The 1,153,433-nt window shown below is 44.0% G+C and overlaps 4 protein-coding genes and 2 long non-coding RNA genes across 12 annotated transcripts in view; 2 read left to right on the top strand and 4 right to left on the bottom strand.

Annotated features, from left to right (window-relative positions):
- SVEP1 (sushi, von Willebrand factor type A, EGF and pentraxin domain containing 1) overlaps nt 1-94,337 on the bottom strand; it is a 456,592-nt gene extending 362,255 nt beyond the window's left edge. Inside the window, exons 1-2 of the mRNA XM_068234340.1 lie at nt 93,557-94,337; nt 4,254-4,509 (exon numbers count right to left, since the gene is read on the bottom strand). Coding sequence (XP_068090441.1) covers nt 4,254-4,509; nt 93,557-94,063 — 763 coding nt within the window. The 5' untranslated portion in view covers nt 94,064-94,337. The remainder of the gene's footprint in view (nt 1-4,253; nt 4,510-93,556) is intronic.
- An 18,609-nt stretch (nt 94,338-112,946) lies between these two features.
- On the bottom strand, nt 112,947-135,195 carry LOC137551564 (uncharacterized). The gene is made up of 2 exons (XR_011027036.1): nt 134,642-135,195; nt 112,947-113,195 (listed from the first exon to the last, which is right to left on the bottom strand). It is a non-coding gene; the product is annotated as an uncharacterized lncRNA (long non-coding RNA).
- A 151,552-nt stretch (nt 135,196-286,747) lies between these two features.
- On the top strand, nt 286,748-493,620 carry MUSK (muscle associated receptor tyrosine kinase). Its single transcript, XM_068234339.1, has 17 exons — nt 286,748-286,921; nt 332,057-332,183; nt 347,847-347,998; nt 354,816-354,943; nt 355,990-356,131; nt 405,616-405,740; nt 407,287-407,446; nt 411,093-411,099; nt 413,125-413,388; nt 429,390-429,565; nt 432,592-432,615; nt 447,565-447,653; nt 450,221-450,380; nt 458,763-458,958; nt 459,903-460,094; nt 479,754-479,902; nt 490,832-493,620. The coding sequence occupies exons 1-17, from the start codon at nt 286,843-286,845 to the stop codon at nt 491,509-491,511; spliced, it is 2,850 nt and encodes a 949-aa protein (XP_068090440.1). The 5' UTR covers nt 286,748-286,842; the 3' UTR covers nt 491,512-493,620.
- LOC137516109 (uncharacterized) lies at nt 458,732-581,623 on the bottom strand. Its single transcript, XR_011020535.1, has 3 exons — nt 581,518-581,623; nt 539,853-539,937; nt 458,732-458,922 (listed from the first exon to the last, which is right to left on the bottom strand). It is a non-coding gene; the product is annotated as an uncharacterized lncRNA (long non-coding RNA).
- A 19,925-nt stretch (nt 581,624-601,548) lies between these two features.
- Nucleotides 601,549-780,117, bottom strand: LPAR1 (lysophosphatidic acid receptor 1). 7 transcript variants are annotated; one of them, XM_068234334.1, is made up of 7 exons: nt 780,064-780,117; nt 772,116-772,312; nt 759,373-759,421; nt 698,432-698,475; nt 673,115-673,246; nt 635,249-635,996; nt 601,549-604,943 (listed from the first exon to the last, which is right to left on the bottom strand). In XM_068234334.1, the coding sequence occupies exons 5-7, from the start codon at nt 673,169-673,171 to the stop codon at nt 604,642-604,644; spliced, it is 1,107 nt and encodes a 368-aa protein (XP_068090435.1). In that variant the 5' UTR covers nt 673,172-673,246; nt 698,432-698,475; nt 759,373-759,421; nt 772,116-772,312; nt 780,064-780,117; the 3' UTR covers nt 601,549-604,641. The 7 variants fall into 7 exon arrangements, with proteins under 7 accessions (XP_068090435.1, XP_068090436.1, XP_068090437.1 ...); XM_068234335.1 differs by lacking the exon at nt 780,064-780,117 and adding an exon at nt 775,966-775,980; XM_068234336.1 differs by lacking the exon at nt 780,064-780,117 and adding an exon at nt 775,818-775,832.
- A 337,990-nt stretch (nt 780,118-1,118,107) lies between these two features.
- On the top strand, nt 1,118,108-1,136,274 carry LOC137551508 (uncharacterized). The gene is made up of 5 exons (XM_068271347.1): nt 1,118,108-1,118,211; nt 1,121,827-1,121,925; nt 1,129,309-1,129,368; nt 1,129,468-1,129,533; nt 1,136,027-1,136,274. The coding sequence occupies exons 1-5, from the start codon at nt 1,118,191-1,118,193 to the stop codon at nt 1,136,090-1,136,092; spliced, it is 312 nt and encodes a 103-aa protein (XP_068127448.1). The 5' UTR covers nt 1,118,108-1,118,190; the 3' UTR covers nt 1,136,093-1,136,274.
- Nucleotides 1,136,275-1,153,433: the final 17,159 nt, after the last annotated feature.

Below are 1,153,433 nucleotides of genomic sequence, written 5' to 3'. Positions count from 1 at the left end.
CCACAGGAAATAGTTATGGCAAATTCTATACCTGCATTTAAAGGGGGCTTAGATGCTTTCCTTGCGTTGAAAGACATCCATGGCTACAATTACTAGGTAATGCCTAATGATGTTGATCCAGGGATTTTATCTGATTGCCATCTGGAGTCGGGAAGGAATTTTTTCCCTTTTGGGGCTAATTGGACCATGCCTTGTAAGTGTTTTTTGCCTTCCTCTGGATCAACAGGGATATGTGAGGGAGCAGGCTAGTGTTGTACTTTGTTCTCTGGTTAAACTCGATGGACGTGTGTCTTTTTTCAACCCAAATAACTATGTAACTATGTAAGCATACTTGCAAAATACCCTATTTTAATTGCACACATTTCAAACTTTAGTGACCCTGCAACAGTCCCTGATGTGTGGAAGATGTGCCTCCCATGAGTAAGGGCCTAGCAGCACATGAGAGCCCCAAACGTTCTTTGTTTATAAATGCCCCAGCTGCTTCCTTTATCTCCAATACAGAGCATCTTATCATTTACCAATGATTTTGTATGCAGCCTCCCATTAATACCAAATGCATAGGCCATACAGAAGGCATCAGCCAAAGGAGAAACCTTCTGCTAGGCTAGGCCCAGCTATACCAGGAAAATCATTTACTGAACAGGAAGGCAAGGGGATAAAATATGGGAAATAAAAGGATATGGTTCTATAGGTGCTCTTATCCATTAACACATATGCTGCTTGCATAACTATTAAGATGCTAAAGCAAACCCGTAACATAAAAAAATATCGGCAGATACTTATCGAAGTAGAGGCAAGCTTCTGAATAATCCAGAAGCTTCTCATGTCCTACTCGACCCCACCATCACTTGGCGGGATCCTTTTCCTGTTTGGTGCCAAGTGGTCATACTGTGCACTTGTACACAGAGGGGCGCACAAGCTTTTTTCATATATGTTCAGAGGAACCCTCCGCAGGAATGGTGGGCTTGTGTATAGATCAGGAAGCCTCTGGACTATCCAGGTGGAACTCGAGAAATTTATTTCAGAAATTCAACTTAAAAGGTGAACCTAGTATATGACATAGGAACCCTTAGCAGGTGATTTGGATTAATTAGCTAATTAGAGTCTGACACTGACTTCAATTCACAGAATGAAGTGCGGTAGTAGAAAAAAGTTTGTATTTTACCGCATGCAGCATTCTTACATATGTAGAGTGATTCATCATTTTTTACCGAATGAGAGGAGTGTTCGATAGGAGGTGTAAAACGTTATGTATTTTGTACGGTAAACGTTCGGTAGTTATGCGATAGATAAGCAGTAATCCTCAATTTGGTCGGTATTTTTCCTCCGTGTGAGAAGCAGGAAAGCAAAAAATCGTGGTTAGGAGGAGTGGAGCAGGCAAACGCTTGTAATGAGAGATATATATATATATATATATATATATATATATATATATATATATATATATATATATATATACATATATATATATATATATATATATATATATATATATATATATATATATATATACACACACACACGTGCGTGTGTGTATACGGTATGTGTGTGTATCTCAAAATAGTGGTGAACTCCATTACGTAAAGTGCAAATGCATCTTTAAGTGATAAACTGCTTTTAATTCCTGCCTCCTTTTTTCTCTGGGAATTGCACTTCTGTCAAAATTTACCGATTCCATACCGCACATGTATTGAACATTTATTGACCATCCCCTGAATGGTCGTAAACTTGTTTGATACTTTTCTGTGAATTCTGCTTTTGAATTACCAAATTGTAAAAGGTGAAAAAGTGAATTGCATATGGGTCTCTGTTTTTAAGCAGTAAAACAGAGCAGAGCTAATCACGCTTTGAACTTTCCTGCAGTAAAACATTATCTCAAGCTGTCTCTCACTGTTTCTTGTCTGTTTAAACTATTCAGAAAACAGCACTGAGTTCCATCAATAATAGCTCAGAGAAGCTATTTTACGTAGATAACAACTCAATTGTTTTAACTCTCTCTGTACTGGTAAACAACATGACACTTTTTTATTTGCTACTAATGTTTTATTTGTTATCTCTGTACTCCACTTACAATTCATTATCTCATAAGTTTATTTTTGCTTCAGATTTCCTTTGAGACCTATGAAAGCTGCCATGTTTATTTCCTTTTAAGCAACACCAGCTGCCTGGCAGTCCTGCGCATCTTTCTGGTCATTAGGGTCTAAATCACACACCTGAAACAAGCATGCAGCTAATCTTGTCAAATTTGTCATAGAGATCTGATCTGCATGCTTATTCAGGGTCTATGGCTTAAAGTATTAAAGGCTGGACAGCCAGGCAATGTGCATTACTTAAAAGGAAAAAGACATGTCAGCCTCTCACCTCGGGTTCCTTTAACTACTAGCCGACCATGTCACGCCGATGGGCGTGGCCACGGCAGCAGCACCAGGACCATCTAACGCTGATCGTCATAAAGTCCCGGGGCTTCAGTTTGCGGGAGATCGTGCGCAGGCTGCACACGCATCTCCTGCGATCGCCACTTGGAGACTGTTAGGCGTTGAAACCACTGTCTAATTAGGGTGACACGGCTGCCCCCTCCAGAGGCACAGAGGTGGTCGGCTGTCATAGGCTGAAGCCTATGACAGCTGATCATGAGGATTGGCTGGCGGGGGGAGGGAGGGGGGAATATGGAAATACAAAAAAATCCAGGAACTTTTAATAAAAACAAACACATAAAAATAAACAAACAAACATTCAGGGGGCAATCAGACCCCACTAACAGAGTGCTCTTTTGGTGGGGAGAAAAGGGGGGGGGGGATCACTAGTGTGCTGAGTTGTGCAGCTTAGCCTTAAAGCTGCAGTGGCCTGATTACCAAAAAATGGCCTGGTCTTTGGGGGGGGGGGGGGGGGGTTGGATAAAGCCTGTGGTCCTTAAGTGGTTAAAGCAGAAGGTATTTCTAATTATTCAGCTTTATGTGAGCAAGAAAGATTTCCCATTATGAATCACTACGGAATATGCAAAATTATCCCTTTCTGTCTCGGAAAGTCAGGCACACATACAGAACAACTGCAGTGCACAGTGTGCCTGTATGGCCTATTCATTTTACAGAGCTATATTAATTTGGTATGCATAAAGCAGCTTCAGACTTGTTGGCCTTCATTAGTGCTATGGCTTTATGAGGTAGGACTTGTGCTGTCGAGTAGTACAGAGTACCCAGATAGCTCATACTGGCCCAGAACCACTAGGAAAGTGTAAGGCTGGGAACAACCTCTTCAAAATTGCATGATTGTTTTCTGCATGCAGCATCACATTACAACTGAAAACCAATGTTAGTTATTGAGATGGTTCACAGTTGAATCTGATTTTCCCATTGAAAATCATCAGTTGTTGTGGAATAATGTGTGCATTCAAATGCACAGAAACACGCAGTGTGTGCGAAAAACTGAGTGTGGAAAAACGTGCACGTTTTTCATATGGATACGTGTGTTCCCAGCCTTAGAGGCTAAAAAATGACCAAAATGCCCTATCAAAAGCCTTTTTTAAACCCTTATAATATCCAAGTGGTTCTGGGTCACCATGAGCTATCTGAGAACTCTGTAATACAAATTAGAGATGATGAATGAGATGCATATACAGCAAAGTCCCAGTTACCCGGAACTGAGGCAACCGGAAGTCTCAACTAACTGGAATGCCTGAGGGATAACAGGGACTTTGTTATTGGTGTGTTTGCAGGATTTTTAATCCTTACCAAGCCTCTAGTGAAGTCTTGTAGCCTTTCTTTTGCTCCTAGCGGGCTCCTAGAGGCTTCAAGCGTCTATGCACAGCTATTGGTGTGTCACGTGACCCGATGCAGGTCAGGTAAAACACGCCAGCTTCTGTGCATGGGGAATTCCAAAATCCGCTAGGAGCAAGAGGAAGGCTGCAAGACGTCGCTGGAGGCTCAGTGAGTATTCTGGGGGGAGGTTTATGCTTTTTATAACGGATGCTCAAGCAACTGGCAAGCACATGTGTCCAGCATCAGTCTATCCCCGCTGGTGCCGGATACCAGGGACTCTACTGTAATTTCTAATGGCATTCAAATTTCATGTAAATTATATGCAAATTGACTTTAGACTAATCAAAGCTGACAGGAAATTATTATGAATGATGTAGTTTAAAGCTGCATATAATTTACATGAAGTTTGAACTCAAGTAGAAATGATTTCTAACTCATTTATACTCTTGTACAGTATGTTGGAAAGGAAGGACAAACATCAAAATAAAAACAAGATACCTTCATGTAAGGCGCGACGAGCCAGTGCTTCAAACTCTGCGAAGCTGTGCAGCAGATAACAATGCTCATCCTTTGGCTCAGATGCCATGTCATTCAGTTCTCGGAAATTGCCTTGTACTATTCCAAACGTGAAGATTTCCACCCCCAGTTTTTGAAGATTCTGAGCCACTGGTCTGGGGTCCCCTCCATTTGAATAGCCATCGGTTAGGAGAAAGATAACTTTGGTTGACACTCCACGTGAATGCTTGAGTATTTGCTGCAAACAACAAAATGAACCTTACAATGAAAATGGAGTGACTTACATGGCTAAACCACTGCTTATTTGTAATTGCAAATTAGAACATAAGCCCTTATCCAATTCACTTTTTCTCCTAAATTTTCTCAGAGGAGATACCGTTTCATCTTAAAATAAGATAACTTTTCAGCACTCTGCAATTGAAGAAGTGCCAAAAAGTAGGTGAACAAGTGCTGTAAAAATTATTCTTGCTTGCTGGTAGTTTAAAAGGCATTTTAACCACTTGCCGACCGCACGCTTATACCGTGCGTCGGCAAAGTGGCAGCTGCAGGACCAGCGACGCAGTACTGCGTCGCCAGCTGCAGGCTGATTAATCAGGAAGCAGCCGCGCTTCCTGTCAATTCACGGCGGGGGGCTCCGTGAATAGCCTGCGGGCCGCCGATGGCGGCTCGCAGGCTAAATGTAAACACAAGCGGAAATAATCCGCTTTGTTTACATTTGTACGGCGCTGCTGCGCAGCAGCGCCGTAAGGCAGATCGGCGATCCCCGGCCAATCAGCGGCCGGGGATCGCCGCCATGTGACAGGGGACGTCCTGTCACTGGCTGCACAGGACGGATAGCGTCCTGTGCAGCCCAGATCTCCCGGGGGAGCAGGTAGGAGAGGGAGGGGGGAGAATGTCGCCGCGGGGGGGGGCTTTGAGGTGCCCCCCCCGCAACATGCCTGCAGGTAGGAGCGATCAGACCCCCCCTGCACATCATCCCCCTAGTGGGGAAAAAAGGGGGGCGATCTGATCGCTCTGTGTGGCCGCGGATCTGTGCTGGGGGCTGCAGAGCCCACCCAGCACAGATCCAAACAAACAGCGCTGGTCCTTAAGGGGGGGTAAAGGGTGGGTCCTCAAGTGGTTAAGCTACCAGCAAGGAGAAAACTTTGGGGAAAAAGTAAATTGGATCAGGCAATATGCAATTCACCTTTTCTCCTGAGTTTTCTCCTAGGGGATATTTTAACAACAAATAAAATGGCCTCAATTCTGGTAGCTGTGTACATCATGAGGTATTTTCCTCTTTTTTTTAGCAATTCTGAAAGATTTTTCTCCATTTCCGAACATGAAGTAAAACATGAGGTAAATGCATAAAGTGAGATAAAACATGAGGTATTTCAGCGATAAGCATGCAGTAAATAAATAACAGTAGTCTTTAATTGTCTTCCATAAGTTAGGATAGTCTTTGGAAGATGTTTTTTGAGAGGGGAGGTGTATTTGATTATGTAGCAACCTATGAAAAGTATATTTATAGGCATCCCTTATGAAAAAAAAATCCAGTAAATATTTGGAGTTTTATTTCTACTATTCTTTTCTATTACACAGCCTGAATAGGAACAACACTAAAACAGCAATAGGAACTGCACTTAAAACTGCAAAATGCACACAAATTGACTTTACCTCCAGGTACAGGCAGGTCTTAAACTTATTGATAAATTATGTGCTAACATGCCCCCTAATTTCCATGAGAATTGCTATTTTCGGTAAAATTAATGCATATTACCTCATGAATTACCTCATAATTTACCTCATGAGGTAAAACATAACTAAAACCTACCAGAATTGATAAATGTCATTACCTCATGAGGTAAATTGCCTCACATGAGGTAATTTGTTTGATAGCCCTACCAGAATTGAGGTCAATGCCTTTTAAGCCAGCAAGCAAGAAAATACTCAAAATAAATTTGATGATACTTTTTCACCAACGTTTGGGTACTTTTTCAATTGTAAAATGCTGAAAATGTAGTTTAAAGAGAAGAATAAAAGTAGCATCCCATGATCCCCTGGGCCACTTGGCAATCGATCCAGCTGAGCAAGGGCCAAGGGCATTGTTCTCCCTACTCACCCGGCTCCCGTATGATGCCACTCACGCTGTGCTTCGTCAGAATTAATACAAGGGAGAAACTCTTGCTCAGCAATGTTATATATTGTGCATGTAGTACACAAACTTTTTAAATGCATATTGTAAGGCATATATCATAATTTACAATGAAGTTTTCTGCAATGCATGTTAACAATGTTTCCCGTATTCATTTTCTTACCACCTGGTCGGCTGGTTTTACAATCCTGTGTGCATGTCATATATATAAGTCTGTGAAATGTCCATACTCCTCCCCTTCCCTCTTATCACCTCTTCCACAGGAAGTAATCAGGGAAAAACTAGAAGGAGGCACAACCAGTATTCTCCTCTGGTCACAGAGCTAACCCTGCCCACAGGATAGAGAAGAGGGAAGAGGAGGGAAGAATCAGGTGATAGCTTGGTGAAAAATAAGATGCTCCTGCTCTGCTGGTAGCTATATGCGTATCTCTGAGTCATGTGACTGAGAATCTTCCTGGAACGGCTGTATCAAATATGACAATTGTTTGAGGAATGGCAGAATCCCCTATTCACATTTACTACAAAGACAAATGCAGGTTGTGAAGTCTTCTGTCACTTTAGGAATGTTTTTACATTCTAGAAAGCAGAAGCTTCCACTATTCTATCTCATCTTATCTATGAAAGGTGTCTGAGCAACAGGGGCGCCGCGAGGCATAAAGCGAACCAAGCGGTCGCTTGGGGCCTCAAGATCTTAGGGGCCTCGGCGGCTCCGTGACGTCGGCGTGACGTCACTTTTTCCCCGCAGCCCCGCGGGGCTGGCACTGGCAGAGCAGAGCAGGGCTACGGGAAGATGGCCGCCGCCGAAGCCCTGCTCTGGAGACTATGTCTCCAGTACAGGGCTTCGGGTGGCCATCTTCCCGTAGCCCTGCATGAATCAGCGCGGGAGATTGGAGGAGGGAGCCAGGGAGGGAGCTCCGTGGGAACTGCGCGCCTGAGGAGCCGGCCGGGAGAGGAGACGGGGAGAGAAGACTTCTGCCAGTGCCAGCCTGCCAGGTGAGTAAATTCTTTTCTTTTTGCAGCCCTAATTGCGATTGATTTCTGCTGAACTGTGCCCTAATTGCGTTTGATATCTGCTGAAAATGTGGCCCTAATTGCGATTGATTTCTGCTGAACTGTGCCCTAATTGCGTTTGATATCTGCTGAAAATGTGGCCCTAATTGCGATTGATTTCTGCTGAACTGTGCCCTAATTGCGTTTGATATCTGCTGAAAATGTGGCCCTAATTGCGATTGATTTCTGCTGAACTGTGCCCTAATTGCGTTTGATATCAGCTGAAAATGTAGCCCTAATTGCGATTGATTTCTGCTGAACTGTGCCCTAATTGCGTTTGATATCTGCTGAAAATGTGGCCCTAATTGCGATTGATTTCTGCTGAACTGTGCCCTAATTGCGTTTGATATCTGCTGAAAATGTGGCCCTAATTGCGATTGATTTCTGCTGAACTGTGCCCTAATTGCGTTTGATATCTGCTGAAAATGTGGCCCTAATTGCGATTGATTTCTGCTGAACTGTGCCCTAATTGCGTTTGATATCTGCTGAAAATGTGGCTTTAATTGCGATTGATTTCTGCTGAACTGTGCCCTAATTGCGTTTGATATCTGCTGAAAATGTGGCCCTAATTGCGATTGATTTCTGCTGAACTGTGCCCTAATTGCGTTTGATATCTGCTGAAAATGTGGTCCTAATTGCGTTTGATTTCTGCTGAACTGTGCCCTAATTGCGATTGATTTCTGCTGAACTGTGCCCTAATTGCATTTGATATCTGCTGAAAATGTGGCCCTAATTGCGTTTGATTTCTGCTGAACTGTGCCCTAATTGCGTTTGATATCTGCTGAAAATGTGGCCCTAATTGCGTTTGATTTCTGCTGAACTGTGCCCTAATTACGTTTGATTTCTGCTGAAAATGTGGCCCTAATTGCGTTTGATTTCTGCTGAACTGTGCCCTAATTGCGATTGATTTCTGCTGAACTGTGCCCTAATTGCGTTTGATTTCTGCTGAAAATGTGCCCTAATTGCGTTTGATTTCAGCTGAAAATGTGCCCTAATTGCGTTTGATTTCTGCTGAAAATGTGCCCTAATTGCGTTTGATTTCTGCTGAAATGTGGCCCAAATTGCGTTTTTATTTTCTGGTGTCTGGGGTAACTGTTGCTGCATTTATTATTTAATGGTCATAGTTGGCTATATTTGCTGTGCTACGGTTAAGCTTCGCCCATACAATGTCATGGCCACGCCCATCTTTCGGCGCGCTACGCGCGCCTCAATCACCCCCACATCCATTTTTTCCCCGCAAACAGCCCCGCCCCAATCCGCCCTCCTGCTCCACCCACATGTCATGGCCACGCCTACTTATGCGGGGATAACCACACCCATTTTTCACCGCTTCGCGCGCCGCAGGATAGGGCCTCTTGCTACAGTCTGCTTGGGGCCACAAAAACCTTAGCTGCACCCCTGCTGAGCAATACAGAGATCTTAACCGAAAACAATCAAACAAAAAAAAACTAGCATGATTAACTCTGATACCATCACAAATACATCAGAACTATCCCCAATGGAGCAACAATTAAAAAAGGACACCTGAAATCTCACCTGAAGTGAGTGGCATACAGTCAGGTCCATACATATTGGGACATCTATTGTGGTTGTGTATAGAGCCAAAAATGTTAGAATTGTGTCGATGTCCCAATATTTATGGACCTGACTGTATGGAGGCTGACATATATATTTCCTTTTAACCAATACCAGTTGCCTGGTAGATAATACAGTGGGAAACATCTGAGGGTCTATGGCTAAAAGCATTAGAGGTAGATGCTCAGCAAAACAGCCAGGCAACGGGTATTGCTTAAAGGGAAATATAATTGACAGCTCCCAGAGGAATACGGAGGCTGCCATATTTATTTCATTTTAAACAATGCACATTGCATGGCTCTTCTGCTGATCCTCTGCCTCTAATACTTTTAGCCATAGATCATCAACAAGCATGCAGATGTTTAATTGGATTTGTTGAATGCTTGTTTCAGGTGTGTGATTCAGACACTTCTGATGCATGAAAGTTTAGTAGGACAAACAGGCAACTAGAATTGTTTAAAAGAAAATAAATATGGCAGCCACCATAACACAGGTGTCCTTTAAGGCTCGGGAGAGAAAGCCTTTGAGCTGTATTGAAGTTACTGAGATCTCTACACCATAAAAAGTTGAAATAAAAAAAAGGTTTTGCCTACAGTTTCAGTTCTCTCATAGTTCATTTTCACATAGACTTGAGCAGCAATGCCATTTTATGTACTCTTTCACTTTCCTATGAACAAATAAATCAATGGGGCAGAGTGTTAAAAAAAGGATAAAACTTAAAAGGATAAAAGTTAAAATTTGCAATTTGCACTATTAACAGATAGCCAATTTTAAGTCAGGGTATAAAAGATAGTAGGGCAGTTAGCAACTAACTACTCTGCACACTTAGTATTAATAAGGTTATACAAATTGGAAAGTCCTGCTTAATTTACAACGGATGTCTTCTAAACTCGCACAATAATTATTTCTACTTTTCTGGAACTGACCTGGCTCTGCTGGAAATCTAATTAAACTCTTAGGAACAGTCAATGGAAATTACAAAGCAAGCTGGTATGCACAAAGTAAGTTATAAAAATATTTATGATGATTAGAGCGGTAATAAAAATAACCGCCTCAATTATGCCTCTGGTTATGCCCTGAAATATCCAGCACATTAAAGGGAGAGCAGAGAAGGTGATGCTGATGAGTTCTGGCCATTCAGTAACTGCGCAAAATAGAAAATGCTTTTATACCTTCTCCAATAGTAACCTATAAGAAACAGTCCTAACTCTCCACTCACTCTACTCCTGCTAATAGGATCATTATCGTTTGTTACTTATTCCCAGGGTTTTTCAGTTCATGAGACCAGAATTTTTTAAAAGGTAAATCCCATCAAAATAGCAGTTCTGAATGAAAAACTACTGTTTAAAAAAATAGTTGAGCATTTCTTCACATATTTGTTCATTGTATTTGACCTAAAATATGTATGTGTTCATGTACTAGAAACATATGCATTATAAATACATCATAATTACAAAATACTGCGCCACAGTCCACAAAGTTCCACAGACATCAATTTGTCACCCGCCGCTGGGATCGCTGCAGGGAATCCGATAATCAATGCAATAGTTCAACACTACTGACGCGCTCTCTAGAACTTATTATTTACAGAATTGCGCCAAAGTCTATTGTGATAAAACTACAAATAACACACAAAAGTCCTCAGAAATTCAGTTGGAATAGTTCATCTGTGCTTGGGATAGCTGTAGAAAGTCCAATAGTCAATAATATTCAAATAATACTGCTGCGCTCACCACACCTGAAAAACATATACAGAACTCCACACACACGGAGTTAAAGCCCTTTTAGCACAGAGGGATATCGTTAGTTAATGTGGTTTTATTTGAACAGTATTACCCTATGTCGAGATGTTTTATTGCAGGATCCACCTGAAACCTGAGGTGGCACATATCTGGTGAGCATATAAGGAGAAGGGGTGTGGGACTATAGGAATTGGCACTATCCCTCACAAGTCACAAAAGCACTTTGGTGGTGTGCTGCATTACATTGACAGTCTGAACGTCATCACCCTGTGTGGAGTTCTGTATATGTTTTTCAGGCGTGGTGAGCGCAGATGTGAACTACCTCATAGGGAATCATTGCACCAGCGTTTTTAGGGCGATTTTGAGAATCGCCTGCGCTTTAAACAAATGCTGAAATGCTGAAAACTCCTTAGATGTGAACAAGCCCTTACTGGAGCTCTACCTGCTGGTTTTGCTGGTAATGTGCGGAGAGCAGAATAAAATGTTGTTTTACTGCTGCAGTAAATACGGTAAGTGTCAAACAATACTAAAGCCAAATCTCCACATTTGGTAATTCGTCACTAAGTCCTACTATTTTCTCTGGAGCCATTTATTTATTTAGTATTTACCGTCTTTCCCCGAAAATAAGACAGTGTCTTTTATAAATTTTTGCTCTAAAAAACTTACTAGGGCTTATTGTCAGGGGCTGTCTTATATTTCTATTAGGAAGTGTCTCTCAGCAGAACATTTCCTGTTCCTTTGTACTGTGATGCCCATGGATTTGAAAATATGCTTCTGTACTGATCAGGCACCTGCCCTGTCTTCCCTGCACACAGCTGATAACCTTGCTGTGTGCTGGGATGAAAGGATCAGTGCCCGATTGGCACTGCACCGCTGTGTCCCCACTTACTGGCTGCCTCTTCCTTCTCTTTAACTTCCGCTAGGGCTTATTTTTGGGGTAGGGCTTATATTTCAAGCATGCTTAAAATTCCAGCTAGGGCTTATTTTCAGGGTAGGTCTTATTTTCAGGGAAAGAGGGTAGCTGACATCTTCCTCAGCGCCTTAAGGCTCGTACACACATGCAAATATTCTGCCCAGCTATCATCTAAACTTGGTCTGTTGGACAATAATTGGGCATGTGTACACTGGCAAAAGATAAGACATTAACTGATAACATGCAGTTTGCCTAATCAAACTGGAGGATAGACCTGCCCAACCATCATGCAGGTTGGCCAAGTGTGTACAAGTAGCTTGAAAAACTTGCTGTTTTTGAATGCTGACTCGGCGCATGCAGTATTTAAATGAGTTGGTTATTTAGTTGATCAGCGCATTGTTATAATTTAAGTAGGCCTCAGTTATTTGGACTGAGTTTAGGTAAAAGGCTTGGCTCGCAGAGTCTACCTTTAAGCAGAGTTTCTCGCAGAAGAGAGGATGCAGTCAGTTACCAGGAACATGTTCATGGTGGAAGGCCACAGGTCTAAACTGCCCCGACCGTGAGATGACCGAAAGGTAAACAAAGCCGATATTTACAAAACATTGCATTCCTTGTAACTAGGGTACAAAGCAAGGGAATATTAATTATTAAGGTGGGTCTCATGCCCATGCCAGCCAAATGTAGGCTTGGGGGGGTGGCTCAGATGATGTCACATTTAACTCTTTCCTGGTCAGTATTAAACCAGCAGCCGGCTTACAGAGAGTCACTCATTGCTTCCTGTAACGGCTGGCTTTCAACCTTTTACTCTTATTTATGTCTTGTTATCTTATCTATCTGTATGCTGTATATACGTAGTCTAGATGTAACTTAGGATAGACAGAAGATAAAGACTGGTTACCATTCACCAGGAAGGTAGCCAAGAGCTGTAATGCAAAGGACTTACAACAGAACAATCTGCTTCGCTAAGATGTAACCACATGTACTGTATATCTATGGACTGAATAAACTCCTAAACTTTGAGGATGCCTAAGAAGTTTATCTCCTATGCTGTTGCTGTGATGAGAGTCAAGTTATCTCACTTCCTTTGAGTTGCAGCTCTAAGGAGTTGCTGGTGCCGAACAAAGGTGTTGTGTTGTTGCCCATAGCAACCAACATATAGTTTCTAACATGCATGTGTATGTACTTGTCATATAAAGAACAAGTTGTGTGGTCAGTGGCGTACCTAGGGCATTTGACACCCGGTGCTAGGTATTGAAAGACACCCCCCCCCCCACGGTACACTACCTGCGGCGCGCGAGGCGCGCCGCGGCGAAAAAATGGGCGTGGCTATGACCGGATGGGGCGGAGCTAATTTAAAAGTGCACCCAAGTTTTAGTCAACCTTTCTCCAGAAAATTCACATCATTGCGCAGCTTTTCTCCAGAAAATACACAAAATGTCAGAAGCTTTCAACATAAAATACACGTAATGCGAGAACATTTCACCAGACATTACACGTTATGTGAGCAGATTTCACAAGAAAATACATTCAATCATGTCGGCAGATTTGACCAGAAAAAAATCATTCAATCTTGCGGTAGATTTGACCAGAACATACACAATGTCAGCACCAGATTTCACCACAAAATACACAATATCAGTAGTTAAACTGACCACAAAATACACAATGACGGTAGTTAAACTGACCACAAAATACACAATGACGGTAGTTAAACTGACCACAAAATACATAATGACGGTAGTTAAACTGACCACAAAATACACAATGTCGGTAGCAGATCTGACCACAAAATACACAATATCGGTAGCAGATTTGAGTGTTGGCAAGCTGATAGCCTGGTGGGTAGGTGGTGAAGGGTGAGCAGCCTGATTGCCTAGTGGGTAGGTGGGCAGCCTGCTGGGTAGCAGTGGTGGGTAGGGGGGCAGCAGTGGTGGATAGCCTGCTGGGTAGCCTGGTGGGTAGGTGGGCAGCAGTGGTGGGTAGGTGGGTAGCATGGTGGGTAGGGGGGCAGCAGTGGTGGGTAGGTGGCCAGCCTGCTGGGTAGCCTGGTGGGTAGGTGGGCAGCCTGCTGGGTAGCAGTGGTGGGTAGGTGGGCAGCAGTGGTGGGTAGGTGGGCAGCCTGCTGGGTAGCCTGGTGGGTAGGTGGGCAGCCTGCTGGGTAGCAGTGGTGGGTAGGTGGGCAGCAGTGGTGGGTAGGTGGGCAGCCTGCTGGGTAGCCTGGTGGGTAGGTGGGCAGCAGTGGTGGGTAGGTGGGCAGTAGTGGTGGGTAGCCTGGTGGGTAGGTGGGCAGCAGTGGTGGGTAGGTGGTGGGCAGCAGTGGTGGGTAGGTGGTGGGCAGCAGTGGTGGGTAGGTGGGCAGCAGCGGTGGGTGGCCGGGCCGGTGCACCTGTAAAAGAAAAAAACCTTACCTGCAGATGTCTTCCGAGTCCCAGGCAGCCTCCGCAGATCCTCTTGAATGTCCCGCGCCGTCTCCTGCTGCGTCATCAGTGCAGGGCTACGGGAAGATGGCCGCTGAAGCCCACACTGGAGACAAAAATAGACGGCAAGATGGCGTCGGCGGCCATCTTGCCGTCTATTTTTGTCTCCAGTGCGGGCTTCGGCGGCCATCTTCCCGTAGCCCTGCTCGGGTAAACTGAGGGCGGCTATCAGCCGCCCTGTCAGTGCCCGTTGCCGGCGCCCGTGGAGGGGAAGTGCGGAAGGAGGGGACCCAGGTGAGGGAGATGTGGGGGGTATTTCCCCCCTCCCCGCCGACGCTGCCACCCCTCCTTCAGCGCTGCTTCCCCTCCTGTGTCATCAAGGCTTCTGGGGAGGCCTTGATGACACCCCCCCTGGAGCTGACACCCGGAGCGGAGCGCTCCTGGCCGCCCCATGGTAGGGACGCCACTGTGTGTGGTTGATCATGCTGTGCGGTTGGTTATGCATTTAGTTGCACGCAAGCCTTTACACTTTCTATACTCTTGTCACTAGCTGTCCCTCAGAGGTGCTCACAATCTAATCCCTACTATACTCTCATAGTCTCCTGCAGCGAACCAAAAGTCATGTAAGTCTTTGGCAATGCTGCGATTTTGATAAATGATGGAGGTGGCAGTGCGGCGCGCATGCGCAGAAGTGTATTTTTACCATACACTCCCGTACACTTCCATATTTCCTAAACAGGACGTGAGCGCAAGGAGGCATAACTTACTGTTTGGCTGTCCACCAGAAGGGGATTACCGCGTATTAAGGTGGTAATACCCCAATGCCTGTTTTTGGCAGTGCGGCCCCCCATCTGCACTGCACCGCTACCACCAATTCACAGTGTGAAACCGACCTGACACATCCACACGTCCAATTTTAATTGGTCAATGACCGGACAGTTTTACCACTTCCATATAGTAAGAGAGCTTACCTACACAATCTTTTCATAGTATTTAAAACCTGCTGGCCTTCATACTATGTGCAACTGGTAAAACTGACCAATCATAATTGTACTGTGTCTGTACAGATTTTTAATATCCCAAAGGCAAAATGTCCTAGTTTCCCTGATTCATTTTAGAGTGGTATTACAAATGCTACCACAATCACTGGCAACCAACATGGCTATTTTGTTTCCACTTTTACCTAAAAATCTTTACCTGAAAGTGATTTCTAGCTACATTTACTAGGATTGCCTCAGGCATTCACAGCAACCTGTCACTAGCAATAACAGAAATATATCCCTAGTGACAAATTACTACAAGCTGCTAGCTTTTGTGATCCGACTCTTAAATCATTAAATAATCCACATAACAGTGGCCTAAGGGGATATATTTAACTGAAACGCCCATCATTTCATTGTTTGCCAGCAAATTCCGAAAACACGCGCATTTACACACGTTTGCGTTTGTGTGGCTGCAGCCCTCACATTCTCCTGAACCGTGCATAACCCTAATGTTTTTCAAGACAGTAACAGTAAACTTTCAAGTATCACCCACACATATAATAATATTGTTTTACTATTATTGCTAACACAAGATGTACTGGAGCACTTGATGACTGCAGTGTCTCAGACATCCTTCAGAGATTGCAGATATTCCCTCACAGCAGTTGTTTCAATAACTCATTACTTCTAGTCTTAATTTAATCGGTACCGTACAGAAGGGATTTTTTGAGACCACCCAGCTCTCCATGAGAGCATAGTTCTCACTCTAAACGTTGAGTCACATAAATTTAGTCCAGTCTGGTCAAATCTTCTGCATGGATAACAAATATTAATTACATTTACACACACATTTAAAGCTCAGCTTCAGCCAAACTGTCTTTGGGGCAGAGCTAGAGGCAGAGAAGCTGGAGGAATTGGCACAGATGACACTAGTGTTACTTGATCTCAGTGTCCATCATGTGTAGCAGTTTCCGAGATTAACTCGGTTAAATCAGGTTATGCTAAATTCACACAGATGTTTAAATGCTCATTTCCCCTCAATGTTCTCCACCAAGAAACCATCCACTGATGCCAGGAAAGTCAGTATCCATAGAAATCATCATGCATATAAAAGTTGGGGGTTTGTAGTAACATTTATTTGGTGTTGCAGTTTATAAGTAGTAAAAAAAAAATCACTGTGGTCGTTATCAGCAACCTCAGACAACGTCAATCTAGTGTGTGTATAGGCCGTAATTTATAATTAAGAATTCTATTGCTGGAAACAAAATCATTTTTTGGATATTGTGGAAACTGGTTCAGAATTTTTAGGGGGTTTCAGTGCTGCCTGAATTCCCACTTATTTTCCCTCACATCCTATCCCTAGGACCTCTACAGAGACAAAGGCAATAAAATAAACTCTGGTGCTCCCTGGTACAGAAGATAAGGGTTAGCAATGCAGATCTGTTATGGGCCAATTTGAAGCTGCATATAATTTGCATTAAGTTTGTATGCAAGCCAGAATTATTAGCGTGTCATTGGCCATTTTTATTCGTTACGTGTAACTGAATTACTAGTGTTCATCGTGTGTACATGGCTGGTTGTGTTCCACTGTAGTATGACACTCAGCAAACGTCTGGATACTCTGTGGTTTAACTACTTCCCGACCGCCGTATAGACAAATGGCGGCCGGGAAGCAGACGCCGCAAGGACCGCCGTATTGACAAAATGCGGCGGTCCTTGTTTGGGCATGGGCGGAGCGATCGCGTCATCCGTGACGCGATCCTCCGCCTCCGCCTGTCGCCGCTTACTCGCCGCAACATCCCGCCGGCCATACGGAAGCGCCGGCGGGATGTTAACCCGACGATCGCCGCATACAAAGTGTATAATACACTTTGTAATGTTTACAAAGTGTATTATACAGGCTGCCTCCTGCCCTGGTGGTCCCAGTGTCCGAGGGACCACCAGGGCAGGCTGCAGCCACCCTAGTCTGCACCAAGCACACTGATTTTCTCCCCCCCCCCGCCCCAGATCGCCCACAGCACCCATCAGACCCCCCCCTGCCCACCCCCCAGACCCCTGTTTGCACCCAATCACCCCCCTAATCACCCATCAATCACTCCCTGTCACTATCTGTCAATGCTATTTTTTTTTAATACCCCCCCCCGCCCCCTGCTCCCTCCTGATCACCCCCCAACCCCCCAGATTCTCCCCAGACCCCCCCCAGACCCCCCCCCCAATGTACTGTATGCATCTATCCCCCCTGATCACCTGTCAATCACCTGTCAATCACCTGTCAATCACCCGTCAATCACCCATCAATCACCCATCAATCACCCCCTGTCACTGCCACCCATCAATCAGCCCCTAACCTGCCCCTTGCGGGCAATCTGATCACCCCCCCACACCAATAGATCGCCCGCAGATCCGACATCAGATCACCTCCCAAATCCATTGTTTACATCTATTCTCTCCTCTAAACACACACTAATTACCCATCAATCACCCATCAATCACCCCCTATCACCACCTGTCACTTTTACCTATCAGATCAGACCCTAATCTGCCCCTTGCGGGCACCCAATCACCCGCCCACACGCTCAGATTGCCCTCAGACCCCCCCTTATCAATTCACCAGTGCATTCATTACATCTGTTCTTCCCTGTAATAACCCACTGATCACCTGTCAATCACCTGCCAATCACCTATCACCCATCAATCACCCCCTGTCACCCCCTGTCACTGCCACCCATCAATCAGCCCCTAACCTGCCCCTTGCGGGCAATCTGATCACCCACCCACACCATTAGATCGCCCGCAAACCCGCCGTCAGATTACCTCCCAAATGTATTGTTTACATCTGTTATCTTCTCTAAACACCCACTAATTACCCATCAATCACCCCCTATCACTGTTACCTATCAGATCAGACCCTAATCTGCCCCTTGCGGGCACCCAATCACCCGCCTACACGCTCAGATTACCCTCAGACCCCCCCTTATCAATTCGCCAGGGCATTATTTACATCTATCCTTCCCTGTAATAACCCACTGATCACCTGTCAATCACCTGCCAATCACCTATCACCCATCAATCACCCCCTGTCACCCCCTGTCACTGCCACCCAACAATCAGCCCCTAACCTGCCCCTTGCGGGCAATCTGATTACCCACCCACACCAATAGATCGCCCGCAGATGCGACATCAGATCACCACCCAAGCGCAGCGTTTACTCTCCTCTAAACACCCACTAATTTCCCATCAATCACCCATAAATCACCCCCTATCACCACCTGTCACTGTTACCCATCAGATCAGACCCTAATCTGCCCCTTGCGGGCACCCAATCACCCGCCTACTCGCTCAGATTACCCTCAGACCCCCCTTATCAATTCGCCAGTGCAATATTTACATCTGTTCTCCCCTGTAATAACCCACTGATTACCTGTCAATCACCTATCAATCACCCATCAATCACCCCCTGTCACTGCTACCCATCAATCACCCCCTGTCACTGCCACCCATCAATCACCCACTGTCACTGCCACCCATCAATCAGCCCCTAACCTGCCCCTTGCGGGCAATCTGATCACCCACCCACACCAATAGATCGCTCGCAGATCCGACGTCCGATCACCTCCCAAGTGCAGTGTTTACATCTGTTCTCTACCCTAAACACCCACTAATTACCCATCAATCACCCCCTGTCACTGCTACCTATCAGATTAGACCCCTATCTGCCCCTAGGGCACTCAATCACCCGCCCACACCCTCAGAATGCCCTCAGACCCCAGCCCTGATCACCTCGCCAGTGCATTGCTTGCATCTATTCCCCCCTCTAATCACACCTTGAGACACCCATCAATCACCTCCTGTCACCCCCTAGCACACCTACCCATCAGATCAGGCCCTAATTTGCCCCGTGTGGGCTCCTGATCACTCGGCCAAACCCTCAGATCCCCCTCAGACCCCCTTCCGATCACCTCCCCAGTGCATTGATTGCATCTATTTTCCCCTCTAACATACCCCCTGAGACACCCATCAATCACCTCCTGTCACCCCCCTAGCACTCCTATCCATCAGATCAGGCCCAATACAACCTGTCATCTAAAAGGCCACCCTGCTTATGACCGGTTCCACAAAATTCGCCCCCTCATAGACCACCTGTCATCAAAATTTGCAGATGCTTATACCCCTGAACAGTCATTTTGAGACATTTGGTTTCCAGACTACTCACGGTTTTGGGCCCGTAAAATGCCAGGGCGGTATAGGAACCCCACAAGTGACCCCATTTTAGAAAAAAAGACACCCCAAGGTATTCTGTTAGGTGTATGACGAGTTCATAGAAGATTTTATTTTTTGTCAAAAGTTAGCGGAAATTGATTTTTATTGTTTTTTTTCCACCAAAGTGTCACTTTCCGCTAACTTTTGACAAAAAATAAAATCTTCTATGAACTCACCATACTCCTAACAGAATACCTTGGGGTGTCTTCTTTCTAAAATGGGGTCACTTGTGGGGTTCCTATACTGCCCTGGCATTTTAGGGGCCCTAAACCGCGAGGAGTAGTCTAGAAAACAAATGCCTCAAAATGACCTGTGAATAGGACGTTGGGCCCCTTAGCGCACCTAGGCTGCAAAAAAGTGTCACACATGTGGTACCGCCGTACTCAGGAAAAGTAGTATAATGTGTTTTGGGGTGTATTTTTACACATACCCATGCTGGGTGGGAGAAATTTCTATGTAAATGGACAATTGTGTGTAAAAAAATCAAACAATTGTCATTTACAGAGATATTTCTCCCACTTAGCATGGGTATGTGTAAAAATACACCCCAAAACGCATTATACTACTTCTCCTGAGTACGGCGGTACCACATGTGTGGCACTTTTTTACACCCTAAGTACGCTAAGGGGCCCAAAGTCCAATGAGTACCTTTAGGATTTCACAGGTCATTTTGCGACATTTGGTTTCTAGACTACTCCTCACGGTTTAGGGCCCCTAAAATGCCAGGGCAGTATAGGAACCCCACAAATGACCCCATTCTAGAAAGAAGACACCCCAAGGTATTCCGTACGGAGTATGGTGAGTTCATAGAAGATTTTATTTTTTGTCACAAGTTAGCGGAAAAAGACACTTTGTGAAAAAAAACTATTAAAATCAATTTCCGCTAACTTGTGACAAAAAAATAAAAACTTCTATGAACTCACCATACTCCTAACGGAATACCTTGGGGTGTCTTCTTTCTAAAATGGGGTCATTAGTGGGGTTCCTATACTGCCCTGGCATTTTAGGGGCCCTAAACCGCGAGGAGTAGTCTTGAAACAAAAATGACCTGTGAAATCCTAAAGGTACTCATTGGACTTTGGGCCCCTTAGTGCAGTTAGGGTGCAAAAAAGTGCCACACATGTGGTATCGCCGTACTCGGGAGAAGTAGTATAATGTGTTTTGGGGTGTATTTTTACACATACCCATGCTGGGTGGGAGAAATACCTCTGTAAATGACAATCTTTTGATTTTTTTACACACAATTGTCCATTTACAGAGGTATTTCTCCCACCCAGCATGGGTATGTGTAAAAATACACCCCAAAACACATTGTACTACTTCTCCCGAGTATGGCGATACCACATGTGTGGCACTTTTTTGCACCCTAACTGCGCTAAAGGGCCCAAAGTCCAATGAGTACCTTTAGGATTTTACAGGTCATTTTGAGAAATTTCGTTTCAAGACTACTCCTCACGGTTTAGGGCCCCTAAAATGCCAGGGCAGTATAGGAACCCCACAAATGACCCCATTTTAGAAAGAAGACACCCCAAGGTATTCCGTTAGTAGTATGGCGAGTTCATAGAAGATTTTATTTTTTGTCACAAGTTAGCGGAAATTGATTTGAATTGTTTTTTCACAAAGTGTCATTTTCCGCTAACTTTTGACAAAAAATAAAATCTTCTATGAACTCACCATACTCCTAACGGAATACCTTGGGGTGTCTTCTTTCTAAAATAGGGTCATTTGTGGGGTTCCTATACTGCCCTGGCATTTTAGGGGCCCTAAACCGTGAGGAGTAGTCTTGAAACGAAATTTCTCAAAATGACCTGTGAAATCCTAAAGGTACTCATTGGACTTTGGACCCTTTAGCACAGTTAGGGTGCAAAAAAGTGCCACACATGTGGTATCGCCGTACTCAGGAGAAGTAGTATAATGTGTTTTGTGGTGTATTTTTACACATACCCATGCTGAGTGGGAGAAAGATCTCTGTAAATGGACAATTGTGTGTAAAAAAAATTAACAAATTGTCATTTACAGAGATATTTCTCCCACCCAGCATGGGTATGTGTAAAAATACACCCCAAAACACATTATACTACTTCTCCTGAGTACGGCAATACCACATGTGTGGCACTTTTTTGCAGCCTAACTGCGCTAAGGGGTCCAAAGTCCAATGAGCACCTTTAGGCTTTACAGGGGTGCTTACAATTTAGCACCCCCCAAAATGTCAGGACAGTAAACACACCCCACAAATGACCCATTTTGGAAAGTAGACCCTTCAAGGTATTCAGAGAGGGGCATGGTGAGTCCGTGGCAGATTTCATTTTTTTTTGTCGCAAGTTAGAAGAAATGGAAACTTTTTTTTTTTTTTTTTTTTCTCACAAAGTGTCATTTTCCGCTTACTTGTGACAAAAAATAATATCTTCTATGAACTCACTATGCCTCTCAGTGAATACTTTGGGATGTCTTCTTTCCAAAATGGGGTCATTTGGGGGGTATTTATACTATCCTGGAATTCTAGCCCCTCATGAAACATGACAGGGGGTCAGAAAAGTCAGAGATGCTTGAAAATGGGAAAATTCACTTTTTGCACCATAGTTTGTAAACGCTATAACTTTTACCCAAACCAATAAATATACACTGAATGGGTTTTTTTTTATCAAAAACATGTTTGTCCACATTTTTCGCGCTGCATGTATACAGAAATTTTACTTTATTTGAAAAATGTCAGCACAGAAAGTTAAAAAAATCATTTTTTTGCCAAAATTCATGTCTTTTTTGATGAATATAATAAAAAGTAAAAATCGCAGGAGCAATCAAATAGCATCAAAAGAAAGCTTTATTAGTGACAAGAAAAGGAGCCAAAATTCATTTACGTGGTAGGTTGTATGAGCGAGCAATAAACCGTGAAAGCTGCAGTGGTCTGAATGGAAAAAAAGTGGCCGGTCCTTAAGGGGTAGAAAGCCCTAGGTCCTCAAGTGGTTAAAGAGGAACTGTAACCCAGGTTTGAATTTCATTGCAATCAGTAGCCGATACCCTCTTTCCCATGAGAAATCTTTACTTTTTCTTGAATAGATAATCAGGGGGGTCTGTATGGCTGATATTGTGGTGAAACCCCTCCCATAGTGTGATGTCATAACCATGGTCCAGACAGTTTGCTGTCTGTGAACCTCGTTGTATTGTGAGAAATAATGGCTTCTTCCAACTGCCAAGCAAGCAATATCTCCCTCTGTGCATACAACTCTCAGTAACGAACATTCTGTACAGATCACCTGACAGAATTAATAATGTCACCACCAGTAATAAATTTCAGAATGTAAATCAGGGAGAGGAAATATGTTATTTTCACTACAGTTCCTCTTTAAAACTGTTACATGCAAAGTCTTATGGGCAGCTGAATGCCAATGATACAGTGTTGTGTCAGTGAGGTACAAACTGGCTCCTCACTAAACATGGATTGAACCACCAGCTGCTGACAGGCTGTAAAGATGCAGTGAATATACTACTTGTTAGCAGTACATGTAGCAATATGTAGTATTGCAGTTCAGCCACTAGGTGACTCACTACTGTTATCAAGGATATAGTTTTGTAAAACTTGTTGGCTCCTGCCTGGTTATTTCAGTTTCATTAAAAGAGGTATAATTGACCATGTGTGTCTGCAAACAGAAGCAACATAACTATCAAACAGAACTTTGTGAACTTTACCAATTAGGTTCTCCAGGCCCTGGTTCAGCCCTTCAGTTAGGGCTGGTTCACACATGCTTTAAAAACGTACAGTTTTTGTGCACTGTACAGAGCTAGATAAACAAAAAGAGAAATGTATTCAATGTTTTGAAATTGAACTATTCACACATTTCAGTTTTTGTTTAATACGTTCCATTAATGGGATGGAAAGCCCTGACCTGCAGAATATTTCTAGACCTGAAGCCACCATATGCCAACAGACACGGTGGCAGTCCATAGCAATGGACAGTGCTATCCATACTATACCCGCAGCAGTGCCCGCTGCCCTGGGTTCCCCCGACCCCGTTCCCCCTCTAGCTATTTGCGCAAATGTAATTGTAATGCAGCGAGCAGGGAAGCATTCACCTTTCTTTAGCTCAAAGGTTCACACGTCACCCAACCTTTCAGGTCTGTAAAAAGACCCCCTTGCCGGTGCTCACCTCCTGCAGGTACATTACTCCTGCAATTCGTAGTCTAATGCACAAAACTGGAGACGGCACACAGATGGCTTCAGTAATAGGACTGTATTAGAGCATGCAGAGGCACACACACAACATGTTTCGGGCGGAGCCCTTCCTCAGACACCTGAGGAAGGGCTCCGCCCGAAACATGTTGTGTGTGTGCCTCTGCATGCTCTAATACAGTCCTATTACTGAAGCCATCTGTGTGCCGTCTCCAGTTTTGTGCATAAGCATTCACCTTTCTTACTTGCGTTCCACCACATGACTTACTGCAATGCTGCCCTCTATACTTCAGTGGGCGGCATTGCAGGAAGTCACGTGTCGAGTGGAGGAAGGAAGGAAGGAAGGTAATTGATTCTCCGCTAGGACTGAAATATTAATACCTATTATACATATTAATGACCAGGCTGTTTCACTTCCTTTATTTTGTTGGCTGAAAGAGTTCATTTTTAGGCATGGAAATGACATTTTCTGTCTTGTGGGTACCTAGTCGGGAATATAGTAAACATCCCTGATAAGCAGATTACAACCGTATTTTTTTTTTTCTGGCAGAATACAACTTCTGAGGGCAGAGGGAGATCAAAAAGGGAAAAAGGGTCAATAGTTCATGTATTTTATCTCTGGGACACTGAATAGACTGCCACTGAGCAGAGGCAACAACACATTCAATCTACTTTGTAAAAGTTTAAAGTGAACCGAGCACCTTTTTTATCATTCAGGACATTTCTATAGCACATGAAAAATGCATGCCGACAATCTGTTTCATTATTAAAATAAACTTTCACTTGACCTTGTATTTTACATTTAAAGTAGATTAATTACCCTGTTTCAGCAGGGCTGCCCGGCCGTCCCCGGCCGCAGAGCTTTCAGGTCCCTAATTGTTTTATTGGGCTAATTACCAAGAGGTAAACAATGCTATTAGACAACAAAGGGGGTTAGTAATTAGGACTGTTTCTTCAAAGACCGAGTTTGTGTCAATGTGTCAAGATAGCATCTCTGACTTCTGTAAATAAGGAATGTGAGAAGGGGAGGGGGGAACATGGCAGCTTCTATGCCAGGAGAGATTCCATTGAAAGATAATGTGCTCAGTTCCCTTTAAATATAGAATAAAACCATGGTAGATCTAAAAATGATCATTTAATAGTAGTAGGAGGAGGATACATACAATTGTTTATCTCGTCAGTGTATTGTCACCTCGGGTTCACTTTAAGTGGGAACCTAGCCTTACTCTCCCCCGATCATAAATGTATATTTCTGTAGGGAAATGCGTGCTTTCTCCAATTTGAAGTAAAAAAAGTGTAATCGTACTTACATCTGTGAATTTCTCTCTTATTCATTATAAAAGGTTCTTCCTTTTATTGCTTTAATTACATGACGCCAACTGCAAACCTATCAGCCTTTTTAACAATGCGAAATAATACTGTACAAGAAAAAAACTATTACCATGTGTTGTTTTACTCATTTTCTATGCCCAGGAAATAGTTCTGAATTCCAGTTCTAAATTCAAAAATGGCGAGATCACCACATGCTGCTAAAGTGTTTACACAGATTAGCGAAAAGAATCTGCTCCCTGCCAGGGGCGTAGCAATAGGGGTTGCAGAGGTTGCGACTGCATCGGGGCCCTTGGGCCAGAGGGGCCCTGAAGGGCCCTCCCTCAACTACAGTATTAGCTCTCTATTGGTCCTTTGCTCATAATAATCACTTCTATAGATACTTTGAATAGTGGTAGTCATTAACAAGCTGTTCCCCATCCCCTTCTTGTACCTCTGACACTGTAGTTGCCATTGGCAGGTTTTGGTGTGCCGTATCAATTGTTATATATAGAGTGCTTGGGGGGCCCCATTGTAAAACTTGCATCGGGGCCCACAGCTCCTTAGCTACGCCACTGCTCCCTGCAATTTCTTCAGCTGTGACATAAACATGGAGCTCTGCCTTGCCCTGTTGACTAGCGCTTTGCCTTGTCCAAAGAAAAAGAAACAAAGAAAAAAAGACTAAAAAAAGAAAAAAATGAAATCCAAAAATAAGGAAATTCAGTAGGATTTTTTTTTTTAAGTTTCGAAATGAGAAGTTGCACAATTCAAAGGGGCCAGACTAATAATAGCATCTATTCCTATATAATTATTACTATTTGTAAAATTATTATTGTTATTTATGTAGCACTATCATCTACAGAGTTATACACGCACATGAATCAATATTGGTTACACGTGTTTCTACAGGGAGTGCAGAATTATTAGGCAAATGAGTATTTTGACCACATCATCCTCTTTATGCATGTTGTCTTACTCCAAGCTGTATAGGCTCGAAAGCCTACTACCAATTAAGCATATTAGGTGATGTGCATCTCTGTAATGAGAAGGGGTGTGGTCTAATGACATCAACACCCTATATCAGGTGTGCATAATTATTAGGCAACTTCCTTTCCTTTGGCAAAATGGGTCAAAAGAAGGACTTGACAGGCTCAGAAAAGTCAAAAATAGTGAGATATCTTGCAGAGGGATGTAGCACTCTTAAAATTGCAAAGCTTTTGAAGCGTGATCATCGAACAATCAAGTGTTTCATTCAAAATAGTCAACAGGGTCGCAAGAAGTGTGTGGAAAAACCAAGGCGCAAAATAACTGCCCATGAACTGAGAAAAGTCAAGCGTGCAGCTGCCAAGATGCCACTTGCCACCAGTTTGGCCATATTTCAGAGCTGCAACATCACTGGAGTGCCCAAAAGCACAAGGTGTGCAATACTCAGAGACATGGCCAAGGTAAGAAAGGCTGAAAGATGACCACCACTGCACAAGACACACAAGCTGAAACGTCAAGACTGGGCCAAGAAATATCTCAAGACTGATTTTTCTAAGGTTTTATGGACTGATGAAATGAGAGTGAGTCTTGATGGGCCAGATGGATGGGCCTGTGGCTGGATTGGTAAAGGGCAGAGAGCTCCAGTCCGACTCAGACGCCAGCAAGGTGGAGGTGGAGTACTGGTTTGGGATGGTATCATCAAAGATGAGCTTGTGGGGCCTTTTCGGGTTGAGGATGGAGTCAAGCTCAACTCCCAGTCCTACTGCCAGTTTCTGGAAGACACCTTCTTCAAGCAGTAGTACAGGAAGAAGTCTGCATCCTTCAAGAAAAACATGATTTTCATGCAGGACAATGCTCCATCACACGCGTCCAAGTACTCCACAGTGTGGCTGGCAAGAAAGGGTATAAAAGAAGAAAAACGAATTACATGGCCTCCTTGTTCACCTAATCTGAACCCCATTCAGAACCTGTGGTCTATCATAAAATGTGAGATTTACAAGGAGGGAAAACAGTACACCTCTCTGAACAGTGTCTGGGAGGCTGTGGTTGCTGCTGCACGCAATGTTGATGGTGTGCAGATCAAAACACTGACAGAATCAATGGATGGCAGGCTTTTGAGTGTCCTTGCAAAGAAATGTGGCTATATTGGTCACTGATTTGTTTTTGTTTTGTTTTTGAATGTCAGAAATGTATATTTGTGAATGTTGAGATGTTATATTGGTTTCACTGGTAAAAATAAATAATTGAAATGGGTATATATTTGTTTTTTGTTAAGTTGCCTAATAATTATGCACAGTAATAGTTACCTGCACACACAGATATCCCCCTAAAATAGCTAAAACTAAAAACAAACTAAAAACTACTTTCAAAAATATTCAGCTTTGATATTAATGAGTTTTTGGGCTCATTGAGAACATGGTTGTTGTTTAATAATAAAATTATTCCTCAAAAATACAACTTGTCTAATAATTCTGCACTCCCTGTATAATTACACACAAAAAATGTCTGAGGAAAATATACTGTAGCATCACATATACATGTACTGAGTCTCTTGGGACCAAACCTATAAAAAATATAACTTTTAGGGCCCATGTGCATTTGTGCCAGAGACACACCTTGGCATTTGTCTTGATGCAAGTACACATATGAATCCCTCTAGCCATGCCATTCACGGCTACGGGGAATTGCATGCATGGCAAATTTAGAAGCAGCCTATCGGTGTTAATAGGATGTGATTTGTCAGAATCTGCATGCTGGGAATCTCCCCTAGTGGAAATGAGCCCTAATTGGTTCTATTTAAAATGTTGCTAATATGGCTTAATCACATAGTGTCACCAAAATGAAGACGGGGTAAGCACAGTGGAAGGACAAAGACAGAAAAATGTTGCATAAATGGGTGCATAGGTAGATCAATCCTTCTAGACTGTAAATCCATGGCTCAGAACTCATTTAGCTGCACTCCATCAGTCACCCGCATAAGATTGACATAATAACTGCTGGGATCTGTAGTTCCTATTAACATTGTTAGTAACCCTGTAAAACAACTCACTCTCTCCATCCTGTTATTATTTTTATTATTATTATTATTTAGCGGCGACATCTTCCGCAGTGCTGTACAGAGTATATATGGTCTTGTCACTAACTGTCCCTCGGAGGAGCTCACAGTCTAATCCCTACCATAGTCTTATGTCTATGTATGTATTGTGTAGTGTATGTATTGTAGTCTAGGGCCAATTTAGGGGGGAAGCCATTTAACTTATCTGTATGTTTTTGGGATGTGGGAGGAAACTGGAGTGCCTGGAGGAAACCCACACAGACACAGGGAGAACATACAAACTCCTTGCAGATGTTGACCTGGCTGGGATTCGGACCGGGGACCCAGCGCTGCCAGGTGAGAGCGCTAACCACTACGTCACCGTGCTACACCATACTAGAGCTCTGACTTGGGCTTTCCTGCAACAACACATTTAGCACTTCCTTTTTTTATGTAACGCCTGAAAAAGCCCCTTTTTGGGGGTGAAACATGTAGGTTTGTAGTTGGTGTGTTTATGTGTTCAGGAACAGCCTTATCAGTCAGCCGACAGTGCGTACACACGCGCTACTGTTGCCTGAAAGTGCGCCCGGCGGGAGGGTCTGAACGGACCCGTCGTTGGTGGCTGTAGTGCGCGTGTACGCACTTTAAGGATGTATGATCTAGGAGGCTCACTTTATCCTGCATTTATCTATCTATAAACCTATTTATGCAACATTGTATTTGTCTTTGTCTTTTCCTGTGCCTCTCCTCGTTCATTTTGATGACAAAATGTGGTGAGACCTATGACCAACAGTTTAACTAGAACCAATAAAAGTTATATTTTATATAGCTTTAGTCCCAAGGGATCCAGTATCTAGAATGTGACAAGAGTTTCCTAAGCCTTCTTGAGCAATTAGGTCCAGTTCCCACTACGTGTTTTTTCACATCACAGCGCAAAAAACTCATTAACACTCACAGCCCATCTTAACCCTACTTATGTTTAGACTGCATTCGGATGTGGTACAGACTGAATCTCTCTGAGATCATTGCAACCTAAAGCAATGGTAGTCAGTTTAGCAGGAAATGTAGAATGTCTAAGCTGCTGACTCGGAAATGTAAAAGTGATCTACTGTATCTGACAGCAACTTATCAAGGAGATTCCACGCAGATAAAAATAAGCTCTGCAACTCAGGTCTATGAAAATGTTTTCTCCAGACACAGGGCTTTCATCTGAACTCCTCATTGGAAAGCTATGGAAGGAGCAATTAGGGTCAGCAAGTATAACACGGGAGTTGTACAACAGTTTTCAAACAACTGTAGGATCCAAAAAAAACAATTCTGTTTAATTACCGTACAAGCTATTGCATTTTGGCTGAACCACACTAAAAGCTGCTGTACGATCACATTTCTATTACTATAGTTAATCTTGAACCTTTCATAAATAATGTATGTCCTTTAGGAGTAATGTGCCCTTAAAAGGAAAGGTACAGAAAGATAGTAGTAGAGGGGGGGGGGGGGGAATCAAGACATGCAGAATGAAAAGTTAAAACATAGAAAATAGGTTAAGAAATGATTGATATTCATAATTTGTTAATGTTGATTGTTGAGCCGGCAGGTCATCATCTATACTGCTGGCAGACATTAGATAGACCATACAGCACAAACTGCACTTATCTGTAAACACACCCACTAACAATGTGCTAGGCTAAAAGGTTGGATTTAAAAATAAAATATTTACATAAACAGAGGAGATACTGCTTTCTAGGCAGTTGGCAACAGTCGTTATCTCCCACTATGCAACAAAGTTCACAGACAGAAGACTGTCATGGCCATGGTTCTGACACACCCTGTGGGAGGGGTTTCACCACAATATCCTCCAAATAGACGTCCCTAATGCACTTTTAGAGAAAAGGTAAAGATTTCTTGTGGGAAAAGGGGTATCGGCTACTGATTGGGATGAAGTTCAAACTTGAATCAAAGTTCCTCTTTATACGTTCAGAAAAAAAAAATCTGTATTGGCTGTACATAACAGTCCAATCATCACTAGCCAAAAAACATTCTATCTAATATTTTATATTTCAACTCAATTCCATTGTCAGGTTCCATGAAAAACATTGACTCAGTGTTCTCAGGTTTCCAAATGACAGAACTATTTTCTTGTTAATGTTTCAGAAATACATGTTTCTGCCCTTTCATAACCCTTTTCTAAATGCTCTGTAAGGGAAAACCCATGACAACCAATGTTATGTCTGCCCTCAGCAGTGTAGCCAGGCTAACAATAAAATATTATGGATTGTTTCTAAGGGATTTGGTGAGCAGCGTGTTGCTATTTGCACTTAATAATTAAAACAAGTCCATTTTATTATACCCTCTGCTCCCAATGATGTCACACAAATAGGCATTCTTCTTGAGAGAAATGTTGGCTCATCCAGTAGAGGAACCTAAGCAGAGTTTATTATGGCACAACATTATTAATTCAGATTCCAAGCCTGCATCATCACAATAAGATAATTTACACTAAGGCCACTATTTACTATCACTTTATTGTAATAGTAATGATGTGATTCAGTCCGTGAGGTGTTCTTTAAAGGGGTTCTTTCGCGAAAAAAGTAGGCAGTTAAAAAATGTGACAGATGACAGGTTTTGGGCCAGTCCATCTTTTTAAGGGGGATTCTCAGGGCTTTCTTTGTTTTCAACAGCATTTCCTGAACAACAGTTGCAAAATCTAACTGACATAATAGTGTGCAAGTGATTAGGGAGGCCGGCTGGTATCTTGCTATTTTGGTAGTTAAACTGTTGTTCAGGAAATGCTGTTGAAAACAAAGAAAGCCCTGAGAATCCCCCTTATTAAAAAGATGGATTGGCCCAAAACCTGTCATCTGTCACATTTTTTAACTGCCTATTTTTTTCGCGAAAGAACCCCTTTAAGAGCTCCACTAAGAATTAACGCTTAGGTTCAGGCCGATAAGATAAATATCATCTACTGAAATACATTTCAGTTGCAGTTAAAGCAGCCATATAGCTATACTGATTAGTTATCGATCTGGTCTGATGATCACAGAGGAGACACTATGGCCCATATGCAATTCACTTTTTCTCCTGAATTTTCTCTTAGGTGATATTTCCATAACCTTTTAAGCCACCTGCGAACAAAAAAAATACTCAAAATAATTTCCATAGTACCTTTTCAATTACTTTTTGGTATTTTTTCAATTGTAAAGTGCTGAAAAATTATTTAAAAGCAAAGATGATAAATTATCTCCTAGGAGAAAACCCAGGATAAAAGGTCAGTTACATATGGGCCTATGTGTGAAGCCAACAGGCAGGTTCTGCCTCTGCATTAAATGGTACAAAGCTAGCAGGGACAGAGATTTAATCAATGCTCCAACTTGAAACAAACCAGTGACTTTAAAAAACAAAAAGGTAAAAGTTAGATTCTTACCTAAGTAGTGGGAAGTGTCTGGATGCTGCAGAGGCTTCCCAGATCATCCTCATCCCCACCGCTACTGCCTGGGATACTATTCTTCTACAAGCGCAGCCATGCTGCACATGCGTGAGATGCGCTGCACCTACGCAGCAGTACAAAGCAGCTGATGCATGGAGGAAAAAGTTGGCCATGAGAGGCTTTGTGCTGCTGTACAGGCGTGGACTAAACTTACACAGTACGGTCAAGTTCCTACATAAGATACCGGGCCCTGGAAAGGTGGGCCCTTGGACAGTGCAAAGGCTTCCCCCTACTAAGGTAAATATCTATTTTTTCACAGGTCACAGGTATGCTTTAAAGTGTAACTGTCAGGCATAAAATCAAAAATCAATTCTTTTTTTTTATCTGGTAAAAAAAAGTAATGAGGATGCTAACCAGGCAATACAAAAGTTAAAAACCACTCTTACTTTTCTTCTCCATAAAACATCATTCCCCAGTTTCCCTGGCTCATATTTGGTGCATCTCCCGCTCAAAGGAAGTTGCAGGGCATGCTGGGTTTTATTTATTTCTTCTTTCCCCTCAGACAGCTAATGTAGCCTGATTTGCTGAAGCCTCTATCCTAAGGGACACATTAGGGAATGAGATTTTTTTTCTCCGTTTACATTTTTTTTCTCCTTTTACAATCATTATTAAATAGAAAATAAATAGATAAAAAATAATTTAAACTGGAAACAAAAAAATAATTTAATAGAAAAAGTTGGATAGCATGGTTGCATGGTGGATAGCACTCCCACTCTGCAGCACCAGAGTCCCGGTCCTGGCCAGGACACTTTCTGTATAGAATTTGTATGTTTGGGTTGGATTCCTCCAGACACCCCAGTTTCCTTCTCCACCCCCAAAACAAGTTAACAGTCTTCCCCTAAAATTGGCCTTAGACTACAGTATGGATATTAGACTTTGTCTATGGTAAGGATTAAATTGTGAGCTCAACGGAGGACAGTGACATGACTGTGCATCCTCTGAAGCTCTAGGGAATGTGCCAGTTCTATATAAACACAAAGTGATAAAGTTCATAGTCATGATCAAGTCACAATCAATCCTGTGCAATACATATTAATTATACAGTACAGCAAAACAAGCCAAACAAAGGTATTTCAATGAATTTTCAGAACTGTGAAAGTCACTAAAAACGCTTACAGAGAACAACTATTAAAAGTCCAGTAGAAGTACATAAGTATCCCCTTATTTGGGTCTGGGAGCAAGCCCTCTTCAAACCAGCTATGGACTTACATTCTTAAAGAGACTCTGTAACAAATTTTTCAGCCTTAGTTCTTCTATCCTATAAGTTCCTATGCCTGTTCTAATGTGCTCTGGCTTACTGCAGCCTTTCCTAATTGCACTGTCTCTGTAATAAATCGTATCTCCTTTCCTCTGTCGTGTCTGTCGGGCTAAGGCTTGAATGTGTGGAATGTGCAGGGTAACTTGTGATTGGATAGAAGCGATACACACCCTCTGCAGGCCCCTGCACACTCTGTATGACTCACACACTCTGTTTATGTGAGCCTATCACAAGCTGGTTAGTTTGTTTGTAAACACTGCCTAAAACTGTTAATTACAAGCCAGGACTGCAGCAGAGAGTGGCAGAAACAGCACAGAGGGGCACAGGAGAAAATAAGAAATAGAATGGTATGCTTTTTAGTGTAAGAATATTAGAGTACAGATTCGCTTTAAGCAAGGGATTCTGGACATTTAAAGGAATAAACAATTTTGTTTTTGTTTTTTTACTGTTGCATCTGTACAGGGAGCTAATAAACCTCTTAGAAATGCATTATCCGGGCTGTTAACGAAGCAGGCGCACATCTGCTCGCTATGGGTGGTGTTTCCATCTGCTGGGGAAGTGTAATATAAGGGAGGACTGCTTTGTGGTAATACTGACTTTTTCCGATGTTCATGCTGCTGTGAGCGTTCTCATTTTTTACAAACTAAGTGTAAGGGTAATTATCATTAGTTCAGTAACAGTGAAAGTACATCTGTCAAGAGAGAAATATGAATGCCACCACTTCTGACTGATTGCCATGCAGACCATCTGTTTAAATGTACTGGATCCACGCATATGAATTTATTCTGACTTCAAAGACCTACCAGGGCACTGTACAGCCCTGCTTTCCTGCACTGACAACAAACTTTATGTGGTAAATCTTTACTGTCTGGTATAATGTTATCTGGGTTTAGCACCAGACCAGAACTAAGTAATCCAGCGCATCCTAACAGCTTTGTCACACAACAGCACAGAAGATACATCACCCCAGGGCTATAAATCTCAATAACTGCTATAAATGTTGATTTGTATTCCATTAGAAACATTCAGTAACCAGAAAGGATCTGATGTTCACTATAGATGTTGCATGTGATGAAAGCAATACTAATTGCCCTGAAGAGAACTGAAAAATGTTGCCACCTCCTAAAAGCACATGCTAATAAAACACAGCCCATATTTGTCAGAGTCAAGCCAAGCCAGTCAAAGCCCAAGTTCAATTTGTTTTTTGAAGGCATAGTGTGTGGAATGTATCATAATCGCAACACTGCTTCCCCAGTTGGAATCTCACTTCCTGCACAGAGTTTGTATGTTCTCTCCGTGTCTGTGTGGGTTTCCTCATCCCAAAAACATACAGATAAGTTAATTGGCTTCCCCCTAAATTTGGCACTAGACTACAATACATGCACTACACGATACATAGATAGACAAATGAATATGGTAGGGATTAGATTGTGAGCCCCTCTGAGGGGCAGTTAAGTGACAAGACAAGATATACTCTATACAGTGCCGCGGAAGATGTTTTGGATGATATATAAATACTAAATAATAATAATTTGTAATTCAAAACCCACTTTTGCATGATTTGTGTTAGGGCTGGCTCACACGGGCGTCTACCCGGGTTTCGGAAGCGTTGCGTTCGGCGGCGTTGCGGCAGCATCATGTTCGAGCTTTCAGTGGCTTTCCCCCGGCGTTCAGTTGCAGTCAGTGTTTTTCTCCCCCACAGGGGGACATTAACCGCAGCGGTTAACCGCCCCAAGACACTACATGTAGCGTCCAGGGTTGCCTCGAACGCCAGGGAAAATCGGAATCTGAACAACGCGTTCGCGCAAACGCCGGTAAAAGCACGGTACAAACACTCCCATTCACTTGAATGGATTCACTTGAATGGGAGCGTTTAACGCCGAGTCCCGAACGCCGGCGGTAAACACGGGGCAGACGCCCGTGTGAACCAGCCCTTACCTAACTAGTTATCCCAACTTCCTATATGAATGTTCAATGCAGCAATACATCATATATACAGCATAGGAGGAGGTGAGGAGGTGAGGAGGTGAGCCGATGATAGCCGGGTGGTCACCAAATCTAGCCGGGTGGTCACCAAATCTAGCCGGGTGGAGCACCCGGCTAAAAGAGCCTGGGGAGAACACTGAAAATACTGTAATTATAGCACTTTTTGTATTGAAACTGTATTTTATCATAATCAAATAGCTGCTTGTAGAATAATGGTAAATTCACCACCAATACTCGACTTTTTTTTGCACTGCAAATTTCAACAGTAAAATATCAGCAAATGATACCAATACTTTACAGCACAACCTAACCCTACTCTCACACAGCACCCTCCCTCTAACGATGCCTAACCCTATCTACTCCCCTTGCTGATGCCTAACCCTAACCCCCTCCCCACGCCTAACCTTAACACCCCCTCCCCCCCAGCTCTTAACCATAAAACCACCCTGACGCCTAACTTTAACCCCCTCCCATCCTTGACGCCTAACCTTATGTTGTGAAATTGATACTATTTTGTAACGGAAAAAAATAAATCATTTTTGAAGTGGCAACTATTTTATATCAGAAAATAACCCGTTTTTTAAGTGGATAGTAGTTTATAATGGAAAATAACCTCATGCCCAAATTTCTGGTTTGGCACCTTGTAGCCTCTATTTTACATTAGAGTCTAGGGGCGCACCCATATTGTCCATTTGACCCTCACGCCCAAATGTACCGCTTCGCTGCGTTGTGAACTGTATTCGTCTTCCTAGCACTCCTTCTTTCCTCTACCCCCATTCCCTAGTGAGTCACATGGTACCCTCAGCAATGCACTTCATGTTATGGGTGGGATATAGGTTATTGTCATGAGAGGGCAAGGCCAGCTATGAACCCCATTGGCTGTCAGTCATTAAGGAAGTGTGGCTGTGGCAAGGACTGCAGTTCGCTTCCCTACTAGGACATGAACTGCATCACTGCAGGTACCACAATGCTCACCAAAATGATGGAGAAGGGAGGGGGGAAATGCAAACCAGAAATTATGATCATCGAGTTCTAATATGCTTATCTGTTGATTACATTGTCAGGACTTGAAAAATACTGGAGATCACTCAGGGAAAACATTATGTACACGTTAGGGCAATTTTCGCTAATTGCACGAGAGAAATCGAATTCTAGCTTACATAATCATGTACATGTAGGACTGACACAAACTTGCTAATTAAGGATTAAAATCTTTTGTTGTTTACAATGTTTCTACTATTTTCTATTGTCTACATCCCGAGCTACAACTCCATTTGCGTTATTATAATTGTAAGAAATGTTATTATTTCTCAATGATGCGGAACACTCTCAGCTGTATCACACGACAGTGCCATTACTGTGATGCATCGCAATGGAAGCATTAGGCTACTTGATTTGGTACTGCAGCAACAAAGATATCTCTCTAATTACACTTAAAGGTGGATAGTAAGAAGAGGGCATTGTTCACATAACAGGAATATGGAGCACCCCTGTGAATTCAACCAGCCAGTCAGCACTACTAGGAAATGAAGGCCTTTCATTTGTGCAGATGCAGACCCAGATGTATTGTCTCTCTGCAATTGTGAAGCATAAGAATGTACAGTATGTAACCAATTTAGCAGCACAAACTACAGTGATGTATTGCTGTGCCAGTTACAGACTTCACACCATTGATATGATGGCAAAGAAATTCCTTTTTTTAAGACAAAGCTTTCTGTGAAAATCAATTCAAAAGGGGGAACTTTCTGCAGTAATTTAACTTCTAGTTCTTCATACATGAGCAAAGTAAAACATTTGGAAATAAATAAATATACCGTAGTATTTTAACCAGAAATCAAATCCACCGGCTAAGGCCCCGTGCTGTCTCTACTGTAATTGCTACTTTATTCTTTCTGCTTGACACAGAGTACAGGCAGACAGACACTAGGAAATTTCAAGCATGGCAGGATTTAAATGAAATACACAAAATACCAGGATGATTTAAAGAGTACAACTGCAGCTGTTACCTTCACACATTCGTAGTGATTGATGCACAGCTGTTTTCCTATTTTCATTCATACTGTATGACATCTGTCATCCCACTTAATACTACTGTGATGGAGGATGTGACTATCCGACTCACAAGCTGCATAAGTCCCAGGGCAGTCACCTCACTCAAAGTAATGCTGAAGTCATCATGAGCTGTCTGGGTATTCTGTGGTACTGTGGTACAGGTCCAAGCCCTCTCCCCAGAGCCATATCAATCTATACTATGCACTGATGAGGACCATCTCGTTTGAAATAGGCTGTATGAATGTTGCATTGATGTGGCTCTGTAAAATGTATAAGCTATAGGCTCACTTTACACCAGTAGTTCTGGATGTGTGTCTGGCTTTCAAATGCATAAAATTTGCATATTCAGTTGTGGGGCATTGTGGGTAACCACAGTTGCTCACTTAAAGTACTCCTGAACCGCGTGCTGTTTTTTAATAATACAGTGTTTTTTGTAATGCACAAATCTCACCATAATGTGCCCTCTGCTGCCCCCGCTCTGCCGTTCCGCAATTTTTGACTCGTGACAGAACATCGATGCGGTGGAGAGGAAACGGCAGTTTATCCGCCTCTATGATCTCTTCTCCGCCTCCTCGTTCGTTCTTATCAGCGGCATAGTTACCGCCCCATGATGTGTGTCCCGGCTCCAAGTGCACGGTTATGTTTTAACTGTCTCGCAGCTCTCACTACGCAGCAGTAGAGCTGTGAGCTTTCAAGGGTGGCCGCAGGCAGAGCTGGGTAAATAGATACATTTTGAATGTATCTTTATTATTCAATGTTTTATCATTTTCCAAGCACAATGAACACACAATAACATGTTCTGCATTATATGTGTATAAAAATATTTGTGCATCTAATCTATCACTGCGTGAGCGGTAAAATTGTGCGTGTGTGAGCGCTCTGGTGCCTTTTATGCGAATTGCAGCCACAGTACACCGCTCGTACCCAATTAGAAGGGAGACGCGCAATGTGTAACCGAAGTTGGCACTGACCCGGAAGTAATTAGAGGGTCAGCGCCATTACTGCGCGAGTGAAGACATTGCAATAGCGGATTACAGAGGATCGGGAGAGCTGGATTGCCCGATATGACAGTGAGGGAAGTCCTGATTAGGTAAGTAATTCTGGCATATTTTATTCCCTGACAAGTGATTTATACTGATTCAGGTGTGCTTTAAAGCTGAATTATTGCAAATACCTTCTGTTTTAAGAAGCAAAAAAGAAGGCAAAAGTACAAAACCTGTCGGTTCTGTCATATTTTAGCTGCTTACTTTTTTTTGCTGGAGTGGTCCTTTAACTTTGTGGCAAGAAATATTTTTCCCATTTTCAGCTCCTCAATAGCTCATAACAGAGAGATATACTTGTACATACTTTAAAATCTTCTGTTTTACGGATCAGGATACAAAGCATAAAGGCTTTTCTAACTACTGTGGATCTCCATTCTCAACCCACGGTGCAAACTAATCTTTGCATAACTTCTTCCCTGAAGCAAAGTCTGAATGTCAAGGAGGAGATGTTTGGTACAAAATTACCCTTTTTATGAACAAAAGCATCATTATGGCTACAGTCCAGCAAAAATCAAACAAAGCAAATCATCCTGAAAAGTATTTGGACTCAAATATTTCATAGATATTACACTGGCAGCAGTTTGTTTACATCTGTCCAGGCACGTCAAGAATTGATTTATAGTGTTTGGACTTATTTTATTGCTTCTTTAGTAAGCAAGTCATGGTGCTTATATTTGTGTGCGTATACATAGCTTACAGGCTTTATGCTAATCTGTAGGTTTATAGAGCATATAATCCTCAATCATTATACACACAATTAATTCAGCCCAGAAAACACAAAGGAACAACAGCTGCAGTAAAGGTGTGTGTTAACCCCAAAGACAACCTATAGAAAGATAACATACTGTAAACAAATATGCTCAGTGATGGTTCAATTGAATTCACTTTGTAGAGATCTGACACTTTGGATGGAGGTATACATAATTCTATATAAAACCATAAAAGTCTTGCCTGCATGGGGGACAAGGAGTTAAAGAGGCTTGGGAGGGGGGACCCCAAACTGTCTGTTTTCCTAAAATGTGTATCCAAAGCTCAGAACTAGGGTATTTTAAAGTGTACCACAGCAAACTGTCCTTTTATCGAGTTAAAAAAAAAAAATTTTTTAATGGATTTTTGAAAAAAAAATTGACTTGTTCCCGCTATTCTCTTTACCGTGCCTAGCAAATTTGGTCATGGTAGTATGTACAGGGGCTTTGCTATTAACCGCTGAAGTTGTTGACTTCGATTTAAATTACAAAATCAATGAAAATCAAATCAATTTCAAATCAAAATTGTAATTACGTGTAATCATAATTGCAAAATTTTAAGCAAAATTTCCCGTAAGCAAAATCAGCACATTACAAACATCACTAGTTGCCTTTGGCAAAATACTATTGTGGCAAGATGTCAGTAGGAATATGGCATATACCAGTAGCTTAGTTACTTGCTTTAACTGCAAACTTTGAAATCTGCAAAGATGTAAACAGATTTTGTTTTTTTCAGTTAGGAATAATATCTGACGGCCTTCAAAGTGTAAAGTAGAACTGTAGCATGACAATACATGTGGTTACATTATATTTGAACAAAAGTTAAGATTTCAGCCTTTAGGGCCTGTTTCCACCACTGTACACACAGATTCTGGATGCAGAAAAACTTCCAATGAATGCCTTTGTGGACTACCTTCTAACAGACTGGCCCCGCTCCAGTCGGTACTGAACTCAGCTGCTCGTCTCATTCATCTCTCTTCTCGATCTTCCTCTGTTGCCCCTCTTTATCAAGCTCTTCACTGGCTGCCAATTAACCAAAGGATACAGTTCAAACTCCTAACCCTAACCTACAAAGCTCTCCACAATCTCTCTCTCCGGTACATATCCTCACTTATTTCCAGATACAAACCCAATTGCAATCTCAGATGTGCACATGATCTTCTGTTGTCCTCCTCTAGATTTACCTCCTCACATTCATGTTTACAAGATTTTGTATGCGCTTCACCCCTCCTCTGGAATGCCCTCCCACAACACATCTGTCACTCGCCAACCTTTGTTACCTTTAAACGCTCTCTAAAAACTAATTTGTTCTGACAAGCATGTGCGCTTCCTTAGGCCACTTCCCTTTGTCCTAAGGCCAAATTGCACTCCTACTAGGTATCCTAAAACACACTGCCTTTATATATTTGTTGTATACTACCCCTCCCATTTTCTTTAGATTGTAAGCTCGCAAGGGCAGGGCTCTCTCCCCCTTTTGTGTCTTGGAAATCATTATACATTTTATTTATTATGCTACTTGTATCGCTGTCATTACCAATTCTGTATTTTGTATTTGTATTTTGTATTATGTATCATTTTTTGCATTTTGTACTCTTTGTATTTTGTCACTAATGATGTATCTTGTATATTAGTGTACACCATTGTCTGTATTATGTACCCCATGTTTGTTTCTTACATTGTACAGCGCTACAGAATGTGTTGGTGCTTTTTAAATCAATAATAATAATAATAATAATAAAATGCCTATGGGCCTGTTTCCACTAAACACAATTTTTCTGATGCAGATTTTGCATAGGCATTCATTGGAGTCAGTTTCCTGCATCCAGAATCTGCGTGTAGTGGAAATAAAGTGTGTTTATAAAGTCTGAAGACCTAAACTACAGTTACTGCTAGATGAGGACATCCGTAAACAGTATTGCCCTTTCATTGGTAAAATCATTGGTGACGCTAATTGCTGTAAAGTAGAGCTTGTGCTGCCAAAGGGGCAAACTGGGTAATTGCCCATGGCCTAAGAGCCAGCTGATGGGCCCTCCTCAGGTCTCCCCCCAAGTGAATAGTGGTCCCTAGGCCTAGGGCAATGTTTTGCTGCAGAGTTACCCTGTTCAGCCATGCACTCCGCCTTCTTCTTTCAGCATGTCCCCATGATCCTGCGGCATGTTTCATGAGTATTTACGTGCCTGCGGGGAATGAAGAAGAGGCAGCAGCAGGGAGGAAGATGGAAGGATACTGAAGAAAGGAGGAAGCGCTCCAGCTAGACAGGTGAGTTTGCACAGCTGTGAGTACTCTGCAATAAAATGGGGCCTAGGGGACCACCTAATAGTATTAAGGGGGGGGAGGGAATGCCACCCAATGCTGCTACTTGAGTGAGGAAAACAATGGGCGCACCTAATGCTCTTATACTGGGAGGGGCACTACATTTGGGTGGGGGCGCTTAGTACCTAATACTGCTATTTGGGGGCGGGGGCATTTCTGCTTTTGAAAATACTGTATCATGTAATGGACGTAAAGCCTTGTACACACATATGAGGCACGTTGCCCTACGAGGATCTGGACTTGATCCCTCAAGCCACATTGCAGGGCTGAGGCTGTACAGCTGTGTCACTAGCTTTCAGGCTAGCCATGTGTTCTGTTGGTATGGAGGGCGGGCGGCCCGAAAGAGCAGTGCAGGTGCGGCGTCACGCAGGAGCAGCAGCAGGGTGAGCAGGTGGAACAATGCTCTTGGCTGAAGCAATCCACCAGGCTGATCCCTGGCTGAGGGGGTCGGGGGCTTCTGTACACACACTGTATTCTAGGTAGAGGTGGTTCATTTTGTCCAACTAAGCCGAGTTACATCTAAGCGGAGTTGTTATGTGTCACCACAGGCAACTTCTGTGTTTAAAAGCAACAATACTGTCCTTGAAGATGTAAATAATCTGCTTCTCTGTTTGTGTCTGGACTCATTCTGAGATTTTTTAAAAGTTGTGCAGCTGACAAATTCTGTAAAACAACACATTTTTATACTGTATAAATTAAAAATGTTATTTCTAGCGAATGCTGGCCCAATAACACTTTATGCAGTTCTCCTTTAAAAATGTACACCATATTTTTTAAATCCTTCATTCTGTAAATTTAAGAGATATACAATAGATGTCATAATCAGTTTTTTTTCTTCTCCAGCTTGAAATGCCCTGAAGCGCCTGGCTTCATACTAATAACATTTTGCTATCAAAAAAATCACTATACCGCTGTTCCAGTACATATGCATATAACTAAGACAAATAACCAAGTAAAAGTTGTAATCGCGTTGTAGACACTTTCATTGCCTTGGGGTGAGAAGAGAAGACTTGATATTAGGCCCCATGGCTTTCCACTTATCTGCAGATATGGATTCTCCTAATCTATTGTAGGGTGTTCTCGTGATTGTACAACATGCATCTCCCGCAACTGTAACTCATTTGCTGTGTAGCACTACGTAATATGCTGGCACTTCATAAATAAAAGATACAGTGTAATCTTGTTATAGTAAACTCTGATGTAGTAAACATTCAGGGATCATAAATTACTGTACATACTTGCATATAAGCCAACCCGTGTATAAGATGAGGTATCCACTTTTCCCTCAGAAACCAGGAAAAAGTGATTGACTTGCGTATAAGCCCCCTCCCCAATATAGCCCCCTCCACAGTAGCCAGATTTCCCCCCAGTACAAGTCAACCCCCCTCCCCATAGCCAGATGTGCCCCAGGATCATACAGCTGTGTCTCAAGAAGCCACTAGATGGCGTCATAGATATGAGACATAGCAATTGCCACACAGGAAGAATCCCCGATCATTGCAACGCTGGCACACTTTTTATGCTGAAAAATTAGGCTTATGCGCGAGTAGATACAGTACATGTCCAGGTCCTGACCAAGCACCATTATAAGTATATGGGAGTGGCTCCTGGTATAGTAAACCCTGATATAATAGAACTTCTGTTATAGTAAACCTGTTTTTTGGCCCCTACAGTATTCTGTATCTGGCTATAGAGTATATTGGACGAGCTGATGCGTCATGTCAGTCACATATTTCATGTACTTAGACCTGCTGCTATCCTTGTAAAAATTGGGCCCAAATCAATAATACTTATATACTACATTACTGACAGCATTGGCTAAAAAGCTCTGTAATCCTATAAGTACAGAAATATTTTAAACGTGTGAGAGCGCACTGCACAAGACTAGCTGTAATTGAGAGAAACCTACTGCTGCTCCATCATGAGTTCCAGCTCTCAGTTCCATCACAGTCAAAAGGATTATCCCTGAACTCTCACAGCTACTTCTATCCAGCGAGAAGCTAAGAAAAGGCTCTGACATGGTCCAACTGCTTCAGCCCTGCCTATTCAGCTTCTGCTGGCTCATTACTTATCATCAATGACTCCATCTAGGCAGCTGGACATCCCTGCTTTATTCCATAACAGTCAGGGGGAAATGGAGAGTTCAATAGCAGGTAACACGTATAGCTCAAGCAAGGCAGACAAGTGTCAGGCGCAGGTATAATGAAAACAGGCTTTCCCACAGACATTACAGAATTATAAGGGTATAACAAAGGATGATTTATATCCGCCTCAGTAATATTCTCCCCCCTTCCACTCACTGCTGGTGACACCGACATGAAGTGTAATCTAACAGAAATATGAATTGAAACGTTTACTCTAATAGTTTTCTGTACAACGTAACACGGTTTCCACAGGGCCGCTTTTTGTAAAATAAATCAATTGCCTTTTATTATTTGGCAAATACTGCGTGCTAAAAGATTAAAGCTTAGATTTGTCAACAGCTAAGGCAAAAGAACAAAGCAATTTATTACAGGCAGGAAATATCACGGTTCACGTTCGGTAATAAACGGTATTGCCTTCAATACATTGGCTTACGCACACATACATTTATTTAGGTGTATAGGTTAATCAGAAAGGAATGCACCCATGGTAAACCAAATAGATATCAGTGCATTTGAAGAAACTACAAGAATGGGAACATGTAGAGGTATCATTTTTTATTATAAACAAGACAAATAACAGCCATAATCTGATCTGTGCACCTGAGATTCCTGTCCCACCGTCATCAATTAATAATATTCACTAAAACTGCTTATACATTAATCGATTTGCGACACTGATATGCCACAGTTTTGAACGTAATGATTGAATCTGGCACAGATTGATGCTGCAACTTGGCTGCCTGATCATCATTTCAACTGATTTCCAGTCGAAATCAATCAAAACGATAATTTCAGCCTGCTAGAAAGATCTCAACTAGAAGGGTTTGGTCGTGTGCACTCGTGATAACTGACGGACCTCTGGCCGGTCTCCCCCATGCAATGTATACCCTTGGGGTGGGCAGAGTGTTGCAGGCTAAACTGTTTACTGGAGCGCCCCCTCTCTTCTGTCCTGAGTCTTCTATTCATCGCCGCTGAACTCATATACCACTTGGAGGAAAACATGGGAGGAGGCGCGCCAGCAGACAGGAGACACGCAGGGACCAGGCAGACGGAGGCAGTAGCATGGTAGATAAATCTCTTTGCAGTGTGCGGGCAGCTAATAGGTCCTTCTCTGATTAGATTCGATCAGAGAGGGATCTATCTGACAGTCGATCTAAGGGCCAACGAGTAATCAATGGCCACCTTAAGAATGTTTCACCATTATCAGCTTTCATCTGTTAATACCTATGAAGTGAGGGCTGGTTCACACTCAAAATGCTAATTGTGATCGTAATCGTGATTTTGCGTCACCATTTTGCCACGATTTGTGTTTTGATTCACGTTCAACACAACAAGAATCACGACGCAATCATCCCCAAAGTGCTGCACGCTCTTGTTATTTATACAAATTGTAAACGCTGCAGTGAGAATGATCCCATAGCATTTAGCTGTAAGCACATTTTAACATGAAACTGTTCCGCAGCCTGTGGAAGTCATGACCACTGGGAGAGGAATGGGAACAGAAGAGGTGCTACTGTTCTTAGCAGCAGAGGAGAAAGCTAATAGTGCAGCGAAACCTCACCCTGCTGATCTGCTGACAAGTACTGTAGTGCATGATGACAGGCATGCAGCAGTGCTGAATTAGTCAGCGCTAGCCTTGCTTCTCTGCCTGCATCTTCATCCTTTCTCCAAGTGCCACCGTCAAGCACTTAAACCCCGTTCAGTCTTCTCGGCCACCCTGGGCTGCGTCTCTTTTCCGCTTACTATATTGAACATGTAAAACTGAGAAGGACATGGTTTAAAATATAGTTTAAAAGTGGTATTATTTTAAAATAGTACCACTTGCCTGACTCTCCTTCTAAACCTGTGTCTCTAATACTTTCAGCCACAGCCCCACAACAAGCATGCAGATCAAGTGCTCTGACTGAAGTCAGACTGGATTAGCTGCATGCTTGTTTCAGGTTTGTGATTCAGCCACTACTGCAGCCAGATCAGCAGAGATTAGCAGGACTGCCAAGCAACTGGTATTGTTTAAAAGGAAACATCCATATCCCTCTCAGTTAAGGTTCCCTTGAATTACTTCTCCTACCATCCCGCACTTTACCCAAAGGTACCGAGCACAACCCCTTCTCTGCTCACAGTTCACCCACTCAGTGCATGCACTGCAACACTGTACTTAGCCCTTTCACAAAGCATGTCTACCCTAACCTGAGGCCTAACAAGATGAAGCATACCATTATTATTGATTGATATAATGATAACATCAGGCCCGGTCCATCCGCCCATGATGCCAAGTGAGGCGAATTCCTCAGACGGCAGAAGTCTGGGAACAGCACCAGGCAGAAACAGGAAGTGAAGAGAGTGCTTGGCCAACCTATATTGGGGGCAACTGTACCTGGCTAACATATACTGGGGGCAACTGTACCTACCTACCAACACTGGGGGCACCTATACCTGGCCACCTACCTATACTGAAGGTGTTTTTGGGGGGCTAACCGCAGCTATAACATGCGGTGCAAACTGTCTGGTGCTGTGTGATCATTCCAGTTCGGAGGAAGAGGGGGCGCAGCCTCACAAGTTTGCCTCAGGCAGCAAAAAGTCTAGAGCCAGCCCTGGCTAACATACATTGTAAAACTGTACAGCTACAAATTACAAGACAAACAAGAGAGTTGTGGATCAAAGCACAGTTATATAACACATCTTGTGCTTAGTAACCATAAATAGATCAGACAGCAATACCAAGAAACAAGCATAGAACTGTGGTATTATTACAACTTGCCTGCAGCCAGCCATCATTTCCTAAACTGCTCAAATGGTCAGTGTTCACACTCAAAACAAATAGCAATTTAGACTGGCCCAGTAGAAGGAGCACACAATTTGTTCATTTGAATGAAAGCTGGAGTTATTAACCAGTAATCAGATAAATGTGATCGGAAAAAAAAATGTCATGATGCATTGATTATTTAACCATCAACAAACCAATCTGTATTTCCAATCCATCACAACGATTATAAAAAAAAGTTTTGCCTTTTGACTAAATTGTTGTTGAATGATCACCTTTAGAATCCTTGATTTGAGAAATCAACAGTGATTATTTGCTGAATATTGTATTTATCATGGGCACCTTCAGGGTACATAAACACATCCAATTTAGATTGGCCAATCACTAACCAATTTTACCACCTCCATGCAGCATGAGGGAAAGCAGATTTGAAATACTATTAACAGATTGTGTAGGTGAGCTCTCATGCCACATGGAAGTGGTAAAAACTGGCCAATCATTAACCAATCAAAATTGGAATGTGTGTACCAGGCTTGGACAATTGTACCACTTCCTTGTGGTATGAGAGCTTACCTACACAATCTATATGCAAAGTATATTGACCGTCATACTGCATGGAGGTAGTAAAATTGGTCAGTGTTTGGCCAATCAAATTGAATGTGTGTACCAGGCTTAAGACTCATTCACATCACATGCAAGCAGCCTCTGAGCTGAAAGTAATGTGATAGAACGGTTATTAGTAATTCTAGAATTGCATCTCCCCAGTCCTGACGGTGTTGCCTAGGGTACGTATAAATTACAGCACTTCCTGTATGTCTCCTAGTCATGCCTCCGAGTTCCCCTTTAGGTGTGATAAAGTACAACTTTGCCAGCGCATAACCGTTCATAGTTGTTTTACCACATTCTGTATGCCACTGATGTAGCCAAAGGCGCAGAAAAATCTACAAGGTCATGTTGATTAATTTTTCCCATAAATGGGAAAGTAATTTAGATTAATTCTAGAACTAAATGTAAAAAAATGAGACAAGATTAAAAAGCCATTTGGTCAAGTAAGTTACAAATTGCTGAAATACATTCCCTGGAATACAAATGAGATACAAGTAAATTACAAGTAAAGCTGAATGCTGACAATGCCATCAAGGTATTTCTCCAAAATATAATTAAATTACCAAATAACGCCTGTCCTGCTCATTAATATATAAGCATGCAAAATACTGTGTGGTTCCCCTCAAAAATCTGCTGTTTTTGGAACTGCTTGTGATGCACAGTGAAATAGCAACTGCTACTATTAAACATATAGCCACAATGGCTATCATTCATAAAAGTGTTGTCGGTAAAGAGAATCTGTGCGGGAAAACACCGCTGCCGGTATTTCAGCCTTCTGGGTGGTCATTCATAAAAATGTTTCTAATTGCGATAGGAGTGCGGAGATATCCCGCTGTTGGCTGGCGGTAGGCATGCGGAAACAGGAGAAGCTGGCCGAGTTCCTCCGTGTGGTGTTCTCTTTGCTGATGCTTGGGAGGTCTGTCCCATTCACTTACATGTATTCCGCATGCTTATCGCTACATTCAGGGGAGCGGTAATCCAAGTCCACATACCGCTTGCGTTAATTTTTATGAATTTACATTTTGTTACATTTCCACATAGAATCACCGCACAATGCGGTAATTTATCGCTCCGCTTGGGAAAGTCAGCTTTGCATGTGGAAACAGCCTTTATGAATAGACATTTTGCTCAGTGCTCGATAAAGTCGGCTGTTTTTAGCATTTCCGCATGCGGGAACGCTTTATGAATGATAGCCAAAGTAGGAAATGTCCTTGTGCAAGACTATGCTGCACTGCATGGGTGTAACAATTACTCCTGGGACCCCTGCCATCAATCACTGGGGTCTCCTCCTCCCTCCCCCAAAGCGCAAGTGCAGCCAATTAGCAAAAAACCCTCCCCATTCACTCACTAAAACCATGTGCAGGACTTGTGTAATTTTTTCCTCCTTCAAGATGCTGCTTTACAGCAGAACACTTGGGGACCAAAGGGGCCCCATGCTATCATTTTTTTGCAGTGGGGCCCTATTAATTCTAGTTACTTCCCTGCTGCACTGTGTTTGTGTACTTCTACATGCATCAGTTTCAGGCCACACATACTGGGGCCAAGTATATTATAGCATATACTGCACATGTGAGAAATGTGGGGGCTATCACTGAAGTCTTATTAAAAAACAAATATACTTGATGTAATGATGATCCTCTGGCTGAAACACTATTTTTCTGTAGTTTAGGGAATTAGACATCATGGCAGGCTTTTATTGCTACCTGTGTCCCTAATGTACAGCTTCTCTTACCTTATTTGCTGAGGGGAAGGGGATGTTGGGCGGGTTTGCTTGGCAAGCACTGCAGGAAGTACTCTTGTCTTGTGTACTGATACCTGCCAGGTGACAGTAGTTTAAAGTTTGTTGGCAGGTTAACTGTGCATACGTTTCTTGATTAGCTAATGTCCAATACAATTTTAAGTATGGGCACCCCTTTACCAGCCATGTTCTGCAGCACACACTCACAAAGCAGAAATTATCTTTGACAGCTGTGTCTGGGCTCCCAATCTACCAATCTAAACAGCACAATGAGGCAGAGCCAAGCTGCAGCCACTTCCACTGAGCCTACCTTCATACCTTCATACTTTCATTTATAATAGTTTTGACTGTTATCAAGTCAATGACAAAATTGTTTCCTTCATAGGACAGGATGTGCTGTTTTGCTGAGTCAAGCATGCATGCACTATTACTGCTTGTCAGAAAGCTTTGAAACAATCATAAACAGTGGTTTTTGCCAGCACAACTTGAGATTTTAAAGCACATCTGTACTTGTATTTTTAGAATTAAACACTTAGGCACAGCCCCACTTACCTGTGATCAATCTATGACCCCCTGAAAATCCTATTATGCAAGTACCTTGATTATATTCTAGGTGCTCTGCACCAATTCAGAGGTTAGAAAGTGGTAATGTGAAGTAAGGAGTCTGAAACAGGAGAATTAAAGCCTTTGACTCCATTCATCAGCAGGGGGCCAGCTGACATATAGTTTTTACAAAGTCAAAAGGGAGAATGCACTGTGGAAAGTAATGGGCAGTAGTTTGGTGACAGTCTTGAACCTCAAGTAAAATACTACTTGTAGCTAACTGAGACCAACAGAGGTTCTCCTCCAACAATGAGTGCCAAACTGGACCTGTCTTTGAGCAGTTGTATAACTTCAATGAGCCGACTATACAATCCATTAGCTCCATCCTCTTTAATGTGCTGGAGGGAGGTGGCACCTTATGTGACAGCATCAAAGGAAGTAAAGTCATGCGACTGTGCAGTCATATATTCATAAGCTATGACCATCAGCTTACTATGGAGTATGTAAATGAGTGAGGCAGAAGAGGTGTTCCGAGGATGGAAGACCTCCAAGTTAACATCAGTTCCAAAGATTGACGAATGACGAAAGGTAAATAGCCACTGACATTTTAATGAACGAGCAGCTCCAAGAAAAGTATTTACAGCTTTCAGCATTAAAGCAAATCAGAGGTGAAAAACTAACTATAACAAGTAACTTGTCTGTATATCTTCTCTAAAATGTAGATAGTTTGCACAGCAAATCTAGCTGCAAACAGCTTCAACTGTATTTGATTATTTCTTCCTTTGATACAATGACAGCAGCCATGTTCTGCTTGTCACGTTACACAGGCAAGCTGATAGCATCTCCAGCCCTCAGCTCAATCCCCTCTGAAATCTATGGCTAGTAACAGCTCCTCCTCCTGCCCAGACTGAGATCCCATAAGCCCTTGCTACATTGCTCTAAGAGAGTCAAGGTACAAAAGGAGCTGTAAGCGAGGCTTGTTCAGTTTATAGGGAATTTGAGTATTATTTGGCTTGAGGAATGCCCTATAAACTATATGAAAGGAACACAACTATGCAATGAGTAAAAGTTAATCTCGGATCCACTTTAACTTTTACTACAAACCTAAATGTATGTTTTACAGACCTTAATGTAATTCTGCATATGTTTATTGACAAGAAATATTGTGTGAAAAGGGCCTCTACAAGTTTTTCTACAACTCAAAGTGTTTCAGTGAACAGCTCTCAGACTCATGGCATAAGAATGAGTCAGACACATAACACATAAACCAGAGACAGTCAACATAAAACATCAGACATAAAACAGAGAAAGTCGGGTTGAATAACACCCCTGGGTGAACCCCAGAGAACACAAAATGGGTGGAGAAGGGAAAGGCTGTGTTTAGTGTTCCTTCAAAGAAGATCACGAGAAAGGAAAGAATGTGTTAAAAAATAATAGTATAAAACTGCAATGCATTACCGTACTTAATTGTACTTTCCACTAATGAATTATAGCACTCTGTTTTAAGTCTCTGTTAAAACAATGCAACAGATATTATGGGGTATTCCCCTTTTTCCCTTATTATGCTGTACAAATCATCTAAATTAGAAGAGAAAAGATGAAAAAGAGCCAAGAGTTTGGTATATTAAACCCATGAGGCACTTATTCCAAAACTTCAGAGCCAAATATTATTGGCTGGACATCTAGTTTCATCTCGGAACCTCTGTTGCCTTTACTTTCACCTTCATGAGTGATGCAACACTTGCAGCTATGCACACAGTACATAGAAAGTATGCTTCACTGCAACTGTTAAAAAGCAGGTTATGTTGTACCACACAGCATGTATCCAGCAGATTTTCCAACCCTAGTTCATGCCTTCATCACATCACGGCTGGACTATTGCAATGTTCTCTATACAGGCCTTCCAAACAATGTTCTTCCCCATCTGCAAGTAGTACAGAATACCTTGGCAAGGCTGCTAACAAGCCAACCCCACCATTGCCACATAACACCTATCCTTCACTCACTACACTGTCTAAAATGGAGAATTACTGCATATTTAACCCCTTCAGGACTGACCACTCTGGCCCCCTTAAGGACCAAAACAGTCTCTAGTGCCCACCCCCTGCCCTTCACTCTATAATCCCTGGTGATCTAGTGGTCCCCCATTCCCGAAACATCCCCCTGATGTGGAGTGGCCCCCAAATCTCTTTTGCCCAGAAACATTGAGAAAAGCCCCAATGATTCACAAACCTGTATGAACATTTAGCAAGAACCATTGGCTCTAATCTTATTATGACCAGGCATGGAGCTTAGAGGGCAGAAACAGGGATTTGACAGCTCCAGTATGTCACAGTACATCAGAATACAGCTGTTGATTCTTTCTGCATGGGGTGCCTATGGGATAATTTACAGTGATGCCAATATAAATGTTTCTTTTATTCATACTTTTAAACATGAGGCTGAAGTAAATATTAGTTGTGTTTGGAAGTGAGACAATTTAAACATTTATTAGAATTTACACACAATTTACACACGTATTAGAATTTGCATCCAAATTTAGTTTTCCTCTGACCACTGCACATCTAGTGTATTTCACTGTATTGTATTTTTTATTCATTCATAAGTGATTTGCATTTTGAAGTTTTTCTGTGTTTTAAATTATAAGAGCAGGTTGTTGTTTTTTTTCGTGCGTGATGTTCAATTCATGTTTCAATGCAAGTCCATGGCGTGCATAAAAAATTGCATTTAATAAAAAACAAAACCAAAAAACCCACAATTTTGCAGTTAATTAGGTACATTTTAATTTACATTAACTTCATTCATATTCACAGAGAAATCGCAAAACCAAAATTCACATACACACCTACATGAACAATTAGCAGAAATCAACAGAAAAATACCTGAAAAATACATGCATTTTAGTAAGGGGGCTTTTTGGACCATTGTAAGGCCCCATTCACACTTGCGTTTTGCCTTGCAAACGGACCGGATCCTGAACGGATCAGGACCTGATCCTGATCGGAACCGTGCGGTTCCGATCAGGATCCGATCAGGATCCGGTCCGTTTGCATCAGGCATGCATCAGGATCCGTGGGCAAAAAATAGCGAAATTAAATAAAAAAATGTTGGGGTCAGCAGAAGGTGCATCTGGTGCACCTGTAGAATCAGGTTCCTCCGCTGTAGGCCTCACCTCCACCTCCGTCATTCTGCCAAAACAGCTCCAGCACGTCTGTCACTGCTGCTCCACTCCAGACATGCTTGGCCCATGTGTCCCCATCCGAAATGGCCGCTTGGATACGCATAGGAAGTGGGGTAGAACGTCAGGTTTTTGTAGGCAGTGTGTTCTGTGCCTTCCGTTTCCCATTGGTTTCTGTGTTCCGGATGGTGCTGTCAGGCTCCGGTCAGGATGCGTGGGCCGGGGATCCGGACCCAAAAAATAGCGCATGTTGGAAAAGAGTCCGGAGTCCGGATCCGATCCGGCTCCAGTACGTACGGAACGGACGCGTGTGAACGTCCGCATAGACATTACGTTGCTATGCAGAACGTACGTTCCGTTTGTACAGTATGCGTTCCGTATCCGATCCGGAAAATCCTGATAGCGAACGCTAATGTGAACCGGGCCTAACCCCTTACACACTCCAATGAAGTAACCAAGCAGCTCAGGGTGACCCAAACTACCAGGAATGTATAGGGGGATAAAAGGAACCAAAAAGCCCTCCTACTAAAAAAGCAAAGCTTGGTGTAATTGCCTTCTTAAAACAGAAGGAAATTTGCAATAATTCAGTTATAAATGAACATTTGTGGTTACCCACAATGCACACCTACTAAATATGCAAATTATCCCTTTTCGCCCTTGGTAAGCCAAGCAAGCATCCAGAACCGCTGGTTTATAGCAAGCCTATAGCTTTAAGTTTTACACAGCCATATCAAACCCACATGTAGACAGCCTGTTTCGGACTTTTGGTCCTCATCAGTACATGGCAGGGATTGATAAGGCTGTATGAGATAGGGCTTGGACGAGTACAACAGAGTAACAAAGCAGCTCAGGGTGACCCAAACTACTAGGAATGTATAGGGGGATAAATGGAACCAAAAAGCCCTCCTACTAAAAAAGCAAAGCTTGGTGTAATTGCCTTCTTAAAACAGAAGGAAATTTGCAATAATTCAGTTATAAATGAACATTTGTGGTTACCCACAATGCACACCTACTAAATATGCAAATTATCCCTTTTCGCCCTTGGCAATGAGTTCTGGTTCACCATTTGCCATTTCCAAACATGACTAAATAATAAATAATGATTGTATCAGTTTCCTTGGAGCTACTATTGTGAGCAAGCATTCCTCATTGCACAGGCTGCTACCAGGCTTGTTTCAATAGGGAACTACTGCAATGCTATAGCATATACTATGAAGATGGGCAGCAAAGTGACATCAATGCTTCAGTTCTTTGTGCTTCAGAGCTTGCATATACCGTACTTATCTCTATATGGTTTTAGCAGTTTCTTCTTCTCCATTATTTTTGGTTTGCTTTTACTAGCCCTTTGTGATTTGGGAAAAATGCTATTTCATAGGGAATATTTCCCATGCCTCATGTGAAAAAATACATAATGTTACAGAATTTCCAACAAGACAGGTGTTAGTGTTATGAGTCTATGATTGCTGGCAGACAGTCCAGCTCTATCTTCTCATGATCAGTTGAATGGTTCTGGAATTCAGAAATTAGATTCAAGAATGTGTTAGGCATTCGACCAAGAACTCCACCGCCGTGCTACAGGATCAGATTTCTGACTTCTTGCTGAAGAATCCTACTCTATGGAATACATGTGTGGGAAATTGTATGAGCATGACCCTGCCACAATACAAGCTGAAAATTGCTCAACACTTTTTTTTTTGCAGACCAGTAGAAAAGTAAGCAAAAACTGATCTGCTTACTGACCATGTGCAGGCGATAGCAGAGGAGAAGAATGTGCATATGAATTAGCAAAAAAAATTTCAGAACTTAAAGAGGAACTCCAGCCTAAACAAACATACTGTCATTAAGTTACATTAGTTATGTTAATTAAAATAGATAGGTAATATAATCTCTTACCCACACTGTTTTAAAAGAACAGGCAAATGTTTGATTTCATGATGGCAGCCATCTTTTTGGTTGAAAGGAGGTGACAGGGAGCATGAGACACAGTTCCAACTGTCCTGTGTCCTGAGCACCTCTCCCAGTTGCTAGGCAACATGAACAACAACATAGGTATTCCCATCATGCTCTGCACAGCATCAGGGAAAAAAAGCCGGGGCTTTTTTTCTTTGATGGATGGAGCTTAGCTAAAAATGCAGCTAGAAAATGATGCTTTGGTAAGAAAAACAAAGTTCTGATGCTGTGAAACTGTTAAAGAAACACCAAGCCTTTTCAGTTCTGCTAAGTAGATTTTTAGTCCGGAGGTTCACTTTAAGAAGGCAAAATTCTAACAGCAGTCAGATCAGAATGATAGGTGAATACATACAGTATAAACAATAAAAGCCAAGAGCTGAAATCTATATTGAGCCAAGTATGCTTCCCATTGCATTTCAGCCTGGTTACAATTTTGCTATGGCTGTTGCCCAGATTATTCAGCTGTGACCATGTAAGGTGAGCAAAATCCACACAATACTATTCTATACCCCTTAGGAACCAGGCCAGTGAAGCTGGATAAGGACCAAGGCAAAGTCCAGATAATGCAGATAGCAAGGAAAACTCCACTGGTCGTCTTTGGTCTAAAATCACCTACTTCATTTCAACAAATGCTATCAGTGACCATGTAACACACAAAGTAGGAAAAGCAATTGATGGCAATGTACATCACTCATAATGCCAGAATTATAGTAGAAACTACATGTCTACATCAGGGATGTCTAACTCCAGTACTTGAGCGCCATACCCATGCCAGTGTTTAGGATGGACTGAGAAATGGAGAATTGTGCTCTACTTCATGAACCACAACTTCCCTGATTAAGTCCTATCAATTAAAATGAACTGTGCCAATATTGTTCGAGGACCTTGGTGAGGACTGGAGTTGGGCATCCCTGGTCTACATAGACAGGACTGTTTCTGCCCATTCTAGTGGCCCAGGCAAGACACCTATTGTCTGATAACCATGTATATAATAAGTATAACGCCATTTTTATCTTTTAGGTTATGTATACCTGCACAAAGCTCACTGTTATAAAATGGAGACCAGAATGGGGATTAAGGATAGCAGGGAGAGGAAGAATTTGCAAAACATTATACCACATATTACCGTATATACTCGCATACAAGCCGAGTTTTTGACCCCCCCCCAAAGTGGGTCAAAAGTTGGGGGGTCGGCTTGTATGCGAGCCATGTGGTCCGCGCCCCCCCACTAGATGATATAGGAAAGGTTTAGATGCACGCTTAATCAGTTCCAGACTGGCCTAATTGAAATCTACACCCTGTTTGGGACCTGTTATCCCTGCCAGGGCATAAATTTTAATTTACATGCTGCTACTGCCAATCATGTTGCTCTCCCGTCACTGCAGGCCATTCGCTCTGCTGTTCCTATGACAGCAGAGCTCCGTAAGCTGGTCAGGAGCCAATGAAATTGGCTCCTTACACTGTGACCACTGTCAGGCAAACACAATGAAATCAGCTCCTGACTGGCTCATGGAGATCTGCTGTCATAGCGACAGCAGAGCGAGTGGACTTCAGCAACGGGTGACCGGCCCGAACAGCGAAAGTGACTGGTCCGTGAAGTGTGACATCAGTAATCTCTGTTTTTGTACCAGCAGTCTCTGGTTCTTAAAGAGGGACTGCCAGCCACACAATCAAATTCTATTTACCCACTGCTCTGTGTTCATTGTGCAACCTGCAACCTTGCCCTGCAGTGAAAGCTCTCCAATCTACTCAGAAATGTTTCTGCTGTAATAAATCCCATCTATCAGCCTGGCTCTATTTGGTACATTACCGACGAGAAGGAAGCTTGTCATCACCCCTCCCACATTCCTGATCCTCACTTATTGGCTGAGGGCAGTTTAGTGTGACATGAGGCTGAAATCTGATCTTGCTGTGCTCACATGTACAAAGCAAGCAAGCTAGAGCAGATTCTAGGAGAAAAAAAGAGCGTAAGGGAGGAAATTACATCAGGATTGGCTTCAGTCAGAGGGAACAAAAATGGCAAATGTCAGGAACAGAATTCTCTTTATTTACTATATAAAATTCACTGAAATCAAAATGTGGACAGTACAATACATCTGTTATGTAAGTAGAACAAGTAGTTATCTACTTAAATATGTTTTTTTCCTAGTATAGTTTGACTGACTCTGCTGCTTTAAAGTGACACTGAAGTGAAAAAAAACTTACGATATAATGAATTGTATGTGTACATGAACGTGAACATGTGTACATTAAAGGGAAGGTCCAAGCACACAAAAAAAACTAAATCCACTTGCCTGGTGCTTCCTCCAGCCCCTGGCTGCCGTCCTGTGCCCTTGCCGCAGCTCAAGTGGCTCCCGGTTTCCTCCACTGCAGAAGCCAACCTCGCCAGGTCGGTTTCCTGGTCGGCTTCCTGTGCACTTCACAGCGGGGGTTACGTGGTCTGGCTGACGTCATCAGGTCTGTACTGCGCAGGCACAGAACTAACGCGTCTGCGCAGTGCAGACCTGATGACGTCAGCTGGACCATGTGACCCGCTCCGTGGTGAGGTCGGCTTCTGCAGCAGAGGGCAGCGGGAGCCACTTGAGCTATGGCGAGGGCACAGGACAGCAGCCAGAGGCTGGAGAAAGGCCCAGGTAAGTGGATTTTTTTTTCGTGCTTGGATGTTTCCTTAAACAATAGCAGCAAAGAAAAGAGTCTCATATTTGTATCAGTTATATAGTTTTTTTTTATAACACTGCATCATTCTCTAAGTTTACAAATTGCACTCTTTATTTTAAATGCTGAAACAGAGCAGAGCTAATGACCCATTAAACTTCCTGGCAGTAAAAACTTAAAAAAACAAGAAACAGTGAGAAACAGGTTAAGAGAAGTGCTTCAGAAAACAGCACTGTATCCGACCAAAGTTGGGTAAGAGGAGCTCTTTTGCATAGATAACAAGTGACGTTTCTTAACTCTTCCTGTACAGGAAATAATATGAGTCGCAATACTAATCACTACTAATGTTCTATTTCTTAGCTGTTCTACAGATACAAATCATTATATCATAAATGTATTTTCACTTCAAATTCCCTTTTAGGGGCCAGAGACTGCTGGTACTGAAGTGGTTAATATTAGACCAATTCAGGAATACTGTAGGGGGGGTCGGGGGAAAATGAGTTGAACTTACCCGGGGCTTCTAATGGTCCCCCGCAGACATCCTGTGCCCGCGCAGCCACTCACCAATGCTCTGTCCCCGCCTCTAGTTCACTTCTGGAATTTCAGACTTTAAAGTCTGAAAACCACTGCGCCTGCGTTGCCGTGTCCTAGCTCCTGCTGATGTCACCAGGAGCGTACTGCACAGGCCCAGTATGGTCTGTGCCTGCGCAGTACGCTCCTGGTGACATCAGCGGGAGCGAGGACACGGCAACGCAGGCACAGTGGTTTTCAGACTTTAAAGTCTGAAATTCCAGAAGTGACCCGGAGGCGGGGGGGCCAGAGCATCGGTAAGTGGCTGCGTGGGTACAGGATGTCTGCGGGGGACCATTAGAAGCCACGGGTAAGTTCAACTCATTTTCCCCCGACCCCCCCTACAGTATCCCTTTAAGCTGACCAATTAATCAGATCTATTAAAACAACTGTTAAAATGAAACGATGGTAGTGAAAGTAAAACCACAAAGATAAAGTTGAATATCCTAAATGCTTTTCCGACCATCAGCTATAAAAAGAAAAAAAAGGCACCAATATTTTCCATCCACTGCTTACATTAGCACCTAATACTTTATCAAAACACACACATTTTTTGTCAAGATATAAACACAGCAGGAATCATCATGTGACCCCACTGGGTGAATTATAGGCACTTTGAATCCTTCCAAGATGATATGCTGAAGTTCATATGGGGACAGAAATCTCCATCCAGGTATTGTTAAACAGATGATTTTATGAATAAGTTGGAAGAGGGGCTAAAAGTACTTTACATCACTTAAAGGAGTTATCAGGTTTTTATAAGTAAAATAAGGGCTACTTACCCGGGGCTTTGTCCAGCCCCAAGCTCCCAGCATGCCCCTTGTCGCAGCTCTGCACGCAGCCGTTCGCCGCCTCTGCCTCCCGTTCTGCGGTGATGACGTCAGGCCGACCTGTACTGTACTGAACTGTGCAGGCGCTCCGGTCCACGTGGCGGTGGTTGACAGCGCCGCTCGCACAGGTGCAGTACAGGCAAACCTCTAGGTCGGCCTGACGTCATCACCGCGGACCGGGAGGCAGAGGCGGCGAACGGCTGCATGCATAGCTGCGGCAAGGGACATGCTGAGAGCTTGGGGCTGGACGAAGCCCCGGGTAAGTAGCCCTTATTTTACTTATAGAAGCCTGATAACTCCTTTAATATCAACAAACAGCACAAATAGTCCAGTCCAGCTGAGTTTTCTCCTAGGTTTTACCTCCAGTTGTCAATAAAATGCTCTTTAACCACTTCAGCCCGCGGGTTGTTTTTAATTTATGGACGAGAGGAATTTTCACATTTCAGCACTCCTCCCTTTCATTCCCTAATAACTTTATCACTACTTATCACAACGGAATGATCTATACCTTTTTTTTCCACCACTAATTAGGCTTTCTTTGGGTGGAACATTATGCTAAGAATTATTTTATTCTATATGCATTTTAACAGGAATAATTAGAAAAAAATGAAAAAATTAATTATTTCCCAGTTTTCGGCCATTATTTGACAATATTTTATTTGGAAATAAAGGTGAATTTTTTCAGCTTTACATCCGTCACTAATCACATGCCCATAATTTAAACATAATATACCCTCTTGACATACATATTAAAAAATGTTTTGTCTCTATTGTATGAAGGTGTAATTTACTATTTGGCCACAAGATGTCCTCACGCATTACTTCCTAAAAGTGTACAATAAGTACGCTTAATAGGAAGTAATGTGTTACACTGTAACTAGGGAAATTATGCAGGCATCCATTCATGTGGTGGCCTAGAAGGGAGATGAATGAATGGGAACTTTGTTCCCATTCATTAATCTAACGATCGGCGGCGGAAGCAGCAGAAACAAGCAAGCGGGAGGTGGCGCGGTGGTACTATTTAAGAATGATTACTGTTTTTGAAAAAAAAACAGTGATCGCTCTCGGCGGGCAAGAACGGATTGCCTCAGGGGACTTTTATCCCTTGCCGCCAATCCCCCGTTGCTGGGAACATTGAGATTGCGGGCTTCTGATTGTGCGCAGAGCCCCCTTACTGCAGGGACGTGACTATCGCGTTGCTGCAGCTGTAGCAGCTGCCACTGCAGACGTTAGGCTCACATCCCAGCAGCAAAAATGGTTAAACCACCAATCGGCACAAAAATACTAGAAAAAAGAAAAAATTACAGTACTTTTTTTACCTACTTTTTGATACTTTTTCAATTGCAAAGTGCTGAAAAGTTATTTTAAAAAGATAGATAACTATTTATATTCAAAATATTTAATATTTTCCTTATATCAGTTAGTGATGAAGTCCTAAGAACTGGATCCATCAGCATTGCATCCAACTGGCCTGGCTTCTATCATTATACTATTGTAGTTCCTAGAGAGGTCATCTTTCCACTTCTCCTCTCCATAGAACAGAGTCATGCAGAGTTTCTGTACAGCAAATATTCCTAAACTGTGACCTGAAACTATAACAATCAATTATTTCAAGTGCATCAAAACAAAAAAATAGTAATTAAAAAAAAAAAAAAAATTAGACAGCAGGGCTAGTGGAATTTATATGGCGCTGTCTTATTTCTCAAAAGGATAATGTTACCATTTTCCATAGTGTAGCCGTCTGTACTTCTGAGCTTGGAACTGGCTGCCAAGCAGTCTAAGCGCTCTATAGGACAATGCCTACTAGTATGTACTATAGATGGTTCTCGGGCGAGGAAGCCAACTAACTAGCATGGTCGCCCCGAATACCTTCCAATACATCACAGGGAGATAAAGAGTGGCGTATGCTCTCAGCTGAGCCTACGGTTCTCCTTCTCACCAAATCTGTTCCATCTCATCCTCCTCCTTACTCCATAGCAACATAACATGTCATTAGCCGGTAGTCTGCACAGAATTTTTGGCCCCACACTGTCGCCTGAAGGATCAGTCCCGATCCCTTAGGTGACAGTTATTGTGTGTGTATGCACCTTTTCCACTAGGTGGATGCTCTGTGGCCAATGGTGGTGTGTGTCAGTATCTTTCCAAGATTTAGCAACGCTGTCCACTAAGGTATATCTTTCTGGATACCACATTTGTAAGCCAATGCTGTATGTGTGTTTCTTTTTTAAAGTGTTGTTGATTCAGCTAGGTTCATGGGTACAGGTATAAGCTATTGTTGAATTCAGTGCAGGGAAACACGCTGCTGTCAGAATTACCAGGAGTAATATACTAATGTGCAATGGACATCTTTAGTTATCTGACTGAAGGCACATTATTTTCTAGCCCTGTATCTGCTTTCTGCTTGTATTTTGCTCTCATTTATTTATTTTATATTATTTATTTATTTACAATAATACAATACAATAACATTTGTAAAGCGCTTTTCTCCCATAGGACTCAAAGCGCATAAGTATTTAAGTATTTATATAACGCTGTACAGAGTATATTGTCTTGTTGTCACTAACTGTCCCTCTGAGGGGCTCACAATCTAGTTTCATATAAAGTTAATAAGCCATGGGACTTGTGCTTAAGCCTGTACACAACTTTCCCACATTAAAAGTAATAGAGGAGTTTCAGAGAACCATCTCCATCCTTTGGTGATTTCGACTTTCCTGATTCCAATTGAACCTAATTGTGCTTATGTTATTCAAAGGCTAGCAACACTGATGTAAACCTTCCACCCTTCAGTAAATTATCCTGTAGGAGGTGTGGATGTTTCTCCTGAACCCTAACACATGTTATTTGGATTCCTATGGACAAATAAATGAGCTGTTAAACCTAAGACCTATTCATGTGCTTCTGAAAACAGATAAAATGTGTGAAGATCTCTGTAGGTAAACATGGGCCACTTTCATGTGCACAAACCATTTCATTGCCCTCTCTATTCTCCCACTGTGAGCTGTAAAGTGCTTCCTCTGGAATTTCTTGGATCACTGCCCCTGACATGAAATGTGGACAGCACACTCCTCATGCCCTGCTCTATCTATGCATCTCTATAAAACAGCTCTGTGCCTCTGAATATAGCAACTCACTGGAACACAATACACTGACCAGTAGAACAACATTAATTGTTACTGTTCACAAATTAGATCCAGCCAGGGGCAGCATCACCGTTTATTAAGAACCTTTATGTGGCACTGATCTCCTGGGCTGTGTGTGAGGTTTGATGGATGACTATTCCTCTAACAACATACAGAGAAATCAATGCAACCAGGATTGTGACCTATTCATGAAAACTATTCATGCAGTGTTATGCAACAGGAAATTCCCCCAAAGATTATCAATTCTACCAGAAAGAAAGAATTTACTAAACTGTTTATTTAGCCACTAAAGCAGATTTTGTAATTTCTAGCTCAAAAACATCCACTTTTTTGCAATTTTAGTCAATTGTAAAACATTGTATTTATAGTCAAATCCCCTAGCAAGCAGGCAAAGCCATCTTCCACAAAGAGGGTCCTATTGCCACACAGAAATAATTATTCTGCTGGTCTAGAAATTTCTCTAAATAAAAATGCTGCTAGTCCTAATCCTAATTCTTCCAATCCTAACCTAATTCCTTAATTCTGTTACTCCTACCACTAATACCACTTCTCCTAGTCCTAAATCTGCTAAAAGGTTACCCTAATTCTCTTAAACCTAATTGTGTAAGGCCTAAAGCTGAATACTCACTTCCCAGCAACGTCCCACAGTGACGAGCGTTCCCAAATCCATCTTCCTGCCGGTGGGTATACGCTATGGCACACGACGGGTGTGAACAAGTGTTCAAGAGCTGCTTTGCATGGGAGTTGTCAGGGATCTTAAAGATCTGATCCGTCGTAACAGTCGTTCACGTAATTGAGCTCCTATACCCAAGTCCCAAGATCGGCGAAACAATTGCTAAAAAAAATCGCTGGTCTTTAGAAAAATTGTTGGAAAAATCGCGTAGTGGGTATGGGCCTTAACCCTTTCCTAAATTAGCAGAATCAGGGTTAAAATATACAGTATAGGGTTATCAGGATTAGGCAAATTAGGTTTAGAAGATTTAGGAATGGTATTAAGGTACCCATATGCTATTAGCTATCTGTTAAAAAACAGAGACAAGATATCAAATAAACATTGATCAGGAGAGGTCATTCTGTTATTAACAAAGGGCAGTGTGGAGGCGCAATGGAAGCAAGTGAATATCACATAATGTATGGGGACCTTTAGGAGGATTGGATTGAGGGTTAGAATAATCTCAGTCATAGTAAAACAATTAGACTTGGATTAGGAGTCGCTACAGGTCAACTTTTGACAATACAGAGATCTCCTACTTACAAACAGATTTCATTCCAGGGGATTGTTTGTAAGTTGAATTTGTTTGCAAGTGAGTGTCCTGTATTAACCATTTCCGGACTGAGGTGATAGAGATCTACGCCCAGTTTTGATGGGCTCCTGGTTGGCAGGGCGTAGATCTCTATCACCGGCGCCGCCGCTCCCCGCCGCGATCGTGCGCACCGAACCGGCCACCTCATATGCACCGCTTAAATAGCTCAAATACACACTCAGCAATCAGACAGATGCAAAACATATGCAAAACTAAACTAAATACTTACCATGCAAAACAGGATAGCACAATGGGTGCTGCTAGCCTGGTAGTTACAGAACTGTGGATACAAAATATAGGTAAAAGGCTGCGCATCCCTGACCCAATACTGTACAATTGAATGGTTAATCGCTGTGGCGCACACCGCCCCCCCTGGACTAAAATGTACGCCCGCATCCAAACAATGCAATACTGGTCTATGGAGAAATTTTAGCTTCCATCATAGTTTTGCATGCAAAAATATAGATATACTGGACATCTGCACCAACGTTGAGGTAAATCTCCAGAGCAGATGTCCTAACACTAAACTGACCTAAGTTAAAAGCAAATGTCTTTACCCTGGCAGCTGCTATGCTAAAATGTGTAACTTACATTCAATACAGACAGCAGGAAACAAAGCAAGCGCTCACCAATATGGGCCGCATCTGAATGACTCACCACCTCATATGCACCGCTTAAATAGCTCAAATACACACTCAGCAATCAGACAGATGCAAAACATATGCAAAACTAAACTAAATACTTACCATGCAAAACAGGATAGCACAATGGGTGCTGCTAGCCTGGTAGTTACAGAACTGTGGATACAAAATATAGGTAAAAGGCTGCGCATCCCTGACCCAATACTGTACAATTGAATGGTTATTCGCTGTGGCGCACACCGCCCCCCCTGGACTAAAATGTACGCCCGCATCCAAACAATGCAATACTGGTCTATGGAGAAATTTTAGCTTCCATCATAGTTTTGCATGCAAAAATATAGATATACTGGACATCTGCACCAACGTTGAGGTAAATCTCCAGAGCAGATGTCCTAACACTAAACTGACCTAAGTTAAAAGCAAATGTCTTTACCCTGGCAGCTGCTATGCTAAAATGTGTAACTTACATTCAATACAGACAGCAGGAAACAAAGCAAGCGCTCACCAATATGGGCCGCATCTGAATGACTCACCACCTCATATGCACCGCTTAAATAGCTCAAATACACACTCAGCAATCAGACAGATGCAAAACATATGCAAAACTAAACTAAATACTTACCATGCAAAACAGGATAGCACAATGGGTGCTGCTAGCCTGGTAGTTACAGAACTGTGGATACAAAATATAGGTAAAAGGCTGCGCATCCCTGACCCAATACTGTACAATTGAATGGTTAATCGCTGTGGCGCACACCGCCCCCCCTGGACTAAAATGTACGCCCGCATCCAAACAATGCAATACTGGTCTATGGAGAAATTTTAGCTTCCATCATAGTTTTGCATGCAAAAATATAGATATACTGGACATCTGCACCAACGTTGAGGTAAATCTCCAGAGCAGATGTCCTAACACTAAACTGACCTAAGTTAAAAGCAAATGTCTTTACCCTGGCAGCTGCTATGCTAAAATGTGTAACTTACATTCAATACAGACAGCAGGAAACAAAGCAAGCGCTCACCAATATGGGCCGCATCTGAATGACTCACCACCTCATATGCACCGCTTAAATAGCTCAAATACACACTCAGCAATCAGACAGATGCAAAACATATGCAAAACTAAACTAAATACTTACCATGCAAAACAGGATAGCACAATGGGTGCTGCTAGCCTGGTAGTTACAGAACTGTGGATACAAAATATAGGTAAAAGGCTGCGCATCCCTGACCCAATACTGTACAATTGAATGGTTAATCGCTGTGGCGCACACCGCCCCCCCTGGACTAAAATGTACGCCCGCATCCAAACAATGCAATACTGGTCTATGGAGAAATTTTAGCTTCCATCATAGTTTTGCATGCAAAAATATAGATATACTGGACATCTGCACCAACGTTGAGGTAAATCTCCAGAGCAGATGTCCTAACACTAAACTGACCTAAGTTAAAAGCAAATGTCTTTACCCTGGCAGCTGCTATGCTAAAATGTGTAACTTACATTCAATACAGACAGCAGGAAACAAAGCAAGCGCTCACCAATATGGGCCGCATCTGAATGACTCACCACCTCATATGCACCGCTTAAATAGCTCAAATACACACTCAGCAATCAGACAGATGCAAAACATATGCAAAACTAAACTAAATACTTACCATGCAAAACAGGATAGCACAATGGGTGCTGCTAGCCTGGTAGTTACAGAACTGTGGATACAAAATATAGGTAAAAGGCTGCGCATCCCTGACCCAATACTGTACAATTGAATGGTTAATCGCTGTGGCGCACACCGCCCCCCCTGGACTAAAATGTACGCCCGCATCCAAACAATGCAATACTGGTCTATGGAGAAATTTTAGCTTCCATCATAGTTTTGCATGCAAAAATATAGATATACTGGACATCTGCACCAACGTTGAGGTAAATCTCCAGAGCAGATGTCCTAACACTAAACTGACCTAAGTTAAAAGCAAATGTCTTTACCCTGGCAGCTGCTATGCTAAAATGTGTAACTTACATTCAATACAGACAGCAGGAAACAAAGCAAGCGCTCACCAATATGGGCCGCATCTGAATGACTCACCACCTCATATGCACCGCTTAAATAGCTCAAATACACACTCAGCAATCAGACAGATGCAAAACTGCTGTTTCCTGCTGTCTGTATTGAATGTAAGTTACACATTTTAGCATAGCAGCTGCCAGGGTAAAGACATTTGCTTTTAACTTAGGTCAGTTTAGTGTTAGGACATCTGCTCTGGAGATTTACCTCAACGTTGGTGCAGATGTCCAGTATATCTATATTTTTGCATGCAAAACTATGATGGAAGCTAAAATTTCTCCATAGACCAGTATTGCATTGTTTGGATGCGGGCGTACATTTTAGTCCAGGGGGGGCGGTGTGCGCCACAGCGATTAACCATTCAATTGTACAGTATTGGGTCAGGGATGCGCAGCCTTTTACCTATATTTTGTATCCACAGTTCTGTAACTACCAGGCTAGCAGCACCCATTGTGCTATCCTGTTTTGCATGGTAAGTATTTAGTTTAGTTTTGCATATGTTTTGCATCTGTCTGATTGCTGAGTGTGTATTTGAGCTATTTAAGCGGTGCATATGAGGTGGTGAGTCATTCAGATGCGGCCCATATTGGTGAGCGCTTGCTTTGTTTCCTGCTGTCTGTATTGAATGTAAGTTACACATTTTAGCATAGCAGCTGCCAGGGTAAAGACATTTGCTTTTAACTTAGGTCAGTTTAGTGTTAGGACATCTGCTCTGGAGATTTACCTCAACGTTGGTGCAGATGTCCAGTATATCTATATTTTTGCATGCAAAACTATGATGGAAGCTAAAATTTCTCCATAGACCAGTATTGCATTGTTTGGATGCGGGCGTACATTTTAGTCCAGGGGGGGGCGGTGTGCGCCACAGCGATTAACCATTCAATTGTACAGTATTGGGTCAGGGATGCGCAGCCTTTTACCTATATTTTGTATCCACAGTTCTGTAACTACCAGGCTAGCAGCACCCATTGTGCTATCCTGTTTTGCATGGTAAGTATTTAGTTTAGTTTTGCATATGTTTTGCATCTGTCTGATTGCTGAGTGTGTATTTGAGCTATTTAAGCGGTGCATATGAGGTGGTGAATCATTCAGATGCGGCCCATATTGGTGAGCGCTTGCTTTGTTTCCTGCTGAGATAGGGCTTGGACCAGTACAACAGAGTAACCAAGCAGCTCAGGGTGACCCAAACCATTCGGAATGTATAGGGGGCTAAAAGGGACCAAAAAGACCTCCTATTAAAAAAAGCTAAGCTGGGTGTAATTTGCCTTCCTAAATCAGAAGGAAATATGCAATAATTCAGCTATAAGTGAAAATTTGTGGTTACCCACAATGCACTGCTACTAAATATGCAAATAATTCCTTTTCACACTCAGTAAGCCAAGCAAGCATCCAGAACCACTGGTGTATAGCAAGCTTATAGCTTTAAATTTTACACAGCCATATCAAACACACATGTGACAGCCTGTTTCAGACTTTTGGTCCTCATCTGTACATGGTAAGAATAGATATGGCTGTATGAGATAGGGCTTGGACCAGTACAACAGAGTAACCAAGCAGCTCAGGGTGACCCAAGCCACTCGGAATGTATAGATGGATGAAAGGGACCAAAAAGACCTTCTACTAAAAAAAAATCAAAGCTTGGTGTAATTTGCCTTCTTAAAATAGAAGAAAATCTGCAATTGTTCAGCTATAAGGCCTAGTGCACACCAGAGCGGTTCTGCTGCGGTTTGCAATCCGCTTGCGAGTGCGGATCCGCTTGGGTAATGTATTTCAATTGGCTGGTGCATACCAGAGCGGGAGGCGTTTTGCAGAAACGCATACTCCCGGGCTGCTGCAGATTTTGGATTGCGGATGCGTTTCTGCCTCAATGTTAAGTATAGGAAAAACGCAAACCGCTCTGAAAAACGGCACTTCAGAGCGGTTTGCCAGGCGTTTTTTGTTGCAGTAGCTGTTCAGTAACAGCTTTACTGCAACAATACATGAAATCTACTACACCAATAACGCTTCCCAAAACCGCAAAATGCTAGGTGAAACGCTACATAAAAATAAGAAAAAGCGTTTCAAAATCTGCTAGCATTTAGCAGATCTGCTAGCGTTTTTTGGTGTGCACCAGGCCTAAGTGAACATTTGTGATTACCCACAATGCACCACTACTAAATATGCAAATTATTCCTTTTCACCCTTGGTAAGTCAAGCAAGCCTATAGCTTTAAGTTTTACACAGTCATATCAAACCCACACGTGATAGCCTATTTCAGCCGTTTGGTCCTCATCAGTACATAGCAGGGCTTGATAAAGCTGTATGAGATAGGGTTGGACCAGTACAACAGAGTAACCAAGCAGCTCACGGTGACCCAAACCATTCGGAATGTATAGGAGGATAAAAGAGTCTAAAAGGCCCTCCTACTAATAAAAACAAAGCTTGGTGTAATTTTCCTTCTTAAAACAGAAGCAAATCTGCAATAATTCAGCTATAAGTGAACATTTGTGGTTACCCACAATGCACTGCTACTGAATATGCAAATTATCCCTCTTTGCCCTTGGTTTGATATGACACTACTTCTTCTTCTTGCTTGGACCAGCCCTTTCTTCTTCCTTGGACCGGCCCTGGGGGCAGGGCACTACTTCTTCTTCTTGCTTGAAGGTTGAGGCACTTACTCTATTATATCTATCTATCTATCTATCTATCTATCTATCTATCTATCTATCTATCTATATATATATATATCAGAAGAATCAGAATCAGTTTTATTTCGCCAAGTACAGCAAGAGCCATAATCGGAATTATTTGTGGTACACATGGCATAGACAGAGTAAAGACATAGTAAAGACATACAAAACATACAGTTTGAAATGCAGTAATCAGATATACAGACAGTGATGCCAGTAAATGCTAGTAGAAGGCCCCCGTTTCCGGATAAGAACCGAGGGAGGCAGCGTCGGGGACCAGCTGACCGACCCGTCAATTACGAGTGCAGGCCGGACCGGGGAAGGACAGAGTTCAGTGACCGAACGGCTTGGGGGAAGAAGGTGTTCTTCCGCCTGGTGGTTTTGGATGCTATAGTCCTGAAACGGCGGCCCAACGGGAGGAGCTTGAAGTAGTGGCTGCCAGGGTGAGAGGGGTCACGGGAGATCATGGTGGCCCTCTTCCTCAATCTAGCAGAGTGGAGGAGATCAAGAGGTGGAAGAGGGGCCCCGATGATTCTCTCTGCATCAGCTATGACCCTCTGCAGTTTATGTTTATCACTGGTCGTTGCGCCCACGTACCAAACAATGACTGAGGAGCAGAGGATGGATTCTATGGTGGCAGTATAGAAGCTGACCAGCAGCTCCCGTGGCATGCCGAATCTCTTCAGTTGGCGCAGGAAGAACAACCTCTGCTGGGATTTCTTTAGAATTTTAGTGGTGTTATGCCCCCATTTGAGGTTATTGGTGAGAGTCGTGCCGAGGAACCGAACCGATGACACCGTAAAGACTTCTGTTCCTCCAATGAGGACAGGTAGGAGGGGGGGAGGGTTCCTCCTGAAGTCTACAACTAGTTCAACAGTCTTTGCCGTGTTGAGAACTAGGTTGTTCTCCCTGCACCAGTTGCAAATTCTCTCGACCTCGCTCCGGTATTCATGCTCTCCATTGCTTCCAATTAGGCCAATAATAGTGGTGTCATCTGCAAATTTGATGACCTTCACAGAGTCAGTGGATGAGATGCAGTTGTTGGTATAAAGGGAGAACAGTAGAGGTGACAGAACACAGCCTTGTGGAGCCCCAGTATTGGTGGTTCGAGTGCTGGAGTAATAGTTGCCAAGCTTCACCTGCTGTGTTCTATTTGTCAGGAAGTCCTTGATCCATGCTCGGAGAGTGGGATCAACTCCGAGCTGTGTCAGATTGGTGATCAGGATGTCAGGGCAGATCGTGTTGAACGCTGAGCTAAAGTCTAGGAACAGGATCCTGGCATAGGAGGCCGGGCTGTCTAAGTGCTCAGTGATGTGTGCCACGCTGACATTGATGGCATCCTCCACGGATCTGTTTGCCCTATATGCAAATTGGAGCGGGTCTAAAAGGGTATACGTGGACCTCTTCAGGTGGGCAAGCACCAACCGCTCAAGGAGCTTCATGATGTTAGAGGTTAGGGCCACTGGGCGGAAGTTATTGTGCTCGGTACTGCCTGGTTTCTTTGGGACTGGTACAATTATAGACCTCTTGAAACAGGAGGGGACTGTACCTTCAGATAATGACTGCTTAAATAAGGAGGTGAGCACAGGGGCTAGCTGATCGGCACAGGTTCGCAGGCAGACAGACGACACTCCGTCCGGGCCGGAAGATTTCCTGGGGTTCAGCTTCTGGAGGTGCCGGAGTACCTCTGATTCCAGAACAGCGCTAGGAGCCCGGGCGCGGAGTACACCAGAGGTCGATGTGGATTTGCCCACGGGCTGGTTGGGATGCTGCTCGAACCTGCAGTAGAATTCATTGAGCTCCTCCGCCAGTCGAGGGCTCGGGGTCGCCGTTTGGGATGCTGGTTTGAAGTTCGTGGCTGCTCTCAGGCCCTTCCATACTTCTCGTGTGTTGGTGGACTGAAGGCAGAGCCCCAGCTTCTCAGCGTAGGCCCTCTTTGCCGATGGCAGTTCTCTTTTCAGGGCGAGCCTAGCTTCTCTGAATTCCTCTAAGAAGCCAGACCTGTGCGCCTCCTCTTTGCGTTTCCGAAGTCTGCGAAGCCTTTCGTTGAACCAGGGCTTGTTGTTGGGGGTAGACCCTGAAGGACTTGGACGGGATACATGCTTCTTCGCAGAAGGTGATGTAGGAGGAGATATTCTCGGCCCATTCATCGAGGGTAGGTGCCTCCAGAGCCGTCCAGTCGGTGGTTTCAAAGCAAGCTTGGAGCTGCAATTTGGCGTCCGCAGTCCATTTTTTAACGGTTTTGGTGATGGGCTTTGAAGTCTCCAGGAGCCTCCTGTAGGAGGGGATCAGGCATATCGTGTTGTGGTCAGAGTTTCCCAGGGGGGCTCCATGGGTGGCCTTGTAGGCGTTCTTGTGAACCGTGTAGCAGTGGTCCAGGGTGTTACCGTTTCTGGTAGGGCAGGTGATGTGCTGCTTGTAGAGGGGCCTTACGTGCCGAAGGTTCGCCTTGTTGAAGTCGCCCAAGATGATGAACAGGGCCTCTGGGAAGGCCGTTTCCCACCGCGAGATACAGTCACTGAGTACATGCAGGGCGGACTTGGAGCATGCATATATATATATAGATATATATATATAAATATATATATATATATATATATATATATATATATATATATATATATAGATATATATATATAGATATATACATATATCTATCTATCTATCTATCTATCTATCTATCTATATATATATATATATATTTTACTGGATTGTAATTTTATCCACTTGCCGACCGCCCTACCTGTGGGCGGCGGCAAAGTGGAGCCCGCAACGACCGCAATACGCCGATCGGTGGCGGCTCGTTGCGGACTAGCTGGCCGGGGATCGCACGCTGGATGTGCCCACCCGCGACGTCAACCTGCCAGCCAATTAGCAGCGCCGGCGGGTTGTTAACCCCCGATCTGCCGCATGTAAAGCGGATAATACGCTTTGTAATGTATACAAAGCGTATTATACAGGCTGCCTCCTGCCCTGGTGGTCCCAGTGATCGAGGGACCACCAGGGCAGGTTGCAGCCCTCCTAGTAAGCACCCAAACACACTGATCCTGCCCCCTGATCGCCAACTGCACCCATCAGACCCCCCCCCCCTGCCCTCCCCTCAGACCCCTGTTTGCACCCAAGCACCCCCCTAGTAACCCATTAATCACTCCCTGTCACTATCTCAACGCTATTTTTTAGATTAGGTCCTAAACTTCCCCCTGGGGGCTCCTGAACACCCCCCTCCACACCCTCAGATCCTCCCCAGACCCTCCCCCCTGTGTACTGTATACTGTACATCTATTCTCCCCTATAATCACCCACTGATCCCCTGTCAATCACCCATCAATCACCCCCTGTCACTGCCACCCATCAGATCAGACCCTAACCTGCCCTTTGTGGGCACCTGATCACCCACCCACACCCTCAGATTGCGTGCAGACCCACCCTCATATCACCTCCGAAAGTGCATTGTTTACATCTGTTCTCCCCTCTAATCACCCACTGATAACCCATCAATCACCCATCAATCACCACCTGTCACTGCTACCCATCAGATCAGACACTAATCTGACCCTTGTGTGCACCCAATCACCCGCCCACACCCTCAATTAGCACCCCAGACCCCCTCTGATCAACTCGCCAGTGCATTGCTTGCATATATTCTCCCCTGTAATCACCTACTGATCACCTATCAATCACCCCATCACCCCCTGTCACTGCTACCCATCAGATCAGACCCTAATCTTCCCCTTGCGGGCACCCAATCACCAGCCCACACCCTCAGATAGCCCCCCAGACCCCCTCTGATCAACTCACCCGTGCATTGATTGCATATATTCTACTCTGTAATCACCTACTGATCACCTATCAATCACCCCATCACCCCCTGTCACCACCTGTCACTGCTACCCATCAGATCAGGCCCTAATATGCCCCCTGCGGGCTTCTGATCACCCGGCCAAACCCTCACCCGCCCCACCGTAGTGACAGAATTTTTTTTCTGATCACTGCTGGTACGACTTAATTGTGGCGGAGACCAACCGTTATGCCACACAATACGCAACCGCCAATCCAAGAAGCTACTTTGCCCAGCCTTTTTGGTGGAAGCCACTCCAAGTTTCCGAACGTAACATTTTTTGGGGCCTTCTTCTTAACATGGGTGTAGTCAAAAAAAATGTATTGCGGTCTTATTGGTCTATGCACCCAATACATCACATGCCCATGTTCTCTGCTGCCATGTCCAGGTCACGATTTGAGAACATCCGGCGCTTTCTGCACTTCAGTGCCAATACAACCTGTCATCTAAGAGGCCACCCTGCTTATGACCGGTTCCAAAAAATTCGGCCCCTCATAGACCACCTGTCATCAAAATTTGCAGATGCTTATACCCCTGAACAGTCATTTTAAGGCATTAGGTTTCCAGACTACTCCTCACGGTTTAGGGCCCCTAAAATGCCAGGGCAATATAGGAACCCCACAAGTGACCTCATTTTAGAAAGAAGACACCCCAAGGTATTCCGTTAGGTGTATGACGAGTTCATAGAAGATTTTATTTTTTGTCAAAAGTTAGCGGAAATATATTTTTATATTTTTTTTTTCACAAAGTGTGATTTTCCACTAACTTGTGACAAAAAATAAAATCTTCTATGAACTCACCATACACCTAACGGAATACCTTGGGGTGTCTTCTTTCTAAAATAAGGTCACTTGTGGGGTTCCTATACTGCCCTGGCATTTTAGGGGCCCTAAACCGTGAGGAGTAGTCTGGAAACCTAATGCCTTAAAATGACTGTTCAGCGGTATAAGTTAGTGGAAAATGACACTGTGTGAAAAAAAAACAATGAAAATCAATTTCCGCTAACTTATGACAAAAATAAAATCTTCTATGAACTCACCATACTCCTAACGGAATACCTTGGGGTGTCTTCTTTCTAAAATGGGGTCACTTGTAGGGTTCCTATACTGTCCTGGCATTTTAGGGGCCCTAAACCGCTAGGAGTAGTCTAGAAACCAAATGCCTCAAAATGACCTGTGAAATCCTAAAGGTACTCATAAGACGTTGGGCCCCTTAGCGCACCTAGGCTGCAAAAAAGTGTCACACATGTGGTATTGCCGTACTCAGGAGAAGTAGTATAATGTGTTTTGGGGTGTATTTTTACACATATCCATGCTGGGTGGGAGAAATCTCTCTGTAAATGGACAATTGTGTGTAAAAAAAAAATCTCATTTACAGAGATATTTCTCCCACCCATCATGGGTATGTGTAAAAATACACCCCAAAACACATTATACTACTTCTCCAGAGTACGGCGATACCACATGTGTGACACTTTTTTTTGCAGCCTAGGTGCGATTAGGGGCCCAAAGTCCTATGAGCACCTTTAGGCTTTACAGGGGTGCTTACAATTTAGCACCCCCCAAAATGCCAGGACAGTAAACACACCCCACAAATGACCCCATTTTGGAAACTAGACACTTCAAGGTATTCAGAGAGGGGCATGGTGAGTCCGTGGCAGATTTCATTTTTTTTCGTCACCAGTTAGCAGAAATGGAAACTTTTTTTAATTTATTTTTTTTGTCACAAAGTGTCATTTTCCGCTAACTTGTGACAAAAAATAAAATCTTCTATGAACTCACCATGCCTCTTAGTGAATACTTTGGGGTGTCTTCCTTCCCAAATGGAGTCATTTGGGGGGTATTTATACTATCCTGGAATTCTAGCACCTCATGAAACATGTCAGGTGGTCAGAAAAGGCAGAGATGCTTGAAAATGGGAAAATTCACTTTTTGTACCATAGTTTGTAAACGCTATAACTTTTACCCAAACCAATAAATATAAACTGAATGGTTTTTTTTAATCAAAGACATGTACCACAATAAATGTGGACAAAAATGTATACAGAAATTTTACTTTATTTGACAAATTTTATCACAGGAAGTTAAAAAAATCATTTTTTTGACAAAATTCATGTCTTTTTTGATGAATATAATACAAACTAAAAATCACAGCAGCAATCAAGTAGCACCAAAAGAAAGCTGTATTAGTGACAAGAAAAGGAGGTAAAATTCATTTAGATGGTAGCTTGTATGACTGAGCAATAAACCATTAAAGCTGCAGTGGTCTGAATGGAAAAAAGGCTCTGGTCCTTAAGGGGCGAAAAGACTGCGGTCCTTAAGGCTACTTGCACACCAAGACGTTGTGTTAGGTGCCACGTTAAAGTCGCATAACGTGCACCTAACGCAACGTATGGTGGTGCGGGAGAGGACGGTAGAGTGAGCTGCGTTAGGCGGCTCTATCCCTATAAGGTCTCCCAGAGTGGCGCTGATTGCCCGGCGGGACCACGTGATGCGGAGCGAGACACTCCGCATCACGTGGTCCCGCCGGCCAATCAGCTGCCACCAGTGCAGTGAATATTAAGTAGCCATGTGCGCGGCTAATGTAGCTGGCTCTCCCCGCCTCCTCTCTGCCCCCCACTGAGCATGTGCAAACAGTCTAACGCGGCTATATCCGCTCTAACGCCGTAGCATGCTGCACTTTCCGGACAACGTGCAGCGTTACATGTAACGCAACGTGGGCTGTGTGAACAGCCCACTTGTGTTACATTGCTGTGCGTTGGGGGAGCGTTACAGGCGCACTAACGTGCGCCTGTAACGTCCCTGTGTGTAAGCAGCCTTAGTGGTTAAACATGGAGAAAAGTGGATAAATGATTACTTTTTGGACCACTCTGGATCTGAAAATATAGTATAAGACGTGTTTATTGGTTATTTTGAATGTGGTTTTAAAAAGTTTAAGGCTACTTTCCCATCAGGATGTTGCGTTTGATGCGACGTTAAGGTCGCACAACGTGCCCCTAATGCACTGCATTGTGCACTATAACTTGGACGTTATAGTGCATTCTTTAGCCCTGCATTTGGTGCGCCGTTTTCGTCGCACAGTGATGGAATGAAAACGGCGCATGCGTTACATATAAAAAAAAAATACATTACTGAGCATGTGCAACACAACTAACGCAGCAGGTTTATTGCTAAACGCACAGCATGCAGCACTTTCTAACAACGCCTCACGTTACACACAAACGCAATGTGTGCACTGTGAATGCCACACAGACTTAGTATTGCTGTGCGATAGTCTGCGTTATAAAATTTTGCAACGTGCGACTTTAATGTCCCACTGTGAAAGAGGCCTTAAATTACTTATAACAGTTTATACAATACTGTAATGTAACAATAAAAATATTTTATACATGCAGATAACTTTGTATCTCTGAAACATTGTATCTCAACTAGTTAGTAAATTGGGGATTCTATGTACTGTACACTAGGAGCACCACTCCAAGCCCTATTAATCCATTGCCCCCCTATGCAGGGTGGTATAAGACAGGGATTACAGTGCTCACTAATGATCTGTAGCAATCCACATGATCCATACCAGTGGGTGGCAATCTATAAAAGGGAGGTGACCTTATCAGGTCATTTGGGCACTAGGATCAGCAGGCATCTAATAGACGCCAATGTAAAGTATGGGTAATTGGGCACCCAGTGAGCTGGGCGCCCAATGCAAATAGCACCTTTGTTTTCACCCAATTTCTGCACTAGCTTTAGGTGCTTGTTTTATGTGTCACTTTCTAAAAAATTGCACATATTTTGAAGTGATGAGTTTACACCTGGTTTACAAGGTCAAAAAGGAATGATATGCTTATTCAACCCACTGTCTTTAATGCTCGTCGTAAGTGACACATTATGGCTGTTAGTTCTTGTTCATTAGGTGATATTTGCAAATGCTGTCCATTTTAAAAAGGCAAAATTGTTCTTGGCATATCTTGGCACAGCACCAAAACTAACCATACTGTTAGTTTTGGTACTCCATTCTATAACACTCTCACCTCACAAATCCTACCAGAAAGCAATATGGATCCATGGCTTGCACTGATGAAAGCCAAAACAGCCTGAGACAGCTGTCTACAAGTTGAATGTTATGGCTCTGCAAAATGATTACAGTAATCTACTGTATATGTATGCCATAAACTTGCAGCTTTGCATGTATGTTTGGCTTACGTTAGCATAAAGCAATAACTTGAAAGGATGCAATATGGGTGTTATTTTTTTATCACGTGGTCAGGGCCGGGCCGAGGCATAGGCTGGAGAGGCTCCAGCCTCAGGGCGCAGTGTAGGAGGGGGCGCACAATTCATTCAGCTGTCATTCCTAATTGTGTATGAAGCAGAAAGAAATAAGAAAAGGGGATACATAGCAGTGAATGCAGGCCAGATAACTAGATATTAAGGTGTTGGGGAGGTTGTGGGCCCTGTGGCCCTCTTAGTGTAATAGCAATCAGTGTGTGAAGGCTGGGGTAGGAGAGATGGAGGGGTGCACTTTGGTGTCTCAGCCTTGGGTGCTGGAGGACCTTGTCCCTGCTCTGCACGTGGTCATGAAATTTAACTGCATCCGGACCGCATTGGTTTAAATCTACTTCCTGCTTGGGGCTGTGCAGCTCTGACTGGATGTAGCTTTCAAACATTGCCACAGCGTGGTCCCACTGCTCCTGCCGATCGCGCCACTCTCTCCCCACCGTAACTCACTCACTCTGCCATCAGTATGACGGCAGAGCTCTGTGAGCCGGTCAGGAGCCGATTTCATTGGTTCCCGACTGCTTCATCACTGTGAGCCAATCGTGTTAGCTTACATTGATTGACAGGGTCAAGAGCAAATGAAAGCGGCGATGGGAGAGCCGCGTGACCAGTGGGAGCCACAAGTCTGTGCGGCGAATCGCTGGTAAGCACTGTTTTGCGGTGCCAGCAGTCTCTGTTCCTTAAAGAGCAACAAGGAGAAAAAGGTACCCAACATAAAGCACCAAGCCACTCCAATTACATTCAAAATACAAAGTTTCTTTATTTGATGAATTACAAACACAGTAAAAACCATATTAAAAATCACCAAAGGGTGATAGCAACGGTGTCCAAGGTCAAACAATAAATAGTTATATTCAATACAAGCAATATTAAAGTCCTCACACTCAAAAAATATATGTACATATATCAAGTAGGTGACTATATGTTAGGTATACAGGGAATCCTCAGTAAATTCCGTAAGAACAATAAACCCCATATAAAGTGCACTGTGCAAAACCTAAATAAATGAATTAGACTGGGACTCCAATAACAATCCCAGATATAATGTATAAGACAACCCGTCGAGCAAACCCGGGGGGAATCCAATGTATAGCAATTCAAGATAAGAGAGTGGAGAACACCTACGTGTAGGAGAGGAGGACGCCAAGGAACACCGCCGCCGCCTTAATGCATCACGCGGGCGCTGAAGCGCGTTGAGCCCGCGTGATGCATTAAGGCGGCGGCGGTGTTCCTTGGCGTCCTCCTCTCCTACATGTAGGTGTTCTTCACTCTCTTATCTTGAATTGCTATACATTGGATTCCCCCCGGGTTTGCTCTACGGGTTGTCTTATACATTATATCTGGGTTTGTTATTGGAGTCCCAGTCTAATTCATTTATTTAGGTTTTGCACAGTGCACTTTATATGGGGTTTATTGTTCTTACGGAATTTACTGAGGATTCCCTGTATACCTAACATATAGTCACCTACTTGATATATGTACATATATTTTTTGAGTGTGAGGACTTTAATATTGCTTGTATTGAATATAACTATTTATTGTTTGACCTTGGACACCGTTGCTATCACCCTTTGGTGATTTTTAATATGGTTTTTACTGTGTTTGTAATTCATCAAATAAAGAAACTTTGTATTTTGAATGTAATTGGAGTGGCTTGGTGCTTTATGTTGGGTACCTTTTTCTCTTTGTTGCTTATTAATACTGATATACCCAATTAGCACATTCCATTCCTTAATTATACAAATGTCATTTATAGGATGGTGCTTATCCTCTTGGTTGTTTAATTAATCTGTTCCTTAAAGGGCCAGAGACTGCTGGTACGGAAGTAGTTAAAAATGTGTTTTATATAGGCAAAGATAGTACTCTGTGCTCTCCTTTGTATAATTAGTAAAGTCGCTTCTATCACATTGGTGTTCCTCTGATTTTTATTCATAATTGCAACTACTGACATTCTGTTGTTCCATGCAAACCAGAAATGTGCCTTCTTATAACAGAAGGTATTTGTGATTATTCGGGGTGGAGTGTGCCTCTGAGGTGTCACACAGTGCATCACTGCTGCATGCTGGATTATTGTGACTCTGTACAATTAAAGCGGACCATAACTCAGAACTTCCTCTCTGCTCTAAAAGATACACAACAGCATAATAACCTTTAAAGAAAAACATTTCTTTGTTACAGTTGATACAAATCCTACAATAAACCTGCGGTATTTCTACGTCCTGCTTTCATGGAAGCAGACATATTGTTAACATCCTGTGTTTTTAAACTAGCTTTTCTGGTTTATCTGCCATGGCAGTCGGGTAGCACAGGGGATAGATCACATTATAACTTGTGATTAGTCACAGATTAAACAGGCTAGACTCTCTAAATAGATACAGGGTGCATTTTCTCTCTGTTTTCCTTCCTTCCTGTGCGAGTTTAGGTCCACTTTAACAAGCTGACACATTATCGCATTCCAAAGTTTCTGCAGGTGTGTTTAGTTTTCAGGGACATCAAAGGGATAATTTGCATATTCAGCAGTGATGCACTGTGGGACACCTCAGAGCTTGCCCCAACCTGAATAATAACAAATACCTTCTGTTTTAAAGGGAACCTGAAGCGAGTAAAATTATTTAAAATAAACACATGATGTAGCTGCAAATGAGTATTACATACTTACTTCACCATCAGTTCCTCTCAGAAGCTCCCCATTTTCTTCTTACAGGGATCCTTTCCAGTTCTGACAAGATTTTGTCATAACTGAAATATACCAGTTGCTGACAGTTATACATCAGCAGCTGTCAGTTACAACTGAATGTGCAAGGTAATGCCCAAGTTTCCATATGGCTCAAGTGAGTGATATTACAGTTTAACAGTCTGCTGGCCAGGAAGCTGTTAGGAGGTAATGGTCATTTTTAAAATGGAGGAAGGAAAATTCCATTGATCACAGTGGACAAATGGGATGCAGAGAGGAGGCAGTGATTGAGGTGTAAGCAACACGGGAGGTAAGTATGATCTGTGTATGGTTATTTTGGCTTTTTATTTTCATTTCAGGTTCTCTTTAAGAAGGAAAATATCTGTTTTGCATACCATTTTAGTAAGAGGGCTTTATGGTATATTCAGCTCCTTACACACTCCTTGACTGTTCTGGTTCACAATGAGCTTGCTGGGCAATCTTTTACTCTGTTGTTCCCTAGTATTCATTTATGTCAAAGCTAATAGGTCTGATCCATTATCATAAAACAAAGTCTCTTTTATCACATTCAAGTGCTCAATGTACATATATACTATTTATATCAGTTGTGCAGGGTGAATTTACTGTTATTTTAGGTGTGCTGCTGGGTGCCAAGAGCCGTGCTGAGCTAGCTTTGTCACTGTAACGTCTACAGCTCTTTCCCCTCTACTATAGCTTCATTCTGCCAAGTAGAAACAAAGTGCTCGGCGGCTTTGAGTGGAAAAACATGTGGCTTGTATCATAGGTCTATGTGAGTGGCTGTAGCTATTTGTTCCTGGATGAAATGCCTCAGTCCTAGCACTGACATCACTAAATCACAGCTAAAGCAACACAGAAAGACTAGAAGCACACAGAGAGGATCAAACAGTCAATATATATATGCCCTGCTGCTGTAAAATAGCAATTAGCCTATGTACTATGGAGTTCCGATGGGGAGGGACTGTGAAATGTTAAGTAAGAGATTAAACATTTGCATTATTTGACATAATACATAACACATCCCAATCTTTTTTTTTACAATGACCTTAATCAACATATGATAAGAGTTTAAGGTCACAAGATTGTTAAAGGGAACCCGAGGTGAGAATAATATGGAGGCTGCCATATTTATTTCCTTTTAAACAATACCAGTTGCCTGGCAGCCCTGCTGATCTACAGTATTTGGCTGCAGTAGTGAACTGAATTACACCAGAAACAAGCATGCTGCTAATTTTGTCAGTTCTGATACCGCATTTGGTATTTTAGATATATAGGCTATCATTCATAAAAGTGTGTTCGGTAAAAAAATCTGGGCGAGAAAATACCGCATTCGGTATTTTAGACCTTTGTGTGCTAATTCATAAAGATTTTCACAGCTGCCATTGAAGTTCGGTAAATTACCGCAGCCAATTGAGCGGTACATCAGAAGTGTGGTGATATCTCTCTTTTGTTACAAGCTGCAATTACGGTTCCCTGCACAGATGACTCACACAGACGTTGGCTCCCTGCACAGATGACTCACACAGACTTCGGCTCTCTGCACAGACTCGCACAGACTGACTCACACAGACTTCGGCTTCCTGCACAGATGACTCACACAGACTTCAGCTCCCTGCACAGATGACTCACACAGACTTCGGCTCCCTGCACAATGACTCACACAGACTTCAGCTTCCTGCACAGACTCGCACGGACTGACTCACACAGACTTCGGCTCCCTGCACAGACTCACACAGACTGACTCACACAGACTTCGGCTCCCTGCACAGACGACTCACACAGACTTCAGCTCCCTGCACAGATGACTCACACAGACTTCGGCTCCATGCACAGATGACTCACACAGACTTCAGCTCCCTGCACAGACTCGCACAGACTGACTCACACAGACTTCGGCTCCCTGCACAGACTCGCACAGACTGACTCACACAGACTTCGGCTCCCTGCACAGACTCGCATAGACTGACTCACACAGACTTTGGCTCCCTGCACAGACTCGGACAGACTGACTCACACAGACTTCAGCTCCCTGCACAGACTCGAACAGACTGACTCACACAGACTTCGGCTCCCTGCACAGACTCGAATAAACTGTATCACACAGATTTCGGCTCCCTGCACAGACTTACTCACACAGACTTCAGCTCCCTACACAGACTCGCACAGACTGACTCACGCAGACTTCAACTCCCTGCACAGACTTGCACAGACTGACTCACACAGACTTCGGCTCCCTGCACAGACTCGCAAAGACTTTGGCTCCCTGCACAGCCTACTTTGCTCTTATCCGCATGCTTATCGCCTCCTCCAAGCAAGCAGTATTCTCCGTCCAAATACCGCCTGCTCTAACCTTTATGAATTGACATTTAGTGACATGTGTTGAGATAATCACCGCACAAGGTGGTAATTTACCTCACTGCTCGGTAATTTGAGCATTTCATGCGGTAACAGCTTTTCTGAATTTACATTTTGCTAAGTGCTCGGTAAAGTCAGCTGTTTTCAGCATTACTGCATGCGGTAATGCTTTATGAATGATAGCCATAGTCGGTATTGAAAATGTGCATATTCAGCGCTTATATTTTGGTGATTTATAAATACAATAAATAATAAAATATAAAAAAATATTTTGTATGTCTGTTGTCTAAGCACATAAATTATTCATATATATCACTGTCAGTAACACTGACAGGAATCATATACAGTATTTTTTTCTGTGGCACTAAGGAACAAACAATGTAGATTTTACAGAATTCCCAGAGGGCTCATGGTGACCCAGAACCATTAGGAGAGTATAAAGGGATAAAAGAGACTGAAAAGCCCTCTTACTTAAAGGACTTACGAGGTGAAATTACTAAAAAAAAGTTAATCACCTGCCTCATCTTTTAAGGCACGGAGGACGCCGTCCGCGCCCTCTGTGCCGATCCGCCGGGCCCCCCCGCTCGTTAGCCCCCCGGGCCGGCTGCCGACCCCACGGCCCAGGTCGGGCTCTCCTGTCTCTCGTAAAATGGCCGCTTCCTCTGGCCACGGCTGCGCAGTCCGCCTGGTACGTAGCATGGATCGAGGGGGTTGGCCCTAGAACTGTGCAGCCGCACTCGCGGCCAGGCGGACTGCGCAGCCGTGGCCAGAGGAAGCAGATATTTTACGAGAGACAGGAGAGCCCGACCCGGGCCGTGGGGTCGGCAGCCGGCCCGGGGGGCTAACGAGTGGGGGGGGGGGGGGGCGGCGGATCGGCACGGAGGGCGCGGACGGCGTCCTCCGTGCCTTAAAAGATGAGGCATTTTAAAGATTAAGTCCTTTAAAAAAACAATACTGAATATAATATTACCCTCTTCAAACAGGAGATATTTGCAATAATTCAGCTTTAAATGAGCAAGTGTGGTTTCCCAAGATGCATCACTACCAAATATGCAAACCATCTCTTGATGCCCATGAAGCCAGGCTTCCATCCAGAACCATTGGAGTATGGTGATCCTATAGCTTAAAAACGTTAAAGAGCCATATTAGTGCAACATGCATAAAACCTGTTTCAGTCTTTCTGGTTCTTATCAGTGCATGGAATGGATTGATGTGTCTCTATGGGATAGGGCTTGGACCAGTACTACAGAATACCCACATAGCTCAAGGTGACCCAGAACCACTAGGAAAGTGTAAAACCCTAAAAAAGACCAAAAGGCCCTCCTATTAAAAAGCAACCCAGAATATAATTTTGCCTTCTTAAAACAGAAGGTATTTGCAAAAATTCAGGTTTAAGTGTGTAACTGTGGTTTCCCATGATGCATCATTCCTGAATATTCAAATCGTCTCTTTATGCCTCTGAAAGCCAAACACACATCCATTACCGTTGGTGTATATTGAACCCGTATCTCATACACTTGTGAATCTTCTATTTTATCTAACTTGATAAAGGAAGAATCATCAAAATACCACATCAAGCCACATGAGCTCATCTCTGGGCCACTCCAGCAGGTGAGATCTGTAACCAGAGCTGCAGATGACTGCTTGCAGCCAGAACCTGGACTGCCAATATGGGATGCTTCTGAGTGAGGGTAACTACTTGCCAGGGGTCACTGTTCTGTTGACAGTTACCAGATTGCAGTATATGCTGATCTTCTGCACTTTGTCATCAGAGTGACATTTCAGCTGCCAATTTCTGGCATCAATTTTTTTTTTTTTGTACACAGACATTTGCACCTGATGTTGGCATGTGAAATTCCTAATCCGAGTCATATATACAGCTTGCAAGAAAGTGGAGAAAACTTTTTGTTTTTAAACTTATTTTTCCTCAAGGGCACTGAATAGTCATTGAATGAATGAAAAGGTCAAACATTCATTACATTACTACTGCATTATTAACATACAAAACTAGAGGGTTTCCGAAACCCCATGGTGATGTAGACTGGGACTTCTTGAGAGGACTGCTGCAATCACAAAAATTGCTGGGCCGCTTTAAAAAGTGCAACTGCCCAAAACAGCATGCTGTAGCTGTCATACAGCATTTCTCCACCCAACGTAATACAAGAATTATGTTTTTATGAATTTAGGAAATAAAGAAGTGGGTTTACTGAAGTGGTGCATTTCTGACATCTTTTGTGCATCAGATTGGCTACAGGTTCCAACTTCAGCTGCCATTTTGGCAGCAGCCATAATCAAGTCACTTGGATCCTTTATTGTCGTTTCTAACCCTTGGGGAGAGACTCTGCAAAAAGTAAAGATTCTAAGGGCCCACTTAACTGGTAATAAAGCCCCTGAATGGCCAGGGCATTCTGTCCAATCAGTCACTTACCTGGCAATAAGTTGGGCCATCAAAAGCATGAATATGACAGTTACCGAAATGACGACTTCTGCAATCTAACCCATAGACGCCCCATAGAGATCTTTGACCACCAAATGCAGGGCCGATTCTAGCCACAATGGGGCCCTGGGCAAAAATTAAAGATGGCTTTCCTGACCCATAACTACCCTTACCCACAACCCCTCCTGGACGTGGTATTAGGTGGACCCTTTGTTTTTGATAGTATAAGACGTTCTTCCAGGACCCCAGAGCCAGCTAGCAGACTCCCAAGGTCTCCTCCTTCCCAGGTAAATAGGGGACCACAAGCCCCTAAAGAGTATTCTCAGCAGAGCAAGCTCACCTGTCTGGCTGGCGCACTCCTCCATCAGTCTGTGTGCCTCTGTATTTATCTCTGCATGGTGCCTCTTCTCAGTGACCTGGCGGCATATACGTACTCACACACATGCTACTATAGAGAAGAGGCGGCCAATGGGGATAAGGACAGGAGCACACAGACTGCTGGAGGAACACCCCGGCCAGATAGGTAAGTTCGCTCCACCGCAATTACTCTGCAGGGGAACCAGGACCACTATTCTCTTGGATGAGACATGGGGGGTCCATCAGCTGATTCTTGGTTCTGGTCATTGCCCATTTTGCCCCTGTGGAAGCACCGACCCTAACCAAATGGATACCAATATTTGGTTACATGTGCCGCCTATCTAAACCAGCCTTTTAATTCCTTTCTGATCCTATTTATAAAACAAAACAAAGTGAAGTTTTCCTTCAAAGCCATGCTGTTCATGAGTTATAGTAAGAAATAAAGCTGTACTTTCAAACTTCTAGCATGTGTATCCACTTAACTATTATCACTATCTACAACTTGCTATTTTATTTCCGCGATAAACTGTCTAAATGATCTTCCTGTAAACACTACAAAGCTGGTAATATAGCGTAATTACAAAAATGACTTAATGTGTCATTTGTCAGATTGACATTCTTCCTATAGTCATTGCACAACTTCCTCATTAGTTTAGAATGCTTAGTGTTTACAGTTCAATGGATAACCAAAAGACAATTTGGTGTACATCTTTGTGTCAGCACATAATGAAAGTAATAAAGCAGAGGTTATGTACAAAGTAAGTATGCCTCTTAAATAATATTAGGTGTAATCCTGGGAGCAGTTCTCACAATTGATCTGTTAAAGGGAAATTACACTTCCATTACGAAATTGCCATATATACCGTATATATAGATCAGTCTACACAAGTCTTTGCAGTTCAGTGCCATTAAATGTTATCTCTCCATTTCAATCTGCAGCCTGCACAGAATTCCCCAAACCGTCAGTAAGCTCAGATTGCTCTTTTTTAAGCAAACCCGAGGTGAACCTCAGGTGAAAAAACAAATACTTACCTAAGGAGAGGAAAGCCTCTGGATCCACCGTAGGCTTCCCACACTATCCTTCAGACCTCCTCTACTGCCCAGGAGCCTCCTGCACATCAGGACGGTGCTCCTATTGTGACGCAAGCACAGCCATACTGCGCCTGTCTAAGCACATCCGCGCCTGCACAGTAAGCCATCGAGCTCGAGGTGGAGCTCTACAACTGGCATGGGAAGCCTCTGAGAAAAGAATACAGTAAGAAGTAGCGCACTCAAACCTAGTACTGAAACACATATAGCATTTTGCCCCTACACTAATCATCAGCCCCGTAGTTGCTGTTTTCATTTATGGAGCAGTGAGCTCAAGTGATTCAATGTATTAAAATGTCCATTAATGGTACCATAAATGCATGTTTTAGTGAATGATTGTGTTTTCAATCAGATTATTCAGATCAAAAGAAAAAGTCATATATAATTGATCCACATCATTAAGGGATCCAAAGTATTCCCAATATCGAAACCAGTTGTGACTGTATGTATGAAAAAAATCTGCCCTGCCAACCAACCAGTTCTTTAAAGAGCAACTGTTAGTCATCATATGCCCCCCACAAAAATGCTCCCTCTACTTACATAACTGATGTATTGCACTGTCCACATTTTGGTTTTCTTTTTTTCAATTTTCATTATTCTCCTGGCAGGGGCCATCTTGTGCCCTCCAGGTTAAAGAATCCCCCCCCCCTCCCCCGCATCTCCCTCCTCCCCGCACTGATACTGAGCACAGCGGAGAGGATAAATGTAGCAGGCACAGACTCACCTAATAATGAATCCAAGCGCTGTCGTTCCCATCTATTCTCTGCATTACCGCTGGTGGTAGTGCAGAGGGTATAGAAGGGAACTGCAGCGGCTGGAACCATTATTAGGTGAGTCTGTGTGCACCGCCTTTATCCTTCCCCAGTATTCAGCGTGGGGAAGAGGGAGAATGCGGCGGGTGGCGGGCGGCAGATGCGGCAGAGAGAGAGCGGACATGCCACTGGAGGAGGGGGGCTGAGGACAGTGACAGGAGACAGCCTCTGGCCCCCCTCCCTGCACTCTAACAGCGGCTGCAATATCAAAAGTTAAGGGGAGACCAGGTGGCCAATCGCAGAGCAGAGAGGTGAGTGACAGAGGCTACAGCCAATGAGGCTTATACAGCATGCCATGCCACTTCTCTTTTGCGTCTGTGTACGAGTATAGAGCCTGGGGCATGGGGAGAGAAGACCTAATTGGAAAAAAGTAAGATTAATTTTAAAGTTTTGATTTGCCTGGTTAGCATCCTTTTTAACATTGTAACAGCCTGAAATAGAGAATTAATTTTGTATTTAATGCCTAACAGTTACTCTTGTTAAAGTGGATCTGAAGATTGACTATAAACAAAGTATTTCACTTACCTGGGTCTTCCCCAAGCCCCCTGCAGCCATCCTGTTCCACGCCGGTCCTCAACGACCCTCCGTTCTCCCGCTGCGGTGCAGTTTCGTTACCGCCGACTTATAAGTCGACGGTAACTGCACCTGCGCAGCCCTGGCCACCCGAATCCTTCTTTGCGTTCCCCTCCAGCATAGAAGGGGAACGCGAAGAAGGATACATTTCATCCCGACAGGTTCCTTTTAATTTATGCTAAATATGCTGTCACTATAGAGACCAATTTGATGCAGTTTCCAGTACATTAAACTCTCGAAGAACACAAGTATATTGTATTTATGGCAATGTATTTGTAGGGATTGCTGGCAAGAAATGTGCGCTCCTAAGTAGCTGAGGAATACACTTTGGCTGATGCTTGGTAAACAGCCGCCTTATAAAGCAGTATGTTCTAAAGGCTGCTTTACACATTGGATGCGGATCAAATGTACAAAGCACAATCTGTCTACCATCTCTCACAGACACCAAGCTGGCAGCCAAAATGATCAAAAATGATTAATGTTTGTATGGATATTAAAGTGTACCTGAACTTGGGATATTTTTAGTTAAAGCTATTTGTATGTTCACCACTGAGCCAAACTTATATACACACATACACACCTTTATTGTGTCTCTGGGATGGCATACATTTATAAATGGCGCACAATAGCGGTAAATTTACAGATATTCTACAACGTCATTCAAATAGTAAAATACTAGTTTTACTTACTGATATTTTACAGTGACCCAACCTCTCCCTATTCTCACACAGGACCCTCCTATGGTGGTGCCTAACACTTTCCCTCCCCCGGTTGGTGCCTAACTCTTAACTTCCCTATGGTGTCTAACACTTAACCTCCCCCCTGATTAACCCTAAAAGTGTACCAGAGCTGGATTAAACAAAACGTTTTATACATACTTGGGGCTTCATCCAGCCCCATTCGCACGGATCGCTCCCACGGCGCCGTCCTCAGTCTTCCCGCAGTTCCGATACCGGGTCCTCGCACTTCTGTCAGTCGGAGCCAGCCTGACGTAAGTGAAGTGCACTGTTTGTGTATCTCTCCAGCAGCTGCTGAAGAGATACATAGAGAGCGCACGTCTCCTGCGTAGACTGGCCCGATTGACGGAAGTGCGTGGACCCAGTATTGGAGCTGCGGGAAGACTGGGGACCACGGCGTGGGAGCGATCCGTGTGTATGGGGCTGGAGGAAGCCCCAGGTATGTATAAAACGTTTCCCCCCCCCCCCCAAGTGGGCAGCTGGACATTAACCTCCAATGTCCTCCTGCACTTTAACCTTAACCCTTGCCCCCTCCCCCCTTAAAATGCATCCTATTTCGAATGGACGCAGGGGCCTCCCATTATGCGAACTACAGCTCTTTTAAACAGGGCATAGTCTGTGCTCTTTTTAACTGCTCCGTCTGGCCAGAGGCTTCCTACTACTTAGGTAAGTATGGAACCTTTTTCTTTTACAGGTTTGCTTTCAGTTATGTTCTATGGAGCAGGATACTGTATCTCCCACTGAGAGAACACAACAGTTTGCAATCAGCAAAAGATCAAATCTTTCATTCACAAACCTCCCAAGTAGAGTCAGCTAAAGAGGATGAGTGATGATTGTATGATCGTTAGAATGTTGCTGCTTCCAACCACAAACTGCAGGTTTTAAGCTATGTACCCACCTGGGGATTTTCCTGACTACCGGCGCTTTTTACACGACATCGCCAGATAGATACAGAAGATTGCGAATGTCGCATAGGGTCGTGCACTGACTAAAGACCGACACCTCGGATCTTTAAGATCCCTGATGACACCGCACAAAGTATTGCGATCGCTGGAAGTCTCGCTCATGCCACCATGTACGCTGCATGACCTCGGTGCTATGCATATGACTCTGTTGCTGCAGAGCTTGTTTTGTCCAATCAACAGCCATGCCATAATATTCCTAACAAAGACTTCCAGGGAATGTCAAAGCTGTTGCCAGACACTCTATAAAGCCAGTGTCACATGAGCGATGAAATACCTGAATTGCACACTGCTATATATTGCTTTTTATTCTACAAATGCTCACTTGTAGGAAGTGGTACTTGTGCTTTAAATTATTCTTAATTTGTTTGAGATTTGTTGCTGGTATTACTCCTTATAAATAAGTAATCAGCATCAGTATTTTATATGTAATGTCTTACTGAATGGGTGCAGGTGGAGAATATGTATGACAGTTATTCATGTCAGAAGATGGGGATAGGTGGGCAGTTCATACTCCAAAAGAAAGAAAAGAAGAGCAATTTGAGCTTGTTAGAATAGCAAATTCACAGCTGGTTCCAAATTGAAATGAAAGAATTATTTTTAATAACAATAAATTGTAAAAGATTTGTACAACTGTGATATGTTTACTGCAGTTTGTTTTAACAAAACTGGAGTGTGAGCTCCTCTGAGGGACAGCATGAATTGCTCAATGTGCTTTGTCTGTAACGTACTGCAGAAAATATGTGCACTATACAAATACAAAACAATAATAATATGTTGCATACAATCCTTTCTAGTGTCTGTCAATAAATCATGATCTTTAGCAGGGATCACAGCCAGCCCCAGTCACTGCAGTTACTCTGTGACTTGGTTGGGCCGGGTACAGACTGGAGAGGGTGCGAGAAGGCATCAGGTAGTTGATAATAAGGAGCTGGATACCTGAAATTCACTAACTTACTGGGGAAAAAATGTAATTTTCCAATGGGCAGAGTGTAATGCATTACATGTGATGTACTGCATTCTACTCTATTCATCATGCGGTAAGACTTTATGAACGTTATTCTGCTTACCGCAGTTTAGTGAGTCTACCCCACTGTATCTCCTGATTATTTCTCCACATAATTCTTTCCTTTATTTAAGCATTTATCATAGGTTTTATAAGGTTTTTAATCCCTCTGTTGAAGTAACATCTCCCTTCTCCCTTACGGGTTTGGCCCTTCGTGTCAGTGCTGCTGAACAAACAGTCACTGGCATTCTGCAGTCATGTGACAAATGGTGCTGGAAGAGAAGACCTGACATGCAAGTTAACCCTCCTGGCGGTAACCCCGACCTGAGCTTGGGGTAGGAAAAAGCAGCTGCTACAGGTAAGCCCGAGCTCAGGTCGGGGCAGTGAAAAAACTGCTGCGGCTGCGTGAAGGAGTCCCGCGCGCCGATCGGCGCTGCTCAGCGGGACTCCTGCATCTGTCCCCAAAGTGTGGCACTATTGCGCGGCCGCCAAGATCCCCATATCCCCGGTAATCTTTCGGGGACCCGGTGGCCCATGTGATCGGAGCAACGGTGGTGGCGCAAATCTACCGTCTTTGCAGGAGTCCCTCGCGCGATTGGTGCTCTCCCCCCAGCAGCAGCCTGCCTCTCTCCCCCCAGCAGCAGCGGCGTTTGTCCGGCCGCCGGGACCCCCATATCCCCGCTATTCTCTTGGGGACCCAGCGGCCAATCAGTTGCATTGTGCTGCATGACGTCACGGGGCGCGACAAAATTTTAAAGTGGACCTGAAGATACCTCGCCCTGTTTGTATATTTTTTATCCAAACAGCGCCATCTAAAGACCTGTCAGGAGGAAGCAGCCCACAAAGCAAATACAGGACACATACATGTAAAAATAAAAAAATAAAAAAAATGTATATATATATTACATATATATATATATATATATATATATATATATATATATATATTCATGTATATGTATATATATATATGTATGTGTGTATATATATATATATGTATGTATGAATATATATATATGTATGTATGAATATATATATATGTATGTATATATATATATATATATATATATATATATATATATAATGTGTGTGTGTGTGTGTTAGCTTTTCTAATTTCTCTAATTTGTCTCTAGTCAAAAAATTATAATTCGATCTCCTCCCTTTGTCACCTGACTGCCTTGGCAGAGATGGCAGATAAGCTCATCTGAAAGCACAGGATGACAATATAGCCAATTACTGTTACTGACCTCTGCCTGCCTTATTTGTACGGTTTCACAATTTTTAAAGTTTACTCATAAATTTAATTAAATCAACAAATTTGTGTTCCAGTCTTTTATTTATATGCAGTATGTCTACCAGGCTTTTATTCTGACATATTTTGGTGAGTTATGACTTAAAGGGAAGGTTCAAGCAAAATAAAAAAATGAGTTTCACTTACCTGGGGCTTCTACCAGCCCCCTGCAGCCATCCTGTGCCCTCGTAGTCACTCACTGCTGCTCCAGTCCCCCGCTGCCAGCTTGCCGACCTCGGAGGTCGGCGGGACGCATTGCGTACATTTTTACGCACTCCCGCTAGTGCAGAACATTAACACATACATTTTTACGCATTAGTGGTGTAACGCGTAAAATGTACGCATTGAACCAGTAATGCGTAAAAATGTATGTGTTAATGTTCCTGCACTAACGGGAATGCGTAAAAATGTACGCAACGCGGCCCGAAGACCTCCGAGTTCGGCAAGCTGCCAGCGGGGGACTGGAGCAGCAGTGAGTGACTATGAGGGCACAGGATGGCTGCATGGGGATGGTAGAAGCCCAGGTAAGTGAAACTCATTTTTTTTATTTTGCTTGAACCTTCCCTTTAAAGAGAACCATAGATGAAGCAACCTCATGTATTTTACCTTATAAATCAGTGGGAACATGACAGTAAACACCTAATCTGCTCTTTGTTACATTGTTCTCTGTTTAATTTGCCTGTTATCACCTCTAAGATAAGAATCCCGACTAAGCAGTCGGTCTGGCTTTGCTACAGAATAATTATAGCTGAGACTGTGTTCTTTGCTGTCTTCAAGTCCAAGCCTGCCCCCTGCTGGCTTTGCTCAGGAATCATTATAGCTGAGTCATTATAGCAAAGCCAGAATCAATGCTCAGTCCGGGATTCTTATCTCAGCTAGATAACAGACACTTTTAGCAGTGAGGATGGAACAGAGAGCATGGTAAATGTTTTCTCTAATGTTCCCACTGATTTCTATGGTAAAATACACAAGGGTGCTTCGTCTCTGGTTCACTTTAAGAATTGGTGGCCTAAAATTCTTGGAAAAAATGTTCCGCTTTTGACTCCTGATTCCAGAGAGAAATGCACCGCCAGGGAGGTTAAATTATGGCTGTTACTCTCTGAATGACCCTCGTATATACACAATTAATAATAAATGCATTAATCAATTAAGCTGAGCTAGGGGCTTTACTATATATATATATATATATATATATATATATATATATATATATTATACAGTAGAGTTCCGGGTTATCCGGAGCTCAGCTACCCAGCAGTCTCGACCAACCAGTTTAAATTGCTGGCAATACTCACAGTGGTGAAGGCAGTTTCTTAGGCTGGTTGTGAGCTCTGCTGTGCTTAAGCTGGTATGTATGGGTCTGAAGCAGGAAAGGTGTGGTCCATCAAGTAGGACACAGTCCCCTTTTTTTCAGTCCATTCTAAACACTGGCATGGATCTGGCCCTCCAGGCCTGGAGTTTGACACATGTGGCTTAAATAGAGAGTGCCACCAGTAAAATTACCTTTTTTTATTTCCCATTCCTCTTCAGCATCAACATCAAAAATGATTTGGTGCATCCCCATGGCAGAACAATGTATTTAACCCCCCCCCCCCCCCCCAAATCAAGGGGCAAAATTCTCTGACTTTCCAAGTCGCAGATTTTGCTGCCCGGGGAGGCAGAGCTTTGCGCTGTAGCTCTGCCTTCAGTCCAGTCAATCTCCGACTCTTCCCCCCTCTCTCAGTGAAAAAAGACTGAGAGGGGCCGGGAGAGGTGGAGATCGGGAGAGATTGACTGCACTGGAGGCAGAGCTACTGTGCTCAGCTCTACCTTTCCCAGGAAGTAACAGAGGATTTTGCCCCGGGGATTTCGGGGGGTTAAATACATCGTTCTGCCATGGGGATGTGGCAAATCATCTTTGATGTTAATGCTGAAATTAAAAAAAAGGTAATTTTACGGGCTTCAGACTCTCTTTAAAGACTGAGTTCTATGGCTCCTCCAAGGATTATACTTTCATTTACTGTATTTTAACATTTAATACAGAGTTCATGGTATGTATATAGAGTGGGGTATAGTGAGTCTCAAGCAACCAGAAAGCACACTTATCCAGCATCAGCTATTCCCCGTAAGTGCTGGATAACCAAGACTCTACTGTACTGTATAAAACAATTGTTTCCTACCGATCTTAGAATTAGAGGTAGTACACAAAATCTGAAATGTGTTTGAAAAATTCCAAACAAATGTATTTACAATGAGAAAAGATTCCAAGCAGCCACTGCATACTGATCACATATGATCAATTAATGATATAATCTACCTGTATATTTAACCGTATTACCAATAAAATTGAGTTAACATCAATTCATAGTTTATTTTCAGGTCCTAACTCAGTCTTACAACTATCATCACCAAGCCTTTCCCTCCAGTAAAATAAGTGAAGTAAAAAACTACCCCTAAACAACATCATTTTCATTGAAACTGTGATGGGCAAGTACCTACTATTGCAACATCTTGGCTGCAAATGATGGGCAGGCTCTTCTATGCAGATTCCAAAGAGAGGAGACTGCTGACCGAAACACGTCTCCTCCATTCCCGTTGCTTACCACAACCCCGCTTCTTGATTGACTTCAATGGAGATAAGTTGAGTGGCTGCTTGGCCACACCCCCGTCCTGTTTGAAAGAAGTTAGGGCCCACTGCCACGGTTTCGCATGCGGTTTGAGTACAGTTGCAGAAATGCATTTTTAGCACTCAGACACACTATAAGCACTTTTCTGAGCGATTTTTGGCCTTTGGAACTTTCTGAGAGCTGTTAAAAAAAAAATTTAAAAAAAAATGCTCCCATTGACTTCCATTAAAATGGTAAAATAGCGATTGTGGTAAAATTGTACAATTTACCGTGATCACGATTTTACTGCAATTTCAATGGAAGTCAATGGGAGCGTTTTTTTTTTTTTTAAAAAGCTCTCAGAAAGCTCTGGAGGCCAAAAAGTGCTCAGAAAAGCATTTATAGTGTGTCTAAACCCTAAATGTGAATTTGTTAAAATTCCTGCAGTTTTAAGTGCATTTTAAATGTGAATTTTCGCATCCAATTTTTAATCTCCATAGCAACATGCCATCACTATGACTACACAGGAAACAGGAAGAAACATGTTAGGAGCGAAACTTTATAAAACGCATGCTTTTTTTGCACATGGAAAATGCAAAAAAATCACAAGCAACATGCAGGACCATTAGCTTTCATTACATGCGAATCGCATGCGGAACAATGCATGGTGCAACAATTTGCAGGAGGCTGTCCATTCTTTTCCTCAGGGCTGTGGAGTTGGTGCAAAAATCATGCGACTCCAACTCCGACCCCTCAGTTTATGAAACCACAACTTCCGACTCCACAGGTACCCAAACATTGCTCCAACTCCATAGCCCTGCTTTTCCTGAATGGATCTGCATGAAATACAAATCACTTGTTTGTGAACCACACTTCAAAGTTCTCAGCAACTTTAGGATCTGTGGAAACAAAGTTATGACATAGCTTGCATATATCACAATGGCAGTGGTTGTAGTAATAATTATACAATATGACATTCGAAAGCCAGTTGGTGCCAGTGATTTGGGGAGACAATAGGTACTGTAGAAGGATCTTACCTCTGCTTGTAGGAAAGCTCCTTTAGTATAAGTTCCTCCTCCCTTGTAGGTGATGGCTGGGATCTCTCTGTTGAGCAGAGAACACTTGTGCTGGTGGGACTGGCTGGAAGAAATATAATCCACTCTAGTCTGTACATTGGTTTTGGAAGAAAATGTGACAATTGCCACTCTAGTGGCAGAAGGCACCACTGGGAAATCAGAGAGAAGTTTCTTGACGAACCTCAGCTCATTGGCAAAGTTTGCGTGGCCTACGCTAGAAGATTCGTCCACAAGGAAGACGAGGTCCAAATTCTGGCTCTTCTCCCTCAGCCTCCTGATGTTCTTTTTAAAGTACTGTCCCATCTTCTCTACGTTGTTTTCTGCACTCTCTGGTCGCTGTGTGCTCCTGCGGTCTCCAGCGACCTGGAGAACTTGAGATGAACTCCTATAAGCTGGGACCTGGAGCTGAAAAGTTATCAAGCCATGGACCAAGGCGAGGCAGCACCAAAGGCAAGCCAAGCGCAACATGATCACCTGAATAGGAGACAATTGGCTTGTTCCTCGTATTGAATATTCATCCGATGTGCTTTTTTTCTGTGTTCCCCACCCTTCCTCCAGTTCTTAGAGAAATGTTTCTTGTAGTGTATGTGATCCAAAACTAATGTTCCAGATCCCGTGTCCAGACAGCCCTGCAGATGTGAGCTATGGTACAGAGCATATTGCAAGAGGGAGCTGCTGGCTGCATGTTCTGTTCATGTGCTCTACAAATCACTGCTCTTCCCTCCTCTTCATTCTTTCTGGAGGAAAAAAAAAGTCTGCAGAGAAATGTCCAGTCTCGGCAAACCTCTATCCTTGTGTGTGTTTGTAGCTCCCTCCCTTTGCATCTATTGTCTCAGCTCTACTTTCTGCTCACTCTTTCTCTTCTTTCCTTGGCTGCGCTGCCTGATTCTGCCAAATCTTCCCTCACCTCCTCCTCTGCGCCTGGCTGATTTGCTGAGCTGTGTTGTCACCAAAACCCCGTGTGTGTCTATCAGGCTGTCAACGTTTCCCATGCGTGCATCAGCCCCCCTGATTGATCCCACATGTCTAGCGGGCGGACGCACAGGCATTCAGCAGACAGAGCAGCAGATACCAGGAGTGCCACTGTAATTGGAAACACTTCTGGAGGGGCCAGTGACTTCACCTTGTAATAGTTTCATCTACCTACACACTTCTACACAACTTCTTTCAGATAATGTATATCAGATTTCTAAGTAAAGCAAGCTGTACTTTCACTATATATTGTAACAGTTTTGTGCTGGTAGACAGTTTCCATGCACTGTGAGAATTCCTTTTTGTTTCGAAAAAAATGCCAAATATTTCAGTAACAACTCACAAATGTTAAGATATGTGATGCTTTATATGCCCTAAGGCCCAGCTCACATTGGCAAAAAAAAACCCTCTGCTCAGGGGATGCAAACGGATCCAATGTTAACCTATGGATCCAGTCACATTCGTCGTTTGAACAGATCCATTCCGGATGCTCCGCTTAACGGACCACAACTTTGGTGCTGCAGCGATTTTTCCGAACCACAGAGCCCAGAGGAACAGAAATGGACACTGAAACACTGCATTGGGGGCAATGAGAAACTGATCCAATGAGAAACACATTGGCTAAAAATGGACCATTTTAGCCAGCAAAGTCCATTTTAATGATGGGTTCTGAGGAGGGGGGGTGGAGGCGGGGATACTGACAAAACGGAACAGTACCAGAACGTAAACTAATGAAAAATCGGATCCATTTTCACACATCTGTTTAATACTTAAATGCCAGTGTCATAGGCAAACTCAAGGGGGGATTACAGCTGCCCAGAATCCCCCCTCAGACCAGGGCCAGTGCAGTGTCTGGGGACAGGCACAAGTTGACACACCAGAATATCTGTAGGTATCCTGCAGCTCACAGCACGGCCCCCTTTCCCTGCTACAGTTGACTTTGGATGTAGCAGCAGCATGTGTACAGAGCATGGAGAAGCTCTGGGGGACTTAACAGTCAGGTATGAGCACAGCTGTGTCCTGCTGAGTAAATGCTTCACTTTCTCTTTCATTACTGATGTTGGCTGTCCTCATTATTATCTGTATCCAAAATGCTCCTGATGGATCCCGTTGTCAATCAGTCGATCGGACGGGAAATTGCATTATTTATAACCAGCATGATGTCTAATCATGTCATGATGTCCTACCATATTATTATACTGTATTGTGCAGAGAGAAACCAAAGCATGGTGTATGTGTGCAGTTTATCCTCCGTTAGAGCTCTGCTGTACCTCACAAGATAAAATTAGAAAAGAAGCATCAAAATGGCAACTCAAGACTTTGCTAGAAATTGATGAGGAGTTACTAACATTTATATAACACATTTGTCTTGTAGGATTTGATACATATTTCAACTGAAGCAAGCAGCAGCCAGTAAACTGATATAGTCACAGTCTAAATTACAAAGCAGAAATAGAATTTTGTAATTAATCAGGTTGGAGTGAGTATATGAGGTCTCCCATAACCTCATATACTTACTCCAACCTGAATAATCAATAATACCTTCTGCTTTAAAAAGGCACATTTCTGTTTTGTATAGCATTGTAGTAGGAGGGTTTTTTGGTCCTTTGTAGCCCCTTACAGACTCCTACGGTAGGAGTTCTGGTTCACCATGAGCTTGCAGGTCAATCTCTTAATTACAAGCTCATTCTAGGGCCTGTATTGGAAGGAAAAACCAAACAACCTATCAGGTAGTGGTATGACAGTTCATCCACCAGGATCTTGGAAGACATGTAATGCTATGTACTCACCTCGCGATGCAGGGAGATGGATTCAGCGTCGACTCGACAACAAGCGCTCCGCCGATTCATCTTCCTCCATCTTCCGGCTGGTGGGTATGCGCAATGTTACACGGTGGGGGCAACGAAACTTCAAGCGATTGTGTTACTTTATGCGGGAGTTGTCGGGGATCTACCCGATCTGAACCACCGTGTCCGTTACTTAACGATGCACGATCACCGCAGGGGGCAGCATCGTTTAACATGCTTATGTTAAACAAAGTTTCCCAAAGTCTGGTAACGGCCGCAAGTAACAAACTCCATGTGAATAGTAACTGTACCAAAACCTGTGCAGGGAGAATTGGGATAAAACTGGTGCAAAACACGGTAGATTGGCTAACACTTGTGCTGAACACTGTCACGTTTTGATTTAGGGGGGACTGTGGCTTATGATGTTTAGCAATTTAAAGAACTCTGTCTAAAGGTGCCCATACATGGTACAATTTTTAATTTTTTTTCAATTAGATAATTTAGTTTGATTATTCCGTTAGATCGAATATAAAGATTTTTCCAGCATGTCTGATCAGATTTTTCTAGAAAAAAAGGGATAATCGTTCGAATTTCTTGATTGAAAAAAAAATATTTTCAACTTTCATTCGATTCAATCATTTAGATCGAATAAACTGGAAAATCAAACGTTTTTATTGTATCGTGTATGGGCACTATTAGGCTTTGTTCACATCTAAAATTGAAATTGCAAACGTTTTGCAATTTTGGGCGCAATTTTTTTAGCGCCACCTGGCAGTCCACTGCATGCTGTAGTTTTTTTTAAAAATCACTTTTCTAAGTGATTTTTCAAAGTGATATTTTTTTAATTCACTCCCTGACGCAAGTCTTGAAGTGAACTCTTTGACCCGGAAAAGAAAAAATGCAATGTATTTATTATTAAAAATGCAAACTAAATCGATGCACAAAGCCATTTTATGAGCGTTTTTTCCCTATACCTTCCATTTTAGCAAAATCACTTTAAAAATGGTACAGGCAGCGCTTTGCTGAGTGGATCGGAAATGAACCGCTCAGATGAGAACTCTCTCACAGGGAATCATTGCACAAGCGTTCTTAGAGCGATTTTGAAAATCGCCTGTGCTTAAAAAAATGCCAAAAACACCCTAGATGTGAACGAGCCTTAAATAAGTGCTTTTCTGAGCGCTTGTGATTGATTAGCGCTTTCTGAGCGCTTTTTAAAAATCGTTTCCATTCACTCTTATTAAAATCACGGTAAAAATTTGCTGCGATTTTTCGCATACGTGACCGCCGCAATTTTTTCCGTGATTTAATGAAAGTGAATGGGAGCTAATCAATCACAAGCGCTCAGAAGAGCGTTTATTTAGGGCTAGTTCACATCTAGGGCTTTTTTGGCATTTTTTCAAGCACAGGCGATTTTTCGCATACGATTTTTAAAAAGTGCTCAGAAAGTGCAAATCAATAAGCGCTAATCAAGCACATAAAAGCGCTTATAGGGCTTGATTCACAAAAGCATGATAAGTGATAGCACTACAGTTATCACGCGATCTTCTGCAGGCGAAGGTTTGCACGCGTAAAGGATTACGCTGCGTGATAAACAAAGTTTTGCACACGTGAAACGCGCACATGATCGCAAACCTTTGTACGCGGCAGATTGCGTGATAACTGTAGTGCTATCACTTATCACGCTTTTGTGAATCAAGCCCATAGTGTGGCTGAGCCCTTAGAGCTCATTTACAATGAATCAGACTCATCCCCGTTTTGTATGGGCAGCTAGGTTTGTCATATGCAATCCCATTCACTTTCATGCTATAAAAAAAAAAAAAAAGCAAACTAAACCATCGTCTCCTTTGACTTTTTTCAGTTATACATGGCAGGTTATATTTTAGCATCACACAAATCAATGTGCCTAGCATTGGACAAAATCCAACTTCCTCATTAACACAAGCCGGATTCTGGGGGAAAAAAAGTCACTTGAAAGAATTTAAAATACGTTTTGACCTCAGAATTAGCGTAGGCATGGCTAAGAAGGCTGCAATTAGGTCCTGTTGATCCATATACCCCATATACAACATGTACACATATCCTGCAAGAATACAGCAAAACATTATCTTAACTTATCAAGAACATGTACTCAGCCCACATAAACACATCTGACATACACAACTCAAGTAAAACAGCTTTTTTTTCCCACTTGTCCATGGATATCAGGATGAGCTCTAATGGCATCATCAAGGTCCATTCCATGGTGTAGTCTCTACACTAGCAGTACATGTATACAGTGGATGCTAACGTGTTATTCACAACACTAGCACCTCCATCGTGAGACATATATCTGAACAGGCAAAAATGTGAGTATGAACCTTCCTGGGTTGGCCATTAGGCCAGAAAGTCAAACCTTGTGGTGTGTAATTAACAGCAGGGGGGACCAAAATGGCATTCAACTCTAAGTTCCATGGCCTCTTGCCAATCCCACATTTGTTCTATGTTAGCCAAAAGTACAGTGCCCCAGAATAAAATTTGTCCTGATGCCGGTTCTGGACACACCCTCATATCTGTGGATATTTGAGCTTTGTTTGATGGGTGTTTTATGTTTATGCAGGGTCGGATTTACCATAAGGCACTGTAGGCATATGCCTACAGGCGCCTGATGATGGAAAGGTCACTTATTCTCCTCCCCAAGTATCTTCCTCTCTCCTTCCCTATGCAGAGTCCTGAGTGGAGTGTAAATGAGAGGTTACTTACGTAGCTCTCGGCAATCCACTGACCAAATCTCCCTTCAGTCAGGTACACCTCTAGTTACTTAATACAGAGGTTCTTCTAGCTACCTAATATTTGGGGGCACCTCTTGCTACTGAAGATTGAGGGCACTTCTGGCTACATGGTGCTCATACAAGGTACAATTTTTTCATCCAATCTTACCATTTCTATGTAATGTAAGGGAACTGCCTAAATTATCCTTTTAGTATATTCACTTAATTCACCTTTATTCTACATAGAAATGGTAAGATTAGATGAAAAAAATGGTACCATGTATGGGCACCATAAGGGGCACCTGAAGCTACCTATGACAGGCAGGGGAAGTAAGGGAGAAGTGACAGCTAGGACAGCCAGCACACTGGCGGTGCGATTCTGCGAGTGTTTGCAGGTTCATGGGGGGCGAAGTCTAAGGTGGCAGGACATCCGTGCCTATAGGCTCCTGTGATGTAAATACTGGCCTGTGTGTGTCCACTGGCTTTCTTGTTAGCTGAGACAGAGTTGTTCTCTTTTTTTTTCTTTTATTATGCAGCCTATTGTTTTGAATGAGCCCCCATATCCTGCAAGAATTTCACGTTACCACAAGTTAATTAGTTCTTCACAATTTAATTTTAAAAAATGTTCTCATTTGGAGCAGTGACAACTCTAATCACTAGCGATGACCAAGGAATTCTCCTAATGCTAGGTACACACTAAGCAGTGACAACTCTAATCACTAGCGATGACCAAGGAATTCTCCTAATGCTAGGTACACACTAAGGGCTTGATTCACAAAGCGGTGCTAACTGTTTAGCACGGGTGTGCTAAACAGTTAGCACGTGAAGTGCCGTTCGCGGACTTTTGCGCGCGCAAAGTGCCGCGATCGCGTGAATCGCGGCACTTTGTGCGCGCAAAAGTCCACGAACGGCACTTCACGTGCTAACTGTTTAGCACACCTATGCTAAACAGTTAGCACCGCTTTGTGAATCAAGCCCTATGAGATTTTCTGGCAGATTTACTGTCAGATTGATTATTTCTAACATGTTTGATCATTTTCCAATCGATTTCTGACTGTTTTCCATTCACTTCTATCAGAAATCGATCAGAAATAGATCGGAAATCAGTTCGGACATGTTGGAAGCAATCGATCTCATAGTGTGTACCTAGCATTAGATGCAAAACTTTATCTGACGAACAGACCTTAATGTGAACTAAACAAAACCTCTGATTGCTGAGTAACGTATCATCCACTAGCTGGCTGATTAGTTATCATCGTATGACTTTGATTGGCACTACTTCTTTACATTCCTGGGAATTTGTTTTGTTCAACACAAGTAATTACCTGTATATAGTCTCTATTATCTGAGGAGTCTGTGCCAGACTAAGGCCCGGTTCACACTGGATGGATCAAAAACGATCCGTGTAAAAACTGATCTGTGTGGGCATCAGTTAGTGATCCGTTCCGTTAGCGCGCAGTCAATGCGACGGGTCAGTCGATCCGGAAAAATTCACTAGCAGACCCAAACTTGCGGTCCATTAACCAAAATGGCCAAACAGATCTGTTTCAATAAAGCAATGTGAACGGATCCTGTTGATTAACATAGGATCTGTTCGCGTCCGTTAGGATCCGTTCCGATATGGTCTGCTATATGGACCATTTTTTATTGCAATGTGAACCGCCCCTCAAACAGAAAAGGTGATGATAAGTCATTGATTCATTTTATTGATAAATTTACTGCTTAAATAATATGTTCAAATGTGCCAGATATGTTGCAAATCTTTATAAACTATGTAGACTGGCACAGATTGTACATATGTTTCTCAGATTTATCACCAGCTGGATCCCACAGGAGGCCTAATTGTACATAGACACCTTATCTACCTGAATACTTATTACACAAACAGGGACACTTGTGTTACACAATACACAAGTATCCCTCTTTTATAACAATGGTATCAACCCCAAATAGTGGCATGCATCACCCTGAAGAAATTCACAAAACTGATTCACCAAACATTGCAGAAAGGTTGGAAAATTGATTTAGCTCATCTCTTGCCTTTTTGTGTGCCATCATGCTATCATACTTATCTTTTTATTTTAGATTTTTTTTTTTTGGGGGGGGGGGGGGGCATCTAGATGTAAAATCCTTTACTAAAGTGACTCTGTTTCCTGTCAATCTTGAGATGCTTTGATGGTAACAACACAGCATTCCCACTGGTGGCTACACAAACAAACACAAGCTCTCCATCTACAGGATCATAGGACTGATTACTGGAGAGCCAAGCTACAGCAATTGGTAGAAATGTTCAGCACTGATCAATATCAAAATTGGAATTATTTTGGAATTATTTTCAAGTCATTGAAAAAGAACGCGAATTTCCTATTAAATACATTGTATACGAATCTCTGATGGCTCTGCCGTGCAGACTTTTCCTGCACACAAAAACTCAAAGAAACCCTGACAAGTGGAAACAGGCCCATTCACCTGTATTGGTCATGCAAATCTGCATGCAGAAAACGCATGCGAATTCGCTATAGTGGAAACGGGCTCTAATTCTGCACATTGTGTGCATTTATGCGGAACTGAAAGACAAGTGTGACCCCTGCCTCCGATTTTTCAAATGCTACAATCAATCAGAAAAATGTATTGCAATTCTCAGATTAAAAAGAAATATAAAAAATTGTATGGTGTGTGGCCACCTTTACGCCTTCAGTGATCTGACTTCCAAACGCTGCTGCTTATATCAGACATATATATAGTCCAGCGCACATCTTAATATATACACAAACAGTCTCTGATCATAATATTCTTGTTATTGTTGCTTCAATCTTCTATGGTTCCACCACCAGAAACACCAATATAAAGCGCACTCACCAAACACAATGTGACCACTGTCAGATTGGTCAAACAGCGCACACCTCCAAGATACCCCAGCACTTCAGGTCCTGGTGGTCCTACTTGATACTTATGTCCAAGTTCACATGTCCTTGTACCTCAAATAAAAGCCTCTCATAGCGTGATACAGTTTAAAAACCAATTTACTTTATTAAAATTGCTCACTCACATGTCACCAGTTGTACAATGGGCACAAAGTTTAATCACGGGCTCTCCCCCGTTGCCAAGCCGGGCTGGGCTGCGCAATCTCCACCGGTCGCGTGGTCCGCCGTAATTCGCGTGGTCCGCCGCCTCGTGACGAAACTAGTCCAGCGAGCGGGGGTTTGGACGTACCAGGAAGCGAGCGGTGGCAGCGGACCACGCGAATTACGGTGGACCACGCGACCGGTGGAGATTGCGCAGCCCAGCCCGGCTTGGCAACGGAGGAGAGCCGTGATTAAACTTTGTGCCCATTGTACAACTGGTGACATGTGAGTGAGCAATTTTAATAAAGTAAATTGGTTTTTAAACTGTATCACGCTATCAGAGGCTTTTATTTGAGGTACAAGGACATGTGAACTTGGACATAAGTATCAAGTAGGACCAGCAGGTGAGGACTGGCCCAGGGGGACGGGGGGCAATTGCCCCCCGGGCCGCCCGAATCTTAAGTAATTAGGGCCAGCCGCTGTTATACGCAGCGGCCGCAGACATACCACAGGTGACAGGTTCGCAGTGGGGATCGCAACCTCGCACGATATTTCCCGGCAAGTTGAAGTATCCAATCAGAGAAGGGGCTGAGGCGACCGGCCGTGGTGTGCCCTTGTGCGTGGCTGGGCCTGCGGCGGATGTGAGCGGCACAAGGACACAAATAGCTTAGGTCCTCTCCGGCCCGGTGGGTTGACCCTGCTTGACTCCGCCCCCCGCCTGGAGCCATTGCCGCCCGCAACGTGCTGCTGTGCCTGCGGTGTCATCGGAGTGAGCTGTCTCACTCTTCAGCTTTCTGTGCTGGGGGGGCTGGGGGCCTGGAGCTGTGGCTACGAGTGGCTGGCTGGAGGAGTCAGACACAGTCCTCCCCTGTGCTGCTGTGCCTAAGGTGTCATCGGAGTGAGCTGTCTCACTCTTCAGCTTTCTGTGCTGGGGGGGCTGGGGGCCTGGAGCTGCGGCTACGAGTGGCTAGCTGTCCTGGCTGGAGGAGTCGGACACTCGGGGGGGGGGGGGGGGGGGGCTGGGAGTCGGAGATGCCACCTATAGCTGCTTGCTGCTGTGGAGGAGGAGGTGTAGGACTGAGGAGACAGGAGGATAGAGGAGGTCGGGTCCAGGTCGCCAGAGGAGAAGGTGGTTTTTATAAATTTTGTTTCTGTACTTCTTCTCCCTTCTTGTCACTGAGTTACTCACACTTTGCTGCCTGCCTGCTACTGCTCTCAAATTCAATTCTCTGCCCAGGCCAGTGCCCTCTGAGTTTTTTTGTGTGTGATAATCATCCCCATTCTGACCCTGGCCTGAGCGGGAACGTTTTTTTCTGCTTGTGGTGTGATTGGCGGCAGGGGAGGGGGGAGGCAGGCAGTTAGGCACTGTCAAACAGGTAGTTGGAGGGGGGGGGGTAGGTGTCAGACAAGTAGTTTGTATGGTGGGTGGGCAGGAGTGGGGTTAGGCATCACCAGGTAGGTAGGTTTGTGTGTGTGTGGGGGGGGGGGGGGGGGAGTTGTTTAAAGGAGTTATCAGGCATTTTTAATGAAATAAGTGCTACTTACCCGGGGCTTCCTCCAGCCCCACGCTCCCAGCATGTCCCTCGCCGCAGCTCTGCAGTCAGCCATTCGCTGCCGTTGCCTCCCAGTCCCTGGCGATGGCACCAGTCCGACCTGGATGTCGGCCTGTACTGCGCCTGTGCGAGCAGCACTGTCAATCACCGCCACGTGGACCGGGGTGTACTGCGCAGGCACAGTAGTTCTGCGTCTGCACAGTACGCTCTGGTCCATGTGGCGGTGATTGACAGCGCCGCTCGCACAGGCGCAGTCGGCCTGACGTCATTGCCGGGGGCTGGGAGGCAGCGGCAGCGAACTGCTGACTGCAGAGCTGCGGCGAGGGACATGCTGGGAACTTGGGGCTGGATGAGCCCTGGGTAAGTAGCACTTATTTTCATAAAAAAAAAAAAAGCCTGATAACTCCTTTAAGGTTAGGCATCAGACACAGACAGGTAGCTGGTGCGGAGAAATGGGGTTAGGCGTGTGTGTGTGTGTGCGTGCGTGCGTGATCACAATTTGAAGATTTGCACACAAGAAAGATATGGCTTTGGGCTGGGGATGGCATGAAACGGGCCTCTAGTTTGTGTTGTCCCCCCAGGCCAAAAGGTCCCAGTCCTCCCCTGAGGACCAGGACCTGAAGTGCTGGGGTATCCTGGAGGTGTGCGCTGTTTGACCAATCTGACAGTGGTCACATTGTGTTTGGTGAGTGCGCTTTATATTGGTGTTTCTGGTGGTGGAACCATAGAAGATTGAAGCAACAATAACAAGAATATTATGATCAGAGACTGTTTGTGTATATATTAAGATGTGCGCTGGACTATATATAGTCTGATTTTGTAAGAGTATTGCTTAAACTCAGTTTAGAGCGCACTCTGTGTCCCTTTAGTGTGCTAAGACATACAGGCCAGTGCGCTTTGAATATTAATGACAGCTGCTGCTTATATGTATATAAATGGCAGCTGATTAGGGATGTGTCACTAAGCAGGGTAACACAGCCTGCTGACGTGTTTGGGGATTTCCCTGTCAGCTACTGTACATGTAAATAGAAACCAGCTCTCTATAACAAGGTGGCCTGGCTGTGAGAGGAAGCCATAGTTCTCAGCGGTGCACCATCAGGGGTTAGCACTAAAAGGGCCTCACTGTGAGTACTGCATGCAATGTCCAGCATGCACAAATTAGTGTTTGCGATATTTATGTGTTTGTTTGTTTTTTTAAATATACTTTTAGGCATGTTTTTGTGATTTTATGCAAGTTTGTATGCAGTTTTCCAGTCTGCGATTTTTCTATGGATACCAATGACGTTAATTCACATTAAAATTTTAGCTTAATCACTTCAAAATCAGACCAACTTTTTGCAAGAAAACACATTTTTTTCAGTGATTTCTCTGCATTGCCATTGACTTGCATTGAAACGTGAATTGCACACTGCATATTGTGGCAGAGGTCCCACAACATGCATGTACTGCACACACTACTTGCATACTATACTTACATCTTTGTTACAATGCACACAGTGGACAACAATTATGAAGGGGAAATGTGTGCACGTGTGGAGCAGTAGTGCATGCAGAAAGCATTTTTCCATCGTGCGAGAACAATAAAACTGAACCAGCCCATTAACTACTTCCGTACCAGCAGTCTCTGTCCCCTTAAGGACCAGAGACTCTTGGTACGGTAAAACGGCGTTTCCCGATGAATTGCCCAGGGCTGTGGAGTTGGAGTTGGAGTCGGAGTCGGAGCCATTTTGGGTACCCGGAGTCGGAGTTGGAGTCAGTGGATTCATAAACTGTGGAGTCAGAGTTGGAGTTGGAGTCGGAAGATTTTGTACCGACTCCACAGTCCTGGAATCGCCGCACATACCCGCCGCTCTTGCTGGCCACGACACTGCCCCATCGGCGCAGGCTCCTCTATCTGCCGTCTCTATAACGGCAGAGTGCTGACAGCGGGTCAGGAGCCTCTTTCATTGGCTCCTGACGCTGTCTATGAATGGGAGCCAATGTGACTGGCTCTCCGTGATCACGCGGTCAGGAGCAAATGAAAGTGGCTCCTGACTTGCTTTCAGAGCCTCTTATAGACGGCAGAGCGGGCAAACTGGGGTGGGACTCAGAGCAACGAGATTGGCGGTAACGACGGGGACGCGTCATTCATCAGGACGTTGAATCTACGTCCAGTCAGAGTGGCAGCACCACCTACTGGATGTAGATTCAAACTGAGTCAGTCCGGAACCAGTTAATGAACATGGGCTGTCACACATGGGGCTTGATTCACTAAACCGTGATAACTCATATATCACACCTTATGAAAAGATATCACACCTTATCGAAGATATCACACCTTATCAAAGTTAACACGCCTTATCAGAGTAGCTACGAACCCGCAGGGGCTCAAGCAGGGCTGGATTTACCATAAGGCACTGTAGGCACGTGCCTACAGGCGCCTGATGATGGAAAGGCAGCTCACTCCCCTCCCAGAGCACCTCCCTCCCTCCTTCCCTATGCAGAGTCTCGAGCAGGGCGTAAATGAGAGGTTATTCACCCAGCTCTCTGCATTCCACTGGTGAGATCTCCCTTCAGTTGGGGGCACCACTAGCTACTTAACCACTTGAGGACCTAGGGCTTTCTACCCCTTAAGGACCGGCCACTTTTTTTCCATTCAGACCACTGCAGCTTTCACGGTTTATTGCTCGCTCATACAACCTACCACCTAAATGAATTTTGGCTCCTTTTCTTGTCACTAATACAGCTTTCTTTTGGGGCTATTTGATTGCTCCTGCGATTTTTACTTTTTATTATATTCATCAAAAAAGACATGAATTTTGGCAAAAAAATGATTTTTTTAACTTTCTGTGCTGACATTTTTCAAATAAAGTAAAATTTCTGTATACATGCAGCGCGAAAAATGTGGACAAACATGTTTTTGATAAAAAAAAACCCATTCAGTGTATATTTATTGGTTTGGGTAAAAGTTATAGCGTTTACAAACTATGGTGCAAAAAGTGAATTTTCCCATTTTCAAGCATCTCTGACTTTTCTGACCCCCTGTCATGTTTCATGAGGGGCTAGAATTCCAGGATAGTATAAATACCCCCCAAATGACCCAATTTTGGAAAGAAGACATCCCAAAGTATTCACTGAGAGGCATAGTGAGTTCATAGAAGATATTATTTTTTGTCACAAGTAAGCGGAAAATGACACTTTGTGAGAAAAAAAAAAAGTTTCCATTTCTTCTAACTTGCGACAAAAAAAAATGAAATCTGCCACGGACTCACCATGCCCCTCTCTGAATACCTTGAAGGGTCTACTTTCCAAAATGGGATCATTTGTGGGGTGTGTTTACTGTCCTGACATTTTGGGGGGTGCTAAATTGTAAGCACCCCTGTAAAGCCTAAAGGTGCTCATTGGACTTTGGACCCCTTAGCGCAGTTAGGCTGCAAAAAAGTGCCACACATGTGGTATTGCCATACTCAGGAGAAGTAGTATAATGTGTTTTGGGGTGTATTTTTACACATACCCATGCTGGGTGGGAGAAATATCTCTGTAAATGACAATTTGTTAATTTTTTTTACACACAATTGTCCATTTACAGAGATATTTCTCCCACTCAGCATGGGTATGTGTAAAAATACACCACAAAACACATTATACTACTTCTCCTGAGTACGGCGATACCACATGTGTGGCACTTTTTTGCACCCTAACTGCGCTAAAGGGCCCAAAGTCCAATGAGTACCTTTAAGATTTCACAGGTCATTTTGAGAAATTTCGTTTCAAGACTACTCCTCACGGTTTAGGGGCCCTAAAATTCCAGGGAAGTATAGGAACCCCACAAATGACCCCATTTTAGAAAGAAGACACCCCAAGGTATTCCGTTAGTAGTATGGCGAGTTCATAGAAGATTTTATTTTTTGTCACAAGTTAGCGGAAAATGACACTTTGTGAAAAAACACAATTAAAATCAATTTCCGCTAACTTTTGACAAAAAATAAAAACTTCTATGAACTCACCATACTCCTAACGGAATACCTTGGGGTGTCTTCTTTCTAAAATGGGGTCATTTGTGGGGTTCCTATACTGCCCTGGCATTTTAGGGGCCCTAAACCGTGAGGAGTAGTCTTGAAACGAAATTTCTCAAAATGACCTGTGAAATCCTAAAGGTACTCATTGGACTTTGGGCCCTTTAGCGCAGTTAGGGTGCAAAAAAGTGCCACACATGTGGTATCGCCATACTCGGGAGAAGCAGTACAATGTGTTTTGAGGTGTATTTTTACACATACCCATGCTGGGTGGGAGAAATACCTCTGTAAATGGACAATTGTGTGTAAAAAAATCAAAAGATTGTCATTTACAGAGGTATTTCTCCCACCCAGCATGGGTATGTGTAAAAATACACCTCAAAACACATTGTACTACTTCTCCCGAGTACGGCGATACCACATGTGTGGCACTTTTTTGCACCCTAACTGCACTAAGGGGCATAAAGTCCAATGAGTACCTTTAGGATTTCACAGGTCATTTTTGTTTCAAGACTACTCCTCACGGTTTAGGGCCCCTAAAATGCCAGGGCAGTATAGGAACCCCACTAATGACCCCATTTTAGAAAGAAGACACCCCAAGGTATTCCGTTAGGAGTATGGTGAGTTCATAGAAGTTTTTATTTTTTTGTCACAAGTTAGCGGAAATTGATTTTAATAGTTTTTTTCACAAAGTGTCATTTTCCGCTAACTTGTGACAAAAAATAAAATCTTCTATGAACTCACCATACTCCGTACGGAATACCTTTGGGTGTCTTCTTTCTAGAATGGGGTCATTTGTGGGGTTCCTATACTGCCCTGGCATTTTAGGGGCCCTAAACCGTGAGGAGTAGTCTTGAAACCAAATGTCGCAAAATGACCTGTGAAATCCTAAAGGTACTCATTGGACTTTGGGCCCCTTAGCGTACTTAGGGTGTAAAAAAGTGCCACACATGTGGTACCGCTGTACTCAGGAGAAGTAGTATAATGCGTTTTGGGGTGTATTTTTACACATACCCATGCTAAGTGGGAGAAATATCTCTGTAAATGACAATTGTTTGATTTTTTTACACACAATTGTCCATTTACATAGAAATTTCTCCCACCCAGCATGGGTATGTGTAAAAATACACCCCAAAACACATTATACTACTTTTCCTGAGTACGGCGGTACCACATGTGTGACACTTTTTTGCAGCCTAGGTGCGCTAAGGGGCCCAACGTCCTATTCACAGGTCATTTTGAAGCATTTGTTTTCTAGACTACTCCTCGCGGTTTAGGGCCCCTAAAATGCCAGGGCAGTATAGGAACCCCACAAGTGACCCCATTTTAGAAAGAAGACACCCCAAGGTATTCCGTTAGGTGTATGGCAAGTTCATAGAAGATTTTATTTTTTGTCACAAGTTAGTGAAAAATGACACTTTGTGAAAAAAAACCAATAAAAATTATTTTCCGCTAACTTTTGACAAAAAATAAAATCTTCTATGAACTCGTCATACACCTAACATAATACCTTGGGGTGTCTTTTTTTTCTAAAATGGGGTCACTTGTGGGGTTCCTATACCGCCCTGGCATTTTACAGGCCCAAAACCGTGAGTAGTCTGGAAACCAAATGTCTCAAAATGACTGTTCAGGGGTATAAGCATCTGCAAATTTTGATGACAGGTGGTCTATGAGGGGGTGAATTTTGTGGAACCGGTCATAAGCAGGGTGGCCTTTTAGATGACAGGTTGTATTGGGCCTGATCTGATGGATAGGAGTGCTAGGGGGGTGACAGGAGGTGATTGATGGGTGTCTCAGGGGGTGGTTAGAGGGGAAAATAGATGCAATCAATGCACTGGGGAGGTGATCGGAAGGGGGTCTGAGGGTTTGGCCGAGTGATCAGGAGCCCACACGGGGCAAATTGGGGCCTGATCTGATGGGTAGGTGTGCTAGGGGGTGACAGGAGGTGATTGATGGGTGTCTCAAGGTGTGATTAGAGGGGAGAACAGATGCAAGCAATGCACTGGCGAGGTGATCAGGGCTGGGGTCTGAGGGCATTCTGAGGGTGTGGGCGGGTGATTGAGTGCCCTAGGGGCAGATAGGGGTCTAATCTGATAGGTAGCAGTGACAGGGGGTGATTGATGGGTAATTAGTGGGTGTTTAGGGTAGAGAATAGATGGAAACACTGCGCTTGGGTGGTGATCTGTTGTCGGATCTGCGGGCGATCTATTGGTGTGGGTGGGTGATCAGTTTGCCCACAAGGGGCAGGTTAGGGGCTGATTGATGGGTGTCAGTGACAGCGGGTGATTGATGGGTGTCAGTGACAGGGGGTGATTGATTGGTGATTGATAGGTGATTGACAGGTAATCAGTGGGTTATTACAGGGGAGAACAGATGTAAATATTGCACTGGCGAATTGATAAGGGGGGGTCTGAGGGCAATCTGAGATTGTAGGCGGGCGATTGGGTGCCCGCAAGGGGCAGATTAGGGTCTGATCTGATGGGTAACAGTGACAGGTGGTGATAGGGGGTGATTGATGGGTGATTGATGGGTAATTAGTGGGTGTTTAGAGGAGAGAATAGATGGAAACACTGCGCTTGGGTGGTGATCTGATGTCGGATCTGCGGGCGATCTATTGGTGTGGGTGGGTGATCAGTTTGCCCGCAAGGGGCAGGTTAGGGGCTGATTGTTGGGTGGCAGTGACAGGGGGTGATTGATGGGTGATAGGTGATTGGCAGGTGATTGACAGGTGATCAGTGGGTTATTACAGGGAAGGACAGATGTAATTAATGCACTGGCGAATTTGATAAGGGGGGGGGGGTCAGAGGGCAATCTGAGCGTGTGAGCGGGTGATTGGGTGCCCGCAAGGGGCAGATTAGGGTCTGATCTGATAGGTAAAAGTGACAGGTGGTGATAGGGGGTGATTGATGGGTGATTGATGGGTAATTAGTGGGTGTTTAGAGAAGATAACAGATGTAAACGATACATTTGGGAGGTAATCTGACGGCGGGTTTGCGGGCGATCTAATGGTGTGGGTGGGTGATCAGATTGCCCGCAAGGGGCAGGTTAGGGGCTGATTGATGGGTGGCAGTGACAGGGGGTGATTGATGGGTGATAGGTGATTGGCAGGTGATTGACAGGTGATCAGTGGGTTATTACAGGGAAGAACAGATGTAATTAATGCACTGGCGAATTGATAAGGGGGGGTCTGAGGGCAATCTGAGCGTGTAGGCAGGTGATTGGGTGCCCGCAAGGGGCAGATTAGGGTCTGATCTGATAGGTAACAGTGACAGGTGGTGATAGGGGGTGATTGATGGGTGATTGATGGGTAATTAGTGGGTGTTTAGAGGAGAGAATAGATGTAAACAATGGATTTGGGAGGTGATCTGATGTCGGATCTGTGGGCGATCTATTGGTGTGGGGGGGTGATCAGATTGCCCGCAAGGGGCAGGTTAGGGGCTGATTGATGGGTGGCAGTGACAGGGGGTGATTGACGGGTGATTGACGGGTGATTGACAGGTGATTGACAGGTGATTGACAGGTGATCAGGGGGATAGATGCATACAGTAAACAGGGGGGGGGGTGGTCTGGGGGGGGGGGGTCTGGGGAGAATCTGAGGGGTGGGGGGTGATCAGGAGGGGGCAGGGAGCAGGGGGGGGGGATAAAAAAAAAATAGCGTTGACAGATAGTGACAGGGAGTGATTGATGGGTGATTAGGGGGGTGATTGGGTGCAAACAGGGGTCTGGGGGGTGGGCAGGGGGGGGTCTGATGGGTGCTGTGGGCGATCTGGGGCAGGGGAGGGAGAAATCAGTGTGCTTGGGTGCAGACTAGGGTGGCTGCAGCCTGCCCTGGTGGTCCCTCGGACACTGGGACCACCAGGGCAGGAGGCAGCCTGTATAATACACTTTGTAAACATTACAAAGTGTATTATACACTTTGTATGCGGCGATCGCGGGGTTAACATCCCGCCGGCGCTTCCGTATAGCCGGCGGGATGTTGCGGCGAGCGAGCGGTGACAGGCGCCGGCGGAGGATCGCGTCACGGATGACGCGATCGCTCCGCCCATGCCCTTAAATGGACCGCCGCCTCTGTGGGTGAGGCCGTCCTGCAGGGCTCCACTTCCCCGCCGCCCCTGTGTAGTGGGCGGTCGGGAAGTGGTTAATACAGAGGGACACCTGTAGCTACCTATAACGGGAAAGTGATGGGAGAAATGAGAGCTGGGCCAGCAAGCACACTTGCAGTTCAGTTCAGCAGGGGTTTGTAGATTCATGGAGGGTGAAGTCTAGGGTGCAAGGACATCTGTGCCTATAGGCTCTTGTGAAGTAAATCCGAGCCTGGGCTCAAGGCAGGACGAGTGCCATTGCCAATTATCAGGCATACGTTCGTAGCGCTCGCTATGCTACTATGATAAGGCGTGTTAACTTTGATAAGGTGTGATATCTTTTCATAATGTGTGATAGCTTTTCATAAGGTGTGATATCTTTTCATAAGGTGTGATATTTGAGTTATCACAGTTTAGTGAATCAAGCCCATAGTGTGTCTATAGCCTAACACAGAAAAAATGCAACACCATTGAAATACATTAGATGCCCAATGCAAACTGGGCAAAATGTATGCAAATTCAGACTCTTAGTTGACCCTTATAACAATATATTCAAAAGCTGATATACTATATACAGCTGTCACTTGAGTTCCAGGGATTTCCAAGCTATCAGAAAGCAAAAGATATTCCTGTTGGCTGCTGGTTCCGGGTTACTACATGGGGGGGGTCAACGACTGTTAAAGGGAACCAAGCACCATTCACTACTTCTTTTCCTGGTTCCTAATAGCTATAGGAGCTGCCATGCCCCCCTCCAGGGGAAGTTGTGGAGATATCATCTGTGACTTCTGTAAACTCTTTAATGCACACTGTTTTTCTACCCACCCCTTGCTGATGAAAGCTTTTGTTTGCTCGTTGTTTGCTCTATTTACATCAGTCCTTATCTGCCTGAAACTTCTGTGGCCAGACAGGCCGTGGAAGTAAACGCCTCTGATAAACATTTTAATTGAAGATTGAAGGTTTTTTTTTTATGAGTCAAATTCTTGGCAAACATATTTAATGTGCTACTGAGATGGCCTGGGTGCTAAAAATGGTGCTGGGTTCACTTTAAGCAGTGTACACACTTAGAAGGAATGTCATCCAGCAGAGATCAGAACCCAGTCCCTCAAGCAAAATTGCAGGGCGGAGGCTGTATAATCTAGCAAGTAAATGATAACAGATCAATTACATTTTATTTAAAGTGTAATGGCTGTCCACAGAAAAAAGGTTTAGAATGAAATGCTAGCTCATCTGCAGTGGAAGATAAATATACAGTACATATGTTTCTGTAATACAGTATGCATACTCGCCTCAGTGCACATAAAGGCTACAGTTCAAGTAATAGGCTGTGTGAGCAACAGAGCAGAATAAATATTGGGAGGCAGTGGACTGTGCAGGCCAGATTCTTCAGCCATAACTTCTCCTGGGAAGATATAAAGCCACATATAAATAGTTTGTTATTACCTGCTGTAAATGGCTATATACAGTATAATTTATTCGCAGTGTTCAATAAAAGTGACCCTGTTAATTTCTGATAACTCAGTGAGCAGGCAACAGTCACACCAATGACAAATTCTATCCGATATCCCACCTAAAGTGTGACTCAATCCATGTTACGGCAGTATGGCTTTCTGGTTTTAACAGTGGGCACAGCATGTAGACACTTAGCCAAATATTCTGTTGTGCTAATGAATACAAGGTTCTTTTTTTTTTCACTTAAAGGGATGCTGAGTGGTAAATCAAAACGAAATTTGGACTTACCTGGGGCTTCCTTCAGCCCTCCGTAGCCCACGAGTTCCCCCCAACATTCTCTTCTGGTCTTCCTTGGTCCCCGCAGGTGGCTCCGGTAATCGGCGACTTTGTGTGAAGGCCCACATGTGCGCCCCTGCCACACATCTATCGTGTCATCACGCTGGTCACCTATATGCGCCGTGCACATGCGTGGTTTAGTCTTTAGAGAACTGTGCATGTGCAAGACGCTTACGGTGACGGGCGTGATGATGCGATGGGGACACGCACGTCCAACTTCACCCAAAGTCGCCGTTAACCGATGCTGCTTGCAGGACCAAGGAAGACAAGAAGAGGATGCCAGGGGACCTCACAGGCTATGGGGGGCTGGAGGAAGCCCCAGGTAAGTCCAAATTCCATTTTACTTTACCATTCAAGGTCCCTTTAAGAAAAACTCTCCAATGCCGATCCTGGTTCTGGAGGAACAGTTCCGTATTCATTTGGGGCAGCAGCATACAGCTTGATGGCTTGCAGTGCTACAGTTTAAGGCTTGATTTTTAGACAAACACTGTATGCATTGAGCCTGCATGTTCCCCCTCTCTAATAGTATGTGTTTTTTCCCCACATTCCAAAAACATTGTGATAGGCTTATTGTTTTCCCCTTAGTTGTTCCTGTTTTTAGAGATACTAGACTAAGACTATGGTCAGGACATTAGATTGTAAACTCTATTTTTTATAAAGATTTCAACTTTGTTATAGTACCATCAAACTCTTCACCTATGAATTAGGGGGATTGGGGGACTTCATGCTAATTCTTCTGAACACAGTGAAGACCTGTAGCTATGCTGGTACAAATTAATGTATGATGCTCCACTGCTCTGCTCCGCACCTTGCCCCTTTAGCACCCTGGGTCCCCCGCGGTCTTGTGAGCTATTGTAAGAGCTTAGTACAAACATGCAATTTCTGTTGCCAGGGAGGGGTTGGGGCTCGCTGCTTTAGAAATGAGTTGTTAGCCTCCAGGCTAGTGATGTGTTCTGTTACTATGGAGGGGTGAGGAGAGAGAACAGTGCTGTTGGGCAGAGATGATCCGGAATGCTGCATTGGGAAGGGTTGAGGGCGCTGTACACTCAAGATTCTAGGCAGAGACAATCTTTGCCTAATTTAATATAATGTGTGTACATAACTTAAGCGTTTTCAGGACCAACAGTACTAACAGATCTTTTAGGCACCAAAACTAACCAGTTTTATAACTAAATGACTATTCCATTACCTGTATTTATTATTATTATTTTGTGGTTAGAAAGTGAATGTAAAGAACTAACGAGTAGCAGTGAAGATCAGCCTTATTTATCCGTAGCAACGTTTTATTTTCTGTAAGAGAGACCAGCGGTGAATTACTATAGGGAAATGCGATGGAGAGCCTCCATAAATCATGTTACAGTGTGTCCTGTGTAATTTTATTATGGAATGTATGGGCAGTACATAACACAATAATTACATTTGGACACAGCTGTAATGTCCTCCAGCTATAGACATCCTCAATAGTTTCAATTCATTTAATGTATGTTTACTTTATATGCAATGAATTAATGCATGTAATTAAATAAAAATTAAACAAACTGAGAGTGAAATGTGATGCGCTCTGTCCTGGCAATGCCTGGCTGGAGTCTTGTGTTATTTAACACTGTGGTCAGTGGGATATGGAGCTGTGGGGAAGACATTTGTAACTTCCTGTTATCTCGATAATGAATCTTCTCAGTGAAGTGCTTTTCACAGAAGAAGTATGGAGAGTACAGTATATATAACAGATGTATTTCCACCTCTTAAAGTGGTCTGAAACTCAGCATTTGCTCTTTGTTCTAAAAGATGATTTACAGCCTTAAAGAGAACCTGAGGCGTGTGGCAGTGGGGCAGATGGAACAAAGAGGCATGTTTTCTGCCTCATGACATGCCTCTGTGTCCCCCACTGCCACGCTATAGTCCCCAGAAATTAGCGACAATATTTGTCGCCATCTCGGAGGGTAATGGGAGTAGAGGGATTCCCTGCTCAAAATGCCCACTAGGGGTGTTCCTGCAGGCTTTCCAGAGCTGCCATTGGGCAGCTCTCTCTCCCTGGCCATTCCCCCTGCCACTCCCCTGCCTCCCTGCACACTGGGAAAGAAAGTTCTCTCTCTTTCCAGCCATGTGAACCGGAAGTTATGAAAGTGAAAGTGAGGCAGAACAGCATTCAAACAGTGAAACACATCACTTTGTTCTGCAATGGAATGCTCCTTCAGCTTGTGGTCACATCTGAAGAGGTGATAACATTATCTTTTGTTTACTTTCTTCTGTTGCTACTATTACTAAAAATCCAGTCATGTGCTGAAACGGAACTGCACTATGCTGACAAGCAGAGATAGATGAGAAATTATCACTCGATAGCTGCTGTATTTATATATTAAAATCTATTAATTAAATGCAATGGCAGCTTTTAGAGCAGATAAACTGTACTTTGAGAACATGTAATTTTTAAACTAACAATATTACTTGAGCACAAAAGCAAATATGGTAACTGAATGGGTAATAAAAAGTAGGAAAACACATTTCTATTGAATGTTATGTAAGGGCTGGTTCACATTGGGGCGATTTCTTGAGCGCTTTGCTAATCGCTGGCAATCAGCAAAGCGCTGCTACAATGTATCCCTATGGATACATTCACACTGCAGCAGTTGCGATTTTGATCAATCGCAAACGCGTTGCATTTTGGGGGCGATTGCCCTGTGATTCCCGTTCTATTGAAAGGGAATTACAAGCGCAAAGCATGCAAGAATTGTGAGATTTAAGTTAAAATCGTGATCGCGAGCCGAACGCGATCGCGGGCTAGTGGTGCTCCAAGCACCGAGTGTGAACTAGCCCCTAGAGTTTTATCCCACTTTAATGGTAGCAGTAGATAAGCTGAACTAAAACTAGAAGATAGAAGTCCAGTGCAGGATTACCCCTTCCCTTCTTACTGCATCACTGAACGGGAACAAACAAGGACCCTGCACAGTAGTACAATGCATGCTACTGATCTGGAACTCACAAACACTGCCATAATTTTCGTCCCTGCTGCCACTGCAGTGGGGGAGGGGCCTGGAGCTGGGAGGGAGCTCAGGAGGCAGTCATATGCAGAGCATTCAGCGCAGCAGAAGCATATACAGTTGTGTTCAAAATGAGTCAACCCACAATGCTGTACAGGGTTTTAGGGAATGCAGAATACATTTGTAATTGTGTTCAGAATGAAATCTAACAAGGACTTCTTAAAGAACCAAATGCAACTAAAATGACATAAATTGTTTTTGTAATACAGTATTAAATTTTTTTTTTGTGATTTCTTCATTGACACAATTATTCAACCCCTTAAAGTGAACCTAAAGCCGATAAAAAAAAATGAGATTAACTCACCTGGGGCCTCCCTCAGCCCCCTGCAGCCGATCGGTGCCCTCGCAGCTCCGCTCCGATGTCCCAGGACCCGCCGGTGAGCACTTCCGGTTTCGCCGTCACCGGCCGACAGGCATGGGAACGCGAGTGATTGTTCGCGTTCCCAGCCTGTATATCGCCCCCTATGCTGCTATTGCGGCCAGGAGGCCGCAATAGCAGCATAGGGGACGATATACAGGCTGGGAACGCGAACAATCACTCGCGTTCCCATGCCTGTCGGCCGGTGACGGCGAAACCGGAAGTGCTCACCGGCGGGTCCTGGGACATCGGAGCGGAGCTGCGAGGGCACCGATCGGCTGCAGGGGGCTGAGGGAGGCCCCAGGTGAGTTAATCTCATTTTTTTTTATCGGCTTTAGGTTCACTTTAAAGACTACCACTCTTAAGAACAGAGGTTCATTCAAGTGTTTTCGATCAGGTATTGAAAACACCTGTGGATGTTAACGAGCAGCAATCAAGCATAATAAGCACCAATTAGGCAGATTTAAAATGACTGTGATGCTCAGCTCCTTCTAGACATTTACTGGTGTGTTTACAAACATGGTGAAGTCAAGAAGAGAATGGTCCAGGAAGACAAGAGAAGAGGTGATTTCTCTTCACAGGAAGGGCAATGGCTATAAGAAGATTGCAAAGATGATAAACATACCAAGAGACACCATAGGAAGCATCATTCACAAATTCAAGGCAAAGGGCACTGTTGAAACACTACCTGGTCGTGGCAGAAAGAAGATGCTGACTTCGACTGCTGTGCGCTACCTGAAGCGCAAAGTGGAGAAAAGTTCCCGTGTGACTGCTCAGGAACTGAAAAAAGATTTGTCAGATGCAGGTACTGAAGTTTCAGCTCAGACAATAAGGTAACACTGCGTAATGAAGGCCTCCATGCCAGAACTCCCAGGCGCACCCCCTTGCTGTCTCCAAAGAATAAGAAGAGTCGACTGTAGTATGCCAAAAGTCATGTGGACAAACCACAAAAGTTTTGGGATAGTGTTCTGTGGACTGATGAAACAAAATTAGAACTGTTTGGGCCCATGGATCAACGCTATGTTTGGAGGAGGAAGAACAAGGCCTACTAGAAAAGAACACCTTGCCTACTGTGAAGCATGGCCGGGGGTCAATCATGCTTTGGGGCTGTTTTGCTTCTGCAGGTATAGGGAAGCTTCAGCGTGTGCAAGGTACCATGAATTCTCTTCAGTACCAGGAGATATTGGATGAAAATGTGATGCAGTCCGTCACAAACCTGAGGCTTGGGAGACTTTGGACCTTTCAACAGGACAATGATCCCAAGCATACCTCCAAGTCCACGAAAGCATGGTTGCAGATTAAAGGCTGGGACATTTTGGAGTGGCCATTGCAGTCACCAAACTTAAATTCGATTGAGAGAAAGCCGATCCGATCTCAATCCGATTGAAAGAAAGCAGTTGCAGCGCACAAGCCTAAGAATGTGACTGAACTGGAGGCTTTTGCCCATGAAGAATGGGCTAAGATACACATAGCTTGCTGCAAGACACTTGTGTCAAGCTTTGCTTCATATTTAATAGCTGTTAATACTGGAAAAGGATGTTTTACTAGTACTAAGTACTAAGAATGAATGTCACTTGGGGGTTGAATAAAACTGATAATGATGTGAGCACAGAAAAGACATTTGTGGTTATTTCATTGTAAATGTTATGTTATATTTGTCTGACTTACAAGTGCCTCTTTGATTTAATTGTAAACAAGATGACTGAAATGATCAAAATCAATGTCAAACTGGCCAAAACACTCAATTTCAGTGAGGGTTTTGAACAAAACTGTACATTACTTGCTCCCAGCGCATGTGTCTCCTCCACTCACTTTTTCCCAGAGCAGGTGAAAGCGGTAAATTTGTGCTTTGCTCAGACACGCCATGTGATGATTTTTTTTCACTGACGGGTAACACCGCAGAGTGTCATGTGTAATGAGCAGCTCAGCCATCAGTTGAAAAGAGGCCTTAAAGATGGACTGTTACACAAATAACGTAATTCATAAAATTGCTTATTTGTTTTACAATTTTACTTTATAAATTATGTAGCCAGCAATTTCCCATTGTAAAATCCTTCCTCCCCCTGATTTATAGTCTTAAACTTATCACAGGTGGCGACATCATGAGTCATGTTTGGCTACTGAGAGTTCCAAAGCCAGTAAAAATAGTACCTGGTCTCTCTGAATGCTTGGAGGGAAGGGGGGGATTCTGCAGTAACTCTTCAGCGAGTTCAGTAACTCTTCAGCAAGCACTCTATAATCTGATATAACCTAATTATGGGTTGCAACCAGAGCTACCTAATACCAGACACTTTAAAAATGTAGTCTATAGTTCTCCAACCAATGAATCAAGGCCTCTGTACAGCCACTCTTTATCATATTGGCCTTAGTACCATATCCCCATTTACGTCAACAGGACAAAGACATTCTGTCAGTTTTCATTAGGAAAGTGTACACGGGCAGGAGAAGCACCTTCTGTTCCTGTTAGAGCGCTATTACAATGACTTACATTAAATGGCAAATCCTCAGCCGTTATCAAATTGATTTGTGTGTAGGTGGGAGACATTTTTCAGACAATTAGAGTGGTAGGTCGGGTGAGCCAGTGTCTGCTAAAACCATTTCACATCAATGTATCTCCGGCATTAAACAGGCCTGGGGGATTTTACTGCAAGTAATTAGGAGCAGAGTGATACATGGCTGACCATCTGCAAGACAATGTTTCTATCATCTCCTCTGGAAACAAAAGTCAGAAAGGCACTAGTAACTAGTTCCCTTGTGCTGTATGATAAACATGTCCTGCCAGCGCATTGTGCAATGAGTATCCCTTTTCAGTGGCCCCTGTGTACGCATAGTCAAGTCAATTTCCACCTTCGTTAAAAAGTTTATTTTGACATTTATAAGTGGTACACGAGTTATTTTTGTAATTCAGTGTGATTAAAATTATATTCCCATTTAAATTTAAAACCTGCTTTTTGTTGATCTATGTACCTATGTCGCAATTTTCCCAACAATTTTCCCGACGACAGGTGATTTTTTTAAGCACCAATTGGTTGTTTCTGCGATATCGCGATGCGAGTACAGGCGCACGACCACACAATTATCGCTTAGCGTTGCGCCACAATAACGACCTTCAAGGCGGTACGGAACACTAAAATCCCAGGCGACTCCCACGCAAAGTACTGCAATCGCTTGAAGCCTCGTTCGCTCCTGGCGTGTAACGTCATGGGATGTCGTGCATGCCCGCTGGCAGGAAGAGGCGTTGCTAACGACCGCCATCAGGGGGACGTCGCAGGACCATTTGGTGGTGAGTACGGAGCTTTACAGACCTGGACACTCAAAAAGCAATATCTTCCAAAGACTTAAATCAGTACTTTTGACTGCTTTGAGTAAAATATGGAGAGCACAGCTAATGCTTAAAAAACTCCTTCCAGTTCATACAATGAGCTGCACAAAGCAGTAAGCATTGGCACATTTTAGGGGTAACACCTGCAGTAATCAGAAAACTGACACACCCAACACCCATTGTGCTGGAAATATAAGCTATGTAAGTGGCTATCTCTACATATAAAACCAAGGGAACAAATTTGAAATAACTTTGAAAAATCCTTTGTGATGAATAGATCTGAACTGAGGGAATTGCTATGTTTTTAACAAAAGTAGATTATCACTTCAAAAAAAAATTGCATGTAGGTTTGAATAATATACATAATTACTGTGCAAAAAATACTGGAAGCAGTAAAGTGTTGTACCGTGTTAGCCATGAGTAAAAGCAAGAAGTTTTGAATCAGGATGATACCATTTATTGGCTAACTTAGAGATGGATAAACAGTGAGCTTTCGACTTATAAAAAGCCTTCGTCGGACTGGAACCAGTCCGACGAAGGCTTTTTATAAGTCGAAAGCTCACTGTTTATCCATCTCTAAGTTAGCCAATAAATGGTATCATCCTGATTCAAAAACTACTGCACAGGGATTTTAGCTAACTGTGATTTTACAGACAAAATAATTCATATTTCTCTTTCTTTCAATAATATTCATTTGTACACAATATTTTCCTATGTTGTCTGCCAAATTGCGCAACTGGATCTCAATAAATCTGCAATGAGCACATACAATTCAGGCAGTCTTCAGGCTGCAGTATGAGGCAATAAAAATAGGTAGGTTCATTTTACAAGGTACAGTTTAATCTTGTTGTAATAAACTTGGATATAGTAAACATTCAGGTATAGTAAACTACCTCTCCAGGTCTCGGCTAATCTCCATTATAAGTCTATGGGAGCAACGCCTGGTATGGTAAACTCTGATATAATACAACTTCTGTTATAGTAAACATGTTTTTGGCCCCTTCATGATGCTGACTCTGGATATAGTAAACAGTGGGCGGAACATGCGTCATATGTCAGTGTGAAACCCATGGTCACCTGCTCTTTTCAGGCTGTTTGCAGGTGAGTTGATGACTGATAACATTTGTAAGACAAGAAGAATGGCACCAGCGCTGGATATACAGTACTGTACATATAATAATCAGCCTGGGGCAGTGGCGTAGCAATAGGGGTGCAGAGGTAGCGACCGCATCGGGGCCCTTGGGCCAGAGGGGCCACATGGGGCTCTTCCTCAACCAAAGTATTAGCTGTTTATTGGTCCTGTGCTGGTAATAATCACTTCTATAGATGCTTTGAATAGTAGTGATGATTAATCCACTGTTTCCTATCCCCTTCCTTCACCTCTGACACTGTGGTTTTCCTTGGCAGGTTTTGGTGTGTCGTATCAATTACTATGTATACCATGCTTGGGAGGCCCCAATGCAAATCCTGCAATGGGGCCCAAAGCTTCATAGCTACGCCACTGGCCTGGGGAAAATGAGGAATAATGTGAATGCAAACAAAAGAGGATGCAGTGCTACAACTTCCAGTTTGCAATCACCAATAAAAGTATCATCACAGTTCTCCCACAGGATTGTACGCACTTCTGGGTATCTCTTCCATTGTTAGCGATAAATCTCCTGGTTATGGCCTCAATTCACTAAGGTTATCTCCTGTCTTTAATAACTCTTCTAGAGTTGTTACCATGGTGATAAGGCATGTAGTATTCAGGAAACATTTTACCTCAGGCAAGCCTAAAGTTAACTCTTCTGTCTTTAAATTAACTCTCCAATCCTTAAAATAACTCCAGAGTTAAAGACAAGCTGTTAATTAGCTGCATGTGAAAATAACTACAGAGGAGGTAAATTAACTACAGAGGAGGTAAATTAACTACAGGAGAGGTAACTTAAGGAATGAAGAGGTAAGATAACTCTCTCACGTGTGGAGGTAAGTTTTCTCTTGCCTTATTATCTCTAGCATGATCTTAGTGAATTGAGGCCATTGTGTGGAGAGCAGTACAGGCTACTTTCACTTGTAGTGCAGATCCGAGCAGGCCTATTCGCTGCAATGCTAAGGAGAGAGGAGAGTGCTAAGTCTCACCTGCAGAGGTATCAGAGCCACTTGCATTACAGATGCCAGTGGCTTATCATGACTGGCTGCATTTCGAAGAGAGGCTTCATGATTGCATCAGGTGTGAGCATAAAGTTTTGCAGGACACGTGCTGCAAGTCCCACCTGCGGAGGTATCGGAGCCACTCACAGGAAGCAAGTGGCTGCCTCAATTCAGTGTCGGCTGCAATTTTTAAGGAGCCCTGGATACTGTACCAGCCAATTTGTCCAGATATGTAGCCCTAAGGTATACTTATGTGCAAGTGCTTGTTCTGTGCCTCCAATGGGAGAACAGAGTTGCTCCTTTGCAGCAGAGAATGTACGAGGGCATGCTGGGCCATTTCTAAGACAATTTCTGATATAGTAAACTTCTGATACAGTAAACCACTTTTGTTGGTCCCTTGGAGTTTACTAAAATGAGATTATACTGTAGTGTGTACTAATTCAGAAAGTGTTCCAGGCACTATTTTTACAGGATACTGCAATACTTGTACAGGATGCTGTTTGGCACAAAAATAAATTAAATAAATAAATAAATAAATAAAAATAAACACATCTATTGTAAACATATGCAGCCAGCCCAGGCCAGTAGTCAAGAAAACACACATTTTAGCAGATAAATGAACATGCAAATGTGAACGTTACCTTTAAAAAGTGTCATACGCATCTACAAATGCTAATTGCCTGGATGTCAAGGGGATCTTTTGGCTTCAAAATCACACACACACAACGACTTAAAATTTACGCCTGGTACACACAATGCAATTTCTCGTCAGATTGATGGTCAAATTGATGATTTCCGCCAGGACCGATCTGTCTTCCAATAATTTTCCTGATCAATTTTCCGATCAATTCTATACCAAATCAAAAAGAAAAACGACCGGAAATCAGATAGACCTGCTGGAAATTATCAATTCAACCGTCAATCTAACAGGCATTAGACAGGAGGTGAGCAGATTGGATTCAGAACTTCTGACTTTCAGAATTGGTTTGCGGTCAACAACTAAAAACTATTAAAATCAGCAGTAGATCAACGTGACAATCAGGGCTCCAGTATTTCTTAAAAAGTCAGCAAATGGCAGCTTTCATAATCTTGCAGCACTAGATGACATTTAAATTTTGCCTCTATGCAAAAAAAAAAAAAAACCCTAGACGGGGGCCCAGAAGAAGTTGAGGGACACTACGGGGGCTAAAAAGTGAAACATAAAAAATGGGGTCAGGAGCCCTTACGGAAAAAAGGGCACCATCATAGGCACCAGAGCCGGATTAAGGCTAAATGGGGCCCTAAGCAAAGTAACTGATTTGGGCCCCCATGTCGTAATAGAATCAGAAGATGCAGCTGCACAGCAATATGTCGCACACACCGGGCAGCCGAGCTACTGGTTGCTATGGGCAACAGCACGCTTTCCTCTGTGGGTGCACAATGCAGGGAATAGCAGCGGCAAAATGCAGAGTGAGAGATGAATGGCTGGGACATTTGCACTCAGGGACTGGGGCACCCCTGTGAAGAGGGCGCCAGATATCACAGCAGCAGCACTTTCCCCCTGCATCTCCAGCCTGGCAATAGCAGAAAGCTCTGGACACCGCCAAACCGGAAGCCGTTCCCCAGACAGAATTACATAACCACTCCCACCAACAAACAACCAATTTCCTCCAAAAATAGACAGCCACCATGCAGCCTCCATCCCAGTGAATACGATAGTCCAGCAGAGAAGGCAGCCGCAGTGGGGGAGAATGACAGCACCAGATGAATCACATTCACCTATTGCGATCCAAGCAATAGAGGTCCCGTCATCCGGAGCCCATCTGTCTCCTCTAGAGTGCTGCCGCTCTGTTACTACTACTATTACTACTTCCTACTTCATGTCTGATCTGAGAATCAGGAAGTTCAGAGCGAGCGGCTGCACTGTAGAAGAGACAGATGGGTTTCAGATGACGGGATCTCTATTGCTTGGATCATGGATAGGTGAGTGAGCGTTTGCCATCTGCTGCTATCATTCTTGCTGCAGCTGTGGTTCTCTGTGGGAAGGGAGGGTGGAGTGGGCAGCGGCAGAGCGCACAGTAGCAGGAGGGGGACCTAGGAGGAGAGCCTGGCTCTGAAGACAATCAGCAGCGCACGGCATCATTTGACAAGACAAATAACATTTATATCGCGCTTTTCTCCTGGTGTACTCAAAGCGCCAGAGCTGCAGCCACTAGGACGCGCCCTATAGGCAGTAGCAGTGTTAGAGAGACTTGCCTACGGTCTCCTACTGAATAGGTGCTGGCTTACTGAACAGGCAGAGCTGAGATTCGAACCCTGGTCTCCTGTGTCAGCGGCAGAGCCCTTAAAGTGACTCCAAGCAGTGCCTGTGGATATGCCTTTAAGCATACCCACAACTAATTCATTACATCCTCACACCTACCAGCATGATGTTTGTTATTATATCCCCCTGGGTTCCTTATATTTCATTGCATTGTTCTGAATCGAGCTGCCAACTTTGGAGAAAAGTCGTCCTGTGGCCGTGATTTCGATCGTAAAAATATCAAAAACTAAAAGGCATAGAGCAGCCGTTTATATATCATTGGAAAGAGGAGAAAATGAGCTTTAAAATGATATGCATCTTTCCATAGTTACTGCACTGCTCAGAGTCTCTTTAACCATTATACCATCCAGCCACCGCTGACTTTGGAGAAAAGTCGTCCTGTGGCCGCGATTTCAATCGCGAAAATATCGAAAACTAAAAGGCATAGAGCAGCTGTTTATATATCATTGGAAAGAGGATAAAGAGAGCTTTAAAATGATATGAATCTTTCCATAGTTACTGCACTGCTCAGAGTCCCTTTAACCATTATACCATCCAGCCACCGCTGACTTTGGAGAAAAGTCGTCCTGTGGCTGCGATTTCAATCGCGAAAATATCGAAAACTAAAAGGCATAGAGCAGCTGTTTATATATCATTGGAAAGAGGAGAAAGAGAGCTTTAAAATGATATGAATCTTTCCATAGCTACTGCACTTCTCAGAGTCCCTTTAACCATTATACCATCCAGCCACCGCTGACTTTGGAGAAAAGTCGTCCTGTGGCCGCGATTTCAATCGCGAAAATATCGAAAACTAAAAGGCATAGAGCAGCCGTTTAGATATAATTGGAAAGAGGAGAAAGAGAGCTTTAAAATGATATGCATCTTTCCATAGTTACTGCACTGCTCAGAGTCTCTTTAACCATTATACCATCCAGCCACCGCTGACAGGATGGCAAGGGCTGGTTTATGTGCTAATGGGGCCCCTTTGACTCTGAATGGGGCCCCAAGCGACTGCTTTTGTTGCCTGGTCGGTAATCCGGCCCTGATAGGCACCTATTATAAAAGCTGTGATTTGTGGCAAAGAATGGAAATTTGGAGGCAGTAGAGCCTGCCACAGGACAATCACACAGCACCATTACCTATTTCACAAATCCTGCAGTAGGCAGTGCCGAAATGGTGATTTGCATAGTACCACCCTGAACTCAGTGACGTGCTCCCTGCTGGACAGGAAGTACTGTACATCACTGAAATTTGAACAATTGACGAATTAGATTCTTGCAGTGCCATTGACTCCAAAGCAATTGCGTGACAAGTGGTAGCATGTGGCAAAGCACTGTAGAGTATGCGCTGCCTCTAGTCAGAAGTACTTCCGTCACAACGCGTTGCACAGTGGTTGTGGGGCCAGTCTCCTAGAAACTTATGGCTACAGAGATAAGGGAGCAGCGAGGGAGCAGCAAAGGAGAGGCGACGGAGAGTGAAGCAACGCCCCAGTGTGAAAGGGGCCTTAGATTATTATAGGGACATATGACTTTAGTAGGGATTAGATTGTAGGCCCCACTACGGGGCATGTAGTGAAAAAATATATAATCTGTTAACCTCATTAGCAGTAATCACAAGTTCAGCTTGGGGTAGAAAAAACAAGCCAGGAGCGGTAACCCTGAACTCATGCTAGCCGCTGGGAGCTTTTTCATTTACCTCCCGGGGGATCTAGACATCAGCACCATTCTTCTTCCTCTCCTCCGAGGCTCTATTTTTCCCTGGTGAGATCGCTGTCTGTTGTCATATTGACAGCTGGCAATCTCACTATAGGGTTACAGCGCCACCCGGAGGACGAAGCTAAAACTGCAGCGCTGGATCCCAGGGAGTTGAGTGAGTGCTGGGCTGCTGCAGAACTCCCTAGCAGCATGATTTTTTTTCCAGGTTTTAGGATCTAAAAGCATGCAAAAAAATTGCACTGCTTTTAGACCCTAAAATCCGGAAAGAATCATAACGCCAAGGGGGTTAAGCACTGCTAAATAAATAAAAACATCTGAAATTATTAAACATTAAAGCTGTTTTCCCTAAATGTAAACTCAGTTTAAAGCAATCATAGTAAGAGATCCTTACTAAATACACAGATTTTAGTGTACACAATGTGACTTCCCCTGTGCCACTAAAGTTGTAGTTAACATTACGGTCTACAGCAGTGCTAAATTAAGGCACTACTGGGTACCATGCAGGCACTGAGATGACCTGACTCATCACGCAATAGCCCTCTGGTTGGGGACAAGCGGATGGCAGAACTAGGTGGGGTTGCCTAGCTCTGGCTGCAGACATTCAATTCTTTGAATTCTCTTCAATGAGAATCTGTGCATGATATGTCTGCATAAAGGAGCAAACGTTTTCATGTGCTGTTTATATTATGCATTATGTATTAGGAATTTTTTTCTCACATTATAAAACTCTATAGGCCCGATCCAAATCACTATTCCTCCTAAGTTTTCTCCTAGGAGATCATTTTTCATCTTCTGTTTAAAATAACTTTTGCACTACGCAATTGAATATTCACCAAAACGTAGTTGAAAAAGTACTGTCAAAATTATTTTGATTATTTTCTTTGTAGCTGGTGGTTCAAAGGGCATTTTATTGATAAGGTGTGAAAATATCACTTAGCAGGAAACAGGAGACTAAGTTTCCTCCTAGTAGATCATTTTTCATCTTATATTTAAAATAACTTTTTAGAATTCTGCAATTGAAAAAGTATTTTCTTGCTTGCTGGTGGCTTGAAAGGCCTTTTATTGATCAAGTGTAAAAGCATAACTTAGGGGAAAACTTCGGAGGAAAAGTGAATTGCGTATGCCCCTATGAACCTTACACCACGATCACTGGCGGGGGGGGGGGGGGGGTGAGGTGTGCGAGCCGCACCAGGATGTCTGGGCTGAAGGGGTGAATTCCCGACAGATCTTTCTACCGCTCGGTGGGGTGAGGGGGCGGGGCTACCGGTGAAGGCTGTGGGGGAGGGGCGGGGCCACAGGAAAAGAGGCCGAACCGGGAGTGCATGATGAGCAATGCCCAGCCGAGAGGAGAAAATCAGCTGCCAGGCAAGCCATTGTGCAGAGCGCACACAGCTTAGGGGGAATTCACTTTTCCAGGATCCACTTCCTTTGGGTGATGCAGATGACAGAGGAGAGCCCAATAGGAGGAAGATGGATCCTGGAGAGGTGAATTCTCCCTCTGCTGTAAACTTTGGGGTTGGGACCCCCTCTATACTTGGTGGGGGTCATCTGGCTAGCTATACTGGGGGGAGGGGGTCATCTGATTACCTATACTGGAAAAGGGGTCATCTGGCTAACTATAATGGGAGGTCATCAGGTTACCTATACTGGCACCCAGTGTCACCCTCCCCACCCACTGTAAGCCTCCTCCCACCCACCACCCAGTGTCACCTTCCTCCCACCCAGCATCACCCTCCCTACTCAGTGTCACCCTCCTCCCATCCGGTGTCACCCTCCCCACTCAGCGCCACCCTCCCCACTCAATGTCACCCTCTTCCCACCCAGTGTCCCTATCCCAGTAGCACCCAGTGTCACCCACCCATCCCACTTAGCAGCTCCATCCCACCCCACCAGCACCCGGTGGAGGGAACATCTGATGCATTTTTATTTTGAAGTAAAATGTGCTGCATTTAATATTTGTGGGGTAATGTATATGTATGTCACATGTGTCAGAGGTACTGTTTGCTGCATTTGACCTGTTTGCTGCATGTCATGTGTGGGAGGAAACGTTTACTGCATTTTAACATGTGTGGGAGGTAATGTTTGCTGCATTTCGTGTTTGCTTTATTTCGTGTGTTGAAGGTAATGTTTGCCTCATTGCATGTGTACCACATAAAATAGAGTCAAAATCCAATAACTGTCTCCAAAGGGCTGTAAATCAATCAACACCACAAGAAAAGATGCCCCATCCAAAGACATGTATTATGAAAGTAAATACTCATCACATTCCATGTAAAGTGAAAACAATAATCCATTTTATTAGGTTTTATCCAAGCACAAAAAATAGGTTAAAAACAATGAATTAAAAAAACACCTTCTAAATCCAAATGTGATTGGAAATCCACAGGAGCAGCAAACAATATGTGTCACAATGTGAGTAATATTCTCAAAAGCATATATAAAGTGCATAATCCATATTATTGCACAGCCCGCAACATTGGTATTTAAGTGAAAAAATATAATAAAAATATGTACACATTTTTGTGAAAAAACTTCAAAAATCTGGTGTGTGAGACAAAAGTGCTGAGTGCTAAACATTGTGTGCATATATTCTAGGTGCAAAAAGCCTGTAACACAATAAATAAAAGTGCTAATGCTCAAAACATATTACACAAAGCAATCACAAAAGGTGTACAGTGCTTACCCGTGTGAAATATGGCTGCTGCTGGAGAGGAGGAGGGGGACGCCTTGTGCGTTCGCAGCGTGCGGCTGCTTCTATGAAGTTTTTGCCCAAAAATTTGTATATATTTTTATTATATTTTTTCACTTAAATACCTAGATTGCGGGCTGTGCAATATATGGATTATGCACTTTATATATGCTTTTGAGAATATTACTCACATTGTAACACATATAGGGCTTGATTCACAAAGCGGTGCTAACCTACTTAGCACGTCTAAAGTCTTTAGACGCGCTAACCAGGGTGCTAAGTAGGTTAGCACCGGATTTCTCAATCAGATCGTGCGCTAACTTTGCGCGCGTAAAGTCCCATAGGCTTTAATGGGCACTTCGCGCGGTGCGCCCTGTGCTCTGTGCAGTACGCGCGTAAAGTTTTACGCGCATAAAGTTTTGTGCGCGTAAAGTTTTATGCGCGAAATGCTTGTTTAGACGTGGTAAGGGGGTTTTCACAGGCGTGCTAACAGTTAGCACCGCTTTGTGAATCAAGCCCATAGTTTGCTGCTCCTGTGGATTTCCTATCAAGTTTGGATTTAGAAGGTGTTTTTTTAATTCATTGTTTTTAACCTATGTTTTGTGCTTGGATAAGACCTAATAAAATTGATTATTGTTTTCACTTTACATGGAATGTGATGAGTATTTACTTTCATAATACATGTCTTTGGATGGGGCATCTTTTCTTGTGGTGTTGCCTCATTTCATGTGTCAGAGGTATCATTTACTGCAATTCATGTGTGGGAGATAACTCCTCATTGCATGTGTGAAGGGTAAAGTTTGCGGCATATAATGCGTCGGAGGTAACGTTTGTCTCATTGCATGTGTGGGAGGTGAAGTATGCATTTAATGCGTCGGAGGTAACGTTTGTTTCATTGCATGTATTGGAGGTATTGTTTGCTGCATTTCATGGATTTCAAATAATTATTATTTTTTTTTTGGGGGGGGGGGGGTGGCGTCTGTAAATAATCCGCACTTTTTCTGCTGTACAATGGTTTTAAAGGAGTACTGTAAGGGTATTAAAAAAAAGATAGTTACCTGGGGCTTCTAATGGCCCCTCGCAGAAAACCATCCTCCAGTCCCATCGCCACAGTACGCGTCAGCAGGAGAGAGGACGAGCGAGACGAGGGCCGCACAGGCACAGTGATTTGCGACATCAAAGTCGCAAATTCCAGAAGTAAGTGGGCAGGGGGGGACCGGAGGATCGGTTTATCCGGCTGCTAGAAGCCCCAGGTAAGTTAAACTAATTTTTTTTAATACCTTACAGTACTCCCCATATGTAGTAGTGCTTTTGTTCCCCATATGTTTAATTTACATTATATATACATAGTTACATAGTTATTGGGTTGAAAAAAGACATACGTCCATCGAGTTCAACCAGAACTCCAGAATGTACATTTATATGTACATAAAGATGTAATGCAGTAAGCTTATTCTTTAAGACAAAGCTGTTGGTAAATTCAACTACATAATGGACAATAAGGTACAATTATTATTATTTAGTATATCTTCCTCAGTCTTTTTTCTAGTTAGTTAGTCTTTTAATCCAAACTAGTTTAGAGTGCTGATTGCTGGTAACATTTCACCAATTACAACACTACACAGACTACACTCATGATGACTGCTTGATGAATGTAGGGTTAGTTCTGTCAGCAAACGCCCCATCAAAGAGAAGCATCAATCAATCCTAGACTGAGTTACAAGGGTTAGTGCTTTGATAGTAGGATGTGGTACAATGACTGAAGAAAAACAGAGATAAGTAGAACAGGATATGCTTCCTTGTGTATTAAATTATAAGTGCAGACAGAACAGACATACTGAATTTACAAATGGGGGACGTGGTATAATTTGAAGTAGTATTTAGTTTACTGTCTAAAACTATTGTTATTAAATCAAACAGTTTTAGATGCAGATTGAAGACACATATCTGCAATGTTCTAATGACAAGTTAATACAAAGCTAGTTAATGTTGTTTGTCCATAGATAATAACTTAGTACATTTGGACTATTATCTAGTGTTAAAATGTACAGTTTCTCTGGTCTGCCATTGCTTGCAACCATGTACTGTATATGTATCTCGGTTTAGAGAGTTTACTATTTTTCTCTGCATCTGGACTCCCTGATGCTGCGTCTGCGTCTCAATGTTGTCACCATCTCCCCTCACTCATAACATAAGCCCCACATAGACACAAGAGAACAATGTTGATGCCGTGGAAAACATTGATGTAAGGTACCAACATTTAACATCTGATGCACTTCATAACTATAATATATGCCTACACTTCTTCTTGCAGTTATTGCTAGTTTTATGTATGTATATATGAATTTAAATTGGATATCATTTTTATCACAATAAAATGATCTACAGTATAGCTTGCTTTTTTACGCTAATTAGGCTTTCTTTGGGTGGTACATTTTGCTAAGAATTATTTTATTTCTAAATGCATTTTAATGGGAATAATATGAAAAAAATGAAAACATTTCTCAATGTTTGGCCATTATAGTTTTAAAATAAAACGCTCTACTACGGATAAAACCAGGTCCAGGTTATTGCAATGTTTAACCACTTGCCGACCAGGGGATTTTACACTGATCGGTGCTGCGTGGGCTCTACAGCCCGCAGCACCGATCAGGAGTGCAGCAGGGCGATCAGACTACCCCCCTTTTTTCCCTACTAGGGGGATGTCCTGCTGGGGGGGTCTGATCGCCGCCGGCTGCAGTTGCTTAGCGGGGGGGGCTCTTCAAAGCCCCCCTCCGCAGCGCTTTCAGCCCTCTCGCCAGCTCCCTCCCTCTCCCTTCCCCTGTGTGCTGCGCAGGACGGATTTCCGTCCTGCGCATTGAAGGATAGGCTTCAGCCTATCATATGCCGGCGATCCCCGGCCAATCAGAGGCCGGGGATCGCCGATCTGCCTTACGGCGCTGCTGCGCAGCAGCGCCGTATGATGTAAACAGCGGGGATTTCTTCCCCGCCTGTTTACATTTTGCCGGCGAGCCGCCATCGGCGGCTCTCCGGCTGTTCACGGAGACACCCTCCGTGAACTGACATGGAAAGGCCGCTTGATCGAGCGGCCGTTTCAATGGTAACCCGCAGACGACCAGTTTACGCCAATCGGCGTTAGCTGGTCGTCAAGAGGTTAAGATATTTACCTAGTACAGTGTATGGCGACAATATTTTATTTGGAAACACAGGTATATTTTTTTCTGTTTTGCATCCATCACTCATTAAAAACCCATAATTGTAAAAATAACAGTAATTCACTTTACAAACAGTATGACATGCAAATTAAAAAAAGGTCAGTCCCTAATGTTATATATTTTTGTCTTTTTGTATATATATGCTCAGGGTCACAGCGCTTTGTGGCAGGGAGAAAAGCGCTATAAAAATATTATTGTTATTGATGTTGTTATACATATGTAATTTTTTATTTGGGCAACTATGGGGAAGTGAGGGGGTAAGGGGTTGATTTTAATAAAAAATGATGTGTCTTTTTACTAAAAGAAAATATGTAGGTGTAATTTTACTATTTGGCCACAAGATGTCCATATGCATTTTCTTCCTGCCACCGTACTAATAGTACACAAAACGGAAGTAATGAGTGTAACTTAGTTACAATAACCGCAGGCATCTAATTGATGCCGGCAATCATTGAGACCGGCACTTAGATCAGTGAATGGGATCTGTGATTCACTGATCTTCAGGCTAGCTGATGGAACCAGAATGCACATGGGAGCGATCGGCGGCTGTCCGTGGCAATAGACGCATATCTATGCCCCTGTGTGGGAACTGAAGTCCTGCGGGGTGTAGATATACTACCATGAACACCATAAGTGGTTTAATATATATATCTCATATATATATATCCTACTAATATAATAAATGGGAAAGTTTGGATGTTTGGACGTACGTTAATTGTGTGTTAGGGTTAGAAAAGTAGGCACAGCCGACACCAGCCAAATACATAAGCGGGCAATGCCGGGTCATAAGTGGGCGGAGACAAATACAAATTTTACTGGGAAAATGTAAACAACAGCCATTCTTACACTGTTAATGGTAGGGTTCTCAAACTTTGCACAGTTGGTCACTGGGTGACTGGGATTAATATTCAGAAAAGTGGGTGGAGCCTATAAAAGCCAATCAAAATCCACCTATTGATTTTTAAGGGGAATATGTAATTGCTGCCATTCTTGCACTGTTAATCACCTGTTCCTGGTACAGTTGGCCATTGGGTGATTGGGGTTCAAATTCAGAAAAGGGCCACATCCAATCAGATTAATTTTATTTCATTGCAAATTATTGATGCCAAAGACCGCAAAGCTCACATACTTGGTCATTAAGTAATTGTGTGTTAGGGTTAGGAAAAGTGGGCAGAGCCAACACTATATAAACACACTCAACCCCCACAATTTTAATTGAGCCGTGTACGGCCTTACCAATTGATCCTAAAATTTCTGGTTGTATATTGTAAACAGTATGTACCGGTGTATCCCTGTGTTTGTAGGACCATTTTCATGCTTTATTAACTGTTATACATAAGGGACTAGATTGTTAGCCCCTCTGAGGGACAGTTATTGACAAGACAATATACTCTGTACAGAGCTGCATAATATGTCAGTGCTATATAAATACTTAAAATAAAATAAATATTAAATAATATACATCAAATGAGTTTTAAAATGATCTCTTAGCGTATTACTTTTGTACCTCCCATTGGGGCTGATTCATTAACAATAACACAGCGTTGGGGTAAATAATTTAGCTTGACTTAATTCTAGCGCACGTATTACTGGCAGCATAGTATGCGCTCCTTAGCAGCGGCAATAGTGACGTAGCTTGACCTTGATACTTCATTAACGGGTTCACACTTAAACCTCCCTCTCCTTCAATTCGCACTAGTAACAACTTTTTCACCCTTTTGCCCGCCGGGGGCTCATTAACATAACCTACAATTTTTGAAGTTTTTGATACCTCCTGGGGATAGGTTTACTAATTACTATTAGTTTCAATTGGGAAATTTTAACTAATTTAAATGTGTTTTATTTCTGATATGTACTTTTGACCTAAATAAAATTGATTTGGTTATTTTTGCACTAAATATGTGTGAAGCCTTTTTAGATTACTCATATTTAATACCTAAACTTTGCCTAGATTGATCCCTTTTCTCAAATCCACCAGACATTGACTTATATGAGAATATCAAGAATTTATTTGTGACCGAAACAAATGGTCAAAGTGGAAAGTATCCAACCCAAAATATTAATTCACAACATAACTATTTCCTTCGCTATATATATCAATTCAATCTTTTCTTCCAGGGTATGGTACTGCAAAACAGGAAATATGTTCCAGAAACAAAACAACAGTTGGCAGCTGAGCTATACATCAAATGGGGGTGGCAAGGAAGGCTATACATCCTCTGGCAACACAGTTCAAGCTTTACTGGGATAGAACCTGGACACAGTCTTAGTTCCTCAGGCCTTGGCACAACACTGCTATAATATATACTTACACTGTTCAGCACTTCAAAAAAGGTGACTGTTTCCTTCAGTTTGTATTAGGCAGGCAGACCCTGGTTCGCCACTTTAATCAGAGGAGTATGATCCTTTAATCCTGTAGTTACTGTCTCTTTATTTTGATAATCAACAATGAATTCTTTCTTTCTTTGTCTTTCTCACTCTTGCTCTGAATGCTAACTGTGGCACATTGCAGTGGCGGTATTAATACTCATCGGACATTTCAGCTTTGCTGTTTTATAAATGGATCTGGCTTCTCTGCCTCTGTACGGTCTCCCAGCTGTGGCCTATGTCGTCTCTCATCTTTATAGCGTCCCCTCTGCACCTGAGTTGCTGCTGATCAACGCGCCTGATTCCCTCTGCCAACTTGAGATAATCATTCGCTCAGCGCGGTGTGCCTCCTCTCCCCTCGCTCTCCTCCTAACTGCGCACTTTTCTGTGAGGGAAACTGGTTATAACCATTTCTCCTATGCTCCTGTCGCTCGCTGTCCCCTCAAACCTTCCCTACTCTGTGTATCCTGGTTGCTAAGCGACTGGTGAGAGTGCATGCGACTATATGCTCGCATGTACTCCCTTTCTTATGCGCCTGTTTGGCTCCACCTGTCTGCCATACCCAGTACTACAACACATATATCAGAAACAGCAACAATAACACTTTGTCCCCTGAAAGGGCTACACTATCATCTGAGGGATTGATCCCGAATTCTTGTAAGTGTATGAGGCTTTGCTCTATAGACCCTTCCTTACCAGTGTGTAGCCCTAATCCTCATATGCCCTTCGTCTAACCTTAATTCGTTGTTCTCTCCTACCGGGTACCTAACCTTAATGCTGCCTGCTCTATACCTAGCACTAACCTCCCCAGTGTTTTTGTATGTGTCCTTAACCTCTCTCTCTGCCTTCTGCCATGTTCAAAGACCCTCCTTCCACTCCATCTTCTGCTGTGTTGCTATTTTTTTGCAACCCTTAACCTCACCCTCTTGTTCACTCTTAAAGGATACCCGAGGTGACATGTGACATCATGAGATAGACATGGGTATGTACAGTGCCTAGCACACAAATAACTATGCTGTGTTCCTTTTTTTTTTTTTCTCTGCCTGAAAGAGTTCAATATCAGGCATGTACAGTGGGTTGCAAAAGTATTCGGCCCCCTTGAAGTTTTCCACATTTTGTCCCATTACTGCTACAAACATGAATCAATTTTATTGGAATTCCACATGAAAGACCAACAAAAATTGGTGTACACATGAGAAGTGGAACGAAAATCATACATGATTCCAAACATTTTTTACAAATAAATAACTGCAAAGTGGCGTGTGCATAATTATTCGGGCCCCTTTAATCTGAGTGCAGTCAGTTGCCAATAGAAATTGCCTAATGAGTGCTAATGACTAAATAGAGTGCACCTGTGTGTAATCTAATGTCAGTACAAATACAGCTGCTCTGTGAGGGCCTCAGAGGTTGTCTAAGAGAATATTGGGAGCAACAACACCGTGAAGTCCAAAGAACACACAAGACAGGTCAGGGATCAAGTTATTGAGAAATTTAAAGCAGGCTTAGGCTACAAAAAGATTTCCAAAGCCTTGAACATCCCACGGAGCACTGTTCAAGCGATCATTCAAAAATGGAAGGAGTATGGCACAACTGTAAACCTACCAAGGCAAGGCCATCCCAGTCAAAGTCCAGATCTAAATCCAATCGAGAATCGGTGGCAAGATCTGAAAACTGCTGTTCACAAACGCTGTCCATCTAATCTGACTGAGCTGGAGCTGTTTTGCAAAGAAGAATGGGCAAGGATTTCAGTCTCTAGATGTGCAAAGCTGGTAGAGACATACCCTAAAAGACTGGCAGCTGTAATTGCAGCAAAAGGTGGTTCCACAAAGTATTGACTCAGGGGGCCGAATAATTACGCACACCCCACTTTGCAGTTATTTATTTGTAAAACATGTTTGGAATGATGTATGATTTTCGATCCACTTCTCACATGTACACCACTTTGTATTGGTCTTTCACATGGAATTCCAATAAAATTGTTGCATATTTGTGGCAGTAATGTGACAAAATGTGGAAAATTTCAAGGGGGCCGAATACTTTTGCAACCCACTGTATGTGGCTGACTCAGTCCTGACTCATAAATCTTCAAGATCCGCACCATCAAAAATCCAATTTTATTAATGTATCAAAGAAATAAAAACATGCTAAAATAGCATGGGTACATGGCAGATGGCCAGTCCTGACTCAGACAGGAAATGACTACTGTGTGACCCTCACTGATAAGAAATTTAAACTATAAAACACTTTCCTAACAGAAAATGGCTTCTGAGAGCAGGAAAGAGACAAAAAAGGTCAATAGTTCATAGTTTTTAGCTCTGGCATACTTTAAGGAATGTGTCATTGAGAAAATACGATAAAACAGTTAAAACTTAAAAGTAGATTTAAACATAAAATAAAACTGTGGAATATCTTAAAAATTCATTTTTAGGAGAAGGAAAGCTTGGTGTAATTGACTTCTTAAAACAGAAGAACATTTGCAATAATTCAGTAAAAAGTGAACATTTGTGGTTACCCACAATGCACTACCACTAAATATGCAAATTATCCCTTTTCGCCCTTGTTAAGCAAAGCAAGCATCCAGAACCGCTGGTGTATAGCAAGCCTATAGCTTTAAGTTTTACACAGCCATATCAAACCCACATGTACCACAAATGTTCACTTATAACTGAATTATTGCAAATTTTGTTCTGTTTTAAGAAGGCGATTACACCAAGCTTTGCTTTTTTAGTAGCAGGGCTTTTTGGTTCCTTTTATCCCCCTATACATTTCTAGTAGTTTGGGTCACCCTGAGCTGCTTGGTTACTCTGTTAGGAGAAGGAAGATAGATACAATAATTTATTTTATTAGTTTATTTTCGCCTTGTGTGTCCTTTAATCCCTGAAGCCCCACAACCCCACTGTGTCTAGCTATGATGCCATGACATGCCCTTACCTAACTCTCTCCCATTTCCTCTGATCCATACATTAGATGCAACTATGGTAAAATTGAGTGTCCCTCTGATGGACAGTAAAGGCCCATACTCACGGGCGAGAAATGTGGCCTGTCGCCAGCACACGTGAGCGTGTGGGCGACAGGCCGGCGACAGCTTCTCGCCAGGTCCCTCCGCGTACACACGCGGAAGAGGGACCAGCGGCAAGGCGGAAGCTGTCGCTGACGTTCCTCCTCCCCCCGCCGGAAGCTCCATGTACCTACATGGAGGTTGCTATCGCTAGTCCGCATACTCACGCGGACTAGCGACAGTTGCGGCGGGGGGGCAGCGGCGACTGTCGCCATGCGATTGAAAGTTTCAATCGCCTGGCGACATGACCGACGGGCGACAGTTCGGGGTGCGCGCGCGTGCGGCGGCCCATACTCACGGGCGACCTGTCGCCGCAACACGCGCGCGCCGCGTGTTGCGGCGACAAATGTCACTCGTGAGTATGGGCCTTTAGTCTTCAGCACTACATAAATGCATAATACAGCAATAATACTTCAGTGAATGGTAAACAAAATGTTATGCACATCCCCAGTTTTTTCAAGCATGATAAACATAATTAACAGAATAAAACCATTAATGATCAACCATCATATAAAATAACCTAAACGTATAATTGCTATGTGGGAAGATATTTTCTAAAACCTGGTTTCTGTCATGCCCTTCTTCATTTAATTTACAGGTTTACAGAATGTGACAAATGAAATATAGCAATTAAAATTTTCTCATCTTTCCAAAGCTCACAGTGTATCAGAGCTTCTTACGAGATCCATTAATATCTTACGTCTGCTACAAATTCTCAGTTATAGAAGAAATTATAAATTATTTGTACAGACGTGTGAGTATCTGGGAAAAGCCTCTTTATGACATATGGTTGTAAATGTGCTGTGTCTGACATATTCTAAGTACATTTAAATGTGTTGATAGTGATACTGAGGTTATGCAGTAGAATACTAGAGCTACAGAGAAGAATATTGAGCTTATATACTGTAGTACAATGAACACTATGTTACACATGCACAATAAAGGACTGGTGAATATACATTTGGATCCCTGAATGGTTTGAAACAGGAATTTTAGGTGCTGTAGAAGTTTGGGCACCCCATAGGTTATTGCAGCTGTAAAGTGAAATGTGGGTGCCCAATAAAAAAGTGGGTGCTGGAGCTGCCCATTTCCCTTTATAGCTACAATTAACATGGGTTTACAGGGTGGCCAAACTTCTGTGATGTCCACTATTTTATGTATACTGCAACTAAGGCGGTGCGAATGTCAGCACATTTTTGGATTGTGGGGCAGTTAGGGGTAGGCCTAGATGGGGGTTGGTTAGGGTTAGGCATCGGTGGGAAAATCGGTTAGGTTAGGCATCGGTAGAGCGAGGGCTTGTGTGAGACGTTTAGGGTAGGAAAACACTAGGCAGAATCGCATATGGGTTTTTCATAGCACATAATGGAAAAAGCATATGCGATTCTGCCTAGTGTGTTCCTAGCCTTACTAATCTTTTAGTTTGGGCACCCCATAGGTTATTGCAGCTGTAAAGTGAAATTTAGGTGTCCATCAAAAAGTGGGTGCTGGGGCTGCCTATTTCCCTTTATAGCTACAATTAACATTGGTTTACAGGGTGGCCAAACTTCTGTGATGCCCACTAATTTTATGTATGCTGCAGCTAAGGTGGTGCGGATGTCAGCAAATTTTTGGATTGTGGGGCAGTTAGGGGAAGGCCTAGGTGGGGGTTGGTTAGGGTTAGGCATCGGTGGGAAAATCGGTTAGGTTTCGGTAGAGGGAGGGCTTGTGTGAGAATAGAGTTAGGTGTAACGTTAGAAAAATATCAGTGACATTTAGGGTAGGAAAACACTAGGCAGAATTGCACATGCGTTTTCCATAGCACACAATGGAAAATGCATATGCGATTCTGCCTAGTGTGTTCCTAGCCTGAAGGGAATCACTGAAAAAGACATCTCAGATATCCTCTCAAACCTTCGCCTGACTACCTGCGATCTGGACCCTGGCCCAACTAAGTTTATGTTGAAATGCCCTGAACTATTTACACTGGCATTCCACAAAATAGTAAACAGTTCCTTACAAGAAGGGTGGTTTCCCTCTTGTCTGAAAAAAACAATCGTCAGGCCCCTACTCAAGAAACCATCCTTAGACCCAGATGCTCTAAACTGCTACAGACCTGTCTCAAACCTTCCCTTTCTGGGAAAAGTTATTGAAAAGGCTGTCTACCTCCAACTTGAAGCCAGGCTCTCCAGAAACAGCATCCTTGACCCTCTTCAATCTGGCTTCAGGAAATATCACAGCTGTAAAACAGCCCACAGCCAGATTTGCAATGATCTGCTCATGGCAAGAGACAAGGGTCAATGTTCCATCCTGATTTTGCTCAACCTCTCAGCGGCTTTTGACACAGTCGATCATGAAATCTTGCTCAACAGGCTACAAGAGTACTGTGGCATAGATGACATTGTTCTCCGGTGGTTCAACTCCTTCCTGGCTGGCAGAACACAAAGGGTAGCCTTAGTGCCCTTCCTCTCCAACCCTGTACCACTAAAATACGGTGTACATCAGGGCGCAATATTATTCCCTTTACTTTTCACCATATACATGCTGTCACTTGGAGAAATCATACAAAAACATAGCTTGACATATCATTGCTATGCTGATGACACCCAGCTATACTTGTCATTCAAACCTTGCGTCACAGACCCTACTCCACAAATAAACGCATGTTTAGCTGAGCTTTGGGAATGGATGAATAATAATTGGCTAAAACTTAATGCTGATGAAACTGAGGTTCTTTTTATCGAGGGTCAGGGCCCAACAGCAAAGCAGCCCCAGTCTCAACCAACACCGCTAAGGATAGGGAGCTCAGACCTGAACAACTTAGACTGTGTGCGCAGCCTGGGAGTACTGATTGATGGGAAATTAAGGAATCAAATCTCAGCTGTTGTGAAACATTCCTTCTTTCACCTAAGGAATATTGCAAGGATTAAACACCTAATTCCTTCAGAGGATCTTCCAACCCTAGTTCATGCCTTCATCACATCAAGGTTGGACTACTGCAACGTCCTCTACACAGGCCTGCATAAGAAAGACCTACGACACCTGCAATTAGTACAGAATGCCACCGCAAGGCTGTTAATGAGCCAACCCCGCCATTGCCACATAACACCAACCCTGTGCTCACTCCACTGGCTACCGATAAAATGGAGAATTTTGTTTAAGATTGGCTTACTGACATTCAAATCCTTGCACAATCTGGGCCCTGGATACCTGAAGGACTTGTTGCAACTGCATCACCCCCCCCCCCCCACAATCTTAGATCAAAAGGACGTAACACCTTGGTCACCCCAAGAGTCCACCTCAAAACCTTTGGAGACAGAGCCTTTTGTCATGCTGCCCCTACACTTTGGAACTCCCTGCCACACCCAATCAGGACAGCTCCATCCCTGGAAGCATTTAAGTCTAAACTGAAAACCCACCTCTTCAGTCTGGCATTCATGAACATCTGACTATCTCTGTAACACAACCCAGCCTGCAACCCTGTATTGATCTGAGACACAGCTATGCGCTTTGAGTCCTATGAGAGAAAAGCGCTTTACAAATGTTATTGTATTGTATTGTATAGCCTTACTAATATTTTACTATCGGAATGACCACTGCCCAATCATAGAATATTGGTAATTTTACCAATATTCTACTAAGGGCTATCTCTGTTACCAGATTTCCCTGGCACCGTTTTTGCATGTATGCTAAATGTTGGAGTAGCATATGCAACCATGGAATCCTGGACCATGGCAATGACTGCAGCATTCTCCAGCTAACATGTATTTTACAGCGCAAGGAAATATATTTTAGGAATATTTCTTATTATTATTATATCAGGAAAAATGTTTTTGAATGATCTCAGCAGGTTCTTTGATACATTTGCATGGCACCCAGGCGATGTGTCGGTGGCAGTGTTAGTTAGGACAGCATTATGCACACGCATGCATATGACCAATGTGTCCAAAATAGAAATTAGATTTTTTTTTTTATATTATTAAAATAACATTTCAAAATAGAACATGGCTTTCCTTTGCCAAGGCAAATTAACTCCCCAGAAATTTAGAGCCCAGCAGCGAAAGCCTGACCACATGGTTTTAACTGCGGGAAGGGAGAAAAGGCACAAAGCATCTTTGAATCTGCTGCCAGGACTTCCCATTGGTCACAGTAAGGACTGAATGAATCAATGGAGAGCCATCGGGGGGGGGGGGGGGGGGGGGGGGCGGGGAGAATTTTAAAATACTTTTCCAACGACTCTTCAGCACTGTGGCAATGCCTGGCAGTAGTCTTGCAGGGGCCGTTGTGCAACATGGGCTCTGCAATCTTGATGTAAGGAAAGTGAAATAAGGCAGAAGAATAGAAAATACCATTTTTATCTGCTCCGGAATACGGAGGCTGCTGTCTTTATTCTCTAAAAAACAATGCTGGTTGTCTGACCCATGCTAGTTGCCTGGCCCAACAAGACAATTTCAGTAACCATGAGGCCCCCAACAAGATAAATTCAGCAGTCATGAGGCACATAAATAGACAACATTTCACATAAATAGGCATAATGTCCCCTTAATATGGTAGACACCTCTCACCTGGCTTCTGCATTCTCCTCTACTGGCTGCTGTTCTTGGCTGGCCTGGCAATACTGTTTTTGGCTGGCTTGGGGATGATGTGTGGCCTGGCTGGGGGTGATGCTGGGCTGGCCTGGCTGGCAGTGATGCTGGGCTGGCCTGGCTGGTGGTGATGCTCGGCTGGATAGTTTAGGTAGTGACAGGTGCCCCCTAGTTTAGGTAGCGCCAGGAGCCCTCCAGTTTAGGTAGTGACAGGGGCCCCCAGTTTAGGTAGTGACAGGTGCCTCCTAGTTTAGGTAGTGACAGGTGCCTCCTAGTTTAATTAGTGACCGGAGCCCCCGAATTCAGGTAGTGACAGGGACCCCACAGTTTAGGTAGTGACAGCTTTCCACCAGTTCAGGTAGTGACAGGAACCCCCAAGTTCAGGTAGTGACAGGAGCCCACCAGTTCAGGTAGTGACAGGGACCCCCCAGTTTAGGTAGTGACAGGAGCCCCCCCAGTTCAGGTAGTGACAGGAGCCCCCCCAGTTCAGGTAGTGACAGGAGCCCCCCCCCCCCCCAGTTCAGGTAGTGACAGGGACCCCCCAGTTCAGGTAGTGACAGGAGCCCCCTCCCCAGTTCAGGTAGTGACAGGACCCCCCAGTACAGGTAGTGACAGGGACCCCCTAGTTCAGGTAGTGAAAAGGACCCCCCAGTTTAGGTAGTGACAGGAGCCCCCCCAGTTCAGATCGTGACAGGAAATCCCCAGTTTAGGTAGTGACAGGAGCCCCCCAGTTTAGGTAGTGACAGGAGCCCCCCTGTTTAGGTAGTGACAGGAGCCCCCCAGTTTAGGTAGTGACAGGGACCCCCCCAGTTTAGGTAGTGACAGGGACCCCCCAGTTTAGGTAGTGACAGGGCCCCCCCAGTTTAGGTAATGACAGGGACCCCCCAGTTTAGGTAGAGCCCCCCAGTTTAGGTAGTGACAGGGACCCCCCGTTTAGGTAGTGACAGGGCCCCCCAGTTTAGGTAGTTACAGGGACCCCCCAGGTTAGGTAGCGACAGGAGCCCCCCAGTTTAGGTGACAGGAGCCCCCCGTTTAGGTAGTGACAGGAGCCCCCCCCCCCCCCGTTTAGGTAGTGACAGGCAGTGGCATAGCTAAGGAGCTGTGGGCCCCGATGCAAGTTTTACAATGTGGGGCCCCCCAAGCACTCTATACATAACAATTGGTACGGCGCACCAAAACCTGTCAATGGCAACTACAGTGTCAGAGGTGCAAGAACTGGATGGGGAAAAGCTTGTTAATGATTACCACTATTCAAAGTATCTATAGAAGTGATTATTGTGAACACAGGACCAATAGAGAGCTAATACTGTAGTTGAGGAAGGGCCTTTCGGGGCCCCTTTGGCCCAAGGGCCCCGATGCGGTCGCTACCTCTGCACCCCCTATTGCTACGCCCCTGGTGACAGGAGCCCCCCCAGTTTAGGTAGTGACAGAAGCCCCCCCAGTTTATGTAGTGACAGGAGCCCCCCCCAGTCCCCCCCCTCCAATTTAGGTAGTGACAGGAGCCCCCCCAGTCCCCCCCCCCCAGTTTAGGTAGTGACAGTGTTGTGACAGTGGCGGGGAAGGGGGGCATCTTCCCACCTTCCCTCACCTTGGGGCTCACCCTTCCTCGGCGGCCCCCCCTCCATAATTAAGTGGCTAGCAGCGGGCAGCACACTTCCTCTATTCCCTGCACGAGACGGAGATCTGACGTCACTGCCTAGACCAGCTACGCACAGATCTTCTTCGCATGCAGGAAGTAGAGGAAGTGTGCCGCTGCCGCCTGGTCCGCCGCTTAATTATGGAGGGGGAACGAGTAAGGGGGAGCCCCAAGGTGAGGGAAGGGGGGGAGATGTTTCCCCTTCTCCGCCGCTGTGCAGAAATGCTCCCTCTTCACTGCGCTGAGTCGGGTGGGGGGATTACCGAGGGGCGCCGGCGCCGCCACTGATTTGGCCGCGGGCGGCCGGGGGGGGGGGGGGGGTGCAGCTGGTGGCCAGGGGGGAGGCAGCTGTCCCATTTTGCCATACGTGCGTACGCCCATGCTTGTTGCATGTGTGTGACTCAAAACAACTAAAACCAAAAGCTCAGCAGAACATCCAGGTAACTGGCATTGTTTATAAGCAAATAAATATGGAGGCGTCTGTATTCCTCTTACTTCCGTTTCCCTTTAAACACACACATGCCCTTTAAATATACATACACGAGGATTCACTAGAGTAGTATTTAAGCTGTTTACTGCACCCTCTAGGCATTGGATTTTTTTTACTGCAATGCAGATAGCTTAGTCTAGAAAACTTCCATGATATTTCTGGTTGGCTTTATTGATTTCTTCCATACTGTTAGCATATAGAATATCTGTCGCTTCACGCTTATTGAATCTCCTGGAGAGCTCTGTTTACGGCCGACATATAAGACATATAAAGAGAACTGATTTTATTTGCATGAATTGCTTGTAGAAATGGTGTGCGCAGCTTTCAATTACCAGACATATTTGATTATAGCAGTAGATGTGACTTCAGTGTATATACAGTATGTATGTTCTCAGGCATAAGTGTTCCACACCTCCTTATCAAACATAAGGTCGTGATTGTCATTGTCACTGAGATAATAGTGGAAAATGCATCTATGCTATTCTTCTGTTCAAATAATATTATTCCCAGTGCATTGAAATATTGTATTATTTCTTTCTTCCCATTTTGAAACATTATTCAGCTGGAAAAGTGTTGTTAACATACCAAGCAATCCAAAGATGTACAAAGTGCCTTTTCATTTACCATGTAGTTTTATGAAATTTGAAGAATTTCTTTTACAGATGTATACATGGATATGTATGATGTATCGAGGAAACTGTATGGCAGAAAGAAGAGAGATATTCTCTAATACTGAATTCATCTTAAACTCCCAATTCAGTCACTCTTTATAATGCATATTATGAACTGCACAGAATAAACACAGAGGGTGTGTGCTACCATACCAGGTATCACATGACTTATAATAACTGGCTGCATAAGTGTCTCTTGACAAACGTACAGAAACTACACATGCAAACTGCATCTGAATGCCAGAATATGCAGGGTCTAAACAGACTCATGGGTGTATCTGGGTAATAAACAGCCTATGGTAAACTCTGAAATTGCGCCCCCTCCCCTCTAAAAACAGCATTTTTTTCTCACATACATTTGCTATGATTGCCTGTGTTTTTTGTGCTTTGGATATTTCTGAAGTTACTTTTTGGGAAATATCTCTTCTTATTCCCTTTCTACCCTCTTTTCTAACACTAAACCAAGTGAGCCCTACATGTTCCCCAGTTAACAGAATTATTCTGACCTGAGTTATGAGTGATGGGAGGCATGGGGGCCCAGCACAGGGGCAAACATGGCGCCCATGATGCTGTGGCGCCCATGGCACAAGCCATGAATGCACCCCTCTAGATACGCCTCTGAACAGACTACACTGCTTTTCCCTGCAGGAGTCAGCCCACGCAAAATAATTTGCATCTTTGCAGTGTCACCTCATGTAGGCCTCCTCCTTATTGCACCCAAGAAAGGGAAGTAGCACACTTTCGCTGCCTGGAAGCACCATGACTGAGGGGGGGGGGGGGGTTCAGAGAAACTGCAGACCCCTTCCCACCCACGTGGGCACCGCCTGAGGGGACCATCCACAATTGCTCCCTAATTCTGTCCCCCTTTGTGCATCATTCTGTTCCCCTTTGTGCCTCCTACTGTCTCCCTGTGCCTCCTTCTGGCCCCTTTGTGCTTTTTTTTCTGTCCCCCATTGTGCCTTCTTCTGCCCCCTTTGTGCCTCCTCCTGTCCCCTGTGTGCCTCCTTCAGTCCCCCTGTGCCTCCTTCTTTTCTCCTGTGCCTCCTTTTGCCCCCCCTTTGTGCCTCAATCTGTTCCCCATTGTTCCTCCATCTGCCCCACTTTGTGCCTCCTTCTGTCCCCTTGTGTCTCCTTCTGTCCTCCTTTGTGTCTCATTCTGTCCCTCATTGTGTCTCCTTTTGTTGCCCATTGTGCCTCCTTGTGTCCCCCTGTGTGCCTCCTTCTGTTCCCTTGTGCCTTCTTCTGTCCTCCTTTGTGACTTTTTCTGACCCTCATGCCTCCTTCTGTCCCCCTGTGCCTCCCTATGTCGCCCTGTCTACCTTATTCAGTCCCCCTGTGCCTCCTTCTGTCCCACTTTGTGCCTCATGAAAATGAAGCCCTGCCTATGTGTATTTTCTGGTGAAACGCTGCTGCATTGTGTATTTTATGGTGAATGCTGCCGCATTGTGTATCTTCTGGAAACGCTGCTGCATTGTGTATTTTATGGTGAAACGCTGTCCGCATTGTGTATTTTCTGGTGAAACGCTGCCACATTGTGTTTTTTCTGGTGAAATGCTGCTGCATTTACGTGTATTTTGCTGATGAAATTCTGCCACAATAAGTGTAATTTCTGGTGAAGCGCTCCCGCATTATGATTATTTTCTGATGACACACTTCCGCAATAAGTGTATTTTGTGGTGAAACGCTGCTGCATTACGATTATTTTTTGGTGAAACACTGCCGTATTATGATTATTTTCATAGGGGGGCTGCCCAGGTGGGGGGCCTTATCGAGGGAGTATCGGGGGGCTGTGCCGAGGCGCCACAGGTTTTCTCGCCTGGAGTGACAAAATGGCTAGAAGCGCCCCTGGGCCTCCTTATTGTAATCAAAAAAGGGAAGTAGCTCACTCTCACTGCCTGGAAGCACCATGACTGGGGGGTGGCGGGAACAGAGAAACTGCAGACCCCTTCCCCCCCAGGCGTGGGCACCGCCTGAGGGGACCATCCACAATTGCTCCCCCCAAGGTCAGATTCCTACCTTATAGAAAATTGCAAGAGCATGCTTAAAGCATGACCTGGGAGCCACTACACCAAAAAGGATGGGGGGAGGGATTTTGAAGCACAGACAGCCCCCTTCCAAGGCACTGCCATTACCCGAGGGAGCCACCCACTCTTCTCTCCTCCCCTTCATGATGGAAGAAATCATGTACTGAACTGCACAGAAGAAACACATAGGGTGTGTGCTACCATACCAGGTATCACCTGACTTATACCTGGCAGCATACATGTCTCTTGACAAATTTAAAGGCACAGCACATGCAAATCGCATCTGCATGCCAGAATATGCAGGGTCTAAACTGACAATACTATATTCTGCTTGTCCCTGCAGTAGTCAGCCCACGCAAAATTGTTTTCATCTCAACAGGGGCACCTCATGTAGGCCTCCTTATTGTCACCAAGAAAGTGAAGCAGCATATTATAGCAAATTTGCAATACAGTTTGTCTGTCATTTCAAATGGATAAGCTGATTTAAAGAATTCTACTTTGTAGCAGGGCCAGATGTGTACTCTTTACCGCCCAAGGCTGCTGTCACCAGCTGCCCCCCTTCAGTATAAGTAACCTGATAACCCCCCTCCAGTAAAGGTAGCCAGATGACCCCTCCCCCCTTCTCTCCAGTATAGGTAACCTGATACCCCCCCCTCCAGTATAGGTAGCCAGATACCTATACTGGAGGCAAGGGGGTTCCCTCCAGTATAGGTAACCTGATGCCCCCCCCCCCCAAGTATAGGTAGCCAGATGACTCCCTTAATCCCTCCTTTTCCCAATTCTCCCCTTTCAGTATAGGTAGCCAGCTCACCTGTGTGCTGTGATCAAATCGCAAAACAATGGAGCTGAAAAGTCTGCCCCACTCACTGTAAATGCACTGGTTTCCCTATTAACGCACATCCCAGACTAGATGTGAAAGTACAATAGGAATATAGTTGCACCATGTTGGAATGCAATGATATTTCAACGATGCAACGAAATGGACTTGGTATGAAAGGGCCATTCAAGTACACGTGAAGCGAAACTACAAATTAAAATTAAATATATAATATACTTTCTCCTGAAAGGTACCTCCTTTTCCCAGCCTTTTTATTATATTTGTCTGGCTCCTCAGTCGAGTAGACTTTGCAGTAAATGCCTGTGGCCATACACAAGAAGCTTTGAACTGAGCATACAAGAGTTTTGAACCGCACATGCCTAGTAGCAGGAAGCACTTAGGGCTTGTTCACAGTAAGGGCGTTTTTCGCCTTTTTTTAAGCACCGGCGATTTTTAAAATAGCGCTTGTGCAATGATTCCCTATGAGAGTGTTCACATCTGAGCGGTTCGATTCCGATCTGCTCACCAAAGTGCTGCCTGTATCATTTTTGGGGAAATTTGCCTCAATGAAAGGTATAGGGAAATCGCAAAATACTTGAAAAAGCGCCTTGTATAGCGATTTCCCCAGCGCTTTTAAGAATAAATACATTGTATTTATTCTTTCCTGGTCAAAGAGTTCACTTCCTGACTTTCATCAGGAAGTGAACAAACACATCGCTTTGCAAAAGCACTTAGAAAAGCGCTTTACAAAAAATCAAAGCACGCAGGTAAGCGCCGGGAGGTGCTAAAAAAGTCATTCACAAAATCGCAAAACGCTGGCCTCAGCTATTGCGATTTTAGATGTGAACAAAGCCTTACTGGACATGCCCAGTTCAGATGCATTAGTTCTTAGCCTGTTGAACTCTTGGGGGAAGCAGAAAATTTGGGCTATTGGACTATTGTAGCGCCCCATAGGCGCTTATGCAAAATATCGGCTATTGGGCGCAAAAAACAGGAATTTTGGTGCCCGATAAATAGCCGGCACCGGGCCTGTCCAACTGAAACTTTTCATTTTGAGAATTATAGTTTTGAAAATTATCATTTTGAAATTGGTTTTGAGAATTATAATTTCGTAAATTATAGTTTTTATTTTGTTTTTATCATTTTGAAATTTGTTTTGAGAATTATCATTTCAGAAATTATTGTTTTGAAATTTGTCTTAGAAATGTTTTCTTTTTTTAATGTTATTTGCAGCAGAGGGAAGGGTTTTAAGGTTAGGTGTCAGAAAGGGAAGTCTTAGGGTTAGGTGTCAGCAAGGGTTTTTTTAGGGTTAGGCACCATATTGGGGGGGGGTCTTAGGGTTAGATACCACCAGGTGGGTTAGGGTAGGCATCGGGAGAGGGAGGGTTCTGTGTGAAAGTAGGGTAAGTTTAAGTTTTAGTAAAATATCTGTAATATTTACCAATGTTTTCCTAACCTCATTTTATATTTCTTCAATTTCATTGTTATAGGCAATATACATTGCAAATTTGGTTTCACCCTGCGTCCTTTTTAATGCCGCTATTTTAACATATTTATTATTATAATTGAGATGAAGATTAAGAAGTAATAAAAATTAATGGGGCTGATTCATGAAGCCGCGCTGCTATAGCAGCAGAAGCTCCATGACCAGCACCACCCTCAAAATTCAAGGTTGCATGCTATGCTTGCTGCAAGAGCGAGCATAGCATGCAGCGAGCATAGCATGCAGCCATGAATTTAGACAATAGCAGAAAGAAGAGGACCCGTTCTAAAGCATACATATCAAACTCCGACCCGTGGGCCAAATCTTTCCCTCGGAACAATTAGATTTGGCCCTCAGGTGGTTTCCCCAATTTGCATTATGTTTGGCCCACTCTAGACCACCAGAGAAGCTATATTGGAGGATAAGCCCTAGATCACCAGAGAAGCCATATGGGGAGGGGGACAGCACTAGATACCAGGGAACTGTATAGGAGAGGCAGGGGCCACTAGACAGCGGGTACGAGGACGTGCGCGGGCACAGGGCATCTGCAGTACGTTTTGTCCCGGAGCGGGCACAAGACATCTGCGGGGGGGCAGGAAGTAGCCCTAGGTAAGTTTTTTCTTTTTAACCCTTACAGTACTCCTTTAAAAACAAAACCATATAAGGACCCAGGTCATGTAAAGCTTCAACAATAATATAATAATATATAACAATAAATGTGCTAGTGCATCAACAAAATTAATTTACAGTAGTAATAAAAAGTATATGAACCCTTTAGAATTCTATGGATTTCTGCACAAATCGGTCATAAAATGTGATTTAATCTTCACCTAAGTCACAGCAGACAATCACAGTCTGCTTAAACTAATACCACACAAATAATGAAATGTTTCCATGTTTTTATTGAACACACCATGTAAACATTCACAGTGCAGGTGCAAAAGGAATGTGAACCCCTAGACTAATGACCTCTCCAAGAGTTAATTGGAGTGAGGTGTTAGCCAGCTGAAGTCCAATCAATGAGATTAGATAGGAGGTATTGGTTACAGCTGCCCTGTCCTATAAAAAACACACACCAGTTTTGGGCTTGCTTTTCCCAATAAGCATTGCCTGAGGTGAATGACGCCTCGCACAAAAGAGCTCTCAGAAGATCTATGATTAAGAATTGTTGACTTGGATAAAGCTGGAAAGGGTTATAAAAATATCTCCAAAAGCCTGCAGTTCATCACTCCTGCTACTCTCCCTAGGAGTGGCCGTCCTGTAAAGATGACTGCAAGAGCACAGCACAGAATGCTCAATGAGGTGAAGAAAAATTCTAGCGTGTCAGCTAAAGACTTACAAAAGTATCTGGCATATGCTAACATCCCTGTTAACACATCTATGATACTTAAAACACTAAACAAGAATGGAGTTCATGAGAGGATACCACAGAATAAGCCACTGCTGTCCCCCCCAAAAAACATTGCTGCATGTGTAAAGTTTTCAAAAGAGCACCTGGAAGTTCCACAGCAGTACTGGCAAAATATTCTGTGGACAGATGAAATCAAAGTTGAGTTGTTTGGAAGAAACACACAGCACTATGTGTGGAGAAAAAAAGGCTGTGCCCGTCCGTCTTCCGAATCTTCCGCTCTTCTATTAGCCCTACAGCTATTCATCGGCAGCATCGTGTGTGGGGCTGATGGAAGAGCGGTGGATTCGGAAGATGGACGGGCACCGCGACACAGGACAGGTAATGTATAAATACACACATGTACATAGGTACATTTAAACAGTGGGGAAACAGCACCTGGTGATCCATCATGTCCATCGCTCGACCCGCTATCACTCTCCGTTACTGCTGCACACCCCATATCCGACCGATACATGTGACCAATTACGGCCCAAAATTGTTTGCATTGTTGATTGGGTATGCGCTTGGCGGCACTGATTTACATATAATTTAATTCTAATAATCAAATCGGATGGGCCTGATGTATGGCCACCTTTAGTGTTAGAATACAGCAATGTATGGTCCGGAACCCGAACACATGCATTCAGCACCATTTCAGCACGGAGCAGCAGGACGGGTGCATTTCATTTAATTCTGATACTTCCTGATACATCCTCATGCCCCGCTGCTTGTTTTTCCCTTTAAAAGGCATAGAAAATAAAGTAATTACTGAAAACAAATATCAATCCCAAAAAGCCTAATTGGTGGTGAAAAAAACAAGATATAGATTATTTCATTGTGATTAGCAGTGATTAAGCCATTGGCAAATGAAAGGGATGAGCACTGAAAGGTGAAAATCGCTCCTGTCCGTTAGGGTAAAAAACGCTTTGGGGTGAAGTGGTTAAACATACTGTATGTGGTAATGGCATCATCCGGGGTTAGAGATGATTTGCATGTAAGGAGGATTTTCCACCCATCTCAGACCACACCCTCAGCCTCCACACTGCAAATAACCAGCTAAGCTCATAAATCATCTGGCTCACTCCAACATCGTAATGCATTCTGCAAACTCCTAGCTCAGCTTAAATACCTGGCCCTCTCCAAGCAGCCTAATGAAAAGGCTAGGTGAGTAATAAAGTAATAAACAGGCTAGGTAAGTATCATCCTCATCTATTTGTACTTTCTAGTTGTAGCTAGAGCGGCCACTGAATACAAGGGAGACTGCGTAAGTTAGAAGCATGCGCTACACAGCCTGTATTGTGTGCTGAGGATTTTAACTCGCGCTGATAGCTGCAGAGCTTTCTGTTGGTGGGCTCTGATCACTTCTGTGTTGTTGTTGCTTTTTTTTTATTTTTATGAATATTTATATATTTTTTTATAATAAATAATACTATTTTTTCTTTATTTTTGTATTTCCCCACCCGCCAAAAAAGAGCTCAGAAAAGTGCTTAAAGCCGATCCGAGATTAAAAACTTACTATAACAAGTAACTTGTCTATATATCTTATCTAAAGTTTAGATAGTTTGCACAGCAAATCTAGCTGTAAACAGCTTCAACAGTATATGATTATTTCTTCCTGTGATACAATGACATCAGCCATGTTCTGCTTGTCACATTACACAGGCAAGCTTGCCTGCATCTCCACCCCTCAGCCTCTGAAAACTTCACTCCCCTCTCCTCCTCCCTCCTCCCCTCTGCCTCTGAAATATCTGGCTAGTAACACCTCCTCCTCCTGCCCAGACTGAGCTCCTATAAACCCTTGTTACATGGGTCTCAGAGTGCCAAGGCTCTCTGGAGAAGCTGTGGGCGAGGCTTGTTTAGTTTTTAGGGAATTAGAGTATTAAAAGAAAAAAAAAGTATTTAGCTTGAGGAATACCCTATAAAGTACTGTATATGAAAGGAACACAACTATGCAATGAGTAAAAAAAAAAAAGCAACAACAACACAGCAGTGATCAGAGCCCACCAACAGAAATCTCTGTTGGTGGTAGGAAAAGGGGGGAGGGATCACTTGTGTGCTGAGTTGTATGGCTCCTGCAGTGAGACCTTAAACCTTAAAAAAAAGTATTTAGCTTGAGGAATACCCTATAAAGTACTGTATATGAAAGGAACACAACTATGCAATGAGTAAAAAAAAAAAGCAACAACAACACAGCAGTGATCAGAGCCCACCAACAGAAAGCTCTGTTGGTGGTAGGAAAAGGGGGGAGGGATCACTTGTGTGCTGAGTTGTATGGCTCCTGCAGTGAGACCTTAAACCTGCAGTGGCCTATTTTGTAAAAAATAGCCTGGTCACTAGAGGGGGTTTAAGACCACGGCCCTTAAGTGGTTAAAAGGCTCTCAGAAAGCGCTTATAGTGTGTTTGAGCGCTGAAACCCTGAGAGGTTGTCAGTCTGCAGGGAGGCAGGGCATTGGTTTACACAGCAGTCAACCCATTCCCCCTCCGTGTGACTGAAAGAGGGAGAGTCTCAGACTCTTCTGGTTGTACAGTAAGTAGGCAGTGGTCAGTTTTTGAGAATCTCCAGACTGGTGGAGCAGATAGTGATCTGTTTTGCAAAGAAAACCCCCCCAAAAAAATACATTTTCCTTATAAGGTCGCATTCACAGTGCCACGTTGCGGAGCTGCATTGTAAAGTCCTATAACGCAGCTTACCGCACTGCAATGATAATCCTAGCGTTAATGTCGCATTGAAAAATGTTGCGTTGTGGTAACTCACTGCTTGCAGTGCATTACCTCTAAACGCAGACACTTTGCGACTTTAATGTCGCATTAAACTGCAACGTCCCACTGTGAATATGCCCTAAAACCCTTACATTTGCAATTCATTTAAGATGGTGTTCTACTAAATGCATATGAAAACTGTGCCTTTGCTGTAAATCTCACATCTTCAGGAAAGCATATAACCTGACGATGTTCCTCTTCAGTCACACATCTTCTTCGTCTCCCTGCACACAGTGACAAAGTAATCTATGCTACTTCAGTTCCAATTACTGGGGAGAAGAGTTGATACTCACCTCTCCAGGAAGCCTCCCTCTGGGTGTTCTGTCCTCCTCCCCTCTTCATACATGTCTCTTGTCCTTGGACAGTACAACCACATCTCATTACTGAGGCATTTTTTCCTTTGCTTTAGTAGTGTGACAGTTTCTCTGCTCACAGCTCTCACATAGTTTACCAGACGTACACAATTTTGGCGTAAAAGACAATTAGGGCTTTCTCTCAGTACCAAATACTTAACTTGACACATGAAAATGCAGATATGTACAAAAAAACCTCACACAGTCTTGGTAAAATATGCATATTTTTTATTTTGACAAGAGAAATTATATTATAAAATGGAACGTTTGCATGTAGTATAAAAAGTATCAATTTAGCATAGTTTTCAATATCTAATTATGAATTGATATTTTGTTTTATTTTATATGTGTTTTTATGTGTTTTAAATAATACTGTAGTTTACTAAAATGTTTTGTTTTTTTAAGGGACTGAGATGCTACTGACAACAGTCTATGGGAAAGAGAAAGTCTGAGAGAGAAAGTAGACCTGAAACAGTGTCTGTGTCTCTCATGTCATGTGATCAGTGTGATCACGCTGATTATGTAAGTTGAAGCGCACTGACTGACTGCTGTGCATGCAGCTGTGGAACTACAGGAAGTATAATAGCAGGTTCTAAATCTGTTTACCAGTGTAAGGGGGGGACCAGCAGCTGTATATATAGCAGAATGACTGAGAATTGACAGCTGTCTGTAGTATATGTAGAGTTGTTGGTATACAAGCGGTTAAGCTGCAAAGGATTGTAAGCTTGTAAAAGCAAGGCTCTTTCCCAGCTGTAGCAAGACGTTTTGAATCAGGATGATACCATTTATACTACTTCTTCCCAGTTGTAGTTATTCATATCCTGGGGTGTGTTTACCTCTAGATATATATAAGCACCAGGCTCATGGATAATATGGTGGATCTCACCACCCACGTGTCAGAGAACTGGTGTTGGTGTTCCTGGCACACAACACCATTGCCTCTTCCATGTCTGCTCCTCTGGCTTTCTCCCCATGCTCTGCAATCCTTCCCACTGCCCCAGATCCTACTCCCATCCACACATTCCACCAGAAACCCATCCTCTAGTCTTGCCTCCACCAAGGAGCTGACCAATGGCTACGGATATGGGGCAGATGAAAGAGCAAGAGGTGAATGAGAGAGCTGGATTACTGGTGTGGCATCATGGTGGTGTGAATCTGGGGAACTGTGCAGTGTGTGGCTCCACAACCGCCATCTCCGCAACCGCCACAACCGCCATCTCTGTCAGCAGAAAACTTGGTCTCCCATCTCTGTCATAAGTAATCTTGAGCCTTGTCAGTATGCACATGATCCCCCATCTCTTTCAGCACTCACTATGCCCCCCTCCCATGTATGTCATTGTGCAGCATGGCTTTTGATATCTTTCATCATTTCATCATACACCATAGGCTTCCTTTCTGTATCGGCATCCACCATAGTCCCTATCTCAGTCAGCACCAAATTTATGCTTCCCCTCTCTGACAGCAGCCAACATGGACCCATCAAATCTGTTTGCAGACTGATGTGCATCCAAATTCTGAAATAGCAGTTTTCGGGCAGACTGAATTGAGGTCAGTGGTCAAAATGTATGTCAGTGATCCTCAAGTAGTACAAAATTGGGGCCTTATTATTTTCCAGCACTGCCTTATAGTGTACCAGAGGTGAATGCTTCTAACAGTTTTATACATACCTGGGGCTTCCTCCAGCCCCATGCACACGGACTGCTCCCAGGTCACCGTCCTAAATCTTCTCTGTCTTCTGTACCAGGTCCCGTTACTTCCTCCAGTCACAGCCAGTCTGACGTAAGAGAAGTGCGCTCTTTGCATATCTCTCTAGCAGCTGCTGCGCCAGTCAAATGCAGTTCTAGCTAAATCTAATTTGCCCAGTTCCAGGCTGTATGCAATCTGTATGAAATTTGCATGCAACCTACAACCATTTGCATCTCATTGACCATTTTTATTGACAGAGCAAGGATTCAGTTTGCAGCAAACTCTGAAAACTAGCGTCTCACTGATCATCTTTTAGCAGTGACATTTTTGCTGGCCAGGCCCACTAATTAGGGCTTTATCAAGGCGTATTTCACAAAAAGGAAAAAAAAAAAACACAAAATGAGTGGTTTGCATGGGACTAATATGTTCATTCTTTACAAGCTGTAGAGTTAGTGTGAGAACAGTCATGACAAAAGCTCTGCTTTACTGAGCCCTCCTACCAAGTTCAGAGAAGACTCCAAGCTTATCACTGTGGGAATTTACCTTCCTACTGAGCACATCACCGTAATGAACTGTATATTCAGCACAAAGTTCCTGCAGAGTGGAATGAATGAAGCCAGATGCAGAGCATTAATCACTTTGCCTCGATTAATGTGTAAAACTGGGACGTGTTAGATGTTGTTCCCCATGGCAACCTGACAGTCTTTATTCTTCTAGTTCAGATCTATGTGGATTAAATTTAGTGCAAGGACTTTTCAATTCCTTCGTTTTTAACTTTGAGATTTATTTGCAACTTTTACCGCACAATATATGCTTACAGTTTGTCTGCAAGCGATGTAATTTAGGTTTTTGTGTCTCTACTGTACACACGAGGTGCATTCACCCCAAAATGGTAAAATGTACACGCACAAACAGAAGACTTAAATTGTGCCAGGTGTTGCACAAAGTACATAACATACAGAATATTTTATAGTGTGCATAACTTGTGTCATGTGTAGATTACTTTTATACTGTTCATTATATTATGTAATGCGTAATACTGTATACTAATAATGTTTTCAAAACATTTTATTAAGTGGTAATTTGTGATACAGAAAGGCATTTTTAAGTGTACAGAGTTCAACATACCACCATTTTAAACTAAAAAAAGCACTTCTCTACATGATATCATAAGTACTGTATATAATATGGAATTCTATGTGCTCTTATTATTTAAAACACTAGCCGACCCGCGGCGTAGCATACGCCGCATAAGAGGGTAGAGGGCAGGAAGGGGGTATTTGGCACAGCGGCGGGGAGGGGGGTTAGCAGCCGCCACTATTAGTAAGAGGCAGCGGGCGGGGATGACTCACCTCTTCCGTGTTCCATCGTGCGTTCCACTGTCGTCACTTTCTGCAATGCCACACACTGTATTGGTGTAATTTGCCTTTTTAAAACAGAAGGAAATCTGCAATAATTCAGCTATAAGTGAACATTTGTGGTTACCAACAATGCACTGTTACTAAATATGCAAATTACCCCTTTTCCCCCTTGGGAAGCCAAGCAAGCATCCAGAACCGCTGGTGTATACCAAGTATATAGCTTTAAATTTTACACAGTCATATCAAACCCACATGTAGACAGCCTGTTTCAGACTTTTGGTCCTCATCAGTACATGGCAGGGATTGATACGGCTGTATGAGATAGGGCTTGGACCAGTACAACGACCAGTACAACAGAGTAACCAAGCAGCTCAGGGTGACCCAAACCACTCGAAATGTATAGGGGAATAAAAGGGACCAAAAAGACCTCCTACTAAAAAAAAGCAAAGCTTGGTGTAATTTGCCTTCCTAAAACAGAAGGAAATATGCAATAATTCAGCTATAAGTGAACATTTGTGGTTACCCACAATGCACTGCTACTAAATTTGCAAATAATTCCTTTTCACTCTTAGTAAGCCAAGCAAGCATCCAGAACCACTGGTGTATAGCAAGCCTATAGCTTTAAATTTTACACAGCCATATCAAACCCACAAGTGACAGCCTGTTTCAGACTTTTGGTCCTCATCTGTACATGGCAAGGATTGATATGGCTGTATGTGATAGGGCTTGGACCAGTACAGCAGAGTAACCAAGCAGCTCAGGGTGACCCAAACCACTCGGAATGTATAGGTGGATAATAGGGACCAAAAACACCTTCTACTAAAAAAAATCAAACCTTGGTGTAATTTTCCTTCTTAAAACAGAAGAAAATATGCAATAATTCAGCTATAAGTGAACATTTGTGATTACCCACACTGCACTGCTACTAAATTATTCCTTTTCACCCTTGGTAAGTCAAGCAAGCCTATAGCTTTAAGTTTTACACAGTCATATCAACCCCACATGTGACAGCCAATTTCAGACATTTGGTCCTCATCAGTACATAGCAGGGATTGATATGACTGTATGAGATAGGGGTTGGACCAGTACAACAGAGTAACCAAGCAGCTCAGGGTGACCCAAACTACTAAGAATGTATAGGAGGATAAAAGAGACCAAAAAGCTCTCCTACTAAAAAAAAGCAAAGCTTGGTGTAATTTTCCTTCTTAAAACAGAAGCACATCTGCAATAATTCAGCTATAAGTGAACATTTGTGGTTACCCACAATGCACTACTACTGAATATGCAAATTATCCCTCTTTGCCCTTGGTTTGATATGACACTACTTCTTCTTCTTGCTTGGACCAGCCCTTTCTTCTTGCTTGGACCGGCCCTGGGGGCAGGGCGCTACTTCTTCTTCTTGCTTGAAGGTTGAGGCACTTACTCTATTATATATATAGATAAGTGAAAGGAAACAATATATTTATGTATTAATTCTCTTATGTATACAAATAATGTAAGAGTTGTTGTGAGTACATAGTTTGTATAAAACTGTCTGTGCACATAAATTGTACCGGATTTTCTTAGTAAATACGCCTGGCTTTAAGTCCCCTGCTGTACTAATAACAATAAGCAGTGTCTTAAAGTGGACCTGAACCCTTGCACAGAACAGAAGGAAGACATAGAGAAATGCACCATGTTTGTATTAGAGAGTTTAGCTTGTCTAATTCTCCCTCATCTGTGACTAATTACAGGTGTAATCTGGTCAGCTGTGTCTGTTTTCATAAAAGCAGGAAGTAGACACACTGCAGATTTACTGCAGGATTTGTATCAGCTATATCAAAGAATTGTTTTTCTTTAAAAAGACACTGAAGCGAGACTAAATCTCGCTTCAGCTCTCATATATAGCAGGGGCACATGTGCCCCTGCTAAAACGCCGCTATCCCGCGGCTAAACGGGGGTCCCTTCACCCCCAACCCACCCCCTGCAAAAGTTGGTCGGAAAATGGTCGCTGGTAATATTCTTCCTGGAGGCAGGGCTAACGGCTGCATCCCTGCCTCCAGTCGCGTCTATCAGACGCGCATCGCCGCCTCTCCCCGCCCCTCTCAGTGAAGGAAGACTGAGAGGGGCGGGGGAGAGGCGGAGATACGCGCTGACAGACGCGCATGGGGCAGGGCTGCGGCGGTTAGCCCTGCCCCAACCAGGAAGCGCTCCCCCGCATTACGGAGGGGGTTTGGGGGGACAGGGACCCCCGTTAAGCCACGGGACAGCGGCGTTTTAGCAGGGGCACACGTGCCCCTGCTATATATGAGGTCTGAAGCGAGATTTATTCTCGCTTCAGACTCTCTTTAAAGGTTATTATGCTGTTGTGTATCTTTTAGACTAGAGAGGAAGTTCTGAGTTCAGGTCCGCTTTAAAGTATTGCAGACAAAGAATCAGGAGCACAACCAGGCAATTGACTTTGCTTAACCACTTAACGACCGCCTAACGCCGATAGACGGCGGCTGGTCGGTAGTGGGTTTCCATGGAAAAACGAGCAGCCGTTCCATGTCAGTTCACGGAGGGTGTCTCCGTGAACAACCTGCGAGCCTCCGATCGTGGCTCGCAGGCTAATTGTAAACACCCGGGGAAGAAATCCCTGGTGTTTATAGCGTACAGGAGATTGGCGATCGCCGGCCTCTGATTGGCCGGGGATTGCCGGCATCTGATAGGCTGAAGTCTATCAGAGGCGGTACAGGATGGATCGCCGTCCTGTACCACCCGTACAGAGAAGGGGAGGGAGGGAAAGAGAGGGAGGCAGAATATCGCTGCGGAGGGGGGCTTTCAGGAGCCCCCCCCCCCGCAAGGCACAAACAGGCAGCGGCAATCAGACCCTCCCAGCAGGACATCCCCCTAGTGGGGAAAAAAGGGGGGAAGTCTGATCGCCCTGCCTGCAACACGATCTATGCTGGGGGCTGAAGAGCCCACCCAGCACAGCGCAGGGAAAAATCCCCTGGTCCTCAAGTGGTTAAAGTAATATAAATATTCTATAAATATAGCAGCCTCCATATTCCTCTCATTGCAAGGTGACTTTAAGGAGGGGTGTAAAGCATTACTGTGTTGGGAGACAGTGATGATAAGGGCCCTGATACATGAACTAGCATTAAAACTGATGTTACGCAAGCAATATAGCGGGCATTGCGCCATTAGTGTCACTTGCATTACACACACAATGCAAGCGTTGCTAGTATAATCACTTTATGTAAATAGATGTGTTATTTGGGCAATGCTTGTTGCATATGTGTGAATCAGGGCCAAGGAGAAACAGATGGGAATTAAGACAGATACAGAGGGATATCACAAGTTACTGTAAGTAAGATAAGCACAGAGAAATCATGAGTCAGGTCAGATAAGCAGAGATAAATCCCCAGAGAAGTCAGATAAGGAAAGGTAAATCAGGAGTTAAGACTGATAAGGCGGTATTGTGGCTGGTTCACATGACCAGCTTCTGGCATCTTGTTCAGTTGATGCAAAATGCTTTCTGCTACCAAGTAGAAAAGGGTTTGCCATTGGTTCCTGTCATTCCATTGTGTTTTGAGCCCCTAGGGGGATATGGAGCCATGAACGCCAAGGGCGCTAGAAGCTACATGCAGTGTCTCGGAAAATTCAATCGACTGTGGTGGTCATTCAATCGGCAGCAATCAACAATAAACGCATTTAGATGAAGCCTTCTATTCATCTTAATATAGGGTGCAGCGGATCCCAACGCTAAATGACATAGATGGTCGCTGGCAGCCGCCCATCTGTATATGCCCTAAATCCTGAGTCAATAAGTAGGGTGAGATACTTCACAAGATCAACCCTATAGAACCTCACCCTATTTTTCTATATAAATTAGTAAACAACACATGGAACAAAAATGTGTGGCCTCTACCTTTTATAGGGAGGTAACTGGCTAATCACTGGTTGATTAGGCTAGGTCCACACTAGACACAGATGCAGGACGGACACTGCAGTCCGGATCCGGGGAAGATTAGGGGAAGTACCACCGTACTGCAAACTGATAAAGTGCATCAGTTTTGCATCAGTTTTGCATCAGTTTCCGTTCAGGTTTTTCCCTGACAGAAAACGTCTCTATCATTAGGAAGGAGTGGGAGGATTTTTTGGGCCAAACATAAAGCTCAGGCTATCCGTTTTCACATCCGTTTTTTGCCTGTGGAGCTGGAGATGCGTTTTCTCATTGCTTTCACTACCCCTGCGTGTATCCGTGGTCAGGGCCGGCCTTAGCTTTCACAGCGCCCTGAGCGAAACCTGATTTTTGTGCCCCCCCCCCCCCCCCTCTTTATCCTCTTCACACCTGCATATACACACACACACACACAGGCCCATATGCAATTCCCCATTTCTCCTGAGATAGCGGTTCCCAATCTTTTTGACATTGTGACACATCATGCCAAATGCTCAGATCTCAGATTTCTATTATGTATAATAGAAAAAATACTATTAATAACCACGAATGGATGCATTATCCTGAATATACTTAAAAATGAAGGCTAGAACCTTACAGGAATATTAATAAAAACAATCAGTGGGACAGTTAGCCGCCTCCCCTCCATTTAGAATGATAGCACAACACTGACAATTTGCACCACACGTTATAACCGCAGTGCGCCCCCCCAAAAACGCCCTCAGACTCAGTATAGGTAGGTAGCCAGGTATAGGTGCCCCCAGTATAGGATCTCATGTGTAGGTGCCCCCAATATAGGTTGCCAAGCATAGGTGCCCCCAGTATAGGAAGTCAGGTGAAGGTCTCCATCCCCCCATAGGTAGCCAGGCGTAGGTGCCTCCAGTATAGGTAGCCAGGTGTTGGAGCCCTCAGTAAAGGTAGCCAGCTATAGGTACCCTCAGTATAGGAAATCAGGTGTAGGTGCCCTCAGTATAGGCGACCAGCTATAGGCGCCCCCTTGGAAGCTGGCGCCCTGAGCGACCGCTCCGGTCGCTCATATCAAAGGCCGGCTATGTCCGTGGTCCTGATCCGTTGCGTGAAAATGCAGCAGGTCCGGACCTTCCGTTCAAGTTTTGAAAACGGATCCCCGCAAACGCAGATGGATCCGTTTTTTACTTGGGTGAGGCTGGCTGCTATTTTAAACATTAGTATCCGGGACTCCGTTTTTCATCAGGTTTGAAAAACGCAGCCACGGATACGTTTCCGGACCTAGTGTGGACGCAGCCTTACTGGGTGTGGTCCTTGGATTTGATGCTGGGGTGTCTGTGCTCTGTGACATGGGTTCACTTTGCCAGGAAAGGAGCTTATTTTTTTATTTAGTTTTTGAAAAGTGGGATTTTCTTTTTTTTCCAGAGGTTTTTGTATTGCTAAACTTTTCATAAACACTTTTCTGAGGTAAAAATGCCAGTTTGGCCACATTGAAGTTATCAATATTGATGTGTTCAACCTGGTTTGCCTTTCATTACACCTCTGCAGCTAGTCATAGAACGTGCAGAACTCAATACTGATCTGTTCATGCTCATTGGAAGAACAAATACTTATGTGAAAAGAAAATGCACGCCGGCCCCAGAGAGAAAATGGCAGAAATGATTTTATGTGAACTGGGAAATGCGCATACAGATTTCAGGAGCCCTTCACAATCATTTCGCCTACAGAGAGAATCTTAGCGATGTGGCTGGATATATAATCTAGGCCATTATACACACCATTCAGAATGTGTACTGTTTGTGACAGGCACCACGGTGTGTCAGAGACAGGCGAAGAAAAACAAATAGCTGGAACAGGAAGAAAAGAAATCTAATTTGAGGTGGCTGCGTAATATAAGATGACGTGACACGCAAGTAATTAAAGGCATTGAAGGAAACATTTATTTTACTGCCATGTTCTCCTGGATATTTAATGGTCTAATTGAAATGGAAACAAACCCACAGCGCATATACAGTTCATGTGCTGTGAAAAATCAGGAACCGATTAATGGGGCTACTGCAGCCACTTTATAGGTACATTCAGATGGACATTTATACAGTACAGCTGCATGTGAGACTAAACTAACGGGGGAAAAAGGTGATATGGCAATTTACTTGACTCATTTCATTAGACACTGGTCATTACATGGATGTCCCTGAAAATGAGGATTACTGGCAATATTGGCTGGCTGATTTTACTCTTTCTTTTTCAGTTGTGTGGTTTAATAATGGCATCTTTGTAGCCTTTCAGTAAAAAGAACTAAAGATGTAAGCGAAAAACTAACCTCAGAATGTTAAATATAACAGTAGATTTTCCACTTATCTGTGTTCAGCCATTACTGAATATGCAGGTTATACATTGGATACATAAAGTACAATCTATATTTTCTTACAGCCTAATGTAAGATACAAACAAACAGGTAGTCAAATGCCTCAGAAATAGTTTAAAGATCAGGGACTAGATTGTGAGCCCCTCTGAGGGCCAGCTAGTGACTCTGTACAGCGCTGCGTAATATGTCGGCGCTATATAAATACTTGAATAAATAAATGATAGTGAATTGCAGTGTTTTGCAAAAGCTGTTTCCTGTCCGTTGTGGTGCAATGTTTCATGTGTTTGTCATTATGCATGGCATGATTGTGATTTTCAGGAGGTGAGGGGCGGAGCTTCATGCCGTATAGGTGAATCACAGAAAAACCGCATAGTAACGTAGTTCTGCAATCCATAGATTATTACTAGAGATGTCGCAATCATAGAATTTTCGGTTCGCGAACTTCTGCAAATGTTCGCGAACATGTGAACCAGGCAAACCGCCATAGACTTCAATGTGCAGGCACATTTTAAAACCTACAAAGACTGTTTCTGCAAAAGTGATGGAAAAGTTGTTTTAAGGGGTCTAGCTCTTGGACTGTGTGTGGCATGCCAGAGGAGGATCCATTCCAAAAGTCCCACAAAAAAATTGGGTTTTAACCCCTAAGGGGCAGAAATCACATAGGCTATCATTCATAAAAGTGTGTTCGGTAAAGAAAATCCGGGCATTCCGCATTTAGTATTTTAGACTACTGTGTGCTCATTCATAAAATTGTGTACAGTTGCGATAGCCCTGCGGTGATTTCCCAAACTAGGCTGGCGGTAGGCTGGCTCTAAGCTTGCGGTAACACTAGAAGCTGCCTGATTTCATACATTTATTCCGTGTTCCGCTCTCGCTGCTGCTGGCTGGGAGGTCTGTCTTCATTAACTTAGTATGCTTATCGCCACATCCAAGGGAGCGGTATTCCCCGTCCTCATACCGCCTTGCTCTAATCTTTATGAATTGACATTTAGTGACATGTGTTGAGATAATCACCGCACAAGGCGGTAATTTCCCACACTGCTCAGGAATTGTAGCTTTTCATGTGGAAACAGCTTTTATGAATGGAGATTTTGTTAAGTGCTCGGTAAATTCAGCTGTTTTGAGCATTTCCGCATGCGGGAATGCTTTATAAATGATAGCCATAACATTCCTACTGATAATGCACAGGAGTGGTACTGTGCGTGCAACTTAATATAGCAACAATAGCAGTAGTGTGCACAGCTCTGGGTGTCAGTGGGCTGTGAAGTGTCACACATAAGGCTCTATTCATAAAACATTTGCGGTAAAAAAAATCTTGGAGGGAAAACACTGCATCGGTATTTTAGACTTTTGTGTGCTAATTCATAAAAAAGTTTACACTTGCGATGTAAGGTCAGGGAACTGGCGGTGCTGCTGAGTTGTTACATTTGCTGGCTCAGTTGATACATTTCTCTGTGCAGAGACAGAGTTACTATAAGGGCTCGTTTCCACTAGGGCGAATCCGCATGCGGGCACTGCATGCGGATTCGCATAGCTAATGTTAGTGGATGGGGCTGTTTCCACCTGTGCGGCGTGCGGGAGCGATTTGGCAGCGGGCCAAATCTGCACGGCGGGACCCACAGTTTTCGCCTGCGTCGGGAATCCGTGCGAATCGCCGCTAATGTATTTAATAGTAAAAACGCATGCGTTTGGTACATGCGTTTTTACCCGCGATTTCGCGTGCGATTTCGCACCCTTCCCAATGTTATTTTGTCCTGGCAGTGTCATGGTTAATTTCGCATGGCACCCTGCCATGCGAAATCGCACGCGAAATCGCGGGTAAAACGCATGCGGAAACGCACCCGCATGCGTTTTTACAAGCGTCGGAATGCCGGCGAAATCGCGTCGCACTAGTGGAAACGGGCCCTAAAGGAGGCAGCCCCAGCATCCCTTTACATGTGCATTCTTTTTAAAACTGCCTCTCTTCCTGAATCTGCACTGAATCTGTCTATTAGTCTTTCTAAACAATCTATTTAATTGCCACAGTTTAGAAGAACTTCAAGAAATGTTACACATGCCAGGCTTTCTGATGTGACATATATCTGAAAACAGGTACCCAAGGGGTTAAAAAAAACACAGCCTTGGTATTCCGGAATGCCTTCTCTGCAATGCTCTCTCTGCTGCGCTGCCTGGGAGGTCTTTCTCATTCACTTAGCTGTTATCTTAGCTGTTACCACTGGCTTATCGCCTTATCTAAACAGCCGGCGTTCTCCGACAGAATTCTGCCTGCTCTAATCTGTATGAATTAACCTTCAGTGACATGTTAATCTCTGCATAAGGCGGTAATTTCCCGCACTGCTAAGGAATTGTATCATTTAATGCGGAAACAGCTTTTATGAATGAACACTTTGCTAAATGGTCGGGAAAGTCAGCTGTTTTGAGCATTACCACATGCGGGAATGCTTTATGAATAGAGGCCAATGTAAAACGCAATAGTAGTATCAGAATACAATGAAATAATTATGCACTGGAGTGGTACTGTACCTGCAACTTAATGTAGCAACAGCAGTAGTGTGTACACAGCTCTGGGTGTCAGTGATCTGTGGATTGTCATTTGTCACACATACAAAAAAAAAACCCACAGGAAACCGATGTACTAGTCCTCAAAAGGGCTGTTTAGGGTGCTTTCATAGCAAGTGAGGAACAAGAACACAGGCCAAGCTAATGCTTTCCCTACCTATCTGCAGTAAGTCTGATCCTGCTCTCACTAACAGTCAGCAGCCAGCAGAGAATGAATACAATATGGCCACCGCAACTACTTTTTAATAGGGGGGTCCAGGAGGGGGTGCTAGCTGATTGGCTGCCATATGTCTGCTGACTGTGAGGTAAGGGATCAAAGTTTGGCTCCATGATGATATAGGGGTGGGTTGAAGACGCCATATTTTCACAGTTCGCCAAGAACGTGAACAGCGGAAATTCGTCGGGAACTGTCTGCCGGCGAATTGTTCGGGCCATCTCTAATTATTACCTAAGCTCAATCACAGGAAAACTTCAGCAAGTAGTTTGATTGCGCTCATTTAAAAATCGCACCCGATAACCACAGCAGAAAAAGGGCACTGTGATTACAGTGACAATCACTGTGCCCCTGTGATTTCCGGAATGCCACACAATTGCATCTGATACAATTTTCAGATCGTAATGCTCACAGTGGAGTACTAATACTCTTAGAACTCTTTCGCATTTGACATTGTTAATCATCCGCTGCTTCTCCAGACCCTCTTGACACTGGGAATCAAGGACCTAGCACATTCCTGGACCCACTCTTACCTGTTTGGATGTTCCTTCACTGTCTCCTATTCCAATACCAACTCCTCTCCATGCCCACTGTCTGTGGGAGTACCACAAGGCACCATCCTTGGACCCCTCCTCTTCTCCTTTTACACTTGCACCTGGGACAAATAATAAGCTCATTTGGTTTTCACTATCTCCTCTATACTGATGACACCCAAATGTATTTTTCAGCCCCTGACCTCTCCACACTACTATCTAAAGTCCCTAACTGTCTATCCGCCGTATCCACATTCATGTCATCCCATTTCCTTAAACTGTTAACATGAGCAAAACGGAGATTGTAATATTTCCACCTTCGCTCTCTGTTACACCTACCATAGTCACCATCAATGTAAAAAACACCCTAATAACCTCAACTCCAGAAGCTTGCTGTCTGGGTGTAATTTACAACATATATTAAAGAGTAGCTGTCAGGCTGCAAAAGCTAATTTAAACCTCTATTCTCCTGTGTTAAACAGTTTAGAAGGAAGCCAAAAAGGCAATACTGAAGTTAAAAATCTCTCTTACTTTGATGTGTGCTGAACAGCAAGACTCTGTATTCCCAAGTTCTAAGGAGGCCAGCAGGACGCATAACAGATACTGCAAAGCATTCTGGGGCTGCCTCTTCTCCCCACTGCACTACCTTGGGTCATCCCCTTCATTTCCCTATCCTGCCCTAAGGCTGCTTTCACAGTGAGAAGTTACAGCCAGGCTCATGTTACAGCAGCTTGTAATTGGCAGCCAAGCTCACAACACTGAAAAATCACAGGGCACATGTTCTGTTAGAGTATATTGCATGAGTCCGCTATTGTTCCTAGCCACATGGCTAATTAATATTCACTACACAGTAGTGTTGTCCATTAGGATCTTTTTTGTGAGTCCAATCATCAGGAAGCAGGGAGGATATGACATCACAATTGGCTTCATAGGAGACAAACAAACATGGAACCTGCCATGAGCTGTCAGGAGCATCATTCTCTGCAAATCCTATATAAAAATTCTGTGAAATCCAATCGTGGACAGTGAAATGCATATGTAATGTAAGTAGAGCCAATATTTAGCTACTGATATATGTGTTTTTTTTCTCTGAGACCCTATACCTAACAGCTCCTCTTATTAATGCATTAACTACCTACTGTTACTTCCATTTAAGAAATATTTCCAGAATTCGTCCCTTCCTTTCAAAGGAGGCAACTGAAATGCTTGTTCATGCTCTAATCATATCCCGTCTTTACTACTGTAACACCCTACTCTGTGGTTTGTCAAAATGCAAACCGGCACTCCTCCATTCCCTACTAAACTCTGCTGCCAATCCCATCCATCTCTCCTCCCACTCCTCTGAGGCAGCCCCTCTTTGCCAATCTCTCCATTGGTTACCAATTACTCAAAGGATCCCGTTTAAACTTTTCATGCTATTGTAAGGCTTGGTGGTGTATTCTCCACAGTCAGCATGCAACGCATGAGCTGACGTGGAGGAGGTACACACACTAGCACAAGGAAACAGGCTATCCCTAGTATAGTGGAGGGGAGGACTGACTCCAATAGGAGATTGTGGCGCACAGAGCCGGTGCAGATCCGACAGCCACAAACAATACTTTCGCTATAACGTCTCAGCGCAAAGTAGCACTGAGCGCATAAACCAAAACTGAGGAGATCAGGACAGGTAGACAGAATGAACGCTTGCTAGCTAGCCGCTACTTAGTGACAGCAAGCGTCCACAACAAGACAGACTGGAATGAAGCAGCAATGCGTAGCAGCGATGGCGTGCCTCACAAAGACAGGACAGGATAGTCAGGAAATAGCAGGATCAAGATAGATGAACGTAACACAGACAAAAATACAATAAGTATGTTTTCCTAGCGTATTACAATTACAGCTATCAATGAAACTATTTGTAACGTCTGACTAACATATGTATATATCGGCAATGAACTGATATATGACATAAGCAGGAACTCTGACTAGGACAGGAGTAATACAGGGAACAGGACTCAGAAGGATTCGCTATCTCTTCGCAGAGATGAACGCAATCCACAAACGGTAACAGAACAGGATTCAGAAGTATTCGTTATCCCTTTGCAGAGATGAACGCAATCCACAAACGGTAACAGAACAGGATTCAGAAGGATTCGTTATCTTTTCGCAGAGATGAACGCAATCCACAAACAGAACCAGGAGCAGGGTAACTAACTCAGCACGGGTGATCACGATACGCGCAACCTACCAAAACGTGCTGGAAAGCTGACTAACTGCACACAGGATATAAACAGTTCGTGTACGTATACATCAGCGACACTGATGTATCAACGTAACACGAATACAAGGAAAATAATAAACGTGCTGGTATGCATATATATTGGCAATGAACCAATATATGATGCAAAGACCAGCATAGTATCTTTAGAACAAGAAACACGATCGGGGGCTGAAGCAACAGCAAGACAGGCTTAAACTGAAGTTATGAAAACCCGAGGAGTCCTGCAGGAAGCAGATCTTTATACTGAGGTCATCCAATGGGAGCAGACATGCAGATTCCCACACAGGTGAATGATAATCAGTCACAAGCTGACAGCAGGGAAAGGCAGACAAAGCTATGCAGCTTGCATGGAAAGAGATCAGAACTGCCTGAGCTGCAGCACTACTACTTCCAGCAATACCTGCTGCAGCAGCGATCATGACAGCTATCAATCATACAAAGCTTTACACAAGCTGCCACCTCCATACATTTCCTAATTAATCTACAGGTATCTCCCCACTCAGAACCTCAGTTTCGCATCCAGGATTTCTCACGGGTGGTCCCTCTCCTTTGGAACTCTCTCCCACCGCCATGTTTCCAATCTTTTCAGACAAGCCTATAAGTTGCTATAGGTAGCATTGGAAGTGTACGGCCTCATTCACTAACCCCTGTGTTACCTTCCCTATTGTTTCAACCCCCCTACCTTCTAGATTGTAAGCCCACAAGGGCAGGGACCTCCTCCTATTGTTTCTTATTTTGCTGCAATTTACTATATGAACATGTACCAATTTTAGTGATATTTCAATCCACACATTACCTACAGTATGTAGGTATTTGTACTTGTATTGCTGGATGTCATGACTGTACAGTGTCTTGAACTTCTCATGTGCTGGATATATGTTTCCCAATATTTGTTTTGTACTATGGACAGCGCTACGGAAGATGTTGGTGCAATACAAATACAAATAATAATAATAAAAGCCTCAGCGTCTTTTGTCACTTCTTCCTAAATAGAAAGCGCAGCACTCATACAAGGCACAGCTCATGCAGTATACTGAGTGGGAAGGGTGGAAACCCAGCCCAATGCATTACATTTACTCCCATAAAACACAGATTTCCCACAGAGTAAGAACAGGCATATGAGACACATTATCAGGCACTTTATAAATTATCTTATGAAATTACTGACAGTCTTTGAAAAAACAGTCTTTATTTTATGAAAAGCTGTTACCCCTAATCCATGAGATTATGTGTGTGCCTTGCCTGGAGATCTTGTGTATACACGCCACATACGACGTGTAGATATGTTTCTTATTTTAATATAAGCAACCAGTACTCATATGTTTGTGGATGAGTAATCTTTCACAGAAGAACTCTACCCATCATCATTCATCAGCACTGGTGGAGGCGAGTGCAGCTCCTTGCATGATGCCCACATTGTCTCAGAAAACTGAGTATTCCTCTCACATTTTTGTAAATATGTTATTATATCTTTTCATAGGACACCACTGAAGATTCTCAAGTGCTTTGAGTCTAACCTTGGACAGCCCTATACATATGTTAGCATTATTATTATTGTAATATGACATTTTGATACACTGTAAAGTAGTCAGTGCACAGTTTGTATGAAGCTACATACTCACGGGGGACAATTGTCCCCCGTAGCATGCGCGCACGCGAACAGGGAGCGACAGCTCCCTGCCGGCGACAGCTGTCCACACGTCTCGCCAGAAAGGCAGAGATGCGGCGGAAGCTGTTTGTGAATGGAGCATCCCCCGGCCGGATGCTCCATTCACTCGCGTAGGTCTCCTGTCGCTAGCCCGCGTACTCACGCGGGACTAGTGACAGTTCCGGCGAAGTCGCGGCGACAGCTGTAGCCGGCGATTGAACATGTCAATCGCCTGGCGACAGCTCCGGTGTGGCGATGGTTCGGGCGCGCGCGTTATTTAAAAGGGCGACCTGTCGCCGCAACACGCGCGTGCCACGTTGCTGCGGCGACGGCCGTACCCCGTGTATATGGGCCTTAACAGTGTCAATTTGCTGCCCCATCAAAATAACTCAACACAGCCATTGAAACTGCTGGCAACAAAAGTGAGTACTCCGGCCGAGCACGCTCATGTGGTTGGGACCATTCTGCTATAAGCCTGAAAGGGGCTGGAGGAAAGCCCCAAGTATATATAAATTTCTTCTTTTCATTCATCTCAGGTTTACTTTAAAGGGGCCCATACACCTAATGATTTTGCCGCCGATATACAGCAGATTCGATCACTGTGATCGAATCTGCTGTGAAATCGTTGTGCAAACACTGACAGAACGATCGATTTCCATCCAAAATCAATCGTTCCCGTCGATTATCGTCGATCCCTCTGTGCGGAAGATTATTCTCGATTGCCGGCAGGTCGGTAGTGTGTCGATAGCGGCGTTCGAATGCCCGACGACCGACGCAATACAGCTGCAATACATTACCTGCTCCGCCGGCGCAACTCCCCCTGGTCTCCGCTGTCTTCTTCTCCGTGCTGGTCTCCTGGTCCGGCAAGCTTCACTTCTTCCTGTCCCGGCAGGAAGTTTAAACAGTAGAGGGTGCTCTACTGTTTAAACTTCCCCCAGACAGGAAGGTGTGAAGCCTGCCGGAACCGGAGACCGGCGCGGAAGAGAAGACAGCGGAGACCGGGGGAGTCGCGCCGGCGGAGCAGGTAATGTATGCGGGCAGGGGGGGGGGGGGTTGGGGCAGCAGCAGCACCACCTCTACAGATTGTGATCGGTTTCATGCTGAAATCGATTCACAATCTGTTTGCAGTAAAGGCAGCCATACGATCCCTCTCTGATGAGATTCGATCAGAGAGGGATCTATCTGTTGGTCGATCTGATGGCAAATCGACCAGTGTATGGCTACCTTAACTCTCTTAGAAATGGAGTTCATTAGAGCTTCATAGGTACACACTGGAATCCTCTTCCACTCCTCCATGAACAAGCTAGTGGATGTTAAGGTGGCCATACACTTATAGATTTGCAGCAGATTCGACCATCAGATAGATTCCTGTCAGATGCCTGTTAAGTCGAATCTGACAGGAATCTATCTGATGAGTGCCACACACTAGGAACAGATTTCCAATAGATTTCAGAATGAAATCTATTGGAAATCTATCTAAATGCATTATTGGGCCATTAGATCCAATGCAACTCTATGGCCCTTTAGAGACCTTGCGCTCCATCACCTTTTAGTTAATCCATTTAGGTGACTGACTATAGACTTCTATGGAGGTCTGGTGTCAAGCATGTGCAACTGCAGGGGGACCAGGACCATCTATTAAATCAAGTGGACCCAGCAATGACTTTTGTAAGGAAGGTTCAAACGTATACCTGCACTCATCTCCATGCATGCTGCCAAACTGCAGTGTATGAAAATCTCCATTAATAATGTAATTGCTGAAATAGTTTATTAAACCAGCTTTCTCTGTCCCCACCCCTAACTCTTCAGTGTTTTCAGAGGTTGCTCAATTGGTCCTGTTACCAGAGAGGCTGCTCATCTGGACCTTGAAGCTGCAACACATATCAGCATCGGGGCTATTCATTTTACTGAGCTGAGCAATTTACTCCCTAGTTGGGAATAAAAATGTTTGTAAAAGTTGAAAATAGCACAAACAAGTCAAATATCTACAGTGATTCTGAAAAAAATGGTAATTACTGAATTTGACAGAGAGACACATTAAACTTTTCTTGTAGCAGTTATTTATGATTGCGATTGATTATTGGAATTAGCAAATATGATGTTTGCTCACCCTTAGGCCTCTTTCACATCAGGACGATGCGTTTTAGGGGACGTTAAGGCTGCATAACGTGCCCCTAACGCAACGCCTAGTGGTGTTGAAGGAGGACGCCAGATTGAGCCACGTTATGCAGCTCTTGGTGCGCCTTTTTTGTTTTGTAGACTGCGGAGACCACGTGATCGGAACACTCCGCATCACGTGGTCCCGCCAGCCAATCGGCGCACACAGCGGCCACTCCAGGAAGAAATACATTACGGCAGCAGTGCAGTGAATATGAATTAGCCATGTGGCTAATCACTGCGCATGTGCAAGCAGTCTAACGTGGCTAAAACCGCGTATAATTCACAGCATGCTGTACTTTCAGAGAACCTGCAGCGTTACAATGTAAAGCAACGTGGGCACTGTGAACAGCCCATTGATTTTTCATTACTGTGCGGTGGGCTGCGTTACAGGCTGCTCTAACATGCGCCTGTAACGTCCCACTGTGAAAGCAGCCTAAAAGGATACCTGAACCAGAGGCACAGAGGTGTGTTCATCCTGGATCCACATACTTCTGTACATTGCCCGTACCTTTCCTCATTCCCCCTGAGCCCTCCTATTAAGGCATGATAGCTGACCCCTCCTATTAAGGCGTGATAGCTGACCCCTCCTATTAAGGCGTGATAGCTGACTCCTCCTATTAAGGCGTGATAGCTGACCCCTCCTATTAAGGTGTGATACCTGACCCCTCCTATTAAGGCGTGATAGCTGACCCCTCCTATTAAGGCGTGATAGCTGACCCCTCCTATTAAGGCGTGATAGCTGACCCCTCCTATTAAGGTGTGATAGCTGACCCCTCCTATTAAGGCGTGATAGCTGACCCCTCCTATTAAGGCGTGATACCTGACCCCTCCTATTTAAGAGTGATTAGGGGGTGCAGACTGATTGAGGAGAGGAACAGACAATTCACAAGTGTATATGGATCCAAATAATATCTAGGAAGCACCCAAAAAAGCAGTGTCTACCCATTCTAAATGCACCCATGTCAGAAAGATCAGCTTAGATTGCCGGAAGCTTGCTGTGGTAAAAAAAAAAAAACATGTTAAAGAGGACCTGAACTCAGAATTTGCTCTCTGCTATAAAAGTTAGGCAACAGCATAATAACCTTTAAAGAAAAATATTTCTTTGTTACAGCTGATAAAAATTCTGCTATAAATCTGCAGTGTGTATATTTCCTGCTTTCATGGAAGAAGACATTGGGCTTGATTCACAAAGCCGTGATAACTCTTATCACGGTCACGCTAGCGTTTTTGCATGCGCTATAAAGCACGTAACGTTTTTCGCGTGCAAACACGAATTTGAAAATGTTACGTGCGTTATAGCGCTAGCGCGACCATGATAAAAGTTATCCCGGCTTTGTGAATCAAGCCCATAGGGTTAACATTCTGTGTTTACAAATTAGCTGTTTTGCCAAGGCAGTCAGCTGACACAGCTGAGAGATTACATTACAGTTATGATTAGTCACAGATGATGAGGGGGAACTAGACAGGCTAAACTCTCTAAATACATACAGGGTGCATTTCTCTCTGTTTTCCTTCTGTCCTGTGTAAGAGTTCAGATCCACTTTAAATGTGCAATAATTTAATATGGAAGTAATAGCCAGTTTACTAGATGCTACAAAAAACTAAAAAATTGGCTTCTGGAGAGGAAGTGTGAGTAGCCACACATTCCACTGTGGGAAATGCATTAGTGTCCCATAGGTTCTGATAAACAAGGGCCGAGAGAGTCTGTACGAAGTTCTTCTACCTCCTAGCATTACCATTATTGCACATTTCTATAGTGCAGACACATTTTCCACGGTATTTTACAGAGTGCATTGAACAATTCACATCACACATGGCTTCTTGAAGCTCTCACAACCTATGTTCTACTGTCAGTTTTCAGAAAGAGCCACTTCAGGCTGATAAAACAACAGAGGCTATGAGGCAAGAGGTGGGCAAGATGAAAATAGCGATAAAAGGTCAACAAAAGATGAACACAAGGAAAGATGTAACATTAAAATATAACATTAAAATGAAAGGTCTTCCGGAGTCTATCCAGAGCTGTATGACTCACTGCAAATTATATTTAAGAAGTCTGTTGGATAAATGTAAAGGTAATTGTGTGTAACGTGATAGAGCTCACAGATTGGGTGATCTCCTACCTAAATTATTATGATAAGCCAAGAAAGGTTATATGGTGCCTCATTTCAATGAGAATGCGGAGATAATGCAGCTGGATAGGAAAATCTGATCTTTTCAAAGATATGAAATGTATCTATTCACTAATTTATCCAAAATATACATTTCCCACCTTCAAACAGGGAGTATTTGCAATTATTCAGCTTTACATGGACAGGAAGGAACTCCCATCATGCATCAGTTCCTGAAAAGCCAGGCACCCATTCAGAGGTAGATACAAAAGAAGCGCTGCGCAAAAATGGCGTATGGTGATGCCGATAATGGCATGATTGCTACTAAAGTTATTTAACATTTCTGAAATGTCCTAAAACGCTAAATAACTTTAGTAATAAGATGTCATTAGCGGCATCTCTCATACATTACCTGGTCCCTGCGATCCCGTCTCCTCCTCCACTTCCTGTTTACTTTGCAAGATTCCTGCAGCCAGCCAATCACCATTCTGAGACTGAAGCCACAGTCTCAGCATTATTGGCTGGCTGCTGGACTCATTCAAACTAACAAGGTGGAGAGGAGAAGTAATGTATATAAACCCCTCTGTCTGCTCTCACATTGTTCCCTCCCTCTACCTATGCCTAAACCTATCCACACAAGCCCTGCTGCCTAGCCCCGGACTACACTCCCCCACTGCCTAACACTGAGCTACTCCATCCCCACTGTCTAACACTAACCCCCCTGCCTCTACCTACTCTCTGCCACATAGGCGGCAATAGTACAAGAAAATTATGGCTTGTAATATTGCGCCTATGGCGGCACCATTTTTATAGGCGCTTGTCCATTTTATCTGCTCCGCCTATTCAGAGCCTCTTGTGTACAGTATGTTTATTGCCTATTCATTTTACATACCATATAATCCAACTTGCAAACAGCTTCTTCAAGTAAGATTTACCTTCATCAGTGTAACACATGGATTGAGATGCCTCTATGAGCAGGACTTGAGTTACATAGAGCAATCAGTTGTCATGATAATGTATGGTAGTACAAGGGGCTAAGATGAACCGAAAAGCTTCAGTATTAAAAACCCCCCAAAAAAGAAAGCTATAGTAGACATACATTGTCTGTATAAAATGACAAAAGTTCCTGTTTTCAGTAATGAGCATGGAAAGACCAAGTAAGTGTATTAGACCCCCCCCCCCCCCCAAAGCGGAGTGGCAGATTTTCCTTTTCACAGGAGGCCACAGCTGGTGGGCAAAGGAATTCTTCGGAGATTCCCTTGGCTCAGTGGGAATCATTATTATTATGTATTATTATTTAGTATTTATATAGCGCCGACATCTTCCGCAGGGCTGTACAGAGTTTATATAGTCTTGTCACTAACTGACCCTCGGAGGAGCTCACAATCTAGTGCCTACCATAGTCATATATCTGTATTGTGTAGTGTATATATTGTAATCTAGGGACAATTTAGGGGAAGCCAATTAACTTATCTGTATGTTTTTGGGATGTGTGAGGAAACCGGAGTACCCAGAGGAAACCCACACAGACACGGGGAGAACATACAAACTCCTTGCAGATGTTGTCCTGGCTGGGATTTCGAACCGGGGACTCAGCGTTGCAAGGCAAGAGTGCTAACCACTACGCCACCGTGCTGTTAAAGAATGGAAAGAGGTTTTTGGTTCTATGATGGCTCTAAAATTCTGATAATAAAGTGATTAAAAAAGCACCCCCACCAAGGGCTATCAGTATAGGGGTCTCCTAATAGAAGCCATAACCATTAGTGTGAATAATAATAAAACAATGACACCAAGTGTAAATAAACTTTATTTCTTCTTTATGTTAACTGAAGTCAAAACCGAATCATATCATCTCATCTGAAACATGAAGCTTTGTCAGATTGATTGATGAGACATGGTAGAGATCTGCATTGGGGTGGGTGCCTAATTTGCACAATTTGCAGGTTGAGTAGACCATATAGTGTAATAATGTGTAGTGGGTTGCATGCCCTTGTAAGATGAGCATACCTCCAGAATGTGGGCGAAATCACCTCTACTTACCTTCTGTTTTATGAAGGTAGCAATGTATAGTAGTGCAGAAACAACCATCAAAATCATTATATTGTGCTGATATAGGTATAGGAATATCTGAGTGCAGTGCGAAGTAGAATGAGTCATGTGTACAGAGCACCATACTTCCACACTTTCAGCATATGGTTTATATTAAGCATTGTACTCCAAGTGTCTTTTATTTGACCATTCAGCATGCCTGATTTTAATTTAGAATATGTTTTCTTGAGAACATTATCCAGTCTTAGTCTGAACCATTTAAATTGCTGTATTATGCCAAATCACATGGATAGTTAGATAAACCGTGGCTTTTACATAGAATCTTGTGGTTCAAATCACATAATTCATTTTAAAATTTCTCAAGGCGTACCAACCTACTGTATCAGAAGAGAAGCAGCAAACATTGAAAAGGAAAAAAAAAACATTGTATAAAGTAGGGATGGTTGTTGCTGCAGGACTCAGGAATGTCACTTACAAATGTGGCTGCACATAAAAGTACACCACTGACATCACCCTTGTGATCCACAAAGGCTGTAACCCCTCGAAATCTTGCAGAAAGTTAATTTAAGGTAATTACTAGCTTCAGGCCCTCCATATCTTTTTTAAAGGTCATTGTCAGCTTGGATGATAATATCATGCCAATGCCAATAAGTTCCTCACAGACAACCATGTCTGATTGTTGTTGTGACACTATGATAATCAGTTGTCAGTGCTGTCTGGCAGAGTGGCTGGCCTTTCATACCAGTAACAAGAATGCTCAACCAAGTGTTCTTCCTTGTAGTTAGGGTATCCTGAAGGCAGTTAGGATCATACCTGCAACTTTAGTAAACTGTACATTCAATTCTATTCCTTGACTTGAAAGTGTACCAAAAGTCATTTTTGATGACCTCCATTGCAACATAACACCAACCCTTTGTTCACTCCACTAACTACCGATAAAATGGAGAATTCTGTTTAAGCTTGGCTTACTTACATTCAAATAGTTGAACAATTAAGGCCCTGCATACGTGAAAGATTTGTTGCAACTGCATCACACCCCCCTAATCTTAGATCAAAAGGGTTGAATAACGTGGAGCCTGAGATTTCTTCGTATCACGTTTAACATGTCCGGCAGCAGAATTAGTGTTTCAGACCAGCCTTTCTTAACCAGGGTTCCCTGGAACCCCAGGGATCCTTGAGGACTTTGCAGGGGTTCCCTGGCATTTTTCGTATTCGAGGTAAACTGCTTGAGCTGGCTGGTTGAGAAAGTTTCAAAACGATGTCCCTAGCTTCTCAGCATCCTCTTCACTCATTTTCTGTCAATCCTGAATTTTAGCCTCCGTAATAACTCTTCACTGTTACAATGGCCACCGGACTGTTGTGACTCATTACATTGGTGATAAATAAACATGTGGGATGCCAGAAGATGTGTGTACAGCAGATGAAGGAGGAAGAAGAATAAACCCTAAAGGTAGCCATACACTGGTCGATTTGCCATCAGATTCAACCAACAGACAGATCCCTATCTGATCGAATCTGATCAGAGAGGGATCGTATGGCTACCTTTACTGCAAACAGATTGTGAACCAATTTCAGCCTGAAACCAATCACAATCTGTTGTGGTGGTGCTGCCGCCGCTCCCCCCGCCCGCATACATTACCTGCTCCGCTGGTGCGACTGCCCCCGGTCTCCGCTCTTCTTCTCCGTCTCCGCTCTGGTCTGATCTGGTCTCCGGCATGCTTCCCTTCTTCCTGTCTGGGGGAAGTTTAAACAGTAGAGCGCCCTCTACTGTTTAAACTTCCTGCCGGGACAGGAAGAAGGGAAGCATGCCGGAGACCAAACCAGAGCGGAGACGGAGAAGAAGAGCGGAGACCCGGGAGTCGTATTGCAGCTCTATTGCGTCGGTCGTCAGGCACTCGAACGCCGCTAGCGATGCGCTCTTTACCCGCGGGCGATCAACGGTTATTTTCCGCACGGCGCGATCAACGGGATCGGACGGAATGGATCGAAATTCGGCGTGTAGCGTGAACGATTGGCAGCAGATTCGATCCCAGTGATCGAATCTGCTGTCGAAGCGGGCGCAAATCGGGCCAGTGTATGGCCACCTTAAGTATATTGGGGAGTGCGGAGGGCAAAAAAATGGATGTTCTGTAAACAGGGCCGGTTCAAGTAACAATTGGGCCCTAGGGCAAAATTAGCCTGGGGACCCCCAACAGACACCCCCCGACCAAAAAGCATCATTAGAGGCCCTTTGTTGCAGCCAAATTTCCCTCCTGGGCCCCTGAGCTGGCTGCTGACCCTCCCCCAATCACCTCCCAACTTAACAGACTATGCAGAGTCCCTGGGGAGCAACAGTTAAGATGGGGAGGGACACCTTGGGGGCCCCTACAGGCTCTGGGGCCCTGGGGCAATTGCCCATTTTTTCCTATGGTAGCTCCGGCCCTGTCTGTAAAGGAGAAATATGGGATGGGGACTATTACAATAATAAAGTGTTTAACCTCACCCACTTTTAAAGACCAATGTAATATAAACCCCCCCCCCCCCCCCCCCGCGTTACTGCAGGGGTTCCCTGAGATCAGAAAATTATTTGACGGGTTCCTCCAGTATAAAAAGTTTGAGAAAAGCTGGTTTCAGACTGTTCTCTGTTTTGTGGCTTGAAAGTCTGTCATATCTTTTAGCACACAATTGTTACATTGCAGTGAGCTACCCCATACATTTATAATCTGACAGTTTTTGTAAACGAATGCTATCCATCCATTTTGTAAGGTGTTACTATGCTTACTTGAAGCATTGTATTGCTGTGACTAGATTTTACAGCAAAACTAAACTTTCCAAATCAAATTGCTCCCTAGGTAGTAAGCCCTCTGTTATGACAAACTGTAGGAAGTAACGAGAAAAGGGAAATATAAAACAGCGCTGACAAGAGGCAGATGTATGTGAGGCAGAACAAAGAAAAGATTTTGACTAATAACAGACTTGCCTCTAAACTTTCCCAAATTCACCAAATAAGGAAAAAGCAAAGAAAGTGCTTATGAACAATATCGCTGGAGTTCCCAACTAGCCTGATAACACTCCTGCATGTCAGATAAATATCCTGACCATTATCATTCATTGGCTTCAATATAGGTTCTTCCAGTACTACGTACAGATTTCAAAATAAATCACCATCAAGGGGTTAAAGGAATTGTTCAAAATCCTTAGAGCTGCCAGTGCATAGAGCAGCCACTGTGATAATGGGCTCCAAATAACACTCATCAGAGATAATGTGCATCATGGAAAAGGTCTCTGAAATGCCATGTTTAAAAGCAGCAAGCTTACCTAATTTCTGCAACTCATGCATTCTTAGTCCAGCTGTGTGTGGCTCAGTGTCAGCAGGACGTTGTATATAGCTGGGCTTGTTGGCTGCTCACAACTTCTCAGTGTTCCCCAGCTGAGGACTCTCTACTCAAATCTAGCTTTGCTCTAATATGGTCCATAACTTAAAGCAGGATTGTCAGCCATAAAATCAAATTCCATTTACCCACTGCTCTGTGTCTATTATGCAGCCTGCAACCTTACCCTGCATTGCAAGCACACCAATCTAATCAGATAATGTTTCTGCTGTAATAAATCTTATTGAAGCCAGCCTGGCTCTATTTGGTACATTGCTGACAAGAAGGAAGCTTGTCATCAACCCTCCCACATTCCTGCTCCTCACTGATTGGCTGAGGGCAGGTCAGTGAGCTGCTGAAATCTGATCTATGCTGAGATAACATGTGTTTACAAAGCAAGCTAGCTATGACAGTGCAATTTCTGGGAGGAAAAAAATGATTAAGAAAGGAAATTACAACAGCATTGGCTTCAGTCAGAGGGAATTAAAAAGAAAATGCCAGGAACAGTTTTCTCTTTATTTACTATGTAAAATTCAATGAAATGAAAGTGTGGCTAGTACACTACATATGTTATGCAAGTAGAACAAGTATTTATCTACTTATATATGTGTTTTTCCCTGGGATAGTTTAGCTGATCCTCCTGCTTTAAAGCATACTTTAACTGTGACAAAAAAGTTGATTTTTTTTGTACTTACTTGGGGTTTCCTCCACCCCCCATAGTCTTTCAGATCCCTGGTGTCCTCCAGATGCCAGTGTCCCTTTTAGAAAGATCTCCAAAAAAAGCTTCGTCCTGGGCTACTACACATGCGCTCCTCCTCAATCACGCTTGCATTGCCAGGACCATTCTGCGTATGCACGATTTGCAAAAGGATTGACCACACATACACAAAGCGCCTGATATCACAACGTTTTCAAGTGGGCATGGGCAACAATAACAATGCTCTATGGTGAACATAGTCAGAGCAGACCTACAATATCACACCTAACCAAGTTGCGAGCCACCTGGTTAAGGCGAGGCATCAGGTGGAAACAGTGAATACCTGCTCAGGAGATTGACAACCTCAGCCAACCTTTCACTGAAACGGAATATACAGTCTCTCTAAAGTCACAGAAGAATGGTAAAGCTGCAGGACCTGATGACAGTTGCTTTCAATTAAGATATTTTTAACTTGTATCCAAAAGTAAGCACCTGAGTATTAATTATCTTCAACAAATATATAAACAGTTATCATTCTAAAGTTATGGAAACAGGCAACATGTGTACAATGATTAAAGAGAACATGAACTGAGCAAAATTATTTAAAATAAACACACAACGTACCTGAAAATAAATATTACATACCTACCTACTATCAATTCCTCTCAGAACAAAATGTTCTAAAATGACATGTACAACTAATGTCTAAGTAGCTGTGTAAACATTTTCCTACTTTTCATGTTAAATATCAGAGGCAAAAGCTTTAATTCATTGTGTGTAGGTTTTAGTTACGTTTGGAATGTACAAAGGTGAATCTCTGCAGTCTGACATGCTAAGAACAGTGTAATATTGAAGCAGAGTTATAAGAAAAGCCTGGGTGTCAGGTTTCACATTCTATTAAATTTTTTTATCTTGCACATAAGTTACACTTCCTCTGCTTTCTGCAGACAGCTCTGTTAGAGACACAGGACACAGGCAGACCTGTCTCACACACAGGGTTAACAGATGTAGTGTGAGGGATTCCCCCTCCCCTCATGGTTCACTGGTCTGTCAGAATTGACGACACTGAAGTGTGAAAGGAATTTGATAACAGTAAACAAAGAGATAAGCAATGAAATGTATACACCAGTACATAAAAGCACTTCCCAAACAATTCCTATCTCAGTTGAAAAAAACATGTTAATCGTTAGTGCTCCTTTACATATATGAGTTGCTCTCAGTTATAACTGAAAGGCCAATTGATGTGCAAGGTAATGCCTATGTTTCCCTATGGCTCAAGTGAGCGATATTACAGATTAAAACCATTACAAATCCACAACACACACTCCATTTCCTGGCAATTAGTCTCGGAATAGGCCCCAACCACCAGTGGCTGCCAACCTTGGAACTGGATATTCATCACCTGCACCTGCCAGAACGGCATCCAAGAGCAAACTGCATATGTGCAGGTGAAAAATATCCGGTTCAGAGGTCGTCGACTACACTTCCCTGCCCAGGACTGATTGCAGAGAAAGGAGCCTGATGGCGGAAAACAGGGGCAGTGATTTTGGTGTGGAGAACTTAAAGAAGGTATGTATGAACTACTTTTGTTCATCCATTTTCAACTTGGATATTCTTTAAAGGAAAGAAGCAAGCAAATGTAAAAAAAAAAAATCTACTTACCCGGGGCATCCTCCAGCCCCTGGCAGCCGTCCTGTGCCCTTGCTGCAGCTCCACATCCAGCCAGTGGCCTGGAGTCTTCTCCATGGCAGATGCCGATGGCCATCTACTACGCCTGCGCGAGAGCCGCTTGCGGTAGAGCTGACATAGTCTGGAGTGTTCTGTGCAGGCACTACTGCATTTGCGCAGTACACTCCAGACCACGCCAGGGCGACCAAGAGCTGCTCTCGTGCAGGCGCAGTAGATGCCGACCTGGTGAGGTCGGTATCTGCAATGGAGGGAACCTTGGGCCACCAGCTGGGAGCGGAGCTGCAGCAAGGGTACAGGACGGCTGGCAGGGGCTGGAAGATTGCCCTGGTAAACTATATATATATTTTTCTTTTTTTGCTCGGACCGTCTCTTTAAAGAGAATCTGTACTCTGAAATTCTTACAATAAAAAGCATACCATTCTATTCATTATGTGCTCCTGGTCCCCTCTGTGCTGTTTCTGCCATTCTCTGCTGCAAACCTGGCTTGTAATTGCCAGTTTTAGGCAGTGTTTACAAACAAACTAACCAGCTTCTAATAGGCTCAGCTAAGCAGAGTGTGTTAGTCACACAGAGCCTGCAGGGGGTGTGTACAGCTTCTAGCTAATCACAAGCAGCCCTGCACATTCCAGTCTGACTGCCTCAGCCTGACTGTGCCGACTATAGAGAGAAGATTAGATCATATAACAGAGATAACACAGCTACTGTGCAATTAGGAAAAGCTGCAGTAAGCCAGACCACATTAGAAAAGGCATAGGAACTTATAGCATAGAAGAAATAAAGATAAACAATTTGTTACAGAGTCTCTTTAAGGTCGAATGATCAGATTTTTGTTTTACATATTCTAAGAAACCTCTTTTTTTCCACAAAAAAATGTATTGTGAGGACTTTTTTTTAACTAAGCTGTCAGATGATATATTTACATGTGTGTCTGGCGCTAGGTTTAAAGCCGGCAGTGTTGCAATAGTTTTGACATTTGAATACTCAGTGTAACATATTCTAGGTTAGGAATTGCTAGAATAACATTAATAATACAGATCTCGTCTCTCTTTTTCCTGCTTTATTGTTTAAAGATTCTTTCAGTGTGCAGGGTATCATTATGTTTTATATGACCTACATAAAAACAGTAAAAAACAGTTCTTATAGTGTAAAGTACCATGTCAAGGTTGTCATAAATGTCTTGGTTTGTCAGATAAGAGCAGGAAAGACAAATTAACTCCTGCAGCAAGCCTTAGATTTGCCAGAGCAGCTCTTTTGAACTGCATGTAAAAATCTTTCAATTAAGCTGTGGATAACAGGGAGATCTACTGAAAAGTCTTCCTGTGGATGCTGCTGCATCCATATTTCATATGCTTTATTAGACATTTATATGATCCTCTGGGAGCATTGCAATTTTAAGTTTCCAGAGTCAAGCTATAAAGTGTCAGCATTGCATATCTGAAAGTGACCTTCGTTACTGTGGCACTCATGATGGTTTTTATTTGGTCCAGTTATATGCTAACATTTTATGTGACTTTCCTGTGTGTGTTGTAGCTTCCTCTCATAGGCCAGGAAGCATACTGGTGCTCCAAGTTGGTATTTTAAATGGCTCTAGTGTATGTATGTGTATTTTTCTAGGAACCAATGGAGGACTACAAGCAGGTGTGTGTTTCCCAACGTACCTACTGTAGTGCCTATGCTGATAATATTACAATGCATTGTTAAAGGAATCTCATTACTATCACTGATCTGGTGATAAAGCCCCCTCCCCACAGAGTACCCTTGTGTAGCTACTGAGGGGCAATGGTTTCTTCCCAACCTCTGTGACTGCCATCCCCAACCACCTCCAAAGAAGGGGATGGGGTTTACAATAACATGGTGAGTACTTACTTATAATTTGTATGCACTCTTTACAAATAACCTTTCCCAGAAGTCAGCAGTCTTGGTGCTGATTTCCAGGTCTGGATCACTTTAAAGGATAAGCATACTTATAACATAAATATACCTTCTCAAGCCCAATTTAACCCCGATCAATACTGTTGTTACAACTTCTATGAAGAATTGGGGGAAAGTCTTGAAGGAGTACGTAGTTCTCATAAGCTTTTACTTTTTGGTAACTTCAATGCTAGAATTTAAAGCAATGTTGGACATTGGCCAGAATGCATTATTATTTATTATTATTATTATTATTATTTATTGTATTGGCCAGAATGCATGGGGTCGGAAATATAATTGAAAATGGACAGCGGAATTATGTGCTTTGTACTCTCTCTGTGTAACTAACACCTACTTTCGGCACAAACCTACACATAAAGAGTCTTGGCATCATCCACGATCGGGTCATTGGCACCAGCTTGACTTTATCATAACAAAAAGGGGTGATTTACGTGGCATCTTCAGTGCTCGAACATACCATAGCGCAGACTGTGACACTGATGACTCTCTAGTCGTGGCTAAGACCTGCCTTGTACCAAAAAAAAGATCCACTAGGCAAAGAAAGCTTGTCGCAAACTTAGCTATGGTAGACGACAACCTCTACACACAATTGGTGACAGATCTAGAACATAAACTGGCTCCTGAAATGCTGGTGGAGGAAATGAGTGTTGAGGAAATGTGGTCCCAAATAAAGAGAGTGATTTCTCAGACTGCCACTCAAACATATGGAACAGCATGAAAAGTTGACGGAGATTGGTTTACTGAATATGAACAGGAGTTGCGTCTTTTTATCAAGCACCAAAGAACTGCCAGTACAAATCTTCTGAATAACTCTGCAGATAAGGCTAAATAATCTGCCTACAAGACTGCAAAAGCAAATCTTCAATGCATCTCTCGTCATTTCGCCAACAAATTTTGGGTAAAACTCTGCAAATCCATTCAACACTGTCAAAATGTTGTCCTTTTTCGGGGAATGTACCAGGGTACCAAATGTGCAACTGGACCGACTATTAGGAAACAAGCAGCCATCAAAGATGTAAATGGCGATTCCATCATGGACAAAGGCAAACAGCTTGTAAGAAGGGCACACCATTATACTCACCTGTACTTTGAAGAAGTCAGCATAAACCCAGAAGCGCTGATCATCTTACCACGTTTTCAAATTGCATCTGATCTTGTTAATTTGCCTTCGTGTGAAGAATTCTGCTCTGTGCTTAAAGAGGAACTCCAGTGAAAATAATGTAATAAAAAAGTGCTTAATTTTTTACAATAATCCTTTATAATAATTTGCAAGTGTCTCTGCGTCCCATGTCCCTGTGTCAGTGCTTCCAGACCTGACAGTTTGCTGTTTGTGAACCTCATTGCATTGTGAGAAATAACAGCTTTTTCCAACTGCCAAGTGAGCAACATCTCCCTGTGTGCATATACTGCAGACAGCGGTGGAGGACGGGCGAGCGGGATGCATCTGTGCACGCGTTCCAGGGGGATGGGGGGTCGCAGTCGTGGCCTAGCGTCCATTTATTAACGGGCGGGCCTTTTTACTAGTTATGTATAAATTATTTAGTCAGTGTTTGCCCATTGTAAAATCTTTTAAATCTCTTATTTACATTATGACATTTATCACATGGTGACTGCTGGCAGGTGATGTAGCTGCTGCTTGCTGTTTTGGCAGTTGAAAACAGCTGTAAACAGCTATTTCCCACAATGCATCAATGTTCACAGACAGGAAACTGCCAGGAGTACTATGGTCCTCAGAGTTTCTTGTGGGAGGGGTTTCACCACAATATCAGCCATACAGCGCCTCCTGATGATCCGTTTGTGAAAAGGAATAGATTTCTCATGTAAAAGGGGTTATCAGCTACTGATTGGGATAAAGTTCAATTCTTGGTCACGGTTTCTCTTTAAAGGGCTGAAATTGGATGAAAGCACTGGTCATGATAACTTGCCAGCTGAGCTTTTACATCTTGGATGTGTCTCGCATCCCCTGTACGCCCTTCTCCAGTGCTGCTGTTGGACTGTAGGCACAATACCACAAGATATGAGAGATGCTGATATAGTCACATTATATAAGGGCAAGGTTGATATAGGAGACTGCAACAACTATAGAGGAATATCATTATTGAGCATTGCTGGCAAACCTTTTGGAAAGATACTGTAAGTCTTGAAAAGGCTAGAAACCTTAGCAATGTGCATCAACCCTGAAAGCCAATATGGGTTCCGCCCCGGACAACCTACAGTTGATATGATATTTACTCTCCGTAAACTCCAAGAAAAGTACAGAGAACACCACGTACCACACTACATGACCTTTGTAGACCTTAACAAACCCTTTGACACAGTAAGTCGCACAGGGCTTTATGATGTGTGCTGGATAGAACCGGTTGCCCACTGATTCTGCTGTCTCTGAAAAAAGCTTTCCACAATAACCTGCCAGGTTCTGCAATATATGAGGGCGTGCCTGGCATGCCGCCTATGGTCTTGAACTTGAAAATATCTGAAGGCCTCTGACTACCACACTATGTAGGTCGTTAATGGGACTGCCACAGTGAGAGCAATTGCTGGAGGCCAGCTCTCGTGGAAGTCCTGCAGGACCAGAATGTTTGGGATCCAAATGGATAATCACCATAAGTATCCTTATGCATTAGGGACCCTGAATTCTTCCTTGCACCACAATCTTCATTGTATCTATGAAGGAAATCCTAATAGTTTCTGAGCAGTCAGCAACTGCAGCTCATCTCATCATACCTTGAATCAGCAAGGTGTGTGGTGGCCTGTTAGCCACCAGACCATGCAAATCGCTCCCATACATGATTGTTGTGTGTTTCAACCACTTACATTGGTGGCAAACATATCTTCTGTTTGATCTCAGACAGTGTAGCAACTAAATACCTGTGTTATATTTGGAGGCGGCAGTAGGTTTCTGTGAGGTTATCAATGGGCCTATAACTATGTAGTGCATCAAAACAATACAAAACTGGAAAAAATAATTTCAATCTGATTTCAACTCACTTCTGAGATCCAGACTGAATGCTGGTATTTGACACATCAGTTGCTATTCCCTGATAATTATTCTGACCAGAGAGTACTAATCAATTGTATTATGCATACTGGGGCAAAGGGTAAGAAAAGAAAGACTCCAAATTGTAAAGTCTATCCGGTTTGTATCGGAACTGTAATTCACAATATGCAGCCTATTCCTCTATTCTCTTACTTCCCTACTTTGAACCATTGAAGTAAATATGGTTGATTGCCATTGATAAAGCCATCTTCAGACAAAGTGGTGGTCTTACCACATGCCCTAACGCCAGGCTGTGGATCACCCCCCCCCCCCCACACACACACGGAAAACACTGGCTTTAATAACCAGTTCTCTTCTGAGATGAGTATCTATGTCCATGAGAACTTCACTTGAGCTCCCAGGGACAGATACTCGTCCAATCCTTTGTACTGTATAAGCACAGATTGGTGAATGGAAACATATGTCCCCAAAGCTAATCAGAGTGTCTAATGTGTACATGATCACTGTTTCAATGAGCAACAATTATCATTTATACAGTAGACACTTTAATTGATTGATTTAAACAAATGTAATCATGTAGATAGATTTTAGTAACATTTATGTCCCTACTGTGATATGGCATTTGCAAATCGTTTATCACCAAATGTCTGTAATTTCTTAGCAACTCCTCAGCTGTTCCTAGCAGGGGATTACATCAGCAAATAAAGCTTGATCCTATCATCAATGGTTGATTGACAGTAGGATTCAATGTCTTGCTAAAATCATCTTTACAATATTAAGCCATTTGTACTGATTGAGCACCAATTCCGCCTGGTCATCTTGGAGTTAGCCTCAATGTTGCATAGACCACTGGAGATAAACCTTCATGTTGTCCACTTGTTAGCCAAAAAGCATATGGCCGTTCTGTAATCTGACGGTCTGGATAACTTATATTATAGATGCTACCCACTCACCATATAAATGAACACTCAAAATCAAGTCTAAATAATGGCAAGAAATGCTGGTTACAGTATTATATCCCTTGATTGTCTAAGGTTATCCTTTGCTTTTACTCAAGGTTTTTAATAAGTGAATGTGATTAATGGACACCGGTCTTTTCAAGATAAGCATGAAGGCCTCGCAATTAAAGAGGAACTGTCGCGAAAATTAAAAAATTTAAAACACATACAAATAAGAAGTACATTTCTCCCAGAGTAAAATGAGACATAAATTACTTTTCTCCTATGTTGCTGTCACTTACAGTAAGTAGTAGAAATCTGACATTACCGAATTTGGACTAGCTCATCTTCTCATTGGGGGGTTCTCAGGGTTTTCTTAATTTTTAAAAGCACTTAGTGAATGGCAGTTGCTCCGTCCAACTGCCAAAATAGTGTGTAGCGAGCAGGGAGGCTGGCCTGCATCTTTGTATTAATCATTTTCAGGGAATGTCTTTATAAAGTATAAAGGCTATGAACAGATAGACTAGCTCAAAACCTGTCGGTAATGTCAGATTTCTACTACCTACTGCAAGTGACAGAAACATAGGAGAAAAGTAATTTTTGGCTCATTTTACTCTGGGAGAAATGTACTTATTATTTGTATGTGTTTTAAATTTTATGATTTTTGCGACAGTTCCTCTTTAACCACTTTGCATCCAGACGTGGTTTCCCACTTATGGACCAGAGCAGTTTTGACAGTTTAGCTATGTCCTTATTTCATCAAAAATAACTTTATCCCTACTTATGACACATAAATGAAATATATGTTGTTTTTTTCAAGACAAACTAGGCTTTCATTGTATGCCATTTTTTCCCTTGAACAATTTTGTTTTCTATGAATTGTAATGGGAAAACAAGGAAAAAAATAGAAAAAACACATTATTTCTGTTAAAAAATAAAAAGTGCTTCTGTAGATAAAAAACACAAATTTTGTTTGGCTATTCTTACCACTTATCACAAAACTTAGATTATGTTCCTGACAATTTATTGTTAAGATATTTGATTCTAAAATAATGCTACACAGTGTATTTTTCACTATGAACTGAGAAAATAAAAGTATTTTTAATGGTAAAAATCAATCTCATTAGCTCAGAAATCATATATTCCTGTTCACCAATTAGTGCTGCATCAGATAGTGCCAGAAATGTGCACAGGAGCAAACCCATTACTGCACAGCACTGCTTCTGCTACAAGATGTATATCTACTGACTCGTGGCTTACATGAAGTCACAGAGGACGTAGATATACTGTAGTGGTGGATAAAGTGGTTAAGCAGCTCAGTAACTGTCAATTTACCGGCTTAGGGCCCATTTCCACTAGCCACATGCTGTGATGCCGCACAGATGCGGCTGTGTACTAGTGCTATGGGAATTGTATGTGAGCTGTGGAAATCTGCACCATGCTATCCATAATTTTCCCCGCATCGCACCGCAAAGGTAATTTGTGTCAATGAAAACTACTCCGTTGACTTGCATTGGTTTCGGTTTACATGTGGTGCAGTGCAATGTGAAGATCGCATTGCACTGCAGCTAGTGGAAATGGCTCTCACTTAGGTGACATCACAGGATGCTGACTAGGTGAACACATTTCAGTCCAGTGAGGATAATTTTCCAGCCCTTTATGCTCTTACAATATCAATGCCAATTTCCTAAACTGAGACTAATGCCTGGTACACACCATACAATTTCCCATCATATAGATGGGTCAAATTGTTTATTTCCGACAGGTCCAATCTGATCATTTTTCTGATAAATTTTTCAATCACTTCTATCTAACCGATCAGAAAAATGATTGGAAATCAGATCGGACCTGTTGGAAATAACCAATGTAATTAACACTTCTCTCCATACTACATTTCCAAAGATATTATGTTATAATGAATACTGTTAATGATGAACAAATTATTATTTCCTCTTTGTGGAAATTGTGGCAGTGTATTTGGGATGGTCCTCACAATTTCAAGACTTATCACTGAAAATTAGTGGATCTGTAGATCACAAACATGCTGCGCAAAGGCTCAAAATTATTAAACAATTTGTAAGGCTTGATGGTATAATTTGAGGGGTCAGCGTGTATGCCAAGGCTATTGGTCTCGCTCTTCATCTAGCTATCCCTGCCTGACACACACTAACTGACACCTAACTGTCCCTGCCTGGCACACCACTAGCTGGCCCTAATTAGGACTTTAGCAAATAAGGTATACAAGCTGACAGAGAAGGCAGATACTCCACCAGAGGCCAGTACTGAGGCTAGTAACACAGCTCCGCAGTATTACATACACAGTTCAGGCAGAGCAATCCAAGTATAATATCTTCATGAAAAACTATTCAACAGCAATAGCAATTGTGATCAGAGTTTACGAAACTGTTCCAGTAGACTTGCTTGCAGAATAGCAACAGATGATAATGGATGTGATATGACACAGTTCCTTAAGTCTGCATGCAAGATTATGTAAACAGCTAACAGAAGTTCCAGATGATATATGACAAGTTTATGTGAGAGTATGCACAGTGTTAACTGATTGGTAAGGAAAGTAGACCTTATTCTTATTGTCCAGAGTAGTGGCATACATAGATATCCAATAACAGTCCAAGGGCGGTCCAGGCTGCAAACAAGGGTTGTCCAGTAACTTAGCAGAGGTCGGTCCAGGCAGCAAGCAAGGGAAGTCCAGTAACTAGCAGAGGTCGGTCCAGGCAGCAAGCAAAGGGTTATCTAAGAATCAAGCAGAGGTTAAACACAACAGAGTAGTCAAAAACAATCCAAGGTCGAAGTCCAGAATATCAGCAGAGATCAGAGTGTGCACCCAGCAACTAGCCAAAGCTATGCTTATCATGGGCGATGATTGGGAGCACTCTGCACATTTAAATATCAATCATTCTCCAATCAGTGGCTGGCCACCTTCCGCACAACCAATCACACAGCAAGGTCCTGAATGGAAGTGATCAGCTGACCGAGCTGCAATCAGCTGAGCAGGTCAGCTGACTATTGTTTACTCTTGTGGACGGCGTACTGCGAACGTGCCGTCCGCCTTTCAGCTTGTGTGAACTGTGAGTCACCAGTAGGGCGGGCAGCGGCGAACAATCGCAGAGACCCGGAAGTGACAGAATCTGCCCAGTAGGGTTGCTCGTCGGATTCCGCAGAATTGACATTTCCGCGATTCCAGCTGGAAATTGGCAGTTCCGTTCCGGTAAGCCGGAACAGAACATCTATAGCGGTAATCGGTAAATAGCGGAATTTCGTCGGAATTTTTTGGCCAATCAGAGCCATTGGAAATTAAAAGCCAATCAGAAGCGTGTAAAAGCTGCATTTCCTGTTAGGCAGAATTTTTAAGCCAATCAGAAGGATCGCAAGGGATAGACCCATCACAGAAGCTTAAAACACGCTGATTTCTGCATTAAAATCGGAATTTCAGCACCATCGTGGGAGGTGCCGAGGGACGGACCGAAGAAGACGTCAGATAGGTAAGCTTGACCCCCCCCCCCCCCGCCCACCCCGCACAGGTATCTGGGTGAAATCCGGATAGCTACTATCCGGATTCACCCGAATTCGATTTGAGCCTATCCCTGCTTATGACCAGAACCCGACCGCAGCTGCTCATCTTGATGAGGTTGCTCTCCTCCATAATTAAAGCACACCTTTGTCGATGAGAGAGATGTGCAGAAGGTTTAAGTGAGGCATTGGAGGAGACCATGGGACCAAGCTCCCAAGAAGTGGGGGGTTCTGTGGTGACAGAAATGGCCCCTGTATTTTATTCATCCAGTAATCCATCACACCTGGGAGCTTGTGTCACCACCACCAATCAACATCACCAGTCAACTACAGAGGTGTTTCGTGGCCAGGTGGAGGGTCCAGAAGAGTCACTTATGGTTAACAGAGATTTGGTTGAACTGGATGATGTTCTGGATGATGAGGTGGCTGATCCAACATGGTCGCCATCTGGTGGGTTAGGCACTAGCAGGCATGAGCAGCATGGAAAAACAGAGCAGACGGTTGGCCAGCAGCCTGCAAGTGCTTTCTTGTCTGTCAGTAGTACCCACCAGTCCAATGCTGAGCATCGACGTGCAAGAACAGGTTGCACCACTGTTCCACGTGGACGCACGTCCCCTGCATGGAATTATTTTACTGTTCCTGCACAGGATGAATCCAGGGCAGTCTGTTTTGTGTGCCGTAAATTGGTGAGCAGAGGCAAATCGGGGCAGCGGGTTCGGCCCCTCAGTGCCGATAGGCCATCTGCGCATCCACCACAGACGGGAGTTCGAATGTGTAAAGAATTACAATAAGATGGGGGAGGAAAAGCAGCAGCAACAGGCCCCTCCTCTTCTTTTTCTAGTCATCCTGTCCCTATCCAACCTGCTCAGTCCCATTCTACTTCAAATCCCTCTGCATGCCAGGCTGGAAGAGGGCTCCAAACCTCGGCAAGTGCCTCATCATCACCCTTGTTGGTTTCCTCTGAATCACCAGTGTTCCAGCGTCAGGCCTCTGTGCCAGAAATGTTGCAGAGGAAGCGGATGCTCCCTGCAACTGATCCGTTTGTTGTCAAAAATAATGCACTCCTGGCAAGGCTGTTGGGCCAACAGCTGCTGCCCTAACAGTTTGTGGACTTTGCCCCCTTCCACAGACTGATGAACAGTGTTGCTCCGCAATGGCTGATCCCCAGCCACCATTATTTTGCCAGGAAAGCTATCCCTACCCTTCACCAGCACATTGTGGAGTGTGTCGGCCGGTCTATGGATCACGCTGTCGGTGGCAAGGTGCACTTCACTATGGATGGCCGGAGCAGCAGGCATGGGCAGGGAAAGTATCTAACTTTTACCGCCCATTGGGTCACCCTCCATGGTGCCGAGGAGGGTGCAAGATCTGGGGCATCTCAGCCGGTGGTGCCGCCACGTGGGTTGAAGTGTTGTCTGATAATGGTGCCAACATGCTGGCCGCTATTTCTGAAGGTGGCTACACTCACTTACCTTGCCTGGCCCACGTCTTCAACCTTGTAGTGCAGAAGTTCTTACGCACTTTTGATCGGTTGAAGGACGCTGTGGCCTCAGCCCACATCCGTCACTCCGCAACCGCCACCGCGGCCTTGAAACTGCTGCAGCGCCGCCATAGCCTGCCGCAGCACAGGCTTATTTCTAATTGTCCGACGCGGTGGAACTCCACCCTCCACATGCTGGAGAGGTTGTGGGAGCAGCGAATGGTGGTCAGGCTATACCTGTCTCAGACATCTTCCTCCAGAACAGGGTCACTGGACTACATTACTGGGGACCAGTGGCAGCTGATTGGACAGGTGTGTAAATTCTTGGAGCCGTTTGAGCAGGCAACAAAATTGGTCAGTGAGGAGCACTGCAGCATATCAGAAGTGCTCCCTCTTGTCTTTTTTGCTGGACAAGGCTCTTGAAAAAAAGTTCGGACAGGAGGAGGAAGCCCTACTGAACAGTGGTCAGTCAAGTGGGGGAGTGAGTGAGCATGCTCAAGTCCTGGATGAGGAGGCAGAGCTTGTGGAAGTGGAAGAGCCCATTGTCCGGGGGTGGGAAGAAGATTTTGATGTGGAGCTGGAGCATGACGACAGTTCTGACAGCCAGGATGAGGTGATTTGTGGCAGACATCTCCCCCCGGATTAAAGCTTTAAAATCAAGGCTCGACATGTGGGTGGCCACCATCTTAGATCCCCGGTGCAAGGGAAAAATGTGGCAGTTCATACCCCCTCCCAAGCAGATGCCAGGAAGAGCCACATCCAGGATGCCCTTCTTCGTTGGGTAGAAGATGTGTCTCCTGCACCTGTATCCCGGGCCCAAGCTACCAAGCCTCATCATACTCAGCAAAGGTCTGGTGGTCCCACTTCTAGCAAAAGCGCCAATAGCCAATCTGTGAACCTGCTGAGTATGTTGAAGGAATTTTACCAGTCAATGCCAGATTCTTCCAATACTCCTTGTAGCAGCAGCACCACCAGCGTGCAAAGTAGTCACCGCCAGCGGCTGGCCCGTATGGTGAATGATTACTTGGGGTCGGCCAGTGCTCCAGACAATATGGAGATTAATGATGACCCTATGGAGTATTGGAAAAAAAAACTGGATACCTGGCCTGAACTCACTCAGTATGCACTGGAGGTTCTTGCATGCCCCGCCGCCAGTGTTCTTTCTCAAGCCTCAAATGGTCTCTCTCTCAAACTCTGCTGCCTATCACTATCATAGCACATTTTTGCATTTTAAGATCATAAAAATGCAGCTTTTGCATCTGTATGACGTTATATTCTATCCAAACCTATGCTTTTGGCCAACGACTACTCCTGCTGCTCAAAAAAAAATTGTAATGACTGCCGTGGAACCACCTCTAGGTCCCATGGCCTACGCCAACTCATGCTGCTCCCCAAAAAATTGTAATGACTGCTGTGAAATTACCTCTAGGTCCCACGGCCTACAACTTCTACTGCTGCTTCAAAAAAAATATATAATGACTGCTGTGAAACCACCTCTAGGTCCCATGGCCTACAACTTCTCCTGCTACTCCAAAAAAAATGTAATGACTGCTGTGAAACCACCACTAGGTCCCATGGCCTACAACTTCTCCTGCTGCTCCAAAAAAAATTATAATGACTGCTGTGAAACCACCTCTAGGTCCCATGGCCTACGACAACTCCAGCTGCTCCAAACAAAATTGTAATGACTGCCATGGAAACACCTCTAGGTCCCATGGCCTACGACAACTCCTGCTGCTCCAAACAAAAATTGTAATGACTGCCGTGGAACCACCTCTGGGTCCCATGGCCTACAACTTCTACTGCTGCTCCAAAAAAAAAAAATTATAATGACTGCTGTGAAACCACCTCTAGGTCCCATGGCCTACGACAACTCCAGCTGCTCCAAACAAAATTGTAATGACTGCCATGGAAACACCTCTAGGTCCCATGGCCTACGACAACTCCTGCTGCTCCAAACAAAAATTGTAATGACTGCCGTGGAACCACCTCTGGGTCCCATGGCCTACAACTTCTACTGCTGCTCCAAAAAAAAAAATTATAATGACTGCTGTAAAACCACCTCTAGGTCCCATGGCCTACAACTTCTCCTGCTTCTCCAAAAAAAAAATGTAATGACTGCTGTGAAATCACCTCTAGGTCCCATGGCCTACAAATTATCCTGCTGCTCCAAAAAAAAATGTAATGGCTGCTGTGAAACCACCTCAAGGTCCCATGGCCTACAACTTCTCCTGCTGCTCCAAAAAAAAAAATATAATGACTGCTGTGAAACCACCTGTAGGTCCCATTGCCTACGACAACTCCTGCTGCTCCAAACAAAAATTGTAATCAGGAGTGTGATTCAGCCACCACTAAAGCCAAAGTTATCAGCAGGACTGCCAGGGAACTGGTATTTGTTTAAAAGGAAACATCCATTTGGTTCCCTTTAACATTGCGGAAATTGTACTGCCGGAATGCGGAATACCTCAGAATACCGCGGAAAACCGCCGGAATGTAGCGGTAGCGGAATCTCGTTATTGCAGTAGGTGGAGTCACCGCGATATCGGAAATTCGCCGCTTCCGATCATCCCTACTGCCCAGGTTTCGGTGGCATTTTCACCACTTACAGGTACATTTCTTATATAATTACAATTGAACTTCTTGTTCATGGGAAGCTGAATATTTGAAGATACTTGGCACAAGTTGTCTTAGGAGTGAACAAAAATCTCTGCAGAAACTCATAAACTTTTAGCCAGATACAAAAGTTGTTTTCAAACTGTGACACACATCACATACAGTGATTTTAAATACTTACTTATGCACATGCTTTAATTTTTATTCGATTTGACATAAAAATACCTGGAATGATAATGAATTGTGCATTATTAATAAAAACTAATTTTCTGCAGCTATTTGAAGGGAACCCGAAGTGAGAAGGATATGGAGGCTGCCATATTTATTTAATTATAAATAATACACATTGCCTGGCTGTCCTGTTGATGATCTGCCTCTAATACTTTTATCCATAGACCCTGAACAAGCATGCCGATCAAATGTTTTTTGACAAAAATCTGACAAGGTTAGCTGCATGCTTGTTTCAGGTGTGTGATTCAAACAGTACTGATGTAAGTAAAATCAGCAGGACAGACAGGTAACTAGTATTGTTTAACCACTTGACCACTGAGGGGTTTTACCCCTTGAGCACCAGAGCAATTTTCACCTTTCAGCGCTCCTTCCATTCATTCGTCTATAACTTTATTATTACTTATCGCAATTAAATGTACTATATCTTGTTTTTTTTGCCACCAATTAGACTTTCTTTAGGTGGGACATTAAGCCAAGAATTATTTTATTCTAAATGTGTTTTAATGGGAAAATAGGTAAAAATGTGGGAAAAAAATCTTTATTTTTCAGTTTTCACCCATTATAGTTTTTAAATAATGCATGCTACTGTAATTAAAATCCATTAAATGTATTTGCCCATTTGTACCGGTTATTACACTGTTTAAATTATGTCCCTATCACAATGTTTGGCGCCAATATTTTATTTGGAAATAAAGGTGAATTTTTTTCAGTTTTGTGTCCATCCCTAATTACAAGCCCATAGTTTATAAAGTAACAGTGTTGTACCGTCTTGACATAAATATTTAAAGAATTCAGTCCCTAAGGTAACGATTTATGTTTTTTTTTATTGTAATTTTTTTTCTTTTTATTACAAAAAATAAATAAATTGGGGAGTGTGGGAGGTAATGAGTTAATTTATAGTGTAAAAAGTATGTATTTGTATATGAAAAATGTTTTGGATGTAGTTTTACTATTTGGCCACAAGATGGCCACAGTAACTTTTTGTGACTGCGTCCTGTAAGCGTCGGAAGTTCAATGAGGCTGGGAAAGTTAAGTTCAATGAGGCTGGGAAACTTTTTGTTTTTCACAATGATCCCGCTGCTTCTCATAGAAGGAGCCGGTCATTGTTTGGGGGGCTGAGATCAAAGAACGGGAGCGGTTTTTCCCGTTCATTGGTCTCCGGGCGAGCGGCCGGCGGCGTGCACGAGCGTGGGATCGTGGACAGCGGCGGTAGCGGCGGGAGGTGCGTATATCTACGCTCCTGGTGGTGAAAGGGTGTTGAAAGGAGCGTAGATATATGCACCGGTGGTGGGCAAGTGGTTAAAAGGAAATCCATGTGGCAGCCTCCATATTCCACTCAGAGGTTCCCTTGGATAGTACTGAGCACGCCCAAGCTGGGCTGCAGCTCTCTCAAGCTGCTCCACATCTTGTCTCAGAAATTTGACTATTTAAATACATTTGGGCACAGACAGGACCCAAAATACAGAGGAATCCTATTCATCACCTCTCTGGCAACAACTACAGCTCATAAGAAATTATGGATCACTTTGGATGGCTGAGATTTAAACTGGATTAAAATTGGACTTGGACTGAAAATGCCTAGCCTGCTAGGAGCTGACCTCAAACTTTGAAATTCTTCAACTTTCTTCAACCCTCAGCTCCTGATCCTTTCTGTAAGTAACGGAAATGGCAAATAAACACCTTGTGAGCTTTGCATGTTATATGACTATCCCTCTTTCTACATTTATTCCAAACTTTTTAAATTGAAACAAGGAACCGTTTTAATCTGGAGCATCTCCTTTTTTCTGAGAAGTACAGCTTGCAAAAGACCCCTTCCCTTTGATCTCAGCAGGGTGTCTATCAGCTGTCCAAATGTCACCATTAAAATACTCAGCTGAGATGCTTATCTATATTGCAACCTATGTTCCCAAGAAACTCTTACAAATAGATTCTGCTTTGATTACCCCTCTAAAATCCCTTGGGATTCTCAAGAAAACAAGGCGGGGGAAGAGGGGAAGATGTGCAGGCACCCATAAATCAAAGCCAAAGCAATCCTCACATATCTATAAATCAGCTGTATCAGTAAAGGACCCAGATAACAGAGATAGCTGTCACACTCCTGATTACAACCCCCAGCCAGGAGCTAGGAACACAGGCCTCAAAGTTAAGGCAAACAACATTAAAGCAGTACTCTGCAATGCCAGGTCCATAAACAACAAAACAGCTGTTATTCACGATCTAATAGAAGCTTCAGATCTAGCTTTAGTTACAGAGACATGGTTGGATCAGAACTCAGGACCCACTCTCGCAGCTGCGGTACTAGACAATTACTCAGTTTTACACTGTGAAAGGCAAAACTGCAAGGGAGGAGGATTAGCTCTGTGCTTCAAATCCAGTTTGAATATTAAACCCCTCGCTGTAGCCCCCACCCACTCTTTTGAATGTCTGGCAGCCCAGCTCTCAGCTGAAAAAAAAATAAACATACTGCTTGTCTACCGACCCCCTGATGCTGGCTCAGCTTTTCTCAAGGAAATAGCAGAACTTGTATCTTGCATAACACTGAAACACCCTAGGTGAATAATTCTGGGAGACTTTAACGCATGGGTCGATACACACTCTTCCCAATTTGGAACTGAGCTACTTCTCTCCATGAATGAACTGGGCTTCTCTCAAGCCGTCAACCTCCCTACCCACAGAAAAGGACACACTTTGGACCTCATTTTCCATTCAGAACTCCTAATATCCAAAGTGGAAATTGATCCAGTAGTTGGGTCAGACCACCACACTGTCCACTTCTCCTTTACAGCACCGGCTACAAAACACCAAGTGAAAGAACTAATAAAATATAGTTCGTTGAAAGGTTTGACACCCCAACACCTTCAGAACAGCCTCAATCTAGGCGGACTGACAGATCACAACTTAGGCCTTGAATCCATGGTCCGTAAATATAACCACAATGTCTCAGCCGCTTTTGACGCCATAGCTCCCTTAAAGATTAAACGTTCCGCACCATTACATCACGCTCGCTGGTTTGACAACTCTATAAAAGAACTAAAGAAACAGGGACGCAGACTGGAACGAAGGTGGCGCAAACATCAGTCCCCTGATGACAAACTTTCCCTAATTGCTCACCTGAAAAAATATCAAACGATGATTAACAAAAAGAAGTCCTTATTCCTGTCTCACGAAATTGCAAATGCAGCCAACAGACCTGCCCAACTCTTCCGCACGGTTGACAGTCTCTGCAATCCATCTTGCAGGAAATCCAGCATCAGACCTTCACAGGAACTGTGCGAGAAATTTGCCCACTTCTTCTCAGACAAAGTCTCCTCCATACGATCTGCCATTCAATTCACAGCCCCAGAAACCCATGCAGAGCCATATAACAGGTGCAAAAATAGCCTACCACCATGGTCTGATTTTAGGGTAATGACTGAAAAAGACATCTTGGATATCCTCTCAAACCTTTGCCAGACTACCTGCGATCTGGACCCTGGCTCCACTAAGTTCATGTTGAAATGCCCTGAACTATTTACACCGGCATTCCACAAAATAGTCAACGACTCCTTACAAGAAGTGTGGTTTCCCTCTACTCTGAAAGAAGCAATCGTCAGGCAACTACTCAAGAAACCATCCTTAGATGCTCTAAACAGCTACAGGCCTGTGTCAAACCTCCCCTTTCTGGGAAAAGTTATTGAAAAGGCTGTCTACCTCCAACTTGAAGCCAGGCTCTCCAGAAACAACATCCTTGACCCTCTTCAATCTGGCTTCAGGAAATATCACAGCTGTGAAACAGCCCTCACCCAGATTTGCAATGATCTGCTCATTGCAAGAGACAAGGGTCAATGTTCCATCCTGATTTTGCTCGAACTCGTAGCGGCTTTTGACACAGTCGATCATGAAATCTTGCTCAACAGGCTACAAGAGTACTGTGGCATAGATGACATTGTTCTCCGGTTCAACTCCTTCCTGGCTGGCAGAACACAAAGGGTAGCCTTAGGACCCTTCCTCTCCTACCTTGTACCAATAAAATACGGTGTACCTCAGGGCGCAATATTATCCCCTTTACTTTCCACCATATACATGCTGCCACTTGGAGAAATCATACAAAAACATGGCCTGACATATCATTGCTATGCTGATGACACCCAGCTATATTTGTCATTCAAACCTGGCGTCACAGACCCTATTCCACAAATAAACGCATGCTTAGCTGAGCTTCAGGAGTGGATGAATAATAATTTGCTAAAACTTAATGCTGACAAAACTGAGGTTCTTGTTATCGAGGGCCAGGGCTCAACAGCAAAGCAGCCCCAGTCTCAACCAACACCGCTAAGGATAGGGAGCTCAGACCTGAACAACTCAGACTGTGTGCGCAGCCTTGGAGTACTGATTGATGGGAAATTAAGCTTCAGGAATCAAATCTCAGCTGTTGTGAAACATTCCTTCTTTCACCTAAGGAATATTGCAAGGATTAAACACCTAATTCCTTCAGAGGATCTTCCAACCCTAGTTCATGCCTTCGTCACATCAAGGTTAGACTACTGCAACGTCCTCTACACAGGCCTGCATAACAAAGACTTACGCCGCCTGCAATTAGTACAGAATGCCGACGCAAGGCTGTTAACGAGCCAACCCTGCCATTGCCACATAACACCAACCCTGTGCTCACTCCACTGGATACCGATAAAATGGAGAATTCTACTTAAAGTGGACCCAAATTAAAAATACAAGATTTCAGGAATAAAATCTATTTTCTAAATTATAATAATAAATAGCAGCCTTTTTTTCAGCTGCATGATGACAAATATAAAATATTTTACATTTATTGGAGGAACCCCTCCCTTCCTTTCAAATTGCCGGGATTTTTCCGGCAAACTGGTGGAGTAGATGGTGTCTGGCAATAGAGGAATTGCTAATGGCTGCCCCCAGTATAACCCTAGCTATATAAAGAGAAGGGTGAAAAGCATGCACTGAAATGATCATAGGTTTGAAGGAGTGCTTATTTATCTTTGTATGTGTCAGAATGGTGCAACTAAATATTTTTAATAAAAAAAAAGGTTTGGTTTGGGTCCGCTTTAAGATTGGCTTACTGACATTCAAATCCTTGCACAATCTGGGCCCTGGATACCTGAAGGACTTGTTGCAACTGCATCACACCCCCCACAATCTTAGATCAAAAGGACGTAACACCTTGGTCACCCCCAGAGTCCACCTCAAAACCTTTGGAGACAGAGCCTTTTGTCATGCTGCCCCTACACATTGGAACTCCCTACCACACCGAATCAGGACAGCTCCATCCCTGGAAGCATTTAAAGGGGAACTGAAGAGAGAGGTATATGGAGGCTGTCATGTTTATTTCCTTTTAATCAATACCAGTTGCCTGGCAGCCCTGCTGGTCTATTTCTCTGCAGTAGTATCTGATTAAAACCAGAAACAAGCATGCAGCTAGTCTTGTCAGATCAGACTTATAAGTCTGAACCACTGAAACACCTGATCTGCTGCATGCTTGTTCAGGGGCTATGGCTAATAGTATTAGAGGCAGAGGATCAGCAGGGCTGCCAGGCAACTGGTATTGTCTAAAAGGAAATAAACATGACAGCCTCCATATACCTCTCTCTTCAGTTCCCCTTTAAGTCTAAACTGAAAACCTACCTCTTCAGTCTGGCATTCATGAACATCTGACTATCTTCTCTGTAACACAACCCAGCCTGCAACCCTGTATTAATCACAACTATGCGCTTTGAGTCCTATGGGAGAAAAGCGCGTTACAGATGTTATTGTATTATTGTATTGTATTGTATTGGATACCTTTCAATTTTACCTCACAAATGTTATCTATCTATCTATCTATCTATCTATCTACCTAATACATTGTATGTGTGTACAATTTCCCACATACTCTGTGACATGCACCTACAGAGTCAACATACATCTGAGCAAAACTAATCCTGCTGTCACAGCATTTATTAGATTTCATATCAGGCTTCAAAGGAATTACAATATGAACGCCTGCATTTGCTGATGCTAAATGTATGAGGGTAATTTTTCAGTTCATTGAACTTTATGCTATGTTTTCTTTCCTCTATGTGGAACAGGCAATGACAAAATATAATCAGTAACTAACTGCAGTATATTCATATAAATTTAATTACCATTTCACTCCAGTGTGTTCCTAGAACAACAGCCTGCAGTATTTTTGCATTGTATAGCATCTGGTGCCACCTAGTGTCTGGCAAAGATTATTTTTACTCTTTCCATCACTATATTGCAGCTGTGTAAGTGCATTTGTGACATCAGAATTATTAACATTGTTATTAATTATTTATACAGCTTCATCACTGTGGCACGGTACAGGGTAAGAAACAAACGTGCACAATAAAATACTTACACTGGCGTATAATACAGAGTTGGTAGGCAACATAAATATTACAGTGACCAATATATTGTGAATAACAAAATGTACGGCAAGAGCTAAACTGAGAGAACCATGCCCTTGTGAACATGCAATGTAAAGGAACAGGGAGGAAGCAAGAAGTGGGGCAATACATAAGGTGCTTATTTAGAAGCAATTCCCTTTTTATTCAGCATGAAGGAGCTTGATCAAAGGCTAAAGTGAAATGGCCTAGGTTAGACAGTATTCTTTTCTGAAAAGGGATTCAGGGACACTGAAAGATTTTTAAGGCTGGAGTATGAATGATGTGTTTTGGAAGAAAGGTCCAGAGGAGGGAGGAGGCTAACCAGAAGTCTAATATACATGAATGTAAACAGTTAATTCTAGAGGAGGGTGCTGGTCAGGGGGTGGCAAATATTCCAGAAAAAGAAAAGACCACCAAGAAAGCACAAGGGTACAAATACAGTGTTGTATTTGTATGTGTAAAAGGCTTAAAAAAAAAGGAGAGGCACTTACTAAGCCGAGATATTCATTATCATCATCATCATCCTCATCAGTATAGGCATATGGGGAAGACATATTCCCACCACTCAGGTATGCAGTTTACCTCAATAAGAAGAAAATCTAAACTTTTCTTAATCACTTTAAGACAATACGCATCATAAGTATTTCCTGTTTCTTCAGGTCGGTACAGTGTCTGAGGTGGAGCTGAGGACTGCTAGGAGAGAGTCCCATGATGGAGAAGGGACATCTAGGAGGAAGGTAGATCGGTGGTGGTGCCTGGAGAGATAGGTTGCTTCTCTCTTACAGTCTGCTTACTACTCTGCACTTCAGGGGGCCTGCCACAGTTCTCCATGAGGTATGTTGCTCACCCACCAAGACCCCAGGGCCTCGTTTTGCAACCACTGCTATGGTGATCCCTATGCCACTGAACATTGTGTATTTATCAGACGCAGGTGATGCAGAGTAAAAATATTACTTTAATTAAGTAATTCTTTTGATGAGGTAAAACTAAGGGGTGAGTCTACTGGTTCCTGTGACTTGTTCCGAAAAGACACAATGTATGTATTGACAGGGCCGGCCTTAGGTTTCACAGCGCCCTGAGCGAAACCTGATTTTTGTGCCTCCCCTTCATCCTCTTCCCGCGTGCGCACGCACACAGGCCGATATGCAATTCACCTTTTCTCCTGAGATATCTCCTAGGACAGTGGTTCCCAACCTTTTTGACGTTGTGACACATCACGCTAAATGCTCAGATCGCCGTGACACGTCACATATGTATAATAGAAGAAATATTAATAATAACCATGAATGATGGAAAGAGTGCATTATCCTGAATACACTTAAAAATTAAGGCTAAAACCTATTAGGAAAATTAATAAAAACAATCAGTGGGACAGTTAGCTGCCCCCCCCTTTCCCAATTAAGAATGATAGCACAGCACCGACAATTTGCACCACGTGTTATAGCTGCAGTGCGCCCCCCCCCCCCCCTAAAAATGCCCTCAAACTCAGTATAGGTAGGTAACCAGGTATAGGTGCCCCCAGTATAGGATCTCATGTGTAGGTGCCCTCAATATAGTCTGCCAAGCATAGGTGCCCCCAGTATAGGAATTCAGTTGAAAGTCTCCATCGCCCCCATAGGGAGCCAGGCGTAGGAGCCTCCAGTATAGGTAGCCAATGTGTTGGTGCCCTCAGTAAAGGTTGCCAGCTATAGTGCTTCCAGTATAGGAAATCAGGTGTAGGCGCCCTCAGTATAGGCTACCAGCTATAGGAGCCCCCTTGGAAGCCGGCGCCCTGAGCGACTGCTCCGGTCGCTCAGGGCAAAGGCCGGCCATGTGTATTGATTGGAAAGAAGGATAACGGATTCCAGCACTCGGATGCAAGGCCATTTATTGAAGCACAGAAAAATTACAGCGGGTTAAAAAAGCCGCCCGTATCGACAGCTGTTTTACGTGTTGCCACGCCCTTTCTGGACACCCAGGCTTACCCCTTCCTATCCACACCCGCCTATATACCTGGGAGGGGGGAGGGAACATCTCTCCAAGGGAAGTATCTCCATACATTAACCCTTACAGGACCAGGGCATAACATACAAACACATACTGAATAAAATCATAGAATCATTATCTACTATACTATGTTTCTAAACTGGTAGCTATATATGGTAGTTTCCAGCAATAGTTTTGTAAAGAGTTGTCCTACCTTATAGATGTCCCATTATGGATAAAGGATAGTAGAATTTCAAAATAAAAAGGTCAGGTTTATTGGTGCAACCCTGTCTTAGAACTATCTATATATCCCCTATTCATAGGGGTGATTTTGGTCGAATTTACTTCAACCAATAAATCAATTTTTGGAGCAGCGACCGCCAAACACCGGAAAGGCCGAGTGGAGACGGCACTTCTCCACATGCGGAAAAGAGTGGTTGCCTCTTTCAGCAGCCCAATTTTGTATGTATAATCTCTGTTGAATCTTTTTCTACACCCCCTTGATCTATTAACAATATTGAACCATATTGGGCTCCTGGACCTCTCTGTGCTTTTTTTCCTCTCACAACCACACAAAGTAATCCTTAGTCAGTCACTGGATGGGAGCATGGAAATTAGACAAGTCGAGTTCCCTCAAGAGTTCATTCAGATCCATAGCATAGGTGTACGGTAATGGAGGTGCGTGAGCAGGTAGGAGACATAATGAGGCGGACTCTGCCCGAAGGCTTACAATCTAGGGGGAGAGGTAGGTACATGAAAGGTAGGAGACCAGAGTTTAGCTGCCGGTTTAGAGTACCAGTGAGGGGGGATAGGCCAGAGTGAAAAGATGTGTTTTGAGGGTCTTCTTGAAGATGTTGAAGGAGGGGGCAACACTAATGGGGGAAGGTAGGGAGTTCCATAGTGTTGGAGCAGCTCTTGAGAAGTCCTGAAATGTGCATGAGACTGGGTGATGCGGGGGGCGGTCAGGCGAAGTTTATTAGAGGAGCAGAGTGAGCGGCTAGGTGTGTACCTCTGAGTAAGATCAGAAATGGGTTGGGCAGGTTTTGTGGACAGATTTGTAGGCCAGACACAGTATCTTGAATCTGATTCTTGACTGGATAGGAAGCCAGTGGAGGGATTCACAGAGGGGAGACGCTGTGATGGAGCGATTGGAGGAGTGGATAATTCTGGCTGCCGCATTCATGACAACAGTGGGGCAATTTGGGTCACCCCATTAGTAATACATCTCCTATGTTGTAGGAATCGATCCTTGAGTGGCGAGGTGGTTTCCCCCAGGTAGAATGTCCCACAGGGGCACCAGACGCAATACACCACACACCTAGACCTACAATAAATGAGCTGTCTAATGTGCCACGTGATTCCCCCTATCTAGACTGAGCTACCGTTTTCTAATATGTTTACAAGCCATACAATGGCCAGAATAGGTTTGTGTTCACTATGAACAAAAGTCTTTTTAATTGCTTGCTTTGCTATATCTTTTAGATGATCATCTACAGATAGTAAATGCCAGTGATTCCTGATAGTTTGGTAAATGCAATTAGACATGGGGGTATATACATTTATACATTTTATGTATTGTTTTTGATATATTAAATACTTTATTATATCTACCATGATATCCTTCTTTTACTTCTGAACAAGAATTGTCTTAAGGCAGGAGACAAGAAGAACTTTTACAGCTATTTGTGTATCAGAATTTAAAGACACATTGAAAAAAATTCCAATCGAAATTATTGACTGGTGACAGTGAAAACAACCCTGCAGACACAATTTACTGTGGGAATCAATCTAGTATGTATACCAAACTAGTGCTGATGAGAGCAGTTGTGAGAGCAGTTGTCCAACAGCTGTCCAACTCCACTTCCCCTAAAATTTCATAAAAATGCAAAGAAAAGGCAAAACACACTAGCATTAAAACGTAGGTAAGAGAATTAATATCAAGTTTCTAGTCATTTCTGTCAACTTATCCACACATTATCCCACCTGGATTGCCGTGCATGCTTTGCCAGTCTGGAGGTGGCAGCTTCTGACCTCACGACCCCCAGAGTTAGTACAGCTTCCGCTTCTACATCTCCTCCACACACACACTCCACTACACCGCCTCCTGCAAATTTGTGCCAACTGCCGCACTAGACCCCACGTGCAGGCTGGCCGGACACATTAACTCAGGCCTTTCTGCACAGGTAGCAGGCCGCAATCAACGGCTGACACAAGCTTTATACTGATGAAGCTGGGGGGGGGGTGCACACAACCGGCCACACACTTGGAAAAAGTGTGTGTTATGGTCCGAAAAATATTATAAAATTGTACACATCCCTAAAAATGCCAGTATTTTTTATGTAAAAAATGAGACCACACTAATTGATTTAAAGACTTTTTCCACCTTTTAATCAATCCCAAGCTGAATCTCAGGTTCAAAGTAGGATAGTAACCTGAAGAGAGGGAAGCCTCAGGATCTTATTTAGGCTTCCTTCGAAGGTCCAATGTCCCCCGGCCGTTAATGAGTGCGGCCCCCCTCCCTTGCTAATCATATTAGGGCTGTGCAGATCCTCTTCCAGCAGTGTGGCTACACTGTAGCCGAGGGCTCCATGCTACTGTGCATGTGTGTATTTGGGGGGGGGCGGGGGCTCACGCGGCCACGCTGCAGGAAGAAGTGCTACGCGGCCCTGATATGATTAGCGACAATGCCTTGCTGCTAATCTTCTGGGTGGCGGCACTCACTGAAGGGGGACATCAGAGCACCGAGTACAGCTTCAATAGGATCCTGAGGCTTTCCTCTCTATAGGTAAGTATCTCATTTTGTACCTGAGCTGCGGCTTAGGTACACTTTAATGCAATTATGTCAAACCGATCCTACGAGGGCCGAGATCCTCACACATTTTTGATACAGTCAAAATTAATTGATGGGTCTGAATCAGGAAAGGTGTAGTCCGTCAGGTAGAACACATTCCTTTCTTTCTCAGTCCATCCTAAACACTGGCATGGATCTGGCCCTCCAGGCCTGGAGTTCGACACATGTGCTTTAATGTGAGTCATAATCTGTGTTTACCGGTAATTGAAAAACAAACAAATCTGCTAGGGGAAGACATATAAAAGATAAAATGTACAATGTGCTAGTTGCACAAGTGTGCATGCCCTTAAACGAACCCTTGTTGAAACCATGAGACAACAATCTCCCGTATTCTTTATACATTATATGATGGGGTAAGTAAAGTTGCAACATAGAACCTCTTTTAAAAAAAAAAAAATCATTCACACAGGTAAATTGTGTAAAAAATATATCACGTCTCCCAAAACAATGAGGTAAAATGTGTTGTGGTCTGAAGAAACCAAGGATGAATTATTGGCCACAACTTCAAAAAGTATGTTTGGCACAAAAACAACACTTTTCACCAAAAGAAAACCATGCCCACTTTAAAACATGATGGTGGCAGTACAGGCCCGAATTTTCATCACAGGAGCCTATAGGCACAGATGTCCTGGCACCCCTAGACTTCCCCCTCCATAAACCTACAAACCCTGTTGAGCCGCACCACGAGTTTGCTGGCTGGCCCAGCTGTCACTTCTCCCTTACCTTCCTTGCCTGTCATAGGTAGCTACAGGTGTCCCTTTAGCATTAGATAGCCAGAGGTACCAACAGTAATTGGTAACTACAGGAGATCTCGTCAGTACAAACAAACACAGACACAGAACATTCATATCGCGCTTTTCTCCTGGCGGACTCAAAGCGCCAGAGCTGAAGCCGCTAGGACACGCTCTATAGGCAGTAGCAGTGTTAGGGAGACTTGCCAAAGGTCTCCTACTGAGTAGGTGCTGGCTTACTGAACAAGCAGAGCCGAGGTTCAAACCCAGATCTCCTGTGTCAGAGGCTGAGCCCTTAACCATTACACTATCCAGCCACAGTAGAATGCCGAAAGCCAGATGAGTGACCTCTCATTTACACTCAGCTTAGGGCTCTGCATAGGGAAGGAGGGAGGCACTAGGGGGTGGGCGTGAGCCGCCTTTCCATCATCAGGCGCCTGTAGGCACGTGCCTACAGTGCCTTATGGTAAATCCGGCCCTGTGGCAGTATCTAGGGATGAGTATTCTGATTCATACCGTTATACTGAACGCTCAAGAACAGAACTCAAATTTAAATTGATGCACACTATGGCAGAAGTGGGTTAGCTTACCTTTGTGTGCTGCCCTCCATCCTGTGTTTCACCTCTCCAGCTACTTCTTCATGGAGGGCAGCACACAAATACATTCAAATGTTGGAATTCTTATTTCTTTAACTGCAGTGCTTGAACATTCTGCAATCTGACAAATACCTCTCAGATCAAATCTCGCAGGGTGTTACCAACATTAGATACAAAAGCGCAGCAGAAACAAAGTACAACAATGCTGCAGCACAGCCCTCTTCTGTAAAATCATGAGTATTCCTGCTGCTGTTTATTCACAGCAGTGGCGTACCTACCATAGGGCTGCAGGTGCTCACAGCACCGGGTGTAGCCAGGTCTAGGGGTGCAGCTGTGGTTCTCAGCCACTGTGTTCTTCCATCTGGAACCTTTTCTAATAGTTTGGGCAACATTTGGGGAAATAGCAGCAGGCAGTGCAGGGGACTGTACTACTTCCTGAACTAGATGTAGCACCTCTCCCCCTTCCTGTCCTGTGGGCAATGTGTCTCCTCGATCGCTACACACAGCCTGCAGTGAGTGAATGTGCAGAGCAGCAGGGTGAGTAAAGAGAATGATTTCTGTTTTGCAGCTGGGACATTAGCAGAAAGAGGTGGCAGGATGTGTTTAGAGCTTCAGACGTTGCCTGTCATTGTGCATGCCATGTGCACTGGCTGCTGTAATACCAGAGTGCCCTGGACTATTGATTATTTATCCTTATCAGAGTAATGAATCAATAATGCAGGGCAGTCTGCTGTTGCAGAAGCCAGTGATACAGGTGCTGACAGCCAACTTCTGTTATGAGCAGAGAAGCAAACTCCAGGCAATTTAGATTAGCTTGATTGCAGGTAATCTTTCTTCTTTTCCCAGCCCCCCTTCCCACCCTGTTGCCTACCCCATGAACCTTTCAGATTTAGTGGCTTATTTTAACAACATACCTCTGCCAAACAGCACTGGTGATGTCTGTAGTCCTGATGAGAAGATTTCTTGCCATTTCTTCTCTCCCACCAGGATCTCTGTCTTGTGCCTCTACTCTTTATCCCCCTCCTCCTATGCACCCCCCCTCTTTCATATGCCCCCTTTTCTGACTGTCCTCAGAGGAGCTCAAAATCTACCATAGTCATAGTCTAATGTCCTACCATATTATTATTGTGTATTTATATAGCACTGACATCTTCTTCAGCACTGTATAGAGTACAGAGTTTCATAACGGTCAGCTCCGTCCACATCCTCCTGACAACTCCTTTTCTCCCAAAATCCCTAAATTTGCATCGACATGCTTGGCGCAACAGCCCGTCAACTCTCCCATCAAAAATGTGTTTTTTTCTTTTGTTTTTTTTAGGGGGGGGTTGTCATCTGTAAATAATCAGCAGCAGGTGTCAAATTCCCTAGGTACGCCACTGATACACGGCTCCAGACTTCTGTCTCCCTTTCGACTAAACTCACAAAGAGAGAAAATTACCGAACCTGGCACTATACAGTTCATTTATTATTAAAAAAGGAGCCCGGCTGGCCTTTGGTACTCACATAGCAAGCAAAATCAAACACAAGTGGACAATTCCTACAAAGAAAGAGCAATGTGGCAAAACTATAAATATGTTTTTGTGAATATTCGCTAACTCGTTAAAATTCAAGGATTTTTATTTATTTTCTGTGCTAAATGTATTTAAAATATTTTGCTTATTTTTCTGTGTTTACTAATTTAGATAAAAATGTGTGCTTGCTTGCAATTTGCCTTACATCACTATACTTTTCTCTCACATTGTTAAGCCACTTTTAAACTCTTTCATGTTATTTCATTACATTTGCTGCCACTAGCCAGAGTCCATTATGATTTTGAGCAGGTGTGCGCTTGGAAAGAGAGTTCATATCCTCCACCTAGGCTGGAAATGTCTTTTTCTTACCTACTGGATCATTTAAAATGTACTTACATATTCCTTCTAGTTATCTTTGCATTTCTAATTGGGCAGTAGGTGTCACTGTAGACTGCAATAAAGGGAAGGAATACAAGGGAAGCATAGGGAGAAGGAGCAGAAAGCTAAAATGTATTATCAATGATCGCAGCCTGAAATCATGTATTGAAAATGTTGTGGGACACAAAAGGGAAAAGCAATTTTAAATATATAGTTTCCTGCACTGTTGACTGGTTGAAGTTTTCAAACACTGCTCTGGGAGTGTAATGCTTCTGGACAAATCGTGCGCTGCCATAGACTTTCATTGAAAATATCAGCAAGCCAGCGCCAAAAGGGAAATTCAGGTGCCACCGATAATAATTGTTTTCTGCTGTGTTTTTTATAGTTTTTTTGTGCATAGGTGATGGGTTCTGTGGGAGAGTAGGGTTAGGTTTAGCTATAGTAAAATATCAGTTACAGTTACTGATATTTTACTATTGAAAATTAACACTTTAAATAGTAGAATTTCTGTAACTTTACCGATATTCTACTTTCGGCAGTTTTCCTGCACCTAATTTTCTTTGGCACCCGGAAATCGTGTACGCTAGTTTTGGATAGTGTGGAGATGGGTTGGGAACTTTGTGGTGTTATCCTTGCTGCCTGCTTCCCCATTGCAATTATCTTTCCTCACTTCCTGTTCCAAGGAACTCCATGTAGCTTTGTAGTAATGAAATTGGAGGTCTTTGGGACAGAGAAACAACAGTAATAAAAACTTGGTAAGAATCCTAAGACTTTCTCACGCTACAAAACAAAGTTTTATTGTTACCTGTCAGTGTAAGTGTAACTCTGGCACACATTTTTTTCTTTCTCAGGGATACCCGAGGTGACATGTGACATGATGAGATAGACATGGGTATGTACACTGCCTAGCACACAAATAACTATGCTGTGTTCCTTTTTTTCTTTCTCTACCCGAAAGAGTTAAATATCAGGTATATAAGTGGCTGACTCAGTCCTGACAGGACTACAGGAAGTGACTACAGTGTGACCCTCACTGATAGGAAATCCCAACTATAAAACACTTTCCTAGCAGAAAATGGCTTCTGAGAGCAGGAAAGAGATAAAAAGGGAAATAGTTCATAGATTTTAGCTCTGGCATACTTCAATGAATGTGTCATTGAGCAAAAACAATAAAACAGCGGTTAAAACTTAAAAAGTAGATTTAAATATAAAATTAAACTAACTAAAAGGTCATTTTTAGGAGAAGGAAGATAGATACAATAGTTTATTTCATTAGCTTATTTTCACCTTGGGTGTAATTTAAAGTGAACCTGAACCAAGTAAAATTATTTCAAATAAACACATGATGTACCTGCATAAGAATATTACATATTTCACCATAAGTTCCTCTCAGAAGCTCACCATTTTCTTCTAACAACGATTCCTTCCAGTTCTGACTAGATCTAGTCAGACTTGTCTCTCCAGAAGCTGAAAGCCATAGTGCCCTTTTCCACTATATCAGTTACAGTCAGTTATAACTGAAAGGACAACTGATGTGCAAGGTAATGTCCATGTTTCCCTATGGCTCAAGTGGGCAATGTTACAGGTTAACATAGTACTGACCCTGAAGCTGTTACAGGGTCATCATCATTTTTAAAATTGAGGATGGACAATTCCATTGATCACAGTGGACAAACAGCATGCAGGAGACCAGAAAGGGATTGAAGAGCAGACTATGTTGGAGGTAAACGTGACATGTGTGTGGGTGTTTAATTCTGCCTTTTTTTTTTAATTTCAGTTTGCCTTAAGGCTGGATTCACACTAAGATGTGTTGCATTGAATTGTGTCGACTTACGTCAAGGTGCATTGCATTACATCCCATTGAAAATCGCAACGCAATGCAACACATCTAAGTGTGAATCCAGCCTAAAGCATAAGATATTTGCAAGTATTTAGTGACATGGTTACTCAATACTCCAGTCTGAAGGCAGAGCATTATATTTACCTGCCCCAGCATTGCATTGAGTCTCATCACCTTCTGCATGCTGCATGCTCTATGCTGGCACCTGATCATGTGAAATACATCGGGAGCCAGAGGATGGCAGTATAGTGTGCAACTGCCTGGAAGAACAGAGGTGATGGAATTCAAGAGCAGCTAAATATTGTACAAACCACTCCTCTGCAGTGTGTGGAAGGGATAAGGGGGGGATCAGGAGGGGACGGGGATTATATTATATTTTCTGCACTTAAAGTGGATATGGGATAAAATGTGGGATCCTTACTAATGACTTCCTTACATACAGTATATTGTATCGTCTAATCTCACCCATAAAATGTTTTAATTTTTATCCCTCCTATTACCTTATTAGGTAATGTAGCCTTTCCCCACATCTCTCCAACCGCTGCGACGTTCTGGGTTATAATATAGCAAGTAGTTCTGGGACCACTTCTTCAGGGAACCCCCCAAATCACAAATGCAGAAAAATCACATGCGGTTTGCAATTATGTTTTGCGGTTGCATTTTTGTGGTTGCCTTTGCGTCTACATTTTTAGAGTTGTGTTTTGCATTTACGGTTTGCGTTTTATGTTTGTAATTCAAATGTATAATAAACCCATGGCTTGTAAAAGGAAATTAGTAGCATAACATCACCATGTAAGCCTTGTATAAGTACAATCGGTGTGGTACAGCAATTAGCAAACCAAAATAATAATTCAGTGATACTCTTGCACAAAGAATAATATAAATTAAAAAGGAAACATAATAACATGCAAACTAAATCCCATGGAAGATACTGTAGGTCACAAATGTGTGTATCAGCCGAGTGCAGCCGGAAACATGAGCAGCTTCAAAACCAGTGGTATACAGTACATGAAAAAGTGGTCAGAAAATTGATTCTGAGGCTGTTGAAGTGGATGCTTGCCACATAGGCCTTTCTTTAATAAACTTATGAGGGCAACCCCAGTGGGCATCAACATACATACCCATAGGCAACATTTCATTTACACATCTAATCCACTTATCTGTAGTGGGTAGGTAAAGGGCCATGGCCCATATGCAATTCTTTTTCTCCTGAGTTTTCTCCTAGCTGATATTTTCACACCTTGGACTCGATTCACTAAAGTGTGATAGCTGCTATCACAGCAGTTATCACGCGAGCTGCCGCGCGCAAACATACTTCGTGTGATAAGCAAAGGTTTTCACGCGAAAAGCGCACGTGATCACACGCAAACCTTTGCTTATCACGCGAAGTAACGCTGTTTGCGCGCAAACCTTTGCCCGCGGCAGCTCGCATGATAACTGCTGTGATAGCAGCTATCACACTTTAGTGAATCGAGCCCCTTGCCAATAAAATGCCTTTTAAGCCACCAGCAAGCGAGAAAATACTCAAATTAATTTTCATTGTACTTTTTCACCTACTTTTTTGATTACAAAATGCTGAAAAGTTATTTTAAAAAGAAGTTGAAAAATGATCTCCTTGGAGAAAACCCAGGTGAAAAAGGTAATTGCATATGGGCCCATCTGTTTTAAGGTTATGGTTCAGCAGGCCATTTCATAAATTGTTGTTTTTCAAAAAATACCGAAGAGACAATGTTTAGGGTGGCAGTCTTATGGCTTGCCTAGAATTTTAGACAAATTCTTAGTTACAAGGCTCCAAATGTTAACTACAATTCGACATGCCAAAAAAAAAAGATGCCAAAAACCAGTTGAATACTTCGGAAACCGGTTGTCAGCAGAACAATTCATTTATTTTCAATATATAAAAATGAATGTCTACCATTGGCAAAGATGGAGACCAAGGAGTGAGAATCTAATGCATCTTCCCGCTCTTCTGCATCCATCCCCAAGTTTCCCTCTGGCCACCTAGCCTTCAGTTGATGTTTTAGCTTTTGTGAAGGAGGCATGTAAGGCGGAAAATAAACCACCCAATCCCTGGCCACAAAGGACACCAATACCAGGGTGATGCAATTATACAATGGGCTGATTATTAATTTGGACCATCATACAAAGGCGAAGTTCAAAATATTTTTAAAGAAAGGTATTTGGCCCACAATTGTTTTTAAAGGAACACCATCGATTAAAACAACTTTTTTTTATGCTGTATTTTAGGGCACACATTACCACAAGTACTAGGAACAATTTCTTTCTTCACACAGCTCTGCCTCTCTGCTGTAAAATCATGTGGTCATTTCCAGATACAGAAAGTGTTGGCTCTGCAAGACTGGACCACCTGCACATTCACCAATAACCTGCACATTCGCCAATAACCATATCACTACTTATCACACCTAAATGATCTATATCATTTTTTCACCAAAAATTAGGCCTTTTGGGGTTGATACTTGTCTTCAGTGATCACATTATTTTCTATACACTTTATAAGGAAATATACGAAAAAAAATGAAAAAAATTCACCATTACACCAATTCCTTCCTATATAGTTTTAAAATAAATAATACTACTATAGATAAAACCTACCGTACACATTTTATTTGCCTATTTGTCCTGGCTAATGATGATCGTAATCAGCTAATTATGATTGCAAAAAAATGTGCGTACATTTTCGAAATTACGCCTATACGTAATTACAATTTGTAAATGTAATTGATTTCGTATAGTCATTTGTAATTTTGCATAATTTTCACATAATTTTATGCCAACTTTGGCAGTATATAGCAAAGCCCCCATATATGCTGTTGACAATAAAAATGATACATATGTTAATGAATCGTGGGTACAAGTATAAAAAAGAATTTTCCAAAAAGACCTTGTAGTTCTTGAGAAAATCGATTTTAAATATGCAAAGAAAAAATGGTTTGTAAACTCAGAAAAATGACAGTTAAACCACTTCAGCCGACAGTGTTGTTCACCTTATGCATCTGAGCAACTTTCACCTCCCATTCATTCACCAATAACTTTATCACTACTTATCGCAATTAATTGATCTATATCTTGTTTTTTCCAAAACTAATTAGGCTTTCTTTGGGTGGTACATTTTGCTAAAAATTATTTTTTTCTAAATCCATTTTAACAGGAAGATTAAGAAATAAATGGAAAAAAATCATTATTTCTCAGTTTTTGGCCATTATAGTAATTAAACGTATGTATTTTATTTGCCCATTTGTCCCGGTTATTACACAATTTAAATTATGTTCCTATCACAATTTATGGCGCCAATATTTTATTTAGAAATAAAGGTGCATTTCTTCAATTTGCGTCCATCACTATTTACAAGCTTATAATTTAAAAAAATATAATAATATACTCTCTTGACATGCATATTTAAAAAGTTCAGACCCGCGGCATCTCATAAGAGACCGTCGGTTTTTCTGCGGGGGACTTCGATCAATGAATGGGAACTATATTCCCATTCATTGATCTGGGAGCTAACGGAAGGCAATGGGAGCGCCTGAGGCGATGGCGCGCCTCAGGCAGCAGCAGCCGCACAGTCTATCTGGATGGATTTTTTTTTGTTTTAACCCTCCTGGCGGTCTATCAAAAACCGCCAGGGGGCAGCGCTGCCATTATTTTGATTTTTTTTTTTAAATCATGTAGCGAGCCTAGGGCTCGCTACATGATAGCTGCTGCTCAGCGGCATCCCCCCAGCCCCTCCGATCGCCTCCGGCGATAGGCGATCAGAAAATCCCGTTCAAAGAACGGGATTTCCTGGCGGGCTTGGGCGGGATGACGTCGCCGACGTCATGGACGTCGTGACGTCTAAGGGAGTCCCGATCCACCCCTTAGCGCTGCCTGGCGCTGATAGGCCAGGCAGCGCAGGGGTCTAGGGGGGGGGGCTCTGCGGCGGTGCAGATAGCGGCGAATCGGCAGTGATCAATGTGCTGACGCAGCTAGCAAAGTGCTAGCTGTGTTCAGCAAAAAAAAAAAATTACGCAGATCGGCGCAGCAGGGCCTGAGAAAACCTCCTGCGCGGCTTACCCCGAACTACGTTCGGGGTTACCGCCAGGAAGGTTAATACTCAAATTCCCTATAAACTAAACAAGCCTCACCCACAGCTTCTCCAGAGCCTTGGCACTCTCAGACTCATGTAGCAAGGGCTTATGGGAGCTCAGTCTGAGCAAGAGGAGGAGGAGGTGTTACTAGCCAGAGATTTCAGAGGCAGAGGGGAGTAGGGAGGAGGAGAGGGGAGTGAAGTTTTCACAGGCTGAGGGCTGGAGATGCAGATCAGCTTTCCTGCGTGTAATGATTACAAACAGAACATGGCTGCTCTCATTGTATCACGGGAAGAAATAATCATATACTGTTGAAGCTGTTTGCAGCTAGATTTGCTGTGTAAACTATCTAAACTTTAGATAAGATATATAGACAAGTTACTTGTTATATGTAGTTTTTCATCTCGGATCCGCTTTAAGAACCATTTTTTCTTTGCATTTTTAAAATCGATTTTCTCAAAAACTACAAGGTCTTTTTGAAAAATTATTTTTTTAAACTTGTACCCATTATTCTAGTTAATACAGGTAGCAATTTTGGTAGCAATACCATGTATGGAGGCTTTGCTATTCACCGCAAAAGTCTGCAAAAAATGATGCGAAATTATGAAATATTACAATTACATATGAAATTAATTAAAACATTTTCTGAAATTTTGCATTACAATAACGATGCATAATTGCAAATTTTGATGCGAAATTTCGCATATGCAAAATTTTGGCCCATCACTGGTCCTGGCTATCACACCATTTAACTACTTGCCGACTGCTCCATGCCGATTGGTGTGAACGCGGGCGACAGCCCCAGGACCACCCAACGGCAATTGGCGTGAAGTCCTGGGGCGGGGTTTTCCAGGAAATCGTGCGCACCAATGCTTAGCTCCACTTCGTCAACAGTCTCCCAGCGTCGATCGCCACTAGGAGACTGCTAGATGTCGAAACCGCTGTCTATTTACAATGTACAGCACTGTGATCTAAGGCGGCACTGTACGGGGACACCCGTGTCGCTCGGCTGTCCCCTGGGGAGGCACAGAAGCGATCAGCTGTCATAGGGTTAGGCCTATGACAGCCGATCGCGGTGAATGGCTGGCGCGGAGAAGGAGGGAGGTCTGGGAATAAAAAAAACCAAACATGCCGGCAGGGATCAGAGCCCACTAACAGAAAGCTCTGTTGGTGGACAGAAAAGGGGGGGAGTCACTAGTGTGCTGAATTGTATGGCCCTGCAGCAAGCCCTTAAGGTGTAACTGTCGGGCATAAAATGAAAGTCAGTCCTCTAGTTTTATCTGGTAATCAAGCAATAAGGATGCTAACCAGGCAATACAAAAGTTAAAATCACTATTACTTTTCTTGTTGATAAATGCTCATTCCCCAGTTTGTTTGGTGCACACAAAATTTGGTACGCAAAAAGGAAGTTGCAGGGCATGCTGGGTTGTCCTTTTTTGCTTCTCTACTTCCCCTCAGACTTAACTAATGCAGCCTGATTGGCTGTAGCCTCTTTCCCTCCTGTTTTCCCCTCTCACACCTCTGTTCCGCTCTGATTGGCCAATATTTCTCATGCTGAGACAATGCACTTTCTATAGTGAAGGGTGGGCAATGCATACACAATCAGACAGAGGAGAGTAAGGGAGGAAATGACATCAGGATTTGCTTGAAAATAACCACACTTAAAATGGGAAATGCTAAGAAGAATTTTTTCTTTTTTTACTGTAGAAAAATCACTAAAATCAAAACATGGACAGTGCAATAAATATGTTACATTAAAAAGAGCAAGTATTTATCTACTCAAACATGGGTTTTTTTCTGAGACAGTATGGCTGACAGCTCCTCTTTAAAGCTGCAGTGGCCTGAATTGTAAAAAATAGCCTCGTCACTAGGTGGGTGTAAGCCTACGGTCCTCAAGTGGAATATACTATTTGAAATTAAAGGTGTATTTTTTTCTGTTTTGTGAGGTGTTTTTTTTGTACTCTATCAATAATTACAAGTTCGTATTTGCTAAAATAAGAGTAATATAACCTCATGACATAGATATAAAAAAAATGCTCAGACTCTAAGGTAACTCATTTTTTTTTACTTTTACTCATGTTTATGTTTGGTAGCAATGGAGGTGATAATAAGGTTTTAATAAATATAAAATGTGTTTATTTTTATTTAATTTAACTTTTTGCTCACTAGATGGTGCTATACACTCTCCTGGAATTTACCAGGAAGTGTGCAATATTTTTTAAAAAATTTTTTGCATGTGGTAGTTTTATTTTTATGAATTAACATGTCTCATTATTTGAGGCCTGTTTATTCATTAACCAGCACTTTGATTGGCCCCCGTTATTAACAAGGGGCGGGAGTGCATGCATGCACCCGCTGCAACTACGCTGGACAGATATCTTCATCCAGATTGATTTACAGCAGCTCAATCTGAAAGGATATATTCGTTCAGATAGCAGAAAGTGGTTAATGCTGGCTAGACATTGGCAGATTGACCTGCCCTAACCCTTCCTGGCTCCTCTATCCAAACCAAAAATAAAGACTTTTTTTACAAGCTATCCAGTTGCAGTGTAACTTTAAGATTCTCCCTTAGCAACACCCTTTCTCCTATAATACCCTAATTTGTTCTTTCTTGTGCATTGGAGAACATGTCAAAAAGTATTGTATTGTTTAATAAGAAATCCAGTACTTTCCTCCTATCCCAGTAATCCTCTCCACAGATCATGCTGTGGAACTGGGGTCAAAGTTGATTTGTATAAGTTTATTCACCTCTAGTCATTACAGTTTTACTTTAGATGAAATGGTAGGATTATTGATCCTGTAATACGGTTGGAGCTTGCCCTGTCCTTTCTGGAGAGTGAACTTTCCTTTTTTTTCAACCACACAAGCTCCAGCATTTAAGAGGGCTAAATTAGACTTTCTTACTATAATCCTTAAGCAATCTTTCGGTCAAGGTTTTGTAAAATAAATACAGATATTGTTTACTTTAGCTGGATTTCATGTCTTTAAATGCTCTTGGAATTGTATTCATGTCTAGCTGACATCAGTTTTGGCAGGGCCCTCGGAGCTCTGACTTCATGCTTTTACTTTACTCTTTTGCCTTGTTATTCTTAGAGAAAATACCAATCAGTATGACCAAACCAAGTCATTCACTCCATTTATGAATATTTACATTTAGCATGTGTGACTTACCTTCGTTTCATAGGAACTTATAAATGTTTCCACTTTCTAGCACAAGAAAACAGATTTATTGGTAGTAAAAATAAAATATAATTTTTCTAGATCAATCTTTTATTATGCTTTAGTATTTACCAGTATGTAGCGCTGAAATCTTCTGCAGCACTTTACAAATATATATATTTATATAGGCTTGTCAATAAATGCCCTCTCTTTCACAATCTAATCCCTACCATAGTTATATGTTCATCTTAAGGTGGCCACACACCATACAATTTTTTAAATATCTGTTCAATTTAAGAATTGCAATCAATTTTTCTGACTGATTGCAGCATTTCAAAAATATGACCAATGTACCACACACCTATGTTACATTTTTTCCCCCAATTATGATAAAAATGATTGGAAACTCAGAGAAAATTGCTAGGTTGTGTATTTTTAAATAAATTGGCAATCTACCACACACCATACAATCTTTAGAAAGATTGAAGAAAAACATCTGGCATTCCGGATCGATAAAAAAAAAAAAAAAAACGGGAAATCCGATCGGATTTTTCAGTCGAATTAAAAAAAGCTTTCGAATTTTCAGGAGATCCGATCGTTTTTATCAGATTGCCGTAAAATCTGATCATTTTATTGTATCGTGTGTGGCCAGGTGGCCACATACGATTCAATAAAATGATCCGATTTTACAGTAATTCGATAAAAACGATCGTATCTCTCGAAAAAATCGAAAGCTGGGATTTGTAGCTCCGAGAAAGCGTTGCACCTCACTAAATAGCTATGGAACATTATTATTATTTAGTATTTATACAGGAGCGTTGCAATTTTTTCCATTCCTCATGTCCCTAAAAGTACAGGACCATAATGAGGGTGCAGATATTGAATACCATTTTTTTTAAACTTCTCTTTGGCACTGAAAAGTGCAAAAATGGACGCTTTAAAATCAGTCAGTTTAGTAAGAAGTGGTTAAATGTCAAGAGGGCTACTTACCACCTCCCTTGACTTCACACTTTGGTCCACTACTGCAACCCATGCTGAAAACCACACACTCCACCTAATCTTCTCTAGATTCTGTTCCTTATCCAACCTTACAAACTCTTCCCTCACATTGTCTGATCATTCATAACTTACTCAAATATCCTTTTCTTCCTTCCAGTCTCTACACACACCCCTTGCAGACCTCTACACACAAGTTCTGAAACACTAAAATCCCAACCTCCAGACACTATCAACCTCCTCTACTCACTCTGACCTAGTGACTCACTAAAGGAGGGTAGAGTGATTAGAGGAGGTAGTGACTCTGAGTCTGGACTAACAACTGCTGATTATGAAAACATGTAAAATTCAGCCTTTGATTCTGTTGCTCCCTCATCTATGGTTTACTGTCGCTCTGCTACGTAACTTGTGATTTCTAATTATGTCTTAAGCTCCATACTCACCACCCGACGAGTCCAGCGACGTCCCCTTGATGACGGTCGTTCAGCGATGCCTCTTTCTGCCGGCAGGTATGCACAACGTCACGCGACCTTAAACGCCGGTTGCGACCAAGACTTCAAGCGATCCCGGTACTTTGTGTGGGTGTCACCGGGAACCTTACAGATCTGACCTGCCGTGAAGGACGTTATGGCCGTGGTATCACGGAAATGACCGATCGACGCTCAAATAATCGTCGGCCGTCAGGAAAATCATCGGTAAAATTGCGACGTGGGTACATTGCTTTATGCATTGTAATTGTTGAGCACAACAGAGACAAGCACGCCTAATGACACTCAAATAATCGTCGGCCGTCAGGAAAATCATCGGTAAAATTGCGACGTGGGTACATTGCTTTATGCATTGTAATTGTTAAGCACAACAGAGACAAGCATGTAATTGTTAAGCACAACAGAGACAACCACCGACAGACAAACACAAACCAAAGAACGCGAGCGCTTGCTTAACGGTTACCTCACCAAGCCTCCAGCAAGCGTTTGTATCAGACTAGACAGATACACTAAAACAGGAATAAGTGAGAGATACGATCCACTGCTCTTTCCGCCAGAGAGAGTGCAATCCAAGTATAGAAACAGAGCGAGCTGGATCCACTGCTCTTTCCGCCAGAGTAGGTGCGATCCAAGTACAGCAAGAGAGTTGGAGAGCAGAAGGATCCACAGCCACTACCGCTAGAGGCTAGTGCGATCCGACAGATGAACAGAAGGGCCTACCAGTAACAACCGCTGCTCTGGTTAGTACCCCACAGACAGACAGAACAGGCAATACAAATAATACAATCCTGACTGCTCTAGCAAGGATGCCTAGTGCAGTCCCAGGAATTACTCTAAGCTAATCTTCAAACAATAAGCATGGCTGACACTCCAGGAGTGTTTCACAGAACAAACCGTTATGACCAGCGACGTACTGTGGAATCACATGGTATATATAGAGCAAGCCTACAAAGGATGTGGCTAGGCAATCTGCATGAGAAACGTATGCAAATTCCTCAGCAGCAGCAAGCTGCAAAACTGACAAAAGGTCTCTCTTCCAGAGACCTGCAGAATGCAGACCTAAACAGTGGTCAAAAAGCTGCCTGCCTGCGCAGGCAGCTGAGCGGATCATTACAATTAATCAGCATGGGGTGTCACATACCCAAGGTATGCCACTGGGGTGAGGAAAGTTTTAAAAATGGGAAAATTTTTCAATAATTTAAAAATGAATATTATCATTATCATTAATTATATTAACAACATTTCTTCTACAAGTATCTTGTTTATTGACAAAGACAAGCAAAAGGTGCGGGGGGGGGGGGGGGGAAGGGGGGAACGACTTTGCATTTGTTTTTTATTATTAAAAGGTCAAAATAAGGCTTCCTATGATAGCATCCATGTGCAGAGACTAGGGCCCTTATTCAATTCACTTTCTTCTATTAGATAAAGATTCATCTAAGTTTTCTCTTAGGAGATATTTTTTCATCTTCTGTATAGAATAACTTTTCAGCATTCTGCACCTAAAAGAAGGTGAAAAAGTACTTGCTTACTGGTGGCTTAAAAGGCATTTTACTGATAAGGTGAGAAAATGTCAGTTTGGAGAAAATGTAAATTTAATAGGGGACTATTAGTGCATGCATGTTATTTCACTATTTGTAAATTGACAGTGAAAGAATATTAATAATTTCAACACTACTCATTTTGTTTTAATTGTGCCAATGTCAAAAACTTTCAAAATGTTGCATATACACTGTGGCTAAATGTGGCTGGTAGAATAAATAAAAAAAAAAAGACAACGTAAAGTAACGAAAGAGTACTCCCTTTAGTGGGAAAAAGTTCAGTGTTAACTCTTACTGTGGCCTGAAGGAAGGAAGTAGGTGTAGTAGATATACAGTACAGTGTAGGCATATAGGATGCCGCAGTAGGCACACCTTCTGCCAGACCTCTCTTCTGACATTTGAGTGTTCTCCCTCCTTTTCAGTGTTTGTCACTTTGAACCATTTAGAGCATACTTTACTGAAACCACAATTTCGGCATCCTTATATTACATAGTGGCCTTAGTCATAGATGTCCCTTAGACCCAATAACAACAGTTGTTCATAAACTTCAGTTTAGATCATTGGAGCTGATTTAATAAAACTGAATGCTAGACAAAAACATACTTGATTTATCAACTTACCTTAAATGGATAAAAAAAAGTAAGTATGGTCAGTGTAAACACCCCTCACTCATAGCATGTGTGTACAGTATAACAGCGCTCCCCCACAAGTGCAAGTGCAGGCAATCCAAACTCCAACCCCCCCACCCCAGTGTGTGGCTCTTGTGAATATCTGATTTCCACAGATCAGCCTGATACAGGTTAAATCCTGAGCCTAGTAAATACTTTTCTTATTCCTAGTTTTATTATCGTTCCTTGAATACTTTTCTCCTAAGTCTTGTGAATTGCACTGCTTAGTGCAGACCATCACGCAAGGGACCACAATGTACATTGAGTCAATCATAGTAAATCATCCGAATGAAATTAATATGGGAAAGTGAGAGTAGGTGTAATAGTGCCAAAATAAGTAAGGCAATATCAGATTGAATGTCAGCTTTCCTTAGCTGACATTTAGAATGTGAGAGCATGTGGATGCATCCAATAAAAAATCCTTATATTTATTACAGATGTACAAATCACGACACTGCAGACGGATGTTAAATACTCTTTGAGCTAGTTAAAATCTACATTAGTATTAGCTACATCAATAACATTTATCAGTTATACTGTACATATACAGGCATGCTTGAAAAAGGGTCACGGGAAAAATGAGCGCCCATTTTCGTTAATAAAATTATTGTTAATATCTACTGATATTCTTATTTTTTAACGTAGAAGTAGCGTAAATTATTGTAATAAAATATTTGTATATATTAACAATATTTTACTGCAACTTAAACTAACCCTACTCTCACACAGATCCCTCCCCCCTCTGATGCCTACCCCTAAAACCCCCGTTCCTGACACCTAACCCTAAAACCACCTTCCTGAAGCCAAAAATGAATACTTTTTAACACAAAATATTAAACATTTCAAAAACTATAACATTCTAATTTTCAAAACGAGAATTTTTTTAAAAAAGTATTACATTGTAATTTTGATAACGATAATTATCATGCGCCCAAATTTCTGCTTTGGATGCCTAAGAGCCAATATTTGCATTACCGCCTGTGGGACGGCCAAATCGTTGATTAGCTGCCAGGCACCCAAATTTCCTGCTTCTATATACAGTACTCGTACATAAAAATGTTCACTTTCAATTTTCATTGCTGTGATATGTGTGAAAGAAGTGGTCCGATCACATGTGTCTATAATATGCAAGAAATAAAAAAATACACACAAAAATAGTATTTCACAGAGCCAGTGAATGACATGCTCGACTATTTTTTAAGATAACAGATTCCATTGACCACCACATAGGAAGTTAATTCTAAGGAACATTAATTGAGATGGATTCACTAAACTTACCTCACAAATTATCTTACCTTAATCATTTTTTACCTCGACTATAAAGGAGAGATAATATGTGAGAAAAATGGATGAGAGGCAATTTATGAGTACAGACAGGTAAAGACGAGAGATACATCATGACTTATGTCTAAAGGTGTGTACACATGCATGAGTACAGTCAAGACTTGCCCCCTTGGTGCCCAATGTTGTACAGACGCAGCACTAGCCTGGAGGAGGGCAGAGGGACGATGCACAACGGATAATAGAGGGGCACGAAGCTGGAGGGGAAAGGAGGGGTAACAGAAAACTCGACCAGCAATCGGATGAGTAAATCTGTCAGTCTGGATCCCTTGCCAACACATCAGGGGTTTGGGGGGGGGGGGGGTCACCATACACTAGCTAGATTTTCAGCAGAGGTGACCCTGACTAGCCGTCTTAGATGAGAACCATGTAGTATTGTAAAGGTGAGTAATCATGAGGTAAACAGATAAGGGGCTTGATGCACTAAAAGCTGGTAACATTGCTGTGTGCAGACAGTTACGCCAGCAGAGTACATTGCTCATTTAGTGTAATCCACAGTACATAGGTAACACAAGCATTGTAACGGTAAGTGTTACCTGTGTATCGCGGGTTGTGTTGATTGTGCAATGTGTGGTACTCTGCTGGCGTAAGTACTGGTAAAATTGCCATGCCCTGTCTGAGCACAGCAATATTACTAACTTTTAGTGCATCAAGCCCCAGTTGAGATAAATTCATAATATACGTTTTGTGAATCAATCCTTTAGTCACAAATAATATGTCACAATTCACCAGTGGTACAAATAGGCTTACTTAGATGCAGACTCTACATTGAGCCTAGTAAGGAGGAACAGCAGCAACCCAAAGAAGTGAAATACAACAAAGACAGATGATTGTAACACATCGAGCCTTGGTTGATCTACTTATCTGACTACATAGTCAGAAGTGGAGTTTTAGTCATGACTGTCTGCTCACCTGCTGTCATCATCCTCCAGGTTCTGTACCAAAGCAGAGGAAAAAGCATGATCACATGGGAGAGGAAGCACAGCAAGGACTGAGGAATAGGCATGGGCAGTGTCATTCTACAGGATGTGCACTTTAATTGTGGAAGAAATATGGCAAAAACAAATTATTGTCAGTTTTTTTTCCAGATTCCTTAGTCAACTGAGCATTCCCAGGTGTCATTTTAAAGGTTTAAAACAAAAACATGGAGCGCTCCATAGTGCATTACCATAAAAACTTCTTTTATTCCGCAAAGTAAAAGTTGTACTTACAATGTATCTGTAAAAAACTCGCTTATCAGCGGCAAGCCCTCCGCTTAACTCCCCGGCGGCTAAGACCCTCGCACTGTGGCCAGCAGCGCGGTCCGATGGTTTCCGTAGCTCGTCTCTAGGGGGGTGGGCGTGGCTTACTCCGAACGTGCTTGTAGCGTCATTACGCGTTAGGCCGAAACGCGTAATGACGCTACAAGCACGTTCGGAGTAAGCCACGCCCACCCCCCTAGAGACGAGCTACGGAAACCATCGGACCGCGCTGCTGGCCACAGTGCGAGGGTCTTAGCCGCCGGGGAGTTAAGCGGAGGGCTTGCCGCTGATAAGCGAGTTTTTTACAGATACATTGTAAGTACAACTTTTACTTTGCGGAATAAAAGAAGTTTTTATGGTAATGCACTATGGAGCGCTCCATGTTTTTGTTTTAAAGCTGTACACACCCCTGAGAGCGGAGCTGAGCCGTGCATTGGTACATAGAGATAGCCAGGACTTGTGGAATCGTTTGGAGACCAAGATTGGAGCGCAGGGGTTTTTGTTGGATTGCTTTGGTCATTTTAAAGGTGGATATCACATTCATAGTTTGTGGGAACTTCCACTGAAGTATCTGCAGGGATAAAAGATATCTTGTGAAAGTGATCCATCCTGGCAGATCAGATTAGACAGATTAGACAAGAACAATCTTTGGAAAAAAAAAATGGCAGACATTGCAGTTGCTGCCTATGGTGACCTGGCATCTGAAAATAAGACAGAAGATGACAGCAGAAGACTATGGCCTCGATTCACCAAGCGGTGATAACTCAGTTATCACGCCTAAAGTACTTTAGGCGTGATAACCTCTTCACCACTGAGTTATCACCGCTTTTGCCTGCTCTTCGCGCGAAGTTATCGCGCGTACGCGCGTGCGCGCGTACGCGCGTAAGAGCGCGCGCAAAGTCCCATAGGGCTTAATGGGCACTTCGCGCGAAGCACGGTGCGCTGCGCGCGTAGCGCACCGCGCTACGCGCGCAAAACTTTGCGCGCGGGAGTTCGCGTGAAGCCCTGCTTATCATGCCTAAAGTGACTTTAGGCGTGATAAGGGGCTTTTCACCGCGGTGCAAACACTTTGCACCGCTTGGTGAATCAAGCTCTATAGGCTTGATTCACAAAGTGGTGCTAACAGTTAGCACCCTGGTGAAAAGCCCCTTATCACGCCTAAACTCAGTTTAGGCGTGATAAGTTTAGGCATGATAAGTTTAGGCATGATAAGTTTAGGCATGATAAGTTTAGGCGTGATAAGTTTAGGCGTGATAGGTTTAAGCACCAACTAGGCTAGCACCGCAGTGCACAGCTGATCAAAAGTTTTGCGCTAGCAAAGTCTGGTGCACTTCGCATAGAGTTTAATGGCACTGCTTTGCGCGCGATCTAAACTTCTCTAAACTTAGCACGCCTAAACGTATCACACCTAAACTGGCTTTTCACCAGCGTGGTTATCACGCCTAAAGTCTTTTACTGGGTTAGCACCGCTTTGTGAATCGAGCCCTATGAGTGCTACCTCCAGTTCATCACAACAGCTCACATTTTAAGGTAAATATAACAGCAGAAAATTAGGAAAATGGGTTAAAAAAAAAGCCACCAGGTAGCTAAAGTGCAAACAGAGGACCAGAAGTGAGTCAAAGGGCAAAGGAAGTGGGAAGGGGGGGAGAGTTCAGCATTTTTCATCAAAATGCATAATAGCTGAGTATGTGAAGCAATAGCTGGGTGGTAAAAATGTAAGCAATATACAGTATTTAGCATGCCAGAGCTCCCATTTGTGTGGTGAATATTCCTTGTGCTTCTTATACTTTGCTACAGTGCTCCCATCACCCTCCAGAGTGTTTGAGTTTTCATCGGTTCCGTGGTGTGTTCCTAGGTTTGAAGTGCTTAAAGCAAACCTACAAGGTTTGCAACCGCCCAAGATTGATACTTAAAGGAGTTCTCTGCAGGGGTGTTGAAAATTAAAATAGACACTTGCCTGGGGCTTCTACCGGCCCCCTGCAGCTGTAATGTCCCACGCCGTCCTCCAGCGATCCGCCATTCCCCTCCGCCCCGTCTAACGCGGCATTCCATCCAACTGCGGCAGCACGGCCTTAGCCGCATGCACGCTCGCTCCTGTGCGTCATCGGACAAGAAAACTTTGTACTGCGCCTGCGCAGTAAGCTGCCGATGACGCGAGAGGGAGCACGCATTGTGCACCTTGTTACGAATAATTGCCCGGTGCCGACGGTGGGGAACGGGTGATCAAAGGAGGACGGTGCGGGACATGACAGCTACAGGGAGCTGATAGAAGCCCCAGGTAAGTGTCAGACTTTATTTTCAACCCCCTCCCCCTAGAGGACCCCTCTAACACGGAAGAGGGAAACCTCTGGATCCTCTGCTCATGCTTCGGTGTAAAAAGATAAGCCTGAATGGGTCCATGCTACTATACATGCAGCCCGTTCCAGCGCATAGACCCAATTGGCCTTGGCTTTTTCCTCCAAAGCCTGAGTAAGTCCATGCTAGAGCACATGTGCAAGCCGTCAACAGGAGGTTTTGCAGACAGGACAACAGAGAGGCTCAGTGGAGGAGGACGGGGGATGCCTCTAGAGCACAGTATACCAGCTTTTGCAGCACTCTTTTAAATGTGTACCTGAGATGGGTATACAAAGAAGAAATATACATATCTGTGGCTTCCTCCAGCCCCCTCCGGCCTGATCTCTCCCATTGTGTCCTCAGTCGCCACCTAGTTCATCTGCAACTGGCCCCAGTAAGTTGCCAAGTCGGGGCTAGTTGGAGCAGGCTCAGTCCGGCTGCGCAATCTTCCTCATGTCGCTCCCCTCACTGGGAGCATTCTGTGCCTGCGCAGTTATACTGAGCAGCTGCAGAACGCTCCCGGCAGTGAAAGCAAGACAAAGGAGCACACGGGCGGCCTGGACGCGCATGCAAAGTTGGCCCCCGACCGGAGGACTTTCCGAGGCCAATTGCAGAGGAAGAAGATTTAGGATAGAGCTGTTTTGATGGTGAGTGCTGGCTTTAGACAACAAGGACCTCAGTTTTGTCAGCATTCAGTTTCAACTAGTTTTCATTCATCCACGCCTGTAGCTCAGCTAAGCAAGAACTTATTTTTGGAGTAGGGTCTGTTCCACCAGGTTTGAAGGACAGGTATAGTTGTGTGTCATCGGCATAGCAGTGGTATGTCAGGCCATGTTGTTGTGCCGAGTGGTAACATGTAGATTGCAAACAGCAGATGGGATAGAAGAGGGAAGTCTCTGAATCCTCTAGAGCCTTCCCATGTCCTCCTCGCTGCTGCTGCCAGTCGTCCGAACCCTCCGATAGATTAATGCCACAAGATAATAGGATACTTAGTAAATGGCCAGGCTGTAGGGGTTCACGGACCCTCAGCATCAGGAGGAGACATAAATGCTCTTCTCTGCTTGTTCCGAACCATCTTTTAAACTGTAGAATACCTTAAAGTGTAACTGTCGGGCATAAAATCAAAAATCAATTCTTTATTTTTATCTGGTAAACAAGTAATAAGGATGTTAACAAGGCAATCTAAAAGTTAAAATCTCCATTACTTTTCTTGTTTATAAATGATCATTCCCCAGTTTACCTGGCTCTAATTTGGTACGTTGCCGCACAAAGGAAGTTACTGGGCATGCTGGATTGTCTTTTTTTTGCTTCTTTATTTCCACTCACACTTAACTAATGTACAGAAACAAAAAAATGACAACCCAGCATGCCCTACAACTTCCTTTTTGCGTACCAAATTTTGTTTGTACCAAATAAGTCAGGTAAACTGGGGAATGATCATTTATAAACAAGAAAAGTAATAGAGATTTTAACTTTTGGATTACCTGGTTAGCAACCTTATTACTTGTTTACCAGATAAAAATAAAGAATTGATTTTTGATTTTATGCCCAACAGTAGTAAATTATTTTTTTCTGGTTTATTCCTGTATAATTGTGAGATTTTTGGGTTGTTTTCCTGTACAGAGCATATATTCTTTGACAACAATATGCTAGCTGCAAGAAGCACTCAAGCTCTTGTTGATATATTGCTGAGAAAAATATGCATAGACAAACAAGAAATTCATAATTTGCTGCCTAGTCACTCTTGGTCAGTTCCCTGCCCCTTAAAGGAACACTACCAATACCAAAGTGTTCTAAAATGACAATGTACAAATAATGTCTAAATAGCTGTGTAAACACTTTCCAACTTTTCAGGTTAAATATCAGAGGCAAAAGCTTCAACTGATTGTGTGTAGGATTTAGCTCTATTGGGACAAATCATTTGCAGTGGTGGTGTCAGCTTCAATGCACAGCCAGTGTTGTTTTTTGCTTATAAAACTACAGAGTATTTCTCCCTGAAAGCAAAAAAGTATGAAAAGCTGTGGAGTCACAGATCATTACAAATGTTTTAAATAAATCACATTTCCTCTGCTCTCCTGCAGACAGCTCAGAAACAGGCAGCTTCTGAGAGCTTTCTCACACACAGTTACACACAGAGTTAACAGTGAGGGAATTACACTGTGAGGGAATTCCCCCTCCCCTCATTGTTCACTCTCTTATCAGAATTCAGCAGACTGCCCTCAGCTCAGAGTGAAAGAAATTTGTTACAGTAAACAAAAGAGATAAGCAAATGAAAGTATACATCGTTATTTACCAGCACTTTCTCAAACACAGGTTAAAAAGCATATGTTAATTGATAGTGTCCCTTTAACATTGCATATTTGGCATCAGGTAGAAATCAATGTTAAGTGGCAGGTACTTTTTGTTCAGGAAGAGGGTAGGGGGTACTGGGTAGGGATGGTCAGAAATGCCCATTAACCGCAGAATGTGAATGAGCATCCCTAGTACTGGCCTGGGACACAACCACAGACTGGGGTCACATTCCATCAATGAGGCCCAAAAGAATGTGTACTACTAGGCAGCATAGCATGTTTGTATCAGAGGCGTATCTGGGTAATACGGCGCCTATGGCAAACACTGAAATTGCACCCCCACCAAACATACACATACATCACAGTCACATGCCATCCCATCAGATAATTCATCAAGCAGTCTCATGCCATCAGATAATTCATCTTGATAATTCATCAAGTAGTCCCATGCCATCAGATAATTAATCAAGCAGTCTCATGCCATCAGATAATTCATCAAGCAGTCTCATGCCATCAGATAATTCATCAAGTTGTTGCATGCCATCAGATAATTCATCAAGTAGTCTCATGCCATCAGATGATTCATCAAGCAGTCTCATGCCATCAGATAATTCATCAAGTTGTTGCATGCCATCAGATAATTCATCAAGTAGTCTCATGCCATCAGATAATTCATCAAGCAGTCTCATGCCATCAGATAATTCATCAAGTAGTCTCATGCCATCAGATAATTCATCAAGAAGTCACATGTTGCCCAGTAAAAATAAAGTTGTAACAGTCAACCAGATAAAATAATTAAGTAGCCAGGTCCTTCACAATAAACAAATTATATAGACAGATGCCTCAAGATAAAACAATTTAGTAGCCAAGTCCACCCTGGATACATGAATTAAACAGCCGTGTTCACCAAATAAAAGAATTAGATAGCTATGTGCCCATAGATATCAGTATTAGGTAGAAAAATGTGCCCCTAGATATTAGGTAGCCATAACGGACCCCCAATTGCTGGCTGGGTGCAGGATGCTTGCTGGGTGCTGGTTATGGCAGTGTGCAGGCTAGTGGCTGGGTGCAGAGACAGGGTGCAGGTTAGGGCAGTGTGCAGGATGGGTGCAGGGACAGGGTGCTGGTTAGGGCAATTGTGGCTGGGGCAGGATGCAAGGACAGGGTGCTGGTTAGGGCAGTTGTGGCTCAGGCAGGGTACTGTTACAGACCTCAGATCTCGTGGTGACCGGTTCCCGCCACCTATCCCCGATCCTCTATTCATAGTGACAGACCTCAGATAACGGCGACAGTAGAGTCACAGGCCATGCACGCTACCTGCGCTCAATTTACTCCAAATGGAGAAGTGACGTTAGAGGTCAATGACGTCACTTCCACATTTGGAATATGTTCAGTGCGGATAGCATGCGCGGCCTGTGACTTTGCTGTCGCCGAAATATGAGGTCTGTCACTATAAGAAGAGATTCGAAAACAGGCGGCGGGGCAGGGGCGCCATTGAGAGGGGAGGCAGACATCAGTGGCATGGGGGCAGGCATGCGCCCATGGTGCGTTGGCGCCCATAGCACCAGCCATGCCTGCACCCCTGTATATCTGCCACTGGTTTGTATGAAGGTAAATACTGATTCCTGATAGTGCCTTGATGGAGCACTATCACGGCTCACTTAGAACAGGGTGGAACACAGGATTAATACAGGAAATCATAATACCATAGAGAACATCACTGCACTTTACAGACAGTGACATCTTGTGGTTGCTTTACTATACTGCAGTTTAAGTAATAGTGTTGCTAATTTAATCCAACATGCCTGTGCTGAATAAAGCCGCAATGAATCCATACAGTTCATACTCCTGTGAGAGTCAGCATGGCTATGCTCTGCCCTTCATTACACTGCTAGAGACACAGCAGCTACAACTGAGGCTTCTCTAGCTCTTGACAGCTGTGAGGGGAGGTGACAAAGGCTTGAAGCTATAGAACTGCAGTAAACTATAGGAAGCTTATGTACTTGGTGAGAACAAGGCTGCAGTATATTAGTGTTTAAACTGTTTATGTGCCGCTGCTATGTATGTATATTTAAGTAATCCATGTCTGTGTACATGTGTGTATGTGTATTCGTGCATGCGTGCGTGTGCATGTATGTGCACTGCATGTCTGAATATGAATGTGCATGTACATTTGTGTCTGTTTTTCAGCCCATTAGCAGCTTCAGTACAGTTATCCCATTTGAGATAAGTGCGCTGGCTTTTGACCTAAGTCTGCAGAACCCGTTGTGCTGTAAATTATTGGAATGCTTTGATCTATCCCTTCTAACATAAAATACAGAAACTGAAAGCTGAAGTCCTCTATTGTTGTCTCATACTACCCCCTAGTGACAAATAGCCAAAAAATACATTACAACAGTGCTATTTAGTAGCAAGCAAATGTAAGAAATAAGAAATAAATGTGCTAAATTAATTGGCACTTGCAAACCTCTAATTAAATTGGCTGCTAAAGGGTTACAATGTATGTAATAGGCATATGAATGCATGCGTCTATTTATGTGTAAGTATAGAGGTGTACTGTACATTTGTGTGCATGTTTTCATGTATGAGTATTTGTAAGCATAAGTGTACATACATGGGGAGGGTGATTTGCTAGTATTACTTCCTTTAATGTTGGAAAAATTCCCACTCTGTCTCACTTTTACCCAGGGTTCGTCACAATAGACCCTGCAAGGGATGCAGCTGCAGGGGGGCCCAGAAGCTGCAGGGGGGCCTGTGGGGAGAGAAGTTTATTTTCCCTGTCCTCAGAGACTAAGGGCATAGCGAGAAAAACAATTCTGCTCTCTACACAATTTTTCTAATGACTGCATCTGCTCAGCCACTGATAAGGAATCATACATAGTTTTGCAGACAAAGATTTGTAGACAGTCCCTATTTGGTTCAGCAGGGTCAAGGGGGGGGGGGGGGGGGTCTCATTCAAAGTTTTGCAGGGGGGCCCAGTGAGTTCTAGTTACGCCACTGCTTTTACCTAAGGTATTTAAGCAACTGTAGCAGACGTCAGTGCACATCTTTACGAGTTGAGATGCTCCGTACATAAAGAATACAGGAACCACAGCTGTTGCTCTTCATACTTAACCATATATTGAAGTCTCAGACCAGTTAACCTAATTGCTGGGTACAGGTTATATGTGTGCAATGTTGCCTTTCTGAAAACTATCCTCCCAGTGACCTGTCTATCGTGCATGTTGTAGGGTGATATAGGTGACAGAAATCTGACTACATTCCAGCTTTGGGAGCAGATGTCATAACATGGAACATTATGGGGTATAAACTGATGAGATGACAGACATGGTGCTGATCTACACTGATCCCTGGGGTGTCTAGGAAAGGTGACTCCAAGAAGTGATACTAACGGGAGTCAGCGTAACTCCAATGAGGGGAATAGGAGGAACATTTCTGAAGCCAGAGGGGGTAACGTCTCATATTAACAAATATCAGCTACTGAATATCAGTGAGGAACATTAAATGCTACGCTTACAATGTCAACATTATTATTTAAAGGGACATATTTATTATATAAACTATGCAAATAAATTTGCAGTTAGCAATAACTAAGTGCATTATAGTGGGCTACTTAGGGCCCATTCACACTTAAAAGCGATTAGCGCGGTAAAATCATTGTACACTCCCACGATTCCGGATGATCGCTTGTTTGAGAACTGTACCGCGATCACTCAAGAATCGTGGCAAAATGCTGCAGGCAACGCGTTTTGCGATTGCCGTTAATCGCAGAACACCGGTGATCGGCGGCAGTGAGATCACTGCCATTCAATTATATAAGCACCAGCTCTTTAAAAAGCACTACCGCTTCAATGATTAGAGGGAATCACCTGCTAATCGCTGTAGTGAGAACGGGCCCTTATATTAGCTTTATTAAATATCCCCCCCAAAAAAAGAAAACAACCCCGCGCCCGTACTACAGGTACATGCACATAATTGCTATTGGATGACTTCTATTACAATTAAGCTTTGCTTGAAGAATCCAGGAAAAATCCCGCTGCACCAGATGGTGGGATATTGTTAAAAAAAACCTTTATTAGTAATCCATCATCAAAGTAGCATACAGAAGCTCACGCGTATCGGAGCAATGGCTCCTTAATCATGGCTTACAAAAAACATGCATTGCACAGGTTATATAGGTGAAGTGGACACACCCATGGGTGTCCATTCAGTTCTTAAAGAGACATACAGTTTAAAATGGTGTGAACTGATACAATACACCTAATATAAAAAACACATATCCAGTGAATGTCATATAAAAACACAGTACCAAAAGCGCATGCAATCAGTTATATGTAATCACAAAGGCAGGAATGATTGGGAACAGGGGGAATAAGAGGGAGGGAACACAAAACGGGGGAGGGGGGAAAATAAAGGGAGGGGGGAAGCGGAAAAGGGGGAAACAAAGAGAGAGCAAAGCACAAATGACATGCAGCATAACACAGTGTATGAAGACATGTGCACATGCACACACACACACACACACACACACATATATATATATATATATATATATATATATATATATATATATATATATATATATGCGCATACACATATGAAACGTTCTGAATGCTGGACATGGACCCATCTGGAAACAAGAATAGGAACCTCCAAAATGTAATCATCATTGCTATACATTATATATCATACTAAGGTCTAATCTAGAGTTCAGACCCGAGGGTGAACGGGTCCCCAACTTCCATATCCAGTATGCTTCTCTCTTTAACAAATTCCTGTATATATCCCCACCCCTCATAGAGCTTGTAATCCTTTCTACACCATGGAATTTAAAGCCAGACATGTCACCAGAGTGGACTTGTAAGAAATGTTTAGAAACGCTGGAGATCTTAGTGATATAGGAGTTGTCTCTGATGCACCTACCCGCCCCATTATAATGCTCAGCTATTCTGTCGCAAAGGGCGGGTGGTGCAGCCGACATATTGTACCTTACAAACCTGGCACGAAACTAAATATACCACATTGTTCGTATGGCAATTGATATACTGCTTCATGTCATAAGTAGTACATTTAGAATACGAGACAATTTCCCGTGTTTGACCATGGACGCCGCAATATCTACACGTATTGTACCCACATTTATAAGAGCCCTTATACGTTAGCCAGGTTGGCGTTTGTTTGGCTTTACTGCAAAACAAACTAGGTGAGAGACTTGTAGCAAGAGTAGGAGCGCGTCGTGAGGAGAAACCACATCCTTCCATTAATATTTTATGTAGCTTCGGGTCTGAGTGCAGGACAGGCAAGTATTTTTTAATGGTACTAACAATCTGGTTGTATTCCAGGCTGTAGGAGGTTACAAAATTAACCCCTTTATCATATTGCCTGTCCCTGCATACTGAACCCAAAACTTAAAGGAAACCAGAGAGGAATGGAGCCTGGAAAATGAAAAAAGCTTTTATGCATACCTGGGGCTTCTTCCAGCCCCATAAGCCTGGATCGCTCCCACGCCGCCATCCTCCGCTTCCTTAAACCGCCGTTACCGGGCCCGTCACTTCTGGTGGACGCGGACAATTGTTTGCATCACAGGAGCTCCCTCCATACCCGTACGCATGCGGCTGCGCGGTAGGCAGCCTCATGCGTACTTGTATAGAGGGAGCTCCGTGTGATGCGGAGAATCGGCCGCGTCCGCCGGCCGACTGGCCAACTCGTGGCAATGACGGGACCCGGTGGCGGCGGACCCAGGCAGCAGAGGACGGCAGCGTGGGAGCGATCCGTGCGTATGGGGCTGGAGGAAGCCCCAGGTATGTATAAAACCTTTTTTTAATCCTCTCTGGTTCCCTTTAAAGACTCTGCCATTTTTTACATAGTGCTAGGTTTTTGGCCTTTATTATCTGATCTCTTTTATAGCCCCGATCATAAAGTCGCGATTCTACTATTCCCAGTTCCTGTTGTAACATAGCAGGTTCAGAGCAGTTTCTGGCTGCTCTAACCATTTCACCATATGGGATGGATTTCAATGTATGGCTAGGATGACAGTATTCGCCAGTAACAATGAGTTGCCAGCACAGGCCTTTCTAAAAGTCCTGGTCTGAATTCTTTTGGACCCCTCTTTGCTCGTTAATGTGAGGTCCAGATAGTATATTTCAATCCTATCGGAGACCATTGTGAAAGAATGCTTAAAAACAAGAAGAGAATCGAGAGCCCAATATGGTGCAGTATTGTCAGGTAAAATGAAGAGTTCAATACAATTTTATGTATATATATACTCACAAACACGGGTTACCAATAGGCAACCACTTTAAATGCAGGTGGGGAGCATTAGGACCTGACCCCACTCAGGTTAAGAAGTCGCTCTCTGTAGATAGTAGATGGGGATGCACCCCTCCACCCAGGGTGGACTAGAAGATCAGCAAAAACTCGGTATACAGAGGCGCCAGAGTAGAGTAAAACGTTTTAAAAACCGCTTAAAAGGAGAGGGGGATGTTAAGGTGGACTCACCTCCCTCTTACAAAAAAAGAAAACTCACTTGAGTCTCAATAAAATAGAATTGTCAAGTAATTTATTAGGCAGAGGCGCTCAAACTTATTGCTTGACCCACTGAGTTGTGCTCCCATTTTTGCCTGAAGAAGCGGGGTCACGCCCGCGAAACGCGTTGCATTTGTGGAGTTGAATAAATTACTTGACAATTCTATTTTATTGAGACTCAAGTGAGTTTTCTTTTTTTGTAAGAGGGAGGTGAGTCCACCTTAACATCCCCCTCTCCTTTTAAGCGGTTTTTAAAACGTTTTACTCTACTCTGGCGCCTCTGTATACCGAGTTTTTGCTGATCATTGTGAAAGAAAGATTTAAACTGTTGTCATTACAGTAATTTAAAAAACCGGGTAGAGTATCACTCGGGCCCCTCCATATTAACAACAAATCGTCAATATATCTGGCATACCAAAATAAAGAGTCAGAAAAAGGGTTATCCTCTCCAAAGATGCGGAGCTCCTCCCACCACCCCATGTACAAATTTGCCAGGGATGGGGAGAATTTGGCTCCCATAGAAGCTCCGCATCTCTGGAGATAGTAAACCCCATCAAACAAAAAGTAATTATGACTGAGAAGATACTCTACTGACAATATAAGAAAGTCTCTCACCGCTGGTTGAAAATAACCATATTTCCTAATATGAAAATTTAAAGCTTGCAGAGCCAGGTGATGGGGTATCGAAGAATACAAGGAAGCAACATCCATGGTCACCCAGGCGAAACGGTCATCCCTCTCCAAACTCTCTAAACTAGATAACAAATGTGTGGTATCACGCAAAAAACCAGGAAGGCGACGTACCAAAGGTTGGAGGCATGTTTCTCCCTATTGTCCGAGACGTTCGCTCAAAGAGCCTTTGCCTGCAACTATCGGGCGGCCCCTCGGGGGAACGTCTAGTTTATGAACTTTAGGTAAATGATGAAAAATCGGGACAATGGGGGCCTCCACCATGGGTTTCCTCCTTTCCCTTTCACTGAAAACCCCCAACGAGACACCTAAGCTTAATAATTGTCCCAGTTCTTTTTGGAAGCGGTGGGTGGGATCACCAGACAGGACCTGGTAGGTGCTGTTGTCTCCAAGTTGACGTAGTGCCTCATCTTTGTAGGCAACCGCGTCAAGGACCACCACAGCCCCTCCTTTGTCAGCATTTCGAATAATTATTGTTTTGTTGTTTTGGAGGGACTGTAGTGCCTCCTTCTCACTTTTAGTGAGATCGGAGGCGGCCCTAGATACTTTTTTAATCTGCATAAGTTCAGCTTCAACCAAGTCCTGAAATGTGTCCACCACCGGTGTCCTGGCCTGAATTGGGTAGAAATGCGGATTGGAGGTGGCCACTGGGCCCGGGGCTGTCCCAGAGGCTGGGCCATCACTCATGCTTGCTCTTTGTTCTCCTGGGCAGAGGTCCAGGAATCCCACTGACAGCTGTGGGAAAGAGAGGACTGGGGAGAGGGTATTGGTAAACTATGAATTTACCCTTATAGGGAGAGAGCACAATAAGCAGCTGCCACCCTGTGTTGGAGAGCAGCACTGGGCCAAGGAATGGGTAATAATGCTAATTGGAAAGCTAAGTGAGAGATCACATCTTTGCTACACACTTAGGGCCTGCTCACACTTAATACAATGCGATGTGATGCATATCACCCTACACAAGCTACTCACTGCTTCTTCCTGGGCTTCCTCTTCAGGATAGTACTCTCATACACAGACAGTGGTGCAGCATGGTGCACAAAAGAAGTATGACTAATCACATTTTAACACAGTAGATGGATTGCCTAACTCATTTGTATAAAATGGGGCTCATAAAATAAAGGCATCAAAGAAGGGGCAGCTGGATCCCTTAACACCCACTAGGCCCCAGGCACCTGCCATCCAGCCATGGTCATGGCTGCATATGTGAATATGCGTTATCTCTGATTCTGGTGTTCCTCCTAGAAATTAGGCAGAGTTCTCTACTTTAGGGCTGGTTCAGACTGGCGGCTTCCGGCTTCTCCTCTCATCTCGTCTGGCAGCGTCTCATTCTGGGCTTTTCTGCAGCGATCGGAGGCGTCAGGGGGCTATGAAAACGCGGCTGTGAATCGACCCTAGAAGCCGCATGAGGGTCGCCTGAAACAATGGGGAAAATTGGGATCAGAACGCCGCGTTTGCACAATCGACAGTAATCGACGGTAACCGCGCAATGTTAAATACTCCCATTAACTTGTATGGAAATGTTTAACCAACGAGTTCCGGACGCTTGGCGGTAAATGCCACCAAGCGTCCGTGTGAACAGGCCCTTACTGGGACCCGCAGAGTGCAAAACACAAATTTGTGAAATTAACACCAGCAGCAGAGAAAGTCGATATGCTTGGATAGGCTTTCATATATTTCTGTATTTTTTTTAAATCTATTTCCGAACTCAGATACTGTTAACAGCACTCATGTGTTCCCCAAAGATCCCTTTGTGTGTGACAAAATGTAAAATCAAAAAACAGGATATCATGTATAAGCATTTGCACATGTGTACTACTAGAGCACCAGTGTTTCCATGTGGCAAAATGTAATCAGATCACTTTATAATGGAGTTATGGAAGCACTACACGTTCTGCCTTGCTCAGGAAAGGATAATATAAGAGATGCGATGTTACTGTTTTCAACTGTGGCCAGACATTTAATACGTGTGAAATCATCACTTCAATAACAGTCGTCTGCTAAGGAAGAACAGCCAAGTAAATGGCATCAGGCAAATAAATAAGCGTTATGGAAAACCAAACCCTTCAAACATGTCATCTCAAGAGCCTTATAAATTAAACTTAACTCTAAAAAGATAAGCTATTAATAAGGTCAGGGACTTCATGTTTTTTTTTTATTATAAATAGACTTGAAAACCTTTTATATTTAGTTCATTTCCTCACTACATTATAATGGGCACATGCATTTTGGCATATTTTTCTAGTTAATTATGGCTCGTAGCATTGCGCTTCATTCATGGTATGGTACAATCCAAGAACCTGGCAAAGGTTCAGCCATTTCAGATAGAAGGTAGTTAGGGTAACGTAGTAAGTGGAAATAATTGCACTTCTCTGCCAATTGGCTGATCATCACAGTAATAAGCATACTAATAAGCAATTAGCAGGTAATGTACAATGCCCTGCAGGTGCTCCGCATTTAGTACAGGCACGTGCCGTCCCTAGCCCCTGGGGACCCAGGGACATGCCCCTGAAGACAGGCATTGTAATGTATAAAACATGGCAGATAGTCAAACCAAGAAATGGAGGTTCTGCATGATGTCCCTTAGAAATTGCAAGCCTTTACTAAATCACATAAAGCCAGTATCAACGTGTAGCTGACATGTTTCAGACACACAACGGTCCTTAATTATAGCACCATAGCTATGATTAAGGAACATTGTGTGTCTGAAACATGTCAGCTACACGTTGATACTGGTTTTATGTGATTCAATAAAGGCTTGCATTTTCTAAGTGACATTGGGCAATATGCAAATAAGTTTTTCTCCTGCGATATTTTTAAACTTGTCAATAAAATGTCTTTTAAGACACCAGCAAGCAAGAAAACACTCAGAATGATTTTGAGAGTACTCTTTCTCTTACTTTTTGGTACTTTTTCGATTGCAAAATGCTGAAAATCTTTTTTAAAAAGTCGCTGAAAAATTATCTCCTAGGAGAAATCTCATGTAAAAAAGTGAATAGCCACTGTGCGGAACCTCACTTTCTTGGTTCTACTGGTCTGTAGCTTAGTGGCCTGGTTCCTGCACTAACCCTGACGCAGAGGTGGAGCGGACTACACTGTTCATTCCTTCTTGGCATATAGTCACATGGAGGTTTCTATAACAGTCCACACAGGAAAATGACAACCAGCACTGCATTACACCATGGTGATCTTTAAGTCTGCAGGTGAACAAAGAAGTGATGATCTGCAATCAGGCTGCCACTTCTTCATAAACAGGCTGCCGATGGCTCTTGTATGGGACCCTTCTTGCAGTTTTCTGCTAAAATCCAAATCAACCCAAATCGTGCAACCTAGTAAAATAATTTTGACTTTTTTTTTATTTCTGACTAGATCAGGCCATTGTTACATAGTGAACAGCTACCAGAGGGTAGGAACACACCAGGCAGAAACGCTAGCGTTAGCGCACATAATGTAATCAATGGGCAGCATAAAAAAAAACGCATTTGTTTGCGTTCTGCAATGTGCGTTTATGAAATGCAGAACTTGCTGAATATTTTTCCAAAACACATCTAAAATGCACATAATATATGTCAACGACGACGCAGAAGTATAGCGGTTTATTCATTTTTTATGCGTTTTTGTGTAAAAAACAAGTTTGATGATGTACTGGCCACATTCCAAAAAAATTGCATAAAACACACATCAGAAAATGCATACAAAACGCACAAAAAAACACAAAATTGCACTTGTGATTCATATGTGCAAAGTGCAAACGCATAATTATTGTAAAAATGAAGCACTTTTTTATTACATTATTTTCACTGGAGTTCCTCTTTAAAGTTTGCAAAAACAAATGTACCAAGGGTTCTTGTTCTGTGTGAATAATAACTATTTCAGGAAAATAGTCATTCAGGGTGGGGGGGGGGGGGGAGGCGTTTACACATGACAGTGCACTGCTGCAGTGGTTGCAAGAAAAGTAAAATGTGAAATTCCTTCAATACAGGAAAACCAGAGTTGTCTGCAAACTGAATACTAAAGGATAATTTTTAATAACATTAGCTTACATAATGATTTATTCATTACCTCATTAAAATTGTTTACTCAATATCTATACTCCTCATATTCAGTGTTGCTTGCAAACTTTCTATTCCAAAAGGAAGTGCAATAGCTCGGGGGGGAGGAGGTTATATGTCAATAAACACACTTTATTCAGTACTTTATTCAGTATAAAAAATATACAAAAAAATGATCAACCTCACCTAAAACACATTAAAAAATACTGCGGCGCTGTCCTCAAGCATACTCCAACATTCATACTCATGTCACATCCACCCTGGTACCGGTACCACCAACCACCGATTATTTTCAGAGTGGGGGAGAGAGATGTCGGGGGTGCAGATGACAGTATATCAGGCTGCATATACACTGATACAGTGACAAAGCACCAATATATGGATATATGGCTACAAGATAGACAGAGTGCAGGCAGACCGCTGCTGGTTTCTCACCACTCCCGCGTCCAACCAATTAGCAGCTCACATTGCCGATTCCAGAGAAGCACATGTACTGCAGATGATGACCGCTTTTTGAATAGACCGCTCTACCCAGCCAGGCAAACCAGCGGGGAGCGAGAAGCGGCAGTCCGTGATCATACTCCAGTGTTAGCTGCAGTCTGCAAGAGCGCTCATGATGCAGAGCAGGACGTGACACCTGCTTGCAAATTTTCACCAACGTCATTTTTGATTTGGAGAAAATATACACAAAAACACATTGTATTTTCGCAATATGGTCAAAGAAAACAATGCTCGAAAAATGTTATTTTTACCGCGAAAATTTGTGGAAAGAGCAAGAATAATTAATTAAAAAAATAATTATTTCCTTGCGAAAGTTTTGCCCAAAATTGCATTCAATCACAAATATTACAAAATTATTTTTGATAGCATTTTCGCTCGAAAGTCGAATTTTACATTATTTTTGCAAACATTTATGCGAAAAGAATATCGGCATTTTCGCTCATCACTGCTCATATTGTATCTACTGATAAATGGAATGGTACTGTATATACAACCCATTACATGTATTTGCATACTTTTCATTTTGAATTGCTTCCATTCAGGGTGAGTGCAAGCACTTTGGTCACGTTGTAATGTACAGTGGACAGTAGCCCTCGTGTTACAGAAATAAGCTCTCTGCAAAAAAACGCACAAAGAGAACAGCTGGATATGTAATAGATAACTTGAAAATCCAGGCCTAAGGCTCTGACTTTAAACTCGGCAAGTTGTAGAGGATTGAGAAGAGGATGTATCACATCTCGGGGCTCTCCCTGAATCTAACAGCACTGCTTCATTAGTACACATCATTGGTGTGCATGCCAACAGTCTGCTCTGCAACTATTGTGTTTTCAGTACTTTGTTCTACTTCTTTTAAGAAGTGATCATGTATTTTGCCATTCTGTAAAGCTGGGTACACACCATGCAATCTTTACTTCAGATTCTATTTGAGCAATTTGATCTGACATAAATCGGATATAGAAGAATGCTAGCATATACATGTAAGTGATTTTTTTTCAAATTCCAATCAGATTTCTGATCATTTTCTGATTGGATATTGATCGAAAAATGGATCGAAAGGACATACACACAGAGTAATAGCCAATATTTAGATAAAGAGATAGATTTTGAGCTTGAATTGGTTGCTGTCAATCAGTAGGCTGTGCAACTTTTTGTCCGATCTGATGTTTTTCTCTATCGGAAATAGAATTTGAAGTAGTAAAATGGAGGCAAGGTGTATACACATGTAAATAGAAAGAGAGCAGCAGGCGCACTGGTGAAAAAAAGCAGCCTAGGTCAGAAATCTCAGGGTCAGTCCTCAAACCCCAAACAGTTCAGAGGCAATATAAACACTTGGAGGACCTGGCGCTTCAATGTCCCTGAAAACCAGCCGCTGTATTAAATATGCTAAAACAGTACTTGCAAGCAGCATAGGTATAAGGGGAATACCTCCTGCTGTTACATGAAGTCCTCCGTGGGCATAAGTTCTGTGCAATGTGCACAAACACCGCTCGCACGGATGTACTGGATCTGACTGAGGACGCCAAGTCTCTCCACCGGAAGTGATGTCGCATACTCTGTGCTCTGCGTTCCAAAGGATATGCAGGATGCTGTCGGCTCAATTCCTGTATATGGAAGTACAGAAGGGACACGCCATAGTGCAGACTGCGTCTAGTGTTGGACAGACCCCACAACGATTGTACTTACTGACAAATGCTTGTTTATTAACATATCAAAGATTAAAATCCTGATCCGGATTTCAGCCAGCAGCTTTCCTCAGGGTAGTATACCCAGCATGTTTTTTTTTTCCCTAGAGCCTAATCTGTTACATATGCCTTTCAATATCATTAAAGTGGACCCAAATTAAAAATACAAGATTTCAGAAATAAAATCTATTTTCTAAATTATAATAATAAATATGGAATCCGATAAGGTGGAGCGCTCTACCCCACATACATGAACATTTACTTACTATACAGATCTAGTATGCATTCATTCAGAACGCTCAGAACACATAAAAAGAAAGATTCCCCTATTACAGTAACATCAAGTTGTGGCTTGTGCCACAATCTGTAACAAAGTCCACCTGTGAAAATAGAATACATATAACTGGACCTAATGTTACCAGTCTGTGGGTCAACATGAACAGGATTGCTATTGACAGTTCACCTAAAAATGAAACCATATATTCAGAGATTATATTCCAGGATGCCTAAAAACAGTCCCAGAACCCGGCAGTCCGTTGTTAAACCATACAGGGTCTTCTCAAAGCTTGACAAAAATACCCTTACCAGCAAAAGTGGCTGATTTATCCACAGATCAGCAAACAGGCATGCTTAGATGTAGATTCTTTACCTCCGCAAACTTCTTCCTGTGTGTCACTCAGAAACACAAAGATAACATAGCGTGATCCTGCTATCATAGGTCACCCTTGAACCACCAGTGCTGCACACGTGTCTAACCAGTATGTCCACACCTCCGTGATATTGTGATATAGATAAAATCCTCGCTCACCAGATATGCTGGCTGATCCTGTATTGACCAGCAATGCTCGCTTTCTTATGTCTTGAGGTGTTCACAGTGTTACCAGCACCTTAGACTCAAAAGACATGGCTGACATAGCGTAATTCTATTTTAATAGTTTAAAAACAATACAATAGTGCACTCACATTTGCTCAAAGATAATGCGCATATACAAAAACAATGGACGTCCTCTCCGCCGCCTTGTTGCTCAGCGTCTCCACACTCCGTGCCTGAGACCCCGCCCTACCGGTTTCGTCAACACGACTCATCAGGGGCATGCCATTGGCCAGGAGTGTTGACGCTATAACTACCTTCCTATGCAAATTTTCCTAACTCGCGGCGGTAATCTCGCGGCTCCTCTCCTAACTCGGGCTCCAGCATCATGGCGTCTTTTCAGACATGCAAATGTTACATAGTTGCGGCCAGGCCTCATGGGTACGTTTTAACCCGTATTGGCATGAGCCTATGTATTAGAGCTTGTGGCCCCCAGAACCACTCACTCGACTGCCATTAATCATTTGCCAGGCCTGATCAACACAATTACATAGCAATCTTTTTAGACATAAGAATGAGAACAATAGTAAAAAAGAACAATATTAAAATATTATAATTTTAGAATACAATATGATGTAATACATAGTTAAGATTTCAACTTGCCAATAGCAAACTAATTTTATCTTGCTGTTTACCAACATTAATAAACGCAAGAAAAGCGCTATAAAAACATCTAATAAACGCAAGAGAAGCGCTATAAAGGCATCCATTCATTTACTGCATAAATTAGTACCAGCACTCTGAGAATCTTAGTCCTATAGGTGACAAACGTGCCCTCTGTACCCCCTTATTATTGTTATCCCCAAAATGACAATTATAGTGCAATTAGGATTCGATATGGTTATCCCATTCATAGCCTCTAAACGGGCTCGTGTATCACCTAAATATTCCAATCCATAATAAACCCAGATATATCAAACTCCCACAACATCTACCCCCTCACATTAATTATACTACAGGTGACAAACGTGCCCTACACACCCCCCATTTAATTGAATTATATCCCATCCTAAACTTATGCTCCATAAAACCCCTACTGTACCATTATATTACATGATGGTATTGCCCAATCCCGGGCATAATTACTTCGATGTGAATATATTTTCACCCACTTATGAACTATTTAATTGGGGCTCGTGTATCACCTGAAACACACCTCACACACAAAGAGTATTCCCTACCTACTCCCTCTTAGCCTACTGCACCCCTCCTTAAAACAGGGGCCCCCCTATAAGAAGCAGCCTACCTGGCTTGTATACTCAAACTCCCCTGACATCAAATGTAATATACTATAATGTTCTTACTGTGGCTTTCACCTCCCTAATCATCTGCTATGAAACAATTGAGGTCCAATTCCACATTGAGACCATTCGGCCTCATAGTCTCCATATTGAAAATCCACTTCGTTTCTAGTTTTGAAATTTCTCTGATCTTGTGGCATCCTCGCCACCTCTCTGGCAGTTTTTGAATGGCACTAAAGTGCATTAGTGATGGGTTAGCTCCATGTACCTCCGCAAAATGTTTGGAAACGCTATGTCCCATCACTCGTTTTTCTATATTCTTCACATGTTCATTAATTCTAGTTTTCAGCATCCTTTTAGTTCGACCAATGTATTGGAGCCCGCACGGGCACCAAATTAGGTAAACCACATGGGTACTACCGCAAGTAATACATTCTTTGATGGGGAATTGTTTTCCAGTGCACATGGATGTGTTAGACTGTGTCTTATTGGCCTGGGCTACTGAGCAGGGGTTGCATTGCCTACATGGGTAGAAGCCTTTCAGACCCCATAATCCTGTTTGTTTTTTGATCTTGGGTTCATCAATGCATGTTTTCACAAGGCTTCTTTGTAAATTATTAGCTTTCCTGTAAATGAATTTGGGGTTTCTCGGAATTCTATTACCCAATACTGGATCATTAGTTAGTAACCCCCAGTGCTTCTTGACGATCCGTTCAACTTCCCCATATTGTGCATTATAATCAAAGCATAAGGCAAATTCAAATTCATCCCCTGTTTGTTTTCCAGGCCGGTCCTCCAACATACTTTTCCTATCATAGTATTTGATTTTATCAATTTCTTGTCTTAATGGTATCTCTTGGTAACCTTTGTCTATAAACCGTTGCATCAACATCCCTGCTTGCGCCTCATAATCTTTAATCTCAGTACAATTTCTTCGTATCCTTGTAAACTGGCTTCTGGGTATACCTTTCAGCCAGTTCTTATGATGGCAGCTTTTAATTGGGATGTAGGCATTGCGGTCTGTTTTTTTAAAAAAGGTTTTTGTCCCCAATCTTTTATCTTCCTTATATAAAACCACATCCAAGAAATCGATCTGTTCTTTATCCCATTTTGCTGTTAATCTGATCCCTTTGTCATTGCTATTGAGCCATTCCAAATAGTCCCCTAGTTGTTCAACAGTACCTCCCCATATCCACACCAGGTCGTCAATGTACCTCCTCCATGTTCTTACTTGTTCACTTTGAGGCTGTGTCAGCACTCCCAGTTCCCAATCATCCATAAAGATGTTGGCCACACTGGGGGCATACTTAGCCCCCATGGCACATCCCAAGGTCTGGAGGTAAAACTGGCCCCCATACCAAAAATAGTTGTGGGTTAAGGAGAAGGACAATAATTCCAAAATGAACTCTATTTGTTCCGTCTTTAATGTTGTATATACATTTAGTGCTTGCTTAACTGTTCTAATAGCTTCCCCATGTGGGATAATTGTATATAAAGCACTGACATCAGCTGTCACCAGCAAGTCATCATTACCTATTTCCAGTTTGCTGATGGTTTGTAGCAGTTGTTTCGTATGCCTGAGCAATAGTGTTAACTTCTCCACGACCGGTTGTAGATGGGAGTCAATGTATTCCCCAACTCTTTGATTTAAAGAGCCAATCCCACTGATAATGGGTCGCCCTGGTGGTTCTGTTAAACTCTTATGAATTTTCGGATTGTGGTAAATGATGGGGATTCTTGGGGCATCTATCATTAGGTACTTAAACTCAGCATCATTTAAAATATCCTGTTGGAGGCCTTCTCTTAGTATCCCTCTTAGTTCATCCATGTACATGACTGTCGGATCCCCTTTCAATTTCTTGTATGTTACCTGGTCATCTAGGATGCGTTCCATCTCAGTGCGATATTGATCTATTTTCATTACTACAACCCCACCCCCCTTATCCGCTGGTCTAACCAGAACATCTTTCCTCTGACTTAGTTCTCTTATTGTTTTGAATTCATCATTATTGCGTTTAACTTGAATTTTCTCCAGATCTTTGAGTACCATATTTTTGAACACCTGGATTGTTCCCTCCTTGGAGTTATCTGGGGGGTTAAACGTTGACTTGTTCCTCAAGCTGGTATGTGTATACCCCCCTCCTGGGATACCCTGACTCGCCCTGGTTGTGGGGCCTTCTTTCGAAATGAAATATTTTTTAACATTCAATTTCCTAACATATTTATTTACATCTATAAATGTTCCGAACTTGTTTAGACCTTGTTGGGGAGCGTATTTTAACCCTTTATCCAAAATTTTGAGCTCTTTATCAGTGAGGGAGACCCCACTGATATTAAATATCCCCTCTCCTTCTTTCACCTTCTTCTTTTTGTTATCTCCTCCTCCCCGTCGACCTCTTCTATTCCTCTTTTTCGCACAAACTTTTGATTGAACTCTAACTCGGCCCAATTGGTTCTGGGCGATTGCCCCCCCAAAAAATGATGGTGTATTGTTTCTGCCGTTTTTCTCTCCAGGGGTTCATACCGATTGTAGGTAGGTAAATATTCCTCCCTGTGTTCTCCACCTTGTTGTTGATGGTACTGCTGATCGTAATGGTCATACCTCCTATTGGTCTCATATGCAAATTGGTATGGGGGCTGGGTCCCCCTCCTGTAACCTTCATCTGCCTGCCCTCTTAGGTTAATTTTTCCTTTTCGATATTTCGGTTGATGCCATTCCTCCTCATATACACGCCCAGCTCCTTGTGGGAGTCTCTTTCTTGGGGATTGTTGGTATTGGGGATTGGGTCTAGCACCCCTACCGTATCCTTTCTCCTGACCACTCTGTAGTTGTCGCTCCCCTTGAATACCATTCCCCTGTTGGATTCCCCCTGATATTGTATTCTCTCCATGATGGATTTCTTGCCCACCACCTGCATTAGTGTTCTGGTTCTTTTGATCCTCATTTTTCTTCCTCTTTATTTGTTCTACCTGCCACTTATATGCTTTTTTATTTTTATATTCCTGCCATTCATTTTGAAATCTCTTTATTTTAATTTCACTAACCTCTCTCTCATTTTTTTGAACTATTTTGGTTAGGACGGCTGCATTTTCAGTGAACTCATCCTGTTCCTTGAATTCCTCTAACTTTAGTTTTAATTCCTCTATTTCTTTACCCAATTTGTCTAGTCTGTTTTGTTTCCTTTTCCCTAGGATTTTTAACAACCCGACCCCACATTGGTTTAGATAGTCACCCAATTCTTTGTCTGTCTCATCATTTTCCTCACCGTCTGTGGGGAGGACATCCCATCTAAAGCGTCTAGGTATAATACCCTCTTTAGCATGTTTGTTTAAACTAGCAAGGTCCCACCATGCATTGGTCTCTCTCACCATTAGCGTTTGTAACTGTCTGAACAACGTGTCCAGACTTTGTTGTTCACCATCAGGTTCCTTGACAAATAACCTGTCTAAATCAATAATGCCTCGCCTACGGATATTAAACATTTCCATTCCTGCTATAGAGTTTGCTGCTCAACCACTAATACCAATCAAAACAAATTATTCTTAAAGTGGCCTTGGCGCTCCTCAGATATACCTCTTACTGTAAGAACAGGAGATTAACAGAGTATTGTGGGGGATCACTACACCATGGGGGGGTATTACCTCCCTAATGCAATATGGAATCCGATAAGGTGGAGCGCTCTACCCCACATACATGAACATTTACTTACTATACAGATCTAGTATGCATTCATTCAGAACGCTCAGAACACATAAACAGAAAGATTCCCCTATTACAGTAACATCAAGTTGTGGCTTGTGCCACAATCTGTAACAAAGTCCACCTGTGAAAATAGAATACATATAACTGGACCTAATGTTACCAGTCTGTGGGTCAACATGAACAGGATTGCTATTGACAGTTCACCTAAAAATGAAACCATATATTCAGAGATTATATTCCAGGATGCCTAAAAACAGTCCCAGAACCCGGCAGTCCGTTGTTAAACCATACAGGGTCTTCTCAAAGCTTGACAAAAATACCCTTACCAGCAAAAGTGGCTGATTTATCCACAGATCAGCAAACAGGCATGCTTAGATGTAGATTCTTTACCTCCGCAAACTTCTTCCTGTGTGTCACTCAGAAACACAAAGATAACATAGCGTGATCCTGCTATCATAGGTCACCCTTGAACCACCAGTGCTGCACACGTGTCTAACCAGTATGTCCACACCTCCGTGATATTGTGATATAGATAAAATCCTCGCTCACCAGATATGCTGGCTGATCCTGTATTGACCAGCAATGCTCGCTTTCTTATGTCTTGAGGTGTTCACAGTGTTACCAGCACCTTAGACTCAAAAGACATGGCTGACATAGCGTAATTCTATTTTAATAGTTTAAAAACAATACAATAGTGCACTCACATTTGCTCAAAGATAATGCGCATATACAAAAACAATGGACGTCCTCTCCGCCGCCTTGTTGCTCAGCGTCTCCACACTCCGTGCCTGAGGCCCCGCCCTACCGGTTTCGTCAACACGACTCATCAGGGGCATGCCATTGGCCAGGAGTGTTGACGCTATAACTACCTTCCTATGCAAATTTTCCTAACTCGCGGCGGTAATCTCGCGGCTCCTCTCCTAACTCGGGCTCCAGCATCATGGCGTCTTTTCAGACATGCAAATGTTACATAGTTGCGGCCAGGCCTCATGGGTACGTTTTAACCCGTATTGGCATGAGCCTATGTATTAGAGCTTGTGGCCCCCAGAACCACTCACTCGACTGCCATTAATCATTTGCCAGGCCTGATCAACACAATTACATAGCAATCTTTTTAGACATAAGAATGAGAACAATAGTAAAAAAGAACAATATTAAAATATTATAATTTTAGAATACAATATGATGTAATACATAGTTAAGATTTCAACTTGCCACTAGCAAACTAATTTTATCTTGCTGTTTACCAACATTAATAAACGCAAGAAAAGCGCTATAAAAACATCTAATAAACGCAAGAGAAGCGCTATAAAAGCATCCATTCATTTACTGCATAAATTAGTACCAGCACTCTGAGAATCTTAGTCCTATAGGTGACAAACGTGCCCTCTGTACCCCCTTATTATTGTTATCCCCAAAATGACAATTATAGTGCAATTAGGATTCGATATGGTTATCCCATTCATAGCCTCTAAACGGGCTCGTGTATCACCTAAATATTCCAATCCATAATAAACCCAGATATATCAAACTCCCACAACATCTACCCCCTCACATTAATTATACTACAGGTGACAAACGTGCCCTACACACCCCCCATTTAATTGAATTATATCCCATCCTAAACTTATGCTCCATAAAACCCCTACTGTACCATTATATTACATGATGGTATTGCCCAATCCCGGGCATAATTACTTCGATGTGAATATATTTTCACCCACTTATGAACTATTTAATTGGGGCTCGTGTATCACCTGAAACACACCTTTCACACAGAGAGTATTCCCTACCTACTCCCTCTTAGCCTACTGCACCCCTCCTTAAAACAGGGGCCCCCCTATAAGAAGCAGACTACCTGGCTTGTATACTCAAACTCCCCTGACATCAAATGTAATATACTATAATGTTCTTACTGTGGCTTTCACCTCCCTAATCATCTGCTATGAAACAATTGAGGTCCAATTCCACATTGAGACCATTCGGCCTCATAGTCTCCATATTGAAAATCCACTTCGTTTCTAGTTTTGAAATTTCTCTGATCTTGTGGCATCCTCGCCACCTCTCTGGCAGTTTTTGAATGGCACTAAAGTGCATTAGTGATGGGTTAGCTCCATGTACCTCCGCAAAATGTTTGGAAACGCTATGTCCCATCACTCGTTTTTCTATATTCTTCACATGTTCATTAATTCTAGTTTTCAGCATCCTTTTAGTTCGACCAATGTATTGGAGCCCGCACGGGCACCAAATTAGGTAAACCACATGGGTACTACCGCAAGTAATACATTCTTTGATGGGGAATTGTTTTCCAGTGCACATGGATGTGTTAGACTGTGTCTTATTGGCCTGGGCTACTGAGCAGGGGTTGCATTGCCTACATGGGTAGAAGCCTTTCAGACCCCATAATCCTGTTTGTTTTTTGATCTTGGGTTCATCAATGCATGTTTTCACAAGGCTTCTTTGTAAATTATTAGCTTTCCTGTAAATGAATTTGGGGTTTCTCGGAATTCTATTACCCAATACTGGATCATTAGTTAGTAACCCCCAGTGCTTCTTGACGATCCGTTCAACTTCCCCATATTGTGCATTATAATCAAAGCATAAGGCAAATTCAAATTCATCCCCTGTTTGTTTTCCAGGCCGGTCCTCCAACATACTTTTCCTATCATAGTATTTGATTTTATCAATTTCTTGTCTTAATGGTATCTCTTGGTAACCTTTGTCTATAAACCGTTGCATCAACATCCCTGCTTGCTCCTCATAATCTTTAATCTCAGTACAATTTCTTCGTATCCTTGTAAACTGGCTTCTGGGTATACCTTTCAGCCAGTTCTTATGATGGCAGCTTATAATTGGGATGTAGGCATTGCGGTCTGTTTTTTTAAAAAAGGTTTTTGTCCCCAATCTTTTATCTTCCTTATATAAAACCACATCCAAGAAATCGATCTGTTCTTTATCCCATTTTGCTGTTAATCTGATCCCTTTGTCATTGCTATTGAGCCATTCCAAATAGTCCCCTAGTTGTTCAACAGTACCTCCCCATATCCACACCAGGTCGTCAATGTACCTCCTCCATGTTCTTACTTGTTCACTTTGAGGCTGTGTCAGCACTCCCAGTTCCCAATCATCCATAAAGATGTTGGCCACACTGGGGGCATACTTAGCCCCCATGGCACATCCCAAGGTCTGGAGGTAAAACTGGCCTCCATACCAAAAATAGTTGTGGGTTAAGGAGAAGGACAATAATTCCAAAATGAACTCTATTTGTTCCGTCTTTAATGTTGTATATACATTTAGTGCTTGCTTAACTGTTCTAATAGCTTCCCCATGTGGGATAATTGTATATAAAGCACTGACATCAGCTGTCACCAGCAAGTCATCATTACCTATTTCCAGTTTGCTGATGGTTTGTAGCAGTTGTTTCGTATCCCTGAGCAATAGTGTTAACTTCTCCACGACCGGTTGTAGATGGGAGTCAATGTATTCCCCAACTCTTTGATTTAAAGAGCCAATCCCACTGATAATGGGTCGCCCTGGTGGTTCTGTTAAACTCTTATGAATTTTCGGATTGTGGTAAATGATGGGGATTCTTGGGGCATCTATCATTAGGTACTTAAACTCAGCATCATTTAAAATATCCTGTTGGAGGCCTTCTCTTAGTATCCCTCTTAGTTCATCCATGTACATGACTGTCGGATCCCCTTTCAATTTCTTGTATGTTACCTGGTCATCTAGGATGCGTTCCATCTCAGTGCGATATTGATCTATTTTCATTACTACAACCCCACCCCCCTTATCCGCTGGTCTAACCAGAACATCTTTCCTCTGACTTAGTTCTCTTATTGTTTTGAATTCATCATTATTGCGTTTAACTTGAATTTTCTCCAGATCTTTGAGTACCATATTTTTGAACACCTGGATTGTTCCCTCCTTGGAGTTATCTGGGGGGTTAAACGTTGACTTGTTCCTCAAGCTGGTATGTGTATACCCCCCTCCTGGGATACCCTGACTCGCCCTGGTTGTGGGGCCTTCTTTCGAAATGAAATATTTTTTAACATTCAATTTCCTAACATATTTATTTACATCTATAAATGTTCCGAACTTGTTTAGACCTTGTTGGGGAGCGTATTTTAACCCTTTATCCAAAATTTTGAGCTCTTTATCAGTGAGGGAGACCCCACTGATATTAAATATCCCCTCTCCTTCTTTCACCTTCTTCTTTTTGTTATCTCCTCCTCCCCGTCGACCTCTTCTATTCCTCTTTTTCGCACAAACTTTTGATTGAACTCTAACTCGGCCCAATTGGTTCTGGGCGATTGCCCCCCCAAAAAATGATGGTGTATTGTTTCTGCCGTTTTTCTCTCCAGGGGTTCATACCGATTGTAGGTAGGTAAATATTCCTCCCTGTGTTCTCCACCTTGTTGTTGATGGTACTGCTGATCGTAATGGTCATACCTCCTATTGGTCTCATATGCAAATTGGTATGGGGGCTGGGTCCCCCTCCTGTAACCTTCATCTGCCTGCCCTCTTAGGTTAATTTTTCCTTTTCGATATTTCGGTTGATGCCATTCCTCCTCATATACACGCCCAGCTCCTTGTGGGAGTCTCTTTCTTGGGGATTGTTGGTATTGGGGATTGGGTCTAGCACCCCTACCGTATCCTTTCTCCTGACCACTCTGTAGTTGTCGCTCCCCTTGAATACCATTCCCCTGTTGGATTCCCCCTGATATTGTATTCTCTCCATGATGGATTTCTTGCCCACCACCTGCATTAGTGTTCTGGTTCTTTTGATCCTCATTTTTCTTCCTCTTTATTTGTTCTACCTGCCACTTATATGCTTTTTTATTTTTATATTCCTGCCATTCATTTTGAAATCTCTTTATTTTAATTTCACTAACCTCTCTCTCATTTTTTTGAACTATTTTGGTTAGGACGGCTGCATTTTCAGTGAACTCATCCTGTTCCTTGAATTCCTCTAACTTTAGTTTTAATTCCTCTATTTCTTTACCCAATTTGTCTAGTCTGTTTTGTTTCCTTTTCCCTAGGATTTTTAACAACCCGACCCCACATTGGTTTAGATAGTCACCCAATTCTTTGTCTGTCTCATCATTTTCCTCACCGTCTGTGGGGAGGACATCCCATCTAAAGCGTCTAGGTATAATACCCTCTTTAGCATGTTTGTTTAAACTAGCAAGGTCCCACCATGCATTGGTCTCTCTCACCATTAGCGTTTGTAACTGTCTGAACAACGTGTCCAGACTTTGTTGTTCACCATCAGGTTCCTTGACAAATAACCTGTCTAAATCAATAATGCCTCGCCTACGGATATTAAACATTTCCATTCCTGCTATAGAGTTTGCTGCTCAACCACTAATACCAATCAAAACAAATTATTCTTAAAGTGGCCTTGGCGCTCCTCAGATATACCTCTTACTGTAAGAACAGGAGATTAACAGAGTATTGTGGGGGATCACTACACCATGGGGGGTATTACCTCCCTAATGCAATATGGAATCCGATAAGGTGGAGCGCTCTACCCCACATACATGAACATTTACTTACTATACAGATCTAGTATGCATTCATTCAGAACGCTCAGAACACATAAACAGAAAGATTCCCCTATTACAGTAACATCAAGTTGTGGCTTGTGCCACAATCTGTAACAAAGTCCACCTGTGAAAATAGAATACATATAACTGGACCTAATGTTACCAGTCTGTGGGTCAACATGAACAGGATTGCTATTGACAGTTCACCTAAAAATGAAACCATATATTCAGAGATTATATTCCAGGATGCCTAAAAACAGTCCCAGAACCCGGCAGTCCGTTGTTAAACCATACAGGGTCTTCTCAAAGCTTGACAAAAATACCCTTACCAGCAAAAGTGGCTGATTTATCCACAGATCAGCAAACAGGCATGCTTAGATGTAGATTCTTTACCTCCGCAAACTTCTTCCTGTGTGTCACTCAGAAACACAAAGATAACATAGCGTGATCCTGCTATCATAGGTCACCCTTGAACCACCAGTGCTGCACACGTGTCTAACCAGTATGTCCACACCTCCGTGATATTGTGATATAGATAAAATCCTCGCTCACCAGATATGCTGGCTGATCCTGTATTGACCAGCAATGCTCGCTTTCTTATGTCTTGAGGTGTTCACAGTGTTACCAGCACCTTAGACTCAAAAGACATGGCTGACATAGCGTAATTCTATTTTAATAGTTTAAAAACAATACAATAGTGCACTCACATTTGCTCAAAGATAATGCGCATATACAAAAACAATGGACGTCCTCTCCGCCGCCTTGTTGCTCAGCGTCTCCACACTCCGTGCCTGAGGCCCCGCCCTACCGGTTTCGTCAACACGACTCATCAGGGGCATGCCATTGGCCAGGAGTGTTGACGCTATAACTACCTTCCTATGCAAATTTTCCTAACTCGCGGCGGTAATCTCGCGGCTCCTCTCCTAACTCGGGCTCCAGCATCATGGCGTCTTTTCAGACATGCAAATGTTACATAGTTGCGGCCAGGCCTCATGGGTACGTTTTAACCCGTATTGGCATGAGCCTATGTATTAGAGCTTGTGGCCCCCAGAACCACTCACTCGACTGCCATTAATCATTTGCCAGGCCTGATCAACACAATTACATAGCAATCTTTTTAGACATAAGAATGAGAACAATAGTAAAAAAGAACAATATTAAAATATTATAATTTTAGAATACAATATGATGTAATACATAGTTAAGATTTCAACTTGCCACTAGCAAACTAATTTTATCTTGCTGTTTACCAACATTAATAAACGCAAGAAAAGCGCTATAAAAACATCTAATAAACGCAAGAGAAGCGCTATAAAGGCATCCATTCATTTACTGCATAAATTAGTACCAGCACTCTGAGAATCTTAGTCCTATAGGTGACAAACGTGCCCTCTGTACCCCCTTATTATTGTTATCCCCAAAATGACAATTATAGTGCAATTAGGATTCGATATGGTTATCCCATTCATAGCCTCTAAACGGGCTCGTGTATCACCTAAATATTCCAATCCATAATAAACCCAGATATATCAAACTCCCACAACATCTACCCCCTCACATTAATTATACTACAGGTGACAAACGTGCCCTACACACCCCCCATTTAATTGAATTATATCCCATCCTAAACTTATGCTCCATAAAACCCCTACTGTACCATTATATTACATGATGGTATTGCCCAATCCCGGGCATAATTACTTCGATGTGAATATATTTTCACCCACTTATGAACTATTTAATTGGGGCTCGTGTATCACCTGAAACACACCTTTCACACAGAGAGTATTCCCTACCTACTCCCTCTTAGCCTACTGCACCCCTCCTTAAAACAGGGGCCCCCCTATAAGAAGCAGCCTACCTGGCTTGTATACTCAAACTCCCCTGACATCAAATGTAATATACTATAATGTTCTTACTGTGGCTTTCACCTCCCTAATCATCTGCTATGAAACAATTGAGGTCCAATTCCACATTGAGACCATTCGGCCTCATAGTCTCCATATTGAAAATCCACTTCGTTTCTAGTTTTGAAATTTCTCTGATCTTGTGGCATCCTCGCCACCTCTCTGGCAGTTTTTGAATGGCACTAAAGTGCATTAGTGATGGGTTAGCTCCATGTACCTCCGCAAAATGTTTGGAAACGCTATGTCCCATCACTCGTTTTTCTATATTCTTCACATGTTCATTAATTCTAGTTTTCAGCATCCTTTTAGTTCGACCAATGTATTGGAGCCCGCACGGGCACCAAATTAGGTAAACCACATGGGTACTACCGCAAGTAATAAATTCTTTGATGGGGAATTGTTTTCCAGTGCACATGGATGTGTTAGACTGTGTCTTATTGGCCTGGGCTACTGAGCAGGGGTTGCATTGCCTACATGGGTAGAAGCCTTTCAGACCCCATAATCCTGTTTGTTTTTTGATCTTGGGTTCATCAATGCATGTTTTCACAAGGCTTCTTTGTAAATTATTAGCTTTCCTGTAAATGAATTTGGGGTTTCTCGGAATTCTATTACCCAATACTGGATCATTAGTTAGTAACCCCCAGTGCTTCTTGACGATCCGTTCAACTTCCCCATATTGTGCATTATAATCAAAGCATAAGGCAAATTCAAATTCATCCCCTGTTTGTTTTCCAGGCCGGTCCTCCAACATACTTTTCCTATCATAGTATTTGATTTTATCAATTTCTTGTCTTAATGGTATCTCTTGGTAACCTTTGTCTATAAACCGTTGCATCAACATCCCTGCTTGCTCCTCATAATCTTTAATCTCAGTACAATTTCTTCGTATCCTTGTAAACTGGCTTCTGGGTATACCTTTCAGCCAGTTCTTATGATGGCAGCTTTTAATTGGGATGTAGGCATTGCGGTCTGTTTTTTTAAAAAAGGTTTTTGTCCCCAATCTTTTATCTTCCTTATATAAAACCACATCCAAGAAATCGATCTGTTCTTTATCCCATTTTGCTGTTAATCTGATCCCTTTGTCATTGCTATTGAGCCATTCCAAATAGTCCCCTAGTTGTTCAACAGTACCTCCCCATATCCACACCAGGTCGTCAATGTACCTCCTCCATGTTCTTACTTGTTCACTTTGAGGCTGTGTCAGCACTCCCAGTTCCCAATCATCCATAAAGATGTTGGCCACACTAGGGGCATACTTAGCCCCCATGGCACATCCCAAGGTCTGGAGGTAAAACTGGCCCCCATACCAAAAATAGTTGTGGGTTAAGGAGAAGGACAATAATTCCAAAATGAACTCTATTTGTTCCGTCTTTAATGTTGTATATACATTTAGTGCTTGCTTAACTGTTCTAATAGCTTCCCCATGTGGGATAATTGTATATAAAGCACTGACATCAGCTGTCACCAGCAAGTCATCATTACCTATTTCCAGTTTGCTGATGGTTTGTAGCAGTTGTTTCGTATCCCTGAGCAATAGTGTTAACTTCTCCACGACCGGTTGTAGATGGGAGTCAATGTATTCCCCAACTCTTTGATTTAAAGAGCCAATCCCACTGATAATGGGTCGCCCTGGTGGTTCTGTTAAACTCTTATGAATTTTCGGATTGTTGTAAATGACGGGGATTCTTGGGGCATCTATCATTAGGTACTTAAACTCAGCATCATTTAAAATATCCTGTTGGAGGCCTTCTCTTAGTATCCCTCTTAGTTCATCCATGTACATGACTGTCGGATCCCCTTTCAATTTCTTGTATGTTACCTGGTCATCTAGGATGCGTTCCATCTCAGTGCGATATTGGTCTATTTTCATTACTACAACCCCACCCCCCTTATCCGCTGGTCTAACCAGAACATCTTTCCTCTGACTTAGTTCTCTTATTGTTTTGAATTCATCATTATTGCGTTTAACTTGAATTTTCTCCAGATCTTTGAGTACCATATTTTTGAACACCTGGATTGTTCCCTCCTTGGAGTTATCTGGGGGGTTAAACGTTGACTTGTTCCTCAAGCTGGTATGTGTATACCCCCCTCCTGGGATACCCTGACTCGCCCTGGTTGTGGGGCCTTCTTTCGAAATGAAATATTTTTTAACATTCAATTTCCTAACATATTTATTTACATCTATAAATGTTCCGAACTTGTTTAGACCTTGTTGGGGAGCGTATTTTAACCCTTTATCCAAAATTTTGAGCTCTTTATCAGTGAGGGAGACCCCACTGATATTAAATATCCCCTCTCCTTCTTTCACCTTCTTCTTTTTGTTATCTCCTCCTCCCCGTCGACCTCTTCTATTCCTCTTTTTCGCACAAACTTTTGATTGAACTCTAACTCGGCCCAATTGGTTCTGGGCGATTGCCCCCCCAAAAAATGATGGTGTATTGTTTCTGCCGTTTTTCTCTCCAGGGGTTCATACCGATTGTAGGTAGGTAAATATTCCTCCCTGTGTTCTCCACCTTGTTGTTGATGGTACTGCTGATTGTAATGGTCATACCTCCTATTGGTCTCATATGCAAATTGGTATGGGGGCTGGGTCCCCCTCCTGTAACCTTCATCTGCCTGCCCTCTTAGGTTAATTTTTCCTTTTCGATATTTCGGTTGATGCCATTCCTCCTCATATACACGCCCAGCTCCTTGTGGGAGTCTCTTTCTTGGGGATTGTTGGTATTGGGGATTGGGTCTAGCACCCCTACCGTATCCTTTCTCCTGACCACTCTGTAGTTGTCGCTCCCCTTGAATACCATTCCCCTGTTGGATTCCCCCTGATATTGTATTCTCTCCATGATGGATTTCTTGCCCACCACCTGCATTAGTGTTCTGGTTCTTTTGATCCTCATTTTTCTTCCTCTTTATTTGTTCTACCTGCCACTTATATGCTTTTTTATTTTTATATTCCTGCCATTCATTTTGAAATCTCTTTATTTTAATTTCACTAACCTCTCTCTCATTTTTTTGAACTATTTTGGTTAGGACGGCTGCATTTTCAGTGAACTCATCCTGTTCCTTGAATTCCTCTAACTTTAGTTTTAATTCCTCTATTTCTTTACCCAATTTGTCTAGTCTGTTTTGTTTCCTTTTCCCTAGGATTTTTAACAACCCGACCCCACATTGGTTTAGATAGTCACCCAATTCTTTGTCTGTCTCATCATTTTCCTCACCGTCTGTGGGGAGGACATCCCATCTAAAGCGTCTAGGTATAATCCCCTCTTTAGCATGTTTGTTTAAACTAGCAAGGTCCCACCATGCATTGGTCTCTCTCACCATTAGCGTTTGTAACTGTCTGAACAACGTGTCCAGACTTTGTTGTTCACCATCAGGTTCCTTGACAAATAACCTGTCTAAATCAATAATGCCTCGCCTACGGATATTAAACATTTCCATTCCTGCTATAGAGTTTGCTGCTCAACCACTAATACCAATCAAAACAAATTATTCTTAAAGTGGCCTTGGCGCTCCTCAGATATACCTCTTACTGTAAGAACAGGAGATTAACAGAGTATTGTGGGGGATCACTACACCATGGGGGGTATTACCTCCCTAATGCAATATGGAATCCGATAAGGTGGAGCGCTCTACCCCACATACATGAACATTTACTTACTATACAGATCTAGTATGCATTCATTCAGAACGCTCAGAACACATAAACAGAAAGATTCCCCTATTACAGTAACATCAAGTTGTGGCTTGTGCCACAATCTGTAACAAAGTCCACCTGTGAAAATAGAATACATATAACTGGACCTAATGTTACCAGTCTGTGGGTCAACATGAACAGGATTGCTATTGACAGTTCACCTAAAAATGAAACCATATATTCAGAGATTATATTCCAGGATGCCTAAAAACAGTCCCAGAACCCGGCAGTCCGTTGTTAAACCATACAGGGTCTTCTCAAAGCTTGACAAAAATACCCTTACCAGCAAAAGTGGCTGATTTATCCACAGATCAGCAAACAGGCATGCTTAGATGTAGATTCTTTACCTCCGCAAACTTCTTCCTGTGTGTCACTCAGAAACACAAAGATAACATAGCGTGATCCTGCTATCATAGGTCACCCTTGAACCACCAGTGCTGCACACGTGTCTAACCAGTATGTCCACACCTCCGTGATATTGTGATATAGATAAAATCCTCGCTCACCAGATATGCTGGCTGATCCTGTATTGACCAGCAATGCTCGCTTTCTTATGTCTTGAGGTGTTCACAGTGTTACCAGCACCTTAGACTCAAAAGACATGGCTGACATAGCGTAATTCTATTTTAATAGTTTAAAAACAATACAATAGTGCACTCACATTTGCTCAAAGATAATGCGCATATACAAAAACAATGGACGTCCTCTCCGCCGCCTTGTTGCTCAGCGTCTCCACACTCCGTGCCTGAGGCCCCGCCCTACCGGTTTCGTCAACACGACTCATCAGGGGCATGCCATTGGCCAGGAGTGTTGACGCTATAACTACCTTCCTATGCAAATTTTCCTAACTCGCGGCGGTAATCTCGCGGCTCCTCTCCTAACTCGGGCTCCAGCATCATGGCGTCTTTTCAGACATGCAAATGTTACATAGTTGCGGCCAGGCCTCATGGGTACGTTTTAACCCGTATTGGCATGAGCCTATGTATTAGAGCTTGTGGCCCCCAGAACCACTCACTCGACTGCCATTAATCATTTGCCAGGCCTGATCAACACAATTACATAGCAATCTTTTTAGACATAAGAATGAGAACAATAGTAAAAAAGAACAATATTAAAATATTATAATTTTAGAATACAATATGATGTAATACATAGTTAAGATTTCAACTTGCCACTAGCAAACTAATTTTATCTTGCTGTTTACCAACATTAATAAACGCAAGAAAAGCGCTATAAAAACATCTAATAAACGCAAGAGAAGCGCTATAAAAGCATCCATTCATTTACTGCATAAATTAGTACCACTCCTGGCCAATGGCATGCCCCTGATGAGTCGTGTTGACGAAACCGGTAGGGCGGGGCCTCAGGCACGGAGTGTGGAGACGCTGAGCAACAAGGCGGCGGAGAGGACGTCCATTGTTTTTGTATATGCGCATTATCTTTGAGCAAATGTGAGTGCACTATTGTATTGTTTTTAAACTATTAAAATAGAATTACGCTATGTCAGCCATGTCTTTTGAGTCTAAGGTGCTGGTAACACTGTGAACACCTCAAGACATAAGAAAGCGAGCATTGCTGGTCAATACAGGATCAGCCAGCATATCTGGTGAGCGAGGATTTTATCTATATCACAATATCACGGAGGTGTGGACATACTGGTTAGACACGTGTGCAGCACTGGTGGTTCAAGGGTGACCTATGATAGCAGGATCACGCTATGTTATCTTTGTGTTTCTGAGTGACACACAGGAAGAAGTTTGCGGAGGTAAAGAATCTACATCTAAGCATGCCTGTTTGCTGATCTGTGGATAAATCAGCCACTTTTGCTGGTAAGGGTATTTTTGTCAAGCTTTGAGAAGACCCTGTATGGTTTAACAACGGACTGCCGGGTTCTGGGACTGTTTTTAGGCATCCTGGAATATAATCTCTGAATATATGGTTTCATTTTTAGGTGAACTGTCAATAGCAATCCTGTTCATGTTGACCCACAGACTGGTAACATTAGGTCCAGTTATATGTATTCTATTTTCACAGGTGGACTTTGTTACAGATTGTGGCACAAGCCACAACTTGATGTTACTGTAATAGGGGAATCTTTCTGTTTATGTGTTCTGAGCGTTCTGAATGAATGCATACTAGATCTGTATAGTAAGTAAATGTTCATGTATGTGGGGTAGAGCGCTCCACCTTATCGGATTCCATATTGCATTAGGGAGGTAATACCCCCCATGGTGTAGTGATCCCCCACAATACTCTGTTAATCTCCTGTTCTTACAGTAAGAGGTATATCTGAGGAGCGCCAAGGCCACTTTAAGAATAATTTGTTTTGATTGGTATTAGTGGTTGAGCAGCAAACTCTATAGCAGGAATGGAAATGTTTAATATCCGTAGGCGAGGCATTATTGATTTAGACAGGTTATTTGTCAAGGAACCTGATGGTGAACAACAAAGTCTGGACACGTTGTTCAGACAGTTACAAACGCTAATGGTGAGAGAGACCAATGCATGGTGGGACCTTGCTAGTTTAAACAAACATGCTAAAGAGGGGATTATACCTAGACGCTTTAGATGGGATGTCCTCCCCACAGACGGTGAGGAAAATGATGAGACAGACAAAGAATTGGGTGACTATCTAAACCAATGTGGGGTCGGGTTGTTAAAAATCCTAGGGAAAAGGAAACAAAACAGACTAGACAAATTGGGTAAAGAAATAGAGGAATTAAAACTAAAGTTAGAGGAATTCAAGGAACAGGATGAGTTCACTGAAAATGCAGCCGTCCTAACCAAAATAGTTCAAAAAAATGAGAGAGAGGTTAGTGAAATTAAAATAAAGAGATTTCAAAATGAATGGCAGGAATATAAAAATAAAAAAGCATATAAGTGGCAGGTAGAACAAATAAAGAGGAAGAAAAATGAGGATCAAAAGAACCAGAACACTAATGCAGGTGGTGGGCAAGAAATCCATCATGGAGAGAATACAATATCAGGGGGAATCCAACAGGGGAATGGTATTCAAGGGGAGCGACAACTACAGAGTGGTCAGGAGAAAGGATATGGTAGGGGTGCTAGACCCAATCCCCAATACCAACAATCCCCAAGAAAGAGACTCCCACAAGGAGCTGGGCGTGTATATGAGGAGGAATGGCATCAACCGAAATATCGAAAAGGAAAAATTAACCTAAGAGGGCAGGCAGATGAAGGTTACAGGAGGGGGACCCAGCCCCCATACCAATTTGCATATGAGACCAATAGGAGGTATGACCATTACGATCAGCAGTACCATCAACAACAAGGTGGAGAACACAGGGAGGAATATTTACCTACCTACAATCGGTATGAACCCCTGGAGAGAAAAACGGCAGAAACAATACACCATCATTTTTTGGGGGGGCAATCGCCCAGAACCAATTGGGCCGAGTTAGAGTTCAATCAAAAGTTTGTGCGAAAAAGAGGAATAGAAGAGGTCGACGGGGAGGAGGAGATAACAAAAAGAAGAAGGTGAAAGAAGGAGAGGGGATATTTAATATCAGTGGGGTCTCCCTCACTGATAAAGAGCTCAAAATTTTGGATAAAGGGTTAAAATACGCTCCCCAACAAGGTCTAAACAAGTTCGGAACATTTATAGATGTAAATAAATATGTTAGGAAATTGAATGTTAAAAAATATTTCATTTCGAAAGAAGGCCCCACAACCAGGGCGAGTCAGGGTATCCCAGGAGGGGGGTATACACATACCAGCTTGAGGAACAAGTCAACGTTTAACCCCCCAGATAACTCCAAGGAGGGAACAATCCAGGTGTTCAAAAATATGGTACTCAAAGATCTGGAGAAAATTCAAGTTAAACGCAATAATGATGAATTCAAAACAATAAGAGAACTAAGTCAGAGGAAAGATGTTCTGGTTAGACCAGCGGATAAGGGGGGTGGGGTTGTAGTAATGAAAATAGATCAATATCGCACTGAGATGGAACGCATCCTAGATGACCAGGTAACATACAAGAAATTGAAAGGGGATCCGACAGTCATGTACATGGATGAACTAAGAGGGATACTAAGAGAAGGCCTCCAACAGGATATTTTAAATGATGCTGAGTTTAAGTACCTAATGATAGATGCCCCAAGAATCCCCATCATTTACCACAATCCGAAAATTCATAAGAGTTTAACAGAACCACCAGGGCGACCCATTATCAGTGGGATTGGCTCTTTAAATCAAAGAGTTGGGGAATACATTGACTCCCATCTACAACCGGTCGTGGAGAAGTTAACACTATTGCTCAGGGATACGAAACAACTGCTACAAACCATCAGCAAACTGGAAATAGGTAATGATGACTTGCTGGTGACAGCTGATGTCAGTGCTTTATATACAATTATCCCACATGGGGAAGCTATTAGAACAGTTAAGCAAGCACTAAATGTATATACAACATTAAAGACGGAACAAATAGAGTTCATTTTGGAATTATTGTCCTTCTCCTTAACCCACAACTATTTTTGGTATGGGGGCCAGTTTTACCTCCAGACCTTGGGATGTGCCATGGGGGCTAAGTATGCCCCCAGTGTGGCCAACATCTTTATGGATGATTGGGAACTGGGAGTGCTGACACAGCCTCAAAGTGAACAAGTAAGAACATGGAGGAGGTACATTGACGACCTGGTGTGGATATGGGGAGGTACTGTTGAACAACTAGGGGACTATTTGGAATGGCTCAATAGCAATGACAAAGGGATCAGATTAACAGCAAAATGGGATAAAGAACAGATCGATTTCTTGGATGTGGTTTTATATAAGGAAGATAAAAGATTGGGGACAAAAACCTTTTTTAAAAAAACAGACCGCAATGCCTACATCCCAATTAAAAGCTGCCATCATAAGAACTGGCTGAAAGGTATACCCAGAAGCCAGTTTACAAGGATACGAAGAAATTGTACTGAGATTAAAGATTATGAGGAGCAAGCAGGGATGTTGATGCAACGGTTTATAGACAAAGGTTACCAAGAGATACCATTAAGACAAGAAATTGATAAAATCAAATACTATGATAGGAAAAGTATGTTGGAGGACCGGCCTGGAAAACAAACAGGGGATGAATTTGAATTTGCCTTATGCTTTGATTATAATGCACAATATGGGGAAGTTGAACGGATCGTCAAGAAGCACTGGGGGTTACTAACTAATGATCCAGTATTGGGTAATAGAATTCCGAGAAACCCCAAATTCATTTACAGGAAAGCTAATAATTTACAAAGAAGCCTTGTGAAAACATGCATTGATGAACCCAAGATCAAAAAACAAACAGGATTATGGGGTCTGAAAGGCTTCTACCCATGTAGGCAATGCAACCCCTGCTCAGTAGCCCAGGCCAATAAGACACAGTCTAACACATCCATGTGCACTGGAAAACAATTCCCCATCAAAGAATTTATTACTTGCGGTAGTACCCATGTGGTTTACCTAATTTGGTGCCCGTGCGGGCTCCAATACATTGGTCGAACTAAAAGGATGCTGAAAACTAGAATTAATGAACATGTGAAGAATATAGAAAAACGAGTGATGGGACATAGCGTTTCCAAACATTTTGCGGAGGTACATGGAGCTAACCCATCACTAATGCACTTTAGTGCCATTCAAAAACTGCCAGAGAGGTGGCGAGGATGCCACAAGATCAGAGAAATTTCAAAACTAGAAACGAAGTGGATTTTCAATATGGAGACTATGAGGCCGAATGGTCTCAATGTGGAATTGGACCTCAATTGTTTCATAGCAGATGATTAGGGAGGTGAAAGCCACAGTAAGAACATTATAGTATATTACATTTGATGTCAGGGGAGTTTGAGTATACAAGCCAGGTAGGCTGCTTCTTATAGGGGGGCCCCTGTTTTAAGGAGGGGTGCAGTAGGCTAAGAGGGAGTAGGTAGGGAATACTCTCTGTGTGAAAGGTGTGTTTCAGGTGATACACGAGCCCCAATTAAATAGTTCATAAGTGGGTGAAAATATATTCACATCGAAGTAATTATGCCCGGGATTGGGCAATACCATCATGTAATATAATGGTACAGTAGGGGTTTTATGGAGCATAAGTTTAGGATGGGATATAATTCAATTAAATGGGGGGTGTGTAGGGCACGTTTGTCACCTGTAGTATAATTAATGTGAGGGGGTAGATGTTGTGGGAGTTTGATATATCTGGGTTTATTATGGATTGGAATATTTAGGTGATACACGAGCCCGTTTAGAGGCTATGAATGGGATAACCATATCGAATCCTAATTGCACTATAATTGTCATTTTGGGGATAACAATAATAAGGGGGTACAGAGGGCACGTTTGTCACCTATAGGACTAAGATTCTCAGAGTGCTGGTACTAATTTATGCAGTAAATGAATGGATGCCTTTATAGCGCTTCTCTTGCGTTTATTAGATGTTTTTATAGCGCTTTTCTTGCGTTTATTAATGTTGGTAAACAGCAAGATAAAATTAGTTTGCTAGTGGCAAGTTGAAATCTTAACTATGTATTACATCATATTGTATTCTAAAATTATAATATTTTAATATTGTTCTTTTTTACTATTGTTCTCATTCTTATGTCTAAAAAGATTGCTATGTAATTGTGTTGATCAGGCCTGGCAAATGATTAATGGCAGTCGAGTGAGTGGTTCTGGGGGCCACAAGCTCTAATACATAGGCTCATGCCAATACGGGTTAAAACGTACCCATGAGGCCTGGCCGCAACTATGTAACATTTGCATGTCTGAAAAGACGCCATGATGCTGGAGCCCGAGTTAGGAGAGGAGCCGCGAGATTACCGCCGCGAGTTAGGAAAATTTGCATAGGAAGGTAGTTATAGCGTCAACACTCCTGGCCAATGGCATGCCCCTGATGAGTCGTGTTGACGAAACCGGTAGGGCGGGGCCTCAGGCACGGAGTGTGGAGACGCTGAGCAACAAGGCGGCGGAGAGGACGTCCATTGTTTTTGTATATGCGCATTATCTTTGAGCAAATGTGAGTGCACTATTGTATTGTTTTTAAACTATTAAAATAGAATTACGCTATGTCAGCCATGTCTTTTGAGTCTAAGGTGCTGGTAACACTGTGAACACCTCAAGACATAAGAAAGCGAGCATTGCTGGTCAATACAGGATCAGCCAGCATATCTGGTGAGCGAGGATTTTATCTATATCACAATATCACGGAGGTGTGGACATACTGGTTAGACACGTGTGCAGCACTGGTGGTTCAAGGGTGACCTATGATAGCAGGATCACGCTATGTTATCTTTGTGTTTCTGAGTGACACACAGGAAGAAGTTTGCGGAGGTAAAGAATCTACATCTAAGCATGCCTGTTTGCTGATCTGTGGATAAATCAGCCACTTTTGCTGGTAAGGGTATTTTTGTCAAGCTTTGAGAAGACCCTGTATGGTTTAACAACGGACTGCCGGGTTCTGGGACTGTTTTTAGGCATCCTGGAATATAATCTCTGAATATATGGTTTCATTTTTAGGTGAACTGTCAATAGCAATCCTGTTCATGTTGACCCACAGACTGGTAACATTAGGTCCAGTTATATGTATTCTATTTTCACAGGTGGACTTTGTTACAGATTGTGGCACAAGCCACAACTTGATGTTACTGTAATAGGGGAATCTTTCTGTTTATGTGTTCTGAGCGTTCTGAATGAATGCATACTAGATCTGTATAGTAAGTAAATGTTCATGTATGTGGGGTAGAGCGCTCCACCTTATCGGATTCCATATTGCATTAGGGAGGTAATACCCCCCATGGTGTAGTGATCCCCCACAATACTCTGTTAATCTCCTGTTCTTACAGTAAGAGGTATATCTGAGGAGCGCCAAGGCCACTTTAAGAATAATTTATAATAATAAATAGCAGCCTTTTTCAGTTGCATAATGACAAATATAAAATATTTACATTTATTGGAGAAACCCCTCCCTTCCTTTCAAATTGCCGGGACAGAATCCGGCAAACTGGTGGAGTAGATGGTGTCTAGCAAAGGAGGAATTGCTAATGGCTGCCACCTGTATATCCCTAGTTATGAAAAAAAGGGTGAAAAGCAGGCACTGAATTGCTCATAGGCTTGAAGGAGTGTTTATTTATCTTTGTATGTGTCAGAGTGGTGCAACTAAATATTTTGAATTAAAAAAAGTTTGGTTTGGGTCCGTTTTAATGTCTGAAGAATGAGTCCCCCATTTTTTGAAGCTTCTGTTTGTCTTTCATGCAGTAAACACACAGAAATACTTTATACAGTGGCTTAGCAATAGGGGGTACAGAGGTTGCGACCTCATTGGGGCCCTTGGGCTAGAAGAGCCCTCCCTCAACCACAGTATTCACTCTTTTTTGGTCCTGTGCTGATAATGTTCACTTCTATAGATGTCTTCAATAGCAGTGATCATTAGCACACTGTTTCCCATCCCTTTCTTGCACCTGTGACATTGTGGTTGTCCTTAATTGGTTTTGTATGTATATAGTGCTTTGGGGCCCCAATGTAAAACTTGCATTGGCTCCCACAGCTTCTTAGCTACGCCACTGGCTTTTTACAAGCACATCACAGCCATAAACACACCTTTGCAATATATTTTGGAGCAACAACACTCTTCATGCTTCAGAGTCCAGACCTTTCTATGGTGCAGGTGAGAAACTACAAGATACATATAAATATGTAGGTGGTCATCTGGCCTCTCAGATGCCTGCTGGAAATGTGGAGTGGCCATTTAGGGCTACAGCCATACGTGGAGGCACAGTAGTAGGCTCTGACTACTTTGATCCCCTGCATTCATATTACATGAGAAATGATGCTCCTGTAAAATCTCTTGTATCCCAGAGATAGCACTTTGCTCCATGATCCCTGGACCAATCTCTGTCTTGAAAAAGACTATTCTGTAATACCTTCTCACAGCTATAAGGTTTCTGATAGCCAAATGCTGGAAATTTTACTATATTCCTCCTGTAGGGGATCACATTAATACACTGAGGCTGGTTTCACACCAGGACGTTGCGTTTTAGGGGACGTTAAGGTCGCATAACGTGCCCCTTTACGCAACGCCTGGTGGTGTTGGAGCAGGACGCTACCAAGAGCCGCGTTACAAGCAGCTCTTGGTGTGCCTGCTCTGTCGGAGTCACTGCGGAGACCACGTGAGCGGAGCTCTCCGCATCACGTGGTCCCACCAGCCAATCAGCGCCCGCTCCAAGAAGAAAACACTGCAAGTGCAGTGAATATTAAGTAGCCATGTGCCTGGCTAAGTAGCGGCCTCTCCCCGCCTCCTCTCCGCCCCCAAAATAAAAAAACCCACCCGTACTGAGCATGTGCAAACAGTCTAACGTGTAAAGTACTGCATGCAGTATGTTATCAGGACGTGCTGCGTTACAATGTAACGCAACGTGGGCACCGTGAACAGGCCATTGATTTTTCATTGCTGTGCGGTGGGGTGCGTTACAGGCTGCTCTAACGTGCGCCTGTAACGTTCCACTGTGAAACCAGCCTAAATTATATTATGAGGATGGTTGACCTGGTTTTATTAGTGTAGGATAAGGTTAGCCAGGGGTGTAGCAATAGCCATAGCAGCCATAGTAGCTGCTATGGGGCCCTGGAGCAGAAGGGGCCGAGGTGATACTAGATGTATTCACTAGTGTTCCTCTACCCTCTGGCTTTGTCTCAGTGTTCATGGACTATATGCAGTGCAGATTGCACGAGAATGTAAATTGCCAATTAACTCATCTCCAAAGATTAGGGGCAGGTGGCATAGCTAAAGAGTGCCTACATCTAAGGGCCCCCTGAAAGTTTTGCTATGGGGCCCCATAATCTCTAGCTACGCCACTGAGGTTGACAAATGTATTCGGCTGTGGTCGGTTTGGCTGTACTGTCAGGAGAACATTACCTTCTTTGATTGGAATATTAAATCTGGTCCTCTTCTCCCAATTAAGTCCTATCAGCTGCACTTGTTAGAGGGTACTGTCCTCACTCAGCATGTTCAGGTTCCAGTGGTAGGGGTAGCGGCACTCCAAAAATATGTAAGAATTTAATATGAAAGCCCCTCCCAACAGAGGTTAATACAGCAGGAAAAGGAATTAGGAGGCACCCCAAAAAAGTATTTAAGAAAATTAAGAACAACTTGGAAAAAAAAGTAGCTGTTGGCTTACCTCCGAGTAATGACACATAGTATTAAATGTAGTTTTATCAAGAAGAAAGTGCATAAAGCAATGCATTTAATGAAACAAGACCACTTCTTCGGGTCAATAGACGTGCCAAGAGCAATGTTGGAATGAGCCTGGAGTGTCTCTATCTGTCAGGCTCGTTCTGACACTGCTCTCGGCACATCTATTAACCTGAAGGAGTGGACTTTCTCTATGAAAAGCATTCCTTTTTAAACTGTTCTTAATTATTTTATTTTTGGCGGGAACCCATTATCCCCTTTTCCTGTTGTATTGACGTTGTATTAATCTTTATTGGAAGGTTCTTTTCTGTTCTTAAACTTTTTTTTTTGTTGTGTGACCACCCCTACTACTGGAACCTGCAAAGGCCAAGATAGGATGGTACCTCCTCAGGAGTGCAACTGGTGGTTGCTCTGAGTAGCAACCCGGCTCTGTGAGTATAATTCTCATTGAATTTCCATTAAACAATAATACTGAAACATACTATACTATAATGGGCTTCTGATGACCCTGTGCTTTTTTAGCAACCTCTGTTACCTTTTCTCAAGTGTGTTTCTCCCTACCTACATATTAACCTTTTCCATTTGACCCAGTTTCTTAAAAAAAAAAGCCACCCAGTACAGCTGTAGGAAATTCAGGACTTCTGTTAATTTTTAGAATCCCAAAGTTATTCCATGACAAAAACAAAACAAAAACAAAAACTAAACAGTAATGCAGAGAACTTAAATTAACCATTCCTATAAATATGAATTAAGAATACAGTCGTGTCCAGATATTGAAGGCCAGTTTTAACTAAATTTTTGTTAGCTTTGGATATGGTTCCATTTTTTGGATGTCTATTTCATTGCTCTGACCTGGGGAGGGGGGGAGGGGGGGAGTTCAATCACTTACAGTCCCTGGAATCTCTATGGATCTCCATGACTGGAAATAGAACTCATAATCACTGACCCGCATAGAAAGTCATACTACTAAAAAGTCCAACAAATGGGGTTGATTCACTAAAAATCTGTAAAATTCCCATGCACAGAAAGTGCTCAGCAATTTTACCGGCACTTATGCCAGTAGACTAGTGTATCATACATTGCGCAATTAGAGCTGCCTTCGGTATCTGGATAAAGAGAGCATTGCCACGGTACCCCACATTACCGTAGCCAGACGTGATCTGCCAGACTAGTATAGAGTTTTTTAAAACAGCACACATTATGCAGGTGTATTGAGAATGTAGGATTGTGAAAAGAAAGCAACACAAGGCATCAAGGTGTTATCACTCATGAACATACATGTTTTATGCTGTATACAAAGATTTAGTGCTCTGTAGAGATTTGCTAAGATCTGGTACTTTAAAGAGATATGACTTGAAGGATAACCTTGTGCTGTCCACACAGTATTATTATTATTATTATTATTATTGATTTATAAAACAACAACATACTCTGTGGTGCTGTACAGATGAAGAAACAAACATGGGGCACATAATAAAACAGACAATGGTAATCACAAAATATCAACATTTATACATAATATAGAATTGGTAGACATAGTAATTACAGTGACAAAACTAACATGATTATCAAAAATGTACAAATAAGTCTAAGGGCCCTTTTCCACTTACGGCGATTGCGATGCTGAATCGCAAAATCGCAAATTGCTAGCGGTTTTTAAATGGATAGGATTTGCTAAATAACATAGGAATCGCGGAAGATAATTTCCACTACCGCGATTCGAATTTTACTAAAACGCGATCGCGGCTCGGATCGATTTTTACCGCGATTTTCCTATGCAGTGCACTGCATAGGAAAATCGCAAACGCTATGGCCAAAAATTAGCAACTTGCTGAATCACAATCGCTAGCGTTTAGCGCAAACGCTTACGATTGCTAGTGGAAAAGGGCCCTTAGGGGTGAGAACTCTACTATCTCCTTGTACTGGTAACTGTGGGGAAAGGTTCCTTTTGTCAATCTCCTTTATTTAAAGGATACCCTTTATTTAAAGGATGTGGGTATGCACAGTGCCTAGCATACAAATAACTATGCTGTGTTCCTTTTTTTCGTTCTCTGTCTTAAAGAGTTAGATATCAGGTATTTAAGTGGCTGACTCAGTCCTGACTCAGACAGGAAGTGACTACAGTGTGACCCTCACTGATAAGAAATTACAACTATAAAACACTTTCCTAGCAGAAAATGGCTTCTGAGAGCAGGAAAGAGATAAAAAGGGTCAATAGTTCATAGATTTTCAGCTCTGGCATACTTCAATGAATGTGTCATTGAGCAAAAACAATAAATCAGTTAAAACTTAAAAAGTAGATTTAAACATAAAATAAAACAATTGTTTATTTAATTTGTTTATTTTTGCCTCGGGTGACCTTTAAGAGGTAAAAATATACATTTGGGGCACTATAAATGCAAAAACTAGTATTTTTATTAGACGACAACTGTTTCATTTAGCAAGAAGTTTCTTCTTGTATGCAGATCAGGTTTTCTAACTCCATTCCAACTAACCTATTTTGTTTTCATCATATTGGTGTGTGACAGTTTTCCTGGCACGGATAGTTACATACCCAGTACTGTACATAAAAAGGGTACTATATAAATGTAATACTTCTTTGACGTAAGAGCACTTATTAGCTTGAGAAATTAGGGTAACATGATAGGATATGAATTGACAGGGAATGGACTTTGGCATACATTGTAGGAAGTAGACCTTCAGCACATCTCCCATTTGCATCTGCTCTCATCTCTTCCAGTGATGGCTTATATGGCTCAGTAGCTATCTCCTTGTACACAAGTAGCTAGTCTTATCTCATTCTGTATAACTGTGTACACATACTCCAATCACTTTCATTTGCCTCTCAGGGGTGCCCCTGATTAACGATTAACCTATTTTCAATTCATACCTGCTACCTATGCATAGCCTGCATTGTAGCCTTGAAAGGAACTTATCTTGCAGGCATGGCTGAAACTCATGAAAATAGCTTGTTTAAAAGACTGAATTATTTTACTTTGCCGCTTTAGCTAGTAAGTTGTTGTTTTATAGCCACTATCATGATTTTCCTTACTGCAAGTTTCCACTATGTGTGAGTACAAATGACTAATGTTGGTGTTCCAATTCGGCATAGTAAGTTCAGAACACCTGGCCATACCTCATTGCCACTGTTCAGCACCGAACAAGCAGACAGGGTCAGGAGGAGTTCACCGCCTTGCGTGTCACGTTGCGTTTCATGTGACTGATTTATTCATGGGAAACGCATTGTGACATGCAAGGCAGTGAACTCCTATTGACCCTATCCGGTTGTTCAGTGCTGCACAGAGGCAGTTGGGAGTATATGGCTGTACGGAATTCATACACCAACACTACAAATGACTACAAATGACAAATGTTTTTGAGTGACTGACTGTCTTGTTAATAACTCTTTAAAGCTCAACTACTCATTAAAATTCAAAGCTCAATAACTTAAAGGGATACTGTAGGGGTATCGGGGGAAAATGAGTTGAAGTTACCCGGAGCTTCTAATGGTCCCCCGCAGGCATCTTGTGCCCGTGCAGCCACTCACCGATGCTCCGGCCCCGCCTCCGGTTCACTTATGGAATTTCAGAATTTAAAGTCTGAAAACCATTGTGCCTGCATTGCCGTTTCCTCTCTACCGCTGATGTCACCAGGACCGTACTGTGCAGGCCTAGTATGGTCTGTGCCTGCGCAGTACGCTCCTGGTGACATCAGCGGTAGCGAGGACACGGCAATGCAGGCGCAGTGGTTTTCAGACTTTAAAGTCTGAAATTCCAGAAGTGAACCAGAGGCGGGGCCGGAGCATTGGGGAGTGGCTGCACGGGAACAAGATGCCTGCGGGGGACCATTAGAAGCCCTGGGTAACTTCAACTCATTTTCCCCCGACCCCCCTACAGTGTCCCTTTAACCACTTGCCGACCGCGCACTCATAACGCGCGTCGGCAAAGTGGTAGCTGCAGGACCAGCGACGCACATCTGCGTCGCCGGCTGCAGGCTAATTAATCAGGAAACAGCCGCTTGCGCGAGCGGCTTTTTCCTGTCAATTCACGGCGGGGGGCTCCGTGAATAGCGGAAATAATCCGATTTGTTTACATTTGTACATCGCTGCTAACAGTAGCAGTGTTGTACCAGATCAGCGATCCCCGGCCAATCAGCGGCCGGGGATCGCTGTCACAAGACAGGCAGGAGCCTGTTAGAGGCTGCACAGGACAGATCCGTTCCTGTGCAGCCTCCGATCTCCGGGGAAGGGAGGGAGGAGAGGGAGAGGGGGAATCCTGCGGTGGAGGGGGCTTTGAGGTGCCCCCCCGCCAGCCACACGCAGGCAGGAGTGATCAGACCCCCCCAGCACATCATCCCCCTAGTGGGGAAAAAGGGGGGGCGATCTGGTTACTCTGCCTAATGTTTGATCTGTGCTGGGGGCTGTAGAGCCCACCCAGCACAGATCTTAGTAATCAGTGCTGGTCCTTAGGGGGGGGGGGGGGGGGGGTAAAGGCTGGGTCCTCAAGTGGTTAAAGCTCAATGACTCTTTAATTAACACTCAACTTTGAATCAAAAACAAAAAAACAGGTACTTCTAATTACCTCCAACAATGTCTTCTGCTTATATTCCATGGGGAGCTGAATGACCACACACCCATCCAGTCCATTGGCCACTGACTTAAATGCACACACCTCCAGTCAGTTGAATGGACCTCTGAAAATGAAACTTAATTTTTTTAATGGGCATGATCAGAAAGTGCACATCCCTCTCTGCATCAGGGTTGGATTTCTGGCGACGGTGCTGCCCAAGCGGGGCAGCTAGACATGGAAGGGGGTTTACAGTAGTTGCTGTATATTGAAGAAATGGCTGAAATGGAAAAAGGAGGGCCAATAGAGAGAGAGCAAATATGGAAGAGGAGAAATGCAGCTGCCCAATGGAGCTGCACATGAAAGAGGGGCTGCTGTATATGTTGTACATGAATGTGATGCATGGAATGGGAGAGCACTAAGGGTTTGACCACACTTGCGTGTTGCTGAGCTGAATTCAGCCACGTGTTTCAGTGTGTAATCTTTAAGGTGCGATTCACAGGGACATCAGGTAATAGCCCCAAACACAAAACTAAAATCACCTCGGAATGGCTAAGAAGAAACCATTGGACTTTTCTGAATTGGCTTGAATTCCTGAATCCTATCAAAACATCTATGGGAAAAAGTGTAACTTATTAAAGGTAGCCTGAGGACACAACTTCACATGTTCTAATGCGAGCAACTCCTGAACTCGCTAGACTCCTGGTTGAAAGCCCCCATAACTGAGAAAAGCATTGCAGTGTTTTTGCTAATAGCGCATTGGTTTAACGGCATTAATTATATAATTCTGAAGTCTGCACTCCATATAATGAACTTACTTAAATGAGTTTATTATGAAACAAAGCTAGCATTTCAGGGCAGTAGAAGCAGAGCCCAAGCATTTCCTTGCTAAAGGTAAGGGGCGCAGTGTCCTGTGCAGTGCAGCTGTGCTTGTTTACAGGCGGGGGCGTGGCCATGCACAACACTCAACAAGATCTTCTCAATGAGGTTCTGGTGTCAAAGCACTGGATCGTTGGAGGCACGGAGGATGGGGAAAGCCTCTGGATTATACACAGGCTTCCCTCTACAGAGGCAAGTATATAAATGCGCACTTTTTTCTTTGCAGATACACTTTAAAGCAGCAGAGCTTCCACACTAGCAAGAGCTTGCTTAAAGCATAACTGTACATATGCAAATAAATAAATATTATCTGTTTGCCCTCTACAGTGAAAAAACGGATCTCCTGCCCAGGATCTTATTATTTATTTATCTAGTGCCATAATTTTCCATGTTCCTATGCAGAGTACGATACAGACAATAGTGCAGACCATAATGACATAGATTGCTCATACACAGTACAATTTGGAGAAGCTAGACAAGGTGATAAAGGAGCTAGCGGATAAGGAAGTCTCCACATTTGGTGCGGATGTGAATATGTCTCTGAAGTGCTTCCTATCACATTCCATGCTAGCAACTGTTAACAAAAGTGACAGCATCTCTTGTCTAATCAAAGAAGTAATGCAGGGGCTGGGCTTCTGTTTTGGGGACGATGCTACAGCACAGTATGGCTGTGAGGCCAAAAACCTCACCCTGACTACAGGAAATCCTAGATCTGGGACATTTTTCATAATGAAACTTTCAGGATGGCAGTGCATTATCTTCTACCATGATATGTAATTCATGCAGCTAAGCTGCAATTCTGCAGCCTCAGTGCCACACTGTAATGATCTGCTCAGCTGTCTGCACAGGCAGACAGCTGTTTGACCATTTTTTAGGTCTGAGTGCTGCAGGTCTCTGGAAAAGAGACCTGTCTTCACTCTGCAAGTTTCAGAGTTGCTCTGCTGGTGAGGAATTTGCATGTACTTGTCATGCAAATTGCCTAGCTGCTTCCTTTGATGGCTTGCAGTATAAATACCATTTCTTCCCAGAATTCCCTGCTGGTCATGATAGTTTGTTCCTGCTAACTTACCTGGAGTCTCAGCCTTTGCTATTGTTTGCTTAGATTATCTTAGAGTAATTCCTTGGGACTGCACTAGCATCCCTTCTAGCATAGTCAGGTTGTATTATCTGTATTGCCTTGTTCTGTCTATCTGTAAATAGTACCCACCAGCTCCTCTGGTGAGGTTTTGCTAAACTAGTCAGTTACTGTGTTATATAGTACCCATTAGCTCCTCTGGTGAGGTTTTGCTATACTAGTCAGTTACTGTGTTATAATAGTACCCACCAGCTCCTCTGGTGAGGTCCTGTCAAACTAGTCAGTTACTGTGTTTACGATTGTCTTGTCGCCAGCAGCAGTCAACAGAAAATCGTTCTGTCTGTTTGTCTGGATCGCATTCGCCCTAGCGGTAGTGGCGGTGGTTCCTTCTGTACTCTGTCGGGGAGTGTAGGCCAGAGCTGCGGTTGCTAATGGCTACTCTTTCTGTTTGTCTTGTCAGGAATGAACACTTGCAGTAGGCTCGGTGAGGTAACCGTTTAGCAAGCGTTCGCGTTCTCTGTTCGTTTTCGTGTTACATTGGTTAGTTAGGGTTGGCATGCTTTGTCTCTGTTGCACTTTTCGTGCGGAGACCGCGCCATTAGCGTGCTTTGTCGCTGTTGCGCTTTTCGCGTGGCGACCGCGCTTAGCGAGTGCGTTTGTTATTTTCCTTGGTGTTCTGATCATTGTTATTTGCTGTGCCTTTCTTGCTACATTTCTGCTCTGTCTTACTCGGTCTTGTGTCACTGTTGGCAATCGCTACTCTTGCGATTGCGTTCCCACTTGGTTTCCGCTGTTGTGTGTTCACCGTCGCCGGGTGGCGACTAGATTGGTGGACACACATACATTCTGTCTCTGTGCTCACTTTCTCTCTACAGGTGCATTGCACCCAAGCTGGGTTCTGTATTTTATACAACAAAAAAAGATGTGTCTAGCGCCTCAACAGACTGTCCACACCGCCTAAGGTATCAGATGGTGACCATGGAGCCGCTCTCCAGTTGGGTAAAAAGCAAGAGACGATGATCTAAGAAAGATACATAGAGCGCTCCATAGTGTAAAACCATAAGGTAGTTTAATATGCGCAAGTTAAAATTGTACTTATAAGATAAAAGATGCAATAAAGCTCATAGATAGCCTGCAGACACCTTTATCCCTCCTGTAGCGTGGGCACCGCCAGGCTGTGGCCAGCAGCGTGGCGTCCGATGTCTTGGAAAGTCCTCTCACTGGTGGGGGTCGTGTCTGCTGTCACGTCGTGCCTCTAGCGTGATGACGCGTTTCGGCATCCCTGCCTTCGTCAGGGGTGCCCACGCTACAGGAGGGATAAAGGTGTCTGCAGGCTATCTATGAGCTTTATTGCATCTTTTATCTTGTAAGTACAATTTTAACTTGCGCATATTAAACTACCTTATGGTTTTACACTATGGAGAGCTTTTTATATTTTATATGCTTGTGGAGGATTTCCGCAGTGTCAGCACGCACCTTATGCGCTGACCATGGAAAGAATTCCCCAATCGTTACACCCACCTAGTGTAAGCATTTGGCAGGGTCTCCCCTCCTCAGTGGAGAGGAGTAGCTATGGGTGGGCAAGGGGGAACATATGTCCCCGGGCGCAGCACTGTAAGGACGCTCAGCACTGCCATTGCACCCCCACGTGCATGAGAGGTGGCTCGCTGGCTACCCAAAGTGCCCCTATTTCTCACAGTCGCTCTGCAGATGCGTTTACAACAGCAGAATAAGGCTATCTGGAGGAGGGCACATCTGGTTATCTAAACAGTGTGAAAGGGGGGGGCACATCTGGTTAATTAAAGGGGCACACATTTGGCTATTTAAATGGGGGCACATCTGGCTATCTGAATGCGGTGATTGAGAACATATAGCTATCTATATAGCTTTTGACTCCACCCATGACCACATTTTGATGTGTAGCCACGCCCATTTTGTCCAGAGGGGAGTGCAAAAACTGTCTTTGCCCCCTGGTGCTGAAAACCCTAGTTATGCCTCTGCCTCAGTGTGTCCTTCTTGATCTTTCAGCCCCACCATTGACACACTTCCCATGGACAAACTCGGACTTGAATTGTTTGACACTCCTTATTAATATTGTATGTATTCCTATTTATTGTCTAGCACTGCATAACATGTTACCACTTTATAAATACATTAAATGATAATAATTGTTTTGATGGTGTAAGAAAAAAATGGCAAACAATACCAGAAACACCTTTTTGTGCCCATGTAAAATGAGGTAGGCATTCTCCCAAATGAAACTGAGAAGCTAGGTTTAGAATAGCGCTGGATAAAGTAATGTGGTTTAATTACAAAGAACTTTCATGGTCACACCACTAGGACCAGCTGTCACAGTGATCACATAACCAAGAACTGCAATGATTGCTTCCTGGCCATTAGTGTGGCATCACAGTTGTCCAGCTACATCATGCTCTCAAGCCTCAGGTGGTCACTTGGAAATACACATCAACAAAATGCATGAGCTTTGTATATGTGCTGCCACAGTCATGGATGCCTTTCATGATGTAGTTCTGCTAAAAGCTACTTACAGGCTGTGATGTTACAAGCTACTCCAAATACATAGAGGCATTTAACAAATGAATACATAGAAGGAGGAACTAAAGTTGTATTTATTTATTTATTTATAAAGTAGCAAATATACTACAGGTTTTGGGGCGTAGTTGAAGAGAAATCGAGAGCCCAATATGGTGTAGTATGTCAAAATTGATTGGATAAATGAAACTGTGAGATGGTAATACTCACAAACACGGGTTACCACCTAGGTAACCACTCATTAGGCAGGTGAGGAGATTAGACCTGTCCTCACTCAGGATTAAGAAGTTGCTCTCTGTAGATAGGAAGAAAGGGGGTAGATCACCCCTCCACCTGGGGTGGACTCAAATATATTGGTAGGTGAACAGAGGCGCCAGAAGGATAAAAGTACATAAAATTTAAAAAAAAATTGCTGGGAGGAAGTGGTGGACTTGCCTCCGTTAAAGCAGACACCAAGGACTGTAAATATATAGATATACACATTTATTGAAAATACCCCAAAGATGCAACGCGTTTCGTGGGCACAGCCCACTTCTTCAGGCAATAAGCAGGGGATAAACAACAGCAATTCAGTTATAGTGTGTGTGTGTGTGTGTGTGTGTGTGTGTGTGTGTGTGTGTGTGTGTGTGTGTGTGTGTGTGTGTGTGTGTGTGTGTGTGGCAATAAGCAGGGAATAAACAACAGCAATTCAGTTATAGCAAGCAGAGCACCTCTGCTTGCTATAACTGAATTGCTGTTGTTTATTCCCTGCTTATTGCCTGAAGAAGTGGGCTGTGCCCGCGAAACGCGTTGCATCTTTGGGGTATTTTCAATAAATGTGTATATCTATATATTTGCAGTCCTTGGTGTTTGCTTTAACGGAGGCAAGTCCACCACTTCCTCCCAGCAATTTTTTAAAAATTGTATGTACTTTTATCCTTCTGGCGCCTCTGTTCACCTACCAATATAGGTTTTGGGGCGTGTACCTGGGTTCTGGTACACCTGAAGAAGGGAGTAAGCCTTTCATCTCCATTCCTTGGATTAAGCATTTGTGTGGATTGGTGACCCATACAAGGATTGTCTAGCTGTGTGAAGCCTAACTAGAGTGAATACTCCAGCACCCTTCTACCTTCCATTTGACAAATGTAACCTGACTGGTTGTGCTTGTTCACTCTCCAATTTGCCTTGAACCAACTGTACCTATCTGGTTAAATCTACTTACCTGTCTTGATTAATCTGTCCTTGTATATTTGGAGTAGATAGATTGGTAAGGACAATGGGCTCAATTCTGGTAGCTATGTGAGGTAAATATTTTTTTGTAGGTAAAATACCTCATGAGGTATTTTCCTCTTCTTTTATCAATTCTGAAAGATTTTTCTCCATTTCCAAACATAAAGTAAAACATGAGGTAAATGCATAGAGTGAGGTAAAACATGAGGTATTTCAGTGGTAAGCCTGCAGCAAATAAGTAATAGTCTTTAATTGTCCTCCATAAGTTAGGATAGTCTTTGGAAGATGTTTTTTTTTTCTTTTTTTTTTTTTTTGAGGAGGGAAGGTGTATTTAATTATGTAGCAACCTATGAAAAGTAAATTTATAGGCATCCATTATAATAATAATAAAAAAAAAATCCAGCTCATTTACCTTTAGAGGCTGGGGGGGAGTAGGGGCACTGTTAGAGGCTGGGGGGAGGGGGGGGGGGGTCGGAGCACTTTTAGAGGCTAGGGGAGTGAGCACTTTTACTTTTAGGGGCTGCTGGGGGGGGGGGGGGGGGCTCGGAGCACTTTTAACCAGAGGAGGAGGGGGGGAAGGGAAAAAATAGAGGCTGTGGGTTGGAGCATTTTTACTTTTTTTTTTCCCAACCAGAGGTTGGGGAATGGCAATGTTGAGGGGGTGGCAGATAAAGGATTGTACAGGGTTTGGAGCACGTTTTCTTTTTTAAAACGAAATGGAAGCTGGGGGGGGGGGGATTCATTGGTCAGATCACTTTTACTTATTTCAGCAAAATATGGGGGCCCTGAACACAGAACAATCTGAAAAGGCTCCATGTAATGTGACAGATATCACAATTCTGTCACAGCACTGCATTTATCATGTGGTAGAGGTAGGTCTAATTATGTGAGGTAAAAGACATGCAAACACGCACCTCATTTCACTTCAGAATTCAAGTGTGAGGTATTTCACTACTAAATACCACACATTTTTAGTAGAAAATTACCACATGAATTACTTCATGAAATTACATGAGGTAAAACTTTACTTAAACTACCAGAATTCAAAAGTTTATTTCCCTCATGAGGTAAACCCAAATCCATGAGGTAATTATTTACTAAACGCTACCAGAATTGAGCCCAATGGGCTCAATTCTGGTAGCTCTGTGAGGTAAATATTTTTTGGTAGGTAAAATACCTCATGAGGTATTTTCCTCTTCTTTTATCAATTCTGAAAGATTTTTCTCCATTTCAGAACATGAGGTAAAACATGTGGTAAAACATGTGGTAAAACATGAGGTAAATGCATAGAGTGAGGTAAAACATGAGGTATTTCAGTGGTAAGCCTGCAGCAAATAAGTAATAGGCCTCGATTCATAAACAGCAGTGCGATAACAAAAATCTTGTCGGAAAAATACCGCACTCGGTATTTTCCCGGTCTGTGTGCTAATTCATAAAGATTTCCCCAGCTGCCCTTGGAGGTCGGTAAATTACCGCAGCCCACTGAGTGGTAGAGTAGAGCAGTGTCCCGATTCCTTCTTTGCCCTGCAGAAATGAATCACACAGACGGCTCTCTCTGGCTCTCCCACTGATGACTCAGACAGATGAGTCACACAGTCTTTCCCTGCCTGCAGGAATTACTCACACAGCCGACTCTTTCCACTGATGACTCAGACAGATGAGTCACACAGTCTTTCCCTGCCTGCTGAAATGATTCACACAGACGTCTCTCCGGCTCTCTCCACAGATGAATCAAACAGACTTTCGGATCTCTGCACTTTGCATTAATCAGAGCTGTCAGAGCTGTCGGTAACTTGTTAAGACCTCACCAGAGGTGTCGGTAACTACCGCCAGGCTTACCGCTTGTTGAAGGCTTTATGAATTGACATTTTCTGACAATTTACTGACATGTGTTGTCGGTAACTGCAGCCAAGTCGGTAATTTATCTCCCTGGTCGGTAATGTCAGCTTTTCATGCTGTAACAGCCTTTATGAATTGACATTTTGCTAAGTGGTCGGTAAAGTCTGCTGTTTTCAGCATTACCGCATGAGGTAATGCTTTATGAATCGAGGCCATAGTCTTTAATTGTCTTCCATAAGTTAGGATAGTCTTTGGACTTTTAGAGGCTGGGGGGGGGGCGGGTGTCAGCACTTTTAGAGACTGGGGGTGTGAGTACTTTTACTTTTAGAGGCTGCTGGGGGGGGGGGGGCTCTGAGCACTTTTAACCAGAGGAGGAGGGGGGGGGAGAAATCGGTGTTTGCCGCAGTTTTACTTAATTTTTTTTAAAAAATAGAGGCTGTGGGTTGGAGCATTTTTACTTTTTTTTTCCAATGACAATGGCAATGTTGAAAGGGGAGGGTGGCAGATGAAGGATTGTGCAGGGTTTGGAGCACTTTTTCTTTCTTAAAACAAAATGGAAGCTGGGGGGGATTGTTGGTCAGATCACTTTTACTTATTTCAGCAAAATATGGGGGCCCTGAACACAGAACAAGCTGAAAAGGCTCCATGTTATGTGACAGATATCACAATTCTGTCACAACACTGCATTTATCATGCTGTAGAGGTAGGTCTAATTATGTGAGGTAAAAGACATGCAAACACACCCCTTATTTCTCTTCAGAATTCAAGTGTGAGGTATTTCACTACTAAATACCACACATTTTTAGTAGAAAATTACCGCATGAATTACCTCATGAAATTACATGAGGTAAAACTTTACTTAAACTACCAGAATTCAAACGTTGATTTCCCTCATGAGGTAAACCCAATTCCATGAGGTAATTATTTACTAAACACTACCAGAATTGAGCCCAATGTATCTTATGTACTGAATGGTTGGCTAATATACAAAACATACAGGCTCTGTGAGGTTCTTAGATGTACATATAGTATGTCCCCCCTCTCTTCACACTGCCACCATGCAAGTGACTGACTACACTAAAGCCCCATCTACACGATACGATTCTTTATACGATTCAATTACGATTCTATTTACGATCCGATTAAATCCAACATGTCCGATTGGGATTCGATTCGATTCAATTTGATTTGCCATTGTTTTGCAATGGCAAATAGAATTGAATTGAATCGAATCCTGATCGGACATGTTGGATTTAATCAGATCGTAAATAGAATCGTAATTGAATCGTATAAAGAATCGTATCGTGTAGATGGGGCTTAACACCAACATTTCCAGATGAACCATCTCTAGGATAACAGTAGGTCCATTTTGGCATAGATGAAACCCCCATACTGAAACTAATAATTGTTTTCTGTGATAAAGGAAGAGCTTTATCTCTTATGCATTATGATAAAGCACTTGATAGCAAATATAGAGTTTATTATTGGCCTTCCCTAGCTAAAGTCTGAATTTACTAAGCATGTGCAGCAAAGTGGCATATTAAATAGCATACTTGCCTGGCAGTGTTGGGATTCCCAGTTCAAATCTGGATCACTACACCATTTGCATGAAGTCTGTATGTTCTCCCCATGCTTGCATGCTTTGTATGTTCTCCTGAATGATGCATGCATGCTTTATATTTTCTCCTCATGCTTGCATGCTTTCTTTCCAAAAACAAAAAAATTGTTCTTAGACTATGATAGATGGATATGGGTGAGACTGCATCTATTCACTTCTGATTGAAGAGTATGACCTGCTGATTAGAATCCAGGAGATAAGACTATCCATTATTGATGTCAATGCATATACTTCAGTAACGTGCGTTACACTAATAGCGTGCACGTTACCTATTTGCACAAATTGCACAATCAGTGGTGTAGCTTAGGAACTCTGGGCCTGCATGACATTGGGCCCCCTCAAGCGCTCTGTACATAACAACTACTATGGCGCACCAATACCTGCCAAGGACAGCTGCAGTGTCAGATAGGTGAAGCCTGTGGAGGAGAACAGTCTATTAATGGCTACAACCAATCAAATGACATAGAGGTAATCATCACCAGCATAGGCCCAATAAAGAGCTAATAAAGCTGTTGAAGGAGGGATACTAGAGGGCCTCTCTAGTCCAGGGCCCCCGGTGTGATCACTACCTCTGTATCCCCCTTTTGGTACTCCACTGCATGTTATATAACTGGCTAAGTGCCAAATAAAATGCTGTGTGTGACCTATGCACAAACATTTTACAGAACTTTTGGGAATAAGCCCCTATTTCACTCAAAGGAAATTTCCAACTTTACAGCAAAACAGTCACTGACACATTCTCCACTCAGCACTGTTTACCACTATTCATAGTTTTTAATACCTAATAGGGTCTGTTTCCCTGCTTATTGATTAACTATGTGACAATGCTCTCATCACCTACAGAGGGGAAAAAATATGTTTTAAAAACAAACAGAAATGTCATTCACATTCAAATTCATAATACTTTCCTGATCCTTCGTGCCATTTCTGTAGAAAAAGGGCTTACACAAAAAAAAAAAACATTTCTAACCTTCCTGATTATATGCAGTACTATTTTTATCATGTAAATATGAAATATTATCTGTTAATTTTTCATGTATGCCACTTGATTCCAAGGAGTCCAGACTGAAAGTCTAAAAGTTAATATGCAATCCTGCTCTGAGATTAGATTACTTAATTCTGAAGACAGGTCAGTAACAGTGGAATGAATTACTCTCCCCACCCCTTTTCTCATTGGTCAACATATCAGATTATACAGTGGTTGCTACTTCGAAAAGCCACGAAACATGCCACCTGCTGGATATATCAGGTAAACATGAAAAATAGCTATACAATAGTTCACCTTTTGCATGAAAACAAATTTTAATTTAAAAAAGATTACCAATGCTATCTATCTGTCTATCTATCTATCTATCTATCTACCTATCTATCTATCAATCTATCTATATATATCAGAAATCTTCTTTAGGTTTCCTTTGTAGCACTGAAGTTTGAGTTAATTTGTACAAATATACTACACTGTTAATCTCACTACCCCCATCTAATTACTGAACTGTCCCTTAACTTCCTATAGCCTTGTAAGCAGTTGTCAAGCTGCTGGTCATAATCAGAGGATTGGAATTATTTTACTGTTATCCTTAGTCTGCCAGCATGATATATCACAATGTTCCACTAAAAAGGATTCTAGGCGGATTTGCTTTCTCTTGTTTCCTGAGCCCTGCGTACTTGCATTGACCTAAGTCGATGTACACCAGCTGGTCATGTCCATCACTCCAGCCAAGTCACAGAATTCCTGAATATACTTAGACCCCGCAGGGCCTGTTGCACAAACAGTCACTACTTTGCAGGACTGGAGCAAACCAGGGCTTAAAATGAAACAAGCTTGGAATTTTCCTTGAAGAAGCCAATTTTTTGGGAATTAACCATGAAAGACTTTACACACATTCCACTTTTCTCTATATTCACTGTGGCTGCTTTTGGCTTTGCGGAGAGACTTCCCAAAGGTTTGTTCAACTGCATCATCTTGTCACTTAGTCACTGTTGGGTATTTATGTACTGAGTAAGAGAGACTGAATGTTTGAAAAGCTAGTTGTTCTTTTTCTGTTAGGCTTAAGTCAATTTGCTTAACACATTGCTCGTATTGATATTCGGTATACCTGTGTATAAATTACAAAGACAAAATGGTCTGCTACACTAAAGTAAATCTGTCAGTACTGATTGATTACAGGATGATAAGATCCATTTAATAAAATATGCCCGAGACCTCTGGCTTCCCCTGTAATCAATCTATAATGTTGATTATAAAATGTCTTTTGCCCTTGGAATCAAACAGTACAACTCCACAAATACTGGAGCATGTGCATGATATTGAAGAGAATTCTGTAGATCTGATTGGTGTGAAGTATAAAGTTTGGCACATCGATTGCTACTCCCTAAATGTAATTCGATCAGAGAGCACTGAGGCTGCCATTGCTGTTTCCTTCCAGAAGATTTTCTTACATGATTTTGGTTAAACCGGAAAATGTTGAAATAGTATGACTTATTGGATAATTTCCATAAAAGGCAAGCTTTTGAATATTTTTATGGTTCTTCATTAGGTATGATACAGAAATTAATCTGAAATACACATACATACACATCAAACGAAATACAGGAAATACAGACGTTACTTGTGAGTTTTCCATCTATTGAGTTGGTGTTACATTATTTACAATGTGTGTGTGTGCGTGCGTGCGTGCGTGCGTGCGTGTGTGTGTGTGTGTGTGTTCTACTTTACTGTTTTATTTATCCTATTAAAAGTGAGAAATGTATTTACAGTGGTTATTAGCTGGGACATTACCTCTTCTGAAAAAATGCATTTGGCTTTTCTTTACATATTTTAACAATCAACAACTTGTAGCGTGTACATTACTTTTAATGATATAGTCATAAGGTCATATAGTCATAAAAGTTTTAGTTTTGTAGACTACGTACGGTTACATGTGGTAAATGTGTAAACCTTAAAATACTGAATTTTAGTATTAGAGGAAAAATATCATGCAATCATTATTTTTTATTTGGGTAAATATTTGTCTTTGAAATGGGAGATCTACCAATTTAGCTTAGGGCAAGCAAGAATAATCACTTGAGATGAAAAGATTTAAGCTACACTCACAGTGGTGTATTGGGGTGCGCTATAACAGGCGTATTGTTATGTGGCATACCACTGCAATGCACCACCTATGCAACGTTTACAGTGCGGCCGATGCAATTTAACAGCGCACAGCATCCCAACAACAAAAAGTATGCTTTAGCAGTTACAGTGAAGCATACTTTTCATTGAATGTATGCTTCACTGTATGCAACGCAATACGTGGATAATATGCGGAGCAACTTTCATTTTCCATGGCATTTTTGCTGTTACAGGGAACGCAATGCGTATTGTGAACCTAGCCTTAACCTCGTCTTAACCACTGAGGAGATCACACGTGATTATCTCCCCCCTGGAGCTGAGGACACATGACTGTCCTACAATAATAAAATAAATGAGTACAGTAAAGTAATGTTAAAGAAAAGTATGTCGTTAATATTAAAATTTAAATATATATTTTTTGTGCAATATAAATTGCATTATCTTTTATTATATTTGTTATTATTATTACTGAAAAAAATGTAACATTTTTTAAAATTAAAAAACAGTTTCTACCCACCTTAAAACCATTGTAACACTCTATATGCCATTTAGGCGTGTAGGGTCTGTATAGTCTGTAAAGAATGAGCTCATGAGTGGGAAATTTGCCCCTCCCCTTGCAAGACCTCCTTTGTCCATTGTTACTAATGAGGGGCTCTTCCCTGCCCCCACTAATATCATGGGTAAAACTTATGGTGGAATCTACAAACTTGCTTTAATCATATGAGGACCCATAGATTTCTGTCCCCTCCAAAGGAAATTAGTAGAAGGTACATTAATGCCTCTTACTCATTCCCACAAATAATTCAAAGTAAAAAACCCACACCTTGAGAAATACTTTATTGAAAAATAGACACATATGTCCTTGCTAATTTTCTTTGCTCTGGTAAAGGAAATCTCTTTCACATGGCACTCATTCACAGTAGAATTATGTTATAAAACATCCATATACAGTAGTCTATAGGTAGAGCTTTGCCCGGGCATTTGTTTCACTTGACTCTGGATCTGGATGCTCTCTTCTGATGTGCTTGGATTTTGTATTATATACATATCAATATTAATCCTTTGCACTTAAAGTGTACCGCAGGTGACAGGATGTGATAAACAGGTGTATGTACAGTACCAAGCATACAAATAACCAGGCTGAATTCCTTTACCTATTTTTCTGCCTTAACCATTTCTGCCGCCCGGACGTGAAGCTCACGTCCGGATGGCTGCTCTACTGCGGTGCTGCGCTTCGGCACGCTCCGCCCCCGTGCTGTCCCCCGGTAGCCCTGGGATCAATGAACGGGAACATGGTTCCCGATCACTGATCCATGTCCCCAGCAGAAAAACTGAAGCACTCTTACAAGAGGCTTCAGTCTTTCTGCACGTAAAATTTTCCGCATCATCCTTGTGCTTCCGGTTAGCGAGAAGCACAAGGACAAAAAAAACTCAAGTAAATACAAGTAAATAGTAAAACTACATCTACATATTTTTTACATTACAATTTACACATATAATAACATTAAAAATTAACAGTTTATTTCCCACACCAAAATATTACCCAAATAAATTTTTTTATGGAAAAAAAGAAACAAACAAACAAAAAGACATAAATAGTTACCTAAGGGTCTGAACTTTTTAAATATGCATTTGAAGGGGGGTATACTACAAACATTTTTTTAATTATAAGCTTGTAAATAGTGATTTATAGTGATAAGCTTGTAAATAATGATGGATGCAAAACGGAAAAAATGCACCTTTATTTCCAAATAAAATATTAGCGCCATACATTGTGATAGGGACAAAATTTAAATGGTGCCATAACCAAGACAAATGGGCAAATAAAATACATAGGTTTTAATTATGGTAGCATAGATTATTTTAAAGCTATAATGGCCGAAAACTGAGAAATAATTAATTTTTTCCATTTTTGTCTTATTAATTCTGTTAAAATGCATTTATAAAAAAATAATTCTTAGCAAAAATGTACCACCCAAAGAAAGCCTAATTAGTGGTGGAAAAAACAAGATATAGATCAATAAATTGTGATAAGTAATGACAAAGTTATTAGCAAATGAATGGGAGGTGAAAATTGCTCTGCTGCATAAGGTGAAAGATCCCCGCGGGCTGAAATGGTTAAAGGACATCGGAGGTGAAAATAAAGTGATGAGATAAACAATTGTATCTATCCTTCTTCTCCTAAAAATGACTTTTTTAGATATCTCACAGTTTTATTTTATATTTAAATCTAGTTTTTATGTTTTTTACGGTTTCATTGTCTCAGCTCAATTACACCTTCATTGCAGTGTGCCAAAGCTTAAATCTATGAACTATTAACCATTTTTATCTCTTTCCTACTCTCAGAAGCCATTTACTGACAGGAAAGTGATTTATGGCTGTACTTACTTATCAGTGAGGGTTATGCTACACTCTGACCCAGTCCTGACCCAGACAGTCACTTGCATACCTGATGTTTAACTCTTTTAGGCAGAGAAAGAAAAAAAGGAACACAACACAGTCATTTGTGTGCTTGGCACTGTACAAACACATGTCTATCTCATCATGTCACATGTCACCTCGGTAGTCCTTTAACATCATGTATGCAAATTAAACATCAGGTATGCACGCTAAACATCAGGTATGCAAGTGACGGTTTCTCTGCAGTCAAAACCTAGTCAGGTGATACAGACAATACACAAAAATAATGGATACCACTAGAATAAGTACAATATAAGATAGATCATATTTCACTTACCATAGGGATTCTAGCAACCTATTTCCAACACATACACAAATAAGAAGCACCCGAAGTTCTATGCTCAAAAATAGGGTAAGAAATGTATTCTATCGAAAAGCACACATGTATGGCAGCCACATGCAAGAGTCTGTCAAAGTTAAAAACTTCAGAGCTGTAGATAAAGTGCTACATGCAACCTAAGCTATCCTGCTGCGCAGCATGATAAAAGCTAAGCCGGCAATTACATACTCACGCACACACGTGGCCACCTTCATTCACTTTCATGGGGCAGCAAGAAGCGGCATGCAGAAAGCTGAGGTGTGGAAATGAAATCCTTTGAGTCCTTGATAGAGACAATACAACATTAAACCTACTTTTTTTAGCCGATACGCAGAAAATAAAACTGTGGAATTCTACAAAAGTCAGTTTTAGGAGTAGGAGGATAGATACAATTGTTTATCTCATCATTTTATTACATACTCTCACACAGCAGCCTGGCATTTTACTTCATGCCATGGTTCCCTCCTTACAACTCGTCCCTACTCTATCCCATGTAAATCAGACATAGACCTGGGTTTGACAGTGTTACCTTTAGGTAAAGGGACACACACATAGATCACAATTTCCCATTTTTCTATGCACACCACTCATAAAGAATGTGATCACTAACAAGCATTGATAGGGGGTAAAAATGTTTTTGTCCCCCATTATTACCTTTTTACACTCTAGCAATTCATTCCTATTCATTCATCTAACTAAACCCAATGTATTTTACCTTGTTGTGCTGGAAAAGGCAGTGATGCTGGGTTGGATTAGCCACTATTAAAAGCAAAAAACTGGATTTAGGCCTAATTGGCCAGTATTATCAAAGTGTAACTGTGCAAAGCACAAGGTTTTGGCCCAGCAGGACTTTTACCAAGTGCTAAAAGAACATATTGTATGTGCAAGCAGCAATTTGTACAGTTAACTCAATTAGCATGAACACACCCTCAAGAACAAGGTGACAGGCACACACTTAAAGAGTAACTGTTGGGCATAAAATCAAAAATCAATTATTTATTTTTATCTGGTAAACAATTAATAAGAATGCTAATCAGGCAATCCAAAAGTTAAAATCACTATTACTTTTCTTGTTGATAAATTATCATTCCCCAGTTTACATGACTCGTATTTGGTATTTGGTACACAGAAAATTTGGTACACAAAAGAGAAGTTGCAGGGCATGCTGGGTTGTCTTTTTTTGCTTCTCTACTTCCCCTCACACTTAACTAATGCAGCCTGATTGGCTGAAGCCTCTTTCGCTCCTGTTTTCCCCTCCCACACCTCTGTTCCTCTCTGACTGGCCAATATTTCTCAGGCTGAAACAATGCACTTTCTATAGTGAAGGGCAGAAAAATCAGGCAGAGGAAACTAAGGGCGGATATTACATCACGACTGGCTTCAAAATAGCCACAGTAAATATGGAAACTGTCTAGCATAGGCTTCTCTACTTTTCCTTTATAAAATTCACAGGAATCATAACGTGGACAGTGCAATACGTATGTTATGTAAGTAGAACAAGTATTTATCTACTTAAATATTTGTTTTTTTTTCCTGAGATAGTATGGCTGACAGCTCCTCTTTAAAGAGTCAATAGATATACCCACCTATTTTCCTTCTTAGAGGTCAACATCTTCACTTGAAGCCACCTTTTCCAGGATACACCATCTCAGATCTCCTACTGCATGGTGACATTTAAAGAAATGTCGATCTACTGCTGAATCAAAATTATTTTTACCATCATGTATGTCCGCCCTTAAAGTTCTAATATCACTGTGATGCTCATTCAACTGTAATCTCACAAGTCTGTTAGTTTGACCACCATACCCAAACCCATAGGCAAGTGCTGCCTGGTTGACTCCCTGGTACCTTAGACTGATTGGGCTGCAGTGCTGAGGCACCTCTGTTTGTTGCCCTATTAGCTACAGCCACATTGCCCTGCTTGTAAAATGTAATTCTTGCTGCAGATTCCATTGGAACAAATGGTACTAGCTGGTAGCTTTTCAGATGGAAGGTAAAAGCTCAGATATTTGCCTTTGATCATATGACTGGCAAGCATTGGTCACAAATAAATAGCAGATTGCTAGGTTTCTGCTTCGCATTTAAATTTGTAAACAGAAATTTTTACAGCACACTGGAAGAGTTCTGTGACATATTTCGTCAGGGTCGGCGGTGCATTTGTTGCTGATCATGGTTCTCATAGCTTAGTAATGCACAGATCTTCTTCATATGAGGTTACACATCACACTGTATCTGGTCAACATAAATGTTGTGCTACTAAGTTGTATTCATTTAGTGTGATACTTGTGCTATATGGTAAAGATGAACTAAACTGCAAAAAGCAAACTTACTAAACTTTCTTTGCAGATCAGTCAAATATTACATCTGTGAACAGCGTTTGTTTCAAACCAACAAATTACAGAACAACTCATAGATATTTCATTTCCTGATTAAGTGAACTACATAGGGCTCAGCCCACTTACTGAAGCTCTCAACTTGCCTACTAAGATCAGCAATAGACTTATGCTCAAGGCTAGATTTATAGTTTTTCCGCCCTTAGCCCAACTTACCACGTGCAACAGGGCCCCTCCCATTCCATGTGCAGCCTCCTCTTTCATGTGTAACATCCATTTACCGCAGTCTCTATTTTTCATGTACAGCTCAATTGAGCAGCATCTCTCCTCTTGCATATGTCTTTTCTTCCATATTCAGCAATTTCTTTTTCATGTCCAGCCCCCCCTTGGCCGGGCAGCCGCCGATGGTCCGGGCCTTTGTGGGCCTTCCAGAAATCTGGCCCTGCTTCTGCTTTAGCTCCCAAAGCACTATCTCACCTACATTCATCACTGAGTTTACTGACTTTAGAATATGCAGTAACTACCTCCAACAGCGCAGAACTATTTTCCAGGGCACCTGCCTTTCTTCTCCATGTGACTATAATATCACATGCAGATAATGTCTGGGATTGGAGGGATTGGCGTGTACTGCCTGTGGATGAGAGCACATGCTTCACTGTTGATCTCTGCATAGCACCATGCTTCCCTGCCAAACTCTGCAGGTTAGTGGTGCTACTGTGGGTTGCATACAGACTTGCTTTGAAACCATCGCCCACCGATAATAGATTTACTGTAGCCATGTCACCCTATAAAATTTGAATTTTAACTACCTGCTTTTCTAGTTGCAGGACCAGGTTAAATGGTCTATGCTCCCTGTTCGTCAGCTTTAATGTTTACCCTATGTGGATGGCATCTCAATTCCCTGTGACATCACATGCCCAGTTTAAACCTCCCTTCATGTGCAAAGTATTCAATGCAATAAGCAGAAAAGAGGTAGCTGTGCGTGTCCTAAAACTCTGCACAGCAGTCTCTCTGTGTGGGATAATCATTTGTGCTGCCCTGTGAAGAGATCATTTAGTTGCAGCAGGGCTGTTTTTAAACACAGTCCATCCAGGCAGATACCTTTGGCGACACCTGCAAGAAGGGGAACCACAGAGCTAATCTTAGCACACTGTGCATACTGGGTTTACTATACACAACTCCTAATGCCAGTAAGAAAGGGATGGATGCTAATTGTAACACCTAAATGACCACTGTGAACTACACCTAACTGTTTTAGATGTGGTCTTTATTGATTGTTGAACTGTTTTGGAATTCCAATACAATATTACAGAACACCCAAGCAGTTTAGGGTGACTCAGAACAACTAGGAAAGTATAGGGGACTAAAAGTACAGTATTCTGACCTGTGAGACTCAGTCTTGACAAACACAGCATTTATTTAGTTTTATTTAGATGGCTACACACCCCTCATAACTATTATAGAAAGAGTTTATTATGTGGATTGAGTGAGTTTGTGACAGTGAAGTGTATTTGGTCTGGTCATAATTTGCATATACTGTACAGAGTAAAGCTGCCCACACACTACTCGACAGCAGCGTCGATCGGACCGAGACTGTCCCACAATTGACATTACAATCAAGAAGGCACGCAATGTCAGCCAAAGAACAGCCATCCTTGATCATTGAAAGTCACCTTTGGTGGTAAACAAAATGTTTGCCCAATTCGACGTTTGAATGTTGAATTAGGCTAAATATTGTACAGTGTATGGACAGTTCTATTTTGAGGAACAACACCGTTTCTGTATAATATAACCTGTCAATTTGTTATTGGTGTCAGCAGAACTAAGTAATGTAGGCTCTGGTCTTCCTTTTACAAGATTGGGAGAGGCAAAGGAGACTTGTCTGGGGCACCATTTAACCAGAAATGGCCCCAGTATTCCACTTATGACTACTCCCTCCACTGCAGGTTACGTGTAAAGCTGCTTCACTCAGTACACAAAGCTGAGAATGCATCTGAGACCTGGCACCACCCATACCAAGAAATCAGACAGTGATGACACTTTGCACCCCCTCCAAACAAGACAGTGAGCATGTCACTGGCTATTTCTGTGTGGGCCACAATTATGGTGAGGGAGAACAATCTTATGTGACAGACAAGCCATTTACACTGTTACATACAGAACCCATAACAATAGTTTAATAGTAAAAGCAATAATCCCATAAATGAGAATTTATCTTTAATCAACTAACATTATCAGAATGATGTAATGCCTTAAAGTGAACCTGAACCGAAAATAAAAAGTCAAAATAACCATACACAGGTCATACTTACCTCCTGTGTAGTCTATTCCTCAATATCTTTCTCCTCTCCTGCATCCTGTTTGTCCACTCTGATCAATGGAATTCTCTGTCCTCCCTCTTGAAAATGGCCATTACCCCATAACAGCTTCCTGGTCCGCACACTGTTAAACTGTAATATCACCCACTTGAGTGGTAGGGAAAAATTGAACTTACCTTGCACATTCAGTTGTAACTGACAGCTGCTGATATATAACTGACAGCAGCTGGTATATTTCAGTTCTGACAAAATATTGTCAGAACTGGAAGGGATCACTGTAGGAAGAAAATGGTGAGCATCTGAGAGGAACTGACGGCGAGGTACGTACGTAATATTCATTTGCAGCTATGTCATGTGTTTATTTTAAATAATTTTACTCACTACAGGTTCCCTTTAAAATGATGAGGAACTGTGCAATGGGGTCCTTCACTTTCTCTGTGGTTTCACCAACAAAGATAGGTCCTCAAGGCCCAATGATCACACAGTAAACATGAGATTTTACAAGCCAAAGGCAAAGATTACCTTATTAGAAATGTATGTAAAGAGGGTAAAAACACAAAATTCAAAACTCTGAAAGCCCTAGCCTGAGCACATGTTTTGCCATAATTTAACAGGACTTTATTTTACACTGACGTGAACCTGAGGGGAAAACAAAGTGACCCTAGGAGGTACTTACCTTGGCAGGGATAAGCCTCTGAATCCAAAAGAGGCTCCCCCCTATCTTCCTTAGCAGAGGTGCACTAGTGGCTGTCTGCTCAGGTCGTACGCAGTAGAGCATACCCAATCGTACTCAACTATTCTGGCTGGAGGCCAAGCAGAATGCCGCTAGTGTGCCTGCGCGGGCAGGCCATTGATGCTGTTATGGTTTTTCTTTTTCCAGGTGTTCCTGCTCTGGATCGAGCTGGCTGATAAAGATGGCCCGAACTGATCTCCTGTCGAATAGTTCATGTCAAACAAGACGTGTTCCGGTTCCCATCTATTCACTAACATATGGCGAATTTGACCCGCCTTCTTTACATTATAATGGAGTCAAAAACTTACCTCTCAGCCCAGAGTCAGCATACACATGACAGCCAATAAGCTATTCCTCCCACCTGGACCGCCCCCCACCTATCAGAAAGCCAGCACAGCAGCCATTTTACACTCTGACTGTGGCTGCTGTGAAGGAGACTAAAGACAGAGCTGTACTGCTATTAGGGAAAGCGTTAGTTAGATCTGTGTTCTACATAACCCCAAGAGCCCTTCTAAAGGCTGTGTTTTGTAGTGCACCGATTATAACCCACCTTCACACCCCTACTGGCAGTGGCATCTACTCTGGTATCCACTACTACGCCCAGTATAAGGCCTCAGTGCAAAAGCACTGTGTATGTACTTAGATGGCCATGATTCCACAGGAGCTGTAACATGCCTGCAGCATTTTCATTCAGGGGATGTAGGGGCCAAAATCACATCCTCTGAAATCGCTCTAGAAATTACTAGTTTTTACAGGCAAAATTGCTCTCACAAACGATGGTTTTTTTTAGAGTGATGTGCAATCTCTAGTGGGCCCCAAGACTGACTGTTGCTCAGTATAGCATTCACTCTTTTATAAATAGCCCACAAGTAAATACTTTCTGTTATTAGTCCAACTGAAGCTGTAGAGCATGCTTTTCTTGTGTGACTGTGATGTAGCACAATTTTATGAGGTCTGGTTGCAGCTGAAGGAGCCGTTTGTGTAACGTTAGGATGGTGCAATAAATCTCCAACCTGTGTGGTTAGATTGCAGAGTTGCTGAACAGATTCGGTTCCCTTGTGTTTCAGTCTTATGCTGACCAAGGTTTTCATCCGAATGGGAAAAAGAGTTTTAAGATTTCAGTTTATGTGTTTTTATGGGCATCTCTTGACCTCTGTACTATCTTGCATCCTTGACTATCTGACTGCTGTTTCTTTACTTGTATCCTCTCGTTTCCTGAATATCACTATTACAGTGATAAAAACATAACTTGCAGTGTTTTCACTTTCAGCTGCACTGCCTGTTATAACTATGCAGTAGACAGCAGCCCAAGCCACCAAGCCCTATGTCTGAGCATCATATTTGACTCTGAACTCTCATTCAGCCTTTATATTAACTCATTATTCACTTCCTGTTATCATCTGAAAAATATAGCAGGAATCTATCTCTCACACAAGATGCTGCAGGAATGAGACGGCGTGTCTTGGTCATATCTTGTCTTGGCTTCTGAACATCCTCAGTGGCTTGCCTACTAACCAGCTGGCTCCTCTGCAATCTGTTCTGAGCTCAGATGCTTGCCTTATTCACCCCTCCTCCCATTCCTCTGTTACTGCCTTTTTAATCTCTACACTGGCTACTGCTAACTTTAATTGTTAAATCACTCCATAAACTTTCTCCACAATACCTCTTCTCCCTAAGATATACCGTAATCCAAATAGTAGTCTTTACTATGTTAGGGGTGCCACAGCAGTAGTGTGGCCATGTCAGCAGCAGTGGTGCCATGGGTAGGGGTGCTGTTGGTGGGTTCCATGATGACAGGGACTCTTCAAATAAGAAAAGGCAGAAGACTTTAGTATGTAAGAAAAGAAGACTAGAAGCAGGGGTGGCTCTTCCATAAAGCAACGTGAATCAAGTAACAATTAGCGGGCGGTAAGAGGCAGCTCCCATCCCTAAATGTCCCCCTCCTCACATTCCCCATCTCTAGGTTTGTGGTGTAGCTTCACTCACCTGCTCTCAGCATTCCAGCGATGGGCTCTCAGATTCCCCCATAAGTCACCCAGGGCCTACCTTCAAATGCTTGGTGGTAGTAACGCCCACCTGCCCAAGCACAAAGTGTAGATGAGCCCCTTGTTCTTGATATGTATAGGGTTTTGTAGGAAAGGTAGAGGGTTTGCTACCCCTCTCTTACAGCACCCCCATCTAATGGAGCACATGGGCTGGTATAGCTCATGGTGCGCAGTCCCCCACTGGCGAGGCTCCAAACCCTGAGGAATACCAGCCAGCATGGAAGACAAGGAGTTAACACTGCCTGGAAAGAGAACCCCGCACTGTCTGCATTTTTAATTTAAATCTGACCAAATCTGGCATTCTATCGGTTTAAACTGAACTTTTTTATACTTATAATATAAAAAAAAAATATGGAAGTGTATGCAGCTTGAAAATAAACTAATCAAATCAAACAGCAGCTCCATTTCATTAGCTTGTTTTCAATCTGCATAAATGTACATATTTAGCCTAAAAAATTGCAACAATTCAAAATTTCTTGAACCCCATTGACCATCCCTACCAGGTTTTTAAAGTTGTAATGCTGATTATATAAACTGTAAGTAATACCTTTAAAGAGGAACTCCAGTGAAAATAATTTAATATAAAAAGGTGCTTAATTTTTACAATAATTATGTATACATGATTTAGTCAGAGTTTGCTCATTGTAAAATCTTTCCTCTCCCAGATTCACATTCTGACATGTATTACATGGTGACATTGTTACTGTGGGCAGATTATGTAGCTGTTCTGGCTTTAACAGACAGCTATAAACAGCCATTTCCTGTGTGTGTCATTGTTACATTGTGGCAGTTTGCCCAGAGTACCGTACGGTACCAGAGCCTCTTGTGGGAGGGGTTTCAGCACAAAATCAGTCATACAGCGCCCCCTGATGGTCTGTTTGTGAAAATCATTATATTTTTCATGTAAAAGTGGGTATCAGCTACTAATTGGGATAAAGTTCAATTCTTGGTCGGAGTTTCTCTTTAAAGGGAAACTTTGTAAATGAACAAAAAAAAAAACAACACAAAAAACAGACATGTAGCTCTGCTTGCCTGCAGCTCTGCACCTATCCATACAGCCTACCTTTTTTGGATTGTTAGCTTCCTCTTAGAAGATTGAAATCTTATAACTGTTCAACACCTATTTCTACAAATACAAGTCATCCTCACATTGGGGTGTATGCAGTAAACTGGGTTAAGCAGGATAACATGCGTAAAGTCTGTTAGACACGATGAGTAGAGAGTAATGCATTGTATTTAATGTACTGTATTCTGCTCTCCTCATTGTGCTTATTACATACACCCCATGGTCTCAACCTAAATGCAGGAATGCTGGAAATATTCTGAAATGTATTGTGTATAATCCAGATCCTTCCATGATTCCCCTGGTGCCTACTGTTCAAGCACTGGGACCCTCACAACATATTTAACAAGAGTTTGTTGAATATGTCCTCGTGGCTGCGCACTCATCCATTTATGAGTGCGGCAGTACTGTACCACTAAGAGCCAGTATAATAATATGCTTGTTGAGGGTAGCAGGCTAGCAGCGTCATACATATGCCAGAACCACAATCACTGAGCACTTCCATTTTGGTCCTCCTAAGCTCTTCACACTCTGGTCCTGGCAGTGGCTTTATTGTAGCATCTGTTATCATGTTATCAGTGTCACAGTGGTTAAACACAATTACCTAGAAGCTGATGTTGGCTGACGTCAATGTGCTGGGATCTAGTTCTGCTGTTTGCTTGCTATGGTTATCATTAGTGGAAGCATTTCTTTTCCAGTAGCTTTAATACACATATATTTGCTTCTTGGGTATAGGACGATTTTGTATTTCCTCCCGTGATTTTGACTTGAATAATGCAAGTCAAGTGTTTGGTTGGATTCCCTTGCAGAACTTTGTTTTGATGCTATAGGCAATAAGCTAATTGGCTTCCAAATACAAATGGAGATTTAGTTTGATCCTGTATTTCTGTTGTACTGCTGGTTTGGGTAGAGCTGTTTGTGTCACTTCTTTGCGCATACAGTTCAACTGTGATTTTATCCTTTTGCCATGATGTGATGCAGCTGTCTTCAGCAAACTTCAGTGTATTGCCTTGCTTGTTGAGCCTTATCACTGACATAATGTTTATTTCAAGAGTAGGTATATTCCTGGCTGGTGTCTCTTCAGTGACTGCTCCATCAACTAGACAGTACAGAAAACTGACCCATATGGATGCAAAGATAACGCACTGTGATAAGTCTATCAATTTTACTTGGATCAAGCCGAGTGAAGAAACTTGTATTATTGACCATGTGGCTCATGTCAATAAATAAGAATTGATGATCTAAAGTATCTTCCATTTCTTCCTTAACCCTTGACTTTAACCACTTTACCTGTACAGGTGGTGTTCACCTTATGGACCAGAGCAATTTTTTTTACATTTCAACGCTCCTCCCATTCATTTGCCAATAACTTTATCACTAATTATCACACCAAATGATATTTATCTTGTGTTTCACCACCAATTAACTACTTGCCGACCGCTCTACGCCACTGAACGGCTCTCTATGGGGCTAGCAGGTGATCGCGCGCAGTTTCCGCTCCGCCTTCAGTTTCCCAGCGGCAATGGCCGCTCGGAGACTGTTAGACGGCGAAACCGCCATCTATAAACATTGTACGGTGCTGCGATCTGCAGCAGCGCTGTACTATGGACAGCCGTGTGACACGGCTGTCCCCTCCATTACTGCGTAAGTGATCCGCTGTCATAGGCTGAAGCTGATTGGCTGGCGGGGAGAGGAAGGGAGGGAGTGGGAGAAAATAAATAAATATATTATAAAAATAATAAAATAAATATCTATTTAAAAAAAAAAAATAAACACGGGGGGAGCGTTCAGACCCCACCAACAGAGAGCTCTGCTGGTGGGGAGCAAAGGGGGGGGGGGGGAATCACTTGTGTACTGAGTTGTGCAGCCCTGCAGCTTGGCCTTAAAGCAGCAGTGGCCAATTTCAATGAAAATGGCCTGGTCTTTAGGGGGGTTTAACACTGCGGTCCTCAAGTGGTTAAGCTTTCTTTGGGTAGTACCTTTTGCTAGGTAATATTTCATTCTAAATGCATTTTAAGGGGAATAATAGGAATAAAGTGGAAAAAAATCATTATTTTCACATTATGGGAAAAAACGTTTTCACACAGATGACAATATGCACAAACATTTATGGGCATGCATGCACAAAACACATTGAGCACAATCCAGTTCACTTTTATCCTAAGTTTTCTTCTAGGTGATATATTCACATTATGAATAAAATGCCTTTTAACAACTTCCCCTCCCCCGGGATGAGTAACTACATCCCTGCATTTCCCTATATCTTCTTGCAGGGATGTAGCTACTACGTCCCTCCCCACCGTGCACTCCCGCTCACCCTCCCCTCCCATGTTCCCGCCCCTGATACTGCCACCGATCGTTACCTGGGAGATTATTATTATTTATTATTATTATTATTATTATTTAGTATTTATATAGCGCCGACATATTACGCAGCGCTGTACAGTGTATATATATATCTTGTCACTCACTAACTGTCCCTCAAAGGAGCTCACAATCTAATCCCTACCATTGCCATATGTCTATATTATGTAGTGTAAGTACTGTAGTCTAGGGCCAATTTTAGGGGGAAGCCAATTAACTTATCCGTATGTTTTTGGAATGTGGGAGGAAACCAGAGTGCCCGGGGGAAACCCACGCAGACACGGAGAGTACATACAAACTCTTTGCAGATGTTGCCCTGGCTGGGATTCGAACCAGGGACCCAGCGCTGCAAGGCGAGAGCGCTAACCACTACGCCACCGTGCTGCCCGCACGGAGATCAATGAATGGGAACACAGTTCCCTTTCATTGATCTAAGTCCCCGTGTAAATAAACGCCACAGTCTATGAGACGGCGCCGTCATTCACTTAACCCAATAGTTACACATCCAAGCATGCCTTCCTCTTTGCGTAGCAATACTATGCATAGGGAAGTTTTGCATGAGGACATCTTGTGGCCAAAAAGTAAAATTACATCTAAAAACATTTTTTTAAATAAAAATACCTATTTTTACATTTTAAATGAACCCCTTAACTCCCCCGCTCCCCAATAGTTACCAATTATTATTTTTTTGTAAAAAAAAATTATTAAAAATTTACAATAAAAAAATGCATAAAAAGTTACCTTAGGGACTAGAGATGGCCCAACGGTTCGCCAGTGAACTTCTTCGCGCGAACCTCAGTGATTCGCGTTTGACACGAACCGCAAATTTTTTTCCAAAAAAGTTCGGATTCGCATTTTTCCCATAGACGTTAATGGCACCGAATTTAACGGTTAATAGCAAAGCCTGCTTACATAGTAGAAACACCAAATGTGCAGGGTATGTGGAGGGGGTCAGTGACTACAAGAGGAAAAAAAACATTTCTCAAAAAGACCTTATACGTTTTGAGAAAATCAATTTTAAAGATCTCGTGCTGAGTGTGGTAAATGTGCCCACCACAGCGGACTTTAACGGTTAATAGCAAAGCCCCCTTAAATGCCAGAAACACCAAATTTGCATGGGAATTTTAAGAAGAACCGTGGGAATAAAAGGAAAATAGATTTTTAAGAAGACCTTATACTTTTTGAGAAAATCGATTTTAAATGTTCAAAGGAAAAAACGTATACATTTAAATGTCGGTAAATGACAGATCGTGGGAAACCATTCCCGCCGACTTTAGCAGTTGCAGTTAGTAGTGGGAAACGATATTTAAAAAAAAAATTTGTTGTTGTTGTTGTCCAGAGTGTGGGAAATTCCCCCCCAAAAAATGACGTGGGGTCCCCCCTGCCGAGCTCTCTGTAACCCGTTGTCCCCATACAGGCTGGGATAGCAGGAATGCAGAGCCCCGGCCACATGGGGCTTCGCACCCTGAGCTATACTAACCCGCATGGTCCATTGTATGGGGGGGCTCTGGTGGAGAGGGGTGGCCAAGCCTTCCCCTCTCCTCCCGAGCCCTTGTCCAATCCATGGCCAAGGGGCTCTTTCCCACCTCCGGTGCCCTAGGAGGAGGTGGGGCGACGACTCCCTCGGTGGGGTTCATGTTGGCATCTGGGAGTCCCCTTTAAGAAGGGGACCCCAGATGCCCACCCCCCCCCCCCCTCCCAGAGAAATGAGTATAGGGGTACAAAGTACCCCTTACCCATTTCCACAAAGGGTTAAATAAAATAAAAACACAACCACAAAAAAAGTCCTTTAACCTCTCTGGTGGTAAGCCCGACCTATGATCGGACTTGCTGCTGCAGGGGATCACATGGCCCCGGGAGTTTTTTTTTTTGAATAAAAACTGCTGTGTATTGTTAAGCTAGCACTCCGCTAGCTAATAATGTGCCCAAAATTCCTCTGGTCCCCTCCGATCGCCCCCGATTGCCGCCGTAATACGTACCCCCCAGGGATCCCGCAATGGCGCAGCCTCCCAATCAGCTCCAGGCTTCGCTATGGGAAGGATCAGGACTGTGCATGATGTCATGACGTCATGTCCGATCGTCACCACAGCGACGAGTGAAGCTCATTGGTGAAGCTATGGCTCTTGCGAGATCACGGACGGGTAAATATTGCTGGCGGCGATCGGGCGGGGGGGGGGGGGGGTCAGAGAGGTGCCGGGGGACTTTGGGCACATAGTTAACTAGCGAAGCGCTAGCTAAAAAATACAAAACCTTTTTTATTAAAAAAATCCCTCCCGCGGACGCAGCCACTGCAACTGCATACCGCCAGGAGGGTTAATGTTCTTAATTAACCAGAAATACTTACCTGTACCTTTAAAAAAAAGTTCCCATGCCAATATCCTCAGAAATGTCCCACGCCATTATCCACTCATCTTGCGATCTTCAATTAAGTTGATTGAAGATCTCCACCGCCCCCCACATAGCAGAGAATGCATCCGCATAGGATGCATAGCTGCCGGCTCCCGCTGTCCTCCCCGCCTTCTCACCTGTCACCCTCACCTAGGCTGCCAGCCTAGGGGAGGGTGACAGGTGAAGGCAGGTGGGGAGAGACAGCGGGAGCTGGTAGTTATGCGTCCGCATAGGATGCATTCTAAGCTATACTAACCAGTTCATGAATGATCCGGTTCTTTTTAATGAATTGAATCAAATGAATTGGTTCAGAGCTGATTCATTCAATTCAAGTCAGTAAAAAGAACCGGATCATTCATGAACCGGTTAGTATAGCTTAGAATGCGTCTTGTGCGGACGCATAGCTGCCGACTCCCACTGTCTCTCCCCACCTACCTTCACCTGTCACCCCTCACCTAGGCTGGCACCCGTTGCACCCATGGGTGCACCAGGTGCTAGCATAGGTGAGGGTGACAGGTGAGGAGGCGGGGAGGACAGCGGGAGCCGGCACTATGCGTCTGCAGAACGCATTCTAAGCTATAATTAGCTCGTGGGAGATCTTCAATCAACTTAATTTCCGAGGATATTGGCATGAGAACTTTTTTAAAGGTACAGGTAAGTATTTCTGGTTAATTAAGAGCATTAAAGGACTTTTTTCGTGGTTGTGTTTTTATTTCATTTAACCCTTTGTTGAAATGGGTAAGGGGTACTTTGTACCCCTATATTCATTTCTCCTGGGAGGGGGATGGGCATCTGGGGTCCTCTTCTTAAAGAGGACTCCCAGATGCCACCTTGAACCCCCCCAGGGAGTGTTCACCCCCACCTTCTCCAGGGGCACCGGAGGTGGGGAAGAGCCCCTTGTCCATGGATTGGACAAGGGCTCGGGGGAAGAGGGGAAGGCTTGGCCGCCCCTCTCCCCCGGAGCCCCCCATACCATGGACCATGCGGGCTGGTATGACTCAGGGTGCGAAGCCCCACGCGACCAGGGCTCCGCATTCTGGCTATCCCAGCCTGCATGAGGGACAAGGGGTTACAGAGGCGTACGTACAAAAAGGGCGCCTGGACAAAAAGGGCGCGGGGTGTAAACTCTAAATAATAATTAATCATTAATAGGGTTTATAAATATAGTGTGCTATATTTCGTTTACAAATAATGTTTAACAAAATTATAAATCATTAAATAATGTTTATGAAATCGGAAATTGTGAAAACGTTAATCTTCCCTGTTTCAAAAGTTAAACTTATAATTACGTTTATAAAAAAACCAATAATATATGTTTAATTGTTATAATTGTATATTATTGTGAATAACCGTCATTTATGGTTTGTTCTTATAATAAAATCTGAAAATATTGTTTATAAAGATGATATAAATATAACTACGTTCGTAATAAGTGTTGTAATACATTAGTAATTATTACTAAAATTTTACTAAAACTATACCTAAGCCTACTCTTACACAGAACCCTACCTGTACCTATCCCTAACCCCTAGACTCCCCTGTTGGTGCCTAAACCTAAGACCCCCCTATTGGTGCCTAAACCTAAGACCCCCCTGTTGGTGCCTAAACCTAAGACCCCCCTGTTGGTGCCTAAACCTAAGACCCCCCTGTTGGTGCCTAAACCTAAGACCCCCCTGTTGGTGCCTAAACCTAAGACCCCCCCCTGTTGGTGCCTAAGTAACCCTCCCTGTACCTACCCCTAACCCCTAGACCCCCCTCTTGGTGCCTAAACCTAAGACCCCCCTGTTGGTGCCTAAACCTAAGACCCCCCTGTTAATGCCTAAACCTAAGACCCCCCTGTTGGTGCCTAAACCTAAGACCCCCCTGTTGGTGCCTAAACCTAAGACCCCCCCTGTTGTTGCCTAAGTACCCCTCCCTGTACCTACCCCTAACCCCTAGACCCCCCTATTGGTGCCTAAACCTAAGACCCCCCTGTTGGTGCCTAAACCTAAGACCCCCCTTTATTATGTGGATAATAATGTTTTACTAATTGTGGATTGAAAAAATATTTTGCAATTTACGTTACGTACTGATCGCTTTATTTTGTGAATAATAATGTTTTACAAACAGTAAGGGATAAAACTTTAAATAATGTTTTAATTATTTAAATAAGATAAATATGTTTAGTATTTTCATAAACGTTATTCGGCACGGGTGCATTTTATAAACGTAAATCACCACAAGTTCAGTTATAAATCATTAAACATCGCCGGGCGCCGTTTGTAAACTTTATTTAGCTCCTGGCGCCGTTTATAAACTTTATTTAGCTCCGGCGCCCTTTTTTCCTACTCGGCGCCCATTAAACGCTATTTATTATGGGAGTGAATGGCGGCGCCCTTTTTGTCCACTAGCGGCATGCGCCCTTTTTTCCCAGCTCCGTTACAGAGAGCTCAGCAGGGGGGACCCCACGTCATTTTTTGGGAGAAATTTCCCACACTCTGGACATAACAAAATAAATATTTTTTTTAAATATCGTTTCCCACTATCTTTTTAACATATCCTGGAAATTTGGTTTTGCTAGGATGTAAGGGGCCTTTGCTATTAACTGCTAAAGTTGGCGGGAATTGTTTCCCACGATCTGTCATTTACCGGCATTTAAATGTAAAAAGTTTTTTCCTTTGAACTTTTAAAATCGATTTTCTCAAAAAGTATAAGGTCTTTTTGAAAAACCGTTTTCCTTTTGTTGCCACAGTTCTTTTTAACATTCCCATGCAAATTTGGTGTTTCTGGCATTTAAGGGGGCTTTGCTATTAACCGTTAAAGTCGGCGGCGGTGGGAACATTTCCCACACTCAGTACGAGATCTTTAAAATTGATTTTCTCAAAAAGTATAAGGACTTTTTGTAAAATGTTTTTTTCCTCTTGTGGTCACTGACCCCCTCCAGGTGATAGAACCCTTTCCATCACTTTAGTGGCCAGAAACAGTGTTTGTAGTTTTGGAATTTCGCCTGCCCATTGAAGTCTATTGCGGTTCGCAAAGTTCATGCGAACTCGAACTTTTGCGGAAGTTCGCGTTCAAGGTTCGCAAACCTAAAATCGGAGGTTCGAGCCATCTCTATTAGGGACTGAATGTTTTTAACTTGTATGTCAAGAGGGTATATTACTGTTACTTTATAAATTCTGAGCTTGTAATTAGGGATGGACGCAAAACTAAAAAAAATGCACCTTTGTTTCCAAATAAAATATTGGTACCATACATTGTACTAGGGAAAAATTTTAAACATTACAATAACCGGGACAAATTGGCAAATAAAATGTGTGTGTTTTAAATAAAGTAGCATGTATTATTTTAAAACTATAATGGACAAAATCTGAGAAATAATGATTTTTTCCCATTTGTTTTCCTATTTTTCATGTTAAAACACGTTTAGAATAAAATAATTCTTAGCAAAAAGTACCCCCCAAAGAAACATTGTGGCAAATTGGGGGCAAAAAAACAAGGTATAGATCATTTTGTTGTGATAAGTAGTAATAAAGTTATAGGCAAAGGAATGGAAGGAGCGCTGACAGGTAAATATTGCTCTGTTTTTTTAAGGGGAAAAATGCTTGGAGGGGAAGTGGTTAAAGGACAACTGAAGTGGGAGGGATATGGAGGCTGACATATTATATTTATTTCCTTTTTAGCAATATTGGTTGCCTGGCTATCCTGCTGATATAACCTTTTTTTTTTTTTTGCAAAAAATACATAGGGCTCGATTCGCAAAGCGGTGCTAACCCAGTTAGAGACTTTAGGCATGATAACCACTGCACCACGCTGGTGAAAAGCCAGTTTAGGCGTGATAAGTTTAGATAAGTTTAGATTGCGCGCAAAGTCCCGCACGCATTAAACTCTATGCGAAGTGCACCAGACTTTGCTAGTGCAAAACTTTTGATCAGCTGTGCACTGCGGTGCTAACCCAGTTGGTGCTATAGTTATCACGCCTAAACGTATCACACCTAAACGTATCACACCTAAACTTATCACGCCTAAACTTATCACACCTAAACTTATCATGCCTAAACTGAGTTTAGGCGTGATAAAGGGCTTTTCACCAGCGTGCTTACTGTTAGCACCGCTTTGTGAATCAGGCCCATAGTCCTAGTTATCTACCAGCACAGGCAGGGATTGCCTGATACTGGATATCAGATATTCCAGATGCTTGAGAGTCCAACAAAAAGTCCCCCACAGAGCCCTCTATACCAGTTTTGCAGAGCAGTGCACAGCAAAATAGACATAGCAGAGCTGCGGGCGCCATCCTCTTCTCTTACAGCTCCCAATGCATGTCACGTGACCCAATGTGTGTCAGGTAACACACATCGGAAACCAATAGAGGATGCAGCAGCACAGCCAGTAGCTGTAAGGAAAGAAGAAGATGGCGCCTTGGTATGTCTTTTTCTGCTGTGCATTGCTTTGCATAGCAGGAATAGAGGGGAAGAGGCACACCCCCACACCCCTGGCCCCTAGGTAATTGCCAGCTTCTCGAGAAGGCCAGTTGCTTGAGTTCCAAATAACCCAGGACTGTACTGTAACGAGTCAGGTGAAAATGCAAATTTCTATATGAAAACATCTTTGATGAAAATTTGAGCTCATTCGTAAATGGACTTCCACAGTCACTTGCCTTCTAGGTGTGTGTGCGAACCATACTCAACCTTGTAGAGCTCTGCAAATCATTAGGCACCTATGCAACCACATCAGCATGCATATTTCTTAAACCTCAGCATCCCTAAATTTGCATATGATAATAAGGAGTTGTAGTGATGGTGTTATATGGGGTATGGGACAGAAATAAATCAACATTTTATGGCTATGATTTAGCAACCTTTATTCTTGCACATAAACTAGTAACATCTGTTAAAGTGGTCTGAAACTCAGCATTTCTTCTTTGTTCTAAAGGATTCCCTACAACCTTAAACCCACCAGCACAAAAACATTTTAGCAGAACAGCATTTAAACAGTTAAACACAGCACTTTGTCTTGCTATGGAAAACCCCTTCAGCTTATTATCCAACCAAAGAGGAGATAACATTGTCTTTTGCGTACATTCCTCCATTGTTACATTGTGTGTCACAACTGAAAACAAGCTCTCTCTGCTCCAAGCATGAACACAATTCAAAAGAGTTCTCTAGAACATTTTAATATATAATAAAAAGCAGCTTGAATAAAGTGAAATAATAGCTTTCAGAGCAGATAAACTGTACTTTGGGAATTTGTAATTTGTGAATGGACAATATTACTTGTGCACAAAAGAAAATATGGTAACTGATTACGTAATAAAAAGTAAGAAAACACATTTTTATGAAATGTTATGTCAGAGTTTCAGACCACTTTAAGGTTACATATCCTTGTTCTTGTGGTGTTTCTTAGCTTTAATAGCAGATTATGCTCTAGAAGCATTTGCAATGCTAATACTTCCTGTTTCATGGTCATATTAGTGTACATGATTATTTATAACATATCCCAGTGTGAGCTTATCATCTGGACATGTATCCAGGCTGTGGCAAGTGTGTCTGTTAGACCACTGAGTGGCAATGCCACCACATGAAACTCTCGTATTTCTTTCTTGTCTTTTTGGCATTCTTCTATTTTTAAGGTGCAGCTTATAGCATTCTGGGCTTGTACCATCTTAGACGATATAGCTTTCTCATTAAGTTTATTTTATAGCTGAAATTTGCTCTCTCTCATACTTTGTGTAGCAATTAGTTGCACATGTGCACATTTTGATCATCGTTTATGCTAACAGAAATGGTACTTCGAGTTTTTGATCTCTCCCTGTCCATTCATCTTTGTGTGTAATTAGTCTATGATGTCATCTACATGGTTCCATATGCCTCCTGTAATTAAGAACATCCTTATGTTAAACTTCCAAGACCACCAGTTCTGGGTACTCAAATTGCTACTGTGAAGTTTGTTGAAGAAATGTCAGCAGGCCTTATTTCAGCTGTTTGAGCCTTTTTATCTTACTCACCATTTGTGCTGTATTTTTGGACTGTGCCCATAGCTGCAGCTGTCCAGTGCTTTGTACATACCTAGGTTAAATGCTGTTCGAAGATCAGTTGGAGTTGATTCACCAGTCTGGTTGTTGCTCCAAACATGCCCGATTATCTTTATTCTTCATAATGTAACCTTGTCACTTTCCTAATCCTATACACAAATAAATGAGCTCTTATTAATTGCAAGAGTTAGGCATACCTTGCCTGCGCTCCTCATGAAAAGTCTGTGTGTTGTTGGTTGCTGACATATGGTAAAATATTAAGTCCGAAGAGATGGAAAGAGAGGAAGCTGTCCTCATTTACTTTCAGCTGGAGAAATACTTATCTTCTCAGACATTATATGATAAGGCTCAGAAAAATGACTGTGCGCTTGAAGATACGTGTGAAGATTTGTATGCAGCAGCTGTACTGCTTATTATCATGAAATCACTGCATCTTGGTAAGAGCCAAAAGCATAACTATAGACTGCTGCAGGGAGTAGGAGCCTGGACTCCACCACCACCAGGTCTCTCCCTCCTGTGCTCCCCTGGCTGTGTCATTTTACACCCTTAGATCAGAGATGGCCGCGGCTTACCTCTTCCACCGGTGGGTCTCTAAGGCGCTCCACTGAAACCACTAGGTGTAACTATCCTCTCTGGTGTCTGCCGGTTGAGGGCATTAATATTTCACATAGAAAGTGCAGGAAAACAGAACACGTCTTGTTACACAAATCTGACCCCAGCACAGCTCATTTGATGTACTAAGATTGGAAAACATGGAAGAACATGACTGGTTCAGCAAGCCTGGAATGGATTTTTTTTAAGTCTCAAGTATAAGGTAGGAAATATTTGCAACTGTCATATGGATCATAGAGGAAAACAGTGACATGGTTGAAAGTTTAGTAAATGAGCAGTTATGTGACTGCAGTCATATGGACAGCTCTGTCTGCAGTAAGAACTGTTGTTTTGTTTTTTGTTTTTTTTTGTTTTTTTAATTATATGTTTTATTGATTTTTACATAATAAACATCATAACAATGTACACAACAATCATTCCCTCATCCATACCTAACTCCACCCTACACAGCCCCACTACCTCACCCCCTAAGTCTGACTCCAGCGCACCCCAGCACCACAACCCCAGTCTCCAAGCATAATAATAATTTATATTACAATCAGGCCTGTATTTACCTCACAAGAGCCTATAGGCATAGATGTCCTGGCACCTTAGACTCCGCCCTTCATGAACCTACAAACCACTGCTGAACCGCAACGCAAGTGTGCTGGCTGTCCCAGCTGTCACTTCTCCCTTACCCAAGTACCCTCAATATTAAGTAGCTAAAGGTACCCCCAAGTATTAGGTAGCTAGAGGAACCTCAGTATTAAGTAGCTAAAGATGCCCCTGACCGAAGGGAGATCTTGTCAGTGGAATGCTGAGAACAGGGTGAGTAACCTCTCATTTGCACTCTCAGCAGGACTCAGCATAGGGAAGGAGAGAGGGAGGCGCTCAGGGAGGGGAGTGAGCCACCTTTCCATCATCAGGCGCCTGTAGACACGAGCCTACAGTGCTTTATGGTAAATCCAGCCCTGATTACAATCCATTGAATAACATAGCTCAAGTGCCATAAGCCAGGGCCGGTTTAAGCAACAATGGGGCCACAGGGTAAAATAAACCTGGGCCCCGCCCCCCCCCCCCAACAGATACCCCGGAGCAAAAATTGGCATTAAGGGACCTTTTTTGCAGCTGGTATAACCCCAACCGGTCGGAGCTCCACATTCTGGCTACCCCAGCCTGCATGGTGGACAAGGGGTTAAAACGTTTCAGGAGGGGGGACCCCGCATAATTAAAAAAAAATTCCCACACTCTAAAAAAAAAAAAAAAATTTGGGAAAATAGGAAAAAAATGCCAGGGATCTTCATACAGCCATATTGCGGCTGTATAGCGATCCCTGGCCAAAGCGTTGCGGCTGCGTATGGACCCCCTGGAAACCCCGTCAGGAAATGTATTGCTCTTTCTTTTGATACCTGTAAAATGACACTACCATTAGGTACTAAAAGTGACATTTACCGCATTTAAAAGTATACTTTTTTCCTTCGAAACTTTAAAATCAATTTTCTCAAAAACTATAAGGTCTTTTTGAAAAATTGTTTTTCCCTCTTATTCCCAATGATCTCCTTAACATATCCTGCAAATTTAGGGTTTCTAGACTTTAAGGTGGATTTTCTATTAACCATTAAAGTCGGCTGGTTTTGAAATGTGTATTTTTTTTCCTTTGTAACTTTAAAATCGATTTTCTCAGGAACTATAAGGTCGATTTGAAAAATTGTTTTTCCTCTTGTAGCCACTGGGGGCCCATACAAGCTCTAAGGCCCTGGGGCAGCTGCCTCCTTTGCCTCTATGGTAGCGCCGGCCCTGCCATAAGCAATCCCCTGATCCTTTAAATACTCAAGCTAGGGTGACCAAACTCTATCGAACTTGGCAGGGCATTGTCTTTGAATGTAGGTCAATTTACCGTATTTTCCGCCATATAAGACTCACTTTTTCTCCCCAAAAAATGGGGAGAAAAAGTCCCTGCGTCTTATACTGCAAAGGCAGGGAATCCCCGACGTACGATCGCCGGCTGACACGAACCATGACCCACTGCCATGTCGAGGATTCCCTGCCTGTGCCTCTGCTATCCTCTTTGTATCACTGGCCCCCCTCGGTGTCTGTAGCGGCAGCGGCTTACCCGATACACATACGCGAGGACTGCAGACACCCAGCTTCTACATGCTGCTTCCTCTACTGTGCGGCTTATACTGATCACGTCATCAGTAGCCGCGCAGTAGAGAAGGCAGTATGTAGAAGCCAGTGTCTGCAGTCCTCACGGCGGCATGTATCGGGTAAGCCACTGCCAACACTTAGGGGGGGGCAGCGATACGTGGAGGGAGCAAAAGCACGCGAGGAGGGACACCAGAGGAGACATGGGGGAGGCTAGCCACACAGATAGACACATGGGGGGGGGACTGGCTACACAGATGGACACATGGGGGGGAGATTGGCCACACAGATATACACATGGGGAGACTGGCCACACAGATATACACATGGGGCACACAGGAGGACACATGGAGGACATCATTTGGTGGATAAATTGTACAGGACGCTTCTTGAATATGGACTCAACAGAGTTAGTATATTTTTTTCCCTGTTTTTTTCCCTCTCAACCTAGGTGCGTCTTATATTTCGGAGCGTCTTATACGGTGGAAAATACGGTATATATAGCAACATTGGAATTGATGAGTTTCACCCAACCAGCCATGATGGGAGGCACAGCAGACCTCCAGTTCAATATAATAAACTTTTTAGCAAAGGAACACAGAATATTCAGCAGCGCTACTGCATGCTTAGAGGAGATAGATTCCCCTGCTAACTCGAACAGAAGTACAAACAGGAGCATAAGTGCAAGTAACAGGCCATCATGATTCACACCCAATCCCATTATGTTGACCTCTATAGCCTAGGCATCTATTTTGGTGGGTTTAGATAACAAATGTGGCCAAAAGTATCCTCCACAACAATGTGGCCACCATCACTCCCCAATCCGTAGTGAGTGTGGCCACAGCAACATCTGTGGTGCACACTTCCAAAAGCAACATCTGTGGTGCACACTTCCAAAAGCAACATCTGTGGTGCACACTTCCAAAAGCAACATCTGTGGTGCACACTTCAAAAAAAGGACTCAATGGCACTGTGCTGGTCTGTATGCTGCATAACCACATTACACTTAACAAATGTGCAGTGTGAACATTTATCCTATAAGGGTCAAGTCCTTTTTTTAAATCTGCATCATTGGATGGCTGACTAGAGGCTTGATGGACCTCTAACCTTCTTTGGACTTGTAATACAGGATTAAACTCCTGAGCCTCGCGCCTCACAGACAAGCTCTTTGCACGGAGTAATGTGTGTGTCTGTCAGGGGGGGGGGGATTGGGAGGGGGAGGCAGGGAAATCCTACAACAAAGGATTTATGTCCACAATGGAAACACTACTATGGATGTTCATATGGATATGGATATTCATATTCATATGGATTGTATCAATGAATAATTGGTAGAATCGGTTTGTGATTATTTTGATTTCGTAAAAGAAGTTTTTACTCTTTTCTCATATCTAGGTTACTATATATACTCGTGTTTCAGCCTAATTTTTCTGTATAAAAAATGTGCTGAAAAATTACTCCCTCGGCTTATATGCGAGTCGGTGGAGCAAAACAGATGGTGGAGCAGGTTTTGATATTGGCAGTGTAAGGATCATGCACTAGTGATCCTGCTCTTACCAGCTTGCATCCTGCTGCCCTGCTGTGTCCGTGCCCCCATCCCCTGCAACATGGTTTGCAGAGTGTGCAGCTCAAGATTACCTGTGTCCCCTGGCTTGTGGAGCAGAGTGTGCAAGCAAGGTGTCAGCGGTGCAATGATCAGGGATTCTTCCTGTGTGGCAATTGCTGTGTCTCATATCTATGACGCCATCTAGTGACTTCTTGAAACCCAGCTGTATGATCCTAGAGCACATCTGGCTATGGGGAGGGGGTTGGCTTGTACTGGGGGAACATTGGACTACTATGGAGGGGGCTATATTGGGGAGGGGGCTTATACACGAATCAATCACTTTTTCCTGGTTTCTAAGGGAAAAGTGGGTACCTCGGCTTATATGCGAGTATATACGGTATGTTTATGTGCCGTATTTTGATCTTCTTGCATGTTTCAAATCAGGTGTGGATTGCATTTACCTCTTAAAAAAGTGTGGTGGCAGATATCTGTGTGTATGTTTGTATTTGGTTAACATTGTTTGCAATGCTCCTCTTAGCTTACTGGTGTGAGTACTGGGAAATCTATGTGCAGGGTGATGCTGAGATTACGACTATCCCAATGATGTTCTTTCATGTTTCAGATAAAACAAAAGCTGTAACTATGTCCTCCATATGTCATCTCCTTCACCCCAAACAACAAATGTTGCCCCCATGCCACTCCCAGCAAAGTTGGCACAGCCAGGAAGTGTAATTCAGTATTGTTACTGATTCTGCACGAGCTTCTCCAGCTGCCTGTCATGTTTGTTACCATTGTCCATCATACATGACAGAAAGGGACAGGCAAACGCCAGTGTGAATAATCGGTTATGCTAGATTCCATATCTCAGGCCGCATTAAAGAGAGAAGGAAGGAGTGGCAACAAGCAGGAGAGCAAGCAGGTGGTCATCACTGCAATAGTGAAAGGGATTGGCCTTTAGAATGGGTGGATCCAGAACAGCTGATCCTTTGATCGTGTTGAATTATTAAAGCAACATGTAGTTACTTCCAGACATTGGATACAGGGATATTTAATACACAGGAAAGTAAACCCCATTTATGTGTAATTATTATAAGAGAGGACAGCAGAACATTGATCCATCTGCTTGTCCACACTGTTCGCTCAGCAGGCTGAAGGTAGAGCCGTACCCTGGCTGGGTTACTCAGATGAGACAAAGGCCAGGGGCACTGAGCTGTTTGTGATTGCTTTAGTCACATTGTAAGTCACAGGGCTGGCCGGATAGAATACCTTTTTTTGGTGGGTAAAAAAGTTTAACTAGTGTGTACTTCAGCTGTGCATTAACTATCTGCTCCAAATTAAGCCTTAAAGAAGGACTGTGCTAAGCAAATAACAACACAACTTAATTTTGGACAATCTGTGTTTCTTGGCAATCCTAATCATAACTGCAAATAGAAATGAATTGCAGTATACATGTAACCAAACAATTCTGCACCAAGGCCTGGAACGAATACTACAGGAAGTTATGTGAAAAATAGTCTGATATAATCCACAGGGGTCATACTACAGTGAGGACATTTAGGAATACATGGCAGGAATATTCAGCATAGCAGCTCAGTGTTAATTAACACAAACTGCAAACCATCTGCGTAGAGCCTGACATACAGGTTGTCATTGTCACCTTCACTGAGTGATGCAGCTGCAGAACTCAGTCAGCAGGCAGAACACACAGCAGGACTGTATCTGTTTCTGTGTACATAGTAGAACCTGACTTAATGCCAAGTTTGGTTTGCATAGCTACCTGCTCTACGAGGGGGTATTGTAAAGTGTTAATTATCACCTGGAAGTTATTATGGTATACTAATCATTTTAGCCCATTGGATAACGGGCGCTAAACAGCGGCACACTCTCACCTGGGTGAACAACCACCCCCCACCCCCGCCCTCCTCCTGCAAACCACATGTCTGCAACCCCCAAGCATGCCCACGTCCACCCACACCAGCCCACGGATGCAGATCCCTGGGCTTTTATTAGGCAGAATGTATGACATTTTGTCAGTGTCATCATTGGTCCCTAAGTGCATGATGTTGAGAAAATCAGCTCATTGTATCCTTTATTTTCTTTACGAATTGTGCCAGAAGTGACGAAAGTATGAGATGGAAAAGACTCGGCTCGCATGCATGATAACAATGCACCAGCTTACTTATATCAAGTTGCAGTTGACAAAGCAAAGGCATGTGGCTTTGAGATATTGCAGCATCTGCCTAAAGAGTAGATGATGGTCTAACATAGGGCTTGTTGACACTACCCTTTAAATCGATTCATTCCATGGGACTAGCCACAAGAGCAGAATGAATATACCTTATGTGAAGCATAGTATCCATACAGTCATATTCTGACATGTCCGCTCTCTGGACCATGCAGTGAAAGAATGCAAACTCCTGTCCTGCACAACTTTTCCCAACACCAGACAGAAATCAAACATGTCATAGATAGGTAGCATGCTATATACAGTATGTATATATGACACGTCTGTATATACTGTATGCCAGAGTAGACAGAAATTGTGATGAATGGTCACACTGGATTGTACATCTGATCTGCTGTGCCATCCACCCATTGAATCCAGGCTTACTGTTCCTCAGAGGATCTCACAACCTAATCCTATAGAGATTGTCTAGTGTTCCTTCCATAGTCTAAGGCTGATATTCGGGAACCAGTTAATTCATTAGTATGTTTTTAGGATGTGAGACCAGAGCAGGGCTGGATTACTGACCAGGCAACCAAATCAACTGATTGGGGCTGCAGGAGGTCAAGGGGCAGATCAAGATTTACTGCTTTCAAAACTACTAATGTTTTTTTCTAGGCCTCAGCCCAGCTTAGCCTTAGCTATCACCACTTTAGCTTTCACTCTTTATCAGTTCAATAAACTACTGATATCAACACCTCATTACATCCAGACATCAGATACCAAAACATTTGAATTTCTAATTAAATTGCTGCAAATAAGACAATACAAGTCTCTTGCTGGATTGTATTTTGACCATTTTCTCAGTAAAAAGGTATATGCAACATAAAGCAGAAGTTCCAGACAATAATTGTTTTTGTTGACATTGCGGATGGCCAATCAGATTTTGGTTACCTGTGAAAATTCACCTTCAAGATGCCCAAGCAGAGGCAGAGAGTAGGCAGAAGAGAAGGCAAAAGGCTACAGGAGAAAGAAAACAGGCAAAGGTGACAGATGAAAGCAGAAGGTGGGAAGGCAGAAGAAGGTGAGACAAGGTAGAAGAGAACAGGAGTGAAGGAACATGTATGGCAAACAGCCTAGTGAGAACAGACTGTCCCTTCTCAATTCTCATATGCTTTCATTGATTCCAGTAACTACCTTTGAAAATTGAAAAGGTCAGACATTCATGTTAAAAACAACACTGGTGAATATTTATGCATTGTGCTTTAATAAAAAAGTTAAACCTGATATTACATAAATTATATTTGTAGTAAATAAGTATATCTGTAAAAACATAGACAAAGCTTACACTGACTCTGAAGTCAGATACTGAAAACTGAAGTAAATGTAAAGTACAAGGTTGCTTTAATAAAAAGCAAACTTGTAATAACTTTCATGTCATCTCTAAACTGGGTCATTTCAGATCAGAGTGTAGGATGCCAAATGGCTAGTAATCCAGTTCTTGTGTGATTGCTGTCCTCTGGTTTATTTTTAGTATATGATGTTTAGGCCTGTTATGCAGAAATCCATTGAGCTCGTGTCTGCCAGCCCAATAATACTTCAGTAAATCAGAACCTGCACACAACCCTCAGCAAATCACTCCCTGAAGATCTGTCTCTTCACAGTTTGCTAAAATAAGAGGCCATGTAAGTTAACCTGTGGGGTAAATTATACAGATTGATGTTGTTTGGCCAGTTTATCGATATTCTCCTCTATTATTTTCAAAAGGTAATATATATAGTCAGTATTTCATGTGGACAAACAAACTTGACAAATGTCTTTTCATCAATCTAATAATAATAGTATTTTTTTTTTTACTTTCTTTTTCTGTATTTCCATTGCATGTCTCTTGCCTTCATGACACCAAAAACACACATACCAGTAGCTATATTGCCCAGGTTCTAATCTTACTTCACTGTAGCCCTCCTCCAGTCTTGCACAAAGCTCAAATTGCAAGAGAACCCAAGGCAGCACACAATAAAAAAAAAAACAGATACCTAAGAAGCATGGAAGCCTCCAGTGGCGTAACTATTGCCTTTGCCTGCGTGCGGGGCTGGAGAAGAGGCCCTGCTTTGCTGACTGCTCTGCATGGTATAGTGCAGGACTGCACATTACCATGCAGAGCAGTCCGCAAAGCAGACACGTTACTGTACATTACCTGCTCCTGCCACACCTCTGACAGATCTCTGGGGGGGAGGGTTGGTCAGTCCAGCATAGTTATGCCCCTGCTTCCCATGCCTTCCTCCAGACCACCGCTGCTGTCCAGGACTTTCATAACCTCCTGCCGCCCGCGTCACGCCAGTAGGCGTGGCCGCGGCGGCAGCCCCAGGACCGCCTAACGCCAATTGGCGTAAAGTCCTGGGGCTCTGTTTAGCATGAGATCGCGCGCATGGTGCGCGCGCATCTCATGCTCGGAGGGCGGAGCTCCGCCCCGCCTTCAGTCTCCGAGCGGCTATTGCCGCTCGGGAGACTGTTAGACGGCGATCACGCCGTCTATTTACTTGGTGCAGCGCTGCGATGAGCAGCAGCGCTGCACCGGGGACAGCCGTGTGACACGGCTGTCCCCATAGGGGACAAGAGAGCGATCGGCTCTCATAGGCAGAAGCCTATGACAGCCGATCGCCATAATTGGCCGGCTGTGGGGAGGGAGGGAGGGAGGGAGGGAGGGAGGGAATAAATTTAAAGGAACAGGGGATTTTAGAAAAAAAAACCTAACAATAATATTTATTTAAAAAAAAATAAACATGGGGGGAGCGATCAGACCCCACCAACAGAGAGCTCTGTTGGTGGGGAGAAAAGGGGGGGGGATCACTTGTGTGCTGAGTTGTGCGGCCCTGCAGCTTGGCCTTAAAGCTGCAGTGGCCAATTTAGCTAAAAATGGCCTGGTCACTAGGGGGGTTTAGCCCTGCAGTCCTCAAGTGGTTAAAGTTGCTCACACTCGTCTTCACAATGAACAAATGCGGCCTTACTGCACAGGCTAGGCACTAAGCTGAACGGGAGCATGGCCATGCGAACATCTCTGATAAGATCTTGTTGGATATGTTCTGGGGGCCGAGTGCGGCAACCGTGGGGCCTGGAGGACCTGGGAAGCCTCTGGACTATCCAGAGGTTTCCCTATTCTTAGGTGTCTCATTTAATTTTCTATAACTTCAAGTACACTTTAATGTGTATATGTAAATATTTAAATTAATACGCACTAAACGAACAGCTGGTGACACTATGGCATTGTGCAAGTGATTGTATATCTGCTTTATTATCACATTTTTGTATTAAAAAAAATCATCTTTGAGGCCTGCGACTGAAGTGAGCAGTTCTATTGTTCACAAGAAATGTTGCGTCATGTCCTGGTCATAAAAATATATTACTTTAAAGTTGTGATAGTGTGGGAACAGTGAAATACTACAGCTTTCATTTCAGCCAATAGAAGGTCCTCATGTTTACCTATAGTACACAGAAGCAAATACAGTGGTGTAGCAATAGGGGGTGCAGAGGTTCCGACTGAACTGGGGCCCTTGGGCTAAAGGGGCTCTGAGGGGTCCTCCCTCTTTTTTGGTCCTGTGCTGATAATATTCACTTCTCTAGATGCTTTGAATAATAGTGATCACTAACACACTGTTCCCCATTCCTTTTTTGCACCTCTGACACTGTGGTTGTCCTTGATTCTTTTTTGGTGCGCCGTATAAATTGTTATGTATAGAATGCTTGGGGCGGTCCAGTGTAAAACTTGCACCGGGACCCACAGCTGTTGTTTTATACCACACTGGTCCTTTCTATACTGGCTCATTTTCCTTTATAGTAACATTTTGAATATAACAAATATATCACTGTAAAGGATGGGAGTAACGTTTAGTCAATTAAGAACATTTTTTAGTAGAAAAATATATATTTACATAAATCTGTACATCAGTCCTGAAAGAGGGACAAATAAGGAAGAAAGAGGGAGAGAGGGATTCAGTTCCCAAAGAGGGACTGTCCCTTTAAAAGTGGGATAATTGGGAACTATGGGAAGGTCTGGCGGGAACAGTAGAATTAATTATGAGATTTAGATAGTTTAGGAAGAAATTTGAGTGCTGACTGTAAGCACTTTTGCGCTTTAGCTGCCTCTCTCTGCAGAGGATGCATATTTAATCAATACCTCTTCAGTATGTATGCTGCGGCTGAGAATCACTTTATCACACTGCCTTACCAAACAATATTAGTGTGTAGCAGATATAACTTGCTGGTGAGTGTGTTTGGAAGCATTACTGTGCCTGATTAAAATATAATTTACCAGTTTGCATGCAGCACACAGTTTCCTGTTCTGCACAAAGATTTGATTCTTCCTCCTGGGCAATCAGGCTGTGAAAAAGAAAAATGGAAAACTGCTGGAAAATCTAGATAGGCCTGTTTTCTATCTGGAATCTGTACAGCTGGATGAAATCTTGCATATTATGGAACAAACAGGAGATTAGAAAGATAAAATCACGTAGTGTGGCTGTTTATTGAGGTGTTGTTAAAACTAGGCTTTTCTCTGGGATCATACAATAACCCCAAACTCTACTAATAACAAAATATCTGTTTGCCTTTTCCAAATGCAAAAAACAAGTGATAGGAATCTTTTATAAACTAGGCCAGAAAATCTGAATGTATACTGTGCATATGAAAGTGGTTTCAACTCTTACTGACATGTGACATAATGTGATAAACATGCTTATGCTAATCCTACATAGAACAAGGCTGTGTGCTTTTTTCGTTACCGTAAGGGTTAAGAATTCAGAGTTGTAAATAACACTTTTGCTTCAGTCAGACTTGAGTAGGTCTAAAGTTCAACTTTCACTGTTATAACTAATTACAATTCAGATTTGATTTAAAATAAAAGTATCTGTTGAAGGACACCTGAAGTGAGAGGGATACGGAGGCTGCCATACGTATTACCTTTTAAACAATGCAAATTGCCTGGCTGTCCTGTTGATCCTCTGCCTCTAATACTTTTAGCCAGAGACCCTGAACAAGAATTCAGATCAGATGTTTGACTGAAATCAGACTGTATTTGCCCTATGCTTGTTTTAGGTGTGTGATTCAGACATCGCTGGTGTATGAAAGATAAACCGGAAAGCCAGGCAACTGGCATTGTTTAAAAGGAAATAACTATGGTAGCCTTCATATACCTCTCACCTCAGGTGTTCTTTAAGAGCAGAGGATATTCACAGACATCTCCAGGATGAAACTAGCAAGGTGGGCTCAGGGCCGGTCCTGACTTTTTGTTGCCTGAGGATTTGGAATGATCGCACAGCATCCGACAATTTACTCAGCTTCATTTAACATTCTCAGTCCGCAAGGTAGCATAGGCAACAACTTGAGACATGACATGCTGCAGCTCAACAAATAACACACTGGCTGGCTGGCTGGCTGGCTGTGAGTCTGTGACAAACAAACTGCTCACCCTCAGCCAGTCGGCTGTCCTCTAGTCTATTCCACCTCAGTTAGGACAGCAGTGCCACCTCATCCCTTCTGCTGTGCAAGTCAAATGAAACACTGCTGATCTCTTGCCTCCCACCTCCTAAATCACTGTCAGACTCCTCACACAGCACAACAAGCTGCTTTTCCCCAATGATGACCTCTTCACCTCGCTCTTCTCTCACTTCTCCTCCTACTCTGACTGCATGCTGTAAGTGTAAACCCAGTACAAACAAGTGTGTCACCTTGCTTCATGAGACAACCAGCTCTGTTTGGGCTTGGTATTAGTCATGGAAAACTTTGAGAAACATACTTTATATCAAATCAACAAAAGTATGCTTCATATACTCAGGCAGAGATGGTGAGTGATTAAATGGAATCAAATTAGGACATGTGACTATAATTTATTGAAATTATTCAAAAAACTCAAGAAAGGACTAAACATTAACCACTTAACGCCCCGCAGTACGAATTTCTCCGTCCCTTTTTCCCCCCTAAAAAACCAGGGAGGGAGAAATCCGTACCTTCCGTGCTACCGCCGCTGTCCGCGCTCCCGCCGCTCGTGTGCGCGCACCCGCCGCTCGTGCATGCCGCCGCCTGCTCGCCCGGAGATCAATGAACGGGAAAGTCCATTCCCGTTCGTTGATCTAAGCCCCCGCCATGATCCGCTGCTTCTTTTAGAAACAGCGCGATCATTGTGATCTTCTCAGCCTCCTACTGCTTCCTGTAATCGTCCTTCCGGACGCTTACAGGTCGCATGTAAACAAACACACTGTGGGTGGCCATCTTGTGGCCAAATAGTAAAACTACACCCTAAAGCATTTTACATATACAAACATTACATTTACACAATAAATTAACTCATTACCTCCCACACTCCCCAATTTATTTATTTTTGCAATTAAAAAAAAATACAATAAAAAAAACATAAATAGTTACCTTAGGGACTGAACTTTTTAAATATTTATGTCAAGAGGGTATAACACTGTTACTTTATAAACTGCGGGCTTGTAATTAGGGATGGATGCAAAACTGAAAAAATGCACCTTTATTTCCAAACAAAATATTGTCGCCAAACATTGTGATAGGGACATAATTTAAACGGTTTTATAACCGGCACAAATGGGCAAATACATTTCATGGGGGTTTTTTTTGTTATACTTTTGTTTATTGAAAAGATTTTTTTAAACATACAGAAGTTGAACAATGATCAATATAAAGGAGACATTTCAATAGAAAACAGGATTAATCATATAAATTGTCTCTAGATCTATTATAGAGAAATTAACAGCATTCACAGGTTGAGACATAGAGAGAACCGTGCAGGTTAAAGGATTGGCTGAGCTACATTTAAGTGTATGAATGACAAACTAAGGAGTAGAGAATAATGATATTCCTGTTTTAATTGTGGGGTAGCGAATGTAAGAAATGAGAAATCGGGTGAATATAACCTGTGTTAATAGAAGTGTTGATTCTGTTAACCTAAGAATCAATGAGGGTGAATTAAAAGAAGGGTCACACCAAAGATCAATGAGTCTTTTAGTGTAGGCCTAAAAGTAATGGTAAGGAAGAAAGGCTTAATAGCCTACATGCGTAGTAGAGATTCAGGTGGGTGATAGCAGGGGCTTAAATGATAGGGGATGGCAGGGTGAGAAGCCTGGTGTTTGATGGGCTAATTTCTTCCATATAATGGCATGAGATAGGTGTATCCGGTATAGTATAGCCATGGGAGGGAGTTAAGGGGGCATAAGGTCAGGGGAAAAAGAAGACCAGGGATTCCATACCTTGTGGAAGTGGGATTCAGTGCCTCTTAGAGATGCGGTCATTTGTTCCATGTCCCTGGTCCATTCTATTTTGAGTTTAACATCTGATAATGTTGGAGAAGCAATATTTTTCCAAAAAGTGGCTATTGCTAGGCGTGTAGCTGTGAGAATATGGGAGATCAGACGTACGGTGTGCCTGGGGGTGTCTGGGGGGGTTTACCCAAGACCATGTAGAGGGGATCAAGAGGTATTAGGATTCCCGTTTTTGTCTGGATGAGTTGTTGAACCTCAGCCCACAATGGGGAGAGTAGAGGACAATACCAGAAGATGTGTTCTAAAGTACCTTTTTCATTACAACCCCTCCAGCAAAGGTGAGAGGAGCCCGGAAATATTTTTGATAGCCTGTCGGGAGTGAGATACCACCTAAGTATGATTTTGTATATATTTTCTCTTATTTGTATACACATAGATGAATGTTTAGCATTCTACCATATTTCTTCCCAATCATCTAGGTGTATCGGTTGAGAGAGGGCCGAGGCCCATTTGGACATATACGAATGGCCAGGTGTAGAGAGACCAGACTTAGTATGTAGTAGCTGGTAGATCTGGGAAATCAGACCTTTTTGATATCCCTGTGAGTCACATATGTGTTCAAAGGGAGTGAATGATGGTATAGAGGGTGAGTCCCGTAATATGGATTGAAGAAAATGACGTGTTTGCAAATGTTCCATAGTGTATAAAGATGTGGGGGGTATTCTATCTTCTAGAGTAGATCTAGATAGGATTAGTCCTGTAAGTGGGTCTTTCCAGTCGTATAGATTAAAAAGATTTAGGCTAAGCCATCTGTTCATGAAATCTTTAGACAGTCCAGGGTGGAAGGCAGGGTTACCTAGGATTGGCATTAATGGTGAGGGGGAAGATTTTAGATTAGCTGTGGCAAATGTTGAGCGCCAAATTTGGAGAGTGAAGTTTATGGTAGGGAGTAGTTGAGTTGTGGGTGGTTTAGGGGGAGAATTTGACCATATCAGAGAGGCTAAAGCGGTGGGAAGCAGGCTAAGTGCTTCAATGAGACCCCATTTAGTGTGTACTATGAGTTTGGACCATTCTCTCAGCTGACGCAAATGAGCTGCTTGATAATAGAAACGGAGGTGGGGTGACCCTAAGCCTCCCTGTTCTCTGGGAGACAGAAGAATTGAGGCTCGAAGTCTCGGTCGTTTGTGGTTCCAAACAAATTTAGAGAAGGCAGATTGAAGTTTCGACAGCTGAGAGGAGGGAACCAGTATTGGGAGGGTCTCAAAGAGGTAAAGCAGTCTGGGGAGTATGTTCATTTTTAGTGTGTATATTCTTCCTATCCAGGAGATCTTATAGGCGGTCCACTTATGAAGGTCATGAAGAATTTGTTGAATAAGAGAAGGGAAGTTATATTTATAAAGAGTAGAGTAGGTGGGTGTGAGATGTATGGCTAGATATTTCAGGGAGTGGATTTGCCATTTGTATGGATAGTGGTGTTTAAGGGAGGCTAGAAGTTCAGGTGGGATTTTAATGGGTAGTGCTTCGGTTTTGTCTTGGTTTAAGCGGAAACCTGAGAGAGATTCGTAGGTGGCTAGGGTATTATGTAAAGCTGGTAGGGAGATGAGGGGGTTCGTGATAGTAAGTAGGATATCGTCCGCGAATAGAGAGATCTTAAATTCATGTTTGTCCAGTCGGACTCCCGAGATGTTAACATTTAGTTTAATAGCACTGGCAAGGGGTTCGATGCTGATGGCAAAGAGCAAAGGGGAGAGGGGGCAGCCCTGCCTAGTACCATTATGGATCTGGAAGGGAGTAGGAGAGGCCATAGGGAGTTTTACACAGGCTGAGGGAGATGAGTAAAGAAAGTGGAGAATGGTCAGGAAGGAACCATTGAATCCTTGGTGTTGAAGGACTTGGAAAAGGAACGGCCATGATAGGCGGTCAAAAGCCTTCTCTGCGTCTAAGCTAAGAAGCAGAGAAGGTGTGCCTGAGCGGGACATAAGTGAGATGAGGTCTATCGCTCGACGGGTGTTAACGCCCGCCTGCCTATTTAAAATGAAGCCCACTTGGTCGTTATTTATAAGCCTGGATAGTATAGGATTTAAACGATTGGCAAGAGTTTTAGTTATGATTTTAAGGTCCGAATTTAGGAGAGAGATGGGTCGGTAACTTTGTGGGAGCTGTGGGTCTTTTCCTTCTTTGGGGATAACCGTTAGGAGGGATTTTAAAAGCGTGGAGGGGGGAGTCTCACCTTTCATAATCTTATTTGCGAGGGAGGTTGGGTGGGGTGAGAGAACCTCTCGGAAATTTTTATAATAGGAATAGGGGAGTCCATCTGGGCCAGGGGATTTAGAAGAAGGGAGGGATTTAAGAGTTTCTAGTATTTCAGTAGTAGTAATTGGTGCATTGAGAGAAGTGCATTCCTCTTCAGTTAGTTTAGGGAGTTGGAGTTGTTCTAAAAAGGAAACTACTTTATTTGAATATGAGGGGTCATGGGAGGGGTCTGGAAGATTATAAAGTTGTTCATAGTAGGATTTGAATAATTCTGCAATCTTAGATGGGTTGTAGTGGGTATTACCTTCTTTGTCCTTCATAGCATGAACCGCCTGAAAAGATCCCCTGGGATTCCGTTTGCGGGCAAGTATAGTGTGTGGTTTATTGCCTCGTTCAAAAAATAATTGTCGTGACCATTTCAAACTTTTTTCTAGTTGAGAAGATTGAAGGGATCTAATATCCATTTTTACTTTCTGAATATTTGAGAATGATTCTTGAGTAGGTAGTTGTTTGTAGGAGGTATATGCATCACCAAGGGCCTTAGTAAGTTCAGATAATTTGTGTGAGGAGAGGCGTTTACGTTTAGAGCCCTCAGCGATAAAAAGACCACGAACAAAGGCTTTGTGTGCTTCCCAAGTCATTCCTAGTGAGGAAACTGATGGGACATTAGTGTTGAAGAAAGATTGAATCTCATCTATCATTTTGGATGAGAATGATTTATCTCTTAGAAGGGACTCATTGAGCCTCCAGTGTATAGGTTTATGGGGTGTGTGTAGCCAGTCTAGCTCAATTGAGACAGCATGGTGGTCTGACCAAGCCGTTGGGTGGATGTCAGCTGTGAGTAGAGATGATAGGGTCGAAATTTTGGAGAAAAAATAGTCTATGTGGGAGTGTGTTGCGTGGGGAGGGGAGAAAAAGGTGTAATCCCTGGACGTAGAGGTTGGAGATTCTCCAAAGATCAAGGAGACCATATTGGCGTGTCAGGGCCCTGAATTTCCTGGAAAGGCGGTCGTGGGAGGGGAAGGATTGTGAATCTGGAGATATAGACCTGTCGGTCGTGGAGGAGAAGGCCAAATTAAAGTCACCTCCTAGTAGGAGAGTGCCCATAGCCACCTTATGTAGTTTAGTAAGGAATTTTGTTAAGAAAGGAATTTGATCAGTAGTCGGGACATACACGTTAGCTAAGGTGATCGGTTTACCTGCTGGGGTACCCAAGAGAATCAAATAATGACCTATGGGATCTTTGATAGTTTTGGTTATTTGAAGAGGGAGTCCTTTTTTGTGCAGAATTGCCACCCCTGCTTTTTTTTTAGGTCCTGAGGCTAGATATACGTCTGAGTATGCTTTACTAGAGAGACGTACGGAGTCCTGTATAGATAAATGCGTCTCTTGAAGAAAGGCAATGTCTACGGCAAGTCTCCGTAGGTCTCTCAGCAGAGAGCCTCTCTTTTGGGGTATGTTTAAGCCCTTGCAATTTAAAGTATATAACTTAACCATTATCTCTAAAATCAGCTATAACATGATAAGAAACATCAATCAATTGGTGTGAAACATTAACAGTGAGCAAGATGGGGAGCCAAGTAGATAGAAAAACATGTCCATAGGCAAAAAAGAAACACAACAGCGGGAGGTAGAACAGACCACTGGAAATATCATGGTCACCAAGTGCGACAACTAAGTGTAGTTGTGCAAGTGAGAGCTGAGAGAGAGTTCCTGGAGCCTCCCGAGTCCAGGGGTCCTCAGATACAGCTCTCCGGAGTAGCATGTGGGTAGACCAAGAAAGTCGACACGAGGCCCGAAACTAGGTACCCCTTAAGTGTAGGAAGTTGAAACCTGGATCCAGGCAGTGTTGAGGCCCAAGTTTGAAACTCGCAGTAGATGGTCACTTAGGCTATAGAGAAACATTGTTCAAGAGACTTGTGAGTCCATTCTTTCAGGCGTAGTCGGGTAGGTGAGACTACGTACTGGGATATGTGACGAGTGAGCAATATGGCGTAGCTTCCTGGGGGGAGAAATTTCAGAAGGTGAACAAGGGTGAGTATTGATAATACTTGTGGGGAGGCGGAGGCCCATTTGTTTCAAGAACATGGGGGCATTGTCAATGTCCGAGAGTGTGAAGACAGATCCGTTTCGATTCACAATGAGACGAAAGGGAAAGCCCCATCTGTAGGTGATTTTGGCGTCTCGTAAGAGTTGCGTGACCGGTTGTAAAGCTCTACGTTTCGCCAGAGTGATGAGTGATAAATCGTTATAGATGGTGAGGTCGTCTCCTTTAAAGGAGATTGGGGAGATATTACGTGAGGCTTTCAAGAGTGCCTCTTTTGCTTCATAATAATGCATGCGGATGATCACATCTTTAGGTCTGTGTGATGTTGTTTGTCTCTCACCTAGCGAGCGGTGGGCACGATCCATTCTCCAGAGTTCGTCCGAGATGTCTGGGGATAAGGATTTGAAAAGCTCGGTCAGATGGGGGATTAGATGATCAGGGGTCACAGACATGAAAATACCTTTAATTCTCAGATTTTGTCACCTGTCTCGGTTTTCCTGATCCTCCTGCGCAGATCGTAAGTATTTGATGTCAGATTGCATTAGTTTCTGTTCCTCCTCCATATCTTTATGCTGTATGGAGAGGGTATTGATTTTCTCCTCTAAGGTGTTGGTGCGTTCTCCTAGGCTGCTTATGTCCTTTTTTAGGTCAGTGACTGCTGATATGATTACCTGCTGGAGTGAGTCATGAAGTGAGCGGTAGTGTCGCTCTAATGTAGCTTCAAGTAGTTCAGCCGTCAGAGCATCGGAGGATGGAGGCAGCGGGGCTTGCGGGGATGAAGCTGTGTCAGGCTGTGCAGCGAGGCCGGCGCCATCTTGGCTGTCTGGGGAGCGTAGGAAGCGATCCATTGTGCCGGCTTGTGCGGACGATTTGGATGCGGATTTCGCCGTCATCGGGTCGCCTGTGTGTTCTGGCGGGGATCCCGGTATGTTGCCGCGATTCAGAAGGCTGTGAGCGGCGGTAAGCTGACTGTGCGGGGCCGGAGCTCAGTGCCTATGCGGCCATCTTGGTGTAGCCGCGCATGCGTCCTCTACATTTCATGGGTTTTAATTACAGTAGCATGCTTTATTTAAGAACTATAATGGCCGAAAACTGAAAAATAATAATTTTTTCCCACATTTTTTCCTATTTTCCCATTAAAACACATTTAGAATACAATAATTCTTGGCATAATGTCCCACCTAAAGAAAGCCTAATTGGTGGCGAAAAAAACAAGATATAGTTCATTTCATTGCGATAAGTAATAATAAAGTTATAGACGAATGAATGGAAGGAGCGCTGAAAGGTGAAAATTGCTCTGGTGTTCAAGGGGTAAAACCCCTCAGTGGTGAAGTGGTTAAACTTGGTTTGAGTGTGAGTCTATGTTTCATTTTATTTATTCACTTACCCTACCTGTACTCTGGCAGGAGTATGCCTTTGATTGGTGTATGACTGGTTGGACATATATACTTGTTTATTATTGGTCCCTTATTTACATTATTATCTGATTATTGGCTTTTTTTTTTTCTTTCATTGCTGAATATAGTCATATTGTCTATAACGTAGGCACTTTTTCCACTTCAATAGAGTATGAGTGGTGCAAGGGGTCCTAAATGAAATCAGTGTCAGATTGATGCATATACTTACAAAATTCTTTTCAAATTACATACATAAATGTATGAAGCATCCAGCTCTGTGTCATTCTTGAAGAAGAATCTTAGGTTTCAAAAGTTTGCAATAAAATGACTTATAGGCAGAGCCAGGTTTCCCACAAGGCAACTTAAGCAATTGTCTAGGGTCAGGAGAGAGACTAGGGGCCTAGTTGATCCCAACTCTTCATCAAATCTTACCAAAAAGCCAGGCAACCATCAAGGGAAGGTCGAAAGTTCTTACTTGCCTAGGGCTCTACTTCACCGCAATCCATCTCTGCCTATAGGTGGCCATTAAAGATATTACTTAAAGAGAATCTGTACTCTCAAATTCTTACAATAAAAAGCATACCATTCTATTTATTATGTTCTCCTGGGCCTCTCTTTGCAGTTTCCGCCGCTCCCTGACACGATGCTGGCTTTTAATCACCAGTTTTAGGCAGTGTTTACAAACAAAAAACATGGCCGCTAAAAAGGAAGTGATGTTTATATGTAAATATATATATATATATATATATATCATGTTACAGTATACTACAAGTTTTTATTACATAGTTCCCTTCCCCCTCAGAGAGCTCTGTCTGTGAGGAGTAAACAAAGCACACAGAGCCTGGAGGGGGCGTGCATAACTTCTCCCTATCACAGCAGAGGCAGCACATTCCTCCCTGGGTCGACAAAGCTTGACAAAGAAAAGAAGATTAGATATATTACAGAGGCAGTGCAACTATAAAAGGCTGCAGTAATCCAGACCACATTAAAACAGGTATAGGAACTTATAGGATAGAAGAAAAAAGGCTGAAAATCTTGTTACAAAGTCTCTTTGAATGAAATCTTTGTTATTATGACAAAAAAGTGTCTTTCTGGATCACAAATATATACAGTATATATAATATACTGCTAGCAAATGTACTTCCATTGAAGTACAGTTAAGTATGCAGAGAAGCATCCTGGCAGTAGCATTGTTACTTGCCCTTGACCCTGAGTCCTACTGCGCATGCTATTCTTCTTCTCTACAGCATGTGCATAAAATTTAAATGACCACTGGATCAGTGCGAGGGGAACACATGGCCTTGCATGTGGTAGAAGTCTAAATCAACGGCAGGTAATTATGCTAACCCCAATATATTCACATTCCAAATGCTGCACTGGGCTATATGTGAAGGTAACCACTAATGATACAATTTTGCTGAATGATCGATTACAAACAATTCTTCGTATAATTGTTCTTAAATGATTATTTGGGACAATTAATGGACAAAAATCTCCTAAACAATCCGATCAGATTAATGAAATCGATCCAAATTTTGGTTCAACTCCTTCAATCTGATCGGAATGGTTAGGAGATTCTTGTCCATTAGTGATCCCAAACGATACATTCGGGAAATTGTATCATTAGTGGCCACCTTGAGGAGGAGGCCACCAAACCCTGCCTTGAATATGTGAAGGGGGCTGCTGGTTGAAAGTGAACACAAAACTTTTGGGGCCATATGAAGTGAGCCACAAGGTGTTTTGAACCTTTTTTTATTTTTTTTACTTTATTGCTGGAAATGGTTTGTCAATTAGAGCGCTATATGAAATAAATTGCATTTTTTGTTTCTGTTGTTGACAAGCATACAGCAGGACACATTGGAAGTGACGTTTTTGATCACAAGAAAAAAAATCTTTGGAAATTTCTAAAAGCTCTGTGTTAAAATGTGAGGGACCAGGGAGATAATAGTTTACTTTTTAAATCTAAACATCCCAGCATTGGGGTTATTATTTATAAGCAAAAACAAGTCTATGAAACATGAATTTTCACAGATCCTAAAACAAAAAAACTTGAGATAATTAAAGGCTGGTTTACAAGCTAGCAGGTAGAGGCTTTGATTTGATAAATTGTTTTCCTTCATGGGCCAGCAGAGATTTGTATGTTAGTACAGGCCCACCGTGATTACTTTTTAAATTAAATTTAGGCTAGGTTTGCACTTTTGTTTTTCCCTAAATCTCTCTGGGGAAATGCTTAGCAAAATATGCCATCAGATGGCTACAATGGTGAGTGGAATGACTATTACTTTATTATTACTATTGTTAATATTCCTAATTGTGTAAATATTGTGAAAGGTCTACACTTTTGGAGTAAACACGTGTGTAGTATACTTTATTCTGGGCTTCTGTGGGTGACAACTTGCAGCCTGATGTCTAGACTATAGGCTGAGTGACAGGTACTTGTGCTTTATTGATGCTGGTTGTTTTTAGATATCTCTTTGACTATGTGGCTATTGACTGTTACGTGTTTCTATTTCTTTTAGCCCCTTTCATCACTACTCCTCTGGAGACACTTGATGGATTAGTGGAAGATGTTGCCACTTTCATGTGCGCGGTGGATTCGTATCCTCCATCAGAAATAACATGGATGCGAAATAACATTCCAATAAGGTCTGTAAAACGCTTTTATGTGCAAACTATGGTTATACATTAATAGATAAAGAATACAGGTAGAATATGCAGTGTGAAAATTATTGATATACAGCATTACTCAAGCTGATGGAGGCCATTTTTAAGTTGATTGAGAACACATAGATTATATGGGTCACTAATAATAGTAGAAGTACTGAAGGCCACACGCATCTTAAACTAAATCTGGTTTGAGACAAAAGTATTCCATTCCTGAATTGCAGCACTGACATCCTAGATTTGAAATCTGACCAGGGCACAGTATGAATGGCATCTGTATGTTCTCTCTGTGTTTGCTTGAGTTTCCTCCATGTGCTTCAGTTTCCTCCCAAAAACGTAGTGTTAAATCATTCTAGCTTCAAACTAAAATTGATCATGGACCGTGGTGAGAACACTACATTGTGACAGTCACATAAACTTGGTGTTGGACCAGTAATCGGTAACAGAACAAATGTATGCTTTATTGTGTCATACAGTACTCCAGATATTTATCTGATCACCAAACACGCCAGAGTGCGCCTAGTAAATTTGGGTACCAACATGGGTGTCCCATGAAAAGCCTCACTTATAGTGCCTATAACAGTAAATTTGGGTGCCAGAGTCATCAGATAAAATAGTGGGCGCCGGGCCCACCCACTATAGAAACTGCACCTGCTATTTATAGCTTTGATTTTATCAGGTGACTTCGGCGCCCAAAATTACTGTTATAGCCGCTATGGGGCGGCTATGGGGTGCCCAATAGTGTTAGGTTTAGAGGGTGAGGGCTAGTGTAAGGAGTAGGTGATAGTAGAATTTAGGTAAAATTACCAATTTTTCTATTATGTTCTTTTTTCCTCGCGCCAGTTTTAAATGTACGCTATTTTGAGCAATTTTGAGGGACAGCTAGGGATGTGAATAGTTCATTAGACTCTGCAATGTGCTGTGGAAAAATTGCCTGTGCTACATGAATAAATAGTCATCAGAATATCTGTTTGAAGCACATAAGTGAAGCACGGAAGTCTATAAATAGAACAATACTGAACAGAAGGGTGTACAAACCAAAAGTGACCTGACCGATTCTTATTATCACTACAGTATGCTGAATGTTATGCAGTTTTGACATGTACTGTGTTGAAGTTGGAAGTGAAAAAAAAAATCTCTAACTTGTTAAATCCAATACAAATATAATTTGGCGTCTGGCAGGAATTTTAAGAACATAGCTCAGTCATTCAAGGGTCACTTAATGACCTCACAATCGGTCTTATGGCAAGCGCTCAATTTTCAGACTTCTGAGGCATCATAGCAATTTGCCAGGCATTTGTACTGTACTTGACTGAATTCCGGCAGTCGTGTGTTGTAGAGGGCAGTTTAATGCTTCAGCTGGTTTGAAATAGTTTCATTGAATTTTTGAGTGTTTTGCATAAAGCAACATACAGTACATATATCAGAACTGAGGCCATAACGGACTTCTCATCTCAATATATAATATGTATGTGGGTGTTCTGCCACTACTACTACTCAGGATACTCATAGAAGTCCTTGCCTTGTGGCTGCCTGCAGGTGGTGATTAACTTATGATGATCACTTGGTCACAGTTATTGAACAATCAGAGTGCTGCCCAGGGCAAATCCCAAACTGGCTAGTACCTCTTGCCAATCTGCCTTTCCTTTAAACATGATTCAGCCATAACCAGAATAGGCATCATCTCCTGTGGGGCTGCATATCACTCGTCTACTTGGAACTTCATTCTGATACCATGTGGCCAGTGTTCCAACATTTCAGCATACCCATCAAAATAGCATGCAAATGCTACTGAGCATGTGCGAAGTCATAGAGACAAAAGAAGAAAGTTTGGTGCCCCAATAGTGGCTTGCCGCCTTAGGCAACCACTAAATGCGTAGATGGGGAATTTTTCCCATCCACACTCGGGCTAAGAAGTCGCTCCCTGGAGATAGAAAAAGGGTAGTAACACCCATCCCCTAGGTGGATATTCACATCACTTGAGATTTACAGAGGTGCCAGTGAAGCATAAAATGAGTGAAAACAGCTTAAAATGAAGGGGGGGGGGGGGGGGGTTATTGGTGGACCTACCTCCCCACAAAAGACACAGCAGTTAATATCATATATAGTATACATTTATTTCGTACTCCAAATATCTGCAACACGTTTTGCAAGTCTGACACCCTCTTCCTCAGGCAAGGTACAAGAAGGAGCTACAAAAAGAGTGTCTATACGTGTATAGAGGCGCTATGCACGTATAGACACTCTTTTTGTTGCTCCTTCTTGTACCTTTCATGAGGAAGTGGGCGCCAGACCTGCGAAACGCGTTGCAGATATTTGGAGTAAGAAATAACTGTATATTATATATGATATTGATATATACTGCTGTGACCTTTGTGGGGAGGTAGGTCCACCAATACACCCGCATTTTTAAGCTATTCTCAGCAAAGCTGAGGCTTCCTTTGCTGATCGGCTATTTGCAATTGGCACTGTTATTGGCCTGAGGAAGCGGGCTTAGACTCGTGAAATGCATTGCCTGTGCAAAATAAACATTTCTTTGTCTATACAAATATCGTCATTGAGATAAGCCACCTAATTTTTTTCGATTCTATCTTGTTTTTAATCCAATTTTATTTACACTGGGGTGCCTCTTTACCTAAATTGTGCGCTCCATACAGTAAACACTAATGCTTAACCCTTTCACTGCTCTATGCAAAAGTGAAACCTAGTAAATCTTTAGTTTTTTAGGCGTTGCATAAATTGTAATGAAGATTTTTTTTCCATAATGGTCATTATACTGTGGCTAGTCTTTTAGACCAGAGATGAAGTCCTGAGTTTAGTTCCACTAGTCCAAAACCTATCACTTCTGTCAGATTTCTACTACCTACTGTAAGTGACAGCAACATAGGAGAAAAGTAATTTATGGCTCATTTTACTCTGGAAGAAGCGTACTTCTTATTTGTCTATGTTTGCACATATTTAAAGTTTTACAATTTTTCGCCATAGTGCCCCTTTAAGTCAGAAAATCCTGTAGTGTGTGGGAGATGAGAGCAAGGTATGCAAGGGTTAACTCACCTGCATTCTGATGCATCCTAAGCTTTGTTCCATCTCCTCACACATCTCCAGAGCGGAAGCTCCCGGCTTAGAAGGCAAAAGTGTAAGAAAATGGAATGCAGTATAGAATGCATCAGAAGGGAGGTGGTGACTTGGTGAGTTAATAACTCGCTCTCCAGGTTAGTGATGTGTGTATAGAGCACTAAAGGCTATATCCTATCTGATGTAATAAGTAGCTTGCAGATGCAAGCTACTTATCACCTTGCCATTGCACAACAATTTCTGGAAAATCCTATTGCCGTTAATAAGGAGACCCACAGAGCTCCCCGTTGGGCCTTCTGCACATCATTGAAGCCCCCATAGCTGAGGCTGGCACCACCAGCAAATTTATCTGCATCTCCGCCAAACATCCCCCACCCATCGCCCAGGACTAGTTCTCTCATGAAGCAAGGTGAAACACTTGCATCAGGCACAGAGATTTCAGGAGCATCATTTTTGTACTGTGTATACCTTCCTGAGGACAAATGCATTGGCTAAGGGTGAGCAGTTTGTTTGTGTTACGCTCGGTGGTATATTCTCAACAGTCAGCACGACATGCATAACCTGACGTGAAGGAGACACACACGCAAGCACAAGGAACCAGGATATCCCCAGTTGTAGTGGAGGAGCGGACTGACTCCCGTAGGAGATGTGGTGCACAGAGCAGGCGTAGATCCGAGTAACCACAAACAATACTTAATATACAATGGATATGATATTCCTAGCGTGTTATAATTACAGCTATCAATAAAACTGCAACGACTGACTAACATATGTATATATTGGCGATGAACCGATATATAACATAAGCAAGGAACACTGGCTAGGAACTGGAGCAATACAGGGAACAGGACTCAGAAGGATTCGCTACTTCTACGCAGAAGTGAGCGCAATACATGCAAGGTAACAGGAACAGGACTAGGAAGGATTCGCTACTTCTACGCAGAAGTGAGCGCAATCCACGCAAGGTAACAGGAACAGGACTCAGAAGGATTTGCTACTTCTGCGCAGAAGTGAGCGCAATCCACACAAGGTAACAGGATCAGGACTGAACTAACTAAGCACGGGTGATCACGATGCACGCAACCTACCAAAACGTGCTAGAAACTGACTGACTGAACACAGGATATAAACAGTTCGAGTACGTATATATCAGCGACACTGATGTATTAACGTAACACGAATACAAGGAAAATAACAAACGCGCTGGTATGCGTATATATCGGCGATGAACCAATATATGATGCAAGACCAGCAAAGTAACAAATACTGATAAACAGGAGCAGGACTAGGAAGACTCACTGACTCCTACGCAGGAGATCAGTGCAGTCCACATGAATTAACATTAGAACTATGAACACGGTCTGGGGCCAAAGTAGCAGCAAGACAGGCTTATGCTGGAACTATGGTAGCCCATGGAGCACTGCAGGAAGCAGTCCTTTATACTGAGGTCATCCAATGGGAGCAGACATGCAGATTCCCACACAGGTGAATGATAATCAGGCTGACAGCAGGAAAGGGCAGACAAAGCTATGCAGCCTGCAAGAAAGGAATTGCAGCCCTACTGCAACAGACAATGTTTGCTTTCAGAAGAGCATCTTAAACTGTGATCAACTTCAGAGCGACTGCAGATGGAATCAACACTCAGTGTGAGCGCAAGCAAAACTATGCGAGCAAATGCACGCAAAGAAATCAAAAACTGCTTGTCTACAGTCAAACTGCAGCCAGCAGTACATGCTGCCGAAGTGATAATAACAGTACCCCCCCCCACACACACACACACACACTTAAAGGGATACTGTAGGGGGGTCGGGGGAAAATGAGCTGAACTTACCCGGGTCTTCTAATGGTCCCCCGCAAACATCCTGTGTTGGCGCAGCCACTCACCGATGCTCCGGCCCCGCCTCCAGTTCACTTCTGGAATTTCTGACTTTAAAGTCAGAAAACCACTGCGCCTGCACGCCCGTGTCCTCGCTCCCGCTGATGTCACCAGGAGTGTACTGCGCAGACACAGACCATACTGGGCCTGCGCTGTGCGCTCTTGATGACATCAGCGGGATCGAGGACACGGCAATGCAGGCGCAGTGGTTTTCAGACTTTAAAGTCTGAAATTCCAGAAGTGAACCGGAGGCGGGGCCGGAGCATCGGTGAGTGGCTGCGTTGGCACAGGATGCTTGCAGGGGACCATTAGAAACCCCGGGTAAGTTCAACTCATTTTCCCCCGACCCCCCTACAGTATCCCTTTAAAGGCGGATACTAGACGCCTTTCAAAACTGACATTCCCAGTAAAACAATCTGACTCATAATTCATGATGGCCAGGACAGCCCGACAAGACCAAATTACAGAATCAGTCACCACAAGACTGGACCTATCAGAACCAGAACCTACAGAACCATGCCCATCAGCACTACAAGCCTCAGTGTGATACCCATCAGAACCGCGACTTCCAGAAAAAAGCCCCCCGAAACTCTCTGAGCGATACCCACTGCCTTCCAGGGACTGTCCAAAAATTCCAAAGCCTTTGCAATGCCCACCGGAACTGTCTTTACCAACACAATACCCACTGTTGAACTAGTCCAAGGTACCAGGACAAGTTTCCACAGAGATCTCCCAGAACACTTTGAAGTTCCATAGAGATCCCAAAAGGTTAGAATGCCCCTTAGGCTCACATGGAGAACTATCAAGAACCCCTATGGAACTCAGGGCAATTGCAGAGTCAGGGTTACAAGGACAAACATCAAGATCAGGGCTTTCAGGGACCAGAACCATCTCTGGGCATGCAGGCAAACTGGCAATATCAGAACATGTCTCCACTAGGGAAGCATCTGAGCACGCTAACACATTAGACACACTTGGGCATTCTGGCACACGAAGCACATCTGGGCACACTGGCACAAGATAAACCCCTGGGCATGTCAAGGAACTGCGGACCTCAGAGTCAGTCAAGATAGGACCGAAACCAGGACTGGGCAAAAAAAAATCATCATGACTAGACTTCACAGTTAACTGGATTCTCACTAAAGAATGCAGGATCAGACTTAGATGTCGCTGATTCTAGCAAGGTTATTAACAAATCATGTTCAGGGGAATTTACAAGACAGAACAAATCTATGTATGCACCGAACTAGGCAGGGTTTTCATAGCTTCTTCTGGACTGGACAGAGACCCATCTAATACACTGGATTGGAGCTCATGAAGGGCTGCAAAACAAGTCAGTATTACAGCAACCCCCACTGAACTAGGCAAAACTGAGGAACTCACTGGACAGGAAGGGGATTCTGGAACTTCTGCCACACCGGCCAGAGAACCAGAATTTTTCAGGATACAGGGCTGGGTTTCAGGAACACTCATCAAACCGGACTGAAATTCTGAGATTTCTATTACCCTTTCCAGAGAATCAGAATCATCCATGTTACAGGGCAAGACTTCTGAAACATTCAGAGGACAGGGCTGAAGTTCCCTGACTACAGTAATATCAGAGAGGGACTCAACATCATTAGCTAAATCAGACTGTGTATAGGGCAAGGTATCAAAAACGCTTGCTGACAAAGACAATGTTTCAATGGCTTCTGCTTCACTGGGCAGATGTTCATCAAGTTTTACTAGAGTAGACTGTAATTCCAAAACAGGTGCTAAACAAGTGAATATTACTTCAACACCAACTGAAGTAAGCAGTTCCTCTGAGTCTTCTGCTCGAGATCTTGAAGCATCTACAATACTGAGTGAAGCATAAGACTTTGTAATTTTAGCTTCACTGGACAGGATCACTGAACAGTCCATATTGCAGGGCAGAACCATGGAAGCACCTGGTGGACAGCATAATGATTCTATGACCTGAGTTTCACTGGAAAGAACTTAATAATTCATGGTACAGGGCGAATTTACAGGAAGATGAGGACACAGGGCTTGTGACTCTGAATAATTGTTTTTCAACTGTGAAATTGGAAAATTCAGATGCTGGGGTTCTAAGGCTACCAAACATGATTGCTGAGACTCAGGAACTGATGTAGTGCATCAATTGGTATCTGCTGGATCAGACAGGAATTGAGCTTTATCAACACAGGTAAATTCTACAGAAGTGTTTGCTGAGGCAGGCAATGATTCTCTAATTTCTGTTTCACTGAAACAAGATTCATGAGTACTGGCTAAACTGGACTCAGAAGTCAGCAGGACCTCTGGATCCTCTGCTGAGAAATTTGTGCAGGGCAAGGTTAAGGAATTATCAGTAGCTTCTATCTTACTGGGAAGTAACACTGAGTTATCCATGGTACAGGGTGGAATTACAGGAACATTTACTAGACAAGGCAGGGATTCAGGAACTTCAATTTCACATAACATGAGCTCTGAATCATTCGCTGAATTAGCCAAAGGTGCTGAAGCAGGCGGGTCAGAATGCCAAATTTGCAAATCTGGAGTCAAGTTCAATTGTGAAACTGAATAACTCAGAGACAGAGGTTCTGAGGTCACCAGACTGGATTGAGGAGCCTCAGGAACTGAAGAAGTGGAACAATCTCCAACTGACAGTGTGCTTTCCCTGGTATCAACTGATTGAATCGCATAAAAATCATCCAAAATCATTTCCCACACATCGATCAATGGAGCCACAAAGTCATATCCACACACACACCAGTTTGTATTAAATTATAAGCAGACTTAATGCATGCATTCAATACTGCTTCACTTTTAGCACTGAAAAAATGACAGAATGAATGTGAATCACTCTCCAATTCACAGACCAGAGCTTCAATCTCCCATTTCTCAAATGGAGGATCCCATGCACACTTAACAGCTGAACACTCAGGGCTGAACACAGTTTACAGGAGTAGTTGTGGCAGGAACATGTATTGGGTTATTTAGCAGGCGATTGGCAGATTTCTTATTCCTAAAAATCTCCAAGACCTGTAACAAGTGTTGAACTGTAGTATATGCAAATTTCCCTTGCTGCACAAATAAGTTGATCTGTTCAATACTCTGTAATATGTCTTCATAATCATATTCAGACAATTCATTTAAACAAGAATCTTTATTCTCCCTGGCTAGCGATGGAAGTTCATTAGTAGTTTCATAAGTCCATTTAACTCCCATGAATGGTAACTGAATTTCATTATCTACTAATGGCAGAGTCTCATTACAGGTCTGATGCGCAGTCGCTATGGATAACGACTGCTGATTGTAAACGTTTTTTAAAAAGGTTTACGTTTGGCTTTAGACCTTGTTGCCCTAGGTGATTTATTCAAAGATGAAGGAAAGTTATCAGTGCAGCTATCTGCTTGCTGATTATTTTTGCAAGAAGTTGAAGGAACAGCTGACTGACAAGCTGCCAGGATCTCATTAAAAAGATAAGGCAATGGATCTATGTGTAACCAGTTGTGAATCACAAAAGCTATGAATTCCAGAGGCTTTTGTTTGAAATGAATCTGATCCAGGACATCAACTGCCCAATCAAAAAGTTTGCCCTTAAAAACAGTGCAGACAATCTGATCAGCCCAGGTAGGAATTGCAGAATTCCAAAAATTTGGTTTTGCCAAAAATCTAACCAGTTCTGGTATAAATTTGTCTGCAATTTCAGGGCCAAGCTTTTCAAATATTTTAAAAGACAGGGAGCCATAATTAATAGTGTCATCTTTGCTGGAAATCCCCTCCACAATGGGGATTTGTACAGGGGCTACCATAATTTTACGCTCCGTGGTATATTCTCCACAGTCAGCACGACATGCATAACCTGAAGTGAAGGAGACACACACGCAAGCACAAGGAACCAGGATATCCCCAGTTGTAGTGGAGGAGCGGGCTGACTCCCGTAGGAGATGTGGCGCCCAGAGCAGGCATAGATTCGAGCAACCACAAACAATACTTAATATACAATGAATATGTTATTCCTAGCGTATTATAATTACAGCTATCAATCAAACTGCAATGACTGACTAATATATGTATATATCAGCGATAAACCGATATATAACATAAGCAAGGAACACTGGCTAGGAACTGGAGCAATACAGGGAACAGGACTCAGAAGGATTCGCTACTTCTACGCAGAAGTGAGCGCAATACATGCAAGGTAACAGGAACAGGACTAGGAAGGATTCGCTACTTCTTCGCAGAAGTGAGCGCAATCCACGCAAGGTAACAGGAACAGGACTAGGAAGCACTAACTAAGCACGGGTGATCACGATACGCGCAACTTACCAAAATGTGCTAGAAACTGACTGACTGAACACAGGATATAAACAGTTCGAGTACGTATATATCAGCGACACTGATGTATTAACGTAACACGAATACAAGGAAAATAACAAACGCGCTGGTATGCGTATATATCGGCGATGAACCAATATATGATGCAAGACCAGCAAAGTAACAAGTACTGATAAACAGGAGCAGGACTAGGAGGACTCACTGACTCCTACGCAGGAGATCAGTGCAGTCCACATGAATTAACATTAGAACTATGAACACGGTCTGGGGCCAAAGTAGCAGCAAGACAGGCTTATGCTGGAACTATGGTAGCCCATGGAGCACTGCATGGAAGCAGTCCTTTATACTGAGGTCATCCAATGGGAGCAGACATGCAGATTCCCACACAGGTGAATGATAATCAGGCTGACAGCAGGAAAGGGCAGACAAAGCTATGCAGCCTGCAAGAAAGGAATTGCAGCCCCACTGCAACAGACAATGTTTGCTTTCAGAAGAGCATCTTAAACTGTCATCAACTTCAGAGTGACTGCAGATGGAATCAACACTCAGTGTGAGCGCAAGCAAAACTATGCGAGCAAATGCACGCAAAGAAATCAAAAACTGCTTGTCTACAGTAAAACTGCAGCCAGCAGTACATGCTGCAGAAGTGAGCCAAGGCGGGAGCTTCAAGGATGCATTGCCAGGGGGATCCCCAGCAGGAGCTTCAAAGACGCTTTGCCGGGGCTCTGCAAGTATTCTAATAAAGGAACTTGCAGCGAGGGGTGGCAGGTGTTCGGTGGAGATGCAGGTAAATTGGCCAGAGGTGCCAGCCTCAGCTATGGGGGCTTTGGCGATGTGCGGATGACCTGACGGGGAGCTCTGGGAGTCTCCTTAATAAAGGAGGGGAGAGGGGGATGTGTTAAATTTAATTTGATTAGGCGATGCTCCCATCTAACTTAAGAGCTCACCAGCACTTATTGCTGGCAGGTTGTGTAAAAGGATATGGCCGTAAGACTCAAACTGTCTCGATTCCTGTGGACAATAGTTCTCGTACATGTGTAGGAGGCTTTGCTGTAGATGTAACTTGCACTACTGCTTTGCAATGTTCTAGATTTTAGAAGATAGATGACAGATGTGCCTTACACATAACTTTCTGACAAACTTACTTAGAAGTATCACCATGGCAACTTATAAATATAACCGTGTATACAGAGTTCCAATTGGATTACATCTTCACTTTTCTAAATCACTTGTTTTACAAAAATAAGAATACAGTCTTGAATTAAATTCAATTTAATATTCGTAAAATATGGCATCCCTCTCTGGGACACCTCATATTGTTGTCAAGTATATGGCAACATTTTCAAACAGGGTAACTGTTTTGTGATAAGGGCCATCTATTCAGTGACAGATATTCTATTTAAAAGTACCCCAACAATAGGTATGAGTGCTTGGGATTATGTAAACAGCCGCTGTACTATTTATACAGTGGATGAACATTTGGCAAAGACTAGCTGAAAGCCTGCATTCAGCAACATAATGCGTTAGTAATTTACTACAGATCTGTCATGGGTCATACTTCAGATGATCCTGGAAATACTGAGCTCTTAATGTCTCATTTCATAACATTTTGCAGTGATTTGTAGTGATTGAAACAGAAAATATTCTACTGGCGTAAACCTGAGATTTGGCTCCACTTCATTGTGCTGGGAATACAATTATAGACAATCTGATTCCAGGATAGAAAGAAACACTGCATTAGCACTTTTTAAACTAATTGTGTAAAGAAAAGGTAGTCCCTGGTTAACGAACGAGATAGGGATGGTAGGTACGTTCTCAATCTGAATTCTTTCTTAAGTCGGAACACTGTGCCATCTCTGTCCTCTGTACCTCCTGTACTTCCATGGTCCTCCTCTATGTCACCTCTATTTCCCTCTGCCTTCATTGTCCCCCGCTGTGCCACCTCTGCATCCCACTGTGTCACCTTTGTCCCCATTCCCTCAGTGTCTCCATCTGTGGCACCTCCCCTAAGTGCCTTCACTGTTTACCTCTGCCTCCACTGTGTCCTTCTGTACCACCTCTGATCCCTGTCCCCCTCTGTGCTACCTCTGCCCCCCACTGTGTCACCTCTGTCCCCATTCCCTCAGTATCTCCATCTGTGGCACCTCCCCTAAGTGCCTTCACTGTGTACCTCTGCTTCCGTTGTGTCCCTCTGTACCACCTCTGATCTCTGTCCCCCTCTGTGCTATCTCTGCCCTCCACTGTGTCACCTCTGTCCCCATTCCCTCAGTATCTCCATCTGTGGCACCTCCCCTAAGTGCGTTCACTGTGTGCTTCTGCCTCCACTGTGTCCCTCTGTACCACCTCTGATCCCTGTTCCCCTCTGTGCAGGGCCGGATTTGCCTACAGGCGCCTGATGATGAAAAGGCGGATCACTCCACTCCTCAAGTGAATCCCTCCCATCTTCCCTATGCAGAGTCCTAATGAGAATGTATATGAGTGGTTACTCACCCAGCTCTCTGCATTCCACAGACTAGATCTCCATTCAGTCGGGGCACCACTAGCTACTTAATACTGAGGGTATCTCTGAGATACTATCTCTGGCTACCTAATTGTCATGATCGCTTCTGCAGCATGTACTGCTGGCTGCAAGGTACTGCAGCCAAGCAGTTCTGATACCTTTACATGCAATTGCTAGCATAGTTCTGCATACATTGCTTGTGATAGTCTGTCAGCTAGGGGATGGTAATCTCAGTCGCTACGCCTCTTACGCCACAACCACACACCCGCCCCACTGCTGCAGCAACGTCTGCACGGTCAGCGCACATGCATGCACAAGGCTGTGATGCGCAAGCCCGCAACGCATACACCCGTGACATGTACACACCTGCAACATGCGTGCACACACCTGTCCCCCTGCCCTCATCCTTGCATGCGGTCTGGCAAAAAAAGAGGTTGCTACATATAAAAGCGGAGGCTGAAATGGGGAGCAACACATAAAAAAGGGAAACTGATGTTCAAGGGATCTGTTCATGATAGAGAGGGCCTACTGTACATGAATGAAACACATGGTATTAGGGGCTGCACGTGAAATGGAAGGGGCGCTGCTGCACAAGAAAGGAGAGACTCAACATACTTCACCTAGGGGCACAAAAAGTATAAGTCCAGTCTTGATGATCATTGATATTACTATTGCACATTTTTATTGCTGACTGAATAGGTTTCTAGATACATGGGTTTTGAATAATGAAAAGCTTTCATAGTAGATTGACTAGCAACTAAAAAGTGGCATTTATGAGTGGCTTTTGACACAAACTACACTGAGGATTTCATTCTGCTGCTATGTATCATTGTACTGCTATCACATGTATGACTATAGTGTAACAGAATGTATAAATATTTTGCCATTGTGGTCCTTTAAAGCTGATAGCAGCAGTGTTCCCTTTACTCTTCCCATGCATATTCATAAGCTGTTTCGAATGGAATTTGGTCTATTTCAATAAAGCAAAATAATTGCAGAAAGTAGGATGGGATATACCATGGCTAGTGTGGACAGTTCATTTGTTACTTGAATGCAGTTGCACGGTGATGCCCTCTACACAATGAATTACCTGTGCTGTTTATATACAGCACTTTTGTAGTATAACTTATAGAGAGGATTTCTATTCTATCCAAGCTACGGGACAGAATCTACAGGATCCCAGTGGCATGTTCTCGAGGCTTTTCCTAGAATAGAAAAGAGAAAAAAATGAAATAAGTTCATCAAACACATTTTTGGCAGTTGTCAGCACGTAGATGTGTTTCCAATGAGTTTATCTAAATTTTGCTTGCACAGAACAGTTAAGCATAACATTTTCCGTTTGCTCACCTTCTGCTTGTCTAAACAGTTTAGCAGAATTGTCCATATCACCAGTTGCTGAGGGATGTGTGTAAATGTAAAGATGTCCCTTCATATTTTACTGATACCCGCTTGGATCAAACATCACATGTGTTACTAAACCCTCTGCTAAAACAGCTAAGCAGATGAAATAGATACTAAACCCACCAGAGACGCAGTAACCTCACCAAGCCAGGTGCACTTTGTGGTAAAAAACAACAACACAGGAGCGGTGTGCAGCGACCCTGCATTTTTAATATTACTGGTTACATTACAAAGTTATATTAGTGCTAATGTAATAATGGTAATAGCTATTGACTTACAGTGTTTGGTATTTCTCCAACATCCTTTAAGGAACATTAACTTCCAAGAACGTATTAACAAGTTTAACAAGTACGGCAAGACATTGTTACAATGCTTAATTATGTTTTATGAGAAGGAATGAGAGAAGCAAGAAAACAAGTGGAGGAGAATCATAGAGACACTGTAGTGACATATACTGTAGTAGAATGCAGTAAAAGATCCAAAAAAGAGGGACAGCAGAGCGCGGGGGGTAGGGTCTTTGGGGGCACAGTATAGTAACAGAGGCTGGTCATTGTATGCAGAGCCAGCCTCTGTGTCCTAATAGCATTCTTACAACCCACCTCGGGTTCTCTTTAACGTAAAATGTGAGATAAGGTTTTATAATGCTCAAACACTGGCTAAATAATTTATAAATGAATGTTGCAAAAAATAAGCAATTTTATCCATTACTTTATTTTCATTACAGAAGTAAAAAGAGTTCAGTCAAAATAAGACTTAACCTGTTGTTCTCAATAATGCCTATCCATTACCATGTATATGTTTCCTGGGGTTACTTGATAGATCTGACTTAAAAACTTAAAAACTAGCTTCACGTAAAAATGCTTTAATGAATTATATATAGATATAATATATATAATATTATATAGATATAGATAAGAGTTCTATCATCACCTAAAACAAGCACATCGAATTACTGTAATAGATCAACCCTAATAAAAGTCAAAATTCAAAACTGGGGGCTGAAACAGTTTGAGAAGTTGACTGTGATCAAAAACAGCCGCAAGGTTTACATTATTTAGAGTCTGGCTAGTACAGCAATCCTCGGTCCCCATTTAGTATACAATCCATGTACACAATAAAGCCCAGCACATGTTCACCAACAGAACACTCCCGCTATACATGTTAACAGCCTTTAGACAATTGTCATTATGTTTTGATAACAAGGTAAACCTTCATTACATGCAGTTTCCCGCATAACCATGTCTTTGCCTTGCATCCGCAGCTGTCTGTGCTATGCTGAGACTACTGATACACATTCATAAAAGACTGTAGTTAGATAGCTAGCAACTGCTGACTGTTTCACCTTACTGTTAAATGTTGTGTATTTTTTGAACAATTTCTCAACAGCTCTGAAACCTTCAATAATGATTTTATTCCATATTTTTATATTTTTACTATCCCTACCTTTGAAGACTTATTACCCACTATGCAGTTTGGGTGATGAGGAAAGCAGAGCGAACAAGCGTGTGGCGCTGCTCCCTGACCAATACCAGCCCACATGGTTTTAACATGGGGGTTACCTTTTAAGGCTGGATAGGGGAAGCAAAACATGCCCAGAACTGACAATTTATTGATTTTTGCACACCAGGACGTGGTGGTTTGATAGATAATTTCTGACATGTCCGATCTTATTTGTATCGTTTTTTCTTATCGATTTCTCATAGAAGTGAATGGAAATTGATAAGAAAAGATAATATATATCGAAAATAAGATCGGACAGTAAATTGACTGAAAAATCACATCGTGTATTCCCAGCATTAGTTTCATCAATGGCACTTGTTGACTCGGTGGCCTGGTAGTGCACCCCAGTGTTGAAATGCAAAATGTGCACATTTCCCTATTTATGTAACCTCCTTGGCGGTAACCCCGAGCTAGGGTCGAGGCGGAAAACCACAGCTAAGAGCGGTAATCCCGACCTCTGCTCGGGGGTAGCTGCCGGAGGCTGTGTGCAGAGTATAGCGTGCAGCGGGCGTTTGTACATAGCTCCCAGGGATCCCAACGTTGGCCGCCATTCTTCTTCCTCTCCTCCGGGGCTCTGTTTCCTTCTGGTGAGATCGCTGCAATTTCACTTTAGAGTTGCAGCGCCACCTGGAGGATGGAGGCATAACTGCAGCACTGGAGCCAGGGAGGTGAGACTGCTGCAGATCTCTCTAGCAGCATGATTTTTTCAAGGTTTTAGGGCCTGAAAGGGTGCAAAAAAATTGCACTGCTTTTAGACCCTGAAAGAATCATAACGCCAAGGGGGTTAAATAAAACCAGCCGTGGCTTCTGGTGTGCTCTCTCTTCATCACTGCCCAGCAGGATGCATCCCGTCCAGCGACTGCAGTCAAAACAGGCATATTAAGCTGAAGGGTTGCAATTAATCATGGCTCTGTGTGTATTTCTTGTGCTAGACACACAAAATAAAATGGTAAAGTCAATGTTCTGTCCACAGGTTGTTTGACACACGTTACAGCATTCGAGAAAATGGACAACTCCTGACCATTCTTAGCGTGGAAGAAGGCGATGATGGTGTGTACTGCTGTGTGGCCAAAAATGGTGTAGGAGACCCAGCCGAAAGCTGCGGGGCTTTACAAGTGAAAATGAGTAAGTGTAGTAATACAATGATGTTGTGCCGGGTGTTGTTCTCTCTGGAAAAAACAGTTCACAGTTCTGTCATATTTTTTCTGCTCCTCTTTAAGATTTGAAGTATGATTCTCTTTTCATTGCATCCCTCAGATATATTTCAGTAATGCATTGTGAGCTTTATAGGATCATCTGATTATATGTTAGTATTATTAATCTTTGTCAAATGACAACCTGTCAGTGCAATTACCGATACTTGAGCCCCAAAAGCACCATGGGGCCAAGCGACTAGCAGGATGTTCACCTGGCAGAAAAGACAGTGACACTGACTCTGGCACAGAATTTATAAGTTGAGCCACTCTGAGAAACAGTAGTGTCATAAATGATTCAATTTACTCTTTAAAGTGCTGTGGAAAATGTTTCAGTGCCATATCACAGTAAAAATTGTTTGTAAACCTACAGTACAGTTAGTGCCTGAGCCCACTAAAGCAATTGTGTTGTGTCCATGTCTGTCCGCTTCTCAACATCTGTAACACTTATGTGTTGCTGAAAAGTGGACACAACTGTGTTATTGGGCTCAGGTACGCCTGAGTTTTAGCATAAAGCAGCTACTCATTGTATGACAAGAGTAACCAAGCAGCTTGGGGTGACCCAAACCATTAGGAATGTATAGGGGGATAAAAAAACTAAACAAAAAGCCCTCCTACTAATAAGCAATGCTTGGTGAAATTTGCCATATTAAAAAAGAAGGATACTTGCAATAAATCAGCTATAAGTGAACATTTGGGGTTACCCACAATGCACCAGCACCACTACTGAATATGCAAATTATTGGTGGTGGTTTGGGTCACCCCGAGCTGCTTGGTTACTCTGTTGTACTGGTCCAAGCCCTATCCCATACAGCCATATTAATCCTTGCCATGTACTGACGAGGACCAACAGTCCAAAACAGCCTGTCTACATGAGGGGTTGATGTGGCTGTGTAATATTTAAAGCTATAGGCTTCCTATACACCAGCAGTTCTGGATGCTAGTCTGGCTTACAGAGGTGAAAAGAGATAATTTGCATATTCAGTAGTGGTGCATTGTGGGTAACCACAAATGTTCACTTATAACTGAATTATTGCAAGTTTCCTTCTGTTTTAAGAAGGCAAATTTCACCAAGCATTACTCTTTGTATGTTAACTATTATCAAGTTCAGTGGTTACTAAATGCTCAGACTTTAAAGTAATGTCTAGGACCTGTTTAATAAATATCTTAAAGAGGAACTGTAGTGAAAATAAAGTAATTAATACAATTGACTTTTTTTTTTAATATTCATTTTTAAAATGATTTAGTCAGTGTTTACCCATTGTTAAATCTATCTTCACCCCAACATTCTGCAATTTATCACAGGTGGTGACAGCTTTAGTCCTGTCAGGTGATCACTGCAAAATATTTAAAGTGACACTGACTTGAAAAAAAACTCCTGATATAATGAATTGGTTATGTAGTATGGATAATTAATAGAACATTAGTAGCAAATAAATTAGTCTCATATTTTTATTTTCAGTTATATAGCTTTTTTTTATAACATTGCAACATTCTCTAATAATTGCAGTTTCCACAATACACTCAAAAAGGTGAAGTGAGGAGCACCTTGGAACGCTGAGGTGTGCCACGACCCTGTCCCAGTGTCTCTTGGGACCACTGTAATCCAAGATATAGAAGGGTCGGCACCACCAAGTAGTAGTTATAGCTCTTTATTCAGCAGTAACAGACGCTGTTTCGGGCTAAACAGCCCTTTATCAAACCGCTCACGGTTTGATAAAGGGCTGTTTAGCCCGAAACAGCGTCTGTTACTGCTGAATAAAGAGCTATAACTACTACTTGGTGGTGCCGACCCTTCTATATCTTGGTCCACAATACACTCAGCATTTTAAATGATTTCACAGAGCAGGCTAGTGACCCTTTGAACTTTTCTCTGCAGGAAAACCATAAACAAAGAAGAAACAATGAGAGACAGTTGAGATAAGTGCTTCAAAAGACAGTGCTGTCTACTACTTCATAAAGTCGCAGAGCTCACAGAAGCTCCATTGCATAGATAACAACTGCAGTTTCTTAATTCTCCCTGTACTGGAAACAATATGAGACTCATATCTGTGCTGTTTTATTTATTAGCAATAATACACATACAAATCATTATATCATAAGTTTATTTTCACTTCAGATTCTCTTTAACCACTAGCCGTCTGCGTCACGCCAATGAGCGTGGCCACGATGGCAGCCTCAGGACCGCCTAACGCTGGTTGTCCTGTTTTGCAGGAGATCGCTGATGCTAGGAGACTGTTAGACGTCAAAACTGCTGTCTAATTACCCTGTACAACGCTGCGATCTAGGAAAGCACTGTACTGGGGACAGCCGTGTTACATGGCTGTCCCCTCCAGAGGCAGGGAAGTGATTGGCTGTCATAGGCCAAAGCCTATGACAGCTGATCATGGGGATTGGCGAGCGAAGGGAGGGAAGGCGGGCCTACAAAAAAACAAACATTTTTTACAGTTATTGATGAGATATGTATTTTTGATTTTCTAGCGTTTTTATGCAACATTTTTATCTGGCATCAGGTGGTCCCTACACATGTGTGGATGGTTTGAGTGAGTGAGTTGTTTATTATCATCGTATTAAAGTGTATTGGTGCTTTGAGAATAAAATTGATACCAGCAATATAAGTTGACATTGGTTTATGTCCAGCGCTCCTTTTTAAATACTATCTAAACATAAAAGGGACTGGTCTTTAGGGGGGTTTAACACTCTGGTCCTCAATGGCTAAGAAAATAAACCAGGTCTCCCAGAATGCTTGGGGGATATTCTGCATATCTAATCAGCTTAGGCCAAGCATCACTGGGAGGGCAGGGTTGCATGCAATTATACAAGTATGTGTAAATATAGGATGTATTTGTGATGTTGAAACCAGGAAAATTACACTACTAGTGGGTATTCTGAATAATTTACTGCATTCTACTATATTTCCCTACAGTGCCTCTTTAAGTCTCAGTTGGTCGATTTGCCATTAGATCGACCAACTGACAGATCCCTATCTGATCGAATCTGATCAGAGAGGGATCGTATGGCTGCCTTTACTGCAAACAGATTGTGAATCGATTTCAACCTGAAACCGATCACAATCTGTTGAGCTGCTTCTGCCGCCGGTCCCTTCCCCCCCCCCCCCCGTATACATTACCTGAAGCTGGCTCCGGGTCCTCTTCTCCGCGCTGCACCCCGCACCGCATCCCAGCGTACACTGTGTCACTCCGTGACCAGAAAGTTCAAATAGAGCGCCCTCTAGTTGAACTTCCTGGTCACTGGAGTGACACAGGAAGTTAATGTACGCTGGGATGGAATCAGGAACAGAGCGGTGCAGCGTGGAGAAGATGCCCGGGAGCCAGCACAGGTAATGTATAATTGTATCGGATCGGCCGCCGCTAGCGACGTGCTCCCTACCCGCGGGCGATCGATGGTAATTTCCCGCACGGTGCGATTGGCGGACCGATACGATTTTGAGAGAAAATCGGATCGGCGGGTGCGTTTAGCGCAAACGATTGGCAGCAGATTCGATCCCAGTGATCGAATCTGCTGTCGAAACGGCGGCAAATCGGGCCAGTGTATGGCCAGCTTAAAGCTCTTTGGATGTGTTAACTGATGCCTACACACCTGTCCTAGATTTACTTAAAAGGTTCTCAATGTGGCCACTAGTCGACAAACCTTTCAGCAATACACAGTGGATGGGGTGTCGGGACACCCTGGAAAGAAGAGACAAAACAAAAATCGGGAGCCCAAATGGTGTAGTATGTCAGTAACACTGAAAACAATATAATGATAAAAAGGCTACTCACAAAGGTGGGTTGCCGGGGGCAACCGACCACAGGAAGCAGGTGGAGATAATGAACCCATCTCCACTCGAGGTGTCTCAGAGTGGGACTGGTGGTGGTCGCTTGTTCTTTAAAAGACAATAACGGCTTCAAACATGGTCTGTTTTTGAACCCCACCCACAACAGGTGTGGGGGGGGGGGTGACTAAGCTCAATGAGGAAGAAGTGCCCAGGGGTTTATAAAACTGAGTTAAAAACAAAAGTAAAAACGATAAATGAGGTGGCTTACCTCTATAAGGACACTCTCGGTCCCTTCCCCCCCCCCCCCCGTATACATTACCTGAAGCTGGCTCCGGGTCCTCTTCTCCGCGCTGCACCCCGCACCGCATCCCAGCGTACACTGTGTCACTCCGTGACCAGAAAGTTCAAATAGAGCGCCCTCTAGTTGAACTTCCTGGTCACTGGAGTGACACAGGAAGTTAATGTACGCTGGGATGGAATCAGGAACAGAGCGGTGCAGCGTGGAGAAGATGCCCGGGAGCCAGCACAGGTAATGTATAATTGTATCGGATCGGCCGCCGCTAGCGACGTGCTCCCTACCCGCGGGCGATCGATGGTAATTTCCCGCACGGTGCGATTGGCGGACCGATACGATTTTGAGAGAAAATCGGATCGGCGGGTGCGTTTAGCGCAAACGATTGGCAGCAGATTCGATCCCAGTGATCGAATCTGCTGTCGAAACGGCGGCAAATCGGGCCAGTGTATGGCCAGCTTAAAGCTCTTTGGATGTGTTAACTGATGCCTACACACCTGTCCTAGATTTACTTAAAAGGTTCTCAATGTGGCCACTAGTCGACAAACCTTTCAGCAATACACAGTGGATGGGGTGTCGGGACACCCTGGAAAGAAGAGACAAAACAAAAATCGGGAGCCCAAATGGTGTAGTATGTCAGTAACACTGAAAACAATATAATGATAAAAAGGCTACTCACAAAGGTGGGTTGCCGGGGGCAACCGACCACAGGAAGCAGGTGGAGATAATGAACCCATCTCCACTCGAGGTGTCTCAGAGTGGGACTGGTGGTGGTCGCTTCTTCTTTAAAAGACAATAACGGCTTCAAACATGGTCTGTTTTTGAACCCCACCCACAACAGGTGTGGGGGGGGGGGTGACTAAGCTCAATGAGGAAGAAGTGCCCAGGGGTTTATAAAACTGAGTTAAAAACAAAAGTAAAAACGATAAATGAGGTGGCTTACCTCTATAAGGACACTCTCATAGGAAAAAAAAGAGAATTTTATTTTTGCACAGGAAATGCATTTCACGGGTCTAAGCCCGCTTCCTCAGGTCAATAAGAGTGCCAGAGTATGTAGAGCCAGTATGCATGGTGCGCTTCTCTGCATTTGTTTTATTTATTTCTGTTTTATGATTTGTAATACAACATTTCTTTTTTTTCCTTAGCAACATATAAAACATTTCAAACACACATTTCATTTTTGACTGGCAATTTTGTAGGCATAAATGTGCTTACCGTAGTTTTACTGCTGTAGTGGAAAGACCCATAAATAGGCCACATTTATTACTATGAACTAGCACTCAAAGAGAACCCGAGACAGGATAAAAAATAGATACCTAAGAAGATACTCCAGAGGCTTCCCACATCCTCCTCCAGACCACCGCTGCTGCCCAGGACCCTCTTGAAGGTTGCACATGTGCTCCTCTTCATGTATCACCATGTACTGCCTGCATATGGCCATGCCTGCACACTAGGGAGAAGCTGCTTGTATACTTGGCTTTCTGTGCCGGCATGGCTGTACTGATGCAGAGTGGCCTCACTCAAACATGGCAGGAGGATCTGTGAATGTTTACCAATAGTAGAACAGAGTTGCTAATAGACCCTTTCTCGATAACTTAAAAGGGGAAAGGTCAAAAATATGAATTTGCAACACACTGGTAATATTTCACTGGAATTGGTTAAGGCTCTTTAGTATCAACATCAGTTAACAAACCAGATTTGGACTTAGGGAACCGGTCCATGGGCTAAAAGTAGAAGCCCATGTGTGGTGCATCATTTGTGCCTCATTCTATTGATGAATTGTTATAATTCTCGCCTAGCATTTAAAGCATTCACGGTATTTATATTTACACCTATTTTTTATTTTTTATTTTTTATTTGACAATTTTAATTTCAACTCCGGCTGTTGTTGATTTTATGTTCCACTTTGTAGTGTTATGTATGTTTTAACAACTTTTAGGATATGTATATACATATGTGGAGTATTTATTTCTGTCTATAATGTATTTATCCCATATGTGTCATCTACTAAATACCAGCCGCAGATTTCACCGTGTTGTTCCTCTTTAAGGAAATACATTTATGTGCTAATTCCCATGTGAGATCATGGAGGATGACGCGCTGTCTCATTAATACACGCAAGTCCCCATGAAAGGACTATTAGTATGCGTGTATTGTGCATTTTAATCATGTTTTAATAAAGTTTTCTATGGCTTCCCCAGGTTGCTATGGCAACTTTTGGGGGAAGCCTATAACCCTGCGCCTTGTAGCATACGACGTCATCTGACGAAGGCGCAGAGCGCCGAAACGCGTAATGACGTCGTACGCGTGCTGAGGGACGAAGCCACGCCCATCACCAGTGAGACGGAGCCCAGACCATCGGGACCCGCGCTGCCGGCCACAGCGCGTTATCCTCCACTGATCCATAGCGGCTGGCTGCCCGCTGACACGCTCAATTGAATTTTGAACATTGTGAGTATAACTTGTAAGTGCAATAAATGTCCATCCTTTGATGTAATACACTATGGCGCGCTCCACTCTTTTCTAGTGATCATTGTGCAACAAACCCCACCACGGAGCGTCGCAGTGTATACACCTGTAGAGAAATCAGCTATTTGTGACAACTTGGGACCAGGAGCGCAAGAATTTTGTTTGTAGTTAACAAATACCTGTCTTTCAATATACTTTTCTCGTTTTTAGAGCCAAAAATCACTCGTGCACCGGTGAATGTAAAACTTATTGAAGGTGTTAAAGCTGTTCTTCCGTGCAATACGTTGGGAAACCCAAAGCCTTTCGTTTCCTGGGTAAAAGGAGAGAATGCAGTCAAGGTAATAATTGATATATATTTGTTACTCTAAAAATTATCTGTTGCCTGACAGAAACATTGGGAAGAACGCACATGGTTTCTGTATAGGACACATAGGGTGTGTCCAAGACTTGGGTACCTACAAAGAGTCTCCACAAAAATAACCTAATTAGGTCTAATGTGTAAGGCAATCTGTGGCCTTATTTTCAGTCAATCAGTTGTAGTCGATCAGTTGGGAACATTAAAGTAATGTACACAAATGCACAATGGTTTTTCCGAACAATCTTTTGTGAAAGTGATTTCCTAGGTTCTAGTCCTTGACAAATTATATTGATGCATCCGTTATTTGCGCATGCACATGGTACAACATGTGCATGACCAGTAAATATTTACCAGCATTTCCCATCACTCAATGACCAATAAAAATATTGATTGTCAATAGCTTTCTTCCTTTAGCTCATTGTCCTTGGGGATGGCCGGGGAGCTACTCTTACTGCCCCGGTGCCCCCTGCCTGACCTGTTTTTGAGGTAGGACGGCTGAACTCACATATCATGGCTATGCCGTATTATTGTTGATGCTCACTCATTATAAGGCATTTATTCTATCTGGTGCATGTTATCTCCTGGTTGATGCTCTCTTTCTCTCAGCAATTGAACAATAGGGAGGAGGAGACCAGGAGATGCCCTGTTCCATAGAGGATAAAAACTAATGGCCAAGTGAAAAGTGTGAGCATCATTCATATTCATGGTTCCTTTGGTCTACATCACAAGGTCAGAGGGAGAGCCCATCTTCACCGTAGAACAAAAGTTAGTAAGCATAATGGAGGGAGAACTGATCTGAGACTTCCATATCTAAAAGTAGTGAGATTTGCACTCTGTTAATGTTTTTACTAGTTGAAGGAAGTTGACTGTGTAAAATTACCTTTTGATATTTATTTTAAGTTTATTTTATGTGACTATGAGAATGTGTTGTTTATGGTATACCATTTTTTTTTTAACTTTCATAGCTGTTATTATTTATATAATAATATGGAAATATTTTAAATATGTATCTTTAAAACTTTTTAGGAAAATACTCGTATCTCCATTTTAGAATCTGGAAACCTAAGAATTCAAAAAGTACAGAGAGAAGATGTTGGTCTTTATCGCTGTATGGCCAAGAATAGCCTTGGCACTGCAATTTCGAAGCCTGCCCTGCTAGAAGTGGAAGGTAGGTGCATTCATAATGTATGTGCTATTGATGTCTATCTTTGGCAGGAAGAATGAAGATTGGACCTGATCATTACTGTAACTGGACTATAAGTCTGAGGAAGTGATAGATGGTGGTTACATGTCACAAATTTCCCTTCTCTGCAATGCCATTTTATCAAATCCACTCTGGGATTTGGTGTTCTCTCTAAGATAGGTGCTCAGGTGAAATTGAAAGGCTGATTTGGTCAGTCTAAGCTGTCCTGCTTTGGGGACCACATGTATGTGTTGTGCTGATCAAACACTTATTTGAATTTTGTGCTGTAAAAAAATTGGTAATTTTTGTTTTGCTCAGGTCATACACTAGGTTTGCACCTAGTACAGATGATTTTCAGTTTTAAATTATAGTTAGTCACCTATCTAGTGGAAAGGTTTTTGTTTAGGTGTTGTTTCCTGTTTTCCTATATATAGTGTAAATATGTGTAAAATAGTTTGTACAGCACGAATCTAGCTCTGGTGTTAGTGAATTACAAAGACTGTCTCCATACTTGACTTAATTAAAGCGCTATAAAGCTCAGTGTTAAGTGAGGAAATATTACTAATATTTAAACTATTGGTAATAACTCACCCCCAATGCCATGATGGCTAAACCAAGGCTATGCACCTGGGAAAGGGTCTAGCCCATGCTTAGTTTATTAGAGGAATCTACACCATGATACTCTGAGTTGTATGGAAAGCTGTCTGCCTAGATCTGCAAACAACAGTTCCTACTGTGTTTGGCAAAAAGTTATTGGTCTCAGAATGTGGGAAAGATGCTGTTTGGTGATAAGTGCTGTTTATTTAATAGGGAGTCCAGTTTATTGTAAAAAAAAAACAAAAAAAAACTGAAAAAAAACCTTTGATGACATTGTTGGTATAATCATTCATAATCAAAGAATGATTATACCAACAATGTCATCAAAGGTTTTTTTTCTGTTTTGTTTTATAACGGGTTTAATAACATTTTTTATGATTATCGTGTACGTAAACACTTATTTTGCTGCCAGTTATAATATCAGAAAAACAATGTCCCGCATGGTTACCAGGATTGCACATTGCAGACATTTTGTCGTAGGAGAGGACTAGATGGCTGAGAGCTGTTTGTACAATCTCTGAAGCTGCCAACGCTAACACATTTGCATTGTGAAAGATTGAATGAACTCTGCCTCTTGTTTTTATTGTCTACAAACCATGCTGTGAAAAATGCACTTGGCATATTTATGTCTTGCCCAGTTCCTTTCATTTCTTGGAATTTACTCCATGCCAAAGTTTCATGTTTGTGTAATGGGCTAACTGCCATTTTAGTATTATATTGCTCCTTGCAGCTAACAAACCTGCTTCAGAGAGTTACATTTTGTTATACTTAAAAAAAATTGGAGTGTCTGAGTAACTATCCTTTGGATGTGGCGGCTGATACTAAACCCTACAGTAAATTTACTGTACAAAACCTATTCCAGATTCTGTATGGTTTGTTAAGCGAGAACGTGTTTTAGGCCTCATTCAGATCAATTAGCACACATGGCTGTGCAATCGGAACGCAACACGTACGATCGCACACCATTTGCTTCTCGCTGCTGATCCCATTCATTACAGTGAATGGGTCAGTGAGGTAATTTCCGAAAGATGCATGCAGCAGTGTGATAGCGCATTGCACTGCTGCGCAGTGCATATAATGGGAATGGTAGAAGGGCTGTCTATGCACTTCTACCATTCTTGTGTGTCACACACTATACGTGCTGCTGAAATGCATACGGTGTATTTACTAAATATCGGTAACATTTACGTGTTCAGATAGTGCACCTACACCTTATCAGAGTAGCATAGTGAGTGCTACGAACCCGCAGGGGCTCAGGGCAGGATGAGTGCCATTGCCAATTAGCAGGCATAAGTTTGTAGTGCTCGCTATGCTACTCTGATAAGGCATCTTAACTTTGATAAGGTGTGTTATCTTTGATAAGGTGTGATATTTGAGTTATCACGGTTTAGTGAATCAAGCCCAAGGTGTATAACCCCCAGTAAGACTACATAACGTCTGGTAAAATGTAGGTAGGCATAAAGGGCATCGCTCTGTCCTGGATATCTTCCTATCTCTCTGGAAGGTCTTCCTCATTCTTTAACTCAGATCAGACCTCCTTTCTGCACCCTTTGTCAGTGGGGGTACTTCAAGACTCTGTCCTTGGCCCCCTCCTTTTTTCCATTTACATGCACTTGGCAACTTTGTTTTGGCAACCTAATCCACTCATTTGGTTTTCAATACCACTTACATGCCTCTCCCTCCTCACACGTGTTCCTGACTGCTTGACTGCTATATCCTCTTTCATGAACTCTCACTTCTTAAAACTTAAAGAGAACCCGAGGTGTGTTTAAAGAATGTTATCTGCATACAGAGGCTGGATCTGCCTATACAGCCCAGCCTCTGTTGCTATCCCAAACCCCACTAAGGTCCCCCTGCACTCTGCAATCCCTCATAAATCACGGCCATGCTGTGAGGCTGTGTTTACATCTGTAGTGTCAGTCTCAGCTGCTCCCCCGCCTCCTGCATAGCTCCGGTCCCTGCCCCCGTCCCTTCCCTCCAATCAGCAGGGAGGGAAGGGATGCAGGCGGGGACTGGAGTTCTGCAGGAGGCGGGGAGAGCAGCAGACTGACACTATAGAGATAAACACAGCCAGCTCTGACAAGCTGTTTGTCAGCAGCGTGGCTGTGATTTATGAGGGATTGCAGAGTACAGGGGGACCTTAGGGGGGTTTGGGATAGCAACAGAGGCTGGGCTGTATAGGCAGATCCAGCCTCTGTATGCAGATAATATTCTTCAAACCCACCTCGGGTTCTCTTTAATATGAATAAAACAGAACAAATCATTTTTCCACCGTCTCTGTCCACCTCTATGTCTAACAGGACCGTAACAATAGACCCTGCAAGGGATGCATTTGCAGGGGGCCCAGAAGCCACAGGGGGTCCAGTGGGGGAAGAAGTTTAATTTCCCTGTCCTGAGAGACTGACCACTAAGGGCACAGAGAGAAAAAAACGTTCTGCTTTCTGCACAATTGTTCTAATGACTATATCTGCTCAGCCACTGAATCATACAAAGTTTTGTAGACCTATTCAGTGTGCAGCAGGGACTTGTGTACAATGCCCAACCTCTCTACCACTCCCCAAGTGCTCTGTACTGTAGTGATGCTGGAGAAGTCTGCAGAGCTAGTTCTGCTCCATCAGAGATGGACAGAGTGAGTGTAATAAGCTGAGGTTGGGAACACACCTTATGCACTACGAACTTATGCCTCCTATTTGGCAATGGCACTCGTCCTGCCTTGAGCCCTTGCAGGTTCGTAGCGTTTTTTATGCTACTGTGATAAGGCATGTTAACTTTGATAAGGTGTGATATCTTGGATAAGGTGTGATATTTGAGTTATCACGGTTTAGTGAATTAACCCCCATGTGTGTCTGTATGTGTGAAAACATTCACGTTTTATCACAGAAGTTAATGTAATTGATAGAGGAAATGCCCGCAGTGTTGCACAGCTATCTGTTTTTATATACATGGGGAAAATGCATTCAAGTGTGCACTAGCCAATTGAATAACATTGGTTCTCCGTTCAGTTTACCTGTGCAGAAAGTGGATGGGTGAGTGTGAGAGGGCCCCATCCAAAGTTTTGCTGGGGGCCCAGAGATTTCTAGTTACCGGTATGCCCCTGCTGTCTAATAAAACAATAAATGTTAATAACATTCCTATAACTTCTGTCCCCAAAACACAGTGCTCATAGGTGATATATGACTCCTCTCATTCTTTTATTCCTTGCATTCACTCAATAACCAGTTCTTGTCATCTCTAACTCAAAAACATTTCTCACATCCAAAGTTTTCTCACTCAAGACACTGCTAAAATGTTAAAACATGCTCTTATAATATCTTGCTTGGACCATTGACATATACTACTTTGTGGACTACCAACTAACCGACTGGCACCGCTTCAATCTGCACTGAACTCGGCTGCTCAACTCATTCATCTCTCTCTTTACTCTTTCTCTATGGCAAGCTCTTAATTGGCTGCCAATTAACAAGACAATCCATTTCAAACTCTTAACCCTAACCTGCAAAGCACTCCACAATCTTTCTCCCCAGCACATCTTCAAAGAAATTGATGAAGTCACATCAAGCATCCTCCTTCACGTCCGCCTAACTACCTGTGACCTAGATCCTGGCTCAACACAGTTCATGTTGAACTGCCCCGACCTGTTCGTACCGGTATTCCTAAAAATTGTAAACTGTTCCTTAAAATCAGGGATATTTCCTGCTTTACTGAAGGAAGCAATCATCAGGCCTCTCCTCAAAAAACCCTCCCTGGACCCAGATGCAATGACCAGCTACAGACCTGTCTCTAACCTCCCCTTTCTGGGCAAGCTAATTGAAAAAGCTGTTTACCTCCAGCTAGAAGCCAAAATCCTACAAGACAACAGTTATGACCCATTCCAGTCTGGCTTCAGGAAACACCACAGCACTGAAACTGCCCTCATCCAAATATGCAACCACCTGCTCATGGCAAGAGACAGAGGAGAGTGCTCCATCCTCATACTGCTAGACCTTTCTGCAGCCTTTGATACAGTTGACCATGACATCTTGATAAACAGGCTACAGGAATACTGCGGCATTGATGGCATAGTTCTTCAGTGGTTCCAATCCTTCTTGAGTGGCAGAACCCACAAAGTGTCTATGGGGCCCTTCCTGTCCACCCCTGTATCACTTAAGTATGGGGTGCCCCAGGACTAAATCCTCTCTCCCCTGCTTTTCAAGATTTACATGTTACCGCTGGGAAAACTAATCCAAAAACATGGCCTGACATACCACTGCTATGCAGACGACACCCAACTATATCTTTCCTTCAAGCCTGGTGTGACAGACCCAACTCTAACTATAAACGCCTGCTTACGTGAACTACAGCAATGGATGAATGACAACTGGCTGAAACTAAATGCAGACAAAACTGAAGTCCTTCTGATAGGAGGGCAGAGCATGATAACAAAACAACTTAACTTGCAGTCTTCACCACTGGGAATAGGAGGCACAGATCTGCACAGCTCTGATCATGTGCGTGGCCTGGGAGTGCTAATTGATTGGGATTTAAACTTCAGAACTCAAATCTCTGCTGTGGTGAAATCATCCTATTTTCACCTGAAGAACATTGCAAAAATCAAGCACCTCATACCCCCAGAAGATCTGCCAACCTTAGTCCACGCCTTCATCACATCCCGACTGGACTACTGCAATGCTCTCTACACTGGCCTTCCAAAAATGGTCTTGTACCGACTACAGCTGATACAGAATACTGCTGCCAGACTGCTAACCAACCAACCCCGTCACTGCCACATAACGCCAGTCCTGTACTCCCTTCACTGGCTACCTATAGAATGGAGGGTCCTATTCAAGATCGGCCTACTGACATTTAAATCGCTGAATAAATTAGGCCCTGGATACATGAAAGATATGTTGCAGCTGCGTAGCAATCCCCGCATTCTCAGATCAACAGGTTCTAAAAATCTAGTCATACCCAGAGTCCACTTGGAAACTTTTGGTCCCAGAGCCTTCTGTCATGCTGCCCCTACGTTTTGGAACTCCTTACCTCAACAGATCAGGACAGCTCCATCCCTGGACGTGTTTAAATCCAAACTGAAAACCCACCTGTTCAGTTTGGCATTTGCAGAAATATAACTTTTGTTGTGTGAATACTTCATCCTACTAATTACCGAATCTGAGAGAGCCTAAGCGCTTTGAGTCCTATGGGAGAAAAGCGCTATAGAAATGTTATTGTATTATTATTGTATTGTATTATTGTATCATCTCAGTAGTTTCCAGATACCAACCCCATCTTTGAAATTTTCCAACACTCTCGAAACTCACTTTTTCAGACAAGCATATGCTCTAACTTGGGCCATTCCCCCTTTGACCTCTGGTTAAGTTGTACTCCTTACTAGATAACTTAAAAAAACACACTGCCTCTGGGAATGAATATTGTATACTAGCCCATCACTAGTTCCTCTCTCATCCTTTTGTGTCTTGGAATTAGTTATTCATTTTGCGTCTTGCAATTTGTTATACATTTTATTCATCACATTAATTCGGTCACTGTAATTACTGATTCTATATTTAGTACCAATTCTGTGTTTTGTGTATTGTTGTACACCATTGTCTGTATTGTTTTGTACCCATATTTGTTTCTTGCTTTGAACAGTGCCACTGTATATGTTGGTGCTTTATAAATTAATAATAATAATAATTCTTTACTGTGGCTGGAGATTGAGATTGTATGACATAGCGCACTGTCTGGTCCATAAAAATAAGCCTAACCAAAATTACACTTTAAGCCCAACTAAACCCGCATTTGAACAAGGTAAGTTTTCATAGCATTCATGCTGATTAGAGCGTCAACTGCATGGTGATTGCTACTGACAAACAGGGATTCTGGGAAATGTAGTCTGGTATCTATTGTTTGTCCTACTTGGTTTGAATAGTTACACTTGATTGACTACATAGCAGCTTAATCCAGAGAAGAGAGGAATCAAGAAGGTATTCTGTTCATTCCTTTGCATCTATGCATAGTTTATATAGACTTATCATCCTGATTGCTATTCAAATTTGTCTTGCTCAATGTTAGGTTCAGTTGGCCTTTAGGTGTGTTTATATTCCCCACAGTAATAAAGCGAAATCTGTTCAGCCTTACTGTCATCTCTATGCTACTGCCCTCAGCCCTCCACTCACCAACATGTAAAGGCTGCATGGATCTCTCCATTAAACAGCATATACCCTGCCAGGTATGTGTGAGTCCATACAATCAGGGCTGGGCATGCCTACACACGCCTGATGATGGAGAGGTGGCTCACTCCTGTCCCTGATCGCTTCCTTCCTTATGCAGAGGGTTGAATAAATGGTAGGTTACTTTGACTACCTAATATTAAAGAACAAGCGACACCCATGCTAACCTAGAAATAAAAAAACACATATATAAGTAGATAAATACTACGTCTACTTACATAACATATGTATTGTGCTATCCACATAATGATTCCTGTGAATTTTATAAAGGAAAAGCAGAAAATCCTATTCTAGGCAGGGGCTATCTTGCCAAGCTAATGCTGACATCATATCCTCCCTGACTCTTGTTTTCCCCTCCCTTCTCTTGCTCATTGTGTATTCATTAGCTGCCCTCCTCCCAGAGTCTTCAGACACTCCCACTGAGATGTATACTAGGAACTGCACTGTCTTTTTTTTTATTTTCTTCTCCAATCACTGAGTCACCTCAGCCTTGCTTGTAAACACAAGTGAGCAGAGGTGTTGCAGATAAGCAGCTAGGCAGGGAAATAAATGAAAGAGAAGGAATATATTGTAGATAAAAAGAGCCCCCAGCATTCAACTGTTTGGCACTGTGTGATAACTCCAAACCATAACAGCAGAAAAAGTTTTTTTTCATCAAACTCTTTTTATTAATTTTTCAAAAGGAAATTTTAACAGTCATATATAATATAACGGTTACATCAATTGTACATTTAGTGCTTGAAAGTCTTGGAATATTAGCATGCTTTTCAATACATTTCTTCATACTCTGATTTTCTCTACCGAAATTTCCCATCTGGTTTTAACAGAACCTGACCAGGTAACCAGAAAGAGAAGTTTCACCAAATGTATCCCTGATAGATCCAGATGGCCAGAACGGGCCCCTATCAGTGATCTTGCATATCTAAAAGGCGTACATGCTTACTAAAATTGTGCTATAATAAAGGTAGACGTAACCTATCCGTTTAATAAAGGATCAAAGCAAAAGCTTTAGAATAACAAACTACAACAAGAAAAAAAAAATTGGGGATAGTTTAATTGCATGTCTTATATTGAAGTATTCAGATAGTCAGTTCCACTGAAGTACCCAGTTATTGTTTTGTAGCTTAGATTAGACCCCAGGAAGGCCTTATTAGCTGGAAAAATCTTGTGTTTAAAATGAGGAATATTAACACCAACAGTTAGGTATCACATAATCATCACTTTTAAGGCCTAATCTATTCCTGACTTTTTGCTCCATTGAGATGTTCAATTTGGTTTGAGCTAATAAGCAGAAAAAGTTTTGCAAGTTTTGAATGCAGGATTTATCATCTTTATCACTCTAACACTTAGACCAGTTGCTGTTAAAATTTTATTTTTATGGTAACAATACCGATTTAAAGAGAAACCGTAACCTAGAATTGAACTTCATCCCAATCAGTGGCTAAAACCTTCTTTCCCATGAGAAATCTATTATTTTTCTCAAATGGATCATCAGGGGGCTCTGTATGGCTGATTTTGTGGTGAAACCCCTCCCACTTGTGATGTCAGTGCCTCACATTTCTGAGGTCCTGACATCACACTGTGGAAGCTTTGTTGCATTGTGGGAAATAACAGTGTTTCCAACTGCCAAAAAAGCAAGCAGCATCTCGTTCCAGTGACATCAACTGCCAGCAGTAAAAATGTCACCATGTGATAAATGTCTGAATGTAAATCAGGGAGAGGAAAGTTTTACAATTGGCAAACACTGACTAAAAAATGTATACATAATTATTGAAAAAATTAAGCACTTTATTATTACATTATTTTCACTTGAGTTCCTTTTTAAGGGTCGCCTGCAGCTACCTGCATTAGGCAGGAAAAGTAGCAACTAGGTGACAGCTGGGCCAGCCAACACACTTGTGGTGCGGTTTAGTGGGGGTTTGTGGGTTCGAAGAGTGTGAAGTCTAAGGTGCCAGAACAGCTGTGCCTTTAGGCTCCTGTGATGTAAATCCGGGCCTGCGTACAATATCACGGTGCACACCACAATGTGATGCTGCTAGGCACTTCCACCACATCTACTACACCAATACAGAGGTCACAGTATGAAGTATGTGGGGTACAAGTCGGGAGTGAGATCACATGGGGTGTATGGCTAAGGCAGCATTTCATGATAGCCACTTCCAAGGCACTGAATAGACCAGAGAGAGCAACCAGTGACAAAATGTATTGGTTTGCAGTTCCTAGGTGTTAGTGATTATCCTTACTTACTGCCAAAGTACAGTGGCTTGCAAAAGTATTCAGCCCCCTTGAAGTTTTACACATTTTGTCACATTACTGCCACAAACATGAATCAATTTTATTGGAATTCCACGTTAAAGACCAATACAAAGTGGTGTACACGTAAGAAGTGGAACGAAAATCATACATGATACCAAACATTTTTTACAAATCAATAACTGCAAAGTGGGGTGTGCGTAATTATTCAGCCCCCTTTGGTCTAAGTGCAATCAGTTGCTCTTAGACATTGCCTGATGAGTGCTAATGACTAAATAGAGTGCACCTGTGTGTAATCTAATGTCAGTACAAATACAGCTGCTCTGTGACAGCCTCAGAGGAGAATCTTGGGAGCAACAACACCGTGAAGTCCAAAGAACACACCAGACAGGTCAGGGATAACGTTATTAAGAAATTTAAAGCAGGCTTAAGGCTCATACACACGGGGCACAACTGTCGCCACAAACACCTGGCACGCGCATGTGGCGCCGACAGGTCCCCCGTGTGTATGAGGCTCGCGGCACGAACCGTCGCCAGTCAGAGCTGTCGCCAGGCGATTGATGTGGCCAATCGCCGCCAACAGCTGTCGCCGCAACTTCGTCGCAACTGTCGCTAGTACTACATGTGTATGCGGACTAGCGACAGCAACCCATACAACATTCAAGGAGCTTCCGGCGGGGAGGAGGAACATTCGGCAACAGCTTCCGCCGCATCTCTGTCCCTCTGTGCGCCGTGTGTACGGCTGCTGCACAGAGGGACCTGGCGACAAACTGTCGCTTTTTTTTTTTTTCTTTTGTCTCTTGTGAGACATCTGTGCCTCGTGTGTATGAGGCTTACGGCTACAAAAAGATTTCCACAGCCTTGAACATCCCACGGAGCACTGTTCAAGCGATCATTCAGAAATGGAAGGAGTATGGCACAACTGTAAACCTACCAAGACAAGGCCGTCCACCTAAACTCACAGGCCGAACAAGGAAAGCGCTGATCAGAAATGCAGTCAAGAGGCCCATGGTGACTCTGGACGAGCTGCAGAGATCTACAGCTCAGGTGGGGAAATCTGTCCATAGGACAACTATTAGTCGTGCACTGCACAAAGTTGGCTCTTATGGAAGAGTGACAAGAAGAAAGCCATTGTTAACAGAAAAGCATAAGAAGTCCCGTTTGCAGTTTGCCACAAGCCATGTGGAGGATGCAGCAAACATGTGGAAAAAGGTGCTCTGGTCGGATAAGACCAAAATGGAACTTTTTGGCCATAATGCAAAACGCTATGTGTGGTGGAAAACTAACACTACACATCACTCTGAACACACCATCTCCACTGTCAAATATTGTGGTGGTAGCATCATGCTCTGGGGTTGCTTCTCTTCTGCAGGGACAGGGAAGCTGGTCAAAGTTGATGGGAAGATGGATGGAGCCAAATACAGGGCGATCTTGGAAGAAAACCAACTTGGAGTCTGCAAAAGACTTGAGACTGGGGTGGAGGTTCACCTTCCAGCAGGACAACAACCCTAAACATAAAGCCAGGGCAACAATGGAATGGTTTAAAACAAAACATATCGATGTGTTAGAATGGCCCAGTCAAAGTCCAGATTTAAATCCAATCGAGAATCTGTGGCAAGATCTGAAAACTGCTGTTCACAAATGCTGTCCATCTAATCTGAGCTGAAGCTGTTTTGCAAAGAAGAATGGGCAAGGATTTCAGTCTCTAGATGTGCAAAGCTGGTAGAGACATACCCTAAAAGACTGGCAGCTGTAATTGCAGCAAAAGGTTGGTCTACAAAGTATTGACTCAGGGGGCTGAATAATTACGCACACCCCACTTTGCAGTTATTGATTTGTAAAAAATGTTTGGAATAATGTCTGATTTTCGTTCCACTTCTCACGTGTACACCACTTTGTATTGGTCTTTCACATGGAATTCCAATAAAATTGATTCATGTTTGTGGCAGTAATATGACAAAATGTGGAAAACTTCAAGGGGGCCGAATACTTTTGCAAGCCACTGTAAGTTAGTGTTCATACACATGCATGATGAATGTTGCCCGGCGGGGATCAGTACCCAGTTCCGTTAATGACATGCATGGCTGACACCGTTCTAATGCTTTGTTACTCTGCGGAGAGGCGTGGTTTTGACATCATGTGGCGGGCAGGGTGGGTGAGGAGAACAAAGCTTTTGGCCAGCAATCTGCAAAAGTTTAGTCTAACATATGTACAAACTTTAGCTTCATGATGTTAAGACACAACTGTAGTGATAGGTATGTGGAGACTGACATATTTATTTCCTTATAAGCAATACCAGTTGCCTGGCTGTACTGCTGATCCTCTGCCTCTAATACCTTTAGCCATAGACCCTGAACAAGCATGCAGCAGATCAGGTGTTTCTGACATTATTGTCAGATCTGACAAGATTAGCTGCATGCTTGTTTCAAGTGTGTGACACTACTGCAGCCAAATAGATCAGCAGGGCTGCCAGGCAACTGGTTGTTTAAAAGGAAATAAATATGGCAGGAATTAGATATTCTTCTCTTTCAGTTGTTCTTTAACTTTGCTATGCTTGCTTAATTCAAATTGCCTTGCTGGCCTGTACATGTACCTCCTCTCCATTTCCTGGCCGAATTCCAAAACAGCAAGAGAAATACTATGTCTGACTCGGCCACACCCCTTTAGCACCTCTCTCAAGCCTATTTTAAGTTTCTATGGAAGTAAGCTCATAAGTATCCAGTTAAATCCTTGTCGCCAGGCTTCTGGCTGTTGCTTCTAAATACTGTATCCCTGTCCTATTTAAGCCTTTTTTTCATTAGGTGAGTGGTGTGAGTTTCAATATTTTTTTGCTCCTTGGCAATTGGTTTAGATGCATGATGTGCAAGATTTCTTCTCCCACTAATGTGGGGGCTGATCAGGAAGGACCTTTTATTGCTGTCTTTGAAAACTTATGTGTATGAATTTGATTGTGTAAAGCAGAGCTTCCCAACCCAGTCCTCAAGTCCCACCAACAGTGCATGTTTTGCAGGAAATCACAAGCATTCACAGGTGGGGTAATTAGTGTCTCAGCAGAGCTGATTATCTACCTCTGTGTATTTCCACAAAGCATGCACTGTTGGTGAGCCTTGAGGACAGGGTTGGGAAACACTGGTGTAAAGGGTAATGTGCATATGTACTTCCTCAAGATGGAGACCTCTCTCATTATATGGTCTTAGGGCTAGTCCACACTAGGTCCGAAAACGTATCCGTGGCTGCGTTTTTCAACCCTGATGAAAAACGGGGACCCGGATACTAATGTTAAAAATACCAGCCGTCTTCACCCAAGAAAAAAACGGATCCATCTGCGTTTGCGGGGACCCGTTTTCAAAACCTGAACGGAAGGTCCGGAATTGCTGCATTTTTACGGACCACGGATACATGGATGGGTAATGAAAAGCAATGAGAAAACGCATCTCCATCTCCACAGGCAAAATAGCAACAAAAACGGATTAAAAAAAGGATAGCCTGAACTTTATTATTGGCCCAAAAAATCCTCCCACTACCTTCCTAATGATAGAGACGTTTTCTGTCCGTTTTTTGGGGTAAAAAACTGACTGGAAACTGATACAAAACTGATGCACTTTTTTTTTTAAAAAACTGATCAGTTTGCGGTCTGGTGGTACTTCCTCTGATCCCGGACTGCAGTGTCCGTCCTGCAACCGTGCCTAGTGTGGACTTAGTATTGCCTGCATGAATAACACAAGCCAACAACACACAATCACACAAGACAATCCAACAGGCTTTTGAGTTTATAGTAAACACTGGAAATGAAATTGCTTCCTATAAAGGCATATTATGTATATGGCTGTGGCTATACTGATAGCAGAAGAAAAGTGTGCAATTTATACAGAGGCGGTCACAAACCAGTGCTGATGAGGGGTTTTTCTACATATCATATCATACAACATGAGCATGGCAGGAAAAAAAATCAACAAGTTTAAATTGAATACAACAGGAAGCATCATAGGAACACTATTTAGTAGTGAATGCACACAATGCCATCTAGTGACTGTTTTCAAAACTGTTACATTAAGTCAACACACAACTCACTTATATTGAAAAAATGTGTTTGATTGGATGCTTTTACATGTTTACTTAAAAAAATACACATACATTAACATTAAAAAGAATGAAGATAAGGGCAAATTATTTCTATTTATTACATTTTTTTCTAATTTGTTTATTAACAATGTAAGGAGTACAGTAAAATCGTGTAAAACTGTAAAGTTTTTAGGTTTGCTCTTGTTGATAAAAAAAAAAGGACATGTGTCACTTGACATACTATATCATTTAAAGTGACATGTGACATGAAGAGATAAACATATGGTACTAGCCCAGGCATGGGCAAACTTGGCCCTCCAGCTGTTAAGGAACTACAAGTCCCAAAATGCATTGCAGGAATCTTTCAGCCACAGTCATGACTCATAAAGGCAAATGCATTGTAGGACTTGCAGTTCCTTAACACCTGGAGGACCAAGTTTGCCCATGCCTGTACTAGCCCTACTAAGACATTATCCGAAGTCCCTTTCTGTTTTCCAGTACAGCAATAATTAAAAATCTTGAGTTGTTATCTATGCAAATGGTGTGTAGAGATGTCTCGAACTTTTGATTTTCGGTTTGCGAACCTCGAACGCGAACTTCCACAAAAGTTTGGTTCGCGCGAACTTTCGCGAACTGCAATAGACTTCAATGGGGATGCGAACTTTGAAAACTAGAAATATTTATGCGGCCCACAAAAGTGATGGAAAAGATGTTTCATGGGGTCTAACGCCTGAGTTTTTGTATGGTTAAGTGGGTAACACGCCAAAAGTCCCGGGGAAAAATCTGGATTTGACGCAAAGCAGCTTTTTAAGGGCAGAAATCAGATTGCATGCTAAATTGGAGGCCTAAAGTGCTTTAAAACATCTTGCATGTGTATACATCAATCAGGGAATGTAATTAGGGTACTGCTTCACATTGACAGACCAGCCTCCCCCCCCCCCCCCCCCCGAGACACTTATATAGCCAGCCCATCGGTCGTTGCTTCATTGTGATACGCAAGCCGCTTCACCGCGGCAAGGTAACGATCATGAAGGGTAATTGACACATGTACATGCCTTTTGTTTTGTTGTTGCAGCTGCAGTGCAGGCAGAAAAATTAGGCAGGCATGTACACACACCAGAGAAATTATTATAGCGGCCGCTGCTAGCAGTGGCCTTAAAAATTCAGGAATCCGCCTAGAGTCCTGGTGGACCCTGTTGGTGGTGGCAGAGAAGGCAGTCAAGTGGCCTGCAGGCAGAGATGCTGTGTGGGGAGCGACTTAGTCTTGGGGCAGGCAGTCACACGGCGTGCAGGCAGAGATGCTGTGTGTGGGGACTGACTTAGTCTTCGGGCAGGCCTGAGCGTGCTTTGCAGACCAGGCATCCGTGGTCAGATGGTCCCTTCACCCACAGCATTGTGGAAGATGTCAGCGCTATATAAATGCTTAATAATAATAATAATAATAAACCAGCTATCATGTTTACTGTACATATATGGTAAAAATGGAAATATAGTAGTTGTGCTTCAAATTATTTTGAGAGGGATTCAGGTTTAAATGTAAAGAGAGGGATGTGAAGGCTGCCTTTTTCTCTCTCTTTTTTTTTTTTTTTTTTACAAAAAAATAAAATATTCCCATCCTGTTTTACTGATCCTGCGACTCGAGTACTGCCTCAGCCTCTGGTCCAGAACAAGAATGAACATCAGGTGATGTGACTAAACGCTGGCCTTATTAGCTGCATGCTGCATCAAGATCGAGGTAACTGACATTTCTTGAAAATAAATAAATATGCAGCCTCCATATCCCTCTCACTACAGTGTGCCTTTAAATGTATGTTTTTCTTGGCTTACCAGACTTTCAGTGACAATTTCTTTTATGATAATGGTATATATTCATGAAAGTCTTTCTTACAAAATGTAATGACGTATGTCTTTGAAACAAGTAAAATGGGAACTTTCAGGTTGATCTGAGTCCCATGAAGAAATAAACACAATGTACTGTGAGCTCTTCTGTCCTTTCTGAAGGTTTTTTTTAATAACAAAATGTTCTGTTCCTCTTCCAGCTAAATAGTGTGCATCATTTTCAATGTTTTCTGCTTTATGGTATTCTATAAACTGTTTGTCATTAGCACTATTAAAAAGAAGCCAGGCTGCCCGCAGACATCCACATCCCGAATAGGCCAAGGAGGTCTGTGTCACTTCTGTAGAAGATTAATGTTTCAGAAAAGGTGGAACAGACACAGGGAGAAGGTGCCACGCTGTCCTGGAATGGCACGACCTTCCGTTTTGCACTGGAATGTCAGCATGCTCAATATAGCTCATAGGCCAGCATTTGTCTGGTTATAGAAAGAAGGGCTGTAGATGTGGCTTTCATACAGGAACTCCGGATATAAGCTATCTGCTTTCGTTTTTCTTCCAACTCATTGGTAAAGGAGGAAATAATCTATTTTTAGGGCTGTGACCGGACATCTGTGACTACAAGACATCATTACTAAGCACTTACTTTTACGTACATGAAAAGATACCTCATGCTTCATTTGCCAGAAAGGAAGACTAACTGTATAAAGATACACTTAGGATGAAATAGGTGGTATGCTGTATCTTTTTACAAAGGACTCAGACCAATTATTAGTATTATAATAATACATTAAGAAAAACAAAAGTTTGCTTTCTTAAAACAGAAAGAATTTGCGATAATTTAGGTTGGAGTGAGCTTGAGACATCTCCCAGTGCATCACTGCTGAATATATGCAAATTAACCATTGTACCCTTTGAAGCTAAACACACCTCCAGAACCGCTGGAATGCAATGATGTGTCAGCTTGTTAATTTGTACAGAGCCATAATAATCCAACATGCATACAGACTGTTTCGGATTGTTTGATCCTCATCAGTGCATGGCATGGATTAATTTGGCTCTATGCAGTAGGGCTTGTAACACCGAGAGGTACAGACTAACCAGCAAACTCATGGTGACCCAGAACTCATTGGAGTGTGTAAGGGACTACAATGGTCCTAAAAGCACCCTTACTAAGATGTTAAGAAATAATGCAGTGATGCACTGGGAGACATCTCAAGCTCACTCCAACTTGAATTATCGCAAATTCTTTCTGTTTTAACCACTTGAGGACCCACCCTTTACCCCCCCCCCCCCTTAAGGACCAGCGTTGAATTCTGTGATCTGTGCTAATTGGGCTCTACACCCCCAGCACAGATCAAAAACCAGGCAGAGAGATCAGATCACCCCCCTTTTTTCCCCACTAGGGGGATGATGTGCTGGGGGGGTCCGATCTCTCCTGGCTGCGTGTGGCTGGCGGGGGCACCTCAAAGCCCCCCTCCGCGGCGAAATTCCGCTTCCCCCTCTCCTACCTGGCAGCCCTGGTGATCGGGGCTGCACAGGACGCTATCCGTCCTGTGCAGCCTGTGACAGGACGTCCCCTGTCACATGGCGGCGATCCCCGGCCGCTGATTGGCCGGGGATCGCCGATCTGCCTTACGGCGCTGCTGCGCAGCAGCGCCGTACAATGTAAACAAAGCGGATTATTTCCGCTTGTGTTTACATTTAGCCTGCGAGCCGCGATCGGCGGCCCGCAGGCTATTCACGGAGCCCCCCGCCGTGAATTGACAGGAAGCGGCTGCTTCCTGATTAATTAGCCTGCAGCCGGCGACGCAGAACTGCGTCGCTGGTCCTGCAGCTGCCACTTTGCCGACGCGTGGTATGAGTGCGCGGTCGGCAAGTGGTTAAGAAAGCAAACTTTTTTTTTTTTTTAAATCTTAGTAAGGGGGCTTTTAGGACCATTGTAATCCCTTACACACTCTAATGAGTTCTGGGTCACCATGAGCTTGCTGGTTAGTCTGTACCTCTCAATAATACATTAAGCAGACTGAGCGCGCCCAGACTGGTGCTGCTGCTCTCTAAGGCTGCTCCAGACATTACATCTCATTTCTGCTACCTTAAACCTCTTAATGGAAAGACTGGACCGAAATTTCAGTGGATTCTAATGTAGCACTTCTCAAGCAACACCTATAACCTTTCAGAACACCTGGATTACTTGGGATGGCAAAGATTTAAACTGGATTGGATCTTCCTTGGTATCACACACGGCTGAACACTGCACACCTTCCTTGGAATTGACCTGAGACTTTAAAGACTTTCTGCCTCTTTGTGCCCGCCCTCTCCCATCCTGTGAGCAGGGACGGATCTAGACCAAGTTGCCCCAAGTTGCGCCTGGGGCAAGGTCAGGTTTTGGCGCCTAAACTGCCATTCCCCATCCAAATTTTGCCGCCTTTTTAAGAATTCAAAAAACTGCGCCTGGGGCAAGAGACCCGCTTGCTCCCCCCTAGATCCGTCCCTGCCTGTGAGTAACTTTCATCGATTATCTACAGCATCTATGCTCAATAGACTATATTTTTCTACATATATTATACATTATATCTTCAAATTCCTAAACAAAGGACTGTGTTTTCAAATCGATGCTGTCCATCCATACATCTCTGTGTAAGGACAATTCAGTCTATACAGGCCCTTTGATCTCTGCAGGATACCAGCCACAGCTGAGAAAGTTCACACCTTGACTCTAAATAGGGCCTTTCTCGGCAGGAACCCTGAACTGTCTCTTGTCCATCCTAATGTGTAAACATCAATATTCAGCAGAGAGACTTTTAGCTGTATACCAACCAAGAAATATTTATCCAATTGACAAATCCACAATAATTCTACTTAAGTCTGTTGGAAACTTCAGAAAGACAAAGAGAGGATCGAGAGGACGTGGGAAAAGACGTTCTTCACCGCAGAACCAATATAACTCTGTGACAAAATCTAAAGAGTACACCCAGGCAACAACCCTAATAGCTCCAGCACAATCCAGCAGAGATGACAGCCACACATCTGGAGACTGTTCTGCCCTGGAGTCATCAATCTCAGACCCTAGCTCCCAGGGTAGCCCCATCAAGGCTGTCCTCTGTAACGTCAGATCGATAAACAAAAAAAAAAGCAATCGTACATGATCTAATAGAGTCTTCTGATCTGGCCTGCCTGACTGAAACCTGGCTTTCTGAACCAGTTGGCCCCACCCTGGAGGCCGCCGTGCCAACAAACTATTCCGTGATATACTGCAACAGGAAAGAACGCAGGGGAGGAGGGGTTGCACTTTGCTTTAGATCAGCTTTGAAAATCAGACCACTTACTGTAGGTCCTACCAACTCGTTTGAATGCTTGGGGGTGCAACTTTCAGCTGAGAAAAACACTAACATATTGCTGATCTACCGCCCACCAGAAAAATACTCAGACTTCCTTAAGGAACTTGTAGACCTCCTATTCAACCTAACACTGGAACACCCCAGATGGATTGTTCTTGGAGATTTCAATACATGGGTGGATGACTCCTCTTCAAAATTTGGTATAGAGCTATCTCATGCCTTACATGAACTGGGCTTCCTCCAATCAATCAGCTCTGCTACTCACAGGAAAGGTCACACTCTGGACCTTATATTCCATACTGGGCTGTCAATAGCCAATGTGGAAATTAATCCTGCTGCCTGGTCAGACCATCACACTATCCACTTCTCCCTCTCAATACCAGCTGTCAAACACCAGGTCAAGAATCAAATAAAATATCGCCGCTTAAAAGGGCTAACACCTCAACATATCCGAGATAACCTTAGCTTTGATGAATTGACTGACTCCAGCTTGGACCCTGATACTCTGGTGTTTAAATACAACAAATGTGTGTCCTCCACCTTTGAGACCATTGCTCCTCTGCGCACCAAATATCTTACTCCACACCATCATGCACAGTGGTTTGATAACGCTATAAAAGAGCTGAAAAGACAAGGCCGAAAACTTGAGAGACACTGGCGCAAATCTAAGTCCCCAGAAGACAAACATGCCTTAATCCTCCACTTGAAGAGCTACCAAAAGGTAATCATGGGAAAAAAATCATCCTTTCTATCACAAGAGATTGCAAATGCAGTTAACAAACCAGCCCAACTGTTCCGCACAGTGGAAAAACTCTGCAACCCGGCATGCCAAAAACTCAATATCGAGTCTTCAAAGGACCTCTGTGACCAATTTGCCCATTTCTTCACAGACAAAGTCTCCGCCAGAAGGTCCGCCATCCAACTTAGAGCATCTGAGCCTAATATAGCGCCGAAGACCATTAGCAGAGACAATGTAACACCTTGGTCAAATTTCAAAGAAATTGATGAAGAAGTCACATCAAGCATCCTCCTTCACGTCCGCCTAACTACCTGTGACTAGTGTTGGGCGAACAGTGTTCGCCACTGTTCGGGTTCTGCAGAACATCACCCTGTTCGGGTGATGTTCGAGTTCGGCCGAACACCTGATGGTGTTCGGCCTTTTTAGTTCGGGTTCGCCCGAACTTTTCAATGCCCGCCGAACAGGGCCGAACAGGGCCCCTGTTCTGCCGAACAGGGCCCTGTTCGCCCGAACATGCCGCAATACGGCCCCCCTATGGGGTCGCAGGCATAAGGGGGGAGCATGCCCCGATCGCGGGGGGGGTCGGAAATTCCCCCCACCCCCTCCGCTAGTGCTCCCCCCTCTGCCCGCTTCCCCATAAAAAAAAGTTTAAGGCAAGGTAAATAGTACCTGGTGGCTGGCAATGGCGGTTCAGCGGTAGTACCCTTGTGGTACTTCCGCCCTTTCTCTGACCTCACGTCCTCTGCATACGAGGGTACGCGTCACGCGTACCCTCGTATGCGTCATCACGTAGAGGACGTGAGGTCAGAGAAAGGGCGGAAGTACCACAAGGGTACTACCGCTGAACCGCCCGCTGCCCGGCCTCAACGCGTTACTCTGCTACTCGGACTCCTCCTCCTCCTCACTCCACTGCCAGTGCCAGCCACCAGGTACTATTTACCTTGCCTTAAACTTTTTTTATGGGGAAGCGGGCAGAGGGGGGAGCGCTAGCGGAGGGGGTGGGGGGAATTTCCGACCCCCCCGCGATCGGGGCATGCTCCCCCCTTATGCCTGCGACCCCAAAATGGGCATGTTCGGGGGTCCCATTGACTTCCATTGAGTTCGGCGTTCGGGCCGAACATGCCGAACATCTGGCCCATGTTCGGCCTGTTCGGCCCGAACCCGAACATCCAGGTGTTCGCCCAACACTACCTGTGACCTGGATCCTGGCCCAACACAGTTCATGTTGAACTGCCCCGACCTGTTTGTACCGGTATTCCTAAAAATTATTAACTGTTCCTTAAAATCAGGGATATTTCCTGCTTTACTGAAGGAAGCAATCATCAGGCCTCTCCTCAAAAAACCCTCCCTGGACCCAGATGCAATGACCAGCTACAGACCTGTCTCTAACCTCCCCTTTCTGGGCAAACTAATTGAAAAAGCTGTCTACCTCCAGCTAGAAGCCAAAATCCTACAAAACAACAGTTATGACCCATTCCAGTCTGGCTTCAGGAAACACCACAGCACTGAAACTGCCCTCATCCAACTATGCAACCACCTGCTCATGGCAAGAGACAGAGGAGAGTGCTTGATCCTCATACTGCTAGACCTTTCTGCAGCCTTTGATACAGTTGACCATGACATCTTGATAAACAGGCTACAGGAATACTGCGGCATTGATGGCATAGTTCTTCAGTGGTTCCAATCCTTCTTGAGTGGCAGAACCCACAAAGTGCCTATGGGGCCCTTCCTGTCCACCCCTGTATCACTTAAGTATGGGGTGCCCCAGGACTAAATCCTCTCTCCCCTGCTTTTCACTATTTACATGTTACCGCTGGGAAAACTAATCCAAAAACATGGCCTGACATACCACTGCTATGCAGACGACACCCAACTATATCTTTTCTTCAAGCCTGGTGTGACAGACCCAACTCTAACTATAAACGCCTGCTTACGTGAACTACAGCAATGGATGAATGACAACTGGCTGAAACTAAATGCAGACAAAACTGAAGTCCTTCTGATTGGAGGGCAGAGCATGATAACAAAACAACTTAACTTGCAGTCTTCACCACTAGGGATGGTCGGAACGCCAAATTCCGATTCCGCGGTAATTCCGCATTCCGTCATGTACCGATTATCGATTCCGCTTTCCGCTACCAATTTCCGCATTCCAAGGCGGAATTTCCGCCGGAAATCGCGGAAATTCCGCCCGACTTTAACATCAATTTTCTCAAAAACTATAAGGTCTTTTTAAAAACTTTTTTTTGCATCTTGCTCAGAAGGTTCTGTTTAATAAACCCTGAAAATTTGGTGTTTCTAGGACTTACGGGGGCTTTGCTATTAACTGCTAAAATCGGCGGATTTTTACTGTAATGTAAAATGCAGAAAATAGGCAGATGCAGATTTTCTGCATTTTACATTACAGTAAAAAAACGCCGACTTTAGTGGTTAATAGAAAAGCCCCCTTAAGTCCTAGAAACACCAAATTTTCAGCGTTTATTAAACCAAATCTTGTGAACAAGATGCAAAAAAAAGTTTTCAAAAAGACCTTATAGTTTTTGAGAAAATCGATGTTAAAGTCGGGTGGATTTTCCGCGATTTCCGGCGGAAATTTCCGTGATTTCCGGCGGAAATCCGCCTACGGCACTTGCATTACCGATTTCCGCATTCCGATACGGAAATGCAATTTCCGATCGGAATTTCGGAAATTGCATTTCCGCGGAATCCGAATGAGCATCCCTATTCACCACTGGGAATAGGAGGCACGGATCTACGCAGCTCTGATCATGTGCGTAGCCTGGGAGTTCTAATTGAGAGTTCGGCCGAACACCTGACGGTGTTCGGCCAAACCGTTCGGCCACATGGCCGAACTAAGAGCGCATGGCCGAACGTTCCCCGAACGTTCGGCTAGCGCTGTGATTGGCCGAACGGGTCACGTGGTTCGGGCCCGAACGCGCTCTGATTGGCCGAACGGTCACGTGGTTCGGGTAAATAAATACCCGAACCACGTCATATCTCCGCCATTTGTCTGTGGGTTTAGCTTTGGGTAGGCAGGCAGGGTAGTTCGCTCTCCAGCCACGCTAGCCAGGGTCCCCCCCAGTCATTGTGTGTCGCTGCTGGGAACAGTAGTACACCGCTCGCTCAGCCACACTATATATAGCATTGTTTACTGCCACTGTGTACCTCGCTCAGCCACGCTATATATATAGCATTGTGTTTTCTGACACTCTGTGTACACGGCTTAGGCTAGTCTGACTAATATAGCATTGTGTGTACTGCCACTGTGCACCTCGCTCAGCCACGCTATATATAGCATTGTGTGTACTGCCACTGTGCACCTCGCTCAGCCACGCTATATATAGCATTGTGTGTACTGCCACTGTGCACCTCGCTCAGCCACGCTATATATAGCATTGTGTGTACTGCCACTGTGCACCTCGCTCAGCCACGCTATATATAGCATTGTGTGTACTGCCACTGTGCACCTCGTTCAGCCACGCTATATATAGCATTGTGTGTACTGCCACTGTGCACCTCGCTCAGCCACGCTATATATATAGCATTGTGTTTTCTGACACTCTGTGTACACGGCTTAGGCTAGCCTGACTAATATAGCATTGTGTGTACTGCCACTGTGCACCTCGCTCAGCCACGCTATATATAGCATTGTGTGTACTGCCACTGTGCACCTCGCTCAGCCACGCTATATATAGCATTGTGTGTACTGCCACTGTGCACCTCGCTCAGCCATGCTATATATATAGCATTGTGTTTTCTGACACTCTGTGTACACGGCTTAGGCTAGCCTGACTAATATAGCATTGTGTGTACTGCCACTGTGCACCTCGCTCAGCCACGCTATATATAGCATTGTGTGTACTGCCACTGTGCACCTCGCTCAGCCACGCTATATATAGCATTGTGTGTACTGCGACTGTGCACCTCGCTCAGCCACGCTATATATAGCATTGTGTGTACTGCCACTGTGCACCTCGCTCAGCCACGCTATATATAGCATTGTGTGTACTGCCACTGTGCACCTCGTTCAGCCACGCTATATATAGCATTGTGTGTACTGCCACTGTGCACCTCGCTCAGCCACGCTATATATATAGCATTGTGTTTTCTGACACTCTGTGTACACGGCTTAGGCTAGCCTGACTAATATAGCATTGTGTGTACTGCCACTGTGCACCTCGCTCAGCCACGCTATATATAGCATTGTGTGTACTGCCACTGTGCACCTCGCTCAGCCACGCTATATATAGCATTGTGTGTACTGCCACTGTGCACCTCGCTCAGCCACGCTATATATATAGCATTGTGTTTTCTGACACTCTGTGTACACGGCTTAGGCTAGCCTGACTAATATAGCATTGTGTGTACTGCCACTGTGCACCTCGCTCAGCCACGCTATATATAGCATTGTGTGTACTGCCACTGTGCACCTCGCTCAGCCACGCTATATATAGCATTGTGTGTACTGCCACTGTGCACCTCGCTCAGCCACGCTATATATAGCATTGTGTGTACTGCCACTGTGCACCTCGCTCAGCCACGCTATATATATAGCATTGTGTTTTCTGACACTCTGTGTACACGGCTTAGCCTGACTAATATAGCATTGTGTGTACTGCCACTGTGCACCTCGCTCAGCCACGCTATATATAGCATTGTGTGTACTGCCACTGTGCACCTCGCTCAGCCACGCTATATATAGCATTGTGTGTACTGCCACTGTGCACCTCGCTCAGCCACGCTACATATATAGCATTGTGTTTTCTGACACTCTGTGTACACGGCTTAGCCTGACTAATATAGCATTGTGTGTACTGCCACTGTGCACCTCGCTCAGCCACGCTATATATAGCATTGTGTTTTCTGACACTCTGTGTACACGGCTTAGCCTGACTAATATAGCATTGTGTGTACTGCCACTGTGCACCTCGCTCAGCCACGCTATATATAGCATTGTGTTTTCTGACACTCTGTGTACACGGCTTAGCCTGGCTCTATAGCATTGTGTGTACTGCCACTGTGCACCTCGCTCAGCCACGCTATATATAGCATTGTGTTTACTGCCACTCTGTGTACACCGCTCAGCCAGACTATATACCGTTGTTTACTGACACTCTGTGTACACGGCTCAGCCTGACTATAAAGCATTGTGTGTACTGCCACTGTGCACCTCGCTCAGCCACGCTATATATAGCATTGTGTTTAATGACACTCTGTGTACACGGCTTAGCCAGACTATATAGCATTGTGTGTACTGCCACTCTGTGTACACCGCTCAGCCAGACTATATAGCATTGTGTTTACTTCCACTCTGTGTCTGCTGGGCCTGGGAACAGTAGTACACCGCTCACCCGCCACTGTATAGCATTGTGCTCTGTGTCGCTGCTGGGAATAGTGGTACTGTATAGCATTTCTGTACTGCCACTGTACTGCTGCCAGTCAGCGTGTACTGTAAGGATAAGTGAAATGAGGAAGAAATCCGGTGAAAGAGGAAGGGGCAAGGGAAGAGGTGTTTCCCCTGACGGTTCACGTACAGGCCACAGGGGAGCACCCAAGAAAACCCACTCAATACCGCCCATGTTGTCCAGGACAACAACCCTCACAAATCCAAAAGAACAGGACCAGATAATTACTTGGATGACCTCTCAAGCGTCCAGCAGTGGGTTAAGCAGCACCAGCACATCACGCACGAGGTCCGAGTCCTCAGCCAGTTACAAGGAGCCAGTGGGCACAAAGCTGACACAACCGGCAGCGACACCACGCACACAACTGCCAGATAACCAGTCCTATGAATTACCTCAGGACACAATGGGGTATTCGCAGGAGCTATTCCCAGCCCAACAAACTTCCACCTATGAAAGGTCAATGGAGGAACAGCCAGAAATGTTGTGCCCGGATTCACAACCATTAACTGTGGGAAATGCACCGCGCACTGAAATACAAGGCGAGTCCGAGGAGGACTCGGAAACCCAAATCCCAGAGCAAGTTGAGCAGGAGGGGTTGCAATTGCAGGAGGTCGGCCGACAAGATCTGGAAGACGACGTTGGAGTGAGCTGCGCAGAGGTTGTTCTGGGGAGCTCTACTCCACGGCGGCGGCCCCCCACAATGACATATGACGAGTTTGAGGAGATGGAAGAGGAGGGTATGGACAATGTGGACAGAGACCCAGATTTTATTTGTGAACGAGAACATCGCCGTCGTAGCAGCAGCACAGATGAGTCTGTTGAAGAACCCACTGCTGCACGAGTTCGCCTTGTGCCACAAGGTAGGCGGCGCGCAATTTCAGGCACCACAAGCGTGGAAGTTAGAGTGAGAGGCAAAAGAGGAGGAAACAGAAATCGCCAGCAAGGAGGCAGGTGCTCCAAAGTCTGGGCTTTCTTTGAAGACTGCACTGAGGATGTTACCATGGCGATTTGCAAGGTGTGCAAGACTCGCCTGAGCAGGGGGAAAAGTATTAACAACCTCTCCACCACCAGCATGAGCCGCCACATGCTATCCAAACATCCCACTCTGTGGGCAAACGCGGCAGGACAGGGTACCAGCAACACTGCCTCCCTTGGGTTCACCAGACTCACCACCAGACCCGCCTCAGCAGCAGCAGTAGCCCAGCCATTGCGTGGTTCACAACATTCACAAACATCAGACGACGCTGACACTGTCACTTTCCGGAGTAGTGCTCTTGAGGTCTCCCAGTGTTCATCAAACACAACAACCAACAGCCCTTCCGTGTGCAGCGCTACGGTTCAGTTGTCTGTGTCGGAGATGTTTGAGCGCAAGAGGAAATTGCCAGCAAATGACCCCCGGGCCGTGGCAGTAACAGCCAGCATAGCCAAGCTTCTGGCCTGCGAAATGCTGCCATATCGAGTGGTGGAGACAAACAGCTTCAAGGGCATGATGTCAGTGGCCATCCCACGTTACGTGGTTCCCAGCCGCTACCACTTTGCGCGCTCTGCAGTGCCTGAGTTGCATGAGCACGTGGTCAGCAAAATAACCCGAAGCTTGAAGAATGCCGTTGCCTGCAAGGTTCACCTCACCACTGACACTTGGACGAGTGCGTTCGGCCAGGGTCGATACATCTCCCTTACCGCGCACTGGGTGAACCTTGTGGAGCCTGGCAGCGATTCCTCACCTGCTACGGCGCGGGTGTTGCCCACGCCGCAAACAGCTGCACCGCCGTCCCTCCCACTGGATAACAACAGCAGCACCTACCTCTCTGACTCCTTCTCCTCCAACGCATCTCAAAGCTGTACCTCATCCGGAAACGCTAACCCAGCAGCAGTAGGATCGTGGAAGCAGTGCAGCACAGCTGTTGGCATGCGTCAGCAAGCGTTGCTGAAGCTGATCTGCCTTGGGGATAAGCAGCAAACAGGGGAGGAAATTTGGAAGGGAATAAAGGAACAGACGGATTTGTGGCTGGCACCGCTGGACTTGAAACCGGGCATGGTTGTGTGTGATAATGGGAGTAATCTCATTCGCGCTTTAAGGTTGGCTAAGCTGACACACATCCCTTGCCTGGCGCACGTGATGAACCTAGTAGTTCAGCGGTTCCTGAGGACATACCCAGGCGTGGCCGATCTTCTGTTGAAGGTGCGTCGAGTGGCCAAACATTGTAGAAATTCCAGTACTGCTTCGGGGGCACTCGCCAAGATGCAGGAGCGCTTCAATCTCCCCCACCATCGCTTGCTGTGTAATGTCCCTACGCGCTGGAATTCTACGCTGCACATGCTAGCACGCTTTTGTGAGCAGAAGAGTGCAGTGGTCCAGTACATGACGGCGCAGTACCGAGGCGCATCCGGCCAGCTGCCAAGCTTCTGTGGATCCGATTGGGCCAACATGTTGGACCTCTGCCAAGTCCTCCAAAATTTTGAGCAATCCACGTTGCTTGTGAGCAGTGACAACTCTTCAGTCAGCATTACCATACCACTGCTGTGTTTACTGAAGAGGTCAATGTTGAAAATCAAGGAAACAGCTGTCATGATGCAACTGGGGGAATCTGAAGGAGAAAACGATCAGCGTGATGGTACCAACATCAGGCCATCCGCCTCAGGGAACGCTGGCCCCAGCAGCTATGACGAAGAAGAGGAGGAGGAACAGCTGGAGTTGGAGCAGGAATTTCATGCCACCACTGACGAGGGCCAGAGCGGTGCACGTTGGACTTCCACAATTCAGCGCGAATGGTCAGCAGAAGCAGACCAGGAGGAAGGTGACGACTATGATGCATCACAACAACTATCACAACGCTCACAAGAGGATGATGAGGATTCTGGTAGGACTCTTGCACACATGGCTCAATTCATGCTAGACTGCATTGAACGCGACCCACGCATTGTGCGCATTCTGGACAACACCAATTACTGGGTTTATACCCTTCTGGATCCACGGTACAAACACAATGTTCCAAAACTGCTTGAAGAAAGAGTCAGACAGGTCAAAATGGAAGAATACCAGCAGGCCCTTGTGGAGACTTTAGAGAGGAGATTGACATCCTCCCCCTCCTCTAGCCAGTTGTATGCCGACAGACTGACTTCCGCAAACCCAGGACGACCAGGAGGGCAGCAAACAACGCAAGCCGCAGCTAGTGCCCAAAAGGGAACGGTATCGGCAGTGTCCTTGGAGTGGGAAAATTTTCTGACACCCATGCAGCAGCAGCCCACTGAACAGGAAGCGTGCAGATCCACCTCCAACACCGATCGCCTGGAGAAGATGGTCAAGGACTACATGTCAGATGACGTAGCTGTGTCGAACAATCCATCTGCACCCTTCAACTATTGGGTATCGAAGCTAGACACCTGGCACGAACTGGCAATGTACGCAATAGAGGTGCTGGCTTGCCCGGCAGACAGCGTTATGTCGGAACGCTGTTTCAGTGCTGCCGGAGGCATCGTCACAGATCGGCGTATCCGCCTCTCCACAGAAAATGCAGACCGTCTGACTCAAATTAAAATGAATCAATCCTGGATTGGAAACGACTACGCAACACTCCAGGACCCCAACCAAGTAACATGACCAATGAACATCTGGGATGGTGTAGCGTTACCGGTCCCTGTTTATTGAACCTCTCATCTGTATTACATTTATGACTGCATGGCGGCAAAAAGCATTGCTGCTATATCCGCACGCTTTTTGTCCTCATGCAAGGCCTGGGTTGTTGTGTCTCACAAAGCGTGGCCTTCTCCTCCTGCGCCTGCTCCTGTTCCATCACGTGTGCTGCTGCTGCTGCTGGGTTAGCGTTGCCGGTCCCTGTTTATTGAACCACTTATCTTTATTATATTTATGACTGCATGGCGGTACCTCATGCAAGGCCTGGGTTGTTGTGTCTCACAAAGCGTGGCCTTCTCCTCCTGCGCCTCCTCCTGTTCCATCACGTCTGCTGCTGCTGGGTTAGCGTTGCCGCGTGGTCCCTGTTTATTGAACCACTTATCTTTATTACATTTATGACTGCATGGCGGTACAAAGCATGCTATCCGCACGCTTCTTGTCCTCATGCAAGGCCTGGGTTGTTGTGTCTCACAAAGCGTGGTCTTCTCCTCCTGCGCCTCCTCCTGTTCCATCACGTCTGCTGCTGCTGGGTTAGCGTTGCCGCGTGGTCCCTGTTTATTGAACCACTTATCTTTATTAAATTTATGACTGCATGGCGGTACAAAGCATGCTATCCGCACGCTTCTTGTCCTCATGCAAGGCCTGGGTTGTTGTGTCTCACAAAGCGTGGTCTTCTCCTCCTGCGCCTCCTCCTGTTCCATCACGTCTGCTGCTGCTGCTGGGTTAGCGTTGCCGCGTGGTCCCTGTTTATTGAACCACTTATGTTTATTACATTTATGACTGCATGGCGGTACCTCATGCAAGGCCTGGGTTGTTGTGTCTCACAAAGCGTGGCCTTCTCCTCCTGCGCCTGCTCCTGTTCCATCACGTCTGCTGCTGCTGCTGCTGGGTTAGCGTTGCCGGTCCCTGTTTATGGAACCTCTTATCTTTATTACATTTATGACTGCATGGCGGTACAAAGCATGCTATCCGCACGCTTCTTGTCCTCATGCAAGGCCTGGGTTGTTGTGTCTCACAAAGCGTGGCCTTCTCCTCCTGCGCCTCCTCCTGTTCCATCACGTCTGCTGCTGCTGGGTTAGCGTTGCCGCGTGGTCCCTGTTTATTGAACCACTTATCTTTATTAAATTTATGACTGCATGGCGGTACAAAGCATGCTATCCGCACGCTTCTTGTCCTCATGCAAGGCCTGGGTTGTTGTGTCTCACAAAGCGTGGTCTTCTCCTCCTGCGCCTCCTCCTGTTCCATCACGTCTGCTGCTGCTGGGTTAGCGTTGCCGCGTGGTCCCTGTTTATTGAACCACTTATCTTTATTACATTTATGACTGCATGGCGGTACCTCATGCAAGGCCTGGGTTGTTGTGTCTCACAAAGCGTGGTCTTCTCCTCCTGCGCCTCCTCCTGTTCCATCACGTCTGCTGCTGCTGGGTTAGCGTTGCCGCGTGGTCCCTGTTTATTGAACCACTTATCTTTATTAAATTTATGACTGCATGGCGGTACAAAGCATGCTATCCGCACGCTTCTTGTCCTCATGCAAGGCCTGGGTTGTTGTGTCTCACAAAGCGTGGTCTTCTCCTCCTGCGCCTCCTCCTGTTCCATCACGTCTGCTGCTGCTGCTGGGTTAGCGTTGCCGCGTGGTCCCTGTTTATTGAACCACTTATCTTTATTACATTTATGACTGCATGGCGGTACCTCATGCAAGGCCTGGGTTGTTGTGTCTCACAAAGCGTGGCCTTCTCCTCCTGCGCCTGCTCCTGTTCCATCACGTGTGCTGCTGCTGCTGCTGGGTTAGCGTTGCCGGTCCCTGTTTATGGAACCTCTTATCTTTATTACATTTATGACTGCATGGCGGTACAAAGCATGCTATCCGCACGCTTCTTGTCCTCATGCAAGGCCTGGGTTGTTGTGTCTCACAAAGCGTGGCCTTCTCCTCCTGCGCCTCCTCCTGTTCCATCACGTCTGCTGCTGCTGGGTTAGCGTTGCCGCGTGGTCCCTGTTTATTGAACCACTTATCTTTATTAAATTTATGACTGCATGGCGGTACAAAGCATGCTATCCGCACGCTTCTTGTCCTCATGCAAGGCCTGGGTTGTTGTGTCTCACAAAGCGTGGCCTTCTCCTCCTGCGCCACCCTCCTCCTGTTCCATCACGTGTGCTGCTGCTGGGTTAGCGTTACCGGTCCTTTTTCCTGGAACCTCTTATATGTATTACATTTATGACTGCATGCCGACAAAAAGCATGTTACCTGTGCAAAGAAAACAGACATTTCCCGCATTTAAAAGACAGTTTTCCCTTTGAAACTTTAAAATCGATTTTCTCAAAAACTATAACCTCTTTTTGCTAAAAAAAATTTTCCTCTTGTACCCACTCCCAAGGTGCACATACCCTGTAAATTTGGGGTATGTAGCATGTAAGGAGGCTTTACAAAGCACAAAAGTTCGGGTCCCCATTGACTTCCATTATGTTCGGAGTTCGGGTCGAACACCCGAACATCGCGGCCATGTTCGGCCTGTTCGGCCCGAACCCGAACATCTAGATGTTCGCCCAACACTACACATAACGCCAGTCCTGCACTCCCTTCACTGGCTACCTATAGAATGGAGGGTCCTATTCAAGATCAGCCTACTGACATTTAAATCCCTGAACAATCTAGGCCCTGGATACATGAAAGATATGTTACAGCTGCGTAGCAATCCCCGCATTCTCAGATCAACAGGTTCTAATAATCTAGTCATACCCAGAGTCCACTTGGAAACGTTTGGTCCCAGAGCCTTCTGTCATCCTGCCCCTACGTTTTGGAACTCCTTACCTCAACAGATCAGGACAGCTCCATCCCTGGACGTGTTTAAATCCAGACTGAAAACCCACCTGTTCAGTTTGGCATTTGCAGAAATATAACTTTTGTTGTGTGAATACTTCATCCTACTAATTACTGAATCTGAGAGAGCCTAAGCGCTTTGAGTCCTATGGGAGAAAAGCGCTATAGAAATGTTATTGTATTGTAAGTATGTACCATTGCCATATTTTGCAGTACTTTACAGAGTGCATAGTCATGTCACTATCTGTCTTTCAGAGGAGCTCACAGTTTAATCCCTACCATAGTCAAAGTATAATGTCCTACCATATAATTATTATTATGTATTTATATAGCACTGACATCTTCTGCAGCACTTTACAGTCATGTCACTGACTGTCCTCAAAGGAGCTCACAATCCAATCCCTATCATAGTCATAGTCTAATGTCATCTTCCTCCTCCTCATTGGTTCAGTTGACTCTGACTCTTTGTGACCAAATGTACTTCTGCACAGCAGATGTCAATCATTGCTTCTTTCAGCTGTTGTATAGGCATGTTCATAGCTTCACATAAGCTGTCTTTCTATCTTAGCTACTGTTATCCTCTTCTTCTTTTTTGCCCTCAATGTTTCCAACCATTAAGAATTTCTCATTATGTGACCAAAGTATTTGAATTTTATTAGTAGTATCTGCCCTTCTAGTGAACACTCTGACCTTATTTATTTAAGTATTGACAGATTATACATTCTAGCAGTCCAGGGAACTCTCAGTAGCTTTCTACACCCCTAATGTCCTACCATATTGTTATTACTATTATGTATTTATACAGCACTGAAATATTCTGCAGCACTTTAAAGAGTATACAATCATGTCACTGACTGTCCTCAGAGAAGCAGTCATAGTCATTGTGTAATGTCCCTACCATATGCTTATATATTATTAATCATTTAGCCCGTTAAATATTAGTAGCTGATACCCCCTTTCCCATAAGAAATCTTTACCTTTTTTCGAATATATCCTTGGGGAGTCTGTATGGCTGATGAGGTGAAACCCCTCCCACAGTGTGATGTCAGGAACTAGGTCCTGACAATTTCCTGTCTGTGATCCTTGTTGCATTGTGGGAAATAACAGCTGTTTTCAACTGCCAAGTAGTGTTGGGCGAACATCTAGATGTTCGGGTTCGGGCCGAACAGGCCGAACATGGCCGCGATGTTCGGGTGTTCGACCCGAACTCCGAACATAATGGAAGTCAATGGGGACCCGAACTTTTGTGGTTTGTAAAGCCTCCTTACATGCTACATACCCCAAATTTACAGGGTATGTGCACCTTGGGAGTGGGTACAAGAGGAAAAAAAAATTTAGCAAAAAGAGCTTATAGTTTTTGAGAAAATCGATTTTAAAGTTTCAAAGGGAAAACTGTCTTTTAAATGCGGGAAATGTCTGTTTTCTTTGCACAGGTAACATGTTTTTTGTCGGCATGCAGTCATAAATGTAATACATATAAGAGGTTCCAGGAAAAGGGACCGGTAACGCTAACCCAGCAGCAGCACACGTGATGGAACAGGAGGAGGGTGGCGCAGGAGGAGAAGAAGGCCACGCTTTGTGAGACACAACAACCCCGGCCTTGCATGAGGGCAAGAAGCGTGCGGATAGCATGCTTTGTACCGCCATGCAGTCATAAATGTAATAAAGATAAGTGGTTCAATAAACAGGGACCACGCGGCAACGCTAACCCAGCAGCAGCAGACGTGATGGAACAGGAGCAGGCGCAGGAGGAGAAGGCCACGCTTTGTGAGACACAACAACCCAGGCCTTGCATGAGGGCAAGAAGCGTGCGGATAGCATGCTTTGTACCGCCATGCAGTCATAAATGTAATAAAGATAAGTGGTTCAATAAACAGGGACCACGCGGCAACGCTAACCCAGCAGCAGCAGACGTGATGGAACAGGAGCAGGCGCAGGAGGAGAAGGCCACGCTTTGTGAGACACAACAACCCAGGCCTTGCATGTGGACAAAAAGCGTGCGGATATAGCAGCAATGCTTTTTGCCGCCATGCAGTCATAAATGTAATACAGATGAGAGGTTCAATAAACAGGGCCCGGAAACGCAACACCATCCCAGATGTTCATTGGTCATGTTACTTGGTTGGGGTCCTGGAGTGTTGCGTAGTCATTTCCAATCCAGGATTGATTCATTTTAATTTGAGTCAGACGGTCTGCATTTTCTGTAGAGAGGCGGATACGCCGATCTGTGACGATGCCTCCGGCAGCACTGAAACAGCGTTCCGACATAACGCTGGCTGCCGGGCAAGCCAGCACCTCTATTGCGTACATTGCCAGTTCGTGCCAGGTGTCTAGCTTCGATACCCAATAGTTGAAGGGTGCAGATGGATGGTTCGACACAGCTACGCCATCTGACATGTAGTCCTTGACCATCTTCTCCAGGCGATCGGTGTTGGAGGTGGATCTGCACGCTTGCTGTTCAGTGGGCTGCGGCTGCATGGGTGTCAGAAAATTTTCCCACTCCAAGGACACTGCCGATACCATTCCCTTTTGGGTACTAGCTGCGGCTTGCGTTGTTTGCTGCCCTCCTGGTCGTCCTGGGTTTGCGGAAGTCAGTCTGTCTGCGTACAACTGGCTAGAGGAGGGGGAGGATGTCAATCTCCTCTCTAAAGTCTCCACAAGGGCCTGCTGGTATTCTTCCATTTTGACCTGTCTGACTCTTTCTTCAAGCAGTTTTGGAACATTGTGTTTGTACCGTGGATCCAGAAGGGTATAAACCCAGTAATTGGTGTTGTCCAGAATGCGCACAATGCGTGGGTCACGTTCAATGCAGTCTAGCATGAATTGAGCCATGTGTGCCAGAGTCCTACCAGAATCCTCATCATCCTCTTGTGAGCGTTGTGATAGTTGTTGTGATGCATCATAGTCGTCACCTTCCTCCTGGTCTGCTTCTGCTGACCATTCGCGTTGAATTGTGGAAGTCCAACGTGCACCGCTCTGGCCCTCGTCAGTGGTGGCATGAAATTCCTGCTCCAACTCCAGCTGTTCCTCCTCCTCTTCTTCGTCATAGCTGCTGGGGCCAGCGTTCCCTGAGGCGGATGGCCTGATGTTGGTACCATCACGCTGATCGTTTTCTCCTTCAGATTCCCCCAGTTGCATCATGACAGCTGTTTCCTTGATTTTTAACATCGACCTCTTCAGTAAACACAGCAGTGGTATGGTAATGCTGACTGAAGAGTTGTCACTGCTCACAAGCAACGTGGATTGCTCAAAATTTTGGAGGACTTGGCAGAGGTCCAACATGTTGGCCCAATCGGATCCACAGAAGCTTGGCAGCTGGCCGGATGCGCCTCGGTACTGCGCCGTCATGTACTGGACCACTGCACTCTTCTGCTCGCAAAAGCGGGCTAGCATGTGCAGCGTAGAATTCCAGCGCGTAGGGACATCACACAGCAAGCGATGGTGGGGGAGATTGAAGCGCTCCTGCATCTTGGCGAGTGCCCCCGAAGCAGTACTGGAATTTCTACAATGTTTGGACACTCGACGCACCTTCAACAGCAGATCGGGCACGCCTGGGTATGTCCTCAGGAACCGCTGAACTACTAGGTTCATCACGTGCGCCAGGCAAGGGATGTGTGTCAGCTTAGCCAACCTTAAAGCGCGAATGAGATTACTCCCATTATCACACACAACCATGCCCGGTTTCAGGTCCAGCGGTGCCAGCCACAAATCCGTCTGTTCCTTTATTCCCCTCCAAATTTCCTCCCCTGTGTGCTGCTTATCCCCAAGGCAGATGAGCTTCAGCAACGCTTGCTGACGCATGCCAACAGCTGTGCTGCACTGCTTCCACGATCCTACTGCTGCTGGGTTAGCGTTTCCGGATGAGGTACAGCTTTGAGATGCGTTGGAGGAGAAGGAGTCAGAGAGGTAGGTGCTGCTGTTATCCAGTGGGAGGGACGGCGGTGCAGCTGTTTGTGGCGTGGGTAACACCCGTGCCGTAGCAGGTGAGGAATCGCTGCCAGGCTCCACAAGGTTCACCCAGTGCGCGGTAAGGGAGATGTATCGACCCTGGCCGAACGCACTCGTCCAGGTGTCAGTGGTGAGGTGAACCTTGCAGGCAACGGCATTCTTCAAGCTTCGGGTTATTTTGCTGACCACGTGCTCATGCAACTCAGGCACTGCAGAGCGTGCAAAGTGGTAGCGGCTGGGAACCACGTAACGTGGGATGGCCACTGACATCATGCCCTTGAAGCTGTTTGTCTCCACCAATCGATATGGCAGCATTTCGCAGGCCAGAAGCTTGGCTATGCTGGCTGTTACTGCCACGGCCCGGGGGTCATTTGCTGGCAATTTCCTCTTGCGCTCAAACATCTCCGACACAGACAACTGAACCGTAGCGCTGCACACGGAAGGGCTGTTGGTTGTTGTGTTTGATGAACACTGGGAGACCTCAAGAGCACTACTCCGGAAAGTGACAGTGTCAGCGTCGTCTGATGTTTGTGAATGTTGTGAACCACGCAATGGCTGGGCTACTGCTGCTGCTGAGGCGGGTCTGGTGAACCCAAGGGAGGCAGTGTTGTTTCTGGTACCCTGTCCTGACGCGTTTGCCCAAAGAGTGGGATGTTTGGATAGCATGTGACGGCTCATGCTGGTGGTGGAGAGGTTGTTAATATTTTTCCCCCTGCTCAGGCGGGTCTTGCACACCTTGCAAATCGCCATGGTAACATCCTCAGTGCAGTCTTCAAAGAAAGCCCAGACTTTGGAGCACCTGCCTCCTTGCTGGCGATTTCTGTTTGCTCCTCTTTTGCCTCTCACTTGAACTTCCACGCTTGTGGTGCCTGAAATTGCGCGCCGCCTACCTTGTGGCACAAGGCGAACTCGTGCAGCAGTGGGTTCTTCAACAGACTCATCTGTGCTGCTGCTACGACGGCGATGTTCTCGTTCACAAACAAAATCTGGGTCTCTGTCCACATTGTCCATACCCTCCTCTTCCATCTCCTCAAACTCGTCATATGTCATTGTGGGCCACCGCCGTGGAGTAGAGCTCCCCACAACAACCTCTGCGCAGCACACTCCAACGTCGTCTTCCAGATCTTGTCGGCCGACCTCCTGCAATTGCAACCCCTCCTGCCCAAATTGCTCTGGGATTTGGGTTTCCGAGTCCTCTTCGGACTCGCCTTGTATTTCAGTGCGCGGTGCATTTCCCACAGTTAACGGTTGTGAATCCAGGCACAACATTTCTGGCTGTTCCTCCATTGACCTTTGAAAGGTGGAAGTTTGTTGGGCTGGGAATAGCTCCTGCGAATACCCCATTGTGTCCTGAGGTAATTCATCGGACTGGTTATCTGGCAGTTGTGTGCGTGGTGTCGCTGCCGGTTGTGTCAGCTTTGTGCCCACTGGCTCCTTGTAACTGGCTGAGGACTCGGACCTCGTGCGTGATGTGCTGGTGCTGCTTAACCCACTGCTGGACGCTTGAGAGGTCATCCAAGTAATTATCTGGTCCTGTTCTTTTGGATTTGTGAGGGTTGTTGTCCTGGACAACATGGGCGGTATTGAGTGGGTTTTCTTGGGTGCTCCCCTGTGGCCTGTACGTGAACCGTCAGGGGAAACACCTCTTCCCTTGCCCCTCCCTCTTTCACCGGATTTCTTCCTCATTTCACTTATCCTTACAGTACACGCTGACTGGCAGCAGTACAGTGGCAGTACAGAAATGCTATACAGTACCACTATTCCCAGCAGCGACACAGAGCACAATGCTATACAGTGACGGGTGAGCGGTGTACCACTATTCCCAGCAGCGACACAGAGCACAATGCTATACAGTGACGGGTGAGCGGTGTACCACTATTCCCAGCAGTGACACAGAGCACAATGCTATACAGTGACGGGTGAGCGGTGTACCACTATTCCCAGAAGCGACACAGAGCACAATGCTATACAGTGGCGAACGAGCGGTGTACCACTATTCCCAGCAGACACAGAACAGTACACAGAATGCTATATAGTGTGGCTGAACGAGCGGTGTACCACTATTCCCAGCAGACACAGAACAGTACACAGAATGCTATATAGTGTGGCTGAACGAGCGGTGTACTACTGTTCCCAGCAGACACAGAACAGTACACAGAATGCTATATAGTGTGGCTGAACGAGCGGTGTACTACTGTTCCCAGCAGACACAGAACAGTACACAGAATGCTATATAGTGTGGCTGAACGAGCGGTGTACCACTGTTCCCAGCAGACACAGAACAGTACACAGAATGCTATATAGTGTGGCTGAACGAGCGGTGTACTACTGTTCCCAGCAGACACAGAACAGTACACAGAATGCTATATAGTGTGGCTGAACGAGCGGTGTACTACTGTTCCCAGCAGACACAGAACAGTACACAGAATGCTTTATAGTGTGGCTGAACGAGCGGTGTACTACTGTTCCCAGCAGACACAGAACAGTACACAGAATGCTATATAGTGTGGCTGAACGAGCAGTGTACTACTGTTCCCAGCAGACACAGAACAGTACACAGAATGCTATATAGTGTGGCTGAACGAGCGGTGTACCACTGTTCCCAGCAGACACAGAACAGTACACAGAATGCTATATAGTGTGGCTGAACGAGCGGTGTACCACTATTCCCAGCAGACACAGAACAGTACACAGAATGCTATATAGTGTGGCTGAACGAGCGGTGTACTACTGTTCCCAGCAGACACAGAACAGTACACAGAATGCTATATAGTGTGGCTGAACGAGCGGTGTACCACTATTCCCAGCAGACACAGAACAGTACACAGAATGCTATATAGTGTGGCTGAACGAGCGGTGTACTACTGTTCCCAGCAGACACAGAACAGTACACAGAATGCTATATAGTGTGGCTGAACGAGCGGTGTACCACTGTTCCCAGCAGACACAGAACAGTACACAGAATGCTATATAGTGTGGCTGAACGAGCGGTGTACCACTATTCCCAGCAGACACAGAACAGTACACAGAATGCTATATAGTGTGGCTGAACGAGCGGTGTACTACTGTTCCCAGCAGACACAGAACAGTACACAGAATGCTATATAGTGTGGCTGAACGAGCGGTGTACCACTATTCCCAGCAGACACAGAACAGTACACAGAATGCTATATAGTGTGGCTGAACGAGCGGTGTACTACTGTTCCCAGCAGACACAGAACAGTACACAGAATGCTATATAGTGTGGCTGAACGAGCGGTGTACCACTGTTCCCAGCAGACACAGAACAGTACACAGAATGCTATATAGTGTGGCTGAACGAGCGGTGTACCACTATTCCCAGCAGACACAGAACAGTACACAGAATGCTATATAGTGTGGCTGAACGAGCGGTGTACTACTGTTCCCAGCAGACACAGAACAGTACACAGAATGCTATATAGTGTGGCTGAACGAGCGGTGTACTACTGTTCCCAGCAGACACAGAACAGTACACAGAATGCTTTATAGTGTGGCTGAACGAGCGGTGTACTACTGTTCCCAGCAGACACAGAACAGTACACAGAATGCTATATAGTGTGGCTGAACGAGCGGTGTACCACTGTTCCCAGCAGACACAGAACAGTACACAGAATGCTATATAGTGTGGCTGAACGAGCGGTGTACTACTGTTCCCAGCAGTGACACACAATGACTGGGGGGGACCCTGGCTAGCGTGGCTGGAGCGCGAACTACCCTGCCTGCCTACCCAAAGCTAAACCCACAGACAAATGGCGGAGATATGACGTGGTTCGGGTATTTATTTACCCGAACCACGTGACAGTTCGGCCAATCAGAGCGCGTTCGGGTCCGAACCACGTGACCCGTTCGGCCAATCACAGCGCTAGCCGAACGTTCGGGGAACGTTCGGCCATGCGCTCTTAGTTCGGCCATATGGCCGAACGGTTTGGCCGAGCACCGTCAGGTGTTCGGCCGAACTCGAACATCACCCGAACAGGGTGATGTTCTGCAGAACCCGAACAGTGGCGAACACTGTTCGCCCAACACTACTGCCAAGCAACCAGTATCCCCCTCTGTGCATATGTATAGCTATAAAAAACAACCTTTTAGCCTATCACGTTTGTGGGTGTTGTTATAAATAATGGCGGTTGGTGCTGTCTAGTTTTTTTCTTGTCTGCCAGTGGTTAAGATGATGATGATGACGTGCAGGCTCATTGTGGATCGAATGACATGAAAAAAATTACATGACAAGTATTTTTAAAGAGAATCTGTATGATGAAAATCTTACATACAGTGGGTTGCAAAAGTATTCGGCCCCCTTGAAGTTTTCCACATTTTGTCACATTACTGCCACAAACATGAATCAATTTTAATGGAATTCCACATGAAAGACCAACACAAAGTGGTGTACACGTGAGAAGTGGGATGAAAATCATACATGATTCCAAACATTTTTTACAAATAAATAACTGCAAAGTGGTGTGTGCATAATTATTCGGCCCCCTTTGATCTGAGTGCAGTCAGTTGCCTAAAGACATTGCCTGATGAGTGCTAATGACTAAATAGAGTGCACCTGTGTGTAACCTAATGTCAGTACAAATACAGCTGCTCTGAGACGGCATCAGAGGTTGTCTAAGAGAATCTTGGGAGCAACAACACCATGAAGTCCAAAGAACACACCAGACAGGTAAGGGATAAAGTTATTGAGAAATTTAAAGCAGGCTTAGGCTACAAAAAGATTTCCAAAGCCTTGAACATCCCACGGAGCACTGTTCAAGCGATCATTCCAAAATGGAAGGAGTATGGCACAACTTAAACCTACCAAGACAAGGCCATCCACCTAAACTCACAAGCCGAACACGGAGAGCGCTGATCAGAAATGCAATCAAGAGGCCCATGGTGACTCTGGACGAGCTGCAGAGATCTACAGCTCAGGTGGGAGACTCTGTCCATAGGACAACTATTAGTCATGCACTGTACAAAGTTGGCCTTTATGGAAGAGTGGCAAGAAGAAAGGCATTGTTAACAGAAAGCATAAGAAGTCCCGTTTGCAGTTTGCCACAAGCCATGTGGGGGACACAGCAACCATGTGGAAGAAAGTACTCTGGTCAGATGAGACCAAAATGGAACTTTTTGGCCAAAATGCAAAACACTATGTGTGGCGGAAAACTAACACTGCACATCACTCTGAACACACCATCCCCACTGTCAAATATGGTGGTGGCAGCATCATGCTCGGGGGGGGGGGGGGGGGGGGTGCATCTCTTCAGCAGGGACAGGGAAACTGGTCAGAGTTGATTGGAAGATGGATGGAGCCAAATACAGGGCAAACTTGGAAGAAAACCTCTTGGAGACTGCAAAAGACTTGAGACTGGGGCGGAGGTTCACCTTCCAGCAGGACAATGACCCTAAACATAAAGCCAGGACAACAATGGAATGGTTTAAAACAAAACATATCTATGTGTTAGAATGGCCCAGTCAAAGTCCAGATCTAAATCCAATCGAGAATCTGTGGCAAGATCTGAAAACTGCTATTCACAAATGCTGTCCATCTAATCTGACTGAGCTGGAGCTGTTTTGCAAAGAAGAATGGGCAAATATTTCAGTCTCTAGATGTGCAAAGCTGGTAGAGACATACCCTAAAAGACTGGCAGCTGTAATTGCAGCAAAAGGTGGTTCTACAAAGTATTGACTCAGGGGGCTGAATAATTACGCACACCCCACTTTGCAGTTATTTATATGTAAAACATGTTTGGAATGATGTATGATTTTCGATCCACTTCTCACATGTACACCACTTTGTATTGGTCTTTCACGTGGAATTCCAATAAAATTGATGCATGTTTGTGGCAGTAATGTGACAAATGTGGAGAACTTCAAAGGGGCCAAATACTTTGGGAACCCACTGTAAATAAAAGTACCAGCCTTTTTGTAGTCTTCTCCTAGCCCCCTCTGTGATATTTTTGCTGCTCCTGCTGCTTTCTTGGTGATAAAATCACTGTTTTATTAATTGTTTTTGTAAACAATGACGATGGCCGCCAAACAGGAAATACATTATCAGAGCAGGTGCTTGTTTGCAGAGGCTCCTCTCAAATGTGACTTCACTGCTGTAATATTTCTCCCACTTGTTGCCTTGGCTGCTTGTCTGGGCTTTGAACTGATCTTTCTGCACTCACAGCTGTTCACAAGGTCACAGACAGGCTGGCTGTGAGCAGAGACGCTGGCTGTGACTCATACACACAGCGCACACACAGAGCCTGCAGGGGGTGTGGGGGAGGTGTGCATAACTTCTCCCTATCACAGCACATTCCTCTCTGGGCTGACAAGGCTCGACAAAGGAAAGAAGATTAGCTATATTACAGAGACAGTGCGACTAGAAAAGGCTGCAGTAAGCTAGACCACATTAGAACAGGTATAGGAACTTATAGGACAGAAGAAATAAGGCTGAAAATTTTGTTAGAGTCTCTTTTTAAGTTTTACTCTTACGTTATTTATCATTGCCATTACTACAGTTTCTTTTGTAGTGGCTTGTGACATAATAACACACCCATGCTGACATCATTCCTTGTTTATCAGGGTTTTGTCCAGATATTGACAACATTACCCAGAAAAGGGTCAAGTTAGGCTTGTTTGGGTGAAATATGATTACACCATTATATTAGATTCATCTGTGAAATTTAACAGGCATGTAAGACTGTGTAAATGATAGTAAACGTACAATAAAAAATGCTCTGAGTTAAAACAGATTATACTTCGTTATGTATCACCATTATTGGAAACCACAAGGTCAACTTGTACTCCTAGCATGCTGCTTTAGTTTTTGGCCTACTTCCATGTTAGCATATGCTTTTTTATATATATATATACTTGTGTGTCACAACTTACACTTAAAGGACATCCAAGGTGAAAATAAACTGATGAAAAAAACAATTTTATCTATCCTCCTTCTCCTAAAAATTACTTTTTTAGATATCCTACAGTTTTATTTTATATTTAAATCTAGTTTTAAAGTTTTTACTGTTTCATTGTCTCTGCTCAATTACACCTTCATTGAAGTAGGTCAGAGCTCAAATCAATGAATTATTGACCCTGTTTATCTCTTTCCTGCTCCTAGAAGCTATTTACAGACAGGAAAGTGTTGTATGGCTGTAATTACTTATCAGTGAGGGTTATGCTATAGTCTGACCCAGTCCGACCCTGTCCCGACCCCAACAGAAACTGTTACTTGTTTATCTGATGTTTAACTTTTTCACGCAGAGAAAGAAAAAAAAGGAAGACAGCCTAGATATTTGTGTGCTTGGCACTATACATACACATGTCTATCTCATCATGTCACATGTCACCTCGGTTATCCTTTAACATAAAACTATAGTGACCAAGATGGTTCATAGAACTAGGTGAAATATTATAACAACAGCAGTAAACAAAGCATGTCAGGGTTTATTCTACAATTTTACATCTGGTTCTGATTTACAGTAATCAGTGACTTTTATGATACACCCAATGATCTTACTTATTCTATCATACATAATCCATTTCCACCCATAGAGGAAATGTTAGCGGGTAAGTTTCCAAGTTACATCTCTCAGAAATTACATCTCTAGAATTCAGAGTGATCTTGTCCATAGCAATGACCCAATAATGGGTTCTGAGTGCATGATTTAACAACCGAAGTCTGCTTTGCTATGACATTTTAATTCAGCAGCACTGAAAATATATTTGCCAGTTTGTGTGTTAATAAAATCACTCTTCTTTTGTGGACTGCATTACATCTTGCAATAAGATCCATCTGTTAGGAATACCATGACTACTGACATCTGATACAAACCATCAAAAGATCCCGAGAGGTTTGGAAAATCTTTTATCTAGCTGAATTCCATTTAGCAAGAAAAAAGTTTTCATCAAAAATGTATTTAATTTTTTTAAATTATCCTTTAATAACACAAAACTGTCCATTCGTTTGTTTAAGCAAATCTTGAAAAAGCAATTAGGACTGGCCAGGAGCTTTAAAAATACAAGTTGTCTTAGATTTATTAAAGAATCCTTCCAGGCAAAATTTTTCTTACACCTCTGGCTCTCTTCTCCTAATAGTGTTGAAAGGTAAGAATAAAATGTTTTTAAAAGACAAGTACATTAATTGTATGTCATCATCCCTGTGACCTATTGTTCCTTTTACTTCCTGTTGACCAGCAATGCCCTACAGGACAGAGAAGGGTGGCTAAGCTACTGCTCACCACTCCTCTCCCCCTCAGGGGTTGAATTCAAAGTGCCACAACAACTCACAAATACAGTAATTTTAAATTAACCAGCAGTGGTCATGTGACTGCCACTGTGAACTGACAGCCTGCTCTTTGTAGACAACATACAAACCAACCACCCCCTTTCCTTCCCATCCCACAATCCATTTCAAAACTCCTCTCTCAATTTACTTTAAAAAGAACCTGAACTGAGTCAAATTATTTAAAATAAACAACTGATGTATCTGCAAATAAACTTTGCATACTTACCTCACCGTCAGTTCCTCTAAGAAGTTCACCATTTTCTTCAAACAACAATTGCTTCCAGTTCTGACAAGATTTTGTCAGAACTGAAATATATCAGTTGCTGTCAGTTATAACTGAAAGGACAATCAATGTGCAAGGTAATGTCCATGTTTCCCTATGGCTCAAGTGGACGATATTACAGTTTAACAATGTGCTGAACCTGAAGGACAAACAGGATGCTGGAGAGGAGAAAGAGATTGAGGAGTAGACTACGTGGGAGGTAAGTATGAAATGTGTTTGTTTATTTTGACTTTTCATTTTCAGTTCAGGTTTTCTTTAAAGAGTAGTGTAGACACATTCACTACTGTTAGGTTGTATGGGGGGGAGGGGAGATTTGAACCGCAGTCTGCAAGGGGCAGTCACCCAAGATTGCAAGAAGTGTCTGCTTTTCAGCAACTCAATGTTACATATGCTAAAAAGCGGACACAAATGTATTAGTGGACTCAGGGCCTTACAGGTGGATATGAAGGCAGTTTTATATTGAAGTTTGTGGAATCATTGAACAGAGACTGATGCAGTGCTCCCTGACCTGCCTACCAAAGCTGAATAAAAGTGAAAGTGTGGTTTGAGAGAGCTATTATATTGACAATGCAGACTATATTACATATCTGTGGGTCTCCATATGTGTGGGAATCTGACAACTTCAAGGTACATGGTTATGTCTATGATCATGTATACATCACTGTAATTTTCTGCAGCGTTTTTTTTTAAAGGAGAACATAGTCATGTGACCAACCGTTATTTTGGGGAGCTTGAAATCTAACCCCTACCATAATTATGGACAGATCTCTCTTATTAGGAAAGTGGGGGTGGGGACAATTAACCTATTTTTTTTACCTATTTATTTGCAATAATGCCCTCTATGAAGGCATGGTTTCCAAAATCTATTGCCTGGTTTTTCTAAAAAAAATAGTGGTGAAGTCAAAACCATCACTTTCAATCATATCTATACAATACAAGACAATAATACAATACCATCTGTAAAGTAGAGTTGAACTGTAAGAACATGTCACTTATGGGTGGGCAGGGAGTATTGAGGATCTCTAGGCAAGTCAGCTGTTGATGATTGTAAGCTCGCAAGGGGCCACCCCCCTAGTGTTTCCTGTTTCTGTGTATTTTATCAAATGAACGTTTACCAGCATCGGAGGTGTTTCAAACGTCACAACAATTGTATGTATTTGTAATACTGTTGCTGGATGTCTTGATTGTACAGTGTGTTAAACTGCTCATGTATCTTTGCTGCCCATTATTTTGTACTACGTACAGAACTATGGAGGATGTTAGTGCTATATAAATAATGATTAAATAATAATACTAACAATCCATAAGATTCATAAGTCATGTGAAATATTTTCCCAGCTGCCATGGTTTGCAAAAGATTAAGGAACCCATGAAAAAAAAATTTTATGCATTAAAAAAATATAGTAAAGCCACCAATCTCTTGTTGCTGTTTCTGCAGCGCCCTATAGAATGTAACACTTCCCTTACTTTCAGTATTAGAGGCAAAGAGTGCAACATGCATCTTTGCAGGGAAGGGGTGGTGTTGAGTTACAGATTGCCTGACTTGCTGACTTTAATTATGACAGCATACCAGATGTTTTATTTATTTACCTTGCAGGAAATGACTTGGGACAGCTACATAAAACCAAGTGACCTCATGGAACAATTAGAGAGGACTTGGCACACACGAGCTGCAGTGGTGCACAAGCAAATTAATGAGCTCATAAATGTATTGTGCAGAACATAACAGCATCATGATAACATAAGCTTAAACTGTACCAGGAAGTAATATGTGTGCATTTAAGTAGCATATGTTGGTTAATCTCTGATAACAAAACAAATGTAGTTTAGGAGAAAAAATCTTTCTTCTAATATTGTGACTGATTTTAATAGGATTCTATATATTTTTAAAAAAATAGTATTATAGTAATAATAGTATTATTATTTTAGCCCTTCTAATAGCAATCCAGATGGTAAGTGAATATAGTGTATAGATGCAATGCAGTGGCTAGTGGTGCTAGAATAGGCCTCTGGTGGGTGTGAGAGCAGTTTGGCTAAACAGGCCAAATTGGTTTGGATATAGAAGATCAGGGTCTAAAGCCCCATCTACACGATACGATTCTTTGTACGATTCAATTACGATTCTATTTACGATCCGATTAAATCCGACATGTCCGATCATGATTCGATTCGATTCAATTCGATTTGCCATTGTTTTGCAAAGGCAAATCGAATCGAATCGAATCATGATCGGACATGTCGGATTTAATCGGATCGTAAATAGAATCGTAATTGAATCGTACAAAGAATCGTATCGTGTAGATGGGGCTTTACTCAGGGATGAGCAGAAACTACGCCAGTGCGAATTTAGGCATCGTAGTTCGCATCTACGCATCGTAGTTCATAGGCGAAGTTTAAAAACTACGCTTATGAATTTACGCGTAGCGAAGTACCGCTACGCTTAGGTTACGCCCACTATGCATAGTTAACATTTGTATTGCGTAGTGAACTACGAATGCGTTTTCTCGTCTAATTTTCCGCATGCAGTTGTATGCATACAAATTTACACATTGGAAAGGGGAATGTACGCATAGAAGGGTTCCCAGTATATGCATTTATAAAGAAATGAATGCGTACAATTTTCTGCATACGGGCATAAGTATCTGCATACACTACGCCGCGTAATTGCGTATTTTAACGCGTATTCTATGAAATGCATAGGAAGCGAATATTTGTTTTCAAAGCTGTAGTTTGGCAAAGCGTAATTGTATAAAACTACGCGTATTTCCAGCGTAGCGAAGTTGGCTGACTACGACCATCCCTGGTCTAACTAAAGTCCATGGCGCCCTCCAGTGAAAATTGCAAGGGGCCCTGGGATGATCTAGTTGGGTGCAGCTGGTAAGACAGGAAACAGTGATAGATACATTAAAACATTTTATTCCTATATCTTTCAAGACAAGACAAATTAACCGTCCATTTAGCAAAGCCCTGAGCAAATAATCCACAGTTCCAGAAAGCAACAAGGAATTAAAATCCATGCGTGTCTCCAGTAACCCATCTACAGGAAGTAAAACGCAGAATCAAGTGTTTACATCTTGTCCTCCAAAGCTCCACTGACTCCTTTCTATATACTTGTCCTATCAAGCAAGCTTTAAGGCCCATACACATGCTAGATGCATGTTGCCTGGTGGGGATTGGTACCCAATACATTGCAGGGCCAAGGCTGACAGTCACTTTGCTAGCTGAAAAGCTAGTGACGTGTTCTGTTCATAGGGGGATGGAGCTGGGTGCGGGAAACTGGGCATGGAGAGAAAAATGCTACCAGCCGAGAAAGTCTACTGGTCTGTATGCACTCTACTGTACAAACAACATTCAGTATAGCAAACAGAAAAATAGAAAGAGTATCAACACAGTAGTATAGGGGACCTCCTCAGTATTCTCTTCAAATTGACCGCTCATTATTGTAGATAATTTGTGGACATTTCATGGGTCAAAATGTGATAGCCGCTGCAGTTAAAATTGTGCCTCTCTTATCTGTATTCAGGGGATGTGTAGGTCAATCAGGTGTGACCATATGACACTATGAAGAACAATAGGTAGCAATCTACACTTCACAGGAGATCTGCATTAGAAACCATAATCCCTATTACCTGTTTCTGGAGTTCTCTCCCAAGAGATATTTTCACACCTTGTCAAAATGCATTTTAAATTCCCTCCTTATAAATAAAATACATTTAAACTCCCAGCAAGCAAGAAAATACTCAAAATAAGCTTGACATTTCTTGGTTACCTACTTTTTAGTATTATTTTTAATAATATTATTTTGTAGGTAACATACAAAATTATCTCCTGAGAGAAAACCTAGGAGAAAAGGTAATTGAATAGGGGCCCTTGTGTCTACATCATTAATTGTTGAGCAATTGTATGCTAGCCAGGTTCTAGAGGTCTTCACTTCTATGGATAGGTGGCAGCTGCAAGTAAGCAGAGCTACGTAATAGGCTCTTGAATCTCAAAAGCTAACAATTATCTAAAAAGTGGTGCCCAAAAGGATAAAATATATAAAAAGTACTGTATTAAAAATGGGGTTCAACTTTCCTCTTCATATAGTACCCGAGTACTTTTGTAGACTCTATTTCACAATGTGTTTCTTAGATCAGTTCTGCTTCCTTCAGATATATAAAGGCTAATTAGTAATATCAGGCCTGATTCACATAGTGCTGGTAAAACTGCCATGTGCAGTCAGAGCATGCCAATATTACTGGTACTAACGCCAGCAGAGTACTGCATGTTGCACAATTAGCGCACCTCACAGTATATGGGTAATGTGAGCGTTATTGTGGTATTGTGCATTATGCAAGTAATGTAACACGTGTTACCATAGTAGTGTTCACGTTATCCATGTTGCACAATGGGCAGTTCTCTGCTAGTGATAGTACCGCTAATATAGCAGTGTCCTGTCTGTGCATGACAGTTTTACCAGCCCTACATGAATCAAGGCCATAGTATGGTGTGAGCACCATATTTTAAAATGTTCTGTTACAAAGGAAATGGAAAAAGTTTAGTTCCAAAAACAATTCTTCTAAATTGCCCCAATGATCATTATTGGTTTGAAAATTTTCCTTTTTTAATTTTAGTTTTTTTCTCTATAACTATGTTGTAGTTCCTCTGTAAATCCAATAGGTGGTGCTCCCCTCAAAAATTACAATGATAAAACAGGAAGTGAACTTATGGCTACTGTGATAACAGTACTGTAAATATAAACAATTCTGTTCACTAAGTGTAATGTTATGAGAGCTGCCTGTTGCCTGTTATTGCTGTGCTTACTACGGTATATAATGTTATATACGTATTATACATTATAAACGGGTGAAACTAAAAATCACTGTGCCCCCCCCCGGCAAAACTTTGGATTGACCCCTCACTTTCTGCACAGGTAAACCTAGAACCAATGTTATTCAATTGGCTAGTGCACACTTGTATGTGTTTTCCCCATGCAGCTAAAACAGACAGCAGTACAGCACTGCAGGCATTTTCTCTATCAATTACATTTGCTTCTGTGATAAAACGTGAATGTTTTCACACATACAGACACACATGGTGTGCAGAAAATGCATACAGAAAACCAACAGATGAGTGTGCTCCCAGCCTCAGCTTATTACACTCAGTCTGTCCATCTCTGTTGGAGCAGAACTGGCTCTGCACACTTCTCCAGAATCACTACAGAACGGAGCACTTGGGGAGAGGTAGAGGGGTTGGGGGCTGGGTGTTGTACACAAGAGCCGGCTGCACACTGAGTATTGACTGTCTACAAATCTTTGTCTACAAAACTTTATATGATTCATTATCAGTGGCTGAGCAGATACAGTCATTAGAACAATTGTGCAGAGAGCAGAATAGTTTTTTCTCTCTGTGCCCTTAGTGGTCAGTCTATCAGGACAGGGAAAATAAATATCTCACCCCACGGGGCCCCCTGTGGCTGCATCCCTTGCAGGGTCTTTTATTACGCCCCTGATTATAAACACACAATCTGAATAACAATTCAAGATCAAGAACTCACACTGCTCTATAAAATGGCTGCAACCCATCTTCATTTCTTTGTAAAATCAAGATGAATTATTAAAAAGGTTAAGAATTGATATCATCACTAGTAACCTTAGCCCATTTAAAAACGGGCTAGGTCTGCCTCCGCGCGCCTGCCGCTCAAGCGCATACCCGCCCGTCCGCCGCGCCCACGCACCCGCCACACGTGTGCGCACCCGCTGGGCGAGCACCCGCCACACACCCGGCCGTCCGCTCACACGCCCGCCCGGATCCCTGGCCCTTTCCCTGTCCTCCTGTCTGTGTGAGGCTGGGTCCGTGCTGTGCACATGCGCAGTAGCCAAAAGCACGGACCCAGCTACACAGAGACAACTGTCCCTGCTGTAGGCAGGGACAGTTGCCTATTATTATATAGGATAAGCAGTATATGTAGTCAGGTATGAAAAACAGCTCTGAAAGAATAATACCATTTCAATGACAAGGTGAATGAAGTCAGGAGATGATAGTATAAATATATTATTTTTGACATTATCGTCTGATGTTGTCTCCCCAGTGCTTGCCAGGATCATAAAGGCACCAGAATCCCAGAACATAACGTTTGGCTCAGAAGTGTCTCTGCGCTGCACGGCATCCGGCATTCCAGTCCCATCCATTAGGTGGTTTGAAAATGGGAAAGCTGTGAGTCCATTAATACTGCACTTGCCTAACATGCACACTTTTCTGCTCCCCCCTCCCCCAATATGGTAGTTGTAGTACAGTATTTAACTGCTGCTCTAAACATTACTATTTAAAAAAATGAAACTTAAGATGATCAGAGCATTGTCAAGCCAATCCATCCCAGGTGAATGAGTTATTTAATAATCCTGACTTTCCAGTAGGCTCCCCCCATTAACCTTCTTTCGGTAGACAACTAGGGAACTGACCAATATATGTCATTTTTTAGCTGTTGATAAGCTAAGAAACTTTGTCCAACTCTCGGTGATCTCCAAATCCCTGCACTAGAGCCCCCCTACCCGGGACTGTGCTGCATGGCATCTGCATTCCAGGCCCATCCATCAGGTGGTTTGAAAATGGGTGTTTTGTCCTATTTGTATTTGGTTATGAATCAAACAACCCGAGCAGGGACAAACCCAGGATTTTCAGGGGGGGGGGGGGGGGGGGATTCCTGAAAGGTCTCCCACAGCCATGCACAATACAGTATAATAATATGGTAGGACATCATGCTGGGTACACATAATGCAATTTCCCGTCCGACCAACGGTATCCAACGGAATCGTTCAGGAGCATTTTGAATACAGATAATAATGAGGACAGCTGATGTTGGTAATGAAGGGAAGAGTGAAGCATTCACACAGCAGAGCATAGAGCTCTGCTCATACCTGACTCTGTTAAGTCCCCCAGAGCTGCTCCATGCTCTGTACACATGCTGTTGCAACATCCAAAGTCAACTGTAGCAGGGAAAGAAAGGGGACAGTGCTGTGAGCTGCAGGATGCCTGCAGATGTTCTGGTATCTCAACGTGTGCCTGTCCCCAGATACTGCACTGGCCTTGGTCTGAGGGGGGATTCTGGGCAGCTGTAATCCCCCCCACCCCTGCGTTTGCCTATGCTGAGAGGGTATCAAGATTCAAAACTGACTGAAGATGGGAAGTCCCTGATAAGTTTGTGACTTTTCTATGAACTTTAATAATTCTATGTGTGCCTTTGCATAGTGGAATGTAATAGATCAGTGGTAAATAATAACACAGTTATTTTTTTTCATCTGATTACAGTAACTTGAAATGTGCTTGGCTGCTGTGGGTGACTGATTTTTACACATCTAGGTCGATTTGCTAAGTTTTGTAAACAGAGAGTACTCACAAGCATAAGTAATCCTGTAAACCTTAATTCAGATGTTTAAAAAAAAACAAAAAACTACCACCCTCAGGGCTTGTTCACACTACAGGAGTTTTTCTAAACTTTTCAATTCTTTTTTTTTTTTTTTTTTTTTTTTTTTAGTCTAATATTGGTTTACTGGGCCATTTATGCTCTACATGGCTCAGTTGTTATCCATCTGTAGTAAGTCATCCTTTACAGATGCTATGTGCATTTTGTACAGCCAACACCTTTACTGTCAAGGAAAAACAATAAGAAGGTTCCATAAAAAAGTATATTTTGATATCTGCTTTCATGTTCTGAATGGGAAAAATTTAATTTCTGAACTGTTTTTGTCTTTGTTTGGAAAAGGTGTCACCAGAATCGGTTGAGGAAAGTATCAAAGATGGAGTTATCTTCTCAAAATTGCACATTAAAGCAACCAGACCTGGACTGTTTATGTGTATGGCAGACAACAAGCATACTAGTAGCTTTGGCCCCGCCAAAGCTTCAGCAACAATAAGCATTTCAGGTTTGTTCAAAATAATAATTAGGAATTCTTACTACCAAACTGCTAAAGCTAATTATTCTGAAATATAAAGCATGCTTTTCCAGTAAAACAGACTAGTTTCAGGTGCTGACACTTGGCCAGGTGCTACACTTGCTAGGGCAAGGGGCTTCTCCCCTTTGCCAGTGCCCAGTAGGAGGAGGTTGGCGTAATAGTATGATTGAACTTGTAGTGGAATGGAATACACGGTTCGTTTCTGCCATGCATTTCTGCTCACGGTCGTTTTTGCTGCTTGATTCTGCTGTCGAGTCTCTTATCTTCTGCTTGTTTTTCTTATATTTTTCCATTCACTTCTATCAGAAATCAAGCGGCGAAAGAATCGAAAGTGAGATCGGACATGTCGGAAATGATCTATCCGACCATCTAATCACCTAAAAAACGAACCGTGTATTCCCAGCATAAGTCTCCTTTATTAAGTAAGGAGTCCTTATCTGCCAGATAAAATATAAATAGATAAAGAGATAATTTATGATGCATTACGAGTTTTTCATAAGGCGGTAAATGTGAAAGGCCATGTTGAAAAAAATGAAAATAGTTCCATGAAATAAATACACCTGGTTTTACGAAAAAAAAAAAATTAAAATCCAGTGTATACATATCTATTTTCCAAAAAACGTATTGTCTGTCCTTCATCTGTTTTACTATGACTTTTATATCATTTCTTCATATGTATTCTTATGTTTCCCTTGTGTCTTTTATGCTTTCTTGAGGAATGCAGCCCTAGGGTCTATACTTACCACAATCCTTGCAGCACACTGACCATAAGTCTTGGCATCAGGATATTTAAATTTCTGACCAAGTTTTTGGATAAATCCATTCATCTGGACCAATAGGAACTGTCAGTGGCATATTCAAATAAATCCTGAAGGGATATTTAAGAAAGTCTCGTGAGAGTTCAGTTGAATTCCCATTGGGCCAGTTGAACAGACCAATGGGAGGCCTTGGCAGGAAATGCAAATATCCGGATGTTGGGACTCCTGGTCAGCATTTGCTAAGGATTGTGGCAAGCATAGATAGTAAGGTGGCATTCTGCAAGCAAGCCAGAAAAAAAAGAAAAGAGCAGAAAAATACAGATAAGAATACAGATGAACACAAATGAAGAACAGGGAAAAAAAACTTTTTAAAAAATAAACAAAGGTTATGGTACTGGATTTTAACAGAAGAGCTTTAAAACGTGTGTGTTTGTTTCACTTAAATAATGATTTCATAGTGGGGGCAATTTTTTTTTACATTTAGCCTTTGGTAAATGGGTAGTTCATCTTCCGAGGAGTCTTTTTTGATCATTTTTTCTGAGCATTTATTTTAACCTGTTAAAAGTAATGTTTACATTTTTGACAAAGAGATAAATATAAAAAATCAGGGTTCTGCTCCCACTTTATTCACCCCTTATTCTCCAGGCAAAAGCAGCCCACATGATAATACAAGATGGAGCTTTAATTCTTCATTACAAAGCACCATTGTCAAATATTAAGGACTGTCATCATCTCTAGAGACCAGGAGAAAGCTTTTCAGTTGTAGAATGAGGAGAAGTATGGAGGAATCTGGAAGCGCCTTTTGAATAATGGAGGGACTAGTAGATATCCTACCCTGCACATAGTTTTGTAGTGAGAGGCCCTTATTTAAAGGGACTCCGAGCAGTGCAGAAACTATGGAAAGATGCATATCATTTTAAAGCTCTCTTTCTCCTCTTTCCAATTATATATAAACCACCGCCCTACGCCTTTTAGTTTTCACTATTTTCGCAATCGAAATAGCCGCGGCCATGATTTCGATTGCGAAAATAAAGAAAACTAAAAGGCGTAGGGCGGCGATTTATGTCAGAAAGAGGAGAAAGAGAGCTTTAAAATGATATCCATCTTTCCATAGTTACATTGTATTACACAGGGCGACTTTTTCCTGCTGAATGGAGCTGCTGACTTTGAGAAAAAGTCGTCCTGTGTAATACAATGTAACTATGGAAAGATGGATATCATTTTAAAGCTCTCTTTCTCCTCTTTCTGACGACACATAAACCGTGGCCCTACACCTTTTAGTTTTTTCTATTTTCGCGATCAAAATCGCAGCTGTGGCAAATTCGATCGCGAAAATAGCGAAAACTAAAAGGCGTAGGGTGGCGGTTTATATATCATTGGAAAGAGGAGAAAGAGAGCTTTAAAACGATATGCATCTTTTCATAGTTTCTGCATTGCTCGGAGTCCCTTTAACCACTTTAGCCTAACTGGACGAAAATTTTCATCCAGTTAGGCTGCGCGCACTCCCGCGGGTCGCGCGGGCTCCCGCGGGCCCCCCCGTGCGCGCCCCCGCTGCTGGCCATTAGCCCATCGATCAATGAAAGGGATTATAAATCCCTTTCACTGATCGCTGCAGCATTTCTGAACTCTGGTCTTCTTTCTTCTCCAGTGGGAGCGAGATCGATCGCTCCCAGGACTTTTTGACTGTGGCCATCTTGTGGCCAAATAGCAAACTACACCAAAAACACACTTTGTATTAAATAAATACATTTTTAAACATTAAAAATCCCCTGTTTACCTCCCACACCAAAAAATACCCACATACAAGTTTTAATTAAAAAAAAAAAATTACAATAATAAAAAAAAACAAAAAATCCATAAATAGTTACCTAAGGATCTGAACTTTTTAAATATGCATTTCAAAGAAGTATATCAATATGATTTATTAAATTATGGGCTTCTAAATAGTGATGGACACAAATTGAAAAAATGCACCTTTATTTCCAAATTGAATATCGGCGCCATACATTGTGATAGGGACATCATTTAAATGGTGTAATAAGCGGGACAAATTGGTAAATAAAGTACATAGGTTTTAATTATGGTAGCATGTATTAATTTCAAACTATAATGGCTAAAAGCTGGGGAATAATGATTTTTTTCCATTTCTTTCTAAATATTCCTGTTAAAATGGATTTACAATAAATTAATTCTCAGCAAAATGTATCACCCACAGAAAGCCTAATTGGTGGCGGAAAAAACAAGATATATGGTAGATCCATTCATTGTGCCGAGTAGTGATAAAGTTATTAGCAAATGAATGGGAGGTGAAAGTTGCTTAGATGCAAAAAAAATTCAACCCTGTAGGCTGAAGTGGTTAATATGCTGGATAGCATATACTGTAATCTTATTATGCACTTTATGAGGAAAGCGCAAACTAGTCAAAATCACAAAACACTCATGCTTGGCAGCATATATTCTGGATAATTTCTGAATATATGCATTTTTTAAGTGCAGTGATGTGTTAAATTTTTTTACAATTCATTTAATTTCATAGCATTGAGATTTCATGAAATTTCATGAGCTTTTTCTGGACTTCACGCTGACCAAATATTGTTCTTGGCTTTCCTCCAATATTTCACACTTCATAAATAACAAAGATCTCCCTTTCTGAAATACCCTCATCACCTGTCCATACTCAGCTGGGGGCTCACATAAAGGAGACTGAAACATGACCAGCTTGTTATATAGTGCTGTTTATAAAATAAAAAAAACCTCTTACAGTTTGAGATCTGATGGCAAAATTAATAGATTTACCGTGGCTAATTACTGTCTCTCTTTTTCTTCTACATGCTTCTGGGAACTCATCTTTACTGCAGAATGGAGGTAGGATACTTTTGTTTCTAAATAATATAAAGCTGAATTGCAACCAGGAATCCATACATTTATAACCTATTTCAATAAAGTAAATCTGGGACTTTTAAAAGTAAAAATTTATGATACTTACCTCAGGAGCTTCCCCCATCCATCTCTGTCCTTACCGTTCAAACACAGGGACCTCATACAAGCCCGTCAACAAGGGTTTGGCGGTGGGCTTGCATGAGGTGATATGGAAAGCCTCTGCAGGATTCAGAGACTTTCCTCTCCTGAGGTAAGTACCAAAATTTCCTTCAGGATCCCTTTAAGATATCCAGCTAGCTTGACCCAGATTGTCTATTAAGCGGAAAACATGTGTAAGATGTAGATCATTTAGCAGTAGCTAAAGGTGAGTAAATGAACGAATGTTCAGGAAATTAAACTCCAATTTATCAATCGATGGGATTGTCAGTGATTTCCAAGTCTGATCTACACAATACAGACTTGTTAAAGTATGTCTTGGCCTACGGAAATATTTTTGAGGGATATTTCAAAGGAGTTTTGACTCCACCAGTCCACTGTCAGGCTAAGCCTGTTCATATGTGTCTGTCAAAGTGTTTAGAAGACCTAGGAATTACTGATACACCTTGATGGTTCCACTCTCAGCTGTATCTAATGGAGGCATGGAATGGCCTTAAAGAGGTACCACAACAACATGTAGCAGAATGTAGTAAATTATCCACAATATTTTTTGTTAATTACCCTGTTTCCGCATCAGAAAGATGTCCTCTTTCCATATATTGCTGTATATTTCATGTTACCCCACCCTCACAGTGATGTTTAGCTTAGGCTATGATGTCACACAGCCTTCTGCCCCAGTGCACTCTGGGAGACCAGGTGTTGTTTCTGCTCATTTTTTTACACACAACAAACATTCCGCCATGATGCACCTTCACAGCAGTAAAGATGTTGCCACTTGTAATAAATTTGACCCTTTTACCCCAAAGCGGTTTTTACCCTAACGGACAAGAGCGATTTTCACCTTTAAGTGCTCATCCCTTTCATTTGCCAATAGCTTAATCACTACTAATCACAATGAAATGATCTATATCTTTTTTTTTTTTTTTACCACCAATTGGGCTTTTTGGGGTTGATATTTGTTTTCAGTAATGACTTTATTTTCTATGCATTTTAAAGGGAAAAACAAGGAAAAAAATGAAAAAATACACTATTTCTCTAATTTCATTCCCTATAGTTATAGTATATAAACACTGCTACTGTGCATAAAACCCACACATTCTATCTGCCTATTTGTCCTGGTTATCACAAGATTTTAATTATGTCCCTAGTACAAAGTATGGTGACAAAATAGTATTTGGAAATAAAGGTGTATTTTTTCTTTGGTGGTTTTTTTCCCCACTATTTTCACGTGCACAGGAATGCACATGCACGCGCGGGAGCGCGCACGTGCACACGCACATGTGCACTCGCACAGCGGCAGCAGCACTGTCTGACTTATAAAAACGTCCTGGAGCCATTAAGAGGCTCTAGCAGGACGTTTTTATAAGTCTGGTTGTCATTAAGTGGTTAAGAATGTAAATCCAGGTGAAGAATGGTCAATGAGATGCTAATAATTCCAAACTGCATGCAAATGTGATGTTACCCGTGTTCACTTTGGAGTTAAGTCAGTCTAAATTGGCAGAAAGTGCATTTGATTGGCCCAAATCCAAGTTGTATAAAATTGGCATGCATGTCAGATTTATTAGTATCTCATTGATCATGCCTCATCATCACCATTTGGCCTCCCTGCTTAATTGACCCTATAGAAATGCACACATTTTCATATTGATGATTAAGTTTATTTTCTACATGCATCGCAATAAATAAGAATTGCAACAAATGTATTTTGTATTTATATTTTACTTAAATACTTGGTTAAGTTTAATATATCGGCAGTGATAATGTCTGACATGATATCAACAAGAAACTGATGTGCACTGCAGTTGTGCTTCCTTGTCATTGCTGTTATGAACTGTGTGCGTGTTCATTTATCAGGTTATACAAAGGAGAAACCGGTTACTGCAGCACCTACAGAGGGGACATGTGTAGCACAGTGCTTCCAAAGGACTCTTTAGTCTTCTTTAATACATCTAATAGTGAAGCAGAAGAAGGCCAGGAGATGCTGGCTCAGACTGTATGGACAGAACTGAGGACAGTGAGCCCTCTGTGTCGGCCTGCTGCTGAAGTTCTTTTGTGCAACTACTTTTTCCAAGAGTGTAACCCGACAAGAGAAGGTCCAGCTCCAAAGCCCATATGCAGGTAAGGCCTGTATCTAAATAGTTATAGAAATAAAATTCCATAATTGCATAAATGCAATTATTTCAGAAAACATGTCAGAACTGTTTGACCTTGTCTGGGAGGCAAAGATATAATAACCACCTGAACGGAAAATGGTTACTGGGTTTGTCTATACATGAACTGCTAGATGAATAAAGCGTGTCAGTTTTATCTATCATAGCACATTTTATTTTAAAACTGTAATGGCTGAAAACTGAGAAATAATCATTTCTTTCATTGTTTTCTTATTATTCCCTTTAAAATGTAGCTAAAATAAAACAATTCTTAGCAAAAAGTACCACCCAAAGAAAGCCTAATTTGTGGAAAAAAAAGGATGTATAGATCATTTCAGTGTCATAAATGGCGATAACGTTATTGTCGAATGAATGGGAGGACTGTGATGATCTGGCTTTTAAGGGGAAATAACGGGGTGAGGAAGTGGTTAAATCACAAGATTGCTTGTACACACACACATACATACACACACACACACCTACACGTACATACACACACACACACACACCTACACGTACAAACACACACAACCAACACACACACACACAACCAACACACACACACACACACAACAAACACACACACACACACACACACACACACACACACACACAACCACCATCACACACACAACCAACACACACACATACACACACACAAACACACACACACACCAGTATATAGCATTCCTTTATCTTGGATAACTAAGATGGAGATTTCAGTTGGAATTAATATGGCTGACTGGCGGACTAGTTATTTTTTTCATTGAAAAGGAACCAACTTAGAAAGGGAAAGGAAATGAGTGAATTAAAGCATGGCCAGGAGCATTAGCTGGAAAATACTACCATCTCTGTGCAACTCTTATCAGCATTTAGCACACATTGATGCTGACTCACGAAACACCAGTAAAATGTATGTGAGCACAGTGCATGCAAATTTTCCAGGTGTTCATGCAAATAGCGCAACTCAGATTATGTGCAAGTTGAGTACATAACATGAGCTTCATTATTTATGTAACACCTATATGCTGGTAAGATTTGCATGCACTGTCCACGCACATACATTTCATCGGCCTTTCTTCAATTAGGGCAATTGAGTTACGGTGACCATACGTCCCGCTTTACCCGGGACGCGTCCCGCCATCGGGGGGCGCTGTCCCAGGCTGCATGAGGTCCCGGGAAACGTCCCGCTTTTAGCAGCGGGACGTCCCGGCCTCGGGACTCTGGCCACCGTACAATGAACTAGCCGCAGCGTCTACTAGACACTGCGCTAGTTCATTCCCCGCAGCCCCGCTCCAGCCTGCAATGTTCTCCTCCGGCAGGCACAGGCAGAGCAGGGCTACGGGAAGATGGCGTCCGGAGGCGGAGCCCTGTATTTGAGACTATTTGTCTCCAGTACAGGGCTCCGCCTCCGGACGCCATCTTGCCGTAGCCCTGCTCTGCCTGTGAGAGGCTGAGCGGGAGATTGAACATCGTCCAGGCCAGGGGGAGCTGCACCTGAGGCACCAGAGGCCGGCTGCGTGAGGGGACGTCTTCTGCCAGGTGAGTAAATGCCTTTTCTTGCAGGTGAAGTGTTTGGCCGCATTGCGTGTATTTTGTACTGACATGTTTGCCCGCAGTGCGTTCTTGTACTGACATGTTTGCCCGCATTGCGTGTATTTTGTACTGACATGTTTGCCCGCAGTGCGTTCTTGTACTGACATGTTTGGCCGCATTGCGTGTATTTTGTACTGACATGTTTGCCCGCAGTGCGTTTATCTTGTACTGACATGTTTGCCCGCAGTGCGTTTATCTTGTACTGACATGTTTGCCCGCAGTGCGTTTATCATGTACTGACATGTTTGTCCGCAGTGCGTTTATCTTGTACTGACATGTTTGCCCGCAGTGCGTTTATCTTGTACTGACATGTTTGCCCGCAGTGCGTTTATCTTGTGCTGACATGTTTGCCCGCAGTGCGTTTATCTTGTACTGACATGTTTGCCCGCAGTGCGTTTATCTTGTACTGACATGTTTGCCCGCAGTGCATTTATCTTGTACTGACATGTTTGCCCGCAGTGCGTTTATCTTGTACTGACATGTTTGCCCGCAGTGCGTTTATTTTGTACTGACATGTTTGCCCCCATTGCGTTTATTTTATGCTGACATGTTTGCCCGCAACGCGATTATTTTGTGCTGAAATGTTGCCCATTGCGTTTATTTTGTGGTGTCTGGGGTAACTGTTGCTGCATTTATTATTTAATGGTCATAGTTGGCTGTGTTTGCTGCTTTGTGGCTATGGCATACTATTAAATAGCATCACACAGTTTCTGCACACCTATGATGTGAATCCACGTTTGACCACATCACGGCGTAAACACTGCTTTCTTATGCCTCGCTGTTGCATCATTCTGTTAGCTCCGCCCATAGAATGTCATGACCACGCCCATTTTTCGCGCGCGCTGCAGACACCAAATTTTTCGGCGCGGCGCCCCCCTATTTTTCGACGCGCCGCCCCCCCCCCCCCCCCCAATTCACCCCGTCCCAGGTTGAGCCTACAAAAATCTGGTCACTCTAATTGAGTACAAATAAGAAATAAGTGGTAACAGAGCCTTAGGCTAAGAAGCTAATATACAGTATAAAGACAGAAAGAGAACATGTGAAAAGAACATTTGCAGAGAAGTTTTAGGCTTTAGGGCCATAGAGAGATAAACAGAGCTGATCAGACTGCCGCCTCTGCTGTAGAACTATGCTTGCTCAAAGCCAGCAGACTTATGTAACTGCCATGAGAAAGTCATTTGTACAGTACAGAGTTACTATGAACTGTTTCACATCATCCCTCTGAGAATGAACTCTTTTCATCGGTTCTGGAAGTCCTCCTTATGGCATTAAAGCAGCTATTTGAAAAATCATGAGTAGCCAAAACAAGAAGCCTTAGAATTAGCGTGATGGTAAGTGCATTTATATTTTAATGTTGACAGCTGCTGTTTGACCTTCATGAAATGAGGTGTTGATGTCAGTCAATTGTACGGTGGGCTGACTTCCATGCGCCGTTCACCTAGCTGGTGGATGACACCCAAACGGTTTATATAGCAAAATCATTTGACTCAGGCATGTTGACATGGGGGCCGGTGAGGGGAGGACTTGTTCACATATCAGTGCTGTTCTAGGAGAATGCTTCACCAGCATAGCTCATGTCAGAGCCAACTTTTTAAGATTCACATTTTTCAGGAATTTCATGAAAGCTAAATGGGACTGTATACCGTATCAAAATATTCACATTTTTGTTTAGCAGCAACCTCAGTTTGAAGCCTTTATGAAGACCAGACCTGTGTTACATGTGACTCCAATACTTCCTCCTTCTGGCTTTGGAAGTATACCAGTTTATTATCATTGAACATGTAGTGTTAAGGTCTGTACTCACTCTAGAATAAACTCAGGTGAGGCAGCAACTAAAGACCACCTCAGGCAAGAATGTGTGCATATGTTGGCCCCAAGACATCAGCAAGATGATCTCCCTTGAACGCCACACCGATGCTAGTGTGTGTGTACCCAGCTTTAGACTTAAAGAGATTAAAGGCTCTGAAACAATTTTGTAAAAATAAGGTAGGTAAATTGACTATGTAAGCATAGTCACTGTCTAAAGATATACCAATCTGATGTCGCCCCTTCTTCATGATGTGTTTCATGAAATCAGTCACCTATTTTGGTCAGTCAACTACAAGCTATTCACAGAAGTCTTTGATTGACAGCTGCCAAGAGTAGCTATGTCTGATGTCACACATTTACTGATTGCCACCAAGATGACGATGATACTGCTTACTAAAAATTCAAAGGTCATGTAGACATCAATCTTTGTGGCAAATGCACAGGAAGACGTGCCCATGAGATTTTTGTTTGCACAGCAGTACTATTACAGGATTCCTGGATATAGGCATTGCAAAAGCTCTCCACATCTACTAAATAAGAATTTAAGACAATGCAGTGGCTATCACCAGCATTGTAGGCCTAGCTGGAAATCATTTTGGAGTTAGAGTTAGGTGTAAAGTCAGTGTTATTTTTAGACCACCATCAGTGAAAAGTTAATAGCTAGGCACAAAGTTCAGATTATATCTACTGGGGAGGAGATGTCACTGTTTGTGAAGGTGTCAGGCTAGCATGGTTCAGGTGGTGTTAGGCATAGGTCAGTCAGGGTTCAGGTGGATGCCAGGAACTAGTAGGGGGGGGGGGGGGCTTATGTTAGGCTAGTGTTAGGTGAGCAGAGTTTGGGGTCAGTGCAAATGGTTTGTGCTGTGTATGGTGTCATTTAATTTTTGGATATCGTACACCACAATCAAATTGTATCAGTATATCTATCCAATGATATCAAGAGCAGTTCACTGGAACATGTAAAAAGGTAAATTATAAAATGCACATTGGAAGCCACATAAATACAGTTAATAGAAAGAAAACAATATTTTTTTCATTTGAATCAGAAAAATGAAGATTCTGTTTATTTAAATGTTTTTTTTGCACTTGTAATCCTTTATAGCAGTCAGATGGATTTGATGCACTGCCATTTAATGAAATCACAGTGTTGTGCCGTGAAGTTCATATAACTTGACTAACTAAACCTTTGGCATTGTAAGTCTGACGGAAGAGCTTGCTCTGTTCAAGATAAATCTAGGCTTAAGAACCTTCCTTGGCAGCAACAACAAATCCAGACAGGGACAGCTGAAGCGCTGAAGATAAAATCCATCATGAAATCCATATTGCATGCAAGGACAGAATCAATATTTTCTGTCAGTGAATATATCTAAGCAGACTTCATGATGATAGTTCCTGACCTCCGGGATGGCTGATAAAGTTGTGAACATGGACTTACTGCAACATTGTGGAATTTCGGCAGACACCAGCAGGTTCATGCTTACACGGCTTGTAGCAGGGGATGGCATGGTACGGGGTGTACATTAGTCATTTCCATAAATCTTTGGGTAACAGTTTCTTCCGGTTGTTGGTGTGATGAGCCGAGTTGTTGTCACGCTGACCTGGCTTTCCAGGGTGTGATAAATGGGACCCCTGGCTGTGAATTATGTATGAGTGCAGTTTGTTCTGTACTAGATTAGCAAGATAAAGTTACTTCTTAAAGCGGACCTGAACTCAGAACTTCTTCTCTGCTCTAAAAAGATACACAACAGCATAATAACCCTTAAAGAAAAACATTTCTTTGTTACAGCTGATACAATAAATCTTTAGTGTGTCTACTTTCTGCTTTCAGCAGGCATAGGGTTAGCATCCTGTGTTTACAAATTAACGGCTCTGCCGTAGTAGAGGAGATTCCTGAGCTGACACATCAGAAGAGCTCAAATTACAGTGGTGATTAGTCACAGATGCATACAGAGTGCATTTCTCTATGTTTTCCTTCTGTCCTGTGCAAGAGTTCAAGTCCACTTTAAAAGGACTTTAAATGTTATCAAACAAGAAGGAAATAAGGGAATGACCTGAGCTGTTGACACAATGAGACTCATTTGCTAAAGCATCTTCAGAGATTTCCAGGCATATCCAGTGAGACCATCACAAGTGATTCAGAAATGCTTTTGACTGTCAACTATTATGTGGCAAAAGATTGCAGTATTCAGTTGGGTCCAGGGCCGTTTTCAGGCATGGACGAACCAGGCAAATACGAGGAGTGTCAACTGCAGGAGGAGGCACCACAGAACTCCTAACAAAGTAAGCTTTATAGGATGTTTATACCCAACTGCCAATTCGTATACCCAATTGCCAATATGGCAGATTCATTAATGCTAATGTCCAAATTAGGCTGTAATTGTTTTATATTTGGTCTCGATTGATTTTTCCAACTCTTCTGAATTTCCAGAACAATATTTCAACCTGCAAACACCCAGGCTTTAAATAAAGTGTATACTTTTTCTTATAAACTGGCTACACACCACTCATAACATTTATAGATAGGCTTTGTCATGTAGGTTCAGTGAGCTTGGGCCAGTGAGGAGTATCTGCCCTGGGAATAATCTCTGTATCCTTTGCAGATTTATTTTGGGTAATAATATAATTTGTGTATATAGATCTTTTATTTATTTTCTTGCACTTATCATTAAAACTGTCATCTTCCAAAGTTTTACCAGCCACTTGCTCTGACCAGTCAGCGAAAACGATAGATCTTCAGAAATAATGGCCCCTCAACTGCATTTGTGCGCCGACAGGGTCATATGCATAGAGCAACCCTCCCACGCCCTGTTGGAAGTACATCACTGGGATTCCCACGTTTCCCCATCCTATTCATGTAGTTCCAAACATGTGCCATGCACCAGCATATTTGCCATTTATGAATCACATATTGACTTTCATTACATCTACCACTAATGCAGAAGTCCGACAGTAATGCATTGTTGACTTTGCTACCGGTCGGTGGCCGATTAGGCACTTCTGGCGCGACATGACGTGACAAGAGTGCTAGGCCCATTGCCTTGCATTGTTGTGGCGTTACCCTGCCGTAAAAAGTAGTAAGGCAACACACACTTGCAAAACAAGTGTAAAATGGGACTCAAGTAGAAAACTTTAAAGGACAAATGTAATGAAAGGTATGTGGTTTTAGCCCTGCTGGTCTATTTGGCTACAGTTATGTCTGAATCACACCAGAAACAAGCATGCAGATATTCTTGTCAGGTCTGACAATAATGTCAGAAACACCTGATATGCTACATGCTTGTTCAGGGTCTATGGCTAAAATTATTAGAGGCAGAGGCTCAGCAGGACAGCCAGGCAACTGGTATTGTTTAAAAGGAAATAAATATGGCATGCTCATACAGCTGTACCTCAAGCAGAATTCATCAGCATAGGACACAAAGTAGACAATAATATATGACTGCGCTAACAAACGAACTGCAGAAACCCAAAGGACAGCATAAAATATCCCTCTCCCGTGAAAAACGTAGTCAAATGAAAAACAAAATTGTCCCCAGTTATTTAATATATTACCTGAAGCTGCAAAGGGTTGCTGCGATGGAGTGTGATGGAGTAGAGTTACCTGTTAATGGTGCTGCAGTACTGATTGGGAGCCTGGGCAGCAGCAAAGAGGCAGCGGAGAATAGTAAGCATAGCTCTGTACCAAGTTTGTTTCAACAGGCCATGAGATCAGTTTTGTTATGAACGACTGGACCTAAATGTTATACAAGATGAGAATAGATCCAGTACAGGCATACATCATGTGAAAAGTGTGCCCGGAAATTTGGGTGCACGATGAAGCCGAAAAAGGCTCAGCATGCTGTGGCAAATTTCCTGGCAGAGTTATATACTATTCCCCCTTCTGTACAGTGGGGGTAAGATGCATTTTGATTTTCAGTGAATGCTAGTAGCCAAATTCTGCTGTTTTTTTTATAATTTAAGCTTTGTCTTTTGCCGGCACCAAATGACTCTCTGGACACAGCTATAACTAAAATTCCCATTAGGACGTATGGCGGCACCTAAATGTGCTCGGACGCATGGTGCCCTTTTTACATGTCAAGCTCACTCCAACCTGAATTATCGCAAATTCTTTCTGTTTTAAGAAAGCAAACTTTTGTTTTTCTTTTTACATGACTCACCAATACAGGGCTTTCTTTAGTCAATACAGATGCCGGAAAAATTTTTGATACTGTATATGGGATTAGACAGCTGCATGAACACTTAAACTTGCTGATGGCCTCGTACTCTCATCCTACAGCAACATTTCAAGCAGGATTAAACGCTTTTTCTAATAATAAAAAATGAATTCTACATTAATTGAAATGTACAGTATATAAATAGTCCCCCGCATAAATAGTTATAATAAGTCAGATAAATGTACCTATTTGAACCTGCAGTCCCTTATTTCCTTAGCCGAAAAAGAGGAAGTAGTTTTTTTCAGGGATTACGAGTCTTTGGCTCTTTCCTGCGTTTGCAATTTTGGAGCGATTGCTAATTTTGGAGTGGTTTCAATTTTTGGAGCGATTCTGTGGTGATTGTTGGAGTGATTTTGGAGCGATTGCATTTTTCATGCAGAAGTGAGCTCAAGATGGATGCTCACCCAGGATGAATATAAAGAAATGTATTTACTATGGTGCCAGGCTTTAACAATAAAATGTGTCACAGGTACAGTACATTTATCGTGAGAGTGCCAAATCATTTTTGTTATTATTCATCATGTAGAGAGATTAATAGCGCTTTAAGCACTTTTATCAACTCTACCTCACAATTATAATCCATAGAGTGACTAGAAGGTCAACTGTGGTTAGGGTGAGTTTGCTTCCAAAATGTTCATTTAGCACATCTTTGTTTGTGTCTCCAGTAAGTTTTTGGGTCTGATACAGTCTTTGTCTAACCAATTGCTATGGGAAGACAGAAAACTTTAACTTGAATAAGTTGTCAGAAGACATAAAGCAATAGATTGACTATTTATAAAAGCACTAATTTTGGAAATCTACATTTTCTAACATGTAACTGTACTACAAGGCTAAGGCAAAGAAGCTTTTTGATGGTGACATTAAATAGTAGGTTTCCATGAGGTCTCTGATTTTTGTTTCTCCTCCTGAAATTACTTTTTATGCAGAAACGTGTAGTAGGAACCCAGAGACAAGGGACAGTGTATCCCTGATATATAAATATTTTTGACAAATATTACATTCCACCAATATTTTTTTAAAAGTTCAGCTGGAAAGTGAGATATGTGTTTCTGTCTCAAATAGGATTTTTTTTAAGATATATAATACAAAATAAAATTGGCTAGATCTACATAATAAAATAAAATCTCTTAAAAGGTAATGTTTAGTAGAGATGTGGCGAACGGTTCCCGAACCGTTCGCCGGCGAACATCTCTAAATCCATGGGCCTCTTACTACTTCCGGGTCGCAATGACCCGGAGTAGTACGCCTGCGCTGCCCGGCGGAGCGCGTCCTAGATCGCGCTCCCGTTGCCGGACACTCTCTGCGCATGTGCGTGACGTCATGAGTGACGTCACGCTCATGCGCAGAGAGTGCCCGGCAACGGGAGCGCGATCTAAGACGCGCTCCGCCGGGCAGCGCAGGCGTACTACTCCGGGTCATTGCGACCCGGAAGTAGTAAGAGGCCCAGAGAGGTTAGCCAGGCGAACTGTTCGGCCCAACACTAATGTTTAGATGTTATAATACTGAAATGAGACAACATAAAATATGCCCACATAATGAGGACAGACTGAATGTGATGACGCTCAGAAAGAAGGTGTTTAATCCAAATATGGTGGTGGACCTCCAGGTTTTAACTGTTCTGGCTCAAAATCAAGAAGTGTATTAATACTAAGCTACAGATCCTTCACAGGCTATTCCCTTACTTAACTTAAAGGTGAATCTTAGTGAATATAACTTTTTATTTCTTTTTACAGTATTAATAAATGATTTAGTCAATATTTGCCAGATGTAAAATCTTTCCTCTCCCAGATTTACATTCTTAAATTTATAACACATGGTGACATTGTTACCGCTGGCAAGGAGCATCACTGTGGGATGTTTGTTGTTAAGAGATAAGAAACAGCATTTTTTCTCCCAGAGTTCTCTGGGGTAGAATGCTGTGACATCATAGCTTAGGCTAAGCATCACTGGGAGCGTGGGATTACATTCCAATAAACAGCAATATATAGATATAAGAAGTGTTTCTGATGCTGAAACCATAATAATTGTAAAACTGGATATGGTCAATAATGTATAACATTAACTATATGTCCTCTTTCAAGATATTTTTATACAGGATGAATGAAGATACAAGGAGTATACTATGACTGACCAGAATTTATTTTATGGTTCTATGAGCTGTACAAAAGTATTATGTTTATCAATAAAAACATGGAATCTCCACAAATAAAATGTATAGATCTGAAGGTTTGTCTGAACAGTGTATACTTTACCTGCTCATAACATGAACTCTGTCATCTTATAGCTTGGCTGTAGATGATGGAATTATTCTACTATGTTGTTTGGGATGGGACCTGTTATACTTGAGGTCTGTCAGTTTGTGGTACCCTTCAATCATTCAGCCACTGTCTCCTAAATACATCCACAAGCTTCTCTCCCTCAGTACATCACACACAACCTACCCAGACCAGTCAGTTGTACTCATTCCCACACCCACTAACAATATACAAGTAAGAGGTGCAACAGAACACTAAAAGAAAAATCACCTGGTCTAGATTCATTTTCCCTTGCCTGTGTAGGCCAACTAGCACTAGAGTGTTACAGAAATTTTACATTTGGTACTACACCACAAAGCCATGTGCTTGTAAAATTAATGTTTTACATGCTGCTAACCATTTCTATACTGTCTGATCATTAGATTGTTTGTGCACATCGAGCAAATACTTGTAAGTCTAAACTTACTTGGCTAAGTAAATTCAAATACTAATATATTATGTGATAATTTTGCATGATCATTACATGAACACACAGGGCCGGCGCTACCATAGAGGCAAAGGAGGCAGCTGCCCCAGGGCCCCAGAGCTTGTAGGGGCCCCCAGTGGCTACAAGAGGAAAAAAAAATCAAATCGGCCTTATAGTTTTTGAGAAAATCGATTTTAAAGTTTCAAAGAAAAAAAAATACACATTTAAAAACCTGCCGACTTTAATGGTTAATAGCAAATCCACCTTAAATGCTAGAAACCCTAAATTTGCAGGGTATGTTAAGGAGATCATTAGGAATAAGAGGAAAAACAATTTTTCAAAAAAACCTTATAGTTTTTGAGAAAATCGATTTTAAATTTTCAATGTAAAAAAGTATACTTTTAAATGCGGTAAATGTCACTTTTAGTAGCAAACCTAACGGCAGTGTAATTTTACATGCATCAAACGAAAGCGCAATAAATTTCGTGACGGGGTTTCCAGGGGGTCTATACGCAGCCGCAACGCTTTGGCCAGGGATCGCTATACAGCCGCAATATGGCTGTATGAAGATCCCTGGCATTTTTTCCTATTTTCCCAATTTTTTTTTTATGTTTAGAGTGTGGGAATTTTTTAAAAAACAAAATTATGTGGGGTCCCCCCTCCTGAAACTTTTTAACCCCTTGTCCCCCATGCAGGCTGGGATAGCCAAAATGTGGAGCTCCGACCGATTGGGACTTCACAACCTGACTATACCAGCTGCAAAAAAGGTCCCCTAATGCCGATTTTTGTTCCGGGGTATATGTTGGGGGGGCCCCGGGTTTATTTTGCCCTGGGGCCCCATTGTTGCTTAAACCGGCCCTGTGAACACATTAAAAAGATCAGTGAAATTTGAAACAAGGTAGCAGTGCTGTCAGTTTTTTGTATATATTGTGTTTTGTTCAAACTCAAATTGTTTGTATTGGTAAAGATCAAGTTGAATTCTTGTTTAGACCTACTGTTTTTGTACTTATTTATCCATGTGAGAACTGCGCAGTGGTTGATTAAATAGTGATAAGGTCTGGTAATGTTGACCATGAACAACATACCAGCCCTTCAGACCGGTGAGGAGAGAGGCACAAGTGTCTCGTAGCTTTGACGTCACTTGACATTTCCACGGCTCACTCAAGGACTTTGTATATCGTATGGGTAATGAATGAGAAAGGGCCTCACGTACAACATTGTAGTATAAATAGTAATGTCATTAACATGCCTTGCATTGGAGAGGCTACCTAATACACAGTTAATGACAGACTTACACATGCCTCCGCGTATTCTGTTATCCATAGGTTCGCTATTGCCTTTAAAATATGTTTACCTTATAATCAATAACAAAAAAGTTTATATTGTTGGGGAAGTCTAATTACATTATAATATAGTGTTTTCAATAACAACATGCTGCTATGTTAAGTAGTTGCATTGTGTGCCTTTTATGGATAGTCCCATTGAGCACCAGCTTGTACAACCCACTGAGATTTGGATTTTTTGTATATATCATTTATTGAAGAAAAGAGAAAACTTCCATAAACAACAACCAACTCTAACAAAAACAATACTTTTTTAATATAATTTATTAAAGAAAAGAGAACAGAGATTTGGATTTTAATACCCAAAAAGATAAGAAGCATATTATTTACACCATTGAGCCAGCTGTTAGAATAAAAAGGGGGGTAAAGAGGTGCCCAAGGTGAATAAAATACATCAAAAACAACTAAAATATAAATAAATGACGTGGCTTACCTCAATGATGACACACCCATATAGGAATGGATATTTATTAGTAAAAAAAAGCACAGGCAATGCGTTTTGTGGGAACTCGCCCACTTCCACAGGCCAAATAAAGTGCCACTAAATTCTAGTAGCCGCATTCAAGGTGCCTTGAGTCCCGCTACCGACATTTAGTGGCACTTTATTTGGCCTGAGGAAGTGGGCGAGTTCCCATGAAACTCGTTGCCTGTGCTTTTTTTTTTACTAATAAATACCCATTCCGATATGGGTGTGTCATCATTGAGGTAAGCCACCTAATTTATTTATATTTTAGTTGCTTTTAATGTATTTTATTCACCTTGGGTGCCTCTTTATCCCCTTTCCACTGTGTCTCACCCCATTCGTGGGGTGCTCCTACACCTGCCCACTGGTGGTCTCTGTCACTACCTAGTTTGCCAGTGTGCAAGAGTTTTTTCAAGAAAGTGATCTTCACCAGGTCACCTGGTACCCCGAGTTGAGGTTTGTGCATCTCCACCTGCCTGCAGTGGTCGGTTGCCCTTCTGCAACCTTGTGAGTATTATTTCAACACCATTTAATTTATTCATTAATCTCTGTGACTTACTGCCCCATCTGTGCTCCTGTTGTCTCTGTGTTTCTTTCCATAGGGTGCATATACTCACCCTCAACCTTCTTGCAGCTGTTACAATGTTTGTATTGGGTTGTGCAACTTGTGTTCTGCATCTAGTACAAAACATTGCCACTGATAAAGCCACCAATCCTAGCCAATTTTCAATGAATGGATAGAACCATTTACTCACTGATCATCTAGGTCACATTTATACATCATATGAAGGCTGATTGTAGCAAATTCCATGATCTCACCAAAACTTAGCAGAACGGGTGAAAAATGAAACTGGGGGACCTTAAAAGATTCAAGCAAAACTACATAAAGTAATCTGTTCTGGATCTACATACCCCTGTGCATTGTCCGTTCCTTTCCTTATTCCACTCCCATCATTCACTCCTTGAAAAAACAGACCTTTGGCTAAAGTCAAATTTTTATTCAGGAAGAGGCACGCTTGTGGCCCTGTTAATAAGATGCCTTTATCCACTTTGCTTTAGTGGTTTCATAGCCACATGCATTCAACATTTAAGACATGATTATGGCCTGATGAAGTGATCATTTTAGCCATAAAACCCATTGTTTTGAGTACCACATAAACTTTTGTGGTTATTAACCTGTTTAACTTCTGAGGAGGTAGCTCTATACTTACACTTTGTCTTTACTTTTTATTTTACTTTTTTTTGTTTTATCCGTTGCTGGGCTCCTCCTGTGCAATCACTTTTTAGGGTCTGTTTTTTCAGGGTTTTTTGAAAAGTGAAGTGATCCATTTCTCACTGGCATCAGTGGGACCATCTGTAAAGATGGGTATATGCCTACCTGCTTTTACAGTGGTTGCCAGTTGGTTTGTGAGTACTCATTTACTATTGTTTATTATTCACCCTTTGCAATACTTACTACATGAGATGGGCTGCTGGTATTATTCTTTATTTTTTGATGTTTCCTCAAGTCCCTTTTAGAGTGCCTGCCACCGAGACATTTTTTAGGAAGCAGATACAGAAACTATGCACGTCATATGTCAGTGCAGGCATACATACAGTTTATACTACACCAGAATCCAATGGGTTGGCAGTTATAGTACACTATTTTAAGCTGCTGAAATGTATTTGATTCCCTTTGCTTTGGTTATGTTGACAGCATCTTGGATGTGATTGTTCTTTTATAGCTGATACGTCAACATGGAATACAAGAAGAATACCTGTACTTGGTCCTTGAGTTTACCATTTATGGACTGAGAAAATTCTGTTTGCAGCCCTGTTGACAGGGCTATAACTTATGTAGCGGCCAAAATCGTGTCTTATGTGTATTTTCGATTTTTACTAAGAGCTGCCTCTTTCCCATACTCAGGGAATAACACATAAATAGCTGTAGAATGTTGTAAAAATGTTGGAAATATCTTATTTTGTCAACAAAAGCCCATGATTGAATAAGGACAGGGGTCCAAGGTGGGCTTTTCTCTCATAAAAATGTATAGAATTCTGCTTTAAATCTTATGATATAATCATTTATGTCTATAGGCAATTTCCAAGTAATTTTCACACTTGTTCCCATCTTCCTCACAAAAGTTTAATACTGCATAATATTTGTAAAAAAATTTGAAAAGTGCCAATACCAAAATGGTACCTATGTTGTCTCAGGTTAGAAGTCATGTGACGTTCATCTAGCTTTTCAAGTCCAGTTTGTACAGCTGCTAGAGAAGTGTTTATCAACACTATTAAAGCATGTACCTATTTATTATTTTATTTATTTATTTATTGTATCTATAAAGTGCCAACATATTACCCGGCGCTGGACATTAGTTAAGATTACAGACAATATTTAGGGGTGACATACAGCAATAAGACAAGACAATACAGGAATATAAGAAAAAACAGATCATGCAGCACAGTATGAGTACAAGGTAATACTCAGTCAGTCACTAGATGGGAGCATGGGGATTAGGCAAGTTGAGTTCACACAAATGCATAGCATGGGTGCATAGTAATGGAGGTGCATGATCAGGTAGGACATACAAGGAGGATGACCCTGCTGAAGGCTTACAATCTAGAGGGAAAGATAGGAACATGAAAGGTAGGGGACCAGAGTTCAGCTGCTGGAGAGATAAGTAAACAGCGCACTGTTACGGGACCCGGTACCGGAGCTGGAGGAGGCGGAGGAAGACTGCGTGGGAGCAATCTGTGCGGATGGGGCTGAAGGAAGCCCCAGGTATGTATAAAAATGTCATATTTTCTCGTCTCTGGTTTCCCTTAAGCTTTAAATTAACTAAACATATTTATTAAGGCCTATTTATGCATAATTCAGATTAAAATCTCTATACTATCTAGATAGTAAATAGACTGACTATAACAAGTTTAACTACCCCCAAAAAACAACACAGGTTCCCACAGGGGTATGCGTACCATATGTTGAGGACAAAGGTGCTCAAAGAATGTCCGTATTGTAACCACACTGCAGAATGTGACCTTTTTCCTCTAGCTCTTCGCTGACTACTACTGTATGGTATGGTATTACCATGTTCTTTTGTGTCAGTCCACCTATGTAGTTGATGCTTGTTGGGTCAGGGTAGGCGGAGGCAAATTGTTAAGAATGGAATTATGTATACAACCTCATGATATAAAGCTAGCGACTGTTCCTGTGACCTTCAAAGATGCCTAGGGTACCATTTAGCCTTTTCTTATCTAACTAAGGCTTTATTTGGTCCACTAAATGAAAAAATATACAGGGCGTCCAATAAGTTAGGACTGGGCAATATATTGTGAAAATGTATGAGGTTTGACCATGGATAGTCAGTGTGGGTAGCAGGAAAGTTTTTAGGGTGGCCTTTGAACTCTATCTGTCATGTTGGTATTTACGATACTAGATTCAGCTCACATTTTTCAAATAAGACTGAGGTGATTTACAACATGTTTTTAGTGTACAATTAGATGAGAAAAACACTTGCGAAGTTAAACAAGACAAAAGAACAGAGGATAGAGTTTCATGATTTGTTTGTTTGGAAAAGTGTCAGTACTATCCAGTATATAAATGCGCAACAATAATAGGAAGTATGATAGTAATAACGAATGATAAAATAACATTTAGTTGGATTGTAGCTAACAAATTTCATTGAAAATTCCATACTGATATTTTTACATCAAAATTAACTGAAATCAGCCGCCAACCCTTAGCTTTGGCCCCTATTGATAGAATTTGTACAGTCATTTTTTTTTCTCTTCCTGGTTTACCACCTAATCCTAAAATCATAAACCCTTAATCTTGCTTTTTCAGGGAACATTGCCTTGCTGTAAAAGATCTCTACTGCTTCAAAGAATGGTTATCCATGGAAGACAATTCCCGTAGAGGAATATATAAACCTAGTTTAATGCTGATGTCACTTCCTGATTGTGAAAAGCTTCCAAGCTTGCAGAAGAACCCCAGATCATGCATCAGGATTCCTTATTTTGGTAAGCCACTGTGGAATTGAATGGCTCTATCTTTTTTCTTATGCAAACATACACATAGATAGACTATTTATGATAGTGTCAGAAACCTAGAGATTATGGAACCTAGTTGAAAATCTCACCAATTGAAACATCAAGTAGAAATGTAGACAACTGTATTTTAGGTTAGCACAGTGTGTGAGAGGATTAGAACCTCTGCCATGTTTGTTTTCCAATGTGCATCTCTATTAAGGTGGCCATACGTGACTCAATCTGCCACCAGATCGACTATTAGTGTGCAGTGTGTGGACAGGCAATTGATCCCTTTCTGCACATCGATATCCAACCATGCACGCCGATATCCAACCATGCCACCCCCAAGTTTATATGTGTCCCCCTTTTATGCACATGGTGAGTGTTGAAGGCTCACCTGCCCATTGGTGCAACTCCCGGCCTCCTTTGGTGTCTGGCATGACCGCAAACATCTGTACCATGTGACACTGATACATGTAATGATGTCACTACATGCAATGGTGTCACATGGTACAGGTGCTCAAGGACACCGGAGGAAGCCAGGAGTCATGCCAGTGCACAGATGAGCCTTCAACACTTACCATGGGCATGAGAAACGCACATACACCAATGACCAGGGGTCCGTCAGTTGTTGGGAAATCGATCACCATTACCGACGTGCGCCTGATCGAGCACTTGCGACCAAGGTATTCCAGAATACACAATCAATCCTTTTTTCCGATTTCAGACAGAAATCGATTGAAAAATTCATTGGAGTGGTCATGTTGCAGTATTGATTCTCCTCCGATTCAATAAAATTATTGGACGGAAGGTCGATCGGCTCGCACAGTCGAGTAATGTATGGGCACTCTTAGAGAAATTTCCTTTTGTAAGTGACATAATAGGAAGTGAGTGAATATCAGTAAGGACAACTCAGTTTTAAATAGTGCAAAACCACAGAAGAGGAAGCGGTGGGCACAGCGGTGGAGAAGGGGGATGTCCCCCCCGTTCCCTCACCTGGGGCTCCCCCTTTTTCGCTCCCCTCTCCAGATATCAGCAGCGGGCCGGCAGCAGAAGACTTACTCTATTTCCGGTGCGGCTGATCTGTGCGCTGCTACTCTGGTCTAGCCCAGAGTAGCGGAGCACAGATCTCCATCGCCGGGAATAGAGTAAGTCTTCTGCCGCCGGCCCGCCACTCATATCTGAAGAAGGGAGCGAGAGTGGGGGAGCTCCAGGTGAGGAAAGGGGGGGAGACGTCCCCCGTTCCCCATCACTGTGCCCACCGCTTCCCCTTCTCTGCGCTCCCGCTGGGGGACACAAGGCTACCTAATATGGGGACTACTTTACCTCTGGCTAAATATATTGGGGACATTTACCCCTGGCTACACATACTGGGCACATATACCCCTGGCTACATATATTGGGCACATATACCCCTGACTACATACTGTATATTGGGGACATATACCCCTGGCTACATGTACTGGGCACATATACCCCTGGCTACATATACTGGGGACACGTACACCGCTGGCTACATATACTGGGCACATATACCTCTGGCTACATATACTGGGCACATCAACCCCTGGCTACATATACTGGGGACACCTATACCGCTGGCTACATATACTGGGCACATATACCCCTGGCTACATATACTGGGGACACCTATACCCCTGACTACATATACTCGGCACATATACCCCTTGCTACATATACTGGGCACATATACCCCTGGCTACATATACTGGGGACAGCTATACCCCTGGCTACATATACTGGGCACATATACCCCTGGCTACATATACTGGGGACACCTATACCTCTGGCTACATATACTGGGCACATATACCCCTGGCTACATATACTGGGGACACCTACACCGCTAGCTACATACACTGGGCACATATACCCCTGGCTACATATACTGGGGACACCTATACCCCTGACTACATATACTGGGCACATATACCCCTTGCTACATATACTGGGCACATATACCCCTGGCTACATATACTGGGGACACCTATACCGCTGGCTACATAAACTGGGCACATATACCTCTGGCTACATATACTGGGCACATATACCCTGGCTACATATACTGGGGGACACCTATACCGCTGGCTACATATACTGGGCACATATACCCCTGGCTACATATACTGGGGACACCTATACCCCGGCTACATATACTGGGGACAGCTATATCCCTGACTACATATACTTGGGACATATACCTTTGGCTACATATACTGGGGACATATACACCTGGCTACATATACTGGGGACATATATACACCTGGCTACATATACAGAGGACACATATACACCTGGCTACATATACTGGGGATATATATATACCTGGTTACCTATTCTGGGGAAACCTATAGGCCTGGTTACTTCCACTGGGGACACCTATAGACCTGGTTACCTATACTGGGGGGCACCTTTTTTGGGGGAACTGTATTTTTGGGGAACCGCTGCTGCCAGATTAAGTGTATTTTGGGGAACAGCTGTCAGATTATATGTATGTTGGGGGAACCACTGCTGCCAAATTATGTCTATTTTGGGGGAACCATTGCCATATTATCTGTATTTTGGAGGAACCACTACCAAATTACATGTATTTTTGGTGAATTGCTATCAGATTACATGTATTTTGGGGGGATACACTACGGCAGAGCTCAAACTTCCCTGGCAGAACTTTTACACCACTGCTAAGGTCATGTATATTTGGCCCCACCCATTACCATGCCCACATTCTGTTGCATGGCCACACCCCCTTTTTACAGGGCGCATTAATAGTCTTTGTCCCCGGGCGCTGAAAGCCCTAGCTACGCCTCTGGTGGATTCTTATAAAAAAAGAAAATGAAGGTCGGCTTTAGCCCATTCATTGTCAGTGCCTCAATGTAAAATAAGTTTCAGTTGGAATTCTGCTTTATTATTTAGTTGATCTTTTATAATATTCCTTAGCATTTTGATGTTTTTACATAAAAGAGCGCAATCACATTGTCACTTTTTTTCTTTTCCAGAGCTGCATAAGGAAAACATTACTAGTAAGTTGGAAAATATTTTCTTCCCTGCAAAAATGTGTTTCTTCTTTTTTTCTGTGTTAAAGTTTCAAAACCCAAATCTGAAATTACAAGAAAGCAAGAAAAATCTGTTGCTCTTCGGAAAGAGTATTTCATTTCATTTACTACAGAATACAGTATTACTAATTTGAATATGATTGCTTTATCCCATGCTTCCTGAATATTTGACCTCCTATAATATAATTAAATGCTGCTGGATCACGCAGGAAGTCCAGAATGAGATACACGTTATCAGTTCCTCTGGTTTCTAATGTTCAAATAAATAAAGTAAACCTACTACTTCCTTCATTGACAAAAATTAAGAGTTAGGCTCAGTTACCACTGGAGCAGATGAAAAATGGACACAGTAAGCACATCCACTAAGTGGACGCTCTCCATCCATTTTGCATGCCCTCTGCAATGTCCACTTCCTCCCATCCGAAACAATCGCCGCTCATGTGTCTCATCACCTCTCAGTCCCTCTGTACTCATCCCGGATGCTGACCGAGCATTTGGCTCTCCATAGGAAACACTAGACCAATTCTCCCTATCCCAAGGATGCGTTGCAGAGTGGCAAGTGTAAACGGTCAGTTTTACGATGATCGGGGAAAAGACAAAAAATGTCCGTTCTCCACCCAAGTGGGGACACAGCTTTTTTAGACTATAGACTATGCTTATCACATGCAGATATTTGTAGCTGAATCATCTGACTGTGATTATTATTTCAGAAAGCAATCAACTAATCAGCTTGTGAGATAAAGCTCCCACCCCATTCCAGTGTTTCAGGCTTCTCATAGCAAATTAATTGACTGTTTTCAGATCTACTGTAATCAGCAGGTCTCCCTTATAGCAGAGCTTAATGTTTAGTTTGCTTTAAAGTGAACCCAAAGTGGCGAAAAAATAGACACTTATCTAGGTAGCGGAGAGACTCTGGATAGTCCAGAGGCTTCCTGTGTCCTCCTCAGTGGCGTTCCTACAATAGGGCGCAGGGGGGGCGTGGCGCACCGGGTGACAGCCAGCCAGGGGGGTGTCGCCACGACCCCCCATTGTTGCAGACAGTGCAGGAGGGGAAGAGCAGCGCTGGAAGGAGGGGTGACTGGGATAGCGGCGGGGAGGGGGGAAAGATCCCCCCCCCTCCCTCACCTGGGTCCCTCCTTCTGCCTCTCTTCCCCTCCAAATGACAGCGGGGGCAGCGGGCAACTTACAGTCAGGGCGGGTGGGCAGAGACTACTCACTTTACTTCTGCGTTCCAGCAGCTGGAAAGCTGGGTCGCCGTCACGTGCCTCTTCTGCGCCTCCAATGCTGTGACACGCATTGGAGGTGCAGAGGCACGCGACGGCGACGGAGCGCTCCAGCTGCTGGAACGCAGACGTAAAGTGAGTAGTCTCTGCCCGCCCGCCCTGCCGCCCTTACTCTAAGTTGCCCGCTGCCCCCGCTGTCATTTGGAGGAGAAGAGAGGCAGAAGGAGGGGACCCAGGTGAGGGAGGGGGGGGGATCTTTCTCCCCTCCCCGCCGCTGCCCCCACTGCCCCTCCTTCTAGCGCTGCTTCCCCCCTCCTATACTGGGGGCAACTAAACTAGCTATACTGGGAGCATCTATACTAGCTGTACTGGGGGCAGCTATACTAGCTATACTGGGGGCAACTATACTAGCTATACTGGGGGCAACTAAACTAGCTATACTGGGGGCAACTAAATTAGCTATACTGGGGGCATCTATACTAGCTATACTGGGGGCAGCTATACTAGCTATACTGGGGGTAACTATACTAGCTATACTGGGGGCATCTATACTAGCTATACTGGGGCAACTATACTAGCTATACTGGGGGCAGCTATACTGGGGCAACTATACTAGCTATACTGGGGGCAACTATATGCGGGCAACTATACTAGCTATACTGGGGCAACTATACTAGCTATACTGGGGCAGCTCTGGGGGCAACTATACTATCTATACTGAAGGCAGCTATACTGGGGCAACTATACTAGCTATATTGGGGGCAGCTATACTGGGGGCAACTATACTAGCTATACTGGGGGCAACTATACTAGCTATACTGGGGGCAACTATACTGGGGCAGCTCTGGGGGCAACTATACTATCTATACTGGGGGCATCTATACTAGCTATACTGGGGACAACTATACTGGGGGCAACTATACTAGCTATACTGGGGCAACTATACTGGGGGCAACTAAACTAGCTATACTGGGGGCAACTAAACTAGCTATACTGGGGGCAACTAAACTAGCTATACTGGAAGCAACTAAACTAGCTATACTGGGGGCAACTATACTATCTATACTGGGGCAGCTCTGGGGGCAACTATACTAGCTATACTGGGGGCAACTATACTAGCTATACTGGGGGCAACTATACTAGCTTCACTGGGGCAGCTATACTGGGGGCAACTGTACTAGCTATACTGGGGGGCAACTATATTAGCTCTGCTGGGGGCAAATATACTAGCTTATACTTTAAATTACAGTTAGCTCCGCCCTCATCCGGTCATGACCACGCCTAATTTTTTGCCGGTTGTGGCCACGCCCATTTCGTTTAAGGGGGGGGGTGTCTTTTAACCACTTTACCCCCGGCGGTACGAATTTCTCCGTCCCTTTTTTCCCTCCTAAAAAACCAGGGACGGAGAAATCCGTACCTTCCGCGCTACCGCCGCTGTCCGCGCTACCGCCGCTCGTGCGCGCGCACCCGCCGCTCGTGCACGCCGCCGCCCGCTCGCCCGGAGATCAATGAACGGGAAAATCCATTCCCGTTCGTTGATCTAAGCTCCCGCAATGATCTGCTGCTTCTTTCAGAAACAGCGCGATCATTGTGAGTCTCCCAGCCTCCTACTGCTTCCTGTAAGCGTCCTTCCGGTCGCTTACAGGTCGCATGTAAACATACTCACTGTGGCCATCTTGTGTCCAAATAGTAAACTACACCCTAATGCATTTTACACATAAAAATAAATTGTTTTACATAATAAATTAACTCATTACCTCCCACACTCCCAATTTTTTTTTTTTTTTTTGTAATTTAAAAAAAAAAAAAAAAATACAATTAAAAAAAAAACATAAATAGTTACCTTAGGGACTGAACTTTTTAAATATTTATGTCAAGAGGGTATAACACTGTTACTTTATAAACTACGGGCTTGTAATTAGGGATGGACGCAAAACTGAAAAAAATGCACCTTTATTTCCAAATAAAATATTGGGGCCAAACATTGTGATAGGGACATAGTTTAAACGGTTTTATAACCGGGAATAATGGGCAAATACATTTCATGGGTTTTAATTACAGTAGCATGCATTATTTAAAAACTATAAAGGCCAAAAACTGAAAAATAATATTTTTTTTCCCACATTTTTTCCTATTTTCCCATTAAAACACATTTAGAATAAAATAATTCTTGGCATAATGTCCCACCTAGAGAAAGCCTAATTGGTGGCGGAAAAAACAAGATATAGTTCATTTCATTGCGATAAGTAATAATAAAGTTATAGACGAATGAATGGACGGAGCGCTGAAAGGTGAAAATTGCTCTGATGTTCAAGGGGTAAAACCCCTCAGTGGTGAAGTGGTTAATACCCAGCACCGGGTGCCAAATGCCCTAGGTACGCCACTGGTCCTCCTCAACCCCACCATTGCCACACATGGACCCCATGAATATATCTGACAAGAGCTGGTCAGGCGTGTTGTTATGGCTGTGCTCCCCACCATGTACAAGTACCAGTATGGCTGCGCTGCACACAGACCATACTCTTACAGGGGCAGTAAGATTCCGCTCATGCACAAAGGGGAGTGCAGCTGCAAACTAAAAGAGGGTCCCAGGCAGCGGTAGTGGGGCCAAGGAGGACATGCGAAGCCTCTGGAGGATCCAGAGGCTTCCCTCGTCTTAGGTAAGTAGCTAAGTTTTGTTTTGTTTTTGGCCACTTAGGGTTTGCTTTAAATAAATTGCATGCAATGGCTGTAAGGGAGAAGGTAAATGTGAGTACATGGCTGGATTTTTCCATCTTGATAAATGATATGCACACGGTTACATGGTGGCTTAGCTAGGAAAACCACAGGTCCCAGTGCCAATTTTATACTTGGAACCCATGAGTGAGCACTATAGAACCACTATTACATGATATAGCCAACCTGCTTTCTAAAGGCAACAGTGTAATAGAGGGGAAATCATTACTATTATATTACCAATGAAAGCAACAACTTAAGGAGAGGCTTTAGGCGGAAGCTCAGGTTCTAGGGCCCAGGTACAGTCTTAAACTCTGCATCCGCTATTGCTGTACCACTGCTGTTTCAAGGCTTGCATTATCTGCTAAAAGAAAAGGGGAGCCTGGTTACATTTGAATGTTCTTGTAATGTTACTAGGTCGTGCAAATCCTGCTCACTGCACTGTGTCACCACCTAAACAAAACTGCCTTTTAATGCTCTAATCAAATCAAATCAAATCAAATATAGCTTTATTGGCATGACCAAGATTATTTACAGGTCTTGCCAAAGCAAGGGGAAAAGGGGGACATGGAAGGGGGTGGGGTAGGGGGACAGTGGCTATGCAGTCTGTGGACATTATTTTTAGGTTTACAGTTCCGTTATGTTCCTCTCAGTCTGTGGCATGCTGTGACATAGCGCACAGCAATTGTCACTGTGGATTTCTCTTCTCCCAGTAAGATATGTTTTTCTCTCATCTTCTAATGTGAGAAAGTCTGAGAATAGTTCCATCAATTTCTTACAGTAAGTGTCCCTGGTTGCAGTATATTTGGGGCAGTGCAGCAGGAAGTGGCTTTCATCCTCAAGGGTCTTCTGCTCAGTGTTGGCACAGTCTCTCCTCCCTGGGTTTGTACGTCTGTCTGTGTCTCCCAGACTCTATTTTGAGGTTGTGAGCACTCAGTCTGTAGACACTGAGGATTTTCCTCTCTTGAGAGTTTTGGAGCTTTTCCAGGTATGGGGCCATTTTATATTCTCTTTGTAGAGACTGGTATATAGTTAGCTTTTGTGACTGTTTTATTTCACTTTTCCACATTTCCTCCATTTTTCCACATAGTCCTCTTTGCTCTTGGCTGTGGTGTGTTTTATCTGGATTTTTGTTATGACCTGTGGGTTGGGGGTGGGAGGGAGTATAGAGAAGACCACTACTTTCAGTGCACATGGCTTTTCTTGGTCTTCATTGTGCAGCATGGCTTTGTAGTGGGGTGAGTCAGGGCTGCTGCTCTGTAGGTGGGCCCAGAAGGACAACACTCTGTTCTGTATCTCAAGCAGTAATGGGAATCTCCCCAGCTAAGCTCGGCAGGCATTGTTTGAGGTACTTTGATGAACATGGAGAAGGTGTTTGCAGAACTCCAGGTGGAATATTTCTGTTTGGCTGGATTCCCATTTTGATTGGTCTGGGTAGGTGGTGGGTAGTGTTGGGCGAACAGTGTTCGCCACTGTTCGGGTTCTGCAGAACATCACCCTGTTCGGGTGATGTTCGAGTTCGGCCGAACACCTGACGGTGCTCGGCCAAACCGTTCGGCCATATGGCCGAACTAGGAGCGCATGGCCGAACGTTCCCCGAACGTTCGGCTAGCGCTGTGATTGGCCGAACGGGTCACGTGGTTCGGACCCGAACGCGCTCTGATTGGCCGAACGGTCACGTGGTTCGGGTAAATAAATACCCGAACCACGTCATATCTCCGCCATTTGTCTGTGGGTTTAGCTTTGGGTAGGCAGGCAGGGTAGTTCGCGCTCCAGCCACGCTAGCCAGGGTCCCCCCTGTCATTGTGTCACTGCTGGGAACAGTAGTACACCGCTTGCTCAGCCACACTATATAGCATTCTGTTTACTGCCACTCTGTGTACCTCGCTCAGCCACACTATATAGCATTCTGTTTACTGCCACTCTGTGTCTGCTGGGAATAGTAGTACACCGCTTGCTCAGCCACACTATATAGCATTCTGTTTACTGCCACTCTGTGTACCTCGCTCAGCCACACTATATAGCATTCTGTTTACTGCCACTCTGTGTCTGCTGGGAATAGTGGTACACCGCTCGCTCAGCCACACTATATAGCATTCTGTTCACTGTTCTGTGTCTGCTTGGAATAGTGGTACACCGCTCGCTCAGCCACACTATATAGCATTCTGTTTACTGTTCTGTGTCTGCTGGGAATAGTGGTACACCGCTCGCTCAGCCACACTATATAGCATTCTGTTTACTGTTCTGTGTCTGCTGGGAATAGTGGTACACCGCTCGCTCAGCCCCACTATATAGCATTCTGTTCACTGTTCTGTGTCTGCTGGGAATAGTGGTACACCGCTCGCTCAGCCACACTATATAGCATTCTGTTCACTGTTCTGTGTCTGCTGGGAATAGTGGTACACCGCTCGCTCAGCCACACTATATAGCATTCTGTTTACTGTTCTGTGTCTGCTGGGAATAGTGGTACACCGCTCGCTCATCCACACTATATAGCATTCTGTTCACTGTTCTGTGTCTGCTGGGAATAGTGGTACACCGCTCGCTCAGCCACACTATATAGCATTCTGTTCACTGTTCTGTGTCTGCTGGGAATAGTGGTACACCGCTCGCTCAGCCACACTATATAGCATTCTGTTCACTGTTCTGTGTCTGCTGGGAATAGTGGTACACCGCTCGCTCAGCCACACTATATAGCATTCTGTTTACTGTTCTGTGTCTGCTGGGAACAGTAGTACACCGCTCGCTCAGCCAGAGTATATAGCATTGTGTTTACTGCCACTCTGTGTACACCGCTCAGCCAGACTATATACCATTGTTTACTGACACTCTGTGTACACCGCTCAGCCAGACTATATACCATTGTTTACTGACACTCTGTGTACACCGCTCAGCCAGACTATATACCATTGTTTACTGCCACTCTGATTCTGCTGGGAACAGTAGTACACCGCTCGCTCAGCCAGACTATATAGCATTGTGTTTACTTCCACTCTGTGTCTGCTGGGAACAGTAGTACACCGCTCACCCGCCACTGTATAGCATTGTGCTCTGTGTCACTGCTGACAATAGTGGTACACCGCTCACCCACCACTGTATAGCATTTCTGTACTGCCACTGTACTGCTGCCAGTCAGCGTGTACTTTAAGGATAAGTGAAATGAGGAAGAAATCCGGTGAAAGAGGGAGGGGCAAGGGAAGAGGTGTTTCCCCTGACGGTTCACGTACAGGCCACAGGGGAGCACCCAAGAAAACCCACTCAATGCTGCCCATGTTGTCCAGGACAACAACCCTCACAGATCCAAAAGAACAGGACCAGATAATTACTTGGATGACCTCTCAAGCGTCCAGCAGTGGGTTAAGCAGCACCAGCACATCACGCACGAGGTCCGAGTCCTCAGCCAGTTAAAGTCTGGGCTTTCTTTGAAGACTGCACTGAGGATGTTACCATGGCGATTTGCAAGGTGTGCAAGACCCGCCTGAGCAGGGGGAAAAGTATTAACAACCTCTCCACCACCAGCATGAGCCGCCACATTCTATCCAAACATCCCACTCTGTGGGCAAACGCGGCAGGACAGGGTACCACCAGCAACACTGCCTCCCTTGGGTTCACCAGACTCACCACCAGACCCGCCTCAGCAGCAGCAGTAGCCCAGCCATTGCGTGGTTCACAACATTCACAAACATCAGACGATGCTGACACTGTCACTTTCCGGACTAGTGCTCTTGAGGTCTCCCAGTGTTCATCAAACACAACAACCAACAGCCCTTCGGTGTGCAGCGCTACGGTTGAGTTGTCTGTCTCTGAGATGTTTGAGCACAAGAGGAAATTGCCAGCAAATGACCCCCGGGCCGTGGCAGTAACAGCCAGCCAGCATAGCCAAGCTTCTGGCCTGCAAAATGCTGCCATATCGAGTGGTGGAGACAAACAGCTTCAAGGGCATGATGTCAGTGGCCATCCCACGTTACGTGGTTCCCAGCCGCTACCACTTTGCGCGCTCTGCAGTGCCTGAGTTGCATGAGCACGTGGTCAGCTAAATAACCCGAAGCTTGAAGAATGCCGTTGCCTGCAAGGTTCACCTCACCACTGACACCTGGACGAGTGCGTTCGGCCAGGGTCGATACATCTCCCTTACCGCGCACTGGGTGAACCTTGTGGAGCCTGGCAGCGATTCCTCACCTGCTACGGCGCGGGTGTTGCCCACGCCGCAAACAGCTGGATAACAACAGCAGCACCTACCTCTCTGACTCCTTCTCCTCCAACGCATCTCAAAGCTGTACCTCATCCGGAAATGCTAACCCAGCACCAGCAGCAGTAGGATCGTGGAAGCAGTGCAGCACAGCTGTTGGCATGCGTCAGCAAGCGTTGCTGAAGCTGATCTGCCTTGGGGATAAGCAGCACACAGGGGAGGAAATTTGGAGGGGAATAAAGGAACAGACGGATTTGTGGCTGGCACCGCTGGACCTGAAACCGGGCATGAAGCTAGACACCTGGCACGAACTGGCAATGTACGCAATAGAGGTGCTGGCTTGCCCGGCAGCCAGCGTTATGTCGGAACGCTGTTTCAGTGCTGCCGGAGGCATCATCACAGATCGGCGTATCCGCCTCTCCACAGAAAATGCAGACCGTCTGACTCAAATTAAAATGAATCAATCCTGGATTGGAAACGACTACGCAACACTCCTGGACCCCAACCAAGTAACATGACCGATGAACATCTGGGATGGTTTAGCGTTTCCGGTCCCTGTTTATTGAACCTCTCATCTGTATTACATTTATGACTACATGGCGGTACAAAGCATGCTATCCGCACGCTTTTTGTCCTCATGCAAGGCCTGGGTTGTTGTGTCTCACAAAGCGTGGCCTTCTCCTCCTGCGCCTCCTCCTGTTCCATCACGTGTGCTGCTGCTGGGTTAGCATTGCCGCGTGGCCCCTGTTTATTGAACCACTTATCTTTATTACATTTATGACTGCATGGTGGTACAAAGCATGCTATCCGCACGCTTCTTGTCCTCATGCAAGGCCTGGGTTGTTGTGTCTCAAAGCGTGGCCTTCTCCTCCTGCGCCACCCTCCTCCTGTTCCATCACGTGTGCTGCTGCTGGGTTAGCATTACCGGTCCCTTTTCCTGGAACCTCTTATATGTATTACATTTATGACTGCATGCCGACAAAAAGCATGTTACCTGTGCAAAGAAAACAGACATTTCCCGCATTTAAAAGACAGTTTTCCCTTTGAAACTTTAAAATCGATTTTCTCAAAAACTATAAGCTCTTTTTGCTAAATTTTTTTTTCCTCTTGTACCCACTCCCAAGGTGCACATACCCTGTAAATTTGGGGTATGTAGCATGTAAGGAGGCTTTACAAACCACAAAAGTTCGGGTCCCCATTGACTTCCATTATGTTCGGAGTTCGGGTCGAACACCCGAACATCGCGGCCATGTTCGGCCTGTTCGGCCCGAACCCGAACATCTAGATGTTCGCCCAACACTAGTGGTGGGGCCCCATACTTCACTTCCATACAGTAGGATTGGGGTGATGACACTGTCATATACTTTCAGCCAGACCTTTACTGGTGTTTGAGGTGGTACAGTTCTTTCCTGATGGCATAGAACGTTTGGCATGCTTTGGCTTTTAGGGCCTTCATGGCTGGCTTAAGGCTTCCTGATTGGTTGATTTCAAGACCAAGGTAGGTATGTTTATCAGTTCTGCTGATTTCACAGTCATTGAGTATAAAGGATGGGCTTTGGGCTGACCTGTTTTTCCTCTGGAACACCATGGTTTTGGTTTTCTTTAGATTAATGGGGAGTGCACATGTTGTGCTAAACTATCTTGTAGACCTTCTTCAGTTGGCGACAGCAATAGGAGGTCATCTGCATACAGTAAGAACTTTACTGTTGTGTCATGTAGTGCGAGTCCTGGTGCTGGTGAGGCCTCTAGGGCAGAGGCCAATTTATTGATATATATGTTGAAAAGTGTTGGACTCAGGCTGCAGCCCTGTCTTACCCTTCGACCCCGGGGGGAAGAAAGGTGTTCTTTTTCCATTCACTTTCACACTGCACTTGTTCCCAGTGTATGAGCTCTTGATGACATTGTACGTTTTCTCTCCTATTCCGCTCTCTAGAAGTCTCGGGAACAAATCTGGGTGCCACACTGAGTCAAAAGCCTTTTTAAAGTTCACAAAGCAGGCAAATAGTTTCCCCTTCCTTCGTCTGTGTATATGGTGCTTGATAAGGGTGTGCAGGGTGTAGATGTGGTCTGTGGTGCAATGGTTCGGTACAAATCCTGCTTGACTTTTACTGAGAACATTGTGCTGAGTGAGAAAGGTGAGGATTCTCTTATTCAGGATGCTGTTGAACAGTTTTCCCAGTGTGCTGCTCACACAGATGCCTCTGTAGTAGGCTGGGTCATATCTCCACTCTTGTAAATAGCAGTAGGGTATCTTGTAAATAGGAGTTATATGTCTCAGCTGTGTATGCTGTTTTCTTCTACTGCTTTTATGACCTTGACCAGTCCTGAGATTCTGGTTTGTTTGTTTTTCTGTTTGCCACCTGCTTCAACATACTTTCTGTGCTTGGTTTGTGACCAGGGTTGCCAACCGTCCGTGAAAGTACGGGCAGTCCGTACTACAGACAGGAAATTTCCCCTGTCCGTAGTTGCCCGTACTTCCAATTAAGCGTCCGTCTAAAAGTAGAGCCGCGGACTTGTGTGCGCATGTGCGCACGCGGCTACAGAGGCAGCAAGCCGGGAAGCTCTGTAAGAAGCCCCAGGCTTCTTTCCCTATTTCCTCCCGCCCTCCAATCAGCAGTGCTCTTTTTGCTGCTTCTGCCTCTCTCCAGCCAATGAGAGAGAAGCAGCCAGGAGAGCCCGCCCCCCACTCAACACCCGTCCAGGAAGAGCTCCCATTCAGCAACAGCCTCTCTCTTGCCAATAGAGAGAGAGAGAGGCAGCAAAGCCAGCCCACCACCCACACATCTATCAGCGCGCACTTCACTGGTCCCATCCGAGGATTCCGAGCTGAAGCAGCTGAGCCTGGCCTCTGAAGCACAGCGAGAGAAGCTTTCTGCCCTCATCAGCCAGCTCCCTCCTCCATGGCTCATGGAATATGTTCTGCTCCGTTCTCCCCCACTTTGAGCACCAGAGTGGAATGCACAGCATGCTGCCTCAGAGACAGCCTGTCACTGGGTGCTGTGCACTGCTCATCTGAACCGAAGGTAAAAAAAAAAAAAAGTGCATTGCTCTGACAGGAAATTACCTCCTAATCTGTCCAGCTGGAGCAGGTCTAGGTTAGTTCCACATGCATACTATTTTGATGGAGCACAAACAGGCAGCTCAGTTTTCAGTTGTATTTTTCTGTAGAAGCCTAGGTCTGTGTCACTGAGATGCTTGCATTCTATAAAGTCACACACAGTGCTCCTCCTCCCCTCCTATAAACACAGGCACACTGCTGGAACTTTTAAGTGGACCTGAACTCTTGCACAGGAAAGAAGGAAAACGGAGAAATGCACCCTGTGTGTATTTAGAGAGTTTAGCCTGTCTAATTCCCCCTCATTTGTGTCTAATCACAACTGTAATTTGATCTTTTCCGTGTCAATTGACTGCCACAGAGTCTGACTCCACAGCCCTGGCTATATGAATACTAAAAATGTTGAATAGTGCTCAGAACTTAGCGCTACCCACAACTCTACTTAATAGTGCGCTTTTAACTCCGCCCCCAACTCCTCCCCCTGTCCGTCCAAAATTTTGGGTGTCCTGCTTTTTTGGGTCTTTTGTCCGTAAAAAAATAGAAATTAGGTTGGCAACCCTGTTTGTGACAGGATGCTGGGAGTGGTAGTGGAGTGATTTGCTTCTGTCTGCCTGTCAGGGTTTTACTTCTGGGCAGTAATTAGGACTACACCCTCAGAGTCCAATGCTGGGAAAACACAATGAGATTTTTCATCAGATTTACTGTCCGATCGATTTTTTGATTGTTTTTTCTGATCTATTTCCATTCACTTCTATGAGAAAACGATCAGAAAAACGATAAAAAAATCAGATCGGACCTGTCGGAAATTATCTATTGAACCATCTATCTTCCGAAAAAAACTCATGCTATATTCCTAGCATTATGAAGCAAAATCCAAACTTTAGGATCCATGGTGAAGGTTGGGCAATACTCCATGCTTCTCTGGGGACTTCTTGCTTGGCTCTCGTAACACAGAAAGGCAGATTCCTTACTTTCTCCACACCTGTCTGAATTGTAAAGCTAGCTGCACTTTGATGCATTTAAGAATTTGATGGTATGTGCATCATTACTGCACAGAAAAAAGAGTCACGTTTAACCTCCTTGCCGGTTATCCCGAGCTCAGCTCGGGGTAAACTGCGCAGGAGGATATCTCAGACCCCGCTGGGCCGATTTGCATAATTTTTTTCCCTACACGCAGCTAGCACTTTGCTAGCTGCGTGTAGGTCGCGATCGCCGCTGCTCGCCGCCGATTTGCCGCTACCCGCCGCGCCGAGCCGCCCCCCCCCCCGCCCCAGACCCCTGCGCAGCCTGGCCAATCAGTGCCAGGCAGCGCTAAGGGGCGGATCGGAGTTCCCTCTGACGTCACGACGTCTATGACGTCGGTGACGTCATCCCGCCCGGTCGCCATGGCGACCAGGGAAGCCCTGCAGGAAATCCCGTTCTCAACGGGATTCCCTGCATACTCTGATCGCCGAAGGCGATCGGAGTGGGTGGGGGGATGCCGCCGCTTAGCGGCTATCATGTAGCGAGCCCTGGGCTCGCTACATGATTTAAAAAAAAAAAAAAAGTGCGGCGCTGCCTCCTTGCCGGATTTTTTAGACCGGCAAGGAGGTTAACCACTTCCTATTTATGCCTGTTTTTCTCTTCCTATTCCCACTACAAGCTAGCTTTGGCTACATCATTTGCAAATCAATGTAAATCAATGCAGCTGTAATGCTAAACATCCTTCAGAGGTTAAATACTAGTCTGTGATAATAAAAAAATGTTTACATCTACTGTTGATGACCAGGTTTTTTTCCTGGCCATCCTATCAGGGTCCCCCTCCGTATCTATAAAATCTCTTCTAATTCCATCTCTACTCACACAACTGCCACAAAGTTCATTTTGCAGCTTCTGGCTGACAACCCGATGTCTTTTGGAGGAGGGTCATCACATCTCAGATGCTCAACCTCCCACACCATGTTCTAGAACAAGGTTTCGAAACCCAGTGCTCAAGGACCCCCAACAGTGCATGTTTTGTGAAAATCCACAGAGGTAGCTAATGGGCTCTGCAAAGACACACAATTCTCACTTGTGAATGCTTGTGGTTTTCTGCAAAACATGCATGGTTGTGGATCCTTGAGGACCGAGCTGAGAAACACTGTTCTAGAGAGAGATGTGATATAACTAATCTTCTCCCATAGTTGCTATTGGAGGTGTGAATGGCAAGAAGTGTGATCAAGATGCAGCAGAGTGGTGGAGGCAGCATGGTGGATTGCAATACTATGAGGTTCAGGAATGAAGGATGGGGAGTTGTGGGAAGGGCAGGGCCTGCTTTTTCACCCCCCCTTCTATTGAGTACTTTGGGGGGAGGTGTGCCTGGACATGGAGGTGGCATCTTGGCAGCTGGTACAAAGCAGGTGATTTTGGCCTATGATGCTCAGCACCTTGCGCGACACCAGGCACCACTATAGCAGTAATGCTATAGTGTGCGGGCGCGTAAGGGTAATTCAGGGTTTTGGCTGGTGTACTAATAAGTATGCAGGAGGTAAGAGTTTAAGGGGTAAGCTGGGATCCATAAAATAAGGATCCCTAAGGGCCGGTTCATGTTAAAAGATGGCTACGCACGCCTCACTCAAGCTTGCTACCATTGTTTACCGTCATCCATGCAAATGCTACACTCGATCCCATTGTTTCCCATCATCTCATTTATCTAAGTGGCAGACTTCTCTCAGGTAAATAGCAATCAAAGTTGAATTTAATATTTTTCAGTGGATTATGTGTTCCCCCATAGCAGAGGCCTCCTCTTTATTCCCCATTGGTACAGCGCATGTAAAATGCCTTAAAGTGACTCTGTAACAAAAATTACAACGTTTTTTCTACCATCCTACAAGTTCCTAAACCTATTCTAATCTGTTCTGGCTTACTGCAGCACTTTGTACTATCACGGTCTCTGTAATAAATCAATGTATCTTTCCCTTGTCAGACTTGTCGGCCTGTGTCTGGAAGGCTGCCAACTCTTCCATGCTGCTCTGTTCCTCTATGCACACTCCAGTGTGTGTTTTATTTACATAAGCCAGCAGCATCTCTGCTTATCAGTGATAGAAGAGAGCTGGATAAAAATCCTCCTCTGTTAGCTGGCTGTGTGTGTTAGAAGGCTGTGAAAGTAGCTGGCTGACACATACTGAGGAATTACAAACACAGGCACATGCAGAGCTGTCTGCAGGAAGCCTGTAATGGTCCGTGCATGAGAGCTGCAGGGGACAGAAGGTAAACACACAAATGATCTTTTGAGATTCAAAAGGAAAGCTGTATACAGCCTGCTTGTGTATGGATGTATTTTCTATGTGTGGACATATTGTACATCAGTCTACTTCCTGTTTTGGTGGCCATTTTGTTTGTTTATAAACAAACTTTTTAAAACTGTTTTTGACTACTTTTAATGCGGCGGGGAGCGGCGAAATTGTGACAGAAGATAATAGGAGATGTCCCCTAACGCACTGGTATGTTTACTTTTGTGCGATTTTAACAATACAGATTCTCTTTAAGAGACTGCCATGCAATCTAGTGACAAACTGACAATAGTCAGAAGTGACTTCTGCAAGATGTCTGTATCAAGTGTAAGTGGCAAACTTGCACTATACGATAGGAAGATAAATGATTGACCATTGTGTTGCATTGCTAAGCAGGAAACATATGATAATACGCCCTCTGTGGCTAATGTTTTATCAGCTGGACCAGTCAGTTATGTTCTCACCAATTTTGTTGTACTTTAGAAACATGCTATAAAGGCAAAGGAAGACACTATCAGGGGAACGTCAACATGACAGCTTCAGGAACTCCTTGTCAGAAATGGAGCCAGCAGGTAACATATCTTATTTCATATTATTACAAAGATGACAGAGTGCCCATAACCAAAATACTAAGGTCAAGGCAGTCCGGTAACTCCGATATGAACATTTGCTCAATTCTGACTCCCTTCTCTCAAGAGGAACGTCAAGATCCAATATGTAATCTTAATATGGGAAAAGAGCTAATAAAATAAATTCCTATCCATCTGAGACCTTTGAAAAATATTTGCTATTCTGCACAGGCACCTGCATAGTCCTCTGTTGCAACAGAGCAGGATTTTCTAATGCTTTATTTGGTTTTAAAATGAGTAACTGGAGACATAAACAGAGTCCCTGTAACAGCTCGAAGAAATGATAAGTGGCTGCAGCTGCGCTCCTATTTACAGTCCAGTTTAGTACATTTTAAAGAGAAAATAACTTATTTGGAAGTTTATTGTTCACATGTATCTATATGACAAGAAGGTTTTCTTTCTTTATGTTGCATAGTTTCAAATTTTAAGATTCTGTAGACTGAACAAAATGATGTGGTGTTTAAAGCTCTTTATAGAATACATATATTTTACCCAAAGATCAGAACCATAAAGTAAAATTAGGTGTAAAATCATGGCAGATCAAAAATAACCATGATCAATGTAAGATAAAGAATGCTGGTTAACAGTATGCTATGCAGCAGCAGCACTCAACACCAAGCAGCAGCTGCAAAGCAAGGAAAATCCTAGGTTTTTCAAAAAGGACATTGGGTGACATGGGCTTACCCAGGGCATTGAGTCTAAAGAGCACCCTGGTGTTCACTAGAGCAACCAGCAATGGACAATCTAATGGTGCTTCTAGTGGGCTCCTGAACCTTAAAGGAATACTGTAATGAGGAAAAAAAATGAGTTTATCTTACCTGGGGCTTCTACCAGCCCCCTGCAGACATCATGTGCCCGCGCTGGGACAAAACGATCCCCCGGTCCCCCGCCTCACTTTTGGTATTTGCAACTTTAATGTCGCAAACCACTGTGCCTGCGCAACCCTAGCCGTGCATGTCCTCGCTCCCGCTGACGTCACTGGGTGCTTCCTGCGCCGCAATGTAATACTCACCTCGCGATGCAGGGAGATGGATCCAGTGACTCCCCCTCACTAGCTCAAAAAATCGCCAGTCATAGGAAAAATTGTTGAAAAGATTGCGAGGTGGGTACAGGCCTTAAGCTGCTTAGAATTTCTAGGTATTGCCCATCTCTGCTACCTGGGGAAAGCCCACTGCGGGAAATGCCAAGGAGGCACCGAGGCAGGGTAAAGTGCAGTACCAAATACAGGCTAGTGCCAGACAAGTCGATGCACAACAATGAACTAGGTGAGGTCAGGACAGGATGTGTTTAAGCACAATGGGAGACTACTGAAGGTCAGTACAAAGGTAGCCAGATGGACAGGAATGGGAATCGCCGCTGCCAGCCCCCCCTGCGCTTTGCTGTTCCCCTTTAAAAGATCGCCAGGTTAGCGACAATCTGCTTGTCGCTAGCCTGCTTTATTTATGTGAGGCTGTTAATCAGCCTCCTCCATATCGCACCCTCGATAAGATGCTCCCCCCCACCGTTCTCCGCCTCTGTTAGCTACCTCTAATAGGAAGCCAAGCTGCGTTCCCAGTACTTTGTGCGGAAGTGGGATCTAAACATTCTGGTCCGCCGTGATGGTTGTTTTTGCCGCGTGTCGCAAAAGACGACCAAAACATACCCAAAGTACGCAGAAACAATTGCGCGTTGCAGAAAAAGTCATGGGTTGCAGGAAAAAAAAACACAGAAAACATCACGTTGTGGGTACGAACTTTTAGGGAACTAAACCTGATTAATGAGAAAATACTGTAGAATAGATAAAGTTACCTGCTTCCCCCCTAGAATACAGCAGAAGCTTGTCTGCCTTGTTTTCACATTGTGTACACTAACAGCACAATCTAATAGTTCTGCCCAGCAATGGCAAGCATTATCAATTAGCAGCAGTTGCAATAGACAATTTGTTATGCCATTGTTTTGGACAGTTGAGTTTAAAAATGATTTATTGTAATATTTAAAGGGCATACTTGACAAAGTGGTGTAAAGCTAACTACACACTATGGCTGTGCTTCAGTCAAAATAATTGACGGTTGTGTATATAGTTGACCCTGACATCACTGGCCTCCCTAGTAGTGATCTATCTGGTCAGATCCCTGACCCCCAATGCTTATTGTTCCCTACAGGAACATCATACAGCTGGAGGGCCAAGTTTGCCCAGGCCTGTCATAGGACAGTTCTTCAGTGTGAAGCTGAACAACGTGTCTATACAATGATCATTACAACTGCTACCTGAAACATTCTCCAGACAACGTTTCAGTTGACCAGTTTTTAAAGTGAGAACATAGCTTACAAAATATTTTTCATAGTAACAGAAATCATAGAAAATGCAAGGGAGACTATGGTTTTTGTAGTCACAGCCAAACACAAACACTTTTCATGTGCTTAATATTTTTCACATGTATACTTATTCTTAATTGTGCTTTTTTTAAAACATATTTGTGAAGTGTTGATTAAAATTTCTATGCTAAAGGAGACTTTTCACTTTATTTAAGCTACCTCATCTACATAGGAAAATACCGGATGTTTTTCAAGAGCTCACCAATTCCGAAAATTATTGTAGAAATCCAGGAGGAGAATATGATCGCCCTTGGTGTTATACAACAGATCCCAGTGTTCGATGGGAGTACTGCAACATTCCACTCTGTAGACCAGGTATTTCTATTGCTCAGTTTACATTTTATAAGCCATATTAATTGTATGTATGACTCAGTCTTGGAGAAATAATCCTATGTTCCAGAAGGTGGGGACTTTGCATGTGAGACTATGTGCAGAACTCCAACGTTTTCTGATTTTGTCCTGGTAACCAAGACCTCTTTTTCTCCAGTCCCTGTAATTACCGTGCTCCTTGAAAATTTTGTTGACATTTGACTAAAGACAAAATTTCAGATAAGAGGAAGAGGCAGGCTTGCATTCATGTTTCCATCTATTGCCCTTCCATTACTGCCTCTACACCCCCTCCATTTACCGTCTTAACGAGGAGCTGTCAGCCATACTATCTCAGGAAAAAAAACACATTTATAAGTAGATAAATACTTGCTCTACTTACATAACATATGTATTGCTCATAACAAATGTATTGCACATTTTAATTTTAGTGTTTTTTCTACAGTAAAAAAGAGAAAATCCTTCTTAGCATTTTCCATTTTAACTGTGGCTATTTTGAAGCCAATCCTGATGTAATTTCCTCCCTTATTCTCCTCTGCCCGATTGTGTATGAATTGCCCACCCTCCACTATAGAAAGTGCATTGTCTCAGCATAAGAAATATTGGCCAATCAGAGAGGAACAGAGGTGTGGGAGGGTAAAACCGGAGGGACAACCCAGCATGCCCTGCAACTTCCTTTGTGTGTACCAAATTTTGTGTGTACCAACTAAGAGTCAAGTAAACTGGGGAATGATCATTTATCAACAAGAAAAGTAATACTGATTTTAACTTTTAACTTTAACTTGCCTGGTTAGGATCCTTATTGTTTACCAGATAAAAATAAAGAATTGATTTTTTATTTTATGCCCGACAGTTACACTTTAATCACTCCTTGAAAATGTATCCTTTAAGGTAGATACATGACTATATTACCTAATTAAAACTACTAAAATGACTAAAAGGGCTGGCAAAATGTTGTACAACTGTATTTATGAATCTTTTAAAAATGTTGTATAAATTATCGAGCTCTCATATACTTTCAAGCCCATGTTCATCTTTGTGGATTTTGTGGAATTCTGACTTTCACATGGCAATTTCGCATTTTTATGTTCAAACTTGCAACTCACAGAATTCTGTTGTGTACGTTCTGAACGTTTTGTGAAATTATGTTAGTGTAGTGCGTGAACCTTTTTTTGCATAAATAACAGTGTCTACTGAGAAAATTTCATACAAAAATTTCTTGTGAAAATTCTGAAACTAGTATCAGTTTTTTGTCGGTTCTGTCAGATTTCAACTGCCTACTTTTTTCGCGATAATGGTCTTTTTTTTTTTTTTTTTAAAATAATTTTTATTTAAAGAAAGCTTAGCAACAGACATCATTGGTACATTTCAGCAATATCAAAAACACCATTAGATCAAAACATTAATAATGTCAACAGTTATAACATTATGACCAAAGGAGATTCTTCTTGCAAACAGAGTAGTCCATGTCTTTTTCCTTTTCTCCTTGTATATTTTAGCTTCCTTTATTTTTTTTCCCTTATTTTTTTTTCCTCCGTATTCTATATATAACATAAACAAAAACAAAATAGCCATTGCTAGATTGTGAAGGTTCCAGTGTGAACATGACCTTTGCTCGAAACAACCCTAGGAGCCCTTATGGGGCTAATAAACTGGGCCCAGTGTTATACTACCTCAGCCTTCCCTCCCCGGAGGGAATGTGCCTAATCAGATATAACGCAGCAATGGCTTTAACCTTTTCTAAAACTACAGCATACAGATCCTAATGATGTTTCTGTTTCCATCACATCTTAACATTTCACATCAATTTTGACCTTTGATTTTATTCACCTTAGTTCTATTAATTAGATCCACACAACCTATCCATGAATTTTTTCCTGTAAGCAAAATGGGCATTTCAGGCTTGTTCTGAGGTATTCTATTTTGTGGGCGTATCAACGTAAGAAGAAAAAATAAAAGGGAATTCAGATGCCAACATCCAGAAACCCTAAAGTGCCCGCAATATGACTAGTGAGATACCATTTAGTATATTTAAATGGTTCCATAAGAGTTAGCAGATCCGTCCCTGCAACATAATATTTAATGAATGGAGTCCAGGTTTTAAAGAATTTAGCTGTGTTTTTTGATTTACACTGTTCGGCATCAAATTTGTTGATGTACATTAGTTTGCTCATTGTATCAACTAGGTTTCTGGATGTTGGAGGAGTTGAATAAACCCATTGCGTTAAAATACACTTTTTAGCTGCCAGATAAACTAAATGTTCAAGTGGTTTTATTGGCGTACCTATATCACTTGTAGCAGGGTCTAAAACATGAAAAAGAGTATTCCAGGGGTCATTCCCTCTTTGTATTTTAGTTAGTTTCAGACACATGACACGAGCATCAAGCCAGAACTGTTGTATAGTAGGACATGACCACAATAGATGAAAGAGGTCTGGGTAGGAGTATGCACACTTCGGGCAGGAAGTCAGATAATCCGTCCTTCCTGTTGCTTGTTTAAAGTTAAATGCATAGTACCCTTTGTGTATAATTTTCATTTGCATTTCCCTCCATGTTTCCGCCGTAATAGTTGAACAGACTGTTGTCCATCCTTTTTCCAACAACGGGGCCATAACTTCCGTGGTAGTGGACAGCATTTTAGCCCAGTAAGAAAGGTGTTTAAAAGGAGCATTGCCGAGTTTAAATAACCTCAGTTCAGTGTATAAGTTAGAAATGGATTTTTTTTCCTGTAAGGGAGTAATAATCTTATGGAATTGCTTGTGGGAAGGGAGAGAGGATTTTGGGCCTATAGATGTATCTATATAGTGTTTCACCTGATGATATACCATGACTGAGTTATTAGGAAGCTTGTATTTTTTCTGTAATGAGGAAAAGCTTAGCAGACGGTCATCTGGGCCTAATACATCAGCTAAATTTTTTATCCCTCTTTTCTCCCATATCCTAGAAATACTCGTGCCCTGGCCTCCCGGGAAGTCCGGAGAGGACCACAGAGGTAGTAATGGGGAGATATGACCTGGGAGAGAAATGTATTTCCGGAATTCTCTAAAGGCTAAACACGTATCTCTCAATAAGATATTTTTCCTTATCTTATCAGGTAGTTTAGTTATTCTGGAATGTAGGATCCCAGGTAGAGACCATGGGAGACATAGTTCGTTTTCAAGAATGGTGTTCGTGAAGAAGCTTGTGTGACCTAGCCAATCTCTGGCATGCCTCAAGATAGACACCAGATTATACGCCCTGATATTTGGGAAATTAACCCCAATACTCTCCCTTGGGTTTTGTAGAAGTCTAAGTGGTATTCTTGCTCTTTTTCCTTTCCACAAAAAAGCTTTGAAAGCTCGTGTCATGGTCTGAATATCTTTGTGTCTCAAAAGTATTGGTAAAGTCTGGAGCGGATAAAGAAGTCTACCAAAGCTAACCATTTTAATAAGGTGTGACCTACCTAATAGAGACAGAGGTAACCCCCTCCATTGTTCCAGTTCCGCCACAACCCTTGTGATAATGGGGGTGAAGTTAAGAAAGTAGAGTTTTGTTGCATCTCTAGGTACTTTTATTCCCAAATAGTATATATGCTCTTTAGCTATCTGAATGCCCACATTTTCCGTTAGATACTGTACTATTGATTGGGGTGTATGAGGGTCTAGAAACAGGATTTCTGACTTTGTTTTATTTATATGGAGGCCCGAAAATGTTCCAAAATATTCTAACATCTCAAAAACTCCTTGTAGATCTCTCTTGGGGTTCCCTATGTATAACAGAATATCATCAGCAAATAGAGAGCAGTGGATAAATTTGGTTCCCAGCTTTAATCCTTGAAAAACCTCCCCTGTTCTTATAATTTCTGCGAGTGGTTCTATTGCTAGATTGAACAGGAGAGGGGAGAGGGGGCAGCCCTGACGTGTGCCCTTGCAGAGTTGTATAACTGATGAAGCAACACCCTCCACTATTACTCTAGCCGTTGGGGAATCATATATTGAGTGGATATAATTTAAAAATGTTCCGCCAAATCCCATTTTTGTCATAACTTTATCTAGCCAGTCCCATCTGATACTATCGAAGGCCTTCTCTGCATCCAGGGATAAAATAGCCCCCAGACGCAGAGAAGGGCCTCCCAAACGCGCGTGTTCCAACACAGCCATGACCCTTCGAATATTTAGGACCGCCGCTCTTCCTTGGACGAACCCCACTTGGGAGTCCTTTACCAGCTCAGGGAGGAGAATAGCTAGACGTTGTGCTAAAATCTTAGAAAGAAGTTTAACATCGCAGTTGAGCAGGGATATAGGACGATACGACCCGGGGTCTAAAAGATCCTTGTTCTTTTTAGGAAGAATTTTAATAAAGGCTTCCCGAGCTGTGTCAGGGAGTTGTTCTTTTCTCAAGATATGGTTATATAGTTTACCCAAATATGGAACTAAGTCTTTCCTTAAACCTTTAAAAAATTCGAATGAAAATCCGTCAGGTCCTGGCGCTTTACCGCCAGGGCTGTCCTTTAACGTTGCCATTATTTCGGCCTCAGTGATCGGGGCATTAAGCATATCTATATCATCCTCTGATAATCGAGGTAGGTGTAATTTTTCAAGGAAGTCGTCGGCTCCCGAATTAGGTTTAGGGGGGCTTTCATATAGTTTTTGGTAATATTCGTGGAATATTTTTGCAATGTCAGTAGGGTCCGTAAAAATCTGGCCTTTTTTGTTTCTAATGTGCGTGATATGCTGGAATTTACATTTGCCTCTTGCTATATTTGCCAAGAGTTTACCAGCTTTATTGCCGAATTTAAAAAAGGTCCAGTCGCTGTGCGACCTCCAAAACATTGCGTATCTGTTATATAATAAGTCTAGAGCTTGTTTAGCATCTATCCATCTTTGTCGCGAGGGCTCAGACATGGATATGGTGTATTCATTATATGTATGTCTAGCTTTGACAGAAGCTTGCGAGTATTCGTCAAAGGCCTTTTTCTTTCTTCTACTGACATATGCCAAAATCTCCCCTCGCATCACTGACTTTCCGGCCTCCCAAAATAGCACTGGGTCTTTTATATGTTGCTTATTATTACTGGTATAGTCTAACCACCACATTTGGAGTTGATTTAAGAAGTCCTCATCGTTAATTAAATAAGTAGGAAATCTCCATTGTTTGAATGACAGTGGAGTCCTACCTGCCAAATTTATCTGCAGTGATATTGGGGCATGGTCTGATATTGTTATTTCTGTAATTGATGTTTTTGAGATTGAGCGCATTGTAAATGGTGTCACCAAAAACATGTCTATGCGTGATAGGGACCTATGCACTGGCGAGTAAAAAGAGAAATCTCTGTGAAGGGGATTTAAAAATCTCCACGCATCTAGTAAGTTAAGGGAGTCTACAAATGTGGCCATTCTTTTATCATTTTCATTAATATTTATGCTGGATAAAGGTTTTGCTACTTGTTTTCTGTCCTCAGTCGGGTTGAGAACAGCGTTCCAGTCCCCTCCCATTACACATATATTTGATGGGGCTATGGCGGATAAAAGAGAAGTAATTTCTGATAGGAAGTGTTCATTAGCCGCGTTGGGGCCATATAAATTTAAGATAGACATCTGTGTTCCTCTTATTTCCATATCTAACTGTATCCATCTCCCCTCTGACTCATCTATTTTCTGATGAAGGATTTTGCATTGTAATGATTTATTAAGCAAAATTAAAGTCCCGGATTTTCTGCCTTTCGCGGGAGCCCCCACTACAGTGCCCACCCATAGTTTTTGCATTAGCCTGTATTCATCTGGCTTCAGGTGGGTTTCCTGTAACAAAGCCACATCGGCCTTCAATCTATGTAGGTGTCTTAGAATCTTTATTCTCTTTTCACCAGTCCTGAGGCCCTTTACATTCCAAGATATTACATTTATCTCAGGGAGGTAACCATATCAACCGAATTTCACATATGATTAATAATAAAATGTTGTGGGGGAGTTGCATCCCAGCAGAGTACAACTCGTTCCCATAGGATGAGTTTCGTGTGGATCTCAATAAGTCTGGTGTGATGGATAGTGGATCAGTATTCAAACAAAACAGTAAAACTATGTACAAAAACATCATGATATTCATTCTCGTAGGACTTCCTTTTTTCCCCATGTAAAGTAGAAGCAACAGAACGACGAGACACACTTCGTTGCGAGGTCGTGATTGGACCCCATGCGTGCAAAACACAGCAGGGGCGCAGCCAGGACCCACATCCCGTTTTTTATACAAATCAGTGTCTTCCGTCATCTCATCACCCATACTTATTCTACTCCGGTCCTTTTAGGAATTAGTAGTGAACAAATGCTTTCTTAAGAAAGCAAAAATAACATTTACCTCCACACCGTATAACGGATATGTATCTACCGAGAGAGGGCGGTCACATTATAAAGCAAAAAGAATTTAAGAGTTTTTTACCATTATGAGCATGCAGACTATCAACCCTTATAGCGGTATATTCAGTATTAACTCCCCTTTTTTTCCAGCTGCATCCCCTAATCCCCTATTGTCATACTCTCCCGCCTTCATGGTGTTGCACACGGAAGCGTGTCATCGCCAGAGTCGTTGGTATGTGTTTGATCATCTTTGATGCATGGGGATTTAAAAGGCGGGCCCTCCCCTGTAGTGTCAAAGCTGGATGCAATACTCCTTCTCACCTTGGGAGAGTATGCTGGCGTTTGGTTTTCTTGTAGGTTTGTAGCATAAGTATGTGCATCAGATGCATCAGTAAATGTCTTAGTGGTGGAGTCAGGATGGTAGATTTTAAGTACTGCCGGGTAGACTAATGCAAAACGTACTTTCTTGTGTATCAGCATTTGACATGTAGGAGAGAATTCCTTACGAGCTTTCGACACCTCAGCCGAGAAGTCCGCGAAAACCAATATCTTGTTCCCCTCAATGTCCAAGGATTTCTGCGATCTAAAGGCTTGTAGAATCTTGTTCCTGTCATTGTAATCCAGATATCGGGCTATAACCACCCTTGGTCTTTTGAATTCAGGTTTTAAAGGACCTAAGCGATGTGCGCGTTCAACTTTCAAAGGACCTGTAATTCCTAGTTTGTCAGGGATGATGTCCATACACAGTTCCATCAGCGTATCCGGTTTGAATGATTCGGGTATACCCACAAACTTGAGATTGTTTCGGCGAGACCTGTTTTCCAGATCGTCTATACGGTCTGCAAAAATGATTTGTTTTTTATCACAGAGGTCGTTTTGCTTCTGCACTGACACCACTGTATCTTCAAGCTGACTTATGCGTTTTTCGCTTTCTTGAAGCCGTTCACTGTGGTCTTTGAGCTGTGTCATCATAGGCGCCATTTGGTCTGCGATTGCTTTTGTTATAATAGCAGATAGATCATGTTGCAAGTACGACGCAACTTCAGCCGCTAATTTTTTATAGTTAATAGAGGGGGGTTTCCCCTGGCGACCTGTTGGAGTGTCATTTTCACTGGCAGATTCCATTTCTGAAGCCGGGTTGCTTTTAGATTTAAAGTTAGATCGTATTTTGGGGCGGAGTGGTGATTTTTTAGTACGCTGGGATTTGGCCAGAAATTTGTCCATTCCTATGGTTTAATATTAAAGCAGTCACAGAGGAATAGTGGGGAGGAATGAGAGCGTAAAGTAAACTTTTCTCACCAATCTGCCGATCCTTGCGTGTGTGGAAGAGGTTATTATCGAACCAAGGTCAATCCGTCCGACTGTGTATTGCTTCAGGCGATTAGCCTAGTTGGTTATTCCTCACAATAGGATATTATATGTCCGTTTGCCCACAGGAGGATTTGCAGTGTATTCCTGGTAAAGGGCACAGTTGGTGGGCCCAGCTAGGATCTTAGTGCGAATGAGGTGTGAGAGGGGGGCTCTTCCAGCACAGAAGCCCGTATTCCTGCCCCTGGATGTCCACCTGAAGGCTGCAGAGGGTGTGGGCAACCTCCGCCGTGCGCTGCGGAGTTCTGACGCAAGTTGCGTCTATTGGGCCTATTCGCCGGCAAAAGCCGGGGACTAAATTTATGCGGCCTGCGGGAAATAGCGCGCGTCCGGCGCGGAAGAATGCGGCCCGCTGATAGTGCGCCGAGTCGGCTCCTAGGTACCTGTGCGACCCTGTTAGGTGCCTCGGGGATGCAGCCCGGACGTTGGGGAGAGTCCAGAGATGTGTGGAGGCTATGTGAGGACCGGAGCTCCCACACTTGCTTCCTCTCACATAGGGCGCCGGAACCGGAAGTCATAATGGTCTTTTAACATGGGGTGGTTGAGAAAAAGCTGACAACAACCAGGAAGTACTCTAAGACCAGCCCATCTGGCAGATGAATGAACATTTAAACCACATTAACATTCTTAACCAGTACTTTTTTTATTATTATTTTTTTTTTATTTTTTAAAGGTGTACCACATTTACCAACGACTATAAAAACTGCATTTGTGGCACCAGCTATACCATCGATGTCTTCATCTTTCTCTCCAGCACACTCTATGACAGTCCTCATAGCCACCATCTCCTGCTTTGCAGCATTGGTACTGACCATAATTGCTGCTCTGGTTTGCTGCAGAAGACAAAAGAAAATGAAAAATATAAGCAGGTAATCCTCTTGAAACAGGTAAAATTGGCACCTATGTTAATAGCCGCTTCACACCCACTATTTGTACCCTGGCCCTTATTGATATTTTACTATCGGAATTAACTAGTGTAATATCAGTAATTTTACTGATATTCCACTAGCCGCTTTCTCTGGCACCCACATTACTTCAGCACACTTTTTAAATGTAAGCAATTCTTTACCATTTGTTGTAGAACTCCTGTTTGTAATTTAAACTATATACCTAAGTTCCTGTTCAAGTGGTCTGAAAATCAGAATTTCTACTTTGTTCTAAAAAATGTCCTCACAGCTTGAAAGCTACTATCCCAGAATTTTTTTTTTTTAGCAGAACTTCACTGAAATGGTTAAGCAAAGCACTTTGTCCTGCTATTCAGTTTCAAATCAGCATCCAAACTGGAGATAACAGTATCTTTGTTTGCATTGCAATGTTGATACATGTGTGTAAACACAGTGTAACAAGTGAAAAGGAGCTCTCTGTGAAGCTCTCTGTGCTTCAAGCACACAAACAGCTCAGAACAGCTAATTAGAAGATGTTACTACATAATAAAAAGCAGTTTGAATAAAATGCAATGGCAGGTTTCAGGGCAAGATAAACTACACTTTGCAAGCTTGTAATTTGTAAACAGACAATACTACTTATGCACAAAAGCAAATATGATAACTGTATGAGTAATAAAAAGTAGGAAAAAACATTTTTATTGAATGTTATTTCGGAGTTTCAGACCACTAATGATTACACCCGAATCTCTTAATTCAAAGTGTCTGAAATAAATACTGTCCAAGCTGACTAGCAACCAGTCATTTTTTCTTTCCCTTCCAAGCTATTATGGAAACAAATGACAACTGTAAGAACAAATGTGTGCACAGTCCAAAGTATAATGAACCAAGGGTGTTTTGTTAATTGCACTGTTCCTTTAACCTCGCAGGAAATCTGCAGCACCAACCCTCACAGCCCTTCCATCAGAGCTTGTACTGGATAGATTACACCCAAATCCCATGTATCAGAGAATGCCTCTACTTCTAAACCATAAACTCATCAGCCTTGAATATCCCAGGAATAACATTGAATATGTCAGAGACATTGGAGAAGGTGCATTTGGGAGAGTCTTTCAAGCCAGGTAATTCTATATGTTCATTGTGTAAAACTGGTGTTATTTATGAAATGTTTCTTTATTAATGCAACAACACGGATCTTTGCATGCTGAAGAACTATTATAGGGACTTACCTTCTGGCACCATTCACAGTTAAAATAGGCAGCATATTGGATCTCCTGAGGGTAATACTGAAATTTGACATCTAGCACAAGACCGAACTTGGAATAATGAGAACTGCATAATCAGCCGTTAGTGTAATTGTGTTTGTAATGCTTATCAACATCTTTTATTCATAATTCTCGTTTGGTATCCTCATTAATTGTGGCGTGCAGATGTGGGCTTTGCGACATACTATTTGAATACTATACCTTATGCTAACATGGATGAGTCTGAGTCTGGGTTTTGCACATAAACACTTATTTTTCATTGATTCATTGGTACATTGTTAATCATCGCATGTGATTTTTGTACCATAGTACCACTTTAGTGGATATGTAGTGGTGTTTTACGAGATAATGAATTGCATGTGTAGTACAGCTAAGAAATAGAACATTAGTAGCAAAGACAAGTCTCATATTGTTTTCCAGTACAGGAAGAGAACAAAACTTCAGTTGTTATCTATGTATAAGAGCTTCTCTGAGCTATTTGACCCACTGGGTTGAATACAGACCTGTTTTTCTGAAACACTTATAACCTTGAGATAAGGTTTTACTGCAGGAAATTTCAAAGGGTTATTACTTCTGCTTTGTTTTATAGCTTTAGGCTGGTTTCACAGTGGGACGTTAAAGTCCCACGTTACAGCAGCCAGTAACGCAGCCTAACTCACAGCACTGTAAAATCAATGTGCTGTTCACAAAGCCCATGTTGCGTTACATAGTAACGCAGCACGTTTAAACAAAGTGCTGCATGCTGTACGTTATCCTCAGCTAAGCCACGTTAGACTGTTTGCACATGCTCAGTAATGTTAGAGGAGGAGGTCTCCCCTCCTCCTCCGCGGCCAGCCACATGGCTAATTAATATTCACTGCACTGTGGTGACTCATGGTGGGACTGTAGTGTTGTCTGGATCATGAACGAATCGTTCATTTCATCCGGATCTTTTTTGTGAGTCGAATCATCCGGATCATCGCAATCAAAGATTCGGTTCACAGTGGATGTTTTTCTGGAAGAAACAGGAACATACAGAATGTACAGTGCATCGAAAGTCCTGTCCTGCTAGAAATTTCACCCAGTCTGCTTCCCTAGTAAAATGATTCAAATGATTTGGTTCAAAGATCCGGATCTTTTCAATGATCCGATTCAAATGATCCGAATCCTTAAAAAGATCCGGACTTCCTATCACTAACCTGGATCGGATGCTTTAAGAGCTGCATAACTGCAGCTCTGACAATGTTATATTAAAAAAAGCTATGTAACCAAAAAATAAAAATATGAAACTCTTTTCTGTTTATTACTACACATACAATTCATTATTTCATAAGTTTTTTTTTCTCTTCAGGTTTGCTTTAAGGTAAAAATGGACACCCAAATAATTTATTATGTTCAACTATATGTTATAATGTTTCTCTTTAACCACTTGAGGACCCACCCTTTACCCCCCCTTAAGGACCAGCGCTGTTTTAGGTGATCTGTGCTGGGTGGGCTGTGCAGCCCCCAGCACAGATCAAAGGGCACTCAGAGCGATCAGATCGCCCCCCTTTTTTCCCCACTAGGGGGATGATGTGCAGGGGGGGTCTGATCGCTCCTCCTGGCTGGCATTTTGCGGGGGGGGGCACCTCAAAGCCCCCCTCCGCGGCGAAATCCTCCCCCTCCCTCTCCTACCTGCTCCCCCGGGAGATCTGGGCTGCACAGGACGCTATCCGTCCTGTGCAGCCAGTGACAGGACGTCCCCTGTCACATGGAGGCGATCCCCGGCCGCTGATTGGCCGGGGATCGCCGATCTGCCTTACGGCGCTGCTGCGCAGCAGCGCCGTACAAATGTAAACAAAGCGGATTATTTCCGCTTGTGTTTACATCTAGCCTGCGAGCCGCCATCGGCGGCCCGCAGGCTATTCACGGAGCCCCCCGCCGTGAATTGACAGGAAGCAGCCGCTCGTACGAGCGGCTGCTTCCTGATTAATTAGGCTGCAGCTGGCGACGCAGTACTGCGTCGCTGGTCCTGCAGCTGCCACTTTGCCGACGCACGTTATGAGTGTGCGGTCGGCAAGTGGTTAAGGCATACTACTTCTCAGAATTCTCATCTTCTTGCCTATATAACTGCCTGCACAGAGCAGGAAAAAAGGTTTGCATTCTTAGGCACCATGCTTCAGCTTACTAAGTGGCTGGATAATGTACTGGTTAAAGTGGATCCGAGAAAAACTTTTACTCTCTGCATAATTGTGTTCCTTTAATATAGTTTATAGGGCATTCCTCAAGCCAAATACTTTTTTCGTTTTGTTTTAATGCTCTAATTCCCTATAAACTAAACAAGCCTCGCCCACAGTTTTTTTTAGAGTGCCTTGGCACTGTAGCAAGGGCTTATGGGAGCTCAGTCTGGGCAGGAGGTGGAGATTATTAGCCAGAGATTTCAGAGGCAGAGGGGAGAAGGGAAGAGGAGAGGGGACTGAATTTTTTACATTACACACAGGCAAGCTGATAGCATCTCCAGCCCTCAGCCTGTGACAAACAGAACATGGCTGCCCTCATTGTATCACAGGAATAAATAATCATAAACTATTGAAGCTGTTTGCAGCTAGATTTGCTGTGTAAACTATCTAAACTTAAGATAAGACAATTTACTTGTTATAGTTAGTTTTTCATCTCGGATCCGCTTTAAGCTCTGCCTTTGACATGGAAGACCAGGATTCTAATCCTAGCTAGGGTCAGCACCTATTCAGTAAGAAGTCCTTCGGCAAGACTTCCTAACACCGCAGGGTGACACCTTAAACGTACCCTTAATGGCTGCAGCTCTTCAGCGCATTGAGCCCAGCAGAAGAAAGGGCTATACAAATGTTAGGATTTAGGATAGTACTGCTATATTAATAACTAAAAGGACATCTAAATGGATGCCTTACTTACCTTCTCTGTAAACCAGAGACTGGTTAAGGGGTTATTACAGGCAGACACTTCAGTTTGGAATTTCTTGTTAGGAACACAATGTGATATATATTATATCAAAAGAATAGTATTGCAGCCAGGCCATGAGATGTGTCATTTTACCAGAGGCAAGACATTCTTTTTGCATCTATCTTTTAAATATCAAGAGTTTACAACTCCGGCACAGATTTTATATTTTATATTAATTTGACTGTATTTTCGTCTCCACGAACCATAACCTTTGGTAACAAGTTGAATCACCTCCTTCTGCTCTTATTAAAATATTTGTCCTGTCTCATGTTAAATGTGCTTGCTGCTAAACTTAGTAACCTTGTTTTCTTCCCCTCCTAAGACCCTATCCTCTGTTTAGTGTCACTAACATGTCAGCCAACAGCATTCCGTTTTTGCTGTCTGCAATCTGCTTATATTTAAAGCCTGTCACTGCAGGAAATATGGATCATGTCACTTACTGAATTTCTAAGGCTAAAACAGTGACAAGTCCTGAGTCGTTATCTAGCATGGGAATTATGGGGGTGTGCGTTAGGAGTTGATATAAGGCTATAAAGTAAGGCTCAGTTTTCATTTTCATACTACTCATAGCTGCTTGCGTAGTTAGAAATGCAAACTGGCAGCATGAGTCACCAGCTTCTGATTTTTATAAAAGAGACAAGAAACAGAGAAAATCTGAACCTTAAGGTAGGCTTCCATATTTATTTCCATGTAAGCAATACTAGTTGCCTGGCAGTCCTGCTGATCTCTTTGGCTGCAATACTGTCTGCATCACACACCTGAAACAAGCATGCAGCTAATCAAGTCAGGCTTCAGTCAGAGTACCTGATCTGCATGCGTGTTCAGGGTCTATGGCTAAAAGTATTAAAGGTAGAGGTTCAGCAGCACAGCCAGGCAATATGCATTGTTTAAAAGGAAATACATATGGCAGCCTCTATATCCCTCTCTCATTAGGTTCCCTTTAACTCTTTTGCAGATGGATTACATAGTCTAACATATGTATACTTTACTTTCTATACAGGAGAATTGTCTGCTGATGGACTTTATTTGCCTAAAAAAGGGTTACACTTATCATAAATAGCTAAATATTAAATAATCACCATTTTATAAGTCTTGAATTATTCACCAAACAGACACTTCAGTTCAACAGCCCTCTTAATAAACTAAAAGGAGGGAAGAGGAGTCCAAATATTGATTAAAACAGCTAAAATAGAAAAAGATTGAGGTGGCTTACCTCAATGAGGACAAATTTGTATATGAAATAAACAAATTATATTGAGCACTAGGCCTAGTGCTTAACATAATTTGTTTATTCCATATATGAATTTCAGTTTTAGCAATATTTGGGCGCCTCTTCCCCCTTGCGCTACTCACCCACCTTTGGGAACAGTGTTCTATTTTGGTTAGATGTACCCTCACCATCACAACCAATTTTGGAGTTCTTTGGCAAGAGTGCGACCAGCATCCAGTGTATCTGGACACCCGAGTAGAGTAGGGTCGTTGATCTTCACCTGCCTCCAGTAGTTGGTTGCTCGTCTGCAACCTCCTTTTGTGAGCACAACTCTTCACCACCATTTTAACAATCCTTGCCATTACTTATTACGCTATGGGGCTCTGCGTTTTTTCTCCAGGGTGTCTCTTTTGGTCACTGTATACAACTGCTCTTAATTAACTGTATGTATTTCCCTAGGGCCTTGATGCCTATATATACAAACAGGAATCATTTGGTAAATTCTGTGAGAGAATGCGGAAAAGCCGCCGCGTGTGCTACTGAGGAGGCGGCTGATTCCGCGTCCAATGCGGTGGTTTGCACGCGGACGCGTGTGTCTGGTAGCAGGGCAGAACGCGGAAAAGCCGCCGCATGCAACAACAGTAAGGCGGCTGGTTCAGCATGGTTTGCATGCGGCAGCGTGTGTCTGGTGTGGCTGAGTCTGTTAGTGCACACAGGCTTAGGAATACGCGCGCGCGCGCTGAGAGGCAGAATTCTTATACTGGGCAGAGAGAGTTAGCTGATCACGCCGATCAGCTGACTCCAGAGCAGGATACTATTGGTTGATAAATTAGGGGTGGTGCTGGAGAGCACTACTCCATATATAGTTACTGCTGGCCAGTTGCAAGTTGTCTGCCGTTGCGAACACTACGTGGAAGCACTCAGACCTTAGTCAGATCCAACAGTGTGTTTGAACCAGGTGGACCTGGGAATTCACACTGAGCCAGATTACTTGAACCGTTATTGTGTTTATGCTTAAGCTAGTTCCAGGGTGTAGAGACCAAGGACCTCACACCCAGACTAGGGAACTGTATTATCATTTGTGTTATACTCCAGACTAGTTCCAGGGTGCTGAGACCACGGACCTTGCACTCAGACTAGGGAACTGTATTATCATTTGTGTCATACTCCAGACTAGTTCCAGGGTGCTGAGACCACGGACCTCGCACCCAGACTAGGGAACTGTATTATCATTTGTGTTATACATCAGACTAGTTCCAGGGTGCTGAGACCACGGACCCCGCACCCAAGACTAGGGAACTTGTGTGATCATTTTGTTATACATCAGACTAGTTCCAGGGTGGAGAGACCATGGACCTCACACCCAGACTAGGCATTGTTTGATATCTGTTATGACTTTTTGCTTTCTTGACTACTCCTCTGTCCTCTGATTCGGTACCTCGCATATCTGATACTCCATTGCCAGACCCTGCTTGCCTTGGATACCGAATCAGCCTTCTGTCTTTGTACTTTTTTGTCCGTGTGCTGCCGACCAGGCATGTCCGACCTCGAGAGCTATCTCTCCCCTTAAGAGATAGTCTCCATATCAGATAGTGACATCCACCTTCAGGTGTCACTCACTCTCTGGCCCTTCCTGTCTCCAGCCTGACTGCACCCCTTGGAGAGTCTCAGGCTGCTGGAAGGTACCTGTGCTCTCAGAGCAGTGTTCCTTTACTGCCTAATATCACCTGCCCAGCAGGTGCATTACTCAAAGTATTACTGTTACACCAAACACTTACATACCCTTAGGTGTCCAGAGGTTAGTAATATATCTGTATTATCTGTGATTCTGTAGATCATCAATAATCAGGTATATATCTGCATTCTTGGTGATACTGCAGATCACTAATAATCAGATTCTCTCTGCGTGCTGACACCAATCGTTACCGAACGGCAGACCAAACCCAAATGGACGCACTCTGCAGCCGTCTCGATGTACTCACCACTACGGTGGAGAATTACACCCGAGTACTGAACAGTCACCAGACTCAAATCAACGCTTTGTCTGGGACTGTACAAGTTTATCAGACGGCTGTGGATACCGTGGATACCGTGCGATCTCCTCCTAGCACAGACATACGAATGTCTGTACCTGAAAGGTTTTCTGGTCACAGATCTAACTTGCGAAATTTTAGAAACAGAGTGTTATCATACTTTGAGTTAAGACCTAATTCATCAGGGACCATGGCACAGAGAGTAACCTTCATTAAGACTCTATTGTCAGGGGATTCCCAGACTTGGGCATATAGCTTTCCCACGGGGGATAAGGCCCTGACCTCGGTAGAGGAATTTTTTAAAGCTATGGCTATAATTTACGATGACCCGGATATTGCCTCTACCGCTGAGCAGAAGCTCAAGTTGTTGCGGCAGGGCAAAGGTCCGGTAGAAAACTATGCTGCGGAGTTTAGAAAGTGGGCAGTATCAGCTCGATGAGACTCATTCGCTCTTTTAGACTGTTTCTTATCGGGGTTGTCAGACGCAGTTTCTGATCTAATGTTGGGTCATCCTGAGCCCAAATCCATTGATGAGGCCATTTCATCGGCCATCAGAATTGATCGTCGTTTACGATACCAAAGACAGACCCGGGGTAGGAACAATGTAAGGTACTTGTCCTACGCAGCGTCTCCTTCTCTTCCATCTCCACCTCCTTCACCCCCACCGGAACCAATGCAGATTGGTAGGTCGAGATTGTCTCAGGTGGAACGGAGACGTAGGGAAACAGAGCAGCTCTGTCTAAACTGTGCAGAAGGGGGTCATAAAGTGCAGAATTGTCCCAAGAAGTTGGGAAACGCTGCCGCCTAGGTGTAGTCGAAGGTAATACCCTAGGCGCGCAGTCTTTACCTCTCGATGACAAACGTTTTCTTCTCCCTTGCACTATATCCTGGCAGGATAAGACAGAGACTACTGAGGCCTTCATAGACTCTGGCTCAGCAGCTAATTTTATGGATTATGAGTTTGCTAAGAAATTGGGGATTCCGATCTCCCCACTAAAACAACAGATTCGGGTCACTGCAGTGGATGATTCCCCTCTGCAGAGTAATCACCCACTTTCCCAGACCCCAGACTTGGGGGTCACAATAGGGCTGTTGCATAAAGAAAGTTTATCATTTTTCGTGTTACGAATGGCAACCTCCACGATCATTCTTGGCATGCCATGGTTACAAATTCACTCGCCTCAGATTAATTGGGCTACGGGTCAGCTAACAAGCTGGTCTGCCCATTGCTATCATCATTTTCTAGCGAAAGTAACCTTTGGTAAAACCAAGATTCACATGGAGGGATTGCCAGATCAGTATTCAGAATTTGCAAACGTGTTCTGTCCCAAGTCAGCAGATAAACTTCCTCCACACCGTCCCTTTGATTGCCCCATTGATCTCAGGTTTGGTTGTATGCCCCCTAGAGGTCATCTCTATAATTTATCTGGGCCAGAGAAGTTGGCCATGAAGGAATACATCCGAGAGAACTTAGCTAAAGGTTTTATTCGCCCTTCTCGATCCCCGGCAGGGGCAGGGTTATTTTTTGTGAAAAAGAAAGATCGAGGCCTCCAGTCCTGCATTGATTATCGAGGCTTAAATAAAATTACAGTAAAAAATCGCTATCCTTTGCCTTTAATAGACCATTTATTTACTCAAGTCACCAATGCTAAGATTTTCTCAAAACTGGATTTGAGGGGTGCTTACAACCTTGTGCGGATCAGGGACGGTGATGAATGGAAGACGGCCTTTAACACACCCAACGGCCACTATGAGTACCTGGTGATGCCCTTTGGGTTGTGTAATGACCGGCCGTCTTTCAAGAGCTGATTGATGAAGTCTTTAGAGAGGTGTTGGGCAAATTTGCCTAAGTATACTTAGACGACATACTAAATTTCTCGTCCAACCTCTCAGAGCACAGAGATCATGTTAAGTTTGTGTTACGGAAGTTGAGACAAAACATGCTGACCTCTGATGCCTTTCTAGGGTACATCATTTCAACCTCTGGCCTCTCTATGGACCCTGGAAAAGTTTCAGCTGTTTTGGAGTGGCCCCAACGGCTGATTCCGCGTCCAATGCGGTGGTTTGCACGCGGAAGCGTGTGTCTGGTAGCAGGGCAGAACGCGGAAAAGCCGCCACATGCAAAAACAGTAAGGCGGCTGGTTCCGCGTCCAGCGCGGCGGTTTGCACGCGGCAGCGTTGTCTGGTGTGGCTGAGTCTGTTAGTGCACACAGGCTTAGGAATACGCGCGCGCGCGCTGAGAGGCAGAATTCTTATACTGGGCAGAGAGAGTCAGCTGATCACGCCGATCAGCTGACTCCAGAGCAGGATACTATTGGTTGATCAATTAGGGGTGGTGCTGGAGAGCACTACTCCATATATAGTTACTGCTGGCCAGTTGCAAGTTGTCTGCCGTTGCGAACACTACGTGGAAGCACTCAGACCTTAGTCAGATCCAACAGTGTGTTTGAACCAGGTGGACCTGGGAATTCACACTGAGCCAGATTACTTGAACCGTTATTCTGTTTATGCTTAAGCTAGTTCCAGGGTGTAGAGACCAAGGACCTCACACCCAGACTAGGGAACTGTATTATCATTTGTGTTATACTCCAGACTAGTTCCAGGGTGCTGAGACCACAGACCTCGCACTCAGACTAGGGAACTGTATTATCATTTGTGTCATACTCCAGACTAGTTCCAGGGTGCTGAGACCACGGACCTCGCACCCAGACTAGGGAACTGTATTATCATTTGTGTTATACATCAGACTAGTTCCAGGGTGCTGAGACCACGGACCTCGCACCCAAGACTAGGGAACTTGTGTGATCATTTTGCTATACATCAGACTAGTTCCAGGGTGGAGAGACCACGGACCTCACACCCAGACTAGACTTATTGCTTTCTTGACTACTCCTCTGTCCTCTGATTCGGTACCTCGCATATCTGATACTCCGTTGCCAGACCCTGCTTGCCTTGAATACTGAATCAGCCTTCTGTCTTTGTACTTTATCTGTCCGTGTGTTGCCGACCAGGCGTGTCCGACCTCGAGAGCTATCTCTCCCCTTAAGAGATAGTCTCCAGATCAGATAGTGACATCCACCTTCAGGTGTCACTCACTCTCTGGCCCTTCCTGTCTCCAGCCTGACTCCACCCCTTGGAGAGTCTCAGTGTTACGATTCTTGTGGTATCATCTCTTGCCTGCTGGTGGTGGTATTGAGTTGGACTGCCCTGGACTTCCACTATCCACCAGCAGGTGGCTTATCATTGCATCTAAGGACTTGCAGTTCTTTGTATGGCCTGCAGAGGCCTCTAATGTGTCTCTGATCAACTACCACCAGCTGCTTCCTATTACATGGACTATATAAGTCTGCCTCTTCCTGCAAGTCATTGCCAGAACTTCCTATGTTACAGGTCTGAGTCTCTGGTCACCTTCTGTTCCTGATACCTGGTTTCCTGTACCTGCTCTGTGATCTGATTACCTGCTGCTGAACCTCTGCTAGTCCTGACTCTGCTTCTGTCTATTCCTTTGTACCTTGCTTGTATCTGATTACCTGTTGCTGACTCTGTTATTCCGTTTTGACCTGTCTTTGCCTGCCCCTTTGATACCGCGTTATTGTATATATATATTTGCTTGTACATATATATCTCCTGCATGCCGTTTGTAGATAGATAGATAGTCAGGGTTTTGGTTATATGTGTGCACACTGTTTAGTTTGGTTTGCGGGAGATTCACTGTATATATTGTTTGCATATGGTTGTATGTTGTTTGCATGATTTGGTCCTTAATAAAACACCTTTTTGCACATTCCTGTCTCAGTATCAGTGTTTCTGCAAACTGTGGTCATTTATTGCAATACCTGTTTATTGTTCCGTAACACTCAGGCTGCTGGAAGGTTTCTGTGCTCCCAGAGCAGTGTTCCTTTAGGGCCTGTTCAGACTATATGCGTTCCTAGCCGTTTTCAGGGAACGCGTACTGGTACCAAAAACGCATAGAAACGGCTCGTAATGCTTTTTAATGGGGTAGTTCACATGTATGCGTATGAGACGCATACGTTTCTCATCCGCATTGCTGCACGCAGTTCTGTGCGATACGCATAGAAACGGACGCAATGAAAGTCTATGGACGCGTATCAAAAACGCGTACTATTGCGTTTTTAGCGTCCGTTTTCCTCTGCGGTTCCCATAATTCTTTTTTTTCCCCTGGGTCACGTGTTTGTGCAAAACGCAATAGAAAACGCATTCAAACGCAAGAAAAACGCATGCGTTTTTTCAACTTGCGTTTCTTTGAATTTATACGCGTTCTACAAACGCAGCAAGTCTGAACAGGCCCTTACTGCCTAATATCACCTGCCCAGCAGGTGCATTACTCAAAGTACTACTGTTACACCAAACACTTACATACCCTTAGGTGTCCAGAGGTTAGTAATATATCTGTATTATCGGTGATTCTGCAGATCATCAATAATCAGGTATATATCTGCATTCTTGGTGATACTGCAGATCACCAATAATCATATTCTCTCTGCGTGCTGACACCAATCGTTACAAATTCATTACCAAAATTATAGTAATACAATTGTTTAAATTAGCCAACTGTACCAAAGTAATAACTTTCTGGCCAGCTCCTGCTCTATTCAGCAAACTACCATGTACTTAACTATAAAATAGGGATGAGCAGGCCTAATTCACAAAGTCAGTTTTGTGGTGATTCTAGCTGATTTGCTTATAAGGAGTCTGAAGCATATTTTAAAATAAAAAACAGATACTAACCTAAGGAGAGGGAAGGCTCTGGGTCCTATAGAACCTTCCTGGTCTCCTGACGGTATCCTCGTTCGCCTGCAGGCTCCACCGTTAGCAGGACTGCTCTCTTCTGGGATGGGGAGACTTCGGCAGTCTTTGGAAGCACTCGGGCTTCCAAAGACTAGCTTCTCCATACTGCGTACACGCAAGCTCCCTCTCTGGCGCACTGGCACATGTGCAGTACAGGGCTGCAGGTATTTGAGCGCTTCCTGAAGACTGCCGAAGTCTCCCCTGGAGGGAGATTCAAACGGAGGAGCCAGCGGGAGAACGAGGAGACAGGCAGGAGAACGGGAAGGCTCTGTAGGACCCAGAGCTTTCCCTCTCCTTAGGTGAGTATCTGTTTTTTATTTTAAAATACGCTTCAGTTTCACTTTAAGAATAATTCTTTGTGAGTCTGAGGCCAAAAGTTGCCATTAGGTGGCGCTTGCACTGAAGTCTATGGTATTAGACATAATGGTATCATCACAAATTTGCAATGTGTATCAGAGCTAGAGATGGCAGAAACCACATAACACAACATCCACGTCATTCTACTTCGCAATCCCTCACTGCGATTCCATCACCTTTGTCCCCTCCCCATGGCTCACTTACTATCCTGAACCTGTAGCTAAAATTAACGTAGTGGGTGTGTTTTCATGCTGTCAGTGCTCCTTGCATTGGAGATAGTCCACACTGAGTTGGGGTGAGCAACTTTGGGAGACCTCTTCTGGACCAAAAGCTTGGATTCTTTTTTACCTAAATGGTTAACTATCTTACGGTACATTGTCTTAAGTTCACTACTTGACACATGTAGTTCTTCTTAAAGTGGACCTGAACTCTTGCACAGGTCAGGAGGAAAACTGTGACTAATTCATCTGTGACTAATCACAAGTGTAATTTGATCTCTGGCAGCTCAGGAATCTCAGCAGTCCTCAGAAGAACAGCTAATTTGTAAACACAGTAAGTTAACCCTATGTCTGCTTCCATGAAAGTAGGAATTAGACACACTGCAGATTAATTGCAGGATTTGTATCAGCTGTAACAAAGGAATGTTGTTGTGTTATTATGCTGATGCTGATCTTTTAGAGCAGAGAGAACGTTCTGAGTTCTGGTACTACCACTATTGTGATGTAACTTGGCATTTCACTACATTAAGCATTTGTTGTGGTGTTTATATCATCTTTTATGCTTTAACACACACAGACTTTTGTAAAGCTTGTCAATAAAACCCTTGAAACAAATGATTTGCACTCTAGCTTCAAAGTATAGCAATTATAGTATCTGTGTGATGAAAACTCTGTAAGTTTGCTCAGCGAGGTGAAAGCGATAGTTTTATCACAATAAAATCACTGTGCAGCTGTGCAGTGAGGGTGCTGGCTACCTGATATGCTGACAGGGACTACCAGCAACTCTGCAATGCTGTGTTTCAAAGACAGTGCATTTGTTTTTAAGATAAAGAACAGCAGCCATTACAGTAACAGTAATTAATTACAATATGTGCTTACTGAAAACAGAATGTGGTTTTCCTTTTAGTGGCTCCACATGAGTTAGAAGAAATGTTTTATTTTTGCTCCCTGGCATTTTGGTCATGAGCCAAATGCCTGTGAAAGCTCATGTAGTGCTTATCAGAATACAAACAGTATAATAAGGGAGTGTCCTCCTATCTCTGCAGTAGTAAAGGGCTGCACTGTAGTACACATTTTCTCTAGCATTTTTCCTAGTCTACATTTTCTCTAGGAATGTATAGTTAAAGTGGACCTGAACTCTTGCGCAGGACAGAAGGAAAACATAGAGAAATGCACCCTGTATTTAGTATCTATGTATTTAGAGTGTTTAGCATGTTTTATTCCCCCTCATCTGTGTCTAATCACAAGTTGTAATTTGATCTCTTCAACTGTATCAGCTTCTGCCAATGCAGAGAGCTAATTGGTAAACTCAGGATGTTAACAATATGTCTGCTTTCATGAAAGCAGGAAGTAGACACGCTTCAGATTTTTTGCAGGATTTGTAACCTCTGTAACAACGAAATGTTTTTCTTTAATGGTTATTATGCTGTTTTGTATGTTTTAGAGCAGAGAGGAAGTTCTGTGTTCAGGCCCGCTTTAAAGCAAACATGTAGAGTGCTCAAAGAAAACAGGGTCTAAAATGTGTGCAGCATTGATCAGTTAATTTAGGCGCTGATCGAGCTTGATCATTTGCCAGAAAGGTAATTTGGGCATCACAGTTCTGCTATATTATAGCAAAACTCCTGCTTTCAAAATTAGCAGCGGGAGCTGTGTGATTAAGGGGCAAGGAGACAGGATAACAGCATCAGCAGTGTGATTTAGCGATAGGTGGACGGAATAGTGGCGTAGGGTATTAGAGTCTGGGCATGGGGGGAGAGGCTAGTGCTATGCATAGGTGGGTGGTTTAGTGTTAGGCATGGGTGGGGGGGTTAGTGTTAGGAGTAGGTAGGGAGGGGTAATGTCAGGGCCGGGCCTAGACTTTTTGCCGCCTGAGGCAAAATTTAAAAAATCGCCGCCACACCCCCCCCTCCCGTGTGGGTGGAGGTGTGGGCACCGAGCTGGAGGGGTAGCGGGCAGGAAGGGGGTATTGGGCCTAGCGGTCCCTCGCCTGGGTCCCCCGATCTGCGCTCCCCTCCAGCTGAAAATAGTTAAGTTCCAGCGTATAGATAAGAGGCAACGGGCGGGGATCACTCACCTTTTCCGCGTTCCAGCGAGCGCTCCACTGACGTCACTTCCTGCAACGCCGCCCCTCCCCACCGCTAGGCCCAATACCCCCTTTCTGTCCGCTACTCCTCCAGCTCGGCGGGCGACCCCCCACCCACGGACAGGCGGGTTCCGCCCCCCCAGATGTGCCGCCTGAGGCAAATGTTTCACCCCGCCTCATGAGCGGGCCGGCCCTGAGTAATGTAAGGGCCTGTTTTCACTTGTGCCGCACACGTCTGACAGACGCGTGCCGTCACTCCCTGGTGTGCGGATATACATATGAATCCCATCGTCCGTGCCATGCGCAGCTATGGAATTCGCAGCCTCCCGCACCAAAACTGATGGAAATGTCAGCCGAATCGCTAACGCAAGCAATTCAGCTGGCGGCGCCATTGTATCCTATGGCAGAGTTTCCCTGCACAATTTGCCTGCGGGGAAACTCTGCGGATTCGGCGCAGAAACCGCGCCACTGGAAACAGGCCCTTATAGTTAGGTTAGTATTTTTTGATATCAGGTACATCTCCATTTTAACTTACAGCGCTTTTCCATGTATGTTGTGCAGCATCACGAACCTGGTAGTGGATCCAAAAACAGAGCTCCTGAACTCCAGTGGCCCTACAAATAGCTTTGATGCTGTGACAATTTGCCTTACCCCCCACGCAGTAACGCAGGAATAGGGGATGCAGGGGTTGCAACCAAATCAGGGCCCAGGAAAAAGAATAGCCCACTAGGGGACTTCCCTCAACTGCTGTATTACCTCTTCATTAGTGCTCTGTTCGTAAGGATCACCTGTATATGTGCTGCCTGTGAATAGTGGTAGTCATTATTAAACTGTTCCCCTTCCCTGATTATACTTCTCTGACACTGTTCTTGACAGAGTTGGTGCTTCATATACAATACAATAATACAATAACATTTGTAAAGCGCTTTTCTCCCATAGGACTCAAAGTGCATAGCTGTGTCTCAGATTAATACAGGGTTGCAGGCTGGGTTGTGTTACAGAGGAGATAGTCAGATGTTCATGAATGCCAGACTGAAAAGGTAGGTTTTCAGTTTAGACTTAAATGTTTCCAGGGATGGGGCTGTCCTGATTGGGTGTGGCAGGGAGTTCCAAAGTGTAGGGGCAGCATGACAAAAGGCTCTGTCTCCAAAGGTTTTGAGGTGGACTCTGGGGGTGACCAAGGTGTTACGTCCTTTTGATCTAAGATTGTGGGGGGTGTGATGTAGTTGCAACAAGTCCTTCAGGTATCCAGGGCCCAGATTGTGCAAGGATTTGAATGTCAGTAAGCCAATCTTAAACAGAATTCTCCATTTTATCGGTAGCCAGTGGAGTGAGCTCAGGGTTAGTGTTATGTGGCAATGGCGGGGTTGGCTCGTTAACAGCCTTGCGGCGGCATTCTGTACTAATTGCAGGTGGCGTAAGTCTTTCTTATGCAGGCCTGTGTAGAGGACGTTGCAGTAGTCTAACCTTGATGTGACGAAGGCATGAACTAGGGTTGGAAGATCCTCTGAAGGAATTAGGTGCAATATTCCTTAGGTGAAAGAAGGAATGTTTCACAACAGCTGAGATTTGATTCCTGAAGCTTAATTTCCCATCAATCAGTACTCCCAGGCTGCGCACACAGTCTGAGTTGTTCAGGTCTGAGCTCCCTATCCTTAGCGGTGTTGGTTGAGACTGGAGCTGCTTTGCTGTTGAGCCCTGGCCCTCGATAACAAGAACCTCAGTTTTGTCAGCATTAAGTTTTAGCCAATTATTATTCATCCACTCCTGAAGCTCAGCTAAGCATGCGTTTATTTGTGGAGTAGGGTCTGTGACGTCAGGTTTGAATGACAAATATAGCTGGGTGTCATCAGCATAGCAATGATATGTCAGGCCATGTTTTTGTATGATTTCTCCAAGTGGCAGCATGTATATGGTGAACAGTAAAGGGGATAATATTGCGCCCTGAGGTACACCGTATTTTAGTGGTACAGGGTTGGAGAGGAAGGGCCCTAAGGCTACCCTTTGTGTTCTGCCAGCCAGGAAGGAGTTGAACCACCGGAGAACAATGCCATCTATGCCACAGAACTCTTGTAGCCTGTTGAGTAAGATTTCATGATCGACTGATGAGTGTCAAAAGCCGCTGAGAGGTCGAGCAAAATCAGGATGGAACATTGACCCTTGTCTCTTGCAATGAGCAGATCATTGCAAATCTGGGTGAGGGCTGTTTCACAGCTGTGATATTTCCTGAAACCAGATTGAAGAGGGTCAAGGATGTTGTTTTTGGAGAGCCTGGCTTCAAGTTGGAGGTAGACAGCCTTTTCAATAACTTTTCCCAGAAAGGGGAGGTTTGAGACAGGTCTGTAGCTGTTTAGAGCATCTGGGTCTAAGGATGGTTTCTTGAGTAGAGGCCTGACGATTGCTTCTTTCAGAGTAGAGGGAAACCACCCTTCTTGTAAGGAGCCGTTGACTATTTTGTGGAATGCCGGTGTAAATAGTTCAGGGCATTTCAACATGAACTTAGTGGGGCCAGGGTCCAGATCGCAGGTAGTCTGGCGAAGGTTTGAGAGGATATCCAAGATGTCTTTTTCAGTGATTACCTTAAAATCAGACCATGATGGTAGGCTATTTTTGCACCTGTTATATGGCTCTGCATGGGTTTCTGGGGCTGTGAATTGAATGGCAGATCGTATGGAGGAGACTTTGTCTGAGAAGAAGTGGGCAAATTTCTCGCACAGTGGGTGGTGGTGTTCTGGTTAAGGGCTCTTCCTCTGACACAGGAGACCAGGGTTCAAACTTCGGCTCTGCCTGTTCAGTAAACCAGCACCTATTCAGTAGGAGACCTTGGGCAAGTCTCCCCAACACTGCTACTGCCTATAGAGCGCGTCCTAGTGACTGCAGCTCTAGTGCTTTGAGTCCGCCAGGAGAAACGCGCAATATAAATGTTCTATTTTGGTTGTCTGTGTTCATATCATGCAGTATTTATATACAACTGTGCTTCAGTGGCCCAATGTAAAGTTTGCACAGGGTCCATAGGCCCTTAACTATGCCGCTGCCTGCATGTCAGACAACCAGTGCACAGGCTGGATCCTGATCACACCACAAGAGTTTCATTTAGTGATTATTCATTTTGGTATGCCACCTTTTGCCTATTGAGAGCTGTTCTGCAAATGCGTTAATTATTGCTGATATAAGGGAAAGCTGCTAAGGAATGTCTCATAATGTATGGGCACCTTATGGGTTGTGGAACAGCATTGTATATTAATAATAAATGGTGTTGAAGCCCCACCGTACTGCTTAGATATGTTTGTGTGCCTCCTACACCCCATTGTTTTCCTATTAATATTTGAAATTAAGAAATATATCAATTTAAAGGACCGGAATATAGTTTGGAGTCAATGAAACACATTTTCAGTAGAAAAATCCATAGATTTACACAGATACTGTATGTACATCAGTCCTGAAAGAGGGACACATGATGAAGAAAAAGGGACAGATGGAGTTGGTTCCCAAAGAGGGACCTCTGAAAAAGGGGACAGTTGGGTGCTCTGTATTTTTAATTATGTTTGATACACTAAAGCTATGTACACACACTAGAAAATAACTCAGGCGAAATGGTCAATAATAACTATTTCAGCCGACGATTGTCCAATTATCTAGTGTATGTACAGTGGCGGCCCAACATTGCTTAAGAATCTTACATGTCAGATCCTTATCTATGCCAGAGCAGCCCTGATCGCATTGTTTTTGTCATTCCCACTGTCCGTAAGAAGCCACTCCGTCATCCGTCCACCCCATCTATTGCAACAGAACAGGCTAGCAATGTGTCTGTACAGCATCAGGCTTCAAATTGTCACCCAAGGGATCTTTTTCTAACGGCGACAATAATCTAAAGTGTGTATGTACCTTTAGACCTGGATGAGAAACTCATACACCGAAAAGTAACATAATCGTGTGTGTGTGTGTTGTGTGTGTGTGTGTGTGTGTGTGTGTGTGTGTGTGTGTGTGTGTGTACGTGTATGAATTGCAGATGCCTTTGAATATCACAAATTAATCACAGGAGCTCACAATAAAGAGAGAGGTCACCGAGAATGAAGGAAATAAAAGCAGGATGCATGCAACATGGATATACTATTAATGGCAACAAAGATCACAGATTCATGTAAAACCTTCTAGGAAAAGCCTGCACTGTTCCTTCCCTGGGGCTTTATATCACTTTTGGACAAGTGATAGCACTCTGGCTCATTACACATGTGTACTGAGCAAACACTTCCAGCAATATGTATGCTTTCTAGGCTTGCTTTTCATGTATCTGCAAGTCATCCTTTTATCAGCTGCCATACTTTTTGCAGTGTGATTCCGGATTCATGTTTGTCTTGTCTGTTCACATTTGTAAAAACTGAATGATGCTGGCTGGTGAGATTTATGGCCTGAGAGTGCTCATTTCACATCCGTACAGAAAATAAGCTCCCTTCCAGAACAGTACATAAGCTATGTATAGTTGAAGTTGTTTAGCCACTTTAGCAGGTAACTTTAGTAGGGTTTATTTTTCTCTACATGAGAAATGTTTTCTCGCCATGTTCCTAGCCAGGCAGAACAGGGATTGATGACCTACCACAGTCTAGATAATCTTATGCAATAGTACAAGTAGAACAAGGACATCTACAGGCCAGATGTATGAACACCATATATTTCCCTCTTGTTGCAAAAGTTTTTTTAAACAAATGTCAAGCGTGCTAATATCCAATTATAACACAAAACAATACTGTGCAAGTTAACAATATCACACATATATTAACAACAATAAGATATTAGCAAAACAAGTAGATATCTTCCACATCCCTCACACCATTTTAGTACATACAACAAAAGCCTTCTCCTCCTCCCACTAAGGTATACATCCCTCCCTACTGCCACCTTCTCTCCTAACTTCCCACATTCAGACACTACTCACCGTTCAGGTGCATATCACACTCTACTTCACTTTCACAATCCAGACACTTATTACCCCATGTTTTCAACCCCCACTACCATCCTAGCGCATATAAATAACCCCCCTGATTTAGGTATTTATCACCCCCTATTCTGCTTTGCCCTTCTTCATGCCACCCCATCTCCCATACACCCGTACAACCACCTCCATCTCCTTTCCTGCCTTATCTCCTACATCTCCATTTACATCCACCTCCATCTTCAATACCACTCTTATCTCCCACACCACCACCCCGTAAAGAAACCCCATTTCCCATATCACCACCTACAGCCATCCCATCTTACATACTACCCTCTGCAACCACCCCATCTCCTCTACCACCCTATCTCCCATATCATTACCCCCTACAGCCACATCATCTCCCATATCATCTCCCCTACATTTACCCCATCCCCCATGTTACCCTTATCTCCCATTCTACCCCATTCAGCCACCCCATCTCCCTTACCTCCCTATCTCCCTTATTATCACCACCTACAGTTATCTAACTTCCCATATTACCCTTATCTCTCATACTACCCCTTAAGCCACCCCATCTACAAAACTTACTTATCTACTTACATCTACTTATTTCCCATATTCCCCATCTCCCCGCTACAGCCAACCTCAGCACCTAATGCCCTACAGATGTCCACATCTCCCGTAAACCCTACAGTCACTCCTAACTCCCATACCACCCTTTACAGACATCTCAATCTCCTATACCACCCTGTGTAGCCCTCCACATCTTCTAATCTTGTTTTTGTAAAAAAAAAAGCTGTATTTTCCACATGTCCTGTGAACACCTTGTTTACAGATTTATCTCCAATTCATTTTTTCATCAGAAACGAATCCAAATTAAACTAATTACTACTGTGTATATAATTACTACATGTAAATATGTAATTACCTTGCAGGGCTCCAGGGCTGCTTCCTTGTGAACCATTCACCATGGTGGCCGTCAAGATGCTGAAAGAAGAGGCCTCTGCTGACATGCAGGCAGACTTCCAGAGGGAGGCGGCTCTCATGGCAGAGTTCAATCACACAAACATTGTGAAGCTTCTAGGTAAGGCATTCTTTTGTAAATAAAGTAGGATTTTCGGGGCTAATGAGCTACTGTGATCCAGTCCATATTGCTGAGATGGATGAGCAGCCTCCAACTCCTTAAAAAGTTACAAGTTACCACCACCACTGTCTGGGCATTGTATTTAGCTTGCTAACATACAGCACTGTGGTTCAAGGCTGACACAACCTGGGTGGTTAAACTATTTCTCTTAACTAACCCAGCCTGGTTCTGAAATGGAAGGATACCTGGAGTGATAGCAGTGCAGAAGGGCGTACATGGAGAATTATTTTTTTTTAAAAAGCCGTTCGGTAATTTGGGCACCAGATGAAGGCAATAGTAGAATATCGGTAATGTTGCCGAAATTCCACTATCACCTCCTCTAACCCCTCCCATTAGCTTTCCCCTACATATACCTAACAATAACTACCTTACCTATACCCAACTATCCACCTCCAATAATTCAGTGTTGCCACCACCGCTAACTCATTAAGAGCCAAACTCCTCAACTGATGGTACCTGATTCACAAACCCTACAGCAGCTAAATCAGTAGCTGACACTAACTGAGGCGCAACCGCCACTACCATTAGTTGGCTTTTGACTTTACAATATACTATAGTTGAACTCCAGTGCCCAGCACTTTAATTACCCTGTCAGTGTCACCATAGCTGAAGATTACATTGGGGCCTATGGTGGTACCAAAATTCACGCATCTCGCACCAAGTTTAGGTGATTCCTTTAGTAGGTGCTGCAGGAGAATTTCTTTAAAACTGCTAATTGCGTAATAAAGTTCCATGCATAGTGTTGGCCTGTTAGCCTACTCTGGATCCATGGAATTTAGGCACACCCAGCCTGCAGGTTAAAGGAAGCCTGAAGTGGGGCAAAGTAATGACCACATCGGTACTCTGCTGACTTCAGGTTTTATTTAATTAAAAATAATCCTTGTAATAGCTGCCATTGGTTGTCTATATGTGAATAAGCATAGCATGAGGCAATTCTACTCGCATTTCCTGACCTCTATCTAACATTTGTGTGATATGTGCTACCAGAAGTATTTATCTCAGGTCTTGAGAAACTCTGAGCTAATCTGTGCAGACAGTGTGCCTTACCTGATATGACAAGGGTGGTGCACACCTTCCAGAGCGAATATTTTATAAGTATAAAGAAATGCAGCACTTTATTTGCATTGTGATTGCACTCAGACTCTCTTCTCATAACTCAATTGAGTAGGTTTATTTTGGCAACAGCGGCAGGCTGCCTGAGAGGTCTCCTGGCTGTAGATGAACACTCACATCCAGCATGTAGCATTTCTACAGGCATTTTGGTTTTATGCAATGCTTCTTAAAAGGAGATAATTCCACTTTTCTCTATATATATTAACTGAAAATGATAAGATGGAATTTATTATATAATTACCATGCGGACTGGAAACTGCTATGGAAGCTAGTGTGCTTCAGGTGACCTAGTGGGAAACTTCTATATGGACTCCACCAAGCTTTGATATGAATAAGCAATTCTGCAAAATCAGGAAGCCTGTCACTGTGTGTACATTATGAAATAAAATATACCTGAATTGATAGAACGGAGTGCCGCCAGTGCCAGACATTGATGGGAAAGGCAAGCACACACATACACATGAGCATCAGGAGGCATGTCTATGCCACACTTTCTAAGGCCTCCAATCAGCAATAGGAGCTTATAAGAAGATGGCTACCCCACAGTGGCTACTGTGCTCTGTCCTATGAATTGAGGTGTTATTTATTATTTCATAATCTACACACAGAAACATGTTTAATGTTTGTACCCAAGACTTATTTTTGGTACTCACTGTTCTATTCGCCATTGTGCCAACCCCTGAATCTCCTTCCCTAATGTCTCTAACGCACTACCCTTTAGATTGTAAGTTCGCAAGGGAGGGAACTTCTCATAGTGTTTCTTATTCTGCTGTAATTTATCATATGGACAGGTACCAGCATTGGTGATGTCTAAAACCACACCTACTCAAATGGAAAATAATATTGTCTTATTTCTTTATATTTATTTGAAGCGTTATTTGATGGCGTTAAACTCTTAACAGAAACTTTAACCAAGGATTGAACTTCATTCCAATCAGTAGATGATAACCCCTTTCCCAAGAGAGATCTTTTCCTTTTCTCAAATAGATCATCAGGAAGGTCTGTATGGCTGATATTGTGGGGAAACCCCTCCCACAGTATGACATCATGACCATGGTGCTGACAGTTTTCTGTCTGTGAATCTCGTTGCATTGTGGGAAATAACAGCTTTTTCCAACTGCCAAGCAAACAGTATCTCCCTCTGTGCATAGAATTCTCCGAAACAAATATTCCGCTGAGATCATAAGGCAGAACTAAAGATGTATTTGTGCAAACAAGAGAAAACAAGGGAGTTTGTGCTGCACTCAAACATTAATTTAGCCAAGAAAGTATTAAGGTTAGATCTCACCACATTCAGTTGCTGAATTCAACTGTCACAGGTTCCAGATGTGCTCCGTTTTTTGGAAGTAGGAAGACTTCAAACTGATGCTATGCAAAGCAACAGGATCAGGCACTAACAGTAACCATATTGTGACTTTAATGTGTTAGAGTCCAGCATACACTTTGAACAGCGCAGTGGCATACAATGTAAAGGAGTATTCATTCCTCATATACAAGCGTGTATAGCTTACACTGGTGTGGGATAGGAGGTGGTTGCTAGGGAAGAAGCGGGACTGTTGACGGCTGTTTCAAGCTCTCTTGGGATGCTTGGGCGCGTATGTATCCCGCTTGTGCCCTAGCAACCACCTCCTATTTCATGTTCAGTGTAAGCTATACACGCTTGTACATGAGGAATGAATACTCCTTTACATTATATGCCACTGCGCTGTTCAAAGTGTATGCTGGTCTTTAACACAGTAAGGTCACAGTATGGTTACTGTTGGTGCCTGATCCTGTTTCCTCGCACAGCATCAGAACGAAATATGTTTCCACCTGTGATAAATTTCAGAATGTGTATCAGGGTGAGAAAAGATGTCACAATGGGCAAACACTGACTAAATAATTTATAAATGAATATTTCAAAAAAATAAGCCATTTTATTAATTATATTATTTTCACTACTTCCTCTTTAAATAATGATGGCTGCTTGGCAATGCTATAGTTGAGAAAATCCCATCTAAGTATAGAGGAGATACTGGATCATTGATTGTTGCTAACAAAAATTGTTGCTTAAAAAATGTGCTTAGTCACATATCAGGAATGATTCCATGGTGTCTTTTTTAGCCACATACTTCTTGAACTCTTGAGAGAAAGATCTGTATTGTGTAGAGCCCTGAGCATTCTTTTCAGAATACATCATTTGGCATCATAATCTTTGGCACAAAGTCCTCATTTCATATCAAGGCTAAATCTCAGAGTCAAAAATCCCTCAGTCATGTAATACAGACAGACTGCATGTCCAAAGCATGGGTCAAGAGATGAGTAGACCCCTAAATATTTATTCTAGTTTTAACTGTGTTGTTCGTACACAAAGTATATGCATGGAATACAGGGATGACTTTCACATACCGTGAACTTTATCCATTCACTTTCATGGGCTGTATACAACGAGAATGTTAGAATGCATGTGCCTATCCTTTGACGTTTGAACCATGGTCAATAAGCAAGTCTTAGGATGGGTTTCCACTTGAGCTGGACCTCAAAAGGCCAGCTGGAACAGACAGTATAGTGTTCACTCCAATGGTCCGTTGTGGTCTTGTTGGTGCCCAAGGCAGATATGTTTCAGCCATAGGCTATATGGGAAATCCATCTGCTCTCTGGAAAAAATTGCAGACCCCACACAAATTGCAGTCTGCTTAAACAGATCCATTACAGACTGTCAAGTGTGAACAGATCCTATTTATTAAAATAGGATCCATTTACTATCAGTTTTTTGATGCAGTAAAATGAACACGACAATGTCCATTTTCTGCTGTAGTGGACATAGACTAAAGGTCGACCATATGATTCGAATGGTTGCCGACAAGAGCCAAAATTGGTTGCATAGATCCATCGGACATGCTGGAAAATATCAGGTCCACATGCTCTCTGTCCCCCCTAATCTTTTATGTCCAACCCCCCTCCCCAGAGTCCATGCAGTTATACTTTACCTGTCACGCCATCCGTGCTGCCGCTATCCTCGTACTAGCACATTCAGACCCCACAGGACTACAGTCATATAGCAATGGGGCGCGTGTGTCACGTGAGACATGCGCCTCCGCGAGCTATAATGCCGGCAACCACGTAGATGCGCAAATGTGGAAGTACAAGGACAGTGCCAGCACAGATAGCGGCAGGTGAATTATAGCTCCGCGGGCACCGGGGGGGCATAAAACATTAGGAGGACAGTGGTGATGCATCACGGCGGCATCACAAGGCTCCTTCCCGAAACATTTCATGCTGAAATCGATTGGGAATCAGCATGCGGTTTATGGCAGCCAACAGATTTTTCCTCCGATTAGATTGGATCAGAGAGAGAGATCTGTCTCTTGGTCGATTTGCTGCCAAAATTGCTATATGTATAGGTATCTTTAGTGTGTGTTGGTGTAGAGTAGGGAGAGCTGAAATGACTGAGTAGAGAGAGATTAGCGCATGCACTGTGCTATTGTTCTGACAAATTCAGTGTAGTGGCTCCATAGTTTTATTTACATTCAATTTAATAGCCACAACAGTCCTTTAGTACTTGTACAACTACAGTACAGTACTTGTAGTTGAGTAGTTGCTGTACTCACCCTCACTGTTTTTTGTTGAGGTCTTTGATTCTATTTTATTTCACGTTATTTCACTAAATGTGACCCAGGCATATTTTTCTAAACCAACCATTGCTGCTCTTAGTTCACATCAGGCCATTTACCACATATTGTTGTGGAGAAGCAGGTTGTGCCCGATTACCACAATGCTCAGTAAATATAGTGGTTGATTTTTTTCCAGGCAGATTTTTCCCTTAGTATTCAATATATCGTTTCTTCATTTGCTGGCTTTTGTTCACAGCAGGTCATTTCTTGCATAGTGTTACGTAGAAGTAGTTTGTACCCAATCAGCACGTTATGATTTACCCACCCCACCCCCTTGGCTAAAGTTTCCAATAACGTATAGGAAAAATGTCAGACAAGCCAAGAGGGTGAGGCAGAGCTTCTACATGCAGAAGTAGTACAGGAGGGCAGCAGGAGTGGTTTCAAAGTGATATAGTGTCCCGTTTTGAACCAACAGGTGCCCCTTTAGGTCCCATATCCACTATGACTGGGGTCACATGTTTTTACTCACACAAACAATGGAGTGAAAGTGGCAGTCCATGTTTCCTTATGGCTCAGTTCACAATATACGCATTTTAACTGAAAGCTTTTTCACAATGCACTTGCTATGGAAAGTTAAAAGGGAACAGTTTTACAGCGTATAGTGTAAAAAAGGCCTAAGTCTCCATTTATATCATATGTGATTATGTATGCAGCTATGCAGTGCACAGTAGTCAGTGTGGAGCGGACCCATTGTTTTCAATACATTTTTTCACACCTGCTCCTATGTAGCGCACAATGTGCTGTTGCATGCATATTTCCAGACAGCACATACGTCTGCCATTTGTGACTGTCAATGGCAACAGTGCTGTACCAGAAAGACTGAGTTGCAATACAACATAACAAAACGCACACAAATAGTGTGACAGGGGCCTCCTGGAACTCATGAGTGCAGTGTTTTACTTTGAATCTGTGGAACCACCACGTTAAAGTATTGCAGCCTTCCTTTTCCTCCATAGCTCAGATTTTAAGTACCTTGTGCATAGCTCTTAATTTGTCTGATTAGTAACTAGATTGATCCATCAGTCCATGGTGATTGCAAGGAGCAGAACAAATGAGAACGTCATAGTGAAATGTGATGATTATGCAGCTGTCACCTTTGTAATAATAAGTCATCACATAAGGTCAACAATCAGGATTACTACACAGAATCTAATCATACACACTGGGTTGTTTGCGGTCAGCTGTTCACAATCATACATTTATCCTCGTCATTCCTCCGGAGAACAGTAAACAGCAGCTGGATAGGCATGTCAGATATTTCTGCACCATGTCTTGCAATCGCACGTATTTCTGAATGCACATTTGTCATTAAAAGAAAATATTCCAGCAATGTTTTCTATTTTATTATTTTTTAAGTATTTCATTTATTGTAGTTTTAGGGTGTTTTCTGGATCATGTGTATTTACAGTATTCTGCTGTTCAAAACATTTTTGTTAACTGCATAGGATTCGATAAACGTAATCTAGACTTTGTATATATTTCCATCTTGTTGTTGGCACTCAGTTGTTAAAAACCCAAGCTGGAAAGGCAACTGCTATTGACAACATTCAGCTTATTGCTGTTGCCCTTATCAACTACTTCACCTCATAATACAAACACCACCAAAGATTCCTACTTGGTGCACACGATTGGACCAATAAAGGAAGTCCCAATAGGAAATTCAAATAACGCACTGATAATCAAATAACCTACTGATCAGTACTGTGGAAGGATGCAGAAAGAGTAAAGTCAAGTTGTGGTGGTCTCTTTAAAGTACACCTGAAGTAAGATGGAGGCTGACACATTTATTTTTTTTTAAAGTAAAACTGAAGCATCCTAGGCAGGGCCGGCCTTAGGTTTCACAGCGCCCTGAGCAGAACCAGATTTTGGTGCCCCCCCCCCCCCCCCAAATTCATCCTCTTCGCGTGTGAGCGCACCACACACATACACTAATGGGGGGGGGGGATCTGCTGCCTAAATACACTAAAAGGGGATCTGCGACTGTAAGACTAGTAGCCTAAGCCTATATACACTAAAGGGGGGATCTGCCTACAGTAAAGGTTAGATAGGTAGCTGCCCCCAGTATAGATTAGATAGGTAGCTGCCCCCAGTATAGGTTAGATAGGTAGCTGCCCCCAGTATAGTTTAGATAGGTAGCTGCCCCCAGTATAGATTAGATAGGTAGCTGCCCCCAGTATAGATTAGATAGGTAGCTGCCCCCCCCCCCCCAGTATAGGTTAGATAGGTAGCTGCCCCCAGTATAGATTAGATAGGTAGCTGCCCCCCCAGTATAGGTTAGATAGGTAGCTGCCCCCAGTATAGATTAGATAGGTAGCTGCCCCCAGTATAGATTAGATAGGTAGCTGCTGCCCCCAGTATAGATTAGATAGGTAGCTGCTGCCCCCAGTATAGATTAGATAGGTAGCTGCTGCCCCCAGTATAGATTAGATAGGTAGCTGCCCCCCCCCAGTATAAGTTAGATAGGTAGCTGCTGCCCCCAGTATAGATTAGATAGGTAGCTGCCCCCCCCAGTATAGATTAGATAGGTAGCTGCCCCCCCCCAGTATAAGTTAGATAGGTAGCTGCCCCCAGTATAGATTAGATAGGTAGCTGCCCCCCCCCCCCCCAGTATAGGTTAGATAGGTAGCTGCCCCCAGTATAGATTAGATAGGTAGCTGCCCCCAGTATAGATTAGATAGGTAGCTGCTGCCCCCAGTATAGATTAGATAGGTAGCTGCTGCCCCCAGTATAGATTAGATAGGTAGCTGCTGCCCCCAGTATAGATTAGATAGGTAGCTGCTGCCCCCAGTATAGATTAGATAGGTAGCTGCCCCCCCCCCAGTATAGATTAGATAGGTAGCTGCCCCCCCCCAGTATAGGTTAGATAGGTAGCTGCCCCCCCAGTATAGGTTAGATAGGTAGGTTCCCTCAGTATAGTATAGATAGGTAGCTGCCCCCAGTATAGGTTAGATAGGTAGCTGCCCCCAGTATAGGTTAGATAGGTAGCTGCCCCCAGTATAGGTTAGATAGGTAGCTGCCCCCAGTATAGGTTAGATAGGTAGCTGCCCCCAGTATAGATTAGATAAGTAGCTGCCCCCAGCATAGGTTATATAGGTAGCTGCCCCCAGTATAGGTTAGATAGGTAGCTGCCCCCAGTATAGATTAGATAGGTAGGTGCCCCCAGTATAGGTTAGATAGGTAGCTGCCCCCAGTATAAGTTAGATAGGTAGCTGCCCCTCCAGTATAGGTTAGATAGGTAGGTGCCCCCAGTATAGGTTAGATAGGTAGGTGCCCCCAGTATAGATTAGATAGGTAGCTGCCCCCCCCCCAGTATAGGTTAGATAGGTAGGTGCCCCCAGTATAGATTAGATAGGTAGCTGCCCCCCCCCCCTCAGTATAGGTTAGATAGGTAGGTGCCCCCAGTATAGATTAGATAGGTAGCTGCCCCCCAGTATAGATTAGATAGGTAGCTGCCCCCAGTATAGATTAGATAGGTAGCTGCCCCCCCAGTACAGGCTAGATAGGTAGGTGCCCCCAGTATAGATTAGGTAGGTAGGTAGGTGCTCCCCTCCCCTCATAATGGAGGGGGAGCCGCGGGGAGGGCAGCCCGACCTCTCCCTCCCTTCCTCTCCGGGCCACCCTCCGTGCTCCCCCCTCCGATGCAGACTGCAGCAGAGCCAGAGAGAACAACTCACCTCCCTGGTTCCGATCGCCGGCGCCTCTCACGGTGTCTCACTTGCCGCTGGTCTCCTCTTGTACATTGACACTGATACACAGTAAACTTCCTGTTAAGCACGAAGTTTATTGTGCATCAGTGACAATGTACAAGAGGATACCAGCGGCAAGTGAGAGGCGCCGGCGATCGGAACCAGGGAGGTGAGTTGTTCTCACTGCTGCAGTCTGCACTCTGCAGGGGGGAGCACGGAGAGCACCCGGAGAGGAGGGAGGGAGAGGTCGGGCTGCTCTCCCCGCGGCTCCCCCCTCCATCACGGTGGCCGCACGGGGGGGGGGGGGGGGGGCGGAGCGAGACGGACACGGCCAGCTTCCAAATTAAAACACATGCGGCCAGGCGGCAGGAGCGCCCCCTGGAAGCCGGCGCCCTGAGCGATCGCACAGGTCGCTCAGGTCAAAGGCCGGCCCTGATCCTAGGGAAAAAAGTTAGGGCTCTGTATCCCATAGAGCTTTTCTGGTCCCCTCTCCATGTCCTTGGTCCACCGATGTCCTCCCATTTAAGTTATTTGACCAAATGGTCGAATATGCCTTCAAGGATACTTGGAAGTGCTTGTGTCTCCAAGTGCTTCTGAAGACCGGCGACTCCATTCTGCACATGCGCTCAGGGCCACAGCAGAAACATAGGGCTCTCATTGGATTACAAAAGAGCGAAAGATCAATACTTTAGGGCTCTAACAACAGCTTGAAGCACTGCTTGACTCTAGATGAAGAGCCACAAAAAACACTGCTTCCGTACCTGCATGGGTTAGAAAAAAACTGGTGCATCATTGTATCTGTGTAGTTAAACTACTCAAGGCCAGATTTACACATTTTCCAACCCTAGGCCAAGTATGTTGGGGCTCCATTTCCATGTGCCGCAGCTCCCCTCCCATTCCGTGTGCAGCCTCCTCTTCCATGTCTAACACCCATGTACTGCAGAACCTCTCTTTCATGTACAGCTCCCTTGGACATCAGCTTCCCTTTTCATGTGTTGCTCCCCATCTGCAGCCTTCTCTTTTCTATGTAGCAACTCCTCTTTCACATTCAGGAGCCCCCTTGGGCTGCAGCCGCCAATTGCTGGGCCTTTGTGGCCCTGAAGCTACTGTGCTTTTGCAAATGAAACCTAAAAACTCAGGTCTCAATTTCATCAGAAAAAGTGAGATGCAGAAGGAGGGATCCAAGTCAATAAACTCATTAAGAAAGAAGTATTTATCAACTGAAAAATTATTCTGTTCTTCTATTTCCTGGCTATGTAGCAATATTGTGGGGATTGTAACCCGCTCTGCAGAACACAGGCATCTTTCTGTAATCCACAAAGAGCATGGCTTTCACACATATTTTTTAAGAATCATTATGTTACAAGCAGATGAGGCAAGTAGGGGGTTCTCTCTGCGCATTCCTAAACCAAGTCATTGTGCTGGATTGTACTGGAAGGCTGAGGTCGCATATTTGTTCCTTGTTAGCATGCATTGTAATATGGCTTCAACCACAGAGGAATGGAAATGACATCATTAGCCTCAGATGAAAAGCATTTATTGCATAACAGCCAGTTTTGGAGGTTTATACTCCTTACATCCAAAACTACATAACAATGCCAACCTTTAGAGGGAGTCACAGGGTAAGTTTCCCAGTGCCCCCACTTCCCACCCTGACCTATTTTCACCACATCACATTTTTTAAATACAGTATTGGCATTGCTGCTTTCAGCAATCATTGGGTTGAGTTATACATCTGCAACTTTGGCTCTTGGAAACAATGATGATTTCTGGTGCCGCTCCAGTGTGTGAACAGGCATAGCCATGATGAGATGGGGGGGAGGGGGGGGGCAAGGGTTGACATACAGTATGTCCCCAGGCACAGAAATGTGGGGGCACTCAGCAGCCTCCACTGGTTTCCTGCTGTTTTAGCTTTCATGCCTGTTTCTACTGGCTGGAGGGGTGCAGCGGTGCGTTGGCAGGTGGAGCGCATGCAGAAAGCCTGTTGGCAGTGAGATGTCTATTTACTGTTATTAGTACTACTCATACAATAAATTATCACCATTTGATAAAAATCTAGAATAGTCCAGGACTCCTGAAATGTATAAAATCACACACTGTCAAAGTTCAGGTGCATAAGCAACCATAGTAAAAAACAAACAAAAAATCAAATCAGTGAGTAATTCCAACTGAGCAGCCTAAGGAGCCTTGCATTGAGATTTGCAGTTGTTTGTTAGTGTACATGATGTTGTTTGAGAGATGATATGTACACTTTAAAGTATTATGAAGTATTGACTGCTTCTTTTCCATTCTATTTTGCAACTAGCAATTATGCATCATTTATGTTCTGCTCCAACACTTGCCAAATGTAATGAACTGCTGTATTTCGGAGGTGTAATGACATAACCAATAACACTATTTTCTTTACTTTTTTTTAGGTGTGTGTGCTGTCGGCAAACCAATGTGCCTTCTTTTTGAATACATGGCCCATGGAGATTTAAATGAGTATTTGCGCCACAGGTCTCCAAGAGCTTTAAGCAGCTTGAGCCACAGCAGCCTTGCTACAAAAGTCCGCCTTTCAGATATGAATCCATCCCCTCTGTCTTGCACTGATCAACTCCACATTTCCCGTCAGGTGTCAGCAGGAATGGCCTATCTCTCAGAACGGAAATTTGTCCATCGAGACTTGGCCACCAGGAACTGTTTGGTTGGAGAAAACATGGTAGTTAAAATTGCGGACTTTGGTCTGTCAAGGAATATATATTCAGCTGATTATTATAAGGCTAACGAGAATGATGCCATACCAATTCGCTGGATGCCACCAGAGTCCATATTTTACAACCGTTATACAACTGAATCAGATGTGTGGGCGTATGGTGTGGTCTTGTGGGAAATATTTTCGTATGGCATGCAACCCTACTATGGCATGGCTCATGAAGAAGTTATATACTATGTTAGAGATGGGAATATTTTATCATGCCCTGAGAACTGTCCGCTGGAACTTTATAATCTCATGCGTCTGTGCTGGAGCAAGATGCCCACTGATCGGCCAAGTTTTGCGTCCATACATCGAATATTGGAACGCATGTATGAAAGAGCGCTTTCTGCTCAAGTGTGAAGGACATATGAAGATTGAGAACTTTCTTTGCTCTTGCACAACACCCTGCTAGGTTGCGATCTGCTGTTATACCACACAGTGTATTCACAGGGGTTCCCAGAACACCTTCAGCTGAGTTATCAGCAATGAGTAGGGTAGGCTCTGATAAGTACTGAGTAACACACTGGGTTTCAAAGTTCATCTCAAAGGTGAAAATAGAGATGGTGAAGCTGAATGTTTGTACGGTTTCACCGTTCATGATTGGCGGCACTAAAACGATGCCTATTTTAACGTCCAACAAGCAGCAATATTTCAAGTTAACTTAATATTATACAATACAGTATAGGATTGTAGACTGTATTCACATGCAAGGTTTACACTGGACAGAAATTAGTGCTTAATATATTGTCTGAGTAAGCCCATTCATTCCTGTTACTTTATATCAGTGACAACTCAGCATATTCCGTTATGTAATCCTAAGGACAATGCAAGTACCGTATATTTATTAGTTAAGCTACTATATTAGGTTGACTTCATATTCAAATCACAGTAGATGGCACACGTTTGTTTTTCTCCCATATTTATATAGCTTTAATATATTACACAGTGATTTGCAAAACACATAGTACTGTTCATATCTGTCCAATTAACAAAAGGGGCTTACATCTTCAGACATTCATTGGAGATTTCCTATCTAGATGCCTTTACCATGGTGCTACCTAATCACTAAGTATATCCCTGTCACTTGGCAGCTAAATATCTGCAGATTTTACAGATGATTTAATGGCCCAACAGCGTTGATAATACATATGAGAGGTGTGATGAAAGCGAGCTGTAAATTGGCGAATATGGCATGGGCCGCTATTTGGTTGCATTTTTCTAGATAACAATAATAGTAACAAGTGATCACGATAAAGTAGATGTGCACATAAAGTGATCACGATAAAGTAGATGTGCACATAAAGTGATCACGATAAAGTAGATGTGCACATAAAGTGATCACGATAAAGTAGATGTGCACATAAAGTGATCACGATAAAGTAGATGTGCACAAATTCTAATGACAGTAACAAGTGATCATGATAATCTAGACATGCACAAAGTCTAATAATAATAAGTGATCATGATAATCTAGACATGCACAAAGTCTAATAATAATAAGTGATCATGATAAACTACATATGCACAAATTCTGGAATCTGGGAGGCAAATGATAGTGTAAATTACTCCAGTTCATTGGTGTCTCCAGTTCATTGGTGAGACCATAAGCGCTTTATTGTTCTAAGCTCTATATCTTTTTATGTTTTTGATGTTTTCTCTTGGGACCCTTTATGCCCAGAACAGATTGGCTTCTATAAGAAATATCAATAAGGTGGGAAGTTGAGAATGTTTGCCTTATAGATACATAAGTCCAAAGGAATCATTATAAAACAGAATGGGCTCTCTGTTTTAAGCAAACCTGATAGAAGACTCTGCTGTGAGGGAAACTTGCATGTAGTAGCTTTAAGGAGAGTCCTATGATGCTCCGAACAGCCACAGAAAACAATGGAGGGAAAAGGCGGGACCTTTATCTCAGAAAGAAGAAGCTGATTGGTTAATCATATGAAATGCTACAATGAATACGTTTTTCATCATGTTTTCATCATTTGGGCACTGGCTGCTAATGTTAAGAAAAAAATAAGCATACCTATATCCTGTGTTAGTGTAGTCTATGCTTTACAGACATTTGTTTATTTTGATTAAGTGGCAGTCTAACATTTAGCATCATGCTTACAGCTGGACATTTGGCAGAATCATTTGAAACCTGAGTAAATTAATTTCTGAAATATCTTTGTCCTCCTTCTAGCAATTGCTACCTTTCTTTACTCTCACGGCTAGATTGCTTAATGTATGATGCTTTTCTTTGTAATGGTATAGAGACTGGTGATGCCACTACTGTTAGAAGTGTCACCATCCAGGCCCTGCAATGTACAGTTTGTAGTTAATTAACCTATGGATTCTATTATAATGAACTGCTGTGTGTTTTGGATGACATGAAATGTATGCGTCATAAGAACTACTAACTTTCCAGCAGTGAAAATCCTAAAGTGTTAAATATTCTTATTCTGATTTACATTTTATTTTACTTTTTTTATTGCATCAGAATGCAAATGTTTGTCAGTTTTAAATGTTTTTTTTTAATTATTATAAATCATTAGTGGGTCTATAATTATGTGTCTGATTTATTTTATGATCAAAGATCATTTGGAATCACATAAGCAAAATCATTCAAGTATCACTTCAGCCAAATGTGATCAGTGTTTAGCAGAGATGGTCAGTAAAGGTACATACATACACATGTTAGACCACCATCATCCAAAACGAATGAGGAATGATGTGTTGTCAGGGCATCATTGGAAAAAAAGAGGGACGGCAGCACGAAAAGACACCAGTAGGCAAATTATCATCCATGTAAACTGATTCATACCGGTGGATCCGTTCAAAAGCTAAACGGTGTTAGTTGGTTAGAAACAAATATATCAGAAGCCATTGAATTATTTGATTCAGGCAACAAAATCTAGGCTGTGCTGGAGACATCTGTATATGCATAGCCCTGCACTTACCTGGTCCATTGCCAGGCCCTCACCTCTTCAGTACTGCAGTCTATCACTGTATGCCAGCATCTCCCTATAGGTGCCTGGGGCCTTTCCTATTCAGTTCACACTGCAGCATATCACTGTGCAGCAGCCATAGGTTCGTGATCCATGTCACATCACATCGGGCCCCTTATGGGGACATGCTGCCACACTTTGATAGGCCATAATACAGAATAGGAGAAGACCTGGCAATGGGTCAGGTAATTGTTCTGCGCTGCAGCCGCTCTGCATATACTGATGGGGAAGGGACAGTTTATGGCTGCACTTTTACCCTTACATGGGCTGGCAAAAATCTTTAGAAGCTCAGTGGCAAAAGCTTTAGAACCTGCCCTGTGGATGATGATCAACAATCACTCCATTCAAAGCCCTTGTTTGTAGCTAGCTTACAGATCCTCAGTTTTGAGCTTCTGACCTGATCAGTAGACCGCCATAGTGTCATCATTGCATTCAAGCATGCCATGTTGCATCAGATGTAGTTCATTTATCGCATTGTCACCGGGGATCGTTAGCCTGCTAACGACAGAGGTTTAGCGTGTGTGCAAATTATTCTGTCTTGCATGTATATGTAATGCAAAATGTATGATACTTCCACTTGGGCCAGTCAAAACAGCAAGAAGTGGGTCTAACTTACACAATTCCCTACTGAATACAATTTGCATTAAATCAGAATTACAGTATTACCATCTTGTTGACTATCTTGGATGCAGTTGATCCATAGTCCTTAGAAATGCTAGAGAATTATGGGATCAATATGATCAGATCACAGATTTGTAAGTGAATATGTGCACTCTAGTGCAAAGTTTAGTATCTTTCTTGTCTCCCTCAATCAAAGGTCTATGCTTCAAGCACAGTTACAAGGTCTAGGCTTGGATTTCCATTCCAGGTCAGGCATAGCAGTTAAAAAGGTTAAAAGCATACCTGAACTGACATGACATGATGAGATAAACATTGGTACATATAGTACTCAGCCTACTTAGCATCTGCCTCCACTGTGTCCACTTTTATTTTTCTGCATTGAAAGAGTTCAAAAGCAGTGTTATATGTATGTAAATGAAGCAGTTGAACAGCTAGTCGAATACCGAGTAGCTCTCCTGAAGAGTAAACAGAAACAAATTAGTTTTATCTGGATGAGCAAACACTACTGATGAAAAAAGCGAGCTGGTGAGTTTTTATTTTTTTTTTATTTTTTTTTGTTAGTAGCTCAATGAGCAGGATTATAGGGCACACTGATATGGCTGCTGTGTTAAAATGTAACCCCTTAAAATGATAGTAGAATATGAGACTGTAGGACGTTTCTTCTGTTGCTGCTACACATACAGTTAATAATCTCATACGTTTATTTTCAGTTCAAGTCAAAGCAAGTCTAAAGCGACCCTGGAAAAAAAAAGTTAGATATTCACCTATGTAGAAGAAAGGCTCTGGATCCCAAAGAGCTTTCCCTGTACTCTCTTTGTGCCCTCAGTCCCACCCCTCCCCGGTTGAATTTATTTGACCACCTGGTCCTAACACGCCTTTCGGGACTCCTTGTGAAGGTGAGTTTGAAGCTTTTTTTTCAGGGTCATTTAAGTGTTGCTTTAAGTATCGAGTTTTGTAGTGTTTTGTCACCATAAGAGGTGTTTAGTTTTGCTTTTTTTTCAGATTGACCTGCACCGAGCAAATTTAATCATCACCTGGACCTAATGCTATTTATTCTTCAACACAGAGAGTTGTCTAATTAACAGCTTATCAAAATGTTATGGGTGAAGACATAACTAAGGCTTTGGCCTATTCATCCTTCTCTCATTGCTATATGTGTAAACATCTACTTTCCACATTCATAGTAATGCAAACAATGTAATAGTCTACCTTGCAGACAGAATCATTCACCTGGTTGTTTATTTAAGTGGCCCATAACATGGATATTTACTGTTAACAACCCAATACGCACTATAATATCTAAACTTATGATTTTATACAGAGCAATAAACTGAAAGTGTTCATTTGAAAGAAAGTGAACGTGGCTTACCTACCTTTTTCAAATGAGCTACTATTTAGAAAAAAATGAAAAAAAAAGATTATAAATGGAAAACCATAAATAAATGTTTCCCTGACAATATAAACATTTAACCTCCCTGGCGGTAAGCCCGACTCCAGGTCGGGCTACGCGCGCAGGAGGATTTCTCAGGCCCTACTGGGCCGATTTGCATATTTTTTTTTCTGTACACACAGCTAGCTCTTGCTAGCTGCGTGTACTTCCCAATCGCCGCCGCTCCGCGCCGATTCGCCGCTATCTGCTGTGCCGCCCTCCCCCCTAGACCCCTTGCGCAGCCTGGCCTATCAGCGCCAGGCAGCACTGAGGGGTGGATCGGGACTCCCCATGACATCACGACGTCCATGACATCGATGACGTCAATGACGACCGTCGCCATGGCGACCGGGGAAGCCCAGCAGGAAATCCTGTGCATGGACACCCACGCGGCTTTTCCCCGAAGGCTCACCGCTGATCATCTCTAGCCTGCAGCGGTAAGCCCTGATCTTGGACAGACAGCAGGAGTGAAGGGATGAAAGTTTTGTCATTGTGCATGGACTCACCCGCGGCTTTTCCCTGGAGGCTTACCGCTCATCATCTCTAGCCTGCAGCGGTAAGCCTATTGCACACTCCCCACAACAGACAGTCAGAGGGGGACGGGACAGCCCCGGGGACACGAGGGGACAAGATAGAGGAGGACAGAGGGATGGAACAGCAGTAGGGACAGAATAGAGGAGGATAGGGGGATGGGATACCTGGGGACACATTACCATGGCAGGGGCCCCAACCGTCCTGTTTTCGCCGGGATCGTCACGGGTTGGGGGAGGGGTCCCGCTGTCCCGGGATAGCCCCCCTTGTGTCCCGGCAGGCAGCAGCTCCTCTCCAGCGGAGGAAAAAAGAAGGATCGAGGCGCCAGCCGCGGCTGTGGTGTGCGGGATGCGGGCCAAGCTTGTCCCCCCTCCCTCCGAATGTGCCCCCCAGTGTCCCCCTGTATGGCGCAGCGCAGCAGAGCGGCAGTCTTACCATCTTCCTCGCGTACTGGCATCTCGTCTTCCAACTACTTCCTGTGACGTCACAGGAAGCGGAGAAGACGAGATGCCCATATGCGAAGAGGAATGGTAAGACTGCCGCTCTGCTGCGCTCGTATCTCGCCATACAGGGGGACACTGGGGGGCACATTCGGAGGGAGGGGGGACAAGCTTGGCCCGCATCCCGCACACCACAGCCGCGGCTGGCGCCTCGATCCTTCTTTTTAGCTGGGCACCCTCACCCTTCTCCCCACCATATATATATATATATATATATATATATATATATATATACATTTTTGACTAGGGGTGTGTCAGGGGGTGTGGTTGGGGGCGTGGTCGGGGCGTGGCTTAAGTGTCCCGGTTTCTCATCTCAAAAAGTTGGGAGGTATGCCACGGGGATTCCCAGTGGAGGGACACCTAGTGCTGGGTAGCATTCGGACCATAAGACGCAGGCACTTCCCTCCCCCCCCCCCCCCGTTTGGGGAAGAAAAAGTGCGTCTTATGGTCTGAAAAATATGGTGTATGTCTTTTATTTACTCGAATTATTCACTGCGCATACTTCAATCCCTGTAGAATCATAAAAAGCATATAGTGCCCAGTACTGTTTGTATCAGGCTAATGCTAACACCTCGTGACGCACACCTGGGGGTAGTGCCACCACCCTAGGAAGGGAATACAGGGAATGTAACAGGTCCCCCCTCTGTGCCCGCACTCACCGAAAGAGCGTCTTGCTCTATTGCATATCACACCATACTGCCTTGCCAACCAAGGAGATTGAAGCAGATGATGAAGACGTATCCATTTATTAAAATACAAGTATCCAGCAGGCTTACAGTACAACGGACGCAAGTGCCAGCTCCACCGCGGATGATACAGAGCCACTCGCTCCTACTGCTTGTCCTGCTTCCGGGTGACGTCAATGCGCTCCTCCGACTCCGCCCAGTCGGAGGAGCGCATTGACGTCACCCGGAAGCAGGACAAGCAGTAGGAGCGAGTGGCTCTGTATCATCTGCGGTGGAGCTGGCACTTGCGTCCGTTGTACTGTAAGCCTGCTGGATACTTGTATTTTAATAAATGGATACGTCTTCATCATCTGCTTCAATCTCCTTGGCTGGCAAGGCAGTATGGTGTGATATGCAATAGAGCAAGACGCTCTTTCGGTGAGTGCGGGCACAGAGGGGGGACCTGTTACATTCCCTGTATTCCCTTCATAGGGTGGTGGCACTACCCCCAGGTGTGCGTCACGAGGTGTTAGCATTAGCCTGATACAAACAGTACTGGGCACTATATGCTTTTTATGATTCTACAGGGATTGAAGTATGCGCAGTGAATAATTCGAGTATTGTTGAGCAAGGTGGAGTGAGCCTATCTGTAATTGCGATCCCCTGATTTTGTGAGTGTGGTAATCCAGTGGAGCGTAGTATTCTTTTAAAGAAGATATGTCTTTTATTTGAATTTGGTGTCACAACATACTACACCATTTTGGGCTCTCGGTGTCCCCTCTTTTGTGTTTCCTTATACAAGTCACAGCACAAGGACAAGGAGAGACACTGATTGCTAAATCCGGTAACTGACTTGCCTGTGAGTCATGAAAAGTGAGAGAAAGAGACTGTCAATGACACACACAACACTGACTGGGGCGCTTGTCTATTTAAGGTGACCAAGCAGGTAACCTCATAGGGGACAGTTCTCCAATCACAGCACCGTCTACAAAATGAAGCATTGTAACTAGTTAAATAGTGTAGGTATAGTTATTCCTACAACCATTTTAAAACTTAACCCAATCAGGTTAGCAGAATTTTCCTATGACGTTTCTCCCAGATTGGTAGACACAAAGCACTACTAAAATTCCAGACTTCCACACGTAAGCTATGAATAAGCCAATTACAGCACAGACACACACACACACAAACACAGCACTTCTAGCCACAGACTTCCACACATTTAGGTGGCCACACACCATACAATTTTAAATGTAAATTTATTTTCAATTTAAGAATTAAAATCTATTTTTTTATTGATAGTAACATTATAAAAATCTGACAAATGTTACACAAGTGTTTAATTTTTCCATAGTTATGAAAACAAAGATTGAAAATAGCTTGGGTCTATAAATCAAGAAGTTGACAATCTACCCTACATCATCCACCATTCTTTTCTTTCATCTCAAGTGAATATTAAAAAAAAGCTTTCAATTTTTCTGTACAACCAATAATTTTTTTCGAATTCCATAAAATTACATTATTTTATTGTATCTTGTGTGGCCACCTAGAGCTAAATGAATGCTAACAATGAAGCAATTTCTTTGAAGACTCCATTACAATTTGTCTTAACAGTAAACACAAAAAATATATTGTCTCAAAATATTCAGAATGTCTATAAATGTTTGTGTTCCTTGGCACAAGTATTTCCAGCATGGGTTCTTATTTCATTCTGAAAATGTTTTTCATTAAGAATGTATAATTTGCTGGTATCTTCTACTTTATACTTAATTAAGTTATGCATCCAGTATAAATGAAGTGTTTCCATGTATTAAGTTAAGTTATTATAAATAGTTTATCAGTCAATGATCTTAAAGAGGTATTACTAAATTGCATAACATTCAATAAAAAAACTTGTTTCTCTAGTGTTTGTTGCCCATACTGTCATCATGCTTGATATTGTCCACTGGCAATTTATGTGTAATAAACGAAGGGGCAGCTGCGGCGAACACAGCACTGCCGCCGCAGCTGCCTCCGCGCCCCTGCCCGTCTCTCCGGCGTCGAGGACGCCGAGGACGGGACTGTCATTTTCCCATAGGGTCGCTGTCTCGCGCGGGCGCGCGCACAGACAGGACCTTTATGCGGGGAGGAGGCGCGTCAGCTGACCTGCTGGTCGGCTGATGTCAGAGGAGACTCACGGCGTCCCGGATTGGCTGGTTGCAGGGGGCATGCCTGTGAGGTTTCCTCTGCTTCTTAAGCCTCCGGGCTTCAGTCATTCCCTGTCTGCTGTCGTGAATACAATGTGTTAGTGCTCAGACCTTAGACTAGTATCCGGTGGGCTTTGATCTGAGAGGAAACAAGGGATTTCACACAAGACTAGGATTACTGTTTATTATTGTATTGATTACCTGTGTATGACTCTGGCTAAACTCTGACCTCGCTTTCGCTTGCTGATTCTGTACTTCTACCAATCTGCCTATAGTTGCTGAACCTCTGCCTGTTAACTGATTACTCTTCTGCCTCACGATTCTATACTGACACTTACCTCTCTGTTGCCGTACCTTGCCTGTCTGACCACTCTACTCACCAGTGGGCCCTAGCCACTGGTGAGGTGTTTTATACCCGCCAGCTCCACTGGTGAGGTGTCACCTAGTGACTGATAGTACCTTCACAGCCCCTCTGGGAAGGTTTAGCTAAATCTATCTAAGTCACCTGTTATACCTTTCCAGCACCTCTGGGAAGGTCTAGCCTTGCTAGTCTTCAGTTCCTGTTTTACTAGTTCCTTGGCAGCCCCTCTGCTAAGGACTAGTCAGCCTATTTCCGTATCCTCCTAGTCAGACCTTTCCAGCACTGCTGGAAAAGGTCTGTGTGATTATTTGTCTGATTTATAATTGGTCGCTTACCAGCTCACCTGGTATAGACCAGCATTACTATTTCCTGTACTCTCTCTGTTAGTACCTTCTCCAGCTCCTCTGGGAAGGTTTGATCAAATCTATACAGTCAGTGTACTGATAGTACCTTACCAGCTCCTCTGGTAAGGTCTCGCAAAACTATTAAAGTTACGGATGCACCAATCACTACTTACACACTCTGTGTTAGCTATACTGGCATTGTTGGTGATTCTGCAGATCACCTAATAATCTGGTATAGTGTCTGTATTATTGGTGATTCTGCAGATCACCAAATAATCAGACATCTGAGTTATAACACCCTCACCCGTTACATTATGTCTGTAAAGTGTAGCTTCTCTGTTTTGTTTGCTCTGCAAATAGTAAACACAAGACAGTCTGATAATTTTGTACACTATTATGCCTAGTACACACAATGAGATTTTCAGGCAGATTTTCTGCCAGATCGATTATTTTCAATTACTCCATCAGATTCGCACCATCTAAAATACTTTATTAAGCAATCTTCTTAAAAATTACAGCATGTTAAAAGTCCACATGTGGGTGTGCACCATAGGATGACGCACAGGCGTTTCGGGCCGTCCTCGGTCCTTTCTCAAATCCTGACAGACCCACACTAACATAAGACTGCTACTCTCACTTATATAAAGTCCAAAAGAGGACCACATAGAGGACTGCTGCTTAGCATACATACATATTCATAAGGTGTAAATCCACCAATCGGAGACCAAGTCCCATATATTGATGGTAAATATCCCCCAAAGTGACCATATTATTCACCCATAGTACATATATAGAAACCTACAGTATATGCTCTGGACACTCACCAATAACATTCCTCTTGTATGAAATACCAGGGAAAATGGTTAATATAAGGCTCACCGTGTCCACGTACTATCAACATAATACAAACAAAATTCACCAATCCAAATTCAGCCTACAACGTCCGTGCAAGGACTGATCTTACCAGTGGCCAATCAGGAGAGTCCATCCGCAATCCCCTCGTCCCCATTGGAAAAGCCTCCGTGAAGAAAACTCCGGCGTTTGGCCAATAAAATAAGCCTGCGCTACGTCATGCCGAGAACCAATAAGGATAGCGCCGACGGCGTCCGCCGAACCTGCAGTCTTGAGGCAAGGAACACGTGAACAAGTCACGTGCTCCTATCCACCAATACGCGGAACCCCGCTCAAAACAACCTCGCAGCGGAGCACGTCAACAAAGTAACGTGCTCCCCCCGGCCAATCAAAAACCCGCCGACAGCGTCCGCTCTAAAGCACCAAGAGGTGCGGAAAAGGTGGCGCATGCGGATGGACTCTCCTGATTGGCCACTGGTAAGATCAGTCCTTGCACGGACGTTGTAGGCTGAATTTGGATTGGTGAATTTTGTTTGTATTATGTTGATAGTACGTGGACACGGTGAGCCTTATATTAACCATTTTCCCTGGTATTTCATACAAGAGGAATGTTATTGGTGAGTGTCCAGAGCATATAGGTTTCTATATATGTACTATGGGTGAATAATATGGTCACTTTGGGGGATATTTACCATCAATATATGGGACTTGGTCTCCAATTGGTGGATTTACACCTTATGAATATGTATGTATGCTAAGCAGCAGTCCTCTATGTGGTCCTCTTTTGGACTTTATATAAGTGAGAGTAGCAGTCTTATGTTAGTGTGGGTCTGTCAGGATTTGAGAAAGGACCGAGGACAGCCCGAAACGCCTGTGCGTCATCCTATGGTGCACACCCACATGTGGACTTTTAACATGCTGTAATTTTTAAGAAGATTGCTTAATAAAGTATTTTAGATGGTGCGAATCTGATGGAGTAATTGACAGACTACTTGTGACTCCAAAGGCGATTGCAGCACATCGATTTACCACCAGTGCAGTTACAATTACGTTACTAGATCGATTATTTTCAACATGTCCGATCTGATTTTCTGTAGAAGTGAACAGAAAATCGATGAGAAAATTGATCGAAATGAGATTGGACATATTGAAAATAATCGTTGTGGCAGTAAATCTGCCTGAAAATCTTGTCATGTGTATTAGGCATAAGAGTCCATTTTTACTGCAGGCTGGCATTTACATTCGTATACAAACTTTTACATGAAAAGAAAAAAAAAGTATACATTTTCAGAAAATTTACTCATGCTTCTAACATATGTGAGAACTTCTCCCTCCTTTGCCTTCTTTGCAAAACATATTTTAACTTTTGCATTTCACATGTGGAATCGTTGAATATCATCATGAGCAATTTGAAAATGTCTCGGTGGCCGGCAGGATCTATACCACAATTTGAAAATGAACACGTTCAGCGTGTAAAAAAAGAAGTAAGCTATCAGTTTTTTTTTTTTCCGCAGTTAAGAGAGAACGAAAATTTGCATGTAATGGAACTGAGCCAATAGGCTTTCATCAATGTGTATTTTTGCTACCCGAAAATGCAAAAAATCCACATGTAGAAGTAGCCCGCTCATATCAATTAGCTTCGAAGAGGAGTGGAACTTTGAGTTATTAACCCTTCCAGTATCTTAAGACCAGCAATTTTTTTTCCTAATCTTTGAGAGCAGAGAAGAAATTTTGAGATTCATACCACTTTAAGAAACAAAAATATTTACAGTATATACAGTATAGTAAAAATCATTCAGAGGGGTACCCCACTCAATGGTGTCAAAAGGCACTTTTATTCCTGCTAGTCCAGATCTATTGAAATGCTACTGCAGATTTATAACCTACTTAAAACTTACATAAAAAAACAGAATTAGTGCTGACTAGCTGAGCACTGCATTGTTACGCCTATTGACTAGCACTTGCTGGGTCCTAGCACCCATAGACTAATGCTTAGTAGTGTGGGATGATGATGATGGATGCATTTTATTATGCAATTGTGCTCAATACATTTATAAGGGGTGTAGACAAACAAACTCAAGAACACAACACATGTGACAAACTAAGAGGTTTCCTATCTGCTGCACTGTGTTTATAAATTGTAGATTGTATTCTGACCTGCTAAATACAGGGATTTTTCTTTGGTACCTTCCACTCCAGGGTGGAATGGAAAATAAATTATTACTGTAACTGGGAAGTCCCCATGACCCTTTTCCTCAAAACACATAAGCAGAAAAGTTCACACTTAATCACTCCTGTCTCTCGTCTAAGATGTTTTTTCCATTAACTCACTGGATAGTGGTTTGGATTTTATGCTCCGAGAGGTGGAAGGGACAAGACTCAACTTTCAAAAATATAGCCAAATGTCCTCTCATTCACTAAGGATTGTAATGGTTTTTATGGTATGAGTTATTGCTGCAGCTTCTCATGATTCATCAACAGATGGTAAAAGTTATTGGACAGCACAAAACTATCTTTAAATCTTTTGCATGCTGTAAAAAAAGTGAAAGACTGTATTATCAATGTTATTTCTCTAAACAGATAACATACTAACTTGCTTCACTGAATTGCTTTACATTGTATTTACAGAATATAATTCATCTGGATGACAAAATACAGTTGAATTGGCCCTGGCTGTCACAACAAAGAGAAGTTCTTAAAGTAAAGCTGAAGTAAAAATAAACTTCTGAAACAAAAAAAAAATTGCATCTATAGTCCTAATACTTGATAGAGTGAAATTTAAAGGGACCTGGGCTCAAAACTCACAGACAGACAGCAGCTAACACATTTTTGCTGGTGTCTATGTTCAGTGATCCACTGCACCAAATCCTTTTCACCTGACCACCATTGTAGTTATATTTCAGTTCTCCTAGGGGACCACCTCGCACTTGCCATAGAACAAAGCAGTATATTTTCACATTGATCATGTCTGTATTGTCACTCGAAACAATCACAAATGATAATTTCAGGCAACATCAATCTAGTGTGTATTTATAGTTGAAGGAGTTGAGGTGGCCATACATCTTTCAACTTGGCAGCAGATCAACCATTCAATTCAATAATTATTATCGAATCGGATTGAAATCGCTGCCGCCAGGAGCATGCCCAATCGACGATGCAACCAATTTCGGGCCGAGTCACATGTATTGATCGTACATGCTCCAAGATGTTGGACCGTCGTGGACGATCAGATGTGTGGCAGTAATGGGGAGCGATAGCGGAATGAGCGACAAACAGTCCCCTAGTATATAAATGTGCCCCCCGTGTGTGCATTTATACATTACATTTCCTGTGTCACCCAACCCACGTTGCCCATCTGTCTTCAGATTCCACCACTCTTCCATTATTGGTATACTGTACATATGGCGTGTATAGTGCTAATGGGAGAGTGCAGTAGCGTCGTAACGAGGGTGCGGGGGGTGCGACCCGCACCAGCTGGGGTGACCCCAGCCGCCCTAGAGGGGGTGCGCTCAGGGCATGGGCGCCCGCACTTTATGGCAAAAGTTGGCGACTGCCTCCCCCTGGCCACCCGCTGCCCCCTGCTGCCCTCCCCTCCAGCCACCACATCCTCCCCTCCCCTTCCACCCACGTCAGACCTCGATCAGGCGGTGACCAATAGTGCGGGCGCTAGGACCTAGCACACCGCACTGATATGCGGAAGTGACATCACTTCCGCATATAGAGCGTGGTGCGCCCGGCGCCCGCTCTTACTGGTCGGGTCGCCCGCTGATTGAGGTCTGACTGATGCTACAAGGTAGGTGGGGGGAGCGGAGGCTAGAGGGGGAGTCCCTGTCACTCACTACCTAAATGGGGGTCCCTGTCACTCACTAGCTAAACGGGGGTCCCTGTCACTCACTAGCTAAACGGGGGTCTCTGTCACTCACTACCTAAATGGGGGTCCATGTCACTCACTACCTAAATGGGGGTCCCTGTCACTCACTACCTAAATGGGGGGCCCTGTCACTCACTACCTAAATGGGGGCACCTGTCACTCTACCTAAATGGGGGTCCTTGTCACTCACTACCTAAATGGGGGTCCCTGTCACTCACCCCCTAAATGGGGGTCCCTTTCACTCACCCCCTAAATGGGGATCCCTGTCACTCACCCCCTAAATAGGGGTCCCTGTCACTCCCCCCCTAAATGGGGGTCCCTGTCACTCACCCCCTAAATGGGGGTCCCTGTTACTCACCCCCTAAATGGGGGTCCCTGTCACTCACTAGCTAAACGGGGGTCCCTGTCACTCACTAGCTAAACGGGGCTCCCTGTCACTCACTACCTAAATGGGGGGCCCATCACTACCTAGATGGGTGGCCCGTCACTCACTACTTAAATGGGGGGCCCTGTCACTCACTACCTAAATGGGGGGCCCTGTCACTCACTACCTGAATGGGGGTCCCTGTCACTCACTACCTAAATGGGGACGCCTGTCACTCACTAATGGGGGCGCCTGTCACTCACTACCTAAATGGGGGCACCTGTCACTCACTACCTAAATGGGGGCACCTGTCACTCACTACCTAAATGGGGGTCCCTGTCACTCACTACCTAAATGGGGGTCGCTGTCACTCACCCCCTAAATGGGGGTCCCTGTCACTCACCCCCTAAATGGGGGTTCCTGTCACTCACCCCCTAAATGGGGGTTCCTGTCACTCACCCCCTAAATGGGGGTCCCTGTCACTCACCCCCTAAATAGGGGTCCCTGTCACTCCCCCCCTAAAGGGGGGTCCCTGTCACTCACCCACTAAATGGGGGTCCCTGTCACTCACCCCCTAAATGGAGGTCCCTGTCACTCACTAGCTAAACGGGGGTCCCTGTCACTCACTAGCTAAACGGGGGTCCCTGTCACTCACTACCTAAATGGGGGGCCCATCACTACCTAGATGGGTGGCCTGTCACTCACTACCTAAATGGGGGTCCCGTCACTCACTACCTAAATGGGGGGCCCTGTCACTCACTATCTAAATGGGGGGCCCTGTCACTCACTACCTAAATGGGGGGCGCCTGTCACTCACTACCTAAATGGGGGGCGCCTTTCACTCACTACCTAAATTGGGGGATTCCTGGCGCTACCTAAACTATCCAGGCCAGCCAGCCCAGCATCACTGTCAAAAAGGCCACAGAATCAGCACCAGTCAGGCCAGCATTACAACCAGCCAGGTCACAGCATCACTGCCAGCCAACCCAGCCACAACATCGGCCACAGCATCGCCGTCAGCCAGGCCACAGCATCACTGCCAGGCCTTTCAGCTCACACATCATCCACCATTCCAACCAAAAACAGTATTGCCAGGCACAGCAGCCAGTAGAGGAGAATTCAGAAGCCAGGTGAGAGGTGTCTACCATATTAAGGGAGCATTCTGCCTATTTATGTGAAATGCTGTCTATTTATGTGCCTAATGACTGCTGAATTTGTCTTGTTGGGGGCCTCATGATTGCTGAATTTGTCTTGTTGGGGGCCTCAAGATTGCTGAATTTGTCTTGTTGGGGGCCTCATGGTTTGTTGGGGGCCTCATGATTGCTGAATTTGTCTTGTTGGGGGCCTCATGATTGCTGACTGTCTTGTTGGGGGCCTCACGATTGCTGACTTTGTCATGTTGAGGGCCTCATGATTGCTGAATTTGTCTTGTTGGGGGCCTCATGATTTGTTGGGGGCCTCATGATTGCTGAATTTGTCTTGTTGGGGGCCTCACGATTGCTGACTTTGTCTTGTTAGGGGCCTCACGATTGCTGACTTTGTCATGTTGAGGGCCTCATGATTGCTGAATTTGTCTTGTTGAGGGCCTCATGATTTCTGAATTTGTCTCAATAGAGGCCTCATTATTGCTTAATTTGTCTTGTTGGGGGTCACATGATTGCTAACTGCGAGACTATGGGAAAAGCTGAATCATCATATGAGACAACAGCATTAAACCTACTTTTTAGCTTTTTAAAACAGAAAATAAAACTGGGAGGTTCTAAAAAAATGAATTAATTTATTCAGGAGTAGGATGGATGAAATTGTTTATCTTCACAGTTTATTTTCAACTTGGGTATTCCATAATGTTCATGTATGAGTTAAAACATTTGTATTTAGTTTAAATTGCTGTTGCCACTTTGCGATAAGTGACTTGTGGGTTGCAGTTTGGGCACTCAGCCACCAAAAAGTTTGCCACCACTGTCCTAGTCTAATGTCCCACCATTGCTAGGTTCATGTAAATTTGTCTCCACCCGTGGCAACACCTATTTTTTGGTACGCACGCCGAACAACGTAACCCTCATATTTTTGGGTGCGCTAGCTGCAGTGTGCTGATCTCTGCTGCCTACAGTATGTACAGTATAAGCTGTTCTCTAGTGCCTGCACTGTGTGCTGATCTACCTCCAGTGTGTACAGTATAAGGTGTTACTCTGTGCCTTTACTGATTGTAAACCAGCTGTATTGTATGCTGATCCCTGCTACTTTCAGTATGTACAGTATTAGCTGTAAAGCCTGGTACACACATACAATTTTGATTAGCCAATTTTAGCTCTGTTCATCAAATTCATTGTCTGTTGGCTCACTTACTGCATGGGGGTGGTAAAATTGGTCAGTGATTGACCAATCAAAATTGATCTACGCCTATACTGATTGTAAATTATCTAAATAAAGGATGGGGCTCCATCCAGTATTTCAATGGGCAGGCCTGTTATCTGTAGCTTACACCGCTGCTAAGTTCATGTATGTTTGGCCCCACCCATAGCCACGGCCACTCACGGCATGACCAGGCACATTTTTTGCCGCGGCGCGCTTCGGTTTTTTTTTTTGGAGGGGGGAGGGGTCGGTAAATTATCCGCACTGGGTGTCAAACACCCTAGCTATGCCACTGGGAGAGTGGGGGATTCTGAAGATGGATGGGCACCAAGTGGTGGGTGACACAGGACAGGTAATGTATAAACGCACACAGTGGGGGCACATTTATAAACTAGCGGGGCAGATGCGGTGGACTCGGATGATTCTCAAGATATTTCATGCTAATATCATTAGGGAATCGGACTGTGGTGTATGGGCAGCCAACAGATCTTTCTCTATTTAGATTCAATCAGAGAGAGATGTGTCTCTTGGTCGAATCTGCCCATCATCGCTAGATGTATGGACACCTTTATGGTTATGTCAGAAGGAGATCATTTATAAGACATCAGAGGATACATACTATACCTAACATACTGTGCTTAGATCACATACCTTAAGGAGACTGGCACTGAAACTAAGTGTACCACTGCACAGAGAGTATTCTTACTCCATCCAGTTACTGATATGATAGTGAAGAAACGAAAGACCTTACTTAGTACTGCTGTGACAAATTATTTACGAAGTCAGTATGAACACTGTTAATGAAGCACAGGGAAGTACAGAAAACTGCAGAAGGTTCAGCTCAATAGCCATGATAAGGAAAATCTGTAAAATCTGGTTTTGTGATTACTTTCCTAAGCCTCTTAGCCTTTAGTGAGCGTGCGTGCAAATGCACGTGTAAGACATTTTTCCATAGCAGACTTTTCTTGGCCCTTTGATCACTTCTGGACCGGCCAGGGAACAGCACTCTTGTAAACATATCTATGACTGCTTGTTTTCTGATTTAGATTTCTACTTTAGGCTCTCTCAAGAAACAGCAGAATTCCCTGACCAGTACTTCACCAGCACCTGCACTGCACAGATGCTTTTCTCACTGTTCCACCATCTGAAAAGAATAAAACTTATTCAGACTCTGCACACAAAACTGAGGATGCGGATCAACATAATTTGTATAATTGTCCAGGAGTTTGTACAGCCATAAAGACACATAGGTGGGCCTCTAAATTAATGAAGGGATGGAAGGTTTCATTTATGATGAAAGGTTAGACAAACTGGGCTTAGTTATCTTTGAAAATAGAGCACTTAGGTTAGTTTGCGCACACGCTAGATATTTCTCGGCCAAGGCAACTATTTGTGGCTACCTCTGCTGAGAATCTAGCATGTGTATGGTGGTGTAACATCCTTACCTTCCAACGGCAGGTCCCGCGGCATCTCCGGCGTGGTCCGGGCGATCGGTGGGACATCCTCTGGCGGCCTCTCCAGCTTCCCTCCGGCGGTGAGTTCTGGCGTGTGCAGTGCGACCAAACGCGCGTGACTACCGATAAGCCTTATAGGCTTAGGAGGAGGATCTAGCTGAGGTCAGCAGTGATGTCACTGAAGTGACATCACTATGGGAGTGGTTCCTGGGGAATTGCAGTCTGTATTTAAGGCCAGAGCTCGCAGTCACTCACTGGCCTTGATACTAATCAGTTTGCTGGTTCTAGGTCTAGCTAGCTACTCTGAGCTACATTGATATATTGTGTAGACGCACAATATATATGTACTCCAGTTAGTCAGTCTTTATTATTTTCGTATATATTCTAGTAATATTATTATTGTTACATCTCATTGTATATTATCTGTGTACCGACTTTTGCCTGCCTTTTGACCTGTCTAGTCTTTCCGTACCGCTGCCATCTGATATTCGTTACTGACTCGGCCTGGCCCTGACTTCGCTATTGCCTAATCCTTACAATACGACTCACATCTGACCTATGTGTATGACTCTGCTCGATTATTGACGATAAATTAGCCTAGCTACTCTGTACCTTGATATCTCTGACTAGTGTACGACTTTAGCCTGATCTTGACTACGCTATTGAACTATTATTTGTATATTACCTCTACGCTATCTCACCATGCACCAGCGTGATCGGTGGCAGTTAGTGATGGCCCGAACGGTTCGCATGCAAACTTATTCGCGTGAACATCGGCGATTTAAGGCAAACTTTATGCGAGTTCGACCCACCCCTATACTACATCATTGGGCAAAACTTTGACCCTCTACATCACAGTCAGCAGACACATGGCAGCCAATCAAGGTGCAGTCCCTCCTGGAGCCCCCCCCCCCCTCCTTTATAAAAGGCAGCAGCGTCGGCCATTTTCTCACTCAGTCTGCTGCTGAATCCGTGAGAGAAGGGAGAGAGGTTGCTGCAGAGATAGGGAAAGCCTAGTTAGGCTCTTGTTATGCTTGTTAGCTTGCTCCTTGCTGATACTTATTGCTAAAAAGCCCCCCAAAACAGCTCTTTTGAGAGCTAATGTTCTTGTGATGTGGTTTTTTTGTGTGTGTGGCCCACTGATACTTGCATATACAGCCATGTCTGTCGCAGATGGCCCTTGCTAATTTCTATACTGTGCCAGGCCCAGCACATTCAGTGCCTACCTTTTCACTGCACCTGTGTGTGACAGCTGCACATTTGTAATACCAGTGTAATAGCAGCTGCGGCGAGCAGTGCCGCCGCTGCAGCTGCCTCCACGGAGGTGACCTGGGGGACGTCGGCTGCAGCGAACGCTTTCGCCGCCGCAGCCGTCTCTGTGCCCCTGCCCGTCTTCTTGGCGTGTAGGACGCCGAGGACGGGGCTTTCTTCCACACACAGAGTCGATGTCTTGCGCGGGCGCGCGCACAGACAGGACCTTTATTCTGAGAGGAGAGGCGTCATCTGACCGGCTGGTCGGCTGACGTCAGAGGAGTCCCACGGCACCCAGGATTGGCTGATCCTGGAGGGGTGTGCCAGTGGGGTCTCCTCTGCTTCATAAGCCTCCGGGCTTCATTATAGGATTGTCTGTTGTCGTGAATACTTGCGTGTTAGCGCGCAGACCTTAGGCTAGTTCCCTGGTGTTGATACTAAGGATTTCACACCTAGTCTAGGATATTGCTGTATTGCTATTGTTACTTATAGACTAGTTCCCGGGTGTTGATGCCACGGATTTCACACCCAGACTAGGATATTACTACTGTATTGATCTCCTGTGTATGACTCTTAGCTATTACCTCTGACTCTGATCCTGCTTTCTGATCCTGTACTTTCGCCTATCTGCCTACCTGTTGCTGAGCCTCTGCCTGATTACCGTTTACTCTCTTGTCTCACGATTCTGTACCGTTACGTACCTTCCTGTTGCTGAACCACTGCCTGATTACCGTTTACTCTCTTGTCTCATGATTTTGTACCATTACTTACCTCTCTGCTGCCGAACCTTGCCTGCCTGACCATTCTACTCACCTGTGGGCCCTCGCCACTGGTGAGGTATAGCTACGCCAGCTCCTCTGGTCTTATATTCTGCTAGGCTGGATGCAGCCTTAATTACCTGCTCTGTAGGGCATCTGTCATTGTAGTATTGTTGTCTCTTGCCTGCATTGGATTCTGAATCACCCGCTCCTCGGAGATTCAGCCTCTTCAGTATTGTTCTCCAGCTTGCTGGAGCTTGTACGCTGGTGCACGCTTCGTGTACTGATAGTACCTCACCAGCCCCTCTGGTGAGGTTTCTTCAAACTATTAAAGTTACGGTTGCACCCAAACACTTACACTTTTTTAGGTGTCCAGAGGTTAGCCATACTTGTATTATTGGTGATTCTGCAGATCACTAATAATCAGGTATACATCTGTATTGTTGGTGATACTGCAGATCATCAATAATCAGATACTCTCTGTGTGCTGACACCAATCGTTACAACCAGTCAGTGCATACCTGTTCACTGAACCTGTGCGACAGCTTGCAGTGTTATATACCAGTCACTGCATACCTGTTCACTGTACCTGTGTGTGTGACAGCTGCACATTTGTAATACCTGTCCGTGCATACCTGTTCACTGCATCTGTGTGTGTGACAGCTGCACATTGTATTGATACCAGTCACTGCATACCTGTTCACTGCACCTGTGTGACAGCACACAGTTTTATATACCAGTCACTGCATACCTGTTCACTGTACCTGTGAGTGTGAGACAGCTGCATATTTGTAATACCAGTCCGTGCATACCAGTTCACTGCACCTGTGTGACAGCACGCAGTTTTATATACCAGTCACTGCATACCTGTTCACTGTACCTGTGTGTGTGACAGCTGCACATTTTTAATACCAGTCCATGCATAACTGTTACTGCACTTGTGTGTGTGACAGCTGCACATTGTATTGATACCAGTCACTGCATACCTTTCACTGTATCTGTGTGACTGCACATTGTTATACCAGCAGTCACTGAATACCTTTCACTGCATCTGTGACTGCACATTGTATTATACCTGGGAGTCAGTGCATACCTTTCACTTGAATGGATGGCAGACTTGCCCTACATAACAGATTCTTGTTAAAGGCAAGTGGTGTAATCTCTGGCACACAGCATTGGGTCAAGGGTCCATCTAACCACAGATGCCTGGTCTGCAAAGCATGGTCAGGGCAGGTACATTACTTATACAGCACACTGGGTCCTTCCTTGGATGTGTGGGGGTAGCCGTTTCTCAGGCTCCCACTCCGGACCGCAATCGAACCCTGATTCCCCAGCCATTACCTGTAGTCACCATGGTGCAGAAAGTACCAAAGAGAGTTGACCACACAGTTGAATGAATGGCAGACTTGCCCTCCATAACAGATTCCAAGTGTACTCATCATTATATAGGGCCTCAAAAGAGTCCTGTATTGTTATTTTTCATCACTGCCTCCCCGAGTCGGGACTTGCGTGCCGTTCCTGCTGCCTTCCTTGGATGTGTGGTGGTAGCCGTTTCTCAGGCTCCAACTTTGGACTGGAATCAAACCCTGATTCCCCAACCGTACCCATTCTTTAACAATGGTAGAGAAAGAACCATCGACAGTCTGAGCAGCGATTAACCCCTGGACTACTGGGTGTGCAGGCTTGACCTGTGGCCAGAGCTGTTACAATTTGCCATCCAACTTCTGCCTTGCCCTGCCTCAAGCGTCCTAGAAAGGACCTTCAGCGCAGCTGGAGGCATTGTCAGTGACAAGAGAAGTCGCCTAGGTCAAAAAAAGTGTTCAGTACTTCACCTTTATTAAAATGAATGAGGCATGGATCCCGGAGGGCTACTTCCTGCCTGAAGACGAAGTCAGCCCCCACACACACAGCATCTCTGCCTGCACGCCATGTGACTGCCTGCCCGAAGACTAAGTTAGTCCCCACACAGCATCTCTGCCTGCAGGCCTCTTGACTGCCTTCCCCGCCACCACCAACAGGGTCCAGGACTCCAAGTGGATTCCTGAACAAAAAGAATAATAATTTTTCTGGTGCGTGTACATGCCTGCCTAATTTTTCTGGATGCACTGGGGCTGCAACAACAAAACAAAAGGCATGTACATGTGTCAATCCCCCTTCGTGATCGTTACCTTGCCACGGTGAAGGGGCTTGCATATCACAATGAAGCAATGACCGCCGGCTATAAGAGTGTCTCGGGGGGGGGGGGGGAGGGGCACACCCAAGATAATAAGGTTGTTGCTTCATTGTGGTGTTAAGGAAATAAATCAACAGTGAAACAGTTTTAAAAAATACATTATGATATTTATTAATTGCTTAAAGAGAATCTGAAGCGAGTATAAAACTCGCTTCTTCTCTTATATTCAGCAGGGGCATGTGTGCCCCTGCTAAACCGCCGCTATCGCGCCACACAACGGGGGTCCCTTACCCCCCAAATCCCCTCCGTCCTCGCCGGGGATCTCTTCCACATTGAGGCAGGGCTAACCGCTGCAGCCCTGCCTCACGCGCATCTGTCAGCGCGTATCTCCGCCTCTCCCCCGCCCCTCTCAGTCTTCCTTCACTGAGAGGGGCGGGGGAGAGGCGGCGATGCGCCGCTGATAGACGCCGCTGTGAGGCAGGGCTGCAGCTGTTAGCCCTGCCTCTAGGAGCAGCAAAATCTATGACCAAGTTGGTCGTAGATTTTGCAGGGGGGGAATTGGGGGGTAAGGGACCCCCGTTGTGCGGCGGGATAGCGGCGGTTTAGCAGGAGCACACATGCCCCTGCTGAATATAAGAGAAGAAGCGAGTTCTTTACTCGCTTCAGTGTCTCTTTAACCTATTTTGGTTCCTGGACGTAGAAACTACGTCCAGGAACCATGCGCGCTACCGCGCGCTCCAGCGGCCGATCGCGCGCATGCACGCGCACTCCCGGCCGCGGATTCGGTAGCCAGGGAATCAATGTATCGGGCTATGGTGCCCGATCACTGATTCCTCTCCCCCGCTGAAAAAGCGACAGCTTCTTTCGGAAGCTGCGCCTTTTCTGGCCGTTCCCTCCCCGATGCGCCACTCTAAGCGTGTGTTACGCTTAGAGTGACGTCATGTAAACAAACTCATGGCCGCCATCTTGTGGCCAAAAAGTAATACGCCAACTGAAAATAAAAATAAATTAAAATGAACACACATTTACATTATAAATCTATTGTTTACCCCCCACCCTCCCAAAACTACCCAAATAAAATGTTTACTATAAAAAAAAAAACATTACAATAAAAAAAAAACATGTAAATATTTACCTAAGGGTCTAAACTTTTTAAATATCAATGTAAAGATGAAATATTTCTATATTTTTTTTATTTTAAACTTATTAATAGTGATAGATGCAAAATGGAAAAAATGCACCTTTATTTCCAATTAAAATATTGTCGCCATACATTGTGATAGGGACATAATTTTAACGGTGTAATAACCGGGACATATGGGCAAATACAATACGTGAGTTTTATTTATGGAGGCATGTATTATTTTAAAACTATAATGGCTGAAAACTGAGAAATAATGAATTTTTCCATTTTTTCTTATTCTTCCTGTTAAAATGCGTTTACAGTAAAGTGGCTCTTAGCAAAATGTACCCCCCAAAGAAAGCCTAATTGGTGGCGGAAAAAACAAGATATAGATCAGTTCATTGTGATAAGTAGTGATAAAGTTATAGGCTAATGAATGGGAGGTGAACATTTCTCACGTGAAAACCACAGAACCTGAATGGGTTAACCACTTGAGGACCTAGGGCTTTCTACCCCTTAAGGACCGGCCACTTTTTTTCCATTCAGACCACTGCAGCTTTCACGGTTTATTGCTCGCTCATACAACCTACCACCTAAATGAATTTTGGCTCCTTTTCTTGTCACTAATAAAGCTTTCTTTTGGTGCTATTTGATTGCTCCTGCGATTTTTACTTTTTATTATATTCATCAAAAAAGACATGAATTTTGGCAAAAAAATGATTTTTTTAACTTTCTGTGCTGACATTTTTCAAATAAAGTAAAATTTCTGTATACATGCAGCGCGAAAAATGTGGACAAACATGTTTTTGATTAAAGAAAAACCCATTCAGTGTATATTTATTGGTTTGGGTAAAAGTTATAGCGTTTACAAACTATGGTGCAAAAAGTGAATTTTCCCATTTTCAAGCATCTCTGACTTTTCTGACCCCCTGTCATGTTTCATGAGGGGCTAGAATTCCAGGATAGTATAAATACCCCCCAAATGACCCCATTTTGGAAAGAAGACATCCCAAAGTATTCACTGAGAGGCATAGTGAGTTCATAGAAGATATAATTTTTTTGTCACAAGTAAGCGGAAAATGACACTTTGTGAGAAAAAAAAAAAAAAAAAAAAGTTTCCATTTCTTCTAACTTGCGACAAAAAAAAATGAAATCTGCCACGGACTCACCATGCCCCTCTCTGAATACCTTGAAGGGTCTACTTTCCAAAATGGGGTCATTTGTGGGGTGTGTTTACTGTCCTGACATTTTGGGGGGTGCTAAATTGTAAGCACCCCTGTAAAGCCTAAAGGTGCTCATTGGACTTTGGACCCCTTAGCGCAGTTAGGCTGCAAAAAAGTGCCACACATGTGGTATTGCCGTACTCAGGAGAAGTAGTATAATGTGTTTTGGGGTGTATTTTTACACATACCCATGCTGGGTGGGAGAAATATCTCTGTAAATGACAATTTGTTAATTTTTTTTACACACAATTGTCCATTTACAGAGATCTTTCTCCCACTCAGCATGGGTATGTGTAAAAATACACCACAAAACACATTATACTACTTCTCCTGAGTACGGCGATACCACATGTGTGGCACTTTTTTGCACCCTAACTGCGCTAAAGGGTCCAAAGTCCAATGAGTACCTTTAGGATTTCACAGGTCATTTTGAGAAATTTCGTTTCAAGACTACTCCTCAGGGTTTAGGGCCCCTAAAATGCCAGGGCAGTATAGGAACTTCACAAATGACCCTATTTTAGAAAGAAGACACCCCAAGGTATTCCGTTAGGAGTATGGTGAGTTCATAGAAGATTTTATTTTTTGTCAAAAGTTAGCGGAAAATGACACTTTGTGAAAAAACACAATTAAAATCAATTTCCGCTAACTTGTGACAAAAAATAAAATCTTCTATGAACTCGCCATACTACTAACGGAATACCTTGGGGTGTCTTCTTTCTAAAATGGGGTCATTTGTGGGGTTCCTATACTGCCCTGGCATTTTAGGGGCCCTAAACCGTGAGGAGTAGTCTTGAAACGAAATTTCTCAAAATGACCTGTGAAATCCTAAAGGTACTCATTGGACTTTGGGCCCTTTAGCGCAGTTAGGGTGCAAAAAAGTGCCACACATGTGGTATCGCCATACTCGGGAGAAGTAGTACAATGTGTTTTAGGGTGTATTTTTACACATACCCATGCTGGGTGGGAGAAATACCTCTGTAAATGGACAATTGTGTGTAAAAAAATCAAAAGATTGTCATTTACAGAGGTATTTCTCCCACCCAGCATGGGTATGTGTAAAAATACACCCCAAAACACATTATACTACTTCTCCTGAGTACGGCGATACCACATGTGTGGCACTTTTTTGCACCCTAACTGCACTAAGGGGCCCAAAGTCCAATGAGTACCTTTAGGATTTCACAGGTCATTTTTGTTTCAAGACTACTCCTCACGGTTTAGGGCCCCTAAAATGCCAGGGCAGTATAGGAACCCCACTAATGACCATATTTTAGAAAGAAGACACCCCAAGGTATTCCGTTAGGAGTATGGTGAGTTCATAGAAGTTTTTATTTTTTTGTCACAAGTTAGCGGAAATTGATTTTAATAGTTTTTTTCACAAAGTGTCATTTTCCGCTAACTTGTGACAAAAAATAAAATCTTCTATGAACTCACCATACTCCGTACGGAATACCTTTGGGTGTCTTCTTTCTAGAATGGGGTCATTTGTGGGGTTCCTATACTGCCCTGGCATTTTAGGGGCCCTAAACCGTGAGGAGTAGTCTTGAAACCAAATGTCGCAAAATGACCTGTGAAATCCTAAAGCTACTCATTGGACTTTGGGCCCCTTAGCATACTTAGGGTGTAAAAAAGTGCCACACATGTGGTACCGCCGTACTCAGGAGAAGTAGTATAATGCGTTTTGGGGTGTATTTTTACACATACCCATGCTAAGTGGGAGAAATATCTCTGTAAATGACAATTGTTTGATTTTTTTACACACAATTGTCCATTTACATAGAAATTTCTCCCACCCAGCATGGGTATGTGTAAAAATACACCCCAAAACACATTATACTACTTTTCCTGAGTACGGCGGTACCACATGTGTGACACTTTTTTGCAGCCTAGGTGCGCTAAGGGGCCCAACGTCCTATTCACAGGTCATTTTGAGGTATTTGTTTTCTAGACTACTCCTCGCGGTTTAGGGCCCCTAAAATGCCAGGGCAGTATAGGAACCCCACAAGTGACCCCATTTTAGAAAGAAGACTCCCCAAGGTATTCTGTTAGGTGTATGACGAGTTCATAGAAGATTTTATTTTTTGTCAAAAGTTAGCGGAAAGTGACACTTTGTGGAAAAAAAACAATAAAAATTAATTTCCGCTAACTTTTGACAAAAAATAAAATCTTCTATGAACTCGTCATACACCTAACAGAATACCTTGGGGTGTCTTTTTTTCTAAAATGGGGACACTTGTGGGGTTCCTATACCGCCCTGGCATTTTACAGGCCCAAAACCGTGAGTAGTCTGGAAACCAAATGTCTCAAAATGACTGTTCAGGGGTATAAGCATCTGCAAATTTTGATGACAGGTGGTCTAGGAGGGGGTGAATTTTGTGGAACCGGTCATAAGCAGGGTGGCCTTTTAGATGACAGGTTGTATTGGGCCTGATCTGATGGATAGGAGTGCTAGGGGGGTGACAGGAGGTGATTGATGGGTGTCTCAGGGGGTGGTTAGAGGGGAAAATAGATGCAATCAATGCACTGGGGAGGTGATTGGAAGGGGGTCTGAGGGGGATCTGAGGGTTTGGCCGAGTGATCAGGAGCCCACACGGGGCAAATTAGGGCCTGATCTGATGGGTAGGTGTGCTAGGGGGTGACAGGAGGTGATTGATGGGTGTCTCAAGGTGTGATTAGAGGGGGGAATAGATGCAAGCAATGCACTGGCGAGGTGATCAGGGCTGGGGTCTGAGGGCATTCTGAGGGTGTGGGCGGGTGATTGAGTGCCCTAGGGGCAGATAGGGGTCTAATCTGATAGGTAGCAGTGACAGGGGGTGATTGATGGGTAATTAGTGGGTGTTTAGGGTAGAGAACAGATGTAAACACTGCACTTGGGAGGTGATCGGACGTCGGATCTGCGAGCGATCTATTGGTGTGGGTGGGTGATCAGATTGCCCGCAAGGGGCAGGTTAGGGGCTGATTGATGGGTGGCAGTGACAGCGGGTGATTGATGGGTGGCAGTGACAGGGGGTGATTGATGGGTGGCAGTGACAGGGGGTGATTGATGGGTGATTGATAGGTGATTGACAGGTGATTGACAGGTAATCAGTTGGTTTTTACAGGGGAGAACAGATGTAAATATTGCACTGGCGAATTGATAAGGGGGGGGTCTGAGGGTAATCTGAGCGTGTAGGCGGGTGATTGGGTGCCCGCAAGGGGCAGATTAGGGTCTGATCTGATGGGTAACAGTGACAGGTGGTGATAGGGGGTGATTGATGGGTGATTGATGGGTAATTAGTGGGTGTTTAGAGGAGAGTAAACGCTGCGCTTGGGTGGTGATCTGATGTCGGATCTGCGGGCGATCTATTGGTGTGGGTGGGTAATCAGATTGCCCGCAAGGGGCAGGTTAGGGGCTGATTGTTGGGTGGCAGTGACAGGGGGTGACAGGGGGTGATTGATGGGTGATAGGTGATTGGCAGGTGATTGACAGGTGATCAGTGGGTTATTACAGGGAAGGATAGATGTAAATAATGCCCTGGCGAATTGATAAGGGGGGGTCTGAGGGTAATCTGAGCGTGTAGGCGGGTGATTGGGTGCCCGCAAGGGGCAGATTAGGGTCTGATCTGATAGGTAACAGTGATAGGGGGTGATTGATGGGTGATTGATGGGTAATTAGTGGGTGTTTAGAGAAGATAACAGATGTAAACAATACATTTGGGAGGTAATCTGACGGCGGGTTTGCGGGCGATCTAATGGTGTGGGTGGGTGATCAGATTGCCCGCAAGGGGCAGGTTAGGGGCTGATTGATGGGTGGCAGTGACAGGGGGTGACAGGGGGTGATTGATGGGTGATAGGTGATTGGCAGGTGATTGACAGGTGATCAGTGGGTTATTACAGGGAAGAACAGATGTAATGAATGCACTGGTCTGAGGGCAATCTGAGCGTGTGGGCGGGTGATTGGGTGCCCGCAAGGGGCAGATTAGGGTCTGATCTGATAGGTAAAAGTGACAGGTGGTGATAGGGGGTGATTGATGGGTAATTAGTGTGTGTTTAGAGGATAGAATAGATGTAAACAATGGATTTGGGAGGTGATCTGATGTCGGATCTGCGGGCGATCTATTGGTGTGGGGGGGTGATCAGATTGCCCGCAAGGGGCAGGTTAGGGGCTGATTGATGGGTGGCAGTGACAGGGTGTGATTGATGGGTGATTGACGGGTGATTGACAGGTGATCAGGGGGGATAGATGCATACAGTACATGGGGGGGGGGGGTCTGGGGAGAATCTGGGGGGTGGGGGGGTGATCAGGAGGGAGCAGGGGGCAGGGGGGGGGTATAAAAAAAAATAGCGTTGACAGATAGTGACAGGGAGTGATTGATGGGTGATTAGGGGGGTGATTGGGTGCAAACAGGGGTCTGGGGGGTGGGCAGGGGGGTCTGATGGGTGCTGTGGGCGATCTGGGGCGGGGGGGGGAGAAAATCAGTGTGCTTGGTGCAGACTAGGGTGGCTGCAGCCTGCCCTGGTGGTCCCTCGGACACTGGGACCACCAGGGCAGGAGGCAGCCTGTATAATACACTTTGTAAACATTACAAAGTGTATTATACACTTTGTATGCGGCGATCGTCGGGTTAACATCCCGCCGGCGCTTCCGTATGGTCGGCGGGATGTTGCGGCGAGTGAGCGGCGACAGGCGGAGGCGGAGGATCGCGTCACGGATGACGCGATCGCTCCGCCCATGCCCAAACAAGGACCGCCGCATTTTGTCAATACGGCGGTCCTTGCGGCGTCTGCTTCCCGGCCGCCATTTGTCTATACGGCGGTCGGGAAGTAGTTAAGCAAATAGAAGTTACTGATCTCACCTGAGAGTGTCACAACCAAATTAATAAATATCATAACGTATTTTACCATTTGGAACAACTGTTTCATTGTTGATTTATTTTCTTAACAGTGGACAGACCAAATTCGATCAGCTGGACAGTCACTGTTGTTCTATCATTGAGCTACCACAGCTCGGCGACCATATGGGCTTGAAAACCGCCATCGCCTGCACTACTGACATGGTGCGCACCAGTCCAGCACGGCCGTCACTACACAAACAGCTGTTTGTGGTGCGTTACACAGTGAGTTTGGTCTGTCAGTGTGAACCAGTACATTAATTACACTCCCTGATTGATGTATATGTTACGGCCAGAACCCGAAGTTTGGCCACTTCTAGTTCTGGCCGGCCACTTCGGGTTCTGGCCGGCCAATGTGCGAAGTGGCCGCTGCGCTGCGGCCAATGTGAGGAATGGAATGATTCATGTAACATGCATGTATCTTCTGGCCGCAGCGCAGCGGCCAAATGTATCGCAACCTAGTTCATTTAATGAAATTAAGCCGGCGGCAATGAGACAGATGAAGCCGCCGGCTTTTGCTCTGCCTCTCTCTCCCCCCCCAGCCTCTCTCTCCCCCCCCCCTGCCTCTCTCTCCTTTTCTTATTATGGGCAGCACTCGTGTCCCCCTCCAGAGTCGTCCGTCTCGCCAGGAAAGCAGAGCGGGGAGGCTGCAGACATTGCTTCTGCCAGCACCCGCTCTGCAAGAACGGCAGACTTCCCTGCCGCGACGTACGACTCTGGAGGGGACACGCGTGTCTCCGCCGGCTGCCCATAATAAGAGAAGGAGAGAGAGGCAGAGAAAAAGCCGACGGCTTCATCTGCTACATTGCCGCCGGCTTAATTTCATTAAAATAACTAAGTTGCGATACGTTTGGCCGCTGCGCTGGGGCCAGCAGATACATTAATGTTACATGATTCATTCCCATTTCTCACATTGGCCGCAGCGCAGCGGCCACTTCGCACATTGGCTGGCCAGAACCCAAGGGGCCGGCCAGAACTAGAAGTGGCCAAACTTCGGGTTCTGGCCGTAACATATACAGATGCAAGATGTTTTAAAGCACTTTACTCCAATTTAGCATTGCAATGTGATTTCTGCACTTAAAACGCTGCTGTGCGTCAAATCGGAGGCTCAAGCCATCTCTAGTGGCAGTGAGATAAGATCCAAACTACCACACCATCTCGCCTGAGTGCAGGCCTAGGCCACTGTTCCATTCCTTTCTTTCATGCCCCCCCCCCCACACACACACACACACCGAACCGTTGTTCTTTACCATTGTTTTTTTCACCCCCTCTATAGCAATAGAATGCATTGCCAACCAGTCTGTACAGCACTTGGGCCCAAATTGTTAACTGAAAAATGTGAAGCTGCTACATGAAAATGAAATACATTACTCATAACAACTCCCATGAAACCTGTGTCCATGAATACTGCTGCCTGAATCCTCTTTACAAAGTTCCTCTTTGCACCTCTGCCAGTTACTAGCAGCATGAGTGGATGCTGGGCACTCATCATCTTCCTAGGCAGTACTGAATAACTGATCACATGATGCAGCACTGCTTAGAAAGCAGAAGAATGTCTGGCTTCCATTCATGCTGCTGGGAGCCACCAACAGGGTGTATTGTGTTCCACTGTGCACACTGGCATCAGCTTATTGCGAAGGGCAGAGGAGCAGTGAGTGCAGAGGTAAAAGACAAAGGGGTAGCATTAATTACAGATGAGGGAGCCACAATGAAGGGGTCACATAGGAAATACTAACCAAAGGGGAGGCGAGATATTACCTACAGGAGAGCACCAACTGCATAAATACGTATTGTATGGGCGGCACAGGTGGACACTAAGGGGCGGGACCACAGGGGACAGTAACTATGTGGATGGACCACTAACTATGGAGTGGAGGAGGGTGGAACACTAACTACATGGGGAGACAACAAGGAGAACACTAAGGGGAGGAATCTTGAAGGACCGTAACCACAGGGTAGGGGCTACAGGGGAAATACCAAGTACAGAGGAGAAAGACACTAAATACAGTGAACAGGGCATGGGGCACTGGAATAAAATGGGAAGGGGGCTCTATTTACAGTGGAAAAGACAATGGGGGGGGGGGGGGGGCACTATTTACAGGGGAGAGTCACAGAGATGGAATTAATTACAAAGTGAGAAAACACTGATTATAGCAGAGACACAGTGAAAACACAAATTACAGGTGTAAATACACTGATTTGAAGCACACTTTCCCTTGTCTGCATTGCACTACCCTGTCACTTATTAACCTACCACTTCCTGCATTTCACTTAGATGTCCTACTAAGCATGGCAGTTTTCTGGAGAAAATAGGTTTGTGGACCAGCATTTACAATTGGATTTGTGGGTTTGCGGACCCCCATGCCTCTGAATGATCAACAGAGGGGTTGACTGCCAAACTACACTGCATGGCATTTTCTGATTCCAGTCTAGTCTGACTCTTCAACCTCCTTTCCCTGTCCAGTGTACCCACACTCAGGCACCCTGGAACTGCACTGATGTCACAGACCCCAGAGTATAGAGAGCTGGATGGGCGGGCTGAGTCTAACAGGACACACACACTCACACACACATGAAAGACTTTATGTCTCTGGGGGGAGATTTTGTTCTGTTGTTTTATTTAGTTATACACACTGGTTGTCCTCAAACTAAGCCCTTGGCTTAGGGTTAAACATGTATGGCTATGGGGATTTGGATGCCTTGTCTGAAATTTTTCTGCAGTGCTTCTGTATTTTTTCCCCAGATGCAAAGTTGGAAGCGGCCTATTGATTCCCTGTCTGAGTTTGCTTGCGAGGAATTGCTGTCAAACAGCTTTTAAGTGAATTCAGAGGGGAAAATGAGAATGTCTATGCTCCATATAGAGTTCTCTACATTCACAAAAACCACAGACTCATTGGCGAACAAGGAAGAATTTCTCCACTACACTTACCTAGTACTGGCAATGGACATACAAGGGATCACAAAAAGGGACCTTTCTTTAACCACGTTGACTTCATTGAGAAGTAATTTTTATCTAACCTCTCTTTTGGCTTGGCCAGTAGATGGCTGAACGATTATCATGAACAAAGCGTAATCTTATTATAATCCATGGGGGTTTCAATCTCTCATTTGTAAGTAACAGATTCCTGAACAAACTGTGCAGTACAGTTTGGAGAAACAAAATAATGAAAAAACAAAATAATTCAATCTCACTAGCAAATACAACAAGACACCAGTCCAACTCAATTAGCCCTATTTTAAAGAAAACACACTCCTTGCACCAGCCCAACTACCCATGAAAATATGGTACCTTATGCCCATATACTCTAAAGCAGGCTTTCCCAACCTGTTACCCCAAGGTTCCTTGAGTACTCTGTGGGGGGGCCTTGGCATTTTCCCATTGTGGGGGTGGGGAAGTACAATAGAGCACACTATATTAGGGGGTACTGTAATAAGCACTCAATTGGGGTTCAGAATATTAATGAGCACATTATTTAAAAAAAACACTAGAATAGGAAGAACATATAAGACAGTACAATGAGGGAGACTATCATAAGGGGTAGTATAATAAATAGTAATGTTATAGGGGAGCACTATAATTGGGGAACTATAATAAGAAAAACAAAATAGCCCTACTATAATGGAGAACAGTATAAAGCTAAATACTCACCTTAGTGACGCAATGCGTAGCGTGTGTGCACCTAAAATTCAATCAACTCCGTTGTGCGGAATCCATCTTTTTCTTCACTACTGATTCTGGGATGGAGTCACCTGGTTCCTGCACTGACCTTGCAGCAGAGGTAGAGTGGATTTCACTACATGGGTTTCTTTTTACAAGCACATCACCACTAGATAATACACTGTATAGGGCTCCCATTCTCTCTGTATTGTTGTCTTCCTGGATAGGCTTTCATCCTTCACAGATCCACCCTCTGTTTTGAAGTGTCAGGAATATATTGGGGTGCTGATGATGTTAGGAATAAAGGAACATATTCTTTCATTTTTCTGCCTGTGTTCCGTGTAGGTCTGCCAGAAGGGAGCTGTTGCTTTGAGTTGCTTGGGGCAAGGCAATGGGTGATTACCTTGACCATATGAAGTACTTTGAATTTCTGTAGGCAGTTCCACTGAGAGTGGTTCCCTGCTAATGGCATTATCTGCCTGGTTTTTTGAACTGAGGAGACGGCCCATTGTCTCAATACACAAAGCAAGACTAGTCAGGAAGAGTCTAACACACATGTCAACTTTTGGTGAAGAAACACTATTTCATTGTGAGGAAAGTAAATTATTGGTGGAGGTGCAAACTATATCCTTATCTTTGATCAGCTAGGGAATACGGTCAACAATGGGGTTGTCACCTGTAACTTGGACTAGGGAAATCTTTTCATGTATGTGGATGTTAGATCTCTGGAAATCCGATTATGACTGAGGATGTAATTAAATCTAGCTCCCCCCCATCCACACAGGCTTATAGCCTTGAGGCGAATATTTCATTATAAAAACCAGGGGACAGCTACCTCAAATCAGTTCTCTTCTGACGGTAGCAGCAGCTGGACTCCCGGCCCAAGCTAAGGGGCTCCTGGTCAAAGCCAGAACTGTGTCCGTCCACAAAAGTCCAAGATTCCTTTATCTGGATCCCTGTATTTGGTAAGCAAATCGCTTTTGTGTGTATCTTTGTAACTCTTAATTTTGTAACTTTTTATTTTTTGCTTGTAATCTTTTGTATATATTCTGTTCTGCATTGTTCTACTTTTTCCCTGGAATATTAAATTATTATTTAATAAGCTTGACTTCTGCGGTACTAAACTAACACTCATAGCCTAGAAGAGACGGAAGTGTAACCGTGTATAAGTTTCATGCCTAATTGTACGCTTGAGCAACACTACCATATGAAATTGTAATTGCATTGTGTGTGGGGGCGTTTGTCATACGTTGGCCTAAAGCGCGCAGCTGACCCAACGTACGAAAAATGCCAGTGCGAGTAGCGACAGCAGAGTGGCTAACAGTATCGTTCGGAACGACTGTTAGTGGTTTTTTTGCTTCACTACAGTGTAAGATTGCAACTGTGTGTGTGTGTGGGTGCGTGGCGTTCCCGTATTCAGCCTAAGCGCAAAGCTGACCCGAATACGAAAACGTGGATTGCGCGCTGAGTACTCGACAGCAGATTGAAAGTGTCTAGCGAACCGCTAGTGGTGGCAGTGAGAGGTGTTCTGAGGGGTCCCAGCCTTGTTTTAACTCGAATAAGGCTGCTCCCCGCTTAATCTGGTCTAATACGGTCGGGAACCGTATACGCAGGCGTGCCGCGGGCCAGTTCCTGACATGAAGAGCCCAGGTTTACATTCAAAATGATGGAAGACAGACACGTGGGGTGGTACCAGATGTCCTGGCAGGCAGACCCAAGGGGGTAGCAGGGGTAAGAGCTGTGCCTCCGGATTGAGCAGCATAAAATGTAGCAAACAAGAGCAACAAGTAATCCGGGCACCAGCCAGCAGGAGTTGCTGTTCAAAACACCTTTAATTCATCCCCAAGATCCCCGACAGATTAGTGCAAAAGCCTGACAGCCGTTTCACAGATAAGACTGCTTCTTCAGAGGCAACAATAACACACATAGTGGCAAAAAACAAAATTAAATACATTTACAGATAGAGGAGGGTAGGCTTACCGCACTTCCTGAACGCCCCACCGCCGAGCGCGCACCCAGTTACGAGCGCCGCCCCGAGCCGCTGGTTCGCAAGCAGGCAGTGACGTCACCCTTTCGGGAGCGTCTAACAGGCCATGCCTGATTGGTCTGCGGGGATTCCTGACGCCTCCCTTTCGGGAGCGTCTAGTAGACAGAGCCTCATTGGTCCCCAGAGGGTCAGGTGACTCCGCCTCTACTTCCCTGTTTACAACTTGCGTAGCGGTATCGATGGGGAGTATGGGCTGGCGTCTAGTTGTCTAGGCGACCAGTCCTGAAGCGCGGCGTGCCTACAAAAGATAAACATACAGAGCACCAATTTAAAAACATTATAAAAAACAGTATAGCGAAGCATACACATCACAGTCAAATGTACAAGCCATGGGGGATAAAAGACATTATTCATAAGGAGAGGCAGACAGCTGGACATCCAACTCAATACACGTCAACTGCCCTGATCTTAGCAGTTAAACAATAAGGAAATTAAGGAACCCCTCCAGACCATAGGTCCTAGCGAACAGAGGCAACCATCCCACCATGGGATACAAGGTAGCTAGGGGAGACCCCCACTCGTAACCAAATTAAGAAACTCTGAGTAAAGTTCCCAAAAAGGCCCCAACCTCAGGAAGGGAGCCCAACTCAGGACGTATACCTCTAATTCTGGGAACAAGGTCTGAAGGAGAGCAATGGAGGAGGGGGAGGAGAGAGGGAGAGAGAGAGAGAGAAAGAGAAAGAGAGGGGGGGGGGGGAAGAAAGAGGAAGAAAGGGAGGAGAGGAACATGCATTAATGCTTATCAAGAAAGCACCATAATTCATTGCGTTCATTAAGTCCCAGTCTTCCACAGGCCTCAGTCTGCGAGATAAGCTTAGCTTCCTCTCTACGTAGACATAACTCCCGATTCCCCCCTCTATGTGGGGTATCCACAATTTTTAGACCACAAAAGCGTAGGCAATCAGCATTGCCCTCATGAACATCCTTCACATGAGATATTAATCTGCCTGCCCCCTTCCCAGTTTCAATCGATTTAAAATGTTCCTGAAATCGTTGTTTAATGGGTCTAGTTGTTTCTCCTACATAGAATCTTCCACAGGGGCAGATTACCACATACACAGCAAATCTAGAGCCACAGTGTATAAAATCTTTAATTGGCACCGTATGTCCTCCCAGAGAAATTGATTTACCTGGGATGAACTGATGGCAGTGAGTGCAGTTCAGACAGCGGTAGTTACCCGCAGGCCTCATAGCAGTAAGCCAGTCTGGTTCCTTTTTAGTCAGGAACTCACTACTGACCACCCAATCACCAATCGTGCGTGCCCGTCGAAAGGTGACTAATGGTCGTTCACCCAGGGTCCCTCCCCAAGTGGGGTTAGACCTCAGGTCAGTCCAGTATTTATTGACCACCTCTCTAATCTTAGGGGCCATGGGTGAGTAGTTGAAGATAATGGGGACCCTATTTTTCATTCCTCTGGATTGGTCCATACCCGGTGGATTCTTTTTAGTTTTCTTCATCTTTAAAAGGTCCTCCCTTCTTTTCACATTAGCCTTATTAAAGGCCTCTACCAACAACGAGAGGGGATACCCCTGACTTAAAAATCTTCTTGCCAGCTCCCTACTCTGTTCCAGAAAGTCATCTTGTTTACTGTTGTTACGTTTTAATCGTAGGAATTGGCTATAGGGTATCCCATCCAAGACATGTTTTGGGTGATAACTGGAATAGGAAAGTAAAGAATTTGTCGCTGTGGATTTGCGGTATCCTCTTGACAATACCCTATTCCCCTCCACATATAGGGTCAGATCCAAGAACTCCAATTTTTGACCTCCCCATACCCCTGTAAATTTCATGTTCAGCTCATTGATGTTTAGCCATTCTACAAATTTATAAAAAAGTCCCTCTCCTCCAGTCCAGACCATAACCACATCATCCATGTATCGATGCCAAAGTCCGATGGCGTGGCGATAGGGATTCGCGGCCGAGTAAACATACTCAGCCTCCCAGTGGGCCAAAAAGAGATTGGCAAAGGTAGGGGCCACTGATGTCCCCATCGCCACTTTGTAAATTCCGAGGCTGAGTATGTTTACTCGGCCGCGAATCCCTATCGCCACGCCATCGGACTTTGGCATCGATACATGGATGATGTGGTTATGGTCTGGACTGGAGGAGAGGGACTTTTTTATAAATTTGTAGAATGGCTAAACATCAATGAGCTGAACATGAAATTTACAGGGGTATGGGGAGGTCAAAAATTGGAGTTCTTGGATCTGACCCTATATGTGGAGGGGAATAGGGTATTGTCAAGAGGATACCGCAAATCCACAGCGACAAATTCTTTACTTTCCTATTCCAGTTATCACCCAAAACATGTCTTGGATGGGATACCCTATAGCCAATTCCTACGATTAAAACGTAACAACAGTAAACAAGATGACTTTCTGGAACAGAGTAGGGAGCTGGCAAGAAGATTTTTAAGTCGGGGGTATCCCCTCTCGTTGTTGGTAGAGGCCTTTAATAAGGCTAATGTGAAAAGAAGGGAGGACCTTTTAAAGATGAAGAAAACTAAAAAGAATCCACCGGGTATGGACCAATCCAGAGGAATGAAAAATAGGGTCCCCTTTATCTTCAACTACTCACCCATGGCCCCTAAGATTAGAGAGGTGGTCAATAAATACTGGACTGACCTGAGGTCTAACCCCACTTGGGGAGGGACCCTGGGTGAACGACCATTAGTCACCTTTCGACGGGCATGCACGATTGGTGATTGGGTGGTCAGTAGTGAGTTCCTGACTAAAAAGGAACCAGACTGGCTTACTGCTATGAGGCCTGCGGGTAACTACCGCTGTCTGAACTGCACTCACTGCCATCAGTTCATCCCAGGTAAATCAATTTCTCTGGGAGGACATACGGTGCCAATTAAAGATTTTATACACTGTGGCTCTAGATTTGCTGTGTATGTGGTAATCTGCCCCTGTGGAAGATTCTATGTAGGAGAAACAACTAGACCCATTAAACAACGATTTCAGGAACATTTTAAATCGATTGAAACTGGGAAGGGGGCAGGCAGAATAAAATCTCATGTGAAGGATGTTCATGAGGGCAATGCTGATTGCCTACGCTTTTGTGGTCTAAAAATTGTGGATACCCCACATAGAGGGGGGAATCGGGAGTTATGTCTACGTAGAGAAGAAGCTAAGCTTATCTCGCAGACTGAGTGTCACGCTTGGAGGTGTAATCTCCACAATCAGCATGCAACACATAAGCTGACGTGAAGGAGGTACACACACCAGCACAAGGAATCAGGATATCCCCAGTTTAGTGGAGGAAAGGACTGACTCCAATAGGAGATTGTGGTGCACAGAGCCGGTGCAGATCCGAACAGCCACAAACAACACTTTCGTAATAACGTCTCAGCGCAAAGTAGCGCTGAGCGCATAAACCAGGACTGAGGAGATCAGGACAGGTAGACAGAATGAACGCTTGCTTAACTAGCCACTACTTAGTGACAGCAAGCGTCCACAATAAAACAGACTGGAATGAGGTAGCCAATGCGTTAGCAGCAATGGCGTGCCTCACAAAGACAGGACAGGATAGTCAGGAAATAGCAGGATCAAGATAGATGAACGTAACACAGATAAATATACAATAAGTATGATTTCCTAGCGTATTACAATTACAGCTATCAATGAAACTATTTGTAACGTCTGACTAACATATGTATATATCGGCAATGAACCGATATATGACATAAGCAGGAACTCTGACTAAGACTGGAGTAATACAGGGAACAGGACTCAGAAGGATTCGCTATCTCTTCGCAGAGATGAACGCAATCCACAAACAGGACCAGGAACAGGATACTACCTCAGCACGGGTGCTCACGATACGCGCAAACTACCAAAGCGTGCTGGAAGGCTGACTGACTGAACACAGGAAATAAACAGTTCGTGTACGTATATATCAGCGACACTGATGTATCAACGTAACATGAATACAAAGAAAATAACAAAATGCGCAAGTATGCGTATATATTGGCGATGAACCAATATATGACACAAGACAAGCAAAGTAACAACTTCTAGAACAAGAGCAGAACTAGAAGGACTCGCTGACCCCTTCGCAGGAGTCAGCGCAGTCCACACGGACTAGGAACGAGGTGGGGCACGGGCAGAGTAACAGACAGAATCTGAGACTATGGTAGCCCATCAAGCATTGCAGGAAGCAGTTCTTTATACTGAGGTCATCCAATGGGAGCAGACCTGCAGATTCCCACACAAGTGAATGGTAATTAATCACAGGCTGACAGCAGGAAAAGGCAGACAATGATATGCAGCCTGCAGGAAAGGGACCGCCCCTCCACTGCAGCAGACAATGTCTGTTTACACAAAAGCACATTAAACTGTCATTAACTTCAGAGCGACTGCAGATGGAATCAGCAACTAGTCTAAGTGCAAACCAAACTATGCAAGAAAATGTATATAATGACATCAGAACTGCTTGGGTTACAATACCACTGCAGCCAGCAGTAAACGCTGCAGACATGATCATAACATTACCCCCCCCCCCCTTAAAAGCGGATACCAGACGCTTTTCAAAACTGTAATTCCCAACAAAACAATCTGACTGATAATTCATGATGACCGGGACAGCCCGGCAAGACCAAATTCCAGAATCAGTCCCCACAAGACTGGACCCATCAGAACCAGAACCTACAGAACCATGCCCGTCAGCACTACAAGCCTCAGTGTGATACCCATCAGAACCACGACTTCCAGAAAAAAGCCCCCAGAAACTCTCTGAGCGATACCCACCGCCTTCCCGGGACTGTCCAAAAACGCCAAAGCCTTTGCAATGCCCACCGGAACTGTCCCTACCAACACAAAACCCACCGTTGAACCAGTCCAAGGTACCAGGACAAGTTTCCTCAGAGATCTCCCAGAACACTTGGAAGCTCCAAAGAGATCCCCACAGGTCAGAACGCCCCTTAGGCTCACATGGAGAACCATCAAGAACCCCTATGGAACCCAGGGCAACTCTAGAGTCAGGGTCACAAGGACAAACATCAAGATCAGGGTTTTTAGGGACCAGAACCATCTCCGGGCATGCAGGCCAACCGGCAACATCAGAACATGTCTCCACTAGGGAAGCGTGTGAGCACGCCAACACAGACACACTTGGGCACTCTGGCATACGAAGCACATCTGGGCACACCGGCACAAGAGAGACTTCTGGGCATGTCAAGGAACTGCGAACCTCAAAGTCAGTCAAGGTAGGACCGAAACCAGGACTGGGCAAAAAAAAATCATCATGACTAGACTTCACAGTTGCTGGATTCTCACTAAAAAATGCAGGATCAGACTTAGATGTCTCTGATTCCAGCAAAGTTATTAACAAATCATGTTCAGGGGCATTTACAAGACAGGACAAATCTTCTGATGTATGCACCGAACTAGACAGGGTTCCCATAACTTCTTCTGGACTAGACAGAGACTCATCAAATACACTGGATTGGAGCTCATGAAGGGCTGCAAAACAAGTCAGTAGTGCAGCAATCCCCACTGAACTAGGCAAAACTGAGTAACTCACTGGACAGAAAGGGGACTCTGGAACTTCTGCCACACCGGCCAGAGAACCAGAATTTTCCAGGATACAGGGCTGGGTTTCAGAAACACTCATTAACCCGGACTGAAATTCTGAGATTTCTATTATTTTTTCCAGCGAGTCAGAATTATCCATGTTACAGGGCAAGACTTTTGAAACATTCAGAGGACAGGGCTGGAGTTCCTCGGCTGTTACAACACTGGAGAGGGACTCAACAACATCGGTTAAATCAGACTGTGTACAGGGCAAGGTATCCAACACACTTGCTGACAAGGACAATATTTCAATGGCTTCTGCTTCGCTGGGCAGGAATTCATCAAGCTTTATTAGAGCAGACTGTAATTCCAAAACAGCTGCTAGACAAGTGAATATTACTGCAACACCAACTGAGGTAAGCAGTGCCTCAGACTCCTCTGCTAGAGGGTTTGAAGTATCCAAAGTACTGGGTGAAGCATAAGACTCTGTGACCACAGCTTCACTGGACAGGATCACTGAACAGTCCATATTGCAGGGCAAAACCATGGAAGCACCTGCTGGACAGCATAATGATTCTGTGACCTGAGTTTCATTGGAGAGATCTACTGCACAATTCATGGTACAGGGCAAGTTCACTGGAACATTTTCTGAACACGGTAATAATTCTGCGATTTCGGATTCACATAGCAGACGCTCTGAGTTATTCATGAAACTAGAGTGAGGTGTAGAAACAGGAAGATCAAAACACAATGTTTGCGCATCTGAATCACCATTCAATTGTGAAATTGGAAAATTCAGATGCTGGGGTTCTGAGGTTTCTGGACAGGATTGCTGGGACTCGGAAACTGATGTAGTGCATCTATTGGCATCTGCTGGATCAGACAGGAGTTGAACTTTATTAACACAGGTAATTTCTGCAGAAGTGTTTGCAGAGACAGGCAAGATTTTTCTGGTGTCTGTTGCACTGAACAAAGACTCATGAGTACTGGCTAGGCTGGACTCAGAAGTCAGCAGGACCTCTGGATTCTCTGCTGAGAAATTTGTGCAGGGCAAAGTTAAGAAAGTATCAGTGGCTTCTGTTTTACTGGGAAGTAACACTGAGTTATCCATGGTACAGGGTGGAGTTACAGGAACATTCACAAAACATGGCAGGGACTCAGTAACTGGAGAAGTGGGACAGTCTCCAATTGACAGTGTGTCTTCCCTGGTATCAACTGATTGAATCGCATAAAAATCGTCCAAAATCATTTTCCACACATCGATCAATGGAGCCACAAGGTCATACCCACACACACCAGTTTTTATTAGGTTATAGGCAGACTTAATGCATGCATTCAATACTAATTCACTTTTTGCACTGTAAAATTGACAAAATGAACTTGAATCATTCTTCCATTCATTGACCAGAGCTTCCATCTCTCCTTTCTCAAATGGAGGATTCCAAGCATACTTAACAGGCAGATCACAGTTTGCTAATGTGGTTTTGGCAGAAACATACATTGGATTATTTAGCAGGCGATTGGCAGATTTCTTATTCCTAAGGATCTCCAATACCTGTAGCAAGTGTTGAACTGTAGTGTATGCAAATTTCCCTTGCTGCACGAATAAATTGATCTGTTCAATACTCTGTAATATATCCTCATAATCATACTCAGATAATTCTTTTAAACAAAAATCTTTATTTTCCCTAGCCAGTGATGAAAGTTCATTAGTAGTTTCATAAGTCCATTTAACTCCCCTGAAAGACAATTGCATTTCATTATCTGTTAATGGCAGAATCTCATTGCAGGTCTGATGCGCAGTCGCTACAGATAACGATTCTGCAGATTGGACACGTTTCTGGAGGAGAGGGACTTTTTTATAAATTTGTAGAATGGCTAAACATCAATGAGCTGAACATGAAATTTACAGGGGTATGGGGAGGTCAAAAATTGGAGTTCTTGGATCTGACCCTATATGTGGAGGGGAATAGGGTATTGTCAAGAGGATACCGCAAATCCACAGCGACAAATTCTTTACTTTCCTATTCCAGTTATCACCCAAAACATGTCTTGGATGGGATACCCTATAGCCAATTCCTACGATTAAAACGTAACAACAGTAAACAAGATGACTTTCTGGAACAGAGTAGGGAGCTGGCAAGAAGATTTTTAAGTCAGGGGTATCCCCTCTCGTTGTTGGTAGAGGCCTTTAATAAGGCTAATGTGAAAAGAAGGGAGGACCTTTTAAAGATGAAGAAAACTAAAAAGAATCCACCGGGTATGGACCAATCCAGAGGAATGAAAAATAGGGTCCCCTTTATCTTCAACTACTCACCCATGGCCCCTAAGATTAGAGAGGTGGTCAATAAATACTGGACTGACCTGAGGTCTAACCCCACTTGGGGAGGGACCCTGGGTGAACGACCATTAGTCACCTTTCGACGGGCACGCACGATTGGTGATTGGGTGGTCAGTAGTGAGTTCCTGACTAAAAAGGAACCAGACTGGCTTACTGCTATGAGGCCTGCGGGTAACTACCGCTGTCTGAACTGCACTCACTGCCATCAGTTCATCCCAGGTAAATCAATTTCTCTGGGAGGACATACGGTGCCAATTAAAGATTTTATACACTGTGGCTCTAGATTTGCTGTGTATGTGGTAATCTGCCCCTGTGGAAGATTCTATGTAGGAGAAACAACTAGACCCATTAAACAACGATTTCAGGAACATTTTAAATCGATTGAAACTGGGAAGGGGGCAGGCAGATTAAAATCTCATGTGAAGGATGTTCATGAGGGCAATGCTGATTGCCTACGCTTTTGTGGTCTAAAAATTGTGGATACCCCACATAGAGGGGGGGATCGGGAGTTATGTCTACGTAGAGAAGAAGCTAAGCTTATCTCGCAGACTGAGTGTCACGCTTGGAGGTGTAATCTCCACAATCAGCATGCAACACATAAGCTGACGTGAAGGAGGTACACACACCAGCACAAGGAATCAGGATATCCCCAGTTTAGTGGAGGAAAGGACTGACTCCAATAGGAGATTGTGGTGCACAGAGCCGGTGCAGATCCGAACAGCCACAAACAACACTTTCGTAATAACGTCTCAGCGCAAAGTAGCGCTGAGCGCATAAACCAGGACTGAGGAGATCAGGACAGGTAGACAGAATGAACGCTTGCTTAACTAGCCACTACTTAGTGACAGCAAGCGTCCACAATAAAACAGACTGGAATGAGGTAGCCAATGCGTTAGCAGCAATGGCGTGCCTCACAAAGACAGGACAGGATAGTCAGGAAATAGCAGGATCAAGATAGATGAACGTAACACAGATAAATATACAATAAGTATGATTTCCTAGCGTATTACAATTACAGCTATCAATGAAACTATTTGTAACGTCTGACTAACATATGTATATATCGGCAATGAACCGATATATGACATAAGCAGGAACTCTGACTAAGACTGGAGTAATACAGGGAACAGGACTCAGAAGGATTCGCTATCTCTTCGCAGAGATGAACGCAATCCACAAACAGGACCAGGAACAGGATACTACCTTAGCACGGGTGCTCACGATACGCGCAAACTACCAAAGCGTGCTGGAAGGCTGACTGACTGAACACAGGAAATAAACAGTTCGTGTACGTATATATCAGCGACACTGATGTATCAACGTAACACGAATACAAAGAAAATAACAAAATGCGCAAGTATGCGTATATATTGGCGATGAACCAATATATGACACAAGACAAGCAAAGTAACAACTTCTAGAACAAGAGCAGAACTAGGAGGACTCGCTGACCCCTTCGCAGGAGTCAGCGCAGTCCACACGGACTAGGAACGAGGTGGGGCACGGGCAGAGTAACAGACAGAATCTGAGACTATGGTAGCCCATCAAGCATTGCAGGAAGCAGTTCTTTATACTGAGGTCATCCAATGGGAGCAGACCTGCAGATTTCCACACAAGTTAATGGTAATTAATCACAGGCTGACAGCAGGAAAAGGCAGACAATGATATGCAGCCTGCAGGAAAGGGACCGCCCCTCCACTGCAGCAGACAATGTCTGTTTACACAAAAGCACATTAAACTGTCATTAACTTCAGAGCGACTGCAGATGGAATCAGCAACTAGTCTAAGTGCAAACCAAACTATGCAAGAAAATGTATGTAATGACATCAGAACTGCTTGGGTTACAATACCACTGCAGCCAGCAGTAAACGCTGCAGACATGATCATAACACTGAGGCCTGTGGAAGACTGGGACTTAATGAACGCAATGAATTATGGTGCTTTCTTGATAAGCATTAATGCATGTTCCTCTCCTCCCTTTCTTCCTCTTTCTTCCCCCCCCCCCCTCTCTTTCTCTTTCTCTCTCTCTCTCTCTCTCCCTCTCTCCTCCCCCTCCTCCATTGCTCTCCTTCAGACCTTGTTCCCAGAATTAGAGGTATACGTCCTGAGTTGGGCTCCCTTCCTGAGGTTGGGGCCTTTTTGGGAACTTTACTCAGAGTTTCTTAATTTGGTTACGAGTGGGGGTCTCCCCTAGCTACCTTGTATCCCATGGTGGGATGGTTGCCTCTGTTCGCTGGGACCTATGGTCTGGAGGGGTTCCTTAATTTCCTTATTGTTTAACTGCTAAGATCAGGGCAGTTGACGTGTATTGAGTTGGATGTCCAGCTGTCTGCCTCTCCTTATGAATAATGTCTTTTATCCCTCATGGCTTGTACATTTGACTGTTATGTGTATGCTTCGCTATACTGTTTTTTATAATGTTTTTAAATTGGTGCTCTGTATGTTTATCTTTTGTAGGCACGCCGCGCTTCAGGACTGGTCGCCTAGACAACTAGACGCCAGCCCATACTCCCCATCGATACCGCTACGCAAGTTGTAAACAGGGAAGTAGAGGCGGAGTCACCTGACCCTCTGGGGACCAATGAGGCTCTGTCTACTAGACGCTCCCGAAAGGGAGGCGTCAGGAATCCCCGCAGACCAATCAGGCATGGCCTGTCAGACGCTCCCGAAAGGGTGACGTCACTGCCTGCTTGCGAACCAGCGGCTCGGGGCGGGGCTCGTAACTGGGTGCGCGCTTGGCGGTGGGGCGTTCAGGAAGTGCGGTAAGCCTACCCTCCTCTATCTGTAAATGTATTTAATTTTGTTTTTTGCCACTATGTGTGTTATTGTTGCCTCTGAAGAAGCAGTCTTATCTGTGAAACGGCTGTCAGGCTTTTGCACTAATCTGTCGGGGATCTTGGGGATGAATTAAAGGTGTTTTGAACAGCAACTCCTGCTGGCTGGTGCCCGGATTTCTTGTTGCTCTTGTTTGCTACATTCAAAATGAAATCAATCCATTTCACGGAATGGATCAAAATGAACTCAAAGACCCATCCTGCACAACTCTACCAGACAGAAGTCAGACTTGTCATAGATCGTTTGCTACCTATGACTTGTCCATTGCAACAGACAAAATGGAAATGATGAGAACAAACGGGTCATGCTGTGGATAGTTACATCAGATCCGCTGTGACTGTCCATGACACAAGCCTGTTGTAATGTGAACTCAGCTTTTAACCCAACCCATTCACAACCCTATCTAAAGTCACTTATACAAACCGTCTACCTGATATGGAGTGTTTGATCTCAAACCCACTTTTACTGTACCAAGTCTCAAGTAACAATATGTCTGGCTGCTGGCTTCTGAATGGGCTGCGCTATCAAAAAACACAGCAATGATAATGTGAAATATTGCTATGGTTACTGCCAAGGGTGTAGCTGGAAACCATGGGGCCCCATAGGAAAGTTTATTTCGTTTTCTCCGCTCCCCAAAAAAGTAACCTTGTCCCACCCCCCACCCCCCCTACACACACACACACACACACACACACACACACACACACACACACACACACACACACACACACACACACACACACACACACACACACACACACCAGTTTTAGGTAGCCTTTGTTTTTGTTGCCAGAAGTACTCCCAGTATTAGGTAGCCATAAATGACCCTGCCCACATTGGATGGCCAGAGGTGCCCCCAGGATTGGGTAGCCTCTAGTATAGGTAGCTAGAGTTAGACCCCAGTATTATGAATTTCCTGTTAGCCCCTTCAATATTAGGTACCCCTCAGTAGTTGGTAACCAGAGCCCCCATGATTAAGTATTTTGCAGCATAGGTAGCCAAATGTTGCACTTACAGTATAGGTAGCCAGAGGGTTTACAATATAGGTAGGCAGAGAGGCCCCTAGTATTAGGTAGAATCCCCAAGTATTGGTAGCTTGATGTGCAAATCAGTATACCAGTATTAGGTACTCCACAGTAGTTGGTAGCTAGAGGAGCTCCCAATATTAGGTATCCTCCAATAAAGGAAGTAAGAGGGAGCCCCCTTATATAGGTAGCCAGAAACAGCACTTTAGTACAGATAGCCAAAGTGGGCTGCAGTATTAGGTAGAAGTTTCCGGTATAGGTAGCTGGAGCTGCAAACCAAGTATTATAGTATTCGATACCTCCCAGTAGTTGATAGCCGGCTGGGCCACCAGTATTAGATAGCCTTCAGTATGTAGCCAGTGGGAGCCCCCCCTTCCCCCAGTATAGGTAGCCAGAAGCAGCTCCCAGTATAGATATTCAGAGAAGCCACCAGTATAGGTATTTAAAATGGCGCTCAGTATTAGGTAGTCCCCAGTGTAGGCAGCCTCTGCTCTTTGCATTGCCTTATTAAATGAACTTACCTTATGGCTTTACCATAAGGTAAGTGTTATTTTTCTTTTTCTGCCAGTATTTTTGCTCCAGTTTTTTACATTAGGATTCCCAGAAGGGTTCCCCCTGAAGGGTCAGACTTAATGGAAACATTCTCACACATCCTTGTTGAGGATTTGAACTTCCCTTGCAATGAATGGAGAAAACTGTTACGTATCACATGTATCATACTTTCCAGATGTGCTACAAAGAGTTCTGATGATGGCACATGGAAAGAATTCATTGAATTAAGTGATACTCCTAGAAAACACTCTCTATGTAGACTGCTGATTTTCTTTGTCTTATGACAAAATGAGTTACATTACATATCTGCATCTGCCTTACGTTCAATGCAACTCATTTCACACATCCTTCAGCCTACCGCTGTCGTTGGCAACTCATTTTGGCACTGGGGTATTGCTGCGCAAAGACCATATATGCATGAACAGCAGGGGTTTTTTTCTTTCAAATTCCTGCGCAAGTAATGCGGCTCACATTTTTTAAATTACGAGCAGTTGAGTGTGTTGCCATCAATGAACTGTTTGATTTCATTTTGACGTATAATGTGAGAAACAAAATGCCCTGGTTAGTTTGGAAAATACGTTTCCTAATACAACTGAGGAATTTCAAATTCACTCTCTCAGAAAGTCTGTTATCATCCAATTATAGTATACCCTGCAAATGTTCATCTAATTAAATTATTGTTAAAGGGTCACTTGTGGAAAAACTGTACATTTTAAAATACATGTCTACGCATGTGTATAAGATGTCAATTTTTCCTAGCGTAACATGCACTGTAAATGTCTTTCTTTCAATGTAGCTGCCACTTACAGTAAGTCTGATGGTTGACCCCTTACCGACAGGTTTTGGACTAGTCCATCTCCTCATGATCAAGTAGGCTGGCCATCTAACATCTCTGTCGAGAATAAAAGAAAACTTTAAGTGGGATTATACTCCCAAAAATTAAATCTCACTAACTACTCTTAGTTACATAAAAGAACATTTGAAAGCATTACCACGGATTCCCTGTGTGCAAAACCTATACTGAATCTTCACAGCAGAGTAGGGGAAGCTTTCTTCTGACTGAAGCCTAAGCTTCTGACTGAAGCCAAACCTGTTGTCATTTCCTCCCTTTCTCTTTTTTTTTCTCATAAACCAATCTGCTCCATTTAATGAAATCGATCCGATTTTTGGATCGAGCCTGTCAATCTGATCGGATTGGTTAGGAGATTTTTGTCTGTTAGTGGTCCCAAATGATTGTTTCCGATCAATGATCATACGTTTAATTTGAAACTATCGTGCACCAAATTGTATTGTTAGTGGCCACCTCTGTGAGAATAATTTAGCCCAAAGTTACAAAATACAGTAATCAGTAGGGCACAATCAAAGTTAGAACAACCACAAGGTCATTTTTTTTGTCATCTTACAGGTTTTATCTTACAAAGTCCCACCAAATTTAATGGAAAAGAACAGTATTTTTTTGTTCTCTGAAATTTGTAATGATGACTGGAAAAACGATAATCCTGATATCCAAGTGTCCTCTGCTACAGGCAGCCTTTGTGTCCTGTTCCCTTAGGAAAATGTCACTCAAGAAGACCAGCATTTCAGAAACATGATGGTTATCTCATAAAAATGTAAGATTTCTGCCAATTTCATAATTACAATGACCATAATAACAGGATATCTTTTCAACAACACAAGGATGATTTTTAGACTTCAAGATAAAGGGTTACGGAGAGTGTGTGGGAAAGTCCGAGTGATGATTTGTATCAGGCGTGGGTTAGTGATAGGCATACAGGTAATGGAAGTGTAAGGATTTGTACAGTTAAATTAATCCTAGGAAGAGTTTCTAGGTTTGACGAAGGAAAAACTGTCCCTATTTTAAGAGTACAGTCCATCTAGTGGAAGAAAATCTGAAACAGGTGGTTTCCAAGCGCCGAAACTAGATGCAGCCATAGCAGTAATGTTATACTGCGCGCGGCGTGTAAGGATAATTTGCGTTCCAGTGATCGATTCGCAGATCCCTAATTACATCTCTCTCTGAGTTGTGACAACTTGGAGGGGGAATAGTATTTTACGCCACCAGGGATTTGAGCGGCAGCAGGGAGGGCCGTCATTCACCGACGGCGTACATATACTTGCGCAGAAAATCACCCTCTCATGCTTTGCTTCTCTGTTGTCCCTCTTTTAGATCTCATATTCAAATTTATATACATATGTGCTAAAAAAAAGTGTTTATAGTGGGCTTAAAGCATAAGCAAATCTACCTGTGACGTCTTATCACACAGATAATTCCATACATACCTTTTATTTTCACATTTCAACCTGTTTTCAAAAGTGTATCAAATATTTTGCCGAAGCCCAAGCGGGTCTGTGCTACTGTGCAGGTGCAATACAGCTGCGCACCTGCTATCTTCAGGATCTCAGCGCTGGAACGGCCTGGCATAGGAGGATGTATGGTAAGTATCAAAATGTTAGGTTGCAAATCTCACAGGTTTGCTTTAAAGGAAACCAAACAACACCTTTTTTTTCTGGTTACTAATAGTTATAGGAGATGCCATGTGCCCCCCCCCCCCCCTCCCCTTCTAGTTGCCCATTATTTATCCACAGGGAAGGTATGAAGATAGCATCTGGGGCTTCTGTAAACTCTTGGTGCTTCCTCAACGGGTTGTGAAGGATTGAAGGTCATGGTAAAGCTACTTTAGGGCTGGACAATGCCATCTTGTAACCTCATAGAAATTCTTTGCCCATAAAATTCAGGAAAAACAATGACCCCAGAAGTTGCAGGATGCTGACCTCAAATACACTGTCCTGGTCCTTCTTGAAGAGCAGATACATTGTATGTATAATGGTGCACAGAGTGGACAGAGCATGCACTGCTCCTCTGTATTCTATTCCACTTCCATGGAATGGAACCCATCCAAAGCAGGGATAATACTAGTGTAGATCGAACAGTGTTCGCCACTGTTCGGGATTCAGCAAATTTTGTGGTGTTCGAGTTTGCAGCAAACACCATCTGAACACCTCAGTGTCCGTGATGGATGCTCGGCCACGTGGCTCGAACTTGTCCTTGGCCAAACGTTCGGCCGAACGTGGGCGTACGTTTGGTCGAACGCGCGTCTCTCGTGTGATTGGCCGAGCGGGTCACGTGTTCGGGTGCATAAATACCCGACCTCCGCTGTGAGCAGCACTCCCAACAACAGCAACAGCCAACGCCCCACACAAGTTATAACATCCACTCCAGCAGCCAGTGATCAGCAGCAGCCCTCCCCAGACGAGAGCGCTGTGTCCCTCGGTCCGGTGCCAGGGCGATTATTCAGGGCTGCCATTGAGGAGATCATGGGGCCTGATGTGGAGGAGGAGGTTGGGCTCAGGCCAGCATCCCAAGTTAATGTTGAGGACGATGAGAGGTCTGTGTCTGGGGATGTTGGGGTGGCAGAGGTGGTGGGGGGAAAGGAGAAAAGTTCTATGATGATGATGATGATGATGATGATCGGGACGATCTGTATGTGCCTCAGACCCCAGAAAACATGTTGTATCGTGTGTTTAGGTACTAAAATCTGCGTTCCCACTGCCCGGGTCCACGGATGCATATAATTTTTGGGCAGCACTATCAAACTGTGGTACTATCAGTGAGCTGCCATGGTCCTTCTGTGCTGCCGCACTGACCGTCCACTTTGTCCAGTGCCAGCATTACATGATCACGTGGTCGGCAAAATCACCCGAAGTCTGAAAAATGCCGTTGCCTGCAAGGTTCACCTCACCACTGACACCTGGACGAGTGCGTTTGGCCAGGGTCGGTACATCTCCCTTACGGCGCACTAGGAGAACCTTGTGGAGCCTGGCAGCGACTTCTCACCCGCTATGGCACAGGTGTTGCCAATGCTGCAAATTGCCGGACCTGCTTCCCTGCGAGTCAATGACAACAGCGACCTCTCTGGCTCCTCCTCCTCCACCGCCTCTCCAAGCTCTACCTCATCCGGCATCGCTAACCCAGCAACAGGAGCGTGGAAGCAGTGTAGCACAGCTGTTGCCATGCGTCAGCAAGCTTCAAGCCTTACTGAAGCTGATCTGCATTGGAGATAAGCAGCACACAGGTGCAGAAATTTGGAAGGCAATCAAGGAACAGACCCAGTTGTGGCTGGCACCGCTGCACCTGGAACCAGGCATGGTTGTGTGTGATAATGGGAGCAATCTCATTCATGCCTTACAGTTGGCAAAGCTGAGACACATCCCTTGCCTGGCCCACGTTCTGAACCTAGTTGTTCAGCGGTTCCTGAGGACATACCCAAACGTGGCGGATCTTCTGCTGAAGGTGTGGCAAGTGGCCAAACATTTCTGAAAGTCCAGTGCCGCTTCGGCCGCACTCACCAAGTTGCAGCAGCGCTTCAGTTACGCCTGCATTTTGTTGCCATGCTAGGCCTGGGTTGTGTCACAAAGCATGGCCTTGCTCTCCTGTAGTACCTTCTCTTCCATCCTGTGTGCTGGGTTAGCGTTGCCGCTCTCTTTTTAAGGAATATCTCATTCTACTATATTTATCACTGCGTGGCGACAAAATGCTTTGCAGTACGCATGCATTTTGTCGCCATGCCAGGCCTGGGTTGTGTCACAAAGCGTGGCCTTGCTCTCCTGTAGTACTTCCTCTTCCATCCTGTGTGCTGAGTTAGCGTTGCCACTCTCTTTTTAAGGAATATGTCATTCTATTATATTTATCACTGCATGGCGACAAAATGCTTTGCAGTACGCATGCATTTTGTCGCCATGCCAGGCCTGGGTTGTGTCACAAAGCGTGGCCTTGCTCTCCTGTAGTACCTCCTCTTCCATCCTGTGAGCTGGCTTAGCCAGCACACAGGATGGCAGAGCGGGCACAGGAGAGCAAGGCCACGCTTTGAGACAAAATCCAGGCCTGGCATGAGGACAAATTGCATGCTTAACCACTTGAGGACCCACCCTTTACCCCCCCCTTAAGGACCAGCGTTATTTTTTGTGATCTGTGCTGGGTGGGCTCTGCAGCCCCCAGCACAGATCATGTTTCATGCAGAGCGATCAGATCGCCCCCCTTTTTTTCCCCCTATGGGGATGGTGTGCAGGGGGGGTCTGATCGCTCTGGTGGGCAGGCTTGTTGCGGGGGGGGCACCTCAAAGCCCCCCTCCGCGGCGAAATTCCCCCCTCGCTCTCCTACCTGCTCATCCCCGGTGATCGGGGCTGCACAGGATGCTATCCGTCCTGTGCAGCCAGTGACAGGCTGTCCCCTGTCACATGGCGGCGATCCCCGGCCGCTGATTGGCCGGGGATCGCCGATCTGCCTTATGGCGCTGCTGCGCAGCCGCGCCGTACAATGTAAACAAAGCGGATTATTTCCGCTTGTGTTTACATTTAGCCTGCGAGCCGCGATCGGCGGCCCGCAGGCTATTCACGGAGCCCCCCGCCGTGAATTGACAGGAAGCGGCTGCTTCCTGATTAATTAGCCTGCAGCCGACGACGCAGAACTGCGTCGCTGGTCCTGCAGCTGCCACTTTGCCGACGCACGGTATAAGCGTGCGGTCGGCAAGTGGTTAAAGGAATGCACTTTGTCACCATGCTTTGAAAAATATAATAACATTGAAATATTCCTGAAAATGGCACCGGCAACACGTTGCCGGTGCCATTTTCAGGAATATTTCAATGTTATTATATTTTTCAATGCATGGCGACAAAGTGCATTGCTTTCAGTATCCAATTTGGCCTCACGCAAGGCCTGGGTTGTGTCTCAAAGCGTGGCCTTCTCCTCCTGCACCTCCTCTTCTATCCTGTGTGCTGCGAGGTTAGCGTTGCCGGTCCCATTGGTAGTACTACGACAGCTTTCAAGGATCTCAATTGCCCCCCCCAACTATTTCCAAGCCATTTTGCAGAAGTTTCCCTCATTTTTTAAGGTTTTTCTGGCCTGCAAAGCAGAAATATTCGGGTCCCCATTGACTTGCATTGAGTTCGGAATTTGGCCCGAACATGCCGAATATCGCGCGACGTTCGACCAAACCGAACCGAACCCGAACATTTTGGTGTTCGACCAACACTAGATGATACACACATTGTCATGTATTCATTTAACAATTAAAGAGCAGTGAATGTGTACATTGTTGACTCACTTGCATGACACTGGCGTGTGAAACAGAATACTGTGTGTAACGATTGTGGAACTTTCTCCATGATCAGCGCACAACGCGGGCACAACGCAGGCACCCAGCAAAAGGTGCTACGCACCTGTAGAGGGAAATTCCTGTCGGCAGATGGCGCTGGGGAGTGCAGAGGAACCAATCCTCTGTACCTCCACAAGTGCCAGACAGGAATTGTATGAAGCGCAGAAAGCAATCGCAAGAGAGGCGATTGCGAATGAGAGCGAGCAAAGGGACAGGTTGTATGTGTGTGCGCCAATCCAGTCGCCACCCCGCGACCGCGCACACACAACAGCAGATATGAAATAGGAACGCGATCGCGAGAGGTGCGATCGCCAGACGTGACACAAGGCAGATCAGAATAGAATACGAGGGTAGCAAAGGCACAGCAATTAATACAATGAGAAGATGCGGAAAATAACAAACGCTAGCTAACCGCGAACACCGCACTCATTCGCAACAGTGCACGCGGTTATGCGCGGTCTCCACGTGATAAGCACAATAGAGACAAGCACGCCTAACTAACCATCGACAGACAAACATGAAACAGAGGACGCGAGCGCTTGCTTAACGGTTACCTCACCGAGCCTCCAGCAAGCGTAGCAGACAAGACAGACACACGAAAACAGGGACAAGCGAGAGATAGGATCCAGGTACAGAGTAGCAGAACAGAAGGATCCCCAGCGCTAGCAAAAAGTGTCTAGCGCGATCCCAGAAGATAGAACAGAAGGATCCCCTGCGCTAGCGAGAAGTAGCTAGCGCGATCCCAGGAGACAGAACAGAAGAGATAGCTGGTAGCAACCGCTGCACCAGCTATACTCCAAGAACGGAGATCAGAACCATTTCCTGTCGACCACCGTGGGACAGGACAATGGCAACAGGCAAGACAAGACAGAACAGGCAATACAGATAATACAACCTGACTGGGCTAGAAGGGGAGCCTAAAGCAACCCCCAGGAATTAACTATACTAGATAGCAATGGCTGACACTCCAACAGTGTCCATCAGGAACAGACCATGGAAGGGAAATGACCAGCAAAGCCTTCTGGGAAACATAAAGCTCTTATAGTGCCAGTCATCAAAGAAGGCAGGTAGGGGATTTGCATAACGAATGTATGCAAATTCCCCAGCAAGAGAACAGACCAGAAACTTGCAATAGAAAGACAGGTCTCTGTTCCAGAGACCTGCAGCCCACAGACTAGAGGAATGGACAAACAGCTGTCTGCCTGTGCAGCCAGCTGAGCGGATCATCACACTGTGGTTCTAAGCTCTTCTAATGGTGCCCATACACATTACAATTAAAAAGTTTGATTTTCCAGTTTATTCAACCAATATGATCAAATACAGTGAACATCGAAAATAATATTTTTTTCGATCAAGAAAAAAAGGAACGATTATTCAGTTTTTTCTATAAAAATCTGATTGGACATGTTGGAAAAATCTGAATGATAGTTTGTTAAATTGTTTAGTGTATGATAGGTTGTAATAAACCAACTATTTGTTTATAGTGAATTAATTTTCTTGGATTGTTCGTGTATGGTACCTTGAAAATAATTTTAAAAACTATTTCACCAGAATAATCAATTGAATTTCTCTGATTGAAAAAAATAAAAAAAATGTAACGTGTAGGGACATCATAAGAGTGAGAAATAATCTGTTAATGGGCTTGATTCACTAAGACAAATAGCATGCCTTATCAAAGTTAACACCTTATCAGAGTAGCATAGCGAGTGCTACGAACCCACAGGGGCCCGAGGCAGGACGAGTGAAGCTCTTATCATTGCCAATTATCAGGCATAAGTTTGCTATGCTACTCTGATAAGACGTGTTAACATTGATAAGGCATGTTATCTCTGATAAGCAGGGGCGTCGCTAGCCCTATTTTGGGGGGCACGTGCCCCCAATCTGTCCTGGGGTGCCCCAGATCTCTTCCCCATGGGTGCATGGCACTGCACGCTGTCCCCTCCTAGCCGCTGCTGCCCCCCTGGCTGTCCCCGCGGCCAGAGCTTCAGACCTCGATCAGTGGGCGACCAGACACAACGGGCGCTAGGACCTAGCGTACAGCGCTGATATGCGGAAGTGACATCACTTCCGCACATACAGCGTGGTGCGTCCGGCGCCCGCTCTATCTGGTCGGGTCGCCTGCGGCGCTGATTGAGGTCTGCTGGCTGCGAGGTAATGGGGGTCCCTGTCACTCACTACCTAACGGGGGGGGGGGGGGCGCTTGTCACTCACTATCTAAAGGGGGTCCCTGTCACTATCTAACGGGGCTCCCTGTCACTATCTAACGGGGGTTCCTGTCACTCACTATCTAACGGGGGTCCCTGTCACTCACTGTCTAACGGGGGTCCCTGTCACTCATTAACGGGGGTCTCTGTCACTCACTAACTGGGGTCCCTGTCACTCACTAACTGGGGTCCATGTCACTCACTAACTGGGGTCCCTGTCAGTCACTATCTAACGGGGCTCCCCGTCACTATCTAATGGGGGTCCCTGTCACTCACTATCTAACAGGGGTCCCTGTCACTCACTATCTAACGGGGGTCCATGTCACTCACTAACTGGGGTCCCTGTCACTCACTAACTGGGGTCCCTGTCACTCACTAACTGGGGTCCCTGTCACTCACTAACTGGGGTCCCTGTCACTCACTATCTAACGGGGTCCCTGTCACTCACTATCTAACGGGGGTCCCTGTCACTTACTATCTAATGGGGGTCCCTGTCACTCACTAACTGGGGTCCCTGTCACTCACTAACTGGGGTCCCTGTCACTCACTATCTAACTGGAGTCTCTGTCACTCACTATCTAACATTGGTCCCTGTCATTCACTATCTAACGGGGGTCCCTGTCACTCACTATCTAACGGGGGTCCCTGTCACTCACTATATAACGGGGGTCCCTGTCACTCACTACCTAACGGGGTCTCTGTCACTCACTATCTAACATTGGTCCCTGTCATTCACTATCTAACGGGGGTCCCTGTCACTCACTATCTAACGGGGGTCCCTGTCACTCACTATCTAAAGGGGGTCCCTGTCACTATCTAACGGGGCTCCCTGTCACTATCTAATGGGGGTCCCTGTCACTCACTATCTAACTGGGGTCCCTGTCACTCATTAACTGGGGTCCCTGTCACTCACTAACTGGCGTCTCTGTCACTCACTAACTGGGGTCCCTGTCACTCACTAGCTGGGGTGCCTGTCACTCACTAACTGGGGTCCCTGTCACTCACTAACTGGGGTCCCGGTCACTCACTATCTAACAGGGTTCCCTGTTACTCACTACCTAACGGGGAGGGGGGGTGCCTGTCACTCACTATCTAAAGGAGGTCCCTGTCACTATCTAACGGGGCTCCCTGTCACTATCTAACGGGGGTCCCTGTCACTCACTATCTAACGGGGGTGCCTGTCACTCACTATCTAACAGGGGTCCCTGTCACTCACTAACTGGTGTCCCTGTCACTCACTAACTGGGGTCCCTATCACTCACAAACTGGAGTCCCTGTCACTCACTAACTGGGGTCCCTGTCACTAACTGGGGTCCCTGTCACTCACTATCTATCAGGGGTCCCTGTCACTCACTATCTAACGGGGGTCCCTGTCACTCACTACCTAACTGGAGGCGCCTGTCACTCACTACCTAACTGGTGGCGCCTGTCACTCACTATCTAACGGGGGTCCCTGTCACTCACTATCTAACATTGGTCCCTGTCATTCACTATCTAATGGGGGTCCCTGTCACTCACTATCTAACAGGGGTCCCTATCACTCACTATCTAACGGGGGTCCCTGTCACTCACTACCTAACGGGGGTCTCTGTCACTCACTATCTAACAATGGTCCCTGTCATTCACAATCTAACGGGGGTCCCTGTCACTCACTATCTAACGGGGGTCCCTGTCACTCACTATCTAAAGGGGGTCCCTGTCACTATCTAACGGGGCTCCCTGTCACTATCTAACGGGGGTCCCTGTCACTCACTATCTAACTGGGGTCCCTGTCACTCATTAACTGGGGTCCCTGTCACTCACTAACTGGGGTCCCTGTCACTCACTAACTGGGGTCCCTGTCACTCACTAGCTGGGGTGCCTGTCACTCACTAACTGGGGTCCCTGTCACTCACTAACTGGGGTCCCGGTCACTCACTATCTCAGGGGGTTCCCTGTCACTCACTACCTAACGGGGGGAGGGGTGCCTGTCACTCACTATCTAAAGGAGGTCCCTGTCACTCACTACCTAACGGGGGTCTCTGTCACTCATTATCTAACATTGGTCCCTGTCATTCACTATCTAACAGGGGTCCCTGTCACTCACTATCTAACGGGGGTCCCTGTCACTCACTATCTAAAGGGGGTCCCTGTCACTATCTAACGGGGCTCCCTGTCACTAACGGGGGTCCCTGTCACTCACTATCTAACTGGGGTCCCTGTCACTCATTAACTGGGGTCCCTATCACTCACTAACTGGGGTCCCTGTCACTCACTAACTGGGGTCCCTGTCACTCACTAGCTGGGGTGCCTGTCACTCACTAACTGGGGTCCCTGTCACTCACTAACTGGGGTCCCGGTCACTCACTATCTAAAGGGGTTCCCTGTCACTCACTACCTAACGGGGGGGGGGGGGGTGCCTGTCACTCACTATCTAAAGGAGGTCCCTGTCACTATCTAACGGGGCTCCCTGTCACTATCTAACGGGGGCCCCTGTCACTCACTATCTAACAGGGGTCCCTGTCACTCACTATCTAACAGGGGTCCCTGTCACTCACTAACTGGTGTCCCTGTCACTCACTAACTGGGGTCCCTGTCACTCACCAACTGGAGTCCCTGTCACTCACTAACTGGGGTCCCTGTCACTCACTAACTGGGGTCCCTTTCACTCACTATCTAACAGGGGTCCCTGTCACTCACTATCTAACGGGGGTCCCTGTCACTCACTACCTAACTGGAGGTGCCTGTCACTCACTACCTAACTGGAGGCGCCTGTCACTCACTATCTAATGGGGGTCCCTGTCACTCACTATCTAATGGGGGTCCCTGTCACTAACTACCTAACTGGGGTCCCTGTCACTCAGTACCTAACTGGGGTCCCTGTCACTCACTACCTAACTGGGGTCCCTGTCACTCACTACCTAACTGGAGGCGCCTGTCACTCAGTACCTAACTGGAGGCGCCTGTCACTCACTACCTAACCTGGGGGGCGCCTGTCACTCACTACCTAATCTGGGGGCACCTGTCACTCACTAGCTAACCTGGGGGTCCCTGTCACTCACTACCTAACTTGGGGGGCTACCATATTAAGGGGGCATTCTGCCTATTTATGTTAAATGCTGTCTATTTATGTGCCTCATGACTGCTGAATTTGTCTTGTTGGGAGCCTTATGATTTGTTGGGGGCCTCAAGATTGCTGAATTTGTCTTGTTGGGGGCCTCATGATTTGTTGGAGGCCTCGTGATTGCTTAATTTGTCTTGTTGGGGGCCTCATGATTTGTTGGGGGCCTCATGATTGCTGAATTTGTCTTGTTGGGGGCTTCATGATTGCTGAATTTGTCATGTTGGGGGCCTCACGATTGCTGAATTTGTCATGTTGGGGGCCTCATGATTGCTGAATTTGTCATGTGGGGGGCCTCACGATTGCTGAATTTGTCATGTCGGGAGCCTTACGATTGCTGAATTTGTCTTGTTGGGGGCCTCATGATTGCTGAATTTGTCTTGTTGGGGGTCACATGATTGCTAACTGCGAGACTATGGGAAAAGCTGAATCCTTATCATATGAGACAATAGCATTAAACCTACTTTTTTAGCTTTTTAAAACAGAAAATAAAACTGGTAGGATCTAAAAAATTGAATACATTTTTCAGGAGTAGGATGAAATTGTTTATCTTCACAGTTTATTTTCAAATTGGATTTTCCATAATGTTGAATGTATGAGTTAAAACGTTTGTACAGTATTTAGTTTAAATTGCTGTTGCCACTTTGCGATAGATAAGTGACTTTTGGGTTGCAGTTTGGGCACTCGGCCTCCAAAAGGCTTGCCACCACTGTCCTAATCTAATGTCCCACCATTGCTAGGTTCATGTAAATTTGTCTCCACCCGTTACCACACCTACATTCTGGTCCATGGACCACCCATTTTTCGGTGCGGCGCGATAAGTGCGCCACACAACGTGATCCTCATATTTTTTTGGCGCACTAGCTGCAGTGTGCTGATCTCTGCTGCCTACAGTATGTACAGTATAAGCTGTTCTCTAGTGCCTGCACTGTGTGCTGATATACCTCCAGTGTGTACAGTATAAGGTGTTACTCTGTGCCTTTACTGATTGTAAACCAGCTGTATTGTATGCTGTTCCCTGCTACTTTCAGTATGTACAGTATTAGCTGTAAAGCCTGGTACACACATACAATTTTGATTAGCCAATTTTAGCTTTGTTCATCAAATTCATTGTCTGTTGGCCCACTTACTGCACGGGGGTGGTAAAATTGGTCAGTGATTGACCAATTAAAATTGTATGTGCGTATACATCTTTGATCTATGCCTATACTGATTGTAAATTATCTAAATAAAGGACAGGGGGTTCCATCCAATATTTCGATAGGCAGGCCCGTTATCTGTAGCTTACACCGCTGCTAAGTTCATGTACTTTTGGCCCTACCAATGGCCACGCCCACTCACCACATGGCCCCACCCATTTTTGCCACCTCCCCACCTGGTGCCCACAGGTGCCCCCGATCTCCAAGGACCCTAGAAACGCCCCTGCTGATAAGGCATGCTATTTGTCTTAAGGTGGCCATACACTGGTTGATTTGCCATCAGATCGACAAACAGATAGATCCCTCTCTGATCGAATCTGATCAGAGTGGGATCGTATGGCTGCCTTTACTGCAAACAGATTGTGAATTGATTTCAGCATGAAATCGATTCACCATCTGTGGAGCTGCCGCCACCCCCCAGGCCCCCGCATACATTACTTGATCCAGCCGGTGCGAGTCCCCTGGTCTCCGCTGTCTTCTTCTCCGCGCTCAGCTCCAGCTTCACTCTACTTCCTGCCGAGGGAAATTCAAACAGTAGAGGGCGCTCTACTGTTTAAACTTCCTGCCGGGGCAGGAAGAAGTGAAGCCTGCCGAACTCGGAGCCCAGCGGAGAAGAGGCAGCGGAGAGAGCGGGGACTCGCGCCGGCAGAACAGGTAATGTATTGCCGCTAGCGTCAGTCGTCGGGCATTCGAACGTCGCTATCGACGCACTCCCGACCCACCGGCGATCAAGCGAAATCTTCTGCACGGACAGGAACGACGGAAATGGACGGGAACGATTGATTTTGGATGGAAATCGATCGTTCGGACTGTGCTTGCGCGACAATTTTACAGCCGATTCGATCACAGTGATCGAATCGGCTGTATATCGGCGGGAAAATCAGTAAGTGTATGGGCCCCTTTAGTGAATCAAGCCCAATGTCTGAACGCAAAAGTCTAATGTTTGGTAGAATCTTGAGCTTTGCAGAACATATTATTTCCACAATTGGCAGAAAACAAGATAACATCACCATGAATCAGAAACAATCACACTCTGCAGCACTATATTTTGCAATGTTAGCTGACACTGTGCATTAATAAGATAATGTTATTTAGGTACTGTATGTAGATCATGCTAGGCATTAGGTCAAAGGAAGTGTCACCTTTGTTCTAGTGTTATATTTAACTTCTACCTTGTGGCACTGTGCATTGTATTAAAAATAGGTATTAAATGGGGAAACCAGAATCATTAGAAAATGAATTGGCCATGGTATGGTTGTGACCTAAATTAGTTTGAGGTAAATAAACATTTCCTCTTTATCAACATAGAAATTTGTGAGGTACTGGTGGGGGACCAGGGGCCTGATGTGTGAGCCTACGGTAATATTGCCATGTACAGGCAGCACATAGAAATATTATTGGCACTAACGCCAGCAGAATAACGTACATGTCCGTCGTACATGGGTAATGAGAGTGTTACTATGATATCCAGTGTTACCACAGCAACATATAACCCATGTATCACATATCACACTAATTGCCCAATGCACATACTCTGCTGCACCAGTAATATTGCAGTGCACTGCACTGCTTACCGTAGTTTTGTGCATCAGATCCCTATTGAGTGAACTCATTTAGAATCATTTTTTTAGGCAAGCATTTGTGCACAAACAACAAGCGGCTCTGCAAGGACTAGCACAACAGTAGTATTTATAAAACACTGACATCTCTGCTTCACAGTGTATATAGTCTTGTCACTGCTATGGTCCATTTAGTACTTATGTTCACTTGACCTGTAAAATGATGTCTTATTTATATACTGGTATACCTAATACTAAACAACATAAGAAAAGTACTAATATTTTTATAAAGGGTGTTCAATAGTCTTAATTTCTGCAATGGTCATAATAAACTCTCTTCACTTAGAAAATAAGCAAAGCGTGTAATTTGACTAAAGATGCATGTTGCAGCCCATGGCTGGAGATTACCCAACTCATGGTTAGGGAACATCACTGGTTCCTGGACAACAGTTTGAGAACCACACATCTAGCACTACTAGGACCTCTCTATTCTACTTCTACATGGTCAGAACAGTCAGAAATAAATTAAATCGGGTGGCACGATGGCTATGTGTTCTAGCATCATGTCAGTTCACAGGAATAGAGCTGGAACTTACATTAGCCATTGAATTGTGTATGTACATGAGGTATCTTGATAAGGAATCAGACTGTGTTTTGACTCCACTGGCACTACGCTTGATCACTGCATGGACTGGAATTTACTGAACTCAAAAGATCAGAACTGCTAACAGAAAAAAAATTAACATTCAAATAAAATGACAATGACAGCCCTCATATTTCTATCAGCCCAGGTACCATTTTTTTCTCTCTAACTCTCTGTTACCACTTTAGATTGACACTTGCCCAACTTTTGCATGCAGGAAAAAAAAGCTTTTCTTTGTTTTATAGCTGCATCTGGTGAACAGCTGCTACAAGAATATTATACATATGGTCTCAGCAGTGCATCTGTAAAGTTGCTTCCATTAGAAATACCACTTGGTGCCCCTGCTGTGGTCTCTCCTATGATTCAAGTGTTCTTGGTTCTCTTCATTAGGCTACAGCTTCAGGGGAGCTCTGCAATTCTTCTTCTAAACTCTCCAATATCCATGGAGTATCTAGTGCTTCAGCCTGACCCCTTGAGACAGAAATCTGTTTCCAGGGCCTTATAATGAGAAACCATAATGGACTGATTTATGCACATGAGTGCAAAGAAATCTGGATTAGATTCCCAAAGCAAATAACTAGTATCTTTGCTAAAATGTGATTAGTTACTCTAGACAATTGCTCAACCTTTACTCTGGTTCATAAAGTGGCCCTTAAGGGTCAATAGAAAGTCAACTTTTTCTCCTGTAGAATTCTGGCAAAAATACTTGCTACAGTACATGATGCTCATGAAGGCATAACATAAAAATAAAAGCTTCTATATTTCAGTTTGCTAAATACCACTAGAAGGAGCTAGTCAACTGCTGACTAATGATGGTCTACAAGTTTAAAATAATTATGAGTTGAGCCATAGTTATGCAAATTTTGCATGCAAATTCATTCAGCTTGAAAATGACCCAGTCGAATCCGATGGCAGGTTTCCACTGGTCCATTTTTAAGCTGCATACATCTTCCTCCAGCACCCAAATTATACATAGCCACAAGTTACTAGTCGATCTACATTCCCATGTTACCTGCTGCTTCATCCTAAATGTCTTCAGCAGATGACACTGGTTGGCTAGAGTTGGCATTACATACGTCGTATGAAGCTCTCAGCACTTCTCATGTTTACCAGTATCCTTGCTTTGACAACTTTTGTGAACTTCCACATTAGTAAAGATATAATTTATTTAATGAGATTGCCATGCATAGGGGAAAGGCAGGGTGTTTTAAAGTGAACTCTACAATGTTTTGTGAAGAAAAACTACTTGCTATCTGGTGAGATGCAGAATTGTGGCTAGTTCAGACCTTAATTCAATTAAAATGTTGTGGAATGACCTAAAGTGAGCGGTTCATGTTATGAAACCCACCAACATCCAAGAGCTGAAGCTCTGTAAGAATTTTAAAGTGTTCTTAGACTTGCAAACACCACCGTATCTTTTGCTGTCACCTAATGCACCACCTCTATATATTTAGACCACATTACTGCCCAAATTTGGTCTTCAGAAGAACCAATCACTTCTAGAACAGGAGTAAAGGGGAACTAATAAACCAGCATACTTATTTCACAAAGGGAGGGTAGATATCTGGATGGGTGTTTCAGATATCCAGGATCTCATGAAGGTGGGGATGAATTCTACATTTGTACAAGGATGCTTTGCAAAGGTAAGATATTATGAAGACTGGAATTTTTGAGGGGGGCAGAACCCCACACTCATGGTCTTTTTCTGGGGCTACCAGCCTGCTTGGGGACAATGGGTTTAAATGTATACTGTTATTGCTATTCTTTCAAGCTTCCCTATTGGCACCAATGAACTGAAACCCACCACAATTAACACCCCACCTTGCTTCATTTAACACATTGTGCTTTCCTGCCAAAACGTTAACTTAATTTTACCGAAAATTCTATTCACTTTTATTCAAGTGGATCATGACCAACATGCATCCCTGAACTATATGATGCTTTTGCTGATTACTTGGTTGGGTGTAAATCCACTGATCATCCCTATTTCAAATAAAATGCCACCATATTTTTAAGTGTTAAGTGTTAAAGGATAAGTGAATTTCAAATGTCGACTTAACTTGACCACACCTTCTGCTGCCACTGATATGCTACACAGCTGGTGTAATGTATACCTATTGCAGTAAACCTAAACCTGGTCTTTAGATAGAAAGGTTTACTTCAAAGAAGTCAAGATGAATGTAGTTACAATTTTGTCGCCTTGAGTTCTCATAGCAAGCCTATATTTAACTATGGAACTTTTATGTATTGTTTTTCTACCACAGTTATCATGATAGCATCTTACCACAATGTGTTTTACAGCCAGATGTAAGTTATACAAACTTCAACTCTAGCATTGAGTCTTCACACTGTCTGCAGGCCTGAGTCCTTCTAGGATCTTTACCAGTGAGCTCATCATCAGGCATCATAGAATAATATGATTTTCCTTCTCCCAGTGTTTTACTTGCTAATTTCCATGGTGCTCTGATATAAGAGGCACTGAGAAAGGACGATGTTCTGTGTTTATTTAATGAACTTTCTTCTGATGATGGTAAGGCTGACACTTTGTGTAAGGTGAGAGGGCTGCATGATGGCTTCAATATGGCAAGTAGCAGTGATAGATGTAAGCAGATCCCGCTGAGATTCCAAAGGCATGGCCCCAGAGGTGAAGTATTTCCTGACAGATCCAACAGAAATACATATATGCCTCCTCTTGCTGGAACTCCAGCTATTCGGGTGAAGGCATCTGCAAACTCGCAGCAAAGATTTACGGGTGGAGCTGCTATTTGAAGGTCACTGGTCCCACATTAGAGATTTCTTTTTATTATTATCAGGAGCATTAGCAGTGAAATAAATGTATTTGTATGTGGCACTCAGTATTAAAAATAGATCAGTTTAATGTGTTCAGAAAGAAAATTTTGATTCTTGGTGGTTGGTTTCTCTAAGTATTTTTTTTTGTCATGTATACATGTCTTCCATTTGTTGCTTGTTGAGGAAGGACACTATGGGGTTTTAATGGGATGAATTTTGAATAACAACAACATTTTTTAGAGGATACCCAAAGTGACTTGTGACATGATGAGATAGACATGTGTATGTACAGTGCCTAGCACACAAATAACTATGCTGTGTTCCTTTTTCCTTTATCTGCCTGAAAGAGTTAAATATCAGGTATGTAAGTGTCTGACTCAGTCCTGACTCAGACAGGAAGTGACTACAGTGTGACCCTCACTGATAAGAAATTCCAACTATAAAACACTTTCCTAGCAGAAACTGGCTTCTGAGAGCAAGAAAGAGGTAAAAAGGGGAATTTCTTATCAGTGAGGGTCACACTGTAGTCACTTCCTGTCTGAGTCAGGACTGAGTCAGCCACTTACATACCTGATATTTAACTCTTTCAAAAAGAAACACAGCATTGTTATTTGTGTGCTAGGCACTGTACATACACATGTCTATCTTATCATGTCACATGTCACTTCGGATATCACTGCTACCCATCAGATCAGACCCTAATCTGCTCCTTGCAGGCACCCAAACACCCGCCCACACCCTCAGATTGCCCTCAGACCTCCCCCTGATCACCTCGCCAGTGCATTGCTTGCATCTATTCTCCCCTCTAATCACACCCTGATCACCTATCAATCACCCCATCACCCCCTGTCACTACTACCCATCAGATCAGACCCTAATCTGCCCCTTGCGGGCACCCAAACACCCACCCACACCCTCAGATTGTCCTCAGACTCCCCCATGATCACCTCCCCAGTGCATTATTTACATCTGTTCTCCCCTCTAATTACCCACTGATCACCCATCAATCACCCCCTGCCACCCATCAGATCAGACACTAATCTGCCCCTTGCGGGCACCCAATTACCCGCCCACACCCTCAGATCGACCTCAGACCCCCCCTGATCACCTCCCCAGTGCATTGATGGCATCTATTCTCCCCTCTAATCACCCCCTGAGACACCCATCAATCACCTCCTGTCACCACCTGTCACCCCCTAGCACTCCTATCCATCAGATCAGGCCCTAATCTGCCCCCTGCGGGCTTCTGATTACCTGGCCAAACCCTCACCTGCCCCACCGCAGTGACAGAATTTTTTTTTTCTGATCACTGCTGGTCTCTACAACTCAATTGTGGCTGAAACCAAGCATTATGCCACACAATACGCAACTGCCAATCCAAGAAGCTACCATGCCCAGCCTTTTCGGTGGAAACCACTCCAAGTTTCCGAACGTAACATTTTTTGGGGCCTTCTCCTTAACATGGGTCTAGTCAAAAAGAATGTTTTGCGGTCTTATTGGTCTACGCACCCAATACATCACATGCCCATGTTCTCTGCTGCCTTGTACAAGTCACGATTTGAGAACATCCTGCGCTTCCTGCACTTGAGTGCCAATACAATCTGTCATCTAAGAGGCCACCCTGCTTATGACTGGTTCCACAAAATTCGGTCCCTCATAGACCACCTGTCATCAAAATTTGCAGATACTTATACCCCTGAACAGTCATTTTGAGGCATTCGGTTTCCAGGCTACTCCTCAAGGTTTTAGGTCTCTAAAATGCCAGGGCAGTATAGGAACCCCAAAAGTGACCCCATTTTTAGAAGACACCCCAAGGTATTCCATTAGGTGTATGATGAGTTCATAGAAGATTTTATTTTTTGTCACAGGTTAGTGGAAAATTACACTTTGTGGAAAAAAAACCAATAAAAATAAATTTCCACTAACTTGTGACAAAAAATAAAATCTTCTATGAACTCACCATACTCCTACCCAATACCTTGGGGTGTCGTCTTTCTAAAATAGGGTCACTTGTGGGGTTCCTATACTGCCCTGGCATTTTAGGGGCCCTAAACCGTGAGGAGTAGTCTGGAAATCAAATGCCTCAAAATGACCTGTGAAATTCTAAAGGTACTCATAGGACTTTGGGCCCCTTAGCACATCTAGGCTGCAAAAAAGTGTCACACATGTGGTATCGCTGTACTCAGGAGAAGAAGTATAATGTGTTTTGGGGTGTATTTTTTCACATACCCATGCTGGGTGGGAGAAATAACTCTGTAAATGGACAATTGTGTGTAAAAAAAAATAAAAAAATTCTTATTTACAGAGATATTTCTCCCACCCAGCATGGGTATGTGTAAAAATACACCCCAAAACACATTATACTATTTCTCCTAAGTACGGCAATACCACATGTGTGACAATTTTTTGCAGCCTAGGTGTGCTAAGGGGCCCAAAGTCCTATGAGCACCTTTAGGCTTTACAGTGGTGCTTACAATTTAGCACCCCCCAAAATGCCAGGACAGTAAACACACCCCACAAATGACCCCATTTTGGAAAGTAGACAACTCAAAGTTTTCAGAGAGGGGCATGGCGAGTCCATGGCAGATTTCATTTTTTTTTTGTCACAAGTTAGCAGAAATGGAAACTTTTTTTTCGTTTTTCTTGTCACAAAGTGTCATTTTCCGCTAAGTTGTGACAAAAATAAAATCTTCTATGAACTCACCATGCCTCTTAGTGAATACTTTGGGATGTCTTCTTTCCAAAATGGGGTCATTTGGGGGATATTTATACTATCCTGAAATTCTAGCACCTCATGAAACATGACTGGTGCTCAGAAAAGTCAGAGATGCTTCAAACTGGGGAAATGCACTTTTTGCACCATAGTTTGAGAGCCACCATAGAAGGGGGATCCCCCCACCCGCACAGACTCTGCATACAAGGGGGAACCCCCGCACATTCTCTGCCCCGCTGGCTGCCCAGGGATTCCCTAGGGTGGCTAGATGCTTGTTCTGCACTCTGGGGTAGCACAGATCGCTACCCACAGCGTGCAGACAGGCATCCAGCCATCCTGGGGAATCCCTCTGATGAGAAAAAAATGCAGCCGGCGGGGCAGAGAAACAGGAAATCTCCCTGTCAGCATGGACAAGCTCAGCTCGTCATTAACGTTTTTTGAAAGTTTTTTCTGGACGAGCTCAGCTCGTCCATACCACCAGGGTGGCTACAGGACCACTATCGTGAAAAAAGTAGGCTGTTAAAATCTGACAGAACCGACAGGTTTTTTGGCCAGTCCATCGCCTCATGGGGGGGTCTCAGGGTTTTCTTTTGTTTTCAACAGCATTTCCTGAATGGCAGTTGCTAAATCTAACTGACAAAATAGTGTGCAAGTGATTAGGGAGGCCGGCTGGTATCTTGCTATTTTGGCAGTTAAACTGTTGTTCAGGAAATGCTGTTAAAAACAAAGAAAACCCTGAGAAGCACTTATCTCAACCTGTCTCTGTAACGATTGGTGTCAGCAAGAACAAATATTCTGATTATTGGTGATCTGCAGTATCACCAATAATACAGATGCTATACCTGATTATGTAGTGATCTGCAGAATCACCAATAATGCGAGTATAGCGAGACACAGGACCACCAGATGTAAAGATAGGTGTTTGGTGCAACAGTAATACAGATAGAGATACCAACTTCCCCAGAGGAGCAAGTAGAGGGAGATATCTCTATAGAACACAGGGATCAGCACTCCAGCAAGCGGGAGATGCAGATGAACTAGTAATCAGTTCACCCGAGGAGCGGGTGGTGCACAGTAAGACAACGTGTACTGATCACCCGTGGAGCGGGTGATTCAGACTGCACTGCAGCAGGTGATCACCTGAGGGGCAGGAGATCAAGACTGTACTGCAGCTCCTAATCACCTGAGGAGCGGGTGATGAGGACAGTACCGTGGTTACTAGTCACCTGAGGAGCAGGTGATTAAGGCTGTACTGCAGCTACTGGTCACCTGAGGAGCAGGTGATTAAGACTGTACTGCAGCTACTGGTCACCTGAGGAGCAGGTGATTAAGCTGTACAGAGAATCCCTCACCAGGGACTAGGCTCACTGGTGAGGGCAGGAGAGTCAGACAAGCAGATTCGGCAACAAACGGACAGATACGGTACAAAGACAGAAGGCTAAATCAGAGTAGTGTTCAGGTTGAGTCGGCAACAGGATCAGATGGGCAGAAGCACCGAATCAGTAAGCCGAAGAGTAGTCAAGGCTAGCAGAAGGTCATAACAAATAATACAATTCATTTAGTACTTTAGCTATCAACAGAATCTGACTAAGTGTGGATCCCCAGCTCCTGCTGGTTCTAGCACACTTTGGGATCTGACTAAGGTCTGAGTGCTAACACGTAGCATTTGCAACAGCAGACGAGGAGCTACTGACAGGCAGGTCCTATTTATACTGAGACCGCCCCACAGCGCCGCCCCAGTCACTCAGCCAATCAGGAGCACTGTTGGAGTCGGCTGACCGGCCGAACAGCTGACTCCCCTTCTATTCGCATAAAGGTCCTGCTGCCTGGCGCGCGCGCGTAGCCCTCAGTCTATGTGCAACTGAAGGACCAGGCAAAACTCCACCATGAAATTGCGCGGCGGAGGCCGCCGGCTTAGACAGCCACCATGCCGCTCACTGCTGCGGCAGCATTCTCCGCTATCTATTACAGTCTCTCACTGTATCTTGTTTGTTTAAAGGGGACCTGAAGCAAGGAAAGTTATTTATAATAAACACATGACGTAGCTGCAAATGAATATTCCATACTAACCTCACCATCAGTTCCTCTCAGAAACTCACCATTTTCTTCTTGCAGTGATCCCTTCCAGTTCTGACAATATTTTGTCAGAACTGAAATATACCAGATGCTGTCAGTTATATATCAGCAGCTTTTAGTTACAACTGATTGTGCAAGGTAATGTCCATGTTTCCCTATGGCTCAAGTGGGTGATATTACAGATTAACAGTGTGCTAAGCAGGAAGCTGTTATGGGGGTAATGGCCATTTTTAAAATGGAGGATGGAGAATTCCATTGATCACAGTGGGCACATGGGATGCAGGAGAGGAGAAAGAGATTGAGTAGTAGACCACACTGGAGGTAAGTATGACCTGTGTATGGTTATTTTGACTTTTTATTTTCAATTCAGGTTCTCATTAAGGTTTTACTGCAGGAAAGTTCAAAGGGTAATTAGCTCTGCTCTGTTTCATAGTTTAAAATACAGATTGTAGTGTGCAAACTGCAAATATTAGAAAATGATGCAATGTTATATAAAAAAAAAGCTATATAACGGAAAATAAAATACTCTTTTTCTTTGCTACTAATGTTCTGTGAATTATCCATACTACACATACAATTTATTATATCATTTTTTTTTTATCCGCTTCAGTGTCGCTGTAATGTGACCCTGAGACGGCGATCCTCCAATAAAATATAAATACCTGGGGCTTCCTCCAGCGGCCTCTGGCCTGATCTCTTCCACGGCGTCCTCTTTCTCCCTCCGTGCGCCTGTAATTGGCCCCAGAAAGTCCTCCGGTCTGGGGCCAACTTTGCATGCGCAGCCTGGCTGTGAACGCACTCACGCCGCGTTCACGTCACCTGTAGTGTGCTGCGCACAGGCACAGAATGCTCCCGGAGACAGGAGCGAGGCAGGGGAGCGCTCCTGGTGGGACTGCGCATTCACCAACTGGCCCTGACTGACGGACTTTCCGGGTCCAGTACCGGAGGAATGGAGAGGGAGAAGATGACACTGTGGGAGCGACCAGGCCGGAGGAAGCTGGAGGAAGCCCCAGGTATTTATATTTTATTGGAGGATCGCCGTCTCAGAGTCACTTTAAGTTCATTATTTAGTAGGGTTACCATTTCATAGCTGTGGGTACTTGACCATTTCGTGCATTTTGCATCATCTTTTTCTATAGTAGACATTTCGCATTACCGTAGCATGTGTGTATGTGTGTTTTTTCTGTCCTACAGACGGCATTCTTCTTTTGCAAAATATGGATCCGTTTCACCTCATCTTTCAAGGCATATTCTATTTCCACCAAGACAATAGTTCCAGATGTGTAATTTTCCCACGTAACTCTGCAATCATTCTCACAGCCTTTTCAATTCCCTCTTGTGTTTATGGAATACAAGTTTTGTAATTCAAAATGACTGGGAGGACAAGTGACATTCGCTGATGCCAGTAACTATTTGTTTCTTAAAACTCAGATAGCATCTCGACTTAAGCCACAGTTTCCTAACTATTCAGACTCCATTCATTTATTGTTATAGTTACAGAAAAACACAATGTAACAAAATATCATATTACGCTTAATTCATTTGGCACAATGCATTATTTTCCAGCTATGCAGCAACTTAAAGAGGAACTGTAGTGAAAATAACTCAATGAATAAAATTGCTTTTTTTTTTTTGTACAATAATAATTCATACATTATTTAATCAGTTATTAACTAAAATTAACTAATGTTATTATTAGTTATTTATTAATATTAATATTAGTTATTTAGAATTTGCAAATTGTAAAATCTTTCTTCGACCTGATTTACAATCTGAAATTTAACACAGGTGGTGACAACTTTAGTCCTGTCAGGTGATCTCTGTGGAATGTTTGTTTTTACTGAGAGTTCCAAAGCCAGGACAAAATATACCTGGGGTGCAGTCCACATATCTAGTTAGCCTAGGTCAGTTATCTGCAAACTTGGCTCTCCAGCTGTTAACCTCCTCAGCGGTAATCCTGAGTCAGGCACGGGACGGAAAGCCACAGAGCAGGGTGGTAATCCCGTGCCAGAGTGAGTTCTATGCAGGAGCTGCTGCAGACCTCTCTGGGGTATGTTTTTCTTCTTGTTTGTAGGGTCTTAGGCTGCTTTCACAGTGGGACGTTACAGGTGCACGTTAGTGCAGCCTGTACGCTCCCCCAACGCACAGCAATGTAACACAAGTGGGCTGTTCACAGTGCCCACGTTGCGTTACATGTAACGCTGCACGTTGTAGTGAAAGTGCAGCATGCTGTGCGTTCTACGCGGCTTTAGCCGCATTAGACTGTTTGCACATGCTCAGTGGGGGGCGGAGAGGAGGCGGGGTGATGCCGCTACAGTAGCCGCGCACATGGCTACTTAATATGCACTGCACTGGCGGCCGCTGATTGGCCGGCGGGACCACGTGATGCGGAGTGTCTCGCTCCGCATCACGTGGTCCCGCCGGCCAATCAGCGCCACTCTGGGAGACCTTATGCGGATAGAGCCGCCTAACGCGGCACACTCTAACGTCCTCTCTCGCACCACCATGCGTTGCGTTAGGGGCACATTATGCAACCATAACGTCCCCTAAAACACAACGTCTTAGTGTGTAAGTAGCCTAAAAGCTTATGAAAAAATTGCACGGCTGGCTTTTAGACCCTAACTCTGGAAGTAATCATAACGCCAGGGAGGTTAACAATGCACAATGCATTTGCCTTTATGAATCATGACTATGGCTGTCAGACTCCAGCAATGCATTGTGGGACTTGTAGTTTCTGAACAGCTGGAGAGCCAAGTTTTCAGATCACTGGCCTAGGTCAAGCATCCCTGAGAGGGCGGGGTTGAATACCAATATACAGCAATATATAGCTAGAGGAGCAAAGATTTCGGCAAAGGCCACAAAGGCCCAGGCCTTGGGCGGATGCAGCCCTAGGGAGCACCTGAACATAAAAGAGGAGTTACTACATATGACAGAGGGGGCTGAAAATTGATAGCAACACATGAAAAAAAGGAAACTGATGCCTAAGGGAGCTGTTCATGATAGAGATGGCCTACAATATATGGATGAAATGCATAGAAGAGGGAGCTGCGCATGGAATGGGAGGGGCTCTGCTGCACATGAAAGGGGAGCCACAACATCCTTGGCCTAGGGGCACAAAAAGTATAAATCCGGCCTTGTACAGGAAGTGTTTCTGATGCTGCAACCAAGAAAATTACATAAAAGTGTGTATCCGGAATAATTTACTGCATTTATATGTCACTACAGTGTCTCTTTAAAGGAAACCCGACGTGACATGTGACATGATGAGATAGACATGTGTATGTACAGTGCCTAGCACACAAATAACTATGCTGTGATCCTTTTTTTCTTTCTCTGCCTGAAAGAGTTGAATATCAGGTATGTAAGTGGCTGACTCAGTCCTGACTCAGACAGGAAGTGACTATAGTGTGACCCTCACTGATAAGAAATTCCCCTTTTTATCTCTTTCTTGCTCTCAGAAGCCATTTTCTGCTAGGAAAGTGTTTTATAGTTGGAATTTCTTATCAGAATTATCAGTCAGGACTGTATCAGCCACTTAAATACCTGATATTTAACTCTTTCAGACAGAGAAATAAAAAAAGGAACACAGCATATTTATTTGTTATTTGTGTTCTAGGCACTGTACATACACATGTCTATCTCATCATGTCACTTCGGGTATCCTTTAGGCTGCTTTCAGAGTGGGACGTTACAGGCGCACGTTAGAGCAGCCTGTAACGCAGCCCAACTCACAGTAATGAAAAATCAATGGGCTGTTCACAGTGCCCACGTTGCGTTACAGTGTAACGCTGGACGTTATTGGAAAGTGCAGCATGCTGTGCTTTAGCCGCGTTAGACTGTTTGCACATGCTCAGTAATTTGGTTTTTTTATATATTTTTGTGCAGGAGAGGAGGAGGGGAGAGTTTGCTATTGTTGGCAGCCACATGGCTAATTAATATTGCACTGCAGTGTTTTCTTCCTGGAGCAGCCGCTTATTGGCTGGCGGGACCACGTGACACTGAGTGTTCCGATCACGTGGTCTCCGCAGTCTATACTGCGCACCAATAGCTGCATAACGCGGCTCACTCTGGCGTCCTCCTTCAACACCACCAGGCGTTGCGTTAGGGGCATGTTACGCGACCTTAAAGAGTAACTGTTAGCCCCAAAAATGAAATTTAAATCTCTATGGCAATGTTTTATTTACTATTTAAGTGAGCCAAAAAGGCAATGCAGAAGTTAAAAATCAATCTATTTTTTTTTACTATGTAGCCTTTTCCCCAAGCTCCGGACGCAAAGCCGCATATCAGATACTGATGAGCATGCAGAGCATGCCTATGTCTGCCCGACCCCCCTCTCCCCCCCAGGACCAGGTGCCGATATATTCGCACCACAAACAGCTGACCGCTCTGACACGGAGAGCGGGAGCACTTCCAGCGCCGCCACCGCAGAGCAGCCGCCGCCGTGCATCTCTCTCACATGTGATTCTCTCACATGTGACTCGGCGGCGGCTGCTCTGCGGTGGCGGCGCTGGAAGTGCTCCCGCTCTCTCTGCGTGTCAGAGCGGTCAGCTGTTTGTGGTGCGAATATATCGGCACCTGGTCCTGGGGGGGAGAGGGGGGTCGGGCAGACATAGGCATGCTCTGCATGCTCATCAGTATCTGATATGCGGCTTTGCGTCCGGAGCTTGGGGAAAAGGCTACATAGTAAAAAAAATAGATTGATTTTTAACTTCTGCTTTGCCTTTTTGGCTCACTTAAATAGTTAATAAAACATTGCCATAGAGATTTAAATTTCATTTTTGGGGCTAACAGTTACTCTTTAACGCCCCCTAAAGCGCAACATCTTGGTGTGAAAGAGGCCTTAAAGTTCCGGGTTTTTTTGACAGATATAGTACTGCAGAGCAGGGAAAGTTTATATTGTACAAGCCAGCATTCATAGGCTACTTTTATGCATTACCACTGCATCTAGTAGGAAATATTCAAAGTACAGCTCGGTCTATGAAATGCCGCCTGGCATGGATAGTCTCACCTTTGTAAAGTGTAAATATACAGTGGCTTGCAAAAGTATTAGGCCCCTTTGAAGTTTTCTACATTTTGTCACATTGCTGCCACAAACATGAATCAATTTTATTGGGATTCCACATGAAAGACCATTACAAAGTGGTGTACACTAGTGTTGGGCGAACATCTAGATGTTCGGGTTCGGGCCGAACAGGCCGAACATGGCCGCGATGTTCGGGTGTTCGACCCGAACTCCGAACATAATGGAAGTCAATGGGGACCCAAACTTTTGTGGTTTGTAAAGCCTCCTTACATGCTACATACCCCAAATTTACAGGGTATGTGCACCTTGGGAGTGGGTACAAGAGGAAAAAATTTTTTAGCAAAAAGAGCTTATAGTTTTTGAGAAAATCGATTTTAAAGTTTCAAAGGGAAAACTGTCTTTTAAATGCGGGAAATGTCTGTTTTCTTTGCACAGGTAACATGCTTTTTGTCGGCATGCAGTCATAAATGTAATACATATAAGAGGTTCCAGGAAAAGGGACCGGTAATGCTAATCCAGCAGCAGCACACGTGATGGAACAGGAGGAGGGTGGCGCAGGAGGAGAAGGCCACGCTTTGAGACACAACAACCCAGGCCTTGCATGAGGACAAGAAGCGTGCGGATAGCATGCTTTGTACCACCATGCAGTCATAAATGTAATAAAGATAAGTGGTTCAATAAACAAGGACCACGCGGCAACGCTAACCCAGCAGCAGCACACGTGATGGAACAGGAGGAGGCGCAGGAGGAGAAGGCCACGCTTTGTGAGACACAACAACCCAGGCCTTGCATGAGGACAAAAAGCGTGCGGATAGCATGCTTTGTACCGCCATGTAGTCATAAATGTAATAAAGATAAGAGGTTCAATAAACAGGGACCACGCGGCAACGCTAACCCAGCAGCAGCAGCAGCAGCAGCACACGTGATGGAACAGGAGGAGGCGCAGGAGGAGAAGGCCACGCTTTGTGAGACACAACAACCCAGGCCTTGCATGAGGACAAAAAGCGTGCGGATAGCATGCTTTGTACCGCCATGTAGTCATAAATGTAATAAAGATAAGAGGTTCAATAAACAGGGACCACGCGGCAACGCTAACCCAGCAGCAGCAGCAGCAGCAGCAGCACACGTGATGGAACAGGAGGAGGCGCAGGAGGAGAAGGCCACGCTTTGTGAGACACAACAACCCAGGCCTTGCATGAGGACAAAAAGCGTGCGGATAGCATGCTTTGTACCGCCATGTAGTCATAAATGTAATAAAGATAAGAGGTTCAATAAACAGGGACCACGCGGCAACGCTAACCCAGCAGCAGCAGCAGCAGCAGCACACGTGATGGAACAGGAGGAGGCGCAGGAGGAGAAGGCCACGCTTTGTGAGACACAACAACCCAGGCCTTGCATGAGGACAAAAAGCGTGCGGATAGCATGCTTTGTACCGCCATGTAGTCATAAATGTAATAAAGATAAGAGGTTCCATAAACAGGGACCGGCAACGGTAACCCAGCAGCAGCAGCAGCAGCAGCAGCACACGTGATGGAACAGGAGGAGGCGCAGGAGGAGAAGGCCACGCTTTGTGAGACACAACAACCCAGGCCTTGCATGAGGACAAAAAGCGTGCGGATATAGCAGCAATGCTTTTTGCCGCCATGCAGTCATAAATGTAATACAGATGAGAGGTTCAATAAACAGGGACCGGAAACGCTAAACCATCCCAGATGTTCATCGGTCATGTTACTTGGTTGGGGTCCAGGAGTGTTGCGTAGTCGTTTCCAATCCAGGATTGATTCATTTTAATTTGAGTCAGACGGTCTGCATTTTCTGTGGAGAGGCGGATACGCCGATCTGTGATGATGCCTCCGGCAGCACTGAAACAGCGTTCCGACATAACGCTGGCTGCCGGGCAAGCCAGCACCTCTATTGCGTACATTGCCAGTTCGTGCCAGGTGTCTAGCTTCATGCCCGGTTTCAGGTCCAGCGGTGCCAGCCACAAATCCGTCTGTTCCTTTATTCCCCTCCAAATTTCCTCCCCTGTGTGCTGCTTATCCCCAAGGCAGATCAGCTTCAGCAACGCTTGCTGACGCATGCCAACAGCTGTGCTGCACTGCTTCCACGATCCTACTGCTGCTGGTGCTGGGTTAGCATTTCCGGATGAGGTACAGCTTTGAGATGCGTTGGAGGAGAAGGAGTCAGAGAGGTAGGTGCTGCTGTTGTTATCCAGCTGTTTGCGGCGTGGGCAACACCCGCGCCGTAGCAGGTGAGGAATCGCTGCCAGGCTCCACAAGGTTCACCCAGTGCGCGGTAAGGGAGATGTATCGACCCTGGCCGAACGCACTCGTCCAGGTGTCAGTGGTGAGGTGAACCTTGCAGGCAACGGCATTCTTCAAGCTTCGGGTTATTTAGCTGACCACGTGCTCATGCAACTCAGGCACTGCAGAGCGCGCAAAGTGGTAGCGGCTGGGAACCACGTAACGTGGGATGGCCACTGACATCATGCCCTTGAAGCTGTTTGTCTCCACCACTCGATATGGCAGCATTTCGCAGGCCAGAAGCTTGGCTATGCTGGCTGGCTGTTACTGCCACGGCCCGGGGGTCATTTGCTGGCAATTTCCTCTTGTGCTCAAACATCTCAGAGACAGACAACTCAACCGTAGCGCTGCACACCGAAGGGCTGTTGGTTGTTGTGTTTGATGAACACTGGGAGACCTCAAGAGCACTAGTCCGGAAAGTGACAGTGTCAGCATCGTCTGATGTTTGTGAATGTTGTGAACCACGCAATGGCTGGGCTACTGCTGCTGCTGAGGCGGGTCTGGTGGTGAGTCTGGTGAACCCAAGGGAGGCAGTGTTGCTGGTGGTACCCTGTCCTGCCGCGTTTGCCCACAGAGTGGGATGTTTGGATAGAATGTGGCGGCTCATGCTGGTGGTGGAGAGGTTGTTAATACTTTTCCCCCTGCTCAGGCGGGTCTTGCACACCTTGCAAATCGCCATGGTAACATCCTCAGTGCAGTCTTCAAAGAAAGCCCAGACTTTAACTGGCTGAGGACTCGGACCTCGTGCGTGATGTGCTGGTGCTGCTTAACCCACTGCTGGACGCTTGAGAGGTCATCCAAGTAATTATCTGGTCCTGTTCTTTTGGATCTGTGAGGGTTGTTGTCCTGGACAACATGGGCAGTATTGAGTGGGTTTTCTTGGGTGCTCCCCTGTGGCCTGTACGTGAACCGTCAGGGGAAACACCTCTTCCCTTGCCCCTCCCTCTTTCACCGGATTTCTTCCTCATTTCACTTATCCTTAAAGTACACGCTGACTGGCAGCAGTACAGTGGCAGTACAGAAATGCTATACAGTGGTGGGTGAGCGGTGTACCACTATTGTCAGCAGTGACACAGAGCACAATGCTATACAGTGGCGGGTGAGCGGTGTACTACTGTTCCCAGCAGACACAGAGTGGAAGTAAACACAATGCTATATAGTGTGGCTGAGCCGTGTACACAGAGTGGCATTAAACACAATGCTATATAGTCTGCTATATAGTCACCCCGAACAGGGTGATGTTCTGCAGAACCCGAACAGTGGCAAACACTGTTCGCCCAACACTACTGGGAAGGAACGCAGATTTTAGTACCTAAACACACGATACAACATGTTTTCCGGGGTCGGACTCTGAGGCACATACAGATGGTCCCGATCATCATCCTCATCATACAACTCTTCTCCTGAGTCTGACCCACCCACCACCTCTGCCACCCCAACATCCCCAGACACAGACCCCTCATCGTCCTCAACATTAACTTGGGATGCTGGCCTGAGCCAGACCTCCTCCTCCACATCAGGCCCCATCATCTCCTCAATGGCAGCCCTCATTAATCGCTCTGGCGACGGACTGATGGACACAACGTTCTCCTCCGGGGAGGGCTGCTGCTGACCACTGGCTGCTGGGGTGGATGTTATAGCTTGCGTGGGGCGTTGGCTGTTACTGTTGTTGGGAGTGCTGCTCACAGCGGAGTTCTCTGGGGAACTCATGTTGAGCTCATATAGTGGTTGACGGTGAGTGGAGTATTACTGATCCCAGCAATATACACACTGACTGGCAGAGTACGCAATGCTATATAGTGTGGCTGAGCGGTGTACACAGAGTGGCAGTAAACACAATGCTATATAGTCTGGCTGAGCGAGCGGTGTACTACTGTTCCCAGCAGAATCAGAGTGGCAGTAAACAATGGTATATAGTCTGGCTGAGCGGTGTACACAGAGTGTCAGTAAACAATGGTATATAGTCTGGCTGAGCGAGCGGTGTACTACTGTTCCCAGCAGAATCAGAGTGGCAGTAAACAATGGTATATAGTCTGGCTGAGCGGTGTACACAGAGTGTCAGTAAACAATGGTATATAGTCTGGCTGAGCGGTGTACACACAATGCTATATAGTCTGCTATATAGTGTCAGTAAACAATGGTATATAGTCTGGCTGAGCGAGCGGTGTACTACTGTTCCCAGCAGAATCAGAGTGGCAGTAAACAATGGTATATAGTCTGGCTGAGCGGTGTACACAGAGTGTCAGTAAACAATGGTATATAGTCTGGCTGAGCGGTGTACACAGAGTGTCAGTAAACAATGGTATATAGTCTGGCTGAGCGGTGTACACAGAGTGTCAGTAAACAATGGTATATAGTCTGGCTGAGCGGTGTACACAGAGTGGCAGTAAACACAATGCTATATACTCTGGCTGAGCGAGCGGTGTACTACTGTTCCCAGCAGACACAGAACAGTAAACAGAATGCTATATAGTGTGGCTGAGCGAGCGGTGTACCACTATTCCCAGCAGACACAGAACAGTAAACAGAATGCTATATAGTGTGGCTGAGCGAGCGGTGTACCACTATTCCCAGCAGACACAGAACAGTAAACAGAATGCTATATAGTGTGGCTGAGCGAGCGGTGTACCACTATTCCCAGCAGACACAGAACAGTGAACAGAATGCTATATAGTGTGGCTGAGCGAGCGGTGTACCACTATTCCCAGCAGACACAGAACAGTGAACAGAATGCTATATAGTGTGGCTGAGCGAGCGGTGTACCACTATTCCCAGCAGACACAGAACAGTGAACAGAATGCTATATAGTGTGGATGAGCGAGCGGTGTACCACTATTCCCAGCAGACACAGAACAGTAAACAGAATGCTATATAGTGTGGCTGAGCGAGCGGTGTACCACTATTCCCAGCAGACACAGAACAGTGAACAGAATGCTATATAGTGTGGCTGAGCGAGCGGTGTACCACTATTCCCAGCAGACACAGAGTGGCAGTAAACAGAATGCTATATAGTGTGGCTGAGCGAGGTACACAGAGTGGCAGTAAACAGAATGCTATATAGTGTGGCTGAGCAAGCGGTGTACTACTATTCCCAGCAGACACAGAGTGGCAGTAAACAGAATGCTATATAGTGTGGCTGAGCGAGGTACACAGAGTGGCAGTAAACAGAATGCTATATAGTGTGGCTGAGCAAGCGGTGTACTACTGTTCCCAGCAGTGACACAATGACAGGGGGGACCCTGGCTAGCGTGGCTGGAGCGCGAACTACCCTGCCTGCCTACCCAAAGCTAAACCCACAGACAAATGGCGGAGATATGACGTGGTTCGGGTATTTATTTACCCGAACCACGTGACAGTTCGGCCAATCAGAGCGCGTTCGGGTCCGAACCACGTGACCCGTTCGGCCAATCACAGCGCTAGCCGAACGTTCGGGGAACGTTCGGCCATGCGCTCTTAGTTCGGCCATATGGCCGAACGGTTTGGCCGAGCACCGTCAGGTGTTCGGCCGAACTCGAACATCACCCGAACAGGGTGATGTTCTGCAGAACCCGAACAGTGGCGAACACTGTTCGCCCAACACTAGTGTACACGTGAGAAGTGGAACGAAAATCATACATGATTCCAAACATTTTTTACACATCAATAACTGCAAAGAGGGGTGTGCATAATTATTCAGCCCCCTGAGTCAACACTTTGTAGAACCACCTTTTGCTGCAATTACAGATGCCAGTCTTTTAGGGTATGTCTCTACCAGCTTTGCACATCTAGAGACTGAAATCCTTGCCCATTCTTCTTTGCAAAACAGCTCCAGCTCAGTCACATTAGATGAACAGCGTTTGTGAACAGCAGTTTTCAGATCTTGCCACAGATCCTCGATTGGATTTAGATCTGGACTTTGACTGGGCCATTCTAACACATGGATATGTTTTGTTTTAAACCATTCCATTGTTGCCCTGGTTTTATGTTTAGTCTGGTTGTCCTGCTGGAAGGTGAACCTCTGCCCCAGTCTCAAGTCTTTTGCAGACTCCAAGAGGTTTTCTTCCAATATTTCCCTGCATTTGGCTCCATCCATCTTCCCATCAACTCTGACCAGCTTCCCTGCCCCTGCTGAAGAGAGGCACCCCAGAGCATGATGCTGCCACCACCATATTTGACAGTGGGGATAGTGTGTTCAGAGTGATGAGCAGTGTTAGTTTTCCGCCACACATAACGTTTTGCATTTTGGCCAAAAAGTTCCATTTTGGTCTCATCCGACCAGAGCAGCTTCTTCCACATGTTTGCTGTGTCCCCCACATGGCTTGTGGCAAACTGCAAATGAGACTTATTATGCTTTTCTGTTAAAGGACTTACGAGCCCAAATATAAAAAAAAAGACAAGTACCTTAAACACTTTTAAATGCACGGAGGACCCCGTCCGCGTCCTCCGTGCAGTTCCGCTGGGTCCCCGCAGTCTGATCGCCCCCCGTGCCGCTCCCGACCCCACAGACGGGGTCGGGCTCCCCTTCCTCTCATAAGATGGCCGCCGGAGCTGGCCGCGGCTGCGCAGTCCGCATACACGTTAGTGCGGCTGCGCAGCTCTAGGGCCCTCCCCCCGATCTACGCACAGTAGCGTGGATCGAGGGGAGAGGCCCTAGAGCTGCGCAGCCGCACTAACGTGTATGCGGACTGCGCAGCCGCGGCCAGCTCCGGCGGCCATCTTATTAGAGGAAGGGGAGCCCGACCCCGTCTGTGGGGACGGGAGCGGCACGGGGGGCGATCAGACTGCGGGGACCCGGCGGAACCGCACGGAGGACGCGGACGGCGTCCTCCGTGCATTTAAAGGGAAGGTTCAGGGACGCCTTGAAAAAAATAAAAATCCATATCCACTTACCTGGGGCTTCCTCCAGCCCGTGGCAGGCAGGAGGTGCCCTCGCCGCCGCTCCAGAGGCTCCCGGTCGTCTTCGGTGGCCGACCCGACCTGGCCAGGCCGGCTGCCAGGTCGGGCTCTTCTGTGCTCCAAGGACAGGCTCTTCTGCGTCCCACGCGGGCGCGCTGACGTCATCGGACGTCCTCCGGGCTGTACTGCGCAGGTGCAGTAGTTCTGCGCCTGCGCAGTACAGCCCGGCGGATGTACAATGACGTCAGCGCGCCCGCGTAGGACGCAGAAGAGCCCATCCTTGGAGCGCAGAAGAGCCCGACCTGGCAGCCAGGTCGGGTCGGCCACCGAAGACGACCGGGAGCCTCTGGAGTGGCGGCGAGGGCACCTCCTGCCTGCCACGGACTGGAGGAAGCCCCAGGTAAGTGGATATGGATCTTTATTTTTTTCAAGGCGTCCCTGAACCTTCCCTTTAAAAGTGTTTAAGGTACTTGTCTTTTTTTTTGATATTTGGGCTCGTAAGTCCTTTAACAATGGCTTTCTTCTTGTCACTCTTCCATAAGAGCCAACTTAGAGTGCACAACTAATAGTTGTTTTATGGACAGATTTCCCCACCTGAGCTGTAGATTTCTGCAGCTCGTCCAGAGTCACCATGGGCCTCTTGACTGCATTTCTGATTAGCGCTCATCTTGTTCGGCCTGTGAGTTTAGGTGGACGGCCTTGCCTTGGTAGGTTTACAGTTGTGTCATACTCCTTCCATTTCTGAATGATTGCTTGAACAGTGCTCAGTTCAAGGCTTTGGAAATCTTTTTGTAGCCTAAGCCTGCTTTAAATTTCTTAATATCTTTATCCCTGACCTGTCTGGTGTGTTCTTTGGACTTCATGGTGTTGTTGCTCCCAATATTCTCTTAGACAACCTCTGAGGCCGTCACATAGCAGCTGTATTTGTACTGACATTAGATTGCACACAGGTGCACTCTATTTAGTCATTAGCACTCATCAGGCAATGTCTATGGGCAACTGACTGCACTCAGACCAAAGGGGGCTGAATAATTACGCACACCCCACTTTGCAGTTATTGATTTGTAAAAAATGTTTGGAATCATGTATGATTTTCGTTCCACTTCTCACGTGTACACCACTTTGTATTGGTCTTTCACGGGAAATTCCAATAAAATTGTTTCATGTTTGTGGCAGTAATGTGACAAAATGTGGAAAACTTCAAGGGGGCCGAATACTTTTGCAAGCCACTGTATACTCATAAATGTTAAAACACAAATGTCAATAAACATGAAGGGTAGGTTTATACTATACTACGCCTGACAACGATCTTCCATCATAGACAGCAATGGAAAGACAGCCATGTTGACGGATCCTAGGTTTTCAATAAGATACATTCACATGTCTGTTTTGGCAGCAGAGAGCAAAGTTCTGACACTGCATGACTTTTCAGGACACTGCCCGGGATATGGACATGTCATAGATAACATATTGATAACCACATGAGCAAATAAATATGTTCATTATTTTGTTTTTTTTTTAGCGTATAGGGAGCGCTTTCAATCACTAGCGATTCCCCTAAACGCTCTGCCAATGTAAATGGATGGGACAGCTTAAGGAAATCGCAATTGCAGGAAATGCAGGATTTTGGGAGCGATTCCATTCTAATTGTATAGGAGCAGGGAAATCGCTCCCAAAATCATTTGCAAAACACTTGCGATTGTAATAGAGTTTTGCGCTTCCTAGTGGGTTCCAGGCCTAATGTTTACCTAAAGTATACCTGAACTGAGAGGGGAAAAACAAAGGCTGCCAAATGTATTTCCTTTTATACAATACCAGTTGCCTGGCATCTGGCTTACTGTATCTTTCTGACATCAGTAGTGAAACAAGCATGTGGCAAATTCAGTCAAACATCTGATCTGCATGCTTGTGCTGGGTCCATGGCTAATGCTAGGTACACACGATACAATTTTCTGTTAGATTTACCTGCCAGATCGATTTTTTTAACATGTCTGATCTTAATTTCGTGCGATATTCCGATCTATTTCCAATGAAGTGAACAGAAATCGATCGGAAAATCAATCGAAATTAACATCGGACATGTTGAAAAAAATCGATCTGGCAGGTAAATCTAATAGAAAATTGTGTCGTGTGTACCTAGCATTAAAGGCAGATGATCAGCAGGACAGCCAGGCAACTAGTATTGTTTAAATGCAAATAAACATGGCAGCCTCCATATCCCACTCCCTTTATGAGTGCTTTAAGCACCTTGTATCACTAAAGCTACATGCTCATGGGAAAGTTTTGTTATGTGAAATGTCTTTTCATGGTCACTTCAGGTGACAATATGATGTGTTTGAAAATCTCTGGCTGAGTAATGTTATTCCTTTTGAGGGTTTGGACGCTTCCTCCTTGTCCTCACCCTCCAATTTATATATTAGAATACATGCAAGCTTGTCTCTACAGGAATTGCTGCTAAACTTTTGCTCATAAAGATTACAAAAGATGGTTTTAGAAGACAATGGCCTTTAGTGTGTACCAGGCTTTAGGCACATGGCCAGCCAATGCAATTCCAATGGCAGGCTATACCAACAATTGTGAGTAAGCATGCTCTTATAGTGTATGTATTGTATTATGGCAGAGTAATAAGCATATGTTGTGTCCCCACGAGCCATGTGCAGGTTATCCTTAGGACCCAGTTATCTGCAAACGTGGCTCTCCAGCTGTTAAAGGGAACCGTAACTGAGAGGGGTATGGATGTTTCCTTTTAATACCAGTTGCTTGTCAGTCCTGCTGATCTCATTTGCTGCAGTAGTGGCCGGATCACACACTTGTAACAAGCATGCAGCTAATCCAGTCTGACCTCAGTCAGAGCACCTTATCTACATGCTTGTTGTGGGGCTGTGGCTGAAAGTATTAGAGACACAGACAGAGCAGGAGAGTCAGGCAACTGGTATTATTTTAAAAGGAAAAATCCATATCCTTCTCAGTTTAGGTTCCCTTTAAGGAAACTACAAGTCCCACAATGCATCATTGCGGGAGTCTGACAGCCACAGTCATGATTCAGAAAGGCAAATGCATTGAGGGACTTGTAGTTCCTTAACAGCTGGAGAGCCAAGTTTGCAGATCACTGGTAGACTCAAACACTTGGCAGCATTAGTAACAATATCTCTGAGTAAAAAAGTACAAGCAATAGAAAAAAAATAGATTTTCCTTTTTTAAATTATAATCAAAATACCATTTAACCACCCTGGCGTTCTATTGAGATCGCCAGGGCGGCTGCGAAGGTTTTTTTTTTAAATTAAAAAATAACTATTTCATGCAGCCAACTGAAAGTTGGCTGCATGAATGCCCACTAGAGGGCGCTCCAGAAGCATAATTCCGATCGCCTCCGGCAATCAGAATTAACAAGGAAGGCTGCGCTGAGCAGCCTTCCTTGTTTGGCTTTCCTCGTCGCCATGGCGACGAGCGGAGTGACGTCATGGACGTCAGCCGACGTCCTGACGTCAGCCGCCTCCGATCCAGCCCTTAGCGCTGGCCGGAACTATTTGTTCCGGCTGCGCAGGGCTCAAAGCGGCTGGGGGGACCCTCTTTCGCCGCTGCTCGCGGCGGATCGCCGCGCTGCTGCGGCGATCAGGTAGCACACGCGGCTGGCAAAGTGCCGGCTGCGTGTGCTGCTTTTTATTTGGAGAGAATCGGCCCAGCAGGGCCTGAGCGGCACCCTCTGGCGGTAATGGACGAGCTGAGCTCCTCCATACCGCTAAGGTGGTTAAAGGTGGAGTTCATCGGATGACACATACACGCAGCTCCATGAGGTGCAGATTCTGCACATACTAAAACCTGAGCTTGTAGATTTGCTATCATCTGATATGACCCAATCAATTGCTGCAGATGGTTGACAGTTGTTTTTTTGCTAGTTTTGGAGGCTCACTTATAATCCCCATCCTAGGGATGCCATAATTGGTCTTCTTATCTGTAGTAGTAGTAGTACCAGTAGCGACATTCACAATGCATCCACCAGGACCACCATAGTCTAGGCCTGCCAGGTTTCACTGCCTATGTCCACATGCCAGAGGCAGTCTGCTGCTATAGACTGTGTGTATGACTAATCCTGGCTGGCTGTCTGCACCACAAGGGCAGCCACAGTAAAAAGCTCTGCTAGATTCACTTCTCAAATTGTGTTTTGATTGACACATTTCCATTGTACGCTAAGAGAACCACTGGGGGAGATGTAGGTTTATACCAGAACAATATCACAAAAGAGCATTCATATAGTACATCTGAGCAACCTGAAATAAAAAAGGCTTAAACAGCATTCACGGTTTTGAACAGTCAGATTAGTGAATGGAAAGGAAGCAGAAGTACGAGGTTTCCTAAGTCAGCAGCACGAATGCTAAATAAATCACTCATTACAAATGTTTCTTGCGATCCCATTACATCACATTTCACTTTTATGGCTCGTCTACATGAAATCCTATAGTCCATGCATTTTCTACAGTTTCATTAAATATAAAAATCTATACTGCACATTATGCTCTATGCACCAAAATATTGTTTTGTAATATTAAATTAAGTAAACAACAAAATTGATACGTGGGATGGAAGGTCTCACTTACCAAGAAAGGTTAGATAAACTGGGTTTATTTAGTGTAGAGAAAAAACGCCTTAGAGGGGATCTAATTAACATGTATAAATACATCAGAAGGCAATATAAAAGCTTGGCGGATGAGCTTTTTGTCCCTAGGATTTCACAAAAGACTAGAGGACATGATCAGTGATGGGCGAACATCCAGATGTTCGGGTTCGGGGTGGTTCGGCCGAACATGCCCCCGATGTTCGGCATGTTCGGGCCGAACCCCGAACCCGTCCCTTTGGGGCCCCTATAGGGTCCCAGCATAAAGGGAGAGCATGCCCCGAGCGCGGGGGGAGTGTCGGAAATGCCCCCCACCCCTCACCGCTAAGCTCTCCCTTTTGCCGGTACCCTATAATGTTAAATTTAAGCCCCCCAAAAGTACCTGAGGAGGAGGGCAGGAAGCGGGCAGCCGGAGATCCTAGGCGCTAGTACCATCTGGTACTTCCGCCCTCTCTTGACACACTTCCTGTTTACATTTGAAGTCGCGTCAAGAGAGCGCAGAAGTACCGTGATGACACGAACGAGGGTACGCGTCATCTACATGATGACACGTACCCTCGTACGCATCATCTTTCCTTGCGTTGAAAGACATCTATGGCTAAAATTACTAGGTAATGCCCAGTGATGTTGATCCAGGGATTTTATCTGATTGCCATCTGGAGTCGGGAAGGATTTTTTTCCCTTTTTGGGCTAATTGGACCATGCTCTGTAAGGATTTTTTGCTTTTCTCTGAATCAACAGGGATATGTGAGGGTGCAGGTTAGTGTTGTACTTTATTTTCTGGTTGAACTCCATGGACGTATGTATTTTTTCAACCAAAATAGCTATGTAACTGTGAAAGGATGACATGATTAGTTGAAAGTTCTTGGAGATAGACATCATCACCTCATGAACTGGGGAAAAAAAGTTGATTTTTAGTTACCTGGGGCTTCTTGCAGCCCCCGTAGCCTCTCAGGTTCCTCTGTGTCCACCAGCTTTTGAGAAACACACGAACACTCTCAGCGACTGGAGCGCGTTTGAGGAGGTGCACAGACAGGATTGCACATGCACTGTTGCCCACGACTGGAGCTCCAGTCACAGATCTTTCTGAAGGGGCAGCGGCACAATGGAAGGCAAATGGAGGACACCGAGGGACCTGAAAGATTACTGGAGGCAGAAAGTATCCCAAGATAAATAAGATCCACTTCTTTTCCAGATTCAGGTGTGCTTTATACTCAGCCAAGACCTCTGTTAAGAATCTAACAAGTGTACATCAGCCTCCAATCCCACTCGACACATCAATGAGCATTCTGCCTGGCATTACCAAGGGAACTCTTCTCCCTGCCTGCTCTAGCAGTCCTCCTCCCCTCTCAATAGCAACAGAACAAGTTGCTAGGCTGGAGACTAGAAGCGTATCTGTACAACTTCAGCCCTGCACTGTCGCCAGAGGGGTTGAGTCCCGTTCCCTGCTTGGTGACAGCCCTTGTACATGTGTACACGTCTTAAATCTCTTATTGGCTGGCTGCAGTCATGTACATGCCTCCTTTCTGCTTCTTGCTTCAGTCTACATAAAAAGCTAGAAATGTGGCAATCAGGATGAGCCAATCAGGCACCTATAATCAGTTACTTATTAAAAACAAATCACGTGCTTCTCTGTGTTCTACTTGTGTAGAAATTCTGTCTCTTGACTATCTTATGCTAACATTTACTGGACTGTATTGAGAAATACACAATTTTTTCTTGGGGAAGCTGAGGAGTAGTTGTCTGGAACTTACTGGATGTATTTATGGGTGAGATATTTGCTGGTAAAAATAACTGTGTGCTATGTTGATGGCTGTAATTTTGTTCTCTGAGACATCAATGTTGCTCTTGGGCATGTACTGTATCTACTTATGTGGGACACTGGACTAGTGCACTCATTAGACTTTGCAGTTTGCTGATTGGCAGGGCCAGATTTGTACTTTTTGCAGCACAAAATCCACTGTTACTGACTGCCACTGTCTTCCCCCTCCCAAACTAACGACAATCTTCGCCAACTCTGCCCACCAAACACATTCTCCCACAGTAAAACCAACCATTTTTTGAGTGAAATGAAATATAATACCCCCTGGGAGGGTATGGAGGTAACATTGGTTAATTCCAACAACTTCCACTTCTCCCACGTGTGCACTAGATGAGTGAGTTAACTTATGCTACCTGTAGAGCAGCATAGCCCTCTATTTAACCCATAAGGAGCTTATAGGAACTGCTGCTGCCATGCAACCTGTATTGCCGACAATAGTGGGCACATGCACATTACACAGTGTAGAAAGGAAAACTTTGCCAGAGCTGAGTTGTCTGTAAAGAACTTGAAATGTTCCACTGTTTTAAAAGCTGCATAGCAAACAGACAGCAAGGTGGCTTCATTAGCTCTCTCGCCTTGCAGCGCTGGGTCCCTGGATCGAATCCCAGCCAGGGCACTATCTGCTCTGAGTTTATATGTTCTCTCGGCAACTGCATGGGCTTCCTCCAGGCAGTTAGGTTTTCTTCGCACATCCCAAAAATATACAGTTAAGTTAATCGGCTTCCCCCTAAAATTGGCCCTAGACTAAGATAGACACTACACGATACATACAAAGACATAGGGCTATGGTAAGGATTAGATTGTGAGCCCTTCTGAGGGACAGTTAGGTGATCACACAATATACCCCATACAGCGCTGCAGAAGTTGTAAGCACTATATAAATAATCTAATAATAGCGAACAGCAATGGGTGCCGCTTCCTCTACTGCTCCTGTGGGAAAAGTGGAACTTGTTAGAATGATCCAAGATGACTTCCACAGCCTCCCAGGGGCATCATATTTTACTGTGGGATAATGTACTCTCCCAAAAAACTGTTGGGAACTAAAGTTCCCAATGGTAATAATTTTTAATTAAAAATTAATCTAATGTAATGATTCCAAATTCATACTAATATGTATCTTAATATACTATTTAAGGCAATCCTGAACCACAAAAAAAAAATTCTTTCAGAAGGTAGCCTCTAACTGGTCCAGAAGCTTCCCAGGTCCTCTTCCAACGCACCGTTCCAGCAACAATGGGGCCCCAGGCCAAGTGTAAACAACACCCCATCCTTGAACTCATCCCCCCCCCAGGGCACTCGCCAAGGTGGCTGCTGGACCTCCCCCCCACCCATGATCTCCCCCTTCATCTTTACTGTTCTTCCTGGGGCCCCTGCACTATTTTTACAGAAACAGCAACTCACTTGTCCTATCGTGCTGCTCCATTTCTTTGTATGCTCTCATCTTCATCCTCACAGGGGTGCCTCTTCTCCATTACCTAGCACACGTTATTACATAATGACATGCCGATGGGTCCTGAAGACAGGGATGAAGATAGACATGGAGTGAGTAGACGAAGGCTAAAGCACTGGCACTGCAGTTCAACAGTAAGGGTGGGGGAGATGGGTGTCAAAACTCAAACATCCGGTGCAACTGCGGATACAAATAGCGTGCTCAGGCTGCAGAGTCATCTGTATTTCAAAAGAGAGAGGAGAATGCTGACACTGCTATAAATAACCTTTAATAGACATGTGCATATACATGCGGTTGCTGCATACAGTGATACAATTGAATAAAAAGTTCACATACCAGAATGTTACAGTGCGGTGGGTGCAGGGTTAAAACGCACAAATGCTCTCTATCCCTACACGCACCTTACCTGGCACTCTGTAACTTTCAGGGATGAAGATAGGGAGCACAGATGGGGCAGAATGCTAGGACAGGTGAGTTGCTATGCTGTAAAAATGCAGGGGTCCTGGAGAGTACAAATCAGGGGGAGATCAGGGGGGCCCAGAAACGCTCAGGGGTCCTGGGGCAATTGCCCCTATGCCTATATGGTAGCACTGGCCCTGGTTCCGACTCTGGGTCACTCAGCTTCTTCAGTAAGCGCTGCCATGGATGAGCAGGTCCACCCTGGCCTTGCAAAAGCAAGGTGCGCGCATGCCCAATAGTATGAAGATTCCCCACGCATAGAGGACATGGAGGGGGAAAAAAAGCTGTGCATGAGCACCTTTGTTATACTGGGCATGCACGGAGCTTACTTGTTCATTCATTGAAGAAACCTAGTAGCTCGTTTTTAAATTAAATCACTTTAGAGTTATTTTAAGGTTTTGTGAGTGTGTGTGTTGGGGGAGACATGTGTTAGTAGTGCACATTATACACAAGTTGGAAAAACAGATATCTTTGTATGTTGCACTTTACCAGAGCCTCTTTATCTGATGGTTTGGTCCACCCACAGCCGCCTGGATCAGAATCACGAGTTCCTCCCTGCACTTTCCAAGGTTTCTCCCTGCACCTGCGTCCTGGGTTTACTGGCGTTCTATAGGTTGGCCCCAGCAGCGCGGTGAGACCTTCTCATCATCAGTACTGACGTCTAGCATCAGTTAGTGAGCCATCCCCAACTTCTATGCGAAATAAAATTTATTTGACCTTAAAAGTATCAATGTATATCGAGAACCCGAAGTTGGCCACTTCGGGATCTGGCCGGCCAAAACGCGACGTGGCCGTGCCCCTGCGGCCAGTGTTAGAAATGAAATGATTCCTGTAACATTCATGTAGTTTCTGGCCGTCTTGCTGCGGCCAAATGTATAAAAGTGAGTTAATTTAATTAAATTAAGCCGGCGGCAATGTAACAGATGAAGCCACCGGCTTCAGATCTCTCTCCTTCCCCTTGCCTCTCTCCTATACAATACTGGCAGCCGGGGACATGCGTGTCCCCCCAGAATCGTTCGTCGCGGCAGACACGGGGAGAACATACAAACTCCTTGCAGGTGTTGACCTGGCTGGGATTTGAACCGGGTACCCAGCGCTGCAAGGCAAGAGCGTTAACCACTACGCCACCATGCTGCCTCAACCACTACGCCACCATGATGCATACACTGTAAATCGGATTTTGCTTCCTTATATGCGAGAAAGTGGAAAGTGCACTTTAAAAATAAACTTCCCCTTAACGTAGGTGATATTGACATTGAAGATAACAACATGTAAAACAACAACCCAGAAAATTATTTTTCTCAGTTAGTATTCCGAATTTGTTATATTACATAACCATTTTTTTTTTCATTTTACATTATTATGCATTTATTATGTTAAACTATATTTTGTCACCACTTTCATCCAGTTACAGTATACTAAATTTGAATGTAGTAGATAAGGTCGCTCAACCTCTGTTACCCAAGACAAGGTGCTGGAAGCCAATGCGGCAAAATCAGGATACAGGAGGAATAGAATCCGCACACCCGCAGGTAGAATCCAAGGGTTTTTATTTAATCTAATTCACAAAGGCAGTAAAATGGCTGACATGTTTCGGATCATATCCTTACTCATAGCCTGAACATACTGAAATTTTCGCCCTCTCTCGCTAACCTTTATATGGGGTGGTGGGAGGAGCTCCGCATTTTTGGAGATTCGAACCCCTTTTTGGATTCCATCATTTGGTATGGTCATTTTATTGACGACCTTTTGTTAATTTGGCAGGGCACGGAGGAAAATTTACAACAGTTTCTGTCATACCTCAATTCAAATCGGTTTAATCTTTCCTTTACCTGTATGTCCAATGAAACGCAAATAGATTTTCTTGACATTACCCTTTTTGGCTCCGGTGAATCCGGCAGAATAGAAACCAGAACATATAGGAAGCCTTGTGCTGGGAACTCTATTACACGCCACCAGCTGCCACCCGAGACACACCCTTAGAGGGGTCCCTGTTGGCGAATATATCAGGGCAAGAAGGAATTGCTCCACAGATGAATTTACTGTTCAGGAATTCTCTGTCCTTAGATCACGGTTTAGATCTAGGGGCTACTCTGATTCCGATTTAGATAGGGCCCAAAGAATTGCTATCTCCAGAGACAGGGATAGGCTTTTGAGAAGTAGCCCTGAGATTATACAGAATTCCAATGCTGCCCCCTTAAATTTTACAACCACTTATAGTCAACAATATAATCAAGTTATAGGGGTGATTAAGAAACATATCCCTGTACTATATGCTGATGACAAGTTACAGGAAATACTAGAGCCAGGGTGCAGATTTGCCTATAAAAGGGCTCCCTCCTTGTCGTCCACCCTTTCTCCCAGTTTGTTTCAATCCAATGCTGCACCCCAGCGGTCTACATGGCTGTCTCTTTTGGGGTCGCACAGATGTGGACTCTCCTCTTGTAATTTTTGCATTCACCATCATTCTTCACATGGTGTTTCCTCGGTTGCTAATCAAAAAACTTTCCCTATACGACAGTTTATTAATTGCAGTACAAAATCTGTTGTCTATGTGGTCACATGTACTATTTGCAGCCTACAATATGTGGGCTGCACTACGCGTTGCTTGAGACAAAGGATCTCTGAGCATTTTAATGCGGCCTCCTGGAAGACAGATAACATTAGCAATGTTGCGAGACACTACAGGGAGAAACATGGTTGCAATATGGAGGGCTTTTCGTTTCAGGGGATTGAGAGGGTCACTGCCCCCTTTAGGGCTCTTTCACACTACAGGCAGCGGTGAAAGGCTAAAACGCGGCGTTTTGGCTGCAGGCGTTTTCAAGGCGTTTTGAAGGCGTTTTAACGCCTATACATTACAATCAATTGTAATGAGAAACGCCGCGGTAGGCCCAGAAAAAGCGCCTGGGAGCGTTGAAACGCAACGCTCCAAAACGCGCCGTTTAGTGTGAATGGTAAAATGAAAGTCTATGGACTTTCTTTTACCTAGGAAAACGCCAACTTCGGCCGTGGCGTTAAAACGCCGAAAAAGCCCTCTGGTGTGAAAGGGCCCTTAGACGATGTGATCTTTACAAGAAATTACGTACACAGGAGGCATTTTGGATCCTGCAGATGGGTACCAGGGAACCGAACGGTCTTAATGCTAGGTGGGATATTAATTTTATATACTGATATCGTTTTAAACTCTTAAACTCTGATTCTTGTGTATTTGCATCTTGTATTTTTGTATTTTTTGTACTTTGTACTTCATATTCCTATTACTGTATTTTTATTACTGTATTCTGTGCATATAGGATCTTTGTGATGGTGGTGTCTCCATATATATATATACATCCTTGCAGGTTCTTAGTCCTGTGCCTTTAAGCTCTCCTGGCCCCATGTGTGTATACACCTAGGGGCGGAGCCTTGGTAGTATATATGGACCACCTATTTGTCAGTATGTTCAGGCTATGAGTAAGGATATGATCCGAAACATGTCAGCCATTTTACTGCCTTTGTGAATTAGATTAAATAAAAACCCTTGGATTCTACCTGCGGGTGTGCGGATTCTATTCCTCCTGTATACTAAATTTGAACTGTATTTTTAGCCTAGCATTATATAGGAGCAACCCAGTAATGCTACAGAAGGAAAACAAGAAAAACACATCTGGAAGTGATTTGGAGAAAGTAGTTGGGATGCTGCTCCAGTCACATGTGTAAGACGGGGCTTGTTTATTTAAGATAGATTTTCTTTCATCAAAGGCCAAGAGTTTGCAGCTGATGTGTTTTAAAGTCAGGACCACAATAGAGAACTGTAGTGCTCAGACACTGCACAAGCCAAGCAACGCAATTCACCTGGCAATGGATACTCTATGGTGACTGTACAGTAAACACACCATGACCTACAAGATAAATATACAAAAGCCCAAGAAGGTAAAAACAAAGCAATACTTTTATTGAACTTCTTGCTTACAATATGAACATTAGATCAAAACTTTGTTTTTCCAAAAAGGACAAAAACAGGCTCACATTTGTCTAAGTGCTACAAGTTATTCTGAAAAAAAGCTAAAATAGAAATGATCTGTAAATGAAAGGCTGCTTTTGTAACACTTTCAAATAAAAAAAAAAATGACAACACGTGGTGGTTCCTTCTGGAAAACCTGATCATACCAGCAGACAAAATGCTAACTTTTCTGTCTCACTTTCTAGCTAAGCAGTCTGACAGGAAATGAAGCTCATGAGGAGGGGAAGTGCATTGTTCATTGTATGAGCAGATAGCATTGTTTTAGAAGGGTATTCACATGGCTGTATGAACAGTGACAGAGGCCCATCTGTATCTAGCTGTAATGTGGTGGCAGTTGGGATGGACCTCATTTCACACCTTAAAGCAGGTATGTCAAACTGGTTCTACGAGGGCCGAGATCCTCACACATTTTTGATATAGCTCAAATGAATTGAGGGTCTGAATCAGGAAAGGTGTGGTCCATCAGGTACAGTGGCGTAGCTTTGGAGCTGTGGGCCCCGATGCAAGTTTTACATTGGGGCCCCCCAAGCACTCTATACATAACAATTGATACGACGCACCAAAACCTGCCAATGGCAACTACGGTGTCAGGGGTGCAAGAAGGGGATGGGAACAGTGTGTTAATGATTACCACTATTCAAAGTATCTATAGAAGTGATTATTATGAGCACAGGACCAATAGAGAGCTAATACTGCATTTGAGGGAGGGCCCTTTGGGGCCCCTCTGGCCCAAGGGCCCCGATGCGGTCGCTACCGCTGCAACCCCTATTGCTACGCCCCTGATCAGGTACCTGTAGAACACATTCCTTTCTTTCTCAGTCGATCCTAAACGCTGGCATGGATCTGGCCCTCCAGGCCTGGAGTTCGACACGTGCCTTAAAGGATAAATGAACTAATAATACAATGTATAACATTCTGAATCCCAAAACTGCCATTTGATTAATCATACAGTTAAGACTACATAAGCGATTTGGTCTCAACAGGTTGCCCATTGTTTACCTGTATCAGCAGGTCAGTACTAAAACTAATGTGACTTCTGCCTGCTTGTCTGATAAGCTGTCTGTGCTTCTCCCTGCAAAAACTCAACATGCCTGCTCATTCCTGGAGTACCAGCATTACACATTTTTGATTCATTATCTGCACTCGTGTTGAGTTCTGATTTTCGGAAGCTTTAAACCTGTGGGCAGCATTCCACATCGTGCTCCACGTCACGCTGATGCTGCCTCCTTCCGGTTTTGGAGGAGGAAGTATTGGAGCGGTAAAACACAATGTGGAACGCAACGGCTAGAAGCTGCAACAAGGGCGTTAACGGCCCACAGTCATAAGCGCATCCCTAATCTGCACAAAGTCGGTACTGACTAGTGTCCTCCACATTTATCCGAATCCATTTGTGCAAATACCACTGATAAAGAGTGGTAAAATTAAAGCACATGCACCTTCTATTCAGCTTGTGATTGCTGAGATTTATTTGAAGGACAACACTCCTAAGGGCCGGTTCAGATGGGCGGCTTCCGGCGTTTCGTCTACTCTCACAGTGTCTCGTTCGGGGGCTTTCTGCAGCAATCATTGGTGTTCCGCCATGATCAGTGGGTTTCATCCCCGCAAGGGGAGATGAAGACACGGTGGTGAATCGACCCTAGATGCTGCATAAGGCTTCTAGGGTCAGCTTAAACGGCGCAGTATCGGGATTGGAACACTGCATTTGTGTAATCGACGGTAATCGTGCGATGTAAATGCTCCCATTCACTTGAATGGGAGCGTTTACAGACGAGTCCCAGATGCTTGGCGGTAAACGTCGCCAAGCGTCCTTGTCAACCGGCCCTAAAGCATTACAGTTACACTATTGATAGGGAGAAATAAGTGGGTGTGGTAACATATTTAATGTAGGCAGCTTACAAATAGCACCTATGTAGTGTACACCAGCACTAGTCTAGATTTTTCAGATAGGTATAAAGTATCTGAATAGGTGCATGAGCTTCTTCTAATTGCACTCTTTATAAAAAATGGTCAGTTAGGTCACAGGACTTTGTGTAAATTTTTGTCCTGCAATGGGCACTAATGTAAACAAAAGATGGTGTAAAACGGTTCACTAGGAAAACAAACTCACTGTGAAATCACCCTGTATGCAAATTCCTGCTCAGTCACCATACAGAGTGCAAAGGCGAATCAAGACCCCTACACTGCTGACTAATTAACTGGCAACTGTAAATATAACTATAAAAATTCTTATTAGCCCCTGCCGTTTTTCTTGGTAATGGAAAATTGCATACAGGGCAACGTTTTTGGCTTTCGGCTTTTTTGGTATTTTTAGAAAACGGTAATCCTGCAAACATAAAAAAATAAACAAATTCTAAGGTTGTAGAGTATTTATACTTTTAATTTCCTGTCCAGTCTTACTTTTAACTGGAGCTGATCTGTGTCCCAAGTGCAGACGCATACGGCTGTGTGTCTAGCCTCCACTAAAGTAAATGTTTGATTGGCGTTTCATGTTTCCCATTGGTTTCTGCAAACAAACCAACAGGGGCGGCGCCAGGGGGGTGCAAGGGGGTGCTCGAGCACCCCCTAGAATTGTCCAAGCACCCCCAAAGCACCCCCTGGAGTGAACTGACTTCAGGCGTCTAAAAGACGCCAAGTCAGTTCACACAGCGGCAGCACGGAGCAGCAGGCAGGGCTACGGTAAGATGGCCGCCCGGAGCCCTGTTCTGCAGACTTCGAGTCTGCAGTGCCTGGCTTCGGGCGGCCATTTTCCCGTAGCCCTGCTCTCTGCATGCAGGCAGGAAGTCTCGTCGTGACGTCGGGAAGGAAGAGGATCGTGGGCGCGCGGGCGCTGCGCGCCACAATGAGGTCGGGACTCGGGACAGGAGGTCGGGAAAGAAGGTCTTCTGGCTGTAGGTGAGTAAATGGGTTTTTCTTTTCTTTTTCAGGTGATGCTGATTGTGCATATTGGGGTCATATCTGCTACGGATTGTGCATATTGGGGTCATATCTGCTACGGATTGTGCATATTGGGGTCATATCTGCTACGGATTGTGCATATTGGGACCATATCTGCTACGGATTGTGCATATTGGGGTCATTTCTGCTACCGATTGTGCATATTGGGGTCATTTCTGCTACCGATTGTGCATATTGGGGTCATTTCTGCTACCGATTGTGCATATTGGGGTCATTTCTGCTACCGATTGTGCATATTGGGGTCATTTCTGCTACCGATTGTGCATATTGGGGTCATATCTGCTACCGATTGTGCATATTGGGGTCATATCTGCTACCGATTGTGCATATTGGGGTCATATCTGCTACCGATTGTGCATATTGGGGTCATATCTGCTACCGATTGTGCATATTGGGGCCATATCTGCCACCGATTGTGCATATTGGGACCATATCTGCCACCGATTGTGCATATTGGGACCATATCTGCCACCGATTGTGCATATTGGGACCATATCTGCCACCGATTGTGCATATTGGGACCATATCTGCCACCGAATGTTGCCAGTTTGGGACCATATCTGCCACCGATTGTGCATATTGGGACCATATCTGCCACCGATTGTGCATATTGGGACCATATCTGCCACCGATTGTGCATATTGGGACCATATCTGCCACCGAATGTTGCCAGTTTGGGACCATATCTGCCACCGATTGTGCATATTGGGACCATATCTGCCACCGATTGTGCATATTGGGACCATATCTGCCACCGATTGTGCATATTGGGACCATATCTGCCACCGAATGTTGCCAGTTTGGGACCATATCTGCCACCGATTGTGCATATTGGGACCATATCTGCCACCGATTGTGCATATTGGGACCATATCTGCCACCGATTGTGCATATTGGGACCATATCTGCCACCGATTGTGCATATTGGGACCATATCTGCCACCGATTGTGCATATTGGGACCATATCTGCTACCGATTGTGCATATTGGAGCCATATCTGATAACGATTGTGCATATTGGGGTCATTGGACGTGTTTTTTGTTAAAATCTGCTCACATTACGTGTATTTTCTTGAGAAAACCTGCACAATTATGTGAATTTTCTGGGAAAAGGGTCACCAAAACTTGGGCCCTCTGTCTTTGCGTTGCACTTTTAAAGGGAACCCGAGGTGAGAATAATATTGAGGCTGCCATATTTATCTCCCTTTAAGCAATACCAGTTGCCTGGCTGCCGTGCTGGTCCTCTGCCTCTTATTCTTTCAACCATAGACCCTGAACAAGCATGCAGCAGGTCAGGGGTTTCTGACAATATTGTCAGAACTGACAAGATTAGCTGCATGGCTTGTTTCTGGTGTAATTCAGTTCACTACTACAGCCAAATAGATCAGCAGGGCTGCCAGGCAACTAGTATTGTTTAAAAGGAAATAAATATGGCAGCCACCATATCACTCTCACCCTGGGTTCACTTTAAATTACAGTTAGCCCCGCCCTCATCCGGTCATGACCACGCCCATTTTTTCGCCGCGGCGCACTTCGCGCGCCGCAGGTTGTAGCCACACCCATTTTTTGCCGCGGCGCGCTTCGCGCGCCGCAGGTCGTCAGCTCCCCCGGAAATTGGTCCAGCACCTGCATAGCACCCCCTAAAAAAATTTCCTGGAGCCGCCACTGCAAACCAAAGCCTGCCTTTATCTAAAAGATTAGTAAATTTTTTTAAAAAAATCACTGTATGACTCTTTGCAATGCAACAAATTTCAAGTAGGACTACGTCCCTTTTCGGTAGATAGGTTCAGATTTCTGCCTCTGTGCCCTCACAAGGCTGCCTTATTCTTCTACATTTGCAAATGTTAAGAGAAATGCTAAACTGCTGTTTCAAATTAAACCAGCTAGGTTTGGCAAAATCCATGTGTAACCTTTGCTTTGAATCCCAGGAGTAGGAGGACGAATGCACTTAATTGCTCCTCTGTCTGGAATGGTTATAACAGAGCCCCTTATTTGTATTTTCTGTAAAGAATGTGTAATCTTCAAAGAAGGCAATGGGCCTGATTTACTGAGACATCTCTAGAGATTTCCAGGCATCTACATTGGGAATGTTAGAAGTGAGCCAGCAATGCTGCACTGGACTTTTTAATAATTTTCTGTTTTTAAGTGGTAAAGGATTGCAGCACTCGCTTGGCTCACAATGAAGTACAGTGGGAGTTGCTGAAAAGTTAGTGAACTAGAAGCGGTGTGACTACAGTCTCGTACAGGAAGTTTTGAATCAGGAGAATACCATTTATTGGCCAACTTAAAAGAAATAAAAGAGTAAGCTTTGGGCTAATAAGCCTTCTTCAGACTCTGTTCCTGTTCTGAATAGCCAAATAATGGTATCATTCTGATTCAAATCTTCTTGCTTTTACTGATGACTAACATGGTACAATACTGTACAGTCTTCATGCAAGTACCCTACTGGATTTAAAATAACAACAAAAACCCATTTTCCTTGACTGCTGCAACACCCTACTCTGCGGTCTACCAGACTGGCTCTTCTACAGTTCCCACTGAACTCTGCTGCCTTCTTCATCCACCCTCCCCCAGTTCCTCTGAGGTAGACCTTTTTTCTGCAAATCTCTCCATTGGGCACCTACTACACAAAGGATCCAGTCTAAACTCCTCGCCCTATCATACAAAGTTCTTTCTCCTGAATCCAGGACTTCTCATGAGCATCCCCTCTTCTTTGGAACTCTCTCCCACAACCTGTTCATCATGCTCTGAGCTTGGAAACCTTCAAACCTACTCTAAAAACACACCTTTTCAGACAAGCCTATAATTTGTTATAGGTAGCATTTACTGTCTCCGCTAACTCCGTGTCTCCTTCCCTATGGTTTCCAACCCACCTTCCGTCTAGATTGTATGCTCGCCAGGGACCTCCTTCTAGCATTTCTTATTCTGCTGAAACAATCTTGCCTTGGATATTATGTGCAGCTGCAGTCATGCACCCACCAATTCACAAATGTCTCAGCAACCCTGACAACCACATGATATGGCCTGGGTGAGGGTGAATCCTAAACCTACTATGGTAGAATCAGTTCACAATCAATCTATTCCAGGTTTGCAGGAATACATGGACATCCTTATTAGAGAGGAACAGTTAAGAGATGCTAATACAGCAGCTACTGCATACAACTGATCTATTTTCAAGCTACATACATTTGCATCAACTTGGAATTATTTGCATCTTCTTGTTGACAATTTCTATCATGGAGATGCCATAGAAAAGGAGGCCTGATGTCTAACAAATAATTTATACAGACAGACAACATACGGTAGATGGACGGACTAATTCATCAATTCAGGTCTTCAGTACATGTTTTTTGAGCACACTATGACATTATGACAATGCACAATACGTATGCGGCACCACTTTCTCGATCCGTTGTGCTCCTGAATGCTCCGGAACACAATGCTCACTGTGAATGTAGCCTAACACCTGGAGCTGTAGTAAGGTCAGTGTTATATATCACACTTATACCTTGCTTGTGTGAAGAATAACTTACAGAGAACTATGTAGTAAGTTTGATCAAGAATTGTAAGGTCACAATCATGTGGTGCTCGTTTCCCACATAGGCAACAATAATCTCCACCACCTAAAACCACCAAAAAGTCAAATACTGCTAGTAGCTCCCAAAACTACTGTTACAAGACCTCGATGAAAGCAAACAGTGGCCAGCCTCCTGTGCTTAGGTTTACATTACCAACGCTAGGCTATACATACATTTCCTTTTTATTGCAGATATACGTCTAATACAAACTGCCCATAGACCACTTTAACCATATCCACCAATATACCAACATTTTCCAACTGTTCCCTGTAAACATTCTACTGCATCCTCCTCATACAACCTCCTCTAATTTGTTAGAGTAAGCTTTACTGAGCGAAATATGAAACCTACCATTGCAAACATAAAACATACTACTTTGCCAGGTAACATGCGAAGGTCGTGCCTTTAATAAAGTGGGCTCTATTCACAAAACTTCTCATAAATGACTTATCACCTAATTGATAAAAACAACAAGCAAAACAATCACTCAAAGTAAGTTGTTCCTGATTAACTTCATTTCAATATCACTTTTCTTGCCTTAATTATATTATATTTTTTCTCTTTGGGAGCTTAAAAATGTAACATAGATAAGGTGAAAACAGAGGAAACCAGGTGAAAAAGCTTTGTGAATCATGCCAATTGAGCCCGATTTATCCTCAGTGAAAATACCATAACCTGGACTGGACAGATTAAAATGATTTGCTTTTGAGAGTTAGGAAGGAGTTAAAGTGCGGGTACGGATAAGAGATAACTACCCCCCTTCGCTCCTAAGGGCAGCTAATCCACAGGTAGTGGTTAACACACCTTATGTATAGCCAAATGTTCAAAGTAGAAATCCTGATGATTATTCATGAACAGCCCAATGCATCAAAGATTCACTAACAGGCTAAAGTCTAAATCAGTAGCTCAGCAGGGAAAGGAGAGTGAGCATAATCCACATGTATAACATACAAGAGTATGGTCCTTTGGCCTGGAATGTGCTGAGTAAGTGACATCTAAGATATATGCGAAAATCAAGTATACAGGCTATTCTGCACATACCAGGCTGCTGGACTATGGCTTTCTCTATTTTGTGCTTGAAGATTGTGCACCCTTGCCTTGAAAGATAGTAAACTAACAGCTTTATTGTAATTGTTTCTTGCTATCTACAATGTTCAGATTTACTGTCATGTAAAATCTTTTCTTTGACTAAAAAAGTTGAAAAAAAAAAGAGAGATAGTGAAGTAATTTGCAAATGGGCAATGCTTCCTATGTATTTGTGGGTCTCTGAGGAAGTAGACATTAGCCACGAAAGCCCTTAGGATCCTTCCACTGAAATTCTGTACAGCTGGCAGTACAGTAACCGTGTTATATACTTTTTGGATGATTTGTCCTTTTGGGGGCTCTAAACAAACAGTTTTACATTACAAAAATCCATGTCTGATTCCAGTCCAGCAGTAATTTGTTTTGTCTGTAGCTTCATTGAGGGACATATATACATGCTGTATACAGTGACTCAGGCCTGATGTAGATACCTATATTTCTGAAGTTTGTAATATAAGTCTGTAGCTTTATCATATTTCTGCACTGATATAAATGTGTACTTTTATATAAATACTTTTTTTAAATTTTAAAACAATTACATTTTTACTAAACAGTAATTTAGCTTAACAAGCCCTCCGTTTAGTTTGAGTGTTTGAGTTCAAATTAATTTTAACAACACTGGAATGTAAAACAAATTCTCATTTCTGTCCATTTACAATATGTAAAAGGAGCCGCTCCACTTACAGTAGAACTCACGTTACAGAAGTAGAGATGATACATTTGTTCTAAAAATAATTCTCCTTTAGGAGAAGCATGTCATTGATTTGATCAAGTGACCAGTCTGCAAATCTCTGAAAGGTTGGACATGATCAAATGATCATGTCTAGCCTCTGCTTCCTATGTAGACTGAAACAGGAAGCAGAAGACAGACACGATTACACGATTGTAAAGAGCCAGACAATTAGAAGTCAGTCACTTGATCAAATGGATCACTTCACATCATTTTTGGTAAATTCTCCTCAAGCAGAGCTTTTGAAGCATAACTTTACCAACTCTGCATGTGACCAGAGTTTGCTTTAAGTTCAACATTTCATAATACATTATACGATCCCAAACTGAGGGCATCTGAGGACATCTGAAAGAGGGAATTACAAGTAACAACTAAAAACCAGTTTATCTGCAACACACAGATTACATTTTTTTTTATTTTTATGAAGTTTAATATGTAACTGTTACACAGATCTTTTGTTTATGCTGTGATTATAGGCTTGTATTTTAAAACATTATACTGTAACTGTGGTATACTGCTGCAGTGTTTACCATCATAGTATTTAAGATAAGCATAAAATGCAAACTGAGCTGAAATAAATCCCATAAATGAATACCAGTACATTGTCAGCACCAATAACAAGTACAAACGAAAAATCAAAGGCATGTTCTATGTAACACAGCAAGGCAGTGCTATGTAACAAGTGGCCAATTAGGCATGTTCAAATAGCAGAGCTATGTCGCAATTGGCTGATGTTCACGTCTACAAACCTGTTTCAGACACATTTGGAGTGCCACAAAGGAATTCATTGTAGACTTTTAGACAATTATTTAGAACCTGGAGGTTTAGAATTCCGGTTTAAATACTCAACTGCATATGCCTTGTCTGCTTCACCAGCATCCTCCCTCCCCGCTCCAGGTGCCAGTCCCCTGGTCCCACCTGCACCAAGGATATGACAAATCACTAAGGATAGGTGAGGCAGAGAGGAAGCGGTGATTAGTTTGAGAGCTGGGGGCCTGATGTGGTATTGTGGTGGCAGGAATCACCATCTCTGTCAGCAGGCAACTTAGTTCCCTGATCTTTACCAGAAGGAATCAGAAGGGCCCATCATTGGCCCTTTCACCAGTCAGCATGCAGCTTGACCCCCCTATTTCTTTCAGAAGCAACCACAGTCCTCTAACTCCTTCACCATTTAGCATGAACCCCTGGTTTATGTCAGTCACCACCTTGGCCTCCCTATTCCCTACCTCTGTTAGCAGGCAATCCGAGGACTTCTATTTGTCAGCACCCACTAGAAGGTCCCCTACCTCTGTCAGTAGCCAAAATCGAACCCATATTGCTGACAGCAGGTAGCTTGAGCCCCCAATTCTGTCAACAACAACTTTGGGTGCCAAAATCTCTGCCAGAATGGGTCAAAATTTTCCTCAGTAGGCATCAATGGTTGTAAGAGCCCCCACTAGCACCAAAATCTCTAATCAGCAGACCTAAGTGATCTCAATATAACTGTGGGCAGTCACACAGGCGCATCCTGACTCTTCAGTGGTAAAAGTTTTTGACAGTAATCTGCAAGCAGATGGCGCTAGTTACTGTTTGCAAGGAGACTTAAAGTGATCCTCCAGACTAAAAATCTACTTCGCAGCACTGAAAAGGCTTGGTGTTTTTTTAACAGTTTCACAGCATCAGAACTTTGTTTTTCTAACCCAAGCCTCATTTTTAGCTGCACAGAAGCTAAGCTCCACCACATCAAAGAAATCTGCCCGGGCATTTCCCTCCTGATGCTGTGCAAAGCATGATGGGATTTTTGATTTTGTTCTCGTTGCCTAGCGCGCGCAGCTGAGAGGGGTGATCAGGACACAGGACAGTTGGAACTGTGTCTCGTGCTCTCTGTCACCTCCTTTCAACCAAAAAGATGGCTGCCCCGATGAAATCACAAACATTTGCCTGTTCTTTTAAAACAGGGTGAGTAAGAGATTATATTACCTATTTTAATTAACATAACTAATGTAATTTAATGACAGTATCTTTGTTTAAGCTGAAGTTCCTCTTTAAAGAGTCTGAAGCGAGAATAAATCTCGCTTCAGACCTCATAGATAGCAGGGGCATGTGTGCCCCTGCTAAACCGCCGCTATCGTGCCGCTAAATGGGGGTCCCTTCACCCCCAAATCCCCCTCCGTGCAGCGCATCCCCTCTTCCTGGTTGGGGCAGGGCTAACCGCCGCAGGCCTGCCCCACGCGCGTCTGTCAGCGCGTATCTCCGCCTCTCCCCCGCCCCTCTCAGTCTTCCTTCACTGAGAGGGGCGGGGGAGAGGCGGCGATGCGCCGCTGATAGGCGCAACTGGAGGCAGGGCTGCAGCCGTTAGCCCTGCCTCCAGGAATGACCAAGTCTATGACCAAGGTTTGCGGGGGTCGGTTTGGGGGTGAAGGGACCCCCGTTTAGCCGCGGGATAGCGGCGTTTTAGCAGGGGCACACATGCCCCTGCTAACTATGAGCTCTGAAACGAGATTTATTCTCGCTTCAGAGTCTCTTTAAGCATCTTATATTTATTGCATGCAGTGCTGGGCCGAAATTACGCATGAACGTAATTACGCATCGTAATTCAATGTAAATTTACGCGTAAGCGTTACGCGTAACTTACGGTCTTACGCGTAATTATTTACGCGTAAGACCGTAAGTAGTATCGTAATTACACTGTCTACCGTAATTGCTAGGCATGCGTAATTTTACGAACACTTACGCGTAATTTTACGCGTAATTACTAACGTAAAATCTCCCATTTTCTAAGAGTAGCCAATCAGTCAAGATCCTAAGCAACCAATAGTATCTTCTCCCGCCCTTCAGTATATGCGTACGTTTTGACGCATACGAATGATATGTACGCAATAACTGTCACATTGACGGCTATTGCGTACATATCGTCCGCATGCGTCAAAAAATACGCATTAATGGGTATTACGGCACTACGCGTAACATCGTAGTGTAAGCGCCTTCATTACGGTATCCTTACGCGTAATTGCGTACGTTTACGCGTAATTACGGTGATGTACCGTAGATAATTTCCTACGCCGTAACCGTAATTGCGTAATGCGTAATAGCGTAAAATTACGCGTAATGATCCGTAAGCGTAGATTTTTCCATTACGAGCAGCACTGATTGCATGTGGCCCTTGCTACTTTTTGAAAATTCCCCAAGGAGTCCAACAATTAACTGTAAGGGGCTACCTAGGCTGAAAAGGTCAAGTGCCACTGTATCAGAGGCAAAGGGTCAACAAAACACGCAAACAAGAAACACTGATAGAAGGAAGTCACCAATGGCACCTTCAATTCAGGATCTCTTGAAAAATCACACAACGCCCCATTACATTATGCTTTCACATGAACATCCCAATACACTATCCTTAACTTTCAAGACAAAAAGGCAAAGATCATAAATAAACATTGCATCCAAAAGAATAGTAATCTTCTTTTGTTTTCCCTCTCATAAAATAAATAATGAAAATGAAATGTAATGTGAGATGATAGTTTTGATGAGTCTAGTGCAAATAAGACAAATCAAACCAAATGTTTAACTGGTTTTCCTAATTAAAGCCTGCTTTAAATTATGCAATATAGTATACTTCATAATGAAAATCTAAATACCTACCTAGGTGCTACAGCGCTCACATTTATCAAATCTTAAAGGTTTACTAATCAGCATCAGCAATGAGATACATAGAATACAAAAACAGTACCATGTGTTTACATTCCTTCAGCCTTGCTAGTGTAATAAAATAAAGTGACCATCAGTCACCTAATTCCCTTTCCAATACTTTAATTATACTTCCAGGTTTCTGGAAGAAGTGTAAAGAGCAATGGGGATATATAAAGGGAGGTAGTCTGCATCATGTTATTTCCTCTGGTTATATCATTGATGATTTCTGATTGCTATGGGTATAGCAAAAAAGCAAAAAAAAGAAAAATTGCACGATTGCAATTAAGATTTTCCTGCACTTTATATAGGAGGTCAATTGAATTAAAGATGCAGCAGGACTGACGAATGTGATCCAGAAAAATCTATTCCCATCATTAGTGCTGTAAGTTTTACCTTTTTGAATCAGGGTTGATTCGCACTCTAGATGTGCTCTGTCACACACTGTATGTGGTGCACTGGTGGCACCATTATTTGTGTATCACTGCAAAACAAATGCAGGTGACCTCAACAGGTTATCTGTGCTGCACCACATTAGCGGAAAAAGGTAACAGTGGAATGAATTTTTAAAAATCCGTATATATTGCATTTTGAGCATGTTGCTGGATGCAGCATTGTCCATTAGAGATGGCCAATGAGATGCATGTAGATTGTCAGCATGAAGCGACTGGCCTAGGTCCATGCTGCATACACTTTAAATGAAATATGCATGCTGGATGCAAGACAGAATTATGTACATCTCATTGGCTATCTCTACTGTCCATCAATGCACCCAATGTGAATTGTCCCCTGCCCCCTTCAAGCCATTTCCTATGGCTAAACACACCATACTTTTGTTAAGCCACTCCGGTGATCCAGGCACCAGAGCCAGAAGGCATAGCCAGTGCGGTTAGTCGGCGACCTCACTTATGCGATCCAGGCACCAAGCACTTATGCGATCCCCCAACTTACTTCTCACCAATGCAAGACTATCATTATGGCCCGTACTCACGGGCTGCAAAACTCGCCTGTCGCCAGCACACGTGAGCGTGTGGGCGACAGCTTCTCGCCAGGTCCCTCCGCGTACACATGCGGAAGAGGGACCAGCGGCAAGGCGGAAGCTGTCGCTGACGTTCCTCCTCCCCCCGCCGGAAGCTCACCGGAAGGTCTGTGAACCTCAATGGAGGTTGCTGTCGCTAGTCCGCGTACTCACGCGGACTAGCGACAGTTGCGGCGGGGGGGCAGCGGCGACTGTCGCCATGCGATTGAAAGTTTCAATCGCATGGCGACATAGCGACGGGCGACAGTTCGGGGGCGCGCGTGCGACGGCCCATACTCACGGGCGACCTGTCGCCGCAACACGCGCGCGCCGCGTGTTGAGGCGACAAAAGTCCCTCGTGAGTATGGGCCATTAGACTAATGAAGCCACTGCTCTGTACAATGATTGGCTCACAGATCTGACTATCCCCCTCCCAATCTGAGTCCTGCAAGGCAAGGATTTACTGCCAATGAGTATAAAGACCTTTGCTACTTACATGGGTATAATAAATACATAAGTAAATGAAATAGGCTATTCAGATTAACTGAAAACAAAAGCTACTCATATGTTGGCCCAACCTTCTCAGAAAAAAAAACACGACACTTCAATGACTGTTATAAGGGTTAGTTCAGAAAACTGGTCACAGTAAAGCAAATTATAAAATCATCATACAGCAATATAAAAGGTACAAGAGCCAAATGGAAGTTCTGCTAACATCAACTACGCTCATTCCTGCAAACTGCACTGTAAAAATTGTCGGACATTCTTCCACCACTATGAAATACATTCCCATTCACAGTATGCAATACATGGGATACTTCAAACACCTATTGCATTTCAGCATTTCCTTTATGGTAATTAACATATTTACTGGCCATTCTGGCATCAAAGATCAACTTGTTGAAAGCCTCTTCTATTGTCCACAGACAACTAAGTGGTTATACAAAAAGACATAGCAACTGTATATAGCTTATATTTCAATTGTAGTGTAAAGTACGCATTTGCTGCTGTAGAAAAAATTGAGGGTAAGTACTCACTGTACAAAAATACAGTAATTACCTCTTCCCAGATCAGAAGAATTAGCAGATACAGTATGTTACCTTTGTAAGGTTTGTTATGTATTCTGAATAGAAAACAACAGTAGGTTTTAAATATTGATCACATTTCTGTTACCTTGGCTGAAAAGTGCCTAGGCAGACACTTTCCCTCAGGCAGGCCAGCTTTCTAATTGTACTGGCATATCATATTTGTCAGCTAACTGTTAAGTCAAAGAGCTTAAAGTATTGATGGGCAAAACATTCTCCTAACCTTTTTTGTAGGCTTCAACCAGAAAGGGTAAGCTGGAACAAATAAAACCACTAAAACATAGCTGCTGGATAAATGGATCAGCTACTATAAGCTATGATCGGCTAACTGCAACCTCTGCTTCCTGGGTGGAGCCAGTTATCATATTAGGATCATTTCTGGCTCATCACTACTGTAAAGGTAAAGGTAATTTCTGTGGTAGAGTGTTGCTGTTCAGGACAGCCTGTGTGGGGTCTCTAAGAACCAGAGCCCCATCTCAATGCATTTGATAGTAAATGTGCATTTATTAGCACTGTGCAAGGTTCTGTGCAATGCATGTCTGCACTTTCTGGATACTCTGGATAGGCCTTGTAGCTCTTTACAGCCAGAAGAGTGAGAGTACTGTATATACTCGACTATAAGTCTAGAAATTTAGGTCAGACTCGCTAAATAAAAGTAAAGGGGTCGACTTGTACACGAGTCATGAGCAAACACTGAGTGCACTGAATAGTAATGTGTGTACTGTTAGTGACATTCCCAATTGCAGCAATTTACCCAGTGGTAAGTGAGACTTTCTTGATAAAGGAAATGCCAAGAAAACACAGGTCTGAACAATTGACAAGGAGTTAATAAAAAATGCAGCTCAACAGGGTTAAATATTGGAGTCGACTTATAAGCGAGGTCGACTTATATCTGAGAATATATGATAGTTTCCCCGTCACAGAGCTGATCACCTGACCTTGCTCACCTCCTCCCTCTGCGGAGACAAGCACTACATCTACAGTTCAGTTGTCTAATCTTCTAGCCAATTTCCTCTCTGTTTGGGTGTGTAATATGGAATTTAACACTTTACACCCCCTCTTTATGCACCTCTAGTCACCGTGCCCTGTCTGCAATAAGAAATCATTTCTTGCTGCCATTATTTAATTCCTTCACAAAGACACTGGAGAGAGGGTGGGAAGGTTTAACGGTTTTATTACACACTGAGCAATGAGCAGGAGATAAAAAAAAAAATTGCTCTGCTGAGGAAACCACTTTGTGGTTACAGGGCAGCGTTTTTCAAACCTGTCCTTGTGCCTCCCCAAGCGTGCATGTTTGGCAGGCAACCTCATGTATGCACAGGTGGAGTAATTAGTGTCTCGGCTAGGTGGATTCCATGTAGCTGAGACACTAATTACCCTGCCTGTGCATAGGTGAGGTTGCCTGCAAAACATGCACATTGGGGAGTCACGAGGGCAGGTTTGAGAAACACTGTCAAAGGGAAAGATTTGCTGGTACCGCCTCCTAGTTCCTGCCAAAATTACCTCATGTGGGAGATGACAGGAGGCGTATGGACACCACAGACTGGTCTAACAAAAACGCATGATCATCTCAACAGGTAATGTAAATACAGGACCCAGTCAACCAGGTACTTTTCATATATTAAAACATAGAAGTGCAATACACAAAACTTTGTGTATAGTTAATTCAAATGTATTATTGCAGGTATGATAGGCTGAGCTTGAGCTTAAAACATTGCCTTTCAATACATGCCATGCTTTAAGAGATAAGGAATTGGGTGAGCGGTACTTTGAGCAAATAGTAAATCAGATTGGGACAGAGAACATTGACCGTAAGGAAGAGAGAGCTAAAGCTGTCAAAGACACTGACAGCACAGTAGCAATGGCTAATTGATAATGGAATGTGGCTGGACTTAGTACTGATGGGAGAGAGCCCAAGGCAACAGATGCTCCAGTAGATGTTACCGCTACATAGAGGCCTCTAACAATGTGGTCTGTGTGCATGTTCTTATTGCGCCTAATAAGATATCTGGCCCTGGTCAGAAAAGAAGAGAAGGTAATGCCACTGCTCTTCACATCTGTTTACAGGAATGCAGTGGAAGAGTATGATACTATGATGATTTCACCTAAGCAATCTCACACATACTAAATGAAAATATAAAGGATACCCCCAATTAAATCATAAGCCAGGTAAATCATGAATGGTCTAAAATGTAGAGTACAATTCCATCACTTTTCTTTTTACATCATTCCATTTTAAAGTGTGGCACAGACCGGAAAACTGCAGTATAACATTTTCAACACATTAGCTTTCATAAGTCTACTACAGTCTGGGAATTTATGTGGAGCAACTGAAAATCAGAAGTTCAGTAAACAAGAACACGGTCTGAAATATAAAAATACATTTTCCCTGAGGCCGGTTTCACACAGCATATTGGCAGCCGCATCCGCACCGCCAGAAATACACCTCCAGGGAATACCGTGTTACTATGCGTTATTCACTGTGTGGCATCCGGCCAAACAGGAAGTGTCTCACTTCCTGCCAGAAGTGGCGATCACGTGCGCAGAAGTGTATTGCAAAAAATACGCTTCTGCGCATGCGCGACGCGTAAAACCTATGGCAGGTGTTTACACTTATCATAAACTTACATAACTTTCGGTCCAAACGCAAGTACGTACGGTAACGTAGTTTTGGAAGAGCGTCAGATTGAGGACTTCCGGCGCACCACGGTGCAGGTAATGTCATTTCCCCCATAGGTTTGCATTGGAGTGCCCCAGTGAGAAAGGGCCCTTAAACACAGGTGTAATGTGTGAAGTGCAGCTAGGTCAAGTTTAAGGCTTACAATAACATGCAAACCAACATATTTAACCTTTTTTTTTTGTTATCACAGGTTTATTAGGGATTTATATTACCGGTAACACTAAGTTGCATGTATTTTATACATTGTGATGATGTGTGCACCTAGATTTCGTTTTCTATTAATACCTATATGGCCCTTAATGTTAAATCATTTGTTCATGTCTTAAAGCAAATCTGACAGCAAAATCTGTAGCAAGAGAAACTTGCTGCCTGCTGTAGGTATGAGGTGAATCACATGACCAGCAGAGCAGCCACTGAAAACCAAAGAAAAGGTCTGGGCTTTAATCTCTGAATGCAGCATGTGATTGGTTAGTCATTTTCAAATTGACATGAAGGAAAAAGTATTCATCTATAAATATCAGGGCACTTGCTGAAAAAAGAAATATACCTATAGCATGTGGTAAGCTTATATTACTGTGTAATGGCGGATGGTGTAATGGTTAAGGGCTCTGCCTCTGACACAGGAGACCAGGGTTCGAATCTCGGCTCTGCCTGTTCAGTAAGCCAGCACTAATTCAGTAGGAGACCTTTGGCAAGTCTCCCTTACACTGCTACTGCCAATAGAGCGCGCCCTAGTGGCTGCTGCTCTGCTCTGGCGCTTTGAGTCCGCAAGGAGAAAAGCGCAATATAAATGTTATTTGTCTGGTCTTGTCTTGTCTACTTTTTGTTATTTTGGTCAAGTAAGACTCAAGTTTGCCAAGCAAGCTTGGCCAAAAAAGCTGAGAAAAAAAAAACGGACAACTGCTGTAGTTCTGAGGCGATGCATGCCTTTATCACAGAAGACAGAACCTGATTTAATAGTCATTATCAGAAATGACAAGTATTCTTTTACAAATATCTCTGCACTGAATGCTGATATTACAATATGCTATTTTTAGAATCTAGTAAACATGCACAATGCAAGGCAGACTTTCGTTGATGTTGGTAAAGAAAGTATCAGGTTTACTTTAAGTTTAAACAAAACTATTTAGAGTTCATTGAAATACTAAGCCTTGTTTTAACAAGTGCCTGTATACTGTCATTGGAAAATATTACAAAAACTGACCTCTGCTACTTATCCTGCTTATTGGTCTAGAGGTTATAATTTTATGGCCTTGTGCATTTCATTGGAAACCATACAAATGCCTCCTCTAAAAAAAGTAAAAATAAAATAAAAAAATTATATATTTATAAAATAAAACTTCATGTAACGGAGAAAGACTATACACAAAACTAGCACAATACTTTAGTTTATATTAGAAAAATATCTTTTTTTTCCCTTTAAGGCAGTGCAGCTGCTATACAAACATTACCAAACCACTCAAAAACGATGTCCATCACAGGCATGCTGATGGGCTACAAAAATGATGGTTTTATTGAACGGAATATATTTTTTAAAAAGGTCTATGTTTCTACATGAAATGGCAGTTTAGAAAGTGGCAAGTTCATAAGGTTGCTTTATGTAGATGAACCAATGTTTATTTTTAGGATTATAAAATTCATTTGTTAAGTTCAATGGGGTTTCGGTAACACTGGAATAGCCTGTTAGTGTTCAGGACTAGTAATAGGATTATTTATTGGCCCAAATCCTGTCCAGATGCTGGATCTTCAGCATACAATGATAAAGGCAGGTGCTCCATTTTGGCATGGGCACATCGTTTTTTAGACCTGCCGAGTCTCCGTTCAGACAACAGAATGGTCATTGCTGTTGACACCAGCTAATATGGTGTGATTGAGTGAGGAGGCTGAGCGGTCAGATCCTTCTTGGGGACCGTTTGTGTTCTCTGTTCGCTGGCAGCACAGGATCTGTTTGAATGTGGCACTCATTTCTTTGTCTCGGTAGGAGTAGATGATGGGGTTCATGGCAGAGTTGAATTCAGCCAACAACAAGAAGAACTTTTCATAATCTAGAATGTTGCACTGTGGGCAACATACATCAAGTAGTAGTAGAACCAGACCAGGAGTCCAACAGACAATGAAGGCCCCTAAAAAAGAAGAGTGAAAATTATTATAACACATATCTGAAACGCATTATGAAAAACATTAGCATAAAACATTCCAAGGGAGGCAAGAGTACACAAACTGTAGATGACAGTTGCTACATTTGGGTTCTTCTGGCAGTTAATTGTGCCGTAGGACCTATTTCCACTACACGCAGATTGGATGCATAATGGATGTAGAAAAACTGACTCCAATGAAAGCCTATGGGCCCGTTTCCACTAAACGCGATTTTTCTGATGCTGATTTTCCCATAGACATTCATTGGAGTCAGTTTTTCTGCATCCTTTATGCATCAATTCTGTATCCAATCTGCGTGTAGTGGAAATAGGCCCTTAAGAGATCAGGCTAGCAAATGATTGTTGTACATGGTGAGAAATATCAATCAGGGTGTTTTATTATCATGGTAAAGAGTTAAATTTCCCCATCTGCATAAACTGGTTGCCCACTGAATCCCTTACTTTATCACCCCTCCTCTGGAATCCTTTGCCACAACACATTTGTCACTCCCTAACCTTTAATATCCTTAAACGTGCCCTCAAAACTCACTTTTTCCATCAAGCATATGCTCTACCTTAGGCCAGTTCACCTGTTGACCTCTGGTCAAGTTGTACTTCCTACCAGATAAACTAAAGCACACTGCCTCTAGGTATGAATATTGTATGCTACCCCTCCTCGTTTCCCCAATTTCTTAGATTGTAAGCTCTAAAAGGGCAGGACTCTCTCACCATTTTGTGTTTTGTTACACATTTATTTATATTATTTATGTCACTGTTATTACCAAATCTGTACGTGGTTTGATTATGTATTTTGTACACTGGTGTATACCATTGTCTGTATTATTTTGTACCCCGTGTTTGTATCTTATTTTGTACAGTGCCATGGAATATGTTGGCACTTTATAAACTAATAAAAATAATAATACGTATTCCTATTTACTGGTCCACTAAAACCCATCCGAAAGAACAGACTTATAAAGTCCCTAGCATCTAAATATCCTAATTTGAAATATTTTGATTACATGACCAGAAGCATGTAGTCCAGTAAATTTGCTTTCAGTGCGTGTGGCGGTTGCTAGTGCCTGGATCACCACTGTTCACATACATTCTCAAGCTCAGCCTATGCCTATCCTCCTTGTAGTTTGAGAAGACTGTGGCTCATAGCACAGGACATGACCAGTGTTTGTTTGACCTCCTGGACAGAATTTTTTAAAATTTACATTTTTATATGTTTGACATTAGCTAATCAATGAGCTTATTCACAAGTGAATACAAAGTCTGCAACTGACTGCCTACTCTTCAGAATGCTAGAATTCTAAAAATAAGGTAGGACCTCCTACCTTATGGGGATAGCCTGCTAGTCTGGGAATTATGTTGCACACTTCTACTCACAGGACCACAATATTGCTGCCATCTTCAAATACCCAATTTATTTAGACCTGTGCTAGCCATGGGTTTCTCGTGGCCTTGAGAAAAAAAAAATAACACTTTCCAGAACCTCCTCAAACCTTAATAGAAGCCATGTGCAAGTCTCATAATCCTTAGCTTCTTTTAATAAGTAACCATTTCTCACTACTCTTATTTAACCATTGTATAAAACAGTGGGGAGGCTGTACAAAGGGTTAAACTTTTTTTTTCCTTGGTATGTTATCGGCATATATGGAATTTAACCATTGGCTGTCTAGCAAGTAACATTTTGAATGACTAGTTTAAATTTGTAATAATACATGTAATGCAATATCAATGACACCAGTGACCACATAAATAACTTCGTATATGTATTTTAACACTTGGATGAGAGAATGAAAGTTTATGCTCTGTATTGTGATGTTCAGGCAAAAAGCCTTCATACATCTCTATGATCATAGTGGGCCCTTGATGGTCCATGGTGCATACACGCGCAGAGTAAAGGTCTGTACACATGCCTGATAGAAGGCAACGACGGGTCCGTCGACACCTCCTGCTGGGCGTGTTTTCAGCAGACAGTACAGCGTGTGTACAGTCTGTCGGTGTACTGATAAGGCTGCCTTCCATCAGGCGTGTGTACGGACCTTTACTGTCACCCTCAGGACTTGATCCCTTTGGTGATAAGGGCTAAATCCTTAGGCAGAGGCAGCCCTGACCAGGTTCAAAAAATACCTAGTGTGTGTACAAAACTTATAGCACCAGAAAGCATTATGTACATTTTTAACAACAGAATGTCCTTCAACTGTAACTGGCCCACTAAAGCAGGCTGAATATACTAGCCAATAACTGAGAACCAAGTAGAAGCTACTGTCAGCAAGTGTATGTGAGGAGCAAACAGGCAGTTTATAATTAAATAAACCAAAAGCTGTTGTTGACTTTGAATATAAATTTCCTAAAAATGTGTGGCTGGGGGAAATGTTTATTCGTTGAAAACTTCCCTTCGGGTCATCCTGTCCTTATCAGTTGTTAGTCAAGAATAAGAGGAGCGTGAGAGAGTTTGACTCAAATGCATATTGCACATTGAACAAATAAACATTCAATTAATAACTACATAGAAAATAATTATTTCAGTACAATACCAGCATTTTACCAAAATACCTTACATAATATGTGCTTCAGTGTATTTATGCATATACAAATATGCAGTAACCAAAGCCACACTGGGAACAAACAATTCTTGCACCTGGCGAAAACGGATAGTGCAGGCGCCATAAGTTTATGTCTTTTGTTATTTAAATGTCACTCTAGAGAAAATGTAAACATCATAGAAACAGAGTTGCACTCACTCATCTTCATATGGATTTAAAAGAGCCAATCGCGTCCTTGCTGCAGACAGTAACCACTCACTGGTCTCCTGACAATGGGTGTGGTACAGGGACATAAAAAGTAGAATAAACGCTTGGTTCCCACTACAGCATGACATTGATATTTTTTTGGTCCGTTTTACCGCATCAGAAAACTGACAGTCAATAGGTTTTTTTTTTTAAAATGGGGTCCGTTCACACTTGTCAGTCTGCAACGGATCTGTTGCAGCAAGCGGATCACTCTTCTGTGCTGTGCGCAAGTTTTCCAGAATAGTGGAAACGTTTCCGATATAGCCTATGGTTGAAACACATTTATACTGGGCTACAACTGGACTACAACAGACTTGTAGCAAAAATAGGTGATATTCTGCTCCAAACCTCAGTCCTACCGACTGTGCAGGAACTGGGCTGCTTAGGCCCACAGTAGCAGAAAGTGAAGACGTAGTCCACACAATATCGGATAAGGATTAAAAAAAGCTTTATTCGCTCAGGCATTAGACAAGCTAAAATCCAGAAACACCACATGCTGACATGTTTCAGATGTTCCTCGTCCTTAATCATAGCATAGGTACATGTGATAGGAGTGCTCCATATATAGAATGGACCCACACCCAGTAACAAAGTGCTCAAAGACCCACCCACAAGGGCAGAGTGAACATAAAAAGGAAAAACAGCCTGCAAATGTATAGTTAAAACCAACAAAGAATACTTATGAAAATGGACAAAGGTGGGCTAAATGCAGCAATACACGGACTAGATGGAGAAATGCACCAGTATGTTAAGCCACATGGAAAATGTACAGCACATATGTAAGAAAAAAATGGAGAGAGGCTGAAACCACATGAAAACAACCTATAGTATAAGCAAATACCAGATTGAATTAAATTATATTAAATTAAATAAATTTAAAGGGAAAGGAGCAGCTGATGAGGCTAGGTAACCACGTTGAGGTCCCACATGGCATTCAAAGCTTTCGGGGTACGAGTGTCTAATTGAAAGATCCAAAAGGCCATTTTAAAGTATCTTTGAATTTTATGTATGTTATTTGGCTATATTTTGTTCATATGTTTTATTTTTGTATTACAGTTACTCCTTTTTGTATTTTGCCCGAGGAAGCGGACGTGAGATCCGCGAAACGCGTTGCGATTGTTTATTTGGAGTACCAATTTAAATTTGTCCTAACCATTTACAGTGGTTGTGTTTTTGGCTCTGGGGAGTTAAGTCCACCCTTACACCCCTGATTTTAGTGTTTTATATTGGTTCTTTTTTTATTCTGCTGGCGCCTCTGTATCAACTGTAAATAGAATCGTAATCGAATCGCACAAAGAATCGTATTGTGTAGATGGGGCTTAATGCATGTAATGTTGTAAGATATATGCATTGGAGGGTACCTGTGACAAGCCACAGCCGTGGAGGTAGAGTGAGACTAGAAAGCTACTTTTTTAGGAAAATTAATAGTTTCTTGAATATCCTCAACTGGTCCCGACTTGTAACTCATTTACTGTTTTAATGATATAAATCTTACATCTGGTTTGTAACCCAACAGTATTTGCATTGACAATTTTCTTAGGTGGTGGATCAGTAAGATGGAGTATTGTACCCATGTGCATGTGGAACCCCTTATCTATAGCAGGGGTGTAAGGATCCGCTCCTCTCGGCCGCAGTATGGTCTGAGGCGACGATTGAGGTAGAGTCAGCTAACACTTAGCAGGGGTTTATTTTAAGAATATAAAATTATAGTTTGTGACCGTGACTAGGATTGAACCCTGGTCTCCCACATCAGAGGTGGTGAGCTTGACCACTGTGCTATGGTTAATACACTCAGAAAGCTTTGCTGGTCAGAATTGGGTGGGTCAGCTGACCTGTTGTGGTCATCTGTTTCAGCTGATCTCACTGTCAGCTGATTTATGCCTGCGTGTGATTGGCTGCTGTATGCATGTGGCCGGCCACTGATTGGTTGCATGTAGTATATAAGTCTGCTGAGTGCTTCCTGTCATTGCCCGTGATAGCGTTAGCTAGTCTAGCTGCTGGGGGTGTGTATCCTGGTTGGAAAACTATTCTTTGTTGGATTACTTGGCTTTTTGACCTCTGCCTGATTTTGGACCTTCCTTGCTCGCTGCCTGAACTGACCCCGGAAACTCTCGACTACTCTCTTGCCTGCTCCTTCTGTACTGCGAATCTCGGATACCTGTGTTTGACCCCGGACTGTTATTGGACTTTGCTTTTGTTTCTTGTTTGGTGTTGGTGATCTATCTATACCCACCCTGCATTCAGCCTCAATATCTTGCGCCCTAAAGGCCTGGGTGTAACCGAAGTCGGGTAGGTGTTGTCTCTCACCTCCCGTTCAAGCGGGGACGCGCCACACAAGGCGAAGACGGCGGAGGTAGATTGGGACATTGAGGCTGATTCGTGGGTGGATAGGTTGCCAGGCCTTACATTATCACGGGCCACTACAATTATTATCATGGAGGAGCTCCAACGCCAGATATTGCTACTTACTGGAGCCGTTAACCAGCTTACAGAACGGGTTAATACTCTACAAAACCAGCAAGCTAATCTGCCGGCTCAACCTGTGGACAACGCAGGGTCTCTTCCCGCTTCGGTCTCGGGGACGTCTGCGGAACCAAAGCTACCACTTCCAGAGAAATTTTCAGGTACCAGGAGTCAGTTTAGTAACTTTATGAACTCTTGTCAAATGTATTTTCGTGTCAGACCAATTGCTTCTGGTTCCGAAACTCAACGTGTGGCTCTTATTTCACTGCTCCAAGGGGATCCCCAATCTTGGGCCTTTGGCCTTCCACATGGACATGTGGCCCTTTCTTCTGTTGATGAATTTTTTAAGGCCATGGCAGTATTATACTCAGATCCTGATCTCTCCCCTACAGCCGTTCAGAAGTTAAGAGATTTGAGACAAGGCCGCAGACCTGCTGAGGAATACACTGCAGAATTCCGCAGGTGGTCAGTCTCTACCAACTGGAATGATCCTGCCTTACTTGATCAGTTCCTGCTTGGTCTGTCGGAGAATGTAAAAGACATATTGGTCAGTCATCCAGTTCCTGAAACGCTTGAGGATGCTATTACCCTTGCCATTCGGGTGGACCGGAGAGTCCGGCAGAGATGCCAGGGGAGAACTTTCTTTCCTACCGTCACTTCTGTCCCTCAAGTCACTTTGCCCCCTGAAGAACCGATGCAACTTGGTTTCTCTAAACTGACTCCTACTGAGAAATTAAGGAGACGTTCTGAGGGTCTGTGTCTCTATTGCGCAGGCAAGGGACATATGGCCAAGGATTGTCCTGTAAAAAAGAGGCCGGAAAACTCCAGCGCCTAGGTGGGTCCGAGGAAACTCACCTAGGCGAGCAGGTACTTCCTCTTGCATTAAAACGCATTTTATTACCTGTAAGCATTTTTTGGGGTGACAAGTGTCATTCATGTGAAGCATTTCTTGATTGTGGTGCTGCAGGTAATTTCATTGATTGTTCACTGGCCACGAAATTGGGCATTCCTGCCTTGGAATTACAGGACAGGATTTGTGTGACTGCTATAGATGGTTCTCCTCTACAGGAGAATTGTCCGATAGCAATCACTCCGGAAATCTCGTTTAAAGTTGGTGCATTGCATATTGAGTCTCAGTCATTTTATATACTGAAAATGCCTACCTGTTCTATGGTGTTGGGTCCCAGCACGTCAGGTACATGCTAAAGAATTAATCCATCAATTTCATTTGAAATTTCCAGATAAACCAAGGTTGGAGTGTTCGGAGACCACTCCTCAGGGGAGGGGTACTGTAAGGATCCGCTCCTCTCGGCCGCAGTATGGTCTGAGGCGACGATTGAGGTAGAGTCAGCTAACACTTAGCAGGGGTTTATTTTAATAATATAAAATTATAGTTTGTGACCGTGACTAGGATTGAACCCTGGTCTCCCACATCAGAGGTGGTGAGCTTGACCACTGTGCTATGGTTAATACACTCAGAAAGCTTTGCTGGTCAGCATTGGGTGGGTCAGCTGACCTGTTGTGGTCATCTGTTTCAGCTGATCTCACTGTCAGCTGATTTATGCCTGCGTGTGATTGGCTGCTGTATGCATGTGGCCGGCCACTGATTGGTTGCATGTAGTATAAGTCTGCTGAGTGCTTCCTGTCATTGCCCGTGATAGCGTTAGCTAGTCTAGCTGCTGGAGGTGTGTATCCTGGTTGGAAAACTATTCTTTGTTGGATTACTTGGCTTTTTGACCTCTGCCTGATTTTGGACCTTCCTTGCTCGCTGCCTGAACTGACCCTGGAAACTCTCGACTACTCTCTTGCCTGCTCCTTCTGTACTGCGAATCTCGGATACCTGTGTTTGACCCCGGACTGTTATTGGACTCTGCTTTTGTTTCTTGTTTGGTGTTGGTGATCTATCTATACCCACCCTGCATTCAGCCTCAATATCTTGCGCCCTAAAGGCCTGGGTGTAACCGAAGTCGGGTAGGTGTTGTCTCTCACCTCCCGTTCAAGCGGGGACGCACCACACAAGGCGAAGACGGCGGAGGTAGATTGGGACATTGAGGCTGATTCGTGGGTGGATAGGTTGCCAGGCCTTACAAGGGGTCTTTTTCAGCCCGAGAACCGCTTTCAAGTCCAAACTTTTTTCCCGAAGTTTGAGAAACCTGCACCCCCTTCTGTTATCTAAATCCTTTTTCTAATTAAAACATTTTTATAGCACTATGGTAAACATGTCACATGTGCTGCTGCATCTTTAACTGGCCACTATGTGATACAGTTGCAGCTTTCCTCACGTGGGCTAGAACAGACGGACATCCTAACAATTGCCAACAGGCATCAAGTTACTAAAACAGATTCCACATTTATAAGAGGTTTGTGCATATCCTGCAGGACTAATCGGTCTAGCAATAGCCCATGGGACGGTCTTTATTAAAACAAATCTATATATAATAATAAAAACTAAGTTTACAAGTAGTTAGATCTGTAATGGATTAAGTCATCTAAAACAGTTTAATATATTTAAGTACGCAAATGAGATTCCAGAGGGTTTTAAAACCCTAACCTTGATAAAAATCAAATGAAAAAAAAATTATCTGTGGACTAGTTCATAACAAAATCATGAGAATGTAGTCTCAGTGATCTGGAAAACATTTTGGATCCAGTTCAATTTAAACTTTACAACTAGCCAAGGGATATGAGGAAGGAGCGAGAAGGTCACATAAGGCCCACAAACACCAGTTTGACATGTTTGAGTGCAGCGCTTCCCGTTATATGCCAGCAACATCTTGTTTTATTGCATGACACAGTCTCACGTTTAGTGTGACTGTATGGATTTATTATAGTAAAACCACCATACTTTTTTATATCTTACAAGATCAGGGTTTAAAGGATGCGTTCTGCGATTTTGATGCTTAAAGGGACACTTAAGTCAAACAAAAAAAAATGAGTTTTACTCACCTGGGGCTTCCAATAGCCCCCTGCAGCTGTCCGGTACCCTCGTCGTCTCCCTCCGAATCCTCCTGGCCCCGCCGGCAGCCACTTCCTGTTTTGGTGACAGGAGCTGACAGGCTGGGGACGCGAGTGATTCTTCGCGTTCCTGGCCACAATAGCGCCATCTATGCTGCTATAGCTTATTTCATATACCATATAGCAGCATAGAGGGTGCTAATGTGTCTGGGACCGTGAAGAATCATTCGCGTCCCCAGCCTGTCAGCTACTGTCACCGAAACAGGAAGTGGCTGCCGGCGGGGCCAGGAGGATCGGAGGGAGATGGCGAGGGTACCGGACAGCTGAAGGGGGCTATTGGAAGCCCCAGGTGAGTAAAACTCATTTTTATTGTTTGACTTAAGTGTCCCTTTAATGCTAAAAATTCTGATTTTTTTAAGTGAATAGAAAATTATATATAACATTTTCCACTTCTCTTGAATGGGTATTGAAAAGCAAACTTATACTTAAAGTGATATATACTCTCAAGCTAAAATTTCAGTAAATACTCTTAGTTATATAAAAGAAGATTTGAAAGCATTTCCAAGTATTCCCTGTGTGTAAAATTGTTTATTTTCACTGCAGAGATCAGTAGAATCCTGCTCATCTCTGGTCATCAGCAAAGGCAAGAATTTCCTCTGCTTGTGTCTTCACTCTGCCCCCTTAAGTGACTAAGCTGTTGCCAGGGCGATGTGTCTATTCAGCAGAGGGAGGCAGGCAGAACGAAGACACAGGCAAGATTGCCACAGAAAGCTTATTGGATTACGCAATTAAACACCTAGAGATCTAAATAGAGAGCTTGACCTGCTGCAATTTATATAAGAAAAAGGTTTGCTACTTTAGGGCCAGTTGGCATCGGAACTTGCATGCTGTTTACTGCTGCCCGCGGTGCTCATCATTAAGCACTGCCCATTCAAGTTGAATGGGCAACGCCGGTATCATCGTCTCTCACCGCTAACCATTATTTGCACAAACGCTGTGTTCCTATCCCTGTTTTTTCTGTGGTTTGAACCGACCCTGGAAACAGCAGCTGGTTTCCAGAGTTGTCTACCGCTGTGCCTCTGTGATCCCTGCAGGGTGAAAAATGCTGATTACTGCTGAAAGCCACGAAAAACTGACATATACTCTTCTGCACGCTAACAGAAAAGCATCTGAATAAGACACCTTACTTTTTTGTTATTTTGTTTTTGTTAACTTTTATTATGCAAGTGTTGGTGCGCTCTGTATTCAATCCCCCTTGGATAATGTAATGGCTCTCCTTCTGCATGCACTTAAAGAAAACCTGAACTGAAAATTAAAAGTCAAAATAAGCATACATAAGTCATACCTACCTTCCATGTAGTCTACTCCTCAGTGTCTTTCTCCTGTCCCGCATCCTATTTGTTCACTGTGATCAAGGGAATTTTCCGTCCTCCATTTTGAAAATGGTCATTACCCATAACAGCTTTCTGGTCAGCACACAGTTAAACTGTAACATCGCCCACTTGAGCCATAGGGAAACATGGACATTACCTGGTACATCAGTTTTCCTCTCAGCTATAACTGACAGCGACTGATATATTTCAGATCTGACAAAATATTGTCAGAACTGAAAGGGATTATTGTCAGAAGAAAATGGTAAGCTTCTGAGAGGAACTGATGGCAAGGTAACTATGCAATGTTCATTTGAAGTTACCTCATGTGTTTATTTTAAATATTTTTACTCAGTACAGGTTCTCTTTAAGTATAGAATAGTCACCATGGCAACCCCTCCTCTACCTAACAGATAGCCGCAGTGGGTAGAGCTTGGTCTCAGATGGATGTTTATTGGAGGATGTATGGCACTGAAAGCGTGTGCAGGGTTGTGGAGTCGGAGTTGGAGCAATTTTAAAGTACCTGAAGTCGGAAGTCGGTTGTTTCATAAATTGAGGCATCAGAGTCAGATAATTTTTGTATCAAATCCTCAGCCTTGGTAAGTATTACACTTAGGAGTCGGAGCCATTTTGGTTACCTGGAGTCAGAGGTTTCATAACCTGAGGAGTCAGATGATTTTTGTACAGACTCCACAGCCCTGAGTATGAGGGCAGAGTTGCAGCTTTGCATATTATACTTAATTGTATTTATAAAGCGCGAACATATGCAGCGCATATGCAAGTCTCCCATCAGGCTGCCAGTATTAGCTTATATTTTGATTGGTTGAAGTAGCTTTAAACTGATTGGTTTACACTCGTATGTGTGTGTATAAAAGGGAAAAGGCGTTATAACCGTCATTTGGGGTTTGCACAGGCTGGAGAAAGAAACTATGCTCTGAAACTTTGCTGTTTAATGTCCTATATCCAATAAAAAATATCATATAATTACCGGATGGTGCTGGCTTCTCTTTCTAGAGAATTTAAGCAACAATACTTTGATATCACTTAAATAGGCTCTGTTGCTGAATGTCTACACAGATGTGTGAAATAATTCAGGCTATGACCATACATTAACACTAGCTTTACATTACTCACACAGACAGTCCTGTATGCTTATTAGTGTGTATGAATCGCAGCTGAAGTATGCCAGCTCCTGCTGAGACCATTTTCAGTGGTGATTAGAAAAAGGCCCCACTATCTACATGTATGCGGGGATACAACATCAACCATTGGAACCAGACCTCACTTGCCATAAAAAAAACAGTTAGGACCAAAGGCATTGGGCAGAAGAGACCTGGCACAGCTGAATGACTGTTTTGTCAAGCAACTGGAAATGGACAGACTTACAAATGCAGTGTTTGGCTTGTCTGAGTATGAGAAGATGTGTCACACTGCTTTTTACAAAACTTTGTAAACTAGCCAATATTTACTCAGTCATTTCCATAAAGGCTGAAAAATGGTACAGCAAATAAATGATCAGAGATTTAGCACCACCTATAGCTTTTGTAATAGATGATCAACTGAAGCTCAAAGGCTTATGCCAAGGCTGGCTGTACACTGATCGATGTGGCCAAAAGATCGATCCCTCTCATATCCTAATGTGGTCAGCGAGGACTATCGTGGGGGGTGGTCAAGGTTAAGCATCAATAGTGGGAGGGTTCAGTGTGAGAATAGGTTTAGCTATGGTGTAATATCGGTATTTAGTACAGATTTTTTAAGATCAGTTTAAAGGTCCGTACACACGCCGGACTTTAGGCAACGACGGGTCCGTCGTTGCCTCCCGCTGGGTGGGCGTGCCAGCGACAGTCCGGCGTGTGTACGCTCTGTCGTCAGACTGATACGGCTGTTTCTGAGCGATCCGCCGGGCGGATCGCTCAGAAACAGCCGTATCAGTCTGACGACAGAGCGTACACACGCCGGACTATCGCTGGCACGCCCACTCAGCGGGAGGCAACGACGGACTCGTCGTTGCCTAAAGTCCGGCGTGTGTACGGACCTTAACACTTTAAAGCAGATCTGAACTCAGAACTTCATCTCAGCTCTAAAAGATAGGCAACAGTATAATAACCTTTAAAGAAAAAAATGTCTGTGTTACAGCTGATACAAATCCTGCAATAAATCTGCAGTGTTAATACTTCCTGCTTTCATGGGAGCAGACCTATCGTTAACAGCCTGTGCTTTCACACGAGCTTATCTGCCATGGCAGTCAGGTTACACAGGGGAGAGATGAAATCACAAATTGTGATTAGACACAAATGAGGGGGAACTAGACAGGCTAAACTCTCTAAATACATACAGGGTGCATTTCTCTATGTTTTCCTTCTGTCCTGTGCAAGAGTTCAGATCCACTTTAATAGTAGAATAGCAGTACATTTACAGATATTCTACTATTGGGTTTCCTGGATGCCCAAATTTCAGGGTGCCTTTTTTTAACATACATGTACTGGCCATTCTGCTTGGTTTTCAATTTTCACTTTGGATGTGAGTTAATCTTGCATTTCCTCATAAAGGCAAAGTACCGTAGGCTTTCCATCACAAACCAGCCTCGACAAAGGCTCTCGGATTATGACTTCATACACAATATCATTTATATATTTTTTTGTCATTAGTTACCACTTTTCATAGGCTGTTTGACCATTTTATGGGGTAGGGGATGTATATGTTACGGCCAGAACCCGTAGTGTAGCCACTTCGCGTTCTGGCCAGCCACTTCGGGTTCTGGCCGGCCAATGTGCGAAGTGGCCGCAGCGCAGCGGGCAAGGTTAGAAATGTAATGATTACAATAAGTTCAATGTATTTTATGTCCGCCTAGCTGCGGCCAAATGTATTAGAACTTTAGTTTGGGAGGGGGGGGGGGGGGGGAGGAGGAAGGAGAAGAGGAGGCAGTGCGAAAGCCGGCGGCTTCATCTATTACATTGCCGCCGGCTTCATTTCATTAAGTTAACCAAGTTGTAATACATTTGGCCGCAGCGAGACGGCCGTAAAATACATTGAACTTAATCATTGCATTTCTAACATTGCCCGCTGCGCTGCGGCCACTTCACACATTGGCCGGCCAGAACGCGAAGTGGCTACACTTCGGGTTCTGGCCGTAACATATACAAAAAAAGATTTCGTTCGCTTACGACAGTCTTGAATATTTTACGAATGTAAGCATCTGTCTATGAAGAATAGGGGGTCTTATGTTAATGTGCTGTTTGCATGATGTAACACATGGCCATCTGATGTAAAGTGTAAATTGCTTAGGTAGGAAAACATTTCCTTCCTGTGCTAAGCGATAATTTCCTGAGTAGTACTGAGGCATCCACTATTCAGAACACCTAACACAGTGCAGGGATGACTACTCACTTACAACCATTCATACCACAGTCTACAGCCAGTTTTGGAGGGGAAGCCAATTAATAAACTAGTATGTTTTTAACAATGATGGAGGAAACTGGAGCGCACAGAGTAAACACGATGGGGAGAGTGTAGTATGTGCACAGGTTTATCAGAGGCCAACGCTGCTTTTCTTCTCACCCAAACATATTTGCAGCTAGGCAGGGAATATGCTGAATGTAGCAAAAACATATATAACCAGCACCTTAGTGGGAGCATCATTAATTTTTCTATAGCCAAATGACCATCGTCTTCTGGAATGTATAGCACACACAACATCAAGACACAAGACAATACAAATAACTGCTTAAACTGTGCTTTTCCTGGCAGACTCAAAGCGCTCGAGCTGCAGCTACTGGGGCGTACTCTATAGGCATAGCCCTGTTAGGGAGTGTTGCCCAAGGTCTCCTACTGAATAGGTGCTGGCTTACTGTACAGGAAGAGCCGAGATTTGAACACAGGTCTGTGTCAGAGGCAGAGCCCTTAACCATAACAGTGTGTACACTGTAAAAATTCAGAAAATTACATTCCAGGCATCTGAGACTCCTCTGAACAGTTATTTTCTGCCTCTTAAAGGGATACTGTAGGGGGGGTCGGGGGAAAATGAGCTGAACTTACCCGGGGCTTCTAATGGTCCCCCGCAGACATCCTGTGTTGGCGCAGCCACTCACCGATGCTCCGGCCCCGCCTCCAGTTCACTTCTGGAATTTCTGACTTTAAAGTCAGAAAACCACTGCGCCTGCACGCCCGTGTCCTCGCTCCCGCTGATGTCACCAGGAGTGTACTGTGCAGACACAGACCATACTGGGCCTGCGCTGTGCGCTCTTGATGACATCAGCGGGATCGAGGACACGGCAACGCAGGCACAGTGGTTTTCAGACTTTAAAGTCTGAAATTCCAGAAGTGAACCAGAGGCGGGGCCGGAGCATCGGTGAGTGGTTGCGCCAACACAGGACGTCTGCGGGGAACCGTTAGAAGCCCCGGGTAAGTTTTCCCCTAACCCCCCTACAGTATCCCTTTAAGCTTCTCTGAGATGAAAGGTAACATTTTACAGGAAGGAAGTGCAGAGAGCCAAACCACAGATGTAAGCTAAAGCAAGTATAACATTGTGTGTAAGAGAAGACATGGATATACCTTTTAAAAACAATACCGTGGGATGTTACACTGGTGTGGGACACGGGTTTGTGCCCCACCCTCATTCTTGCCTGATGGAAGGTGGTGTGGCCCAGAATGGGGGGCAGCAGCTTCTTGGCCATAAGTGAATTATAGTGAAAGAAATGAGAAGAGGAGGGGGGCACCTGACTGTTGGTGAGAGGCAGGGATAATTGGGAAGGGCCCTCTGTAAAGATAGGTAAAGAAGGCAGGATAGACTAAGGCCCGGTTCACATTAGCGGTGGCCGTCCGGAATCGCCGTGCCGGAGCCGCACCGCTTGCAGAACGGACGGAACGGACGCACGGCATAGCAATGAAAGCCTATGCGTCCGTTCACATGCGTCCGTTCTGCCGGACCGGAGCCGGACCGGATCCGGGCCGGATCCGGACTCCGTTCCAACATGCGCTATTTTTTGATCCGGCTCCTCCGGCAGCCGTATCCGGGGCGGAGCTGGACTGCACCATCCGGCCAATACAAACCAATGGGAACCGGAGAGCGCACAACACACTGGCTGAGAAATCCGGATGTTCTACCCCACTTCCTATGCGGATTGTTGCGGCGATATTGGATGGGGACACATGGGCAAGCATTTTGGAGTGGAGCAGCACAGCTGGATCCGGATCCGGAGATGTTGGCAGCATGTCGCAGGTGGAGGTGAGTGCTAAACAGCAGAGGGCCTGATTCCACAGGTCCCCCTTCTGCTGACCTCCCAGACCCCAACATTTTTTTTGTTTTTTACGTTACTTTTGCCAAACGGATCCGGATCGCATCCTGATGAACACCTGATGCAACCTGACCGGATCCGGATCGGATCCGGATCAGAACCGTACGGTTCCGATCCGGATCCGGTCAGGTCATCCGGTCCGTTTGGCAAACAACCGCAAGTGTGAACCGAGCCTAAGTCAGACAGAAGAATCTTGGGGAAGTAAAAAAAAAAACAAAAAACTTACGAATATCCGTTAGGATGAAACAATTATTTAAAAATGTTTATTTAGAATAATCTGAATTAGCGTAAGCAAAGTTAGCTATGTAAGTTTTCACAGGACAATCATGTCATTTGTTTTGTGGTTGCCTCGTGGCATCAAGTAAAATGTAAGCATTCACCACCAGGCATGCTCAAATCACAAATTCGGATGAAATCCGAATAGAGGTTATTCGGATTTCATCCACTTAATTACAGCACCTGTGCGGGTGGGCGAGGGGGGGGGGGGGTTAATCTTACCCATCAGACGTCTTCTTGCTCCGTTCCTCGGCACCTCCCATGCTGAGTTCCAATCCGCCGTCACGGGACTATACACTTCCTCCTTCAAACCGGAAGGAGGGGGTGTTTGTAATCATGTGACGGCAGATTGGAACACAGCGTGGGAGGTGCCGAGGGACGGTCGGCTGATGGGTAAGATTAACCCCCCCCCCTCGCCCACCTGCACAGGTGCTGTAATTAAGTGGATGAAATCCGAATAATATTTGTGATTTGAGCATGCCTGTTCACCACTGTCCAGGGTGAAGACTTTTATAAGGGACCTGCCTGTTGTAGATGGTGTTTCCCCCAAGACCTGGGCAGAATCCGTTGCTTCCAGGTCTCAGCGCTTGTTCCACACTAATGATGCTGCTGATGAGACACAGGCCGCACATTCTGATAGGCGGAGGACGCGTTCCCAGTATGCCCTCCGCAGATGTAAACAATAGTCAGCTGACTACGGTCAGCTGACAGCGCGGTGTCAGTTGACGTTAAAGCTGACACCTTGGTAGGTGTGCCGCTGTGTGATTGGATGTGCGGCCGGCCACTGATTAGATGAAAGTTGTATTTAAACCTGCAAAGTGCTCCCAGTCATCGCCCGTGATGAGCATAGCTGTGGCTAGTTGCTAGGTGCGCACTCACACTATTGAATTACTAGATCTTGACCCTTGCCTTGTATTTGACCATTCTTGTCTGCTGTTATTAACCCTTGCTTTGATTCCTGGATACTCTTGTCTGCCGCCTGGACTGACCTCTGCCTGTTACTGGACACTCTTGCCTGCCGCCTGGACCAACCTCTGCCTGTTACTGGATACTCTCGCTTGCCGCCTGGACTGACCTCTGCCTGTTACTGGACACTCTTGCCTGCCGCCTGGACCAACCTCTGCCTGTTACTGGATACTCTCGCTTGCTACCTGGACTGACCATTGCCTGTTACTGGACACTCTTGCCTGCCGCCTGGACCAACCTCTGCCTGTTACTGGATACTCTCGCTTGCTACCTGGACTGACCATTGCCTGTTACTGGACACTCTTGCCTGCCGCCTGGACCAACCTCTGCCTGTTACTGGATACTCTCGCTTGCTACCTGGACTGACCATTGCCTGTTACTGGACACTCTGAGTATACCACCTGAACTAATCCTTGCCTGTTGCTTGCATAACCTTGCATGAAGGTCTTGCATGAACTCTCTCAAATCGTCTGGATCATTTACTGCCTGTTGAATAACTTTGCATGTGAGCCTTGCATGAACTCTCTCATAAACTGCCTGGATCCTTCACTGCCTGTTCCTGATACTTCTGTCATTACTGACAATCCACGCTGAGGGCCTCATCCTCCTAGATCAAGGTAATAACCCTGCGTGATACTTATGAACTGTTGAACTGTGGTACTTGTCTCAGTGGGGTTCTGGTGGGTTATGGTCCTCTCTACTTCAGTCTGTATGCATTGCACGTTAAGACCTGGGGGTAACCGTAGTCAGGAGACAAATAAAGTGTCCTGTTCATGCGGGGGCTTGTCTATAGGTGAAGACCGTGGGCCGGGCTCAGAGCCGTGGCAATAGATTGGGGCATAGAGACTGATTGGGGACATAACCTGTCAGGCCTTATAGCTTTAAAGAACTACTCTCAGGTTTTCATTTGGCCCTGAGAGTAGTCCTCTGGTACCCTTTAGTACCCTGCACTTTGGGTGGTGAATATGATTTGGATACAAGGATGGATGAACCAAAGCGTCATTCAGGAGCCAGCCTGTCTAAAACAGGAGCCAAGAGAAACATTTTAGAAGCCAAATTGGCAATGGTTGCCTAGCTCTTGGGATCTGTCCAGCCCTGAACTGCAAAATACATTACATTATTTCTCCCTGCTCAGAAAATAAGGTTTACCAAAAACTAAACGTAGAGTTAGCCTTAAAAGACATGCACTGCTTGACATAAGGAAAAAAATATCTGAAAGGTTTGTGAATAGCTCATTTTTTTCAATCTGAAGGACCACACTAATCATATTTGTTCCCTTACCTGTAAACCATATCAATATTTGACAAATAGCAGCTAAATATTGGCAGGAGGGATTCATAATTAAATATATTAGCACAGTAAACAATTCAGACTTGTCAAAACAGTCTGCTGCTTCCACAATTATGGTTCACACAGGCCAGCATTTGCTTGAAAGAGAAAACAATCATCATGGTGCTAAAAATATCACTCTAGCTAGAAACAAAATGCATTTTCAAAGTCACAACCATAACATGCAGATACGCTGCTGAAGCTGTAACAAGGCAGAAAATCCTTCCCCGTCACCTCCAGTATGGTGAGCGACAGCGATCACAATGGAGGTCTTTGTCAGGAAGGAGCCGTGAAACAATGTCTGGCAACCCACCTTACAGGCCCTGTCTGGTGACTGGATGGCAGACACTGCCACAGAGTTCTAAATAAAGGATGTTTTACAAAGGAAATGTAATATTTATCAGCACTCGGAACAGACAAAAGGGACAATCTGGGGCAAAGGACGTTCTGTATCTTTAGGATGACATTTTTAGGACAAAAGGAAAAATGGCCTATTTAGTAGTCGTCCTCAACAATAATCAATGGAAGTCTTTTTGTACTAGTAAAGGTACATACACACATGGTATTAAAAAAAGCATATCTGTGTGCAGAAGTGGAAACCACACACAGGATGCTCTCAGACTGAAGAGCCACTTTAGGAAACAAGGCGGAGATGTGACAGGGGATGGAGTGGATAAAGAATTGTAAATGTTTTCTATGGCTGTCTCTGGTAGTGTTCATAAAAGCTATATGAAATGGGATGACAAATTCCAGTTTAGATAAAATCACTTAGGCCAAGCGTGCATTATGTTAACATGTCCTAGGCTCTTGCCATGGATAGCGGATGGTAGTCTTGGCTATAAGCCAGATTGGGAAGACGCTGTCATAGGTCTTTGGTCAAAGCAGATGCTTCTAGATGATATATTGGCTTTGTGCTACTAAGCATGCAGGGACTGTATTCACAGAAGTGCAGCACTGTCACGATTGTACACGGAAGGGAGGGCTGATGCAATCATAAGGAGAGTCCTAGCAACAGTGGTGAGGTAGCCAGACGCTTCCTAATCTGATTTTTTACCTTTTTTTCATGTCACATTTCGCTACAAGACTACTAGTATTGTTTAACATTAAATAAATGTCACCCTTCATATCCCTCTCACTTCAGGTTACCTTAAAGTGGGCCAGAACTCAGAACTTAATCTCAGCTCTAAAAGATAAGCAACAGCATAATAACCTTTAAAGAAAAAAAATCTTTGTTACAGATGATACAAGTCCTGCAATAAATCTGCAGTGTGTCTACTTCCTGATTTAATGGAAGCAGACATGGGGGTTAACGTCCTGTGTTTAAAAATGAGCTGCTCTGCTGAGGCAGTCCGCTAACAGAAGAGAGATCAAATTACAACTTGTGATTATTCACAGATGAGAGGGAATTAGACAGGCTAAACTCTCCTGTGCAAGAGTTCAGGTCCACTTTAAGGGGCATACACTTGAACATTCTGCCCACAATTTGTGTTGCCACCCCAGATCAAACTCGAGCCTGCATGTGACACTGTGGGGCCCCAATGCTGTACAAAGAACAGCTGAGCAATGTGTCCTGTGTGTATGAAGGCGAAAGTAAGGATGACGGTGTTGGAATGATATAGCGGATTCCATGGGTGGGGTAAGGTGGAGAACAATGAGCCAGAGCTGTGGAGGTACAAAACTCATCCGACTCCGAAGTTTATGAAACCTCTGTCTCCATGTACCCAAAATTGCGCCGACTCCTCGACACCAACTCCTTAGTCTAATACCTATCGCCCTGATAAGTATTAGACTAAGGAGTTGGTGTCGAGGAGTCGGTGCAATTTTGGGTACATGGAGACAGAGGTTTCATAAACTTCGGAGTCGGATGAGTTGGTACAAAAATCTTCCGACTCCAGGTACCCAAAACTGCACCGACTTCAACTCCACAGATCTGCAGTGAACTCGTCTGACAGTTTGTCGCTAGTATTATATGCACATGTTAATCTCATGTCACTTCACTTACCCTTTATAGACCTGTTTTTACATGTGAAAATTAGCGTTTCCGCAAATGCAAAATCGGACAGGAAAATGCAGTCTACTGAAATCAATAGGCTGTAGTCCGATTAGCACGTGTTGCATTTAAAACGCATCCCGCACCCGAATCCCTATAGCCATACACGGCTCGGCTGGAGGAATTTGGATGCATCTCGCATCACAGCTGTGCCTGCATTGCGTTTCGCAAGAGGTATGCCAGACACAGTGGAAACAGGCCCTGATAGTCTGATGACCTTGTCTTGCTCCCTAATGTGCCTCTCTGTAACTACATAGTGAAGTCTAATATTTAACAACACAAAGCTGCTAGTATTAGTAGTAGCAGAGGCCAAAACTCGTGTTAAAAATGAATAAGGACCATTTTGTGCCTTTTTTTAAAACATGCACACATAGTAGCATTCCAAAATACATAATTCTATTAAATTCCCCCATCCCCCAAAAAAGCCATTAGACTGAGCTCTTCACGTCAGTACAGTAAATTACAACCTTTTCCTTCTTGCCTAGGTCTAATTTGGTATGTACATAGCAAGATCAGGTCCTAAAGGGAGCCTTATTTCATCCAGGCAAACCAGGATCAGCCCGAGACACATTTCCATAGACACTCCATCCGACCTGTAACGTCAGATGAAGCAAGGTTTCCATATGGAAAGGGGGGGGATCCCTACAGTTTCCATCCAGCAGGCCTCGTGAAAGGCCCTTTACAGGACAGAACTCCGTGGAATTCAGAGAGAGAAACCCTCTCACGGAATATATCCCCTTCATGGATTTTAGGATCACCCGAGCAGAAAACACTTTCTTTGTGTGAGTGTTTTCCCCTCCTTGTGTTTTTGTAATTCAGGATATAACTTTCCACTTTTGTAAAGCAAAGACATCGGGCTTCACAGAGAGAAAGTATGCAGTGTTACAGCAGCAAAGCACAATTCATCTACTGTCTTCCACCACAAATGTTTATTCGGCCTAAAGAGGAGTGCATTTATACTAACAGTAGTAAAACACCTCCGGCTCTGTGAAGTAGTTCATTCAAAGTAAACCTTATGGGAAAAACAAGCATTTTAATGTTTTATTCAATAGGATTTTGGGCAGCACTTCACAGCCATGTTATAGAACGCTTTGTTTTTTTTTCAGTGCTCTATAGTAGTAGACATAACATGCTAAGTAGATGGAGGCAAGAGGTTTATCAGCACATAGATCTAGAAATACTTTATTATCTGTTGACTAGAAGGGTTATGCTAGATATACACTTTGAATAGCACCCAGAGCTAAAGGTGGCCATACATCAGGCGACGTGGTGGCTGATCGACCATCCAATTCGATTATTATAATCGAATTGGATGAAAACTGGTGCCGCCAAGTGCATGCCCGACCGACAAAGTGACCAAATTCGGGACGGAAATTATTTGCATTATCTATCGCGCATACTGCAAGAGGTCGGGGCAAAGTTGTTTGGTCGGGTGTGCGGCGGTACGGCGGCGATTTCAGTAATGTTACGGATGGAGTATCTATTTATACATTACCTGTCCTGAAGCAGCCTCCGCGCTGTGTCCATAACATCCGAGTGGCTCTCCATACACTCTACTGGCGCATAGGGTCTGACGTCGGCGCATAGCGTCTGGCGTATGCACCAGTGGCTTGTGCGGAGGCTGCCCGGAGGATTACAGACACCATGTGGAGGCTGCTACAGGACAGGTAACGTATAAATGCACACACCGGGCACATTACACATTGGGGGCAGCGGCAGAGCGGACTCAGCCGATTCCCTGAAGCGTTCACGTCCACGTTTGATGGGCCAAAGGCGTGTATACCGATAATGAACAAGCAGCAGTTTCAGAAGACAGGCTCCCTGACACAGGACAGGTAATGTATAAATGTGCATTTAATAAATGTATAAATGCACACATGTACATGCACATTTATACACTGGGGGAACAGCGCCAGGGGTTTCGTCGCTCGTCCCGATATTGCTCACCGTTACTGCCACACACCTGATCGATCATGACAGCACCACATGTTGCAGCTTCCCTGATCGGCATGCTCGGACCGATATTGGTCGCATCGTCAATAAGGCATGCACTTGGCAGCACCAATTTTCATCCAATTTGATTATAATAATGGAATCGGATGGTCGACCAGCCGCCAAGTCACCTGATGTATGGCCACCTTTACTCCCTTACTGCATGAAAAAGTGGGTTCTACCTGCAAAACATGTCACAAAGCGGAGTGTACTCCAATAAAGATTGTATCATTTTTCTCTAATTAGACCATTTGTGTCTTCTGTTGGGAGTGCCGCTCCCTCATTGTTCTTTGCATGGAGTGCATGAGTTGGAAAGAGATCAAGTAAGCCTCCTTCCCTTACCTGTGGTGCGGCTTGTGTGGGGCACAGTGGGTGAAGTGTTGAGAGACACGGGTGCTTGTGAAATCCATAGTGCTGGAATATAGATTTGAACTGATTGTACACACTTTCAATTACTGCCACCCAAATGGATCAGGATTCAATCCCTCGGGTGGGAGTTGGAGGCCAAGTGCTTTACAGACACTATCAGAATCAGAATCCAGTATAATCCCAGTCACAAAAAAATGATATATGCAGCTTGCTGTCAATGCAGTGGAAACCCTTCCTTGGAAAGAGACAAGTGCTTAGGAATGTTTACCACTCAAACAGGATGCTGACATCAACAGAGGTGGCAAGACCATTAATACTTTGGTGACATGTTCCACTTGGACAGTCCACTGTCACTTTCCCCTGGACTTAGTAAATTAAGGAGGAAACTTCTGTCTGGGGGCCAACAGAAAGCTGGCCTTCTCTGGACTGAACATCAACATTGTTTAACCCCTACCTGGGAAAAAGTGTAATTTAGTAATGAAATCTATCTTATCTATTTGCTGCAAATAATCAGTCCAGAATTTCTAAAGGCCCATACACACGTCGGATTTTTCCGAACGACGGGTCGTTTGAACGTCCCGTCGTTCAGTCGTCTGCATGCTAAATCGGGCGTTGTACAGTCCGTTGTTCGGGTGATAAGACTGATTTTGAGCGATCCGCCTGTCGGAACAGTGTGGAAATACCAAACAGCCATGAAATCTTATAAATATGTTTAAATCAAGGATGGCATGATCTAAGGTGCCTAATAAATTAGCAAAAGTCAGGGCCACACGCTATGCAAACTGCAGCAGCGCCCAATTTACCTAGGTGCCTCTGGCACAGAAATTAACTGTTTAACTGCTAGAAGCTTTAATCTCCTCCCTAGATCAGTGGAGATTTGCATGGTAGAACTTATTTCTCATCTCTATGAGGCTAGTTTATAAAACAAGATAAGAATGCGAGTGCCACTTTTGTAACGCCAGATTTACAATAGGGCGATACAATTTTGTTCTATGATGATCTTTGCCATAATCCCCATGTCGTAATAACTAATTTGGGAGACCATAGTGCCATTCACTTGTAGTGATGGATCTCTTGATATTGTTGGAAAATGTAGCAGTTAGCAACCGACTGACCTGCATTGTGGCCATGTACTACTACTTGTTAAATTAGCCGTCTGTGGCAAACACCACATTTCTCTAACGCAGCCTATGATGTGCTCTACTTTGAAAGTGGCAAATGTCATTTGGCGAGCTATGAACTGGTGACCAGGCTCACAGGTGATTTTCAATTTTGGCGCCAGATGTCTGCTGATATTGGTGATCACCTGACAGTGGTGATCTTTTTTGCTAATTAACATGTTTATAAATTTGGCGATCTTAAAGGTAACCTGAAGAGATAAGTATATTGAGGCTGCCATATTTATTTCCTTTTAACCACTTGATGACCCACCCTTTACCCCCCCTTAAGGACCAGCGCTGTTTTGAGTGATCTGTGCTGGGTGGGCTGTGCAGCCCCCAGCACAGATCAGGTTGCAGGCAGAGAGATCAGATCGCCCCCCTTTTTTCCCCCCTATGGGAATGATGTGCAGGGGGGGTCTGATCTCTCCTGCCTGCCTGGGTGTTGCGGGGGGGGGCACCTCAAAGCCCCCCTCCGCGGCGAAATCCTCCCCCTCCCTTTCCTACCTGGCCCCCCCGGCGATCGAGGCTGCACAGGACGCTATCCGTCCTGTGCAGCCAGTGACGGGACGTCCCCTGTCACATGGCGGCGATCCCCGGCCGCTGATTGGCCGGGGATCACCGATCTGCCTTACGGCGCTGCCGTACAATGTAAACAAAGCGGATTATTTCCGCTTGTGTTTACATTTAGCCTGCGAGCCGCCATCGGCGGCCCGCAGGCTATTCACGGAGCCCCCCGCCGTGATTTGACAGGAAGCAGCCGCTCGCGCGAGCGGCTGCTTCCTAATTAATCAGCCTGCCGCTGGCGACGCAGTACTGCGTCGCTGGTCTTGCAGCTGCCACTTTGCCGACGCACGTTATAAGCGTGCGGTCGGCAAGTGGTTAAACAATACCAGTTGCCTGGCAGTCCTGCTGATCTGTTTGGCGGCAGTAGTGTCTAAATCTTGGCAGAAAAAAAAAGCATGGAGCTAGTCTTGTCGAGTTTGACAATAACGTTAGAAACACCTGATCTGCTGCATGCTTGTTCAGGGTCTACAGCTAAAAGTATTATTTATTAAAGGCATATTAGTATTAGAGGCAGAGGATTAGCAGGATAGCCAGGCAACTGGTACAGCTTCAAAGAAAATAAATATGGAAGCCTCCATATACCCATCATTTTAGGTGTCCTTTAGACTGTAATAAAAAAAAAAAACCTCTCTGGGGGATACTTACCTTGGGAGGGAAGCCTTTGGATCCTAACTAGGCTCCTCTGTCCTCTGTAACTTGGGGAAATGCAGAGCTGGCTCCCCTGAAACCTCCTAGACAAGCGGCTTGCCAAGCGGCGCGATATTTACCTACCAAGATTTTGCGCAGGCACACTAGTGGCTCTTCATTCGGGGCTAAGGCGAAAATAGCCGAGCTCAATCATATCTGCTCTACTGGGCAAGAGTGAGTCCTTTGCACCTGCGCAGTAGAGCAAATACTATCGGGCTCGGCTATTTTCCCCTTAACCTGAACAAAGATCCTGTGCAGGATCGCGGTAGGTAAATATTGCCGCTGTTCGGGGAGTCGCAGTGCTGGATTGCTGGTACACCGGGGGATCGAAGAAGCCTCGTTAGGATCCAGAGGCCTCCCCCTCCTGAGGTAAGTATCCCCCAGAGGGTTTTTTTTGTTACAGGTTTTCTTTAATAGTGCCATTACCTCTTCAGGAATAGAGGAAGTTTTCTGGAAACCAAGCAGTTGCTCACTTTAAGAACAGGAGACTAATGGCCCATACTCACGGGCTACAATTGTCGCCGCAACACGCGCGTGTTGCGGCGACAGGTCACCCGTGAGTCTGAGGCGCAACACGGGCGCGTACCCCGAACCGTCGCTGCTGTCGCCAGCCGATTGGCGCGATCAATCGCCCGGCGACAGTTGCCGCCGCAACTTCGAAGCAACTGTTGCTAGTCCGCATGTGTATGCGGACTAGCGACAGCAACCTCTACACAGAACACGGCGCTTCCGGCGGTGGGGGGGAGGAACGACAGCGACAGCTTCCGTCGCACCGCTGATCCCTCTTCTGTATGTGTACGTGGAGGGACCTGGCGAGGAGCTGTCGCCGGCCTGTTGCACACGCGCTCACGTGTGCTAGCGACAGGCCACAAATGTAGCCCGTGAGTATGGACCATAAGAATGAGTACACCATCTGTATACTGGCCCCTTCACACCTTATAACTTTTTTCACACTGCTATACACAAAATATCATAAAGTAAACCTGTAAGGATAAAAACCTCCTCAGGGTGGTACTCACCTTAGGAGGGGGAGCTTTCGAATCCTAAAGAGGCTTCCCTAGTCACCCCTCCCAGACCCCTTCCACCAGCAGTCACCGCTGCACTCAAGTGCAGTAACAACATTCAGATGGGTTACGGTGAAAAAAGCCAAGACTGATCGGGTCTGTTTTACTGCGCAGGTGTGAGGTGCCTGCACAGTGGAGTGGACCCGATCAGGCTCAGCTATTTCCGCTTGAGCCCATGGAAAGCCGTTACTGTGCGTGCTGATGACAAGCACCGGCAATCGGATTTTCGGGGGTCCCAGCACTGAATCCCCTCTGCTGATGAGGAGGACGGGGAAGCCTCTTTAGGGTCCAGAGGCTTCATTAAAGGGGACCTAAACAGAGAGATATGGATGTTTCCTTCTAAACAATACCAGTTGCATGGCAGTCCTGCTGATCTCTGGCTGTAGTAGTGGCTGAATCACACACCTAAAACAAGCATGTAGCTAATACAGTCTGACTTCAGTCAGAGCACCTGATCTGCATGCTTGTACAGGGGCTGTGGCTAAAAGTATTAGAGACGCAGGATCAGCAGGAGAGTCTGGCAACTGGTATTATTTTAAAAGGAAAAATCCTTATCCTTCTCAGTTTAGGTTCCCTTTAACTAAACCCCCCGCGTGGACGAGACAATACCTGCAAAGGGAACATTTCTTTTCTCTTCAGCCACACTGTAATTTGTGACGGACATCAGTAACTCAAAATTGTATTTTATGGATACAGGGCCTTCTAAACAATAAATGTGCCATGACTTGGCATCATATTGGGATACAGGTGGCAGAAGGGCATGAGTAGTGATTGTTATGTGACTCATCCAGTAAAGTCCTATGACATGGCTTGTACACCATCTCCATTTGTTGAAATCCACATTTGTGCCAATAAATCAGAGCTGTCCTTTGAGCAGTCCTATTGTCAGTCTCTGAACTGCTAATTAGATGACGCCTGGTGCCTAATCCCAGTTTCTCTGCTAGGTCATCTCATTCACCAGCACAACAATGCTCCTTGTGAATAATCACTCCCTGCAGACAATGGAATAAAAGATGACACAGAGTGAAGGTTTGCTCATATTGAGCCGGTGCCTGACTACATGCAAAGCAAATGGGCAGTACTGAATCTTCACAGGATAGCAGAAAAGTGCTCATCTCTTAAGAATTCTCGTCTAAACAAAACCTTTTCTGTACTTTCTAATAGCAACAATATTGTAACTTCATCCCGGAGTGTTTTCTTAAATCATAGACGGAGTGGGGAAGGGATCAAACAACTAGCCACCCTGAATTTGAATTTGCCTTGTTGACTTGCCATTGACTTCCTATATGTCTATGGAAGAGTGCTTGATAAAGGGTATCAGACCGAAAAATGTCTATAAAAGGACAGGTGTCAAACACAAGGTTCGGGTGCCGAATGCTCCCCTCATTACTTCTTTATGTGACCCTCAAAAGCTTCAAGTGTAGTACACTGCCTCCCCATCCAGAGGAGCACCTTGATGACATTGTTTCTGAAACATTGGTAGCTTGAGCTGGGTTGCAGTAATCACCCATGAGATACCCCCAACGAAATCAGTACGTGTCCCCCTCCTTGGATCCAACCCCCTACACACACACGCACACACGCACGCACGCACGCACGCACGCACGCACGCACGCACGCACGCACGCACACACACACACACACACACACACACACACACACACGTACGTACACACAGACACACACGTACGTACACACAGACACACACGGCAGAGTAGGGGAGTGATGTAATATATAACTGCTCTAATGATGCATTGTGTCTTCATAGCAATCACATGCTCTGTGCTTCCATACCTAATCACATGACATTCCTCGGGAACCAGAGGCACGCAGCATTGAGCATGTGGCTGTCAGGAAGATCAGAAGAGACCTAAAGAAGCGCTGGAGCAGCTAAATATAAGACTGCTCTACTGGGCTATTCTGCAGAAGCGGGAGGAGCAGGCCCCCATGGTCGCTATAGTTACGCCACTTAGTCTAAATCTAGTAAATGTGGAATCTTAATAAACAATTTGGCCTGCTACTTTGATTACAGTATGTTTTAGATTTCAGCCCCTTATGTGATTGATTTTGACACCCCTTGTCTAGAGCCATTGCCTAACTATCTGATCCATGCAATAACATTGGCTATTGATCAAGATATGTATTAGATACAGTAGATATGCCTCAGCTGTAAAACTGGCATGTTCAAGCACAAATAAATAACTTATGTTTATTACACTAAGGAGTTCCAGATCATTTGTATTAAGTTTCAAATACACTGAGGAAACTGTCTGCAAAAATAAATTTAAATGAAACCTAATGTGAACCAAAACTTTCAAGCCAACTACATTTTGTGGCAAAGTATTTACTAGAGATAACGTTAGCGTGCCCATAGACTTATCGATTTCTCCTGCCCAGGGGGACAATTATATTAGCAGCAGTTCCATAGATTAGATATTATGCTTAAATATATGGGTAGTATGTGACAGGGACAGATTTCTCAATGATCTGATGGGGATCTATCTTTTGGCCAAACCTGGTGCCCCTTTATAAGTGTATGGGCCCCTTCAGAGCTGCTCCTCGCCTTTGGGGTCCCTCCCATTCCTTCCCAATTAGAATATTCAACTGCACAAGTTGTGCATGAGCACATACTTCACTGGACATGCACAAGTCTATGAACATTTTTCCTGACATTTCTATCAGGAAACAGGTTTGTAAACCATCCCTTCAAGATGTAACAAGTAAAAAAAGAAAAAAGAAAGAATAAATGTGAATACTGCATACCACAGAAAACCAGCTATGAAACACTACTCGGAAAAGGATTGTACCTTCTATAATACAGATGGAAATCACATTTTTCCTTTTTTAAACTGTAAGCTGTACATTCCCATAAACAAGTCGCAAATCCTGTTAAATGTAAGAGGTTTTCTACATTGACATTCTAGCTAAAAACTTTTAGCAGAGCTTGTATTTTGCTTTTCACTTACATAAGCTAAGCGTCTTTAAACAAAAAAAAAAACAAAAAAAAAAAAAAGGGATGAGGAAACAGTATGTCAAAGTGGAAAGTACAAAACTGCTCCTAAACAAGGGAAGTGGTTAGTGGTAGTACACTATAATCTATGAAACGTCATTGTAAAATGAAATTGAATCAGTTGAAAACATTTTTAAGGACTTTTTTTTTCACATCACTAAGGCCCCATTCACACTTAAAGGAGTTGTCAGGCAAACATTAAGAAAATAAGCGCTACTTACCGGGGGGCTTCCTCTAGCCCCAAGCTCCCAGCACGTCCCTCGCCGCAGCGCAAAACGGCAGCGATTACAGCCGGCGTTTTGCGGGAGTTATGCTACCGCGATTACACATGGAGAAGATCACTGGACACTGCTGCGATTTTTCCGCGGTCGCGTTAAGCGATTTTATAGCACTGAAACGCGATCGCCAGGAAATCGCCTGCAAATGGTGCAGACTACGTGTTTGCTTTTGGCAATTTGCGTTAATCGCCGGCGATTAATGCAAATTGCCCAAGTAAGAACGGGCCCATAGGGTTTTATAGAATCGGCGCTTTAAAAAGCGCTTGCGTTTGAGTGTTTTGGTGAAATCGCCGGCAAAACGCTGTAGCGTGAATGGGCCCTTAATGTGGTGCGTTGCGACCCATTTGCAAAAAGCTCTCCCCGTTTTTTTTTTTAACCCAATGCAACACTGGCTGATTTCTGTATTGGGCAATGGGGAATCATTGTGGCAGCTCCAATCGGTCTCATACTGTGACTGGCACTGCACTAACTTCTCTCTTCACCTCTCCTCTCTGGCTGGCTCAGTGGCACAGGCAAAAGCTGAGTACCCCCCAGGACACACTATGAGGCTCCTCCCATCCACAGATGACACACTATTAGCAGTCTTTACAAAGTCAGAAAACTGCCATGGCAGTTTTTCAGAAAGGGGGTGTTGCTATCCAACAAACCCTGGATTTTATGGTACATGTGGTCATTTTTTTGTAATTTTTCTCTGCCACTCTGTTATAACTTCTGCTGCCTGTGTGGATACTCTAGGTTTTACTTTTATACCTGGAGATCTGCTTTAATGTTGGGTCAGCTGAAAGAACTGCCAGACAGAAATTTGCAGAGGTAAAAAAAACAAACAAAAAAACCTGTCTTCTCAATCCCTTCACGCCACTGTAATATACATTTGTGTTTCTGCAGCACATATCCTGTTTTGCAGAAATGGAGATTATGTTCTATCCCTGCGCCTTTGACATCTTTGCTCTGGAATTGCACAGTTATGTAGGTAATACATATATTTTTAATTAGGTTTAATTTATTTAGTGCTGTTTCAATTGAGGAACTAGGGAATTGCTTCACCTTCTTCAGAAATGCATCTGATTGCGTTGTGAGACCACAGTATTACTGCATGCAGGGTTTGCTCATCATTTTAAGAGATATGATATGTACTGACATCAGGGCTGGTCCTAAACTTTTTGCTGCCTGAGGCAAAATTGTGAGGATCCCCTCCCTCCTGATTTGGAATGCTCGCACCAGCATCTGACAATTTACTCTGATTCATTTAATTCAAATGAAACACTGCTGCTCTCCTGCCTCCCCCTTCTCACTCACTGTCAGACTCCTCACACAGCACTACAAGCTGATTTTCCCCAATGACGACCTCTTCAACTCGCTCACAGTATAAAAATGTTGCCCCTGTAATCTCTGCGCCTGATGCAAATGTTTCACCTTGCTTCATGAAAGAACCGGTCCTGTGTACTGTACTTTGTTAACGCTAATCAGTCACATCCTACATAGAAATGATTGTATTTACTCAAGTCAAAAAGTCAATGTACAAAATAGAATAATACATATTGGCAGATCCCATTTTAGTATGCTGGAGTCCGCATATTTTTGATTTGAGGTTCTTCCCCGCAACATCATTGTAATCTACATTTCAGAAAATGTTAGTAGAAAAATGTAAAGAGGTAAAACACTTACCTAAAACAATGACAACAGTTTTCAGAAGGCTCATCATGGTGTCACGGTTTCTCCTTGGCCCAGAGCTGTGTCTCGACATTCTCATAGTCCTTTGCCGAACATACACAAATATATGTGCATAGAGAACCACCATGACCACAAAGGTAACCAAGTTGAAAATAGCCCAGAAAACCAAGTAGGAATCGCTGTAGAGAGGAGCCATGTTGGAGCAGTGCTCAAGGTCGCAGATACAATTCCATCCGACGCTTGGTATTGCTCCCATCACAATAGCCATTGTCCAGATAACAACTATGACCACGACCACCCTCCTGTTGCTCATCCGGGTATGCAGCTGCATTCGGAATACTGTAATGTGTCTTTCGATGGCAATTGCCAGCAAATTGGCTACAGAGGCCGTCAAGCTAGTGTCGATTAGACCCTGCCGAAGCAGCCAGGTGCTCACAGTTAGTCTTCTAGTGTTAGGACCCGTATTGAACATTAGGTAAAAGTACGCTAGTCCTGCAAAGAAGTCTGCAGCGGCCAAGTTTGCCATTAGATAATAAATAGGAAAGTGAAAGCGACGGTTGACATAAATAGCCACCATAACCAATAGGTTAGCTAACATGATGAATATACACACAGTAATCCCAAGTCCCATCACCAGTTTGTTTACAGTGTGCCATTCTGTGGCTAGAGGCTTTCCACTCCGGTTGTAGAAAAAGGTTATTGTTTCGTTGTAGTAACACTGGCGTTCACTTGCAGAAGAAGTCTGGTTAAAAAGAAAAAGATTTACAGTTTTAGTGAATATTTCAGGTAAGAATGTTCAAAGTGACTGAAGTAAACTTGGTTAATATAGGCTGAGCACATAATTTTGGAATAAAATGATCAGTGAAAACAGACCAACAAAACTATATTTTGTTCGAGAACTGTAGTCAGGTGAGGCAATACTGTTGCTAGAGATATACTGTAGTCAAAAGGTAATACTTTTGCCATAGCTATAGCCAGGAGAGATAATACTGTTGCCAAAAGCATCAGTAGCAAGTCCCCCAGTGTCAGCAGTAAGCCCCTCCTCCGACCTTCGTCCTCAAATATGATGATGGATAGCTTCACTGAGCAAAACACACCCACTTTATTCTCAGTGCTCCAGTCTCTGGAATTGCTAAAACCCTATAGACATGCAGTTTTCACTTTAGGCAACATCTGATTGTATAGTTTATAATCATACATTCACTTAATATTACCCATATTTACTTCAGAGTTAGAAAAGTCAAAACTTCAAAGATAATATATATATCAAAAACACATGTTGTTCAGTAACCTCATAGACTGCTTGGATACGTTTTTATATTAAACTAGTTTAAGTTCATGATCCTATTTATATACCAGCTTTATGCAAACCTTGCTTAACTGCACACACTGGCAACACTTAGGGCCTGAGCCCACTAACGCAGTTGTGTCCCCTTCTGTCCGCTTTTCAGCATCTGTAACATTGATGTTGCTGAAAAGTGGACACAACTGCGCACAACTGTGTTAGAGGAAGGCTGCAGCGTGAGAAAAACTGACTATTACATTACACAGCATTTTCAATCTACCAACATACAGTAGGTTTGTTTATTGGAGAAGCAAGTGGAATTATGACTTTTGACTGTTCTGCAATACCACAAAAGATCAAAGCACCACTGTGCTTGTGGCTTCTAATTTGTGCCAATGGCATAAATTTAGAGGAATGAATACAAACAGTGCACTGTAGTTAACATTTAACCAAAAAGTAGAATTTACTGGCTTCAACATCAGCTTTGCTGACCCCAACCACCGTTCTCTCAGGAGGTAGTCAGGTAAATTCAAGTTGTGTCCTTATCACTCCTTTTAGGTATGACAGCAATAACAACAACTTCCTTCAGGTACAGCCTATACACTGTGTCATCTAACGCAGGAGCAGATCATGAACTTACCCTCTGTACTCCTTGTGAAGCTGTCAGTCACGCGTTTCATAAAGGATAAGTGGGTTGGGGTGGGGGCAGCATTAAGCCATAGTTCTGCTCAAGTTTGCCCATATATTTAAGCGGTGACTTACAAATACAGAAACACTAGTATTCAGAAAATAATTAGAATGATGCCTCTTTGAAACATAGAGATATACCTTACAACAAAAATTAATATACATTGTACTGCAAAAACTTTTTTTTAATGCAAAGTCCAGTCAAAACTCATGGGTCCTCCCTTTTAAGGTATGTATTTTTTACCCTCTTTATGACGGATTTTTCATCTGCTAGCCCGTGGTGAGCACAGTACACTCAGTAGTCAGGACACTACCCTGGTTACTATGATGTCACTAAAATATACCTCCAGGCAACAAGTTAAAAAGGACCACTACAGCAAAAAAGAGTAAGCAGTTAAAATCTGACAGAACTGACGGGTTTTGGACTAGTCCATCTCCCTAACAGCAGTAAGGCTTAGCAACTATCATTCAGGGAATGCTTTTAAAAACAAAGAAAGCCCTGAGTCCTCCATGAAGAGATGGACTAGTCCAAAAACTGCTTACTTTTTTCACTATAGTGGTCCTAATAAATGAGTTCAATAGGAGCTCCAAGCTTCCACCACACATAATTTCTTACCACTATGGAACATTGGTGAAAGAATTTTGTTAATAGTCATGAAAAATTAAAGGCCCTTTCATACTGGGGATAGCAAAGCGGTAAATTTATCACAACGCGTTCCCGGGCTATGAAAGTCTATGGGGGAGTTCACACTCCACACATTGCGGTACGCTGCACCAGAAGTGCCTTAATGCGCTTCCAAAGTTACGTTACCGTGCGGCTCCTGTGGCAATCTGCGTCAGACAGGAAGTCATGCAAGTCTATGGCAATGCTCCTGTCCTTTAAAAAATGGCTTCAGTTTTCAGTGGCGCGCATGCACGGAAGCGTATTTTAGAAATACGCTTCTGCACATGTCATTGATTGCCCAACAGGAAGTGAGTGTCACTTCAGGTTGGCTGAATGCCAGACAGGGATTACTGCGTAATAACACAGTAATCTCTGAAGGCCTGTTTTTGGCGGTGCCGCCAAACTCGTGTGCTGTGAGCCGGCCTAAGAAAATGCATCTGTCTCACAGCACACGCTTAGCTACCAGCAAGCCATGACAACCAAGACGGTCTCAATTCCACTTACCATATAAAGAAAAAAAGTGTATTATCATTTCTCTGTTGCTTAAATGCTATGTCCAAACGTAGTGAATTAACCACAAAAACATTAGATGACTAATCCAAATAGGATTAAATTGTTTCTAGAAAGCAATTGTGCTGTAGTTCAAACGTTTTAACAAAGCTTATGCATGCAAAGTTATTTATGGTAAATGGTACATAATTACAAAGAAAAAAAAAATATACAACCAAAATACATGTTTTTTAACACAACATCCATGCCAAGGGTTCCAAAAATGTTATTCAGTATTTATTTAGAGAGTATATTTTGATGGATTTTTGCACACTAGAATTAGAAGTATTAAAGGGAACCTAAACTGAACACTAAATATAATTAAATACAGGGTGGTGCTGAATAATAGTGTTTCCAGCTGGTTATGGCTTCCAATGTGAGTACACATGTTCCAGACACGTGGTAATTTGGGCGCAGGTAATTTGCCCTAAGTAATATAACAAATACAGTATGTTCTTCTACCGATTTTTTTCTTTTGCCCATGGAATTTGGCGTCCAGCTATTGCGTTCACTCAAATTGCGGGAATTTTATAGTTCTTCCACCTAATGAAGATTACGGCCTATGGCAGCAACCAAATCAGGCACAGTACGGCACCTCGTGGGTGTGGAAACAACCTGACTCCATACCTCCCAACTTTTTGGGATGAGAAAGAGGGACACATAAGCCACACCACTGCCACGCCCCTGACCACACCCCTAGTCACACATACCATAAAGATTTCATAAGAAAAATAGGTTTTATAATTTAAACCACAATGGTCCTTTCTATCCTGGTTCATTTTCTTTCATATTAACATTTTAAAATTAGTAATATATCAATTTAAAGAATGGGAATAAAGTTTAGAGGCAATTAAACACATTTTTCAGATATATATATATATATATATATATATATATATATATATTTACAAAGAAAGAGGGACAAAGTCCTGAAAGAGGGACAAATGAGGAGGAAAGAGGGACAGAGGGACAGGGCTCCCAAAGATACTGTCCCTCCAAAAGAGGGACAGTTGTGAGCTATGTGACTCATCCAATGTGCCCTCCTGTATCCCATTCGAGCAAATCATTTTCTGACAGTGCACCGGAAGATCACTATGGCCGTGATTAAGCACATTTGTAATGTAGGCAAGAATGAACTGCCTATGAAAGCACTTGTCCACAAGTAGTACATATACACTTGTATACATGCACTGGGCATGAATACGTGCATGCCCAGTACATATGTGTTCGCTCACAGCTGCAATTACTCAGAGGATTCCACTGCCTGGGCAGTCAAATAATAAAACTGTACTGTCATAGGGAACATAGAGCCAAATTAATCCATGCCATGCACTGATGAGGATCAAACAATCCGAAACAGTCTGTATGCATGTTGGATTATTATGGCTCTGTACAATTTAACAAGCTGACACATCATTGCATTCCAGCGGTTCTGGAGGTGTGTTTAGCTTCTAAGGGTACAATGGTTAATTTGCATATATTCAGCAGTGGTGCCTGGGAGACATCTCGAGCTCACTCCAACCTGAATTATCGCAAATTCTTTCTGTTTTAGGAAAGCAAATTTTTGTTTGTCATAGGGAACGAAAGGGACAATGGAGACTGAGGAGAGCAGTATGTGTTTGCAAATACTTATAAGAATATCGCAGATTATTTGCTTTTATATTTATTTTACGGTTCAGGTAACCTGCAGTTTCATTGGAGAGTATTTTCTTATCATGTTTAGCAACAATGTGACTGGATGATCTAGCTGAACACTTTGGTTGCTGCAGGATAAATATATCCATTCCCAGATTTTTTTTTTTTAAGTTTTTAATGTTTGCGATCCTTGTTCATTCTACAAAGTGAACAAACAGACACTCTAATTTAGGTTCAAGCGCTCTTTGTGATCAAACAAGATCCGGTCTAAGTGCAGAAATATTCCCTTTAGTAAAAGGCTAGCGGGTAGAATGTATGCTAACTATAGATGTGGCATCTAAAGATACACAGGCGTGGAAGGTAAGAAAACCACAACAGACCAGAGTGCTACAAGGAACAGTTATTATTAACTGCCTTGCAAAAGTTCACATAAACCAAAAAAGGCTGTAAAGCTCCCCATCATCCTTTATTTTAATACATTAATTGTTTCCATATACAAAACTAAGTCATTTTAAAGAGGTGCAGAATTACTTGTGAGAAGGCTTTGACATGCATGATGTCATTAGTATCATAGAGTTGTCAGAACATGCAGGGCATCACAGCTTGCTGCATATGATGTTATGTAGATGTAGACCAGTCTGTATGCCCATGTCCATCTCTACCACTGCCAAAATACATACAATGGGCACAACTGTCAGAACTGTCCAAAGAAGCAATGTAAGTAGGTGGACTTCTGAACACTGCTGAATTATGTGTTAGGGGGCACCATGCTGCCTAATTGTTGTGTTCATCTGCCTGCCTAATTATAAGCTAAGCAGCAATTGTTGTGGAAAAGGTCTATTTTGTTAACCTGCTGGCGTTCAATTTCCCCAGGATTTCTGTGCAAAAAGTGATAAAATTAATTTGTATAACTTTTTTTTCCTGTAACTTGCCAAAATGTGTCAAGCAAGGGTCTAGTATACAGTGCAGGAGAGTATTGAGGTGTATGCACGTTTACACTGTTCACAGCATGTTTCGTATGGACGGATAATCTGTCAATACCAACCTCATATAGCGGTTTGTACGGCAACTAGTGACATACAGTACGGTATATATTTTATATTTTTTATTGAAAGGAGAGTGGGATTCATCCAAAGTTTTGCTGAGCAACCTTTCAGTCACACTGTTGCTATGAGCATGTAGATTTGGCTTCTCAAGGATCCAACATCACCATGCTCACTTTTTGGCATACAGTCCGCTGCACATTTTTACTTTCTTGGTGCCTCAGCTCTTCCAGGATCCTAGCAATGTCCCTGGCAATGGATCCGACAAACCAATACTGGATTTTAATTGCAGTTCCTGCAGCTTGGCACTTCCCATTCTGAAGAGGACAACAGCCTATTTCCACCCAAAACTATCACAAATTATCATTTTGAGTGACAGTTATCTGGAATCTGTACTTGGCTTTACAACAAATGCTCCTTTAGTCAAGAATAATTTTACAATTTGTGACTCTTCTTCAAAATACAGTATTGGCTAATAGTGTACTTTCACTGATCACGCATGTGCCTGAGCCCTCCAAGGTGCTAAAACAGACTAGTGCACTAAATACAGTTTTTGCCAAGAGTGTATTTTTACTGACCACAAGGCATGTGTCAAAGCTCTACAGTGTTAAACCATAGACTACTGCACGGAAGCAAGAAATGTGGGTGCCTCCATAGACCACAATATTAATTGCAGCTATAGCGCTTACCCAGTGGACAATTTGAGTGCCAGAGGTGTCAGGTACAGCCAAAGCGACAGAGGTTGCAGAGGGACCGGAGGAGACAGTGCCGCAGATAGCAGCAGGGGGGGTAAGTTATTGGGTGAAATGTTAGCTGCAGGTGGGGCGAGGCCTTTTAGGCCTCTTTTACACTATACACTGAAAAACTGATGATTTAACGGTGGGTTAGTGTGAGTGGAAGGGTAGGAAGAGCAATAGTAAAACATCAATAAAATTACCGATATTCTAATGTCTGCAGTATCCAGAGTCAATAGTAAAATATCAGAAGTATTGCAGCTGTACCCGGCACCCGAATTTCCAGATGCCCTTTTCTCGTATATGCTACTGCTCCATCTTACTAGTCAATCATCATGTACGCTGAATCCCTCTGTGAGTACTTTGGCTAGAAAGGTTCAGAAAATGCCTATGATTTTCACCTTTCTGCATCAATTGATAAGCTTTTCATGCCCCTCCTTTCAGACAAATAAGCAGCTTGTGTCACAGTATAATCTAAGGCCTGTGGCTCACTGGCAGTGCTTTTGCCTTGTCAATTACCAGCGATCGACAAAGCGCTGCAACAGTGAAACCCTATGGGGGTAATTCCACTTGCAGCGTTGCAATCGCAAAGCAGCATTTTGAGGGTGATCCCTTACTGATCAAATCCAATGGATGCAGATCCAAATGGGCATTCTCTCTGGGAATCGTATTTAAAATCGTGGGACATCCTCAATTCAGAAAAACGCAGGTATTTTGTGATTTCCAAAAATTGCTGCCAGTGGGCCACAGGTTTTAAGAATATCCAGATGGATGTTATTTAGAAAACACCTGATTTTTTTTAAAACACCCTGAAGTTCATTCAATACAAAACTGCAGTGGTCACTTTCACTTTGTTATTTATAAGAAGAAGAATCAGTCTTTAGTAATACATGACATGATTCTTTGTTTATAACATAGAATGGAAGAGGCTGTGCATCCATATGGGGTATGACAGTTATTCTGTTTGTTCCACAACTGTCCTGATATACAGATCTGTTTAGGTGTAACCTTCATATGAATTGACGTTTGCAGTGAGCTGTGATTCCTTGTAACATCCCAGTAATAAATATACATGTGGTATTCATCATCTGTTGACTTAGTAATAGACTCTTCATAAACACTGCAGGACAAAGCACGAGAGGCCCTGAAAGCTCAATTACAAAACCATCTGCAGCACACTTTGAGCCAGGCTCTGAGCTCTTCTCTGAAGCTTGCAATCATGAAGCCTGCATGTATAGAATTACAATGAAACCTTTGTATAAGCAACATTGTAATCTTAAGAATCTGTCACAATTCACCAATCATTCATTACTGAAAATGAAGGAAAAGAACACTATTGATCCTGCCCAGTACATCTAGAAGAATAGAGACGGCACACTGACCTTACCCAGTATAACTAGGAGATTTGAGAAGGTACACTGACCTTACCCAGTACAGCTAGGAAAATTGAGAAGGCACACTGACCTTACCCAGTACAGCTAGGAGAATTGAGAGGGCACACTGACCTTACCCAGTACAGCTAGGAGAATTGAGAAGGCACACTGACCTTGCCCAGTACAGCTAGGAGAATTGAGAAGGCACACTGACCTTACCTAGTACAACTAGGAGAATTGAGAAGGCACACTGACCTTACCTAGTACAACTAGGAGAATTGAGAAGGCGCACTGACCTTACCCAGTACAGATAGAAGAATTGAGAAGGCACACTGACCTTACCCAGTTTACAGCTAGGAGAATTGAGAAGGCACACTGACCTTACCCAGTACAACTAGGAGAATTGAGAGGGCACACTGACCTTACCCAGTACAGCTAGGAGAATTGAGAAGGCACACTGACCTTGCCCAGTACAGCTAGGAGAATTGAGAAGGCACACTGACCTTACCTAGTACAACTAGGAGAATTGAGAAGGCACACTGACCTTACCTAGTACAACTAGGAGAATTGAGAAGGCGCACTGACCTTACCCAGTACAGATAGAAGAATTGAGAAGGCACACTGACCTTACCCAGTTTACAGCTAGGAGAATTGAGAAGGCACACTGACCTTACCCAGTACAACTAGGAGAATTGAGAGGGCACACTGTCCCTGCCCAGTACAGCTACGAGAATTCAGAAGGCACACTGACCTTACCCACTACAGCTAGGAGAATTGAGAGGGCACACTGTCCCTGCCCAGTACAACTATGAGAATTGAGAGGGCACACTGACCTTACCCAGTACAGCTAGGAGAATTGAGAAGGCACACTGACCTTACCCAGTACAGCTAGGAGAATTGAGAGGGCACACTGACACTGCCCAGCACAGCTGTGAGAATTGAGAACACACAATCCCACCATTCTGTGCACAACATGGCTGACAAATAAGCAGCCATTGTCTAATGCAAGTACCTGTTCCACAAAATGTTTCTGTTATAAAAGCATATCCATAGAGGCAACCTTGACAATTGCCTGAGGACCTCAAGCACTGCCAGGACCCCCCCCCCCCTCCCCCAAGTCTCACCCCAACTACATAGTGGTAAGCAGCTTTTGGCAACATAAGGAATCATCTGTCTGGGTCGGCATGCTCCTTCATTACTCCATGCACTCCCGTCTTCATCTTTTCAGTGACCTGACCAGCAGCATGTTGTTACATAATAATAGGAGCCAGGTCATAGAGGAGAGAAACCCCGGCAAGGATGAAGACGAAGTAATGGAGAACTCCAGATGAGTAGTATATAGCTGGGTGGAGACAAAGGGGGTGGGGGATTTCCCAGAAATAAAAAGGGGCCTCTACCCTAATTCTGCTTATTTGGGGGGGGGGGGGGGGGATCAGGTTAATTTTGCCCCTGGGGACCCATTGTCACTAGACCCGCCCTCTCGATCCTTTTGCAAAGTGGTGTTTTGATTACAGTACTGTAATTGAGAAAAACAGGTCTGAAAATCTAACTGTGAATTATTGTTGTTCGATTATTATTCTTAGTTTCAGATAGAATGAGGAAGATTTAAAACCTGTGGCTATAATTATGCCTCTGAGCAGTGGTGTAGCTAGAGATCACGAGGCCCTTAGATGGAGGCACTCTTAAGCAATGCCATCTGCCCTTACCCTATGGATAAATACAAAAAGGTTTTGGATCAGCACCCATCCAACGTAGAGAGAAACGTGTGCCCAAGCTTATGGCGTTCCACACCACTGGAGCCGTCAATTCAGTAAGTCCACATGGAGCAGGCACCAGCGATGAAAAAAGTCATCTCTTTATTGATCACATGGATTAAAATCAGCAGTGATATTACAACGACAGACCGCTGTTTCGAGCCATAGGGCTCTTTATCAAGTTGTCAAAAAAACTGCAATACAAACAATCACCTTCCACCATTCCTTATATACACAAGTAGCACCAATCGGTGGTCAGTGTTTGAATCAACGAATCACAGTGCATAAACAGCATGGAGGATCTGATGGGGAACTGTGTGATACACCAAAATGCACACCCCTTCAGATCAGACCACTCCCACAGAATATGAATATGGTAAAAAAAAGTACTTAAAATTCTCACCTATTGTAAACAAAATATTCTCCAGCTTCCCTGACTTCATGACTGAACATGGGGAGAGCCTCCAGCCCGCCGCGCGGTTTGCAAGATAAAAAACGCCGTTTTCGCCAGCTCCAGCCAATCAAAATGTGACTAGTGTCAACCAATGAGAGGCCCCTATGTCTCCAAGCGGCGACCAATCCGCTTCAACATACGCATCAGCCAATGGGCTATGCGTACGTCACAACGCGTCACACGCGGCGGTCAATCCGCATAGACCTGCGGCCAGACCAATAGGCAACGCGTATAAAACGACGCTTGGGCGGCGACGACCAATCCGCATGTACATGCGGGCCAGCCAATAAACAATGCGTACATCAAGACAAATCAAAGGAGGCGGCCAATCCACAGTCATCAGCAGCGCATATACTATAAACAATGCGTACTACGTGACGCAACACAAAACTGGCCAATAAATATAAATGACCATTCATGCGTTCCTGAGGACTGCATAGTAAACAAAGAGAGAACCGCCTCCTCAAAATAAAGCAGCCAATTGATTTCACATTGGCTGCTCAGACAACCATATATGGTGACCAGATACTCTCCCCACCTCCAGCAGAGTAGAAGCCAGGAATCTAGATCAGGAAAAACTAGGAAAAACCCATGTTCTCTTACTGTGTTATTAAATTTTTTTGACTCAAACACCACACACCGTCTACTACATCAATTGATAAAAATTCCCTTGTAATCAATATAGAGACAAACAAGCCACATGGATCTTAACAATTTCAAATGCAGAAGGACAGATTATAATCTAAGTTTAAACTTCCATTCCCCAGAACACCCAATTTTTTAATCCAGAACGCTTCACGTCTGGATAGCTCTTTATCACGATCCCTCCCCCCTCCCCACCCCATTGGGACCCCATCGATTATTTGGACTCTCAATTGTGAGACATTGTGGCCCGCCTCTACAAAATGTCTGGCCACAGCTTGAGTGTTATCCCTATTTCTGATGGTGGATTTTTTGCTCCATCTGGGAACGGATCTTTAATAAAGCATCTTTTGATGCCATGTTGCACATGATCAACACAATACATCATGAGTTGCCAGCCCTTGATGTGAAAATCCTTGAGATTACTGGTCAGTTGAGATCCTTGCTCCCAGACGAGGAGCTGAAATCTTTCTCAGAAAATCTGGAGAAGAAGTTGGATGCTTATAAAAATTGTCAGTTGAGGAGACAAAGAGGTCCAAATTTAATCGTGACGTATCTGACTACCAAACAGGTTACGTATATTCTTGGCAGAAACTGGTTCCTGCTAACTCCAGACGACCAAGAGTGAAACCGAGAATTCCTAGAGGTGGTAGGCCTGGTTCTGGCAACTCCGTTCCTGATTCATCTGATACGGATTTTTTACCGGAATCGAGGGGTTCATCCCCTCAAGGAGGAAACGTAGAGGCGGGGCTAGGTACCAGCGCCAAAGGAACCGTCAAAAAAGGCTTGAACAGTCAAATGACCTTACGCCAGAGGAAGTAAATCCAACACAGAGATTAGTTGTGAACATCTCTGGACAGCCATTATCTATTGCTGAGGAGAAAGTATTGAATTATGGCCTAGGGTTCAGTCCAACGAACCAACCAGATTTTTTCCAGCTCGAGCAGGAACTTTTCCGATTTTATAGGAACATCAGGCTTAAAGCTTTTTTCAGTACCTTACCATGTTTTCCATCTGAGGCACAGCAGAAACTTGATGAGAGACTTACACTGTCTTCTAGTGGGTTGCGCTCAAAGAGTTCCTTTATGCCTCCAGCGAATGCATTGGTGGATCTTTTTGTGTCCAAGGTCAATGAGAAAGTGAGGGACATTGAAGTACAGTCCACACACGACAAAGTGTCTTCTAATCTAACAAAAACCGAGTTGAGGACTCTAAAAGCTTTAGAACAGGGATGTCAAACCGGTCCTACGAGGGCTGAGGTCCTCACACATTTTTGAAACAGCTCAGTTTAACTGGTGGGTCTGAATCAGGAAAGGTGTGGTCCATCAGGTAGAACACATTCCCCTCTTTCTCAGTCCATCCTAAACACTGGCATGGATCCGGCCCTCCAGGCCTGGAGTTCGACACCTGTGCTTTAGAATCTAGGAAGGACATTGTTATCCGCCCCGCGGACAAAGGCGGGGCAGTAGTAATACTCGATGCTGAATACTATCGAAATGAGATTTTAGGTCAATTAGCCCAGACAGCAGTATACAGTAAGGTAGATAGGGATCCTGTTGGGAAGGTTTCAAGTAGAATTAAAGCATTAATTGAAAAGGCTCTGGGTGATGACATAATTGATGACAAGTTGGCGAAATTTTTGATCAAGGAACATCCAGTCACCCCTGGTTTTTATACGCTACCTAAGATTCACAAGAATCTGGAGTCCCCGCCGGGCCAACCAATTGTGTCCGGCGTGGACTCCATTTTCGTTCCGTTAGCACAGTATCTTGATAGGGTGCTACAGCCGATTGTGATGGGCTTGGAGTCTTATCTCCGAGATACTTCCTGTTTTCTTGACAAGTTGAGAGGAGTTGGAGACATCGATGGGGACATACTCTTGGTCACATTGGATGTCGAGAGCCTCTACACCTCCATCCCACACGATGGGGGTGTAGAGGCTATTGATTGGTACCTTATGACTCACCTCGATCTTTCAAACAAACAGAGGATCTTTCTTCTTGAATTGTTGAGAATTGTGTTGTATTGTAACTACTTCAGGTTTGAGGACAGTTTTTACATTCAGCAGTGGGGAACGGCGATGGGGTCCAACGTGGCCCCGTCCTACGCAAATTTATTTATGGGTTTGTTTGAGGAGTCATTTGTTTATACCGATGTGCTGTTCCGCCAGCATGCTAAATGCTGGTGGAGGTACATCGACGACATTTTTTGTTTGTGGGCGGGGCCACATTCGACCCTGGATGCCTTTTTGAGTTCCCTCTCTGAGCGATGTCCTACAATACGACTCACAGCACATGTTGATCTACGGAGTGTCTCTTTTTTAGACACAGTAGTTTATAGAGAAGGTCCTAGGTTGAGTACGGATTTATATGTTAAGATCACTGACAGGAATTCAATTTTGCACTACTCCAGTTTTCATCCCACTCAGATTAAAAAATCCATACCAGGAGGATCCCCAGCTAATCAGTCCCCCAGGTGCCGCCACCGATCGGCGTTACGCGGTCCAGGGGGTGCCACTTTGCAGCCGCCTATTGGTAGTGGGGGTCAGCAAGTGGTTAACTGAAGTTCTGTAAGTACCAAACTGTGTTGCGTATTAAACTAATCCTTATGATAATACACTATGGAGCGCTCCTTTTTTATCTAGACAAGTCATAATTCAGACTGGATCTATGCAGGCTTGTCCCTCTCTCCAATAATCTTTTTCTTAAGTATGGAACCATTTCCGAGAAGAAGGAAATTGAATATTAAAGAATAACCACAATGACATATACCCTGTTTCTCCCCCCAAAAAAGACCTACCCGAAAATAAGTCCTAGCATGATCTCTCAGGATGCTTAAAATACAAGTCCTACTTCAAATTTTAAGCCCTAATTACAGTTCATAAAACAGTCAATGTAAATAGTGTCCAGTCAGCTATAATATTCATGTAAAAGAAAAAAAAAGTAGAATTAATTGGCAAAAGAATGCAGTAGGACAAAAAGACCTTTTACCTAGGAAATCAGACACCCCCAAAAAAGTTGTACTCAGAAGAACTCACGTGACCCAAAATAATAAGGCGGGTTTCACACTGTGAGTTGGCGTCAACGTTGCAGTGCGGCATGCCAACCACACCAGCAAAAACAGGCCTTCAGGGAATAACACGTTGCTATGCGGTATTCCCTGTTTGTATCTGGCCAAGCCGGAAGGGACGCTCACTTCCTGCCGGCAAAGCGATGACGTGCACGGAAGCATATTGCAAAAAATATGCTTCCGTGCATGCGCAACACATAAAACCTGTGGTGGGTTTTCACACTGACACGCATCGCCATAGACTTACATGACTTCTGGTCCGCCAAACGTTGACACAGATATGCACGCTAACGTAGTTTTAGAAGCGCCAGATTGAGGACTACTAGCGCATTGCAGGAAATATGAATTTGCCCATACACTTTCATTAAACTAGCGTTAAACTGTCGCAAATTGCTGCAACACAACGCTACAGTGTGAAAGGGCGCACAGAGTTGGCAAATGTAGATTGTTGTACAGCCACAAAAAAATGAATGATAGCATTCCAAATGAGAAGACACAAACACACTTTTAAAAAGTTGATTTTTTTAAAGGCCCACTATCGCGCAAATGCTAAAATTTAAGATACATGTAAACACATACAAATGAGAAGTACGTTTTGTCCAGTGTAAAAAGTTATAAAATTACTTTTTTCTTATGCTGCCGTCACTTACAGCAGGTACTAGAAATCTGACAGAGCTGACAGGTTTTGGACTAGCCCATCTTCTCAAGAGGAATTCTCAGGGTTTTCTTTATTTTAAAAAGCACTTAATAAATGGCAGTTGCTCCGTCCAACTGCCCAAAAAAGTGTGCAGCGAGCAGGGAGGCTGGGCAGCATCTTTATATAAATCATTTGCAGAGAGTGGCTTTATAAATGATACAGACCATGTTGAGAATCCTCCATGAGGAGATGGACTAGTCAAAAACCTGTTGGTAATGTCAAATTTCTACTAACTACTGTGACAGCAGCATAGGAAAAAAAGTAATTTATGGTTCATTTTACTGTGGAAGATACATACTTATTTGTATGTGTTTACATGTATTTTAAATGTTATCATTTTTGCGATAGTGGTCCTTTAAATAAAGAATAAATGAATATTTTTCATAGAAAAATAAGACATTCCCTGAAAATAAACCCCAAGGAATCTTTTGGAGCAAAGATAAGAGCCTGTCTAATTTTTATGGAAACACGGTAGTAAAGTGTTATACATTTATTCAGGATACCAATTTTAAGTTGTTTGCCCCAAAGCACTCTGGGAGACCAGTTGTTTTCACTCACTTCACAGAAAGTTGTTCTCTATAGCATTTTTGTAAGAGGGCTTTTTGGTCCATTGTAGCCCCTTACACACTCCTAGGAGTTCTGGTTCGCCATAAGCTTGCTGTGTACTCTGTAACTTCACAGAAAGGGAAATAAACATTCCATAGAAATGTGTGATTTAGCTTGCCAGCAGGAAAGATACCACCATCTGTGATAAATTCAGTGACAAATCGGGGTGAGGAAATATTTTACAATCGGTAAAGGCTGGGTAAGTAATGTATAAAGGAATATTGTAACAAATAAGTAATTGTGTTGATTAAGCTATATTGAGTAAAAGCTCCCCCTTATAAGAACAGGGAGAAAAAGAACATAAAATATCTATAAGCAGATGACCTACTGTTTTATGTAATCTACCTGGTAACCAAACGTTTAAATATCTGAAAAGGATTAACTGTACCATGGCGCTGTACAAAGTAAGAAACAAACATGAGGTACAAAATACAGACAATGGTGTACACAATATGCAAAATAAAGAACTGATACAAAATACAGAATCGCCACAAAGTACAGAATTGGTAATAACAGTGACAAACTTAATATGAATAATTGTGTAACAAATTCCAAGACACAAAAAGGTGATAAAGCTCTGATACAACTAATTAGGAAAACAAAAACTCAGGGTATTATATGTAAAGAAAACCCAAAGTGAGAGAGATATGGAGGCTGCCAACTTTATTTCCTTGTAAACAACTCCATTTGCCAGGAAGCCCTTTTGATCTTCTAGTAGAAGTACTGTCTGAGACAAAACCCTGGAACAAGCATATGGCTAAGCCAGTAAAAGCTGAGTCAGCTGAGTCAGAGCACCTGATCTACATACTGTATGCTTGTTCAGGGTCTATGGCTAAATGTATTAGGATCAGGACAACTGGAATTGTTTAAAAGGAAATAAATATGGCAGCCTCCATATACCTCTCACCTCAGGGTCTCTTTAAACATGTACCAGGTAGAGCTAGCGGTTTTCAACAGTCTATTTTAAAAATATAAAGTTATTAAAATATTTGGGAATTTGACATTTTCAAGTTAATCTGTAAGGTTTTCCTAGTAGATCTAGAAAAACATTTACTGTAGTGGGACAGGCATGTAGTGAGCTCGTTTAGATGCATAAATGTGATTATGATCAATGCCTCTTACCAATTAAGATCAACGATATATATTTTAATGAAACACAGACATTGCTAAGAAGGTTTGTATGAAAGGAAAGAACAGCAAGGTTTGGGTTGGGCACCTTGATTGCTGATAAGGAAAGCTGGGGCACATTTTTCCCAACATTACTTATTGCTAAGCTGCAGATCCTTTGACAGATATTGATTGGTGTCAGAATGAGGATTATAAAAGATGGATAGATCTCGAAAATTCTCTAAAGTCATCTACATTCAAAAATATTGTATGGGGGCAGACTAGGCACAGGAAAAGAGATAATAGCAAGATCCTATCAAAATATAAAAATAGCTAAAGATGCATTCATAAAACCATTGTTTGTAAATATTTGCAGTATGATCTATGCAATACCTTCACTCAGGTTGAATGAGTGAAAATTATTCTGATAGTAGACAGACAAATAACATTTATAAAGTGCTTTTCTCCTGGGGGACTCAAAGCGACAGAGCTGCAGTTACTAGTACGCGCTCTAAAGACCGTAGCAGTGTTAGAGAGTCTTGCCCAAGGTCTCCTCACTGAATAGGTCAAAGCTGGGCCCGCGTGCGCTGTTACACCGGCCCGCCGACAAGTGTCCGGATCCCCCTCCCTCCCTGCAGAGTTGCAAGCAGGCAGCGGGGGATTTCCGTTCTCAACTCTGCAGGGAGGGAGGAGGGTTGAAATGTAAAGAATGCGGCCCGTGGTCTGCAGCTAAACAGGAAGAGCTGAGTTTTGAACCCAGATGTCCTGTGTTAGCTTAATCAGTACACTATCCAGTCATGACGTAGTTATAGCGCATAAGATTTAACAGTTAGGCCTTGTTCACATTGCGCTCGGCTCGTGTGTCCGTCCACGTTGGGCTGTTTTTGAGGCGTCCCCCCCCGATTCCCGGCACTTGGGTGGGTGATTCGCTTTTGTGCTTAGCGGTTTTCAAAGCATTTTTTTCTGATCGGTTTTGTAATTCACTCCCTGACGCAAGTCAGGAAGTGAACTCTTTGACCCGGAAAAGAAATGCAATTTATTCTTAAAAAACGCGAACGCAATCGCTACACAAAGCGATTTTTTGAGCGTTTTGCATTTCTCCTATACTTTCCATTAAGCGTAATCGCCTCAAAAACGGTACACACACCGCTTTGCTAGCCGCACAGCGCACGATCCACTCCAATGTGAACCTTCTCATAGGACATTCATTGTCCACGCGGTGGAGGGGCGTTTTTAAAAAACACACGCCGGCGAAAAAAAAAGCCGAAAACCCCTGCAGCAACAAGCCCTTAAGTTTTGATGCGCTGTACTTATAAACATGCAAGGGTATACAGAATTGTTTTTAAAGAGGAACTCCAGTGAAAATAATAAAGTGTAATAATAAGTGTGAAAGTAATAAAGTGCTTCATTTTAACAATAATTATGTATAAGCGATTTAGTCAGTGTTTGCCCATTGTAAAATCTTTCCTCTCCCTGATTTACATTCTGATATTTATCATATGGTGACATTTTTACTGCTAGCAGGTGATGTCTCTGGAAGTAGCTGCTGCTTGCTTTTTTGGCAGCTGGAAACAGCTGTAAACAGCTATTTCCCACAAGGCAACGAGGTTCACAAGCAGGAAACTGCCAGGACCATGGCCTTTACAGTTTCCTGTGGGAGGGGTTTCACCACAATATCAGCCATACAGAGCCCCCTGATCATCAGTTTGTGAAAAGGAATAGATTTCTCATGGGAAAGGGGGCATCAGCTACTGATTGGGATGAAGTTCAAGTTTCTCTTTAAAACTGTACTTCCCCTGTTGGTGCAACTGTATGCTCAACTATCCTTGTCCTGCATTTCTAGCCCTGCTGTGGTCCTCTTAAAGGACAACTAAAGAGAAAAGAATATGGAGGCCGCCATATTTATTTATTTTGAAAGGACATCACAGGTAAAAGTAAACTGAAGTGAAAAACAATTGTATCCATCATCCTCCTAAAAATGACTTTTTTAGCTACCCCACAGTTTTATTTACTTTTAAACCTTACTTAATTTAGACTTTACTGTTTCATTGTCACTGCTCAATGACATCTTGAGGACCGCAGTGTTAAACCCCCCTAAAGACTAGGCCATTTTTCATTAAATTGGCCACTGCGGCTTTAACCTTCCTGGCGGTAAGCCCGAGCTGAGCTCGGGCTATGCTGCGCAGGAAGATATCTCAGCCCCTGGTGGGGCGATTTTCTTCATTTAAAATGCTGTACGCGCAGCTAGCACTTTGCTAGCCGCGCGTACAGCTTGATCGCCGCCGCTCTGCGGCGATCGCCCGCACGCAGCGGCGCAAGAGGCCCCCCCCCCCCGCCAGAGCCCTGCGCTGCCCGGACCAATGAGTTCCGGGCAGCGCTATGGGCTGGATCGGAGGCGTCTGACGTCCATGACGTCATTCCGATCGTCGCCATGGCGACAGGAGAAGCCAAACAGGGGAGCGCGTTATATATGCGTTCCCCTGTTTGCTATTGATGCCGGCGACGATCGCACTAGAGGGACACATGCGCCCTCTAGTGGTGTTTCATGTAGCTACCACTCTGGTAGCTTTACATGAAACAAAAAAATTAAAAAAAAAAAAGGATTTTTGCCTTTTTGGCAAAAACAATTAACCGCCAGGAGGGTTAAGGCCAAGCTGCAGGGCCACACAACATAGCACACAAGTGAAATCTCCCCCCCCCCCCCCACACACACACACACTTTTTTCCCCACCAACAGAGCTCTCTGTTGGTGGGGTCTGATTGCCCCTCAGATGTTTGTTTGTTTATTTTTGTTTATGTTTGTGTTTTTTTAAATAAAAAATGTGTTCTTTTTTAAACTACTATACACCCCCCCCCCCCCCCACCCCACCAGCCAATCCCTGTGATCAAATGTCATAGACTTCAGCCGACCACCTCTGTGCCTCAGGAGGGGACAGTCGTGTCATACGGCTGTCCCGAGTACATCGCTGCTGTAGATCGCAGTGCTGTATGGGTAATTAGATGGCGGTTTCACCGTCTAACAGTCTCCTGAGCGCCGCTCGCCGCTCAGAGACTGAAGACAGGAGATGTGCAGGCAGCCTGCGCGCGATCTCCTGCAAAACAGAGCCCCAGGACTTTACCCCGAACGGCGTTAGGCGGTCCTGGGGATGCCGTCGCGGCCACGCCCATCGGCGTGACACGGTCGCCTAGAGGTTCATTGAAGTACGCCAAAGCTCAAATCAATGAATAGTTGACCCTTTTTATATCTTTTCTGCTTTCAGAAGCCATTAACTGACAGGAAAGTGTTTTATGGCTGTAATTACTTTTCAGTGAGGGTTATGCTATAGTCTGATCCAGTCCGAACCCGGACAGAAACTGTCACTTGTATACCTGATGACAAACTCTTTCAGGCAGAGAAAAAAAAAAAAAAAGAAACACAGCCTAGTTATGTGTGTGCTTGGCACTGAGGATCAACAGGATAGCCAGACAAATATTGTTTAAAAAGAAGTAACTATAGCAGCCTCCATATCCCTCTCATTACAGTTGTCCATTAATCTTTTGGCAGCCTCTTTTTTTTTCCTTGTGCTGTGGCACCACGTTCCATGTGCGTTTCTCCCAGCCCAATGTAGAGTGGGCACAGGGAGCACTGACACGTGAATCAGGACCCGAAGGAGGATATTAGCATTACAGTGCTTGGTGGAGGGAGAAGAGAGCTGATCCTGTGTCCAGAGCAGGTAAATATTGAATCACTTATAGCTCCCTGCGCCCGCTCTGCATTAGACACCAAGAGTATAGATGGCTACCGCTGCCCTGTACCAGGTTATCTCAAATTAGATAACACAGGAAGGGCAACTAATCGGTTAAAGAGACTGCAATAAAAAAAAAAAAGTTCTCCTGGGGGGTACTCGCCTCGGTAGGGGGAAACCTCTGGGTCCTAACAAGGCTTCCCCCGTCCCACGGTGGTCTCGCTGCAGCCCATGGAACGCACAGAAGACAATTTGTCAGGCTGTGCAATATTTACCTTTTCTGGCTCCAGCAGGGGCGCTGTTGCAGCTCTCCGCTCAGAAATAGACAATCTCTGTCAGGTCCACTCAGGTGCAGGAGACTTGCGCCTGCAGAGTGGTGCGGACTCGACTGGGAACGGCTATTTCCATCTATTTCCGAGCCAAGAGCCGATACTGCGCCTGCGCTGGAGCCGGAAAGATTAATATTTACATTCCGGCTGCGAGACCACCGGGACACAGGAGGACAGGGGAAGCCTCGATAGGATCCAGAGGCTTCCCCCTTCTGAGGCGAGTACCCCCCGTGGAATTTTTTAACATTACAGATCCTCTTTAAAGGGGCACTATGGAGAAAATATATTATACTGATTATCCTGCTAGCATGTAGAATCTAGGGCAGGCATGGGCAAACTCGGCCCTCGAGCTGTTACGGAACTACAAGTCCCACAATGCATTTGCCTTAATGAGTCATGACTGTGGCTGTCAGACTTCTGCAATGCATTGTGGAACTTGTAGTTCCGTAACAGCTGGAGGGCCGAGTTTGCCCATGCCTTATCTAGGGAAAACATAATTTTTCAAGCAGAGCTTTCTATTTCAAAGCCTCCTGGAAATGCTGATTTACATCACGTGACAGCTATTCTCAGTCAGTAACCAGCCTTTGCCGACGTGGTAGTCCCCTCCCACTGAGTGTTGCCAAAACCAGCTCAGCAAATCAACTGTGTGCCCTCAAGAAATGTGCCCTAGAAATCTCTGAAATTTTTGATTGGATGTGCCAGTACATATAAATCATTCATGATGTGTTCATATCTAAGTGACAGGAGCAGCAACTCATAGGAACGTAAGCCCCATACACACATACTATAAGGTAAAGCTGCCCGATAGTACAGTTGCTATGCAGGGGAGGTGGGCCGCTGAAGCACAGTGAGAGCAGCATCACGAGGCGAGTAAGGTGAGGGAGCAGAACAATGCTCTAGGCCAGCACTCAGCTGAGTCTATTACATGGGAGGGCATCATGGGCTGCTGTACACACGCTATGTTCTAAGCAGAGGTGGTCATTATTGACTGCCCCGACTGAGTCTAAAGTGTGCGTGCGTGTGCGCGTGTGTGCGTGTGTGTGTGTGTGTGTGTGTGTGTGGCTTTACTTGGTAACAAAGGATCACAGGGACGTGCCATAGTTCATTTAGCATTACCATCTGATGAATTATTGATGGGGAACATTGATAGGAACAAATGGCTGCTAGAAACAATAGCTTTAGTTGTGCTCATGTACTCCACCCCTTAGAAGTACTGTATGATTTTCAAGAACTTTAGAACTAAGGGGCAAGGTTACACAATCACAAACAATTGTACATGCTAGCTTTTCAGCAACTAAACTAGGCTGTATTCATGCCTTACGTGGCTCTCTGGAGTGCCAGATGTGAGGGAGATGAAGGCCAATGACAAAGCTGAAAGCAATGAAGTCTGTTAGTAAATAAACAGTTCTGTAGTGAAGTCAGATCTAAGCAGGATGGGACAGCTTGCAGCTACAGTACAGACCAGAGAAGGCTGTAAGTATTTATCACCAGCAAACTAACCAAGAGAGTTTAATGATTCCCTGCCCCCCTGTGGAGAACAGAGGGGGGAACTTATTTAACTCCAGGTCTGGAACTTGTCAAACTCTCAAAGTATAAAAAGCTTCATCACAGGAGAAAAAAAAAAAAAAAACCTGTTTAAGCTAGTCAAAACTAATACATTCTATAATCAACGCATGACAACACATGCATTACATACAAAAATGTTGAAATACTGATAAGCAGCGAAAGAATGATATCATTTACTGGTTAACTTAAAAGAAAAAGAGTAAGCTTTCGGCTAACAAGCCTTTGTCAGACTCTACAGGAATTGTCTTTTAAAGCGACCTGAACGAAGAAAGTCATCTCTGCTCTAAAGATAAGCAACAGTATAATAACTTTTAACCACTTAGCATCCACACATGGTTCCCCCCTATGGACCAGAGCAGTTTTGAGGTTTTAGCTATGTCTCCATTTAATCAGCAATAACTTTATTCCTACTTATGACACGTAAATGAAATATATATAATTTTTTAAAGGCAAACTAGACTTTCATTGTATTGCATTTTTTCCCTCAAACATTTTTTATTCTATGCATTTTAATAGGTAAAAGAAGGAAACATAGAAAACACACTATTTCTCAGTTTCACCAATTCCAGGTTAAAAATAAAAAGTGCTACTGTAGATATAAAACAAATTTCTAGAATATTTCTACTATTTATCACAAAAGATTATGTTCCTGTCAGAATTTATAGTGACAATATTTGATTCTGAAATAAGTGTTACACAGTGTGTATTTTTCACTATGAACTGAGAAAATAAAAGTATTTTTAATGGTAAAAGTCAATCTTATTGGTTCAGGGAACATATATTCCCTTTCACCAATTAGTGCTGCAACAGATTGTGCTGGAGGTGTGCAGAGGAGCAAGCCCAATTATGCACAGCTGTGCTTCAGCTACAAGACGTATATTTACGTCCTTGTGGCTTAGATAAAGTCACAAAAGATGTAGAAATACTGTAGTGGTGGATAAAATGGTTAATGGAAGCAGACAAAAGGTTAACATTCTGTATTTACATATTAGCTGTGTCCGCCGAGGACTGACAAATTTCTGTGCTGACACAATTGAGTGAACAAATTACACTTGTAGTTACTTCTCTCTTTGTTTTCCTTGTGTCTTGTGTAAGAGTTCAGGTCCACTAAGTTAGCCAATAAATAGTATCATCCTGATTTATGCTGGGGATACACGGTACATTTCTGTACAGTGTATCGACCAGCTGATCTGGCCAGCTGATAATATTCAGCTGGCCCGATCAAGCCGCTCGACCCCCGCCCGTTCGATTCCCGCCTGCGGACAATGGCAGGGAATCGAGCCCTGATAAGGAAGCGCCGGCGGGGGCGAGCGGTAATCGATCCGCGCGCACACGGACGAGCGGGGACGCGGCTGGGGTCGATCCGGCGGCTAATCGAGCCGCTGGTCGACCCGTGTATCCCCAGCATTAAACCCTCTTGATTTCATTGATGGCTAACACGGTACCATACTCTACTGTATTTGCAGTGAAAGAATTGAAGAACACCAATGCATTAAGGTTGGTCTACACATTACTGACATTTCAATATTTGGGCGATATCACCGAGTTGAGTTACCACTAAACTTATGTTTCTTTAAGACAGGGATTTTACACACTCATCACTGCCAAAACAAAGGCAATGAACTCTGGCTGTTGATTTTTTTCTTGATCCACCAGATGTTTCTGATCAGCTGTTGTCTTCACTGAAACTCAAGAGATGATCAGTATTGCGTTCTGTCGCATTGTGATGGGACATCCGACAAGGTGATTGGAGAACCAACAAGCTGGCTATCACTGCCCTTCAGAACCTGTCAAAAAAGGTTTGAAAAAAAAAAAATGTATGGCTCTATGTCCCTTCATCTGAATATATATTTTTTTAGCAGTGATATGATTAGTATATATTGTGCTGAAGAGGAACTGGAACTGCGACTGGAATGTGTCTTCACACCCTTGAGTGCTGCTGTGTTTAAACCGACTAGGTGGGTGTTCCTGGGTAGATCAGAGGAGAAAAGGCGTCTCAAGATATGCCTTCTTTTAAAGGGAACTATGGGAACACCAAAATCAGTTCACAAATAAAGCAACGGAGGGGTGCTGTGCTGGTCTCCTGCATTGAGTCTACACCTGCAGCTCTCCATATCAGACAGCAGGCCATAAGGCCTTTGTACAGCAGTTTGTGAATTACATTTTCAGCATGTAATAAGCATCTCCCATAAAAACTGACTTTTGCAGCTACTCATGGTAAATATAATACAATATCATCTATGGGCAATTACGTAACTACTGTTAACTAGATTAAGCAAGAAGTTTTAAATCAGGATTTAAAACTTCTTGCTTTTATTGATGGCTAACATGGTACAATACCCTACTGCTACTACTTAACTAGATTAGAAATCTTATTGCTATGGAATGCCTAATATAGTGAAACGTCATAGAATTCTTTAAACACCTTAATCCAGTTATAGAAATGGCTACCATACTATATATTACAAAAAATTCAAACTCCAGGTTGCAAGATGTCCACAGTCACCAGGACTTCTGTAGAATCAACTGAAGCCTCCTTGCCCTTCTTCCCAGAGACAACATGCCCCTCCCCTTCCCCTGACATAGATCACATGGTAACCATGTTAGCATGGTCCACATTCCAGTTGCAGCCAATGTCACATCAGTATCTCCCTAGTAGCTGACAATCTATCCAATAGATGTCAGTTACTAGGCAGCGTGGCTGTAGACAGTGGAGACCTTGGCTCCAATATTGGCTCTTCCTGTTCAGTAAGCCAGCACCTATTCAGTACGGAGTCCTGGGGCTAGACTCCCTAACACTGCTACTGCCTATAGAGCGCATCCTCATAGCTGTAGTTCTGGTGCTTTGAGTCCGCCAGAATATAAATGTTGTTATCTTGTCTAGTCTTGTCTTGGGACTGAAGCTAAAAGTCCACCACGATATGGTCCTGAGTGGCGGGCGTCAAAACCAGACTGCCCAGAGCAGCAATATATTGCTGTGCGGGGCGCGTAAGGGTAATTCTTGGCATCAGCGGTTGCCAGACCCCGAATTACATCTCCCTCCGAGTTGCGTCAACTTGCTAGGGGAATAGTATTTAACGCCGCCGGGGAGTAGTTATTAGGCTCTCCCAGTGCCCAACCTACCAGCGAAGTATACATACGTACGGCTCTCCAAACACTTGTTTAGTAATAAAGTACCACACTTGCAGCTCCAACATATTCAGAAGAAAACCTAGCACTTGTGAGACAAAGCACTTACTGTAGGCTTTGTCTCACATTCAGCCTGCTTATAAAGTCTAGCACACTACAGACAATCCTTGACCTACAACATACAAATCAAATGAGGAAGTTCATGGTCATAAGATGATTTGCACAAATGTAGCACCCATATCTGGCTAGGACACACTGTACGACACTGGAAAAGAGCACAAGTGAACATCTTATAGCAGACCTTAAAGAACAAGCGACACCCATGCTAACCTAGAAATAAAAAAACACATATATAAGTAGATAAATACTACTACTTACATAACAGATGTATTGTGCTATCCACGTAATGATTCCTGTGAATTTTATAAAGGAAAAGCAGAAAATCCTATTCTAGGCAGGGGCCATTTTTCCAAGCTAATGCTGACATCATATCCTCCCTGACTCTTGTTTCCCCCCTCCCTTCTCTTGCTCATTGTGTATTCATTAGCTGCCCTCCACCCAGAGTCTTCAGACACTCCCACTGAGGTGTATACTAACAACTACATTGTCTTTTTTTTTTATTTACACATCAAAATCACTGAGTCACCTCAGCCTTACTTGTAAACACAAGTAATCAGAGGGTGCTTCTGATAAGCAGCGAGGAGTATATTTGGAAGAGGAGTAATATATTTACAGCTGGGTCCAACTGCCAAAAAAGTAAGCAGCATCTCCTTCCACTGATATCACCTGCCAGCAGTAAAAATGTCAGCATGTGGTAGATGTCAGAATGTAAATCAGGGAGAGGAAAGTTTTTACAATGGGAAAACACAGACTAAATAATTTATATATAATTATTGTAATAATAAAGCACTTTTTTATTACATTATTTTCACTGGAGTTCCTCTTTAAGATTAACCTCAGACATCCTGCTCTGGTCGGAGAGGAAAACAAAATATACTTTTTTAAAGCGGTACCGTCACCATAAAAATCAAATTTCAACAGCAACTGGTCTGAGTGTATTAAGTGATAAGGATGCTAATCCTGCATTCAAAACTTCCAAAACTTTTTCTGCTGTTATGATTTGGAGTTATCACATACTTAAGGAACACTGGCCCTTTAGTAGTCGTGCCAAAGAATTGCATGCTGGGGGTTCTTTTTATCTATAATCTATTCCTCCTCTTTCCTTTATTTCCCTGCCAGCTTCTTATCTGAAACCTAATCCCCTACTCACTTGTGTTTACAAGCAAGGCTGAGGCGACTCAGCGATTGGAGGAGACAAGAAAAAAAGTAAAGGGCAGAAATGACATCATGAGTTAGCCTTAACTGTGGGCAAAAGACATGGCCCCCACCACTAACAGAATTCTCATCATTTACTATATAACATTCACTGAAATCAAAACGTGGACAGTACAATACGTGTGTTATGTAAGTTGATCAAGTATTTATCTACTTAAATATGTTTTTCCCTGGCATAGTATGGCTGATCCTACTGCTTTAAAGGGAAGCTCGTATTAATTTGTTCAGTCATTTGTGTGCTGCAGTGACCTGGTGGCTCCAGCTTTATCAGGAGATTAGTGTGGTAAATATCCCATGTAGGCTGACAAGCTTTCATCTGAACAGGTCTCCAGAACCTATTTAGATGAAAGCTGTCTAGACAGTTTTATCATGGTCTAATTCAATCTAAAACATATTGGATACTGGAAATTGACATGTCTCAAAAATCTCCAGATCTGCACTGTATTTACTTTGTCTTATGACAGACAGCTAATGTTCCTTATCTGCATTTGGACACATTTCACTTTTGTTACTGGTCTGCCTTCTGTAACCACAAGAGATCAAACCACTCATAGCACGTCAGAGATAAAATTCCTGTCTTCAAATAACGGTCATCCCTTTAGTCTCATACACATGAAGGCGTTTCTGCCACCAGTCAGATACTCAATCCCTATAGCGACAGTACAGTACCACCACTGTACAGATACCACATTAGCTTCGGGCTAGCAACACATCTGTTGCAATGTGAAGAGTCAACGAGCGCACAGCGACAGAGAGAGAGTTTACCATGGGCAGGAAAGTGGGAAGAACAACGGGTGATGCCCTGGGCTTTGGGGTAACTCTTTAACAGATGTCGAGAGCCACTTTACACATGTTGGCTTCTTTCAAGATTCTCGGTCGCGATGGTCTTGTATACTAGCATAAGATACAACTCCAGTCATAAATGTTGTCCCTCCTACTCATGTTCGGGCATTCAATGACACAGCTTCTTTTATCTGCTTACAAGCTTCTAAGGGCTAGTTCACGCGGGTGACTTCCAGCGACTGTGCAAGTTGTTTACAACTGGGATCCAACACAGCCCGCATTCGGCTGAATGGCAGCATTCACTTAAATGTGCTCTCAATCATTTGCCAGCTATTGAATGAACATTGCAGTCAACTGAAAATCCTGAGGCCCCACGTGTAGCATTCAGTGGTGGTTGCGGCTACACGTGCCACCGGCAGTGATCAGTGTGAACCGGGCCTCAATTAGCTTGTGTCATGCAAGGGAACCCCTCCTTCTTCCCCCTCCAAAAAAGATAGTTTTCAACAAGAAACCTCAACCCACCAAAACTAAGGCCAATTCACAAGCCAGTGCACCATTGACCCCCTCCACCACCAAAACATTCAGTAAGTTCAATTTCAATTTCAAAAATACACCTCATTGTACATTTTATAACGGGGCCCCTCCGGACACATTGGCCATCACGAACACACATCACACGGTCCAGACACAAGATTTAACCCAACCAACACACACAGCCCCTAGTGACGAGCCAACTAATGAGGATACTTTAGGACTCTCACAACTCAGTGTTCACAGCACACCGCCCCCCACTTCCACTCCGCCCACCAGTTGCACTCCCACCACCGGCCTACAGACTAAACCTGGTCTCATTACCAACCATTTCAGCCCAGCTAATATATCTACCTCATCTTTTTTAGACTTACCCTCCACGATCACACAAACCACACTGGTCCTACCATTATCCAGCCCAACTATATCGAGAGTCTTCCTCCAACCCAAACACAAATTAAAACGATTACTCCCAGAATCAGAAAAAGAGGGAAAAGAGGGAAAAGAAAAAAGAAACCGCACACAATCGCTTACCCGCCAATAGAGCCCCCCACACAAACGCGCTGCATTTTCAATTTATCTGATCACACACTTTCCACAGCAGAAACCCAGTTACTGGAAAAAGGTCTTTCCTTTTGCCCTACCAATACTTCACAAATGTCCAAACTGTTTGCCGAACTCAATTCATATATACGCAAACTAACACTGAAAAGACACTTTGCTATTAAACAACACCAATCTATTCTATCAGACTCTGCCAATAATCTCATCCTTACCAAAAATGACCAACACCCCACCTATCTAGTCAATTCTAATGACATGGCCACTGAAAAATTCATCACTACTCAGCTGAAAGGCAGATCTAGATTCTACCCCACAGCTTCAAAAGGTAACTACATCGAAACTTTCTATACTCTAGTTCTCAGTGACCTTCAAAAATTAGATTTGGACCCCCAACCCTCCACCTCCAACCTAACAAAATTGGAACAAAAGGCCCTCCACTCAATTAGGAACAACCGTGATGTCATTATCAAACCCGCAGACAAAGGAGGGGGTATAGTGATCCTCAATACTACAGATTACATTACAGAATCCCACAGATTATTGGACAACCCCCTTCACTACACGAAGCTCACCACAGATCCCACTCCAACATTTAATCTCATCCTCAAATCCTTCATTAACCAGGCCTTTTTCAATAACATTATAACTAAAAATGAACGCAATTTTATCATCAATCATCATCCGAAAACTCCATTCTTCTACTACCTTCCAAAAATTCATAAAAATCTCACTAACCCTCCTGGTAGACCGATCATATCTGGTATAGATTCTATGACCAGCAATTTATCTAAATTTATAGACACACATCTACAACCACTAGTACAGTCACTACCATCCTATCTGAAGGACTCCCAACATCTCATCAATTTACTTGAAAACGTCACATGGAAGGCCGATTACTGTTGGCTGACATGTGACGTTTCATCACTGTATACAAACATTCCACATTCATTTGGACTCAAGGCATTAGACCATTATCTAGCAACCAACCTCAATATGCCTTCCACACAACAACATTTCTTGCGAAATTGCGCAGAATTCATTCTGCAACACAATGTATTCTCTTTTGCAGACAGTTTTTACCACCAAGCTACGGGAACAGCAATGGGGAGCTCCTTCGCACCTTCATATGCGAATCTAGCGATGGGATATCTGGAGTTACTCAAATTCAATGACCAAAGTCCATATTTCAACAACATCATTTTTTATAGAAGGTATATAGATGACCTCATACTGATTTGGAGGGGCGAGCGCACCCTTATTCCAACTTTTCTAGAATATCTCAACAATAATCCAGCAGGCCTTACATTCACCACCCAACATCATCCCACATCTATAGAGTTTCTGGACCTGGTACTCTACATACAAGATGCAATTATCAAAACTAAAACACATTTTAAAACAGTTGATTCAAACAACTACATACATTTTAACAGTTTTCACTATCGCCCTTGGACCACCAACACACCCTATTGTCAATATCGCAGAATCTTCCGGAATTGTACAGACCCATCCATATTTCGGTCTCAATCTACCGTGTTAACCAAAAAATTTACAGAACGAGGATATCCGAAAAAACTCATTCAAGACGCAAAACACAAAGCCATGATCACTCCAGTTATTAATAGGTCACTCAATGAATCCCAGAATAACCCTGTCTTCCCACGATTCATTACGGGCTACAGTACCCAACACACACAGATCCGATCCATTCTGAAAAAAAGGTGGGAGATTTTAATGCAAGATGCACATCTGAGACCCACATTACCCAAAGACCCCCTTTTGACGTTTAGAAGGGCCCCAAATTTACGGGGACTCTTGGCTCCAAGTAAACTCAGATCCGTTTCCACCCCGGCCACACCCCTTACAGACTCAGCGACCCCAGGCTCTTCTCCGTGCAATCACCCACGCTGTACAGCTTGTCAGTTTGTGGACACTACGGACAATTTTCATTCCACTACTACAAATATAACTTTTCGCATTAAACACAACCTAAACTGTATGTCAAAAAACGTCATATACCTTATATCTTGCCCCTGTAAACTACAGTACGTAGGACGTACCACACAATTGGTTAGGGATAGAATCAGACAACACAAAAGGAACATCCTTAAAAAATACTCCTCACACAGTGTGTCCAAACACTTCAGTACTCATCACAATGGAGATCCCAAGTACCTCAGGATCACGCTCATAGAGCTTATACACACCACGGTTATTTCTGAGGCGATACGGACGAAGGAGATGTATTGGATCCAGACACTAAGAACCCTCGTTCCGGAAGGGCTTAACGAAGTGCTGGAAAAATTATACTAATTAAAAATTTTACTAGTCAATTATACTCAACTTATATTCAAAAGTTTCTACCACAGTTCTCTCTTTTATCCATACTTTCTTTTTATACATTTTTATACAATTTTTATATAATCTCTGTATTATTTTTACTCTATTTCTAACGTATTTATTTCTAACGTATTTATTGAATGTATCTCTTATTTATCTATTTATAATACAGTCACTATGATTATGCCAATTGGGACACTAATTGAGGGTAACATGGGTTTATCCCATCGACTATTAACGACTAATCTTTGTCACTAACATCAAGGAATATTATATAACTTGTGTGTAATTTTTTACAGGTAAGGATGGTGAACATAAGGATAAATTTCCTCAAAGTATACATTATGTTTCACACTCATATACTGTTACAGGATAGGTGCAATTTACTTTCTAACCACTGGGTGGCAGTAAATAGCCACACAGTGACTGTTAATATGACCCTACAGCGATGTGGACTCTCACCTGATAGCAGTACATTATGGTGTAGTTAGTCCCAGCTAGAAAGTGCCAGATTGTCACTCAAAACATTTACCAATAGAGACATCTTTCTATGTCTCTATACTAATCTACCACACCTCGTAGCAAGCCTGGCAATTTGCCCTGGTCAGACATGGCGCTGACAGCGCTTCTCTTTGCCTACACGCATGCGCCGCCGCCCATCCGCACACGCTCCGACAACCCTCTTCACTCCAGCACTGGCGTCATCACGCATGCGCTCTATGCGTACTGCGTACAATGAACGCGACGCAGCTGTCACATTGTGCGGCCCTATCTTCTGCTAAGGCCAGGTCTATTCTTGACGCATGGTGCGACCCAAGCGTCATGTCCGCTTCCGGTCCCCTAATCGGCTCGGCGGGAGATCCAGCTGCCAATAACTCAATAAAAACAATCAGAGGGGAGCGTTCTCGTTCTACAGAGGCGCTCTAGCTTTCAATTGACCTACACTGGGTAAGTGTCACTGGTTTTTATACTACCACTTTTACATGCCGCCGTGCATGATTAACACTGCACCTAATTTATATCTGCTATACTGATCTATGCAAATTTTATCCACCATAGTGGGATAGGCACTGTATAATATAAAGACATAAGGATTATATGGATCTACAACTTTATAGGGGCATGTTTAGAGATATTGGGATAAATAGCCCACGTATTAGAAAACCAAACAGATTTTGCTATGGATATTTATGAAAACAATATGACAAATGGTTGTGAAAGTTTTTGAGTACCTCCTAGCATTGTTTCTCTTTTGTTTTTTGTTCTCCCCTTTAGTGTTCTCCTACCTCAATTGCCTGATGAAGCGGGATGTGTGCCCGTGAAACGCGTTGCACTGTATTTGGAGACTAATAAATATTTTCTTGCATTATTTACGGCTTGATTTAGCCTGGTCATTTTTAGTGAGGGTAGTGGATCCACCCACCCCCTCCTTTTAAACGGTTTTTAACCCATCTTATACTATTTTGGCGCCTCTATTAACCATTTTTACTCAAGGGAACCCAGCTCACCATCCACTTCCTGCACCACGGACTTCCAAGTCTGCAGTCTATAATTTCCTTTCAACCTGTACAGATATTTGTCAGCTGAAACTATTATTGGTGTACATGACAGCTGGCCAATCACAGTGGTCACGGGGAGGGCATAGGGCTAAAGACCAAATTTGATTTGCCTGCAGTCATTCTCTGAAGGCTGAGATCTGTGTGTAGCCCTGTAAATACTGTATATAGCCGTGCACACAGGAGAGCACATCTGTAAGGGCCTGAGCACACCAATGTTTTTCTGTGCGTTTCTCAGAAATAACAATCAGTAACATTGATGTGTTACTGAAAAGCTGACAGAAGTGCCCTAGTGTGCTAATGTCCTTAAAGGGACACTTGAGTAAAACTCATTGTTTTTGTTTGACTTACCTAGGGCTTCCAACAGCCCCCTGCAGCTGTCCGGTGCCCTCGCTGTCTCCCTCCGATCCTCCTGGCCCCGCCAGCAGCCACTTCCTGTTTCGGTGACAGGAGCTGACAGGCTGGGGACGCGAGTGATTCTTCGCGTTCCCAGACACATTAGCGCCCTCTATACTGCTATATGGTATATGATATATGCTATAGCAGCATAGATGGAGCTATTGTGGCCAAGAACGCGAAGAATCACTCGCGTCCCCAGCCTGTCAGCTCCTGTCACCGAAACAGGAAGTGGAGGCCGGCGGAGCCAGGAGGATCGGAGGGAGATGGCGAGGGCACCGGACAGCTGCAGCAGGCTATTGGAAGCCCCAGGTGAGTAAAAATCATTTTTTTTTTGTTTGACTTAAGTGTCCCTTTAACGTTTGCGGCACAGATATACAGATACTAGTAAAAATGCCCGTTTTTTAAAATAACGGGTGCTAGTCCACAGCCACGACTCCAGCAAACCACGTATGACTGCGAGCCATGCGCATGGCTGTGTCCCACATGCACACACACCCACGACTGCTGCCTGAAGTCTGCCCATGTGCCACACATGTGCACCAAGCACCATCATGGACACAGGGGCAGAGGAGGACGCATGGACAGTGGTTTTATTATATAGGACTGTGCTCCATGAGTTTTTAGCTACAAGGTGGGAAGGGGAATTATAGACACAAACAACTAGGCAAGGAGAAAAAAAAAAAAAGTCTCTAATTGAGAATTATAGCTATACAAATAGGATGTTCCTTTCAGAGAGCTGTAATAAAGATTGATGAAGAAGGAAAAGCATTTCAAGATTGGCCAACTTTCTAAAAGTGAGTGCTGTATTTTATACAATAAGCAGTCACAAGAAAGTGACTCAAGAGTCTTTGTTTAGTCTGAAAGAACCACAGCAGCCATCCATATAGGAAAGCATAAAATACATAAAGGAAACAAAACTGCCTTGTACCTCTTTATCCAGATGATTAATTTGCATGTTATGTGTATTGTGCTAAATACAATGACCACCACATCAGCCCTGTACCCAGAGCAGTGAATGGAAAATGTGCACTGGGCGGCCAGAAAATGGGATTTTGTGAAACAAATCCAAACTCTGCATTATAAAAGGCAATATTTGAAAGGGCTCAACAAGCATATGCATTCTGGCCAGTTCTAAAGCTTTATATACGTTCTCCATTATGGTTGTCTACAGGAATTGGGACTCGATACTTCAGGCATCAGTTCAGGGGCGACTTATGAACAGATGCGTCATTAGCCTAGTTACACATCGGTTACTATGGTGCAGGTAGGAGGGACCATGCACTATGGGGCTGCTTCTGGCATGTGAGGTGACTGGGAGAACAAATGTACACTTGGGCAACATACATTGCTGAAGATCAAGCATGCTAAACATCAGGGGGTTCCCATACATACGCTAGATTCTCGCCATCACAAGGTATTACCTGAGAAGCAAGTATTAAGCTGACATTTTTAATAGGAGGGTTTTTCGGTGTCTTTTTTGGTCCCCTATACTTTCTTAGTAGTTTTGGGCCACCCAAGCTACTTAGGTACTCTGTTGTACTGGTCCAAGCTCTATCCCATATAGAGCCATATCATTCCCTGCCATGCACTGATGAGGACCAACAGTCCGAAACAGGCTGTGTGCATGTTGGGTTGATGTGGCTCTGAAACATATATAAGATATAAGCTTGCTATACACCAGCGGTTCTGGATGTAAGCGTAGCTTCAGGGGATAAAGAGACAACTTGCATATTCAGGAGTGATGCATTGTGGGAAACCACAGTTACACACTTAAAACTGAATTGTCGCAAATACCTTCTGTTTTAAGAAGGCAAACTACACTAAGCATTGCTTTTAAGTAGGAGGGCTTTTCGGTCTCTTTTAGTCCCCTATACTTTCCTAGTGGTTTTGGGTCAAACCGAGCTGCTTGGGTATTCTGTTCTGGGAAGCAAGGTGGTTGACAATTTATTAGCGTAGAGGACTCGTAGAGAAAAAAAAAATATTGACCTGATATTAGTGAATGCTGGGAAGCTGAGAAACTATAAGGCAGATTTTTATTTTCCACAATTGGCACAGTCAGCAGTTGCCAGCCGACCCAATGGAACCACCAGGCATTTGTGGGCAGCTACAATGCTTAGGACCAGCAGTGGAACCCATGAACGCTTGTCAGTTTCCCCTTCTCAATCTACAGGTAGCGTCCATCTAATGTTCACTAACTGCACCGCGTCTGAAACACTGACACAAAGTGCAGTCTGATCTTGACTCAAAATACTGTTTGCTGCATTATATTAAACATTTTAAAAGCAGCAGATCTCCGGCTGGTCACTAGCTTACTAGTAAGTTAGCACATGGTTTAACCATTCATGTAGGTTAGTTTGCGTACCCACTAGGGATGCTCACTGATTCTGCTGAAATGCAATTTCCGCATTTCGGATCAGAAATCGGTGATACTAGTGTGGTAACCGGATTTTTGCGGAAAACGCAGAAATTTACGCGGAAAATTCACTTACCACTATGTTAAATTTAACAAATCCATTACTACAAGCAAGGCCCCCATAGGTGCTAGGAACAACAGCTTTACAGTATTTGCAAGGAGAAGAGTGGGAACAAGAGGGGAAAAAAAAGATTTTCCGCTGAAAATCTTATCCCACCGGATACTGCACATTCTTTTGTCAACCACTGCCCCTCCTCCCCTCTCTACTGAACATTACACTCCATTACAGCACGTCTGTCTGTACAGTGCTCATTCCTTGAAACGTTGACCTAACAACCAAGAATCTAGCATAAGTATAGTGGACCCTCCTACCCCTCATCCAGCGGATCAACTCGGTCAAGCGCTGACTAAGAATTGTTCTCCTCACTCACTTCACCCGCCAAGTGATGCTCCTCATGTCTCTCTCTTGGGCACTAGAGACACATCTGTACAGCCCAATCCCTGCACTGTTGCCTGACGGAGTCCCATTCCCTCTCTTTCGACATTCCTCCTATGGGTGTATGAAGCTTTACATTATGAGCTCATGTCAGCGATAGAAAACCAGTACTGAGGTCAGAGGGGAGGAATGACAAACAAAAAACCTGTTAATCAAAATTTCAGTATGTAATGAACATTTCTAATAATCCCAGGCTACTGGATTTATTCTGGCCACACAGAAAGAAGATTGTCCATTCCGTGACTGGAATTACACTCCAAATTCACATGTATTGTATATTAATGACAACTGGAATATACAAACTAAAGTACATACCAACAATTTACCCACAAAAATAATGAAGAGTTGTCATTTATGAGCCCTGTACAATGAAACAGCGGTTGCATTCATTTGTTTACACTTCTTAACTGAAGGAGGCAGCACGTGGGTGGTCAATTAGCAAAAGAAAGAGGACAGACAGACATGGTAAGTCAAGGGTCATGTTGTACACTTGATGGCTGAGTGCTCCTGCATGCTAGGACTCTACACTTTATAAACACTCTACTTTTACTTAGGTAAGGAGAAAAAAGTCTTTATTCTGTAATTGGCGTGTACAGATTGATTACATGGATTCCAAAACAAAACATAAACCTGGAATGTTTTCTTTTGTTCTCCATATCATTTCATTCAGGTTAAAACACACAGAAAAATGTCTTCTAATTGCAAAATCCAAACAGAGGATAAAAGGGAAGCTCTACTTTAGTACAAGAGTATTGTGTGGTATTGCGTTGGACTTCCTAGAATTCTTGTCTTTCTGCTTGAGTGACTGAATAACCGCTGACCCATAAGCCTGAAGAAGGCAGCAAGTTACACTTTAAATATTCCCTATACTGACCCTAGTATGACTGCAAGGGCTCATTCATTACGCAGCACAGGAAAATAAATCCAAAAGGGATGCCTCAACTACTGCTGGTATGATTGCGAGACAGTGCAAAAAGACGCAGGGAAAACTGGGCGCACCATGTGTCACCATAGGCCATAATGTGAATTACGGCCATAGCAGCGCTCACACAGTAATTTGGGCAGAGTCAAAAGATGGAGCCCAGATTACTATGATGGCCACGTAATTCATCCGCCAGACGAATTACGCCTTTCCCCAGTGTCCATGGCGGCCTCGGGGAGTATTAATAATAAATGCTGCCGGGACATTTGCAGGAGCAGAGTGAGCAGTTTTCCGGCTTCACTCTGCGCCCAAATTCCCTGGCGCTGTTTTTGCATGTATGTGTCTAATCATTCCCATTCACCACCAGCAAATTATTCCCTAGATCATGTGGACATTTTACATGTTTAAATTAGCTAGCAAATAGCTGAGCGCATAGCTCACAGTCACTGACCGACTGACACCCCCTATCATGTACCTGGAAATGAATTAGAGAGCACACACACACACACACACACAACACTTCACACTCTTTATTGATGCAGATTTCTACACCTGCATAAAAACTGTCAAACCAACAGTTGTTTCGCATTCTTAAGATGAAAGGGGCATTTTTTTGTGTATGCTTGATGGGTGTGCGTTTCGCAGATGATGTATGTAACATTTGATAGGCAGTTCTTTGGTCCAAGCACCATAGGCGAGGTACCGATTAGGCTGAAGGGGGTGGGAGGAAGCCCCAGGTATGTATGTATTTTTCCTTTTGATTCATCTCAGATTTAAGATGAATACTCACCTGAAGACGCAGGGAGATGTATCACAGCGACGAGCGCAAACAAGAGTTCACACGATCGCTGCGCTTTGTGCAGGAGTCGTCGGGGTTCTTAAGGATCCGATACACCATGATGGTCGTTATTGTTGCGTGTCACATTCTGTTATCGGTGCACTCGTACTCATGTTGCAAGATCATGGAAATGATCATTGTCTCTCAAAAAATCTCTGGTCGTAGGAAAAATCTGGTACAAAATTGTGAGGTGGGTATGAGCCTTAGTACTTTTTAGTCATAGAACCTCAACAAAACATTACGATCAAGAGCAGAGGATCAAGCAGGACTGCCAGGCAACTGTTAATATTTAAAACGAAGGAAATAAATATGTCAGCCTCCATATCCCTCTCATATCAGGTGTGCTTTAACATCGCACGTTCCTGAGCAGCCAAATGCCAGCCACACATTCCCCCTCTCCTTTTCTACACAAAGCATACAAGTATTAACTGCTGGAGCCGGGCAAGTCATAAAGCTGTAAAGTCTGCTTGGCATTGAAGCTGACTGTACTACACTATCATTGTACAAGCTTTCCTATCTGCTAAACAATTACTGTCCTGGAAAACACACATGGGGGGAGAGAAAGAGTCATACAGGGATTATGTGACAAATTCATATCTGAATTTTCCTTTTGCTAAAAGCACAATTGTTACCTGTGACTGGGACATCATGCCAATAGGCTCTGTGACAAACTCAGAAAGCGTAGCCATGTTTGGTCGATAGGAATGATGATGTTGTGCACGGATCCACCTCAGGTCAAATCTCTCTCATACTAGCAAGACAATCTGGAAAGAAGATAAACTGGTATTTATTTCCTGATGTCACGGATTTTAGGCACATTTATATCCGATTATGTGTGTGAAGACAAATAAGTAGATTGAAATAGTTTGAGAGACATCCTATACAATAAAACCTAACTGTCCCTGCGTCATCAGCATCTTTTCCTGTCTGTCCAACCGAAGCTTTTTTTGTACTGCGCATGTGCGCAGTACAGAAAGCCGTTGGGACAGGAGGTGAGGCCAGGGAGCAGGGCGGCGGGTGCGCACTCACGGCGGCAGAGCCGGGACAAGGTCCTCCAGCACCCAAGGCTGAGACACCAAAGTGCGCCCCTCCAACCCTGCCACCCCAGCCATCACACACTGATTGCTATTAGACTAAGAGGCGATAATTTCCCTACCTAGAGCACGTTTTTATACGAGCTTAGGTAGACTAGTAGTGGATAATTGTTTCAGGACTGAAGCACCACAAAACAGTGGCAAATTCAAAGCAGCTGACATTCAGGCAACTGGTATTGTTTAAAGGGAACCGGAGGTGAGAGGGATATGGAGGCTGCCATATTTTCTTGTAAACAATGCCAGTTGCCTGGCAGTCCTGCTGGTCTATTTGGCATAATTAGTGTCTGAGTCAAAACCCTGGAACAAGCATATGGCTAATCCAGTAAAACTTGAGTCACAGTACCTGATCTGCGGCATTCTTGATCAGGGTATATGGCTAAAAGTATTAGACACACAGGATCAGGAGGGCTGCCAGGCAACTAGTACTAGAAAATAAATATGGCAGCCTCCATGTCCCTCTCACCTTGGGTTCACCTGAAGATGGCAGCATTCATATTCCTCTCGCTTTAGGCTCCCTTTAAGCTACATGGAAGGAGCCATACTGAATTCCACAAATTCTCTCAATAGCTGCAGATGTTAGAAACCTGGACATGTGTTTTATAAAGTTAGACATCTCCAGGAACCCTCCCAACATGCATGTCTTGGCAGCAGCACAAAGCTACCCTTTATTTAAAGTAGTTGTGCTTTTCTAAAATTCTGCAATGTGGTCAGGCCAAAGAGAAAGATTTGCCATTTTGACTTCAGGTCTATAAATCATCATCATGGAATCCTCCCCTCACAACCATATGACTACCATACATTCCTTCTTACATTATTTATCATTACAGCAAATGCTTCTGAATGGGGAGGATCACAAAATGATGCAGGAAAACAGAATCCAGGCATTATAGCAGGGATGTGGATGCAGTGAAAGTGGCATATATTCCTAGTTATATCTGGACACTGATAACGGGACGGGTGCCAGAATATTCCAAAAGGTACAACAGGGAAAATACTCCCATCTAGCAATCCAATCAGCATTTACCCCTTCAGCTGGGAGCAGGGCCGGGCCGAGGCATAGGCTGGAGAGGCTCCAGCCTCAGGGCGCAGTGTAGCAGGGGGCGCACAATTCATTCAGCTGTCATTCCTAATTGTGTTTGAAGCAGAAACAAATAAGAAAAGGGGATACATAGCAGTGACTGCAAGCCAGATAACTAGATATTAAGGTGTTGGGGAGGTTGTGGGCCCTGTGGCCCTCTTAGTCTAATAGCAATCAGTGTGTGATGGCTGGGGTGGGAGGGATGGAGGGGCGCACTTTGGTGTCTCAGCCTTGGGTGCTGGAGGACCTTGTCCCAGCTCTGGCTGGGAGTAACTCCATGCCAAAGATATGACATGGCTGCCGATTCTATTACAAAACATCACACCAGATGACTTATCCCAGGTTTTAGGACCGTGACCTGAAACTGCTTTTTATAGAAAAAGAAAGCCATTCTATTTAGATCAAGTACACAGACTAGATATTTAGCGTACGTTAAAAAGGGGCACTGGGAAAAAGGGCGCAGGGTTTTAAACAATAAACATGGATAACGTTTAAAAATATAATGTACTATATTTCGTTTAAATATTCGTTTTTATAAAGTTATAAATCATTAAATAATGTTCATGAAATCGGCAAATGTGAAAACGTTAATCTTCCATTTAAAAAGTGAAATGTATAACGTTTAAAAAAAAATTAGTAAGTAACCCTCCCTGTACCTACCCCTAACCCCTAGACCCCCGTATTGGTGCCTAAACCTAAGACCCCCCTGGTGGTGCCTAAACCTAAGACCCCCCTGGTGGTGCCTAACCCTAAGACCCCCCTGGTGGTGCCTAACTCTAAGACCCCCCTGGTGGTGCCTAACCCTAAGACCCCCCCTGGTGGTGCCTAACCCTAAGACCCCCCCTGGTGGTGCCTAAGACCCTCCTGATGGTGCCTAAACCTAAGACCCCCCTGGTGGTGCCTAAACCTAAGACCCTCCTTTTGGTGCCTAAACCTAAGACTCCCCTGATGGTGCCTAAACCTAAGACTCCCCTGATGGTGCCTAAACCTAAGACTCCCCTGATGGTGCCTAAACCTAAGACCCCCCTGGTGGTGCCTAAACCTAAGACCCCCCTGGTGGTGCCTAAACCTAAGACCCTCCTTAGTGATAACTGTATTGTGTGTAGAATAATGTTTTAGAAACAGTAAGGGATAAAATATATTACAATTTACGTTACGTACTGATCGCTTTATTTTGTGAATAATAATGTTTTACAAACAGTAAGGGATAACATTTAAAATAATGTTTTATTGAAATAGGAAACGTAAATCATCACAAGCAGTTATAAAACATTAAAAATCTTCGGGCGCCCTTGGAAAACGTTATTATACGTTATTCTCGGGCGGCCTTTTTTCCCGTTCGGCGCCCAGTAAACGATATTTATTATGGGAGTGAATGGCGGCGCCCGATTTGTCCACTAGCCTCCTGCGCCCTTTTTTACTGTTACCAGATTTTATTATGCTATAATGCATTGTACTTGGCATTATTCTGCCCCACAGCTCCTGACGGAGGTGCTAATTGGGAGGATAGTCCTGCTCTTGTAAAGATGGCACTCCTGGAATAACAAGCAGAGAGCTGTTCATTCTGGGAAGCGTTGTACAAAACTGTACAGTTGCCATGGTTTCAAGGAAGCAAAACTAAAAACTTTAAAAAGGACATCCTAGGTGGCTCTTAACATATTATGCTTTACTTACCTGGAGCTTATTCCAGCCTATAGAAGTCTGTGTAGTCCCTCAATGCAGTTCCACTCCTAGTCACTCCTAGCTCTCACAAACCAATTGGGTCGGCAGCTTCTGTGCAAACATGCTCCGGTCACCAGGGGTTTGAATGCACATGACCAGGAGCAACTGTGACTGCGCAAGTACATAACTCCCAGTGACGGGAAGCACAATCGTGCATGCGCAGAAGCTGCCGACCAGATGGGTTGGTGATCATTAAAGATGGGTTAGCTGTGGGATGTAGGGGAGTGGAACTGCATCGAGGAATTACACAGACTTCTATGGGCCGGAAGAATCCCCAGGTAACTAAAGCAAAATATTTTAATGCCACCTTGGATGACCATTAAGGTCCCATTTTCCAGCGTTCACGTCCAAGTTGAACACCGCCACTTGTGCTGATGCGAGTACACAAACCAATCATTCTAGCCATGTACAGGGATTTGGATGGGGTATGCAAATAAATACAGGCACAACTACGTTTTTTCCCCTGCACACGATTTCGGAAGCAGTTTATCGATCACAGTCGCGTGCATCTTAGTCTAAGTTTTTTTTTTTTTTTCTTGGGAGGGACCAATAAACATATCAGTATGTCAGGCTGTGTATGGGAGAGAAACGAATGCAAACACCAGGAGAACATGCAAACTCCATGCAGGCAGTGTCCATGGTATGTGAATACAGTGCAGTAGTAAGTAAAAATATCGGCTAGACGTACAGGTTTTATTCTGAAAACTTCTATTTCAACATCTGTGTGTTCTGATGCAACTGCACAAAACTAATTTTCACACTAGCATATGCATGTGTAATTCTACAAACTCATTTTCACACTTCTGTTAGTAATGTTAAAAAAAAAAATCTCCCTTTTGTACTCATAGCTGTTCTCTGTGTGCCGGTTCTATAAAAAGCAGCCAAAGCAGTCTTGTGCATATGGGCTTGTTCACACCTAGGGCGTTGTGTTTTTTTTTTTCTTTTTTTAAGAGCCGGTGTTTTTTAAAATCGCCATAAAAGCGCTTGTGCAATGATTCCCTATGAGAGTGTTCACATCTGAGCGGTTTGTTTCCAATCCGCTCAGCAAAGCGCTGCCTGTACCATTTTTTAAAGTGATTTTGCTACAATGGAAGGTGTAGGAAAAATGCAAAACGCTCACAAAATCACTTTGTACGGCATATGAGTTTGCGCTTTTAAGAATAAATACATTGTATTTATTATTTTCCGGGTCAAAGAGTGCATCAGGAAGTGGAAAAACAAATCGCTCTGCAAAAGCGCTTTACACAAAATTACAATGTGCAAGTAAGCGCCGGGAAGGAGAAAATAAAATGTGCAACAAAATTGAAAATCGCTGTCCTCAGCGATTTCGATTTTAGATGTGAACAAAGATTCAGGGCCCTTTTCCACAGGCAGCTGAACTGCACACTCAGTGAGCAGTTACCAGGCTGCAGCAAGCAGTTGAGAGACTTAAACAGTCTTTTCACTGCCTATTGAATCCTTGTGGAAAAGGGCCCTAAGGGCTTGTTTCCACTAGGAGCGGTGCGATGCGGCTACATAGCCGCATTGCACCGCAGGTGTGCTGAAACACATGCACGCCAGTGGAACAGTTTCCACTGCGTGCATGTTGTGCGGAGCGGTGTGATCCGATAATCTGTAGCATGCTGCAGATTTTCGCACGCCCGCATCTGCCCGCAGCTGCGTCCCATCTCCCCAATACACTTCCACATCAGGAGCGGCGGAAGTGATGCAATGCGGCTGCGTAGCCACACTCGCATCACTTAGCAAGTGGAAACCCGCCCTTAGGACTGAGTCAGCCACTTACATACCTGATATTTAACTCTTACAGGCAGAGAAGGAAAAAAAAGGAACCCAACATACGGTAGTTATTAGTGTGCTTGGCACTGTACATACCCATGTCTATCTCATGATGTCACATGTCACTTCGGGTATCCTTTAACATTGGATCTGTTGACATATCCATTGCTGCGTTATCAGAAATGTACCAAACCGGTACGTTTTTGGTGCAAGTGGGAACCGAGCCTTACTGCAACTATTTCACCATTAATTATTATTTTACCTGTTGTCTCCATATAAAACTTTGTTTTCCTTTTGTGATGTAATCTAAAATTTGACTTAGGGCCAGTTCACACTGGTTTTAAAATCATATCTGTGGGATATGGATGGAATGCAAAGAAATGAAGTGCCGACCGAGCCTTACCAGTTTTCTACTATATAAATTGAATGGAATTAGCAAGGGATGAACTGAAACTTTGTACAGGAAAAATTAGATTCAGGCTACCTTAAAGAGAACCCGAGGCGGGGTTCTCACAACAAAATCCCCATACAGAGGCTGGCTCTGCCTATCGAGTCCAGCCCCTGTTGCTAATCAGATGCCCCCTAAATCCCCCCTGCACTCAGCCAGACTCCATAAATCACAGCCGCGCTGTGCGGCTGTGTTTACCTTCCTAACGTCAGTCTCGGCGCTCCCCCCGCCTCCTGCAGAGCTCCAGTCCCCGCCCATGTCCCTTCCCTCCAATCAGCGTGGAGGGAAGGGACGTGGGCGGGGACCGGAGCGATAGAGGAGGCGGGGGAGAGCGGAGACTGACGTTAGGAAGCTAAACACAGCTGCTGCTGACGTGTCGGCAGCGCGGCTGTAATTTATGGGGTCTGGCTGAGCGCAGGGGGGATTTAGGGGGGGATCTGATCAGCAACAGAGGCTGGGCTCTATAGGCAGAGCCAGCCTCTGTATGGGGATTTTGTTGTGAGAACCCCGCCTCGGGTTCTCTTTAAGGCTTCTGTCACAGTGAGACGTTACAGGCGCACGTTAGTGCAGCCCACCGCACAGTAATGAAAAATCAATGGGCTGTTCACAGTACCCACGTTGCGTTACATTGTAACGCAGGACGTCAGTTGAATGTGCTGCATGCTACGGCGTTATGCGCGGCTGAGCCACGTTAGACTGTGCGCACATGCTCAGTAGTGTTGGAGAAGGAGGTCTTCCCTCCTCCTCCTCGGCCAGGCACATGGCTAATTAATATTCACTGCATGGTGTGACGTGCAGTGTTTACTTCCTGGAGCGCCGCTCTGTGCGGGGATTGGCTGGTGGGACCACGTGATGCCGCATGCGTCCAAGAGTACGCATCGCGGCATCACGGACGCCAGAGTGAGCTGCACAACGCGGCTCACTGACGTCCACATCTAAGAGCACCAGGCGTTGCGTTAGGGGCACGTTATGCGACCATAACGTCCCCTAAAACACAACGTCTTCGTTTGTAAGTAGCCTAAAACTATGTCTGTTGCATTGAGCATCCAGAAAATATTTTAAAGATGATCAAAGGTCACATAAGACATTTTTACCTAGTCAAGCCGTCAGTTAACTGAATATTCACCCCTGAGGCCACATTCACAATGTGCGTTGCAGTACGGTGTAGCGGCCACTTTGTAATGCCCTGCAGTACACCACCTATGCGACATTTACAGTGCGGCAAGTGCATTGCAGTATAGTGGGTTACAGCATGGTAACTGTGTTAACAGTTAAAGTGAACCATATCTTTAATTGAACTGGATGCTTCATTGTACCCAATGCAAAGAGCATAACGTATGTCACGGTAGTCCTGAACCATTGTGTTCCTGCTGTCACAGGGACCGCACTGTTTACTTTGAACATAGCCTAAGGGCCCTTTTACACTTAATGCATTGATATGCATAGCAGCGCATTGTGTAAAGACTTCAGTTTTTCAGCGTATAGTGTGAAAGAGGCCATAAGCAAACATGGATACTGTAAACTGTACATCGCTTCTAATTAGCGATTCGAGGCTGTTGTGTATTTCAATAAAATTTATTAGACATACCAGGTGTCCATCTTCCTTTGTAGCCCCGCCCTTTAAAGAAAGGAGTCAGGCATAAGTGCTTCTCTAGGACCAATCAGAGAAGCACCTGTGATCTCTTCCTTTAGGGGGCGGGGCTACAGACAGAAGCCGGAAATACAGACACCCGGTAATTATAAATAACTTTAAGTTTCTAATCGATCACCCCCCAAATCGCTGCAAAAGCACTTTTCAAAGCGATTTTGCAGTGCTACTATACCCAGCATTGAGCGCTTGAAATGCTGCATGTCTTGCAATTACAATTAGCCCTTATTGCAGTTTACACTATTGGGTTTTCCACCACTCACTTTCATTGGCAAAGTGTTTTTTGGGAATAGCTGGCGATCCCATAACGCTGCCAAAATCGCCCTACTGGGTCCCAGCCCTAAGGGTCCTTCCACACTATACACATTGCAATAACACCGCAACGGTGAAAATTTGCAGCATGTGTAAAGAAGTGTGATACAGCACATTGAAAGTATGCTTCACCAAGGCTGTAAACGTGCACGTTGTCTGGTGAACGCACCCCACCCAATGTGAACTTACCATAGAAATAACATTGCATCACAGTGGGATGCGATTAATATCGTCCGTTGCAACAGAACGCAACATAAGCGGTGTGAAAGGATCCTGAATCTGATTACCCCGTGCATAATTCAGGTTCATCTCCTGCTAATTAGGATTCCCTCAGACTAAAAACAATGAGAAAAATGGAACTTTAAGCTCATCTGTTTTATTATCCAGAAAGGTATTTAGTAATACCATCATCAGAGAAAGATAGCAATGTGTGCCTGCTCAGACTTTGTAAGGATTTCCCTGCATAACAGAAAAGGCAATGGCCATTATCTATGTTTACCAGTTGTTTGTTGCCATCAGTACCATTATCTAGCAATCTAGACATTCCAGAGGATAAAATATGCTGGCTTCAAGTCGGTAATCATATAAAACAGCTGGTTTACAGAAGTAGACATGACCTTTCAACAAGTCATTTAGTAGAAGTGCAGACTGCAGACACCCAGACTTTCACCTGAACACACCTTGGTGACTAGAGATATGGGCTGTGTGTAGTTGTGTGCATTGCAGCCACACAGTGTACTGCTAAACAGCTGATTGACATAAGCAGCCTGTGAAGTATGGGCAGGGACTAGGCTAAAAAGAGCTGGCTTCCCACAGACATCAAGGAGTGCATTGCTGTGAGCAAACACTCCAAAGCTACTATTCTGTCCACTTCTAGTTCAGAAACACAAACATCAGGCACAGCCTGTGAAACTAACACGCACATCACAAGATAGTCACCCCAAATATGTGTAAAAAAATCACAAAGCAGCAGAAAGTGAACAGGCAAATTACATGGTTGCTAAACTTAAAAAAAGAAATCTAAAAATGTGCTATGAAAGAAAAAACAGGTTGGATGAGTCACACAACACTAAACTTGTATTAACACCTACATCGCTAAAGGTCATCTGTGAGACTAAAGCCGTGCTAAAGTCTGCTACATACCAGAGTAAAGTCCGAGCAAATCCTGCCGTCCAGGTTATTAATCCACAACATGATCAGCGGCAAGTTTGTGTGATGAAGATGGAAACACGTCCCGTGGAGAGGATGAACATGTGGCTGCTCACTACAGAGGAGCAGTGCTGGCAGTAAGGGGAGTTTGCAGTGTGCAGAGCATGTCAGGCAGCAGTGCAGCAGCAGCCGGGAGGTCTGTACTGATCATGTCCCGGGATTCCGGCCACACACACAGCGGGCAGCATGCTGTGCACTGCACTGAGCAGGAGGCGAGCCTCTACACTCCTGACCAATGGTAACAGCTCTGCTGGCCCAAGGTACAGAGAGTGCAGTGCTGCTGCCTCCAGTCTCCGGGGATCAGCTGTTTCTTGTAACACATTGCACAAGTGTGAGCACAGTGCTGAGCACTGCAGTCCTACTGGAGCCTAAATAACAAGTCACTCATTCCAGATAGGCAACATGCATTTTTTTATGTTAAGGGCCCTTTTATTATAGTTTATTATACTTTAGCCATTAGTTCACACTGGGGCATTGCATACCCTGTAAAAAAAGGGCACATTTGCAGGACACACACAACATGTCTCATGTGAGGCTTGGTTCACACAAATCTACACATTTCCGGTCCAGTTCAGTACTATCCTGTCAGTTTTGCATCAGTCTGCTATCAGTTTTACCGGACTGGATTGGAACTGTACATAGAATCACCATTATTCCCCGGGTATACCTGGAATTGTTTGTGGGTCACATGGCAATGGCAGTAGCGCAAAGACAGACATAACAATGACAATAGAGCACATTACATACAATTTACGTTGACAGCATGGGAGATAAATAAATACAATGAGACAGGCAAAACTAAACAAGCATACCCACAGAAACTTCTACCAAACTGACAGGACTGGATGGGGCCAGAAATGTACACCTTTTATGTGTGAACACACCCATAGAAAAATGAAACAAAACTGACAGGACAGGACTGGACTGGAAATGCACACCTTTTATGTGTAAACACAGCAATAGAAACACATACAAACTGACAGGATATGTACTGATTTATGTGTGAACACATCCATAGAAACACATACAAAACTGACTCCAACTGTCAAAAACTGACAGGACTGGACACCTTTTCATGTGTGAACCAAGCCTAGTGCTACGTACACACATGCGACAACGATCGTTCGAATTGATGAAAGAACGACCTAAGTAAAGTTAGTTTTAAAAAGTGTGTAACGATCTGATCGTTAGAACAAACGTTACATCACGTAAAGCAACTATTGCGCCTGCGCATAAAAATGAGAAGTTTCATGGAGAAATTGTGAAATGCGCATGTCAAGCCTAGTACGAACGATCGTTTCCAACGATGTACTACTTTTGCAAACGATCGTCTTTGGTTAAAATCCGCCGAGACAGAACTTTCTTTTGTAGCGATTTGGCTCGTTCGTCGTTTGCCTTAATAGTCGGTGGTTCGTTTTTTGTAACGATCGTCGTTGGTAAAGATCGGGGAACGATCGTTACAAACGACTATAGTCGCATGTGTGTACGCACCTTAAAGGTGGCCATACACTCGTCAGATTAGCAGCAGATAGATCATCAGATAGATTTCTTATCTATCTGATGTGTTTAGAAACATTTTTTACTAGGATTAGAATTCCAATAGATTTCAGTTTGAAATCTATTGAAAATCGATCTGATGGCATTTTTTGCCATCAGATTTCCATTAGGGCCAATGCAAAATGATAAGCAATCTCAACAGATCGACCTAGATTTTCCACCCTGCCAGATCGATTGAAATCAATCGAAATCGGCCGCCAATCGGTCGATCGGTCAACCGATTTGCAATTGATCGATTTTGATCGATCGATCGGCCAGAAAATCGGCTGAGTGTATGGGCCCCTTTATGCTGATGGATTTCCACCACACTGCACTGCTGAGGCCCCATTCACAGTGGGTCATTGTGACTTTATGGAGTCATCGTAAAGCAGAAAGTTCCAACAGACATCAGCACCCCAATGCAGTGCGTTACCGCAAAACGTGTGTTTAAATAGTGGCAGTGAAGCATACTTTCCATTGACTGTATGTGACTTGAAGGTTGCATGATGTGTGGTGACACTTTTTTGCTCCAATGTGCCCTATTCAAAAAACTTCTCATACATGACTTATTTATCACCTATTTTATAAAAATAACCTTTCAGAACATTTACAAGCAAATTATTCACTCAAAGTTAGTTGTTCCTGATTAACTTCATTTCAATATTTATTTTCTTACTTTCATTATATTATATTGTTGCTCTTTGGGAGCTTAAAAATGTTACAGAGATAAGGTGAAAAACAAAGGAAAACAGGTGAAAAAGCTTTGTGAATTGTGCCTATTGTGTTGCTGTTTTTATAGGGAATACATTGCAGCTTCCACTGTGACCCTAGTATGATTGTTATACGCAGTGCCCTACCTACAAATAGATTCCGTTTCGGGAGATTGTTTTTAAGTTGAATTTGTTTGTAAGTTGAGTTCTGTGTTAAACATGGTGAAACGTAGATAAATGATTTACTTTAGGACTACTCTGGATTTCGACATACAGTATAAACTATGTTTTTAGGTTGTTTTCAATGTGCTTTTAAAGGGGACCTAAAGTTTGCTATAAAAAAAAAAGTGTTTGACTTACCTGGGGCTCCTCCCTGCAGCCGTCCTGTGCCCGCGCATAGCTGAAATGATCCTCTGGTCCCCCGCCGTGGCTCACTTTCTCTCTTGCCTGTCACCGTCCACTGCGCCTGGCCGCGCGCATCCTCGTTCGTGCGCCCGTCTCCGGGAGTGTCCTGCCCAGGTGCAGTAGAGATTTTCTTGTACTGCGCCTGCACAGTATGCTCCCAGCCACGGGAGCGCAAACGAGAATGCGCAAGTGCAGTGGCCGTCGACTTGTAAGTTGGCGTTGAAGAAACGGAGCAGCGGCGTGGGACCAGGGGATACTTGGGTTCAAGCGTGGGACAGGAAGGCTGCTGGGGGCTGGGAGAAGCCCCTGGTAAGGGAATCTCTTTTTTTTTTTCTTTTTCAGCGATCTTCAGGCCCACTTTAAAGTGTACCACAGACAATTGATGCTGCAGATTTAATACTTACCTGGGTCTTCCTCCAGCCCCATAAGCATGTCTGAGTTCCTTGCCATCCTCCTGCGGTCTGCCATTCAGCTGCAATCAACCCCCGGAACTGGTTTTGTCACGTCACTCGGGTTCTGTGCATTTCCACGGGCAGCAAGCAGTTACCAGGCAGCAGCAAGCAGTTGTGAGAGTTTGAGAGGCATTTCGCTGCCTATCAACTGCCCGTGGAAAAGAGGCCTAAAGACTGTGAACTGCAATGGAGACTGGACGTAGACTTTATAATTATTCTGCAGCGCCACTGATGTACTGTGAACTAGCCCTTGGAATCGTTCACAGTTGAAGACATCAAGGTTTATTTTCTGCCAATCCGAATGTATTTAACTGATCACTTGGGCAATTTTCCTCTAAGAATTGTACCGTTAATGGGCTCCTTTGGGGTCCTTTCACATTGTGTGCACTGCGCTCCATTGAATTGGACTATATAATTGCAATGCGGTGCAATGATATTCCTATCAGGCTTTCACATCGCAGTGTGGCAGGTTTTGACAGAGTAACGCACAGCATGTTGTGCATTTACCGGACAACGTGCGCCTTTGTAGTGCAAGTGAAACATACTCCCATTGTACTGTATGCTTCACTGTATAGTTGCATCACACATCTAATGCAGGGTGCAACTTTTCAGCACCGTTGTGTTGCAATGCAACTTGTACAGCATATGGATGCACTTGTATGGGTGTTTCTGTGTGGCAAGGGATTGCGTTATCGTAACTCTGCTGTATGCAGTGTGTGTCTGGATAATGTGTGTGAATATGTGCACACTGCAGACATTGGCTAGGCCTTGAAATAGTGTGTGTTATAACAAGCCCAGTGTGCACTGCAGTGTATAATGCATTTGTTAGGCCCCTTTCAGACAAGTGGCTGAACTGAGCCTCCTGTCTGCCGCCCGCCAGTGCAATTCGGGTGCCTTTTAAATGCAGCGGTTGTAACACCCTGCGTGTTAAGTGTTGACACACAGTGGTGTTACTGGGCAGCAGAGAACCACGACATGTCGAGTCTTTAGCGTGGCTGCAGCAGAGCTCAGATCTCACTCCGTGGGGGGAGGGGCTGTACAGCACCAGTTCGGGGAGCTAACAAGCACTCGGCCATGCAAGAGAGCAACAGACTTCACCGCTTGTCGGCTGCCCGTGTGAAAGGGCCCTTATGCAACACACACAGTGTGATCCCAGCTTTATACATAGTTGCTGATTTATTAAAGCTGCAGAAATTGAAGAGCATAAGTACTCCAGCACATCTGCATTCAGACATCAACATTTTGCAACCCTGGTCTGTGGCAGTAATAGTAAATGTTAGGCAGAGATAAAAGGTTGGTGAAATGGAGTTTATTCTATTGTAGTCACATGCCTGTAATTACAGCAAGATCTAATTCCTGATAAATCGATGGCAATGCAAGTGTTTTCCTAAAGTTCTCATTGAGAGTGAGCACACATAACAGCAGGGCAGCTTCTTACTATTTTGGTACCATAAGCAAGGTGCCAGGTAAGTGTATCGTGGGAGAATGTATATTGGGGTGATTTTCTAATATGACGTGACAACATACATATCTCAGAAGTCATCTTAACGGTGGTGAATTGAAAATTAAATACATGTTTTGTTATATTCTTGGTTGCCCATAGTGTTATTAGCCATTTCAGCTATTCATCCATGCAGTATTCCACAAGAACAATTTCTCATTTGTTGAATGCTCGCCAAGAATTTCTATTATAAGATCTTGTAGTGAATAAGAACTGAGAAATTCCTTAGGACTGGTTTCCACTAGCGGCGATTTGCTCAATTTCTTTGCATTCAAATTTGGACGGTAGGGGAAACACAGTCTATTAAAATCATCAAATCTGTAAGAAAAAGGGATATACATACAAATCCCTATGGCATGGCAAGAAGGATTCGGATGAGATCTCGCTTCACAGCAAGTCTCAGGCCCTGTTCACAGTGGTCAGCTGAGCTGCAGAATAATTCTGCATGTCAGCTCACTGCCCATACAACTCTATGGGCCTATTCACAGTAACGGATCACATTATTCTCACTCGCTGCATGCAGGCTTTGTATTAAAGTCTGTGTCCTGTCTCCATTGCAGTTCACAATCATAACGCGTGAGATATGCAACTGACCATTGTGAACCTAGCCTCAGAGATGCACGCTGGTTACAGTAGAAACAAACCTTTTCTGTTGCATTGGCACACATTCAGGTTTGATTATGAAAGAAAAATGGTTTTAGTCTACTTGTGGTGACCCAGTGAGAAACCTCATAGGGAACAGTTCTCCAATCACAGCACCCTCTACAACTTAAAGCATTGTAATTGGACAAATAGTGTAGGTTATTATAGTTATAGTTATATATAGTTATTACTATCTGAAACTTAAAAGATTGAGAGGATACTGTCCACCTAATCACAATTGCAAAATTTCCCACGGGGTCAACTCTAGTAGACGAGCGCCAGAAAGACTAATGTGCTCTTCAATATATATGTGTGATAGTCTACAGGTGGTAGGCCAGTCATACACTTTTACTTTGACTTACCTAACACCAGAAATGATAATACCCACTAGCTTCAAAACAGCTGATGTTACGTTCTTTAGGTTTGTATTGTTAGATTACATTGCATGTCTGTATAGCACAAATATTGCTACTATACAACTAAATGAATATGGACCACTGTGTTGGTTTTGTTGCTAATGTTTAGGGGTTTTAGCCGCAGTAGTATCCAGTGTTTTAGCTTGTCATCATCACTGAGTGTTGTATTTACTCTCATTACTCACTTTATAAAGTGTGAATGACATCATTGGCATTTACTGTAAATTTGGCACCTAGTTGACCAAGTCTAACTACAACTTGAGAAAAGGGGAGGGAAAAAAACACTTTCTTAAAGCGGTATTGTCACCATAAAAATCAAATTTCAACAGCAACTGGTCTGAGTGTATTAAGTGATACAGATGCTAATCCTGCATTCAAAACTTGCAAAAGAGTTGCCAAAAGAGTTGAATGCTGGGAGTTCTTTTTATCTATGATATATTCCTCCTCTTCCATTAATTGCCCTGCCTAGCTCCTTATCAGAAACACCCTCTGATTACTTGTGTTTACAAGCAAGGCTGAGGTGGCTCAGTGATTGGATGTGTAATTAAAAAAAAGACAGTGCAGTTGTCAGTATACACCTCAGTGGGAGTGTCTGAAGACTCTGGGAGGAGGGCAGCTAATGAACACACAATGAGCAAGAGAAGGGAGAGGAGAAAACAAGAGTCAGGGAGGATAGGATGTCAGCATTAGCTTGGCAAGATGGCCACTGCCTAGAATAGGATTTTCTGCTTTTCCTTTATAAAAGTCCCAGGAATCATTACGTGGATAGCACAATACATCTGTTATGTAAGTAGAAGTAGTATTTATCTACTTATATATGTGTTTTTTATTTCTAGGTTAGCATGGGTGTCGCTTGTTCTTTAAGTAGTAAGCTTACCAAAAACTACAGCAAGTAATGGCAACACTCACTGTGATAGGAGTTACAGGATTACCAGAATAACATACCCAGACACAGTGGAAACTGTCATGGGTGGAAAGCATGAGGATCAGTATATCCATTGGTACAGTATATCATATCAGTGTGTCCATTGGCCTGCTGCTGCCCTTTCTGGGGATTGGTCTGGCAGCACTGCAGAGCTAGTGTTACTACAGTAGGCATTACAGAATAGAGATACACCTGCAGTTTGTTGTGATTAAAACAATTGTCTGCCTGGTCACTGGTCGGAGGTCGGAACTCACAAACTCCAGTAGATTCCACGCACCACCATGTCGCGCACTACATCACTTTATGTCTGAGGAATGGGAAGACCCAGAAAATTTTAAGGCCTACATTATATTATATGTTAATACAAAAAAAAAGAAGTTACTCTAAGGGCCAGTGCACACCAAAAACGGCTAGCGGATCCGCAAACGCTAGCGGTTTTTGAAGAGGTTTTTCTGAGCAATTATCTAAACATTCCTAGCGGGGTTTTTTTTAGCATTTTTGTGTATTTTTTTATATTTTGTTACAGTACAGCTGTAGCTGAACAGCTACTGTAACAAAAACGATTGGAAAACCACTCTGATCTAGTGTTTTTCAGAGCAGTTTTCCACTTTCCTATACTTAGGCAGAATCGCCTCAGAAAATCGCAGAGTTTGTGTTTGGGGGGAAAAAAATGAACAGCTGTGGTGTGCACCATCCCATTCACTTTCATTAGCCAAGCAGTTTTCCCCCTGCAGGCGTTTTTGAAAAAAGCTCAGAACCGCTCTTGGTGTGCACCAGCCCTAAGGCTGGATCGACACTATAAGCGCTTTTCTGATCGCTTGTGATAGCTAAGCGCTTCCTAAACGCTTTTTAAAAATCACTCGCATTCACTTTCATTAAAATCACGGTAAAAATCACATAAAAATTACCACTATCGCGCAAATTGCATATGTGGTGATTTTTTTTGTTGTTGATTTTTATCGTGATTTTATTGAAAGTGAATGGGAGTGATTTTTAAAAAGCGCTCAGAAAGTGCTTAGGAATCACAAGCGCTCAGCAAGCACTCAGAAAAGTGCTTAAAGGCCTAGTGCACACCAGAGCGGTTTGGCTGCGGTTTGCGATCCGCTTGCGGGTGCGGATCCGCTAGGGTAATGTATTTCAATGGGCTGGTGCACACCAGAGCGGGAGGCGTTTTGCAAAAACGCATACTCCCGGGCTGCTGCAGATTTTGGATTACGGATGCGTTTCTGCCTCAATGTTAAGTATAGGAAAAACGCAAACCGCTCTGAAAAACGGCACTTCAGAGCGGTTTGCCAGGCGTTTTTTGCTACAGTAACTGTTCAGTAACAGCTTTACTGTAACAATACATGAAATCTACTACACCAAAAACGCTTCACAAAAGCGCAAAATGCTAGCTGAAACGCTACAGAAAAAGATGAAAAAGCGTTTCAAAATCTACTAGCATTTTGCGGATCTGCTAGCGTTTTTTGGTGTGCACCAGGCCATAGTGTGGATCCAGCATTAGTGCTGCCTCTATGGTCAAATGGTAAAAAGAGTAGCACTTCACTCAAAAAGGGGAAAATGGGTGCCTAAGCCTCAACGGGTCCTCACACCTTTGGATCCCAGTAACAGCAAACACGATGGAGGCTGGCACTTCCAAAAGTATAAAGCTCCTTTATTGAAACATCAATAAAAATGGCCAAGCGGCGACAGCCCGCTGTTTCAGGTGTTTAGCCCTTTATCAAGCCGTTACAACGTGTAACGGCTTGAGAAAGGGCTAAACAACCGAAACAGCGGGCTGTCGCCGCTTGGCCATTTTTATTGATTTTTTTTGATGTTTCAATAAAGGAGCTTTATACTTTTGGAAGTGCCAGCCTCCATCGTGTTTGCTGTTAGTGCTGCCTCTACAAATCACCGTTAATAGGGGGATTTAATCTAGTTGTTGCTCCCTATAGAAAAAGTATTTGCAGCGGAAAATTGCTGGGAATAAACAATTTATCTCTGTAAATTCTGTCACTGCTAGCATGGGCATAGCTATCCTGCAAAACAGATTCAATCAATTGGGAAGCAGTAGAAAAAAAAAATCTAGCCCTGACTTTTACCTGGCACTGATGAGTGCTTTCTAGGCATTGTTTGCACTGTCTCACAGAAAGGCCTGCAGCATTGTATTGTTTTTTCACAGCTGTTATTGTTTCAGTAATAATTACTCAACCTCCCTGGCGGTAAGCCCGAGCTGAGCAGGAGGATTTCTCAGGCCCTGCTGGGCCGATTTGCGTAATTTTTGCTAGCTGCGTGTATACCGCGATCGCCGCCGTTCACCGCTGATTCGCTGCTACCCGCCGCGTTAGAGGCCCCCCCCCCCCCCCCCCCCCGAGACCCCGTGCGCAGCCTGGCCATTCAGTGCCAGGCAGCGCTGAGGGGTGGATCGGGACTCCCTCTGACGTCACAACGTCGATGACGTTATCGTCACCATGGTGACGGGGAAGCCCTAAAGGAAATCCCGTTCAGAACGGGATTTCCTTATGGGCAAGCGCGCCGGCGGCATCGGAGGAATGGGAGGGACACCGCAGGGAGGGGGGCATCATGTAGCTAATGTTAGGCTAGCTACATGATAGAAAAAAATTTTGCAAAAAAAACCTTTCTGCGGCCGCAGGAATCAGACCGCCAGGGAGATTAATGTGCAGGAGAACTATAACATTTCACAGATTTACTGTTGGGCAGTCAGTTCTGAACATCCATAGAGGGACACTGGTCTTTTTTTATTTTTAAAGGACACCTAAAGTGAGTAGGATATGAAGGCTGACTTATTTGTTTCCTTCAAAAAAAATACCAGTTGCCTGGCAGCCCTGCTGATCTTTTAGGCATTAGTAGTGTCCAGAGGAGGGACAAGGTCCTCCAGCACCCAAGGCTGAGACACCAAAGTGCGCCCCTCCATCCCTCCCACTCCAGCCGTCACACACTGATTGCTATTAGACTAAGAGGGCTACAGGGCCCACAACCTCCCCAACACCTTAATATCTAGTTATATGGCTTGCAGTCACTGCTATGTATCCCCTTTTCTTATTTCTTTCTGCTTTATACACAATTAGGAATGACAGCTGAATGAATTGTGCGCCCCCTCCTACACTGCGCCCTGAGGCTGGAGCCTCTCCAGCCTATGCCTCGGCCCGGCCCTGGTAGTGTCTGAATCACATACCTGAAACAAGCATGTGGCAAATCCAATCAGACCTCAGTCAGAAACATCTGCATGCTTGTTCAGTGTCTATGGCTAAAAGTATTAGAGGCAGATCAGCAGGATCAGCAGAACCATGCCTGTTTCTAGCGGTGGGCAGAGTGGGACATTTGCAGAGTAGCAGTGGCACAAGAATGTAACTCACCTCTCTGAGATCCAGTCTCAGTTTCCCCGCCTCACTGGGAACAGTATGACCAAATGACCAAAGGAGACGGAGAAAGTGAGAAGCAGGAAGGAGATGTGGCCAGTACGTGTGAATCCCGGAGAGGTGAGTTACACTCCTGCTGCATACTCCATAAGCTAAATGGGGAACTCTGGAATAACAATGGGCTCTCTATGGCTACTAAAGGCCTGAAGGGTATGTGCTTGGAAACCTAGCTCAACTCTGGCTAAACAAGGGCCTCTCTGGCTAAACGGGGGCTCTCTGACTAAATGGGGGACTCTCTGGCTACCTAAATTGAGGGGGCACTCTGACTAAACAGGGGCTCTCTAACTAAATGGATGGGGGGGCTTTCTGGCTAAACTGGGACCTCTCTGGCTAAACAGGGGGCTATCTAACTGCATGGTGGGCTTTGACTACCTAAATGGGGAGGGAGGCTTTCTGGCTATGTGGGGGGCTCTAGCTAAATAGGGCTTTCTGGCTGTTTGGGGGGCTCTCTGGCTTAACATGGGGGGCTATCTGGCTATATGGGAGGCTCTCTGGCTACATGGAAGCCTCTTAGGCTACCTACATGGCGAGCTCGCTGACTACCTATGAGGGGCCTCTTTGGCTACCTATACTGGGGGCTGTGTCTGGCTACCTAGTACTGGGGGCTCTTGTGGCTACCTCTACAGGGTGGGGGGAGGGGGCTACCGCTGGTTAACTAGTACTGAGGGCCATAGCTACGTATATTGGGAGCTACCCAATACCTGGGGTCACATCTGGCTACCGCATTGCAATAGTGTGCCCTAGTCAGGGGGGGAGCAATTGATACACCCTTGCCATGAATGTTTTATAGCCTAGAAACAGCCCTGAGCAGAACAGCCAGGCAATGTGCAATGTTTATAAGGAAATAAATGTAGTAGCCTCCATATTGCGCACACTTCACCCCTCCTCTTGAATGCCCTCCCCCAACACATCCTTCACTCACCAACCTTTGTTACTTTTAAACGCTCTCTAAAAACGAATTTGTTTCGACAAGCATATGTGCTACCTTAGGCCACTTCCCTTTGTCCTAAGATCAAATTGCACTCCTACTAGGAATCCTAAAACACACTGCCTCTATATATTTGTTGTATACAACCTCTCCTCTTGTTTCCACCCCCCCCCCCCCCATACCCTTTAGATTGTAAGCTTGCAAGGGCAGAGCTCTCTCCCCCTTTTGTGTCTTGGAAATCATTTATACATTTTATTTATCATGTTACTTTTATCACTGTCATTACCAATTTTCTATTCTGTATTTTGAATCATTTTTGTATTGTGTCACTAATTATGTATCTTGTATATTGGTCTAAACTATTGTATTAATATGTACGCCATGCTCCTTTCTTACTTTGTACAGTGCCACGCAATATGTTGGTGCTTTATAAATCAATAATAATAATATTCTTCTCACTTCAGGTGTCCTAAATGATTGCACATGGAGGTATCAGGGAATCTTAGCAACAAACAAGAATAGTAATCTCTCACAACATCTGGTAACAAATCATGTGAAATCTGCTGCTGGGACCACCCACACTCCATGCATGGCTGGCTGCCGTTACGTGTAGGCTAGGCTTTGGACGGATTCAGTGGGTTCTTATATAACGTGGTTGAAGTCATTCGATTAAGTTAACAGCATTTTGCTGCGTCAGTTTTTTCTTTATTTATTTTGGGTGTTGCCATTTTCCCAGCTGTTCCTGGTGCAGCAATTCCAGAGAATTATGTAAGAAAAAAAAGTAATGCAAACCTAATTTAAAAAGAAAAAAAAATCTGTTTACCATTGAATACGTGGTTCAAATAATTATTTGTTTTAGGTTATAAATATTATCTTTATGACTGTTACTGTAATAATGTTGTTGGTAATAGATTTCACTTACTGAGAGCAAAACGCCAGATGTTTTAGCCAAGAATAGTAATGAAACTGTTGAGGTTCTGTGTACACAACATCATCTAAATAGGCTAACGAAGACTGCTCCCTGAGAGAGCGTGATAGGCTTATATACTAAGGTGGGCTGCAGATTTTTAAAAGCTTGTCAGCCATGTCAAATATGATTTTACAATTATTAAAGCAAATCTGTAGCATGAAACAAAGAAGTGAAAAAGTATGATACTTACCTATGGAGAGGGAAACCTTTTGATCCTATTGAGCCTTCTCTGTCCCCTCTTGGTACCCTTATTCCAGTGCTAACCCCCTGTGAAGTCACACTGCATCCGGGAGCCCTCGGAAGCGAAGCAGGTGGTTTCGGTGAACGGAGCTCACCGCCGGACAATACGTACTCCTCGGAAGGCTTCGGAGCCCAGGTGCTCCCAAACACGGTAGGTTCCGTACAGGCACAGCACATACCTGAGCACACATGAATGCGCAGTATGGGAGGGAATCAGCGGGTAGGGAAGGGACGTAGGCTGGGAGCAGCGCTATGGAGGAGGCGGGGAAGGGGCGAGAGTGACACTTCAGAGGTAAACAGCCGGCTGGTGACATGCTGCGTGTCTGTGATTTATGGGGGCACAGCAGAACGCAGGGGGAAGACTGGGGGAAACAATATAGCAACAGAGGCTGGGTATTATATGCAGACCCAGCCTCTGTGTGCTAATAGAATTCTTAGAACCCACCTCGGGTTCTCTTTAACTACTTAAAGACCGCTCCACGCCAATGGGCGTGGCCGCAGCGGCAGCCCCAGGACCGCCTACCGCCAATTGGCGTAAAGTCCTGGGGCTCTGTTTTGCAGGAGATCGCGCGCATGCTGCGCGGGCATCTGCTGCTTGGGGGGTGGAGCTCCGCCCCCTCTTCAGTCTCCGAGTGGCAACAGCCGCTCGGGAGAACGTTAGATGGTGAATCCGCCGTCTTTACACATTGTACAGCGCTGCGACCAGCAGCAGTGCTGTACTGAGGACAGCCGTGTCACACGGCTGCCCCCTCCTGACTGTCCGCGGTGATCAGCTGTCATAGGGATAGGCTGAAGCCTATGACAGCTGATCACATGGCCGGAGGGGGGAATATAAACAACAACAACAAAAACAGCAGAATTTATTAAAAAAACAAATATTTAGGCTAAAATAAACAAACAAATAAACAACTTGGGGGGGATCAGTCCCCACCAGCAGAGAGCTCTATTGGTGGGGAGAAAAGGAGGGGGGAATCACTTGTGTGCTGTGTTGTATAGCCCTGCAGCTTGGCCTTAAAGCTGCAGTGGCCATTTTCACAAAAATTAGCCTGGTCTTTAGGGGGGGTTTCCACTGTGGTCCTCAAGGGGTAAAGAGAAACCATAACCAAGAAATGAACTTCATTCCAATTAGTAGCTGATATTCCCTTTCCCATGAGAAATCTATTCCTTCTCTCAAAGGGATCACCAGGGGGCTCTGTATGGTTGATTTTGTGGTGAAACCCCTCCCACAGTGTGATGTCAGCACCTCACAGCACTGAGGTACTGAAATCACAGTGTGGGAGCCTTGTTGCATTGTGGGAAATAACAGCTGTTTTCAGCTGCTAAAAAAAAAGCAAGCATTATCTCCTTCCAGTGACATCACCTGCCAGCAGTAAAACTGTTTCAGTACATGTAAAGGAGGATACTGTGCACCTATATCATAAACAGTTCCAAAGGTTTATTTCGTTCCTCAGTCAAAAATATAAACAGCCTTGACATACGCGAAAAAGGAGGTGCCAAACCTGTGTGCTTGAAGTTGAGGCGGTGTAGAAGGGAGAGGTGACCAGGGAAAGATGCGGACGGCACTACAGCCGTTTCACGCCGCTTGCTCACATGCGTGTCCGTATCCGGACACGCATGTGAGCAAGCGCCCGAGCGGCGTGAAACGGCTGTAGTGCCGTCCGCATCTTTCCCTGGTCACCTCTCCCTTCTACACCGCCTCAACTTCAAGCACACAGGTTTGGCACCTCCTTTTTCGCGTATGTCAAGGCTGTTTATATTTTTGACTGAGGAACGAAATAAACCTTTGGAACTGTTTATGATATAGGTGCACAGTATCCTCCTTTACATGTACTGAATCTGCTTTGGTGCCCTGCACAAAATTACTTGCTGCACATTTCATATCTCTTCCTGCATGTCCTAGTGAAGTTGCTGGAACAATATTAAGGTGTAGGAATCGCATGTTGCATGTGATGCATAGCACCCTCTGAAGCAAGGCCTTTAATCCCCAAGTTCAAGCATATGAGTGCCAGATCTTAAGCTATTCTGCTATACTGTAGCAGTAAAACTGTCACCATGTGATAAATGTCTGAATGTAAATCAGGGAAAGGAAAGATTTTACAATGAGCGAACACTGACTAAATCATTTACACATAATTATTGTAAAAATTAAGCACTTTTTATTGCATTATTTTAACTGGAGTTCCTCTTTAAATATGAAAATAACTTTAATAATTGCAAGCATCTGGACAAAATGTTCTACATACAGTATATGTATCTCTGACCAGCAACGTCTATCAGAGTTTAATGGTTTAGATTGCTGCCCCACTGGGAGGGCATCCAATAGCTGGATGAAATGCAGCACCAAAGCCAGCCACAGAATGCAATCCCCTTAGGGCCACTGAATGTTTGTGCATGATCTGTCTATTCTCAACCTCATTTATCTGCTTGCAGCTCCATAAACATGCATTCCTAGCCCAACTATTGCTGGACACCTCTGCAACTGTGATAAAGAAAAGAAAAGAGAGCAATTTTACTGCTGCTAATACCCCAAGATTTCTTGTCTGGAGTTGCCTGGCAATACCTATAGATGTAAGATTATCACTGGATCCAATGAACAACATCTGTCATCTTTTAAAATATAACATGTTTTTTACTGAAATGCTTTGATGTTCATGGTTTCCTGACATCATGTATAGCTTTAAAGAACAAGCGACACCCATGCTAACCTAGAAATAAAAAACACATACATAAGTAGATAAATACTACTTCTACTTACATAACAGATGTATTGTGCTATCCATGTAATGATTCCTGTGAATTTTACGAAGGAAAACCAGAAAATCCTATTCTAGGCAGTGGCCATCTTGCCAAGCTAATGCTGACATCATATCCTCCCTGACTCTTGTCCCCCCCCCCCCCCTTCTCTTGCTCATTGTGTATTCATTAGCTGCCCTCCTCCCAGTGTCTTTTTTTTTATTTACACATCAAATCGCTGAGTCACCTCAGCCTTGCTTGTAAACACAAGTGATCAGAGGGTGTTTCTGATAAGCAGCTGGCAGGGAAATAAATGGAAGAGGAGGAATATGTTATAGATAAAAAGAACTCCCAGCATTCAACTCTTTGGCACTGTTTGGCACTAGGGCCAGTGCTCCTAAAGTATGTCATAACTCCAAACCATAACAGCAGAAAAAGTTTTGAGAGTTTTGAATGCAGGCTTAGCATCTTTATCACTTAATACACTCAGACCAGTTGCTGTTGAAATTTGATTTTTATAGTGACAATACCGCTTTAAAGTGAACTTCTGTGATATTCACAACAAAGAACAATAGATAAGGCTGCATTCTGTGCAGCATTAGAACCCACTGTCACAGCAATTTTAGTAGTAGCAATAGAGTATTGTACCATATTAGCCATCAGTAAAAGCAATACGTTTTGAATCAGGATGATACCCTTTATTGCCTAACTTAAAAGAATAAGAGTAAGCTTTCGCCAATTGCGCCTTCATCAGACTTGAATCCTGTAGGTTGACAAGTTGTTAAAGAACGCAGCTATATACATGCAACATCAAAAAGGATCATAGTTTCTGCATAGTAGTAGCAGTAGAGTATTGCACTGTGATAGCAGTGTTGCATGTATATAGCTGTGTGCTTTAACAACTCGTTAGCATGCAGGATTCAACAAGTCTGATGAAGGCGGAATAGACAAAAGCTTACTCTTATTCTTTTAAGTAAATTGTAGCCTCCTTATTCAAAGCTTTTTGAAATCATTTTAGCAATAGAGCCCACATGTAATACCCTGCTGCATCTGATCTTCCTGGACCTGCAGTATGACCTGACCACAGCAACTCCAATTTCACTTAGTATTTTACTGTAAAACTGAAACTGGTAGAATATGTTAACAGCTGTTAACAATAATTTAACTAGCCATGTTTAATCTTTTACGACTGTCACTATTTATCTCAGCCCAGCTCATTTTCCCAGGGTAGCAAGGTTAGGTTGCACAGAGCCTCCTTGTTTAGAGACGCATACACACACACCTCATCAGGAAATATGCTTTAACTGCATCACATGCTTTCCAGTAGCCGACTGGAGACTTTGGCTTTGTAATGGTGTGGGCTAATTTCTCTTGTCTACCCACAGCTTTTACACATGTACTAAAGCTACACTGAATCTTTTTCACACACTAAATTATGATCTTTTCCCCCCCTTTTTTTTTCTTTCTAGGCCCACATTTGCTTCTTTCACAAAAATAACACAATGGCACCACTGTGTGGAAAGTTTTCTGTCAAAACCTGAAGAGTTGATTTCAATAAGTTTTACAAGTGAAAGAAACCCCTTTTACCCAGAATGCCCTTTGAATTGTTTCAGAACAGAGAACCGAGTTCATGATCTGGATGTAAACTACAAAGTCTGAAAAAGATATGTTAACGCACGACTAAGTTGTTCACACTTAAACACAAAAGTAAGTTTTAACAGTATTTTCAAAAGGCAGATCAAAGTATTCTTTTTTTAATTTTCTGACCCAAGATGTTTTACTCACCCTGTTAGATAATTTGGTTCTTCAATGTCAGGAAGATGTGGAAACTACAATACATGAATTTAGAAAAGCAGCTTTTATCTTGCATGTTATTTGTCCGACATTTTTATATATGGTATATAATATATCACACAGTGCCTTAGAGAGTTCATTAAACAGTTCACATTGTAAACCGTATTTCAACTGAAATCACAATCCAATGGCTATACAGGTCTCAAGGGAGAAGACAGTTAATCTACTGGTATATTTTTAGTATGAATCCTACACAAACCCATAAAAATAGAGATGGTGTCCTTGGTGGGGATTGAACACTTCTACAAATGAAAGGTACAGTACAAACCAGTAAGACACCAACTTATAACTTTGTATCAGTGTCTGTCTGGTCCATGTGTGGCTTTATGATTCAGACTTATAATTAACAGACTTATAATTTTGATGATTAAGGTACCACTGGAATACAGCTAAAGCTAGGCATACAGCATTAAGCTACATACTGTATGCACACTAGATTAAACTCAGCTGAGTTGACAGATAAAGATCACCTCAGACAAGAATGCAGCATGTGCACGGGAGCCCCGCCTCTTGACGCTGCTTCCTTATGACCCAGCATGCGCGATCTTTGTCTGCATGAGGCACCTGAGTGACCCTAAGCATACTGCTCTTCCCATTCACCCTGCCTACCAGAAGTCCCTCCGTCATGTGACATGCATTGCCCCTTCTTTCCACTCCATAGAAGCAATTGCATTACTAGCTTGCATGCTAGTGATGCATCTGTTTGGCTTCGGCCCTGAACTGTTGCCTGAGGGATCAAGTTTTCGATCTCTGTCATGTGTTGGTTCTGGTACATCTGTAGGAGACTTTAGATGAGCTAAAAGAGTAATATCCACCTGATACTGATCATTTACTTGCAAGCTTGCATCGCGCAATATTAGAGCAAATTAAACCAATGCCTGATGTAGACATAGCTAGCTTAGCGCTCCCGCCTACACAGTCTTCCTCCTGCCTGCTTTATTTGATAATGAACAGCTTTTTTCAATCAATGTTTGATTCATAACACAACTGAACATTGATCGAGTAGGCCTTAATTTCTTATATACAGTGGGCTGCAAAAGTATTCGGCCCCCTTGAAGTTTTCCACATTTTGTCATATTACTGCCACAAACATGAATCAATTTTAATGGAATTCCACATGAAAGACCAACACAAAGTGGTGTACACGTGAGAAGTGGATCTAAAATCATACATGATTCCAAACATTTTTTATAAATAAATAACTGCAAAGTGGTGTGTGCATAATTATTCGGCCCCCTTTGATCTGAGTGCGGTCAGTTGCCTATAGACATTGCCTGATGAGTGCTAATGACTAAATAGAGTGCACCTGTGTGTAATCTAATGTCAGTACAAATACAGCTGCTCTGAGAGGGCCTCGGAGGTTGTCTAAGAGAATATTGGGAGCAACAACACCGTGAAGTCCAAAGAACACACAAGACAGGTCCAAGACAGGTCAAGGATCAAGTTATTAAGAAATTTAAAGCAGGCTTAGGCTACAAAAAGATTTCCAAAGCCTTGAACATCCCACAGAGCACTGTTCAAGCAATCATTCAGAAATGGAAGGAGTATGGCACAACTGTAAACCTACCAAGACAAGGCCATCCACCTAAACTCACAGGCCGAACAAGGAGAGCGCTGATCAGAAATGCAGTCAAGAGGCCCATGGTGACTCTGGACGAGCTGCAGAGATCTACAGCTCAGGTGGGAGACTCTGTCCATAGGACAACTATTACTCATGCACTGTACAAAGTTGGCCTTTATGGAAGAGTGACAAGAAGAAAGGCATTGTGAACAGAAAGCATAAGAAGTCCCGTTTGCAGTTTGCCACAAGCCATGTGGGGGACACAGCAACCATGTGGAAGAAGGTGCTCTGGTCAGATGAGACCAAAATGGAACTTTTTGGCCAAAATGCAAAACGCTATTTTTGGCGGAAAACTAACACTGCACATCACTCTGAACACACCATCCCCACTGTCAAATATAGTGATGGCAGCATCATGCTCGGGGGGTGCATCTCTTCAGCAGGGACACAGAAGCTGGTCAGAGTTGATGGGAAGATGGATGGAGCCAAATACAGGGCAAACTTGGAAGAAAACCTCTTGGAGACTGCAAAAGACTTGAGACTGGGGCGGAGGTTCACCTTCCAGCAGGACAATGACCCTAAACATAAAGCCAGGGCAACAATGGAATGGTTTAAAACAAAACATATCTATGTGTTAGAATGGCCCAGTCAAAGTCCAGATCTAAATCCAATCGAGAATCTGTGGCAAGATCTGAAAACTGCTGTTCACAAACGCTGTCCATCTAATCTGACTGTTTTGCTGTTTTGCAAAGAAGAATGGGCAAGGATTTTAGTCTCTAGATGTGCAAAGCTGGTAGAGACATATCCTAAAAGACTGGCAGCTGTAATTGCAGCACAAGCTGGTTCTACAAAGTATTGACTCAGGGGGCCGAATAATTACGCATACCCCACTTTGCAGTTATTTATTTGTAATAAATGTTTGGAATGATGTATGATTTTCGATCCACTTCTCACATGTACACCACTTTGTATTGGTCTTTCACGTGGAATTCCAATAAAATTGATGCATGTTTGTGGCAGTAATGTGACAAAATGTGGAAAACTTCAAGGGGGCCGAATACTTTTGCAACCCACTGTATATCTACCATTGTACTTAAAATTGCCCAGCTGTCTATTTGTGAAAGGTGGAGCAGCTTCCATAGAGTTTCCTGCTGCAGATGGTTTAAACTAATGATTCTTTAAGTGTTGTAGTCCTTTCATTTTATTTATGCTTGACATGATTTTGACTCACTTGCTGAATATACCTTGGACTTATCAACATTGACTTGCATAGCTCTTGCAGCTTTGTCACCATATTCCTGGCTTTAGTTCACTGCTTGCCAGTGCCGTTCCATGAAGCAACCACCATGAGGACCTGCTGATCTGTCTGTTGTTAATAACGTACAATCCGGTTGCATCATGTTTCTCATTTATGGATTTTGCATTGATGGTGTATAAAGCATCTGGCAGATGTGTAGAGGTTTGTGTTGTTGAATTCAGATTAACTTTGAGATAACTTCTTAGTCTTTATATTTTGCCTTTGTAGAGGTTGATATTCATTTTTGCCAAGAAATTCTTTTCAGTGGCAGAATATCTTCCTAGTTCTATCCGACTGCTGTCACCACTACAACTGGAAATAATAATACCATAATATTGCTGCCCTCCCTCATAATATTGTGATACATTTATTTTTACCATAAACCACTAGGAATTTGGAAATCCAAATGGAAGAGCCAGACTTGTGGGAGGGTGAAAGCACAACCCTATCTTGGGAAATCTAGTCATTTCAATCTTGTGCATTAAGCAAAGCAGTGTAACATTTAGGAAGTGTCCCTTGCATGACCCTGGGTAACGCCACTTAGCTTTTCTCTTCTCACTAATAAATGTGGGTGTCGGCCTGAAATGTGAATTATAAATGGAAAGAAAAAAACTGAAGAAATTCTGTCATCTGTGCATTATGCATCAAATATTTTGGTGTTAACAAATGAAGGAAACCAGCTGTGAGAGCAATATAGAGGCTGCTATCTCTATGATGGTAATTTTCAGTAAAAAAAAAATGGAAACTGACATGTCATTTTTAACACTCCTTTATAAATAGCCCCCTCAGTGCGCCACTCAATTCTCATGAGTTTTTATTACTTTCCTCTAGTCACATTTACTACAAGTCTCATCATGCTCTTCCAGCCACATATACTACACGATCCAGCATGTCTCTGTAGGAAATAAACTTCAAGTGCTATATCCTATACATCCCAGTATTTGATGCAGGATAAGAACATTAATGGCCCATACACACGGGCTACAACTGTCGCCGCAACCACGTGGCACGCGCATGTTGCGGCGACAGGTCGCCCGTGTGTATGACGCGCGTGCCCCGAACCGTCGCTACTCAGAGCAGTCGCTGGCCGATTGCCTTGGTCAATCGCCAGCAAAAGCTGTCGCCGCAACTTCGACGCAACTGTCGCTAGTCCGCCGTGTGTATGCGGACTAGCGACAGCAACTCCATACACAATGTATGAAGCTTCCGCCGGGGGGGGGGGGGGGGGTGGAGGAACCTTCGGCGACAGCTTCCGCCGAATCTCCGTCCCTCTGTGCGACGTGTGTATGGCTGTAGCACAGAGGGACCTGGCGACGAGCTGTCGCTGCTTTTTTTTTTTTTGCGACTGGCAACATTTGTGCCTCGTGAGTTTCGAGGCTTAAGACTACTTTCACACTTCCTGCATCGTTTTGGCCATTAGTCCCAATGAGACATAGCACACTACCCATGGAGCGATGGAAGTGGTCACACTGACGTAGATTCTGCAGTGGGTGGCTGCATCGTACAAGTGGTACCGAGCAGTAGGCATTTGCATTGGAGTCTATGGCATCGCAGCAATCTATTTAGGTTGCTGCGGTGGCAATGTAGCAGGTATGTGCTGATCGGGGGTAAAACAGTGACGTACTTCCTGTCCAGCAGGGAGTACATCACTGTTTGCGGGCGGAGCTATGCATATTACCCTGTTGGCGCACTCTGCCACAGGGTAATATGCATGGTGGAATGGTGTGTTGTGATTGTCCCGCCCAGGGCTCCTCTGCCACAGGACACTCACACTGCACCATATATAAAACTTGCCTCAAGGAAACCAGTAGTGAGAAGAGTAGGGAGGCTGCCATCTTCCTTATCTAATAAACAATGCCTTTTGACTGACTCCTGTGCTGATGCTCTGCCTCTAACACTATAATCCCCTGGCAAATTATAAGCATGCACATCAGATGTTTTGTATGCTTGTTGCAGGTGTGCGACTCAATCACATCTAAAGCCAAAAGCTCAGCATGAAAGCCAAGCAATGTGTTCTGTTCCCATGTGAGAAGAGCAGACTGGCGCGGGAGTGATGTCATGCGGCGGGTGGGGTAAGTGCTAATACAGGGGAGGAGCTAATAAACACTTGACTGATGTTCCAATCTTTCCTGATTGCAAACTAAGAAAACACAACATTTCTCAAGTTCAATCTGTCAGCAAAATATGTGAGTAAAGTAGCTAGAAAACACATGGAAAAAGTGACAAGTCAGATGAAGCAGTCTTTTCTGAGTCCTCTCCTCCTGCCAGATTTATCAGGCCTGCAGTCTGAATGGTTTACAGCAGTGTTTCTCATCAGCTTGTACTTTTTTATGACATGGTGTTTGCAAATGACCTCCTTGTTGTGGGTGCCCTAATGTCAGGAACCCGTAACATGTTTCTATTTCTTAGAAAAACTCTATGATTGTGTTTCTCAACCATTCCCTTAGGCTAAGTTCACACTATGCACGTTGCCTAATGCTCACACTACAATGCAGGCATAATGCAACACACACTCTGCACGCTATTCAGTGCATGTTCTCATAGCACATATAATTGCTATGTAACGTGCTCATTATCCAAAGCCACTCTGTAGACAGTGAGTTTGGATAACCTGGTTCATTACAATGCAGAGATTTGAACTTGCCAACACACAGTCCTCTGGACCACCGTTGCTGCTTGTGGACCCCGGAAAGGAATCTGACAAGAGCTTGTCAGATTTGTGATCATGAGCGAGCTCCTCTTTATGCATGAGCATGCAACGTGTGACTGCTCGTGTGGGTGTAACTCGGCTGTGCTCAGGAATGAAGAGGAGTGCAGTCGTAATCTTCAGGGGTGGTCGAGAGGCTTCCCTCTTCTTAGGTAAGCATCTGTTGTTTGACCCGAGGTTCGCCTCTGGGTCACATTAAGAAGAGGGCATTTTGGTCCCTTTGAGACCCTTATAATATACCCAAGCATTTCTGGGTCATAGTAAGCTTTCTGGGTGCTTTGTAACACTCAACAGCCCATGTCCCACCTCATAGAGCAAATCTGTAACGATTGTGGAATTCTCTCTGTGATCAGCGCACAAGACGTGCGCTGACACTGCGGAAATCCTCCACAAGCGTGTAATTTGAGGGAACCCAGCAAAAAGGTACAATGCACCTGTAGAGGGAAATTCCTGTCAGCAGGAGGAGCTGTGGAGTGCAGAGGAACAGCTCCTCTGCCCTGCCACAGACGCAATACAGGAATTGCACGAAGGGAAGAAACGCAGGGCAAGATAGCCCTGAAGGAGAGAGAGCAAAGCGACAGAGGGTATGTGTGTGCACCAATCTAGTCGCCAACCCGCGACAGTGCATACACAACCATGAAGAACAGGAGAGAAGGCAATCGCCAGAGATGGCGATTGCTAACAGCGACACAAGACTGAATAAGCACAGATGAGGAATGTATGTATGTCCACCAATCTAGCCGCCAACCTGCGACAGCGGACACACAACAAAGGAAACCAAGTGAGAACGCAATTGCAAGAGAAGCGATTGCGAAAGAGAATGAGCACAGGGACAGATTGTATGTGTGTGCACCAAACTAGTCGCCAACCCGCGACGGTGCATACACAACAGCAGATATGAAGTAGGAACGCAATCACGAGAGAGGCGATTGCCAGAGGTGACACAAGGCTACAGCAAGGCAGAGCACGAGAGTAGCAAAGGCACAACAAATCATACAATGAGAAGATAAGGAAAATAACAAACGCTAGCTAAACGCGAACACCGCACTCATTCGCAACAGTGCACGCGTTTATGCGCGGCCTCCGCGTGATAAGCACAACAGAGACAAACACGCCTAACTAACCACCGACAGACAAACATGAAACAGAGGACGCGAGCTCTTGCTTAACGGTTACCTCACCGAGCCTCCAGCAAGCGTTCGTAGCAGACAAGACATATACACGAAAACAGGAATAAGTGAGAGAGACTGATCCACAGCACTAGCGCAAGGCGAGTGCGATCCAGGCAAGACAGATTAGAGGAGATAGCTGGTAGCAACCGCTGCTCCAGCTATACTCCAAGAACAAAGATCAGAATGACTTCCTGTCGACCACCGCTGGGACAGAACAATCACAACAGACAAACACAACAGATATGCAATCCTAACTGCACTAGGGAATCTGCCTAGTGCAGTTCCAGGAATACTCTAAACTAATCTTCAAACAATGAGCAAGGCTGACACTCCAAGAGTGTTCCACAGGACTAACCCTTATGACCAGCCCAGGTCTGTGATATCACATGGTATATATAGAGCAAGCCTACAAAGGATGTGGCTAGGCAATCTGCATGACAAACGTATGCAAATTCCTCAGCAGCAAGCTGCAAAACTGACAGAAGGTTTCTCTTCCAGAGACCTGCAGAATGCAGACCTGAACAGTGGTCAAAAGGCTGCCTGCCTGCGCAGGCAGCCATGCGGATCCTCACAAAATCTTAATCCAAACCTGCAGGGACAATAAGCAAAAACTCTTCATACAGATGCATGTGTGTTGTATTAGTATGGCTCTTTGATGAATAGGCCATGAAGGCACACTGTGCACTCTCCAGCACTTCTACATGTACTGTATGTTTGGATTTTCAGGGATACAAAGGGTATGAATTACACATTCAGAAGTGTTGCATCTTGGGGAAATCATTCTTGCTGACATAAAGCTGAATAATTGCAAATAACTTCTGCTTTAATAAGACAAATTCATAATTAGCCCAGAATGCAACTGTGAGTATTATTATTGTGTATTTACATTACATCTTTAGTAGCAATTTACATAGTGTATATGACAAAGACAAATGGCATTTACATGTGCCTGCTCATGTCACTAACTGACCCTCAGATGAGCTCGATAAGCTCACAGTCTAATTACTACCATAGGCAGTACTATAGGCAGTACCATAGCCAGCCATTGTCTTATGTTCCTATTCCTATTGTCTAAGGCCAATTTCTGGGGATGACCAATTAACTTCTCTCTATGTTTTTGGGATGTGGGAAGAAAAAAATGCACCTGAGGCAAAGTGGGTGGTGGTGGTGGTGGGGTTTAGGGTTAAGTGTTGGGGAGCGATTTAGGGTTAAGTATGGGTTAGGGGGTAAGGCATAAGTAATGCTAGGGTTCTGTGTGAGAAGAATAGGGTTAGTTCTAGTTGTAGTAAAATATCATAGTATTATTTACTGATATTCTATTATTGTAATTGTCAATTTAAAAAGTAGAATATCAATAAAATTTGCCGATATCCTACTTATTGAAATTGGGCGCCCAATTTTCCTTGCGCCTCTTTTTCATGCGCGTTCAGTTTGGGGTTTAAGGTTTAATTGCTCTTTAGTCTATTTCTGCTAGCAATGTTAAAAAAAACAGCTAGATAAATAAATAACAATAATAAAATATACTATTAATGGTAATAATAATATAAGGGCTTTTATTTTTCATGTCTGGTCCACATTAACATGAACTTTCATCATCTTTAAGTTGGCAAGTCATTCTAGAAGTCACATTGTGTCAAGTAAGCAAAAACACGTTCCAAATCCCCACTAATGGAACGCATTGTGCATATCCTATGTCCCTTATTCTGTTCTCTTCTCCTTCCAGCTCAGACAGCCTCCTGATAACACAACATAAAACCAGTCATGTACCGTGAGAAGTGCTGCAGGCAGGACACTACATGTGTTTCCATTATTTTTCATGTTTGTATCGGAGATGTGTTGACCCTGCACAAGCATATTCTTACTGAACATTGAATTCTCATGTAGTATGTGAGCCTTCTTGTGAATCTTATATTTATTTAAAAGGGAAGAAACATTGTTCATCACATTGCAGCTTAGTTTGAACAGAGCCCCTTGTTTATCCTGATAAGGTCAGTCTGTGCATGTGACTCCTCTTATTACTCAGGTTTCTGCCCAGAACATATAGAATAATGTAGGAGAATGCAAATCAAAAAGCACAAGCATGTCTGGCCTGATAGACTGCTTCATTTGGGTACCCATTTTGCAGACGTTCTGATGCCGATAGGTAAGTATAAAAGTTGACATAGTTAGGATGATCGAGGGAGGTTAGGTTTTAGGGTCAGTTCCTTAAAGGGAAGGTTCAGGGAGGGTTGGTAAAAAATAAAAATCAATTTCCACTTACCTGGGGCTTCCTCCAGCCCGTGGCAGGCAGGAGGTGCCCTCGCCGCCGCTCCGCAGGCTCCCGGTGGTCTCCGGTGGCCGACCCGACCTGGCCAGGCCGGCTGCCAGGTCGGGCTCTTCTGCGCTCCAAGGCCCGTAACTTCTGCATCCCACGCCGGCGCTCTGATGTCATCGGACGTCCTCCGGGCTCTACTGCGCAGGCGCAGTAGTTCTGTGCCTGCGCAGTAGAGCCCGGAGGACGTCCGATGATGTCAGAGCGCCGGCGTGGGACGCAGAAGTTACGGGCCTTGGAGCGCAGAAGAGCCCGACCTGGCAGCCGGCCTGGCCAGGTCGGGTCGGCCACCGGAGACCACCGGGAGCCTGCGGAGCGGCGGCGAGGGCACCTCCTGCCTGCCACGGGCTGGAGGAAGCCCCAGGTAAGTGGAAATTGATTTTTATTTTTTACCCACCCTCCCTGAACCTTCCCTTTAAGGCCTGTTAGCTTAGTCTAATGATCAGTGTTGAAGAAATATGGCTGTATAGGATAAGGGAAACAAGATTGGGAGATAGGTTAGGGTTAAATATTGCGTATAGGGGACAGGTAGGTTAGCCCTCAGACAAGGGGCATGATGACTATGCAACTGTAAATTTAAATGAATGGAAATAGCTATATAGGTTGTCACTCCTGGGAAGAGAAATGTTACACCTGCACTAGAGCTGCTGTAAAGGTATTATGTCATTGACAAAGTGTTTAAACACCTGTGTCCTCTGTGAGCATTACACAGGAAAATTCCTGGCAAAACTAAGACAGAGGACACTAGGCAGCTTTGTGTTTCTGCCTGTCCCGCTAGGCCGTTATGATGGAGTGACTGTATTCCATCTGTGCTCTGCACTTACTGTACTTGTTTCTGGTAAACCAAGAAAAATGCCTCTTAATGGTCAAAAACATTAAATGAGACAGACAAAGGTGTTATTGTATTACATTTAAGGAATCAAACCTAAAGGCTGATCGAACATAAATATCAAAATGTTAAGCTATCATTAGTTCCTTTCAGCAGTAGAGCAAACTTAGACAAATACCCTTTTTTAAAGGACATCTGAACTTCCTGAAGTAAAAGGGATACGGAGGCTGACATATTCATGTCCTTATAAATAATGGCCTCAATTCACTAAGCTTTATCAAACACTTTATTGAACGTTTTGATAATTTACCTCATGGGTAAAATCTAATGTTGAATTCACTAAGGTGTTACATATGTATCAAATTTTTTATAGATAAAACGTTCAATAAATCTGTAACACCATACAATGTGCTGTTATTGTTATGTTATATACTGCTGCCTTTGGAGGGCATAGTTCCTTTAAGACTGCAGAGAATTCTGGAAGAGAGGCTGGAGTGAGCAGAGGCTGCTGGGAGCTGAGGTGTGGCTGGTGTGCCTAGAGCCTGGGAGTGAGGTCTGGAGTGACTGGGACTGGATCTTCAGGCCTAAATCCATAGGACTGGCATTTGATTGCTGAGTGTGAAGAAGGGATCCTGTGACACAGATTTGCTGCACCCTGAGCTGAATCTTGCTGCTGAATCTTGGAGAAAGGATACAGCTGCCGGACCAGAACTGTGTGAACCTGTGAGGTTGGTGGAGTCAGGATTGTACAAGCCGTGTGGACTTCAGAAGGAACCATTTTAGCTGGATTACAAAGAATCTCAGTCTCCTCAAAACTGCTGCCTGTGAGTTCTATACCTGCTAAAAGGGCCGGTTTAAGCAACAATGAGGCCCCAGGGCAAAATAAACCTGGGGGGCCCCCCCAACATATACCCCGGAACAAAAATCCGCATTAGGGGACCTTTTTTGCAGCTGGTATAGTCAGGGTGTGAAGTCCCAATCGGTCAGAGCTCCACATTCTGGCTATCCCAGCCTGCATGGGGGACAAAGGGTTAAAAAGTTTCAGGAGGGGGAACCCCACATAATTTTTTTTTTTTAAATTCCCACACTCTAAACATAAAAAAAATTGGGAAAATAGGAAAAAATGCCAGGGATCTTCATTCAGCCATATTGCGGCTGTATAGCGATCCCTGGCCAAAGCGCTGCGGCTGCGTACAGACCCCCTGGAAACCCCGTCAGGAAATTTTTTGCGCTTTCGTTTGGTGCATGTAAAATTACACTACCGTTAGGTTTGCTACTAAAAGTTACATTTACCGCATTTAAAACTATACTTTTTTCCTTCTAAACTTTAAAATCCATTTTCTCAAAAACTATAAGGTCTTTTCGAAAAATAGTTTTTTCCTCTTATTCCTAATGATCTCCTTAAAATATCCTGCAAATTTAGGGTTTCTAGCATTTAAGGTGGATTTGCTATTAACCATTAAAGTCGGCAGGTTTTTAAATGTGTTTTTTTTCCTTTGAAACTTTAAAATCGATTTTCTCAAAAACTATAAGGCCGATTTGAAATTTTTTTTCCCTCTTGTAGCCACTGGGGGCCCCTACAAGCTCTGGGACCCTGGGACAGCTGCCTCCTTTGCCTCTATGGTAGCGCCGGCCCTGCCTGCTGAGTGACCTTTATCAGGGACTGGCCCTGCACCTCATGGTAGGAACTATCTTTGCAGTGATAGAGGAGCATTAACCTGGCTGAGAGGTTTGGGAGTCATACCACTCCTCTTACAACAAACTGTGGACAGTGTATGTCAGGACTGTTTGCCATAGCCTGCCATTCTGAACTGTAGCCTGGTTAACCTGTCTCCTCATCACTGGCATCTATGCAGTTACTGCTGATTTCATCAGAGGTCTACCTGCGGCTGCAGCTTTTTCACAAGGCGCACAGCTGTGCACATAATGTTCCTTAAAGAGGAACTGTAACGGCAAAACGTCCCCTGGGGGGTACTCACCTCGGGTGGGGGAAGCCTCAGGATCCTAATGAGGCTTCCCACGCCGTCCTCCGTCCTTCGGGGGTCTTGCTGCAGCCCTCCGTACAGCCGTGACGTAATATTTACCTTCCTGGCTCCTGCGCAGGCGCTCTGACGGCTGTCGGCTCCGAAGTAGGCGGAAATACCCGATCGCCGTCGGGTCCGCTGTACTGCGCAGGCGCAAGTCTCCGGTGCCTGCGCAGTAGAGCGGACCCGACGGAGATAGGGTATTTCCATCTATTTCCGAGCCGAAAGCAGCCACAGCGCCCCCGCTGGAGCCAGCAAAGGTAAATATTGAAATTACAGTCGGGCCTGTCGCCGGCTGTTCAGAGGGCTGCAGCGAGACCCCCGTGGGACGGAGGATGGCGTGGGAAGCCTCATTAGGATCCGGAGGCTTCCCCCACCCGAGGTGAGTACCCCCCAGGGGATCTTTTTGAAGTTACAGAGTCTCTTTAAAGGGGTACCCCGAGTGCAGAACTGCATTATAGCCCACTGGCCAGTCGGGAGTTAAATAAGGTTGTACTACTGATTGCATTTTCTTAAAGAGACTCCGTAACAAAAATTGCATCCTGTTTTTTATCATCCTACAAGTTCAAAAAGCTATTCTAATGTGTTCTGGCTTACTGCAGCACTTTGTACTATCACAGTCTCTGCAATAAATCAACTTATCTGTCTCTTGTCAGACTTGTCAGCCTGTGTCTGGAAAGCTGCCAAGTTCTTCAGTGTTGTGGTTCTGCTATGAACCAGGCCCCTCTTTGCACACTGCCTGTGTGTTATTTAGATTAGTGCAGCTTCTCTCTTATCTTTTACAAGCTGGATAAATCGTCCTCTGAGCTGGCTGGGCTTTCACATACTGAGGAATTACAGACAAGGGCAAAGCTGTTTGCAGGAAGAAACGAGCAGCCTGAAACTTCAGTGCATGAGAACAGGGGGAAAGAAACACACAAATGATCTCTTGAGATTCAAAAGGAAGGCTGTATACAGCCTGCTTGTGTATGGATGTATTTTCTATGTGTGGACATACTGTACATCAACCTACTTCCTGTTTTGGTGGCCATTTTGTTTGTTTATAAACAAACTTTTTAAAACTGTTTTAACCACTTTTAATGCGGCGGGGAGCGGCAAAATTGTGACAGAGGGTAATAAGAGATGTCCCCTAACGCACTGGTATGTTTACTTTTGTGTGATTTTAACAATACAGATTCTCTTTAAGTTTGTATCTTTGCTATGGTTGTGCGTCTTTCGCCAGTGTAGTGTGCACTTCGTTAAAGTGACACTGGAGGGGCGCAAGAGGTTACTACCGTGTGTTGATTGCAGTTTATTAAGCTTGTCCCTTTGCTGCGGTGCGTTCTGCGCCAGTCTAGTGTACACTTGGTTAGAGTGACACTAGGGGGGCGCAGAAAGTGGCTACTTTGGACATACACTTTTGATGCACTTTGAATGTGTGAAGCATATTACTTTTATTGTTATGATCTTGCTGAGTTAACAAGTGTTTGATTAGTGCTATATTTTCTATTGCTTACGTCACCCCATTAGATCACGTTGGTCTGTGGGGAATAAATATATTGCATTGATACTGGTGTCTGCATGATTCTGGGAGGCAGGGTGCCACTGGAGGCGGTATCCACTAAGAGACCCCGTATTATTCATTAGCGATCCAGTCTGTCTCGCTACAAATCTATAATACCTTAGTGAATTCAAAATGAGATTTTACCCATGAGGTAAATTATCAAACGTTCGATAAAGTGTTTGATAAAGCTTAGTGAATTGAGGCCAATGTATCTTGCCTGGCTGTCCTGCTGATGCTGAGTCTCTAATCGTTTTTTTCGCTAATTCTGAACAAGCATGCAGGTCAGAAGCTCTGACTAAAGAATGACTGGATTTGCCACACGCTTGTTTCAGGTGTTTGATTCTGACACTATTGATGCATAAAGAATCAGCAGGATGTAGTGAAACAGATATTGAATATAAGGAAATCAATATGGAAACCTCTATATCACCCTCACCTCAAGTTCCATTTAACTAGTAAGACTTGGTTGTTTATAAAAGTCTGAAAGTCAAGATGAGGATTATACAAATTTGTTACTGATTCACTTTCAACATAAAGTATACATTAACAACCAAAGCTTTCTTTTTTCCACTCATTTTCCTTTTACAAAACAGCATTCTTGCTGTACTTCCTCTCGCTTTTCTAAGTTTCCAGTCAGAGGGTTTTCCTGTGGCGCCAAGGGAGCAGGAGAGCAGATTCCACTCCACAGGCTGCCTTGCTTTCCTTATGATACAGCACATACCACCCCTACTACCTCCACTAGAGTAACTTCTAGCCCCCCACGGATCAGGCCTAGTCATCTGTTCATGCTTGCAATGGTAGGAAGACAGTTTTCATGTAAACAGAATCATATGGTGGATTTAGTTCTCATACACACAGGCAGTCTTCTGATTGCGACCTGTGGCAAACATTCTCAATGTTTCTTGGACGGTCATAGAAACATAAATACTATCAGACTCACTACGTATGGAATGAAAACAGGAAAGGCTAATTGTTTCAAGACCAGAACTATTAGTTGCTGAATAAAAAAGTATTACTTTCCGTTCTTTGTCATGATTACACAATGAACATGGATGGGAGGATAGGGACAGGAAGCATTCATTGAAATTTGTAATGTATTGTGTAGTGATGGGGCCAGCAAATTGTGCTTCTTAGGTCTATGTGGTGCTGATGTATAACAAGCTAATAGAATGCACTTTGTTTCACATAAGGAAGCGTTTGACATATTTCAGTACTAATGCTGCAGATCTCTATTAGGAGGTGGTCTGAATGCAGAGCAATGTCTCATCCACCCAACAGAAACATAATACGGTAACACAAAGCCTCATTAGAGGAAATGTTGGATATTGCAGCCTGCACGTTTATTATGACAGACTAATGCATACACAGGCACATGTATGATGTGTGCTACAGCACTTTAAAAGACAAGACAAATAACATTTATATTGCACTTTTCTCCTGACAGACTCTGAGAGCTTGAGCTGCAGCCACTAGGTAGAAAGAAACTGTTAGGGAGTCTTGCCTAAGAACTCCTTACTGAATAGGGCTGGCTTACTGAACGGGAAGAGCTGAGATTCAAACCATGGTCTCCTGTGTCAGAGGCAGCGCCCTTTACCATTACACTGTACAGCACGTCATCTGTCCTGTATTCCCTCCTATCACAAGGATAGCAACTTCCTAGCACAAGTGAACTAGCAGAAGGCAGTCCATACATGTGTTAGAGACTAGAGATAGTCAATGAGACGCTATGAAATTCGAGCAGATGTGAATGTTATGTTAATTGTTGCCTGAATAACGTCTGCATAACCATCCCTCATCCTTTGCAGCCCACCCTTCTTAGGGCTCTTTCACATCTAGAACGCGTGCAGGAGCCGTTCTCCTGCACACGTTCTATGCCCTGCGGCGTGTCGTCAGGATGTAGCAATGCGACGCAACCAGTGGCGGTAGTAATTAACCCGACGGGGAAACGCTGGCTCCCGACGATTAAAAGCTCCCAGGTGCGTCGTACCGCAACGCATCGAAACGCAGCGTCGGATGTGAAAGGTAAAAGGAAAGTCTATGGACTTTAATTTTACCTTGGTTAACGCAAAGTTTCGACTTTGCATTAAAACGCAGCAAATGGGCTCTGGTGTGAAAGAGCCCTTAGCGGTGCAGGAGTTTACCATGTTACATTCCGTGTACAGTTTTGTTCTGCCAAAGCACTGCTTTTTAATATGCTGACAATCTACAAAATGTTAAAGTATAGGAAAAAAAAGTCATCATGTTTTATTTTTGTTAACAATGACACACAGCATATGACACATTGCAGACGTAACCAAGATGAGTAGACAAACTACTCTAGATAACAGAAAAGCATAAGTGTACACAATAAAGCTAATAAGACAAAGAGAAGTGGTAGATACCACAAGTACAATGCAGTATAATACAGCATCGCTCAGAAGTCACTTTTCACAGGTCTGGCTAAAGTAAACTGCTGTGTGGTTGGTTACAGTTTGCACTCTGTCACTGCTAGTGTGGCGGTATGTGATTGAGGTCACATCACACTCTTGGCATGACCTAGCTTATCAAGTCTGTCAAGTCACCAGTTCTGGACTTCAGTGGTTTGACTCTGCTGACTGACATTATCATAAGGAATGACACTACTGTATAGCTACAGGAGAAGGTGAGATGATAGACACTCTTGACATATTGGAGTGCACCACAGGGCATTTATGGAGGTTCAATGTTTTAGTGCTAATGTCAGTGTCAGATCCTAACCTTAGTGCCTATTCCAAATTATTTCCCTTATTAAAATTCAAACCCCTCCAGACACTTAACTATAACCTCTTTCTCAGCATTGTGCCCCTTCCTGGTGCCAAACTCTCATCCCTCCCCTAATGTTAACTCTGTCTTGATACCTTACCTTCTAATCGTAAAACAAATCTAACCTCCACCCCTACCTCCCAACCCTCCTACTCTATGCCTAGCCAAAACCTGTAACTCTAATGATTCTCACCTTCTGACATCTTCACTGTGTATCTTCATTGGCTATGTATTAGCGAGCACCCAAACCAAGTTTTCTCCATTGAAAAATCTCCCACTACTGGTAAGCACAATGCTTCAGCAATATATTGCAATCCACTGCACCAAAATGACGTGCTTCACTCTGCAAAGCAATGCACGAGATCCTTCATAGCGACGGTGCAGACTTGTGCACACTACTACTTGGCATCAGTACTAGCCACCCATTGCAGCACAGCCCCATTTAATATACATTAATTAGAGACACCAACCTACCATGTGAACATGTGGTCGGACTGAATTGAGGATTTCACATTGCAAGAGTTTCAGGTAGAGTTGGGCCGAGCTACTAGGCAAAATGGGTATTAGGTCAAGTAACGCTTTTCAATCTTTTATAACATTATTTTCACTGGAGTTCCTCTACACTATGGGCTAGGGCTGTTGGGAGTGAATAGTTAATAAAGTGTCCATTGACCATTCAGTCAGCTTGTTATATTTTTTCTTTACAAAATGGAAAGAGGGTAGGTGGGTTTTGCTTCAAGTGAGCGGAGTTCCATACTCTAGACAGTGACTTTTGATCACTTCCAGAAACCAGTAAATGCCAGTTTGTAACTTTCAATTACTGCTTTGTAAAAAAAACAGTACTAAACCCCTGCTTTCTATCTTTAAAATAATGGTCACATTACTGTGGCTTCTGTCCTCTGTCCCAAACCTCCAACAGGTGACCAGCCCACCAAGGAAGAATAGAGAGCTGGGTTGGATGAGCATCCTCAACCACTCCAACCATCTAGCTCTACTATATATGCTACATGCAGAGAACCGGCCTATCAGTGCTGAGGTGGCCTAGAGAGCTGTATGGATGGGATATCCAGCCAGCATTACTGGTAAGGCATGTAAGATATGGAACGTATATGTAACATTCACGGAAGAAGCGGCTGCGGGCACGCAGGGTGTCTCCGCAGCGCCTCGCTTCCCTGCTCTGGGACTTCGCCCGTTCCTCTGGCGTCTAGTACGTCAAGGACGGGGTTGTCCATTGCTCATAGGGTTGCTGTATCACGCGGGCGCTCAGAGACAGGACCTTTATGCGTGGAGGAGGCGCGTCAGCTGACCGGCTGGTCGGCTGACGTCAGAGGAGACTCACGGCGCTCAGGATTGGCTGATTGGTGGTGGGCGCGGCCGTGGGGTCTCCTCTGCTTCAAAAGCCTTCAGTCTTCACTCGCAACCTGTCTGCTGTTGCGAATACTTATGTGCTCGCGCTCAGACCTTAGATAGTATCCGGTGTGCTTTGATCTGGGAGGAAACCAGGAATTTTTCACAAGACTAGGATTATTGTATTATTGTATATTTGATATTCTGTGTATGACTCTGCCTATCCTCTGACCCTGCTCTTGCTTATCGATTATGTACTTCTGCCCATCTGACTCTGTTGCTGAACTCTGCCTGATATCTTACTATTCTCTTGCCTGTCAATTTTGTACTGTACCTGCCCGCCTGTTACTGATCCCAGCCTGTCGACCATTCTATTCACCAGTGAGCCCTGTCACTGGTGAGGTGTTCTTTCATAGTACCCACCAGCTCCTCTGGTGAGGTTTAGCAAAACTATTCAGTTACTGTGTACCAATAGTGCCCACCAGCTCCTCTTGTGAGGTCTAGCAAAACTATTCAGTTACTGTTGCACCAAGCACTATACACCTTGCTAGCTATACTTGCATTATTGGTGATTCTGCAGATCACCACATAATCAGGTATAGCGTCTGTATTATCGATGGTTCTGCAGATCACACATAATCAGACGTCTGTGTTGCTACACCAATCGTTACAGTATGTAAATATACTGTATGTATTTATATACAGCCAGAGCACTGCTATGTGTCCAACTTATCTCTATTCTGTTCACTGTTTTTTTTTCAGTTTTCTGTTTTACTCCACCCTGTGGCCATAAATAAAGTAATAGAGCTTTGAGAAGAGGGGTTGGATCAGTTAAAATGGGCACACAGCATGCCTGATAGTTAGGGCATTACCATAGGCCACAATGTAAATTGGGACTATGGCAGCGCTGACAAGGTAATTTGGTAATGGAGAGGAGAGGTATCATTGCTCAAGTGTGCCTAGGACTAGGGACCCCCTCAACATTTTACCATAGACCCCATGATTTGTAGCTACACCCCTGGTAATAACACCAGGGCTTTTAAACAATACCTACTTGATAAGCCATTGCTATTCGGACTAGAGCCATTGGTATCTGTATTTACACCATGAAAATGTCTGAGTATTAGACATTGGCTCCTCTAGTCTCAGCATGTGTTTCCTGTTACAACAAGGCAGAGGAAAGCCTTTGCACACCTGAATAAAACTATAAAGAGCTTTGGCAGTGCTGGCAAATCATTGTCAGGAAGTTCCTGTACCTAGTCAGCAGCTGAATGTTTGACATGGGAGTTTCAGCTACACTTTACAAGTACCTGTTGTGTCACATATCTACGCTTAGTTGATTGTGTGTAGAGGCTTGAAAACTTGGCATTGCAAAAACAATAACAGCGTCTGCTCCCTGAATGAACAATTGTTTTTTTAAAGGTTTAGGGAGAGGTTTGCTGTGGTACAGCCTGAGGTGTGTGGTTAATAAAGTCTCGTGCACTTCGAGTCAGGAGAGGGATCCAAGGAATTTTATGAAAACTTTTAAACAAATGCGGAGTGAAATCTGTCAGAATGTAAACACAGCATTTGTCAAACTAACCGACAACAATGCTGAGCTGTAACCACATTCCCATCCAAAAAATACATGTTTGTCCAGGAATGTACCAGAATGAGATGTGGAGAATAAAGGGAACATATTAGGCAATTGCCAACAGCTGGATTAAGGTTCCCATATTTCCTCTGACATGAAGAGATGTTATCAAAATAACTGTGAAGGATATCTAAATTCTTCACAGGGCAGTTTACAGCCATTTTGGTGCCCTGGACAGGAGAACCCACTAAAAAATAATATTGTTGAGAATGTATGAAAAACAAGAAAAACTATTACTTAACCCATTAGAAACTTCAATGGAGTTATCTTGTTTGAGATAAATGCACTGCTGTTGACTTCAGTCAGCAGACCTTGTTGTGCTGTAAATTATTGGAATGATTTGATTTTTCTCTACTAGCAGAAAATATAGAAACTGAAAGAAGAAGTCTTCTGTTGTTGTCTCACACTGCCTGCTAGTAACAAGTGGCCATAAATACACCTTACAGCAGTACTAATTAAAAGCTGGGAAATGTAACAAATAATAAATTTTAAAAAGATTTGCTAAAATAAATCTGCCTGGAGCACTTGCAAGCCTCTACATAAATTGGTTGCTAAAGGGGTAAACCCAAGGAACGTTACATGTTAAAGTGGGAATATATTCCCAAAACGCAAATCTCAGTAGCTACTTTTAGTTACATAAAATAATATTTTAAAACATGTCCAAGCATGCCCTATGTGTAAAAACATTTAGTTTCACTGCAGAGAGCAGTAGAAGCTTTCTTATCTCTGTCACCAGCAAATCTAATCATTGCTGCCTGAATAGCCCTCTGCCTGTGTCTTCATTCTGCTCCCTCCTCCCTCCCTCTGTTAAATAGACACATCGCATTGGCAAAAGCTGTGTCACTTCAGTAGAAAAGGAAGGGGACAGACTGAAAACAAAGGCAGAGAGCTTCAGCCAGCAATGATTACATTTGTCAAAGTGCCAGAAATAAGCTATATTGTACTGTGAAAGTAAATGTTTTTACACACAGGGAAAGCCTGGAAATACTTTCAAATGTTCTTTTACGTACCTTAGAGTTGTTACTCAAGAGGAGATTGCGCTCCAGATGGATCCAATATACCACCAGGGGTTCACAGTTAAACACAAAGTCACCGTCTTTTTATACCAATATCAGACAAATTCACTGCGCTCCTCCCCTACGCGTTTCGTCATAAATGACTCATCGGGGAGCCCCCTGATGAGTAATTTATGATGAAACGTGTAGGGGAGAAGCCTGGTGACACGCTGACGTCCAGTGAGAGGGGAAGAGAGGCATGGCAATAGCAGGCTGTGTACTGCGGTGCAGCTGCTGCTGCTTGTTGTCATACTGGACGCTGATCCTCATAGCGTTTTTTAGCCTTTGTTCTGTTTTTAACGGATTTTTATTATAATAAATAACTTTTTTTTACTGGACCGCCGAGTTGGACCTCTATCAAGGATTGACCAGATGGTGACAAAAGGAGTACTTTGAGTACTGATAAGCAGAGACACAAGTGGCGTGATGGTGAGTGCATACCCAGAGGGGGTGTACAATTGATTTCCATTTAAAGGGCACATCCCGGTGGCGTGCATAGATGTGGTGAAAGGGTCTCATTACCTAAACAATACTGAGCACTATGTGCGGTTTTTAACTTTTTCCAGGGCTGATCAGTGTAACCTCTGTAGTGGGGGCCACTTGATTGAGGAGCACAGTGAATTTGGCTGATATAGAGTAGTTACTGAAATTTTTGTTTCAGAAGCATAATACCACTTTAACCACTTTACCCCCGCGCGTACGGATTTCTCCGTCCCTTTTTCCATCCTTTAACCCCCAGGGACGGAGAAATCCGTACTTTGCGCACTCCTGCCGCTGCCCGCGCTCCTGCTCGTAAACACGCCGCCCGCCGCTAGTAAACACGCCGCCGCCCACTCGCCCAGAGATCAACGAACGGGAAAATCCATTCCCGTTCGTTGATCTAAGCCCCGCAATGATCCGCTGCCGCTCGGCTGAGCAGCGCGATCATTGTGAGCAATAACAAACTCCCAGCCTCTTTCTACTTCCTGCAAGCGTCCGGAAGGACGCTTGCAGGTCGCATGAAACAAAAAGTTACTGTTGTCATCTTGTGGCCAAATAGTAAAACTACAGCCTAAGCATTTTTTACACACAAATAAACTAGTTTTACACAAAAAATTAACTCCTTACCTCCCACACTCCCCCAATTTTTTTTTTTTTTTGTAATAAAAAAAAAAAAAAAAAATTTACAATTTAAAAAAATACATAAATAGTTACCTTAGGGACTGAACTTTTTAAATATTTATGTCAAGAGGGTATAACACTGTTACTTTATAAACTATGGGCTTGTAATTAGGGATGGACACAAAACTAAAAAAAAGTGCACCTTTATTTCCAATTAAAATATTGGCGGCAAACATTGTGATAAGGACATAATTTAAACGGTTTTATAACCGGGATAAATAGGCATATACATTTAATGGGTTTTAATTACAGTAGCATGCATTATTTAAAAACTATAAAGGCCGAAAACTGAAAAATAATACATTTTTTCCCACATTTTTTCCTATTTTCCTATTAAAACACATTTAGAATAAAATTATTCTTGGCATAATGTCCCACCTAAACAAAGCCTAATTGGTGGCAAAAAAAACAAGATATACTTCATTTCATTGTGATAAGTAATGATAAAATTATAGACGAATGAATGGAAGGAGCGCTGAAAGGTGAAAATTGCTCTGGTGGTCAGGGGGTAAAACCCCTCAGTTAGGAAGTGGTTAAACAACCATTTTTATATTTATAAATCATTCGTAAAAGTCACCCACTATGTATTGTTTGTATTAACCTTTAAGTGTTGGGTAAAGTGTTGTTAGAAGCCAGCATGGCTTCTTGGGCTTACTATAGGGGCGATGCTGCCAGATCTGCTCTGGCATGGATCAGATCCGGCAGCCCTGCCCCTGCAGCAAGCCCAAATGCAGTCACATAATATTTACATTATGTGGCACAGTGGTGGAGGGTGAGGATGGTGGTGATCAAAGCTTTGGACTCTTAGATCTAAAGAGGATGATGCCGTGTTGGATTCTCTCCGGCAAAAGTGCAACCTAGACATTTTTTTAGGTCCAATATCCAAAATAGTTCACATAGGATAGGAAAAGGTTAATTATTTTCCACACACAATAAAAACATTTTTCAGCCTAGTGGTGTGTTTTTGGCATTGACGAGTAAGGAATTATGTTTCACAGTTTGCTGCATTAGGAAAGATCAGGTCAAAGAAATGAAGTGCTAACTTCATCCCAAAATGTTAGCTGGTTTAAACAGCTTTCTCTACCATCTGCTATGCCTGTGATAATTCTCTTGAATTAGAATTAGAAACAAGAGCTGTCAATTGAGAGGTAGAAAGCAAATAGAACATTCCCACAGATACTATTTCTAAACTCTGCGAAATCGTGGGATTGTGGATTTGGGGCAAACTGTGCAAACCTGACCATCATGCCTGTAATGTAATATTGTCCAGATGGGGCTCTCATGAGACCACACGGTATCCTAGTACAGCAATTCAGGTATTCCTCACCTGCACCACAACCATATCATACAGCAGTCTCAGATGTCAGACAGCTGTAATAGGGGGAAGCTTAAAGTCCTATTGCCACTCAAAGTCAGGGAGCTGCTGAAGCTCATAAAATTGAGGCAGATGAGACCATCTATTAGAGATGACTGACCATATAAATACCTTTTTATATAGCTGGTATAGGCCCAGTTCACACTGGATGGATCAAAAGCTGACCAGTGTAAACCCTGATACGTGACATCAGTTTTTGATCTGTTCCATAAGCGTATGGCCAATACGACATGTCTGCCACTCCTGAATTCTCACAGCCTCCCCAAACTTGTGAAATGTGCCGAACAGATCCGTTCGAGCGGATCAATGTGAAGGGATCCTATTGATTAGAATAGGGACTGTTAAGGTGGCTACACACCATACAGTTAAAAGATCCAATTTTTCACCAATTTGATAATTTTGATTGTTATCCCAAAAAATCGAGAGCTTTTCTTTGTTTTTGATTGATAAATCCAATTGAATTTCCCGTTTGTTTGTTTGTTTTTTAGATTTTTGGAGATTAGACATGTTGGAAATTTCAGACCAAATTTATCAAGAATTGTATGGTGTGTGATGGATTGTCATTTACTTGGTGTACAGTTCCAATCAATTTATTCTGAGCTTTCAATTATGTTATTCATGATTGGGGAATAATTGAACATAGCTGTGTGGTACATTGGTGATATTTTTGAATAACCAGTCTTGATTGATTGAAAAATTTATTGCTATTCTTGAATTGAATAGATATTTAAAAAAAATTGTATGGTGTTTGGTAACCGTTAGGATGGAGCGTTTTTAGTGCTAATGTCAACAGATTGGATTAACTGTGGCACCTCACAATCAGAAAGACAGTCACACATTCCTCACACTGCCATATGAAGGAGGCGTAATTTGGGGGAAGAGGGCAAAGCAAGTATGGTGACAACATGCAATGCAGCCTTAATGCCTTTTTCTAGTGCGGCCACCCATGACATAATTGCTTTAAAGGGAAGGTCCAAGCAAAATACAAAAAATGAGTTTCACTTACCTGGGGCTTCTACCAGCCCCATGCAGCCATCCTGTGCCCTCGTAGTCACTCACTGCTGCTCCAGGCCCCCTCTGGCAGCTTGCCGACCTCGGAGGTCGGCGGGCCGCATTGCGTACATTTTTACGCATTCCCGTTAGTGCAGGAACATTAACGCATACATTTTTACGCACTACTGGTTTAATGCGTAAAAATGTACGCATTGAACCAGTAACGCGTAAAAATGTATGTGTTTATGTTCCTGCACTAGTGGGAATGCGTAAAAATGTACGCAATGCGGCCTGCCGACCTCCGAGGTCGACAAGCTGCCGGCGGGGGACTGGAGCAGCAGTGAGTGACTAGGAGGGCACAGGATGGCTGCATGGGGCTGGTAGAAGCCCCAGGTAAGTGAAACTCATTTTTTTATTTTGCTTGGACCTTCCCTTTAAGCCCTGGAGATTTTTCGGGAATGTTCATAACTGTGAAATATGGTATAAGACAGTTGAGCCAACATTCTGCAGTATTTCCAGGCAGATGGAGTCTTTCACCGTTTATTAATGGCACATCATTATCTAAGGCAAACGCTTATTATTTCCAAAACAAATCTGTTTACATAACATTATTGTGAGTTATTCACTAAGGCTTCACTGATAGGGTAACAGTCCTGGCTCTGTCTCCTTGCAAGAGACACCTGTGCTGTTGTTTGATCTCTTCCATGCAGTGTGGGAGGCTGGATGACAGATTTTGGACTGATAACATTAGGAATGCTTGAATCCAGGCACATTCTTACTACACTGGTTGAGGAACAAGTATACATAATCTATGAGTGGACTTTAAGCAAAACTGGGCTTTCATCGAGAATCGCTACACAATGTTTTGTAATTTAGTGTTAATAACAAGTATCTTTCCATTTCAATTTGGAGCCAGCTATCAATTTCCAAAACTGACTAAAGCTGAAATTGCACTTCTCTGCAAGCAAGGGATCCGTAGTGTTTTGTGGAGTAGTGACTGCCTTCTTATCTTGCTACAGGAGTAATTAGCTACACAGAGTAGGAGTTTGGTACTCATTTTCCACACCTCAACTAATCCACTGAATGACTGCAAGCGCAGTCTCTGAAATTAATCCTGAGGTGTAACTGTGCTCTATAGCTGCATGTTTCCTTTGCTTACATGTATGGTAAGCAAATTGTGTTAAAATGTACCTAAGACAGGGGAAAAAGTTCACTTTAGTTACTGTACCTTGGGCTTCTTCCAGCCCCTGAAGTCTTTGAGGTCCCCCAGTGGGTGTCCTCTGGATCCCCTCTGCTGTTCCACTGTAATTGCAATTAAAGTATGCAACTGGCTAGTTGCACTGCGACAAATACACCATTCTAGCCACATGCATTCTTGTTTGTTTGCACATGCGCAGTTCATAAAGACTTGTAACTGCATGCTCGGAACACTCCCGTCTACAGGAGTGTGGCCAAGAAGTTGTGCGGCTGGTACAGCACAAGTGCCATAGTGCGCAACTCAACTGAAGTTTGATTGGGGTGAAAACGAAACAATGAAGGTGATCCAGAGGACACCAAAAGACCTCTAAGACTACGGGGGGCTGGAAGAAGCTCCAGGAAAGTAAAAGTTAACTTTTTCCCCGCCTCAGGTTTATGTTAAAGCTTGTTGTCATCAATCCCTACAAAGTATACAGCTGGACTTAAAGAGAATCTGTACTGTAAAATTCTTACAATAAAAAGCATACCATTCTATTCATTATGTTCTCCTGGGCCCCTCTGTGCTGTTTCTGCCACTCCCTGCTGCAATCCTGGCTTGTAATTGCCAGTTTTATGCAGTGTTTACAAACAGAAGACATAGCAAGTGATAGGCTGAGAGTAGCTCAGTGTGTGAGTCATACAGAGTGTGCAGGGGGCCTGGAGAGGATGTGTATAGCTTCTATCCAATCACAAGCAGCACAGCACATTCCAGCCTGACTGCCTAAGCCCGACAGAGGAGAGAAGATTAGATCATATAACAGAGAAAGCACAGCCACTGTGCAACTAGGAAAGGCTGCAGTAAGACAGAGCACATTAGAACAGCTATTGGAACTTATAGGATAGAAGAAATAAGGCTCAAAATTTTGTTACTTTAAGCAAATGTCCCTTTTTTTCAGTGGTGTTTCACTATACAGTTTATGTTTTTGTTCTGACTGATATTGAAAAGGTTTCTCCTTCAAATCATATGCCACTTCCAGCTTGCCCCTTCAGTTGTTCTCCATTTAACCCAAGCCTCAGTCTACCATGCACAGGACTGCATGTCAACATGTTCACTGCCCTTCTGATGGTGCCAGCTATATCACAGAGTGGATAGCGAAGATCTGACACAGCCACTGCTTTTTGATCAGCATACTGAGAGCAGAGGATGTGATGGGTAGAGACAGTGCACTGTTAGCAAAAAATCTTGGAAGAATGCAAGGTGGCCGCATCCAATGACATCCTTCCACAAACTGACCCTACCCAGGAAACAACAGGGCTGAGTCTGACCACTAGCAAAATAAACTACATTAGCTCATGCTCTTTTATCCTAGTGGATCAAAATAAACATGCCACAGCTTGAGACATTATATTATCAATTGCATCTTATTCATCATAAGTTACTTTATAAAAAAGAGTTGTTTTTTGGAATGGAAGTTATGGGTACAAAGCTGCATTCCCACTTTTGTGTCTGTTAGATTTTATTGCCATCGATCACCAAGGTGTGAATTTAGATAATAGCCTTGGAATGCCCTGCCAGAGGAAGTGCAAAAGGCCAGCCTATTGTTTCATTGGCCCCATCTATCAACTGTTAAATTCTTTGTCACAAAAACAGTTATGAAAGAGACTTTGCTGTACACACTCACAGCTTCCTCATATGTGGCTGGATAGAGTAGTGGTTAAGGGCACTACTTTTGACATGGGGGACAAGGGTTTGAATCCTGGCTCTGGCTAGGATCAGTACCTATTCAGAAAGAAGTCCTTGGGCAAGACTTCGTAACACTGCCGGGTGGCCCCTTGAGTGCATCCTTAGCAGCTGCAGCTCTTGAGTGCTTTGAGTCCAACAGGAGAAAGGCGCTATATGGATGTTAGGAAGCTTATGTGTAGATTATATGTATACATTATTCTCAGATGATCACAATCTAACCCAAATTATTTTGATTGCCCACTACAGATAACAAATGCAAATGTTTGCGATTAAGATTCAGAATTTACAACGCAATTGTGGCAGCAAAATCCAGACCTTTTTTGAATGAATGGGATTTTGCCTGCCTCAAACTGAATTGCTCCAAAAATGCTGCAGTCCAATTGCCAATCGCAAGCACCTCAGTGGAACCACCCACATAGGGTTCCACTGCCGTAGCCCTTTGCCGATCGCCACTTGCCTAATGGTTAAACTCAAGCAACCCATTCCCTTATCCCCTTAAAACAATATCCAATCCTACCCCACCTGCTTAACCTTTGTAGAATAATGCCTAACTATGACCTCTTCTGAAAATTATACTTAGTCCTAGTATATGGTATTATTTACACTATCCTCATCCAATACTATTCCCAAAGGCCGGTTTCACACTGCAAACTGGCGTTTTTGATGCGGTGTGATCAGAAGATCACATCACAATCCTCAAAACAAGCCTTCTCAGATACCTGCACTAATGCGTGGTAATGGGATTCAGATATGCTAATGAGAGCCTTAAAGAGGCTCTCTAGCGCTCATTTCCTGTGTCTGAAATACGAATTGCACGGAAGTGTATTGAAAAAATATTCATCCGTGCATGCATATTGCAATGCGAATGTCAAACATTTTAAAATCTGTGTCGCCATAGACTTACATGACTTCTGGTTCACTGCACAGAGCCGCGCAAATGAAACGGTAACGCACTGATGCTTTTGCATCAGATGCAATATTTGCAGTGCATTGCATCGTATCCAGTGTAAAAGGCAGAATAGATTTTAATTGCCCTAGAGCCACTCTAAGGTAAAAAAGGGCAACACAATGCAACAAAAACATCCCACTGCTAAAGGGGCCTAACCCTAAATCATAACATTAACCTAGCCCTAATCTCCCTTTAACAAAACCTAGCCTTAACCTTCCATTACCTTTAACCTCTCCCTTAATGTAAGGTAGTTGTAAGTGATAATGATGGAGCTGCCTGCCCATAACCTTCTTATCAGCTTTACCAAACTTGATACTTCAGTCATGAATGGTGATACCTACATTGTTGGCACAGTATCAACCTGGCGTCATATCACCTAGTTAATACATTATCAGGTTGTTAGTACTTATGTTATTATATAGAGAGTGTCCCAGAGACAAATACATTTTTAAAGTTATTTTCCTTTATGAACACAGTCAGCAGGAGAACCTGACAGAGGTTGCACCCTTCTAGACACTATGTAGGGTTAACACACACATAAGTAACTGTTTTTACATGAGGTATGAAAAGTGCTTTTTCACCAGATCAGAGTCCTGTGGCTTTTAATCATGGCTTCACTCAGCCATTCATCAAAGCAACGAGGTATAAAACCAACATACATTTAGACAATGAGAGCAAGAATCTAAAACATTACTAAATATTCAAGAATTTGTGGGCTAATAAAAGGCCAGGTTGTAGATTTCATCCAGACTGTTAATTAATTGCAGTGCTTCACTCAGCAAGCTTAGCATGCAGTCACTAAAGTATAGGATAGTCAGACGGTGTAAAAATTAGAAAAAAAAAATACTCCTTTATGACCCTGTTTGCATTACGTAGTGTCCCAGAGAGATGATTAGCTGAGAAAGCTCAAACATGACATGCGCTAAAGTCTATGAAATGCCTGCAAGAGGGACATTGGCCATTATTTATGGGCAGATGCTGGGTCTGCTGGCATGAAACTCTGCAGGGTCTATGTATTAGTCTGGAAAATATAGTATTTAAAGACAATTAACAGGAACATGTAGTTAAGATAAATTACAGTGTTTTAGAAGGAGGAGGACTAACTGACGCCATGAAATCTGAAAAAAATGACAAAATGAAAGAGGCTGCGATGATGATGACGACTGACCAATAAGTTATGGAAAGTTTCACTAGGGTCAGTAGTAATTGTCATACCATAATCTGTTGCATAATACGCTATACATAGCAACACTTTTCCCTTCCAGAGTAATAACACATGCAATGCTTGAAATGAATGGCGATTATGGATGATGAGTTTTCTGAATAATACCAAATTCTCATGTCAAAGCTGTTAACCTCTGACGCATGGAGCCTTCATACATCTGTTAGTTGGCCAGATCGTGTGGCAACTTAGTTGGTATTAAGATTGTCCACACTATATAAGCTGCATGCAGAGGCATAACTACAGGGGAGCAGCCCCTGCTACTTACTGCAGGGGGGAACAGAGGTATGGGGGGGGGGGGGCAACTACTAACCTTACCTTTCTCCAATACTCAGGTGTTTTGTGGCCACACTTGTTATGGGTGTGAGGATCCTGATGGCCACACTCATTTTATGGCCCGTTTAAGAGGCTGTCAGGGTCACCAAGGATAGGCAAGGGAAGGGGTATGAATATTAAGGGGGCTCCATGATTTGTAGTTAAGCCCCTGGCTGCATTCGCTTCCTTGTCGTATGATCATGAACAAGAAAACCTGTGTAACTCGAGCATTCATGTTTTCAGCTGATGTTGAACAAAATAAAGTCTTGAAATGTTCATAAAGCATCTTTAGTTCCAACCATTCAATGACAAATCAGGCCAGCTTAATATACCCTACTTTCTTTTTAAAGGTACAGTTTGGCTGATCAATGTAAAGAACTCAAAAACGAGTGCGGGTTATCTGGGCACCGGGCAGTTCGGCGCAGGGGGAGCTGAATGATAGCTCACCCTGCTGCCGCTAAACTCCCTGGCAGCGTTAAATACTATTCCCTCTCCAAGTTGTCTCAACTCAGAGGGAGATGTAATTCTGGGGATGGCAACCGCCAGAGCCCTGAATCACCGATACACGAGATGTACAGCATAACATTGCTACTATGACGGTGCCCAGCTTCAGCGCACGGCACTTAGCGCCACACGCCGGAATAAATTGCTTCCCTCAAAAACATTAAATAAGAATCAGGCATGCTCTGAGGAAATACAGTAAAGAGCAGATGAAAAAAGCCAGCCTGTTTGATTGTCTCCACCAAGGCTGGTCAACTTAAGAGGGGTGATGCCATGATGTTTCCCCAATCCATAAATGATGATATTGTGATCAGTTTAATGACATGCTAGATTTGTAAGGCATTGATTTACCGAGACCATTTGCTGCTTTAGCACATGACCATCAAATCAGAGCCTTACAATTCCTGCACCCGATCACATAAATTCTCAATGAGTTACAGTACACATTAACAACAGTAGCCTTTTAACTAGCTATTGAACCACGTTGATTAGCACACTTCAGGCGGCAACGGTACTTTTTTTTTTACGATTAAATGTTTTTACTCTAGCCAGAAGTTTAGTATGTTCCATGGACTTCCATATGTCGTGTGCTGGGATAAACTTAAATTAATTTAAAAGACTACAATAATGTTTCCATAACATTGGTGGTTGCTGTCGTTCCATTGCAATAACAAACCTAAAAATGAATTATCTGGCCTGTGCCACTTCTTATGCTAATCACTATGATATGTGATACAATTTAAACAGCTGCTTCATAGTTGGGATTATCACTTCTCAGTATTTTTTTATGGATCTACAACAGGGGCTCAGTACACATATTTGGCACAAGGGTAGTGAAGCAAACATACTAAGGATGAAAGGCATTTGCAGCTAGGGAAGGCTATGGGTGTTTCTCATTTGATCCTTCTCTTGATCTTATTGCTGGCAGAAGGACATATAACTGCCTTAAAGGACTTTCCTTAACATAGTTCACACCACTTTCAGTTACAATATCTATTGAACCCAAACTCCAGTTCTCAGAAATGTTTCCTTTTGGTTTGGGAAAACAAACAGGTTTACCAGTATATGTACAGCTAAATCAAAACATGTATGATACAAGCACAGCCGGCCTTTCACCTGAGCGACCAGAGGTCGCTTAGGGTGCCAGCTTTCAAGGGGCACCTATAGCGGTTTACCTATGCCGAGGGCACCTACACCTGACTTCCTAAATTGGGGGCACCTATAGCTGGCTACCTATACTGAGTGAGGGCACCTACTCTTGGCTACCTATACTGAGGGCACCAACACCTATCTACCTATATTGGAGGCACCTACGCCAGGCTACATATGGGCAGACCTACAACTGACTTCCTATACTGGGGGCACCTATGCTTGGCTACCTATATTGAGAGCACCTACACATGAGATCCTATACTGGGAGCAGATATACCTGGCTACCTACCTGTACTGAGTCTTAGGGCGTTTTCTTTTTTGGGGGGGAGCGCGCTGCGGCTGTAACCCATGGTGCAAATTGTTGGTGCTGTGCTATCATTCCAAATTGAGGGGGGGGGGGGGGGGGGGGGCTAACTGTCCCGCTGATTGTTTTTATTAATTTTCCTGAAAGGTTCTAGCCTTCATTCCTTCATTTTTAAGTTTATTCAGGATAATGCACTCTTCCATTCATTTTGTAGCTATTAATAGTATTTTTGGTATTATACATATAATGTAATGTATCAGGGAGATCCAAGCATTTAGCATGATGTGTCACGACTTCAAAAAGGTTGGGAACCACTGTCCTAGAAAGTAACTCAGGAGAAAAGGTGAATTGCATATGGGCTTGTGTGTGTGTGCACGCACAAAGGGGATGAAGGGTGGGGGGCACAAAAATTAGGTTTTGCGCGGGGCGCTGTGAAACCTAAGGCCGGCCCTGGATACAAGAGATGAAGCTATATTAACCTGTAGCACTGTTAAGTGTTTGAAACTTTTAAGTATTATTCCAAAGCAATCTAACAAACTCACCTAAATATCCTTATGTGGTCACTAAGCCTGATGTACAGGAAACTGAGTTGCTGTTAGACGGACCACCTATCTGCAGATCTGGCTGTTTGAAGTTCAAGCCACTGACGTAGTTGCACAGTCACTCTAGCAGTACAATTGGCCTCAATTCACTAAGCTTAACTCCTGTCTTTAAAGAGGAACTCCAGTGAAAATAATGTAGTAAAAAAAAGTGCTTAATTTTTTACCATAATTATGTATAAATGATTTATTCAGTGTTTGCTCATTGTAAAATCTTTTCTCTCCCCGATTTACATTCTGACATTTATTACATGGTGACATTTTTACTGTGGGCAGGTTATGTAGCTGCTCCTAGCTGTTTTGGCTGTTAGAGACAGCTGTAAACAGCTAATTCCTGTCTGTGAACATTGTTACATTGTGGCAGTTTTGCCCAGAGTACCGCGGTACTCAGAGCTTCTTGTGGGAGGGGTTTCAGCACAAAATCAGTCATACAGCACCCCCTGATGGTCTGTTTGTGAAAAGCAATATATTTCTCATGTAAAAGGGGGTATCAGCTACTGATTGGGATAAAGTTCAATTCTAGGTTGGAGTTTCTCTTTAAAGAGTAACTGTTAGCCCCCAAAATGAAATTTAAATCTCTATTGCAATGTTTTATTTAGTATTTAAGTGAGCCAAAAAGCCAATGCAGAACTTAAAAATAAATCTAATTTTTTTACTATGTAGCCTTTTCCCCAAGCTCCGGACGCAAAGCCGCATATCAGGTACTGATGAGCATGCAGAGCATGCCTATGTCTGCCCGACCCCCCTCTCCCCCCCAGGACCAGGTGCCGATATATTCTCACCCCAAACAGCTGACCGCTCTGACACGGAGAGAGAGCGGGAGCACTTCCAGCGCCGCCACCGCAGAGCAGCCGCCGCTGAGTCACATGTGAGAGAATCACATGTGAGAGAGATGCACGGCGGCGGCTGCTCTGCGGTGGCGGCGCTAGAGTTGGGCGAACTGTTAGCGCAACTGCAGCCGAACTGTTCGGCTGCCCAACCTGTCATGTGGCTGTGGCTCTTACTACTTCCGGGTCGCAATGACCCGGAGTAGTACGTCTGCGCTGGCCCGGCGGAGCGCGTCCTAGATCGCGCTCCCGTTGCCGGGCACTCTCTGCGCATGTGTGTGACGTCACTCATGACGTCACACACATGCGCAGAGAGTGCCCGGCAACGGGAGCGCGATCTAGGACACGCTCCGCCGGGCCAGCGCAGACGTACTACTCCGGGTCATTGCGACCCGGAAGTAGTAAGAGCCACAGCCACATGACAGGTTGGGCAGCCGAACAGTTCGGCTGCAGTTGCGCTAACAGTTCGCCCAACTCTAGGCGGCGCTGGAAGTGCTGCCGCTCTCTCTCCGTGTCAGAGCGGTCAGCTGTTTGATGTGAGAATATATCGGCACTTGGTCCTGGGGGGGAAAGGGGGGTCGGGCAGACATAGGCATGCTCTGCATGCTCATCAGTATTTGACATGCGGCTTTGTGTCCGGAGCTTGGGGAAAAGGCTACATAGTGAAAAAATTAGATTGATTTTTAAGTTCTGCATTGGCTTTTTGGCTCACATAAATACTAAATAAAACATTGCAATAGAGATTTAAATTTCATTTTGGGGGCTAACAGTTACTCTTTAATAACTCTTCTGAGCTGTTTTACAGTTATCACAATTATATCACCATGGTGATAACTGTAAAACAGTTTAGAAGAGTTATTAAAGACAGGAGTTAAGCTTAGTGAATTGAGGCCTAGTCCGAAGCCGCATGCAATGTTAAAGGATACTCCACTCTACAGTACTGGAAGTGAATGTCACCACTATACAAGTTTGTTTTTTGGGTTTTTTTTTCTTGGTTTTTTTGAATGCTGCTAATTTTTTTCTTTAACCTTTAATCTGCAGCAGCTATAACTTTTTTTTAAAGAAACCCGTTATAAACCATGGCAACAGTATGTGGCTTAGTGTTAAAGATTCCCTGAATTGAATCCTCTCTGTACATCTGATTCAATTCACTTTTTCTTTAAAATATCTCCTAGGAGATAATTTTACATTGTCTGTTTAAAATAACTTTTCAGCACTCTGCTATTGAAAAAGTACAAAAAAGTAGGTCAAAAAATACTGTCAAAATTATTCTTGCTTGCTGGTGGCTTAAAAGACATTTTGATAAATGTGAAAATATAACCTAGGAGAAAACGTAGCAGAAAAATTGAATTGGATCGGGCCCATGTGTCTTACTACTTCAGAGGTCACAAACCAGGAAGTAAAACTTAATGCCACCGTCTCTACCTCTACAGCTTTCCTGGGTTTCATGCAATGATACATCTATGCCAAAGCCTTCCATACCAAAACAAGTACAATTGCACTGGGAGGTGGGGTCCTACACATTTGCAGGGATGCTGGCTCTTTATGTCCATTTGGGAGTAATCACTTCCATAAGAAGTAACAGCTGACAGAGACATGCAAGGCAGCATTCACAGAGCAATATGTAGAGGCCCAGGGCAATGGCCTGGACAAACACCAGAATAATTACAAGTATACTGTAAGTGTAATTCTTGGAATAAATGGAGAGGATTTAATAAGAATAGTGTTTCTTATTCAAAGCAGACATATAAAATTATAAACACCCTAAACTTGTTTATTATTTGTAGTATTGTGTATTTATATAGTGCTGACATCATCCACAGCACTCCACAGAGTACATAGTCATTTAATTAACTGTCCCTCAGACAAACTCACGGTCTAATCCATACCATGTTCCACAGGGTTTTTTTTGAGTGGGATTTAAATTAACAGTATTTTTTTGGGATGTGTAAGGAAACCAATGTGCCCATAGGAATCTGTTTATGCACTTTAAGTAAATCTGAAGGATCTCGGATATCCTAGTGGTAAGGCGCAAATCTGGGCACACCTACCACTGAAAAAAATTGGTCTATGCTGAGCTCCCATCCTTGTAGGGAAGTTCAGCCAAATTCCCTCCTACTCGTTAGAGCATTCAAACAGCGGTCGCGTGCTGTGGGGCCTGGCACTGCAACTAGTTTGTTAAATTTTCATTTGACTGTGGGTTCTGCTTGCATTTATATTATCTAATTTTACAATGCTAACTGAGTGGTGAAACTGTCTCTTGTGCAGCTTTACCACTAATTTTTTTATTTGATGAACTGCGTGCGAAGCTAAAGTATTACAGCTAACCAGCGATTCAAACATTTGGTATAAAAATGTTAAGTATATTTGCAATGGCAGAATCCATGAGCTGTTGTCTGATTAAGGCAACTCTGAAGGAGATCTTTAGGGAAGAACACTGATTGCTTGGACTACAAAGAGGGCGTGAAGACAGGGCCAGTGCTTCTGCAGGGTCAAACTCGACTGAGTCCCCCCTAAGGAACTTGGAGCCCCCACAAGTAAGGGAATGTAGAGGTCTACTGCCAGTACATTACAAGAATGTAAGGGGCCCCATGTTGTTTTGCCAAGGGTCCTATGTTACCTAAGACCATCCCTGTTTGAAGGGTGTGGCAATGGTCACACCAGCTGATTCAGAATGTTGTTAAAGCAGATAATCAACTCAACAGCCAGAAAGTGGAATTTTTAAGAAAAAGTCAGTAACACTAGCTTCAGTATTCCCCTCATCTCCGGTTTCCTATAAAAGCTATTATGATACATTTAGACCTTGTTCACACAAGATGCCAATATGTCAATTTACAGACTAAACTAAATAAGGTCACTGACTAAAACTTACTATAACTATCAGATGCATAGTGCAAAAATAGCACCATTTTCAAATTTAGCCAGAAAATTACATGGAACCTATCTAAACATGTTATTATGAGACATCCCAGAGCAGGGAATTCACTTTCTGGAATGAGGACAGATAAAATAAGGTTTAGCTGGGCTTGAAATGTATTTAAGTGAGTTATTTTCTAAATTGGACAATTGTAGTTCAGGATTCGGTGAAGCAGAATGGACACAATTGGATTTAATCACATAATGCGTTGCTAACCTGATGGCAGATTAGCACGTCTGTCACTGATATCAGTTTCCATTATCATTATTGTGAATATACCGGAACATTACAGAGTGCACACTGAGGAGTAAGAAATGCATTGCGCGACACACTGTAACTGACAAAAATATATATTTTTCACTTTAACCTGTTTCGGATGCATGCTATTAAAATCTACTATTATTAATATTTAGTATTTATATAGTGCCGACATCTTCCTCAGCGCTGTACAGAGTACATAGTCTTGTCACTTAACTGTCCCTCAGAGGGACTTACAATCTAATCCCTACCATAGTCTAGAGCCAATTTAGGGGAAGCCAATTAACTTATCTGTCTGTTTTTGGGAAGTGGGAGGAAACCAGAGTGCCCGGAGGAAACCCATGCAGGCAAGAGGAGAACATACAAACTCCTTGCAGATAGTGCCCTGGCTGGGATTCAAGACAAGGTAGGACCCAGCATTGCAAAGTGAGAGTGCTATCCACCTTGTCCTTTTTGAAGCTTTTTATGTCCATTAAGTTAGGTTTCAATGGTCCAGCACTCCCTCCATCGCGCTTCCGTCACTACTAATCTACGTTATGTAGTGACAGCTGGGTTCCGAGTGCCGCTCATGAGCCAATTTGATTGGCTTCTGACCCCGTGACCATTGAGTGCCAGTCACACTGATCACACAGTAAAACTAAAAAAAAAAATGGGCGACAGAGCCATGTGTCCTAGAGTAGTTTAACTGTGCACATTTCCTTTAGGCTTTGCACACAAAGACATCGGGTTGTTGTAGAAATTACCCTCCATTCATAGCTCCAAAGTGTCCTTTTGGGAGGGCATTTCTTTTGGAACAAAATCCCTCTGTCCCTTTTTCCTCCTCATTTCATATTTTGTTTACATTCCAATTTTGAACATAAGGAGAAGTAGTGACTATAGAAAGGTGCCTGAATTTGCCTTTTGCTCAAGAATTCTTAGTGAAACATCAGATTAGGGGGTGTAATAGGGCATGAAGTTCAGCAGGGGTGTGTCTTAAAGGTGAACCTCTCAAAAAGAAGGATTTTATGGCATACATGTGCATCCAGCACTTAGTGGAGTGCAGTACAGCAAACTTAGTGGAAAACTTAGTAGAGTGCAGTATAGTAAACGTAAAAATGCTGGTATGTCTGAAATGCTGCTTTATGACTTGTGCAGTCCCCTACATAAAGCAAGCCATTATTACCCAGTGACACAAAGACATGAAATTCTAGAAAGACACATATTCTGAACTACACATATGCAAGTTGCAAACCAGGCATTTGTGATTCAGAACGCACACATGCACAGCTCAGAATCGTTCATTGACCACTTGGGAGAACATCTGGTAGGCTGTGTTGGAAGTGGCCTTAAAATGTGGATCAGGGGGACCCTGAAGACAATGAGCAATCAGGGGTAAGTGACCTTGCGCCCCACTATTTTTTTTCCTGCGTTAGAAATATACAGCAGCTTAAGACCAAAATAGAGAGGATATTTTTAATAACATTTAATAACAAATTGGTTAGTAAAATTTTGATTTTTTTTTTGTAAACAAAAGCACAGTTACCTTTGAATCGGACTGTATGTATCAGATATAATACATATACCCAGGGTTATACAATAAATACGTGTATATGCATGACGATTTCATAAACTGTCCATGGTCCAGTTTTTCACCTATACTGGCAGATGAATCATAGTAAAAATACTTCCATTATTAATGATAGTATCCAGTCTGAATGCCTCTTAACATGGTGTGGGATATGGTAATGGACAGAGATGAAGGCACCAGGCTTTATATGGTCATAGACTCCTGCAACAGGACTGCCATCGGTGGCATACAGGTAATACTACAGTACCAGGCCCAAGGTTGAAGATGCAGAATTTTTACTTAACAGTTGGACCCAAAAGGGGGCCTTCAAGCACAATTTGTATGAGACCCACAACATTTTTTATGGATTTCAATGTCCACTCTGTCCTGTGATGTCCACCCTGTCCTGTGATCCTCCTTCTAGATTGGACAGGGACAGCCAATAACCTCTCCTCAGTCTATTGATCAGTGGGGGCATGGCTATGACATAAAATGCGATGAAGGGTCATGGTGATGTGGAAAGGTGTGAAGTTTCCTGGGCTGTAGTGCAAGAAGCTGTGGGAAGGGGCAAAGTCAAGACAGTGCAATTAGAAGCATGGAGAATCACAGGTGTTGATAACTCCTGTAGGTGCAAATTGAGGGAGTTTGTTGAGGGAAATACATTGTTAGGTTGGGGAGGAGAGATTAGTTAAAAAAAAATGTAATTTATACATTTGGGCTTTATTTTTTTGTGCTGGGGAAGAAGGCAGGAGATGTCCTACAGTCGTATTTTCTACGGCAAAAAAACAGCAAACTTGCTTGATATACTCAAAGCTGCAAATGAAAATTAAGGTACCCAAAATAATGCCAGCACAATGTTTAAAGTATACTTTAAAGAAATAGATTTCCATACATTTGCAGTGCTAAATAAAACAACGATCCAAATTAGCGCGCTGAATTTGTTGGATTATATGAGGTGAAAAAGTAATTATTGTTATAAACTTTGGCCTGGAAAAAATAATCTTTGTTCAACAATCTGCTTCATAATATTAACTAGATGATTAAATATGAACTAATGCATTTTTTGAATTCACATAAAGTTAGTGACTCATTCATTATGCTAGCATCTTGCTTTTATTGCAGTAATTACCTGTATGACCCGTAAACATATCTCGGCCAAACGTTACAATTTTGTCTCCAACTTGCGTTTTATGAAGAACTTCTTCAGTTTGAAGGCCAACAAGCACTTTGTTCACTTCCCCAGGGATATGTACTTTAAACTTTATTTTGGAGATATCTATATCCTAACCATTTCCCTTAGGAAGCATCCAACTTGAGAACTATTTCCTGCTTCTCTAATCATCCCTGTGTTGTGTGAAGTCTCAAGGATGTGGTTAGTTATTATACCAGCATCAGAAGCAGTCTATTTCAGTAAACCCAGGAAGATATGATGTGAATAGGAATATGCCAGTAGCTGTGTTTGGCCTTTTTCTTTGTGTATCCTAAAGCAGCTTTAGCAGTCACATGAATGTGCAGTTGTACAGATGCGCCAGTAGTATAAAAGAAGGTTAAAAGTTTAAAAAGGAGGAGGCCGTGGTGGACTTGCCTCCTCAAAGTAGACACAAGTAACTTGTTGATTTTATTCAACAAAACAATTTATTTACATACTCCGAACAAGTGCAATGTGTTTCACGGGAATATCCCACTTCATCAGGCTATAACAAAGAGTATACACTGTAGGACAGAGACAAAAAACTTGGACTAAGTACCAGTGCATGTTAGTATTGCATAATGTTAACAAATCAAAAGAAAAATAAAATAAAGCTATTTTTGCTAGGTGTATTGTATAAACAAAGCTAATTGAGGAAAAGATGTGAATAAAATGTGGGATTTTTTTTTTTAATATAAATATAATATATTATGTTAAAGATAAAGAATTGTGGGGGGGGGGGGGGGGGAGGGTAAGCTGTTTTTGCGAGGTGTAAAGCTAATTGAGGAAAAGATGTGATGTGTTTTTTAATATATATGATATATTATATTAAAGTTTAAGAATTGTGTGTGTGTGGGGGGGGGGGGGGGGGGAAGGGGGCGGATAGAGGGCAAATGGCAAGTGGATGCATGTGTGCAATGTAAACTATATCCCAGATGAAGTGGGATATGCCCGCGAAACGCGTTGCACTTGTTTGGAGTGTGTAAATAAATTGTTTTGTTGAATAAAATCAACAAGTTACTTGTGTCTACTTTGAGGAGGTAAGTCCACCACGGCCTCCTCGTTTTTAAACTTTTTACCTTCTTTTATATTACTAGCGCCTCTGTACAACTGCGCATTCATTGTATCCACCCCTGGTGGAGGGGAAGTGATCCCGTTTTTCCGATCTGCAGAGAGCAACGTCTTAATCCTGAGTGGGGACAGGTCTAACACTCCTCACCTGCCTACAGTGGTTACCTGGACGGTAAACTGGATTTGTAAGTATAACTACTATACTTACCTTCTCACATCCACAATACCAGTACATACTACACTATATTGGGCTCTCGTTGTCTCCCCTTTTATATCATTTAGCAGTCAAATGGCAGTAGTTGGACCTGTATGCACAAAGCTGCCGAAAGATCCAGTTGCATGGACACTCATATTTCAACCAATCAGCATCTTTGATGTCATTAGTGTGGCAAGTTTCAGGAAAAATGGGAAAGCACAAGAACCTGAGCAACTGTTTACTAGAGCCAAATTATGATGGTTATACAAGTGGGTCAGTGCATCTCCCAACTGGCAGGTAATTTGGGCTATACTCAGTATGCAGTGGTTAGTACCTAACAAAAGTGGTCCAAGGAAGGTTGGCTGGTGAAGGGTCATGAGTGCATGTTGAAAGTTGCAGAAGAGTCACTCACACTTTTAGATATTCACCACGATAAAGCTGACATATCATTGCTATGCTGATGACACCCAGCTATATTTGTCATTCAAACCTGGCGTTACAGACCCTACTCCACAAATAAACGCATGCTTAGCTGAGCTTCAGGAGTGGATGCATAATAATTGGCTAAAACTTAATGCTGACAAAACTGAGGTTCTTGTTATCGAGGGCCAGGGCTCAACAGCAAAGCAGCCCCAGTCTCAACCAACACCACTAAGGATAGGGAGCTCAGACCTGAACAACTCAGACTGTGTGCGCAGCCTGGGAGTACTGATTGATGGGAAATTAAGCTTTAGGAATCAAATCTCAGCTGTTGTGAAACATTCCTTCTTTCATCTAAGGAATATTTCAAGGATTAAACACCTAACTCTTTCAGAGGATCTTCCAACCCTAGTTCATGCCTTCGTCACATCAAGGTTAGACTACTGCAACGTCCTCTACACAGGCCTGCATAAGAAAGACTTACGCCGCCTGCAATTAGTACAGAATGCCGCCGCAAGGCTGTTAACGAGCCAACCCCGCCATTGCCACATAACACCAACCCTGTGCTCACTCCACTGGCTACCGATAAAATGGAGAATTCTGTTTAAGATTGTCTCACTGACATTCAAATCCTTGCACAATCAGGGCCCTGGATACCTGAAGGACTTGTTGCAACTGCATCACCCCCCCCCCCCCCCCCCCACAATCTCAGATCAAAAGGACGTAACACCTTGGTCACCCCCAGAGTCCACCCCAAAACCTTTGGAGACAGAGCCTTTTGTCATGTTGCCCCTTCACTTTGGAACTCCCTGCCACACCCAATCAGGACACCTCTATCCCTGGAAGCATTTAAGTCTAAACTGAAAACCTACCTGTTCAGTCTGGCATTCATGAACATCTGACTATCTCCTCTGTAACACAACCCAGCCTGCAACCCTGTACTAATCTGAGACACAACTATGCGCTTTGAGTCCTATGGGAGAAAAACGCGTTACAGATGTTATTGTATTATTGTATTGATTGCATGATGACAAACTGCCCCATTAATAAAGAAATCTATTTTAATTTTTTTGTCTCTTATTACAGTATTTTTTTAGGATGGTACGAATTCTACCTATTTACTAGCACTACTTGGGCATGTTATTACCCACTTTGATTATCCTGTGGATGATCAGACATCCAGCTAGGAATGGTACCCTGCACTAACAAATAAAAAGGGTACCACATTTTACAGGAATTTCATTAAAGCAAGAACAAGGTACCTAAAGTGCTGTTACCCCAATGTCATGGTCCTCTGTGTGACCCTTACATTGTAAACTGACGACACTGCCGGCCTCTGGATTATATCAGTGTAACCCGGGAAGTCCAGTGAGGTGAGAGGTCCATCAAGCCTCACAATGGTCGACCAGTAGTGTAAAGCTTCCACATAAGACTCGACCCTTGCAGGATAAATATCCAACATGTATTTATTTAATATATGTGCCGTAATACAGCATGCAAACCAGCACAACATTTCAGGCCAAACACCCTCTGTCAAGTGCTCAGTCTTCTGGTTTAACAATGTGAACATATAAAGACAAACTCTGACACAGCACACCCAAGCAATTGGGGGGGGGGGGGGGGCAGGCACATGCTTATGTGTAAAATTAACCCTTAACAGGCTAGAGAGCTGCTTACTGATATCAAAGGAAGCATCTAAGACTGAAGTCCTCGTTCAGGCCATGAGGTGACCCCCAGTCTCTCCATCCACCAGGCTTCACATCTAAGCAGGGTACCTTCCTTGTACTGTAGCGCCTCCAAAATCAGCCACCTTATGTGGCTCCCATTATGTTTGAATTCCAAAAAGTGTCTTGCTAAAGGGGAGTCCTTGTTGGTGTCCTTCTCCCCACTTGAAGACTGACCACTTGACAAAGGGTGTAAGGCCCGAAACGTTGTGCTGGTTTGCATGCTGTATACCGCATATATATTAAATCAATGCACGCTGGATATTTATCCTGCAAGGATCGAGTCCTATATGGAAATTCTACACTACTGGTTGACCCTTACATCGTGTTATAGTGTACATACAGTTAATGTTTTAATTTCCTTTAACATAAGGAAAACTGCCCTTGTCCATTAGCACATTTTTTTTTATGGAAGCTTTACATTGGAGAGAGGGCATGCATCCTGTTTACAGATTCAGACTGTTTACAGATTTATGTCCTCACTTGAAGATCACATTAGGTCATCATATTGAGGCAAGATCAGGTCAAGTCTGGTCACCTCCTATATCAAAATACTGTAGAGCATTAGAGTAGTCATTTCCCAGATGATCTCAGAGCTGTATGCCGCTTTTTAGTTCTGAAAGTTTTGCAGAAATGAGCAAAGAGCACTATAAAAGCTCTTATCAGTTGCCACTATGCTCACATTAGTCACATGCTGAATATTTGTTATATCATTAGTATCCATGGTAACTGTCTCTTGCTCACCTCCCTTTTCACTCTGTGCCATGAGCAGCCATTAACAGTCACAGTGCAGCCCTGTCACAGTGCATTTACTTATTGCCAATGCTCACTTCGCTAAAGGCTGCCACTAAATATTTTGCCTTCTTCTGTGTCACAAGGCTGTTGTCATGATCACAGTGGAGTATGCACAATGCTGTCAGGTGTCATGTATGCCTGATTTTGAGTCATGATGGCTGAGTGTCAGCATTATGTAGAGCAGAGTTTGCCTTAGGGCCCTTTTACACTTCATACGTTTTAATAAGTGGCTATGCATTGCACATCAGTTGTCCTTTCAGCTACAATTGGCAGCAACTGACTGATATAGCGTAAAAGGACCCTAAGGGTCCTTTTACACTTAAAGGGAACCTGAGATGGAGGTGTGGGGGGGGGGGAATCATTGTACCTGGGGCTTCCTCCAGCCCCATTGAGACCTTTGGCTACCTCGCTATCCTCCTGGGACATCTCGTTCCACCACAAGGGTCCTCTAAAGTGTCTCTCGACCCTGGTGTACTGCGCACGCGTCACCTGCATGCTCCCCCATTGTACTCCTGTTGCTGGGAATGTACTGTACCTGTGCAGTACTACTGTGCAAGCAAAGAATGCTCCTGGCGACGGGAGCGCGATGACGGCAAATGCGCAACCGAACTGTACATGCGCCAACTGGCCCCGACTGGAGAAACTTCAGAGGACCCTAGCGGCGGATCGCGGCATCCCAGGAGGATGGAGTGGGAGCCAAAGGTTGCCACGGGGCTGGAGAAAGCCCCAGGTAGGTATGATTTTTCCAGCATCCCCGTCTCAGGTACACTTTAATTAGTTGCTCTCAGTTATAACTGTAAGGACAACTGATTTTCAAAGTAACCTACTTGTTTTCCATGTTTTCCTATGGCTCAGTTCACACTATAAGCATTTTAATTGAAAGCTTTATTCTCAATGCACTGCTATGGAGGAAAAAACACAACGCATACTAACGCATACCAAGGAAAGAAAAGGTAATACAAAACATTCTATAACAAAAGATAGCCGTTGAAAGAAACAATTGGGGGGGGGGGGGGGGGAGTTAGATTACAATCAAGGGCTTTCACTATAAAATATAGTCAAGGAGATGCTAATAATTTAAAACTTGCTAGTGAGACAATGAAATTTGGCAGAAAGTACACTATATTAGATCAGCCCAATTACAGGCTGCATATAATTTGTATTAGATTTGCATGCAAGCCATACGTATTTGCCTCCTATTAACTATCTCTAGTAAAGTTCATTTTTTTTAATTTATTTTTTACCAAAGCCAAGGTATGGATTGATTTTTGTATTGCTGTCTTTGTTCCTGTTGGTGAAACGTCATGCCTGGACAGAAGTGTTATAAACTTTCACAGATGACACAGGACAGCAATAAAAATAGAAAAAATGTTCTAAGGAACATTGTTCAAGGAATTGGAATTGCAATGCAAAATCAGATTTTAAAGCAGGAATGTTAGCCACAAAATCAAATTCCATTTAACCACTGTGCTGTGTTCATTATGCATACTGCAGCCTTACCCTCACTGCAGGCACTCTAATCAAATCAGATATGTTTCTGCTGTAATAAATCTCATCAGTTAGCCTGGCTCTATTTGGTACATTGCCGACGAGAAGGAAACTTGTCATCTGCGCCCCCACATTCCTGTTCCTCACTAATTGACTGGGAGCAGTTCTGTGTGACATGAGGCTGAAATCTGATCTTGCAGTGCTCATTTGTTTGCAAAGCAAGCTAGCTATGACAAGGCAGATTCCAGGAGGAAAAAAAAGAGTAAGGGAGGAAATTACATAATACATACATACATACATAATACATACAGTACAATACATCTGTTATGTAAGTAGAACAAGTAGTTTTCTACTTACAGTGGGATGCGAAAGTTTGGGCAACCTTGTTAATCCTCATGATTTTCCTGTATAAATCGTTGGTTTTTACGATAAAAAATGTCAGTGAAATATATCATATATGAGACACACACAGTGATTTTTGAGAAGTGAAATTAAGTTTATTGGATTTACAGAAAGTGTGCAATAATTGTTTAAACAAAATTAGGCAGGTGCATAAATTTGGGCACCACAAAAAAGAAATGAAATCAATATTTAGTAGATCCTCCTTTTGCAGAAATTACAGCCTCTAAACGCTTTCTGTGGGTTCCAATCAGAGTCTGGATTCTGGTTTAAGGTATTTTGTATCATCCCTCTTTACAAAACATCTCTAGTTCATTAAACCTGAGTTTGATGGCTTACGAGCATGGACAGCTCTCTTTAACTCACACCACAGATTTTCTATTATATTCAGGTCTGTGGACTGAGATGGCCATTCCAGAACATTGTACTTGTTCCTCTGCAAGAATGCCTTAGTGGATTTTGAGTAGTGTTTGGGGCCTTTGTCTTGTTGAAAGATCCAGCCCCAGCGCAGCTTCAGCTTTGTCACTGATTCCTGGACATTGGTCTCCAGAATCTGCTGACACTGAGTGGAATCCATCAACTTTGACAAGATTCTCAGTCCCCGCACTGGCCACACAGCCCCACAGCATGATGGAACCACCATCATATTTTACTGTAGGTAGCAGGTGTTTTTCTTGGAATGCTGTGCTCTTTTTCTTCCATGCAAAACTCCCCTTGTTATGCCCAAATAACTCAATTTTAGTTTCATCAGACCATAGCACCTTATTCCAAAATGAAGCTGGCTTGTCCAAATATGCTTTGGCATACCTCAAGCGGCTCTATTTGTGCTGTAAGTGGAGAAAAGGCTTCCTCTGCATCATTCTTACATGCAGCATCTCCTGTTGAACAATGGTTGAACAATGCACAGTGACTTAATCTGCAGCAAGATGATTTTTAGATCTTTGGTGCTGGACTGTGGGTTGACTCTGACTGTTCTCACCATTTGCCACTTCTGTCTATCCGAGATTTTTTCTTGGTCTGCCACTTCGAGCCTTAACTTGAACTGAGCCTGTGGTCTTCCATTTCCTCAATATGTTCCTAACTGTGGAAACAGACAGCTGAAATCTCTGAGACAGCTTTCTGTATCCTTCCCCTAAACCATGATGGTGATTAATCTTTGTCTTCAGGGAATTTGAGAGTTGTTTTGAGACCCCCATGTTGCTACACTTCAGAGAAAATTAAAGAGGAGGAAAACGTACAATTGACCCTCTTAAATATTCTTTCTCATAATTGGATTCACCTGTGTATGTAGGTCAGGGGTCACTGAGCTTACCAAGCCAATTTGAGTTCCAATAATTAGTTCTAAAGGTTTTGGAATCAATAAAGTGCCCACATTTATGCACCTGCCTAATATTATCTAAACAATTCTTGCGCACTTTCTGTAAACCGAATAAACTTAATTTCACTTCTCAAATATCGCCGTGTGTGTCTCCTATATGATATATTTAACTGACATGTTTTATTGTAACAACCAATGATTCACACACGAAAATCATGACGATTAACAAATTTGCCCAAACTTTCGCATCCCATTGTATATCTGTTTGTTTGTTTGTTTGTTTGTTTGTTTGCTGGAATAGTATGGCTGACCCTGCTTAAAGCAAGTAATTCTACCTGCCAGATAGAAATAATTTAAGATATCATTGTTAAGTCCTAAATTCCTTACTGTTTCCTGTGTTTTGCTTTAACAGGTACGCCCTGAAGCTATTACTAAATGTGCAGCCATGTGGCCATCAAAACACTACTATTAACTGCATTGTAATGTATTCACTAGGCTGAAATTGCTGTAATTAACCGTGACAGTGATTTAAATTTCCTCGGGGGATTTTCACTTAAGTTTTCACAATTTTCATTTTTTTTTTGCAGATCTACAGTTGAAAAATATCTGTTTGTATCTTAATGCCGCTAATAGAGATAATGTTTCTAGATTTAATGGGCGGAGCAGTTTGACATTGAAGTGCATGTATCTATTTCCTGTTGGGAATTAATGGCAGGATTGGATGCAGTGTCATAATTTGTACATCGTTAAGTACAAGGTACACAGTCTTATGAATGTTGTCTCTTGAATCTACTTATTTGTAGTACAGGCAGCCATTTAAAGCACATCGATTTTCTCAGCAGATTTGATCACCCTGATTAAATTTTTGGATCTATAGCTTAATATGCTGCATCAATGGCTGATCAAGCATTAAAGGAAACATTAGGCAAAAACTATCTACTTGCCTGGTGCTGCCTCCAGCCTCTGGCAACTTATGTGTCCCTCGCTGCAGCTCCACGGCCACAGTAGCGCGAGCACGAGCCATGCGCTTGCGCATGTGCAGAAGCCGCCGACTTCGCCAGGTCACCGGCTGCTACGGAGGGGACTTCGGGACAACAGCTGGGAGAGGAGCTGTGGCAAGGGACACATAGGCTGCCAGGGGCTGGAGGAAGCCCCAGGTAAGTGGATCTGTTTTTTTAAACACCTGATGTTTCCTTTAAAGTGTACCAGAGCTGAGGGACCCTAAAGATTTAATACTCATGGGAGCTTCCTCCAGCTCCATAAGCACATGTGAGTCCCTCGCCATCTTCCCGCGGTCTGCTGTTCATCTGCAATCAGCTCTGGTAATTGGCTCAGTCGGGGCTGAACGGCAGACCGCGGGAGGAAAGCGAGGGACTCACATGTGCTTATGGAGCTGGAGGAAGCTCCGGTGAGTATAAAATCTTTAGGGTCCCTCAGCTCTGGTTTCCTTTGAGGGCTCTACCTCTGACACAGGAGACCAGGCGTTGAATCTCAGCTCTTCCTGTTCAGTAAGCCACCACCTATTCAGTAAGGAGACCTTGGGCTAGGCTCCCTAACACTGCTACTACCTATTGAGTGTGCCCTAGTGGCTGCAGCTCAAGAGCTTCAAGTCCACCGTGAGAAAAGCGCAATATACGGTAAATGTTATTTGCCTTGTCTTGATCAGATACAAATTAAAGAGGGGTTGATTTGTTTGTCACCTTGTGTGGCCATTTGTGCATGTATACCGAACATACAGTTCTGTAGGCTTAAATATCCAGAGAATGTAAGTGATCCAGCTAACCTGGAATACATTTGTTAAAATGCATGTGCTATTAGCCGGTGAGAGTTTACAACCCTCACCTGAGTCATACTGGACCACAGCACGGGTTGATGAAAGGTTAGTGAATCTAGAACTGTATGACTGCGCTTGCATGCATGCTCCCACTGTGAGATTACCTTACCTTTCAGTAAGCCCAGCATGATCCAGCAACAAACGGCACACAACTTTTTAATACATTCAGGCAAGGTTTGTTTCATCACTCATGTTTTCAGTGAACCAGCTTGGAAAGCCTTCATAAATCAGACTCAAGGAATTTTGCCATCACAAATGATTGGAGCAGTGAACAATCATTTCTGTTCAGCGTGCATTTCTGTTATATGCCAGATGTTTTCTCCAAACACTAGAAAACAACAGGAATTGCCCAACAGTTTTCCAGACCATCCCAGCTACTTCTCAGTTGTGGTTGTCATTTTGGTGATTGTGCAACACTCCTTATGGATGTTTGGCTACCATAAAGGGAGCCTGTCATAATAATTAAAGGGAGCCTGCCATCTTCATTACTTTATAAACAATGCCAATTGCCTTGCTGTCATGCTGAGCTTTTGGCTTTAGTTGTTTTTCAGTTACACCTGCAACAAGCATGCAGTCAGTGGAGTCACATGATCATTTTGGGCCTTTCTTGCTTACCAAAGTTTTTCATGAGAAAAGCCCAGTGACTAATGATGCAGTCACTTTTTTTTTAAATGAGTGCAGGTAAAACCAGAGTCTGCTGAGCTAATCATTTTTTCGCAGGATGCACAGCAAGAGCCAGTAGAGATCCCACCACAGGCAGATATTAGGGGGCAGGGAGGGGGTTGTCGCTTCATCTTGTGTTAGCTGTGTGGGAGATACAGACAGGGAGAGGAGTGTATTGTTCAGGGAGAGATTTGTTTTACTAATTTGAATGTGTGATGTATAGAGTATATTGTGTGCTTTGCAGAACTGCTATACATTACATAGATTAGAACTGTGTGTGCTTAGTTACAAGTTACAGCAAGGTATCTGTAGTCTTCCAGCTTGTCTGCTACTCTTTGTACAAGTACACTGCACCAAGTACTGTGAGAAGAACTGTTAGCTATAGAATTCCTTGAGTGCTGCTGAGCTGAGTAACTTAGATTGAAGTGTGTGTACATATTGGTTAGGCACTGTACTACTGCAGGGTCACAGTGTCCAAGAGCCATGCAGCTCTGCGCTGCATGTGAATCCCCGGGGGTGAAGCTAGCGATCACATTCATTATACTGAATGGGATAGCAGAGCATGGGATAGTGGCGCAATCACCCCGGAATGCAGGCAACCATGCGCTGTGATTCAGCGGTGAATCACAGAGCATGTATGGACACAGCAGACAGTGCAGCCTATGCACTATTTGCTCTCCCTGCGATTACGTTTCCATAAGCGAGGCTGAAAGCGCCCAAATGGTAATGAACCCTTAATTGGCTGTATTGTACAGTCAACATAGAGAGCTGTCATTCCTAGACTTTATAGCATGCTGCATTAGTACGTATTAGCTTAAAGGGGAACTGAAGAGAGAGGTATATGGAGGCTGTCATGTTTATTTTCTTTTAAGCAATACCAGTTGCCTGGGAGCTCTGCTGATCCTCTGCCTCTAATACTATTAGCCATAGCCCCTGAACAAGCATGCAGCAGATCAGGTGTTTCAGTGGTTCAGACTTATAAGTCTGATCTGACAAGACTAGCTGCATGCTTGTTTCTGGTTTTAATCAGATACTACTGCAGAGAAATAGACCAGCAGGGCTGCCAGGCAACTGGTATTGATTAAAAGGAAATACACATGACAGCCTCCATATACCTCTCTCTTCAGTTTCCCTTTAAGGTGCCCATTAACGATACCATTTTCTGATCGGCTCAGATAGTGTTGGATGGTGCCAATCGATAACAAAAGTATTAGAGGCAGAGCATCAGCACAGAAGTCAGGCAACTCACATTGTTTATTAGATAATGAAGATAGCAGCCCTCGCATCTGTTGCTTGCTGTCTCCTCCCCCCTCATAGAACAGAACAGGCTGATCAGCATGTCTGTACAGTTATCACTCCTAAAACTGTCCCCAAAAATTATCACCAATGAATATATTAGGCAACAGTAATTGAACACCTGTATGAATGTTAACCTTTCTCCCATCAATTACTTAAATGTACCCTTAGACGATGAAAAAGCTAACGCAGCCAACTATCAGGATGATAGGTATATATTGGCTTTAAACCTAATCCTCTGAGACAGATACTTTTGGCAAAGTATCAGGAGAATGTGGTATTTCTATGGCATTCAGCAGCTGCTTTGGCAGCCTTTCAGCTGAGGTAGGCCCTGTTTCAGTAGACATTTCACAGTTTCATCTGCAAAGTCTATGGGCTAATCTGCAGATAGTAGCCAGCTGTAGGTGCTTGCCAGCTTGCTGGCTACAGACTAGAGGCAGAGGGGTTTAACTCACCCATGTCACATCCTCAGTGTGCTGCCCTTCACGTTGCTTCACAGCCAAAAGAAGGAAGTAGCTGTAGAACTGGAATGCAACGTGGAGGACAGTGCTGCTGTTATTCCATTACTTCTTTGTTGACAGCATTAGCTAAAATTCAGGAAATGAGGGGAAATCTCCCTAACAGGAACACATGCCTCAATAACAAACTGGCTGGGTTCCTGTCTTCCTCTGCTTTCACCAATCTAAAACTTGAATAACTAAAAGTTTTGTACAGAGTTGGGCTTTAAAGAAAACCTGTAACTTTAAAAACCTCCCCTGGGGGGTACTCACCTCGGCTGGGGGAAGCCTCCGGATCCGATCAAGGCATCCCCCGTCCTCCTCGGTCCCAGTGGTGGCGATAAAGCTCCCGAACAGCAGGGATGTAAATATTTACCTTCCCGCCTCCAGCGCAGGCTATGCTATCCACCTCGGAGATAGGCGGAAATAGCCGATCACTGTCGGGCAGCTCTTCTGCGCAGGCACAAGTCTCCTGCGCCTGCGCAGTAGAGCGGACTCGACTGAGATCGGCTATTTTCTCCTATCTCCGTGCGGAAAGCCGCAACAGCGCCCCCGCTGGAGCCTGGAAAGGTAAATAAATCAGCGCTTGTCAGGCTTGTCAAGGGAGGATTCCGGGACACTTCGGGGGAGCCAGCGCTGGGCGGCCTGCAGCTACAGGGGAGAGGGAAGCCTCATTGGGACCCTGAGGCTTCCCCCTCCTGAGGTGAGAACTTTTTTTTTTTTGTTACAGGTTCTCTTTAAGATCTTTTCCCGAACACAAAGTTAAAAAATATCTAATAGCTTAATATCCAGTGTGCTCATATTGTACTTTTTTTGCATGACATTTCTGCAACTACAAATTCTGATCACAGCGTCAGGCTTTGCGGGTAGGACTCCAGCTGCTGCCTGGATTGCAACATCCTGCAGTGCAGTCTGCATAGAAACAGGCACAGATTGAATCTCTCTGAGAAGACTGAAGCCTATACAGCATTACCAATGTGTAGGTAGAGGGCAGTGTATAGGCTTCTGACCTGTTACTTACACTTTAAAAGTAATCTTTTTGTCATTAGCTAATCAAGTTTCTTACACTAAGAAAATGAAGCTGTGTCGCAGCTATTTTAACTTTGATGTTCACATGTATAATTACTAAGCTGTAAAATCTTCCTCAGGTTTCTCACCAGCCTTATTTAGTAATTTTTGTAGTGACTTCACTCTATAAATTCTATCTCGGTAATCAAGAAGTAGTAATAATAACATTGCTCCAGAGGCTGTTTTTATTAGCATAAACTAAACAAAGGGTTCTCCCAAACAATGACTTGCTGTGTACTCCTCATAAATGGAGACAGCATCTCCTCTGAGCTGCTTCTTAAAGCTGGTTCTGTAAGAGAAGTTCAAACTTGCTTGCTTGGATAAAGATACATGTTAATTTTGTGTTGTCTGGTTTGGCTGTTCAGTTTCCTTTTGTCTCTGAGCTTCTGTATTTTAGGTCTCACATTTGTGGCTTCCATGTATCATTTTAGCTATAATAGAAACAAGTCATTAAAGAGGGATTGTCAGCCACAAAATCAAATTCCATTTACCCACTGCTCTTTGTTTATTATGCAGCCTGCAGCCTTTTCTGCTGTAATAAATCTTCTCTCAGTCAGCCTGGCTCTATTTGGTATATTGCCCACGAGAAGGAAGCTTGTCATCTCCCCTCCCATATTCCTGCTCCTCACTGATTGGCTGAGGGCAGTTCAGTGTGACACAAGGCTGAAATCTGCTGTGCTCAAATGTTTACAACATGTTTACAAAACAACCTAACTATGACAGAGCAGATTCTATGAGGAAAAAAGTAAAGTAAGGGAGGAAATTACATCAGGATTGGCTTCAGTCAGAGGGAATCCAAGATGACGAATGCCTGAAACAGAATTCTATTTATTTACTATACAACATTCAGTGAAATCAAAACATGGACAGTACAATACATCTGTTATGTAAGTAGAGCAAGTACTTATCTACTTATATTATATATACGTTTTATTTCCTGGCATAGTATGGCTAACCTTGCTGCTTTAAAGTATAAGGAGAATCAGTTAGAATACTTAGTTATGTTTTATGTAGTTTAAAGAGACGTGAACAAAAAAGTTAGTTACACACCATAAAGCCTTCTCGGTCCCCCAGTGAAGTAACGTGCCTTTGGGACTCCTCAGCAATCTTTGGAAGTATTGGCATCCCTGAGTATTTCTGAAGATGGGAGCATCAATACTGCGCATGCGCTTGTGCATATAGTGCACATCCGCTGGTCTTTAGAAATACTCTGTGATGGCAATACTTCTAAAACCTTCCAAGAGTTCCAAAGGCTTATTCTGACATTCCAGTCATATTACTTCACCGGAAGAACAGTGGTGGAACAAGAAGATGGAGAGAAGACCAAGAAGGCATCCAAAGCCTCTACGATCCCTCTTCATAGGTGAGTATCCAAATCTTTTTCCCCCTTGCTTCAGGTTTCCTTTAACGTTGTCTATGTGGTCCTATCATTTAATTTTTGATATAAATCAACATTGCTTTTTAGTAAGAGGGTTTTTCAATCTCTATAAGTCCCTTGTACAGTATATTCTTTGAGGTTCTGGGTCATCATGAGCTATCTGGGTATTCAGTAGTCAATGTATGATGTGAATTCCAGGTCAGTATTTATGATTTTATTGAAATGAAAAGAGCCACTTTTAATTCTGATGTATTGAACAGATACTTTTTTGAGTAAGATTTTGAAGAACAAAATATTGTATTCACTAATGAATGCAAGGTCAAAACCTGTAAAGCAGCACATAAGAATATGTTCTGGCTATACCAAACTGGTCTGTGAAGGATTCCTGTTGATTGGTGTGGGAACTTTACATTACACTTACTGCTTGTTTTGTATTGTTGAGTGTGTCCTTGCAAAACTCTCTCATGACCAACCTTATGTTTACATCAATAGGCACTATAGCTGCTGTTCTGTGACACTGGAGCCATCAATGCCCACAAGCATGATTGAGCCTCAGGTACCCATGACCCTGTCACCAGTTCACCAACTGTACTTCCAAAGAGCACATTTGATAGGTACTGATCACTGCATCCCTGGAGCCTCACATGATACCTGTCATTGTGCAGATGCTCTGACCCAGTCATCTAGCACATCACAATTTGTTCCATTTCAAAGAAGATAATTAGTTCTTCCACCCATAAGGCATTGTTTCTAATCATAAAAAAGACATTACAGAAAGTAAAGCTTTCAGGTGCATTTTGAATACCCACATAACTTTCACAAATAACAGAGACAAATGCAATGGGGGAAGCACCCTGAGAGCAGGATAAACTGATGGAAGGGGGTCCACTGTCTGCTTAGGTATTCTTAAAGGAAAATCCAAGATTTTAGCAAAATGCCTAAATGTGACACCTGCAGTACTACAAAGCAGTCTCTTGCGATGGTTTAGTAACACCAGTGACACTTGAGAGCCTACATGTTCCAGCAAGTATGAAGTGGCTGTAGCTCACACCTAGATAATGTCAGTAATATCAATGGTTCCTACTTCACACCCTTAATGATACATATGTATGTATAATCTGTTATTTGTTTATTGATATGAACGATCCATGTTCTAGTGCCTTATTACTGTTATATTTAAGAGGTACCAAACTGGTTAAGTGGTTTTACAATCACAAAAACATGTCGGTATGTTCTTTGGTAATAAGATCTTTCTCTTTTTCCCTGGTCTACCAGCCTATGTGATCTCTAGAAGTTAAAAATGAAGGCTCCCTCAAGTAATGTGCAATTGTTTTATGGATTGAATATTGATTAGGAAAGGCTGTTTTTTGCACCCTGGCCTGAGCATGGTGAGTGGGGGAAGATTTCCTAAAAGGCCACAAAGGCCCGTGACTTGGGCGGCAGAGTGATTGATGATGACTCTGTACTCGGTTCAGCTTAAAACTTCTCATTGGTGAAGGAGCTTATTTGTATGCTGTATAATAACTTAAAAAGAACCTGAGGCATAAATAACTTCAAAAAGTAAATGCTTACCCAAGGAGAGGGAAGCCTCTGGAGGATGCCATGCTGTCCTCCAGTCTTGCCCGTGAACCTACTAAACATCAGACCCGCGCTCCTCTTATGGCACAAGTATGGCCGTGCTGCACCAGCGCAAGCACGGTTGCAGCTGCACAGCAGCATGGAGCCACTTATGCATGAGCGGCTCCAGCTTACTGCATAGGCGTGGTCGTACTTGCGCTGGTGCAGTATGGTCATGCTTGTGCCTGAAGAAGAGCACAGCCCCGATGTAATTACTGACAAGCCCTTGTCTATAATCTCCAAGGGGTCCGTGCTTGGTGATGGGGGACCAGAGGATGGCATAGGAATCCTCACTAGGATCCAGAGGCTTCCCTCTTCTTAGGTAAGTTTTAACTTTGGTCTCTGAGGTAAGACCTGTTGTAAAGTCAAGCACTCAAAGAAGTCGCTCATTACTGGGAATGGTTAACTTATGTTACAGTGTTTATGTAAATGTGTAACGCTACAACAAATCTATAAAACAGCAACAGGATAAAGAATTGTGGGCATTAATAACTAGAACCCTAAAACGATTGAGTTCTTTTTTATTTATTTTTTTGCGAATTGCAAGACAAATACAAAAATAAACAGAAGAAAAAAAAACTTGAGATACATGAAGTTTCTTGAATTTAATCCAGGCATTTAAAAAAAAAGTCATCAGATTTTTTGGGTGGAAGAGAAAGGATAGCCATGCTTACTTAGGCATCTGCCTAGTTAACTATGTAAAGCTAGCTTGAGCATTGTAGAGCAACTATGAGAAGTGAACTAAATCGTTAAATATTCCCCATGGGGTTGTATTGGACAGTTACTTAAATTCATCTGCACTTAGCTGAAATTCCTATTAAAAATGACAGGCTATTTTCCAAGGTAGTTCCAGATGTCCTGTCTCAGATCCTCCCTAGTCAGCACATATCTCCTTCCTGCATTGTCTGTCAATATGGTGATTACCGGTCCAGACAGCTGACAGGGAAGGTGTAGGAGGAAATTATGTTATGTAAAGCTGTCTGCTGTGGCTCTTATAAAATGTCATTTAAGGCAAAGGCCTCAAGCTGCACAACAAGAAAAAAGCACATGCACCTTCTGTCCAATGAAAATTTGAGGTTTATTTAACAATTCGCTGTAGAACACAGTGTAAGCATGCGTCCACAGAGACGTGAAATGGCTATCGCTTGCCCTCTTGCACCCACCTCCTCTCTCCCAGCTGCACATGATGCCATAATCCACAGCTGATTGATATGACTATCTGGATACATGTAATCTGTTTATTTTACTTTTTGCTATGTCTAATTGCCTATTAACCTAAGGGAGTGCCGCACTACTCATCTATTCTACTGTTTACCAAAAGACCTCAAGTTGCTTTGTGGTTGACAAAGTGTAGATCTCTACTTATAAGGCAGGTTTTTACTGCTGGGGAAGAGAGATGGTTATTTCTGATTGGTCATGGCTGGATTTACCTTGTCTCCCATCATCCCAGTCCAACATTGCCTAATATTGCAGTCATGTGTGACCTGTGCTCGGCTTTCCCAAATGGCTATAAACTGCTGAGAGCAAGGAGTGTACTTGTTGGAGTAGCTGACTAGAGAACTCATAAATGATACAAGTAAAACGTATGGGTTTGCTTATTTTTTACCTTAAATAAAATAATAGTGTGTACAGGAAGGCTCCGAATTACAAATGTCCAAGTTATAAATGGCTTGTGCAACTGACGTGGTGGCAAACATGGGCAAAGTGCAGGCTAAACACCCCTGCTGCTGCCAACAGCCAATAGGATGCTTTGTGGGTTAGTAACATCACTGCATCAATCAGAATAGGGAACTCGAAGGATAAACAGAGTGTAGATACCTCACGTGCAGCTGCAGGAAACAATTTATCTTACTGTGTATACCTGGGTCAACTGTATTAAATTAGGCAGATGAGGCACAGGGGGGCATAGGAAGCACAGAGGTAGCACAAAAAGGGGCACAGGAGCCACAGAAGAGGCACAGACATGGGGGACACAGTAAAAGGTAAATATATCTTTCCAACTTAAATACAACTTAAAGAGGAACTCCAGTGAAAATAATGTAGTAAAAAAGTGCTTCATTTTTTACCATAATTATGTATAAATGATTTAGTCATTGTTTGCTCATAGTAAAATCTTTCCTCTCCCCGATTTACATTCTGACATTTATTACATGGTGACATTTTTACTGTGGGCAGGTTAAGTAGCTGCTCCTAGCTGTTTTGGCTGTTAGAGACAGCTGTAAACAGCCATTTCCTGTCTGTGAACATTGTTACATTGTGGCAGTTTGCCCAGAGTACCGCGGTACTCAGAGCTTCTTGTGGGAGGGGTTTCAGCACAAAATCAGTCATACAGCGCCCACTGATTTTTCTCATGTAAAAGGGGGTATCAGCTACTGATTGGGATAAAGTTCAATTCTAGGTTGGAGTTTCTCTTTAAGAACAAACCAACAGACCATATCTTGTTATAACCTGGGGGCTGACTGTATATGTAATTATACATATACAAAAAAAAAAGAAGATACGTAAAGCTCTCCCCATATCAGATATATTTTTAGAATTTTATGGACACAACAATTAAGATAGTGGCTGGATAGTGTACTGGTTAAGTGCTCTGCCTTTGACATGGGAGACTAGGGTTAGATTCCTGGCTAGGGTCAGTACTTATTCAGTGCAACTCTTGAGAGCTTTGAGTCCAACAGAAGAAAATATACAGGTGCTGTACAAGTGTTAGGATTAGGATTATTAAGATATGGAGTACAATATTTCAAAAATCATTGTGCATATTATAAAACCTGCACTGCACTGTAAGCATAAATGCCCCATGCTAGTTCTTAGCATGGCAAGAGTAGCGTAATGCTTCAGGCTATAAGACACTTTGACAAATTGACCTTAACCCCAGTGAGAAAGTCAAACAGATGTCATTGTCTGAACCAGAGGCTGAGTATGCAAAGGACAGTGACAAGAGAAGTACAAGAGCAACAGGTCAGGCTTTGATGCTGGAAACCCTGAACACAAACTGCCTTTACACAGTGCACAATACTGAACAGGAGAACTCATACATTCCCACCAATACATTTTAGCATGTACATCTGGGACATGGAGACAGTGGTAATGATTTCTATGAATGGGCAGATCCAGGTAGCATGTACCATTTTGCAGCATTGGTTGGGAGCAATAGATAAGCAACCCTAAAGTTACAGTATCCTTTAACTTTGGTGTATGAGTACAGACATCAAACTAATAACCAAACGAACAGATCATGAATGATCTGCTACTAAAGGTACCCCTAACTGTAGGCCCACCAACAATTTCTGCAAATTACATGTATTACATGTAAACCATGCAAATGATTGTGGCAAGACATGCAACCCTCCACACATAACTTGTTTTTAATATTAATTTAGCTTTAAAGAACATCCGAGGTGAAAATACACTGATGAGATAAACAATTGTATCTATCCTCCCTTTCCTAAAAATGTTTTTTTAGATACCCCACAATTTTGTTTTATATTTAAATCTACTTTAAAACTACTTTTTAAGTTTTCAGTCTTTCATTGTTTCTGCTCAATGACACATTCATTGAAGTATGCCAGAGCTAAAATCTGTGAACTGTTGACCCTTTGTATCTACTGTCAACAAAGTGTTTTATGGCTGTAATTCCTTTATAGTAAGGGTTACAGAATAGTCTGACATATCCTGACCCAGGCAGAAACTGTCACTTGAATAAATAATAATTAAAGGAGTCCATACACTGGTTGATTTTAGAATCGATCGATCGATTCTAGTGAATCGCAACAATCATAAATCTATGCTATTGATTGATTTGCGGACGATTTCAATCGATTTGATCTAGCTGACAGAAATCTATCTAATGGTCGAATCTGCTGCAATTCTATAAGTTTATGGCCACCTTAACTCTTTCAGGCAGAGGAAGAGATAAAGGAAAACAGTTATTTGTGTGCTTCGCACTCCACATATCTATTTCACCATGGGGCTAGATCAGGCATGGGCAAACTTGACCCTCCAGCTGTTAAGGAACTACAAATCCCACAATGCATTTGCCTTTATGAGTTATGACTGTGGCTGTCAGACTCCTGCAATGCATTGTGGGACTTGTAGTTCCTCAACAGCTGGAGGGCCAAGTTTGCCCATGCCTGGGCTAGATACATCAAAGTGTGGTAAACCTACTGCGCTTTAGCAGCACAGGATAAAATTGGCATGTGCACGCTATGCACGGTCCTGGCAGCATAGCATGTGCTCTTTAGTTAAAGCCAATCCTTGTAAATGCCATGTGATAGTGATGTAGTGTGACCGCAATACTTCACTAGCGCAGCCGCTACCACGTTAATAAATGTAGTAGCGGCCGGCCGCTATGGTCGCGCTAGTGAAGTATAGCGGTCATACCAAGTCACGGCATTTAGAAAGATCGGCTGTAACTAAAGAGCGCACCTGTGCTGCCAGGACCCACATAGAGTGTGTGTGCTCATTTTTTGCCCCTCTGCTTGAGCGCAGTAGGTTTACCGCACTTTGATGGATCTAGCCCAAGTCACATGTCACCTCAGAGAAAGTATCAGCCACAATATTGGCATAAAAAAAAATCAAGCATGTCAAATAAACAGAAAAAAGAATGTGACTAAATATAGTTGAGCAATTCAACCGCAATGTTCATTTGATGCACAATTTACAGATACTGCAGCTGCCAGTTCATATATGACGTCACTATACTGAGTTTGATTTTAAGCACAGGAAGTTTTTCATCAACATTAAAGGGATACTGTAGGGGGGTCGGGGGAAAATGAGCTGAACTTACCCGGGGCTTCTAATGGTCCCCCGCAGACATCCTGTGTTGGTGCAGCCACTCCCCGATGCTCCGGCCCCGCCTCCGGTTCACTTCTGGAATTTCTGACTTTAAAGTCAGAAAACCACTCCGCCTGCGTTGCCGTGTCCTCGACCCCGCTGATGGCACCAGGAGCATACTGCGCAGACACAGACCATACTGGGCTTCTGCTATACACTCCTGGTGACATCAGCGGGAGCGAGGACACGGCAACGCAGGCGCAGTGGTTTTCTGACTTTAAAGTCAGAAATTCCAGAAGTGAACTGGAGGCGGGGCCGGAGCATTGTGGAGTGGCTGCGCCAACACAGGATGTCTGCGGGGGACCATTAGAAGCCCCGGGTAAGTTCAGCTCATTTTCCCCCCGCCCCCCCTACAGTATCCCTTTAAAGAGACTCTGTAACGACAAAAAGATCCCCTGGGGGGTACTCACCTCGGGTGGGGGAAGCCTCAGGATCCTAATGAGGCTTCCCACGCCGTCCTCTGTCCCACGGAGGTCTCGCTGCAGCCCTCCGAACAGCCGGCGACTGTGCCGACTGTTCAATTCAATATTTACCTTTGCAGGCTCCAGCGGGGGCGCTGTGGCTGCTTTCGCTCCGAAGGAGGCGGAAATACCCGATCTCAGTCGGGTCCGCTCTACTGCGCAGGCGCCGGAGACTTGCGCCTGCGCAGTAGAGCGGACCCGACTGAGATCGGGTATTTCCGCCTCCTTCGGAGCGAAAGCAGCCAGAGCGCCTGCGCAGGAGCCTGCAAAGGTAAATATTACGTCACCGCTGTACGGAGGGCTACAGCGAGACCCCCGAGGGACGGCAGACGGCGTGGGAAGCCTCATTAGGATCCTGAGGCTTCCCCCATCCGAGGTGAGTACCCCCCAGGGGACGTTTTAACGTTACAGATTCTCTTTAAGAACTGTGCCTGCAGTTAGTATTCTGATCTGTGTAGAAATTTGGTGCTGAAATCCTACCTTCCTGTGCATCTCTCCTCTTTCTGGGTCCCCTGTACCTTGGCACCCAGACAAGGAAAACTCACCATGTTTCCTGGTTCAGTATTCTGCCAAGTACACATTTTATATATTTGTGTAGAAGGAGCATTTAAAGATACTTTTTTTTCCAAAATTAATTCAGAACTCACCCTTTTTTTTCTTACAGAAAATCAGTGAGTGAATTGGCATGAGAACTGCTTAACCCTCCATGAGTTCAAACCTTCTACCTCAGCATCAGAAGGCTTTTATGAAAGATTTGCAGTTCTTTTGGGGATACATTCTTCAGGGCTGTTTTGTGTCTCAGCTGTTATATCAGTGCACTGTATACAAATGCTGATGTATATGTGTGTAGAAAGCAGAGAAATCACAGACGTGAGCATGGTGGGTGTCCACATACAGCTGCAGATGCTCTGCTTAAACATAACATATACAGGCTATCATCACACCATAAAGATAAACAAAACTTCTAGTAGAAGAGTTGAAAAAATGGTGCTGATGCTCTTAAAGCTGTACCACACATTCAGTTAAAGTGAACCTAAACATCCCCCACCCTTGCCCACTGATGACTGATGAGGAAATTTTAAAAAGCAATTGGTTTTCTTGCATTTTCACATATATGTGCAGTTTGAGCTGCCGGAGTTGCTGCTTTAAGGACTAGATTTTTTTCGTAAAGAGCGGGTGGCTAAATCACCATGCAGACTGGGGCTGTGCATCTATACAATTCTATGTAAAACACCTGACTTAGACATGACTAAAAATTACAACATAATGCAGAAAAATACATTAATCAATAGTAAAGGACCATGAATATAAAACAACTCTTACCCTCCAACCTGGTCAGAATTTGCTGGCTGCTCCCCCGCTGGTCAAACATCTGCAAAGCATACCATAAAACGAATCATTAATACCAATACAGATGATACACAATGTATAATCTATAGATTTAAATCAAATATACCCTTAATAAATATTACAAACTGAAGCATAAAGCATACTTCCTATGTAACCCCAAAAACCCAGAGTGCCTAAATTCCCAATAATCCACCAAGGACCCCCCTCCCGCCTCCCTGTACTGTATGTTGTGACACTGTCTTGTATAAGTTTTGCAAATGATTAGGCAATTGATGTGAGGCAGTGCAATCTTTCAGGCGCTGTGTGGTTTAGTCTATATAAACCAAACCACATGGGCACTTAATCATAAAAACCACAAATGAAGAGTGACATGTATAGAAACTATTCACATTAAACACTGTGCCCTTAAAAAGATGTGCGAGTTTGGTGACATTGCTGCACATGCTGCACCCTAAACAGGGAAATATACAATCCAGATTCAGCACGATAAGTATCACTTAAAACCACTTAAGGACCACAGGCTAAAACCCCCTAATGACCAGGCCATTTTTTTATAAATTAGGCCACTGCAGCTTTAAAGAGAACCTGAATTGAAAATAAAAAGTCAAAACAACCATACACAGGTCATACTTACCTCTGTGTAGTTTACTCCTCTATCTCTTTCTCCTCTCCTGCGTCCCATTTGTGCACTGTGAACAATGTAATTCTCCGTCCTCCATTTTAAAAATGACCATTACCACCTAACAGCTTCCTGATCAGCACACTGTTAAACTGTCATATCACCCACTTAAGCCATAGGGAAACATGGACATTACCTTGCACATTCAGTTGCAACTGACAGCTGCTGATATATAACTGACAGCAACTGGTATATTTCAGTTCTGACAAAATATTGTCAGAACTGGAAGGGATCACTGCCCACCAACACAGCTCTCTGTTGGTGGGCAATGATCACTCCCCAGATGTTTGTTTATTTTATTGTAAATATTTATTTCCTTTATTTTGTAATACATTTGTTCTTTTTTTTAAAAATTATTTTTACTCTTCCTTCTCCCTCCTCCCTCCCACTGCCAGCCAATCAGTGCAATTGGCTGTCATAGGCTTCAGCCTATGACAGCGGATTGCTGTCTTGCCACCCAGGGGGACACCTGTGTCACAAGACTGTCCCCAGTACAGCACTGCCATAATCGCAGCACTGTACAGACTAAATAGATGGCCATTTCGCTGTCTAACAGTCTCCTAGTGGCAATCGCCGCTGGGAGACTAATGGCGGAGCAGAGGTCGGTCATCCAAGCAGAGATGCGTGCGCAGTGGCACGTGCGGTCTCCTGCAAAACACACCCCCAGGACTTAACGCTGATCGCCATTTGGCGGTCCTGGGGCTCACGCCGAAATCACACACATCGGCGTGACGCGGTCGTCAACAAGTTAAGTGATGATCAATTACATTGTTCCTTATAGTAGGGGCATTATTAGGAGAGGAGGATAATTAAACTGAGGGACCTGTGTGAAAGCTTCCTGGGGTAACTTCTAATAAAGTCTGGTGATCTCACCAATAGAAACACTGCACATATTCACAGTTGAAACAAAAGGTAGATGTGATATATTTCCACCTTTTGTTTGAGTGTAGTTTGACTTCTTAAAACAGAAGGTATTTTCAATGATTCAGCTTTGAGCGAGCAACTGTGGTTTCCCATGATGCATCACTACTGAATATGCAAATTATCTCTTTATGCCCCTGAAGCTAGGGTTACATTCAGAACTGCTGGTGCATAGCAACACTATACAAAGCCACATCATCCCAACATGTAGACAGCTTGTTTTGGACTTTCTGGTCTTCATCAGTGCATGACAGGGATTGATAGGGCTTTATGGGAAAGGGCTTGGACCAGTACTACAAAAAAACCCATAGCTCATTTCAAACAGAGGTGGAAATAGAAGCGCCTCACATAAATTGTTTATTTGTTTAGAATAGACAGTGACACAACATTTACAGTACATAAACATTATATATCCCAACTGTGAGTTCTGGTGATTGATAGTATACCCAAAAGAAGAAGGGAAGGGGTTGTAGCATCCAAAAACACTGTTAAAAAGGGAGGTTTAGTGGATTTTAAAATGAGGCACTCTAGGTGTTGGGAGTTTAATAGGGAGTATGAATATATAACATAAAGCAAATAAAGCAAAGGTGTATTTGAGTTTATGCATGTGTACACAAATTGTATTGGCATTAGTAGGTTGTGGTATGCTTTGTAGATGTTTGACCAGCAGGGAAAGCAGCCAGCAAGTTTTACCTTGTTGGATGTATTACAGTTGTTTTATATTAGCAGTCCTTTTTCTTATTTTTATGTATTTGTAACGATTGCGGAATTATTTCCGTGGTCAGCGCACAAGATGCGCGCTGACACTGCGGAAATCCTCCACAAGCGTACAAAATAACAGAACCCAGCTTTGGTGCTATGCACCTGTAGAGGGAAATTCCCACCAGCAGATGGAGCTGTGGAGTGCAGAGGAACACAGCCTCTGCACTGCCACAGATGCCTGGAGGGAATTGTACGAGTTGAAGCAATGCAGGGCAAGATAGCCCTTAGAGAGAGCACAGAGACAGAATGTATGTGTGTCCACCAATCTAGTCGCCACCCAGCGACGGTGAACACACAACAGTGGAAACTAAGTGGGAATGCAATCGCAAGAGTGGCGATTGCCAATAGACAACAAGACCGAATTAGACAGAGCACAAGTGTAGCAAGAAAGACATAGCAAATAACAATGATCAGAACGTCAAAGAAAATAACAAACGCTAGCTAAACGCGAACTCCGCACTCATTCGCAACAGCGAACGCGTTAAAGACACGATCACCGCACGTTAGGTGCCCAGTGATAAGCATGCCACCCTAACTAACCAAAGTAACACAAACACGAAATAGAGAACGCGAACGCTTGCTAAACGGTTACCTCACGAGCCTACAGCAAGCGTTTGTACCAGACAAGACAGAGAGAAGGAGTAGCCAGCAGCAACCGCAGCTCTGGCCTACACTCCCAGACAGAGCACAGGAGGAACCACCGCCACTACCGCTAGAGCGGATGCGATCCAGGCAGACAACAGATGAATCAACCAGTAGCAACTGCTGCTCTGGCTTGCACCCCTAAGACGGAGTACAGACAGAACGTTTTCCTGTCAACCGCCGCTGGCGACAAGACAATCGCAACAGATAGACAGTACAAGGCAAAACAGATAATACAACCTGACTACGCTAGAAGGGATGCCTAGTGCAGTCCCAAGGAATTACTCTAAGATAATCTTAGCAAACAATAGCAAAGGCTGATACTCCAGGTGAGTTAGCAGGAACAAACCATCATGACCAGCAAGGGATTCTGGGAGAAAATGGTATTTATACTGCAAGCCATCAAAGCAGCTAAGCAATTTGCATGCAAAGTGGATGCAAATTCCTCACCAGAACAGCAGCTCAGCAAGTTGCAGAGTGAAGACAGGTCTCCTTTCCAGAGACCTGCAACGCTCAGAGCTACAAAATGGTCAAAAAGCTGTCTGCCTGTGCAGACAGCAGAGCAGATCATTACAGTACCCCCCCCCCCCCCCCCCTCTAGGGATGGCTTCCAGATGTCTCTCAAAACTGATATTTCCAAAAAAAATATCTGACTGAACACTCATGAAGGTCGGGACAGCCCGACAAGGCCTAACTCCAGAGTCAATCCTCACGAAACCGACCTCGTCGGAAGCAGAAACCACCGAAACATGCCCATCAGTACTACAAGTCTCAGCGTAACACCCACCAGAACTGTGAATGCCAGAGAAGAACCCATCGATTCCCTCCAAGCAATACCCACCACCTTCCAGGGACCGTCCAAAAATACCAAATCTGCCACAATAGCCATTTGAAGTGTCCCTTTCAACAGAGAAGCCACTGTTGATCCCATTCAGGGTACCAAGAAAAATTTCTCCCAGAATCTCCCAGAACACTTTGAAGCTCCGGAGAGATCCCAAGAGGCCAGAATGCTCACCAGGCTCACATGGAGAACTACCAAGAACCCCTATGGAACCTATGACAATTCCGGATTCAGGATTACCAGGACAACCATCAAGATCAGGGCTTTCAGGGACCACTTCTGGGCATGCAGGCAATATCAGAACATGTCTCCACCGAGGAAGCATCTGAGCATTTTGGTAACCGAGACACACTTGGGCTTTCTGGGTCACAGAGCACATCGGGGTACACTAGCACAAGAGAAACCTCAGGACATGTCGAGGAACTGCCGACCTCAGAATTCGTCACGACAAGACCAAAACCAGGACCGGGCAAAAAATCATCACGAGTAGTGGTCACAAGCACTGGTCTTTCAAAAGCAGACTTGGACTCAGACTTAGAAGTCTCTATGACTGTAATTGTATCCAACCAGAACTCATCATGGACTACTCATGACTGGAGCTCCACAAGAGCTGCACAGGTAGTCAGTATAGCAGCAATGCCTATTGAAGTAGGCAAAACTTTAAACGGCCCTGCGGGGCAGGAGGCCCCTCCTAAAAGTTCTGCACCGTTTGGGAGGAACTCGGAGACCTCCAGAACATCGAACAAAACTTCAGGAACATCATTTCCTAAGTTTTCTGACAAGGATTCTGAACTATCCATGTTACAGGGCCGCACATCAAATACCTTCTGCGGACAGGGCAAATGTCCCAGGGATGGTTTTACCATATGCTGGGACTGAATTTCATCTTCCAGAATAAGATGCATAGGAATATCCAGTGAAACCAACACTGACTCCCTAAGTCTTGTTTCCCTGCAGGCAGAATCCTTCATAGCAGTCAAACCAGACTGCAATTCTGAAATGGCAGAACAACAGATGCAATTAGCTGCAATACCTAGAGGAGCCTCTGGGCTCCCTGCAGGAGGTTCATTGCAAGGTAATATTGACTCATCCAGAGTACAGGGTGGAAAGTCATTACTTTCCTCAGTATCAGATTTGCAAAACCAAAGCGCTGTCTCATCCCTAGACTCGGCTAACAATGTTGAATCCGAGGAGACAGAACGCACAGAGCACAGAAGGAACCACCGTCACTACCGCTAGAGCAGATGCGATCCAGACAGACAACAGATGAATCAACCAGTAGCAACCGCTGCTCTGGCTTGCACCCCTAAGACGGAGTACAGACAGAACGATTTCCTGTCGACTGCCGCTGGCGACAAGACAATCGCAACAGATAGACAGTACAAGGCAAAACAGATAATACAACCGGACTACGCTAGAAGGGATGCCTAGTGCAGTCCCAAGGAATTACTCTAAGATAATCTTAGCAAACAATAGCAAAGGCTGATACTCCAGGTGAGTTAGCAGGAACAAACCATCATGACCAGCAAGGGATTCTGGGAGAAAATGGTATTTATACTGCAAGCCATCAAAGGAAGCAGCTAAGCAATTTGCATGCCAAGTGGATGCAAATTCCTCACCAGAACAGCATCTCAGCGAGTTGCAGAGTGAAGACAGATCTCCTTTCCAGAGACCTGCAACGCTCGGAGCTACAAAATGGTCAAAAAGCTGTCTGCCTGTGCAGACAGCAGAGCAGATCATTACAGTATTATTCTGAATTTGGTTGTCCTTTTACTCACAATTTTTAATTATGTCAAAATATGTCACTTGACATAGCACTCTCTAGATCCGCAGTCAGCTCTCAAAGGTGATTTAGCCATCCACTCATTATGACATTGGCGGAAGTGATGATGCTGGCTTCTGTCCAGTAGCAGCTTGGGGATATGTGACACATCACCTGGGTCTGTGACATGTGTGTGACGTTTTGGGGCCACAAAGCTGACATGGATAGGGACTTATGAAAGATTTTTTAATATAATAGTGAGCTAACAGTTTCTTTTGCCTGTGACATGTAACCAGTTTTGGTTTTCCACCAAGTCCATTAGGGTTTGCTTCACCTTGCTTTGGTCCAACCACATATAATGTTCTGATTCCAGTTTTTCAAAGGTACCTGAACTAACAAGACTTGATGAGATAAACATAGGAACATATAGTACTATCCCTACTGAGAAATTGTCTGAAGTCCCTGAAAAGTAAATAGAAAACATACCCTTTTAACTGTACAAAAACAATGCTGATATTAGTGCTGGGAAGTTCAAAGGGTAATTACTTCTGAATCAAGCTGAGTTTACATCAGACCATCAAGGGTGCTGTTTAGAATTTAGACAAAAAAAATGTAGATCTTAAAATTAAAATAAAAATATGAGACTCAGTTCTATGTTACTAATGTTATGCTTGCCACTAGTACTGCACACATGTTTATTTTCACTTCAAGTTTGCTTTAATTCTTCATAAATTGAAGAGCTGCTGTAATTACATTGTGGTGCTAACCCTTTAAGCTACATGGAAATTTAGCCTCATTTGGTATCGAGACATTGGGTATTGTCACATATTTCTTCTGTTGCATGTGTGATTTTCACATTACTTTTAGGAAATATAGATATTCCAGGACAACTGTGTATTAGGGGATGCTGCCAACACCAGCCAGCAACATTATATAACTTGCTAATCCTCCTAAAAGTTGGCTATCTTGTTACTATGACATCTATAAAGAGTGGGATATATTAGAGTGAACAGTTAGGTCTCGATGGTAATGCCTTGAAAGCAGTAAAATTGGCATCTTTAAAGAGAATCTGTATTGTTAAAATCGCACAAAAGTAAACATACCAGTGCGTTAGGGGACATCTCCTATTACCCTCTGACACAATTTCGCTGCTCCTCGCCGCATTAAAAGTGGTTAAAAACAGTTTTTAAAAGTTTGTTTATAAACAAACAAAATGGCCACCAAAACAGGAAGTAGGTTGATGTACAGTATGTCCACACATAGAAAATACATTCATACACAAGCAGGCTGTATACAGCCTTCCTTTTGAATCTCAAGAGATTATTTGTGTGTTTCTTTCCCCCTGTTCTCATGCACTGAAGTTTCAGGCTGCTTGTTTCTTCCTGCAAACAGCTTTGCCCTTGTCTGTAATTTCTAAGTATGTGAAAGCCCAGCCAGCCAGAGGACGATTTATCCAGCTTGTAAAAGATAAGAGAGAAGAGAGAAGCTACTCTAATCCTAAATAACACACAGGCAGTGTGCATACAGGGGCCTGGAAGGGGGAGTTCATAGCAGAACCACAACACTGAAGAACCTGGCAGCCTTCCAGACACAGGCTGACAAGTCTGACAAGAGAGAGATAAGTTGATTTATTACAGAGACTGTGATAGTAGAAAGTGCTGCAGTAAGCCAGAACACATTAGAATAGCTTTTTGAACTTGTAGGATGATAAAAAACAGGATGCAATTTTTGTTACGGAGTTTCTTTAAGGATCTGAATTACTTCAACAAAGGTCTACCTGTGATGGCTAGATACTAGGTCAGAGTATCTCCAAAACAGTAAGTCCTGAGGTGTTCCCAGTATGCAGTGGTTAGCATGTACCAAAAGTCATCTAAAGGAGGACTATCGCCAAATGCAGACCAGTTAGGTGGGAGTTATTTCCTGCCTAAAGAAAACATCAAGCCGGGCTACCTTCTTCCATGACTCCATGGTCCAGTTCTGACACTAAAATGCTCATTGTAGGTGCTTTCAGCAGTGGACAGGGGTCAGCATGAATGCTCAGGATGGCCTGATGGCCCTGCAGACAAGTCAGAGTACTCATGATGATCCTACCCCCTACCTGTATCACTCATGACCTCCTCAGTCAGCTACTACAGCAAGTAAACTCCTCAGCAATTTATAGAGATTTTGAAGAGCTGGGTACAGTTGTTTGCAGCATTGAACTGGGCTGGTTTGAAACTTTGAAAATTAATCAATGACCAAGCAGTAATAACATCTGGCTTCCCTCTCTGTAAAAGCCTACCTTATAAACTGAGTAACCAAGCAGCTCAGGGTGACCCAAACTACTAGGAATGTGTAGGGGGATAAAAGGGACCAAAGGCCCTCTTACTAAAAAAAGCAAAGCTCGGTGTAATTGCCTTCTTAAAACAGAAGGAAATTTGCAATAATTCAGTTATAAATGAACATTTGTGGTTACCCACAATGCACTACTACTAAATATGCAAATTATCCTTTTTCGCCCTTGTTAAGCCAAGCAAGCATCCAGAACCGCTGGTATATAGCAAGCCTATAGCTTTAAGTTTTACACAGCCATATCAAACCCACATGTAGACAGCCTGTTTCGGACTTTTGTTTGTGAACCACAAAGCAACTTGAGTTCTCTGCTTTAAATTCAATTTTATAGAAGCCACAGCAAACAGCTTTACGTAACAATGGGCGTGTGAGTGTCAGAACTAGACCATGGAAGAATAGAAGAAGATGGCTTGGTCTCAAGTTTTCTTCAGCTGTCAAATTCCCCAGATCTCAATACATTAGCTCATCTTCAGGGTGTGCTGGTTGGAAAACCAAGTCCCATCCGTGGATGGAAACCCCACCTAGCAATCTAAAGACAAGGCACAGAACAATGATAGTGTGGTTTTCTCCTTCCAGACTCAAAGCTCTTCAGGGTTGCAGCCACGTAGAGTGCACTCCATGGGTGACCAGAATCATTAGGGAGCCTTGCCCAAAGACACCTTACTATTTTATGTACTGGCTTGAGCCAGGAGTCGAAACAGTCAGAATTTCTGCTTTGTTTGAATAAATTTGCTACACTATTTTAATTGCTAAAAACCTTCTGAATTGGTTAATAAAGTTATTATCACTTTAATCTGGAGGGTTCTTATGTGAATGTGCCAACAGGAAGTTGCACCACACTCTACACTCCCGCTGTCAAAAGATGTACTTCTGATGTATAGAGAGCAGGAGATAAGTTTAATGAGCAAACTAAGCCGGAAGCTTACCCACATCTATCATGCAAATAAATAAGTGCACTTTAGTTTCTTCGTATAAGTGTTTAAATATACTATATATCACCTTCTAAGAATCCAAGTAAGCATTAGTTTTAATAATAAGCTGTAACATAAATTAGTGATAGCCCTGAAGTTGTTTTGAGTTAATCATTTAACAGAATGAATATGTTTTTTCAGTTTGTGTATTAAATGACTTAGTGCTATGCATTGAACTACTTTCTCAACAAAGCAGTTGAATTATACCATTAGACCATAGAAAGTGCATACATCCTAATGCACTCATCTAGCAAAAAGAAGTCAAACAGAGAATGTCAAAGTAAACAGAACTAAAAGCTGCAGAGATAGGGAGTGGCAAGTAGGTGGCACCATAAGCAACGCTCTGCCTATTCCCTGGCCTGCAGGAGCTCTGCACATCTATAAGGAGGAGGTTAAGCAGTAGTGGGAAACAGACAACCACTACAAAGCTAAGGCAGAGGACATGTGGTGAAGCGTGAGGCTGCCTCTATTCAAACTGTGCAGGGATGCAAATAAGATTGTTCAAGATGCAGCACACAGACATCAAAGACCTACTACATCAAAGCAAGCAAAATGAATTCATTGGTGCTTTATAACACTGCTGATGAGAATTTCTGCCTTTCCACCAGTAAAGGCTCTCGCCTCTCTATGCAAGCATCCCCTGTGAACTGTATTTTACATTATTACCTTATTTATACCATAATACAGTTGGGTATCTGAGAACTTGAAAAAAGCCTTGTTTGCAGCACTTAAAAAGCCAGCTTTTCTCTGCTAGAGGACCCATCATCCCTACTACAAATTTTAGGGTCCATTTCAATAAAAATGAAAATAGTGCAGATCGTGCTGCAATATAGCCATTAAAGCAAATCTGAAGTGAAAAACAAAGTTTTTATATATTCCTATGTAAAGGGAAGGTTTTGGATACCATAGCCTTTGTGATTTCCGCTCAGTCCCGTCGTTCTCACCCCGTCCCTGCTTGAAGTTACTAGTTCTTCTGGTCTTTGGCACTGTGTCCCTTAGGACTTCTGAAGACAAGAGCATCCATACTGCACAAGTGCAAGACTGGACTCGCGTGCACACAGTACAGATGCGCTCATCTTTGGAAGTACTCAGGAATGAGAGTATGTTTGAAGGCTGCATGAGCAGTGCTGAAGAGCATCCATCGGGAATGGCGCAAGAAGGATTGGTACCCATAGCCTTCCCTCTACATAGGCATGTATAAAAACGTTATTTATTTATTTTTTTCGCTTCAGATGTCCTTTAAGTCTACAAAAGATCTTATAAATTCAAGTCATAGTATGACTAGTGGCAATTTAAATCAAATTCAGCTGGCCTCTTAAATGTAAGCCTACATTCAAAGGAATATGTAAGCAATTTCTAAGTCACACAGCTGGAACAAGCATGCAACCAGTAGAGTCAGGCACCTGATCTACATTCTTCGCTTACATCAGTCACCCACCACCATATATGAGAGGCAGAAGATCAGTACAACATCCAGGCAGGTACCATTTTTTTTAAAGATCAGTAGCGCCTCTCTGCATATTTTTCTCATTTCAGGTTTCAATAGCGCTTTAAAAAAACGCTGGTAGATATTGACTGATGCACTCACAATCTTCGGACCAGAGGCATAAAGGAAATCTGAAAAAAGGACACAATTGTCCACGTATAAAAAACACTTCAGATGAATTCTTTATTTGACAGGAAAAAAAACCTAACTGTTGACATTTTTATCTTGTCATTTGAACGGTATAGGTTGTGGGTTACATATTAGGGGAAGGCAGTTAAAAGGTTGTGATGATGTGCAATAAAACACAGAGAGCAATCAGACTACTCCTGTCCTGTTTGAACAATTAAAAAAGTAACTGTAATTGATTGTAATAGGTTACTATACCTTACACGTGGCCATTGTCCTCTGCACCACCTTAGGGAAAGAGCGCCAATGCTAGAAAGTAGTTGAGTTGTGGCTACTGATGGTGAGAGCTAAGAACTACACAAGAAAGCCCCATTAAAAAGAATACCTTGGAGCATCTCAATGGTTTAGGGTGGCCTTACACTGTTTTGTTTTTTTAATAGATTAAAAATTAGAACTCATCTGATCTGATTGTAAATGGGATATCAATCAAATGTTTATTGGACATATATGTTATTTATTTGATCATTGCTCACAGGAGAGGAAGACGACAGACCACAGTGATAAATGATTGACATGTCCATAGCTTTGTACTGCATGGAGTGGTACAAAGCTAGTGATGATGCAATTAATATAAGACAAGACTTTAACTGCAACCTTGTCTACTGTTTACTGTTACAAGGTGGGAGACCAGGAAAATAATTGATATCCAGAACATATCTATTGTTTACCTGACCGAACACGAATTGTTTGGTGTATGCCTCGTTTAAAGTGTACCTGAACTCTTGCACAGGACACAAGAAAAAAAAGAGGGAAATGCATCCTGTGTGTTTTTAGAGAGAAGAGCCTATCTAATTCCCGCTCATCCTTAAATAATCACAAGTGTAATTTTATCCCCAGCTGTTTCAGCACAGAAATTTGGCAGTCCTCCGCAGACACAGCTAATATGTAAACACAGGATGTTTACCCTTTGGCTGCTTCCATGAAAGCAGAAAGTAAACACCCTGCAGATTTAATGTAGGAGTTCTGGAAGATGTAACAAAGAAATGTTTTTCTTTAAAGATTCAGGTGCGCTTTAAGTGCCTTGCAGGTCCAGCGTTCTGGGTTTAAATCCCACACAGCACACTGATAGAGTTTGTATGTTCTCCCAATGTTTACCTAAGTTTCTGATGAAGGCTACAGTTTCCTCCCTCAAGCCCAAAACATACTAGAAGGGTAATTACCTCCTTCCCCTGAAATTGGCTCTAGGCTGTGAACACCTATGACAGACACTGCATGCAAACTGATCAAAATTTTCTGTATAGCACTGTAGGAAAGGTGTACGTGGTAAATGAAAAGAAATCTAGTTTCATCAAAGAGAAGTAAAATCATTGTAAACGCTACTGTTGCACTGAAGAAAAAAAGTGAAACTGTTGCCTGGAGCAACCAATAAATGTAAAGCCATTGCTCAGATCAACCAATAAAACAAACACTTGTTGGAAAATTGTAGCCTGCATTAAGCATATCAAAGATGATCTGATGGATGGGGCAGCACCTCCTCTTCCCTTTCTTCTGGTTTCTATAAATTGCCACCAAGCACCATGTTTTTTTTAAAGGATTGCAATCCAGAAAGTTAAAGGGGCGTACACGCCTGTGGCTGAAAAAGGCTCACATGAACTCACAGAGGACTGTGTGCTTGGTTAACTAGGTAACTAATCTTTTACAGTCCTGAGCTGATGGCAGCACTGATAGGATGGAGGCAGCTTATGTTGTCCCTCTGAAGCTTTTAGTAATGAAAATGAAGGATCTGCACACTGCAGGAACTCTTCCTAGAGTCACAAATGGAAAATGCTATAAAAACAAATCCTGCAATGAAGACCAGGGAAAGCTGCCATTAACTAATTGACATCTCAATTGCACATACTGTATTACTTATGAGCATAAAATCAGCAGAAACCAGTATAACTTCACACAGTGTTTTTGGCAGAAATATAAGTAGTAAAATATGCATGCAATGGGAATAAACGTTTTTGAGCATTCGGACGGTCAGATTTTACCAGCGTAGAGAACTACAGGTCATAAGCCAACTAATGTACTGTTAACATCAAAGCCAGCAAAACTCAACCTCAGCAACCAGGACAGACTTTTAACATTTTGTGATGGTTAACTTGAAACATGCAGCATCGACTTGTGGGCCAATAAAACCCTAATGACTTTACCTGTTCTAAGTGATCCACGTTGCAAAAATTCAACCACAGGAGTGAAGCCAGAAATGAAAAGCCACAGTAGGACTTTTTTCCTGTTTTTTTCTCCAAATCTTTCCAGACACTCCGTCTCTTTTTTGCAGTTCCGATGCCGTCACATTGAAATAAATCCACAGACTACCCGAAGCATCCTTGCACAGCACAGGCTGGAGCTGAATAGGGGAAGAAGCAGAGGAATGCTAAGATTCTTCAAATTCTGTATCAGCAGGAGAGACGAGTAAAAGTTATGCAAGAGAGGCAGGGTGATGCTGAATGGGAGTTCTACGTCTGTGTCCTGGGTTTTTCTTCTTTATTTCAGGAATAAAGTTAGATTGTATTCCAAGTTCAGCAGGAACTGTGCTGCCAGCTCCTCAGCTGGGATTAGGAGTGTGGTCTCATAGCACAGAGACTGCCTGTGCTGTAATGTCTGGGGTGTGTAAATGCTATGTGCTACCTAGTCACTCCCACCGCCTGCAAGCGTTCCTGTGTGTACTCCTAGGCTGTGCCTCCACCTCCTGAAACTCTTATGAATGAACAGCCTCTTGACATTTGTCATCACTGACCAAAGGGTTAGTTAAAAGAGGCAGAGAGAGTTGCACTTCACAACATGGTGAATCCTGAAGAGCAAAGTACTGAATATAATGAGTAACCCTCTAAGATCTCAGTGCAAATAGGTGACTTTATGGTGTGAATTACAAACCCATTTCCACAAAAGTTGGAACGCTGTCTAAAATGTAAATAAAAACAGAATGCCGAAATTTGTGAATCATATATTTAATTCAGAATAGTAAGAGGGTAAAATATTTTTGAAACTGAGAAACGTTACCGCTGTCTGAAAAAAAATACATGGTCATTTTAAATTTGACTCCTGATGTTTAACTAAAAAAAAACAAGTTGACATAGGAGTAACAAAAGATGTGAAAAGTTGCAAATGCAACAAAACCTGGTGGATCATCTTGCAACTAATTAGGCTACTTGTTGCTGCCTGGAGCTAAAATACAATAAGTCTGAATGGCTCAGTAACCAACATGCCAACTCCTAGGTTCATCTCCACCTGGAGCAGCCCAACACAGCAGCCACAAGGGAGACCTTCAGATCCACTACACACTACCACTAGGTAAGTGTAAAATGCTGTACAATCTCTGGTCATCACCAGCCATGCGTCACTATCCATCTCCAGCTACCTTTCGCTCTTTATCGCCCATTTACTGCGACTATCCATCACCCACTATCTGCCACTATCTGTTACTTGCTACCTGTAACTAGCTGACACCTGCCTTTACTTGACACTAGCCTAGCCTTCACCCACCGCTTCCAACCACTAGCCATCATCTATCGCTACCTGCCTCTAGCAATCAACTACCACTACCTGCCACTAACCTTCACCTGACACTATCTTTCAGGCAACACCTGCTACTTGCTGTCATCCTCTGCTATCTGCCACTAGTCATCATCTGCACCTATCTGCCATTAGCTGCACCTTGTAACTAGCCATCACCGACTGCTAATAGCCACCATTTATGGCTATCTGCCACTAGCCATAACCTGCTACTAAGCTAAGTGGACTTTTATTTGAGGTATTGAAGCAATCAACTGTGCTGGAGAGCTACAATGACTAGTGGAGGTGCATAGGAGTGATCTGAGAGTGTGATTGTTTTCAGTCGATTGGTCGGAAGGTTGGGGATAACCTAGGAATAACCCCAACGCACATTTATGCTGGGCATACACGGCTCGATTTTGCCACTCGATGTTTGATTCTGCAGGCGATTCTTTTATCTTCCGCTCGTTTTTCTTATCTTTTCCCATTGTCCTCCATGCAGAATCAAGCAGCAAAACGATCGAGCCGGAGATCAGACATGTCGGAAATTATCTATCGAGCCATCTACAAGGCTCAGAATGGAGCCGTGTATTCCCAGCATAAGACCCTGGTGGTCTGACCATCCGGTGGGTCTCAGCAGATTGGGTGCGGTGGAGATATTATCCTATTGAAGACCAGAGGACATTGGAAATCTGAGGAGTGAATTGTGTTGGACAGATGTGGAGTGGTCTAGAGTAGCAGTATACTGAACAATATTGAACTAGGTACTTTGATTTTTTTGGTGTTTCTTTTTCTCTGCATTTTATGAAATCTTGTATGTGCAGACCTCCCCATGTGCAGCATCTTCCCCTGTGTCCATTGCAGACGTTCCAGCCCCAAGCATCCCTCCACTGATAAAATGGCCTTTATCTCCTTCTAGGCAAATCATTGATCTCAAGAACAATTTCAAGTCCATTGGACTTCTACAAACCACTCAAAATCGTCATAGGTATTCCTCGGCTGTTAGCTTCAATGCATTTTGTAGAAAAGTAACAAATAAAGTTCCTCAAAGTAGCAGATTTCTGGACAACTTACAATCTATGATCTTACACACCTAGCCTAGATTTTTTTTTCTCCTTGTAGGTTCATGCACCTAACTGCAATCACACAACCAATAACTCACTTACCTTCCTGAGACTCTCATTATTGCCCAGATGTACCTGAGTGAAGTCTGCAAACTATTCTCACGTAATGCCCAGACACTTGTAATAAGCTCGGACCAGGATTTTCAGGATTGCTTGTGTTCTCCAATAATCTTAGGACCAATGTTGCTTTATTTGCTGTGGCTCCTCAGGCACAATGCACCACAGGGAGTCTTCAAAAAGGTCAACAGGAAAGGAAAGCGACAATTTTTTTTTATGACGACTTGGAAAAGGCTGTAGACAACTACATGAGGAAACCCAGTGTTACTAAAGTCAAATATTTGTGTGGGTGGATTGATTTACTAATCTCTGTCCTTCTTTAAGTCTAGAAAATTAAGTTTCAGAATTCACTTTCACCTTCAACTTCTGGTGACTCCTTTATTACAAATAATGGACTGTATTTAGTCTGCTGAAAGATGTAAATAACAAAAGAATGTAGGTCTGCTGTAGTTTATAGGGAGGCTGGGAAAGATACCGCAGCTTAATTTTTGTGTTGTTTCACTAAGAGCTCCATCTGATAAGCCGATAATCCGAAAATCTGTTGCTGAGCATTTTTATCAAAAAATTATCAATAATAAAATGTTACCTTCCCTTAATATGCTTTTGAAAAATGAGATGAGCATAAGCAAAACTGCTGATAAATCTTCAGTGTGATAAACCTATTTCTTGGGTAAATATGTTCGACTCACCCATGACCAGTTTCAGTCAGCGATCTCCCAAGTACATGTAAAAACACATACCATCCACAGAAAGAACGAAAATAGTTGTAATATGTAGAAATTATATTTGCTGGAATTTTGTTTCTGACTTGCACAACAGTGATCTCAAGTACTGATTAAAATGAGTGATTTCATCCTTAAATACTTGACTGCATATCCAATAAAAACACAAGCTCTTCCTGATTCCATTTTGTTTCACTCTCAGGCCAGAAACCCACTAGGAGAAATTTTCGGAGCGATTTGCGATTTGAAAAGTCTTCCTAATGTAATGCTATGGGTGTGATCCCACTTGAGCGATTTGATTTAAACAAAAATCCCCCATAGCAATGCATTAGCAAGAGCTTTTTTAAATCACTAGCGATTAGAAATTACTTCTAGTGGGTTTCTGGCCTCAGGAACTGTGTAACATAGCCTGTTTTTCTATAACGCATTCATTGCCTTTTCAGTTTGAGGTACCCACTTTGGTTAAAGTAATGTGCAGTGACAGGGCATAATACATTTCCAGAATTATTATTATTATTATATCCATAAGATCTTCCCAGTGAGTGTAGTGAGAATTCCTGAGATCTTCCCAGTGAGTGTAGTGAGGATTCCATAGGGAAACTTACCTTGCACATCAGTTATGCTTTCAGTAAACTGACAGCAACTGACGCAGTGAAGGAAACTTAAAGTGAATCTAAACCAAGTAAAATTATTTAAAATAAACACGATGTACTTGCAAGTGAATATTACATACTCACCTCACTGTCAGTTCCTCTAAAAAGCTCACCATTTTCTTTTTACAATAATTCCTTCCAGTTCTGACAAGATTTTATCAGAACTGAGATATATCAGTTGTCAGTTATAACTGAAAGGACAGTGTTTCCCTATGGTTCAAGTGGGCAATATAACGGTTTAACAGTGTGCTGACATGGAAGCTGTTATAAGGTAATGGCCATTTTCAAAATGAAGGACAGAGAATTCCATTGATTACAGTGGACAAACAGGACTCAGGAGAGGAGAAAGAGATTGATGAGTAGACTACATGATTTATATGTTTATTTTGACTTTTAATCTTCCATTCAGATTTGATTTAAACCACACAGGAAGTGAAAATAACCTTATGAGATAATGTATTGTGTGTGTAGTACAGCTAAGAAATAGAACATTAGTAGCAAAGAAAAAGTCTCATATTGTTTTCCAGTACAGGAATAGTTAATAAAAACTTCAGTTGCTATCTATGCAAAAGAGCTTCTCCGAGCTGTCATGTTTTCTGAAGCAGTTAAAGTATACCATAGACGATGATATGTAAAGATTTGATACCTACCCTGGGCTTCCTCCAGCAGCATAAGCATGTGTGAGTCTCTCGCTGTCCTCCCGCGGTCTGCCGCTCAGCCGCAATCAGTCCCGGTAACAGGCTCAGTCGCGTCAGTGGGTGCCTTCTGCACATGCACGGACCTCCTGCACATGCCCAGAAGGCACTGACTTTACATATGGCCGTCTCTGGTTTTCTTTAAACAGCCAAGAAACAGGGAGACAGCTTGAAATAAGGTTTTACTGCAGGAGAGTTCAAAGGGTCATTATTTCTGCTTTGTTTCCCAGCTTAAAATACAGAGTGTGGTTTTAAAACAGCAAAAGTGGCAGAGTGATGCACTGTTTAAAAAAAAAAAAAAAAAAAAAGCTATATAACTGAAAATAAAAATATGAGAATCTTTTCTTTGCTACTGATTACATTTATTATCCGTACTACACATACAATTCATTGGCTATCATTCATAAAGGAGCTGTCGGTAAGGGGAATCAATGCGGGAAAACACCGCTGCCGGTATTTTAGACTTCTGGGTGGGCATTCATAAAAATGTATCCATGTGCGGTAGCAGTGCGGAGATTCCCTGAACTAGGCTGGCGGTAGGCAGGCGGTAGGCTTGCGGAGACACGCAAGCTGCCGAGTTGATACATTTCTCCGTGTTCCGCTCTGCTGCAGCTGCCTGGGAGGTCTGTGTGTCTCCATTCACTTACATTGGTATCGCCACATCAGAGTGATCGGTACTTCCCGACCTCACACCGCTTGCGGTGATCTTCATGAATGAACATTTTGCTACATTTGTACCGATAATCACCGCACAAGGCGGTGATTTATCACTCTGCTCGGTAGTGTCATTTTTTCATGCGAAAGAGTCTTTATGAATGCTGACTTTGCCGAGTGTTCGGTAAAGTCAGCTGTTTTAAGCATTTCCGCATGCGGAAATGCTTTATGAATGATAGCCAATATCTCATACGTTTTTTTTTCACTTCAGGTTTGCTTTAAGGTGCCCACTAATGATACAATCTTTTTTGTCCAATCTTACAAAATCTATTTAGTAAAAGAGTAATCTGAGTGAACATACAAAGGCAAAGCATGAAAATTGGGCGCCTGCTATCGGAAGAAACTTGGGCGTCGCTATAGACACCATTAAAATTATGGCAATAGTGTGAAATTTGGGCGCCAGTGCAGGAAGTGGTTAAATGTTGTGACAGCTGGGTCAAACAAACAAATAAAATATGTTGATTTTATCAATATAAGCATTGTTTATTTTAAAAACATAGGGGATAGAATTGGAAAATTGGAAAGAATAGTGTATTTTTTCCTTTTCCTTGTTTTTCCCTATGAAATGAATAGAAAATAAAGTAATTACTGGAAAACAAGTATTGCCCACAAAAAGTCTAATTTTTTGGGGAAAAAAAAGATATACTGTAGACCACTTAGGTGTGATAGAGTCAGTGGCGTACCGCTCATTGGGCGCAAGGGGGCGTGGTGCTTCAGGGCGACAGGCCAGGAGGGGGGTGTCAAAGAGGCGCGCCCGAGCCAATTACAGATTAGCAGCAGTCAGCAGTATCTTCCCCGCCTCGCCTTCACATCTCTGGAGCTTTCACTTCACTTGCAGCCTGTGAGCGCTGCCCATTGCTTGCTGTCTTTTGAACGAATGTGTATACCATTCATGGCTAGCTGCACCAGGTAAGGATTATGTTTTTAACTTTAGATTAGCTATGGTTCACTGTTGAACATGCTTCACTGTTAGACTAGTTGTTAGGTTTTTAACCTTTGATTAAATATTTTTTACAGTTTGAATATGCTTCACTATTTGATATGCTTCACTGTTAGACTAGTGGTTAGGTCTCTCCCGTGGGGGCCCGTCATCGTCGTGGGGGAGTCTATTAGGGATCATTTGTGCACAACTTATGCTGAAGCTAACGCCCTCCTTTTACTGTACCTGTTTTGAATGCGAGGTGTGTAATCTGCCCGTTATTCGAGCTCTGCATACTTGTGCAGGTAGTCAATTCAGGTGCAGCGTCTGTTTGGAAGCGCTGCCATTCCTTTCTGCTTGCATCCTGTGAGCGCTGCCCATTGCTTGCTGTCTTTTAAACAAGAGTCCTCCCGCCGATAGTCTTCCCGTCGATACTCCTTGAATAAAATTGATATATTGGTTTTGCATACATTGGCTTGGTTTTCTTCTGCTTTATGCAAATATTATGCAATAGTATACAAATAGTGTTTCCCAATGGATGTCTGTGGTGTTTTTCTAAAGATGTGTGTACACATGGTCCCTCAAAAACAGTTACCACCTAAATAGATTAGCATTAGTCCGAATTGATCCATTGGAAAAGCAAATGATTGTCTGGCATGTGGTCATGGATAACTTATTTCAAAGAGTTTTGTGTAGCGTGTGCATGAGGCTTTAGCTGGTTTGTGAAAAAGTTAATATGATCAGAGATGTGTATTTAGCAAAAACTGGCAAAGAAACAATAGAGAAGGTCAATAGAGAAGGTCAAAGAAAACAATAACCAGGTATGAGACGACATTGGGACAGCATGCTCCGCAAGCTCAGTGCTCTAGTGGCCAGTCCCATCACTAGGTGCAGGATTGCAGATTACATTTGATTTGCTGCGTGCTCCCATAAGAATCAGTGACAATGAGTCAGCCAGGCTCCTTGCCCTTCTATTCGTTGCTTTGCTTGACAGATTACATTGCATTCTGTTTTCATTTTACACAGCAGTATAACTTTTTTGTAAATTGAGTTGTACTGTATATGTGTACAGTATACATGTGTTTTTTTTATACAGATCTGTACACAGTACGTGTGTGTGTGTGTGTGTGTGTGTGTGTGTACAGTATGTGTGGTATGTAAATGCATACAGCTTTCATGTGCTTATGGTATGCAATGCATATGTATACAGTGCACATATGTTGTGTGATGTGTATGGGTGTGCAGTGTGCAGGTGTATATAGTGTATATATGGTATGTACTGTATATGTGTACATCATGCATGCATATTTATAAAATATATATTGCTGTAAAATAGACATGTGTGCACATGTATTTTTGCTTTTACATTTTGCATGGTTTGCATGTGTGCATTTAGTATATGTACCGGTATGTGTATGAAGTGTGGGTGTACTGTGTGTGCTGTGCGTGTCATAGCTCCCAACTGTCCCCTTTTCGGAGGTCCCTCTTCAGAAACCAAATCCCTCTGTCCCTCTTTCTCCCTCATTTGTCCCTCTTTCATGTCTAATGTCAGTGGCGTACCTAAGTAGGTATGGGCCAATTTTTTTTTTAGTTGTATTTGATAAATAAACTTACTTTATGTATTCAGCCCCCCCCCCCCCCCCCCCTGTATTGGCGATGGCGACGCGGGTTAGACTATCATAGCAAAGGGGTGTTCAAGAGGCATTTAGAATGTAGGCATACCGCTCTCACCCCTGCCTCCATCCTCAGCTGCAAACGAGCACTGAAACCGCTGCTCGTAGACTCAACGGGAGCGCCTGTCATATTGACAGGTGACGTCACCGCTATGCAAATAGGAAGCCTGCGGAGGGGACCTTCTGAGTCCTGTCTGAGCAGACACTGCTGGGGCCACCTAGTGTGTTTTAGAGACTCGCGCACATGCGCAATCTATGCCGCTCTCTGCCCTGGTGCTTATCTACAAATGTAACAAAAGTACCAGGGCAGAGAGTGGCATAGACTGCGCATGACCCCTTTGCTATGATAGTCTAACCCACGGCGCCATCGCCAATACAGGGGGGGGGGGGCTGAATACATAAAGTAAGTTTATTTATCAAATACAACTAAAAAAAAAAAAAAGCTGGTAAACATCTACACACATTAAAGCAGCACTACAAGTATCTATTTGAAAAAAATAACATTCGTGAAACTGGTCCTTTAAATGGATATATTTCTTCATTTCAAATGTTAATATGAAAAAAACTAGTGATGATAGAAAGAACCGATTCTAAAATTACAGCTTTTGCTTATGAATTTTTAGTAATATGTGTGTCTTAGGGGTGTGTTGGGGGCGAGATTAGAGGCGTGGCAGGGACATGTCTTAAAGTATCCCTCTTTACAGTGGCGTACCTACCGTCAAGCGGCAGGGGCGGCCCGCACCTGGTGTCTTCATGGTAGGGGGTGACACCCGGAGTCCTGTGTTGCCGCCCCTGCCGCTGCCCTGTGTTGCCGCTGCACGTTGTGCAAATTGGGGATTTTATACCCGCTGCACCCCAAACCTCCCCCCCCCCCCCCCCCCGCGGCCGTCCCCGCTGTCAGGCAGGAGCAGCCTAGCTTCAGACCTCCGACCAGCCGGCGACCACTATGCGGGCGCTAGAACCTAGCGGACACCGCACTGATATGCGGAGGTGACATATACAGCGTGGTGTTCACCGAGATCGGTGCGCCTGCTCTAACTGGTCGCCGGCTGATACTGAGGTCTGAAGCTGGGCTGCTGGTGAGTGAAGGGCACCTGTCGCTATATAACTTGAGGGGTCCCTGTCACTATCTAACCTGGGAGTCCCTGTCACTATCTAACCTGGGAGTCCCTGTCACTATCTAACCTGGGAGTCCCTGTCACTATCTAACCTAGGGGTCCCTGTCACTATCTAACCTGGGGGTCGCTGTCACTATCTAACCTGAGGGGTCGCTGTCACTATCTAACCTGGGGGGTTGCTGTCACTATCTAACCTGGGGGGTCGCTGTCACTATCTAACCTGGGGGGTCGCTGTCACTATCTAACCTGGGGGGTCGCTGTCACTATCTAACCTGGGGGTGCCTGTCACTATCTAACCTGGGGGCTCCTGTCACTATCTAACCTGGGGGTCCCTGTCACTATCTAACCTGGGGGTCCCTGTCACTATCTAAACTGGGGGTTCCTGTTACTACCTGAACTGGGGGGCATGTCACTACACACACTGGGGGTCGCCAGTCACTAACTGAACTGGGAGCTCCTGTCACTACCTGAACTGGGGGGCTCCTGTCACTACCTAAACTGGGGGCTCCTGTCACTACCTAAACTGGGGGCTCCTGTCACTACCTAAACTGGGGGGCACCTGTCACTACATACACTGGGGGGTACCTGTCACTAACTGAACTGGGGGGCTCCAGTCACTACCTAAACTGGGGGGGTCCTGTCACTACCTAAACTGGGGGGCTCCTGGCACTACCTAAACTGGGGGGCTCCTGGCACTACCTAAACTAGGGGGCACCTCTCACTACCTAAACTATCTAGGCCAGCCAGCCCAACATAACCACCAGCCAACCAGCCCAGAATCACTGGCAAAAAGGCCACAGCATCACCACCAGTCAGGCCAGCATTTACTTCAACCAGCCAAACACAGCCCAGCATCACCATCAGCCAGCCCAGCCACAGCATCACCGCCAGTCAGGCCACAGCATCACTGCCAGGCCTTTCAGCTCACACATAATTCTCAATCCAGACAAAAATAGTATTGCCAGCCAGGCACAGCAGCCAGTAGAGGAGAATTCAGAAGCCAGGTGAGAGATGTCTACCATATTAAGGGGGCATTCTGCCCATTTATGTGAAATGCTGTCTATTTATGTGCCTCATGACTGCTGAATTTGTCTTGTTGGTGGCCTTATGATTACTGAATTTGTCTTGCTGGGGGCCTCATAATGTTGGGGGCTTCATGATTTGTTGGGGGCCTCAAGATTGCTGAATTTGTCTTGCGGGGGGCCTCATGATTGCTGAATTTGTCTTGTTGGGGGCCCCATGATTTGTTGGGGGCCTCAAGATTGCTGAATTTGTCTTGCTGGGGGCCTCATGATTTGTTGGGGGCCTCATGATTGCTGAATTTGTCTTGTTGGGGGCCTCATAATTTGTTGGGGGCCTCAAGATTGCTGAATTTGTCTTGTTGGGGGCCTCATGATTTGTTGGGGGCCTCAAGATTGCTGAATTTGTCTTGTTGGGGGCCTCATGATTTGTTGGGGGCCTCAAGATTGCTGAATTTGTCTTGCTGGGGGCCTCATGATTTGTTGGGGGCCTCATGATTGCTGAATTTGTCTTGTTAGGGGCCTCATAATTTGTTGGGGGCCTCAAGATTGCTGAATTTGTCTTGTTGGGGGCCTCATGATTTGTTGGGGGCCTCAAGATTGCTGAATTTGTCTTGTTGGGGGCCTCATGATTGCTAACTGCGAGACTATGGGAAAAGCTGAATCATCATCATATGAGACAATAGCATGAAACCTACTTTTTTTAGCTTTTTAAAACAGAAAATAAAACTGGTTCTAAAAAAAGATACATTTTTCAGGAGTAGGATGGATGAAATTGTTTATCTTCACAGTTTATTTTCAACTTGGATTTTCCATAATGTTCATGTATGAGTTAAAATGTTTGTATTTAGTTTAAATTGCTATTGGCACTTTGCGATAAGTGACTTTTCGCCACCACTGTCCTAATCTAATGTCCCACCATTGCTAAATTCATGTAAACTTGTCACCACCCGTGACCACACCCACATTTTGGTCTATGACCACACACATTTTTCGCGCAACGTAGCCCCAATTACAGGGGAGAGGGGGGGGGGGGGGGTGACTGTGGATAATCAGCACCGAGTGCCAAATAACCTAGGTACGCCACTGCCTCTTTATCATCTGAAAAAGTTGGGAGGTATGGTTTTGTTTCTCTGTGGGCATGCATGTGCATTGTGTGTTTGTGTTTGAATATGTGGGCATTGGGTGTGTACACCGTATGAGCATGTGGGTGCATTGTGTGTGTGACATGCAAGGGCAATACTTGTGCTAAAAGTCCTGGCAAATTATTTCTGTGTATAGGGAGGTGAGGTTAGAAGTTAGGGTCCTGGGTGACCTTATCCTAGCCCTAATTGCAGTTGTTTGAAACTGAGATAACTGTATCACTAAAATACCATAAGTTAATATTTTTTTAGGTCTCATTCACATAGCGGGATTGAGTCACAAACTTATATTATTTCTTGACTAACATTAAAGTGCCTGCCAAGCAAGACAAGTATGTTGGGAGCTACTTACAAGAAACTAAGAAAGCAAGCTGTACACTGCATTGGGAGAGCAAGGTGCTGTGTATTTGTGCTGGAGATGTAATTAGCAGAGTATGTGCCTTTACATTTACTGGGAGGCCCATAAATCAGGTGCTGCTTGGTCTGAGCACTTGCTTTTTTCTCTCCCAGCGCAGTGCACAGCCTTCTTTTTTTTCTTGTAACTAGCTCCCAAGTTACTTAGCATACTCGTTTCCCTAAAAAAGAGAGAATCGGGAGAGAGAGAGGTTAGGATAGGGATATGAGACAGCCTGCATGTGGCATCCCTGCTGACACATATAGCAATATGCGGACTTGCTTTTGGTTTTCAGCTTCTCTGTTTTTGTACTGTAGAAGTAATTGCTGGGAGTCTTTTCTTGTAGCCATACATGTCAGGTGTTGCTTGCTTGGTCCAAAAACCTGCTATTTCTCTTACAATGCAGAATTAAAAAGGGACAATTGAAAGGTAATTGAGGTACATAAGGAGGCTGCCAAACTTATTTCCTTTTAAACAATACCAGTTGCCTGGCACACCTGCTGATATTCTGGTAAGCAGTGTCTGAATCACACACCTGAAACAAACATGCAGCTATTCCATCAGAAACATCTGATCTGCATGCTTGTTCTATAGCTAAAATTAGTGGTGCAGAGGTTGCGACTGCATCAGGTCTTTGGGTTGTCCTTGGAAGGTTTTGGCGCGCTCTGTCAATTGTTATGTATAAAGTACATAGGGGAGCCCAATGTAAAACTTCCACCGTGGCCCACACAGCTCCTTAGCTACGCCACTGGCTAAAATAATTCGAGGCAGAGGATCAGCAGGACAGCCAGGCAATGTGCATTGTTTAAAAGGAAATAAATATGTCAGGCTCCATATGTCTCTTCCATCAGGGTCCCTTTAAGGGCCCTTTCACACTGAGGTGGTGCGATGCAGTATTTTTACCACAACCCACCGCCGTGCAATGAAAGTCTGTGGAGACATTCTTACTGCGACATTACACTGCGACACGACGGAAGAGACGTTTTCGCCACGTCCCCGATGCAGGTCAAGAACTACGTTAACTCCGTGGCGACTTGTGGCAATCTGTGTCATCGCAGAAGTCATGTCAGTCAAGACTCATGTCAGTTTAAACAATACACTTCCACATACCCAAAGCAGGAAGTGACGGCAGGAAGTGGTTGGCCGGTGGCCAGACAGGAAACACCGCGCAATAAGGCGGTGTTCCCTGAAGGTCTGTTTTTGGCGGTGCAATGCAGTGCGTCGGGCACGACGCACCGCAGCGCTAACACTGGTTTCCAGTGTGAAACCAGCCTAAGGTTTGTACTTAAATTGCTGAGTTCAAGCCAAGCTGCCTCTTCCAGTCAGTGGGGAGGGTAAGAGTGGACAGCAGGCAGAAGTTTAGGCTCCCTGCACACTGCATGCGATTCCGATTTTTAATCAGTTTTTACATCCGATTCCCATTTTTAATCGTTACTGCATGCTGCATTTTTTCCTCCATTTTTCTGTTGATTGTATTCAGGGAAAATTGGATGGAATTGCACATCGGAATCGCAAAACGGATTTGCAGCGTGCAGGGAGCCTCATGGAAGGCACTATTTGCGCTGGCAAACATGGGACATGGTGAATTCTCACACAAAACAATCACTCAAAATGATCTTGGGCAACTCAAGTCAAGCATCTGTATGTAGCTTACAGTACTATTCTAAAATGAAGCTAGCAGTGTCATCTGCCTATGACGCCCTTGCTCCAGTTCGCATTAAACGGTCTACACCACTTCACCATGCACGGTGGTTTGACAGCTCACTAAAGGACCTAAAGAAAGAAGTGCGCAGACTAGAAAGGAAGTGGCGAAAATCTCAGAATTCAAAAGATAAACACACCCTTGTCTCTCACCTGGAAAGCTACCAAAATGCAATCACCAAGAAAAAATCCTCCTACCTATCACAGGAGATCGCAAAGGCTGCAAACAGACCAGCCCAGCTATTCCGCACAGTTGATAGACTATGTAACCCATCCTGCCTAAAGCCTGCTATAACTCCCTCAAAGGAGCTATGTGAGAAATTTGCGTGCTACTTTGCTGACAAAGTATCCTCTATTCGGTCTCTCATTCAGTCCACAGCACCCAAGACTAATGCAACTCCTGGAAATAGCTGCAAAAACAACCTAACACCCTGGACTGACTTCGAAAGTATTAGTGAGGAAGAGATCTCAGACATCCTCCGCCGCCTCCGCCAGACAACCTGCGACCTGGACCCTGGACCAACTAAACATATGCTGAAATGTCCTGACCTGCTTGGCCCAGCATTTCACAAAATAGTAAATTGCTCTCTGCAAGCAGGGAGGTTTCCTACCTCTTTAAAAGAAGGAATCATCAAGCCCCTTCTTAAAAAACCTTCCATGGATCCAGATGCAATGAGCAGCTACAGACCTGTCTGTCTCCAACCTCCCCTTCTTAGGTAAAGTTATAGAAAAGGCTGTCTATCTGCTACTTGAAACCAGGCTGTCAGTAAACAACATCCTGGACCCTCTACAATCTGGCTTTAAGAAACACCACAGCTGTGAAACAGCCCTCATCCAAGTCTGCAACGACCTGCTCATGGCAAGGGACAGAGGGGAATGCTCCATCCTAATCCTGTTGGATCTCTCAGCGGCTTTTGATACAGTTGACTATTAAATCCTGCTTAACAGACTGCAGGAGTACTGTGGCATCAGTGGATCAGTCCTCCAGTGGTTCAGATCATTCCTGACTGACAGAACACAGAGAGTATCCCTAGGACCTATAATGTCCAAACCTGCACCTCTACAATTTGGAGTGCCACAAGGATCAATCCTATCCTCTCTGCTGTTTGCAATCTACATGTTGCCACTCGGTACACTTATCCAACGACATGGCCTGACGTACCACTGCTACGCCGATGACACACAGCTATACCTGTCCTTCAAACCTGGTGAAACAGACCCTACTCCAAAAAAAACCTCTTGCTTAGCTGAGCTACAGGCATGGATGAATGATAACTGGTTGAAACTGAATGCTGACAAAACTGAGGTCCTCTTTGTCCAAAGCCAGTGCTCGCCATCAAAACAGCTCTATCCTAAAGCAACACCAATCAGGATTGGGAATTCGGACATAAACAGCTCCAACCTTGTGCGCAGCCTTGGCGTACTAATCGATGAGGATTTAAGTTTCAGAAACCAAATTTCAACTGTAGTTAAATCTTCCTACTTTCATCTGAAGAACATTGCAAAGATTAAACATCTGATTCCCCCAGAGGATCTTCCAACCCTAGTTCACGCCTTCATCACATCACGGCTGGATTACTGCAATGCCCTTTATGCTGGCCTCCCCAAAAAGGACCCGCGTCGCCTGCAATTAGTGCAGAATGCTGCTGCCAGATTGCTAACAAACCAGCCTCGCCACTGTCACATTACACCGATCCTTCGCTCACTGCACTGGCTACCAGTAGAATGGAGAATACTCTTCAAGATTGGACTGCTGACATTTAAATCCCTGCACAATCTGGGCCCTGGATACATGAAGGACTTGCTGAAGCTGCACCACACCTCTCACAACCTCAGATCAGCTAGTTCTATAAGCTTGGTCACTCCCAGAGTGCACCTCAAAAATCTGGAGATAGAGCCTTCTGTCATGCTGCCCCTACTCTTTGGAACTCCCTGCCACACCCAGTAAAGACAGCACCATCCCTGGAGTTATTCAAATCCAGACTGAAAAGCCACCTGTTTAGCCTGGCATTTCCAGACTTATAAAATTCTTCCTCCGTACCACAATGGTCTGAGCCATGCTTATGCGCTTTGAGTCCTATGGGAGAAAAGCGCTCTACAAATGTTATTTGTTGTTGTTGTTGTTGTTGCTCTGAGTCTGACCAGATATGTTCTGAAGGAGCAAAGGCAGTGACAATATCAGGAGAACACATGATACAGCCAGATACTTGAGGTTTAACATTTCAGGATATTAAATACCAATAATAGTAAGATATTGGATTCCAGACTGGCCATATAAAAAGCAACACTCTTCTATTTCTCTGACCATAGTTACAACTTCTCTCCATCATTTTGAATGAACAGCCCATCTTCCTCCTTAGAGCTGCAGTCTATTATCTGAAATGAGCAGACACATCAAAAAACAACATTGTACTTGGCGGGTTTTGGGGAAAAAAAAAACCTTACTGATATAACATTGATTGGATGTCTACCTTTTTTAATACCTTTAATTTCTTCATTGTGCACTTATGCCTCAATGCATGCAACTAACTTGTTTTTCCATTGTCAGACACAATCCTTAAAAATCCCCATGAGCTCCTGGAGATTAAAATGTTAAATAAATGTCTCTCTATGGGGTCTTTCCATAGCAGGAAATCAGAGGTAAATATATAAATCTCAGAGCTCAGGAAATCGGGTTTTAATTAACAAGATGTCCAGACATACTTCTTGAAAACAAAAGTAGAACCTTGAGCTTAGCCTTTGAGCTGTGTCTAGCACAGTGGTAGATGGCCTAGTCACTCCAGATGGAATCATTTCCCAGAAGTCACAGCTATGATTGTGCAGCTTTACAGTATCTGGATTCTATCTTGCCCATATTGCATCCAGTACTGATGGAACATATGAAAAACTCATAGTGTGTATATAGTTTTGTTTTAGTAATGTGTTCATTGTTTTGTTTTTTTCCCTTTTCCCCACTAATTCACCTTGTTTTCCCCCCTGAAGGTGTGCAGTGTGGTCTGGTGTAGCCTGGGACACTGGTGCGGTTCTTGGGGAGTGTGGGACCTGGAGTTTTTTCCACCTTGCCGCTGCCTGGGTCTGTTGTTTGTGCAGGTACATGCCATGTGGAGTCCACCACTGCTACCCAGGAGATCAGGGCTCCACTGTGGAAGGACACCACGCTGATCGGGACACCTTTGGCCTCGCTGGATGCCGGCTCCATCCATTCATCCATCAGCTGCTGCTGCTCCACCGCAGCAGGGACACCTTTGTTTCTACCCCTCCATGATGCCAGCCACTAAACCGGAAGTAAGGGCCGCCGCAGCCAGATGCTTCTGTGACAGCCAGATTATCTTGACCAGCCCTGCTGACTGCTGCCCAGGAGTCGGATGCACCACAGAGATTAACACTACTGAACCTTTTGAACTGGAACACCTTGACCAGCACGGCCAGATGCCAGGTGTCAGTAATCGGGATCCTCAGCAGTGCCCGCCATCACCGCAGGTTTCTTTCATTAAGAACTGGGTGATCACTTCGCCTCCCTCTGTCCCCCTCCCCCCATGTCTCTTTAGTGATGACAGATGATTGCCAAGTGCGACTGGTGGCGCCATAGTATGACAGCCTTGGTTCTTGGCTTTCTGACATTATCCCCTCATCCTTTCAGAGTCTGTATGAGCCAAAACCAATTCCGGGTAAAAACCCCCGTTTGTACTTGGCTTCAGATTATATTATGTCAGTGTTTTTCCTCTTCCATTTACAATTTCATTATTTCGATCCTGTGTACAAGTAATCATAACATTAGTTTCTATTTACCATTTGCCCAAAATTAAGACATCCCCCAAAAGTAAGCCATTGCAGGAATTTCGAGCATTCTCAAAATATAAGCCTTTCCTGAAAGTAAGCCCTAGCGGCAGTAAGGGGGAAAACTATGGCAACTTGTGTTATTACTGGAGCTGATGGTTTCGCTGTTGGGACCATGGCTCTGTCATTGGGCCAATCATTGCACTCACTGCTACTCAGGGAGTGCAGTGATTGGCCCAATACCGAAGCTATGGTCCAGCCTGTGAGACCATTGGCTCCAGTAGAAACACAGAGGTGCTATTCGTGCTACTGACTAGTTACTGTTTGTCCCCTATCTTATTGCGGTGCTATTCGTGCTACTGACTAGCTACTGTTTGTCCCATATCTTATTGCCTGATGATTCAGGCTGTGCCTGCGAAACGCGTTGCATCTTTTGGGGTACCAATAATGAATGTATTTGTTTAATTTAGACAGTTTTCTGAGTCTGCTTTCGGAGATAAGTCCACCACTGCTTCCCAGCAAATTTTAAAGCTTTTATTACCTTTTATCCTGCTGGTGCCTCTGTTCTCTAACTATAACAAGTTACTGTACTTCTTTCACTGGTAGCTTTTAAAAACTGTATGCATAAAATTCATCATAGAATTAACTATAGAATTAACTACTATGTAAGGGAAATGAAGATTTCAGTCCTCCATAACACCATGCCAAATGCTCTCTGTGTAACTCCAAAAACACAGTAGAGGTCAGTAAGTACTGGTCAGGTGGAGGTCTTAAAGTGTAGTTCTGGTTAGTGTGACAGACCGTGCTGCTTAGTGTGGCCAGGCTAAAATCCATGTGTTAATTATTATCTTACATTCACTAGAACCTGGAACTAGCGATCATAAACAGTTATACAAATGCTAAACCCTTTGCTGTCTGACCATGTGTGGTACATACTTAATCTCTGAATGGAGCAAGTCAGCAGAGTGGAGCATTCACTTTATCTGAAATCACAACTGAGTTTGTTTACGTAATTCCCTTGGGTAGAGGCCTGAGCTTTAAGGTACATACACTTGTCGGATTTTCCAAACGACCCGTCGTTTGGATGTCCAAACGACTGGTCGTTTGGACATCCGTCAAAACCAGCGTTATCAGCTAAACGACCGATTGTACACACGCCCGATTTGACGTCCAAACGACGGGTCGTTTGGAAAAATCCGATGTGTGTATGAGCCTTAAGGTACCTTTACTGCCACTTGACCCATCTATGAGGAAAAAAATTATATTTTCTGCAGCCTCAATGTATTAAGAGGCTTAGACTTTTGTTATGGAATATCACGTCCTTGAACTTTCCTAGTTGCCGTGCATGCTCTGCCATGGGTCTCTGCGTATGCATGTGCATCTATGCGCACTCTCAGGGGCTTTAAATGTAGCACTGATAAGCAGGGCCGGATTTCTGGAAAGGCCACAAAGGTCAAGGCCTAGGGCGATAAAATTCAGCAGGGCGCAGGACTTGGAGAGATAAGAGGTCACATGTCAAAGTAAATCACTTCTGCTTTGCTCTGTTCTGCCTGAATTCCAGAGATCCCTGCATCTCTCTCACCGCAGAGTGTGTGTGATGACAGCATCTGTTGTCATCTGAGGATCTTGTCCTTAGTATAATGAGTGGGGACATACAAGCTGCTGTGAGAAAAAAAATATATGGGCTCAAGTAGTAGAACTTTTGAGTTCAGATTAGTTTCTTTATGCACGCATTCAAGGATAGGAATTATCAGCTCTCCTCTCCCCCAGACTGATGTTTTATTACTTGGTCAGAGCTGTTAAAGACCTGAGACCTGTTAGGAAATAAAAACAAACCATAAATCTAAGGAATGACAGCAACATTCTCTCTGTGCTAGTACAGTTTAACTCTTTCCTGACATGTTTTACAAGCAGCAAAGCATTGTTCTGTGTTAGCCATCAGTGAAAGCAGGATGTTTTGAAACAGAATGACAACTGTATTACATTTATTTATATTTACAAAACAATGTATACATCTCCTGCTGACTGTATATATAACTGTATGTCCTAACATCTTGTATACAGGAACAAAGTCTGAAGATGGCTCATTAGCCAAAGGCTCACTATTTTCTTTTGGTTAGCCAATAAATATAATCATTCTATTACAAAACTTAAAAACTTCCTGCTGACTGATTAAGATCTGTCTTCACTTGCCCCAAGTGCTAAATTGTCACTGTGTAAAGTACACCAAAGCTTATGCTAGGTACACATGATGCAATTTTCTGACAGACTTATTGTCAGATCGACTATTTCCAACATGTCCGATCTGCTTTCCAATCAATTTTCTGAATTATTTTTTTCATAGAAATGAACGGAAAATCGATTGAGAAATTGATCGGAAATCAGACATTGGAAATAATCGATCTGACAGTAAATCTGTCAGAATTGCATCGTGTGTACCTAGCATTACACTACATCTATGCCAGCGTGTGTAGTGTTGGATCCTTCTACTTACCTGTTCTGTTTTGGATGGGTTTCTCTCCTTTGCGCTGCACCATCACCTGTTTGTGACTCTGACTGAAGCAAGTCGCACAAAGGACAAAGAAGCAGCGCATGCTCTGTCCTCTCGGGCTCCTTGTAATTACGCACTCCTGTACTGATGTGCACAGCAGCCGAGGCTTGGAGTGTTATGGGTATGTGTACTTGACAAGTGCTGCTCATATATGAGCATCATTTCTGAATTATGCAAGCCATGAACACTATTGCCTGCTGTGCATCCAGGCTGGAGTGCAAAATTACATGGAGTGGACAGAGCATGCACTGCTTCTTTGAACAGGGGGGGCAAAGCAGCAAAACAGACAGGAGCCCATGTAACCCAGTGAACACCAGTCAGAGTTGGACAGAATGGGCGGGGGGCGGTTGGTGACAGCCGGCCTAGGGCGCTGGAAAGTACAAATCCGGCCCTGCTGATAAGTACACGGGAACATGATCTTTGATCCAATCTGAGCCTGTTTTTAGTGATCATTCTCCACTTGCCATAGTTGGACATGACACTTACCTACATCCTCTTTCCCTACCTCTACACAAACAAGGATATGCGTCTCATGGCTCTGAAGTTTCAGTGCCCACCCATGTACATGTGATCGTGCACATGCACAAGCTCCCGCTGGTCCTCGTGCATATATATGCACACTCCGGATGACACCCAAGTTAGCACTGATCGGTGCAAGGGAAACATATACCCTGAATGAAATGGTGCCATGTTTTATGAATTATTTCTATTACAGCCAGTAACAGTGATGATTCTTAGGCTGAGACCACATTTGCATTACAGAAAATGGGCATAGTTCTTCACAGATAGTTTTGTACATGAAGTGTGTGGTTTAATGTGCACTTGACCCACCGTAGACCTCTGGCACTTGCTGGCAGTCTATGGTTGGTGCAGGCATGCAATCGTAACTATGACTAAGGGCACAGTCTGAGCCCAACACGCGGCAGTTTGATCCTGTAGAAGTTCATGTCTTTATGTGTGGATTTTTTCAAATAAAGAATACAGTTGTTTACCTAATTTACTGCAGTTTGTGGATTCCTTTTTGTCATTTAACATGTCTTGGCTGACCAGATCCTGCAACAGTGGGTATGTCCCTATGGGGGCATAGAGAGTTTGAACTTTTCCTGTACTCCATGCAATCATGCATGTGTGTTCATGCATGCTTCTGACGACTCCCAAGGCATCACGTGTTCCTTATGCCAATCTGTGCCTGTTTTTTTGTGAATGATCACTGTTACAGCCAGTGAATTGGAAGCAAATTGTATGCAACTGCATTTGATTGGCTCAACTCCAAGCCGCATACAATATGGACTAAATTTGCATACAAGAGCCTGAAACATTTGCATCTTATTGACAGTCTTTACTTATATCCGAAATGTCTGATCTGACTTCCGATCGATCTTACAATCGACTTTCTGATCACTTCTATAAAAAATCATTTGAAAAATTGATCGGAAATCAGATAGGACATGTTGGAAATAATCAATCGGACAGTTAATCAGTCAGAAAATTCCATTGTGTGTACCTAGCATGACAAACCTATTACCCATACACTACTTCAGATCCCCTGCCCCCCGTACACTAACCCTTATCTGACCCTATCACTGGTTTATATCCAAATATTAACCACACCAATGCTAATCTTCACTGACTTTCCCAAACTTATTATCAGTGACAAGTGACAACTACCTGCCAAGATGGAGAGTTCCAGTACCTGTTGTGTGCACAAGTCTAGTGCAGAGTACCCAAAAAGCTCATGGTGAACCAGGACCACTAGGAATGTGTAAGGGGCTAAAATAGACCAAAAAACCCTCTTCCTAAAAAGCAATGCTGAATATAATTTAGCCTTCTTAAAACTTGAAATGCAGTGAGAAAAACTTCTTCGGTCTTGAAAGCACTGACTTCAAATGCCTTATAGAAGACATTGCCAGCAGTGCAATTAGTAATTGTCATTGGTTTACTCTGTGAGAGCATGACATTTTTACTTCAATGACTGAAAGTACAGTTTAGTATTCACAATACTGCCTCTGATGTGGAAGAGTCTGAACTCCCCTTTGAATTGAAGAGTCCCCAGACGCCACACACATTGTTAGCTGAACAGCCTAGGGATTCACATCTGGAGGAGACGGAAGGAAAACAAGAAAGAAGAAAAGGCTTACTTGAACTTGTGGGAATAAGACAATTTGTAGGAAAGTCCCCTTTGCTTAAAAAATGATGTTAAGAGGGTCTGCTGCTGAGGAAGCTAGTCAATACAAAGGACAGGCAAAAAAAGAAAGATATATGCTCAGCACAGTGAATACATAATAGCTTCATAATAAGTTCCATGTGGAGAAAGCAAATGGAAAGAGAGGCCGTGTACAGAAGACTTAATAGGAACAAGATTTCAGAGCGTTTATACTTGACTTTTAGTTCCCTTTCATCTAGCCTGTACATTAGACCACGTTTCATGTTCATTCCAGCAGCAGTAACCCAATTTAATTCACTGCAACTTTTCTTCTTTCTTTTTGGATGCTTCACAAAAGCCTCGATTCAGTTTACTGCATTTTGTGTTTAAATGTTGCATTTGTGACTCAGCCGCTAACATAATGATGAGAAAATGGTGTGCATGGAACTGACCTATTGCCCTGCCCTTCATGTATAATCCATCTATTAGAACAACATTGTGTATTCTACAGACTGATGTACAGAGTAGCAGAACACAGGAGGCAAGTGTTTGGACATAGAAACTGCAGTCTTAAAGGGGACCTAAACTCAGAACTTCCTCTCTGCTCTAAAAGATATGCAACAGCATAATAACCTTTAAAGAAAAATATTTATTTGCTGCAAACTGTCCGAGAAATAGTACCAGGGGATAATATATTACACACAAGGTGGGAAGGTGTGTAAGCAGACATATTGTTAACATCTTGTGCTTTCAAATGAGCTTATCTGCCTTATCTGCTGTGGCAGTCAGGTAACACAGGGAGAGATCAAATTACAACTTGTGATTAGACACAAATAAGGGGGAATTAGACAGGCTATACTTTCTAAATACAGTACATACAGGGTGCAAATCTCTATGTTTTCTATCTGTCCTGCGCAAGAGTTCAGGTCCACTTTAACATCTATTTTACAGGATGGCATTGAAGAAAAAAAAGGGTATTGTTTGCCTATGTCAAAAAGTATCATCTTTATAACCGCATGCAACACATTTCAGCCAAATCATCTGCATAATGAGGAAAATATCCCAAGCAAGGCCTGTGATGCTGTGACTGTGAGCTAATGGAAAGATCTTGTTTGTGGAGGGGCTGGTGGCTTGGGCACAACCTACTTTTTCCATTATACTTTTGGCTGTCATTATTTCTTGCTGTGTTTTGCTTCTTTAAAAAAAAACAATTCTACAAGCTTTCTTACTTGCTTACTTGATATCTTGCTAGCACCTTAGTATTTTTTGCACTTGCACCAGGGCCCGGCACTTCCATAGAGGCAAAGAGGGCAATTGCCCCAGGCCCTCAGAGCCTGTAGCCCCCCCCCCCCCAAGGTGCCCCCCCCCCCCCCTCCAGCTATGGTGACCCTATTCATGCCTGCAGGGAATGAGGAAGAGATAAAGTCCAGAGCATAGAGCACTGTGCTGCCTCCTGTGTCCTGCCTGGATTAGAGGACTATGAAGACTCTGCAATGTGTACACTCTGCATATGTAGGCTAAAAGAGAAGGGGAATTTATGACTGCATTGCCCCTTGCCTATTGTGAGTAACAAAATGTCAAGTACCCCTTGAAGCATATTTATTTGCCAGGCATCCTACTTAATAAAACCTAACTGTCCCTGCGTACTCCTGTCCCTGTGTCCTTGGGTCCATGCATTTTGCCACTGCGCATGTGTGCAGCATGGACACCCTTTGGGACAGGAGGATGGGGTCAGGATGGGGCCAGTTAGCCGGGCGGGCGTGTGCACGTGTGTGTGGCTAGTGAGCGCATGGCGGGGGGTGCACGTGCATGCGCACTTACATGCGGCGGTGGCGACAGTGAGGGACAGACCTATAGCCCGTTTTTTAAATGGGCTTAGGTCCACTAGTACATCATAATTGTGCATGAATGCTTTTTACACTGTTGGGCCCTCAGCAGTGTCTCATTGTGGGACACCTCAGAGCACACGCCACCCTGAATAATTGCTAACACCTTCTGTTTTAAGAAGGCAAACTTTTATTCTAAGAAGACATGATTCCCTCTATTGAAAGTTGTAAACAACATTTTTTATTAGTATTTCTTATTTAATGAACAATGGGTTATTAACCACTTGAGGACAACAGCGTTAAACCCCCCTAAAGACCAGGCCATGTTTTGCTAAGTTGGCCACTGCAGCTTTAAGGCCTTGCTGCAGGGCCGCACAACACAGCACACAAGTGATTCCCCCCCCCCCCCTTTTCTCCCCACCAACAAAGCTCTCTCTGCCAGGGTGTTTATTAATTTTTTTATATTTATTCTATTATTTTTAAAATAAATTTCCTTATTTATTTATTTATTTTTCAAAAACCCTCCCTCCCCCAGCCAGCCAATCCCCATGAGCAGCTGTCATAGGCTGTCCCCTGTACAGTGCTGCCATAGATTGCAGTGCTGTACCCTGTTAAAAGACGACAGTTTTGGCATCCAACAGTCTGGGAGCTGAGCTCCGCCATCCAAGCAGGGATATCCACTAGGCCAAGGTGCTGCTCATTATTATGACATAATAGTAAATGGATGCATTCACAAACCACAGTCAGCTTGGCTCTAAGCTGCAGTAACAGTATACATATAATAAGCAATCTATTGCACAATAATGATTCCAAGCTACTACATGGGAATGATGAAAAGGTTTGTGGCTTGCTGTTTATCATTATATTGTGAACATAACAAGACCGTATCGAACATCAAGTTCCCCTTGCTTGCCATTACATGTCTAGACAGCCCGTTTCTTATAGACAGTTCTTATAGACAGTCTTCTGTTGAACGCTTTTGTTGATAAGACCTTTTCATAGTTTTATTAAAAATAATGGATTAAGTTTCATTGAAGTTTATGACTTATGGGGAAACAGTAATGTCTTTCTAAGAAAGACACTACATTTTTCTATATTTGTTCTCCAAGTAGACTGAATGATCGTGTATAGTGTATGTGTAAGTGGATGATCTTTCCTGAAATCACTACTGCACTAAATATGCCCAGTTAGGATAAATAAAATAATCTGAGATCAGGCCATCCATTCAGTCAATGGCTTTAGTTAATTTTTAAACCCCTTCAGTAATTGAGCATACACAGTTTTCAACCAGAATTGTCAGCTGACACTCCCCTGAAGTGCTGGTTCATGTTCCTGCCTCCTAATTCTCTGCACAATCCTTGAAACAGAAGCTACATGAATGTTAGTTCACAGTATGGACATTGTATCACACTTTGTCTCCGCATTTAAACTCACTGCCCAAGTGTCCATACATCTATGTGGGCATGTTCACATCTGTGCATTGTCTTGGACCATGATATCTTACTGAAATTTCTTGGTAATGTGTCAGGAAACGCCCACATTACATAACAATTGTTCATGCTATAAAAATAACGCAAGCTGTCATGAAGTGGATAGGAGAAAAATGGGAGGAGATAGGTGTGTTTCCCCTCGTGATGTTTGAATGCCATAATGTCCACACTTACTAAGGGGTGGGGGAAGGTTCTGCTGACCAAATTTAACATGTGTGTATATGTGTGTGTGTGTTGGGTGAGGAATGGTTAGAACACCCATACGTAGTAAGAAAGGGGACGGTGGGGTGGTTTAATGCTATCAAACTTACTGTGTGTGTGGGGAGGGGGGGTATTTTACTAGCCACACTTACTGGGGGCAGGGATAATTTTACTGGCCACTCTTACTGAGGAGGGGAGGGGGGGTGCTTACTGTTGTTGTTCTTAGTTGAGGGGCAGCCAGTTATACTGCCCACAGTTGGAGGGTGAGTTATGTCGGCCACGGTGATTACTGAGAATGGGAAATGGTGGCAGCAATTGTTATGGGGAGCGGAATGGTAACTGGACCTCCTGGCTAGGGTATTAATGAAGGGTGGGGTGGAGAGGGGGTTTCAAGCTGGTTAACATGGGGATTAGAGGGTGGAGCATAGGTGGGGAACCCAAGAGATTTGCGCTGGGGGCCCGATGATTTGTAGTTACAGCCTTTATTGTTAGGAATTAGGAATGACAAGGACTTCTTTTAAGGATATCACGTAATAAGAAAACAGAGGCGCCAATAGAGTAAAATATGATACCAAATTAAAACAAATTAAAATGTGGGTGGCAGTGGTGGACTTGCCTATCCCCACTAAGAAAGGACCACTTTGTATGGTTAACAATATAAATTTAATCAATTTAGTACTCCAAGATAACAATTTTAAGGATAGGAGGACAAATAACCCAGCAAAACTAACCTCCCAAAGCCACTAGCAGAATATTGGTAACAAAACATTATTGATATTCTAACTATTGGCATTGCGTGTTGCACAGATTTACACAACCCAATCAAGAAATGGAACTGTTGTCAAGTGACCTTATTAGCTGTGAGATGTTCTACCAGGTGTGTTTTTATAGCATTACATGACTTTGCCAGTTTTCTTATTGCTCTGTCTCATTTTTTTTATGTGTTGCTGGCCTCACATTCAAAATCAGCATACACTTTTCATAAATAATATGTCTCAGTTTAAACAGTTGATATGTTGTCTTTCTGCTATTAACAATTAAATACAGGATTTAAGTGCTTTCCAAATTATTGCATTCTGCTTTTACTTACATTATACAAAACGCTCTATTTTTATAAAGTAGGTTGTACTTAGATTTTGTTGTTTTGTTTTTGTTTTGTTTTTATTAAGGAGAGAGTGTCCATGTATGTATTTATTTATTTATTTGCAATTTTATTATTAAACTAATGCACAGCTGTATCAGATTGATATGTCTATGCTACACATATTTGAGGTATTTAAATACAGTGAAATACGTTGTTTATTTGTGTGGTATAGTTGTTGTATTATTTTTGTGTCATCACATCTCCCTGCTGCCTTTGACCTCATTCACACTAGTTACGTTTTTGTTCGCTTTTCAAAGCGCATTGCGCTGTGCATTCTGCAAGGTATTGATTTTCCCATGTAATTAATGTGCCTGGTTCACATTTATGCGCTGCGCTGAGCTACGTTACAAAAATGTAATGTTGCATGCATTTCTGTGCGTTGAGCTGTAAAGCGCACATCAATGCAAGTAAATGGGTGCGCTTTTTTAGCATATACAAAAGCATAGAAACGCATGCATTTTTTACCACTATTTTCATTTGAAAACGATTTTTATTGACAACTGCTACTGCTACAATAACCAAAACGTACTTAAAAAAACGCACTGCAACGCACTGAAACATGCACTAAAGCGCGCACAAATGCATGCGTTTTTATCATGCACTTTTACACGTTTCTCAACATACCCAATGTGAATGAGGCCTTATTCTGTTAAAACACGACTAGCTGTAGGCACTTCATGTGCAGGTCTCTTTCTGCCTTGGTAATGCAGCATGCTGACATTTCTCCCCCTTGCTTTCCAGGTCAGGTATCCAGTGACACCTCCACACATCTGAGGGACATTGCTTGTACGTTTAATAGCCCCAGGCCTGAAGAATGGGGAACGAGATTAAGAAATAGTATTTCAACTTAAAATATTACTTTGATCAGAAAAAAATGGTTTGCCATTTGTTTTATAATAAAAGCTGAATTAAAATGAGTCATTACTGACTAGAATAAAATAGCGAACCAACACTTAGATCTGTTTTTTAGTTTGTAAAAGCTCAAACACAGTAATGAAAGACAACATGCAGAGAGAAATACATAATATTATTCACTTACTTCTTTACTCATAAATAAAATGCTATTTGCGTAGCTTCTGTGTTTGAGTTTCTAACAAGTTTCTGATGCTTTTACATTGTCGTTGGGTTCTTTTTGGGGAGGTTTTTTTTTTTGCTTCCTTTTCTCCATTTTGACCTTGTCAACAACATAGGGATTAAAGCAGAGATCCCCAACCCTGTCCTCAAGGCCCACCAACAGTACATGTTTTGCAGGAGACCACACACAATCAAGGTGGAGTAATAAGTGTTGCAGCAGAGCTGATTAACTACTTTTGTAGGTTTATACAAAACATGCAGTGTTGGTGGGCCTTAAAGGACGGTTGGGGTACACTGGATTTACTACTTCCCCTCCCCCGGGACGAGTAAGGCCCCATTCACACTTGCGTTTTGCCTTGCAAACGGACCGGATCCTGATCGGATCAGGACCTGATCCTGATCGGAACCGTACGGTTCCGATCAGGATCCGATCAGGATCCGGTCCGTTTGCATCAGGCATGCATCAGGCTGCCATCCGGATCCGTGGGCAAAAAATAGCGAAATTAAATAAAAAAATGTTGGGGTCAGCAGAAGGTGCACCTGGTGCACCTGTAGAATCAGGTTCCTCCGCTGTAGGCCTCACCTCCACCTCCGACATTCTGCCAAAACAGCTCCAGCACGTCTGTCACTGCTGCTCCACTCCAGACATGCTTGGCCCATGTGTCCCCATCCGAAATGGCCGCTTGGATACGCATAGGAAGTGGGGTAGAACGTCAGGTTTTTGTAGGCAGTGTGTTCTGTGCCTTCCGTTTCCCATTGGTTTCTGTGTTTCGGATGGTGCTGTCAGGCTCCGGTCAGGCTCCGGTCAGGATGTGTGGGCCGGAGATCCGGCTCCAAAAAATAGCGCATGTTGAAAAAGAGTCCGGAGTCCGGATCCGATCTGGCTCTGGTACGTACGGAACGGACGCGTGTGAACGTCCGCATAGACATTACATTGCTATGCGGAACGTACGTTCCGTTTGTACAGTATGCGTTCCGGATCCGATGCGGAAAATCCTGATAGCGAACGCTAATGTGAACCGGGCCTAACTATATCCCTGCAAATTCTCAAATCTAGTTGTAGGGACGTAGCTACTACGTCCCTTGCTGCTGCGCAATCCCGCTCTCCTCCCTGCGCGTTACCGCCGCCGATCCTTAGCTGGGAGATCAATGAATGGGTACACAGTGGCTGGCTAGTGCACTGGTTAAAGGCACTGCCTTTGACATGGGAGACCAGGGTTTGAATCCTGCCTAAGGCCAGTACCTATTCAGTAAGGAATTCAGGGCCAGACTCTCTAACACTGCAGGGTGGCCCCTTGAGCGCGTCCCAGTGGCAGCAGCTCTTGAGCGGTTTGAGTCCAACAGGAGAAAAGCACTATACAAATGTTAGGATTATTATTAGGACATCTTGAGGCTAAATAGTAAAATTACATGTACATACATGTTTTTACATGAACAGACTTTTTTTTACATTTAGGATTAACACCTTACCTCCCACACTCCCCAATAGTTATCACTCAAAAAAAATGTTATGAAAAAATATACAATTTAAAAAAAACATAGTTACCTTAGGGACTGAACTTTTTTAATATGTATGTCAAGAGGGTTTATTACTGTTCTTTTATAAATTATGGCCCCCTTCTAATTATACTCACTTCAAACAGGTGAATCTTATATCTGGGTTTATCCTTCTCTCAGGTATCTCTACAGGGTTAAATTATCCCAGAGCTAGATGCCCACTCTTATTATAACAATTGAGAACCTTAATGTAGCATTAGATTGATCCCCATTTTTTAATAGTCACTTGGTATTTGTCACAAGTCACTGTAGTCACCTTATCTAGTTGCTGAGGTTGCGGAACTTAGCCTTCTGAGGGGTTAATTGAGTCCCCTACACACATAGCCTTAAAACGTCACTAGATATAAATGTAATGACAAACAGGTGCCTATTATTGTTGCACTGTTCGCCTTAACTTGTGGCGCTGGCATACAATAGTATGTACTCCTTTTCTGCATCTTTGCGGAGGCTGACTGTGTAGGTTTGGCTCATAGAAAAGAGGCGGAACTTGAATTTCCGTCTTGTAACCCTAAGAGAGGCATCTCCGTAGTCACAGCAACCAGCTCTAACACGGAGGAAGTGATGCGGCCGGAAGGGGCGGGGCTTAATACCCCGTCTTAATGCCGGAAGCTCACGGACTCCATTAGGAGTGGTACGCAGCATGACCAAGCGTCAGGAGACGCGAAACGGCCATCGCTAACCACCATTGTACCCACCACCCACCTCCCATCTGATGACCCACTCGTACATGGATACGTAAGCCACATCTATGCTGGTTGTAAATGATGTTTGATGTATGACACTATGCAACATGGAATATTGAAGAATCGTATGGTTTGAAACACAGTCACATTGTCAGGAATAAACCTTTGGACGGAAGGTGCACGCTTCTCTTTTCTTTTTTCTTTTTCAAGTTGTTGAACTGTTTCTTCTCATACCCTTATGCGGAGCACACGTCCTGTGACTAGTGATACAGCGTTGCTAATAGTGGGTCACAGAATGCTATGCTGTAGTGGAACCACGTAGTGAAGCTCACCATATTAATCCTTTGTTAAGGGATGTGCCACACAATTGCTTTTCGATGTATATGCTAACAATTATTATTAGGACATCTTGAGGCTAAATAGTAAAATTACATGTACATACATGTTTTTACATGAACAGACTTTTTTTTACATTTAGGATTGACACCTTACCTCCCACACTCCCCAATAGTTATCACTCAAAAAAATGTTATGAAAAAATATACAATTTAAAAAAAACATAGTTACCTTAGGGACTGAACTTTTTTAATATGTATGTCAAGAGGGTTTATTACTGTTCTTTTATAAATTATGGGCTTGTAATTAGTGATGGACGCAAAACTGAAAAAAATGCACCTTTGCTTCCAAATAATATATTGGCGTCATATACTGTACTAGAGAAAGATTGTAAACATTGCAATAACCGGGACAAATGGGCAAATAAAGTGTGGGGTTTTTAATTACGGCAGCATGTATTATTTTAACAAATAAAATTAGAAATAATGAATTTTTTAATTTTTTTCCTCTGTTTCCTGTTAAAATGCAGTTGGAATAAAATAATTATTTGCAAAAAGTACCCCCAAATAAAGGCTAATTGGTGGCAAAAAAGAAGACAAGATATAGATGGTTTTGTAGTGATAAGTAGTAATAAAGTTATAGGCAAATGAATGGAAGGAGCGCTGACAGGTGAATATTGCTCTGGTTTTTTAAGAGGAAAAACCCTTGGAGGTAAAGTGGTTAAAGGACCTCTGAACTGAGAAGGATATGGAGGTTGCCATATTTATTTCCTTTTTAAAACTACCAGTTGTGTGACAGTTTGGCACACCTGAAATAAGCATGAAGCAAAACCAGTCATACTTCAGTCAGCACCTGACTTGCATGCTTGTTCACTGTCTATGGTTAAAAGTATTGGATGAAAATGATAAGCAGGACAGCCAGGATATTTGCGTTGTTTAACCACTTAATGCAAAATGGACATTTTAAGACGTCTTATTTTTGCCCTCACATGCACGCATGTCATAAGGGGTTCGTCTGTCTTAAAAAGTCAATGGAAGACCAGGAAGTGGTTTGAGGAAATAAATATAGCTGCCTCCATATACCTCTCTCTACAGGTGTCCTTTAGGCCGCTTTTACACTTGTTTTGCAAGTGTGCGTTGCATTACCCTGTTTTACTGTAGCATAACACAGTGCAAGGCAATTGGGCCTAGCTCACTTACGGTGCAGCGTGGCTCTGGAAGTGTCTGAGCATCCGGCAAACCGCCACAAAATCACAGTGCATCACTGTCAGACTTCCGCGGTGACGCAGTGGCGGCGTAATTAATAAAAATCAATGGGTGATGCAGCAATGTTAAATAAGTTGGCAACTGCGGTGCCATTCCCATGTGAGGAATACAATGGGGAATCCCGTCAATGAGAAAACTGGGGAAAGCAATGCAGATCAATGCTAAAGACTACATGCAGTGCCTTGGAAAAATTGATAAACAGTGGCACTTGTGTAATCAACATTAAATGCATTAAGGTGAACACTGCCATTCATTTCATGCAGGGCACAGTGGATCCAGTGGTAAACGACGAGGACAGACAGTGGCAGCTGTTCTTCTGAACTGGCCCTTAGTTAACAAGAGAGACTGAAGTAAATTACAATTCAGAAATCAGTTACTATTCATTTTTGCTTGGCGTATTGCTTGCAGCACTATAAATCCATAAAAGCACAGCTGAGCTCTACCATACCTGCTATTAATGTTACTGTTAAAGGGAAAATAAGAGTAAAGAAGTAACAAGACCACAATCATGACCAAATAACTTACAACACAAAATTAATTTCAAAATAACGTTGGTGAATTTTAAAGAGCAAGTACTTAAAGTATGTGTTAAGTTATTAAAGATCAATTTTAGATACCTGCTGAAGCAAGTTATCTGGGGAGAGTCTACCTGATAATATACAAAGTGTGTGATCACTGACCACATTGGGAATTTGGGATTGCTGAAACTACAATGAGCAAAAAACAGTGCTATTCAGTAAGCTTGTGGTTAACCAAGATTGCATGCATTAGCTTTGGACGTTACATTACTTATTACAGTATTTGTATTTTTGCCATGTGTGAATTATTGCAAACTGTACTAGGCTAGCATAATATTGAGGTCAGAACCATTGCTTTGCACTGCTTTATGTAAACTGATAATAGCAATAATGATAATAATAAGTGCAACAAAGGTCAATACAGCAGTTCTTTTTAACATTATACAAATGGTTTAGTAGAGGGAATAGTAAGCTATATTTTTATTTCTTGTTTACCTAACATTACAAGGTTATATACTGTAGCATTAATAAAATGTATCAGGTTTGTGACATACAGAAATGTACCGACAAATTAGCAAAATGAGCACTTAAATGGTAGATAAAATGAATGCTAGAAATATACCTAATGACTTTCTCCTTACCTCTTCTTCATTAACCCTTTCCAAATTTGTGCTGTAAAGGCTGTCATGGTGACATCAAACCAATAAACTTTGATTTGGGCTACACATTTAATGACTAGCTGTACATTGGTTTACTGCATCCTTTAAAAGCGTTAAGTGTCTTTTTTAGACATTATACAGAACTGGATCAGTAAGGATTTGTTTTCTTTTAGCTAATGCCACTATTTTGTGAAAAGCAATTTTGCATTCAGGGTTAGTAGTCCTTTAAGGAAAGTGATTGCACATTTTCACTGTCAGGCACTTCCTCTATTTCCATTTGCAATGTAATACAGAAAAAATGTAATCATTTATGATTTTATAGTGGAAGTATCCACCCAGTTCTCAAGCATCTGACTTTCATCAGAAACAGCTGCTCCATGATTACTGTACATTTGTATCCTCAACACCATTGAAATGAATTACATTTACCTAGCAAGTGTTTATGTTTAGTATATTGCTACTTTTTCTGCTCTAGCCTTCATTCTCTGCCACTCCATTGAATAATGGTGCATTGTTCACAATCTTTGGAATAGCAATGTTTCAGAATAAACTAGGAAATTAAGAGTTAAAGCATTGATGTAAACTTAACTTGATTACAGTATTTATGTATTTTTTTAAAAATACTATAAACTCTTTTCTTTGAGTTTAATATGTTAGTTTTGACCGCCTTGATTTTTAAGTTCATTCTCTTTACTTACCTGTAATCCCCCAATTCTTCTTAAAGGACAACTGAAATGAGAGAAATATGGAGGCTGCCATATTAAATTATTGTCTTTTAAGCAATACCAGTTGCCTGGCTATCCTGCTGATCTTCTGCCTCTAATACTTTTAGCCATAGACCCTGACCAAGCATGCAACATATCAGGTGTTTCTGACATTATTTTCAGATCTGACAAGATTAGCTGCACGCTTGTTTCTGGTGTAACTCAGACCCTGCTACAGCCAAATCGATCAGCAGGGCTGCCATGCAACTGCTATTGTTTAAAAAGCAATAAATATGGCGGCCTCCTCCATATCCCTATCTCTATATCGCCAAGCGGATCCGTCAACACCAGTCTTATCAGGGCGTGTATCAAAAAAGGGTGCCTGGAAAAAAGGGCGCGGGGTATAGCCAAAATTTTAAGTTTTAATGCAAAACCATATTTTTCTTTTAAGGGGTTGTAAACGAAAATTTAGTGCTAAATAGGTTGAATAAACGGAAATGAAATGGCAAAATACCGTCTGTAACAACAAACGAATTCTGAAAAGAAACGTCAAATATCGTCTATACCAAAAACGATATTTACACTTGTATTAAGCATAGCAATGCAATGGTAGGTTTTACAGATATTTTACTGTAATTATACCAAACTGTAGGCTCACATAGATCTCTCCCTATGCCTATCCCTAACCCCTAGACCCCTCTTTGTTTAAATATATATAATTTAATAAATTGTATATATTACATATATTGTGCTGTAACTATACATAACCTTACTCTCACACAGAGCCCTCCCTGTACCTATCCCTAACCCCTAGACCCCCCTGGTGGTTCCTAACCCTAAGACCCCCCTCATGGTGCCTAACCCTAAGACCCCCCTGGTGGTGCTTAACCACAAGACCCCCCTGGTGGTGCCTAACCCTAAGACCCCCCTGGTGGTGCCTAACTCTAAGACCCCCCTGGTGGTGCCTAACCCTAACCACCCCCCTGGTGGTGCCTAACCCTAACCACCCCCTGATTGCATATATTATACTGTAACTATACCTAACCCTCCCTATACCTATACCTAACTCCTAGACCTTCCTGGTAATGCCTAAACCTAACCATCCCCACCGCACAAACACCCTAAACACATATAAACAATAATATATTTAATCCTTAAAATACTTCTCTACAAATAACATGAATAAAATAATTTATATATTTGTAATAATATAAATAGCCTTAAAATAGCCTTAAAATCACGTATACATTAATATTATAAATAGAGAAAAGTATATATAAATATATACAATACAATAGATAGCCTTACAAGCATTAGAAATCTTAAAATAACAGTAACATTAAAAGCGATATTTTAGTAACTATAATCAACGCATTATAAGTTTTAAAACAACCTTAAAATAACAGTAATATTAAAAGCGATATTTTAATAACTATAATCAACGCATTATAAGTGTAAAAACAGTTAATACTAAAAGTGATGTATTTCAAATACAATAAGGTTGAAAACGGTATTTACGCATTATACATATGAAAACAAATTTTTAAATGATCAAAGAAGTGTAAACAAAAATTTAGTTGTTATACTTTTGTAAGTGAAATTTTTAAACTAAATAATAAGTAAAAACTGATATAAGTGAAATTTAAAAACGAAAAAATAAGTATAACACAAACTCAAAACGAACTTGTAAACGATATTTGTTATTAACCTTATTCTGTAAACGAAAATTTTTTTTAACGCGATCCCTGTAACCGCTATTTCTCGGGCGCCCTTTTTTCCTATCGGGCGCCGACTAGCCGATATTTTGCATTGCAGTCTATGGCAGCGCCCTTTTTGTCCATTATCCCTGTGCGCCCTTTTTTACTAGCACCCTTATCAAGTGAAGGACCGTCCGTACACACACCTGATTTGACGTCCAAACGACCGGACGTTCAAATGACCAAACGACCGGTCGTTTGCAAAAATCCGACGAGTGTACGCACCTTATCACTTCAGTTGTCCTCCACCTCCAACCAATGTCCAACACAGAACATCGTCAAGCACGTTAATGCAGGCCCTCTCCTCTCTCCTTCCCACTGCCATGAGCTGAGTAGGCGGCAGTTGTAATATGCACAATACAACTGCCTTTTAGTATATTAGATTTGATTTAATTGTATATTGTTACTATTACGCTAATACGTGATGAGGTAATGTACTAGTGTAATACACAAACAGTAGTGCATAAGCATAGTCAAGATCAGGCCATAGTAGTACACAAAGTCAGAGGTATCGAGGTGCAGAGTAGCAAGGCAATATCATAGTCAAAAAACAGGCAGGGTCATACACATAAGTCAGATGTCAGTCGTATTGAAAGGATCAAGCAGTAACAAAGTCAGGGACAGGCCGAGTCTAACACGTGTATCAGATAGCAGTGGTACAGAAGGACAAGACAATAGCGAGGTCAAGAGGCAGGCAAGAGGTCGGTACACAGATAAATATACAATAGGATGTTACTTCAATAATATTACGATAATATTACGAATATATATAACTACAAAATAATAGCACTGACTGACTAGAGTACATATATATTGTGCGGCGCACAATGTATAAATGTAGCTCTCAGAATCTCACTAGCTAGGCCAAGAACCAGTGAACTGATTAGTATCAAGGCCAGTGAGTGACTGAGTGCTCTGGCCTTAAATACACATTGATAGCTCCAGAAAACCACTCCCAAAACTGACAGCACTTCCTGCATGGTGATGTCACCGACATCACCGCTGACATCACCTAAACCCGCCTCCTCAGCCTATAAGGCCTGTCTGACCTCGCGCGTGTCCGATTGGGCACACTGCGCACGCGCACGCCAGAACTCACCGCCGCAGGGGAACTGGGGACACCGCCGGAGGATGCCAGCGCAGAAATCTCGCCACCTTCTCGGATTCCGCTAGAGACGCCGCAGGACCTGCCGCTGAAAGGTAAGGTTGTTACAGTTACCCTGTTCTTTCCAGTGCAGATTTCAGTTGATTTTAGGGTGCGCCAAAACCTAAGAATTGAACTTTGGATAGATCATTAGCAGGTCTGCCGGCTTGGGATGAGCGAGAATGCCTCTGGCAGTCTCACAGAAATGTACTCCAACTTCGTGTGGTATCACAAATTATTGCCAAAGCTACTACTTCAAATTCAATTAAAGTCAATGACCTGATTTTAAAGGTTAATAGCTAAGCCCCTACACATGTTAGAATCATCACATCCCAAATGTTCAAATAATCACAGTTAAAGTGACAGCAGGCAAACTGGAATTTTGTGTGATGGACAGCGTACAGACAGCGTAACAGTCATCCTGAGTGAAAATGTCAAAAGGGAATGAAATGATGGTGTTTTTTATTGGGGTGGGCAATTCATGCAGTATAACACAACTGTTATGCTGAACTTGTACAGTTAGTAAATAAGTACTAAAGCAGCATAGAAGCGACTGTTCTCAGGGCCGGTTCTCTCATGAAGCAAGGTGAAACATTAGCATCAGGCGTAGAGATTTCAGGGGCAGCATTTTTGTACTATGTACTTTTGTACTACTCTTTCGTGAGGAGGAATGGAGTAGCTGAGGGTGAGCAGTTTGTTTGTCACAGACTCACAGCCAGCCAGTGTGCTATTGTGTTGAGCTGCAGAATGTCATGTGAGAACATTAAATGGAGCAGAGTAAATTGTCGGTTGCTGTGTGATCATTCCAAATCAGGGGAGGGGGGCATCCTCAAAAGTTTGCCTAAGGCAGCAAAAAGCCTAGAACAGGACCTGACTTCTCTATGTTGGTAGTACAATACATCTGCTTGAGGAAAAATATGACCCTGCAGTACCAGTACAGTACCTACCTAGTGGAACACACACTTCTACCTAATGCCGTGCATACACGGCTCGTTTTATGCGCTGGATCGAGCCAGCGGCTCGATGCCGGCGCATCCCCGCTCGAGCGGGCAGTGGTTGAGCGGCATGATCGGGCCAGCTGAATATTATCAGCTGGCCGGATCAGCTGGTCGATACACGGTACAGAAACGTACCCTGTATCCCCAGCATAAGTTACTAAGTCAGCACTGAATAAATGCAATAGCTGACAGTTCTTCTCTCAGGCCCCATTTCCATCTAAATTTTGCATGAAACACAGGTTGCTGCCTTGATACTCGGCACTGCATTGCTGTGTGATTTTCATAAGTGTCGCCTAGTGCCCTGAGGCTACTGCACATGCGTGGGCCCATCCGGGGGCATCCTTGATCACTATCTTGTGGCATGGAGTTTCTTTGCAAATGCTCAGAATTGTTCCAGCCACTGCAACGCTATCGAAGAGCCGCATGGACGGGCCCACGCATGAATAGTAGCTGGATCTTTCAGCACTTACAGCAGAACCCTGGGGAGGATCGGAACTACAGCAAGGGACCTGATAGCTTGATAGACTGCAGGGGGCTGGAAGAAGCCCAAGGTAAGTAAATCTGATCCCCCCCTCCCCCCCAAAAAAATAAAAAATAAAATAAAATAAAAATACCCAACTCGTCCATTGATGTTTAGCCTAGGCTGTAATGTTATACAGCCTTCTCCCCCATAGCAGGATTATCATGTGATGTTCCTGCTTTGGGAAGAAGGCTGGAAGCTCACACTCCATAGTGCTATCTTCCACACTGCTGTCTCCCACTCCTCAATGCTGTCTCCAAGCTCCCACTCCTGGACTTCCATACACTGAAGTAGTGTTGGGCAGATAGTCTGAAAATCACACATTAGGAAACTGCATATATAAGGAAGACGCATGAATAGACCTTAAGCCCTATAATCTAGGCTATATAAGAGGCAGTAGGTATGGATCTCCAGGTTGGCATAGGGATACAAGGAATTAATTTTATGACCTCATCCATAAGTAATGAATGCCCTTTTTGGGGGGTTGTGATAAAAATAATGATCTGCATATACCTTCTATTTTAGGAAGCAGTGCAGTACTAAACAGCAATAATCCATCTTTAAGCGAACATGGAATATCTCCAGAGATGCACCACTACTAAATGCAATTGCAAATCATTACTTTATTCCCCTAAAAGCTTGACGCACATCTAGAACCGCCGAATAGTACAGTGTGCTTATAACTTATACATTTTACAGAGCATGCAATGATTCCTAAAATTGACCCTGCAAATAAACATTTTCCTATAATACACTCACTGGTAAAGACACATAAGATGTGTAAAACTTTTACCTATGCTCTATGTTTATTATTACTATTATTTTGTACAAGGCCAATTTGCCTAATGCATTCTAAAAGTTTTGAATCAGGATGATACCATTTATCTGGATTAACAATGTTTCCCAATCACCCGAAGTCTGTTTCCCTATGCTTTAGCAAACAAGTGGTCTTATTTATTTGTCATAAATTAGCTAGCATCCCTGTGAAACCCTCCTGAAGTTGTAATTAAGGTATCTAATTACATTTATTTATGTTTGCAAAATAATGTTTCTTCTCGGAATGTCCAGTGTATGTAAGCTGTGTGTTTTACCATCTTGTTAATATACAGGAACTAAGTCTGAAAAAAGTTTATTAGCCAAAAGCTTACTTTTTATTTAGCTCTAAGTTAACAAATAAATGGTATAATCCTGATTCAAAACTTCTTGCTTTTACTGATGGCTAATGCGGTTCAACACTCTACTGCTCCCACTGCATGCTGAAAATTGTCACCGCTGCAGAAAGCATAGTTTTCCAATTTTGTTATTAGCCAACCTGATTCTCTAAAAATAAGACCTACCCCGAAAATAAGCCCTAGCATTTTTCAGGAATTTTGAGGATGCTCGAAATATAGTAAGCCTAGTAACAGTTTATAAAAATGTTAATGTAAATAGCATCTAGACGGCTATGATATACATGTAGAAAAAAGTAAAATTGGCAATAGAATGCAGCAGGACAGACAGATCTTTCACCAGATCTTTTTTTTTTTTGCAAGAATAAATGTAGATAAGACAAGACACAGAACATTTACCATATATTGTGCTTTTCTCCTGGCGGACTCAAAGCGCCAGAGCTTCAACCACTAGGGCACACTCAGTAGGCAGTAACAGTGTTAGAGAGTCTAGTCCAAGGTCTCCTTACTGAATAGGTGCTGGCTTACTGAACAGGAAGAGCCGAGATTTGAATGTAGATTGTTGTTCATGAAAAAATAAGACACCCCCTGAAAAAAGGCCTAATGCATATTTTGGAGGAAACATTAATATACGACCCAGTCTTAGTTTGGGGGGACGGAATGTAATATAAGATGGTATAAGATGATGGAAAGATCCCATCCCGGCTACTCTGGCTGCACACTATCCTGTGTGAGCCTGAAATCTCATATGGCTTCAGTGTCAGAAGGAAAGGGATTGAATAATAATTTCCTTTTGCAGTTAAAGGCTATTAAATCACACATAAAAGCATTTCAATTCAGTAATCACAGGCAATACTAGTCATGCTGTAATGTTGATCAGACACAGTGGCTTCATCCGCTCTGCTGTGTAATTACACAAGTCACCACTGGAGGTTATTAACAGATAATGCTTTTTAACACTCATAATGCAACATCCACTTTAAACCTTTTTTTTCCCTAATGGATCACTGTGTCAAAAAGTAAAAAAAAATGAATGTAAATGCAGAATGTTCCATTAGGGCTGTCTGCTGATGAATGCCACATAACTGCTCTGTCTGTGAGTGCATATACTTCTGAATTATTTATACATTTTGTTTTGTATCAGTCATTTTTAATTTCACATGCACTAAAAGCGAGATTGCTAAAATAATACACAAGAGACACTGGAAGAAACGTAGAGATTCGTTCTGCAACAAAATAGAGAACGGTACTCAGCCAGATATTCCTGACATAATTTCCTGATAATGGCATCATCTCTCATCGCATAGCTCCCAATTAGTCCTCTTTTGGAGGGACAGTCCCTCTTTGGGAACCCTGTCCCTCTGTCCCTCTTTCTTACTCATTTGTCCCTCTTTGAAGACTCATGTAGAGACCTGTGTAAATATATGTATTTTATCTACTGAAAAATGTGTTTATTTAACTCTAAACTGTATTCCCATCTTTTATATTGGTATACTTATTTTTAAATGTTTATATGAAGGAAAATGAACCAGTATAGAAAGGACCGGTGTGGTTTGAATTATAAAACAACATTTTTTTCTTATTAAAACCTTATTTTAAGCATGACTAGGGGTGTGTTGAGGGCATGGATAGGGGGGTGGCAGGGGGGTGGCTTAAATGTCCCTGTTTTTATCTCAAAAAGTGTGAGGTATGTCATCATACAAAATAGACAATTCAGTCATCAAATATTCAAAGAAGAGTTACATTAAATAAATTTATCGGCTAAGATATATCAGATACTGCAATTCAATTGTAAATACCTTTTTTCTTTTGCCTATAACCAGCTTTGAAAGGTCATTTAAATATGTTTTTTAAGTGGCAATAAACCAGTTGATATGTGGTAGATCAGGAATACAAATCATATCAGGGCTGGATTTAGCACTGACGAAACGCCCAGTGTGCGAGAAACACGTTGGTAGGCAGAGCTCCATGCACAGCACGTGAATTACAGCGTGGTAGCTGGATCTGCATGCTATCCCCGCGGTCCGCATGATAGGCAGCCGGGGAGACTTGCCACGCTGTACTGCACCATGCTATCATCTCAGGCTCTTGTAACACCCGTGATATGACAGCACCTTAAAGGGATACTGTAGGGGGGTCGGGGGAAAATGAGCTGAACTTACCCAGGGCTTCTAATGGTCCCCCGCAGACATCCTGTGTTGGCGCAGCCACTCCCCAATGCTCCGGCCCCACCTCCAGTTCACTTCTGGAATTTCTGACTTTAAAGTCAGAAAACCACTGCGCCTGCGTTGCCGTGTCCTCGCTCCCGCTGATGTCACCAGGAGTGTACTGCGCAGACACAGACCATACTGGGCCTGCGCTGTGCGCTCTTGATGACATCAGCGGGATCGAGGACACGGCAACGCAGGCACAGTGGTTTTCTGACTTTAAAGTCAGAAATTCCAGAAGTGAACTGGAGGCGGGGCCGGAGCATCGGTGAGCGGCTGCGCAGGCACAGGATCTCTGCGGGGGACCATTAGAAGCCCCGGGTAAGTTCAGCTCATTTTCCCCCGACCCCCCTACAGTATCCCTTTAAAGACAACCATCATACCATTGCTGCTGCCCTGCAGGAGGTTAGAGCTCACTAAACCTTAGATATAATGCCTATGAGAAGGCTAAAACAGACTTCAAGACTGCACTGAGCTATACCTAAGGCTTCTTGCACACTGCAAGCGATTCAGATTCAGATTCCGCTTTTTAATCAGTTTTTACATCAGATTCAGATTCCGATTTGCAGTGTGCAGGGAGAAAACTGCAAATCTGAATCTGAATCGGAAGTAAAAACAGATTAAAAAGCGGAATCTGAATCTGAATCACTTGCAGTTTGCAAGAGGCCTAAAAGGAGTTCTGTTGGCTGTTTTAATAAACAAAAACCGCCACTTACCTGGGTCTTCTATTTGCCCCTTGCAGCTGAAATGTCCCGCGCCGTCCTCTTCCGATCCTCCGTTCCCCGCCACCGGTCCTGTTCTAATCAGCCGTCTGATTAGACTGCGGCTATGGCCGCTTCCGCACGCGTTATCGGGAGCTTACTGCGCAGGCGCAGTACAAGAAAACTTCATACTGCGCCTGCGCAGTAAGCTCCGCATGATACGTGCGGGAGCGAGCATTATTCATCTTGTTAGATGAATACTACAAAGGGCCTGGCGGCGGGCAACAGAGTTTTGGAGGAGGACAGCGCAGGACATTTCAGCTGCAGGGGGCCGATAGAAGCCCCGGGTATGTGGCGTTTTTTGTTTATTGAAACAGTCCACAGAACCCCTTTAACCAGCTGCCGACCGCGTCACGCCAGTAGGCGTGGCCACGGCGGCAGCCCCAGGACCGCCTAACGCCGATTGGCGGAAGGTCCTGTTTAACAGAAATGCGGGCGATCGCGCGCGCATGCGCGCGCACATCGCCCGGCATGACTTGCGGCCCCCCTGTGTCTTCAGCCCGCCGGCCAATTAGCAGCGCCGGCGGGCTGCGATCATTCAAACAGCCCAATCCTTTGCGTATAATACACGTTGTTATGTAAACAACGTGTATTATACTGGCTGCCTCCTCCTCTCCTGGTCACAGCGCGCCCGGACCACCAGGAGAGAGGACGGCAGCCCTGCTCAATTAGACCCGCACGTTTCCCTGCTCGATCCCCCACCCGATCGCCGCTGATCACCCCCACTACCCCCCTCACTGGCCCTGCCAAGGCGTCTGACTGAGGTCTGAGTGTCATCTGGTCGCCTGTCACAGCTCTGATCGAGGTCTGTGTGACATGTGAGTGGCATGTGAGTGACATCGTTGCCTGTGCACAGTTTTTTGACTTCTGATTGATTGATTGATTGCGTTGTGATTATTGATCATCTGTGATTGCCCTGTGTTTTCAATTGCTGTATACATTGGTTGGCATCTGACAGCGGCACTGTGATTGATATCTGGTCGCCTGTCACAGCTCTGATCGAGGTCTGAGTGAGATCTATTGTCTGTGCACTGATTTGACATCTGATTGATTGATTGATTAGTGATTGGTATTTGATCATCTGTGATTGCCTGAGATTTCAATTGTTGTTTACATTGGTTGGCATCTGACAGCGGCGCTGTGATTGATATCTGGTCGCCTGTCACAGCTCTGATCGAGGTCTGAGTGACATCTATTGTCTGTGCACTGATTTTTGACGATTGATTGATTGATTAGTGATTGGTATTTGATCATCTGATTGCCTGAGATTTCAATTGCCGTTTACATTGGTTGGCATCTGACAGTGGCACTGCGATTGATATCTGGTCGCCTGTCACAGCTCTGATCGAGGTCTGAGTGAGATCTGAGTGACATCTATTGTCTGTGTACTGATTTTTGACATCTGATTGATTGATTAGTGATTGGTTTTTGATCATCTGTGATTTCCCTGTGATTCCAATTGCTGTTTACATTTGTTGTAATCTGACAGCGGCATTGTGATTGATATCTGGTCGCCTGTCACAGCTCTGATCGAGGTCTGAGTGACATCTATTGCCTGTGCACTGTTTTTTTGGCCAGTGAGTTAGCTAGGCCCCTTTTGTTAGGTAGTTAGCGCCCAGCCCACTACACCGCAATCACTATAAGTCGCTGATTAGCGTCATCACTGTCGCTAATCTGCATTGGTACTATATAGTATCTGTAAGTGATCAGTACTGATCACAGTCAGATCTATATAAGTACGTTAGGGTCACCTTAGAGTAGGCTCCACTAAAAACGCAGTGTTTGCCCGATCAGGTCTGATCGTTCTGCCGCACTTGCGTTCAGCCCTCCCCACCAAGTGAAAGAAATTTTTGTTTTCTGATCACTGCAAAAAAACACAATAGCTGCGACGCTATAAAGATCAGTTTTGATTTTTTTTTTTAAAATCAAAACTGAGCGATCGCAGCTCTTTACTTAACAAATACTCCCATTTGCTAGACAGGTGCATTTTTTCCTGGGTGGTCTCAGAGGAATACCCCCTAAATTTAGCAGCCCAAAATGGCAAAAAAGATGTATTCCCTGCAAGAGGCCTACAGTATTATGGCCGAGTCGGGTGAGAGTGATTGGGACTTCTCATCCGATGAATCCGGCTCAGAATATGAACCTGTAGAGGACAGTGACTCTCTGACCGATAGTTCTGATGACGAGGTTGTGGTCCCTGCTAGCGCCAGGCGTTCCCGACCCCATGTCAGTGGACCACAGGTTGCGCAGGATCAACCTCAAGGCCAGCAGAGTGGTGCTAGCGCTGATCCAGATTTTGATGGTGAGGCATGCACCAACAGCGCAGCACATCCTGGACTTGAAGCCAGTACTTCCGTAGACCCTGGTGAAGTGGCGAGCACCAGCATGGCAGTTGAAACTGGTTCGGTGGTACGTGCAGTAAGACCCCAGTCGCAGCCACCAGAAACACGGGCCCGTAGTACCCCTAGGCTCCCAGAGGTGCTGGCAAACCCTCATTGGAAGTTCCCTAATTCCGCCGCACCCGTAGTGCCCCCTTTCACCGCCCAGTCTGGAGTCCAGGTGGAGACAGATCATCTAGGATCGGCCCTAGACGCTTTTCATCTGATCTTCACCGAGGATCTCTACGACTTAGTCGTGGCAGAGACCAACCGTAAGGCCACACAATTTATCACCGCCAATCCGAACAGCTCCCATGCCCAGCCTTTTCGGTGGAAACAGGTCACAGTTTTCGAATTTAAAATATTTTTGGGCCTTCTCCTTAACATGGGTCTAACTAAAAAAAATGTATTGCGGTCCTATTGGTCTACGCACCCAATACATCACATGCCCATGTACTCTGCTGCCATGTCCAGGTCACGTTTTGAGGACATCCTGCGCTTCCTGCACTTTAATGATGATACAACCTGTCATGAAAGAGGCCACGCTGACTATGACCGGCTCCACAAATTTCGGCCCCTCATAGACCACCTGTCATCCAAATTTGCAGATGCTTACACCCCTGAACAGAACATCTGTATAGACGAGTCCCTCGTACATTTTACCGGGCGCCTTGGCATTAAGCAGTACATCCCAACCAAGCGCGCCCGGTATGGGGTCAAGCTGTATAAGCTCTGTGAAAGGGCCACAGGCTATACATATCGCTTTAGGGTCTATGAGGGCAAAGACACAAAATTGGAGCCGTTTGGATGCCCTGACTACCTGGGGTGCAGTGGCAAGATTGTGTGGGACTTGGTGTCACCCTTATTCCACAAGGGGTACCATCTCTACGTGGACAACTACTACACAAGTGTGGCCCTCTATCAGCATTTGAAGATACTCGGAATTCCCTGCTGTGGCACCGTGCGGCCTAGTCGCCGGGGCTTCCCCCAATATCTCACTGCTACCCGACTTGCACGGGGGGAGAGGGCTGCCTTGTGTAATGACGACCTTCTTGCAGTGAAATGGAAGGACAAGAGGGACGTTTACCTTCTGTCGACCATTCACGGAGACACGACAGTCCAAATTCAGCGAGCAACTGAGGTTGTTGAGAAACCCCTCGCCGTCCACGACTATAATTTAAACATGGGAGGGGTGGACTTCAATGACCAGATGTTGGCTCCCTATTTAGTTTCCCGAAGGACCAGCCGCTGGTATAAGAAAGTGGCTATTTACTTGATTCAATTGGCAATGTACAACAGCTTTGTTCTCTACAGTAAGGCTGGGAGAACAGGATCCTTCCTTAAATTTCAGGAAGAGATCATTTCGGAACTCCTGTATCCAGGAGGGGCCGTGGCCAATCCCCCTAATGTAGTTAGCCGGCTACATGAAAGACACTATGCTTATGTCTTTCCGAGTACCCCAGGTCAACGCACCCCAAGAAAACATTGTCGTGTCTGTAAGAGGGATGGAATGAGGCGTGACACCACTTTTTATTGTCCCTACTGTCCTGACCAGCCTGCCCTATGCATAGGGGAGTGTTTTGAAAAGTTCCACGAACACATTCGCTATTGGAGTAGGGAACGTGAGACACAGTAGTAGTCTCTCAAGGCTCTTTCACACTGGAGCGATGTGTTGCAGCATATTGCCTAGCGAAAGTCCCACTTTGCGGTCCCCCCTTACGCTGGAAGTGGTTGACTTAAAGCTAGTGCATACCTACGCTACTGCGCGGCTCCTGTGTGTGAAACCAGACATCTGCTTTTGAGAGACCCAAATACATTGGAGTGATGGTTGCAGCAAATTGCCTAGCGAAAGTCCCACTTTGCGGTCCCCCCTTACGCCGGAAGTGGTTGACTTAAAGCTAGTGCATACCTACGCTACTGCGCGACTCCTGTGTGTGAAACCAGACATCTGCTTTTGAGAGACCCAAATACACAGGGCTGCCAGAAACCTCTCCTTTCACTTGGGACAAAGTGCATAGTGTACTTTGCTACATCTCTGTGCGATTTGCGCTTTGCACACTGTCCCATGGGGAAGGAGAAGTTTGTCCTCGGAAGGTAAGTTAAAAACAAACAAAAAAAAAAAACAGGTAAGCAAAAGTTCCAAATGTTATTGTTTGGTTAAAAAGGTTTAATAAAGTTTACGAATGTTAATGTTAATGAATTTCTTGCATTGCTGCTTGCTTGTTGTTTTTTTGTATGTTTTTTCTCTCTCTTTTTCCATCCTTTACCCTTCCAGGTGGACCGAGCAAACGACTGATCGACCAACCAGCTGCAGCACTGATGGTGCATCCTGACAGAAGCATTGCGCGTCTGTCAGATTACACACAAGTCGGTGCATGCAGCGCTGCAGGACGAGATTTCTCCTCCGCAGTAAGATACGTTTGTCAAGGCATATGAGCTGAGGGGTGGTGTTGGAGCTCCTATGCTTTGGCAAGCACTTTGTATCAAAACTGGCAAAGGTTTTTTTCATCCACATCGATCGATGTGAATGGATTAATCTGGTTTGCCAGGGCATAGGAGCAAAGTTTGTTTGGAAAATTTTGTGGGCGGTGCTCCTATGTCCTGGCAAACGCCATGCCCCCCTCTTTTTTCACATATTTCGGCAGATATTTTTTCATCCACATTGATCAATGCGAATGTGAGAATCTTTGCCGTTCATTTTTCCTTTTATGGAGAAAAAAATGCATCACCCGTATGCCCAATATAAGGAGTATAGCAGAAACTCCTAATACTGGCCATACATGTAATGATTGTGGAGACGCTAAAATGCCAGGACAGACCCCCACAAGTGACCCCATTTTAGAAAGAAGACACCCCAAGGTATTTGCTGAGGGGCATGGTGAGTTCATAGAAGATTTTATTTTTTGTCATAAGTTAGCAGAAATGGATTTTTTTATTTTTTTTCCCACAAAGTGTCATTTTCCGCTAACTTATGACAAAAAATAAAATTTTATATGAACTCAGTATGCCCCTCGTGGAATACCTTGGGGTCTCTTCTTTCCAAAATGGGGTCATTTCTGGGGTGTTTTACTGTCCTGGAATTGTTTGGTGGGGGCCTAAATTGTGAGCACCCTTGTAAAGCCTAAAGGTGCTCATTGGACTTTGGGCAAGTTTGCGCAGCTAGCCTGCAAAAAAAGTGTCACATATGTGGTATTGCCATTCTCATGAGTAGTAGTATAATGTGTTTTGGGGTGTCTTTCCACACATACCCATGCTGGGTGGGAGAAATATCTCTGTAAATGACAATTTAGTGTAAAAAAATGGAAAAAATTGTCATTTACAGAGATATTTCTCACACACAGGATTGGTTATGTGTGAAATACACCCCAAAACACATTATACTACTATTCCTGAGTACAGCGATACCACACGTGTGACACTTTTTTGCAGCCTAGCTGTGCAAAGGGGCCCAAAGTCCAATGAGTACCTTTAGAATTTCACAGGTCAATTTTAATTATTTGGTTTCCAGACTACTCCTCACAGTTTAGGGCCCCTAAAATGCCAAGGCAGTATAGGAACCCCACAAGTGACCCCATTTTGGAAAGAAGACACCCCAAGGTATTCCATGAGGGGTATGGTGAGTTCATAGAAGATTTTATTTTTTGTCACACGTTAGTGGAAAATGACACTTTGTGAGAAAAAAACCTAAAAAATCCATTTCCACTAACTTGTGTCAAAAAATAAAATATTCTATGAACTCATCATACCCCTCATGGAATACCTTGGGGTGTCTTCTTTCCAAAATGGGATCACTTGTGGGGTTCCTATACTTCTCTGGCATTTTAGGGGCCCAAAACCGTGAGGTGTAGTCTGGAAAACAAATGAGTAAAATTGACCTGTGAAATCCTAAAGGTACTCATTAGACTGTGGGCCCCTTTGCACAGCTAGGCTGCAAGAAGGTGTCACACATGTGGTATCCCCGTACTCAGGAGAAGTAGTATAATGTGTTTTGGGGTGTCTTTTCACACATACCCATGCTGGGTGGGAGAAATATCTCTGTAAATGACAACTTTTTCCATTTTTTTACACACAATTGTCCATTTACAGAGATATTTCTCCCACCCAGCATGGGTATGTGTAAAAATACACCGCAAAACACATTATACTACTTCTCCTGAGTATGGGGATACCACATGTGTGGCACTTTTTTGCACCCTAACTGCGCTAAGGGGCCCAAAGTCCAATGAGTACCTTTAGGATTTCACAGGTCATTTTGAGAAATTTGGTTTCAAGACTACTCCTCACGGTTTAGGGCCCCTAAAATGCCAGGACAGTATAGGAACCCCACAAATTACCTCATTTTAGGCAGAAGACACCCCAAGGTATTCAGTTAGGAGTATGGTGAGTTCATAGAAGATTTTATTTTTTTGTCACAAGTTAGCGGAAATTGATTTTTATTGTTTTTTTCACAAAGTGTCATTTTCCTCTAACTAGTGACAAAAAATAAAATCTTCTATGAACTCACCATACTCCTAACTGAATACCTTGGAGTGTCTTCTTTCTAAAATGTGGTCATTTGTGGGATTCCTATACTGTCCTGGCATTTTAGGGGCCCTAAACCGTGAGGAGTAGTCTTGAAACCAAATGTCTCAAAATGACCTGTGAAATCCTAAAGGTACTCATTGGACTTTGGGCCCCTTAGCGCAGTTAGGGTGCAAAAAAGTGCCACACATGTGGTATCGCCATACTCAGGAGAAGTAGTATAATGTGTTTTGCTGTGTATTTTTACATATACCCATGCTGGGTGGGAGAAATATCTCTGTAAATGGACAATTGTGTGTAAAAAAATCAAAATATTGTCATTTACAGAGATATTTCTCCCACCCAGCATAGGTATGTGTAAAAATACACCCCAAAACACATTAAACTACTTCTCCAGAGTACAACGATACCACATGTGTGGCACTTTTTTGCACCCTAACTGCGCTAAGGGGCCCAAAGTCCAATGAGTACCTTTAGGATTTCACAGGTCATTTTGAGACATTTGGTTTCAAGACTACTCCTCACGGTTTAGGGCGCCTAAAATGCCAGGGCAGTATAGGAACACCACAAATGACCCCATTGTAGAAAGAAGACACCCCAAGGTATTCCGTTAGGAGTATGGTGAGTTCATAGAAGCTTTTATTTTTTTGTCACAAGTTAGCGGAAATTGATTTTTATTGTTTTTTTCACAAAGTGTCATTTTCCGCTAACTTGTGACAAAAAGTGAAATCTTCTATGAACTCACCATACTCCTAACGGAATACCTTGGGGTGTCTTCTTTCTATAATGCAGTCATTTGTGGTGTTCCTATACTGCCCTGGCATTTTAGGGGTCCTAAACCGTGAGGAGTAGTCTTGAAACCAAATGTCTCAAAATGACCTGTGAAATCCTAAAGGTACTCATTGGACTTTGGGCCCCTTAGCGCAGTTAGGGTGCAAAAAAGTGCCACACATGTGGTATCGCTGTACTTGGGAGAAGTAGTATAATGTGTTTTGGGGTGTATTTTTACACATACCTATGCTGGGTGGGAGAAATATCTTTGTAAATGGACAGTTGTGTGTAAAAAAAATCTAAAAAATCTCATTTACAGAGATATTTCTCCCACCCAGCATGGGTATGTGTAAAAATACACCCCAAAACACATTATACTATTTCTCCTGAGTACGGCGATACCACATGTGTGACACTTTTTTGCAGCCTAGGTGCGCTAAGGGGCCCAAAGTCCTATGAGCACCTTTAGGCTTTACAGGGGTGCTTACAATTTAGCACCCCCAAAATGCCAGGACAGTAAACACACCCCACAAATGACCCCATTTTGGAAAGTAGACATCCCAAAGTATTCAGAGAGGGGCATGGTGAGTCTGTGGCAGGTTTCATTTTTTTTGTCACAAGTTAGCAGAAATGGAAACTTTTTATTATTATTTTTTTTGTCACAAAGTGTCATTTTCCGCTAACTTGTGACAAAAAATAAAATCTTCTATGAACTCACCATGCCTCTTAGTGAATACTTTGGGATGTCTTCTTTTCAAAATGGGGTCATTTGGGGGGTATTTATACTATCCTGGAATTCTAGCCCCTCATGAAACATGACAGGGGGTCAGAAAAATCAGAGATGCTGGAAAATGGGAAAATTCACTTTTTGCACCATAGTTTGTAAACGCTATAACTTTTACCCAAACCAATAAATATAGGCTGAATGGGTTTTTTTTAATCAAAAACATGTTTGTCCACATTTTTCGTGCTGCATGTATACAGAAATTTTACTTTATTTGAAAAATGTCAGCACAGAAAGTTAAAAAAATCATTTTTTTGACAAAATTCATGTCTTTTTTGATGAATATAATAAAAAGTACAAATCGCAGCAGCAATTAAATAGCACCAAAAGAAAGCTGTATTAGTGACAAGAAAAGGAGGTAAAATTTGTTTGGGTGGTAAGTTGTATAACCGAGCAATAAACAGTTATAACTGCAGTGGTCTGAATTGTAAAAAATGGCCTGGTCTTTAGGGGGGTTTAGCACTGCAGTCTTCAAGTGGTTAAAGGACCACTTTTGCGAAAATCATAAAAATGGAAAATAACATAAACACATACAAATAAGAAGTACATTTTTTTCCAGAGTAAAATGAGCCATAAATGACTTTTCTCCTATGCTGCTGTTACTTACAGTAAGTAGTAGAAATCTGACAGAACCGACAGGTTTTGGACTAGCCCAGCTCCATTTGGGGGATTCTCAGGGTTTTCTTTATTTGCAGAAGCACTAGTGAATGGCAGTTGCTCTGCTCAACTGCCAAAATAGTGTGCAAACAAAAAGGGGGCAGTCAGCATCTTTATATAAATCCTTTTCAGGGATTTTCTCTTTAGAAATAATAAAGGCCATGCAGAGAATCCCCCATGAAGAGATGGACTAGTCCAAAACCTGTCGGTTTTGTCAGATTTCAACTACTTACTGTAAGTGACAGCAACATAGGAGAAAAGTCATTTATGGCTCATTTTACTCTGCTAGAAACATACTTTCTATTTGTATATGTTTATATGTATTTTAAATTTTACCATTTTTGCGATAGTGGTCCTTTAAAGGGCCAGAACTGTGCTTAGTATTTCCTACTGGAGTAGGAAGTAGAACATTTTTATAACGGATATGCAGTATATTGGAGACACTTACTGCACAATCAGATATGCTGACACCAGCTCTGTTTGTTTAGAAAGCGCAATACCTTTACTGGCTAGACAGTATACTTTACGACCGGTCGAGAGTGTGTTTGTATGCCTGATTGATGTGTGTATGCATGGGTTTGCAATGTGCAATAGGAACTCCGTGTTGCTCTAGTTTTTTAATTGATTTTAGTCACTGTTTGATATCAATATAGTAGATTGTATTTGATAACACTTTATACCGATGTGCAATTGCATAATTTATTTGATTGATGAGACGGTTGTGTAACCATACAAGCAGAATGATTTGGATGTGACTGAGTTTTATCAATTGGTTAGCTCAGCAACCTCAATCTGCTTGATATTTGGACCATTAGTAGCAATTGCTTCTATTCTTTGTCTGGATTTAGCATTAGCACACTAGGCATAAGCCTAGAGGTGCCAATGAGTGGAGAGGCGGCTGTCATTCATTTGTGATCCCGCGCTCACCATTTTGTGCTGGTGTCACCATCCTCGGACCATAGAGAGCTGGGTGGGCAGGCTGAATGTGATTGCCCATCGAACCCTGCCAATCCAGCTCTCTATGTTTCGGGGTGGTGATGTTCAATGGCTTAGCAATAGGGGGTGCAGAGGTTGTGACCCTTGGACCAGGGGCCCTCCCTTAAAGAGTAACTGTTAGCCCCCAAAATGAAATTTAAATCTCTATTGCAATGTTTTATTTAGTATTTAAGTGAGCCAAAAAGCCAATGCAGAACTTAAAAATCAATCTAATTTTTTTACTATGTAGCCTTTTGCCCAAGCTCCGGACGCAAAGCCGCATATCAGATACTGCTTAGCATGCAGAGCATGCCTATGTCTGGCCGACCCCCCTCTCCCCCCCAGGACCAGGTGCCGATATTCTCACATCAAACAGCTGACCGCTCTGACACGGAGAGAGAGCGGGAGCACTTCCAGCGCCGCCACCGTATTATTTGTTTTGCATACAAAGCTTGGGGGGCCCAATGCAAAACTTTCACTGGTGCTTAAAGCTCCTTAGCTATGCAACTGGTGATCTTAGTGCAGTTCCAGGATGGTGAGCACAGGGTGTGTCAGGCAGGTGAAGGGGGGAGAGGTGAAGGCCAGTTCGGCCTGGGAACAGAGGTAGCCAGCACACTTGCGGTGTGGATGGGCGAGGGAACCCATGTTCCTGTGGGGATTTACAACTTTACAGGTTTCTTTTGAGGGCAGACTTTAGGGCACTAGAAGTTGTCTATTTACTCCTGAGATATGAATCTGGTCCTGAATGATACCATCTAGATATCGATCTTTTACCTACCCATTAACTTTGGTGGTACAAACTGTCTTGTTTTTAGACAAGATTGCAGCAGAAATCCAGACTAATATTGATCTGCTCACTGCAGCCACTGTATTGGTTAATGCAGTGGTTATCTGTGGGAGACATTAATAGTGCATTGTTGCTGTCCTTACCCCCCCCCCCCCCCTTTCGCCATCAGCAACTGCCAGGACAGGGACACAAAAGAACACAAAGGTCTGATTTATATTTCATCAGTATATACTGTACATCACAATATACAATGATAATGTCATACTTTTAATCGCTCTTCATTAGATTTGATTGAATATAACATCAAAGTTTTACCAAATGATGTAGTGGTGCCAGCACTGCACGCTACATAATGGGTGTGTCATAATGTTATAACGGCTATAGTGTTTAATAAATAATACATAATAAACAAACCCCCACAATAGCCAAACCTCAAATTAGATTATTAGATTTGATTGAATATAACATTTTTACAGGTCATTTTGGACAGCAGTTTTGGGATAATTGCAACACAAGCATACTGTTCAGCTGGGAGATGCACGAGTGGTGCCTATGGTGGTTTCTCACAATGATGATCAGGAATGTTTTACAGCATGTCTGATCTCTAATGAGTTCTTAGTAGACTGTATATGAGTCAGGTCTACTTGGCAGTCGGCACCAGCACGGCACCGTTACATAATTGGCACTACATAATGTTATCACAGCTATACTGGCACAGGGGGCATTTCTTGTGAAACCCCCACAATAGCTGGTATTAGGTATCTAGTATAGTTGCCCCCAGTATAGGCAGTATAGTTGCCATCATAAAGATTGTATAGTTGCCGTCATATAGATAGTATTGTTTCCCCCAGTATAGATCGTATAGTTGCCCCCAGTATAGATAGTATAGTTGACCCCAGTATAGTAGATAGTATAGTTGCCCCCAGTGCCCTCCCCATATCGCTGCTACAGGAAGCCACTGTCCTGCTTCCTGCCTCTTCACAGGAGCCACAGGATGCGCTGCTATGAAAAAGCACGCACGGGGTGCAGGGGGCATATCTTGTGAAACCCCCACAATAGCCAAACCCCAAATTATACCCCCAGAGTGCAGGCTAGGTTTTCAATATAAGAATATCTTTGTTATATTCCCCTACTTTGCCTAGTGCAGGGAGAGCCTTTTCTTGGCTTATCCCCACACCCAGGTGACCACCACCTGGACAATACATGTGCATCTCTATACTTTAGGAACCCTTTGTTTTAAGCATACTAAGTTGCAAGTGTGTTTAGGCCTCTAAAGTCTCAAGAGTCTGAGCACTGCAGAAAAGTGGCTGCTAGTAACTTTTGAAAAAAAAAAAATGTACATGTATACATGTGTACATGTATGTTATTCCAATTAACCTACATTTCTACATCAAGGGAAATGTATCATCAAAGTGTGTGTGGTGGGTGTGTAAAGCACATAGTACACAAAAAAATAGAAAATCATTGCACTTTTCAGAAATGCTGCAAAGCGACAAGAATGATAAAGATGAAAACTTTAAGTGTTGAGTTCGGGGCTGCTTCAAGCAGATACCTAAGGATTAAAGAGGAAGCAATAACAGGAGTAGGAACAATGAGAGAAAAAGAGGCACTGGCAGTCCGTGGTTCTCACAAACTCCTTTCTCTGCTCCAGATGTGTTTGCATCAGCATCTGGATCACTTCAGTAGAGGAAATAAAAAAGAACGCAATAGAACTTTGTGCCAAGCCTGGCAAACATATTCTTTACATTACGTGTTCTGTGAAATAAAAGAAGTTTCTATTCCCCTGAAGAACTCACAAGATCAAAGACAATCTGAGCCTTTTTTTGACTCTAAAATGTGTTTGTGAGTCTCTCTCTTTCCCCTTACCAGGCCTGAGCCTGTCTCTCTGATGAATGTGATTGCATGCCGCGTTTTCATGGTAGCGGAATAGAACACACCAACACTGAACTATGCTCCTCTGTATCGCAGCCATTTTTACCCATTACAGAAACCTTGCTGCTTCCTCAGGAAAATACCAAGATATGTTTTTACTTAGTCACACTTCATCAAGAAATTGGACATTTTTCACTGTTTGCAATAGAGAAACTCATGCTATAAATAAAAGAACTTAGAGTTGCTAGATCATTAATAGATGATACATTTTAATTACAGTATATTAATGCTGGTTAGGGTGCTATGTAAAAATGATGGAGGTAATGGGTCACTTTACATTGTCATGGACATACAAACAGGGGCAAACTTCTGCAAGGGCCACAAAGACTGTGGCCTAGGGCGGCTGCTGCTCAGAGGAAGGCTGATCATGGAAGAGTGTGGTTGCTGCATTTGGAAGAGGAATCAGACAAAAGAATAAGGAGACTGTAAATGGGGAGCAACACCTAGAAGAGGTGAGCTTCTGCCCAAGAGAGGTGTTATATGAGGAGTTGCTGAAGAGGGGAATGCACATGAACATGGAACAGGCCACTACAAGGAGTAGCTACTAGGTATGGAAAAGAAGAAACAAAAAAGGTCTTTTGGAGGAAAGGATATAAATCTAGTCTTGCAGGTCTGAAAAGTAGGCATAATCCAACCACCATTGAGTCATTTTAGCTGCTAGGAATTTCATATATGTTTCATGAAAGGGGCAGGAGTTGACATCCTTTTCTCTAGTCCAACCTAAAAACAGATTGGGCTAGGTGTTAACTATTGCTAGGACTTTGATTTTTTTTAATGTAAATGTTAAAACAAAAGTATGCCACCCTTCTTACCATGTACACAGAATCCAATTCCCTACATATATGGGTGTAACCAGCAAAAAGAAACCTAGCACACATGTAGCTCTCCCCCTACTGTGCCAGCCTTCACACCCTTCAGCACTGGAGACAGGAGCATCATTGGGGGACATTCTTTGGGGGTCTCTTCATTCAAGGCTTTTAAGACACCAATAAGAATTACTTTGAGGGACATTTGCTTAGATTGGATTACTACAAACAGGACAATCCATCAGATAATTCATCAGATTGGATTAGGGTGTAGGAACATTAATAAAAGGTAAAGTATGATTTTTTAAAGACCTTTCTCATGGATTCAGTGTGTTTTTATTTACTTTTAACCTGTTGTGGGAATGAATAATGTTCTTCCATTCCCATTCCACCTGGGAATATCTAGCAGCCTCTTTGTTCATTAGGGTTTTCAGATTCCACAATAAACCACCCATTAGAGCACCAGAGGTAAAGAAGACCCCTTGTTCATTACCCCCCCCCCCCCACACACACACACACACAAACACACACAACATCCCCATGCTCAACGTCTATAAATTCACTGGCAAATACTGGCATGGGGGCAAGGTCTTCATTGAAGATCCTGGCAACTGTCAAATTCACATGTTGCTGTCCACTGCGACAATGCCCTAGCCAAGGTATTCCCCAGCTTTATATGTGGGCAATGATATGGCTGGCCCTATATTTGATTCTCCAAAGTAGACTGCAGCAGTAAATTTAACAGATTAGGGGGTCTGTTTCATGTTTAAACCCCTGGGCTCATATACAATTAACTTTTTGTCCTGTGTTTTCTCCTAAGTCATATTTTCAAACTTGTCAATAAAATGTCTTTTAAATCACCAGCAAGCATAAAATACTTAAATAGTTTTGAAAGTATTTTTTGATTTACTTTTTGGTACTTTTTCAAGTGCAATGTACTGAAAAGTTATTCTAAATCGAAGATGAAAAAAGATCACTTAGGAGAAAACCCTGGAGAAAAAATGAATTGCATATGGGCCTTAGGCCCATATACAATTCCACTTTTCTCCTACATTTTCTCCTAGGAGATAATTTTTCATCTTCTATTTAAAATAATTTTCCAGCACTTTTCAACTGAAAAAGTACCGATAAGTAAGTACAAAAGTACTATCAAAATTATTTTGAGTATTTTCTTGTTTGCTGGTGGCCTGAAAGGTATTTTATTGATAAATTTAAAAATATCACCTAGGAGAAAACTCAGGTGAAAAAGTGAATTGCATATGGCCCTTGGTCTACTAAATCTAGTGCCGCAGGTTTCTTGAGTTCTTGTCCATGGCCTCCAGAGAGTGAACCTTCAGATGTAAACAAAACCCCTGATTGGCTGTAGGTCAGCTGACTTTGCAGCAGCCAGTCAAAAGCTTTGTTTATTTCTGAAGCTCGGCCCATAAAAAAGCAACAAAGTAGCCAGGTCAGGGAAGGAGTGATCATGCACATGAATGTCAGTGCCTTTGATCTCAATGGTGATTAGCTTTAGAAAATCCAAATTCCCAGGTTCAGTCAAACTGCAGCCAAACTGAGAAGCAATATACCTCACTCCGACCAACATGTTTTTTTATTTTCATATTTTGGAATTGAACAGTTTTCCTCCTGTGGGATCAGCTACATACGTGAAGCAATGGTATTTGCCTCAAAGGAGAAGAAAACAAGATTTTCTTGCTCTCTCCACTTGTTCTACACATGTTATCCGCATGGTTATTACTAGTCTGACACAAGCGCTATTAAATGTCTTGCAAATAACCAGCAGCTATTTTATCCGTTACTTAGCAGTTCCAACTGCGATAAATTGTGCTGTTTCTACACAGGCAGACCATCTGGTTTTAATGCTTCCTACCCAGCCTAAACGAGTGGGTGGCACATACTACTTGAAATTATGCATGATTCTGCTTCACAATCACTGTACTTTATTTATTGTATATGTACCAAAAAAATCATTATTCTCTATGCCTAACTTTTTTAGTAATGTAATCGTCTTGCCAAATAATGGTTAGCATTTTTGTTTAGCTGGAATTCCTGAAAGAATGCATGGTCTGTGTTATCTCAGAGTCATATTTGTTTGAATTCCTCTTTTTCCAACCCCAAGGCAATCAACTCTTGACTTTCCTTGTGTTTCACTCATCCACTGCATAAAGAGAACACTAGCTAGAAAGATCATAAGAATTATGTCACTAACTCCAAAATATAAGAGGAAAATATTTCTCTGCTCTTGCTAAGTCATTCACATTTTAAAAAATGAAAGATTGCATGCAACTGACTATATTATTCTTATCCTGTGATAATGTACTGAGCTTACTGAAGCAAAATGATAGCAGCAGCAAGGAATGTGTACAAACAAACTGCAGTGCTAATTGTTTGTTTGTTTTTTACATGCACTTGCAGCATATTCAGTCAAACTACACACTGAAACTCTTTTGTGAGATAACAGAGGTCCAGGTTAATTGCATGAAAACTAGACATGATCACTTGTTTTGTCCAATGTGTTATATGTTATTACAGACGGTAGAAGTGACACATTATCACATCCTGGATTTGTAGGCTAATCATAATCACATGGTCTTTCATGATTTGCACTTCCTGTTTTGTCCCTCACGATTTAGGCGATGGAAGTAACTGCCACTAATGATGCACTCTTTTGGTATTAGATCGGTGAAAAAGTAGTGATGACCGCAACTATTATAACATATAAGTCATATAAGTTGTCTCAAAATATCTCCAAAATGTAATATGTCACAACAAGAAAAAGTTAAAGTTAAACTGTGGAGCATATTTAGCAAATGTTGGTAAAATTATAACACAAGGCAATTTTACCAGTACTTACACCACACGCATAGCGCCGTTGTGCAATAAACACACTCCTGGTTACCAGAAAAGGATTAAGAAGAGATGGGGCCCTAGGCAAGATAGAACTTTTTGCCCACTGCTGATGGTCACCTTTTTTATTTATATTTTGTGGGGGGTAGCATCCATCAGGCCCCTACACTCTCTCCAGGCCCTAGGCAGCTGCATAGAATTTCCTTGTGGATGATCCGGCTCTGCTGGTTACCTAGGTAATACGTAGTGCATTGCTGGTGTAATGCACATTACACAAGAAGCATAATGCATTACCCTAGATATGCACGTGTTACCCAGGATAAATGAGTTTCACTAATTAGGCAGCACACGCTATGTAACTGGCATAGGCACCAGTAAAATTGTTGTGTGCTGCCTGTGCATAGTAATTTTACCGGCGTTTGCTGAATATGCCCCATAAGGAGCTCCTTTGTCAAGATTTTACAGAAGATAACAATCAAATACTTAATGAAGAACTTGTGTGCAGTCATTTGCACAGCTGAAGCTAGTGGTGCACCTTCATCCATTACTTTGTATATTCTCTTGTGTATCAATCATTAGTTACGGCACTTCAAATATCAAGTGTAAATATTGAGTAACCAGATAAAGAGGGGGAAAGGGGTAACACTATAACAATTAGGGCCCATTTCCACTGGCACGGTTTCTGCACCGAATCCGCAGAGTTTCCCCGCAGGCCGCAGGCAAATCGTGCGGGGAAACTCTGCCATAGGGTACAATGGCGCCGCCGGCCGAATTGCTTGCGCTAGCGGTTCGGCCAACATTGCCATCCGAAATGGTGCGGAAGGGTGCGAATCCCATAGCCGTGGCACGGCTGATGGGAATCGTCTGCGTAGCCACAGACCCGGAAGTACAGCCGCGCAGCTCAAGTGGAACGGGCCTTAATGTCAACAGACTAATCAGTTATGAAAACGAATATGTGAAAATGAGAAAAACAACTATCAAAATCTAGATTATATATATATATATATATATATATATATATATATATATACAGTGAGTTGCAAAAGTATTCTGCCCCCTTGAAGTTTTCCAGATTTTGTCACATTACTGCCACAAACATGCATCAATTTTATTGGAATTCCACATGAAAGACCAACACAAAGTGGTGTACACATGAGAAGTGGAACGAAAATCATACATGTTTCCAAACATTTTTTACATATAAATAACTGCAAAGTGGGGTGTGCGTAATTATTCGGCCCCCTGAGTAGAACCACCTTTTGCTGCAATTACAGCTGCCAGTCTTTTAGGGTATGTCTCTACTAGCTTTGCACATCTAGAGACTGAAATCCTTGCCCATTCTTTGCAAAACAGCTCCAGCTCAGTCAGATTAGATGGACAGCGTTTGTGAACAGCAGTTTTCAGATCTTGCCACAGATTCTCGATTGGATTTAGATCTGGACTTTGACTGGGCTATTCTAACACATAGATATGTTTTGTTTTAAACCATTCCATTGTTGCCCTGGCTTTATGTTTAGGGTCATTGTCCTGCTGGAAGGTGAACCTCCGCCACAGTCTCAAGTCTTTTGCAGTCTCCAAGAGGTTTTATTCCAAGTTTGCCCTGTATTTGGCTCCATCCATCTTCCCATCAACTCTGACCAGCTTCCCTGTCCCTGCTGAAGAGAAGTACCCCCCGAGCATGATGCTGCCACCACCATATTTGACAGTGGGGATGGTGTGTTCAGAGTGATGTGCAGTGTTAGTTTTCTGCCACACATAGCGTTTTGCATTTTGGCCAAAAAGTTCCATTTTGGTCTCATCTGACCAGAGCACCTTCTTCCACATGGTTGCTGTGTCCCCCACATGGCTTGTGGCAAACTGCAAACGGGACTTCTTATGCTTTCTGTTAACCACTTCAGGACTCAGCCTTTACCCCCCCTTAAGGACAAGCACTGATTTCTAAGATCTGTGCTGGGTGGGCTCTACAGCCCCCAGCACAGATCAAATAACAGGCAGAGCGACCAGATCGCCCTCCTTTTTTCCCCACTAGAGGGATGATGTGCTGGGGGGGTCTGATCGCTCCTGCATGCGCGTGGCTGGCGGGGGGGGCGGCAGCACCTCAAAGCCCCCTCCACCGCAGGATTCCCCCTCTCCTCCCTCCCTGCCCCGGAGATCAGAGGCTGCACAGGAACGGATCTATCTTGTGCAGCCTCTAACAGGCTCCTGCCTGTCATGTGACAGCGATCCCCGGCCGCTGATTGGCCGGGGATCGCTGATCTAGTACAACGCTGCTACTGTTAGCAGCGTTGTAAAAATGTAAACAAAGTGGATTATTTCCGCTTGTGTTTACATTTATCCTGCGAGCTGCGATCGGCAGCCCGCAGGCTATTCACGGAGCCCCCCGCCGTGAATTGACAGGAAGCAGTCGCTCGTGCGAGCGGCTGTTTCCTGATTAATTAGCCTGCAGCCGGCGACGCAGATGTGCGTCGCTGGTCCTGCAGCTACCACTTTGCAGACGCGCGTTATGAGTGCGCGGTCGGCAAGTGGTTAACAATGCCTTTCTTCTTGCCACTCTTCCATAAAGGCCAACTTTGTACAGTGCATGACTAAAAGTTGTTCTATGGACAGAGTCTCCCACCTGAGCTGTAGATCTCTGCAGCTTGTCCAGAGTCACCATGGGCCTCTTGACTGCATTTCTTATCAGCGCTCTCCTTGTTCGGCCTGTGAGTTTAGGTGGACGGCCTTGTCTTGGTAGGTTTACAGTTGTGCCATACTCCTTCCATTTCTGAATGATCACTTGAACAGTGCTCCTTGGGATGTTCAAGGCTTTGGAAATCTTTTTGTAGCCTAAGCCTGCTTTAAATTTCTCACTAACTTGATCCCTGACCTATCTTGGACCTGTCTTGTGTGTTCTTTGGACTTCACGGTGTTGTTGCTCCCAATATTTTCTTAGACAACCTCTAAGGCCCTCACAGAGCAGCTGTATTTGTACTGACATTAGATTACACACAGGTGCACTCTATTTAGTCATTAGCACTCATCAGGCAATGTCTATAGGCAACTGACTGCACTCAGATCAAAGGGGGCCGAATAATTATGCACACACCACTTTGCAGTTATTTATTATTCGTTCCACTTCTCATGTGTACACCACTTTGTGTTGGTCTTCCATGTGGAATTCCAATAAAATTGATTCATGTTTGTGGCAGTAATATGACAAAATGTGGAAAACTTCAAGGGGGCCGAATACTTTTGCAACCCACTGTATATATATATATATATATACCCTACCAGTGGCGTAGCTAGAGATTATTGGGCCATAGCAAAACTTTAATTTGGCCGCCAGATATAGACACTTTTAAGCAATGCCCCCTGGCCCTACTCTATGGATTTAAGTTAATTGGGCAATTTACATTCTCATGAAATCAACACTGCACATACAGTGGGATGGGAAAGTTTGGGCAACCTTGTTAATCGTCATGATTTTCCTGTATAAATCGTTGGTTGTTACGATAAAAAATGTCAGGTAAATATATCATATAGGAGACACACACAGTGATATTTGAGAAGTGTAATGAAGTTTATTGGATTTACAGAAAGTGTGCAATAATTGTTTAAACAAAATTAGGCAGGTGCATACATTTGGGCACCACAAAAAAGAAATGAAATCAATATTTAGTAGATTTCTCCTTTTGCAGAAATGACAGCCTCTAAACGCTTCCTGTAGGTTCCAATGAGAGTCTGGATTCTGAATGAAGGTATTTTGGACCATTGCTCTTTACAAAACATCTCTAGTTCATTCAGGTTTGATGGCTTCCGAGCATGGACAACTCTCTTTAACTCACACCACAGATTTTCAATTATATTCAGGTCTGGGAACTGAGCTGGCCATTCCAGAACGTTGTACTTGCTCCTCTGCATGAATGCCTTAGTGGATTTTGAGCAGTGTTTAGTGTTTATACTGGGGGACACCTGTACCTACTTAGCCTGTACTGGGGAGACACAAGTACCTACCTAGCCTATACTGGGCGACACCTGTACCTACCTAGGCTATACTGGGCGACACTTATACCTACCTAGCTTATACTGGGCAACACCTGTACCTACCTAGCCTATACTGGGCGACACCTGTACCTAGCTAGCCTATACTGGGGGACACCAATACCTAGCTAGCCTATACTGGGCTACACCTGTACCTAGCTAGCCTATACTGGGCTACACCTGTACCTAACTAGCCTATACTGGGGGAACCTAGACCTGGCTACCTACTTACAATAGTCTGTAGGGGAGTCTGTAGGGGATTCTGAAGACAGATGGGCACCATGCGATAGGGATGCTCATTCGGATTCCGCGGAAATGCAATTTCCGAAATTCCGATCGGAAATTGCATTTCCGCATCGAAATCCGGAAATCGGTAATGCAAGTGCCGTAGGCGGATTTCCGCCGGAAATCGCGGAAATTTCCGCCGGAAATCGCGGAAATTCCACCCGACTTTAACATCGATTTTCTCAAAAACTATAAGGTCTTTTTGAAAACTTTTTTTTGCATCGTGTTCACAAGGTTCGGTTTAATAAACGCTAAAAATTTGGTGTTTCTAGGACTTAAGGGGGATTTTCTATTAACCGCTAAAGTAGGCAGATTTTTACTGTAATGTAAAATGCAGAAAATCTGCATCTGCCTATTTTCTGCATTTTACATTACAGTAAAAATCTGCCGACTTTAGCAGTTAATAGCAAAGCCCCCGTAAGTCCTAGAAACACCAAATTTTCAGGGTTTATTAAACAGAACCTTCTGAGCAAGATGCAAAAAAAGTTTTCAAAAAGACCTTATAGTTTTTGAGAAAATCAATGTTAAAGTTGGGCGGAATTTCCGCGATTTCCGGCGGAAATTCCGCCTTGGAATGCGGAAATTGGTAGCGGAAAGCGGAATCGGTAATCGGTACATGACGGAATGCGGAATTACCGCGGAATCGGAATTTGGCATTCCGACCATCCCTACCATGCGATGGGCGACAGAGGACAGGTAATGTATAAATGCACACAGGGGAGTACATTTTTACACTAGGGGGCAGTGGCGAGGCCGATTCCCGAGCATTTTCAGGTTGAAATTCATCGGGAATTGGCCTGTGGAGTATGGGCAGCTGACCAATTTCTCTCTAATCAGATTCGATTAGAAAAAGATTTGGCTCCTGGTCGAATCTGCCCATCATCTTTAGATGTATGGCCACCTTTACATTCGTATTAGTGCAGCTGCAGCTTGAAAGTATAAATGATCAGAGATTTGGGGGAGTGATTTTGAAATTGCACACTGTACAATTATGCACATACTATACACCCACATGCTATACAAACATCCTAAACGAAACTAACGCACACTATAGACTTACTCACATGCTGCACACATGCTGCTACGTACACTTATACATGTACTGTACACACATGCACTTACACACTGTTGTGTTGTTGATTTGGGAAGAATAAATAGAACAAACAAGGCAATCTTTTAAAACATATATGTTGTACCGGTATGTAAAGAATACACCAAACAGGCTTAGTTAAAGTGAACCTGAATTAACCCACCTGGTATTCCCAAGTGTGGCCCGGGGTTATGTTTAGAATCAGAATCAGAATCAGAATCAACTTTATTCGCCAAGCGCGACAGACGTCGCACCCGGAATTATTTGTGGACACATGGCCAATGGCAAAGTACAGGTAGTGCATTGATCAACAGATCGCATCAATATGGTACAGAATAAAAACTAGAGAACAACAATACAATTTACAATTACAATTGACTAACAACAACCACAACAGCTCATAGTGTAGATAGGCAAGACAATTGTGCAAAGCAAACATGATATGGTAGCATATAGTGCATTGGGGATATCTTACAGGCAAAACTCATTCGCTGGGCCAGCTAAGGAGGATTAGGGAATGTCAAGGGATAGTGCGCGAGTTGAGTAGGAGGACCGCTTGGGGGAAGAAGGTGTTTCTATGCCTGGTGGTTTTGGTGCGGATGGTCCTATAACGACGGCCTAAGGGAAGGAGATCGAAGAAGCGGCTGCCCGGGTGTGAAGGGTCTTGGGTAATCCTGTTGGCCCTGGACAACAATCGAGATGTATGAAGGAGATCCAGAGGAGGCAGGGGTGATAGGTGTCGAAACGGGTAACCCCAAACCACAGTAGGGGAAAGCGCTGAGTGGGAAATGTGCAGAGGATCTGGCCACTCACAGCTCATCTTCATCCTTTCCTCCTAGGTACCCCATCGCTATTGTGAGAATGAGAACACATTGAAGATGTGCTGCTTGTGCTTGGATCCTGGAGAGGTGAGTTGTACTCCACTCCGCTGCACACACTGCATAGGGGAAAGGGGTAGGCACTCTCTGGCTATTTATACTGGAGGGGGAGAACTCTCTGGGCTTCCTATACTGGGTAGGCCTCTCCGGCTACCTACACTCATGGGGGGCACTTGTTTGGCTACCTACACTTGGGGGGCCTGTCTGCCTACCTATAATGGGAGGGGGCACTCTCTGGCTATCTCTACTAGGGTGCTTTCTCTAGCTTTCTAAGCAAGGGGGCTCTCTGGCAGCCTATACCGGCTATACTGGCTGTCTAAATATTTTAGTATTTTTACATTTAAAGCAGTATACAATGTACTACTCTCAGTAGCAAACACTGTGCAGGTTACCTGAAATGAAAAAGTACTTGGCAATAACTGCTGCTGTAGCTTACCAAGAACAATGCCCCTCCCCCTGCCCCTTCCCCTATGCACCTAGGAAACCAGACAGGTCAGAAATATTACTGCACCATTGCTCTTGTGAAGTGATAGTAGTTACCAGCACCCTATTGAGTGTACTGCATCCTACAATGTTGCCTTTTTTAGGTTTGCTCTATATGGTTGAGTCAAGAACAGTATGAACTTTTTGCTTTTAAAAAAATGAGGTGTGATGGTATGCTCACATTGCATTATATACTATATATATTCTTATTCAGCCACTAGCCTAAAAAGGTTGCAAATTAGCAGATAAATAAACACAAAGAAATAAAGGAATAAACAACTACATAAATACACACATATGAAAATTTTAGGGCAGTTTTCTAGGCCTGAAGTCACAAATTCACAGGATGTAGCTCAGGCACTTCCCAGCTTTCACACTCAATAAATATACAAATCATAGTTTTACTGCAGTTGACCCCATTATACCAGAACTGGTGGTACATGGGAATGCAGGCTGCCTAATGAGACCAGCGTGTAGAAATGTAAACTTCAATATGTATACTGCTTCTTTCATAGAACACATCACTTGGATATACAGTGGTGTGAAAAACTATTTGCCCCCTTCCTGATTTCTTATTTTTTTGCATGTTTGTCACACTTAAATGTTTCTGCTCATCAAAAACGGTTAACTATTAGTCAAAGATAACATAATTGAACACAAAATGCAGTTTTAAATGATGGTTTTTATTATTTAGTGAGAAAAAAAACTCCAAATCTACATGGCCCAGTATGAAAAAGTGATTGCCCCCCTTGTTTAAAAATAACTTAACTGTGGTTTATCACACCTGAGTTCAATTTCTGTAGTCACCCCCAGGCCTGATTACTGCCACACCTGTTTCAATCAAGAAATCACTTAAATAGGAGCTATCTGACACAGAGAAGTAGACCAAAAGCACCTCAAAGGCTAGACATCATGCCAAGATCCAAAGAAATTCAGGAACAAATGAGAACAAAAGTACTGTAATTGAGATCTATCAGTCTGGTAAAGGGTATAAAGCCATTTTTAAAGCTTTGGGACTCCAGCGAACCACAGTGAGAGCCATTATCCACAAATGGCAAAAACATGGAACAGTGATGAACCTTCCCAGAAGTGGCCGGCCGACCAAAATTACCCCAAGAGCGCAGAGAATACTCATCCGAGAGGCCACAAAAGACCCCAGGACAACATCTAAAGAACTGCAGGCCTCACTTGCCTCAATTAAGGTCAGTGTTCACGACTCCACCATAAGAAAGAGACTGGGCAAAAACGGCCTGCATGGCAGACATCCAAGGCGCAAACCACTTTTAAGCAAAAAGAACATTAAGGCTCATCTCAATTTTGCTAAAAAACATCTCAATGATTGCCAAGACTTTTGGGAAAATACCTTGTGGACCGACGAGACAAAAGTTGAACTTTTTGGAAGGTGCGTGTCCCGTTACATCTGGCGTAGAAGTAACACAGCATTTCAGCAAAAGAACATCATACCAACAGTAGAATATGGTGGTGGTAGTGTGATGGTCTGGGGTTGTTTTGCTGCTTCAGGACCTGGAAGGCTTGCTGTGATAGATGGAAGCATGAATTCTACTGTCTACCAAAAAATCCTGAAGGAGAATGTCCGGCCATCTGTTTGTCAACTCAAGCTGAAGCGATCTTGGGTGCTGCAGCAGGACAATGACCCAAAACACACCAGCAAATCCACATCTGAATGGCTGAAGAAAGACAAAATGAAGACTTTGGAGTGGCCTAGTCAAAGTCCTGAACTGAATCCTATTGAAATGTTGTGGCATGACCTTAAAAAGGCGGTTCATGCTAGAAAACCCTCAAATAAAGCTGAATTACAACAATTCTGCAAAGATGAGTGGGCCAAAATTCCTCCAGAGCGCTGTAAAAGACTCACTGCAAGTTATCGCAAACACTTGATTGCAGTTATTGCTGCTAAGGGTGGCCCAACCAGTTATTAGGTTCAGGGGCAATTTCTTTTTCACACAGGGCCATGTAGGTTTTGAGGTTTTTTTTCTCACTAAATAATAAAAACCATCATTTAAAACTGCACTTTGTGTTCAATTATGTTATCTTTGACTAATAGTTTACGGTTTTTGATGAGCAGAAACATTTAAGTGTGACAAACATGCAGAGAATAAGAAATCATAGTTTTTCACACCACTGTAGCTTGTCTTGTCAAGAATACCATCCTAATCATCTGCTCCTTGCTGGCTGCCTAGTATACAAAACAATAGATACGAATTGTGGCCAGGATCTACATAGTTTGTATTTTCATAAAGTGCTGAATTTTCTCTAAAAAGAAGCAATCCTTTTTCTTAGTGTCCTGCACATAATACACACAAATATAAACTATTGAAGAAGATGTTTCTGCTGTTCAGACTCTTCTGGGGCTATGCAAACAAAGTATGACACTAAAATACTTTGTAAAAAAAAAATTGTCCTGTACAAAGCCACTTGTACACTTTGAAACCTGCTAGATGCCCAACTAGCCTGAGAGATTTTTTTAACCAAGGTAAGTTGCAGAATAGATTTTAGGGTTTTTCGGGTTGAGGCCTATGTCTTGTGAATTATTTTTAGTGACAAACTGTGACAAACTGAATCAAAAATAATTAAATGTTTATTTTGATTCAGTACCAAAATAAAAAGCTTTTACAAAAAAAGTGGCAGAATTTAAAATAGAATAGATAAATTGTTACCTTAGGGACTCTTTTTAAATATGTATACCATGAGGGTATATTACTGTTATTTTTGCAAGTAAGGTTATTGCTAGAGTACAATGAGAAAACAAAAACCATTAAATATATTATCCCCATACATTGTACTAGTGACATAATATAAATGTTGGGATAACGAAGATAAATGGGCCAATAAAATGTGTACATTTATTCATAGTAACATTGTATATTTTAAAACTGGATGAAAATGGAGAAATAGTGTATGTATTCATTTTTTTCTTGCTTTTCCCTTTAAAATGCATAAAAAATAAAATGATTACAAAAAAATCCCCCTTATAAAGGCTAATTTGTGGGGAAACAAACAAGATATAGATCATTTAGGTGTGATAAGTAGTGATAAAGTTATTGGCAAATGAAGAGGAGGAGTGCTGAAATTTGAAAATTGCTCATGTCCATAAGGTGGAAACAACACGGTGAAGTAGTTAAATGATGGCCTCAGCGCACATCGACTAAGTGCTGTCCATTGAAATAAATGGACAGCACTGGTACTGTAATTTACTGCCACATACCTTTGCTTGCACATGTTTTTATACTGATTTTTTATGTTGCCTGCCCATCGCTTTGGCAATCCTGGAAGTAACATGCAGCTTCCAGGATCCTTTTTCTATGTCCCCTTCCCCGGATGAAAAATGCTGCATGCCGTTGAAATCCGCAGGAAGATTGTGAAAGGCGTTAATGTTTTTCTGCAAGCTGGCAAATAACTTAGACTTAGACGAAATGCCATGGGACACCCATGTAAACCGACCCTTAGATACTAACCTGGTCCTGAAGGGGTTAAAATAACATTTATTTTCTCATTTAAAATCCGTTTCCAAATCTGTTTCAAAAATTACAGAAACACAATAGATATAAACACTGTTTACGAAAAGGACTGCTTTCCAGATCTCTTTTTTTCCTGATGGGCAGTAGCAGAGTGCTCCTGATATCCCTGCCCTCTGACATTGTGCAGAGAGGGTCAGGCCTTCTGGCATCCTATGGCCATTATACATTCACTTTAATCACACATCTGCATATCATCACTTTGATCTCGGCTGTGTGAATGTGAAGAAATTAAAGAGTAAAATTTACTAAGAGCAGTCAGATAGTGGAAGTGGGCCATACTTGTTCGTTATTCTTGTCTCCAGTCAATATACCTACTGCGTGATAGCAATGGATGCAATACCTATGAGAGGAGACCTGAATTAATAATATCCAATTCTATGGAGGGTTGTAATTGATGTCAAGGCAGAAGGTGAGCAGACTCTAACAAAATTAGTCTCCGTTCAAACCACAATGCAAAACAGACATCTTTTGTCCATTTCGCTAGAGGTTTGAACAGGGAATTTTGAATCAGGATGATACCATTTATTGGCTAACTTAGAGATGAAAAAAACAGTGAGCTTTTGGCTTATAAAAAGCCTTCATTGGACTGGTTCCTCCGACTAAGGCTTTTTAAAAGCCAAAAGCTCACTGTTTATTCATCTCTAAGTTAGTCAATAAAAGGTATCATCCTGATTCAAAACTCCTTGCTTTTACTGATGGCTAACACGGTACAACTAGTGTTGGGCGAACAGTGTTCGCCACTGTTCGGGTTCTGCAGAACATCACCCTGTTCGGGTGATGTTCGAGTTCGGCCGAACACCTGACGGTGCTCGGCCAAACCGTTCGGCCACATGGCCGAACTAAGAGCGCATGGCCGAACGTTCCCCGAACGTTCGGCTAGCGCTGTGATTGGCCGAACGGGTCACGTGGTTCGGACCCGAACGCGCTCTGATTGGCCGAACGGTCACGTGGTTCGGGTAAATAAATACCCGAACCACGTCATATCTCCGCCATTTGTCTGTGGGTTTAGCTTTGGGTAGGCAGGCAGGGTAGTTCGCGCTCCAGCCACGCTAGCCAGGGTCCCCCCCAGTCATTGTGTGTCACTGCTGGGAACAGTAGTACACCGCTCGTTCAGCCACACTATATAGCATTCTGTGTACTGTTCTGTGTCTGCTGGGAACAGTAGTACACCGCTCGTTCAGCCACACTATATAGCATTCTGTGTACTGTTCTGTGTCTGCTGGGAACAGTAGTACACCGCTCGTTCAGCCACACTATATAGCATTCTGTGTACTGTTCTGTGTCTGCTGGGAACAGTAGTACACCGCTCGTTCAGCCACACTATATAGCATTCTGTGTACTGTTCTGTGTCTGCTGGGGATAGTGGTACACCGCTCGTTCAGCCACACTATATAGCATTCTGTGTACTGTTCTGTGTCTGCTGGGAACAGTAGTACACCGCTCTTTCAGCCACACTATATAGCATTCTGTGTACTGTTCTGTGTCTGCTGGGAACAGTAGTACACCGCTCGTTCAGCCACACTATATAGCATTCTGTGTACTGTTCTGTGTCTGCTGGGAACAGTAGTACACCGCTCGTTCAGCCACACTATATAGCATTCTGTGTACTGTTCTGTGTCTGCTGGGAACAGTAGTACACCGCTCGTTCAGCCACACTATATAGCATTCTGTGTACTGTTCTGTGTCTGCTGGGAATAGTGGTACACCGCTCGTTCAGCCACACTATATAGCATTCTGTGTACTGTTCTGTGTCTGCTGGGAATAGTGGTACAACGCTCGTTCAGCCACACTATATAGCATTCTGTGTACTGTTCTGTGTCTGCTGGGAATAGTGGTACACCGCTCGCTCAGCCACACTATATAGCATTCTGTGTACTGTTCTGTGTCTGCTGGGAACAGTAGTACACCGCTCGTTCAGCCACACTATATAGCATTCTGTGTACTGTTCTGTGTCTGCTGGGAATAGTGGTACACCGCTCGTTCAGCCACACTATATAGCATTCTGTGTACTGTTCTGTGTCTGCTGGGAATAGTGGTACACCGCTCACCCGCCACTGTATAGCATTGTGCTCTGTGTCGCTGCTGGGAATAGTGGTACACCGCTCACCCGTCACTGTATAGCATTGTGCTCTGTGTCGCTGCTGGGAATAGTGGTACTGTATAGCATTTCTGTACTGCCACTGTACTGCTGCCAGTCAGCGTGTACTGTAAGGATAAGTGAAATGAGGAAGAAATCCGGTGAAAGAGGGAGGGGCAAGGGAAGAGGTGTTTCCCCTGACGGTTCACGTACAGGCCACAGGGGAGCACCCAAGAAAACCCACTCAATACCGCCCATGTTGTCCAGGACAACAACCCTCACAAATCCAAAAGAACAGGACCAGATAATTACTTGGATGACCTCTCAAGCGTCCAGCAGTGGGTTAAGCAGCACCAGCACATCACGCACGAGGTCCGAGTCCTCAGCCAGTTACAAGGAGCCAGTGGGCACAAAGCTGACACAACCGGCAGCGACACCACGCACACAACTGCCAGATAACCAGTCCGATGAATTACCTCAGGACACAATGGGGTATTCGCAGGAGCTATTCCCAGCCCAACAAACTTCCACCTTTCAAAGGTCAATGGAGGAACAGCCAGAAATGTTGTGCCTGGATTCACAACCGTTAACTGTGGGAAATGCACCGCGCACTGAAATACAAGGCGAGTCCGAAGAGGACTCGGAAACCCAAATCCCAGAGCAATTTGGGCAGGAGGGGTTGCAATTGCAGGAGGTCGGCCGACAAGATCTGGAAGACGACGTTGGAGTGTGCTGCGCAGAGGTTGTTGTGGGGAGCTCTACTCCACGGCGGCGGCCCACAATGACATATGACGAGTTTGAGGAGATGGAAGAGGAGGGTATGGACAATGTGGACAGAGACCCAGATTTTGTTTGTGAACGAGAACATCGCCGTCGTAGCAGCAGCACAGATGAGTCTGTTGAAGAACCCACTGCTGCACGAGCTCGCCTTGTGCCACAAGGTAGGCGGCGCGCAATTTCAGGCACCACAAGCGTGGAAGTTCAAGTGAGAGGCAAAAGAGGAGCAAACAGAAATCGCCAGCAAGGAGGCAGGTGCTCCAAAGTCTGGGCTTTCTTTGAAGACTGCACTGAGGATGTTACCATGGCGATTTGCAAGGTGTGCAAGACCCGCCTGAGCAGGGGGAAAAGTATTAACAACCTCTCCACCACCAGCATGAGCCGTCACATGCTATCCAAACATCCCACTCTTTGGGCAAACGCGTCAGGACAGGGTACCAGAAACAACACTGCCTCCCTTGGGTTCACCAGACCCGCCTCAGCAGCAGCAGTAGCCCAGCCATTGCGTGGTTCACAACATTCACAAACATCAGACGACGCTGACACTGTCACTTTCCGGAGTAGTGCTCTTGAGGTCTCCCAGTGTTCTTCAAACACAACAACCAACAGCCCTTCCGTGTGCAGCGCTACGGTTCAGTTGTCTGTGTCGGAGATGTTTGAGCGCAAGAGGAAATTGCCAGCAAATGACCCCCGGGCCGTGGCAGTAACAGCCAGCATAGCCAAGCTTCTGGCCTGCGAAATGCTGCCATATCGATTGGTGGAGACAAACAGCTTCAAGGGCATGATGTCAGTGGCCATCCCACGTTACGTGGTTCCCAGCCGCTACCACTTTGCACGCTCTGCAGTGCCTGAGTTGCATGAGCACGTGGTCAGCAAAATAACCCGAAGCTTGAAGAATGCCGTTGCCTGCAAGGTTCACCTCACCACTGACACCTGGACGAGTGCGTTCGGCCAGGGTCGATACATCTCCCTTACCGCGCACTGGGTGAACCTTGTGGAGCCTGGCAGCGATTCCTCACCTGCTACGGCACGGGTGTTGCCCACGCCACAAACAGCTGCACCGCCGTCCCTCCCACTGGATAACAGCAGCACCTACCTCTCTGACTCCTTCTCCTCCAACGCATCTCAAAGCTGTACCTCATCCGGAAACGCTAACCCAGCAGCAGTAGGATCGTGGAAGCAGTGCAGCACAGCTGTTGGCATGCGTCAGCAAGCGTTGCTGAAGCTAATCTGCCTTGGGGATAAGCAGCACACAGGGGAGGAAATTTGGAAGGGAATAAAGGAACAGACGGATTTGTGGCTGGCACCGCTGGACCTGAAACCGGGCATGGTTGTGTGTGATAATGGGAGTAATCTCATTCGCGCTTTAAGGTTGGCTAAGCTGACACACATCCCTTGCCTGGCGCACGTGATGAACCTAGTAGTTCAGCGGTTCCTGAGGACATACCCAGGCGTGGCCGATCTTCTGTTGAAGGTGCGTCGAGTGGCCAAACATTGTAGAACTTCCAGTACTGCTTCGGGGGCACTCGCCAAGATGCAGGAGCGCTTCAATCTCCCCCACCATCGCTTGCTGTGTGATGTCCCTACGCGCTGGAATTCTACGCTGCACATGCTAGCCCGCTTTTGCGAGCAGAAGAGTGCAGTGGTCCAGTACATGACGGCGCAGTACCGAGGCGCATCCGGCCAGCTGCCAAGCTTCTGTGGATCCGATTGGGCCAACATGTTGGACCTCTGCCAAGTCCTCCAAAATTTTGAGCAATCCACGTTGCTTGTGAGCAGTGACAACTCTTCAGTCAGCATTACCATACCACTGCTGTGTTTACTGAAGAGGTCGATGTTAAAAATCAAGGAAACAGCTGTCATGATGCAACTGGGGGAATCTGAAGGAGAAAACGATCAGCGTGATGGTACCAACATCAGGCCATCCGCCTCAGGGAACGCTGGCCCCAGCAGCTATGACGAAGAAGAGGAGGAGGAACAGCTGGAGTTGGAGCAGGAATTTCATGCCACCACTGACGAGGGCCAGAGCGGTGCACGTTGGACTTCCACAATTCAACGCGAATGGTCAGCAGAAGCAGACCAGGAGGAAGGTGACGACTATGATGCATCACAACAACTATCACAACGCTCACAAGAGGATGATGAGGATTCTGGTAGGACTCTGGCACACATGGCTCAATTCATGCTAGACTGCATTGAACGTGACCCACGCATTGTGCGCATTCTGGACAACACCAATTACTGGGTTTATACCCTTCTGGATCCACGGTACAAACACAATGTTCCAAAACTGCTTGAAGAAAGAGTCAGACAGGTCAAAATGGAAGAATACCAGCAGGCCCTTGTGGAGACTTTAGAGAGGAGATTGACATCCTCCCCCTCCTCTAGCCAGTTGTACGCAGACAGACTGACTTCCGCAAACCCAGGACGACCAGGAGGGCAGCAAACAACGCAAGCCGCAGCTAGTACCCAAAAGGGAATGGTATCGGCAGTGTCCTTGGAGTGGGAAAATTTTCTGACACCCATGCAGCAGCAGCCCACTGAACAGCAAGCGTGCAGATCCACCTCCAACACCGATCGCCTGGAGAAGATGGTCAAGGACTACATGTCAGATGACGTAGCTGTGTCTAACAATCCATCTGCACCCTTCAACTATTGGGTATCGAAGCTAGACACCTGGCACGAACTGGCAATGTACGCAATAGAGGTGCTGGCTTGCCCGGCAGCCAGCGTTATGTCGGAACGCTGTTTCAGTGCTGCCGGAGGCATCGTCACAGATCGGCGTATCCGCCTCTCCACAGAAAATGCAGACCGTCTGACTCAAATTAAAATGAATCAATCCTGGATTGGAAACGACTACGCAACACTCCAGGACCCCAACCAAGTAACATGACCAATGAGATGGGATGGTTTAGCGTTTCCGGTCCCTGTTTATTGAACCTCTCATCTGTATTACACTTATGACTGCATGGCGGCAAAAAGCATTGCTATATCCGCACGCTTTTTGTCCTCATGCAAGGCCTGTGTTGTTGTGTCTCAAAAAGCTTGGCCTTCTCCTCCTGCGCCTGCTCCTAGTCCTGTTCCATCACGTCTGCTGCTGCTGGGTTAGCATTTCCAGTCCCTGTTTATTGAACCTCTCATCTGTATTACATTTATGACTGCATGGCGGCAAAAAGCATTGCTATATCCGCACGCTTTTTGTCCTCATGCAAGGCCTGGGTTGCGTCTCAAAAAGCGTGGCCTTCTCCTCCTGCGCCTGCTCCTGTTCCATCACGTCTGCTGCTGCTGCTGGGTTAGCGTTGCCGCTCCCTGTTTATGGAACCTCTTATCTTTATTACATTTATGACTGCATGGCGGTACAAAGCATGCTATCCGCACGCTTCTTGCCCTCATGCAAGGCCTGGGTTGTTGTGTCTCACAAAGCGTGGCCTTCTCCTCCTGCACCTGCTCCTGTTCCATCACGTCTGCTGCTGCTGCTGCTGCTGCTGGGTTAGCGTTGCCGGTCCCTGTTTATGGAACCTCTTATCTTTATTACATTTATGACTGCATGGCGGTACAAAGCATGCTATCCGCACGCTTCTTGCCCTCATGCAAGGCCGGGGTTGTTGTGTCTCACAAAGCGTGGCCTTCTCCTCCTGCGCCTCCTCCTGTTCCATCACGTGTGCTGCTGCTGGGTTAGCGTTACCGGTCCCTTTTCCTGGAACCTCTTATATGTATTACATTTATGACTGCATGCCGACAAAAAACATGTTACCTGTGCAAAGAAAACAGACATTTCCCGCATTTAAAAGACAGTTTTCCCTTTGAAACTTTAAAATCGATTTTCTCAAAAACTATAAGCTCTTTTTGCAAATTTTTTTTTTCCTCTTGTACCCACTCCCAAGGTGCACATACCCTGTAAATTTGGGGTATGTAGCATGTAAGGAGGCTTTACAAACCACAAAAGTTCGGGTCCCCATTGACTTCCATTATGTTCGGAGTTCGGGTCGAACACCCGAACATCGCGGCCATGTTCGGCCTGTTCGGCCCGAACCCGAACATCTAGATGTTCGCCCAACACTAGGTACAACACTCTACTGCTTCTGCTAGAGTTTTTGGAATGGATAAAGGGAAATCCGGTACTTATCCGTTAGCCGGGCTCATCCGGCAGGTGGCGCTGTTGTTGCTAATTTTATTCACACTTACTTCACATAGTAGTGTGTGAATGGAACCGCCGCAGGTGGTGCTAATTACATTTATACGGAACATAACAATACAGTGTTTAATGTCAACTAATAGATTGTGTTTGAAGTGGCCGGAAACTGTCACTTAATGGAATTAAAATGAAGGCGGCGACAATGTAACAGATGAAGCCGCCGCCTTCGTCTGTTGTTCTTCTCCCCCTTTGCCCTCTCGCTTCTATACAATGCTGACAGCCTGTGGGGACAGGGAATCCTGCTTGTTTGCTTGCGACGAACGACTGTGGGGGGACACGCGTGTTCCCCCCAGCTGGCAGTGTTCTATAGGAGAGAGAGGCAAGAGGGCAAAGGGGGAGAAGAACAACAGAGGAAGGCGGTGGCTTCATTTGTTACATTTCCGCCACCTTCATTTTAATTCCATTAAGTGACAGTTTCCGGCCACTTCAAACACAATTTATTAGTTGACATTAAACACTGTATTGTTACGGTCCGTATAAATGTAATTAGCGCCACCTGCGGCGGTTCCATTCACACACTACTACGTGAAGTAAGTATGAATGAAATTAGCAACAACAGCGCCACCTGCCGGATGCGCCCGGCTAACAGATAAGTACCGGAAATCCATAGGGGATCCTATGTTAAAAATACCATTTCAAAACTTAGCAACTAGATTGCTTGAATTTCACTTTTTTGCATGACATGAGGCATCTACAGCTGAAAAATTGTGTCTGGAAATGTACCATTAACTACTTCCCGGCCGCCTAACACACGGGCGGCCGGGAAGTGGAGCCCTGAAGGACCAGCTCACCCACAGAGGCGGCGGTCCTTCTAAGGGCATGGGCGGAGCGATCGCGTCATCCGTGACGCGATCCTCCGCCCGGAATCGTTACACGGGCATTTTGTCTCCGCTCGCCGGCCACTTAGCAGAGCCGGCGAGCGGAGGAATCCGCACAATTGGCCAATCAGTATGTATAAGGCACTTTGTTAGGTAAACAAAGTGCCTTATACGTGCTTCCTCCTCGCCTTGTGGTCTCATTGTTGCAGAGACCACCAGCGAGGAGGAAGCACTTGTGAGTATCCACCAAACACTTGTTTTTTTGACCTACAGCCCCCCTGATCTCCCACCCCAGCCTTCATACCCCCCCTGATCACCCCAGCAGACCCCTGCCCAGCACCCTTGCACCCATATAAAACCCCCACCCCCCCTCCTGCCACTAACCTTTGACGCTATCCCCTGCGTTAGGTCCCTAACTGCCTCCTAGTCACCCCTGATCCCCCCCCCTACCTTTAGATCACCCCCACACCCCATCCCAGACTACCCCCCTGTATACTGTATACATCTGTATACAGCTACCTTACCCCCTGATCCCCCTCTGATCCCCCTCTGATCACCTGTCTATCACCTGTCCATCACCCCTTAGCACCCCCACCCATCAGAGCAGACCCTAACTGCCCCGCGGGGGTAACCGATCACCTGCCCAGGCCCTCGATTGCCCTCATACCCCCCTTCTGATTACATCCCCTGCTCTTTGTTTACATCTGTCCTCCCCAGCAATCACTAACTGATCTTTGATCAGTAACCCCCTGTGTCTGCCTCTCATCAGATCAGGACTCAGTCTTCCCCGTGCAGGCTCCTGATCAACCCCCCACCCCCTCAAATCGCCCTCAGACCCCCCCCCCCTAATCACTGTCCAAGTGCATTGTATTTGACTGTGCTGCGCTTGTATTCGATTGTGCTGCGCTTGTATTCGATTGTGCTGCGATTGTATTTGATTGTCCCGTGATCTGCTTCGATTGTCCCGTGATTGTTTGATTGCCTGAGACCCCACTTTCCGCCACACCCAATCCCGCCCTCCCCCCATCACCTTCCGAGTGCATCAGATTTGATTGTGCTGTGATTGGATTCGATTGTGCTGTAATTGTATTTGATTGTCCCGTGATCGGCTTCGATTGCCCCGTGATTGTTTGATTGCCTGAGACCCCACTTCCCACCACACCCAACCCCACCCTCCCCCCACCACACCCAACCCCACCACCTCCAACCACCACCTTCGAGTGCATCAGATTTGCTTGTGCTGTGATTGGAGTCGATTGTGCTGTAATTGTATTTGATTGTCCCGTGATCGGCTTCGATTGCCCTGTGATTGTTTGATTGCCTGAGACCCCACTTCCCGCCACACCCAACCCCACCCTCCCCCCCACCACACCCAACCCCACCACCTCCAACCACCACCTTCCGAGTGCATCAGATTTGCTTGTGCTGTGATTGGAGTCGATTGTGCTGTAATTGTATTTGATTGTCCCGTGATCGACTTCGATTGCCCCGTGATTGTTTGATTGCCTGAGACCCCACTTCCCGCCACACCCAATCCCACCCTCCCCCCATCACCTTCCGAGTGCATCAGATTTGATTGTGCTGTGATTGGATTCGATTGTGCTGTAATTGTATTTGATTGTCCCGTGATTGGCTTCGATTGCCCCGTGATTGTTTGATTGCCTGAGACCCCACTTCCCGCCACACCCAACCCCACCCTCCCCCCCACCACACCCAACCCCACCACCTCCAACCACCACCTTCCGAGTGCATCAGATTTGCTTGTGCTGTGATTGGAGTCGATTGTGCTGTAATTGTATTTGATTGTCCCGTGATCGACTTCGATTGCCCCGTGATTGTTTGATTGCCTGAGACCCCACTTCCCGCCACACCCAATCCCACCCTCCCCCCATCACCTTCCGAGTGCATCAGATTTGATTGTGCTGTGATTGGATTCGATTGTGCTGTAATTGTATTTGATTGTCCCGTGATCGGCTTCGATTGCCCCGTGATTGTTTGATTGCCTGAGACCCCACTTCCCGCCACACCCAACCTCCCCCCTCCCCCCCCCCCCCCACCACACCCAACCCCACCCTCCCCCCCACCACACCCAACCACCACCTTCCGAGTGCATCAGATTTGCTTGTGCTGTGATTGGAGTCGATTGTGCTGTAATTGTATTTGATTGTCCCGTGATTGTTTGATTGCCTCTGAGACCCCACTTCCCACCAACCCCAATACCTCTCAAATACTCCTTTTGCTAGGTAGGTGCTCTTTTTTTCTGGGTAGTCTCGGAGGAAAACACCATAAATTTAGTAATCCACAATGGCAAGAAGGGGGCTTTCCGATGACGAGGTATACAGGTACATGGACCAGTCGGATGAGTTCTTTTGGGAAGAATCATCCGTCGAATCTTCCGGGTCCGAATTTGAACCTGTAGAAAGCAGTGGTTCCTTGACCGAAAGTGATGACGAGGCTTTGGTCCCGGCTAGAGCCAGGCGTACCAGACCCCAAGTCGTTAGACCGCAGGTGGCGCAGGATCCGCCTCAAGGGCAGCAGGGTGGTGCTAGCGCTGATGATAGTTTTCTTGGTGAGGCAGGCACCAGCAGCGCAGCATCTCCTGGACTTGGTACCAGTACTTCTGTAGACCCTGGCGAAGTGGTGAGCGTCAGCATGGAAGTTGAAACTGGTACGGTGGCAAGTGCAGTAGTACCCCCGTCGCAGCCACCAAGAAGAAGACGGGCCCGTAGTACCCATAGACTCCCAGAGGTGCTGGCACAACCAGATTGGCAATCCCCTGATTCCGCCGCACCCGTAGTGCCCCCTTTCACCGCCCAGTCCGGAGTCCAGGTGGCGACAGCTCATCTAGGAACGGCCCTAGACTTTTTGCAGCTGTTCATCAACCAGGTTCTCTTGGACTTAATTGTGGTTGAGACCAACCGTAAAGCCACACAATTCATCACCGAGCACCCGGAGAGCATCTATGCCCAGCCTTTCCGGTGGAAACCAGTCCAAGTTTCCGACATTAAAATCTTTTTGGCCCTTATCCTTCACTTGGGACTAATGAAACAGAATGTATTGCGGTCGTATTGGTCTACGAACCCAGTACATCATGTTCCCTTGTACCCTGCTGCCATGTCCAGGACCCGATTTGAGTCCATCCTGCGCTTCCTGCACTTCAACGACGACGAAACCTGTCATGAAAAGGGCCACCCTGCTTATGACCGGCTCCACAAAATTCGGCCCCTCATAGACCACCTGTCATCAACATTTGCAGATGCTTATATCCCTGAACAGAACATCTGCGTAGACGAGTCCCTCTTACGCTTTACCGGGCGCCTTGGCATCAAACAGTACATCCCAAGCAAGCGCGCCCGGTATGGGGTGAAACTGTATAAGCTCTGTGAAAGGGCCACAGGCTATACATGTCCTTTTAGGGTCTATGAGGGAAAAGACTCAAAATTGGAGCCGGTCAGATGCCCTGACTACCTGGGGAGCAATGGAAAGGTTGTGTGGGACTTGGTGTCACCCTTGTTCCAGAAGGGGTACCATCTTTTTGTGGACAATTATTACACAAGTGTGGCCCTCTTTCAGCACTTAAAGTTAGAAGGAATCCGATGCTGTGGCACTGCGCGGCCTAGTCGCCAGGGCTTCCTCCAACGGCTCGTTACCACCAGACTTGAACGGGGGCAGAGGGCCGCCTTGCGTACTGAAGACCTGCTCGCGGTAAAATGGAGGGACAAGAGGGACGTTTACTTTCTGTCCACCATTCACACAGACACGACAGTCCAAATTCAACGGGCAACTAAGGTCATTGAAAGGCCCCTTGTCGTCCACGAATATAATGTCAACATGGGAGGGGTGGACTTCAATGACCAGCGGTTAGCGCCCTATTTAATTTCCGGGAAAACAAGACGCTGGTATAAGAAAGTGTCTTTTTATCTGATTCAATTGGCAGTTTACAACAGCTTTGTTCTCTACAGTAAGGCTGGGAGAACTGGATCTTTCCTCCAATTTCAGGAAGAGATCATTCTGGACATCCTGTATCCAGGAGGTGCCAGCTCCCCCCCCCCCCCCCCAGATGCAACTAGCCGACTGCATGGAAGGCATTACGCCTATCAGCTTCCGTGTGCCCCAGGTCAACGCATCTGAAGAAAACGTTTGCAGCAGGGCTGGAACAAGGACTGACACCGTTTATTATTGTCCCTGCTGTCCTGACCAGCCTGGCCTATGCGTAGGGCCGTGTTTTGAGAGGTACGAGCAGGTACACTATTAGAACCTAGGGAACTCCAGACACAGGAGTAGGCACACACTCAGTGGTCTTTCGTACATTGTCGCAGGGAGAGGAGAGGTAAGCTTGAAAACCAAACGGGTAAGCATAAAAGTCGGAAGAAGGATCGGTTTCCATGCTTGATATTGCTGATCTGTCCTGGGTTGGCGATATAAGACGGCATGTTTGAATTTCCCTTGAGTGTGGACACCCCCGGTTTATATGTGATTTGGGCCTATGATGATGCTTTAATGCCACACAGAGTCATCTCTATTGGCAGGCATATTGCTGTATCCTACAGGCATAATGCTGTATACTAAAGTTCTGAGGCCCAGTCACATAAGTTGGTGGCTCACCCTGAGTGCAGGGTGGCACGGGGTGTCTCTCTCCTGAGGTTATCACTGCCATTGATGTGGAGGAAGATCTGCCATTGATGTGGAGCAAGGTATGTTTGCCGTTCATTTTTCCTTTCAGCCCAGAGTGCATTACCCGTATACCCAATATAAGGAGTATAGCAGAAACTCCTAATACTGGCCATACATGTAATGATTGCAGAGACCCTAAAATGCCAGGACAGACTTCACAAATGACCCCATTTTGGAAAGAGGACACCCTAAAGTATTATGTGAGGTGCACGGTGAGTTCATAAAAGATTTTAGTTTTTGTCACAAGTTAGCAGAATTTTTTTTTTTATTTTTTTTTTAACAAAGTGTCATTTTCCGTTTACTTGTGACAAAAAATAAAATTTTCAATGACCTCACCATTACCCTCATGGAATACCTTGTTGTGTATTCTTTCCAAAATGGGGTCATTTGTGGGGTTTGTTAACTGTCCTGGCAAGTGGGCGGGGTGCTAAATTTTGAGCACCCCTGTAAAGCCTAAAGGTACTCATTAGACTCTGGGCCCCTTAGCGCAGTTAGGGTGCAAAAAAATGCCACACATGTGGTATCGCCGTACTCAGGAGAAGTAGTACAATGTGTTTTGGGGTGTATTTTTACACATACCCATGCTGGGTGGGAGAAATAACTCTGTAAATGGACAATTGTGTGTAAAAAAATCAAAAGATTGTCATTTACAGAGGTATTTTCCCACCCAGCATGGGTATGTGTAAAAATACACCCCAAAACACATTATACTACTTCTCCCGAGTACGGTGATACCATATGTGTGACACTTTTTTGCAACCTAACTGCGCTAAAGGGCCCAAAGTCCAATGAGTACCTTTAGGATTTCACAGGTCACGGTTTAGGGCCCCTAAAATGCCAGGGCAGTATAGGAACCCCACAAATGACACCATTTTAGAAAGAAGACACCCCAAGGTATTCAGTTAGGAGTATGGTGCGTTCATAGAAGATTTTATTTTTTTGTCACGAGTTAGCGGAAATTGATTTTAATTGTTTTTTTTTCACAAAGTGTCATGTTCCGCTAACTTGTGACAAAAAATAAAATCTTCTATGAACTCACCATACTGCTAACGGAATACCTTGGGGTGTCTTCTTTCTAAAATGGGGTCATTTGTGGGGTTCCTATACTGCCCTGGCATTTTAGGGGCCCTAAACCGTGAGGAGTAGTCTGGAAATCAAATTCCGCAAAATGACCTGTGAAATCCTAAAGGTACTCATTGGACTTTGGGCCCTTTAGCGCAGTTAGGATGCAAAAAAGTGCCACACATGTGGTATCGCCGTACTCGGGAGAAGTAGTATAATGTGTTTTGGGGTGTATTTTTACACATACCCATGCTGGGTGGGAGAAATACCTCTGTAAATGACAATCTTTTGATTTTTTTACACACAATTGTCCATTTACAGAGTTATTTCTCCCACTCAGCATGGGTATGTGTAAAAATACACCCCAAAACACATTGTACTACTTCTCCCGAGTACGGCGATACCACATGTGTGGCACTTTTTTGCACCCTAACTGCGCTAAAGGGCTCAAAGTCCAATGAGTACCTTTAGGATTTCACAGGTCATTTTGCGGAATTTGATATCCAGACTACTCCTCACGGTTTAGGGCCCCTAAAATGCCAGGGCAGTATAGGAACCCCACAAATGACCCCATTTTAGAAAGAAGACACCCCAAGGTATTCCGTTAGGAGTATGGTGAGTTCATAGAAGATTTTATTTTTTGTCACAAGTTAGCGGAAAATGACACTTTGTGAAAAAAACCAATAAATATCAATTTCCACTAACTTGTGACAAAAAATAAAATCTTCTATGAACTCACCATACTCCTAACGGAATACCTTGGGGTGTCTTCTTTCTAAAATGGGGTCATTTGTGGGGTTCCTATACTGCCCTGGCATTTTAGGGGCCCTAAACCGTGAGGAGGAGTCTAGAAATCAATTTCCGCAAAATGACCTGTGAAATCCTAAAGGTACTCATTGGACTTTGGGCCCTTTAGCGCAGTTAGGATGCAAAAAAGTGCCACACATGTGGTATCGCCGTACTCGGGAGAAGTAGTATAATGTGTTTTGGGGTGTATTTTTACACATACCCATGCTGGGTGGGAGAAATACCTCTGTAAATGACAATCTTTTGATTTTTTTACACACAATTGTCCATTTACAGAGTTATTTCTCCCACCCAGCATGGGTATGTGTAAAAATACACCCTAAAACACATTGTTCTACTTCTCCCGAGTACGGCGATACCACATGTGTGGCACTTTTTTGCACCCTAACTGCGCTAAAGGGCCCAAAGTCCAATGAGTACCTTTAGGATTTCACAGGTCATTTTGCGGAATTTGATTTCCAGACTACTCCTCACGGTTTAGGGCCCCTAAAATGCCAGGGCAGTATAGGAACCCCACAAATGACCCCATTTTAGAAAGAAGACACCCCAAGGTATTCCGTTAGGAGTATGGTGAGTTCATAGAAGATTTTATTTTTTGTCACAAGTTAGTGGAAATTGATATTTATTGATTTTTTTTCACAAAGTGTCATTTTCCGCTAACTTGTGACAAAAAATAAAATCTTCTTTGAACTCACCATACTCCTAACGGAATACCTTGGGGTGTCTTCTTTCTAAAATGGGGTCATTTGTGGGGTTCCTATACTGCCCTGGCATTTTAGGGGCCCTAAACCGTGAGGAGTAGTCTTGAAACCAAATGTCGCAAAATTACCTGTGAAATCCTAAAGGTACTCCTTGGACTTTGGGCCCCTTAGCGTACTTGGGGTGTAAAAAAGTGCCACACATGTGGTATCGCCGTACTCGGGAGAAGTAGTATAATGTGTTTTGGGGTGTATTTTTACACATACCCATGCTGGGTGGGAGAAATAACTCTGTAAATGGACAATTGTGTGTAAAAAAAAAAGAAAAAATTGTCATTTACAGAGATATTTCTCCCACCCAGCATGGGTATGTGTAAAAATACACCCCAAAACACATTATACTACTTCTACTGAGTACGGCAATACCACATGTGTGGCACTTTTTTGCAGCCTAACTGGGCTAAGGGGTCCAAAGTCCAATGAGCACCTTTAGGCTTTACAGGGGTGCTTACAATTTAGCACCCCCCAAAATGTCAGGACAGTAAACACACCCCACAAATGACCCCATTTTGGAAAGTAGACAATTCAAGGTATTCAGAGAGGGGCATGGTGAGTCCGTGGCAGATTTCATTTTTTTTTGTCGCAAGTTAGAAGAAATGGAAACTTTTTTTTTTTTTGTCACAAAGTGTCATTTTCCGCTTACTTGTGACAAAAATTAATATCTTCTATGAACTCACTATGCCTCTCAGTGAATACTTTGGGATGTCTTCTTTCCAAAATGGGGTCATTTGGGGGGTATTTATACTATCCTGGAATTCTAGCCCCTCATGAAACATGACAGGGGGTCAGAAAAGTCATAGATGCTTGAAAATGGGAAAATTCACTTTTGCACCATAGTTTGTAAACGCTATAACTTTTACCCAAACCAATAAATATACGCTGAATGGTTTTTTTTTTTATCAAAAACATGTTTGTCCACATTTTTCGCGCTGCATGTATACAGAAATTTTACTTTATTTGAAAAATGTCAGCACAGAAAGTTAAAAAAATCATTTTTTTGCCAAAATTCATGTCTTTTTTGCTGAATATAATAAAAAGTAAAAATTGCAGGAGCAATCAAATAGCACCAAAAGAAAGCTTTATTAGTGACAAGAAAAGGAGCCAAAATTCATTTAGGTGGTAGGTTGTATGAGCGAGCAATAAACCGTGAAAGCTGCAGTGGTCTGAATGGAAAAAAAGTGGCCGGTCCTTAAGGGGTAGAAAGCCCTAGGTCCTCAAGTGGTTAATGAGCAGGCTCAGCTGTGTACAGGGCTGTGTATGTGGAATTGTTGCTTGGATTGCATTATGCCAGTGTTTCTCAAACCTGTCCTAGTGATTTCCCACCAGTGCATGTTTTGCAGGCAACCTCACCTATGCACAGGTGATGTAATTAGTATCTCAGCTACATGGAATCCACTCAGCTGAGACACTAATTACACCACCTGTGTATAGGTGAGGTTGCCTGCAAAACATGCACTGTTGGGGACGGGGAGTCTTGAGGACAGGTTTGAGAAACACTGCATTATCCTGTTGTTCAGACAACAAGAGGGAAGGCACAGTCTTGGTTCACACTGCGTCTGTTGTGTTACACTGTAGTGCAGTGGACAAAAGACATACAATGGACAAGTGCAATGGATCCATGTTTTTGCATGAGTACTGTCAAATAAATCCATTACACATATGTGTACTCTGTACTGCAGTATAGTGCATGCACGAAGTACATGTCTATGGTAAAGCATGGGGTCGTTTTTGATTATACATTTTAATGGATTCCTGCACACAGAAGTCAGTTTTGGCACTCTACAAGATAAGGGGCCATATGCAATTAACTTTTCTCCTGAGTTTTCTCCTAGGAGATAATTTTTCATCTTCTCTTAGAAATAACTTTTCAGCACTCTGCAATTGAAACAGTATTTAAAAGTAGGTGAAAAGGTACTATCAAAATTATTTTGATTATTTTCTTGTTAAACCTGCACACAGGAATCGTCTTGTGAGGGGTGGAGCTGTGCATTCTGGAGGTGGAGCCATGGCATGTTGGGGGCAGAGTTACACATTGTGCAGGCAGGGCCATGCGACTGTCACAGAGGCACCAGGAATTGAGGAGGTAATACAAAGAACCGGGGCTGGTACGGGCTCCTAGGAGAGTGCGATCCCAGGCATGATTGCGACCAGAGATGGGCCTGCCATTGAGCAAAAGGGGACAATTGCCCCAGGGCCCCTGACCGCTGCCAAGCCCCCTCCCCACGCGCTGCAGAACTCTTCTTGCAGGTGCTCCTCCTTGGAATGCTCCCAGGCCCCCTGCATGATGTGTGCTTGCATTGTAAAAATTCTCCTGCTCTGTCCGTTCTCCGTTTTCGTCCTTGCTGCCTGCTTCTTCTCCATGACTCGTCACAGGTTATTTATGCTCAACAAGTGCCACATGCAGAAGAGGCAGGCAGCGAGGCTGAAGACAGGGCATGAATGGAGCAGCACGCCAGGACTGGTGAGTTATTACAATGAAGTTACACATTCTGCAGGGCCCCCTGGGAGCAGTCGAGGGAAGATCACCTGGGGGGAGGAGCAGCTGGCTCAGGGGCCCTGGGGTCTGACTTTTTGCCTGGAGGGGGGAGGAAGAGTTCCCCAAGTTAGCTTTTCCCCCCTCCTGGGGCCCCAAGCTTGTCTGTGACCCCTGCTCCTATGCCACTCTTTGGTAGCTTTGCCTCAGGTCAGGTATACTTTAAGTCATGGCATATTTTAATTTTTGGATATGTACTGTACATTAGACATGCTTTTGGATGCCTGTGATGCAAACATATTTGCTAACCTTTTTAACCTGTATACAGGAGGATAAATTCCTTAGACAGATTCATTTTTTTCTAGTCGCATCCAGGTTTTAAAAGCTATTAGACCAGTCCAGTTCACAATTTATTTAACGTGCACTAAAGTGAAAAAACAGAGCCTCTCTAAACTAGCAGCTGATCTACAGTGTGTGCAGCTCCAAATGTGTACGGTAATTCTTTTGGCTGATATGCATTTTATGTCTGTTAATTACATAGCAGTTTGCTAAGTACAGGATGCTTTACGGTGCATTTTTTTTTATCAGACTAGGAATCTTTGATGGATAAGTATGTGGTTTATGACTCTGTCCTTATTTATAAGTCACAGACACTAAGTGCAGACATACTGCAAACACCACATTGGATACAGTTGAACTGCAGCAACTGGGGTGAGAGCCAGCAATTTTCTTGAAAATTGATTTTACAGTGAGATTATCGTTTCACTGCAGTTTAGCTAAATATTTGCAGTAGTGATCTTTTAATATTCTTGTATAATATTACAGCAAGGGACTTTTCCGAAAACTTTAAAGCACTGCTGTAGTGGATAACTTAAATCTGAACAGGTGGTAAGTCTACATATTCCGTAGCGCTGAGTTCCCCAACTCTGTCCGGAAGACCCACCAACTGTACATTTTTGCAGGAAACCACAAACAAGTAGTGCAATTAGTGTCTTAGCAGAGATGTTTAACTACCTCTCTGGATTTCCACAAAACATGAACTTTTGGTGGTCCTTGAGAACCAGGTTGGGTACCATTGCCTTAAAATGGATTGATGAAGAGTTTTGGTGGGAGTTCTGAAGGTGTTTTTTTCCCAGGGCTACGATTTTACAGTGTAGTGAATAGTGGCATGGTCCGGCAGCTGCAGTGCAGGGAGCCTGGCATAGGTGAGGCAGATGTCGAGCGAGTGTGAGGGTACAAAGCATGTGGCGGCGGATGTCAGGAGTGTGTTCGGTGCCAAGTACTGGAGTAACAGGTCTGGAAGACCTTGCTCACGATTGCCTGGCAGGTAGGAAGCAGTTCAGGCCAATTACTATTATTTGTTTGGGTTACCATAAGACACAAATAAGACGCACCTAGGGTTAGAGGGCAAAAATCAGGAAAAAAAAATAGCTAACAAAGGTGCGTCTATAGTGCAGGGGCATCTTATGGATCTTTTACCCCCCACAACTGTCTCTAAGCTACTCTATCGACACTACACTGTCCAGCTACACTACACTAATCCCTGTTGCCCCTACCAATTACACTACACACTACACTACACTACAACCTGCTGCCCTACCAACTAAGCTATACAGCAATACACTATACTACACTTATAATACACTGCACTAAACTAAAATTAGTTGAACTTACTACACGTCACTGCCCTTAACTACACTACACTACAGTACACTACATGCTCCTGCTCCCGCAATCCTCTTCTCCGGCTCCAGGTCCTTCAGCCTCCGTGATCCTCTCCTCCTGCAGCAAACTCCTCTTCTGTTGCAGCGGTTGGCTGGGACACTGGCCGCCTACCGCTGTGCAGAGCCGCCAGGTCCCCCATGACGCTGCCTCCAACGCTGATCCTAGCGGTGCACATGCGCCAGGGGTCACGCAGGCAACAGGTATTGCATATGTATGTGTTGCCTAGTGCTGCTTTATGAGCAGCAAAAGCTGAGCAATGTACACAATGGGCAGCTAAAGCAGGGTCATGTTCAGAGCTCTGAGCTGTCAGCAAGGCGGTGGACAGCAGGCCATAGAGTCAGTACTCACTGGCTATTCTAAAAAATAAAACAGGCAGAGTTTTTACATAACTTTCCTCTAGCTTTCCTCAAAATTTATTGCTTTGCCCTTTACGTTGGAAACAAATTATGAACACCATCTTTAGAGTGGCAAGTTTGCAGAGACAAGTAAGAAGCAATAGACTTTCCATACTATTCTGCATAGATCAGTCACAACCATTCTACATGTAGTGAATATTGCTGGGTAGATCAGACATTCGTATAAAGTACTCCATAGCAAATTTTTGGTTGTGACATCTCAAGGCCATGTATTTTTGGTGTGATCAGTCAGTCTGTTTACTATAATGACATTCTACTGTATACCCCCCCCCCCCCTCCAAATCTAAAATAAACAGCCAAGTAACAACATTGTCTTAAAATAGTAGGGAGCATATGGTGGATGAAATTTATGTGATGAACCTAAGGGAATGTAAAAGAAAAAGGACACAGAAAACACCAGGAGTGCCAGATGATGTAGTATTTTAAGTCAATGGGGGATTTGAGAAAACAAATACCGGTACTACATACAAAATTGGGTTGCTGATATGCAACCACAGTATCAGGCAAGTGGGAAATTCCGTCAGCATGTGAATAGGACTTTATCTTCCAAATGGGCTGGGTTGCACTCCAGAAAAACAGAGAAACAACTGGATAAATATCACAGAGAACCCCCCTGGGGAAAGGCGGATAAATTGTACAGAAATTTGAAGGAGGCGCCCCAAGGATTATATGCACTTGATTGTGCGTAGCGTGGGTAATTAAACAATCTTACCTTAGATTTGAGGTTTAAAAGGTTTATTTCATTTTTGACACCAAAAAGGATGACGCATTTCATGGGACCTTCCCACGTATGTAGGTTTATAGTACGGTGTAGTAAAGCAGAGAAAACAGCAACAGGCACTGCACAGTGTGAATCAATTGAGTCTAGTTTCAGAGTGTAACACATGTAGTTGGATTGGGATGTATATTTCTGACTGTGCTGTGTGCTCAGGATCAATCAGTTTCCATAGGTTCCAGAACACAGAGTAGGGACACCAAGAGCCAAATATAGTGTAGTATGTACTGTTTAAATGAAGTATGATAGAGTAATAAGCTATACTCACAAAGCAGAGTTACCTCAAAGGCAACCACTGTATAGGCAGGTGAGGAGATTAGACCTGACCCCACTCAAGGGTAACACCCCTCCTCCAGAGGTGGACTTAATATAGCGTAGTATGGATACAGAGGCGCCAAAAGCATAAAAGAATCTAAAAAGTTAAAACATGAGGAGGCAGTGGTGTACTTACCTCCTCCAAACAGACACAAAAATTGCCAATGTGTTTGTCAAATACAACAAGTTTATTTACATGCTCCAGGGGACAATGCAACAAGTTTCGCAGGTTTGATCCCGCTTCATCAGGCGATAACAACGGAGTAATAGCATATGTGGTCAGTAGAAGAGCCAGGCACCTCTGCCTGGATCAAACCTGCGAAACGCGTTGCATTGTCCCCCGGAGTATGTAAATAAACTTGTTGCATTTGACAAACACATTGGCAATTTTTGTGTCTGCTTGGAGGAGGTAAATCCAACACTGCCTCCTCATGTTTTAAACGTTTTAGATTCTTTTATCCTTTTGACGCCTCTGTATCCATACTGCACTTAGGTTCAACTTATGTAGCAAAGAGGATTGTTTGGCACTGCAGATTTCCAGCATAGAAATACTTTATTACTGTAGCTCTTCTTCAACAAGTCAACACATATAAGTATAAAGTGAAAGCATACCTGAGTCCCGCGGTGTGGCTGTGGGGTAACGTGGGAGCATGGCCTCACTAATGACCATTTTGCTTTCTAAACATCCTCAGAGGCTCCGTGTTAAGGCTGCATAGCCTGGTCTGGGTTTAAATAACTTTCCCTCACTCTAGTGTCCTCGTCCAAAGTGCCGCCCTTGGTACCATCATAGCAAAGACCCAACTTCTGGCCACCTGCGGTGAAATAGATTAGCAGCGCTCAATCAGGCTGCAACTGAAATTAAACCAACAGAGGCATGCACCGCCCCCCGGGGACTTAAATTACACACCTTGAATACAAATTAGAGGCAAAACTATGCACTAAACCCTAATCTAAATAGATTGAATGCAAACTGATACACATGGATGCAGCTAGCCATAAGTAGACTTACATTTTTTTGCGCTCCACTCAGAAGCCAGGAATTCTACGTCATATGCACTACACCGTGTCCCCCCGGTGGCTGACATCCCATGTGTCTGTGACCAGCCTATTGGGAGGCAACGACACCATACATCGGGTTGCTAAGAAACTGGCTGTCAATTAAAATACATTCCACACTCACACTAGCAAATACTCAGTAACAGGTGGCTGAGCTAAAAAATTACAATAATCTTACAGGTAGAAAGTCAATTAAAACATATTTCAGTGTTGCTAATGTATAAAAGAATGATGTCCAGGAAATTGTGTATACTCCTTAAAGGGGAAGGCACAGTCTTAATCAATCAAAAACCAATGCTCTATATTCTAATAATCCATTCTATGTTTAGTATATGTATAGGAACAGGCATATATTAACCCTACCAGGTGAGGTACACTTTACACATTATCCATGCAATCCCAATGTATTTCAGCATTCTGCCTCTCGCCCACACACTGGACCCACAACTTCACCTACATACCAGCTGGAGCCTATGGCAGCATTCTTGTAATATTCAAACTAGCAAAGAGACACAAAACCCATTGAAATAGAAATAAAAAAAGTCATGGATCCAGGAAACAGGACATATCCACATAATCGTTCAGACCCAGAGGACCCATCACATCAGTTCTCATTATCCACAATGTCTCTTTCCTCAATATGAGGCTTTCTCTATCCCGCGCCGCTAGATGGCATTGGTACGTGTTCTAACCTCTATGCCCACAAATGAGATGCAACTGGAGTCCCCCCATGTTGTACCCTAAAATGTTCAATAAACCTTGGGCTCTAATGATCGTGTATGTTCTTGCACCCAAGTCTTAATTTCTCTTGTTATCAATCCTGTATAATAATGTGAGCAGGGACACCATACCACATACACCATAAACTTGCTTTAACGTGATCAGAGTTCCAACTTTATTTTCTACGTATTTTGATGTAAATTGCATGTTATCCTTTTCAGTGTTCATATAATCCATGAACTCAGTAAAGGCTGGACCATATTCTAAGGTATCCGTGATGGAGAACATTGGGGCCATACACAAATTTCTTACATTTTCTCCCAATCCAAAAACAAATTGGCATATGTGCATGACATTGATGTCCCAATCACAGTCCCTGACAGCTACTAAAATCACCTACTGTCGTACATAAACATGTTGTATGTACAAAGTATGTTCTACTTGCCTGTAGAGTTGGGCCGAACGGTTCGCCTGCGAACGGTTCCACGCGAACTTCGGTGGTTCGCGTTCGCGTCCCGCAGGCGAACCTTTGCGGAAGTTCGGTTCGCCCCATAATGCACATGGAGGGTCAACTTTGACCCTCTACATCACAGTCAGCAGGCCCAGTGTAGCCAATTAGGCTACACTAGCCCCTGGAGCCCCACCCCCCCCTGATATAAGGCAGGCAGCGGCGGCCATTACGGTCACTCGTGTGCTGCCTGCGTTAGTGAGAGTAGGGCGAGCTGCTGCAGACTGTCTCTCAGGGAAAGATTAGTTAGGCTTAACTTGTTCCTGTCTGGCTGCATACCTGTTCTGTGAACCCACCACTGCATACCTGTGCTGTGAACCCACCACTGCATACCTGTGCTGTGAACCCACCACTGCATACCTGTGCTGTGAACCCACCACTGCATACCTGTGCTGTGAACCCACCACTGCATACCTGTTCAGTGAACCCACCACTGCATACCTGTGCTGTGAACCCACCACTGCATACCTGTTCAGTGAACCTGCCACTGCATACCTGTTCTGTTCAGTGGACCCGCCACTGTATACCTGTTCATTGAACCCACCACTGCATACCTGTGCTGTGAACCCACCACTGCATACCTGTTCTGTGAACCCACCACTGCATACCTGTGCTGTGAACCCACCACTGCATACCTGTTCAGTGAACCTGCCACTGCATACCTGTTCTGTTCAGTGGACCCACCACTGTATACCTGTTCATTGAACCCACCACTGCATACCTGTGCTGTGAACCCACCACTGCATACCTGTTCTGTGAACCCACCACTGCATACCTGTTCAGTGAACCCGCCACTGCATACCTGTTCTGTTCAGTGGACCCGCCACTGTATACCTGTTCAGTGAACCCGCCACTGCATACCTGTTCTGTTCAGTGGACCCGCCACTGTATACCTGTTCAGTGAACCCGCCACTGCATACCTGTTCTGTTCAGTGGACCCGCCACTGTATACCTGTTCAGTGAACCTGCCACTGCATACCTGTTGTGTTCAGTGAACCTGCCACTGCATACCTGTTCTGTGAACCCGCCACTGTATACCTGTTCTGTTTAGTGAACCCGCCACTGCATACCTGTTCTGTTCAGTGGACCCGCCACTGTATACCTGTTCAGTGAACCCGCCACTGCATACCTGTTGTGTTCAGTGAACCTGCCACTGCATACCTGTTCTGTGAACCCGCCACTGTATACCTGTTCTGTTTAGTGAACCCGCCACTGTATACCTGTTCTGTTTAGTGAACCCGCCACTGCATACCTGTTCTGTTCAGTGGACCCGCCACTGTATACCTGTTCAGTGAACCCGCCACTGCATACCTGTTGTGTTCAGTGAACCCACCACTGCATACCTGTTGTGTTCAGTGAACCCGCCACTGCATACCTGTTGTGTTCAGTGAACCTGCCACTGCATACCTGTTCTGTGAACCCGCCACTGTATACCTGTTCTGTTTAGTGAACCCGCCACTGTATACCTGTTCTGTTTAGTGAACCCGCCACTGCATACCTGTTCTGTTCAGTGGACCCGCCACTGTATACCTGTTCAGTGAACCCGCCACTGCATACCTGTTCTGTTCAGTGGACACGCCACTGTATACCTGTTCAGTGAACCCGCCACTGTATACTTGTTCTGTTTAGTGAACCCGCCACTGCATACCTGTTCTGTTAAGTGGACCCGCCACTGTATACCTGTTCAGTGAACCCGCCACTGCATACCTGTTGTGTTCAGTGAACCCGCCACTGCATACCTGTTGTGTTCAGTGAACCTGCCACTGCATACCTGTTCTGTGAACCCGCCACTGTATACCTGTTCTGTTTAGTGAACCCGCCACTGTATACCTGTTCTGTTTAGTGAACCCGCCACTGCATACCTGTTCTGTTCAGTGGACCCGCCACTGTATACCTGTTCAGTGAACCCGCCACTGCATACCTGTTCTGTTCAGTGGACCCGCCACTGTATACCTGTTAAGTGAACCCGCCACTGCATACCTGTTGTGTTCAGTGAACCTGCCACTGCATGCCTGTTCTGTGAACCCGCCACTGTATACCTGTTCTGTTTAGTGAACCCGCCACTGCATACCTGTTCTGTTCAGTGGACCCGCCACTGTATACCTGTTCAGTGAACCCGCCACTGCATACCTGTTGTGTTCAGTGAACCTGCCACTGCAAACCTGTTCTGTGAACCCGCCACTGTATACCTGTTCTGTTTAGTGAACCCGCCACTGCATACCTGTTCTGTTCAGTGGACCCGCCACTGTATACCTGTTCAGTGAACCCGCCACTGCATACCTGTTGTGTTCAGTGAACCCGCCACTGCATACCTGTTGTGTTCAGTGAACCCGCCACTGCATACCTGTTGTGTTCAGTGAACCTGCCACTGCATACCTGTTCTGTGAACCCGCCACTGTATACCTGTTCTGTTCAGTGGACCCGCCACTGTATACCTGTTCAGTGAACCCGCCACTGCATACCTGTTCTGTTCAGTGGACCCGCCACTGTATACCTGTTCAGTGAACCCGCCACTGTATACCTGTTCTGATTAGTGAACCCGCCACTGCATACCTGTTCTGTTAAGTGGACCCGCCACTGTATACCTGTTGTGTTCAGTGAACCCGCCACTGCATACCTGTTGTGTTCAGTGAACCTGCCACTGCATACCTGTTCTGTGAACCCGCCACTGTATACCTGTTCTGTTTAGTGAACCCGCCACTGCATACCTGTTCAGTGAACCCGCCACTGCATACCTGTTGTGTTCAGTGAACCCGCCACTGCATACCTGTTGTGTTCAGTGAACCCGCCACTGCATACCTGTTGTGTTCAGTGAACCTGCCACTGCATACCTGTTCTGTGAACCCGCCACTGTATACCTGTTCTGTTTAGTGAACCCGCCACTGTATACCTGTTCTGTTTAGTGAACCCGCCACTGCATACCTGTTCTGTTCAGTAGACCCACCACTGTATACCTGTTCTGTTTAGTGAACCCGCCACTGCATACCTGTTGTGTTCAGTGAACCTGCCACTGCATACCTGTTCTGTTCTGTGAACCCGCCACTGTATACCTGTTCTGTTCAGTGAACCTACCGCATCAGTGCGCATACCTGTGCAGTTAAGTGAACCCACCTACCTATGTGAGTGCACGCAGTGTGATATACCACTCTGTGCATACCCGATATGGACAAAACAGGTAGAGGAAGAGGTAGTGCCAGAGCCAGAGGAAGGCCACCCGGCAGGTCTGCGCGAGGTCGTGTAAATGTAATTTCGTGTGGACCTGGCCCACAGTACAGTGCTCGGAAGAAGGCACGTCCCATCACCTCCCAAGATTGTCAGGACGTGGTTGAGTATTTAGCGACACAGAACACCTCATCTTGCTCAGCCACCAGCGCTACTACTAGCACCACTTCCGCTGCATTTGACACTTCGCAAGAATTATTTAGTGGTGAAATCACTGATGCACAGCCATTGTTGTTACAGCCAGATGAATTTTCACCAGCTCATATGTCTGAGTTACGAGGCAACACTATGGATGTAACGTGTCAGGAGGATGAAGGACCTACTGATGGTGCAAGTTTGGATTTGTCTGAGGCAAGCGAAGCTGGGCAGGATGACTACGATGATGACGGTAATAGGGATCCTCTGTATGTTCCCAATAGAGGAGATGAAGAGGGGGACAGTTCAGAGGGGGAGTCAGAGAGTAGTAGGAGGAGAGAAGTTGCTGAAAGAAGCTGGGGCAGCTCTTCGTCAGAAACAGCTGGTGGCAGAGTCCGGCACCATGTATCGCCACCTATGTACAGCCAGCCAACTTGCCCTTCAGCATCAGCTGCTGAGGTCCCCATAGTGCCCACATCCCAGGGTGGCTCAGCGGTGTGGAAATTTTTTAATGTGTGTGCCTCAGATCGGACCAAAGCCATCTGTTCGCTCTGCCAACAAAAATTGAGCCGTGGAAAGGCCAACACTCACGTAGGGACAAGTGCCTTACGAAGGCACCTGGAGAAAAGGCACAAACAGCAATGGGATGGCCACCTGAGCAAAAGCAGCAGCAGCACACAAAAGCAAAGCCACCCTCCTTCTCCTCTTCCTCCTCCATCAGGTGCATTATCTGCTTCTGCCGCTTTCTCCCTTCCACCTTCACAGGCACCCTCCTCCACTCCGCCTCTGCCCTTGAGCGGTTCCTGCTCCTCTGCCCACAGCAGCAGTCAGGTGTCCGTGAAGGAAATGTTTGAGCGGAAGAAGCCAATTTCGGCCAGTCACCCCCTTGCCCGGCGTCTGACAGCTGGCGTGGCGGAACTGTTAGCTCAGCAGCTGTTACCATACCGGCTGGTGGACTCTGAGGCCTTCCGTAAATTTGTGGCCATCGGAACACCACAGTGGAAGATGCCAGGCCGCACTTATTTTTCGAGAAAGGCCATACCCGAACTGCACCGTGAAGTTGAGAGGCAAGTGGTGTCATCTCTTGCGAAGAGCGTTGGGTCAAGGGTACACCTGACCACGGATGCCTGGTCTGCCAAGCATGGGCAGGGCCGCTACATTACCTACACAGCCCATTGGGTGAACCTGGTGGTGAACGATGGCAAGCAGGGCGCAGCGGACCAAATTGTGACACCTACACGGCTTGCAGGCAGGCCTCCTGCCACCTCCTCTCCTCCTGCTACATGCTCTTCGCTGTCCTCCTCCTCCTTGGCTGAGTGGCAGTTCTCCTTTCCAGCTACACAGCCCCAGCTCCGCAGGGCCTATGCTGCATGCCAGGTAAGACGGTGTCACGCCATCTTAAACATGTCTTGTCTCAAAGCGGAGAGTCACACTGGAGCAGCTCTCCTGGCTGCTCTTAAGAAACAGGTGGATGAGTGGCTGACCCCGCACCACCTGGAGATAGGCAACGTGGTGTGCGACAACGGCAGTAATCTGCTTGCCGCTTTGCATATGGGGAAGCTGACACACATACCCTGCATGGCACATGTCATGAATCTAGTGGTTCAAAGATTTGTGGCAAAGTACCCTGGCTTAGCGAATGTCCTGAAGCAGGCCAGGAAGTTCTGTGGGCATTTGAGGCGGTCTTACACAGCCATGGCACGCTTTGCGGAAATTCAGCGCAAAAACAACATGCCGGTGAGACGCCTCATTTGCGATAGCCCGACTCGCTGGAACTCGACCCTGCTCATGTTCTCCCGTCTGCTAGAACAGAAGAAAGCCGTGACCCACTACCTCTACAACTACAGTAGAATGAAACAGTCTGGGAAGATGGGGATGTTCTGGCCCGACAACTGGACACTGATGGAAAATGCATGCAGGCTCATGCGGCCGTTTGAGGAGGTGACCAACTTGGTGAGCCGCAGTGAGGGCACCATCAGCGACTTAATTCCCTACGCTTACTTCTTGGAGCGTGCTGTGCGTAGAGTGGCGGATGAAGCTGTGAATGAGCGTGACCAGGAACCGTTACGGCAGGAACAGGCATGTGACCAATTTTCATCAGACCCAACTGTTTCCTCAACACCTGCGGCAGCACAGAGGGGGGAGGAGGAGGAAGAAGAGAAGTCGTGTGCAGAAGACGAGTCAGACTCAGAGGATGATGAGCAAGGTGTTTCTTTGGGGGAGGAGGAGGAGGAGGAGAGGACAGCGGCAGGAGAACAACCTCAGCAGGCATCGCAAGGGGCTTGTGCTGCTCAACCTTCCCGTGGTATTGTTCGCGGCTGGGGGGAGGAGGTTGACTTACCTGACGTCACTGAGGAAGAGCAAGAGGGTACTGGATCCGACTTTGTGCAGATGTCGTCTTTTATGCTGTCCTGCCTGTTGAGGGACCCCCGTATAAAAAACCTCAAGGGGAATGAGCTGTACTGGGTGGCCACACTACTAGACCCTCGGTACAGGCACAAAGTGGCGGACCTGTTACCAACTCACCGGAAGGTGGAAAGGATGCAGCACATGCAGAACCAGCTGTCAACTATGCTTTACAATGCCTTTAAGGGTGATGTGACGGCACAACGCCAGCAAGGTACCACTGCCACTAATCCTCCTCCCGTGTCCACGCAGTCAAAGACAGGACGCTCCAGCGATCTCATGGTGATGTCGGACATGCGGACGTTCTTTAGTCCAACGCCTCGCCGTAGCCCTTCCGGATCCACCCTCCACCAACGCCTGGAACGGCAGGTAGCCGACTACCTGGCCTTAAGTGTGGATGTAGACACTGCTGTGAACAGCGATGAGGAACCCTTGAACTACTGGGTGCGCAGGCTTGACCTGTGGCCAGAGCTGTCCCAATTTGCCATCCAACTTCTCTCCTGCCCTGCCGCAAGCGTCCTGTCAGAAAGGACCTTCAGCGCAGCTGGAGGCATTGTCACAGAGAAGAGAAGTCGCCTAAGTCACAAAAGTGTTAAGTACCTCACCTTTATCAAAATGAATGAGGCATGGATCCCGGAGGGCTGCTGCCCGCCCCAAGACTAAGTCAGTCCCCGCACTCACAGCATCTCTGCCTGCACGCCGTGTGACTGGCTGCCTGGCCTGCTCCAAGAAGACTAAGTCGCTCCCAGTCCCTCCACACAGCATGTGTGCCTGCAGGCCGCTTGACTACCTTCTCCGCCACCACCAACAGGGTCCGGGACTCCAGGCGGATTGCTGAATTTTTTAGGCCGCTGCTAGCAGCGGCCGCTGTAATAATTTTTCTGGTGCGTGAACATGACTGCCTAATTTTTCTGGCTGCACTGCGGGCAGCTGCAACAACAAAAGAAAAGGCATGTACATGCGCCCATTCCCCTTCGTGATCATTACCTTGCCGTGGTGAAGGGGCTTGCGTATCACAATGAAGCAATGACCGGCGCCTAGATGAGTGTCTCGGGGGGCACACCCACGATAATAAGGTCGTTGCCTCATTGTGGTCAGACCAAATTTGATCAGCTGGACAGTCACTGTTCTGTCATTCAGCTACATCAGCCAGGCGACCATATGGGCTGTAAAGCCACCAAAACCTGCACTCTCGCCATGGTGCGCACCAGTCCAGCACGGCCGTCACTACACAAACAGCTGTTTGCGGTGCGTTACACGGTGAGTTTGGTGTGTCAGTGTGAAGCAGTACCTTAATTACACTACCTGATTGATGTATACACATGCAAGATGTTTGAAAGCACTTTAGGCCTGTCATTTAGCATTCAATGTGATTTCTGCCCTTAAAACGCTGCTTTGCGTCAAATCCAGATTTTTCCCCGGGACTTTTGGCATGTATCCCACTCCGCCATGCCCCCCTCCAGGTGTTAGACCCCTTGAAACATCTTTTCCATCACTTTTGTGGCCAGCATAATTATTTTTTTTTTTCAAAGTTCGCATCCCCATTGAAGTCTATTGCGGTTCGCGAACTTTAACGCGAACCGAACCTTCCGCGGAAGTTCGCGAACCAGGTTCGCGAACCTAAAATCGGAGGTTCAGCCCAACTCTACTTACCTGCACCCCCAGATCATGTTGTGACCAAAGCATCTCCTGCAACCAAAGGTAGCCCTTCAATGACTTCTTGCACATCCAGGGTAATCCCCCCCCCCCCCCCCACACACACACACACACACTGCCCGACACTTACTTTATAATTCAGGCTTGGTCCAGAACACAGAAGAGCAGGGCTGGCTGCAGCTCCGCCCCTCCTGTGTGAAGCCCCCGCGTGGCTGTAGCTCCACCCCTTCACACCCATCTGCCCGGTTACAGCATCAGAAGAAGGGCACACAGCATAGAAGATATTTCAAGTGCTCTTGGCATCAGGCACTGTGAGAAGCTGCGCCATGCTTAGAGCAGCTGCAGAGCATGTGTGCCTGCAGTCTGTGTGTTTTAACTTACCCTGTGTGTTTGTGTGTGTGTGCATTTTGTAACATGCTGTTAATGTGTGTGTGTGTGTGGGGGGGGGGGGGGGAGGGGGGGTCAGGAGGTATGTGTGTTTTGTAACCTAGTGTGCGTGTGTGTGTGTGTGTGGTGGGGATGGTGTGTGTGTATGTTTTGTAACTTACTTTGTGTGGGGGTGAAAGCAGGTAGGTGAAGCAGGTAACTTCGACATACAGCACCAAAGCTGGGACCTATAGATCCTTCCCGTTCCTCTCACAGTCCCCTCGTTACAGCACTGGCAGCCCCGTTAGAGGCCATGGGAGGCTTCAGAAACACGAGTGCTCCCAAAGACGGGCGGCTCCATACTGTATCTTCGCAGTTCGGAGTGCCTGTCTTCGGGAGCACTCAAGCTTCTGAAGCCTCCCATGGCCTCTAACGGGGCTGCCAGTGCTGCAACAAAGGGACTGTGACAGGAACGGGAAGGCTCTATAGGTCCCAGAGCCTTCCCTCTCCATAGGTATCTGTTTTTTTAATAACTTCAGTATTACTTGATGACCAGCATTTTTAGGCCATTTGAATGAGCATTTAATCACTTTTGTATTCTTTTTTTTCAAATATCTGCTTTAGCTTACTAAATGCTCGGGTAAGATGCGTTGCATTTTCCAGTGTAAATGCTTGTCAATGCTTCCAGAAAAATCTATCATGTTAGTACTGGTGCAAACACTGTCAGAAGTGGGATCAGAGGCGTTAGTACTGGTGTCTGGCCCAGATGCTGCACAAACACGGGGAAAAATGTACAAGCAATATTTTTAAACACACGGCCAGGCAAACACTACTCCTGAATGCCAGTATGAACTGTCTTACTAAAATATAGGAGGAATTCACGGAAGCAGGAAATTTGGGCGCATGAGGCAGGTGGACAAAAAGGGCGCCGCCCGCCATTCACTCCCATAATAAATATCGTTTAATGGGCGCCCAACAGGAAAAAAGGGCCGCCGGAGAAAAATAACGTTTTAAAAGCGGCGCCCGGAGACTTTTAATGTTTTATAACTGCTTCTCATGATTACCCATTATTTAATGATTTATAATTTTTTAAACATTATTTTTAAACGAAAAACAGTACAATATTTATTTAAAACATTACTTTTAAACGAAAAACTGTACATTTTTTTTTAACTTTTTTAAACGAAAAACCGCACCATATTTTTTTTAAAACTTTATTAATGCTTATCACAGGGGGGTCTTAGGTTTAGGCATCACAAGGAGGGTCTTGGGTTTAGGCACCACCAGGGGGGTCTTAGGTTTAGGCACCACCAGGGGGGTCTTAGGTTTAGGCACCACCAGGGGGGTCTTAGGTTTAGGCACCAACAGGGGGGGTCTTAGGTTTAGGCACCACCAGGGGGGTCTTAGGTTTAGGCACCAACAGGGGGGTCTTAGGTTTAGGCACCACCAGGGGGGTCTTAGGTTTAGGCACCAACAGGGGGGTCTTAGGTTTAGGCACCACCAGGGGGGTCTTAGGTTTAGGCACCACCAGGGGGGTCTTAGGTTTAGGCACCACCGGGGGGGTTTTAGGTTTAGGCACCAACAGGGGGGTCTTAGGTTTAGGCACCAACAGGGGGGTCTTAGGTTTAGGCACCAACAGGGGGGTCTAGGGGTTAGGGATAGGTACAGGGAGGGTTCTGTGTGAGAGTAGGGTTAGGTATAGCTTTAGTAAAATTCTTATTAATGTTTTATAAAACGGTATTGTAAATTTCACTTTTTAAACAGGGAAGATTAACATTTTTAAAATTGCCGATTTCATACACATTATTTAATAATTTATAACTTTATAAAACATTATTTTTAAACGAAATATAGCACAATTTTTTTTAAACGCTATTCATGATTATCGTTTAAAACCCTGCGCCCTTTTTTCCCGGTGCCCTTTTTTAACGTACGCCCTGGTTTCAGCATCAGAAACACTTAGTATATCTATTTATAGCTATATATTGGTGTGTAACCCCACCCTCACAGTGATATTTAGCCTAGGCTATGCTGTTGCAAAGTCTTCTACCCTCAGTGCACTCTGGGAGAGTAAGAGCCATATGCAATTCACTGTTTCACCTGAGTTTTCTCCTAGGTGATATTTTGACAACTTGTAAATGAAACACCTTTTACACCTACAGCAAGAAAAGAAATACTCAAAATAACTTAAACAGTACTTTTTCATCTACTTTTTGGTACTTTTTCCATTACAAAGTGCTAAACAGTTAATTTAAATTGAAGATGAAAAATTATCTCCTAGTAGAAAATTTAGGAGAAAAGGGGAATTGCACAGGGGACTAAGTGTTGTTTCTGTTCACTTCGGAACATACAACAAACAAACATTACAAGATAATGCACCTCACAGACAGTAAACATGTTACCACCTATAATAAATGTAAGAATATAAATCAGTGTGAGGGAAGATTTTACTATGGGCAAACATTGACTAAATTCCTAAAGTAATAATGTAAAAAAATAAACAATTTTATTAATGAAGTTATATTTTGCAAAGTTGTTGATGTACCGGGTGGTGTGGGTGATGTTTGGGTAGTTTATATTTCCTGCCAATCTGTCACTGGCACTATTTTTTCTTTTGGCTATAGTTTGTTGTCATTGGGCCCTTTCTCCTATGTTTTCTCCCATAAGATAGTTTTTCAACTTTTGTTTGAAATACAGCACACAGTCCCAAACAGCTCTCCTGAGGAGGACAGGAGAAATCTCTTTAGGATCCAGAGGCTTCCCCCTCCCCAGGCAAGTAGTCCCTAAGCCACCAGCAAGTAAAAAAATAAAAAATTATATATATATACCGTATATATATATATATATATATATATATATATATATATATATATATATATATTATATATGTGTGTATGTATGTATATATGTATATATATATATATATATATATATATATTTTACTTGCTGGTGGCTTAGGGACTACTTACCGGGGGAGGGGGAAGCCTCTGGATCCTAAAGAGATTTGTCCTGTCCTCCTCAGGAGAGCTGTTTGGGACCCCAGAAGCCCCACTGACAAGGACTTGTTGGTGGTGCGCTGAGGCGCAATAGCGTTTTTTCAATGAGCTCTAACAGAAATAGACGAGCCCGATCGGGTCCACTCTATTGCACAGACGCAGGCGGTTCGTGCCTGAGCAGTAGAGCGGACCTGATTGGGCTTGGCTATTTCCACCAGAGCCCGATCGAGAAAGCCACTAGTGCACAAGCGCATCCCACCAAATGTAAATATTGTTGTCAGTGTTGCTGTGGGGGGAGTCAGCACTGGATCAGGGCTACACAGGAGGATGGGGGAAGCCTCATTAGGATACAGAGGCTTCCCCTCCTGAGGTAAGTACCCACCAGGGCACTTTGTTTTCTCTACAGGTTTACTTCAAAAGACATTTTATTCATAAGGTGTGCAAAATCTCACCTAGGAGAAAACTGAGGAGAAAAAGTGAATTGAATAAGGGCCATTATCTCCTAGAGGCTGTTTCATCCTACATAAGTGGGAATTAAGCAGAGGCGCATGTTACCCACACAGCCCAAATTATTTATCATTTTATTTGTAAATTCAATGCTGTAATAAAATGGTTAAGCTATAAGACACTTCAATCATAACTTTTTCTCAAACTCATTTTCAAAAACCTAATTTCCTTCCTATAGCCTTACAGCTCTAAAAGGAAGATATGTTTGCCTTATTTGTGTATTATTCACTAACTTTCATTGGTAGTCATTACTCTTAACATTACTTCTGACTATCACTAACCCTCTTGTTTGCCTTAATTTTCCTCAATAACGACACTGCCATAGCTGGGAATCTTTGCCTCTTGTTTAAAGTCCATGACTTAGGCAGCATTATTAATATTTCCAGTCTTTTGAGACCTTTTGTTCCTCCAAACAAGGGTGACTATGCTAAAAAAAATATGCCTCCCCTTCTCCTCCCAAATGTTTATGATATCCAGATTGAGGCCATCATGTCTTGCAGCCTTGATATGTTTTAGAGGAAATGTTGTGTGCTTCCACATTGACTTTTCAAACATTGAGCCCTTCAGATATGCCTTAACACTTTCTTCCACACTGTTGCCAAAATTCTTCCAAGCCTTCATCACCATTTTTTTCACTTTTTTTTTCCTCTGTTATGTATACGTACTACTGGCTTCTATATTTCTGGATGCTTAATACCTTTCACTTGTCCTTTTTGATTTTGATTTCTCCTTTATCTGAGTCACTCCACCATACAGTTCTTTTCCCCTTATTTCCTAAGTTACTGTTCCCTCAGATGTCTTCTGCAGCTATGAGCACACTGCACACTCCCTTAAAGGCCCATACTCACGGGCGAGAAATGTGGCCTGTCGCCAGCACACGTGAGCGTGTGGGCGACAGGCCGGCGACAGCTTCTCGCCAGGTCCCTCCGCGTACACACGCGGAAGAGGGACCAGCGGCAAGGCGGAAGCTGTCGCTGACGTTCCTCCTCCCCCCGCCGGAAGCTCCATGTACCTACATGGAGGTTGCTGTCGCTAGTCCGCGTACTCACGCGGACTAGCGACAGTTGCGGCGGGGGGGCAGCGGCGACTGTCGCCATGCGATTGAAAGTTTCAATCGCCTGCCGACATGAGCGACGGGCGACAGTTCGGGGTGCGCGCGCGTGCGGCGGCCCATACTCACCGGCGACCTGTCGCCGCAACACGCGCGCGCCGCGTGTTGCGGCGACAAATGTCACTCGTGAGTATGGGCCATTAAATACTTTCCCAGTTGCTTCCCTAATCCCTAGTCTCACCAAGTAATGCAGTTAAATTTAACGTTTCTATGACTTTAATACAGAATTTCACTTCAAATTCTTTTTTCTTCAAAAATAGGATTTAACCTTAAATTCATGAGTTCTGGTTTCCTACTTGATATTTTCAAGTACTTTTTCCCTATTACCAAATAATGGTTAGTGTTTATATCTGCTCCTCTTAAAGGAACAATATCAATACCCAAGTGTTCAAAAATGACATGTACAACTAATGTCTAAGTAGCTGTGTAAACATTTTCCTACTATTCATGTTAAATATCAGAGGCAAAAGCTTTAACTTATTGAGGGTAGGATTTAGCTTTATTTGGAACAAATCAATTCCAGAAGGGGTGTCTGCTTCAATGCATAGCCAGTGTTGCATATCAGACTAGAGATTATTTTTCTCTGAAAGCAAAAACAGTATGGAAAGCTGTGGTGTCACAGACAATTACAAATGTTTATAATAAGTTACATTTCCTCTGTTTTCTTCAGAGACACAGGACACAGCAGCTGCAGCTGTTGAGAGCTTTCTGACACGCACAGTTACACAGGGTTAACAGACAAAGTGTGAGGGGAATTCCCCCTCCCTTTATGGTTCATTCTGCTGTCAGTTTTGGCGTCAGTAAAGTGTTAAAGTATTTTGATAACAGTGCCAGTGAAATGTATACACCAGTACTTAGCAGCACTTTCCAAACAATTCCTATCTCAATTGAAATTTTTTTTTCAATCGATAGTGTTCCTTTAACACATGTATTAATAAGGACCTTCCCTATTCTTTTTATCAATTATGATACAGCCTACAATTGACTTTCCTTCCTTCCTTGTACTTCACTTGCAGGGACAATATTAGGTAAAATGGGGCCCTAGGAAAAAATAAATGTGGGACCCCTCCTTACATTTTCATACTGTAACAACATTAGACTTTTGACCTCTACAATCCCTGACTTATGGGGTCCCTAAGAATTTTGGGGCCCTGGGCAATCACTCTGTGCGACAGAAGCATTGGCCCTGTTTACTTGTGTGTGTATATACACTAGCTGAGATGTGAATTGTGTATTTGCAATGACCAAATTATTTGCTAAACACAACTTCCCCAATCTTTGCCCACTGTCATTTCTCTTTGTGTCGCCTTCACATTTTCTCACAAAATGTTTGTTGCGTTTCCACTTTTTATTTAAACTTTCTCAGGATTATAGCAGAACTCTGCACTTCATCAGTCCTTTCCTGTAGCATAACGAATTGGCTTTTAGGATTCTTTTCCGTGTGTTGGAGTAATGCACTATTGTATATGGGTTCAATGTGGTTTTCTGAGTGTACATGCAAAGTCATTGTTCTTTCGTTAACATATGCCCATTATTACCTTGTCACTAAACGACCTGTGGCACATTTAACTCTGTCAGACTAAGACACAGAATAGAAAATGTAATGTTTTTGTGCAAACTCCCAAACTTTCTTAGATCTTTTTATTCATATGATTGAAAAGTTATCAGTTTCATTCTCTGAATTTCCATTACAAATTCTTGCTTTCCCATTGATATGCCAAATGTCCCATTTCCCAAATCTCAATACCTTCTTTTACATGCCACGCCTGGTCATTTTAAGTGAAATTCTTCTTATTTCTTGTTTTTGCTTCTTGTTAACTAATATCAGTTACAAGATAATATCAGTATGGCTGACGGAGGATTGGTCCAGTGAAGGGAGTGTCTTATGTACCTGCTCATGATGCTTCAATATCTTACCTAATAAAATCCTAGGAATCTGCATCCATGGACTGCGTCCATGTTGGACACCGAGTGCGCAGGCACAGAGCTGTGGCAGTTGCCATGAGCGTGGGCAGATGTGCACGCGCAGGTGATCATGTAGATGCATACAATCATGTGCATGCACACATGGATGTGCACAGGCGGCCGCGCTGCAGGTCGTTCTACTGCACGTTTTTTTAAATGGGCCTAAATGACTAATGTATTATAAAGAAATTACTTCTTGAAATACTGGTATTCTCTCAGGGTTTGCTTTCTTTAGCCTTTGTTGTTCCCTCCCTTGACCTAGAAGACAGCAGTATTTTTTCTGTAGGATTTTTCCTTCCCTTAGCCAAAAAGCCCAATTGGGACAATGGGCACTTGCCTTTCACTCTGTTCACACTGCTCACCTCAGAGGACATTGCTCAGGGTCACCACATAGGGCATTGAGATCCGGGTGCTGACACAGTTCTGTATGACAAGAAGGCATGCTAGTACTTACAGTATAGGAGTCAGTCAATTGGCATTGTCTGTCACATCAGCACCATATTAGCCTTAAAGCTATTGGGAAGCTTTAAAAAAATGAACCAGATGCTTACATAAGAAGAGGGAAGGCTCTAGGTCCTATAGAGCCTTCCCTTTGCTCTCCTGGTCCCCTCAGTTTAGCGCTGGCTACTCCAATTGAATCCCACACCATGGGAGGCTTTGGAAGTCTTCAGGATCCCGAAGATGGGCAGCTCCATACTGCATGCTTGCGCGTGCACAGTATGGAACCGCCCATTTTTGGGAGTATGCGGGCTCCTGAAGACTTCCAAAGCCCACGGGAGGAGCCAGCGCTGGAACACGGGGACCATGAGAGGAGTAGGAAGGCTCTATAGGACGCAGAGACTTGCCAGTCCTTTGGTAAGTATCTGGTTCATTTTTTTTATTGGATCCCATTCACTTTAACTATAACACTGTAAGCATCTGACACATTCATATATAAATGTTTTCTAGTGAATAATGCAGAAATTGTTAGAGAAATTAAAAATAATGAAATCTGGGTAAGCAATTTCTTGGTATCTTCTTCCCTTTTTCTAATAGCTGTCATTTATCAGCGTTGCTTAAACTGCATAAAGTAAACCTGCATTGAGTAGCATGAGTTTTTGTAATTTCCATGTTTTTATTTTAGAAGCTCCCAGTTCTCAGGTTGTCATACTTATCAACCAGCTTCACTTACTAGTCAGTAATTTACAACAACCAAAATTTCATTCACTATGCCCCATTTTCCACCATGATCTTCACACTTTGTGGTGCATCCCAGTTCAGTAGGCAGCCATTATATGTTGTTCCAGCACTTGGTTTCACCCAGGCCTTAAAGGGAACTAAACACCCTTTATTTCATTGGAATTTCTCCTGGCATAGAAGCTGCCATGTTCCCCACTCCCCTTCTCACAGTCCTTATTTATAAAAGTCAGAGATGCTATCTTGACACATTCACTCTAGATCAGGCTTTCTTAACCAGGGTTCCTTGAGTACTCTGCAGGGGTTCCTTGGCATTTTCCCCCCATCATGGGGGAAGTATAATAGAGCACACTATAATAGATGGTACATTTGGCATGAGGAGGCAGTATAATGAGTGGCAGTGTAATAGGGGGTAGTGAAATAAACAGCCACACAGACTTTTAAGACCATGCCTCCTGTAAAACAAATGCAGGGGTTCCTCGAGATCAAAAAATTGTTTGCAGGGGTTCCTTGAGATCAAAAAGTTATTTTCAGGGTTCCTCCAGAGAAGAAAGGTTGAGAAAGGCTGCTCTAGATAATCTCTTTAAAAAAACTGTCCTAATTACCCACCCTCCTCTGTTGATGATAAGGTATTGTTTATTTCTTGGTAATGACTACAATAACACAATTGGCTTCCTGACATCTCTACGGCTGGACAGGCAGACCTGCTGAAGTAGGCTAATAAAACTACTTTGAATGTAAAATAAAAAGTAAAACAAAAGTTTATTTTAATAATGAGACATATTGTTGGCATGCATTTTTCATGTGCTATTGCGATGCCCTGGATGCTAAAAATGGTGCTCGGTTCACTTTAATTGCGCAAAGTATTAGCAACTGAAGACTTGAAGGCAGAAGTACCACCAGAACCCCTACTAGGATAGATATGGACAAGGAAGGTGGTGCATACCCATCCGTTAAACAAGAGTAGTCCAACAAGCCACGGTCATACATGGGAGGTCAGAGGTTCATTGTATCCAAAGAACAGGCAAGAACAGGCTGAGGCACACTATCAAGGTCAGTCCGGACAGCAATCAAACACGAGGTCAAAAGTCAAGCAACGTCATAACACAAGATGATGAACACCGGCCCATATGCAATTCACTTTTTCACCTGAGTTTTCTCCTAGGTGATATTTTTACAACTTGTAAATAAAATTCCCTTTAAACCACCAGCAAGCAAACAAATGTAGCACTGTTGCAAATTATAGAGGCAGAAGAGTCTCAATCTTCTAACTGTAATATTAAATACTTAATGCAGGAAGAAGTAAAGGCAAGACTAAATAAATTAAAAATAGACAAGGCACCTGGCCCGGATGGCATGCATCCTTGGGTCCTAAGGGAATTAAGTTCAGTTATAGCTAAACCCCTTTATCTTATCTTTTGTGACTCTCTTGCAACTGGCAGAGTCCCAGTGGATTGGCATACAGCCCACGTTTTCCCATTATTTAAGAAGGGCAAAAAATCAGATCCAGGAAATTATAGACCTGTAAGCTTAACATCAGTTGTATGCAAACTATTTGAGGGGTTACTAAGAGATACTATACATGACTTCATAGTAGAAAATAATCTTATTTCTCAGCATCAACATAGGTTTTGCTAAAGACAGGTCCTGTTTGACTAACATGCTCAGCTTGTATGAGGTAGTGAATGCTAATATGGATATTGGGAATGCTGTAGATGTGATATACTTGGACTTTGCAAAGGCCTTCGACACTGTTCCCCACAAAAGTCTGTTGCAAAAGTTGAGGATGCAAGGACTGGGGAAGAGTTTGTGTGCATGGATAGGGAACTGGCTAATGGACAGAAAACGAAGAGTTGTGGTCAATGGATCGTACTAAAAATGGGAGACTGTTAGCAGTGGGGTCCCACAGGGGTCTGTACTGGGTCCAGTGCTCTTCAATTTATTTATTTTTTTGCAGATGATACAAAATTGTGCAGAATCATCAACTCTCAGGAAGATAGTGTCATATTGCAACAGGATCTGGATAGGATGGCTATATGGGCACATACATGGCAGATGAAATTCAATGTTGACAAATGTAAAGTCATGCATTTTGGTCGTACCAATGGTCTAGCATCATACAAAATAAATGGGATACAGTTGGGGACATCAAATTTGGAGAAGGACTTAGGAGTACTCATCGACAACAAGTTAAATAATCGTACTCAATGCCAAGCCGCTGCAGCTAAAGCGAACAAAATTTTGGGATGCATTAAAAGGGAAATAAAAACTCGAGATGCTAGCATAATATTGCCCCTGTTTAACTCTCTGGTAAGGCCACATCTGGAATATGGAATTCAGTTCTGGGCACCACATTACAAAAAAGATATTGCAGTTTTAGAGCAGGTGCAGAGACGAGCTACAAAATTGATACGTGGGATGGAAGGTCTCGCTTACCAAGAAAGGTTAGATAAACTGGGTTTATTTAGTCTAGAGAAAAGACGCCTTAGAGGAGATTTAATTAACATGTATAAATACATCACAGGGCAATATAATAGCTTGGCGGATGAGCTTTTTGTCCCTAGGCCTTCTCAAAGGACTAGAGGACATGATCTGCGCATGGAAGAAAAACGTTTTAGCCATTTATTTAGGAAAGGGTTCTTTACAGTAAGAGTGATTAAGATGTGGAATGCATTGCCACAGGAAGTAGTTATGGCAAACTCTATACCTGCATTTAAAGGGGGCTTAGATGCTTTCCTTGCGTTGAAAGACATCCATGGCTACAATTACTAGGTAATGCCTAATGATGTTGATCCAGGGATTTTTATCTGATTGCCATCTGGAGTCGGAAAGGAATTTTTCCCTTTTGGGGCTAAGTGGACCATGCCTTGTGGGTTTTTTTTCGCCTTCCTCTGGATCAACAGGGGTATGGGAAGGAGAAGGCTGGAGTTGTACTTTATAATGGTTGAACTCGATAGACGTATGTCTTTTTTCAACCAAAATAACTATGTAACTATGTAAATACTCAAAATAATTTTCACCGTACTTTTTCACCTACTTTCTGGTACTTGTTCCATTACAAAGTGCTGAAAAGATATTTTAAATTAAAGATGAAAAATTATCTCCTAGGAGAAAACTCAGGAGAAAAAGTGATTAGCATATGGCCCAAGATGACTGATTACAGCCAGCAGAGTAGCACTTTAGTAACTAAACTCTATCACACACAGGGATACACTGGATGGGACAGTGCTTGCACAGCCATTGGGGATGCCGCACTGATAGGAAGTCACACAGCCATGCTGGCCCGAAGAAGAAGCTAGCTCAACGCAGGAATGCTGGTTAGGTGAGTTTGTGAAAACCAAACATTTGTTGCATGCTGGTTCCAGTTTGCTGGTTAACAAGGTATATCAATAAACCAATTTAAGCATCTTAACTAATCTTTTTAACTAAGATAAAATAGTATGCATATGTCATAAATTTAAATAAATGCCCCTTGCTAATGTACAAGAGCTGCTTATACCAAAGCTATTGAGCGTTTTACTAAAAATGTCCCTAAGGAACAGTGTAGAAGTAAAGCTGTAAAGTGCCTGAGCCAATTAGTGTAATGTGTTTTCTGCCGCTACCCCCCTGGGCACACAATGGTGATTGTAATGCTACAGCTCTTCTCTGTTTGCGTAATTGATCCATCTAAATGATGTTGGAAGAGATACTGTCTACCAGAAAAGTAATGCTTATATCATTATGCCTGCATTAGTTGACATTGTAGCATTGGAAATTACAGCCTTAAGCAGTTGTTGGAATACAATGTTTTATATTCATAAATAAAGCTTCAGCTTGTTATCTATCCAGTCAGAAACACAATGTAAAGTGATATTATTTTCTAAAATTTGTATGCACCTTCATGGTCACCTAGTTTATGAATTTATTTACGTGATATGGTCCTTGCCTTAAAGGGACTCTGAGCACCTCTCATGGGTATGCCTTTAAGCAAGATGACTTCAAACAAAGTCGTGCTATGACCCCTCTGGAGGAGCCTCTTGCAATGGCTATGCGTGTCTTCCTGCTTCATTCAGCGATGCACTTGTCTAGCAGAGAAGACAGGGGTGACCCAGAAGTTAAAACATAGCCAAGAAGGCAGCCGCAATTACCCATGAGAGCTGCTTGGAGTCAACTCCGACCAAGAATTGAACTTTATCCCAATCAGTAGCTGATACCCCCTTTTACATGAGAAATCTATTCCTTTTCACAAACAGACCATCAGGGGGCGCTGTATGGCTGGTATTGTGGTGAAACCCCTCCCACAAGAAACTGAGTACGTACTCCTGGCAGTTTCCTAACTGTGAACCTTGTTGCATTGTGGGAAATAGCTCTTTACAGCTTTTTCCAACTGCCAAAAAAGCATCCAGCAGCTACATCACCTAGCAGCAGTAAAAATGTGACCATGTAATAAATGTCAGAATGCAGATCAGGGATTTAAAATATTTTACAATGAGCAAACACTGACTAAATCATTTATACATAATTGTTGTAAAAATGAAGCACTTTTTTATTACATTATTTTCAATGGAGTTCCTCTTTAAGTTACAGTACATGCAGAACATACCTTAAATATCTGTCATCCAGAATGTAATTGGTTAGTGTTTCAGGGGACAGTGTAAGTACAATCCCGTACAGATACACTTCTTGGCTATCTGATAACTAAGCAGCCTATTCTCTTCCACTATGGAAAGCGGATGGGAAGGACAAGTTAGAGCCACTCTGTCATGGAGACCTTTAATGAAGAACAATAGCAGTTGTAGAGAGATGACTGGAGAAATACAAAGGCCCTTCCAGAAAATCAAAAACACAGAGAATCAAGAAGCCCCGTATAGTGTAGTAGTTAGTAACACCAAATAAGTAAATAGGTGTATAGGAGTGGTACTCAGAAACGTGGACTGCAGCACTAGCAACCACAGTATAAGGCAGGTGAGGAGAGTCTGTCCTCAATCCGGTTCGTTAGTCTTCTCAAGGTCAGGCAGTTTACACTCTACAAAAACTACTAAAAAAACCTCAAGGTTCAAAATAATTAAAAGCGTAACCCCCCACCCCAAGAAAAGGGGGTAGAGAATATAGTGGGAGTGAAAAGGGAAGAGGTGCTCCTGAAAGAACAAGGCTGAATATAATCTAAAAAATAGTGGGAGTTGCTTAGCTCATTGAAGGGAACATTTTGCGTGAGTGAAACAAGTTTGTATTTCTATACTTTCAGGCTGCTGGCTGGAGTTCCCATGGAAACAGTGGAAGCTACCCCTCTTGCTGAACAAAGGAAACCCCAAGATATAGACTGCTTCAGTGTGTCAGTGTTGAAGTTTGTCAAAGTAAGCCATAATTTTTGTCTGGATTAACCACTTTGTCCTCCTTGATGTATAAAAACGTCAAGGAGGACAGGCGCGCTCCCGCGCGCTCCCGCGGCCGATCGCGCGCGTGCACGCGCACTCCCGGCCGCGGAGTCGGTAGCCACGGAATCAATTTATCGGGCTATGGAGCCCGATCATTGATTCCTCTCCCCCGCTGAAAAAGCGACAGCTTCTCTCGGAAGCTTCGCTCTTTCTGAAGCTGTGTCTCTCTAAGCGTACATTGTACGCTTAGAGTGACGTCATGTAAAAAAAATCGAGATTGCCATCTTGTGGCCAAAAAGTAAAACTACAAGAAAATCCTCAAAAACATTACAATACACCAATATTTCCCCAAATTAAACACTTTTATATCCCACCCTCCCAAAAATGCCCACATAAAATGTTTAATAAAAAAAAACAAAAAAAAACATTACTATAAAAAAAAACAAACATAAATATTTACCTAAGGGTCTAAACTTTTTAAATATCTATGTAAAGATGAAATATTTCTCTCTATTTTTTTTTTATAAGCTTGTAAATAGTGATGTATGCAAAACGGAAAAAATGCTCTTTTATTTCCAAATAAAATATTGTCGCGATACATTGTGATAGGGACATAATTTAAATGGTGAAATAACCGTGACAAATGGGCAATAACAATACGTGGGTTTTAATTATGGAGGCATGTATTATTTTAAAACTATAATGGCCGAAAACTGACAAATAATGAATTTTTTCATTTTTTTTCTTATTCTTCCTGTTAAAATGCATTTACAGTAAAGTGGCTCTTAGCAAAATGTACCCCCCAAAGAAAGCCGAATTGGTGGCGGAAAAAACAAGATATAGATCAGTTCATTGTGATAAGTAGTGATAAAGTTATAGGCTAATGAATGGGAGGTGAACATTGCTCGGATGCATAAGCTGAAAACGACTGAGATGTTAAGTGGTTAAGATACATTTCAAATGACTAAAAATACATTATTGGGACTGTATTTTGGTGACCTGGTATTGGTGGGCCCAGTTTCCAATTATAGATATAGTAATATTTTTATTTATTTATTATCTTTAAAGGAACAATGCTATTTTGGTGTTAACTTACATCCATATGCTTGAACAGGTACATATTTACAAATTGAATCATATTCCACATAGTTTTTTAGAACCTTTATAACATTGCATGACGATGCAGGCACGGTGCTCAGTTAGCAAAGCATGTTGAGTTTATATTTTTGTAAAAGGCCATCACTTTCTGAATGCCTAAAGACTTTCTCATAAATATTGGTTGCAAGTTGCAACCTTGCACAAAAACTAACTTTTACTTTGCTGTAAGATACTAAGTGGTGTGGATAATGTGGTGTGGATAATGGAAGTTAGTACTGTACAAGGCATGATGTAATTTGAAGACAAAACTACAGTTTTCATACATATTTAGAACTATACCTGTTAGCTGCATGTGTAGCTAATAGTAAATAATAATGTAATGCTTATTTAAAGTATCAATGAAAAGTAGATCATCGTATTATTTGTATTCTGTAGGCCATGATGTGATGGAGTGTGCATGAAAAAAGAGCACCAGGAAAAAAAAGGGCCCAACTGGATAACGAATTGGTGCTGGTGGATAACTAAATCTCAACAACGATAAACATTGTTACTGAAATTGGTTAACGATAAATACAGTTTTAAAACAGACAGGAGATAACGAAAAGATATTAACGTTAAAAATTGTTACATTATTCAACAATACAGCTTAACCCAACCCTACTCTCACACAGAACCCTCCCCTAAACCTAACCACTCCCGTGGTGATGCCTAACCTTAAAGAGAACCTGTACTGAGTAAAAATATTTAAAATAAACACATGAGGTAACTTCAAATGAACATTACATAGTTCCCTTGCCATCAGTTCCTCTCAGAAGCTCACCATTTTCTTCTGACAACAATCCCTTCCAGTTCTGACAACATTTTGTCAGAACTGAAATATATCAGTTGCTGTCAGTTATACATCAGTTGCTGTCAGTTATAGCTGAGAGGATAAGTGATGTGCCAGTTAATGTCCATAATTCCCTATGGCTCAAGTGGGCGATGTTACAGTTTAACTGTGTGCTGACCAGAAAGCTGTTATGGGTAATGGCTATTTTCAAAATGGAGGACGGAAAATTCGCTTGATCACAGTGAACAAACAGGACTCGGGACAGGAGAAAGACACTGAGGAGTAGACAACATGGAAGGTAAGTATGACTTGTGTATGCTTATTTTGACTTTTAATTTTCAGTTCAGGTTTTATTTAACCCCCCTCCCCCCCCCCCCCCCCCCCGATGGTGCCGAACTCTAACCCCCCTGGTGGTGCCTAACCCTAACCACTCCCCCTGCAGAAACACCCTTACACACATAGAAACCATAATATCTTTAATAATGTAAAATCTGTACATACATAATATGACAAAAACTATAACATTGCAAGCTTCTAAAACAACAACATATTTCAAAAACTTGAATGTTCTAATTTTGTTAACGATATTTATCGGGCACCTTTTTTCTGCTTTGGGTGCCGTATTAGCGATAAATGCATTAGAGTCTATAACGGTGCAATTTTCCTCCACTAGCCGTCGGCGCCCTTTTTTCCTGCATCCTGTCTGGGGGGGGGGGGGGGGGGGGGGGTCAAGTTCATGGAACAAATATAGCACTGCACTTATTGGCAACTAATTTGTAATTATTCATATTCTAATCTGCCATTTAACTAGTTACCAGTAATTTTTGAATAAGCATTTTTTTTGAATATGCCAACCTTTCATACATTTCGTATTGTTATGCCAGTGCTGACCTTTGCCTTAGTTCCACTTTTTATATGATTGTGAAACTGCTGTTTATTTGGTTATTGTTGAATAACATGTTTTAATTGCTACACTATTATGTTTTATACTCTTATTACAAAATGACCCTTGATCTGTCAGTGAGGTTTGTATAATTGAATGAAACTAGGATCCTGATTTCTAATCTGCATTTCTAATCTACAACTGCAGCAATGCCCATGTGTCATGGTTTGTCTTCATGTGAATTGTAATATGCAATGCTATTCATGAAAGGAGCTACCAAAGCTCCAATTGGCTTCTGTTTGTTGACATTCACATTATAGTGTGGGATACTCAGGGCCGGTTCTAGACTTTTTGTTCCCTGAGGCAAACTGGTGATGATCCCCCCCCCCTCCCATTTGGAATGCTCATACAGGACCTGACAATTTACTCTGCTTCAGTCAGAAAGGGAGCATATGCAACAACTTAAGACAGCAGTGCCACCTCCTCCTTCTGCAGTGCAAGTCAAATGTAACACTGCTGCTTTCCGGCTTACTCCCTTCTTACTCACTGTCAGACTCCTCCCACAGCACAACAATCTGCTTTTCCCCATTGATGACCTCTTCACCTCGCTTGCTCTCCTCTCGCGTCTCCTCCTACTCTAATTGAATGCTGTTAGTGTAAACACATTACAAACATGCTGCCCCTGTAATCTCTGCACCTGATGCAAGTGTTTCACCTTGCTTCATAAGGTAACTGGCCCTGGGGATACTGTGACCAAGATTGTGACAAAAATGCGCTGGAGACTAATGGAAGGTATTCACAGTAAACTGCTTTGCTGCAACACTATGTGGAGAGTGACCAGCTATACACAAAGGCCAGCATTGGTGGGGGGCAAACTGCACAACTTGCTTCACTACAACACCACATGGTGAGTAATCTGCAACTGTTGACTTCTTTCTCCAACAAGAACTGTAGTGAAAATGACAAAATGAATACAATTGCTTAATAAGTTTTTTACACTTTTTTTTTAATTTATAAATTAATCAGTTAGTTATAAATCAGTCAGTGTTTGCCCATTGTAAAATCTTTACACTCCCTGATTTACTTTCTGAAATTTATCAGAAAGTACATCTTAGTCCTGTCAGGTGCAGCTCTGCAGAATGTTTGTTTCGGTGCATTCCAGTGCAAGTAATGCCTGGTCTCCCAGAATGCTCTGGCAGGAAAATTCTGCTTATCTAAACAGCCTAGGCTAATAATCACTGAGAGGGTGTGGCTATTTACCAATGTACAACAATATATGCATGTTTCTGATGCTGAAAGAAGGGAAATTATCATAAAAGAGAATATCTTGAATAATTTACATTGTTACGGTGCCTCTTAAAAAAATGCCTGTAACAGAAGCTGAAACTACTGTATGTACTAACCATTATGGTGCCAGGGTAGGACCAGTGCTATTCTTTTAGCTGAAATGATATCGTGGCAGTAAACACATACAATGGGGTCTTAAAGGATGCATATAAACCCAGACTTTTATATTTATTTATATTGTTCATTTGTTAGCACCACTTTAAAGGACACAGGCTCAGGAGTTAGCAAAATAGGAGACCCCAAAAGGAGTCCTGAGGGATACTTCGCCAATCCCCTAACTCTAAAAAAAATCATCAGTTTATTAATCTGGTTCACATTTATGGTTTATTGTTAAAAATAATTAGGGTCCAATACCAGTCGACTACAATACGTGACATCCCCAAGCGTTGGTCTTATTCTGTTGTGTTATTCTATTAAATGACAGATCCGAGGTAAGAAAAACCAAAACAAGATATACTTACCTGAGGCTTCCTCCAGCCCCTGGCAGCCTATCTGTCCTTCGCCGCAGCTCTGCTTCCAGTTTGTGTCCAGGGGTGCCCTCGGTTGCAAGCAGAGAATGAAACACCGCACACCACTCTGCCATACTTCACCAGGAGCAGGACTAAGCACAGGCAAGCCGACTAAATACATAAGGGAAGGACCAGCTCTGGATGAATAAAAGTCCGATTTTTATTGGAAGAACATCAGTATTGGACAGACAGGCATATTAGCTCACGTGTATCGGAGCTAGCAATCGCTCCTTAATCATGGCTGATTGATAACAGCTGATTGATTGACTCGGTTGCAGATGCCGACCTTGCGCCAGGTCGGTATCTTCTGCGCCTGCCCGAACACGTGGCCACACCGCTCGCAATCAGGCTCATATAGCTTGGAGCGTATTGCACAGGTGCAGAAGTTCTGCACCTGCGCAGAAGGCTCCCAGCTATGGAAGCGCGAACACGAGCGGTAGGGCTATGCGCTCACGCAGGTGTAGAAGACATCTGCAATGGAGGGGAACCCGGGACACCGTCTGGAAGTGGACCTGCGGTGAGGGATGGATAGGCTGCCAGGGGCTGGAGCAAGCCCTAGGTAAGTAGATCTTGTTTTGTTTTTACCCCGAATGTGTCCTTTAAATATGTACATTGGTTTATTACTTGCGTTGGAGTTTTAAGAACAATCCCAGCTTATTTCCGTGTAACAGCCCTGATATGCAGTTTTTGCTACATTTAATGCTGACAACAAAATCTATTTTTTCTGTACTTTAATTTTAGCTCTGTATTATTCAACCCATACAACTCATGCAAATTGCCTTAGACAGGACTCTATCCTAGCATTTCCAGAACTGTTGTATATAAATCTTTATTCCACATTCATGCACACTTTAACCAGTTCAGCTGCACGGACGTGATGATAGTCATGTCTGCAGCCACGGTTGCTGATCCACAATCCATCTTCTCGTGGGTACTTATCTTTGAATGATGATTCACTGATTCACGCGAGTAACAAAAACTGATTCCCCAGCCCATGAAGTCACAACGCGCGTACAATTCCCATAGTAGTAGCAGGTGCGTGCAGTCTATGGTGGACAGGCATGCAAAAATGCGCAAAGGATGCAAAAAGATTGTCCATGGACAAATGCAGGTGTTTTCCATGGACACAAGTGTCACCTCTCCCTAACTATGCCTCTCTCACAGCAGTTCTATGTGTAACTCAGATTTGTGTTCTGAGGCGACAGGAGCTGCTGTGAGGAGTCACGTAAATATGGACGCAGTGCACGCTGAAAACTTGGGTACTGCCATAGGAACCCATGTAAAGAGCTGCTAATATTGGCTCTAACAGTAAATTTAAGTGCCAGAGGTGCTCAATAAAATAGCAGGTGATGAGACTGCCCACTATAGAAACTGAGGCTATAAATATGAAAAAAAAATTATATAGCTGCAGCTTTTATAGTTGGTGGTTCCAGTGTCTGTTATTTTATTGGGCGACTCTGGCACCCAAATTTACTGTTATAGCCTCTATTAGCGGCATTTTACATGAGTATCTATGTCCATTAGTGTTAGGTATACATAGGGTAGGATTAGTGTTAGGAGTCTGGAGTGGCTGGGGCTAGTCATAGATAGGGGAGAGTTAGTGTTAGGCATAGATAGGGCGTATCTAAAATAGCACCACAAGGAATAATGGGTGCAAAAATAACGGTAATATGCATGAAATAAGGGTAATAGAATATCAGTAATTTTACCAATATTCTATTATCCACAATAGTACATTATCAGTAATTTCACTGATATTACTGTCATTCACTGTGCCTTAAAGAGACACTGAAGCAAAAAAAAAAAAAGATGATATAATGATTTGTATGTGTATTACAGCTAAGAAATAAAACATTAGGAGCAGAGACATAAGTTTAACATCGTTTCCAGCACAGGAGAAGTTAAGAAACTCCAGTTATTATCTATGCAAAAGAGCCATTGTGCTCCACGACTTTCATTGTATTTTTTTTTCTCTGCAGAGAAGGGGTTCAAAAGTTCACTAGCCTGCTCTGTAAAATCATTTAGAATGCTGAGTAGTGTGTAAACTGCAAATATTAGAAATTATGCAATGTTATAAAAAACACTATAAAACTGAAAATAAAAATGTGAGAATATTTTCTTTGCTACTAATGTTCTAGTAATTATCCATGCTACATATATAATTCATCATATCATAATTTTTTTTCACTTCAGTGTCTCTTTAACTTTCACCTGAACCCTCCGCTATGCCTAAAAACCACCCCTCACCTACTCCTAACCCTAACCACCTACTTCTAACACTATCCAGCTCCTATCTGAATGAACTGCAAAAACAAATCATAGGCAAAACTTAAGAATAACGGATTAACGTGCATCCCCCCTCACAATATTCTCTGGTGGTCTATTGGTCCCCCATATAGCTTACCTTGTTGGTCTACTCGTCATCTTCTTCTAATCACACAGTAGAGTAGCAGTGCAGCAGTGAAGTTTGAGATAAAGTCTCACCTTTTCCAGTGCAGTGTCTATCATCGGTCCTCCGCTGCAACCACCTGTTCTCCGTCTACCGCATGTCCGCTGCAAGCCTTTTGTAATCACATGATGCCCAGAAGAGGAGAGAGAACAGACGGCTGCTGTGGAGGAGAAGGGACTATTCCTCAAACACCACCACTGCACTGCTACTCTACCTATAGGAGAGAACAGGAGGGCGGAAGGGGGGGGGGGGGCTAGAAGAAGAAGGGAGGAAAGAAGTCTGGCCCTCCCTCTCCATGTCCTTTCTGCCGATCAGCCAGCCACCGCTCTAATTCAAGGAGGAGGACGACAAGACCTGGGGAAAAAATTACCCCTCCCCCAGGCTAATCCACATCTGCACTACATTCCAAACCATGACAAGTATTACCTTTCATGTAATAAAAGAAATCTTAAAGTAAACATCAACCCTTCATATACAATTTATACTAATCCTAGGTTAGCACTAACCTAAAACCCTCTTGAATCCTCAAATTATCTCTCTTTTTGGCATTCGGAGTCCTGACAACTCAGTCCTTCTCATGTTGCCAAAAATACTCAGTTGCTAATCCAAGTGGTTTGGCCTACAGCATGAAAAAATGTACTTCCATCTCCAAAGCTTCAGCTGTAGCCCATCAATTCTGAAAACTGAAGCCCTCATTTAGTCAGATAGGTGCACCACGTTAAACTGATGGATATATGGGCTTTTACAATGCTCCAACTGTACTGACTTGTAAGCACCCCTTGTTTATGAATAAACCTGGTCTCTATAGCTGTATAGCTCTCAGGGTAATAATAGACACACATGTTGATGTCTCCTGTTTCCATTTTCAGTGAGTTTCCATAGGTCTTACATACTATATGGCCTCAATTCATTAAGCTTTAGCAAACACTTTATCGAACATTTCATAATTTACCTCATGGGTAAAATCATTTTGGATTCACTACGGTGTTGTAGATTTATTGAACGTTTTGTCGATAAAACATTCAATAAATAAATAACACCTTAGTGATTTCAAAATTAGATTTAACCCTGAGGTAAATTATCAAACGTTCAATTAAGTGTTTGATAAAGCTTAGTGGACTGAGGCCTATATGTTCTATTAACATGGTCATGAAACAAGACCACATCATGCTCAAATTGTATAATGCAGAAAACATTCGAATTTGACACTCAACATTTGCTGAATGACTACTGCTAGTACCATTAACAGGGACTAAGGCCCCATGCACACGCTAGTTGAACCTCAGCCGAGATAGCAACGCTAGACAACCTCGCCTTTGCTGAGAATCCAGCATGTGTACAGCCGCCACCAATGCCTCAGTCAGCCATCCGACAGGTGGGTTGAGTTGGCCAATTGCTGGCTGAGAGCTTTGTTCTCCTTGCTCACCCAGCCCTCTTCGTGACTACATTCACGTACCACTCCATCAGACCTCCTCTCCCATGCATAGCAACAGAACACCTAACCTAGAGGCTAAGCTGCATGTGGTTCCCATGGTCCTAGCTGGGTACTACTGACTTAGATTCCAGAACATGATTATGTTCATTCTTGTGAAGACAAGGACGCCAGAGTTCTACCTTTCATCTTTACTTTGTGTATTACCATTGTTAATATTATCCTGATTTAGATTCCCATGCTGTTCTTTGCAACGTGTACAAAACTTTCCTTAGGACCACCCACACAGCTCTCCAGAGCAATAGAAAGTTCCCTGCATGACAGTTACAGAACTCACAGCTGTAGCAAATCCGTGTGCTGGATATGTAATGAAGCAAAACCTACAAATTCTGAAGAAATCTTCAGATACGTCATTTCTGACATGCAGTCATAGAAACAGTGAATAATGGACATAGAATGGGGCTTAGACAAATGCTTCTATTAAATGTGGCTCATTGTGAGAAAGTGTAATCTGTTTGGCAAGTCTGAAAGAGGCGTCTATGATTTGCATGCACAAACCTTCCAGCATGAATAAAACACTCTCATAGACTGAGAGCATTAGCATTCCAGATTCTATTACAGTATTGTGCACCATGGCTCTTCTTCATTGTAGTGATGTGAAAGGTCACTATGACAGCACAATGATATACTTCAGATGGACTTGTAAGCCTAGGTACTAAAAAAGACATTAGAGATGAAATAAGCATAAAAAAAATCTCAGATGATCAGTGTTAAGCTAATTATTCAGACTGGAGCACCAATGAAAAGAGACGCTTATGAATTTAGCTCAGTATGAATGCTGGCATGCTGCTCAGATTTTTAGAGCACTTAACCACTAAAGTAGTGCTTGGTTGTTCATTTAGGGCTGAGTGCTGGTTGAACAATACCCTAGTATTCAGCAATTCACAATTCCGACTCTAGGTTCCCATTCGCCCTCTCTTTAGTTCTGAGCAGGTATTCAAGGTAGTCAAAGAATTGCTGCCTGTTACAGCATCAAAGCCTTTTATGCACAACTCAAGCATCACAACTCAAGCTAACACTTATCTGTGCCTGTGCGGTCTGAGCTGTCAGGCTCTCTAGCTCCTTGCAGCCTTTCACAGCATAAGAGAAAATGGCTAGAAGAACAGGTCATTTAAAGCAGGCTGTGATGAAACGCGGAAAAGCCGCTGCCTCTCAAGGTGAGGCGGCTGTTTCCGCGTCCAGCATGGCGTCACAACGCGGAAAAAACGCCGCATGCCGCATAGGCAGAGCGGCGGAATCCGCATTGGGAACGGCGGAATCCGCATTGGAGGTGGCTCCCGCACTCGGTTCACTGGATACATTGCAAAACAGTACTGGTGTGGCTGGGACTGATAGTCCACCTAGATTCAGAGCGCGCACAGAGGCAGAGCTTAAATAACAGCCAGAAGGGAGTCGGCTGACCAGGCGGGTCAGCTGACATTTTCCACTACTCTCATTGGTCCAGCAATTAGGGAGGTCCTGGAGAGGTCCTTGTGTATATATACTGCTGGCTGTTCACTTGCTCTTTGTCTGGCGTTGCGAACACATACGTGGGAGCACTCAGACCCGTAGTCAGATCCTTAAGTGTGCCGGGACCAGCTGGAGCTGCAATCCTACACTTAGCTAGATTCTGTTGATAGCTTAAAGTACTAGTTTGATTGTGATTATCTGTTATGACCTTCTGCCTCCCTGACCATCCTCTTGTATTCTGATCTTGTACCTTGCTATTCTGATACTCTGTTGCCGAACCCCGGCTCGTCCTTAGACTCTGCTTCTGCCTCTTGATCTTGTACCTCGATATTTCTGATACCCTGTTGCCGAACTCTGCCTGTACCTAGACTCCGCCTCTGCCTTCTGAACTTTATCTGTCCGTGTGTTACGATCTGGCTTGTCTGACCTCGAGAACCAACCTCACTATTGGAGGCGGTTCCCCGTCCTGTTGGTGACACTTTCTCCTGAGTGTCACTCTCAGACTTACCTTCCTACTCGCAGCCTGACTCCTCCCACCTTGGAGAGTTCAGGTCTTCGGAAGGAAGCCGTGCAGTACTCACCACTGCACTGAGGCTCAGTCCTCTTAGTGTTACCGTTACACCAAACACTACACTCTACTCAAGTACAGAGGTTAGCTGGTATATCAGATTATCGGTGATACTGCAGATCACTTATAATCTGGTATACATCTGTATTCCCAGTGATACTGCAGATCACCGGTAATCAGATCCTCTCTGTGCTCCACCGTTCGTTACAGAACGCCAAACCAAAGACAAAATGGACGCACGCACTGGTCCTCTGGGTGAACTTGCCACCTCAGTGGATAATGTCAATCGAGTGCTGGGTGAACACAAAGCATTGATTGAGGCTCTGACAGGGTCCGTCCAAACCCTCCAGACGTCAGTGGATGAAGTGCGATTCCCTCCTAGCGCAGACATACGCATGCCCATTCCAGAACGGTTCTCTGGCCACAGATCTGACTTCTGCAATTTTAAGAGTAGAGTGTTATCATATTTTGAATGAAGACCCCGATCCTCTGGTACTGAGGCCCAGAAAGTCACGTTCATCAAAACTTTACTGGCCGGTGATTCTCAGACCTGGGCATATAACCTGTCCCCCAGAGACACAGCCCTGACCTCAGTAGAGGAATTCTTTAAGGCCATGGCCGTAATTTACGACGACCCAGATCTTGCTGCGACCTCTGAGCGGAAGCTCAAGCTTTTACGGCAAGGCAAGGGTCCAGTTGAAGAGTACGCGGCCGAATTTCGTAGGTGGTCAGTTACCGCCAGATTTGACACCTATGCCCTGATGGATTACTTCCTGTCTGGGTTGTCGGAGGAGGTCTCCGACCTAATGTTAAGTTTACCCGAGCCCAAAACAGTCGATGAGGCCATCTCATCGGCCATTCGAGTCGACCGTAGGCTACGCCATCAGAGACAGACTAGGGGCAGTCACCGTGTCAGGGTGACATCTTACGCGGCACCTTCCGCTGCACCCCTAGTAACACCATCTCCGCCTGTCTCACCCTCTCCGGCCTTGCCTCCACCCGAGCCAATGCAGATTGGTCGATCAAAACTGACCCAGGTGGAACGAAGGCGGAGAATGACTGAACAACTGTGCCTGTACTGTGCAGAAGCAGGGCATAGAGTGCGAAACTGCCCTAACAAGCCAGGAAACGAGTCTGCCTAGGAGTAGTGGGGGGTGACACACTAGGCACACAATTCTCACCCCATAAAGAGAAAAAATTGCTTCTCCCTTGTACGATTACATGGGATATTAAGTCTGTAGCCACTGAGGCTTTTATTGATTCTGGCTCAGCGGCTAATTTTATGAACTTTGAATTTGCTCAGGAGTTGGGTATTCCTCTCACTCCAGTGAGACCCCCCATTCAGCTCACGGCAGTAGACGATTCCCCTCTGCAACGGAATCGTTCCCTGTCACAGACCCCGGAGGTAAAGGTCACGATAGGGGTACTGCATGGGGAACAACTACAGTTTTTCGTATTACATATGTCAACCTCCACTATCATCCTAGGCATGCCGTGGTTACAAGTCCATTCACCACAAATAGACTGGGCTATGGGTCAGGTAACCAGCTGGTCCGATCATTGTCGCCAGCAGTGTTTAGGGAAGGTGACATTGGGCCAGACCAGGGTTCAGTTGGAAGGGGTTCCAGTGCAGTATTCTGAGTATGCCGATGTGTTCTGTCCTAAGGCCGCTGACAAGTTACCGCCGCATCGCCCATTTGATTGCCCCATTGATCTCCAAACTGGTTGTATGCCCCCTAGGGGTCATCTTTACAATTTGTCCGGGCCAGAGAAACTGGCTATGCAAGAGTATATTCGTGAGAATTTAGCTAAGGGGTTCATTCGACCATACCGGTCGCCCGCAGGTGCAGGGTTTTTCTTTGTTAAGAAAAAAGCCGGGAGTCTGCGACCGTGCATAGATTACCGGGCCTGAATAAAATCACGATAAAAAATCGTTACCCCTTGCCCCTAATAGATGACCTTTTCACTCAAGTTACCAACACTAAAGTCTTTTCAAAATTAGACTTGCGGGGCGCATACAACCTGGTGAGGATCAGAAAGGGCGATGAATGGAAGACGGCCTTTAACACACCCGACGGGCACTATGAGTACTTGGTGATGCCCTTCGGGTTGTGTAACGCCCCGGCCGTCTTCCAGGAATTGATCAATGAGGTATTCAGAGAGGTGTTGGGCAGGTTCGTGTTAGTATACCTGGACGATATACTTATCTTTTCCAACAACCTCTCTGAGCACAGAACACATGTCCGAATTGTACTGGACAAACTGAGGCAGAACTCGCTTTATGCAAAGTTGGAAAAATGTATTTTCGAGGTGACATCTGTTTCTTTTTTGGGGTACATTATTTCCACTTCGGGTCTGTCAATGGATCCTGCCAAGGTCTCTGCTGTGATAGAGTGGCCCCAACCCGTGGGGTTAAAGTCTTTGCAGAGATTCTTAGGCTTTGCTAACTACTATCGGAGGTTCATAAAGGGGTACTCCACTGTTATCTCACCCCTCACTAGTCTCACAAAAAAAGGGGCAGATACTAACCACTGGACCCCAGAAGCCCTACAAGCGTTCTCTACCCTGAAAACCATGTTTTGTTCAGCACACATCCTGAGGCATGTCGACACCTCTTACCCCTTTATTGTCGAGGTTGACGTCTCGGAGGTCGGGGTGGGGGCTGTGCTGTCTCAGCGGTCAGGGTTACAGGGAAGATTCCATCCTTGTGCTTATTTCTCTCGTAGGTTCTCCCCGGCGGAGAGAAACTACGATATCGGCAACAGAGAGCTCCTTGCCATTAAACTTGCCTTTGAAGAATGGCGTCACTGGCTGGAAGGAGCAGAGCATACCATTACAGTGTACACTGATCACAAGAACCTGGAGTATATCGAGGGGGCTAAGAGGTTAAGTCCCCGACAGGCTCGATGGTCATTGTTCTTTTCGAGGTTCAGGTTCATTATTACGTACACCCCGGGCAGCAAGAACATCAAGGCAGATGCCCTGTCCAGATGTTTTGAGCTGGAGACAGCCCAGCCCTCTGACCCAGAATCCATTATCCCACAGAGGTTAGTGCTAGCGGCAACTGAGACTTGGGAGGACTGGACAGAGTCCCTTCCAGCAGGATGTCCCTGAGGGGAAACCGGAAGGGGTTATGTTTGTGCCCTTACCCTTTCATCCCCGCATTTTACAGATGTTTCATTCCCACAAGAATGCGGGACACCCGGGGGCAGCCAGAACTCAGGATCTGGTATCCAGGTGTGCTTGGTGGCCTTCTCTGGCAGCAGACTGCAGGGAGTTCGTTAGGGAGTGTGCTGTATGCGCAAAAAGTAAACCCTCCCGGCTGGCACCTGTGGGTACCTTGCAGCCTTTGCCCACCCCGAGTGAACCATGGACTCACTTGTCCATGGATTTTGTAGGTGAGCTTCCCAGGTCAGAGGATATGTCGATAATTTGGGTGGTAGTCGACCGCTTCAGTAAAATGGCCCATTTTGTGCCCTTGAAAGGACTCCCCTCGGCCCAGTAATTGGCCGACTTGTTTATCACACATGTTTTCCGGCTACACGGCATTCCGGAAAACATAGTGTCGGGTCGGGGAGTCCAGTTCGTTTCTAGATTTTGGAGGGCATTTTGCCAACAAATGGGCATGAAGCTGTCGTTTTCATCGGGCTACCACCCACAGACCAATGGTCAAACGGAGAGAACCAATCAGTCTTTAGAGCAATTTTTGAGGTGCTACATTGCAGAGGCGCAGAACGACTGGGTCAAATTTCTGCCTTTCGTGGAGTTTGCGCAAAATAATTTGAGAAGCTCTTCCACCGGATTTTCTCCGTTCCAGGTAGTGTCTGGAAGATTGCCCAAATTCTCACCATTGCCAGTGGCCTCCACCCCGTTTCCAGCTCTGGAGGCCTGGCAAAAGTCTTTTAAAAACATTTGGCGCACGGTGAGAGATAGTTTGCAAAAGGCGTTTTTGAATCAGAAGGGTCAAGCTGATAAAAGACGTTCGGTGGAGTGGAGCTTCCAGCCAGGAGACTTGGTGTGGGTATCCACACGTCATTTGACCCTGAAACAGCCCTCAGACAAATTGGGCCCCAAGTTTGTCGGTCCGTTTCCGATAGTGAAAAAGATTAACAACGTTACCTATACCGTTGATCTTCCCGCCAGCATGCGTGGGGTAAGGTCATTTCACGTATCCCTGCTCAAACCTGCAGTCCATATGGGCCCTACTCCTCCTCCTCCTGTCCTGGTAGATTGTCAACCTGAGTTTGAAATAGAGAAAATTTTGGACTCACGCATTGTCCAGAACTCGGTACAGTATCTGGTACACTGGAAGGGGTATGGCATTGAGGAGAGACAATGGGTACCGGGGACTCGCATGCATGCGGATGAATTGAGGAAAGAGTTTCATGCCTTACACCCCGAGAAACCTGGTAGGAGTTGTCCGCAGTCCACTCCTCGGGGGGGGGGGGGGGGGGTACTGTGATGAAACGCGGAAAAGCCGCTGCCTCTCAAGGTGAGGCGGCTGTTTCCGCATCCAGCATGGCGTCACAACGCGGAAAAAACGGCGCATGCCGCATAAGCAGAGCGTCGGAATCCGCATTGGGAACGGCGGAATCCGCATTGGAGGCGGCTCCCGCACTCGGTTCACTGGATACATTGCAAAACAGTACTGGTGTGGCTGGGACTGATAGTCCACCAAGATTCAGAGTGACACGCGCGCGCACACAGAGGCAGAGCTTAAATAACAGCCAGAAGGGAGTCGGCTGACCAGGCGGGTCAGCTGACATTTTCCACTACTCTCATTGGTCCAGCAATTAGGGAGGTCCTGGAGAGGTCCTTGTGTATATATACTGCTGGCTGTTCACTTGCTCTTTGTCTGGCGTTGCGAACACATACGTGGGAGCACTCAGACCCGTAGTCAGATCCTTAAGTGTGCCGGGACCAGCTGGAGCTGCAATCCTACACTTAGCTAGATTCTGTTGATAGCTTAAAGTACTAGTTTGATTGTGATTATCTGTTATGACCTTCGGCCTGCCTGACCATCCTCTTGTATTCTGATCTTGTACCTTGCTATTCTGATACTCTGTTGCCGAACCCCGACTCGTCCTTAGACTCTGCTTCTGCCTCTTGATCTTGTACCTCGATATTTCTGATACCCTGTTGCCGAACTCTGCCTGTACCTAGACTCCGCCTCTGCCTTCTGAATCTGTACTTTATCTGTCCGTGTGTTACGATCTGGCTTGTCTGACCTCGAGAACCAACCTCACTATTGGAGGCGGTTCCCCGTCCTGTTGGTGACACTTTCTCCTGAGTGTCACTCTCAGACTTACTTTCCTACTCGCAGCCTGACTCCTCCCGCCTTGGAGAGTTCAGGTCTTCGGAAGGAAGCCGTGCAGTACTCACCACTGCACTGAGGCTCAGTCCTCTTAGTGTTACCGTTACACCAAACACTACACTCTACTCAAGTAGTGTTGGGCGAACAGTGTTCGCCACTGTTCGGGTTCTGCAGAACATTCGGGTGATGTTCGGCCGAACACCTGATGGTGTTCGGCCAAACCGTTCGGCCGCATGGCCGAACTAAGAGCGCATGGCCGAACGTTCCCCGAACGTTCGGCTAGCGCTGTGATTGGCCGAACGGGTCACGTGGTTCGGACCCGAACGCGCTCTAAATGGCCGAACGGTCACGTGGTTCGGGTAGATAAATACCCGAACCACGTCATATCTCCACCATTTCTCTGTGGGCTTAGCTTTGGGTAGGCAGGCAGGGTAGTTCTCTCTCCAGCCACGCTAGCCAGGGTCCCCCCCCAGTCATTGTGTGTCGCTGCTTGGAACAGTAGTACACCGCTCGCTCAGCCAGACTATATAGCATTCTGTTTACTGCCACTCTGTGTACCTCGCTCAGCCACACTATATAGCATAGTTTACTGCCACTCTGTGTACACCGCTCAGCCAGACTATATAGCATTGTGTGTACTGCCAGTCTGTGTACACCGCTCAGCCAGACTATATAGCATTGTGTGTACTGCCACTCTGTGTACACGGCTCAACCAGACTATATAGCATTGTGTGTACTGCCACTCTGTGTACACCGCTCAGCCAGACTATATAGCATTGTGTGTACTGCCACTCTGTGTACACCACTCAGCCAGACTATATAGCATTGTGTGTACTGCCACTCTGTGTACACCGCTCAGCCAGACTATATAGCATTGTGTGTACTGTCACTCTGTGTACACCGCTCAGCCAGACTATATAGCATTGTGTGTACTGCCACTGTGTATCTCGCTCAGCCAGACTATATAGCATTGTGTGTACTGCCACTCTGTGTACACCGCTCAGCCAGACTATATAGCATTGTTTACTGCCACTCTGTGTACACGGCTCAGCCAGACTATATAGCATTGTGTGTACTGCCACTCTGTGTACACCGCTCAGCCAGACTATATAGCATTGTGTGTACTGCCACTCTGTGTACACCGCTCAGCCAGACTATATAGCATTGTGTGTACTGCCACTCTGTGTACACCGCTCAGCCAGACTATATAGCATTGTGTGTACTGCCACTGTGTATCTCGCTCAGCCAGACTATATAGCATTGTGTGTACTGCCACTCTGTGTACACCGCTCAGCCAGACTATATAGCATTGTTTACTGCCACTCTGTGTACACGGCTCAGCCAGACTATATAGCATTGTGTGTACTGCCACTCTGTGTACACCGCTCAGCCAGACTATATAGCATTGTGTGCACTGCCACTCTGTGTACACGGCTCAGCCAGACTAGATAGCATTGTGTGTACTGCCACTCTGTGTACACCGCTCAGCCAGACTATATAGCATTGTGTGTACTGCCACTCTGTGTACACCGCTCAGCCAGACTATATAGCATTGTGTGTACTGCCACTCTGTGTACACCGCTCAGCCAGACTATATAGCATTGTGTGTACTGCCACTGTGTACCTCGCTCAGCCAGACTATATAGCATTGTGTGTATAGTGTTGGGCGAACATCTAGATGTTCGGGTTCGGGCCGAACAGGCCGAACATGGCCGCGATGTTCGGGTGTTCGACCCGAACTCCGAACATAATGGAAGTCAATGGGGACCCGAACTTTTGTGGTTTGTAAAGCCTCCTTACATGCTACATACCCCAAATTTGCAGGGTATGTGCACCTTGGGAGTGGGTACAAGAGGAAAAAAAAATTAGCAAAAAGAGCTTATAGTTTTTGAGAAAATCGATTTTAAAGTTTCAAAGGGAAAACTGTCTTTTAAATGCGGGAAATGTCTGTTTTCTTTGCACAGGTAACATGTTTTTTGTCGGCATGCAGTCATAAATGTAATACATATAAGAGGTTCCAGGAAAAGGGACCGGTAACGCTAACCCAGCAGCAGCACACGTGATGGAACAGGAGGAGGGTGGCGCAGGAGGAGAAGAAGGCCACGCTTTGTGAGACACAACAACCCCGGCCTTGCATGAGGGCAAGAAGCGTGCGGATAGCAGGCTTTGTACCGCCATGCAGTCATAAATGTAATAAAGATAAGTGGTTCAATAAACAGGGACCACGCGGCAACGCTAACCCAGCAGCAGCAGACGTGATGGAACAGGAGCAGGCGCAGGAGGAGAAGGCCACGCTTTGTGAGACACAACAACCCAGGCCTTGCATGAGGGCAAGAAGCGTGCGGATAGCAGGCTTTGTACGGCCATGCAGTCATAAATGTAATAAAGATAAGTGGTTCAATAAACAGGGACCACGCGGCAACGCTAACCCAGCAGCAGCAGACGTGATGGAACAGGAGGAGGCGCAGGAGGAGAAGGCCACGCTTTGTGAGACACAACAACCCAGGCCTTGCATGAGGGCAAGAAGCGTGCGGATAGCATGCTTTGTACCGCCATGCAGTCATAAATGTAATAAAGATAAGTGGTTCAATAAACAGGGACCACGCGGCAACGCTAACCCAGCAGCAGCAGACGTGATGGAACAGGAGCAGGCGCAGGAGGAGAAGGCCACGCTTTGTGAGACACAACAACCCAGGCCTTGCATGTGGACAAAAAGCGTGCGGATATAGCAGCAATGCTTTTTGCCGCCATGCAGTCATAAATGTAATACAGATGAGAGGTTCAATAAACAGGGCCCGGAAACGCAACACCATCCCAGATGTTCATTGGTCATGTTACTTGGTTGGGGTCCTGGAGTGTTGCGTAGTCATTTCCAATCCAGGATTGATTCATTTTAATTTGAGTCAGACGGTCTGCATTGTCTGTAGAGAGGCGGATACGCCGATCTGTGACGATGCCTCCGGCAGCACTGAAACAGCGTTCCGACATAACGCTGGCTGCCGGGCAAGCCAGCACCTCTATTGCGTACATTGCCAGTTCGTGCCAGGTGTCTAGCTTCGATACCCAATAGTTGAAGGGTGCAGATGGATGGTTCGACACAGCTACGCCATCTGACATGTAGTCCTTGACCATCTTCTCCAGGCGATCGGTGTTGGAGGTGGATCTGCACGCTTGCTGTTCAGTGGGCTGCGGCTGCATGGGTGTCAGAAAATTTTCCCACTCCAAGGACACTGCCGATACCATTCCCTTTTGGGTACTAGCTGCGGCTTGCGTTGTTTGCTGCCCTCCTGGTCGTCCTGGGTTTGCGGAAGTCAGTCTGTCTGCGTACAACTGGCTAGAGGAGGGGGAGGATGTCAATCTCCTCTCTAAAGTCTCCACAAGGGCCTGCTGGTATTCTTCCATTTTGACCTGTCTGACTCTTTCTTCAAGCAGTTTTGGAACATTGTGTTTGTACCGTGGATCCAGAAGGGTATAAACCCAGTAATTGGTGTTGTCCAGAATGCGCACAATGCGTGGGTCACGTTCAATGCAGTCTAGCATGAATTGAGCCATGTGTGCCAGAGTCCTACCAGAATCCTCATCATCCTCTTGTGAGCGTTGTGATAGTTGTTGTGATGCATCATAGTCGTCACCTTCCTCCTGGTCTGCTTCTGCTGACCATTCGCGTTGAATTGTGGAAGTCCAACGTGCACCGCTCTGGCCCTCGTCAGTGGTGGCATGAAATTCCTGCTCCAACTCCAGCTGTTCCTCCTCCTCTTCTTCGTCATAGCTGCTGGGGCCAGCGTTCCCTGAGGCGGATGGCCTGATGTTGGTACCATCACGCTGATCGTTTTCTCCTTCAGATTCCCCCAGTTGCATCATGACAGCTGTTTCCTTGATTTTTAACATCGACCTCTTCAGTAAACACAGCAGTGGTATGGTAATGCTGACTGAAGAGTTGTCACTGCTCACAAGCAACGTGGATTGCTCAAAATTTTGGAGGACTTGGCAGAGGTCCAACATGTTGGCCCAATCGGATCCACAGAAGCTTGGCAGCTGGCCGGATGCGCCTCGGTACTGCGCCGTCATGTACTGGACCACTGCACTCTTCTGCTCGCAAAAGCGGGCTAGCATGTGCAGCGTAGAATTCCAGCGCGTAGGGACATCACACAGCAAGCGATGGTGGGGGAGATTGAAGCGCTCCTGCATCTTGGCGAGTGCCCCCGAAGCAGTACTGGAATTTCTACAATGTTTGGACACTCGACGCACCTTCAACAGCAGATCGGGCACGCCTGGGTATGTCCTCAGGAACCGCTGAACTACTAGGTTCATCACGTGCGCCAGGCAAGGGATGTGTGTCAGCTTAGCCAACCTTAAAGCGCGAATGAGATTACTCCCATTATCACACACAACCATGCCCGGTTTCAGGTCCAGCGGTGCCAGCCACAAATCCGTCTGTTCCTTTATTCCCCTCCAAATTTCCTCCCCTGTGTGCTGCTTATCCCCAAGGCAGATTAGCTTCAGCAACGCTTGCTGACGCATGCCAACAGCTGTGCTGCACTGCTTCCACGATCCTACTGCTGCTGGGTTAGCGTTTCCGGATGAGGTACAGCTTTGAGATGCGTTGGAGGAGAAGGAGTCAGAGAGGTAGGTGCTGCTGTTATCCAGTGGGAGGGACGGCGGTGCAGCTGTTTGTGGCGTGGGCAACACCCGTGCCGTAGCAGGTGAGGAATCGCTGCCAGGCTCCACAAGGTTCACCCAGTGCGCGGTAAGGGAGATGTATCTACCCTGGCCGAACGCACTCGTCCAGGTGTCAGTGGTGAGGTGAACCTTGCAGGCAACGGCATTCTTCAAGCTTCGGGTTATTTTGCTGACCACGTGCTCATGCAACTCAGGCACTGCAGAGCGTGCAAAGTGGTAGCGGCTGGGAACCACGTAACGTGGGATGGCCACTGACATCATGCCCTTGAAGCTGTTTGTCTCCACCAATCGATATGGCAGCATTTCGCAGGCCAGAAGCTTGGCTATGCTGGCTGTTACTGCCACGGCCCGGGGGTCATTTGCTGGCAATTTCCTCTTGCGCTCAAACATCTCCGACACAGACAACTGAACCGTAGCGCTGCACACGGAAGGGCTGTTGGTTGTTGTGTTTGATGAACACTGGGAGACCTCAAGAGCACTACTCCGGAAAGTGACAGTGTCAGCGTCGTCTGATGTTTGTGAATGTTGTGAACCACGCAATGGCTGGGCTACTGCTGCTGCTGAGGCGGGTCTGGTGAACCCAAGGGAGGCAGTGTTGTTTCTGGTACCCTGTCCTGACGCGTTTGCCCAAAGAGTGGGATGTTTGGATAGCATGTGACGGCTCATGCTGGTGGTGGAGAGGTTGTTAATATTTTTCCCCCTGCTCAGGCGGGTCTTGCACACCTTGCAAATCGCCATGGTAACATCCTCAGTGCAGTCTTCAAAGAAAGCCCAGACTTTGGAGCACCTGCCTCCTTGCTGGCGATTTCTGTTTGCTCCTCTTTTGCCTCTCACTTGAACTTCCACGCTTGTGGTGCCTGAAATTGCGCGCCGCCTACCTTGTGGCACAAGGCGAACTCGTGCAGCAGTGTGTTCTTCAACAGACTCATCTGTGCTGCTGCTACGACGGCGATGTTCTCGTTCACAAACAAAATCTGGGTCTCTGTCCACATTGTCCATACCCTCCTCTTCCATCTCCTCAAACTCGTCATATGTCATTGTGGGCCACCGCCGTGGAGTAGAGCTCCCCACAACAACCTCTGCGCAGCACACTCCAACGTCGTCTTCCAGATCTTGTCGGCCGACCTCCTGCAATTGCAACCCCTCCTGCCCAAATTGCTCTGGGATTTGGGTTTCCGAGTCCTCTTCGGACTCGCCTCGTATTTCAGTGCGCGGTACATTTCCCACAGTTAACGGTTGTGAATCCAGGCACAACATTTCTGGCTGTTCCTCCATTGACCTTTGAAAGGTGGAAGTTTGTTGGGCTGGGAATAGCTCCTGCGAATACCCCATTGTGTCCTGAGGTAATTCATCGGACTGGTTATCTGGCAGTTGTGTGCGTGGTGTCGCTGCCGGTTGTGTCAGCTTTGTGCCCACTGGCTCCTTGTAACTGGCTGAGGACTCGGACCTCGTGCGTGATGTGCTGGTGCTGCTTAACCCACTGCTGGACGCTTGAGAGGTCATCCAAGTAATTATCTGGTCCTGTTCTTTTGGATTTGTGAGGGTTGTTGTCCTGGACAACATGGGTGGTATTGAGTGGGTTTTCTTGGGTGCTCCCCTGTGGCCTGTACGTGAACCGTCAGGGGAAACACCTCTTCCCTTGCCCCTCCCTCTTTCACCGGATTTCTTCCTCATTTCACTTATCCTTACAGTACACGCTGACTGGCAGCAGTACAGTGGCAGTACAGAAATGCTATACAGTACCACTATTCCCAGCAGCGACACAGAGCACAATGCTATACAGTGACGGGTGAGCGGTGTACCACTATTCCCAGCAGACACAGAACAGTGAACAGAATGCTATATAGTGTGGCTGAGCGAGCGGTGTACCACTATTCCCAGCAGACACAGAACAGTGAACAGAATGCTATATAGTGTGGCTGAACGAGCGGTGTACTACTGTTCCCAGCAGACACAGAACAGTACACAGAATGCTATATAGTGTGGCTGAGCGAGCGGTGTACCACTATTCCCAGCAGACACAGAACAGTGAACAGAATGCTATATAGTGTGGCTGAACGAGCGGTGTACTACTGTTCCCAGCAGACACAGAACAGTACACAGAATGCTATATAGTGTGGCTGAACGAGCGGTGTACTACTGTTCCCAGCAGACACAGAACAGTGAACAGAATGCTATATAGTGTGGCTGAGCGAGCGGTGTACCACTATTCCCAGCAGACACAGAACAGTGAACAGAATGCTATATAGTGTGGCTGAACGAGCGGTGTACTACTGTTCCCAGCAGACACAGAACAGTACACAGAATGCTATATAGTGTGGCTGAACGAGCGGTGTACTACTGTTCCCAGCAGACACAGAACAGTACACAGAATGCTATATAGTGTGGCTGAACGAGCGGTGTACCACTGTTCCCAGCAGACACAGAACAGTGAACAGAATGCTATATAGTGTGGCTGAGCGAGCGGTGTACCACTATTCCCAGCAGACACAGAACAGTGAACAGAATGCTATATAGTGTGGCTGAGCGAGCGGTGTACCACTATTCCCAGCAGACACAGAACAGTGAACAGAATGCTATATAGTGTGGATGAGCGAGCGGTGTACCACTATTCCCAGCAGACACAGAACAGTAAACAGAATGCTATATAGTGTGGCTGAGCGAGCGGTGTACCACTATTCCCAGCAGACACAGAACAGTGAACAGAATGCTATATAGTGTGGCTGAGCGAGCGGTGTACCACTATTCCCAGCAGACACAGAACAGTGAACAGAATGCTATATAGTGTGGCTGAGCGAGCGGTGTACCACTATTCCCAGCAGACACAGAACAGTGAACAGAATGCTATATAGTGTGGCTGAGCGAGCGGTGTACCACTATTCCCAGCAGACACAGAACAGTGAACAGAATGCTATATAGTGTGGCTGAGCGAGCGGTGTACCACTATTCCCAGCAGACACAGAACAGTGAACAGAATGCTATATAGTGTGGATGAGCGAGCGGTGTACCACTATTCCCAGCAGACACAGAACAGTAAACAGAATGCTATATAGTGTGGCTGAGCGAGCGGTGTACCACTATTCCCAGCAGACACAGAACAGTGAACAGAATGCTATATAGTGTGGCTGAGCGAGCGGTGTACCACTATTCCCAGCAGACACAGAACAGTGAACAGAATGCTATATAGTGTGGCTGAGCGAGCGGTGTACTACTGTTCCCAGCAGACACAGAACAGTACACAGAATGCTATATAGTGTGGCTGAACGAGCGGTGTACTACTGTTCCCAGCAGACACAGAACAGTACACAGAATGCTATATAGTGTGGCTGAACGAGCGGTGTACCACTATTCCAAGCAGACACAGAACAGTGAACAGAATGCTATATAGTGTGGCTGAGCGAGCGGTGTACCACTATTCCCAGCAGACACAGAGTGGCAGTAAACAGAATGCTATATAGTGTGGCTGAGCGAGGTACACAGAGTGGCAGTAAACAGAATGCTATATAGTGTGGCTGTGCAAGCGGTGTACTACTATTCCCAGCAGACACAGAGTGGCAGTAAACAGAATGCTATATAGTGTGGCTGAGCGAGGTACACAGAGTGGCAGTAAACAGAATGCTGAGCGAGCGGTGTACTACTATTCCCAGCAGCGACACACAATGACTGGGGGGGACCCTGGCTAGCGTGGCTGGAGCGCGAACTACCCTGCCTGCCTACCCAAAGCTAAACCCACAGACAAATGGCGGAGATATGACGTGGTTCGGGTATTTATTTACCCGAACCACGTGACAGTTCGGCCAATCAGAGCGCGTTCGGGTCCGAACCACGTGACCCGTTCGGCCAATCACAGCGCTAGCCGAACGTTCGGGGAACGTTCGGCCATGCGCTCTTAGTTCGGCCATATGGCCGAACGGTTTGGCCGAGCACCGTCAGGTGTTCGGCCGAACTCGAACATCACCCGAACAGGGTGATGTTCTGCAGAACCCGAACAGTGGCGAACACTGTTCGCCCAACACTATGTGTGTACTGCCACTCTGTGTACACGGCTTAGCCAGACTATATAGCATTGTGTGTACTGCCACTCTGTGTACACCGCTCAGCCAGACTATATAGCACTGTGTGTACTGCCACTCTGTGTACACCGCTCAGCCAGACTATATAGCATTGTGTGTACTGCCACTCTGTGTACACCGCTCAGCCAGACTATATAGCATTGTGTGTACTGCCACTCTGTGTACACCGCTCAGCCAGACTATATAGCATTGTGTGTACTGCCACTCTGTGTACACCGCTCAGCCAGACTATATAGCATTGTGTGTACTGCCACTCTGTGTACACCGCTCAGCCAGACTATATAGCATTGTGTGTACTGCCACTCTGTGTACACCGCTCAGCCAGACTATATAGCATTGTGTGTACTGCCACTGTGTACCTCGCTCAGCCAGACTATATAGCATTGTGTGTACTGCCACTCTGTGTACACGGCTCAGCCAGACTATATAGCATTGTGTGTACTGCCACTATGTACCTCGCTCAGCCAGACTATATAGCATTGTGTGTACTGCCACTCTGTGTACACGGCTCAGCCAGACTATATAGCATTGTGTGTACTGCCACTCTGTGTACACAGCTCAGCCAGACTATATAGCATTGTGTGTACTGCCACTCTGTGTACACCGCTCAGCCAGACTATATAGCATTGTGTGTACTGCAACTCTGTGTACACCGCTCAGCCAGACTATATAGCATTGTGTGTACTGCCACTCTGTGTACACCGCTCAGCCAGACTATATAGCATTGTGTGTACTGCCACTCTGTGTACACCGCTCAGCCAGACTATATAGCATTGTGTGTACTGCCACTCTGTGTACACGGCTCAGCCAGACTATATAGCATTGTGTGTACTGCCACTCTGTGTACACGGCTCAGCCAGACTATATAGCATTGTGTGTACTGCCACTCTGTGTACACCGCTCAGCCAGACTATATAGCATTGTGTGTACTGCCACTGTGTACCTCGCTCAGCCAGACTATATAGCATTGTGTGTACTGCCACTCTGTGTACACGGCTCAGCCAGACTATATAGCATTGTGTGTACTGCCACTCTGTGTACACGGCTCAGCCAGACTATATAGCATTGTGTGTACTGCCACTCTGTGTACACCGCTCAGCCAGACTATATAGCATTGTGTGTACTGCCACTCTGTGTACACCGCTCAGCCACACTATATAGCATTGTGTGTACTGCCACTCTGTGTACACCGCTCAGCCACACTATATAGCATTGTGTGTACTGCCACTCTGTGTACACCGCTCAGCCAGACTATATAGCATTGTGTGTACTGCCACTCTGTGTCTGCTGGGAACAGTAGTACACTGCTCACCCGCCACTGTATATCATTGTGCTCTGTGTCGCTGCTGGCAATAGTGGTACACCGCTCACCCACCACTGTATAGCATTTCTGTACTGCCACTGTACTGCTGCCAGTCAGCGTGTACTGTAAGGATAAGTGAAATGAGGAAGAAATCCGGTGAAAGAGGGAGGGGCAAGGGAAGAGGTGTTTCCCCTGATGGTTCACGTACAGGCCACAGGGGAGCACCCAAGAAAACCTACTCAATACCGCCCATGTTGTCCAGGACAACAACCCTCACAAATCCAAAAGAACAGGACCAGATAATTACTTGGATGACCTCTCAAGCGTCCAGCAGTGGGTTAAGCAGCACCAGCACATCACGCACGAGGTCCGAGTCCTCAGCCAATTTCAAGGAGCCAGTGGGCACAAAGCTGACACAACCGGCAGCGACACCACGCACACAACTGCCAGATAACCAGTCCGATGAATTACCTCAGGACACAATGGGGTATTCGCAGGAGCTATTCCCAGCCCAACAAACTTCCACCTTTCAAAGGTCAATGGAGGAACAGCCAGAAATGTTGTGCCCGGATTCACAACCATTAACTGTGGGAAATGCACCGCGCACTGAAATACAAGGCGAGTCCGAGGAGGACTCGGAAACCCAAATCCCAGAGCAAGTTGGGCAGGAGGGGTTGCAATTGCAGGAGGTCGGCCGACAAGATCTGGAAGACGACGTTGGAGTGAGCTGCGCAGAGGTTGTTCTGGGGAGCTCTACTCCACGGCGGCGGCCCCCCACAATGACATATGACGAGTTTGAGGAGATGGAAGAGGAGGGTATGGACAATGTGGACAGAGACCCAGATTTTGTTTGTGAACGAGAACATCGCCGTAGTAGCAGCAGCACAGATGAGTCTGTTGAAGAACCCACTGCTGCACGAGTTCGCCTTGTGCCACAAAGTAGGCGGCGCGCAATTTCAGGCACCACAAGCGTGGAAGTTCAAGTGAGAGGCAAAATAGGAGCAAACAGAAATCGCCAGCAAGGCAGGTGCTCCAAAGTCTGGGCTTTCTTTGAAGACTGCACTGAGGATGTTACCATGGCGATTTGCAAGGTGTGCAAGACCCGCCTGAGCAGGGGGAAAAGTATTAACAACCTCTCCACCACAGCATGAGCCGCCACATGCTATCCAAACATCCCACTCTGTGGGCAAACGCGGCAGGACAGGGTACCACCAACACTGCCTCCCTTGGGTTCACCAGACTCACCACCAGACCCGCCTCAGCAGCAGCAGTAGCCCAGCCATTGCGTGGTTCACAACATTCACAAACATCAGACGACGCTGACACTGTCACTTTCCGGAGTAGTGCTCTTGAGGTCTCCCAGTGTTCATCAAACACAACAACCAACAGCCCTTCCGTGTGCAGCGCTACGGTTCAGTTGTCTGTGTCGGAGATGTTTGAGCGCAAGAGGAAATTGCCAGCAAATGACCCCCGGGCCGTGGCAGTAACAGCCAGCATAGCCAAGCTTCTGGCCTGCGAAATGCTGCCATATCGAGTGGTGGAGACAAACAGCTTCAAGGGCATGATGTCAGTGGCCATCCCACGTTACGTGGTTCCCAGCCGCTACCACTTTGCGCGCTCTGCAGTGCCTGAGTTGCATGAGCACGTGGTCAGCAAAATAACCCGAAGCTTGAAGAGTGCCGTTGCCTGCAAGGTTCACCTCACCACTGACACCTGGACGAGTGCGTTCGGCCAGGGTCGATACATCTCCCTTACCGCGCACTGGGTGAACCTTGTGGAGCCTGGCAGCGATTCCTCACCTGCTACGGCGCGGGTGTTGCCCACGCCGCAAACAGCTGCACCGCCGTCCCTCCCACTGGATAACAAAAGCAGCACCTACCTCTCTGACTCCTTCTCCTCCAACGCATCTCAAAGCTGTACCTCATCCGGAAACGCTAACCCAGCAGCAGTAGGATCGTGGAAGCAGTGCAGCACAGCTGTTGGCATGCGTCAGCAAGCGTTGCTGAAGCTGATCTGCCTTGGGGATAAGCAGCACACAGGGGAGGAAATTTGGAAGGGAATAAAGGAACAGACGGATTTGTGGCTGGCACCGCTGGACCTGAAACCGAGCATGGTTGTGTGTGATAATGGGAGTAATCTCATTCGCGCTTTAAGGTTGGCTAAGCTGACACACATCCCTTGCCTGGCGCACGTGATGAACCTAGTAGTTCAGCGGTTCCTGAGGACATACCCAGGCGTGGCCGATCTTCTGTTGAAGGTGCGTCGAGTGGCCAAACATTGTAGAAATTCCAGTACTGCTTCGGGGGCACTCGCCAAGATGCAGGAGCGCTTCAATCTCCCCCACCATCGCTTGCTGTGTGATGTCCCTACGCGCTGGAATTCTACGCTGCACATGCTAGCCCGCTTTTGTGAGCAGAAGAGTGCAGTGGTCCAGTACATGACGGCGCAGTACCGAGGCGCATCCGGACAGCTGCCAAGCTTCTGTGGATCCGATTGGGCCAACATGTTGGACCTCTGCCAAGTCCTCCAAAATTTTGAGCAATCCACGTTGCTTGTGAGCAGTGACAACTCTTCAGTCACCATTACCATACCACTGCTGTGTTTACTGAAGAGGTCAATGTTGAAAATCAAGGAAACAGCTGTCATGATGCAACTGGGGGAATCTGAAGGAGAAAACGATCAGCGTGATGGTACCAACATCAGGCCTTCCGCCTCAGGGAACGCTGGCCCCAGCAGCTATGACGAAGAAGAGGAGGAGGAACAGCTGGAGTTGGAGCAGGAATTTCATGCCACCACTGACGAGGGCCAGAGCGGTGCACTTTGGACTTCCACAATTCAGCGCGAATGGTCAGCAGAAGCAGACCAGGAGGAAGGTGACGACTATGATGCATCACAACAACTATCACAACGCTCACAAGAGGATGATGAGGATTCTGGTAGGACTCTGGCACACATGGCTCAACCACGCATTGTGCGCATTCTGGACAACACCAATTACTGGGTTTATACCCTTCTGGATCCACGGTACAAACACAATGTTCCAAAACTGCTTGAAGAAAGAGTCAGACAGGTCAAAATGGAAGAATACCAGCAGGCCCTTGTGGAGACTTTAGAGAGGAGATTGACATCCTCCCCCTCCTCTAGCCAGTTGTACGCCGACAGACTGACTTCCGCAAACCCAGGACGACCAGGAGGGCAGCAAACAACGCAAGCCGCAGCTAGTGCCCAAAAGGGAATGGTATCGGCAGTGTCCTTGGAGTGGGAAAATTTTCTGACACCCATGCAGCAGCAGCCCACTGAACAGCAAGCGTGCAGATCCACCTCCAACACCGATCGCCTGGAGAAGATGGTCAAGGACTACATGTCAGATGACGTAGCTGTGTCGAACAATCCATCTGCACCCTTCAACTATTGGGTATCGAAGCTAGACACCTGGCACGAACTGGCAATGTACGCAATAGAGGTGCTGGCTTGCCCGGCAGCCAGCGTTATGTCGGAACGCTGTTTCAGTGCTGCCGGAGGCATCGTCACAGATCGGCGTATCCGCCTCTCCACAGAAAATGCAGACCATCTGACTCAAATTAAAATGAATCAATCCTGGATTGGAAATGACTACGCAACACTCCAGGACCCTAACCAAGTAACATGACCAATGAACATCTGGGATGGTGTAGCGTTTCCGGTCCCTGTTTATTGAACCTCTCATCTGTATTACATTTATGACTGCATGGCGGCAAAAAGCATTGCTGCTATATCCGCACGCTTTTTGTCCTCATGCAAGGCCTGGGTTGTTGTGTCTCAAAAAGCATGGCCGTATTAATGTAGAAAAAGAATTAGCAAAGTGGCACTCCCCATAGGTGCATGTGAATGCAGCATATACAGATGAAAGCGCAGGGAAACAATAATGAGGTGAACAAAAAGTCTCTCACCAATCCTCCAGCAACCCTTAGGACAAACTTGCTCAAACGTGTGCTCATCGGATCCAACATGCGAAGAAAGAAGTCAAAACTGGATCATGGAAGAAAAAGAAAAAACATCCGGGCACCTTCCGTCTCTGGTTTTATTGCTGTGTTACAAAGTTTCAATCAAAAGCGGGTTTCTCGTGATACATTCATGCTCTACAGGGTGTATACAGTAGCTTATACAGCTTTGTTGACTGCAGTTGAGTCTGAAAATTCTCAGATAGTACGTGTTTTTAAATGTTCTATGTGGTTTAGTAACATGTCCCTAATGCACGTTTTCAATGGGTTGCCTGCGGGGTGGTGTTCCGCCCCACATTTGGGAGTCTATGAGGGAAGATTACCCTCTACATGCCTGAGTGTCCAGCTAGAAATTTATGCTGGGCACTTTATGCCAGCACTTGGGGTATGAAGTTTGCGGCTTTACTAACCGCTTATTGGTGGAGAGGTATGGTAAGGGTTGTCCCCTCCCCTCCCCGCCGCCCACTAGCGCTGTCATTAGGGTAGGATACTCCCTCTGGTGGGGTGGCGTGCATCCCGTATCCAGGCAACCTATTCCTAGTTTCCACATTGGCGAACGCTACACCCGGAAGAGGCGGGGTTTGTCCCCGCATATACCGGATGCCGGCGGTCCGCCTCAGTTAATGGAGCGCAGCGTGACCAAGCGTCTGTAAGGACGCGAAACGGCCGTCGCAAGCCCCAACTGATGCCCGACACCCCCACCTCCAACTCACCACCACTGACACGGAGCCTATAAGTGTACGCACCTGTGGTATGTAACCCGCTTTTGATTGAAACTTTGTAACACAGCAATAAAACCAGAGACGGAAGGTGCCCGGATGTTTTTTCTTTTTCTTCCATGATCCAGTCAAAAAGCATGGCCTTCTCCTCCTGCGCCTCCTCCTGTTCCATCACGTCTGCTGCTGCTGGGTTAGCGTTGCCGCGTGGTCCCTGTTTATTGAACCACTTATCTTTATTACATTTATGACTGCATGGCGGTACAAAGCATGCTATCCGCACGCTTTTTGTCCTCATGCAAGGCCTGGGTTGTTGTGTCTCAAAAAGCATGGCCTTCTCCTCCTGCGCCTGCTCCTGTTCCATCACGTGTGCTGCTGCTGCTGCTGCTGCTGCTGCTGGGTTAGCGTTGCCGGTCCCTGTTTATGGAACCTCTTATCTTTATTACATTTATGACTGCATGGCGGTACAAAGCATGCTATCCGCACGCTTCTTGTCCTCATGCAAGGCCTGGGTTGTTGGGTCTCACAAAGCGTGGCCTTCTCCTCCTGCGCCTCCTCCTGTTCCATCACGTCTGCTGCTGCTGGGTTAGCGTTGCAGCGTGGTCCCTGTTTATTGAACCACTTATCTTTATTACATTTATGACTGCATGGCGGTACAAAGCATGCTATCCGCACGCTTCTTGTCCTCATGCAAGGCCTGGGTTGTTGTGTCTCACAAAGCGTGGCCTTCTCCTCCTGCGCCTCCTCCTGTTCCATCACGTCTGCTGCTGCTGGGTTAGCGTTGCCGCGTGGTCCCTGTTTATTGTACCACTTATCTTTATTACATTTATGACTGCATGGCGGTACAAAGTATGCTATCCGCACGCTTCTTGTCCTCATGCAAGGCCTGGGTTGTTGTGTCTCAAAGCGTGGCCTTCTCCTCCTGCGCCTCCTCCTGTTCCATCACGTGTGCTGCTGCTGCTGGGTTAGCGTTGCCGGTCCCTGTTTATGGAACCTCTTATCTTTATTACATTTATGACTGCATGGCGGTACAAAGCATGCTATCCGCACGCTTCTTGTCCTCATGCAAGGCCTGGGTTGTTGTGTCTCACAAAGCGTGGCCTTTTCCTCCTGCGCCTCCTCCTGTTCCATCATGTCTGCTGCTGCTGGGTTAGCGTTGCTGCGTGGTCCCTGTTTATTGAACCACTTATCTTTATTACATTTATGACTGCATGGCGGTACAAAGCATGCTATCCGCACGCTTCTTGTCCTCATGCAAGGCCTGGGTTGTTGTGTCTCACAAAGCGTGGCCTTCTCCTCCTGCGCCTCCTCCTGTTCCATCACGTCTGCTGCTGCTGGGTTAGCGCTGCCGCGTGGTCCCTGTTTATTGAACCACTTATCTTTATTACATTTATGACTGCATGGCGGTACAAAGTATGCTATCCGCACGCTTCTTGTCCTCATGCAAGGCCTGGGTTGTTGTGTCTCACAAAGCGTGGCCTTCTCCTCCTGCGCCTCCTCCTGTTCCATCACGTCTGCTGCTGCTGGGTTAGCGCTGCCGCGTGGTCCCTGTTTATTGAACCACTTATCTTTATTACATTTATGACTGCATGGCGGTACAAAGCATGCTATCCGCACGCTTCTTGTCCTCATGCAAGGCCTGGGTTGTTGTGTCTCACAAAGCGTGGCCTTTTCCTCCTGCGCCTCCTCCTGTTCCATCATGTCTGCTGCTGCTGGGTTAGCGTTGCCGCGTGGTCCCTGTTTATTGAACCACTTATCTTTATTACATTTATGACTGCATGGCGGTACAAAGCATGCTATCCGCACGCTTCTTGTCCTCATGCAAGGCCTGGGTTGTTGTGTCTCACAAAGCGTGGCCTTCTCCTCCTGCGCCTCCTCCTTTTCCATCACGTCTGCTGCTGCTGGGTTAGCGTTGCCGCGTGGTCCCTGTTTATTGAACCACTTATCTTTATTACATTTATGACTGCATGGCGGTACAAAGCATGCTATCCGCGCGCTTTTTGTCCTCATGCAAGGCCTGGGTTGTTGTGTCTCACAAAGCGTGGCCTTCTCCTCCTGCGCCTCCTCCTGTTCCATCACGTCTGCTGCTGCTGGGTTAGCGTTGCCGCGTGGTCCCTGTTTATTGAACCACTTATCTTTATTACATTTATGACTGCATGGCGGTACAAAGTATGCTATCCGCATGCTTCTTGTCCTCATGCAAGGCCTGGGTTGTTGTGTCTCAAAGCGTGGCCTTCTCCTCCTGCGCCTCCTCCTGTTCCATCACTTGTGCTGCTGCTGCTGCTGGGTTAGCGTTGCCGGTCCCTGTTTATGGAACCTCTTATCTTTATTACATTTATGACTGCATGGCGGTACAAAACATGCTATCCGCACGCTTCTTGTCCTCATGCAAGGCCTGGGTTGTTGTGTCTCACAAAGCGTGGCCTTCTCCTCCTGCGCCTCCTCCTGTTCCATCACATCTGCTGCTGCTGGGTTAGCGTTGCCGCGTGGTCCCTGTTTATTGAACCACTTATCTTTATTACATTTATGACTGCATGGCGGTACAAAGTATGCTATCCGCACGCTTCTTGTCCTCATGCAAGGCCTGGGTTGTTGTGTCTCAAAGCGTGGCCTTCTCCTCCTGCGCCTCCTCCTGTTCCATCACGTGTGCTGCTGCTGCTGGGTTAGCGTTGCCGGTCCCTGTTTATGGAACCCCTTATCTTTATTACATTTATGACTGCATGGCGGTACAAAGCATGCTATCCGCACGCTTCTTGTCCTCATGCAAGGCCTGGGTTGTTGTGTCTCACAAAGCGTGGCCTTCTCCTCCTGCGCCTCCTCCTGTTCCATCATGTCTGCTGCTGCTGGGTTAGCGTAACCGCGTGGTCCCTGTTTATTGAACCACTTATCTTTATTACATTTATGACTGCATGGCGGTACAAAGCATGCTATCCGCACGCTTCTTGTCCTCATGCAAGGCCTGGGTTGTTGTGTCTCACAAAGCGTGGCCTTCTCCTCCTGCGCCTCCTCCTGTTCCATCACGTCTGCTGCTGCTGGGTTAGCGTTGCCGCGTGGTCCCTGTTTATTGAACCACTTATCTTTATTACATTTATGACTGCATGGCGGTACAAAGCATGCTATCCGCGCGCTTCTTGTCCTCATGCAAGGCCTGGGTTGTTGTGTCTCACAAAGCGTGGCCTTCTCCTCCTGCGCCTCCTCCTGTTCCATCACGTCTGCTGCTGCTGGGTTAGCGCTGCCGCGTTGTCCCTGTTTATTGAACCACTTATCTTTATTACATTTATGACTGCATGGCGGTACAAAGTATGCTATCCGCACGCTTCTTGTCCTCATGCAAGGCCTGGGTTGTTGTGTCTCACAAAGCGTGGCCTTCTCCTCCTGCGCCTCCTCCTGTTCCATCACGTCTGCTGCTGCTGGGTTAGCGCTGCCGCGTGGTCCCTGTTTATTGAACCACTTATCTTTATTACATTTATGACTGCATGGCGGTACAAAGCATGCTATCCGCACGCTTCTTGTCCTCATGCAAGGCCTGGGTTGTTGTGTCTCACAAAGCGTGGCCTTTTCCTCCTGCGCCTCCTCCTGTTCCATCATGTCTGCTGCTGCTGGGTTAGCATTGCCGCGTGGTCCCTGTTTATTGAACCACTTATCTTTATTACATTTATGACTGCATGACGGTACAAAGCATGCTATCCGCACGCTTCTTGTCCTCATGCAAGGCCTGGGTTGTTGTGTCTCAAAGCGTGGCCTTCTCCTCCTGCGCCTCCTCCTGTTCCATCACGTGTGCTGCTGCTGCTGCTGGGTTAGCGTTGCCGGTCCCTGTTTATGGAACCTCTTATCTTTATTACATTTATGACTGCATGGCGGTACAAAACATGCTATCCGCACGCTTCTTGTCCTCATGCAAGGCCTGGGTTGTTGTGTCTCACAAAGCGTGGCCTTCTCCTCCTGCGCCTCCTCCTGTTCCATCACGTTTGCTGCTGCTGGGTTAGCGTTGCCGCGTGGTCCCTGTTTATTGAACCACTTATCTTTATTACATTTATGACTGCATGACGGTACAAAGCATGCTATCCGCACGCTTCTTGTCCTCATGCAAGGCCTGGGTTGTTGTGTCTCAAAGCGTGGCCTTCTCCTCCTGCGCCTCCTCCTGTTCCATCACGTGTGCTGCTGCTGCTGCTGGGTTAGCGTTGCCGGTCCCTGTTTATGGAACCTCTTATCTTTATTACATTTATGACTGCATGGCGGTACAAAACATGCTATCCGTACGCTTCTTGTCCTCATGCAAGGCCTGGGTTGTTGTGTCTGACAAAGCGTGGCCTTCTCCTCCTGCGCCTCCTCCTGTTCCATCACGTCTGCTGCTGCTGGGTTAGCGTTGCCGCGTGGTCCCTGTTTATTGTACCACTTATCTTTATTACATTTATGACTGCATGGCGGTACAAAGTATGCTATCCGCACGCTTCTTGTCCTCATGCAAGGCCTGGGTTGTTGTGTCTCAAAGCGTGGCCTTCTCCTCCTGCGCCTCCTCCTGTTCCATCACGTGTGCTGCTGCTGCTGGGTTAGCGTTGCCGGTCCCTGTTTATGGAACCTCTTATCTTTATTACATTTATGACTGCATGGCGGTACAAAGCATGCTATCCGCACGCTTCTTGTCCTCATGCAAGGCCTGGGTTGTTGTGTCTCACAAAGCGTGGCCTTTTCCTCCTGCGCCTCCTCCTGTTCCATCATGTCTGCTGCTGCTGGGTTAGCGTTGCCGCGTGGTCCCTGTTTATTGAACCACTTATCTTTATTACATTTATGACTGCATGGCGGTACAAAGCATGCTATCCGCACGCTTCTTGTCCTCATGCAAGGCCTGGGTTGTTGTGTCTCACAAAGCGTGGCCTTCTCCTCCTGCGCCTCCTCCTGTTCCATCACGTCTGCTGCTGCTGGGTTAGCGTTGCCGCGTGGTCCCTGTTTATTGAACCACTTATCTTTATTACATTTATGACTGCATGGCGGTACAAAGCATGCTATCCGCGCGCTTCTTGTCCTCATGCAAGGCCTGGGTTGTTGTGTCTCACAAAGCGTGGCCTTCTCCTCCTGCGCCTCCTCCTGTTCCATCACGTCTGCTGCTGCTGGGTTAGCGCTGCCGCGTGGTCCCTGTTTATTGAACCACTTATCTTTATTACATTTATGACTGCATGGCGGTACAAAGTATGCTATCCGCACGCTTCTTGTCCTCATGCAAGGCCTGGGTTGTTGTGTCTCACAAAGCGTGGCCTTCTCCTCCTGCGCCTCCTCCTGTTCCATCACGTCTGCTGCTGCTGGGTTAGCGCTGCCGCGTGGTCCCTGTTTATTGAACCACTTATCTTTATTACATTTATGACTGCATGACGGTACAAAGCATGCTATCCGCACGCTTCTTGTCCTCATGCAAGGCCTGGGTTGTTGTGTCTCAACGCGTGGCCTTCTCCTCCTGCGCCTCCTCCTGTTCCATCACGTGTGCTGCTGCTGCTGCTGCTGCTGGGTTAGCGTTGCCGGTCCCTGTTTATGGAACCTCTTATCTTTATTACATTTATGACTGCATGGCGGTACAAAACATGCTATCCGCACGCTTCTTGTCCTCATGCAAGGCCTGGGTTGTTGTGTCTCACAAAGCGTGGCCTTCTCCTCCTGCGCCTCCTCCTGTTCCATCACGTCTGCTGCTGCTGGGTTAGCGTTGCCGCGTGGTCCCTGTTTATTGAACCACTTATCTTTATTACATTTATGACTGCATGGCGGTACAAAGTATGCTATCCGCGCGCTTCTTGTCCTCATGCAAGGCCTGGGTTGTTGTGTCTCAAAGCGTGGCCTTCTCCTCCTGCGCCTCCTCCTGTTCCATCACGTGTGCTGCTGCTGCTGGGTTAGCGTTGCCGGTCCCTGTTTATGGAACCTCTTATCTTTATTACATTTATGACTGCATGGCGGTACAAAGCATGCTATCCGCACGCTTCTTGTCCTCATGCAAGGCCTGGGTTGTTGTGTCTCACAAAGCGTGGCCTTTTCCTCCTGCGCCTCCTCCTGTTCCATCATGTCTGCTGCTGCTGGGTTAGCGTTGCCGCGTGGTCCCTGTTTATTGAACCACTTATCTTTATTACATTTATGACTGCATGGCGGTACAAAGCATGCTATCCGCACGCTTCTTGTCCTCATGCAAGGCCTGGGTTGTTGTGTCTCACAAAGCGTGGCCTTCTCCTCCTGCGCCTCCTCCTGTTCCATCACGTCTGCTGCTGCTGGGTTAGCGTTGCCGCGTGGTCCCTGTTTATTGAACCACTTATCTTTATTACATTTATGACTGCATGGCGGTACAAAGCATGCTATCCGCGCGCTTCTTGTCCTCATGCAAGGCCTGGGTTGTTGTGTCTCACAAAGCGTGGCCTTCTCCTCCTGCGCCTCCTCCTGTTCCATCACGTCTGCTGCTGCTGGGTTAGCGCTGCCGCGTGGTCCCTGTTTATTGAACCACTTATCTTTATTACATTTATGACTGCATGGCGGTACAAAGTATGCTATCCGCACGCTTCTTGTCCTCATGCAAGGCCTGGGTTGTTGTGTCTCACAAAGCGTGGCCTTCTCCTCCTGCGCCTCCTCCTGTTCCATCACGTCTGCTGCTGCTGGGTTAGCGCTGCCGCGTGGTCCCTGTTTATTGAACCACTTATCTTTATTACATTTATGACTGCATGGCGGTACAAAGCATGCTATCCGCACGCTTCTTGTCCTCATGCAAGGCCTGGGTTGTTGTGTCTCACAAAGCGTGGCCTTTTCCTCCTGCGCCTCCTCCTGTTCCATCATGTCTGCTGCTGCTGGGTTAGCGTTGCCGCGTGGTCCCTGTTTATTGAACCACTTATCTTTATTACATTTATGACTGCATGGCGGTACAAAGCATGCTATCCGCACGCTTCTTGTCCTCATGCAAGGCCTGGGTTGTTGTGTCTCACAAAGCGTGGCCTTCTCCTCCTGCGCCTCCTCCTGTTCCATCACGTCTGCTGCTGCTGGGTTAGCGTTGCCGCGTGGTCCCTGTTTATTGAACCACTTATCTTTATTACATTTATGACTGCATGGCGGTACAAAGCATGCTATCCGCGCGCTTCTTGTCCTCATGCAAGGCCTGGGTTGTTGTGTCTCACAAAGCGTGGCCTTCTCCTCCTGCGCCTCCTCCTGTTCCATCACGTCTGCTGCTGCTGGGTTAGCGCTGCCGCGTGGTCCCTGTTTATTGAACCACTTATCTTTATTACATTTATGACTGCATGGCGGTACAAAGTATGCTATCCGCACGCTTCTTGTCCTCATGCAAGGCCTGGGTTGTTGTGTCTCAAAGCGTGGCCTTCTCCTCCTGCGCCTCCTCCTGTTCCATCACGTGTGCTGCTGCTGCTGCTGCTGCTGGGTTAGCGTTGCCGGTCCCTGTTTATGGAACCTCTTATCTTTATTACATTTATGACTGCATGGCGGTACAAAACATGCTATCCGCACGCTTCTTGTCCTCATGCAAGGCCTGGGTTGTTGTGTCTCACAAAGCGTGGCCTTCTCCTCCTGCGCCTCCTCCTGTTCCATCACGTCTGCTGCTGCTGGGTTAGCGTTGCCGCGTGGTCCCTGTTTATTGAACCACTTATCTTTATTACATTTATGACTGCATGACGGTACAAAGCATGCTATCCGCACGCTTCTTGTCCTCATGCAAGGCCTGGGTTGTTGTGTCTCAAAGCGTGGCCTTCTCCTCCTGCGCCTCCTCCTGTTCCATCACGTGTGCTGCTGCTGCTGCTGCTGGGTTAGCGTTGCCGGTCCCTGTTTATGGAACCTCTTATCTTTATTACATTTATGACTGCATGGCGGTACAAAACATGCTATCCGCACGCTTCTTGTCCTCATGCAAGGCCTGGGTTGTTGTGTCTCACAAAGCGTGGCCTTCTCCTCCTGCGCCTCCTCCTGTTCCATCACGTCTGCTGCTGCTGGGTTAGCGTTGCCGCGTGGTCCCTGTTTATTGAACCACTTATCTTTATTACATTTATGACTGCATGGCGGTACAAAGTATGCTATCCGCACGCTTCTTGTCCTCATGCAAGGCCTGGGTTGTTGTGTCTCAAAGCGTGGCCTTCTCCTCCTGCGCCTCCTCCTGTTCCATCACGTGTGCTGCTGCTGCTGGGTTAGCGTTGCCGGTCCCTGTTTATGGAACCTCTTATCTTTATTACATTTATGACTGCATGGCGGTACAAAGCATGCTATCCGCACGCTTCTTGTCCTCATGCAAGGCCTGGGTTGTTGTGTCTCACAAAGCGTGGCCTTTTCCTCCTGCGCCTCCTCCTGTTCCATCATGTCTGCTGCTGCTGGGTTAGCGTTGCCGCGTGGTCCCTGTTTATTGAACCACTTTTCTTTATTACATTTATGACTGCATGGCGGTACAAAGCATGCTATCCGCACGCTTCTTGTCCTCATGCAAGGCCTGGGTTGTTGTGTCTCACAAAGCGTGGCCTTCTCCTCCTGCGCCTCCTCCTGTTCCATCACGTCTGCTGCTGCTGGGTTAGCGTTGCCGCGTGGTCCCTGTTTATTGAACCACTTATCTTTATTACATTTATGACTGCATGGCGGTACAAAGCATGCTATCCGCGCGCTTCTTGTCCTCATGCAAGGCCTGGGTTGTTGTGTCTCACAAAGCGTGGCCTTCTCCTCCTGCGCCTCCTCCTGTTCCATCACGTCTGCTGCTGCTGGGTTAGCGCTGCCGCGTGGTCCCTGTTTATTGAACCACTTATCTTTATTACATTTATGACTGCATGGCGGTACAAAGTATGCTATCCGCACGCTTCTTGTCCTCATGCAAGGCCTGGGTTGTTGTGTCTCACAAAGCGTGGCCTTCTCCTCCTGCGCCTCCTCCTGTTCCATCACGTCTGCTGCTGCTGGGTTAGCGCTGCCGCGTGGTCCCTGTTTATTGAACCACTTATCTTTATTACATTTATGACTGCATGGCGGTACAAAGCATGCTATCCGCACGCTTCTTGTCCTCATGCAAGGCCTGGGTTGTTGTGTCTCACAAAGCGTGGCCTTTTCCTCCTGCGCCTCCTCCTGTTCCATCATGTCTGCTGCTGCTGGGTTAGCGTTGCCGCGTGGTCCCTGTTTATTGAACCACTTATCTTTATTACATTTATGACTGCATGGCGGTACAAAGCATGCTATCCGCACGCTTCTTGTCCTCATGCAAGGCCTGGGTTGTTGTGTCTCACAAAGCGTGGCCTTCTCCTCCTGCGCCTCCTCCTGTTCCATCACGTCTGCTGCTGCTGGGTTAGCGTTGCCGCGTGGTCCCTGTTTATTGAACCACTTATCTTTATTACATTTATGACTGCATGGCGGTACAAAGCATGCTATCCGCGCGCTTCTTGTCCTCATGCAAGGCCTGGGTTGTTGTGTCTCACAAAGCGTGGCCTTCTCCTCCTGCGCCTCCTCCTGTTCCATCACGTCTGCTGCTGCTGGGTTAGCGTTGCCGCGTGGCCCCTGTTTATTGAACCACTTATCTTTATTACATTTATGACTGCATGACGGTACAAAGCATGCTATCCGCACGCTTCTTGTCCTCATGCAAGGCCTGGGTTGTTGTGTCTCACAAAGCGTGGCCTTCTCCTCCTGCGCCTCCTCCTGTTCCATCACGTGTTCTGCTGCTTGTGCTGGGTTAGCGTTACCGGTCCCTTTTCCTGGAACCTCTTCTCTGTATTACATTTATGACTGCATGGCGAAAAAAAGCATGTTACCTGTGCAAAGAAACATGACATTTTCCACATTTAAAAGACAGTTCTTCCTTTGAAACTTTACAATCAATTTTCTCAAAAACTATAAGCTCTTTTTCAAATATTTTTTTTCCCTCTTGTACCCACTCCCAAGGTGCACATACCCTGCTAATTTGGGGTATGTAGCATGTAAGGAAGCTTTACAAAGCACGAAAGTTCGGGTCCCCATTGACTTCCATTATGTTCGGAGTTCGGCGCGAACACCCGAACATCGCGGCGATGTTCGGCGAACGTTCGCGAACCCGAACATCTAGGTGTTCGCCCAACACTATACTCAAGTAATGGCAGTATTTGTATTTCTATTTGTATAAGTACAGAGGTTAGCTGGTATATCAGATTATCGGTGATACTGCAGATCACTTATAATCTGGTATACATCTGTATTCCCAGTGATACTGCAGATCACCGGTAATCAGATCCTCTCTGTGCTCCACCGTTCGTTACACAGGCTGAAAATTTCCACAAATATACATTGCAAAATTAGTGCAGCATGCCATGGTGGGGGCATTAATAAAGGAGAACCACAAAAAGGTTTCCTGAGGTGAAATATATGGTAAATTCTAATATGATGGTGCTGTTGGGTGTGAATATATAAATTCACACCCAACCAAGACATTGAGCGGGATGAGCGTAGAACCACTCAAGTGTAAACTCCATATACCTATCCTAGCAAAAAGACAGTACTAGAAGTGCTTAAATTACACACCACACCCAGGGCCGGTCCTGGACTTTCTGCTGCCTGAGGCAAAGATCGTAAAGGTGCCCCCCCCCCCCAATATTTCTACATAACATTACATCCCCCACACAACCGACCGTGTCCGTGAAGGAAAGCCTGAGTGACGCAGCAAAGTGAGTGGCTGACTCACCAGGGATTGGGTCTCCCTCTGGGTCTGGCGGCGGCAAAGGGCGGGCATCCGCATCCAGCATGCATCCTGCACTGGCAGGGGACAGAGGGCTGCGGTCTGCGGCGGGCATGCTCCATCTCGGATCTGAGGGATCTCGCGCTGGGCCAGTGAGCGGCGGCCGGCGGCAGCCAGCCAGCCTCATCATCATCATCGTCACGGTCACGTCGGCGGCGCTCGATGCTCAGTGACTGACCGTGACAATCAGCCGCAGCCAGGGCAGCAGAGCGGGCGGCAGCCGCCGCCATCAAATCAGCAGGCTAAGGCACTAGGCAGCGTCACCAGCGTGCAGCCTTGGAGGAGACAGGAGAGGCTGCAGAGCTCGGAGTCGTCGGACTCGGAGGCCGGCGGCAACAGTGCAGTTTCTAGGCTAAAATGCACACAGGGCGAGGGTGTAAAAATTGCGCCCCCCCCCCGGTATAGGTAGCCAGCTATAGGTCCCCCCCGAGTATAGGTGGCCAGGCATGGGTGAGCCAGTAAAGTTGCCCCCAGTATAGGTTAGCCAGGTAGTTGCCTCCAGTATAGGTAGCCAGTATAGTTGCCCCCAGTATGTTAGATAGGCAGGCGCCCCCCCCCCCCCCCGGTATAAGTTAGATAAGTAGGCGCCCCCAGTACAGGTTAGCTAGGTAGGTGCCTCCAATATAGGTAGCCAGTATAGTTGCCCCCAGCATAGGTTAGATAGGTAGGTACCCCCAGTATAGGTTAGTTAGGTAGGTGCCCCCAGTATAGGTAGCCAGTATAGTTGCCACCTGTATAGGCTAGCTAGGTAGGTAGGTGCCCCCAATACAGGTTAGATAAGTGCCCCCAGTATAGGTTAGATAGGTAGCTGCCCCCCAGTATAGGTTAGATAGGTAGCTGCCCCCCAGTACAGGTTAGATTAGGTAGGTGCCCCCCAGTATAGGATAGATAGGTAGCTGCCCCCAGTACAGGTTAGATTAGGTAGGTGCCCCCCAGTATAGGATAGATAGGTAGCTGCCCCCAGTATAGGTTAGATAGGTAGCTGCCCCCCAGTGTAGGTTAGATAGGTAGCTGCCACCCAGTATAGGTTAGATAGGTAGCTGCCCCCCAGTATAGGATAGATAGGTAGCTGCCCCCCAGCATAGGTTAGATTAGGTAGGTGCCCCCCACTATAGGATAGATAGGTAGCTGCCCCCAGTACAGGTTAGATTAGGTAGGTGCCCCCCAGTATAGGATAGATAGGTAGCTGCCCCCAAAACAGGTTAGATTAGGTAGGTGCCCCCCAGTATAGGATAGATAGGTAGCTTGCCCAGTATAGGTTAAGTAGGTAGGTGCCCCCTCATAATGGCGGAGGGGGGAGCCGGAGCCGCGGTGAGGGCAGCCCGACCTCTCCCTCCCTTTCCCCGGGCCGCCCTCCATGCTCCCACCTCGGACTGTAGGCAGCAGAGTTAGCGCGCAGGGAAGCGCTGCTGTACACAGCTGTTACTCACCTCCCTGGATCCGATCGCCGCTCCCGCCCTGCTGGTCTCCTCTCTGCAATGTAGCCGCTGCTGATACACACGCTGCTTCCTGTTTACACAGGAAGCAGCCGCATGTGTATCAGCCGGCTAGGCAGAGAGGAGACCAGCAGGGCGGGAGCGGCGATCGGATCCAGGGAGGTGAGTAACAGCTGTGTACAGCAGCGCTTCCCTGCGCGCTAACTCTGCTGCCTACAGTCCGAGGAGGGAGCATGGAGGGCGGCCCGGGGAGAGGGAGGGAGAGGTCGGGCTGCCCTCACCGCGGCTCTGGCTCCCCCCGCTATCACAGCCACGTCATCTGGTGCCGGCCCTCCACTTCCTGCCGCCTGAGGAACCCGCCTCACCCCGCCTCATGGGCGGGCCGGCCCTGACCACACCACCCAATAACCAGAGGCGTAGCTAGGGCTTTCAACGCCCGGGGACAAAGACTAATAATGCTCCCTGTAAGGAGGGACCTGCGGCGCACGTAGCGCGCTGTGCCCAAAAAGGGGGCGTGGCCATGCAACAGAATGTGGGCATGGTAATGGGTGGGGCCAAATATACATGACCTTAGCAGTGGTGTAAAAGGTCTGCCAGGGAAGTTTGAGCTCTGCCATAGTGTCCCCCCCCCCCCCCCCCCCCCCAAAATACATGTAATCTGACAGCATTGCACCAAAAATACATGTAATTTGGCAGAGGTTCCTCCAAAATACGGATAATTTGGCAATGGTTCCCCCAAAATAGACATAATCTGGCAGCAGTGGTTCCTCCAACATACATATAATCTGGCAGCTGTTCCCCAAAATACACTTAATCTGGCAGCAGCGGTTCCCCAAAAATACAGTTAATCTGGCAGCAGTTCCCCCAAAATAGGTGCCTTCAGTATAGGTAACCAGGTCTATAGGTGTCCCCAGTGGAAGTAACCAGGCCTATAGGTGTCCCCAGAATAGGTAGCCAGGTGTATATGTGTCCCCAGTATAGATAGCCAGGTGTATATGTGTGCCCAGTATAGGTAGCCAGGGGTATATGTGCCCAGTATATGTAGCCAGGAGTATATGTCCCCAGTACAAGTAGCCAGGTGTATATATGTCCCAGTATAAGTAGCCAGGGATATATGTGCCCAGTATATGTAGTCAGGGGTATATGTGCCCAGTACTGTATATGTAGCCAGGTGTATATGCGTCCCCTGTATAAGTAGCCAGGTGTATATATGCCCCCTGTATAAGTAGCCAGGGGTATATGTGCCCAGTATAAGTAGACAGGGGTATATGTCCCCAGTATAAGTAGCCAGGTGTATATATGTCCCCTATATAAGTAGTTAGGGGTATATGTGCCCAGTATATGTAGCCAGGTGTGTATATGTCCCCAGTATAAGTAGCCAGGGGTATATGTCCCCAGTATAAGTAGCCAGGTGTATATATGTCCCCTGTATAAGTAGCCAGGGGTATATGTGCCCAGTATATGTAGCCAGGTGAATATATGTCCCCTGTATAAGTAGCCAGGGGTATATGTCCCCAGTATAAGTAGCCAGGTGTATATCTGTCCCCTGTATAAGTAGCCTGGGGTATATGTGCCCAGTATATGTAGCCAGGGGTATATATGCCCCCTGTATAAGTAGCCAGGGGTATATGTGCCCAGTATATGTAATCAGGGGTATATGTACCCAGTACAAGTAGCCAGGTGTATATATGTCCCCTGTATAAGTAGCCAGGGGTATATGTGCCCAGTATATGTAGCCAGGTGTATATATTATTATTATTATTATTTAGTATTTATATATGTCCCATGTGTAAGTAGCTAGGGGTATATGTGCCCAGTATATGTAGCCAGGTCCCCCCCCCCCCCCAGCGGGAGCGCAGAAAAGAGGGAGAGCTGTGGACACAGCGATGGGGAAGGGGGGAAGTCTCCACCCCCCTTCCCTCACTTTAGGGCTCACCCTCTCTCTTGCTCCCCTGCAGATATGAGTGGCGGGCGGGCGGCAGAACACTTACTCCATTCATGCGGAGAAGACAGGTCTGTGCTCCGCTAATCTGATTAAGACTAGACCAGATCAGCGGAGCACAGATCTGTCTTCTCCGCGCGAATGGAGTAAGTGTTCTGACGCCCGCCCGCGGCTCATATCTGCAGGGGGAGCGAGAGAGAGGGTGAGCCCTAAGGTGAGGGAAGGGGGGAGACCTCCCCCCTTCCCCACCGCTGTGTCCACAGCTCTACCTCTTCTTCTCTGCGCTCCCGCTGGGGGGGATAAATAAATAAGTAAAAAAACACAGGTCACAGCAGGGCGCCCCTAGGGACCCAGCGCCTGGGGGCATGTGTCATACTACGCCCACCCCAAGCTATGCCCCTGCCAATAACCCATCATGTTTCATGGTCAAAGTGTGCTTTCGTCAGGTATATACAAGTAAACAGTGCAGTACAAAGAGATAAAGCAAAAAATGGAAAAATGTCAAGTTAACTAACCTTCTAATACTATTAAATCTAACCTCCCCTACCCCTCCTATAACCGTGCCTAAAACTAACCTCTAACCTTATCCCCTAACATTATCCCTCCTATAACAATGCTTAACACTAACCTGTAACCCTCTACCCTAACCCTCCTATAACACTTATCCTCCTATAACAAATTCTAAATCTAATCTTCCGATAACTAAGCATAACACTATTATTTCTTGTAACCCTATCCCCTTTCATTAACCTTTTAAGGCTGAGACCCTCAGCCAACAATGCTCCATTGCAGCTGATAATGGTACTCAGCTATACTAATAGCCAATAACATTACTCAGCTATACCTGTGCCGTAGCCGATCTGAAGTTTGGGTATATAAAAGCCCAGTGCTGATTGTGCACCCTACTGCACTGATAGCCGGAATTCAGCTATATAATAATAAATTAATGAACCAACAGTGAGCCCAAATGAACTGACTCAGCATAGGTCGCTAAAACTAAATGCTGACAATAAGAGGATGGTACCAGAACACGGGCCTGAATATCTGCAGACTAGTCAGAGTGTCCATACTGACGACCTACAATGGACAAACACCTGGACCATGGATCAATGGAACAAGGTACCCCAGTCCCATAAATCATGTTTTCTTTGTCTTCCATATCTCCCTAGATACATTTGCTTTCTTTTGATTACAGGTAGCAGAAATTACTGGTATGCCATTATCAGAAAGCAAGGAGAGAAGGAACATTCAGCTACAGCAACAGCAGATGGAGCAAGGTGAGCCAGCTGTATTTGCCCTCTGAGCCAAGTGGCTCCTCCACAGAGACGGGTGGTGTGTCTTCATAAAGCTTCTAATGCATGTGATGTTTAGGCTTTCAACATTCCTACTTGCCCCATTTCAAGATAAAAGATGACAAAGGTGTACATGTGTACATATAGTGAATTCATGTAAATGGTTCCTTTAAAGCAGGGGTCTCAAACTCGCGGCCCGCGGGCCATTTGCGGCCCTCGATACAATATTTTGTGGCCCTCCTTATAGTTCGCTTCAGTGCTCCCAAGTAATCCGCCGCATCCCCGCCGCTAAACGAGTGCTGCAGAGCCCCCAAATCTCCTGGGGGGCAATCCGCCGGCATTTCCTGGAAGGGGCAGAGCTTTCAGCTTCAGCTCTGCCCCTCCTGACGTCAATCGCCGCACAGATCGCCGCCTCTCCCCGCCCCTCTCTGTGAAGGAAGAGTGAGAGGGGCGAGCAGAGGCGGCGATGCGCCGCGATTGTGAAATTCCATATGCGGCCCAGCCTCATCCTGACTTTGCCTCCTGTGGCCCCCAGGTAAATTGAGTTTGAGACCCCTGCTTTAAAGGAAATCCCAGGTGAGATTGATATGGAGGCTGCCATATTTATTTCCTTGTAAACAATGCCAGTTGCCTGGCAGCCCTGTTGATCTTCTGGCATAAGTAGTGCCTGAATCAAAACCCTGAAATAAGCATATGGCTAATCCAGTAAAACCTGAGTCAGAGACAGGGGCGTAGCAATAGGGGGTGCAGAGGTATCGACCGCATCGGGGCCCTTGGGCCAGAGGGGCCCCGAAGGGCTCTCCCTCATCTACATTATTACCTCTCTATTGGTCCTGTGCTCATAATAATCATTTCTATAGATGCTGTGAATAGTAGTAATCACTAACAAACTGTTTCTCAGCCTCTTCTTGCACCTCTGACACTGTAGTTGCCATTGGCAGGTTTTGGCATGCCGTATCAATTGTTATGTATAGAGTGCTTGGGGGGCCCCATGTAAAACTTGCATCGGGGCTCACAGCTCCTTAGCTACGCCACAGTACCTGATCTGCTGCATGCTTTTTCAGGGTCTATGGCTAAAAGTATTATGCCGGAAATACACGGGTCGATCGGCGGCTCGATCAGCCGCCGGTTCGACCCCAGCCGCGTCCCCACTCGTCCGCGCATGCGCGCGGTTCGATTACCGCTAGCCCCCGCCGGCGCTTCCTTATCAGCGCTCTATTCCCTGCCATTGTCCGCCAGTGGGAATCGAGCGGGCAGGGGTCGATCGGCTTGATCGGGCCAGCTGAATATTATGAGCTGGCCGGATCAGCTGGTCGATACACGGTACAGAAAAAGAGACACAAGATTAGCAGGACTGTCAGGCAACTGGTATTGTTAAAAAGGAAATACATATGGCAGACTCCATATCACTCTCACCTCGGGTTCCCTTTAAAATGAAAACTAATAATAAATACCTGTTAAATGTGACAAAACTAGTCAAAGCAATACATTCTGCCTCAATTTCAAATTAGAATGAAACTGAAAGATATAGCTTACTAACTTCCAGTGTGGCCCAAATGTTGGAAGCCTACCGAGCTTGCAAATCATGTGTATAAGCATTTGACATGTAAGCATGCAAGTAGATTGCAGCAGCTGCTTCAGCACTACGCAGGCATGTGTCACAGATACAGATACTAGTCACAAAATATCCACAGCAGGGTAATTGATGGACACATTCCAAGGAAGATTCCGTGCATTGCCAGGCTTCATCAAATAGTAGGAAGTGCTAGGAACAGATGGGAGGCAATAAAAACCCAGCACATGGTCCACCCTACACACAGATCCTGTGCCTTTCAAAGCCACTCAAAAACTGCTGTTGGAGAGTCTGTTTCTCCAGATCATCTGGGATAAAGCTATCATTTCAGCCTTTGATCCAAGGATTTATGTAGCTTTTGCTTCTGTGCTGACTAGTTAGGGCAGTCTTTCACAACTGTTCATCCATACATTTTGTGTAGTATTTAGTTTCATCAAACAGTTGTTTTTATTCAGCCAATATAATGAACTTTATTGAGAAGTGTCCAGATGTCATCCAAAAAGGATATGTTTGATTAACGACAGCTGCTCCCTTACACCAGCAATTAGTTATACTGTTACACCTTTTAATTTTTCTGACCTTTCCATAGTTTCTTCTTCACATGGCCCATTATGAATAGCTTTAAGGGAAAAAAAAGTTGAGGTTTAAAAAGAACATTTTCTACAAGTGAGGACTTCAGGATCCAACATTAGGGTATTTGCATCCCATTGTGATGAATGGTTTAAGAATTGTAAGACTTTTTATAGGTCCTTGGGACCAAAAGTAATTGGACAATAACTGTTGAGCTGTTCCCTAGCCAGGTGTGAGCAATTATCTCATTATTTCAGTGCCTGTTAGTCATTACACACATTTTCATTTGTAAATTTGTTAAGTGGACAAAACAAAACAAAAAAAAAGCTGAAAGCAAATACAAAAAAATCTGAGAAAAAATTAATAAATTAATGAGATAGTAGAAAAATTAGAAGTGAAGAAATAAATAATTTGGTATATTTTTTAGTAAAATAAAATGCACAGGCTCAGAAAAAAATAAAAGTTATAGCATCCTGTTTATTTTTTATGTTGTCAGACAGGTGGCCTTTTTATGTTGCTGCTGTCCTCGCTTTAGTATTGCTGCTGGTTTAAATTGGAGCTGAGATAGTACGTTGTCCACTCTGCACACCCTTGTGAATCATTCTCCCGCATTGTAGTGCACAGAATCCGTGGGACAGAGACTGTCTTTGGCATGCGTGTTTGAGAAACATTAATAATTGTGCATGCCTAGTTGGTTCCCGGTGGCGGATGTTATTCACAGCACTGTGGGAGCGCACACAAAGAGGGTGTGTACAGTGGATAGAATGGGGGCTACAGCAGCAGCACAGAGGTCAAGCTGGACACAAGAAGGGGCCACCAATTGTCTGATAACCTAACAAATAACCAGGTTGCTGTAATGGTTACACTTATTTTTCCGTGATTCCCAATAGAAGAATATTGGTACTGATAGTCTACTATCACCCTCTGTAACCTAATCCTCACATTAACCCTTCCTTAGTTACTCCTAAAACTACCCCCCCTCCCCCCACACCACCACCCCCAGCACATACTCCTGACACAATCCTCCCCTTTTATATGCCTTTATATATTTGTCAACAATAGGAAGGTTCCATTAAGCTTTGCTAGACAACTTATAAAAAGCTTGTCCAGATATGGATCAGTTTTCTTTAGACAGATGGAACTAAGATCAACATGAGATATAAGATAGGCAGAGAAGAGTATGGAAAAAGAGAAGGAGCTCATGATCTGAAGCATACCTCATCATCTGTGAAACATGGCAGAGGTAGTGTTATTTTATGGCCATGTATGCTTGCCCATGGCAATGAGTAACCAGTGTTAATTGATGATTTAACTAGTTACTGGTTTAAGGAGCATGATTAAGGGTCCGTTTCCACTGCTGCGGAAATCAGGCCAAATTGGCAGAGTTTCCCTGCAGGCAAATTGCGCCAGAAAACGCTGCCATAGGGAATAATGCTACTGCCCTCCGAATCGCTTGCCTTAGCGATTCAGCCGACCTTGCAGCATTTTTCCATGCGGTTAGCAGCGAATCCCATAGCTGTGCATGGCACGGTTTCCGGGATTCAGCTGTGCAGTCGTTTAACAAGAAGTGCGGCCGCGCGTCTTGCAGGACGCACGGCGGCTAGTGGAAACGGCCCTTATACTGAAGCACATTATCTGTTTAGATTCAGTGAAATGCCACAAAGCAGATATATGGTGTTTCACAGTACAGATGGACAATGGACAAAAACATACTGTGAAAGCATCCCAGGAGATTTTGAATTTAAATGCATTGGAGTGGAATATTCTTCTAAGGCTTAGTCATCCAGCTGATCTCATCCTAACTTATGCATTTCATTTTCTGAAGACAAAACTGATTGCTATATCTGAGAGGTTTTGGTTCAGGACTCGTATTAGAAAAGCGCTTGACATACATAGCTTGTCGTCAGATTTAAAACCATAGGGGAATGGAACGTAGCCCCAAATGCCGCCAACTCCAGAAGCTACATTAATGTCCGTGAAAACGTAATTTACTGCAGGGTTTGAGTAATTAAGAACGGTAAATGAAGTGAGGTGAATGCTCCTATTAATTTCAGTTACCTGGTGGATCATGAGCAGTAAACGATGGGGACAATCACTGGCAAATGTCCTTTATACAGCACAAATAAATATTAGTGTTAGTGAACAACAAAGATTGTCTCTCCAGACCTGCTTCCATCTATGCCTGTCCCAGAAGGCAAAAAACACCTGTTACCTTTCACTTGTGTTACAAGTGGTGTAAACCCAATATTTGGTTATGGTCAATATTATCTTCTATTCTGGTGGCCATCAATTAATGTATGGTGGCCTACGAGGTCCCTCTGCATTCACTGGGCCCCTCCATGGTCCCGCTGGCAGCTCTGGTAGATACACAACTTCGGCCAAAGTCGCGCATGCGCCTGGCATGTTCACGTACCCGTTGCCATAAGGGTCCTGTGCATGCTCAGTTCAGTCTTTAAAGCACCGTGCATGCGCAGGACACCTACAACAACAGGCGCGTGATCCCACTGGATATGTGGACAGGCCAAAGTCCTGCATCTGCCAGAGCCACCAGGGGGACCACGGAGACGACCTAGAGGATGCCGAGGGACCTCGCAGGCTTTGGGGGGCTAGAGGAAGCCCCAGGTAAGTCCAGATTTGTTTTTTTTTCACTGTACAGGGTCCCTTTAAGTGATCTTTGTCTGATCTGTCATTCTCTATAAAATTAAAATGCTACTCATGAATATTGGCTTCTAATAAGTTCATTCTGAGTCTATGATATAGGTTTTCAGTGCACTGTTTAATAAACCGTTTATTTTAAATTTACTACTTGTACAGCCAAAGACTAACCCACTAACGAATGTCATATTTGGAATGTATAAGAAAAGCTACTCATCAATGCATGTAATCCCTGGAATTATATTAGAGAAAACCCACTGATACATGCTATCCATGGAATCATATCATTGCTGCACCACTCACTTACTTTATGTGTCCCACCTGTTAATAGACTGGCCCACCCCATTCCTGTTATCACAGACACTTGCCCAGAGAACATATTCTTATGGGTGTGATGACAGAGAGGGTGGGAAATATGATGAAACAAAGTTATGCACTTCATTTAAACTGAACTATCTCATGGGAAAAGCATCAGAATGCTCTGGACTGAAATAATATTAAGAGGTCAGTTTGAGCAAATGGTATGGACATATTCAGGAACATCCATAGGATCAACTTTTGATATCTTTAATACACTTAGCAGCATTTTTTCTAAGCAATCTTTAGTGAGTTCATAAAGGACCAAAGATTGCCCTTTGAAATGTGATTTACAATCAGTGACCAGACTTCTGTAAAGGCCACAAAGTCCTGAGCTTTGGGTGGCTGCTGCCAGCTTAACATGGAAAAGGGAAAATGGAAAAGGGAAATGGAAAAGGGGTACCTGAATATGAAAGGAAGTCTGCACATGAAAAGGGAGGCTGTAAATGGAGAGCAACATATTAAAGAGGAGAGATGCTGCTCAAGGGAGCTGTACATGAAAGAGATGCACTGCTGTACATGGATGCTACACACAGAAAAGGGAGCTGCACATGGATCAGAAGGGGTGCTGTTGCACATGTACAGGGAGCAACAAGAAAGTTGGCCTAGAGGCAGAAGAAGTATAAATCTGGCCTTGGTCAGTGGTGTGGCAATAAGGGATGCAGAGGACATGACCATACCAGTGCCCCTGGACCAGTGGAACCCACCAGGGGCCAACCTCAAGTACTGTGTTAGCTCTTCACTAATGTGCTTTTCACTGCTATATGTGCTTTGAATACTGATAAACATTAATAAACTGTTCCCAGATTAAATGTCTTTGGCACTGCAAATGTCCTCAGCAGTTTTTGGTGCTTCCTATCAATTTTTTATTTATAAAGTGCTTGAGGAAGCCGAAGCCCAATGTAAAACACTTAAACCCCCTTGCACTTGAATCCATAACTCCTCAGCTATGCCACTGATCAGAATCATTTTTATTCGCCAAGCACGACTGGGTAGTGCCCGGAATTGGGTTTGGCATTCATGACTAGGGAGGTATGGGATAGGATACACACAGTATTCATACAGTAACAAACAAGCAGAGTAGTGCAGCATACATAATATACAGTAATGTAAAATATGTTCTGACAGTAACAGTGAAAACCTAGAGGGGGAAGTCATTGAGAGAGTTCAAGCGGATGACAGCCGAGGGTAAAAAAAACCCTGTTCTTATGCCTTGTGGTCTTGGTGGAGATGGCCTGAATCCTCCGGCCTGATGGTAGAAACCTCTGGCCTGATGGGAGAAACCTCCAGCCTGATGATGGTTTAGCTGATTATATTATGTTATACACTTCCTGAATCCTGGTTCTCAGCACCAGGTAATGCAGTCTAAACAATTGTGTGAAAGTCCTGGGTATTCCCCGAACCGTTCGCTGGCGAACCCCTCACCTTGTACTACTTCCGGGTCGCTATGACCCGGAGTAGTGCGGCTGTGCTGGGCCGGAGGTGCGCATCCTTGATCGCGTGCCTGTTGCCGGGCACTTTTTGCGCATGTGCGTGACGTCATGAGTGACGTCATGCTCATGCGCAGAGAGTGTCTGGCAACAGGCGCTATCAAAGACGCGCACTGCTGGCCCAGCGCAGCCGTATTACTCCGAGTTATAGCAAGCCGGAAGTAGTATTTGCCCATAGAGATTCGCTGGCGAACGGTTCGTTAACATCTCTAGTCAGAATATGGAGGAGCAGCTGAAGAGTCTTTGATCAGCTACTAAAGGCAGTTTACCAATATACAATTTTGTATACATTCTATATATTTTTATAGTTCAGTGAAATATTTGATTTCTGATTTTGTTTCATTGCCATTTTCAAGTTCATAAGCTTTAGATTTTGTGAGAGAGGCACATGTAAAGTGCCTCTAAGCACATAAATATATATATGCACACAACTGCATTATGCATAATGTGCCCATATTTATTGTGCTCCTCTAGAGGACAAGTAGTGACATGACTATGTACTCAGTAATGCGCTGTTGAAGATGTCATAAATACATACTGTATATACTCGAGTACATGCCGTTCCGTATATAGTCCAACCGCCCAACTTTTTCTCCTGAAAAACTAATAATGTGTGACCCGTAGATCAACCAACCCCGCAATGTCTCCCCCAAGTCTCTCCCCCCCCCCCCCGCATGTGGTTCAGAGTGCCTCCCTCTGTATGTGATGCAGTGTGTGGTGTATGTGATACAGGGCAGCACGGTGGCGTAGTGGTTAGCTCTCTCGCCTTGCAGCGCTGGGTCCCTGGTTCGAATCCCAGCCAGGGCACTATCTGCAAAGAGTTTGTATGTTCTCTCCGTGTCTGCGTGGGTTTCCTCCGGGCACTCCGGTTTCCTCCCACATTCCAAAAAAAAACATACGGATACGTTAATTGGCTCCCCCTAAAAAATTGGCCCTAGACTACAGTACTTACACTACATAATATAGACATATTGCAATGGTAGGGATTAGATTGTGAGCTCCTTTGAGGGACAGTTAGTGACAATATATATACACTGTACAGCGCTGCGTAATATGTCGGCGCTATATAAATACTAAATAATAATAATAATAATAAGTATACTTAGATGCACTGTATGTATGTTCAGCAGAGAGTATGTTCTGTAAAGTGTTGTATGTGATGATGCAGAGGTTTGTGCAGTGTACATAGAGCTAACTCTGCTCGTTCTGGGTGGCCATCTTCCTGTCTCCCTTGCACATTTGTACTTGCCACTGACATCTAGTGGCTAAGTACGGAACTGCAAGGGAAACAGTAAGTGGCTCCCGGGGAGGAGAAGAGAGTGAAACCTGGACATCTAGCAAGGAGAGCTGCACGGGAGACGTGAAGATTGCTGCCAGGAATGAGGAGTGGCAACTATCCCCATACATCCCCACACATGACTTGCATATAAGCCCCCCTACTTTTTGGACACTTTATTTGTCAATATAATTTACCTTATAGGCGAGTATATACAGTAAGAATTTACTAAATAAATGCTTTGCAAATATGCTCCTCGTGTCTCCAAAATTAAATATGCATCATGGACAGTGCTGAGATTTAGGGGTTGTTATAAGCCCACTAACATGGCTACAATTATATTTCATTTAATTCAGGCACAGTGTATGTGTGTGTGTAGGAGGAGAGATACAAACATTCTCTTTTTATATTCAATTTTTATATTCATTTTAGCATTCTTCAATACTCATAACACAGTTATGATATCTGTATGCCCACTTTCAACTAATGCCTAATTGCCTATGCAGGGCCCTTATATAGAAGAATAACATCAGACAATACTTCCCAGAACAGGTAAGATTGCTAGATAGCAATATATTCTACCATTATTGCCTTCAGTGAGCTGTGAAACCCTGTGCATTGTTTACACCAATGCTGCTTCAAAGGTTTCAATGAATGCTGATAGCAGTTCAGAAGCGACCATCTCACCTCCTGCCTGTGTGGGGCAATATCTGCTGAATACAGCGTGGGTCCATTATACAAAATATACATGCAATTCTACCCTGCCCCCAACAGTGACAGTAAGGGGGGGAATTCTTCTATAGGATTACACAATCCAAGTTTAATGCTTGTAACAGCTTTGAATGTGCGCCATTCTAACTGCTATAAAAAGCTGAATGTTTCCACTGGATGAGGCACATCTAACATGCGATTTTATGACTAACAGTAACAGAGACTCAATGTATACACTTTAAACTGCTCTGAATCAACCTTTCAGACCACTGGATTGAGCTACTAATGACAAACCATTTCACAAGTAGCTTCTTTCCTTTGTGTTTATGTGAAGATATGAAATGACTTATATTTTCCTTGGCATGGCTTCCTTTTTATCTCCAGGTGTTGTGCTGTTATTTAGGAAAAGATAAAGTTCAGCTATCTGCATGATGCTCTGCTAATCAAATGTTTAATATGTTCTTTCCTGTTAGGAAAGGGGGCTATTCATTTCTTGTGACTCATCTCACGTCTGTCCTCCTCCACCACAGAAGTGAATAATTGGGCTTGACATTTATGAGCCACCCAGTCTGTAAACGTTTTCTGTGGAGAGTGTCTCAGAATGGTTCTCATCTGTTCACTTGCTTTCCTCCTCACAACCCCTTGCTCAGTATTGGAACTCAGAATGAACACAGGGTGCAGCTTTCTAATACCATATTACTGAGAGAGTCTGGAGGAATTGTTGACCCTCCAGGGTAGGAAAAAAAAAACACAGACACGAACAGAGAGACCCTTATGGTGTATTACGTCCATAAGATGTAAGGTTGAAAAGGCTTTGAGTGTGGTGGGTCCAACCATGCGGTGAGGACCAGGAGGGTCTTTTGGATAATAGAGGGTGAACAGCTACAGAAGAAGGAGGCACTCCAAAAGTATAATACAATTAGGAACAGTTTAAAAAGTGTGGCACACTTACCTCACTAATGGTACATAATAAAAAGGAAAAACAAAAAACTTTATTGAAAATATACTGGACAACGCATTTCACAGGTTTCAACCCACTACCTCAGGTCGATATCAGTGTCTTGAGCCAAGTGCAGACACAAGCACTCCAAGCCTCCATTTACCTTAAGACACTGATATTGACCTAAGGAAGTGGGTTATTAACTGTGAAACGCGTTGTCCAGTGGTTTTTTTATATAAAGTAATTTATAATGTTTAATTACATGTTTAGTATGTGTCATTAGAGAGGTATGTGCTCCTCCCCTTTTAATCTGTTCTTAATTGTTTTAAACTTTAGGGACACCTCCTCCCTGTTCAATACCTTTATTGTGGCTCTTTACTTATTGTGCAAAGTGTGTAGTAGTAGATCATACATCAATTCATTGCAGTATTTTCTAAAAGGCATGGTGTCTAGAGGTCCTGACTATATGGCACTGCTGAGATCAGGAAAATACATTATTTTAATGGGCCAAAGCTACTTATGTTAAAGGGGTCACATACAAGCTCTTAGTGACGGTTAAAACATTATGTTTTCACCTTGTCAAGGAAGTTCTGCTCAACCACAAAATCTTGGTGGTTATGGTTCATTAAAATGACATCTTCACTTCATCTTTGGAATGCTGACTATTCCATATGTTTTGCATAACAGCTCAATGCACACATATCAAGATCCAAAAATATGTCATGCTTTGTGGTACACAACTAAAGCAGTTCTCTGCACACCAAGGAAATGAGTGTCAAATGTCAAATTGAGATTTTTCCTTTTGTACGTTTTGCAGAGGGAGGCATTTTAGTGCAATATTTTGGTCATTACAACTTTAGGGCACATGAAATTTTGAGTTAGTGGAGTACCAAAAGAGTCGGCATGATAGTATGACGTATGAGTTAAGGGTAGGTTTGAGGTTAGTTTCAAGTTTTATTGTTATATTGTCAAAAAAATAATAACCAGTAATCGCATAATGTATCCCATGCTATTAGGATTCAACACCATGGTAGGCACTGGCTCTCCCAGGGTGTGGATTTTATGTGGCTACGGGTCTTCACCAGAGCACCAAGTCACCTCCAACCAAGCTTTGGGGACTGCTACGACGTCCGACTTGTTCCTCTCATCCCTAGAGTATGATTGCCTTGGACTTTATAGTAGAATTGTCTCTTTCAGAAGATGCTAGTTTCATCTTGGTAATAGGCGTCAGGTTCTCTAAGATGGCCCACTTTATTGCCATGAAAGGAATACCCTAAGCCATGAAGATTGCTGAAGTTTTAATTTGTGAAGTGAATCGTTTACATGAATTACAAGAAGATATAATTTCTAACAGAGGTCCTCGATTCACTTCCAAATTTTGGAGAGCACTTTGCCTGAAGCTAAAGATTCACAATTCATTCTCTTCCGGTTATCACCCTCAGACAACAAACTGAATGAACCAATCAGACTCTGGAGCAATACCTCTGTTGTTTGTCTAATGCTGATCAAGACAACTGAGCTTCACTTCTTCCATTAGCTGAATTTGCCTACAATAATTCATTCAGCTTCCACCATGCAATCCTCGTTTTTCATCAACTATGGCTTCCACCCAACTACCATACCTCATCTATCCATGCAGTCTAATATTCCCTGTGTGCAAGATCATCTGTCTAAGATCACTGAGAATTTTAAGGCTGCATCCTACTTTTAGGATTAAACACCACCTTGACCCCTGCACTAATGGTAGGCAACCTACAGTGTGGGAGTCAACGTGGTGTTTAATTCTAACACACGTAGGGAAAATTGTATATAAGTGAATGGATGAATAATGACATAGTAGATTGTCAACAACTAAAAAATAAAAACAGGGAACACCAAGAGCCCCAATAGTGTAATTCGTACTGGACAAGGTGGCAATAATTTTGTATTGCTAGATACTCACAAGTCAGGGTCACTAGCTGGCAACCACTGTAAAGGCAGGTGGGGAGATTGTCCTGACCCCACTCAGGATTAAGAAGTCACTCTCTGTAGACAGGAAGAAAGGGTAGCAACCCTCCACCAAGGGTGGACTCAAAATTGTATACAATGAACAGAGGCGCCAAAAGTATAAGATTAGATTAAATGAGCTTAAAAACCAACTTAAATGGCAAAATTGAAGGAGGAAGTGGTGGTCTTACCTCCCTCAAGCAGACACGACAACGACTGCGATTCAGACAGTCAAACACATTTATTAGGAACTCTAAAAAGAAATGCAAATCGTTTCGCAGGTTCAACCCCGCTTCATCAGGCAATATAGGGAGGAGTATCAAACAATCTGCACAAGGATTCAAATTAAGCGCCCCTTGTGCAGATTGAGGTTAGGCTTACAAGCTCGACGAAAGCTGTAAGGCCATAAGCTTGCTTATTCTTATTCTTTTTAGTTAGCCAATAAATGGTATCATCCTGATTTAAAACTTCTTGTTTTTACTGATGGCTAACATGGTACAAAACCCTACTGCTACTCATAAGAAGGAGGGATACTGGTCAATAATAAGTTAATGCTAGCTATAGACCGGGGGACAACCTAACCCCCTGACATGGCAAGCTGATCAGTAATTCCTGATGGGAAATCGATTGGATAGTGATTGATTCTCTACCCTGCTGAACACACTCAGCCCATATGCAATTCACTTTTTCTCCTGAGTTTTCTCCAAGGTGATATTTTCACATCTTGTCAAAAAAGGCCCTTTAAACCACCAGCAAGCAAGAAAATACTCAAGATAATTTTGATAGTACTATTTCACCAATCTTTGGGTACTTTTCAGTTTTAAAATGCTGCAAAATTATTTTAAAGAGAATATTAAAATTATCTCCTAGGAGATAATTCAGGAGTAAAAGTGAATTGCATATAGGCCTCAGTCTATTTCATCAGAAATCTACTGAGCAGGAAACACTGGTGTTGTACCACTGGGTGCTATGCAACCATGATTCCCTCCGCGCTCCCTATCTGCTCACAGAGAGATTTTTCACCATATCTCAACACACTTTTAGTTAACCACTTGAGGACCACAGTCTTTTCGCCCCTTAAGGACCAGAGCCTTTTTTTCCATTCAGACCACTGCAGCTTTCACGGTTTATTGCTCGGTCATACAACCTACCACCTAAATGAATTTTACCTCCTTTTCTTTTCACTAATACAGCTTTCTTTTGCTGCTATTTGATTGCTGCTGCGAGTTTTACTTTTTATTATATTCATCAAAAAAGACATGAATTTTGTCAAAAAAATGACTTTTTTAACTTTCTGTGCTGACATTTTTCAAATAAAGTTACATTTCCTATACATTTGAGCACGAAAGTTATTCTGCTACATGTCTTTGATAAAAAAAAAAAAAAACATTCAGTGTATATTTATTGGATTGGGTAAAACTTATAGCGTTTACAAACTATGGTGCCAAAAGTGAATTTTCCCATTTTGAAGCATCTCTGCCTTTTCTAACCACCTCTCATGTTTCATGAGGTGCTAAAATTCCAGGATAGTATAAATACCTCCAAATGACCCCATTTTGGAAAGAAGACATCCCAAAGTATTCAGTGATAGGCATGGTGAGTTCATAGAAGATTTTATTTTTTGTCACAAGTTAGCGGAAATTGATTTTAATTGTGTTTTTTTACAAAGTGTCATTTTCCGCTAACTTGTGACAAAAAATAAAATCTTCTATGAACTCGTCATACACCTAACAGAATACCTTGGGTGTCTTTTTTCTAAAATGGGGTCACTTTTGGGGTTCCTATACTGCCCTGGCATTTTCGGGCCCAAAACCGTGAGTAGTCTGGAAACCAAATTTCTCAAAATGACTGTTCAGGGGTATAAGCATCTGCAAATTTTGATGACAGGTGGTCTATGAGGGGGCAAATTTTGTGGAACCGGTCATAAGCAGGGTGGCCTCTTAGATGACAGGTTGTATTGGGCCTGATCTGATGGATAGGAGTGCTATGGGGGTGACAGGAGGTGATTAATGTGTGTCTCAGGGGGTGGTTAGAGGGGAAAATAGATGCAATCAATGCACTGGGGAGGTGATCGGAAGGGGGTCTGAGGGGGGTCTGAGGGTTTGGCCAAGTGATCAAGAGCCCACACGGGGCAAATTAGGGCCTGATCTGATGGGTAGGTGTGCTAGGGGGTGACAGGTGGTGACAGGAGGTGATTGATGGGTGTCTCAAGGTGTGATTAGAGGGGGGAAATAGATGCAAGCAATGCACTGGTGAGGTGATCAGGGCTGGGGTCTGAGGGCGTTCTGAGGGTGTGGGCGGGTGATTGGGTGCCCTAGGGCAGATAGGGGTCTAATCTGATGGGTATCAGTGACAGGGGCTGATTGATGGGTGATCAGTGGTGATTAGATGGCAGAACAGATGTAAACAATGCACTTTGGAGGTGATCTGAGGGTAGGTCTGGGGCAATCTGATGGTGTGGGTGGGTGATCAGATTGTCCGCAAGGGGCAGGTTAGGGGCTGATTGATGGGTGGCAGTGACAGGGGGTTATTGATGGGTGATTAATATGTGATTGACAGGTGATCAGTGGGTTATTACAGGGAAGAACAGATGTAAATAATGCACTGGCTAATTGATAAGGTGGGGTCTGAGGGCAATCTGAGTGTGTGGGGCTGGTGATTGGGTGCCCGCAAGGGGCAGATTAGGGTCTATTCTGATGGGTAACAGTGACAGGTGGTGATAGGGCGTGATTGATGGGTAATTAGTGGGTGTTTAGGGTACAGAACAGATGTAAACACTGCACTTGGGAGGTGATCTGATGTCGGATCTGCGGGCGATCTATTGGTGTGGGTGGGTGATCAGATTGCCCGCAAGGGGCAGATTAGGGGCTGATTGATGGGTGGCAGTGACAGGGGGTGATTGATAGGTGATTGACAGGTGATCAGTGGGTTATTACAGGGAAGAACAGATGTAAATAATGCACTGGCGAATTGATAAGGGGGAGTCTGAGGGCAATCTGAGCGTGTGGGCGGGTGATTGGGTGCCCGCAAAAGGCAGATTAGGGTCTTATCTGATGGGTAACAGTGACAGGTGGAGATAGGGGGTGATTGATGGGTAATAAGTGGGTGTTTAGGGTAGAGAACAGATGTAAACACTGCACTTGGGAGGTGATCTGACGTCGGATCTGCGGGTGATCTATTGGTGTGGGTGGGTGATCAGAGTGCCCGCAAGGGGCAGGTTAGGGGCTGATTGATGGGTGGCAGTGACAGGGGGTGATTAATGGGTGGCAGTGACAGGGGGTGATTGACAGGTGATTGACAGGTGATCAGTGGGTTATTACAGGGAAGAACGGATGTAAATAATGCACTGGTGAATTGATAAGGGGGGGTCTGAGGGCAATTTGAGCATGTGGGAGGGTGATTGGGTGCCCGCAAGGGGCAGATTAGGGTCTAATCTGATGGGTAACAGTGACAGGTGGTGATAGGGGGTGATTGATGGGTAATTAGTGGGTGTTTAGGGTACAGAACAGATGTAAACACTGCACTTGGGAGGTGATCTGATGTCAGATCTGCGGGTGATCTATTGGTGTGGGTGGGTGATCAGATTGCCCGCAAGGGGCAGGTTAGGGGCTGATTGATGGGTGGCAGTGACGGGGTGATTGATGGGTGGCAGTGACGGGGTGATTGATGGGTGGCAGTGACAGGGGGTGATTGATGGGTGATTGATAGGTGATTGACAGGTGATTGACAGGTGATCAGTGGGTTATTACAGGGAAGAACAGATGTAAATAATGCACTGGCGAATTGATAAGGGGGGGTCTGAGGGCAATCTGAGCGTGTGGGCGGGTGATTGGGTGCCCGCAAGGGGCAGATTAGGGTCTGATCTGATGGGTAACAGTGACAGGTGGTGATAGGGGGTGATTGATGCGTAATTAGTGAGTGTTTAGAGAACAGATGTAAACACTGCACTTGGGAGGTGAGCTGATGTCGGATCTGCGAGCGATCTATTGGTGTGGGTGGGTGATCAGATTGCCTGCAAGGGGCAGGTTAGGGACTGATTGATGGGTGGCAGTGACAGGGGGTGATTGATGGGTGGCAGTGACAGGGGGTGATTGACAGGTGATTGACAGGTGATCAGTGGGTTATTACAGGGAAGAACGGATGTAAATAATGCACTGGCGAATTGATAAGGGGGGGTCTGAGGGCAATTTGAGCATGTGGGCAGGTGATTGGGTGCCCGCAAGGGGCAGATTAGGGTCTAATCTGATGGGTAACAGTGACAGGTAGTGATAGGGGGTGATTGATGGGTGATTGATGGGTAATTAGTGGGTGTTTAGAGTAGAGAACAGATGTAAACACTGCACTTGGGAGTTGATCTGATGTCAGATCTGCGGGCGATCTATTGGTGTGGGTGGGTGATCAGATTGCCCGCAAGGGGCAGGTTAAGGGCTGATTGATGGGTGGCAGTGACAGGGGGTGAATGATGGGTGATTGACAGGTGATTGGCAGGTGATCAGGGGGGATAGATGCATACAGTACACAGGGGGGGGTCTAGGGGGGGGGGGGGGGGGGGTATGGGAAGAATCTGAGGGGTGGGGGGGTGGTCAGGAGGGAGCAGGGGGCAGTTTAGGGTTAAAAAAAATAGCGTTGAAAGAAAGTGACAGGGAGTGATTGATGGGTGATTAGGGGGGTGATTGGGTGCTAACAGTGGTCTGGGGGATGGGCAGGGGGGGGTCTGAGGGGTGCTGTGGACGATCAGGGGGCAGGGGGGGAATTAGTGTGCTTGGGTGCAGACTAGGGTGGCTGCAGCCTGCCCTGGTGGTCCCTCGGACACTGGGACCACCAGGGCAGGAGGCAGCCAGTATAATAGGCTTTGTATACATTACAAAGCCTATTATACATATTACATGCGGCGATCTGGGTGCTAGTAACCCGCCGGAGCTTCCGAACGGCCGGCGGGTTACAGAGCGAGGGGGGCGGAGCCAGTCGCCGGCGGCTGATCGCGTCACGAATGATGCGATCGCCGCATAACCACGCCTGCCGCCGCCTCCGCCGATGGGCGTATTGCGGTCGTTTAGGCCGAGGCTTTGCCGCTGTCCATCGGCTGGGGGCGGTCGGCAAGTGGTTATGGAACTGCCTTTAACTAGTGATCAAATTTGATTGATCAGGTGAGTTCAGGGCAATAGATTTCCAGCAGATTTTAATTAAACTGTCCTGAAAAATTGATATGAGTATACATAATTTACAGTAAGTGGATTTTACTACTCCAGTGTCTCATCCAGGACACTATCTGAATGGAGCTTTAACTTCTACCACTTAATGACCACCTAACACCGATAGGTGTCGGCAGGTCGAAGTGGTGTTTCCATGTTTCGTTCGAGCGGCCATTCCATGTCAGTTCTTGGAGGGTGTCTCCGTAAACAGCCTGCGAGCCTCCGATCACGGCTCGCAGGCGAAATGTAAACACGCAGGGAAGAAATCCCCTGTGTTTACATCATTCGGCGCGTACGGCGCAGCAGCGCCGTAAAGGAGATCGGCGATACCCGGCCTCTGATTGGCTGGGAATCGTCGGCATCTGATAGGCTGAAGCCTATCAGAGGCGGTACAGGACGGATCGCCGTCCTGTGCCGCCCGTGGAGAGAAGGGGAGGGAGGGAAGGAGAGGGAGGGAGGAATAGCGCTGCGGAGGGGGACTTTGAGGAGCCCCCCCCCCGCTCGGCCAAACAGAGCGGCAGCGATCAGACCCTCCCAGCAGGACATCCCCCTAGTGAGGAAAAAAGGGGGGGGGGGGAGTCTGATCGCCCTGCCTCAAAGCTGATCTGTGCTGCGGGCTGGAGAGGCCACGCAGCACAGATCAGCGAAAAATCAGCTGGTCCTTAAGTGGTTAAGCATTTCCACGGGTTTCCATGGGTTTCTTTAACCAGCTCCCGACCGCCTCACGCCGATGGGTGGTGGGAGCAAGGCTCTCTGGGGACTGCCTAAAGCCGATTGCTGTCAAAGTGCGGTGGGCACATGCACGTTCCCTGCACATCAACAAAACGGGGATCCGTGATCAGCCTGCCAGCTGAGATCGGAGCTGGCAGGCTGCAATAAAGAAAAAAAAATAGGTAAAAAAACCTGTGCACAGCAAACGGCCCTGTCACTTAACTGTCCCTGTGTCCCTGTGATGGGCTTACAATCTAATCTCTATCATAGGCTGATGTCTATGTATGCATCATGTAGTGTATTAATGATAGCGTAGCGCCAGTTTATGGGGGGGGGGGGGGGGATGGGAGAAAGAGCAAGGTAGGGATAAAAAAAAATACAAACATTTTACGTTTTTTTTTTATTAGAAAAAAAAAATACAAATGGCAGCGATCAGATACCCCCTAAAGAAACCTCTACTGGTGGGAAGAAAAGGAGCTAAAATTCATTTGGGTGCTAAGTTGTATGAGCAAGCAATAAACCGTTAAAGTGGACCTGAACTCTTGCACAAGACACAAGAAAAACATAACAGAAATGCACCCTGTATGTATTTAGAGAGTTTAGCCTGTGTAATTCCCCCTTCATTTGTGTCCAATCACTAGTTGTAATTTGATCCTTCCCCTGTGTCACATGACTGCCCTTGAATCAGGAAGTAGAAACTGTGCGGATTTATTTAAGAAAGTGTATCAGGTGTAACAAAAAAACATTTTTTGTTTAAAGGTTATTATGCTGTTGTGTATCTTTTAGAGCAGAGAGGAGTTCTGATGTCAGGTCCACTTTACAGCTGTGCAGTGCTGAATTGCAAAAAATTCACCTGGTCACTAGGAGGGGACTTTGAGGAGCCCCAAAGCCCCCCCCCCCCCCCCCCCCCCCCCCCCGTTCGGCCAAACAGAGCGGCAGCTCTGCTTGGCCGAGCTGGTCCTCAAGAGGTTAAGGCACCCTTGTTTCTCCACACAACACTTACACGACACATACTTATAACTTCATTGGTTTCTCACTCAACACCACCAAAAAAGAATGTAGACATTGGTAGGAACAAAAGACTAAATAATAGAAAGGATTAGATTGAAGGATAGTTAGAGAATAGAGATGCAGACTGTTTAATCCACTCAAGCATTACAGAAAATGTCAAAGCTGTCTAAGTGTTTACTACTACTACTACTTTACCAAATATAACTTAATGAATAAAATTGCTAATTCTGTATAATATTGATTTATAAATTATTTAGTCAATGTCTGCTTCTTGTAAAATCTTTCCTAACCCTGATTTACATTAGTAATTTATCAGTGTATCACGGATGGTGACCTCTTTACCGCTGGCAAAGTGAATCACTGCAGAATGTTTATGTGTTGTGGTATGACCTGAAATAACACCTAGTGCCCCAGAGTGCTCTGGGGCAGAAGACTGTGCGATAGCCTAGGCTAAGCATCATTGGGAGAATGGGGTTACATACCAAAATACAGCAATGTAGAGATATAGGAAGGGTTTCTGATGCTGAAACCGGGATGACTAACAATAAAGTGGAATGAAACCCAACATTTTTTCTTTGCTCTAAAATATCAGTTACAGCATACTATATACTACCACCATTTTATTTTACTAGAACAGCATTCAATTAGTTAAACATAGGAGTTACAAGCTCAGTGCAGAGAAAGCTGGACGCATCCGAACTGGAGATAATGTTATCTTGTGTTTACTTAATTGTATCAAGTGAGTGACATACACTTGTAATTTCTAAATGAATAATAATACTTATGCACAAAAGCAAATATGATAACCACATGTCATATAAAAGTAGGAAAACATGTTTTTATTGAATATTATGTCAGGGTTTTATACCGCTTTAAGGTGGGTATCTATATATATAATAGAGTAAGTGCCTCAACCTTCAAACAAGAAGAAGAAGTAGCGCCCTGCCCCCAGGGCCGGTCCAAGCCAGAAGAAGGGGCTGGTCCAAGCAAGAAGAAGAAGTAGTGTCATATCAAAGCAAGGGCAAAGAGGGATAATTTGCATATTCAGTAGCAGTGCATTGTGGGTAACCACAAATGTTCACTTATAGCTGAATTATTGCAGATTTGCTTCTGTTTTAAGAAGGAAAATTACACCAAGCTTTGCTTTTTTTTTAGTAGGAGGGATTTTTGGTCTATTTTATCCCCCTATACATTCTTAGTAGTTTGGGTCACCCTGAGCTGCTTGGTTACTCTGTTGTATTGGTCCAAGCCCAATCTCATACAGCATTATCAATTTCTACTATGTACTGATGAGAACTAAAGGTCTGAAATAGGCTGTCACATGTGGGTTTGATATGACTGTGTAAAACTTAAAGCTATAAGCTTGCGTTTTTTATGTTTTGTGGGCAGATTTTGACCTCGGAAGGCCTTTAAGAATGCAAATTACACCAAGCTTTGATTTTTTAGTAGGTGGTCTTTTTGATCCCTTTTATCCACCTATACATTCCGAGTGGTTTGGGTCACCCTGAGCTGCTTGGTTACTCTGTTGTACTGGTTCAAGCCCTATCTCATACAGCTGTATCAATCTCTGCCATGTACTGATGAGGAACAAAAGTCTGAAACAGGCTGTCACATGTAGGTTTGATATGGCTGTGTAAAATTTAAAGCTATAGGCTTGCTATACACCAGTGGTTTTGGATGTTTGCTTGGCTTACTAAGGGGAAAAAGGAATTATTTGCATATTTAGTAGCAGTGCATTGTGGGTAACCACAAATGTTCACTTATAGCTGAATAATTGCATATTTCTTTCTGTTTTAGGAAGGCAAATTACACCAAGCTTTGCTTTTTTTAGTAGGAGGTCTTTTTGGTCCCTTTTATCCCCCTATACATTCCGAGTGGTTTGGGTCACCCTGAGCTGCTTGGTTACTCTGTTGTACTGGTCCAAGCCCTATCTCATACATCTGTATCAATTCCTGCCATGTGCTGATGAGGACCAAAAGTCTGAAACAGGCTGTCTACATGTGGGTTTGATATGACTGTGTAAAATTTAAAGCTATATGCTTGCTATACACCAGCAGCTCTGGATGCTTGCTTGGCTTACCAAGGGGGAAAAGGGGCAATTTTCATATTTAGTGGCAGAGCATTGTGGGTAACCACAAATGTTCACTTATAGCTGAATTATTGCAGATTTCCTTCTGTTTTAAAAAGGCAAATTACACCAATACAGTGTGCGGCATTGCAGGAAGTGACAACAGTGGAACACACGATGGAATACGGTAGAGGTGAGTCATCCCTGCCCGCTGCCTCTTACTAATAGTGGCGGCTTCTACTGTGCTTAAGCAGGAGGGGGAGTGCACATGGGGGACCAAGGTGAAGGGGGGGGTCCTGCTGAGTTTAAGCTGGAGGGGGAGTGCACATGGGGGACCAAGGTGAGGGGGGGGGGTTCCTGCTGAGTTTAAGCTGGAGGGGGAGTGCACATGGGGGACCCAGGTGAGGGGAGGTTCCTGCTGAGCTTAAGCTGGAGGTAGAGCACACATGGGGGACCCAGTTGAGGGGGGGTCCAACCCCCCTCCCCACCGCTGTGCCCAATACCCCCTTCCTGCCCTCTACCCTCTTATGCTGCGTATGCTACGCCGCGGGTCGGCTAGTCCTGAATAATTTACAAAATTCTACTATGTGTCACTGGCGTTCCTCTTTAATATCAGCAGAGTACAGAAATCTGTGCTTGTTGCACTTCTTACAATTAACTTCAGACATGCCTTTTTTCTTATTTATGTTTAGATGGCATAGTAAGGAAACAGAAATTGCATTAACACTAATGATTTGTATATTATCACAGATTTACTCAGCAGGAAAATAGTTCTGAACACCAGCACTTCCTATATCGGAGATCATTTTCTAAGCAAAGCCTGCTAAGTGCAGGAAACTTGGTCTATGGCCCATATTCACTAATGAATGCATGCAGGACAGCCATACTGAGCAGTGACAAATATCCTGCTCTACAGATCTCCCCCAGAGTCTCATCTTTAAAATCTTTTTCTAATTACTAAACATTTGTTGAGCCAAATATCAAAAAAGATATAAAGTATCTGAAAATGGTATTTAGAACGTAGTGGCCATTTGGATTTACAGAAAACCTGAGCACTCACCACTAGAAAAGCCTAGAGTTTACACAGACATTTGCCACTCAGTTATTTCCCACATAATGACCACTCCTCTTTCTGGTAGGAACTGATATACAGGATGCGTCAAGAATATCCAAAAGTTAAAACAAGCTTATGGCTTTAGCCAAAGATTTATTCTGACTCCATATGATACTTGCTTTGCTATATGGTAGTTATAGTGCTGATTTATCTCTTCTACACATGTAAAGCTACAACCTTACCACTCCTCTCCATGCCCCAGCAGCAGTATCCATCCCATGCTACTTACCAATAGAGTTGCCCTGTTAAGGTAAACTCTATTGGTTGACCTTAGAGTTGACCCTAACAAGGCATCATGCCACATGCCTTGAAAAAGGGAGACCCTCTGTGGCTTCCGAAACAATTGTTGGATATAATTGGGGTTTATGAGCACAATAAAAATGTGCAACCACTACTAGCCAGGTGTGATTATGGACTTTCATTTTGTTTTAAATAAAATAGTGCAATCAGCTATCTTCTTTAATTACTTAGCTCTGGGAAATATTCAGATAGCTTATGGTGACCCAGAACCACTAGGAAGGTATAAGGGGCTTAAAGAGGCCAAACAATGCTGATACAAAAAAAGCTCTGCTAAATAAGATTGTGTCTTCTTAAAGCAGAAGTCTGGGGTCAAACTCAATGTACTAGGAAATGCAGGAAATCCATAATCTCAGTCTGCAACATACTGTAATGGTTTTGGTCCATCTGAATCCCCAATGTGTCTAAAAGTAAGATGACCGATCACCACATGTACCGCAAATGGTTAAAAAAGCATACACGTGCGCTGAAGCACACTCAGACACATGGACTTAAACTGTTCTGTTACTTTTTGGTATAACTCTTCTTATTAAAGTTCAGCCTACTTTATCCTATTGTGCAATACTGCTATTTGAAATCTAGACATGGTTGTTTTTGATTAGTGTGGTTGAATCTTCTGTTGTGCTTATGTGCAAAAGAGAATTTTACTGATGTGTTTTTTTTCCTGAAAACATAGTTTTCATAAACAGTTACGTGCAGAAAAAAAGAAAGAAAGAAAGAAACCTTTGCCACGTGAAAATATGTAAGCAATTATGCAAAAATGCAAAATTCTTTAACATCAGTTGCAACACAAACATATCAAAAGGCAGTTAAACAAAAACACACTATCCAAATGCACACCTGTTACCCCCCTATTGAAAAAAACAAATGCTTGTCAATGAGTCATGCAAGAGGTATCAATAAAATAAATTCAGCTGTATAAAACATGGACTAACGTATGTTCTCTGAGTACTGACAGGAAGCAAACGTGCGATATGAAAATGTACAAACCAACACAATGTAATCTAAAATGAAAATAAAATGCTCAACAGGCATATAATTCATTCATAATATGTTCAGAGGTGGACAATGTCTACAAGGTCCTGTGCTAAATGTTGTGGGGATGGAGGCGCCCAGGGTATTAGATTGTTTTCTACTGCTATAAAACATCCATTAAAAAGAGATAGATATATTTGCAGGGGAGTAACTAACATGTATGGGGCCCCCTGCAAAAAAAAATTGCATTGGGCCCATTAGGTCCACAGCCCTCCCAAGGGACCAGGCAGGCAGATGTTAAACAAACATCCCTGCCACTCTTTCCCACCATGCAGAGCAGCACGGGGAGCATTATTATTTACCTGCTTCCAGCACTGCAGATCTCCATGCAGCCAGGGGCTGCGCCAGGGGGTGCTCAAGTACCCCCTAGAATTGTCCAAGCACCCCCAAAGCACCCCCTGGCGTGAACTGACTTCAGGCGTCTAAGAGACGCCGAGTCAGTTCACAGCGGCAGCCCAGAGCAGCAGGCAGGGCTACGGTAAGATGGCCGCCCGAAGCCCTGCTCTGCAGACTTCGAGTCTGCAGTGCAGGGCTTCGGGCGGCCATTTTCCCATAGCCCTGCTCTCAGCATGCAGGCAGGAAGTAACGTGACGTCCGGAAAGAAGAGGGTCTTCTGGCTGTAGGTGAGTAAATGGGGTTTTCTTTTCTTTTTCAGGTGGTACTGTTGATTGTGGTCAGAACTGCTGAGGAAGGATTGTGCATATTGTGGTCATATCTGCTAACGATTGTGCATATTGGGGTCATATCTGCTAACGATTGTGAATATTGGGGTCATTTCTGCTACCGATTGTGCATATTGGGGTCATATCTGCTACCGATTGTGCATATTGGGGCCATATCTGCTACTGATTGTGCATATTGGGGCCATATCTGCTACCGATTGTGCATATTGGGGTCATATCTGCTACCGATTGTGCATATTGGGGCCATATCTGCTAACGATTGTGCATATTGGGGTCATATCTGCTACCGATTGTGCATATTGGGGTCATATCTTCTACCGACTGTGCATATTGGGGTCATATCTGCTACCGATTGTGCATATTGGGGCCATATCTGCTACCGATTGTGCATATTGGGGCCATATCTGCTACCGATTGTGCATATTGGGGTCATATCTGCTACCGATTGTGCATATTGGGGCCATATCTGCTACCGATTGTGCATATTGGGGCCATATCTGCTAACGATAGTGCATATTGGGGCCATATCTGCTAACGATTGTGCAATTTGGGGTCATATCTGCTACCGATTGTGCATATTGGGGTCATATCTGCTACCGATTGTGCATATTGGGGTCATATCTGCTAACGATTGTGCATATTGGGGTCATATCTGCTACCAATTGTGCATATTGGGGTCATATCTGCTACCGATTGTGCATATTGGGGCCATATCTGCTACCGATTGTGCATATTGGGGCCATATCTGCTACCGATTGTGCATATTGGGGCCATATCTGCTAACGATTGTGCATATTGGGGTTATTGAACTTGTTTTTTGTTCAAATCTGCTCACATTACGTGTATTTTCTTGAGAAAACCTGCACAATTATGTGAATTTTCTGGGGAAAGGGTCACCAAAACTTGGGCCCTCTGTCTTTGCGTTGCACTTTTAAAGGGAACCTAAGGTGAGAATAATATTGAGGCTGCCATATTTATCTCCTTTTAAGTAATACCAGCTGCCTGGCTGCCGTGTTGGTCCTCTGCCTCTAATTCTTTCAACCATAGACCCTGAACAAGCATGCAGCAGGTCAGGGGTTTCTGACAATATTGTCAGAACTGACAAGATTATCTGCATGCTTGTTTCTGGTGTAATTCAGTTCACTACTACAGCCAAATAGATCAGCAGGGCTGCCAGGCAACTAGAATTGTTTAAAAGGAAATAAATATGGCAGCCTCCATATCACTCTCACCCCGGGTTCACTTAAAATACAGTTAGCCCCACCCTAATCCGGTCATGTTTTTTTCCTGCAGCGCGCTTCGCGCGCCGCAGGTTTTAGCCACACCCATTGTTTGCCGTGGCGCGCTTCGCGCGCCGCAGGTCGTCGGCTCAGAAATTGGTCCAGCACCTGCATAGCACTCCCTAAAAAAAATCCTGGAGCCGCCACTGCATGCAGCACAGCAGCAGCACTCTCTGCTGCCCTTCATCCAGCTCCTGATCACTTGACTTACATCAATCACGTGGGCAGCAGAGAGAGCATGCTGTGATGCAAGGATGAGACCCGCAGCACTGGAAAAGGTAGCCAGTGTAATATTACCTGCTTCCAGTGTAGCGGGTCTCCTCTATGCATCACAGTAGACTCTTTCTTCTTCCATTCACATGACCGATGCAAGTCATGTGATCGGGAACTTGGCAAATGGCAGCAGAGAGTGCTGCTGCTGTGATGCACGGGGGTCTGCAGCACTGGAAGCAGGTAAATATAACACTCCCTTTTCTACTCAGCAAGTGGATGGGAGGAGAAGGGGCCTCCAAAGCCCACAGGACCCTCTGCAATTGCAGGGGTCGCAGGGGCTATTGTTACACCTATGGGTTCAACTGGAGATTTTTTTTTCAAATCACACAAAGACAACACGTTTCACAGTTACTAGCCCCCATCCTCAGGTCAAAACACAGTGTCTTGTAGCAGAGTACAGCAAACTCTAGGGGCTTGATTCACAAAGCGGTACTAACCTACTTAGCACGTCTAAAGTCTTTAGACGTGCTAACCAGGGTGCTACAGTGGTGTGAAAAACTATTTGCCCCCTTCCTGATTTCTTATTCTTTTGCATGTTTGTCACACTTAAATGTTTCTGCTCATCAAAAACCGTTAACGATTAGTCAAAGATAATATAATTGAACACAAAATGCAGTTTTGAATGATGGTTTTTATTATTTAGTGAGAAAAAAAACTCCAAATCTACATGGCCCTGTGTGAAAAAGTGATTGCCCCCATTGTTAAAAAATTACTTAAAGCGGAATATAACCCTGCATTTCAACTTTGCTCTAAAACATTATTTACAGCATATTATATGCAAAAAGCATTTTTTTTTTACTAGACCAGCATTGGAAGGGTTAAACACAGAGGTTTTAAGTTCCGTGCAGACGTTCAAATAGTTACATTCTATTTAGTTAGATGTTTCTATTGATAAACAGTTACACTCTTTGGCTGTCCTCCAAGCTCCTTCTCAGTGAGAGAGATGAGTCACAATAAACACTTAAAAGATACATATTTGTAAACAAAAAGTATCTAACTGAAGTTCGGATGCGTCTGCAGAAATCTCTAGGGACTTTAAAGCCCTGTGTAACCCTTCCAATGCTGGTCTAGTAAAAAAAAAAATGCTGGTTGCATATAATATACTGTAAATAATGTTTTAGAGCAAAGTTGAAATGCAGGGTTATATTCCGCTTTAACTGTGGTTTATTACACCTGAGTTCAATTTCTGTAGTCACCCCCAGGCCTGATTACTGCCACACCTATTCTAATGAAGAACTCACTTAAATAGGAGCTATCTGACACTGAGAAGTAGACCAAAAGCACCTCAAAAGCTAGACATCATGCCAAGATCCAAAAAATTCAGGAAAAATGAGAACAAAAGTACTGTAATTGAGTTCTATCTGTCTGGTAAAGGTTATAAAGCCATTTCTAAAGCTTTGGGACATTTCTAAACTTTTGTGACAAACATGCAAAAGAATAAGAAATCAGGAAGGGGGCAAATAGTTTTTCACACCACTGTAAGTAGGTTAGCACCGAATATCTGAATCAGATCGCGCGCTAAGTACCGCGCGCAAAGTTCTATGCGCGCGCTAAGTCCCATAGGCTTTAATGGACACTTCGCACCGAGCGCCCTGCGCTCTGTGCAGTGCGCACGTAAAGTTTTAAAGCTCGTTTAGACGTGCTAAGGGGGTTTTCACAGCCGTGCTTACAGTTAGCACCGCTTTGTGAATCAAGCCCCAGATGGCTTATTTCAGGATCAGTGACATTAATGGCATTAAAAAAAACAATGGTAGAAAAAGACGAACATAAAAATTATACTATTATTCATGAATTATTGAAAATGGAAAAACATTTTGCAAAATTTCAAAAATAACTATTGTGTATATTTAATACTATGAAACCTAAGTATAACTTTTAGACAATGATCTTGTAAGATATGTATCATCTTCCATCAGTATTGTTCAGCAGTAGAGTAGCAATAGAGAATGCAGAGGTTGCAACTGCAAAAGCGCCAGCAGGGAGGCCCATCAGGTGGCTTCCATAGACTGTTGTATTAGCACTTCATTGGTGCTATGCTGGTAACGATCACCTCTGTATGTGCTTTGAATGGTGGTAATAATTAACAAATTATTCCTTATTCACTGCTTACACCTCTCTGACACTGCGGATGTCCTTAGCAGGTTTAAGTGCTCTATATCTGTTGTTTTGTATAGGGTGCTTGAAATGCCCAATAAACAACTCATACTGGGGCCCATAGCACCTTAGCTACACCACAGTTGCTTATTTGACATTAACCTCCCTGGCGTTCTATTAAAATCGCCAGGGAGGCTGCGGGAGGGTTTTTTTTAAATTAAAAAAAAACTATTTCATGCAGCCAACTGAAAGTTGGCTGCATGAAAGCCCACTAGAGGGCGCTCCGGAAGCGTACTTTCGATCGCCTCCGGCAATCGAAAGTAACAAGATAGGCCGCAATGAGCGGCCTATCTTGTTTCGCATTCCTCGTCGCCATGGCGACGAGCGGAGTGACGTCATGGACGTCAGTCGACGTCCTGACGTCAGAGCCGCCCGATCCAGCCCCTAGCGCCGGCCGGAACTGTTTGTTCCGGCTGCACTGGGCTCGGGCGGCTGGGGGGACCCTCTTTCGCCGCTGAGCGGCGGCGATCGGGCAGCACACGCGGCTGGCAAAGTGCCGGCTGCGTGTGCTGCTTTTTTCAGATTGAAAATCGGCCCAGCAGGGCCTGAGCGGCGACCTCCGGCGGCATACCCCGAGCTCAGCTCGGGATTACCGCCAAGGGGGTTAAAAGACAAGGTAATAGGAAAAAAATATCTGTGTTTAACCACTTAAGCCCAACTGGACGAGATTTCTCGTCCAGTTGGGCTGTGCGCACTCCCGCGAGTCGCACGCGCGCCCGCGGGCCCCCCCCCCGTGCGCGCCCCCGCTGCTGGCCACTAGCCCACCGATCAGTGAAAGGGATTATAAATCCCTTTCGCTGATCGGACCCCCCGGAGAAAAGCCGACAGCGTCTCTTCAGACGCTGCGGCTTTTCTGAGCTCTGGTCTCCTTTCTTCTGCCTGGGAGCGAGATCGATCGCTCCCAGGACTTTTTGATTCTGGCCATCTTGTGGCCAAATAGCAAATTACACCCAAAAAAAAAAAGTTTTAAGAATAAACCTATAAATATATTAAAAAAAACCCTGTTTACCTCCCACACCAAAAAATACCCACATACAAGTTAATAAATTATGGGCTTCTAAACAGTGTTGGACGCAAAACGGAAAAAATGCACCTTTATTTCCAAATAAAATATTGTCGCCATACATTGTGATAGGGACATAATTTTAACGGTGAAATACCCGGGGCATATGGGCAAATACAATACGTGAGTTTTAATTATGAAGGCATGTATTATTTTAAAACTATAATGGCTGAAAACTGAGAAATAATGAATTTTTTCCATTTTTTTCTTATTCTTTCTTTTAAAATGCATTTACAGTAAAGTGGCTCTTAGCAAAATATACCACCCACAGAAAGCCTAATTGGTGGCGGAAAAAACAAGATATAGATCAATTAATTGTGATGAGTAGTGATAAAGTTATTGGCAAATGAATGGGGGGTGAAAGTTGCTGGGATGTAAACAAATTTCAACCCTTCGGGCTTAAGTGGTTAATATCACTGTCATAAGAATAAATCAATAAACATCTAGTCTCTCTGACAACCAGTGATTTGCTCCTCATGCTGGAAGACTTTGTACTATTTTTGAAGTTGAGCAGACTCAACCAGGGTCGTTGCTTTTATTACTCATGGTAATTCTGTTTTTATTTGTTTCACGTTTTTCTTTACATTTTCTCTCTCCCATTTTTTTTTTTTGTAAATGCCAGTAGTATCACTTTACATAGGCATTATCCTGATGTTTGGAAAATGAAAAGTATTAAATCATTATCAAGATTTGCCATTGTATCTTCTGATCTAAATAACAGCCACCCTTTTCTGTAACCTCTGTCTTAGGAGGTACCACTTTGCATGTATTAAAAGCTTCCTGGACAATCACGACCCACTTAGCCAGTCAGAGTTTTTTTTTGTTTTTTTTAAATATGTGGAACCACCCACCCCTTTGGGTTACAGTGTATAATAAATATAATTAATGCTAACGTGGGTAACATGAGAAGTGGTGAGAAGAGAGTGCTCTGAGGAGTACTGTTGAACTGATACCATATAGGACCACCAATTACATCACTTTAACTACTTTGGCCTCCTGGACGTAGTAGGTACGCCCAGGAGGCCATGTGCGCGTTCACGCGCTCCCGCGGCCGATTGCGCGCGTGCACGCGCGCTCCTGGCCGCGGTTCGTTAGCCTGGCAATCAGTGAATCGGGCTATGGTGCCGGATCACTGATTGCTCTCCCCCGATGAAAAAGCGACAGCTTCTCTCGGAAGCTGTGCTTTTTCTGGCTGTAACATCCCCCATACGTCGCTCTAAGCGTATGTTACCAAACAAACTCATGGCCGCCATCTTGTGGCCAAAAAGTAAAACTACAACTACAAGTGAAAAAAATAAAACTCAAGACACATTTACATTATAAAACTATGGCTTACATCCCACCCTCCCAAAAATACCCAAATAAAATGTTTAATACAAAAAAAAACATTACAATAAAAAATAAACATGTAAATATTTACCTAAGGGTCTAAACTTTTGAAATATCAATGTAAAGATGAAATATTTCTAAATGTTTTTTATTTTAAACTTGTAAATAGTAATAGATGCAAAACAGAAAAAATGCACCTTTATTTCCAAATAAAATATTGTCGCCATACATTGTGATAGGGACATAATTTTAACGGTGTAATAACCGGGACATATGGGCAAATACAATACATGAGTTTTAATTATGGAGGCATGTATTATTTTAAAACTATAATAGCTGAATACCAAGAAATAATGAATTTTTTCCGTTTTTTTCTTATTCTTCCTGTTAAAATGCATTTACAGTAAAGTGGCTCTTAGCAAAATTTACCCCCCAAAGAAAGATATAGATCAGTTCATTGTGATAAGTAGTGATAAAGTTATAGGCTAATGAATGGGAGGTGAAAATTGCTCGGATGCATAAAGTGAAAACGACTGAAGGCTGAAGTGGTTATGGGATCACTTGACCCCTCTTATGACTTATATTAAAACCTCTGATTTTTTTCTTTTTATTTCCAGCTGTCATGTGCCACTTACTGGTAAGATTAAAGGGACTCCGAACAGTGCCTGTGGGTATGCCTTTAAGCATACCCACAACTAATTAATTATATCCTCACATCTATCAGCATGATGTTTGTAATTATATCCCCCTAGGTTCCTTGTATTTCATTGCATTGCGCTGAACGGAGCTGCCGACACTGGGGAAAGTGTCATCTTGTGTAATACAATGCTGAATTAGGAATCCAAGATGGCGGCTGCGATTTCAATCGCGAAATGAGCGAAAACTAAAAGGCGTAGGGCGGCGGTTTATATATCAATGGGAAGAGGAGAAAGAGAGCTTCATAATGGTATGCATCTTTCCACAGTTACTGCACTGCTCGTAGTTCCTTTAAGGAGTTCCAGAGCATGTGAAAGTGGGCCTAAAGGGAGAAGAAATTTCTCCCCGACTTCAATACATACTATATGGAAACCACTATATTGATAAAAGTAAATTTCCCAGTGTTTGTGCAAATCAGAAAAGTTCAGTTTCCATAATCACTAATGATGACTCTTAGGCCCAGTGCACACCAAAACCGCTAGCAGATCCGCAATACGCTAGCGGTTTTGGGAGCTGATTTCAGAGCGATTCTAGGTATGTTTAGAGAGGTTTTCTAAACATACCTAGCGGTTTTGCGTGTGGTTTTGTGTAGCAGATTACACATATTGTTACAGTAAAAGCTGTTACTGAACAGCTTCTGTAACAAAAACACCTGGCAAACCGCTCTCATGTAGCGTTTTTCAGAGCGGTTTGCGTTTTTCTTATACTTTACATTGAGGACGAAACGCTTCTGCAAACCGCAAACATGCAGCAGGAGGCACGTTTGCGGCTGGGCAAAAACCTCAAACCGCCGGTGTGCACCATCCCATTGCAATACATTAGCCAAGCGTTTTTACAGGCGGATGCGGCCGGCGGATCGCTCCAAAAACCGCTCGGTGTGCACTGGGCCTTAGTACACTGTGACTGTGGAAATAACACAAAGGCTTTAGTTGCAGAGCAAAATGTAAATGCAGTACAGTTCCTAGTATGGACATTGTGTTTGATAGGCCATTTCTGTCCAGTTGGCTATGAGGATGTAAGGAAGGAAAATAAAAGAAGGATGGGAAAATGGAAACCTAGAGGGGCCAATAAAATGCACTACATGCCAAAATGCTACAAAATCATTTAGTGTGAACTTCCAAAGATTTGCTTTGAGAATATTTACATCATCATCAGCCCCAGTAGGCTTGTTTCTACTTATTACATAACCTTTATTTCATTTATATTTTAAAGTCCTCAAAGGATCCAGTTGGTATATTTCATATCAGGCTAATACTTAGCCTTCAAAATAATGAATACCGGTATATTCAATACATTTATCACCTTAGAGAAACAGAATGTCTTCTGTGCCCATCTTACTCCTGTAGCTTTCTGCTCTTCAGAGATTAAAGAAGTAAGAGTCTCATATTCAAAGAACCTTTGATAAAATGAAAAGATAGTATATAAATGTATATTTGGGGTCTCAGAACCTTTTGTAACCATTCAACTCTTAATTTATAAGGAGCGAAAAAAAGATCGGCATGAAAAGTGATGACCCACTGAAAAGTTAAAACTTTTATACATTTGACAGTCTGGCACATGACAACATATTAGAAGAAATATTGGCAATTTTCTGGCAAACAGCATGTAGCCTTCTGTATAAATAGTCCCATTAGAGACGCTTTCCTGTTGTAAATTGATGTCCAACTTTCTATTGATGTAACTTTCTATAAGAGATAATACAGAGAAAGAAAATTTATACCAATCCCTTATGAGCACACTCAAAAAATTAGATCACCGACCATCAAATTCTGTGTATTTTCTTCACAGCTGCTATGTAGTAATAACTACTAACACGCCCTTTATTAATCTCTCTGGGATCGCAGTTTATGGAAAATGTTGTCCTCTTAAACTCTTTGCACTTTTGTGGATAGAGCAATTATGTGCTGTTCTTTCTTTTTTGGAGTAAATGAATGTTGAATGAGAACCAATGTTTGAAGGACATATTGTTTTCTTCTTCTACTCAAAAAATACAAAGAAAGAAGCTAATTATCATGATGCACATATGAGTGACACACATTTGTGTTCTGAAGCAACTGTGGAACATAGGTGTGGCCCAAAGTTACCAGGCAAATGCGTACCTTTGTTCTGTGAGCTGGGGAAGGTCTACACTGTGTTGACAAGGTTTCAAGGCTTGTACTTTCTTCAAATGGCTGGACCCAAAGTAAGTCCGAAGTTTAGAGAAGCTTCAAAGCTGGAGGAGAACCAGAGATGTGTTTTTGGAACTAGAATGTAGCTGAAATCAAATTGGATCTGAGAAAGTCCTGAGACATTCTACGGAGCACACAGAACCTGATGATTGTTAAGCTCCAAAGCAACCCTGGAGCTGATATTTAACAACTGGAGAAACCATGTAACACAGTCAGTCATTATGTTTATTATGCCATCAACTGCAAAAACAACTTTGTTTAAAGTAGAAAAATATATTGAAATGTAGAGTTTAAAGTGACAAAATATACATTTAGTAAGTGTAATCTGATGTGGGGGGTCTGTTTCTTAATTGACAGGAATCCACGTTTTAGCTGTATGCTCTAGCGCTGCTGAAAAATATATCCTGAAAACAAATTATTTTGGGATATATATTTCCCTATATATCTCAGTGGAGCAAGCAATAGAACAGTGCAAGGGCCCTTATCCCAAATGGTTTAATGAGGATTAAAGTATCACAGTCTGTAATTTACAGCCTTTCACAATTTTATACATTGTAGATTGTCCTTGTTTGATTTATTTGCAATAGACGTCGGTAGTTTCAGCAGTTTGGGACCTGAGCTGGCTGACAAGGAATGGTCCTGCCTATACTAATACTATACTATACTATACTATACTACTGTATATTGCTGAGCATTAGGACAACTAGAAATGTCCCAGTTGTATGTCTGTTGACGCTTCTTACGCAGGTTCCTGTGCTGTCTAATTAACATATTAGTGTTTCCTTGGGGCACCGTGGGACTGGGAACCTATGAGTTGTGCTTGATTCTCGGATATATGATATGTGTATGTGCTCTTTTGTAGAAGTTATGCAATGTAATTGTTCTGAATTTACATGGTCATCTGTTATTTTGTTTGCAATTTCTTTGCAATAAAAACCTTCTAGAAAAACAAAAACAAAACATACAGTAAAGGGGCCCATACACCTAACGATTGTCCCGCCAATATACGGGCGATTCGATCACAGTGTTCGAATCGGCTTTGAAATCGCCGCGCACACACCTGACAGAGCGATCTATTTCCGTCCGAAATTGATCGTTCTCGTCAATTGCCGTCGATCCGTCCGTGCGGAAGATTTTTCTCAATCGCCGGCGGGTCGGGAGTGCGTCGATAGCGGCGTTCGAATGCGACGCAATACAGCGGGTATACATTACCTGTTCCGCCTGGCACGAGTCCCCTGGTCCCCGCTGTCTTCTTTCCGCGCTGGGTTCCGGACCGGCTGCAGCTACACAGAACTTCCTGTCCCGGCAGGAAGTTTAAACAGTAGAGCGCCCTCTACTGTTTAAACTTCCCCTGGACAGGAAGTTCAGTAGCTGCCGGAACGGTCTGGAGCCCGGAGCAGAGAAGAAGACAGCAGGGACCGGGGGACTCGCACCGGCCAGAACAGGTAATGTATGAGGGGGTGGGGGCAGCAGCTCCACAGATTGTGATCGGTTTCAGGCTAAAATCGATTCAGATTCGATCAGAGAGGGATCTATCTGTTGGTCGAATCTGATGGCAAATCGACCAGTGTATGGCCACCTTAAGTATCGCCTCACCTTTTGTTTCTTGCCTATTCCATTAGATTGTAAGCTCACAAGAGCAGGGTTCTCTCCATTTTTGACTATGTACCTGTTTCTTTCTTTCTTTCTTTCTTTCTTTCTTTCTTTCTTTCTTTCTTTCTTTCTTTCTTTCTTTCTTAGAAACACAATCCTAAATGAATCATGTGTTCAACTACTCATGTATTGTATCTATGCTCCCCACTATTATCTGTTTTGTACAGTGTAGATCAACACAGAATATGTTGGCACTATATACAGTGAATAATAATACCAGTGTCTGTATTTTTTTTTGTACCCATGTTTTCTTACTCTGTACAGTGCAATTAAAGATGATGGTGCTATATTAAAGAGACACTGAAGCCACTTTAAAAACTTGATTTTACCTGTTATTTAGCTTAGGGAATATGGCCAGTGCTAAAATGCTGCATTCCCGCGGCAGAACAAGGGTTTTATAACCCCTGAATCCTAGGGCAAAAATCCATGACTTTCAAAGTCGTGGATTTTGCTGCCCGGGAAGGCAGAGCTTAGAGCTGTAGCTCTGCCTCCATTAGCGTCAATCCCCGCTGATCGCGACCTCTCCCTGCCTCTATCAGTGAAAGAAGACTGAGAGGGGCGGGGAGATGCGACGATCCACAGGGATTGATGTGAGTAGAGGATGAGCTACAGCGCTAAGCTCTGCCTCTACAAGGAAGCACTCCCCGGTTTTTGCCTCGGGATTTGGGGGTTATAAAACCCTCGTACTGCCCCAGGAATGCAGCGTTTTAGCACTGGCCATGTTCCTTCAGCTAAATAACAGGTAAAATCAAGTTTTTAAAGTGGCTTCAGTGTCTCTTTAATTTTTTTTATGTTATAACACTGTAAATCAAAACAAAGAGAACTAAAATGCTGTGCAATATCACTGCTTTGTGCATAGTGCTAGCATCACCAGCAAGATGGAATCTGCCATGCAGGCAAGGGAAAAAAAAGCAGGCAGCAGAAGTCAGTTGTAACGTTGAAACCATATTATCATGAGAATATTAATTATGCAGATTGATTTGAAGTATATATTAAAATGAACCCGAGGTAAGAGTGATATTGAGGCTGCCATATTTATTTCCTTTTAAACAATACTAGTTGCCTGGCAATCCTGCTGATCTATTTGGCTGCAGTAGTGAACTGAGTTACACCAGAAACCAGCATGCAGCTAATCTTGCCAGTTCTGACAATATTGTCAGAAACCCCCGACCTGCTGCATGCTTGTTCAGGGTCTAGGGTTGAAAGTATTAGAGACAGAGGACCAGCAGCGCAGCCAGGCAACTGGTATTGCTTAAAAGGAAATAAATATGGAAGCCTCCATATTTTTCTCACCCCGGGTTCCCTTTAAGTAAAGGATTCTGGATTTAGGTGTGTGTAGGTCACAGTTTTCTTTTGTCTCTTTAGTAAAACAGACCTTATGTGATATATTCAATTTCAAAGAAATACTACCTGGAAGCCAGATGCTTTCTTCCACAAAAGCTCGGGATGAATTGTTGCATGAAATGCATGCTTTCCGAAATGCTTGAGCTTGCAAGACACAGATCTTTTGTTAAAGACAGAAATAACTGTATTGTATTATGCTTCTGCTTAAATCTGTTCTAAGAAATAGATAGACTGACTGCTCATATCTTAAGAGAACCATATGTTCCTAGGCTCTTAGCATGCCTCAGCAATAACTGGTGACATTTATGCTAAAAGTCAGTGTGGTTAAGTCAATTTCAAAAGTTATAAATAAACGTTGACACTGAAATTCCTCCCACACAAGGATGAGTCCGCATTTCCATTCTTCAAGAATATAAAGGTAGAAAAAATAGCAATGCAGAAGGAGCAGAAGACAAGAGTTGCATAACTGAAATTCCCTATCATACATTTATCTTGTTTAGTTGGGGTTGGGTAGTCACTTATAAGGATTAAAATGACAAGCACTAGATATATAACTGGATGCTAAACAGAACTTGATTATGAAATGTGCTGAGAAGAAAATGAACTGTGTAGTAAGGAAATGTATACAACATGCACTTACCGTACATAGCTCATTTACGCTCTCATCAGGACTCTGCACAGGGAAGGAGGGAGGGAGGCACTCGAGGAGGAGAATGAGCAGGGGCGTAACTATAGACCCTGCAAGAGATGCAGCTGCAGGGGGGCCCAGAAGCAGCAGGGGGCCTTGTTGGGGGGAGACGTTTCTTGTCCCTGTGCTGAGAGACTGACAACTAAGGGCACGGAGAGAAAAAACACTTTCTGCTCTCTTTTTCTACGTTTTTCTGTTTACGTTTTCTTGTCTGTATGTGTGAAAACATGCACGTTTTATCACAGAAGCTAATGTAATTGATAAAGAAAAAATGTGGCAGTGCTTCACTGCTGTCTGCTTTTATCTGCATGGGGAAAACACATTTAAGTTTTCACTAGTCAATTAGATAACAATGGTTCTCAGTTTACTTGTGCAGAAAGCGAGGGTGGGAGGGGGCCCATCCAAAGTTTTGCAGGGGGGCCCAGTGATTTCTAGTTAGGCCCCTAAGAATAAGCCACCTTTCCATCATCAGGTGCCTGTAGGCAAGTGCTTACAGTGCCTTATGGTACATCCGGCCCTGGATTCTTTGTTGCACAAACAAATTGAATAATTCAAAACTAATGTTCTCCAAAAAAGTCAATGGGATGATAATGGTTCTGAGTTGATGTACATTTTATGCCAATTTCATGCAATCCCAGTAGCTGGACTCAAAGTGCTCAAGAACTGCAGCCGCTAAGGGTGTGCTCAAGAAGCCACTCTGCAGTGTTGGGGAGTCTTGCCCAAGGATTCCTGGTTTCCCATGTCAAAGGCAGAGACCTTAACAAGTACACTATCCAGCCACTTGTTAGAATGTTCGTTACTGAGAGTTTAATGTACAGGGGGAGATATTGCTTGCTTGGCAATTAGAAAAAGCTGTTATTTTCCACAATGCAACAAGGTTTACAGAGAGCAAACTGTCAGGACCATGGTCATGACATCACACTGTGGGAGGGATTTCTCCACAATATCAGCCATACACACCCCCTGATTATCTTTTCAAGAAAAGGTAAAGATTTCTCACAGGAAATGGGGTATCTGTTACTGATTGGGATGAAGCTCAATCCTTGGTTAAGGTTACTCTTTCAGTTTTTTTTAAGTATTACTTAAACAGTGGAAGGGGAGTGTAATGGTTAAGGGCTCTATCCTTTCTTCTATCCTATCCAGTAAGCCAGCATCTATTCAGGAAGCAGTTCTTGGGAGAGACTCCCTAACACTGCTATTGCCTACTGAGTGCGCTCTAGTGGCTGCCTCGCAATTGCTTTGATCCCGACAGGAGAAACGTGCTATACAAGTACTGGAATTATTATCTTGCTGCTCACTGTATCACTTATCCCTTTATACACATGATGCTTATCTTGTCTTTAAAATTTGGAATTGCCTGGAACAGTCTTCTGTTAGGACATTCAGGTGCCAAGTGACCCTTCCGAGAGGATTATACAACTGTCTCCGCCTTACCATCAATATGACTCCATCAGACATGAATATACACGGCAGTTCCTAACTATAATCAGGGCAATCACTTACAGTAAAGTCAGGTTATTTCTCTGCAAAAGATCATATCACACTAACAATCCTCAAGCCCATCAATTATTTAATCATGTTTCTACAAGTTTCCCAAAGGCATTGAAGAGAAAGCTCACTTTCATATCAGCATCATACAGATAAACAAAGAGAGATCTGCTTCTCCTGAAATCGCCAAACTCATTGATGTAGGTGATGCAGACACTGTTTAAAACTTTTGCAGCTGATGACTTTTAAGAGAAAAACATTTTTCAAACGCTATAAATTACTAATATTATTTGTATTCAATGCTCAACCAAAAATTTTCAATAAGTTCTCCTTTAAATTTTAACCCTGGAGGGCAAGAATCTCACTCCTATTTTATCTTGGCATCACTATTCTAGTTTGCTGTCCAATCTGTATCCCCTGTTTGTACTTGTAATGCATTTGTATTCTATACTATTTAATGTTGTTGCTATACAAATGAATAATGAAAATAGTTAAATGTGGAATTATAATGTATGACATGTAATAACTGATGGAGCAGAGTGGTCTGTACACACAGATAGGCACCCAGTATACCAAGTTAGAACTCTTTATTGAAGAACAAGTGCAGAGATTAAATCATACACCACTATCAGGAAATGCAGCTTACTTAGAAGAGAGAGGAACACAGAGTGAATACAGGAAATCACAATACCATAGAGATCATTGCATTATTGTACAGACAGTAACATCCTGTGGTTGCTTTACTATACTGCAGTTTAGGTGATAATGTTGTTACACTCAGATTTGGGGCTATAAGCAATACACTAGTGGCACATTCCCCGAGTATGTGAGTATATCAACCATACAATTATCTAAAAAAACAAGTAAAAGGGAGTTCATGTTTTGTTCCAGCATATATATATCAAGAGCTTTGTACTACTAGACTGTCATACTTTACTTTATGCCAGTTTCAATGAATGTATTCAGGAAATGGGGAAAAAAAAGTGGAAAACGGAGTAAGGGAATTTTTATGACTAAATGGACAAAGGCCAGGTGACTCAAGAACATCAATCCATCCAACACATGTTTTTATATGTACTTGAATTGAAACTGCTACGTATTTTAAAGTTCATTTATAGCACACATTATATATCAGACCTTAATATGCCCGCACTCACTAATACAGAGCATTGGTGTATATATACAGTATGTATATTTATATTTGAATATGTATGAGTCCAGAACAGCCTTCTAAACCGTTCTTACTTAAGCAGTTGCACAGACTTGCAGGCATGTTGTTTCCAGATGTAAGCCCCAAGTGACCTGTCAATTGCTTCCTGTTCACTTCCAAGGTTTGTGAGCAGATGGAATTACACATGATTTGAACTCTGAATGCGCTTTCTCCATACTTAATTACTGTTTTCAAGGTGTCTGTTCAGTTCCTAGCAAAGGTTTCATTGTGTTCCCTCCCCAGAAAGCAGAAGTCTTGTTAAACCACCCAGCGCCTAATGATTAAGCTTTGGAGTTAACTTTCCTTCACATAAATGTGTCGCTGGCTTTTAGAATATAATTGAGTTTTCCATGGTATTCGCTCCATATCTCCAGGAATGATGTTTCATTTCAATGTGAAAAGCAAATGCTAATAACAGCAAAGCAGCATATCCGACATACAGAGACTTTCACAGCACAAGAAATAAATAACCCATGATATACAGACAATTATTTCTGAGGGCACAGATCCATTCACTGTAAACAGAAAAATCATAAATCAATGAAAGCAGACTACTATCTGTATTGTTATTCTATTCTAATGGCAACTGGGTAAAAGTACTCTTCAGGATTAATTCAGTTCCTTGTCTAAACAGTATTTCCAGGAGTGTAACTTCACATATGCTGGGGAAAAATTAAGCGAACGCCAAAGCCCCTCTCCGCCACCACCCCTCCCAAATATGGTGCCTTGTGTATGCTCCCAAATGCTCCTTCTGTTCTCCCTCTCCCCCAGATTTTGCAGGGCAGCCACAGCGGTGCTTTATACTTTACCTCATTCCAGGGGAAGGACAGGTCCTCCTTACTCCTTTTTGTGGCCTCGCCATGCAACCTATTAGCTTGCGGCTCCCGACACTGCATGTCAGGTGACAGCAAGCCACAATGTAATTGGCTGCATGTGGTGGCTACACAGACAAGTGAAGAGGATCTCACCTGCCACTGTAATGAGGTAAATTATCAAGATCCACAGCTGCTATTGTTAGGTCCCCATATTTAAGTACAGTATTTAGCATATCTTTTTCCAAGGTTTGCAGTCCCTTTGCTGTGGTAGCATCAAGCTCCTCACCTATGACTTGGAACAATGGGGTGGGGGGAGTTATCAGGGATTTTGTAACTAAATAAGTGCTACTTACCCGGGGCTTCCTCCAGCCCCAAGCTCCCAGCATGTCCCTCGCCGCAGCTCTGCCCACCGCCATTCGCCGCCTCTGCTTCCCAGTCCGTGGTGATGACGTCAGGCCGACCTGGAGGTCTGCGCAGTATGCTCCAGTCCACGTGGCAGTGATTGACAGCGCTGCTCGCGCAGGCGCAGTACAGGCCGACCTCCAGGTTGGCCTGACGTCATCACCGGGGACCGGCAGGCAGAGGCGGCGAACGGCTGCGGGCAGAGCTGCGGCGAGGGACATGCTGGGAGTTTGGGGCTAGTGGAAACCCTGGGTAAGTAGCACTTATTTTGTTACAAAATCCCTGATAACTCCTTTAATGTTAATGCTGATGAAAAAACTGTTACAGGCGTTCTGCAGTCACATGACAAGCTGTGAAGGGAGAGAAGAGACTAACCTGATAGATGCAAATTACACAATAAGAGTATCTTGTGTGGCAAACATACGCACAGAGCTGTTACTTTCTGAATGACTCTTATAGTTTACATTTTTGTAACTTTTTAATCCATTGTGTAAATAATAAGAAATCACAACATTACCCATGTTACCTATTCACTTGGGTTTGTCTGGTCACACCCTTTAAACTCAGCTCGTCAATGACCGCCGGAGGGCGCCGCTCAGGCCCCGCTGGGCCGATTTTGATCATCTTTCTTTAAAAAACACTCAGCAAGCACTTTGCTTGCTGCGTGTTCGGGTTGATCGCCGCCGCTCACCGCCGATCCACCACTACCCGCCGCGAAAGTGGGCCCCCCCCCCGCAGACCCCGTACGCAGCCTGGCCAATCAGTGCCAGGCAGCGCTGAGGGGTGGATCGGGACTCCCGATGATGTCACGACGTCGATGACGTCATCACGATCGTCGCCATGGCGACGGGAGAAGCCCTAAAGGAAATCCCGCTCAGAACGATATTTCCGGACTGGCATACGTGCCGGCGACGATTGGAGGGGTGGGAGGGACGCCGCAGGGAGGGGGGAATCATGTAGCTAGTGCTAGGCTAGCTACATGATTTAAAAAAAAATGCAAAAAATAGTGCTGTGCCGCCACCCTGGCGATCTTAACAGAACATTGCGCAAAAGGTGGATCAGTGCAACACCAGGCCGCCTCCGAATGGCCTCCATCAGAGATGCGCTGAGCCCCCCAGGAATTACAAACGCACCTTGAACCCAAACAGAAGCTCTGCATATACACCAAAAGCATGGCTGTTAAGTGGGAGCAGCTGAGCAAGGAAATGAACAGCGCTACTTAAAAACAGGCAAGTGCCTACCTGCAAAAGAGTGCAAGCCCCACTTGTGGGATATAATACACACCGAGCATACACATGACCTGTCTACCACTGGAGGATGTTGGTTTCCTGTAACAGCTTGCATGCAACCCATCAAGCACTCGTCCCTCCCACCGCGAAGAAGTCAATCCTCCATGGGAGGGGCATAACACTAACTAAATCCTAACCTATGTATATGCATAGCCTGGGTGCGGCTAATCAAGTAAAATCGAAAATTGAAAATTGCGCAAAAGGTGGATCAGCGCAACACCAGGCCGCCTCCGAATGGCCTCCATCAGAGATGCGCTAAGCCCCCCCCCCCCCCCCAGGAACTACAAATGCACCTTGAACCCAAACAGAAGCTCTGCATATACACCAAAAGCATGGCTATTTTCAATTTTCGAGTTTACTTGATTAGCCGCACCCAGGCTATGCATATATACGTAGGTTAGGATAGTGTTAGGCCCCTCCCATGGAGGATTGACTTCTTCACGGTGGGAGGGACAAGTGCTTGATGGGTTGCATGCAAGCTGTTACAGGAAACCAACATCCTCCAGTGGTAGACAGGTCATGTGTATGCTCGGTGTGTATTATATCCCACAAGTGGGGCTTGCACTCTTTTGCAGGTAGGCACTTGCCTGTTTTGAAGTAGCGCTGTTCATTTCCTTGCTATGATCTTAACAGAACGCCAGGGTGGTTAATACAGAGATGATCTGCACCATTAGTCCTGCATTGAATGACCCCACATCATTTTTAGGGTATATAGCAATGAGTACCAGCTCCTTGTACTTCAACACTGAGACAAGGGTACTTTGTGAGGGAGTAGATGTTATAACCTCCCCGTTCTGCCACCTACATGTGGGTTAGGAAAGATCAGGAGGGGCACCCACATCCTCAGCAGCCTTTTTCTTCTCACCCCCTATCTGCATGACTTACTTAGGATTTAACCACTATCTTTCCTACATTTTTGAAGGCTACTTCACGTAAAGGTGCATCTGTGAGCACATAGTTTTAAAAATGCATCAGCCAGACATTTCATTGCATGGCTTCCATGTGTTCTTTAATAAATTGTGCATACAATATGCTAAAGGTGTGATGCACAGTCAGGAAATGTGTGTGTGCATGCACTAATTCCTCTGTATTCTTGTAGAGCCAATCACTGTTCCTGATGTGCAGAGTAGGGATGATCAATGAGATGCAAATTTCTACGAGTACATTTTTATGCAAATATATGCAGTTTGAAAATGGACCAATCAATTTAAACCGAGGTTTAAATTGACTGGTCAATTTTCAAGCTGCATATATCTGCATAAACATTTGCATAAACTCAGAAGTATTTGCATCTTTATGATCATCCCTAATGCAGAGTAGGACTACTAGTCCATGATCCTCTGCATATCACAACAGGATGAGGGGGTTCATCACATTTGTACTAAACTAAAGGATCACAATTTACAGTCCTTTGGTTTGGTAAATCCATCTTAGTGAGAAAAACAAGTTTAAGCAACTGTGTGAAACAGCTGCAGATGTGACTTCTGTACTTTTTCCTGTGTTTGAATGATTATTTCAATAAAAACCTGGTTACAGCCACTGGGAAGTGCAGGACTTCTGTCAGCTTTTACTTCACATTAGCTTTGGGGTTGTAGCATGGCGTCCTCTATTGTAAAATGGTCATGCATAGATCAAATATTAGAAAGAGGTTCAATTCTACTCTCTACCCCTGAAATATACCAAATATTTTGCATTGCATCATATTACCCTTTTTTTTTTAAAACATTATAATCCATAACCATAGGGCCTATTACACCCCTGCGATGATCATTTTTAAAGTGAACCAAGCAGCATTTTTAGCCCCTAGGGCATCTCAAAAACACATTAAAAATGCATGCTAATGATGTGGCTCATTACTAAAAAAAATCCATTATACCTCTCCTCTTTATATTTAAATGTTTGTTAGAGGCCTTTATTACCTCCTGCCACCCACAAAAAGAGCAGGCAGATAAGGACTAATGTAATTAGCAGTAGCAGTGAGCAAACAAAAGGTTTCATCGGCAGGGGGGGGGGGTAGGACACTGTACTTTAAATAGTTTAGAGAAGTTATGCTTGATTGCATTCACACCTTCCCCTAGATAAATAAGGGCAGAGGGGAGGGGAGAAAATGGCAGCTCCTACAGCTATTAGAAACCAGGACAAACTGCAGAAAAAAGCTGGTTGGATCCCTTTAAAGATAACCGCTCATTTATTTATCGAAAACTTTACTTTACCTGCATACTCTACTTGCTAAATGGAACTGTGGGGAAGAAGTCATCAGTTGGATTAAAAAACACTCTTCAGTTGCTGCTGTTCCTTCCTGATAAGACTACACAAGTTTTATCCACATGCAGCCAGCAACTAATCTTCCCAAAGAAGTGAGCATTTCTTTTTGTGTCTGAATCAGAGGATCAAGTGCAATCATTAGTTGGATTCCACCTGTACCCCTAGCTGCCTTCATCTGTCTGTGGGTGGGGAGTGTAGGGATAAATATAGATAAGGTAAAAGAAGCAGTGTTGGCAGTTATATGATAATTATTTTTTTTTTAATTATGTATTACCGGTATATTCATGTTTATTTTTGAGGTGTTTTTTTTTTTTTTTTGCACAAATGCAGTGTGGAATGTTAATATATTTTCAGTGCATTCAGTCTTTGTTCATGTTTTTAAAGATCAGATTCTAAGGAAGTAAATGTAACCAACAGGTTCAAAGAGTATCTTCAATAGATCTCAGGGGGTCCATTAACTGACATGAGATAACTATAGAGGGTCCAAAGCAGTAACAATAATTTCCAGGCTCTCAAAACAGAAACAATTCGGTTCCATTTTGCGTGGACTATTATAATTTCCAATGCCTTAAACCTAGATTTCAACATATGGTTTTGACATGTAAAGGAACAGTGAAAATAATTTCCCATCTTCTTTTCCAGGAAGGAACAAAGACTTCACAGTATTAAATTCATCTGGATTCTAATTCAGCAGTCTCATAAAGCGTGTTGCCTTTAGCAATGGTTTATTAGGTTTTGTGCACACGATCAAACAGATTAGGCAACCATGGATGGGGTTAATTTAAGATGAATAACATAATATGAGATGCTAAGGTAGTCTGGCATCCATCTGTGCAAGCAGGAATATAGATTTGTTAACCGAATAAAACGTTAACAAAAGGACAGTAAGGTTCACAACCCCCCAGCACTTTAGGGTTACTGAAAGTCACTCAGCATAGTGCATAATGTGTTGTGTGCATGCATATACAGTGGTTTGCAAAAGTATTTGGCCCCCTTGAAGTTTTTCACATTTTGTCATATTACTGCCACAAACATGAATCAATTTTATTGGAATTCCTTGTGAAAGACCAATACAAAGTGGTGTACATGTGAGAAGTGGAACGAAAATCATACATGATTCCAAACATTAAAAAAAATAATAACTGCAAAGTGGGGTGTGCGTTATTATTCAGCCCCCTGAGTCAATACTTTGTAGAACCACATTTTGTTGCAATTACAGCTGCCAGTCTTTTAGGGTATGTCTCTACCAGCTTTGCACATCTAGAGACTGAAATACTTGCCCATTCTTCTTTGCAAAACAGCTCCAGCTCAGTCAGATCAGACAGCGTTTGTGAACAGCAGTTTTCAGATCTAGCCACAGATTCTCGACTGGATTTAGAACTGGACTTTGACTGGGCCATTCTAACACATGGATATGTTTTGTTTAAAACCATTCAATTGTTGCCCTGGTTTTATGTTTAGGGTCATTGTCCTGCTGGAAGGTGAACCTCCGCCCCAGTCTCAAGTCTTTTGCAGACTCCAAGAGGTTTTCTTCCAAGATTGCCCTGTATTTGGCTCCCTCCATCTTCCCATCAACTCTGACCAGCTTCCCTATCCCGGCTGAAGAGAAGCACCCTCAGAGCATGATGCTGCCACCACCATATTTGACAGTGGGGATGGTGTGTTCAGAGTGATGTGCAGTGTTAGTTTTCCGCCACACATAGCATTTTGCATTTTGGCCAAAAAGTTCCATTTTGGTCTCATCTGACCAGAGCACCTTCTTCCACATGTTTGCTGTGTCCCCCACATGGCTTGTGGCAAACTGCAAACGGGACTTCTTATGTTTTTCTGTTAACAATGGCTTTCTTCTTGCGACTCTTCCATAAAGGCCAACTTTTTGCAGTGCACGACTAATGCTAGGTACACACTATGAGATTTTCTGGCCGATTTACTGTCATATCGTTATTTCCAACATGTCCAATTTGCTTTCCGATCGATTTCTGAGAATTTTATGATTGATTTCCTATTAAAGTGAACGGAAATCGATCAGAAAATGCTCAGAAATCGATCGGAAAGCAAATCGGACATGTTGGAAATAATCGACTTGTCTGGTGTGTTCTTTGGACTTCATGGTGTTGTTGCTCCCAATATTCTCTTAGACAACCTCTGAGGCCCTCACAGAGCAGCTGTATTTGTACTGACATTAGATTACACACAGGTGAACTCTATTTAGTCATAAGCACTCATCAGGCAATGTCTATAGGCAACTGATTGCACTCAGACCAAAGGGGGCTGAATAATTACGCACACCCCACTTTACAGTTCTTTATTTGTAAAAAAAAATGTTTGGAATCATGTATGATTTTCGTTCCACTTCTCACGTGTACACCACTTTGTATTGGTCTTTCACGTGGAATTCCAATAAAATTGATTGATGTTTGTGGCAGTAATAGGACAAAATGTGGAAAACTTCAAGGGGGCCGAATACTTTTGCAAACCACTGTATATGTGTGCGCGTGTGATGTGTATATATATATATATATATATATATATATATATATATATATATATATATATATATATATATTATATATATAAAATTTATTTTATTTTTTTAATTTCTTTATTTCTTTATTTTTCAGTTTGTTCAGGTGCAATTGTAGTGTCCTCCAGCTAAATGTTCCCAGGTGTCATTGCAGGTTTGTCAATTTAATGTTTGACCTTTTTTTATGTGCATTGCAACTTAATTGAATAAACATGATATAACTCAAAATATCTGAGTTGCAAAAAAAAGTGAAGAAAAAAATGGATCCTTCCCACATTCTACGTCTAGAATGCCAACAAGTTTGCCGGAAACAAAGGGACAGTAACTCTTTGCCCTCCATCCTCTTCCATACCAGGCTGCATGCACCAGCATTGGTGGGGTTCTTACAAAGGAGGAACAGGGGAGAGGGACTAGGCACTACCTTTTCCCCATGGAAGAGACAATGGGCTCGATTCACAAAGCGGTGCTAACCCAGTTAGAGACTTTAGGCGTGATAACCATTGCACCATGCTGGTGAAAAGCCAGTTTAGGCGTGATAAGTTTAGGTATGATAAGTTTAGGCATGATAAGTTTAGATAAGTTTAGATCGCACGCAAAGTCCTGCACGCAAAGCAGCGCCATTAAACTCTATGCGAAGTGCACCAGACTTTGCTAGCGCAAAACTTTTGATCAGCTGTGCACTGCGGTGCTAACCCAGTTGGTGCTTAAACTTATCACGCCTAAACTTATCATGCCTAAACCTATCACACCTAAACTTATCACACCTAAACTTATCATGCCTAAACTGAGTTTAGACGTGATAAAGGGCTTTTCACCAGCGTGCTAACTGTTAGCACCGCTTTGTGAATCAGGCCCAATGGGGTGGATTCGCTAAACTGTGCTATGACAAATAGCACACCTTATCAGAGATAGCACGCCTTATCAGAGATAACATGCCTTATCAAAGATAACACGCCTTATCAAAGTTTACACACTTTATCAGAGTAGCATAGCGAGTGCTACAAACTTATGCCTGCTAATTGGCAATGGCACTCGTCCTGCCTGGAGCCTCTGCGGGTTCGTAGCGCTCGCTCTACTACTCTGATAAGGCGTGTTAACTTTGATAAGGTATGTTATCTTTCATAAGGTGTGCTATCTCTGATAAGGCATGCTATTTCTGATAAGGCATGCTGTTTGTCATAGCACAGTTTAGTGAATCAACCCCAATGAGTCTCTTCATCACCTTTAGTACCCAGGAAAATGAGCGGAAATAGTATGGGTTTCACTTATAATAGACTAGTAGACCTAAGCCCGTTTAAAAACTGGCTCTAGGTCTGTGTTTCTGGGCGTACGCGTGCGCCCCCAAACCACCCACCATCAATAAAGGATCTCTTTCAGGGAATTGGGTTGAGTGCATGTTTTTGTTTTATTTTAGTTTTAAGTGCTCCTCTGTGAGGGGTAAATTATCTTAAGGTAGCCAAACATCAGGCGACTTGGAGGCTGATCGACCATCTAATTAGATTATTAAAATCGAATCACATGAAAATCAGTGCTGCCAAATGCATGCCCAACTGACAATGCAACAAAATTGGTCAGGGCGATATTGGTCGCATAAGTCGATCGCATATGCTGCAAGATGTTAGGCCAACTTGCTCAATCGGGTGTGCAGCTGTAGCTGCGTGCAATTTTTGACTAGTCCCCACCAATGTTAAATGCCCCCTCGATGCCCAGTGCAAGTTATACATTACTGTCCGTGGCCTCCACTTGCTCTGGGCGCACTCCACTCTCCATTTATGTGTGACCCATGTGGTTGCCTAGTATGGGCGTGCGTGTGATGTCAGACGTCACACAGATGGCCACATTACTAGGCAACCACATGGCGCACGTATATTAAGAACAAAGTGTGCCTGGAGCCACTGGAGGCCACAGACAGGTAATGTATAACTTGCACTGGGCACAGCCCCACCTTATGAAAGATAACACATTTAACATTAGGGAGATAGCATCGGGACAGCGAGCGGTCAGATGCGGCGTCATATGGCTAATTGTTGATCAATTTCTGCATGAAATTGATCGGGAATCGGCCTGCGGTGTATGGGCAGCCAACAGATCTGTATCTAATCAGATTGGATTAGAGAGAGATTTGTCTCTTGGTCAAATCTGCCCATCATCGCTAGATGTATGGCTGCCTTTACTTGAAGACTGAAGTTACCTGATAACATTGCAGGTTGCAGGGCAAATTATCAGATTTTCTTGTAATTACACAACTGATGTGCAAGCAAAATATATAAAGTGCTTTCCCCGGATATAACAGAAACGATCCTGCATTGTTTACACAGTTTAGTGTAGCTCAAGTCAATCTGGCAATTTTGGTACAGCAAGGACAATCTTATTAATTAGCTTCTGATTGAAGTAGAAGTTACAGTATTGGCTCTTCCAGTAACTTGAAAACCATTTATATTTTTCGCTATTACCGGTAGTTTTATGCTGTGTTCTATGCCTTCCACCATAGATGATATTTACATTTCATACAACTTTAACCACTTGACGCCCACAGTGCTAACCCCCCCTAAAAACCAGGCCATGTTTTGCAGTACTGGGCTGCGCAGGCTTTTCAGCCTCCTGTACAGCCCAGCTAAGAAGCCCAGCGATCGGACTTACCTCCTTTTTTTGTCCCTAAGGGGACATGCCGACAGAGGGGTCCGATCGCTGCGGCCATTTATTTATTTTTTCCCCAGCCTCTATGAGGCTCTCTGTCCCTTCCTCCCTCCCCTTCCCTCCTCCCCTATGTAATCTTTATGGAACAGGATGGTGATCCGTCCTGTTCCGCCTGTCATAGGCATCAGCCTATGAGAGGACGACACTCCTCGGCCAATCAGAGGCTGGGGATCGCCGATCTTGTACAGCGCTGCCGGGGACTGCAGCACTGTACGCTTGTAAACCAAGAGGATTTCTTTCCCCTTTCGTTTACAAACAGCCTGCTAGCCGCTAATCACGAAATTCCGTTCCGTGAAGTGGCAGGGAACGATCGCGCATGCGCGCGGCCGTTCCCTGTGAAACTGCAGCCCCAGGACTTGACGCCAATTGGCGTTAGGTGGTCCTGGGGCTGCCGCCGCGGTCACGCCCGTTGGCGTGAGGCGGTCTTTAAGTAGTTAAAGGACCATTATCGTGGAAAATGTTTTAAGTAAAATTTCATGAAAACACGTAAATAAAAAGTACATTTCTCCCAGAGTAAAATTTGCTAAAAATTGTTTTTCTCCTATGTTGCTGTCACTTACAGTAGGTAGTAGAAATCTGACAGAACTGACAGATTATGGACTAGCCCATCATTCTCATGGGGATTCCCAGGTTTGTCTTTTAAAAAAAAAACTCTTAGGCCCCGTTCACACTGCACGCGTTTCCAGCCGCGTTTTGGAAACGCGTGCAGGTGGCCGACACGCACGACATCAGACATTGCATAGAGTGCAATGTCTGATGTTCACACTGCATGCGTTCCGGACCTGTGCGGTCCGGAAACGCATGCTGCACGCATTTTTTGTAAAAACGCATGGCTGTCCCATTCACTTTTCAGTGATGGGATCAGCCACGCAACGCATACGAACGCGGATGGCGTGCGTTCGTACGCGTTGCGGTCCGCATGCGTTGCGGTCTGCGTTCTGCAGTCTGAACGGGGCCTTACTGAATGGCAGTTGCTCAGTCCAACTGCCAGAACAGTTTGTAAACAGGTAGGCGGGGCAGCCTGCATCTTTGTATAGATCGTTTCCAGGGAATGCTTTTCTAAAGAATACATTAAATACTGAGAACCCCCCATGAAGAGGTAGACTAGTCAAAAACTTTCAGTTCCGTCAGCTTTCATCTAAGTGACAGCAACATACGAGAAAAGTAATTTATGGCTCATTTTACTCTGGAAGAAACATACTTCTTATTTGTATGTGTGTACATGTATTTTAAATTCTATAATTTTTCGCGCTACTGGTCCTTTAACGTAGTAATATATTTAATAAATGTTTAGAGATAGTGAAAACAGGAAGATATTAAACAAAATCTATTATTATCAAGATGTACCGTATTTGGCTCTCTTTCAAAGTTATTTTTTCCTGTAAATTCACTAAGTTTGTGGCGTTGTTCATTCCATTAAGTCTTCATATCATATCATCAGATACTGTGTGGTATACAAAACAATGGCAGACTAATGTAGCTTTATGCATTTATCTCATCCCACCTTACTTAAAATAGTAATTATATTGATGTACTAGGTCAAGAAAACAACGTACTTGTTGCTTTCCTCTTATCATGGCACCTGCTAACATATCACTGTAAATGAGATGGTCAGCGTGTTTAGGCAGCGTATAGTAATTTTACCAGTCCTAACACCAGGGCAGCACTGTCCAATACTCTCGATTAGTGCCACCATAGCAAAGTGCAAGTTATTCTAGTAACAGGCAGGCATGAGACTGGTAAATCTTCCTTGTGCTGCCTGCACACTGCACAATTACCAGGCTTTCATGCAGCAGCAGTACCAAAAGTAAAGTGCGAAGAAAGGGATTTTCATTAGGAAAGGAAGGTTTAGGTTTGACATCAGGCAGGGGGATCAGTTTGGAGTAAGATAACCACAGACGGGATAAATGTGAAAACATCTGACAAACAGTGTATTGCACTGGAGAGTAAGGAAACAATCAGTGGCAAACAAAAGTCAAAGCTTGGCTCTGGTGCTCTATCCTATCCACTGAATTCTCAAATACTTGGCTGGAAGACCCTGGGAACAAAAGTGTAGAGCATAGATTTAGACAGTTGCCAGGAAACTTTCAGGTAGTAAGGATGTGTGGGCTATGCTGAGGAGCTCTGTTGCACATGGCAGGGTGGAGAGAGACATCACAAAGACTGCTGATAAGAATTCAGGGAGCACAGATCTTTACCTAGTGTGGCAGGTACAGCAGAGAGTGTATGTGAAAGCTATTGATGGTGTTTTTTTCGGAACAGGCAAAAATGGCGCACAGCGCCAAGGGGATAAAAAAGGTGCAGCAGTAATGAATATAAAACGATATTTATCGTTTTATATCTTAAACTAATTTAGGCAGCGGGGTCGGGGGGAGATGCAGCGAGCAGGACAGGCAGCGGGGTGGAGGGAGTAGGATTAGGCGGAGGATGTGTGCAGAGGGATAAATTACCTAGTCCCAGCCGGCGATCGCTCCTTCACTTCTGTTAGTTTGCAGGAGTCCTCATCCAGCCAATCACCGGCTTCGGTTTCCGCATGGTGATTGGCTGGATGAGGACTCCTGCAAACTAACAGAAGAAGTGAAGGAGCGATCGCCGGCTGGGACTAGGTAATGTATCCCTCTGTGCACATCCTCCGCCTAATCCTACTCCCTCCACCCCGCTGCCTGTCCTGCCCGCTGCATCTCCCCCTGATCCCCGCTGCCTCACTAGCACCCCTGCAAATGGTGCACCGTTCTGCGAATAAATGTTTTATAAAACGTTATTTACCGTTTTAATATATTTACATTAAAACGGTAAATAGCGTTTTATGATCGGCGGAACGGTGCGCCATTATTCACTCTGCACCATTTTTAACTGTACCCGGCTTTTTGTGTGTTCCAAATTTCTTTGCTCTACACTTCCCTTTTAGCAAATCCACTTCAGGTTGTGGTGTTCTCTTGGACAGGGGTGCTTGAGTGAGATAAATAGGTTGATTTGGTCAGTCCAAGCTCTCCTGCTCTGGGAACCACACGTCTGTGGTGGACTGAACAAATGAGGAGTTCTGTGCTGTAAAGCATCTTGCTGGCTTTTTCTGCTGTCTTGGAACAAATACTAGGTCTGTTCTCTGTTGAGAAGATTCTCTTTGAGTTGTAGTCACCCATCTAGTGGCAAGGATTTTGACTTTTATTTTGTTTCCTATTTTATGTGTATAGAGTAAATACCCTGTACAGTACAAACAAAACACTGGTGTTGGTGAAATACAATGACTGTCTCCAAACTTGCTTGGCACTGTGCCTGCCCAGAAGACAAAAGCACCCTCTACTATCCTCCATGTCACACTAGGGAGAATTATGGCCCATACTCACGAGGGACTTTTGTCGCCTCAACACGCGGCGCGCGCGTGTTGCGGCGACAGGTCGCCCGTGAGTATGGGCCGTCGCACACGCGCGCACCTCGAACTGTCGCCCGCCGCTCATGTCGCCATGCGATTGAAACTTTCAATCGCATGGCGACAGTCGCCGCTGCCCCCCCGCCGCAACTGTCGCTAGTCCGCGTGAGTACGCGGACTAGCGACAGCAACCTCCATGTAGGTACATGGAGCTTCCGGCGGGGGGAGGAGGAACGTCAGCGACAGCTTCCGCCTTGCCGCTGGTCCCTCTTCCGCGTGTGTACGCGGAGGGACCTGGCGAGAAGCTATCGCCGGCCTGTCGCCCACACGCTCACGTGTGCTGGCGACAGGCCACATTTCTCGCCCGTGAGTATGGGCCTTAAGACCTACAGTATGTTCACCATCAGTTTCACACTGTATGAACTCTGCATTTGAAGTTCCAGGCGGAAACAAAAGGTCAACAACCTGACAATCTTGGCACATTACTACAAACACATCAGCTAATTTCGGGGCAGCACTGCGGTGATCATTTATGTGCTGCCATAGGCTGTAATGAGAATTAAGGCTATGACGATGCTCAGTGACTAATTTGGGCACCACTCATAGCCAAAGCTTAAATTAGAAAAAAAAAAAAAAGGTAATTTGGCCACTGGCAATAGTTGATGCACGAATTACGTGTTACCCCAGAGTTGCTCTAATTTGGAGGGGAACAGTATTTGTCATCCAAATTTGCCTGTGCCATTTTTAAATGTGTAAATTACAGAGGAGGCCGCCAATGTTGAAGCATACTTATACACACTTTAGATTCCTGATCGAAATAATCAGGCAGGGCCGGATTTACCATAAGGCACTGTAGGCATGTGCCTACAGGCGCCTGATAGGTCAAAGGCGGCCCCACCTCCTTGAATTTACCCCTCTGTGCACAGCAAAATCGTCTGAGGCGGAGACCACGCACATCACTCACTCCCGCTCCCACTCGCAGCGTGATGTGTATCGGGTCTCCCCTGCCCAGACCGCCCAGCCTGTTAGCGTTGCTACACAGCCAGTGACGTGGCAATTCTAATCATTTATGCACAGATCGGCATGGTAGGGAGGGGGCGGGCGGGACACGTGTGCGCTAATTATTTTCATGCTGGCCAAGCACGCACAGTTCAGTAACGGGCAGCAGTGACTGACAAGCAGCAGGGGAGCAGCGAGCCTTCTGTACGTAACCAGCCTGTAGCTACAGCTCCGCCCCCACATGTCTGCGTGTTGCTGCAGCCCGGCTTTTTTTTTGAACTGCTTCTTCTGTTCATGTCTGCTGTGCTGCATGTCCCTGACTTGGCTTGCACTGATAGAGCCAGCTCGCAGTGCGTGAGTAAAATGTATTTTAGCCTGAGCTGTGTCCTGTCTGGGTGTTCCTGAGTGTGAAAAAGTAATCAGTAAGGAGAATAATAGTGGGAGTTCAAGAGAGACAGCAGCGCCCTTGATCACGTGTGCCTAGCAGAAACTGCGTTGGGTAATGGGTGCTAATTGTTCTATTGTTGACTGATTGCCTTATCTCTTTGAACCCCTCACTCATGTTTGCATTTCTAATTGCTGACAATAGAAGGTGGAATCTTGCATTACAGGCAAAGCCTTTGATTAGTTAATCGAAGGGACTGATTTCGTCTGCCTTCATGTGAGCTGTCTGTTCTTTCTGCTGTACAGAACACTATCTGTAACTTCTGTCTGACTGTTATGTCCTACAAAGCACTTTAACCCTTTCCCCCGCAAATACCAAATCCTGACCTCACATTTACTCTAGCCTGACCCAAGCCTAAACCCAGAAAGATCAGCAATTTATATCCCAGTCTGCCATACATCCTAACTTAATCCAACAACTTCCCTTACCCAGTAACTTTACTCTAACCCACTACCACTAAACTGACCTTGTGCACTGACCCCCCTTCCCTCCCATAAAGCTGAAATACTAGCAATACTTTACATATTATACAGACAGTCTCTAAAATGTGTGTGGTGCCCCTATTTACATGAACAGCAGTTTCCCTCTCCTGAAGTCCATCATTCAGCAAGGCTGAGATCAGGAGATATAGATAGAACTCCAGTACTGAGCTCAGAGTAGAAAGGGCCTGTAATGTACCTAGTATAGGGCCCAGGGTGAGGCCTGGCACAGTGGCATAGCAATAGGGAATGCCGAGGCTGCATCCGCACCAGGGTCCTACAGCTGGGGAGCCCACGTGGGGCTGTCTTCCAGTAATTGCACTACAGGAGTACTGCAGGTCAACCTAACAGTGTATCTTGTGGTACTTATGTGCAATGGTAATGGTAATATTGCTGTGTGTGCAGGGTAATACTACCAATGTGTAATGAATCAACCCCTTGAACTTTCACTAGTGTTTGCATTTCTCTGTACTAAATGCTGCAACTACTTAAAAAGAAACCATGACCAAGAATTGAACGTCATCCCAATCAGTAGCTGATACCCCCTTTTACATGAGAAATCTATTCCTTTTCACAAATGGATCATCAGGGGGCTCTGTATGGTGATATTGTGGTGAAACCTCTCCCACAAGAAACTCTGAGGACCATGGTACTGCTGGCAGTTTCCTGTCTGTGAACCTTGTTGCATTGTGGGAAATAGCTGTTTACAGCTGTTTCCAACTGCCAAAAAAGCATGCAGCAGCTACATTACCTGCCAGCAGTAAAAATGTCACCATGTGATACATGTCAGAATGTAAATCAGGGATTTAAAATATTTTACAATGAGCAAACTGACTAAATCATTTATACATAATTATTGTAAAAATGAAGCACTTCTTTATTACATTATTTTCACTGGAGTTCCTCTTTAAAGTATTGGGATCTATTATCAGCTGTTCTGGTCAGATTTGTTTGCCGTTATCTACAATGATACTCATTGATTACTGGTCTGTTCTTTGATGGTTGATACAAAATACTCTGTTTTTTTTCTTTAATACAAATTACTCTATTTTGCAAACATATACTGTGTGCTGGTGTATTTCTTGTATATAGTATTCTTCTGCATTGTGTCTTTAAGTGTCATTGCTTGATGAGATCATCAAGGGAGGACCCTTACAATACGGAAGACTGCTGCTGGTGCATTGCAGAGCCGCCACTAGTGGGACAGGCAGTGAGTGACACTGAAGCTGTCTTTTTCCACCTGCCAATCTTTCCTTTTCCTCCTCTTTTCTAGCAGTTTATCAGCGGTGTTGTGCTGCAGCCTGTGCTCTTTAATGGCAAATTATTAATTGTGGTGAAATTACTTTTTTATATGAGGATGCCAGCTTATACTCTAATTATTTTGTTATGTCACTAAGGATGACTTGAGACAGCGGTTAGAGTGTAAGATTCTAAGGACAGTAAGTGACATGAGACAGGGATTAGAATTAGAATATTTTTACTTGGGGGTGTGGCCTGTGTTGAGGGGCGGAGTTTAGGGCCCCAGAAGACCTGTGCCTACAGGCTCCTAAGTTGTAAATCCGGCCCTGTAATCAGGAGTTATTATTTAGACCAATAAAGTTTTAGACTTTTGGATTGTTAACATAACCTATTAAAAGTCTTATTCACAAGTATGGTTTTGTAATTTTTCAATATTATAGTATTTACATTATTTAAACACAACATATGTGCTGTTAACCTCTTGACATTTAATATAACTGGTAAAGTAGTAATAGTACTTAGAAAAATAATCAGAATTTCTTATCAAAAGACAAACTGAATAATGCATTATATTGCTGTGACTAATGCTATACTCCTGTTTGCCTGCAAGGTTTATTCTACCCTGCATGTGCTGTTCTGTTCTAAGTAAAGTCTAACTGTTTTGTTTCCATAATATTCTAATGTCTAGTGCCCTTTATACCACACATGTACTATGTGGGTGTTCAAGATCTAGTATACAATAATTAACTGTGTATGCAACACAACACACACACACGCACATAAATATTTATAAATAAATAAAAATAAGTAAAAAAATAAATACATTTGTATATTATGTAATAAAATGACTGATCATAAAGAAGCAATGACAAGCTAACAAGCTCTGGCAGGAGGAGGGGTCTGAGAGAGAGGGGTGTTTGGGTGGCGGTGGCCTGGGATCATTTTGTTTGCAAGGGCCTGCGCATCCATTGTTACGACCCTGATGACAAGTTGTCTACTGTTTTCACAAGTGTGTTTTACTTCATAGGGTTTGCACACAGTTTCTCTTTAACCACTTGAGGACCGCAGTGTTAAACCCCCTAAAGACCAGGCTATTTTTTGCTTATTTGGCCACTGCAGCTTTAAGGCCTAACTGCAGGGCCGCACAACTCAGCACACAAGTGATTCCCCCCCCCCCCCTTTTCTCCCCACCAACTGAGCTTCCTGTTGGTGGGGACTGATCATCATAGGCTTCAGCCTATGACAGATGATCGCTCTCCTGTGTCCCACGGGGACAGCCGTAACACGGCTGTCCCCAGTACTGCGGTGCTGTAGATCGCAGCACTGTACTATGCTAATAGCCGGCGGTTTTGCCATCTAACAGTCTCGCCGCTGGGAGACTAAAGGCACAGAGGAGCCGGAGCCTACCAAGCGGAAATGCGCACGCATCAGCGAACGCATCTCCTGCAAAAGCCAGCCCCAGGACTTGACGCCAATTGCCATTAGGCGGTCCTGGGGCTGCCACCACGGTCACGCCCATTGGTGTGACGCGGTTGTTTAGTAGTTAAAGGTGGCCACACACCATCTTTTCAATTCAAGAATTACAATCATTTTTTCTGATAACTGTTACTGATTTCTGTTACATTTGAAAAATCTGACCCAGGTGCCACACGCTTGTTCAATCCCTATTTCCCAATTATGGAAATATTTTAAAACACTTGGATCTACCCTACACCATTCAATATTCATGAATATTGATCAGAAAAATCTACCACTCCATATCAATTTTTATCTTAAAAAAAGGGAAATTCAATCAGATTTCTTGAAAAAAATAAGAAAAAAATCTAACAATTTTTCTGTACAAGTACGATCATTTTTAAAGAGAATCTGTATTGTTAAAATCGCACAAAAGTAAACATACCAGTGCGTTAGGGGACATCTCCTATTACCCTCTGTCACAATTTCGCCGCTCCTCGCCGCATTAAAAGTGGTTAAAAACAGTTTTAAAAAGTTTGTTTATAAACAAACAAAATGGCCACCAAAACAGGAAGTAGGTTGATGTACAGTATGTCCACACATAGAAAATACATTCATACACAAGCAGGCTGTATACACCCTTCCTTTTGAATCTCAAGAGATCATTTGTGTGTTTCTTTCCCCCTGCAGCTATCTTCCACTGAAGTGTCAGGCTGTTTCTTCCTGCAGAGTGCAGACAGCTCTGCCTGTATGTAATTCCTCAGTATGTGAAAGCCCAGCCAGCTCAGAGGAGGATTTATCCAGCTTGTAAAAGATAAGAGAGAAGAGAGAAGCTGCCCTAATCTAAATAATACACAGGCAGTGTGCAGAGAGAGGCCTGGAGGGAGAGATGCATCACAGAACCACAACACTGAAGAACTTGGCAGCCTTCCAGACACAGGCTAACAAGTCTGACAAGAGAGAGATAAGTTGATTTATTACAGAGATGGTGATAGTAGAACGTGCTGCAGTAAGCCAGAACACATTAGAATAGCTTTTGGAACTTGTAGGATGATAAAAAACAGGATGCAATTTTTGTTACGGAGTCTCTTTAAAGAATTGCCATACAATTGGATCATTTTATTGTATCATGTGTGGCCACCTTTAGTCACACACGATAGTCAACTAAAAAGTTGTTACAATTCTTTCGATAATACACAGAGATCAATTATGTGCAATTTCTTGTACAAGTGTTAATTCACAGGCATAATTTGGCACTAATTAACATTAAGCCGCTATCATGGACGCTTAATGTGTTTGAATTATGAGATTAAATGATTTCAGAAAAAAATGTTAATATATGAAATAAAAGAGGCATTGCAGACATTACAAAAGTATAATAAATGAATTCCTACATGTACTATAAATCAGGGATTTTGGATGTATGCTTATCCTACAAAAGCATAATGGAAAGACTTGCATGGGTTCACTCACTGTCCTGAAATTATGATTTTTGAATAAAGCTAGCAGAGATAATCCGCTATAGTACTGTAGTACTGATTGTATTGTCTGTGCTATCTAATATATGTAGTCAGTGGTAATGGAACAGGGATGGTTAATAGGCATAAGATCACAAGACAGACCAGACTGCAATAACTTTTCACCACCACCCACACTTTTTGTAACCCAGACTTTCCTTTCTGGGAGACACTGCTTAGGCCTGGTTCACATTAGCGGTTGCTATCCGGAATCGCCGTGCCGGAGCCGTGCCGGAGCCGGACCGCATGCGGACCGGATGAAACGGACGCACGGCATAGCAATGAAAGTCTATGCGACCGTTCACATGCGTCCGTTTCGTCCGGACCGGAGCCGGACCGGATCCGGACTCCGGCGTCCGTTCCAACATGCGCTATTTTTTGGTCCGGCTGGTCCGGCTGACGTATCCGGACCGGAGCCGGAATGTTGCATCCGGCCAATGGAAACCAATGAGAACCGGAGAGCGCACAACACACTGGCTATAAAAACCGGATGTTATACCACACTTCCTATGCTGACTCTATAGTATGTTGGCCATTTTGGATGGGGACCACATGGCACCAGCGTTCACAGAGTGGAGCAGCAGTGACTTCATGCTGGAGCTCTTTGGCAGCAACATGTCTGACGATATGTCTGATAACGAGGGGGTGAGGCCCTACACATCAGAAGACCTCATCCTACAGGTGCAGCAGGTACCAGCCCTGTGGGACAAGGGGGATGCGGACCACAGCAACATCAAAAAATGCAGAGGCCTGTGGAAAAAAATTGCCAAGCTGTATGTGGAGGACTTTGAGCACTTGAGCAAGAGACAGCAAGGCACAGAGGGTATGTTGACTAGAAGTTTTTTGGGGGGCTTGTGGTTAGCTTGTGATGTATTCCACTTTTGCTATGGATTTGTGTCACCCACGTGTTGCCCACCCACCTGTTCACCACCCACCTGTACCCCACCTGTGATGTATCCCACCCACCTGTGATGTATCCCACCCACCTGTACCCCACCTGTGATGTATCCCACCCACCTGTGATGTATCCCACCCACCTGTGATGTATCCCACCCACCTGTGATGTATCCCACCCACCTGTGATGTATCCCACCCACCTGTACCCCACCTGTGATGTATCCCACCCACCTGTGATGTATCCCACCCACCTGTACCCCACCTGTGATGTATCCCACCCACCTGTGATGTATCCCACCCACCTGTACCCCACCTGTGATGTATCCCACCCACCTGTGATGTATCCCACCCACCTGTGATGTATCCCACCCACCTGTACCCCACCTGTGATGTATCCCACCCACCTGTGATGTATCCCACCCACCTGTACCCCACCTGTGATGTATCCCACCCACCTGTGATGTATCCCACCCACCTGTACCCCACCTGTGATGTATCCCACCCACCTGTACCCCACCTGTGATGTATCCCACCCACCTGTGATGTATCCCACCCACCTGTACCCCACCTGTGATGTATCCCACCCACCTGTGATGTATCCCACCCACCTGTGATGTATCCCACCCACCTGTACCCCACCTGTGATGTATCCCACCCACCTGTGATGTATCCCACCCACCTGTACCCCACCTGTGATGTATCCCACCCACCTGTGATGTATCCCACCCACCTGTACCCCACCTGTGATGTATCCCACCCACCTGTGATGTATCCCACCCACCTGTGATGTATCCCACCCACCTGTACCCCACCTGTGATGTATCCCACCCACCTGTGATGTATCCCACCCACCTGTACCCCACCTGTGATGTATCCCACCCACCTGTGATGTATCCCACCCACCTGTACCCCACCTGTGATGTATCCCACCCACCTGTACCTAACCTGTGATGTATCCCACCCACCTGTACCCCACCTGTGATGTCTCCCACCCACCTGTGATGTCTCCCACCCACCTGTGATGTCTCCCACCCACCTGCGATGTACCCCACCTGTGCACATAAAACATACACAATGACCAATTATTAAACATCAATTTATTGTAAAAAATTAAGACATTTAAAATCACTTAAAAACTTGAAACTCCAAAATAAACACATTTTAACAAAACATATTAAAAACCAAACATTCACCCTCGTCCTGGTGGTGTGGTAAAATAAAGTCTCAGTTGGTCCCTGTTCCGCAGTGACACTACCCTTGGCCTGGTTGCATACCTCCGCAGGGGCATTAGTGGAAGCACATTCGGGGGTTCCGGAGTCTCTCTTTCCTCCTGCCGCACAAAGTTGTGGAGGATGCATGCTGCCTTCACCACGACAACTGCGTTGCCCCGTTTCAGCAGCATGGGCGTGTGGAACACCCTCCACTTTGACACCAGGATCCCAAATGTGCACTCCACCATTCTCCTTGCACGGCTCAACCGAGCATTGAAGTGTAGCTGGCTGGCATCAAGTCCCCTGTCTGGGTACGGACGCATTACATGGTCGGACAGGGCGAAGGCCTCGTCCCCCACAAACACATAGGGGTAGGCCGGTGCCCTTGTCCCAGGCCAGGGTCTGTCACGGGGGAGACGCAGTCTGCCTTCCTCCATCAGCCGGCAAAGGGTCGTACGCTGGAAAATTCCAGAGTCATTGGAACTACCGTACGACCCCACGTCCACGTACACAAACTTGTAGTCCGCATCTGCCACTGCCATTAGAACAATGCTAAAGTATTTTTTATAGTTGAAATAATGGCTGCCACTCCCCACGGGTTTCTGAAGCCGGATGTGTTTCCCATCCAGTGCGCCAACACAATTAGGAAACTTGCACTCGGTCCAGAAGCCCTGGGCGATCGCCTCCCATTTCGTGGTGTCTGGCACAGGCATGTATGTGGCCCTCAGTCGCGTCCAAAGGATCCTCGAAGTCCTCACGACGATGCCTGCCACCGTGCTCTTCCCAATACGAAATGTGACATGTAGCGATGTATATGTTTGTCCAGTTGCGATGTACCTACGAGAGAAATAATCGAAATCAATTTTTCATGTCGTTACAGGAGAAAGGTTCAAGACAAGGTGGCGCAATATACGTGATGCATACGTGAAATGGCTACGGAAGAAAAAACTTGCCGAACGAAGTGGCAGTGGCGGGGGAAAGCGACAAAAAGACTACCAATTTGCCAAGCAATTGTCTTTCATCAATGCAAGCCTGGAACCTAGACTGTAAGTACCACTACTGTGGGCAGGAACTGAGAGCTCATTTTAGCAGACAACTACCATGACTTCGGCCATGTATTGCTATAAACTGGCCTCAATTCCCATGGCTAGCGAACTTTTCTCACAAGCTTTATCAAATGTTTGGTAGAAACGGTTGATAAAGTGTTGGCTAGTGTTTGCTAGCTCTGTGAATTGACGCCACATGCTGTTTGGCACACCAATAAATATTGTTTTTATCTACAGGACTGAAGACAATTTGGAGCAAGAGGAACCGACCCAGGAGGCACGGTTCAGCAGTGAGGAGAGCTTGGTGGATGATGACGTCGCCGATGTAACCTATTTCCCCGAGGAGAGGAGTAGGAGGAGGGAGTCCTTAGCTATCCCAGCTCTCTCCTTTGATGATGACTTGGTAGAAGAGAGCTTGGATGTTGAGGTTGCAGGACCGAGTGTGGAAGAAGCTGCACCTCCACAATCGACCGCTATGGAAGCTCCAGGGGAACAAGAACAAAGTGAGGAGCACCGAGAGACTGCAGCACAACCAGCGCGCAGGGCAACCCCGACACAGGCCAGAGGACGGGAAGATGCTGCCACACCACCAGTGAGGACCACCCCACCAGTGAGGCGTCGAGGTACCCTCCCCCCAACAAGGAGAGAGACAGAGTCCGAGATGTCCGGGGCTGTCTCCGGACTTCTCGGGATTCTTCAGAGCCACCAAACTCTCATAACCCGGCAGTTGCAAGATGAGGACAGGGGCCATATCATGGAGCAGTACAAGTCCCACATCACTTCACTGCAATGTGAGCTCGACGCTGTACATGGGCACTACAGGGACGAGCTTAAAATGATGCATGAGATGCACAGAGGAGAAATCGACCAACTGCGTGCGCAGCATCATCAGTCGGTGGGCCAGCTGCAGAACATGATGCAGCAAATGCATCAACAAAGCAAGGAACTACTGAAATTGCAGGCACACCCGTGTTTTCACACTGTGATGTCTCTAATACCATATTTGGAAAAGGTGCCTTCCCAAAACATGATGGCGTGCCATTCCACTTTGCTGGAGGTGATCAAACAACACATGGACACGCCATTATTGCAACCACCAATTTTTAGACCCCCACAACCAACAGCGGTGCCCACCTGGCAATCATCACAGATGTACACCGGCTACAGAGGCAGTCAATATGGGCCACCGCTGTCAGGGTCCAGCTCATCCACGACCAGCACCCAAGAGAGTCCAGATTTCCAGGCAGCAACTCCCACCTTTTCTAGTAGTGGTGCCGATCCAATTTGAAAAAAAAAGTCAAATTGTTCCTGGACATGCTCCTCTGAATACCTCCGATCCTCGGAGGAAGGATACCATCCCAGGGCTTTTTAGCCCAACCTTTTCCCTGCCCCATCTCCTTCAACCAAGGTTCAGAGGTGTTCAGATGACCATGTAAGGGAACTTTTGTTTTTGCTGGACTTGAACTTTAGGGCCTGGTGTCCCCGAAAGACACTACCTGGGTCACAACCTTGTGCCTGTTGCACTGCACCTGTAGTCCTGCACCTGTGCCTTTGATTCCTCTTGTTCCTTACTTTGTTGTTCCTAATCACTTGCACAAGACCCTTGGAGCCATGGGTGAAGGACACCTACACTGGTCGGTGAAAGGCCTAGCCTTTTCACTGACCTGTGTCCTTCATCCATGGCTCAGAGGGTCATGTGCCAGTGGTTAGGTTTTTAAAGCACTTCAATTTTAGGGCCTGGTGTCCCCGAAAGACACTACCTGGGTCACAACCTTGTGCCTGTTGCACTGCACCTGTAGTCCTGCACCTGTGCCTTTGATTCCTCTTGTTCCTTACTTTGTTGTTCCTAATCACTTGCACAAGACCCTTGGAGCCATGGGTGAAGGACACCTTCACTGGTCGGTGAGAGGCCTAGCCTTTTCACTGACCTGTGTCCTTCATCCATGGCTCAGAGGGTCATGTGCCAGTGGTTAGGTTTTAGAAGCACTAAAAATTTAGGGCCTGGTGTCCCCGAAAGACACTACCTGTAGTCCTGCTCCTCTGCCATCGGTTCCTCTTGCTCCTCACTTTGTTCTTGTTCCTAATCACTTGCACAAGACCCTTGAAACCATGGATGAAGGACACCTACACTGGTCGGTGAGAGGCCTAGCCTTTTCACTGACCTGTGTCCTTCATCCATGGCTCAGAGGGTCATGTGCCAGTGGTTAGGTTTTTAAAGCACTTCAATTTTAGGGCCTGGTGTCCCCGAAAGACACTACCTGTAGTCCTGCTCCTCTGCCATCGGTTGCTCTTGCTCCTCACTTTGTTCTTGTTCCTAATCACTTGCACAAGACCCTTGAAACCATGGATGAAGGACACCTACACTGGTCGGTGAGAGGCCTAGCCTTTTCACTGACCTGTGTCCTTCATCCATGGCTCAGAGGGTCCTGTGCCAGTGGTTAGGTTTTAGAAGCACTAAAAATTTAGGGCCTGGTGTCCCCGAAAGACACTACCTGTAGTCCTGCTCCTCTGCCATCGGTTCCTCTTGCTCCTCACTTTGTTCTTGTTCCTAATCACTTGCACAAGACCCTTGAAACCATGGATGAAGGACACCTACACTGGTCGGTGAGAGGCCTAGCCTTTTCACTGACCTGTGTCCTTCATCCATGGCTCAGAGGGTCATGTGCCAGTGGTTAGGTTTTTAAAGCACTTCAATTTTAGGGCCTGGTGTCCCCGAAAGACACTACCTGGGTCACAACCTTGTGCCTGTTGCACTGCACCTGTAGTCATGCACCTCTGCCATCGGTTCCTCTTGCTCCTCACTTTGTTCTTGTTCCTAACCACTTGCACAAGACCCTTTGAACCATGGATGAAGGACACCTTCACTGGTCGGTGAGAGGCCTAGCCTTTTCACTGACCTGTGTCCTTCATCCATGGCTCAGAGGGTCCTGTGCCAGTGGTTAGGTTTTAGAAGCACTAAAAATTTAGGGCCTGGTGTCCCCGAAAGACACTACCTGTAGTCCTGCTCCTCTGCCATCGGTTCCTCTTGCTCCTCACTTTGTTCTTGTTCCTAATCACTTGCACAAGACCCTTGGAGCCATGGATGAAGGACACCTATACTGGTCGGTGAGAGGCCTAGCCTTTTCACTGACCTGTGTCCTTCATCCATGGCTCAGAGGGTCCTGTGCCAGTGGTTAGGTTTTTGAAGCACTTTAATATTAGGGACTTGTGTCCCCGAAAGACACTTGGGCAGCTATGCCCTGCAACTCTTCCAGCACAAAGTTGGTGGTTGGTGTTCCTTAAAACTGACCGGGCTATACCATAGATATGTTATTTTTTGTCTTCCATGTTGGAAGAATGTTTCCATGTTGGAAAGTGGTTGTTTTTGCAATAAAAAAAATTGTTTTTACATACCTCAGTGTGATGAGTAGTTGTTCTTGTGGTGTGACTGCTCTCCTGAACGTGGTATCCTTCCTAAGGTCATCCTTCACCATCTCCAAAAGGGTATCAAACCTGTCAGGAGATGGAAAGGAAGAAGCTGTAAAGTATGTTGTGGGACAAGGTGTTGGGTGGAGGATGGGGGAGGTGTGTTTACAGAGGTTTGGGAGTGTTGTGGAGGGTGGGGGTGTAGTGTATAGCTAGGTATACAGGGGTGTGGGGGTCAGGGTGGTGTGTTTAGCTAGGTATACAGGGATGAAGTGTTGTGGGGGTGAGGGTGGGGTGTTTAGGGATGGTGGGGGTTGGTGTATTTAGGCCTAGATACTTACAGGGGAATAGACATCCGAGTGTAGCTGTAGAACTTCTGTGGGTGTCGTCTGAGGTCCCGGTAGAGGGCCTGGAACTCTCCCTTCCTCTGCCTCCTGGCTAGTAGAGGGTGCACCCACCATCTCCTGCGAGGAGCACGCCTTCTCCCCACATAGTAGTAGGTAAACAACAGGAAGGAGAGAATTCCCAGGTAATAAGCGTAAAAAATGACTGGATCCATGGTCCCAACTGCTGTCTCTGTATCCAAGGATGGTCTCCACACGTCCAGCTGTCTCCAACAATGACCCCAGAGCTTCTGCTGACCTCCCAGAACCCCAGGTATTTATACAGGTTGTTATCTCTTTAAGAATCCGGATCCGGACCGCAACCGTGTTCATACCGCACGGAAACCGTATGCAACCGGACCGGATCCGGACCGGATCCGGACTGGAACCGCACGGGTCAGGTCCGATCCGGCTCCGGTGCGGTCCGGACATCCGGTGCGGTTTTTGCAAAACCGCAAGTGTGAACGGGGCCTTACACTCTTGATATATAGACTACATAAACATGCTACATACATTGTACTCACTCTGAGATAACTCGATGCCTGTCAGGAATAGCTACTGCCATTTCCTCTGGCCTAGCAATGTCTAGCCCATATGCAATTACTTTTATTTAAGGATATACAGTATAGCGGTAATTCTCAGTTGCAGTCTGCTTGCCCTGGATGAGTAGCAAGAAGTTTTGAATCAGGATGATACAGATTATTGGCTAGCTGAGAAGAAAAGCAGTAAGCTTTCGGCTATGAAGCCTTCATCCGACCCATTCCTGTATACTGTCAAAACTTAGAGTGCAGCTTATATACATTAGATATAAAAAAGGAGATACATTGTTCTGCAATAAAAGTCATTGGATGCCCTCATTTACAACATTAAGAAGGTTTCACAGGCATGCATTCTAATTTATGACCAAAAGATAAGACCACTTGTTTGATTGAACATCATTTTTCATAGACTTTCCACAGACTTAAAACGACTCTGAAGTCTCGTATTTTACCTCTTTTCTTCATAAATTCCTGTTAAGCATGAATGCCCCCCTTGAATCGCTGCATTCCCGCGGCAGATGGGTGATTTATTGCTGTGTAATTGACCTGCAAAGTTCTACGACTTTGCAGGTCGTAGATTATGCTGCCCTGACACACAGGGCTTCTCTTCCTGGAGAGGCTGAGCTTTGAGCTGTAGCTCAGCCTCTCTGCAATCAATCTCCGCGGATCTCCGCCTCCTCCCCACCCCTCTCAGTGAAAGAAGACTGAGAGGGGTGGGGAAAGGCGGCGATGAGCAGAGATTGACTGCGGAGGAGGCAGAGCTACAGCTGAAAGCTCTGCCTCTCCAGGAAGAGAAGCTACGGAGGTTTGCAGGGCTGTAAAAACAGTAATAAATCGCCCATTTGCCGCGGGGATGCAGCGAATCTATTGGGGCATTCATGCAGAACAGGATTATATGAAGAAAAGAGGTGAAAAACGAGACTTCAGAGTCTCTTTAATGTGATACTGAAGTGAAACCTCCCCCTCCTTCCCATGATTTAATGAATCGGTTGTGTAGTACGGATACTTCATAAAACATTAGTAGCAAAGAAAATAGTGTCATATTTTTATTTTCAGGTATATAGCTTTTTATAACATTGCATCATTCTCTAATAATTGCAATAATTGCAATTTCCACAATACACTCAGCATTTTAAATGATTTCACAGAGCAGGCTACAGGCCCTGAAATTTTCTCTGCAGAAAAAACATAAACAAAGAAGAAAATATGAGAGACAGTTGAGATAAGTGCTTCAAAAGACAGAGCTGTCCACGACTTTATAAAGTCGCAGAGCTCACAGAAGTTTCTTAACTCTTCCTGTACTGGAAACAATATGAGACTCATATTTGTGCTAATAATGTTTTATTTCTTAGCAGTACTACACATACAAATCATTATATCATAAGTTTATTTTCCCTTCAGATTCCCTTTAAGATAGCCATACACATAGAGATGTATGGGTAGATTCAACCAAGAGACAAATCTCGCTCTTATCGAATCTGACAAGGAGAGATCTGTCAGCTGCCCATACACCACAGGCCGATTCCCGATCAATTTCAGGATGAAATCTCTCGGTAATCGGCCTTGTGCGCCGCATATGTCCGCCTCGCCGCCCCGATGCTGTACCTCCCTAATGTAAATGTCCTCCTAATGTGAATGTCTCCATATAAAGTGTATACATTCCCTCTCAGCGGCCTCCACTTGTCCCTCGCTGGCTTCCGGGATTCCATCTCTGCATACACGTGCCCCTCACTTGGTTTCCAAGTAAGGGCATGCATGTATGATGTCACGCATTCAGAAAACTGAAGGAGGCCAAGGCTCAAATTGGGCTGTAGCGTCATCAGAGTAGGAAATAAAAAATAAAACAAAAAAATATATCAAACGAAAAATAAAAAAATTGTGGGATTTAAAACCCATCAAATCTGCATAAACAAGAAGTTTTGAATCAGAATAATACCATTTATTGGCTAACTAAAAAGAATAAGAGTAAAGGTGGCCATACACTTATAGATTTGCAGAAGATTCGACCATCAGATAGATTTCTGTCAGATGGCTATCGGGTCGAATCTCACAGGAATGTATCTGATGTGTGCCACACAGTAGAAAACAAATTTCAGTAGATTTCAGAATGAAATCGATTGAAATTCGATCGAAATGCAGTGTTGCACCATTCGATCCAATGCAACCCTATGGGCCATCGATTGGCTGCCAGCATTTCTGTCTGGACCAATTGATCAAATCGATCAAAATCAGGCTGGAAATCAGGCTGCTGCATCGAATTCTAGCCGACTCGATCAAAACTGTTGAATCGGCCGTCGATTGATGGCTAAAATCAACCAGTGTATGGCTTGCTTAAGCAAACTTTCGGCTGTGAAGCCTTAGTCAGACTTAAATCCTGTTAAGTCTGAAGAAGGCTGCACAGCCGAAAGCTTAGTTTTATTCTTTTAAGTTAAAGGGTATCATCCTGATTCAAAAGTTATTGCTTTTACTGATGGCTAACACGGTACAATACTCTACTGCTACTAATATCTGCATAAAAAATTTGAATCCCTATTTCAACCTTCATCTACTATTTTTAACCAATGTATTTACTTAGTCTCTGTTATTAGTCTTTTGTTGTGCGATTTGAAGCCACCCATTAATACCATGATGAGAAGATCACTTAACTGTGGCCATGTGAGCAGAAGTGTATGTGGTCTGGGAGATCAGCATATTCATTTTTTTTTTTTTTCGTTTTAATGGTGAACCTGTGATGGTTCATACGCTCATGTAGAGTCTGTCTTGTTTCTCCCACATAAATTCCTTTTGAGTATTTTGCTCACATGATCATATATACCACATTAGAAGAATCACAGTAAAAAGTGCCTTTTACTTTGTATTATGAGATGAGAAGCATAGAGTAGCCAGCATAAATCTGAGCAGTGCATGACATGAAGAGATAGGGCTTTATTCACTAAAGAGTGATAACACAGTTAGCACGCCTAAAAGCTGTGCATGTGCAAACTAGGGTGCTAAGTTAGTTTGCACGGCAAAGCTGTTACTGATCGCACGCTATTTTAGCACGCGTAAAAGTTTGCGTGTGTAAAGTTTTGCGCGCACCGCTTCACGTGAAAAATCATCTGCTTCTTGTGCAAATTATACTTAACACGCTACTTAGCACGTGAAGCAGTAAACTTTACGCGCGCAAACTCTTACGCGCATATTAAGCCAGTTTGCACCTGTTAATTGGCTTTTCACTGGCTTGCTAACACTTCGCACGCTTTAGTGAATCAAGCCCATAGAGTGCTAGGTACATGATACTACAAATTATTCTTATTTGAGTAGGATGGGAATAGGTTTAATTTTACAGACGGAGTGCGATTGTGCATGGCAACGGGGTAAGTTCAAGGATGTTAGACTCACGGCCTTGTTCGGGTAAATATGGAATTAGAGGAAAACAAGTCTCATCGCCATAATTAGCGACTGGTTGAAGTGAACCGAGCACCATTTTTAGCATCCAGGGCATCTCAATAGCACATGAAAAATGCATGCCAACAATATGTCTCATTATTAAAAAAAGTTCAATTTTACCTATTATTTTACATTTAACTTCTTGCAGACCGCTCCACGCCGATTGGTGTGAACATCGGCAGCTCCAGGACCACTCCACGCCGATTGGCGTGAATGGCCTGGAATGGGGATTGTCCCCGCTCTGATGATGGAGCTCCGCTCTGCCTTCAGCCTCCCAGCGGCGATCACCGCTTGGAGACTGTTAGACGGCAAAACCGCCGTCTAATAAGTCTGTGGGCGCTGCAATCTGAGGCAGCACTGTACTGGGGACAGTCGTGTGACATGACTGTCCCCCTGAGGGACACAGAATTGATCCGTGGTTATAGACTTAAGACTATCACACCCGATCGTTGTGATAGGCAGACGGGGAGGGAGGGAGGAAGGGGAATTTTAAATGATTTTAAAAATAGGGAAATTTAATTAAAAAAAATAAAATAAATATTTATAAAAAATTAATAAACACACCTGGGGGCGATCTGACCCCACCAACAGAAAGCTCTGTTGATGGGGAGAAAGGGGGGAGTGGGTCACTTGTGTGCTGAGTTGTATGGCCCTGCAGCAAGGCCTTAAAGCTGCAGTGGCCTATTCCTGTAAAAATGGCCTGGTCACTAGGAGGGTTTAACACCGCGGTCCTCAAGTGGTTAAAGTTTAGCACTCAAGTTTTATTAGCCTACTTCAGCAGGCCTGGGGTCCAGCCTGTCCTCAGAGATTTCAGACAGCTAATTGTTTTATTGTACTCAATAGCAAGAAGTAAACAATACCTTTTCATCAATAGAGGGGGTGGGTAATTAGGACAATTTCTTCAAAGAGCATATCTAGAGGGAATGTATGAAGATAGCTTGCTGGGTATTTTGATAGCATCTGTCACTTCTGTAAATAAAGATGTAGTCTGCAGCACCATGTCAGTGAAAGAAAGGGTGCTTAGTTCCCTTTAAAAGCCACTACTCCCAAAATTATAAAATATATAACATTTTATATTTGCCCTGCTCACAGCTGAAGGTATGAGTAGCTAATCTTCAAATACACTCACAGTCCCCTACTGACGCATATTAGCTGAAGAAATAATCTGTAGAACAAAGGACACTGTGATGGTGTTATACGATAAGGATAGAAAATGTCCAGCCACCAATGTTACACCATGAGATATCCATTCACCACACACTAGCTCCAGGGATCCTCAGAGCTTCACAAAATGTAGAGTAGGTAGTGCTATATAGCAGATATGGGCTTAAGACAAGATCTAGTCAGTAATGGAGTTCTCATAGGCACAACCTTTCGATAAATGTGAATCCATAAAGTGTAATACAGCTTTATTTGCTTATGCTGATTAGGCTGCTAAAGAATGCATTTACAGGCAGGCATAAGGTTTAAGTGCCATCTGGGTAGCAGCAGACGGTCTGGGTCCCATGGCTTCAACCCCTCTCATTTCCCTCACCTCCACCAGCAACCTTGAACAGCCCATCTGGACAGCCCTCCAATGTAACATCAGATGTACGTAAGCTCCGCCTTATGCTTTTTGTCTTCTCTGTTTATCAGACTGACATGAAAACACAAACAGGATGAAAAAACTTAATGAAAGGAAACACACCTGATTCTTAAATCAATTTATTAAAATCCAACATTCTAATCAACATCTGATTCGTAGTTTATGCTTGTTTGTTTGAGAACAATTGCCTGCCAGGGGGCGAAGCAATAGGGGTTGCAGAGGCAGCTATCTCATCGGGGCCCTTGGGCCAGAGGGGCCCCGTAGGGCCCTTCCTCAACTGCAGTATTAGTTCTCTATTGGTTCTGTGCTCATAATAATCACGTCTATACATGCTTAGAATAGTAGTAATCATTAACAAGCTGTTCCCCATCCCCTTCTTGCACCTTTGAAACTGTGGATGAACTTGGCAGGTTTTGTTGCACGGTATCAAGTGTTGCATATAGAGCTTGGGGGGGGGGGGGGGTAAAACTTGCACCAGGGCCCATAGCTCCATAGCTATGCCACTGCTGCCTGCCATCCTTATCCATCACTTTCCCAGTTCAAACACGCGAAGCATACATCACCATATTTGAATTTACTGTGTGCTGCCATGGTGGGCTTCAGAAGTCTCTGAGAGCCCGAGTGCTCCCGAAGACGGGCAGCTCTGTACTGCGCCTGTGCAAGTGCTCATGCATGTGCAGTACAGGGCTGCCTGTCTTCAGGAGCACTCGGGCTCCCGATGACTTCGGAAGCTTCCCGCGGCAGAAGACTGTAACAAGGTGACAGCGCTGGAACAAGGGGACTGTGAGAGGAACAGGAAGGTTCTATAGGACCCAGAGCCTTCCCCCTCCTTAGGTAAGTATCTGTTTTGTTTGTTTGTCTGTTTCTTTGTTTTTAATTTACAATGGCTTTAATAATGCTTTGGGAAGGGGATATTACTTTCTTGTTACTTATTTTACCTACATTGCTTCTGCGATAGTGCAGGCACAATAGCATAATATGCTAAGGCTTCCTATGTTTAGAAACTGAAGTATTAGTAAAGTGACAGTCTTTTCAAGGGTATGATGCTACAATGCGTTAATGTTTACTTAGCACTGCTATAATTTGTTAGGATACAAAATAACAACAGACATGCTAAAACAGAACAATATATATATTTATCTCCTCTCTAGTAAAATGTTCCCAAGATGCCTGTGAAGAGATGCGCTGCCAAGCAGTGAAAGCTTAGAAAAGCCTTTCATTACTTTCTTCTCTTTACTAATTGCTACCCGTGAAGCTGCAACAAAGCTGTTAGTGACAAAATGTCACATTTGCATGCAGTGACCTTTTGTTATTAGATATATTCCTTGTTCCTGCTGTCCAGGGCAACAGAAAGAGCAGGTCACAGGGGGAGCAGGGAAAGGGCAGCAAAGATGGAGCCTGCTAACTTCTAAAGCGGAAATGGCTCAAAACACTTTTGAATAGACGAAGGCCAGTTAGAGAGAAGCCAGTATGAATGTATTGCATGCTTGAAAGGGCTTGGCCCTGCTCCTATTGTTTCTTGTTACCACTGCCAAAAATGTACAGTATGTATTTCTCATTTACTGTATGTAGTTGTGCATTGTATGTACTATGCATGCATTTATATTATTATAGAATGGTACCATCCTGATTCAAAACTTATTGCATTTGTGTACTACAAATCAATGTTTGTGTCTTAGGCCCCTATCATATATTTCATGTAGTGAAAATGTTAATTTTACCAGTAGAGTGGCTCAGGTGACATGGTGGCATGGATGTACTGTGCCCACTTTTTTCAGGTCAAATGAATTTCCTGGTCTTTATTGTGCATCATGGGCGTGGCTTTATAGTGGATTGAATCAGGGCTGCTGTTCTGTAGGTGGGCCCAGTAGGACAGCACTCTCCTCTGTATCTCTAATGGTGGCCACTAAGGATCCAACCTTTTTCATCCAATCTTACAATCTCTATATAATATAAGAGAATCTCAATAATTAATTCAATATATTCACTCAATGTACCATTATACTGCATATGTAAACAATGTTACAGAGGCGCCAAAAGTATAAAAAGTAATAAAATGTTTAAAAGTCAGGGAGGCAATGGGTGGACTTACCTCCCCGATGCAGACACAAGATAAAGTCGGGATTTCGACAAAAATAACGTTTTATTTACAGACTCCAATATTTTGCAACGCGTTTCGTGGGTGCAACCCACTTCATCAGGCTATAGATCGGAGCAAACGAAAAATACTTGCAAGCAGCTTTACTCAGCTTAGCGCCTCTCATTATACTGCATAGATTTGGTAAGATTGGATGAAAAAGATTGTATCATTACTACCCAATCGATTCAGCTGAGCACTGCAGGCGATGTTTGAGGTACTTGGATGGACATGGAGGAGAAGTTTTCAGAATACCAAGTGAAATATTTATTTTGGGCTAGATTCCCACTTTGATTGATTTGTGTAGCTGATGAAGCCCCATGCTTCACTTCTGTAGAGCAGTGGGAACACTAGGGGGGTGCGGTATGTGTGGGCCGCAGCAGGAGTCCCCAGCAGAGGGTGTGACAGCAAGCTCCAAACTAAGAGTAGTAGAGTAAGGCTATGTAAATATTGACCAGGCTAGTGCTTGAAGTACTTCTCCCTTCTGCACTTCTTCCCTCTGGCTGCTCTATGTTGAGCTGATAAAGTTCAGAGGACATCAGGGCCATGTAGTGATCACCTTAATATCCCCCTATTTACCCCTTAGCAAAAATGTCCCATCAAACTAGCCACCCCCATTAGCAAGTGTGTCCAGCATGGTACCCCTCCCATGGCCAGACCCCCTTCACCCAGTGTATGACCAGCATAACTATCATTAATCCCACCTCCAACTCTACTCAAGCATGTGTATGCCATATAAACCCTTCCAACCAACAATAACAAGTGTGTCCAGTGAGGTACCCCTCCCCTTCCCCCACAGTAAGCCTGAACTTACCCTCCCACCATCCATACTAACAATCCCTAACTCCTCCCTCCCCCCATAGCAAGTGTGTCCAGTGTGTGTCCATTACTCCCGCTGCAAGCATGACAGAAACTCCCACTCCCCCCACACATATACAGATGATTCTCGAAAAATTAGAATATCGCGCAAAAGACCATTTACAGTGGTGTGAAAAACTATTTGCCCCCTTCCTGATTTCTTATTCTTTTGCATGTTTGTCACACTTAAATGTTTCTGCTTATCAAAAATCGTTAACTATTAGTCAAAGATAACATAATTGAACACAAAATGCAGTTTTAAATGATGTTTTTTATTATTTAGTGAGAAAAAAAACTCCAAATCTACAAGGCCCTGTGTGAAAAAGTGATTGCCCCCCTTGTTAAAAAATAACTTAACTGTGGTTTATCACACCTGAGTTCAATTTCTGTAGTCACCCCCAGGCCTGATTACTGACACACCTGTTTCAATCAAGAAATCACTTAAATAGGAGGTATCTGACACAGAGAAGTAGACCAAAAGCACCTCAAAAGCTAGACATCATGCCAAGATCCAAAGAAATTCAGGAACAAATGAGAACAAAAGTACTGTAATTGAGATCTATCAGTCTGGTAAAGGTTATAAAGCCATTTCTAAAGCTTTGGGACTCCAGCAAACCACAGTGAGAGCCATTATCCACAAATGGCAAAAACATGGAACAGTGATGAACCTTCCCAGTAGTGACCGGCTGACCAATATTACCCCAAGAGCGCAGAGAAAACTCATCCGAGAGGCTACAAAAGACCCCAGGACAACATCTAAAGAACTGCAGGCCTCACTTGCCTCAATTAAGGTCAGTGTTCACGACTCCACCATAAGAAAGAGACTGGGCAAAAACGGCCTGCATGGCAGATATCCAAGGCGCAAACCACTTTTAAGCAAAAAGAACATTAAGGCTCGTCTCAATTTTGCTAAAAAAACATCTCAATGATTGCCAAGACTTTTGGGAAAATATCTTGTGGACCGACGAGACAAAAGTTGAACTTTTTGGAAGATGCGTGTCCCGTTACATCTGGTAGAAGTAACACAGCATTTCAGCAAAAGAACTTCATACCAACAGTAAAATATGGTGGTGGTAGTGTGATGGTCTGGGGTTGTTTTGTTGCTTCAGGACCTGGAAGGCTTGCTGTGATAGATGGAACCATTAATTCTACTGTCTACCAAAAAATCCTGAAGGAGAATGTCCGGCCATCTGTTCGTCAACTCAAGCTGAAGCGATCTTGGGTGCTGCAGCAGGACAATGACCCAAAACACACCAGTAAATCCACCTCTGAATGGCTAAAGAAAAACAAAATGAAGACTTTGGAGTGGTCTAGTCAAAGTCCTGACCTGAATCCTATTGAGATGTTGTGGCATGACCATAAAAAGGCGGTTCATGCTAGAAAACGCTCAAATAAAGCTGAATTACAACAATTCTGCAAAGATGAGTGGGCCAAAATTCCTCCAGAGTGCTGTAAAAGACTCGTTGCAAGTTATCGCAAACGCTTGATTGCAGTTATTGCTGCTAAGGGTGGCCCAACCAGTTATTAGGTTCAGGGGGCAATTTTTTTTTCACACAGCTCCATGTAGGTTTTGAGGTTTTGAGGTTTTTTTCTCACTAAATAATAAAAACCATCATTTAAAATTGCATTTTGTGTTCAATTATGTTATTTTTGACTAATAGTTAACGGTTTTTGATGAGCAGAAACATTTAAGTGTGACAAACATGCAAAAGAATAAGAAATCAGGAAGGGGGCAAATAGTTTTTCACACCACTGTATTTCAGTAATCTATATATATAATTCAGTAAGTGCCTCAACCGTCCAGCAAGAAGAAGAAGTACTTTGCATGAGATAATGTATGCTTTGAGGCCTCCTTTCCACGGACTGTTGAGCTGTGTGCTCAGCAAGCAGTTACCAGGCACAAGTAAGAAGTTATCAGGCAGCAACAAGCAGTTATCAGGCAGCAACAAGCAGTTACTAGGCAGCAGTGAGCAGTTGAGTGAGTTTGAGAGGCATTTCACTGCCTATCAACAGTCTGTGGAAAGGAGGCTTAACCCTAGCAAGTCTGGCTTTGCAAATCTGGCCTAATTGACTATTCATGAGGCAATGCTCATGCAAATATGCATTTGCTTTCGCATGTCAAACTATGCAGGGTCAAAAAACCAATACTGCAAAGCGGTCGTGGAGCAGTGCTTTTCAGCACTGCTAGATTTGGGCGCAGCGAGTGCCGCCATAGACTGTAATGGGAATCAGTCTATAGCAGCGCTCAGTGAGTAACGTCGGCGCCATCACAAGACGGCGCCGAAGTTGCATAAAAAACACAATAATTCGACCTCCAGCAATCGCTGGAAGCCGAATTATATCATTACCCCACTATCCATGGCGGCCTGGAGGGGGAATAGTAATTATATAATAGAGTAAGTGCCTCAACCTTCAAACAAGAAGAAGAAGTAGCGCCCTGCCCCCAGGGCCGGTCCAAGCAAGAAGAAGGGGCTGGTCCAAGCAAGAAGTAGTGTCATATTAAACCAAGGGCAAAGAGGGATAATTTGCATATTCAGTAGCAGTGCATTGTGGGTAACCACAAATGTTCACTTATAGCTGAATTATTGCAGATTTGCTTCTGTTTTAAGAAGGAAAATTACACCAAGCTTTGCTTTTTTTAGTAGGAGGTCTTTTTGGTCCCTTTTATCCCCCTATACATTCCGAGTGGTTTGGGTCACCCTGAGCTGCTTGGTTACTCTGTTGTACTGGTCCAAGCCCTATCTCATACAGCAGTATCAATCCCTGCCATGTACTGATGAGGACCAAAAGTCTGAAACAGGCTGTCTACATGTGGGTTTGATATGACTGTGTAAAATTTAAAGCTATATGTTTGCTATACACCAGCGGCTCTGGATGCTTGCTTGGCTTACCAAGGGGGTAAAGGGGTAATTTGCATATTTAGTAGCAGTGCATTGTGGGTAACCACAAATGTTCACTTAAAGCTGAATTATTGCAAATTTTCTTTCTGTTTTAAAAAGGCAAATTGCACCAATACAGTGTGCGGCATTGCAGGAGGAAGTGACGACAGTGGAACGCACGATGGAACACGGAAGAGGTGAGTCATCCCCGCCCGCTGCCTCTTACTAATAGTGGCGGCTGCTACTGTGCTTAAGCAGGAGGGGGAGTGCACATGGGGGACCCAGGTGAGGGGGGGGAGTGCACATGGGGGACCCAGGTGAGGGGGGGGTTCCTGCTGAGCTTAGGCTGGAGGTAGAGCCCACATGGGGGACCCAGTTGAGGGGGGGTCCAACCCCCCCTCCCTGCCGCTGTGCCCAATACCCCCTTCCTGCCCTCTACCCTCTTATGCGGCGTATGGTACGCCGCGGGTCGGCTAGTTCAACTTAAAAGGTGAAACTAATATATGAAATAGGAACCCTTTGCAAGTGTTTTGGGTTAATTAGCTGATTAGAGTCTTACACTTTTAGCCTAAACTATTGAACATTTTCACAATATTCTAATGGTCTGAGATTTTTATTTTGGGGTTTCTTATAAGCTGCACGTCATAATCATTACAATTATAACAAATAAAGACTTCAAGAAACCAAGATCAGCAGCACCACTCTTGAAGAAATAGCTCTTTATTCAGACACGTAATTAAAATAACATGCCAAAAAAATGGGCTTTGACGCAGCTACAGCCCACTGTTTCGAATGCTTCATGAGCTCGCAGCTTGACAAAGAAGCATTCGAAACAGTGGGCTGTAGCTGCGTCTAAGCCCATTTTTTTGGCATTACTGAAATAAATGGACTTTTGCACGATATTCTAATTTTTCGAGTTTCACCTATTGCAAAGTGTGGCAAGTATAACTATCCCTATCTCCTCTTTCTTCCCATAGCAAGTGTGTCCATTGTGATACTGTTCTATTACCCCCCCCCCCCCCCCCCCTAAAAAGCATGACTGGAACCCCCACGCTCTGTGTCAGTAACAAGAAAGGTTACTAGACAAAAAAAGTATTATTGTTTTTTCTTAGCCTGGCAAGGTTGGAGGTTCATGGGATGAGAGAGGAGTGACGAGTGACACCATGAGTTTTGCACCAGGTGACACCAACTGTAGTGATGCCTCTGCTGTAAAGTAGGATTAGGGTAATGACACTGTCAAAGACTTTCAAACAGACTTCTATTGGTGGTTTGAGGTAGTGTTTATATGAAGGAAAGTTCACACTTTGGCTTTCAGGGTCTCTGTGGCTGGCTTAAGCAATTTGAAATGAAGAAAGCACTGCTTTTAGTTTTCTTAAGATTAATGGGGAATGCCCATGTTGTGCTAAATTTCTCTATGATTTCTAGGCTCTCTTGCAGGCCACTCTTTGTTGGTGATAACATTAAGGCCTCTTTCCCACAAGCAGCTGAACTGCTCTCTTATTGAGCAGTTCAGAGTTTCAGCTGCTGACCACAAGCCCCATTGGCAAAGTTTGGTAACACCACACGTGTCACATTTTATGCTGCGTCTAAGGAGAGAAATCACTGTGCTCAGATGTAACTCCATAGGGAGGCTGCATGTCTACCGCTGTGCTGAGCAATAGCAATCGCCTGTTGATGAACAGGAGCATGACAGGCGAGGAATTCACCACATTCAGCAGCCCATGGAAAAGAGGCCTAAGAGGCCATCTGCAAAAAGTACTTTACGTTCAAAGATTATAAGCCATTACCAAATTATCTCAATAACTTGAAGTAAAAATGTTTTCTAAAATTACATTCCATGACTTCCTAAAGACAGGAAATTAGGATCTTACATACACAACAGTGTTATCAGTAAATGTAAATTCCTTGCCCATTGGAAGTTTTAGCCACTGTGGATTTATAAAGTGCTAATGACATAACAGTGACATTTAAATTTCATTCCTTTATAACAACAATCGGAAAAAAGGTTTGTGTGAGCCATAGCCACAAAGTAGACTGAAACAGTGCTAATGCTAAACTCTAACATACTGTATAAGAATGTTACATTAAAGGGAAAGCCTGTTGACGGTGTTGCTTGTAGACATTGTTCTTGTAATGGATATTAAAGTGAAACTCTTCCTTCAATTAAAAAAAAATTGCTATAACACATACTGTATCAATATCAATAGCATACGATGATTTTGTAATTTAATGTTATGAAAAATAATCTTTCCATATCAGTTTGCAGCCTGCTGAACTGAAAGGATGGCTGTTATCAAGAGGAGTAGTGCTTCACTTTCCAATTTACATAGCAAATCTTCACACAGCTTTTTAATAAGACCCGTACCGTGATCTTGAGAGGAGGGTACAGGGGCACGATTAGGTGAATGACGCTTTGCGGCAATAACGACCGTCACGGCGGATCTTTAAGACCAACGATGACTCCCGCACTAAGTGCGGTGATCGTTTGAACTCTCGTTCACGCCCATTGCGTGACGTTGCGTGTTCTGGGGGACAGGAAGATGGATCAGGGAACCATGTTCGGCGGGTGGCATTGCTGTGGGGTTCCCCGATCCATATCAGCTTCAGACACTGAACCATTGACCTTGAAAGGAGCTGTCATCATCAGTTACAGAAAAAACCCACACGTGTAACTACAATTATATGGTTCCCTAGTCAAGACTGATCCATGATGAGTCCTGTTCTGGTATAGAGAAGTGCAAGACACTGAGCCACAAAGATTCTCTAAAGGGCTTGTTTACATGGTCATCTACATGCTTTGTATTTTGTTGTACTGCAGTTTTAAAGATAGAGCATGTATTATTATAACTTTTGATAATAATAATAGAAATAATAATTATAGTGCTCACAGGATGCAGCACTACATATTGTAGCAGCTGTAGAAATAATGTTGGGCTTTGCTGTTTTGTTGGCTGTGGGTCAGCTGTAGTAGGGTGTGGAGCTGTCCAGAAGCAGAGCAGTGCGTTTTTTTCTTTTCATCAGGTTCTAGATGGATTTTCCCTTGGATTTTGCTTCTCTCTTGTAGAACAGTGGAGAGACTGACTCCAAGTTTCCAGCAAAAAGGAGTGGACTGTCTTTATGCACTGTTTGGCCATATTGGCCATCTTGGCAAGTAAATGCGAGGAGGAAATCTTTAGCCGAGCCAAGATTGTATGGGCAGAGCTTTGTGGATCAAAGTTAGGAGTTTGTACTGTATCCTTTGTTTGTAAAATTATTATTTGCAATCAACTGCTGGACAAACACAACAGTTTACAATTTAGTAGTCAGAGGCCAATGTAGTAGCCAGAGGCCCCGCCCACTATTAGGTAGCCCCCAGTAGGTAGCTAGAGGTAGTCTTCTAGTATAAGTAGTCAGAAGAAGCTCCCAGTAGTTGGTAGCCAGAGGGACCCCCAATTTAAGGTAGCCAAAGCACAACCAGTATAAGTGGCTGGATGTGACACCCCATATAGGTAGCCAGAGGAGCCCCCAGTATTAAGGTAGCCATATGCAGCCCCTCCTCAGTATAGGTAAGAACCTTTTGTATTCGGTTGCCAAATGTAGCCCCCAGAACAGGTAGCTTGACAGGATTCCACCCATGTAGGTAGCTAGATACAACGCCCCAGTATAGGTATCCAGAGGACTCCCCCAGTACAGGATGCCAGGTAGGAAACCCCATGTAGGTGGCCGATTCCAGACTCCTACCCCCCAGCATAGGTAGCCAGAGGAGCAACCAGTATTAGGTAGCCAAATCCCTTCCCTTTCCTATGCTGGGGGGGTCCATTTGGCTACCTAATACTGGGGTCTCCTCTGGCTACCTATGCTGGGGGGTATGGGGCTGCAATCGGCCACCTACATGGGGGGTCCTGTTTGTCAACCTGTACTGGGGGGGCTCCTCTGGATACCCCAGATACGAACACGCCATCATGCGAAGAGAGCGGAGTGGTGAAGTGACTCACCTCTCTGACGATCAAGCAACAATATGGACGCATGCAATCTATCTTACTCTTCAGCGTCCTGGTCTCCAATGGATGCAGTGGTGTCAGTCATCATTCAGTCATCATTTAAATCGTCATGTGATGACCAACACAGCCATGGAAACCAGGATGCTTAAGAGGAAGAAGGATCACCTGTGTCCCTCCTGTTGCTGAATCTTCAGAGGTGAGTGAGTCACTTCACCCCTCCACTCCACTGCATTCTCTGCAAAGGCCTGTATTTCTCCCCCATCACACTCGCACTTTACCCCCTCTGCCACTCACCCCAGATGGCAACACACCTTACCCGCCCCCCAAAATGGCCTTCGCTGTGATGATTAGAGATTAACTACAATAACATAATTAATTTTCACCATTTGGTGTAAATCAGGCACATTTTTCTGAAAAAAATGATTCAATCATCAAAAATCATCAAAAGAAAGTCTGACTTCTGTTTGTGATACTATTATTATTTATTTAAAGATTAGCTACCGGGAGTACAACTTCTCTTTGTCAGATCTCAGAACATATGATTTACTGGGTCAGCTGGATAGCGTACTGGTAAGGCTGTTGCCTTTGATGTGGTATTTGAACCATTGACCATGGTCACAAACAGCAATAACAGAAAGGGAGGTCAAACACACAGCAATAACAGACAAGGGGGTCACACAGACAGCAATAACAGAGAGGAGGGGTCACACAGACAGCAATAACAGAAAAGGGGGGTTAAACAGACAGCAATAACAGACAAGGGGGTCACACAGACAGCAATAACAGACAAGGGGGTCACACAGACAGCAATAACAGAAAGGGGGTCAAAAAGACAGCAATAACAGACAAGTGGGTCACATAGACAGCAATAACAGAAAGGGGGGTCAAACAGACAGCAATAACAGACAAGGGGGTCACACAGACAGCAATAACAGAAAGGGGGGGTCACACAGACAGCAATAACAGACAAGGGGGTCACACAGACAGCAATAACAGACAAGGGGGGGGGGGTCAGACAGACAGCAATAACAGACAGGAGGGGTCACACAGACAGCAATAACAGACAGAAGGGGAGGATCACACAGACCGCAATAACAGACATGGGGATCACACAGACAGCAATAACGGACAGGAGGGGTCACACAGACAGCAATAACAGACAGGAGGGGGGGGATCACACAGACAGCAATAACAGACAGGGGGATCACACAGACAGCAATAATAGACAGGGGGATCACACAGACAGCAATAACAGACAGGGGGGTCACACAGACAGCAATAACAGACAGGAGGGGGGGTCACACAGACAGCAATAACAGACAGGGGGATCACACAGACAGCAATAACGGACAGGAGGGGTCACACAGCAATAACAGACAGGGGGTCTCAGACATACAGCAATAACAGACAAGAGGATGGGGGGGGAGGTAACACACACAGCAATAGCAGATAGTGAGGCTCGCATTGCAGGGCAGCTGTCACATTGCACATGCCTCACAAGGAAGCTAAACAAATGCTGCCAGCAGAGTCAGTACTTCATATACAGCTCCCTTCCTCCTGTGCAGACCTAATCTACATACCTTTCATGCCACAACCACAATGACTGTACTCCCCATCCTGCAGTCTGAGGGAGAGGATCAGTCCCAGTCACCATGTCTTCGATTCTCGTACAGCTCCAGCACCACCGTCCTCAGCGTGCTTCCCCCTCTCTTGCAGAGTCCTCAGAGCTCAGTGCACTCTCGCCTGGAGCTCCCCCTAGTGGTGCCTCCTCTCTTATCGCTCTCCTGGACAGAAGGAGGAGACTGTGTCTCCGTAATAGGGACACACACCAAGCAGCTACGGCTGCACAACATGGGTGCAACGCTGCAGGGGGCGCCCATGGCTCTTGCCATGCCTGCATCCCTCTACATACGCCTCTGGATCCTCTGGATGGGAACCCAGTGTGCTGTTCTTTTACTGCCTACAATGATGCACATTTAAAGCTCTCAAGGGCAACATAAAATGGCAAGGTGGGCCGCATTTAGGCCCATTGACACCTGTGGCTTAAAGGGAATATGAAGTGAGTGGCATATGGTGGCTGCATTATTTCTTTCCTTATTAGACAATACCAATTGCCTAGCAGCCCTGCAGTTATGCAGGGACAAAAAGGGTGCACACAGTGGACAGAGTGTGCCCCAACCAACATATTTGACAAGAGCTTGTAGGATATGATCTTCTGGTACTTGGGTTGGCTAATAAATCTTTGTCTTTTGAAAAACTGCTTAAAATATAACAGCGTATTTATACAAAGCTTTAAAAGTAGCATCTTTTAATAGCACACACATATGCAACTCTACCATGTGCTATTGTCAGTCACAAGAGGGGGGGGGGGGGCTTAGCATTATCCACAGGAAGAGATTCGAAGTTGGGCAGATCGAGCACAGCGGCTAGAGGCAGTGAAACAGGTCACTCTCTCTGCCCCAGCCCCCCTGCTTACACACATGCAGGTACAGTTTTGCTTTTTGCGAAACTGTGCTCGCTCATCCTTAACCAGTTAAGGACTGAGTTAATTGAAAACTACGCCCTGTTTTGATGGCTATCTGGCTGCCAGGGCGTACATTTCAATACACTGACGACATGCATTCTCGCTACTGTCTCCCCGCCGCAGCTCACTTGCTCTGCCACCTCTATAACCGCAGAGCACTGTGAGCGGGTCAGGAGCCGATTTCATTGGCTCCTGGCCATGTCTATTAATGTAAGCAACTCCCATTGGCTTACATTGATAGGCAGGGTCAGGAGCCAATGAAAGCAGCTCCTGACCGGCTCACGGGAACTCTGCCATTATAGAGACGGCAGAATGGGTGGTTGAGGTTCCCGGCGTGCGGCGTGGATGGCGTTTGCGGCGGGTATGTGTGGTGATTCGTCATTATTCCGCTGTTTCTTGTACCAAAGGTCTCTGGTCCTTAAGGGGGCAGAGACAGCTGGTACTTAAGTGGTTAATCACGGCATTCGGAGACACTAATTTATAAGAAGGGCCAGATTTACCATAAGGCACTATAGGTTTGTGCCTATAGATGCTTTATGTGAGATAGGCAGTTCCCCTCCCCAAATTATCTCTTCCTCCTCCCTCCTGATGTGGAAACACTGCTGCCTGTCCTCCTTCCCTGAAGTGTATATGTCCCCAGACACCCCTCCAATGTGCTTTCTCCCTCTCTCACTCTGAGGAAGTTGTCTAGTGCATGGGTAAAGGCTGCGGCACTCACCCTCTGCCCAGCTAACAGTGGTTATGCATTATACCAGCGTGTTCTTCTGTGTTTTAAGGGTCCTCTCTTGATGAGGCCCCTCACAACAGAGAAGAATGCTGCCAGTGTTGAGGGGCGGAATTTAGGGCGCCAGAAAGCCTGTGTCTAGAGCAGGGGTCGGGAACCTATGGCTCGCGAGCCATATATGGCTCTTTTCATGCCTGCGTATGGCTCTCTGGCTCGCTAAAAGACGGGTGACAGAGCGGCCAGAGAGCCTGTGTTTAGTAATCTGCCCCGCTGTAATCTGCGCCGCCGCCCCGCCCCCCTCCTCCATGCCGGTAATCTGCGCCGCCGCCCCGCCCCCCTCCTCCATGCCGGGTGTTTGTAATTGCGCTGATGCTGGCGCTGCCTGTGTGATGTCACACGTTACGTGTGACACATCGGCGCAGCCGGCGGGAACTGAGGCAGCTTGGCGGGGGGAGGAGCCGACCCCACGACGTGCGACCCGGAGGCAGCCGCACCCATAGGTACTGCTCCGGAGCGCACAAGCCAGCAGCAGCCGTCGCCGCCGCCGCAGGAGCCGCCGCAGTCACTCCAGGACAGGTCCAGGAGGTCACTCCAGTCTGGTAAATTCATTTGTGGGGAAATCGTCTGCCAATGAGATAGGATAGGCATTTGTGGGGAAATCGTCTGCCAATGAGATTGCATTTGTAGGGAAATTGTCTGCCAATGAGATTGCATTTGTGGGGAAATAGTCTGCCAATTGAGATTGCATTTGTGGGGAAAGCGTCTGCCAATGAGATTGCATTTGTGGGGAAATCGTCTGCCAATGAGATTGCACTTGTGGGGAAATTGTCTGCTAATGAGATTGTACTTGTGGGGAAATCGTCTGCCAATGAGATTGCACTTGTGGGGAAATTGTCTGCCAATGAGATTGCATTTGTGGGGAAATCGTCTGCCAATGAGATTGCATCTGCCAATGAAATTGCATTTGTGGGGAAATAGTTTGCCAATGAGATTGCATTTGTGGGGAAATTGTCTGTCAATGAGATTGCACTTGTGGGGAAATCATCTGCCAATGAGATTGCACTTGTGGGGAAATTGTCTGCCAATGAGATTGCATTTGTGGGGAAATCGTCTGCCAATGAGATTGCACTTGTGGGGAAATCGTCTGCCAATGAGATTGCACTTGTGGGGAAAACGTCTGCCAATGAGATTGCACTTGTGGGGAAATAGTCTGCCAATGAGATTGCACTTGTGGGGAAATTGTCTGCCAATGAGATTGCATTTGTGGGGAAATTGTCTGCCAATGAGATTGCATTTGTGGGGAAATTGTCTGCCAATGAGATTGCACTTGTGGGGAAAACGTCTGCCAATGAGATTGCACTTGTGGGGAAAACGTCTGCCAATGAGATTGCACTTGTGGGGAAAACGTCTGCCAATGAGATTGCACTTGTGGGGAAAACGTCTGCCAATGAGATTGCACTTGTGGGGAAATAGTCTGCCAATGAGATTGCACTTGTGGGGAAATTGTCTGCCAATGAGATTGCATTTGTGGGGAAATCGTGCTGCCAATGAGATTGCATTTTGTGGCCAGCCGGCCCTCCACCATGTGGACTATTGTGCACCTCATCTGTCCACCCACCAAGCAATATCACCTGCCCACCCAGCACCTTGACCTACCTCTCCGCACCCTGACCTGCCGCTCCCATTATTTACTGGTGAATGCTGGCCAGTGTACGATTATTTTATGGTGAAATGCTCCCCACTTTACGATTAATTTCTGGTGAAACATTGCTGCATTAGAATTACTTTATGGCGAACCGCTGCCCCATTATGATTATTTGGCACCTATGGGGGAGCCCCATCCACATTTTCGCAGGGGGGGCCCAGTGATTTCTAGTTTCGCCCCTGTCCCCTGACCGGCCTTCCCAACCCACCACCCCTAGCCATCTCCCCCTGCCCAGGAGTTCACAACCTAATCCTAACCATTAGCAACTGCATAACAACGTTATTAAAGAATGCAGACACTTATTGTACTTTAAAAAGTGTTTGTTTTGCATAAAATGTACACATTACCTTGTATTTAGTTTTAAACATATTGTATGGCTCTCACAGAATTTCATTTTAAAATATGTCGTGTTTATGGCTCTCTCGGCCAAAAAGGTTCCCTACCCCTGGTCTAGAGGCTCCTTGGTTGTAAACTATAGGCTCACTATACACCAGCGGTTCTGGGTGTGTGCCTGGCTTCCGGGTCATATAGAGATGATTTGCATATTCAGGAGTGATGCACCATGGGAAATTATAGTTGTTCACTTAAAGCTGAATTATCACAAACACCTTCTGTTTTAAGAAGGCACATTATACACAGCTTAAAGAGAACCCGAGGTGGGTTTGAAGAATATTATCTGCATACAGAGGCTGGATCAGCCTATACAGCCCAGCCTCTGTTGCTATCCCAAACCCCCCTAAGGTCCCCCTGCACTCTGCAATCCCTCATAAATCACAGCCACGCTGCTGACAAACAGCTTGTCAGAGCTGGCTGTGTTTATCTCTATAGTGTCAGTGTGCTGCTCTCCCCGCCTCCTGCAGAACTCCAGTCCCCGCCTGCATCCCTTCCCTCCCTGCTGATTGGAGGGAAGGGACGGGGGCAGGGACCGGAGCTATGCAGGAGGCGGGGGAGCAGCTGAGACTGACACTACAGATGTAAACACAGCCGCACAGCATAACTGTGATTTATGAGGGATTGCAGAGTGCAGGGGGACCTTAGTGGTGTCTGGGATAGCAACAGAGGCTGGGCTGTATAGGCAGATCCAGCCTCTGTATGCAGATAACATTCTTTAAACACACCTCGGGTTCTCTTTAATGTAGGTAAATGACAGCAGATATTGGCACCTTACTTCACCAAGTGGACACATTTTCTTTAAATTCTCTTCAAATTTGCTTTAAAAAAGTCTTATCTAAAGTGTAGCTCTATCAAAGGTTTTCTTTTGCTTTAGATAGTGTGGGCAATTGTGGAAACACCTGCACAGGTTTCACAGATGTCTGGGTCAGAGAGATTTTCTCATTTCTACTAAGAAAAAAGTGCTGGAATAAGTTTCACTTGTTTTCTTTTTCTGCAATCTAATTCTAAAACATTTAACTTATGGTAACTCAAGAAAAGTACATTTAGCACATTTGCAGCCTCAGAAGCAAAGGGTTCTCGTTTTAACAGCTCTGTACATTATGCTTCCTGACATCAGCCTCCCTAGGCAATAAGCAATGTTAGAAAAAATATTGACTGTCTTACTGTGTTAAAAGCAGAGAATTCATTTGTGTGCAATCTGGAGAGGGAAAGTGAGAGACTTGGTGGCAGGGGAAAAATGTCTGAGAACCGCTGCTTAACTAAGACTAGTTCAGTCTCCTGAAAGGAAAAGTCCATGCAGTGGGAGAGTACAATGAGTCACTTGTGCTGCCTCTCTGCCACACAGGAAGGGCATGAGAAGGTCATGGCAAAGCCTTTGCACTAGCAACTACATTTACACAAAAGTAAATGGACTCGTGGATTGCAAAGTGGTCCCAGCTTAGAGTTCCAATTAGACATCACTTGAAAACACTGCAGTCTAATGGCCTTTCTCACAACATATTTCAACATACTTTCCCAGATTTCTTGATAATGGTTTCATTTCCTTTGGTCTGGAATGTGTTAGCAGAATGCCCCACCAAGTGGTGATAAAAGTGCACACATGCTTTCCTTTCCCTTGTCTTTAAAGAGGAACTGTAACGACAAAACGGCCCCTGGGGGGTACTCACCTCGGGTGGGGGAAGCCTCAGGATCCTAATGAGGCTTCCCACGCCGTCCTGCGTCCCTCGGGGTAGCCCTCCGTACAGCCGTGACGCAATATTTACCTTCCTGGCTCCTGCGCAGCCGCTCTGATGGCTGTCGGCGCCGAAGTAGGCGGAAATACCCGATCACCGTCGGGTCTGCTCTACTGCGCAGGCGCAAGATTCCGGCGCCTGCGCAGTAGAGCGGACCCGACGGAGATCGGGTATTTCCATCTATTTCCGTGCCGAAAGTCGCTACAGCGCCCCCGCTGGAGCCAGCAAAGGTAAATATTGAACTGACAGTCGGCACAGTCGCCGGCTGTTCGGAGGGCTGCGGCGAGACCCCCCGTGGGACAGAGGACGGCGTGGGAAGCCTCATTAGGATCCGGAGGCTTCCCCCACCCGAGGTGAGTACCCCCCAGGGGAGGTTTTTGTTGTTACAGAGTCTCTTTAAAGAGTAACTGTTAGGCTGCAAAAGCTAATTTAAACCTCTATTCTCCTGTGTTAAACAGTTTAGAAGGAAGCCAAAAAGGCAATACTGAAGATAAAAATTTCTCTCACTTGGATTTTTGCTGAATAGCAATCCTCTTTATTCCCAAGCTCCTAAGGAGGCCGGCAGGCCGCATAACAGATACTGCAGAGCATGCTGGGGCTGCTTCTTCTCCCTACTGCACTCCCTTGGTCCTCCCCTTCATTTCCCTATCCCACCCTAAGGCTGCTTTCACAGTGGGAAGTTACAGGCTCATGTTACAGCAGCTTGTAACTTGCAGCCTAACTCACAGCATTGAAAAATCAATGTGCTGTTCACAGATCTTTTTTGTGAGTCGAATAATCAGGAAGGAGGGTAAGGGAGGATACTGCATCACAATTGGCTTCATACAGTCAAACATGGAACCTGCAATGAGCTGTCAGGAGCATCAATCTCTGCACATACTATATACAAATTCTGTGAAATCCAAACGTAGACAGTGAAATGCATATGTAATGTAAGTACAGCCAATATTTAGCTACTGATATATGTGTTTTTTCTCTCTGAGACCCTATACCTAACAGCTCCTCTTTAAGGTTTAAGCATAGATACAATTACTTTTGCAACTATGTTAAAAGGTATAATACAACTTGACCTTGCAGCGTTCATTCTCACTAAAACTATGCTAAACCACCCCTTAAAATAACCCCCCACAACTGCAGGCCGTCCCCAGATCGTTCCAACCTCTTAAAGTGAACCGAGCATCATTTTTAACATTCAGGGCAGCTCTATAGCAAATTAAAAATGCATTCTAAAAATGTGGTTTATTATTAAAAAAAACTTTCAATTGATCTCATTTTTTTACATCTAAGGGTTAAAATAGCCACTTTGTCCGTCCGTAAAGGACCTGCGGTCGCTGAGCAGGAGATTGTGGAACACAGATAAGAAATCACCTCATTAGACTTAACTGACCACAAACAAACCCCCATTGTACTTCAAACAGAAAACATCAGTTACAGTTGAAGAATTTCACACCTAGCCTGGACAATGCTAGTTGTAAAACAGCAGGGGTTGAGCTTCTGAACAATGGCAGCCCTTGCAGGAGCTGCTTAGTTCACTTTAACATAATCTAACTAATAACGACGCTACCACTAAATTGACTTTGGAATGATACAACTTTATTGTAAACCGGCCACAGCTAAATAAACTTTATTCATACAATAAAAATGTGAAAATTAACATGTAAATATCACATTTATTACATACATGTAAAGACATCCAATTAAACAAACAATCAAATAACAACCAAATAACGATCAATGTGCATCAAAGTCTTCATCCCTTTGCTAGTGAAAAGAAAGAGGGGCTCACCATCACCATTAGTATGCAGCCAACAACCCCCGCTGCGAACCTTGGGCTCGGGGGTCCTCTGAGCTTACATACGCCACCATGACAAGAAAAAAACAGCCAACCATATCTTGTCAAAACCAGCACATCCCCCTCTATCCAACCGACTCCATCACCCCTAGCAAATGGACCACCACAACAGGCCCGAAGTGACACCTTACTTTGGACCTGTTCGTGACATCTCTGCCGCCAACTCAATCTTTTCTTGTAACAGCAATGTGAACATATCTGTCCCCACATTGTTCAAATGCACACCGTCCCGCCGAAAATTCATTTCCTTTTTTTCAAGGGCCACGTGACGAGCTACCACACCGCCGCTCTTTACCATGAATTTACCTACTGCCCGATTCACCTTGATGCGCACTCTATCAATTGCCATCGGATCCCACGCGTAACGCCACCGAAATCTGGGTAAGATCTCCGACCAAACCACACGAAGGTCCGGAACTGCCTCCATCATGGTATTGATGTCGGACATAATTTCTGACATCAGCAAACGCATCGGGAATAGGATGCGTCCGAGGTCATTGCCTCCGGCATGTAAAACTACCACGTTCGGGGCCACCTCCCTCTGCAACTTTTTGTAAAATAAACACAGCAACTCCGACCATTGTAAGCCTCTAACCCCTTCCCATCTCAGTGTCACATCCGTAGGTGCAAATCCCAGCTGTGTCCCGCTGCTTCGTATCAAGGCCCTCTGCTTGGCCCAGTAAATAAAGGAATGACCCAGCAGCCAGCAGGTGCATGTCGGATGAACTGAAATAAACCAAAAATTACACAAAAATTACACAATACCAACCCTGCATAAAACATATCATAAAGACAATTTGTTTTTAAACTCCACCCATGCCGACACTCCAACCCCCACCAGCCTTCCCCCCATGTACTCTCCTCCCTACCTAACTGGCAATCCCAGACGGTTGTTGCACCAGGTGCGGGCGTACATACAACTGATATTGGTTAGATTGTCATCTTCCAACCCGCTGAACCATTTCTCGTGACATTCCCAATTTTGCCGCCTCCGTAGCCGCTCCTATTCTAAACGAATGAGCCCCATAGTCCTCTCTATTCAAACCCAACCCTTCCAAACCCCTCCTCAGCACTGCTCTGAATTGATAAAATGAAAGTGATGAACCATTTTCATGGACCAATAGCTGCGCCCCGTATTGAGGCCGCACACTCATATAGTCCTGCCAAACCTTCACCGGGCATGTTTCACACCCTTGCAACTGGTGCAGCTCCAGAACCACCCCTCTTCCTGCTTGATCAGTCTATGAGGAACGGATCCATACAAACAAAATGCTTTTATTAACACTGACGTCCCCCACCTGAAGACCTCCCGTGCTCTGTCGGTTCGCACTCACAAGCTCGCTCACCCGTAATGCCGCATAGAAAGCTAATGCAAAAGCCAACTTAAACAAATACACCTCAAAATTAGATGTGCAAATCACCTCTAACTGCTGGAACAGACCCCTAAGAATCTCCCAGGTGATTGGCCGACGCTTATCTGGGTACCGCCTGCCCTTCCGCCACCCTCTTAAAGCTTGCCGCACCACAAAATCTTTTGTGAAATCCTCCCATCCCAACAACTTGGCTAGAAAAGCCAATGCGGCCAAATTTTTGTCGATAACCGACCGGGAGACCCCCTGCTCTAGCCACCGCCCCACCAACCACAGAAAGAGGTCCCGTCAACCCTCCTTAGTGTCTTGAAAGCTCAATTCCTCCTGCCACTCCAACCACTGACTCCACGCCTTACCGTAAGCTTTCCAAGTAGAGGGGGGGCACTGAATGTTTTATCCAGTCCCATAAAGTCCCGATTTTAGGGACCACAGACCTTCTGGACACGGCTCGCCCGTCGCCATCGCGCCCGGAGCCTACCAGCATGTAGTCTAGGAGTTGCTTGGCACCTCTGTGCCGGTGTTATGCGAGTGGGGGGTTTAAAAAGGGAAGTATGGCGGCGGTGGATGACGTGGGTGGAGCCTGGTTGTGGGGAGGAGGTGATTGGCAGCTAAGAGTGTGTGACGAACGGGGAGGGATGGGCGGGTGCAGGCAGGCGGCTATCATGCGTATCATACGTTGCATGTGCCGGGTGCGTGCGCGCGATGAATGATGGGGCGGGGATGACATGGCCGATATCATACTACAGAGACTACATGCTGGTAAGTTCCAACCCCACCATAATCACGCCGACACGTCCTGTTTCTTCCACACCCGCAGGCACCTTGGTCACACTCCCCTCCTAACTCCACCACATTGCAAATAACCTTTCAAGCCGCTCTTGCAGCAATCACTTGCATCTAGTCCCACATACAACCCACTCACACACCATAAGAGACACTCATACACTCATTATAGTCCAATGTATATATTTATACAATAAAACACACGGCCACATCTATAGCCATACTTATATGTATGTGTAAATATATATATGCATGTTTGTATGTGTATTTATATGTATTCATCGGGAACACATAATACATAGCAATAGACTATTCCAGTCCAATATGTTACTAATGAAGGTAATGTTAAAGTGAAATTACAGTACCCGCAATTGAGAATCAGAATATATACATATGTAGATCCTCCACGCTCTAATAAGTTTACATATTTGTAACACACCAAAATTGTACAATTGTATCACACATAGCATTCTGATGGTTGTTACTTGTCTCTGTCATTTTCCAGTGTATTGCTCCTGTCTTTTATTGCCTGAGGAAGCGGGTCCTTGCCCGTGAAACGCGTTGCGACTTTTCATTGGGAGTAATTGAATAAATTGTATATTTTCTGAATTTTGACAGCACTTATGTCTGTTTAAGGTTGGCTGGTCCACCACCGCAACCAAAACGATTTTAAACTTTTGATTGACTTTTATCCTACTGGCGCCTCTGTACACTTCTACGCAGTCTTGGAAACTTAATGAACTAATTTGGTTTTCAATACCACTTATATGCAGATGATACACAACTGTTTCAGCCCTAGACCTTAACTCTCTCCTTACATGTGTTCCTGACTGCTTGTCTGCTATATCCTTTTTTATGATCTCTCGCTTCCTAAAACTTAATATGAGTAAAACAGAACTTAACATCCCTATAACTTCAGTCCCCATAGCACATTGCCTAGGGGTATTATTTGATTGCCCTCTCTAATTTTTTCCTCACATTAACACTCTGACCAGCTCCTGTCCTCTCTAGCTCAAAAACACATCCAACACGGTTGCTCGACTCAGGACCCATTTCAAACTCTTAATTCTAACCTACAAAGCTCTGCACACTACCTCCTCCTGTTGTCCTCTAGAATTACCTCCTCACAATATACAAGATTTCTCATGAGCCAGCAGGGCCGGCCTTTGCTATGAGCGACCTGTGCGGTCGCTCAGGGCGCCATGCTCTCAAGGGCGCATGCGCCCTGTCGCCCCTTGCCGCCCAGCTGTCTCCCTGTGTCCTCTCCGTCTATATTTAGAGCAGGACTACAAGACAATGGCCGCCGATGTCCACAAATACAGACAAACGGCGGCCATTTTCTTGTAGCCTGCTCTAACTACAGATGGAGCGGAGGCGGGGAGAGAAGAGTAACGTCGGCGCTGGAGCTGGATGTCAGGTGAGTCAGTCTCTGCCCGGGCCGCTGCCACATAAAGGGGGGGGGGGTTGCCTGGGGCAAACTACTTACACTGGGGGCAAACTACCTACACTGGGGAAAACTACGTACACTGGGGGCATACTACCTACACTGGGGGCAAATTACCTACACTGGGGCAAACTACCTACACTGGGGGCATATTGGGGGGCAAACTACCTACACTGGGGGCAAACTACCTACACTGGGGGCAAACTACCTACACTGGGGGCAAACTACCTACACTGTTGGCATACTGGGGGAAAACTACCTACACTGGGGGCATACTACCTACACTGGGTGGCAAACTACCTACACTGGTGGCATACTGGGGGCATACTACCTACACTGGGGGCAAGCTACCTACACTGGGGGCATACTGGGGAAAAACTACCTACACTGGGGGCATACTACCTACACTGGGGGCAAACTACCTACACTGGGGGCATAATGGGGGCAAACTATCTACACTGGGGGCATACTACCTACACTGGGGGCATACTACCTACACTGGGGGCATACTGGGGCAACTACCTACACTGGGGGCATACTACCTACACTGGGGGCAACCATGCTACTACACTGGGGGAAACTGTACTAGCTACACTGAGGGCAGCTATGCTACCTATATGGGGCAACTATACTACCTACACTGGGGGCAACTATGCTACCTATATGGGGACAACTATGCTACTTATGGGGGGGGGACAAAATCTGGTTTCGCTCAGGGCGCTGTGAAACCTAAGGCCGGCCCTGTGAGCCAGAAATCAGTTTGGACCTGTCAGAAATAAGCGATTCAACCGGTCTATCTTACGGGAAATTGCATGGTGTGTACATGAAGTAGCGGAGCAGTTCGTCTCCCTCTCTGCTCTTCTGTAATCACAGACCTGTTGCACTTATTTTATATTATTGCCAACACAGTACAAATATATATATATTTTTTTAATTTTTAGTATATGTTATTACTTTTGGTATACAAAACAGAAAGTAACAATACAATACACAAGTGTACAACAGTACATTTGCAATTATAATTATAGAGAAGTTGTCTGTCTCATACTACTGTAGTACTGCTGCCTTTAAAATGAGCCAGCAAGGGGTTAAGATTTAGCTTAAAGGGAACCAGAGGCCCCAGAAAAAATAATTTATACATACCTGGGGCTTCCTCCAGCCCCATACGCACGGATCGCTCCCACGCTGCCGTCCTCCGCTTCCTGTATCTGGTGGTACCGGGTCCCGTAGTTTCGGCCAGTCGGCGGCAGCACGCGGCCAATCGTCCGCATCACAGGGGCTACCGGCATACCCTTACGCGTGCGGCTGCATAGTGCGTAGCCGCAAGCGTACGGGTATGGAGGGAGCCCCTGTGTATGCAGGTAATTGTCCGCGTCCGCCGGAAGTGACGGGCCCGGTACCGGCAGATCCATGAAGCGGAGGAAGGCGACGTGGGAGCGATGCAGGCTTATGGGGCTGGAAGAAGCCCCAGGTATGTATGAAATCTTATTTCTTTTTTCAACGCTGGTGTCTCTGGTTCCCTTTAAGGCTCGTACACACATCAGATTTTTCCAAACGACCGGTCGCTTGGATGTGTGAACGTCCGGTCGTTTGGACATCAAATCGGGCATGTGTACGATCGGTCGTTCAGCTGATAAGACTGGTCAAAACCAATCTAATCAGCTGAACGACGGATCGTTCACACGCCCGATTTGATGTCCAAACGACCAGACTTTCAAACGTCCAAACGACCGGTCATTTGGAAAAATCCGACTTGTGTATGTACCTTTAGTAGGGGCTACCATAAATTTCTTTAAGGAAAAAAAACCTTATCTTTCTGTTTTAGATTTACAATCCAGGAGGAGAGAGGAGAAGGAATGGCGCAAGTCATTAACAGAGTCTGACCAGCAATACACTGTTTAGCCCAGCTTGAGTTGTAAAGTGGAAATGATAATTCTGTTAAAATGTTTACCTTACTGGATCAGAAATTTTGTCTACAGCCAGAGTCACAGACTGCCCAGCAAGCACATGGTGATCCAGGTTTCTCTACACCCCTGGCATTAAACTGAAGCTTATATGCTCAGGAGATAGCACTGTCTCATCGCACACCAAGAAGTAAGGTATACACAGAGTTCTGTGTATACACAGAGCTCTGGAATTCTGACTGTGTGTGCAGCAAAGCAGGGCGGCTTCGGAGCAGGAGAAATTATTTATTTTGACATGCAGCCTCTTATCTCTCTCAGGTCCTGCCACCCTTTTATCCTTCTGATTTTTCAGCACCCTAGGCCATCGCCTTTGTGGCCTTTCAAGAAATCCGGCCCTGTTTGTAAAGCAATACATTGTTAGGATGCCCCCCCCCCCTTTCCCCCGATGTGTTTGTGCAATGCCAGAACGGAGAAGAGAGACACATCGGGCTGTGCTTTGCAGGCACCTGCACTTCGCTTACCTCCCTTTGCTTCCCCCAAGACAGCATCTCCTCCCTGCTGGCCCACAGCATCTGATCCCCAGGATGCCAGCAATGAGATCACCAGCCACAAGTGAAGTCCTGCTTCTTCTCTGACTACAGCGGCACCTCATTTGACCAGGCAGCATGTAATAGGTCATATGAAGCACCTCTGTAGCCATGGATACAGGATACTGGACAGGCGGATGGAGATCTTATCGCTGGAATGATGAGAGCATGTGAGTAAAGAAGAGGCGCCACGCATCTAAGGAGGGAGAGACACGGAGTTTGAGCAGGGGGACATTTGGGAAGGGTGGTCACCTCTTGCCACCCGCTAATTGTTGCCGCCCTGAAGCATGTGATTCACATTGCTTTTGTGTGAGTAGATCCAGTATTAGGGAGTTCCATATTCACCTGCCAGATGTTAGATGCAGCAGGATAGGCTCTGTAATCTGACATGATGGCAACAAGGCAGGTAACTTTTAAATATATAGTAACCAATGTACTACTGTAACAGCAATTTTAGCTATAAACCCCCACTTTGAATGGCATTTCACTTTAAAAATAAAGGCTTATGACTTTATTTTACAAAAGAAAGATAAAGTCTTGCTTTTAGGTTTCTACAAGTGCCTTTATAAACGCTGTTCATATATTACACTGGATATCAAATGTCAACGTAATCACTATGCAGCAACAAGAAAGACTTGGTAAACATACCTAAACAGTTAGCACAAATGTAAATAACTTCTAGTGTTGCAAGGCCACTTTAACTTAGAATCACCTGGAATACATTTAGAAAGGGCAGAGGATGAGGCCTTCCTTGTGACATCACCAAATTCAAGCCAGATGTATCCCACTCAGAAATCCCATTCAAGCATTTCTGCACTCATGGATGGATTTTCATCTAAACCTCTCTGAGCAGAGATGAGACAACTCCCAGTAGTAAGTTTCTCTGAACTGTGTAAACATTTGAGTAATATGTACAGCTTTGCGTAATATGTTGGCACTTTATAAATACAATAAGTAAATAAATTTGAGTGCAGCACTTTATTTTCAAGAAAACATGCACCACTAAAACGATTAGCTTTAGACAAGGAAATGGTTCAAAACAGATGATATTCTTCTTTTTATAATTTATATTCAGTATCCTGTTATTTCCACTCAGGGCCAGATTTGTACTTTTTACCGCCCAAGGCTAACTATCACCAGCCACCTCTCCCCCTAAAAAAACGCTTTACCCCCAGTGACATGATTGACAGCAGGGATTAGATTGTACACTCCTTTGAGGACAGTTAGTGAGATGGCTGCAGGGATTAGATTGGAAACATACTCCAAGTACAGCTAGTGACATGAAGGTAGGGATTAGATTGTAAAATCCCCCGAGTACAGCTAGTGACATGAAGGCAGGGATTAGATTGTAAGCTCCACCAGGTTTGTGTCCTTGTGAATACACAATGTGCAGTTAAAGAAGAGGTCCCATAGAGCACAGAGTTATTAGTGGCTTTGCGATGCCCACAGTATAATAAGGACGCAATATATTTTTTAACGACAACAGGTAGTCTCAATACAAAAATCATATAGTGGAAGTCTAATTACGAAAATTATAGGCAAATTAATATAACAGCAATAGGAAGTCTCAATATGGAAATCACAAGTGGAAGCCTCTGGGTGCCCACATTTTCCTGTAATGCCGCTAATCACAGTTTTTTTTTTGGGGGGGGGGGGGGGGTTAAAGGTTAGGCACCACCAGGGGGAAGAGGGAAGGTTAAGCATCAGTAAAGGGGGAGGGGGGGTTAAGAAATAGCCATCGGTCGAGTGAGAGTTAAGGGTTAGGCATCAGTAGAGGTAGGGATTCTGTGTGAAAGTGGGGTTAGCTTAGGTCATAGATAAATTCGTAAAATATCAGTTAAGATTACTGATATTTTACAATAGGAATTAAGTAGTAAAATATATTGTCACAATCCACACCTGCTGATGACACTGTTATGAACTTGTTGCATGAACTTACTCTATTTACCAGCAGAGGTCCTCGCATTCTCTTCAAGAACTGTGGTTATTTGTCATGTGTTTCCTCCTGTTCACCAGCAGAGGGCAGCTTCTCCTGGAACTGCATCTCCTGCAAACTACTAGTAAGATCTAAGTCACCTGAATGGTCACCTGATTTATCTTCACAGGATATAAGCCAGTTCTTGATAAGCTATCATTGCTAGTTCATTGTTGCTGCTTAGCCTGCGTGCTAGCCCTCCCTGTTTCCTGTGATTTTTGTTCCTAGTACCTGTATACTGATTACTTGTCCCCGTATATGACCTTTTGCTTTATATTTCAATGATCCTTTTACCTTGCGATTATTGTGTTGCCTGATTCTCTGGTATTTGATTCCTGCTTTATCTGATGCTCCGTTTGCCTGCTGCCTTGTATATATATATATATATTGTCTGATTGCATATTACCCTTGTATATTTGTATGTAGATTTTCACTTGTATTTCATTGCCATTATTAGTTCTTCTGCTTCATGGGTTGTGTGCACACAATATTGTATATACACTGGCTGCTCTGCATATCTCCGTATATGCAGAGGACACATATATTCTGGGTTATTTGGCATCCTTGAATACCCCTGTATTTAATTATTCCTACAGTTCACCTGTGTTTTCACTTCAGCTGCCAATATTGTATTTCTCACCTGTAACTATCTTGCACGTTTACAAATAAATCTTAAACATCTTCCTGGTCTGGTTTTCAGTATCTTCCACATCAGTGACAATCTGCACTCCTTGCAATTCTTATGCACTGCACATGTTGCATTACATAAAAGACGTAACAGTAATTTTACTGACATTCTACTGGGGCAATATTCGGCACCTTTTTTTTTGTAGGCGTCTTTATTACATGAATGCGTCATCAGTACTTTAGCAAACACCAAGTAGAGGTACAGACTAAGCCTTACTAGAAACAAAGACAATAGTTAAATGACATGCTCATAATTTGAAACAACTATAAAAACTCTATTGCAAGTGTATTACCTTGATCAGAATCTCATTTAAGCTATTTTAAAGAGAATCTGTAACGTCAAAACGTCCCCTGGGGGGTACTCACCTCGGGTGGGGGAAGCCTCAGGATCCTAATGAGGCTTCCCACGCCATCCTCCGTCCCTCAGGCGTCTCGCTGCAGCCCTCCGTACAAGATGACGTCAATATTTACCTTCCTGGCTCCTGCGCAGGCGCTCTGACGGCTGTCGGCTCTGAAGGGAACCGCTCTCCTTCATGGGCCGCCACGCCGCCACCCAGCAGCGCATTACCCAGCAGCGGTTGTGACACCTGCCACCCGTCTGGTGGCCCGCTCGGATAGGCATTCCAACTGGCCGGTCCCAGCACTCTCCGGTGCCCGGAGCTAGTGCACACACACATCAGGAGGGACTCAAGGGATGCTGCACGCCAACAATCTTCTGTTCTCTTGCCGAATCCAGCAACACTGTGAACTGTCCAAGGAGTGGGTGAGATGCACCTCTATGTGACTTATTGTCTACTATATGCTCTATGCAGAGCCGAATCAACACATGCAATGTGATATACAGGTAGATCCTGGCTGCCACCCATTGTTTTGAAGCCGTTTTGCTCAGACCGAGTTGTCATTCCGCTGTGCTTTCTGCTGATTGTCACTGTTGTGCACTCGCTTTGAATTGCTGCTGGCACTAACATCAACTGCTTCTAAGCCATATGACTGTCACTGTTGTGCACTGGCTCAGACCTATTGCTGCTGCTATTAACATCGATTGCCTTTAAGCATCTTGACAAACTGATGGAAATATATATGTATAAAATAGGACTTAGGAGTAAATTATTCATCAAATTACAATCCGTCCCCAAGTAGATAGCATCTGATTCCCGAGTATTCTATGTGCGTGTGTATGGTGCACCGGTGAGTGGGGTGTGCTTTTGCATGTGTGGCGGGGTGGCCATCCCATGCGCTTTTAAATTTGTAAATTGTCTCAAGTGAATTTCATAATAAAGTAATAATTTTGCATTTTTCTAAATTAATTTGGTTAGTAAAATAATTTTTTCATGACACGCATGTCAGCTCTATTTAACCACTTCAAGTTTTGAGTAAATAGAAACAAAGACAATAGTTAAATGACATGCTCATAACTTGAAACAACTATAAAAACTCTATTGCAAGTGTATTACCTTGATCAGAATCTCATTTAAGCTATTTTAAAGAGAATCTGTAACGTCAAAACGTCCCCTGGGGGGTACTCACCTCGGGTGGGGGAAGCCTCAGGATCCTAATGAGGCTTCCCACGCCATCCTCCATCCCTCAGGCGTCTCGCTGCAGCCCTCCGTACAAGATGACGTCAATATTTACCTTCCCGGCTCCTGCGCAGGCGCTCTGACGGCTGTCGGCTCCGAAGTAGGCGGAAATACAGATCGCCGTCGGGTCTGCTCTACTGCGCAGGCGCAAGTTTCCGGCGCCTGCGCAGTAGAGCGGACCCGACTGAGATCGGGTTTTTCCGTCTACTTCGGAGCCAAAAGCAGCCACAGCGCCCCCGCTGGAGCCAGCAAAGGTACATATTGAATTGACAGTCGGGTCTGTCGCCGGCTGTTCGGAGGGAAGCAGCGAGACCCCCGTGGGACAAAGGACGGCGTGGGAAGCCTCATTAGGATCCCGAGGCTTCCCCCACACGAGGTGAGTACCCCCCAGGGGATGTTTTTGATGTTACAGAGTCTCTTTAAGTATAGAAGTATGAGTGCATAAACACTTTAATGAATTATTAGGCAATTTTTAATTTTTCCATTATCCATATATTCCATACACGTACATACTGATTGTCACTAAGACAAGCAGTCGAATACTACAATTTATTAACATTTAGTTGTTTAATTCTCTTATTATTATTAGTATTCTGTTTAGAATACGCTAATGAAATGTATAGTTTAGTTCGGCATATCACCTCATTATTTTGGCAGCCTATGAATGAAATTCTTTACATATACCGCCCTCAGAGTAAGCCTGCAAGCAATTGCTTTGATTATTTATACATCTTTTTTCTTCTCATCTTCTCAACCATCTCTGCTAGATCAAGGCCCATACTGGTCAAGCAATCCATGTATTATGTCATAATGATTGCACTTAGAGATCTGACCGGGGCCAGAAAACAGCAAATGGTGTTCTTCAGTAACAGCAGATGTCTATGCAACAGGGACATTTATTCTATAGCTTGAAACCTTATAACTATGCATAAACCACAAACAACACCACTGAGTCTTTCTTCTGCATTCCAAAATGTGTTCGATATGTAATGTCACGCCTGCATGTGTCCATTAACTATGAAGCAACACAATATCAGCTAACAGATTTCAACCAATTGCTGCTGCATATGACATCTTTGGCAAACTTCCAGCTTTTCATCTTCATCTGCTTTGGTTCCTTTCTTAGGAACCACGTGTAAGATATTTCAACACTGATCAAAATTAAATGACTGCAGTACCATTTTTTGCTTATTTTGAAACAAATGAAAGAGAACTACAGAGCATTTTATATAAGAACTCTATAGAATTCTCAATAATATAATTTGTCATCAAAACATTCTTACCTTGGCGCAGATTCCAGAATATATCTCTGCCTAAAAACTGTTCAGAGTTAAAAAATAATGTGTTAGTTTCGGTGCTGGTTATGTTACTGCTAATGCCCAGGAACACACTCACCTAAAGGATTATTAGGAACACCTGTTCAGTTTCTCATCTTATCATTTCTCATGCAGTTATCTAATCAACCAATCACATAGCAGTTGCTTCAATGCATTTAGGGGTGTGGTCCTGGTCAAGACAATCTCCTGAACTCGAAACTGAATATCAGAATGGGAAAGAAAGGTGATTTAAGCAATTTTGAGTGTGGCATGGTTGTTGGTGCCAGACGGGCCGGTCTGAGTATTTCCCAATCTGCTCAGTTACTGGGAGTTTCACACACAACCATTTCTAGAATGGTGTGAAAAGGGAAACACATCCAGTATGCGTCAGTCCTGTGGGCGATAATGCCTTGTTGATGCTAGAGGAGGTCAGAGGAGAATAGGCCGACTGATTTAAGCTGATAGAAGAGCAATGTTGACTGAAATAACCACTCCTTACAACCGAGGCATGCAGCAAAGTATTTGTGAAGCCACAACACCCACAACCTTGAGGCGGATGGGCTACAACAGCAGAAGACCCCACCGGGTACCACTCATCACCACTACAAATAGGTAAAAAAGGCTACAATTTGCACAAGCTCACCAAAATTGGACAGTTGAAGACTGGAAAAATGTTGCCTGGTCTGATGAGTCTTGATAGAGTCAGAATTTGGCATAAACAGAATGAAAACATGGATCCATCATGCCTTGTTACCACTGTGCAGGCTGGTGGTGGTGGTGTAATGGTGTGGGGGATGTTTTCTTGGCACACTTTAGGCCCCTTAGTGCCAATTGGGCATCATTTAAATGCCACAGGCTACCTGTGCATTGTTTCTGACCATGTCTATCCCTTCATGACCACCATCTTCTGATGGCTACTTCCAGCAGGATAATGCACCATGTCACATAGCTTGAATCATTTCAAATTGGTTTCTTGAGCATGACAATGAGTTCACTGTACTAAAATGGCCCCCACAGTCTATCTTGGAGCCAGTTAAGCATGTGTGTTAGTAAGGTAGCGTGATAATAGGCTTTAATGTCTGGGAGGCCCATACCACCTTCTGCTTTAGGCCTGGTGAGGAGTTTGAATTTGGTCCTATGGGGCCTGTGTTGCCATATAAATTTGAGGAGTGTTGACTGAAGTCTATGTAGAAATAACATTGGGGTTTTGATGGGGATAGCTTGTACTATATAAAGGATTTTGGAGAGGGTATCCATTCTGACAACATTTATGCGGCTCGACCAGAATAGATAAAGGGAGTTCCAGCTCTCTAGATCCTTATTCATTTTGTTGAGCATGGGTGGGAAGTTTAGTGTAAAAAAAGTTCTTTGAGGTTGCGAGAGATATAAATACGTAGATATTTTATTTTATGGGGTTGCCAACGGAATGAGAATGAATGTTGCAAAGACTGAATCGTTGAGTGTGGGAGAGTAATATTTATGAGCTCCGTTTTGCATATATTAATTTTTAAATTGCTGACTTCACCATATTGCTCTAGTTCTGATAATATGTTCAGGAAGGCTATTAGTGGATTGGAAATGTAATTTAAGAGATCATCAGCAAACAGAGATAGTTTAAAGTGCTGGTCTCCTTTCACTATACCCCTAATCGCTGATTTCTGTGTCAGAGCAATGGCCAGATGTTCCATGCATAATACATAGAGTAGAGGGGAGAGCGGAGAACCCAGGCATGTCCCATTTATAATTGTGAAGGCGTCCGACAGGGTCCCATTTTATTTTAATTTTGGCTTTGGGATTTCTGTACAAGAACATAACTTTATGTCTATACTTGTTGCCCAAACCAATTTGCTCAAGAGATGCCTCTAGAAAAAGCCAGTGGACCCTGTCGATCGCCTTCTCCGCGTCAATGGACATGATGCATAGAGGCGTCTTGGATTTTGATGCGTGGTGTATAAGTGGCACTGTCTTCAAGGTGTTATCTCGTGCCTCCCTGCGCATTCAAAAACTGGTTTGATCTGTGTGGATGATATTAGGGAGCAGGGGTTTAAGTCTTTAAGCTAGCAGTTTTGCAAAAAGCTTGAGGTCAGTGTTTATAAGGGAAATGGGGCTTGCGCTGCTGTTGGGGTCCTTATCCGGTTTGGGTATAACGGTAATGTGGGCAGAGGAAGTTTGGGGGGTAAAATGATGCCTGTCTTCTATGGAATTGAAAGTCTGCAATAGGATTGGAGTCAGAGCAACACAGAACTGCTTGCAAAATGCTCCAGACAGGCCATCCGGGTCTGGGCTTTTGCCTTTTTTAATTGCTCTGACACAGGAGATCAGTTCAGGTTCGGTGAAATCAGACTCCAGCTCCTTCACAGCATCTGCTGGGATGGTTGGGTGTTCAGGTACTACTTTTTGTAGATAATAGATAGTTTTGACTGTTGTGTTGCCTTTTGTTCTCAAGATCCATGCCAGATGAGCAAAATTTAGGTCCAGAAGGTCTGCAGAGTTCTGCCCTTCTTTTTAGTAAGCAGATGGGCCAACAAAGGTTGGATAAATAGAAGTGCTGTACATGAAACAGTGGCACACGCAATAAAGGAGCTCCACATAAGCGGAGGCTATTCACAAGGGTTGGATAGACTATATTTAAGGCTACAGAGTCACCATGAGAATTGTTCTGGAAGTCATGGAACTGTGAGCAGCATCTTTTCCATTGGTCTCTACACCTAAAGTAGTAGAATGTACCTTCCCCTGTGGGCACTGGAGGGATCCTGAGTCTGACTGGTGCTGCTGAGAAGGTGTTGATAATATGTTTGTGGAAAGTACTCCAGACGTCAGTGTTGAAGCATGCAATTGTGGCATCCATCCCTACTCGATTGCTAACTTGACCTTGGCAGTCAATTGTGAGTAGAGGTCTATCAAAATTATATTTGAGGTCCATCCTGAACGCAGGTTCTATCTCATCTTCAAGATAGCCGCAGTCAACCCTAATCCGAGATAGCTATATGGCCAGACATACAGAACAGGATGTACAAGTCACTGGGCAGTACCACAGATATAGTTTCAAAGAGTTTTATTGGGATTTTTCAGAAGATAATATCAACATTTACAAGAAATTACCCACACAGGGTTTATCCTGTAAAGATTATAAAACATATAAAATATGCACATTTTCAAGAGTTTAAGAATGAACAATATCAACAAGCAATCTTACAAAAAGAAGTTATAGACCTATATCAATTCTCTGGATTCTGCCAAGTTAGACTCCAATTGCGGTACTTGGTAGTTAGAAAGTATGGAGGGCAAAACTCAGTCCATTGTTTTCCTGCCATGCTATCCACAAGTCCCAGGTACTATAAAACCCCTGCATGTTGTCCTAAAGTTTAGCGGTTAGATGTTCTGCAAGATGGCGCCGATGAGTTAGCCACGGTACCACTGGGCTCCAGCCTTTTTTCTTTTTTTACTTTCTTTCCTCTTTTCTTCCCTGAATCCTTATGAGCTCCTGCGACCTGGGCGAGAGGAAGAGAGACACAGAAGAGGGACCCGACTGCCACCCCTGCCTTTGGGCCCTACTGCCAGCCACGTGCTGAATCATCTTGCTGTGAGGAAGGGAGAATCGGTGGGGGGGCCTGACTGCCGCAACTGCTTTTGGGCTCTTGGGTTCTACTGCTAGCCAACAAGCGTGCCATCATCATGCAGTGAGTGAGAACTGGATTGGGGATCCGACTGCCGCCACTGACGAACAGCTCCACTGCCAGCCACGTGCACCTACACCCCCACAAGCTCACCTGTGCGCAGCCTGAGGACACATTGGCCGGTGGCCAGACAACTGCAGCCCTGGCAACTAGGGAGGCCAGCAATTGCGAGGGAGACCACCATCACCTCCCGAGGTCCAGCCCTGCCAACCTGCAGGATCCTCTCCATCTGCTGTGCTGAAGATCCTCTCCATTTGCTGTGCTGAGGATCCCCTTCATCTGCAGTGCTGGGGTCCTTATCAGACGCCCCTTTGCCCGCAGTGGTATAGTCCTCCACAAATTCAGGATCCTCGCTGCACAGAGAGTCGTTGGGCCATTTGCAGAGGTCTGGCCCTGCACACAGCCCATACTACACACTAAACTACAACTAATGCAGCTGGCTACCAGTGCAAGGGTGCACTTGGCAGAACCTCCAGTTTGATGAGCCACCAGGAATTTACTGTCTGCCTGCCCTGCTACTCACAGCCATACACATGGCCTCTAGGTCTTGGACTAGGTCGCAAACCAGGGACTGGATTTCTGGGGGCTACAGGGGACTCAACCAAGCTACCAGCTGGCAGACCACCACCTCCACTGCAAAACCAGGACTATTTCTTTCTCCCTTAATCTCTCCTTCTTCTCGTTTCTCTTCCGTCTTCCTTTCTCTTTCTGCACTTCTTCTCTAAGGACACACTGAGGGTATCTGAATCGCTACAGAGCAGTGAGCACCACAATTAAGTGTGGCAGCTCCGCTCACATTAGCACTCAGTTGACCCCTCTAGTCCTTCTCCACTTTGTTCCTCTGGTATATATCTATCCCTATTTTTATTTCTACATATACTCTATACATATTCTACTGTATGTTATATGCTTTATCTTATATGCAATCTGTACATCTACTGTATGCTTATAAACTGTACCATCGCCGACCCTGTAAGTGCCAAAAATAATTCTGGGTACAACACCGGTTGTACTTGGCGAAATAAATATGATTCTGATAGCATAACATCTGTTAGTAGGTCAAAGATTACCAGAGATATAGACTCATATGCAATGACCTTTTACACCTGAGTTATCTCCTAGGAGATAATTTTCATCTTTTCTTTAAAATAACTTTTCAGCATTTTTAATTAAAAAGTATCCAAAAGTTGGTGAAAAAGGACCATTTCATTTATTTTGAGTATTTTCTTTCTTGCTGGTGGCTTTAAAGGAATTTTATGACAAGTTGTGAAAATATTACCTAGGAGAAAGTCAGGAGAAAAAGTGAATTGCATATGGGCCACAATGAGGGAGCACCTGTGATAGGGTATTGTAACGCCATAGAAAAAAAATGTTTTTGTTTTAATACAGGTGATCCCCTTGTTTGTGAGTTGAATTTGTTTGTAAGGTGAGTCCTGTATTAAACATGATTGATGAAGCATGGATACATTATTCCCCTCACAGCATGCAGTAGAGTCTGAAGAGGAATTAGACAAGCTGATCAGAGGAGATGTAGCAGGTCAGTGCTGTAAAATACTAGCAGACAATGCGATGTACAGTAGAGTCTAGCTAAAACGCAGCTCAACTAACCAGCAGCCTCAACAAGCAAGCACAAATTGCTGGCAGTACTCACAGTGGTAAAGGCCAACCTCTTAGGCTGTTTGTGGCCTCTGTTGTGCTTAAAGTGAGGCAGGGAACACACTTGACTGTTTTCGTGCGCGTTTTCTGCACAGAAAAACTGAGAACTCATGTTAATCAATGGGCTAGTCCACACTTAATATGTTGTTCGCGCGCAGAAAAAAAACTGACATTCTGCATCCTGATTCTGCACATTTTGTCAGTTTTCTCTATTAATTACATCAGCTGCTGTGAAAAAACGTGCGCGTTTTCCTGCATAGAAACACACTTGATGTGCAGAAAAAGTATGCAGGAAAACGCGCGCAGAAAACTGAAAGACAAGTGTGTTCCCTGCCTGAAATGTTTACCGGATTAAAAAAGAAAAAGTCAGATACTCAACTAAGGAGAGGGAAGGCTCGGTCCTAATGAGCCTTCCCCCTCCTCTCCCGGTGCCCGGTCCCACGCAGGATCCCCCGTGGCAGTATTCGACCAGTTCGGTCAAATACTGCCACTTCCGCATGCCTTCGGGATCTTTCGGAAGCCTTCGGGAGCACTCGGGCTCCCGATAACGCGGCCGCTCCGTACTATGCATGCGCGAGCGCCCTCTATGACGCACTCGCGCATACGTAGTATGGAGCGGCCCGTCTTCGGAAGCCCGAGTGCTCCCGAAGACCTCCGAAGTCCCTGCGTCGGTGGACGCGAACGGGGGAGCCAGCGCAGCACCGAGGGCACCGGGAGAGGAGAGGGAAGGCTCATTAGGACCGAGCCTTCCCTCTCCTTAGGTGAGTATCTGACTTTTTCTTTTTTAATCCGGTACCCATTGGCTTTAAAGACTGAGTTCCATGACTCCCTCAAGGTTAATATACTTTCAATTACTCTATTTTATCATTGAATGCAAAGTTCATGGGAAGTCTACATAGTGGGGTGTAGTACTGTATTAGCTAGGTTTATTTTGAACATTGAGTCTCAAGCAACCAGAAAGCACACTCATTTGGCATCAGCCAATCCCTGTTGGTGCCAGATAACCGATACTCTACTGTATATACACCACTCCTGACTGGCTGCTGGTTATGTTAGAACACTTCTGGTTAGAGAAATCTCCTGTGACTTCCTAGGATCGGGCTGTCTGCTGTCCATGCTGGGAGTGGAAGACACACTGATAAAGACACATTGATAATGCCTTCGTCAGCAATCAGAGAAGTGAAGACAATAAACAAACATTGCTGGAAACTTAAAGTGTACCAGAGACGACTATTGTAAAAATTGTAAAAGATTTGATACTTATCAGGCGCTTCCCCCAGCCCCATAAACACTGCTGAGTCCCTTGCTGTCCTCCGTTGAGTGTCTCCTTTCTTCTGGTAGCAGTCCCGGTAGTCTGGCTCAGACGTGCCAATCGGTCTCTTCTGCGCATGTGTGGCCCTTCCCCGCATGCGCAGAAGAGCCCAACTGGCGAGGCTGAGCCAGTTACCAGGACCACTAGCAGAAGAACGGAGCCACCCGGGAGGACAGCAAGGGACTCAGTGGTGCTTATGGGGTTGGAGGAAGGCCCAAGTAAGAATCACATTTTTTACATTGGTTGTCTCTGTTTTCCTTTAACCACTTACCACAACTTGGAGACGTTTCTTTCAGCAAGGTGATTACTAGACTATATATGATGAAAACTTAATAACAACCCCATGCAGGAAAATGGCCCAGTCCTGTCAGAGCTGTCAGGTTCAGTATCTAAAAATTTCCAAATTATTTTACAGCAGAGAGGCAGAGCCGTGTGAAGAAATCATTTGTTCCTAGTACTTGTGGTAATGTGTGCCCTAACATACAGCATTAAAAAAAAAGTTAGTTGTCCTTTAAGAAATATACTTTTCTTCAGACATACAAACATGATTACAGGATGAGAACAGATTGCCAACAGTGTCTATTTCTCCCTGAATGATCATAATCAGAATCTCCCTGTATGATCACAATCAGAAGACCCACATGTCTAGGAGAGTACGAGTTGCCTGCTCTCCAGACAACTATAAAACCATCTTATAATGTAATGTAAAGCAGATTTCATAACTGTGTATGTGGCATTAGGCACCAGAATATGTGCAACTTTTTAACATGACACTGTTAAAGAAACACTATTGATTAAAATGTTTTTTTCAGATCAGATAGGAATAGTTTAGGAAGTGATGTTAAGTACATACATGTTTGTATAATTTTAAATGCTTATCTCTTTGTTTACTGTTATCAAATTCTTTTCACACTTACTGATGGCATCTTAGGCAAAATCTGACAGGACTACTCATTCATGAAGGGAGGGGGGATTCCCTCACACTGCATCTGTTAACCCTGTGTGTGAGAGAACGCTCTAAGTGCCTGTCTCTGACTGAGCTGTCTGCAGAGAGCCGAGGAAATGCAACTTGTTTGTAATTGTACATGAAACCTGACACATTTTTCATATGCAGTCTGACTTGCAAAGAACAGTGTAATATTGAAGCAAACATTTGAAAATAAAACATTCCAACCTAACCAAAATCTATACACATCTGAATTAAAGCTTTTGCCTCTGATATTTAACATGAAAAGTAGAAAAATGTTTACACAGCTACTTAGACATTATTTGTACATTGTCATTTTAGAACACTTGGTTTGATATTGTTCCTTTAAACAAAGAGAAAATCCATGTGTCATATCAAACAGTGCATAGTAGTAAAAGGATGAAAATGAAAACTCACCTGTAGGAAGAAGGCGATACTCGCCTCTCCATACAGACCTACTCTTGTCTTTAGCCTCCTCTACATTGTGTCTAGTTTTCTTTCTTCTCAGTGCATTGGTGAGGTCTGCCACAAAAATCTTCATTCAGTGATATCCGCCTGACCTTTTTGTCACAGCACTAATAAGTGGGTATCAATCCTATTAATTAAAACTGTCCCCAATATCGTACCATAATACTTGAGTACAACAGAACAGATAGCCATCTTTGAAAAGGGCACAAGTGATCTTTATTATTGTGAAAGCATGGCTGGGGGACAAGGGAACTGATAAAAAAGATGAAGAGCAGCAGGGAATAAAGGGAGAATTTTTGGGGTATGAACTTGAACATGAGTATGAACTTTCTTTCCATAGCTATATTCAAGAGAGGTACCAGGAGTTCAGATTCAAGTTGATAGGCAGAATATACCGTATTTTTCGGACTATAAGACGCACTTTTTCTCCCCTAAAAGTGGGGGAGAAAAGTCAGTGCGTCTTATAGTCCGAATGCACTGTCAGCTGTCCCCCACAAGCAGGTGCAGAACGTACCGGCAGCTCTCACCTATCCAGCTGCGGGCTCCGAATACTCCATCCTGCTTCCATGTGCACTCTGCAAGGGCTTTGGCTCCATGCCGCTGTTTTTTCAGCTCCATGCTTTCACCGCAGCTGACCCGGTAAGTCACGTGGGGCGGGCCATCAGCTGGGGCTGCCCACGTGACTCCAGGTCCTGTGTCCCATCTTCACTACTACCGCTGCCCGGACCCTGGAACATCTGAGCTGAGCTGCCCACGTGGGACTCTGGCTCCTCGCAAGCCACATCCAATCCAATGCTGCCATCACCGCCGCTGCCCGGACCCCGGAACATCGTCAGCTGAGCTGCCCACGTGGGACTCTGGCTCCTGCCTCGCAAGCCTCATCCAATCCAATGCTGCCATCACCGCCGCTGCCCGGACCCCGGAACATCGTCAGCTGAGCTGCCCACGTGGGACTCTGGCTCCTGCCTCGCAAGCCACATCCGATGCTGCAATCACCGCCGCTGCCCGGACCCCGGAACATCGCCAGCTGAGCTGCCCACGTGGGACTCTGGCTCCTGCCTCGCAAGCCTCATCAGATGCTGCCATCTCCGCCGCCCGGATATTGATTTCACCGCTGCTGCCCACGTGTCTCCACCTCCTGACTTCCTCACAGCTGCTTGTTAGTTGCCTTCACCACCGCTGCCTGGACCCAGGAACATAGTAGCTGAGTCATGTGGGCCATCAGCTGGAGCTGCCCACATGACTCTGGCTCATGCAGCAGCCTGGCACCTGCATCCCATCTTTTGCACCCTGGTTCACAGCATGACCCTGCCACTCTGAAGAGGACCCAGGAGCCATCAATATCTGCAATAGCCAGTACCTAAAGCCTCTCCCCTAGGATCAGTAATTATGAGAAATGAATTTGTAGCTTAGTGTAGGCAGTGGGGGTATTGGAGCTTAGTGTAGGCAGAGGGGGTATTGGAGCTTAGTGTCGGCAGTGGGGGTATTGGAGCTTAGTGTATGCAGAGGGGGTATTGGAGCTTAGTGTAGGCAGTGGGGGTATTGAAGTTTAGTGTAGGCAGTGGGGATATTGGAGCTCAGTGTAGGCAGTGGGTGTATTGGAGCTTAGTGTAGGCAGTGGGGGTATTGGAGCTTAGTGTAGGCAGAGGTTGTATTGGAGCTTAGTGTAGGCAGTGGGGGTATTGAAGCTTAGTGTAGGCAGTGGGGATATTGGAGCTCAGTGTAGGCAGTGGGGATATTGGAGCTCAGTGTAGGCAGTGGGAGCATTGGAGCTTAGTGTAGGTTTTGGGGGCAGCAGGGGTTAGTGTAGTGTTAGTGGGGCAGCAGCGTTTAGTTAGTGGAGCCACAGGGGTTAGTGTAGCTTTGCAGTGTAGCTTAGATAGAGACAGTGTGGGGGGGAAAGGTCCATAAGATGCCCCTCCACTATAAATGCACCACGTTTTGTATTTTTTTTCCTGATTCTTGCCCTCTAAACCTAGGTGCGTCTTATAGTCCGGAGCGTCTTATAGTCCGAAAAATACGGTAACATGTGCACTAAAAGCCTGCTTAAATCAGCTGGACTATTAAAAAGACTATGAAAAGCAACAAAAAAGAGGATTGGCTCTTGGGTGCATGAAAATCAATAAATAACTTTATTAGTGCATTAATACAAACATCCTAAAACCAAATCTATACATAACACCATCATATATAAATTATTAAATATGTTACATCTCCGCCAAAAATGCCACTAAAGACTCTGAATCCCTATAATGACTATGGGGCTGCAGTCCCCAGAAAAAAAATCAAAAAATCCTTTTCACTGGATATTTAGCTGGTAAGGAAGGCATGCATGAGGGCAGAATGAACATATTCCTCCATCTTTGGTTTTGATGTCAAAATTCATAAGATTCATGCAGCTTTGCCCCCCACTCGCAGGAGCTATTATAGCAACAATGGATATATGATGATTCAAATAAACCTTGGACAGGATATTAGGGGTTGATCATGCTGTTAGTGTCCATAACACTCTACCCCCCACTCGCAGGGGCAAGGATGGAAAAGTAGTTAGTGAAGCAAGCAAGCTGTCAACATGCTGTTAGTTGATGGTAAAGCTTCAAACATCTGATGGATTCTTATATGCACAGCATGACATGGAGCACAATGACAACATCAGCATCTGCAGCAAGGTGCAAAAAGCAATGCAAAAGCAAGCAGCAGGTATCAGCAGAAGTCCAATGCTAAGAATCCGCCAATAATAAATGTTCAACAGCAGCCCAGAACATTGATGCAGTGATAAAGCTGATTCTTGCACAATTTAAATTACTATTAAAAAGACTACACAAGGCTGATTTCTAATAAATAAATAAAGACACATAACTAGTAAAGAACATTAAGTAGTTTCTGAAACTTAAAGTAAATGTTAGATGGGCTTAATAAAAGATTTGATTCTTACCCGGGGCTTCCTCCAGCTCCATGAGCACCAATGCTTCCCTTACCGTCCTCCGTTCGGCTGCAATCAGCCCTGGTAATCTGCCGCAGTCGCTCCAGTTGGCCCACGCATGTGCAGAAGATCCGACTGATGCGACTGAGCCAGTTATCGGGGCTGATAGCAGCTGAACGTAGCGCATCAGTGCTCATGGGGCTGGAGGAAGCCCCGGGTAAGTATAAAATCTTATATTAAGCCTATCTCAGATACACTTGAACAAGTTTGGTAATAATATCAATTAACACTTTCATTCTGCAGCCCTAGGGTTCCAGGTTTGTCTCCCAATCAGGACACAGGTGTAGGTTCTCCCTTAGTTTCCATGGGCTTCCACAGGGTGGTTTATGTTAGATAGCCATTTAAAACATTTAACCACTTGCCGACTGCCCACTACCAATAGGCTGCGGCAAAGTGGCACCCCCAGGACCGTGTAACGCCGATCGGCGGAGGCACCTGGGGGAATGATTAGCCGGGGATTGTGCGCATAGATGCACGCGCATCTGCCGGCATTAGGCTCCGCCCACCGCGACGTCAACCCGCCGGTCAATTAGCAGCGCCAGCGGGTTGTTAACCCTGCAATTGCCGCATACAAAGAGTATAATACAGTTTGTAATGTATACAAAGTGTATTATACAGGCTGCCTCCTCCCCTGGTGGTCCCAGTGATCGAGGGACCACCAGGGGAGGAGGCAGCCATTGTAGTAAAAACACCAGCACACTGATCCTGCCCCCCTGCCCCCTGATCGCCCACAGCACCCCTCAGACCCCCCTGACCACCCCCTCAGACCACTGTTTGCACCTAATCACCCCCCTAATCACCCATCAATCACTCCCTGTCACTATCTGTCACAGGACCCCTCGTGGCCGGACCGCTGGAGTTTTGGCAGCAGACCGACCAGAATGGAGCCTGTGGGTTACTGTAATTACGAATTACACACTATTTCAGGGTATAACTGCCACCACCTCTGTTTTCTGAGACAGAGGAACTCACTGACTGGCTGAGCCTATATCTACAAATAAAAACAGTTAAACACACTCTATTCTGTCTAGCTTGCAACAAAAGTAGCGTCTCTCCAGAAGTCTGGGTTCAGTTTCTGTATGGCTGAATAATAGGGTAGCTGAACAAACAACTGACGACAGCGTTGGTTTATTAATGCAATATAAATAATTAATATATACAGAAAATCGTTAAAATCAACAATTATGGAGACAAATGATAACACAGTATGAAAATAAAAGGGAGAAAATACTTAATTCATGGAAAGATGTCCTTTCTGGGAAAATCATAAAGTTCCTGGTTTCAATTCCAGAGCAAAGTCCAAACAAGATGGCCACTAACCACGTGTCCTCTGGCTAGCAGCAGACAGGCTCTCATACAGATGGAATTTGGAGGACTGAGGTCCGTCTGCTGGCAATGTGCTTTTGATGAAGCTGGCTCATGGGTGTGGCCGTGCCTGCCCACTCTGAATTACCAACCAACCACAGTTCAAGTCCTTGGGGAGAGATTTAGGCTTAAACTTATAAAATGCCGTAACTCATAAACGATACATGTCATATTTAGGTGGATAGCAGATCGTAGGAAAATACAGATTAATATGATATCAGACGTGACTAGGGCAGCGGGTCAGGTTCCTGAGAAGATTCATACCGCAATAACTGGACGAGATATTGCCATGAATGTTATATCAGCACGTTGGGCAGACTTTAACGAATAAGACTATATGAATTTCATAGCTGTGCGATACACGGTCTCTATATACTGACAAGAAATCATCCAGCACATGCATTCAGATCTGCCCTCTATCGGTGCCATGGAGTCTGTGGGAAAGCAGGTTTTGAATAGACCTCCTGCTGTGAGGGATGTGTCCTTTGCTGGCTCACCAAATGGATGAGCAGTTGACACCTATCTGAAGTTCTGCCAGAGTGCAGAATCCTGTGTCCCCAGGTAATTAAAAGTAAACATTCTTGTTGGACACAGCATTGTCCAAGCTAATTAACACCTCCCCCCAGGCCTTCTACAGGGATTCTCTCAGCTAAGACCAAACCTCCCAGCTGTTCCTAGTCAGAGGGAAATTACACATCACATCTCGGTTTAACGATTTGTGTCGCAAACCAACCGCAATTGCGTTTTGGCCGACTGGGCGTCGCCCGGCGTCACACTATCTGTCAACGCTATGCTTTATATTAGGTCCTAAACTGCCCCCCTGGGGGCTCCCGATCACCCCCCCCCCCACACACCCTCAGATCCTCCCCAGACCCCCCCCCCCCCCTGTGTACTGTATACATCTATTCTCCCCTGTAATCACCCACTGATCACCTGTCAATCACCTATCAATCACCCATCAATCACCCCCTGTCACTGCCACCCATCAGATCAGACCTTAACCTGCCCCTTGCAGGCACCTGATCACCCGCCCACACCCTCAGATTGCCACAGACCCGCCCTCAGATCACCTCCCAAGTGCATTGTTTACATCTGTTCTCCCCTCTAATCACCCACTGATCACCCATCAATCACCCCCTGTCACCACCTGTCACTGCTACTCATCAGATCAGACCCTAATCTGCCCCTTGTGGACACCCAATCACCCGCCCACACCCTCAGATCACCCTCAGACCCCCTCTGATCAACTATCCAGTGCATTGCTTGCATATATTCTCCATTGTAATCACCTACTGATCACCTATCAATCACCCCGTCACCCCCTGTCACCACCTGTCACTGCTACCCAGACCCTAATCTGCCCCTTGCGGGCACCCAAACACCCGCCCACACCCTCAGATCGCCCTTAGACCCCCCCCCCCCCGATCACCTCCCCAGTGCATTATTTACATCTGTTCTCCCCTCTAATCACCCATCAATCACACATCAATCACTCATCAATCACCCCCTGTCACTGCTACCCGTCAGATCAGACCCTAATCTGCCTCTTGCAGGCACCCACTTACCCGCCCACACCCTCAGATTGCCCTCAGAACCACCCTGATCACCTCCCCAGTGCATTGCTTGCATCTACTTCGCCCTCTAATCACACCCTGAGACACCCATCAATCACCTCCTGTCACCACCTGTCACGCCCTAGCACACCTACCCATCAGATCAGGCCCTAATTTGCCCCGTGTGGGCTTCTGATTGCCCGGCCAAACCCTCACCCGCCCCACCGCAGTGACAGAATTTTTTTTCTCTGATCACTGCTGGTCTCTTTGACTTAATTGTGGACACCAACCGTTATGCCACATAATACGCAACCTCCAATCCAAGAAGCTACCATGCCCAGGCTTTTCGGTGGAAACCACTACAAGTTTCTGAAATGTAACATTTTTTGGGGCCTTCTCCTTAACCCATTCGCGTTCTGTCGTTTTCACTTGAGCAATGTTCACCTCCCATTGATTAGCCTATAACTTTATCACTACTTATCACAATGAACTGATCTATATCTTGTTTTTTCCGCCACCAATTAGGCTTTCTTTGGGGGGTACATTTTGCTAAGAGCCACTTTACTGTAAATGCATTTTAATAGGAAGAATAAGAAAAAACGGAAAAAATTTATTATTTCTCAGTTTTCAGCCATTATAGTTTTAAAATAATACATGCCTCCATAATTAAAACTCACGTTTTGTATTTGCCCATATGTCTCGGTTATTACACCATTAAAATTATGTCCCTATCACAATGTATGGCGACAATATTTTATTTGGAAATAAAGGTGCATTTTTTCTGTTTTGCATCTATCACTATTTACAAGTTTAAAATAAAAAAAATATAGAAATATTTCATCTTTACATTGATATTTAAAAAGTTTAGACCCTTAGGTAAATATTTACATGTTTTTTTTTTATTGTAATGGGTTTTTTTTTATATTAAACATTTTATTTGGGTATTTTTGGGAGGGTGGGATGTAAACCAAAGTTTTTTAATTTAAATGTGTGTTGATTTTATTTTTTTTTACTTTTTGTTGTAGTTTTACTTTTTGGCCACAAGATGGCGGCCATGAGTTTGTTTACATGACGTCACTCTAAGCGTAACACACGCTTAGAGTGACGCATCCGGGAGGGAACGGCCAGAAAAAGCGAAGCTTCCGAGAGAAGCTGTCGCTTTTTCAGCGGGGGAGAGGAATCAGTGATCGGGCACCATAGCCCGATACATTGATTCCGTGGCTACCGAATCCACGGCCGGGAGTGCGCGTGCACGCGTGCGATCGGCCGCGGGAGCGCGCGGGAGCGCGTGGTAGCGTGCATGGTTCCTGGACGTAGTTTCTACGTCCAGGAACCAAAATAGGTTAACATGGGTCTAGTCAAAAAGAATGTATTGCGGTCTTATTGGTCTACGCAACCAATACATGACATGCCCATGTTCTCAGCTGCCATGTCCAGGTCACGATTTGAGAACATCCTGCACTTCCGGCACTTCAGTGCCAATACAACCTGTCATCTAAGAGGTCACCTTGCTTATGACCGGTTCCACACAATTCGGCCCCTCATAGACCACCTGTCATCAAAATTTGCAGATACTTATACCCCTGAACAGTTATTTTGAGGCATTTGGTTTACAGACTACTCCTCACGGTTTTGGGCCCGTAAAATGCCAGGGCAGTATATGAACCCCACAAGTGACCCCATTTTAGAAGGAAGACACCCCAAGGTATTCCGTTATAAAAAAAATGAGTTTAACTCACCTGGGGCTTCCCTCAACCTCCTGCAGCTGATCGGTGCCCTCGCAGCCCCGCTCCGATGCTTTTGGACCCACCGGCGGCGACTTCCGGTTTCGCCGTCACCGGCCGACAGGCATGGGAACGCGAGTGATTCTTCGCATTCCCAGCCACAATAGCATCCCCTATGCTGCTATTGCGGCAAGAAGGCCGCAATAGTAGTATAGGGGGTGCTATTGTGGCTGGGAACGCAAAAAATCATTCGCGTACCCATGCCTGTCGGCCGGTGATGGCGAAACCGGAAGTCGCCGCCGGCGGGTCCAGGAGCATCGGAGCGGGGCTGCGAGGGCACTGATCAGCTGCAGGAGGCTGAAGGAAGCCCCAGGTGAGTTAAACTCATTTTTTTCCCCTGACTTAAGTATCCCTTTTAGGCCCTGTTCACACTGCACGCATTTCCGTCCACGTTTCGGGAATGCGTGCAGGAGGCCGACACACACGGCATCAGACTGCACTGTCTGATGTTCACACTGCATGCGTTCCGGACGTGTGCGGTCCGGGAACGCATGCTGCACGCATTTTTTTCCCAAAACGCGCGGCTGTCCCATTCACTTTCAGTGAATGGGATCAGCCACGCAACGCATACAAACACGGATGGCGTGCGTTTGTACGCGTTGCATTCCGAACGAACGGCCATCCGTGTTGGCTAATGTGAATAAAGCCTAAGGGGTTTTAAGACTGCGGTCCTTAAGTGGTTAAAGACCACCTTTGACACATCTATTAGAACTTGTGTAAAGTTGGGATATGGGCTAGATGTTTCTCTTCCTAGGCCATTCAAAAAATAGACTGGATATACTATTCTGTGTCTAATTTAAAAATCCTTTAATTCTTAAAGGACGCGTGAAGTGACAGCCAGGTACATGGAACTTGCTATTTTTATTTCCTTGCAATGCAAGTTGCCTGGATTTGTCACGTGCTTGTTTCAGGTGTGTGATTCAGACACTACTGATGCATGAAAGATCAGCAGGACACCAGGCCACAGGTTTTATTTTAAAAAAAAAAGCAATAAGCCTTCATATCCCTTTCACTTCAGGTGTCCTTTAAATGATCTCTTAGGCTTCCCAGGTAATACCAGTCAATTCAAGTTGTAACCTGAATACTCTAATACCTAATGTAGTTGTGGGCATCCAGTTACTTTCATTTTGTATAAAACATAAGCAACTAAAGTTCTTAATCACAGACTTTTTAAGAAAAAATAAACAATAAAAGCAAAGGTGCTAAAAATATCATATTAATGCTTACAATTATGTATTTGGTTTGATTAGACCAGCATTTTCTGAAATTCAAATTACTTTTTGATAAAACCATCATATTTCATGTAAAATGATCATAGTTAATCAATAAGTCTTAACTTCGCAGTTTGATTTTGCATAGATGTGATCCTTTTGTTAAGTTTTAGGTGCCATTGAACAATTACAAATGATATGTGTGTGGCTAGCAATATATTCATGTAAACCAATAACAATGTTGTAGCTTGGTATAATATTCTGAATCAAGCTATATCTTCTTTTGCAGGGACTATTTTAGATACAGATCATTCGGAAAACGCCTTGGGTGCCCTCTAGTGTACAAGACACAATACTGCACACTTGGTATTAAAGAAATTCAGTTTGAACCAAGTCTGCAGTGCACAGAGCAATATTAACCAACTCTTGCAGTGAGGCTGTTTTGACTTGCATCTTTCCATTGTCGTCTATAGTGTAATCCTTGGCTGCTTCTACCTCACTCCTCCTATCCCCGTCCCTCTTCTCACAGTGTGTGTGTATATGGGAAAGGGGGAGAGGGTGTCACAGGTTATTGTGCCCAGGATACCAAATAGGTAAAAAATGGCCTGTCTTTACACATATCTATTCCAAATGTTCCTTATTAACTTTTCAGCCATTAAGCTTTAAAGGATGAATTCATTGCATGAGCCTTCAAGGAACCTTGGTCTTCAAATTCTTAATCTAGTACACTTCCCGTGTATTTACTTTATCCAATATGGATTAACTCATCTGGCTGAAATTATGGCCGGCCGGGGGAAAAAAATGTGTTTGCCCAATTTGGCTTTTCACCTGTTTTTCTCCATTTGGTGCTGTTTTTATTGCACCCATCTATGTTACTATTGCTTTTAGGATGTGCTTGCCCACTTGATTGTGTGGAGTATGTTTTCTATATTTTATGAGATGGGATTTGACAAGACCAATGCACTTGAGAAAAGTCTCTCTGTCCTGTCCAAAACATTGGCCTCGATTCATGAAGTGTTACCGAACGCTTACCGAATGCTTTATGGAGCGTTCGGTAATTTAGCGCAAGCATGTAGTGGAAGTTAGTATTCATGAATGACATCGCATGTCAATATAGTGAGTGCGGTGTTCTGGCGGTAATAGTAATTGTGCGGTAAATTTTCCAAAACTAGTATTCAAGAAGCAGAAAGGGGGCATGTCAGGGTGGTAAATTCCGAGTGCAATATCGCCCGCACTGCCCTGTCGTTATTTATGGTTTCTGCTGTCGGTGTATTTAACAGGAACCTGAACTGAGTAAAATTATTTGAAATAAACGCATGATGTAGCTGCAAATTAATATTACATCCTAACCTCCACGTCATTTCCTCTCAGAAACGCACCATTTTCTTCACACAGTGATCCCTTCCAGTTCTGACAAGTTTGCTGGCAGTTATATATCAGCTGCTGTCAGTAACAACTGAATGTGTAAGGTAATATCCATGTTTCCCTATGGCTCAAGTGGGCAATATTACAGTTTAACAGTGTGCTGACCAGGAAGCTGTTATGGGGTAATGGCCATTTTTTTTTATGACGTTTTTATGTTTATTTTCACTTTTCATTTTCAGTTCAGGTTCTCTTTAAATTGCCCACAATACACCTTCCTTACCCACAATGCACTTTGAAAACTGCTTGTATTCGCTAAAAGATCGCTTGTGACGATATTTACTGCACACTTACGGCATGCTTACCGCATCATTACCGAACACTATAGATCTTTTAATGAACAACTGCCGACAACTAAAAATAAGATAGCTGAATACTACTAAGCATGCAGTAAATTAACGAACAGCAAATTTTTACCGCAAACTGTTTGATGAATTGAAGCCACTGTACTCTCTACTGGATACTGTGTTGAAGCAAAAAAAAAAAAAAAGAAAAACCTTGTGGGGCTGACACTACTATCCAAAATATTGTATCGCCAGTCAGTCATCCAGACCACCCAGGACTCACCATGCTGCCTCTCTATGCTGCCTAGATTACAAATAGGGTCACTGGGCCGAAACAGGAATAATGGGAGCCCAAGGCACCATGGAAAGAAGGATGCCACCATTTGCGGCACTGATAAAAAATGGCCTCAATTCACTAAGCTTATCTCCTGTCTTTAATAACTCTTCTGAGCTGTTTCTACAGTTATCAACATAGTGATAACTGTAGAAACAGCTCAGAAGAGTTATTAAAGCCAGGAGATAAGCTTAGTGAATTGAGGCCCAGCAATAGGTGGAAATTTGGGTGTCTGGATGTTATTTAATGCAGCAATTTCCATAATGTTTTTGAAATCGCAGCTTTGCAGCAGGGAGGGGTTAATGGTTAGGCAGCCCGGGGGGGGGGGGGAGGTTGATGCATTTAAGGTTAGGCAACACTGGCGGGGGTTTAAAGGATGACTGTAGGGGGAAAAGAGTTGACCTTACCTGGGGCTTCTAATGGTCCCCCGCAGACATCCTGTGCCCACACAGCCACTCACCGATGCTCCGGTCCCAGTCTCCGGTTCATTTCTGGAATCTCCGACTTTAAAGTTGGAAAACCACTGCGCCTGCGCGGCCACGCCCTCGTTCACGCTGGCATCACCTAGGAGTGTATTGTGCAGGCCCAGTACGTTCTGCGCCTGCACAGTACGTTCCTTGTGACGTCAGTGGGAGCGAGGACACAGCAGTGCAGGCGCAGTGGTTTTCTGACTTTAAAGTCGGAAATTCCAGAAGTGAACCGGAGCATCGGTGAGTAGCTGCGTGGGCACAGGATGTCTGTGGGGGACCATTAGAAGCCCCAGGTAAGTTCAACTCATTTTCCCCCTACCCCCCTGCAGTCGTCCTTTAAGGACATCGGTTGAGGATTGGTAGAGGGCTGGTTAAGGGTTAGGCATCGCTAGAGGGAGGGTTCTGTCTAAGAGTGGAGTTAGTTCATAGTAAAATATCGGTAAAGATTACCAATATTTTACTATTGGAATTAACAAGTAGAATAGTAGATATTTTAAGCCCTTTTTTCCACGCGCCTTTATTACATATACGCCATAGAGAAATGTACACGAATCCCCATATTTTTCAGTGGGGTCACTTACAGCTTCAGATTTGCACCTTCATTGCAAATAATGATAAAGCTGCTATCAAATTGGTTGAAAATTTGTTAAAATGATTTTTAATGGAAAAAAAATCTACATTTTATTATATTACTGTTTTATATTGTTATCAGTATTAGGCTATGTTCCATTAAAGAGGCACTATAGTGACACAAAGTAGAATGTGGTAAATTATTCAGGATACCCACTTTTACATATTGTTTTTCCTGGTTTCAGCATCAGAAACAATTCCTATATCTATATATTGCTGTACATTCGTATGTAGTCCTGCCCTCCCACCGATGTTTAGCCTAGGCTGTTTATTATGCAGAATTCTCCTCCCAGACCATTCTGGGAGACCAGGTATTTTTTCTGCTGGCTTTGGAACGCACAAGTAAACAAACATCCCTCAGTGATGCACCTGTCAGCAGTAAAGATGTCACCACCTGTGTACATCAGGGTGAAAAATAATTTACAATGGCCAAACATTGACTGTATAGTTTATAAATATTGTAAAAAAATATAAGCAGTTTCACTCATCAAAGTGATCCCGAGCCGAAGCTCGGGTACAAAATGAGATACTTACCTAAAGAGTGGGAAGCCTCAGGATCCTATTGAAGCTTCCCTCGGTATTCTGATGTCCCCCTTCACATAGCGCGCTCACTGCCCGCTCCCCCCGCAAAAGATTAGCGACAAGGCACAGATCCTCTTCCAGCAGTGTGGCCATGCAGTAGTCACGTACATGCACCGTAAGCCGAAGTCGTTTGTGTAGCAGTGGCTGGATGGTGTACTGGTTAAGGGCTCTGCCTCTGACATGGGAGACCTGTGTTCGAATCTCGGCTCTGCCTGTTCAGTAAGCCAGTAATTCAGTAAGGAGTTCATTGGGCAAGACTCCCTAACACTGCTACTGCCTACTGAGTGCGCTCTAGTGGCTGCCTCGCAAGCGCTTTGAGTCCGACAGGAGAAAGGCGCTATACAAATACTGCCATTATTATTACTATTGCGCATGTGCGGTTGTGCTTGTGCAGCTACTGCACAACCGCGCTCATAGCAGAAGAGGAGCGCGGCCTTTATCTGAAGGGGCGCTGCGCTAATCGACGGGGGGGGGGGGACATCGGGGCACCGAGGAAAGCCTCAGTAGTATCCAGAGGCTTCCCTCTCTTCAGGTAAGTATCTAATTTTGATCCCGAGCTTCGGTTCGGGATCACTTTAAGTTATATTAAGTAAAGTTCCTTTTGAACTAATTACTGTGTTATGTGGAGACTGACTGATTTGGTAGCAGATCTATGGATATGAAACTATCAGGGAAGAAAGCAGCTGAAAAAAGCACACGCAGAACAAAACACAGCAGTACCAAAATATACTTAGTTTAGCCACAAGAGGTCACCAGTGTACTACGATTAAATCATGAGAAGCAAAAAATTCTAGCTCAATCTTCCAAGTACAGTAAAAAAAATACATAGATTTAATTACAAAGAAGTAATAGTACATAACGTAAACAGGACCTCATGGTTACTGTAAATTTATATACAGGTGATGCGAAACTTACAATCAAGTTCCGTGATGTTTGTGAGTAGAGTACTAATGTTTTAGATAGTGTATGGAATGTGTATGGAATATGTGGATAAATGATTTACTTTCAAACCACTCTGAATTTGGACTTACAGTATAAACAATGTTTTTTTGTTGTTTCAATGTGCTTTATTGTGCTTTAAAGAGGAGCTGTTAGGTATAAGGTCTCAGAGAAAATAAACACATATATCAGTAGCTAAAGATTGGCTGTACTTACATTACATATGCATTTCACTGTCCACGTTTGGATTTCACAGAATTTGTATATAGTATATGCAGAGATAGATGCTCCTGACAGCTCATGGCAGGCTCCATGTTTTTCTGCCAAATGTGTCGTCATGTCCTGCCTGCTTCCTGATCACAGAGGAGCTCGTACAGAATAACACAGTGTGCAGTGAATATTAATGAGCCATGTGGCTAGGAACAATAGCTGACTCCTGCAGTGTACTCTGCCCCGAGATTTATCAGTGCTTCGCGCTGGACTGATTAGAAAGCTGCTGTAACGTCTCATTAGCAGCCGAGGGGAGGGCCCCAGAATGCTTTGCAGTTTACTATGCGGCTTGCGTCCTTATGGGTCTATAACAGCCTTTAAGATAAGCACACATCAAAGGTAACTGAGATTTTTATCTTCACTAATGGCTTTCTGGCTTCCTTCTAAACTGTTTAACACATGAGAATAGAGGTTTAAATTAGCTTCTGCAGCCTGACAGTTACTCTTTAAAGGAAACCTGTAATGTCTTAAAGAAAAAGTGTTGCATTTACCTGGGGCTTCTGACAGCCCCCTGCAGCCTCCCTGTGCTCGTGCCATCTCTGAACGATGATCCGGTCCCCCGCCGCGGTTAAGTTTCATTCTCGCCGACTTGCAAGTTGATGGCCACTGCGCCTGGCAGCTCTGACAGCATGCATTCACTTTCACACTCCCCGTTGCCGGGAAAGTCCTGTGTATATGTAATGACAAAAAGAGTACATTTTGTACGTGTAAGACTTTTGTAACTTGAGTCATCTGTAAGCAGAAGTCTACCAGGAGTCTATCTGTACACAGTAGGATAAATAATAATTTGATTCCCTGCTTAAATTGTAAGTTTGCCGATATGCAAAAAAAAAAAAAAACTGCTTGTAATTTTTTAGTAGTTTTGTTTTAATGAAAAGAGACAGAATATCAACCACAAATCCAGAAAAAACACATAACCTAAAAGTTATAAAATTATTTGCATGTCATTGAGTGAAATAAGTATTTGATTTCCTATACCACAATGACAATTCTGTCAGCCACAGATTGGTTGTGTGTCCATATCATAGATTACAATCACTCAATTACAAATACTCCTGATCTTAACTCTGTCAATGGAATCAGTGGCATAGCAATAGGGGTTGCAGAGGTAGCGACCGCACAGGGGCCCTTGGGCCAGAGGGGCCCTGCCTCAACCACAGTATTAGCTCTTTATTGGTCCTATGCTGGTAATAATCACTTCTATAGATGCTTTGAATAGTAGTAATCATTAACAAACTGTTCCCCATCCTCTGACTTCTTGCACCTCTGACACTGTGGTTGTTTCTTTTTTTTATTTATTATTTTTTTATTTAAGTATTTATATAGCGCTGATATATATCGCAGCGCTGTACAGAGTATATTGTCTTGTCACTAACTGTCCCTCAGAGGGGCTCTCAATCTAGTCCTTACCATAGTCATATATGTATGTATTGTGCAGTGCATGTATCATAGTCTAGGGCCAATATTAGAGGGAAGTCAATTAACTTATCTGTATGTTTTTGGGATGTTGGAGGAACACGGCGTGCACGGAAATGTGGAAGTGATAGCATTGGTTACTTCCTGCATGTGAAGTGCACCAGGCAGGTGCTACTTAATATTTGTATCAACTGTTGTCATTCTTTACTCACCAAGCTTCTCTAACGCAAGAGAAGTGCGCTCTTTACGTATCTCTCTAGCAGCCGCTGGAGAGGTACTATTCTCTAGCAGACTGGCCGTGACTGGAGGAAGTTACGGGACCCAGTAGTGGAACAGAAGGTGGAAGACGATGGCGTGGGAGCGATCCGAGCGATTGGGGCTGGAGGAAGCCCCAGGTATGTATAAAACTTTTATTATTAGTCAGCTCTGGTTTCCTTTAATCTATTTATTTAAAAACGATGTTTTTTAACTGTACTTGGAAGCTTGAGCTAGAATTTTTCTCCTCTCATGATTTATTTGTAGTATACTGGTGACCTCTTGTGGTTAAGCAAAGTATATTTCGGTGCTGCTGTGTTTTCTTCTGAGTGCGATTCTTCACAAGTTTTTCCTGATAGTTTCATATCCGTAAACCTGCTTCCAAATCAGTCAGTCTCCAAGTAACATGGTAATTAGGTAAAGAGGAACTTTAGTGAATTTAACGTAATGAACAAAATTGCTTATTTGTATAATGCATAACACACCATGGTTTTGGAGAAAAAATCCCCCCAAAATATAATATTATTTGGGAAGTCTATTTTTTCTGTCATTGCATGCCCTAGTTCATCCTTTTATTGAGTGACTGACATTTTGACTGACTTATGCTAAAGCTTTGCGTAGCCAGATGGTGTAACACAGAACACACAGGATCTGGGGGAAACAAGTATATAATATGAAGTAAAATATGTTGATTTTAGTATCATTTTTTACTTTAAAGGACAACTGTAGCGAGAGGGATATGGAGGCTGCCATATTTATTCAATTTTAAGCAATACCAGTTGCCTGGCAGCCCTGCTGATACTCTCCCTATGCTTTTAGCCATAGTCCCCGAACAAGCATGCAGCATATCAGACGTTTCTGACATTATTGTCAGATCTGACATGATTAGCTGCATGCTTGTTTCTGGTGTTGTTCATACACTACTGCGGCCAAATAGTTTAGCAGGGTTGCCCTGCTTTAAATATTAAACACAAGTTTATAAAACATACATGAAATGTATTTTTTTCTGTTGTTTAAAGTATACCCGAGGTGACATGTGACATGATGAATGAGATAAACATGTGTATGTACAATGCCAAGCTTACAAATAACTGGGCTGTGTTCCTTTTCTTTTTTTTCTGTCTGAAAGAGATAAACATTCAGGCAAGCAAGTGACAGTTTCTCAGTTGAGATCCAGCCAGACTATAGTGGAACCCTCATTGATAAGGAATTACAGCCATAAAACTCTTTCCTGGAAGAGAACAGCTTCTGAGTGGAGGAGATAGATAAAAAAAGGTCAAACATTCATTTATTTTAGCAGTGGGGGCTGTGACACTGAGAAACATATAATGTCATATAGCTGAGACAATAAACCTTTAACCTACTTTTACAGGCTTCAATCAGAAAATACTAGAATTTCTAAAAAAAAAAAAAAAAAAAAAAAAAAAGGCCATTTTAGGAGCAGTTTATTACTAACTTGATCTGGCTTCCCAATAGGACCTGTAGCATGTTATGCTGTTCACAGGGGAGGCTAACATATCTGGTTACAGTATCAATTGTTCATCCTCCCTAATGCTAGCTCTCCAGCTGTGGAAGTGAAGTTGGTTTTACCCAATGGTTTTCACAGCCCCTGCGTAGAGTCTTCAGGAATTAACCAATACAGCCTAGCTTCCTATGCTTGCAACGCATCACACAGGGACTCTCTGTTCCAGCTTACTTGCTGCTGTGTTCAACTCTTTGTAATAAACATCTCTACAAGTGAACTGGTTATGTCTGCACTGGCACATGTCATGCGCAGTTCACTATGGCTTCAATTCATCAAGCATTACCACATTCGGTAATGCTGAAAACAGCTGACTTAACGGAGCAGTTTAGAAAATGTTAATTCATCAAAGCTGTTACCGCATGAAAAGCTGACATGACAGAGCAATGAGATAAATTACCGACATGTGCTCAACACATGTCAGCAAATGTCAGTAAATGTTAATTCATCAAGGTTACCACATTTGCCAACACATTCAGTGATTATCTCCAGCTCTCCCCTGTCCTTACAGGCTTCCAAAGCCTTCTGTGTGAATGTTTTCATGATTAGCAGGAGCAGGCAGCCAATAGAAACAGCCCCTGTTCTCCTGCAAGTGCTGCTGATAGGTCACACAGGCTTCTCCACACAAGCTTCCAGACCCCCCAGGCAGTGAGCAGAGAGAATGGGACAAAAGATATCCCCAGATACCCTTGGGTGGTGTAACCCTTTGAGTCCCTGTTTGAATATGCAAAGATGCAAGTGGTGAAATCACCAAGCATGGCATTTGTAATGTCTCCAGGAAGTTCATCTACGTTGTGGCAAATAAGTAACATGTTAAGAAAGACTGATGGACAGATTCAGATCAGCAGAGGCAGTATAAGTAACAGTAAATATAACACGTTTACATGTAAAGGGATGTCTGGATGCCTTCTATTGTTATCAGCTTGTAACAACACAGAGACATTCCAAGCTGCTCTGCACCACTCTGCTGTTATCTAACAGCCTTTGATGAACTGAAGCCGTAGTACTTCGGTAACTTAACGAACCTCTACCACACATGGGAAAATATTGATGAATTAGCACAGTGAAGTGTAAAATACCGAATGCGGTATTTTAAGGACTGGGATTTTGTTATCGAACACCCTTTGATGAATTGAAGCCCATGTGATTCTTGGGCGTGATTGCACCTCTAGCAGTGACTGCAGTCATTGACAGCTAATAGACAGCAAGGCTGCTTTTTCTACAATTAAATAATTGCAGGAAAAGAACTCAAAAGAACATCAGGGAAATCTTTATAAAAAACATCCCCTCTGAATAAAAAAGGTATTACATTACTGTTTTTTTTTTGTTTTGTTTAAAGTGTAGCTCCCACCTGCCAAGCATTTTAACCTGCCCATTCACCATATAGGCCAGCATTAGCCAGGAATGCAGCGCCTGCAAGTGTGAGGTTAAACCTGTGACCCATAACAAGCAATTGCTAAACCAGAATATATTAATAATAAACATGTACTGGATAATGCAACAGAGTGACATTACTGAGTTATGTCAGTAGGGTGGCACATTTAATTCAGCCCCAACCAGAGCATTTCTGGTGACACCAGTCTGCCTAGCAAAAAAATAGTGTTTGCTGAGGGGGGGGGGGAGAAAATGTACAAAAATATTAAATAATAACTATTTTCAATCCTATGTCGAACTAGGTCAGACATTGGCTTTTCCCTCCATAAGGCTAATGTTGGTCATAGTCCAACTTTGGAAAACTGACTGCCTGTAGATGACTCTGTGCTGAATTTTATCTGTCAGACCATTCAGATTAAAGATTTAGCCCCATCCTCCACCGCTGCATTGCCTAATATATATTATCTTAGAATCTAATCTGACATGGCATCCCCCCTATGCAGATCAAAGTGTTGAACTCTGAACCCCTTCAGCACCACGCAGCGCACTGGAAAAAATCCCACCGGAAAAAGTAAGTGCTGGGGGAAATGTGGGTGATTGCCAAATTAAATCGGAAAGGGTTAATTTCCCCATTGTACCAACTAAACATGAGTGCGTGCATACACAGTATTTTGAAAACATTGACTTTTAGGAAATTGCACCACATGGTTGCTCACTAGTGGGTAGGTCACCCGGTAACAGTAAAAAAGGGCGCAGGTGGCTAGTGTACAAATCGGGCGCCGCCATTCACTCCCATAATAATTATCGTTTACTGCGCGCCGAACAGGAAAAAAGGGCGCCCGAGAATAATAACGTTTGCCAACGGCGCTCGAAGATTTTTCATGTTTTATAACTGCTTGTGATGATTTACGTTTCCTGTTTCAATAAAACATTATTTTAAAAGTTATCCCTTACTGTTTGTAAAACATTATTATTCACAAAATAAAGCGATCAGTACGTAACGTAAATTGTAATATATTTTATCCCTTACTGTTTTTAAAACATTATTCTACACACAATACAGTGATCTCTAAGAAGGGTCTTAGGTTTAGGCACCATCAGGGGGGTCTTAGGTTTAGGCACCACCAGGGGGGGTCTTAGGTTTAGGCACCAACAGGGGGGTCTTAGGTTTAGGCACCAACAGGGGGGGTCTTAGATTTAGGCACCAACAGGGGGGTCTTAGGTTTAGGCACCAACAGGGGGGTCTTAGGTTTAGGCACCAACAGGGGGGTCTAGGGGTTAGGGGTAGGTACAGGGAGGGTTACTTAGTAAAAAATTTTTTAAACGTTATTATACGTTTCACTATTTAACCACTTAAGCCTGAAGGGTTGAAATTTTTTTACATCCGAGCAACTTTCACCCCCCATTCATTTGCCAATAACTTTATCACTACTCATCACAATTAATTGATCTATATCTTGTTTTTTCCGCCACCAATTAGGCTTTCTGTGGGTGGTATATTTTGCTAAGAGCTACTTTACTGTAAATGCATTTTAACAGGAAGAATAAGAAAAAAATGGAAAAAATTCATTATTTCTCAGTTTTCAGCCATTATAGTTTTAAAATAATACATGCCTCCATAATTAAAACTCACGTATTGTATTTGCCCATATGCCCCGGGTATTTCACCATTAAAATTATGTCCCTATCACAATGTATGGCGACAATATTTTATTTGGAAATAAGGGTGCATTTTTTCCGTTTTGCGTCCATCACTGTTTAGAAGCCCATAATTTATTAAATCATATTGATATACTCCTTTGACATGAATATTTAAAAAGTTCAGACCCTTAGGTAACTATTTATGTTTTTTTTTTTTTTTATTATTGTAATTTTTTTTTTTTTTAATTTAACCACTTCAGGACCACAGTCTTTTCGCCCCTTAAGGACCAGAGCCTTTTTCTCCATTCAGACCACTGCAGCTTTCACGGTTTATTGCTCGCTCATACAACCTACCACCTAAATGAATTTTACCTCCTTTTCTTGTCACTAATAAAGCTTTCTTTTGCTGCTATTTGATTGCTCCTGCGATTTTTACTTTTTATTATATTCATCAAAAAAGACATGAATTTTGGCAAAAAAATGATTTTTTTCACTTTCTGTGCTGACATTTTTCAAATAAAGTAAAATTTCTGTATACATACAGCGCGAAAAATGTGGACAAACATGTTTTGGATAAAAAAAACCCCATTCAGTGTATATTTATTGGTTTGGGTAAAAGTTATAGCGTTTACAAACTATGGTGCAAAAAGTGAATTTTCCCATTTTCAAGCATCTATGACTTTTCTGACCCCCTGTCATGTTTCATGAGGGGCTAGAATTCCAGGATAGTATAAATACCCCCCAAATGACCCCATTTTGGAAAGAAGACATCCCAAAGTATTCACTGAGAGGCATAGTGAGTTCATAGAAGATATTATTTTTTGTCACAAGTAAGTGGAAAATGACATTTTGTGACAAAAAAATAAAAAAAAAAAAGTTTCCATTTCTTCTAACAAAAAAAAATGAAATCTGCCACGGACTCACCATGCCCCTCTCTGAATACCTTGAAGGGTCTACTTTTCAAAATGGGGTCATTTGTGGGGTGTGTTAACTGTCCTGACATTTTGGGGGTGCTAAATTGTAAGCACCCCTGTAAAGCCTAAAGGTGCTCATTGGACTTTGGACCCCTTAGCGCAGTTAGGCTGCAAAAAAGTGCCACACATGTGGTATTGCCGTACTCAGGAGAAGTAGTATAATGTGTTTTGGGGTGTATTTTTACACATACCCATGCTGGGTGGGAGAAATATCTCTGTAAATGACAATTTTTTAATTTTTTTTACACACAATTGTCCATTTACAGAGTTATTTCTCCCACCCAGCATGGGTATGTGTAAAAATACACCACAAAACACATTATACTACTTCTCCCGAGTACGGCGATACCACATGTGTGGCACTTTTTTGCACCCTAACTGCGCTAAGGGGCCCAAAGTCCAATGAGTACCTTTAGGATTTCACAGGTCATTTTGCGACATTTGGTTTCAAGACTACTCCTCACGGTTTAGGGCCCCTAAAATGCCAGGGCAGTATAGGAACCCCACAAATGACCCCATTTTAGAAAGAAGACACCCCAAGGTATTCCGTTAGGAGTATGGTGAGTTCATAGAAGATTTTATTTTTTGTCACAAGTTAGCGGAACATGACACTTTGTGGAAAAAAACAATTAAAATCAATTTCCGCTAACTTGTGACAAAAAAATAAAATCTTCTATGAATTCCCCATACTCCTAACTGAATACCTTGGGGTGTCTTCTTTCTAAAATGGGGTCATTTGTGGGGTTCCTATACTGCCCTGGCATTTTAGGGGCCCTAAACCGTGAGGAGTAGTCTGGAAATCAAATTCCGCAAAATGACCTGTGAAATCCTAAAGGTACTCATTGGACTTTGGGCCCTTTAGCGCAGTTAGGGTGCAAAAAAGTGCCACACATGTGGTATTGCCGTACTCGGGAGAAGTAGTATAATGTGTTTTGGGGTGTATTTTTACACATACCCATGCTGGGTGGGAGAAATAACTCTGTAAATGGACAATTGTGTGTAAAAAAATCAAAAGATTGTCATTTACAGAGGTATTTCTCCCACCCAGCATAGGTATGTGTAAAAATACACCCCAAAACACATTATACTACTTCTCCCGAGTACGGCGATACCACATGTGTGGCACTTTTTTGCACCCTAACTGCGCTAAGGGGCCCAGAGTCCAATGAGTACCTTTAGGCTTTACAGGGGTGCTCAAAATTTAGCACCCCGCCCACTTGCCAGGACAGTTAACAAACCCCACAAATGACCCCATTTTGGAAAGAATACACGCTAAGGTATTCCATGAGGGCCATGGTGAGTTCATAGAAAATTTTATTTTTTGTCACAAGTTAGCGGAAAATGACATTTTGTGAAAAAAAAAACAAAAACACAAAACCACAATTTCTGCTAACTTGTGACAAAAAAATAAAACATTCTATGAACTCACCATGCACCTCACGGAATACTTTGGGGTGTCCTCTTTCCAAAATGGCATCATTCGTGGGGTCTGTCCTGGCATTTTAGGGTCTCTGCAATCATTACATGTATGGCCAGTATTAGGAGTTTCTGCTATACTCCTTATATTGGGCATAAGGGTAATGCACTGTGGGCTGAAAGGAAAAATGAACGTCAAACAATCAATCAATGTGGATGCCAAAAAATTTTGAAAAAAAAAAAAGAGGAGGAAGGCGTCTGCCAGGACATAGGAGCTGCCGCCCCAAAAATCCAAACCCACCAGCTCGTATGCCCTGGCAAACCTGATTTATCCATTCACACTGATCGATGTGGATGAACAAATCATTGCCAGAGTTCTTTTTTGATACAAAGTGTTTGCCAAAGCATATGAATCCCCAACACCACTCCTCGGCCCATATGCCTCGGCAAACGTATCTTTTTGACTGCGGAGGAGAAATCTCGTCCTGCAGCGCTACATGCACCGACTTGTGTGTAAGCTGACAGACGCGCAATGTTCTGTCAGGATGCACCATCAGTGCTGCAGCTGATTGGTCGGTCTGGATAGAAAAAAAGACAAAACAATACAAAAAGGAGGGGAAGGCGTCTGCCAGGACATAGGAGCTGCCGCCCCAAAAATCCAAACCCACCAGCTCGTATGCCCTGGCAAACCTGATTTATCCATTCACACCGATCGATGTGGATGAACAAATCATTGCCAGAGTTCTTTTTTGATACAAAGTGTTTGCCAAAGCATATGAATCCCCAACACCACTCCTCGGCCCATATGCCTCGGCAAACGTATCTTTTTGACTGCGGAGGAGAAATCTCGTCCTGCAGCGCTGCATGCACCGACTTGTGTGTAAGCTGACAGACGCGCAACGTTCTGTCAGGATGCACCATCAGTACTGCAGCTGGTTAGTCGTTCGCTCGGTCCACCTGGAAGGTTATTGGATGGAAAAAGAGAAAAAAAAAACCCAAAAAACAAGCAAGCAGCAAAGCAATTACTTCATTAACATTAATAACCTTTGAACTTTTTTAATAAAAAACTTAACATTGCAAACCAAACATTAACTTCTTTGCTTACCTGTTTTTTGTTTTTTTTTAACTTACCTCCCGAGGACAAACCTCTCCTCCCCCATGGAACAATGTGCGAAGTGCAAATCGCACAGAGTTGTGGCGAAATACATTCCGCAATTTGTCCCAAGTGAAAGGAGAGGTTTCTGGCAGCCCTGTGTATTAGGGTCTCTGGAAACCCGATGTTTGGTTTCACACTGCATATTGACATATCCGGTGGGTCGAGCCCGCCGCACCGTATCGTCCAAAACAGACCTTCAGGCAATACCACAAGAGTAGCATTCGGCCTAGTAATGAACTGCGTCGCCATAGACTAACATGACTTCCGCGCCGATCGATATTGCCACAGAAGCCACGCAGTAACGTAGGCATGCACTAGCGTTAAGTCAAGCACTTCCGGCGTAGGGGGGGACCGCAAAGTGTGACTTTTGCTAGGCATTTTGCCCTAACGCATCGCAGCAGTGTGAAATAGCACTGAGAGACCCTTGTGTGCCTACCGCTGTGTGTGGAGTTCCCTATTCTCTAATAGTGTACCTGCTCGTGGTACCTCTCAAAACACTCCCCTAGGCATAGGCCAGGCTGGTCAGGACAGGTGGGACAATAAACAGTGGTGTCACGCCTTATTCCAGCCCTGCTGCAGACACGACAGCGTTTTCTTCGGATTCGTTGACCTGGGGTAGTCGGAATTGGATAGGCGTAATGCCTTCCATGTAGCCGGCTAGTTGCATCTTGGGGTTGGGCCACGGCACCTCCTGGATACAGGAGTTCCATCACGATCTGTTTATTAAATTGAATAAACGAGCCAGTTCTCCCAGCCTTACTGTAGAGAACAAAGCTGTTGTAAATTGCCAATTGAATGAGGTAAAAAGACACTTTTTTATACCAGCGTCTTGTTTTTCGAGCAACTAAATAGGGCGCTAACCTCTGGTCATTGAAGTCCACCCCTCCCATGTTAGTATTATACTCGTGGACGACAAGGGGTTTTTCAATGACCTTAGTTCGCCGTTGAATTTCAACTGTCGTGTCTGCGTGAATGGTGGACAGGAAGTAAACCTCCCTCTTGTCCTTCCATTTCACCGCGAGCAGGTCGTCAGCACACAAGGCGGCCCTCTGCCCCCGTTGAAGTTTGGTGGTAATGAGCCGTTGGGGGAAGCCCCGGCGACTAGGCCGCACGGTGCCACAGCATCGGATTTTTTCTATTTTTAAGTGCTGAAAGAGGGCCACACTTGTGTAATAATTGTCCACAAAAAGATGGTACCCCTTCTGGAACAAGGGTGACACCAAGTCCCACACAACCTTTCCACTGCTCCCCAGGTAGTCAGGGCATCCAACCGGCTCCAATTTTGAGTCTTTTCCCTCATAGACCCTAAAATAAGATGTATAGCCTGTGGCCCTTTCACAGAGCTTATACAGTTTCACCCCATACCGGGCGCGCTTGTTTGGGATGTACTGTTTGATGCGAAGGCGCCCGGTAAAGCGTATGAGGGACTCGTCTACGCAGATGTCCTGGTCAGGGGTATAAGCATCTGCAAATCTGGATGACAGGTGGTCTATGAGGGGTCGAATTTTGTGGAGCCGGTCAAAAGCAGGGTGGTCACTTCGATGACAGGTTTCGTTGTCATTGAAGTGCAGGAAGCTCAGGATGTTCTCAAATCGTGTCCTGGACATGGCAGCAGAGTACAGGGGAACATGATGTGCTGGGTCCGTAGACCAATAAGACCGCAACACATTCTGCTTTACTAGTCCCGTGTAAAGGAGAAGGCCCAAAAAAATTTTCATTTCGGAAACTTGGACTGGTTTCCACCGAAAAGGCTGGGCAAGGTACTTTTCTGGATTGGCGGTTATATATTGTGTGGCCTTACGGTTGGTCTCTGCCACAATTAAGTCCAAGAGATCCTGGGTGAAGAACAGATAGAAAAAGTCTAGGGCCGATCCTAGATTATCTGTCTCCACCTGGACTCCAGACTGGGCGGTGAAAGGGGGAAGTACGGGTGCGGCGGAATCAGGGGATTGCCAATTTGGGTTTGCCAGCACCTCTGGTAAATTAGGGGTAGTACGGGCCCGTCTTCTTGGTGGCTGCGACTGGGATCTTACTGCACGTGCCACCGAACCAGTTTCAACTTCCATGCTGGTGCTCGCCACTTCACCAGGGTCTACGGAAGTACTGGTGCTAGGTCCAGGAGATGTTGTGCTGCTGGTGCCTGCCCCACTATGAAATCTCAGACCAGCACGAACACCACTCTGCTGCCCTTGAGGCTGATCCTGCGCCACCTGCGGTCCAACAACATGGGGTGTGGTACGCCTGGCTTTAGCCGGGACCTCAACCTCGTCATCACTATCGGTCAGTGAGCCACTGCTCAATTCAGGTTCAAACTCTGACCCGGAAGATTCGTCGAATGAGGCGTCCCAATCGTCCTCATCCGACTGGGCCATGTACCTGAGAACCTCATCATCGGAATACCCCTTTCTTGCCATGGTGGGCTGCTAAATTTAGGGGGTATTCCTCTGAGACTACGCAGAAAAAAGAGCACCTACCTAGCAAAAGGGAGTATTTGAGAGGTAGAAAGCTGTGCTCACTGAGTTTTGATAAAAAAAATAAATCAAAACTGAGGTTTACAGTGCCACAGCTATTGTACAGTGTTTTTTGCAGTGATCAGAAAAAAAATTCTGTCACTGCGGTGGGGCGGGCTGAACGCAAGTGCAGGCGAACGATCAGGCCTGATCGGGCAAACACTGCGGTTTTTTTTGTGGATCCTAGTGACCCTAATAGATCTGACTGCGATCAGTAATGATCACTTACAGATACTATATAGTACCAATGTTGATTAGCGACAGTGATGACGCTAATTAGTGACTGTGGTGCAGTGGGCTGAGCACTAACTGACACTTACAAAGGGGCCTAGCTAACTGGCCTAACTGCTAACACTAGTGATACTAAAAAAGTGACAGTTTTCACTGTTTTTAGATCACTTGGATAGTGACAGGGGGGTGGTGGCGAGTGGGGAATCGGAGGCAATCAGAAACAATCACAGGACAATCAAAGGCAATCACAGGGCAATCGCAGGCCAATCACAGGGCACTCAATTCCCGGGACAATCAAAGTCAATCACAGGGCAATCAAACCAATCACGACACAATCAAAGCCGATCACAGGCCAATCAAAGCAAATCACAGGCCAATCACAGGCCAATCACAGGGCAATCAAACCAATCACGACACAATCAAAGCCGATCACAGGCCAATCACAGGGCAATCACAGGGCAATCAAAGCCGATCACGGGACAATCAAAGCCGATCACGGGACAATCAAAGCCGATCACGGGACAATCAAAGACGATCACAGGCCAATCAAAGGGCAATCACGGGACAATCAAAAAAAATGTCAGCACAATGAAATTGAATGTCAGCACAATCAAATACAATTGCAGCACAATCAAATACAATGCACTGGGAAGGTGATTGGGGGGGGGGGGGCTGAGGGCGATCTAAGGGTGTGGGGGGTTGATTAGGTGCCCGCACGGGGCAGACTGGGTCCTGATCTGGTGGGTGGCAGACACAGGGGGTGACGATAGGAGATCAGTGAGGGATTACAGGGGAGAATAGATGTAAACAATGCACTGGGGAGGTTATCAGGAGGGGGGGGTCTGAGGGCAATCTGAGGGTCTGGGTGGGTGATCAGGTGCCCCCAAGGGACAGTTTAGGGTCTGCGCTGATGGGTGGTGGTGACAAGGGGTGATAGACAGGTGATAGATGGGTGATAGACAGGTGATCAGTGGGTAAGGCAGCTATATAGCTGTATACACTATACAGGGGGGTGGTCTGGGAGGGGGGTCTGGGGGGGATCTGAGGGTAGGGGGGGTGATCAGGGGACCCTAGGGGGCAGTTAGGGACCTAACCTAGGGGATAGCGTCCCTAGATAGTGACAGGGAGTGATTGATGGGTTTTATGGGGGTGCTTGGGTGCAAAATGTGGTGTGCTGGGGTGAGCAGGGGGGGTTCTGAGGGCTGGGGTGGGCGATCGGGTGGTCTGTGTGGGTAAAAACGGGTGTTGATATGCTCACAGTAAGGGCTGCCGTCCTCTCTGATGGTCGCACGACGAGTGACCATCAGCGGAGGAGGCAGCCAGTATAATACACTTTGTTACAATAACAAAGTGTATTATACTCCTCTGATTGGCCGGATCGCCGCATTTGAAACCCGCCGGCGCTGCTAATTGGCCGGCGGGTTTCCGTGCAGAGTGGGCGGAGCCTATTGCCGGCGGCGATCGCGTCATTGATGACGCGATCGCCGCACAGCCACCGCTGATGCCGCCCCCGCCGATGGGCGTATTGCGGTCGTTTGGGCCCGGACTTTGCCGCCGCCCATCGGCTGGGGGCGGTCGTTAAGTGGTTAAACTTGTATGTGGGTATTTTTTGGTGTGGGAGGTAAACAGGGTTTTTTTTTAATATATTTATAGGTTTATTCTTAAAACTTTTTATTTTTAGGTGTAATTTGCTATTTGGCCACAAGATGGCCAGAATCAAAAAGTCCTGGGAGCGATCGATCTCGCTCCCAGGCAGAAGAAAGGAGACCAGAGCTCAGGAAAGCCGCAGCGTCTGAAGAGACGCTGTCGGCTTTTCTCCGGGGGGGGGGGTCCGATCAGCGAAAGGGATTTATAATCCCTTTCACTGATCGGTGGGCTAGCGGCCAGCAGCGGGGGCGCGCACGGGGGGGCCTGCGGGCGCGCGCGCGACCCGCGGGAGTGCGCGCAGCCCAACTGGACGAGAAATCTCGTCCAGTTGGGCTTAAGTGGTTAAATGGAAGATTAACGTTTTTACAATTGCCGATTTCATGCACATTATTTCATGATTTATAACTTTATAAAACATTAATTTTAAACGAAATACAGTACAATTCATTTTTAAACGTTATCCATGCTTATCTTTTAAAACCCCGCGCCCTTTTTTCCCAGCGCCCCTTTTTAACGTACGCAGGTCACCCAGCCTGGTGATAGTGGTCATAATGAGCTGATGAATTGCATACTGTGAACTCTCAGTGTGATTAACCAGGCCCATTGACTGTTATACATTGATATGTGTAACGATTGGTGTAGCAACACAGATGTCTGATTATTTGTGATCTGCAGAATCACCGTTAATACAGACGCTATACCTGATTATGTGGTGATCTGCAGAATCACCAATAATACAAGTATAGCTAGCAGGATAGCAAGGTGTATAGTGCTTGGTGCAACAGTAACTGTGCCCACCAGAGGAGCTGGTGGGCACTATTGGTACACAGTAACTGAATAGTTTGGCTAAACCTCACCAGAGGAGCTGGTGGGTACTATTTGTACACAGTAATAGAATAGTTAGACTAGACCTCACCAGAGGAGCTGATGAGTACTAGACAAGAGCACCTCACCAGTGACAATGGCTCACTGGTGAATAGAGTAGTCACACAGGCTAGGATCAGTAACAGGCGGGCAGGTACAGTACAAAATCGACAGGCAAGAGAGTAGTTAGATATCAGGCAGAGTTCAGCAACAGAGTCAGATGGGCAGAAGTACAGAATCGATTAGCAAGAGCAGAGTCAGAGGATAGCCAGAGTCATACACAGAATATCAAATATACAATAATCCTAGTCTTGTGTGAAATCCCTAGTTTCCTCCCAGATCAAAACACACCGGATACTATCTAAGGTCTGAGCGCTAACACATGAGTATTCGCAACAGCAGACAGGTTGCGAGTGAAGACTTAAGGCTTTTGAAGCAGAGGAGACCCCACGGCCGCGCCCACCACCAATCAGCCAATCCGGAGCGTCGTGAGTCTCCTCTGATGTCAGCCGACCGGCTGGTCAGCTGACCCGCCTCCTCCCCGCATAAAGGTCCTGTCTCCGCGTGCGCCCGCGCGATACAGCCACCCTATAAGCAATGGACAACCCCGTCCTCAGCGTACTAGACGCCAGAGGCACGGGCGAAGTCCCTGAGCAGGAAAGCAAGACGGCTGCGGAGACACCCTGCGTGCCCGCAGTCACTGCTTCTATGGTTGTTACAATATGGCAAGAACTGGAGTTTTAGAGTTCCAAGTCAGGATATATTTTATTGTTTGCTGCCATATCCAAAACAACTTCAATGGAAGCCCTGCATCTGTGAATACCTTTTTATTTTACCAGTTCCCACAATGCACATAACCCTCACCTGATGGAAGGAGACCATAGACACCACTATGCCTACTTTTGCTAGAGTAGTACTTATAAAGGTGAAACATCTAGATTACAAAATAAAAATGTCCAACTGGAATAAATCATTTTTACAGTGGGAACAGCACAGGACCAGATTTACAGCTCAAGAGCATAAGTTCTGGTGCCCTAAACTCCGCCCCTCCGCACAGGCCACACACCAAGCTACGTCTGTTTTCTTATACTAATAACACAAACATTTATATAGTTTCTAATCACAGACAAGTAATTATAAGAAGATTTTTGTGACAGGTAGATTTTAGTTATAGAAAGGAGGTGGTGGGCAATATGAATGGTCAGTGGGTTGATGCAAATTTTGTTGCAATTAGTCTGCAGATTGAAATTGGAGTATCAACAAAAGGAGAGATGCATAGTTGGCACTACAGCACAAAACAGCTGACACTGGAGTGGTGCGGACAGGATACTTGCACTTCTTGTCTTATGGTGCACCCTGCGTGCTCTGATGTAGTTAAGAATCACTAGTGCATAAAGATGAGGAGAAGGAGGGGTTATCGGCACTGCAGGTGCTTTATGCCATATTCATACTTGGTAAAATCATGCATGGATAAACGACATGTCACAAAAAGTCACATACCATGTTCAAGTAGTGTGGTGGTGCGGTGGGTGCTGGGCACAAACTGCCTGACGGCCGTTTCGCGCTATGTATGCGCTTCAACGGAGGCTGCTACGCGGGGCTCCCTCTTGCCGGGCATAAATACACTTTCCACCCGGTGTACGGCGTAATTGCGCCGTTTGGCGCCGCCCCTAGCTTCCCTAATAGGCCAATTGCGTGGTGGAGCGCATATGCACTCCATCACAGCATGCTGGGAGTGATGACATCATCTTCTACGGAAGCCTCAGCTAGCCACACTTATTAGGTGGCTACTGTTACTATTGTAATCTATTGCTAACGCTAAACTGGCATGTAAGCTATCTAGTGGCCAAAAATGAGATGGCATGTCAAGCTAAGTGCTATGGACAAGTGTGCCTTAGATTAGTGACTTCATGCGAAAAAGAGGGAAGGGATTTTGATAAAAATGATAAATATATCATTATTTATCTGGAAAAATTCCTGCGGAGAAGGCAGGCTTAACCTGTCTATGGGAGCACCACATTCTAACACCATCCGGTATACACTGCATATCGTGCCCCCAAATGCTTACGGGGCGCCACTATCAGGTGGGCCCAATACGTCGGAGTATTAAATCTTTTATTACATGCCAAACGGAATATGTGGTGTCCCTGCGGCAGATTTTACATAGGGGAGACTACAAGGCACCTGACTAGAAGATTTAGGGAACACTTCAATTCTGTTAAGTCGGGACATGGCTCCCCAAGAATCATTAACCATATGAGAGAAGCCCATCAGGGCAACCCCAACCTATTATCCTTTGCAGGATTGATCAAGATACTCCCAGGGACCTGAGGAGGCGATAGGGAGAAGAAATTAAAAAGAGAAGAAGCCCTGCTAATCTTACGGACTGACGCGATGGGCCCATTGGGCTTAAATTATGCTACTGACCTATCTTGCTTTCTAGACCCATAATAATAGTAGTTATGCATATAGTAGTGGCCATGGTCACTTGTTTTGTTCCACTTTTCACTCCCTGCCTCAATATCAATAGTCAATGTATTGCCTAGCAATTAACAATATAAGCTAAGAATGGCTATAGTGACTAGTAATGCACCATCCCATTGTATACCGGATGGTGTTAGAATGTGGTGCTCCCATAGACAGGTTAAGCCTGCCTTCTCCGCAGGAATTTTTCCAGATAAATAATGATATATTTATCATTTTTATCAAAATCCCTTCCCTCTTTTTCGCATGAAGTCACTAATCTAAGGCACACTTCTAGCACTATCAAGCAATTCCCTATGCAATTCATTAACTAATTGCATTTCTTGAGAGACACCAATATGGCAACTATAAGTGCACTTTATACTGGATAGTTTTATCCTCTTTACACACATATGCATAGACCGATTTTCCACATTTTTTATATACACTAATAGTCACATTTTTTACTCAAACACTTTGCATATTTATAGATTTTTTCGCTTATTTTTTATATATTTTGAATACATACATTTTTATAGCTGGCTTATGCCTTTCACTATTTTGTCCATAGCACTTAGAGAAGTCAGTGACATTGGGGTACACCCTGTACACAAAAATGCCCAATGGTGAAATGGCTTGCAGTGTCTTACACGCTGCACCAGTTCACGGGCCGTTACCCGGCACTCACCTTTACAGCCTGGTGCGAGCCTGGTGAACCCCTGCTCAATAAGTGTATTTTCTGGTGATCCACTGCTCAATAAGTGTATTTTCTGGTTAACCACTGCCCCAATAAGTGTATTTTCTGGTGAACCCCTGCTCAAAAAGTGTATTTTCTGGTGAACCATTGCCCAATAAATGTATTTTCTGGTGAACCACTGCCCCAATAAGTGTATTTTCTGGTGAAATGCTGATGCATTACAATTATTTTCTGACCCATTGCCACAATAAGTGTATTTTCTGGGGAAAAGCTGACGCATTACAATTATTTTCATAGGGGGGCGCATAGGGGAGGGGGATGGGCTAGGTTGCAGGGCCGCGCCTGGGCGGGTGCTGTGGGTGCATTGCACCCAGGCGCTGGCCTCTGACAGGCGCCGGCGGGTCCGCAAGGAAGGATAGGCAGAAGAGGTCCTATCTAATCTCCGGGATCTCCCCACGCCGGCCTCTGACAGGCGCCGGCGGGTCCGCAAGGAAGGACAGGCAGAAGAAGAGGTCATATCTTATCTCCGGGATCTCCCCACTCCACTCCCTGCAACACACGTGCGGCTGTGTCTGACGTCACATGTAGACGTCGGCGCAGCCCAATCGGGAACCAGGCAGCCCACCTGACCTCATGTCACGCTTGACGGGGGGGAGGAGCCACAGCTCAGCCTCAGTGTGTGAGACTACCACGGCCGCCCGCCTGACCCGACCCATGCGTGGACAGAGTAGAGTCTACTCTAGAGCAATTCAGAGAGCGACTAGCAGCGCCAGCACAGTGAGTGCCCGCAGCCTGGCCCGCTCCTCCTAGTGCCGCCCGCCACCGTGGTCACAGTCAGCTGCAGCCACAGAGCCACTGCCTGCCTATATCCTCCTCCCTCCTCCACCCAGACCCAGAGGTGAGTGAATTGCTGTGCTGCCTCCTGTCTGCCAGCCAAGCAGCCTGCCATTAAGATTGCATTTGTGGGGAAATCTGCTGCCATTAAGATTGCATTTGTGGGCAAATCTGCTGCCATTAAGATTGCATTTGTGGGCAAATCTGCTGCCATTAAGATTGCATTTGTGGGCAAATCTGCTGCCATTAAGATTGCATTTGTGGGCAAATCTGCTGCCATTAAGATTGCGTTTGTGGGGAAATCTGCTGCCATTAAGTCTTAATGGCAGCAGATTTACCCACAAATGCAATCTTATTGGCAGCAGATTTACCCACAAATGCAATCTTATTGGCAGAAGTCGATTTCCCCACAAATGCAATCTTATTGGCAGCAGTCAATTTCCCCACAAATTGTGGGGAAATCGACTGCTGCCAATAACATTGGATTTGTGGGGAAATCGACTGCTGCCAATAAGATTGCATTTGTGGGGAAATCAACTTCTGGCAATAAGATTGCATTTGTGGGTAAATCTGCTGCCATTAAGATTGCATTTGTGGGTAAATCGACTTCTGCCAATAAGATTGCCTTTGTGGGTAAATCTGCTGCCATTAAGATTGCATTTGTGGGGAAATCTGCTGCCATTAAGATTGCATTTGTGGGGAAATCTGCTGCCATTAAGATTGCATTTGTGGGCAAATCTGCTGCCATTAAGATTGCATTTGTGGGCAAATCTGCTGCCATTAAGATTGCATTTGTGGGCAAATCTGCTGCCATTAAGATTGCATTTGTGGGCAAATCTGCTGCAATTAAGATTGCATTTGTGGGGGAATCTGCTGCCATTAAGATTGCATTTGTGGGGAAATCTGCTGCCATTAAGATTGCATTTGTGTGGTTGGGCGCGGTTAATTTAACCACTCCCATAGGCGCCAGAGAAAATCTTGCACCCAGGTGCCAGGCACCCCAGGCTCACCCCTGCTAGGTTGCCACAGGATTTCTTGCCTGGAGTGGCAAAATTGGTAGAGGTGCCCCTGCATATAGCATTAGCAGTACTTTGGGGCAAATCAATTTCAGACAGCTTATAACTACTTACCTGACTTGATTACCTTATTTAACCACTTCAGCCTGCGGGTTGTTTTCACCTTATGGACCAGAGGAATTTTCACATTTCAGTGCTTCTCCCATTCATTCCCCAATCACTTTGTCACTACTTATCACATCGAAATGATCTTCTATACCTTGTTTTTTTTGCCACTGATTAGGCTTTCTTTGGGGGGTATATTATGCTAAGTATCATTTTATTCTAAATGCATTTTAATGGGAATAAAGAAAAGAATAAAGAAAAAAATTGAAAAAAATCATTATTGCTCAGTTTTCGCCCATTATAGTTTAATGTTCTACTGTGGATAAAAGCCACACATGTTATTTGCCCATTTGTCCCGGGTTAATGCAACATTTAAATTATATATTAATATTAAAATATATATTTAAACTGGAAATAAAGGGGTATTTTTCAGTTTTACGTCCATCACTATTTACAAGCCTGTAATATCACAATATACACCCTCTTGACATACAAATAAAAAAAAAAGTCCCTAATGTATGTAGGTGTAATTTTACTATTTGGCCACAAGATGTCCTTGTGCATTATTTTCTATTAGCATACTATAAGTAGGAATTAAAATATATAAATAGGAAGACTATAAGAATATAAAATAGGAAGTAATGCGTTATTTCGGAAGTGACGCAGGCATCTCATTGATGCCAGTGATCTGATCACAGGGACCTGAGGGGAGATGAGATTCATTAATCTAAGGATTAGCGGTGGGAACGAGTGAACGGGAGGGAGCACGGCGGCCCAATCGCTACCAAATCAGAGATTGATCACTGTTTTTGAACAAAAACAGTGATCATTCTCGCTGTACATGCATGGATTGGCTCAGGGGCCATCTGTCCCCTTCCACCAATCTCCTCTGTCACCATGGCCATCACGATCGTGCGCATATGTGCACGTGATCGCTCGTGCACTCCCGCTAAGTGCAGGGACATGAGTCTTGCGTCCCTGCGGCTCTAGCAGCAGCAGCCACGGATGTAAGACTCACGTCCCTGAGGTTAAAGGAGTTAATCAGCTGTTCTAATGATCAGCTAGTAGCGATTGGTTGATTTAAGTGGCAGGTTGGTAGTGATCTGTCGATTCTAGTGGCAGGCTGGTAGTAATCAGTCAATTCTAGAGGCAGACAGTGATCAGTAGATTTTAGTGCAAAGCAGATAATAGTAGTTAGGTAGGCAGCAGATAACAGATGACAAGCAATAAAGTGATAAATAGTGGGTAGAAACGTAGTAGGTGTTTGCTGCCTCCCCCACAACTAAATGGGGAAAGGGGGTCTGAATAGCAGAGTAGTGGAACATAAATGTTTACTCGAGGTCCGGATACTCTGGTCTCCTTTTCACTATAGCAATGCAGCATAGGCTGCCAATGTCACATGACATGCATTTGGGAACCTGGTGGAGAAACGCTGCTGCACGCTGATTGGTGGCAGTGAAGAAAAGACAAGAGTATCAGGTGCTGGAGCTGGTATTTATGCTCCACTGCTCTGTTATTCAGATGTGGGGGAAGAGTCCCCAGGCAGTTCAGCAGTCACAGGAGTAGTGGGGGGTAGAGGTGTACCGAACGGTTCGCCGGCGAACGGTTCCAGGCAAACATTGGGGGTTTGCGTTCGCCTGCGCCAGGCGAACTTTTCCGGAAGTTCGATTCGCCCCATAATGCACTATGAGGGTCAACTTTGACCCTCTGCATCACAGTCAGCAGGCACATTGTAGCCATTCAGGCTACAGTAAGCCCTGGAGCCCCACCCCCCCCTTATATAAGGCAGCCTCCGGCGGCCATTACAGTCACTCGTGTGCCTGCTAGAGAGAGGAAAGGGACAGCTGCTGCAGACTTTTTCTCTTAGGGACAGATTAGTTAGGTTCTAGGCTGCTTTGCTTGTTCCTGACTGATTAATATTGCTTTTAAAGCACCCAGCAACAGCTCTTTTCAGAGCTCATCCTGTACATTTTTTTTTTCTGACACTTTTGTTGCATGCACAGCCTTGCTAATTGATAGTGTGTGTGCCACTGCCAGCAGCCCAGCACATTCAGTGACTGACTGCCTGTGTGTGACAGGGAGCTGCACATTGTACTACCCAGTACTGCATATACCCCAGTACCTGTTGTGTTTACTTAACCCACCTCATCACTGCATATACCTAGCTTTGTGTTGAGTGAACCCAGCTCACTGCATCTAACTACCCAGTACCTGTTGTGTTTACTTAACCCACCTCATCACTGCATATACCTAGCGTTGTGTTGAGTGAACCCAGCTCACTGCATCTAAGTCTAACTACCTGTTGTGTTGAGTGAGAACCCACCTCACTGCATCTTAAGTACCTTTACTGTATACTGTTCAGTGAACCCAGCTCACTGCATCTAACTACCCAGTACCTGTTGTGTTTACTTAACCCACATCATCACTGCATATACCTAGCGTTGTGTTGAGTGAACACAGCTCACTGCATCTAACTACCTGTTGTGTTGAGTGTGAACCCACCTGGCCACCTCACTGCATCTAACTACCTGTTGTGTTGAGTGAGAACCCACCTCACTGCATCTTAAGTACCTTTACTGTTGAGTGAACCCAGCTCACTGCATCTAACTACCTGTTGTGTTGAGTGTGAACCCACCTGACCACCTCACTGCATCTAACTACCTGTTGTGTTGAGTGAGAACCCACCTCACTGCATCTTAAGTACCTTTACTGTTGAGTGAACCCAGCTCACTGCATCTAACTACCTGTTGTGTTGAGTGTGAACCCACCTGGCCACCTCACTGCATCTAACTACCTGTTGTGTTGAGTGAGAACCCACCTCACTGCATCTTAAGTACCTTTACTGTTGAGTGAACCCAGCTCACTGCATCTAACTACCTGTTGTGTTGAGTGAGAACCCACCTCACTGCATCTTAAGTACCTTTACTGTTGAGTGAACCCAGCTCACTGCATCTAACTACCCAGTACCTGTTGTGTTTACTTAACCCACCTCATCACTGCATATACCTAGCCTTGTGTTGAGTGAACCCAGCTCACTGCATCTAACTACCTGTTGTGTTGAGTGTGAACGCACCTGGCCACCTCACTGCATCTAACTACCTGTTGTGTTGAGTGAGAACCCACCTCACTGCATCTTAAGTACCTTTACTGTTGAGTGAACCCAGCTCACTGCATCTAACTACCTGTTGTGTTGAGTGTGAACCCACCTGGCCACCTCAATGCATCTAACTACCTGTTGTGTTGAGTGAGAACCCACCTCACTGCATCTTAAGTACCTTTACTGTTGAGTGAACCCAGCTCACTGCATCTAACTACCTGTTGTGTTGAGTGAGAACCCACCTCACTGCATCTTAAGTACCTTTACTGTTGAGTGAACCCAGCTCACTGCATCTAATTACCTGTTGTGTTGAGTGTGAACCCACCTGGCCACCTCACTGCATCTAACTACCTGTTGTGTTGAGTGAGAACCCACCTCACTGCATCTTAAGTACCTTTACTGTTGAGTGAACCCAGCTCACTGCATCTAACTACCTGTTGTGTTGAGTGTGAACCCACCTGGCCACCTCACTGCATCTAACTACCTGTTGTGTTGAGTGAGAACCCACCTCACTGCATATAGCTAGCATACCCCCGAGATGGACAAAATGGACAAACCAGGTAGAGGAAGAGGTAGAGGCAGACCCAGAGAAAGGCCACCAGGCACCGGCAGGTCTGTGGCTGTGCGAGGTGGTGTTGCTGTGATTTCATGCGGACCTGCCCCAAAATACAGTGCTCAGAAGAAGGCACGTGCCATCACTTCCCAAAATCGTGAGGAGGTGATTGAGTATTTAACACAGAACACCTCATCTCCCGCAGCCACCAGTGCTACAACAAGCACCACATCCGCTGCATTTGACACTTCGCAGGAGTTATTTGGTGGTGGTGGTGAAATCACTGATTCCCAGCCACTGCTGCAACAACAACAACAAGGCGCAGGTACACCACCTCATACGTCTGAGTTAGGTGACGATAGTATGGACGTAACGTGTGTGGATGGGGATGATGGTGGACCACCTGAAGTTGGTGCACTTGAGGAGGTGTCTTAGGAAAGCGCAGCTGGCAAGGAGGATTATGATGACGATTATACGGATACCACATATGTTCCCGGTAGAGGAGATGACCAGGGAGACAGTTCAGAGGAGGAGTCAGAGAGGAGTAGGAGGAGACGACTCCATGATAGAAGCAGAGGGAGCTCGTCCTCAGAAACAGCTGGGGGCAGTGTCCGGTGCCATGTATCGCCAGCTATGGCCAGGGAGCACACATGCCCTTCAACGTCAGCTGCTGCTGATGCCACCGTAGCGCCATCACCCCAGGGGGGCTCAGCGGTTTGGAAATTTTTTCACGTGTGTGTCTCAGATCGGAGCAAAGCCATCTGTTGACTCTGCCAGCAAAAATTGAGCCGTGGAAAGGCCAACTCTCACGTAGGGACAAGTGCCTTACGAAGGCACCTGGAGAGAAGGCACAAACAGCTATGGCAAGAACACCTGAGTAAAAGCAGCACTCCTCAAAAGACAAGCCAAACTCCTTCTCCTCTTCCTCCTTCAGGTGCATCGTCTTCATCCACTTTCTCCCTTGCACCTTCACAGCCACCCTCCTCCACACCGCCTCTTCCCTTGAGCGGTTCCTTCTCCTCTGCCCACAACAGTACCCAGCTGTCCGTGAAGGAAGTATTTGAGCGGAAGAAGCAAATGTCTGCCAGTCACCCTCTTGCCCGGCGTCTGACAGCTGGCGTGGCGGAACTATTAGCTCGCCAGCTATTACCATACAAGCTGGTGGAGTCGGAGGCTTTCCGTAAGTTTGTGGCCATTGGTACACCGCAGTGGAAGATACCAGGCCGCAATTATTTTTCTCAAAAGGCCATACCCAAACTGTACCGTGCAGTTGAGAGGCAAGTGGTGTCATCTCTGGCACACAGCGTTGGGTCAAGGGTTCACCTGACCACGGATGCCTGGTCTGCCAAGCACGGGCAGGGCCACTACATTACATACACAGCCCATTGGGTCAACCTGGTGACCGATGGCAGCAAGCAGGGAGTACGTGGCTGCGCAGAGGACCGACTTGTCACACCTCCACGGCTTGCAGGCAGGCCTCCAGCCACCTCCTCTCCACCTGCTATCACCGCTTCGCTGTCGTCATCCTTCTCCTCCTTGGCTGGTGCCGCCATCTCCTCCCCAGCTACACAGCCCCAGCACCCCAGGGCCTATGCTGCATGCCAGGTGCGACGGTGTCATGCAGTGTTAGACATGTCTTGCCTGAAAGCGGAGAGTCACACTGGAGCAGCTCTCCTGGCTGCTCTTAACAAACAGGTGGAGCAATGGCTGACCCCGCACAAGCTTGAGATCGGCAACGTGGTGTGTGACAACGGCAGCAATCTCATTGCTGCGTTGAATTTGGGAAAGCTGACACACATACCCTGCATGGCACATGTGCTTAATCTGGTCGTGCAAAGATTTGTGTCCAAGTACCCAGGCTTAGAGGACGTCCTGAAGCAGGCCAGGAAGTTGTGTGGGCATTTCAGGCGCTCTTACAAGGCCATGGCACGCTTTGCAGAGATTCAGCGTAGAAACAACTTGCCGGTGAGACGCCTGATTTGCGATAGCCCGACTCGCTGGAATTCCACCCTGCTGATGTTCTCTCGCCTGCTAGACCAGGAGAAAGCCGTCACCCAGTACCTGTATCATTACAGTACAAGGACACAATCTGGGAGGATGGGGATGTTGTGGCCCAACAACTGGACACTGATGCGAAATGCATGCAGGGTCATGGAGCCCTTTGAGGAGGTGACCAAACTGGTGAGTCGCGATGAGGGCACCATCAGCGACTTGATCCCCTACGCCTACTTCCTGGAGCGTGCCGTGCGTAGAGTGGTGGATACAGCTGTGGAGGAGCGTGAACAAGAAGAGTTAGGGCAGCAGGATTCATTGGAGCCATTTACACACGAACCCGATGTTTCCACAACACCGGCGGCAGCACAGAGGGGGGAGGAGGAGGAAGAAGAGGAGTCGTGTGGGGAAGGAGAGGAGTCAGACTCTGATGATGGTGATGATGAAGAAGGTGTTTCTGTGGAGGAGGAAGAGGCGGCGGAAGGAGAACAACCGCGGCAGCCATCACAGGGGGCTTCTGCTGCTCCACGTTCCCGTGGTATTGTTCGTGGCTGGGGGGAGGAAGAGGAGTTGCGTCCCGTCACTGAGGAAGAGCAAGAGGAGATGGAGAGTACCTCTGCATCCAGCTTTGTGCAGATGTCCTCTTTCATGTTGTCCAGCCTGTTGAGGGACCCCCGTATCAAAAAACTCAAGACGAATGACCTGTACTGGGTGGCCACGCTACTAGACCCTCGGTACAGGCACAAAGTGGCGGACCTCTTACCAACTCAACAAAAGGCGGAAAGGATGCAGCACTTGCAGAACAAGCTGTCGATGATGCTTTACAATGCGTTTAAGGGTGATGTGGCTGCACAACGCAATCAAGGTACCACTGGCAGTAACCCTCCTCCTCCCAAGTCCACGCAGGCAAGAACAGGACGCTCCAGCGATCTCAGGGTGATGTCGGACATGCAGACGTTCTTTAGTCCAACTCCTCGCCATAGTCCTTCCGGGTCCACCCTCCACCAACGCCTGGACCGGCAGGTAGCCGACTACCTGGCCTTGAGTGTGGATGTAGACTCTGCGAAAAGCGACGATGAACCCTTGGACTACTGGTTGCGCAGGCTTGACCTGTGGCCAGAGCTGTCCCAATTTGCCATACAACTTCTCTCTTGCCCTGCCGCAAGCGTCCTGTCAGAAAGGACCTTCAGTGCAGCTGGAGGCATAGTTACTGAGAAGAGAAGTCGCCTAAGTCACGACAGTGTTCAGTACCTGACCTTTATCAAAATGAATGAGGAATGGATCACGGAGGGCTACTGCACGACCGAAGACTAAGTCAGTCCACTCCCCACACACAGCATCTCTGCCTGCAGGCCGCTTGACTTACTTCTCCGCCACTACCAACAGGGTCCAGGACTCTAGGCGGATTCCTGAATTTTTAAGGCCGCTGCTAGCAGCGGCCGCTACACTAATTTTTCTGGTGCGTGTACATGTGCCCATCCCCCTTCGTGATCATTACCTTGCCGCGGTGAAGGGGCTTGCGCATCACAATGAAGCAATGACCGCCGGCTATTTGAGTGTCTCGGGTGGGGGTGGCACACAAAAGATATTAAGGTCGTTGCTTCATTGTGGTCAGACCAAATTTGATCAGCTAGAAAGTCACTGTCTTGTCATTCAGCTACATCAGCCGGGCAAGCATATGGGCTGAAAAGCCACCATCACCTGCACTCTCGTCACGGTGCGTACCAGTCCAGCACGGCCGTCACTACACAAACGGCTGTTTGCAGTCACTGCATACCTTTCACTGCATCTGTGACTGCACATTATACCTGGCAGTCAGTGCATAACTTGCACTTGAATGGATACACTTTCAAACAATTTAAAAATACAACCATCTAAACTTTCAAACAATTTAAAAATGCAACCATCTAAACTTTCAAACAATTTAAAAATACAACCATCTATCATTTTCAAAAAATTTAAAAACAGGGCAAAAAAACTTGCCCTCCGTAAAACATTCTTGGCAAATGCTTTCGACTTGGTTTGTCTTCCGCTGGCTCAAGGGTCCATCTGACCACAGATGCCTGGTCGGCAAAGCACGGTCAGGGCAGCTACAGCATGGGTCTCAGCAAGCTCCCACTTCAGGCCGGAATCCAACCTTCATTCCCCGCGGTGACAATGGCAGACTTGCCCTCCATAACGGATTCCCGTTAAAGGATTTAAAGTTAATTCATTTCAATTAGGGCCGCAAAAGGTCCTCCTGAGTCCTGTATTGTTATTTTTGGTCACTACGTCGGGGCGTGCATGCCTGCCTGCTTCCCTCCTTGCCTGGATGTGTGGTGGTAGACGTTGATCAGGCTCCAACTCCGGAACGCAATACAAGAGGGAGCTCGTCCTCAGAATCAGCTGGGGGCAGTGTCCGGCGCCATGTATCGCCAGCTATGGCCAGACAGCCAACATGCCCTTCAACGTCAGCTGCTGATGCCACCGTAGCGCCATCAGCCCAGGGGGGCTCAGCGGTTTGGAATTTTTTTCACGTGTGTGTCTCAGATCGGAGCAAAGCCATCTGTTGTCTCTGCCAGCAAAAATTGAGCCGTGGAAAGGCCAACTGTCACGTAGGGACAAGTGCTTTACGAAGGCACCTGGAGAGAAGGCACAAACAGCTATGGCAAGAACACCTGAGGAAAAGAAGCACCCCTCAAAAGACAAGCAGCGGAGAACAACCGTGGCAGCCGTCACAGGGGGCTTCTGCTGCTCCACGTTCCCATGGTATTGTTCGTGGCTGGGGGGAGGAAGAATGGATACACTTTCAAACAATTTAAAAATACAACCATCTAAACTTTCAAACAATTTAAAAATACAACCATCTAAACTTTCAAACAATTTAAAAATACAACCATCTATCATTTTCAAAAAATTTAAAAAAAGGGCAAAAAAACTTGCCCTCCGTAAAACATTCTTGGCAAATGCTTTCGACTTGGTTTGTCTTCCGCTGGCTCAAGGGTCCATCTGACCACAGATGCCTGGTCTGCAAAGCACGGTCAGGGCAGCTACAGCATGGGTCTCAGCAGGCTCCCACTTCGGGCCGCAATCCAACCTTCATTCCCCGCGGTGACAATGGCAGACTTGCCCTCCATAACGGATTCCCGTTAAAGGATTTAAAGTTAATTCATTTCAAATACACAGCAGGGCCTCGAAAGTCCGCCTCCTGTATTGTTATTTTGGTCACTACCTCGGGGCGGGCGTGCATGCCTACCTGCTGCCCTCCTTGGATGTGTAGTGGTAGCTGTTTCTCAGGCTCCACACCGGATTCCATCCCTCATTCCCCGGCCATTACCCGGGGTCACAAATGACAGACTTGCCCGCCTCCATATGATTCTCGTGAAAGGAATGTGGTGTCATCTTTGCCCGCCATAACTGGTTCTCGTTAAAGGATTTAAAGTACATTCATTTCAAATACACAGCAGGGCCTCGGAAGTCCTCCTCCTGTATTGTTATTTTTGGTCACTACCTCGGGGCGGGCGGGCGTGCATGCCTGCCCGCTGCCCTCCTTGGATGTGTAGTGGTAGCCGTTGCTCAGGCTCCACACCGGATTCAAACCTCTCATTCCCCGGCCATTACCCGGGGTCACAATGGCAGACTTGCCCGCCTCCACAGGATTCTCATTGTAGCGGTACTGAACAAGTACACAGCAAGTAGAAAATGTAAATTAAAAACAAAACGTAAGCTTTTTAACAATGCCATGGAAAGTTGAGAAGGAAGTCACACATTACCTGACATCACTGAGTGAGGAAGAGCAATCACGCCATGTTGCGCAGTAGTCCAGCATGGCCGTCACTACACAAACAGCTGTTTGCGGTGCGTTACACAGTGAGTTTGGTGTGTCAGTGTGAAGCAGTACTCTAATTACACTCCCTGTTTGATGTATACACATGCAAGATGTTTGAAAGCACGTTAGGCCTGCAATTTAGCATTCAATGTGATTTCTGCCCTTAAAACGCTGCTTTGCGTCACATCCAGATTTTTCACCGGGACTTTTGGCATGTATCCCACTCCGCCGTGCCCCCCTCCAGGTGTTAGACCCCTTGAAACATCTTTTCCATCACTTTTGTGGCCAGCATAATTTTTTCTATTTTTCAAAGTTCGCCTTCCCATTGAAGTCTATTGCGGTTCGCGAATTTTTCCGCGAACCGAACCTTCTGCGGAAGTTCGCGAACCGAAAATCGGAGGTTCGCGACATCTCTAGTGGGGGGCCATGGTTACGCAATTGCATGCCTGCGGCCTAGTTGATACCTATCCCTTATGAAGCCCGACTGTGGCCTATGCAACAACCCCTCCCCTGCTTTTATAAAGTGTGCCTCTTGCTCTATAGCTTTCTATCTGTGTGTCCTCTCTTTAATGAAGCTTTTGTCATCTGCATTTGCGCATGAGAGCGTTACTCATACAAATACAGGTGACACAGGCATTAATAAAGCTGGGGAGGGCACACACAGCAGGGATTGAGCAAGAGACGCATGGGGACCGGCCAGTGACTGTTTATAAACTCACACAGGTAGCAGGGCCGGTCTTTCGTGCGCCACCCTGTACAAAAGCCCAGTTGCAGCCTAGACAAGGAGCCTCACTTCTCCCAAGAAGCCCCTGGCCTATACAATACCCTCCCCTTGGGCAAAGTGCGACCTGACAATAGATATACCATACCCCACCATGCCATAAAAGCATTTTAATCATTTCTGCAGCTGGGACATGAGCCTCACATCCGCAGCGGCAGCTGCTACAGCCGCAAGGACTCGATAGTCACGATGCCCATGATCGCGATGTTGCTGGCAACAGGCGGATTGGCTGCAGGGGATAAAACTCCCCTGAGCCAATCCGTACATGTCCACCGAGAATAAACACTGTTTTTGTTCAAAAGCAGTGTTCATTCTTAAATAGAGCCACCGCGCTTCCTCGACGATTTCTGCCGCTTACCGCCACCAATCGTTACATTTATGAATGGGAACAAAGTTCCCATTCATTAATCTCCCTGCAGGCCATCGTGATCGCAGGCATCAATTGATGCCTGCGTCACTTCCCTAGTTACAATGTAGCAACACGTTACTTCCAATAGCATAATAGTTGTACGCGAATAGGAAGTACTCAGCGGGGACATCTTGTGGCCAAATAGTAAAATTACACCTACTGACTAGTATGTATGTCAAGAAGGCATATTATTATTAAATTATGGGCTAAAAGTTAGTGATGGATGTAAAACTGAAAAAATGCACCTTTATTTCCAAATAAAATAATGTCACCATACATTATACTCGGGATATAATTTTAACATTGCAATAACTGGGACAAATGGCCAAATAAAATGTGTGGATTTTAATTACGGTAGCATGTATTATTTTAAAACTAAAAAGCAAACTGGTACCTCTCCAATCCCTACTAAACTCTGTGGCCCGTCTCATCCACCTATCTTCTAGATCCTCTGATGCAGCCCCTCTCTGCCAATCCCTTCATTGGTTACCAGTTGCCCAAAGGATCCAGTTTAAACTTCTCACACTTGCATACAAAGCTCTACACAAGCTATCGCCTCCATACATTTCCTCTTTAATCTCCAGATACCTCCCCGCCCGGACCCTCCGTTCCTCACAGAAGACTCTTTTGTCCTCCAGCCTAGTCACCTCCTCTCACTCTCGCATCCAAGACTTCTCACGGGCTATCCCTTTCCTTTGTGACTCTCTCCCTAAGCCGGTTCGTCATGCCACGAGTCTGGAAACCTTCAAACATACCCTGAAAACACACCTGTTCAGACAAGTCTATACTTTGCTATAGGCAGCACTGAAGGCACACTGGCTCACCCACTAATCCTTGTGTTTCCTTCCCTTTTGTTTCCTCCCCACTACCCTCTAGATTGTAAGCTCGCAAAGGCAGGGACCTCCTCCTAGTGTTTCTCATACTGCTGTAATTTTAACATACAGTATGTACATGTACCAACAACACATCAACTATGTATGTATCTGTATTTATTCTATTCAATGTCATGACTGTACAGTGTCTTGTATTTCTTATGTATATTTGTTCCCCATTATTTGTTTGTACTATGTACAGCCCTAGGGAAGATGTTGGCGCTATATGAATAAAAAATAATAATAATAATAATAATAACTATAATGGCTGAAAACCGGGAAATACTGAATTTTTTCAATTTTTTTCTTATTTTTCCCATTATAATGCATTTACAATAAAATAATTCTTAGCATAATGTACCACCCAAAGAAAGCCTAATTGGTGGTGGAAAAACCAATGTATACATCATTTTGTTGTGATAAGTAGTGATTGGATAATGAAAGGGAGGAGCGCTAAAATGGGAAAATTCCTCTTGTCCATAAGATGAAAAAAACCTGCGGGCTGAAATGGTTAGCAGAACATACACCACACACACACTATACACACTCTGTACACACACATACACTACAGTGGGTTGCAAAAGTATTCGGCCCCCTTGAAGTTTTCCACATTTTGTCATATTACTGCCACAAACATGAATCAATTTTATTGGAATTCCACATGAAAGACCAACACAAAGTTGTGTACACATGAAAAGTGGAACAAAAATCATACATGATTCCAAACATTTTTTACAAATAAATAACTGCAAAGTGGTGTGTGCATAATTATTCAGCCCCCTTTGATCTGAGTGCAGTCAGTTGCCTATAGACATTGCCTGATGAGTGCTAATGACTAAATAAAGTGCACCTGTGTGTAATCTAATGTCAGTACAAATACAGCTGCTCTGTTAGGGCCTCAGAGGTTGTCTAAGAGAATATTGGGAGCAACAACACTGTGAAGTCCAAAGAACACACCAGACAGGTCAGGGATAAAGTTATTGAGAAATTTAAAGCAGGCTTAGGCTACAAAAAGATTTCCAAAGCCTTGAACATCTCAAGGAGCACTGTTCAAGCGATCATTCAGAAATGGAAGGATTATGGCACAACTGTAAACCTACCAAGACAAGGCCATCCACCTAAACTCACAGGCCGAACAAGGAGAGCGCTGATCAGAAATGCAGTCAGAGGCCTATGGTGACTCTGGACGAAATGCAGAGATGTACAGCTCAGGTGGGGGAATCTGTCAATAGGACAACTATTAGTCGTGCACTGCACAAAGTTGGCCTTTATGGAAGAGTGGCAAGATGAAAGCCATTGTTAACAGAAAAGCATAAGAAGTCCCGTTTGCAGTTTGCCACAAGCCATGTGGGGGACACAGCAACCATGTGGAAGAAGGTGCTCTGGTCAGATGAGACCAAAATGGAAGTTTTTGGCCAAAATGCAAAACGCTATGTGTGGCAGAAAACTAACACTGCACATCACTCTGAACACACCATCCCCACTGTCAAATATGGTGGTGGCAGCATCATGCTCGGGGGGTGCATCTCTTCAGCAGGGACAGGGAAGCTGGTCATAGTTGATGGGAAGATGGATGGAGCCAAATACCGGGCAAACTTGGAAGAAAACCTCTTGGAGACTGCAAAAGACTTGAGACTGGGGCGGAGGTTCACCTTCCAGCAGGACAACGACCCTAAACATAAAGCCAGGGCAACAATGGAATGGTTTAAAACAAAACATACAGTATCTATGTGTTAGAATGGCCCAGTCAAAGTCCAGATCTAAATCCAATCGAGAATCTGTGGCAAGATCTGAAAACTGCTGTTCACAAACGCTATCCATCTAATCTGACTGAGCTGGAGCTGTTTTGCAAAGAAGAATGGGCAAGGATTTCAGTCTCTAGATTTGCAAAGCTGGTAGAGACATACCCTAAAAGACTGGCAGCTGTAATTGCAGCAAAAGGTGGTTCTACAAAGTATTGACTCAGGGGGCCGAATAATTACGCACACCCCACTTTGCAGTTATTGATTTGTAAAAAATGTTTGGAATGATGTCTGATTTTCAATTCACTTTTCACATGTACACCACTTTGTATTGGTCTTTCATGTGGAATTCCAATAAAATTGATGCATGTTTGTGGCAGTAATGTGACAAAATGTGGAAAACTTCAAGAGGGCCGAATACTTTTGCAACCCACTGTATATATATACACACATACACACACACACATACACACTGCACATGCACATACCTTGTAAGCCATCATGAAATGGCTGTTTTCTTTTCATCTGCATTTGTTATGATATACCGTAATTTAGTTTATACAATGGGTTGCAAAAAGGTAAACCACTAAGCTCAGTCATAATGGTGGATTCAGTGTTAAAAATATGTAGAGGAATTCACAGATAAACAGCACAGACAACAGTACACACATACACACACACACACACACACACACACACACACACACACACACACACACACACACACACACACACACACACACACACATTACACACACACCATCAGCATTGGCTGCATCTTTTCTGTTTTCTCTGTGGTTGGATTCAGACAGTGTGTCCCATCACCTAGGCACATAGTAAGCTGCCATTGCTTCAGTCCTTCATTCAGCCTGCCCTGATTTGTTGAGGAGGTAGTGCCCCCCCATCACAATTGTTTGAGGAGGCAGACTATGTGGCAGTCGGAGCCTACAGCGAAGAAGTGGGCGGGATGCTCCGCAGAGAGGGCGCATCAGCAGCAGCTGTCATGGGTGAGTGACTTGGGTGCTTGCTGGCCACTTCTCGAAACTGGAGGCTACAGTGCCAACTGCTAAATCCAGCCATGGAACAGCACGACCTGGATGAATGGGAATCTCCATAAGCTTTCAGACAACTTGTTTTTCTGTGTGGAGGTGTGACATCTAATTAAGATGTAAAACTTTATGATCCTATTCACAGATACCTGGTATATTTCTGGTGTGTATCACAACTGTCAAATACACTGTAAGATAACAAGTAGGATTAACAGTCAGCATGCATACATCTGATTATTATATCCACCATAAATTTAACCATAGGATAAGCTTATAATTTGCTATAGGTAGCATTGGAGGATCACTGCCTTAAACAGACTCTGTAACAACATTTTCAACCTTATCCTATAAGTTCCTATACCTGTTCTAATGTGGTCTGGATCACTGCAGCCTTTTCTAGTTGCAACTGTTAAAAAGGTTTGGGGAGGCGCCCAGATTTTCTACTAATGGGTCTGAGTATATTACTGTATTATAAATATAGTATATTACGGTATTATAAAAAAGGTGTCTTACCTCCAAAGAAGACTCATACCTCCAAAGAAGACTCACTCGAATATAACGTAAGGAGTCTTTATTATCAAGTGGTTAATTGTAGACAACGTGTTTCACAGGTCTCAGCCCGCTTCCTCAGGCCAGTACAAACAAGTAACCTTAAATAGAAGTCGTGTGGGGCAAGGCACCTTTTAGATCTAAAAGGCGCCCTTGCCCCACATGACTTCTATTTTAAGGTTACTTGTTTGTACTGACCTGAGGAAGCGGGCTGAGACCCGTGAAACACGTTGTCTACAATTAACCACTTGATAATAAAGACTCCTTACGTTATGTTCGAGTCTGTCTTCTTTGGAGGTAAGACACCTCTTTTTATAATACCGTACAGTAATATACTCAGATCCATTATTTGAAAATCTGGGTGCCTCCCCAAACCTTTTTAACAGTTGTTACCCACACCTCCAAAAGGGGTGCTAGCACTTCCCACTTGTATATCCGTCATACCAGTGGAAAAGCCGACAGGAGGAGAGTGACCACCCTGTTCCAAAAGGTTCCAGGATACCGAGTGCAAACGTTTTTTTCCGCATGCCTATATGGTGGGTTGCAGGACTGCAACCCATCCTTGGAAGTATAAATTACCCACAATCCCCCACCGTTTAAGACCAGACATTACTACACTACTGGGCTCCCGGTCTCTCCCCCTTTCTACAGGCCGAAGGATCCCCACTCCCATTGTGAAGGGACCTCCAGAGACCTGCACCAATCCTTTTCTAGTTGCACTGTCTCTGTAATACATCTATTCTTCTTTTCTTTGTCAAGCTTTGTCAACCCAGGGAGGAATGTGCTGCCTCTGTTGTAATAAATACAAGTTACGCATGCCCCCTGCAGACTCTGTGTGCTTTGTTTACTTTTCACTCTCTGCTCTCAGCTTCAACTTGTCTGATGCAGTTTGTGAGGCGGAGGGGGAAGGAGCTGCCTGTCACATGCTGAGAAACTGTGAAAATCCCAGACTGGAGTGCAGATAATTCACTATGTAATAAAAACTTGTAGTATACTGTAACATGATGATATATATATATATATATATATATATATATATATATATATATATATATATATATATATATATATATACACACAAACATCACTTCCTGGTGAGTGGCCATGTTTTTTGTTTGTAAACACTGCCTAAAACTGGCGATTAAAAGCCAGGATCGCGGCGGGGAGCAGCGGAAATGGCAGAGAGGGATCCAGGAGATCACAGTGACTCGATTGGTATGTTTATTATTGTACAAATCAGACAGTACAGATTCTCTTTAAAGGCTGTGTCTCCTTCCCCAATGTCTCCAACCCTCTACTCTGTTAAATGTAAGCTCACAACGGCGGGGACCTCCTCCTAGTGTTTCTGATTCTGCTATAATTTACCATATGAACATGTAACATTATTGCTGATGTCTCAAACCACACATCAACAATGTGTGTATTTGTATTTGCATTGCTGGATGTTCTGATTGTACAGAGTTTTTAACGTCTCATATATCTATGATAACCATCAATTATTTTTTACTGTGTACAATGCTACAGAAGGTGTTGCCACTATATGAATAAAAAGTAATAGGTAAAAGAAAACCATTGTTTTATAGAGGTGTAAAGAAAAAAACTAAAGTAATTAAAGAAATTGGTACAAAGTGATAAAATGATACATTGTAATTGTGCATAGAGGTATGTTAATATATTATTTCCCCTTATGTGTTATTATTGCTTTGCATCCTGTTATATGCAGTATTTCCACCTTCATGTATGATGCATTGCTGACCTGTACAATTGTTTTTTATCTGTAGCCTTCTGCCTTGTAACTGTCTGTACTGTGTACTCTCTATTGTAAAATGCCAAAGAAGATGCTGGGGCTATATAAATTCATTATATATATATATATATATATATATATATATATATATATATATTAAATAATGTATTGAAAAACGTGTACTACTATAGTTGATTAATCTGGTTTTAAACCTAATAGATAAAGAAGATTACAGCGAGTTACGCTATAAGCGCAACCTGCGGTACTCGAGTACCACAAGCATTGAAAAGGCAACAGCTGACTTTTTATAAATGTAATAAAGAGCTTTAAATACCTTACAGTGGTGCCGAACCAACTGCTTTTACTGGACTGGCATATTTTTTTTTTTATATAATAACTTGACGGGTTGCTCAAATTGAACGATGTTAAGATAGCAGGCTTTAATCCTCTGTAGCCCATGTGTTTTACTAATGGTAAATAGAACATCAGTAGCATACAACTGAGTCTCATGTTTTTATTTTTATTTTAAAGCAATATTGAAGCGACCCTAAAAAAAAGTTAGATACTCACCTATGTAGAGGGATTCCATAGAGCCAGCCTGGTCCCCTCTCTGTGCCCTCGGTCCACCGTTGTCCCACATTGAAATTACGTGCCATTGTGACACCTCAGAAGGCTTCAGAAGCACTCAAGTCCCCTAGTGCTTCCAAAGATGGGCTCATACATACTGTGCACCTGTGAGCCCGGCCTCACGCGTGCACAGTATGGACATGCTACTCTTTGGAAGTACTCAGGAATGCGAGTACTTCCGAAGTCTTTACAAGGACTGCCAAAGGCATATTCAACCAGTTGGTCAAATAACTTCAATAGGGGATAGCAGTGGAGCGATGGCACAGAGAGAGGATGGGAAGGCTCCATGGGATCCAGAGGTGTGGGCAAGCACTCGTGAAATGCTTTGTCATTGTTGTGCTTGAATAAATGACCTGATTGATTCTGATTAGACTGGTCCGAATTCTTCATGAGAGGTAAGGTTCATTGGGTGCATCCACACTCGTTTTTGTTGACCCTGTTATACTTCTTTAGAGGTGATAGTTTGTTAGTCTGCTAAAGATCTCTGGGAGTGCAACAACTAGTTCCTGTTTGACAAACCTAGAAAACCGAGCCGTGATGGTTAATTTCTGCAGGCTCTGACAGTGGTTGCAAGGGTCTACACCGAGTTTAATATGATTCCGCACCCTTGGGTTACTGGTCTCCTCTTGTCTCCTAGATGAGCTTGGGGTTACTCTAACCACAGGAACTATCACCACAACTGATATCCAGAATAAAACTGCGGTTAGGCTTAGCAGCTAGGTTAGTTTTAGGCAAAACATTAATGCAGTGCCATTTACACCAGGCTGCTGTGCTTGAAAATGCTGTGATCAAAATCATGGTGCCCAATTTGCAGCACCAGCAGACTTCTGTGGTGGTTCCTCATAAATGATCTCTATTTTATTTCAAATTAATTTTATGAAAAAGTTTAACTTTAAAGAAACTCCGAGCAGTGAATAAACTATGGAAAGTTGCATACCATTTGCAAGCTCTCTTTCTCCTCTTTCCAACGATATATAAACCGCCGTTCTACGCCTTTTAGTTTTCGCTATTTACGTTATCGAAGTCGCGGAAAATGCGATTTCGATCAGGAAAATAGCGAAAACTAAAAGGCGTAGGGTAGTGGTTTATATATCGTTGGAAGGAGGAGAGAGAGAGCTTGAAAATGGAATGCAACTTTCCATAGTTTCTGTACTGCTCGGAGTCCCTTTAAGAAGTCATCCCCTTCTTAGCAGTTATTTAATTTCTTTTAGCTACCTGGCAAATTGTTACATTCACTGCTAACTGTTCATCCATAGTGGATCTTGTTGCCAGCTTATTTGACTTTCTGATGAAATGTGATTACTGTAATTATAGATGATTTAACCTTCCATCATACCATACAGCACTTGCCCAGATATGTTACTCGTCCAGTTTATGGAAATTAGCAGCTGTCATTGATTATGTGAATATGTCTTGTAGGACATATGACTCTGAACTGTGCAATATTTCTGATATGAGCAATGGGTGTAACACTATTAACATCTTTAAAATATATCCTGTAATTACAGTTGTAGAAAGCTCACAAGGAAGTAGAAATCATAGAAATCATCCTGTTTATACTTCTGCATATAATTCCCAGCAAGGAGTTACAAGCTGAAGTATCTTTATTATATTTATCATGACAAACTAGTTTGGTTAAATTCAGCAAAACAAAGTGTGAGACCTAAAGGTAAGCGTTAGACACTACCTCAATAGAAGGAAGCTTTTGGATGGTCCAGAGGCTTTCCCCATCCTCTCGGGTCCCACCGGTTCAGCGCTGGTACCCTCAAGAGCTTGTTGTCCATGTACGAGTGTGGTGTACTGTGAATGTGTGAGTACAGTCCTCTGCTGCCCAGTAGCACGTAGCCACTTTTGCACAGCTTCTTCCTCCATGCATAAGTAGCTTCATGCTACTGAGCAGATGCAGACCGTATTAGCACATGTGCAATACAGCAGATTGTACACGGATGGATGTGAGCACGGCAGCAAAGAAGAGGATCCCAGGCAGCAGTGGGGGTGGGGTGGGGGGAGTCCAGGAGGTCAATACTTAACCCATTCGCGTTCTGTCGTTTTCACTTGAGAAATGTTCACCTCCCATTCATTAGCCTATAACTTTATCACTACTTATCACAATGAACTGATCTATATCTTGTTTTTTCCGCCACTAATTAGGCTTTCTTTGGGGGGTACATTTTGCTAAGAGCCACTTTACTGAAAATGCATTTTAACAGGAAGAATAAGAAAAAAAACGGAAAAAATTGATTATTTCTCAGTTTTTTAGCCATTATAGTTTTAAAATAATACATGCCTCCATAATTAAAACTCACGTATTGTATTTGCCCATATGTCCCGGTTATTACACCGTTAAAATTATGTCCCTATCACAATGTATGGCGACAATATTTTATTTGGAAATAAAGGTGCATTTTTTCCGTTTTGCATCTATCACTATTTACAAGTTTAAAATAATAAAAATATAGAAATATTTCATCTTTACATTGATATTTAAAAAGTTTAGACCCTTAGGTAAATATTTACGTTTTTTTTTATTGTAATGGTTTTTTTTTATATGAAACATTTTATTTGGGTAGTTTTGGGAGGGTGGGAGGTAAACAATATGTTTATAATGTAAATGTGTGTTGATTTTCATTTTTTTTAACTTTTAGTTGTTGTATTACTTTTTGGCCACAAGATGGCAGCCATGAGTTTGTTTACATGACGTCACTCTAAGCGTCACACACGCTTAGAGCGACAGATGGGGGTGGTAACAGCCAGAAAAGGGGCAGCTTCCGAGAGAAGCTGTCGCTTTTACAGCGGGGGAGAGGAATCAGTGATCGGGCTCTATAGCCCGATTCACTGATTGCCTGGCTAACGAACCGCAGGCCGGGAGCGCGCGTGCACACGCGCGATCGGCCGCGGGAGCGCGCGGTAGCGCGCATGGTTCCTGGACGTAGTTTTTATGTCCAGGAACCAAAATAGGTTAAGTAAAAATCTTTTATTTATTTATTTTCTTTTTTTATCACAGGTTCCCTTTAAATTCACTATATGTCTACAACACCTTATTGAAATGCCATATATACAATCATTTTTGTTAACTTTCAAGGAGTTTTAAGTTCTATTTATTTTTTATTTCTATTCTTCATTTCCTGCCCCCAATCCCCATTTCCTGTCCCCAAGATGTACAGGGTCCATATTAAAGAGCACTTCATAAAAATGAAATTTCCACTTACCTGGAGCTTCCTCCAGCCCACTTTAGGCCACGCTGGCTGGCGTGAGAGTCCTGCGCATGCACGTTTCAATAGTAAAGAAACAGGTAAGTGGAAATTTCATTTTTATGAAGTGCTCGGTGTCCCTTTAAAGCCTAGAGGTCTGAGTGACACGGCATAAGGGAAGGCCTCCAATAGGGGGCATAAACACCAGGACCAAGCCAAATCACCATTACCCCATTATTGTATGTAATTGAAAAAGAACCAAAAAGTAGTTGAAAAGATACTTGTAACGATTGTGGAATTCTCTCCGTGATCAGTGCACAGGGCGTGTGCTGACACTGCGGAAATCCTCCGCAAGCGTATAATTTGAGGGAACCCAGCAAAAGGTGCAATGCACCTGTTGAGGGAAATTCCTGTCCGCAGGTGGAGCTGTGGAGTGCAGAGGAACAGATCCTCTGCCCTGCCACAGACGCCAGACAGGAATTGTACGAAGGGAAGAAACGCAGGGCAAGATAGCCCTGAAAGAGAGAGAGCAAAGCGACAGAGGGTATGTGTGTGCACCAATCTAGTCGCCAACCCGCGACAGTGCATACACAACAGCAGATATGAAGTAGGAACGCAATCGCGAGAGAGGCGATTGCCAGAGGTGGCACAAGGCTACAGCAAGGCACAGCACGAGAGTAGCAAAGGCACAGCAAATCATACAATGAGAAGATAAGGAAAATAACAAACGCTAACTAAATGCGAACACCGCACTCATTCGCAACAGTGCACGCGTTTATGCGCGGTCTCCGCGTGATAAGCACAACAGAGACAAGCACGCCTAGCTAACCACCGACAGACAAACATGAAACAGAGGACGCGAGCGCTTGCTTAACGGTTACCTCACCGAGTCTCCAGCAAGCGTTCGTAGCAGACAAGACAGATACACGAAAACAGGAATAAGTGAGAGATAGGATCCACAGCAATAGCGCAAGATGAGTGCGATTCAGGCAAGACAGATCAGAAGGGGCTACCAGTAACAACCGCTGTTCCGGTTAGCACCCAGACACACAGAACGATTTCCTGTTGACCACCGCTGGGACAGGACAATCGCAACAGACTAACAGACAGATAAGCAATCCTAACTGCACTAGGGAACCTGCCTAGTGCAGTCCCAGGAATTACTCTAAGCTAATCTTCAAACAATGAGCAAGGCTGACACTCCAGGAGTGTTTCACAGGACAAACCCTTATGACCAGCCCAGGTCTGTGATATCACATGGTATTTATAGAGCAAGCCTGCAAAGGATGTGGCTAGGCAATCTGCATGACAAACGTATGCAAATTCCTCAGCAGCAAGCTGCAAAACTGACAAAAGGTCTCTCTTCCAGAGACCTGCAGAATGCAGACCTGAACAGTGGTCAAAAAGCTGCCTGCCTGCGCAGGCAGCCGAGCGGATCCTCACAGTACCCCCCCTAGGGTCGGATTCCAGACGAGCCTTTAACCTGATATTTGCAAAAGACTCTAACTGAAGACTCATGAAGGTCAGGACAGCCCGACAAGGCCCAATTCCAGAGTCAGCCCACCCGAAACCGACCTCATCGGAAGGAGAAGCCACCAAAACATGCCCATCAGTACCACAAGTCTCATTGTAACACCCATCAGGACTGTGAATGCCAGAGAAGAAGCCATCGACACCCACCGAGCCATGCCCACCACCTTCCAAGGACCGTCCAAAAATACCAAACCTGCCACAATACCCATTCGAAGTGTCCCTTTCCACAAAGCACCCACTGCTGATCTCATCCAAAGTACCAGGAAATATTTCTCCCAGGATCTCCCAGAACACTTTGAAGCTCCGCAGAGATCCCAGGAGGGCAGAATGATCACCAGGCTCACACAGGGAACTATCAAGAACCCCTATGGAACCAATGACAATTCCGGATTCAGAATTATCAGGACAAGCATCAAGACCAGGGCCTTCAGGGACCACCTCTGGGCATGCAGGCAGGCAGGCAGGCAACATCAGAACAGGTTTCCACCGAGGAAGCATCTGAGCAGGCTGGCAACCGAGACACACTTGCACTTTCTGGGTCACAGAACACATCGGGGTACACTAGCCCAAGGGGAACCTCAGGACACGTCGAGGAACTGCCAACCTCAGAGTCTGTCACGACAAGACCAAAACCAGAACCGGGCAGAGAATCATCACGAGCAGTGGTCACAAGCACTGGACTTTCAAAAGAAGGCTTGGACTCAAACCTAGAAATCTCTGTGACAATAATATCATCATTGACTACATATGAGTGAAGCTCCACCAGAGCTGCAAAGGTAGTCAGCACAACAGCAATGCCTACTGAAGTGGGCAACACCTCAGCAGGACTTGGGGAGCAGGAGACATCTCCTACAAGTTCTGCACCCTTTGGGAGGAACTCGGAGGTCTCCAGGACATCAGACAAGACCTCAGGAACATAATTTTCCAAGTTTTCTGAGAAGGATTCTGAACTATCCATGTTACAGGGCAAAACTGAAACTTTATTTTGTGGACAGGGCAGATGTCCCAGGGAAGGTTCCACCATAAACTGAGACTGAATTTCATCATCATGAGCGGAATGTACAGGAATATTTACTGGAACACACACTGACTCCCTAACTTTAATCTCACTGCACCCAGAATTCTGCGTAGCAGTCAAACTAGCTTGCAACTCCAAAACTGCAGAAAAACAGGTGAGTATAGTAGCAATACCTAGATGAGCCTCTAGGGACACTGCAGGAGACTCTAAACAAGGCCATATTAACTCATCCAGAGTACAGGGTGCAGAATCAGCATTTTCCTCAGAACAAGAAAGGGACTAACAAATGTCAGTGCGAGTGGAGATCATGTTTTCATTCATGGTACAGGGCAGATTCTGAGAAAGCTTCTCTGGGCAAAGCAAAGAAGCTTCAGCATCAGATTCGCAAAACCGAAGCGCTGTCTCAATCTTAGATTCGACTAACAATGTCAAATCCGAGGAGTCAGAACGCAAAACTTGCGAATCAAAAATCGCTTTAGGTTGTGAAACTGACGCTTCCATAGCGTAAACCTCCGCGATCTGCGGGGCAGGCTGTAAGGCGTTCAGGACAGAAACACTGGAGCAACTGTCACCAGGCAACGAGCCCTTACAGGTGTGAACAGGGTTAGACAAAGACGCATTTGCAGTAGAAATAGCGACAACATCAGGAAAAACTTTATTAGACATATTAATTTTACTTTTGATGCTGCATAATTTAGGAATTTTCCCCATAGCAGGATCACAGATGGAAGATCTTAAAGATCTGTCTCTAAATGACAAGGGGTCCCACACATCCTTGAGAAAACTGGCACATTCATGCCGATCACAATCTGCAAGAACATCCGAGAAACAGGCATCAGATCGCACAGATTCAAACTGCACACAGGCAGGAGAGAATTTTTCAGGATTCGCACAGGAATCAACCACAGTGGCACACCCACTCATTTCAGATCGCACAATGTCAAGACTCACATGCTTTACCCCAGAAAGGCAGGAACAATCATCCGACAACAATGTCTCTTTATTGGAATCAATTGATTGGTATGTGTGCAACTCATTAACATATGGTAATGACAGAGAAATGTTGCATAACCTAATCTGATCAGCATTTTGCACAGCAGGGAAAAACTCATAGAAACAGCCTGGCAGGGGAATTCTAAGCTTACGAGAAAACACATGAGAGAGAAACCTGCGAGGATTATGTCCCAGATTCTTGTGTCTGGCATACTCATCAGCCCACACAAACAGATCCCCTTGGAAAAGATTGTAAGCAATCTGACCACTCCAAGTGGAAATATTGGTGGCCTGAAATTCAGGATTTGCCAAGAATCTGAAACATTCTGATATGAACTCATCTCTGGTTTCAGAGTCCAGTGTCTTAAACATTACACATAAAGAAGCAGAAGCGTGCACTAATGTCCTCAAGTGAATCTCGCTTTTTAATCCTCCAGGACAAATCCATACAAACGGGGTAACATCAGTGTACACATTAGTATAGTTGCATATACATACTGGTGCTGGTAGCAGTGGTCTGGTAGCAGTGGTCTGGTGGGTGCCTAGGGTGTGAAGGGATCGGCGACGGCCGTTTCGCGTCCAACAGGACGCTTGGTCACGCTGCGTTCCACAATGTGAGCGCTCGACGAGCCTCCGGGATATCGCGGGGAGTAGCCCCGCCCCTTCCGGGGGAATCGTCGGCGTCATGAGGAGTTCAATTGAGGCATGGGGGAAGCACTTCCGGTGTTGACCTGCAGGGTGGTGCACATGCGCACACGTGATGCATACACATAGACGCATCCAACGGATATGAAAAACCACCACTAGGTGGGTACATAATTATGCCCATATCCACTTATGCGCACATGCGTCCAAAGGGACGCAATGGGCATGCTAAATAATACATGCCCATCCATTCCCCACATGTAGAACACCAGCGCCCCCCCATGTCCCAAAAAGTGTATTAAATGTGCAATGTGATAATTAAAACAAAACACCTTTAAAAACAAATAGCCAGGACGGCTGGTCTAGAAACAGCTGACTAGATATCCACCATATTATTTAAGCGTTTCTCAAGATGGGTTGTGGCCAGGGCTTAAAAACTCTCATGACTCATCAATATCCAGATCGGGGCCTCCATTGACCTCTGCTCCCAATTATTTTTAATATTTTATATTATAATTTTTAAATTTTTAAATTTTTTTTTTTTTTTTTAGAAAATAGGTAGCATAGAGAGCCAAATGACTAACTCTATTATCGTAGACTAGGGGGGTCGACCCTTAAACAAAAAAGGGGGACCACCCCATAACCCAGGACTTTTTTAAGTTAACCTAGCGTGTAAAAGCCATAGACTCCCTATATTTATGGGTGTCTCATGGTGTGGGACGAAAAAGGGACGATATATCAGTGGAGACCCCGATGCAACCGTAAAAAGGGCAACCACTGGAACCAGCCTCAGGAAAGACCAGAACATGCACAGGTCACAGACATTGGTGCAGATATTCAAAAATCCTAATCAATTAGCAATACAAAATTCATGGATCCAGCATACATGAAAGTTCAATCCTGTCATTAAGACCCAAGGGGCCCATCGCTTCAGTTTGTAATATAATCCAGGTTTCTCTTCTTAAAAGCATCAGCTCCCTATTTCCCCCTCTTCTGGGCATTTCGACCTTTTCCAAAGCTATAAACCTCACATCATTACAATTGCCCCTATGAATCTCATTCATATGGGTGTATAGCCTGGTACAGCCTTTCCCAGACTTCATTACACTCAAATGTTCACCGATTCTAACTTTAAGGGGGCGGGTGGTTTGGCCAATATAGAAACGTCCGCAAGGGCAAAATAAAACATAGACGACAAAACCGGTCTGACACGATAGGAAAGATTTGATCTGAAAGATCTCCTTACCCACCTGTACATTTTTTCGGGGGAGGAGCATGGGACAGTATACACAATTGCCACACTTGTAATTCCCTTTTAGGGTTGTCCTATCAAGCCAAGTGGTAACCTTAGGGGAGGTAAATTCACTATTAGTTAATAGATTTTTCAAAGTGGGAGCTCTCCTAAAGGCCACTCTTGGTGGTCCATCAATTTTCTGTACCAGATCCCGGTCTCCCGAGATCACTCCCCAATGTGAGAAGATAGATTTTCTAATCCTCCCCGCCATTGGTGAGTAATCGAAGGTAAAGGTGATCCTCCCCCGTTCAGATTTATTCTTACATTTCGAGGTGAGTAAATTAGTCCTGTTTGAACCCCTTGCTCGATGTCTTGCCTGTTCAAGCTGCCCCGGGTCATACCCCCTCTTTACAAATCTTTCTGTAAGCTCATCTGCTTGCCTCTCAAAATCATCATCCAATTTGTTATTTCTTCTCAACCTCAGGTATTGGCCATAGGGGATAGCCCTCTTCACATGTTCAGGATGGAAGCTATCCGCGTGCAGAATGGCATTTGTAGCTGTTGGTTTCCTGTACCCCTTACTACAAAGCTTTCCATCCTGAATAAACAATTTTAAATCCAAAAAAGCAATCTCTTCATCACTCATTTCTGCCGTAAACTGCATATTTATCTCATTTGTATTTAAATACTCTAGGAACTGCTTAAATTGCTCATTAGATCCAGACCACACCACCAGGACGTCGTCCACGTACCTCGACCATTGTCTGACGTGTCCACGGAATGGATTCTTGTCCGCAAACACGGCAGACTCCTCCCACGCCCCCAGGAAGAGGTTAGCGAAGGAGCACGCCACGGGGGTCCCCATGGCGGTGCCGGCGGTCTGTTGATACCAACGTCCATCAAACAGAAAGGCGTTGTGTTTGAGCACAAACTCTAAACATTCACAAAGGTATTCAATATAGTCCTCATCTTTATTAGTACGTTTCAAAAAATGCTTCACCGCCGACACCCCCAAGTCTTGTGGGATTCGGCTATACAGACTGACCACATCAATAGTGGCCAGTCTGTCACCCGGGACCCACGTGGTGCGCTCCACCATACGCAAAACCTCCAAGGTGTCCCTCAGATAAGAGGGCACCCCCCCAAAAGGGGGCGCAGGAGATGGTCGAGGTACCTGGACAACCTCTCAGTGAGAGATCCACAGCCTGATACTATGGGACGTCCCGGTGGAGCGGTCATGGATTTGTGCATCTTCGGTATGTAATACCATACCGGACGTCTGGGAAAAAGGGGTAAAAGGTCGCACCCCAATTTCTTGGGGAGAAACCCTTTCTCTACCCCTTTAAGTAGAAGGGATCTCAACTGGGATTGAAAACGAGGTGCTGGATCAGCAGATAGCAGGCAATAGGTGGATCTGTCATTAAGTTGCCTTTCAGCTTCCTGTCTATATTGATCCACAGACAGGATCACAAGATTACCACCTTTGTCCGCACTTCTGATGATCAAGTTCTCATTTTTCCTCAACCACTCCAATCCTGCCCTCTCATCCCCTGTCAAATTTGATTTAATATCTTCATATATTTCAGCTTTGATGTCCTTGATTACGCAATCGAAAAACAAATCAATACTCGAACCCGGACTTACTGGGAAAGGCTGTACCGATCTGCACGCTCTAAAGGTGCTTACATCTCCTATTTCCAAATCATTTCCACTATTGGGGTCTAAATGTCTCCAAGCGCCATCGTCAGGCCACAACTCATCAATCACCTGGGCAAGTTCCTCATCTGTGGGGTCCCATTGAATTAATGGGCTGAAACCCAAGGTCTCAGTTTGTTTCCCCGTCATCATTTGAGGAGCACACCTAGAAGGGGAGGAAGAAATAGTGATGTTAGAGGTACCCTCAATTCGCCCACCAGGCAGTGTGGGGTTTCCCCCATCTTGTTCTGGTATCGGGTTCACTGTCATCGGGTTTATCAATTCGTTGGTTAGAGCTAGTCCCATGGTCGTGTTTCCATTGTCCGAAGGAGTATTAAACTTCTGGCAAATTACCAATTTTCGGACAGACCTATAAAGATCGATGGTAAAGGCAGTCAGATCAAATCTCTTAGTTGGACTAAAGTTCAGGCCTTTCTTGAGCAGTGAAATACAGGATTCTGGGATATCAAAACCGGATATATTAATAACATGTAGTTCGTCCTTGTTTGTATGACAAACTATTTCATTGCTTTTCGTTTCTTGTTCTTTTGTTTCGCATTCTGCATACCCTCCCAATGGACCGATCTTTGTTTTGTTTCTAGATCGATTCCTTCCTCCTCGTCGGATTCTACGTCTAAAGGGGCTTCTGCTCCAGCACATGGTGTATCTGATTCCTTATTTTTATCGTCCAATTTCTTGGGGGTCTTGGGTTTCCTTTTGGGTTTCTTCTTAGGGACTCCTTTTGGTCTCTTTGGATCGTTATCACTGTCGGATCCCGAATCGGTTGTCCAGTAGCCCCTTCCTTTTGGTGTTTTTAGGAAAGGTACTGGACCCCAATTAAAGATTTTACCCTTATCGAAATCTTCCTTGTCTCTGAAGAATTTTTTCAATTTTCTTGCTTTTATTTCGTCCTGTATTTTGGTAATCTTATCTTCAAGTTTGTTAGCCACTGTTGAAAACTTTTCCTCCGACACTGAATCTTTATACCGCTGCTTGGTTTCACTTAATTCGTCGGAAACCTCTTAAAGACACAGGACCCATATTCGACCAAATCGTACAAATCGGAAATTCCCTCTACACTGGGAATTTCGGTTTGGCTGGTCATACTGTAACGATTGTGGAATTCTCTCCGTGATCAGCGCACAGGGCATGCGCTGACACTGCGGAAATCCTCCACAAGCGTATAATTTGAGGGAACCCAGCAAAAGGTGCAATGCACCTGTAGAGGGAAATTCCTGTCCGCAGGTGGAGCTGTGGAGTGCAGAGGAACAGATCCTTTGCCCTGCCACAGATGCCAGACAGGAATTGTACGAAGGGAAGAAACGCAGGGCAAGATAGCCCTGAAAGAGAGAGAGCAAAGCGACAGAGGGTATGTGTGTGCACCAATCTAGTCGCCAACCCGCGACAGTGCATACACAACAGCAGATATGAAGTAGGAACGCAATCGCGAGAGAGGCGATTGCCAGAGGTGACACAAGGCTACAGCAAGGCAGAGCACGAGAGTAGCAAAGGCACAGCAAATCATACAATGAGAAGATAAGGAAAATAACAAACGCTAACTAAACGCGAACACCGCACTCATTCGCAACAGTGTACACTTTTATGCGCGGTCTCCGCGTGATAAGCACAACAGAGACAAGCACGCCTAGCTAACCACCGACAGACAAACATGAAACAGAGGACGCGAGCGCTTGCTTAATGGTTACCTCACCGAGTCTCCAGCAAGCGTTCGTAGCAGACAAGACAGATACACGAAAACAGGAATAAGTGAGAGATAGAATCCACAGCACTAGCGCAAGACGAGTGCGATCCAGGCAAGACAGATCAGAAGGGGCTACCAGTAACAACCGCTGTTCCGGTTAGCACCCAGACACACAGAACGATTTCCTGTTGACCACCGCTGGGACAGGACAATCGCAATAGACTAACAGACAGATAAGCAATCCTAACTGCACTAGGGAACCTGCCTAGTGCAGTCCCAGGAATTACTCTAAGCTAATCTTCAAACAATGAGCAAGGCTGACACTCCAGGAGTGTTTCACAGGACAAACCCTTATGACCAGCCCAGGTCTGTGATATCACATGGTATTTATAGAGCAAGCCTAAAAAGGATGTGGCTAGGCAATCTGCATGACAAACGTATGCAAATTCCTCAGCAGCAAGCTGCAAAACTGACAAAAGGTCTCTCTTCCAGACACCTGCAGAATGCAGACCTGAACAGTGGTCAAAAAGCTGCCTGCCTGCGCAGGCAGCTGAGCGGATCCTCACAATACTAGAAGAAAAAGTTAATTGCATATGGCCCCTTGTCAATAAAATGCCTTTTAAGCCACCAGCAAGAAAGAAAATTCTCAAAATAATTCGGAAAGTACTTTTACACCTACACTTTTGTTATTTTTTCTTCTCAATTGCAAAGCGCTGAATATATATATATATATATATATATATATATATATATATATATATATATATATATATATATATATTTATATAGAAAGATTTTCACTTACCTGGGGCTTCTGCAAGCCCCCTACAGTCTCCCTGTTCCTGCACTGTCTCTGGATGATTCTCCGGTCCCCCGCCGTGGCTTAATTTCAGTTTCGCCATGTTTCAAGTCGAAAACCACTGTGCCTGGACGGCCCCGGTCACGTGCATCCTCATTTGCGCTCCTGTCACCGGGAGCGTCCAGTACAACCTCGTATTGTGCCTGTGCAGGACACTTCCGGTGAGGGGCACGTGAGCGACGACGTGCATAGCCAGGGCTGTGTAGGTGCAATAGATATGGATTTGTGATACCAAAAATAAGCTGCGACGGGGGACCAGAGGATTGTTCAGAGATGGCGCGGGCACAGGGAGGATGCAGGGGGCTGGCAGAAGTCTCAGGTAAGTGAAAATCTTTAAAGAGAAGATGAAAAATTATCTCCTAGAAGAAGACGTAGGAGAAAAAGTGAATTAAATATGGGCCAACATAATTTACAGACATACAACTCACTGAGATGGAGAAAAAGCCAGTGCAGAGACGCACAAATAAAATCAAGCTTGCGTAACTCAGCACACGGCTTAATGTATAATTAATGAAATAAACCTTTTTCAGGACAATAGAACAACATCTTCATAAAATTAGCACGTAATTTTCCTAAAGCCTGTTACACACCCTAGATGATTCTTTGTAAGGGCAGCTGGACGAGGCCGCCTCAGTAAAGAAACTAGGGTGTGTACAGTGGCCTCATCTCGGCCAATTGCAGGCTAAATCCACTGTTCCCAAATAACCTGTCCCACTAAAAACCACTCCAATGTGAGCAGCATGATTTGAATTCTGATTAGTCCTTTCAATATATTTTAATGTACTTTATGGTTTGCGGTAATTTAAAACGCACACAAATCGCTACGTGTAGCGATTCATGAGCAATTACGCCAGCATTTACATTGCATAAAACGCTAACGCAAACACTAATGCCACAAAAATGCTGCATGTCCTGCGATACCGATTTTGCTAATTACAATTGCTCCAGTAAAATTTGGCCCATCCATTAACATTAGCTGAGTGTTTAGGGAAATTTGTAGCATTTTGAATCGCTCCCTAGACGCTCAAAAAAATCGCTCTAGTGGGTTCCAGCCCTCAAAATGATTTGAGTATTTTCTTCCTTCAGCAGGATAGCTAGGCAACTGGTATTGCTTACAAGGAAATAAACATGGCAGCCTCCATATCCCTCTCACTTCAGTTGTCCTTTAAAGCAGAGTTCCCTAATCCTGTCTTCAAGGCCCACCAACAGTACATGTTTTGCAGAAAACCACACACATGCACAGGTGAGGTAATTAGTGTCTTGTAACGATCGGTGAAGCACAGAGAGGATCTGATTACCGGTGATCTGCAGTGTCACCGGAAATACAGAAATATACCAGATTATAAGGGATCTGCAGTATCACCGATAATCCGATATACCAGCTAACCTCTGTTCACCTGAGTGGAGTGTTTGGTGTAACAGTAACACTAGAGGACTAGCCTCAGTGTAGTAAGGAGTACTACACAGATTCCTTCCGAAGACCTGAACTCTCCAAGGTGGGAGGAGTCAGACTGAAAGAGTAGGAAGGTTAGTCTGAGAGTGACACTCTGGAGGAAGTGTCACTGACAGGACGGGAAACCGCCTCCAACAGTAAGGTCGGTTCTCAAGGTCGGACAAGCCAGGTTGTAAACACATGGACAGATAAGGTACAGATACAGTAGGCAGAGGCGGAGTCTAAGGTACAGGCAGGGTTCGGCAACAGGGTATCAGAATTATCGAGGTACAAGATCAGGAGGCAGAAACAGAGTCTAAGGACGAGCCGGGGTTCGGCAACAGAGTATCAGAAATATCGAGGTACAATATCAGAGTTCAGTAGGATAGTCAAGCAGGCAAGAGGTCATAACAGATAACCACAATCAAACTAGTACTTTAAGCTATCAACAGAATCTAGCTAAGTGTAGGATTACAGCTCCAGCTGGTCCCGGCACACTTAAGGATCTGACTAAGGGTCTGAGTACTCCCACATATGTGATCGCAACGCCAGACACCGGAGAAATGACCAGGCTCCCGTATATATCCCCAAGGATCCCTCCAGCACCTCCCTAAGTGCTGGACCAATGAGGAGTGGAGCCAGAGTCAGCTGACCAGCCTGGTCAGCTGACTACCTCTGGCTGTGATATAATTCCTGCCTGAGTGCGCGCGCGCGTCACTCTGAACCTGGAGGGACTTCGTGTCCCAGCCACACAAACACCGTTCTGCGGAGTCTCTGCAGTGGGGCCATGTGCGCTAACGTTAGACGCGGCGGTTTCTCCGCGCACCGCCATGCCTTGCACGGAGACAGCCGCCTCACGCTGAGAGGAGGCGGCTGCCTCCCCGTGCTCTGCCCCAGTATGCGCGGAAAGAGACACCTCCTGCTGCCTCATGGCGGCGGCTCTTCCGCGCTTCTTAACATGTCTCAGCAGAGCTGAGCAGAGCAGAGACTCTGAGGATTTCCACAAAACATGCCATGTTGGTGGGCCTTAAGGAGAGGGTTGGGGAAGACTGCTTTAAAGGACCCCTGCAAGAGTTAAATACTGACCTCAGTAGGAGGAAACCTCTGGATGGTCCAGAAGCTTCCCTAATCTTTATACATCGATCCTACATTGCGCTGAAACCATCTAGACTGTCTTCTATTTTAATGTCAAATATTGCCCATAGCTGTGAAGTATGGCCCTCGCCTGCGCAATAGCATTGTGCCCCATCGCACACAGCGCCTGTGTAGTATGAACGCTCTCGTACACAGAGGGCAGCACGTCCGCGAAGATGAAGAGGGCCCAGGCTGACAGCGCAGGGGTTGAGGAGGATCTGACTTTTTTACATTTTTTTAAATTACAGGTGTACTTTAATCGATCATGTCAGTTTCCAAATTATACAATAAGGAAAATAAATAAACAGCATTCAAATAGTGTTGGGAAAAAACGGTTAATTTTATTGACCGATAAATACCAGGAATCACTGTACTGATTATGACCCAACCCCCCATAAAACCAGGAATCAGGGGGACCCCCAGACCCGCATGTCAACAACTCTTATGCAGCAGACTCTACACATCAATCAACCACAACACATAGCAGCTAGCCAGCACTCACACCAATCTGAAGCTGGATCCAGCAATGGAAGGGTGCCAGTGCCTGGTGCGTGCTCTGCTGCCGCTGCTAGAAACTGGAGATTGATCTCACCAACCACCTCTGGAGAAAAGTCTGTTGCCGGTAAAAGGGTAGGCTCCATGTGTGGGTCACAACCACTGGAGTCAGAGACGCCTGCAGCAAAGACACAGCAGCTCTACGAGGATCCTGGGATGCGCCTGGTACCGCCTCTGGGGATGAGGAAGAACCAGGCGCCTCCCAGGATCCACATGGAGCTACACAGGCTGAGCGCTGTCTATTTATTTCCTTATCTGATTTGGTTTTTACAGCTTGCTCCTGTTTACGAAGTCTGTGCAGGTGCAAAGTGGGATGGTGCCCGATACCCATATTTTTGCACTTACAAGTTATGCTGTTGTTCGTGGCAGTGGCACACTATGAATGAACAATCATTTAATTAATTTAATTGTTTGAACTACTATGATCTGTTGTGTTCAGATGAGTGGAATTTTTTTTGAGAAATTGATTTTAACAGTTGAAGAGACACTGAAGCGAAAAAAAAACTATGATATAATGATTTGTATGTGTAGTATAACTAAGAAATAAAACATTAGGAGCAGAGACATAAGTATAATATTATTTCCAGTACAGGAAGAGTTAAGAAACTCCAGTTGTTATGTATGCAAAGGAGCAGTGGCGTAGCTAAGGAGCTGTGGGCCCCGATGCAAGTTTTACAATGGGGCCCCCCAGGCACTCTATACATAACAATTGATACGGCACACCAAAACCTGCCAATGGCAACTACAGTGTCAGAGGTGCAAGAAGGGGATGGGGAAGAGCTTGTTAATGTTTATCACTACTCAATGTATATATAGAAGTGATTATTATGAGCACAGGACCAATAGAGAGCTAATACTGTAGTTGAGGGAGGGCCCTTCGGGGCCCCTCTGGCCCAAGGGCCCTGATGCGGTCGCTACCGCTGCACCCCCTATTGCTATGCCCCTGCAAAGGAGCCATTGAGCTCCATGACTTTCAAAGTCGCAGATAGCTCTGTCTTCTGAAGCTTATTATCTTAATTGTCAGTCATTGTACTGTGTTGTATTTTTTTCTTCTGCAGAGGACAGGTCAAAAGTTCACTGGCCTTCTCTGTAAAATCATTTAGAATGCTGAGTAGTGTATAAACTGCAAATATTAGAGAATGATGCAATGTTATAAAAAAAACCTATATAACTGAAAATAAAAATATGAGAATATTTTCTTTGCTTCTAATATTCTGTGAATTATCCGTACTACACAACAAATTCATTATATCGCTTCAGTGTCTCTTTAAGCAATGTCTGTCTTTCCCAAAACATGTTAACACTGCAGTGATATACCCAGCTATGCAGTGCTGCACATATTTTTGACTGCAGTGCAATGCTGCCCCATTCAAGGTATGAGTGGGCTCATCCCTGTATTTGAATGGAGCTCTGCACTGTGAGCTAAAGAACACCTCCCTGAATTTCACAATGTGATACTAAAGACCTGAAAGTGTACTCAATTCACTATACTGTAACTTACTTTTTCAAAAACAATAGTCAGGTTTTTTTTCCTCATATATGGCATTAACCTCCTTGGCGGTAACCCCAAGTCAGGTTTGGGGTGGAAAAAATAAGCCAGGAGCGGTAACCCCGAGCCTGACTGGGGTTAGCCGCCAAGAGGTATGGAGACACAGAGCAGTGTGGTGGTGGCTCTAATCCACTTCTACCAGGATCCAGATGGCAGTTGTCAGTCATTCTTCTTAAAGTCCTCATAGGTTCTTGATCCCTCGGGTGTGATCCTGTCACATGAGGACAGATGATGATCTCACTAAAGGGGTGGAGCACCACCCAGATGACGGAGGGAGAATTGCAGTGCTGGATCCAGGGAGGTGAGTAACATGCAGGGCTGCTGCAGATCTATCTAGAGGTATGATCTTTTCCAGCTTTTATGGTCTAAAGGCTCTTGAAAAAGTTGCACCGCATTTAGATCAATTTCTTGATAAATGTGTCACTCACTCACCGAGTTTTCATAATGATGTAGGAGACACGCCCTATCTCTGTATCATGTCACAGAATTACTGGAACTGTGAAGAGAAATATTTGAATAAATTAAACAATAACTGTTCAGTGCAATATGTGCTCAACAATTTTTGAAGTGTTTCAGTCTAGCATCTCTGCTCTGGGACCTTGTAGCATTCATCAAGCTCAGATCTTCCATGCCATTTTTATTTGTATTATTGTATTATTACAGAAAATGCACTGCTGAGTAGGGCCAGTTCTTGACTTTTTGCTGCCTGAAACAAACTTGTGAGAATGCGCCCCCATGACCCCCCCCCCCCCCCCCCGATTCTGAATGATCACACAGCACCTGAAAATTGTCAATATAGGTAGGTAGTCAAGTTCAAGTATAGGTGCCCCCTGTACAGGTAGCAAGTATAGTTACCCCAGTATAGGTAGCTAGTATAGTTGCCCCCTGTATTGGTAGAATAGTTGCCCCCAGCATACTTGTAGGTAGTATTGTTGTCCCAGTATAGGTAGTATAGTTGCCCCAGTATTGGTAGCTAGTATAGTTATCCCAGAATAGGTAGTTAGTATAGTTGCCCCCAGTATAGGTAGTTTAGTTGCCCCCAGTATAGGTAGTATAGTTGCCCCCAGTATAGGTAGTATAGTTGCCCCCAGTATATAGGTTAGCCAGGTAGGTGGCCAGCATGCTCCTCCCTGGTCAGGGATGGTCGTGGAAGCGGTGCTAGGTTAGTGTGGCAAAGCGTGTTGAGCCGAAAAATAGACGTGGTTATGATGTGGGCGGTGCCAACTAAAGTAACAGTAACTCAGACTCAGAGGCATTGGGGCTGAGTTTCCTTCTAAAGCAGGCAAAGTGATCCTAAACCTTTAGACTGTACGGGCTTTTTGTCAAGGGTCTCTTCCCCTTTTGCCTCTAAATGCTGTGTAATGTATGTGCGTATCTTTCACCTCTGTGCAAAAATCTGTAGTTGATTTGTTCACTGTATCAGTTGTGCTCCACCATTGTCTTGTATTGTTAACTATTGTATTGTTTATTTTTTATTGTTATACCATGCATACTGTTGTACAGTGCCATGGAAGATGCTGGCGCGATATACAGTAAATCAATAATTATAATAATCCTAAAAGCTATTAGACAACATTCTCCAAACACATATGAAAGCAGGGTTCCCCCTATGATGTGGTGGAATGGGAGATTTGCATCATGGATGTGTAGTCAAAATAGCTGCTGAAACTGCAGCAGTACCGATTAAAAATTGGAATAGCATTAGTGTGCAAGAGGCCTGAGTTCTGGAGGCAATAAGTACTAGCAAGATGTACGTGGCCAGCAAAATCTGCAACAAATGTTACATAAGACATAAATGCATTAAATGTCCCTGCCCCCTCACTGGGTGCGAGGGTGACTCTGGGTGCTGATGGGTGGGAGGGAGACTCTGGGTGCTGCTGGGTAGGAGGGTGACTCAGGAAGCAGCAGGGTGGAAGGTTGACTCTGGGTGCTGCTGGGTGGCAGTGGGGTAAGAAGGTGACCCTGGGTGCTGATGGGTGGGAGGGAGACTCTGGGTGCTGCTGGGTAGGAGGGTGACTCAGGAAAAAGCAGGGTGGGAGGTTGACTCTGGGTGCTGCTGGGTGGCGGTGGGGTAAGAAGGTGACCCTGGGTGCTGATGGGTGGGAGGGAGACTCTGGGTGCTGCTGGGTAGGAGGGTGACTCAGGGTGCTGCTGGGTAAGACGGTAACTCAGGATGCTGCTGGTTGGGAGGGTGAATCAGGATGCTGCTGGGTAAGAGGGTGAATCAGGGTGCTGCTGGATGGTATCTTGCTCACCTTCCCTCCTCCGTTTCCTCCCCCTGGCTGGATCGGCTGCCTCTGGCTAGAGTATGACAGCGACATCTCTAATGTCTCCGCACATAGGCAGGCAGCACGCGGGGGTGGATTCGCCACAGTGTATGCGGCCTAACCTTTTCATTATTGATTGCTGAGGGGGTGGATCAGAGGCAGGGCACGCGGCCACACAGAGTCTCGCAGCTGGAATGGTGGCTAACCCGAGATGTGTCTTGGGTAAAGTGGGATGTCTGGTCAGGGTAGGTAGGGTCTAACTTGTGTTCAACTCAGCCTTCATTTTACATGGCAAGGATCCCACAACATGCTGCCCTATTTGTCACTCCAGGCAAGATAACCTTCATAACACACGCACGCACACACACACACACACACACACACACACACGCATGCACGCACGCACGCACGCACGCACGCACGCACACACGCACGCACACACACACACACACACACACACACCATCTAATACACGTTGCAACCATATCCATCAGGTAATAGCAGCAGGTATCTTGCCCCCTAGAACACATTCAGACTGCATGTTCCCCAGGGCAGTTTCTAGGCTAAATTGCACCCAGGTCGAGGGTGTAAAGATTGCGCCCCCCCCCCCCTGAGCCAGGAATAGGTGCCTGCAGTATTGGTTAGCCAGGCTAGCTATAGGTCCCCCCAGTATAGGTAGCCAGGCATAGGTGCCCCCAGTATAGGTTGCAAGTGTAGTTGCCCCCAGTATAGGTTAGCTAGGTAAGTGTCTCCAATATAGGTAGCCATTATAGTTGCCCCCAGTATAGATTCGATAGGTCGGTGCCCCCAGTATAGTTTAGATAGGTAGGTGCCCCAGTATAGGTTAGATAGGTAGGTGCCCTCAGTATAGGTTAGATAGGTAGGTGCCCCCTATACAGGCTATCTAGGTAGGTGCCTCCAGTATAGGTTAGCTAGGTAAGTTCCCCCAGTATAGGTTAGCTAGGTAGGTGCCTCCAGTATAGGTTAGATAGGTAGGTGCCCTCAGTATAGGTTAGATAGGTAGATGTCCCCAGTATAGGTGTAACAAAAGGTGTCAGCAACCAGAGAGAATCTGATTATTGGTGATCTGCAGTATCACCAAGAATACAGATCTATACCTGATTATGAATGATCTGCAGAATCACCAATAATACAGATATAGTACTAACCTCTAGACACCTGAAGCGTGTAAGTGTTTGGTGTAACAGTAGGAATTGAACCACCGGGGTAGCAGGTGGTCCAATAAGTAGAGAAAGACTCTACTGCAGTCAAGGACTCCAGGAGGGAGAGTCCCCGACTGGTTTTGCAGCAGGGCCCCCCTCTGAGGAGCAGAGGGGACCCCTGCAGGAGGACTGAGCACCCAAAGGTTGAGTGGCAGCCAGAAGGGTCGGGCACACACAGGCAGATAAAGTACAGAGACAGGAGACAGATTCGGTAACCAGGGACAGGCAGGGTCGGCAACAGTAGATCAGATGTGCGAAGGTACCGAATCAGAAAACAGAAGAGAAGTCAGGAGAGATACAATTCATAAACAGATATCCAATAATGCCTAGTCTTGAGTGTGAGGTCCGTGGTCTCACACCCAGGGGCTGGTCTAAGTAATAACACAGATGATATACAATATCCCTAGTCTGGGGTGTGAGGTCTGTGGTCTCTACACCCTGGAACTGGTCTAAGGAATAACACAGATGATATACAATATTCCTAGTCTGGGGTGTGAGGTCCGTGGTCTCTACACCCTGGAACTGGTCTAAGGAATAACACAGAGGATATACAATATTCCTAGTCTGGGGTGTGAGGTCCGTGGTCTCTACACCCTGGAACTGGTCTAAGGAATAACACAGATGATATACAATATTCCTAGTCTGGGGTGTGAGGTCCGTGGTCTCTACACCCTGGAACTGGTCTAAGGAATAACACAGATGAGATACAATATTCCTAGTCTGGGGTGTGAGGTCTGTGGTCTCTACACCCTGGAACTATGCTAGAGAATACACAGATAATAATACAGTGAACTGGCTAAGTGTGGATTCCCAGGTCCTCCTGGTTCCACCACACTGAAGGATCTGACTAAGGTCTGAGTGCTAACACATAGGTATTCGCAACGCCAGACAACCAGCAACTGAACAGGAAGAAATATATATAGTAAAGCGCTCCACAGCGCCGCCCAGCTCCCATCAACCAATCACCTGCTGAGCTGGGTTCAGCTGACCGCCTCGATCAGCTGACCCTTCTCCTATTGGCATAAAGAGACTGTCTTGCAGCGTGCGCGTAGCTCTCCATCTGTGTGCACTACTAGGTCCAGACAAACCAGAAGCATGTTGCTGCGGGGAAACCGCCGCTCTGTGCGCGGATTCCGCTGCCTCACAAGCCAGAACGCGCGGTGGTTTCTCCACAATCCGTCACAATAGGTTAGCTAGGTAGGTGCCTCCAGTATAGGTTAGATAGGTAGGTGCCCCCATATGCGACGGGGGAGAGTTGGCTTAGCGGAGTTACAACTCACCTTTCACAATCCCCACAGCCTCTTTCTTCTTCCTGTCCCAGGCGCCCCTCACGTTGGTAACAGCGCCCCCTGAGATGAGATGCGGTTACGTCATCACGGGGGCGCTGTTACCAACGGGATGGACGCCTGGGACAGGAAGAAGAAAGAAGCTGTGGGGTATCGCGGAAGGTGAGTTTTAACTCCACTATGCCTGCTGTCCCCGCTGCTGCCCCCCCCATGCTGCTCGCACTATTTGCATGCCTGCAGAAATGGGCCTGATTTTCCCTCAGAACAAGCCCAGACATAATGTCTTCCACAGAACAAGCTCAGACATCATATCTCAAAAAGAACAACCTTGTAGGCATTGCCATACAGGAGGAACCCATGATCTACTGCACCAGAGTATGGTCTGACATTCAGTGTATTTCATCTTGATAACCTAAGGTGTTTTCCTCTAGCCTGTAGAGGTCTGAGCATCCCTTCATGGGTATGTCTCCCCAGGCTATCACTGACCCACCAGTCATTGTATAGCATAAGATTCTCATTGGCTTCTCCAGACCCTTTGTCATCTGTCACACGTGTACGGGTTAAATGTTCTCATCTGTGAAAAGCATAGGGTGCCAGTCTTGGTCCTGTCAATTCCAGTATGCTATGGCAAATGCCAATAAAGTTCCATGGTGACGGGCGGTAAGCATAGGACCCACTAGAGTAAGTCGGGCCTTCAGGCCACCCTCATGAAGTTTTTTCTAATTGTTGATCAGAGACATTCAGACCAGTGGCCTGCTAGGGTCCTTTTGTAGGGCTTTGACAGAGGTCATCCTGTTTCTGCCTAATGGATCACATACCGGTCCTGCTGATGGGTTAAGGACCCTCTACAGTCCTGTCCAGTCCTCCTCAAGTAACTGCCTAACCAAAACCAAATACAAAACTAGTAAAAAAAAAAACATATGCGGATGGAAAAATGCCAGTTGCCTCCTCCTGTTTTGGTGGCCATCTCATTATTGTACCTCTAGTGTACCTATTGTTAAAGAGACTCTGAAGTCTCTAAACAAAACGTCTTTTTACTTCACTAATCTGTTTAATACTTTAGCCCTAACTAAACCGCCACATCCCTGCCGCTATAAAGTATCTAAATCCCCCCAAACTCCCCGAAGCACACTACGGGGAGCGCTTCCGTGTGAGGCAGGGCTATGAGCTGCAGCCCTGCCTCACACGCGTCTGTCCCGCCCCTCAGTCTTCCTTCGCTAAGAGGGGCGGGTGAGAGGCGGAGATCCGCCGCTGACAGATGCGGCAGGCAGGGCTGCAGCTCATAGCCCTGCCTCACACGGAAGCGCACAGGGCAGCAAAATCCACGACCAAGAAATTCGGAGATGGAGGGGGGGAGTTAGGGAAGATTTAGATAGTTTACTGCGGCGGGGATGGGGCGGTTTAGTTAGGGCTAAGGTATTAAACAGATTTATGAAATAAGAATATGTTTTTTTTAGAGACTTCAGAGTCTCTTTAATTTCCTTAATAATAACACCAAAGCAGCTGATACTGCTTAACAACCCCTTCTTTTACTTAACTAACCAATATACCTGAGGTTTCATTGACTTGATGATATATGCCATGATTGAAATGTATTCCTTACCCTTGTGGGATAAGATCTTGGCAATTTATCAAAATATTACTTTATCTATTTAAAGAAAACCTGAGATGGGATGAAATTTAAAAAAAAAAAAAAATATATATATATATATATATATATATATATATATATATATATATATATACATACCTGGTGCTTCCTCCAGCCCCCTTCTGGCCTGATCAATCCCACGCCATCCTCCTCATTTGTTCGCAATTGGCCCCGGAAAGTGCTCCGCTCCAGGGCCAACTGCACCGCCGGGAGCGTTGTATACCTGTGCAGTACTACTGCGCAGGTGCAGAATGCTCCCAGCTGCAGGAGCAAGACGGGGGAGCGTGCTCAGCTGGACTATGCCTGTGGATTTTTCGGGCCAGTTGCAGACAAACGATAAGGCGACTGAGGGCGAGGAAAGAGTGATCAGGCCGGAGGGGGCTGGAGGAAGCCCCATGTATGTATTTTTTTTTATTTCATCCCATCTCAGGTACACTTTAATTGTACATACACAGGTACAGGTACACACTAAAAATTGGCAAGCGCAATCATAAAGCAATGCAATCATGTTTTTAATAGAAATTCTACTCACAATTTTTGTGTGTTTCCAGTGTCTGCAATGCAATTGCGATTTTGCTGAGGCCAACTTTTTTCTGTTTTCCTGATTGACTGACCTAGAAACACAATAAAAATCGCATGCATTGCATTTTTTACTGGGCTTTACAAATGCAAAAGCTCAAAAATCATTTCAGGCTCTGCGGTAGCAATTTCCAAAAATCGCATCACATCACTGTGTACAAAGCCTAGGGAGTCACATTATTTTCATGGAGACCTTGCGTTTGAAAAATCACATGCAATTAAAAAGAATTGCATGCCATTTTCATATCTTTAGGATAATAGGATTAGGAACTGACTCTAAAATAGGAACTGACTCAATTAGGAACTGTTTCTCGTACAGCACATTATAGACATGGAGTTTCCATTTATGTCTTCCCTTATTTATCTTTATTCCCTCTTTACATATACAAACCATGCACACACTTTTTATGAAGAAGTAGAGCCAGGACAAAGTCCTCCATCACCCAAGGCTGAGACATCAAAGTGCGTCCCATCCCTCCCAAACCAGCCCCAACACACTGATTGCTATTAGACTAAGAGGCACCCCTGGTTCTCTGATCACCCCCCCCCCCCCCCAACACCTTAATCTCTATCTCTAGTTATCTGGCTTGCAGTCACTGCCATGTATCCCCTTTACTTATTTGTCTCTGCTTCAAACACAATAGGGGAATGATAGCTGAGTGAGTTGTGCGCCCCCTCCTACACCATGCCCTGACGCTGGAGCCTCTCTCGTCTCTGCCTCGTCCTGGCCCTGTGAAGAAGGAGCATTCATTAAAAAAACATTCTCAGTTTCAACATTTGATATGTGGTGTATGTACTATATTTAAACATATACAGAGTTTAAATGATTAGCAAATAATTTTTTAAAAAGCATTCCAACATCTCGGAAATTAGATTGTATACACACACGCCCACAAATACACATATACAGGTAGTCCCCGACTTATGAACTTCTGACTCACGAACAATCCCGTCGCAATGACGTCATTTCCACGTGAGGGAAGTTTGAAGAAGCGGCTTCAAACTTCCCCCGAGTGCCGGTGCATGTCTCTCACAGCAGCAGCTTTCGACTCACCTCCAAACCAAGTCCAACGCTGTCCATCCTCCTCTCTCCTCCACCTGCCAGCTCGCATCGGCATCGCTTTGCTTCCTGTATGTCATGTAACATACAGGTTCCTGTATGTCACTTGACATATAGGAAATCAAGCGGTGCTGAACGCTAGGGGCTGCATGAGGTGGAGCGACTAGACTGGCAGCGCTGGACTTGGGCTGAATGGTGAGTCCAGCTCTGTTGCTTTCAAGGAGGGGGGGTACAAACAGAGGCACAGAGGGTGGTACAAAACGAGGCATGGGGGGACAAAATGGAGGCACAAAGGGGACAAAACGGAGGCACAGAGGGGACAAAATTAGTCACAAAGGGGACAAAACGAGGTGCAGAGGGGACAAAATGAGGGAACAGAGGGGACAAAACGGAGGCACAGGGGGCCAAACGAGGCACAGAGGGGATAAAACTAGGCACAAAGGGGACAAAACTGAGGCACAGGGGCAACAAAACAGAGGCATGGGGACAAAACGGAGGCACGGGGGACAAAGCGGAGGCACGGGGGGACAAAATGGAGGCATAGAGGGGGGACAAACAAAGGCACGGGGGGGAGGGACTAACAGAGGCACTAACAGAGGCACAGGGGGAGACTTACAGGCAAAAAAGGGGGGGGGGAAACAGAGGCACAGAGGGGGGCAAAGAGAGGTAAAAGGGGGGCAAACGAGCACGGGGGAACTAATATGTGGGGGGGACAAACAGGCACAGAAGGGGAGCAAAGGCACTATAGGGGACAAACAGGCACAGAGGGAGACAAAGAGGCAAAGAAGGGGACACTGGAGGCAAAGGGGGGTACATAGGAGGCAAAGGGGACAGAGATTGCACAGCGTTCTGACCTAAGAACAGAGTTAGGTTCTCGTTCATTAACCGGGGACTACCTGTATACTGTATAAATACATGTGCACAGTGTACAGAATTATTGTTAAGGTAAACAGGATTGTAAACTGTAGATTCATATTTAGGTCACTCGAATGTTGATGAGCAGAAAGATAATTATGATTACCGTACATTAGTAATATGTGGCCTGGCTGCATGCCATAACTGATGTATATAAATACAGAATCCTGAGTCACACTTTGTACCAGTCAAAGTCAGTTCTTGGAATCAACTGAGCTCACACCTGTGAAAGGAACTGCTACTGAAGACCATGGAAGTCATTGACAACGAGGTATTCCATTTTTTTATACCCAGTTTTAAAACTAAAACCATGATATCTAGTACCTATCTCACAGGAAGTTAAAAAGCAGAAGTTTTTCTCTTTGTAAAAGTGGAAAACCACAGGATAGCCTGTGGTGAAACTGGCCTTATTATCTGTAATGCTTAGAAGTTATGAAAATCAGAATAAAGCATTTCTCCAAAATGTTCAAAAGCTTTTATGAAATGATGAAATTGCACTGACTTTTTAAACATTAAGCAAATGGAGGAGGACTTGCTTAGCATCTCTACGGTAGCTTGGTACCAGACCTTGGTGCTGTGTTCTAATGGGAGATGTAGGTGCCTAAAGTTTAACAATAGCAGTTTGAGTATTAACCTTTTCATTAAGTGTAGATACTAATGAGAAAGTTGAATTATATCTTTCTACATGATGGCCTTAAGGTATACTGTATACAGATTTTTGTTGCAGCAGGAAAATTGGGCACTTTTCAGGCTCCATAGGTTCCCATTTTAAATTAAAGATTTGCTGGCTACCTCTGGTAATTTAGTTGCTGAAGGCAACCAAGGATATTAGTAGTGGTGGAGTTCTGGTATAAAGTAGTGAAACTCTGCAGTGACGCACTGGAGCACAATAGCGGCAGTGAAGTTCCACTACACTCTGTAGTGCCCGAAAACAGCAGTGCGGACAGCAGTGGAGTTTGGCAAATCATGTAGCTGAACTCTGTAGCTGCAGGGATATCGACGATAGTAGCATCAGGGACACTGATCAGGGGCAGTGTTGGGTGCGTGCGGTGGTAGTGTTAGTAGTGGGGAAGATTAGTGCTAGACATAGATGGAAAAAGGTTAGTTTTAGGCATAGGTGGGGGGGGGGGGGGCGGTAAAATTACTGACATTCTACTATTGGCAATATCTGGCACCCATTTTTCCTCTGCCCTATATTAGGGTATGATGTAAACAACTAACTAGGATGAATACAAAAGCACTTGTTATGCTCCATCTATAAAAAAAGAGTATACAACAAAATTCTATACTATTTATTATTGTAATTCTTATAGGTAGAGCACAGTGAGTGTTTTGGGAGCTGCTAGATTTGGTACTATTTATTACAGAGTATAACAACATTTTTGGGAACCACCTAGTTAGTTTCATTCTATATCAGTTCTATTCCTTTTAGTTCTCTCATAAATCTTGTTTTTTTATAGCCGGAACAGATTCATTTAATATGTAAACTCAATGCATACATTGCTTGTATTACGCGTATTACTGCATGACGCTGACCAAGTCAGGCAGTAACAAACTTTGTGCAAGCAACATATACTGTACATTGAATGTATAATGCAAGAAATACTACTTAAATTAACACGTGTTACATAGTTTGCTTAACTTCTGCTAAACTTTATGCTCACTGCCTTCACACGTAAAGTTTATTGTACTTACGGAATACACCTCTTTGACCAAAGTAATATGGCCACTCTCATGCTTCTTCAAAGTCTGATTACATAGGCCTTAATTTAAAGGCAGCTTGAAGTGAGAAGGATATAGAGGCTGCCATATTTATTTCCATTTAAACAATACCAGTTGCCTGGCATCTGTTTTTCTTCCATGCATCATTAGTGACTTAAACAAGCATGCAGCAAATCCAGTCAGATGTCTGATCTGCATGCTTGTTCAGGGTCTATGGCTTCAATTCATCAAGCATTACCGCATTCGGTAATGCTGAAAACAGCTGAGTTAACGGAGCACTTAAGAAAATGTTAATTCATCAAAGCTGTTACCGAATGAGAAGCTGAAATGACAGAGCAATGAGATAAATTATCGACTTGTGCTCAACACATGTCAGCAAATGTCAGTAAATGTTAATTCATCAAAGTTACCACATTCGCTAGCACATTCGGTGTTTATCTCCAGCTCTCCACTGTCCTTACAGGCTTCGAAAGCCTTCTGTGTGAATGTTTTCATGATTAGCAGGAGCAGGCAGCCAATAGAAACAGCCCCTGTTCTCCTGCAAGTGCCGCTGATAGGTCACACAGGCTTCTCCACACAAGCTTCCAGACCCCCCAGGCAGAGAGCAGAGAGACCGGGACAAAAGATATCCCCAGATGTCCTTCGGTGGTTTAACCCTTTGAGTCCCTGTTTGAATATGCAAAGATGCAAGTGGTGAAATCACCAAGCATGGCATTTGTAATGTCTCCAGGAAGTTTATCTACGTTGTGGCAAATAAGTAAAATGTTAAGAAACACTGATGGACAGATTCAGAGCAGCAGAGGCAGTATAAGTAACAGTAAATATAACACGTTTACATGTAAAGGGATGTCTGGATGCCTTCTATTGTTATCAGCTTGTAACAACACAGAGACATTCCAAGCTGCTCTGCACCACTCTGCTGTTATCGAACAGCCTTTGATGAACTGAAGCCGTAGTACTTCGGTAACTTACCGAACATCTACCACATGTGTGAAAATATTGATGAATTAGCACAGTGAAGTGTAAAATACCGAATGCGGTATTTTAAGGACTGGGATTTTGTTATCGAACACCCTTTGATGAATTGACGCCTATGTCTAAAAGTATTATAAACAGAGGATCAGCAGGATGCCAGGATTATGGTCTTGTTTAAAAGGAAATAAATATGGCAGCCTCTATACCCCTCTCGCTTTAGTTGTCCTTTAAAATAACTTTTCAGCACTTTGCAAATGAAAAAATACCAAAAATGTAGGCGGAAAAAGTACTTTACAAATGATTTAGAGAATTGTCTTCTAAGCGAAATTTTCACATCTTATTTTTAAAAACCCAATGCCACTATGGCCAGGCTCAATATGTGTTGGTAAAAGGGAAGTACTGTGTACTGGTTAGCAACCTATATCTATAGAAATCGATATCCATTAGAGAAACTGGAAGCTGCTCTCCAGTTAAAGGGAACCTGAAGAGAGTAAAATTATTTAAAATAAACACATGACGTAGCTGCAAATGAATATTACATATGTACCTCGCCGTCAGTTCCTCTCAGAAGCTCACCATTTTCTTCTTATAGTGATCCCTTCCAGTTCTGACAATATTTTATCAGAACTGAAATATACCAGTTGCTGTCAGTTGTATATCAGCAGCTGTCAGGTACAACTGAATGTGCAAGGTAATGTACATGTTTCCCTATGGCTCAGGTGGGCGATATAACAGTTTAACAGTGTGCTGACCTTAAAGCTGTTAGGGGGTAATGGCCATTTTTAAAATGGAGGACGTAGGATTCCATTGATAACATTGGGCAATTGGGACGCAGGAGAGGAGAAAGAGATTGAGTATTAGACTATACAGGAGGTAAGTATGACCTGTGTATGGTTATTTTGACTTTTTATTTTCTGTTCAGGATCTCTTTAAGGACCTATCCACTAGTCAGTATTTCTTCAACATTTCAGGTACATTTGGACACTTTGATTTCAAGCTGATCATGAAATTTCACTTTATTGTATAATACCATGACCAGGGAAGGTGGTAATGTTTATTGGTCAGTAGGTGGGAGGAGTCTAATCATTTGTTAAACCATAAGAAGGATGTCTTTTAGTCACTTGCATGTTTCAGTAATTTGCAAACAGTTTGTTTTCACACTGAGTGTAATGGTTTGTTTTATTTTTAGGAAAGGTTTTGGAGTCAAAAAGATAGAGCTCCAGGTGTAATGCTAATGCTCATGAGGCCTACATGTCCTTATTGCAAGAGAGCAATGCCTGCAGCGCAAGTAAGTACTTTAAAATACATTTTCACTTAAACACCTTCAAATATATTTCCAATTCCAGTTCATTGGTATCCCCAGCAGGTCATCTTTGTTTCACATGCGCTATTGGAAATAATGTACATGGAGTCCTTATCAGCTGCCATCCAGGGTGTTGAATTGGCCCAGTCTCTTGAATTGTTACATGCTGTCTAATTTGTTCTAACAACCTGCCTGTTGAATTCACTATGATTTATGGTTAGATACAACCTGTACAAGTGGTTAATCCTGCTTGCACAGTTATGACAACATGTGAAGAGTGTACTTAGCACAGTCATCACAAAATAAAGGCCTGTGTTAAGTGTAGATAATTAATCGGCAGAAAAGACAATCACCTCTCCCTACTATGATGTGATACAGTTCCACCCATCGTACTGACTATATATTTATTTATGTAGGCTATGACCTCCTGTCCTTTGTTTCCCTCTCTCACTCTCTCTCTCTCTCTCTCTCTCTCTCTCTCTATATATATATATATATATATATATATATATATGAGCACCATATTTTCAATAAGAATTATTTGACATACAAAAGTTATAACTTAAAGGCCTGGGCAGTACATATATTACATGGGGTAGACCAGCTGGGGTTTCATCCATCGGTCGCTGGGAAATTGCATGCAGCTACCACTGTGCAACCGTCCATACCCTTTTAAGTGAGATCTGTCCAGCAAGCCAGATTGATTGTTTTGATAAATTTTGGCCACGTTGCAGCATCAATCTCTGCCAGAATCGATCATTATGATGGAATCAAGCTGGATATCGATGTTGCAAATTGAATAATGTATGGGCACCTTAAGCAGAGACTGATGGTGTTTATCAGACAAGGTGATCAGCTGCAGTGTTTTCCCCCTAATGGATCTGGGTTGAAAAAGGGAGCCACTAAAGGGCAATTACCACCTGATCCACATGAAAATTATCAGCTAGGGCCCGTTTCCACTATGCGTTTCCTGCATGCAGATTCGCACAGCCAATACAAGTGGATGGGCCTGTTTCCACTTGTCAGTTTTCCTGAGCATTTTTCTGTGCAGGATTTTTTCTGCACGACAGAGCCCTCAGAATTCGCCTGCGTGTGGAATGCATGCTAATGTATTTAATAGGGAAATCGCCTGCGGCTTTGGTATGCGAATTTTCATTTTTCGCATGCAAATTCGCATGGAAATCAATGGAAAAGCACACCAGCACTGCCATGGTTAAATTCGCATACAGCGTCATCCATGCGAATTTGCATGCGAATTCGCACGAAAATTTGCATACAACTGCATGCGAAATTTGCATCCGCATGCAAATTTTTCCCGCGGCGATTCACGCAGCACAAGTGGAAACGGGCCCTTAAGGTCAGTCAGTAAGGCAAGTGTTTTATGCAGCCCTATGATTTGTGAGAATTCAGAATGCCCACAACAAATGGGAAGCGTAATATAGAGGAAGATGGATGCTGACATGTTTATTGTTTTACAAAATAACAGTTCCCTAGGTTGAATACTGATTTTCAGGCTTCAGCACTATCTGTTACGCACTTGGAACAAATATGCAGTCAATGATGACAGAACTGAGTCAGAACACCTGATCTGCATAGTTGTGTAGAATCAGACTCAGGAAGCATTAGAGATGGAAGAGTAGCCTAAAGGCAGGGCCGGATTTTCCATAAGGTACTGTAGGCATGTAGGAGATGCGGCCCCTCCTCCTCAGATCAGTGACCTCAGGAGCTTACATTCTAATCAATGCCTCGTGTCACTGACCTCATGCACGACACCATAATCCGAGTCTCATGTCAATAAGGATGATATGAGACAGTGATTAGAGTATAAGATTCTAAGGCAGACATTAGAGTTAAAAATATATTAATTTAGGGTGTGGACTATGTTCAAGGGTGGAGTTTAGGGTGTCAGAATGTCTGTGCCTACAGGTCTCTGAGTTGTAAATCCGGCCCTGCCTAAAGAGGAAGCAGGTGGTGGAAACCAGGCACCCCATAGCAGCAATGTTATGCTGCGCGGGGTGCATAAGAGTAATTCGAGGCTTCGGTGGTTGCCAGACCTTGAATTACACCTCGCTCCGACTTGCAACAACTCGGAGGGGAAATAGTATTTAATGCCCCTGGGGAGTTAGGCAGCAGGGAGAGCTGTCATTCATCTCTCTTGGCGCCCAACTCACCCGCGGCGTACTAATACAACGCGCCTAAAGGTGCCCATACACTCAACACTGATCAAATCGAATGGAAATAGATTCCTTTAAATGTTTGATTCAATTTTGACTAAAAATCAATCGAAAGTATCAATCGGACAGAAAATCTAATCTTGGAGGCAGGGCAGGAAGGATGGATGGCCAATAGGCCATAGCGTTACATTCCATCAAACAGTGTAACACTGTGGTTTGATCGATTTGGAATAGATTCCCTGCAGGAATCAATTACAAATCAATGTGCTGTGTGTGTGGTCTGAAAGGAATCAATTTTTTGGGAACATTGGGTGGAAATCTATAAGTGTATGGCCAGCTTAAAGTGTAACTGTCGGGCATAAAATCAATTATTTATTTTTATCTGGTAAACAAGTAATAAGGATACTAACCAGGCAATCCAAAAGTTAAAAATCTCTCTTGCTTTTCTCATCCATAAAACAACATTCCCCAGTTTCCCTGGCTCTTTTTTGGTACATCTGCAGCACAGAGGAAGTTGCAGGGCATGCTGGGTTTTCTTCTTACTTACCTCCCCTTTTCTCCTCAGACATAACTAATGCAGCCTAATTGGCTGAAGCTTCTTCCCCTCCCACACCTCTGTTCCTCTCTGATTGGCCAATATTTATCATGCTGAGAAGCTGAGAAAAGTAAAATAAACCAGCTCTATGGTCACACAATGACAATGCACTTTCTATTGCACAGCTGGGTGAGAGTGTCTAAAGACTGGGTGGAGGGCAGGCAATGCATACACAATGCATCAGACAGAGGAGAGGTAAGGGGTGAAATTACATCAGGATTGGCTTCAAGATAGACACAGTTAAGTGTTTTTACTATAGAAGAATCACTAAAATCAAAACGTGAACAGTGCAATACAGTAGCAGCAAAAAGGATGTGAACCCTTTGGAATTATATGGATTTCTGCACAAATTGGTCATAAAATGTGATCTGATCCTTATTTAAGTCACAACAATAGACAATCACAGACTGCTTAAACTAATAAAACACAAATAATTAAAATTTTCCATGTTTTTATTGAACATACCATGTAAAGTTTCCCAGTGCAGGTGGAAAAAGTATGTGAGTGTGATGATTTGCTCAGCTGCCTGTGCAGGCAGGCAGCTTTCTGACCATTGTGTAGGTTTGCATGCTGCAGGCAGGGCCGGTTTAAGCAACAATGGGGCCCCAGGGCAAAATAAATCTGCCCCCCCCCCAACATATACCCCGGAACAAAAATCGGCATTAGAGGACCTTTTTTGCAGCTGGTATAACAGGGTGTGAGGTCCCAATCGGTCGGAGCTCCACATTCTGGCTATCCCAGCCTGCATGGGGGACAAGGGGTTAAAAAGTTTCAGGAGGGGGGACCCCACATAATTAAAAAAAAAAAAATTCCCACACTCTAAACATAAAAAAAAAAATTGGGAAAATAGGAAAAAATGCCAGGGATCTTCATACAGCCATATTGCGGCTGTATAGCGATCCCTGGCCAAAGCGCTGCGGCTGCGTATAGACCCCCTGGAAACACCGTCAGGAAATTTATTGCGCTTTCGTTTTATGCATGTAAAATTACACTACCGTTAGGTTTGCTACTAAAAGTGACATTTACCGCATTTAAAAGTATACTTTTTTCCTTCAAAACTTTAAAATCGATTTTCTAAAAAACTATAAGGTCTTTTTGAAAAATTGTTTTTTCCTCTTATTCCCAATGATCTCCTTAACACATCCTGCAAATTTAGCATTTCTAGCATTTAAGGTGGATTTGCTATTAACCATTAAAGTCAGCAGCTTTTTAAATGTGTATTTTTTTTCCTTTGACACTTTAAAATCGAATTTCTCAAAAACTATAAGGCCGATTTGAATTTTTTTTTTCCTCTTGTAGCCACTGGGGGCCCCTACAAGCTCTGGGGCCCTGGGGCAGCTGCCTCCTTTGCCTTAATGGTAGCGCCGGCCCTGGCTGCAGGACTCTGGAAAGAAGAGCTTCTGTCAGTTTTGCAGCTTGTGCTTGCAGAGGAATTTGCATACGTTGTCATGCAAATTGCCTGGCCACATTCATTGGAGGCGTGTACTATAAGTACTATGTCTTTCCCACAATGCTTCGCTGGTCATAAGGAGTCTTCCTGTGAAACACTCTGGAGAGTGTCAGCCATGCTCTTTGTTTGAAGATCAGCTTAGAGTAATTCCTGGAAACTGTGCTAGGCAGATTCCTTAGTGCAGTTAGGATTGTTTATCTGTGTGTTTGTTCTGTTGCTGTTGTCCTGTCCCAGCGGTGGTCGACAGGAAATGGTGCTGATCTCTGTTCTATCCTTCTGTTCTGTCTCCTGGGATCGCGCTAGCCACTTTTCGCTAGCGCTGTGGATCCTTCTATTCTGTCTCCTGGGATCGAGCTAGCCACTTTTCGCTGGTGCTGTGGATCCTTCTGTTCTGCTGCTCTGTACCTGGATCGCACTCGCTTCGCGCTAGTGCTGTGGATCCTTCTGTTCTGTCTTCCTGGATCGCGCTGCTAGCCACTTTTGCTAGTGCTGTGGATCCTATCTCTCGCTTGTCCCTGTTTTCGTGTGTCTGTTTTGTCTGCTACGGACGCTTGCTGGAGGCTCGGTGAGGTAACCGTTAAGCAAGCATTCGCGTCCTCTGTTTCATGTTTGTCTGTCAATGGTTAGTTAGGCGTGCTTGTCTCTGTTGTGCTTATCACGTGGAGACCGCGCATAACCGCGTGCACTGTTGCGAATGAGTGCGGTGTTCGCGGTTAGCTAGCGTTTGTTATTTTCCGTATCTCCTCATTGTATGATTTGCTGTGCCTTTGCTACTCTCGTGCTCCGCCTTGCTGTAGCCTTGTGTCACGTCTGGCGATCGCACCTCTCGCGATCGCGTTCCTGCTTCATATCTGCTGTGGTGTGTGCACAGTCGCGGGTTGGCGACTAGTTTTATGCACACACACACAATCTGTCTCTGTGCTCACTCTCAATTGCTTCTCTTGCGATTACAGTTCTTCCCTTCGTACAATTCCTGTCTGGCGTGTGTGGTAGAGCAGAGGAGCTGTTCCTCTGCACTCCACAGCTCCACCTGCCGTCAGGAATTTCCCTCTGCAGGTGCATTGCACCTACTGCTGGGTTCCTGCAAATTTATACGCTTGTGGAGGAAATCCGCCGTGTCAGCGCACGTCTGGTGCGCTGACCACGGAGACAATTCCACATTCGTTACAGTGAGCTCTTGGATTTAATAATTGGTTGAACCTCCTTTGGCAGCAATAACGTCAACCAAACGTTTCCTGTAGTTGCAGATCAGACGTGCACAACGGTCAGGGGTAATTCTTGTCCATTCCTTTTTACAGACCTGTTTCAGTTCAGCAAAATTCTTGGGATGTCTTGTATAAATCACTTTGTTTAGGTCATGCCATTGCATCTCAATCGGGTTGAGATCAGGACTCTGACTGGGCCACTCCAGAAGGCGTATTTTCCTCTGTTTAAACCATGCTGTTGTTGATTTACTTCTATGCTTTGGGTTGTTCTCCTGTTGCAACAACCATCTTCTGCTGAGCTTCAGCTGGTGGACAGATGGCCTTAAGTTGTACTGCAAAATGTCTTGATAAACTTGGGAATTCATTTTTTCTTCGATGATAGCAATCTGTGTAGGCCCTGACACAGCAAAGCAGCCCCAAACCATGATGCCCCCACCACCATACTTCACAGTTGGGATAAGGTTTAGATGTTGGTGTGCTGTGCCTCGTTTTCTACACATATAGTGTTGTGTGTTTCTTCCAAACAACTCAACTTTGGTTTCATCTGTCCACAGAATATTTTGCCACTACTGCTGTGGAACATCCAGGTACTCCTTTGCAAACTTTAAAGAGAACCAGAGGTGGGATTGAATTATGTTAGTGGGGCACAGAGGCTGGTTGTGCACACTAACACCAGCCTCTGTTGCCCCATGGTGTGCCTCCAGGACCCCCCTGCGCGCCGCTATACCCCCCGTAGTGCTAGCGACACACAGCGTGTCGCCAGCACAATGTTTACCTATGCCTGTCTGTTAGCGCCGCTCCCCGCCTCCTCTGTATCGGCGCTACCCGCCCGCGTCCCTTCCCTCCCGGTGATTGGAGGGAAGTGATAGGGCTGGTGCTTGTGTGCACAACCAGCCTCTGTGCCCCACTAACATAATTAAATCCCATCTCGGGTTCTCTTTAAACATGCAGCAATGTTTTTTTGGGACAGCAGTGGCTTCCTTTGTGGTATCCTCCCATGAACTCCATTCTTGTTTAGTGCTTTACATATCATAGAATCGCTAACACGGATGTTAGCATATGCCAGAGACTTTTTTAAGTCTTTAGCTGACCCTCTAGGATTCTTCTTCACCTCATAGAGCATATTGTGCTGTGCTCTTGCAGTCATCTTTACAGGACGGTCACTCCTAGAGAGATTAGCAGCAGTGCTGAGCTTTCTCTATTTATAGACATTTTGTCTTAGCGTGGACTGATGAACAGCAAGGCTTTTGGATATACTTTTATAACCCTTTCCAGCTTTATTTTATGCAAATCAACAATTCTTAATTGTAGGTCTTCTAAAAGCTCTTTTGTGCGTAGCATCATTCACTTCAGGCAATGCTTCTTGGGAAAAGCAAACCCAAAATTGGAGTGTGTTTTTTATAGGGCAGCTATAACCAATACCTCCAATCTCATCTCATTGATTGGCTGACACATCACTCCAATTAGCTCTTGGAGATGTCATCAGTTTAGGGGTTTACATACTTTTCCCACCTGCACTGTGAATGTTTACATGGTGTGTTCACTAAAAACATGGAAACATTTAATTATTTGTGTGGTATTAGTTTAAGCAGACTGTGATTGTCTTTTGTTGTGACTTAGATGAAGATCAGATCACATTTTATGAGCAATTTGTGCATAAATCTATATAATTCCAAAGCTTTCACATACTTTTTACTGCTACTGTACATATAATATGTACTGGTAAGTAGAGCAAGTATTTATCTATTATATAGGTGTTTTTTTCTGAGATAGTATGGCTGACAGCTCCTCTTTAAGGCTAACAGTGATCACACAATAAGAAACAAATTAAACAATGGACTGTAAGCACTGTATGATGTGGCAGAGGGGTTTCCCAAATATGATCTTTGCAAGATGCATTTTTCAATAGAGGAACAACAGAAATTTTATTCTCTCTTTTCAAAGGAACTGGCTTCAAAATACACACGTGTGACTTGTCTAGCAGCTGACATTGAAAAGATACCAGTAAGTACTGCACAAAATATATTATTTTTAATTAAAGATTATTTAAAATACGGTATGTCATCTATTTTTTCTAACACTTTTTTTACATACTATCTACAGAATCTTTTGGCTGTTTTTGGAGCTAATGGAGTACCAACATTTATTTTCATGCAATCTGGAGAAGAGGTATATGTAATCATGAACAATATTTTGTAATTCATGTATTTAAACGGCGTATTTCTAGCCAGAAACAATGGGAAGCATAGGTTTCTAAAGGCCCGTATCCACTCTGTAGATCGTGCAGGGGCTCTGGGATGACACGTTGGAGGTGACCATAGCAGCCAGCTCAGGTCCCTGGGAATTTTTGCCCAGGTTGCACATAAGGTAACACCGGCCCTTGTTCTTTATTACCGGGAGACTGGGAGTTCCTTCCTTGAGGACCTAATGTGGTTGATGAAGAGATGTGAAGAGAGACTTGGCAGTTCATAGATTGCTATTGAGGCCTCTTTCAGATGGACAGCTGAAATGTGTGTTTGTTGGGTAGTACAGCTTCCTGTCTGTTGGCCACAAAGTGCTTTTTGGCTACAATTTCATGAAGCTGGATGACAGCATTTTTATCCAGAAGCATGTTAGGATTTCACACCCAGTGCAGTTATCTAATGGCAAAAAAAACATCATGTTGCATCTTAACACGGCTGTCGCAACGCACTGGCATGATTCAATACAGTGGCAACCTCTTCGCAGCCCATGTCGAGTGCTAGCAAACAGCCATGTGATGAATGGGAGAAGCTGACAAGCAGCAATTTCACCACCTTCGGCCTCCAATATTAAGAAGGCCCTAGCCCACAAGAAGAGTTTTGTAAACCAGCAAGCCAGGTCATAAAAGCAAACCTGAAGTGAAAGTAAAGTTATAAGACAATAAATTATATGTGTAGTACAGCTAAGAAATAGAACAATAGTAGCAAAGAAAAGAGTCTCATATTATTTTCCAGTACAAGAAGAGTTAAGTAACTTCAGTTGTTATCTATGCGAAAGACCTTCTCTGAGCTCTTCCTCCCAACTCAGGTCGAAGACAGTACTGTTTTCTGAAGCATTTATACATCAAAGAAGCAGTAAGAGACAAGTTACGATAAGGTTTTACTGCAGGAAAGTTCAATGGGTCATTAGCTCTGCTCTGTTTTATAGTTTAAAATACAGAGTGTGGTTTGTAAACTGGAAATATGATAGAATGATGCAAGGTTATTGGGAAAAAAAAAGCTAAATAACTGAAAATAAAAATATGAGACTCTTTTCTTTGTTGTTTAAGGGATACTTTAAGCCATTGAAAAAAAAATCAGTTTTTCTCACCTGGGGCTTCTACCAGCCCCCTGCAGCCGTCCCGTGCCCTCGCAGTCACTCATGGATCTTCTGGTCCCCCGCCGCCAGCTAGTTTCATTTTGCCAACAGGCCCTGCAGGCCTGGCCACGCGTAGCTATCTTCGTCTTCCCGTCCGTAATAGCGTCCTGCACCTGGGCAGAACGCTATTGCGAATGGGAACGCAAAGAAGGAGACGCGTAGCCAGGCCTGCGCAGGAGCCGCAAGCCTGTCGGCAAAAATGAAACTGGCTGGCGTCGGGGGACCGGAGGATCCGTGAGTGACTGCCATGGCCGGATTTCTGCACAGGCCTCCTAGGCCAGTTCCTAGGGCGGAAATCTGCCGACAGGAGAGCTTGGGCGGCTGTCGCACTCTGGCAGCAGATCAGCTGTTGAGCTATCTGCCGCCGCGCTGTCCTTGTCCTCCAGTCTACGTGCATGGTACACTGCACAGAGAAAACAGCGCCCCGCCTCTCCTCTCTCACTCTGAGGGGCGGGGCTGAGCCAGCAGTCTGGGAGATTTGAGCGGAAGGAGGAAGAGGCAGACAAGTAAGTTATGCGTGGAGGAGGCATTGCGGACAGGCAGCTTCAGGGATGAGCTATGTGATTGACGCTACAAGTAATCTACAGCATAGAGGGGGAGAGATGTGTGTGCAGATTACAGCCATTTCAATCACTTGCAGCACGCTGCCCATTGCTACACTGCTGTGGAGAGAGTGACCAGCTGTCTAACATCATTCAGTTTCATGTTCGTTCAGGCAGCCCTGTCACTAGTACTATCTATCTTGTTTAATCAGCAGCTTTTCTCTTCTCCCCCCTCCCTTCCACAGCAATTAATCTTTCATTCCCTCACTGGTCTCTTTCTTATGTAGGTTTGGTCTGAGCACAGATGAGAGAAAAAAACACTATCCTCTATAGCAGCGTTTTTCAACCAGTGTTCCGCGGAACGTTGCCTGGTGTGCCGTCCTCTTATCCCCCCTACCGCACGTCCCCGCGGCCGCCGCTGCTATTACCTTAGCAGCGGCCGCTCTCCCCTCTCCAGCGCATGTGTTTATTCTAGCAGCGTATCTCCCGGCTGCTCTGTGTGTGATACGCAGGAGGCAGGGCTCGGTTTCCATAGTAACGGCGATACATATCGCCGTTACAGGAAGCCGCTGCCCTGCTTCCTTCCGCATCACACAGAGCAGCCGGAGATACGCTGCTTGAATATACACGCGCCGGAGAGGGGAGGAGCGGCAGCTGTTAAGGTAATAACAGCGGCGGGGACGGGCGGGGGGCACTATACCGGGGCACTATACTGACTATACCGGAGCACTATACTGACTATACTGGGGCACTATACTGGCTATACTGGGGCACTATACTGGGGCACTATTCTGGGGCACTATACTAGCTATACTGGGGCACTATACTGGGGCACTATTCTGGCTATACTGGGGCACTATTCTGGCTATACTAGGGCACTATACTGGGGGGCTATACTGGGGCACTATACTGGCTATACTGGGGCACTATTCTGGGGCACTATACTAGCTATACTGGGGCACTATACTGGGGCACTATTCTGGCTATACTGGGGCACTATACTGGCTATACTGGGGCACTATACTAGCTATACTGGGGCACTATACTGGGGCACTATTCTGGCTATACTGGGGCACTATTCTGGCTATACTGGGGGGCTATACTGGGGCACTATACTGGGGCACTATACTGGCTATACTGGGGCACTATTCTGGGGCACTATACTAGCTATACTGGGGCACTATACTGGGGCACTATTCTGGCTATACTGGGGCACTATACTGGCTATACTGGGGCACTATACTGGGGCATTATACTGGCTATACTGGGGCACTATTCTGGGGCACTATACTAGCTATACTGGGGCACTATACTGGGGCACTGTTCTGGCTATACTGGGGCACTATACTGGGGCACTATACTAGCTATACTGGGGGGCTAGACTGGGGCACTATACTGGGGCACTATACTGGCTATAGGGGCACTATACTGGCTATACTGGGGCACTATACTGGCTATACTGGCTATACTGGGGCACTATACTGGCTATACTGGGGCACTATACTGGGGCACTATACTAGCTATACTGGGGGGCTATACTGGGGCACTATACTGGCTATACTGGGGCACTATTCTGGCTATACTGGGGCACTATACTGGGGCACTATTCTGGGGCACTATACTAGCTACACTGAGGCAACTAAACTCCCTACACTGGGGCAACTATGCTAGCTATGCAGCCACACCCCAGGCCCCCCCCCCCATAGCCTGCTGCGCACGGCACTGTCCACTAGGTCGTGCAAACAACCGGGGGCCGCATCCCCCTCCCACCTGCCCCCCCCCCCCCCCCCCCCCCCCCCGCGCCGTTCCCCGGAGAAAAATTTGGTCAGACAGTGTTCCCTGGGCCGGAAAAGGTTGGGAACCACTGCTCTATAGCACTGTACAGATCACATTGTACTGTCACACAGACTATCCTCAGAGGAGCTCACAATCTAATCCTACCAGAGTCATAGTCTAATGCCCTACCATATTATTATTATGTATTTATATAGCACTGACATCTTCTGAAGCACTTTACAGAGTACATAGTCATGTCACTGACTGTCCTCAGAGGGGCTCACAATCTAATCCTACCATAGTCCTAGTCTAATGTCCTCCCATATTATTATTATGTATTTATATAGCACTGACATCTTCTACAGCACTTTACAGAGTTAGGGATGGTCGGAATGCCAATTTCCGATTCCGCGGTAAATCCGCATTCCGTCAAGTACCGATTACCGATTCCGCTTTCCGCTACCAATTTCCGCATTCCAAGGCGGAATTTCCGCCGGAAATCGTGGAACTTCCTCCCGACTTTAACATCGATTTTCTCAAAAACTATAAGGTCTTTTTGAAAACTTTTTTTGCATCTTGTTCAGAAGCTTCTGTTTAATAAACACTGAAAATATGGTGTTTCTCGGACTTACGGGGGCTTTGCTATTAACTGCTAAAGTCGGCGGATTTTTACTGTAATGTAAAATGCAGAAAATAGGCAGATGCAGATTTTCTGCATTTAACATTACAGTAAAAATCCGTCAACTTTAGCGGCTAATAGCAAAGCCCCCTTAAGTCCTAGAAACACCAACCGAATCTTGTGAACAAGATGCAAAAAAAAGTTTTGAAAAAGACCTTATAGTTTTTTAGAAAATCGATGTTAAAGTCGGGTGGAATTTCCGCGATTTCCAGCGGAAATCCGCCTACGGCACTTGCATTACCGATTTCCGTATTCCGATGCGGAAATGCAATTTCCAATCGGAATTTCGGAAATTGCATTTCCGCGGAATCCAAATGAGCATCCCTATACAGAGTACATAGTCATGTCACTGACTTTCCTCAGAGGAGCTCACAATCTAATCCTACCATAGTCATAGTCTAATGTCCTACCATATTATGTAATTATGTAGCACTGACATCCTCTGCAGCACATTACACAGTACATATTCATGTCACTGACTGTCCTCACAGGAGCTGACAATCTAATCCCTACCACAGTCATAGTCTGACTGAAGATGGTCAGTGACAACATTTTCTGCAGAACATTACAGAGTACATCGTTTTTAATCAGTCACCCTAACCTAATACTTAATGTTGTCTCTTTTCCCATAACCCTATTCTCAAATTACTAGCCTCGCCCTAAATTGCCAAAAGGCCTAGCTATTAATTTCCCCTAAACAGCTTTTTTTTCATAAATTCTATACCCTAATATTCTGATCCAGCAGAATCTAACCTCCCCCTTTTCCTATGTCTGATAACCCTATCCATGGCCATTAACGACAATTCTCCAGAAAATGTTGATCAAAAATGATCATTCGAAACCACTAATGGAAAAGGCAAGCTGCTGCTATTCAATTTGATCAGATTAATGGAAACAATCTGTTTTTCAGATCAACTTTGTCAATTAAATTGAATAGCAGCTTTCTTTCCATTTGTGGTCCTGAATGATCGTTTTCGATCGCTACTGAGATTGAATTGGACTGTCACTCATCCAGAGAATTGTATTAATTACTACCTTAACGGCGCTGTTGTCGGGGCGGGTGAAGGTAGTGGGCCTAGGGCAGTAAAAAGTACAAATCCGGCCCTGGTGACTGTGAGGGAACAGGATGGCTGCAGGGGGCTGGTAGAAGTCCCAGGTGAGAAAAACTAATTTTTTTTCAATGGCTTAAGTATCCCTTTAAAGCTCTATTCCTTATGCATACTACAAATACACTTAATTATAGCATAAGGGTTTTTTTTTGCTACAGGTTTGCTTTGATATTAGTAATGCAAACATTGTTTATGTGAAATACATGACACTTTGTGCATTGTGAATTATAATATATTCCACAGGATTTGATGAAACAAATAAACTAAAAAACACAAGCCTGAATTTCAGCTTAGTTTTGATAATGGCTATATTAGAATCTTCACTTTGAAATGAAATCCTTCTTCTAGGAAATAATAGTTTAGGAAATGTTCTTCCTCTGAGCACAGCTATTACATAATGAGGCAGGGGCATAACTAGAGGGGAGCAGCCCCTGCATTCCCGGGGGGGGGGGGGGGGGGGGGGGGGGGGCAACTTCTAACCTTCCCGCTCTTTGATACAGGTTGTTGGCCACACTTATGGGTGTGAAGATCATGATGGCCACCCTCAGGCCCGGATTTTCATCATAGGAGCCTATAGGCACAAACCTCTTGGCACCCTAGACTTTGCCCTCCATGAACCTACAACCCTCCCACCGAACTGCACCGCATGTGTGCTGGCTGTCCTAGCTGTCACTTCTCCCTTACCCGTCATAGGTAGCTACAAGGTGCCCCTTAGCATAAGGAAGCCAGAAGTATCCTCAGTATTAAGTAGCTAGTGGTGCCCCTGACTGAAGGGAGATCTCATCAGTGGAATGCCGAGAGCTGGGTGAGTAACCTCTCATTTACACTCCACTTAGGACTCTGCATAGGGGAGGAGGAAGGGATTAGGGAAGGGGAGTGAGCTGCCTTTCCATCATTAGGCGCCTGTAGGCATAAGCCTACAGTGCCTTATGGTAAATCCAACCCCAGTCACACCTGTTTTATGACCCTTGTGAGATGGGCCCCAAGGCTGTGAAAGGCACCAAGGGGAGGCAAGGGAAGAGGTGTAAACATTATGGGGGCACCATCAAAGTTTTGCTAGGAGGCCCCATGAATTGTAGTTACGCCACTGTAATGATGTGTTTTGATTTGTTTTTCAACTTTATGAGCTGAAAAACATTTTGAAATGTTACTAACCTACAAATATAACTGCTTTCTAGGTATCTCGAGTAGTTGGTGCCGACATGCAGACAGTAGAAAATACATTGGATCAGCTCAGCAAGTAGGAATTCATTTGATAAATGTTCCGGCAATTTAATATATTACACAACATTTGGAAAAAATAAAATGGGTACTACGATACAAAAAAAATAAACTTACATACTTACAAAAAAGAAAATGTTTCATTTCTTTAATTCCTTTACTTTTTGCAAAATATAATAAAGTGCAATACATTAATAGAAGAAAACTGATGGTTGTTTATCTTTTTTATTCATTTCCATTAACCTAGTTGTACTGTTATGGAAGACTAACTATTAGGGGTAAAGCGACACTACACAAAACAAAAACAAAAAACCACAACAATTTTGCACACACGATTACATCTACCTCCTAGATTGTTGAACTTCTAAGACAATTTCTAAGACCTTCCATAGACATTCATAACATGCCCAGTAAGAAGGGCTGGTTGTTGTAGCCACTGTTCCAGATTGCACACTGACGTAATTAAAGGGCTACTGCAGTGAAAATCCAGGGGTTGGCTTTCTCCCATATGCATACTGATGTCTCAGGTTCACAGTGGTCAGTTGCATAATGCACGCATTATATTGTGTTATAATGAGTGTGAACTGCAATGGAGACTGGACATACACTTTAATACAAAGCCTGCATGCAGTGAATTAGAATCTATCAGTTACAAAGCAGTACTGTGAACAGGCCCATGGGATTGTATGATCAGTGAGTTGACATGCAGAATTAATCTGCAACACAACTGTGAACTAGGCCTCACAGTTCCCAAGCTATGGAGAAGATGCTGAGTGGACACTCCCCAACTGACAGTTTACCATCCATATTACTATGTATCAGAGAGGCCAGGTCGCCATATGATTCTGGGTGACAGGTGACTCAAAGTATTGCCAGCAGTAAGATTGCGACACAGTATATTATAAGGAAAAACAACAAAAAGTGAAAATACAAAAAGGTCATATGTATATGTATAGGTATTCTATTATTGATCCATTTAAAATATACACAAAAAGAGTGCAAAACATTGTAATTGTACCGGTAATTCAATTTGTTTCCACCGTTGTGCATATTTTAAACATACAGGGGTTGCAAAAGTATTCGGCCCCCTTGAAGTTTTCCACATTTTGTCACATTACTGCCACAAACATGCATCAATGTTATTGGAATACCACGTGAAAGACCAATACAAAGTGGTGTACATGTGAGAAGTGGAATAAAAATCGTACATGATTCCAAACATTTTTTACAAATAAATAACTGCAAAGTGGGGTGTGTGTAATTATTCGGCCCCCTGAGTCAATACTTTGTAGAACCACCTTTTGCTGCAATTACAGCTGCCAGTCTTTTAGGGTATGTCTCTACCAGCTTTGTACATCTAGAGACTGAAATCCTTGCCCATTCTTCTTTGCAAAACAGCTCCAGCTTAGTCAGATGGGCAGCGTTTGTGAACAGCAGTTTTCAGATCTTGCCACAGAACAGATTCTCGATTGGATTTAGATCTGGACTTTAACTGGGCCATTCTAACACATGGATATGTTTTGTTTTAAACCATTCAATTGTTGCCCTGGCTTTATGTTTAGGGTCGTTGTCCTGCTGGAAGGTGAACCTCCACCCCAATCTCAAGTCTTTTGCAGACTCCAAGAGGTTTTCTTCCAAGTTTGCCCTGTATTTGGCTCCATCCATCTTCCCATTAACTCTGACCAGCTTCCCTGTCCATGCTGAAGAGAAGCACCCCCAGAGCATGATGCTGCCACCACCATATTTGACAGTGGGGATGGTGTGTTCAGAGTGATGTGCAGTGTTAGTTTTCATCCACACATAGCGTTTTTCATTTTGGCCAAAAAGTTCCATTTTGGTCTCACATGACCAAAGCACCTTCTTCCACATGGTTGCTGTGTCCTCCACATGGCTTGTGGAAAACTGCAAATGGGACTTCTTATGCTTTTCTGCTAACAATGGCTTTTTTCTTGCCACTCTTCCATAAAGGCCAACTTTGTGCAGTGCACGACTAATAGTTGTCCTGTGGACAGATTCCCCCACCTGAGCTGTCGATCTCTGCAGCTCGTCCAGGGTCACCATGGGCCTCTTGACTGCATTTCTGATCAGTGCTCTCCTTGTTCGGCCTATGAGTTTAGGTAGACGGTCTTGTCTTGGCAGGTTTACAGTTGTGCCATACTCCTTCCATTTCTGAATGGTCGCTTGAGCAGTTCTCTGTGGGATGTTCAAGGCTTTGGAAATATTTTAGTAGCCTAAACCTGCTTTAAATTTCTCAAAACCTTGATCCCTGACCTGACTTGTGTGTTCTTTGGACTTCATGGTGTTGTTGCTACCAATATTCTCTTAGACAACCTATGAGGCCCTCACAGAGCAGCTGTATTTGTAATGACATTATATTACACACAGGTGCACTCTATTTAGTCATTAGCACTCATCAGGCAATGTCTATAGGCAACTGACTGCACAAAGGGGGCCAAATAATTATGCACACACCACTTTGCAGTTATTTATTTGTAAAAAATGTTTGGAATCATGTATGATTTTCGTTCCACTTCTCATGTGTACACCACTTTGTGTTGGTCTTTCATGTGGAATTCCAATAAAATTGATTCATGTTTGTGGCAGTAATATGACAAAATGTGGAAAACTTCAAGGGGGCCGAATACTTTTGCAACCCACTGTATCTAGTTAAAGGAATACATGTTTTTACTATCTAAAGCCCTTTTTGTAGTTTTGTATGTATACCCCATGCATACAAAAAGGTCACTAGATAGTAAAATATGCAATAAACTGACTTAAGAACTACACACATAAATGTTCTACTCATTGGCCTCAATTCACTAAGCTTTATCAAACACTTTATCGAACATGGCCAGGGCCAGGAAGAGCCGCCCGCGCCCACCTCCCAAAATTAAAAACAGGCACTTATCTTAACGTCCATTGCGTTCATGGCTTGTTCTAGGAGGTGAGAGCCCTGGAGCAGGCTGTTTGCGCCTGCCCTCCCTCCCTCTGGAGTGTTGCGTGAGAGCTACCCCTGAGCCCTACAAGCTTGGAGGAGGCCATGCTTCACTCCTTTGTGTCACGCCCAAGTCATGCACATGCAGCAGAACGCAATGGCCTCTCTAATGTGTCGCACCCAGGTCATGCACATGCAGCAGAACGCAATGGCCTTTCTAATGTGTCGCGCCCAGGTCATGCACATGCAGCAGAACGCAATGGACGTTAAGGTAAGTGCCTGTTTTCAATTTTAGGAGGTGGGTGCAGGCGGCTCTTCCCGGCGCTTGCCATGCTGGGAGGTCGTCTGCACCTCCCAGCCTCCCCCTCCGGGATGCCGCTGTGCGGCCCCCCGGTTGTATGGGGGCATTGGGGAGCCTCCCCGTGGCGCTCCTGGATAGTGCTAAAGTAGCATGAACTAATCCCCGCAGGGCAAAGTATATTACTTTTATTTTGCAAATAAAGGCTTGAAGTTATTGCTAGGGTACAATGAGAAAACACAAAACACAATTGGCTTGATTCACAAAGCTGTGATAAATGCTATCACAGACGTGATAAGTTCAGCACGCGGGTTAGCGCGCATACAGGTTTGCACACGTAATGGTAAAGGTTTGCGTGCATTCACGCACTAACATATGGGTTAGCCCGTGAATGGGGAAAGTTAATGCGCACAAACCTTTACTATTACGCGCAGAAACCTGTGCGCGCGCTAACCTGAACTTATCACGGCTGTGATAGCATTTATCACAGCTTTGTGAATCGAGCCCAATATAGAAAAAAATACACCTTTATTTCCAAATAATATATTATCCCCATACATTGCACTGTCCCAAGTGGAAGAAGGCATATGTTGTGCACAGGCAGGCCCGTTTCTAGGGCCGTGCGGCCCGTGCGGGCGCCCTGGTTGCCGAAGGACTGTGGGCGCAGTAACGGAGGGGGGAGCCGCAGCCGCGGGGAGGACAGCCCTCCCTCTCCCTCCCTCTCCTCTCCAGGCGCCCTCCGTGCTCCCCCCTCCGAGACTGACTGTACAGGAAGCGCTGTGTACAGAGCGCATTTGCGCAACTCACCTCCCTCCCTGGTTCCAATCGCTGCCGGTCTCCTCTTCTCTTCATAGCCGCTCATACACACGCTGCTTCCTGTTTACCCGGAAGCAGCGTGTCAGCGGCTATGAGGAGAAGACCGAAGAGGAGACCAGTGGTGATTGGAACCAGGGAAGGAGGTGAGTTGCTCTAATGCGCTCTGTACACAGCGCTTCCTGTGCAGTCAGACTCGGAGGGGGGAGCACGGAGGGCGCCCGGAGAGGAGAGGGAGGGAGAGGTCGGGCTGCCCTCCCCGCGGCTGCGGCTCCCCCCTCCATTATGGGGGGGCAGTTTCCTATCTAACCTATACTGGGGGCACCTACCTAATCTAACCTATACTGGGGGGCACCTACCTAATCTAACCTATACTGGGGGGCAACTACCTAATCTAACCTATACTGGGGGGCACCTACCTAATCTAACCTATACTGGGGGGGCACCTACCTAATCTAACCACACTGGGGGGGCACCTACCTAATCTAACCTATACTGGGGGGCACATACCTAATCTAACCACACTGGGGGGCACCTACCTATCTAGCCTATACTGGGGGGCACCTACCTAATCTAACCTATACATGGGGGCACCTACCTAATCTAACCACACTGGGGGCACCTACCTAATCTAACCTATACTGGGGGGCACCTACCTAATCTAACCTATACTGGGGGGAAGCTACCTATCTAACCTATACTGGGGGGGGGGGACCTACCTAATCTAACCTATACTAGGGGGCACCTACCTAATCTAACCTATACTGGGGGCAACTACCTAATCTAACCACACTGGGGGGCACCTACCTAATCTAACTACACTGGAGGGCACCTACCTAATCTAACCTATACTGGAGGGCCCCTACCTATCTAACCTGTATTGGGGGCACCTACCTACCTAGCTTATACTGGTGGCAACTATACTGGCTACCTATATTGGAGGCACCTACCTAACTAACCTATACTGGGGGCACCTACCTATCTAACCTAGGATGGGGGCAACTATTCTGACTCCCTATATTAGGGGCACCTACCTATCTAACCTATACCGGGGCACCTGCCTATCTAACCTATACCGGGGCACCTATGCCTGGCTACCTATACTATGCCTAGCTACCTATACTGGGGGAACCTATAGCTGGCTACCTATACTGAGTGCAACTAGACCTGGCTAACCTACACTGCGGACATGTATACCTGGCTTCGCGGGGGGGGGGGGGGGGGGGGCGCAATTTTAACCCTCGCCCTGGGTGTATTTCAGCCTAGAAACTGCCCTGTGCACAGGCAGCAACCATTGATGTGCCCCTGATATGGTCGTAGAAGCGACCATCAAAGGCAGAGCAGTTAGAGAAGGAGTTCCAAAGAGTTACAGAGAAACTGTGTGTTGGAATCTCAGAAGTGATCCCAAAGGTAGACGGCTGTAGCAGCTATTACTGTTTTATGAGGGATTGAGATGAATAAAGCCTCATCGCTGATGATGAGGTAGTTATCCTGCACAAAAACGTTATCAAAAAAACGTAATCAATATAGCATCCTTTGTATCTCTTATGAATTTTATTTTTTCATCAATATATTTTTTTTCAAGGGTCCCCCAATCTCAGACACAGTAGAGCATCTGGGTGGTCTTATTGAGTTCTTGGGTACTTTGGTGGATAGCATAACATTCTAAAAGATGTAACCATGCAATATTCAGCTTCTTTCTTTGTAAGAACCCCTACTTCTTTGCCTTTGTCAACTGATTTATTATTTGTTTAATCTCAAAGAAGAGTTTTCCCTTTTAATTATTGATAAGTCGTATCATCCTGTACGAGTTTAATGAGGGTCTCTTTTTTGTTATATTTAACAGACATTGTACGACCACATTTCCCCTATTACTAGATTTTAAAATAATGTCGTCCCTTTCCTTTATTTTTTGTAAAGCCTGTTGTTTACCAAAACTGAGGTTGTCCTTACCAGGGGGGAAATGCTAATTCATTTTTTTGAAGATCTTTTATTTATTGGAGTAGGAGAACAGAGGCGCCAGCAGGATAAAAGCGGATAAAAACTTTAAAATTTGCTGGGAGGAAGCGGTGGACTTACCTCCATAAAGCAGACACAAAAGACTGTCTGAATAGTAGCAATCACATTTATTAACTAGTACCCCAAAACAGTGCAACGCGTTTCGCAGGCCCAGCCGGCTTCATCAAGCAATAAACATGGGGACAAGACTGTAGACAAGAGACAGTACATTATGCTATAGTAAATTCTGCAAATTTGCATATCAATATATTGCATATCATAAAGCATACCATATGAAAAATTTTCTTCATGGAGATGGCATAAAAGAGTTGGGTGTGCAAGTAAACAATAGGGGGTAGAGGCTATGGTGCTCGTGATAGTAATGGGCTATGGGGTGTTATTTTACACAGATTTGTAATGAGTGGTATTGGCAATGGAAAAGGGTATATGTCAGCAAGAGTAATGGGTAATAGAGCATTGAGAAGAGAACAAGGGGCCAGAAATACAGGGTAAAGCTTGCAAAAAAAATACCATAACGAACTCACCAGAATTTCAGCAATAGCAGGTGTAGCGCCTCAGTGAAGTGGTGAGGACGCTCAACTCCTTATATATACAGGTTCTTGCTAAAAGGGCCAATTAGATGTATGGGAGGTGTTAGGTGGGCGGGGTTAGGGCGAGTGTGCGAGCAGCCAATGGGCTCTCGCCACCTGTGTTCAGTGAGTTGGGTTCTTGGGAAGGGTGGGTGGGGTTAGGGCCGCCTTGTGAGTAGCCAATGGGCTCTCGCCACCTGTGTTCGGTGAATTGGGTAGTTGGGGGGTGGATACAGGTATCATGGTTACCAAATGTGCAGCTGAATAGTTGAATAGCTGAATAGCCACCAAATTACAGTACCAGATTAAAGAACACATCACGTGCGCCTCTCGGTATGTTATTTATGTAATCTCCTGCCCCTGCCACCTCCAATATGTGGGACGCACAACCCAAGCCGCCCGGAGTAGGATCGGCCAACACAAGAGAAATATTCTAAAAAAAATTCCCCTGCACAGTGTATCATGGCACTTTCACACACACCACAATGGGGATCCTAGTCTGTTTCACAATTCACATCACCCTGATTGAAACTATACGCCTAAATCAAGTGGATGCTTTTGAGCGCCTTAGCGCCCGTGAGATGTTCTGGATACAAATACTAAAAACACTTGTACCAGACGGACTGAATGAGCAACTCGAAAAACTATACTAACCTAAATTAATATAATTTTTTAGCCCAGTCGCCTCTTTTATCATACTAATTTTATCTTTTATGTTTATACTTTAATGTACTTGTTTTATATAATGGTACACATGGACTTTTAGCTATATCACATGCATATACCTTTTATAAATGTCTATATACCAAGACGTGAGATGTGGAGATAGGTATTGTTATATTCATAGGGAGGACTGTTATCAGTACCATAAAAAGGTAATTTTTATGATATGCATTCTTTTTATGTTATACATTGTTTTTACATGCTGTGTTATGATTTACAATACTCCTTGATCTTTTTACTGCACATTTATACGCTGAACACTGCCCAGCAGAGGGCAGCACTTACATTTACTACCTATATGATACATAGTAATTCATTCACTCGCATTATCCCAAACTTTAATTTTATTTATTTCATTTTAAATGTATTTTTATTTTTATTATATACGATTGTTTTTTTCCTTATATACACAGTCCCTTGGGCATGTTGCCCTCTTTGAAAATGGCTGCATAGGAATCTCCCGTTCCCCGCCCCCTTTCCCCGCTCCATTCCCCGGGGCTGCGTGATACCAACTACGTCACCCACACACCCCACCCCACCTTCTGCATGCTAGCCGCATCAGTAAGGGCTATGTCATAATGCGACGTCAGCGTTAGCCCCACGTCACAGATGCGACGCTTTGTCCGCATCATGCATCACAATGCGTACCATAGGCCGCCTTCACCCGGCGAGACTCCTCCCCCTAATTGATCGCAGGAGATAGCGAAGTTCTATTTAAACGGCCGCCATTACTCAAGGCGGCACAGAGGTGCCAAGTGTGTCCTGAACCTGATACTGGTGAGTCAGCATTTCATTATTTCTCGATCTACTATTCAACATGCAGGCAGATTGCCCCTACCTTTCCTCCGTGAATTATATGATTGCATATATTGCATATTGCATATATTGCATATTGCAGATCCTGCACACATTGTTTTGCTAGTGTTCCTATGTTTTTGTACATAGCACCACACGTGCCTTCCTGCTATATGCACTGCTGGTAACCTATTCACTTTGATAAATATACATGTTTATTTTTTATTTTATTTCCTTTCAGCTGCAAATGATCACAATTGACTATAGCCACTATTGATGCTTACTTACTTTACCATCTCCTTTTTTCCCTATTCCCTCCTACTTTGTCTTTTCCCCTCCCCCTTCCTTTCTTTTTTTTCCTAGGACACGTATTTTTCCGTCCCCCCCCCCACCTGGTCTCCCCCCTTCCCCCCCCAACCCCCCCCCCCCCTCTTTCCCTAAAAATACTTTTCAATACTATTCATTGTAGTTATATAGCCAACACCCACGGATAAAAACTGGGCGAACACTACATGAAATATTTTTTCTTTGTTTTGTGTGTGATTATGTCACATGTTCAAATTTATATATACCTGTTATTATCCCCTCTTTTAAATGTATCAGGTAATTACATACACTATTGTCTGCCTTTGTCTCCAGTTGTGTACTCCTACTTGTATTGCCTGAAGAAGCGGGTCTATGCCTGCGAAACGCATTGCAGCCCCATTGGAGTGTACCAATAAAATAATCTATTTTTGAATAGACATTTTTCAGTGTCTGCTTATGGGGGGTACCAATAAAATAATCTATTTTTGAATAGACATTTTTCAGTGTCTGCTTATGGGGAGTAAGCCCACCAATGCCCCCCAAGCAATTTTTATCAAAACGTTTTTAAGATTGTGATCTTATTCTTTTGGCGCCTCTGTTCATTCATGCCCAGTTCAAAGTTGCTTTTTCATCAGTCGGTGAAAATCCAGGAGGCTCTGAGTACAAGTGGTCCTGAAATGGGGAAGGGAAGTTACCCCAAAGACAAAGAACAGCAAGAGGATGGTGAGTAGTGGGAGGTCTAGCCCATTGCGGCCACAGTTGTACACCGACAGGAGTGCGGCTGCAAAGAAGCGCCCCAGCCAGCAGTGATAGGGTCGAGTAGGACATGGGAAGTATCTGAATCATATCCTGAGTTTTTTTTACATTATAATTTTGCTTAAAGGTCAACTGAAGTGAGATGAATATGGAGGCTGCCATATTTATTTCCTTTTAAACAATACCAGTTGCCTGGCAGCCTTGCCCATCTATTTGGCTGCAGTAGTTTTTGAATAACACCAGAGACAAGCATGTGGCTAATTTTGTCAGATCTGACAATGTCAAAAACACCTGATCTGCATACGCTTGTTCAGGGTTTATGGGTTAAGGTATTAGAGGCAGAGGATCAGCAGGATAGTCAGTTAATTGGTATTGCATAGCTCCCAACTGTCCCTTTTTTAAGACTGATATGCAGATCTATGTAAATATACTGTATGTATCTTTCTACAGAAAAATGTGTTTCATATATTTGCCAGGGGTGTGGAAGGGGCATGGCTTAACTGTCTCTTTTTCTTATCTCAAAAAGTTGGCAGGTATGGTATTGTTTAAAAGGAAATAAATATGGCAGCCTCCATATCCCTCTCATTAAACTCCTTTAAGGCTGTGTTTACACTAAATCAGTTGCTGTCGTCGGCTATAATGTGACAGACAACTGTACAGGCACAGTCAATTAGCCTGTGCCTGCATGGTAGAGCCAGCCCCTAGAGGGTTAATACACTTGGTACTGGCTCTCCCCTCTTGATTATTGCAGGTGTGAGCCCCAGAGACTGGGGAAGAAGGAGAGAAGCTCCGCTGATTGGCTGCAGCTTCGCGGGCTTGCTAGGAGCAGCCTATAGGAGAGGAGGACCAGATATAAAAGAGCCGGCCGTGAGACGCTACCAGCCGGCTGAAAGAAGAAAAGAGCATACCTTTTTCCCCCAACATGGACGCGATTGTGGCAGCGGTTCTGCGCAGGGCTAGGGCGGAGGACGGAGAGCAGTGGCTGCGCAACCTTACGGAGGCAGGCGAACCAGAGGTGGTGGCCGGCCCGTCGGCACCACCAGAAGAAGAAGCTGCATGTGTCTGCCCCCCAGCCTCTCCTCGAGGCTCTGTGAGAGGAAGGAGTCCAAGCCGAGAGGAGGAGGAAGGGGCGGGCAAATGTGGCTGGGCATACGAGAGGAGAGAGGAGGAGACCGAGGAGAGGGAGGGGGACGCAGGAGGAGCTCTTCGGCATGCTGGGCTAGGTAAACGCCCACGGAAAGCTAGGAGAGTGTTCTCACCGCCCCCTCCTCGCAAAAGCACAGGAAAGAGGACTTCTAAGGGAAGCAGAGGCCAGAATACCATTCCTCGGGCAGCCCCTTCAGCCACACAAGCAGCAGCGGCAGCTGGAGTCAAAGAGGATGTCACTGCAGGTCCCAGCCAGGAAACTGCACAGCCTTCAGACAGGGAGAACAGGAGCACGGTTCTGCCCGGTGAGTTGCAAGATTCAGTTTCTGTTTATACCCTCAATGATCGCTTGAATGCACTATTTGGAATGTTTAGCTGCTTAGCTGAGTCTGTTAAAGGTACACAGCAATTGACTCAGGGGTCAGGGCAACCTGTTGTTATCAGTGAGCCTGTGTCCCCTGCTTCAGTATGGACAACCCCGGTGGTACCTCCGGCTGCAGTAGCTTTACCAGCTATTAAAGCCCCAGTTCTTAAAGCTGGTCTGCCAGAAACTCATTATAAAGAGGCCCTGCCATGCTCACTATCCCCCCTGGGATTTCATTTGGGCATGGCTATAAAAGAAAAGATTTGGAATAATGAATTTGTTGACATCCTTACCCTTCTTCCTTCTTACAGGGAATTGAGAGACAAGAAAGAGGGTGAGGAGGACAGAAAGCGCCCAATTGTGCGCTCTTTCAACAATTGGCTTCAAGCTTTTTGCATTAATGCCAGTGTGTTAGGGGAAAGAAAGCCCGAGTTATGTACGGGTTTGTTTCAGCATCTAGATATAATTAATGACGCGTATAAGCAGTTCGGAGGTTCCGCTTGGTTTAGTTATGATGAAGCTTTCAGACAAAGAATGGCTGTACACTCATCTCTGTCTTGGGGTACAAAAGAGGTTGGCCTGTGGCTGGGTTATATGCTTCCTCAGCGAACTGCAGCACCGAAGCAGGCTTCCACCACAGTAAGTGGTTCCTTTAAAAAGGGGCTATGTTTCGCCTTCAATGAAGGCCAGTGCAAATTTATGAGTAATTGCCGTTACAAACATGAGTGCAATTTCTGTGGTGGCTCGCATGCGGCAGCTAGGTGTTTTAAAAAGCTGGGTCTGCAGGCGCAGGGTCAGCAAAAAGATCTTTTTCTTAAGGGCTCCGACCCCAGTGAAAATTCAAAAAATGTTACAGTGGCTAAACAAGTATCCAAGACCGGAGATCAGTAAGCTGCTTATTGAAGGTTTTACTACTGGTTTTAAAATACCTGCTTTTAACGGTCAGGGTTGCGTGGTCGTGCCCAATCTGAAATCCGTGGATCTATTTCCTGGCATAGCCTTTCAGAAAATAGGCAAAGAAATTGAAGCGGGTAGGGTCGCTGGCCCTTTTGACTCCCCCCCATTTAAAAATTTTCGTATCTCCCCTCTGGGAGTGGACCCAAAAAAGACCCCTAAAGAATTCCGTATGATCCACCACCTCTCATATCCAAAAGATAATTCCCTTAACGATGCTATCGATAAGGATTTAAGCTCAGTTTCATACGTCTCGTTTGATCACACCCTGACCGTTATTCGCAGTTTTGGTCGGAATGCGTTAATAGCTAAGGTAGATATAAAATCTGCTTTTAGGTTATTACCTATATGCCCGGAAGCCTTTAATTCCCTGGGTTTTTGTTTTGATGATAAGTTTTATTTCGATAAGTGCCTTCCTATGGGCTGCTCCCTTTCGTGTTTTTATTTTGAAGCCTTCTCTACATTTTTGGACTGGGTGGTGGCAAGAAAGGTCCCTCAGGGAGCTGTCGTCCATTACTTAGACGACTTCTTACTGGTGGGCCCAACAAGCACTGGGATATGTCAAACATTACTAGAGGTTTTTGCTGATACTATGGCAGACTTTGGTGTGCCGATAGCAGAAGAAAAGACAGTGTACCCAACAACATCGTTAGAGTTTTTGGGCATTACGATTGACACGTTTAGAATGGAATTTAGATTGCCAGACGAAAAGGTTAGTTCACTGAAATCGCTATTGCATGGCATAATGGCTAAAGAGAAGGCCTCGGTGAGGGAAATACAAACCCTGCTGGGCCATTTAGCCTTTGCATCCAGGGTTATGCCCATGGGGCGAGTTTTCTCTAGAAGAACAGCAAGGCTTATTGCAGGGAAAGAATCCCCTAGGGCGCATGTTCGCCTAGTAAGAGAAGTAAAAGATGATTTATCAGTTTGGTCAGATTTTCTTTCAAGTTATAACGGTAGGTCGATGTGGCAACAGGAGTTTGTTTTGGACTCCGAAATGGAGTTTTGTACCGATGCTGCAGGTTCCATAGGCTATGGGGCCTTTTGGAAGGGACATTGGTCGGCTGAGCGTTGGCCCCCTTCTTGGATGAGTGCGGGAGTTACGAAGAACATACTTCTGCTTGAGCTGTTCCCGGTGGTAGTGTCTTTAACTATTTGGGGAAAGGAATTTGCCAACAAAAGGATTCAGCTTCAAACTGATAATAAGGGTGTGCTATATGCTAGAGTTGGGCCGAACGGTTCGCCGGCGAACCTGGTTCGCGCGAACCTAGGTGGTTCGCGTGCGGGTACCGCACGCGAACTTTATTGCGGAAAAGTTCGCCCCATTGCGGTTCGCCCCATAATGCACTGAGGGTCAACTTTGACCCTCTACATCACAGTCAGCAGGCCCAGTGTAGCCAATTAGGCTACACTAGCCCCTGGAGCCCCACCCCCCCTTATATAGGCAGGCAGCGGCGGCCGTGGCCACTCGTGTGCCTGCATTAGTTAGAGTAGGGCGAGCTACTGCAGTCTCTCATAGGGAAAGATTAGTTAGCCTTAGCTTGTCCCTGGCTGCATACCTGTTCATTGATCCTGCCACTGCATACCTGTTCATTGATCCTGCCACTGCATACCTGTTCATTGATCCTGCCACTGCATACCTGTTCATTGATCCTGCCACTGCATACCTGTTCAGTGATCCTGCCACTGCATACCTGTTCATTGATCCTGCCACTGCATACCTGTTCATTGATCCTGCCACTGCATACCTGTTCATTGATCCTGCCACTGCATACCTGTTCATTGATCCTGCCACTGCATACCTGTTCATTGATCCTGCCACTGCATACCTGTTCATTGATCCTGCCACTGCATACCTGTTCATTGATCCTGCCACTGCATACCTGTTCATTGATCCTGCCACTGCATACCTGTTCAGTGATCCTGCCACTGCATACCTGTTCATTGATCCTGCCACTGCATACCTGTTCATTGATCCTGCCACTGCATACCTGTTCATTGATCCTGCCACTGCATACCTGTTCATTGATCCTGCCACTGCATACCTGTTCATTGATCCTGCCACTGCATACCTGTTCATTGATCCTGCCACTGCATACCTGTTCAGTGATCCTGCCACTGCATACCTGTTCATTGATCCTGCCACTGCATACCTGTTCATTGATCCTGCCACTGCATACCTGTTCATTGATCCTGCCACTGCATACCTGTTCATTGATCCTGCCACTGCATACCTGTTCATTGATCCTGCCACTGCATACCTGTTCATTGATCCTGCCACTGCATACCTGTTCATTGATCCTGCCACTGCATACCTGTTCATTGATCCTGCCACTGCATACCTGTTCTGTGAACCCACCACTGCATACCTGTTCTGTTCAGTGGACCCGCCACTGTATACCTGTTTAGTGAACCCGCCACTGCATACCTGTTCTGTTCAGTGGACCCGCCACTGTATACCTGTTCAGTGGACCCGCCACTGCATACCTGTTCTGTTCAGTGAACCCGCCACTGCATACCTGTTCTGTTCAGTGGAGTTTGGTGTGTCAGTGTGAAGCAGTACCTTAATTACACTCCCTGATTGATGTATACACATGCAAGATGTTTTAAAGCACTTTAGGCCTGTCATTTAGCATTCAATGTGATTTCTGCCCTTAAAACGCTGCTTTGCGTCAAATCCAGATTTTTCCCGGTGACTTTTGGCGTGTATCCCACTCCGCCATGCCCCCCTCCAGGTGTTAGACCCCTTGAAACATCTTTTCCATCACTTTTGTGGCCAGCATAATTTTTTTTTTTTTTCAAAGTTCGCATCCCCATTGAAGTCTATTGCGGTTCGCGAACTTTAACGCGAACCGAACCTTCCGCGAAAGTTCGCGAACCCGGTTCGCGAACCTAAAATCGGAGGTTCGGCCCAACTCTACTATATGCTATAAATTGTTTATCAGCAAAATCGGAGCTGGTGGTTAAGCTGCTTAGGTATGTAGTTCTGTTGTGTCTTGCATACAACATTTGGATAAAAGCCGTCTATTTGCCTGGCAAAGAGAATGTTATAGCTGATTTGTTGTCTCGGCAACAGCTGTTTTCTTTCAGGACGCTGGTTCCAGGAGCAGATATGACAGGAATTGGCTGCCCAGAGCGCTTGTGGAATCTGATATGGGCTTGATTAGAGAGTTTATTAAGAAGTCGGTGACTTCGCGAACATGGTCGGGTTATAAAGCATCCTGGATCAGGTGGTGTTCATTTTCTGATGCCTATTCTGTTTCCCCTTTTGTTAACTCTCCTGATGTTTTCTTGGCCTTTATCTGTAAGGAGATCGAGGGCAGATCCTCGCGGTCCAAAATTTTGCAGATTTTAGCCGGACTATCCTTTTTCAGGCGCTTGGCAGATGCTCCTGGCCATAGTACCTATCCAGTTGTTAAGCAATTTCTGAAAGGTTTGTGTAGGGACAGCCGCACTCTTGATAGTAGGAGGTACGTTTCTTTCCTAATGCTATTGGACTTATTTCGAATTTTGACTGCTGTCTGTTCAGACTCCTATGAGTGTATGTTATTTAAAACTGCTTTCTCCTTAGCGTTCTTCGGAGCGCTTCGGATTTCTGAATTGGTAGCAGTCAATAAAGTAACTGAATCTTTCCTCAAATCGGAGCATGTGTCGGTATCAGAGGATTCGTTGAATATTTATATTGCCAGATCCAAAACGGATCAAGCAGGTAGGGGTTCCCGGGTTCAGTTGGCCTCATTACCCGGGTCTGCTGGTTGCCCGGTTAATGCAGTTCGAGATTTCCTTAAGGTGAAGCCGGCTTCCCTTTCCTTTTTAGTGCATAGGGACGGTTCCCCTTTATCAGCATTTCAATTTAGAGCAGTTTTTCGAAAATGTTTGACACATCTAGGTCTTCAGCATCACAGGTTTACCTCTCATTCTTTCAGAATCGGAGCTGCTACGGAGGCCGCTAAGTTGGGTCTCCCAGAATCGGCAATCCAGCGGATTGGCCGCTGGGAGTCCCAAAGGTTTCGTTTATACATTAGACCTAATTTATCTTTATAATTTTTGTTTCAGGTTCGAGAACTGTTATTTGGGTGCTTGGACACTCGTTTGTCTACTGGGCACAAAAGAGAGCCCGTAATAGACCATACACTGAAAATTTATTTCTTAATTCCCACGATTTTCAGGTACATTGGAAAGGTATTAGAGGACTAGGATGGGATGGCCTTGTCCCTTTAATCTGTAAGCAACTCCAGGTCTGGCCAGCCCCGGATATCCTCGTCCTCCATCTAGGAGGCAACGATTTGGGAAAATTCAATACCATTCAACTAATGAGAAGGATGGAGAATGACATTGAACAGATAGCTGCCCAGCTGCCTTGGGCGAAAATTATATGTTCAGAGATAGTGCCAAGACTTATATGGTTTTCTATGGGCTCCACATTCATTGAAAAGATTCGTAAGCAAATAAACAGATTCATGGTAAAAGTATTACAAAGAGTGGGCGGTTGTCTATCCGCCACTTCGAACTTGAAGGTGCTGTGTTTGGCCTTTACAGAAGGGACGGGGTTCACCTGTCAGCAATAGGATTGGATATCTTCAATGCCAATTTGCATACTGGCATTGAAAGGGCCGCGGTTTTGGGGGGCCAGTCCAGTTAAGCTGGCCTGGTTTTGGGTAATGTCACCCTGCGGGTGGACATTTGTTTGTATGCAATGGTATAATTTATTACATTTCTGTATGTTTGTGTTTAATAAACTTGATGGTCATCTTTAATTTCAATTTCTGAATGTGGTAATTCAGATACTGGTGTTACCCCAATAAATGGCCGCGGCCTTTTTTGCCAAAGTTGTGGTATATTATTTCTTATTAGCTGTTAAGTTATATATATGTTATAAGTTCTGGTAAGTGCTTGTTCATAGTATGGGGATGTGCAATACCATGATGCAAAGCGCAGGAACCAGCATTTTTATGTTTACTTTCAGGTCAGTTTACATCTATGCATTTAACTGAAAGCGTTTCACAAGGCACTGCTGCGTGCATTAATGTGTGCTTTGCAAATCCCAAAACAAGAAAAAGTGCATGACAATATAACTGAAAAACAAAGCACAAACAACTGATCATTTAAAATGTGTGTGTTTTTATGTGCAGTTAGTGTAATTCTAGACTTATGCTCTATTGGATTCTAGTGCAAATGTTCCTGCCTTAAAACTGAGACAATCAAACCCAGCACCTGTTGCAGCACCACACAGTGAAAGAATGGCACATAAAGCAGGCACTGTTGAGTGGGCACACTAGTCTCAAAAGGTCAAGGTACCACACGCCTTGATAAAGGGGGACCCTGTGCGGCCCCCGAAACAGTTGTCAGCTATCATTGTGGATATAATGGCTCAATAAAGAGTGTGAATTCTTTAATGACGGTGTGCTGATACACTGGATAGTTTAGATAGACAGTATGGGTACATTAAAAAATAGCAACGCAAAAATGGCGCAGGATGATGCTGATAATGCCATCTTGCTAGTAAGGTTATTTACCATTTTAGAAATGTCCTAAAACATTAAATAACCTTAATAACAAGATATGATTACTGGCATCTGCGTACATTAGCTGCTCCCAGCGATCGTGTCTCTTCCACTTCCTGGTTGGTGTGCAGCCAGCCAATCACCATGCAGGGACTGAAACCTTATGGTGATTGGCTGGCTGC

This window comes from Hyperolius riggenbachi, chromosome 1 (assembly GCF_040937935.1).
Source record: "Hyperolius riggenbachi isolate aHypRig1 chromosome 1, aHypRig1.pri, whole genome shotgun sequence".
Classification (NCBI taxonomy): domain Eukaryota; kingdom Metazoa; phylum Chordata; class Amphibia; order Anura; family Hyperoliidae; genus Hyperolius; species Hyperolius riggenbachi.
This window is presented reverse-complemented; position numbering and strand designations above follow the sequence as displayed.

Excerpts from the sequence above, each read along its gene's own strand:
- MUSK (XM_068234339.1), top strand. The coding sequence starts at position 286,843 with ATGAAAGACTTTACACACATTCCACTTTTCTCTATATTCACTGTGGCT. Across the intron at positions 347,999-354,815 it reads GGCTTTACAAGTGAAAATGA|AGCCAAAAATCACTCGTGCA; the intron begins GTAAGTGTAGTA and ends TCTCGTTTTTAG. Across the intron at positions 450,381-458,762 it reads CATTCCACTCTGTAGACCAG|GTGTACCACATTTACCAACG; the intron begins GTATTTCTATTG and ends TATTTTTTAAAG.
- LPAR1 (XM_068234334.1), bottom strand. The coding sequence starts at position 673,171 with ATGGCTACGCTTTCTGAGTTTGTCACAGAGCCTATTGGCATGATGTCC. Across the intron at positions 635,997-673,114 it reads GCATGATGTCCCAGTCACAG|ACTTCTTCTGCAAGTGAACG; the intron begins GTAACAATTGTG and ends CTTTTTAACCAG. Across the intron at positions 604,944-635,248 it reads AACTGTTGTCATTGTTTTAG|GGGCCTTCATTGTCTGTTGG; the intron begins GTAAGTGTTTTA and ends CTTCTTTTTTAG.
- LOC137551508 (XM_068271347.1), top strand. The coding sequence starts at position 1,118,191 with ATGGAAGTCATTGACAACGAG. Across the intron at positions 1,118,212-1,121,826 it reads TGGAAGTCATTGACAACGAG|GAAAGGTTTTGGAGTCAAAA; the intron begins GTATTCCATTTT and ends TTTTATTTTTAG. Across the intron at positions 1,129,369-1,129,467 it reads CTGACATTGAAAAGATACCA|AATCTTTTGGCTGTTTTTGG; the intron begins GTAAGTACTGCA and ends TACTATCTACAG.